This window comes from Stegodyphus dumicola, chromosome 2 (assembly GCF_044657685.1).
Source record: "Stegodyphus dumicola isolate Sdum_Otavi_A_Nest chromosome 2, ASM4465768v1".
Taxonomy (NCBI): domain Eukaryota; kingdom Metazoa; phylum Arthropoda; class Arachnida; order Araneae; family Eresidae; genus Stegodyphus; species Stegodyphus dumicola.
In genome coordinates, this window is record NC_140769.1 from 134,862,372 (window position 1) to 136,015,804 (window position 1,153,433).

General features: G+C 34.2%; 7 protein-coding genes, 1 long non-coding RNA gene and 2 other non-coding genes across 17 annotated transcripts; 2 read left to right on the forward strand and 8 right to left on the reverse strand.

Annotated features, from left to right (window-relative positions):
- Positions 1 to 155,166: 155,166 nt before the first annotated feature.
- On the reverse strand, positions 155,167 to 186,260 carry LOC118192006 (uncharacterized). Its single transcript, XM_035362880.2, has 7 exons — positions 185,757 to 186,260; positions 175,590 to 175,760; positions 170,134 to 170,290; positions 166,402 to 166,728; positions 162,036 to 162,130; positions 161,845 to 161,899; positions 155,167 to 156,202 (listed from the first exon to the last, which is right to left on the reverse strand). The coding sequence occupies exons 2-7, from the start codon at positions 175,746 to 175,748 to the stop codon at positions 156,075 to 156,077; spliced, it is 921 nt and encodes a 306-aa protein (XP_035218771.1). The 5' UTR covers positions 175,749 to 175,760; positions 185,757 to 186,260; the 3' UTR covers positions 155,167 to 156,074.
- Positions 182,522 to 624,940, forward strand: LOC118183152 (transmembrane channel-like protein 5). Of its 3 annotated transcripts, none has more exons than XM_085811141.1 (16): positions 182,522 to 182,669; positions 570,235 to 570,282; positions 571,402 to 571,493; positions 577,770 to 577,946; positions 579,033 to 579,272; positions 584,625 to 584,755; positions 586,581 to 586,725; positions 594,739 to 594,888; positions 598,637 to 598,770; positions 601,515 to 601,584; positions 603,850 to 604,046; positions 607,528 to 607,734; positions 611,061 to 611,219; positions 619,514 to 619,592; positions 624,358 to 624,451; positions 624,759 to 624,940. In XM_085811141.1, exons 2-16 carry the CDS (start codon positions 570,255 to 570,257, stop codon positions 624,779 to 624,781), a joined length of 1,926 nt encoding a protein of 641 aa, XP_085667267.1. In that variant the 5' UTR covers positions 182,522 to 182,669; positions 570,235 to 570,254; the 3' UTR covers positions 624,782 to 624,940. The 3 variants fall into 3 exon arrangements, with proteins under 3 accessions (XP_085667267.1, XP_085667266.1, XP_035208483.1); XM_085811140.1 differs by lacking the exon at positions 182,522 to 182,669 and adding an exon at positions 556,743 to 561,675; XM_035352592.2 differs by lacking the exon at positions 182,522 to 182,669 and adding an exon at positions 556,744 to 559,814.
- Positions 324,061 to 434,966, reverse strand: LOC118192005 (brain-specific homeobox protein homolog). The gene is made up of 3 exons (XM_085811139.1): positions 433,775 to 434,966; positions 342,540 to 342,724; positions 324,061 to 325,638 (listed from the first exon to the last, which is right to left on the reverse strand). Exons 1-3 carry the CDS (start codon positions 434,076 to 434,078, stop codon positions 325,450 to 325,452), a joined length of 678 nt encoding a protein of 225 aa, XP_085667265.1. The 5' UTR covers positions 434,079 to 434,966; the 3' UTR covers positions 324,061 to 325,449.
- Positions 529,360 to 535,798, reverse strand: LOC146998584 (uncharacterized). Its single transcript, XR_015039330.1, has 3 exons — positions 535,679 to 535,798; positions 532,294 to 532,383; positions 529,360 to 529,502 (listed from the first exon to the last, which is right to left on the reverse strand). It is a non-coding gene; the product is annotated as an uncharacterized LOC146998584 (long non-coding RNA).
- A 3,340-nt stretch (positions 624,941 to 628,280) lies between the features above and the next one.
- LOC118183153 (monocarboxylate transporter 12-B-like) lies at positions 628,281 to 684,965 on the reverse strand. Its single transcript, XM_035352594.2, has 7 exons — positions 684,745 to 684,965; positions 671,952 to 672,280; positions 658,507 to 658,650; positions 653,936 to 654,315; positions 641,024 to 641,741; positions 638,892 to 639,017; positions 628,281 to 630,253 (listed from the first exon to the last, which is right to left on the reverse strand). Exons 2-7 carry the CDS (start codon positions 672,172 to 672,174, stop codon positions 630,051 to 630,053), a joined length of 1,794 nt encoding a protein of 597 aa, XP_035208485.1. The 5' UTR covers positions 672,175 to 672,280; positions 684,745 to 684,965; the 3' UTR covers positions 628,281 to 630,050.
- Positions 684,966 to 700,696: 15,731 nt separating this feature from the next.
- LOC118195308 (uncharacterized) lies at positions 700,697 to 995,428 on the forward strand. 3 transcript variants are annotated; one of them, XM_085811147.1, is made up of 4 exons: positions 700,697 to 701,223; positions 964,183 to 964,575; positions 979,179 to 979,241; positions 991,243 to 995,428. In XM_085811147.1, the coding sequence occupies exons 2-4, from the start codon at positions 964,203 to 964,205 to the stop codon at positions 991,422 to 991,424; spliced, it is 618 nt and encodes a 205-aa protein (XP_085667273.1). In that variant the 5' UTR covers positions 700,697 to 701,223; positions 964,183 to 964,202; the 3' UTR covers positions 991,425 to 995,428. The 3 variants fall into 3 exon arrangements, with proteins under 3 accessions (XP_085667273.1, XP_085667272.1, XP_085667275.1); XM_085811146.1 differs by lacking the exon at positions 700,697 to 701,223 and adding an exon at positions 961,389 to 961,498; XM_085811149.1 differs by lacking the exon at positions 700,697 to 701,223 and adding an exon at positions 961,389 to 961,498 and having other exon boundaries at positions 964,183 to 964,422.
- Positions 735,892 to 735,964, reverse strand: TRNAS-CGA (transfer RNA serine (anticodon CGA)). The gene has a single exon. It is a non-coding gene; the product is annotated as a tRNA-Ser (tRNA).
- LOC118199623 (monocarboxylate transporter 12-B-like) lies at positions 750,420 to 924,342 on the reverse strand. 4 transcript variants are annotated; one of them, XM_085811144.1, is made up of 10 exons: positions 924,197 to 924,342; positions 799,706 to 800,032; positions 792,763 to 792,906; positions 787,480 to 787,739; positions 785,387 to 785,512; positions 773,820 to 774,029; positions 765,222 to 765,521; positions 761,500 to 761,926; positions 758,191 to 758,316; positions 750,420 to 755,010 (listed from the first exon to the last, which is right to left on the reverse strand). In XM_085811144.1, exons 1-10 carry the CDS (start codon positions 924,219 to 924,221, stop codon positions 754,814 to 754,816), a joined length of 2,142 nt encoding a protein of 713 aa, XP_085667270.1. In that variant the 5' UTR covers positions 924,222 to 924,342; the 3' UTR covers positions 750,420 to 754,813. The 4 variants fall into 4 exon arrangements, with proteins under 4 accessions (XP_085667270.1, XP_085667269.1, XP_085667271.1 ...); XM_085811143.1 differs by lacking the exon at positions 924,197 to 924,342 and adding an exon at positions 904,851 to 905,092; XM_085811145.1 differs by lacking the exon at positions 924,197 to 924,342 and adding an exon at positions 878,782 to 878,921.
- Positions 924,584 to 961,151, reverse strand: LOC118199542 (protein BTG1-like). The gene is made up of 4 exons (XM_035371430.2): positions 961,019 to 961,151; positions 955,893 to 956,302; positions 949,222 to 949,339; positions 924,584 to 926,989 (listed from the first exon to the last, which is right to left on the reverse strand). The coding sequence occupies exons 2-4, from the start codon at positions 956,201 to 956,203 to the stop codon at positions 926,663 to 926,665; spliced, it is 756 nt and encodes a 251-aa protein (XP_035227321.1). The 5' UTR covers positions 956,204 to 956,302; positions 961,019 to 961,151; the 3' UTR covers positions 924,584 to 926,662.
- Positions 995,429 to 1,070,206: 74,778 nt separating the features above from the next.
- Positions 1,070,207 to 1,070,279, reverse strand: TRNAA-CGC (transfer RNA alanine (anticodon CGC)). The gene has a single exon. It is a non-coding gene; the product is annotated as a tRNA-Ala (tRNA).
- Between the last annotated feature and the right edge of the window lie 83,154 nt (positions 1,070,280 to 1,153,433).

Consider the following 1,153,433-nt stretch of genomic DNA (forward strand, 5'->3'; position numbering starts at 1 on the left):
GAAAACATTCCTACCGTTTCCGGGTCATGCGGAAGCTCATTCATAGACTTGTTATTATTAAGGAATAGGTTCCATCAATAGAATCCCTATAATAGTTATTAATGATCTTGAAAGCATTCCGACCGTTTCCGGCTCATGCGGAAGCTTATAGATAGACTTGTTATTACTAAGGAATAGGTTCCATCAATAGAGACCCTATAATAGTTGTTAATGATCCCGAAAGCATTCCTACCGTTTCCGGGTCATGCCGAATCACATTGATAGACTTGTTATTACTAAGGCATAGGTTCCATCAATAGAATCCCTATAATAGTTGTTAATGATCCTGAAAGCATTCCTACCGTTTCCGGGTCATGCGGAAGCTCATTGATAGACTTGTTATTACTAAGGAATAGGTTCCATCAATAGAATCCCTATAATAGTTATTAATGATCCTGAAAACATTCCTACCGTTTCCGGGTCATTCGCAAGCTCATTGACAGACTTATTATTACTAAGGAATAGGTTCCATCAATGGAATTTCTATAATAGTTTTTAATGATCCTGAAAGCATTCCTACCGTTTCCGGGTCATGCGGAAGCTCATTCATAGACTTGTTATTACTAAGGAATAGGTTCCATCAATAGAATCCCTATAATAGTTATTAATGATCTTGAAAGCATTCCGACCGTTTCCGGGTCATGCGGAAGCTTATTGATAGACTTGTTATTACTAAGGAATAGGTTCCATCAATAGAATCCCTATAATAGTTATTAATGATCCTGAAAGCATTCCGACCGTTTCCGGGTCATGCGGAAGTTTTTGATAGACTTGTTTTTACTAAGGTATAGGTTCCATCAATAGAATCCCTATAATAGTTGTTAATGATCCTGAAAGCATTCCTACCGTTTCCGGGTCATGCGGAAGCTCATTGATAGACTTGTTATTACTAAGGAATGGGTTCCATCAACAGAATATCTATAATAGTTATTAATGATCCTGAAAGCATTCCTACCGTTTCCGGGTCATGCGGATGCTCATTGATAGACTTGTTATTACTAAGGCAGAGATTCCATCAATAGAATCCCTATAATAGTTGTTAATGATCCTGAAACCATTCCTACCGTTTCCGGGTCATGCGGAAGCTCACTGATAGACTTGTTATTACTAAGGAATAGGTTCCATCAACAGAATTTCTATAATAGTTGTTAATGATCCTGAAACCATTCCTACCGTTTCCGGGTCATGCGGAAACTCATTGACAGACTTATTATTACTAAGGAATAGGTTCCATCAATAGAATTTCTATAATAGTTATTAATGATCCTGAAAGCATTCGTACCGTTTCCGGGTCATGCGGAAGCTCATTGATAGACTTGTTATTACTAAGGCATAGGTTCCATCAATAGAATCACTATAATAGTTGTTAATGATCCTGAAACCATTCCTACCGTTTCCGGGTCATGCGGAAGCTCATTGATAGACTTGTTATTATTAAGGAATAGGTTCCATCAATAGAATCCATATAATAGTTATTAATGATCCTGAAAACATTCCTACCGTTTCCGGGTCATTCGCAAGCTCATTGACAGACTTATTATTACTAAGGAATAGGTTCCATCAATGGAATTTCTATAATAGCTTTTAATGATCCTGAAAGCATTCCTACCGTTTCCGGGTCATGCGGAAGCTCATTCATAGACTTGTTATTACTAAGGAATAGGTTCCATCAATAGAATACCTATAATAGTTATTAATGATCTTGAAAGCATTCCGACCGTTTCCGGGTCATGCGGAATCTTATTGATAGACTTGTTATTACTAAGGAATAGGTTCCATCAATTGAATCCCTATAATAGTTATTAATGATCCTGAAAGCATTCCGACCGTTTCCGGGTCATGCGGAAGTTTTTGATAGACTTGTTTTTACTAAGGTATAGGTTCCATCAATAGAATCCCTATAATAGTTGTTAATGATCCTGAAACCATTCCTACCGTTTCCGGGTCATGCGGAAGCTCATTGATAGACTTGTTATTACTAAGGAATAGGTTCCATCAATAGAATCCCTATAATAGTTATTAATGATCCTGAAAGCATTCCTACCGTTTCCGGGTCATGCGGATGCTCATTGATAGACTTGTTATTACTAAGGCATAGATTCCATCAATAGAATCCCTATAATAGTTGTTAATGATCCTGAAACCATTCCTAACGTTTCCGGGTCATGCGGAAGCACATTGATAGACTTGTTATTACTAAGGAATAGGTTCCATCAACAGAATTTCTATAATAGTTATTAATGATTCTGAAAGCATTCCTACCGTTTCCGGGTCATGCGGAAGCTCTTTGATAGACTTGTTATTACTAAGGCATAGGTTCCATCAATAGAATCCCTATAATAGTTATTAATGATCCTGAAAACATTCCTACCGTTTCCGGGTCATGCGGAAACTCAATGACAGACTTATTATTACTAAGGAATAGGTTCCATCAATGGAATTTCTATAATAGTTATTAATGATCCTGAAAGCATTCCTACCGTTTCCGGGTCATGCGGAAGCTCATTGATAGACTTGTTATTACTAAGGCATAGGTTCCATCAATAGAATCCCTATAATAGTTGTTAATGATCCTGAAACCATTCCTACCGTTTCCGGGTCATGCGGAAGCTCATTGATAGACTTGTTATTACTAAGGAATAGGTTCCATCAACAGAATATCTATAATAGTTATTAATGATCCTGAAAGTATTGCTACCGTTTCCGGGTCATGCGGATGCTCATTGATAGACTTGTTATTATTAAGGCATAGGTTTCATCAACAGAATCCCTATAATAGTTGTTAATGATCCTCAAAGCATTCCTACCGTTTCCGGGTCATGCGGAAGCTCATTGATAGAATTGCTATTACTAAGGAATAGGTTCCATCAATAGAATCCCTATAATAGTTATTAATGATCCGGAAACCATTCCTACCGTTTCCGGGTCATGCGGAAACTCATTGATAGACTTGTTATTACTAAGGCATAGGTTCCATCAATAGAATCCCTATAATAGTTGTTAATGAACCTGAAACCATTCCTACAGTTTCCGGGTCATGCGGAAGCTCATTGATAGACTTGTTATTACTAAGGCATAGATTCCATCAATAGAATCCCTATAATAGTTGTTAATGATCCTGAAACCATTCCTACCGTTTCCGGGTCATGCGGAAGCTCATTGATAGACTTGTTATTATTAAGGCATAGGTTCCATCAATATAATCCCTATAATAGTTGTTAATGATCCTGAAACCATTCCTACCGTTTCCGGGTCATGCGGAAGCTCATTGATAGACTTATTATAAAGGAATAGGTTCCATCAATAGAATCCCTATAATAGTTATTAATGATACTGAAAGCATTTCTACCGTTTCCGGCTCATGCGGAAGCTCATTTATAGACTTATAGGTTCAATCAATAGAATCCCGATAATAGTTATTAATGATCCTGAAAGCATTCCTACCGTTTCCGGGTCATGCGGAAGCTCATTGATTGACTTGTTATTACTAAGGCATAGGTTCCATCAATAGAATCCCTATAATAGTTGTTAATGATCCTGAAACCAATCCTACCGTTACCGGGTCATGCGGAAGCTCATTGATAGACTTATTATTAAGGAATAGGTTCCATCAATAGAATCCCTATAATAGTTATTAATGATCCTGAAAGCATTTCTACCGTTTCCGGCTCATGCGGAAGCTCATTTATAGACTTGTTATTACTAAGGCATAGGTTCCATCAATAGAATCCCTATAATAGTTATTAATGATCCTGAAAACATTCCTACCGTTTCCGGGTCATGCGGAAACTCGTTGACAGACTTATTATTACTAAGGAATAGGTTCCATCAATAGAATTTCTATAATAGATATTAATGATCCTGAAAGCATTCCTACCGTTTCCGACTCATGCGGAAGCTCATTGATAGACTTGTTTATTTTTAATGAATAGGTTCCATCAATAGAATCACTATAATAGTTATTAATGATCTTGAAAGCATTCAGACCGTTTCCGGGTCATGCGGAAGCTCATTGATAGACTTGTTATTACTAAGGAATAGGTTCCATCAATAGAATCCCTATAATAGTTATTAATGATCCTGAAAACATTCCTACCGTTTCCGGGTCATGCCGAATCACATTGATAGACTTGTTATTACTAAGGCATAGGTTCCATCAATAGAATCCCTATAATAGTTGTTAATGATCCTGAAAGCATTCCTACCGTTTCCGGGTCATGCGGAAGCTCATTGTTAGACTTGTTATTACTAAGGAATAGGTTCCATCAATAGAATCCCTATAATAGTTATTAATGATCCTGAAAACATTCCTACCGTTTCCGGGTCATTCGCAAGCTCATTGACAGACTTATTATTACTAAGGAATAGGTTCCATCAATGGAATTTCTATAATAGTTTTTAATGATCCTGAAAGCATTCCTACCGTTTCCGGGTCATGCGGAAGCTCATTCATAGACTTGTTATTACTAAGGAATAGGTTCCATCAATAGAATCCCTATAATAGTTATTAATGATCTTGAAAGCATTCCGACCGTTTCCGGGTCATGCGGAAGCTCATTGATAGACTTGTTATTACTAAGGAATAGGTTCCATCAATAGAATCCCTATAATAGTTATTAATGATCCTGAAAACATTCCTACCGTTTCCGGGTCATGCGGAAACTCATTGACAGACTTATTATTACTAAGGAATAGGTTCCATCAATAGAATTTCTATAATAGTTATTAATGATCCTGAAAGCATTCCTACCGTTTCCGGGTCATGCGGAAGCTCATTGATAGACTTGTTATTACTAAGGCATAGGTTCCATCAATAGAATCACTATAATAGTTGTTAATGATCCTGAAACCATTCCTACCGTTTCCGGGTCATGCGGAAGCTCATTGATAGACTTGTTATTATTAAGGAATAGGTTCCATCAATAGAATCCATATAATAGTTATTAATGATCCTGAAAACATTCCTACCGTTTCCGGGTCATTCGCAAGCTCATTGACAGACTTATTATTACTAAGGAATAGGTTCCATCAATGGAATTTCTATAATAGCTCTTAATGATCCTGAAAGCATTCCTACCGTTTCCGGGTCATGCGGAAGCTCATTCATAGACTTGTTATTACTAAGGAATAGGTTCCATCAATAGAATCCCTATAATAGTTATTAATGATCTTGAAAGCATTCGGAGCGTTTCCGGGTCATGCGGAAGCTTATTGATAGACTTGTTATTACTAAGGAATAGGTTCCATCAATAGAATCCCTATAATAGTTATTAATGATCCTGAAAGCATTCCTACCGTTTCCGGGTCATGCGGAAGCTCATTGATAGACTTGTTATTACTAAGGAATAGGTTCCATCAATAGAATCCCTATAATAGTTGTTAATGATCCTGCAACCATTCCTACCGTTTCCGGGTCATGCGGAAACTCATTGATAGACTTGTTATTACTAAGGAATAGGTTCCATCAACAGAATTTCTATAATAGTTATTAATGATCCTGAAAGCATTCCTACCGTTTCCGGGTCATGCGGAAGCTCTTTGATAGACTTGTTATTACTAAGGCATAGGTTCCATCAATAGAATCCCTATAATAGTTATTAATGATCCTGAAAACATTCCTACCGTTTCCGGGTCATGCGGAAACTCATTGACAGACTTATTATTACTAAGGAATAGGTTCCATCAATAGAATTTCTATAATAGTTATTAATGATCCTGAAAGCATTCCTACCGTTTCCGGGTCATGCGGAAGCTCATTGATAGACTTGTTATTACTAAGGCATAGGTTCCATCAATAGAATCACTATAATAGTTGTTAATGATCCTGAAACCATTCCTACCGTTTCCGGGTCATGCGGAAGCTCATTCATAGACTTGTTATTACTAAGGAATAGGTTCCATCAATAGAATCCCTATAATTGTTATTAATGATCTTGAAAGCATTCGGAGCGTTTCCGGGTCATGCGGAAGCTCATTGATAGACTTGTTATTATTAAGGAATAGGTTCCATCAATAGAATCCATATAATAGTTATTAATGATCCTGAAAACATTCCTACCGTTTCCGGGTCATTCGCAAGCTCATTGACAGACTTATTATTACTAAGGAATAGGTTCCATCAATGGAATTTCTATAATAGCTCTTAATGATCCTGAAAGCATTCCTACCGTTTCCGGGTCATGCGGAAGCTCATTCATAGACTTGTTATTACTAAGGAATAGGTTCCATCAATAGAATCCCTATAATAGTTATTAATGATCTTGAAAGCATTCGGAGCGTTTCCGGGTCATGCGGAAGCTTATTGATAGACTTGTTATTACTAAGGAATAGGTTCCATCAATAGAATCCCTATAATAGTTATTAATGATCCTGAAAGCATTCGTACCGTTTCCGGGTCATGCGGAAGCTCATTGATAGACTTGTTATTACTAAGGAATAGGTTCCATCAATAGAATCCCTATAATAGTTGTTAATGATCCTGAAAGCATTCCTACCGTTTCCGGGTCATGCGGAAGCTCATTGATAGACTTGTTATTACTAAGGCATAGGTTCCATTAATAGAATCCCTATAATAGTTGTTAATGATCCTGAAACCATTCCTACCGTTTCCGGGTCATGCGGAAGCTCATTGATAGACTTGTTATTACTAAGGAATAGGTTCCATCAACAGAATATCTATAATAGTTATTAATGATCCTGAAAGTATTGCTACCGTTTCCGGGTCATGCGGAAGCTCATTGATAGACTTGTTATTACTAAGGAATAGCTTCCATCAATAGAATCCCTTTAATAGTTATTTATGATCCTGAAAGCATTCCTACCGTTTCCGGGTCATGCGGAAGCTCATTGATAGACTTGTTATTATTAAGGCATAGGTTCCATCAATAGAATCCCTATAATAGTTGTTAATGATCCTGAAACCATTCCTACCGTTTCCGGGTCATGCGGAAGCTCATTGATAGACTTATTATAAAGGAATAGGTTCCATCAATAGAATCCCTATAATAGTTATTAATGATCCTGAAAGCATTTCTACCGTTTCCGGCTCATGCGAAGCTCATTTATAGACTTATAGGTTCAATCAATAGAATCCCGATAATAGTTATTAATGATCCTGAAAGCATTCCTACCGTTTCCGGGTCATGCGGAAGCTCATTGATTGACTTGTTATTACTAAGGCATAGGTTCCATCAATAGAATCCCTATAATAGTTGTTAATGATCCTGAAACCAATCCTACCGTTACCGGGTCATGCGGAAGCTCATTGATAGACTTATTATTAAGGAATAGGTTCCATCAATAGAATCCCTATAATAGTTATTAATGATCCTGAAAGCATTTCTACCGTTTCCGGCTCATGCGGAAGCTCATTTATAGACTTGTTATTACTAAGGCATAGGTTCCATCAATAGAATCCCTATAATAGTTATTAATGATCCTGAAAACATTCCTACCGTTTCCGGGTCATGCGGAAACTCGTTGACAGACTTATTATTACTAAGGAATAGGTTCCATCAATAGAATTTCTATAATAGATATTAATGATCCTGAAAGCATTCCTACCGTTTCCGGCTCATGCGGAAGCTCATTGATAGACTTGTTTATTTTTAATGAATAGGTTCCATCAATAGAATCACTATAATAGTTATTAATGATCTTGAAAGCATTCAGACCGTTTCCGGGTCATGCGGAAGCTCATTGATAGACTTGTTATTACTAAGGAATAGGTTCCATCAATAGAATCCCTATAATAGTTATTAATGATCCTGAAAACATTCCTACCGTTTCCGGGTCATGCCGAATCACATTGATAGACTTGTTATTACTAAGGCATAGGTTCCATCAATAGAATCCCTATAAGAGTTGTTAATGATCCTGAAAGCATTCCTACCGTTTCCGGGTCATGCGGAAGCTCATTGATAGACTGGTTATTACTAAGGAATAGGTTCCATCAATAGAATCCCTATAATAGTTATTAATGATCCTGAAAACATTCCTACCGTTTCCGGGTCATTCGCAAGCTCATTGACAGACTTATTATTACTAAGGAATAGGTTCCATCAATGGAATTTCTATAATAGTTTTTAATGATCCTGAAAAAATTCCTAACGTTTCCGGGTCATGCGGAAGCTCATTCATAGACTTGTTATTACTAAGGAATAGGTTCCATCAATAGAATCCCTATAATAGTTATTAATGATCTTGAAAGCATTCCGACCGTTTCCGGGTCATGCGGAAGCTCATTGATAGACTTGTTATTACTAAGGAATAGGTTCCATCAATAGAATCCCTATAATAGTTATTAATGATCCTGAAAACATTCCTACCGTTTCCGGGTCATGCGGAAACTCATTGACAGACTTATTATTACTAAGGAATAGGTTCCATCAATAGAATTTCTATAATAGTTATTAATGATCCTGAAAGCATTCCTACCGTTTCCGGGTCATGCGGAAGCTCATTGATAGACTTGTTATTACTAAGGCATACGTTCCATCAATAGAATCACTATAATAGTTGTTAATGATCCTGAAACCATTCCTACCGTTTCCGGGTCATGCGGAAGCTCATTGATAGACTTGTTATTATTAAGGAATAGGTTCCATCAATAGAATCCATATAATAGTTATTAATGATCCTGAAAACATTCCTACCGTTATCCGGGTCATTCGCAAGCTCATTGACAGACTTATTATTACTAAGGAATAGGTTCCATCAATGGAATTTCTATAATAGCTCTTAATGATCCTGAAAGCATTCCTACCGTTTCCGGGTCATGCGGAAGCTCATTCATAGACTTGTTATTACTAAGGAATAGGTTCCATCAATAGAATCCCTATAATAGTTATTAATGATCTTGAAAGCATTCGGAGCGTTTCCGGGTCATGCGGAAGCTTATTGATAGACTTGTTATTACTAAGGAATAGGTTCCATCAATAGAATCCCTATAATAGTTATTAATGATCCTGAAAGCATTCCTACCGTTTCCGGGTCATGCGGAAGCTCATTGATAGACTTGTTATTACTAAGGAATAGGTTCCATCAATAGAATCCCTATAATAGTTATTAATGATCCTGAAAGCATTCCTACCGTTTCCGGGTCATGCGGATGCTCATTGATAGACTTGTTATTACTAAGGCATAGATTCCATCAATAGAATCCCTATAATAGTTGTTAATGATCCTGCAACCATTCCTACCGTTTCCGGGTCATGCGGAAGCTCATTGATAGACTTGTTATTACTAAGGAATAGGTTCCATCAACAGATATTCTATAATAGTTATTAATGATCCTGAAAGCATTCCTACCGTTTCCGGGTCATGCGGAAGCTCTTTGATAGACTTGTTATTACTAAGGCATAGGTTCCATCAATAGAATCCCTATAATAGTTATTAATGATCCTGAAAACATTTCTACCGTTTCCGGGTCATGCGGAAACTCATTGACAGACTTATTATTACTAAGGAATAGGTTCCATCAATAGAATTTCTATAATAGTTATTAATGATCCTGAAAGCATTCCTACCGTTTCCGGGTCATGCGGAAGCTCATTGATAGACTTGTTATTACTAAGGCATAGGTTCCATCAATAGAATCACTATAATAGTTGTTAATGATCCTGAAACCATTCCTACCGTTTCCGGGTCATGCGGAAGCTCATTGATAGACTTGTTATTATTAAGGAATAGGTTCCATCAATAGAATCCCTATAATAGTTATTAATGATCCTGAAAGCATTTCTACCGTTTCCGGCTCATGCGGAAGCTCATTGATAGAATTGCTATTACTGAGGAATAGGTTCCATCAATAGAATCCCTATAATAGTTATTAATGATCCGGAAACCATTCCTACCGTTTCCGGGTCATGCGGAAACTCATTGATAGACTTGTTATTACTAAGGCATAGGTTCCATCAATAGAATCCCTATAATAGTTGTTAATGATCCTGAAACCATTCCTAACGTTTCCGGGTCATGCGGAAGCTCATTGATAGACTTGTTATTACTAAGGAATAGGTTCCATCAACAGAATTTCTATAACAGTTATTAATGATTCTGAAAGCATTCCTACCGTTTCCGGGTCATGCGGAAGCTCTTTGATAGACTTGTTATTACTAAGGCATAGGTTCCATCAATAGAATCCCTATAATAGTTATTAATGATCCTGAAAACATTCCTACCGTTTCCGGGTCATGCGGAAACTCAATGACAGACTTATTATTACTAAGGAATAGGTTCCATCAATGGAATTTCTATAATAGTTATTAATGATCCTGAAAGCATTCCTACCGTTTCCGGGTCATGCGGAAGCTCATTGATAGACTTGTTATTACTAAGGCATAGGTTCCATCAATAGAATCCCTATAATAGTTGTTAATGATCCTGAAACCATTCCTACCGTTTCCGGGTCATGCGGAAGCTCATTGATAGACTTGTTATTACTAAGGAATAGGTTCCATCAACAGAATATCTATAATAGTTATTAATGATCCTGAAAGTATTGCTACCGTTTCCGGGTCATGCGGATGCTCATTGATAGACTTGTTATTATTAAGGCATAGGTTTCATCAATAGAATCCCTATAATAGTTGTTAATGATCCTGAAAGCATTCCTACCGTTTCCGGGTCATGCGGAAGCTCATTGATAGACTTGTTATTATTAAGGAATAGGTTCCATCAATAGAATCCCTATAATAGTTATTAATGATCCTGAAAGCATTTCTACCGTTTCCGGCTCATGCGGAAGCTCATTGATAGAATTGCTATTACTAAGGAATAGGTTCCATCAATAGAATCCCTATAATAGTTATTAATGTTCCGGAAACCATTCCTACCGTTTCCGGGTCATGCGGAAACTCATTGATAGACTTGTTATTACTAAGGCATAGGTTCCATCAATAGAATCCCTATAATAGTTGTTAATGAGCCTGAAACCATTCCTACAGTTTCCGGGTCATGCGGAAGCTCATTGATAGACTTGTTATTACTAAGGCATAGATTCCATCAATAGAATCCCTATAATAGTTGTTAATGATCCTGAAACCATTCCTACCGTTTCCGGGTCATGCGGAAGCTCATTGATAGACTTGTTATTATTAAGGCATAGGTTCCATCAATATAATCCCTATAATAGTTGTTAATGATCCTGAAAGCATTCCTACCGTTTCCGGGTCATGCGGAAGCTCATTGATAGACTTGTTATTACTAAGGAATAGGTTCCATCAACAGAATATCTATAATAGTTATTAATGATCCTGAAAGTATTGCTACCGTTTCCGGGTCATGCGGAAGCTCATTGATAGACTTGTTATTACTAAGGAATAGGTTCCATCAATAGAATCCCTATAATAGTTATTTATGATCCTGAAAGCATTCCTACCGTTTCCGGGTCATGCGGAAGCTCATTGATAGACTTGTTATTATTAAGGAATAGGTTCCATCAATAGAATCCCTATAATAGTTATTAATGATCCTGAAAGCATTTCTACCGTTTCCGGCTCATGCGGAAGCTCATTGATAGAATTGCTATTACTAAGGAATAGGTTCCATCAATAGAATCCCTATAATAGTTATTAATGATCCGGAAACCATTCCTACCGTTTCCGGGTCATGCGGAAATTCATTGATAGACTTGTTATTACTAAGGCATAGGTTCCATCAATAGAATCCCTATAATAGTTATTAATGATCTTGAAAGCATTCCGACCGTTTCCGGGTCATGCGGAAGCTTATTGATAGACTTGTTATTACTAAGGAATAGGTTTCATCAATAGAATCCCTATAATAGTTATTAATGATCCTGAAAGCATTCCTACCGTTTCCGGGTCATGCGGAAGCTCATTGATAGACTTGTTATTACTAAGGCATAGGTTCCATCAATAGAATCACTATAATAGTTGTTAATGATCCTGAAACCATTCCTACCGTTTCCGGGTCATGCGGAAGCTCATTCATAGACTTGTTATTATTAAGGAATAGGTTCCATCAATAGAATCCCTATAATAGTTATTAATGATCCTGAAAGCATTTCTACCGTTTCCGGCTCATGCGGAAGCTCATTGATAGAATTGCTATTACTAAGGAAAAGGTTCCATCAATAGAATCCCTATAATAGTTATTAATGATCCGGAAACCATTCCTACCGTTTCCGGGTCATGCGGAAACTCATTGATAGACTTGTTATTACTAAGGCATAGGTTCCATCAATAGAATCCCTATAATAGTTGTTAATGATCCTGAAACCATTCCTACAGTTTCCGGGTCATGCGGAAGCTCATTGATAAACTTGTTATTACTAAGGCATAGGTTCCATCAATAGAATCCCTATAATACTTGTTAATGATCCTGAAACCATTCCTACCGTTTCCGGGTCATGCGGAAGCTCATTGATAGACTTGTTATTATTAAGGCATAGGTTCCATCAATAGAATCCCTATAATAGTTGTTAATGATCCTGAAAGCATTCCTACCGTTTCCGGGTCATGCGGAAGCTCATTGATAGACTTGTTATTACTAAGGCATAGGTTCCATTAATAGAATCCCTATAATAGTTGTTAATGATCCTGAAACCATTCCTACCGTTTCCGGGTCATGCGGAAGCTCATTGATAGACTTGTTATTACTAAGGAATAGGTTCCATCAACAGAATATCTATAATAGTTATTAATGATCCTGAAAATATTGCTACCGTTTCCGGGTCATGCGGAAGCTCATTGATAGACTTGTTATTACTAAGGAATAGGTTCCATCAATAGAATCCCTTTAATAGTTATTTATGATCCTGAAAGCATTCCTTCCGTTTCCGGGTCATGCGGAAGCTCATGGATAGACTTGTTATTATTAAGGCATAGGTTCCATCAATAGAATCCCTATAATAGTTGTTAATGAGCCTGAAACCATTCCTACAGTTTCCGGGTCATGCGGAAGCTCATTGATAGACTTGTTATTACTAAGGCATAGATTCCATCAATAGAATCCCTATAATAGTTGTTAATGATCCTGAAACCATTCCTACCGTTTCCGGGTCATGCGGAAGCTCATTGATAGACTTGTTATTATTAAGGCATAGGTTCCATCAATATAATCCCTATAATAGTTGTTAATGATCCTGAAAGCATTCCTACCGTTTCCGGGTCATGCGGAAGCTCATTGATAGACTTGTTATTACTAAGGAATAGGTTCCATCAACAGAATATCTATAATAGTTATTAATGATCCTGAAAGTATTGCTACCGTTTCCGGGTCATGCGGAAGCTCATTGATAGACTTGTTATTACTAAGGAATAGGTTCCATCAATAGAATCCCTATAATAGTTATTTATGATCCTGAAAGCATTCCTACCGTTTCCGGGTCATGCGGAAGCTCATTGATAGACTTGTTATTATTAAGGAATAGGTTCCATCAATAGAATCCCTATAATAGTTATTAATGATCCTGAAAGCATTTCTACCGTTTCCGGCTCATGCGGAAGCTCATTGATAGAATTGCTATTACTAAGGAATAGGTTCCATCAATAGAATCCCTATAATAGTTATTAATGATCCGGAAACCATTCCTACCGTTTCCGGGTCATGCGGAAATTCATTGATAGACTTGTTATTACTAAGGCATAGGTTCCATCAATAGAATCCCTATAATAGTTATTAATGATCTTGAAAGCATTCCGACCGTTTCCGGGTCATGCGGAAGCTTATTGATAGACTTGTTATTACTAAGGAATAGGTTTCATCAATAGAATCCCTATAATAGTTATTAATGATCCTGAAAGCATTCCTACCGTTTCCGGGTCATGCGGAAGCTCATTGATAGACTTGTTATTACTAAGGCATAGGTTCCATCAATAGAATCACTATAATAGTTGTTAATGATCCTGAAACCATTCCTACCGTTTCCGGGTCATGCGGAAGCTCATTCATAGACTTGTTATTATTAAGGAATAGGTTCCATCAATAGAATCCCTATAATACTTGTTAATGATCCTGAAACCATTCCTAACGTTTCCGGGTCATGCGAAAGCTCATTGATAGACTTGTTATTATTAAGGCATAGGTTCCATCAATAGAATCCCTATAATAGTTGTTAATGATCCTGAAAGCATTCCTACCGTTTCCGGGTCATGCGGAAGCTCATTGATAGACTTGTTATTACTAAGGCATAGGTTCCATTAATAGAATCCCTATAATAGTTGTTAATGATCCTGAAACCATTCCTACCGTTTCCGGGTCATGCGGAAGCTCATTGATAGACTTGTTATTACTAAGGAATAGGTTCCATCAACAGAATATCTATAATAGTTATTAATGATCCTGAAAATATTGCTACCGTTTCCGGGTCATGCGGAAGCTCATTGATAGACTTGTTATTACTAAGGAATAGGTTCCATCAATAGAATCCCTTTAATAGTTATTTATGATCCTGAAAGCATTCCTTCCGTTTCCGGGTCATGCGGAAGCTCATTGATAGACTTGTTATTATTAAGGCATAGGTTCCATCAATAGAATCCCTATAATAGTTGTTAATGAGCCTGAAACCATTCCTACAGTTTCCGGGTCATGCGGAAGCTCATTGATAGACTTGTTATTACTAAGGCATAGATTCCATCAATAGAATCCCTATAATAGTTGTTAATGATCCTGAAACCATTCCTACCGTTTCCGGGTCATGCGGAAGCTCATTGATAGACTTGTTATTATTAAGGCATAGGTTCCATCAATATAATCCCTATAATAGTTGTTAATGATCCTGAAAGCATTCCTACCGTTTCCGGGTCATGCGGAAGCTCATTGATAGACTTGTTATTACTAAGGAATAGGTTCCATCAACAGAATATCTATAATAGTTATTAATGATCCTGAAAGTATTGCTACCGTTTCCGGGTCATGCGGAAGCTCATTGATAGACTTGTTATTACTAAGGAATAGGTTCCATCAATAGAATCCCTATAATAGTTATTTATGATCCTGAAAGCATTCCTACCGTTTCCGGGTCATGCGGAAGCTCATTGATAGACTTGTTATTATTAAGGAATAGGTTCCATCAATAGAATCCCTATAATAGTTATTAATGATCCTGAAAGCATTTCTACCGTTTCCGGCTCATGCGGAAGCTCATTGATAGAATTGCTATTACTAAGGAATAGGTTCCATCAATAGAATCCCTATAATAGTTATTAATGATCCGGAAACCATTCCTACCGTTTCCGGGTCATGCGGAAATTCATTGATAGACTTGTTATTACTAAGGCATAGGTTCCATCAATAGAATCCCTATAATAGTTATTAATGATCTTGAAAGCATTCCGACCGTTTCCGGGTCATGCGGAAGCTTATTGATAGACTTGTTATTACTAAGGAATAGGTTTCATCAATAGAATCCCTATAATAGTTATTAATGATCCTGAAAGCATTCCTACCGTTTCCGGGTCATGCGGAAGCTCATTGATAGACTTGTTATTACTAAGGCATAGGTTCCATCAATAGAATCACTATAATAGTTGTTAATGATCCTGAAACCATTCCTACCGTTTCCGGGTCATGCGGAAGCTCATTCATAGACTTGTTATTATTAAGGAATAGGTTTCATCAATAGAATCCCTATAATAGTTATTAATGATCCTGAAAGCATTTCTACCGTTTCCGGCTCATGCGGAAGCTCATTGATAGAATTGCTATTACTAAGGAAAAGGTTCCATCAATAGAATCCCTATAATAGTTATTAATGATCCGGAAACCATTCCTACCGTTTCCGGGTCATGCGGAAACTCATTGATAGACTTGTTATTACTAAGGCATAGGTTCCATCAATAGAATCCCTATAATAGTTGTTAATGATCCTGAAACCATTCCTACAGTTTCCGGGTCATGCGGAAGCTCATTGATAAACTTGTTATTACTAAGGCATAGGTTCCATCAATAGAATCCCTATAATACTTGTTAATGATCCTGAAACCATTCCTACCGTTTCCGGGTCATGCGGAAGCTCATTGATAGACTTGTTATTATTAAGGCATAGGTTCCATCAATAGAATCCCTATAATAGTTGTTAATGATCCTGAAAGCATTCCTACCGTTTCCGGGTCATGCGGAAGCTCATTGATAGACTTGTTATTACTAAGGCATAGGTTCCATTAATATAATCCCTATAATAGTTGTTAATGATCCTGAAACCATTCCTACCGTTTCCGGGTCATGCGGAAGCTCATTGATAGACTTGTTATTACTAAGGAATAGGTTCCATCAACAGAATATCTATAATAGTTATTAATGATCCTGAAAATATTGCTACCGTTTCCGGGTCATGCGGAAGCTCATTGATAGACTTGTTATTACTAAGGAATAGGTTCCATCAATAGAATCCCTTTAATAGTTATTTATGATCCTGAAAGCATTCCTTCCGTTTCCGGGTCATGCGGAAGCTCATTGATAGACTTGTTATTATTAAGGCATAGGTTCCATCAATAGAATCCCTATAATAGTTGTTAATGATCCTGAAACCATTCCTACCGTTTCCGGGTCATGCGGAAGCTCATTGATAGACTTATTATAAAGGAATAGGTTCCATCAATAGAATCCCTATAATAGTTATTAATGATCCTGAAAGCATTTTTACCGTTTCCGGCTCATGCGGAAGCTCATTTATAGACTTGTTATTACTAAGGAATAGGTTCCAACAACAGAATTTCTATAATAGTTATTAATGATCCTGAAAGCATTCCTACCGTTTCCGGGTCATGCGGAAGCTCATTGATAGACTTGTTATTACTAAGGCATAGGTTCCATCAATAGAATCCCTATAATAGTTATTAATGATCCTGAAAACATTCCTACCGTTTCCGGGTCATGCGGAAGATCATTGATTGACTTGTTATTACTAAGGCATAGGTTCCATCAATAGAATCCCTATAATAGTTGTTAATGATCCTGAAACCAATCCTACCGTTACCGGGTCATGCGGAAGCTCATTTATAGACTTATAGGTTCAATCAATAGAATCCCGATAATAGTTATTAATGATCCTGAAAGCATTCCTACCGTTTCCGGGTCATGCGGAAGATCATTGATTGACTTGTTATTACTAAGGCATAGGTTCCATCAATAGAATCCCTATAATAGTTGTTAATGATCCTGAAACCAATCCTACCGTTACCGGGTCATGCGGAAGCTCATTGATAGACTTATTATTAAGGAATAGGTTCCATCAATAGAATCCCTATAATAGTTATTAATGATCCTGAAAGCATTTCTACCGTTTCCGGCTCATGCGGAAGCTCATTTATAGACTTGTTATTACTAAGGAATAGGTTCCAACAACAGAATTTCTATAATAGTTATTAATGATCCTGAAAGCATTCCTACCGTTTCCGGGTCATGCGGAAGCTCATTGATAGACTTGTTATTACTAAGGCATAGGTTCCATCAATAGAATCCCTATAATAGTTATTAATGATCCTGAAAACATTCCTACCGTTTCCGGGTCATGCGGAAGCTCATTCATAGACTTGTTATTACTAAGGAATAGGTTCCATCAATAGAATCCCTATAATAGTTATTAATGATCTTGAAAGCATTCCGACCGTTTCCGGGTCATACGGAAGCTCATTGATAGACTTGTTATTACTAAGGAATAGGTTCCATCAATAGAATCCCTATAATAGTTATTAATGATCCTGAAAACATTCCTACCGTTTCCGGGTCATGCGGAAACTCATTGACAGACTTATTATTACTTTAGGAATAGGTTCCATCAATAGAATTTCTATAATAGTTATTAATGATCCTGAAAGCATTCCTACCGTTTCCGGGTCATGCGGAAGCTCATTGATAGACTTGTTATTACTAAGGAATAGGTTCCATCAATAGAATCCCTATAATAGTTATTAATGATCCTGAAAACATTCCTACCGTTTCCGGGTCATGCGGAAACTCGTTGACAGACTTATTATTACTAAGGAATAGGTTCCATCAATAGAATTTCTATAATAGATATTAATGATCCTGAAAGCATTCCTACCGTTACCGGCTCATGCGGAAGCTCATTGATAGACTTGTTATTTTTAATGAATAGGTTCCATCAATAGAATCACTATAATAGTTATTAATGATCTTGAAAGCATTCAGACCGTTTCCGGGTCATGCGGAAGCTCATTGATAGACTTGTTATTACTAAGGAATAGGTTCCATCAATAGAATCCCTATAATAGTTATTAATGATCCTGAAAACATTCCTACCGTTTCCGGGTCATGCCGAATCACATTGATAGACTTGTTATTACTAAGGCATAGGTTCCATCAATAGAATCCCTATAATAGTTGTTAATGATCCTGAAAGCATTCCTACCGTTTCCGGGTCATGCGGAAGCTCATTGATAGACTTGTTATTACTAAGGAATAGGTTCCATCAATAGAATCCCTATAATAGTTATTAATGATCCTGAAAACATTCCTACCGTTTCCGGGTCATTCGCAAGCTCATTGACAGACTTATTATTACTAAGGAATAGGTTCCATCAATGGAATTTCTATAATAGTTTTTAATGATCCTGAAAGCATTCTTACCGTTTCCGGGTCATGCGGAAGCTCATTCATAGACTTGTTATTACTAAGGAATAGGTTCCATCAATAGAATCCCTATAATAGTTATTAATGATCTTGAAAGCATTCCGACCGTTTCCGGGTCATGCGGAAGCTCATTGATAGACTTGTTATTACTTAGGAATAGGTTCCATCAATAGAATCCCTATAATAGTTATTAATGATCCTGAAAACATTCCTACCGTTTCCGGGTCATGCGGAAACTCATTGACAGACTTATTATTACTTTAGGAATAGGTTCCATCAATAGAATTTCTATAATAGTTATTAATGATCCTGAAAGCATTCCTACCGTTTCCGGGTCATGCGGAAGCTCATTGATAGACTTGTTATTACTAAGGCATAGGTTCCATCAATAGAATCACTATAATAGTTGTTAATGATCCTGAAACCAATCCTACCGTTTCCGGGTCATGCGGAAGCTCATTGATAGACTTCTTATTATTAAGGAATAGGTTCCATCAATAGAATCCATATAATAGTTATTAATGATCCTGAAAACATTCCTACCGTTTCCGGGTCATTCGCAAGCTCATTGACAGACTTATTATTACTAAGGAATAGGTTCCATCAATGGAATTTCTGTAATAGCTCTTAATGATCCTGAAAGCATTCCTACCGTTTCCGGGTCATGCGGAAGCTCATTCATAGACTTGTTATTACTAAGGAATAGGTTCCATCAATAGAATCCCTATAATAGTTATTAATGATCTTGAAAGCATTCGGAGCGTTTCCGGGTCATGCGGAAGCTTATTGATAGACTTGTTATTACTAAGGAATAAGTTCCATCAATAGAATCCCTATAATAGTTATTAATGATCCTGAAAGCATTCCTACCGTTTCCGGGTCATGCGGAAGCTCATTGATAGACTTGTTATTACTAAGGAATAGGTTCCATCAATAGAATCCCTATAATAGTTATTAATGATCCTGAAAGCATTCCTACCGTTTCCGGGTCATGCGGATGCTCATTGATAGACTTGTTATTACTAAGGCATAGATTCCATCAATAGAATCCCTATAATAGTTGTTAATGATCCTGCAACCATTCCTACCGTTTCCGGGTCATGCGGAAGCTCATTGATAGACTTGTTATTACTAAGGAATAGGTTCCATCAACAGAATTTCTATAATAGTTATTAATGATCCTGAAAGCATTCCTACCGTTTCCGGGTCATGCGGAAACTCATTGACAGACTTATTATTACTTTAGGAATAGGTTGCATCAATAGAATCCCTATAATAGTTGTTAATGATCCTGAAACCATTCCTACCGTTTCCGGGTCATGCGGAAGCTCATTGATAGACTTATTATTAAGGAATAGGTTCGATCAATAGAATCCCTATAATAGTTATTAATGATCCTGAAAGCATTTCTACCGTTTCCGGCTCATGCGGAAGCTCATTTATAGACTTGTTATTTCTAAGGAATAGGTTCAATGAATAGAATCCCTATAATAGTTATTAATGATCCTGAAAGCATTCCTACCGTTTCCGGGTCATGCGGAAGCTCATTGATTGACTTGTTATTACTAAGGCATAGGTTCCATCAATAGAATCCCTATAATAGTTATTAATGATCCTGAAAACATTCCTACCGTTTCCGGGTCATGCGGAAACTCATTGACAGACTTATTATTACTAAGGAATAGGTTCCATCAATAGAATTTCTATAATAGTTATTAATGATCCTGAAAGCATTCCTACCGTTTCCGGGTCATGCGGAAGCTCATTGATAGACTTGTTATTACTAAGGCATAGGTTCCATCAATAGAATCACTATAATAGTTGTTAATGATCCTGAAACCATTCCTACCGTTTCCGGGTCATGCGGAAGCTCATTGATAGACTTGTTATTATTAAGGAATAGGTTCCATCAATAGAATCCCTATAATAGTTATTAATGATCCTGAAAGCATTTCTACCGTTTCCGACTCATGCTGAAGCTCATTGATAGACTTGTTATTACTAAGGAATAGGTTCCATCAATAGAATCCCTATAATAGTTATTAATGATCCTGAAAGCATTCCTACTGTTTCAGGGTCATGCGGAAGCTCATTGATAGACTTGTTATTACTAAGGAATAGGTTCCATCAATATAATCCCTATAATAGTTATTAATAATCCTGAAAGCATTCCTACCGTTTCCGGGTCATGCGGAAGCTCATTGATAGACTTGTTATTACTAAGGCATAGGTTGCATCAATAGAATCCCTATAATAGTTGTTAATGATCCTGAAACCATTCCTACCGTTTCCGGGTCATGCGGAAGCTCATTGATAGACTTATTATTAAGGAATAGGTTCGATCAATAGAATCCCTATAATAGTTATTAATGATCCTGAAAGCATTTCTACCGTTTCCGGCTCATGCGGAAGCTCATTTATAGACTTGTTATTTCTAAGGAATAGGTTCAATCAATAGAATCCCTATAATAGTTATTAATGATCCTGAAAGCATTCCTACCGTTTCCGGGTCATGCGGAAGCTCATTGATTGACTTGTTATTACTAAGGCATAGGTTCCATCAATAGAATCCCTATAATAGTTGTTAATGATCCTGAAACCTTTCCTACCGTTTCCGTGTCATGCGGAAGCTCATTGATAGACTTGTTATTATTAAGGAATAGGTTCCATCAATAGAATCCCTATAATAGTTATTAATGATCCTGAAAGCATTCCTACCGTTTCCGGGTCATGCGGATGCTCATTGATAGACTTGTTATTACTAAGGAATAGATTCCATGAATATAGCGAACCGGGAAGTGACAGATGAAGAAAATCTGAGCGATCATAGCTTTACCAAAATTTGATATTCATAACTTTTTGATTAACTCATGATTATAATAATAACTCATGATAATAACTCCCAATTTTCATAATTTTGACTATGAAAGCATTAAGAAACCAAACTAAGGCTAAAACAGCTAGACTGGCTTGTTTCGCCAAAAAGTCTCCAATAGATACGACGTTTCCCAGAACTAGCCAGGATAAAGAGGACATTAATAAACATATAGAACACACAATTCTACACGCGCTCTACACGATATCACAAAGAAGATCCAAATGGTAACATCGCCGGAGACAATCCAAACCCCCTTGTGGACAAAGAAGATTGCTCTCTTTGTCAGGAGAAGTATGGGTGTACAGAAAATGATACCAATGCATAAACGTGGAAGACAGGAAAGAAAAAACAATTCTTATTTTACATATAACTTGACAGTGTAGAGACATTAGGTATTTTTGGTAGCAGGAGAGATGAAAATTTGCAACGCTTTCGCCGGGAATCGTACCATGGACCTCTGGAATACGCGCACAACATGCAGACCGCCACACCACGAAGGCATGCCAAGAAGGCAGGAGAAATACCTTATATACTCCCTCTTTTAAACGGCCACTGAGGTTCTTAGGGGACCCAATTGCCAAATCCTGGGTCGGGGAAACCATCATCCACCACCCTTTTGGTTCGGGCGCCACTGTAGAGACATTAGGCATTTTTTGGCAAATGGAGAGTTTAAAAATTTGCAACACCTTCGCCGAGAATGTAACAACGGACTTCTGGAATACGCCACCAGCGTGCAGACTACCGCACCACGATGGCATGTCAAGAAGGCGGGAAAAATACCTTATGACAGTACTTGACTATTTATAATGTAATTGGAGATTGTTCGTTTATTTTAAACTAGATGTCAGCACAACACAAATATGTGTATTTATAACATGTATTTTGTAACCTTTAGCTCAGTAAGTATTTTGTAAATTTTGAATGCAGTGATAAAATACACTCACGTTTGTGAAAATTGCAACACCATGAAGGACTTACGCGAGTGAGCTGAAATTTTCAGGAAATGCAAAGTAGCGCATGATATGCAAATGATTAGAATTGCAAATCCGTAGCGCATGCGTATGCTGAGCAGCGCCCTCTGAACGGCTGATGGATCCGAATAAATAGACGGCTGTAGCGAGGCGTGTATGGTTATCGGTGGTTATCTGCTAGTGGTAAACGTTAACTCAATCTGTACTTATGCCTCGTCGACGAAAGAGAGCGAGATTTGAACAACTTACAGAGTTTGAACGAGGGAGAATCATCGGCCTTCGTGAAGCTGGATTGTCGTATCGTGCAGTAGCCTCTCGTGTGCAGCGTAACAGCAGCACAGTGATGCGCGTTTGGAAGCAGTGGACGGACGAGTGTCGGACAACTCGGAAATCCGGGAGTAGACCCCGAAATGTGACGTCAGCTCGCGATGATAGACACCTGGTCCGCATGGCGCGGACGGACCGTACAGCTTCCTCTAGACAATTGGCAGCACTGTGGTGAATAGCTGCAGGTGTTTCATTGTGTGCTTCATCAATTCGTAGACGTCTGCTGCAGTGTGGACTGCGCGCACGGACTCCTTTATACAGGATTCCCCTAACGCACGACCATCGCCGCCTGCGGCTACAATGGGCCAATCAGCATAGAGACTGGCGTGCTGATTGGCAGCATGTCGTGTTTTCTGACGAATCCCGCTTTAATTTGTGGTACCATGATGGCCGCATTCGTGTCAGACGCTATGCCGGTGAACGCCACCTTCCGGAGTGCATTATCGAACGCCACAGTGGACGAACACCCGGAGTTATGGTCTGGGGCGCCATAGCATATCATAGACGATCTCAATTGCTACGAATTGTGGGCAATCTGAACAGCAACCGGTATATCCGTGAAGTTCTACAGCCCGAAGCTGTTCCCTTCCTTCAAAGCTTGCCAGGCGCTGTATTTCAACAGGACAATGCCCGCCCTCATACTGCTCGGATTGTTAAATCCTTCTTTGCAGCGCAGCAGGTACAGCTTCTTCCTTGGCCTGCGTGTTCCCCGGATATGTCGCCAATTGAACATGTGTGGGATGTCATTGGTCGGCGTCTTGCTCGTGATCCTCGTCCTGTTGCGTCTGCAGACGAACTTTGGGTACGCGTACAAACGATATGGAATGCTCTTCCTCAGTCAGACATTCAAACTTTGTTTGACTCCATGCCACGTCGTGTAGCAGCACTTATTGCGGCGCGTGGTGGCCACACAAAATACTGATTCTGATCTCTTGTTCTTGTTTGTTTGCTTTGAACATTTAATCATTTATTTGTACCACTACCACTCAACTGTGTATTAAATTGCATTCAATTATGACGATTCCTTCTTGGTGTTGCAATTTTCACAAACGTGAGTGTATATTTTTTAATATTGCGTACACAGCCTCGAAAAGTGACTTGGAGTCTAATTTTAGTATAAATAGATTTGACAGTTCTGATCTGAGAGTATAAATGGATCTGAGAATCCTGATGTGGGAGTATAAATGGATCTCAGATGAAAGTTCGAATAGTGAATCTGAAAAGAGTGATGATGGAGCTCTAGTGTTGTCTGGATGATCATGGACTAAAATTGTATCTACTTCAATAGATCATGCACCCCTATATGTTTAACATTACGTTGATTTAGAGAGAAAATTAACGGTTGCTTCAAATCAGATATTGACAAAAACTTATTGTATAACAAATATTTGAAAGTGCTAGGATTTTTCCCCAATAAGGCAACGAAATATCTGTTCAGACATTAATCGATAACTGCACTGTACGTTTTTCTATGCGATACCAGTAGTGTAAGAAGCGAAAACAAAATTTCCGTAAGAACGGAGCGAATAAAAACTTTCGGGAACGACAGCATCACACGAAAGACTAAGTGAATCAACGTCAGCACACAAACAAGTTTAGACTCTTCGTAACGCTGACGTCACTAACCAAAATTGGAGAAACGAAGACACATAGGAATAAGTTCCTTTTTAGCAGGCTTAGGAGCCAATGACTTCACCGAAGAGCAAAATAGCAAACACTGCGGTATTGTAACCTTGGACTGAAGTATTGCCGACTAGCGATTTTGTCAGCAGAAAGATATGTTACAGTTACCGATGATTTTTCTTCTTTAAACAATTTTGCCGAAACAAATACCCGAAAAATTAGCTTTTGATTGCTAATTCAGCTGGTTTAACTGGTTTCACACTTGCCGCATATATGCGATTTTGTAAAGAATACATAAGCCAGAATATAAAACACTTATATTCTGGAAATAAAACACTTTGATTTAATCAAAACTAGATACTTTTATTGCCACATAAACAACATTAATCCGTCAGCACTTGTTTTCAGTGAAATGAAAAATACCAATGCTTTGCTAGAAGTGGCAGAAGTAAGAGTTTAGCCAGCAAAACCGTAAATGTAAAGAATGGCAATTAGATTATTTGAGTAGAACAAGATGTACAGAAATCTGAAAGAAGAAAATGTAACACCCGCATTCAAAATTATGCATTTAGATCTGTAAGAAATCTGGAAAAAAATCTGTAAGAAAAGGTAGCAGATGTATCTAAAACGATGCAGTATGTAAGATGTTTCTGCCTAAGATGCAAAAACTTGACCTGCTGAAAGCAAAGAAACATTTTATAAATTATTGTTGCAAGTGTACGGCTTCGTAATATATTGAATGCACGCAGGTCCGATTATAGATAAATAAAATTTATTTTTTATATAAAAAACGTATTTCAGAGTTCTGGAATTTTCAACAGAACTATTCGTACAAGTGTTCACAGAATCACACAGTACAATACGTAGTTACGCTTCAGACTACTAAGAATGTTAAACAAAACGGAATGCAAAGCGCATCTAAAGAGAAAGATAATGCGATCTCACTCTGAATTAACAATTCTGAACAATAGCAACAAGACATAAATAACAGATCAGTTACTTTCTCTTCGGCCTTATATAGTTTACAACCGGCCGCCAAGATATTTCTAGTACTTTCTGCTTTTTGAAGTTACTGGAAAGCAATATGAGGGTCGAATTACGGTTGCAACTAATATAGTGATCAGTTACATTTATTCAATTCCAATACCTATTACCATGATACAGGGACCTAACCAAAAGTCGCCTTTTGATCACCAAAACAGTTGCCAGCCTGGCGATATCTCGCCAAATCACACAGATACCCATTTACTATATGTTATATCCAATTACTCGTGTATTCTTACGTTTCTAGCATAGCTTCTCCTTAAATTCTTCATGTTACGAAAGAAATACAAGAATTTTACTTATAAATCTACTAAAATTACCTATCTAATTACAAAATTCGTAACAGTATTCTGATGAGTAATATTTCGAAAGTTTTACCACGTTTTGTTTAACTTGATTCCTTTGTTTAGTTCAAATCATGAAATCTTTATATATATCAGCGGCTAAAGTGTGTGTCGCCGATAGATTATTGTTGCCACTCGGAAAAATGATCGCGCAAATTAACGTTTCCGCAGTTTTTAATTAATATCTTCGCCGATTAAAGTCGTACGAAGATGAGAACGATATTGATGGATTCGGAGAACGTTTTGGAATCCGAGGATACGCATTTTGAATTTCAACTCCACCGTTCTGTAGGTATTCGAGAAAAAAGGTTTGGCACCCAGGCAAAACCCTCTAATAGGGAAAATCCAAGAAAGAAAGTTCAAAATGTAGATAAAATGTAGGGGAAATTGGTTTTTAATTACTATGTCGGCTAATTAAAATCCCAAGAAGACGTGAATGGTCAAAAAGGCGTGCCACTGACCAACGGTGTGCTTCGCTAAGCCAGGGAGCCAGCCGTTTCGGAGGAGATGATGTTACTTCATCCCATATATATATATGCGGCTTAAGTGCCTATTTGTCGCCGATAGTTTATTGGTTGCTTGAGTAACTGTACTAGCCAATGGGGGTGAAGATGCAGTTGCCGTTTCAGTTCACAGGGTTGCCGTTTCAGTTGAGACGTAGACAATTCCCTGTAAAACTTGCTTTTGCTATGACCATCATAAGTCTCAGGGCCAAACGCTTAAGCGTGTTGGCATTTTTTTACCTGAGCCTGCATTTGGACACTGTCAACTTTATGTTGCCTGTTCAAGAGTTCGTGAAAGAACGGACATAAAATTAAATTAATGGATGGTCCTCTGCAAGGCGAGCTTAAAAATGATGGAAAGATCTACACAAGAAATGTTGTGTACAAAGAGATCTTTGACATGTGAATTACTATTTCATTACTTGAATCACCTTTATTTATTGAGCTAGCGGTGGCTCTTAAGAAATGTACCGCCAGTCGTTTCCTTCATTGCACTCTACTTTAAGCAATTAAGAAAACAAAAGAGGGAAACCCCGTGGGGCAGTAAGCAAAGGGGCATCTTCGCCGCCTGCCCTGGGTAATTCAGTTTAAATTAGCAGACACCTTTGCACAAATCATTTTAATTACAATTTATAATATCTAGAACAGCGGTCATTTCGTATTACGGCCGGTCTTTTCTAGTTAATATTTAACGTTCTTCCACCGAAATGATTGTCTTGAGATTTTACAAACATTGATCCTTACGATGCCAATACAGCGTTGTTTAGTGTGTATTTAATGGTGAGGTTTTGTCTTGTATCCTTATTCAACAGTCAAAATAGGCAAGGCAGGATTTTCAGTTTTTGAAATTGGATAGATTTTAAAGGTAATCATTTAATAAAGATTAATTCTCAAATGTTTAGCTTAATTTCTCAAATTTTTAGCTTAATTTTTCAAATTTTGGTATCAATTTTTTTTATTTGTCAAGCAATTGATAATAACGACGGATGTTTCCAGTCAAAAATATTTTTAGTCAAGATGCTTTTAGTTTTTCTTCATTACTAGAGGAACCACGTTTTAAGAGATGATGAAAATGGATTTCTAAATCAAACAGAAAAAAATTTAAATGAGTTGAACCTAAACTTACGTCTTCGATAGATTTCAAGAATTTAAGATAAAATGACTTCACATGTACTTTTTAATCTGTTTATAACTTTGAAAGTAGTATCAGTAATAAAGTTGATCAAAAATATGTATTTCTGTATTTAGATCTCCCGATCTCCCGATAAAAATAGGCAAGGCAGAATAAAATCTCCCGATCATAATAGATGAGACACATATAAGGATACTTTAAACATGAGGGTAGAGGGTATTTGCAGTAGAGTAGAATTATTACTTTAAGTATACTAATTATTGTATCACTGTATTCTTTTAAAGAACGAATATCTGTCAATGCTATAAAAAAAAGAGCTAATATGAAATCTTTGTATTTTTATTGTTTCTTCTGGAAAGCAAACATCAATCATAACTAAATAAGGCTCAAGAAAATTCACTCTCATGAATTACAAAAGCTCTTGTTGATTTAAAATGCATGTCAGAGGAGTAAGAACAAATTAACCGTCCAAAAATTGACTTCTCAACTTTTATTAAAAAAATAAAATAAATACAACTACTTAAAATATATGCACTGATGAGACAAAATATTATGACCACCCCCCATATTTTTCAATGACCTAGCCTGGAGGCCATTGGTCGTGGAGGACACGTGATTAAGTCAAAATTGTATTTAACCGCTGCTGGAGAAGGTAACATCTACTTCTCTATGAGGCTACTGCACGCAGATTGCTAAAGACTTTCCACCTGTTTGGATTACATTCTTCATTCTATAAATGCCATTAGAACCTACGAAACTTAGACTGGTGAGTGATGATCTGCAATCTAATAAGTGATCGATCTTCAATGGTTATAGTTATGCGACACTGACCAGGCTTCCGACCAAAGGTAAAACCGAACGGAATGATGCCTTATCAGTGGAAAAAACAACAAGCAGCCACCACAACAAGGCAATGGCTGAAAGACCAAGTGCCATTAATTGCTCTTAATCAGGAATGACACAGAAAAACATTCTTTCACTTATTTTTGCTGGTGATGAGGAAGGCTGCTGATCTAAGTCAATGTAATAGAGGGCGCATTGTAATGCCCGAAGACTCGGAAGGAGTATCTCCGAAACTGCACGACCGGTAGGTTATTTACGATCTGCCGTTGTTAGTATTTATGCAGAGTGGATAAATGACGGGGAAACTAAGCAGTAGACGCCAAAGTGTTTAACATCCAAGGGTCATTAAAAAGAAGGACTTCGGAGACTGTACCCCTTGGTAGAGGAAAATCGGCGCCAAGTAGTGGCTCAGCTGACAGCCCGATACAATGCAGGTCCAAGTAAAAGTGTTTCGGAACACATAGTTCAGCGAACACTGTTGGGTATGGCACTCCGCTCCAGACGTCCCACACATGTGCCTCTATGACATGCTTATGATTGGAATACTAAATGCTTCTAAACTGACATTAAAGAAATTAATTAAGAGAGTCATATGTCTTTTATAAAGAGACAATTTTTAAGAAGCGTCCTTTAAATAGCTTTTAAATAAGATTGATTGATTGACTGATTGTAATTTCCGGCACAAAACGTTTCAAGGCTATCTTCGTGAAACAAAAGATAGAAATGATTATTACAAAGTATGTTAACAAAATTTCGTGTTGGCATTTACTAGATATTTTAGATTAGGTAAAATCAGAATTAAAACAGATTAAATTTTATAATAAAAGTCAATATCGTTTAAAAACTGGAAAAATTTTTGATGATGTTTTTTCCCAGTTAAGCTTTTTAAGTCCAATTTTGAACAATTAAAATGTTACTGTTGAAAATAATTAAAACTATGACGAACTGTCAGATATGCATTGCAATTTACGCAACGGGGATTCTTCTCGCCTTTCAGAAGATATACGTGAGTCAGGCGACAGTGACCAGTTCTCAATCCAGTTAAGATAATTCCTTTCCTTTTATGTGCCCTGGACAGCGAGCATTCAGTACTGGGTTCAACATTTCTCAGCTTATTGTTTTTTGGTCATTCCAATACCTCTGCCATTTATTGAGAAATTTAAATTTGATTATAGCCCTGATATCTGTGAGTGGCATCTGGAAATTAGACATAGTAGTTGCAGTTTTAGCCGTAATATTCGCTAGTTCATTCTCTTTTATGCCAGCGTGGCCAAGGATCTAGGAATAGAGAATCTGATTTCCCCTATATTTTAGACTCTGATTAAGTTTCAGAATTCTAGTAATGGGATACGAACAATAAAAAGGACCATTCAATAATGCTAGTTCACTCAAGGAATCTGTGTAGATAATGAAATTCCCGTAACGTTGTTTTCAAAGAAACGTTACAGCCTGATAAACTGCAGTAAGCTCAGAGGCAAAAACGGAGCATGCCGGGTGTAATCGAAACCCCATAATTGGTTTTCCTACTACAAACGCTGCACCAATATCTCGGGATTTTGATTCATATGGATAGAGAGGGGTATAATTTCTATATTTATGATAACGCTCCCGAAAAGGTCTGCCTTTAAACGATATTGCTAGAGTTAGATTTATCCCATTGTTGGAATGTATCAAGAAACTGAATTTTCCAGACCTTCCAAGATGGAATCTCAAAACAAATCTCCGGCTGTGTATTTATATTAGACGAATTGTACCTTTACCGGACAAACGAGTATGCGAAAATGGCTACAACAGGAAATTTTATGTTAACAACGAAACAATTTGGAGTGCAATTTTGAAATTTTAAAATAAGAGACGTAAAATATTCTAAGAAATCTAGCGATTTTCGAAAATTTGCAAAACAGCTGGAAATTACGTTACATATTTTATTTAAACATTTTTCCCCTGTATCCGATCATGCAAATATTTAAATTTTGAGTATTAGCATTCTCCTTAAATGAAGAGATGCACAAAAACTCTAATTTAAAAAGATCTTAATCGAATTTTGAAATCATTGCTTCACCGCAATGTATTGTCATTCAAACACAGTTGTATGTACAAAATTTGAGCCCGATAGCTTACCATAAAATAATTTATAAGTTAATAACATAGCGTCAAATAGCATATATATATAACAAATTTTGACCATAGCAGCAAATAGTATGTATATATAGTACAAGCAGTATACAATACAGTACAAAATAATAGTTAATAGTTAAATAAAACAACTAAAAAAAAACAGTAAATCTTCAGAAAAAGTCTTGAATCTATGCCAATAATATAATTTAAGATCAAAATTTTTAAAAAAATTCTGAAAGGTTTCAGATTTTAAATGAAGTCCAAAGAGGCTTCTTTAACGTTTTGTGTGTTACGTTTATTTATTAAATATCATGTTTGCACTTAAACCATAAAATTCAGTTCAACAGCAATGTCGCAAAATAATTTTAAAATGAGCCTATCTTTAGAATTTCCGATACACAGTTCCGCGCGCTGGAGATAGAAAGATCGCCCCTTTAGAGTGTTGCCATTGCTCGCTTCGAAGTCCTTGAGTTTGTTAATCAAAAATTCGTTAAAGTTTTACAAAATATGAAATTGATCTTAAAACAAATTCCAAAGTTTAAATTTGGTCTTCCACATGCCCATATTCATAGGAGGATTACGTCATTCAAATATTGATGGCTCTATGTACCGTTGTTTTATCACAATGCGAGAAATATACATACATTTATGCAGATTTGTCGTTTTTTAATTTCTTCAAATATAATGCAGGACTCTAACATTGAGTGGCAACAATTTGAAAAGTGAAACGGACATTCATAGTGATTCAACGCAAAATCGCAAAACGAAAACAATAGTCCCTCAGGGATAAAGCCCCTTTGGACTAAAAATATTTAAAGAATTAGTAAAAGTAATATAATTTAGCAAATAACATTTTATTATCTTTTAATCAACCAAGCTACATCCGAGTTGACATATTCACATGCATAGACTGCAAGCAAATTATATAAAGTCTAAGCTTAACAAATTGGGCTTATCACTTACTGCTATCAGGCTTTCGTTTATAAAGTATTTTCTCATGAATAATGAACTGATGGCCATTCCCAGGTAGTTATCAGTAACAAAAGGTATGCAGTATGCCCAACGAGGTCTCCCATCTGGGGCAACGGGAATGTATGTTGTTCTACGTCCCAAATTCCTCCAGTCCTCCGACATTAACGGCAATGATTGATGGACAACTCTCCATAAGATGTAGTTGGCCACCACTCTGGAAAGAAACATGGCAGCTGAAGATTTGTCCAAATTATAACACTATTAAGATACCAGAAAAAAAAAGCAACATCCTTATACACACTTATAAGTGGCCAATTAAAAGTGGCGAAGACGAATGCAGCATTAAAACTTTCACTAAGAGGTATTACAAATAGGATACCACAAAAATGTAAAAAAAAAGGGGAAATCTTTTGACTTCGAAACTTTTTCAACGAGATGAAGGAAATGTGATTTAATTATTCCGAAATCTTGTGAAGATTACTTTCGAATGTTACAGACCGAAACGAAGCGGGAGATAGTTTGTTTTAATAGTTAACGTCTCGTTCATAAGCAGATTTGTTGTTACAACCCAGTAATAAGCTTGAATTTTCTGCGTTGTGGATCAGCCATTATGAAACGACCACTGAAAAAATACTGTTGCATCCACTGAGGAGGAAACTATGATAGTTATAAAGGATGCGCGGAAAAACGTGCGTTCCGTGCGCCTCAACTGATATCGGCAAGAAAACTTTCGTTTTAAAAGTTGTTATCTCCGTACACTAGATTTTCATATCGGAAAACTGGGAGGAAACCTTTCGTTTTGTTTTATGTTTTTGCAGTTTAGTCAAAATGGATCTAGTTTGAATCAGAAATGATTTTGTAAAGATACAGCAGTCAGCAAGTAAAGAAATTAGCGCAGTCATTAGTTGGTGTTTGCACACGCGGAAAGTAATCGGAAGTTTAAGCTGGGTCAGTTCAAGCAGTCTCTGGGCTATCAGGAAAATACCGTCCTTAAACTCGTGTTTGATTAACTACCGCTTTCTGCGTCTCAGTGAGACGTCGTTGGTGTGAATCAACCTTAAATGTTCTAATGGTATGAAAATCTAACAATATCGAGATACTGCGGATTGGGGCAATGACATGTTTTATGCAGCTCTGGGTAAAGTACTTAAAAAATCGAATTAAACCGTCACATTCAAACGCAAGGACAGATTCGAAATGACGGAAGGAAGATTTTTGATGAGTTAAGGATTTTGATTACGGACATGTAAAACATGAAAAATGATTAAAATTCCGTGAAGCTAGTAAAAATGTTTAGTGAATTCTCTTTCACGAAAGAAATCTTATGCCATATGCCAGTGCTGAGGTGCCTTCTGTCGTGCCGAATCATATTGATTCAGACGTCTGTATTATTGTTTATTGAATTCTATTTTGCAAAAGAAATCTTATGCCCATGCTGAGGTTCCTCCTGTTTTGCCGAATCAGACTTGATTCAGACTTCTGTTTTATTGTTTAAGGTATTTCTCCCACTATCCTAGCGTGCCTTCGTGTTGTAGTGGTTCTGCACGCAGGGCCGGTATTCCAGAGGTCCGCGGTTCTATTTCTGGCGAAGGCGTTGCTTATTTTTCATCTCTCTGGCTTTTCTAAAAAACCTAATGTCTCTATAGTGACGCCCGAACTAAAAAGGGTGTTGGATGAGAATTCTAAACACCCAGGATTGGGCGATTCGGTCTCCTAAAAAACCCCAGTCGCCCTTTAAAAGAGGGAGAGTATATAAGGAATTTCTCCCACCTTCCTAGCGTGCCTTCGTGGTGTAGTGGTTCTGCATGCTGGGCCGGTATTCCAGAGGTCTGTGGTTCGATTTCCGGCGAAGGCGATTGCTAATTTTTCATCTCTCTGGCTTCGAAAAAAATCATCCAATGTCTCTACAAATGTTTATGGAATTCTATTTTGCGAAAGAAATATTATGTCAATGCTGAGATGCCTTCTGTTGTGCGGAATCAGACTAATTCAGACTTCTGCGTTATTATGAGTGCAAACAACTGTACTTCTGATGACGTTAAGAACTTCTTAACGGTTTGACCCGGATTATCTCGTTCTTTTATGCAGGTCTCTTAACGGTTCGTTACGGATTATTGTAAGTTTAAATGTACCCTCGAAAACGGATCGTCCCGTGTTTTTGTATTAGCGAAAAAATGCTCCAAAAACGACTAGCCCGTATTTTTGTACGTCTTCCAACCCCCATTGCCTAAGGGGACCAGGGTCCACGCACCCCTGACGACAATGGGTAATGGCTGTCATTATCGCGGGGAGAAGTCTTCTTGATGTTCTGAGATAAAGGCCTTACACTGACTCTAAGGAAACAAATTTATTAACAGTTACAAAGTGACTGTATATATAAAAGGAATTAAGAATTTTCGTTTTAGAACAATTATTGAATAAAATAAACAAGTTTTTACAAAATAAACTTTTATTTATGACTCATAAAATTATTAATGAATTAAAATAAGAAAAATAATGTATTATATAATTTACTGGAAACACGTAATTAAATAATTCTCTTTAAAAAAATTTCGACAAATTTATATCACGAATAACAAACGTGCGGTTCTCTTGATAAATTTATAAATCTTATACTTTTGACAATGCGATTCGATATTTGATTTCGTTATTTAAGAATATATTATTCTTCTTATAAAACTGTACAGGAACTTTTCAAAGGGGCTCTTATTCCCATTAATCTGTACGACAAATTATTTTTCTCCTTTTGGTACAGTTCCTTACTTCCAAAATTCCTCTTACCTCATAAAAGTGGCCCACCAGCGGCCGAGCGGTAAAGTCGCTGAACACTGGTAGTTCGGTCCGAGGTTCGAATCCCGTGAACGGGCTGGCTGCATGGGTGTTTTCGTGGTTTTCCCCATGTGTAACGTGTATACGAGCCAGTTTCCCTTAGAAAGTCCTCCACGAAGGCATCCCTCCCCTTAGGCAGATAGCCCTAGTGTGCTTTGCCATAATTAAATACACACACACCTCATAAAAGTATAAAGTTTTAAAAAATCGCCCAAAATTAGAAATTATATTAATTTTATGCAAATTTTATTTCAAAAACTATTTTACGCTCTGTAAAGTGATGCAAACTTAAAATCTGTGAGATTTTTAGTTTATTCTTTAAACAGAAATATGCGCAAAATTTTTTTTCAACATTAAATTTTAAGATCTCTAAATCGAATTTTATAAAACTCGGTTTACCAAGCGTATTTCCATCTGCAAACGGTGTGAGTACAAAATTTGAACTCGGTAGGTTATCGAGAAATAGTCTAAATATCGATTACGAGCTTCTAATTATAGCGACAAACACCGTGATTGAAATGCATACAATTTTTTAAACAAACTTGCCGACTCTTAAATATTATATTTTTAAACATTTTGGAAAGTTCGGTAAATGTTGATATCAGATAACCGTCATTTTTATAACATTCTTGGTATTATAAAGCATGCATGTGACATTCATACGCGATTCCCGACAGTTATGTTCATTTATCAAAGTGGCTGCTTTTGCGACAAGCACAATTGTATAATGTGATGTTCTACATCCTCCACTGTCTATGATACTCATTATCGATATTTAATTATGTTCTATATCTATACAGAAATATTGGTAAGACCGAGAGAGGTCAACAAAATTTTCACAAATATTTAATTATTTGAGTTACATAATTACTTATACTAGCTCAGGAAATTTTGAGTCATTTGGTAAAAATAATCTTTTCTTTAAAATTCCTTTTTCGCCATACAGTTTATAATATATTTTTATGTTAAAATTCAGATTTGACTGTTTGTTCTGTGTATTTTAAAAGAAAAATTAACAGTAATATAGAATTATGAAATACTTTAAGAATTATAATGATGGGAAAAACATGTAAGTTTTTTAAATGATACGAATTCAAAAAGCAAATAAGAGATTAGTTGGGTTTATTTGATTATGGCAAAGCACTCGAGGGCTATCTGCGTAAGGGAAGAGATACATTCGTGGAGGACTTTATAAGGGAACGGGGCTCATGTGCAACGTGTATAAACATTACAAGTTACGTATGAAGACCACGAAAACCTCTACGAAGCCAGCCCGTTCGCCAGGATTGAAACACCAGATCGAACGAGCAGTGTTCAGCGACTTTTCCGCTCAGCCGCAAATAAAAGATGTGTTATAGTGCTATTACTGATGGTATAGATACGAGGCTTGGTGATTTTATTAGCAGGAATAACCTACATCTAATTAATGAAAACCGAGGATCTGCTTTGAATTCCACGCAAGCTTGCACTTATATCGATATAACATTTTATACCTTAGGATTGCCTCCGTAACTTCAAATTTAGAATATTTCTGAGGAAGATTATCTTTCAAAACATACACATAATATTTTCAAAATATACACATAATACATTTGAACTTGCTATATCCTTCATACATTTTTATTTTCATTCGAGTACTTTTAATTTGAAAAAAACAAATTGATCTTTCTTTACAGGCCTCATGGATTAAGTATCCTTCTTGAAAAATGCTGCCTTTCGATTAGTTTAGAAAATGCTATAGATCTACTATAGTTCTACTATGGTTTTTAATAATTCTTCATTATCAGTTCCAAAGAACAAAAGTATGAAGACTGGTGTTCCTTAAGCAATGGTGTTTTACTAAGCAAGTTTTATAATTAGGAAAAAAAATTCTCTTACCTCGGATTTGTTTCTTTGATCAATTTGACGATATTCCTGACGATATTTATATCTTTAATAATTATCCTTTCATGTATATTGATTTCATCTGTGAATGTCATATTGAAATAGTCAAGCCAAGGTACCTAACGAAAAATTAAATGGTATGATTTTAAATGTTTATTCGCACACAGAAACTTTCGATCATCAGCTAGTAATTTTAAAGCATGAATAACTAGTAGAATCCGTGTATTACTGAAGCATTGATTTAGATTTACTACAAAAAGTAAATTTAATGTTGTAGCAAACACTATTAACATATCGCTTTGATTTTAATTTGAAGGAAGTGCTTTCGAATACTTCTTATTTTATTGAAAGTGTTCAAATCATGGTGATTATTTCCTGCGAATTCTAAAAGGGAACTTTCTTGCTTAACGGCATTAAAATTTTATGTCATTTAAACTTTGGAAATATTTCTTATGGGTTTTTAATAATGCATTTTCAAAGGTATTCAGTACTGCGGGAAATATTGGTGATCCCTTTTGACTGAGTGCTTTGTAATTTCAGACGAATTTTTAAATGACATTTTTAGACGAATTTGCTTTGCTATATAAAAACTATTGCCTGCCTGGAAATTATTTTTCTAACTGCAATCATATTTTTGATGGCATAAATAATCGCCTGCTACTTGACGGTTTTGTTTTCATGCAAAATGGCGCTTTTAAAGAAGCGATGGATAGAAGGCTGTGCTTGTGCTCTTTCGAAAGAAACTTATTCGCATCTAGTTACTAGAAAACGCTCTGAAAGCAATAGTGTTTCAATATCTAAAGCTATGGCAGGCAATACTGTTAACAAAAAAGGAATAAAACGTCAAAGTTTGGCTGCATGTGGAAACTATTGCTCCAAATATGTATCCAAGGAAAACAAGGAATGTTTCGAATGTCGCAGAGGTACGATTTTTAATATTAAATGAAATTCCGCCAAGGTCAAAAGACAGTTGTAAAATCCATAACATGCTCTGTGGCAACTGTAAGCAAAGTGGTTGATGCTGATTTGAACCTTCAAAAGGCGAAAACCCATATTGTGCATCGTCTTTCTCCACGACATTGCGACGATAATAGAAGGCGCAGCAGAATTCTTTATGTGAAACATACAAAAATTGAAATATGTTGTCACAATAGATGAATCTGGGATGTATTTATATAACTTCAATAAAAAGAGATCCATTTATTGCCATCAAAGGGGATAAAAAATCTTAAAACATGGCTCAAAGAATCTAAAATGAGTTTTTCGAAGGGATTTTGATTGTTGCTGCTTTATCATAAAATGACAAATTAAAAATAAAGATAATGGAGGAATATGTTAAGATCAACTCCATGTATAATCAGGAACATACTTCATGTCCAATGTTTAAGCATGAAACCCTACTCTTCACACACAGAGCCATCATTCAATAGAATTGTATCCTGACAAAGCAATTAGACATACGTCAAAATCCGCTGTTAATTCCTTGGAAAAAATGGAACAAGAAGCGGGTATTCAGGAGGTACTCTTCACTTATATCCATACTAAATTTCCTGATATATCATTATAGATTTTTGCGCCTTTAGACACTTGAAAAGGGGAGTAACCAAATGTCGACGAACAACAGTCGTTGAACTCGGAAAGCTGTTCAAGAGGAATGGGGTAAAATACCTCTTCTGATACTACAAAAACGAAACTTTCATGCGAGTTTTTAACACTTATGCATCTGCTACCCTATCGCTATGAGTAAAAGCGGGATTAAACATGAAAGACATCATGCCACTGGTGCGTCGTAAAACAAACAATGTGCCAACGTGCTATATCTTCAAAGGAAATGAGGGACTGATCGTTCTGAGACATTCCATGGTGCTGCAGACGTCGTGACCCGGGATATGTGATGAGACAAGATGTCTGTCACGTCTTGTTGCATAGGTGTCGGCGAGATTCTGCCTGTCGCTATTTTTACTTTTTATGGACCTGACTGTATTTAAACGTGAATAATAAATTACGTGAAATATTTGTTGCTAGCAATGAGGCAAAATCAATCAAAATACACAACGAATTTACAACGAAGTCGCCCAAAACCCCTGAACATTCAAACATTAGCATATCCTCTGAACGCCTGCATATATTTTCTACGAGTGCTTTGCCCCATCATGTTAGTGCATGGCTAATTGGGTTCGGAAATTATTAAATGACATGCCAATCATTCTTTTGAAGCGCCTAAAAGTAGTTCTGTTATTTGAATGCACCTTTCATCTCCTTTTATAAGTGTCAACGTTTAGCTGTTGATGGTGATAGTCGCAATCTTGTCCTAAGGGAAAATTGTACGCAGTGTGGGAAACCGCACAAAGATCCCCAAGAGAGAAGTAATTGCTTCACTTAAATATTTTATTGCTATTGCTGTAGTATTTTACTTGGCATGGAGGAAGGAAATCCGTTCCAACAAAAATTCCTGCTTGCGGGTGTTTCAGATGCTTGAGAGAAACAGATTTGGGCCTTTATCGATGCAAAAAAGTTAATAAGTCTCCAATAATTTTAAAACTTTACGCTGCTCTGAAACCTAATCGAACAAGCAAAAGACTCATTTTATCCCCTCTCAACTCGTTAATACCAACTTCAAATGTTTTTACATTTCTTCCCTGTATGGCTCTGAAAAGACTCCCTTTTTCTGATGTAATCATATTTTATGCTGCTTTCCTGAACTGGACCTACTCTGATCATGGTACTCTTGTTTTCCGTTCCACGACTCACACCACTAAAGGGTGATCGGACATGGACTCTGCTTTGCGGCTAACATTGTTTTCCGGCAGCAATACGCGCGGCTGGTGCTGCACAGCCTTTTTATCTTCATTCCTGTATTTATCCCACTCACTTTTAAACTTTCCCCATACTCTAGGTCTGTCTCATGTGGTGCTTCTTGTGGTGCTTTCAAGTTTTTATAATTTTAAAGATCAGTCACCGATGTTTGTAACAAATACTTAGTTGAGTCATGTAAAATGCATGAATTTAAACTATGAATGTTTTCTAATATGAACTCTATAATCATGAACCCTTTAATGAATCATGAACTGTGTCCAATGAATAATGAAAACTGTTTGTGATCATGAACTCTAAAATACAATATTATTCTCTTCTACATTTTATACTTCTATTTTATTAATTTTATTATATGATACATCATATATTATCCTATGTTTCAACATTTTATTCTAAATTTTATTATATGATATATTATATATTATTCTGGTACAACTCTGATAAACGCCCTAATTTCACCAAATGTGACGATATGTGTTTTGCGCTGGTTTTTGGCGCGATTGCGTGTTGTGTGGCAACCATGTCGACGTTGAAAAGTCTTTTGGTGGAGTAGTTTCTTAATTGCTAGTTGGTTCGTGTCGCGTGTGTTTTTGAAATGGCCTGTGTTGCGATGAAAGACAGACGTGGTGGGAAGGTTTCAGCTGCGTATTTTAGATTATGTGCAGAGTAAATTTAGTATGAAAAGGTACGATGTTGTAGTTGTTAACGAGTCTTTTGTTCACGGATGTATTTATGGGGATCGTAGTGTATTTTTAGAATTTCTGTGGGAGTCGGGACTTTTAAAACGGAGTTTGACGTGTCCGAAATGCGGAGCTGATATGGGAACTCGGACGAAAAATGGTGTTTCTGATAGACTTATGTGGGTTTGCAGTAAAATTGTTGCTAATAAAGTATGTGGGTGTCAGCGGAGTTTAAGGTTTGGATCTTGGTTTTCGTGTAGCAAGTTAACGTTGGAGGAAGTTTTTATTGTTACTTTCGAAATTTTGAATCGTAGGAAGGCATGTGATATAGCAAAATCGTGGAAATTTTCTTCACAGACGTTGTGTGACTGGCGAAATTTTATTGTATTTTGGACTTTGCATGCTCTGTATCTGAGAAGATAGGGGGGGGGGAAAGATATTTCTGCTTTTAAAAGAAGCTTTCATTATGGTAAGTGCATTTTATTTTATTGTTTTTATTTTGTAGAATGTTATATTCATTGTTTTTGGTATGAATTTCCGTTTTTATTGTTGTTTTTTGAATTGTCTGAAATTTATTTTAGTTTATATTCTTGATTTGTTTTTAGTGTAGATTGTGAAATTCGTAGATGTTTTTTAAAGTTGAAACAGAACTCTGTGTACATGGTATTCTTTGAAATTTATTGTTGTTATGTTAATTTATTAAAGCGAGGTGTGCGTAATTCGTAGATTCGTTCGTTGCCTACAGTGTGCCATTCGTAGATGTTTTTTTAAGTTAAAACATGTCGCTGTGTACATGGATTCTTGTCAAATATTTTTGGTTAGAAACTTTACGTTTTTGCTATCTAAATTTTCTGTTTTTGTTTCGGATTTTTAGCTTACATCGTGTGCTCAAAACGTAGTTTTTGCATGTGCGAAAACCGTGTTTTTGGAGACATTTTAGGCTTAAAGTTCGAAATGTAGACAAAAAATTTAGATAGTAATATGGCAGCGTAATTTGGCGACTTGAGGGCGCATATCAGAGTAGTTCCATTATTGTATACTTTATGTATAATTCTGAATTTTATTTTCTGTACTTTAAGTATTATTTTAAAGTTGTCATATGATATATTCTATGGTTTAGCATTTTATTCCAAACTTGGAAAATTCAAAATTTTATTATATGACACGTTATGTATTATTCTATACTTCATGTATAATTCTACATTTCGTTTTCTGTTTTTTCTTAATAAGTTATTATTCTAATTTTGTCATATGATATATTTTATGCTAGCTTGATGTAAAACTTGTTTTATTAGATTTAACTCCTTTCCAAAGGTAAAAAGTATACGAGATCTGGTCTCATCCGGTGGGCTAATAATTGATTCACCCATTACACAGTAACCCTTCTAACAATCCTTCTTCTAGTTTTCTTCTTTTTCTTTTTTTGTCTAATAGGCCCACCAGCGGCCGAGTGGTAAAGTCGCTGAACACTGGTAGTTCGGTCCAAGGTTCGAATCCCGCAAACGGGCTGGCTGCATGGCCGTTTTCTTGGTTTTTCCCATGTGTAACGTGTATGCGAGCCAGTTCCGCTTAGAAAGTCCTCTACGAAGGCATCCCTCTTTTTAGGCAGATAGCTCTCGAGGCTTTGCCATAATCACGCACACACCCTCTAAAGAACTATCATTCTTGGCGTAAACTAAAAAAATTGGGCCAAGATAAATGTTTGAATTTCTCCGTAACTTTCGCACCAATATTATAAAATTTAATATCTAGGCATAATTTGAGTCGTAGAATCGAAATATGGAAAAAAATGGTATGTTATTTCAGAAAACGTTCGATTTTGTGTCAAAATACCTATGTTAGAACAATGTTATATATAAATCTAATATATATCCTACGTCGCACTTTTGAGACATGAGAAACGCAATTTGAATTTTGTCAATCGGCCCAGTAGAACGGGAGATATAGAAGTGTCCCTTTTTGGGGGCAGTGTACATATAATAATATAACAAGCCCTATCCAACCAATAGAACAAAGAGTTATCAAAAATACTAAGATAAACTCTTGCTGCTTTTTTTATCCATCAATGCGGGAAGGTATAGAGTACATGAATTTTAGAAGAAATATTACATTGAAAGATACGATATTTACTTTGTTTCTTGCCAAGAAAGATGTGAAGAGCATTTTGCGTTCGTAATAGGGTAAATCCACACAGATCTGATCATAGCTTGATAAAATGTATTTTACCAAAGAAAACATTTCACAGTTCTGTAACTTGCGACAAAAATACTCGTACAGTTCTTCGCAGTATTATAGAGCGCAATCATTCATTACACTTCAAACTGCTAAAAACATTAAACACAACGCTATGGAAAGATCATCTAAAATGTAAAACTCTCTCGGATATTTCCATACTCCGCAGTCGCTCTGAACTAAGAACTGAGAACATATGCTCTCTTCACTCTTATATATTTTTCACCCGTCTGCCATGAAATCTGTAGTACTTCTCGAATTTACTAGAAGGCATTTACTATTAAATTTACATCAAAGGGCCGGTTACGATTAGAGCTGCATATAGTATCATTCCCCAGGGGTTCGAAAGAGAGCAATCACTGCGTTCTGGCTAGGTAAATTTCTAGATAGACTCGAGTTCTGGGGAAAAAGAAACGCTTTATTCTGTTGTAGGTTCAGGTTCAGCAGATAGTATATTGTACTGTCTTGTCTGCCCCTTTTTTGCGGGGGCGCAGTATGGTTAGGTTTCGAAGGTAGTCCTTGGGTCCACCATTGTTCTAAGCTTTTCAAAACCCAAACTTTGTGAAACTGAAATTGTCCACGCAAGTTGACCGGGGGATATGCCTCCTTGCATCGCCTCTAGGGGTAGGGGCGATTAAACGTGTTAGGCAACCTCGAGCTAGCCAGGTCTGAATGTCCCTTTTCCCTAGTGTGCTGCATATAGTACCAATTACAATACCCATTAAAGTTATACAGGGACCGGCCCAAACTGCCGCCAAATGGTTATCAATTTCGGTGAGCTTTGGCGATTTCTCACTAAATTTGCCGAAGTTAGTCGCCAAAATCGTCGTCAGCTTGGCGATATCTCGCGAAATACAAAACATGAACAGATAAGTTCTAGAAGCCCATATTCAATTTTCCGGAAGAAACACTTTCGCAGTATCGTCGACGGGAAAAGGAAAGTGGTTAGTGACGCTGACTGCCGTACTCAAGCGCCCGTGTGAGAATCTCGGAGAAGACATGCATATTTGTAAATGTATAGTGTCTGTGCGGCACAGGAGCACTCAAAATATACCGTGAGCCGAAAGTCCTCTCGAGAGGTTAATAATAAGGAAAGGGAGTGGAAGACCGACAGATCCGGGTAAGATTGGGCGGAAATGAGCAAAGTCGGACTGTTATTCGTATGGTGCTCAAGGTTTTTCCTGAGACAGACGCAGACTTGAACTGTTTGTCACGGTATAATTCGTGGGCTTGTTCTGCTCGGTGGCCAGAGCGTCGCGCGGCTGCACTACAGGTCTGGAGTTCGATCCCCGGGCTGGACAAGTTTGAATCAGCCTTTCATCCCTTAATTGGGTCGATAAAAAAAGTACCAAGTTCACTTGGAGACTTAACATCGGGGGTCCTGCGACAAGCTGATCACTTGCCCAGAGCATATGCTGATGCACTCCGGGGCTCAAAGATCAAGAAAGCAGAAAACCGCAGTCACTGCAGACCGTGGCCCACCAAAACTGCAGCGCCACTTAGTTTAATTTAGTTCTGGTTAGATCAGACAAGTGAGATTAGTAACACGCTCACAAAAAATAGATAATATTCAATTTTTGAGATAAAAACAAGATTTCAGTCAGCCTTTTGTACTTCTTCGACAGTCTCTAGTCTTGTCTGAAATCTGCGCTTATCATTAAATACTAATCATATCCAGTTACATATTCTACTTTTTATACAAAATTCAGTTTTCTTGTGTGCTTCCATCATGGCGCAGTAATTTTAACTACTAGAAGTGTAGTTAAATTCAAACTATCAAGATGACGTTGTAAATCTAGAATTCCTCTATTACACTTTGCTAGTTTGTTTTCTAAGGCATTACATGCTTGTGGTAATCTTTAAGTTAAATTGTATTTAAACAGCATTTATCTAATAAATTATACGAGACCGACTTTCTTGTCATTGATATTTTGTTCTGTGTCTGAGTTCTTGCCAATAAAATTTTACAGAAAGTATTCATATATTGAATCCCTGAGCATTAGAATTAAAATTACGCTCCAAAATTGGTAGTTTCATTTACATATAGCAATGAAAGCTTTATGATAATATATGTGATGTAAGGTAACTAAATGTTTTGCGAAATAATACAAAATGCGAAATAGAAAACCGTTCTTAGCCAGAAAGCCGGAGGTTCCCCCCCCCCACAGTTATCCACGTGAAGGAGAGAACTAAATTCAGATAATAAAAAAAGAAATTTTTAATTGTTTATTAATTTCTTGTAAAAATATTAAAACTTTCTTTAAAAGATAAAATATGTTATGCTACTTTATCGTGGCTAAGACAGGAGTTACTTAAGAAGCATTTAAATACACACAACCTAATACACTATTAATTAAAAGTTACGATCGTATAATTAGCAAAATACCCGAAACGTTACACAACACCAATATATCAGGAAAAATACAATTTTTTCAGACTTTCATACTTTTTCGTATCATGTATTTGTAAGTAATTTTAAATGTCATTACTTTATAGATTCATGATAAAGTAAGATTTTAAGCAATAATACTTAACCCCTGTTATGTTTCTCGAAAGTTCCTGAATGGTGAACATTGAATAGCTATTACTCACATACGGAATATCATCAAACTGCGTAGCAATCTGTAAGAAAAATATATCATTTTAAAAGAGATACCAATCATCGAACTGTGAGATTTCATAAATTATAGAAAAACAAAATCGAAGGAATTAGAAGTTTCAAACATAAAGAGAACATTCAAACCTTTTTAACAATAATTTGATGAACAGAGTAAATTTTGAGGGCAATTATAATCTCAGAAGACTGAAGTAATTCAATCCTCCTTCCATCCTTTCTGAGCAATTAAAAGCATTTCCTTTTGCAGATGTAATTCAGGCTTAATAGTTATTGACATCTCGAAATATATTGTTGCGTGAGTACGGGTTCGTGACGGACTGATTGCGCACAGAACCTATGATAGCTTGATAAAATTTATTTTCACAAAAGAAGAAACGCATAACAATACAAAGTATTCTCCCGCCTTCCAAGCATGCCATCCTAGGTGTGGTTCCGCACGCTGGGCACGTATTCCAGAGGTCAGCGGTTCGATTCCCTGCTGACAAAAATACCAAATGTCTCTACAGTGGCGCTCGAACTAAAAAGGTGGTGTACGATGATTCTCCCCACTCAGGATTTGGCGACTGGGTCCCCTAAAAGCCCCAGTAACCCTTTAAAACCGGGGTGTATATAAGGTATTTCTCCCGCCTTCCTAGCGTCTTGGTCTGCACGCTGAGCGCGTATACCAGAGGTTCGCGGTGCGATTCCCGGCGAAGGCGTTGCTCATTTTTCGTCTTGCCTGCTTCCAAAAATATCTAATGTCTCTACATCAGGTCTAGAACTTTCCGCAAAAGTACTTGTACAGCTCTTTAATCTACAAAGAATATTTAGCACCTCTTAGAATAATTGTCACCTCTTTAATCGATAAAGAATATTTTGCAGAACACAATACAAATCGCATCTAAAAAGTGTTCACACAATGTTCGCTCTAAATTTAGCATGGAGATTTCTCAGCATTCAAAAGTCAGTTCTGAACTAAAAACTGAAAACTGATTCTCTCTGCGGGCTTATATAGTAAGTTTTATATAGTTCGTTAAAATTACATATAAGCGCCGGGTACGGTTAAAGTTACACATAGGGATAAATTACAGTTATTTAATTACAGTAGCATTTACAGTTATTCAGGAATAGGACCAAAATGTCGCTAGTGGCGACTTTTGAAGATTTCGAGCCAAATTTGGTGTCAAAAATTAATTCCGAAAACTATCGCCAGCTTGGCGATATCTCGCTAGTTTAGCGAGACAGCCATTCACTTCAATGTTAAATAGATTTGCCCCTATAATCTTATTTTTCCGGCACAGCTTCGCCCTCTTCAGACATTTCCTGTTACATTATACAAAAGACACTAAAATTTCGCATGTAATTTCACTAAACTTATTCACGTATGTTCAAAATTCGTAATCATATCTTAAAATTATAATATTAACTTTTAATGAAAAAAATATTGTTATTACATAATTAAGTCGACAGGATATGAAAGGAAAATATCTAAGTTATTAAATTGAGACTTAAGGAGCCATTATAAATTGAATTTAGAACTTTACGTGTTTCATTTCTATTGCATCCTGCGGCTGTAAACGTACGAGAAGTAGAAGAAGAAATAGTAGAAGAAATTACACAAATTTTATTTGTTCAATTCTCTAATGCTTTTTAAATAAAGATAGATCACTATGTACATGGGAGATGGAGCGCTATGCACATGTATAAGAAATAATTTATCGCTTAATATATGTAATGTTTTATACACATAATACCAAGACTATGCGCAATGTTTTAAGCCAGAACCGTCAGCTGTGTATACTGGGAGGAAATCAATAATATATATATTGTAATACATGCTCATAGTGCTGATTCTGGACGATCGGCTGAGTCTGTGCAATTCTCTAATGTTTTAAGGAAAAACGGATCGCTGTGTATACAGAGAGAAAAACAATTATGCATATAATATAAATTTAAATAGTTTCATAATTCAATAATAACAGCTTCATAAAATGAAATTTTCAATAGTTTCATATTCAAATGTGTGACAAAATGGCGGGAAAAAGAAATAATTAAAACAACAACCTGTTGCTGCTACATCTAAAAAATAAGTAAAAGCAGTAGATAGTTTACTATATGAATGCAGTTAATTTGATGAATATTTAAGTTTGGATTCTAAAATCCATTTTTAACAAGAAAGCATTTGAGCTATGTTCTTGATAATTTTTTTCTATTTCATAGCAAATAAACATTTTTTAAAATTGTATTGAATAACTTCTATATTTTGTGCATTCATATTTTCTTCATTTCCTAATGTTTTAGTGCTTTTTCAATGGAAAGCGCTTTTCTGTCGCCAAGCTTTTTTCTCTTTGAACATAGGATATGCAAGAAAACGAGTATATAATGCAAAACTCTGCTTTTAGTTTGAAACTGCCCCATAAGCCACGTTTCAATTTTCATTACTTCCTCCTTCTATCCAATCGAATCATTACATGATAAAAATAGTTTTCATTGCATTGGTAGCATCCAAATGCAGTAACATCGAATTAACATCCATTAACATGCAAATGCAGTAACATCGATATAACATCCATTAACATGCAAATGCAGTAATTTACTACAATATCATGCTTACAATTTAATTTTTTATTCAACTAAACGCTTGATTACGTTCCCAAAGCTCACAATCTTCAAACATCCTCTGGGTTTCTTTTAAGGAATCTTTCCCATTTACAGTACAATAAATGACATAAAATATCAAGATTAAGTCCGTGAAATTTTCCATGCTGTCTCTTTCTAAAAAGAAACGGAAAAGGATTTTAAGCCTAAGACTTACATTTGGTGAATAATTATTTTGTTAGGCAATAAAGCTTTTAATCGAAGAATAGCTGAAAACTCTTCGGAAACAAAGCCATATCTTCAGCACTCCTCTTCAAAGAGTGCATGGAAAGAATGCTATCAAATGCTCAAGTGTTACCTACATCTCAAAGACAGAACGAGGCGTTTACAGTTACCATTCAAGATAATAAAAATTTACTACGCATGATTCTTCTCTTCGCTTGCCATCTTCTGTCGCCATTGATCTTCGTAATTAGACGTCCTACATAACTTTCTGTAGAACGCTATACACACCAGCTTTACTTGATGATTTCTGTTAAGTTAAATATTGTATTCGTATTTCTTATGGCAATGTTCTTGTGTTCAAAGACTGCCAATAAAATGCTTTTGCTAAAAAGTCTGTCATTTTGTAAGGATTATGTTAATTTTATTAACAGTTTTTGAGTTAAACTTCCTTTCCTGTCTATTCTTAACTTCAACTTACTACTTCCGACCAGAACGTAGTTTTAGAATCACGTCTGAATACATAATGAGAAAGAGCGGTAATTAACCGCGAAGTTTTTCTGTCTTGGTTTTAGAGTTACCAGGTATCTTGTCTGTACGCGTCTGCCTTTTTTATGCTACTCTCTCGTAAGCTATTATTACGCTCTGCCGTACTCAGGCCCTTGATAGCTTCGCAGTTAGTTAGCGTTAAGGGGCCAACTCGGTCAGAATCTTGATAGCTTCGGCTAAATCTCTTTTTTAGTTTAGATTAGTTTTAGTTTACTTCTTAGTTTCTTAAGTTCAAGCCCAAGTGTCGGCTTTTATTGTACACTCCAAGACAAGAAACAAGTTGGACTTGTTCTGTTAAATCTTATTTGAATAATAAAGGATTATTTACCCTTCCAACTTGTTTCTTGTCGCACGAACTCAAGCGATTATTCGTTTATCAGTTCTTAAGATTCTCTACGTTCAACTGTAACTTAGAATTTGAGTGAGTGAGTGAGTAAGTGAGGAACTCTATAATTTTATTGTATCATTCATTAACCCGCAGGAAGGCGCATGGGGTGTATCATACCCCACCCTTACATAAAAGTGGAATATTCCTAACTTGAGAAACTGAAATTCTGTACTGCATTCAGTAGCTGAGTTTCTAGCTGTGGTTGACTTTCAGAACCGCTTTTTCTTTGTCTGTGTGTTTCAGAAAAACATTTATCGGTATTTTGTTGGAACTGGGGTATGACACACCCCACGCGCCTGTCCGCGTAAGTGTTTTTCTGACCGAATATTTAGTTCAGAAATTTAATTCTAGAGTGTAACATTAAATATTTCTCGCAAGTGATTTTAAAGTACTTGACATTAAATTCTTGAAAATTTCTAACCGCGTTATGGTAAAGGTAAAAAGAATGACTCCCTATGAATTGGAGATGCAACGCCTGTGAGATTTACTAAAAATATTTGAAAGCGAGGAAGATTGCATTTCGGAAACCTGAAGATGAAAATAGGAATATTTTCTACACTGTTTTGGTTTCGAAAAAGATAAATCATTAATTCCTAATGTCACTAAAAAAGGAAAAACTGTTCTTATGCTTTCAACATTATACAACGATCATACTATAGATGATACTATTGGAGAAAATAAAACGTCAGGAATTACATGTTTTTATAATATTACTAAAGGAGCAGTGGATATGGGGGATGAAATGTCAGCCAATTATTCAATTGCCAGAATAACAAGGAGGTGGCCAATGGTAATTTTCTTTCCTGCACTGAATGTTGCTGTAATAAATGCTTGAATTATATTACATTCAACTGCTAATCCACCAACCAGAAACAGAAGTCTGTTTTCGAAGGACTTAGCATTACAATTAATGAAAAAAGTATTGAACAAAGAACAGAGATTAATACTTTTCCAAGAAATTGACGTACTGCATGCAAAACAAAAGCAGAAGTTTCGACGAAGAATTAAAACGAATACAAGAAATTCGAAACAACTAAGTATGAAAGAAGTGATAAATTTTTTGCCCTCGCGCCAAGGACAGAAGAACGTGAATGCAATGTTTAAAATGTGAAAACATTCTGTGCGTAGAGCACATGAATGTATTTCGTTCAAAGTGTGAAGAAATAAAATAAGCATGGTGTATCAGAGATGCAATGAATCTTAGAGGCATGATGTTTATTTTTTTATATTTTCATTTATCTTAATTTTAACTCTAAGATTATTTTGGAAAATATTTTTTTTCAAACCCAATTATTATTCACGTATTTATAATACACGAGAACAAGGAAAACAGCTTTAAAACTAAATAAACTATTTTTATCGTATTTTAAATATTGGGGTACGCGCCCACTCTAGTAACCCCCACGCGCCCACTCTAGTAACTTTTCTCGGTGCGACTTTCGCGGGTTAAGATGTTCATTGTTTCAAGAGATACAATTTTGTATTTAGGAATTTTTTACCACAGTTGTAATAAATTCATGACTAAACTGCGCTTTTTACTGCAACTATCAAATTGACGCATCTATCTTTAACGAAAATGCTTGTAAAGAAGGACAGTCTTGCAGGAAAAGTATTCATGTTTTCAAGTATAGCCTAAGGATATGCTGACCGAAGTCGCCGGTGGTCAATGCGATCAGTGCGCACTGGCGATTTCTTAACACTCTGATCGGCCAGAATTTTCGCTTAGAAAGTGCCCAAATTTTCCAAATCTTCTATGAGAAAAAAATATTTTCTTGTTTTTTTTAATGTAAAAATTCTTCTGGTATTTTATACCTGGATTAGTTTACTTTTATTGTATTACGTTGATTTCTTTGACATATTTTAATATGCATGTATATATACGTTCTTACAGACATCACAAAAAATATTCTAGGCCGTATATTTACGGCCTTGCTTGTTAGAGCAGTGTTTTCCAAGGCGGGGCACACGCCCCACAAGGGGACAGTTCGATTGTAAAGGGAGGCTATTGGAAAATGGACCCGTTCACAGTTTCAGTTAACCGTATGGCTACTCTCAGTCGCTACTCGAGCTCGGTAAACCTCCAGTATAAGCAACTTCTGCCCGCCATGTTAATGTTGGAGTACAACTACTGGTTATACTGGGCTAGCACTAAGCATTTCGCTCTATTTATTCTGACTGGCGCGAAATTCTAAGTGCGGGATCTCAGTTTCTGCAGAGTTTCGCAGTAGCGTTCAGCATTCACCGGTGGTGTTAATTTGAAATGAAGCGTCCGTTTAATTGTCGTAAAAGTCTCATTGTTTTAAAAAATATTGTTGCGTGCGTACGGGTTCGTTATGAAATAAATGCACAAGTCCGATGAAAAAGGAATAAAAATTTATTATTATCACAACAAAAATGCTTAAATTTTCTCAAATTATCATGCAGTATTACAATATCTCACAGTAGTTATCTTTTAACTACTCGAATGTCCAATAGAACTTAATTTAAAACAGCTAAAGAACGCTAATCCGCGAATTCGCTATAATCGACAAGAGCAGTTTTCTAAATAACAACAAACTAAGCAACTACTACAAACTGAGATGTTTTCCTCCTTTTATAAGATTTTAAAATCACGTGCTAGAATTTTCCAGTACTTTCTCGAAATCAAAAAGAGATATTTATTTATTTAATGCACGCGCTCTTGTATTTTCAATTTTCCGGCTTAGCTTTCTTTTAATATTCGTCACGCGCTGCACTGCGCGAGAAATAAAACCATTTAATTTATAATTGAACTAACATTAGCTTTTTAAATACCAAATTCGTAACAATATATACGTTGTATAAATATAAATGATGTATAAATGGTATGTAAATTCAGTTGGTAATTTTTATTAATTTCAGTTTTAGAAGCATCACTTTCCAGAAACATTTGTCAAATGAAAAAAGAATGATTTTTGTGGTGAGGTATTTAGATATGCAGTTTTAGTATATGTTCCAGTTCACATTATTTTTTTTAGTTTTTAATTCATGGGGCATAAGAATTTTAGAAAGGCTTAGGTGAGGCATAGCACAAAAATTGTTGGGAAACACTGGGTTAGAGGGTTTTAAACTGGAATCTCTAGCATTATACGCTAACAAAACATTTTTATTTCTTTTTTCCCTTTTCCTTTTTCTTCCCCTCCCCCCCCCAGATCCACAAGGCAAGTGGTTGTCAGCTTGCTGATCCTTCACCACCGAGAGTTAAAGTATTCCTATTTTTAAGACGAAGTGGATGGTTAGGATTATTGTTTTTATTCCACATTTTTCAGAAGTTACCATTTTGCTTCGAAAAAACTCTTTGTTGTATTTATACATTCATAAAATCACTATATAAGTATCGGAATCCGTTTTCAAAGATTATAAGGTACTTTCTCCCTCCTTTCTGCGTGCCTTGGTAGTGTAACGGTAGCACACTCAGCACGTATTTGAGAGATCCAGATTCAACCCCGGCTAGGGCATTGCTCATTTTCCACATCTTCTGCTTCAAAAATAAACAAATGTCTTTAAATACTATTAACCTTAAAAGTTTGTAGGTGCATTATATATTACAAATGTTATAATGTTATATCGTTGTGGAATAATATGCATAGTGTGAAGTATGCGGTTGATAAGAAAAGAAAGCAGATGCCATTACGTGAAATAATAGATTACCTGCAAGATGAGGACTCTTTTTACTTACATTGGCAAGCCTGATTTCGAAATTGAGCGTTTCGTTCGCTTCATCTCTTATTGCAGGGTCTGTAAGGTACAAGATAGAGGTATCATTATTTTTCAACAAGTGAGCCGCTTTTATCGTCAAGTCTAGGTAAGACGCAGTCGAGGGATTGCTACTTCCATTTAACAGAGACTTGTGAGCTATTCCAAATGATGGTTTGTGCAACTTGAAAAGAAAAAAATCAATTTTATAATTGTTTGATAAGGCTAAATAAATTTTTTCACAAATTTTAAACAATTTTGGTATTTTTATGTTAGAGTGATCACCGTGAAAAAAATCTGCTTCAAGTGTGCCGGAGATCATTTGACATATGCCTCCAAAATTCTGCTTACCAAAAAACGTAAAATTCTGCTAACAAAAAAAAATTTAAAACAATTTTGGTTAGAGCAATTTTATGTTAGAGCGATCACCGTGAAAAAAATCTACTTCCAGTGTGCCGGAAATCACTTGACATATACCTCCAAAATTAAGAAAAAAAGGTAAGCAGAAATATTATCGAAGTCTTCAGCATCACCTCGCCCCCCTGCAAATTTTTCCGGAGTTCCGGAAGTCTATTCCAAGTAACAAAACGTATATTGGGAAAATGAATTTCGTTGACATTGAAAAGGTTAAGAATACGAAGATTGCTGAAAACTACTGATTTCCTTATGCCTACACTTTCGATCATCAAGTTCTCAAGCTACGGGAAAAATCCTAGGATTTCAGTTTTTCGAAGGAACACGACCTTCACTAATTTCTGGGCTCTAAAAGTGAAGAAATAATCCAAATCTAATTAACTGATAAACTTGTTGTAGTATTTTATGCTACACATTCTAAAAAAAGAGCAATAACTTCTGCTCAGAAGTAAAAGTACCGCAAAGCTTTTATAAATGGTAGCCAGAATCGATAGAACTCATTTCCAACATGGATGTTCTTTCGTTTGAATTTTAATACAACTATTAATGTTGCGTCTCCAAATATTTTCATCACTGATATGTAGATGCATTTCATGACTATTTTCACATATTCTGTTGCAAGGTAAATGCATTTGACTTGAAACATTATTCATTACGTATGCCTCAATAACACCTTCAGTCTTAATTTATAAGTGAAACAACAAAATCAGCGTTATATTTTCAAATTTTCACAGGACTAGTTTCAATCATCCTCAACTTCAAAATTGCTAATGAACGAGATAAGATATGGTAGTAGCACGAGAACTAAAACATAATTTCTTTAGAGGCTGAAGGCAAAAGTGGATTAGAATTAGGGTCGTTAACTAGAACAGAAAGATTTTTTTGAATGTGAAATACCTCCAGAAAATCTAATTCACCAATGGAAGATGTTTTTTGAATAATTTTGGCTGCAGAAAAATTGAAAGTGTGATTTTCGGCCCAACAATGCTGGGCAACAGAAGACTTTTGTGTTTCCTTATTTCTAACTTATGCCTCATGTTTCTTAACGCGAAATTTTAAGGCTCTCTTAGTTTGACCAATGTAAATTAAACCACACTAGCAAGACCTTCAGTCTTTCTTAGCAGAATATACGCGACGTCAATAGCAGCTGCAAATATGTGATCACCAGCAATTATAAGCAAGAAATAAATGTAAATGAAAACATGTGTACGGGAAATAAATATTAGGGTAATTTTGATATACAGTGTCTATAATTAAAGAGCCTTAGTTCAAAGCTGCCTACAAGTGGAACCAGTCATCAGAAAGTTGTGAAATTTTGTAGCGGACTTATTGAAGGGATGAGAATGTCTTTCAGCGAAAAAACATTAGTTACAAATAGAGTCACCAGAGAGCGTTTCACTTTGAAATCCTGTAGTAAAAATGCAACTCTTTATCGACGTCATGCAACATAAGATGAAACAAGATATAGTTGTCATAAAACTTAGAAACATTCACTGAGACTTTGTTTTCACCGTGCTTGTTGCTCAAAATGACGATAAGTTTACGAGACTGTAACTTTTACGTTTCGGGATGTTTGATAGTAAAATTTTTTTACCAAAACCGTAATTCCGCAGTAGCTGCTTTACAGAAATTCCTGACTTTGAACGGAATTCTAAGAGTTCCAATGAATGTTAAAAAATTTCGGAAAATGATAACGAAATTTGAAGAAAGAGGATCATTTTCTGTTCGTCCTGGAAGAGGAAGAAAACCTCTTTCTGCAAAAGCAGGACAGGAGGTTGTTTTTCAGGTCGCAGACGACACAGCTTCAAACTTTCAGGCTAGCACCAGTGTCTGGCGTATTGTACAGGCGTTGCATAAAACACCTTCAACTTTCCATAAGATCTCCTGCTCTCTGGTGTCCTCCGATATTATCCTTACAAACTTTCATTAGTGCAGCGGTTTCTTATACAGGATTTTTACGCTCTACCCAAAGAATCTTTAAGGAGATCTAATCTCCTTAGAGATTCTTTGGCTCTACCCCGATTCTCACTTCACTGGCTTGATTCAGAATGACCTTGGACTACTCTCTGGGCAGTCTAAGTGCATTTTCATTTGGATCGTGCATTGAATACTCACAATTCCCTAATTTGTGAATCAGAAAATCTGCGCCCTGTTTTAGAGGTTTCATTGCATTCACCAAAAGCGACGGTGTGGTGTAGAATTTCTACGTCATTTATTCTCCGCCTGTACTTCTTCGAGGAGTTAAGTTCCACAGGTCCAGTGACATGCTCGATCATCAAGCAGCGATGTCCAAACCTATTAGAGAACATAAGTGCTCCATCTCTGCATCATCTCCATCTCTGTCAGTACCTTGCACGCACAATCTTTATGCAAGATGGAGCTTCTCCACACATTGCACGGTGTGTTACGAATGTTCTTAAATGTCATTTTTCAGAAGAACGTGTTATGAGCCGGAACTTTCGTAATGTGTGCCCCCCATCGATATTCAGACCTCAATCCATGCCATGTTTGGCTTTTGGGACACATGGAACATCTGGTAAGTCTTGTCAATCCAAAAACTTGATCTGATCTTAAAGCCAGCATTTCACGCCACGTGCTGAACATTTCGCGGCACACACTTCGATCAACTGAGGAACATGCTAGCTTGCGATTTCAGACGGTAGCTGAAAACGATGGCCATTATGTGAAAGTGTGTCTGCTTATTAAGTATTTGTAGTAAAAGAAATTTAGAACAATCTAAAAAAACAGCTACATTTTTGCTAAACGGTAATGGTTCTCAAATATTTGCTTTCTTTAAAAAAGTTTCTTAGAAGTCTACGATATAAATTTCAAATAATGTTTCCTTATGAACTGATTACAAACCTTTATCATGTTAAAGGTCTGGTTCAGAGGGTTCGTCGTGATGGACAAGTCGAAGAACATACTATTATTGTATCCCATGTTATAAATATCAATGAGAGTATACATCCAGTTGAAAGTGGAATTGCTCCAGGTAGCATTTATTATTGGCCACGACCCTAATTCTGTCAGTTTACTTTTCAGACGCCACATTCCATCGCTGCTGATGTTTCCTGTCAATGCAAAATTAAAATGAACACAAGCAGTGATAAAGCTTATATTGAGAAAACGTAAATTGCTATAAGATTTAACTAAATTTCTATTTAAATGCGGCATCGTCCATATAAGCGCGTTTTTTAAGCCCTATGAATTTTAAAAATCAAATTGCCTCGTTTTCTATCCAAGTGAATAAAATATGTCATAAATTAGGTAATGTTTTTTTTTGACAAACGGTTTTGAAGCCAAGGTTAGGACACAAGTGCTGCAGCAGTAGTTAATGATGGGATACATACAAGGGTTGGACGAAAATATGGAAACACCTTCAAAAAACATGTTTCTTTGCTTAATATGGTGTAGGAAACCCGTTGGCATCCAAAACAGCTTGCAGTCTTCTCGGAATGGATAAATACAGTTCCTGTATGTTTACCAAGGGAATATTATACCATTCTTCCTGCAAAACGGTGGCAAGTTGAGATAACGATGTTGGCGGTGGATAACGAGAACGCACTTTCCGTTCCAATGTAGACCACAAAGGTTCGATAATATTCAGGTCTGGTGACTGTGGTGGCCAGGGCAGATGGGACAACTCATCCTCGTGCTCAGAAAACCAGTCCTGGACAATGTGAGGTGTGTGAACAGGGTCTTTGTCGTCTTGGAAGACACCATCACCATCGGGGAATAAAGTTTGTACCATGGGATGAACTTGATCGGCCAAAATGTTCACATAAGTCTTGGCAGTGATGTGCCCTGACACAGTTATCATGGGGCTAGCAGAGAACCATGATATGGCTGCCCATAACAGAACCCCCGCCATATTTCACTCTTGGCAACAAACAGTCTGTATTATAGGCTTGAGATGGCGTTCTCCAGACGTGAACTCGGCCAGAAATGGGAAACAATATGAAAGAAGACTCGTCAGACCATATTACTCGCTTCCACTGCTCTATATTCCAGGCTTTATGACTTAAACACCACCTTTTCCTGTTACGGGCATTAGCATCACTGATGAGTGGCTTCTCAATTACAGCACGGCTAGCAATTCCCTGTTTATGACGCTCCCTTCTAATTGTTTTGGTACTCACAGGGTTCGGTAACACAACATTCATTTCAGCAGTAACTTTTGCAGCTGTGGTCCTCTTATTTTTCGTCGCATTTGCCCTTAATGATCGTCTGTCACGATCACTCAGGACACACGTTCGTCCTCGCTGTGATTTAGCAGATTATGTTTTTCCGCTTTTCAAATATGCGGAATAAATCTTCGATACAGTACCTCTTGAAACACTAAACACCTCGGCTACCGTGCTTACGGAAGCACCTGCCATACGTGCTCCAACAATTTGCACACGTTCGAAGTCTGTTAACTCTGACATAATGCAATGACAACCTCACATAACAGTACTCCGATAACAACTGAACTGTTTACCACATTTACGAAGTTGTATAGGTGGCGTCAATAGTCAAAAACGCCAGCGCCCCCTACATATTTCATTAAAATCAATCTTTCTTTTCAAACATGCATTTCACAAGGTGTTTCCATATTTTTGTCCATCCACTGTATGTTTCCCACACGTAGTGATAGACTTATTATAAGGGCACCTATTATTCTGGAAAACTTATTGTATGAAATAGATTTTACATCATATGGTACAGGGTAAAGCATTCTTTTCATAACCCAAAATTACACATTGGGCAACTCATATTTGTTCTTTTCTCTATATTCGCTTGTGTACAACAAACACAGCGGCGTATTGATTTTCCAACTATTGGAAGGAGATCCCCAATATTGAGGAGAATCTCAATACCTTTTAACCCAGCAGTAATTTTAAAAGTTTCAGTGGAACATACATGCTCAGTTAGTAGTTAAAGGGTTAACCTCCTCTTTTGAATGGCTTACAATATTTATATAGGGTAGCGTGTTATCTGCCAACTGGAATCGTAACCCTATAAGGTGGTCATGTGGAGCATACTTTACATGTATGCAGATACAGGAATCGTGCAAACCGTATATCGTGTGCCGTTAGCCAGAAAAGTGGTGGTGGTGTATTTAATTATGGCAAAGCACACTAGGGCTATCTGCCTAAGGGGAGGGATGCCTTCGTGGAGGACTTTCTAAGGGAAACTGGCTCGTATACACGTTACACATGGGGAAAACCACGAAAACGCCCATGCAGCCAGCCCGTTCGCGGGTTTTGAACCTCAGGTTGTAGTAGTGGAAATCTTCATTAAAGTAGGCTCTGTTAGGGACCAGTGGTACTGAGACGGAGCAGTGATGATCAGAGGAATAGAAGTCAAAACAGTTTAAAGGTACAATTAGGTTCCAATAAGACAGCGCAACAGCAAGCATTAGAATGACTGTATTCCCAAACTCATTCACAAAACATGTTGAGACGCGTCTTGGAGCAAACTTGGTTTGGTTCGGTTTTATGAAGTTACGGCAAAGCCCCAAGGCTATCTGCCTAAGGGGAGGGATGCCTTCGTGGAGGGCTTTCCATGGGAAACTGGCTTGTTCACACTTTACACATGAGGAAATCCATGAAAACGCCCATGCAGCCAGCCATTTCGCGGGATTCAAACCTCGGATCGAGCTACCAGTGTTCAGCGACTTTACCTCTCGGCCGCTGGTGGACACGAAGCATACTTGCGTAATTTTTCAAACGAAGCATCCAGGCAGAAGAAGAACATGCGAATACCTGAAGGCGGCCACTATTTTTCAGGATATGAATTATAGTAATATTCATGTAATAGTAGTAGTGCGCTATGCCGATAGCTCCTGCCCGCGAATGGGAACCAAACACAAATTTAAGCTATGTCTAAAGCTTTTTGCTGACTTCTAAACCCCAGTTATGAAGGGGAATAGGAAGTTCAGATGACTTTTATCAATTTTTATTAAAAAGATTTTTGTACTTATGCAGGTAAATAGTTATATAAGTTACGTAGGTAAATAGTGATACAACTAGCTCTGTAAATTTTAATTTGCTTATTGTTATCGAATATACAGTGGATGGACAAAAATATGGAAACACCTTGTGAAATGCATGTTTGAAAAGAAAGATTGATTTTAATGAAATATATAGGTGGCGCTGGCGTTTTTGACTACTGACGCCACCTATACAACTTCGTAAATGTGCTAAACAGTTCAGTTGTTGTCGGAGTATTGTTATGGAGGTTGTCATTGCATTATGTCAGAGTTAACAGACTTCGAACGTGGGCAAATTGTTGGAGCACGTATGGCAGGTGCTTCCGTAAGCACGGTAGCCGAGGTGTTTAGTGTTTCATGAGGTACTGTATCGAAGATTTATTCCGCATATTTGAAAAGCGGAAAAACATCATCTGCTAAATCACAGCGAGGACGAACGTGTGTCCTGAGTGATCGTGACAGACGATCATTAAGGGCAATTGCGACGAAAAATAAGAAGACCACAGCTGCAAAAGTTACTGCTGAAATGAATGTTGTGTTACCGAACCCTGTGAGTACCAAAACAATTAGAAGGGAGCTTCATAAACAGAGAATTGCTGGCCGTGCTGCAATTGAGAAGCCACTCATCAGTGATGCTAATGCCCGTAACAGGAAAAGGAGGTGTTTAAGTCATAAAGCCTGGACTTTAGAGTAGTGGAAGCGAGTAATACGGTCTGACGAGTCTTCTTTCATATTGTTTCCCATTTCTGGCCGAGTTCACGTCTGGAGAACGCCATCTCAAGCCTATAATACAGACTGTTTGTTGCCAAGAGTGAAATATGGCGGGGGTTCTGTTATGGGCAGCCATATCATGGTTCTCTGCTAGCCCCATGATAACTGTGTCAGGGCACATCATTGCCAAGACTTATGTGAACATTTTGGCCGATCAAGTTCATCCCATGGTACAAACTTTATTCCCCGATGGTGATGGTGTCTTCCAAGACGACAAAGACCCTGTTCACACACCTCACATTGTCCAGGACTGGTTTTCTGAGCACGAGGATGAGTTGTCCCATCTGCCCTGGCCACCACAGTCACCAGACCTGAATATTATCGAACCTTTGTGGTCTACATTGGAACGGAAAGTGCGTTCTCGTTATCCACCGCCAACATCGTTATCTCAACTTGCCACCGTTTTGCAGGAAGAATGGTATAATATTCCCTTGGTAAACATACAGGAACTGTATTTATCCATTCCGAGAAGACTGCAAGCTGTTTTGGATGCCAACGGGTTTCCTACACCATATTAAGCAAAGAAACATGTTTTTTTAAAGGTGTTTCCATATTTTTGTCCAACCCCTGTATTTTCAGAATGATTATGAAGGAAGGAGCGGAATATGGAAAATCAGCAATGTCCTCCCCGAGATTCTAATTCCAGATTTCCCGACTGCTAAGCGGTTATCCTAACAGTTACAGTTACACCACGAAATCACGCTATCCCTTTACGCTAAGCGCAGTAAATTCCTTATAAAGTATAGACAAATGGTTCAAGATTTAAGAAAAATAATAAAAATTGCTTTTTTCCATACAATGTTGCCATTGCTCGCTTTGAAATCCTTGAGTTTGTTAATCAAAAATTCGTTAAAATTTTTACAAAATATGAAATCGATGATAAAAGAAATTCTAAATTCCAAATTTGGGCTTCTAAACGCCCATATTCGGGTGGAGACGTACGTTATTCAAAATTGGATGTCTCTAGGTACTGTCGTTCTATCACAATGCGAGAAATTTACATACACTTATTAAATTTCTTTAAATATGATAGAGGGCTCTACCATTTGGTGGCAACAATTTAAAAAGTGATTTGACGTTTATAGTGAATGAACGCAATATGGCAAAACGAAATTAATACCCTACTGGGCAAATAGCCCCTTTGGCCTAATAATTAATAAATTTTAAAAAAATTCATTCATTCACACTGATCGAATTTGCGTTAAAGAATACGAAACAATACATGAAATAATAATTAATAACAACTAATGCAATGCATAATAATACATTAAAAGCATGAGTGATATAGTTTACAATACGAAGATACACTAATACGAGGGTAAGTTGAAAAATAAGTTTTCCCAGTCGACTGTGGTCAGAGTTGTGTATGAAAGTCAAAAAATAGAATGAGACATTAAAGATTTTCCAACTCCCTCTGCAGGTAAAGTGCCCCTCACAGTTTTCTGGGACGCCCAAGGAGTTTTGTTGCTGGACTTTTTGAATGTTGGAACCATCAATGCTACGCGCTACTGTGACACCCTGTCGGAATTGAAAGAGGCGATTCGGAAAAAGCGGCCTGGCCTTCTCACATCTGGCGTTCTGCTGTTGGATGACAATGCCAGACCACATTCGGCGACTGCTACGCAAAACCATATTGCAATTCTTGGTTGGGAGCGCCTACACCATTCGCCATACAGTCCTGATCTCGCACCAAGCGACTTCCATCTGTTTCCGGCTTTGAAGAAAAATCTCGGAAGAAGGCGCTTTGGAAGCAATACTGAAGTGAAACAAGCCGTTCAACGCTTCTTCCATATGAAAAGCCCTGATTTTTTCCTGGAGGGCTTTTTGAAGCTTATCAAGCGATATGACGAATGTCTCAATGTACTTGGTACCTATGTGGAAAAATAAAGGTATGTCATATCTTTAATGTCTCATTCTATTTTTTGACTTTCATACACAACTCTGACCACAGTCGACAGGGGAAACTTATTTTTCAACTTACCCTCGTACATTATTATTATTATTATTATTATTATTATTGAAATGGTAATACATTAACTAAGTTTATTCTTCCAATGTATTTAATAATACTTTAACTAAGCCTATTCCACTGAATACGTTTTTACTAAATTAATTATACTGAAATAATATAGTTGCTAGATTATGTATTATTAATGCTAAATTATTTATAATTTCTTATTTAACTACTACAAAGCTGAAACAATACAATCCTTAATATTAAAAACCTGAGTTTCTTAGTTTGTGGTGCAGAGTCATTGAGTTTTTTTGTAGCAGGAGACGTGAAAAACGCGCAATGCCCTCGCCGGGGCTCGAACCCTGGACCTCTCGAATGTGCTCTAAGTGTGCTAACCGTTACATCGCGAAGGTATGCAGAAAAGGAGGGAGAAAATGCCTTATATGTTTTTAACCGTTCGAATAAAATGTTGTTGGAAAGAAAAGTTCTATTGATCAAAGCTTTTCGCGGCAGTCTGCATAATGCTCATTATTTAATCTATAAACATCAGATATCCTTTTCCAGAGTGACATTTAGTTTTTATTACATACAAATATTTGTATTTAGCTCTTCACGTCGTCCCCTGAACTTTAAGTATATCGGCCAAAGTATTTTCGTAAGAGACTCAAACATTTTTGTTGTTCGTGGGCTTGAGCTGCACGAAATTCCTCGTGGCAAGGAGCGCTAGAATATGCCCACCGTTGGCAACAGCCTTGAGCACTATTCAGGTGACAGAGCGATTTAACTCAGTCCTCCCCCCTCAAATTTGATAGAGAGCACCCGGGGGGTACGGGTCGAATGTCTCCCACCCCTCTCCCCTTCCACCAAACCACACGAGAGAACTTTCGGCTCGCTACATATTTAGAGTGTCGCCATGCCGCATCAAACTATACATTTATAAACATCCATGCCTTATTTCGGGATTCCAGCCTTCGGCACGGCAGTCAGCGACGCTAACCACTATACCGGTTAAGCGCCAAACGCTTTTACCTCTCGCAAACCTGTATCCATAGATATAGCCGGTATTGTTTTCAGTCCTAATATTCGACACTGAGTTCTGAGTAATCAGGAATTAGGAGACATGCTTTTACTCTTTTTAAATGATATCTGTGTATCTGTGTGCCTGTATATATACGAGTATTATTTTGTCCACGATAACTCGACTTCTAAGAATTTCCATTTTCAATATTTAAGCTTTTAGACGGTAAAATCGGACAATCTGAAGTGGTATTTTGCATACAGCCGATAACAGCCTTTAACCGATAAAAGCGGATAATAATCTGTTTTCAAATTTTTTTACCGAAATCTTTCTAAAATTGCGTAAACACCCTCTGCAGTTAAACTATTGAACTGTATATCCCAAATGAGTCTTACTTTCATCCATGCAAGTGTTGTACAGTGTTTTTACTTTGAGAATGTAATCAGGTTCATCCTCTACCGAAGGGCTCTCCAACAAACCTGGAAAAAAAAAAGTACTGTAAAAAGTACTGTTAATATAATTGTTACAGATTTCATTTCTTCTTCATTTTTTCCTTTTTAAGGAATATCCAAATGAACCATCCCTGTAGTCTACTAGTAATGAAAATTAATAGAATTCGTTTAAGTAACTTGTATAAAATATATTAATAATACTACAAAACCTCTAACAATAGGCAACAAATGGAATAATGAACACCGTTTTTATGAACAAATTTCCTATCCTCAATTTCTTAATATAGATAAGAAAGGTATTTTATCTCCAGTTAGTGCACACTCTAAATGTAGAACACCTATTTTTAGATAAAAATTTAATTTTATTTGTTTCTTGTTAGTAAAAGATTCACTGTAGCTTCTAAATTAAAAATTCATGAACAGCGGTAGGCGTCATTTGTGTTGTGACAATGCATTTGTGTTTAGCTCACTATTTTAAATAAAATTGTAAAGCACTCTAATTAATTTTTAACCTCTGAAATCGAGTTTCCCATTTCCTACATTTTACTATTTTTTGTAATTAAACATAATAAGGATTTCAGAACTTATTCATGAATTAATTATATACAGGGTAATTATACTTAAGAGGTGTTGGAACCCAAAAATCTTCAAAAAGTGGGGTTTTTTTTCGCATTTTTGCATTTCCAAATTCTCTACACTTTTATCTGTCTAAAAATACCATTCTTTAATCTCTATGAAAATCAGAACTGTAAAATATCTAGTTTTAATTTGTTATCGATTGCTTTGATCAATGAGGATTTTTACATAAAAGCGCATTTTTCTCCGAACGTGATTTTTTTATACTCGATGTACCTTTTCTCAGGAACTACTGCTCACAGATATATAAGAATTTTATGGCTTATTTATTAGGTTTCCTAATGTTAACTGAAACGAGTTTTTTGTGATAAACTAAGAAAATAAATTTTTTAATAATTTTTTTGTGTGAGAAAAGTGCTAAATTTTAATATGCCTAACAAAATATTCTGTAAATTACTCTAAAATTCAAAATGTTTCACAAGTTCATTTCAGTATCATCAGATAGGTATACTTTAATTACACAAAAAATTTCAAGCGTGTATCTACAGCAGATTTTGAGCAAAAGTACATCGAAAATGGCCAATTTGACATTGTCAGTATAGAAGTTGCTGATACCTCTTAAAGTTTTCTTACCCTCTATAGCCCGTTCTAAGAAGCACTCTTGAAATATACTCTTGAAATATATTACGGGAAAAAAAATTGGGAGAAATTAAAATAGTTTAAAATTTAATCACAATATCGGGCACTTTTCAACAATCATTTCATTCATAATTTAAAATATCCTTCTTCTACGAAAATTAGAAAAAAAATTGTGTTTATAAAATCCAAATCATCTGTATTAAATATCAACAAACTTTAAGGAAAGAAAAAATGCACGCCCTGTTCTTCAGAACGAGTGAAATGTTTCCTTTGAATTGTAAGAGTACAGTCGTTTGAAAGAACCGCGAAAAGGGCCTACGATAAGACTTTGTATTAAGATAATGAAGAAATGGATGTGGTGTCCTATTTCCGTATGTTGAAGACATTGACTAAATAAAAAAAAGTAACCCTTTCTGCAGTAATACTTCCTCACAAACTGTTGGAAAGGAAACAACTAGCAATAAGCTTTGCAGATTGTTGGTAGTTATTTTTCTTTCCAACTGGGCCCACCAGCGGCCGAGCGGTTAAGTCGCTGAACACTGGTAGTTCGGTCCGAGGTTCGAGTCCCGCGAACGGGCTGGCTGCATGGGCGTTTTCGTGGTTTTCCCCATGTGTAACGTGTATACGAGCCAGTTTTCCTTAGAAAGTCCTCCACGGAGGCATCCCTCCTCTTAGGCAGATAGCCCTCGAGGCTTTGCCATAATCACACACACACACTCTTTCCAACTGACTAAGGTGAAATTATGAAGAACAAGGCAAAATGAAACTCTCTCAGGAAACCAGTGGGAACTTCCAGTCTCGAAGAACAGATAAAAATTCGTGGCAGAACAGATTTTCGCCACTCAGAGATGAGGAAACGGTTTATTTGGCTTGGTTTATTTAATTATGGCAAAGCACTCGAGGGCTATCTGCCTAAGGAGAGGAATACCTCCGTGGAGGACATTTTAGGAGAACTGGCTTGTATACGTGTTACCTATGGGGAAAATCATGAAACAGCTCATGCAGCCAGCCCGTTTGCCGGTATTCCAACCCGGCGTTCAGCGACTTTTAACAGCTCGGCTGCTGGTGGGCCAAAGGAGACGAAAGTAATGAGAAGCAAACTCCTTAAGCAGCACGGGAAAAAATTCCTTCGATTGTGATGACCATACACTGTATCAGTACGGGCGCAGCCCGACCCGCCTAGCCAAACAAATTGGTCTTATGGTCATGACAGGTTACGCCCAAGGAAGGAAAACGTGGAAATAAAGGAAAAAAAGGAAGGAAAACGTGGAATATAAAATATCTAAATGAAAGTAATCATGTGTTAATAATAATTATAAACATAAAAGTGAAGAAAAAGAACAAATACAAACATTTAGACAAGAGCAAACATCAAAGACAAAAGCAAAAACAAACAAAGAAAAAACCGCGAACAGCAAACACAAACAATAGTAACAACAAATTAGTGAAATAGACCAAATAGTGATGGCAATAAAAAGCAAAAATCATATACTGATTCCCACTGCCCGGCGCTTACCGTTAATAATTTTCATCACAGATTTACATAATTGTGCGAAATCTTTATAACATAAAAAGGGATTTTTCAAAATCAATATTTTTGTTGTTTCTTAATCTATTAAAGTAGGGACAGACCTCGAGAAAATGCTTAGCATCACCAAACAGACCACATGGTTTACATTTATCGTCGTTCTGTATTATAAACATAGCGAAGTATTCCGGGAAATGCCCATGTCCGGTCAGAAACTAGTTAACTTCAAAATCATTGAAGATAATATTCTTTTCCTTAATCAGTTCTAAGTGTTTCAAATATCGAGTTTTCCTTTCAGAAATATTCCATTGTAACTACCATTGCTTAAAATAATACGAATAAATAACTTTGGCTGCTAGTTTTTTTTAACTCTGAACATAGGGCGTCCCCGAAACATTCCCTAAGGCAACTCCTTTTGCGAGCACATCCGCTCTCTCATTAACGAATATTCCCATACGGGCTTTAACCCATCCAAACTTAATATTAAAAGAATAAGGATAGTTTTTGGTAAAGATCTTTAATATCGATAATCAGACCTTTATTATTTTCTGCATTATAAAGTGCATTTAAGCAAGACATGCAATCTATAAAAATATAAAAGTTAGAATTTCTTGCAAAATTGCTTTTCAATATCCATTTAAAGGCATAGAGGACGGCGATGAGCTCGGCTTGATAAACAGAGTTATATTTTTCAAAGCCTAATTTATAGTGATAAATTCTCAGTATCAAAATAATGTACAACAAAAGCCGAGCCCACCCCGCCCTCATAACCCGATCCATCAGTAAAAATTTGGTATTCCATTAAACAAGAATCATAAATATTATAATCGACAGAAATACGGTTTACTGGATGGATCAGATGTAAATTAAAGACAGAAAGTGAATCAGGAAAAACTAGGATTTCATCATAATTAAATAAGTCCGAAATATCGTTTCTTAATATAGCTTATCATAATAAAACTTGTAGATTATCGAAAGAGGCGCAGTGCCCGCCAGGACGCAAAGCACCTCACTCGAGACTGTGTGGAAACAACGGGTGAGCGCAAGACCATATACTGTATTAAAACGCAAGAAATTAAAGAGATATTGTAACTTTAAATTTTAATTTTAGATTTTAAAACATATTTTTTACCAGCTTTCGAGGCTATATTTTAAATTTCTCGGCAGTGTATAATAACTTTTCGTCGTCATTTGGTTGCACCTTTATGAGTACCGTAACATGAAAAACTAATCCAACTAAAACTAGTACTTTTCCTATATAACATCATTTTTTATATTAAAATTATTTGTCAAAATTTTTTAAATATTTACTTACACCGGATTTTATTAGGCATATCCTCCTGAAGTCTTGTTAAGACGGAAACATAATGTTTATCTCCAGTAATGGAAATCCCGTTATTCCAGCCAACACAGGCGAACTGGTTGGAAGCATCACAAGGATACTCAGATTGTTGTAAATAGCCCACGAACTGTTTATCTAGAAAGTTCAGAAAAAATCATTAAGCATTATGTAAGCATGTTGTAATATCCATTTGTTGGAGTTTAATTTTACGACGGGAATGAATTGAACTAATGCTATATAATAAAGAAGTTGGCATAAAATAGATAAGTTTGATTTGGTTAGCTGATTGTGGCGAAGCTCACTAGGGCCATCTGCCTAAGGAAAGAGATGCTTTCATGGAGAATAGCATAAGGGAAACTGGCTCATATACACTTTACAGAAGGGAAAGTCTACGCAAACGCCCATGGAACAGATCCATTCGTTTGGAATCGAACATAGGACGAAACTACCAGCATTCAGCGATTTTACATTTCGGCCGTTTGTGAGCCTATAGAATAGAGAAGAAAAACCTCAAAGCGATAGAAATGTACGGAGAACTTAATACATAAAAGTATATATTTAGGCCATTCGAAAAAAGTTTCATAAAAATTCTAAATTAATCAGATATTTAATTTTATCATTTTTTTGCCGAAGCAAAATTTTGACGAACATTCCTTTAACAAGTACAAATCACATATCACTTTCATCTTCAAACCATTTCTTTTGCCCACAAAAATGAATTTAAAATGATTAATCATGTTATATTGTAGAAAGTTTGAGTTCTGAAGCATGATAAAGCAATACTGTTTACTCAAATACATTTTGAACTATTTATAGTTAGTAAATTAATTAAATACATTATGTATTTTGTTTCAAATGATTAAGAGAGAAATTTACAAATGTTTACAAAAAGGCAATTATATTTATTGGCTTATAAATTGCATTTATTAATCTTTTCCAGATTTTCGTCTTCCTGTTATTCATGATAACATGAAGTTGCATGCTGCATTTTGATTCACACTGGGGTTTATCTGAGTTAACGGAGTCAGTTTCATGTGTCGACTAGCTCCGCTATGCCTGCAGTTCAGATTTTTCAACTCGCTGCCCTATTGAGGAAAAACTGGTTTGGGAAATAGGTCGGCTCAACGAGATATATACTGGTAGAGAACGTATTTGCAACCTACAACCGGTTCCAACATTAGTGTCACGTGACTGCTAGTCGAATTCCGAAAGTCCGGAAATCTTTACATTCATAGTCACATAAAATTTAAGAAAAAAATGGTTATCCGCTGCAGCGCCTATGAATGTGAAGAAAGTTTTGTAAAAAGAGGACCTATAACCTTTCATAGCTAAGTTAAAACTGCATGATTTATTATTTTATTTCCGGTATTTTTGTCATTTTACTATCTCTGTTGAATTGGTTGGAAAGTTTCAGCCATACTGTAAAAGTAAATTGCCGCTGTATATGACATTTTCAGCATGTATTAATAGCATCAAAATGCATTTAAATACTATGACATTATTTACTGGAATCACCTTTTACAAATAATTGAATTTTATGTTCTTTTTCCGTGTACTCCGTTGAAATAGAAAGCTGCGCCAATTGGCGCTAACCTTTTTTTCGCCAAGTCGTACGCGTTTTTGGTTTCGTAAACAAATACTGCCTGCAGTAAAAAAAAAAAAAAAAAAAGAGAAAAGAAAAGAAAGGAAAAAAAGGGAAAAGCTATTATTATTAAATTATTGAGATACAATTGTACGAGATGTTTACTTTGTTAAAAAAAAGCTAATTCAAAATCTATAAATGAGCTGAAAATTTGTAGTGTATCTTAGCTAATAATGCATGAATCAATCCTAATTTTTTTTTTTTTAATTTAAGCTAAAGCATGAGAATGATCTGGTAAAGCAGGAATAAAGTGGCAGTGAATTCAAACTTACCAAACATTATAAGTATAAGGAATAAAATGGTATTAACTCGTAATGTCAACAGATTGCCTATACTTAAAAGTCCCACCTATTTATAACTTAATCACCTCAATATCTGATTGCAGAGTTTTTGCTTTCGTAGTAATATTTGTTTAATTTAATTTAAGATTTTTAAAAAACCTTTTCCTTTAAAACTATTTTTAGCAACATAAATATATCATAACTGTAGAATTTTCTTTAATTTATAATGAGGATCAAGTGTGTATTAAGATTTTTAGTAGGAGGTAAATTTAAAAAAAAAATCCTTGAAAACAGGCCTTAACTTATTGTTGCATAGAAACAGTATATATATATATATAATTTGTCAAAAAAAAAAAAAAAAAAAAAAACCATCAAAACTATATCCGAGGGAACTTTTGAAAGTTTGAATGAGGCTTTCATCATTATATCTTTACTAGTTTTCACTTTTTATTCATAAAAGCTTTTTTTTTTTTTTTCTTTTCTGTGAAACAGTTTTATTTAAGCCCTGTGTTTGTTAAAATAAAAGCATGTATTTTTAATTTGTAGTTTGTATTTTATTTACACTGTTTTATGTATTCATTTTTTTAAAAGTAAATATCACATTCTTTATATATCTATAAAGATTTCCATGGTTTGACAAGCTAATTTTTTTTTAATTTATACTATCTCAAAAAAATTGTTTGATAAGTCAAATTTTCCATATCAGAGCCATATATAGGGTATTGTATTTCATAAAGCTATTCATGTAGTATATAACAATACCTAGTTTCTATATTTCGGCCAAATTGTGTGTTTTTGTTTTAAAAAGCTCATTACTTATTCACAAATCAAAAATAGGAAATTTGGAATATACTTGACTACCATTTTGAGTAGGTGATTTTTAGTATTTGTTCCTGATATACTTTAGAAAAAAGTAATTTAAATAAATAAAATAAAGCATTAATCCACTTAAAATAAAAATATACTACTTTGTATGAACACCAAACTTTTAAATATGAGCAGGACATGCTTTTCAAACGAAAAGCTTTATTTCTTCATCAGATGCAAGTTGGATCCTTTGCAGCTGGGGAAGAACAAAACCTTTTTGTTCAAAATGTGCGTTCTGCTCGCGTTTAAAAGATTAGTGTTCACACAAAGTAGTATATTTTTGTTTTACTTAATTTTTGAGTGTTTATTTGTAATTAAGCCACTTACTTTATAGTAAATACTATATTTAAATGCACATTTTCTAAATGTGTTTATTTAATTGGGATACAGGAATAAAATAGGATATGTATTGTCATGTTTGAATTTATAATTCAGAAAGAAAATTTTATTTTGAAAATGTACATTTTACAGCTGATCTGCAAAATATGAAATCTTAGTAAATTTAATGTACAGTTAAGGAAGTAGCTTCCAAGTTTGCATGAAATTATTTTCTGGACATTGTTGAATTTATAAGCACTTTACTATGCAAGTCTAACTGAATAAAATGGGCAAAACCAATTACTTAATAAAGATCTTTTTAAAAATAAAAAAGTTTTTACTATCGTACATTCCAGAATGCAAGTACTATTGGTAACACCGAGAGGTCAAAGGTAAATGAAATTCTTCCAAAAACTATTTCTGACTTTAAATTAAGTAAAATTATGTTTACTTAAATATATGAAAGTAAAATATTTTTCTTTAATAGCATTTCAGTATAATTTATCTTTTTGTATCATAAACTGTATTAAGTTTGAACAGTAATAGTTTATAGTTCCAGCTGAAAGTCAACAGTTTGTAAGTATATATTTCATCAATTGCATAAATACATACTATATTACAATGTGATTTTCTTTTTCTATTTAGGATGCAATGCATTAAAAATAAACGAGATTTTTTTTACCTTCTCAAATATTATAACAGTAGTGCAATTAATTTTTAAACGTTATTCAAAATTAAAGTTTCCATCTCAATTTTTTTATTATTTATTTTAGGTTTTCTTCCTAAAATTATTTAACCTAAACATCTTAAACAACGGTGCAAATAATTTAAAGCGATTATTAAAAATATAGATAAAATATTCAGGAAAAAAGGGGTTAAGTTATATCTAAAAATAATTGTAAAAAATCGAATAACCTAATTCGAGATCGTTGTCTGCCGACTGCCAGCAGACGGAAATAAAAACACTACCTGCCATATCAAAAGCGCGCCAGACTGGCGATGAACAGCCTAAGCTATCACTCCCCAAGAGCGACAAGACCATAAGTCACGTGGTATATGTTGGAGACAGCCTAGCAGACGAAATCTCTGTGGGTGAGCTGTCTACCTGTTATATGAAGTCGTTGGGTCAGATAAACCTCAGTGTGAACGGCTCTTAAGCATCTACAGGGTTTGCCCGGAAAGTAGGACTGAATTTAAAAAAAAAAAAAAAAAAATCTTTATTCACAATTTTGACAAATCGACTTAATGGTTTTCAAAATATGCCCCTTCTGCATCTCAACACGACATTTCCAGCTACTCTGCCAAACACTGAAGGGTCCTTGCAACGCAGAAACTGGAATGATCTTCAGCTCTTTCGTTACGGCCTCTCGAATTGCCTGCACCGAGACGTGGTACCGTTTTTCATGACCCTTTTTCGTGGGGGAGCGGAAGAAGGAGCGACGTCTGGGCTATAGGGTAGCTGGGGAAGCTGTGTGATGCCATGTTTGGTCAGGAAATCCATTGACAGCAAAGGCAGTGTTGCTCTGCCAATTGTCGTGATGGAGCCTCTATGATCCAGCGATTGCAGGAGGAACGCGGGCGACTCGTTTTCTGAGTCTTTCATGTCCAAGTACAGTCCAGATGTCGCTCCTTCAGAGTCTTTCCTTTTCTCCCTACTGAAACGGGCCATGAAAGGACAGCAACACGGCTTGTTCCGGTCCATTCCAGATGCCTTAACGAGGGTGCTGAAGAGCCATTAGATTAATTGAAAAAGCCGGAGAGATGAAAAATGAGCAACGCCTTCGCCGGGAATCGAAACACGGACCTCTGAAGTACCGGCTCAGTGTGCTGACCACTACACCACGAAGGCTCGCTAGGAAGGCGGGAGAAATACCTTACAAAATATTCCAGGGAGACTTCAGTGATTGACACTCGCTGGAAAAGCTGATTAATTAGTATCCTTAAAAATGTCTAATGTAATTTGATGTAATTAGATATACTAATGTAAATGTATTGTTTTATGATGTTCGAAGTAATTATGTTATATTAATCTGTCAGAAGCCAACTTTTGTTAATCGATTAAGTTCATTGTAATAATTGTATGCCGTGTTATTCTAAACGTATATTCAATACGAAAATCTAGAATTAATCTATCTCTGTAGTATTACAAGTAGTATTATCTCTCTGTAGTATTGCATTTATCTCTATAAATGTTTTATTATGCTGGCTTCTAATGAAGGCCAACAGAACGCCAAACGGGTATAGTAGTGCGGCGGAGCAATACCTGTAAAAGTCACTGACGAAGTTCTGGTGCTCCGTCCACTTTTCCCTGTCCCTACAGAAGGGGCATATTTTGAAAACTATTAAGTTGGTGTGTCAAAACTGAGATGAAATTTTAAAAAAAAATCAGTCTTACAACTTTCCGGAAAACCCTGTATGTACTAATGATGTTCATTTTAAAATCACAATGTAGTGACAATTCATCGCACATTTTTCAGAGTTGTAAGTGATTTTCCCCCTTCTTATCACGTACCTTCTTGGTGTAACACATCGGACTGACAATCAGGAGGTCCTACATTGCTCCTTTTTCATCCATTTGCTCCAAAATAAATCCACGGTTATTTATTGCTATGGAATGTTGTTGCTTGGGAACAGAAAAACTCTTCTTCAAAAGAGTTCTTAGAATGCCTCGGAGCTGTGTCGTCTGGTTAGTACTTTTACCTCGTTTTAGTCACTAGTATTTGTAACCACAGCATGAGAGTTACTAGCGATTTGCCTAATAGTAAAATATAATTATTATTTGAAACATCTACCGTTTAGAGGTTGAACCATTCAACTATTCAAGCAGTATTCAAGATCATTGAGTTACCCTTGAGTTACTTACAGTTGCATATTTTGCTATCAGCAGTTATTTATTGCAATGAATTGTGCAACTTTCGACTTTTTACATTTCGGGTACTAAGAAAAATTTGACTTGTTTATGTGTTACCCTTGAGTTACTTACAGTTGTATATTTTGCTGTCAGCAGTTATTTATTGCAATAAATTGTCCAACTTTCGGCTTTTTACTTTTCGGGTACTAAGAAATTTTTTTTATCTCTGTGTTGCCTTTGAGTTATATTATCAGGTTCAGTGTTCCTCCTTACTTGCTTTGGGAACATTAAATGACCTGACTCGGAACAGGGAGCTTACTAAAGCTATGTTCAATAAATGTAGGAAGTAGACAAGATACACAGGAAGGGTATACGAAACCCTTTTTTTTTCTCTATTTACAATGATTTCCGGACTTCGGAATACAGAGACCAACCACTTGTGGTCTGAACGTAAGAATATAAAAATATTAACTAAATTCTAACTAAACTAACTTTGGATTAATAAACAAGTGTCTACTTGAAGATTGGCCGTATATTAACAGAAAGGCCGTAGTACAGAGAACTGTTAACACTACGATACGTTTAAAATTATCAAGAGGATTAAACCTCTGGCCTTGAAGGCAAGCAGCAACCGTTACTATGGCAAGCGGCCTGCTTCTAATAGCTCCTTCCTCTCTCTTGCTTGGCAAAAAGCCACAACTTAAGTACTTGGCGTTCGCAAGACAAATTTGCATAAATAAGTTAAAGCTTTTAATTCTGGCCGGAAGTAGAAAATAAGAAGTGATAGTAAAGATTTAAAATAAAATAAACGTTAGTAAAACTTAAGATCCTTACAATATATAGTTGCATATTTTATTATCAGCTATTATTTATTGTAATAAATTGTCCAGTTTTTGGTCTTTTGTCTGAAAATTTGAAAGTTTTTGAAGAAATATTTTGAACATGTAGTCCCTAACTATAAATTCAATTAAATCATCCAGAACTACACTTTATCTTGTGTAATATCTTGCTTAAAATTAAATTATTTAACAAAATGTTTATTAAAGTTTTTACTTACGTGTATCATCGTCGTAATTTCCTTCTCCACGCAATTGTGCATATAAAGATGCAAGTTCTTGGGCAATGGGTTGTTCCTCCATCCATCCGCCACAAGCAAACTGGTAGAAATCATCACATGGATTCACAGAGTTGTTCAAATACGAAGCGATCTTGTCAGCTGAAATGTTCACAAAATGTCATCAATTACATAGAAATAATATCCTGCTTCAATGTTAACACATACTTAAAAAGCCATATTAAAGACCGGGAATCCGAATGCGTGACTAGAAAACACACATGATATGATATGATACGAGAGTATTGGAATTCGACACTAAGACTCAGATTTTGGACTTTATAAGTTTTTTCTTATATATATATATCTTTTTTTCTGGCCAGTGCCAATATTTGATCACACGGCCGGCTTGTGCCGGCTAGGAAGGTCGGGGCTTTGCCCTTATAATAGGAATAATAATAATATGTAAAAGAGGCTAATAACCAGCACTTAGAATCGATGTAACACAAGTCATTTGCAGGACTATAGTTTGAAGGTTAAATAGAGGTGACAGGTGACGGAGAACGGGGACACCTGGTGCGTAACAAAGGTAAGCAGGTATATGTCCCACGCTCTCCACTATCTTGAACTGGCAGCTTCCGAGTCCCAGAAGTCCCGCCTCGACAATGCATTTACTTCTTTGTGAAGTCGCATGAACAAAGAGGGAACAATGTTACATGAATATATAAGCATAATCTGTTAGAATGCATTGGTGATGCTCTTGGGCGCACGTTACCATAATACATCAAACACTAATAATAATATTAATAATAGTCATACTACTACTAATAATAATAATAATAATAACAATAATAATAATTCTTAAATGCGTCAAATATGATCCGTAAATTAAATACATTAATGCATTGGATACATGATTAAGTTAAATGAATACATTAGTTATGTACTTGAGAGAAACGTTAAATACAACAGCCAGAAAAACAAAATTAAATAGAAAATCTTCAACTACACTCACGTCCATAAATTAAGGATAATTTGGAGTCACGCGGAAATCGAACACTAAAATAAATATATCACTGTAAAATCACTACACACATCTTCACGAATCATATGCAAATTTCAGGAAGTAACCAGGTGGCACCGATAGTACGTCACAATGACGAGAGTGTAAGAGAGTGATATATAAGGAATACAGGCAAAGAAGTAAAATTGCTCGCAGGCGCTTTATAAGCATTTCAGTGCAATAACCGAATAGTTATGACACAAAGGACGCATTTGGGTGATTTTTTACGTGGTAGAATTATCGGCCGTCTGGAATGTGGGCGTACCCAACAGGAAGTATCAGTCGAACTTGGAATTGCCCAGAGTGTCATCTCCAGGCTTTGGCAACGATTCCAAGATGATGATGATGTGAGTAGACGTTACAGCACAGGTCGCCCCAGAGTTACAACGCCGAATGAGGACCGGTATTTGGTAGTTACTGGCAAAAGAAACAGGCGGAGCACAGCCTCAGACCTGTCTCGTCAGCTCTCTTCAGCCACTGGTACACCAATTTCAAGGCAGACCGTGTACACACACTTGGGGCAGATTGGTCTATATGCTCGTAGACCTGTCAGATGCGTTCCACTTACTGCAACTCACTGTCGCCTGCGGTTAGCCTGGAGTAGAGAGCATGCATTGTGGACACCGCAACAGTGGGCTTGTGTGATATTTTCCGACGAGTCCAGGTTTAGCTTGCAGTCTGATTCTCGCCAGACTTTCATATGGAGAGCTCCAGGTACCCGTTACCACCAAGAAAACATCATTGAACGACACCGTTGCGGTGGATCAGGAGTGCTCGTTTGGGGTGGAATTATTCTGGGTCCAGAACTGACCTGCATGTTCAAATTGGAACCATGACAAGCCAAATCTATCGGGACGTCATTCTAGAACAACATGTACGTTTGTTTCGGGGCACCATGGGCGCACAATTTGTGTTTACTGATGACAACGCCCGTCCTCAACGTGCAAACATCGTAGTTGATAGTTGACGGGGGACGTGTGCACCATCCCTTTACCGTAATGGTTAATTGGCTTATGCAACACGTCCACCTCTATTTTGAGCCAGATGGGCCACACAGGCGCCTCGCACCATACACCGAAACCCAGCGACCAGGCCATTCAGGTGGCAGTCTAAAAGACCAAAGAAGCCCCCAGAAGCATGTTCACACCAACCGCCCGGGCCTAGTATTTATTGAGTCAAAGTTCAACAAATACATGGCCAGACAAGGGCTCAAAAAAATAAAATAAATAGATAAATAAAGGGTACATTTGTAGTTTTGACAAAGCATAAGATTACAAAGGTGCAAGTGCCAGTTTGAATAAATACTATAATCACATAGACATAATTAGAACAAAACACATACAGATAGCGATAACAATAGAAAACCAAAGGAGTAAACACCATTACCAAACTACTACTGCTACATACTACAATACTACAAAACTACTACTAGAATACTTACAAACAGTACTACAAACTGATACAATGCTAAATATTACGCGAATGCCTTTAATCGGAGGATATGGACTGGCCAGCATTCTCACCGGACTTGAATCCAGTAGAGCACGTGTGGGACATGCTTGGCCGACGAGTTGCAGCCCGTCAACCTCCTCCTACATGTCTACCGGAACTTCGGAGAGCATTGCTTTTTGAGTGGTGTAATATCCCCCAAGATCAGATCGATAATTTGATACTCAGCATGCCTAGGCGTTGTACGGACTGTATTGCATCGTCTGGAAGACATACAATGTATTAACAATCATACCAACCATGTAATATTGGTTTTTTGTAAATGGGTTTTTTTTTTTTTTTTTTTTTTTTTTTGTAATTTGCTCCAGGGAGAAAAAATCGCTAATTTTTTCAATAATATCAAACATATAGCATCTTTGTTTGCTCTTTACCTTTTGTTTCATAAATAAGCTTTACAAAAAAGTCAAATTTGTTTTGCTTCTAACTCTTCCTTTGCCTGATTTTGCATTATCCTTAATTTATGGACATGAGTGTAAATCAGTGGTTCCCAAACTGCGTCGCGGCATCTTCACAGGATACTATAAAGGCTTCATAATTAACTGAACCAATACACTTGGTCTAACACAATAAAAAAACAAAATGAGAAACTAAAAATATCTAGATTTTTTTATGTGGTTTGTTTTGACTTTGTACTGAAAATAAAGTGGCCGTGGTCAGATTATGTTTGCGAACAGGGGCAAGCAACGATGCGCCTCATCGATCGCGCCATTTCATTGCGCTATACCTCAACTCAGTCTAACGTAACAACACCTACAAGTCCAGCCGTGATAAGATAAGGCTAGAAAGACCTTATCACGGCTCATTCCGTGAAAAATGAAACCCTAAACGGTCACAGCAACTGCCAGGGCAATGAGAGGGCAGACTCCCTTACAAAACAAGCTGCGGTAGAACAGCGAGGCGACCTTATCCACGTCCCATGGCCCCAATCAGCAATCAAACTAAAGCTGAAACAACTTGCCAACGAGGCTTGGCAAATGGAATGGACGAATGGACATACTGGACGTCGGACACACAAGCTGCTACCCAAGGTTAATGAAGAACGCACAATCTCCAACTATTTCCTCACACAATTTATCTCCGGTCATGATCCATTCCCCCACATACTTCTGCGAAAGAAATCTCTCTTCAACAAATGTGTGTGTATGTGGGGATATGGGCGACCCTGATCACTACATCCTACAATGTCCCCTGACTACAACTTACCATATGCGCCATCCAACGAAACCCGGAATAGAATTCCTACGGTTACTAATCAAGCGGAGAAATGTGTATGACAACCTTCGAAAGTTAATAGACACACTACACCAATATGGACTCGACCTGTGCTCCCCAGAATGAGAAACAAGCACAAACCACCTAACGGCAAGACTGTATCTCATAATAATTGTCCTCCAAAAGGTCTAGCTATAATGCGAGCTATCAATTATATTGTACCTGTGCCTGCATCCACTGGTATTATGCCATTGTGTCACTGGTAAAGTGTTCACATACTCCACAAGAGGAGAAGTGTATCGTCACAGGGGTGCCTTCAACTCGTCAAACACCACCTCAAACTGGTAGCAGAATTTACACCTGGTAGAACGTACCAATTTCACATGTGTACTGAAACAGCTGACCAATGCATCAAATGCAATATTCCATCAAAGTACATGTTAAAGTAGTGCACCCAATGGACCGCTAAACTCTGAACATTGAACTTGGACCAAATGGAACACTACATACCTAATTACAGCACTACAACATTCAATACATAATTCAAATATAACACCCTAGGTATCATAAAGCATATGCTATGCCAATACCAACAAGCTCTATAATGAACATAACGTCTTACATTGTAAATAATCTGTAATAGTATGATAATGCTATGTCCTATGTGTTGAAGTATGTTGTAACAGTATGTAGCGCTATGTCCTATACATTGTAAGTGCTATGTCCTATGTTTACTATAAACAGGTCCCCTGTGGAAGGGGCGGTGCCAAAGCCAACAAGCTCTATAATGAACATAACTTCTTGCATTGTAAATAATCTGTAACAATATGTTAATGCTATGTGTCGAAGTATTTATCCCCTTGGAATTGCCGCCAGAGCGGACCACACACTACGGCCTATGAGGAACATTACTGAACAGCCATGTGTCGAAGTATGTTGTAACAGTATGTTGTGCTATGTCTTATATGTTGTTAGTACTATGTCCTATGTTTACACTAATCAGGTCCCCTGTGGAAGGGGCGGTACGCTAGAGAGGTAGTGCATGGAGGCTATACCATTTTTGTCAATGGCAATGGCGTGGTGCCCTCTGTACTTGTTCCTGTCCTGCCTACCCTTTTTTTAATCAAAACTCTGACTTTAAAAGGTAGCATGCCGGAAAGGGTTAAGGCTTTCAACACATTTAATTCTAAAACCTTCCTATTTTAGTTGTGACCTCCATGCAGCCAGCCCGTTCGCTTGGATTCCAACCCCGGACCGAACTATCAGTATTCAACGACTTTACCTCTCGGCCGCTGGTAGGCGAAAGTTTAAGAAACGGGCACTTGAGTTCCTTTAGCATTCCAAGCTTCATGGCTTCAGTATTTAGTTGCGATGGTCTAGTTTGTTTTCCACCCAGATTAAGATGCTATGGTATATTTAATTTTGGCAAAGCCCTCGAGGGTTATTTGCCTAAGGGGAGGGACGCATTCGTGAAGGCACTTTCTAAGTATTTGTGTATATTAGATTACGGCAAAGTACTCGAGGGCTATCTGCCTTAAGGGAGGGATGCCTTCGTGGAGGACCTTTTTAAGGGAAACTGACTCGTATACACGTTACACATGGGGAAAACCACGAAAACGCCCATGCAGCCAGCCCGTTCACGGGATTCGAACCTCGGACCGAACTACCAGTGTTCAGCGACGTTACCTCTCGGCCGCTGGTGGGGCTCACTTTCTAAGAGAAACTGGCTAGTATGCACGTTACACATGAGTAGAACAACACAAAACTCCATGCAGCCAGCCCATTCGCTTGGATTCCAACCCCGGACCGAACTATCAGTATTCAGCGACTTTACCTCTCGGCCGCTGGTAGGCGAAAGTTTAAGAAACGGGCACTTGAGTTCCTTTAGCATTCCAAGCTTCATGGCTTCAGTATTTAGTTGCGATGGTCTAGTTTGTTTCCCACCCAGATTAAGATGCTATGGTATATTTAATTTTGGCAAAGCCCTCGAGGGTTATTTGCCTAAGGGGAGGGACGCATTCGTGAAGGCACTTTCTGAGTATTTGTGTATATTAGATTACGGCAAAGTACTCGAGGGCTATCTGCCTTAAGGGAGGGATGCCTTCGTGGAGGACCTTTTTAAGGGAAACTGACTCGTATACACGTTACACATGGGGAAAACCACGAAAACGCCCATGCAGCCAGCCCGTTCGCGGGATTCGAACCTCGGACCGAACTACCAGTGTTCAGCGACGTTACCGCTCGGCCGCTGGTGGGGCTCACTTTCTAAGAGAAACTGGCTACTGGCTAATATGCACGTTACACATGAGTAGAACAACACAAAACTCCATGCAGCCAGCCCATTCGCTTGGATTCCAACCCCGGACCGAACTATCAGTATTCAGCGACTTTACCTCTCGGCCGCTGGTAGGCGAAAGTTTAAGAAACGGGCACTTGAGTTCCTTTAGCATTCCAAGCTTCATGGCTTCAGTATTTCTTCCAGTATTTCCACCCTTATGCTGTAGAAGAGACTATGCCACTATACTATCCTTAGCTGAATGGCACTGGTTATTTTCACTGGTTCATTCTAGCCTTCTTTCGTGCCATTTTTCTAAATATCGGGTGATAGTTTGGTAAAACAGTCATTCATTTAAACTTATCTTTAATGAAGAATAGCGCTAAGGAAGAATAACATGATTCAATTATATTAATCATTATGGACCACAATTGGCCTAGAATAATTTTTAATGTTTTTAAGAAAGTATTATGCCCACTCACACATACATATGTATATATATATAATATTGATTAATTGATTATATTATCTCCTAAGTTTAATTAAAGTAGAATTATCTTAAAAGAGTGAATACATACTAGTCAATACAGTAAAGTTTTTGTAGAAGAACTTTAAAACTTAAAAATGAAAAATAAAAGGTGGAGATAATATATAAAGTAGGCACATTAGGAAAGAGATAAATAGCACTAAATAGCTGCTATTTAGCATATCAAATGTTGTATTATCTTACATTCATTTAGTGCGAAAACAAGTTACTACTACTTGCGCAATTGCTGCAAAGTAAGTTAATAATAATTTATTTACTAAATAATATTGATTAATTGATTATATTATCTCATAAGTTTAATTAAAGTAGAATTATCTTAAAAGAGTGTATCCATACTAGTCAATACAGTAAAGTTTTTGTAGAAGAACTTTAAAACTTAAAAATGAAAAATAAAAGGTGGAGATAATATATAAAGTAGGCACATTAGGAAAGAGTTAAATAGCGCTAATAGCTGCTATTTAGCATATCAAATGTTGTATGATTATATATATATAGTATATATATATAATATAGTGGCATAGTACATATAAGTCTGTCTCCTGCCTATTCAACAATTATTCACTTATGCATTTTTTAATTTTTTAGGATTAAAAAATTTTGGAATAATATATATTTAATGGATTTTGATAGCTGCACTTATTTACATATGCTCTCAGAATTTAAATGATATTGTAGATTAGTTCGTAGGAATAATTAATCATTTATTTGTTTACAATTAAAATGTCATAATTAAAATTTTTAATTTGCTTTAAATTTGCTTTTTACGAATAAAGAATGTTTGTTAAATTCAAATATATATATATATATATATATATATATATATACATTTGAATAATTTAACATATTCAAATGTTATTATATATATATATATAAATGTAAAATATAAAAAACACGATGGCTTTGCTCTATGCGAACAAGCAACCTCTAATTAACTTTCCTCAATTTCAGGAGCTTCACCCTAGACTAGTACTTTCGAGAACATTCGAGCATATTGCATAACCACTCTATAAATAGAGAATTCGCGCCATTTGCATCAGAGAAAGAGAATACTGCTTTGTCCTTCTGATGTTAAGACCTATGCTGCTGCTCTTGTCATCTGCCTCCCTTTGTTCGAATAATATGACGTAATAACCTTAATAGTTAATAGTTAATCTTATCTTAGTTAAAAATAATGATCTGTCGTTTGAATTGATTAAATATATGAAGCTATAAATTTAGATCCTCCTGTGTCATCTTGGATGCCGCCTTAAACTTAGCCACAACAATGTCCAGAATTCTGATGTGACCAGATTGCCAAGCTTCACTTATATGCCCGACTGCCAAAATATTACATATATATGTATGTGTGTGTAAATATATATATATATATATATATATATATATAGGGCGTCCGTAAAGTCATGGTGCACTTTTGATTGGTCACAGTAAAGCAACAAAACAAGGTAGAATAGATCACCAAACAAAAGGAAAACTCTTTCCGTAGTTTTATATACAAGCAAGTGCGCACACAGGTGATGAGGAAGCATCGCGAACTGCAAAGGAGCAGATCAGCCCATCCACGCCCACGTTAGTCGAGAAGTGGACGGTACAGAGGAAATTTCCGTGTGTTCTGTGGATTGCCAAATTCGAATCCGTGATCAAAATGCAACGTGAATAACGTCGCGTGTACAACGAACAGCTACCACATAGAAATAGCATTAATCGGTGGGATAATGGATACCTGCAGTTTGTTACACAAACCCCGTTTTGGCAAGCCATCGGTCAGTGACGAGTCTGTAGAGGCTATATGGAAAAGTTACCTAACAAGCCCTTACAAATTGCAGCTGTTGCACGCTATCAAATCAACAGACAAACCCAAACGATTTGCGTTTGCTACAGATATGCTTCATGAGGTCGACAGTGATAACCGATTTCTGCAGAAGATTGTGTTTAGTGATGAGGAGACATTCCTTGTTAGTGGCATAATACTTTTTCTCCATAACATCGCCATAACATTCTCATGTCCGCGTAGAGTACGAACGTAACAGCCCTAAAGTGAACGTTTGATGTGGCCTGATGCGTGATAAAGTGATAGAACCATTTTTATTTGCAGAGTAGACTGTGGCGGCATGAAGGGAGCCCACATCTAACTGCGCTGAATAGGTATGAAACTTTAAAAAGTTTTCTTTTGTTTGATGAAGATTTCACACTTCTATCTTGTTGTTCTATCTAGAACTTGGCAGTCAAGGCATTTCCAATTCCAATTTTATTTGCAATTGATATTCGTGGCCACAATCACTAGTCGTGCCTTTCAACAGAAGATTTAAATTTTTGCTATTGTTGAGATAGAAAGCAAACCAGCGAAATTATATCTTTGCAGAGTAGATGTCAAAGCTAAAGTGTGCGTAGTTATGCAAGATGCAAGCACGCGAAGAGAAAAGTTTTGGTTTGCAATTTGGTGATTGGTCAGCAAGCATTAACGGTTACGTAAGATCGCATGATTAATTTGAACGACGTAGTTTAGATTTACAGCGCTATTTTTAGGACAGATAGATGAAGTTCCTAAATGAAATAGAAAATAAAAGAGGTTACAGTGAATTAAATTTAGAAGTTTGCTATCATATTTTTTATCTTACACATTTCCTCCCTTTCAAAAAAGAAAAAGGCGGACCGATAGAGAAGCCTTTTTGAGAGAAAAAGCATTAAGAGTAGCAAAACATAAGATATATAATTTTGAAATTACCAAACATAAAAATTAATTAACTTCTGAACAATAAAATTATAATACGTAAAATTTTGAGTTCAATAATAATTTTTAAAGTCCTATGATGATTTGACCCCCCGGGGTCGACGTAGAGAACTCTGCGAAGCTACTGGCTAGGATCTGTACCTAGGCAGTCTCGGCCACGGGGGTATAAAATTTATGAACTTGGTGGTTCTGAAGGCTCTGGGAAAGGTCACTCATTGGCCGGCCTCGGAGTCTGGCACGTCCTAGCGCGGTGTGGTGCTAGTAACCCGGGGGGTTTTCCCCCGGGGTCGCTGGGTAATGTCCCGCTGCGACGGGCTCGCCCGAGCGACTGGCAGGAGCATTAGACGACCGGTGCTGCCTGGTGTCATATCCAGGTGGTGCGCGGCTCTACTGGAGGGTAATAGTGGAGGTTGGAGGTTGAACCTCCACGATGTGCCCAAAGGTAGAGTCGACCTGTAAGTGAGATTAACCCTTTAACTGCTTAAGACGTGTTTAAACGTTTTTGGAATTTCTTTAAAAATGCTTAAGACGTCTTTACACGAATTTCAAATCGCACGAAAAATGCTTAAGACGTGTATACACGAAGCCCGAATTTCGCGAAGATTGTTTAAGACGTGTTTAGACGACGCGATCTGGTCTTCCTTCCCCTACCTTTCTGCAGGCGGCTGTCAGTTGACACAAAGGTCTTAATAGGGTGTGAAGTCTCTTTGAAAAGAGCACTTTAGGAAAAAGTCCTTAGAGTGAAGTATCTTTGTCAGACAGCAGGTATGTATTATCTGTGTGCCGACTAAAAGTTTGCGAAAGAAGATAAATCGTTTTACAACTGTTTGCCTTGTGGTACTTTATACAAATGAAAGTCAAACAGGATCCCACGTTGTTATAGTACATTGCCGAATTTTAGTAGAAACAAGAAAAAATAAGAATTGTAACGGAGGACGCCTTTATGCCTATATGTTATAGAATCAAATATTTTATTTTTGTATTGAAAAATGATTACAATATCTGATTCGTCAAGAAACAATATAAAATGTTGCAACCAGCTTTCTTGTTTGCCTTCGTATTTCAAATGCGCGTTATTATAATGTTATATTCTTCTTTTTACATTCTTAAATGTTAAAACTGTGCTTTCAGCATGCCTGAGTTTTGTACTCGTATGTGTGGCTCTATGCTCCGTAGAAATGGCGAACTGACATATAAAAATTATATGAAAGTTGAAAGGAAGATATTCTACTCGAAACTTCAACTAAATGGAATAAATGAATACGCCGATGGAATTTCTAGAAATATTTGTTTTAAAAATTTTATTATTAAGATTTTAAATACAAAATGTTTTGAAATCTAAAGAAAAAAATATGTAATCCTTGAAACATTTTTGGAAAGAAATCTATCGATATAAAATCTCTTAAAATTAATGGAGTGTAAATTAATTAAAACAGTTAGTGTACGGAAGGGTTAGATATACTGCGCACAAAAAATTACAGTCAGAAGATCAATTATTTAAAGATATAAATTAATTACATTAAAAGAATTTAAAATAAATTAACATCTGTCCAAATGTCAATGCTAACAGCAATAGCACGAATGAAAGTTATTCTTTAAATTCCGAACTTAGTTCATCCGTCGGTACGCAATGATTGTGTCTTTGCGATTACTTTTCTTATAGATACTACAAAAGGCCGCCAACGAAGTAGCGGTAAAATCGTTGAATACTAATAGTTTGAAGCGGGTTCAAATCCTGATGAATGGATTGCCTGCATACCAGTTTTAGCGAATGTTTGTTGCGCATGTTTAATGTGAATATGAGACAATTTATTTAGCTTTTCATGATGACGTGCCTTGACTACGAGTCCTCGCTCGGGTTGTATTTGGTTTGGCTTGTTAGATTATTAAGCACGTGAAGGCGATCTGTCTAAGGGGAGGTATTCTTTCGTGACAGATTTTCTAAGGGAAACAATCTCGCACTGCAAAAAGTTAAAACCATAAAAACGCCCATGCAATCAGCTTGTTCACGGGGTTTGAATGCAGGTCAAACTACCAGTATGTTAAGAGAAGCGATTCCAAGAATGTTTAATTATTTTATTTAGTTTGTCATAAGCTAAATAAAATAATTAAACATTCTTGAAATCTCTTCACATTACTGAAATGGCAATAACTTCGAATTATACTATGCTACTACTTTTCCTCTAATATGAAATTTTGAACTTTTCCGTTATCGGACAGCCCACCAGGGACGGAGCGGAGTCTAACGGAACAACTGGTGGTTCTGTCCGGGGTTCGAATCCCGGGAAACGAGCTGGTTGCCAGGATGATATTCTTAGTTTTCCATATGTGTAACATGTATGCAAGCTAATTTCCGTTAGGCAGTCATCGAACGAAGGCATCCTTCACCTTAGGCAAGTAACCATCGAGTACTTTGCCATAATCAAATAAACTTTATCCATAACATGCTTCAAATATTTTTATGTTGAAAAGTTCATGCGCAAAAGTTGGCCCCCGTTGAATGAAATATGTTGTTTATTTTTTGTTTGTTTTTTATAATAGCAATGTTCTTGTTTTCAGAATCTGAATTATCAATAAAATTCTTTTAATAATATGCGATTCTATTTTGTTTTTTTGTTTAATGAAAAATTAATTTAAGCGACAAATCTCTTACATTTAGAAAAAATTTCGATTTTCGAAACGAGTTGCTGTCAAAAGCGCATCTTCTCGTTGCTGCATATATTTATTTAAAGCAAACAGCTTGGCGCTTGTGCTTTTATATTTGAAAAGATTCAGAGAATTTTCAACATGGAAATAAAGTTATTAATTTTACTGAATTTTGTGGATTCTTTGTGTTTTGAGGTAAAAGTCAAACCATCAGATATGTGATAACCTTAAAATAAGGGTATATATAATCAGAATTTTGCGGCCAGACATTCCCAGCGAAATAAATTACAAAAAATTATCTATGTAGAACTAATGTATATTCCGTTTAGTATTTTAATTTATCAGTGTTATTACACATCAATTTATCAGTGTAAGTTATATCAAGTTTTAGTTGTGTTCGATATAAGAATTTTATTTGGTTTATATAAATCCGATTCGTTTAATAATATTATATTTATTAAATACTATTTATTAGGTTTTCAAATCTGTCAAACCCAATCAATGGCCTCCTGGCTAAGATATCTGATTATTGCTATTTCGACTCGTATTCGAACCCAAACAAACGAACTGGTTGAATTTTGTGATTTCCCCTATGTGTAACATGAACATGAGTACGTTTTACTTAGAAAGTCGTCCATGGAGACATTCACTGCCTTCGGCTGATAGATCTCGTTTCCTTTGCCATACTCAAAAAATCTAAAAATTTTTCAAAAACACTAACAGATGCATATAACAAAATAAAATTAAGTAAATGCATATAAGAAAATAAATTAAGTAAATGCATATAAAAAAACTGAAGTAAATGTATATAACGAAAAAAAAATGAGGTAAAAACAAATTTTCAATAATTTTTCAATACAGTAGTTTTTAAATTGCTTGTTTTCAAATTTTATTTCATTTTTATGTATGTACTAATATACAGTGTATGTGTGCGAAAGTATGCTTGTTCGGCATATCCATATATATTAATTAAATAAATCTGATTTGAAAATGCATGCACTAACGCGCTATTCTCGTAATTTGGAAAACACTAAAGTATTGTCTGAGAAAAATATTTATAAAGAAAATTAAATTTCGTCTCCTTACTCGGTGCTGTGTAAAAAATTTAAATAAGCTTATTAATTTTTTCTTCTTTATTAAAAACAAATTAATTTCTTTTCATCTATATATAAAAAATAACAAAATCTTGCTGTCAGAATGGAAATTCTTAAAAATATGAAATTCGTTTTTTTCAAATGTGAGAAATTTCTCTAGGTCAGCAGGTAGTAACAGGACCACTGACTGCTTTGTTTGAAAAACCCGATGAAGTGGATGATTTTACCCCCAAAAGGTTTTCTTTAACAAAGCAGATGCGGTCCAAATGGCTTTTCTGAGAAGCGTTCGTATTTGAATAGCTTGAAGCTTGAAAGCTTGAGTTGGAAGATGTTCCCGAAGTCAGACAGCAATAAAATTTGTTATAGATATTTCTCTCTCTCTCTCTGTGAGTTCTTGAAATCTTGGAATGGGTGAAAGTTTATTTTGTTTTACATATATAAGGAAACTGCATGTAAAGCAAAATAATTCAAGGCACCCATTGTATGTTAATCATTGTACGTCCCCTCAGCTCTTCGGTTGGGTATTAAGAAAAGAAATTCCTATACTGCTTTTGTATTACTTGTATAGTGAAAGATTTGAAAAAAATAGCTTCATATGAAAAGTTTTTCTCCGATGAACGAATACAGCTGAAACATGTTTCTGTCTTCAAGTATATCCACAAAACATGAAATAGTATTGTACTCTTTTGTATTCTATTGCATTTTCATATTACTTCGTGGTAAATTTTTTTATTCTTAAATTTCTCTCTCTCTTTTCTTATAATACACAAGTACTCTTTCAAATATGGCTGACCTATGAACCTAAATTTTTATACTATAAAATTTTATATAAAAATTAGCCGTAATCATTAGACACAGCTTTGTGTATATTATATTCTTGAATACATGCCTGCAATTAATACTAAGAATACTATTGATAAAATTCGTGATATAATTAATAATGAAAATACTGTTTAAGCTAAAAACCGATTTGAATCTTTTTTTCATTATAGGGTAACATGAGCCAAACAATTTTCGTTAGAAATATACAATTATGCTAACTTGACACATCAGGTAGAAAATATTTTATCGTCATCATCGGCTATGATAAAAGATTTATACGCTTAAGATTTTGGATTATGATAAAGCACACAGGAACCTATTTGTCTAAGGGAAAGGAAGTCTTCAGAGTAGACTTTTTTTTTTTTTTTTTTTTTTTTTTTTTTTTGTGTGTGTGTGTGTGGGAAACAAACTGTTAATGCATAATCAATTGTACTTATGAAAAACCCCTAAGCCTCCCATGCAGCCGCTAGAAATTACCAGTACTCAGCTATCTTACCGCTTGGAGACTAGTTGGCTTTCTGAACTTACGCAATATCTATCTGAATTTGAATATTTGCATAAAAAACGAGCAAAATAAAATGACACATTGTAAATAGTACATTTTACTGAAATCAAACTTTCTTTGAAAAAGGAAAATTAATTGTAAGGAAAAAGATGGATGCATTTAATTAAACGACGGGCAATAACAGCGCTGATCATACGTTTCGTATAGGAAATCATTTTCTTCGTGTTATCGTATAACGGAAAATATCCACAGATTATATTTTACGATTTTTAAGAAGTCATGGGTTATCTGCTTAAGGAGAACACCTTCGTGGGCAATTTTCTAAATAAAATTGGCTTGAATTCACGTTACGCATCGAGAAAATCATAAATACCACAAGCAGCTAAACTGTTCGGTTGCCAACAACAAAATACCAACATCCAGCAATCTTATTCACTCAACTATAGTGAACTTAAACTAATGTTTGTATATTATTAGTAGTATTAAGATAACGAAAATATTTATTCTAATAAAAATTTTTGTTTGAATATCCTCCCTAGTAAGGTATTTCCTTTGGTTGGAGAATTGTCAACAATAAATGCTATGTTTAAACAAGACATTTATTTAGAGCATATTGCTTCAAAAATGTATGCTGGGATCCCTAGGAAAAAAAATATCGCCGGAAAATATATCTCCGAAAAAATATTTAATTATTCATATTCTTATGATTAATTATTAAATAATTAATAACTTTTATAATTATTAAATGAAATACTTATTTATACTTTACCAAATGTACAGCAACACTCTTTCTTTACAAAAATACCATATTGAATAAATTATATTGTAAGCTAATAAGTAACAACATTGCTTTGTTTAATTAAGATACAATAACAAGCCGAACAAACATTAAATTGGAAGTCAAACAACAAAAATCATCGTTATATTTTCAAATTTTCACAATCTAATTTTCATTATATTTTATCTCGTTCATTTGCGCTTTTGCAGCTGAAGATGATGGTTCGGTAAAACCATCGAAACTAGTCCTGTGAAAATTTGAAAATATAACGCTGATTTTTGTTCTTTGACTTTCAAATTAATTGCTTTGTTTGTTATTAATATGTCTCATCCTTCCTATTTCAGATAAAATTTACTAGTGTTTCTTGAACAGGAAAGCAAGAATTTTTAATTTGAATCCATAAATTTATGATACATTGAAAACGATTTCATGTTATAATTCCCTTTCTGAATATCTTGGATGTATATGAAAAAGTAAAATGCAAATTTAATATCAATATTACAACCTTTAAAAACAACCAAATATTTCGTTTATTACTCTCTTAAAACTACGTAATAATTAAGGAAAAAAGAAATTATTTAAAATAATTATTAGTTGCCTGCAGTTGAAGAATATAGGAAAATGCAGAAGGTTTTAAAGATTTTTAATTAATGACAAAAATACAGAAAATCGGAAATAATTCGAAATGTTTCAGCAATATCTCAGAAGGAATGAAAATTGCACCAGATATTTGTCAGAATATAATTTTAGTGGTAGCAGTTTAATCAGTCTGCATTGAAATTCCGGTGATAATCAGTGACATACAGATTTAGGTTACTTAGGTTAAAAATGCGTAATAATTTAAAATTTAACTGGGTAAATTTTAAAACCAATTTATTTGAAAACTATCAGCTTCGCTGCGAGCCTTCGTCTGGCTTTTAAATGTACCGGAAAAATGGCTGAAGGGAACTCCAAACGTTAAATTTAAAAACTGCGTAGGATTTTACTCTGCAGAACAACTTCATAAAAAAAGTTATTACGTATAACAAAATTACAATGAAATAAGCAATGTCCCTTAATACAAATATTAATTATCCTAATAAATAAATTAACCAAATTCCCTTTGCAAAATCTTAAGAACTCAAATGGTATAAAGGAGGTTAATAACTTTGTTTCCTAAAAAAATCAGTCAAAACTTTTCAATATCTTAAAAACAGTGAAATGAGCAATAAATAAAATAAAGGAATGCAAAAAACAAAAAATTCTGAAAAGCAAAGTATAATTAATGATATTTTATCTTATGTTTTCAAGGGAAAAAATTACAATGAAATAAGCTATATCCCTTAATACAAATATTAATTATCTTAATTAAAAAATTAACCAACTTTCCGTAGAAGAACAAAAATCATGTAAAACTTTTCAATATCTTATAAACAGTAAAATAAGCAAAAAAAATGACATGAAAGCAACTCCAAAAACATAAAATTCCGCGCAGAATTTTATTCCACAGAACAACTTTATCCAAAAAAAAAAAAAAAAAAAAAAAAAAAAAAAATCAATAAAAATATATTATATTTATATAAAAATGACAATGAAATATGCCAATCTCTTAAAAACAGTGACATAAGAAATACGATGAAAAGTTGTTGCCAAACCCATATTTCTAAAAGAATAAAACTATTCAAAATGATGCGATTTCACCAAAAATCTATCAACAACAATAAAACAGGAAAATTGTTGCCCAAATCACATTTTTAAAGATGTGAGATGTGAGAAATGTACTCGGAAGCTTCATTTAAAAAATCTTTTAAAAATACAAAATATTATCATTTTTCCAAAATTCTTTTTGTAAAAGCATTCGCAAGGATGAAAGTTTAACGTGTCCAAAAATCAAAGAAAAATAATCTGTACATTTTTAAAAATAAACTTTTTTAGAAAAAATCCCATTGAAAAAGTGTTAAGCTCTCTTTGTTAAATAAATTCGTATTTAATCGATTTATTGAAACACGAAATTTATTTTAAGTTCGTAAAATAGCTAAGTGCCTACGTTTCATGACGATGTGAAAATGGAGTGTGTAGAGTAAAATCTCACTTTCCTATAGCCCATTATGTTTCAAAATGACACGATTTCGTTACAAAACATGAAATAAAAAAAATCGAATTCGAATTTCGAAAAAATCGCTTCTAGGTGCACTGGCTCTTGTGTAGATGTACCTATGTACCAAATTTCGTAGCCGTGGGTCTATTAGCTTACGCGCAGCGCGAACGAAAGGCGCGCACACACAGACAGACTCTTTCTTTTATTATATGTAGAGAAGATATGTAGAGATAAGATTGTTTAAGGGAAGGAAACTTTCAAGTTTCGCAGCTGTAGCCTGCGGCATTAAGATGACCATCACGGAGAGTCTAGCCTTTTGCAATTCTCTTGAGAGCTCACAGGTATTTAACAATATATAGCAATCAATCTCACTTAGCGGAATCACTGAAGTAAAATTCTGGGAGGGATGGGAAATAATAAAAGAACTGCTTGACAATTTTCAGAGGTTTAGGGTTATTTTCGCGACATTTTACGGAAAGTTCGGTCCAAAACTAGCGACAGTTTTAAAGAGATTCGCAGATAATCACTCGACAGGCTAAGGGTTAAGTTACTCGGAACAGGGAAGCCGAAACGCCATATGATGATTTGAGTCCAATCTGTAGAAAGTTCTTTTCTCTAAAACACTAACATCATAATTGTGATACTTCAGGGAAGGATTTCCATTTTGATTCACATATTTTTTATCTTACATTTATATATGCATCGTGAAATATGCCGAAGAAAAAGAAAAGTACGCGTGTTAAAAGTACATAATTTAGATATAAAATAGAGCAACATTTTGGCATTAAAAGTAGCAAAATAACTTCATCACCTGTTCTTTCACATTCATATGACAGACAAGTCTCTTCTTGTTGGGTGGATTCTATATCAGTATCAGCTGCTATGAACATACCTAGAAATAAACATTTCATAAGCTTATTAATTATTATGTACGCTCTGGAGTATTGGCGCATTACAATCGATAATAATAATAATAAAGTGATTATACAAAGTTAACATAAAGCGAATTGACACAATCAAAGATTTACAGAAATAAAAATTTTAATAGGACGTCTGAAATTGTTACAATGTTCAAAGACAAATGTGGTGTTCAAAATGTTCCCCGATAAGTCTCAGCGCTCCCTCATCAACAATCTCTACAACTATTGGGACGCGTTGTTTAAGATCTCGTAGGAAGGGGATGAATAACGATTCGATCTTTTCCCCGTATTCCCATAAGTAGTCACGGTACTTCTTAATGGAAACACTCTTCTTCTAGGCTCTTCAACAACAACGCCGAAGCAGATTTTAGTCAATACGTCAGAGGTTTTCTAAAATCATGTTTCATATTGCTACTAAAGGTTTCGTTGTAGGTGTTGTGCAATCATTCTAATCATTCTGGATGTTTAACATGGGTAAAACATAAGGCCTGGTGTAAACAGGCGTATGTCCCGCGCCCTCCACTATCTAACTATCTAGAAACAACAACTCCCTGGAGCCTCAGGAGGCATCACCGGGAGTTCGTTTGGATCTTAAATAAATTTGGCCTGGTGTAAACAGGCGTATGTCCCGCGCCCTCCACTATCTAACTATTTAGAAACAACAACTCCCTGGAGCCTCAGGAGGCATCACCGGGAGTTCGTTTGGATCTTAAATAAATTTGTTACATGGCCATACGGGGGCTATAGCTGATGTAAGACATTGTGTGAGAACGTAGTACATATGTTATATATATAAATTACAAACAGCAGTTACATAAAATACATTAAATATACACATTAAAATTAATTAAAAATGGGACAGGGAACTACACACAAAAACAAATGAACACAAAGAAAGAAAAATAAAACATATTATCACATATAAACAGAGATCATTAAAATTCAATATACATAATGCGCTGTGCATAATGCAATACGGGGATGCGTTTAAGTGATATGTAACAAATTGATATGCATATAGTACGGGTTACTTATGTTAAAGGTTGTGCATTATGCAAGTATATAGTTTATGCGCAATGCATAGTACACAAAAATTACATACATGCAGAGTACGTGGTGTACATAATAAAGATTGCAACTACATAATGCAGATAATACAGATAAACCAGCATACATACAGAATACATAGTGCTTTGTGCGTAGGACAATACTGTTACATGATACGTGGTATTACTTAAAACTAATTAATATACTATACATGATACATATTTTATGGAGGTGCATAATGCGCAATACAAATAAATTACATACATACAGGATACATAGTGCATTGTGCGTAGGACAATACTGGTACATAATACTTAGGATTATTTAATACTGATTAATATACCATACATAATACTGATTGTTATGGAGATATTACACTTAATTTGATATGCAGATAGTGACTGACATAGATTATACACAGTACATAATGCAGATTGTTAAACATAGTACAGATCTTACATAATACATAATACAGATCGCAGATTGTACATAATACATTACAGTCACCTACACTGTGTGTGATACAGGTACATACTTCATAATACAATTGCAGGTTATGCGCGTTTGTTATGGAATTAATATGCTTAATTTGAAATACAGATATTGATTGAGTTATATGGTATGTATACCTGATCTAATGCATGTACTACAAATGACTTGTGTTACATCGATTTTAAGTACTGGTTATTAGCTTCTTTTACATATTATTATTATTATTATTATTATTATTATTATTATTATTATTATTATTATTATTATTATTATGTAGTAGTAGTAGTAGTATTCATTATGTATTATGTATTATTTATGCAATACGTAATTTATCTATTCATTCAAAAAACGACTGGGATCACGTAGTGGGGAGACGGCGCTAAACCAATTAACCAGATGGTTAAGGTGTAGTTCCAGTCTTCCCCGTTCCTAATCCTAATCCTAATCATTCTGGGCAACAGTAACAAACTTCAATTTTTCATACTCAAGAGCATTAACATTTTTTTCGATTTGATTTTCTACCATATTGCTTGATCGATGTCAACAACGCTCACGTAATGCGATTCTGTCCCCTAATCCTTAGTCGTCCTTTAAAAGGGGGAGTATTGCGAAAGGTGGTTCTAATTCTAAATGAAGTGAAATACTTCAACAATCTACAAAAATAATCATTTTATTTACAAAGCAACCTGGATTGCATCGAAGGTTCACTGCTAACTAACTACGTCGCAAACTAAAAACTAACATTCCTTTTCAGAAGCGAAGCGCCCTCTAACGGCGATATATAAATCATTTGGGGGATTTTTCCACACTCCCCACCTGATAATTTTTGCAAAAATTATCACTATTTCAGCATACAAATAATAAAATATAAGAAAGCAACTTACATATCAAATACATTCAACTGATGTAAATATGAACTGCAGAAAGAAATTCTATAAAATAAACAAATATAGTTAACTGCATCAACTCAAACGTTACTCAATACGTAAATATTAATTCAAATTACAAACAGTAAATTATTAGTAATAACTAAACTAATTATCTAAAATTAATGTTAGTGAATATGAAATATAAGAAGTAAAATTAAAAGGTTACAAATTTAGTTCATTTTCAGTCTGGTAGTTCAAGGGGGTATATCAATTGCACAGGTCTCTTAAGGTCCCCTTTTTTAGTTTTACCACACATGATCGTACAAGACCATCACGTCCTTTGAAGACTTGAATTACTCGACCTAAATCCCAGAGGAACTTAGATTTAGTTGTTCCTTCAAGTAAAACTATATCACCAATTTTAAGATTTTTCTTGGCTTCTGGTGTACCGAAGAAGGGAGCATTTCTCAACTCAAGAAGATACTGATTTTTCCATTTTTTCCAGAACTGTTTTATAAGTGTTGTCTGATATTCTTTTCGTTTTATTAGACTCTTTCTTGTTGGAGATTTATTCAGGATCTCAGCAAAGTTGTATGGATATTCATCCTTATGTCCGATCAATAGAAAATCAGCCGGTGCAAGCGGTTCAGGTTCATGTAAATCGTTGTAAACGTAGGTCAAAGGACGTCTATTCACAATATTTTCGACCTCTGTCAACACAGTCATAAATTCTTCAAAATTCAGTTGAGCTCTGCCTAATATCTTTTTCAACGGTTCCTTTATGGTTTTCATAAGGCGTTCATAAAAAGCTCCCCACCATGGAGCAAGCTCGACGATAAATTTCCAAGTCAAGTCTTCATTTGCTAGAAAATTTTGAAAGTCTGTACCTTTAATTATGCTGTAAAAATACTGTAAATCTTTGGCAGCATATTTGAAAGTTTTCGCGTTATCTGAATAAAAAGTGCGACAGTTTCCTCTTCTCGAAATGAAACGTCTGAGAGCCAAAATGAATTTGTTTGCAGACATATTGGAAATGAGTTCTAGATGTAACGCTCGTGTAACAGCACACGTAAACAATACGATGTATGATTTCTGAATGTCGTTTCCAGACCTGATGTAAACTGGACCTGTGAAATCCACGCCTGTAACATAGAAAGGTGGAGTTTCAACAATTCGATCTTTAGGTAACTGAGCTGTCATTTGTTTCGCTGGTTTTACTGCGTATTTCCGACAAATTAAACAGTTCCCTAAAACTTTCTTTACCAACTGACGGCCTTTAGGAATCCAAAATTTCTGTCTTAGTTTGGCTAAAGTTGCTGCAACTCCCGCATGCAGAACGTTATTATGTTCCCTTTTTACAATTAATTCAGTAAATTTGGAATCTTTAGGAAGAAGAACTGGATGCTTCTCGTCAATTGTATATTCGGTTTCTTCTAATCTTCCCTTAATTCGAAGAATTTTATTTTCATCAAGAAACGGTGCCAAGCTGAATATATCAGAGCTTGGAGAAATTGACTTGTTAGATTGAAGAGCCTTAATTTCAGGTGTGAAGAAATCCATCTGGGATTTACGAACACAAAAAATTTCAGTGTCCTGAATTTCAAAGGCACTTAATGTTCCACTATTAGCAGGCAGTTTTCTTGCCTTAGCAACGAAACGTCTAACCCATGCCATAATTCTGAGATATTTCAGCACATTACTGAATTTTGTTATATTCAATAGTTGATCATCTCTTTTCACAACAACGTCATAAACAGATATCTTACTACGGAGTTCTAGTTGCTTATCGTTTCCCACGTCAAACTTCGGTTGAACTGGCCAGTCTATACGTTTGTTTTGCAACCATTCTGGTCCAAACCACCAAAGTGAACAATTTCTTAAATTAGCAACAGTAGTTCCTCGTGATATGAGGTCGGAGGGGTTATCTTTCCCACGGCAATAATGCCAATTATTGCTTTCAGTTAGTTTCTGAATTTCATAAACTCTGTTTTTGATGAAAGATTTAAATCTTTCGGGAGATCCCTGAATCCAAAAATACGTTATTTGAGAATCAGTCCAGTGGAAGGGGATTACTTCGTATTTTACAGATTTTGCTATTTTATCACTCAATCTAGCGGATAAAAGCGCACCCAAAAGCTCCAATCTAGGAAGTGTAAGGGATTTCAGAGGTGCAACTCTACTCTTGGAAGCAACAAAAACTGTTTGAAAAGTTCCATTGTTCAAAACTATTCTCAGATATACCACGCATCCATAAGCTTTCAAACTAGCATCAGTAAAGCTATGGAGTTCTATTTGTTTCACATCTGCATCTAATATTCCTTCTAAATAGTAGCGGGGAATTCTGAGGTGGTTCAGTTCTTCAATTTCTTCGTATCAGGCTTTCCATTTATAACTAAGATCAGGTGGCAGTTCATCGTCCCAATCAATTTTGGCAGACCAGATTTCCTGAATCAGACATTTTATTCTTATAGTGAAAGGGCCATTAAATCCGACAGGATCAAAAATACGGCCTGCGGTTTGCAATAGAAAACGTTTTGAGTTGATTGACGAGGAAATGAAATTTGTCAAGTGCTGAGTGTCAAAATAAAAATTATCATTATCCGTATCCCAGTTAATTCCTAACACTTTGATCGGGACAACTTCAGGAGATTCTTGCATCGAAAATTCTTTGCGATGCCAAATATCTTTGAGTTCTTTGGAATTAGTATGCCACTTATGTAGTGACATGCTAGCTTCATTAAAAATGTTCACAATTTCTAAACTTGTTTTCAGGGCTTGTTCTAAATTTTGGTGACCACCAATAATGTCATCAACATACAGGTAGTTGTTTAAGAGTTCTACTGTTTCAGGATATATTTCTGAATATTTTTTAAGGTGATGCTTAATAGTAGCAGCTAGGAGAAAGGGACTAGATTTTACTCCAAACAAAACTCTTGTAAATCTAAAGGTTTTCAAACTCTCATTGTTATCATTAGGATCATCTTTCCAAAAGAATCCTGTAACGTTCCTGTCTTCTTCATTTAGCTCTATCTGTAAGAATGCTTGTGTAATGTCCGCTGTAAAGGCTATCGAATTTTGTCTAAATTTTATCAATAAATCAAAAATATCAGGATATAGGTTCGGACCAGTATATAAACAGTCATTTAGAGAGAGAGTTTTTGGTTTATGGGCTGAAGCATCATAAACTATTCTTAGTTTGCTTGTTGCTCTATCATTTCTGATGACTGCTCTATGAGGTAAATAAAATAGGGTTTTATCATTTTGATTGTCTTCTTGAACTGGTTCAATAATATGTTTTAACTCGTAATCCTTTAAAACCTCTGTGTATTGAACAAACAAAGAGTTATCAACTTTAAATTTGTTACTCAATTTCTTAAATCTTTCAAGTGCTATATCCCTATTATCTTCCATTAAATGTTTTGAATTCGGTTTCCAAGGTAATTTTACTTGGTATCTGCAGTTCTTATACCTGATATCAGATTCGAAAGATTTCATAATTTCTAAATCAACAGTTTTGTCGTTTTGAGTATCACTTTCCAAACCCAAGTTTTCTAGCTTCCAAAACTGTTGTAACTGATCTCATATCAAGTTTTCATTTACAATTACTTTCATAGTTAATAATTCACTATGATCATTATTTACTTTACCCTGCAAACACCACCCAAATAAAGATTCAGTGGCTACTACTGAAATTCTTTTAATTTTACCAGTAATTATAGAATAGTAGAAATCTACCTCTATGAGAATATCAATTTTGTCACTTTTCCTACAACAATCTGCTAATTGTAAATTTTGTAAAATTTTATTTTTCTTAGCAAAGTTCAAATCTGGAGGAGAGATAACAGTATTGGATATATTTTCGGTTTCAAGAAGCTCAATATATATATTAAGATTAGGATCGTTTACATTTTCTAGTTTTGCTCTAACAACATTAAAGGTTTTTTCTAACGCACTTTTATCACCAAAGGAATAAACAGAAAGTGACTCTTTTCTAACAATGGGAAGTTCCATTTTAGTAGATACATCTTTAGTTATGAAAGATCTCATTGAGCCATTATCAAAAAGAATTCTGACATTTTCAGATTTATCATTATTTCGGATCAATGCAGAAGCCGTTTGTAATAATATTTTATTAGATCTATTTTCATCGGAATTATATGACGAAACAGCCGAAATAACGCTCGAATCCGACGTTTTCTTTTCAGGTTTTTCATTATCTTTTTTCTGATGGAATGAATAACAAATGGCTTTCGAGTGTTTATTAAAGCAGAAAGCACAGTTTAGTTTTTGTTTACAATTTTGAATCCGGTGAAATCGACCCAAACATAAAAAACACCGCGATTCACGTCTTAAGATCTGTTTTTTCTTTTCTACACTTAAAATTTCGCAATCCGCAGATTTATGATTTCTACTACATTTCTTGAAATTCTTTTAATTTTACCAGTAATTATAGAATAGTAGAAATCTACCTCTATGAGAATATCAATTTTGTCACTTTTCCTACAACAATCTGCTAATTGTAAATTTTGTAAAATTTTATTTTTCTTAGCAAAGTTCAAATCTGGAGGAGAGATAACAGTATTGGATATATTTTCGGTTTCAAGAAGCTCAATATATATATTAAGATTAGGATCGTTTACATTTTCTAGTTTTGCTCTAACAACATTAAAGGTTTTTTCTAACGCACTTTTATCACCAAAGAAATAAACAGAAAGTGACTCTTTTCTAACAATGGGAAGTTCCATTTTAGTAGATACATCTTTAGTTATGAAAGATCTCATTGAGCCATTATCAAAAAGAATTCTGACATTTTCAGATTTATCATTATTTCGGATCAATGCAGAAGCCGTTTGTAATAATATTTTATTAGATCTATTTTCATCGGAATTATATGACGAAACAGCCGAAATAACGCTCGAATCCGACGTTTTCTTTTCAGGTTTTTCATTATCTTTTTTCTGATGGAATGAATAACAAATGGCTTTCGAGTGTTTATTAAAGCAGAAAGCACAGTTTAGTTTTTGTTTACAATTTTGAATCCGGTGAAATCGACCCAAACATAAAAAACACCGCGATTCACGTCTTAAGATCTGTTTTTTCTTTTCTACACTTAAAATTTCGCAATCCGCAGATTTATGATTTCTGTTCCCGCAGAACAGACACTGCGATTCGGATGACGCCGCTAATAACTCAACTGTAGACGGCTTGCTCGTTATGGCTGGAGAATGTTTATGTTTGAAGGGCAAATGCTTTTCCAATCGCGAATATTTTTCTCTAGAATTATAATTAACAGAAGCCGCGCGTTCTCAACTGAATACTTCGTTCCTCAAAAAGGCTAACAAACCTTTTAAATCCCAATTTTCGTCTTTAATTTTTCGGCTATAATCAAGAACGAATTCATTAGGAAGTAATTTCAAAATTAAAGGCGTTAAGAGATTTCCGTAGGTATCAGAGTCTATTTTTAATGCTTCAAGATTTCTTATCTGTACTTCGGCGTGATCTAAAAGTTTTCTTAATCCGTTTATATCATTAGGATTTCTAACAGGTGAAGTACTTAAGAATTGTCCTAAATGCGAATTAATTAAGATTTTCTTTTGACCAAATCTGGAACGTAACAGTTCAAGAGCAGCTTCGTAATTATTTTCGATGAGAGCGAAACCAGAAATAGCTTTGGCGGCTGAGCCACCAAGAAAGCTTTTTAAGTAAATTAATTTTTCTATTTTTGATAAATTCGGATTTTTATCAATCGCATTTTCGAAATGACCTATGAATTCTAACCAATCCGAAGAATCACCATAAAATTTAGAGATCGTTAATTTTGGAAGACGAGTGAATTTGTTACTTTCGTTTTGGGATTCTGTAACGGTTTCATTAGAAATGTCTCTATTTGCATTGTCCGAATTTTCCAACTTATTCAACTCTTTCAACTTTTTCTTTCCTCTAAACTGCCACACTTGAATTTTCTCTTCATATTCCAAAGCGGATGAGATTTCAAATTCAAATTCGTCTTCTTCGACTTTTAATTCTCGTTCTATTTCAGCGTCTAAATTGCTCAAGGATTTTGATTTTTCGTTTAACTGGTCTAAAATTTCTTCTAATACATTTACATTTATATTACTATCATCTTTATTCAGTTCCGTTTCAATTTTCTTTAATATCTTGGACACTCCGGTCCTCAATACCTTTCGTTTCGATTTCAGTTTAGTAATAAGATCTTCCATACTATATAAAAATAGAAAATACAGGCTTACCTTGGCTGTCTTCGCATAAAATGATATCCAAAATTAAAAAAACACAAACTTCTAAATTGGCCAAAGGTTCCCGGCACCGATGCGCCATATTGGGAAAGGTGGTTCTAATTCTAAATGAAGTGAAATACTTCAACAATCTACAAAAAATAATCATTTTATTTACAAAGCAACCTGGATTGCATCGAAGGTTCACTGCTAACTAACTACGTCGCAAACTAAAAACTAACATTCCTTTTCAGAAGCGAAGCGCCCTCTAACGGCGATATATAAATCATTTGGGGGATGGAGTATATAAGGTGACAGGTGAATGCAGAGCCCGGACGGCTTTATATGACAAGACAAATCGGGTGTCGTCCGGTACCCGCACCTATCTAGAACAACACAACCCTTGCGGCTTCCCGCGAGGTCTGCATCGGGAATTTATTAATGAAGAATAGGTATTTTTCTCTTCTTTTTGCATTCCTTCGCTGTGTAACAGTTGCCGCATTCGAGAAGTCCAGGATAGAGTTCCGGCGAGAGCATTGCTCATTTTTCAAACCTCCTGCTTTAAAATAACCTACTGATTCTACCAGTTCATCACCGCTTAAGACATAACTGGTTCCCCACTTTCATTCATCTCGAGTAAAAGTGTATTCTTTAATTCAGTGTTTTAATGCTATAAATGCGATGAAAAAAAAATCGTAATTGATAAATATAGTAAATGGTATCTGAGCGGTTTCTCAGCATTGTTCCCCCAATCAGTAAAATAAACTGTATTTTTTTAATTTTATTTTAGCATTTGCTCATTGGGACGTTCAAACATGCGTTTTATGCTGAAGGATATTTTGCGGTCGTTTCTATAGCATCTGACTCGTGTTTTTGTTTATTTCGTAATAATGAATTAGTTCACTTGTAAAAAAGTGCTCAATAAAAACGATGATTTAAGAAAAATTATTTACCATCCAGCCAAATGAAGAAAAAAATGCAATGCAGCGTATAATATTGTCGATATATCTCTGGATTTGCATGATATTCACCTAGATATTTTATATTCGAGCAGGATTATTTGCCTCAATCAATAAAGCAAACTATCATATTTTTAAATTTAAGAATTACTTATTTAGACATCAAAACGTTTGATTGGATACCACATGACTTCCTTGTACGGCCTATTAAATTATATAATTTTTTCCCTGAATTTCATTTAAACTTATTTCCTTAAATTTCATTAGAGATATATTTTTTATTCAATTAATTCAGTTCTCACTTATCGGCAAGGCAAAAATACATAAAAACTCAAAAAATCTTCCTTAAAAATTGTAAAATATGGATAAACATAAAATACCAAATACAGTTACAATTTTGTTTTTTTACAATTAAAAAAAAGCAAAAACAAACAATTCGGGCAACGGATAGGAAGACAAAATTCCCCGTGCACAAAACTGGAAGTTAACTTTTGGTCCCACTGGGCAAAAACGCACTGAAATTAATAACCCAATTCGTTGGTCTAATAAGAGTTTCAAATGTAAACAAATGGTTGCTTCGTTAGACTTAGTAGCCCTTAAAAACTTTTAAGTTGTTGATACTTCTACAACTTCTACAACTTTGCATGCAGATTAACTAAAGGCATACAGACCTTAAGCGGAACATAAGAAGAACATAATTCAATCCTTTTTAAAGCAAAAAAATGCATAATTTACCAACATATAAGAATAGAAAAACCTGAGCTAACATAGCCGGGTAACAAAGCAGATATATAATGTACATATGTGCATTTTTGATACGGCCGATTGCAGCCAAGAAGGAAATTGCACAACTACTTATTATAGTAATTTCATATACAAACTTTTAACCTTCTGACTACTCGTTTTTGAGTTGTGCGAGATGTATACAAAAGTAATTCGTATTAGGGTTTATGCTGAATGGCAGTGTGCAGTCTTTTCCATAGGGCCTGTCATGTGTTTTCTGTTATTTGCGCAACACTGAATTAGTTCACTTGTAAGGGGGTGTCCGATAAAAAGGACGATTTGTGAAAAATTCATTACCATCCAGCTAGTTAAAGAAGGCAACTGCAGTGTAGCGTATGATACTATCGATATATATCAGGCGAAAGAGCTAGCTGCATAGCTGTGTTTGGTGGGTTTTTTCTATGCGTCTAAAACATATCAGAGAAGTTTCTTTAGAAAGTTTTCCACGAAAACATTTTCTCTCCGCAGGTAGATAGCTCTCGTGATCTTTGCCATAATCAACTAGCCTTGTCTGATTAGAAGTGGAACTTCTAGTATAAAATCTAAGAGTTTGTACAGTATCTGTAAACGTATCAACTGAAACTGACACTTTTAACTCATATTAAGAACAATAAAAACTCGATTATCTGTGACCAATTTAACAGTCAGTTTCTTTTATCCGACAGTCACTCATCAGCCCAGCTGATAAAATTAGTCTGCTAAATTGCAGATAATGAAAAAAAAATGAACACAAAATCATATTTTAAAACCTTAAAACCGTCATATTATACAATAAAATATGGTGCTCCATCATCGTACCTATATATACATATATATATATATATATATATATATATAACAGACATTCTTTTTTACAATAATAAGTACCGAAAAATGGCAACTTTTTCTCTCATGCGTGCTTTTCAATAATTTTATTCAATTTTACAATGGCATCTTTAAACAAATACAAGGAATTCCAATGGGAGGTAATTTTTCAAGTTCTGTCTGTGAATTATTCCTTTTTGCAAAAGAATTGACCTTTGTCCGTTCGCTCAATAAAGAAGAACATAAATTTTACCAACACATCTATCGATATATTGATGATGTCATTGCCTTTAACAAGTACAACAAAATAGAAGTTGCTGATATCTACCCTACTTGCTTAAAACTAAATAATACAAATACGGTGCATAATGTAGTCTACCTTAACTTACATATTATTGATTACAATTTTATAAAAGTTTACAACAAAAGAAGAGAATTCAATTTCTCAACACTAAAATTAACCAACTGGAATTCAAATATTTCCAAAAGAGTCATCCTAAACATAATTTATTCACAGCTACTTAGAATAAAAAGAATTTGTAATACAACAAAACACCTTCAAGAAGAAATACTATATTTCGTGACAATTTTGAAAAATAACCTAATTCCTCAAAAAATAATTAAAAATACCTTAAAAAAGGCTGGCATTAGCCTTACCAATTTTTAGATTTTTTGAGTTAGATAGTGATATTTTATGCTTAAAGCCCAATGGGACGGTATACACTGAAGTGACAAAAGTCATGGGATAGCAATATGCAAATAGACAGATGGCAGTAGTATCGCGGAGAAAATGTATAAATGCGAAGTGCTTTGGTAGGGCTTTCATTTGTGTTCCAGTTATTCATGTGAAGAGGCTTTGACGTGATTATGGCCGCACGACGAGAATTAACAGACTTTGAACGCGGAATGGTAATTGGAGCTAGACGCATGGGTCATTCCATTTCGGATATCGTTAGGAAATTCAACATTCCGAAATCCACAGTGTCAAGAATGTGCCGAGTATATCTAATTTCAGGCATAACATCCCACCATGGACAGCGCAGTGGCCGACCACCTGCGCTAAACGACCGAGACCAGCGACGTATGCTTAGAGTTGTCAATGTTCACAGACAAGCAACACTGCGTCAAATAACCGCAGAAATCAACGTGGGACGTACGAGGGACGTGTCCGATAGGACAGTGCGGCGAAATTTGTCTTCCTTGGTCTATGCCAGCAGAAGACCGACTCGAGTGCCTTTACTGACAGCACGACATCGCCTGCAGCGACTCTCGTGGGCTCGTGAGCATATCAGTTGGTCCCTAAGCGAATGGAAAACCGTGGCTTGGTCAGATGAGTCACGATTTCAGTTGGTAAGAGATGATGGTAGGGTTCGAGTGTGGCGCAGATCCCACGAAGCCATGGACACAAGTTGTAAACAAGGCACTGTTCAAGCTGGTGGTGGTTCCATAATGGTCTGGGCTGTTTTTACATGGCATGGACTCGGTCCTCTGGTGCAACTGAACCGATCATTGACTGGAAATGCATACCTTCAGCTACTTGGAGATCACTTACAGCCATTCATGGACTTCACATACTCAAACAACGATGGGATTTTTATGGATGACAATGCGCCATGTCACCGGGCCACAATTGTTCGCGATTGGTTACAAGAACATTCTGGACAATTCCAGCGAAGGATCTGGCCACCTAGATCGCCCGACATGAATCCCATCGAACAGTTATGGGACATCATCGAGAGGTCAGTTCGTGCCCAAAACCCTGCTCCGTCAACACTTTTACAATTATGGACGTCTATAGAGGCAGCATGGCTCAATATTCCTGCAGGGGACTTCCAACGACTTGTTGTTCCAACGACCATGCCACGTCGAGTTGCTGCACTTCAGAAGGCACAGGCAGAAGGAGGACCGACAAAATATTAGGAGGTATCCCATGACTTTTGTCACTTCAGTATAATGTGGATGGCTGATTCTGAGAATCTAATGTAAAAATGTACAGATAATTCTTGTCACTACGTGTTCTTTTCTCCAAAAATTTTGGGTACAATACTTTTAATAATATTGTTTAAATAGTTTTAAATTACTTTGATGGCCAATTCTACTACTTTTATTAACAAATCAGGCCTTTTCGTTTTTAATTGTAGCTTGATCGCCCTCTAGCTTGAAGAATTACGACTTTTATTAACAAATGACTGTTTTTTCCATTTTACTCTTACTTTTGTGGCCATGTTAAGTAATTTTAGCTGAATTAGCCATTTTCACTTTTAAAAAGAGTTTTATTCTTCAAACAACTTGACTGACGCCATTTTGAAATCTTTTCACATCTTTTCGAGTCTTTCACCCCCTTTTTTAGCTCTAGTGGACGAGTTCTGCCAACGGACAGTCTTATTATATTGGCTGTTGCCCAGTGACATTGTTTCCCCCGCCTTACGTCACACGATGAGTGGGATCGCGTTGAAGGACACAGAGGGGAATTACAACACCTTTTCAGCTTTGCTTCACGATGAGAGGACCGCATAGCCACAGGTCTGTTTTTTATGTTTCTTTTATAAAAAAATTTTTCTTGGTCTTAGCAAGACCCACTGTATTTGTTTTCATTTAAATTTAATTTCAGATTTCTAAAATTTATAAAGGTTTAATGCCTTAAGCTTGCAGGTCCAGCCCGTACGTTATTGTATAGTTTGACTAATAGCAGACCCCTATTTATTTTTATTTTATTATATTTTAATTATTGCTGTACATCGGAGTTGCATTTGCATTTTTTACACCTTAATGTGTCTTTTTGCGCGGACGCGTTGGAAAATTGGAACAGAGAATTGAGACTAAAAGAATTTTTTTAGGACAATTCATCTAATTATAAAAAATTTTCGTAACACAAAAGTTTCAATTGTCTGTTTCGGCGAAACGCGTAATGGAGTTAGCTTGGTTCGACGTTTAACTAGAAATTTCCCTTGAAAAGCCAGGTTGGAAGTCGAATTGAGCTAATTTACCATTTTCCGCTTTATAATTTTTATAATTTTATGTTTTTTCATATGTTTTTATTAGTTTTATTAATTTTAACTTGTTCCATCGATCGGTTTTTTATATGTTTTAACTTTTCACCTATCACATCGATGGGTATTGCTGTGTTTTATAGTATACATTTTATTTCGCGTGTAGCCTAATTTTTCACCCTTCAATGTTTATACAATTTATCTTCTTCTCATTTCCTTAATTTTGCAGCATATTGCGCAAAAAATTTTTAGACCAAATAGGTCTTTTTTATATAGTAATTACTACCTAGGTTTTTAAATATATATATATATATATATATATAAAGAAGAATGTCTGTTTGTGTGTTTGTTTGTTTTGTTCGCGATACACTCAGTCACTACTATCGTCACCAAACTCCCTACAATTCCTTTCTGGGTGCTGTGAAATACCGACATCCACTTTTTTCCAAAAAACATTCAATTAATCGGTAGCGAAGGCAGTCGAAGGCCTTCTGAACGCACATGCACTAGCACTGACATATTTTATCTATATTTTATAAGGTATTTCTCCCGCCTTCTTAGCGTGCCTTCGTGGTGCAGTGCTCTGCACGCTGGGCGCGTATTCCAGAGGTCCATGGTTCGATTCCTGGCGAAGGCGTTGCTCATTTTTCATCTCCCCCCCAAAAAAAAGTACCTAATGTATCTACAGTGGCGCCCGAACTAAAAGGATGGTGGATGATGATTCTCCACACCCAGGATTTGGCGATTGGGTCCTCTAAAACCCCAGTGGCCCTTTAAAAGGGGGGGGAGTATACAAGGTATTTCTCCCGCCTTCTTAGCGTGCCTTCGTGGTGTCGTGGTTTTCAAGCTGGGCGCGTATTCCAGAGGTCCGCGGTTCGATTCTCGGCGAAGGTGTTGCTCATTTTTCACCTCTCTTGCTTTCAAAAAATACCAAATGTCTCTATAATTTCATCTGTTTTTTTCTGCTTGAGTGGATACACGCTTCTTCAAATTACACTTTTGTCAATATTTTAGAAACTTAAAAATCTTCTGTTTCTTTTATTTTGATTTGTGAAATTTTTCCTATCACTATCAATCTAATATATATGCATACACAAATACAGAAAGGAAAGGGCATATAATGGCAGGAAATTTTTGAAGGTTCAATCTGAAACGAACAACTCATTCTAATATCAAAAGTTACGGAGAGAATAAAATTAAAAGCACACATTTTCATCGATTTCTAATTTGTTTTGAAACAACAGTGTCCAAAGCTGAAATTGTATCGTCTGTTTTCAACCAATTTCAATTATGAAAGATTAAACATGATCACAGAATACCGATTATTTTTTCGAATTATTTTATTGATTTCTGATTAATTATGATCACTTTTTTAATCATAATTGATCTATAATTCTTAATCTTACATCAAAGATCAATAATTAGAGAATTACTACAGCTGTATCGTTCTCTCTGTTGTTAGATACATTACTCTCAATACTTAACTGGCATCGGATACTTACACTAGTCTAGAATAAAAAGCTAAAATACGCTATTTTAAAAATTATACCATAACAGGGGGATAACTCAGTTAAAAATGTGGTCCATTAAATTGGAAACATCAAAATAAAAAATATTTTATAAATATCTTGACTAGATGCAAAATATTTTTAAATTATGTTATTATTGTACCTGTCACTCAAAATGTTGAGCAATTATATCAAAAATTGTAAATTCTTAAAAAAAAAAAAAAAATCTGAAAGCTTTTAGATTTTATATTACGCCCAAAGGGGCATTTTTTAACGCTTTGTGTGCTACCTTTATTTATTAAATATCACGTTCTTCGCACTTAAACCATTAAATTCAATTGAACAGCAATATCTCAAAATAATATTTTTAAATGAGCATATCTTTAGAATTTCCTATACACAGTATACTGGAGATGAATACACATATACTGGAGATGAAAATGTTTTTTTTTTTTTTTTTCGTACACTGTTGCCATTGCTCGTTGTGAAATCGTTGAGTTTGTTAATCAAAAATTCGTTAAAGTTTTACAAAATATGAAATAAATAATAAAACCAGTTCCAAATTCCAAGTTCGAGCTTCTAGATCCCTATATTTTAATGAAGGACAACTTATTGAAAATTTGATGTCTCTAGGTACAGTGTGTTTTCGCAGCGCGAGAAACAAACATACATTCATGCAGATTCTCCATTATTTAATTTCTTTAAATATAATGCGGGGCTGTTATATTTGTTGGCAACAATTTGAAAAGTCAATCGACATTTATAGTGAACCAACGCAAAATGCCAAAACGAAATTAATAGCCCTTCTGGGCTAACACCCTTTGCACTAATAAGGATTTTTATCGATAATGTGCAATATATTAAGCTAATAATAAATCTTTTTTATCGTTTGCTCATATCTGATTTAAAGATTTTAACTATTCATTTATTCTCTTATCCGCCATTATGTGTTATATTACCCGTCAACTGACCGATAATTACCATTTCCTGGTAAAATGAATAATAAAGAGATATTTTATTCAACTACAACATATAAAATCGCTCTATTTTTATCATTAGCTGAAAACCATATTCAAAAATGGGTAATATAATTTGGTTTCAGTACAAATTCTTCCACGAAATATTACTTGGATGAGGCTTTCGGGGAAATTTTCCAATAAATCAACAAATTATTTCTAAATATAACATTTAGAAATCTGTTGAAGCTATTTTTATTGAATATTTTTTTTTTTTTTTTTAACTTTCTTCTCAAATTGCGAACATAGCTCTTAGCCATAAAATGTACTGTGAATGAAAGCAAGAAATTAAGAAATACAGTATATTCTAAATAAAAAAATATTAGAGTACGAATCAAAGAAATTCAAAATTAATTTACTTATTATTGAGTTCAAAACACAAAACAAACGTACATAATTAAGGCATTAAAAATAATAAAGAAATAAAAATAAAATCTCATTTAAAAAAAATAAGAATACTCGTATAACTGTGCTTATCAAAAGCTCCATTTCTATTTATTAGTTTCATGCATATGGAAATTCTGAATGATATATATATATATATATGATTATAAATAATTTAAAATAAATTACATAAAAGCAGTAGAACATTAAGTCCAAAAACAAAAAAATTATAGCATAACAGGGGAAAAACTCAGTTAAAAATGTGGCTTATTAAATTGGAAACTTCAAAATAAAAAATATTTTATAAATATCTTGATTAGATGCAGAATATTTTTAAATTAAGCTATTATTGTATCTATCATCACTCAGCATGTTGAGGAGTTATATCAGAAATTTTAAATTATAAAAAAGAAAAAAAAAAAAAAAAAAACTGAAAGCTTTCGGATTTTATATTACGACCAAAGGGGTGTTTTTGTTTTTAATTTTGTGTGTTACCTTTATTTGTTAAATATCATGTTCTTCGCACTCAAGCCATAAAATTCAATTCAATAGCAATGTTACAAAATAATTGAAAAAATCTTGTCTTTAGAATTTGCGATACACAACCTCGCGTGCTGGAGATAAAAATGTTTTTTCCTCGTACAGTGTTGCCATTGCTCTATGAAATCGTTGTGTTTGTTAATCAAAAATTTCTTTAAGGTTTTACAAAATATGAAATAGATAATAAAGCAAATTCCAAATTCCAAATTTGGGCTTCCAGATGCCCATATTCGAGTGGAGGGCTACGTTATACAAAATTTGATACTTCTTGGTACCGTTGTTTTTTCACTGTGAGAGAAACATACATACATTCATGCAGATTCTTCATTATTTTCTTTAAATATAAGGCAGGGCTCTATTATTTCGTGGCAACAATATGAAAAGGGATTCAGACTTTTATAGTGAACCAACGCAAAATGCCAAAATGAAATTAATAGCCCTTCTGGCCAAATTTCGTCTTTGGACAAAAAAGAATAAATCCAGTTTGCAGTTTTTAAAACAACTGTTGCTCTATTTTAAGGTTTCGAGGCCTCTATCTCTCCTTTTTCCACGGTGTAGAGGGATTTGTTATTTAGACTCAAGCTGCTCGACTAAAGACATTTTAGTTTTTCTCTTAATTGTAAAACAAATTTATGGTTTCCATGCTGTGTATTTATAATTTTAGTTCTTTATACATTTTTGCAGTCCCTACTCCAGCCTGTGGGGTTGGACTGATAAAGACATAAATTTTTATGATTTATTTTCTATGGTTTATGGAAGTATGAATGTAAATAATTTTTTCTCGATTTCATGTTTGGTATACCCTGTTTCTGTAACTTTTCATGCAGATAGTCATCGTCATACTTGATTTTATTTCTAATGGTTTATAAGGTATTTTTCCTACCTTCCTAGCGCGCCTTCGTGGTGTAGTGGTTCTGCACGCTGAGCCGGTATTCCATAGGTTCGATTCCCGGGAAAGGCGGTTGCTCATTTTCCGTCTTTCCTGCTTCCAATTAACCTAATGTCTCTACAGGTTATTTCCGAATTGAATATAGGGTGGATTTAAATATTCTACCTTTAATATTATTACCATTAGTTGTTGCAGCTATCAACGCAGAAATAAAATCATAAATCAGACTTTAAAAGAAATTTTGGATTAAACCAATATCTTAAAATGTGACCTAAATTCTAAACTAAAGAACTTTTTATTTTACTGAAAATATTTGCTGATATATATTTATTAAGCAGAAACGTTTTCTCTTTAGAATAACCATAACAGCCTCTCAAAATGCAGAGACTCTTGCTATAAAAAAGGACAACATATGATCAAGATTTAATACTTTTTCTTAGTTCTAATTCATGCTGATTCCATTTCGTATATTTCATCATGAATATTTATTGTTGAACATATACCAATCGAAATTTCACATAACCGATCAGAAAGGAAATAATCATACACGGCACGTCACACGTTAGTGAATTTAAGTTAACACAATGTAAAGTAGTCATAGATGCCTCAGAGTGTATCGCACTTTATTATTTTATGCTTAGCAGCAACTATCAATAGTAGGCGTAGGAATTATCTTCTGAAGAATTCTAATTCTGAATTGATTATTTTTACATTTAAAATATTCTCTCTCAATTTGTTCTGTAATTTACTAGTTTCATTGTAGTTTTACAATATACTAAAATCTAGTCATTTCACGGATTAGAAAAATTACGACTTAAGTGGTGCTACTGATAATAAAATGCGAAAAACAATCTGCAAGGATCTAATTTTACATGAGGGAGAAAAAATGTTCCACTTACAACAGAACAGCAGCAACCAACATTGAGTCTTCTTTGCGAAATTCATTCTTTACCTGCTTTCTGAAACTCCTTCTAAAAATTATTATGACTTTTCAGAAAGTGGCAGCTGATTTTATATACTTAACAGGTACGCTGTTGGAAGAGCGTGTTGGAATATGCCACGTATGCTTTCAAAGGATACATCAAGGAATCGCTTTGAGTGACATAACTTGTATTTCGGATCTTGTATCTACGGATGGCACATGTGGAGAAAGCTGAAAAGCGGTATTAAACCGAACGTCTAGTCTATATTGCATTATATGTGAAATACTTACAATCAGAAAAAATAACACCTGTTTCAATAAAAAATGAGATCCATTCCTGTGAAATGTTGCATTCATCTCTATTGAAAAGTCAAATAATATTTTGTATGTACAGTGCTGGTCATTGAAATTGCTACACCATAAAGGGAGCAAGTAACAAAATTCAAATTTACGGGAAAGGTATTGCATACTGGGATTCCAACACATGCGCACAAAAGAAACATGAGTGATATTATCTACTATATATACGGGATGTGTGAAATATATAGGAAACCTGCACAGTGCATTGCTCAAACATAATTAGAACCCGTAATCGTCTGATTAACATTTACACGTGCTGGAGTGACCCAGCAGTTAAATCGAAAATTTAAAAGTTAAATAAACAAATTAAAATTCAGACTGATTCCTGCAGAAAATTCATCTGGAATAATAAAATTTAGGGACTCATCACAGAAAATAGCGATTTCTGGATATTTATTCGCAGCCTAAAGAGTAACAAATCCGGAAATCAACTTCTACGAAATTACACTGATTTAATTTTCATTCATTTCACAGATGAGGACAAGGCTGACGCATTTGTGCATCATTTTTCGAAACTTTTCGCGCTTAATTACAACCCTTCTGATCCAAATTACATTAAATTGGTTAATAAATCAGTTAATAATTGGTTACACCAGCCCAATGTCACCATCTTCCCCCATCTTCACAACCCCTACAGACGTTAAAAATATCAATTCTAAACTCCATGGCAGAACAGCTCTGGGAACGGTAACATTTTAAGTCGCATGCTCAAACATCTACCAGGAAATGTCATTACTAAATTCTGCAGTATTTTCAACTACTTCTCGACCACGTGGAAACGCACTACTGTGATTCTGGTACTTAAACCCGGTAGAGATCACTCTTGTATAGGGAATTATAGGGTGATCAGCTTGCTCCCGTCGTTAGAAAAAAACATTGATACGAATAATCTATTAGCGCTTGGATCCAGGGCTGAATTTACTACCCAATCAGCAACTGGATTTTTGAAAGGCCTATTAACTACAATATAATTGGTTAAAATAGCTAACTTCATCAGTGCTGCAATTTACAAGTACCAAACTAGTGCGTTTCTTATGCTAGACATGGCAAAGACCTTTGGTCGCTTCTGGCATAAAGGTTTGATCTATAAATTAAACACGCTGAACCTCACCAGAGAGATCATTCTCGTGATTAACTCCTTAAAGATAGAAAGTTTAACATCAGGCAGGGCAGCTGTTATTTTGCTGACAGTAACGCCAGAGCTTGTGTCCAGCAAGATTTGATCCTAGGTCTAGTTCTCTATCTCATATGACGATATGTTTAATGATGATATAAACTGCCTTAATGCATGCTTTGCCGACGACACGGCGAAAACTTTCAAGTTCACTGAATCTCAGCTTCGCTATCGCACGTCCAGGGTCGAATGCAAGAGATAGAGAATTGATGTAGGAAATGGATAACGTGCATCAATGCTACGAGATCAAAACTTCTACTACTTGACGAATTTAAGAGGAAAAATGTTGATGAGAAACTAATTTGTTTAATGAGATAGTTCCAAAAGTGAATAAAGGAATATATTTGGGGTTTCCATTAATGCACCTTAACGTGGAATGCACACATCTGAGTTGCAACTGGAAAAAACATTGTAGTTCCCAGAAAACTCAACTATCTCATAGAAAACTCATCGACACTGAACTTTCTCAGGACAAAGAGCATTTATAATTCAATTATTAAGATCAATTCTCACGTACGGCCACGCCGCCTTGGAGCACGGCATCCAACACCAACTTTATAAGTTCCAAACCTCACAAAATCCAAAAGTCGTAATAACCAAAGTTACTCCTAAGCTGCAACAAACAACCAGGTAAATTATGCTGACAACTTCAAATATGACTCACAGATACAGATCTTAGATCATCGGTATCTTAGACCATATACCACACATCAACTTAGGAATCCTGCATTAAGAAATTAACACCTCATCTAACTTACACTAACATCATTTTCACGTCAAGTTCAGCCACATCGTGAAACGTCCACAGGCTAGCGCCTTCTTTTCTTTCTTCATTCCCTGCTTTTCACCAGATTTGCTGCCTTCCATGAGGAAGAATATAAAAGCTGCCCCAATTTTGGTTAGTGGAGGTGCCAGTAACAGCAAGATAAAATGTTTGCTAAAACCGGCATATAAAAGTATCAAAGTATTATTGCGTTGCTCATTTACGTAGTTCTGTACATTCACATCATCATATTTAGCGCTTATTCATAGTGACAGACTGATTATGATTCTTGTGATTTGTAATTTGAGATAATTTTTACCTTCTTTTGCCAGCTTAAAACTAGTTACTGCATTGTAGTGTCTGATTTGGTATTGACGACGCATTTCATTAAAATGCATATTCGCAAATTAGAGCAGAGATGCCGAAATGAGGATTTCCTCGACAAAGTGTCTAATAGAAATCTAGCTGAGTTCCTCAATATGAGAACTAATTTTCAACTTAATGACATCTCCTGCTCCACAGGCAACTTCTATAAATCATAGAGCTTCTACTTTTGCCAGTTCTTATAAACAGCGACCCCAGCCTGCAGATCCAGTAATGACAGCTAACGGGAAGCGAATTCACAGACATTCTTCGAATACTTACAACAGGATCGCAGTTCTTGAGGATAGTAACGGTGACTCGATACTATGTACTCGATACCGAGATGGTGATGTCCAGGTAATTAAAATTTTACCTAAAAAAATCAGATAAAAGGCTCTAGAATTCTGGATAATCACTCAAGATTATTTCAAATTCTTAGGAGGAGGAGGATCCTGTATTACCGGACCCGTCCCCAGTTACATAGACCAATCAGAAAAAATTAGGGAAGCCGAAGTCGCTTATCAAGCGACCATGACTTCGAATGGCAACGTAGAAATACCAAAATCCGGAGCATCGTAATGAAGGATTACAATATTACTGTGAAGGAACTTAATAATCTTCTAGGCGATAATCAATTGAATAATATTAAAACAAAATTGAAGTCATATTTGATTTTGAATTAAAAGTCTTTATTACAGATACGCACAGGCAAACTCTTGCAGTGGTTGACAAGCATGAAATGAAATATTACCCTCATTTAATATATTTATTTCATTGGACGTTGAGACTGACCTTTCATCGGATCATGTTCTAGTTATCGCAGAATTGGGGCTGAAAAGCCCAAGGTTCCTCTCTTCGCAACATTGTTCTCTGGAAGCTTCTACAAAATATACAAATCACTTCTCCTGTTCACACAATAAAGCAATAACTTCTCCTGTTCAAGTGTTCAATTGAAGTAGACTTTGTATCAGTAAACCTTACTGCAAATTTACAAAGCTTTCTCCATCAAGCCACTATCCCAACCAGTGATTCTCGCAGTCAGGTAGACGCCATACATTCTGTGTTTGCTAATCGTAACCGTCTTTGTAAGAAATGCAACGAAACATGAAACCCTGCAGTTTAAACAGAACTATATGATCATTTAAATCTATAGGGCGGTTCGTTTTGGAACCATCCAAAACTCCAGCTCTCACTCTCATCCAGTTAGGAAATAGAATAGATTTGAGTATGCGAATGATGAAAACGCTCAAGGTTTCGCTCAGTACTTGGAGAAAAATGTTTGAACTTAAGGGCTTTCTTAAGGGATCAGGAATCTTAGGAAAGAATTATTCATAAAATTAATGAATAACTGTGCACTCCTGAACCTAACAATATCATATATCTTACCAGCCCTAGAAAAGTAGCTGATATCATCAAATACTCAAAGTTCCGTAAAAAGCCGAAGACTGACTTCATCACAAACAAACTATTGAAAGGTGCAAACTTATGAGTATATACAACGTATAGCTGAGAAATTCCCATTTTCTACAGATCTGGAAGCATAGCAACATTTTCATGATACATAAAGCTGGGGAACTTCCTGATGATGTTGCTAGTTATCGCGTTATTAGTATCCTACGTTCACTGGGGAAAATACTTGAGCATTTTGTTTACACTTGACTTATCTTCATTTCCTTTCAAATGAGCCGTATGATAAAGAACTATCCATCACACACCAACTCCTCAGAATCTCGGAATACATCGGCTAATCTTTACATAATAAACTCAGTGTGGCTATACTTATGCTAGATGTGGCCAAAGCTCTTGACCGTGTCTGGCATAAGGGTCTCTCTACAAGCTCATCCTTCTCAATCTTCCCAAAGAAATCATCTTAGTTCTCAACTTCTTTCTCGGAAATAGATTCTTCTCAGTAAACTAGGGAAACTACTGTACTACTCAATTTTCCATATAAAGTGGCGTGCCTCTAGGTTCAGTTTTAGGGCCTTTCCTCTACCTTATTTATATGTATGACTACTCAAATTTTAATTAGGATCATAATATCCTTCTCGCAAACTATGCAGATGACGCTGTGCTTTTCGCAAGTTCCAGGAAACCTAATCGCTCACTTGACGAGCTGTAGAGCAACATCACTAGGGAACAGCTTTAGTATAGCCCACCTTCAAAGTTTGGCGAATTTGGTTTGGCGCCAAAGCACATGAAATACGTTGTTTTGAAAAATGGTTGCCATCCAGATTTTCGACGAAACTCCGTGTTTAAAAAAATGGTAGCCATCTTGATTTCACCAGAAATCGTGGATAATAGAAATAAGTTTATGACTATTATACACGGTTTTAAGAGAAAGAAATATTAAGAAATGATTAATAAAAATGATTAAGGTTAAAAGGATGTAATTTTAAAAACAATACCGGAAACCTTTAGCTATTTCACCTTTAATAAATAATTTGGTGTGACGTCACAATGTATTCTCCATGCTACGCGTAATTTGTATTTTCTCTTTAAAAAAATTATGAATTGTTTATTATTGTAAATTAACATCAAATTCTTTAAATTTACATTTCTGAGCTTAGGCGTAACTGAAAATAAGTATAATAAATTGTTTATATTTAAAATTATCATGATACAGTAAGCGAATTCTACCAGTTATTACAACGATAAAGAACGTCGCAGTCTCTCATACTTGTATTTCATACAGCTTCCATATTTTCAAAGATTTTTAAGCTTTAGCATTTATACAAATAAAAAAAAAGTTTTTTTTAATTAATACTCTGGAACATATCAATTTTATCATATTTACAAATTAACATTTTGCTACGTAACAACATAATCCCTTATATACCAGTAAGTAGACAATTTTCATTATTTTCTAAAAATTTTGAACTTCACATTAATGAAAAACAGGTTCTTAAATTTCTAAATCACATTATATTCTCTGTAGGCAGGCATACTAGAATTCAACACATAAATAAATAAAAAATTTAATTTCTCGCAATGAAAGAAAATATTATAAGAAAATAAATACTACAAATTAGGAACACTAAGCAATGCTTCACATACACACACACATACAGTGTCTCACAAAAGTGATGGGACACTTGTGCTTTAACAAAGGAAACTGTAGTAAAATAAATTAAAAAAAACATGTAAAAATTTTTTGTGGGTGTGTTTCATAATTAAATTTAGTGACAATTACTACATAACATACATTTTCTCAAAATATTAAAATATCAATTTAATAAAAATACAATTGTTTAGAACGGAGCAAAAAATGGCTCACATAAGTGATGGGACACTTACTTTTCCATCAAATATTTATCCAAAAATTTTACTTTATAAAAGGTTTTAATATTTTGTTGGATTTCCTTTTACTTTTAAAACATGATTTAATCTTCTTGGTATGGATTCGACTAATTTTTTGTATGATTTCTGGAGTGATTTTACCCTATTCTTCTTGAAGCACCGATTTTAATTAATTGTCTTTCCTTGGTTTTCTCCACACCAAGATTTTACCGTCAGAATCAAATATATTAAATTTACTCTCATCAGCAAATATAACTTCATTCCGGTAATCAGAATTCTTATTTATGTTGGATTTTGCGAAAGCCAGTCTGAGGTTTCTATTCTTTTCACTCACGAAGAATTTTTTCCTGGCTGCTCTACCGTGATATCCAGCAAATCGAATTACTCTTCCAATAGTCTCAGGATTAACAATTACTCCATATAATGCTTGTAAATCAGCAGCAACTTTGGGAGCACTCATTCTTGGATTTTTTTTAATATTTCGAACGATAATTCGCTTTAGTCCATTGGATAGCTTTGGTGGTCGGCCAGGTCTTCTTTATCCTGAATCATATGATTCTTTTTATATCGTTTAATGATATTAAAACCTGTTGAATGACTCAGGTTAACGGTTTCAGCAGTTTCTCTAATAGAATTTCCACGTTCAATATGCAACTTAATAACTAATTTTCGAATTTCTGGCAAAGTTTCTTTTCGTTTAGCATTCATGGCTGCACAGAGATAAAAAACACAAAAATTCCAAAACAAACTGGAGAGAAATACTGCAGACGATTGCGATAAATTATTGCCAATTGCTTTGAGTAAAAATACAAACCCCAAAAAATATTTTTATTGCTTACTTCAGATGATTTTTGTTGCATAGTACGTAGTAGTATCTAATGGTGTCCCATCACTTATGTGAACCATTTTTTGCTCCGTTCTAAACATTTGTATTTTTATTAAATTAATATTTTGAGAAAATGTATGTGATGTAATAATTGTTACTAAATTTAAGTATGAAATACACCCACAAAAAATTTTTACATGTTTTTTTAATTTATTTTATTACAGTTTCCTTTTGTAAAGCACAAGTGTCCCATCACTTTTGTGAGACACTGTATTATCAAAGAACTCATTATCAAGTGCGATTACGATTGCAAACACTACGTATTATAATAATGAGGTAAAAGTTATTTATAGGGTCAAAGTTTACAGTTTTGCTACTGTTGAGTAGATCGTCGGGCTATCGATATATATCGTAAGTCGGAAAGCATTATAAACATATCAAAACCAAAACATTAAAATACAATTTAAACTAAAAATGTCTTAAATACTCGTATAATTGACAATTAAAACAACAATACAAATTTAAAAAACACAAACGATATGTTAAACATTGCATATAAAATACATTACATTACAGCTCGTCATCACACATTACCTCGTTTTCCTTTGTAAACAACGATCCGTATTCGCCCGAAAAACATCAAAGCTCGGTGTCCATGTACACATCCATCTATTTCCACCTTAAAAATATCAGAGAATTGCACAACCTCGGCATTGCGCACTACATTGGATCTGCCCATGTACACATCGATCTATTTTCACTTAAAAAAACATCCTAGAATTGCACAAACTAGGCACCGCGCACAACCTCGGCATAGCGCACTACATTGGCTTTGCCCATGTACACGTCGATCTATTTTCACTTAAAAAAAATCCTATAATTGCACAAACTAGGCACCGCGCACAACCTCAGCATAGCGCACTACATTGGCTTTGCCCATGTACACATCGATTTTTCACTTAAAAAAACATCCTATAATTGCACAAACTAAGCACCGCGCATAACCTCGGCATAGCGCACTACATTGGCTCTGCCCATGTACACATCGATCTATTTTCACTTAAAAAAACATCCTAGAATTGCACAAACTAGGCACCGCGCACAACCTCGGCATTGCGCACTACATTGGCTTTGCCCATGTACACATCGATCGATTTTCACTTAAAAAAAATCCTAGAATTGCACAAACTAGGCACCGCGCACAACCTCGGCATTGTGCACTACATTGGCTTTGCCCATGTACACATCGATCGATTTTCACTTAAAAAAACATCCTAGAATTGCACAAACTAGGCACCGCGCACAACCTCGGCATTGCGCACTACATTGGCGTTGCCCATGTACACATCGATCTATTTTCACTTAAAAAACATCCTAGAATTGCAGAAACTAGGCACCGCGCACGACCTCGGCGTTGCGCACTACATTGGCTTTGACCATGTACACATCGATCTATTTTCACTTAAAAAACATCCTAGAATTGCGCAAACTAGGCACCGCGCACAACCTCGGCATTGCGCACTACATTGGCTCTGCCCATGTACACATCGATCTATTTCCACTTAAAAAAACATCCTAGAATTGCACAAACTAGGCACGTGCACAACCTCGGCATTGCGCACTGCATTGGCTTTGCCCATGTATATAGCGATCTCTTTTTACTTAAAAATCAGAAATTGAATAAACTCTGCATTGCTCATATACTAAGAAATCTTCTTTCACTTAAAAGAAATCGGAGAATTGCAGAAATTCGCGCATAAGCAACTCCATTGATTCGCGTTGGGAAAAAAAAAAAAAAGTTTCTAGAAAAATTGAGCTTACTACAGGCGAATCAAGATCTTAGCCTAACTGATTTCTCAGCCGTACATTTCTTGCAAATACTACCATTCGATGACTTTTTCTGACTAACTAATCAGCATGGTATCTTACATTTTTCACAGAAAACGTTATCCTTCAATAATCGACAATCCATCAAAAATCCTCTAAAAAGTTCATACTCTATTGTTAATTCATACATAAAATACCTGTTCCCAAAATTTTAAGCTTGTTTGAAAACTCCCACCTTAAATTTTCCTTTATAATCTCCTGATATTTAATTACAACATCACTAACAGCAGTTTTAGAGCAAGCAATAACTAAACGCAAAAATATCACCTCAAGTAGCCAAAAATATATATACAAAATAGTATTCACGGTATCTGAGCGTTAAACAATCGCCAATAACAGTGTTACGAATTGTGTATTTAGATATTAATTTTAGTAGAATTCTAATTTAAAATGTTGTATTTCCTCCTGCAACGCAGCGTGAGACAAATTTTAAGAGAAATCTATACCGGAAAAGTAAGAATACAGGGCACGTGCATTAAACTTTGAGTAAACGGATATGTCGGTAATTTGTATTGAAATTGAATAAATGTAACTGACTACTAAATTAGCTGTAACCGTAATTCCATCCTCTTGTTTACATTGCGTTTGGCGAATAGTATGGGTTACCAGATCATATCATTTATCGTCGCTCTTGGTGATATTTTTTTGTTTAAAATTCCAGGTGGGCTATACTAAAGCTGTGCCCATCACTAGTTTTAACATTGGTGAAAACTGGCGCAAATTCTGGAAAGGTAATATCAATTCTGTCGCAAATTTTACTTGTACGTCATTATAAATTTCTAAATCGCATCATTACAACAGTCAGTTTTTCCAGTAAACAAATTGTTATTATTAAATTTAACTTTGCAGATGACGCTGCTATTACGAACGCAGATTGATTAAGTCAATCACGTGACTACTCGTGCTTTTGGAGTCGAGAATAGATGTTATGTTTATGTTAGTTGAATTCGCAACACAACTTTTTTTTTTTTTTTTTTTTTTTTTTTTTTTTTTTTTTTTTTGGCTTGAAAATAAAATCTCATTCTAATACATTCCATTTGTTGTTTGCTATTGTCCGCATCGCATCGCTACATGGTCCTGTTTCGCCTAAGGATTTTTGAGTTTTTTTTGGAAATAATAATTCCTTTTGCTCAATTTTGATTTCGTACGCTACGAACGCCGCAAAGCCTATTTTTAGTACTTTCGATTCGTAGATAGTTTACAAAGCTTCGCATCTTGTGTTCTCATTTGTGTTTTAATTTCTTGTTTTTTGATCGCTGCAACGAACATTTATTTGTCATCGCCTGATAATATGTATATTTCGTATTAATCAAATAATTTTGATGCCACAGACTGTTGCTGACTCATTTAAAAAACTCATCTGCTGTATCAGTTTACTGGATGTCTATTTTATATTTTTTATAATGGATATGAAATCACTATTAGTAAAGAAAAGAGTCGCTAAAGGCAATTTTAAGGAAATTAAAAGATAAAATTAATTCTGAGATTGCTAAAGCCGATGACGCAAAAATCGAACTTTTTAAAAGAAAACTGAATATTTTAAGTACAGATGTTTTTACACATTTTTGATAACATTTATGTAACATGATAGGAAAAGGAAATTGATACCTATGTTGAAGAATATCAAGTAATTCAAGTACAACACATGATCTCTACTTGGAATAAGAACGAAAAGGTTCTCGCCTTGATAATGCTAGTTTAGTTAATGTTAAATCAGATACTACAGAATTAAAACTTCCGAAATTAACTTTACCTACCAACTCCAATGGAAATTTAGATCAATGGCTTACATTTAGCGATCTTTTTAAGGCCAGTGAACGCAATAATGTTAAATTATCAGACGCTCAAAGGCTCCAATATCTTAAGAGCTCTAAGGTTGAAGCTCTGAAAATAATTCAAGTTATACCTATTTCAGATTCAAATTATAAATTTGCTTGGGATTTACTCGATAGATTTTTGAATAAACGTGAACTGGTGAATTCAATAATTAAGAAGCTTATTACGCATCCAGATGTTTCTGATTCGGCGGACGCTAGTTTGAATCTTGTTGACGTCACTAATGAATGCATTCGTTCCCTAAATGTTCTAGAACAAAAGGTCGAAGGCTTTGGTGACATATTGGTAACTCATTTGCTTGTAGAAAAACTGGATAAAAATACACGCATTTGGTATGAGAGACACTTAAAAGGCGATCAACTAGGAACATTAAAAGAATTACTTACGTTTCTAAAGGAACATGCTAGAATACTTCAAAACAGTAAAACCACTTTGAAGGAAAGAAGGATAAGTTCTAAAGTCACATCGTTGGTTTTAGAAACTACTACAAATTGTCCTTATTGTAAGAAAGATCATAACTTATATAAGTTTGATCAATTCTGCAAATTTCCGGTTAGCAAGGGATTCAGTTTAGTGAAGTTTAATAAACTTTGTTTTAATTGTTTATCTAATGTGCATCATGCTAAGGCTTGTAAAAGCTTGAGTAGATGCAAAACGTGCCATAATAATCACCATTCGTTATTTCATTTCACGAAATCTCGAGATACTGTTTTATCTGCTATTGATAATAATAGAAATACACTGTTCGTTCATGCAAGGGTGTTTACTCCTCAAAATATGATAGGAAATATAATTCCAGATAACGTTTCTAATAATTTTAATCAGACTCACTCTAATTTTGTGAATAGTGGAACTATAAACAAGGAATTACTAATTCAGAAGCAAAAGATTCAGAAGATTTACAAAAATCAGCGTTATATTTACAAAATTTTTGTTGTTTGACTTCTGAATTAGTATTTATTCGGCGTGTTATTGTGTCTTAATTATAAACAACAAAACTCAGCGTTATATTTACAAAATTTTTGTTGTTTGACTTCTGAATTAGTATTTATTCGGCGTGTTATTGTGTCTTAATTATAAACAAGGAAGTTTTGTTGTGCACTGCTGCAATTAAAGTTCGTGACGCACTAGGTAATTTCGTACATTGTCGAGCCTTGTTGGATACTGGCTCACAGGCAAACTTCATTATTGAGAGTTGTCTTACAAAACTTCGTCGGGATAGAAAAAAAGCAAAGATCCAGATAACGTGCCTAGGATCAACCGCATCTCAAACAAATGGAGAACTGGAGATTACTTTCTCCCCTCACTTTGGTTCAGAACCTACCTTTACAACTTCTGTTTTTGTTATAGACAAGATTTGTGGAAACTTATCACATATAGCATTACCATCAAATAGTGTGAATTCTTTCGATGATCTGATTTTGGCAGATACTACATTTTATGAATCTGTTCCAATAGATATTTTTCTAGGAGACAATGTTTTCATGTCACTTGTTTTGGGTGAACCAGTTAAACTAAAGCAAGAACTTCCAACAGCTGTTCGTTCAAAATTAGGCTGGATCATTTCAGGAACAGCATTAGTTAATTCTCATATGAACTCTTGCATATCATTAAATAATTTAGAGTTAACTACTGACGACTTAGTTAAGAAATTTTGGACTCTTCAAACAGTTCAGGAAGAAAATGTTCTGTCGAAATCCGAAGTAAGGTGTGAGGAACATTTTAAAACTTCTCATAACAGAGACAACTCAGGTAGATATATACTAAGATTACCATTCAAGAAATCTCCATCAGGATTAGGAGATTCAAGGAAATTAGCTTTGAGAAGGTTTTTATTTTAGAAAATAGATTAGTCAGAAAACCCGAGCTATATAACTTATATAAGAGGTTTCTTGATGAATATTTACATTTGCGACATATGGAAGCCATACCTGATTCTGAACCTGTCCCACCAATAGTCTATTATCTACTTCACCACCCAGTATTTATACCATCAAGCACTAGCACTAAATTAAGGGTTGTATTTGACGCATCAGCAAAAATATCCAGTGGATATTCACTTAACCAGTTCGCCGTTAGGAAAATCGTAAACATTTCGTGCCATTTTTCGCATCCAAAGGTAAACTTTTTGTGTCTAAAACTGGGTTCAGAATATTTCTTTCCCCCTTTCACCACCTGTGAAAGCCTATTTAGAAGTTCTGTTCAAATCAGATTGAACAGCGTACCTGTCACACTGAAGGATGGTGAATAACGACCCCCTAAGAAGCAACATAAAACACAAAGACTGGTGTAATCCTTAGAGCAGATATTTTTCCCTTTGCACCCACCCCACTTCCATTTCCTGCACCTAACCCCAAATCTATTGCAATGTAAATGTAATTTTTAATTGTCAAGAAAAAGCTTTATATAACGTAAAAATAAGGGCATTAGCTAGTATTTGAAATATCCTTGAATTTTGTTTTATTATTTTCTTGATGGCCTGTAACAAAAGAGAAGAATTGAATCGTTAAGAATTGAAAGGATAGCATTCAAATCCCTTTGTCCGTTAATAGAAAAGGAAAAAGCCGTTGTGGATCCCATAAGATATGTTGAGGGGGTAGCTAGTCGAAGAAAGTGTCCCCATCCTTTACTTTCCTGAAACAGCCCCGCTGTGATCCTAATGCAACACCGCTGAGAAGATAAGTAACCCATCAATCAGCCCTTTTGATTTTCGACTCATTCTGTGGGGGTTGGAAAAACGTCGCTGCGTCGTATGTGTCTCGGGGGTTACGGTTCAGACCAAATTTCACCCCGACGAGAATCTGCCGACGCTAACGGATGACGATGCCTTTTCTGTGAACGTATTTCTCTCGGGGCAAACGGTGAACTGGTTAATGACCTGCTACACGTAGGTCCTAGAAGCCATCCAGAGTTGTTTGACATTCTCATCCGATTTAGAACATATGCTATTGGTATCTGTGCGGATATAGAAAAAATGTGTAGACAAATTCGTGTGCATCAAGAAAATACGAATTTTCAGAGCATTCTTTGGAGAAATCATGTGAATGAACCAATTCAAGAATATCGGCTACTAACGGTGACATATGGAATTTCCCCTGCATCCTGCTTATCAACCCGTTCCCTTCTCCAGTTAGTTTGTAGGATTTATATTTATTTTAACTAACATTTATTTTAAGTTTAAACTATCTTTCCTGTCAAGCCTTACTTTCCCCTGGAACTGCCAATTCCAGAGTATGTAAATTTTAGTAGAACGCGCAAGGATTCAAATTATCAGCGGAAATATTCTGAGTTAAATAGAAAGGAAACGAGTTCGAGGTGTGCTGTTCTTACTTCACGAGCGCGGAGGTAGTCAGCCAGAAATTGAAGAACCCCGCGTTTCGGCCTGTGTGCTTGCCTCGGAGAATTGTTAATCGTTCAACGTGATATTCAAAGTTTGCTGAATTAGCAGCGGTATTGTAAAACGCAGTGAGGTTAGTTACTTTTAGAGAGCCTCGTAGTTAGAGTCTTGTTATTATTTCTTTTCAGGTTCTTATTTTTATTTTACCGCCGGGTCGGCGTAGTTTGTGAGCGTCAAGAGCACGCAATTGTAATGTCTTAAGTTGAATAAAAAGGGACTTAAACCCTTAGCAAGACTCTGTCTATTTTCCAGTTTCAACAGTCACCTCTTGGTTGCGTGCAAGTTGGAGGCGCGCAACTCTACAAGTTTTAGATGAATAGATAGATTTTCCAAGGGCTTCGGAAGTTATCAAATCTGATTTTTATGTGGATGATCTTTTAACAGGTGCTGCATCAAGAACTGCTGCCAAAACTTTAATACATGACATAGATAATCTTATGCGTAGAAGAGGCTTTATTCTTCGGAAATGGTCAACTAACATACCTGATGTGCTAGAAGGAATACCACAAGAACTCGGAGAAAATGCATTTCAGTTAGACATTTTCAAGGAACAATCAAGAAAGGTGTTAGGAATAAACTGGCCTCCCCAAAGTGACACATTTAATTTTAACATTCTATCTTTTGTAATTTCAGTTGTCACTAAAAGGAGTGTGCTGTCAGAAGTTGCCAGACTCTTTGACCCCTTATGCTGGTTAGCCCCAGTTATTAATTTTGTAAAAATATTTCTTCAAGACCTGTGGACTGAAAAGTTAGATTCGGATGAAACTCTTAATCCACAACGATCGACCATTTGGACTCGTTTTCAGGGAGAGTTACATTCGCTTAGCAATTTAAAAATTTCTAGAATTATTTTAATTAATAATCATTGCAAGAAAGAATTACATGCCTTTTGTGATTCATCTGAGAAGGCGTATTGTGCAGTTATTTATGCTAAATCGTTTTCTGAAGAAGAAAGTAAGGTATCATTGATATGTGCAAAAACAGAAGTTGCACCACTTAAAGTGCAATCTTTACCACGACTAGAACTATGTTCTGCACTATTGTTAGCAAATCTATTCAAGATAATGATGAAATGCTTGAATGTTCCTGCTAGTAATTATTTTGCATGGTCAGATAATACTATCACTTTATTTTGGATTGCATCCGAATCACGGAGATGGCTTCCTTTCGTAACCAATCGAGTGTCGAAAATTCAAACTGCCATTCCTGAGGTGAAATGGAATCATGTTCAAGGGAAAAAATAATCCTGCTGATTATGGTACTAGAGGATTACAACCTAATGAATTGATTGAATGTGATTAATGGTTTAGTGGACCTTCCTGGTTACAGAATTTTAATCCGGAATCTATATTGGATGAATAAATGGAATTGGACAGTCAAGAAGTAGCCAAGGAAGATGGTGTATTTATTTATGACAAAGCACACGAAGGCTATCTGCCTAAGGGCTGGGATGCCTTCGTGGAGGACTTTCTAAGGGAAACTGGCTCGTATACACGTTACACATGGGGAAAAACTACGAAAACACCCATGCAGCCAGCCCGTTCGCGGGATTCGAACCTCAGACCGAACTACCAGTGTTCAGTATCTTTACAGCTCGGCCGCTGGTAGGCCCTAGCCAAGGAAGAAAAGAAATACATTATTTCTAATTTAGTTGAAATTGATGATGACTCTTTTCTCTGCAAATTTTCATCTTGGATAAAATTATGCCGAATCGTTGCTTATTGTTTACGATTTATCAGCAATTTTTTGAAGCGCATTTCTAAGAAAACCGGATTTCTTGTCAGTGAAGAACTTAATAATGTAAGTTGTACGATAATAAGAATTTTACAACATCCTAAATTTCTTGACGAAGTATCAAGCTTAAAGATTGGAAATTCTGTGAAATCGAACAGCCAAATACTTTCCTTAAGTCCATTCCCTGATGAAAGAGAAATTATTCGTGTTGGAGGACGATTAAGAAATTCAAATATTTTTGAAACTCAAAAACATCCTATGCTCATTCCTCAAAAACATTTCATTTCTAAGTTCATCATTAGACATTATCACGAAATGTATTTGCATGCACCTCCTGCACTTTTGCTTTCTGTAATAAGACAAAGGTCGCTGCTAGATCTGTCGCTGCTAGATCTGAAATAAGAAAAATTGTTAAGAATTATGTTGTTTGCTGTAGACATCGTGCCCACGTTGCAAAACAAATAATGGCTGACCTACTATTGTCTAGAGTTACAGCTTTACGAGCTTTGTTTCGAGTTTGGATGGATTTTGCCGGCCCATTCAGGATAAAACACAGAGCAGGCCGTGGACAAAAGGCTTTCAAGTGTTATGTTTGCCTTTTGTCTGTTTTACCGCTTGAGCAGTTCCTCTTGAGGTCGTCGAAGATCTTTCTTCTAAGGCTATGGAAGCATTAAAACAATTTATATCCAGGAGAGGAAATCCAAAGGAAATATTTAGTGACTGTGGGACGAACTTCAAGGGTGCTAGCAAGGAAATGCGTAAGGCTTTCTTGTTATGTCAAAAAAATGAACATCTCCATTCTTTCCTGACTTCAGAAAATGTTAAATGGAATTTCATTCCTCCAGCCGCACCACATTTTGGAGGACGTTGGGCATCTTCTGTCTAAGAAGTATCATCTTCGAAGATCAATGGGAGCAGCGATCTTGACTTATCCCGAATTCACAACCTTGGTAACTCATGTTGAGGCCTGTATGAATTCGAGATTTTTGTCTCCGCAATCTGATGATCCAAATGGCATTAGTGTTCTTACACCTGGACACTTCCTCATTGGTACATGTCTCACATCATTGACGAAAAAGATTTAGAAGAAGAAAAATATTGTTGATCGATGGAAATTGAGACAACTAATTTTCCAAAACTTTTGGAGAAAATGGAGTCGAGAATATCTATTTGAGTTACAACATCAAAATAAGTGGAAGTAATCTCACGAAAATATGTCTGTCAACGACTTAGTCCTGATTAAGAAATATTTATAACCTGATTTACCACCTCTTCAGTGGAAATTGTGTAGAATAATTTGTGTATATCCAGGATCGGATAACAAAGTCCGAGTTATGGATATTCGAACTGCCAATGGAGAAATTAAAAGACCTATTGTTAAGCTCTGTCCTTTGCATGTCAAACACTATGAACTTTGAACTCTTTAGAACATTAGCCTTTTTTACACTGCTAAGTTTGGTTATTTACAGCTTTATACTTTGTCACTAATATTTTCTTACAAATTTTCAGGTTATCTTGTATTTTCCTTTGAAGATCTTGGAGTGCTTCAAAGGGCGCGGTATGTTATTGTTAAATTTAACTTTGTAGACGACGCTACTATTGCGAACGCAGATTGATTAAGTCAATCACGTGACTACTCGTGCTTTGGAGTCGAGAGTAAATGTTCTGTTTATGTTAGCTGAATTCGCAACACAACTTTTTTTTGGATTAAAACTAAAATCACATTTTAATTCAGTCCATTTGCTGTTTGTTATTAATCCGCATCGTATCGCTACATTCACAGATCTTCACTATCAGCTCAGCCTCGGAATCACTTTCAACCGCACTTTTACTCTGTTTACAGATATCAATAAAATACGCGGCGAGATCTATGGAATTATTACCAGATTATATTCATTCTTTTCAATCTCATCTAGATTCAGCTTAGCTTGAAAGAGAGGCCTGTCTTTACCTATGTTTCCCCAGCGTGAGCGAAAGCAACGGAAGAGTACATCAAAAGATTACAGAGACTTTAGAATAAAATCTAAAGCATTATAAAAAGAGCACCTTACTTTATCCGAAATAAAAAAACCTGCATAGTGACCTAAACATTGATTATGTAAGGGATCACTTAAATATTCTAAATTCAAATTTTTACAATAATGCTGCATTCAGTTCCATGGCATACTTCTGAGATACTCTGAGTTACGAAATCCTTGAGGAAGATCACTCCAAACGTCCATATGCTGCTCACCTCTTCAACACCCTTAATCATCATCCATAACCTTCCCAACTTCCGCCCCTCCACATGAATCAACACATGAATGTCTTCTGTCGGCATTTTCCTGAGTCCCAATAGTGCAATGGATAAAATGCTTTTCTACGAGCCTAAATATAGTGAGTTTGATACTCAGTGGCAAAAATTTTTTGTAGTAGTAAGTATGAGTAGCTTACTGTCTATAGAGAAAGCGGATTTCGAGCAATTTAAATGAGACCACTTAAATATTCTAAATTCAAATTCTAAATTCAATTTCAAAGGAGACCACTTAAATATTCTAAATTTAAATTTTCGCAATAATGCTGCATTTGATTCCATGTCAAACTGAGATAGTTTGAATTACGAAATCCTTGAGGAAGATCGCTCCAAACGTCCATATGCTGCTCACCTCTTCAACACCCTTAATCATCATCCATAATTTTCCCAACTTCCGCCCCTCCAAGAATCAACGCATGAATGTCTTCTGTCGGCATTTTCCTGAGTCCCAACAGTGCAATGGATAGAATGCTTTTCTACGAGTCTAATATAGTGAGTTTGATACTCAGTGGCAAACTTTTTTGTAGTAGTAAGTATGAGTAGCTTACTGTCTATAGAGAGAGCGGATTTCAAGCAATTTAACGACTGACGTATAGCTTTATGAGATTGAAATTTGGAATTAACTTGCATTAACTACACTAACCGATATTATCAATATTTAACATATTGTATCAGATTCTTCTCACATTGCATCAAAATGTTTCATAAGATAATTTTGTCATAAGACAAAATTTGTCATAAGACTTTTTATGTAAAAATTTGTCATAAAAAGTCACTTGCCATAAGATGCTTACACATATTGTGTCCTGCACTTCCTGCATGGTTTTTCTGATATCCAAAGATATTTGGAAAGTACCTAATATAATGTATACAGAAAACCATAAAATCCGAATATCTGTGAAGTTCAACTTTTATGCTCTTGCGATGACTTTTAATTCCTCAATGGTGGTCTAAATGTATGGGTTAAAATTTCTCAGGGTAAATTTTCTTTCTCATTGTTGATTGTTAAGTGAAATGTTCCCATATAAACCCTTATAAAATTTTGCTTTGCCAGGAAAGGAAATGTAATCAAATTATAGAAAAGTCCTAAACTAAATCATAAATCATTAATACAATAAAAATGCAACTATTATTTTTTCTCAACTCCATCTGTGACATATTTTGGTGCATTAACCTTTCAAAGTTGAATATGCTGCAGATGCTACTTCAGGCGATTTTCTATTATTCATCGATCGTGATAAACGTGATCGAAATAAATATTTTTCACTTTTATCCCTATTGTTTCTCTCGTTTAGGGCTAACGTATGGAAAACGTCAGTCACAGTCAGATTTTCACAAATTATACATGTCATGTATCCATAAGATAAGAGGGTTAATTTAATTAAGTCCATGAATTATTTATGCTGATTGTTCTCTACTCATCAGTAATCATAACAAAGTCGAATACATAATATTCAAATTTTATCCCTAGAGTTTCATTCGTGGAAAAGAGACACATTTAAAATGTCACACTTCAAAATTTTAACATGTCGTGTACGCATGGAATAACGAGTTTTAAGGTAAATAATCTATGAATGAGTTATTAATTCTAAACTATTGCTCTCATACTTATTGCTCTCAAGACTCTGAAATCTTACTTAGATTCCTAGGGCAGTATATTGTAAATCTTGAAAATTACAATTCAGCAAAAAATCTTCTTGAGGGCTATTTCAGAATGAAAGTGCTTCAGATAACTTAGAAAAGTCACTATAAGGAAGTCACATTTAATGAAGAACGTTACAGATAAAAATATAAAACTTATAAGAACTTAATTCGAGAACGCTGAATCCAAAACTATTTACTGATGCCTTCTAAAGAGATTAAAATAATAGAAATAAGTATACATTTGCTTACCAGTGTGACAAAGCATTATTTATGTGCCGTTGGAATGGTTGTAGAGTTCTATTATGTTAATCTACGCAGTTATGATTTAGATCTTTATTGTCACTTTTTCTTTCTGTTTCTAATCTAGCATTAATAAATGAAGATTCTGCCTCACCGACATTCGAAACGACTTCTGGAAAAGGATGGCCCAACCTAACGCTTGCAAATAATGCTTTGGCCCATCGGATCATGAGCTGGACGATCATGCACGATGAAGTAACTTCAGACCACAAATTAATATCATATGCACTTGTCGCACAGACTGTAGCAATAACAACAAAGCGCTTCAAAACCACAAATAACAGGATCAAAAGATTTGTAAATTCAATCTCCACAGAAGTTTCTTTAATAATAAATGAACTCAAAAATTCCACTAATGAAGTTCAGTTAGATGACTTAACTACGAAACTAACCAAATCAATTCAAGCACACTGCGAAAAATCCTTTGACACTAAAAATCCTAGTGATATCAAGAAAGTCAACTGGTGGACAACCTCACTTCGATCTGAACGCAATAAAACCAGAGCTTTAAAGAGAAGAATGAAACAAGCAAAAACAGAAGCAGATAGAACAGCAGCGTACATAATTTTCGCCAAACAAAGAGCTTTCTATTAAAAATAAATTCAATCAGCAAAAATAAACTGCTGGAAAAATACGTATCAAACAGCAAAGACCCCTATGGTCCGATTTACAAAATCTGCGCAAACAAAGTTTTCAAACCTTCACAAATAATAATTTCCCATTCCGTTTTACGTACCTCAGGGTCAGAGGATGCTGCACCAACTGCAATAGAAAAATTATGGACGCCGTATTCCTAAACGATGATGCAGAAGGTGATACAACAGCGCAAAGATCGAGAAGAGAAAATACACAACCTCCTTGCACATAAGATGACGCTCCCTTCACAGAATTCGAAATTAATAATATTATTAAAAATCTACCAAAGAAAAAAGCTCCAGGTCCAGACGGGATAGATAACGTAATGATAAAAATAATAAACAAACACTTCCCTTCTCTTATCCCGGTACTAATAAACAAATGCCTACAATATGGTATTTTCCCCTCCTGCTTCAAAATAGGACAGATAATTCTGTTCAACAAGAAAGGTCAAGATGCGTCCAATCCGAGCTCATATAGGCCAATAAACATTCTCCCAGCACTGGGAAAAGTTTTTGAAAGAGCCCTTTCAAATCGCCTCAGGCACCATTTGAGAAAATCAAATAGCATCAGTAACTTGCAATTTGGATTCACACCCAACAGAAGCACAATACATGCAATCAACGAAGCAATAGTCCAAATTTCTAACAACAAAGCCCAAAATCTGCATTCCACTCTAGGACCTCTGCCTAGACCTCAAAAAGGCCTTTGACTCACTCTGGTGGCCTGAGGTATTAGGCACACTTAATGAAATTCCCGAAGAACCTAAAGCATTCCAGAACTATTTTTCCAACAGAAAGAGCATAATAATAATCAACAGCAGAACCATCGAGTGAAAACAAAAAAGAGGCTGTCCGCAAGGCTCTTGTCTTAGCGCTGATTTCTGGAATTTAGCATTTAACAAAATAGTACAATATCAATGGCCAGACCACACAAAGTGCATTGCATTTGCTGATGATGCAGCCTTTGTAATCAGTGGAAGCTCTAGACAAGTACTGGAGGCCAATGTTAACACCACTCTGGAAAAATTCAACGAACTTTGCAAGCACCAAAAACTAACAGTATCACAGGAAAAATCTCAAGCCACGATATTTCATAAGCCTTCTCAAAAAATAACCAGATTACCGAAATTCCACATTGACAACAACAAAATCAAAATAGTCAAATCCTTAAGATATCTTGGGATTACAATAGATAATAAACTTAATTTCATTGAGCACCTACAGCAAATTAAGACGAAAACCTCTAGTATAGCTAACAACCTGAAAAGAATGCAAGGTGTCGGATGGGGCTTAAACCCCCAGATACAAAATCTGTTGTATTACACTATTATAGAAAAGTTAGACTGTATGGTGCAGCGATATGGGCGTCACCAATGACGGTGAGAAAACAAAAGCAACTCCAATCCATCCAAAGGCCCTTTCTTTTAAATTATTTGAGAGCTTACAGAACAACCTCAAATGCTGCACTGTTTCAGCTCACCAGCAGCATCCCCCTGTTCTTAGTTGCAGAGCAGGAACATGCAAAAGCTTCAGTTCTTCAGCTAAGAAAAGACTGCAAAATTAAAATGAGATAGTAGCTGCCAGCTCCTACGCCTCACCGATCCATCCATACGAAAGACACCCAGCTAGCCGAAATAATATCACACTATGCATAAAGCAAAATAAATACCAAGCATTATTTCCGAAGATCTACACTGATGGTTCTGGCATAAACAACGGAAAAGGATGTGCTTTAAAAATATATCTCAGTGACCATGACACAAAAGACTTCAAGTTCCAACTTGACAAAGAGAATAGCGTTTTTCAGTCGGAAATGTTCGCGATTTTTCAGGCAATCAACGTAAGCACACATCATCATTTTCCGAGGACTTACATCTATACAGATTGTCTCTCGGCAATGCATGCACTCGCGAACACAAATAATAGATCGCCATTATCTCAGGAAATTCTTATAAAGTCCTCCAATGCCCAAGCCAACACTTCTTTATAATCTGGATCAAGGCCCACGTTGGTCATAAAGGAAACGAAGAGGCTGACATATTAGCCAAGGAGGCGGCACAGGGAATCAATGCAAAAAATAAGCATCCCCTGGCCACCTTCTCATCTCAAACTAAAACTACAGATCACAACTAAAGACTTATGGCAACAATGGTGGGACGCTGAAAATACAGGCAAAAGAGTTTACAACCTCTTCCCCAAAGTTGACTCTCCTCCAATCCCTCTCTCCAAACATATCACGTGGTTTATCACGGGGCACGGTCCCTTTCCCACATACCTCTATGCCAGAAATCTCTATTCACCAGACTCTTGTGCATGTGGTTAAAAGGGTCACACCGAACATTATTTATTTTCTTGCTCGTTTACAGATTCCCTTCATCTAAAAAAGCCAAATTCAGAAGAGGATTTATTCCCATTTCTAAGATATGCAGTTAAAAACAAGCACTTGAGGAATAAAATTACGAAGGTTATTGACTTTTTGGCTGCTAGAAGTCAAGAGCTATGTAGTGTAATTTAGCCTTCAGAGAAATGCTCCAGCAATAGCAAAATAAAACAATTAATTGCAGATATAATGTACAGTAAGTGCCTTTATAGGAAAGAAATAAGCACCGTAATCCATATGAAGCACAAAATAGGTCACTCACAAGTAAGGTAAGGGGCTCCTATCTGTTTACTTCAGGTAAATAATATATGACCGCTATATTTCTATGTAACATAAGGTCACATTACCTGATAAGTGAACACATATAATAAATAACCAGCATTCAGTTGGTAAAGTATCAACAATGTAATGTATCATAATATGTAATTCATGTAAACTAATAATTGTAAAAATACATGTAATTGCATTCAATGAACTTCCAAAAATAAGTTGGCAATGTATTAGCAAATGTATGCAGATATATCTAAAAGTACGTAGTACGCATAAGTATGCAGATGAAGCTATTTTTTCTTTTGTTTTCAGACTTATTTATTTGTCTTTTTTATTATTTTATATTTTCTATTTTTGACAGCTGTTTGTAAAAAAAATTATGTAAGTCATGATTGTAAGCATGATCTATATACTAGAAATAAGTTGCTTCTAACCACCTCAATTTAAAATGCCATGATCAATTTTTACATGCAAATAACAATGTACTGCTAGACAATAATGTAATTTCTGAAAATCAATTAACACAAAAACATACGTTACAGCACATAATGAACCGTCAAAATAGAGCTGTTAAAGTTTCAACACAACTTTACAACAGTACTTAAATGTAAGCTTTGTAAACAAGTTTATAGTTCTTAATTAATTCCGATAGTAAACAGATCATGTTTACGAAAATGATTTGTAACGTGGGAACATCCTGCCTGTTTCTAATGCAATATATAATGTCCTGAAACATGTTGCCTATACCCACTACAATAGATAACATCTTCAAAATATGCACCTGCACAATTATGTATTTCGCAATGTATGTGGGAGTCATCAACATCCAATGCTGAATTAGAATACCAGATGACGTCACCATCACAGCCCAGCGCAGTAACAATCATCCCAGACAGCGCTGAGACCTGGTCAAGAGCGGAGGGCAGACGTGAGCAGACGGCTCATACGTCTTCAAGAGTTTATGAACTTAGATTGTGCTTTTGATGTTATGCCTTTAGGTGTAAAAGGGCTACATCATTATGTTAATCCTGCATACCGTTAACTTCATCTTTATTTACTTTTATTTCTTTCTATTAAATAAACCATTTAAATATTACTTCGTGCTCTCATGCTGTGAATTAAGTCAAATTCTACAAAAAAAATATGGCGCCCAACGTGGGGCCTCGAATTCCAAAATGTGCGAGTAGTAGAACTGTGCTTTGAACTGTGAACTGAGGGAACTGTTGTCACAATTTATTGGATTACTCGTATAAAGTGTGGATTACCCTTATTGACGACGATCATCTGTTGGGTGAGTACAAAACTTTCTTTCCAATATGAAGTTAGTAGAAATTCCAGAATTGGAAGCAACTTTAAAGAACAGTAAAAGTTCTGAAATCAAAAGTTTGCATAAGCTTATTTTTAATACTGATGGAGATCGAAATAACCGGAAAAGATTACGTGAATTTTCTGGCTTTATATTTAAACCAGATTCTGAAGAATTTAATAAGAAAATAGATACAGTGCAGAATAGTTTTACTTTGAATGAGTTAATTAAAGTTTGCAATGTATTGTGCATAAATTCAGAAGGTTTAAAAACGGAAGTCGTAACCCGAATTGTCTCTTTCCTATGTGATTTATCTGTATTATTTGAAAATATTTTGCATGAAGAAAATAGTGATATTGAAGATGAAAATATTAATAAAATTTCTGAAGTAATGCTTGATGATAATCAAAGAGACAATCCTGGTTTTAATGAGTCTCAAGTAAACAACAGTATGCAGCTTCCAATTCAAGATCATTTTAAACCTCATCTTAGTTTTCCTGATATTGAAAGTATTGTTAATCCTTTTTCTGGTAATGCATATGAAAATGTTGATAAATGGATTGATGAATTTGAAGATGTTATAAACTCTTTGAAATTGAGTGATTTGCATAAATTAGTTTTTGCTAAAAGATCATTAAAAGGTAAAGCGAAACTATTTATTCAGAGTGAACCTAAAGTTAATGACTGGTGTAAGTCAAAAAAGCTTTTGAAATCTGAATATGGTAAAGCTTTTAATTCTGCTGAGTTGCATGAAATGTTATGTAAACGTAAATTAATGCCTAATGAATCCTTAGATGAGCATTTTTTGAAAATGAAAGAAATGTGTTGGCGAGGTAACATTGAAGATGCTTCATTAATTAAATATGTTATTGATGGTATTCCCGATTCTGTAGTGAGGAAAACTATATTATATGGTTGCGAAACAATAACTGAATTTAAACAAAGGCTTAAAATTTATGATAAAATGAGATCGGACAATGATAAGTTTAAAAATCCGAAACCGAAAGTAGACACTCAAGTTAAAGATAGAAGTAAGCTTTCGTCATCAAACCGAAATCAATCTAACGTTAATAAGGTCAAATGTTTTAATTGCCAGGAATTTGGGCATTATTCAAAGCATTGTGTAAACAAATCAAAGGGTGTAAAATGTATTAAATGTAAGAAGTTCGGGCATTATTCAACGGACTGTCCAGAGCGGAACCCCGAGACACAACAAGCAGCTTTATTACAACGAATTTCCGACAAGGATAGAATTATGAAGACTGTAGAAATAAATAATCATTTAGTTGATAGTTTAGTTGACACTGGTTCAGATGTAACGATATGCAGCGTAGAGTTACACAAGCAGATTGGTTCTCCTAATTTAAATTGTAGCGATATCACATTAAACGGAATTGAATCAAAGCAAACGTACCCCATCGGCTTTTTCATTTCTGATATTTCAATTGATAGTGTTTTACTTCGTACGAAAATTTATGTGGTTAAGTCATTATGTAATCAAATTGTATTAGGTTTGGATGTATTGAATCAGTTTAACTTCTCTTTTACCGAGAAAGGCCTTCAAATAATTTCTCATCGGAATAAAAGTAATGTAAACTTGGTAACTGCTGAGTCATATCGAAATTCTAACGTTCGTTGCGTTATGGGAAATTTGAATATTGCTATATCATTGAAGAATGTTTATGATCCTTCTCAGTCGTCTGACGTCTCTGTTAATGTAAACAAAAGTCCCGAAAGAGGAAGTAGCGCGACGTTTAATTACCTTTCACATCTGGTGAATGCTATTTCTGTCAACGAGATTGATTTATCGCATATTTCAAATGCAGAACATAAAGAAAGACTGTGTAATTTAATTAATTCGTACCAGCCTTGGAAAAATAGACAATCTGACTTCAAGATGCAAATAAATTTATGCGATGATATTCCTGTCTGTCAAAATAGAAGATACATGTCTTTCGCGGAACAAAACGTTGTTGACAATCAAATTAAGCAATGGTTGAAAGAGGGCATAATAAAGCCTAGCAATTCTAATGATTCGGCGCCTATTGTTTTGTGTAACAAGCGTGATAATTCGAAACGTTTATGCGTGGACTATCGGAAATTGAATAAGAAGATTATTAAAGACAAATTTCCACTGCCTTTAATTCCGGAAGTACTTGATCGCTTAGAACAGTCAAAAGTTTTCACTATACTAGATTTGAAAAATGGCTTTTTCCATGTAGACATAGACGAAAATTGCACCAAATATACCGCTTTTGTAACACATAATGGTATCTACGAATTTCTTAAAGCTCCTTTTGGTTTATGTATTAGTCCAAATGTTTTTCAGAGGTATATTTATTCAGTATTTCGTGACTTGTTAAATGAAGGTGTACTAATTATTTATATGGATGATAGTCATACCGGCTGATGATGAAGTTGAATGTTTAGATAAATTAGAAAGAGTATTCAAAACTGCTTCGAAGTATGGATTACAACTAAATTTCAAAAAGTGCCAATTCTTAAAACGTAAAATTGAATTTTTGGGACATGTAATTGAAAACGGAACTATTCGACCATCGCCTTCCAAAACTGTTGCTGTTCGAAACTTTCCACAACCGCGTAACTGTAAACAACTACAAAGCTTTTTAGGACTAACAGGTTATTTTCGTAAATTCATTCCTCAGTATGCTAAAATAGCTAAACCTCTTAGTGACTTACTTAGAAAAGGTATTGGTTTTAAGTTCGATTCCGAACAACAGGAAGCGTTTTGCAGATTAAAAGAAATTCTCTCTCAGGCACCTGTTCTACACATATTTAGGCAAGGATATCCATTAGAACTTCATACTGATGCTAGTAGTCAAGGCTTTGGTGCGGTATTACTCCAATTGTCTGATGATGGTAATTATCACCCAATCCAGTATATGAGTAAGAAGACTTCACCGCAGCAAGAGAAACTCTGTAGTTACGAATTAAAAGCCCTTGCAGTTATAGAAGCTCTGAAGAAATTTCAAAACTATTTGTTAGGGACTAAATTCAAAATTGTAACTGATTGTAGTGCTTTTCAGAAAACTTTAGATAAGAAAGATTTAACTCTTAAAATTGCAAGATGGGCAATGTTTATTGAAGAATTCGATTACGAAATTGTACATCGTTCAGGAAGCCAAATGAAACATGCTGATGCTCTAAGTAGAAATGCTCTAATTTTAACATCATACACATCCGATGTAACTGAGAAGATTCGGTTAGCACAGCAGAATGAAGATGAACATGTGAAATTGATAAAGAATTTAGTTGAGAAGGGAGAAGAAAATGGATTCTTCGTGAGAAATGATATTTTGTACAAATTTCAAAATGGTAAAGATCTTCTAGTAGTGCCAGAATCCTTACAGAATGAAATCATACAGAAGGTACATAAAAAATGTCACTTTGCTGTAGATAAAACTGTGAATGCTGTAGAGCAAGAATTCTATATTCCCAGACTGAAATGCAAAGTTGAAAAGGTAATTGCTAACTGTATAGAATGTATACTGTACAACAAGAAGCAAGGAAAAGCAAAAAGATTTCTTCATCCTGTACCGAAAGAAAACGTTCCCTTGAGTACGTATCATATCGACTTTATTGGACCTCTTCCATCAACGAACAAGAGATACCAACACATCCTAACTGTTGTCGACGCTTTTAAGAAATTTGCTTGGTTCTATCCAGTGAAATCACCAACTACGCAAGACGTTATTTCAAAATTGAAGCAACAACAGACTGTATTTGGAAATCCAGCCAGAATCATTTCAGATCGAGGTAGTGCCTTTACATCGAAAGAATTTTCAGCGTATTGTACTGAAGAAGGAATAGAACATGTCAAAATTACTACCGGTATTCCAAGAGGTAACGGACAAATTGAGCGAATTCATAGAATTTTGATTCCTGTTTTGTCAAAATTATCACATGAAGATTCAACGAAATGGTTTAAGTATGTTCCAGATGTTCAGAGAATAATCAACAGTACAACTACGAGAAGTACGAAATATTCGCCGTTTGAGCTTCTCATAGGCACGAAAATGAAGAACAAAGAAGATTTGAGAATTAGTGAGATATTGAATGAAGAATATCTAAAACAATTGATGCAAGAACGTGATGAAATGAGAGAAGATGCGAAAAACAACATTTTGAGGATTCAAGAAGAGAATCGTAAACAATTCAACAAGAAACGTAAGAAACCGAAACTATACAAGATTGGCGACTTGGTAGCCATTCAGAGAACTCAATATGGGACTGGTTTGAAACTACGACCTAAGTTTCATGGACCGTATAACATCATAGCTGTTCGATCAAATGACAGATATGAAGTCGAGAAAGTAGGATGCCATGAAGAACCAAATTTGACATCTACTGCGGCTGACCATATGAAGCCATGGTCAAATTGATTTGATGTTTGTATCAGCTCAAAGCCTAAGGACCTGATACTCTTTTTTTTTCTTTTTTTCTTTTTTTTTTTTTTTGTTTATTATCTTTGCAGGTACATGATAGTGATGTCCATTCAACAGACATCGAGGACGATGCCTCTTCAGGCTGGCCGAAGCTGTGGGAGTCATCAACATCCAATGCTGAATTAGAATACCAGATGACGTCACCATCACAGCCCAGCGCAGTAAGAATCATCCCATCTGAGACCTGGTCAAGAGCGGAGGGCAGACGTGAGCAGACGGCTCACACGTCTTCAAGAGTTTATGAACTTAGATTGTGCTTTTGATGTTATGCCTTTAGGTGTAAAAGGACTACATCATTATGTTAATCCTGCATACCGTTAACTTCATCTTTATTTACTTTTTCTTATTTACTTTTATTTCTTTCTATTAAATAAACCATTTAAATATTACTTCGTGCTCTCATGCTGTGAATTCAGTCAAATTCTACATGTATATCATGTAATTCAATCCCTTTTACTTGAACTAATTTAAACGCTGAAACGTAGGAGTACCGTTGATGCCGCCGCCGGTGGCAATACTTATAGTGCTCACTGAAGTCACATTTTCCATTACGACTCGAGGAATGATGCCAGAATGTTGTTAGTTTTCTAGTTAGTGTGTGGGGCTAATACCTGCTTACTTAGGGTAAATATTAGGTGGCCCCCTCACTTCTACATAACAGAACATACCGGAATGCAAATCAGGTTAAAAATATTTAAGGTTATTCGGATTGTAAGTCAGAACGTGTTTCTGCTTCTCATTACTAGGTTCTGCGAGCTCAGATAAGGTTGTATTCTTCGGCTCTGCATTATAATTGCCAATATTTAAATTGTTGTGACGTGAGGAGTTTGAGCCAACTTCGCGTTAAATCAGTTGCGTAACACCTTGGCTACTAAATTTAAATCTTGAATTTGACTGTTAATTTAAGTTACAACGCCACAAATGGTTGGTTGGTTTTGTCAAGGCTGAGACGTGTATTTAAGTTCCAATTTTGATATAATAAGTTCCAGTTTCGATTTAATTTTGCTTATTTGTTCAATCTTAAGACATAACAGCTCTTTTCAGGCACAGCGACAATTCGCTCTACGTTTGCACGAATTTTGGACTTAGTTTATGCCACCAAAGAACACCAACCTCTACATGATAATTTTATAGTGACTGTGTGTTAAAATTATTATTCTGATAGTAAAATTCAATCAACTAAAAGATATTAAAGTGGATATACAACAACCAAATTTGATTCCCAAATACAATTCTGCAGTGCGTGGAGTTGACCTGTTTTAGATATAATTCTAAGCAGCTACCAACCCCAATTTCTCAAAACGAAATTGTGGTGAAATATCTTTGTAAATGCATTAAATATGACTGTAATGGCTGGGCAGGTTTTACATGCAGCAGCTCACATAGAGTATAATCAACTCATTCATATGGAGTTCCGTCAAGAAGTCGCAATTGCTCTTTTACGAATTCCAGGAAGAAAGGATGGACCACAAAAAAGACCAAACTTTAACTGTCCTAAATGACGGTGGAAGAATGGTGGCCGTTACCTCATAGCAACTGAAGGTAGATGCACAGTGTTCGAGCAAATGCAAAATTAGAATGTAATGAGAGTAAGAGATGATTTGTATTTGAACTGTTTTCCAGTGCATCTTGAAATATATGTATAAAGTATAAAGTACTTTTTTCCAATATTTAAAAAAAAAAAAAAAAATTTAAAAGTCTATTTATCACTTGATTTATTAATCAATTGACTTTCTTGTTATTATCACTACTAAGAACGGGACTTTTCTCTAAACTGGAAGTAGCAAAATGTGTAATATAATGTCTCAAAAACGTAAAGTTACGAGCAGATTTCGACAGTGTGAGAACAAAGGTGAATTAATTTATTAAGTCCTCCAGAACTATTAAAAAAAAAGTTTTTTGTTATGGATTATTGAAAAATAGTACCCATTTCTTGTTCTTCTAGAAAGTAAACGCCACGCTCATCAAATAGGCGGCAAAGAGCATGACCTCCGATTCATGTACAAAGAATATCCAGCGGCAGCAATCTGCACATTTCTTAAATTATATACATATATGTAAGACAATATGTAACTATAAATTATATTTTAAATTACCAATAGCTCCTTAATTCCTGTTTTTAATGTTGGTACTTCCCCTCTCTATTCTAAAAATAGTAACAACTTTTTCTAAACTGCTTCATATCTGAAAACTAATTCCGCATTGTGCCATCTTAATCTTCGGCATTTCGTACTTCTAATGCAATCAGTTTAAAGAAAATTTTTGCTATAAATATCACTAGCGAAGAGATAATTTCAGAGAACCACACACCCGGATGACAAGCTCAGACAGAATCGCTTAAACCATTGGTGTCTAAAGTGCGACCCAAAACTCTTTAAAATGAAGCCCAAATGCAAATTATGAAAATATTTAAATTTAGATATTTTTACTAAAAAAAATAAATGTTTGAATTTGATTTATATATAATCGATTCATTGGCATTTATTTAAAAATAAAAATTTTAATAAAAACATCTAAGTATGTCATGATGTATTAACTGCAAAGTGACATTCAACTGAAAGAAAAATTTGAAAATGTTCTTTACTGGAGTTTTATAGATTACCTACCTACGATAAATATCCTAATTTTCCCAATCATGCTTTATTAATGTCTTCAGCTTTTGGCAGTACCTATATTTGTGTGCAATTATTTTCAAAAATGAAACATAGAAAAAACAAAAATCGGACAGATTACTGTCAAGCATCTTCAAAATGCATTACGAATTGCAACCTCGTCTATTGAACACAATATCGATTTGCTTGTTCAACGAAAGCAAATTCATCTCATAAATTTGAATTTTTTCCGTCTTTATGGAATCCAAATTAAATGAAACGAAACTTTTACAAATTAATAATAAATATGTACCTCGCAGTGGCTAATAGGCTATTCACACCACCTACGTTCGCGCATGCACACAATCAGGCCAGGTACCAGCATTTTACGGCGATTTCCGTAAGGCAGACGGTAGCGAGAGAGAAGGTTGTTAACCCTAACTCAGCAATAGAAAAGGTTGTTAATAGTTCACCAACAAGAGAATAATTTGCAAGTAATAATTATCAGTTACAAAGACGTGGTCAATCTATATACATGATAATGTTCAGGAAATGATTAGATAAAATAGGGATTTAATGATGGTTCTAATTGCAAGCGAGGCAGGGGCGTAGCTAGAGGGGGGCATCTGTCCCCGGGCGCAGAATCGAAGGGGCGCCAAACTGATGTTACGACATTTTAGAATTAAATGTTTTCCATCCTTGGCAAGCAGTAGGGGGCGCGAAATCTTCAGTTGTCCCTGGGCGCTGAAAACCCTAGCTACGACTCTGAAGCGAGGACGAGTAATTAGTTAAAAAATCTCTAATGTATTGAGAAAAAGGCTACAGAAATTACTTAAATTATTTTATTTAACAGAGGAATTTTTATGCAAACTTAACTCCTAGTCTTATAGCATAGGACTGTCAGAATTTATTATTCAATAAGAAAACTCATGAAAATTATAATATTCTTATATATTCATCACTTTTTCAGTATCCACACATGTTTATAGGTTGAAATGCCATATTTCAAAATCAAAGTTATTTATGAAATAAAAACCTTATAAAATCTGATAAATCATTTGTGTGTGCAAATTTTTAAATCTAAATCTCTTACATTAAATTATTTCTGTCTTTTAAATTACATCCCATTATTTATTTCAATTTAATTTATTAGCGTATTTGTACTAATATTTCAATGTTCTTTGAAGTACTTTTTGTGTCCTGAAAATGCCAAGTATTTTAATGAAAAAAATAAGCAGGCATACAGAATAATTCATTTAATATCTGATATAATCGCTTTTAACATATTTCATGTCTAAATTTTCTACACAGAAATCCTTTCTCTAATTTTTATTATCTTTTCTCAGACGAAATTTTTCAAAGAGGAATGAATTAAAGTCTTGATTGCGCAAAACACATCTTTAAAGCTAAATGTATTCTAAGAAGTACAAAAAATGTAAACAAGATTTTGTCCCCCCCCCAAATCAGTCAACTATTTCAACCGTTCAGGAAAAGGATAAACATTGCGAACATAAAAATCTGCCCTTTTTATATATACTTTAATAAAAAGAAATATGTTCCTTCTTTTTATAAGAAAAGGAACCCATTTTCCTTTCTAAACTTTTGAAAGTCGCCAACGCTTAAAAAATGATAAACTACGCCAAGGTAGTAACCCGCCTTTTTTAAAAAAACGATTTACTACAACAGTTCGCGTACGTAGAATCAGTTTCTTTCCATGGGTTCAAATGACGGATCTGACAACTCAATGCGCATGCGTGGTTAATGTTGGTGCGAATAGTTTAAGCGGCTAATCGCACCAGTGGTGCGAATAGCATCGGCCTATGTACCTGTACATATCCAATTCAAATTTTAAAAAATAATAATAAAAAGAAGTTAATTTATTTTAATAAAACAACGCAGAGCTAATTTTTATTTTAATTTGTTAATAAGTATTTTTGGTGGTCGTGTGCTTAATGCATGATATAATTAAAGAAAATAAGAGTAGACAATCTCCTATAACAAAAGAATATATTAAGTACTAAATTACAATTTAAATTACATTGCAGAGATCAACGCAGAGCTCGGAACACAGTTCATGCTACCGTCGCGTACAGTTGTCTGACGAGAAGTCTGAGTGAGTAATGACGTCGCTTTGCTGCTCCGAATAAGAACTGGATTTTACACGTGGCGCCATCTCATGAATAGAAGTTGAAGTATCTGTCGGAACGCCACAGTACTCCCCCCCCCCAAGTACCATCGGTACGTTATAAGTACTTTGGGTTAAATTTAACCTTTCTTCCAGATCTGGTAGTTTTAGGTTGCTCTTTAACGGGATGTAAGCTTTCTTCCGGGAGTGATGTTGATGAGGAAGTTGTTGGATCTTTCATTAGAAATGCTGGTTTGAGACGATCGATTCCAATCACTGATTGTTTGCCATTGCAGATGATGGTGAAATGTTTCGGTGTTCGTTTGACAACTTTGAATGGACCATCATATGAAGATGTTAAAGTTGACTTAATTGCATCGTTGCGCACGAATACGTGCGAAGATGTCTGAAGCGCAGGATGTACAAAATAGCTTGGCTGGTTATGCGAAGATGCTGGGGTTGGCGAGATACTGCTCATGGTCTCACGTAAACGTTGAAGGAATGTTGGAGGGTCGATACCTGGAGTAGATTCTGGGTGAAAGAACTCACCTGGCAGACGGAGGGTCGCACCATATAACATTTCAGCACAAGTGCTACCAATGTCTTCTTTGAATGCTGTGCGAAGACCAAGCAAGACTAGGGGTAAGGTTTCTGTCCAGTGTGTGCTACTGTGGCACTTCAGACCTTGTTTGAGAGATCGGTGAAAGCGTTTCACCATCCCATTTCCAGATAGATGGTATGGTGTTGTGCGAATATGGCGAATGCCAAGAAGAGAGGTGAGGGATGCGAACAAGTGACATTGAAATTGTCGGCCTTGGTCAGTAGTGATGGTGGTAGGCATGCCAAATCTTGAAAGCCACTGGGAGATGAATACTCGAGCTACAGTTTCAGCGGATATATTTTCAATAGGAATGGCTTCGGGCCATCTTGTGTAAAGATCAATACAAGTGAGGAGGTAAGTGTAACCATTTGAAGGAGGCAATGGGCCAACCAAGTCTAAGTGCACATGATCAAAGCGTCTTGCTGGAAGGTTAAATTGTTGAATGGGACTGTGAGTGTCACGAGATACTTTACACCGTTGACATCTAATACATGAACGAGTCCATTCTGTGATGTCTTGATTCATTGCTGGCCAGACAAATCTGTCTGCGATCAGCTTTTTGGTGGCACGGATTCCAGGATGTGCCAAATTATGCAAGGCATTAAACACTTCACGTCTAAAATTGACAGGAATATAGGGACGTATTCTATTGTTCTCTATGTCACAGTAAATTTTAAGCGTTGGATCAATGTGCAGCGGTTGTAACTGAAGGGAGGTTTGTGGATTTAAGATTAGGTTCTTGAGTTCCTCATCGTGCAATTGAGCTTTTGCAATTTCAGAGAAATCTGGGGTAGTGAGGTTGATATTGTTTACCCGAGACAAGGCATCAGCGACACAATTATCAGTACCAGAGACATATCTGATATCTGTACTAAACTGGACGATGAAATCTAGATGTCGAAGCTGACAAGGAGAACATGAGTCAGAGTTTTTTCTAAAAGCGAAGGTTAATGGTCAATGATCGGTGAAAATGATGAAGTCGTGTCCTTCCAAGTTGTGCCGGAAGTATTTAACAGCACAGTACACAGCAAGTAGCTCCCTGTCATATGTGCTATATTTCCTTTCTGCAGTAGTAAGTTTTCTGGAGAAGAATGCCATTGGGGAAAGTCCTTTAGTGGTATGGGCTTGAAGCACTGCTCCTATGGCCGTGTCAGATGCATCTACCATTATAGAGAGGTGATCACTAGGTGAGTGATAAGAAAGTGTGGCTGCATTTGCCAGATCGTGTTTGCATTGCACGAATGCTGCAGATGCAGATTCAGTCCAAGGGACAGCTCGTTGATCTTTTTTTTTTTTTTTTTGCTATTCTTCAGAAACTCATGTAGGCAGGCTTGTGTTTTTGCGGCATTTGGCAGAAAGCCTCGGTAGAAATTTAACATTTAGAAAACGCTTCAGTTCAGAGATGGTTTTGGGCTGAGGTAGGTCGTTAATTGCTTTGACTCTTTCCTGTAAAGGTTTGATTCCATTCTGGGTGATAAGACATCCAAGAAAGGAAACTAAGGGTTGACCAAGTACACATTTGGATGGATTTAGTTTTAATCCATGATCTTTAAGGCGAGTGAAAATCTGACGCAGATGTTGACAATGTTCTTCCGCATCTGTAGATGCAACCAGGATATCATCAAAATATGGGATGCAGAAATCGAGGCCAGACAGTACTTGGTGTATGAAACGCTGAAATGTTTGGCCAGCATTGCGAAGGCCAAATGGCATATATAAGTACTCAAAGAGACCAAATGGTGTAGTCACTGCGGTCTTGGGCACATCTTCAGCATGCACTGGGATCTGATGATATGTTCTGGCAAGATCGAGAGTAGAAAATATGTTTGTTCATGAAAAAGATGAGTACAGTCTTGGATATGTGGGACTGGATATCTGTCAGGGACTGTGACGGCATTAAGTCGACGATAATCTCCACAAGGCCGCCAGTCACCATTAGACTTTTTAACCATGTGAAGTGGACTGGCCCATGGACTTTTAGATGGGCGAATGGTTCCCTGTGCTAGCATGAATTCAAATTCTTTGCGAGCAGCTTTTAGCATCTCTGGAGAAAGACGACGAGGCTTGGAAAGTACAGGTGGGCCATGTGTTTCAATGTGATGATACACTTCTGGCTGATGAGTATGCTGCCCTGATTTGGATGGGTTTAAAATGTCAGGGAATTCTGCTAATAACCGATGAAACCGTGTGCTGCCCGATACAACACTTATGTTGGTAGGTACGTTCGATATGTGAGAAGCTTGGCCCTGTGATGTCAGCTGAGTTGTAGCATCAATTAAGCAATTATTCTTGACATCCACTAGAAGGTGGAAATGTGTCAAGAAGTCGACACCAATAATTGCTTGAGTTACATCCGCGATAATAAAAGGCCAGTTGAAAGTCCGGCGCAAGTTTAAATCAAGTGTCAATAGTTTGGTGCCGTAGGTTGCAATTTGGGTACCATTGGCTGCATACAGTACAAGTTTATTAAGTTGGTGAGCATTTGTTTTAGTTCTCGGGAGCACTGATATGTCAGCTCCAGTATCTACTAGAAAACATAACTGAGTTGAACGATCAGCCAGTACTATTCTGTCGATGTGGCAGACATTCTGTTGGCCAGCAGAAGACCGCCCATTTAGTTTCCCGCTTGTTCAAAAGTGCATGGAGGGGCACACTTGCGAGCTTGAGCGCCAAAATTCATATGATAAAAACATATGCCACTTGTGGGTTCTTTGTACTGAGTTCGAGTATTGTGACGAGATCGACTCCTGCTTCGAGCACGAAATTTATTACGTGGGCCCTGATTTGATCGATTGTATCTCCGTGAAGCATGAAGACTTGTAGAGAGTTCAGATACTTTTTTGGTCAATTCAGCCACTTGTTGTTCGAGGGATGAACTGGAAGGTGCAGAATTAGCAGCACTGACATAAGCTGGAGTAACAAGTTCATTAATTTTGTCAGCCATTGCTGCTAAACGGATTAGATCTTCATTGGGAGCAGCAAGAATTATTTGTATGTTATTAGGGAGACGTGAAAGCCATAGTGACTTCAACAAGTCCTCACTAAAATGGCTTCCTGCCAGATCACGCATTCGTGACAGCAAGTATGAAGGTCGCTGATCTCCAAGTTCAAGTCCTTGTAGTAAAGTACGTATTTTTGAAGATTCACTTTCTGAATAGATTTCAATGAGCCGCTGTTTCAGTTTGGAGTATTTATCACAATCAGGTGGTTGAAGAATTAAGTCATGCACTGAATTCAGAATATCAGACTCAATTGCTGCAACTACATGGTTGAATTTTGTAGAATCCTCACTAATGCGAGCGATAGAAAATTGTGCTTCGATCTGAGCGAACCACAATGAAGGATTATTTTTCCAGAAAGGCGGTGGCTTCACCTCAACGCGTGTGATTTGTGGCTCTGGTGGAATATCGTCGGGCATACTGATAGATAATTTTCACTTTAATTAATAAACACTTAACAGCACAAATATTGTAGCAAGAGGATACACTATTGATATTTTGCCATGATAACAATAAATATTTTAACCATGCAGAAAAAATTTACGTAACGATACACACACAAATAATACGGGGTCAGCAATTACACACACAAATAATATTTTACCGAAATGCATTTGAAAAGAAACCCCTATTTGAGAAAAAAATGATGCGTTCATTTTGTATTGCGCACACACAAAATCACCACTTCACACTGCTAAGGCACTTTCGAAGGAAAAAGGAAATTACTCCTGTAGCACATGGGAAAAAAATTCACTACTTTCGAACACTGAGGGAAGAATTTTGCCGTCGCACGTTGCAGAAAAATTACTGATGTAGCACATTTAGCGAAAATCACTATTGTATCACATTTGTCACAAAAGTTGAACGATCGAAAAATTATTGCATGACTGGCGAAGTCAGCGGAACGGAACAGATCACATTGATGATTTGCTGAAGCTCCTTGCGATGATACGCACGACTTTGAAAAAAACACAAGCAATATATATCAATACTTCTAGAAATAATTGAAGGGGTACGTTGTAGCATACGTTTAATGTCCATATTCGTTGTTATTTTTAGTCAGTTCTTCAGAATGCTTTGGATGCACGTGTTTAGGGTCGTTGAAAATCCATTGTCAGTAGCGTGCTCAGTCAAAAGGTCACCACTTTTGGTGGTCGTGTGCTTAATGCATGATATAATTAAAGAAAATAAGAGTAGACAATCTCCTATAACAAAAGAATATATTAAGTACTAAATTACAATTTAAATTACATTGCAGAGATCAACGCAGAGCTCGGAACACAGTTCATGCTACCGTCGCGTACAGTTGTCTGACGAGAAGTCTGAGTGAGTAATGACGTCGCTTTGCTGCTCCGATTAAGAACTGGATTTTACACGTGGCGCCATCTCATGAATAGAAGTTGAAGTATCTGTCGGAACGCCACATATTGTATGTGTGTGGCTCCGCAATTTTTTTTTCCTTTGCAATGCGGCCCTCAAAGGTTTATAGTTTAGACACCCACGGCTTAAACGAGGCTTCTAGGTCTTTTACGGAAACCCAATCACAACACCAGAGTAATTATCTAAATTCACTCTCAACGGACAATAACCCCATTTGGAGAGTCGTTTCTAGGTTTAGAAAATGCCACAATAAAATTCCGTGCCATCAGTATCCATTACACCGAAACTTTTAGTGCAGCATTTGGAATCTCAGTTTTGCACAAACAACAATCCCTATACAACAAGGGAACGCATATTCACAGACTTTCATTTTAATTACATAACAAATCCACACCCAAACAACATTGTTCCAGCTCGATCGTCGAAGTTTTTTGGCTATATCAAAAAGTTCAAAGACCGAGAAAAGCCCTAGATTGGATAACATATTCAACAAGATGGTTTCCTATCAAACTGGTTTTCAAGTGGACTAAGATCTTCAACACCGTGCTCAGGTGGCAGTATTTCCCGGTGGCATGGAAGGCAGCCGCTGTTATATCCATATCAAAACCGAAGAAGCCAACCACGGCTCCGGAACCCTACCATCCGATAAGTCTGCTATAAGTCTGCTGTCATGCCTTAGCAAGCTACCGGAAGTTGTTTCTGAAAGATCACCTGGATAAACATTATTATTCCACAATAGTTCGGATTTGGAAGAAACCTATTGACCTTTTACCTGTTCCACGTTGTGAATTCATATCGAAGGGCCTTTACACCAAAAAGATTACTGGTGAACTTTTCATCGACATTGCAGATACTTTCGATCGTGTCTGGATGGACGCACCTCATCTACAAAATACAGTCTCTAGATTCTCCAGACTACATCACACGCATAATTAAATCCAACCTGGCAGGTAGACACTTTATCGTTCATATTTCAGACACATATTCAACACCACCAGTTATCTCCGTCAGTGTACCACAAGTAGGGACCACACTATTCAATATTTATATGAACGATATTCCACGTATACCCAACACTGCACTAGCAGCGTATGCTGATGATACAGCGATCCTTGTTCAAAGTGCAGTTGTTAGTCCAGTCATCCAATGTTTACAATCCGCCTTGTCCCGCTTCACGAACACGTGTTGGAGATCTGGCTGACAAAATGGAAAATTCAACTAAATGCTGATAAAAAAAGTTGCAGTTCTACTTACAAAAAAAGAAGCAAATCAATAGAAATCTTCTATTTCAGGAAGGCAGCCCTCCCTACAGTTCTTTGCCGTAATCTCAACGTAATTTAATATATAATTTGCGCTGATAGTGAGTCTGCCGTAATCCCGTCCAAATCCTGTTGGTGACGAATTATTGCCCACTACTTTTTACTTCGAGCGCCACCCGTACAGTCATCAGGTTTTTTTGAAGCAAGAGATGTGTAAAATGAGCAATGCCTTTGCCGGGACTCGCACCTAGACCTCTCGAATACACTTCGAACATGCTTCCAATTACAAAAGGAGGGGGGAAAGTACCTTATAAAGTTAAATACAAAGTTTACTGTGATACTATTAACCGTAAATCTATGCTACATGGAAAACTGAGCACTTATTTCATAGATAAAAGACTGAATTATCCTACTTAGTTGTGCATTAATTTCCGAAGATCATTTGAGCCCGAGGTTCCTAAAAATATTTCTCTTGGAGTGGCAGTAATTTCGTTTTGCTAGAAAACTAAAAGCAATAAACACCTCGAAGAGATTTCCATCGAAGTGTTAAAAATATATTCTGCCTACCTGTAACATAAGCGCTATGTAAGGCGATGTTTTAGCTCAACTAAGTTTTAATTAGAATTTCTTCAGAACTTCTGCTGAAAAATGTGAATAAACTTGCTTGAAATCATGGTTAAATACAGCCAAATATTGAAAGTAAAAATTTCTTAAATAATTTCAGATCCATTTTATAATAACTTTATCTAATACATCCTAAAAATGAATTTTTTCATGCCCTAACATTTACACTTCCAGTTACAGAACTGTTTTAATTGAAAATTCTTGTTTTGGCAATGCCAAATTAAATAATAATAGCAATTTTTGGTAAATAATCAAATCTAACTTCTAATGTGGTCTCCCGGTTCTTATTACTTCTATCTATATGGAGAAGTTTGATACTTGTTATGAAAAATTAAACGAAGTTTGACACCCGTCCAAAAAATTGACCGGGATATTTAAATTTCAAAATTTGCAATTTTTGATGTCATTTTCAATTTGCCTTCAGGAATCGGTTAATTAAGTTAGAATTTTTGAAGATGTAAGTTTAAACAAAGTGCAGCAAAAAAAAAAAAAAAAAATGTGTATGCATTAATCTACCTTCTAGATCTTATAATTATTATTCCAGTATTTTTTATCAAGCTCAGTGCCACAATTAATTAGACAGACAAAAAAGAATTTAGGAAAATAATAATCATTTGAAGGGAATAAATTATTAAATGTATCAGGAACACAATAATTAAATGACAAAAATTGCTTATTCTGCACCCCAAAAATTAAACAGAAAATACCATATACTCTTAATTTTTCCATTTTACAATGTTGACTGTATTTTATAATCCGCAATGGTATAAAGACAATAAATAGTACTATTTGACATGAATTTTTTGCGATTTCTCAAAATGGTGCAGAAATTACGAGAAAAGGTGTTTGTGTTTTTCAGTTCTCAAGCTTGAACCATTTTAAAAAGGAGTTTACGCTATTTATATTTTTCTACATCATGTACATAGAACTTGAAACTGTGATTGAACAAATTGTTAAACATGTTTTATTAAAAAAAAAAAAAAAAAAAAAAATTACAAAAATCTTAGCCTTCAATATGATTTGTACAACTTTATTAAATTTCAGACATCTTTCATTTTATTCCATAAATGATATAAGATAATAAGTTCATTTGTAAGAAATTAACATTATTCAATACAAATGCATGGAATTTAGAAAATAATTTATTTGTTTATCATTAAAATCTAACAATAAAAACCATGAAAAGGTTCTTTAAAAACAATCAACAAACATTTAAAATTCTAATATATATACTAATCAAAACCATGAAAAGGATCATTAGCAATAATCAACAAACATTAAAAATTCTAATATATTTATAACCTAACAAAATTAATTCTTTCTAATTATTCCCTTCCTGAAAAGTATTCACTAGGCAACAGCACTATGCCATTAAATTGTGCAACCTATAATGTCATTAAATTGTATTATGTGGCAACTCAAATAAGCGTGAATAGCAGACAAGCATAGGCTTCCACTTTCAAATTTGACAGTCATTTTTTTTTTATTAGTGTTTTTGCATTCAGTGCATTCCTCTTGACCCACGGTTAAAAAATTGTATTAGAACTGTGGAGTTTACCAGCTGATGAAAAAGAAAGCACTGTATTCCATTCCGTCAGAAATACAGCATTTTGTTCATAAGTTAGGGAGCGCAAAAAATTCGCAGTCCATGAATTTATGTTTCATAAATGATAAGACTTTTATGAATTGAAATTTGTGCAATAATCTGATGTTTTTTGGACAGAAAACAAATTGTTGTACGCGTGAGGGCAGCAGTGCAATAAAAAGAATGACATGAGTTTCTTAGAAAAGGTAAATATATTATAAGGTTATTTTTCTCATATCTCACATTTTTAATTATAATGATTCATTGTTCTTTTACGGAATTCTTAGTATGACGACATTTTCAAAATGGCTGTTGTCTTTCTCACATTGGTGAAAAAAATATTCACCAAAGGTTAGGTTTGTTTTATGTGATTACAGCAAAGCCTATGGGAAGGGATGCCTTCGTGGAGGACTTTCTAAGGGAAACTGGTTCATATACATCTTACATATCGGAAAAAACCACAGAAAATGCCCATGCAGGATTCGAACCTCATTAGTCACCAAAGAGTTGGCAAACTTTAGGACGGAAGTGTGGATAACCAGTTTCCCAAAACCTTAAATAACTATATATTAAATGTTATATGTCTTAAAATGTTATTAAACATATTGTTATGGTTTTTGTATTTATTTAGTTTGCTATTTTTGATAGAATTGTTATTAAAATTACTTTATATTTCCGAGCAATGCAGCACGAGACTTATTTGAAGAGAAAGCTACGCTGGAAAAATTAAAATACAGGAGCACGCACATCTAACATTTTAATAACAGATATCTCGTAATTGTACTCCTTTAATATCCAGAAAAATTGAGAAAATATGAGAAGCTTTTCTTGCATATTTAAAAAGCTTATAAAAAGCTGAAGGAAAACATCTTAGTTCAGTTGTTTAAAAAGTTATTTACTTATTGCTGTTAATGATTGCAAGGAATTTGAAACTGGATTAGTTTTCTCTGTTTTAAATTTTCTCTTTTAAATTAAGTCCTGTTGAACGTTTTAGTAGTTTAAAATATAACTACAGTGTGAGATTGCAATATTGTATGAATATCTGATGAAATTTAAGCATTTTGTTTTTATTTGTTGTGATAATAATAAATTTTATTCACTTTTCATCGGACGTGTGCATTCAATTTATCACGAACCTGTAGGCATGCAACAATATATTAAAATTATATTATTATATGCCTCACGTTTTATAATTGTTCTTTTATAGAATTCTTAATGCACTGTCATTTTCCAAATGGCTGTTGCCTTTTGCACATTAAATTGGTGAAAAATTAATTACCAAAGAGTTGGCAACTTTTCAGAGGGAGATGTAGAAAATCAGAGTTTCACAAAACCTTAGATAACTATATTTGAAGAAATACATATATGTGATAAAACAGCTCTACACAATTGATTGTTTCATTTATTTGAAACACATGAAATAGTTTATAATGAAACTATAACTGATGCTTCAATAATTCAAATATTAAGTATAATGATGCTGCGTGGCGTCTTCCCAGAAGTATTAAAAAGGAAATTTCCCTTGAAAAGTCAACAAATTATTATAAATAAAACATGCAGCCATCCAACAATGGCATCTACATCAAAAGAAGATCTTGCATGAACACCCCATAGCCGAAGATCACCCAAGGTAAACAAACACTAAATATTGCATTACACATCAGGCATGATGAAATGGTGATTATTACATTTTTCTCATTAATTTATGCTTTAAATATACTATCAATTTTATCATAAATTCTGAAGCATTTTAAATATTTATTTTTATTCTTTGCATTAAGCAATAATTCTGCAGTTTCTTTTAGTAGCTTGACATATTAATTTGGATATAATAAGTACCAAATATTCACCAGGTTTTTCGTTTCAAGCAGGAACTAAGCCAGTACTTCCATAATACCATAGGTGACTGAGATATCACTTAACCTAGCGCTAATTTTAAAGTTTTGAGGAAGTTCTGGTGGTAGTCCGAGGACCTCTAACTCTCAAACTGAAAAATTAACTGATCCTGCTGAATAATTGGCATTTTCATTTTACTTGTTATCCACAGGTATAAACTGCAATAAATATGTTAATTTAAGATTCAAGGAATTTTTTACCTATTGAAAATCTTAGCAGATACTTTTGTCTGCAGATACATGTTTAACCTACAAAATAGTTCTAAACAATACCTCAGGTTTTACCCTATTTAAAAGTACTTTCAGGGAAAATCTTCGACGCAATAAATGCAGGGGTCATTAACACATCATAACTGTCAGAACACATATATTATTTCCAAATGAACAAAAAGTTCCATCTTAATTAACATCAAAACAAAAATCTGAGATGGGAATGGCTTGCATTCTAAGGTATTATTAAAGTTATGAAATTAAATAAGAATTTAAAAATTGATTTTTACACAAAATTATTCCAAAAATTTATTGCACTTAATACTTTTAGAACAATAAATTATATTAAATAGTATTTTTGATATTTAATTAATATATTATAATTTAATTAATATTATTACAACTGATATTATAATTTAACTAATATATCATTATATATAATAATATTTAATTAATGAATTTTAACTCACATTTTATATTTATCCTATGTATTAGGATGTAATTTTACAGCAAATATATATATATATATATATAATATATATCATAATTGCCATTTTAATTTCCCCCTTCTCCTGATTTCTCAACATCAATGGGCTAAATCTTCTGATTTACCCTTTCAAGAGATGCATGGAAAATAACATGGGCCATTTTATAATAACCAGTTATTTGATTTTTAGTTAAGATCTGGCAGTGTTTGGATTTAAGTTGCCAATGCTATATACTACTTGGCAACTTAAATTTTACATAGAGGAAAAAAGTATCCTTCTTAATATATGAGTTCAAACGTGTGCCTTGATGGAACAATTTTAAGCTTCGGCCATCCATATAAAGGATATGCGAATCTAGGAAGAAAATAAAGTTAGCAAATTAAAAATATAAAATAATATGTATAGGTAATGAAAATAAAAATCATTTATTGTAATTTTAAAATACTAAAAATTACTCAATTTTTTTCAGTATTCTTTAAAGCAGATAAAGGAATCGTTAAGAATATTCTTGAACAGCAAATTAACAACTGTGCTGGCATACAGTCTACAGATAATTATCACTAATAAATGAAAATTAAAATTAATTTTTCAGCCAATTCTATTTATCAAAATGAACTTTTCCGCAGTAATTTTATAAAAATGTACATCTGTAGAATTTTGTGAATTATCTCTGTTACCAATGAATTTTATTAAAAAAATATTTTGTAAGGCTAAGTTGTCAAGAGTTATTTTTTAGTTAAAGCCACTTTCCTGTCGCTCCTAATTTCAGCTTACAATTTCCTATTAGAATGTGTTTTCAGAATCGAAGTTAAATGCAAATGAAGGAAGATCAGTACTTAAAGCCGAAGTTCCACTGACTTTGTTAGAGAGTCAGAGATTCTAACTAGCGTGATTCACCTTTTAGCTTCACTTTCTCCAAGCTATTACTATGCTCGGCCGTATTTCAGGCCCTTGATAGTTTCACCATTTATTTAGTATTTAAGGAGCCAACTCCTGTAGAATTTTGATAGCTTTGGCTATATCTTTTTAGTTAAGCATTAGTTTAGTTCTTAGTATTCTTGAGTTAAAGCCCAAGTGGAGGCTGTTCTGTATATCCTGAGAAAGGGCCATCTGTAAGCTTTATTTTCAGCAATAAAGGGTAATTAACTCTTCTTGAGTTTCTGTTCTCTGAGCTAAAGCGATTATTTGCTTACCAGTTCTCAAGGTTCCATACGCTTAGCTGTAAATTCTAGGTAGGAACTTTATAACTTAACTAACTTATGTTTAAACTTTTGTGATGCAATGATGGCTTAGTTCATACCACAGAAAATAACATTTTCAAAATCGATGATTACATGACTCTCTTGTAATAGTTCATTTAATTCTTCATAAAATTAGTGATGCATATCTTTTAAAACTTTGTGACAGCTAATAAAGTTTAGAATTTTGATTATAGTTTCCTTAAAATTCAAGTTAAGGTATTTAATGAAGATCTAAACATCTTTTCTATAATTCAGAAGTCAAACAACAAAAATCAGCGTTATATTTACAAAATTTTCACAGGACTAGATTTCGATGGTTTTACCGAACCACCATCTTCAGCTGCAAAACCGCAAATGAACAAGATAGGAAATAATGATTAGATAAGATAAGAAAGCCTGGACAAGAATAAGCAAGTGGCACCATCTGTTGGTGAAACCAGAACTAAAACATAATTTCTTTAAAAGCCGAAGGCAAATTTGGATTGGAATTAGGATCGTTAACTAGAACAGAAAGATTTTTATGAATGTGAAATGCCTCTAGAAAATCCAGTTCTCCAATGGAAGATGTTTTTTGAATAATTTTGGCAGCAGAAAAATTGAAAGTGTGATTTTCGGACCAACAATGTTGAGTAACAGAAGACTTCTGTGTTTCCTTTTTTCTAACATATGCTTCATGTTCTTTGATGCGAAATTTTAAGGCTCTCTTAGTTTGGCCAATGTAAATTAAACCACACTGGCAAGGAATCCTATAAATACCCCAGGAATTCATATCCGGAATCAGGTCCTTGAGTATAGAAGTCGGAATTTTATTGATGGGAGAATAAACAACCTGAAAGTTAAATTTTTGCAAAATATGTGCAACTTTATAGCTAATTGATAGAAAGAAGGGAATGACAACAGAATTTTTATAATCTCCTAAAATAAGAGTGTGGCTTTTAGTGTGTTGAGATGAGAATTTTTTAACTGCTTGATTAAAAATGTTGGGTGAAAAGCCCCTGTCAATAGCTATTGCTTTTAAATAATTTAGTTCTTCATCAAGGGCTAATTTGGAGGAGCAAACTTGAAGAGCATGGAAAACATAGGAATAAAATGAGGCTAACTTTTGTTTAGTCGGATGACATGATTTAAAGTGTGGTGGAAGGCAAACCATTGAAGGTTTACGGTAAACTGTAGTACTGCAGTTGGATGTGTTACGTGTGATCAGAATGTCGAGAAACGGAAGAGAATTGCAAGTCTCAAGTTCAAAAGTGAACTGAATAGCAGGATCAATAGAATTCATTGTTGAAAGAACTTTATTTAAATCATCTTTATTACCTTCAAACAGGGTAAAAGTATCGTCTACGTAGCGGAACCATGCCGGGAAGTTTAAAGTTTCAAACAATTTTGATTCATAATATGCATGTAGATATCAGCCAGGATGGGACTGAGGGGGCTTCCCATGGCTAATCCCTCAGTTTGCTTGTAATATTTATTTTGGAAAACAAAATGTGTTTGTTTCAAACAGAGTTGAGTGAGAGAAATTAGCTCATCAATTTCGATGCAAGAGAAATGAAATTCGCGAAGTCTGGTTTCTAGACATCTTAATGCACCCTCCACTGGGACATTGGTGAATAATGATTTTACATCAAAAGAAACCATGAGTAAATTACAAGGAGAAATGTTCTTAACCTTTTTTACAAACTCTATTGAATTTTTTATGGTGTAAATGTTATTGTCTAATTGAGTGGAAAATCTAGAAACTAAATATTTAGCTAATGGATACGAGGCAGTACCTAAATTTGATACAATAGGGCGGAAAGGAATACCACTTTTTTAAATTTTGGGAAGAGCATAAAATCTGGCACAATTCGCAACGGATGGGATAAGCGAATGTTTTAAGTTGCTTGAAATGATTTGAGAAGATTTGATCGCAGTTTTTATTTTGGACAAGTCCGAAGGTGAAGGATCTTTAGGGATCGGATTATATGGTCCTTCGTTTAAGAGTTTAGTGACACCATCGATGTAAGTGTTCTTATCCATGACGACTATCTGGCCACCTTTGTCGGCCTTTGAAATGATAATATCCGGGTTAGAATGAATTTTGCGCATTGTAGCTCTTTCTCTCGCAGTTAGATTTGGTTTCAAAGGTTTATTATTGAATTTCACATTATAAGTGATAAGATGCCTAATCATTTCTTTCTGTGAATCTGAAACTTTACTGAACTTGAAAGCTTTTTCGATAGGAGCCAAAATCTTTGGAATCGGGGGTTTACAGGTTTGTGAGAAGTTAAAATTATATTTTAGAATTCTCTCTTGATCTTCTGAAAGACTAACATTAGAAATATTAACTATTGGCTTGATGTTTACAATGGGAAGATTTTTTTGAACTACTTGAACTGGAAGACTGTAAAAGAAGTTTTTCGAATTTAACTGCAAGGGTGTTTTTATGACGGTTAACTGCATTCTCCGTTCTAGACCAAGACTTTTGTTCAAGGGCAGTGAACTGCCCTTGAACACTGCTTGACTGCACTGCTTGAAACTGAACTTGACTGAACACTGCTTGAAAAACAACTGCTTGAGATGATTGTTAGATCGCAAATCAATTAATTCAAGCTGCAAATATGACCTCACTTTTTCAAAACTTACGTTGAAAGCCACGGTAAAAATATCAAGTTCTGTTTAAATGTCACTGAAATCTGCATTCGAACTCAAAATGCAGTTTTTTAAAGCCATCTTCATAATTCTTAAGCTTCTCTTCATTTACTGAGGGTACTGAATTTAACCTCGGGAAATGGGATTCATTCTTAGCTAGATGTCTAGCAAACAGACTAAGTTTTAAGTTAAGATAATTAAGTTAAGATTAAGTTTTTTCTAAGAGGACTAATTCACTTACATTGGATTGTTCGAGAAAGAGATAACACTTGATGGTGCCAATCTACCAATGCGATCACATACGACAGAGTCACTCTGTTCACCAAATTCACAAGATTTTACAAGTTTCTTCAGGTCAGTCAAGAAACAATCAAAAAGTTCAACTTCTTCTTGTTTTCTCTTATTGAATAAAAATCTCTCCACCACGACATTTGTTCTAAGCGTTGTGAAAGCTTCAAACCTTTCAAGCACTTTTTCATAGTTGCCCTGATCTCCTGTTGAAAGATTGAGCGTGTTGAACACTTCAACTGCTTCCTCACCAGAGGCATATAAAAATAAAGCAACTTTCACATCTGAATCTTTTGAAGCACTTCCTGAAAAATCTGGAACAGCTGCTTGAATCTGCACCAGTTTTTGGCCACACTGCCGTCAAAACTTAGGCCTTGTGGTGGGCGACAAAATTCCATCTTGCGTCTGCTGAGAGGAAAAACCACCAAAGAGATTGCCTGGCAATTAGTTGTAATACTACGTCATGTTATAATCACATTAATAATTCTTGATCTATAATTAAGTTCATTACAACATGCTCACATAGCACATTATTTATTCCAAACCAACATCAACCGACAATTACTTCACTTCAGTTCGACCAGCAACTAGTGTGTTGCCACGTACATGTAACAGAAACTTCCCGGGGCTATAATTTGCCCATCCTGTGATTAGGGATTCAATATTCTACATTCTATACTTTCTATGAATCTATGCCATCATTACATCTAAGTTTGCTTCTCTCTGCCAACAATATTTTTATGTACCTATGCAATCAATTTTTCTACAACATTAATACTTGTTATGTCTTTTCCATTACAATAATGCAATAATGAAAGAGCAAAATTGGCAGTCGATGCATATATAATATTCATCTTTATATCAATTGATGTTTGCAGCCACAATTCACTTGACACTCTAATTATCCTTATTCAAGAAATTTACATGTTTGATATTGCTGCAATAGGAAGAGAGCAGAGAAGCAGCATCTTAGCAACAACAGGAGTAGAAGAGGAGTGCACAGTTATTCACCTAGAAAGTGAAGATGTCCACAGAATGGATTAACCAATGTGCTCCCAATTTAAATCCCACTGTAGGGATATTAGGGAGATGTCAGGTGCCACAATCTTACCCTCTGAAGAATACCAGACAACTAAAACAAATTCTCCTTGAAGAATGAGAACTCTTACCCCAAACTGTTAGATAATCTGGTGTTGAGTATCGAAAGACGATGCATGCAGCCATTGCAGTTAGGGAAAGTCATATCCCTTAATAAGGATTTCTGGCCTGTTGTTCTACCTCTTGGCCAGACAGTTATTTTACCAACGAAATTCTGTAAATAAAGTATTTTTTCTCTTTTTTCCATACTGTATGCAACTATATATTTTTTGCCCTTTAAGTATTATGCTGTGCCTTTACATTATGAATTTCACGTTTCCCAGTTTAATTTTTCCTGAATTACAGCAAAATCAGAAAATTTGCTTTTGTACAATGGTGCATGTTTAGCTAACAATGCACATTACATAAATAAAAATAATAATAGTTGAAGTATTAGTTGTAATTAACTTCTTTAAAATATAGAATGCATTTGTATTAGTGCATCTATTCTTATACACATTTTAATCTATTATATTGTTTAAACCTTCCCTCAGAAATGGTATACACTGCATAATTTATAACTGATTTTCAAATAATAAAATTAATAAACAGCAAGGATGAGTAAACAAATAAAGCATTAATTCAATACATTGATGAATTATTTTTGATAATATTCTGTTCATAAAACTTTTAGTTAGAATAACAGAATAAGCAAAAAATTCTACATGAACTAAAAAGAGAAAAGCTGAAAATTCTCACTTTCATGAAACGAATGGTGCAGCTGCTCTTCGGTTAAGTGAACAGCACAGTCACTCTAAAATGAACAATTTGAAGTAAGTTGATTTTACAAGCAGGTCAATTAAAAAATGATGCTTTACTTAAAGAATATTATAATTATAATTAATTTTTAGAATGCAAGTGAATGAATTTTTAGAATGAAAGGAACCTACCACACGCTCAAAAACAAATGTGTAAAGATCACCAGATACGTGATATATTTCCACATATTTCCAAACATTTAACAGATGCTGTGTTCTCATTTCATCTGAAAGAGAATTATAAACTATGTAAATAAAATGTAAAATTATACAAACATGAGTATCTTTTTTAGGGAAAAAAGTTATTAATTTCTAAACAAGATGTTTTTAATTAAGACATTGGATAGGGGATAAAATTTATTCTACTTTAATTTTAACTGCAAAAAGAAGACTTTTTCTCAAATACCATATTGGTCTGAAAGTAAACCAATTTTTAAAATGTCCTCTTTTTAGTCCAAATTTGGCCAGAAGGACTATTAATTTCATTTTGGCATTTTGTGTTAATTCACTTTTCAAATTGTTGCCACCAAATATTAGAGCCCTCTATTATATTTAAAAAATTAAATAATGAAGAATCTGCATAAATGTATGAATGTTTCTCGCATTGTGATAAAACAGTGGTACATAGAGCCATTAAATTTTGAATAATAACGAACGTTTCCACCCAAATATGGGCATTTGGAATGCCCATATTTAGAATTTGGCTTATTATCAATTTCATACTTTGTAAAACTTCAACGAATTTTTATTAACAAACTCAACGATTTCAAAATGAGCATTGGCTTAAGGACATAAAAAATGGCTTTTCAACAATGTACGGGGGGAATTATGTTCTGCGTGAGACTGTATCAGAAATTCTAAAGACATGCCCATTTTAAAATTATTTTGGGCTATTGCTATTAACCTGAATTTTATGGTTTAAGTGCAAAGAACATGATGTTTAATAAATAAAGGTAACACATAAAACGTTAAAAAAAGCCCCTTTGTGTATAATGTAAAATCTGAAAGCTTTCAGATTCTTTTTTTTTTTTTGCAATTTTACCAATTTTATGTACGCAGGAAATTGTTTAAACTATAGAGTCAAATAATTTTGGAACTTATTATTTCCTATAGAATGAGATAAGTTTACTCGTTTGTATCTCTTTTTCAAATTTGAATCCCTTACAATTTTTTATTTATTTATTTATTTATTTATTATTTTTTAATTTTTTTAAAAAATTTTCTGGCAGATTTCAGTTCTATTGGCAAGCAAGGAGTTTAATGGCTTACAATGTAACTGGCATTTGACAAATAAATAAATAAAATCCCTTACAATAAATTACATTTTCACATTTTATATATGATTCATTTTATATGTATATTTCCACAAAACATGAAATAGACTGTTTCGTGACATCCTCTTTATTACTGCAGACATGGCATTTCTCACCTCCTCATCTAATCAGAATATTTTCCCTCATAACTGCCCTTTCAATATTGCCCCCCCCCGAATGTTCAGAAACCACAGGTCTCTTATTGCTGAGTATTCTAATGTTGACAAAATGATTTCAGACAATGCTGCCAATGCCATAGCAGCAACATACAGCTGGGCATTACCCTGGTGCAAAACTATTGTTTCTTGAGAAAATCTAGTCTCTTCTTCTTCATAGCTCTACAGAACTGCTTTCTATGTAACAACACAACAGTCATTTTCTACCCTTTGCTTGTGCATGTGGAAAACAGACGTCACTAACTAGAGTGGATAATATGCAAGAACATGTTTTATCCATCATTTTCATGTTACCACCTTGAACTGCCTATGTTGTTGAAATACTGAAGCACTGCTAAATGCTTTATAATATATATATATATATATGCATGCTATAACATTTCAAGAGTTTCTTTATGGTTTTTCTCATACTTTTTAGGAAATCCAATTGTGACTATGCATACCATCTTAAAGAGTCTTCTTCATTTGCCATGAGATGATATATTCTGTATTTCCACTTGCTGAGACTAAATACTGAAAGACATGCCTGATCTAGCTACTGACTCAAACATGCCAATGTATAACCTTCACAAAATCCAGCATATTTTTGCCACATTTAATATTGGGAAAGAGAAATAGAGGCAGTTTCCAAAACTTTTCAATCAGCCTTTTCATAATAAGCTAATCCATGATTTTTAAGCTAAAAATATGGAATTTGATTCATATACACTTTCTTGAAAGTTTTTTTTTTTTTTTTTATGTTAAGAAAATATATACACTTAGCCTTACCTTAAAGTATGATATAAAGACCATTTAAGTAACAACTTTTCTTAAATGTATTCAACAGATCAAGCTAAAATGTGTGGGGATGCCTTTTATGTAAGCCTCCTTTCCCTCATATGAAACACTTTAAACAATGCACAATTAAGGGTCACTCCAAAGATCTTCCACTCATTTCCCCCTAGCATCAAACTACTCAAGGGAAGTTTCAGCTGAACAGTATTTTAAATGTCTCCTTGCCGCACTGGCACTATACAAGTACAAACATTTATGCCTTCTTCAGAATTCAAACTCAGACCCATTTTTTCAGTAACCAGCACCATTTATAACTATACTATTCAGGCAGGCAAAATTTAATACAGCAGATCTCCAATGATCCAGACTCAAATTTTCTAGATTGTTTGTCCCTCCTTTAGACCACATAAATTACTTCATTGCTAACTTTTTGAAATATTTTTAATTTCTTCATTGATCTAAATTAAATGAAAAGATAATAAAGTCTATATTCTTTTATGTAGATATTAAATTACTTTAAATAAATTTGTAGCATTAATAGCATAGAAAAGATGCGTAACTTATGAAAATTAATAGAAAATGAATTATGTATTGTACAGGACTACTATTTTTTTGCTAATTCTGTATCATTGCTGAGCCATAAAAAGTTTTCCTTTTCAGAGAAACTGATCAAAAATAGTTCCTGATGTTGCACAGAGGATTCAAAAAATAAGTTATAACTGTCACGATGGCTTAACGAAGCTGCACAACAACAATAAATTATGCAGAAAACAAACCTCAGATCTGTGTCTTGAAAAAATTTTATTGAAATAACACTAAGAGGGGCATTATTATTAATAGAGGCATCAAAACAAAATGAAATTATATGAAATGAAAATTGAAAATTCACTCAGAAGATGAAGTGCAGGAAAAATTACTTTACCAGTAAAAGATTCCAAATGTACTAAGATTCTGCATTAAAGTATAAGATGTACACAGCAAACACAGTATTGTGACCTTCAGCCATATTTGAATGGCATCAATAATTTGAATAGTGTAGGCCTTTATTGGTGGTGCTACTGGCAAAATAATTATACACAAAGTCACAGAGTGATAGTCTAAGAAATTACCAGGAGTTATTATCTGGATGCACAACAATTTTCCAATGATAAAAGGTACAAACAGCCATTCTATGATGGCTCAATGACTATGGTGAATGGCTCTATCATTAAAGAATCATACATTTAACTGAATGTTCAGATAATTCTTTATAGAAGCTGAATTATTATGCTGAAAAATAATATGATGTATCTTGGATTGCAGAGTGTACTGCGAGTGTATTGCAGAGTACTTCAAAACAAAATTTTTATCATTCCCAATAATCAAATGTAAATTATTTCTTGAATCTCCTTGTCTTTAATTCTCTCTTTATGCAAGGAATTTTTTATCATACAATATCCAGCATAAATGCTATATGAGCTTTTCGGTGTAAATCAGCTTATTTTTAGCCGAAAGGGGCATTAGACTCAAAGGGCTATTAGTCTGAAAATGGCATTTTGCGTCATTTCCCTTTCTGCATTGGTTCACTTTTCAAACTGTTGCCACTAAATATTATCACCATGTATTATATTTAAATCATGTAAATAATGAAGAATCTGCATGAATATTTCTCGGATTGAGAAAAAACAACGGTACCTAGAGCCATCCAATTTTGAATAACGTAGTTCTCCAACTATACATGTGAGCCCGAATTTTGAATAGGTTTTGTTATCTATTTCAAATTTTGTAAAACTTGAACGAACTTTTGATTAACAAACTCAATGATTTCAAAATGAGAAATGGCAACACCATACAGAAAAACACTTTCATCTCCAGCATGCGAGACTGTGTATCAGAAATTCTAAAGATATGTTGTTTTGCTGTTTTTAATATTTATATAAATAGTTTGCACATAAAATAAAATATTTTTTAACATAAGCATTTTTAATGGTATAGAAATATTTGTCGAAATAATTATAATAATATTTGTAGAAATAATATAAAATAAAGGAAAAAATAACATTGTTTTACTTGCTTTTCATTAATACCTATAGCAAAAAGGCCAATAATCTAGATTTTTTGAATTTTCAAAAGAGCTGTAGTTCCAGTTAGTCTGGTTATTTTTTAATACTACTTTATAAATAAAACTCTGATTTCTTGCTAGAATTACTATAAATATAAAGTAAAATAAAATAGTCAAGTGCTAAAAAATATTACCTGCTTCTGATTTAGAGTTAAGAAGCATTTTCACAGCAGGCGTATCAAAAAGTTCATTAAAATCTTTTTCATAATTATCACCCATGTCTTCATCAAACTGTAAATTCTCAAAATCTAATCCCATGTATGTATCTGTATCTTCACATGGATCATTTGATGGTTTAACAGCTTCACAATCAGCATGAGAATCAACATTTTCTCTTAAAGGAGATTTATTTTGAGGAGAATTAATACTTTCATTACCTGAATCCACAGATATTATAGAACTTCGTTCTGATAAACTAGATGCATTTGAATTCTTCCTGTTTCTTTTCTGCTCATGAGTATCTGAGGAGAAAATAACAAACTGTCATTGTTAAAGAAATGCAAAAAGAATGAAAAAGAAAATACAATTCTCTATCAGTTTCCTTAACTTGTATATAACAGTTACAACTGAACTTGATAGCATACACATAAAAATTAGTATGCATATGGGAAGCATAACAATTTTCTAAGCTTATTTTTATTGATATCTTACAAATGGAAGCATAACAATTAAGCTTAATAAAGAAACATTTTATTAAAATAATTATAAATTTTCTATTGCAATGAAATCTTTCAATTAAATGCTTAACACAAGGGTTTTGCCCTTAAATATCTGTTGTTATAAAAGCATTTCACATCTAAATATATCTCCTGAATAGCTGATTGTAGACTCTAAGTACCAAGTTAAAAAAACAAGTAAAAGAAATGGATAAAAAATAAAAATAAGTCTTCAAATGGCAATTCTGACATTGCAAAACTTTTTTTAGTAAAAATATATTTGTATACAAACCTAATATGATAAAGGTGTAATTAAGAAAAACATTTTTCTAAACAGTCAAACAAACAACAAGAATACTAAAATAAAAACCTTCCTGATACAATCAAAATGACTTGAATTATCATTAACTAATAGTTACAGCAGCTAAGTAAATTAATGCTAAGAATAGATACAATGTTAAATTTTCAGAGGGAAATTTCTGAGAAATAACTTTTAGAAGCTCTAGTTTAAAATTACCATTAGCAGAAATGCTAAAATGTCATGTTTTGTAATGAGTAAAATTCAATTGATATGACACCAAAGAGACATTTTTTTCTGGAAGGAGGGAGAATGGACATGAAAATTATCAATGTCATATGATGTCATTTTTAAGCATTGACTTTTATTATGCACAAGATTTTCTTGTACAAGATCTTTCACAGATACGGAATGACACTTACTCATTGGAACTTTCTTCATAGTCAGCCTGTATTAAAATTTAAACTTTACATATTTTTACGGATAAGAATTGAAGCTTAAAAAACTGCAATAGTTTCAATGCCTATGTTACTGGATTCTTATTTTAAATTGGAACAACTATCATTAACCATTAAAGTGATAAGTATCACTTTTAAGTATCATTATTTCTTAAGTATGTTTCAATTCATCTTATGTATGATAGTTAAAAAAAATGGTACATGAGGTTAAAGACAGTATAACATTAACCTCATGTACCATTTTTTTTAACTATCATACATAAGATGAACTGAAAGATACTTCAGAAATAATGGCAAAAACAGTACAATCAGTAAAATGTTGTGATCAGTTATAATATGATACATTTTTTCAAACTGTTTTGACTGCTAATTCTTCATTATCAGACAAAATACTACTTGCAAAATGCAAAATACTACTAAAAGACAAAATACTGATTATAAATTTTTCTGTAGTATAGAACAATTACACTTCTGGACTTGAGATTTTTTTACTATCGGTTTTACAATTATTATCATTTAAAATTTTACTAATTTATTTATTTTAATTTTAGCAGCCAAAGCATGCTTGGTTAAGAATTATACTTCTTATTCAAAGTCGCATCTCTGAGTATTTGATAATTTTCATACAAGTGCTTTCCCTGTATACATGGAATGCACTCATGAATATTTTAAAATGTGCAAATGTATTTCTTTTGATTCTGATAGGGACTATAAAATTCAAGCAAAAAAATATAATTTAAAAATTAGGAGACTTTAAAGGGAAAAACAAAAAGGTAGACGTGGGCAGGACACCAGAATTTCACCATTAATTACATAGATATAAACCCACCACACAAGCTATCTAACCCCACCCCAATTTTGATATACAACACCCAAGGGGCAGATCTGCTGGGTCATTAAATTTGGCCTGCCTTATTCTGTATAGCCTTTATTACTAATAATTTGCTATCTTTTTTTTCACCCTATAAGGAATTGTTTACACTATCACATGTTAGCCCGCGTAGGGCTCCAGCCCAAGAAACCTGTGCTTCATGGCCTGCAGCCACCTAAGAAGGCAGATGATCTGCATGCCTCCCATTTCATTCCCCCCTACCACCAAACCACTCACGATAACTAGATTCACCAGCATTTTAAGGGCCCTCACGCTGCTCAGATACCTATACTCTTACAAAATCCATGCTTTCTCTTGGATTTGACCGAGGTAAAGCGATTTGGCAGTTTTAATTTGAAATCTGTACTGTCTTCCTGTTCCACATAAAAGTAAAATCTGGTACTTCATGGATATATCGGCACTTATCAAAACAGAGGAATTGTTGTGTTTTAGGTTTTACAAGAAACAGATGATTACCTACACAAACAAACTTCCACCAAGGGAAAAAATAACTTTCCAAATGGTAGTTCGTTAAGTGAAAGAGCAAAAAATCAATACAATTTCAAATGCCAAAAATAGTAGTTAAGAATGGTACAAATAAAAAATAAAATCTATATTTAGAGATTTTACATGACCTGAATGTCATCGTTTGTAAACAGTTTTAATGAAATGTGAAAATGCAAAGTAAAGTATCTCAGTACTGTTTCTTTACGCTTTTTTACTTCTTGCACTGCATATATTTGCTGAAGTAGAAACCAAATAAATATGAAACTTATTAATGATAATACTTTATGCTCCACAAAACTAAATATTTGCATCAAACACCAAGGAATTAAGTGTTCATTTCTACACCATTCAAAGCTACTTATATAACTTAATTTTCCAAATTCTATTACTTACTATAACTTAATTTCCCAAATTCTATTACTTACTATAACTTAATTTTCCAAATAACTGAAAAAATATCAAATTCATTTAGCCATCTTACTAAATTTCTAAATGTAAATGCGAAGGAATTTTAGCACAAAGACGATATCACTTTTAAAAAGAGATCTTTTTTTTTTTTTTTTTTTTTTTTTTTTTGGCTTAAAAAAAAGGCTGAAGATGATTTTTCTCTTTCATACAAAAAGATGATTCATCAAACTGCTTCAGAATCCAAAAAATAGATTCAAAAATCATTCTGCCTTTGTTCCATCCAATGGCAGAAAAAACAGAAAATTTTTTAACTTGATAAGATGCATACTTGCTATGCAAGCATGAAAATGCTCTAACTGAAAAAAATGTCAGATTAAACTTAAAACTCATATGCAAATTGCTATTATGAGAAAATGGAAATAAAATAATTTTGAATTCAGATGTAAAGAAGAGCCCAGTGGAAGGATTGCTATAATGATGTAACATCGGAGGGTGTGGGGGGGGATAAAAACTAACATTTGCTTTTTGCTTTGGATTATTACCATTTTAATCATTTTTTTTTTAACTCAAAGGTCATAAGAATCCAAAATGTTTTACATTAAAAAATTAATCTTTCTGTAATTATGAATTGAATTACAAAACTCAGTGCAAAAACATAAAAGACATACTTCGAATTTCGTCTGTGTTAGCAAACTGATATAGCCCTTTGTTGACATCCAAACACTTAAAATATGCAGAACTTTTCAAAGCTCCTTTGAAGCCTTGCACTGCTCTAGAGTAATCAACAGGTCCTCCATATCGACGTTTCTTTCTATGATTCCAGGCCTAAAAATCAGAAATCATCAAAACTGCATAACAATACATTGAACAAAAGATATCAGTCATATACTGAAATACATGCAAACATATTTTTAAGAATGGGTTACATATGAGAATCAAGTTTTTTACATGCTTTTATTTTCTCTTCAAAAATGGTTTTGCTTACAACATTCCTGATGAAAAATAAAGTACATACATATTAACCCGTCAATTCTGAAAGTTGGCCATTCAGAACAAGAAAGTTGGCAGAGATCTGGCTAATTGCTCCTGCAGAATTCTGAAGGAATTCATGCTTCTTTATTTAATAAGCAATTAAGCATTCAATGCACTTTCCGAGCTTCGTAAAAATGCTTTTGTCGATTTCTACTGCACTGTTAGGCACTCCTATTTTAAAGAAAGCACTGTTTCAAATACTATGAGTACTAACTCTATTATTAGGTAGCTTTTCAATCTGTTACTGTTTCGTCAACCATATTCAGCTGATGATATCATGCCCATTAAATACACACTTTTACTGATGGCAGGATCCCATAGTTTTAAAAATGATTCACCGCTGGCTATTCCGTAAAAGATGCATTCCAAATTTTAATCATTTTTTTTTTTTAATTCTGGAGAAAAGTATAGTAATAATAGTTAATTTAAATCCTCCTTTACAGAAACAAAATGTGGCTTATTGAGAATCAATCAGGTTTACACTTAAAAAAAGCACAGATATTGCACATCATGCTTATCTATAACTGGCACTAAATTAAGGTGCTTTAGGAAAATTTCATGATCTATAGGTAAATAAATACAGCCTTAATATATAAAACTCAGAATAAGCTGTGACTTCACTTGGCCACAAATAACGATTATTATTATGCAGTAAACATATTTCGATTGTTTGAGTATTGCTAAGCATAACAGTGCTATTTTCCTACTTGATGTCATGATCTTAAAGAGGATTTTCTGTGAGAAACTGATCTATATTTATGTTGCACACCAGGATAAAATAATAGTTTATGCAGGTAGCCCATTCAAACGCACACAGAATATGGAGGAAATTTCTCTAATTTGGATAGATTAAGATTAATAGTCATATAATATAGTGACAAATTATAAACAGAAAGTAATAATTAAGACACAACAACATGCCCAATAAATACTAATTCAGAAGTCAAACAACAAAAATCAGCGTTATATTTACAAAATTTCACAGGACTAGTTTCGATGGTTTTACCGAACCACCATCCTCAGCTGCAAAACCGCAAATGAACAAGATAAGAAATAATGATTAGATAAGATAAGAAAGCCTGGACAAGAATAAGCAAGTGGTGCCATCTGTTGGTGAAACCAGAACTAAAACATAATTTCTTTAAAGGCCGAAGGCAAACTTGGATTGGAATTAGGATCGTTAACTAGAACAGAGATTTTTATGAATGTGAAATGCCTCTAGAAAATCCAGTTCTCCAATGGAAGAAGTATTTTGAATAATTTTGGCAGCAGAAAAATTGAAAGTGTGATTTTCGGACCAACAATGTTGAGCAACAGAAGACTTCTGTGTTCCCTTTTTTCTAACATATGCCTCATGTTCCTTGATGAGAAATTTTAAGGCTCTCTTAGTTTGGCCAATGTAAATTAAACCACACTGGCAAGGAATCCTGTAAATACCCCAGGAATTCATATCCGGAATGGGGTCCTTGAGTATGGAACCCATTGTTGGTCCGAAAATCACACTTTCAATTTTTCTGCTGCCAAAATTATTCAAAAAACTTCTTCCATTGGAGAACTGGATTTTCTAGAGGCATTTCACATTCATAAAAATCTTTCTGTTCTAGTTAACGATCCTAATTCCAATCCAAATTTGCCTTCGGCCTTTAAAGAAATTATGTTTTAGTTCTGGTTTCACCAACAGATGGCACCACTTGCTTATTCTCGTCCAGGCTTTCTTATCTTATCTAATCATTATTTCCTGTCTTTTTCATTTGCGGTTTTGCAGCTGAGGATGGTGGTTCGGTAAAACCATCGAAACTAGTCCTGTGAAAATTTTGTAAATATAACGCTGATTTTTGTTTTTTGACTTCTGATATTTAATAATATGTATAAAGTAATAATTTAAAAATTAAATTTCCTATGTGTTTGAATACCTTCTGATATCCTCATTAATAGCGCTTCCTCATTAAGCTGAAATTATAAAATAATAAGGTTGCGCTTTTAACTTTTAAACTATTTATTTATAATCTTAGCATATTATAGAATACAGAAAACTGCAATACCAGCATAGTTCTATTTTTATACGTATACAAAATTGTTATGATTACAACTACATATCTATGATATACAAACTATTGCTTACAACTTTGCCAATTCCTGAAATAAAGGCACAGGCACATTGACATAAAGTTCCACATGTGGGAAATCTCAGTTGAGAAATCGGAGAAAAGGGAAAAGGAAGAAAAAAGAGGGTGACCAAAAAGCCAAAAGAGAAAATCTTACAAATATATAAAATATATATATATATAAAATGAAATAAAAAAAAAGTTGTTTATTATCATTAGAATACTATTCTGATTTCATAACACCCTTTTAAAAGATAATTGTTGAAAGTGTTATGAACTCAAAACTCCAAAACTGAAAAACCTCACAATTTCAGATACAAATAAATCATTAGTTTGAGTACATAATTAAACAATTTATTTTAAAATCTTGGCACCCCTTGCCAGTTTCAATATTTAATGAGGATATCAGAAGGTTCTTTCTTTCTAATTCAAAAGTCAGAAATTCATTCTTAAATATATGACACAGATTCTACAGAACACTTTCAATTTTCATGCTTTCAAAGTGATATTTTTGCTAAAATAAAACAATGAAAAAACAGTATTCTATTTATAGCCGATAGCAAATATTTTCTATGCAGTTCAAGTTAATAAAAAAATGCGTTTCATTCATTTTTATGCATCTCATTCACATACTACATATATGAAATTTGATTATTTACATTTATTTATTATTATACAAGGAGGTTAGGTTATTTGAATATAACAAAGCACATCAGGGCTTTCTACCTAAAGGGAGGAATCTCTTTGTGGAGAACTTACCCAGGAAAACTGGCTTTAAGTACATGGCAACCAACAATGCAGAAACAAACATTCATGTTCTACATGAAACCAACTACGAAAGCAGCCTGTTTGGCTGGGTCGAACTCCCATTATTCAGCAGTCTTAACCACTGGTGAAGCTAATTATTATACAAATAAAACGCAAATGTGTATTGGGTGTTTATAAAATTATGTATATAAATTTGTATACATTTCACTTAATTTTCATTTTTCAAAAGATAACTTCCATTAATCCACAGTTCCAGATTCAAAATTCTGTTTTTGGTTCCATTTTTAGTATACATGTGGGTAACAGCCAACTCATGAATGTTTAAGTATATGTGCATTTACATGATTTCTCTTTAACTAGCATTTTATTGAACAATAGCCACCGATTGTAAAATTTTAAATATTAACAATACAGATATTTGTTTTTCACATAAAAGTTGCTTGTTACAAAATGCTTCTTTTTATTATTATTTATGAATAGAACAGTACCTTGAACCATAAAGACAGATAAAATACGCTATTAGCCAAGTCTCCACCAAGACGTGAGGATGCAGGAAATCAGAAACAGTACCTTAATAAAATTATTATAAACAAAAATAATTGCATCAAATTTATCATTTGTACATTTTCATTAAAAATTAATTATTCTAAAAAAATAATGTTGATTTTCAATGAAACCGCTTACAGCTCTAGCTTAACTCAAACAAAATATTGCAACTCGAAGTTTCGGTCATAACACAGAGCATGAATTTATATGGAATTATCTTTTTCTGTATGTGCTCTTTTAGTGTAACTGGTAGAATATCTGGCAAGCAATAACAAGGTCTATGGTACAAACCTTGGTAAGGTCATATTTGACTTATTCCATTCTCTGGCTCCAAACAACTAATTCCTCTACAATTTAATAAAATTTTTAGATATTCAGTTTAAGATTATGCCCTCTGCACCTTTGGCAAGAAATTAAAAATTTAGCACATAATACGTCACTTATATTACAATAAAGCAATTTAAAAACAGAGGTGTTGAACGCATAAAAGTGACCAAAAAACTCAATGAGAAGATTTAAAATCGAAATAAATTAATTGTTTATAATATTGCTTTTCTTTGGTTGTTTTTATATGTGACTGATTGAGGAAGTTAAAAAATTCTTTTTTCATTATATGGTCAAGTTTCCATCTCGCTGACAAAGTTTAAGAAGTGTTTGGTAAGATATATTAATGCAATCACGAGTTTGGATATTACCAAATAGTACCTAGAATCAGTGCCTCCAAAGTGATTTAACAACATATGGAAATGTATCATATGGAAATGGTTTGGATTATGTGATTACGTCAAAGCCTCGAGGGGTATTTGCCTAATGATGGCTTCATAGAGGACTTTCTAAGGGAAATTGGCTCGTTACACATGGGAAAAATCACAAAAACGTCCATGCAGCCAGCCTGTTCATGGTATTCGAAGCTCAGACCAAAATACTAGTGTTCAGCGACTTTAACCACTCTTCCGCTGGTAGGTTATCATATGGAAATGAAACAGGAATTGGTTGGGACCAAAAAATCTGACCCAGTAGTACAGTAACTTGCTATCTAGGTGATCAGGTAATGAGATTCTATAAATGTAGGGAAGTTGCCTAAAACAGATCCTGAAAGAAGTACAAAGTTGGAGATGAATTAACTTGAAGTCTGTAGTTATTCCAGAAGTTACACTGCTTGCGCCCCTTTCCTGTTCATGCAGCCAGCCTGTTCATGGTATTCGAAGCTCAGACCAAAATACTAGTGTTCAGCGACTTTAACCACTCTGCCGCTGGTAGGTTATCATATGGAAATGAAACAGGAATTGGTTGGGACCAAAAAATCTGACCCAGTAGTAAAGTAACCTGCTATCTAGGTGATCAGCTAATGAGATTCTATAAATGTAGGGAAGTTGCCTAAAACAGATCCTGAAAGAAGTACAAAGTTGGAGATGAATTAACTTGAAGTCTGTAGTTATTCCAGAAGTTACACTGCTTGCGCTCCTTTCCTGTTCACTTTCCATATCAACATGCTTAGGTGTATCCGGTTTTCATGCACAAGAAAAGCATGCGAACAATGATGTAATACCACAGATTGTAAAGAAAATAGAATAAAGGAAACTATATAAGAATGTGATTCAAATTTACATTTTATAATATAAAACATTAAAATTTAACGAAGTTTTATTTTACATTTTAAAAAAAAAACTTACCTTTAAAAGTTCTTCATCAGCAGAACTCAAATCTTTTGTCTTTGTTGGAAACTGCACACTAAAAATACCCTTACTTATGCTCTTTAAATTTTTGCTAAACATGTTCTTTTCTAATGCACTCATTAAAAATTTCTTTAATTCAGATTCAGACTTTCCCATTTTTTAAAAACTCTGTAAAGAAAAGTATACAATAAATCCATAAAATTTAAATATTAATGTAATGAAATTAATATGCTTGTATCACATTTAGTTGATTATCCAAAACTTATTAATATATACAAATGTTATATATAATGTTTTACCATATGGGACTTTAAAAATTACAGTCAGCTAAAATATATTGTTTGGCATAAACACAAAATTTTGCAGGAAAGAAATAATATATTTATATTTCTAATGGCAGATTACAAAGACAACTGTAGGCAGACAAGCAAAGATGAAAGAGAACAGCAAAACTAAAAAACAGTCCACAGTATAACCTGTGGACTTTTTGAACAAGTATAATCTTTCCTAGTCTACAAAAATCTTAAATGTATTTTGTGTATCACCCCCCCCCCCAATATCTCTCCCAGAGAGATCCAGTATTAAGTGTAGGGCAACAACTCATATGTGAGGCACCCATTTCCTTGTGAAGGCTGCACAGTTTATAAATTTAGTTTGAGATAATGTTTATTCAATGCAGATTTTACAAGACAGTCATGGCCAGTAACAAGATGAAAGACGGTTTTTACGGACCATAAAGCAGTGTCAAAAATTATGTTAATCCATATTTCATGACTGTTCCCTTCAGCAACGTCGGCTGATCTTTGGAATATGATAACAGGTAGTTTGGCGACATTTTGGAGGCGATAAAGGTTACTACCTAGGACTTTGGGAATAATGTGAGAAGTACTCAGTTCCGATTACGCATTATTTTGTGTGAGGGAAATGAGAGATCATGAGATTTGTCATGTGACATTAATGGACGAATCACTGTTCTTTATCGGAAAAGGATATAAATTTGTAAAAATATCTGCTGTACAGCATTAGTTTCATTCTATGTTCTGTGAAACAGTGTTGTTTAATATTTGGATCCCCTGACCCTATATAAAGTAAATCCGAAATTTTGATTGCGTTTATGTGTAATTGAAAAGAATTGCTTAATTGTGGATAAGTATGAATTTCCAACATGTGGGTATGAAATGAGATTGTGTGAAAGGAAGGATATTACAGATAAGTTTGAATGGCGGTGCAAGAAATCTGATGAAAATGGACATTTTGTGATCCGCCATGCACTCAAGATTCTGTAGAAGATTAGGCAAGCTAGTATTTTTAATTATTTGAGGATATTCTTTTTATGCATTGTTCTAAATGTAAGGAGTAAATAAATTAATATGGTATTATTGGAAAATTGTTATTAGCAATGATTTAGTTTAAAATAATTAGGATTTTAAGCTAATTTTTATTAATTTAATGTATGTGCTTATTTATATTTTAAGTAGTGTTTTTTAATTTAATTATATTTTAATTTAATGATCGTGATTTTGAGAGTTATATGTTTGTAGTATTTTGGAATATGAGTAGAAGTAAATGTGCATGGAAAGAATTTAAGTATTTGACACTAAGTATTTGGAACCATTTTTAATGTTTGCGTTAGGAATTGGTAGGTGAGGTTTATAATAGATAATTTAGGGGGAAAAGTTTTTGGATATTTTATTTATTTTATACGTGCAAATGTTCATCCTTGGAAAGGGTATATACTTTTTCGCGATCAGGTAATTTCATATATGTCCTTTTTACTGAATTTAAAGATTCACAAAATTTGCATACATTTTCGTGAAATTTTTCTAATTTATGAGAAAAAAGCAGTGTACATGGATATAGTGAAGAGTGTGCGCAATGCCATTTTTGTGCAATTCTGGGATGTTTTTTTAAGTAAAAATAAGTCGACGTGTACATGGTTTAATTATATTTTAATTAAATGATAGTTATTTTGTGAATTATATGTTCGTAGCAATTTGGTATATGTTTGAGTGGAAGTAAACGTGCATGGAAATAATTTAAATATTTGACACTAAGTATTTGTAACCATTTTTAATGTTTTGTTATGAATTTGTTGGTGACGTTTATGATAGATAATTTAGAGGTAAAAGTTTTTGGATATTTTATTTATATTATACGTGAAAATGTTCATCCTTGGATAGGGTATATAATTTTTCGCGATCAGGTAATTTCAACTATGTGCTTTTTACCGAGTTTAAAGATTCACAAAATTTTCCTGCATTTTCGTGCAAATTTTTGTAATTTATGAGAAATAGCAGAATAGCAGTTTAGATGGATAAAGTCAAGAGTGTGCACAATGCCATTTTTGTGCAATTCTGGGATGTTTTTTTAAGTAAAAATAAGTCGACATGTACATGGTTACTGTGTATGTGCGATTTTGAAAAACGCGGCAAGGAGTTTGTGATTCTGCACTTTTTCCCAATATTGCGGTTAATATTTGTCATGATTAAGCAGTTTTGTTCCATAAAATTTCTAGCATAAGTGTAATTCGGCTAGTAGATTGTTGGAAAAAGTGTTGAGTAAATAAAAAGAAAAGAAACATGTCTTTACTTCGTGAAGACAAAATGGCGGCGAAGAAAAAAACAGAGGGTTGCTGTAGCAGAGTTGGTCGCCAAAGTTTTGCCAAAAAATCGCCAAGTTACCATAATCCAAAGATCAACCGCAACTTCTTTCCAAAAAGCTTCCCAGTACTATAATTTTTTATTACACTTTCCGCAGTGTAAAAAAGGATGTGGTTCTCAGTTATTTGGAGAATATCAGCTCCTTTATTACATATATTTTATTACATATATAATGGGTATAAGATGTAAACATATTTCTTATTTGCATGTAACACACAACATTTTACATTTATGCCCAGACTTTTTTTTTTCTTTTTTTGAAGAGTTATATACTGAAAAAAAGTATTTCACAGAAGTTGAAGACAAAGGTTGTTTCTAAAAGACGATTTCTCAAATAAGACTTTAAAATATACAGTCAAAAGTCGTTAATTCGGACACCCATAATTCGGAATGATCTATAATCCGGACCTCAAAACTAAAAACTTTCTGCGCATGCGCCGCGTTGACACATGCGCATAGGCGTTTACGCGTGCGCGTAAGACCTTTTACGACTGCGCATATGAGTGTGCGCAAGTGCAGAATACGTTTTCGCGTGCGCGTTTTATGTATAATGGACGTATAAGCTAAAATTATCTAATTATCTATTTCAGTTAATGTTGATGATTGCGTTGTTCCTTAATTTTCGAATTGGATCCGGCTTATTATTTTTTGCAGACTGTAAGAGCAATTTTATAAAAGTAAGCTTAAACTTTCGATTATATCAAATAGAATTTCCGATATATATTTGTTAATATGTAAAGGATCTAAAGCGAAAGTATGTTTTGAAATCCGAAATCTGTTTATCAATTTCACGCTGCTCGGCGGGGGGAACGCCGCGCGGCGGGCGCGTAATGAATTGGAAGTTGATCTGTCAACACTATCCTTATCTTCAGGGCAGATGTTTTTATTTTATTTGGCTTATAATTCCTTACCAAATGTAGTATTTCATCTCGATATGCTCCGTCTTTGATATGATTTAAAACAAGTTCCTCGTCATTATAATTCGTTTCCGATAGCGAAGAAAAGTAACAGAGGTTATTGAAAACGAAAAAATTTCGATTGACAAATTAGTCGGTGTTCTTGACACAGCAATTATAGGACTTGAACAGCGGAACTTTGTAACTGAACAAGAAATTATGTCTGTTTAATAGAATTAAAGAGAAAGTATTATCACATGAAACGAAGCAAAACTTAAACAACTTACATTGAAAGAAATGTTTATTTAAGTAAACAAATAAATATTAAGCTTTTTCTTTTTGCAAATTTTGATACCCTTTAGATCATAATTGTTCTTTATTTCATAAATTACGGTTTCATATTTTTAATTTTAGAATTTCTGCATGCCATCTTACGAGATTTAAACTGATGATCTATAATCCGGAAAAATCGATAATCCGGAATCGCCGAAGTCCCGACGAGTCCGGATTAACGACTTTTGACTGTACCGTATATACCCACGTATAAGTCGAGATATTTTGGACAAAAAAAAAGACTTCAAAGTGGGGGGGTCGACTTATACACGGGGCCATAAAAAATTAAAAGAATCGGAAGTTCAAAAATTTCTTTATTTATAATGCAGTTGTTTTCCTCCCACACTCAAATTGGATGACTTATCAAATAAGTCACTTACTTGAAGTAATTTCATGACTTAAATTATGTGACGAACTAATCACAGAGTTTCATACTTTAACTAGAGTAAGTTTCGATAAAACGCACGTTTAAGTCTTTATAATAGTTATTGTTCATTCATGAAATACTTTTGTTAACAGGCGTACACGTCAAAATTTAAAAAAATTGCGGTACAACTCTAATATACGCCCTAATTTCACCAAATGTGGTGATATGTGTTCTGCGCTGATTTTTGGCACGATTGCATGTTATATGGCAACCCTGTTGACGTTGAAAAATCTTTCACTGGAGCTCGTTGGTTCGCCTCTGTGTCTGAGAAGATGGGAGGGAAAGATAAAATGGTAGTTGTTGAATTGAAGTTCGGCAAAAGGAAATATGATTGTGGCTATCCTGTTGAGGGGTAGTGGGTATTTGAAACTGTGGAAAGAGGGTCAGGGAGATTATTTTTAATGGCAGTGCCTGATAGAAGTAGGGATTTGTGATTTTATTTATTTGTGAACCATAGTATAAATTTTCTGGATAGTGTGTCTGGCTGTCATGTAAATACGATAGTGATTACGTGGCGGCATGTTAAAGGCGGTATGAAATTTATATTTCTGCTATTCGAAAACGCATTAATTCATGGTAAGTGCATTTTATTTTATCCTTGTTCTTATTTTGTAGAATGTTATGTTCATTGGTTCTTTAGTATGAATTTCTGTCGTTATTGTTGTTTTTTTTAAATTGTTTGAAATTTATTTTAGTTTATTTTGTTGTTTAGTGTCTAGACTGTACAATTCGTATATGTTTTTTAAAGTTGAAACAGAACGCTGTGTACATGGTATTATTTGAAATTTATTGTTGTTATGTTATTTTATTAAAGCGAGGAGTGCGTAGATCGTAGATTCCTTCCTTGCCTAAATTGTGCAATTCGTAGAATTTTTTTTAAGTTTAAACAGGATGCTGTGTACATGGTATTCTTTGAAATTTATTGATGTTACGTTAATTTATTAAAGCAAGGTCTGCGTAGTTTGTAGATTCTTTCGTTGCCTACATTGTGCAATTTGTAGATTTTTTTTTAAGTTAAAACATGTCACTGTGTACATGGATTCTTGTCAAATATTTTTGGTTAGAAACTTTACATTTTTGCTATCTAAATTTTTTGCTTTTATTTCGGATTTTTAGCTAAATTGTGTGTTCAAAACGTAGTTTTTGCATGTGCGAAAACTGCGTTTTTGGAGACATTTTAGGCTAAAAGTTCAAAATGTAGACAAAAAATTTAGATAGTAATATGGCAGCGTGAAGTTTCTCGCCAAAAATATTTGGCGAGAAATTTGGCGATTTGAGGGCACATATCAGAGTAGTTCCAAAATTGCCCATGCAATAACTAAACAGTTTTGAATATTTATTTTAACTTTTAAAAAGGGGAAATGCAGATAGATTTTACGTACGCGAATCTTTTCCGGAACAAATTCTAGAATTTCCGGAACAAACTCTAGAAGAAGGATTTTGATTTTGTTTATTTACCAAGGTATTTTGTATTGTATATTTACTTTTTTTTTCCTCAGATGATTTTGAATAAATGTAGTACTTAAAAAAATTTTTTTCAAAGTTTCTCGATCGATTTCGGAAGTGGGGGTCAACTTATACGCGGGTTTCTTAATTTCTACGAATTTTTTTATGTCGAAGTGGGAGGGTCGACTTATACGTGGGTATATATGGTAAATCAAAGCAATTAATAATATGTTGATACACAATGATTGTCTTCTTTTGATTAAACGCTAGATATTCTACAAGTTTCACGTTATATTTAAAGTGAGGAAGCTTACCATAAATCAAAGAATTTACCTAAAGCAGACAGCATAAGAAATCAGTTTTACATAACATTCCAAAATAGCAGATATGAGATATTTCCACCACTTTTGAAATGAGGTAGCATTTAACCTTAAATTGGTACTAATTCAGAGAAACATTGAAAACTACTCTTATACACGCCGATGGTTGGTGACAAATTTCTTGCCAATCCATGGCATATTACTATCTAAATTTTTTGTCTACATTTTGAACTAAAATGTCTGAAAAAAAAAAAAAAAAACATGTTAAAAAAATGTCATTTATTATAAAATCTGAAAGCTTTCAGTTTTTTTAAAATTCTTTTTATTTATTTTTGTTCACTTTTCCTGCAGAGTTATGGCACTTAGGTCTCGGCTAGGACTAGGGACATACATAAATGTTATGTAATTTGAAGAAATTTATTAATTGTTTGCTTAACTAATAATTAATATTAACAGCAGTTTCATATTTTTACATTAGTAAACAAGTGGCTTATCTTGTCTCAGTAATTTTTTTAAAATAGATATTCATTCAGGTGATAACAATCATAGCTCTGTTACAGTGAATCACTAATGCTGGTTGATGTATAACATTTCTCAAATTTAGATTTGTAATCTAAAATTTATGATCATATGAGTGATCCTTTTTAATTTATTTACCATTTTACAGACATAAAATGATAAAGTCTACCTTTAATACATCATCTGGATGCAACCTCTTTAATGTATTGAAATTGCCCCATGCCTCTGGGTGTTGAAGGTTTTAGTTTGCACTTTTTGTTTCTCTTTCTTTTACTTTTAGTTTCAAAAGTATCCTGTTTCATAACATGGAAAGTTGTGACATATTCAAGACTGGATATCATGGTAAGAGAAAGGAGAAACAATTTTGCTTGTAGAAAAAATATATTGTGCTTCAGAAGATACCTAGTGACATCTTCGCAGCTTTTTTTAATAGCCATAGATGTAGCATGCTCAATACAGAATCTTGATACCATTGAGTAAGTCTATTAAAATTTCTAGAAATTAAGAAAGCTAAGTTGATCACAATTATAATAAACATATGCTTAATTTTTACAGCTTTCTAGTACTTAAGACTTTTGTGTTGCCTTTGTTTGAAAGATATCCTGAATTTCTGGTCATGCAAATTGCAGTAAATTTTTTAATTGTAAATACTAATTTTCATAGTTGGCTAATCTTTGGAATATGGTAACAGGTAGTTTGGTGACATTTCGGTAAGGCGATAAAGGTTACTAGCTAGGACTTTAGCAGTGTACATGGATAAAGTCAAGAGCGTGCACAATGCCATTTTTGTGCAATTCTGTGATTTTTTTTAAGTGAAAATAGGTCGATGTGTACATGGATGATACCGTGTATGTGCAATTCTTAAAAACGCGACAAGCAGTGGGCGATTCTGCACTTTCTCTCAATTTCGCACCTAATCTTCTTCATGATTAAGCACTTTTGTTCCATAAAAGTTCTAGCATAAGCGTAATTCGGCTAGCAGATTGTTGGAAAAAAATGTTGAGTAAAAAGAAAAGAAAAAAAAAAAAAAAGCCCTTACTTTGTGAAAACAAAATGGCGTCCAAAAAAAATAGCAGGTTGCTGTAGCAGGGTTGGTCGCCACATTTTCGCCAAAAAATCGCCAAGTTACCATAATCTAAAGATTAACCTCATAGTTTTGTGAATAATGAAAGCAATTAAAGTTTCAATTTTGTTATTTTTATTCCAACTAGCAAAATTATAGAGTGGATGAGAATTTCTGGTGAAGCTAGTCATAATATTAAATACAATTGTAGCAGAAGTATAGATTCCTGAAAATTCTTGAATTTTACTAATCAATTATTAGGCATGCAATGTTTGAAGATTTTGTTCTGCCTGAGTAAACTGCCTGACTAGATATGTAGAATTTTATGAGGATAGATAGCATGTGCAATATTGATGTTGATTACAGATGAAATTGAAGAGACAGAAAAAGAAAAGAAATAAAAAACGAAGAGTGATATGAAATATGATACGAAAAAGTGCTTTTAATGAAGATTGTGTGAAAAAGAAGTAGACTCCTTGTTACGTATGATCTATTTAATGTTACAGTTACATCCATATGCATTACGATTGTAACAGCTTGCATATATTTTAGAAACTTCCTATTAAAGATCTCAACTTAGGTAAGAATATTAGCAAGGTAATCTTGCGTATAATAAAACAGTCATTTATTTCATCAGGGATTATGAGAAATTACTTTGAGTACCTTACTGGATGAGTGGCAAAATAGCAATAAGAATAAATGCATGTCCTCCAGCGAAATAAGAAAACAAGTTCTTGACATTTCCAAAATGACTTTCAAGAAGAGTAAGACATTAAGTCATATTTGAAAGAGTTAGCATATATGCTGGAGTTATAATTTTATTGTCTGCAACATGATGCAATAATATAAGCTGCTGACCAATATCTTTTATTTTCAAAAGATGTACATCTGTTTCTTATTTAGCACTATGAAGTATGGCAAAGTTATAGTTGTCAGACTACTTTATTTCATGACAATCTCAACAAAAAATTCCTTCCCCACTCCTTTTTTAAGTGTGGCTTGCATGTATTAAAGAATTTATTTCTCTTTTCCTATACTGAAACTATTTGCACAAACGTGAATTAATTTCGTTCTTTTAATTTTCACCATAATTTTTTTTAATATACATAAGTGTTTTATCTTCCTTAACGGCAGCAAAATCGAAATTTAGTGAATGTCAGACATGAGTCTAGATTTGACATGTAATCATTCAACAGACTACGAAATGACATTTTCACACTCTTTCTCTTTAGTTTCTCAATAATTAAACTAAATGCCATAAGAATTTCCCTTAAGCATTCTCAGGAACGACCTGAAACTTTACATGACAGTATGCTTTGACACAGCTACATTCCACTTATACTGGAAGGACAGCAGTGATTATCTAGAGTAATAACTACTGATATTTCAGTAGTCATTACTCTAGATAATCACTGAATAACATTTAATTCATATGGATTGGGGGGGGATTTTTTCTGCATTTAAATGAAAATTTTAATCTAACTGCTGACAAATATTTTTTTATTTTTAAAAGATGTACATTTGTTTCAGTATTTTTATTTAGAGTTATGATGTGTTGCAAAGTTATAGTTGCCAGACTACCTCACCAATTATGAAAATTTCCTGCTTTTTTCAAGTATAAAAATCATTTTGGGTTTGTATATCATTCGATGGCAAGGTGGCATACCGGTAAAAGTTTACAATTGGGTGCCCCTTGTTTTTTGGCGATTCCTTCTTGACGCCAAGATTGGCGCCAGGAAGACACAATTTCAAGATGGCCGCTACACAAAACCAAAATAAAAAGTCAAAGATTTGCATAAACTCTGTGTCCATGTACTCATCGATCTGTTTTCACTTAAAAAAACATCCCAGAATTGCACAAACTAGACATTGCGCACTGTTTAAATTTGTCCATGTACACATCAATCTATTTTTATTTTAAAAAAATCAGGAGGCTAAAGCAAAGTTACACTATCATGGTAACCAGAAATACGATTTCATCGCCAAAATTTTACAAAAAATTGTCGCTAATCGAAGGGACACCCAATTCTACACTAGAGCCGGCATACCAAATGCTAAAATTATTTCTGACCATCAAAAGCTTTATATTTAAAATATGACTTATCATGATTTATTCCTCTGTTCATTATTTTTGTCAAAAATCACGTCAGCAATTTCGAATCTTCTCCAATCGGATTTATTAATACACATCAAAACTGCATATGCTTAAAATCGAAATTAATTCATTCGGGAGTGGATAACTTATTAATTTCTAAATCTAAGAAATTATAATTTCTACATGTGAATATTTACGACATGCCGAAGATTTGAAGAAACATACAAACTTAAATAAAGGAATTACTGATTGCTTTCATTCATATAAGGCTGAACTCTATTTAACTTGATAATATTTTAATATAGGTTAAAAAAATTATATCCTACACTTTTCATTAAGAATTTTAAGTCATTAAAAATGAACACTAACAAATTAAAACTAATAACATATCAGCACATGCCTTACCTCGTCCGTAACACAATCTTTCTCCTACCAAATTTCGCCCCACTTTGAACATTACATTGCATCATGCTTGTGCTGACGTAATTAGTTTCAGTTTACAGCTTTTAGTCTTGGAAAACCATCTTGTCTTTGAACCATGGCAACAAACGAACTACTCAAAGTAGAAAGAAAATTGATTTTGATCTTTACATTGATGACTGCTTTGATCAGATTTTCTTTTATTGCAACGGGGTTCCCATCGTAGTAAGAGCGAAGAGTAATAACAGGGATTATCGAACATGTTAGAAGCCTTACTCTCAAAAACCACAGATAACGAAATCATAATTGAATATTCTCAACAGATGTTTTTTAATGTTTTAAATATTGCTTTGTATGGCCATAATCTTTGATATGGCATCCCGCCCAGTGCCGAGCTTAATCCTAGTATACGGAACAGTTACTTCAAGACAACGTTCTTTAATATTAAGATACTAAGCTTTGGCATACGGTACCAACCAGGGCTAAAGGGCTGGCTCATCAGCTCCTCGCCGCTGAAACCGGAAGAAGAGAGTGATGACGTAGATGGGTTCTCTTGCTGCTTTGAGAGTGCCTTATACCACCTTCGGTTTCATGAGTATTTGCTTGAAAATCAAAAGTTTTTGAACAACTGTTCGGTAAATAATATGAGGAAGAGATTTTATCTAATGAAATTACAATGTGTATGGATATATAGCTGACCTAGTAATGTAGCTATGGTCGATTTAATTAAACTATAGTACGCGTAAAATATAAGCCTTAAACTAATATTTAAAGTCGAATATACATTAAATATGGTTAATTTTTTTCTACAATATTTTTTGAAATGTATGTAAATAGTAACTTATCGATAAAAAACATTGACAAATTTCTATATTTACGAATAATTCTTTTTGAGTTAAAATATCACAAGTTGGGTTATAGAAATATCAAATAAAATTATGCAAACGTATTTTCAGAATACGTCCTTACAAACTCATCTGATTAAAAGCTAATGAATGCTAACAACAAATTTCATAATATATTAAATCCAAACAAATTTCACTTCATTTAATTTTGTCTTTCAACTAGCACTGGAAATGAGATAATTAGGTTTTTGTAAGTCTTGACAATGACTATTATGAAAGCATTATTATTGATCATCAGGATTACTATGCAGTGTCCATTACTCATAAATTAATAAAAATATTTTAAATTGACATTTATATACTTTCTTATGAATAGTGCAGTCTTATATTTTAAAAGCATGTATTCTAATGCTAATTTATCTCTATGCAGAATTTCATGATTTGTTTTGTATAGTTTCATAAATAACCAAAAACGCATAAAATAAATCACATAACACATTATGAATAATAAACCAAATAATAAAATCTTATTTTTAATACAATAAAATGAATTAGTTTACATGATTTATTTCCATTTACCTATTTTATGGTTAACTTTTCTTGCCGACACAAGGGATGCATTCCAATTTAAGTGTCAAACTCTTATAACTGTTCATAATCAGCAAAATAAACGAATCGTGTTCTTATTGAGGGACGAAAGACGTTTTTTAAGTTTAGAAATATGATTTTCAATTGCTCCCATACATTTTGAAGAATTTTCTTCAACCTTCGGGGAGGCTTTTTAAGGAAAATTGCTGATATCTACCAATCATTTTAAGCATAATCATTTAATTACAATGCTTTCTGAAGTGTCATTTGGAAACAATTTAATCCGCTTTTGTTTCACTAATGCAGTTATTTGTATTTCGGTATATATGGTTAAAACATAAATTTTCATTTTCCATTTTTTCGATTAATTTTTAGGCCCGAAAGGGATGTTATTCTCGAATGGGATATTAGTCTCGATACGGCATTTTGAGTTGAATAACTGTAAACGGCGTATGCGTTTCAAATTGTTGCCACCAAACATTATCACACTGTATATTATATTTAAAAAAATTAAATAATGAAGAATCTGCATGAATGTATACATGTTTCTCGAACTGTGAGAAAACAACTATACATAGAGCCATCAAATTTTGAATAACATAATCCTCCACCTGAACATGGCCACCTGGAAGCTCGAATTTTGAATATCGTATTTGTTTTATTATCTATTTCATATTTTGTAAAAAGTTTAATGAATTTTTAAATAACAAGCTCAACGATCACAAAGCAAGCAGTGGCAACACTGTACGGAAAAAAGCATTTTTAACTCCAGCGCGCGAGACTGTCTGTCGAAAATTTTAAAGAAAAATGTTTTTAAATATTTTGAGATTTTGCTGTTGAATCGAATTTTATGTGTAGGAGGCGCCAAGAAAGTTATGTTTGATAAAGAAAGTAAACATCAAAACGTTAATAATAAAAAGGCCCAAAAAATTTAAATCCAAATAAAAAAGCCAACTCAGTAAGAAAACTGAACATTGATATGATGAACTGATTAAATACTGGACCCCCCCCTTTGCACTTAAACCATAAAATTCAATTCAACAGAAATATCGCAAAAGGATTTTAAAAATGAGCATCTCTTTAGAATTTTCGATTCAGATTCTCGCGCGCTGGAGATAATTTTTTTGGCGGGGGATACAGTGTTGCCACTGCTCGCATGGAAATCGTTGAGTTTGTTAATCAAAAATTCATTAAAGTGTTACAAAATGTGAAATCGATAATAAACAAATTCCAAATTAGGGCTTACAGATGCCCATATTCGGTGGAGGATTACGTTATTCAAAATGTGATGTCTCTAGGTACTGTCATTTTATCACAATGTGAGAAACATACATACATGTATGCAAATTCTTTATTATTTAATTTCTTTAAATATAATGCAGGGCTCTAACATTTGCTGGCAATAATTTGAAAAGTGATACCGCGTTTATAGTGATTCAACGCAGAATGCCAAAACGAAATTAATAGCCCTTTGGGCTTAAAATAATAATAATAATAATAATAATAAAAACAGAAAAACGTATGCTTGCAATGCTGCCATTCTTTCGTCTACTGAAGGTTTCTGTACGGAAATTGTTGAAATATCCCGTTTGTTTGTTTCGTATTATGGTACGCATTACCGCAGGTAGCAACGGCACAGGGCTCCATTTTTTTAAATAATTTCCCGTTACAAACACTAATTCATTTAAAAAATATCCTCAGCTTTAATTTTCAAGTCAAAGAAACCTCTTTCAAAGAAATAAGAAGTAAAGATTTAAGCTTTCGCACTGTGAAGCTCTGGTCAGTAGACAAGGCGACGAACCCAGTGACGTCACATTGCTCCCCAACTGGGTTCCTGTCGGCATCGTTACCCCTCAAACGGATGACCTAGCCCTTCTTTTTCTTTAGCCCTGGTACCAACACCTCCTAGAACTAACGTTGACGGTACACACGGGATTTGGCGACTTCTACTGATATTCAGGAGGCATTTGTTTACGATGAGTAGTATAAAAGCGTCATTTTGGTGTTGGCGAAAATTTTCAAAATCTCGCCAATGCCGTACCGTGTGCTTTCATGCGTATTTTGAAAAATAGGCAAAAAGGCAAAATTACTGACAAATAGGCAACAGGCAAAAATAAAGATAACTTCTGGAGTTTCGTAGAATCTTCATTTAAAATTCTATATTACCAATTAAACTTGAATTTATTAAAGAAAGAGATGGAAATTTTATTTGCACTTTTTTTTTCTTTTTTTAACCTCTTTTTTTAATGTGTGCAATACTCTGAAGCAGAGGCGTAGCTAAGGTTTTCAGCGCCCGGGCACCCCTAAAGGTTTTGCGCCCCTTTCTGTGTTACAAGAATGATATCAATTTGGCGCTCCCTAGATGCTGCGCCCGGGAACGGATGTCCCCCTTGCCCCACCCTAGCTACGCCACTGCTCTGAAGAGAAAATATGCATTTCAAATGTGGTATTTTCACTATCACTTCCTTTTACATACGATAGATGGCACCATCATTTAATCCACATGTTCAACGCTGAAAAACGCTGAAGGTGCTTTACGTCCACTAGTGTGAAATTTTGCATCAAGATTTAATCTGTTATGCAGCAACAAACATGAACATCCCTCTCCCTGTAATTAAAATGTGATTTTCCTTCATTAATTTTTGCACTACTTTGTATTTTTAATTACTTGACATAAATCTTAAAACTACTGCTTTTCATGTGTGTGCTGTTTACCGAAGATATAAATTATTTATGCAGGGCCGTTCCTAGGCCAACATAATTATGATTTGTATATAATTGTATAGCATCTTGTACATAGTATTTTTACATTCTGATTGTATCTTTTAATAATAAAATTTTTGTACTTTGTTTATGTATTTTGTTTATTTCACACTGACGACTTACACACTTCCCGTCTGTCCATGATCGTCTCCTTGCTTGGCTCTGCAATGTTGGCCCCCCGTTTTTACCACCTACCTCTCTTAATTGAAGATTGTACTACTGCGACGTGCCTTCATGGCAATTTTATGGAGCCGGACAAGCGGCCATGTGCTGCATTCTGGCAATAAACAAACAGTCAGTCAGTCAGTTCCTAGGCCACTGGCTGCCCGCGTACTTTCCTAAAATTGTCGTCTCCATATTTAAAAGAAAAAGTTCAATGATTAATAGAAATTTTATTCCATACTCACTAAGTACTTACATATGAGAAATTGCATAAAAAGTGCTCCTAATGAATTTAATGAATTTAAAATATTTTAGGCATGGTATCGCGAGAGTCCGGCCGTCCCTGATTTTGGCTAGGAACTGCCCTATATTTAAGAGAAAATATTTATTTTTAGCTTTCCTGCATATTTAATATCTGGATGAAAAAATCTGGATGACTAAAAGAAGATTAGTAATTAAAGAAAAAAAAAAAAAAAACTTAAAATGCGCTGGTCTAAACGTTTTTGCATCTGTTTCCGGATGTATAAAACTACTCTTTTTTTTGGGGGGGGAGAGAAGAAGAAAAAATTAATAAGGTTTGCATGAATAAAGAACTTTGGTAATTAATAATTATGAAATACTTTTCGTCATTTATTTTTTTTTGGGGGGGAGGTATTAAAATTAATTTCTTAATGAGGACTTGTTTTCTTGTTATACATCCAAATGCTTTTTAATTAATAATTCATTAATCTACTTTATCCTGTCAAATCCCATTAATAATCACGTTACCTGTAGCTCAATACCTGATATTTCTGGTCTTCAAGATTGGTTTGGTTTTATTTATTTGTTTATGGCAAAGCATTTGAGGGCTTTCTACCTAAAAGGAGGGATGCCTTCGTGGATTACTTTCTAAGGGAAACTGACTCGTATACGCGTTACACATAGGTAAAACCATGAAAACACCCATGCACCGAGACGGTTTTCCCGGGATTCGAATCCCGGACCTAACTACCAGTGTTCAGAGACTACCGCTCGGCCGCTGGTGGCCCTATGTTCTTCGAGAAGCAAATTTTGTTTGTTTGTTTGCTTGTTTGATTTGTTCTGCGGGAATTTTATGCTTAAATATACAACATAAAAGAATAACAACAGAATCGAAAATGAAAACAGCTGATTATCCTGCGGAGATTCGATAACTCAAAAAATAAATAAATAAATAAATAAATAAATAAAATAAATTAATTAATTAAATTAAATTAAATTAAATTAAATTAAATTAAATTAAGCTAAATAAAAAAACCATCTATTAAACAAAGTAGGTAATAAAGTTTTCGTGTTTATTTTACTTTTTTATTTATGAACTTTGAACTATGTAAAGGACACTGTTGAAGTTTCTTAGATAACTGTTAATCAATAATATAAGTTCTTGCATACAGATGAATTATAATTCAATAACTAATAGACAGAATGAATTAAACAGTAACTGAAATTATTAATTTATCATGTCAAACTTTGTCTAGAAATAATCATAATGACTATTTTCAAGTTTCTGAATGCTTATTTTTTCCTGTTATTCGCATAACTTGGAGATGAATGCTCACATCAAAACCAAAACTGAATGGTTTTCGATGCATTATTCGTGATAAAGCAATGCTCCATTTTATCTTCTATCATTAGAAGTTGCTCTATGTTTTCAATTAGTCAAAAACAATATTATTTTTCAGAATTTCAGTTATTAATGTTAATGTTAATAGTACTTCATTTTATAATTTTGCTTTCAGAAAACATTAATATACAATGACATGTTAAACCATTAAAACATTCTTCCGCCAAAATTTTTCAAAAATACAAAAGCAGTCTTGTTTTATTATAAAATATATTAAAAAACATCTCTTCGTGTCAAGCTTTCACTTCCCGAAAATGCAATAAAATCTCTTATATTATTTCACAACTTCTGATATTTGAAAAACAATCGACTCTATTTTACAAATACTTTTGTGTTCTGGTAACGAAATTTCCTTTACATTATTACATATTTTCTTCTTTGTAAACGTCTTGTATGTTGTCGGATTAAAATACTTCAAGCGATTATGTCTGAAGAGATGCGTGTTCTAGATTCTTCATTAGCTATACCTTTTAATGGTTTGGAGTTGTACAGGCATACAAAGCGTATCTGATTTTATACAACACCGAGGTAATTAACATTATTTGCTTCACAGTGTTTTTTTGTCTTCCATGCAATCGGTCACGTGATCACAAGTGATAACATTATGTATCAATCGTATCAGCCAATACACATTCAGCATTTTCTCAGAAGTGGGTACGGACAGGCCCGGATCGAATAAGTGCGGGGCCCGATTGGATTTTTTTTTTGCGGGGCTCCCTCTATATATTAAATATTTAAATAAAATTCAAATTCTGTATCGTAATTTTCAGTCGACATAATTGCTAAACTATTTAATCTATCCTGATTCACTGTCGATCTCAGATAGTTTTTTTTGTTAGTTTTAGCCTGGAAAATGATCTCTCTCCAGAAGCAACGCTTACTGGAATTGTTAAGAATATTCGGAGACCAATAAACAAGTTTGGAAATGCTGTTGCTCTATCACTATCCGATAAAAATTTAAACATTTTAAGCGGTTTTTCAAAAAATTCTGAAGGAAAAATATATTTCAAAGCTTCCATTTCTTCAACTAACATTTTTCCGTTTATATCAGCTTCTTTCACCTTTGGTGAAAGAAGTACATCATTTGGTACATCATTTTCTGTTAACTTAGAATCTGTTAGAGGAATTTCTAATTCACCTGCATGTTTTTGAAGTACTTTTTTTCCATATTTTGAAATTTTCCCAGAAACCCAAATAATTCGTTATGATTTTTTAATTGTTCAAAACGATCTTTTAGTGATTCTGTAGCTTTATCTAAAACAACATTAAAAAAAAAGATATCTTGTATGAATTTATCGGGTTTTCAATAGATTCCTCATCGCCTTCATAATTGAAATGTTTCTTTCTTTTCCGAAGCCTTTTATTTCGAAATTCTGTTGATACTTCCAAATCTTCTGCAAGACTTTTTGCCTGAACTAAAACTTGTACGAATCCAATATTTCTGTAGTACGAATCCAGTATTTCTGTAACTTAAAATAAATATATTTTTAATTCTTTGAATAATTCATAATTATCCATTATCGTCAAAAGCAATTTGCTTTAAATTTCGAAAAAATTTTTTTGTTCATTTTGATGGTAACGCGGAGCCCTTTCAAATGCGGGGCCCGAATGGGCCCAATCGCCCTTTATCCGGCCCTGGGTACAGTCAGTACCTCCTATATATGTATGCACATATGTATGTAGGAGGTACTGGTACAGTGAGCATGAAGGTTACCGAACATTTGCGGCATTATCCACCAAAGATTGTGCCGTCCTGCCATCTAGTAGCGGAATAGAATACTAATGAAAGAAACATATTTAGAATAAGAAGGATATTTACAAACATATTTTATTTATAAATATATATATTATTTATAAATACAACTCGTAGAACCGTATTAGAATGCGTTGTTGTATTAACACAGGAAAGAATAACCGTATGGTCTCCCGGCCGGTAAAAACAATATACTCGTAAGTTAAAATGTTTTTCATCTGAAGAAACTGAAAATCGAAGAAATAGAATTATCGTGCGTTTCGTTATATGTGTCCGAATCTTACCGTCAGGTGGTGAGCCATTCTACCTCGCTGATTTATTTATCATAGGAGTTTTGTCATCAGAAGAACGAAGAAAATGTTCTAAGGCACCATTACTGATACCATTCATCACTGAACAGCTAATTTATTGCTTTTCATTATAGCGAGATAACTGCAAATATTTTTTGACGGTGATGCAATTTTCCGCTGAAATGTTTTTTTCTTTTAATATTGTGTTAATAAAGTGCTTGTATCAGTATGGGTCGTAACGTGACTCGTGACTCAGAACACATAATCGGCGAAATCGGAAGAGCTGTCAGGTAAATGAGATTTTATTCACTTATTTATGAGTTTTGGAATTTCAATTACAAAACTACCAGTGTTCAGCGACTTTACCGCTCGGCCGCTGGCGGGCCTCTTTGCTCTGGCGTTAATCTTTCTTTCAGCCAATCACTAGCTTTCCCGACCCCACGTAATCCACTACTCAGTATTTCATTCGTTGATTCCATTTCTCCCGATGAACATTATTTGCCTTACTCCTCACTACTTTGGACTTAATTTATTAGCTGAACTACTATTTACACCTATAGACAGATATGCTACTTATAAGTTATGCTGTTATATTTATTATTCTGGGATAGGGCTTCCGCCCAGGAACTCAAAATTTTGACGTTGGATACTGTTGACTGCAAATATTATTCAAAGAACTTCTTAAGTTTGGTAAACTGGATTTTCGTAAAGCTTTTCACATTCACAAAGATTTATTTTAGTTAATGTCTTTAAGTCCAGCAGACCTTTTTAACGCTTTTAGAATTCCATTAGCTTAATTTTTCAATTTCACTACTATTTTTATTTTCTGCGCTTATTTACTGAAATTATTTACTGTTCTGAACCAAAGTGATATTAAGGGCCTTTCAGATGGTGTTTATCCGAGCTAACGGAGACATCTGACATAGTCGATTCATCACCACAACCAGTTTTTCCCACAAGGCAGCGAGTCGAAAAATCTGAACTGTAGGTATAGCGGAGCTCGTCGACACATGGAACTGACTCCGTTAGTTCAAATAAACCCCAGTGGGAATGGCCCTTCAGAAAATAACTGACCACATTTACGCTGTACCTTTAAAGGGCCGCTCAGACTGGGATTTATCCGAGCTAACGGAGACAAATGACGTAGCCGACCCATCTCCAAAACGAGTTTTTCCCCATAGGGCAGCGAGTTGAAAAATCTGAACTGCACGCATAGCGGAACTAGTCGACACATGGAACTGACTCCGTTAGCTCAGGTAAAACCCAGTCTGAACGGTCATTTAGCTTGGAGCAGGAACTGACGTATAGTCACCCCACTTCTTTAGTGACTTTTTAATTTAAAATTTCTTATGGCTTGGCATTAAACAAAAAGCAGTAAGCTTACTACTCATAATATGTAATATTTTTCCATTATTAGTTTCAGAATAGTTATTTAGTGAACAAGATTTTTTTTTTGGCCAATGGCGGGCCCACAGCCCCCTTCGGCTTGCTCACTACTAAGGTCATAAGTGGTCGTCACTTTATTATGGAGGCACTTAAAAGGTGGGCCACCTTTGCCTCCTATGAAGGGACGGACAGTTACGATCATGCCTTCTCCGGAATCCGAACCCGGGCTCTTCGGCTTCCCTAACCACTATACCTTCTGGGCGGCTAGTGAACAAGGTAGTCCAATTAATTCACATGTTTCGAATAATCATCTCAATCAATTTCACAGCATTTTAATAAATTTGCAGTTAAAAATCAAATATATTCAAAAACACGTCATAAGTTTACACACACACACTTAATTTTGAGATTAGATTTTAATTGGTCTTAAAAATAAGATCTTTTTTAGATAAGATTTTAATTGGTCTTGAAAATAAGAATGAGCTATCTCTGAATGGTTTGGTTAGTTTCATTACGGCGAAGCACCTAAAAAGAGGGATGCGTTCGTGAAGGACTTCCTAAGAGAAATTGAATCGTATACGAGTTAGACACGGGTAAAATCACGAAAACGCTTATGCAGCCAGCCCATTCGTGGATTCGAACCTCGGACCGAACTACCAATGTTCATCGATTTTAACGCTCGGCCTCTGGTGGACGCATAGAATTCGAATTTTTCTGCGCTTCGCATGCCATTATTGGCACGCAGCACAAGGAAGGAAGGCAAACATCCCTAGTGAGATCTGAATGAATAGAATTCAGATAATGGAAGTCCTAATGTATATTTTCATTTATTTGACCACGGAATACTTTACTTAATTGCAAAGTTTACTGAGACGTTCGCAATTAACATTTTCTCAGAACGTATGTGCTTATTGTTGTTTTATCCAGCAGACTGCAATAAAATTCCCAAAGAACCATTTTTGTTGCTCAGAGTAATAATTTTTTATTCTTTCCCTTAACCCTCTGGGCGGCCAGCGTTTCCTCTAAGAAAGCGCAGATTTCCCAAAACATGTGAACAAATTATTTTTTGATTTTAATGCAAAACCTCTCCTGGTATTTCATACCTGAATTTGTTTCTTTTGATATATTGCCTTAATTTCGTTGATATATTTTAATATGCACATATATATACGCTTAGAGGGTAGTTTAAAAGTAATATTTTTTACTTATATATGAAAAACATAAAAATGTTTGATTTTATTCAAGTATCCCTTAATGTTTCTTGAAGAAATCCCTGTGTATCGGAGCACATGTTTGGAACTTGCTATCTTATATATTAGCGTATATACGTCAAAATTTTCTCTATAATTTAAATATCTGAACTTAGACGGCAGCATGGTTTAATTCTGCAGTATTACTTCACAATGCCGTGGAAAGATGGCAGCACTAGCTTGTAATTCTGCAGTATCACTTCACAAAACCGTAAGGAAATGGCAACACTAACTTAACTTTTCAGTTACTGTTGGCTGTTTTCTTTTCCAAATCCCACTTTTTTCGCCTCTTGTATGATGAGTATGTTAGAACACTGCATTTCACTATCTTGTCAGTAGATGGCTGCACCAGTCCAATACATTGGATTTGAACTTAGCATTTCAGTGGCCTGGTGATAGCCCAGACATTGGTAAAAAAAATCAATTTAAATTATGAAAGAAAAGTGTAATAATTATTTGTCATTGCTAATAACTGTAATAATGTGCACTTAATTTTTTTGAAATTAAGTGTGTGAATTTTCAGAACATTTTTGTTTTGCTGTGTTATTGTTTTTAAATTTTCATATGTAACTGTAACATTGACTAAAGAGTTTGTTGACCATGTGTTTTTTCGTTCACCACGATACACTCATTGAACATTTCTGACTGGCGCTGCGATCACGAAAGCTGGAGGCAGTGTCTAAACATAGCTCCGAAATTTTTTAAATAAGTGTTTCAAAAATGTTTTCAACTCTCTAAAATAGTTAAATGCACCTTTCCTATGCAATGTCTCATTCATCAAATTGAAAAAGGAAACTTCGCTTCTTCGAAACTTCAGGTGTTTTGTTAGCTGTTCACTATGAACACGAGAAATCCAAAAGAGGCCCTGACACGGAATATTCAGATAAGTAACATTCTGTTCTCTATAAAATATCTGTTTCTCTATCACTAGAGTGTCATTAAATTTCTTTATTTATTATTTTTCATAAGATTCTAACATTATACAATAGTTGGTAATAGTAGCAGGTCATGTGGTTCTTTTCTTCGTAACTATTCCGTAGAGACGCCACATTCCTTATCAGTAGTCCGTTCTTATCAGCAACTCACACCCTTCGGAGGCCCTCCTTTCGTGCTTAGGAATTTCTTGTGAGGGAAAAATGGGGATCTCTTGATCATCGATGAGTATAGATTGTGATTTTTGTAACTAAGATCCCCGACTTTTTTTTTCACGTCTCAAACTTAGAATTATGAGCAAATAAAAATACAGTGACGGAATTTGTTAAACTTGTACTATAATAAATTTCAACGGTTAAATTAATAAATTAATTTTATATTTAACTAATATTTAAGAAAAATAAACTGTATAATTTATTTTTGCTGAAATGCTCTCACACTGTGTATGATGGATTTATAATTTTGTCAATTACTGTTTTTCTGAAATATACATGAATTTTTTTGGGAACGGTAATATTTAATGTTACTTTAGTTAAAATATTATGTACATCTCTGTGATGATATATGTCTTTTCTAGTTAGGTCTCAAGATAAGGGCATACACATTACCATGTAGGAATTCATTTATTTTTTTTTAACTTAGCTAAAGTTTTCTTCTTAAAGACACTAAGTTTTGCAAATGAATTCTTTTTAACTACACTCATGGACACAATCGTATTTTAGAATATTTTCTACTTCTTTTCCTTTTCTTTCTATAGGCCCTTTTTTTTTCTCCTCCATTATTTTTGGGCCATTTATTTTAAATTTTATTTTGTCCCATCTTTTCTTTCTGGCCTTTTGAACTCGTAAAAAATGTACGAAGATCCTTTTTACTCTCCTCAAATACGAAATTGCCCCTCTTTCTATATACCTTTCCTTCGCACCTATGCTTGATTTTTCGCCCATCGGCGCAGAAAGACTTAGCGGGTGCAAAACAAGACATCTGTCTACTTTGTCTGTCTGTCTGTCTTTCGTTCACCACATGTGTTGGTGTTGGATGTGCTGAAGGTGGACGTCTGTAATTTTTTTCTGTATAAGTTTTTAGTGCTGTTCATGATTATGAATAAAAGTTTGCAATGAGTTGAACTAATATCTGGTGACCCGTGTTTTATTAGGAATGCTAATGTTTTAGTTTGACTTAAAATTGCAAACATGCCATTGGACAGTGAATCTGCATCTACTTTAAAACTTGAAGCTAGTAAAGTGAGTGTTAAGATACCGCCATTTTGGGTAGAGAAACCTGAAATGTGGTTTTTCACCGTAGAGGCACAGTTTAAAATCAGTGGAATTACTTCCGAAGACACAAGATTTAATTACCTGGTTGCACAACTTGAACCCAAATTTATAGAAAACATTTGGGACATTATTCGAGACGACACGCCAAACAAATATTCAGCCGCTAAAGAAAGACTTCTGAGCACTTTTAAAGAAAGTGAAAACAAACGCATCAAGCGATTGCTAACTGGACTAGAATTGGGAGACCTAAAGCCCAGCCAACTACTCCGAAAAATGCGTGCCCTTGGAGATGCTGATGATGTGTCTGAAAAAATTCTGAGAACCTTATGGATGGAGAAACTGCCAGACCAAGCAAAAAACATTTTAATTGTTAGTGATGAAGGTACTGATAAGTTGGCCACAATGGCCGATAAAATTCTTGAGATGAATCCCCGGATAGAGCTTGCGAGTGTGGTCCAAGAAGCTGGCCCATATGATATGTTGCTAAAAAATTTCTTCACTTGAGCAACAAATTGCGACTCTGAGTGTTCAACACACAAGAGACAGACGACGAAGTCAAAGCCATCAAAGAAATAGGAGCCGCAGCAGATCCCGCAAGCGTTTTGACCCAGATGGAAAATACTGTTTTTTCCATTTCAAATTTGGAAAAAAATGCTACCCTGATAAATGCAAACCTCCCTGCAGTTGGAAGCAGCCGGAAAACTGCAACTAGCAGTAGAATCAGCGGCAAGCCCTGCTGCTACTGGAAACATTAATTGCCGCAAATTTCGCCTTTTTATCAAAGACAGAAAAACAGGAATCAAATTTCTTATTGACAGTGGAGCAGATATCAGCTTGATTCCAGCTGATACGAAATCTAAAAGTACCTGCACTTCATACAAGCTATACGCAGCTAACGGAACTGAAATCCCAACGTTTGGAAGTAAGGTGTTGACCGTGGACCTCGGACTACGTCGCCCATTCCAATGGCCATTTGTTGTAGCAAAAGTAAACAGAGGCATTTTAGGTGCCGATTTTCTGAATCAGTTTCACTTACTGCTTGACATTCGCCGGAGAAAATTAATTGATAGTGTGACAAATATGTTTGTACATAGTGATGTAATGTCAGTAACTGAAAATACTGCGATTAGCACAGTGAGCAATTCTGTAAAATTCTCTGAGCTGTTGCGAAAGTACCCTGGTATTACGAAGCCCAATTTATTGAACACCAAAGTGAAACATAAGGTCCAGCACTATATTGCTACAAAAGGACAGCCAGTTTACTCTCGTGCTCGGCAGCTTGATGCTAAGACACTGAATTTGGCAAAACAAGAGTTTCAGTTCATGTTAGACAATGGTATAATCAGGCCATCTAAATCACAGTGGGCTAGTCCTCTGCATCTGGTTACAAAGAAAGATGGAACTTTAAGACCCTGTGGTGATTATAGACGTCTGAATGAGCAGACTATTCCGGACAGATACCCGATTCCTAGGATTGAGGATTTTCATTTAATCTTGAGTGGGAAAACAATTTTCTCAAAATTAGACCTATTCAAAGCATACTATCAAATACCCATAGCTGAGGAGGATAAACCAAAAACAGCCATTATTACACCATTTGGACTGTACGAGTTTAACGTTATGAGTTTTGGTCTCCGAAATGCTCCCTCAACCTTTCAAAGATTTGTACATGAGGTGTTTCGAGGGCTTGATTTCTGTTTTCCTTATCTTGATGATGTTTTAATCGCCTCGTCATCTGAGGATGAGCATAAAAAACATCTGAGCTTAATTTTCGAAAGGCTTGATAAATATGGCCTATGCTTAAATGTGTCAAAGTCCGTATTTGGAGTTAAAGAAATTGAATTTTTGGGGTATCTCATTACGCCTTCTGGTTCGCAACCTCTGCCAAACAAAGTTAAAGCTATTCTTGATTATGAACTGCCATCCACTCTTCATGGCTTAAGAACGTTTTTAGGCATGGTAAATTTTTATAGGAGGTACTTGAAAGATGCAGCGCAGACCCAGGCCATGCTACATGAAATGCTTAAGGGAGCAAAGAAAAAAGATAAAAGTAAAGTACCTTGGACTGAAGAAAGCATAAAGTAATTTGAGAAGTGCAAAACTGACTTGGCTAATACTGCCCTGTTAAGTTATCCAAAGTCTGAATGTCCATTATCTCTGTGAACTGATGCCTCAGATTGGGCAATTAGTTCAGTTTTGCAACAGTATGAAGATGGTAACTGGAAACCAGTTGCATTTTATTCAAAGAAGCTGAATGGGGCTCAAAGAAAATACAGTACATATGATCGTGAATTGCTTGGAATATATCTCTCTGTGAAGCAATTTAAATACATGCTGGAAGGACGAGATTTTCAAATTTTCACTGATCATAAACCATTGATTTTTGCATTCAAGCAAAAGAATGATAAAGCTTCACCTAGGCAACTGCGTCAATTACAGTACATCTCCCAGTTTACTACAAATATACAGCACATTAGTGGAAAGAACAATATTGTAGCAGATACTCTCTCCAGAATTGAAGAGATATCTGTAATTGATTATGAAGAAATTGCAAAGGCACAACAGAATGACCCTGAGTTGAAAGAATTAATTGCAAGTAACACCTCATTAATTTTCAAGGAATATGTACTACAATCTAAAAATGTCCTATGGTGTGATACTTCAGCTAGTAATATTCGCCCATATGTACCTCAAAGTTTTCGCAAGAAAATTTTTGATCATATCCATAGTTTTGCACATCCTGGGGTCAGATCCACTGTAAAACAGATAACTGCCAGATTTGTATGGCCCAGGATGAAGAAACAAGCAAGTTATTGGGCTAGAGCTTGTCTGCAGTGCCAGAAAGTTAAAGTAACAAGACACACCAAATCGACCTTTGGTACATATCAAGAACCTGATGCCAGATTTAGCATCATCCATATTGATTTGATTGGGCCTTTGCCACCATCTAATGGTAAAATTTACTGTCTAACATGCATTGATAGATTTTCCTGTTGGATGGAGGTAGTCCCATTAGAAGATATCACTGCAGAACTGGTGAGTAAAGCTTTTTATGACCATTGGGTGAGCAGATTTGGAGTGCCACAGTGTATTGTAACTGACCAAGGTCGCCAGTTTACCTCCCAAATGTTTAAAAATCTTGCTGCTATTTGTGGTGCTAAACTTCTGCATACAACGCCCTATCATCCCCAATGTAATGGGAAAATAGAGCGCTTTCACAGGACACTAAAGGCTGCAATAAAAGCTCACAATAATGTAAAATGGAGTGATATGCTACCCACTATTTTGTTGGGTTTAAGAGCTGCTATCAGAGATGGTACAAACTATTCTGTTGCTCAAATGGTATATGGTACCAATATCAGGCTTCCTGGTGAATTTTTTGAAAAACCCAGTGTCCACGTTGAACCTGACACATTTGTGTACAATCTTCAGCAGCAGATGGCCCTAGTAAAGCCAATGAAGTCTGTAGATACATGTCAATCTTATCAAAAAGTTTTTGTACATAGAGATTTAAGGACCTGTACTCATGTGTTCGTAAGAGTTGATCGGGTGAAAAAACCACTACAGCCTGCATATGATGGCCCATTTCCTGTAGCAGAAAGACATGATAAGTATTATTCTGTGCATATTAAAGGAAAAGATGTTAACATCTCTATTGATAGGCTGAAACCTGCTTACCTTATGAATGCAGATAGCATGCCAGAACTACCGAATCAGCTTCTTGACGACGATGTCAATGGTGGATCCTCAAAGGAAATGCATCATAGTAATTTCCCAACAAACACTCGTTGTGGTAGAGAAATAAAACTTCCTGTTAGGTTTCGAACTTAAAACTAAATCACAACTCTTATCTCTTGTTAATGCAAATATTATTATTCATGATCTACTTCCCCAATTAAGGCTAATGTCATATCGTATTTATCTCCTTCACAATAATGTATACTGATTTTATAATTTCTAATTTATGTATCTTCTGTAATATACCAGAGTCGTAGTGGTGTAGATATTGAGCAATATATTACTGTTCATGAATATATTCAGATATACTTTCCATATTGTTTTTACTGTTCTAGAAATTTTTGCTTCAAATTCTATATGCATGTATTAGCTGTAAGGGTTGGTATTATTGTGTTTTGGAATACAGTGTGTTTTTGCTTAGGCATAACATCTGCATTACCTCCTTAGAAGCTATCTTATAAAATACAATTATTGTTTCAGTTAGAATATTTCAGTGCTATATAGTGTAGTGCACATATATCTATGTATTATGAGATATGTCTTTTTCAGTCTTTTTCACTAATTTGTTAATGTTAGATTGCAGTATTGAAAATTAAGAATTTGAGCTGTATGTAAATAAGTAGTGTTCTAATCATGTTGGTATTAGGCATATATGAGCTTTAGGGCAAATATAATTTCTATCCAGCTGCAGTTTAATGCAGTACTAATACCTGTTTTTCAGAAAACTAATAATTTTCAAAGAATATTAGTTGCTAAGGTGTATATTCAGGACAGTGTTGCATTGAGTCAGTCAGGAGTGAGTAAAATAAGAAAAGTGCATTTGGTGTTTAAAATACCTGCTATGAAATGTGAAAATTTTAGTAATACTGATCAGATTTTTATTGGTGTTAACTATTTTCATGTCACTGAAAGCATGTCATTGAATTGTTCAGTTAAGCCCAGATATGGAGTATGTATGTATATATTAACTTTGAGATATAATAATGAAATGTATAATGAATGTATAGAATATTGAATGTGGTATCTACAATTATGTGGTTTTCCAGCATGGAACAAAAAAGATTAGTGATATATCTTGAAGTTCCAGCTACCTTAATTATTATTTGTATTTTAATTTGCTATAACCTTACAATTCAGAACCAGATGCAAGCTTAGAAATTCATTCTTTTATACGTGAAGTGCATTTTGATCATGAGATGTAGTGATCACGTTATTCGATTATTGACCTTACCAATGCAATTTAAGTATCGTAACTTAGTTACTGGTGAGGGAGTAATGTTAGAACACTGCATTTCACTATCTTGTCAGTAGATGGCTGCACCAGTCCAATACATTGGATTTGAACTTAGCATTTCAGTGGCCTGGTGATAGCCCAGACATTGGTAAAAAAATCAATTTAAATTATGAAAGAAAAGTGTAATAATTATTTGTCATTGCTAATAACTGTAATAATGTGCACTTAATTTTTTTGAAATTAAGTGTGTGAATTTTCAGAACATTTTTGTTTTGCTGTGTTATTGTTTTTAAATTTTCATATGTAACTGTAACATTGACTAAAGAGTTTGTTGACCATGTGTTTTTTCGTTCACCACATGTGTTGGTGTTGGATGTGCTGAAGGTGGACGTCTGTAATTTTTTTCTGTATAAGTTTTTAGTGCTGTTCATGATTATGAATAAAAGTTTGCAATGAGTTGAACTAATAAGTACAAGATACAATAAAGTCTGTAGGAAGTTACAAAAAACCAAACAATCGTGAAACTTAAGTAAATTTTCGTCCGTTAAAGCTGAATTTCAGAAAGCGCATGCTAATAATGATACTGATCGATTCAAAATTTTGCTAAGGATAAAACAAGAGAATAAAAAATAAATGATTTTTTTAAAGAGTTTTATCAAAAAGGTTAAAGTGGTTAATCGTATTCTTCTACAGCAGTGGTGTTCAACCGGTGGCTTGCAGGCGCCTTCAATCTTGTGTTTAGACATCTGTCAGCCACATTTACAGTATTGCCATGAGACAAAAGACTTTACTCTAATGCTAATGTAAAACCATAACCATAACAAGATGCAATTACATGTCACCTACAGAGGTATTGCGTTTGTGTTCATCTACTCATGTGTTACTAGGCATAAATTTCAATCAATAACCTCATTCTAAAAGCACTTTTTTACGCTCTACTATGAAACAAAGAATCATACAGAGGCATCCTTTAGAGTAAATTACATTGAATCACATAAAAAGGGAATATTCAAACGAAGCCATTGGGAAGGAAGCTGCAATGCTGGCAATGTCAGGGTCTTTATTTCAGGAATTAAAAAACAAAAATAAAATAATCTCAGCTATAAAAGATGTACCTCTGTCAAGAAATGCGGTGATACCACGAGTGGGCGATATTGGAGACGATATCTAAGTACAGGTAGTTCTCATGATTTGGAAAACTGCGCGTATTTTTTCCAGCAGTTTGATGAATCCACTCATGTTGCTGAAGACTTGCTGCAACTTTTGATGTTTACAAGACAGGTGTTTCCTGACTTTTTTGGGAAAGAAGCAGTGTTGATTCGGTAAACACACTTGAGGAGAAGACATATGAAACTCAGTTTTAAACCATATTACGGAACAAAAAGTACCAGTAAAAAATCTCATTGCAATCACAATGATGCTTTGCTGGCTGTGATCAAGAGTAATGATGGGTTTATTGAATCTAATAAACAAGCTGGCATATTTTCCAAATTTAATTCATACCACTGCATCATTCTTCAAAAATATTCTGGCTGCTAAAAGGCTCAGTCTCAGAAAACGTTTAACCAGATTTGTTAGAATGCTCTCAGAAATGATAATTTTTCTCATAAATATGTTATAAAATTTTTCTCATAATCTATGACCAAAATTTGTATGACATGGAGTGGCTTGCTAACTTGGCATTTAAATGAATATCGCTTCAAAACTCAATGAACTAAATACCACTCTAGAAGGAAAAAGAAATCATGTATCAAAAATACTTTCCTGGCTCAATTTTCATTTTTGGACTTTCACATATGTCAAGACCCTAAGGCGATTCATTCAAGAATCTGGAAAGAGCAGAAGTAGTGCATCTCCCGCTGCATGCCAGAATAACCAACCAAAGTATCAAAGTATCATGGTTCAAACTGATTTGTGAAAGAGTATTTTATTGGGGAAACAATATCAACCTTTTTCGTCATATACGGTCATTACTTTATAATTTAAAAGAAGATTCCAAGACATGTATCCTATGGAGCTCATTTTATTCTTTAGAAAAAAATCTTTCTTGGAATTAGCCATAACAGCAGTGACTTCGTCAATGGAAAAACTTGTCTTTCCTTTCTAACAAATGAAACAAACTGGAGGCTGATTTTACTATTACATTTCTTACTTCTATAAAATTCAAAATCACAGAAAACAGAACAAACTAATCGGCCCTATTAAATACAAAAACATACTTAGGCGTACGTTAATAGTGAAAGCAATATTTTTGAACAACATACGTCTGTGGCCAGGCTTCTTCACAGCTTGCAGTAATAAAAATAAAGTGCTGGTAGACTCTAGAGTAGAGGTCTTCAACACGTGGCCCGCGAGCCACGGGGGGGAGGGGCGCTGAAGGTATTTTAGTGATTTCATTGAATTTGAAGAAAAAATTGAAACATTTTTAAGAAATTTTGATTTTAAGAAAAATTGCCTTATCAGCAATAACTTTTTTCTCTTATTCTTGATATTTAAAACATTTTATTGACATGCCTGTTATTATTTGGGATAAAATTTTCTGAAAATGACGAATTTTTCAAAAATTTCACTTATGTAATATGGAAACTTATGTAATATGTGTTCCACCTGAACTTCAATTAGAATTTATAGATTTACAGTCTGACTCTGCAGTAAAATGCAAGTTTCTTGAAAATCCTACATTAATTAATTTTTATTCGAAATACGTGACGGAAGACAAGTATCCAGGAATTCGTAAATATGCAGTCTTCATGTCTTCTATCTTTGGAAATGCCTACATATATATGTGAACAGCGTTTTAGTAAAATGAAAATCCTAAAATCAAAAACAAGAACACGGCTGACAGACACACATTTGAAGGAAACTTTTACGAATTGCAACAACAGCAACGCAGATTAAACCGGACATGGAAGCTTTAATCAAGCAAAAACGATGTCAAATTTCACACTGAAACCAAAGTAACTAACATCTCCCGCCAGTAATGTATTTTTTTAAATTTTTTTATTGTAAATGCATTTTGTAATATCGTTTTGTACAGTCATCTTTATATATATTTTTTTTACATCGTTAAAAAGAGTTGCAAAACATTTTAATTCGATTTCCGACTATTACATTGAATTTTTGGAACCAATGTATACATATACAAATCTTTAACACTATCTCTTCGCTTAGAATCAATCGTAGTCTTGGAAAAGAAACCTCCCTTTTTACTTCCTTGTACGAAGTAAAAAGGAAGTATTGTAATCGCGAAAAGTTTCAGGCAGCATATTTCAACGAAAATATCCATTTTGACCTCTATCGAATGCAATTTAACGATGTTTTTGCGTGATGTCTGTACGTAAGGACTGGTAAACGTAAGGACTGGTACGTAAGAACGTAAGTACGTAAGGACTGGTAAACTGGACGTAAGTTTTCTGTACGTAAGGACAGAATAAAAGACTCGTTTCCTCCAAAAAAATTATAAAACTGCTTTAAAATTAATTCTGAAGAGAATTTTACGTGACGTCTGTACGAACGTACGTACGTACGTACGTATCTCGCATAACTCGAAAACGAATAGCCTCAGAACATTGAAATTTTTTATATACTCGTAGAACTGCTATAACATGTAGATGTGCCCCTCGTATTTTGGTTGCAATCGGCTGCACCAAACGTATATAAATACTATATTTATATATATATCCACTCTGTTACTCGGCACCAGTGATCTCAGTTTCTTTACTCTTATATGTTTGCAAATTGTACATTTTTTGCTTTAAAAATGATTTAATTGTGTTATCTTCCGGTTAAGGTTTTTATGCCTTTCGTAATTCTGGAAGAAATATTTGTACAATTATCAACAACTTAAAAGCTGTTTAAGCGCGGTTAAGTTTTAAATAACATGGCGGACATATTTGTTTACATTTGAAACAGCAGAACTGTAGATTTGTTGCCAATCTAGATAGACTAAGTTTCGCAACAACAAAAATAACGCCTTCATTTATTACTGCGAATTAAATCATGCTTAATCCTTTCTGGAATTTTTTCGAGGAAATAAGTGTTTAAGATTTACTTCGTAATTTTTAATACAGATATTTTGAGTTTTTATGTATTTTTGCCTTTTCGCGAAGTGAGAACTGAATTAATTGAATGAGAAATACTAAATCGCCTGTGAAAAGTTTCTTTTCTGTTTCGTTTGCTTAATTTCTTTCATACATCGTTCTCGCTTTATTATAGTATTTGAATAGAACATGTGGCAACGATAAGATAAAATTCTAATGATATAAATTTTGTGCATTCAGAGTGTCTTTATAGTAAACAAATATAGTGAATTTTTAAAGAGTGCATTTATTCTATTGTGGTTTATGCGCTGTCGACGAAGTAGATTTAATCCAATCTAATCAATTTAAATGAAATTCAAGAAAAAAATGCTTATAATTTAATATTCCGTACAAGGAAGTCATGTGGTGTACACATTTGATTTTTTATATAAATTTTCCGACTACACTATTTTTTTGACAGACTCGTAGCCCGCAGATCTTTGTGAATTTATTGATGTGGCTCTCAGGCGTGAAAAGCTGAAGACCCCTGCTCTAGAGCATGTTGAAAACAACATGGTGCTGCCATGCTGTGTGTCAGAATGTACGTCAAATTTTAATAAGCTCTCAGAGAATGTTTAAAAATCAAATACCTCATCAACAGTTAGTAAATAACTTAATACAATACTCATTTAAAGAGATATTTGACACTTTAAAGTTGCATTTTCTTGTGCTAGAAAGTTTTATTACTATGTGCTTTTTTTAATTTTCTAATCTATACTATTAAAATATGTTTATTTGTTTGTAACATCATCTCCTCCGGAACGGTGGGGAGTTTCGAGAGAGGTACCTCCGGATTCCAGAAATTCGTAGGAAGCCATTTCGACCATTTTTATCGTCATACGATTTTAATTAGCTGAGATATTAAATTTGGCGACAAAAAATTTATTTGCGAATTGGTTGTTATGGGTTGCGTGAGATATTAATTTAATGATTGTTGAGCGATATTAATTAAAAAATCAAAAAGCTTTAATTTTGCAACAAAAATTGATTTACGAATTGGTTTTTTGCTTGAAAGGCCCGCTAGTTTGAATATATATTTATTTTGAACCTACCTATTAGTTTGGATTTTCTTCAGTTTTTTGTAGGATTGTGGAAACACAAAATCATCCAGTAAAGTCACATATTTTTATGTAATTGTTATTTTCCAAGCATAAAACACCGGGTAGAGAGACGTACGGCTGAAATATAACAGTAAGTAGCTCTTAACGCAAAATCGATTAGACACCAATACATTACATCAAATGCACCCAAACCTTTTCTGTAGTTTAAAGATCTGCTCCTAGATGGCAGCATCACATTAATTCAGTAGCATTATTTGACATTGCTGTGAATAGATAGCAGCATTATCTTAACTTCTCAGTCATTAATGGGCATTTTCTTTCTGGTTTCTGAATCCCCCCGGCTGAATGATAAATATGAGAAACAACTTGGAGTTTTCTAAATGAAAGCGCTAGAAGATATTCCACTAAGAACAAATGAAAATGTTGGTAATTCTTGAAATCATTTTCAAATCCATTCGGCGTCCCAATTTAAAAAATTTTAAGGATGTATCTTGAAAAGTTGATGCCTGAAGATAAAGTATACTGGCCGAGTTGAAAAAGATAATTAAATGTCTAGTTGGTACTTAATAGAAATTTGACAACAACATGCATGACAGCTGTTTTTCTGGTGTAGCTCTTAATATGAAGGAAGCCGTAAATAAGGAAATGAAAGAAAATGTGAATATTTTAAAACGAAATTTCAGAAAATATATGCTGGTAATTATTCCGACTGATTAAAAATTTTGTGAAAAATAAAATGAGAAAATAAAAGAGCGAGGGTTTTTGAAAGAATTTTATGAAAACCTTACGGCGGTTAAGTGATTAATAAAGAGAGTGTTTATATTCGTCATGTTCAGCAGAGGAGGATATTTAAGCTATTTTGAAGGACTATTTTCTAAAATTTTTTCTGCTTTCAGAAGTTTCTCCTCAATTTGTTTTCAAAAGCACCTAATTTAATTAAAATTTTTATGAAGGATAAAATGAAACAATAATAGATAATTTTTTTTGAAAGAATTTTATCAAAAATCTACGGCAGTTAAATGATTATCATATTCTTTTAGAGATTTTTCGTGTTCGTCGTATTCAGCAGAGAAGGATATTCAAGCTACTTTAAATAACTGTTTTCTGAAAATTTTCGCTACCAGAAGAGCTTCTTCAATTTGTATTCAGGCACCTAATTTAATTCACACCTTTGTAAAGGATAAAAAAATCTGATGTGTACACCACATGACGTGCTTGCACGGAATATTAAATTACATTCATTTTTCCCCGCATTTCATTTAAATTTATTCAATTGAATTAAATCTACTTCATCGATAACGCATAAACCACAATAGAATAAATGCACTCTTTAAAATTCACTATATTTATTTACCATAGTGACACTCTGTGGCTAGGTTCGCTTCACAGTGTTACATCTCATTCATTTTATAACTCAGAATGCGGAAAAATTATATCATCTGAAGAATTATCTAATCGTTGTCAATTATCTAATATATTTAAATACTATAATAAATCTAAAATGGTGTAGAAGATTAGTTCTTTGGATTGGCAAGAAATCCACTATTATCCTAAGTTTTAGATGTAAACAAACGTGCTATGATAAAAAATAAGGCTTAGCTGCAGTTAAACAACTTTTAAATTGTTGATAATTCCACAAATATTGCATGCAGGTTAACGAAAAACAGATAGGAACAGCATAATTCAGTCATTTTTAAAGCAAAAAATGCACAATTTAGCAACATATAAGAATAAAAAAAAAAAAAAAAAAAAAAAAAAAAAAAAAAAAAAAAACTGAGCTCACGGAGCTGAGTAACAGAATGGGTATATGTGTGTATATATATATATATTTATTTACTTTACGTGCGGTCGATTGCCACCAAAAAGGGAGGTGCACAACTACATCCTATAGCTGCCCTATATACAAAATTTCAACATTCTGAGGCTACTCGTTTTTGAGTTATGTGAGATATATACATTCATACACACGTACGTACAGAAAACAAAAATGTGAGATATATACATTCATACACACGTACGTACAGAAAACAAAAATGTGAGATATATACATTCATACACACGTACGTACGCACAGACGTCTCAGAAAAATCTCTTTTGAATAATTTGAAATCAGTGTTATAATTTTTTTTTTTGGTAAAAAGAATCTTTTATTCTGTCCATACGTACAGATGTTACACAGAAACATCGTTAAATTGCATTCGATAGCCGGCAAAATGGATATTTTGGTTGAAATATGGTACCTGGAATTTTTCGTGATTACAATACTTTCTTTACTTCTTACGAGGAAGCAAAAAAAAAAACAATAAAAAATACATGATTTTTGAATTTTACCAAAAATTTGCGTTGGTGGTTAATCATATTCTTGTAGAGGGTATTCGCATTCGTCATTTTCATAGTACTACACTGACTACTCTACTGTGCTTTTTATAGCAAATTAAAATCATCTAAAAATGAACGACCAGCCTCAACGCTAAGATTAGATTAAGTTCCACTTAAAATAGCTGTTATTTATATAAAAAAATGCCGTAATTTAAAATAATTAGATCTTTAACAATAAGTAATTGATATATTATAGCTTTGTACGTCCTTAATGTAATTAAATTTCGAATTTAACTTTCTTTTCCGTTTCCGCTCTTTTCTCATTGCTCTCTCATGAGGCGTTCTCAGAATTGCTTCTCTTTGCAACCGACAGATGGAACCACTAATCACCATGCAATCAACAGAGCAAAAGCATTTGCAATTTCTCAGCAATTTAGGAATGAAATTGCTGTTTAGATTCTTCCTCGTGATCTTGTATCCAGATAGATTTCTAGCATTATTACATCTGATTCTGAGAGTGTTATAGATTTTAATAGTTTTATAGTACTCCTTTTTGATTCTAAGTATTTCGAAACATTTTTATAATTAGCTTAAGCCAAAATGCCAAAACTATTTCGCGATGTTTTCATTTGGAAATTTTATGTCTTGTGATTTAAAAGGATTCATCGGTGAAGAAATAAATGGAAACACTTATTTCTTCATCGATGAAGCCTTTTGTTCTGCTCACTTATAAATCCAATCTTTAGACATGCTGTCAAAGAATCGTCGTGCAATTATTCTGTGTGTGTGTGATTATGGCAAAGCCTCGAGGGCTATCTGCTTAAGGGGAGGGACGCCTTCGTGGAGGACTTTCTAAGGGAAACTGGCTCATATACACGTTACACATGGGGAAAACCACGAAAACGCCCATGCAGCCGGAACGCAGCCCGTGAACGGGCTGTTCACGGGATTCGAACCTCGGACCGAACTACTACCAGTGTTCAGCTGGTGACCGGCAATTGCTCTGAGTACTAAAACTTGTTTTCGATTTCCATGTTAAGAAGTTGTAAGTTTCCTTTATGTTAATTAACCAGTTATTTTATGTTTTGTATCTTTACTGACACTTCTCCCTTCCGTTTTTCCACCAGACCGTTAATAATTTTCGCATGTATTTAGGGTGAGTGTTTTAGATAGTACGACAGAGCGTGTTCCGCCTCTCAAGCCCACATTACCAGGTTGCTAGAAAAGATTTGTAGTCTTCGGTATTGCATTATACTTGTCAATAGTTGAATATCCAAGCCAATTAAGTTTTGAGCCCATTTCACGTTAACTGCTCTGCGTAGCTTGGGGCTACTAGCTGATTTAAATTAAATTTTACTTTTGACCTTACTGTAAGCTATCTCGCCACAAGTGGTTGCAAGCACCAAGTGTGCCTTCTGCTCTTAGTCGTTTTAAATAAAGGATCTTTTACAAGTCTCAGTTGTTACCTAGCGATATTTCTTTTAGCGTCTACCAAGAGTTTGGTCACCAGTGAATGATTGCAAATATGCCAAGCGTTATAATTTATATAAAAGGAATGAAAAATGGGCCAAAACATTTCTTCTCAAAAGAATAAAAAAATAATAGCATGCCACATGCTATTTCTTAGCCAAAAGAAATTATATTAAAAATCCTTTTCTGTCAAGTGTTGTGGAACCTTAATTATCCATCCGTCGATGAATGTTGTTGCGACGGATAAAAGAGCTTATGCGGAGCACTATAACCAGATACGGGCGGTAGATAACATAAAAATATTTTTAACATAGTGTTGCGTACGTACGGGTTCGTAATACATTGAATGCACAAATCGGATAATCGGACTTATTAAAAGAAATATTTCAGATCTCTGGAATTTTCCATAGAAGTATTCATACATGTGTTCACTGTGTCACACAGTATAATCAGTCGTTACACTTCAAACTACTAAGAACGATAATCCACTTTGCATCGCAATGCAAAGTGCATCTAAAGAAAAAGCTGTAAGATTCCTGTGGTTTAAGTTGCAGCTAAAGTTGAGGAACCTTAAGAACTGATAAGCGAATAATCGCTTTAGTTCGGTGGACAGAGAACAGATACTCAAGAAGGGTTAAATACCTTTTATTGTTCCAAATAAATTTCACAGAGGACTCCTTCTTGGAGTTTACAATAAAGCCTCCACTTGGGCTTGAACTCGGGAAACTAAGTAATAAAACTTAACTAATCTTAACTAAAAAGATATAGCCGAAGCTATCAAGATTCTAACATAGTTGGCCCCTTAACGATAACTAACGGCGAAGCTATCAAGGGCCTAAGGTACAGCCGAGCGTAATAATAGCTTAAGAGAGAGAGAGAGTAGCTTAAATGCGAATGCGCGCTGCTCAGAATATCTGGCTCTCTAACGAAGTCAGTAGAACTTTACAGTTAAATACTTCTTCTCCTCATTTGCATTTGACCGTGATTCTGAAAATGCGTTCTCGTCGGAAGTTGTAAGCTGAAATTCAGACAGGGCAGGAAAGTAATTTTTAACTAAAAATTAACTGTTAGAGAAATTAAGATAAACCTTACAAAGCTAATCCGATCTCACGCTGAACTCGCTACAGTAACAATAGCAGCTATCTAAACAACTGAGAGCAGATGTTTTCTCTTTGGCCTTAAATAGTTTTCCACCGGCCGCGAGATATTTATAGTAATTTCTGCTTCTCGTAATTCTGGAATGTAATACGAGGGTAGAATTACTGTTAAAGCTAACATTATGGTCAATTTCAGTACAAATTACCGAGATGCTCGTTTACTCAATGTTAAATGCACCTGCTCCTGTATTTTTAGTTTTCTTGCATAGCTTTCTTTTAAAAATTTGTCTCGAACTGCATTACAGAGAAAATACAACAATTTTAATTATAATTCTACTAAAATTAATCATCTAAATACAAATTCGTAACAATAGCGATTTTTAATGTACAAAATACATAGAAATTAAGATTAGAGTTGAAAAATTGTCATATTATAGCTCCTCTGTTTGCTGGATGGTAGTAATACTTAAAATAAATCGAAAACAGTCTCTAGTCTTCTCACAATAAGTACGAAATACCTTTTGTTTTCTTAGAGCTGTCATTTATTTCAATAATGTACGGATTTTTTTAATCGTATGCGTAGATTATAAGGTGATCTCTACCAAATCGTAGTTTACAACAATACCGTTATCTTATTGGAAAAGATAAATGTAAGATCATACTTCATTTTAAATTAAATTAAAATTGAAGCTCTCTAACAAAATGAAAGATATTTCATTCTCATTATGATATGACTAAAGACTCTTTTGTATTTATTCTAAATATAATATTTTTTTTTACACTATATAATACTAAATAACTGAGAAGTTATAGCATCACGGCCATTCAATTCTCATATTGATTTTTATTTATTCCGTACAATAAAAAACAGAGGAAGATTTTTGTTTCCCCGGGGATGGCGGAGATAAAATTTTCAAAGAATGTATGTCAGTATTAGCGCACAGTTCTCAGAGAGCAGGTTAACAGCTTTAGGAGAATATTACTAAAATAGTGAGAGACCTAAACATGACAAAGTTTTTGGAGTCCTCGCATCGGAGGTATATTTTTGGGGGGACGGAGGAGACATATTTTAGTTCAAATTTTCAAAAGAATTTATGTGTACTAAGGCTGTTCGAACACGAACAGTTTTTAGATGATTTTAATTGAATTTAAATTGAATTGAAATTAAATTTAATTGAATTGAAATATTTTACCTGAAATTTTTGTGTTTTAAATGTTCCATTTGATAACTCTTATTCTTCACTATCTTTCTAATTCACGTTACTTCGCTATCTTTGTAATTTCCAAGACAACAAAGCTTTTTTACTTCCTTCAAGGAAGTAAAAAAGGAAGTATTGTAATTACAAAAAGTTTCAGGCTGCATATTTCAACGAAAATATCCATTTTCACCGCTATCGAATGCAATTTAACGATGTTTTTCCGTGACATCTATACGTAAGGACAGAATAAAATACTCTTTTCCTCCAAAAAAATTATAAAACTGCTTTAAAATGATTTCTGAAGATAATTTTTTGTGGTGAATGTGCGTACGTACGTACGTATCTCACATAACTCAGAAACGTTGAAATTTTGAATACAGGACTGCTATAGCATGTAGATGTGCACCTCGTATTTTGGTTGCAATCGGCCACACCAGCAGTATATAAATATATATATAATATATATATATATATATATATATATATATGCACTCTGTTACTCGGCTTAGTGATCTCAATTTCTGTACTCTTATATGTTTGTAGATTGTGCATTTTTTACTTTAAAAATATTGAATTATGTTGTTCTTATCTTCCGGCTAATGTTTTTATGCCTTTAAAAAATCTGCAAGCAATATTTGTGGGAATTTGAATAATTTAAAAGCTGTTTAAGTGGGGTTAAGCCTAATCTTTAAATAACATGGCGGACATGTTTGTTTACATTTGAAACAGCAGAATAGTAGATTTGTTCCATTCTAGAAAGACTAAGCTTCGCAACAACAAAGATAACGCCTTCAATTATTATTTATTGCCTTAATTTATTCGTTTATTATTCTTTCAACTGTGAACAAATCATGCTTAATCATTTCTGGAATTTTTTCGGGGAAATAAGTGTTTAGGATTTACTTCGCAGTTTTTAATATAAATATTTTGAGTTTTTATGTATTTTTGCCCTGTCGCGGAGTCAGAACTGAATTAATTTAATGAGAAATACTGAATCATCTGTGAAAAACTATTTCTTTTTTATTTTGTTTGCGTAATTTCTTTTATACATCGTTCTAGATTTATGAAATATCAAATGATATAGATTTTGTGATAAGATAAAATGATGTAGATTTTGTGCATTCTGAGTTATAATATGAGCCAAATATAACGCTGTTAAGTGAACCTAGCGTCAGAGTGTCTCTATGGTAAAAAAATAGAATGAACTTTAAAGAGTGCATTTATTCTATTGTGGTTTATGCACTGTCGGCGAAGTAAATTTAATTCAATCCAATAAGTTTAAATGAAATGCAAGAAAAAATGCGTATAATTTAATATTCCGTACAAGGAAGTCATGTGATGTACACATCAGATTTTTTTAGTATCGGAAAGTATTTTATGCATTCCTCTTGAAAAGGTTTTCTGTACGTCGACGTCTGCATAATCCGTTTTTTAAAAGTCCAAAAGCGCAAAAATCCGTAGATTATACATGAGATTTAGTAGGGATATGAGTGAAGGAGTATGGTCTCGATATCCGCTTCTTGTTTCGTTTTTTTTTTTTTTTTTTTTTTTTTTTTTTTTTTTTTTTTTTAGAGGAACTTAACAGTGGATTTTGACGTGTGGCTGCTTGCTTTGTCTTGATGCAGGTCTTCTGATTGATGGCACTGTAGGTAATGAGAAAGTATTTCATATTTAAAAATTGGGTATACAATATGTTCCTGGTAATACATAGAGTTGACCTTAACAGTTTTCTGCGCTCTCTTTAATTTTAATTTGTCGTTATGTCAAAAACCAGCAATAATCATAAATCCCTTTAAAAAAACTTTTTTTTTTTTAGATTATTCAAGCCATGTTTTAAGATTTTTTTTTTCCTTGATGATAATAAATGGATTTCTTTTTATCGCGGTCTTAAATCTATCTCTATTTATTGCGGTTTAAATATACCCAAGATTCATCTATTGTGACACCATTTTAACCTTTTTGTCCGAATAATTATTTCTCATAGAGAATTCGGCAGCGCGTTCTGCTTTCGACCATATGCGTGGAGAAAGTCGATGCCGCTTTTTTATGTTTTTCGCCGCTTTAAGATTCAAATCAGCATTAATCACTTTGTTTACAAGTTTCACACTGAGCATTTTAATGATTATGCAATTATCCATTGACTTCGAAGATTTTCTTTTAAAATTAAAGTTCTTACCTTTGCAACATTCCAAACATTTCGTTTTATCCTTGGTTACGTATTTTGAACAATTTTTTACCTTGAAGCCAAACTCCCGCCCCCTTTCTTATTGACAATACTAACTATCATTGATTAGATATCGAAAAATCATAGCTTTTACAGTATTTTTTAATAATTTATAAGGTATTTCTCCCGCCTTCCTTGCGTGCCTTCGTGGTGTAGTGGTTATACACGCTGGGTCGGTATTCCAGAGGTCCGTGGTTCGATTCCCGGTGAAGGTGTTTGCTCATTTTTCATCTCTCCGACTTCCCCCCCCCAAAAAAAAACCTAATATCCCTACAGTGACGCCCGAACTAAAAGGATGTTGGATGAGGATTCTCCGCACCTAGGATTTGGCGATTGGGTCTCCTAAAAACCCCAATCGCCCTTTAAAAGGGGGAGTATATAAGGTATTTCTCCCACCTTCTTAGCGTGCCTTCGTGGTGTAGTGGTTCTGCACGCTGGGCCGGTATTCCAGAGGTTCGTGGTTTTATTCCCGGCGAACGCGGTTGCTAACTTTTCATCTTGCCAGCTTGAAAAAAAAAAAAAAACCTAATGTCTCTACAAATTGAAAAATTAAATATGAATAAATTTCTTCAGAATGAGTACGCAAGTAGCCTTCCGTCCGTTGCTCAGTATTTTTACTTTTTCTAAATATGTACCATTATGACAAAATAATTTACTTGGTTATTATTACAATTATTAATTTAAATGATTATTTTTCTTTATCTAACTGCATATATCTAGAATGACAGCTTATTCATTTAGACTGATCTTCTTCGCTGTTTAATAGAAGGCTAACTCGGCTTGGTATATAAGTGTCTTGACGCTCTTATCCGTATCCGTACTTGTATGGCCGGGACTATCCCGCAAGGCTCATGAAACTCATGAAACAAAATTCGGCTCACGAAACAAAGTTCAGTGGGTACATGACAATACGATGCTACAAGACAATTAAGTAGGAGGACTAAGGTGGGTAAAAAGGGGGTGACCATGAATCACAAAGCTGAAGGAGCAAAATCAGAAAGCGAAAATAGCATAGGAACAGCAAGGAAAACTTAAGTGCATGTTTGCGTTGTGACATAAATACAGAGACAAGTCATGAATAAAATAAGCTTAAAAGTATAAGTGTTTTACAATACACATAAAAAAAAAACATAAAATACGAAATATGATACAAAATATAATACATAAATACAAGAAAGGCAGATAAACTGAGAGATGCAAAATAAAACATGCGAGTTAAAAAAAAGTGTAAATGCAGCGAGACTTGTAAATAAAGTGAATAATTAAGTAGGGTTTGGTTTTATTAGATTACGGCAAAGCACTCGAGGGCTATTTGCCTTAAGGGAGAGATGCCTTCGTGGAGGACTTTCTAAGGGAAACTGGCTTGTATACACGTTACACATGGGGAAAACCACGAAAACGCCCATGCAGCCAGCCCGTTCGCGGGATTCGAACCTCAGACTGAACTACCAGTGTTCAGCGACGTTACCGCTAGGCCGCTGGTGGGCCTCAATTAAGTAGCGAAATTTGAGTCAAGGGTGAGGTGGGCCACAAAAGGTTATTAATTTAAATGATTATTAATCCGAATCTTCCTCAAGCATAACATAATTGACGACATTTAAATAATCCAGATGCCCGCAGTTTTGAGCTTTTTCTAAAGAAATTGGTGTTTATCCTGTGAAGGTAATCTTCTACTGTCTCAATCTTCAAATCTTTGTGTAGTGTGTGATTTGAGACGTAATAATGAGCACAAGTCATCATCCTGAGTAATTGATTCTGCGTGAGGTGGAGCTTATTCAGTTCTTTCTTTTGGACAGAAGCCCGGGTGGACGACGCGTAAGCAAAGAGAGGCCTGATGATTGAGATATAAATGTGGCGCTTTCGGCTCAAAGCTAACTTGGAGTCCGGAGAAAGTGAAGGGGTGAGGTTTTAAATTACCCATAGCATTTTGTTTCTGATATAATTAATGTGTTCCTTCCACTGTAAATTTGAGGTATATTTCATCCCAGATACGTAGCTTTATTTACTATAAGCACAACAGTCTCGAATAACTTCAGTTGCTTAATAATTAGAGTGTTCAGTCTCTTTTTCCTGATAATTAGTACATTGGAAATTTCAGCATTTATGGCTATTTTCCACTTAGAGCACGAAAGTTCTAGCCGCGGCATGATGCTTTGAAATTTAGCAATTGCAAAGTTTCGAAATGCAGACTTGACAGCAAGCGCTGTGTCGTCTGCATAATAGACTATAAAGTAGTTTTGGTTCATATTCGTGGTAGGTAGGTTTTCCACACAGAACAAATATAAAATGGGTCCCAAAGTCGATCCCTGGAAGACGCCAGCATTTATATTGACGCTCTTTCTTTGGTCATCGTTTATGTTTTCGTACCAGATGTTATTCGAAAGCTGATTGGCACAGAAGATTCCCTCCCAAAGTGGTACTGTTCCAAGCGGGTTTTATGCTTCTTGTTTGAATGTCCAAGGAAATTCTTCATTTTGCGTAACAGCTTCAGTTCCATTGCGATTCTTCGAGGCTTTTGGTTACTTTTTTTATCTGCTAAATATCTCTCTCTGAACCACGTCTCGTGGAACTGTTGGATGGAAATATCTATCAGAAAAAGACTTGGTAAAAGTTTCAAAAGAACTGCCAGGTGAAAATTCTGGTTCAAAAATTAATTCCCATGAAGAATCTAATTTAGAAATTTATTGTAATTCATTCGATGAAGATTAAATTAGTTCAACTGTAACAAATGAATCCGATTCATCAAAGGAGAGTTATGTTATTCTTGCAAAAAGAATTTGTCCCAATATTTCACAATCTGGTCTTGAGGACATTCCTTCATCATTTTCATAGTGTACCAATTCTAAGCATTAAATTCTTGCGAAAGGAAGTTACGGAGAGTAAGAATTATACTTGAACCAGAATTTAGTCGAGGGGAAAAATTGTGGAGCATTCCATAACCCAAAAGAGAAACGGAGGCAAGTTAATTATTAGTCATTATTCTGAAAATGAAGAAAATAAATCAGAAGAAGAAGAAAGAGTAAATTATAGTACAGAGTAGAAACAAAGAATAGATTTCAGTAAACTCACATGAAAACTTCTTCTTCTAAAGGATTTGCTAGAAATACTTGATCCAGTTGCTTTTGCTAAGAAAAAAGTAATTGATGGAATTTTTTTTTGGTCAATGAATAAAATATCGCATTATGTACACTGAAACTGAGTCATGTTAAAGTTTGTGAAATCTAAACTGTCACTTGATGAGTTGGATGCTTTTATTGCTCTATTATTTGCTTGTGGCACTTTGGCTGCCAAAGAACTTTCGAGTTTGTGTCCAAATCCTGAGGCCCAAAAATTCCTTAGTAAAACAATATGTGGGAACAGATTCTTGGAAATAATGAGATATTTGCGCTTCGACCTGAAGTCAGATAGATCGCAAAAATTACCAACTGACACATTTGCTCTTGCATCAAGTGTATGAAACACTTTATTGAGAATTGTTTATTGTATTACAAAGCAAATGAAAATATTACAACTTATGAACAATTATTTCTACCAAAGGAAAGATGTCGATTTATTCAGAATATGCCGAAAAACCCGGTTAATGTGGTATAAAAGTTTGGGCTTTAGCTGATGTAAAAACAAAATGCTATACATATGGATGTCCTTCTTTGGAAAAAGGTGAAAGGAGATCATTTGAAAAAAACATGGATTTATTGGTTTTGGGGAACATGATATTTATTGGTTGATTAAGCCCTTTTATAACGCCAGAATATATGTTATTTCGGAAAATTCCTTTACATCTTAAAGTTAAGACAAAGTTAAGAAAGAAAGCAATTCCTTCCTATTAATAAAAAGTTAAAGAAGAAGGAAAAGTTCCTATGCTTCTAAAGCAATTAGTTATGCTGGCACAGTAAATCGTGCAAGAAGTTTCGTGCGGAAGAACATTCCTATTAACAGTTTATGCTGTAAAAGAGAAATTTTTGACATATAATTATATAAAATAAAAAATATAAATCTGAAAGCTTTCAAATTTTATATTACTCCCAAAGAGGCTTTTTTTTTAACGTTTTGAGTGCTACCTTTATTTATTAAATATCATGTTCTTCGCACTTAAACCATAAAATACAATTCCACAGCAATATCACAAAATATTTAAAAGAGCGTATCTTTAGAATTTCCGAAATACAGTCTCTCGCGCTGGAGATAAATATAATCCCCCCCCCTCGTACAGTGTTGTCATTACTCCCTTTGAAATCGTTGAGTTTCTTAATTAAAAACGGACGTTTAATGTTTTTGATGCAAAATGCCAAAACGAAATTAAAGGCCCTTCTGGGCTAACGCCCTTCGGGCTAAAAATGCCCGGTTCCCTCCCCCCCATTTACTAAGTTGCGGTCAAAATGACCTCACACAGTAGTTAGAGGTAAACAGAAAATGGCAGAATTCTGGTGGTTAAGGGTATAGAAGCATGATTTCGTATCCTTCTTGTGAAGATGCCTGACTGTAATGTTTATATAATTAACTGAATGTTTAAACATCTATTTCAAAAGTATTTAAGCAACCAAATTTTCCAAGCGTGTTTTTAGTGCTCATATCCCTGTCATTCTACTCTTACTGCTTCAAATTAGCAATGTTTAGCAACCGCAAGTACATGCCCATTGATGGGCTAAATTTTTTTAATTTGATTTTACATACATTTTTCTTAATACAATTTTACGGTTAATGTTACTTTATGTTGTCAGTGTTATAAATAAAATATATATCTATACATTATATATGTCGATTGCAAATTCTAGCTCTACTTTTATATAGTGGGTTGAAACATAAGAGCCGTTTTTTTAATTTAAAAATTTTTATTTTAACAAAACAAAAAACAAAAATAAGAAAAAAAGTCTGAAAGGTGTCCGATTTTAAATTACGTCCAAAGGGGCGTCTTTTTAGCATTTTGTGTGTTACATTTATCTATTAAATATCACGTACTTTGCACTTAAACCATAAAATTCAGTCCAACAGCAATATCACAAAATAGTTTTAAAATGAGCCTATCCTTTAGAATTTCCGATACAAAGAATCGCGCGTTGGAGATAAAACTGTTTTTCTGTACAACGTTGCCATTGTTCGCTTTGAAATCCTTGAGTTTGTTAATCAAAAATTCGTTAAAGTTTTACAAAATAAGAAATCGATAATAAAATAAATTCCAAATTTCAAATTTGGTTTTCCATACGCCCATATTCGTGGGAGGATTACGTCATTCAAAATTCGATGGCTCTGTGTACCGTTGTTTTATCACAATGCGAGAAATATACATGCATTTATGCAGATTTTTCATTATTTAATTTCTTCAAATATAACACAAAGCGATAATACTTTGTGGCAGCAGTTTAAAAAGGAATGATTCTCCGTTTTTAATGAATCGACGCAAAATCGCAAAACGAAAGCAATAGTCCTTCAGAGACTAGGCCTCTTTGGATTAATTAGTCAATAATATCTGAGTTTTTGGATTTTCCCCATAGACCCAAGATGTCGAACTATAGTCATTTGGCTACAACCCATTCGTTCGGCTAATTCTCATGTAGTTTGACGCGTGTCTTCGTGTAGAAGTTCATTCAAATGTTCTTCCTCAAACTCATTTAGTCATCCGGAACAAGCAACGTCTTCGAGGTCGAAATTTCCAGTTTTGAATTTGGCAAATCAAATTCTTGAAGTTCGTTCAGGCATTGCACCTTCTCTATACACTTCACAAATCTCTCGGTTAGCATCTGCAGCAATGGCCGCCTGTATTAAACGCATTTTAAAATAAACATTTTCGACACCTTCTTCTTGTCGAAAATGCTTATTTTTGTTGACTTGACACATCATTTTAATAATAAAAAAATAACAAAAATTAGCTCAGGAAAAAAATTATGCCATCTTGTAGAGGGAAAAATTCTCTTTCGAATAAGAAAAAACATTATGCGAATACATTTTATTTTTACCGCGTAATTTTAAACACAACATAAACGGCCGTTATTTATGTTTCAACCCAATACATTATTGTTTAAAGCAGAAACTTTGAGAAACTGAAAGTTGAATGTTCCATTTAAGAGACCGAAGAAATATTTCTATATATAACTGAACAAAAAAGACATATTTAAGGGAAATTATGAAGTACTGGTGAAAACAAAACTACCAGTAATTTTCACATCCCTGATTTGCTTATAAGTCGAGAGAAAGAAATATGAATTGGGAAAAACTAGCTAAAAAAATTCCAAATTTCTGATGTTAGAAAGATCAGACAGTTGAGAAACGTGACGGTTATAAAACATTAGAGAAGGACTGAAGTTTTGAGATTATAAATATCCCTATCGGAGAGCATATAAACATTTTGGTGCATTATTCTCCAGGGTGTTTATAATCCAGTTAAGCATCGAAGCCATCTGTTATACTATCAACATCGATACAGTCATCTTTTTACATAGCCTTTAGTTTTCTATGAATTATGACAGAATCTTTCTCACCATTTCCTTTGACGCATTTGATTGCAATAAGCTGCTTAAAAAGGATTTCATGTTGACTGATCTTTATAACTCAATATTTGCAAACGAAATAAACTAAATTTAAAATATTCTATGTAAATGAATTGTGAAGATTTATTTAATTTAACTAAAAGTTAAATTTAAGTCTTATTTTCCCTCACGCTTTCTTGCCAGAATGTTAATAAGCTAGCGCGCGTGTATTCAAATTAGGCAGAAGGAAGTTCTATTTAAAGGAAGGTTTTGGAATGTGACTTTAAAGCGTGTAATGCCTGCTTAAAGGCCACGTTACTGTCGCGAATTACTAGCTATTGGATTTCGTAGGCGTTGAGTGCTTCTAGCCATTAAGCTTGTTTACGCCGACTTCTACGAGTTATAGCCTCCTGCTTGTTAAATTATCCCGTGAACCGTTAGGATAAACTTGCTACATTTTATTTCAAATTCATCGCTAGCTGTTCTGAGTCAAGTCAGAAGTATTGGCTTTGTGTACGTCCTACTGGGGCTATCTATGAAATTATATTGAGTGAATAAAGGATTCTTTAGATCCTTCTTCTGATTTTCTGTCGTACTTATGATCTGAGGATAATTCCACATACAGGTCATTTTAGGTTTCGTAGTTCATGCTACCTAAGAATACCAGACTCTACATGACTATACTACATGACTTTCCCGGTGTTGCTTATTGTGCTTGTCTAGGTTTGTGTTTGTCTAGGTTTCTATGAGGGGAAAACATAGGCAACCTAAATAAGAACTCTCTGGCGGACAGAGTAGCAGACGACTCATTGTTCGAATATTTCCTTCTCCCATTCTTAGGAAATTGAGAATGCTCACTTTTTCAGGATCATATGGGGCTTGTAAGTTTTCGGGCCAGATGTTTATTCACTGAAATGGGGCTCACTCGCTGGACACTGTCCCTCTGGCTAATCAAGATACGAGGCAAAAACGTACGGCACCACAATCGTCTTCATTGACAAAATGAGTATAAGTATTAACTGAAATTGATTACTACTACATATAGATAAAAATTCTTTAGAAACTATTAAAAAATATATGCCTATATGAGCACCAGACAAGTCTCATTGATCCGCATTTGCAAATATTTTAAATCTGTATTTTTTTAAATACAGTTTAAATATTTAACTATGCAACTGATAAATTTCGCGCATATGTAAACCATTACAATAGTTAATAAAAGTGCTTATACTACCATATGCTATTTAAATTAGTGCAGAATAATAATTTTAGTTTTATTTAGGCACATCAAACTGGGCACAGGTTTCTTCCAGGGATCCCGAATGACAATTTTCCTGAATTTTATAAGAAATTAAAGGATGACTTAAGATCCCTAAAATCACTAGAAACATCACAAAGTAGGTAGCTAAAATCTGGAAAGGAAATATATTTTTGAACGGTTAACATTTGCTCTCAAGCATCATACAAATTTTAATAGTACCCTAAAGTTATTAAGAAGGTGTACATGAAATTTAGTAAATGAAATGGGTATATAAAACTTTTGAATTCTGCATGTATTTTTCTGAATATAAGTAACGAATTCTCACATTTTTCCAGATTCGTTTTAAATCAAAGAAAGTATGGAGAAGAGGGAATTCTTTCAAGAGCTAATTAGTTCTATTATGCCTAGGAACTTACTAAGTCAGAGAGCTGAAGTCGTCTATGGCAGCGCTCCTGCCCTGTGTAATCCACTCTTCAATCCAGGACTGTCGTAGTGCCCACTTGTGTGTATACATTTTTCGTTTATATACGCACTTCAAAAAGTTTTGTATATACTGTACAGCCAATGAGCATCGAAGCATCTAAATTGAAGTATATGTCAGAATTCATATGCCTCTTTGGATCAACTGAGATAACTTGGGAAATGGGTGGATTAAGAAATCGAAAATGCAATTAGGACCTATCGTGCGTAGGACCGACAACCCTCTGTTGGAGTACGATCAACACTTCTCTGCTAGAATACGCATAGAATTGTTACTCTTTTCTAAACTATTTATTTAACAATCTTAGCTAATTTTAAAATTTTATAAAGTTATCCACCTCTGTCCTCAAAAGTGTTGATTCTTAGACTTTTAATGTGCGCATTTCATTATTTTATATGCTATGACATATTCATCAGAGTTAATACGCGAATAATATGACAAACTTTGTAATATATATAATCCTAACTCCCACATATTAATATAATTTAAAAAAAAATTGAATGTTTTCAGTGCACAGCAAACTGCTGCAAAACATCGAAACGATGTTAACGAAAAAAATTTATACATTATTACACTTGATACTCGTTATAACAACCTCTAGTGTAGTAACGAAAAAGGACATCATAATGAATAACCTGCATAATGAAAATGGATGTAAGATACTGTGTTTCGCTGGAATCTTTTTGCATCGGGTATTGTAATGAAACAAAAGCTATATGGGCGGTTACTTTAAAGAGTTTTGACTGTATTTAATTTAAAAATAAAGTTTTAATTTTAAAATTCTAAACTGTAATTTTCTAAACTGTAATTACTTCTAGGAAAATCATCGCTGATGTTATTGATAACATCAGCGACGATATAATAGTTTATTATTTATGTAATGGTTTTTTTATACCATTTTATTCATAGTGGTTTATAGCAGTGTCAAGTCACTATACTGCTATTATCTTTATGATGACCGGTCGAGTTTCACTAAGAGAACAAACTTTATAAGGTATTTCTCCCGCCTTCTTCGCATACTTTCGTGGTGTAGTGGTCAGCACACACTGCGCGTATTCGAGAGGTCCGTGGTTCGAGTCCTGGCAAGGGCATTGCTCATTTTTCATCTCTCCTACCTTCAAAAAATACCTAATGTCTCTACACCTTCACTAGGCGTCGCAGAATAAAATTGTCCACATCCTTATCAATACATGCTTTTTTAAGGTCATCAATGAGCTCAATGACAGATTTACGACTCTCGGATATCCTGCGTGTTTGTGAAAAAAAAAAAAAAAAAAAAAAAAAACTACTTATTCTCGCAATCGTCGAAGCGTTAACTTCAAGCAGACAACCTTCATAAAGGCATCGGACATCTTTACAACTGGCACTGCTATGCACTAGGTATTTCATTCTATTAATGAGAACAGCTAAAAGAGATTCACGAATATATTTGTTGATATACGGCCTGACTTGCAAAGTGCCTCTCGGGGCGCTTTGCATTTTCCATCCCACCCCTTCGGTTACGCAAGTGGTGTAGATCCTATGAATGTAAACCAAGAAATCGACCTAGGAATAATCCCAATGCAGCGTATGTCACTCCCCCATCACGTAACGCTGCAAATCAACAATGTTTGGCGAGTCGGAGGCCCACGGGAATGGAGGCCATTGAAAAGGGCCCGTCCGTCACCTTTTGTTGTCAAACAAGAATCGCGGAGGCGCCGCATTCACCATCGCTTCCCCCAAATTGAATCAATTTGGCGAATCGACAAACTAACTGGTTTTGGCCGCCTATCAGGCGTCTTTAACTTTGTTTGGCTGCGGTCTTGCAGAGCGGTGCGCCGGCCTCAATTATGGGCCAATTAGCGCCTTCGCCGATCGTGTTAAGAGAGCAATCGAGTGGGGACCCTTCCAAGGAAAAGGGGGGCGCCCGCAAAAGGGCCGTTCTCCAGTGTCTTTTGTAGCGTCGCTTAGCGGGCTTTAACGAGGGCTATTCAGGCGCCTTTTTTTCCCCCATTGCTTTTCCTAATGAACGGCTTCAAGCCCGAAAATTTTCTTTTCTCCTAGAAACGCGGTGTGCGCTGCCTCTTCCCATCTCGTTTCTGGCGCATTGTTCGACCATTTTGTGCGCCTTTTCTTTCTTTTTTTTTATCCTTTCCGGTTGGCAACAAAGTAATTGCTGCTTGAAACTCAATCTTCATCGCTTCCCGCATGGAATTAATTTTAGCGATATAAAAAAGCAACCGTTGTGAATCCCTTGATTCATTCTCGGGCAGAGTTGGCTTTCCTGTTGCGGAGACATTGTCTTTGTGTATCCGTCATCACTTTTTTTAGTCCTCTTTTCCGCAGCGTCCATCTGCGAAGCATTTGTTATTGGCTTCTTCCATGTTTTGGAGACCGGCCTATCCCGGAATTCATTCAACAAGGAAATTTTGCATTTTAAATGATTGTAATTTAACATTTCTTCTTTACTAAGACCCACTTCCCATTTCCACCGTAAGTATTTTTCAGCACCACCAAAAGAGGGGGGGGGGGAAATAAACACTACTACTGTCAATCGTGTATTATCTGATAGTAAGCAAATACAATATTTGAAACTGAATAAATCAGCATTTTGAAAGCAGCAGCTACTCCGGAATAATTAATAATTCGGAATAATCTGCAATTTAAGACGCGCTCCATTTTTAATGTCGCATGGCGAAAACCTTCGTGACATCTCTATGGAATCAGAACCATGCCCCTCAGAGTTGAAGACACAAAGTTCATTTTCTAAACAACCACTAAAGAAATTAACCATTTCAAAATAACTATTATAGCTAAGATGCTATCGAGTTTAATGCATACCTGGTTTTAGTTACATTTCTGTGAGGAAAAGGGTGAGTTTCATTTTTGAAGAAATAAGGTCTTAGGCGTGGATTCAAAAGTCTAATGTAGTGCTTTTAACCACAGGAACATGTTCGCTACCTAATGGACTGAATGTCGCCGTACCTTTGGTGGAGGACATTGCCGTCTCTCACCGGAAGTATTAATGACGTCCCGTTTGTAGTCAGCGCAGTAAGTAATGTAGCAAAGTATATTTATACATGATTCAAGGCACCGTTGAAAAAAGATGTGTAATAAAAATTTCATTTTAAGAGCATGGATACAAATAATTTAGCTGTAGAGTTTACGGCTGCTGTTATAAAGATTTAAATTTATTTAAAAAATGCACTATTTTTAAAATCAGAGCTCAAACTGCATAATCTCTACCTATAATAAAAGAAAGAGTCTGTGTGACTTTCGTTCGTGCTGCGCATAAGCTAATAGACCCAGGGCTACGAAATTTGATATATAGGTGCATTTAAACAAGAGCCAGTGCACCTCGAAGCGAGTTTTTTTCAAAATTCGAATCAAATTTATTTTTTAATTTTATCTTTTCGATTTTATCGCATCATTTTGAATAGTTTCATTATTTTAGAAATGGGGTTTTGGGCAACAGTTTTTAATTCAATTGTATACTGGACTGCTGACTGTTGAAAATCAGCACTGTTGCCACTTGGAAAAATAAGGGCCATAATTCTGTGCAGTTTTTAAATATAATGTTTCTCTTGGATTACTGAACGTTTGTTGAGAGAATGCAACGGGAAGTTGAATAATTTATTTATTATTATAATTAATATTTGCATTAAGGGATATTGCTTATTTTATTAAAATTTTGTTATATGTAGTACATTTTTTTTTTGATGAAGTTGTTCTACAGAGTAAAATTCTGCGCAGTTTTTAAATTTAATGTTTGGTGTTCCCTTCAGGCATTTAACAGCAAGACGAAGGCTGACTGCGTAGCTGCCTGTAAATAATATAAGATTGAGAGCGCTTGTGCAATTTTCTCCCCTCATTTTGAATACGGAATTTTCTCCAGGGCATTTAAATATCGAAGTAAATTTTAATTTTTCCTAAATAAAAAAATCTTCAAGTATTATATGATATGCCTTTTGATAATGAGTTTTCGGAAAGGCACTAAAATGAGTGCAGTACAGTGTGCTTACGAAATGATGCAGGAAGGCGTCTTCCATCAACAAACCTGTCTGGACAACAAACTGCATCCCCTGTTCTATCCCATCCATCAGTCAATCCAGATTTAAAGCTCTCTCGAATTTGAGATATCCCGTATCGTCATTTTCTCTCCTCGAATCCCAAAATAAAAGCTACTGAAAGAAAGAAACGAATTTTTGAGAAACTGTGTTGTTTCGAAAAGAAACATGGGAAAAAAAGACTAATAACCAAAGTTATGCGTTGTCTTCACATGAATGTAAGTGAAGCGGAGCAGACACGAAACGACTTAAAAAGGAAAAATGCGTAAATGGTGCTTCTCTGTATTTTTAAAACAAGCTAAAGAACACGCTCACGGTTAAAGCCGTTATTCACTGGTTACCTATGGATTCACAGCCACTGATGTGTATGCAAATAGCTAATGATGTGCTGATACAACGATGACCGCCGACATGACAAAACATCGCACAAATAAGAAAGGTATAAACGGTACTTTACTGTATCTAGACCCGCCCAGACGGTATGGTGGTTAGGGGAGCCTATTGCGGTACCGAAGCGACAGGGTTCGAATCCCGGAGAAGGCATGGATGTTTGTAAATGTACAGTATCTTTGCGGTATGGGGGGCACTCTAAATATATGGCGAGCCTAATGTCCTCTCGTATGGCTTAGTAGTAGGGAAGAGGGACAGGAGAGAGGGGTGAGAGACCCTTGGATCACTTCCCAAGGTGCTTTTCCTCAAGACTGTGGTGGAAGTGGAACTTCAACATCCTAGATATTCTGGCAACCATTCTTCCATGAATTTACTGGACAAGACAATAACAACAAACTAGGATATGTAAACTAGGATATTTACATATAAGGCCTCACTTCCCTAATCGGTTGCTTACCAGTTGAAGATAATAAAACTACCCCATCTTATCTTCGATGACTCATTTTCATAAAGTTGGATATAATGGCCATCGTCTTGGAAAACGTGATTCTACATTTCTATACATGAAATATGCATAGAATTATATAAAATTTTGAACAGTTTAATGTATTCTTTAAGTAGATCCTTGAGTATTGTAGTCTATGTTCTGTATGTAATATAGATTATGCAGCTTTTCATCTAGTTTGCATTGTGTAACTATAGCATTATGTGAAATTTACGGATGGTAAGCTTCAAATATGGAACTTAAAGTAGTTTTGTTAAAGTAGAACTTAAAGTAGTTAAAAAACGGTAAGTAATATGGGTTTAAATTGTCATTAATTCGTTGTAATAGTTTGCGTATGAAAATTATAAGCTTCTACTTTCGAAAAAAATACCAGAAATGTATCGAATCATGTAATAAATCTGCTTGGTCTCCAAGTTTGACTGAAGTAATATAACTTCGGATATAACTTTCAATAAGAATGTCTAAAATGATCAATGGGAATTAAGATTTTTAAAGTAGTTTTCTATTTTTGATGCTGTTTCATTGCACTAAGTCTTCTAGCTCTTATGAGATATAATTGTTATTCACAAATTTTCATGAAAGATGAAAAATGCTTGATTTTTTCCATTAAATGTTTAGTGTCATTCAGTAAGCATCTGCAATTAAATTCGTATGGCACTCTCTAATTAATGTGAAACGATATATATTCTTTGAAAAACATTGGGCTATACGCTTATAATCTACGAAATAGTGAAATGTTTGGTATGAAACGATAAAAATCTTGCATGAAGTTCGGTATATGGTCAGTCTCATTATTGAAGATCTCTTCCTAAATTCTGAAATAGTGATGTTTTTACTCTTATTATTTTCAAAATTTAGTACTTCATGAATTAAATAACTGTATAGATGTACTAAACCTTATCGAAAATTCAAATATTTTATGAATTGATTTAGAAGTAAATGAGTGGTATGTTAGGCAGTTTCTTTCAGAAATATACCCGTATTTGAAAACTCTGTAGATAATTTGCCTTACTGAAATTGTTTTAAATTTTTAAAAGTATATGGGTAATATGTTATCATCTAGAATGTCTTTTCTCTTTGAAAATAGTATATAGAGTTATAATAGGAATTGAATCTTCTTTCTATAGCAGAATTTATTAGTATCTCTAGAAGAGGAATTAGAAAAAAAAATTTCATGTTGTTGTAAAAAACTAATGTAGTATCTGGTTGTCGTTATGTTAGAAAGTGTTATTCAAAAGTTTCAGTGGTAAAATATGATTCTGAAATAACATTTTCTGAAAATAATCAATGTATATCTCAATATTAGAAATTAAAATAGTCAAAATTATAAGTCTTTTACACAATGTGAGCATGAAGCCATTGAAAAATCTGTTGCAGTCGTATAAAATTTAACTCGAAGATAAAAATTGTTGCTTGCATGATTAAACAATATCAAAATTTGGTTTGAAACTAAATCACTGAGTGCTACATATAGAATGTGATCGTGATTGTTTCAAGTTCTTTGAGTAGAAGCTATCCTGTTTTTTAAGTAAAATTATTTTCTTTTCCAATGAAAGTTAAGTCTAAAGCTAAATCTTTGGAAAAGTGAAATCTTCGGATTTTCGTCTGTTAGGAGAAATGCGCATGCTTACATAAAAATAAAATAGAAGTGTCACTGAATTTTCTCGTCACTACAAAAGGGTAGATTTAGAAAATAAAGGAAAATTTCTAAAAACGTTAGTTCATTACCTTACTCTTACTTTTTAAAAGTTGATAAGTTATAAGAAGAAAACTCTTTTTAACCGTATACTGCTTACAGTAAATGATTTGTTACTCAGGTTTTATATTAATGCATTACAAGATTTTACATTTCATTTAAGTATTGGTAAAGTTTTACTGTTCCTAATGAGTAGGATTTTCTTAATGTGTATGTGGATATTTAATTGCATTTTCCTCAACAACGCTTGGGAGTAATTTAATAATATGTCGCATAAATATGCTTTTTTTTAAAAAAAACACCCTAATTGAAAGTTAACTAAAATTAGTTAATTAGTATTAAAATGTTAATTGTACTGCAGAATGATTCATGACGTTTCTGTGTATATTGACAAGGGTAGATAAAGTGAACTTCAGGTTTTCCCACTGATAGTAAATCTGAAGCCGATAAGAATCTGTTAAGGCTCCTTTTTAGGTAAATAAATTGCCTTCTATCGCACATTTTCTAAACATTTGTTGGGAATTCTGGGTAAATAACTTGAATTCAGTAAAGGTTATATCCTCATTTGGGTAAAACCTTAAATATTCTACAGTGAAAAATGCTTATTTCATATTTAATTGTTAATACTAAGAAAATAGTTCTAAGATAGTTATTCTATACGTTGGAAATACTGCAGGAAAAGTTAAATGATTTAGATGGTCTTTGAAGTTTTTATCTCAGAAAAAAGTGATATTTAGCAAATTACAGTTCTCGAAAATGCATAGAAATTTCCTATAATGCAAACATATGTGTACAATTATAAGAAAACGTATCACTTATTTGGTTGTAATTTTTTATTGAAAATGAGTTATTCCTTATTAAATGTGTATTAGTAAGGAATATTTAACTACTATGATAAGTATTATACGAAAAGAATTTCTGTATTTGTGATGAAGAAGGTTAAAATATTCGAAATTATAGTGGAGATTTGGGTAAAATGTCTCTTACTCTTTCTCTCTTTGGTTCCTTCTGTAAGTATAGGTATATTGGTATTGATATATGTTGTGTAAAATACTTCACAAGATTTCATTCATAAGAAAATTAATTGGTAAATAAATTAATACAATCTGAAATTTGCGAAAAGAATATTTTAGTCTAAGAAATTAAAAAATAGAGTATGTATGAAATTGTCTAGTGAATTAAGTTGGAACTGGACTAAGTTAAAAAAATGTGTTAACATTATGTATTAGAAATAAATGCCTATCAATAAAACAAACTTCCAAGAGATGAAATTGTAACACATGGGTAAAATCGATGGTCATTCATCTCTTATTCGATAGTGGAAATGTTTATCTTAGAAATTTCTTTTATACATGTAACGTCAAATTTCATCAATTTCACATGAAAGCCGTTCATGAAGGCAGAAATATCCGTACTTAGGGTAGGAAAAAGGTAATAAAGTGAAAATTTGCATAGTCGAGACATTTAAAGTGACGTAGAATGCATTTAATTAGTACAAATTACTGAATTAAAAGGTACTGAGTGTTCAAAATAATAAGAATTTTGTATGAGTACATGAAAGAATGAATAGGGTTCTAAAATTATGGATGAAAGTTGAGATTTTATTCTAAAAATTCGGAATCTATCAAACTAGCTTAATGAGAATCAAGATTGAAAACTGAACACTGGTAACATTGAAGAGTTCAAAAACATATATTCAGATATAAAGGGTATTAAGAATTAAAAGGAAATACCAGAATACGTAGGAAATGTTAAAGTTTGAAAATGCGAATGAAGTTAATAATGAAATAAAATAGTAGGATAAGTAATGGTAAACGTACTACAGAATGATAAATTGTAGAATTGCTAAATTAAAATAGTAGTATAAAATATGGACTAAGTAGGGGCTATTCAACGAATGGGATATGAAGAACAGTTAAAGGTTGTGAAATGAAATGCTTAATTGAAATCTATCTCTATGTTTAAGAAATTTAAGCATGTTAACTTAGCTGAAATAGTAAAATCAAAAGCGTAATTACAACCAAAAATTATAAAAGAGAGTTAAAATTTAGAGTATGTTGGAAACTAGAAAGAAAACCAGTGCCAGAAAAGTATAAAAATTACATCTAAAATTAACTAAAGTTCATGCGTATGGTAGGAAAATGTAATAAACAAGTTCAAAATTAGAGTACTGTAAAATTTACGAAGGTATAAAATGTAAACAAGTTAAAATTAAATAAAGCTCATATACATGGTAAGAAAATAGAGGAATTAAGATAAAATTAAGAGCCTGTTTGAAATCAGGAAGGTTAAAACGTATGAAAGTCGTTACAAATTAAATGAAAGTCATGTGAAAATGTAACAAATTAGTTAAAATTCTTAGTATGTTGGAAACTAAAAATGATAAAAAATAGAAAAAGGAGTTAAAATTTACATCTAGAAATTAAATAAGTCAGGTATATGGTAGGAAAATGTAATAAGCAAGTTCAAAATTAGAGTACTTTAAAAATTACAAAGGTTTAAAATGTACGAAACAAGTTAAAAATTACATCTAAAATGAAATAAAACTAATATATATGGTCAGAAAATATAGGAATAAAACTAAAATTAAAAGTATATTTGAAATTATGAAGGTTAAAATGTATAAAACAAGCCAAAAATGTAACATCTAAAATAAAGTAAAGGTCATCTATATGATCAAAATGCATGAAATAAGTTAAAATACAGAGTATGTTGAAGATCACTAACTTTAAAAAGAGCAAAAAAAAGTTACAAATTGCATCTAACATTGAATAAAATAACACATAAAAAACGCGTGTTTTAGTAATTACACTTGTAAAATATAACAGATAAGTTAAAAGTATTGATTAAAAGGAATTCTGGGTAGAATAAATTTAATACTAAAAATGAGTAATGTAATTAAGCTTACGGAAAGTAAATCTGGTATTATGAACAGAAGATTTAGGAAATAAGGTAAAATTCTGAGTATATAGGGAAGTCTTAAAAAAAATTTACATCTAAAATTTAGGCCTTCTGAATTAATCATTAAATTCGAAAATAATCGTCGTTAAAGGTACCTAGAAAATAACCATCATATACTTAGTAAAATAGCTGGAATACAAAGGAAAATATAATGTCTAAACATGGATTAACAAAGAACCTCCGGAAAATCAATAAAAGCTAATCTCTTATCAAAGTGTGACGTCATCTTATCCACTAAATCAAGAATCCCGAAACATTCCTACTTATCTGCTGCGCCTCCGCTTGCACCGCCTCTGAATTTGCACCGCGTACTCCGCCTGCGAGCTTGCTCCGCGCTCCGCCTCCTGCCCCTGAACCCCCGTTTCACACTACTTATAACCAACGGAAAAAAATTAAAAGCATGAGTTATGAACTTTTACTTCTGAGAAATTGCCGCCCAGACGAGAAAGACTATAGGTATCTTCAATAATAAAGTGAACACCGCTTCTGGCCTTAGTAGTTACCAAAGCCTAACGTAACTAGTGCCTGACATAAATAACAATAAAAATAATAATAATAATTAATAATAAAAACTTTTGACAAATTTTTTCGAATTTTGGAGTCAAATTTATATGGGTTCTAAACCTGAGTTCCACGTCTGAATTTTCATCTAAAATCTCATATCGATAGTTTGAATTTTTACTTCCGTCACTTTCGTTGATTTTCACTGTCGTTGATTTTTGGCAACAATATACGGCTTTAAAAAAGTCCCACTCAGAGACTTTACTGTTTCTGTTATTGCTTACTCTTCTAATCAGAATGAGAACAGGTTTACGAATTTTATTATGGCCAAAAGGGAAAGTAGAATCTCTCCTGCTATTAGCCAAAGGCTTGGTCACTTTAATGGCGAAAATATAATTTTTTGCACAGCTTTAACCCAGCTCGAGTAGAGAAATTTGATGTTTACCAGTGTCTGACCGTACAGCCAATATAGCCCATCAGCAATGGTGAAGAAAGCAAACTTTAAAGTTCATATGAAAATATGGGCCAAATACACGAGGTGGAGCTGTTTTGAACTATGTCCCATCACAAATATACCAGTACCTATACGCAAGTTGGCCACTGTTCGAAAAGATAGTAGCTTTCATAAGAATTCCTCGATGTTAAGATGTCCTCACATCTACGAAGAGCAGTTTCTAACATGTAAAAAGCAATTTTTGTGAAGGGATGGGAATCGGAAACCAGTATACAAACCCGGTTTTAAACAGCTAACTTTGATTAGGAAAGTAACTGAAAATTCTATTTGCATAAAGTAAAGCTGTGCTCATCTTTAAGAACGTGGCTTTTTACAAATCAGAAACTGACCTGCGTAACGATGCTGGCATGTTTAACCATTTTCAGTTTTAAAAGAAAAAGGGGAAATTTTTTCCCCTCTTTCTTTACAGTGGCCCACTTGCTTAAATGAGTCCATTGCATAGAAACTATATTAGGAGGTGGACGATGGGGTCCTGGCTACTTCCAAAAATGTGAGGAAAACTACAACATTTAGATGAAGAAACTGTTTTTGAGAGAGATAGATTAAAAGTATCTACGTCTCAAAATATTTGCCGGAACGAAACCAATGCTGTGCTTAAGGGAACAGAGACGCTGAGATGATTTTGACAACGAAAAAAAAAAAAAAAAAAAAAGAGGGCGAAAGAGTTAAAAGATAGCTTCCGGTCTCATAAAGTAAAAATAGTATAAATACAATGAATTCTTTCGATATTATCCTTAAAGGTGAGTTATTAAGAAAATCGTTCAATATTTCTTGCAAAAAGAAAGGTAGATTGGGGTAAATACACCCTCATACCATAGTACCATAGCAGCTTCTGACAAAGCGATTTACTAAGCAGAAATTAGTTTCAAAGATTTAATTTAACCATATACTGCAGAATAATTAAAAATATTTTTTTTATTATTTCAGCAATGTAGCATAGAAATTTGCAAACTAAGGGGTACTATCCAGCAGTGGCTTATAAGTAATTTTTCGAAAGTGGCAAAAACTTTTGATTTTGTTGTTATATTAATTATAATGATTATATACAGTTATTATAATATTGGGTTGTTCGGAAAGTAATTTCGCTTTTTTGGGGAACTTGAAAGACAATTTTCGTATAATGAATAAATATTTTATTAAATTATATATTGGCAATTCTGGTCCAACACCTTTTGCCATCTTGATTCCCCACTCATAAAAGTTTTGGTCCTTGCTGGCAAAAAACTGATTCAGGTGGTTTTTGACATCTTCATTTGAGGTAAAGGTTTTACCATCCAAAAAATTTTGCAGGGACCGGAACAAATAATAATCGGAAGGCGCCAGATCTGGAGAATATGGTGGGTGTTGCAGTATGTCCCATTCAAGCTGTAAAAGCTTTTGGCGAGTGACCAAACTTGTATGAGGTCTCGCATTATCCTGGTGGAACACTACACCCTTCCTGTTGGTTAATTCTGGCCTCTTCTGTTTAAGTGCATTATTCAATTTGTCCAGCTGATGACAATAGACTTCCGAATTAATAGTTGTATTGTCCGGTAAAAGCTAAAAAAAAAAAAAAAAAAAAAAAAAAAAAAAAAAAAAAAAAAGATTTCTTTGAAATTCCACCAAACGGACAGCATCACCTTTTTTTAGTGAATGTTGGCTTTTGAAACGCTTTGAGCCGGTTCATCTTTTCTGCTCCATGACCTCTTGCGTTTCACATTGTTGTATACGACCCATTTTTCGTCCCCAGTAAAAATCCGCTTCAAAAATGGATCATTTTCCTGACGTTTGAGGAGCGAATCACACACGTCAACGCGACGACACAAATTTCGCTCCGTAAGAACATGGGGCACCCACACATCGAGCTTCGAGGTTAAGCCCAGGCCTTAACAGTCGAATTCGACAAATTTAACCTCTCACCGATCTCTCGTGTGGTTATTCGCCGAATTGCATGAACTAATGTATTTATCGCATCTTTGTCAGCTTCGACCGGCTTTCCAGACCGTGGTGCATCTTCGACATCAAAATTGCCGGATCGAAACTTTGCAAACCAGTTCTGGCACTGGCGTACTGTTAACACGCCTTCTCCATACACATCCGTCAATTTTTTCTCGCTTGGACAGCATTTTTACCTTTTCTGAAGTAAAAAAGTAAAATATGACGAAAATGCTGCTTATTGCTCTCCATATTTTAAAGGGCACCAACCAAAAACTACTGCGTAGAATTAATAGAACTTTTTCACACGCAAGCCTTGTAATATCAGCTCTCAAGACATATAATGGTTATGCGGCTTAAGTGTGAAGTTGGTTTCGAAAAAATGTAATTAAGTCCTCTGACGGGAAAAAACGAAATTACTTTCCGAACAACCCAATAATTTGTACTAATTTTATATATATACACATATGCAAAGTTGTTATAAGTGTATACAGATACATAATTTAGCAAATATTCTTTCAGTTTTAAATTATGAAAATTTAATGCACACAAATGAAAAAACGATTTGTTATCGCTGCTAACTAATTTGCAATATCATTCAAATCCAGAATGCATGCGTAAATTAAGCGCAAGTATCTAAAACTATGAAAAAATATATTTAGTAATCCAATATATATATAAAATCATTAATAACACAACTTACTAATGATATAATAAATTTTAATTAATATAGTTTTAAATAATAATTATTATTTGACATTGATGATAAAAATAAAAGAATATTAATTTCATTATATATATATATATATATATATATATATAAGCATTAAGCATCCAAAATTAAAATTAAATTTGAATCAAAACACGGCAATTCTTCAATAATATTGATAATTGCAACCGTGAATATAAGCATAATCAAAATTAATTGCAGCTAACATTGCAGCTAAACATAACCAAAATCAATATAAGAATAAACCAGTAGAATGAATCCGAAAAATAAAAATGTAAATTGGTAATAGAAATAAAAACTAAAAATTAATCTCTTTGTCTGAAAGCTTAATTCCGAACTCATCAGGGGAAAATGAATTTCATAAAAGTCGATTAATGTGTCTCGCATAAATGTTTCGTTCTTCTGAATCATTGGGGCTCAAAAACCGATAAAAGCTTCAATTTAAATATTCAATAAAAACATTAAAATTCAATTAAAACCGAAAGACCGAATCTCAAATCTATTCAGAATTTTCCCTACTCGTATCCGGTCACTTGGAAAAAATAAAAAAATAAGTAAAATGCTACGTTATGCAAAAATGATTACTCTAAAAAACAAAATTTGCCTAAGATATATTGAAACGCAAATCCGACTTGCTATATCACAGGACAGGTTATTTTTTTAGCATATTACTTTGTTTATATATATATATATATATATATATATATATATATATAATAATTTTCATTATTATTAATTATTATTAACTTATTTAATATTATTTCATTACACATTACACATTGCTTTAAGTCTTCGATTCCAGTTCTTTTTTTATGTGAAACTATACTTAGCGGGGCACTTAAAGTTGCAACTCCAACCGTTGGTCGCAATTAATTGAAATTTTTGTGGTCGCAATGCTAAAAAGTCTGGGAAGCATTGGTTCGACACACTCAATTACAATGAACCTAAGGCGACGACCAAGCGATTTTTTTCTATTGTGAAGATGGATATTGTAGAACTTAATATTCGCAAATTTGTAATCCCTGAAAATCTCTTCAAATTCGGACCAATAATATAAAATTTAATGGGAATGCAATATTCGCAAAAATGGCGATGTTATCAAAATTTTCGAAAATGGTATTAAAATTTGTGCCATGATTAGGAAATATAAAAAATTTGATTACTGAAATTACTAATAAATAAGTAAAAATAAATTATAGATAGTAAAAGTTGTGTGATGTTAATCACGTTCCTTTTTTCATAGTTATTTTTTACATCTTTTTCACAAGTTTTAGTCGAATTTTTGTAGATAATAAAGGGGTGATAAGCACTTTTTTATATATTTTTACAAGCCAAACTCTTACATTGTACGTTCGATGCTTTAATCGTACTAAGCATATTTTTTTAATCACTTACTAAATTTACTTAACGAGGATCACTAAAAAATAGTTAGATGTATATTTCAAAAACTTTATCAGCTTTATAGGATTGCTTTTACTGGCAAAAGAATTTAATGCATGATGTCATTCTACTACAATATTATTTGTCCTGTGTATTTGTCCATTGCAATTCAATATTTGTATCTTGAACTGTAAAAAAATTCTGTAAGATTATAAGGTATTTCTCCCACTTCCCTAGCGTGCCTTCGTGGTGTAACGGTAGCACGCTGGGCCGGTGTTCCAGAGGTCCGTGGTTCGATTCCCGGCGAAGGCGGTTGCATATTTTTCATCTTTTCTGCTTCCAATTAACCTAATGACTCTACAAGATTACTAAAAATACTCATGAAATCTGGAATACCGTGGGCTATTTGAGTAACAGTGACAGGTTCTTTCTTTGTATCTTTACAAGGATTATGCATATAAAGATTACAGATCTTCATGTTATACAATAGTACAAGAAGAACATATCATTACATATGTATTATCTAGTTTTACAAAATTTGAAGTAGAGAATAAGATAAGTTCGAAATTCAAAATGCGGACTTCCAAGTGTCCATGTCGTTTGGAGGATTACGTTATTCAAAACTGGATGGCTCTGGGTATCTTTGTGTTGTCACAATGCGAGAAACATTCATGCAGATTCTTGATTATTTAGTCTCTTTAAATATAATACATGGCAATAATATTTGGTGGAAAAGTGAACCAACGCAGAAAGTGAAACGACGCAAAATGCCGTTTTGAGACTAACAGTCCTTTGGGTCCAACCCCCTTAGGACTAATAAAATATTTTTATACATCACAAACTCTTAAAATTACTCTCTTTTGAATAAAACTTGGTGATGGGAAAGTGCCCGGGCGCCCAGGGTATCTCGTCGGCTACGCGCATTGTTGTGACATTTGTGCTGTTATTAATGTTGCACATATTGATACATATAAATTTGATTTCGAAGCGTGTTTTAGTCCACAAATCCCATCTTAATAAAATAAAATTCCATCATTCATTCTCGGAGATTCTGTACATTCGGGAAATTCCAAACGAAATTCAGTCGTATAATATTAAATGAATACAATCGCGGAATATATTCAAGAGAAGCAACAAATACAAAAAAAAAAAAAAAAAAAAAAAAAAAAAAAAAAAAAACAATGTATCAAAGCGGTGGCGAAATTAATTAGTTTATGATTCCATTTGTTCAGCAGTTTTGTGATAACGAATTGTGCATTTTGTTATGCGGCTATTTTGCAATTTATCTTCTTAATTTTTATTTAAAAATGCGCCGAATAGATGCGAGTTGTATTGCGAAACAGAAGTTAAATATCCGCCATTCTTCACCTGATTAATGTCTACATCTCCACGGAGAAGGGCAGAAAAATCGCTTCACTTCTAATCCTCTATTTTCCTCGAGATCATGGCTCATTAGGAGAAAACAGAACGCATCGACTTAAGCGAGAGATCTGTGACTTTTTAGGCGTAAAGCCACTTTTTTTTTTTTTTTTTTTTTCGCTTTCTTCTTCTACCATTTTTCGCTCTCTTTGTTGCGGAATGTTCGCAGAAGCGTGGAAAAGTTGTCTTCTTTTAATAGGAGGAGGTGCAGCCGCCACGACGGGTCGCAAGGGATTCCGAAGCTCGCGTTTTTTAGAGTTGTTGACGAAGGCCAAACCGGTAAATTTCGAATTCTCTGCTTCATTAGTTGATTCACGGGGCAAGAACACGGCGGTATAAAATAAAATAAAAGCAACAACCGAATCACGAGACGACATTATATTTGCGATTCATGCTGAAGAAAAAAAAAAAAAAAGCGCAAAACAGTGACATAGTCTCGCTTACTTTTTATCGAGAAATTTAAAATCAATCTTTTTAAAGTCTAATTTCTGAAACAGCGGAATGCAAATCCTGCCGAGGGAAGGAGAGAATACGCTACAATGAAAAATGAAAATTTAAAGCAAAATTGTAAGTTATGAATGCACTAAAATTAAAAGATCACCTACAAACTACTTAATATCTATCATTAGCAACTATTTACAAAAGATATCAGTTATCTAAATTATCAATTAAGTTCGCTTTAAATTACACCAGTTCAGTTAAGTATCAAAATAAAAATTAAACCTAAAATTACTCTCAAAATTGGTCACCCGTGTCCCTTGCGTCACTTCCGGTCACTTGCGTGGGTCACTTGTTCACTTGCGTGGGATAATACAATAAATTCTTAAAATAAAAATATAAAAAATCAGAAAAATCTGAAAGGTTTCAGATTTTAAATTAAGTGCAAAAGGGCGTTTTATTTATTTTTTTTTTTTTAAACATTTTGTGTGTTACCTTTATTTATTAAATATCATGTTCTCGCACTTAAACCATAACATTCAGTTCAAGAGCAGTATCGCAAATTAATTTTAAAATCAGCATACTTTTAGAATTTCCGATACAGTCTCGCGCGCTAGAGATAAAAATGTTCTTTCTGTACACGTTGCCATGGCTCGCTTTGAAATCCTTGAGTTTGTTGACCAAAAATTCGTTAAAGGTTTACAAAATATAAAACCGATAATGAAACAAATGGCAAATTTCAAATTTGGGCTTCCAGATGCCTATATTCATAGTAGGATTACGTCATTCAAAATTAGATGTCTCTAGGTACCGTTGTTTTATCAGAATGCAAGAAACATATCTACATTTATGCAGATTCTTTATCATTTAATTTCTTCAAATAGAATACAGGGCGATAATATTTGGTGGCAACAGTTTGAAATGTAAAATGGACACTCAGAGTGATTCGAGGCAAGAGATTCAGAGTGATTCGACAAAGCCCGTTTGGACTAATAAAATTAAACCGAAGGTCGCAGTTAGTTAATTTAGTTAGATTATTCGATTATGGCAAAGCACTCGAGGGTTATCTGCCTTAGGGGATGGATGCCTTCGTGGAGGTTTTTCTAAGGGAAACTGGCTCGTATGCATGTTACACATGGGGAAAACTCCGAGAACCCACATGCAGCCAGCCCGTTTGCCGGCATTGGAACCTCGGACCGAACTACCAGTGTTCGGCAACTTTACTACTCGGCCGCTGGTGGGCCTCCGTCATTAGATACTAATGATTTGCTTAAAAAATTTATAAAGACTCCGTTAAAGCGGATTATTTCCTGCAGTTAGCATATGAGCACTATTTGCTTGTGATGGATTCTTAAGGGCATGTAAATGAAATTATGCGTTTAGGATCTTTTCCAAATATATTGTTGCTTCCCTGCGGGTTCGTATTGGCTTGAATGCACATAAAACTGATGATACCTTGATAAATTTATTTTCATAAAAGACACATTTTACATTTCTAGAACTTTCCACTAAAGTACTCGCACAGTTCTTCTTAGCATGACAGGACACAATCAGTAGTTATCACTTACAGTAATAGTCAAGTACTTATCATCAATCGGTAGTTAAACTATCAACAACGTTTACCGCAATGCAAAGCGCATATAAAGAGCGAAGCTAGCACGGAGATCTAACTGAAATAAAACCTGAGAACTGATGTTTTCTCCGGAATGACGCATCAAGGTTGGCATTTCTTATTGCCAGCTAATCCTTTAAACTGATATTGCCAGTGTTCATCAAGTTAAAGGAAATCAAAAAAAGCTTATTTCTATAACAAAGAAAAACGATCTTATGTAGGAGAAATGGGGAGATAATGTCTCGTATTCAAGTTCATCGTGCCTCAATGTTTATAAAGACTCAATGTTTACAAGTGAATGTAAATGACGATGGACTTGAATTTCACCAGAACGAAGGAAGCTTTCGTCAACTCCTGATTTTCTAATAAAGGCTGGAATTGACATATTAAGATATCATTTAGAATTCTGCAGCAAAAACGCAACGTCTATTTCAACAAAAACTAAAAATGAAAACATAAATGCTTGAAACAAAAATGGACACTTCTTCGCAAGAGCAAATATCCGTTTGCGTGAGATTAAAAGAACGTGAAAAAAAAAAAAGGTTTTTGTAGAAAAAAATTTAGAAATCGTACCTGTAGTGTCGACTTACTGAGAGATTTTGGCTAATTTGATTTTAGATAATTGTGCAAAATCTTGTATTAATTAACCAGTTATTATAATTTGCCCCTTTACTTCATCTTTTGGTAGTCGTCACCAGAATTCAAATTAGTTGTTGTGAATTTAAGCAGAGGATTTGATTGCTTTAGAATTACAGCTTCTGGGCAGCCTCTCCTTGTAGAGGCATTAAAAATTTTTGAAAGCAGGAGAGATGAAAAATGAGCAATGCCCTTGACGGGATTCGAACCACGGATCGCCTGAATACGCGTCGAGTGTGCCAACCACTACACCACGAAGGCATGCTAAGAAGGCGGGAGAAATATCTTATATACTCCCCCTTTTAAAGGGTGACTGGGGATTAGGGGGTATAGTCGCCAAATGCAGGTGACGCAGAATCATCATCCACCACCTTTAGTTCGGGCGCCACTGTAGAGACATTAGGTATTTCGAAGTAGGAGAGACGAAAAATGAGCAAATGCTGTGGCCGGCAAACCGGCCACGGACCTCTCGAATACGCCCCGAGTGTGTTGACCACTACACCACGAAGCCATGCTAAGAAGGCGTGAGAAATACCTTATATTCTTGCTGTTACGTACTATCGCTAGCTGTGCTGAATGTATTCCACCTTTAACATCTTGCTAGCCGACGTTTAAGATACGTTATGTTAATTATCTTGAGCCAGCTCAAATTGTCTGTTTGAAAATAGTCTCAGAATGCGTAACATAAATTTGAATTTAACTCCATCTCATGTTACTTTCAAGTCTTCAGATAAGAAATTTTTCGGAATTCCTTTCTGCATGTCTTCGTGATGTAACGGTAGCACACTCGTCGCGTATTCGAGAGGTCCAGGTTCGAGTCCTGGCGACGGCATTGCTCATTTTTCATGTCTTCAGCATCAAAAATAAGCTAATGAATCTACAGTGAAACCCGAAATAAAAGGTGGTGGATGAGGATTCTTCACTACCAGGATTTTGCGATTAGGTCCCCTAATCCCCAATCGTCTTTTAAAAGGGGGGGTATATAAGGTATTTTCTCCCTCGTTTCGGCATGCCTTTGTTGTGTAACGGTATAACACTCGGCGCGTATTCAAGAAATCCAGGTACGTGTTCCGGGGACAGCATTGCTCATTTTCAAAAATCGTAATGACTTTACAGCCATTTGAACTAAGCTCATCAGTTTACAGTTTTAATTCTAGGACCATTGATATTTTAGTTTTTATCCACAGGAGTGGGCTTTAACCTTTAGCCACAAGGTTGCTGGTTAAGCAAATGCTGGATGCTTCCAATTATTTTTGAATGATACAGTCGCAGCCTTCTCAAATAACACTCATCTCACCAGATTATGGTATGTATCGAGCCACTGGATACCCGATTACCGACTTTCAATTTAGATAAATTTAATTATCTGTTTAAAAATATGTAACATAATATTCATTTCGTTACATGCTAGTGATTGCTGGGCCATTCTTGGCATGTTTTCTGTCGGGAGGGGGCATTAGGGTAAAAAACCTAAAACCTTGTTCGCAAAATTATATTTTTTATTTCACTACTACGCCACAAGCTTTATTTTCTTCCTTTGTCATAAATTTACAACCCTAATGAGAGAGTATTCAAAACTACTCCAATCGAGGAAGGCATCTAAATGTTATCTTCATATAAGTGGCTTGAATTGATGAGCGAAAAGGTAATTTTGAATTTACATTTTACCTTTAAGAACAAAAGAAATGTAAAAAGTCCATTTATAATTGGACAACCTGAAGAGTTTTTCTCATTTTAGACGAGGCAAGTATTAATTAGACAAGCGAGCTATTGACGCTTGTTAATTGTCTTTAAAAAACATTTGCGACGCGTTGACTAACCGAAATCAGCTCTCGAAGTTTACAAAAAATACAAGATCAAATTCTCAAGGGAAATTAAATTTCATTTGCACGACTGGAGAGAGAGGGAAGGAAGATCAGTTCTACAAAAATGCAGAACTTTTTTAAATCTTTGAGAGTAATTAATTGCTAATAATCCCATAGTATTTCCCAGAAAATAAGCGCATGCATCTAGAAAGTGGATGTAATGAGAAAAGATCCTAACAAATTCCTCAATATAATGATTTCAATTTGCATTCCACTAGCGTATTACATTACAGATTTAACCCCTTTGATGTAATCTAGTGGACCTAATTCTACCCATGGTTTCTTTAGAGGACTAGTTTTTTAACAAATTACAGCAAACTTGGCAAATGATAATTATAGTTATGAACGATAATTTTTATTATTATATCTCAGTTTTACTTTTCCTATATCACAGGACAGACCATGCTATGATGTTTATAAGAAATTTTCTCTCTCCACACTGCGTAGCTTCTTGGTTTCATTCGAAATGCATCCAATTAGAAAACCGGTATAGTGGTTAGGTCGCTGACTGCCGTGCGGAAGGATCCGGGTTCAAATCCCGGATAAGGCATGGATGTTTGTAAAATGTACAGTGTTCGTGCGGCATGGGGCACTCTAAAACTGCGGTGATCCGAAAGTCCTCTCGAGAGGTTGCTGGTTGGGGAAGAGAGGTGGGAGACCCTCGGATACGTCCTCCAGGGGGGCTCCGTATAAACATTAGGGGCAGAACTGAACTAAATCGCAATGTCACCTAAAAGGTACTCAGGCGTAAACTTGCGCTCCTTGCCACTAGATATTTTGTGGGTTTGGGCTGACTATAGGTCAGACAAGTGAACAAGCAACAACCAATTAGGAAAAAAATTCGAATTAGTTCTCCAATTCGAATCCCGGCGACGGCATAGCTGATTTGTTTCGTGTTTCGAAATAAATCTAAGGACTCTACAAGTTATTCGTTTGCTTCGATCCAGTGAGTATCTTTTAGAATAATGCTGTAAATCTTCATAAAATTTATCATGAATATATTAAAATAAATGCATATTTACCCATTTCTGTTAACTGCATTATTAAGGAAATAAAATAAGGATATAAATTATTAAGAGTTTTTAAATCTCATATAATGTTAAATACTTGAATTCATTTAGTTTGAAATGCAGGGAAAGATTTTTTATTTCTGCAAATGGCAGCGCTCTGAGAAATGTCTACGAGCGAGGCCACGAATAAAATAATTTAAATACATTGTACTGATACGGTGGCAATACTTCGCAAGTCATGCAGACAATAAATGCATGGTGCGTAATGTAACATATTGAAACGGTTCTAGGAAAAACGCCCACAGGAAAAATGCTCACAGAATAATGCTCACAGGTATAAAGGTATGATCACAGGAAAAAAGCCCACACAGAAATATGCCCACATAGAAAAAAGCTCACACAGAATTATGCTCACATGGAAATAAGCTCACTGATAAATAATTAACATAGAAATATCCTTACATTAATGAATCAATAATTAATCGATTTGAACATCGTGCACCTACTTGAACTTTCTAAAGAAAAATTATTTAAATTACCAAAACATCTATGGTATATATTTCAAAAACTATATAACTTATGCATTGATTCAGTTGCTATCTAAGATTAATAAATGGGCCGTTTTGAATTGAGAAAAGGATAGGAGAAAGGAAACAGAATATAGAGTGAAAAATTATTACAACTTTAATTGTTAAAAAAATAAAATAATAATAAATATAAGTTACACATTTTATAATATAAACATTTAGATGAATAAGCAAATAGAAATGATTATTTTATTTAAATTAAGTAAAATATTTAATTTTATCATCGATTTCATAGTTTCTTACATGATTCGCGATTATCAAATGTCAGTTTTCATGCTTTCTTTTTTTATTTCCGTACATCCTGTATTTGCATTAGCTAATAACAAACGTTGAGAGGCTAAGTCTTTTTTCAGTCCGTCAAATAAAAACCACATACTGGGATGACTGCAATTAAATAATGAATTTAGTGCGTTATGAAAACCTTCGCAGCAATTTGTGGTTTTAGGAGATTTTTAGAAGGCTGCTTCATAATGCTCAACTGAGAGGCATCATCAAAGTGCCTAAAAATGTTAATTTTATTTCTAAAATTTTAAATTTCTTCAGACATTTTACAACTTGTTTGGCTCCAAACTTGAATAACTACATTCAGACATCAATTTCTATAGATACACATCAAAAGTATGCAAAATTATAGTTAAAAAAAATAATTAATTAATTATTGGCAGTTACAGGAAAAAATGCCGTACAGGGGCAGTGGTATAAAATATTACAGTACATGCAAAATTTTACTACAGTTTTCATGCTTTTATTTACCGCCGCTAAAAAGGTTAATGTGAGCATCTGTCCATGTGAACATATCTCATGTGAGCTTTTTTTCCGTGTGAGCGTATTTCTAAGTGACATTTTGCCATGTGAGCTTTTTTCTATGTGGGCATATTTCCGGAGTACAAAAAGTTAGCAAGGCATTTCTAACCTTTAGAAGTTTTATACTGGAGCAGTTTTACTTGCTTGGTGCTAAAATGCTTACTATTCTTATGGTAGAAATATACATGGCGAACTTTTTTAGTGTTGAGTTTGCGTTACGCTATCGTGTATTTATCATTAAGGTAGTTTTTCACAGCACAAGACAGGGCGCTGTATTATACCGGTGACTGTTAAGCCATATGTTACCGGTAAAAAATAGCATTAACTATCACCTGTACCATTCCATTAAATTTAATTTGAAGAATATAAATTTTTATGAATTAGTCCGTAAATCACGGGTATATTTGGCTTATTTTTAACAAGCTATTTGGTGGTATTTGGTTTATTTTTAACAAGTATATTTGGTGGGATAACATTATGTTGAATCCCAGTGATCTGATGTTATCCCACCAATTTTCCTTTCCTCATAGAAAGTTTTAGTTCATTTTGATTATTTGTGAGAGCAATTTTTCCATCTTTTAACGTAAAAAAAAAAAAAAAAAAAAATAAACTTCTACGGAACAAGGCCCGGTCAATCCATAACTCAACCAATTCGGTAACTAACTGGTGAAAATTTAATGTTCTGCCAACACCTTCTTAAACACAAGCCTCCCTACTGAAGGCTCGTAGTTTAGTGACGTCACAAACTGTTGGCCTTCTCGATGGGGTGCGAAAAATCGCCCCTAAACCAAGGCCATCTAGATGGCATTAGCAAGTTAGGGGAATTTCGTCCTTGGTCGTGAGAAGGCGCGTGAACCAAGTCTGCTTAATTTAATCTTGATATTTTTTTTTCGATTACCATCATGCCTTTAAAGTGCTGTGTGCCGTTATGCTGAGAAAATTATTGTGACGGTCCTAAAGTATCAGTATATATATTTCTTAAGCAACAAGATGTATTACATAGATGGTTAAAATCGATACCGCGAGAAAATTTTACCATTTCTAAGTATTCTCGGGTAAGTTAAGCCTAACCTTAAATTTATTAAGGTATTTGCTTCTGTCTTTAAAAGAATGGATACGTTAATATTAAGGAATTTCATTTTTTATAGAATACATTGTATAATCACGTATTGATTAGTATTGTATAAGTATGTATCGAATTGTATGGTTAATAATTATGTATCGAATTGTATGCTAAATATTCACTTACTTTTTAAAATCTCCAATTTTTTACTTTTTGATTAATTTTATAACTTGGAACTTTTAACTACATACGTATATGGCAGAAAATGAAATTATTTAGCTTAATATTTAATATATTTTGGTATTAAAAGTTTTTCTAAAGAAATTGTGAAGGCAATAAATATGCTAATGGTTTTTTAAATTGTAATATAAAGTGCACAGTTTTGCGTAAAACAAGAAAAAATTTAAATTCCTAATGCATGAAAATTCAAATATTATTAAAACTTATGTCACTAATAATCCTTTTCTTCCCCCCCCCCGAGTGAGAGACAAACACACATATGCTTGCTATAACCTGTTTTGTTAAAATATAAATTGCATTACTGGAAATCCTACTTTTATTACTTTAAAATTAGTAATTAGGTAATTATAGTAATCTGAGTGAGCTTTTATCATGTCTGAAAAATGTTAAGATACCTGATGATTTAACAGTTGTGATTAAAGAAAATAGTCTATTTTTCCTCGAGATAAGTACAGAATTTGCTCCTTTTATTTCTGCATTTATCCATGATGATCTGCAAGTGAAAGCATATTTTAGAGATATTGCATTAACAAAAATTAGTAACCATGAATTCACTTTAAAAATTAATGACGTGTATAATCTCTGTTCATTGCTTAAAGTTGCAAAAATTAAAGGTGATAATAATGAAAACAGCTTTAAAAATTTATTATTCGTAACTCAAGGCCTTCTTCGTGAATTGAAAGAAAATGCCGCTAAACATGAAAAGAAAGTAGCTCAGTTTATATTTGAGCAGCTGACAGTACTCTTTTTGCATAAAAATAATTTTAGGTATTGTTCTGATCTGTTAATATTATTAAGTTTGATGCTTTCAATTTCTCCACATTGCTATAAACTTTTAAGAAATAGTGCATATGATACTTTGCCACACCCTTCTACATTGAAAAGATTGTGTTTTAAATATAATGTTGATCCTAAAGTGAAGCAAACTCCTGAAAATTTCCTGAATTATGCTAAGGGAAAAAATCCGCTTTTTAGACGAAAACGATAAATATGTCATTTTAATGGTTGACGCAATTCACATTAAGCCATTCTTAGATTTCAAAGGTGAAAATTATAATAGGAATGTAACAAAATATAATTGTGAAAACGCTGCTAATTCTGATTGTGTTTTTATACTGCAGAGTATTAGATCTTCATATAAGGATGCTATAAGTATTGTCCCAGTAAAATCATTATGAGCGCAATTTTTGCATGGATATATTGTGAAAATAATAAAAGGCTTAGAAAATTTAGGTTTTTCGTGTAATATGTGTGCTTATAAATCTACCCTGCTAAAATTTAGAAGCTTCTAATTGTCCTTAAAAATATTTCCACACATCCTTCTCATATATATTTTTATGCAGTTAAATGACTTGAATATTATTAGCATGGAGGGAGATTTCAACATTACCTTACTGTTACTTACCAAAAGTCAACCAGTACTTTAAAGCATTATTTTAACTGTAAACATACAATATAAGATCATACAAAAATTAATAATATATAATATATTTCGTGCAAAGGAATATGTTTCCAATATTATATTCGCGAATGAATTGAAAATATATATTTTCAATATGTACAAAGTAAAAAAAAGAAAAATAATACGTATCTACATCATTAGAAAATACCCTCCTGTTAGTAAAGCTTTAAAAACATGTATACTTTAAAGGCAGGTAGTAGGTGACCAACAGCGATTGTCAGCCGCCACTTTGTGACGTCACGATCTCGTAGTTGGGCTTCTGTTTAAGAAGGTGTTGGTTCTGCCCTCACACCAGCGACCTATAGATTGATCGACGGTGAGTTTTTTCAAACAATGATTAATGGCTTTGAAAGTCACCTCTATTCTTCGACTCAGTTTTATTTCAATTATCTCTTTAAATTTGGTGCACCTTTATACACCAGTGAATAAGGGCCTTGAAAGTCACCTTCAGTTTAATTTTAGTTTCAAATGCATTAAATTTATAATATATCTAACTGATAAGGTTAATGAGCATATTAAGCATTATTTTAATTAGTGAAAGTGGAATGTAATACCGTATGTCAGGTAACTGGTATAGAATCATGTGAGTTTTGGAAATAAAAGAAAGGACCCTCAGTGCATCAGTGACTACTTACGAGTGGAGAGAATACTGCCACTTCTGAATGAACGTCGTATTTAATTTCTAGTGCCATTGAGTATTGTAATGGCAGATTGGCTCCGCAAATGATTCGATAACTGTGGATTGTTGTGACAAACTGACACTGCATACGTTAGAATGTTCCAAATGCTTTATTTCCGATCGATTCCTCCCCGCGCTAATGAGCTTTCCCTGAACTCTCCAACTCTGTTTCGATGGCCTATAGAGCAAGTTTGTTCAATCCATGCCCCTTCATCGGGATCGGGAAATATGGACTGGGGAGGGGAATCGGCTAAAATTCCTGTGCAGCATATTGGCAGGAAGAATACGATTTACCTTAGTAAATTTTTTAAATGCTCAATGAGCGATTGGGATGAAGGTCCAAGTTTTGCGGTATAAATTTATGAGTTGACGCATCATCCCGAGGAAAGAATCTACTACTTGCTAAACTACAGCTACAAGATTACTAGCAAATATCACGGCATTTTCACGGTATATATATACATAGGTCTTTTATCGTTTGTTCTTAATGTTTTCTAGACCAAATTGGTTTTCTTTATTGTAATTACTACCTTGCTTGATATATATATGTATGTATAAGTTAAAAGAGAATTCCTAGTTCGTTCGCCAAAAAGTTGTTTAGATACTGTGGTTCGGTTGACAATATTAACATAAGTAAAGTAAAGTGCAATGAAAGGTGTAAATATAAAAGATTAAATAAACAACATAAACACTTGAATATTTACAAATAAAATTCAATACTAATTGTAAGTAATATGCTGGACAAAGTAAGGCATATTTTAAACATTAGAATTAAAGTGTGACAAAAGACTTAAGCAAAAATAAAAAAAACAAAGAACCGGTAAATGGTAGATTAGCCCAATTCGAATCTCATTAAGGACTCTTCAGGGGAAATTTTTTAATGATTTTCGAATCCAGCTAACTCCATATCGCTTTTCGCCGAAACAGACAATTGAAACTGTATACGAAACTCTTTTTTAAATATCAATTGAAAAAACTTAGTCATAAACTTTAGTCTCAATTCTCTGTTCCAATTTTCTGACGCGTGCGATCGAAGAAATACATTAAAGTGTAATAATAACTATACATAATGGACTGGTAATGCCAATGTACAAAATAAAATAAATAGCGATTTGCTATTAGTCTAAAAAATACAAAATTTTATGGGAGGACCGACTAGGTTATAGAGTTTAAACTTTGTTAATGTGCCAAAAATTAAATTTAAAATGTATAATGTTTTAGAAAAAGCAAAGAAATCTAAAAGTTTTTGAAATGGTCTTGCTAAGACCAAAAATCAATACAAGGGAAAGAAATATTTTTTTAAAAACAGACCTGGAACGTCTACGTCTTCTATCTTGAACTATGCAAACTCAAAAAGGGAGTGAAAGCCTCGAGCAAGAAAATTGCCAACCAACTAGGCAGTATGACGTAAAAAAGGGAAGAAATGTCATGAGGAAAGAGCCAATAAAAAGTGACTGACCGTTGGTATATTTCTTTGTACGAAGCAGGGAAAGTACTGCGAAAAATTTCGGTTATCAGATATCAGCAGAAATATCCATTTTGATGATTCCCGAATCCATTTTGACTATTATTTTACATGACGACTACATGCATGGACAGAATAAAGAACCCTGAATTCCAAAATGGATTGCAACATGGATTTAAATTGGATTTAATGACCTGGCGACTAATTCATTAATTAATCTCAAAACAAAAATAAATACTAAAATTAAACTATATAATATTCCTCACTACTTGGACTATGCAACAGTCGGCCCCCTCCTCGGGCGTACAGGGAAGCCTCCACTCGAGCTTCAAATCAAGGTACGAAAAATAAGAAACTAACCTAATACTAAACTAAATTGACTTAGCCGAAGCTAGACACAAATACCTAACGTAGTTGGCCATTAATTAAATTAGCCGGTTATTATCAACAGGCAAGTCCCGAGCGTAGTAGGAATAAAGAAATAGCCTGACGGTAAACATACGCCACTAAGGACTCCTAAGCTCTCCTCTGAAGTAAGCAAAACCTTCCTTAAAAACTCCTTCTAACTCATTTACATTCAACGCGATTCTAAAAAACTCATTCTGTAAGGAAGTTGTAAGTGGGAACAAGGATTGAAAAGAAAGGGTTTCAAAATTAAAATTAACTGTTATAAAATTAAAATAAACCTTACAACGCAGTTTTAAAATTCATTTAAAAATTTTTATAAAATATTTTTATAATTATGCTCTTGACGAAATTTTATCTTTTACAAACAACTAATGCATTATTAAATTTTATCTTTTACAAACAACTAATGTATTATTAAATTTTATCTTTTACAAACAACTAATGTATTATTAAATTTTATCTTTTACAAACAACTAATGTATTATTAAATTTTATCTTTTACAAACAACTAATGTATTATTAAATTTTATCTTTTACAAACAACTAATATATTATTAAATTTTATCTTTTACAAAAAAAAAAAAAAAAAAAAATTCTATCTGTGTTTGTATTCTCAATTTCATAAGACTGCTGACACTTTTCTGATAAGCAATTTTCAGTTCAAGATTATTTCTTAGAATTTGCGATGCATTTCTAGATTCGATTGATCGTGGCGTATCATCACTTTTTATGTATCAATTTCGCAGTCAGTTTCTGCAGTTCTTTTTAATACTTTTATAATCAGTTTTTACACACATTGTTTCAAGATTCCTGTGAACTGATATAATTATGCTCTTGACGACATTTTATCTTTTACAAACAACTAATGTATTATTAAATTTTATCTTTCACAAACAACTATTCTATCTGTGTTTGTATTCTCAATTTCGTAAGACTGCTAACATCTGATAAGGAACTTTCAGTTCAAGATTTTTTCTTAGAATTTGCGATGCATTTCTAGATTTGATTGATGATGGCGTATCATCACTTTTTCTGTATCAATTTCGCAGTCAGTTTCTGCAGTTCTCTTTAATACTTTCATAATCAGTTTTTACACACATTGTTTCAAGATTCCTGTGAACTGATATAACATATTCTAAAAATGAACCTTTGAAACTTCCCTCGCTTGATGCTTGAAACAGTAACTGTAGTTTGCATCATCTGAAACTTCTTTTTTATAAAGCCATATTTTCGAAAATAGTTTTAACTGATTTTAAGGAGTTATTCCCCTGCATTCACTTTAATATGCATGGTTCCTGGCATAGATATCAACGTATTTAATCCTCTTCGAAGTCCTTGCATTTTCACAAAATTCAATTCTGTTCATCATTTACTAAATGTCTTTCTGTAATGACATTTGAAATCTTTTTATAATACTATAAAATTAAGTTTTAATGTTAAAAGTTGCATATTCAGGAAGGGGCGCTAATGTGTTTCAGAAAGAAAGAATTCAAAGGTGCATGTTCTGCATGCACAGTTACCAAACTAGTACAGCTGATTTTTTTTTCTTTTCCAGTTCTCTGACGCAGTTGAAAAGAAAAATCAGTAAAAATACTACTTACCATCTACGAGTTCTTGTTGCTGTGATAAGTTAGAGTAAATTCTTGACTCCCTTCAAGCATCGAGGTTTAGAGCTTTTGCCAGTAATAAGTGTTGTCTGCCGCCCAGATGGTATAGTAGCTAGGGGAGCCTATTGTGGTCCCGAAGGGCCTGAGTTCGAATCCCGGAGAAGGCATTGATGTCTGCAAACGTATAGTGTCCGTGCGGCATGGGGGCACTCTAAATATGCGACGAGCGGAAAGTCCTGTCGAGAGGTTGGTGGTAGAGGAAGAGGAGTGGTAAACCCTCTGACCCGTCTACTCCTCGGGGTGCGCTCCATCAAAATTGGGGGGAGAGATGGTGCTCAAGGCTCTTGCAAACGACAGGCACTATCTTGCACTTCTTGTCACAATGAATTTCGTGGGTTATTCTGATGTTATTATCAGATAAATGAGATAAATGACAACACAACACAACAACACAAGTACTATCTTCTTAATTGCTGGCTCCATATTACACGTTCAGGCAACGGACCTCTTTGGAAAAAGTCGATTTTGCTACAGATCTCAATTTTTTGTTCAATATTTTTAGTTATCCAGCGTGAGAGACTGTGTATCGGAAATTCTAAGGCTTTGCTTATTTTAAAATTATTTTGAAATATTGCTGTTGAAATGAATTTTATGGTTTAAGTGCAAAGAACATGATATTTAATAAATAAAGGTGACACACAAAACGTTAAAAATGGTATTGTGTATTGTGTAATTGGGTATAATGTAAAATCTGAAAGCTTTCAGATATTTTGTGTTACTTCTTAGTTAAATAATAATCTTTATCATTTCACTATGTCTGGAGAATCTGGCAAAGTATTTTTATTATGTATTTTCTCGTTTTTGTTGGCAATGTGAATAGTTGTGTGTATATGTCATACAACGTTAATCTGAAAACTTTAAACGTGAGTTTTGTTCATTTTTTATGATTTATGTTCACGGCAAACATGATAACCTTAAGAGTTCCTTATAGAATCATTTGAAATTTTTCAAACGAAGTTTGTGCATTTTTATGCACGATGTAGAATATGAGGCAAAAAACTAACCTTACAGAATTTAAATTATATCATTTTTCCTTCAATGGTGTATGCATTTTTTAAAAATTCTGTGTGTTTACAACATAGCCATATATTACTAGTGAATAAATATTTTTCAACTATTCTATTTCCATGTATGTTTATGGTTAGTATATAACATAAAGTCAAAAATATGTTTATATCATTATTATTTTTTTGTCAGTGATGGCTGATGTTTTTGTTAATTTTTATTTAAAAGTTTCGGTAGTTTTTTGTATAAATTAAAGAAATAATGAATTTTTAATCATTTTTATAGTGGTTATATTTAAGTGTGAGTGCTATCCAATAAAATATTTCATAAATTTAGAAGTATAACAAACATTTTTTTTTTAAAAAGGACCCTTCGTATGAGATCGGTTACCTCAATAACACAGTAAATTATTCCTTCAGTTTCTTAAACCAACTGCTGTTTAACTTTTAAATATTAACACGCGTTTTGATAATGTTCTCTCAAGCAGTTTGTATTGTAAATTTTGTTTGACTTGCATTTGTTTAGCAGCTGAAGTAAAACGTCTTGTATATAGTTATCAGTTGCATGATGATCCGCTTCTTCCTTCTCGCCGTGCAATTTCTCATGGACGATGATGGATTTCGATTTCTCCAATTCCTGAGACACATGTAAGTCGAAATGAAATTCTCTCTTTTCATTTAGCAAATTACTGGAAAAAGCTTCAAAAGCAGAAGAATTTTTTTTTACCAATATAGCTTGAAATCATTCTAGAAAAACAGTTTCAATGTCCCTTGATTCTGTCTTTTTCTGCTTCTTTCAGACATTTAAAGTATTTTATTAGTTCTTCATTAATTATAATTCCTTGTTTAACTGAATGGCACAATGTTGTTTGGGAAATACGCAGTTTAAGTGTAGTTCTTCCCTAGCTGCAATTACCAAGAATATTAAAATTAAATGTAGTTAATTTAATGTAGTTATTTAATTATTTTATGCTAATTAAAATAATGTACATTATTATCATGCCTTCATTATTTTTTTTTTATCTTTTTATGTGGGTGTCTTCCGAGGTCACTAGAAAAAATTAGAACTACAAATATTTTCTTTTTTAAATAAAGAAAGAGGAAAGCTATTAATTCATTATATAAAGTATTTGCATTATGAAACATTTTATTAAATATCATTCTTATATTCTAAAAGTTATAACGGTAATATTAAAATCACCACCCAAATTATTTTACTGAATTATCGGATTTGATTTTTATGTTATTTAAATTCTGCTTCGCCCGTCCAGACCATATAGTAATTAGGGCAGCTGACTGCGATACCGTGTTCGAATCCCCAGTCCCCTCACAGGAGGCAAAGGTGGCCCACCTATTAGGTGGTTCCATAATAAAGTGACCACCACTTCTGACCTCAGTCAACTTCTAAGGCAACTTCTAATTCTGTGGATGGTTTGGGTCCGCCATTGGGAAAAAATAATTCTGCTTCATAAATGAAATGATGATTTATAAGGGATTAGGAATATAAAATAGCTGTTGTTGTCCTTTTTCAAGTTTGAACCTTTATATTTATTATTTATTTTCGCTTTTTGAAAATCTAATGCACCCACGCATCATATATCAGCCCATTTACAGTAATAATGCTTTCTACATCAAATCACCTAACATAAACTCAATTTAATTAAACAGAAATATACCATACATAGTTTAAAAAGTAGTAAATTTTAGGAATAAGTTATTTTTAGCGTTGCTAATACTTTGATAATGAGCTGAAAGCTGAATTTCCTCTATAAGAATAATATAGTACTACGCCCAAGGTACAGTTTAGTTTCTGTTGAATGTAAATTAATTTGCGTTGGCTTTCCTCTAAATAATTAAATTAAAATTTTTTCTTTTCGTAGTCACTTTAGTTGCAATTTATATAACCGTTATGGATTTAAATTTTCTATTCAATTTACATAAAGCCAAAAAAAAAAAAATAATAATAAAATTAAAATAAAAAATAAATTTAAAAAAAATTAGAACGTGCAATTTCGCTTTATCAAACACTATTTTTTTTTTTCCAACGGGCAAAATAGTTATAATATTAAATCATTATCTCAACTGATGCATATTTCTTTTATACATTTCCAGTCATTTTTGAGTTTTAATATGTTTGCTTTATGTGATTACGGCAAAGGCTATCTGCCTAAGGAGGAGGAGGCCTTCATGGAGGACTTTCTAAAGAAAACTGGTTTGTATACATGTTACTCATGGGGAAAACCATAAAAACGCCCATGCAGCCAGGCCTTTCGCGTGATTCGAATTTTGGACCGAACTACTAGTGTTCAGCGACTTTACCGCTCGGCCGCCGCTGGGCTTTAATATGCTTGAAATATACCATTAGCTAAGAAACATCAAATTTATCATTAAAAGTAATAAGTAAAATTTTAATAAAATAAATAAAATAATAAATAATATAAAATTTAAAATAATTTAAATCGAAATTTAATTTGCAGGAAATTTAATTTCAGGAAACCTCCTTTAAAACATAGGCTACAATGTTAAATATAAATACAAATAATTACCACATGATTTTTCAGAACACCCATTTGACCACTAAGTGTTTATGAAATATCGCGATTTTTTTCTCACCGGGCCGCATTTTTTGACATTTTTTAAAAAATTGCTATAATTTACTACTATAGTAATAATAAGCACATGTATGAATTACGTAATCGGAAATCGAAGCAGATTGCGTAAATGCAAGAAATACGAGCACATCTTTGTACAAAAATTGAAACTGATTTTGAGAAACTCGCAATGAAAATATACGCTGGATATTGGTTTAGCTCCATAGGGGTTACTTAAATTGCCCCGTCTCTCGAATAATCTTGTGTAGGAACAACAAGGCAATGTGATTGTTTTCTAGACCATCCTTCGGAGATAAAACTCTAATCCTCGGACCAACATTTTAGCCTCTCAAAACAAAACAAGGAGAAAAAAAAATCTCTCTAATGAGAGTTAAAAAAAGGTCTTCGGTAGGGTGCTTCTCAGTGAAACAAAACTGACCGCACCGTAACGAAGCGCGGAGGAAGAAGAACAAATGACCTGAACTTAATGGCGATCTCTTCTCTTTGTGCAAGACTTAAGGATCAACTTTTAGGAAGAATTTTTCTTAATTTTTTGAAGTTTTCTTTTCTCCTAGGGCATTTTCGTCGAAACGAAATAAAATATACTTTCACGATCAAATTGTGTAGTTAGGTAGGAACTTCGTAACACTGCTTTTTTTTTTTCACTTTGTTTGCAATGCCGCATTGCAGCGCAAGCCAACTAGATGAACCGAATTTTTCCTCAGAAACTAAAACTGAAGTCTAACTGAAATGAATATTAATTGAATCTGGCTTCCTAAACTTTCAGGTGATTGTCACCATGAGTAATATGAATACGAATCAAGTTTATACTAAAAAAAACCGTTCTCGAAGAAACACTATTCTCAGGTCAATATTTATCGTAATCAATTAACTTCATTATTTGAATCTTTATCATCCCGACTTTTAAAAGTTAATCTTTTAAATAAAACTTTTCCTCTTATAATGGCGGACTCTAGTCATTTATAGACGTTTGAAATTACTAAGACCGGAAGCGGTGCTAAGCTAATAAGGCACGTCTTGTATGGTTCCAGAAACTAATGCTATAGGATACAATCGCTACGTCCCAATTACCAATTAAAATATACAGCCACGGTTCTAAAATTCGAACTGCCAATTGAACTTAAGTAACAGCACATGTAAATAAACTGTTAAACTTAAAACGAACACTACATTCTAAATCAGAAAAGAAAATAACACCAATAATAAACTTACAACGCCTCTCTGTCTGTCTTCTTGGTTTCTCGTTTCGACGTTCCTCGCATGTCTACGGTTATCAACATACACCGGTGATGGTCCGAATGCATAAGAATGTAACCACATATCCGGTCCTTCACTGAACAATTTGGTATGTGCTGACATTCATTGCAGGGTGTCAGCATTCCCTAAATTTCTGTCTTTCACAGTTATATATGTATGTGTGTGTGTGTCAAATATAAAATATCTATCTTTCGAATAGTAAATTAATAATAGCCCTTTAACTTGTGTCTTCATTCTAAAAATAACAGGAATAATTTTTTTAACTAAACGGAAAAGATCCGTCATCTAATCTGCACACGTATCGATGAAATTTAAACCTGACGTCTGGACATTAATCTGTCATGTGATCTGAAATGGAATTCGGTATAAAAATTGCTTCGCAACTCCTTCTTCTTCGTCCTTCACTTCTGCTTCTAGACGCTTGTATCGCCTTACTGCTAGCCACGTAGAGTTTACTTTTCTAATTTCGTCCGTAGTTTAAGATGTAAGCTGTACAAAGTTGGGGAGAGGTGCAGGGCGTACTCACAGTGATGATGTGCATTATAAAAAAATAAAATTATGCGCTGAATTTATCGTTATGTGTGTTCTTCTAGTATCATCTTGCTAACTACGCAGCTATGGACCATAGACCCCCGCCAATTCTCTTACTTTTCACCAGGTCATCCATATCACAATAATGGAGCAGTTATATATATATATATATATAGTATATATATATCTATATATAATACATAAAAATTACAATATATGCAATAATATATGCACATTATACATATACAATAATTATGTAGTATGTATATAAAGGTGTTTTACATAAATGTTTTTCTGATTAATAAATTAGTAAATGCGTTGTGATAAGGTCACATAAAAGAAGAAGAGACTGAAGATTTATATGGACAAGGAATGTCTCGTGAGCATAAGCTGAAAATTATTATTTTTTTAACTTACAAATACGTTTTCAATAGTTGTTAAAATAGTCTTTATTAAAATAATTAAATCGTTGGCAATGTTAAAAACGCAAGCTCGAGAGCCACGAATTGCTCTCGCACGTAAAATGTATAGAATTTGATTTTAAGGAAACGATTTAGGTTTTTCTCTTCTATATGGTATGTAGCCATTTTTTTTGGGCGTTCAATAAAATTTTTATGTGATGTTCCGTCATTAGCGTTTTCATTGGAGTTCAACATCACACCGTTGAAGCATTAACACTACACCACAGCGTGTAGTTTTGGACTCTGGTGCTGATGCTTCAATAAGTACCTGAAACTTCTCCCGATGTTTCGAACTTTTGATTTGAAAACAGAATTGCATTAAAAATCATTCCAAAACACTTTTTAGAACGAATTCCATTCTTCATCTGAGGTGTCATTAGATTGAATTTCAAGCTACGCGTTTTCAACAAAATCGGCTCTTTGTCTGAAGAATTCAATTCAGCCCACTCAGACAAGACAACAATGCAAGCTAACAAAGCATTCTTAACCTTGAATTACTCCCACTGGTGTATTTTACACACGATTAGAGCTTTATCGGAGACTATTTTGTCTTTGGCGAGGTCCAGGTTGTAAAGTTGCGCGCTTCCAACCTGCACGCAACAATAGTGGTGAATGCTGAGAACTGGAAAGTAAACCAAAGTCTTGAGAAGGGTTTAAATCCCTTTTTATTCAACTTTAGAAATTACAAATGCGTGCTCTTGACGCTCCCAAACTACGCCGACCCGGCGGTAAAATAAAAATAAGAAACTAAGAAAAGAATAGTAACAAGTGACTAACTACGAGGCTCTCTAAACGTAACTAACCTCACCGCGTTCTAAAATACCGCTGATAGTTCAGCAAACTTCTGAATATTACGTTGAAAGATTAACAAACTGCCGAGGCAAGCACACAGGCCGAAACGCGTGGTTCTTCAAATTCTAACTAGCCAACTCCACGCTCGTGAAGTAAGGAAGCACACCTTCGAACTCGTTTCTCTTCTATTTAACTCAGAATACTTCCGGTGACAATTTGAATCCTTGTGCGTTCTACTAAAATTTACATACTCTGGCATTGGCAATTCCATGGGAAAGTAAGGCTTGACAGGAAAGATAGTTTAAACTTAAAATAAATGTTAGTTAAAATAAATATAAACCCTACAAGGTTTGAGTTTATTGCTCATTTTTCACTTCTCCTGCTCAAAAGTAAGCTAATGACTCTACAATGGCGCCTGAACGAAAAGGTGGTGGATGATGATTCTTTACCACCAGAATTTGACGACTGGGCCTCCTATTTTCTCCTTCCTTCCAGCATGCCTTCGTGGTACAATGGTTAGCACACTTGTCACGTATTAGAGTGGTCCAAATTCGAGTCCTGGCGACAGCATCGCTCACCTTTCATGTCTTCTGATTTAAAATAAACCTAATGACTCTACAAAATGAATTCGATAAAATAAAACATGCCATCTCCAGTATAAACACGATTGTTTTATCTATTGAGTCATATGACACACAGCGATTGCCTACATCATCGCACGGAGTGCTGGGAATAAACTTCATATCTACAAGCATAAATACTTAAAGTTTCATAACAATATCCTTCATGATGCTGCTTTTTATTTATAATTTACTAAATATCTATTCTTCTTTTGTAATTTTTATTTCGTTTCAATCTTAATGGTCTAATTCCTGCAACCAATTCTGTACAAAACATGAGAGAGAATAGAAAAAATTCCTCTCTTCCTTGGCAAAAAATGTGAAAAAAGAAAATCCTCTGATGATGTAAGTACAAATTACGTAAAAAGTTTCAAGGTGCACAAATAGATTCAGATTTTTTAAACCTGTTATTAAAACAGGAAATAAGGATTATGATAAGTGACATTATTATAAAAACAGGTATGTACTGTATGCAACTCAAATATGTCAGCTCATATTGCTTCTATTTACACATACACACTTCAGAAAAGAAAAAAAAATACGAATTTAATAAGAAAGATCAATTTAAATATTTTTTTCGTCAATTTTGCTTTCGGAATCACCCCCCTTAATACGTTGTCCCAGGAGCGATAGCATATCCAGCTCTGTCTGCACTGAAGAAAGGATAAAGCATTAAAAATATTAGCAAAGTGGCCTGCATTTTACTCGTTGCAGCCATTACGAGAGCGCGCGCTCGCTTATTATCTCCTTTTATAATCTTCCTCTTTCAATAATCATTTAAAGCCGTGTCGCATCGAAATCAGCGAGCCAGCTTAAAATCACGAACTGCAAGCACTTTTTCAGCTTCGCTTATTAACAAAGACGCTACGCTTGTTCCTACTTCCTCTCTCGCTTCAAATGATTGAGTCGCTGCCACTTTCATGAAACGCAATAATGCCATTTTTGCAATTATTTTAGGGGCAGACTGCTTCTTCGGAAATAAAAGTTTATTAGGATAATCCGAGATGTAGATTTTTCTGACAGTAGTTAGGATCGAAATGCGTACGTGTTGTGTATATAGGAGATAACAGTTTTAAAAGAACGTCATTTATTTGGAGAATAAACATCGTTATCGAAAACTGAAATGCGATCTCTCGTGTGTACTCTTTTCTTCGCGGAAATTAGTTAACAGGCTTTTAGTTATGGAGAGCTTTTAAAGAGATGGGCGTTATTTCTTAAATAACGATCCCAGAAATATGTAGTAGAATAGCTTCTTTATTCCGGAATTCTAATTAATATAATAAAGGTGGCGTTATTTCCTTAAATAATGATATTTGGAATTTTCAGTAAAATTATTCCATTTCTTCGGATCTCCAATTAGCATGCTAAAGGTGTAGAGACATTAGGTTAATTGGAAAAGCCAGAGAGAGATGAAAAATTAGCAACTGCCTTCGCCGGGAATCGAACCACGGACCTCTGGAATACCGGTCCAGCGTGTAGAACCCCTACACCACGAAGGCACGCTAAGAAGGCGGGAGAAATACCTTATATACTCCCCCTTTTAAAGGGCGACTGAATTTTTAGGGGACCCAATCGCCAAATCCTGGGTGGAGAGAAATCATCATCCACCACCCTTTTAGTTCGGACGCCACTGCAGAGACATTAGGATTTTTAGGAAGCAGGCAAGATGAAAAATTAGCAGTCGCCTTCACCGGGAATCAAACCACTGACCTCTAAAATACCAGAACCACTACACCATGAAGACACACTAGGAAGGCGGGAGAAATACCTTATAAAGGTAACGGTATTGTTTGAAATAATGATTCCATCAACATATAGTAGACTGGCACCACTTTTAAAGAATTCTAATTTACAATAAAATTGGCATTAATTCTTAAAATTAAGATACATGTAAAATAGAGTAAACTCTCTTCATCCGTCATTAAAGTTAATACCATAAACTTGCCTTATTTCCTTAGATAACGATTAGTGTTTTATGATGATCACGGTAGAACAACTCCACTTTTTAGAAATTCAAGCTAACATGATGATGATGATAATCATGGATATCAATTGTTTTAAATGATAATCCTTTTGCGAAAATGATTGAAATTAAATATTTAGGTGCTTTTTTGGACAGCAAATTTAGCTGGAAAAAGCACATTACCTATATCTCTACATATAACAAAAGAAAGCATCTGTCTGTATGTGTCTTTCGTTCGTGCTGCGCGAAAGCTAATAGACCCAGGGCTACGAAATTTGATACATAGCTGCATCTAGACAAGAGCCAGTGCACTTCGAAGGGATTTTTTCAAAATTCGAATCATATTTGTTTTATTTCCTATTTTTTTATAAAATCGCATCATTTAGGGTAATTTCATTCTTTTAGAAATGTAGTTTTGGCAACAGTTTTTCATTCAATACTTTGTATACTGGACTGTTGAAAATATGAGATAAAATATTATTAATTATACTTTCCTTTGAAGGGATTTTGTGTTTTTTTCATGTTATTTATTGCTTATTTTATAAGGTATTTCTTCCCCCTTCTTGGCGTGCTGGTATTCCAGAGCGGTTCTGCACGCTGGCCCGGTATTCTAGAGGTTCGTGGTTCGATTCCCGGTGAAGGCGTTTGCTCAATTTTCATCTCTTAAAAAAAATTATCTAATGTTTCTATAGTGATGCCCGAACTAAAAAAGGTGTTGAATGATGATTCTCCTCACCCAAAACTTGGCTACTGGGTCCCCTAAAAACCCCAGTCGCCCTTTAAAAAGGGAAGGTATATAAGCTATTTCTCCCGCTTTCCAGGATGCCTCCTTTGTGGTGTGGTGGTCTGCACGCTGAGCCGGTATTCCAGAGGTCAGTGGTTAGATTCTCGGCGAAGACGGTTGCTCATTTTTCATCTCTCCGGCTTTTCCAATATACCTAATGTCTCTACAGTGACGCCCGAACTGAAAGGGTTGTGGCAACTACAATTTCGCTGTTTTTTATTGAAAAGCTTTGCATGTTTTTTTTTTTTTTTCTTTTTAAGAAACTAAGTTCTTAACTTCCTTTATACCTTTCGAATTCTTAAGATTTTGCAGCGGGTAGATGGGTAATTCATTTATAATGTATTTCTCCCGCTTTCATAGCATGTCTTCCTGGTGTGGTGGTCTGTACGCTGGGCCAATATTCCAAAGGTCAATGGTTCGATTCCCGGCGAAGGCGTTGTTAATTTTTCATCTTGTCTGGTTCCCAAAATACCTAATTTTTCTCCAGGGGCGCCCGAACTAAAAGGGTTTTGGATGATGAATATTCACACCCAGGATTTGGTGATTGGGTGTTCTAAAATCCCCAGTCGCTCTTTAAAAGGGGGAGCATGTAAGGTATTTCTCCCGCGTTCCTAGCATGCCTTCGTGGTGTGGTGGTCTGCATGCTGGGCCGGTATTTCAGAGGTCCGTGGTTTGATTCCCGGAGAAGGCGATTGCTAATTTTTCAATATTTCCGCTTCCAAAAAAAATCCTAATGTCTCTACATATTTATTAGGAGAATTAATATTTCTACGAGTATTAAGGTTTATTGCATATTTCATTGTAATTTTTTATATATAATACATTTTTATAGAAACTTGTGGTTTTTTTTTTTTTTTTTTTTTTTGTAAAGTTGTTTCTTTGTCTGCGAAAGCTGTTGTCTTTCCCCTTCTGTAATAATTCTACAATGCTCCTTTTTTAAATTAGCCAAGATAGCCCATGTTAAGTTTTTAAATAAATCTAAAATGACTATCTCTCTAGTATTTGGATCTCGGAAAACTTGGCGACGTTGCATTTGTATATTACCTGCATACATTTATATTAAAGAAAAGCTATGTAAAACCAAAACCTTTTCCTATAGTCTTTTGATAATATTATGAGATTATGTAATGTAGGATGTAAACTTGAAGTATTACACGCAAAGAACAATCATGAATATATTATTCAATTGTCAAGAAATCCTTCTTCAAATTATGTTAAATATATTAATGAAATTTTCCAGCAATTAGAAAATACCGATTTAAGCTGATAGCCTTTTGGCTAAAAATAACGAGTTATTTAAGACGTCAGCATTAAAAAAATGTTTCCTACTAAATGGAAAATTTTTTCAAAGAATTAAGATCACTTTTAATTGATAAAAGTGATAGTAATTATATTAATAAAATAATTCATAAATATATAAAGTTATATTAATCTTCGTAAGAAAATATTTCTGATATTAGAATGAAACGTTTAATATTTTGAAGATTTGCACGAAGCAATAGAGTTCATCTGATAGAATAAAAGGCTTAAGTTATATGATTTAGATAAAAACTACAATATATAAAAAATTCAATTCATAAAATTATTGAAAACGTTTTACTCAATAAAAAATGGTAGCATTAATTGGAAAGATACTAGAGGTCTTTCAAGAACAAGTTTTTTATAGATTTAATTTCTTTTATAAATATTTACTAATAATAGGAACTAATAATAATAATCAGTAACTTACTTGCAAAATACAATATTGGATATTCAGAAAGTTGTAGATTTGTTAACAATCACTGTAGATTAATTTAAAAATTTGAATGAAGATGATTTCTTATTGTTTAGAAACGGGTTTGATCAAATTGAAGATTATTATGGATGGGAATCCAGTTTTGTAGAAGATCAATACATTGTATATTTGTTTATAATAAATCACGATATTCTTTCTGAATTCTCGTTTTATCGATAATTTTTTATATTATTGAAGGACTAAATAAAAAAAGTTTATAAAAATGTTTACCAAAAAATAGTTTTTCAATATTCTCGGATATTATCCTAAAATTTTTAAAATCAAAATTTAAATCCTGGGAAATGTAATCTGATTGAAATTCATTGAGAAAAATTCAAACTAAATATGGAGACTCGTGTATTATAAAAATTAAAGTAGATAAGGGAGAAAAAGAGCATTTTCTTTATAACGTTGCGCGCCTCTAACTTGCACGCAACCAAGAGGTGACTGTGAAAGCTTGTATAAAAGATAGAGCCTTGTGAAGGGTTTAAGTCCCTTTTTATTCAACGTAATAAATTACAATTGCGTCCTCTTGACGCTTACAGACTGTGCCAACTTGGCAGTCAAATAAAAATAATAACCTGAAAAGAAAGTAAAGACAAGATTCTAACTACGAGGCTCTCTAAAATAACTAACTCACCGTGTTTTACAATACTGCTGCTAATTCAGCAGACTTGAAGCTCACTGGAACAATTACCACTACTTCCCGCCAAGCACATAGGCCGCAACGCGGGGTTCTTCAATTCTCGCTAACTACCTCCGCGCTCGCTAAGTAAGAATAATCACACCGAACTCGTTTCCTTCTATTTAAATCAGAATACTTCCGCTGATAATTTGAATCCTTGCGCGTTCTACTCAAATTTACATATTCTGGCATTGGCAGTTCCAGGGGAAAGTAAGGCTTGGCAGGAAAGATAGTTTAAACTTAAAATAAATGTTAGTTAAAATAAATATAAACCCTACATTTGCCGCTGCCAGAATTTGGAAAATTTGGAAGCAGGTCCTACAAACGACCTGTTGTAAGTTTCTCTAATTCTGAACTAACTGGCGAGAACCTCGTTTACACAAAAAAAATCTTATGTAACAATTATATACTACAATTCTGTTGATCGTTACAAAGCTTTCTTCTTACAGCAACTTTTCCTGGACTTCATCAATCAATCTTGGTCTTTCCTTCCAGCATCTGGAAGGAATAAGTATCAGTATCTATCTAAATACATTATAATTTACACTTTCTTGACACAATAAATTTTTGTTTTTAAACGATTCGTTTTTCTTAGTTATTGCTTACTTCACATTCATTCAATTTTTCAAGCATTAATTTAACTTTACCCTGGCTCTCCACCGTGTGTGGTGTCAACCGGGAATATTCGTGTTTTAGTCTTACAACACTTCCCCTAGCCACCATGATTTGTTAGAATTCAACGACCAAATAGACACACCTTACTCGACATTCTACAACTCAATGAGCTACTTTAATAGTCTTAAAAATTCAAATGTAGGTGGAGAACCCTACAAAACACGTTCATTCTAACTTCCCCCTCATTCATCTTTAAACATGCAGGCTTTCGCTCTCAAGCATGACTTTACAGTTTAATACTTAAATTTTGACTTCATTGCTTTTAAGCATTCACTTTTAGCATCTACAATTTTATGCTTCTAGACTAAATTCTACTTTTACATAACCTTCAAGTATTTACATACATTTACAAAATTTTAATACATATGCTTTTTACAATTTATCATAAAATGAATAAGAGAAAATAAATTTTTACTTTACTCATTCTTCGCCAAGCTGGCGGCACTGAAAGTAAAATTCTTATTAATACAAGAATACGAAGTTATTTTTATCTTCGGCCAAATTTTGGCTTTAACATAAGAGAATTAGTCTTTCGACCAACAGAAAATGCTTGTTTTTAGCTTTTACACTTAAAGAAAATAATACTTTTGCCTTAGCTAAATAAAGTAAAACAAAACTAAGTCTCAACCGAGACATATTGACTTTCGTCAAAACATAGAACTTCGTACTTATGCATAACATTTCGGAACAAAAGAGAAAAAAAAAATATAGAAGGTTTTAACTTATCTTTGAGTTTTCAAAGCTTGAAACTCCGTCATCCGTTTTTGGCAAAATTGATCCCAAGTTAGAGGTTTCATGGATGTCAATCTTCTCCTTATTGATCTCCGAGTGTCGTCCACGTTGCTTTTTCTTTTGCGTCCTCTACATGCTGGCCTCTTGACGGAGTAATCGTCTGGTTGTTGGCCTTTCCGTTTCTGCCTGGGACGGCTGGTCTTGACGTCCTCCGGTCTGGAGTCCTTCTTGAATTTCTTCTGTTCCTCGTATTTTTGTGCCTCCTGTTGGCGTTTCAGTTTCCGGAACGGCGGCCTTGCTGGCACCTGACTCTGTGGCCGTGTGCGCGTTCTCCTTGATGTGTAATTTCTCCTGCTATCCTTTGTAGGTGGTGTTTTTCTCTTTACCACGGTTTCTTTACCCGGTTCATCTGTATTTTTGTTTTTCTTAAACGCCGGAGTTTGAAAATCATTTTTTCTTTTTGATACCGACGTCCGGGTTGTAGAAGTGCTAGGTCTCTCTTCAGTTCTCTGTTTCTTGGGTGGTGGAATAGTTGTTGTAGTCTCTGGCCCTTCTATTTCGTTTAGACTTGAGTCCTGCAAGAAACTTTTAAGGATTTCAAAATCATTTGGATTATAGTATTTTTTCACCTGGTCGGGACTTGCTTTACAGATTTCCCCTCTGTCGTTCTTAAGATATAATACTACCCCTTTGATTTCCTGAATTACATAGGGGCCTTCAAACTTTGGAGCTAGCTTTGCCATAAAATTGTCTGGGGCACTTGATAAAGAAACTTTCCGCTTCAATACTTTATCCCCAACTTTAAAATATGCTTCACGGCGTTTTCTATCATAATAAATTTTCTGTCTATTTCTTGCCGTATCCGAGGTTTTAAGCGCCTGATCAATCAACTTTTGCACATCTTGTTGTTTAAACTCCTGCTCTCTTTGTTGCACAAAGAATAATTTATCTAAAGGCGTAATTAACTTTCTGCCTAAAAATAATTCTGCTGGAGTTTTTCCCGTAGTATCATGATGTGCCGTTCTTAAAGCATAAGCTAATTCATTTATGTAACCATCCCAGCGCTTGTGATGTGTGCTCACGTAACTGCGAATTATTTTTACTATGTTTTTATTAACTCTTTCTGCTATGTTAGCCTGTGGTCTATACGGAACCATTTTGATATGGCGTATGCCAAGTCCATTGCATATGTTTTCAAATATTTGACTAATGAATTGTTTTCCGTTATCGCTAATGACTTTTATCGGTGCACCGTATTTTAAAATGTATCTGTGTAAGAATGCATCTGCGACTGTTTTGGCTGACGCGCGTTTAAGTGGAACAATTTCTATCCATTTTGAAAAATGATCTACTATTACTAAAAGAAAACGATTTTTATTTAACTCGCTCTGGGGGAAGGGACCAAGGAGATCTATGCCTAAAATTTCATTCGGAAATGTAGCGCGAATGCTATTTAAGTAGCCAGCCGGGCTGTAATTAATATCATTTATTAACTGACATTGATTGCAGGACCTGACATACGCCGTTACTATTTTGTATAATTGCGGGAAATATACCGCCTCGCGTACCCTTTTTAAAGTCTTTCTGACACCTAGGTGGCCCGCTGTTTTTTTTTCGTGCAACTCCTTAAAAATGCTTAATCGAAGCGAGGCTGGGATGACTGGCTTATACTCAAGATTTTCGTTTGTTGTTTTCGTATAGAATAATAAATTATCTATTATTTCATAGTTTTTTGCTCTATTTCTTATCGCATCGATATCTGTATGCTCAAAGCTTTCGGGGTCTTTCAAATAAGCATAGATATTTCCAAATTCAGGATCAGCTTTCAGTTCAGTAATAACCGTATCTCTAGAATCTAAAATTTTTGAAGTCAACACAGCGCATTTAAGTTCATTTCCTTCGTCGTCCAGTTTTATACGAGAAAGTGCGTCAGCTACATTGTTTTCCTTACCCGGTTTATATTTTATTGTGATATTATATTCTTGGAGTTTTAAAGCCCATCTTATTAACCTGGGCGTTAGGTTTTTTCCCGAGTAAAGTCTACCAACAGCCGCATGATCCGAAAAGACTGTTACTGGCGATTTGCCGAAATAAACTCGAAATTTGTGTACAGCCATTAATACGGCTAATGTTTCTCTTTCTGTAGCTGTATAATTCCTTTGTGTCTGATTCAATGTTTTACTAAAAAATGCCAGCGGATGGCCATTTTGCATAAGAACCGCACCCACCGCATAGTCTGACGCATCTGCTGCAATTTCCAGGTTTTCGTCCCCCTCAGGGAATTTTAAAACAGGGGCATTAATAAGCGCTTCTTTTAATCTTTCAAAAGCTGTGTTAGCTTCCGCTGTCCACGTAAATTTACTCTTTTTTCTTTTGATTACTAAGAGTGGTTCAACAATATTAGCGAAATCTTTTATGAAAGATCGATAGTAAGAACATAATCCAAGGAAAGATGAAAGTTTCTTGGCGGTGTTGGGCGGTGGGAAATTCTTAATAGCTTTTATTTTTGAATCTTGCGTTTCTATACCCTTTTGCGAAATTTTCTAACCGAGATATTTAAGTTCTTTAGTTGCGAACTTGCATTTTGAGGCGTTAATTGTAAGACCGGCCTCTTTTAGTAATTTAAAAACTTGTTCGAGGTCATTAATGTGTTGTTCCAACGTACTACTCGTTATAATTATATCATCTAGATAAATTAAAGTTGATTTTCCTAGGACAGGCTTTAGAACAATGTCCATAGCTCTCTGGAATGTTGATGGGGCCCCACACAACCCAAAGGGCATGCGTAAAAATGCATAAGTGCCCGATTTTGTTATAAACGCGGTTTTATGTATATCTTCGGGTCTCATAGCTATTTGATAGTAGCCAGACGTTAAGTCCAAAGTAGACATATATCTTGTCGATTTGATCTGTCTAATGATCTCGTCTATAACCGGCAAAGGGTAAACTGGAAATTTAGTAATGCCATTTAGTTTTCTGTAATCGATAGCAAACCTCCAAGCCCTTTTATCCGAAGGAAGAAACTCGTTCTTTCTCCTACATAGTACGACTGGACTCGCGTACTCACTATTTATGGGCGTTATTATTTTATTCTTTAACATCTCCTGAATATGTTCTTCAATGATTAGGTCTTTTTGCTTATCATAACGATACGGTTTAGTCCTACAAGGTTTTTCGGCATTTAATTGAATCTTGTGAGTCACGATCTGGCAGTTTCCTGGTTTTTCTGAAAACAAATGAGAAAAATTACTCACCACTTGCTGTATTACTTTACTTTCCTGGTCATTCAGATGGCTAAGGTCCAATTCAGGTGTCTCCACAGGTTCCACCACCCTCTGGTCCATCTCCAACACCACGGAACTATCTTGAAAATTTAATTTGGCCCTCGCGGCCCTTAAAAAGTCCATACCTAAAATAAGAGAGTGTTGTAGGTCTTTCACCACAAAAATTAATACTTTGAGATTTTCCTCTTTTACCTGTAAGTTTAATGATAATTTCCCGATGCAGTGACATGTTTTTCCTTGCGCCGCTATAATTTCCGTATTTCTGGTTTTAAATAGTCGTATCCTATAAAAATTCTTTTTGAAGAACTTTTCACTCATAAAATTTCCTTCTGCTCCTGTATCGATGAGGGCTTCTACTGGTACATCGCCAACCAGGACTTGTATAATTGGTAGCTGTGAGTTTTTTACGATGACCGTGTTTAAATGTCTATTTGAGGGTTTTTTTAAAACTTCCGGGGTCTGGACCCTCCCTTTCACAGGCCCCTCTAGTCGTTTAAAGCTTTCCTTTCAATCTGTGTCTTCTGGGTACGCGGATGCTTATTTTCAAATTTTCTTTTTGGGCCTTGACCTTCGAGTTTCGATGCGTTAGCTCGATAGTTCTTTCCCCCATACGAGCGATTTCCATTTCTGGTTTCCTCCTTCCTTCGGGTACTTTGAGAATATGTTTCCCCTCTCGCTCTTTCCGCGATTCTGCGATTTTGAAACTTCACCGCCAATTCGAAGAGTTCCTGCAATGTTCTTGGGTTTCTAATTTCAAAGTAGTCTTGGACAGCGGGTAACAATCTTGGTAATATTATTTCAATTATCTCCGCATCGGGTTTTTTTCCATACAGCATATCCGTTAGCTTGATTTTTCGTAAAATAAAGTCCGTCAATTCTGCTGTATCCCGTTGGTAGAAACTATATAGTTCGGCTTCCAGCCGTGCGCGATCTTTCACTATGGGGAAGGCCTTTACTAACGATTTTTTGAAATTTTCAAATGTATACGTCGGGCTTCCAAATTCACCTAGAAGAAATTTTCCTATGTTTTTCCACCATAGCGCGGCCTGTCCTCTTAGTGCTGATGTGGCGATGGCAACTTTTTGTCTTTCAGGCACAGGGTAGAGCTGAAAGTGGTTTTCTAGACCTTCGAGAAATACCGCCACCGAATTTTTTCCGTCGAAATAGACGTTTGGCTTGATTGATGCTCTCAAAGTCTGGACCAGGTATCCAAATCCTTCTAACTGAGTTGTCATTTCTTGGTGTTGTCCAGCGGCTTCCATCCAGTTTTTGGCCATTTCAGTTCGATAAGTGTTCGGGCGCCAATATAACGTTGCGCGCCTCCAACTTGCACGCAACCAAGAGGTGACTGTGAAAGCTTGTATAAAAGATAGAGCCTTGTGAAGGGTTTAAGTCCCTTTTTATTCAACGTAATAAATTACAATTGCGTCCTCTTGACGCTTACAGACTGTGCCAACTTGGCAGTCAAATAAAAATAATAACCTGAAAAGAAAGTAAAGACAAGATTCTAACTACGAGGCTCTCTAAAATAACTAACTCACCGTGTTTTACAATACTGCTGCTAATTCAGCAGACTTGAAGCTCACTGGAACAATTACCACTACTTCCCGCCAAGCACATAGGCCGCAACGCGGGGTTCTTCAATTCTCGCTAACTACCTCCGCGCTCGCTAAGTAAGAATAATCACACCGAACTCGTTTCCTTCTATTTAAATCAGAATACTTCCGCTGATAATTTGAATCCTTGCGCGTTCTACTCAAATTTACATATTCTGGCATTGGCAGTTCCAGGGGAAAGTAAGGCTTGACAGGAAAGATAGTTTAAACTTAAAATAAATGTTAGTTAAAATAAATATAAACCCTACATCTTAAAAAAGAAACAATTTTGATCAAACAATCAAGAAAAGAATAAAACAAAATTGCATATTTATCTATAAAGGTATGGTGGATGGAAAATATGTGTATGAATTAGGAGTTTAAACATCATTTTTAGTCTTCATTTCGAGCTCTAAGATGCCATTATTCTATTTAAGAGTGTGTGAAAAAACACTCTTTTTTTATATTAAAAACCAGAAAAAGCTTAATTAATAGCAGTCTTCCTAGCAGGGGGTCATGATAGAAATCTTCAAATATATACGGAAGGTTTCAATGAAATGTATACACTATTTGGCAGTTCATAACAACCACATTTTTTGTTCTTTTTTCAGGTGTGACTGCATAAAATAATGGCTGGAATCAGATTAAACTTTGAGGAAAGAAAATTTATTCTGAAGTGCTACTGGAAGACAGAGAACATAAGTGAAATGCAAAGTCGCTTTAGAATGGAGTTTCAATGATTCATGGAATTTAACGATCCGGAGTTTCAACGATTTCAAGTTCATATGATGTTCCATTGTCCCATGGGGATTGTTAGGCGCCCAGTAAGTGCATTTGAGATGCTTAGCTGAACCATTCAACTTGAACTTAGCCTCATCACTCCAAACAGTCTTTTACGGGAATTGATTGTCCTCTGCGCATTTTGCTTGATACCACTCACAAAATTCAAGTCTTCTGTCTAAATCATCTCCATTAGAGCGTATATTAATCTAGGAATAAAACTTCTCAAAAAATTGGGCACGTTTGAAAATTCGATGGACGTTTGATTTTGGAACTCCTATCTCACGAGCTGCTTGCCAAACAGATTTTCTTGGCAATTGCTGAAATCTTTCAAAGACTTCTCTTTCTCTTGTGGAGCTGATGGATGATCGTTGTCTTCCGGAGTGATTCTTATGGACATCCTTAACAATTCCTTCTTCCTCAAATTTACCCTGAAAGCGAGTAACGCCCATATCAACACGTATTTGTTTCACACGAACAACTGTTTCGGACAATTTTTCTGCCTGGTTTACAGTTGAAAGAAAGACGCACGAATTTTTCCTTCCTTTCAAAAAAAATTGCAAATTGCTCGTTTTCAACCAATCAGCTATCAGCTTCGAATGCTATCAGCTTGTTTGTAATGGAGAACCAGTTTTCTATGTGTTAACCCCAAAGTGATCTCTGGTGGTTGGCTGTTGTGACAAAGCAGAAAAATTGTTCCAAACAATTATTCTTCCTAAACAAACGGGTGAGTGATAGCAGCTTAATTCTGAGTCTTGTTGGTGCATCTCGTTGAAAGTCCATTCTAAAGCGTCTTTGCACTTCACTTATGCTCTCTGTCTTCCAGTAGCACTTTTCTTTCCTAGAGTAGTAGTAGAATTTTCTTTCCTTAAATTCTTTTCTTAAAATTTAAAACGTTGAGCGCAGCGCCGAATTTGCTGTCCTTTCCGTTCAGCCGGCAGCGAGCTAAGCCGTATTTTTGTTTATAATGTTTCAATACATTTCATTAAAACTAAATTTGATCACAATTCATTGAGACTATACTTTTTAACTTTAATACTGTCGGTCCCGCGGACCGACGGCAGCCAACCGAAAATTCCAGTGCCGGCCCCACGGAAAGTTGACTGCCGGTCCCCAGGGACCAGCGCTGCGCTCAAAGTGTTAATCTGATTCTAGCCACTATTTTAAGCAGTCACACTTAAAAAAAGAACAAAAACTGTGGTTGCTATGAACTGTCAAAGCGCGTATACATTTTATTGGGACACACTGTATTGTTTATTATTTAAATCTAACGGAGTAATATATACCTCCCCGTTTTGGCGAATTCAAAAAGACGAATACTTCGATTATATATCAGAATAACTTTAATTTTATATATTTTAAAAGGAGGTAATCTTTTACTTCCTGAATCTTTTGAAAATACATAACATTTTCTTTTTTTCCCTCACTTCATATATTTTGATTTTGAAGGAGTGAAAAAAAAATGTTTAAAAATAACTCTATTCTTATATCTATTTTAACCATTTTTATATTAAAATGAACTAAAATGAACTAAAAGGAATGAAAAACTTATAATTGCTTGAAAAGATAACCCAGTATGGCAACTATTTATCTCTTTGGAGATAATATTCTTGTGGTAACGTTTCGTTACCTCTTCAGGTTCATTATATTTATTAGTTTTTAGTCTCATTTAATTTTTTTTTTATTTTGGTGAGGGAGGAACGTTAAAAAATACTCTGTTTTTATAACTACTTTAATAATTTTTATCTTTCTTATGTTGAAGCGAACTAAAATTTGGTAACAAACAAGTCTTCTCAGACTGAAAACGTACAACCGTCCAAATACCGATCAAAACTCCTTATGAAATCTGTCCAAAACCGAAAGTGACTTCAAAAGCCATTAGAGCCAACTTCTTTGACAATGAAAACATCGCTTTTACTCAGATTTTAACAAATAACGGGATCAGACTGATTGTTATCATGCGCGAAAAGCCATTAGTCTCTTTCATGAAAAATGAATTCAGTTGCAGCACTTTATTCGCCAAAAAGCAAACTCCGATGAAAGTAGCTATCACAGAGGAATCTGTAGAAACTAAACAATCAGAATTCCATACTTAACACCGTGATTTGGGCAACCTATCACGAATATGAACAATTTTCAAAAAAGATCAATGATGGATATACACTGATGCCTGTATTTTTCTCTAAGTTTCAGCGCATGAATACAGGAAGAAATATTTGCATATTAACAACATTACAGCACATTAATATCACAGTAGGCATGTATCGACCAAGGAACAAGCCTATGATTTATTTGCCTTTGCTTAGTTGTCAGCCTTTTGCTAACAGCCAAATAGGCTATAAAAGTCTCCCAAAATTCCTAAAATGCGGTCAAGGCACCTCACGTATACTTGCACTCTTCCGAAGAAGGAAAAACAATTTGTATCCCATGGCAAGCTAGATCATTTGGCTAATTCCCAAACTTACCCATTGCACCCAAAAATCAGGTTTCAAAATCGTAAGAACTTAGCTTCAGACTCGGCTGAGTGAATTTGCTCATATTCTTCTAAGTATAGGAACGTATCTTACTCCTACCAATAACCCATCCCGACTAATGCTTAAGAATATCAGTGCAGTTAATATCACAGACAATACTAAAGGAGAGAGAACTTGATAAAATTTTGCATATTACTGAAAAATGCAAGAAATCTGAAACTAAAGAGGAAAAATTAAACATTTCATTAAGTGCAAATTATCGAAAATGAGGACCCGAATTTTGTAATCTCTCGTTCCTATATGATGATTCCTCACCTGCTCCCACATGACTTCCATTCTCCAAGGAAGACAACTCGCCAGCATTGATTGACGAATAAAGCTCCACTCTCTCAAGACTTCCAGTTCAGAAGGTCTAGTATTGGTTCGGAAGAAAAGTGTCTTATACCTTTTCTTTCTTCAGTTTAATCTGCAACGGATAACTTCATACCTCAAACATTTCAGCCAGCAAGGCCTTATGTGGGACTCTTATAGTCTATAGCAATGGCGGGTAACTTTAACTGTTGAATGCAAGAATAAAAACCAAAGTAATGAAGTGTTGCACAACTTTGCATGTTGTCAGTCATCAGAGTATTGCTATTCGACAAAGCATATAATTTTTATCTTTCAAATTGCTCAACACGCTGACAGATTTAAAATTAATAAATAAACTAGTTAATAATTTAAAATGTTATTATCTTTCTTTTTTATAACACATGTAGTTGATATAGTTTAATATATTGTTCATTTATGTTAACTGACCAGCTAAATTCATTTATGTTAACCAACCAGCTATTCTGTGTTACGTATTTGTACTGTCACTTTTCTCTTTCTGTTTTACTGCTAGAAAGCAAATTAGCTCTCGTGTATTTAAGTGAGGGTGTGATATCGTTTTAGACAGAGCGTGTTCTGTTTGCTTAAGGTAATATTACTAGCTGTTATTCTACAATAAGCATTCCTGTCTGCAAACTTGTTTTAATCTTGCAGATTGTGCTGTTATGCCGGGGTAGGTTAAGGGTCAGCTTCCGCGTTTAAATATCTTTGCGTAACTTTTGGTTGGTAGCTACTTAGATCTAGTTCAATTTAAAGTCGCCCAACCGGTATTGTGGTTAGCGTCACTGACTGCCGGGCCGAAGGACCCGGGTTCGAATCCCAGAGAAGGCATGGTTGTTTGTAGATGCTCAATGTCGGTGCGGCATGGCGGCACTCTAAATATGCGACGAGCCGAAAGTTTTCTCGTGTGGTTTGGTGGAAGGGAAGAGGGTGGGAGACCCTCGAACCCGTCCCCCCCGGAGTGCTCTCCATCAAAATTGGGGGCGGAACTGAGCCTAACCCCATCGTCACCTGTAAGGTGCTCAAGGCTGTTGCCAACGAGAGGCGTATCTGATGTTACTGTCGGGTAAGTGAGCATAAGTAACAACAACAGTAGTTCAATTTAAAATTCTAATTTTGAATTTTTCTATAAATGCTGGCTGATTTGTAGGCACCAAGTGTTCCTGTTGTTCAGCTTACTTAGATTGGTCTTTTACACTCTTTTTCTATTTGCTTATTTAGATATAGCGATAACTCGCTTCAATCTGAGTAGGAGTCTTGACTTAGTGAATGTTACCAAAACATGTGAGAGTCTATAGTATATTTAGTTTACAATGTATCCAGTAGTTAATTTTCTGCACACTTGTCGCACTATTGCAATTAATAAAATTAAAGATACTTATAGCGATACAAATTTACAATTTGTTTTCTTCAGCAGCCTGTGTACCATTCAGATACAGATTTAAGGATAATATTTTTGCTGAAATATGTAATTTTCCCAGTGGTATAGAGGCAATTCTGACGTTAAGGATATTATGGATATATATGTTTTTCTTTAGTTTGTGAAATAAAAAACATTAAATACCTTCCTGCATTCATTAATCTATTAACAAAATCTATTAACAAGAGTTTTAAGAAAGTAAATCTATTAACAAGAGTTTTCTGTCTAGAATAAGAAGCCGTCGCTTCTTCGGCGACAATGACTGCAAAAAATGAAGGAACACAAAAATAAATAATAAAGAATTGCTAAGCACCGTGATTTCGAGTCTTTATAAAAGGTCATATTTGAAAACAAGTAAATTGTTCAGAGTAAAAAAGAAAAACACTGAAAAGAAGAGACGGAGAACGGGAGGAAAAAGTTGTATAATTTATTTTTATTATCCACTTAGAAATTACAGATTCCTTTGCTGATGTCGGAGGAAACTCTCAAGTTAATTAATTAATTAGTAATTTAAAGGAGGAGAAATTCTTTTCTCTTTCGGTTCCTATGAAAATCCTATTGGAAAAAAGAAAAATAATCCCCTGGAGAAAGGAGAGCTGTTGAAGAGTTCCTGCAGAAATAGAAGAGAGAGAAAAAAATTTTTTTTCAGCTTTGTCATTTTCTTTGACTGTCCAGTTTTTTTTTTTTTTCAATTAGCAGATTTGCTTTAATTAGATAAACACACGTCTACGCCGAGGGTGGAAGTGAAGTAATAATAATAATTAAGTAAAAAAGATGGGAGAAGGTTGTTTTCAGCTATCAACTCAATCACGACGTACGAGTTCCGGAAAATATGCCATCTCCAGTCTCAGCTCGATGCACGGGTTTCATTAAGCCATTCTCGTCACTTAATTTTAATGAGCTGCTCAATATGCAATGTTTTCTTTTTCTGTTTCTATGGAAAAGAAAACTGTTATATTTGCAGTTCTTGTTGCTCTTTTTCAAGCCTTACAAAGCTATATATATAAAGAAGAAAGTCTGCGTGTTTGTCCTCTAATAACTCAGTCACTACTATAGCTTCTTCGCCAAACTTTCTACGATTCTTTTCTGGGTTCCGGAAAAGGTTGACGACCACTTTCTTCGGTAAAAAAAAGCTAAAATCAGAGATATTAATTAAAAACTCGGAAAAAAGACAATTTTCGCCCACATTTTTTCCAGTGGCAACAGTATTGCAAGCTGGAGACGAAAATCTGCTTTATTTTGAACGTTGTTGCGACTACTCGCTTTCATATCCTAAAGTTGGTTAAAAAAATTTTAAGTTTTACGATGAAATAAAAATAGCATTGCCAAACATTAAATACATTATTCTCGATTCCGAAAATTCCCAGGAAGCCATTTCGACTATTCACATCTTCGTACGACTTTAATCAGCCGAAATATTAATTAAAAACTCTGAAAGCGCTATTTTTCGCACTCATTTTTCCGAGTGGCAACAGTCTCGCTCTTTGGAGGTGAAAATGCTTTATTTCGAAAAGTATTGCTACTGCTCGCTTTCAAATCGTAGAAGTTGTTAATAAAAACTTTCTGATCAATTATGAACAATTTGTTGCCACATTTAATTCACTAGAATTGAATATAAGTGAAGTATTGGATGGAACTTGAGCTTTTACGACCATTTGATTAGAAAGACGAACATCATTAAAAAACTGCGTGCCATTGTTGCTGATATAGTGAGACAGAATTAGCTTATTTTTCTATCGAATTTTTTATGTGGGTTCCATATTGCATCAAACTGAAAAAATATATGACTATAAATCGTCTATTTTGCATCGTTGTTAGAGAAGGATTACAGCGGTATCGTTCTCTCTGTTGTTAGATCATTACTCTCAATCTAACTTAACTGGTATCGGCTACTTCCGCTAATATCTGTATAAAATTTATTGTTTGTCTAGTGAAAGCACTTTTATTGTTATCTGTGAAGAAAATATAATGAAAGCGTTATTATTAGAAAAGTATCTTTCTTGCTTATTTACAAATAATAATTGCATTGCACATAAATATCACATCGTTTAATAATTAAAGACTGAAAATTGTAATGGTAAATAGGCAATGCACACATTTAAATTCATTGATGAATATCCTGTTTCAATTATTTTAATGATGCAATCTTCTTTTGTGACGTCAATTGCGAACGAGTAATGTACTAGCTATGAATCGGATAAGATTTTAAAATAATTGTAACAATGCCTATGCATGAAATAAATCCTACATTTCCCAATAACTTAAGGGCTAGCAATTCAGCTTAGCATAAGAACTAAATCAAGCCTGAACAAACTATAGTTTACAAGCCACAAGAGTTTTTTTTTTTTAATAAGTTTAATGCGACTTACAATTCCATATCTCATTCTGTTTCTATTTATATTTTCGTTGAAATATGGCGCCAGGAATTTTTTTTTTGATTACAATACTTCCTTTATTTTGTACAAGGAAGTAATCTTAGGAAAATTAATTTGGATACTCTAGGAATATACTTTATTGAATACAAATTAAATTTTTTGTCCATATTTTGAAGAATTCTTTTGTCTGTCAAAAATCGTTTCGCTGATTTGAAAACGATGTAAAAATCTGGTTGTGGCTCTTAAAAAGAGCATGTTAAGAGTGTACCCTTTAAAATGATTGTTAGATACGTTAATAAACGTTGTATCGCATTCTCCATTTTTACAAGAACGTCATCATCAAATGAAATGTATCTATCAAACCGGACACCAGTGCATTTTCGACCTTCTTCCTCGAGCCTGGGTGGGAAGGAAGTCTTTAATCAGATCACCTCCAGGAAAGGGCTTAACGACTAATCTTTATGTACTCCGCTTTGACCAATCACATGCCAGCGGACTGCCAGTCTTGCGAATCGCACCCTCGAAAAGTCGCATTGTTTCGATGCATGCGAGTGGGCGGGCGAAAAAGGGAGGGAGGGTAGAAACAGCACAACTCCTGCTGCTGTTGTGATGGTGCAAGGAGGGGTGGCAGGCAGAGAAGACGAAAGGCGGCAACTGGATCACTCTAATGAATGTTAAGGATCACAGGGACGAAGTGTCATCGGATTACGTACCGGCGCCCAGTCAGCTTAATAAGCCTTCCGGACAGATCAAAAGTTGGCCTCTTATTAGGCGCCGCGTCCACTTCCTTTAATACCCGGGGCGAAAAATCTCACCCTGATACCCCTCCGCCTCTCCGTCGAACAATATTACCGTGCTTTGTCTGCTGCCTGCGAAATGAATAAATACCATTCACTCTATGCATTTTGCAGGATGACTTCCACAACGTAAATCGGGAGCAGGAATTTCCTATGCATCTTTTGCTGTATCCGTAGGACAGTTGATGAATTTTCTCTTTCTAAACAGGGCCGTGAAACCTCCCTAGTGTAACTGCTCTTAACTAAGGAATGCGGCACACGATTGACAGTGCATAGGCCAGACAACTTTTCAGGTAACAGGATAGACAACCTATCTACCGGCCCGCGATGTACACGGCAGCCAAAAAACTAGCTTTTAGAGTCTGTATCGTTGTTTGTTTTACACCGGTGTCCGTCTCATGCATTTCCTTTTGAATAATAATATAATCAAAGTCTTTTTCTCTTGATTATGCGCCATAGCTAATCATAAATCTTCTTTGCATTATGCCCAATATTTATTTAACATAAATTGATCGTATTTTGATATTTATTTTACTCAGTACTGCTCCTATAAGTGTGCCGATATCGATGACGTGCGTATCTCGATCCTATCAATGACGATTCTATCTTACATGTGGAAAACATAACTTTCCTATTCATTTTTTTACATCATTATAAATTTTTATCCTGAGCGGGACGTTAGTCCCGAATGGGATATTAATCTCGAAATGGTTTTTTGCATTGGGACACTATAAACGGAGTATAGTTTTCAAATTGTTGCCACCAACTATTATCGCCTTGTATTGTATTTCAGAAATTAAATAATGCAAAATCTGCATGAGTGCATGCATGTTTCTTGCATTGTGAAAAAACAGAGGACATTAGAGCCATCAAATTTTGAATAACTTAGACCTCCACCCGAGCATGGGCACCTGGAAGCTCTAACTTTGAATTTCGAATTTGTTTTATTATCTTGTCATTTTTTATGAAACTTTAACGAATTTTTATTAACACATTCAACGATTTTAAAGCGAGAAAAGGCAATACTGTATGAAAAAAAAAAAAAAAAAAAAAAAAAAAAAAAAAAAATTATCTCCAGCGCCCGATACTGTCTTCCGAAATTCTAACAATATGTTGTTTTTAAATATTTTGTTATTTTGCTGTTGGGTCGAATTTTATGTGGCGTAAGCGCCAAGAACGTATATTTAATAAATAAAATAAGCAAACAAAAAGTTAATAATAAAAATATAAAAAATGTTTTGTAATGCCACCTTAGTACGGAAACTGAACATTGATAAGATGAACTGAGAAAAGGCCGGAAAAAAAAAGAAAAATGTTCTGGCAACGCTGCACCCGGAAATTTTAAACATTTATTGCTATGCTGCTTTTAAAATTTTTGTAATTTTTCTGTTGAATTGTGTATTGCATAAGTGCGCAGAAAATATAAAGCTAGAAAGACATTAGTAGAAGATATTAAATTCCATTACATAACAATGTAACGTAATGTGCTAGAGTGTAACAGCATACTAGTAGGCTGCGAGCTCAACGAGAGAGTAAAACACCTTAGCAGACCCTTTGGGGCGACTATTAAAATCAGAAGACTTTCAGATTTTGTTTACAAATTGCCGACTGTATGCCACTAACTAGAAATGATTCTGTGCCGAATTCTCTACGATATAGATTTTTTGAATTGATCGTATGATCCTATGAATGAATGATTGCATCCTATGTATATAAGTCTTAAATTATGCAGTAGAAGAGTGATTTGTAAACTGCATTAAGCAAATATTGACATGTATATTTATGGTCTTCAGTAAGTACTCGAAAGGTCAGTTAACAAATTAAGAATAACTAACAAACCATAAATTCCGACTAAAAATTTCACTCGGTAGCTGAAAGAAGAATTTATCCTTATTTATGCATTTATTTATTTTTATTTAGAAAGCAATGATAAATTAAAAAAAACCTGAAAAATCATTAAAATGTGTTCCCTTTTGAATAAAAACTATATAAAAAATATGATGTGTACACCACATGACATCCTTGTGCGGAATATTAAATTATACGCATTTCTTCCTGCGTTTAATTTAAAATTACTTCCTCGAATTTTCATTAGAGATATATTTTTCATTCAATTAACTCAGTTCTCACTTCGCGGTAAGGCAAAAATACATAAAACACAAAACGTCTTCATTAAAAATTGAAAGATATAGAAAAATATAAAACACCAAATACAGTTAAAACAATTATAAAAAAGTAATTTTCATAATTCAAATTAGAGTTTCTGCGCAAAAACAAGGGTTTCAGCCAGCAGCAAGAAGGCAGATTTTGCGATGCACAAAACTGAAAGTTTTCTTTTGGCTCTACGCGGCAAAAAGACACTTAAGGTGCCAAAATCGACTTAACTCACTATTTTTTTTTTAATTTCAAGTGTAAACAAATATTGTTGCTAAGTTAGCTTTAGCCACACTTGAATAAATTTTAAATTATTAATAATTCTACAAATATTGCATGCAGATTAACTAAAGGTATAAAAACCCTAGCCGGAAGATAAGAACAACATGGCTGAAGCATTTTTAAAGCACAAAAGGCACACTTTACCAATCTAATAGGAATAAAAAAAAAAGCTGAGCTCACAGCCGAGTAACAGAATAGGTGCATACCGCAATAAAAATATATAAATATTTTTAATTAATATAAAATTAAAATATAAAATATTTATATATTTTTATTTCGGTCGATTACAACCAAAAAGGGAGGTGCACAATTACATGTTTTAGCAGTCCTATATACAAAATTTCAACGTTCTGAGACTACTCGTTTTTGAGTTATGCGAGACACATACTTACGTGCAGACGTCACAGAAAAAAAATCTCTTCTGAATCTGTTTTAAATCCATTTTATAATATGTTTGAGGAAAAAGAGTCCTTTACTCTGTCCTTACGTACAGCTTTGTACGTACACGCAAAAACACGTACACGCAAAAACATCATTAGATTGTATTCGTTAGCGTTCAAAATGGATATATTTTTTTTTTTGAAATATGATAGTTTCGCTATTACAGTACTTCCTTTACTTCATACAAGGAAGTAATTTGCACAAATGTCTACATTTGTGCAAATTTATAAAATAAAATATTAATTGTTGTTATTTGTTAATATTTGCAAATTTTCATTGAAAAAATAACATTATTCATTATTAAAACGTAACTGAACACAGAATTTAAATTTTTAAAGATGTGATGCTTTCTTGTACATTTATTTTTCTGAGCATAAATTAAAGTACAGAAAAATACCAAATTATTAATTTTAAGTAATCATTTGATACGTCACAACCTAAAAGAAATAAAAAAAGAATATAGAGGCTTGCAATGTATATGCAAATATAAAATTTTATTCGACAAATTAAAAACTTCCAAATCAACCTTTTCTAGCCGCTTAGGAACTTATTTTGTTTATGATACTCAGGGTAAAACTTAATACTTACTGCAAATTGTTCTTAAGTCTAGACAAAATGCGCTATACTGAGCAGCGATGTTTATAAATTTGAAGGTAAATGGTCGATAATTTCGTCGACTGGCAAAACACTCTTCATAGAGATGAGTTTATCAAATCTCGAGACAATGCAATAAGAGTTTTTTATCCGAGATATTAAAAATGGCACACGGGTAACTCTGATACTGTTAATGGCATTTTATCATTGATGGGCCATTAAGTCATCTTATTTGTTCAGTTGGTCATAACAAAGCACACGTGTACTATTTTCTTAAGGTTAAAGAAACACAGCGGTTTTCTACCCTGAATAAAAATATCATTTTCAATATAACATCGGTCGCTGGATAATTCGTACAGAAGCACTTGTATCGAAAAACGTGCCCTCGAAGTTAAAATATTTTAGATAGTAGATTTATAAAAATAATAAATTTTATAAAGACGTGTCCTCTGAACTCGAGAATGTTTTCGCAAATATGCGGAGAAATGGGCAGCTCCTTTTACGCACAGAGGTGCGCTGGCTTTCGAAGGTTAGAGTCCTAACGAGAGAGTATTCCTGAACTTAAAGATGAAGTGTTTGTGTTTTTAAATAACTATGATGATGGAAAATTTTTTTATGCTTTTACCTGATGAAAAATGGCTATGTAAATTATCTCACTTAAGTGTTGGTTTTCTCAGACTGAAAGAGTTGAAATCAAATCTTCAAGGAAAATAATTAAATATATGTATAGTTATTAACAAAACCAAACCCTTTAGAAATAAAATTGATTTATGGTACTCATACTACAAAAACATTAATTTTGCAGCATTTCCTACTTTAATACAGAAAACAAGATAAAAATTGTTCAATCGGTTATATTAAAGACACAACAACTCGCTTATTGTAGCTTAAATATAAATATAATGCTTATTTTTCGGAAGAATTTTCATACTCTGAGTAGATCCTAAATCCTTTCAATGGGCTTTGCCGCAAAACTTATCTAAGAGAAAAACTAACCAAGTTATCATCTGACAAAGGTAAGATTCCTTACATCTTGCCCTGTAAAATTTGTTTCCAAAGAGTTTGAATTGAGAAATTTTTTTCTTCATGTTAGAAATACATATCCAGAGCTGTCTGATGCAGCCCTAAATGTATTTTACGATTTTCCTCATCTTGTATGTGCGAGACTGGATTTTTCTCAAGTTCTGTATCGAAAATCTAAATATCGAACAAGTTAGCTATGAAGATTTAAAGATTTAAATTAGCTAGTAGAGCTATAAAAATTTAAATATTTAAATTAGCTAGTAGAGCTATGAAGACAAAAAGCTTTAAATTAGCTAGTAGAGCTATAAAGATTTAAATTAGCTAGTGCAACGATAAAGATTTAAAGATTTTAAAGATTTAAATTAAGCAAAATAAAGCCAGAAGTATCATTACTTGTAAACAAGAAGCAGTGTAATTGGCCTCATTAAAATTTTCCTTTTGTAAATATTTAAAAAAATTATTATTTTCCCAAGTGTTGTACGCCATTTTTGAATTTTAATTTATGAATAACTAGCTGCTACACGGCCATCCTTCGTCTGGCTTTTAAATGTACAGGAAAACTGCCTAAAGGGAACACCCAACATTCAATTTAAAACCCTCACAGAATTTTACTCTTCAGAACTTTTTTATAAAAAAATTCAATACAAATGTATCACATATTAAAAATTACAATGAAGTAAGCAATATCCCTTAATACAAATATTAATTATCCTAATAAATAAATTAACTAACTTTCCGTTGCAAAATCTTACGAATTCAAATGGTATAGAGGAAGTTAAGAACTTTGTTTCCTAAAAAAATCATGCAAAATTTTTGATATAATTATATATAATTAAAACATAATATAAAAACATTACAATGAAATAAGCAATAAGTCTCATATTTTCAACAGAAAACCGTCAGCAGTCCAGTATCCAAAACAATGAATGAAAAACTGTTGCCAAAACCACATTTCTAAAAGAATGAAACTATTATCAGAAAGCAATAACCAATCAAAATCGTGCTTTGTGGATGACATAATTGAAAATATACAAACCTCTTTGCCATTAGCTATTCAAGAGAGAGATAAAAGAAAAAGGAAATTCTTTCTGTTGTTCCTCGCGAGACATATGCGGTCAGAATAAGAAGATTTCGATGTGCGTGTTGAGTGTCCAAAAATCAAAAGAAAATAAGTAGCATTTTATCTCATATTTTCAGCAGCCAGCAGTCCCATATACAAAGCATTGAATGAAAAACTGTTGCCAAAACCACATTTCTAAAAGAATGAAACTATTCAAAATAATGAGATTTCATAAAAAAAAATAAAATTAAAAAAAACCTGATTCGAATTTAAAAAAAAAATCGCTTCGAGGTGCATTGGCTCTTGTCTAGATGCACCTATGTACCAAATTTCGTAGCCCTGAGTCTATTAGCTTACGCGCAGCCCGAACGAAAGACAACACAGACAGACTCTTTCTTTTATTATATGTAGAGATTAATGCCAGTCGTCTTTTCAACTAAATATTTTTTAAATGCATAGTTGATTTTCGGTTCATTGTATATGCTTTGAAATTAATAATTGTTTCGTATGAAATAAATTAACATCTTCGTTATTTTTAATATTACCTAGTGCTAGCTTCTGAACAATCAGAATTAAACTACTCATTGTTTTAACTTTACGACCGGCATGTTACATAGATGTCCAAGTAAGGTCACAGTGCCAAAAGGTTTGAATACCACAGCCGTAGGCAATAAATCGTCACCATCTGAATATGACTGACTGGATTTCTTGTCCCTCTCCATTCACCCTTTAAGTAGGATAGGATGTATGGAATTATGCAATGCCTTCATGCATGTTATCGTTGTGTAAGCGGTTAACTTCTCCAGCTTGCAACTGGAAGATCCGTGTTTCGAATCTCGAGGAGGGAGCAGTTGATTTTTCCCTCTTCTTCGCCCCGAAAAACTGAATTGAATTTAAAAACCTAAATTTAAGACGAATTACCATCGATTATCATTGAGTAAAGTTATTAATAATTTTAATGTGTGATTAGTGTTACCTTTTAGTTATTTATTCATAATCGGGTACTTACATGGTTACTTTTAGCCTCACATACTTTCATTTACTTTTAGTTTCACATACTTTCAGTTACTTTTAGCTTCACATACGTTCAGTTACTTTTAGCTTTCCGAATACACAGATGTTAGGAGCCTATTGAGTCAAAAGAATTTTAATGTGTGAGAAAATTTGTTTTCAGGTATCGAAAGCATAGCAAATGCGACCTTAACTTAAACAAGGGAATGAATGCTTCGGGCTCTAAGATATCTAGCAGCTGAGGAAGACATTTGGCCCTTCCGTCTAAAATATAAGCCACTTCCACTTGAAGTTCTCCACAGCTCTAGAAATTTAAAAGTTTTTTTTTCTTCCCGTGACATCACAGCTCTTGTATTTAAATTCACTCAGTGTGACAGTAGAAATGGATTTTTCTTTCTTCTTTTTTCGGGGCGGGGGACATATCTGGCGCAAGTGACGTACATGCCGACGCCAGTGTGTAAACCGTAAGTGGAAAAATAAAACTTACTGTATTGTTTACTTAACTGCAATCATTGTGCTATTGTCATGAAAACCGTTTTACAGGTGTATTTCAAAGAGTGATTGACGCATTGGGGAAACAGTGTAGCACCAGGGTGCTTCCGTCAAGGACCCTACCCCTTGTAGAATAAATATGTTATTTCGGATACTGTCATGAGTAATTAGTATATATTTAGAATTTTGTATATATATATATAATTAAATCATTTTTTTAACATTTTTTTTAATTATAAGAAGAGAAATAAGATAAGAGATAAATTAAAAGATAAATTTTCTAAAAAGACTAAAGTGTGCGTCAAGTTTCAATAGACCTGAAGTGCTATCTGGGAAGGCCGAGAAAGGAGGAATGGAGAAGTGATTGAATTGATCGGAGTCTCTTAATTTACCTTTTGATTTCTGTTGTATATAACACCAAGCAGTTCCCTAGCTGGAGTACAAACATTATATTTATGTTAGATAAATTTTCTTCGAAACCTTTTGAAGCATAACCGTCATGATATTAGCCCAAAACGGGCTAATAGTCACCAATGAGATTTTGCATTTGTTCACTATAAACGGCGTATCACTTTTCAAATTGTTGCCTCCAAATATTATCACCCTGTATTACACTGAAAGAAATTAAATAATTAAGAATCTTCATGTATGCATATATACTCCTCGGACAGCGAAAACTCGGTAACTTGAGCCATCAAATTTTGCATAACTTAGTCCGTCACCCGAACATGTGCACCTGGAAGACGAATTTTGTATTTCGAATTTGTTTTATTATTTATTTTATATTTTGTGAAACGTTAATGAATGTTTGTTTAAACAAGCTGAACAATTTGAAAGCTATCAGAGGCAAAACTGTTTGAAATAGAATACTTTTATCTCCAGCTCGCGAAACTGTTGCCATACGGATAAATGTGAGATTTTTATCTTTCAGTTTTAAATAACAAACTGGGATCTATGAAAGATACTTTCACATTTAATCTGTAGGTTTACTGAGAAATAAAATAATTTATTAGTTAATAAATTACGTAATTAAGGAACTACCCAAGTTTATTGAAGAGCAAATTTAAAATTGTAGATTTGAAAAATACTCCTATATTTTCTCGCAAATATGAATGGAATTTATAAGCGAAGTAAGCAATTAAAATTCTTGAATCTTAAATCTATTTTCTTAATAAAATTTCACAAAAATCATTTGACAGCATTTCAGTTCGAAATTCAACAAACATGGCAGAATATTCAACTGATAGGTCATATGTGCAATACAGCATTCACGTGATATATTACAAAAAAAAAAAAAAAAAAGATATCACTGTAGTGAAATAGTAACCATCTTTCAGCAGAGTGACGGGTAGCCCTAAATTCTATGAAACCAAGGAATGAAATTCAGATTTCTGTCAGAGGCGATTCAACATCATATTAAAGGAAGATTTGTTACAAAAAAGTGTAGATCATTTTTCATCATTTTTAAATTTCTATAATTTTTACCTGAATTTCAAAAAATGCAATTTCATTTGCATTTTCTTGTGAATGTAGATACATTTTTAAAAACAATATACTTCGTACCTTTAAAGATTATAATAAAATATATTCTATACTTTTATTAAACGGATAAAATCTTTTAATTACGCTGTAGAAAGCATTACGTTTTTCATCGGAGCAGAAGACAAATGTGCAGTGACCTCTCCGGGATTAGAGCTCTAAGCTTTCTGACACTAGACTCTAAACTTTCTGACACACTTTCTCAAGGTCGGCAAACGCTTCAAGGCCGCAATACTAGTTGATGGTCCTGTGCTGCTTCAAATTTGACATTAAGGTCATTTTCTTCCTCGATACTTTCTTCTCTCACACTTTAAATAGGTTCATCTCATTTAGAATCTGAAACCAAGAGTCTGACGAATCATACATAATCCATGGTACAGTATCCTGAGCACTAACTTCTGAACATCCAGGAATTTTCAAAAGAATATTTCTTAATTCTTCAAGTGACATGTCATCCTCATCTTTTCCTTCTCTTGAGCTTCTTTTTCCTTTTCCTTCTTTCCTAAAATTCTAAAATTCTAAAAGCGATTCGTATAGTCAGAGTTCGGATAATTGGAATTGTACTGCACTTCATTTATTGAGTTTTATTCGTATATTTTTGTAAACATAGGTATATTTTAAACGCTGTATTCTTAAATTTGTTTTTTCTTTTTAATTATCCATTAGACATTTTGGAATGCAAAGATGAAAATAAGCTTGCCATCGCCAGGATTCGAGTCCTGGATCTTTCCCTTGACAACTCGATGCACTTACACCACGACAGCATGCAAGGAAGAAAGTAGCAATTTCTTAAATTCTACGAAATTTTAAAGGTGGTTTGAGAGAGGAGTGAAACTAAGGTGGTGACGATTTACTGTCCACAGCATTTTATTTCGAGAAGGATAAAAGAAAGTGTTAGGATTTTTGGAGAGAAAACTATGAAAAATATACAATGCCCTTTCTGGGTTTCGTAATGCAAAACTTTTACCTGCGAGATCGGTAGGCTAACTACCAACACCATGAGTGCGAACAAAAAGAAATGTGGCAGTTTCTTTCGAATGCAACGTTCAGATCTTGCTTTATTTAAAAGCTTTCAATATTAAGTACCTTTTTTCCTATGCTTTTTTACTAATTTTACCTAAAGGATGGTAAGCTATTAGAGAACCTTTCAGGATTTAGATTCGGTTTGGAGAAAATTTAGTATCCGTTTCATCTCTATTAAATAAGCTAGAAGTTAATAAAGGAGCTCGTAATGTTAATACCTGTAACGATTATAAAGAATAGTTTTTGGACTTTATAAATCTGAGTGGTGAAAGATTTCAGCAGGCTGCGTTAGTGCTGAGATTGAATACAGACCGTTTTGCTTCGCCAAGACGACAGTGAAATCCCAGGTTTCCAGTTTTTGAGAAAGCATTACGGTATTTTCTCCGAGATTGGTTCTTTGTCGCCGCCTCGCCTCCGCTGTGAGAGGAGCGAGTAAGAGGGAAAAAAAAAGGCGGAAAACTCGGCTAATCAGCTGCGAGTGGGGGTTGAGGACGTGACAGGCGCGCGCTCCTTAGAGAGTAAAAATATCGCGTATAATCCATGAGCTCTCAACAACGGCCTTTGACTGAGGCACCGAAATTAGAGGCCGTCTTCTCCAGGATTAGGCCTCGAATTCATTTGAAAGGGAATAAGTAGCAGAGTTGGAAGGAAAGGGAAAAAATCTTCACCAAAACCAGACAACGAAAGAAGTTTCCTCCAGCTCAATTACTAGAAACCCGCTGCGCCGGTGCAAATGAAGAAAACACTTTCGTTTAGGTGGAATTCTCCGAAAAGAGAAGTGCAATTAAATCGAAACGCTCGCATCTCTCCTTCTATCATTTAGGTTATTTTTTTCCCTCTTTCCCATTCCCATTCTATTGTAGGAAAGGAAAAAGCTTCAATTAAAGGCAAGTTGGAACGGAAGAACAGGAATCGGATTAATTTCGCCGGAGAAAGCGTCCATTTTTGCTCCGGGAATCGCTTGCGTCGTTGGGCGGACTCGACGTTTCAACTTGCACTGTCGACAATGAAACTGGTGTAACTGCAGTGTAAAGTTCTTGTTCATGAGCATTTTATAATTTTTGTTTTGCAAAGTAAGAAAATTGCAATCTTAATCTTGATATTACAGTCTAAAACTTCAAAATTCATCACAAAAAATTACATTAAATAAATTTACCTTTAAATGCTTCAAAAAGTTTAAAAATATTCTCAAACTAAAAAAGCATTAATCAACATAAAAATTAGAAAAAACAAATCTCAAGAATTTACATTACTTACGATGATAGAAGTATCATTTATTTATGACAATAAAGCTGCGGATGCTATGAATATTAACAATTGGATACATTATAAACTAAATATAATTTAATTTATAATAGACATAGTGTTAACATGAAATAGATTTAAATGATAAAAGCAGTGCCTTTATTGCTCCTAAATATCTCTTGCGTCTCGTCATCGTTGAAATCAACAGAGTATATTTTTTAATTTACCCCAATCTAATTTTTTTCTCTTAATTTTACATTTAATTATTTTTAATTAATTTTAATCTTTTTACGTAAGCGAGTTTCTCTTTGACTTAAAGATAAAGTTATTTTCGAGCGTTGCTGAGTGGCAGTACTCATGCTTACTGACTCAAACAAATTTTTAAATGCTCACAGATGTTCTCAGTTATAGAAATTATAAATTAAGTGCAGTTTAATTTATATCAATTATGTAGATTATTTAAAAGTAAAATTAAGCTTTAAATAATTCAAACCTTCATTTAATGCTTTTAAACAGCTCAATTTATTAACTAGCACCAAATTAGTTTAACATGAGAGATAAATTAAAGATTTTATACTTTGTCGAATGGCAAAAATCTTAGAATAGGCTGTGCGGGTCAATAGTATGTGCTTGAAAAATAAATTAAAGAGCTTATGTTTTACACAATGCCATTTGCTAACGACTGTTTTTGTCCATCAGTTTGTAAGACATGATCATGTCTGTAGTTTTATTTCGCCAACACAGGATTTGTGAGAATCTAGAGTGTGTGTGATTCTGGCAAAGACGTATTGTAGTTTTCCGCAGTTTGCGTACTACATACGTAGTAATTTAAAAGGCCAGTCTTACTGTTAGTCATTTGTGTAAAGCACTCAAATTTAACTCTTATTTTTAGTTAGTTAGTAGTTTTTATACTTTTATGTTCAGACCACAAGTGGTTGGTCTTTGTATCCCGAAGTGCGGGAGCGCCTGTAACATCGTGAAAAATAAAGGGTAATTTAGCCCTTCACATCTTGTCATCCTTGCTACACTCCATAGTACATAGCTTGTAGTCAAACTCACTATCTAATCAGGACACTTCATGTTTTCCAAGCAGATTAAAAGAAATACAATTCCTGATACGCTGTTTCAGATTTTTGGGGTGCTGAATCCAAAAGAGACTATGGTTTATTATAATACCAAGATCTTATGCTTTTTTCATTTTTAATTTCTATAACCATCAGTTTTCAAGCTTTGTTCATGAATATCATGAGGCATGTTTCTTGTGCATTTTTTCCCGGTATGTGAGTTATTAATGCTTGAGATTTCATGGGTGCTATATTAGCTTCATTTGTTGACAATGGGTTTTGAATAATTTAAGTGTTTAGTTGCTTTCATGCTTAAGTTTTCCTACTGCAGTTCATTTGTCACGAATGCTATTTTGTCTAGACAGGAAAAAAATTGAGAAATGAGTAGGCCATTTTAAATTCACGATTCTGTTGAATGTACTGTTCTACAAGTTTTCACTAATGCGAGATCCTTGTGAAGAACCTCTGGATGGATTTATTTTCTGAATAGAAAAATTTTGTCTTAAATTCATAGGATTGTGGGCAATCTACATTGCATAGAATTGACACGGAGTTGCATTCAGTATGTTATAATACCATTATGGGAGTAGAATCGACACTAGTTACCGACGTACAATCGACCCGATAAATAAGAAATTTTGACAACGAAATACTATTAAGTAAGAGCAATTATGTGTGTCTGTCACCTTCATATAACTGTTACAGACATATTATTGACTACCATCGGTACTGGCACAGTATCGACACGAGATAAAGTCAATAAAACATAGAACCGACACGTCGTTAAGTCGAGAGAGACTTGCTTAGGACTGGTATGGCATAAGGTGAACACGACATTAAATCGACGCCGTCATGCAACCAAGAGTGCATAACGTAGCTAAAAATCATAATTGTTAATGGCGCATAATCAAGAGGGAAAAAATTCGATTAAATTATTATTTGTTGGAGGTACACCCACGCAATCATCATAAGCATAGGATCGACCTGGAACAAGAATAAAATCGGAGTTTGCGTTTTCGTGTGGTTGAGATATTAAAGATGATACCAATTGCATGCATAATTGATTCTCTGTCTCGGTCCATCATTTCTCAGATGTTATTATATAGGATCTAACACTCTTTGGTCACATAAACTAATCTATATCCTACTAAAGAGCCTGGCGACTCCTCGCATAGGTGTGAAATGATACCAGCATAGAAGAACGGTGAAAAAAAACCTTTATTATTTTCCGCTATGAAGGCACGTACTTCGTGCTTTACAGTAATATCGGCAACTTGCGGTGGAAACTAAGAATTTGTAACACAATAAATCCAAGTCTGTTTGCTGGGCTAGCACTTTACGTTACGGTTAAACTAGGTTGACTCGACGACTTAACACAGGCGTGACAATTATTCAAATGGCCAAAAGGCGTATCAGCGTAACAGCATGGTCAGAAACGAAACGTGCACTGGCTAGCGAAAACACGCTCTGAATAGACTTCAAGATTCACCCGTTTAAATATTCACTTCAACTAAATTTAAATTTACATCCTGTCGAGGAAATGCGAGGGGAAGTTGTGGAATTCAGAAAAGATAACAAAAAATAATAATAATAGGTTATATGAGCTAAAGAAAAACCCTACAATAGGACTTTCTTTTTTCAGAACACTGTCATCGTTGAAAAGATTTTGAGTGCCTATAGCTCCAGGAAGATGGGACAACGTCATATACTGCCAGAGAATCGATGATTGCGCTTCAATAAAAGTTAATCGGTTGTGTGATTTTTAAGAAAGAAGAGAACATCTGTAACTGGCACGTTTCCTATATTCGTCAATATGCGTTTAACTTTCTCCTTGACTCTACGAAACCGCAAGTGACATTTATAAGCCAGAAACATTGATGAATTCGAGAATACGTTAAAGGTAATAAGTGTAACAGCAGCAATTAATTTTTTTAAAAAGCGATGGTAAACTTTCAGGACAAAATATAAGTGCTGAAACATTTAGAAGACAGAAACATTTGAAAGTGTGTTGTTCAAAATTAAGAGGTTGAAAAGCGTAATGGTATTGTTATTTAAATGGCGTCCATATGACATAATCCATCATCATCATTACATTTAATAAAATAAGTATTCGAATTGTATTTCATGATGTTGGTTTGAGTACCAAAATCAGAAGATGCTGTTGTCTGTCATATAGAATTTCTTAAAGTAAAGATTTATTAAAACGATTAAAAGTTGCGGGTGCTGCCTTCATCCGAGAAGATGAAAAGCCTATGTTGCCATTCCGTGAAATCAAAATATGTTAGAAATAAAAATTAATCTCCTTTCTGAATGGTTAAGCATTGTTTAGAAGTGATCAAACACTCCGTCATTTTAGAGCCGCCTCATCGACGTCAACGTTGTGCAAGGTGCATACGATATTAGCCTCTCATAAAGGGGGAAAGAGACGGAAAAAATATCCATACCTTCTTCGGGATTCAAACCCGAGTTTAACATTATGACACCCATTAATCATTAATAAAAGCTAACCATTAGATCTCTTAAATTCTGGCGCCAATTTCTTGTAATAGTTTCAGCGTTTTTCGAAAAGACATAGCTCCAAATCTGTTTAATTTCCATTCTCAGTTGATAATTCTTTAGTTCTAAATCTTTAAATTCAGACGGAATCAATCTTTAGATGAAATTTGCGTTCATAAAACCACTTGCCATACGAAAATTTATAGTTTTTAGAAATGAAAACAGCTTTGAAGAATATGAGTTGTATGAAAAGACGACGGAAAATCCTCGTTCTCATAAGGCATCTTGGATAAATTGCAGCTAAATAACTACAACTAAACTTCCTACGCAGGAAATTTCTTGATGTTGTCATACCTTAAAATAGATTAATGACCTCAATATTGTAGCTTCCTTGTTTCTACGTGAATACAGCGTAAAGATTTGAACAATAAAATTAAAAGTAAATCTAACGCTAGAGCTTCATTAATTTTATTGGAAGGTTCTGAATATTTCGAGGAAAAATGGTATGAATTCATCTTTTACAAGAAGTAAAACCAAGCAATACATTGACTGTTTGAAATTTTATACCATAGTAGAAAAAGGGCTAATTCTTTCGCAAATATTTAAACATAACTTAAAATATAAGAAGTTCTAATTTTAAAATACATCATGAATACTTTTATTAGTAGCAATAACATTGCAAACGTTTGTCATTCTTAATTGGATAAATTATAAATTACATTTATTTTAAATTATAACAGATAAACATATTAAAAACGAAATAAAGATCGAGATTATTAAGAACTGCCATTAGTACTTCTATTAAATCGCTTAGTCTTTGGCAGGCAGCCGGGAGGGACTATTGCTTTTGGCGGTAATCGGGCTCAGCGCACTACTTTGACAAGGCTGCTTCTAATTGGACACTTAAAATGCCTTAAGTCTGACCGATCTACACCATTTGTACGAAATGTAATAATGATCACATCACTCCTGAACATCTTCTCACCTGTTTAGGATTTGTAAAAGAGGACCTATTGAAAAGAACAACTTTCTTTTTGGATTTATTGACGGTTCTTGGACTCATGGATCTGGTCTAGCCTAATGGCTAACCAGGGTAAGTAACAACAACAAAATCGTTTAGTTTAATACTCATCACGATTGTAATTTTAAATATAAATTATAACGTATAGTACATTGAATGCAAATAGTACTTTACAAATGATGAACTGTTCACGCTTTTGACATTGGTAAAAATTCTTAACATCGATTATTTTGGACATTTGCCCTTTTCCTTACCCAAATGCAAAATTAGGCTTTAGAATGTTCGCAGAGGTCTTCCTGAATATCATACAAATATTTTGCAATATTGAAGAAGCGAATATTCTGCCCTCTTGAATATCAGAGAAATATTTTTATTTCTTCAAAAAGAGGGACTCGAGCCATTCTTCCTCGAAATGAAGACAGCTTTTCTACCAAACCAACGTCAATTGCACATTGAATTTCGACTATTTTTAAAATAAAACTCGTTCCAAATAGGCTCCGGAGTGAAATCTTTGTAGGAAAAAGAGAAGAGAGCTGTCTAAATGTTTCTTCAGAATGAAAACTTACAAATTATCATACTTGCGAAAATTAATTAATGAGCTCATAAGTTAATGAGCTGTCTTAAGTTGCAGCTCGAATCTCCTGAGTAGATTTAATTATTTTCAGATAAGAAAAGGTATAAGGCATTTTAATTTGAGTTTCTAATTATTATCTCTGCACCGAAATCTTTGTTATTATATGGTAAAAATACACGAGTTTCAACTTCAGAAAGACGCTCATGAATCAGATGACTTTTAAGTAGAAGCGTCGGCATGGAATGCAATTCAAATATATATTTATTCTATAAAACAGGAGGATGTAAAATATCTTTCATTATAACAATGCCATTTTCTTCTTTAAGCACTTATTTTTGGAATAAAAGTTTTTGCATATGTTCTCAATGGAATTTTATGAGTTTTACAGTACAGGAATTCTGCTGTTTTATGAAGTTTCTCTTTAAAAAGATCTAAATTATTATATCGATGCCTATGCTCGTAGCGGTTTGTTATGGGCTCGCAAAAAAAAAAAAAAAAAAAAAAAAAGAGTTCGTTGTTCGTTATCCATTTGCTATTGTTTGGACTGTAAGTTTTTACTTGTAATCATAGCATATTCTAACTTTGCACCCATACTTTTTGTTTCCAGAACAAAAGTAAACGCAGTGTCAAATGGACAAAATTAAATTTTCCTCGCACATTCTGTAGTTCGAATTTAACCATGCATAAAATGCAGATAGAATAGCGAAAACAGTTTGTGTTTCCTACAGGGCACTTCTGAAAGTGTGGCAATGAAACTGCTCGGTTCTGGTGAAAGGGAATCCATGTTCAATGAAACTGAGCACAGCTTGAGGTAACCACTGACCTGACTTTGTTGTAAAAGTCCTACAGTGTTAATAGTCATCCTGCCAGAAGGGATTATTTCTTCCGTGTAAAAATATAAATATAAATATTACATTGGCAAACAAGGCCTGTGTATAAGCATAAATATGTTGAATTGCAAACATTGTCTTGTACAAGTTACATCTGACAGTTAGATATGACAATGACAGTTATGTACACATTTAATTCATATTTACGATACTGTTACTGAGATTATAAGGTATTCCTCCCGCTTTCCTAGCGTGCCTTCGTGGTGTAGGGGTCTGCACACTGGGCCTGTATTCCATAGATTCATGGTTCGATTCCCGGCGAAGGCGATTGCTAATTTTTCCTCTCTCCTGCTTCCAAAAAATACCTAATGTCTCTACAGTGGCGCTCGAACTAAAAAAGGTGTTGGATGAGGTTTCTCCACGCCCAGGATTTGGGCGATTGGGTCCCTTAAAAACCCAAGTCGCCCTTTAAAAAGGGGTGTATGTAAGGTATTTCTCCTCCATTCCTAATTTGCCTTCTTAGTGTAGTGGTTCTGCACGCTGGGCCGGTATTCCAGAGGTCCGTGGTTCGATTCTCGGGGAAGGCGATTGCTAAGTTTTCGTCTCAATCACAGTAAACATGTAATTATAACGAGTTATACATTGCCTGGATTTTCTGTGTCTTTTTAACTGCTTTACAACATTATTTTTATTAAGTACATACAAAATGGAGAGTAACAAACTTATATTACAATAGGTTTTGCCCTTACAATCTTGTTACTATTCTACGGGGCGAGCTATTTTTCTAAATTTGATTTTCAGTTGTTGTAGTACTATCTGGTTCAAACTGGGTAGGGAGTTACGTGACTCAATTTTCTGGTACCTTAGCTGAATTGCTTGGAAAAGTTGCAAATGCTATTAAAGTTGTAGTGCATATCAAGGAAGTAACCTTGTTACTGTTCAATTACTTGGACATTACTGCAAGAGACAACTACACTAATCTGCTGTTCCCCTTCAATGAGACTGTCATAGTTTGATGAAGATCCTAATTCAGTACCTTAACGAGAATCTTGATCAAATAATGCAAAAATTTTCCAATTTATGAATTGTGAATTTGCAACCCCTGAGCTGTTTTTGTTTTCTACATGTAAAATACAACTAATAACAAAACGCTTTGAATATATACTCAGAGTCGATAGTGCATTTGGTAGCTAATGAAAAAATTCTGAAAATAATCTGTAGTGTTTCTAACTACTCTGTCTGTACTTAACCTAGTAAAAAACCTTGCTGAACTATGTAGCAACTTACTACTGAGTCCAAGGTTAAACTCACCTTTTATAATCTCAAACTAAGACTACAGATGGCCCCTTTGTTGGGCTTACAGAAAAGCCTCCACTTTCCTATTTTTCTGAAACAGGCGCTCTGTTTTCTGAAAATTAAACAATCAAGAGCTCAGAAAAAGTTAAACCAGTTGATAAAAAATTCGATGTGTTCCTGGAAAAAAAAAAAAAAAACCGGTGCTGAACGACATTGCAGTATGTATTGGACACTGCATTATATTTTGCAATTGCAAAGCTTTTGCGTCGTAAAACATTAGTATAAATACGTTTGTTTCAAAGTTAGCTTATTACTAGCATGATTTCGAAGTAAGAAATCTGACATGACCAATTTTTTTTTCAATTCCTTCCCAGTACCATCCTTAAGAACCCAGACCGAGGGCTTTGGGGAAGAAGAGGCAGAGGAAAATCAAATGTTACAGAACGGTTTAAATGTGAATCTTTCTGTGGTCTTTAGAGTTGGGGCCAACTTTAAACAGACATTTTGGTTTTCAGAGAATTTCACAGAGGAAGGCCAAGAGCTGCTATGAGGAGGTGAAAACTGATATTTGCAGTTATGCTTACGAGTAAGATGCATGGATTTGCAGGCTTTCACGCATGAAATTTACAGTTATGTTCACGAGGGAAGTGGATACAAATTTAACTCAGATCTTCCCTTGTTGCAGCCGTGTGAATGAGAATGCCACCCTTTACTGTCCACAGGGACGGGATCTCCTTAGAAGGCTGCAGAAACCTTCATATATTTCTATGTGGAAACGTGTGTGTTAAAATGTACATATGCGGCATCTTTGATGTTTATGTACATCCTTATGCAAGAGCTAATTACAAAAATATTTTTTCTCCAGAACCGCAATGCAGCATCATACAGAGCTCGCGTGCTTAAGATACATCTGCTAGAAAACATAACACGTATGGAATGGCCAGTTCAGTTCTGGGGTCTTGAATTCAATTGAGCGTGTATGGAGTGCTTGTGAAAACATTCTGCTATTCTTAGTCCTTCTACTCAGAGTCCTCGCTATAGGTGTTGCATTGCTGTTTTGGGTTATAAATACTATACACTGATATTTACCTAATGCAAACTAATCTTCCAGATTTATCGTTTTTATTCATATGAATGTTTCGAAAATAAAATGATCAATAAATAAATCATTTTTACTCATTACTATCTATTGTACAACGAACTTACATTTCAGGTAAATCTACCCACATGTTTTGGAATAATTTCAAATTTTAAAGATTTGTTTCTTTATTTTTGAAAACAAGTATAACTATCTGAATAATATTTCATGCTATTAGTTCACACAAACTATTCAAATTATCATTACCTTCATTTTATAAAAACATCATTTTGATCTTTTCTGGCAGATCGATATCAGTTTATAAATATCTATAAGATAACATAAATGCAACTGTTTAATTATTAAATCTAAAAATTTTTCCTTTTACTGCAGTTTAAAAATGCAATTTTTGCATTAATTTTTAGTACATTAATCTCTTATCCACAGAATTCGGTTATAGTTACGTAATAGTTTGCAGGATTCTGCTGTAACTGGAAACTTGTATTTAAGTCCTGCAGACCTTACTAGATTGTTAGTGAATTATCGCTTAGGCAAATCATAAATAATGAAGAAGTTTAAAATGGCTTTTTTAGTTAGTCTTAAACTGAATAGAACAGACATAGTTTGTGTTATAAGGAACTTCCGCTATCTTGCGTGAATTTATATTAACATAACAGAAAGTTAAATTCAAATGCAGGTAACATAGTCGGGAACTACCCAAAAAATAGGCTAACTGAGCTAGTTCAGAAATTTACTGAGTGTACTGAGAAATTACTGAGTTGGAGAGAGTAAATAACAGCAAGACGCTGTTGCCAAAACCTCTCATCTAAACATTCAAAACCTGCCACTTAAACATTCACAACTAATTTGCATGCTGGTGAATACGGAAAGAAAATTTTATGTGCAACCCTCGGAAATGCTTTGGAATTTTAAGCTATAAATGAGGCATTTAGAATGTACTTACTAGTTTTACCACCGAGTAATTTCCAAATTTAGCGGCATTCGTCATCAAAACGATACAGCAAATACAAAACAATAATCAAAGAAAAGTAATGAAAAATAATAAATAATAATCTGAAAGCTTTCAGATTTTACATTACGCCCAAAGGGGCATTTTTTTAACGTTTTGTGCATTACCTTTATTTATTAAATATCATGTTCTTCGCCCTTAAACCATAAAATTCAATTCAACAGAAATATCGCAAAATAATTTTAAAATGAGCATATCTTTAGAATTTCCGATACACAGTCTCTCGCGCTGGAGATAAAAATGTTTATTTCCGTACAGTGTTGCCATTGCTCGCTTTGAAATCGTCGAGTTGGTTTATTGAAAATTAGTTGAAGTTTTGCAGAATTTGAAAGAGCTAATCAAACAAATTCAAAATTGAAAAATCGGGCTTCCAAATGGCCATGTTCGGTTGGAAGACTACGTCATTCAAATTTTGATGACTCTAGGTACTGTTGTTTTATCACAGATCGAAAAAATATCTGTTACACACTCTAAGCCGTTGCATTACAACCTTTTACTAAGACCCTCTTTTTTTTTATCTATTTGGTAAATGAATTAAAGAGTTGTTGGTTAGTAAGAAAAAACATTAAGGAGTGGAAAGGGTTAAAAGGGCAGTTTTATTTGGCGATATTTTGTTTCATGGCTCTCTGGCGGTCGACATAACCGACAAGTAGTATTTTGTACTTAACATAAAAATAGTCTCAATAAAATTCAGTTTTACACAGTCTCATTAACATGTTTTAGATTTAATTAATGGCTTGGAAATGAATCTCTCAATTCAGATCAAATCAGTACATTTAGAAAGATGCTATTTCCGCCGGAAAAATATGTAAAACGCATATTGATTTGCATGTGTTTTAAAACACTGAGTTGTCTAAACTCCAGACCTCCCGAATGAGCGTCGAGCGTGCTTCTAGCTACACCACGAAGACATGCAAAAAGGTGGAAGGAGAACAGCTTATAAGTTTTCCATAACGTAAAAGAATATTGAAACAGTTATTGTATGCAAACGTTTCTGAATTAAGAATTTTATTTTGTACATTAAAGCCCACAAAGTTGCAAATATCTTGGCATTGCTAGCTAGATCTGTTGTTGTTGTTGTTGTTTTGTCCATATTACATGGAACAATGGTTGCCAGCGCCTATTTCGTAGAGAGGTTGGACTTCTAATTTTCCACCTCCAATTTTGAGGGAATAATGATTGCCGGTGCCTACTTCGAAGAGAAGATGAACTTCTAATTTTCCACCTCCAATTATGAGGGAGAGCACTGCGGGAGGATATTTTTTACGACATCCGTTATTTTACCGTTTTTGGCACGGAAAACGACAGAAATGAGTGAATATTGATAATAAATTTGTTAAGAAATAAAATATTAATCTTATTATTGCAAAATACGAATAATATCACATTCAAATATAATTAAATTATTTTTAAGTACTTATGTTAGTGAGATAGAAATGCAATGATGTATTTCATTATAGAAAATTATAAATTTATTATTTAATAATTATATTTTAAAATAGCTGATTTTAATATTCATCAAAGACAGATATAGACAATAAAAAAGGAAAACACCTTGGTAGGAAGAAAAGTAAGTTTAGCATTACTTACTTCTGCAAGGAAATTTACTTCTTACTGGTTACAAAAACGCACTTTAAACTAACTTTAATATTTTTATTTATTTCTAAAAACTAGAAATAAAAGAAAATAAGGAATTGATATCGCTATCGTTTTCCCATCCAAAGGTTTCCTTGTCTTCCTTTTCTTCATCAGATAATTCTTCAAGAATACGAGCAAAATCAGCTGGTTGCACACATTTTTTTTTTTTTTTTTTTTTTTTTTTTTTTTTTTTTTTTTTGCCATGAAAAACGATATAAAATTTACAGAGCCAAATGTATTCAAATTAAAATAATACACGGCAATTAATAACACAAAATTACAAAATATTTCAGAAGAAAAATATTTTCCTAATTTTAAAACACGACCACGCGGATGTCGTAACGTTTATAAAAAGCTGCCCCGTAGCACAAAAGCCCAGTTAAAAAAATTCAAATGATTTTCTGTTCCCTCATTCCGTGATGTGAGGAAGCGTAGAAAGGAGGAGTAGAAATTACCTTCAGACGTCTCAGCTTCGATTCTCTAAAAATGTGTGTTAAAAACTGAATTTGTCGTAAATTTTGTGCATACGCGCGTGCTGGAAGGTTAGAGACAACAGAAAACAGTTGTAAAATTTCGCTGCACAATGAAATCATTTCTCTATTTATGGCTGGCATTTCCTGCGTATCTTAAAATAATCAACAAATTTGAGCGGCTGCTCTCGTTAAGTTAGTTGTATGTGATTAAATAGTCTCCGAAATCGTAAAACGCTCGATTTCAGAGTCGAGAAGAGCAGGCAATTGGAGCCGTAGAGAAGCTAATTCTGGGGACTTAGGGAGACAGAGTATAAGACTCTTAAAAGTAGCACGGAAGATTATTGCCGTAATTAAACTCTCGTCCGCGCAGCAGAGAGGCAGGATTAATTATCTTAGCATTTCTAATGCACAGTCCGTCCCGAATAAATAGCGTAATCGGCCTCGCAAGAGAGACAGAGAGGAAAGTATAACGAGAGAGAGACTCTGGGAATCGCTTTAAAGCGACTAATGACGTTTTACGAAATGTGCAGTAGTTGTAAGCCCTGAACGGCAATCGGATTAGAAAATGCACATCATTAGAGGCGCTGGGGAAAAACCGAACTGACTTCTTTAACGATCGGGAAGTTTAACCGATGCCAACAGTTTGATGAGGAATTTTAATGTTTTGATGGAAAAGTTTTGATATTACAAGCGTGAATTTATATTGCCAACGATTTCCCATCTATGCGTATTGGGAAATATTGCTATTACAAGAATAATTTCATTGCTCCATGGGAATGCATCTCAGGCACGACCCTAAGCAGAGTGTACAATTCTTCTTATAAAGAACTGAAACGAGAACCCAAAAATTGGTATCGATGTGGATTATATGTTGTTATCGACCTTAGACGGTGATGACACTGAGCGGATGACAAAATGAGCATTTAATATCTTATTGAACATTAAATATTGTCAAAACCTTATTCTCATAATGTAAATCGCCTGCCGATAATTAATGCCAGATGTAAAAGCTTGTTCGATCGTCTCCGTTGTCGATTTTACGCTTAGTCGAAGTTATGTACTACCTATCCTGATCCGTACAGTTTCTAAGCAATTCAAAATTATGAATGTAAACTGCACCCTACAATTATGACTCTGGAGCTATAGAATACCCGTGATTAATGAACTTAATGGTCACCAGGGTCTATCAATTTAATTTTACTTTAATAACCTAAATATACTATCTAATAACAAGTATTTGGACATCTGCGATAGAAAATTCACATTCAATAATTAGTAGAGCCTTCACGAGCGGCAATTGCAACCTCAGCTCTCCGCGGCATGCTTTTTACAAGTCCTTGTGTAATGGCTATTGGTATTTTCTTCCATTTGGCTGGGAGATCACATGTAAGTTCCTTTACCGAAGCGAGACGGTAGTTACAGCGATGCTGGACAATTGTTAAGTCGGCCATCCAACTCGTGCTAAAGACTCTCGATAGGGTTCAGGTCTGGGATTTGAGTAGACCAGTCCATTCGATAACCCTATTGTCACTATACCAATCTATGGTGGACCTCTCAACATCACAGCTGGCGTTGTTTTCCTAAAAGAAACATGGTTACAACCCGTAAAACTACCACTACTCAGTAAGCACGCTGTTATCCAAAATAATGCAGTAGGCATCGGTGTTGAACTTAGCATGAATTTGTACCAAGGGCTGGATTCTATAGCAAGAGAAACGTCCCAGCCCATAATTTCACCTCCGTCGAACTTTACTGTGGGCACAATGCATTCTGGCAAGAGACACTCTCAAGGCAGACGCTATAACCTGCCATTCGAACGGTAAAGGTGCATTGTTAACGTCTTTTGCACCACGAAAAAGCGCGGTTGGGCTTTGTGATCAAAGGCTTATGGGCAGCAATACAACCATGAAAACCAAGCAGATGTGCTTCCTTTCGGATTGTATTCATTGAAGCAACACTCCCGGATTCCTGCATCAATGTTTGGAGTACGTGGGCCTTATGTTGGGTGCGGTTCTTCCTGATTTCTCTGGACAACACCCATCGATCTCTACCTCCCAGTTTCGTGAGTCTACCGACTCGAGACACATTTCAACAATCACAGCTCACCTTCCACTTCTCAATCACAAAGAGCACGGTCGATATTGGGTGATTTAACTCGCTAGATGTGCCGCTTAGGAATGCGGCCCTTTTGTGATAACCGATGATTGCATCTCCCTTTAAATTAGATAATTCTACACTTAATGGCATCTTGTATGCGACTAACGCCAGTGTTGTTTCCTTCACGATATTTAACGGCAGTGGGTATAACGTATATCAGAACTGCAGATATCAGCACTTGCATGGATATCCAAGTACTCATTGACAGATAATGTATATTTATCGTACGTTCACAATAGTGACCAATGACCTTGATAGCCAAAGATATTTTTTAGTTTAATTCTATATTAATAATATGTTTAAGTTTATTTCAATACCTCTCACGAGTGACCTACGGATTGGATTATCTGAGATAGTAAACCAATAATTATCGGTGATCACCAACTTCTGTACCCAACTGTGTTTCTCAGTTTAATGTTGACAGCTCTTACGTTCTTGAGGAAGTCCTTTCAAACGTTTCGCATAATTATATTTACGTTGTATCGCCATTCATAGTCCTCTATGCTACTATGACTTAGAGGATTGCAATATTTCGCCTATCCATAGCCATAGCTGGGAATGCAAAGCATTAAGGAGACGGTGGACTTTAAAAATTATTTTTTGTGTGTGTGTTTTCAGAAATAAATTTTATACATATATATATTATAACATCAGTTTATGTTCAAAATTTCAGTTTATTTTAAATTAAAAATTTTATAACAAATAATTAATGATTTTAATTAAAGATTTAAAATGCTCCTTGCGCGCAAATTTTCAATATTTTTTCCTAATTTTTCCTCTAAGTGAGTTATAAAGACTTGACAGAACTTCTTGTGTATCCGTTATTGACTATGATGGATCAGAAATTTTTAAAAAGCATTTTTGTGAACTTAAACCCAGTTTTCGGGAAAATATCACCTTTTGTTAAACATTATCACAAGTTTAAACTTAATAACGTCATATCCAAAAATGCACACACAGATCTACTGTAACATATAACAAGATAGTTTCTTCCAAATATTATTCATTTTAAACTAAAAATGAAACGCTTGGAACATTTTCAAAACATACGAACTGCGAAAAAATTTGTTTTGAGAAAACTGAATTTAAAGTTTTTGTTCAAACTTACCTTAAACCCATATGCATGAGAAACAGAAAATTAATTTCAAATATGAATATATAGACATTGGATAACATTTTCGTATTATTTAACTATTTTTAATCTCCTAATATGAAATTTGAGATAAATAAACATATCACAAATTGGTATGCGATTCGAAGTTAGAGGTAAAAACAATTTATGCATTATATCCTATGAATCTTTTAAAATTCATCCGCATCATATATTTTACCTTCATTTCCTACATTTACATTATTTTTTAAGGCTTTACAATATTTTTTACTATTTCTGTTTTTTTTCCAAGCGAGTAAACTTCTCTTTTTGCTTTGGTTCAAGCGACGTTGATCACGCTTTTTTGTACCGAGAACGAGTTGAAAACGAGTTGGTTCGGTTGAACGAGTTTTGAAAACGAGTTGGCTTCTTCCTATTCTACGCCTATAGCATTTACAAAGTTAAATTCATTAATAGTTGTCAATACTTGACATTTCTAGCCTTTCTTTAAGAAATGAACATTTCTTTTGGATAAATATATAAATTGTAACATCAGTAAATAGCTGTTGAAATAAATTATTTTACATTTTTTTCCAAAATTTATAGGGCAAATTTTACGCTGTTTATACATTTTAAATGCTTGTAACTTCTTTAAAAATTAGAATATTTGAACTTGGTTTTTTGTATATGATATAGTTTCGTATGTGGAATATTACGAGAGTAAAAAAAACAAATGCAATATTTTGGTTGATTTTCAGTTATTTTCACCGTTCACCGTTCCCTTAAACTGTATTCGCAACATCTGTTGATTTTAGTTTAGATTGAAAATCCAAACTGCTTCATTTCCGTCTTTTTCAAAATTAGGTAAGTCCTCTGTTTTTTTTTTTTTTTCAAATTCGCTTTTGTTATTTTCTTACGAATTTGCCTTCTTCTAGTGAATTTCACATGACTCTTGCAACGGAATATTGTCAATGTAAGTAGAATCGAAAACGTAACATAACAGGAGCATGTACTGTAAGAATTTTAAAGATTTAAAATTATTTATGTTCTTTAAAATTATTTCTACTTGAGGTTTTCATATGATTCTGCTTGCATTCCACTTCCCAATGTACTCCTCTGGTGTATGATTGTCTTCCTTTAATTGCCCGCTTTCCATCACCGATAAGTGGTCTATATCATAATGACATATGTTTAAGGTATTTAAGATATTTAGCAGTGGAAATAAAGGTTTCTTTAGTTTTACCGAAGTACGGCTTCGTGGACTCATGCATAAATTAAAACAACTTTATACATACGCACACATGTATATACATAATAGTAAAGTGTAGTTGTAATAATATAATATATATAATTGCTTAAAAACTGAGCTTTTTAAAAGTAATAATTGCAGCTCTTGGTAATTTACTAAGCTGTGTCGTTCCGCTGACTGTTAACCCGCATATCACCAAGGACTTTGTAGGGATTTATATTTATTTTAAATAACCAATTTAATTTATGTTCTTTCCTATAAGCGTTCATTCCCCTAATTGTCAATGTCAGAATATTTAAATTTGGTAGCGCGCGTGAAGTAATGCAAATTCTACCTCAAGGAGAAAAGGTTTAAATACTGAGTTCTAGAGGGAAATGAGAGAGTTTTGGGCAATGGCGGTCACCTCTGTAGCGTGAGCTTCTATTTCTGCATTTCTTGCTGGGTTTGCGTGGCTTAACAGTTATTAGTTTGCTTCCATTAAATTTCGACGCGGGTTTTAAATAACAGGAGTTTTCTGAGTCTTGTAACGTGATTTTTACTACTTGTTAATATCTTCGAATTTTTATTTTAGTTCTTGAGTTACCGCCCGAGTGAAACGTAGTGTGTTAGCGTTAAGTCAACGCAGCGTGAATTTTAAAGATTTTAATAAAGGGTACTTTTTAACCCTTCTCCTGTGTAGTTCCTGCACGTACTTACTACACGTTAACAATTGTCACTTAGAAGATAGACAAGTGGTTCTTACAACTTATCATTTTGACTGTCACCGGTGTCCTTCAGTTTAATTTCATTTCAATAAATTTACTGCGCCTACCCATAACTGTAATTGGCGTTCACTTTCGTTCTAAAGTTATTTTAATAACATATATAATTGTTATCATTTTAAAAACTTTAACTTACAATATGTCTGTTGACCATTTATATGAGCATCTGCAGTATTATTAATTTACATGGGGTTTTCCTAATGCCACATAATGAAATCTGATGAATAGCTATATGATTTATCTTCCTTGTTTAGCCATATCTTCCTTGTTTAGCCATAGCTTTTATGAATGAGTAAAGGTTAAATAAAGTTATCAAATCTAACTTCTTCAGGAGGAGAAACATTGAAATCTCTCTTCCATAAAAAATCCTTACTTTTCTGTATCCAGAATTAGCAGATCAACCATTCTAATGTATTTTAATTATAATAGTTCACCCGAAAATTCTGGCCTCTCCCCAAAACGAAGAAAACACAAAATAAATTCTAATCAAAATTTTACCTTTAAGCAAAGAGAACTTTTTCCAAAGAATTGAAAACAAAAGTGAAATTATAAAACTTAAGTGAAAGGATTTAATCCAAACGGAACTGAAATATAAACTCTCTCCCTCTCTCTTTATATTTATATCTATATTTGTAATTGCACTAATATTATTGCATTTAAGTGTCACACAGTCTTCAAAAAAATTAATTAAAATAACAGCCTCATTAATTATTTACATTTTATACGTACTTATAAATAAAATTCCTCGTACATTACTAAAATTCCAATATACCTGTGCTATTGATTTAGCATGATGAAGGATGTACCCTAAATTTCGGGAATCCTCTTTTTAATAAGTGTTATTAACAACATTTTTGGCCTAAGCAGAGTGTCCTTGTGAGTACAAGTGAGTAGACTTTCACGGAAATCCTTTCGCTAGGAAGTATCGTGTAAAAATCGATTTCAAGATTTGAACTACACATACTGACAAACAGAGAAGTCCGCTTAAGTAAAACAGTATAAAATATTCTTTATCGAAATCAAGAAATAACTACTAGAGCCTGCATAAGAATATTTACACTTGGAGCCGTTAGATGGTTTGATGCAGCCAGCCCGCTCTCAGCGATTCAAACTACTGTAGTTCTGCAATTTTACCGCGCTGCCGCTTTTGGATTCTGGCGCCCTTAGAAGGAGATTGTAGAGTAAATGACAGGTTTGGCTTATTTGATTATCATGGACTATTTGCCTAAGGGAAGGGATGCCTTTATTCAAACTGAAACTGGCTCCTATACACGTTGCACGTGGGGAAAACCACGAAATTTTATGCAACAAACCTCTCGTTGGGATTCGAATCTCAGACTAATCTATCAGTGTTCAGGGAGTCGGCCGCTAGTGGGCCATGAATGACCTATCTGTCAGCATTTTAGAATTAGGCAAATAATTGTGGTCAATTTACAGCAAAATGATTTCCTGGAATCTCAACTAAAGCCTGCCACTTTCTCTCGCAGTCTTTGAAGCATAAGAAGTTCAGAAATTTTCATTATTCAGTTTTTGGATCCTTAATTGAACTATTAAATATCATAATTCGAAACTTTAAAAAGATTAATTTTATTGATTTCCAACAGGAGCTTTAACTGAAAAAAAAAGAAAATGGTTGCTGTATTTTAGTGGTACCTGCATGTGTTTAAATGCTAAAGAGAAAACAAAAACAATCGAAATTTGAAAATCCTGCATCACCTGAAAGTTTGGTAGGATTTGTTTGGCCATGGCAAAGCATGCAAGGGCTCTCTGCCCAAGGGGACAGATGCCTTCGCGAAGGACTTTCTAAAGGAACCTGGTTTGTAGTCGCCTTACACGTAGGTAAAGCTACGAAAACATATATGCTATGCAGCCAGCCCGTTTATCTGAAATTTAAGTCGAACTACCAGTGTTCAGCAACTTTATCACTCACTATTTTCAAGAATCTTCAATATAGTTAATGAAAAATGATGAAGACCGAAGATAGAACGAATTCAAACCCTAGTTTGCTGAGACAAAAGCCGTCATTAAAGTTAACCTGTTTTTTAATTGTTAAATATTTAGCATTTTTTATTAAATCCTAAAGTAAACACTTTTTTAATTTGTTTTAATATACTGTAGAGAAATCCTTTGTGCGTTCTCTTTAAATAATCCCCTCCCTGACTATTTGCTTTGATATAAAAGGATGCCAGAAAATGTGACAATTATTCTTATGTTTTACTTATAGTTAGAGACTTAGAGTTAAGTTTTGAGCTATCTTTTTGGCTTAGGTCACATGCTTGCCTCAGAATAGAAAATTAAGTAAATTTAAAAGGATAGCGTATAGTTTAAAAGTAGCAATATCACCTTAACTATGGCTTATTGGAGAGTTAATTCTCCTCCTACGGAGAATTTATTCTCCTCCTACGGATGACATTACCCCAGTTATTGCCTTTTTAGAAGAGAATCCTCGCATTGTTGGTAATAAACACCAAATCATCAGTGGGGACTTTAATACCCATTCAATAGCATGGGGTTATACAACAACTGATCCTAAAGGTCGCCTATTGGAGGATTTTATATCTTCAAAAAATTATGTGCTTTTTAACTCACCAGACTCTGCGCCTACCTTTGATAGAACATATGCTATTGGATGGCCTGACTTAACTTTTACTAAAGCAAATACTGCACATTCGGTTCATAATTGGACTATTCATGATGAAATAAGTTTATCGGACCATAAATTCATTACGTTTGAAATAACCAACAATGGCTCAGTTCCTATTCTCATTAGGTATAATCTCCCAGGTCGGAAATATCGTCAATTTAAGAGAAAAATTAGAGGAAAATTGAACCAACTGAGATAACAACTACTTTTCAAACAACTTCAGCTGCCTTGGAACAATTTACGGACTTAGTTTTAACTACAATCCAAGATATTTGTCAAGATCTTCTGCCAAGGAAAACAAATTAAAAACTTTCAGCTCTCCATTGGTGGAACGGTGAATTAAGAACTCAACAACAGAAATGTCGAGCGCTTAGAAGAAAATTAAAATCTGACCGTCGAAATGGTATCACCTCAAATACTTTGCAACATTATCAAACAGAAAAAGCAATTTATAAACGTATGATTATTCAATTTAAATTAAAAGCATGGAAGCAATATTGCACTCAAAATCATGATCCATATGGACTTCCTTACAAAATTACAAGGACAAAAATTTTTCAACCTTCGCAAACTCATCTAATAGCATCTTCTACTTCGACTGAGCACCCAACACAAGACACAATAGAATCAATTTTAACCACCGTGTTTCCATCTGATGATCCTTCCACAGATTCTCAGTTCCAGACAGAAATTAGAAATAACTTAACAATTCCTGATACTGCAGACGATCAAGATATAACTTTAGACGAAATTAAAACTACAATACGAAATCTTCCTAAAAAACGGGCGCCAGGGGTCTGGGCCGACCCTATGCAGGGTCGTAAGGCCAGACTATTGCAAAGCTTACAACGACCTTTTGTATTAAAGATTACCCGCGCTTTTTGTACAACTTCTTCTAATGCCTTGACTGTGCTTGCAGGCATTATTCCATTGCCTCTACGCACTCTACACGAGGCAGCTTATCAAACAGTTCGCCAATTGCAGCAATCTGTAAATTTTCATGATGACATATTTCTTCCAACCAACTATGAAAAGCAAACACAGCATTTGGATAATCATCCTGCTCAACAAGGATATGGACTCAATGTCTTTTTGAAATGTGACAATTTGCCACAACTACTTCACTTACAGATATTCACTGATGGTTCGAAAATTGAGCAACAAACTGGTTGTGCCCTTGTGGCTTATCACAATGAAGACCAAATATTTAAATGGTTAGGACATCTTACTGCTGAAAACAGCGTTTTTCAAGCAGAAGCGATGGCTATTCTTAAAGCTGTTCAATATTTTAAACAAACCGGCGAGATGGAAGGTATAATAATAACGGATAGCCTTTCATCTCTTTTTGCAATTAAAAATCCAAGGCATTCTTCGCCTATTATCTCTGCCATTCAGCAGGAATTGCACATGTCTGGAAATTCTAAAATACTGATGGCCTGGACAAAAGGTCATGCAGATAACATTGGCAATATCCAAGCAGACTTGTTTGCAAAAATAGCTGCCCAAAAAAGTATTGATCATATTGGTGAAATTGGAAACCTAATGGTAAAATGGCCAATTTCGTTTTTAATTAAACAAAAATACTTAGTTAAAAAACTGATCAAAATTATGGAAATACTTCATTACTATGGTACTGACTTATGCTTGGTAACATAATTTACAATTTTAGTATATTGTACGCATACATGTTAATGTTAATCTACTATTCTCATATGTCAACTTATCACATGCTTGAATTGGTATTTGTCTCATTTAATCTTCGTTGAATTTTGTTCAATAAGAATGTTTATATATATATATATATATATACTTCTAACAAAGATAAATAATATATATATATATATTTGTTAGAAGTACCATTTGATATATGCATTTACTTTTCTATTAGTATCTGGATTATTTTAGTATTTGAATTTGTATTGTATAGATCTTATCGATTGTATTGGGTTGTTTTCTCGATATGTCTTTAACTTGTTATGCATTTATAATTATATCAGTATATATCTACTGACTGTATTTGAATATGCATTGCATATATATTTTAAGAATAACATTTTGCTTTTGTATTGGTCATATGTTCGGATTTTTATTTGAGTTTATTATTATAATTATATTTTAATACTGTTGGTATTTAAATTGCAATACCATTCTGTTGTAAGAATATGACTTTCTTTTGTATAGTATATCTATATCTAACATTGTATACTACTACTCTTTAACTTTATGTTTTGCATTGATATGCATAGTCCTTTAACTTAATATTGTTTTGCACTGATGGTTCATGAAATATTAACATTTGTAATTACATACTCGTGTTTGCATTATATTATACTGTTGGACTTGTATTCTATTATAAAGTCTATTTATATTTACAATCTCATTATGTACAAATTGATCATTGTATTATAATTGTCAAAGAATTTCATTATTGTTATCATATGTACTAATATTTGAAGCAGTAGTCCTTTAACTTACTATTATTTTGCACTTATGGTTCACGAAATATTTGCATTTGTAATTATATCTTACTTTTTACATTGATGTTGTACTATTGGACTTGTATTATGCAGTATATTTATAATTGAAATTTCATTATGTACCAATTGCACATTGTATTATAATCGTCAGAGAATCTCAGTATTTGCTATCATATGTACTAATGCCTGGACGGTTGGGTGAGCGTTGTGTGGAGGGCGCTTTTGGTCAGTTTGACTGCCCTCTGGACGGTCCGAGCGTTGGGCCTCGGCATTTGGTGCTGGGCGCAAATGTGGCTTCTACACATTGGCTCTAGACAGTGGTGGGCACGGTGCAATACCGATTAACCATTATGGTAAAGGGACAGTGCCCGTGCTTCCCGTTACCTATACCTACCTATGAATTAACGAACAGTCGGCTCCCTACCCACTCTACCGTCGACCAAACTAAAAGAGCATTAAATTTTCACATCACGGAATACGAGTCCAACAAGACAAAATTAATAAGTTTCAATAGCTAATCATAATTGAAAATTTAATCACAGTTTTGAATTTGGGTCTGCAAAAATTATCCAAAACTGTTCCTTGGATTGTTTAATTGGAATTTTTTAATTTTTTATATTTTTTCCCACATTCAGAAAGATTTAATCTTGTTCAGTTAATGACTTTAATTCCAATTCAGACATTCCTAATGCTTTTAAAATTCTATTAACATAATTTTTCAGTTTTCATTACGATTTTTGTCGACAGATGACACTACCTTCTCACTCGCTTTACTCCTTTTGAGTATAAAAACAACCATGGCTTTCCCTTCGTTTTAGATTTCTTTGCTCCTCATGAAAACTGTTTGCCCTCGAATTCGATAGAGTCTGGACTAATCTACACTAAACACAAGGTTGCTACTTTGCCTAATATTAACAACTGTGTTTTTGGTAAGGGATATAAGGGTTTAGCTAAGATGTAGATCTTAATGCATCTCAGTTAATGTACTGGCTCACCTAATTCGGCGGATTTTAACCCGATAGGGCACATTTGGAATATCATGGAGCGGCAGCTTAGAGCTCAAACAGCCCCATGTCGTAATATCTCAACTTTGGCCATTGCTTAGACTTTTGGTACAACGTGTCTCAAAGCATCTATCAAGAACCTGTGGCATCCATGCCAAGGCGAGTTGCAGCCATTTTGCAGGAAAGAAGGTCCAGCAACGAGTTGTTGAGTTAGGTGGTCATAATGTTTTGGCTCTTCAGTGTACACTATATTCGTTATATTCTCATATTTAACTTTTAATTGTTACTATTATTTAAATTAAATAAGTTTTTATGATTTAGATTTTTGCTATAACTTCTTCTTTCCTTTTCACCTCCAGAAGAGAAATTAATTTAATGGTATTTAAGATGAGGTTTTTGGAATGTATTTCTGCTTGCCACGGTACTTTGCATCAGTTCCTACCAGCTCTGATATATGATTATTCGGATTTGCGTTATTGCTACTGACATTTGAATTCAATGCGCCTGTTAGAAGTTACTTTAACTTTATCGTCACAAGCTGTGGTTTACTCTGTTGGTACAAGAAGACCGTTTATGTGATCAAAATTCTTGTTTAAGTAAAAGGTTTATTTTAAACCTTTCCAAGACTTTTTAGTTAATGTCAGACACAGCAATAATTCGCTTTACGTCTGTTAGGGTTTTGGACTACTTAACTGAAGACTTTTTAGTTAATGTCAGACACAGCAATAATTCGCTTTACGTCTGTTAGGGTTTTGGACACAATAAATCCCTAAACGTTTTAAGCCTACATTGTTAAACAATGAATTTTTTTTTAATTTAAGTAGCGGGAAGTAGCTGTTATAGGCGTTTGCTAATACTAAAGCCGGAAACGGTGGCCACTTTAGTCACCTAACAATTAGGCCATCATTGCCTTCTATGAAGGGAGAGACAATTTATATCCGTGCCTTCTCCAGGATTCAAAGCCGAGCTCTTCGGTACGGCAATCAGTGTTACTAACTATCCCGTCTGAGTGGCACAATGAGATGTTTTATGCAATATTATCAGTGACGATTATTGAAGAAGACAGATATTTTGTACTGCTGGCTATTGACAAAATGTTTCTTTATACTAGTTATACATGGGCAACAATGTTTAACATAAGCATTTTTTTAAAATAAAAATGTAGTGGGTTTGTATCTACATGTAAATAAGGTTATGTTTCTTGCTGCTAATAAACAATTTTCCATGCGACTTTTGACTGCATCTAACTTCTCTTTCGTTTCACAGGGTTGTGTTTTGCTAGATAAGAAAAAGGTTTTTTTTTTCACTATGGACATATTATGCAGCCCCGCTTTTGCTTCGAAACACCATTTATTTTAAGACGCACCAACAAAACAAAAACAAAAAACGCTAATAAATAGAAAATAACATTTTATCTAAAAAGGAAAACACGAAATAAAACGTTTCCATACGTGAACCAAATACACTTTTTAATAATAAACTTGCTGAACCAATAGCAAAATTATACCTGCAGAGACATCAGGTTAATTGGAAAAGGCAGAAAGATGAAAAATCATCAACCGCCTTCGCCAGGAATCGAACCACGGACCTCTGAAATACCAACTCAGTGTGCTGACCACTACACCACGAAGGCTTGCTAAGAAGGCGAGAGAAATACTTTATATACCTAATTAATTTTAAATTAGCATTTTTGGAAAGGTGAATTAATTCAGAATAATTGTTTGAAAGAATATGCAACTACAATACGTCATGGATTCTAAGACGTTTCTTAATTTTAGTGACTTTCATATAGAAAGCAATGGTGCACCTTAGATTAGAAGAAATATGCATTGGAAACATATAACCATCAAAGGTCCAAAAGACCCAGTTCTGCGATTTCCAACCAGTATGGCGTCTATTGTTTTGAGGGCCCCCTCTCCTCGACAAACGTGAGGTGGTCTGCCTCCTTGTCCCCCCCCTCCTGCCCGAGGGGCATCATCATCATCAGAGCCCTTTGATTCCTCTCGTTGGAGCCCGGAATCGGCTGGCGAGAGACTTTATCTAATTAACGGACATTCGGCGTGCAGTCCGACGTTTATTAATTAATGTGTTACTCAGTAATCCAAGTCTCTTACGGAAGGACTTAATTAATTAAAGCGCGCCCATTCACGGAGGGAGGGAGGCTTCCGGGGGAGGGAAAGGGACGGTATTTTAAAGGACTTCCCTGTCAGATCAAAGAGGACGCGCACCTCAAAAAAGATTCTTTAGCGACGAAGGGGCAAATTAGAAGGAGGCGATGTAGTTCTTCGATCAGAATGAGAGAATGCTATTTGCTCCGCTCCCGTTTTCCGAAAGCTTCTTTACAAATACTTTCCCTGATTGCAATTTTTGCATTCGAGTTTAAATCTTTTCTTAAAATCCTGCATACGAATTTAAACCATTGAGAGAAAGAATATCTTTTCAACGAATCGTATTTGACTGCTGATCTAACAGGCTCTTTTTCACGCTAACAGCTTCTTTTGCGTTAGCCCTTTATGTACCGTTTAATTTAAAAATGGACTGTGCAAAATATTTGTTCGACTTTGTAAGTCTTATTTGTGTTAATTTAACCGGTTACTATGATTTAAATCTCTACTGTCACTTCTCCATTCCGTTTGCCTATCAGAATGCGAATTTCGTTTCAGAGTATTTAAGTTGTTCGGATTGCAAGCTAGAGCGTGTTTCTGCCTCTTGAGGCCACGCTACTAGGTTTTGCTAGCTTATATAAGATTATAGTCTTCGGCTTTGCATTTTAGTTGTCGACATTTAAACTGTTACGCGGGAGGGAAGTTTTGAGCTAACTTCGCATTCAATCAATTATGTAGGTTTGGCTACTAAGTTTTTAATCTTAAATTTGACAGTTTCTTAAGTTTCCTTGCCACAAGTGGTGGTGGAGCTTGTAAAGCGCGAGTGGTGTGTTAATGTTTAAGTTCTGTTTTAATAAAAAGGTTATTTTATAACCTTCTCAATGTGTTTGTCAGTATATTCAGACAATCGATAATTCGCTCCAAGTCTGTTAGGAGTTTGGATACCAGTTTATGTTACTAAAGAAAATCAAACTCTATAAGCTCTTTGAAGATACAAGCAGAAAATGAAGAAATAGAATAAATCGATCAGAGTTCGATCCTTGGATCAATTTGGATTTCACCTTTGTAGCCAGAAGGCTGTGTTGTTGATTGTTTCAGCGTATTCATCGTAGTTTTTCGACAACTGTAACTTTTCTTTGGAACTATCCTGTGTAATACTGACGAAAAAATTGTCTTTTTATTCTTCATCAAGTGTTGTCATCAGTCACTCCAAATCCGCGAACCCGTAGAACGCAACAATGGCCTTCTATAATTCTAGAGTCACCATGCTCTAGTGAAGAATGGTGAATACGTTTTTAAATAATACTTTATTATGAAACATATTACGATATATGTTTAAATAGGAGAAAGCTTAAGTAATAGCCCATGTAAATAAACTGTTGGACTTAAAATGAACAGTATATTGTAAATGAGAAAAAGAAATAACACCAATAAAACCTTAAGATAGAAAAACAGACACACACACACATATGTATATATATTTGTTATCTCTTTCTGTATAAAGAAATTTTCTAAATTTTGTTCGAGCTATTCCGAAGCTGGGTAGGAGTAGACTCGTTATTTCAGTGTGTACTAGTTACTAATTTCCGAAGAAGGTTCATCGAATGTCTAAAATAACTGAATTCGTTACTTTCTGCCTTTCAGTTAGCTTCGGTTACCTCATGGTTACACATTCGTTACTGATTTGTACTTCGCTAAACTTGAAATTTTAATCTTTTCACTTTCGCATAAAAAGGAACCTTTAAAAGTTTACCTTTTGTTGTTATTAATATTGAAATTATAATGAGTAGCAGCAAAAATATCGAAGTAATATTTTTATAGTACTGATTTCAGACCTACATTCGTCTGCTTCTCACAGGCGGATGCGAATACGAATCTTTCGCTACTGGCCTTAGCTTCTAAAAGCTATCGCCAATCGTTCATATTAAGCCATAGGCAGATCACCTTGGTAAGAAAAGTAAGATATACACCTATCGCCCGGGGGCAGCTAAACTGTAGTCAGGAAATTCTGGTCGTTAAAGTGGCCGAAGGATCGATGCTGAACAGAAAATCAGGTCCAAGGAAGAAGTATGAATGAGCACGGAATAGAACCCGGGAAGTCAAAGTAAAATTTCCATAGTATTATGTCAGTCCATAAGTCAGGAACTGCACTGTGAGCGGGGTTTTGCATGTCAGGTGACTATTTCGCTTCTGCAAAGGCAACCAATGTCTTGACTGCTTCAAACTTCTGCAAAGGCAACCAATGTCTTGACTGCTTTTCCAGTTGACTTTTTGCGTTTTGAATTTTTTCGATGCATTGAAGGATTTTCTCCATGAGATTTAAGATGTTTTCGTCAAATAACCAGTTTGCTGAATTCTTTAGAGGGTAATTTCATGAGACTGTAATTTTTGGGTTCCTTCAATTTCTTACTATAGGAATCTTGCTGTTCCGAACTAATTGTCTTCTTGGTAGTCTTCACCAGGCTCGGGAAAGCATTTATACTGGGGAGGTGGTGGGCGACTTTCTTTTCGAGTTACAGATTTTCTTTCCAATTTCGAGTACTTCTTCTCACAGGCCTTACTTAAGCTTACATTTATTTCAAATCTTCTGCACTATCTTTGACAATAGTTCTAGAAATGTATTACTAACTCATTTCATTGTGAGAAATTCAGACTATGAAAAAGATTGGCTACGACAGTTATAAAAGAAAGCTAAGAGTTTTAAGCTTAACTCTCTCGTCCACATATTTACATTCCTTTATTATTTGTCTTTTACTCGTTACTATTCAGTAAAATGTGCAACGCGTAAGATGCAAATGGTTCAACATTTGAAATAAATAACACTAAAATTCAACTACGAGAAAGAAAGAAGCGCCAGAGCACCGTTTCTCGAGAAAACCGCAGAAATTGAAAAGATTTCAATGAAATGCTGCCGGCGTCTCATTTAAAATCATAGCAGCGACGAGAAAAAAATGCGTTTTCTTAGTCGACCTTTGATTCTAACGAAAAGATTTCAGTAATACCTTGTAACGAGGAACACTTTTTGAAAATTTAGAGACCTCTCCGCCTTCCGAGAACATCCGAGCTCGTATCGCGAGATTAGGAAGAGAAAACGTTCGCATCGATTTTGGGCGTCGCCACTTGATCCGATTAGTTCTGTTTGCTTGCTTGCTTTTTGTCCCGATTAAAGCCCCATCTGCATCCTTGCTTTCCAAATACGACGCAAATTCACTGCATGTGTGTATGTGTGTGTGTGTTTTTAGTTTTTGAACTTTGTATTTTCTGTAGAGGGGAGTATCATAATTACAACATAGTTTTAGTTACAGTTTATCAAAAACTTGTTAGTCCAAAGGGGCTTTGTCCATGAAGGATTATTGCTTTCGTTTTGCGATTTTGCGTTGGTTCACTATAAATGTCCGTTTCACTTTTCAAACTGTTGCCACCCAATGTTAGAGTCCTGCATTATATTTGAAGAAATTAAATAATGAAAAACCAAGTCTGCATAAACGTATGTATATTTCTCGCATTGTGATAAAACAACGGTTCATAGAGCCATAGAATTTTGAATGAAATAATCCTACTGCGAATATGGGCACGTGGAAGCCCAAATTTGGAATTTGTTTTGATATCGATTTCATATTTTGTAAAACTTTAACGAATTTTTGATTAACAAACTCAAGGAGTTCAAAGAGAGCAATGGCAATGTTGTACAGAAAAAAATTATCTACAGCGCGCGAGACTCTGTATTTAATAAATACAGAGTACTAAATATCACGCGAGAACGTGATATTTAATAAATAAAGGTAACATACAAAATGTGAAAAAAAACGCCCCTTTGGATGTAATTTAAAATCTGAAACCTTTCAGATTTTTATCTTTAAAATTTTTAATTACTTTTACTTCGTTCTGAAAGTGATACCGCTAAACTAATGACCAAATAGCAGAAGGCTTGAATTCTGCATATATTTCTATCCATTCTACTACTGGTCAGGCAGACGTGCCATGGGCAATGGGGTATTTTCTCTTGAACATTTGATCAATGTTATCAGTGTCTGCAGGCATACACTGCTAGATTTAGTTTTTCGAGGGATCTAGGACTACATGCCAACGCCCATATCTAATGTTTTACTGTTCTAATATATACACGGCACACCCCCACAAAAAGAAATAAGAAAAAAATGACAGTTCTGTATCTCCTGTTCTGCTAGGCCTATTGACGAAATTCAAATTGCGCTTTCCATGTCTCAGACAGATGTCAGAAACGCGACTTACGATATGTATTAGATTTATATACAATAGCTTTGTTCTAACATAGGAATTTCGACACAAAATTGGACTTTTTCTGAAATCACGTACCAATTTTTTCCTTCTCACGCTTCTATCACTCAAATTATGCCTAGATATTAAATTTTGTAATTTTTGGTGAGAGATTTATGGAAAAATTTAAAAATTTATCTTGGCGAAATTTTTTCAACTTGCGCCAAGAATAATTCACTTCTCGGATTTCTTAATTTATAGCAACCTATTTTCCTTTCCTTTTTCTTCATTGTTCAGGAGCGGAAAATAGTCGTCGTTCATGTTATCAAATAATTTAAACAAAGTGGGTAAACCAGATTTTCGTTATTATCGCTTATAATAAATAACCCAAATTTGAAAACGCGCCAAAATTCTTAGGAAATTTTGAATAAGGAACTCTAATTTATGCAGGTGTGCTTAGAAAAACATCTACTTTAAGGTGGTGGCGAAGCTTTTATAAGCTATAATTCAAAATGTTTTTCGAAAAATTTATAAAAATTATTTAAAAATAAAAAATTTTGAAAATAAAGCGTAATATACGGGCGAATTTTATTTGGAACGAACCTAAATTTCGAAATAGGAAAAAAAAAAGGAATCAAATAAGTTTAATAAAAAAGAGATAATAATAAATGTATATCAAATTCAATTGATATTAATGAGCTAAAATTTTGAGAGCTAATTGTTTAAAAACTATTCGTGCGATTTTTACAAAAATTGGCGTTTTTACCAATTTATTTAGAGTAGTCATAGAATCGAAATATGGAAAAGAATTGGCATGTCATTTCAGAAAAAGACTGAAATGACATGCTATGGAATGACATGACATGAAATTTTTGTGTCAAAACACATGCATTAGAACTATGCTATATGTGAATCTAATACATACCCTAAGTCGCGCTTTCGAGACATGAAAAAAGCAAGCTGAATTTTTTCAATCTGCCCACTAGAACGGGAGTTATAGAACTGTCTCATTTTGGGGGTACATAAAATGTATAGTTGTTCTAACTTGTAATGTGTATCGGGATTTCTGTTTGCGTTTTTTTACGCCTGCCTTTTTGTATCTGCAGACACTGGGAATTCATTGATGTTCATGTACGATTCTTTACTACTTTTAAACTTTGATGCTGAAAAACTATAAAACTCAAAATATTCGTATTAACCTAGACATCTGTTATTAGAAAAATTAGCTTTATTGATTTATCTTTATTGGTGTGTAGTTTGTTAGTCTTGTAGGCCAAATACTAAAGCATCCAGATATGATATGACCTGCTGGATATTACTGCAAGTGCTTTATGCTGCATAGTAAGACATCCCGGCTACAGCCGATATTCGCCCAAGGCTGTCTCCTTCATCTTCTGCCATCTTGATCCATTCAACACCAAACGTTCTTTAAACTCTTTTCCACATTGTCTTGCCAATCTAGAGAGACTAAGCTTCGCAACAGCAACGATAAACGCCTTCATTTATTATTGCGAATTAAATCATGCTTAATCCTTTCTGGAATTTTTTTGAGGAAATAAGTGTTTAAGATTTACTTCGTAATTTTTAATACAGATATTTTGAGTTTTTATGTATCTTTGCCTTGTCGCCAAGTGAAAACTGAATTAATTGAATGAGAAATACTGAATCGTCTGTGAAAAAGTTTCTTTTTTATTTTTTCGCTTAATTTCTTTTATACATCGTTCTAGATATGTTATAGTACTTGAATAGAACATGTGGCAACGATTAGATAATTCTTTAAATGATATAAATTTTGTGCATTCTGAGTTATAATATGAACGAAGTATAACGCTTTTAAGTGAACCTAGCGCCAGAGTGTTGCTATGGTAAACAAATAGAGTGAATTTTAAAGAGTGCATTTATTCTATTGTGGTTTAAGTGCTGTCGACGAAGTAGATTATATTCAATCCAATAAGTTTAAATGAAATGCAAGAAAAAATGCGTATAATTTAATATTCCGTACAAGGAAGTCATGTGGTATATACATCAGATTTTTTTCCTTTATAAAGCTTCCCTTTTGATAACTGCAATAACAACTACTTATTTTATAATAGATACTTAATATAACGAACGGCTTAAAAATAAGGAACATAAGATAAATAAAACCGAAAGTAACATATAAGGCCTGTGATTCTGGTGAATAAATTATCTGAATGATTTATCTAAGTTTATACAAAGCAATAAACTCAGATAAGTCATTTAAATTAAACAGAATTAATGGGCGACTGCTACTATTGAATCTATTTTAATTAGTCCATTATAGTATGATGACTGTATTTAAAGCAGATTTACTATACTGTCATTGGTTTAAAAGTTTTACAGCTGTTATGGCAATGGAAGTGTTGCTATCATAAGTGTTTGTTATAATTTTAGTATTTTAGCTTTAAGTTGCTCACAATATAATTAAGACGAGGTTTCTTACAGTTAAGAACCCTTAACACAATCACCAAAATGGCAAATTTTCATTTGAGACAGTTGGGAATATATGCTAAATTCGCAATTACCCTCCGTTTAGAAAATTTCACACATAACACAAATAACTAAATTTTAGAAAACTAAAGAATCAGTAACCGATAGCAATATAAAAAAATATTAGGATTTTTGGTTTCATTTCCAAGAATGTTTTAGTCTTCGCAGGTTATGAAAAGACCTTAGGTTCACGTATCTAATGCCTTGTTTGTTACTCATGTAGTATATAGATTCTTTGCTTTTGTAGGAGCAATCACACAATTGCTGGAATAGTTTTTATTTAATATTTTATGCAAGAGATCATCAAATAACATTTCAAATTTTCTCTCATTGAGCTCGACTTGAAATCTATTACACGTGTTACTCGCCCGATTAAGTCTAGCTCAAATCACCACAACTTTAAATTTGGTTACGACATTTCCATCAGCTTCTGCACATTTTGCCTACTTTTCGACTTGAGGGATATGTCGTACCTGTGTTTTTTAGAAACAGCACATTTCCAAAAGTTACCTCAACCACAGAATGTGCTGAAGCTAGTTTTGTGTTCATCGGTAATGATGATGGCAATTACACAATTGGTAGACAAGTTTATATTTTTCATTGGTCCTCCTCTCCGACCACGTCCACTTCCGGCTCCTGGAGACTGTCTTCCCTGCTGGACACTAAACCCCTCATGTCGTCCAAGAGTCTCGAAGTAGATTGCGGGTCGGCGAGCTTTGTGTCCTCGCTCATCTTTCGCAGCTGCTTCTTGTGCTTCATTCGTCTGTTCTGGAACCAAGTCTTGACCTGAAACAGATTTTCAGACGTAAGTTTCACAAAGATAAAAACCCTGGGTTCCATATTTGCTTGCTGTAAAAAAAGATTTAAAAGATTTTCAACATATCGAAGATGATTTCAGTTTTATAAAATTGCGCGTCCGACATAAACAGATATTGTTGTCAGTTTACGGGTTCCAACCTTTTGTCTTACAGCTAAGTGTGTGGAACCTCAAGGTCTGGTAAGCGAATAATCGCTTTAGTTCGAGAAACGAAAACGTAAACTCAAGAGAGGTTAATTACCCTTTATTCCTCAAAATAAGAATTTACAGACGGCTCCTGTCTTAAAGCGTACAGAACCATTCCCTCCACTTGAGCCATAAGCCTCCATTTGGGCTTGAACTCAAGAGTACTGAGAAATCAAACTTAACTTATGCTTAACTAAAAAGATATAGCCGAAGCTATCAAAAATCTAAGTAGTTGGCCCCTAAATGTTAACTAACTGGAGAAGCTATCAAGGGTCTGAAATACGGCCTAGCGTAGTAATAGCTTAGAGAGAGTGTAGCCAAATGGCATACGCGCGCTAGTCAGAATCTCTGGCTCTCTCACGAAGTCGGTGGAACTTCGACTTAAGTATCGCTCTTCCTTATTCGCATTAACCGAGATTCTAAAAACACATTGGCAGAAAATTGTAAGCTGAAATTAGGAGGGACAGGAAAGTAGCTTTAACTAAAGATAACTGTTAAAAACATAGGATAAACTTTACAAATTGACGACTAAATATGTACTTTCATTTTTCTTCTGTATTATAAAAACATAGATTTAATTTAACAATTTAAAATGCCACTTTGTCAGGAGTTTCTAACAATATTTTGCAACAAGTGTCGTTTTACATTACCTGTATCAAAAATAAAATACATTATATACTTATATCATTTCGGGGGCAAAAGTACTAATTTTTTTTAAATAATTTCGACACAATCTGCATTATTACTAAACCAAAAAGAATACGATGAAGTTTTATAATGACTATATAGATGCTAAATTCGTTTCTTTGTGTTTTAAAATGTTTTAAGCAAGATTAAACGTTTTAGTAATCTAATATTTTTCTTTTATATTACAGTATATTTTAAAGATTTAAACAGGATACTGTTGGAATATTTAAACGGAAACACTTTTTGTATTAAGTGTTAATTCTATTTTATAGTAAAGGCCCAGGTTTATAATGTAACAACAGCTGATATTTTTTAATTTCAGAAGGGAAGGCAATTTTATAATTGTTTATATTTTTAACATTCTTATTTCAGTGTTTATCCTCGAAGTCATTATGCTATGCACCGCTTTCTGAATCAACGTTAATGTTTCATCTATGAATAAATGTAAACAACAATTCAATGACGATTCCATGAGAGAAGAGCAGTTATCTGTATTTCTATCTCTATCAAGATAAATTATCAATTATTGCTTTGATATTGTGCAGTTTGTTAATAATTAATAGATAAATTAAAAACCTTTGAAAGATAAGTCAAAAATGTTATAAGGTATTTCTCCCACCTTCTTAGCACACCTCCGTAGTGTAGTGATCAGCCCGCTCGGCGTGTATTTAAGAGGTCCGTGTTCGAATCCCGGCAAGGACGTTGCTCATTTTTCAAGTCTCCTGCTTCAAAACAGCCTAATGTCTCTACAGTAGTGAACGATTTAAAAGGGTGGTGAATGATGTTTTTCCAACACCAGGATTTGACGAATGGCTCTCCTAATCTCCAATCGCCCTTTAAAAGGGGGGGATATATAAGGTATTTCTCCCGTCCCGCCTTCTTCGCATGTCTTCGTGGTGTAGCGCTCAGCGCGCTCGGTGCGTAGTAGTGTAGAGGTCCGTGGTTCGAGTCCCGGCTAAGGCGTTGCTCAGTTTATATGTCTCTTGCTTCGAAACAACCTAATGTCTTTACAGTGGCATCCCAATTAAAAGGGGGAAGTATATAAGGCATTTTTCCCGCCTTGTTAATATGTCTTCGTGGGGTAGTGGTCAGCACCCTCGGCGCGTATTCGAAAGGTCTGTGGTTCGAGTCCCGGCGAGGGAGTGCGTTGCTCAATTCCATCTCTCCTTCTTTCAAAAAATACTTTATGTCTCTACAGCGTTATGCTTTGCCACATAGTAACGTGCTAAGAAACACTTATGTGTGAGGGCGCTTGGATGTAAGTTGAAAGTTTTTTATTCAGCACGGTGGAAACGTATTACTCTAACATTACTGTTAGTTAATCAATAACTGATAGTTTAAATCTGAAAGCTAAGTTAAGGATTTTATGAATCCGAATATGCCTACGTCCCGAGAATGGCTAGATTAGGTTAGATTAATTGAATAAGGCAAAACAACTGGAGGGCAATAAGTGGGGAGGCCTTCCAAGAGGACGTTTTAAGGAGAACTCTGTCGTATTCGCGTTACACATGGTAAAATACACAACCAACCATGCAACCAGCTTTCATGAAGCTAAGATTCGATCCCAGGTCGAACTGCCAGTGTTAAAAGACTTTACCTATCGATCGCTGTTAAGCCCTGAGAATGCGTTATACACGTTACAACATGAAAAATAAAAATTCTTCAAGGATACCTGCGGATTATTCTACCAGAAGATGTAACTTTCCAGTTGAATACTATCATACAATCTATAAATTCGTATCATACCAATTTCATTTCAAACAAGTGCAAACAAGTTTCAAACAAGTCTAAAGAATTGCTCTTGTTTCCATAACTTCCTATTGTCGTTAACTGATGGCGAGAAAATAAGAATCGTCAAGGGCTTACAGAATGAGCGTTATAAATAATAATTTTGCAAGAAAATAAGAATCGTCAAGGGCTTACAGAATGAGCGTTATAAATAATAATTTTGCAAGAAAGCCATCATAACCCTTGGAGTGTTTACGAACGTGACGCCAGTAAGTTAACTTTCGTAAACAAAGTAACATTCGGAAAAACTGGGAAGCTCTTAAATGTTCTCATTATGATAAGATGAAAGAAAAGAGTCTTAAGTGCTTCGCCCTCGTGTTGCTTTGCGTTAATACGAAAGGTTATGCTATGTGCGAAAAGTAAAATATCGTGAATTCGCAAAAGAAAACAAAATATCAAACAATTTCCCTCAAAACAGAATCCTTATCATCTCAATGTGTTATATCGACAAAGAAAAAGAGAGAGGAAGGGAAAAAGATGTGTTATTAAAAATTTTCCTTGATTATTTCGTGCCCTGTGCAACTAGGGTGTTTCGCGGCGATTAGCTCTAATCGGATTCGAAGTGGAGGTAAATATCGGCGATGGTAATTAGGCCGGGTTTTTAGCAGCGGGCACAAAATACGGTAATTGTGCGCACTTAAAAACGCAAAAGTAAAACGCTATCCCACCGGTTAAAAAAAAAAAAAAAAAAAAAAAAAAAAAAAGTACTATTATTTTCCGTTTTCATTACCTGGCGTCGGAGCGGTGTAGGGGCTTACGAGCGGTAATTGAAAAGAAACGAGAGATGGAGTGTGAGCGAAATTAAAAAGGCCTCTTTTCTGTCCATCTCTAGAAAAAGGGGGGTCGTCTTTAATTAAGTAATAGCTCGTCTCGGAAGGAACCACTGGAAGATGAGGGAGGGAATTCATTTTAATAAAAACCGGTCTGACTTGGAACGAAACCTCGCATAAAAAGACCTGCTGGTGTATTTCGTGATTTCACCGATCATTGCAGCTTCCATTGAGATTTTGTGCTTCTTATAAATTTTGTACAGAAGTATTGCAAGGAATAACTGCGTAGATTAGTCTCATTTTCAACTTAAATTAATAGGAACGATGCTGCTTACATTCCGCGCTGTATAGGATCGACATCGGCATACAAACGATAATTGCTTCAAGCAGACGACCTTCACGGTAGAAAAAGATATTTTAATAATGATGTAATAAAAAGTAAAATTACATTAGTTCATCGTTGCAAAATAAAACACTACCAGTTCCTTATCATTAGGTCCACAGGAATTAGAGAACAGCATTATGTTGTCCTCCAGTTCTAATTTTTTTAATGATTGCAATGCTTTTTCAGGGAGCAGTACCTGTACGGTATTAATGCTCGAACAAAATTTTGACAGTACAACACTTGTGAAGAATTACCTTCATTACTTGTTACATAAGCGGGTTATAGAAGTAACTTGTAATATGGACGCTGATGGTTTCATGTAGGGGGTCTTGAATCCCTCGCCCGCGGGCCACAGGTGGCCCACTGAAGGTACTTTAGTGGCCCCACTTTTAAATTTGAAGAAAAATTGCCTTATCAGCACTTTGTCGTAAAAAAAAAAAAAAAAAAAAAAAAAAAAAAAAAAATTTTTCTCTTATTCTTGATATTTAAAACATTTTACTGACTTTTTGGAGCCAATGTATACATATACAAATCTGTAACACTATCTCTTCGCTTAGAATCGATTGTAGTCTTGCAAAACAAACCTCCCTTTTTTTATACATATGTTTTCTGACTACACTATTTTTTGACAGGCACGTGGCCCGCGGATTTTTGTGAATTTATTGAAGGGGCGCGAGCGCACTAATGGGGGGGGGGGCGCAAGCATATCCAAGAGAAAATGTTATTTTAAAAAATTGATTAAGTGACTGAAAGGAAAGAACACACACACATGCAAAACAAAATACATTTCGTCATATTTAATAATTAACTTATTAAATTAAAACAACTTACTAAATTAAAAACAAATTTAATAATTTGACTTCCTTGGGCCTGTCTTGCAGAGCAAAGTTTTTCGAACGAGGGTTTAATATTAGAAATAGACAATCTCAGTTATTTTTCTATATTTAGCTGAGATCTATATTTTGTCTTCAAAGAAGCCACAGAAAATCCAGTTTCACAAAGGTAAGATGTTAAAAATGGTAGAATGCGAAATGCCCTTGTTTTTAGTGCAGAAAACTCATCATCCACTCCTGCCCAAAATTCAAAGAGTGATTTATTACTAAATTGTCTTTCGGTTTCGCCGCTTGCCGTGAAGTCTATGAAGGTTTCTTCCTCTTCAATTGAGAGTCCTTCGGGAGTATTTTGAAATGGATCCCTCACCCACTTGTAACTCGATATCAGTTTGTCGTCATCAAGAAAGTACTTTTTAAAATTCTTTGCTAGCATTGCTAAATGATTTTCATTGGTTACAAAAACAACTTTTACATGTTGGTGTTCAGCCCTGTAAGTTTTAATACAATCATTTAAATTTGCAAACATTGTTGAGTTTTCTTGCTTTAAATTTCTGCTCCACAATTCCAATTTCCTACAAAAAGCATTAACTTTATCACTCGTATCCAATATATGTGTATTTGCTCCTTGCAGTTGAAGATTCAAGTTATTTAATTTCTCGAATATGTCGACCATGTAGTTCAATTTCATCACAAATACACTGTCGCGAAAATTCTCAGATTCCGGTCTGTTTTCTTCTTCTAGGAAAACGGCGATTTCTTCACTTAATACATAAAAACGTTGCAAAAATTTCCTTCGTTTTAACCATCTTGCCTCGCAATGAAATAGTAACGCTGAATGTACTGCACCCATATCTTTACAAAGAGCGGAAAAGATTCTTGATTTCAGGGGTCTCACTTTTATATAATTTACTACGGTTACAACCGTAGTTAACACAATATTCAAACCAGGATTCATTTCTTTGGAAGCCAAAGCTTCTCTGTGGATCAGGCAATGTGTCCAGACGCACTGTGGCGATTTTTGTTTCACAAATGTTTGAATACTTTGGAACCTTCCGGACATAGAAGGAGCACCATCGGTGCATATTGCCACGCAATTTTTCCATTCTGTGTTTGCCTCGCTTATAAAAGCATTTAAGATAGCAAATAACGCGAGTGCTTTTGCTTTGAGTTCTATTGGTTTGCAGAAAAGTAATTCTACTACTGACAAATCATCACAAAATCTAACATAGGCAATGAAATGAGCATCTATTTACTTCAGTACTAGTGAACCCAAAATTTAAGTCTTCTTGAGAATATTTTCTTGGTTTTATTTTCGGAACCAAGCTCGTCTGTGTACTTGTTGATGCTTGTCTATCGTCTAATGCTCGCTTACGCTCGCTTAAAAATTTATCCATGATTCTGCATAAGTCTGCTGCCGTGAATATTTAATACGGTGAATTGCAATTACACGAAAATATATATAACATACACATTCAGAATAGATTCAATAGCGATAGAAGGATAGACTCGAATGAGATTGTCTGGAATTGAAATTGGCGTCATAGAACTTTCTCCTTCTCCCTATGAGAAAACATTTGTTCACATCTGCGCACGCTCCTAACTTAACTTTTAAGCTGACCAGACAAATCGAAACTTCTCGCGAAACCATGAGAATGCCCGACATGGCGGGACGCAAGAGCAATAAAAAGGCATAGGATTCTTGTTTTTTCAATGCTGAGGATCCTTGTTGCAAAATGTCAATAAATTTTCGTATTCTTGGTAATTTGCGTCATTAAGTTTAAAATTAAGGTTGTAGAGTAAGTTTAGCGCCAAAATGCTCAAAATACATTATTATTGTATACATTTTATTGTATGCGGTGGGGAGGAGGGCGCGATGAAAATTATGATTGAAAATTGGGGCGTGAATACTAAAAGGTTGAGAAACACTGGTTTAGAGTGTTGGAATTGGAATCCTATGCCTTTTATTGGGTTAGAGTGTAGGAATAGGGTGGAGCATTCATCATTAGGAATGACATAAAATTGTTCATACTTAAAGTAAGAGGATTAATGTACGTTTATTACCTACACCAAAGTGTCTCAAGTAAACAGTCTATACTACATCATGCTATCAGCATAGTGAATAACTGACATCAGCATACAAATACAATACATACATAGGATCGAAACGGGGCAGCTGGCTGTATCGATTTTAGGACCGTAGAGAAGATATCTGTCCTCCACAAAGTCAAATGTATGCTTTATTCTTTCATTTGTTTCTTGTATAAAGAAGACAATTTTGTGACAATTTGTGTAGAACAGGTAACATTTTAAAATTAGATTTTCTTCAAAATATATTTGTCTAGAATAAAACAAAAGATTTTATAATGTTCTCGGTACTTTGATTATGTAGAACGTAAAGGAACCTAATGAACTGTGGAGCTACTTATCGCTGAATTCACGTGCATAATAACCGAATTTAGGAAAGGGTTAAAATACCCTTTTTTATTCACTCAAAGAAATAATAACAGATGGCCTCTTCTCGGGCTTACAGGAAAGCCTCCACTCGGGCTTTTACCTCAAGATAAGAAAATAAGAAACTAATCTAATGCAGACTACTCTAAACTTTGTGTCTAGCTTCGGCTAGACACAAACACCTAACGTAGTTGGCCCTTAATTTAACCTAGCCGGCGATTGCCAACAGGTATGGACAATACAGCCGAGCGGAGCAGATTTAAAAACGAAGTAGCCAGACGGCAAATACGCACCACTAATTACTCCTAAGCTCTCTTGAAGTAAGTTGGAACTTCCTTAAATACTCTGTCTAACTCATTTGCATAAAACGCGGTACTTAAAGATCATTCTAGTAGGGGGTAGTAGATGGGAAACAAGGTTAGACAGTAAAGTATGTTTAAACATCCTTAAAGTAACTATTAGAAACTTAAAGTAACCTCTACGGACTTCAAAAAAGCGGTTTGTCGAATTGATCATTTTTATTATTATAGTACATCGGAATAATGTCTTAATTCTATGGTTTCTATGTTTTAATTCTATGGATGTCTTAATTCCGTTCTTCAGTTGAAATATTAAAAACTCAAATCTTGGCTCTTTTCAGCCATTCAGATTTTTATAATCCTAGTGTAAAATATTGCTAAACATTTTGACTTCAAAATGGGACGAATTCTAAGTTTTCTCAAATATGAATACGAATATTATAAGATATTACCCTTATGAGAATGAGAAAAGGGACACATATTAAGCCCTCCGCGGGATTCGAACTCGCAAGCAAACTCCTCTACCCATTCTGCAGTTATGGATGAGGTTTTGTGACGTATAATTAAATAAAATATAAGCAAAATTCAAATTCAAATTATTGTAGCCGTTCACCTCTTTGCTTCCAGAGTATCATATATAATAATACGCTTCAGTTTTTCTAGATGGGCCTACCATATTAAACGTGGGACGGGAACGAAGTGTAAGTAACGGTCTGCAGTAGCAGCATATTCCATATTCTGAAACGAAATGTTTTATTTCACATTTGAAAAGACCATAAATGACGTCAGAATGCCATGAAACTTAAATTAATGGAATGTCTTCAGTTTTAAACTTGCTGTTAGGAGCGTCATTTTCTATTTTACTCCACGAATATAAAACGTGAGATGCTAACAACGCACGTTTAGAGCTTCAAAATATTTTACGCACTACAAGTGGCTTAAAACTCTTTATACAGGGCGTATCAGTACAGAGTTGACAAACTTTCAGGAGAGATAGAGTACACCTAGAAGATGGGAAATTACGTAGCAATTGCATGGTCGGAAACGCTTTCCTGGCGCGGTAGTCAAGAAAGGTCAAGAAAAGGACACGAACGAGGTGAGAAAACACTTCTGTTGTTCTCAGCACAACAAATACAATGGAAAAACAACTTAAAGAGACAGCGATCATCATCAAAGGTCGTAATTTCGAACACCTTCTTTAATGACGACGGTTGTTTGTTTGTGTTCTTAGGTTGGGGTTTCTGCTGAACTAAGCATAATAAAGCATGTTTTCTCTCATTGTTTGTGTCCTTGCTTCTTTTCCTTTTTGTATCGTCACTACCGCGCCAGGAAAGCGTTTCCGACCATGCATTGCCAATAATAATAATAATTATTATTATTAATATAGCACTTATTTTTAGTACTGGAGCACTTTAATTTATTTTTAAACTCAATTGTAAGTATTAGGATTTTATCTTAATATTATAGAAATAACATTTAATTAATACGTAAGGATTATTTTAATTTTGAAACAATTTCCTTTAAATCCTTGTTTTCCACCTACAACTCCTTACCAGAAAACGATATCATTATTACGTTTTATGTAAATAAAGTAGAACCAGGATTTAATGGGAAGTTCAGTCACTTCGTAGAAGAGCTCAGAAGTTCTTAGCAGAGCGCATTCTGTCTTTGGGCCACTTCATTGCTTTAAGCCTATCTCACTAAGTTTTGCGGATCACCGATCACCGCTGTAAGGGCTTAGTCTTGGGTGTCTGTTAGTAGTTTAATTACGGGCTAACTCCATTAATTATTTTGTAAAGCTTCAGCTAAAGTTTAGATACTTAGTTTAGTTCCCCCCCCCCTCTGTTTTTGAGTTAAAGCCCAAGTGTGGTGACTTTCCTGTAAGCCCAAGAAGGGGGTCCGACTATATTATTTCTGTGAGTGAATAAAAGGGTATTTGAACACTTCTTTGGACGCATCCTCATAGTTTTAAGAAGACCAGCGAATAATCCTTAGAATCTTCACAAACCGTCTAGTAGCCAAGGATACGTAAATTAACTAGACCTTTATAAATATGTCCAAGAATCCAAATGTTTTGATAAAAATCAGATTTTTAGAGATTATTTTCCATATTAGGTTTAAATGAGGTTTAAATGTAAAACACGTTCGAGCACACAGTGACATTCAGCGCTCTAAGGTCACGAACCCAAGGGAGACTTTCCTTCTCGGTGCGCCAGGAGCGAAGAAGCTTTTAATGAAGGTACGACCGACATACTTTGCCGTAATAAGATTCTAGTAATAAGTCGATATATTACACGAAACAGTTTCCGTATTAAAATCTAGTGTTATAAGTGCTACTCTATATCTGCTTGGTAATACAAAACGTTCATAGTTCAGTTCTTATTTTCTATTGCCGTATAAAATTCCATGCCTGCTTTCGAAGAAATCTTTTTGTGCCTGTTATGAAATGGCTAATGAAACTAGAATTTACCTTTGAGGATTACTGCTTACTCAAATTTGCAAGATTCTTTAGTCACTTCTTTTTGCACATAAAAATAAAGTAATTGATCAATGCGATGTGTATGATACATCATCGAAGTACAAAAGAAAGGATTAACATTTTTGAGTCCTTGCAAATGTAAAGACTGACTGGAAGTTTTATGTCGTTCAGTTTATTACAACTGACTGTTTTTTGATTAAATTTGCCGGTTTGCCATTCAAAATCAGCTTCTTGTTGCTCTCAAAAGAGGAATGTTTTCGATCATAATACTCTTTTTATTCGTGACTTGCTACTCTCATATGCCCTTCTTTGTGTTTCTAAAGTAAGATTTTTAGATTTTCTGGATACTTTTCATCTTAATCTCTAAATTTATTTTATGACCTTCTTCACAAGGCTAGCCATCGTTCTACTGGCTTAATAGTACAGAGACCGACTACTGTGTTGTGACTTATCTCACTTCTCTGACAGTAACATCAGAGCGAGCTCACGAAATTCATCGTGGAAAGGAGAGCAAGATTGCGCCTATCGTTGGCAAGAGTTTTGAGCACCATACTGATGACAGTACAACTTCGCTCAGTTCCGCCCCCAATTTTGATGGAGAGCCCACCGTGGGGACGGTACGAGGGCTTCAAACCCCTCTTTCCCTACCAGCAGCCTCTCCAGAGGACTTTCTGCTCACCACATATTTAGAATGCCTTCATGCCGCAAAGACATTATACATTTACAAACATACATGCCTTCTTCAGGATTCGAATCCGGGCCCTTCGGTACCCAAGTAGGCTTCCATTATACCGTCAGGGCGGCTCGGACCGACTCCTACACTAACGATCCGAATTCAGTTTCCAGAGAAGGCGTGGATGATTGTAAGTGTAGAATGTCGTTGCAGCATGAAGGCACTTCAAATGCTGCTGAGCTGAGAAACATCCTTTGATGGCGTGGGGAGATGTATAAGAAACCTTAGATCCATCCTTTTATTTAAAATAGGAAGGACCCGGGCAGACTCGTTTTGTTACCTTCAAAGTATCAAATACCTTTGCCTAAAAGACGTTTCTCTCTCTGGCCATGGTGAATTCGGGGATCTGATAGAGACTATGTTCAGTTCAGAAGGATTCATCAAACCAGCAACGCACAATGATGACCAGTTCCTTTACAAAATGATATTTTTTGCAAACGCACTTCCAGGCCATTTATTCAGCCCTTCAAAATCCTAGACGTTGCCTTTCATCATCCTGTCCCATAGAACTCAACAGAGTGGCCAGAGTTATGAAGACAAATCTAGAGATTCAGTTTTCTGGAACTATTGAGACAGACACATAAAGCATGGGAGTGAACATCTCTTTATACTAAGGATGACATATTCGAATCCTTGTATCATAAGAATTGTGAAAAGAGATTCAAGATTCCAAAGCTCGTGTCTTAGCGATTTTGTTGTCATTCATATCTTTTGAATCCTGCACTGAAATCTGTCTAGCGTCTCGATAAAGAAAACTTTACACATTTAAATGTGTAAAGTTTTCTGTTAAAACATTTACAGTATTAAGATTGCTACATAGTTCAACATAATAAAGAAATTACACTAACAGCCAAAGAGTGAAAAGATACATTAGAAGATTTATTGAGATCTAGCATAGAAACATGGCAGAGAGACAAATTTCATTGATGTCTAGGAGGAGGCTTCGTTAAGAGAAGGACGCGGATATTGCAATTTGAGTGAATCTGAACCACCAGTAACGCTTAATTAAGTCCCTAAATGCCACATTTTTAGTATTTTAGAACGAGTTTTGCGTTCCACGTTTAGTGTATACCTATGTAAACTCTCATAACAATTTTCTTCCTTTTTGCTTTGATTTAAAACAAAAATTTTCAGGATATGTGAAAAAACTTGAATAGTTTATAAGGTATTTTCTTCCTCCTCCCAGCATGCCTTTGTCGTGTAACGGTAGCACAATCGGCGCGTACATGAGAGGTCCAGGTTCGAGTACCCGGTGAGGGCATTCCATGATTTTCATGTACTTCTGCTTCAAAAAAATCCTGATAACCCTACCAGTCGCGCACGAACTAAAACCGGGAGTGGGCAATGATTCATCCGCCCTATTTGGCTATTAGGTCCCCTAATTTCCAGTCTTCCATTAAAAGGGGAAGTATATAAGGTATTTTCTCCCTCTTCTCTCCATGCCTTCGTGGTGTAACGGTAGCACACTCGGATCCTACTCTAGAGGTCAAGGTTCTAGTCCCGGCAAGGGCAATGCACCTTTCTCACATCTGCTTAGAAAAAAGTAATGACTTTAGAAGTTAACAAAACATTTCTTGTGAAACTGCAACAAAGAGAAAATTGAGTTTAAGATTTAGGCATGACTTTAAGATATTATCACCACTAGAATTTGGCTTTAGGTTCCCTAATTCCCAGTCGTTATTTAAAAGGGGAAGTATATAAGTTATTTTCTCCCTCTTCTCTCCATGCCTTCGTGGTGTAACGGTAGCACACTCGGATCCTACTCTAGAGGTCAAGGTTCTAGTCCCGGCAAGGGCAATGCACCTTTCTCACATCTGCTTAGAAAAAAGTAATGACTTTAGAAGTTAACAAAACATTTCTTGTGAAACTGCAACAAAGAGAAAATTGAGTTTAAGATTTAGGCATGACTTTAAGATATTATCACCACTAGAATTTGGCTTTAGGTTCCCTAATTCCCAGTCGTTATTTAAAAGGGGAAGTATATAAGTTATTTTCTCCCTCTTCTCTCCATGCCTTCGTGGTGTAACGGTAGCACACTCGGAAGGTCAAGGTTGGAGTCTCGGCAAGGGCAATGCGCCTTTTTTTACATATCCTGCTTAAAAGTAATGACAAGTTAACAAAACATTTCTTGTGAAACTGCAACAAAGAGAAAATTGACTTTAAGACTTAGGCATTTTGATCATATAATTTGTCATCTAAATTTCATTTATATCTTCGTCATGAATGTTGGCATAATATTAAAAACTGTATTCTTAAACGGTTTCCTATTAAATACAAATTTTAAATTTTGCTAATTAAAATAATTTTTCGTATTGCGTAAAAGCTTTTTCTTTTCATTATTATTATGAAGGAATCGGAAATTTCAAGTTTCAAAAGACTGATGAATCTCCTAGAATCAGCCATTCGTAGGGTTTGTGTTTATATCTATTTTTCTACTGTTTGCGCTATTTTCCTTCTCTCTAGAGTCTACATTCAGTTGTTAGTTATAAGAAGAATTATGGCCACTGATTGACCGTTCTGCTTTTATTCCTCTCCTTTTATAATAAATTTTTAGAGACTTTTAGAGACAACGGATGAGTAATAATATTAATCTTCAGATTTAAATCACATAATTTGCAAGAAATATTATTTATATCGGTTAACCGGATAACAACATACAAGCGAAGACTGCGAAGTACAGTGTGAAATAAAAATAAATAAATAAGTACACATTTTTTAATTGAAATTTAAAAGTTTTTATTTAGAGTTTAACGGCTCAAAGAAGATTTTACAATGGAAAAAGTCAAAAACGTTTTTAAAAAGAGATGAATGTGAAATAATTAAGGGACATTGTTCTGCAGTGACTAATCTCGCTTGTCTGATATCAGACCAAACCCATTAAATTCTTTGTGGCAAGAGGCAATATTGCGCCTGTTGTTGGCAAGAGCCTTGAGTTCCATACATGGCATCCACCCCCAATTTTGAAAAAAAACACCCCGGGGGGGACAGATCCAAGAGTCTCCTACCACCAACCTCTCGAGAGGACTTTTGGCTAGCCGTAAATTTAGAGTGCCCCTATTCCCGCAATAACTATATACTTTTAGAAAAATGCATGCCTTCTCCGGGATTTGAACCCGAGGCTTTAGGTACGGCAGTACATTGAGTAGACAACTCGCAGTTACCGGAGCAACAGATTAGTCTAGTTGGCTCTTGTAGTACTATTCTAGTTATTGAACATTAAAAGATATACTCCCTTGATAGGTACTACAACTTTAATAGGAGTTGCATATTTTCCAAGCAATTCAGCTAAGGTACCAAAAAAATTGAGTCACGCAACTCCCTACCCAGTTTAAGCCAGATAGTTCTACAACAACTGAAAATCAACATTATAAAAACAGCTCACCACGTAGAATAGTAACAGGACTGTAAGAGCAAAACCTACTGTAATGTAAGCTTATTACTAACCATTTTGTACGTACTTGTTAAAAATAATGTTGTAAAGCAGTTAAAAATGGCATAGAAAATCCAGTCAATGTGTAAATGATTTACAAGTTTGCTTTTTTATCTCAGTAAAAGTATTGTAAATATGAATTAATAATATAATAATGTTTAAATATGCACATAACTGTCATGATTTTATCTAACTTTCACATGTAACTTGTGCAACACAATGTTTGTAGTTAGCACATCTATGCTTATACACAGGCCCTGTATGCCCATGTAATATTTATATTTTTAATCCAGAAAAATGTAATCCCTTCTGCCAGGATGACTATTAACACAGTAAGGCTTTTACAACAAAGTCGGGTCAGTGGGTTATCTCAGGCGGCACTCAGTCAGATTCACTAAACACTAACCCGGTTAGTCGGCTTAAAAAATGTAAAATATCATATAAAACGTACCCCTACCGTGTGATAATACAAATGGCTTTCAGCACAGCTGCAAATAATTATAAAAAATATCAGTTGGATTTATTAAGAATTAAATGTATTTAGTGTGTGTCAAATACATAAATTACTATTAAAGAAAAATTACTAATATAAATTATCACGAGCTGCATTCACGGCTTTTATTTTGTTAATGACTTAATGATTAAATTAAAAGGCTAAATAAAAGATCTTATAGAACGTTATATGCAATAAATTCTACCTAGAGAGTAAATGAAATAATCGAATAACATTCCAGTTGATTATAAACATAACGTTGCGTAACCCACGTAATGGAGACAAGATTTGCGAAGATTCTGAGTGCTTCAAATATTAAACCCAACTAATCGAATAACACAAAGATTTTGATATTATTCGTTGAAGCAGTAATTAAATTCGAACTGCTTCGCTTCAGTGGTTTTTTTTTTCTTTAAAAAAAAAGATCTTAAAGGCTTAAAAGTTTTTACTAAACTAACAGAAGGAACATCATGTCGCCATAAATCATTCTAATGTGATAAGCTCTTTAAAAATTAATGAGTTAATCAGTTTTTTGTATTTATGTGCGTGTGTGTGTTTGTATGATGCTCTCGGCGAATGAGGATATTGTGGTTTTTCTCCGTTGTGGAATTCCTGGAGAGTGATTACGTGAAAAACAATTAATCACCAGTTTAAGGAACAAATTCTTTTAATAAAAAACGGAAAGCTTTACTCATCTGATGCAGTTGCGTAATTAGATAGTCTATCTAATATCAGGATTATTTTTCATTTAATAAAGTTCTTAAAAGAGTATTAATGAGAAAAATATTACAATAAAAAGTTAATATTTTTAACCTTAAAAATGCACATAGTCTGCGTAGAAATGTTTTCTGTAATTGCCTGGAAAGAAAATTTCGTCCACTAAATTAGAATTTAGTATAGAATCGCTGCACAAGTCGCAGTTATCACAAAATAAATGAAATAAAGTCAGCCGATTTTGTACTAGAGACACACTATATGACATTATTAACTACAATAAAGCTGCAAATATTCATAAGAAATTTCAGTTGGATATAATACAAATTAAATGTAACGTATATTCTGGCGTATATCGCGCACTTTCAATACGAAAGATAAGCTCGAAATTTACGAATGCGCGTTATAAGCCTGGTATAAAAGTGATAGATTAAAAATAAGGAAAAATTCAGCATACAAAACTTGCATTTTTACATGCACCTAAATGCTGTTTATTTAAAGCAAGTGAAAACCTTGTGAATTAAAAAAAGTTCATCATCAGATAACAAGAAATTTCATTCTGTTCGTCTTCTGCTGTATCTTCAGGCACATCATCGAATTTTGTTTCATCTTTACCATCATTTTTATTCTGATCCATAAATAAATAATCATCAACCGTTCCATCTTTCGCCAATACCAAACATCCTTGCTGCAGCACGATTTCCATTTTTTTCGCAAACTTAATCCCTTTGCATTTGAAACAGAGTTGTGTTGCTGTGTTGTTGTGAATTTGATAGGTGCCATATTTATTACTAAAAGGAGTGTTATATCAACTGTATTTTAACTAACACAAATGCGATTTATTAAATTGTTCGATGTTTACTTTAAAATCGTTACTTCAAATGACTTCAGAAAGAGAAAATATCTGATACCAAATCTCGCTTATTTATTCTGGTCAGCAAAGCATTCTTACTCCAAATTCTGCCCCCTTTTCTCAAATTCATGGAATAACATTCTTGTGCACATCTGCATTGTGCCCTCTTAGATAGGCTGTATTCAATGTAGTATTATTTACGCCCTCAAGCATTCCCCTCCCACATCTATTATTCCGCTTATCACTTGTCAGTTCAGTATGCCATTGTTCGAACAATTTGGAAAAAAATCTTCGAAAGCATCACAAATGTATCTTTCAGTGTTCTTTGCAAAGAAAAGAGTGCGCGTTATACGGCGAATAGAACTAAGAATCAATAAATGTAGTTTGAAATTACAGATGCGCGTTTGTAGAGACATTAGGATTTTCTGAAGCGGGAGGGATAGTTGATAGTTGACGGGGGACGTGTGCACCATCCCTTTACCGTAATGGTTAATTGGCATATGCAACACGTCCACCTCTATCTTGAGGAAGCGGGAGAGATGAATAATGAGCAATGTCCTCGCCGGGACTCGAACCACGGACCTCTCGAATATGCACAGAGCGTGCTGACCATTAGACCACGAAGGCCTGCTAAGAAGGCGGGAGAAATACCTTAGACGTTAAACACCGGAATACTTAAATGATATTTCTGTTGATATTACTGAAATTAAGGTATCTACACAAATTTGCGATACGATTTCGTCATCATAAATGAAATATATTGCTTTACCTGTGTCTCGGAAAGGCTGAGTGCCGTGGCCAGTTCCAGTCTTTCTGGAGTGGAAAGGTACCTCTGAGCCTCGAACCTCTTCTCGAGCCCGTGCAGCTGTTGGTCACTAAAGACGGTGCGGGCCTTGCGTCTTCGGCACGGCTTGCCCCCTTCCGACGGGAACAGGGCCCCTGGAAAAGGCAGACCTGAAACGACAACAAATTACCTAAAGATTTCTTCAGAAGTGCTGGTACACTTTAAAATAACCCTCTTAACTAAACCGAAGAGGTACCGCTTTCTTTCAACCTGTAGAAGTACCATAGTTTTCAGTGACAATAAAATTGCGTCCGATACAGATGTACGTTTTTGTTAATGAATAATATCCAAGATCTTTCTTTTATCTTCAGTATTATAAAAATGCTTTGTTCAGCATAGCGTTAAATTAATTGTTTAAACGGTCATTTTATCACAATTTCTTAACATCATCTTGCGACAACTGTTATCTTGTATCTTAGTATCACGAAAAAGTCTGATATGGCCAGCCTATGACATTCCTCCAATTCCAAGATTTATGTAACAAATTTAAAACATGGAATTAGTTTATCTTTGTAAATGAACTATAATGTGCTTACTAGCTTTATGGCTCAGTGTTCATTATAAACGATACTCGTTTTTAATCTCTTGTACAAAGTAAAGGAACTATTGCAGTCGCGAAAAATTTCGGTTATCGTAGTAATGCAATGGAAAATTCGATTTTGACCGTTCTTGAACCGGTTTTGACTATTTTTGTGCGTCTGGTTTCTACGTACGGACATAATAAACGATTCTTTTTGCCAAAACGAATTGTAAAAGAGATTTTAAATGGATTAAATTTGGATTTTTTTCGTGACGTCTATACGCATATATGTATCCCACATAACTGAAACATGATTAGATGTTGATAGTTGAAATTTTGTGTATGGCACTGCTATAATATCTAGTTGTATAGCTTCCTTTTTTATTGCAATCGGAAAACTGATACATACACGATAAGATTAATACGATATACAGGATGTATCAGTACACAGGTGACAAATTTTAAGGAGTGATAGATTACACCTAAACGGTAGGAAATCACATAGCAATTGCATGGTCGGAAACGCTTTCCTGGCGTGGTAGTGGCGACACAAAAATCAAGAAAGAACGGACAAGAACGGGGTTAGAAAACTTGTGTATTATTTGGAGTACATCAAAAACAAAGAAAAAGAGACAACGATCGTCATCAAAGGTGCTCGAAGTTACGACCCAGAACCGTGCGCCATGCATCTTTCATGCGATCTTCCATTCCTGATGCATATCTTCCATACGCGATAAAAGTGAGGCCTGCATCACGGTCCGGGGTCGTAATTTCGAACACTTTCTTTAATGACGATCTCTGTTTGTTTTTGTTCTTATTTTTAGGTTTTGCTATACTAAACATAATAAAATATGTTTTGTCTCACTGTTTGTATACTTCCTTTTTTGCGTTTTGTATCGTCACAACCGCGCCAGGAGAGCGTTTCCGACCATGCATTGCTATGTGATTTCCTATCGTCTATGTGTACTTTATCTCTGGTGAAAATTTGTCACCGCTCTACTGATACACCCTATATATATATATATTATATAAGAATTGCATAGGAATCTATACCCGGAAATGTCTGGGGTAAGTCGTGGCAGAGGTAGAAGATGAGAAAGGAAACAAGAGAGTGATTATTTTGAAGCATTTATTGGACATGAATGCAAATGGTGTTTTGACAGCTTGAATGTTCCAGCAGTTCCTCGAAGTTTGCACCATTAGACGCCAAACATGCCTGACACCGACGGACTATTGATTGCCAGACATGTTCAAACACACCGGGAGTTTCTTTGATTGTAGCAGCTGCATAGGCGAGTCTTGCCACGAGATCCATTTCAGACACAACACGATCCTGATACACAACACTTTTAATGGATCCCCACAAAAAGAAATCAAGGCTCGATAAATACAGCGACTGGGGGGCAGGAAACCGGTCCACCATACCCAAACCATCGATGCGGGAATGATTTGTTCAAATGTCTACAAACGTCCAGTCCAAAATGAACAGGCATTCCATTATGTTGAAATGACATGCTGGGCCTCACATTTGGTGGAACATCGTCAAGCAAGTCGGGAAGAACATGCTCTAGAAAGATCAAATAATTCGCGGCATTCAAATAGTCCATTGGTGTCAGGCATGTTTGACGTCTGATGGTGTAAACTTCGAGCATTTGTTGTAACATTCAAACTGCCGTACACCATTTGTATTCATGTCCAATAAATGTTTCAAATTAATCACTCTTGCTTCTTTTCCCCTCTTCTACCTCTGCTGCCACTTACCCCTGACATTTCCGGGCTTGGGTTCTTATGCAATTCTTAATCCTTATGATGTGCCCTACCTCTCCTAGAAGTTTGTCACAACATTTACGGTACATCTTGTATATCCCTTCTTATTTGGATTAAAAGTCCTTACTCTGTCTTTATTTCTGCAATGGTTGCTTGTAGGCATACACTTCCAATCACAGAAGTGTTTAAAATGACGAAAATATTCGTGTTTGGGCACATAAAATTTTAAAAAAATTACTAGTGAAACGTGGAACATGATTTAGCAAGCATACGCAGGACAGGCACTTTCAAGAAGTCGTGTTTTCGAGTGATACAAAAGGTTTCGTGAAGGCACAGTTTCAGTGCACGGCAATCCCATAGCTAATACCGATGCGAGCAGCATGTAAGGCAGTTATTGCAAGAAGACCGTCGTGCAGCTATGCGTATGACGTCAGAAGAGTTGAATTTAAATCATGATGTGTGTCATAAGATTTTAAGTCAAGATTTAGGGAAACTGAAGCTTGATGCGAGAATCGTCTCTGAATGAGCATATGAACAGAAAGAGGAAAGACAAAGAATTTCTGCTGAACTATTATATAGAGCCACATGTGATCCCACATTTGTGTCAAAGATTATTGTGATTTTTCCTTGTTTCTGTGAGTAAAAAGGTGACTGAAACGAAAGCTTCATCAAGATTATTGCAGAGATCCAACGAGGTTGCAATCATCACATTTGAAGATTTCCCTACTTGCTTCCAAGACCTCCAGAAACGTTGGCAGTTGTGTATAGATAGCCAAGGGAACTACTTTGATAGCAGCTAGAATCATTATTTGGTAAATGCAGTTTTCTACTTTTACGACGTTTGTCCTGGAACTTTTCTGACAAAGAATAATATACGATTGATTTAAATAAAAATGCATAAAAATGAGATATTTAATTAGAAATATTAAAAATTTAAGAAATTAAGTTAGATGAACTCATTAAAATTATTATATACTTTTTGTATGATTGTTATTTTAGGCGGCTAGTTTCTAAAGAAATAATACAGTGAAAATAAAATGAAATGTATGGTAAAGTCTAACATTTTATCGGGAATTTTAAAAGTACGCTATTTTTAAATATTACGTGATTTATACTGTTGTGTTTGATGTCGCGAAGTTCGAAGAGCGTAGTATTTAATAAATAAAATCAAACACACAAAAATTAAGAACTTTAAGACAAAGAAAAGTGTTATAAGACATCTTAACAAGAAAACTGAGCATTGATATGATAAACTGATTTTAAAAAAAAATGGAAAAATATAAGGGGTTTGCTGAACATTTAAGATTTTCTAGAGAATCCAGAACATATGCTGCTATGCTGCTTTAATTTTTTTTTATTTTTCTATAATATTGTATGCGGCATAAGGATGAGGAAAGCAATGCTTAAATAATTAAGCTAAAAAAAGGTCTATTAGCAGGAGTGAATCTAAGAGCAGATTGGTAACATGCGATTCTGAGCATGAACATAAGAAACCTTAAAAAACTGTCTTTTGCAACATTAAAATCTGAATCTTTTCAGATTTTCTTTCTTTTTATTATATGCTATATTTCTTATCATTCGCAAAGCTTTCCATTAATGCTTAAATAAGTACATAGAAAGGTCATGAAACCTTTTTCCCATACAATGTCTACTGCCATCAAAACTGCCTTTTTGATATACTGAATTATCAAAAAGAATATTACACCTGGCAGTATTTCCATCCCACTGCGGAACTTGGCTTCAAAGAAATTGAATAATAAACGAAGTACGAAATAATCTGAAGTGTAAGTTTAAAATAAAATTCTAGTGATAAAACGTGTTACAAAACTAATTGCCAATGATCTTTTTATCAGCTTATTTTTAGCTTCAGTGAGAGAAATTCATGGACATTAAAACTCATCATCAGCTTGCAGAGACATTAGGTTATTTCGAAGTAGGAAAGGTGAAATATTAGCAATGCTCTCGCCGGGACTCGAACCACCGACCTCTCAAATATGCGTCGAGCGTACTGACCAATACACCACGAAAGCATGCTAAGAAGGCGGGAGAAATATCTTATATACTCCCCCTTTTAAAGGGCGACCGGGTTAAGGGAGTAAATCACCGAATCCTGGTGGTGAAGAACCATCATTTACCATCTTTTAGTTCGGGCGCCACTGTAGAGACATTAGGTATTTTTTGAAAGCAGGAGATGAAAAATAAGCAATGACCTCGCCGGGACTCGAACCACGGACCTCTCGAATACGCGTCGAGCGTGCTGATCACTACAACACGTGCTAAGAAGGCGCGAGAAATGCCTTATAAGCTCTCCGCCAAAATCACAAATCTGTCAAATCGTTGTTTCAAGAAAACTGAGTTGAAAGCATCGGCGGGCGAGTGGTTTTCTGAAAAATCTTATCTATGATTTCTACGTAAAATTTTTTCATATTATAATCGGTGGTCATTTATATTCTGATCTTAATGAAATTTTGATGAATAATTTATTCTGATCTTGCTGAAATTTTGCACACTTGAACCTGAAAACAAGAAGGTCACCATCTACGTAAGATTTTAGAAAACCGTTCCACGGGCTCCACACTCAAGACATTTATATAAGAATGGTGATCTCGCAACATCCATCTCGTGTACACATCGCCAAGCTTAGTTTTACAACCCTGTTCTAACCGATTACCTCATGTTAATCATATATGTGTCAGTCCCTGCTAGCCCAGCGGTTGAAATAGAATATCTTTATAATCCAGATTGTACAAATGTCATTGAGCGATTTTGTTTGAAAAATAGCGATAGATGGGGAAAAAAAGCTTTTGATACTCTTTTATTAAGTACTATGTTTATACCATATATTCCAACATACGCCGGATATATTGGATCAGTCCATAAATTCGTGCGCATGTTTTGGTAAATTTTTAAATAATATAAAAAAACACAATTTAACATTTTAATCAATTATATATTTCCCTCCATTGTCTGCAATGTCTCACCATCTTACAGGCTGCTTTTTTATGCCATTGCTGTAGAAAGCCTCTGGTTTTGATCCAAAAAACTTGAAAGTTTATTGTGTACATCCTGTTTAGTATTTAATTTATTTCCCAGTAAAAATTTTTGTAAGAAACGAAATAAGTGAAAATCACTTGGGGCAATATCTGGGGAGTAAGCAGGATGTGGCAAAAGCTCCCAATTAAATTTACTCATTTTTTGCAGCGTTGTTCGAGTCGTATGCGGTCTAGCGTTATCATGATGAAACAACACTTTCTTGATATTCACCAATCGTGGGCGTTTTTGTATCCATTCTGAGCTTAGACGGCAAAGTTGTTCACTATAAACTTCTGAATGAATCGTTTGATTTGGTTCTAACAGTTCAAAACGTCCTGAAACGGGGTTCATCATTTATGCCGCTTTTTCCAACTTTAATTTTTTAAAACCATTTCTGGGCAGTCCTTACACTAATAGTGTGTTCACCGTGTACACTGTTAATTTTTATCGCTGAAAACCTGGCAGATTCACCACACGAAAATAAAAAATGTAGCACAGCATGTTTGTACTCATGATCTATATTCATTTTCTATGGGTACTAAAATGCATTCGATATTTAAGTTGGTGATGAACTGAATAATATGTTAGTCAAACGATGACAAGTTTCAACAGGTTCAAAATTGTATTTTTTTAAGTAAATGCGTCATAGTGAATTCCACGCATACTCTTAATGCGCACGAACTAATAGACTGACCCATTAAAAATGATAGATTTAAAAATAAAGAAAAGATGAGCATACAAAAATTTTATTTCTACGCAACTTAATGATATTCTGGCGATTTTCTAGAATACAGTTGGCAGCACTTTCTTCCAGGATAGACCATTTCGTTGCTCCTCAGCACAAAGCACATTTCTTCTTATGCATATCAATTTATGATATCATTTTTCTTCCTCGCACGTATGGGGTTTTCACCAAAACCAAACATTTTTGCTGCAGCACAAACATTTCTGCTGCAGTACAATTTCCATTTTCTTTCGCAAACTGAATGACTTTGCATTTGTAACTACTATGTTTGTTTAGTCTGGCTCGAGTCAGAAAGAATAATATAAATGTAATTATGACTTTTTTTATTCCATCTATTATTATGACATGTATTAAGGAACTCCGGGATTAGGATAAATTTAAAAAAAAAAAACCAGCTTTTGATGGATAGAATGAATATTAGTAGGAGTAATATTAAAATTTTACAATGCGCTCAAATGAAAGTGAACAAATGCTGTATACTCTTGTAGAGTCATTAGGCTTGTAAAATGGTTAGGATTTTTGAAGAAAGGAACATGAAAATGAGCAATGCCCTCGTCTGGACTCGAACCACGGACCTCTCGAATGCGCGTCGAGCGTGCTGACCACTACAGCATGAAGGCAAGCTAAGAAGGCGGGAGAAACACCTTATAGGTTTTCTTAAGCAGAAGACACGAAAAAAAAAAACATAAGTCGACTGTAATTTATTTTTATGGCATAGGAAAAGTGATAATTTCATTCCTTTGTACGGAGAAAAGATGTTCTGATGAATTATTCTTTAAAAATATGTTTGTTGGTGTATCAATTACATATTTCCGCTTGATAAACATTTTGTTGACAAAGAAATCGAAAAAATTAGTACTTATTTCGTGATTTACATTTTGTTCTGTTTTTGTGCTGTTTATGTTATATTTTACTAATTTCTGAGTTTTAGAATTTGAGTTCAAAAGAGTACCAGTTTTGTATTAGTACAATACTAAATTTTAATGTGTCAGAATAAAATGTTTCAAAATTAAAATATGTATGTTTCTTAAGTCGTTTAGCAGTTACCAGTGACAGAGCGATCTGCGATTTCTTGAGGCTAGAACTACTTGCAAAATTCATATAACTCTGAAGAATTTTTTTTCAGAATTTCATTTTTAAGAGATAAACAAAGAGAAGATGAAAAGACTGTTTTATTTATTTATTTATTTATTACATTTACATTTTTGTTCGCGTGATCTAAAGGGAAAAAGGATTTTGAATTTTTTTCTCCTATAATCTCAAACCTTTTTTTTTTTTTTTTTTTTTTAAAGTTGAATTTCATATAGTCTTGCTTTTAGGGAGTTGTGCGTCTTATCGAAAGGTATATTTCATTTTCAGTATCGCGGATATGAAATATGGTCTTTTAGAAAGTTATTGCACCTATGGGTGTGATAGGAGACTCTTGTAAATATGTTTTTAGATTAGCGATAAATTTTTATTTTGAAATAAACTTTCGGGCAAAAATCGTGTAAACAAATGCCAAACACATTCAAAAATAATATTAAAAAAATATGAACTGAGATAATAGCCATGATGGGCAGCCTCCAAAAAGTGTCCAGACGCCTTTTGGAAGCTGTCCAGATGGGAAAGTAGTTAGCGACTCTGACTACCATTCCAAACGGTCCGGGTTCAAATCCTGGAGAAGGCAGATATAGGTACAGGTAAAAGTATGGGGGACACCATTAATGTATCATGGCTCAACTGGCAGGGTCTTCTCATACTAACTAACTCTTAAAAGAAAAAGATAAAGATAAAAAAGAAAAGAATGCAAGCTTTATAAGAATTTACAAAGAAAGGTTGAAGAAATGGACAACTGAAGCTTTTCAAATGAGTTTACCTATTATCGTACATCAAGCAATCCCCCCGTACTCCCTGCATCCAGTATTTATTAAAACGGATTTAGGACGTAAAGAAATTACAATAGTCTCAATAAAATTTGAAATTCACAAATTAAATGGAACATCTGTTTTGGTGCAACAAAAATAATGGACAAACGTAATAAGTATTCAAATAAACATAATGAGATAACTATAATAAGTACTGGGAACATAATGTTTTAATGGATTGTAGTAATAATACTAAAGAGGTAGGTGTCCGTGGGGTTACTGCTGTTATATCCCTGAAAAGGCATAGACATGATTCGTCCTTTCCTTCACAGGAGGCAACGGTGGCCTAGCTATTAGGTGCCTGAATAATAAAGAGACCTCCGCGTCTGGCCTTAGTTGTGGCCAACGCCTAACGCAACTAAGAAACGAAACTTCTGGAGCACTACATTAGAATATATATTGTTACAAAAAGTCCAGGCGCGGTAAGATAGCTTCTCCGTAAAGCAGGTTTAGGGTTTACCAGAAAATGGCAGAAATCGTCCATTTGGCAACAAACTTGGCGATATGCCACAGACGGATGGAGAACCTTCTGGACGATTCATCTACTGATTTAGCCCAGAATGTTCTCGAACACAAGCCAAATCCATGAATATGCCCTGATATTCTGAAGACTTATTTTGAAACTCTTATTATGAATACCTTCATTTGAACCTTTAATATTTTTTCCTGCTTCCCAATTAAATTTTGATGCAGAAATCTTAAGATTAAATAATATTATTATATTTCATAATAAAATTGCTTTCTTGCGAAGAAATTTATTATTCGCATTATCTTGGACACTTAAAAAATATTATCTGTTTTTGCCCTTTTTTCTATGCTTGCAAGTCACCGAATTTTCAAGCCTTTTATTTAATCACTATATTTACATTGCTTTTAAGTATTCCAAATCAGACACTTATTTGTTAGCTGATGTAAAATGAGCCAGCTTTAAATGAGAAGGCTCTTTAATTTTTTATGATACTTGTGTAATAACAATTAGTTACCGACAATTTAATTCCGAAACTCTGAGTAAGCATATAATCTCCCCTCTTACGTAGTATTTTCAATTCTTCAAGTTTTTTTAGTAAGCTCAAGTTTCAAATGCTGGCTTAAAGTTTCAGAAAATTGCATACATATTATTTTTTCGAGTACAGTACCTTGTAGAGAATAGCAGAATAATCACTTTTGAACAAGATGCTATCAAAAATTTTCACAATGGTTGTTGTTTTCTAATGTGACTGTAGTTTTGAAAAGTAAAGTGCTCGTGTCCAGAGCTGCAAGGAGCTGTGTAGCAGAATTCAGACAAAGGTTGCTTTCTAGTGGATGCCATCACATTGTGGCCTTTGGGGAAATGAGATGACGGACAGTTTGGCAAGGACAGGCACAGATATTCTCCAAAGGTCTTACAGAAACCTATCTCTTCACTCTGCTAAACTTGAAATGAATAGGATTTATGAAGAAAACCTTTTGTAATGCTGCTGTTAGAGCAACTGAAAAAAAGTCGCGGTGCTATTAAAAGTCGACTGTGTCTCGGGCTGTCCTCATGCTGTGGTTGAGTTTAGACTGTTGGCTGGACATGACTGCCTTGGTGCTCTTTTGTTTCGCTTTAATCTGACTGCTTCCTCTTTATGTGCTTTGTGTGATTCTGGACAAGTCATGGACGTTCATTTGGACGTATGCTCTGCATTAAGAGTTTGGACTGTACTGTAAAGAAGTATTAGAGAGCTCGTTGCCTAATGACCTGATGGTCAATGGCCAGACATTTGATAAATAATAAACAAATAGTTTTGAAAAGTTAGTGGTATTTTTATTCTTGGGTATATATGGGATACGAAATGCATTCCGAAGCGAAAATTACAAACATTTCACTCTGAACACATAATTCTATCTATAAACACATTTAATTGTTATTTAAATGATGGTTGCACAAAATCAGATGATATATCCTAGATCATGTATAACATAAAAAAGAGTTTTTATGTATTATAAATTCAGAAATGATTCAGAATTTTTTAAGAACACATGCGAAAATATTTTTATACTTCAAGTTTAATTGTAGCGAAAATAGGAATGACTGAGGAATGTCTCATGTAAATAGTTTTACTGAAAAGGTGAACATTAGGTTCTAATGTGTATAGTAATAAAAATTATAAGATTCTTCCTTAAGTAGCTGAATGTGTTTATTCCTAACAAAGTCTTTTCTCTGCTGACTGCTATAAGCGGGATTATAAAATATGTAACGTAATGTAATATATTTCTTCATAGATTTATATTTCCTAGCTTTGTTAATATTTTATAATAATAGTTAAAATTTCATAATAATGTTAATATTTTATAATATTATTATATAACGTGCATAGTAATAAAAATTAAAAATGATAATATTCTTCCTTAAAGTAACTGAATGTGCTTATTCCTAACAAAGTCTTTTCTCTGATAACTTCTATAAGCAGGATTACAAAGTATGTAATTTAGTATTTAAAAAAAATGTTTAATGTGTTTTCTCTATAGATTTATGTTTCCTATTTTTGTTAATATTTTATATCAGAATTCCGGGGTTTTCGAATTTTACCGGTGTCAATATCTTCACTTTTTCGTAAGGTCATCTATAAGTTTTTGATTGTCTTTAATCCTAAATTCGCTTTCTTTCTCAACTGCGTCGAAATATTTATTTATTTATTTACCATCACATGAGCAACTGCACCGCCTTTAAGACATCCAGCTTCGAAATATTAGAAACATGTGGAGAGGAAAGTGGAAATACATTGTAGAGACATTAGGTATTTTTTGGAAGCAGGAGAAGTGAAAAATGAGCAACGCCTTTGCCGGAAATCGAACCACAGACCTCTGGAATACGCGCCCAGCGTGCAAACCACCACACCACGAAGGCGCACTAAGATTCTTTGATTAGGATACTATGTTATCCTAATCAAAGAAAAAAGGAGGAAAATCAAGCATAGCAGCGCAGAGATGTTCTGCAGGGCAGAAGTTAACCCTCCTAAGGTTTCGAAAGAGATAAGGTATTGTTTTGTAAAGCGTCAGCAGCTTTGTCATCAAAGTTTTTCAAAAGCGTGGAAGGTTTCTGTCACTGTATCCACCGCAAGGCGCTAAGCAGCTTTTTTTTACCCCTCTACACCTGCGGAGGATCATCCAGATGAACTGATTAGTGTCGTCTGTAAAAGTATCAATCACTGTCAGAACTTTGCCCTTCGGGAGTTTTCAAGAAGTAGAATGCTTCGAAAGTGATCTGACCTTGTAACAGTAATTGTTCGCTTTATGTTATGAATTTTGTTATCAAATAAAAATTTTGAGGGAAATTAAAAATCAAAACTTTAAAAGAAAAAAATTATAAATGTTTAATTTTTTTCCCTTTCATAAACCTCCATTTTTATGCATGTATACATGTGTGTGTGCATGTTTATATATGTATATTTAAATTTTATGGAAATCAATGTGCATACGGCAGTAATATCAAAATATTTTTGTTTTTCTAATCCCTTCACTTTAGTTATTGAATTTACCTCTTATATACGATTGCTTGCTAGGATAAAAGGAATATTTTCTCACTAAAACAATATGATTTTTGATAGTTCCCAAGATAGTTTACTTTTCTTAATAAAGTAAAATATCTTGTTAACTTAGAAAATTTCTTATTCTATTTGCAACTTCGGGTATTTTTGATCCAGAGGTTATTTGAAGCTACGGATATAAATAATATCTCACAATTTACTTGATATAATGACAGAACTAATTAACTAAACATAAAGTAAAAAACTTGTTTATTTGCTAATAGTAATTACAGACGTCTAAGTTTTTGTCATGCAATTTTCCGCTTTTGTGTTTACCCATGAGTAAGGAAAGCCGCGAGTTTATTAATTGTGCCATACTGATATTATTTTCTTTAAAATCTAGGAAAATATCAGTATATTTTACTGTTCCACTACTTATGTTTTGAGAGGGGGGAGCTAAGATCAAATAAACAGCAAATAAACACAGAAATTCTTGTGTTGAAAAATTATAAGAGCCCTAATGAAAAAAGACATCGGGACAAGGATTGATTCTTATGGGTTTTTTTTAATCTCTATATTTTAATTCTTTCTCTTTCTCTCTATATAGAAAGAATTAAACAGAGACACTAGTCTAATGCTCATGATGCTTACTTATTTTTTTTAATTTTATTTAATTTGACTATGGCAAAGCACTCGAAGGTTATCTGCTTAAGGATAGGGATGTCTTCGTGGAGAAATTTTGAGGGAAACTGTCAACAAACAAAAACACAGAAAACGTCTACGCAGTGAGCTCGTTCGCCGGAACTCGAATCCTCAGCCGAATTGTCAGTGTTCAGAGACTTTATTGCTCATTCGCTGATGGCCAGCGCTCTTGATACGTTTTATTGAATATAAGTTTCTTATGTGCAGTCAGAAAATTGAAAATATTTTTTTCAAAATATTATAGTTAAATAGAGGTAATGCATAGTTTTACTAAATATTTTCTATCAGTATTACTTTCAGTGTAGTTACCTAATACAGAAACATAAAGTTTTATAAATATTTATATTTATAATTTGGTTTCCGATATTATGAATTAAGATTTCCCAGAATTCTATACATTCTTAAATTTCATTTTTCAGTATAATAATATGCTGTTATTTTTAAAGGTTGTAAATGGTGAAAGTTTCGAAATATGAAAAGAAAAAAAAATTATGTTTGCGCTCAAAAAAATGCAAATGATAACGAATTTTAAAATAAAATTGAGTAGAACTGATCATGATTAGATTAATCTTCCTTCAGTTAGGTTTTTTCTCAAGAATATTCATGTGTTAATTAATATACATGCTCAAAGTGCGAATATTAGAAATTATATAAAACATGCACTGAAGTAGAAGTAAGCTTTGCAAACGAAATTCAACTAATTTCAATGAATACCCGGGATATTATGATGAATATGATTTTTTGCCGTAAATTTAGTAATTTTTGAAGAAATTATTTTTTTGCCTAAATTTAGTAATTTTTTAAAGATTATTCAACACACCAGACATGATATTTGATGGCGACAGAATTATGCTGGACCTATAGAGAATCCCAGCATTAATTATCATTAAAGTAAAATCCACGTTAAAGGTATCCGTTTTTTAAAATCGACCTAAAAGTGTTCGAGGATTTATTGATTTTATGAATAAATAATGAATTTGGCCCTCTCTCCAGTATGCCTTCGTGTTGTAACGGCAGCGTACTCAGAGAGTATTTAAGAGGTGCAGGTTCGAATCCCGGCGAGGGTACTGCACATTTCTCATGCATACCTTCAGCATAAAAAAAAATCCTAATGACTCTGCAAACGTAAAAAAGAAAGCAAGATTTTGAACTGTTTGAAATTTATCTAGAGAATTTAGCATTTCATGTTTATCAACGTTGACTTTTGAAATAATCACCTGTTTTCTATTCTTGCTTTAAAAAGATTCGTGAAATATGTAAAATAAATCTGAGCTGATAATCACAAATTTTCTTTCTCGTTTTATTAAGAAAAACGAACTCACATGTTCAAAGATTTTAATTACATGTTTGTTTACAAAGTTACATTTTGAATGTAGTTTTAATAAGTATACGTTTATATTTAAATTCCAGTATTTTAAAATTTATTTTTCATTAAACTCAAGTTCTAGCGTTTTTTAATCATAGGTTTTTAAAATTAATTTAAAGTTCCTTTTTATCTTTTGTCTTCTTTGTATAATGCTTATATGAAGGACTCAAATGATTCGATAACTTTTTTTGAATTCCAATTCGAATTCTAGAAAATTGAAGATTTGCCTTACGTTGAGGTATGTCCAGATGAATTTTGTTCTTAAAACTATAACCTTTAAAATCTTATTTTTAATGCAACTCTTGTATATTCTCGTCATCTCAAAGGAATTTTAACTGCGGTAGGAATTCAAAATAACGGTCGAAACAAGACTGTTCTAAATGAACGAGGAAAAAAAAAAAAAAACCTTCATGATTACTAGACGTTTGAATATTTCTCATTTCTTGTCCTCCTCTTTCCATGGTAGAGACTCTTTAATTCGGAGAGACGCAAAGAACTGCTTAAAATGCAAGAAAGAGCAGCAGAGCAACTAAAAAATAAAAACTTTTCTTCGTCGTGCCCCTATCGCATTCCCTAATTTGGCGACATTATTTGTACTTAGGGAGACGTTTAACGTGCTTTCCCGCAGGACAGACCATTATTAAAGGGGTAATGTGCGGCATCGTGGGCCTCGTAAATCTGCAACTAATGGCCTGGAGGAACCTTACCAAAATAATGGCCTGCCTCTTTTTCGAAGAGTAGGGAAAAGGAAAAAAAGGTGTAATCCTCGCAATGTAAATTCATTAGGAGGACTTTCCTCTCATTACACGGAGGGGTTGTTATTTCATTTCTTTCTTCAGCGCCTCTCTCCGCTCAGTACCCCGCGGCCCATGGCTCGAAGCCCGGAATTAAAAGGCCGCGGTTTCCCGATCGGGGCCATTAATGGCGTAAGGAACTTCATCGATTTCGCAAATAAAACGCTTCTTCTATAAATCGTTGCTTACAGTTCTTCATCGATTTTTTTCGAGAGAAGAACAATCGATGCAAGAGTAAAAGTGAAAAAACGAATTCTTTTTTGACGTTGCATATGTCCTTAGGGATGCATTTCCAAAACTTTCAGAGCATTATAATACGTTACTTAGTTTGTAGAGACATTAGGTTATTTCGAAGCAGGAGAGATGAAAAATGAGAATGCCCTCGCCCGGACTCGAACCACGGACCTCTCGAATACGCGCTGAGTGTGTTGAATACTACACCACGAAGGCATGCTAAGAAGGAGGGAGAAACACCTTATATAAACCCTCTTTTTTAAAGGGCGAAAAAAATGCAAGATTTCAGAAATATTGCAAATGTCTGAAACAGGCTAAATATGGTATGAATTGTTTTTACAAAATAATAACATTAAGAATTTGGACTGTATTAGGAGATGAGAGGGGAAAAATCTTGTAATAACTAAATCATTAATTAAAAAATAATATACGACTTTATTAGAGATATTAGTGTAAATGTAAGTATTATGTAATTTTCTAATGTATATTTTCTGTGTTTATGATACATTAATTTACAAAAAAATAATGTAAGACTTCAGTGCTGATGCAATTGTGTGTAACAAGTTAAAAAATGAAAGGAAATGTATTAACAAGAAAATTTGCCTTAGGAATACAACTAAGTACTAAGAGATGCACAAAAAGTTCTTCACCAATTAGTTCCTTAAGATGTTTAATGTAATTCGATGTAACTAGATATACTAATGTAAATATATTGTTTGTATGAAGTACAATGTACAATGAAAGTTTGTATGATGTATGTTCGAAGTAATTATGTTATATTAATCTGCCATAATTCAACTTTTGTCAATAGGTTAATTTCTTTGTAATAATTGTATACTGTGTCTTTGTAATTGCATATTCAATACGTAAGTCTAGCATTAAAGTTTCTATGTAAATGTCTTGTTAGGCTGGCATCCGATACGGGCCAACCGAAAGCCCAGCGGGTACAGTAGTGCGGCGGAGCAATACCTGTAAAAGTCACTGACGAAGTTCCGGTGCTCCGTCCACCTTTCCCTGTCCCTGCGGATTAGGGGACCCAATCGCCAATTCCTTGTGATGAAGAATTATCATTCACCACCTCTTAGACACGTTAGAGACATTAGGAATTTTTTGAAGTGGGAGACCTGAAAAATGAGCAATGCCCTCGAACCGCGGACCTCTCGAATACGCGCCGGGTGTGCTGACCCCTAGACCACGAAGACATGCTAAGAAGGCGGGAGAAATACCTTCTAAGTTAATTAAATATATCATAAGTGTTTGCCCCACACCAGTGATATATTTGCTTGCTAACAGTTGACGGCTGAAACGGTTAAGTCACTATGGGTCACTAGTGAGGAAATTCCTTTCTGGCACCAGTGTCCATCTATTTAATTTATAATGTTACTTCAAATCGATGAATCTCGCCATCGCTCTGCACTGTCACCTGCGGCTTCAATTTATGCAAATGATTTGACAAATGATGTAATTTTAAACACATATAATTTTTAATATAACCTAGACATATTCTATGATTAGACTAACTAGACTAATTCTAGACTTCTTCATATGGAATTCTGCGCAGGTTGTCAGCCATGTTGCATGGTGTGTTGGTGTGTGGTTTTTGAAATGTTTATAATTCCGTGCATATTTAATTTTGCTTTGTGAAACCACTTTTAAATGATTGCTTAGTTGCTCCGGTTTGCGAAAAGGTGCTACACTTTACTGGATGCTGGATACTTTTGAAGATATGAAGATTTTTAAATTCAGCGTTGATCAACCAGCTCATCTGCATATGAAAAGTTTTCTTTCCTTTATATCTTTTTACATATTATGTGTAAATAACTTCTGATTGTATATTTAGAAACCTTGTTACTTACTCTAACTATATATGAAAAGGGATGGCTATAGCTCTTTTGGTTTTAAAGAAATACGTGTTTTAAAACTTTGAGTGGTGTTGGATTTTAATGGATGCCGATTGTTGACAATTGAAAGCCTTGTATTTTGCACCTTCCGGTCAAGTCTTATTACGAAGTGGAAAAATCTTTTGAAACTGTTTTTTATGTTTTCTAGGAGTAACTAATTGATAAACTGTTGCACCTGCGTTTGAAACTTTTGGCCCGTTGGTCGATATTTCTATTTTTGTGTAGAAGTCAATTTTAAGCATGTTTGAATGTGTTTTGGCCTGTTTCAAAAGTATTTTAAAATTATTTAATTTTTGAATATTTTATGGAATTTTATTGTGGGATTTTGTTTATTTGCTTATTGTGCTACTTTTATGTAATATTGATGTATTTAAATAGGAAATTTTGAATGTTGTGGTATTTTATTGATTTTTAGAGATTTTTAAATTTATCATAGCACGATTGTATAGCGTGCATTGTGTAAACATATATTTTTTATTTGCTTTAAATGCAGTTGGATTTGAAATTAGTGCAAATTAGTATTCTGCGTATTTAGAATTTTGTAAATTCTTGTAGTGTTATAAATTTGTATATTTCTTTTTAAACTGTCTGTATGTACTACAGAGTGTGCGGAATTTTGATACTTTTGATAAAAGATTGCAATTGAATGTTTTTAACTGTATTTATGTGTTTTAATACATTATATTTGGAGCCCGGCCACTTAATATAATTTCATTATGCCTAATGCAGATGATAAAATAGAAGATGAGGTTAATACAACTGAAGATGAAGAAAGGGACATTGTGCAAATCGTTAATAGTTTACATAGAGTTGTCGATAAAATCAAAGCACAGCGTAAAATTGGATGTACTTTAACTGACAAATTGACTTATGGACTAAACATGATTTTGACTTGTGCTGGAGTTCTTGGAGATAGGAAAAACTCTCAAGTTACCGGGTGTGTTAGATGTGAAAATTCTGATGAAGTAATTGCTTTGAGAAAAGAGATTATGAAAATGAGAAGTGAAATGACCTCCGAATTTGAGAAACTGCACGGAGATGGATCTCCTACATATGCTAAGGTCACGGCTAAAGGATTGGATGAGATAGTAATTAAACCTGTGGTTCCAGATATTAATGCATATGATGAAATTTGCGATGAGTTTAAACCGGAAGAGATTGGGATTAATATTAAAAAGTCTTCATTTGGAAAAAGAGGGGAATTGAGATTGAAATTGGGAGATAGAGAGGAAGTTAAGAGGCTGGAAAGAGCAATTGCTGATGATGAAGGCCTACAAAAGAATTTGATTATTAGGAGGAAACGCTTTATAAGGCCTCGTGTGATTGTATACGATGTTGATAATAGTTTTACAAATGAGGAATTGGGAATTCTTTTAAAGAGAAATTGTTTGTGTTCCGGAGACTGCGTTAGACCTCTTTTCAATTTACCAACAAGAAATCGGAATCATAGTCTTAGAGTATTCTTAGTGAGCGCTTCTTGCCAGAAAGATCAATTACTGTCAAGAGGTATTAACCGAGGTTGGAGAAATTATGACCTAAAACTGTTTCTTAGACCTAGACAATGCACAAGATGTTTTTCGTTTAGTCATTCCAAAAAGAATTGCCAAGCTGAAATTTGCTGTTCCAAATGTACGGGGGCTCACTTGAGTAAAGAATGCAGTAGTAAAGAATTTAATTGCATTAATTGTACTTATTATAAGGAAAATTTCAGACTAACTTTGATATGAAACATAATGCCATGGATAAAAATTGTCCATGTTACTTGAGTGAGTTAAATTTCCTGAAGGATCATCTAGATATTGATTGTGAGTTTTAGACTTTTTTAATTATTTGTGGTTGGGTTCCAAGTTTTTCTGTTTTATCTGTTTTGTTGAATTTTATTCAATTTTATTGTAAAATTTTATTGTAATTTTATTGCATTTTTATAATATATTTGTTCTTTGGAGATTTATCATGACAGAGTCTGGTATGAAAATTTTGAGTATAAACTTAAATCATTGCGCACTCGCCCAAGCCCAGCTTCAGGTACTTAAAGAGATTATTGGTTCCCCTCCTGAAATAATTTGTATGCAGGAGCCCTATGCGGTACAGAATGAATTGGCTTTTCAAAATCCTGAATGGAGATCCGCATATAATAGTGGAGGAAGAACGGGAATTATAGTAACTAAACCAGATGTTGATTTCACACGAGACTATGAAACTGATATTATTACAGCTATTTCTATTTATTTGTCTTCGGGCAGACTGGGCATCATTACAGTTTACTTCTCTGCGGTAGAACACATAGAGGAATATCTCTCTCAACTGGAATCTGTGATGAAAAATTATAATAAATTCATTGTTACCGGTGATTTTAACTCTAAACATCCAAGCTGGGGCGCTGGAGATATTGATGCAAGAGGGCGATTGGTATTTGACTTTATCGTCTCTAATAATATAATTTTACTAAATGATTTGAGTTTTCCTGCAACTTTCAAATCTACCATCGGTGAGGGATGGACTGATCTTGTTATGACCTCACCAGGTTTGTCTATCAATTCTGGAGCTCTGCAAGTTCTGATGGTTGAGAGTCTTAGTGATCATCGTTATTTGCAGTTGAATTATGATGAACATATTCATTGTGCTCCTAAGATTGTTTTAACAAGAGATGTCCACCGGATTACAAGATATTGTTATAAAATTGCTCCGATAATGCAGAAATTTAAATTAGATTTATTGAAGTGTGAGGACTCTGATACAATTGAAAATTGTATTGAAAAATTTTTTGAGGATCTGTCTATCTATGTTAAAAAGAAGTTACAAACAAAACAAAAGGGAAGTAGGCAGATTTCGTGGTGAACTCCACAACTTACTTGTATGCGACGCCGGATACGTGCTTTGAGGAAAAGTTCGCAAATTTTGAATTTAGCGGACAATATACGTAATGAAAGGAAAATTGCATATAAAAAAGAATTGGCAACTTATAAACGTCTAATTCGGAAGACAAAATTTGAAACTAAGAAGAAATTTTTTCTTAATAATCTTTATTATTATGATGGTTTTTATCGAATTGCCTCTAAAAAAGTGAGACGTGCTGTTGCTCTGTATAATCCTCAGCACGTTGACAATTTGATTGAACTCAATAGACAGAAGCTTTTGCAATCACTCAAATTGGGAGCACCTGGGGATATTTCATTAGATGAGGATAGACTTTCTGATTGTCCATTGGATGACGCTGTAATTACAGAGGCAGAGATCAGAAGTGCAGTTGAACAGATGAGGCGTCGAAGCGCTCCGGGACCGGACTGTTTTAATCCTATATTTGTTCAGATTTTAATTTTTACATATCTGGATATTTTTATATTGCTTTTTAATTACTGTTTTAAATTTTATGTGTTTCCAAGAAATTGGAAAATCGGTCGAGTTGTTTTAATTCCAAGGCAGAATGACAGATATAGACCAATTGTACTTTTGAGTGTTTTTGGAAAAGTGTATGAAAGAATCTTGGTTGAGAGATTGAAATTTTACCTGAATAGTAGAATGATACTCAGTCGGCGACAGTATGGTTTCACAGCTGGCTGTTCTACAGATGATGCATTATTTGATACTATTGACTTTATTAGAAGCTATAAGAGTTCGCATAACGTAGTGCTGCTGTCCTTGGATGTTTCGTCTGCATTCGATTCAGTGTGCTGGAACTCTATTTTACAAACTATGATTAACCTTAAATTGCCAACGAATTTGATTCAATGTTATAGGAGTTATTTTAACAATCGCAAAATCTTGTTTAATGCTTTTAAGGATGAAACTGCAGAGATAGAACTAGAGATTTTCATTGGTTGTCCGCAGGGCTCCTGCAGTGCTCCCCTGCTCTGGAATATCATATTAAACAAATTTCTTATTTTGGAATTTTCCAGTGATGTTAACTTTATTGCATATGCAGATGATCTTGCTGTTCTGATGTATGGTGCATCATTGGAAAAACTCGAGAAATCATTTGAGAATCTTATGTTAAAACTGGAAAACTGGAGAATCGGCGAGGGTCTTGAATTGAACTTAGAAAAAACTTTTGCAATCATTTTCCCGCGGGCTGGGATCAAAGTGAGAGCTCCACGATTTAGATATCAAGGAAAAAGAATAAAGTTCGTTGATGTTATTAAATATTTGGGAGTCAAAATTGATTGCAAGTTGACCTTCGTAGATCATTTTAAAACAATTCATCGGCTCTCAGATGATATGTTAATGTTTTACGGGAGATCTTTTTCTAGTGAGACACTTTGTAACAAATCATGCATTCTTAAAGATATTTTGAATAATGTAATTATCCCTAGAGTTTTCTACGGAATTGGTGCCTGGGGATCCAGAGCCGCGGATTTGATCAGGTTGAGGAACAAACTCGATGCGATACGGAGGAGCTGGTGCTTAATGATTACAAGATGCTTCCGTACTGTCTCAACTGAGGTGCTCTGCGTTCTAGCCGGCACGCCTCCTCTTTCAATTTTATATAAATTATATTTTGAAAAAATTTTGTTCAGAACTGGTAGACTTGATTTTAAATTGTATAAAGATATTTTGATTACAAGGCATATGTTTGAAAGAATTAATAATATTTTGGTACATCCTTCTGATTTATGTGTTTTTGAATTTGATTGTAAACTCCCAATAATTGGAGAATTGGATATTTATACTGACGGGTCAAGGCAAGATGATTAATTGGGTGCAGCATTTGTGATTTATCATTATGGAACTGAAATTGAAAATAAAATATATAAGCTTAATAATTATAATTCTGTATTTCAATCGGAATGCTGTGCTTTACTTAACCCTTCAATGGGTTAAGAAAAATTTGACCTGTGTTAATTCTATTCATATATATACTGATTGTATGTCTTTGCTTCAATCCTTGACCTCGGCCCGTCCTACTAATTTATTAATATTTGATATTAAATGTCTATTGAAATTTTTGATGCAGAATATGTGCATTCATTTACACTGGATAAAAGCCCATGTAGGCTTTGTTGGAAATGAAAGGGCCGACGTGCTGGCTAAAAAGGCAATCACTAATGATAATTGTGAATATATAGAAATTTCTGGTTCGAGAAGTTATGCAATTAGAAACATGAAAAATTTTTATGATGATATTTGGAATACTAGATGGAATGAATCAGAGAGGTGCGTGGGTCTTTTGAAGTCTATTAAAATTCAAAATGGTATGCGACCAATTAGTAATATTGATTTAAACCAGTTTTTAACTGGGGATGGAAAATTTCCCGCGTACCTCTCGAAATTTAATTTACAAAATTCAGACTTGTGTGGTCATTGCCATCAAGTTGGTAACGCAGATCACTTCTTAAATCATTGTTCCTTATTGGAAAATTTGAGAAAGAAATGTTTGGGAGATAAGTCATGGAACTTGGAAATCTTAAAAACATATTCTAAATGTGCAACGAATTTGATTAATTCTAATAGAGTTGAATTTGGAATATTTGTTTAGTATTGTGTATATTTATCTTTTGATTATATGTATTATATTCTCAGTTATGAGTATTTATAGGTTTACTACGAAAATTTTGAAATTTTTCTGTGAATTGTTTTATTTAATGCATTGTAGATGTTTTGTGCATATATTTCGAGGAGATACAGTTGATTGTTGCATATATATGGCCTTGCAGATGTTGAGAATCCTGATGGATTACCAGATTTAAATTATCAAAATTAATGGTGGTTTTGAGATTCAGGATTTTGATTTTTAAATTTTAAATTTTATGGAAATTTTATATTTTTCTTAAATTTTAAATATGGAAATTTTATATTTTTCTTAAATTTTAAATTGTAGCTTTTGATTTTAAAATATTCTGAAATTTTAAAGTTTTAAAATTTTTCTTATATTCTGTTCTTAATGGAGTAATTGCTAAAGTTTTAATATGATACATGGCAATCTTAAGTTTTTCCAGTTTTGGTTTTGGTTTGGTTTTTGTTTTTTGGTTTTTGGTTATTGGCAGTCTTGGAGCTTCTTTTCTATGATTATTAAAGATAATTAATACATTTGAATTCAGATAGTGGTAGGACTATTAAAGTAAATTTTTGAAATAAATTAATAGTTTAAATAGAATTATGATTATACAAATAATATGCTATTAAAGTAATATTGTAGGGAATTCGGTTTGGCCTTCTACAGGTTATTTAAATTGGGAATTCCTCGATGGCTTTGGACCGCCTGTGCCTGTTCCGAAAATTCATGTGAATGAATGTTTCTTGAGAGTTTCCGCCACTCTGTTTGCCCGTGGGGTTTTTAATTGTTTTTGGATTTTGAATGTTTCGTGCTGTGCTTCGTTGTTTGTGTCTCTTCCTTATTTTTAGTTCGTTAATTAACCTCCAATTTTTTTAGTTAATTAGCTTCTTTTTCTCTCTTCTTTCCTTTTGTTGTCTTGAGGGGGTCGACCCTTTATGGTCATATGGTCCAGTGGGACTAGGAGGATTGGGTCTTCCCTGTATTATGACTATTATAACCTAGACATAATTTTATGAATATTTTAAGAATGATGAAGGTGAAAAATTTTTACAGCAGGACCACAAATAAAACATTAAAACTTCGAAGTGAAATCTCACTAAAGAAATTTATCAGAAAAATTGTTATGATTTTAGCAATGGGCAATGCAAAAGAAATATGGAACAAGGAGGAAGCAACACATTTTAACACATTTTATGGATTTGGAGGGTAGAGAAAGATGCAGATTGTAGTATTTCTTTTCTAATGTAATGCTAATGAATATTCTTGGAGATTTATTAAAAATCCTGTGTTTTAAACTGCTTTCGGTACACTGGCTAGAAAATATACTGAAGGGGTAGAAGATAAAAAGATTGAAGACTTGTCGCACATAGATTTCAGACACTTTCACAACTGAAGATAACATGGCGAGAATGTATGCCATAAGTTTTCTTAAGTAAATATAAAACAAACATAAAAATAACAATAATAATGTATTAACATAATAATAAGCAGCAATATACATTGCACATCTGAATTACTTACAAGAAATTTTGAGTTAATAAAGAAGTAAAAATCAATAAGACATAGGAATAAATAAAATAATCCGGGTATTTCCCTGAATCTAAAATCCCTATTAAAAGTGATGTGAAAATTAAAAACTAAAGCAATGAATAGGCAACGAAATTGTATATAGTAATTTACTTTAATAATTTTTTTTTAAAAAAGGTTTAACAAAATTGTTCTCGTGACTAGGCTGGTAAATAAAAAAAACGTAACTATTAAAATTGCACACACTCTATCTCATTATGAAACGTATGAGTCGTTTTCTTTGAAAGTGGTGCAAGTCCATTATTGACAAAAAGTTAGTTAATGATAACGATAAATGCAATCTGCTATGAGACAAATATAATTACTTTGAAAGTAGTGTAAGTCCACTTTCCATAAAGACATAATATTAAGTTAAATAATCTGATATGACTATATGATGTCCTGGTATGGTCAATTAAATTATACACATATTTCCCCTGCATTTCATTTAAGCTAATTTTCCCAAATTTCATTATAGATTATCTCTCATTTAACAAATTCTCAATTCACGGCAAAGATACATAAAACATCCTCGTTAAAAACTGTAAAATACGCAAAAATATAGAACACCAAATATAGTTTAAAAAAAAACAATTTTACAATTAAAATTAGAGTTTCCACGCAAAAACAAGCAATTCGGCCAGCGTACAAGAAGACAGATTTTTCGGTGCACAAAACTGAAAATTTACTTTGTGTTCCATTTGGCAAAAAGACACTGGAAATGCAGAAACTGACTTAATTCACTATTCCACTGAGTTTCAAATGTAAACAAATGGTGATTCGTTAATCTTAACTCGCCACTTAAAGTTTTGAATTGCTGATAATTCTACAACAATTGCATGCAGATTAACCAAAGACTTAAAAACTACATAATCACTTTTAAGGCAAAAAATAGCAACATAATAAGAATATAAATGTAGGCTCACTAAGCCAGGCAACAAAATGAGAATATATATATATATATATATATATATATATTTCTTATTATATATATATATATAATAAGAAAACTTTCCATATACAATCTCCATGGAATACAAATTCAATTTAAAAGCATGAAAAAAAATTTCTGACTAAAAAAATTTTTTTTTTTTTTTTTTTTTTTATTTTTTATTTTGATGGTTTTAAATTGAATTTCTATTCCTTGGAGATGGCATATGGAGAGTTTTCTTATTATAAATTATTATGAATTATTGGTATAGTACTCTGCAGCTTTAACCCAATTCATAGGCTTTTTAATTTACTTTTAATTACTTTATTTTGAAATATATATATATATTGTTTCATAAGAATAAATTGAATTTAATTAAAAAAATTAAATTTAAATACAAATTTAATTAAATATTCTTTGCGCCATTGCTGCAAGGAATGAAATTTAAATTTAAACAAATTTAAACTTAATTTTTAACAAATACGTATAAAAGTAAAAAAGCAAATTTAAATCCTGAAAAAAGGAAAAAAGCCAAAATAATTAAAAAAAAAAAAAAAAATGTGCAAACATATAAAAGTTTTAATACTCGAACTAATCTACAATATCATTTAAATTCAGAAGCATGAGCAAATCAAGTGCAAAATCAATCTATGAAAATAAATTTACTAATTTAATAAATTAAAATTAAATTAAATATTTTTTTTAAAAAAATGCATATGTGAATGACCGTTGAGTAGGCAGGAGACAGACTTAGCAGGTTTCTGTAAACAAGGGTTTCTAAAATACATTGGTTTCTAGATTATTTTTTTATTACTTTTTTATAAAAAATAAATTTTTTAAAAAATTTAATTTAAAAAAAAATTTAATTTTTGACTTTACTTGCTTGTTTCTCAAAAGACTTCATTAGTATTTTCCTTTTTGAACTTTAATTCTTAAATGTTATTTCTTAAATGTTAATTTCTAAGGGAACCACTTTATTGGAATTACTTTTGGTTTTGACTTTTACCCTTGCCTGCATGAATGACGAAACACGAATTGAATGATTGGAGAGTTAGGTTTGGAGGCAACTTCCCCTTGATAAGTCTGTCTCCTGCCTACTCAACGGTCATTCACATATGCATTTTTTTTTTAAAAATGCTTAATTTAATTTTAATTTATTAAATTAGTAAATTTATTTTCATGGATTGATATTGCACTTGATTTGCTTATGCTTCTGAATTTAAATGATATTGTGGATTAGTTCGAGTATTAAAACTTTTATATGTTTGAACATTTTTTTTTTTTTTTAATTATTTTGGCTTTTTTCCTTTTTTTAGGATTTAAATTTGCTTTTTTACTTTTATACGTATTTGTTAAAAATTAAGTTTAAATTTGTTTAAATTTAAATATATATATATATATATATATATATACATACATGAATTTATATATATATATATATAGAGAGAGAGAGAGAGAGAAAGAGATTAAAGATTTTAAGATTTTCTTAGCAAATTTCTATGTTTTTAAACAAGGAAATTGAAATTACTATTTTAAAATACTAGTCTAAATTCTAACTAAAAAATTTTTCATTCATGGTTTTAAATTGAATTTGTGTTCCTTGGAGATAGTATAGGAAAGTTTTATAATAAATTATTCTGAATTATTCCTTTATATATATGCGATTGGTGCAGCCGATTGATATGAAAAAGGCAGGTTTACAACTATATTTCCTACATACAGAATTGCAACGTTCTGCGTCTACTCTTTCTTGAGTATGCGAGATATATATATACATACGTAGAGGCGTCGAGAAAAAAAATCTCTTACGAATCCATATTTAATCTATTTCACAATCCTTTTTTTTGCAAAAAGAGTCCTTTATTCTATCCGTACATACAGGTGGCACGCAAAAATATAGTTTAAACGGTTTCGAGAGCGGTTGAAATGGATATTTTTGTTGAAATATTATACCTGAAATTTTTCGTGATTACAATACTTCCTTTGCTTCGTATAAAGGAAGTAAAAATTATACTGCATAATTTCTCTAATTTGTTTTTATACGTGTGACAACACTACTAATAACATAAAAATTTTCGTTCGTTCATTGTAATTCTGGTACTTCTCCCGTTTCTTGTAAAGTATAAAACTTAATTATGTGTTCTGTTTGTTCACTTAACCTGAAGTAAATAAGTACGATTATTTCTAAAATTACTAATTATTAATTTTATAACAAATAAAGAATCTTGGAATAAGATTCTGATATAAACAATGATTGATAAAAATTTCATAAAAACATTGGTTTGTTTCACTTGAAATTCCATATTTACTATATCATAAATGCATGATTTTCACATTTTGTGTACTTTGAAAGTGGCGTAAGTTCATTTGAAGTCATCAAAAATATAAATTTCTTTTAATTAATTCTTTAAAAACGATCATATTATAAATTTAAATCAATTCAATATTTAAAAAATATAAAATAAGCGTATTAATTTAACCAATATTTTTAAACCATTCAAATACAAACCCTTAAATATCTCCATATAATATAAACGGACTTACACCACTTTCAAAGAAAACGGCTGATATGTGTTATTTGATTTTTGATTGATTATTTTTATTTGATTTCCCCCCTCGCTTCTGGCATCTAGATATTAGATTAAGGAGGGATATATCAATTTTCTGTTTATTGCTAAGCGTGTTATTGATTTATTACTTCAATATTCGCACGCCTGTGATTACCTTGCAATTTATTCTAATGTATCACATATTACATTACATGTTACTGGCATTTTTACATATCATTACTGCTACTGTTCTTATGATTGCACATTGCTATTAATCGACATCTGGCTCTAAAAGAGAGAATACATAATTAAATTCTTCCTTCAGGCTTATATACAGTAAACTTAAATCTCCCTCTCTTTATATATATATATATATACAGAGAGAGAAAAGAATATTCTGAATCAAAGCAAAAGTTGAAGTGCGTAGTTATGCAAGATGGAAGCACGCGAAGAGAAAAGTTTTGGTGTGCAATTTGGTGATTGGTGGTGTAGTGTAGTGTGGTGTATTGAGAATACGCCAAAGCACACTAGGGCTATCTGCCTAAGGGGGAGGGATGCCTTCGTGGAGGACTTTCTAAGGGGAACTGGCTCGTATACACGTTACATATGGGGAAAACCACGAAAACGCCCATGCAGCCAGCCCGTTCGCGGGATTCAAACCTCGAACCGAACTACCAGTGTTCAGCGATTTTACCACTCGGCCGCTGGTGGGCGGTGATTGGTCAAGAGGCATCTGCATTAACGGTTACGTAAAATCGCATGATGAATTTGAATGACGCAGTTTAGACTTACAGCGCTATAAGGGAAATTAATTTTCGTTGCTAATTTAATCATTTTACATATTCTTTATTTTTCTTACATATATACATATATATACTTACATATTTTCTTACATATATATATATATATATATATATATATATATATATATATATATATATATATATACTTACATATTGCGTAAATCGCATTGGCCGTGCGAATTTCGAGCGTATGCATTATTAAACGAAAGCGTATGCATATATTTTACCTATGTTAAAATGGAGATAATAGTCAAAGGAGGTACCTGCTGCGAAACTTAAAATTAAAAGTAAGTCAAAACTTTGGTATCAGGGTGCAATTAAACACTAACAATATTCTTATAAGTTTGACCGATGATGTATTAAGAAATCTCATTTCAAATGTAATAACAAACTTAAATGAGTAATTAAGTAATCTTCGGTAAAAATTATAATGACATTATAATGTTACAAATAGGGAACGTATTCCCTAGATTAGTAAAATGTGGTTTCTTGATGTTTAAATACAGTTTTAGGGAAAAAATATTAATGTGTATTTGGAAAAAATAAAATATAATTTTGAATTTTAACTGAAACGTTCTCAAAAATCAATGTATTTATATATGTATAATTCGTTATTAGAAAACGTTTTTCACATACTATCTCCAAGGAACATAAATACTTCAAATTTTTAAATCGTGTTTAACCCATCATCGGTCTAAATTTGCTGAGTTGCTAACGGTCACAGTGGTCCTGTGAGATGTTTAAATCAACATACGTCACAATGCTTGACCATTTTTTTATGTTTTTTCAATCACCACCCTGCCTAGAAAAATTGATGTCATTTTCAATAAAGATTATCTTCTGCAGTCCTTTAATATCAGGACCACCGACATAGCGAATACTTAAAAATTCTTCTACCATCATGAATATATGCGGGATACAGAAGTTTCAGTTTAGTTTAATTTTACAGTACGGATATAAATCGAGTTTATAGTTGGAAAACTTGCCACGGCATAACTCCTTAGCTTGCGTACTATTGTAATAAATAAAAAATATATTTGATATGCATTTTAAGCAGTGTGCGCCCACAAAACGATGAGTTTCAGATATTTTTAATATGTCACCAGCGACGCTGTAACTTATTTTTACTCTCAACACCTGTAAAAACAGATAGAAGTTTCGATTCAAGTTTCATGCTTTAGTGCATGAAATTTTGCTGAAGGTTTGAAAAATCATTTATAAAAAAGCCATGTCATGTGATTTATAAAGTAAGGCAGTGATTTTTAGGGAAAATAATTTTCTGTGTAATTTCATTCACTATTTTATCCACTACAAGATACTTTTTGCCTTTCATTCTAAATACAAAACATATTATTTTTGTATTGCACACTATAACCTATATAAATGATTTTTTTTTTTTTGTGTGTGTGTGGTGGTGATGGGTAGAATCATTCATTTCATTGTCGAGTAGCAGTGGTTGAACGAATTAATAGAAACTGACTGTTGAAATAGGGAGGGATAGCCAAATTTTCTCTGTATCTCATTTCGGGAAAGAAAACTTGCATCTAAAAAGTACGCTTAACCGATACTAAGTTCATAGTATCTAACTTGTATTTCTTTACTTCTTCTGCAAAACGACGGAGTGGTAAAGTCGCTGAACAGTGGTAGTTCGACTTGGGATCGAATCCCGTCAAGTGTGGTTTCTGTAGTTTCTCCCATGTGGCAACGCACCTAACAGCCAGTTTTCTTTAGAAGGTCCTCCTCGAAAGCCTCTTCACCCATAGGCAGACAGTCCTCTTTGATTTGTTGGTGTATCTTAATCAAATAATCTAACCTAACCTTCCGTAAAATTATAAAAATGTAAGTGAAATCCATCTTTCGAAGCCACTATTGTGCCTTGTATCTACCATTATGAATACGTGTCTTATAGGTGACCAAAACCATGTTCCGAAGGACCAGTTTCATGATTCATAATCCTGAAGGGTACATAAATTATGATCATGGCTTTGAGATCATTATCACAGCTTTCAGATGCCTAAATAAACCATTATCATGGCTCTGCTGGCAGTCTCCCTGTAACACAACATTCCTGCGCTACAGTTTCGCTCTACAGTGACTCGAAATTTGGCAAAAATCCCGCTTATAATGCAGTAGAAATAGCTCAAGACAAAGTTAAAAAGACATAGAAAATGGAAGAAATAATCAATAGCCCGTAGCCGAGCAATTAGTATTACATTTTCTAAATAAAGACCTTTCATGATTTAGCAAAAACAATTCTCTTCATTAAGAATTTCTTTTAGCATCTTCATTGAGAATTCCCTTCATTTAGAATCTTTATTTAAAATTCATCCAGAAGCAAACATTCGAAAATAATGCCAGTCTCAGTGCTGTGGGATAAGAGAATGTAATTGTTAAAAGAGTGACAGATATTGAATTTGCCGCTGTACTTTGTCAGCTATGAAGGACTGAAGAAAGAGTAAATTTTTCTCTTTTCCGACTGTAAAGTATCTTAACCTTCCAAAAGCATCAAGTTCAAATATTCCCAATGCCATTAAGGGAGGCTTTTGCAGGAAATTTTCCAAGGAAAGAATGTCCTGACTAGCTGCAGTATCTCGGATTAAGTTAGAGTTGCCTTTTATTCAAAATTAAGGAGATCTTTTCGCCATTCTCTGAGCTATTTTATATCGTGATTTTCGCCAAAAGAGTAAAGTCGAAAAATATCTTGCGCATTGTCAACGGTTCCGGGGCTTTTCCTCTTTGGCGCGGGGCGTTATCGCCCCATCTTAAGCCTGTTAGGGCGCCCGGATATCCGGACTTGTTAGGCGCGCGTGCGGGCGTAGATCCGTCCAAATCCGGCCGCTGTCGGCGTAATGCAGAAAAGACTGCGTAAACAGTGCGAGATCGGCTTTAGTACCCGGACACCTCCCCACCTCTAGCCAATCATTTGTCGCTTTTCTCGGCGCCTTTACTGGTATTATCGTACAATTTCTGACGCGTCGCATTTTTTTTTTTTTTTTCTCTATTTCGACGATTTCCGCTGCGTTTTGGACTTGATCTGTTTACTTTTGTGCTACGGAATTCATCTTTTTGCGAGTTATTCATTCCTCCGAATAAAGCGAATTTAAACGACAGCTTTGTTGTTGATGCTTTCGCAGAGTGTAATTCTAGGTAAAACGGGTTGTTGAGATGAGAAAAGTTGTAAATTCTCTCTTTCTTTCTTTCTTTCTTTTTCTCTGCTTCTGAGAATACGCATTGAAAGGGTTTTGTTGAAAAATTTCATTTTTTAGGATAACTATTTCCAAAGATTCCTTTTTTAAAAATAAATAAGCAAAACATTTGCGAAGCTGGGGAAAATTTTAGTTATATGTTAATACATTACAGAAGTTTTGCGTTTAAGGATGGACAAATATCAGTTACATCACATATGGTAATAAAAATGGTGACAGGAAAAATCCCCACAGGAAAAAAGCCCACAGAAATAATGCTCAAAGATATAAATGCTCTCAGAAAAAGAAAAAAAAAATAGAAATATGCTCACCCAGAAAAAAGCTCACATGGAAAAATGCTCACTTAGAAATATGCTCACACGAAAAAAGCTCACATAGATATATGCTCACATGGAAATAAACCCACTGATAAATAAAATACGCAGAAATATCCATACATTAATTAATCAATAAATTAATCGATTTGAACATCGTACACCTACTCGAATTTTTCAAAGAATGTTTTGAATTAGGAGAAGGACTGGAGGAAGGAAGAAAAATGAAACAGAATGTAAAGTGAAAAATTATTACGATTTTAATTGTTAAAAAAAATAAAATAATAGGAAGTATAAGTTGCACATTTTATAATATAAGCATGTAGAAGAATAGCAAATATAAATAAATATTTTATTTAAATTACGTAAAATACCTTATTATATATAAGTCATAAATATATATTTCAAAAAGTTATAAATACATAAAATTACTGAATATTAGCTAATATGTGTAAATATCTAATTTTATCATCGATTTCATCATAGTTCCTTACATGATTCACGATTACCAAATATGAGTTTGCATATTTTTTTTTTTTTTTTTTTTTTTTTTTTTTTTTTTTTTTTTTTTTTTTACTTCAGTACACCCTGTATTTACAATAGCTAATAATAATCTTCTTTCAGTCCGTTAAACAAAAACCACATACTGGGATGGTTACAATTAAATAACGAATTTAGTACCTTATGAAAGTTTTCGTAATAATTTGTTGTTTTAGGAGATTTTTTGAAGGCTGCTTCATAATGATTCCACACTTCGATTAGAAATTGTGGCCTTCTAGAACTTTTATGGTTCCAAACTTAAATAACTACATTCAAACATCAATTTATATAATATACACATTAAAAGTATGCAAAAATATAATTTCAAAAATTAAAAAAATTAACTATTGGCAATTACAAGAATAAAAATGTCGTACAGGGGCAGTGGTATAAAATATTATAGTACATGCAAAGTTTTACTATAGTTTTCATTCTTTTATTACCGTCTCTGAAAAGGTTAATGTGAGCATTTGTCCAATAATTTTTTCCAAATGATTAAATAATTTTTCTTTTAAAAATTAAATGGGTGTACGATGTTCAGATCGATTAATTATTGGTTGATTAATGTAAGGATATTTCGATATATTTTATTTATTAATGGTCTTATTTCCATGTGAGCATATATCTATGTGAGTATATTTCTAAGTGAGCATTTTTAAATGTGAGCTCTTTTCTGTGTATGCATATTTTTGTGTGGGCTTTTTTCCTATGAGCATTTATACCTGTGAGCATTATTCCTGTGGGCTTGTTTCCTGTGGGTTTTTTTTCCTAAGAACTAATAAAAATATCCTTTGTTGGTTAAAATAACGCTGAAAACTGTCAGATCAATATACATCACAAATTTAAAATATTTTGATTTATAATGTATTGAACTAAAAGTATTTTCATTTAATTACATTTGTTATAAATATTGTGAAAACATAAAATAAAGGTCTAAATTATTAAGAAGTGCTTTTATTCTTTTTAAATTCCTCAGGTAATCAAGCAATTAGAGTTACTGAATATGAAAGATGAATTGAAGGTCTTAATGTAATGCCAAAATGCAACATTGAGAATAGGCTGCTTATGAGGCTGATAGAAAATAAGTTAAAGAACTTATGCTTGCCCCAACGGCGTAGTTCCCAAGACGAATGAATTATACGTGCATAGTAACGTTGTAAGGATCCTAAGTTTTACTAACGTTTATTTTATTTTAAATCTTTACTATCACTTCTTATTTTCTACTCCCGGCCAGAATTAAAAGCTTTAACTTATTTATGCAAATTTGTTTTGCTAACGCCAAGTACTTAAGTTGTGGCTTTTTGCCAAGCAAGAGAGAGGAAGGAGTTATTAGAAGCAGGACGCTTGCCATAGTAGTTTTTACTCGGTTGCTGGTTGCCTTCAAGGCCAGAGGTTTAGTCCTCTTGATAATTTCAAATGTATCGTAGTTTTAGCAGCTCTCTGTACTATATACGGATTTTGTTAAATAACGGCCAATCTTAAAGTTAGGCACTTGTATATTAATCCAAAGTTAGTTTTAGTTAGAGTTTTAGTTAGTAGTTTTATATTCTTACGTTCAGACCACAAGTGGTTGGTCTCTGTATTCCGAAGTTCCGGAAATCTCTGTAAAGATAGAAAAATAAAGGGTTTCGTATACCCTTCCTGTGTGTATTGTCTACTTCACAATTTATTGAACATAGCTTGAGTAAGCTCCCTGTTCCGAGTCAGGACAGTTCATGTTTCCAAAGCAAGTAAAGAGGAACACAAGTCCTGATAGTGGCGCCCGACGAAGAAGAATAACCATGGCCAAGTTTCAAGAAGAACCTGTGGTGCCTGCAGAAGGGGCTCAGAATCCAGAAATGCCAGCTGCCGCCCTGGAAGGATTTGGGTACATCGTCCAGACCATGCGCGCATCGATGAAACCAGAAGCAACCTTCAAATGAAACTCACCGGTAACCAGTTTTTTTGAAAAATTGGATGACCACTTCATGCTGTATCCAGTCCATGAATTCCAGAAAGTCACCTTAGCTACCAGCGCTTTGAGGGGCCAAGCGCTTAATTGGTTCAAATGTATAGGCAGAAACCTCTTGGGTCAAGCGGGAAGCCCCACCTATACTTACGAAAATTTCAAGACTGCCTTAGTAAAAGCCTTCCCTGTCGTAAGAAATCGTTCAAAATTAGAAGCGGAACACTTCAGCATATATCAGAAACGAATTGAAAATCTCTCAAGCTTTATTTTAAGAAAAATTCACGTCTTTAAACTCTTGTATGGAAGCCGTCCGGATACTGAGATAATACAAGTGATTTTGCCGAGGTTACTTCCCCAAGTACAAGACTTTATTGAATTAAGGAATCCGACTACACTGGAAAAGTTATTTGAGCTAGCAATCCAGTTTGAAAGTAGAAGAACAGCGGACATTGAAAGAAGACGCCAGTATGAGCAACGAAACCAATTTGTTGCGCCAAGACCACAGAAAAGGCAAGAACACGGCTACAGAAGCAAATCGAATCAGTGGGCAAGGAAACCTGAGTATCCAAAAACAACCGACGAACGTCGACAGTTCAATAGTAAGCCAGAAAAAAGTCTGAAGGCCAGCGGAAAAAGAAGGAAGGCATGGAAAGGAAGAAAGAAAATTTAAACTAAAACGGATTTCTGCGGACGGGAGGGTGCGGAAATCCGAAGACCAAGAAAACCCCTCTTCCTTCAAGTTAAATACAGTTATTGTGAAAAATTTGACTCTTCCAAAGATTGAAGTTTTGGTGAACAACATCCCAGCCACCGCACTCCTGGATACAGGCCCGCAGTGTTCCTGTGTGGCAGAAGATTGTTTTAGGAAGTATTTCCGTAGATACAGAATATATAATTCGGATAATACGACAGTGTTAGCTGCGCAGGGAGAAAGATGCAAATGCATAAGTAAAATACCATTATATATTCGCATTAAGGACGAGCAAGTAAAGATCATGTTTTTTATCGTAAAACATTTACAAGCACATGTAATTTTAGGGATAGATTTTCTTTCAGAGGCAGAAGCAACGCTGGATTTCAACCAAGCGTCCCTTAAGCTGACCATGCAACCAGTTCGGGAAGAAAAAAGAGAACCACCGACATTAAACCTCAACCACCTGCCTAAGGGATTGCAACAAAAAATTCGACAAGTGGTAAGTGAATTTGCTTCGTTATTTAGTGATATTCCCGGATTTACTCAAGTTACTAACCATAGTATCGACACAGGAGATTCACTGCCAGTTCGCCACAAACCATATCGGTACGATAAGAATAAAGAAAAAATTATAGAGTGGCACATTCGAGATATGTTACGTAAAAAGATCATAACGCCCATCTCAAGTAGTTATGCTAGCCCGGTTGTGTTATGTAAGAAAAATAATGACTATCCGGTAACACGTCCGAAAAGGTGGCGTTTTGCAATTGACTATCGTAAATTAAACTCCATGACTAAATATCCGGTATATCCGTTACCTATTATTGAAGAAATTCTAAGGAACATAACTTCTACCAAATATATGACTACGTTAGTTAGTTATTTTCAAATAGGGATTAAACCCTATTTGAAAATAACTAACTAACGTAGTCATATATTTGGTTATTTTCAAATTTATAAACAAATTTATTTAATGTAATAATAATTTATAAACAAATTTATTTAATATAATATTAATTTATTAAATATATATTATATAATTAAAAATATAAATTTAAAACTGGTTATTTTCAAATAGGGATTAAACCGGAAGATGTGCCTAAGACTGCTTTTATAACTAAGTCTGGCACTTATGCATTCTTGCGTATGCCGTTTGGCCTTTCAGGGGCACCGGCAACATTTCAGCGATGTATGGACATTGTGCTAAGGCCTGTTCTTGGAAAGACCACATTTATCTATTTAGACAATATCATTATTACTAGTGATAATCTGGACCAACATGTACAGGATTTAAGACAGGTGTTTTCATTATTAAATGAGGCCGGTCTAAAAGTTAATGTCGAAAAGTGCAAATTCGCAGCCCCTGAATTAAAATACTTAGGTTGCAAAATATCTCAGAAAGGAATTGAGACAGACGAATAAAAAATAATCGCTGTGCAAAAGTATCCGACGCCAAATACGGCGAAGAAGCTCTCTTCTTTTCTAGGACTTTGTTCATATTATAGGTCCTTTATAAAAGATTTTGCAGCTATTGCTGAACCATTGTTAAAACTAAAAAGGAAAAAGGCAAGATTCTCGTGGGCGGCCGAAGCCAATAGTGCTTTCGAAAAATTAAAGCAAGCATTAACGCAAGCCCCTGTTTTGAAATTTCCTGAGAACGATGAGAATTTAGAAATTTCAGCGGATGCTTCGGATTTTGCTGTGGGAGCGGTACTTTCGCAAAATCAGCAGCCCGTGGCATTTTTTAGTCGAACTTTAAATCAAACACAAAGAAATTATTCCGCGATTGAGAGAGAGGCACTTGCAGTTCTGTTAGCAGTGCAAAAGTTCCGAGTCTATTTTGGAAGGGCGCCAATAACAGTGTATTCTGATCATGCGGCGGTAACTAGATTGTACTCAGGGAAAAACTTATCCCGAAGGTTAATAAGATGGGCACTCAAGTTAAAAGAGTATAATCTGGTAATTAAGCACACCCTCGGAAATGAAAATATCGTAGCAGATGCCCTATCCAGAATAAAAATAGATGAAGAAGGTAATACTGTAAAGGTGGCAATGCTCACAGCATGTACGATACATTCCCGAGAAACTGTAATAACCGAACTGGGTAAGGATTCTGAATTTAAAAATATTTATGATTATTTAAAGGATCCTGAAAATTTTAGCCACCAAGATATTGTGGCGATAAGAAATAGGGCGGCCCATTAAGAACTAATGGATGGTCTATTATTTTATACAAAAACTACGAATTCAAACAACGAATTTCGACCTGTTATCCCAGCTAGTCTTAGATTAAATACACTGCAGGAGTTACACGACTCCCCTTTAGCTTCTCATGCTGGTATTCGAAAAACCATCCAACGCGTACGCGAAGCAGTTTATTTTCCTGAGCTGCAAAAGTTAACAAGGGCGTATGTCCAGTCCTGCCCAACATGTCAAGCAGTTAATTATATCAATTTCCGCTCGGCCGGGTTTCTAAATAGTATTAAATCCGATTTTCCAAATGAAATAATTGGCATCGATTTATTGGGCCCTTTCCCAAAAAGTCAGTTAAATAAAAATCGGTATCTCCTTGTTATGTTTGATCATTTTAGTAAGTGGAAAGAAATTGTTCCCTTAAAACGAGCCTCCGCGAAATTAGTTACTGATTCTATTTTAAATAAATATATTTTAAAATACGGGGCGCCCCTAAAAGTTATATCGGATAATGGTCCTCAATTTGTAAGTAATATATTTGAAGACATGTGCCAAAAACTGGGCATACGTCATTTAAAAATGGTCCCGTATCGGCCGCAATCAAATATAGCGGAACGGGTCAATAGGAATATAGTGAAAATTATCCGTAGTTATGTTAAAAAGTTTCATAAAAGCTGGGATAACTATGTCAATGAATTAGCTTTCGCCCTTAGGACCGCAAAACATGATACGACGGGCAAAACTCCTGCTGAGTTATTTTTAGGCAGAAAGATTATAACGCCGTTAGATAAATTCTTTTATGTTCAACAAAGAGCCCAAGAATTTGAAATGGGCGATATAGAAAAATTAATTAAAGAAGCAAAAAAGAACACTGAAGTAGCACAAAGAAAATAGAAGCTTTATTATGATATGAAACGACGGGGAGTAACTTATAAAGTAGGGGATGAAGTGTTAAAAATTAAGCATTCACTTTCTTCAACACCAGAAGATAAAACTGCCAAATTTTATCCACGATTTGAAGGACCATATGTCATAGAAAAAGTAACTGGCTGTAGTGGTGTTAAAAGCCAGGAATGGTGAATCCTGCACCGCAAACGTTGACCAGATAAAACCATTTTATAATCGTAATAAAATGCCAATATTTCAAGATCTTTTGCAGGATCCGGCACGGCAGGCACAAGCTCCAGAGGTGTAACAACGACAATCACAAGGGCAAGCCATTAGTAGACAGGAGCAGTTGAAAAGAAAGTTCCACCGTTGGAAAACTGAAGGTAACAAGAAAAAGAAGCCGTTCCACCGACCAGAAAAGAGAGGGCACGACCACCCCCAGAATGAAGAAGGGAGAAGTACGACTAATGCAAAGAGCGCCAGGAGAAATGACAGCAACTATAACACGGTTCCAAAACGGAAGATCTACCCATCGGATAGGAGTCTACACAGCAAATGTCGACGAATTGATGAAGGAAGACCAGCTGCAGATGCAAAGAAGCAAGAAAAATTTGAACAGCCAGCAACGAGATCCAGGCAACAACAAGAGAGAGTTGTCCCGGTTCCGCCAAGACCAGCTGCCATCAAACGGCCGAGACCACAAGCAGATTCTAAAAAGAAGGTCTTCAAGGGTGACCGAACTGGAAGAAAAAGAAAGCTCATGGAGGAAGGAACCGAATGGCGATCCCGCACAAAACGGAAACTGTAGTCTTCGCCACTTTCCAGGACTGGGCAGAAAAGGGGATATCTGAATATCACAAAGATAAGTAAAACTTTATGTTATGTTATGATTTAAAAGTTTGCTAAAGAGATTGTTAAAAAGATCGTGAAAGACGTAAGTAAAGATCTTAAAAAAGGATCTAAACTTTCCTCTACAGGGGTTTCTAACGTAAAAAATCGTAAAATTTGAGAAACCCCGTAAATATTTCTGTTTGTTTCTTAAACACAAATAATAACAGAGCTTTTGCCAATTCATGAACTTCAATCTTTATTGCTGAATAGCATTAAAAGTTAACCTAAAAGGTTTATTTCTGCATTTTTTTACTTCTTTGTACGAAGTAAAGGAAGTAGTGTCATCGCGAAAAAATTCGGGTATCATATTTCAATGAAAATATCCATTTTGACCGCTCTCGAATCCATTTGAACGATATTTTTGAGTGACATCTGTAGGTACAGACAGAATAAAGAACTCATTTTCCAAAACGAATTGAATAGGGATTTAAAATGAATTTAGAATAGATTTTTTAGGATGTCTGTACGTACGTAATTACGTATCTCGCATAGTTAAAAAACGAATATATATGCATGTCATAAGAAGAGCAAAACAAGGAAATAATTGTCATAATAAAAGCAAAGAAGGAAAAGACGGAACACTGTCGATGCGTGATTAGATCCATATTGAAGACGAATTTTGATTGCGTAGTATGCTAGTAATGCTAACTTGGTAATATCTAATGAACTTGGCAGTCGAGGCAGTTTTAGTTCCATTTTTATTTGCAGCTGATATTTGTGGCCACAATCACTTTGTACTTTAGTCGTGCCTTTCCACAAAAGACTTACATTTTTTATATTGTTGAGAAGGAAAGCAAGCCAGCGAAATCACATCTTAGCAGAGTAGAGGGCAAAAGCTGAAGTGCGTAAGCGAAATTCCATCTTAGCACATTAGAGAGCAAAAGCTGAAGTGCGTAAGCGAAATTACATCTTAGCACAGTAGAGAGCAAAAGCTGAAGTGCGTAGTTATGAAAGATGGAAGCACGGCGAAGAGAAAAGTTTTGGTTTACAAGGTCAGTTTCAGTTCCCAATTATTACGTCATCAGAGTTGCGCGGGCCATAGAGTGATCTAGAAATGACGCAATGCAGAGAAGTTATTACGATTGTAGAATAAAGAGGAAGAATTAATGTTTATAGTTTAAATTATAATTTTGATTCATATATTTTTATCTTACATACATATATACCCGCGCTGTTACCCGGCTCGGTGAGCTCAGTTTTTGACTCTTATATGTTCGTAAACTGTGTATTTTTTGCTTTAAACGTGATAGAACTATGTTCCTACATAGCAAAAAAAAAAAAAAAAAAAAAAAAACCTCCTTGAGATATCTTGAGGATGTTGCTCACGGGATATGCGCACATCCTCAGGACATCTCGGAATATCATCCGAACATCCTAAATACTTCCTCCCGAATGCTTAATGTCTCATCCCAGTATATCCTCAGGACATCCTAACTAAGTCCTATCGAAGCGTATGGGATGTTATTAGGATCTGAACTCCTACTTATTACATCCACAGGACATCCCACTAACCGCCTAAACACATCCCATTATATCCTCAAACATCCTATCTAGGTCCCATAAATAGAGTACGGGATGTTATAGGACTTAAAGTCCTACTTACTACATACTCAAGACATCCCGCAATATCCCATTGTCCTCCTAAACTCACCTTCCCGAGTGTTTAATGTCACATGTTTCGGTTAAGGTTTTTAATGCCTCTAGTTAATCTGCGCGTAATAGTTGTAGAATTATCACCGGTTTAAAAGTTGTTTTTAAGTGCTACTAAGCCTAATTCCCAGTTATTTGCTTACATATGAAAAGGACCAAAAAATGTGTACAATTTAATAGGCTGTACAAGGAAGTCATGTGGTGTCCACATCAGATTTTGTTATTGTAAAATGTTATAAAGAGAAAATTATCTAAAATTTAAAACAAATAATACTCTTCGAAAAACAATTTTTAAAATTTTAGATAAGTCTACAATAATTGATAATAATAATTAATAATACATCAAAACGCAGAAACATATGAAAATCTTCGGAAACTGTATGCTGCTGTACAACTAAAATTAGAGCCATTATATTTCATTTTGAATTTTGATGATGTACATGAGAAATTTTCCATTTCAACTATTATACATTAATAGAAGCCCATTTTGTTTAATATACTCAGTGGCATAAAATAAAACTTCTTGCAAGATATTTTACAGAAATCCACATAAAACGACATTTTAAATGACTGCTGTTAAGCATACATGTTGCTAATATCAAAGATCTCATTCATCTTCAATTGGCAAAAGCGCCTGTTTATGACGAGTGTGATTTTATCCGAGGTGGTAACAATAACATCTTGAAGAGGAGAACATTTAAATAACTAATCGTAAACAATATAGAGAAAAATTTATGGTTGATTGATAAGACATGACCAGGAAGAAACAAACGGAGAAAACACAATTCATTATATTTTTTTTAATGTTTAATTAGTTTCATATCTTTTCGATCGTTATTTGGATGCCTTTAAAAATGCTTGGAAAAATGAATGTGATTCTACTTTACGTACAAGTGATGGAATACTGAATTTAAGAAGCAACTTCGTTGTTTTCTTGAAATAGGAAAATTTTAAAGTAAATATATTAGCAATTTCTTATGCCATCAGTAGCTACAAATTAACTGACACTACGCAAATTAGGTGGTGTACAAAACGACCAAATGTTTACACAGAGAGAGAGAGATAGTCCGAAAATTTATAGGTATTCAAAAGAGAGAGAAAAATTCCCCCCTCCTCCTAAAGGGAAATTAGCGTAGAAAGGCTATTAATTTAATTTTCGCATTTTGCGTTGATTCACTATAAACGGCGAATCACTTTTTATATTGTTGTCACCCAATATTAGAGCCCTCTATTATCTTTAAAGAAATAAAATAATGAAGAATCTGCATAAATCTATGCACGTTTCTCGCATTGTGATAAAACTAGAGCCATCAAATTTTGAATAACGTACGTCTCAACCCGAATATGGACATCTGAAAGCCCAAATTTGGAATTTGGTATTTGTTTTATTAACTATTTCACATTTTGTAAAGCATTTATGAGTTTATGATTAGCGATTTCAAACGAGCAATGGCAACACTATACGAAAAAAAAAAATATTTTATATCCAGCTCGCCGAGACTGTGTATCGGAAATTTTAAAGATATGCTCTTTTAAATATTTTAAGATATTACTGTTGAATTGAATTTTATGGTTTAAGTATGAAGAACATGATATTTAATAAATAAAGGTAAAACACAAAACGTTAAATAAACGCCCCTTTGGGCGCAATATAAAGTCTGAAAGCTTTCAATTTTTTTTTAATAGTGTACAAATAGCAAATGCCATTACAGTGTTTTGGGGATTTGTGTTAAACCCACAGCGGTAAGAAATTACAGATGTAAATCTGAATATATAAAGGCAAAAGTGAAAAGAATAGCCATACAGAAGTGAAAAATATTGAAAGAAAGCGCTTTAGTTTTGAGAGAAAATATAAAAACGAACCTTTCAAATTTTATAAAAGTGTACTTTTTACCGACGAAAGTAAATTTTATCTGTTTGAATATGATGTTAGGAAAACTGTGTGAAGTAAATATAAAAAGCATTCGCTGTGATTTAAGAAAAATTAAGAAAAATCTGGCAACAATGAAAACTACACGAGCGAAACTGGCAATGTAAAGAGAAAAAGAGCTTGCTTGTTGGAGAAAATTCGACAGTGAAAAATTAGGCTTAATACCGTTCTGAGAAACTTAATAAAACTTTAAAAAGTGGTATTCGTATATGTCGTACATTGCCATCAAAATCCTCTTTCATTTCTGCTCCTTAAATGCGGGTGAAATGATTAATGGATTGCGCGTGAAATCCTTAATGGATTGTGCTCAAATCATGATTCTAAAGAAATTCTAAAGATATCCTCATTTCAAAATTAGCTTGCGATATTGCTGTTGAACTGAATTTTAGGTTTGAGTACGTAGAACATGATATTTAATAAATTAAGGTAACAAGTAGAACGTTAAATAAATGCCCCTTTGGACATAATTTAAAATCTGAAACCTTTCAGATTTTTTGTCTTTTTTTTTTATTATTTTTGTCCACGTACTATTTTTTAAATTTATTTTTTATTTTATTTTGTGTGTGATGAACAAACATATAAGTTTTTAACTCCTAAATTTTTACTAGCTAATATTTTATCCGTCTTAGCAAGATTTAACATCGCTTGGTTTCAGTTAGTATGTTTTTCACTTTCTTTTCCAGGAGATAATCCTAATTAGAAATTTAATAGTTATATATATATATACGTTCAAAAAATTTGTCGTGATACTGTAGAGTTCCTCATTCTTTTTCTACTAAATGAATATCGAGTAACGTAGGGAACGATTAAACGATTTATGGCTGAATTCAAATAACAAATGTTGCAGACTCAAGAAGGGTTAAATACCCTTTATTTTACTCAAAATAAGGTGAACAGTTGGCCCCTTTTTCTTGCTTACAGCAAAGCCTCCACTCGGGCTTGAACTCAAAATAAGAAATAAGAACTTATAAGGTATTTCTCGCACCTTCCGAGCGTGCCTTCGTGGTGTAGTGGTTCTGCAGGCTGGGCTGGTAGTCCGTGGTTCGATTCCCGGCGAAGGGGGTTGCGAATTTTTCATCGCTCTTGCTTCCAAAAAAAATCCTAATGTCTCTATAGTGGCGATCGAATTAAAAGGGTGGTGGATGATGATTTCTCCCCACCCAGGATTTGGCGATTGGGTCCCCTAAAACCCCCAGTCGCCCTTTAAAAGGGGGAGTATATAAGGTATTTCTCCCGCCTTCCTAGCGTGCCTTCATGGTGTAGTGGTTCTGCACGCTGGGCCGGTATTCCAGAGATCCATGGTTCAATTCCCGGCGAAGATGTTGCTAATTTTTCATCTTGCCTGCTTACAAAAACACCTAATGTCTCTACAAACTAATTAAAAGAGACTTAAGCGAAGCTAACACGAATTGGCGGTTAACTTAGATTAGCACGAATATCAACGGCCGAGCGTAATAGCTCTTAGATAGACTTAGCCCGAAGGCAAATACTCAGGATTCCTAGCTCTCTTTCTCGAAGTAAGTTGAACTTTCCTTAAATACTACTTCTTACTCTTCGCATTCAACGCTAAAAAAATTCTAAAAACTCGTTCTGGTAGGGAGTTGTAAGCTGAAAGAAGAATGGATAGGAAAATACACTTAAATTAACATAACTGTTATAAAATTTAAGTATACCTTACAATACATCTAAGTACGCAGAAAAGAAGCTAAGGTACAAAGCGGTAAGGTCATTTAGGAATTAAGTAGCGAGAGAAAAATACAGGGCTGTGGAGTCGGAGTCATGGTGTCGGAATCGGAGTCGGGCAGATTTTGGGGTAAAAGGAGTCGGAACTGGAGGCGCTAAACACAGGTCGACTCCGACTCCAGTTTTCGTAAAACAGTTTAAATTTGAAATGAAATTAAGATGAATTGCAAAAATTAATGGCAAGTTGAGTTATTATTTTTATTTATGAACTGTATACATTAATAAATAGTTATTTCTATTTTATTGACCTATTAATAAACAAATATAAGGGAGGAGGACGGATGAGATATTTGCCATTAGTGATTAAACTGATTCATTTAGTTACAAATTTCACTGATAAATTTAGGTAAGCAGCGCTAGCAGCAAGAACTCCTAAAATTGATGCCATTCTTAAAAAGCAAGCAGGGAAAGGAGCAATTATTGATCAAGCAATGCGATAAGGAAGTACATATTTGATGGTAAAGAGGTTTTTAGAATTAAGAAAGTTTTTAGGAGATGTAGATAACCCTAATGTTTCACTAACAGAAAGATTGTGGAATGATCTTGCAGAATTGGAAACTCTTCTTTGTGTAACGTGTATAGCCACAAAAAAGCTGCAATCTGAAGAATTGACAGGAGGCGAGAATAAAATGTTTGTTCTTTTTGAAATGGAGGGTTAATTGCAGAAGGAATCATTTCTTCAATGAAGAAATGAGAAACGAATTTGCTAGACAATGAAATCTTGCTGGGTTCAATACATGGAGATCCGAAACACCGAATTTTCTTGGATGACGAACAAATTAAAAAGGCAAAGAAAGTCATCTATGAACTTTCATTAAGAATGATATTATTCTCAGAACAATTGAAGAATTCGAATCAGGATATTCAAACTTTAGACATTGCAATGGAGTCTGTATCATCCTTTTTCATTGATGAATTAGATTTTAAAAAATATTTTTGGATAATATTGAAAAGGCTAAGACAAAGCGAATGAAAATAAAAACAAGAGCCTTTAGATATAAAAATGAAAAAAAATATAAACAAGATTTCTACACAGCCTTTGAAGAAATAGAGAAATATGATTGCGCTTGCAAGACACCTCTTTTAGAACTTCTAAAAATCTATCCTGAAAAGTTAAAAGAAGTAGCCCTAACAGTAAGAGATCTTCCTCCTACTCAAGTTAGTGTGGAAAGACTCTTCTCAGCTCTGAAGTTTATCAAATTGGATTTATGGCCCTCCAACAAAGAAAATCTTCCCAAAGCTATACTGTTTCTTAGAAATAACTAATGCCAGTTTTTCCATTTCATAATAAATGCTAATTAATATAAATAATTTACTATGACATCAATTTTTTTCCTGTAGCATCTATTACTTCTTTTATATTAAAAAATAAGCTGTAACCCATGTGTATATGTTACATATATATATATATATATATATATATATATGAGGGAGTCGGAGTCGGTCATTTTTCCTACCAATTCCACAGCCCTGGAAAAATAAACGCAGATTGGGAAATGAAATTGTAGATTCAGTTTCATTCCAAGATTTTAAAAGACAATGTAGCAAATCAAAAGACGTGCAGCGATACATTTATTCAATAATACGATTGTTCAATATGTGCTGTTATTAACCACATTCATCTAAACTGTTTTCTGAATTCGTGATTTATGTTAATTTACTCGAGGATTATCTGTACCCTGGAACTGTTAGCTAAACTCGTGTTTTTGTCATGGGTGTCGAAGAAAAATTCTTATGCACAAAGCACGAGTTAAAAAGTGTTTAAAAAGAACCGCTATGAGTGATACTAACGTCAAAAAGTACGTTTCCCTTCACGTTGCTGGAAACAATTCGCATGCTTTATGGGGAACCGATTAAACTTCCGTCGAAGAAGCGTCTGGGCCTCGCTTTCTCTTGATTGTTGCTGTTGTTATTTTTCTTATCCTCTCTTCGAGATGTGTCGTCCGTCCGAAAGAGAGAGAGAGGGGGGGGCCCTCATTAGCGCGAGTTGTTCAGTCGACGTCGACTTTTATCTCCCTTCTGCGGCACTCGTTTTCCGTGCTTAATCTCCTCAATCGGTGAAAGAAAAGACTTTTGTTGCCTGTCCCGGCCTCTCTCTCTCTCTTTCCGTACCGCCCGGATCGTGGTTGAAACGAGGCCCGTTTAAAAGTAGTCCAGGTCTGCCGTCACTATTTCTTCTGCAACCTCGCTGTTGACCAATTGCGGCAGCGATTTAAAGGCTATGAAGTAGCCTTTCGATGTGCGAATTTTGCAGAACCCGAGGAGACATCAAGTCCGGATCCACTGTGGAATACACTGGACCTCATGAATGAGTTTCAGATTTTCAACAATTGCTCTCTTTATATAGTACTTTTATATTACCAGCTAATTTGCACTTATGCTACATAACAGTATAAAATGACCCAAATTAAAGTGTAACGAGCGCATGCTTATTTTATTTGTGTTGCTGCCCTTTTTGCTCTGTTGGAAAGCTATGTTTTTCCTTCCTTGTACGAATTAAAGGAAGTATTGTAATCGTGAAAATTTTTGAGTTTCAGATTTCAACGGAAATACCCTTTTCGATTATTCCCGTGCTCATGTTGATTATCTTTTTGAGTGATGTCTGTACTTACGGAGAGAATACAGAACTCTTTATTCCGAAATGTGTAAAATGCATTCAAAATGGACTTTTTCGTGACGTACAAATGTCTCGCGTACGTATCTAGCATAACTCGAAAGTTAGTACGTACGTATCTAGCATAACTCGTACGTAAATGTACGTACGTATCTAGCATAAATCGAAATGATTAGCCGTATAGCAATAGAGTGGCGAAATTCTGTATAAGAGATTGCTGTAACAACCTCCCTTTCTTATCGTAATCGACAGTACTAATTATATATATAATTTACTTTTTGATTTTATTTCAAATTTTGCAGCTCGATGCGCAAAATTCTTGACCTCACAGGTCCTTTTAAGTTTAGTTAGTATGCCTTTTTTTACATATATATATATATATCCACGTACCTTTATTTTCGCAGATATATGCTTTCAATTACGCTAGTTCCAATCCGTTTCAAGGGATGAAAATGTTCGTATTTTGGCAATTTCAAATTTTAAAAAGTTATTTAGGATAAATAACGAAATTTAACTTTTAACGAAGTTTCCCGGTCCCTATACTCACACGTCAGAAAGTTTCATACTCGTTATGTAAAAATAAAAATGAAAGAAGTTTGTATCCCGTACGACAAAAATTTAACTTCAGAATTTGCAGTTATTGGTGTCATTTTCTCAGAGATCGGTTAATTAAGTTATAGTCAGTCGAGGAAATAAGTTTAAATGAAATGCAGCAAAAAATATGTATAATTTAACAGGCGCGCAATGAAGTCATCTAGTGTTCACATCAAATTTTTTGTAGTTGTGTTATGCATGTTACAATGCGTTATGTTCATATTCTTTCATGTTACATATATATGCTTTTAAAACAACAGTTGAATGAAATTGCATATATACTTTTATTTGGGAGATCCTGCATAATCATGCATCTAAAGAAAAGTGATTCTATATTAGGTAAAACTAAATATCTGCAAATCTATATGCACGTTTTTACCATATAAACATCACTAGAAAGAGCTCTTTGTCTACGTCTTGGTCCGAGGCGTCTTATTAAACGGATATTTTTCCAAACTCAGATTACTCAATCTCAGATAAATTTTGCCAAATTACCAGCTTAAAGGGAAATGCAATAAATGTAGATAAAAATAAAGTTGATTATTAAAAATTATTTGCTAAATGTAACTTAGGATTTCATTTCATTCATTTTATTTTCATGGAATCAAGATCTTTTCGTTTGTCTGTGGATCTAAAACTGAAGGACGCATCTCAAAATCGATAGTAGTATACACCATATATCTCACTGGAGACATCTATTATTAATTGCATTAAAGATGCAGACGTTTATAAGAGTTATTAATTAGATACATGACAAGTTAAATGCGTTTAAAATTTTATCAAATTCATTAGCAATGTAAATAAAATAAAGAATGGATTTGCAGAGATGCTTTTAATTTATTACAAATGCTCTTCTTTTCAATCAGCTGCAAATTGATTGCATTTGAAAGATGCGTGTATTAACATCTTATGCTTTCTCGCATAACTTCAAGATATGGCTACGAACAAGGTTGCTCAGACACTAATTCTTTTATACTTAGTAACGATTTTATATTTCTCATCGGAGCAATACTTGGCAAAGCGCGTAGATGACAAGTGAGTGATAATGTATCGTAAAGTAATGGTCCACAAATTCTAGAAAAACATGCTAAGAAGCCGGGAGAAATAACTTATATACTCCCCCTTTCAAAGGGCGACTAGGGTTTAGTAGACCCAATCGCCAAATCCTGCTGATGAATGATCATCATTCACCACCTTTTAGTTCAGGCGCCACTGTAGAGACATTAGGTAGTTTTTGAGAGCAGGAGAGATGAAAAATGAACAATGCCTTCGCCTGGAATCGAGCTACGGAAGTCTCGAATAGGAGTCGAGCATGCTGGCCACTACACCACGAAGGCATGCTAAGAAGGAGGGAAAATTACCTTATATGGTAACTTAGGCCAGGTGTTACTTTTTACCCCAATGCTGTTTCGTCCCAAAATTCCTTTTACCATTGAGGGGTAACCATACGACCTTTCTTTGATGATTCTGTCTATCGCTCTGGTACTCTTTCGTGCACACCTCTTCTACCCTCTCCTCCAAGCGCAGGGGTTTTCTTGCTGATAAAACTCGCTTCTCTCTCGTTCGTCCAAAAAGCGAAGACTTTTCTGTTCGTTAAGGTGCTTTTGGCTGCATAAATATTCTGCAACAATGCAACGTAAATAACAGAAGTTTAGCCGCCCAACCTGGATAGTGGTTGGTGACTCTGACTGGCATACCGAACGGTCCTTGTTCGAATCGCGAAGGCATGGATGTTTGTAGATGTATAGTGTCTGTGCTGCATGGGGCACTCTAAAAATGCGGCAAGCCGAAAGTCCTCTCAAGAGGTTGGTGGCAGGGAAAGGGGTGAGATATCCTCGACTTCCCCAGGGTGCTTTCTCTCAAAATTGGGGGGGGGGGGGGGGGAATGAGCTATAGTCGAGCTGTCACCTGTATGGTGCTCGAGGCTCTTGCCAACGATTGACGCGATGGGCTTCTTGCCACGCTAAATATCTTATGCTCACCATTGTCTTGTGCGTGGGCTTGTGCTGCCCATTGTGAGACAAGTGAGGCTGTTAACAAAAACAGAATTTTACATCATATTATTTTGCACTTATATGATTATTACTAAATTCAATAAATATGTGCAATATTGAAAACAATTTAATCTTTTTGATAACTACGCACATATTTCAATCATTTTGACGACTAGAAAAAATAATTTAGGGTTGCACAATGTTTGTGTAATTTTTTAGCCTATGCTATTATAATCATGAATGTCTTTGAAAATGTCAAAGACGAAACTTTCTATTGAGGGAAAAATTCAAATTTCAGTAATTTAAGCGGTATTATTACAGATAAGCCGCTTGTGATTCTGATAAATTTTCCCTGCCTATTGCTAAATGAATAGTTTACCATGTCTATCTTGGCTAAGTCCAGATGCAGATGAATAGTTCTAGCTTCAAGGCAATTTATTATTAAGTGCTCTTCATCGTGTGATTCGCGCATTATGATTTGACTTTAATATATAATCATGTATTTATTATACTGGTTTTTAATATTAGCTTAAAGCGAAAATATTTTAACGTGAGCAATCAAAATCCCTTCAGCGACCTATTGGGAGATCACGATCGAAATTCAGGCAGTCGGTTGTTCTAGATATTACTTAATATAGATTGAAGAGATAAAAGTTAGATATTTCAGGGCTACAGGAATAATACCATAATAATAGAGAAGACAAATACGTTTTTGATTAGGGAATTTAATTTTAAACTGAATTTTAACTAAATCACCATTTTTATATGAGGCTGTTTTCCTTTGAATAAGTTCGATTTTGGTTCATTGCTGAGACAACGATTTTGGTTCATTGCTGAGTCACGAATGAGATATTAGTCCTGAAACGGCATTTTGCGTTGGTTAACTATAAACGGCGTTTCAAATTGTTGCAGCAAATATTATCACTCTATATTATATTTAAAATGATTAAATGATGAAGAGTCTGCATAAAAGTATACATATTTTTCGCATTGTGAAAAAACGATGATACCTAGGGCTATAAAATTTTGAGTAGCGTAGTCCTCCACCCGAACATGGTCATCTGGAAGCCGAATTTCGATGTTCGAATTAGTTTTATTATCTTTTTCATACTTTGCGAAACTTTAGCGAAAATTTTATTCACAAATGCAGTGATTTAAAAGCGAGCAGTGGTAACACTGTACGGGAGGAATTTATCTTCAGCGCGCGAGGCGGTCTATCGGAAATTCCAATGATATGCTATATTAATATTTTGTGACTTAGCTGTTGAATCGAACTTTATGTAGCGTAATCTCCAAGAACGTGATGTTTAATAAATAAAGTAAACGCTCAAAACTTTAATTATAAAAAAGACAAAAAAAATTGTAAAGTCATCTTTCTGACGACTAAAAAAAGTCTGAAAAAAAAAAAAAAAAGGAAAAAAACAAAGATATATGGCAACACTTGACACACTATGTCGGGAATCGGAAACGCATAGTTTGCTATGCTGCTGTTTAAATTTTTGTAATTTTGCTTAAGTGCGAAAAAAATTATCTTAAGCTAAAATGATGAAAAACAGAAATGATTTAGTAGGAGTAACTGGTAACAGCAGCCTGGTAACAAACCCTTTTGGGGAAACGTTAAAAATCTGAAACCTTTCTTCTTCGTCTTCTTTTTTTTTTTTTTTTTTTTTTTTTTTTTTTTTTTTTTCAGAAGAGAACACAAAGAAACAGAACCTTTTATCTTCCGTTTTAACTCTACCATCAGCAATTTTTTTACTCCAATTTGCCCTGAAGAAGTATTAATTTCCTTTTGGCATTTTGCGTTGAAAACTTTAAACGGCGATTCACTTTTCAAATTGTTGCCACCAAATATTATCGCCCTGTATTATATTTAAATAAATTAAATAATGAAGAATCTGCATGAATATGTGGATGTTTCTCGTATTGTGATAAAACAACGGTACCTAGAGCCATCAAAATTTGAAAAACGTAACCTCCCATACAATATAAATATGTGGAAGCCCTAATATGAATTTGAAATTTGTTTTATTATCGATTTCAAATTTTGTAACACTTCAACGAATTTTTGATTAAAAAACTAAATGATTTCAAAGCGAGCAATGGCAACAAAGTACGGGGGACAAAACATTTTTATCTCCAGCGCGCGGGACTGTGTATCGGAAATTTAAAATTTTAAAATTATTTTGCGATATTGCTGTTGAACTGAGTTTTATGGTTTGAGAACCTAGAACATGATATTTAATAAATAAAGGTAGCACACAAAACGTTGAAAAGACGCCGTTTGGACGTTGAAAACGTTTGGACGTAATTTAAATTCTGAAACCTTTCAGTTTTTATTTTTTTTTTTTTCCTTCATATAATGTTTTTTTATAGAAAATTGACTCGTCTTTACGTAACATATTCGGAAAATTCTGTGTAGCGAATCTTTCGTTAAAAAATTACTCTTCATGAATATACACATTTTTTTCTCTACAGTAAGGATTTTTGGAATATTATTGCTGGAAACACAGGCAGAAGAAAGTAAAGTGTTAGAGTCCTAATCTATTATCAAAAGTTTTAGAGCGACTAAATTGAGATATTCAAAAAATATTTTGTTTTATTAATCAAATGATTTTTTGATTAATAAAACAAAATATTTTTAATTTTAGGAGTCTCCCCCCCCCCAAATAAGTATTTAAAATACCAATTTCGTAAATGTTACTCTGCGCTAATTCCATTCGACTATAAAAAGACACATGGCGGGAGTGAAAAATAATCTCTTATTATTGAATGAATGTAAACATTATTTTACGTATGTGGAAGTTAAATTTGTGGAAGTAATGATGTTACTATAGTTATCGTGAAGAATTATTGAACATTTTTACTATTGTTGAAGATCTAAAACTGTTTACTCCATGTAAATAAAGATATATCTAAATCAAGATTAAAATTGTTATATTCAAAGTATTAAAATATTTAAGCTAAAAAGAGCATTTTGCAGCTGTAGTTGCACAAACGTAAATAAAATTTGGATAATGTGTACAAAAAAATACGGCAAGAAACTTTAAAAAAATATAATGTAAAGGAATAAAATTTTAAAAAAATACCTGGGAGGACTCCTTTTAATGGTCACCAGAAAGGTTTTGTTAAGGTTTTTCTACGATCTCGCTGATCTCGCAGTCTACCAAGCTGCTATTGCATTCGTTCCTGCTAACCTACTTCTTTTTATCTTTTTAGCTTAAGCGCCATTTTTTTCGCATTTACAAAACATACAATTCAACATCAAAATTGCAAACATTCAAGAGCCGCATGTATTTAGAATTCCAGATGAAGCGTTAGGTGATAACAAATATTTTTCTATTTTTGCATTTTTCAGTTTATCACATGAATGTACATATGAAAAATAGAGGGGGGAGACAGTTCTATACTTCCCATTCTACTGGGCCGATTGACGAAATTCAAATTGCGTTTTTTGTGTCTCAAATGCGCGACTTAGGATATATATTAAAGTTATATACAACCTTATTCTAACTTAGATATTTTGACACAAAATTGGAGTTCTGAAATAACACTCCATTTTTTTTCCATATTTCGATTCTACGACTCAAATTATTCCTAAATATTAAATTTTGTAAAATTTGGTATGAAATTTACGGAGAAATTCAAAAATTTATCTTGGCGTATTTTTTTTCAGTTTGTGCCAAGAATAATTCACTTGGCGAACTTCTTAATTTATAGCAACCCATTTATCTTTCCTTTTTTTCATTGTAAACGAGCGGAAAAAAGACATCGCTCATTATTTCAAATAATTTTAACAACGTGCGTAAACCACATTTTCATTAATATCACTTATATCAAATACACCAAATTTTAAAACGTGGTGTGGTGTATTTATTTATGGCAAAGCACACTAGGGCTATCTGCCTAAGAGGAGGGATGCCTTTCGTGGAGGACTTTCTAAGGGAAACTGGCTCATATACACGTTACACATGGGGAAAACCACGAAAACACCCATGCAGCCAGCCCGTTCGCGGGATTCGAACCTCGGACCGAACTACCAGTGTTCAGCGACTTTACCGCTCGGCCGCTGGTGGGCAATTTTAAAATGTAAATTCACGTATATCAGAGGAAATTTGGAATACAAAACTCTAATTTTTTGAATATATGTTTAGAAATACATGTACTTTAAGGTGATGTTAAAAATTGTATAGGTTACAATACAAAAATGTTTCCGAAAAATTTATAAAAAATATTTAAAATATAGATTTTTAAAATAAATGACAAAAACTCTGCGAATTATATTTTAATTAATCCTAAATTTTGAATTCTGGAAAATTCTGGAAAATATTAAGAATCAAGTAAGTTTACTACAAAAAGATATACTAATAAATATATATCAAATTCAATTAACATCGAAGAGCTAAAATTTTGACAGCTAATTTTGAAAAATATGCTCGTGCGATTTTTACAAAACTTGGCAGTTTGGTATTATTTGAGTCATAGAATGGAGATATGTAAAACATTGGCATGTTATTTCAGAGAAAGGTCCCATTTTGTGTCAAAAACCCTGTATTAAAACAATTCTATATATAAACATAATACATATCTTAATCGCGCTTTCGAGACATGAAAATGCAAGTTGAATTCCATCAATGGACCCAGTAAAACAGGAGATATAGAACTTTTAGTCCCCCCCCGCAGTGTACAGTTTTCTTAGTAAGATGGCTTGCATTTTTTTTTTTTTTGGTTTTTTTATTATTAATATTTCGGGTGTTAAATTTATTAATTAAATGTCATGTTCTTCCCACTTATGACACATAAAATTAAGTTGAATAACAAAATCAGAAAATATTTAAAAATAGTTTATCTTAAGATTTACGATGCATAACCTCGCGCACTGGAGATAACAATATTTTAATCCGTACAGTGTTGCCACTGTTCGCTTTCAGATCGTTCAGTTTGTTAAAAATTCATTAAAGTTTTACAAAATGTGAAATACAAAATTCAAAATTCGGGCTTTTCAAATTGTGCCAAAATTCAAAATTCGTATTACTTTCCTGTAATTTCGAGAAGCAGAAAGTACTAGAAATATCTCAGCGACCGGTTGAAAGCTATTTAAAGGCAAAGAGAGAGCATCTGCTCTCCAGGTGCTTAATTACTGTTGCGCGAGTTGTTAGTTTCGCCGGAATTGAAATATATCCGAGTTAGCCTTCTCCTTAGATGCGCTTTACATTGCGTTGTGTTTAACGTTTTTAGTATTTTGAAGTGTAACTACTGATTGTACTGTGTGATACTCTTATATCCTTACGAGTATTTCTGCCGAAAATTCCAGAACTTTGAAGTGTTTATTTGATAGAATAAATTTTTATTAACCTATCATCGGACCTGTGTGCATTCAATCTATTATCCGTATCCGAACCCGTATGCAAGCAATAATAAGATTGGCAGAAGAATAACAAAACGAAAATAATGCTATCTATTTGCGCAAACCGGTATTATTTTCTTGTCAACGCAATATAATATGTCATTAAGCTACTAAATTTTTTTTTTTTTTTTTTGCTATATTATATTAAGTTAATTCTCATTTAATTGCGGGCAGAATAACCAAGCTTAAAAAATGAAGTTTGTTTACGGGAAAATATCGATCTCATATCATCAGAATGCAGTAAAATTTTTGTAGATTTCTAAATATGTAAAAGGATTATAAATCCCTTAGGTAATAGCAGTGCTTGCATATGTCACAATATTTAGGTAATGTTTTTAATCCATGATAATACTTCATGTAACTTTACACAATGTGGAATATGTAAACATTGTTAAAAATTGCTAAATTATAAAAATAACTTAAAGGGTAACTATTATCCTTCCGTTTCTCCTCAAATCCCAATGAAATACAAAAGCAATACAAACAAAACAGCTTTTGGTGATCTAAAAAGTGTTCATTTTGATTGCTCATTTAATTTCCGTAACTAAATGAAACTTCTGAAAAATACAAGTAAACACTATTGTTAGTAGTTTTTTTCTGATAAAATAATAATATATATTATTCCTTTTTCTTTTCTTTTTCGAAGTGGTTTTGTGTCAGCCATTTTTTTTGAATTAATCGTAAGCGGCATTTCCATATAATCGTGATTCCGCTGTATTATTACTTTGTAATGTATCATGAATGTTGAATACTTGTATTATTTTGTAAAAGTTTGAATGTTGTTTTGTTTTGCACTGTTGTAGTGTAAGTTTTTCATACAGTGCAACAGTACAAAACCTTGTGAAAATATATTTCTGTTGAAGAGTTTGTAAGCCTGACAGTTACCATATTAATAATTTATTAATAATTATACAATAAATATGTAGATCGTATAAAAACAATTACCTTACGCATTATGTCACATCGCCTAACAGAATAGAACTGAGAGAGTGTGCCTGTCAAATTTTGCAAATGAAGTAATAGTTTTCGCAAATAAAGCCGTAAATAAAGTAAAAGTGACAGTGGGTGTACTGAGAAGCTGGAGATTATGTCAGGATATATCCCATGTTTCAATGAAACAGATGATTATATATAATATGTTATCATTTCTGTCTACTGTACATCTTCAGTGCTTGGCAAGTATAATGTTGAAACCTGAATTTGTTGTGCTCTGGCCTGAACGCAAAAGATTGGCATACATATGTTTTCACCATATGATTCTACACTGCTAGAAATGCGCAAAACTTAAGCAACTTTTCTTATTTTGGCTCCAAATCCACAAAACTTCAACTGCAGGTCATGAAATTCTTACTACAGAGGCACAATGTATTAATTAAAGTATAGTAGCAAAAAAATGATAGGACGCATACAGTAAGAAATGAAAATGAAAAGCCTCTATTGGCAGAATTACCCTGGTCCAAAAAACTATTTGATCAAGAGCAAGACCAGCAAACTAAAAAACCTTATGAAGGGATATGACCTCCCCTAATTGAATTGGTTGCGTAGTTGCACCGTCTATCGATATTCAACCCAAGATTATCTCACATTTCCTAGGGCTAAGAATTATCATTCTTCAAGAAACATCTGTTTCGGTTGTTTGAGGAGTTGTTGTCATTCTTCTGAGGAGAAGATTGTGTAACCAGTCATCTCCCTAAAATATACCACACATGGTCAATGGGATTTAAATAAGAGAAGCACGCTGGCCAATCCATTGTACGGATATTTTCACTTTCCAGCAGATCCTCAACAGCGTAGCCGAGATCTCGGTATGAGATTATTGTGGCATTCTTCCGTCTGTTTCCGAAGAGTGTGTGGAAAATGCTCGAATGTTAAAAATGGCCACTTTGTTACCAAATGCGTTCAAACAGGGTCAATGTGTTGTTATTCTTTTATTCTATTTTTGGCTGCCAAATAACAAAACCCGGTACATATTCTTCAGAGAATGAATAAATGTATGAAGAAGCATGCCTGTCGAAAACCACTGTTGTAGAATATTGCTCTGTGTTCAGAGCTGGTCGTGATTCAATTTAAGAACTAAGTGAATCTGGGAGGCCTTCCACATCTATTACAGACAACAAGCGGGCAGTTGATGACGCGATTAGGGTTGAATGTCACATATCCATACGTGCGCTGTCAAAGGATCTCGGCATTAGCTTCTGTAGCGTGAGTAGTAAGCAGAACTACTCAGCTGTGGAAGTGACGTCAGATAAAGGGGCGTGGTCGCCGCCATCTTGGATTTTTCCAGAAGTGACGTAGATGGAATGATAGAACGTCACCTATAGTTCCGTTTTTATTTTGTGGCAATGACCATATTTCTTCATTTATTATTTTTGTGGCAACAACTTTTTTTTTTTGTTTGTTTGTTTCAACGACGTCTTGAACCACTTGTTTGGAATGACATAAGTTTTATTTCATTACTTTTAATTATTTAAAACATGATTAATTTTAATTATTTAATAAGTCATTTTTAAAATTATATAATCTTATAAAACAGTAATTTTTAATGAATAAATTTAATGGTATAGCATGAGTTTTAAAAATACCCCTATGGCTGGGATTCGAACTGCATGGGAGACCTGAGCGTTGCCATAAGGCTACACTTTACCTCTTTATCATTAAAAACGTTACTTTAGTATTTCTGAAGTAATTGATTGAAAATATAATTACCTTCTATTTATGTAACAACTTATGTGCTTGTCCTTAACTTCTATTCCTATCAAGCGAATGTCTGAGGGAAGTCATGTTTCACCTTTTCTAGAGAATTTAAGTAATATTTTATCAGTAAAAAGAAATCTTAACTGCATTTTCAATGAAATTTGGACCAAATTTAGTGGTTCATTACTAATCTAGGGGACTATTCTATTCGAAACAAGCGTATTCAAACATTCTAGTCAAGATAATCCATATAGGTATATTTGTCTACTTTTCTAAACGTTTCTTTTACAGGAAACTTTGCTTTTTTGCGAAATACTGAAATTTTTATTACTTTTCGCTTCCAAATGCATTTTATATGTTATTTATGCTCATTACAATGACTTAACATAATTACAAATAATGTAAGTGGATTATTTTCTGAACTACTGTACATTTTATTTCGGAAAGTTTACAAGAGTATCCTTATTTGTAATACTTTAAGGTTTCTTTTCCTGCATTCCAAGTAAATTCACGAGCATAAAATTTTCAGTTTTACGGAAGGTACTTGTAATGTTACCTTGCTTTCATAAATAGTTCGGGGGAAATTCCTTATAGATAACTTTTTGGACACTGGTTGATTTAATAATTTTTTACGTATTTGGAAGATTTATTTTACTATACTACTTTGGTAGATTAAACTTCTCTAATTCTGATGCATTCATATGTCGGTGACGGCGGTATTAACCACTTCATACGGACTTTGAATCTTCACTCCAAGTTGTAATCACTGACTTGCATTGTCATAGATTTTCCCGTGAAGTCTATTTCTTTCTCAAAAGAAATTTTTATACTAATTTCATAAGAAACATGTCTAAGAAAATATCTCATCTTCATAAGAAACATCAGTTTTTAGATGGATTTTACTTAAATTACTAAGAAAATAAGAATCATTGCTTTGTAAAAATGCTCCTCTTTGACTAAAATTTTGCTACTTTTGTATTACATTAGAAAAGAACAATTAATCATACAAAACTAGTGTATTGCATTGATGAACGAGGGTTAGATTTTAACTTACTGTATTACATGTCAAATGAAAACGTGAAGAAAGTCATATTTTATCCTAACTGCTCATTTTTCATGTCGAATTTTACTAACACGCAGATGTCTCTATTACATTTTTTGATAAAATCTTAAAGGATGAAATGTTTCATTACCAAATTTGTACTTCGTTCTACAAAATAAAAAAGCATTCTTAATTTATTACCAAGAATAATTTGTATATGTTGTACTTTAATTATACTTTCTGATTCATTTTCATGCGATTTGCTTACCTTTGAAAATTTGATTCCTAGTCCAGTGCTAATAAATAATTTTCGCTTTCCCAATGCATTTCGTACGTGACAAAAGCTCAGTTTAGAAAATTTTACATACTTAACGCCATGAGCTAGAGTTGCTGAATTGGAGGGTTATGCTTTAATTTTTATTACATACCATGAGAATTTTTAAGGAAATGTCATGTTGTTTTCCTCCTTCTGCAATTTTCTATCAAGGCTTTACTATAACTGTTTTTTTTTTTTTTTTTTTTTTTTTTTTTTTTTTTTTTTTTTAAATCTTAAAGGTTAAACTGAACATTTCATTACTCGTTTTGAAGATGATTCTCACTATATTCTGCTCAAAAGAAAATGTTAATAACTTAATAACAAAAAAATTTATATATGCAATACTTTGTTGTATTCTGGGTTTATTTTCAAACTGCCGATTATCTATGTCACTTGATTTCCAGTGAAATATTGAAATGATTATTAACTTTCCGCTTTTCCAAAGAATTTCGTAACCAATACGTTCAAATGTCAGAAATTTTAAGTCAAAAATTTTTCCTGACATACCAATCTTACTATCAAAATAGAAAATATGCTAACGTTTTGTTAAAAATTTTTATATTCGTTTCTTTTGAAACATATGCTCTGCGAAAAAAAAAAAAAAAAAGAAAGAAAGAAAGAAAAAAGATGGGACACTTCTATTTCTGCCGTTCTACTAGGCCGATTCACGAAATTCAGATTGTGTTTTTCATGTTTTGAAAGCGTGACTTAGGATATATATTAGATTTATATATAGCATTGTTCTAATATAGGTATTTCGACACAAAATGGACTTTTTTCTGAATTAACATACCAATTTTTTTTCCATATTTTGATTCTATGTCTCAAATTATGCCTAAATATTAAATTTGTAATTTTTGGTGAGAAAGTAAAAAATTTATCTTGGCGAATTTTTTTTCAGTTTTTTTCAATTCACTTGGCGAACTTCTTAATTCATAGCAACCTATTTTCTTTTCCTTTTTTCATTGTACACGAACGGAAAAAAAGTCATCGTTCACATTTTCAAGGAATTTTAGCAGAGTAAACCACATTTGGCGTTCTTATCGCTTATAACAAATATGCCAAATTTCAAAAGGCGTCAATATGTAAATTTACGTATATCTTAGGAAAACTAATTTTTTGCGGGGATGCTTAGAAGTACATCTACTTTAAGAAGATGATAAAACTTTTATTGGTTATAATTCAAACTTTTTTAATTACAAATATTTTTAAAATAATAAATATATTTTTAAATAAACTTTTTTAATTACAAATAAATACAAATTTTAAAATTAAATCATAAAAATGGACTAAAGTTTAAAACAAGAGATATTAATAAATATGTACAAAATTCAATTATTATTCAGGAGCTAAAATTTTGAGAGCTAAATTTTTAAAAACTACTCGTGCGATTTTTTATAGTCTGAATACATTTGAGTCGTACAATTGAAATATGGAAAAAAACTGGCATGTTCTTTCAGAAAAAAAACGATTTTTGTGTCAAAATACCTATATTAGAACAATGCTATATATAAATCTAATACATATTCTAAGTCGCGCTTTCGAGACATGGAAAACGCGAGTTGAATTTCGTCAATCGACCCAGTAGAACGGGAGATACAGAAGTATATTTTTCTTTTTTCCCACAGTGAACAGGAATACCCAGATTTAATTCTTTAAGGTGTATTTTTCTGTATCACCAGTCTAAAATTTCGAATGCAAAATTTTTAAACAATTTCATATTCTACGAAATTTACGTATTTGCAATTCATTCATTTACGTATTGCAATTCAATTCATTCGAATGAAATTGATATTTTCTTAAAATTTTATTATTCGGAGTGTTATTTAATTACCACAAAATGCGAATTTTTTCTCATTATTTCAATATATGAACTTCAGTATTCTAAACCTTTCACGTAGTTATAAGTAATCCTATCAGTAATTACAAGACGAAAGGAATAAATGCAGCTAATGAAGACAGGTAGTAAAAATTTTGAAATAAAAAAAAAGTTCTTTAGATATAGGAAAGTAAGGTTACTCAATAGGATGTCTAAATATTTTCTAAATTCGCAGCTTATTTCGGAATGACTTAGCATATAAGACGGAAGTTTACAGATAGATAAATAATGAAGATAAAAAAAATTGTTTAAAATTTTACATTGCAGTTAGTTACATTGCAGTTTTCCATAAATAGTGATTCAAGCAAAGAAAACATGCTGCCAGTCACTTGAAACTCTAAGTGGGTATTTGATCTTCGCTCTAACATGAAATTTATAATTCTACTAAAAAAATTGTCTTTTTGTGTCAAAATGATTCTTTTTTGCCTAATAAATTAAAGTTCCAATTTATAACTCTAAATTTTATGTAGCATATGAATGCAAGTTTTCTTTGTTTTTGAAATACTGCTACTGTATGTAGTGTCTGTATTTGTTAAAAAATATGTGAAGCCCTATCCTGATAGTGGCGACTGCTAGATTGTTCATAATCTCCTGTTGAGCAGGCACTATTCTGTTTGGTATACACCTTAGGTCAGAAGCCTGCTCAGTGGTGATAAATAAATAAATATAGAATGCCTTGACTACAATATTTGAATTTGTTTGTTTCGAATAAAAACTCAAATTAGTAATAAAACACTGAACTTCGTAAAATTCCACTGAAAAATCAATAAAGAATTCTAGTTACTATTGGAAATATTACATAAATTCTCTTGCTACAGGGAAACATGACCTTCCTCAAGCACTTGCATGTTATGTAGTAAAAATTAAAAGCAAAACCAGCGGCTGTTAGATCAATACAGAGTGTAACAATCAGCTTTATATTACAGAACTTCCTGTTTATCTTGGGAAACACTCACAGTGTCCGCCGAAATGGTTGGAAAGAAATCAATACAAAACTCGTTAAGGATAGCGCCCCTTGAGCGGTTTCATGGACGAAAATGGAAGATGTAAAATAAGTACTTTTCTCTGAGAAATGCTGAAGGAGTAAGTCACATCATGCAACCGGAAAACTGCTGTCCTTCCTTTTCTGTAATTGAGCTATTATATTTGCCCTTTATTTAACCAAAAAAACCTTCTATTCAGTTTCCAAGAAAAGAAAAAAAAAATCTGAAAATTTTCAGATTTTAAATTACGTCCAAAGGGGCGTTTTTTTAACTTTTTTGTCTGTTACCTTTATTTATTTAATATCATGTTCTACATACTCAAACCATAAAATTGAGTTCAACAGCAATATCGCAAAATAATTTTAAAATGAGCATTTCTCTAGAATTTCCGATACAGAATCTCGTGTACTGGATATAAAAATGTTTCTTTGTTTTCCTCTTTCGTACAGTGTTGCCATTGTTCGCTTTGAAATCGTCAAGTTTACTCATGAAAAATTCGTTGAAGTGTTACAAAATATGAAATAGATAATAAAGCAAATTTTAAATTCAAATTAGAGCTTCCACATGCCCATATTCTATATACGTTATTCAAATTTTGATGGTTCCAGGTTCCGTTGTTTTAATCCAATGCGAGAACCATACATACATTCATGCAGATTCTTCATTATTTAATTTCTTTAAATGTAATGCAGAGCTCTAATATTGGGTGGCTACGATTTGAAAAATGATTTGCCGTTCATTGTTTTTAACGCAAAATGCCAAAACGAAATTAATAGTCCTTCAGTGCAAATTGAATTTGAATCAAAAAAATCCCTAAAGTGTTACAAAATATGAAATCGATAATAAAACAAATTCCAAATTCCAAATTAGGGTCTCCAGATGCCCATATTAGCAGAAGGATTACATTAGTCAAAACTGGGTGGCTCTAGGTACCGTTATTTTATCAAAATGCAAGAAACATATATACATTTATGCAGATTCTACATTATTTAATTTCTTTAAATATAATGCAGGGCTCTAATATTTGGTGGCAATAATTAGAAAAGTGAACCGACATTTGAAGTTTTCAATGCAAAATGGCAAAATGAAATTAACAACCCTTCTGCGCTAACACCCTTTGGGCTAAAAATTAAAAAAAAAAAAAAAAAAAAACTTACTCCTTTAAACAAAACGCTATTACTAGTTCTCGGAGTGGCATGACCGCCTTTCGCCAGTCATGAAGTTTTTCCTTTTTCTCTCTTGGTATACTTTATTTTATAATTTAAAATATTCTGCTTTCTTACGTTTTTAATTATGTAAATATCATCTTAATGAATGGAAGTTTATGAAAACAGAAACTAAATTAAGTAATTATGCAAATTTGAACTGTTTTAATATAGGTCTTCATGATCAGATCCCCAAACCGATATCATTCAGAGGCTTTACAGATAAAAATCTTGGGATACCATTCTTTTTCGGGTTTTTTCACTACTTTTATACGTCAATTAATTTAAAAGAAAACAATAATTACATTCATCTTCGCTGAATGATGGCATTGCGTATGCTTATCTATTTCCTTCCCTCTTTAAAGTCTGCCGATATTTTTTTTTTTTTTTTTTTTTCTCTTTTTTTTTTTCAGTTGAGAACTGTGCTCACGAAAAGCTTCTGTGTAACTTATTTTCATGCAGAGTAGCTTTACACTGTGGTAATCTGGAGAAAATAAAATATTGTTCGAACTCATATGGAGGCCAAAACCTATTTACAGCCGTTATTTCTGTATTGATGTATATTTAACACTAAGGATGTCTGAACTTACATCACCCTTGTACTTACATGAACACTGCAGCTGCAATGCACGTTACTAACACTAGATATCGAATTCGAAAAAGAGGAATTTATGACATGGGTCTATTAACATATTACTGATAACATAAAATATCAATGCTCATACATGTTTTAAGCATGTATGATGTATCCAACTTCTTTTTCTTGATATTTCGGTACTTTGGAAAGGCAAGAGTTTCGACACTAAATATTCAAAACTGTCACAAACTTAAAAGACGCAAAATGAAGTGAATTTATTTAAAGAAAAATATGTATCATATTTACAAGCGTATTTACGGTTATTTTTTTTTTTTAATGTTAGAATGATAGTCTAGAAATTCCGATCTTTGGAACAGAACTATGAAAGTTGCATTCAGTTATTTCCTAAGACCCATACCACTCAAGGATTTATTTCATGCGAACAACTATTTCGGACAATTTTCTGCCTGGTTTACTACTGAAAGAAAGACGTGCGATTTAAGGCGAAACTTGTTCTCCATTGAAAACAAGCAGATAGAATTCGAACCTGATAGCTAATCAGTTGAAAGCGAACAACGTGCGATTTTTTCCGTCCTTTCGAAAAAAATAGCAAGTTGTTCGTTTTCAAATGATCAGCTATCAGGTTCGAATTCTATCTGCTTGTTTTCAATGGAGAACAAGTTTCGCCTTTACATGTTAACCCCAAAGTGATCTGTGGTGATTGGCTGTTGTGACAAAGTACAACATTGTTCCAAACAGTTGTTCTTTCGAAACAAAAGGATGTGTGATAGCAGCCTAACGGACACACCGGAATTCTCGGAAAATTTAATTTCTAACGACTACTTCGCAATGGTCGGTAAAGTTGAACCTGAGCTGTAATCACATCTCGTTCTTAATACGTTATTTGCTTTCATGGTGGTCCAAAGGAGAGCATTGTTCCTGAGAACAACTTTCTGAGAAACGCTGGAGCTTGAGAAACCGTCTTTCAAAATTCCCACGCTTTATAGGTGTATTGGTATGCATCATCTGCCTGTTACCGACCATCCCTAATCACGTGCCAAGTCGGAGCCTGGAAATTCTAATGGAAATTTTCTGAGGCCTATCAACATTATATCCGCAAAAAAGGCTCTCGCCAGTCGAGAGGAGCTATGAAAATTTAGGGCAAATGAGAATGCAGAAAGTCTTCCCTACATTGGTCCAGGAAATCTTGAACATAAAATCAACTCCAAAGAGTTTAGTGAAAAGTAGTTTAGTGAAGAAGAAACAGAACCTTTTCTCTTCCGTTTTAACTCTGACATCAACAATTTTTTTAGTCCAAAGGAGCAATTTACTCAGAAGTAGTATTTCGTTTTGCCATTTTGCGTTGTCTCGCTATAAATGTCCGTTTCACTTTTCAAACTGTTGCCATCAAATATCAGAGCCTTGCATTATATTTAAATAAATTAATAATGAAGAATCTGCATGAATGTATGTAAGTTTCTCGCATTGTGATAAAACAACGGTACCTAGAGCCATAAAATTTTGAATAACGTAATCCTCCTGCGAATATAGGGATCAGGAAGGCCAAATTTTAAATTTGGAATTTGTTTTAATATCGATTTCATATTTTGTAAAAGTTTAACGAATTTTTCATTAACAAACTCAAGGGTTTCGAAGCGACCAATGGCAACGTTGTACAGAAAAAAACTTTTTATCTCCAGCGCGCGAGGCTGTGTATCGGAAATTCTAAAGATATGCTCATTTTAAAATTATTTTGCGATATTGCTGTTGAACTGAATTTTATGGTTTACGTGCGAAGAGCATGATATTTAATAAATAACGGTAATGCACAAAATATTAGAAAAATGCCCCTTTGTACGTAATTTAAAATCTGAAACCTTTCAGAATTTTTTTTTTCCTGTCCACTCTGTCACGAGTATTCTTATCTCTCTTCGGAAAGGTCCACTAACCAGTAGCCGGATTTTCCGTACTTTTGCCTTAAATCTGCACTGGAAGAAGAAAAAAAAACTCTGAGAACTTTAACGTCCGACTAACGTACAGGAACTTTAACTGACTTTGTTTATCAATTTTTTTAATATTTTTCCCCCGATGGAAACCAACGAATATTATCTTGTAAATTATTTGCATATAGTCTAGAATGCTAAATAAATTATGTACGCTACCTCTTTGCATTGTCTCAGCTCGCTATGTGCAAGTTGGGCCAAACTGCGTAAAGGATCGATTTATATAATAGGTGCAATTCTTGAAAATGTAAGTGATAGTAATATTTGTATGCTTAAAGCAATCTTTAATTGATCAAAAGTGTTTATCAAAATTTCCAAACAAATTCTTACTTCCCTATTTCTTTTCAATGCTTATCGGACCAATACTGCTTATCCTTAGTGCCATTCCTTATTGTAAGAATGATATGAATTTTTAAACAATTTTAGAATTAAATTTTAAGAGTCACAAAATCATAAATTGGAGAAATATTTTTTCCACGACAAAAAGAAATTGAATTTTTAATTCTATATTTCATTTATATACCCGATTATTGAGTTTAGAAACAGTTAAATTGCTGATCATATTTGAGTAATTGAACTAGTTCGTAATAAAATCATACGACTGCTTTAGGCTTTTGTCTTAGCCGTCTTCTCGAAAAAATAAGGTCCTGGTTTACAATATGTGTACGTTTATATTTTATGGAATACACACTTAACTAAAAACATGAAATTAAATTGCACAAAATGGAGAAATTTGATTCTTTCTATAAATAATGTTAAATAAAAAATTTTTCGCGGAGTAGCTAGAGGGGAGCAAGGTAGGACATTTGTTTCCCAGGGCGCCAAATTCATGTTACGAATTTTTAGAATGAAATATTTTCCGCTCTTGGCATATAGGAGGGGCGCGAAATCCTCAGTTGTCCCCGAGAAAATCCTGGCTACAGCTTTGAAAATGTTAAATTATATAGTTATTTCATGTAAATGAACATGATTCATATAAAAAGAACTGTAATTTGCTCCAGTGACATCACTCTACTGAAAAAGTTAATGGAGGAGCTTAACAGGTTTTACCTGAGCTTTCAGTGTTTGCACATAACCCATTTGGTGTCCGCCGATAACATCGCGGCAAAAACATCGCGGACGAAAACGTCGCGGAGAAAACAACGCAAGGCGAAAACATCGTGCTACAAAACATAGTGAGAGAAATCATCGCAAAGAGAAAACATCGCAGTCCTAAAACATCGTGGTACAAAACATCGTCGTCGAAAATAAAGCGGTTAAAAAACTTCGTAGTTTAAAATCATCGTCGTCGAAAATATCGTGGTAAAAAATAAAGTATCTACAAATCATCGCATGACGATAACATCGCAGACATGCTTTTTCCCTACATGCTTTAATATCTGTAAATGAATATTCCCATAAAAATTTGTGAGCGCAAAATGTAAAGTAGGATAATTTTTACTTTCACATTTTTTATTAACTAATAAATTTTTTCTGAAAAAGTAAGAAGGAAACTTAAGCATAGAAAATTAAATGCAACTTATAGATTATACTTTCACGAAAAATTACTAGTAAAAACTTTATAAAAAATTATTTATTAATGGTCTTTGTTAGTTAACTATGTCGGTTTAAAATTCTATTAATTGCTATAAGTTGCATTAATTTGCTATGCTTAAGTTTCCTTCTTACTTTTTCAGAAAAAATTTATTAGTTAATAAAAAAATGTGAAAGTAAAAATTATCCTTCTTTCCATTTTGCGCTCACAAATCATTATGGGAATATCCATTTACAGTTATTAACGCATGTTTGCGAAAAGCATGTATGAAAAAAGCATGTCCGCGATGTTATCGGCAAGCGATGATTTGTAGATACTTTATTTTTTACCACGATATTTTCGACGACGATGTTTTTAAATTGCGAAGTTTTTGAACTGCTTTATTTTCGACGACGATGTTTTAGAACTGCGATGTTTTCTCTTTGCGATGGTTTCTCCCACGATGTTTTGTAGCACGACGTTTTTGCCTTGCGTTGTTTTCTCCGCGACGTTATCGTCCGCGATGTTTTTGCCGCGATGTTTTCGGCTGTAACCACTCATTTTATGTGCGCCCGCCTAAAACATAGTTAGAAAATCATTGCGAACGGAAAAGCCATGATGAAAACAAGGAGAAAACGCTGTAGATAAAATATCGTGAGAGAAAAGAAGCAAGGAGAAAACACTACAGTTCTATAACATCTTTGGTATAAAACATCGAAGAAAAAGCGGCCGAAAAGATCGTAGATTAAAAATATTGTCATAGAAAATATTGCAGTCGAAAACAAAGCACCTCCAAATAATCGCATGATGATAAAATTGCAGATATGTGTTTTCAAACTTTAGAAGTTTTATATGCATATTCACACCACAAATCCAAATTTATAAAAGAGATTACTATTAACCCAACTTTTAAAATAAATTAATTAAGTAACACCTTTAATAGTTAACTACACAATTTTAAAGTATTAACAGCTATACATTGCATTAATTTTCTATTCGTTTTCAGTTTCTGAATGCTTAAAGTTTTTGCTTGTTTTTCCAGTAAAAATTTATTAAACTAAAAAAAAAAAACTAAACTCAGTGGTGTAACAGCCCTAGTGGGCCAATGCCTGCAGTGTCCCGAAATCTGCTTTCTTGACCGTGGGCCCCGGAGTGCGTAAACATATGTCCTGGACAAGTGGTCACCTTGTCGCAGGACCCCCAGTGTTTAGTCCCCAAGCGAACTTGGTAAACATTTGTTAGTTAATTAAAAAATATGAAATATGACTATAAAAATATTCCTCATTCCTTCTTGACTTCACAAATCATTACGCAACCATGCGTTTATATTTTTTAACGTTTGAAAACAAATGTCTGCAATATTATCACTATGAGATGATTTATAAGTGCTTTTTTTAAAACAATATTTTATATGATAAATGATGTTTTAAAACTTTTCTTACTTTCTTTTCTCCTTCGATGTTTTTTCCTTGCGTTGTTTTCTCTACGACGCTTTCGTCCGTGATGTTTTTTCTCCTGTAACCATTTTATGGGGCAATACTAATGCTTGAAACGTAAGACAGTACGTTACGTACTGGCGCGAATAATAGGCAGCCGCCAATGTGAAACGAACTTGAACCTTTGTACATACATGCAAGCCTTACCTTTTATCTCATAAAGTTTAGTCAGCTTTATGTAATTAATATTTACATTTCACCATAAATTTCCAAAATTGATAAGTCAATTATCATATTACAAGTGCAGTAAAAATGCCTCCATTGTAATTCAATTGTAAGTCTTGTAAATGCCTACAAATATAAATAGTTATAATATATTAACTTAATAATGAAAATATGGAAAAGTTTTCTCATAACGCTATACTAATTTAATTTTTTCTTCCACTTAAAAATATTTTAATAAACTATGCAATCAAAAACAAATATTAACGCTCATATAACAAGCTTTCGCATTCAAAAGAAAAAGAAAGAAATATAATGAAAATATAATAAATTATATTTCATGTTTGACTTCAATATTTCTTTAGGTCAATATAATGAAAATGAATCTGGTATATTTTCATTAGCTGGTGATATTTCGCAACAATCATTGTAATGGAAGTTCTCCATAATGAGCGATCTTTATAACAATCGTCGACTGCATTTACAATATTTAGTTGAAAACTTGGTGGGTTAAAGAGTGGTTAAAAATTGAAACGCCCGCCCAACTGTGAAGCACAATCTTGCGGGGTCAGGAGATAATGAGTTTTCCCAATTGATAATTCATATCATATTGAGATGATTTGCTGTTACCTCTCTTGTTTGACAGTAACAACTCTTATCTCGCTTGTCTGACAGTAACATGGGAACAAGCCCACGAAATTTATCTTGGCAAGCAGTATAAGATTGCGCCTAACGTTGGCAAGAGCCTTGAGCATACTGCTGACATTACAACTTTGTTCCGCTCCTAATTTTGATGGAAAGCACCTCGGGGGCAGACGGGTCCGAAGGTTTCTTACCCCTCTTCCCCTATCACAACCTCTCGAGAGGACCTTCGGCTCACCATATGTACATTTAGAGTGCTCCCCATGCCGCACAGACACTACACATTTACAAATATCCATGCCTTCTCCGGGAAACGAACTAACCCTTCGGTACGGCAGTCAGCGTCGCTAACTACTATCCCGGTTGGGCGGCCAAAATGGATTTAAAATGAATTCAGAAGAAACTTTTTCGATCGTCTGTACGTAAGTATCTCGCATAACTCAAATAAAAGTAGCCTCAAAATGTTGAAATTTTGTATATAGGACTACTAAAACATGTAGTTGTGCACCTCTCTTTTTGGTTTCAATCGGCCTCATCTAAAGTACATATATATACCCATTCTGTTACTCGGCTTCGTGAGCTCAGTTTTTTTTTTTATTATTATTCTTATATGTTGGTTGTGCATTTTTTGCTTAAAAATGATTGAATTATGTTGCTCTTATCTTCCAGTTAAAGTTTTATGCTTTTAGTTAATCTGTATTCAATAATTATAGAATTATCAACAATTTAAAATATGTTTAAACAGCTAAGCCTACTTTTTTATTCTAAGAGCCATATTTGTTTACATTTGGAACTTAGCAGAATAGTCAGTTTCTGCACCTTCAGTGTCTTTTTACCGACTGGGACCAAAAGTAAACTTTCAGTTTTGTGCACCGAAAAATCTGTTTTCTTGCCCGCTGACGGAATTGCTTGCTTTTGCGTAGAACTCTAATTTTAATTGTAAAAAAAATTTTTTTTTTATTGTTTTAACTGTAATCGGTATTATTGAAAGGTTCAGAAGGAAATAATGCAGAACTGAAAATGCTGAGATTTCATGCCGGAAAATGCTCCGGTTATCGTAATAATGTCTTACCCGCTAATGCCGAAGAATACTATCGGCGAAGTATTTTTCTACCTTTTATATAAACAATATGATCTCTCAACTCAAACTGCGATTGCAGAAACAAAATATTGTTTTAAGGAAAATGTTCGTGCTCGATGAACCCAACTTATAATGGAGAAAATGTAAATGACTTTTTAAAATTGGCCGAATTTTATTCAAACGGCGAATAGAGCACAGATATGTTCTACATTCCAAGCTGAAACTCTTTAAGATGACATTAAAACATGATTCCTCACCATCCGCATTTGAATATTATTTGTCCTACGATGATGGATATTATCCTCATGTTAAAAGACTTTTAAAAATTTGTGCACTCTTCCTATAACGAACTCCACAAGCTAGAGATCTTTCTCGACGTTAAGAAGACTAGAACCATACTTAAGAAGAGCCATGCATAATTTAACGGTCTTGAAGTGGTGAATTCAAGCATCGTCACCATCACTCCTGAGGAAGTTGTAAATTAAATCGGGGGGGGGGACTAGATTTTATTCTTTTGTAAACCTTTAGAAGCAGACTGGTGACTGTAAATGAAAACACTTTAATTATGATGTTTTCAGTTTTGTAATTACATATTAAAGTGCAATTTTTCTTCGTCTATGACTTGGTGCTTCTATAATGATGAATTTGCTTTGCTGTTTCTATTTCTGAATTATGAGATAAGTAAATACATAAACTCTTGTCCTTTCTGGTAATTTAAGTATTAAGTAAGTTGGTATTAAGTATTTGTTATTACTAATTTATTTTGTTAATTAATGCTAATTATTTATTCAATAATTTATTTTTTACTTTTATTTTTCACGGCAATCGATAAAATCAAAAGAATATACTTGGCGGCGTATTGAGGTATTATACGAGAATGATGGACTTTTACCCTTCGACCCCTTGAAAAATTTCTGGTTGCGCTTCTGAACTCTATTAATCTCTATTAATTTTGTCAATTGCTCCATTTTTATACAATTATTATTTATTTATTTATTTATTTATTTATTATTATTATTATTATTATTATTATTTTTTTTTTTTTTTTTTTTTTTTTTTTTTTTGAGGGGAGCACTTTTTTTTTCTCCCTTTTCTAACATATTTCTTCCATTTCTACTTTCATTTCCAGCCATTTTTTTATACATTTTTAATGCAATTTATCAACATTATAAAAATTTATGAAGAATTTTAAATAATATAAAATAATGCCATAAATTTACATATTGCAGTTATTGCACATGATTTAGTTTGCAGTCTCTGTAATAGGATGATATTTGTTATATGACTTTCCAAGTTAAAAGAGAAAGTATTAACACGAAAATCCAGTGTTTTATTTTTAAAGGAAAAATACATAGTATTAAAAAGAAATTTAGCAAACACATACTTAAAAAAAATTACATTTAATGGCTTTGTGGATTTAAATTTTTAGTCGTTTTTCACAAAGCCAGAATTCTCCGATCACATTTGCGACACACAGTACGTGATATGCATTGCATCCCCATATCCCCGGGTAATTGGTTCCACAACATAAGAAGGAGTCCTGTTTCAGCAGTTTCCAAAATTCTTCCCGTTTACGCAAATTCGGATAATGCACTATCTTCCTCCACAACTTTCTCCTCGAAAAATGTCACGGTGAATCATCAAGTAGAGTTGATCTCTTTCTTAGTGAATACATGAGATTTTCCGTCTACATTCTCAGGCTGAAGATGTATCTAAGTTCAGTCTCTTTGTTGAAATCTTTAGTTTTATTCTATTTGTAATTCTGTTTTCAAATTAGTTCTTATTTCTATTTCTTGTCTAAATGGTAATTTAATCTCTGGTCTGGTAATTTAATTAAGTATTTGTTATTACTAATTTATTATATTAATTAATGCTAATTATTTATTTAATAATTTATTAAATTATTATTCTAATTATTTATTAAATAATCAGTATCTAATTCGGCATAGAAAGGAGGTTTGGTATACATCAGAGCTACGAGCTTAAGAGGAGGAATGCTTTCATGAACGAATTTTCAAGGGTAACTGGTTCCTATTCACAATACGTAACAGGAAAATCACGAAATTTCTCATGCAAGCTACACCGTTATCAGGAAGTTAAACTCAGGTCGAGCTACTAGTGTTCAGCACTTTTATCGCACAGAAATACGGATATATTTTAGTGAGTTTATGTTGTAGTTCCATTAGGTTATTTTAAGCAGGACATGTGAAAAATGTGCAATACCCACACCGGGATACGAGCGTCACTGCAGAGTTATTATGTTATTTTTAAGCAGGAGATATGAAAGACGTGCAATTCCTTCGCCAGGCCTCGAACCGAATCTCAAATACGCGCCAAGTGTGCTTCCGTTACAGCACGAAGAAAATGACTTCGCCTTTATATACTCCCACTTTAAAAGGGCGACTGTGGGTAAGGGGACTCAAACTCCAAATACTGGGGATGAAGAATCATCATGCACTGTCTTTTAGTTCGGGCGCCATTGTAGAGTTATTAAGTTATTTTGAAGCAGGATATTTGAAAGATGTGCATTGCCGGGACTCGAACCAGGACTTCTCGAATACGCGTGGAGTGTGTTACCGTTACACCACGAAGGCATGCAAAAAGGAGGCATGCAAAAGAAATATAAGAGAGAAAATACTTTATAATGTAAAGGATGAAACTAAAAATTGTAAATAATTTTAGAAGAAAAATTTCCCTTGTGTGAACCTGATCGAATTAGTTTTAGTCAAAAAGCAGAATCTTTAGCAAAAGAAGAAAATGTTCATATTTCTCAAAGTGTCAATGAAGAAGACGGAAAACACTATGTCCAAGGCTTTGACAATTTAACTAATATTCCACAGTTTTCAAGCATTAAAACTGTTCTCTGCAATTCTATTCAAAATGCCCAAGTAAACGCACGAAAAGCTACTTGTGTGGATGATTTAGATATTCCAAACAAGTTATTGGACAAGTAAATTAATTTCAAATTTTTAATGCTTTAAAAAACAATTGAATTTTCGTCTTTTTCCAAGAAAGAAAAGGAAGGAAACAATGAAAATCGATCAAACTTTCTTTATGGGTAGAACTTTTAAAACTTTGTTCAAAACTTCACTCTCAAATTTATGCTATCCATGCCTGATACTGGGCGCAACTCTAATGAGATAAAGGTTATTCCTGTGCTGTTCTACTTACTGCTCAAGAAAGATTGTTTTATTTAATTAAAAATTATGTTATTGACTGGATAATAAAGATATTGTGGTGGATTTTGAAATTGCAAGTATAAAGAAGCTATTTGGAGAGTGATACAAAGCTTGGGACTTCTTAACGAATGTAGATACAATGAAGGAATAAGATTGCAAGATTAGAAGAATTTTATGATTATTTTTTAATCAATAGCGTGAAAATAATCTCCTAGCGATACAGATATGAAATTACAATGGAAAAATGAGCAGAAAAATAACATTGTAAGAAGATGGCTTTATTAATTAAATTCTCTTATCAGAAAATTCCAACTTAGACCACTTGAGCTCATTAAGGTTTTCAAAAGTGTAGCTAAACGAAACGTTTTTTTTTTTATTGATCGCTGTTGTTTAAATTTAGACGGAAAAGAAGAGAAAATATGTATTTAAAAAAGATATGTATTTAAATGATGGAAAAAAAATCCAACGGATAATGCATCGATTTTATTTGTCACAAAGTGTGAAGAAGTTTTTATTACATTTTTTTACGTAATTTTTTTTCCTTAAAAAAATACAAAAAAAAAAAAAATAAGTAAAAAAAAGTTTAAAAAAATCTGAATAAAGCTCGCTTGAAAGGGTTTGTTAAGACTTTTACTCTCTCGTGGAGCTTGCAATCTGCCAATCAGGCTCTTCCATTCACTCCTGCTAGTCGCACTTTTTTTTTTTTTTTTTTTTTTGTTGTTGTTTTTGTCTTACGCCATATGCAATTCATCAGAAAAACCACAAAAGTTTTAAAAGCTGCGTGGCAGCATATGTTTAGAATTCCCGATATAGTGTTAAGTGCATTTTGCATTTTCATTCATGCATTTTTTCATGCACTTTTCTAAAATTTTTCAGTCTTTTCTCATTCATCATATCAATGTTCAATTTTCTTAGGAAGATAGCTTACAAAGCGGTTTTTTTTTCTGCATTTTTATTATTAACATTTTATGCATTAACTTTATTTATTAAATATCAGGGTTTTTCCAATTACGCCACACAAAATTCAACTCAACAGCAAAATCACAAAGTATTTAAAAACAGCATATCTTCAGACATTTCGACTGACACTCTCGAGGCTGGAGATAAAAATGTTTTATTCTGTAGAGATTTGCCAATACTCGCTTTCAAATCGTCGAGTTTGTTAATCAAAAATTCAATAAAATCTTACCAAATATTAAGTAGATAACAAAAAGTACGTAATGTCATTCTAAGAAAATATTGAATATTTTTAATTAGATAGACCATGAATTAAATGCATTTTTAGTCCAAAGGGGCTTTGTCTCTAAACAAAGCCCAGTTTGTTCAGGACTTTTTTTACTTAAAAAAACGAGTATTTTTTTACTTAAAAAAACGAGTATGAAGGACTGTATTTATTGCTTTCAGATAGCGTGGTCTGCTAATCCACGACAGACAGTATCAATTTGGAAGAGTAATATTTTGAGGAATGGCAACAGACTCGAATAAAACGTGAAAGGATGCGTTTCGACGCGAAATCGCGTGTAAGATTAATAGCGCTTTTCAGCTAATTATGCTCTAAAAATTAATGTCGGGTGGTGGAGTTATCAGCATCTATCACACAACTTTTAAGAACATCAGCACTTTTACTGTCAATCCTAAGCCTGAAAAGTGTGAAAGGATATGTAAATTACTTTCGTTGTCGTTAGGCTGGCAGTTTTAAGATTAGTAATCATCAGGTTAGGAATTTCTCGTAATTAATTTTCTTAAAATTCGTAATCATGCGGCGATTTTCAGGGGATATTCGGAAAATGTTTTTATGTCGTTATGTCTCTTTCATACAAAAATCTTTCAATATATTAAGCTTCTGTTATATGTTAAGCCGTTTTATATGCAAGTTTCTTTATACAAGGAGACGTACAAATAAATGAAACAAGAAAAAAATTTTAATCTGAAAACTGCAGGTTATGATCTAAGCATCTTGAAGAGTTTACGATTAGCGTTTAAAAAATTGAAAAGAAAATAAATAACGGGTAAAAATTATACTTTAAACGTGTAATATCTCTTACTTGCAGACCCCACTACTGTCACTTTAGAACAAACACCAAATCCAACAAGACCTGCTTTTGCATTTTCGAAAAATGAATGACGTAAATAAAATTATTGTAATTTGAAAAGAAAAAAATCTGAAAGGTTTCATATTTTAAATTACGTCCAAAGGGGCGTTTTTTCAACATTTTGTCTGTTACCTTTATTTATTAAATATTAAACCATAAAACTTAAATCATAAACTTAAACCTAAACTTAAACCATAAAAATCGATCATAAAACAAATTCAAAATTTCAAATTTGTGCTTCCAGATGCCCATATTCGCAGTAGGAATACGTCATTCAAAATTCGATGGCTCTTTGTACCTTTGTTTTGTCACAATGCGAGAAATATACATACATTTATGCAGATTTTTGATTATTTAATTTCTTCAAATATAATACAGAACTCTAACATTTGGTGGCAACAGTTTGAAAAGTGAAACGGACATTTATAGAGAACCAGCGCAAAATCGCAAAACGAAAACAATAGTCCTTCAAGGGCAAAGCCCCTTTGGACTAATAAATATAAGTAACTACAAAGTAAAAAATAATAATATAATTATAAGATTAACAAAAAATTGTAATTTGATCTTGAGAATCCCTACTCATGTTGGGAAATCTGAAAATTTAGAACTTTAGATTTCAGTTTAGAGCAGGAAACAAATTTGAGCTAAGTAACTACGACAAGAATACTTGTTTAAAAATTAGACTTCGGGAAATTGAAGATAAAATCTTACATTTTAGATGAGTTCTTGAAAATGGAAAGCCATATAGAGAGGTAAAATTATACTTATTTTATTCAAGCTATAGTAGAGCATTTATTTCACTGAAGCGCTCGACCACTAGGCTTGCAATAAATATCTAGTTTATTTTGCCAGGATACCAAATCCGAGAACTGAAACCAATAAGCCGCTCAAAGAAGTTTAAAGTGTTTTCTTAAGCACTCAAGGTTCCAGCCGATTCTGGAGGTGGTCGCATTTGAGTGGTAATTTTCATTATCGACGTTTGTTTTGATCCTCAATTCCCTTTCAGCGGCGACCATTTTAAGAAGGTGGTCTTCGAGAATTCAGTATATTACCACTTGCCGACAGCAGGTCAAAAGAGCCGTGTAAATGAAATGAATTAAAATTATAATTAAATACATATTATTTAGCACAGTGTCCATTTTCCGTTCTCCAATATTAATTACGTTTGGCCAGTGATTCTCCTCCTATTTTGGCTTCATTCACCTCCTTCACCACTGCTAGATGACCATGCGCACCTCCCTTTCAAATATTCGAAAAATACATACACATTTATTTAAATTTAGATTAATTTGTAATGCGTTTTATAAATTAAAAAAGAAAAAGTATAAAAAATGTGCATAAATACCAAAATTTGAATAAAGTAGGTTTTTTATGTTCGTAAATAGTACTAAATATTTAAAAGGTGAATAGCGCTTCCTCCCCCCCTTAAAAGTATAAAATCCCAAGCTGGTTGAGAAGCCCTGGTGGCTGAATATTTTGACTAATCATTAATCATATTTGATTTGTCACTAATATTATTAGAGAGCTTCATATAGGCCTCCAATAATTATTGTTTTAATTAGGGATAAAACATTCGAATCCATAAATCCTATTAATCGTGAAAAAATTAGACTCGAGAAAATTTGGGAAGATTAAGTTTATTAGAGTTTTATAGAATTTTTCATTCACTCAAAATTTCAAACTCAAAATTTGAGAAAAACTGTCTAAAATATTCTTTGCAATTTTATCACATACCAATGAACAATTACAGAAAGATTGCTAAAAACATCAGGCATCAAAGGTAATTAAAAAAATGAATAAAATAATAAGAAAATCTTAAAGCTTTCAGATTTTATATTACGCCCAAAGGGTAGATTTTTTTTTTTTAACGTTTCGTGTGTTACCTTTATTTTTTAAATATCATGTTCTTCGCACTTGAACCATAAAATTTAGTTCAACAATATCGAAAAATAATTTTCAAATGAGCGTATCTTTAGAATTTCTGGTACACAGTTTCGCGCGCTGCAGATGAATTTCACCCCCCCCGTTTAGTTTTGCCATTTTTTCCTTGGAAATCGTTGAATTTCTTAATCAAAAATTCGTTGAAAGGTTACAAACTATGAAATCAATTATAAAAGAAATTCCAAATTCCAAATTAGGGCTTCCAGATGTCAATGTACGGTGCAGATTAAGTTATTCAAAATTGGATGGCTCTAGGTACCGTTGTTTTATCACAATGCGAGAAAAATACATACATTTATGCAGATTCTTCATTATTTTAGTTCTTTAAATCTAACACACGGCGATAGTATTCGGTGGTAACAATTTGAAAAGTGAACCGACAATTATAGTGAATCAACGCAAAATGCCAAATCGGAATTAATATCCCTTTTGGGCTAGCGAATCTGAAAGCTTTCAGATTTTTTTTAGCCTAAAGAGAGTCGCCCAAAAAGCGATATTAATTCCGTTTTGGCATTTTGCGTTGATTCACTATAATTGTCGGTTCACTTCGGATTTTTGTGCCAAAAGGGAGCTTTCTTAACTTTTGTTTGTTACCTTTATTTATTAAACATCATGTTCTTCGCACTTAAGCTAGGAAATTCAGTTCAACAACAATATCACGAAATATTTGAAAAAAAATATATATTTAGAAATTCCGATACACATTTTCGCGCGTTGGAGATAAAAATGCTTTTTTTTTTTTTTTTTTTTTTTTTTTTTCGTAGAGTGTTGCCGTTGCTCGCGTTGAAATCATTGAGTTTGTTAATCAAAAATTCGTTACAGTTTTACAAAATAGGAATTCGATAATAAAACAAATTCCATATTGCCCATATTCGACTGGAGGGATACGTCATTCAAGATTCGATGTCTCTAGGTACTGTTGTTTTTTCGCAGTGCAAGAAATATACATACATTCATGCAGATTCTTAATTATTTAATTTTTTTAAATATAATGCATATTATATTTATTTGGTGGCAACAATTAAAAAAGTGAAACGCCATTTTATAGTGGACGACGCAAAATGATAAAACGAAATTAATAGCCCTTCTGAGCAAATTGCCCCTTTAAGCTCTTAAAAAATAATTTTTTTAAATAAATAAATTCTTAAAGTTTTCAGATTTTAAATTACATCCAAATGGACCTTTTTTTTACATTTTGTGTGTTCATTTATTTATTAAATATCATGTTCTTCACATTTAAACCATAAAACTCAGTTGAAGAGCAATATCGCAAAATAATTTTAAATTGAGCTTATCTTTAGAATTTCCCATACACAGTCTCATGCGCTGCAGATAAAAATGACTTTTCTGTACAACGTTGCCATGGCTCGCTTTGAAATCCCGAGTTTGTTAATCAAAAATTGGTTGAAGTTTTACAAAATATGAAATCGATAATAAAACAAATTCCAAATTTCAAATTTTTGCTTCCGAATGCCAATATGTGCAGCAGGATTACGTCATTCAAAAATTGGATGGCTCTCGGTACCGTTGTTTTATCACAATGCGAGAAACATACATACATTTATGCAGATTCTTTATTCTTTAATTTCTTCATTATTTAATACTTGGTGTCAATCGTTTGAAAAGTGAACAGACATTCAGAGTGATTCGAAGCAAAATCGCAAAACGAAAACAATAGCCCCTCTGGGACAAAGCCTCTTTGGTCTAAAAAAAAAGAAAGGAAGTAGAAGATGAAGAATGTGGACTAGACCCAGAAACAAGTTCGAATGTTAAGTGTCCGTAACAAAAATCTCCATTAAAGGTGTCTGCGTCTTTAGATTGTCCTTAATAGGTTTTAGTATTATTAATGCCTTTATGAACTCTTAAATTAAATATTTTTTCTTATTTCTATGAAAAGACTTTAGTTTACGTGATTATAATTTATCCAAGTTAATTCTTGAAATTATCTTTCTTTCCTGCATTTGCTTATACGAATAATTTGAAGTGATAAACAAATATTTTTTTAGCAAATTATGTTACGAAAATGGACGTCAAGAAGTTTTAATTGTCTGTTTAATTTACTAAATTTTATTTGTATCATCTTCTTTAAAAGTATTGATGCATTTTTAACAGCTGTAATCTTGAATGTGTGTTACATTAAAGTCTTAATTCAAATCTTAATTAGTGATAGTTCATATTATTATTATTATTATTAGAAGTATTGAAGATCGCATTTGAGAAAGTTTCAGGTTTCGAATTCTGAAAAAAATTAAGATTTGATAAATCCCTACACCAGTATTAATAACCTTTAACACAGTGTTTCTCAAACTTTTTAAACTTGCGACAAACTTAATTTTGTTTACACAATTTTTAGAATAATATGAGTCGAAAATTTAAAAAAAAAAAAAAAAAAAAAAAAAAAGTGAAAAGAAAATGTGAAAGGTTTCAGATTTTAAATTACATCCAAAGAGGCATTTTTTTAACATTTTGTGTGTTATTTATTAAATGCCATGTTCTTCGTACTTAAACCATAAAATTCAGTTCTACAGCAATACCACAAAATAATTTTAAATTGAGCATATTTTAAAAATTTCCGATACACAGTCTGGCGCATTGGAGATAGTACTTTTTTCCTTACAGTGTTGGCATTCCTCGCTTTGAAATCTATGAGTTTGTTAATCAAAATTTCTTCAATGTCTGACAAAATATGAAATAGATAATAAAACAAATTAGGGCTTCCAGATGCCCATATTCGGTGGAAGGATTACGTTATTCAAAATTGAATGGCTCTAGGTACCGTTGTTTTATCACAATGCAAAGAATATATATACATTCATGCAGATTCTTAGTTATTTAATTTCTTTGAATATAAAACAGAGCTGGAATAGTTGGTGGCAACAGTTTGAAAAGTGACCCAACGCAGAAAGTGAATCGACCGAAAATGCCAAAACGAAATTAGCTTTTCCCTTTAAATTAGTAATTTGGGGAAATTATTACTTCGGAATCATAAATAAATCTGAAAATTTTTTAATGCTAACTCGATATCCGCTCTAGAATTCTGATGGATACTTTGAAGCACTCATATAGGATTTTTTTTTCCTTGTTTACAGTGGTGTATTAGTTTTCAGTCTCTAAATAAGAGCTGGTTATTCCAAGTAATACGTTTAAAATAATTTCAGTATTTTTCCTCAAAATTTCTTCTATAAGAATTAAATGTACGCAATTTTTGTCCTTAGTTGCCGATTCGGCAAAGCTCCCAATGTTCGGCAATCATCGGAACCAGGGGTTGGTAAATTATTTCTACATCCTTTCTGTGACTTGTATAAAATAATCATACTCGTTCACTCATATCTTTCGTACTTTGTCCGTAACATTTGTATACAAAATGTGAAATGATAAAATAGCTAAGATGTAAGTATTCATCATATGAAATAATTAAATAGTTTACATACGATACATTTCAATAAACTTAACTACTGTATTTACTCGCATGTTTCTCTCCCTCATCTATTATCATCCTACTTTTTTCAGTACATGATTCAGAAACATCTGATGTAGGGGAAGAATGTAAAATATAAATTAATAAGTTCTTTGAAATACATAATGTAATAATTATTAGTATGCTTTTCTGTGTGTTTCATGTATCCTTCAAGCTGTCTATCAGAAACTGCATACCCCGCGTTTTTTATCCTCCTGATTTTCTAGCACAAAAATTAGGAAGAAAAGGGAAAGTAATACGTTAAATATGGTAAACGTCTTTCCTTTAAAATGCAATGAAACAGGTACTCAGGTAAAGTGCATGGGGCACCAAACATTTCGCTACAGAATCGAACAGGTATTGCCCCAATACACTAACCAGCTAGAGCATGAAAAACTGTTATATATGTATATATATATTATATATATTTTATTTTGTACATTTGCCTAACCAGGCCAGTTTGTATAGTTTTTTCTTACACCATTAATGTTTTTACTTTTACAAGCGGACGCGTCGGGAAATGAAACAGAGAAATTGAGACTAAAGTTTTTATCTAGGTTATTTTATCAGCTAAATATTGAAAATGTTTCGTGTACAGTTTCAATTTTCGGTTTTGACGAAACGCGGTATGGAATTAGCTAGATTCGAAAACCATTATGTATTTCCCCTGAAGAGTCAATAATGAGATTCGAATTAAACTAATTTACCATTTACCGCTTTTTTGTAATTTTTTTATTTTTGCTTATGCCTTATATAACAATTGTATTTTTATTCATATGTTTAAAGCATGTCTTAACTATAATCAACATATTACTTCCAATTTGATTTGAGTTTTAAATACGCTTTCTATTTGTAAGTATTCTAGTGATAATTACGTTTATTTTGTATTTACACTTTTCATTGCACTTTATTTTAACTTATGTTAAAAAATTTTTCACCGGAACCACAGTATCACAACGACTTTTAAGCGGAAGCATTAAGAATTTTCTTTTTACCTTGTTTTCTAATTTCTGCAGCTCAATGCGCAAAATTCTTGACCACAAAGGTCTTTTTTAGTTTGTTCTCCTTTCTTTAATTATATATATATATATATATATAATAATAATAATTTATTTCCTAAACAGTATTGATTAATTCATTATATTATCTCCTAAGTTTAATTAAAGCAGAATTATTTTAAAAGTGTGCATCCATACTGGTAAGTTATATTTTGAAAGATGTTTTGAAGTAATTTGAAAGCAAAATGTTAATAATGTTTTAACGGGGACTGGAGTTAAATCATCACGAAGAATAATATTTCAATTGTAAAAGGAAAAATTAAAACATGTAATCATTGTCATTGATCGGAAATTAGTTGACTTTTCAAGGGGAACAAACCAACTCCCGTTCAATGAACAATAATTGATAAAAATACGTAAATACGAAAGTGTTTCGTCTTTACTCGAGTTATAAGTTAAAGCCAAACCGGCAATTCTAGTCAGGCCAAATATTTCCGCGAATAGTAGGAATTATGAACTAATGCTGATACTCAAAGAACTTATTCTCATGAAGCATTTTAGTCAATTCAATTTTGAGTAAAAATTAATTACTGTAGAGAAATCCTGTAGAACTCGAGTAACCGTCCCCGACACTTTCATCGTTACGCATCTGAGTACTATATTATTTGTAGAAATTAAACATTGGAAATTGTCATTATGAAATCGAATTCAAAGTAAAGTTGAAATAAACATAGAAGATTATAAAAAAGATAAATAATGCAAACTTTGTAAAAACAAATCAAAGAAAATATAAAAATAATATAAAAATAATAGTAATATAAATAAGATCAGTGAATGTACATGAAGATATAAAGGCCAGAAAGGTATTAAGTAACTTACATTCTTTCTAGTGGGGGAGTTGGCAAAGTGTTCTCTTCGTGTCTGACTCAGAAGTGTAGGGTGTTCGAAAATTCTTAGCGACAGTAGGGGCTTTGAATAATATCAGTCGTTAAGACTTGGGTGAAGTAATTTATGGTAGTGGGTGGGACTTGGAATTCTTGAGGGATGTATTTTGTGGAGTTCTTATCTGAGAGAGACCGTCTGTTAAGATTTTTTGAAAATACCAGTGAATGGAAATTAATTAATTTCTGGCTAATTGTCGTGTCGCAATGATTAAGAATTTAAGAAAGGAAAAAGGCATTTTCGCTGTCCAAGAGCTAATGGACAGTCTAAAGGCAGGAAATAGGCCCATTTTTTTAGTAACAGTATATGTCTGAAGACAATTAGCTTTTTACAATATATACAATTGAGTAATTACACTATATACAAATCTTTCAACTGACAGTCATCCAACTTATACCGCCTTCTCAGGTTTAGGAATAAATTATCATATCCCTATCAGTTAAATGATTTAGAGTGAGTATTTAACGCCTGCTCTTTTAAGGCAATGGTTGATAAATTGAAAGGGAATTAGATTATTTTTGAGAATTTTGATAAGGATCAAAATTTCGCGTAGTAAATCTATTGTATCTGTGCATATAGTTTTAATTCGTTGTATTTGATTAATTATAGTATTGTTAATTACTTTTTTGGATATGTTGGAGTTCCAATTTATTAATTTGTTAGTATTGAAATTGAAGTTTCTTGTTTTGTCAAAAAGTAAAATTTTTTTGTAGTTAATGATTTGAAGATCTAGAAAGTCTATGCTATTTTGTGAATTATTAGTTTTATTAAGTTTAAGACAATTCGGATAAATGTCTGAGTTTTCAATTTTACCAAAATTATTAATTGTAATAAGGTCATCAATATATCTGTAGGTGTATTTGTAGTAATTTAACTCTTGTGGTTGTAGATTTTTTTGGAAGTTAAATTCTTTGACAAATAAAAAGATATTACAGATCGAGGTGCTGGAATGTAAGCCCATTGGCAATCCTCTGACTTGTTTAAAAAGTTGATTTTGAAACCTGATGTAGTTATGAAAAAGTGTGCGTTTTAGGTAGGTTTTCCATTTGTCAAGAGTCATGATATTGAGTATATTAGGGAAAAGCATTGGTAGATCAAGTAGACTGGTATAGATTTCTTCTAGAGGAAGTGAGGTATATAAGTTTTCAAAATCATAGCAGTTAATGTTTTGGATGTTAATGGTATGAATGGTATTAATGACAGGAGTGTTATTATGAATGATCCAGCAATAGTTATGATTAGTGTTACAATCATTGAAAATAAATTTACAGATTTTATTAAGTTGAATTGAAAAATAATAGTCTATATTTTTCTTGTAATATATATATATATATATATATATATATATATATATATATATATATATATATTAACAAACATGTATATACGTAAAAAGCAAATTTAAAGTTAAAATAATTAAAAAATGTGCAAATATATTTATATATATATAAAAAAAATTTAAAACTGGAAAAGGGATTTTGTTCAGAAATGCGAAATGATGAAAGGCGCTCCTTATGAATTGTTGGTGGTTGTATATTACCAATTCCCTTTCGAGATCAGCAATATCTGTGGAATCAGCAATAATTATCATGTTTTCACTCTTTAGCTTTGTATTTTAATTAAGAACTCTTTAATTAGTCAAAAATTCCAATTTTTAATTTCCACTACTATACCGCTAAATTTCACTTCAGATTTCATAGGAGATAATTTTTCATTTTTATGTTCACTATTAAATTATCGATACACACACACATACATAATTTTTTTTTACTATTACTTAATCTAGCTAAGAAATTTTTACTACTACTCAGTTTGGCAATAATATTTCAAGATTTCTAAAATCATTAACTTAACGGAACTGCTACATTCATAATGAATTCTTTATAGTAGTTCACTATAAAGATTAATAAAAATTATAAAGATTAACTACTAACAATTTATCTTACTTTAATCTCATCAATTGGATTAAAACTCATGTTACAAGTTTGGCTAAAACTCAAATTGCCAGTTTAAAATCATATTTCTTACTTGAGTAAAAGACGAAACACCTTCGCATTTATTAATTATTGTTAACTGAACGGGGTTTTAGTTTGTTTCCCTTGAAAAGTCAACCAATTTTCCATCAATGACGATAATTACTCAGTTTATTAATTTTCATTTTAAAAGTTTCCATTTTTATCTTTCATGATTAAAATTCAAGTGCGTTTTAAAAATATTATTTTCGGGATTCAATTTCAATGCTTCTGGGTTACTTCATTCAGGATACATTCTCCCCACTTTATATTAGGAGATAATATACTCAATGTTACTTTAGTAAATAAATTATATATATATAAAAAAATTTTTTTAATTTATATGATTTGTATATTAGGAGAAAAGGATTATACCATTCTGGAAAGTTCTTTAAATTAAGTTTAAAAAATCTGATGTGTACACCACATGACTTCCTTGTATTGGAATATTAAACTATAAGCATTTTTTTTTTTTTTTTTTTTTTTTTTTTTTCATTTCATTTAAACTTATTGGATTGAATTAAATCTACTTCGCCGACAGCGCATAAACCACGATGGAATAAATGCATTCTTTAAAATTCACTCTAGTATTTGTTTACCATAGCGACACTCTGGCGCTAAATTCACTTAACAGTATTAATAATTATATAACAGTTAACTTATATAATAATTATAAAACGGAAACTGTTATATAATCCAATAATTGTATAACAGTTAACGTATATATTTTTTTCATATTATAACTCATAATGCACAAAATTTATATCATTTAAAGAAAAGAATTATCTAATCGTTGCCACATGTTCTATTCAAATACTATAATAAAGCTAGAATGATGTATAAAAGAAATTAAGCAAACAAAACAAAAAAAGAAACAGTTTTTCACAGACGATTGAGTATTTCTCATTTAATTAATTCAGTTTTCACTTCGCGAGAAGGCAAAAATACATAAAAACTCAAAATATCTATATTAAAAATTACGAAGTAAATCTCAAACACTTATTTCCTCGAAAAAATTCCAGAAAGAATTAAGCATGATTTAATTGGCAATAATAAATGAAGGCGTTATCTTTGTTGTTGCGAAGCTAAGTTTCTCTAGATTGGCAACAAATCCACTAGTCTCCGGTTTCAAATGTAAACATCTATGGCCGCCATTAAAAACAGGCTTAGCGGCAATTGAACAACTTTAAAATTGCTGATAATTCTAAAAATATTGCACACAGATTTACTAAAGTCATAAAATCCTTAACCAGAAGATAAAAACAACATAATTCAATCATTTTTAAAGCAAAAAATGTACAATTTACAAACATATATGAGTAAAGAAACTGAGATCACTGAGCCGGGTAACAGAGTGGATATATATATAAATATATTTATATACGTTTGGTGCGGCCGACTGTTAACAAAATACGAGGTGCACATCTACATGTTATAGCAGTCCTATATACAAAATTTCAACGTTCTGAGGCTACTCGTTTTTGAGTTATGCGAGGTAAGTACGTACGCACGAACGTACGTACATACGTTCGTACAGACGCCACGAAAAATTCTCTTCAGAATTAGTTTTAAAGCAGTTTTATAGTTTTTTTGAAGAAAAAGAGTAATTTATTCGGTCATTACGTACAGATATCACGCAAAAAAATCGTTAAATTGCATTCGATAGCGGTCAAAATGAAACTTTTCGCGATTACAATACTTCCTTTTTACTTCGTACAAGGAAGTAAAAATAGAGAAACTATTGAATCTTATAAATAAGTAAGTTGCAAATTGAAATTTAAAAAAAAAATTTTTTTTGAAAAATTTTCAAATTTTTTAATTGAATATACAAAATAATTATTCATATTTTAATGCTTCAGATCAGGATTCTTATTTTCATGGGTAATAATTTAAAACATTAAAACTTGAACAATTAAGGAGCACTGAATTTACGCGGGGTAGCATTGTTAATATAAATAAAAGGAAAAAGAATAAAAAATCTGATTTTTACATTCAGATTTTACATTACGCCCAAAAGAGTCGTTTTTTTAACGTTCTCTGGGTTACATTTACTTTTTAAATATCAAGTTCTTGGCACTTAAACCGTAATGAAATTGTTGAGTTTATTAATGAAAAATTCTTTAAAGTTTTACAAAATGTGAAATGGATAATAAAACAAATTCAAATTTGGTCCAGATTTCCATATTCGGGTCGAAACGTACGTTATTCAAAACTGGATGGCTCTAGTTACCGTCTTTTTATCACAGTGCGAGAACCATACATACATTTATGCAGATTCTTCGTTATTTAATTTCTTTAAATATAATACCGGGCTGTAATATTTGGTGGCAACAGTTTGAAAAGTGAACCTACATTTAAAGTTTCCAACGCAAAATGCCGAACGAAATTAATAGCCCTTCTGGGTGAACGTCCTTTAGGCTAAGAACCATTTCTATACGATTATATTTACGTCCAATCTCAAAATGTCCAATGACTACCCTCAACATGATATGCATATATATATGTGTGTGTGTGTTATATAATGCTGGGTTGAACAAATAAAAAAAAGATGTGAACTAACAGGGCAGATTTCATAAATATTAGTATCCTATAAAAGCTATGTGTTAGAGAAATTATCAAGGAAAGCTTAATTTAAAGGATAATGAAAAGAATTACAATCCACCCCATTGTGTGACTAAGCTCATGCTTCATAAACGAATGTGCAGTCATTTCGATAAAGGATGAAAAATATTAGTTATAATTCGTAAAGCTGGATGAAAAAATAATTATGTGTGTATGTGGTTATTAATATATATGATGCGTTTAATTAATTACTTTAAAAATGAAATTGTTTTGAACTTTTTTTAATAATAAAAATTCTGAAAATTTTACAGTAGAACTTCTTAGAATAAAGTTTCCATTTAAAACTTTTTAATTCAAAATTATATGTATAAAAATAATAAATGTGAAAAATCATTCAAGTTTTTTATTTCACTTCTAACTCGAAATTATCTGTTGTTTACTCTCAAAGACTGATTTAATGATATTGTTTATCCTCAAAGATTTATTCTTTATCCTCGAGATTCTCCATTTTGGAAGTTTCCTTTTGTTCTGCATTTCTTTTCTGAGTATAAAACAGTAAAATAGCAAAGAGAAAAGGAGGAAAATATCAAAATTAATTCGAGTTGAAATAAAAATTTTGTAAAAAACATAAAACAGGAAGATATCAAAACATAAATAAAGTATGCAACTTGCTCTAGTATCCTTTAGAGAAGAATTATCCAAAATATTTATTTATCTTTTTTAAGTTAAATGCAATTAAAAAATTGTAAATTTTTTTCTTTTGAAAAAAAAAAATTAATACTCCTTGCTACAGCAGTTTTGGCAAATTTACAGAAGTGTTTAGCAAGTACCCGACAGATACATATTTATATATATTTCAGCAATGCAAATTTTAATATCGCCTAATCATATTAGGGTATAATAAAAAATAAGAAGGAGGATTGGGGGGGGAAAAGAAAATCTGAAGGCCTTCTGATTTTGTACCAGTAATGCCCAAAAGGGCGTTTTTTTTTTTTTTTTTTTTTTTTGTGTGTGTGTGTTACCTTTATATATTAAATATCATGTTCTTCCCAATTTAACTACATGAAAGTCAATTCAAAAGCAATATCATAAAATATTTAAAAACAGCATATCTTTAGAATTTCTGAATCTCGCGCGGAGATAAAAATGTTTATTTCCGTACAGTGTTGCCAATTGCTAGCTGCAATGTTGCGAATTTTCAAACATTCACTAAAGTTTTACAAAATTTGAAATAGATAATAAAACAAACACGAAATTCAAAATTCGAACTTACAAATGCCCATGTTCAGTTGGAGAACTACGTTATTCAAAATTTTTTGGCTCTAGGTACCATTGTTTTTTCACAATGTGAGAAGCATTCATGCATATATGCAGATTTTTCATTACTTAAATTCTAATGCATGGCGATAATATTTGGTGGCAACAGTTTAAAAAGTGAACCAATGCAGAACGTAAATTGACGCGAAATGCCGTTTTTAGACTAACAGCTCTTTGGGCCTAATGCTCCTTTGGCTAATAATAGAAAAATAAATAAATAAAATTAAAACAGAATATATAGCAAGAACTACATGACTAGCATTAATTTTGCTTCATTACCATCAAATCTGACATTTCGGTTTGGATTTCTCTAAAATCTGAAGCCTTTTATAAGCCCAAGTTTTAATCAAGGTCTTTGTGAGCTTGTATAAAAATTGCTTGGATTTCTGGTTATGAGTTTTCTCTGAGATTAAGAGATTTGTTTATTTACAAATCTCTGAGAGTTGTTTATTTAAAATATGTAAAAACATATTAAATATAAAAATTCACAAAAATTATTTTTGTCTTCTTAGAATAAAAATAATCTTTTGTTGGTAAATCAGAAAACATTGTTACTTGTTATTGAATAGGATTAAATTTCATTGTAAAAATCATCAGTTTCTGTTATCAGACAGACACAGGAATATTTCAATAAACACATTATGCTCATCAAAAATAAATAAATAAATAAAAATAAAAGTTTGAAAGGTTTCAGATTTATGTTATGCCCAAAGAGGCGTTTTTTTTAACCTTTTGTGTGTTACCATTACTTATTAAATATCATGTTCTTCGCACTTAAACCACATAAAATTCAATTCATCAATAAATTCGCAAAATATTTAAAAAAGTGCATATATTTAGAATTTCCGGTACACAATCTAGCGCGATAGAAATTTAAAAAATATTTTTTTTTTCGTACTGTGTTGACATTGCTCGCTTTGATATCATTGAGTTTCTTAATCAAAAACTCATAAATGGTTTATAAAATATAAAACAGATGATAAAACAAATTCCAAATTTGCGCTTCCAGATGCCCATATTCGAGGGGAGGACTACGTTATTCAGAATTTGAAGTTTCTAGGTACCGCCGTTCTTTTCACAATGCGAGAAACATACGTACATTCATGCAGATTCTTTATTTTTTCCATTGCTTTAAATATAACGCATGGCTCTAATATTTGGTCGCCACAATTTGAAAAGTAAAGCGCCGCTTTTATAGTGAACCAATGCAAAATACCAAAACGTAATTAATAGCCCTTCTGAGCAAAATACCCCTTTAGACTGAAAAATCTGACGTGGTCAGCACATCGTGCAACGATCTTTAAGCAAACTATCACTTCCGGTTGGATCGTTCATAAATAAAAGCTAATTTGTTTATAAATTTTATGACTCAATGTTAATTATAACCTCTACTCATTTTTTGTTACTCTGTTCTACCATGAAATGGACGACCATGTATGCACATGAATCCTCATGCTTTGATTTTAAAATATCGCACCTATCTTAGTACGTCCTCTGGTCATAAAAATAAATAACTTAAAATCTAAAAGCTATCAGATTTTACATTACTCCCAAAGGGGTGTTTTTTTAACGTTTCGTGTGGTGCCTTTATTTATTAAATATCATGATCTTTGCTCTTAAACCATAAAATTCAATTCAACGGCAATATTGCAAAATAATTTTTAAATGAGCAAAGCTGTAAAATTTCCAATAAACAGTCTCGCGCGCTGTAATTTTTTTTAATTTTTTATTTATTTATTTTTTTTTTTTTTAAATTTTTTTTTTACGATGTTGCTATTGCTTGCTTTGAAATCGTTGAGTTTACTAATCAAAAATGAGTTAAAGTGTTACAAAGTATGGAATCAGTACTAAAACAAATTTCAGATTAGAAATTTGGGCTTCCAGTTGCCCATATTCAGTAGAAGATTATGTTATTCAAAATTTAATGGCTATAGGTACTATTGTTTTATGACAATTCAGATGATACCGTTGATTTATCACAATGGGAGAAATATATCTACATTTATGCAGATTTTTCATTATCTAATTTCTTCGAATATAATGCAGGACTCTAACATTTGGCGGCAACAGTTTGAAAAGTGAACCGACATTTATAGGAATCCGACGCAAAATTCCAAAACGAAAGTAATAATCCTTCGAGACTCAAATCCCTTTAGACTAATAATATGTAAAATGTAATATGCTATGTATATGTATTATGCTAAATAAAGGTGTTCTTTATCGATTACCCGTGGCTAATGGGGTTAAGAAATATATGATATCCGCAGTGGCTGATTTATTAAGTACAAATAAGAAATCGGGGGGGGGGTTCCACCTCACTTGAGATTTTGGCAGCTTTTCATCTTAATCCGGAAACTGATTTAGAAATCCCTTACGATTTACGCGATCTGTATTATCCGTCCATTCTCTTCTCCGTCACGCCGGCAATCCTAGACTAACGGATAATCGAGTCTGAGCTTATACGAATTTTACCACATGATGCACTTCAAAGCAGTTGGTTGTAGTTATTCTTTTCAATATTACTCGTTTGACTTTGTTCACTAACACCCACCCCCATCTTGCATATTGCTCCTGATGAATCAAGAGCATCTAAATATTAACTAAAAATAGTAAGAGGAAAATATGCGAATAAGTATGTTAAATAAGAAGAAAGAAAAAAAAAATACCTGCCGACAGCAGCAAGGGACTGGCGTCTATTGGCTTTCCAAGGAAGTGCTGCTGGGGCTGTTGGCAGAGGTAAGAAGGTCCCAGCCCATATAACTGGTAATATGGCGCCGCGGTCAGAGACGCCCGCGATGGGGAGCTGCCAGGAGGCATGCAGAGGTTCTCCAGCCTCGATTTGGGTGTCAGGATATCCTCTATCATGAAGGAGGATCGCCGCCCTAACTTTTCTACCGAGTAAGGGTCCATGCCGGGGTGGTGGAAAGGGGTGCCTCCCTGAGAGCGGAATCCGTGCTGCTTCTCGTTCATGCTCCGTCTTAAGACATGAGCTGTAGATATAAGGCAGTCAAATCAGCTAAAGAAGAATGTGCCCCAACATTCGAACTCTTGATGCCAAGAACAGAAATCGTTAACTTCTAAGAACAGTCTCAAATAAGATGCGGGGAGTATGCAAGATTATACATATGCAGAGAAGATTTGACTGAGCTTGAATTGCTGGTGTAGATTACACGCTTGGCCCTCGTCTCTCGTTCTTCCCTTTTGACTTATAGAGGCTTTCAGAAGCTTTCATGACAATTCATTTCGGTTAGCAAAATATCGTATTTCATTTGGTCTGATGCGCAAATTCCGTTTCGCTCTCATTTCAATACACAGAATTTCTCCAATTAAACTTTTTACTCATCGTAGTCAGCTTGGACAAGAAATCTAATCTTAAGTATCTCTTCAAGAACAAAACAAAACCATTCTGGATGAATTTAATTATGAGTCCCAGTAATTATTTTTATGATCTTCCAGTGATGTCAGACTCTCACTTAAGAGGCACTTCGGTTCCCATCAACAGTTCTCCGTCGCTGGATTGCTCAACTTTGGAATTTTCAGAGCGAGTCTTTCCAATCAAAGGCCAAATTTGCGGGCGATTCAGGCAATTAGGCGGCTCGTCATGACAGTCAATGCCTTTCAATGAAAGCAAACGAGCGTTTTGCCGGCCGTTTTCGAGAGACCCTGCCCTTCGTTACGTCACAAACCCCGCAGTCCAATAGGATGCGTAGAAAGGAGGAGCTCCGGCCTCCATCTGTCCATTCAAAGAAGGGCAGGGATTTCTCTTTACAAAGCCATGCTTCCGCAGTAATAGCACGATCGCGCTTTTCATTTAAGGTGAAAACGAAGCCGGGATTTTCCCCGAGAAAAAAAGGAGCAGATTTCTCTCATTCCCGGAGATAATTTACCGAATTTCTGTCCTCGCTCGGTTTTCTATTAATTGCTTTTTCTCATCAGGAACTCATTTATATGAGCGGCTGAGGATCTCAATTTTTCTTTCGCTGTGAATCGATGATTCGTTGAGCTCACTAATTACCATACTGTCACTGTTTTCTTATTTAATAAGATAGGGAGTAGTTACAAAACGTTTTTAGATTCTTGAAATTAGTTGAAAATATGTTAACTACTCAATGATTTTTCAGATTACAGCGTAGGCCTTATAGTCTAATTACAAATGATAATTTTCAGGAAGAGGGGAACATAATGAAATTTTCAGTTAAAAAATTGTGGATGAAATAAAACATATGCAATAAAATTAATAAATAAAGGTTAAATAAGAGAGGGAGAAGAAATGCATTTCTACGTAGCATAGTATAGTGGGGGAAGGATAGTCACATTTCAGTCAAAATAATTTTTAAAGATTTATGGTGGGCAACTTTGATTAACTAAGAATAAGGTTTTATGAATGATAACATAACTTTGATAGATCGAAATTTGAAATATTTTTCAATTTTTTTAATATAAATTCAGTGTACAATTTTTATTTCTGTGTTTTAAGGTACGGTATTTTACTCATTTACAACAGATCAAATTTGGATTCAATTCACATACAATTTAGGAAACACGTAGTTTTAAAATAAGATAGACATTTCGTATATAAAACAGACGTTTCCAAGAAAGTATTGCAAGAGCATTTCTTTTCATCGGCTTTTACATATTGTATTTAGCTATTTAGCTACTATTTATCTGTGTCCATTTTTTTCGTTTGTTTGAGTAAAAATTTAAAATTAATTTTTTACACCCTCCTACAGACTCAATTTTCTTTAAATTTTTCACACGTATGCATTTGCGATTTAATAGAAAGTTTTTAATGAGACAGAGTTTTTTTTTTTTTTTTTTTTTTTTTTTGAGTACAAAGGGATTTGAGTCCCGAAGGACTATTACTTTCGTTTTGGCATTTTGCGTCGGACCTATAAATGTCGGTTCACTTTTCAAACTGTTCCCACAAAATGTTAGAGTCCTGCATTATATTTGAAGAAATTAAATAATGAAAAATCTGCATAAATGTATGTATATTTCTCGCATTGTGATAAAACAACGGTATCCAGGGCCATCCAATTTTAAATGACGTAATCCTACTGCCAATATGTGCATCTGAAATCCCAAATTTGAAATTTGGAATTTGTTTTATATCGATTTCATATTTTGTAAAACTTTTTTGAGTAACAAACTCAACGATTTAAAAGCGAGCAATGGCAACACTCTACGGGGGGGGGAACCTTTTTATTTCCAGCGCAGCTCATTTTAAAATTATTTTGCGACATTGCTATTGAACTAAATTTTATGGTTTAAGTGCAAAGAACATGATATTTAATAAATAAAGGTAACACGCAAAACGTTAAAACATTTCCGGTTTTTTTTTTTTTTTTTTAAAGCGCAAAGAGACAATTTGCCCAGAAAGGCGGATATTAATTTCGTCTTGGCATTTTTGCGTTGTCCGCTATAAAACGGCGTCTCACTTTTCAAATTATTGCCCCAAATATTAGAGCCCTGCATTATATTTAAAAAAAATTAAATAATGAAGAATCTACATGAATGTATGTATTTTTCTCGCATTATGAAAAACCAAGGTACCCAGAGACATCAAGTTTTATCTGATAAAATAATTGTTCACATCATCTGATATAATTGGCTTTCTAAACAATGCTAAAATTATTTAATACTATCAAACCTCGATAGTGCATTTCTCTGAGAATTGAGACATGATATAAGAAGCGAAGAGAGCTCTAAAAAATAGTTTAAAAAATATTTAAATTGTTTTTTCAGAGTTTCTAGTTAAACTCTTTAATCTAGAGAAGGATAAACGTACTTTACCTATACAAAATTCTTAGATTCAAAATTTGCTATAATTTTTAGGTGCTTTATAACAGTCGATATAGTATTTTTGAAATACTCTAAATGAAACGTTACATTTACGGGTTCGCAATTCTCTCTAGTGCTTCACGAGCAATGCAAGGAAAAATGGGTTTTATCTGCTACTCTGGTTGTGGCATTACTTCCGAAAGCATCAATTTCACCATCTTCAGATTTAGACAACAGTCCAATGAACACGTTTAAGGGGGAAAATAAAGATAATTTCAATAACAAAGGTATACAATTAATACTACATTATTGTAGAATTTGACTTAATTCACAGCATGAGAGCACGAAGTAATATTTAAATGTTTATTTAATATAAAGAAATAAAATAATTAAGAAAAGTATATAAAGATGAAGTTAACGGTATGCAGGATTGACATAATGATGTAAAGGCATAACATTGAAAGCACAATATAAGTTTATAAACTCTTGAAGACGTGTGAGCCGTCTGCTCTCGTCTGCCCTCCACTCTCGACCAGGTCTCAGCGCTGTCTGGGATGATTCTTACTGCGCTGGGTGATGCTATACTGATGACGTCATAACGGGCAATTCTCATTCAGCATTGGACGGTATGATTTCCCACATTATATACAATTAAATCATTCTTATAATTTAAAGTTCTATTAAGTTTCTGTTAATTGTACTAAACGCTAATCCTTCATAGTAGAATTTTAAACATCAGCCCGTTGTTGCAATTTCTCTGTGTTGCTAGATTTGTTCATATGATCATTTTCAGCGCTATTTGTGTCGGAACAAATTTATTTTAATCACTTATCGAACAAAAAAAAGTTATTATTGTTTACTTGAATATAGTTTTTAGCTTCTATATAAATTTCTGTTTTACTCACTTATTTATCTGTATATTATTGCTTGCGTATGAGCTCGTAATAGACTGAATGCACACAAAACCGAAGATAGCTTGGTAAAATTTAGTTTGCCGAAACTCTTTACAGCTATGGAACTTTCCACAAAAGCACTCGTGCAGTTCTTTTCAGCATCACAGAGAACAATCAGTCGTTACACTACAAATTACTAAAACCGTTAAACACAACGCAGTACAGAGCGCGTCTAAAGAGAGAAGCTAGCACGGAGATATCTCAGTACTCCGAACTCACGCTGAACTAAGCAATTGCGAAATTGATGCTCTTCGCAGCCTCATATAGTTTTCCCTAGGCCACCGAGAAATCTCTAGTAAATTCTATTTCTCGGAATTACTAGATGGCATATGACGGCCGAATACAGATAAAGTTACATATAAGGATGAATGACAGTTATTCAATTACAGTAGCCATTACAGTTATACAGGAAACCAAAATATCGCCAAACGGTAGCCAAGTGGAAATTCCTCGCCAAATTTGTCAACAAAAATTAGTCGCCAAAAACCATTGCGAGCTTAACGATGTCTCGCCGATATATACAAATACAGTTTTACTAAAATTATTTGCACATAAACAAAATTCGTGACAATTTCATTTTTAGCTTTAAAATATTTGTTTAAGAGGGTCGAATTTTGTTGCATGTGGAGTTAGAAATCCAATTTTTTCCGTTCAAGAGATGTGGATCACAATCTTTATCTAATATTTTATGTCTAGAACAGATGTAAAATTTCGCAATTTATCTATACATTCTCTAGTTTTTCTTTTTTTTTTAAATTATAACTATTATTATTATTATTATTATTTATTAGTTGACGTTTCCACAAACCTCCCTCCTCTCATTAAAGCGACTGAATTTAAAAATGGAAGAATTCTAAACACATCTTCAGGTACTGCATTGTCTGTAGAGTTGAATACAGATTAATAATATTGGCATTAAAATAATTAAATTGTATTTTCTTCAGAAGTGAAGTAAAATATCTGTTAGAACTAATTAACGAAAGAAAGATTTAAAAAATAACTAAATCAGTTCTTCGTTGTAAGATGAGACGACGGGAGGGATGTACTCGTGCAGAACGTTCTAAGGCAGTTACTCGCTTTATATTACGTATGAAAAGAACTGCAACACTTTCGCATAACTACTCGGTTCGTGGAGATTTGGGCCTAGGTCAAGCTATCAGCATTTAATGAACTTCCTACGCATCCATTGATAAAAAGATTCAAAACTTAAATGAGGGAAGAAATATTCCCTAACCGCCTTTAAACGTTTCATAGGCACAGCACTAAAAAATTCCATGAATCGGAAGAATTCGAAGAATTGGTTGGTTTATGCTATTAAAGTCATTGTTTGGGAGTTAAAGAATAAAAAGCGGATATCTGTTTTTAACGTACCAAAAAAAAAAAAAAAAAAAAAATTATATTCCTTCCCTTCCTGCCCAAATAGGCCGAATTTATTTAGCGTAATTCGAAAGAAGGAATTTTGTTGTCATATATTTATTTACTTATGAATCATCGTACAATTATAAATTACTTAAATTTATCATATTTTATTCAAGTAAAGACTTTACAGTTTTGAAGATCCGATACCTCCTACGTAATATTTGAAGCGGAAAACCTCTTTTTATTGGCTAAAATAATCTACAAAGTTTCCAAAAATTCCCACTTGGACACTCATAAATTAAACCTATTTTAATTTATTCCGATTAGATGGACTATTAATATATTTGTCTTCCTTAGAGTAAATAATATATCACTTAAGACAGGTAAGTAAAATTTTCATAAACAATTATATAAATTATTCTATAAAATTATTCTATAAACAATTAGAATACAACTTAGGGAGATTGTTGAAATAAAATTGGAAATAATTAGAATACTAATAATATGTTGTTGTTGTGACCCATCTCCCTGATCTGTTATCAAAGCAAGCCTACGAAATTCATCGTGGCAAAGCGCTAAGATTGCGCTTTTCGTTGGCAAGAGCCTTGGACAGGTGACAGTACGACTTTGCTTAGATCCGCCCCAATTTTGAAGGACAACACCCCGGGGAGACGGTCCAGGGTCTACAACCCTTCTTCTCCCAGCAGCAGCCTCCCGAGAAGACTTCGCCTCGCCTGATATTGAGAGTGCCCCATTGCCGCACAGACATTATACATTTATAAACATCCATGTCTTCTCCGGGATTCGAAGCCTTACCCTTCGATACGGATGTCAGAATCACTTAAAACTATCCTCGGCTGGGCGGCAAAACCATGAAAACAGCCCGGCAGTTGAGATTCGAACCCCGAACCGAACTACCAGTGTTCAGCGGCTTTATCGCTAGGGTGCTGGTGGGCTCATTAATAGCATGCATTATTAAAATGGATTATGGCCAAATGTACATTTATATAAAAATTAAATTACAGACAATAAATCGCTAGTTCACAAGTAAAAAATAAATAAAAAATAAATAAAATAAAATAAAATAAAGTTTTCGACCAAGAACAAAAACAGAAAAATATTCTAGATACTTTAGGGGAAGTAATGAGTTTAAAGACAATTGTTAAACTGGTAATAAGTTTCAGCTTACAAAAATTTGAAATAAAATCGCGCCAAGACGGTCAATAATTGTAATTTCATTTGAAAAACCTCTTGAAATTTTATATGAGGATTCATAGCAAATAAAGAAAAGAAATACCTCAAATCCACATTTCTTAGTTTATTCTGAAAAATACTTATTTACGCTATTGGTCTAGAATTAACTTAGCAGATTTTCTGATTATGGTAAATATGAACGTTTCAGATTTCATCCATAGAATATTACGTGAAAACTGGTGAACATAATTAGGAAATACATCAGGGATAAAAATAAATTTGATGTTGCAACCGGGATAGTGGGTAGCAACGTTGACTGCCGTACCTAAGAACCCGGGTTCGAATCCTGCAGAAGTCAGAAGTTTATAAATATATACTGTCTGTGTGGCATTGTGGCATTTAAGTATGCGCCGAGCCGAAAGTCCTCTCGAGATATTGGTTGTAGTGGGAGAGGTGCTGAGAGCAAAGAACGTCTATGTAAAAAAAGAAAGGTTCCATAGACGTAATGTAAACCAGTTTGCTATTACGCCACGCGGAGAGAAAATTTCGCCAAGGGATTTGGCGACGAAACCTGGCGGGAAGAATTTCTTCTTTCGCGATGTGTATTGGACAAGGATGGGCAAACTTCTTCGGTTGCGGACCAAAAATCGGGAAAAAAAAAAAAAAAAAAAAAAATGTTTCGCGGGCCAAGATACATTTTTCTAAAATTTAAAAAAGAATATACAAGTATTACAATTTAAATACGTTAATGAGATGAAGGAAATTGAATATTTTTAAATGTTCCTATATTGAGGCTAAATGCTCATCTGTCAGTACTTCTGATATAATTCTTTCTAAGGTTTATGGTTGAAAATACTTGCTCACATATATAAGATGAAACAAACACACTGTATTTTCTGGTGATTTTCTGGGCGTGAGATATTTAGGAAACTTACTTTCGATAATGATTAGTAAAATTCTAACTTTGGCATGTTTAGAAACAACTGCTTGAGATGATTGTTAGATTGCAACTCAATTAATTCAAGCTGCAAATCTGACCTGACTGCTTCGCAGTTTACGTTGAAAGGCATGGTAAAGATCTTCAGTTTGAATGGCACTAAAATCTTGAAAATCTTAGTTCGAATTCAAAATGCAGTTTTTTCAAGCCATCTTCATAATTCTTAAGCTTCTCTTCATTTACTGAGGGTATTGAATTTAACCTCGGAAAATGAGACTAGTTAGCTGCCCAGCAAACAGTTTAAGTTTTAAGTTAAGATAATTGAGTGAAATTTTTCTAAGAGTCCTATAATTGTAAATATAATTATCTACTTACAATTGGATTCCCATATGTCTGCTACTCGAGAAAGAGATAACGCTTGTTGGCGCCAGTCTACAGCTATAACTAACAAAGAACTTTTGCTTTTAACACTTTACCGATTGAAAGCTGTCTGTGCTTGCTATTTCCGCCGATTTATGTTTTGTAGAACAAAAATAGAGAAAGTAAAAAGAGCATCAGTCCTTTGAAAAAAAGGAAGGAAAAAAAAATAATATTAAACAACTTAGAAAGGAGATGGATACATAATATATAAATATATATTTCTTTTAATTTGCCTCGGACTGGCAAATTAAAATTCGATCCGAGGGCCGTAGTTTGCCCATCCCTGGTATAGGAAATTGTGGAACACGTGTTAAGAAGAAACGTTTTTGACAAAACGTCTTTTTTGACTTTAATTTAATTAAAGATAATTTAAACTCGGATTTTCGTACTTTTTTTTTTTTTTTTTTTTTTTTTTTTTTTTTTTTTTTTTTTGTGTGTGTGTGTGCTCAAAATAATTAATTCATTTATTAGTTTACTTGCGCGAAAAACTATTTTCTTTTCCTTTAAGGTTTAAAGGAATTTAAAACGATATTCATTTTATGAACTCTTGATAAACGTGACCTTCCAACTTTGACCCGGCATCTAACTTTGGTGATAGATATTTCGTGCATGCGCAGCTGTTTCCTTAGATGTTGGGACAGAGCCACTCCTGTTGCGGAAAAGTTTTCTTTTTTATCGATACATATTCTTTGGTGAGAGACCCTAGACCCCGTTCCCCCCAGGTACTCTCTCTGAAATTTGGGGGCAGAACTGAACAAAGTCGTACTGTCACCTGTATGGTGCCCAAGCCTCTCCCTAAGCCCTAAGCCCATCTTGTTCCATAAGCTCTTCCCAAGCCCGAAGCACATCTTGCTCCATCAGCTTTCCCTAAGCCCCAAGCCTATCTTGCTCTATCAGCTCTCCCTAAGCCCCAAGCCCATCTTGCTCCATCAGCTCTCCCTAAACCCCAAGCCCATCTTGCTCCATCAGATCTTCCTAAGCCTCAAGGCCGTCTTGCTCCATCAGCTCTCCCTAAGCCCCAAGCCCATCTTGGCAAAGAGGAGTAGACTTCTCCTTTGCCAAGATGAATTTCGTGAGCTTGCTGTGATATCAGACGAACAAAAGTAGTCACAACAACGACAGTTCTTTTGACATAACTTGCTCATGAACGTTGAACCTTTTTTTCTCTTAACATTTTAATATTGTGTGGGATTATTAATAAAGATAACTATTTCTCTTCGCATCTGTAGTAAAAATTATTTCCTCTCTTCAATAATAATAACAGTAGCTGATGAATTTAATTTGTCCTATAATAATAGTAGCAAATAAAAATAAATATAGCACGCAATATTTATTACCAAAATTAAAATTAATTAAATTAAACAATGAGTTTAAAATATTGCTCATAACTTATTTTGAGCATTTGCATAGCTTCTAATTTTTTTCAATAATTTCGTTACTGCGTTTTAAATTTGTAGGTACCCTTGGCTGCGAAGTTTTGCTTTCCCTATATGCGTGAGCTTAAAACCATTGGAGCCATCGTTCTTCGTTGCTTCCAGCATAACTTGTTGAAGTGACAGAAACGATTTAGTTTCTTCAAAGAATGAACATTAACGTAAGATTCACCTTGATAACTATTTCGGAAACAGGTTTCCAAATTCTTGATATGGTCATTATGTTCCTTTTAAATTGTTTTGCAGTTAGTGTAATTTGAGCTTTCTGCAACATTTCGTTTTCCTTTTGATGCATCAAAAACTGAGAAATGGAAACTGAATCTTTGCTTCATAACTCTCCTTTTTACTTCCTTGTACGAAGTAAAAGAAGTATTGTATTCGCAAAAAATTTCGGGTATCATATTTTAAAGAAAATATCCATTTTGACCGCTCTCGATGCCTTTTGAACGATGTCTTGCGGTGACATCTGTACGCATGGGTAAAATACAGAACTCTTCTTTTTTTTTTTTTTTTTTTTTTTTTTTTTTCAAAATGGATTTCAAAATGGAATTAAAGTGGATTCAGAAGAGATTTTTTTTCGTGACGTCTGTACGTATATGTGTATCTCACATAACTGAAGAAAATGGGCTAAAAACGTTAAACTTTTGTATATTGGACCCATATAACATGTAGTTGTGCACCTCCCCCTTTTTTTTAATCGGTCGCACCGAACATATACCCATATACATATATTCCAACTCTGTTTCCCGGATCGAGCTCAGTTTCTTTATTCTTATATGTTAGTGAGTTGTGCATTTTTTTCTTTAAAAGCAAGCGAATTCTATTGTTCTTATATTGCGGTTAAGGTTAATTGTAAAAATTGTTTTTGAAATTGTTTTAACTGTATTTGGTGTTTTGTTTCTTCTAAATTTTCCAATTTTTAATGAAGATTTTAATAAGGCATTTCTCCTTCCTATCTGCATGCCTTTGTGGTGTAACGGTAGCACACTCGGTGCGTGTTCGAGAGGTCCAGGTTCGAGTCCCGGCCTGAGCATTGCTAATTTTTCATGTACTACTGCTTCAAAAATAACTAATATACCTACAATGTATCAAGAATTACATAGACTTAAAATGATTGTACGCAGAAAGGTAAGAATTAGAAATGTTGCTTTCTTCTACTTTAGGTTTTATGCGATTTTAATCCAAAGAGCTAGCCCTCGCAATATATATATATATGTGTGTGGTTATTAGAAATAGTCTTTATTAACTAAATAAGCTGGGAATGTTCAGAAAAATTAGAAATTTAAAAAAAGAAAAAAAAAAAAAAATCTGAAATGTTTCAGATTTTCAATTACGTCCAAGGGGGCGTTTTTTAACATTTTGTATGTTACCTTTCATGTTCTTCGCATTTAAACCATAAGATCCAGTTCAGCAGCAATATAAAAAAATAGTTTTAAAATGAGTATATCTTTAGAATTTCCCATATAGAGACTCACGCGCTGGAGATAAAAATGTTTTTCTGCACAACGTTGCCATAGCTCGCTTGGAAATCCTTGAGTTTGTTTATCAAAAATTCGTTAAAGTTTCACAAAATAGCAAATCGATAATAAAACAAATTCCAAATTTCAAATTTGGGATTTCAGATGCCCATATTCGCAGTAGGATTACGTCATTCAAAATTAGTATATGGATCTAGATACCTTTGTTTTATCACAATGCGAGAAATATATATACATTTATGCAAATTTTTCATTATTTAATTTTTTCAAATATAATGCAGGACTCTAACATTTTGTGGCAACAGTTTGAAAAAGGGAACCATTATTTATAGGATTCCGGCGCAAAATGCCAAAATGAAAGTAATAGTCCTTCGGGACTCAAATCGCTTTGAACTAATATCTTAAATATATTAAATGTGTTTAAAATTATGCTTCATATGTTATTAAAATATGATTAAATAGTAATTTTTCAGATGAACGTCAAGCTATTTCGTCTCCACTTTCCCAGGTGTCGACAGTCACTGCTAGTAAATCTGCAGATCACCAATGCGAGGCAGCTCAGTAAATTCGAATAAATTATTAAAACAGAATTAAACTAAATGATACCGCTCACTAGCGAATCACAGGTTACTAGTTAACGGCAACATGCGGATTTGTTGGCTTTAGAGAACATAGGCTAGCCATGGGTGTGAGGTGGTCCAATGAATTTAGGCAGATTATTGAGGTGAAATTAAACAGGACATCCGTAATTGTTAATGCTATATTGGCCATCAATGAGGCGGTGTGAGCTAATACAATATTTTTGAGCGGGTGGCAACTTTTGTCAAATCTCAAGTTAAAGGAGCTTAACTTAAAGGAGGTTAAATCATAGTGCAGCGTAACATAACTGCAATGTAATGCAGTGATCCCAAAGTCTCAAAAACACTCCTCAAAAGATATTTAAAGATCTTCAGAATCTTTTAAAAATTACATATAGTGTTTCTAAACGTTACAGTCTAATTAAAACTTAATGATCTATTTCTATTAAGCTGAATATATTGCTATGCATTTTTCTACTGTATAATGTGAGCAATAAATTAAATACTTTTCTTTTGAAGTACTAGCAATTATTCTCAAAATGAAAGAGGGGGGAAAAAGGAGGGGCAGAGTTCTATATATATATATCATTCTACTGGGCAAATAACGAAATTTAATTTGCATTTTCCATCTCTCGAAAGCATGATTTAGGATATATATTAGACTTATGTATAATAGCATTGTTCTAACATAAGTATTTTGACAAAAAAAAAAAAAAAAAAAGCGGAGTTTTTCTCAAATAACATACCGACTGTTTTTCAGGAGTTCGAACGTACGACTTAAATTATGCTTAAATATTAAATTCTGTAAAGTTTGTTGAGAAACCCAGAAATTAAAAAATTTTACATTTGCGCTTTCTTCAGTTCGAGCCAAGAATAATTAATTCACTTGGCGAAATTTTTAATTTATAGTAAACTATTTTTAGACCAAAGGGCCAATTTCCCCAGAAGGGCTATTAATTTCGTTCTGGTATTTTGCGCTGATTCACTATAAACGGCAAATCACTTTTTAAATTGTTGCAATCAAATATTAGAGCACCGCATATTTAAAGAACTTACATAATGAAGAATATGCATAAATGTATGTACGTTTCTCGCATTGTGACGGTACCTAGAGCCATCAACTTTTGAACAATGTAATCCTCCACCGAATATGGGCAACTGGAAGCTCAAATTTGGAATTTAAGCTGTTTTTTTATCTGTTTTATATTCCGTAAAGCATTTATGAGTATTTAATTCAGAAACTCAACGGGTTCAAAGCGTGCAATAGCAACACTACAGGAAAAAAAAAAAAAAAAAAAAAAAAAAAAAAACCATACTTATCTCCAACGCACGAGACTGTGTATCTGAAATTCTAAAGATATGCTCTTTTAAATATTTTGTGATATTGCTTTTGAATTGAATTTTATGGTTTGAGTGCAAAGAACATGATATTTAATAAATAAAGGTAACATAGAAAACATTAAAAAATGCCCGTTTGGGCGGAAAGTAAAATCTGAAAGATTTCAATTTTTTTTTACTTCCTTTCTTTCTTTCTTTCTTTCTTTTTTTTTTTTTTTTTTAATTATGCATGAGTGGGGGGGGGAAGGTACATCGTTCAATTTTTCAAATAATTTTAAGAAAGTGCGTAAAGCACCTTTGGCGTTATTCTTGCTTATAAAAAATATGCCAAGCTTCGAAACGCGCCAATACATAAATTTACGTATATCGTTGGAAATTTTAAATAAAAAAGCTTTAACATTTTGCTGGTATGTCAAGAAATATATCTACTATAAGGTGATAGTGAAAATTTTATACATTATTTAATTAAAATATCTTTTCGAAAAATTTATAAAATTTACTAAAAGATGCAAATTTAAAAAATAAATCAGAAAATATCTGACAATTTTATTTGGATTGACCATTAATTTCGAATTAGGAAAGAAGAAATTAAGTAAGTTAAATAAAAAAAGAGGTAATAAATAATAAATATACAACAAATTCAGTTTACACTGAGAAGCTAGATTTTGAGAGCTAATTTTTTTATAAACTACTTGTGCGGTTTTTGCAAAACTTGGCACTTTGTCGTAATATAAATCGTAGAATCGGAATATGGATAAAGATGGGTACGTCATATCAGAAAAGGTCCAAATTTTGTGTCAAAGTGCTTACGTTAGAACAATGCTATATATAAATCTAATATATATTCTAAGTCGCGCTTTCGAGACATGAAAAACACAAGTTAAATTTTGTCAATGGACTCAGTAGTACAGGAGCTAAAGAACTGTCCCCTTTATTTTAGCCCAAAGGACGTTAGCCCAGAAGAGCTATTAATTTCGTTTTGGCCTTTTGTGGCGTTTCGCTATAAATGGCGTTTGACTTTTCAAATTGTTGCCACCACATACAACCGTCCTGTATTATATTTAAAGAAATTAATTAATGGAAAATTTCATAAATGTATGTATGTTTCTCGCATTGTGATAAAACGACGGTACCTAGAGCCATCAAATTTTGAATAACGTGCGTCTTTACCCGAATGTGGGCATTTGGAAGCCCAAATTTAGAATTTGGAATTTATGTTATTATCTATTTCATATTTTATAAAGCATTTATGAGTTTTTGATTAAGAAACGCAACGATTTCAAAGGAAGCAATTGCAACACTAAACGGGGGGGGGGATTTATCTCTAGCGCGCGAGATTGTGTATCAGAAATTTTTAAAGATATGCTCTTTTTAAATTATTTTGTAATATTGCTATTGAATTGAATTTTATGGTTTAGGTGCGAAGAACGTGATATTTAATAAATAAACGTATTACACAAAACGTTAAAAAAAGCCCCTTTGAGCGTAGTATAAAATATGAAAACTTTCAGACAATTTTTTTTCGGGGGGGGTGCAAGTTGTACCAGTATGAATTTGAAGGTAGATGATGAAAGAATGATTATTCTGATGATAGAGTTATGTGACAAAGCGGGTGAGGAGAAAAGTGCGAAAAACAGAGCTCAGCCATTTTTAATCTCAAAGAAACATTTCCAGTCTATCTAATATTTTTCATGAAAATTGACTTTACGTTTTGTTTAACTTGTTTGCAAAAAAGGCGCCAGAGGGCGTTGAGGTATTCCTATTGGTAATCGCATAATCGTGTTTTAGCCCTTAACAGTCTCGTCATGCATCATTTTCAAAACTTTACATCCCAACAACTCCAGGGAGAGGGGGCGGGGGGGGGAAGGAGAGAATGGAATAGAGATCTTTATTTTCTCCTTGAGTTCTTCCCGGAAGGTATCTACATCAGAAACTGCACGGAGTGGTTGTCGAAAATGACAATTCCTTTTCGTGCTTTTGCATCGCCGGAAGAAAACACAAAATGAAATTAAAAAATAAAAGAAGAAGAAAGCCTGTTTCTTTCCTCCGGAGCGTTTCGGCTGTTTCTACCTACTTACAGAGGCAGCTTAAAATTTCGTAAGCAGGCGAACGAGCGTTTAATAAGTTCTTTTCGGAGCATTATCCGAGGAATCAGGAGCTGCGAAAGGCGATTACGCTGTTAATCGGAGATCCCGAGAGGAAATTTCTCGCCTCCGGTTCTAAAAGGGAGGAAATATGCTGAAAAGTGAAAAATATGCAGAAAAATAATAACCTTCTGCTTGATAAAGAGCATCCGCCTCTACACCAATATCGCATTCTTTTTATTCTCGTCTCCTACTTCTGCATTCATATTATTCATATAGAAGCGTTTTTAGCTTCTAGTTTCCCTAAAATTGTTATCTGTTATGTTGTGCTACAATTTTTACGAATGCACAGCACATTACGCTAACCTGCTTTTATCATTTGAGCTACTAGGTAAGTGATGACGTGATATACGTGATCTTTAATTTGTAGGGGCTATCCCGTAGGTAACCAGTTATCTAAGTCATTCGGTAAAGCAGAATTCAATTCAAGTTTCCAACTCAATCAATCTGTAACTGAAAAATAAATAAAAAATCTGAAAGCTTTCAGATTTTTATTACGCACAATTACATGATGATTTTTATTACTTTTTTTTAACATTTCGTTTGTTACCTTTATTTATTAAATATCATGTTGTAAGGATTACGTTAATTTTATTAACAGTTAAATTTTGAATTAAAGTTCCTTTCTTGTAGATTCTTAACTTCCAGCCAAAACGTAGTTTTAAAATCAATGATGGAAGGCGAATGAGGAATGGCGGTATTTAACCGCGAAGTTCTACTTGCTGAGTTAGAGAGAATCAGAGTTTCTGATTAGCGCACGACTGCCTTTTGGCTACTCTCTCGCAAAGCTGTTATTACGCTCGGCCGTACTCAGGCCCTTGATAGCTTAGCAGTCAATTAGCTTTAAGGGGCCAACTCAGTTAGAATCTTGATAGCTTCTGCTATATCACTTTAGTTTAGATTAGTTTTAGTTTATTTCTTGGCATCTTAAGTTCACGCCCAAGTGTCCGCTTTTATTGTACACTCCAAGATGGAGTTCTGTCAAATCTTATTTGAATAATAAAGGGTTAGTTACCCTTCCATCTTGCTGTTTCTTGTCACACGAACTTAAGCGATTATTCGCTTAGCAGTTCTTAAGATTCTTCACGTTCAAATGTAAATTAGCATTTATAAAGGGAGGAACTCTACAATATTCTTCCCACTTAATCCACATAAAATTCAGTTCAACATCAATATCACAAAATATTTAAAAAGAGCATATCTTTAGAATTTAGGATACCTAGTCTCGCGCCCTGGAGATAAAATGATTTTTCCCGTACAATGTTGCCATTGTTAGCTTTAAAATCGTTGAGTTTGTTAGTTAAAAATTCGTTAACGTTTTACAAAATGCCAAACAGATAATTAAACAAAGTCTAGATTCCAAAGTTGAGCTTCCAGATGCGCATATTCAAGTGGAGGACTACATTATTCAAAATTTGATGGCTCTACAGTGGTGGCCAAAATTGTGGACACTTTTGGAAATTTTTATGTTTTTTAACTTTGTATGCTTATAGAAAATGTTACATTTCGCAAAATGCAAACTTGTATATATCATTTTAAAGAGAATTTATTACTGAATTCAATACCAAACACAAAATTCAATTATTTGCAATACAAAAAAGTTATATGTACTTTAATATAAATAAAAAACACAGTTATGAAGCGGTTTGTAATGTCTAGCTTTCCTGGCCAATCACTGTTCTTGTTCTGAGAACCAATCAAATGTTAGTAACTGCCAGTAGAAGCTGACATCATGTTTACACTTGAAACAATTCATTATTTTGCTTTGTTCTGTAGAAGGAGGATCTGTTTCTTATACACTGCAATTACAAGTAGGAGTTTTTGTAAAAAATTTTAATATTTAGTGAAGAAGCAATGACATCAAATAAAAGAGCAGATTTGACACCTAGAAAGAGATGTAATATTATTGTGTTACAAGAAAGTGGTCCTTCCTATGCTGAAATTGCAAGACAGGTGGGTGATTCAGTGACTACATCTGGAGTCTGACAGTTTTGTTTACGATATCAGGAGACAAATTCAATAAAAAATAAAGAAGGAAAAGGTTGAAAAAGGTGCGCCACACCTATTGATGACAGAAGAACAAAAAGACTATGTCTCCAAGATAAAAAATGTCATCAGCGGCCATCAGAAGTGATCTGAATGATGCTGGTGTTTCTGTCAGTTCAAGAACAATCAGGAGAAGATTAACAGATGCTGGACTGAGAGGTAGAATTCCACGAAAAAAGCCTTATCTTAATTTTCAGCAACGGAAGAGAAAACTACAGTGGCCAAAGGAACACATTAATTGGACAGATGATCAGTGGTCACGAGCTATATTGAGTGATGAAACTAAGATATCGTTATTTGGTAGTGATGGGTGAAAATATGTAAGACATAGAATAGGAGAAGAGCTACATCCTGACTGCATTCAAGCAACTGTGAAGAACCCAGTTAGTGTTATGATTTGGTCATGCATGTCAGCAGATGGTATTGGTCGCCTTCATGTCATCGATGGGACACTGAATGCCAGAAAATACATTGACACTATTATAGAACCAAAACTTCTACCTTCCATCAGAGATCTCTTTCCCAACAATGCTTCGTTTGTTTTTCAGCAGGATTCTGCTCCTTGCCACACGGCCAAAATATCGAAAGAGTGGTTTCGTACAAAGAGCATTAAATTGTTGTCATGGCCAGGAAACAGTCCTGACCTCAATCCTATCGAAAATTTGTCGCACCGTTTGAAAACTCTTGTCCGAATGAAGCGCCCATCAAATAAAAGGGAAATAATTGAAGGTATAATTATTTCCTGGCATCATGTAATAACGAAAGAAGAGCTTAAAACTCTTGTCAGCTCCATGGAACGTGGACGTGAAGCTGTAATCAAAAATAAAGGGTACCCTAGTAAGAACTGATAACTCACTGCAATCATCACTATCTAATGTATATCGATAACTATTATCGTTTAACTTTTTTTGTATTGCAAATAATTGAATTTTGTGTTTTGTATTGAATTCAGTAATAAATTCTCTTTAAAATGCTATATACAAGTTTGCATTTTGTGAAACGTAACGTTTTCTATAAGCGTACAAAGTTCAAAAACATAAAAATTTCCAAAAGTGTCCACAATTTTGGCCACCACTGTAGGTACCGTCGTTTAATCACAATGCTTGAAACATACAAGCAGATTCTTTATTACTTAATTACTTTAAACATAATACAGGACTCTAATATTTGGTGGTAACAATTTGAAAAGTGAAACGCCGTTTTATAGTGGTCAACGCAAAATGCCAAAAAGAAAGTAATAAACCTTCAGAGCAAATTGCCCCTTTGGGCTAATAATAAAAATCTCAAAGGTTTTTATATTTTAGTAGTCATTCGAAAGGGCGTGTTAAGGTTTTTTATGCTCTGGATGAGCTCGCAAACTACCAGTCTGCTATTACACTGTTACTAACACATTATTTTTTTGTCTTTTTAGCATTAGGAATTATTTTCATTTTCTTCGTACTTACCCCATATACAATCCAACAGCGAAACTACAAAAATTTTAAAAGCAGCATATGTTTAGTGTTCCCGACGTGTTAAATGTTGGTATAATATTTTCCTGTTTTTTGCAAAATTCTCTCTGTTCATCATATCAATCTTCAGTTTTCTTTCGAAGAGGACATTACAAAACATTTTAGCCTGAAAGAGGCTATTAGTCTCGAAGCGGGATTTTGCGTTGAATCATTGTAACAACAACAGATTTATGTTAAAGAACTTCTCTGTTTCTCTTGCGAACGTACAGCAATGTCCGCTACAGAGGTCGGCGAAATTGATCTCCTTAAAGACACACACACACACACACACACTTTGGCGGCTTCCGTCGACGCATTGGTAGGTGTAGGAAAAATCGTTTCTAAAGAAACTTTTGTCTGAGAAATGCCAAGGTAGTAAGACGCATCACGCGTTGAGAAAGCTGTTATGTGTAATGTACTTTTTAATTAACCAAGAAGACCCATGTTAAGTTTTAAATAAATATAAAAAATCTGATGTGTACACCACATGACTTTCTTGTACGGAATATTAAATTATACGCATTTATTCTTGCATTTCAGCTAAACTTATGAGATTGAATTAAATCTACTTCGTCGATAGCGCATAAACCACAATAGAATAAACGCACTCTTTAAAATTCACTGTATTTGTTTACCATAGCGACACTCTGGCGCTAAGTTCACTTAACAGCGTTAGATTTCGTTCATATTAACATGCATATCATGTTAATATTATTTCGTTCATAACTTAGAATGCACAAAAATCTATATCATTTGAAGAATTATCTAATCGTTGCCGCGTGTTCTATTCAAATACTATAATAAATCTAGAACGATGTATAAAAGTAATTAAGTAAACAAAACATAAAAGGAAGTTCTTCACAGACGATTCAGTATTTCTCATACAATTAATTCAGTTCTCACTTCGCGACAAGGCAAAAATACATAAAAACTCAAAATATCTGTATTAAAAATTACAACGTAAATCTTAAACACTTATATCCTCGAAAAAATTCCAGAAAGGATTAAGCATGATTTAATTTGTAATAATAAATGAAGGCGTTATCTTTGTTGTTGCGAAGCTTAGTCTCTCCAGATTGGCAACAAATCTGCTAATCTGCTGTTTCAAACGTAAACAAATATATCCGCCATGTTATTTAAAACTTAAGGCTTTACCGCACTTAAACAGCTTTTAAATTGCTGATAATTCTACAAATATTGCTTGCAGATTTACTAAAGGCATAAAAACCTTAACCGGAAGATAACAACAACATAATTCAATCATTTTAAAGCAAAAAATGCACCATTTACAAAGTAGAAGAGTCAAGAAATTGAGATCACTGAGCCGGGTAACAAAGCGGATATATATATAAATATATTTATATACGTTTGGTGCGGCCGATAGCAACCAAAATACGAGGTGCACATCTACATTTTATAGATGTCCTACATACAAAATTTCAACGTTCTGAGGCTACTCGTTTTTCAGTTATGCGAGATACGTACGTACGTACGTACATACGTTCGTGCAAACGCCACGAAAAATTCTCTTCAGAATTCATTTTAAAGCAGTTTTATATATATATATTTTTTTAGAAAAAGAGTCCTTTATTCTGTCTTTACGTACAGATGTCACTTAAAAACGTGGTTAAATTGCATTCGATAGCGGTCAAAATGGATATTTTCTTTGAAATATGCTGCCTGAAACTTTTCGCGATTACAATATTTCCTTTTTACTTCGTACAAGTAAAAAACGGCGATTACTTATGTTTCAACCCAATATTTTAGAATTGCTGAAATGTTGTGAAAAAATTTAAAGTTAAATTTTTATTTCTCATATTTGATACTGCTTTTTAAAAATATATATATAGAGAGAGAGAGATGCAGTTGTTAGATTTTTATCATAAATTGTGGCATTCTTAGCAAAAGTTAGAAAAAAGGACCTCAAAACTTAGCTAAAGAGTTAGGGGAAAAAATCGGACCTGAGCTTCAGATATTAGATTGTAGACAGCTGATTATGAGAAATGAAGCCTACGAAAAGAAACTTGTGAAAAGTCTGTTGGAAGATATCACTTCATTGAAGCTTGAGAGGAAAAAGGGGGAAGGTAAAATTAGGAGAGAAGAAAAATAATTCGAAAGAGAAGAGGAAGAGACGAAGAAGAGAGATTCAAAATTTTTTACCGAACAGAACGATATTAGTTTGTATCTAGTGATGTTTGAGCGCCAAGCAAATCGTGTGAATCTAAACCAATCGGATTGTGTTTTCGGTTTTATTGACACTTTTGCTACCTGACATAATTCAACTGATTATGAGACAGCCAGAACAGCAGTATGATGACTAATCTTATGTAAAAGGGATATGCTTAAAAGGTTTAAACTTTGTCCAGAAAAATTTTGCATCAAATTTACGCAATAAAATTATATTAAAAATCGCTTATTAAATTTTTAATTCATTTCTTTACATTTTGATAAAATTTAATTTTAAACATTTATTTATTTAAATTATTTAATTTTTTAATTGCTAATGAATTGGTTTTGTTTTTGCCATTTTGTTTATTTGTTTATTCTTGTTCCTCTTTTCCGAAAGTCTTCCATAGGGCTCCGGCACTTCTAATTTTAGAAATTAAGCCGTGGTATAAATCAATATGAGGTTTTAAAATTTATATTGTATAATAATGTAATTAAGCTTAGTCATTACTAATTGTGTCACTTTGTTTTACTCTGGCCTCAATGTAAATGTCAATTTTAATCCTTGGTACTTAGGTCAAGTTATCGTAAATATTTTTGTTTTATATTAATTTTTAGTCCAAAGAGCGTTAGCCCAGAAGGGATATTAATTTCGTTTTGGCATTTTGTGTCGAAAACTTTAAATGTCCGTTTCACTTTTCAAATTGTTGCCACCAAATATTATCGCCCTGTGCTATATTTAAAGAAATTAAATAATGAAGAATCTCCATAAATGTATGTATGTTTCTCGCATTGGGATAAAACAACGGTACCTAGAGCCGTCAAATTTTGAATAACGTACTCCTCTACCCGAACATGTGCACCTGGAAGCCCACATTTTGAATTTCGAATTTGTTTTACTATTTAATTCATATTTTGTAAAACTTTAATGAATTTTTGATTAACAAACTCAACTATTTAAAATTGAGCGATGATAATAATATATAATGTACGGAATAAAACATTTTTATCTCCAGCTATTGTTGATAGGGGAGACTGGCTATCGAAAATTCTAAACATACTCTGTTTTTAAATATCTAGGGACTTTGCTGTTGAATTGAATTTTGTGTGGCATAAGTGGGAAGAACGTGTTGACACAAAAAATACAGTTGACACAAAAAACGTTAATAATAAAAAAACAGGAAACATTTTTTTACTAGCCATTTTGCTAAGAAGACTGAACATTGATATGATGAACTGAGAAAAGGTGAAAATATATATGTATGTAAGAAAATAAAGAATACCTAGAACATTAAATTAGCAGCTTAAAAGTGAATTTCCCTTCTTTATTCTAAAATAGCAACTTCTATTTGCATGCGTCATTTCGAGAAAAATCTGTGTCATATGATTCTTACATAATTCTGTTGAACTAAAACTCAAGCAGCCAATAATAATTTTACAGAAGTATTAACTATCGAATCAAAATGCTTTGAGAACCAAAACTAACTCAATTTGAATAAGATTTCACCCTGAAAATAACGCACTTGCTTTCACCGCTTTGGCTTAGCTGGACTGCTGTCTGTCTGCTCCTTCTTTTCACTGCAAATCTATCAAAAATGTAAGCTTTTTTGAATAGACACAATAAATGTGCCAGTTTGTTCGTGGTCATAACATGTTTACTGAAATTAAAGTTAAATTAAATATACTTTGACTGCCAAATTTTTTATTCCTTGCGGATCGGCGTTTCGGTATTCTACGGCATCAAAATTCTCGCTGTTCATTGTGGATGAAACCACCTGCGTTCTACTACAGAATCTATTGCATATATGGGTATACTCCAACTGCGTGAATCAAAATTTCTTCTCCCGTTTCCTGCCGGTGAATTACAGGGTTACAATTTTACTTTTTGAAGCCAATTGTAGCCAAGAGGAAAATAAAAATATAGAATTACATATCACAAGAACAAGTAAAGAATATCTAACAAGCAGGCTAATTACTTGAACAACAGTAATAAATGTGAGAGATAACAAGGCAAATAAAAGGTATTAGTAAACATACATATTAGCATTACAAACATCTTGCATTAATTGCAATATTAGAGAAAAGAGTATTATAATAATATCATGAATTAAATAATTATAAAGCATACCAGTTATATTTTCTATAAATTACATCAATAATAGTCATGATGTCTGAACTAGACTGGAAAATTTAATATAGTTCACTGGCGGCCAAAAGATTATTCGGTACCATAGTGTGTTAAAGTGCACTAGAAATATTTTTTGTTAATTAAAGTAATCATGTAAATGTTTGCAAAATTAATAGTTAAATTAAAAAATACTTAGCATGAAATCTATTATAACAAACACTGACGTATAAATTTAAGTTATTATGCTAAGAAGATTTTTCTAAAATTTATCTAGAAGAAAAGAATTAGATAAATAGTGCAGCAAATTAATATAATAATAGTCCTCTCGGTAAATAAAAGCTTATTTTTATAACCAAAAACTAAAAATTGGGATGCAAAAGTTTGCGTAATTTACTCGGAAATATCTGAACATATAATTAATTAGACACGTATAACTAAATTAACAACAAGCCAATTAACAGCGACATTAAGCTTAATTTCATTCATTCTAAAACAACAATTGATCAGAAGCTCCGCATAACTGAAGTTTTATTGCTATTTTACCTAAATTTGCGTATAAAATAAAAGTTGCACTTGTGAAACAGGTGAATAATGTACTGATAGTCAACAGGATTTAAATTGCAGTGGTTAAAAATATGACTACTTGTCAGAAGGTATGCCTAGTTGCTATAACTAGAGAAATTGAATGATTATAGAAAATTCATAAAGCGCTACATTGTGAAAAGAAAATTCTGGAATAAACATGTTAAGAAAATAAGATGGAGAAATAATACTTAATTTATTGATAGGCATATAAATTCTATGCTTTTGGATAAATTTACATATAATTTGCACCAAGGTATCAATCACACAAAACGAATTAATCTCCGATCAATTAATAATCGAGTTAAGGTGTTAGAAACATCTTCTATTAACTAGAGTTATGATACAAGAATTTATAAAAATTATCATTCAAATATAAACTGGCATAAATACAATACAAAATTTATAAATTTCTACATACATGAAAACTTGAATACAATGCAACAATATGTTAAAAAGGAATGGATTAAAAGGGAACTGAAAGTCCCAGGATAAGGCAGTTCGAATTTTTTTGTTAATTATGAAAGTTCTGCAGATGCTCATAATTATCAATTTATTACTTAAATGTGTATTAGAAATTGAATGTATGCCAAAGTACATCAGATAGAGTAGCACGGAAACAGAATAAATATTTGACGTTTCTAATATTAAAGTATGGCATTTGTTTCTAATATTAAAATATGTAATTTTAAAGATAAATAACTTTAAAATAACTTTAATGATTAAAAATGGAAAGCTTAATAAGACATATATTACCATAATATTAGTGTTAATTTAGAACCACTTGAGAAATCCAATTTGTTGATTTAATAAGGAGACTTTTTTTAAATTAAATTAAAACTGTTTACCTAAAATGGTAAATTTGTAAGTTAGAACCATTCTGCAACTAAAAAGATTTGTTAATATCTATCTAGAAAAGAAAACTTATGTAAGGTGCGCCACAAATCCGATATTTGATAGGTTGAGTATGCATCAGTTTTATGTATCTCATTAATCTATCAATTTTATTATTCAAATTTTATTATATATCAGCAACTAAAATCTACAATTTGGAAAGTTTTCAATTCTTATAGAAAATAAAAAAAGATTTGGCTCATTATTCTTTTAAGCATCATAAACCTTTCAAATGAGTGTAAAAGAAATTCATTTTTACTTTAGCACAGATTTTAAATTAATATTTGTTTTGCATGCACAATTTTTACAATATCTGATAAACGATATAGAGGTTTTTAGTCTGAATAAAATTTCCCATTAATAGAGATAAGTGACTTTTTATAGGACCCATCTTCTTGGGAATTCAAGTTCTTGGAAAGAGGGGACAGGAAAACGTCGCTACAGTTCGTGGATTAGATAAGAAGAGGGATCTTCAATTAAATTTCGCGCAATTCGTATCCTACCCACTGAATCAGGTATTCTAAATTTTGTTAAATTAAATAAAAATTTTATCATCTTGCTGTTAAATTGTAGATTGCGGAAGGGTAAAGAAAATGATGCTTAATAATAAAGCTAAAAAGACAAAAACAAATGGGTTAGCTGGAGTGAGTGCCACAACAGACTAAGTAGACTGTGAGGTCAGCGAGAGGGTAAAGAAACTTTAACAAACTCTTTTAGGCTACCGTTAAAATCTGAAACCTCTCAGATGTTTTAGCCCAAAGGGGCAATTTGTCCAGAAGGACTGTTAATTTTGTTTTGGCATTTTAAGTTGGTTCACTATAAGCGTTGTTTCACTTTTCAAATTGTTGCCACCAAATATTAGAACCCTGCATTATATTTAAAGAAATTAAATAATGAAGAATCTGCATGATGTATGTAAGTTTCTCGCATTGTGATAAAACAACGGTACCTAAAGCCATCAAATTTTGAATAACATAGTTCTCCATTTGAATATGGGCATCGGGAAGCCGAATTTGGGATTTGTTTTATTATCGATTTCATATTTTGTAAAACTTTAACGAATTTCTAATTACCAAACTCAAGGATTTCAAAGCGAACAATGGCAACACTGTGCGAAGGGGGAATACCAATTCTAAAGCTATGCTCAATATAAAATTATTTTGCGATATTATTCTTGAACTGAATTTTATGGTTTAAGTTCGAAGAACATGATATTTAATAAATATAGGCAACACACAAAACGTTAAAAAATGCCCCTTTGGGCGTAATGTAAATTTATTTTGTTTCGCAATTTTCCCCCTCCTTGTGTATTATTATATGCGTGTTTTGTGATCTTAGTATTTTAGGTACCTCCTGTTCAAAGATACGTTCAAATGATGTGTAATGCAAAACATCAAAAAATATATTTTTCAGTTGTTCATGTAACATTAGAAACATCTTATATTAATGATACACATACAAGCACCAAAAGAAATAATAAATAAATAAATAAAATAATAAATAAATAAAATAATAAATAAATAAAATAATAAATAAATAAAATAATAAAAATAAATAAATACACAAAATTAAAAAATGTAAAAGAAGGAAACTGCAAATTAGCATAAAAGTTATGCTTTGGATGCATTTAAGTTACATGTCCTTAAATTTATTAAATATGTTATCAAAAAATAGTTTTAAAAAATTTTAACTATTTTTAAGTCATTCAGTTTGTAAATAAAAGAGTAATTAAATTTAAAAGCTAAGTTAATATTTTTATAAGGAATTATTAACAACTTTCTGAAAAACAAATAATAACTTTCTGAGAATTGGCTATGTGCGAGGACACGTGGAAGATAAATGATAGGTGCTATGTTTCGCGCAGTCGCAGCAGTGCCAAGACCTGCTAGATTCCTTTCGTGCGTCAAATTTTCCAAGACAGGGTATGTTAAATGAAAACAATACATCTTCTTCGAGGTATTAAAAAAAGTATCATATGCCTGGTTTCAGCACAATGCTACTGCTGAAGGTAAAAGAAAATAAAACAAATTTTTTTTTTAATAACGTTATGAATGATTAAGAGTTAAGTACTTATTTGAAGCGTGCCGTCTGCATTCTGCACTATCATTGTATTTGGACTGGGTGAAGTGAAGCGGGGGATGAGGTTTCATACACTCCCTCGTTATGCTTTATAACTTAAAAAAGGGAACAAATAGGTTTCCATATTGGTTTAGGAATCATAGGGCATCTGTTCTCTCTACCGCTTATCCTCTGCTAACGAAGACATCCGCCGACGGGGGGGCAGTCTGACACCTCCTCTGAAATGATTCCTCCCCCCCCCCCCCCGGGAGAGAGAGAAGAGGAAAAAAGACCAGCCATTAGTCGGGCAATGAAATGAACGGTAGTCCTTCTAATCGAGAAAGATGAAACTGCGCACGCTCGGCCACGCCCCCTCTCAGGCCGTGGATTTCGGGTCCTAATTGGGCGGATGTGCTGGGGGATTTGCTTCTTTTAAAATAGGAACGGGGATGCATTTTTTTTATCCTTTCCTTAATTCGCTCGGTGTAAATGTATACCCACAGAGACGCGCGCGAGAACAGGTATTAATGAATCGAAGAGGTCGGTGAGGGGCGGAAAGGGCTGCCCCAATGGAACGCGGAGAACGCGTTTCGCATATGCGTAATTTGGATTTGCTCTTTTATTTTTTTATTCTTTTTATCAGCCCCGTAAGAGGCAATGCTTGAATTTTTCTTGTTCTTTTTTCTTATTATGTTCCCCCCCTTGTTATTATTTTTTTTTTTCCTCGATAGATGGAATTGCTGAGAATAGTAGAATAGTCGAAGAACACATGCTCATCAAGGAAGAGAGTGAGTTCAAATCGAACCGCAGTTTTTCTGTATCCCTTCGGACTTGAGCCAATTTATTTAGCGCATCGCTTAGAATTACAGCTCGATTTGGTCGTTCGATTGTAGGCTTGAGAAAATCGGATTCAAAAGATCTTTTGATCGTCCGTTCCAACATTAAGGTAGCATCTTTGTTCTTTATTGAAATTATGCAAAATGCTGTTTTGACGTTAGAAATGTCTTTAGAGAAGTTTATCCAATTTTTTTTAACATTACGTTACGTTACGTTACGCTACAATGAACTAATCATCTGCGTGAGGTAAGAATTTTTTGTATAGTGCGAAACATAAGATCTTAAATTTATCTTTAACGCGACTTCACGTGCAAGCCATACAGTTTGTCATTCGATGAAATCTAAGGTATTTAACATTTTATTCTTATTTAATTATTCTGCAATCACTTAAAAAACTTAAAGATCTGGAATTAATAAATGTATTTTTTAATCATTTATATCTTTAACTTTTTTAAAAACTTGGAGGGAAACTTCTCCGAGGTGTTTTTATTTATTTATTCTTTCATTGTATATGTATCTCTCTATATACATATATCACAGAGAGGGATAATATATATACCTATATATAGATATATATAGTAAGAAATTTAGAACTAATGTTTCACACAGACCAAAAATTTTGAAATTCATAATTAATAAATTTGAAATAATCCTATATATATTGTTTTTGCACTAAATGAATTTAAGATCATACAACATTTGATATGCTAAATAGCAGCTATTAGCGCTATTTATCTCTTTCCTAATGTACCTACTTTATATATTATCTCCAACCTTTTTTAATTTTTTTTAATTTTTAAGTTTTAAAGTTCTTCTACAAAAACTTTACTGTATTGAAGGTTAGCAGCCTCCTTACTTTTAAATCTTGCTCGTTTATCTCAAATTGAAATCATTAAATTTCATTCCATTAGATGACAAACTTGAAAATTTAACGCCATGCCTGCTACAGGCAACTCCAAAAAACAATTTCTATGAAAAACATTTAACTGTATTTACATGATTACCTGCGGCACCTGACATATGAAATATATAGGACAGACTAAAAACAATCTTAACTTTCGAATCAATAACCATAGAGCTCAAATTAAAAAATTCAACGCACAAAAAAATAGCATTAAAATAAGTAACACATCACAACTCAATACAGCAGAATTAGAACACTTTAAACACCATGACTTCAACTCTATTCAACTTCAGATTTTAGATATAATACCCAATCACAAAACACGAATTTTTCAGGAATCTCTCTATATACTAAAACAACGTTCACTTTATGGACTTAACACTTATATACATAGTCATAGAGATACTTCTAAAAAATCTATTTTCAGCCGATTTAAGCTTTACAGCAACGAAACGCAGAGAAGAAAAAGAGGAAGCAAATTAAAAAATAATGCGAGATTTTTATCCACTTTGAATACACTTACATTGAAAAAACAATTGAAATGCTTTTTTGACTCAGACAACTTCCCCAAGAAACTTCTCAACTGGTTACACTCTTGTACTAATAAATTCCTTATCAAACTAAAAAAATTCATTCAAGAAAGCTACGACGACATACAAATCATTAAAGGCATGATTCTCGATTTTAGTCTTTTCAGACTTTCTAATAGTCTCACTCAACGCAAAATTTATTTTAAAGTCAATTTTCTGCATCCGCAGTTTGACAATATTCATTTCTCAAGAATCATCAGCGATTGTAAAGTTTACTTCCCAGCTGTTGACACAATACCAATGGTTGCATTTAAATATCAAAGAACCTTAAGCAACTTGCTCACTAACCACCATGAAATAGATGAAACAGCAGAATGACATTGTAAGACACTAGTTTACAGCAATTACGTAGATTCTCATCACCAGCACATAATTACTGGCAACCTGAATATCATACAAAACCATCAACTAAAAACACTAATGAGTTATGGTACAAAATTTAGACCAGTCAGAAACATAACTAAAAATTACTGTTACAAGACTTTCGAAAACAACATCAACGAATTTATAGTTAAAGCAAGCTATCAACTGAATTTACCGTAGATACCTTCTTAAAATGGAAAGATAAAATTCTTCAACGCATATCCAATGAAATCAGTCACCTCAAGTTTAAAAGTAACTGAATTGGTCGCAACTTACATCAGATATTAAAAAATTAAAACAGCTTTTTACTATTCCAAAAATAGATAAAGCAAATAATAACTTTAGCATTATATGAAAACAATTCTACGCAGAAATTATCCATAAAAAACTTCTCAACGCAACTACTTATCAATTTGCCAACCTTACAGAAACATCTATAATTAACAGGATTAAAACTTTTCATAAAAAACTCAATATTACTTTCAATACTAACTACAACAGATTTACTAACCTTTATGCAATTCCCAAATTCCATAAAACACCATTAAAATTCAGATTTATAGCTAATGGAACTAATAATTACAAGAAAAATGTAGACTATTATTTTTCAATTCAACTTAAAAAAATCTGTAAATTTATTTTCAAAGATTGTAACACTAATCATAACTATAGCTGGATCATCCATAATAACACTCCTGTCATTAATGCCATTCAAACAATTAACATCCAAAACATTAACTGCTATGACTTTGAAAACTTATATACCTCACTTCCTCTAGAAGAAATCTATACCAGTCTACTTGATCTGCCTAAACTCTTCCCTGATATGCTCACAATTATGACTCTTAACAAATGGAAAACCTACCTAAAATGCACACTTTTTCATAACTACATCAGGTTTCAAAATCAACTTTTTAAATAAGTCAGAGGTTTGCCAATGGGCTTACATTCCAGCACCTTGATCTGTAATATCTTTTTATTTATCAAAGAATTTAATTTCCAAAAAAATCTACAACCGCAAGAGTTAAATTACTACAAGCACACCTACAGATATATTGATGACCTTATTACAATTAATAATTTTGGTAATATTGAACACTCCGAGATTTATCCTAATTGTCTTACACTTAATAAAACTAATAATTCACAAAATAGCATAGACTATCTAGATCTTCAAATCATTAACTACAAAAAAATTTTACTTTTTGACAAAACAAGAAACTTCAATTTCAGTACTAACAAATTAATAAATTGGAACTCCAACATATCCAAAATAGTAATTAACAATACAATAATAAATCAAGTACAAAGAATTAAAATTATCTGCACAGATACAATAAATTTACAACGCGAAATTTTGCTCCTTATTAAAATTCTCAAAAATAATCTAATACCCATTCAATTTATTAACCATTGCCTTAAAAGAGCAGGCGTTAAATACTCACTCTAAATCAATTAACTGATAGGGATATGATAATTTGTTCCTAAACCTGAGAAGGCGGTATAAGTTGGATGACTATCAGTTGAAAGATTTGTATATAGTGTAATTACTCAGTTGTATATATTGTAAAAAGCTAATTGTCTTCAGACTTATGCTGTTACTAAAAAAAATGGGCCTATTTCATAATCTTTAGTCTGTCTAATAGCTCTTAGACAGTGAAAAATCCCCTTTTTTCCTTTCTTAAATTCTTAATCATTACGACACGACAATTAGCCAGAAATTAATTAATTTCCATTCACTAGTATTTTCAAATAAATCTTAACAGACAGTTTCACTAAAATAAGAACTCCACATAATACATCCCTCAAGAATTCCGAGTCCCACCCACTACCATAAATTACTTCACCCAAGTCTTACCGACTGATATTATTCAAAGCCCCCACTGTCGCTAAGAATTTTTTGGACACCCTACACTTCTGAGTCAGACACGACGAGAACACTTTGCCGACTCCCCACTAGAAAGAATGTAAGTTACTTAATACTTTTTCTGGCCTTTATATCTTCATGTACATTCACTGTTCTTATTATATTTTTTACTTTTATATTTTTGATTTGTTTTTACACAGTTTGCATTATTTACCTTATTTTGTAATCTTCTATGTTTATCTCAACTTTATACTTTGAATTCTATTTCTATTTCATAATGACAGTTTCCAATGCTTAATTTTTACAAATAATATAGAACTCAAATGCATAAACACGGGGGTGTCGGGGACGGTTACTCGAGTTTTTTCGGATTTCTCTACAGAAATTGCTTTTCACTCAAAATTGAATTGGCTTAAATGCTTCATAGGAATAAGTTCTTTGAGTATCAACATTGGTTCATAATCCCTTCTATTCGCGGAAATATTTGGCTTGACTAGAATTGCCGGTTTGGCTTAACCTTATTACTCGAGTAAAGACGAAACACCTTCGTATTTACGTATTTATTTATTAATTATTGTTCATTGAACGGGAGTTGGTTTGTTCCCCTTGAAAAGTCAACTAATTTCCGATCAATGGCAATGATTACATGCTTTTAATTTAATTTTTCCTTTTACAATTGAAATTTTGTTCTTCATGATGATTTAATTCCAGTCCCCGTTAAAACATTATTAACATTACTTTCAAGTTACTTCAAAACATCTTTCAAAATATAACTTACTAGTATGGATTCACTCTTTTAAAATAATTCTACTTTAATTAAACTTAGGAGATAATAAAATCAATTAATCAATATTGTTTAGGAAATATATATATATGGATAGGATTCTGTCCAATATAAAGATAAACAAGGATAAATTTTAACAAAGTAAACAAGGAGTTTTAAAATAAACAAGGAGAGTTTTTGGTTTTATGGTTAGAAAAATTGGATTTTATGGTTTTATGGCACATGATATTTAATAAATAAAGGTAATACAAAAACGTTAAAAAATGCCACTTCGGGCATAATATGAAATGTGAAAACTTTCATATTTTATTATTATTATTAAACAAGCACATAGGTCATCACATAGTGAATATTTACGATGAAGTAATATCGCAGCAAATTTTGTTCTCAACCATTTGGCTTTAACCTTCTTAATAATTCATTTTAAATTAAAGATTTTGCGTTCTAAATCTCTAATTACTGGGGACATATTCTTAAACTACTAATAGGTCTATTGTATTTGCCTAAAATAAAATGGTTCCAGGTGTTAAACAGAATTTGTATACCTATTTCAAATCGCATTGTTTTTAATCTTAAGATTTTTTAAAGAAATTTAACTTCGATATTAAATTTTGCGGTGTGTTAGACTATAGCCTGAAATTTTCAGGCTGTAAATGTTTTCCGTAACATACATGGCTTGTTTAATTTTAAATCTATAAAATCGGTACTATATATTTGTTCTTTTCTTCGAAAATAAAAAGCATTCGGAACGTTTTCTGGCAGAAATTCAAACAGAAGAAGTAAATTCTATCCTCGTTAATTTTTATTGGTTCCTTTTAGTAATTCCACAGAAAAAATTTCGGCAAGTCGATTTTTTTTTTTTTTTTTTTTTTTTTTTTTTTTTTTGTTGTGAGTTAGACCAAATGTCGAAATCTAGAATCCACAATTATTGTATCTATTATATATGCTATCTGCCTAAGGGGAGGGATGCCTTCGTGGAGGACTTTCTAAGGGATACTGGCTCCTACACACGTTACATATGTGGAAAACCACGAAAACGCCCATGCAGCCAACCCTTTCGCAGGATTTGAACCTCGGAATGAAATACCAGTGTTCAGCGGCTTTACTGCTCGGCCGTTGGTGGGCCACTCGAAATATTTCGAAAAATAACCCATCCTTAAAAAGAGTGGAGGGGGCAGTCTTCAGTCTGCAGTTCAATTTCTGAGTTCAGTACGAGAGCTTACGAATAAAAATAATTAAATAAATTTGATATGAAAAATCACACAAATATTTCTCTTTTAAATAAAAATAGAATATACTATATATAAATCATAAAACAGAATCTTTACAACTGGACTCTCTTAAAACTAAACACAATTTCCATTTCAAAAGCACCAGAGTTTGTTTTTGGTTCCCTATCCTCGAACATAAAATGATATGAAGGGAATTATATCGAAAATAATACATATTGCAATTTGAATACATTTAAAAAAATCATATAAAGATTTGCAATAGTTATATTTCTACAAAATGTTATTACAACCACTAGATTTTTCTTGCGAACTACGAAAGGTCGATTGCAAAATTTCTCGTTTGTCGACAGGAGATACAAAGGAGAAAACTAAAATCGCTTTTTTATAGGGTGCTATAAAATGATATGAGATATCATTTATAAAAACGTATTAGGAATTCCAGGCCATTTTTTAAAAGAACTAACATTTATAATGAATGCATTGAGAAATGTTATGTTAAATTAAGGAATGTAAACAAAGGATTTTCGCTGCTCTGGAATGGCAACAACAGATTATTATCACAGATAGGATTTTATCGCAAAGTGGAAACGATAAATAAATCAAAGAAGTTTTTCTTAAAGTCATCCTTTTTTTTTTTTTTTTTTTTTTTTTTTTTTTTTTTTTTGAAAAGAAAAATCTATGATAGGAGCAGGAAGGCAATAAAAATTTCTATGTTTCAGCTTTTATTATTCATTTTCTTTACTTTTCTCTTCTTTTTTTATTTATTTATTTTTCTAATTGCATGGTTTTTAACATACTAGTTTCTCAGCTTTTTAGGGTCAAATATAATTTGAAGATCAGTCTTAGACCCTGTTCTTATTAAATTATTATTATTATTCCAAAGGGATAGTTTGTCCAGAAGGACTATTAATTTCGTTTTGGCATTTTGCGCTGATTCACTTTAAGCGTTGTTTCACTTTTCAAATTGTTGCCACCAAATATTATCGCCCTGCATTAGAATTGAAGAAATTTATGAAGATTCCGCATAAATGTATGTATGTTTTTCGCATTGCGATAAAACAACGGTACCTAGAGCCATCCAATTTTGAATGATGTAATCCTCCTGCGAATATGTGCGTCTGAAAATGCAAATTTGGAATTTGGAATTAATTTTATTATCGATTTCATACTTTGAAAAACTTTAAGGAATTTTTGATTAAACAAAATGCATCATTTTAGACACAATATTTGTGATCTTTACAGATATGTCCGTTAGTATTTACAGACATATCTGTTAGTATTTTACCTGTAGAAAATACATTCTACACACATAAATACTTAATGTGGCATCACAAGCAAATAATCAGTAACTTTTACATACATATCCTCTGGGATTTTGAATAATAAAATGTTCTACTTACATAATTACTTACCGTAGTAATGCAAGCAAATAAACTGTAACGGTTACAGATTGGATTTGGGATTTTACAAGATAATATTACAAGCAAATAATCTGCAAGCATCACAAGTATATAATATTTGAGATTTTGCATGAGAAAAATATGTTTTACTAAAAAAACTATTTGCTGTAGAAAAAGATCAAGAAAAAGATCCGTAACCTTTACAGGTCCTTTAAATAGAATATTCAGTTTATACATTTTTTAATATTTTATTTTGGGCATAATCCCAGTAAAGTTACAAAGAATGCATTTGTTACTGTTACTCATATATACCAGAGGATCCTAGTTTCCACGAGTTTTTTAGTAACCTTACATAATTTTTTTGTTCCGTGTGGTGCTAAACAAAAAATATTGTTACGAATTTTGCAGATATGTAGATAAATTTAGTGATATTATATGTAAAATTGTAGTATATTTTGTATAACGTAACGCGAAAATCTGAAGAGACGAAGCATTGCCGGAAAAATAAGACTACAGGTTAAATCTATTTAATACTGAATCAATGGGCATCTCTCCAAATTGGCGACATATCACCCAGCTGGCGATGGTTTTGGCGATTAATTTTTATCGCCAAGTTTGATGAGAAATTCGCTACCCTTTGGCGATCATTTAGTGACATTTTGGTCCAGTCTGTGTACAACTGTAATTGGCATTGTGATTGAATAATAGCAATTGATCCTTAAATGCAACTGTAACCGTATCCACCCTTAGATGTAACTTTAACGGTATATGCCTTTCAATAATTTTGAGAAATGGAATTTATAAGAGATTTCTCGGCGGCTGGTGAAAGCTTTATAAGACTCATGCTGCTCTTAGTTATTAGTTGAAAGCTGAATTCGGAGTACTAAGATATCTATGGTGAGAGTTTCGTCTTTTAGATGCACTTTGCATTGCGTTGTGTTTAACGTTTTAAGAGTTTGAAGTGTAACTGCTGATTTTACTGTACGACTATTTTTGCGGGAAGTTAAAGAACTGTAAAGTGTTTCTTTTGGTAAAATAAACTTTATGAAGCTCTTATCAGTTCTATGTGCATTGGATCCATTACGAAACCGTACGCACGCAACAATAAGCCACTTCCTGTGACTTATCTGTGACGAGGATTCATTCATTTGGAAAGAAGCAAAATATCAATAACTGCTGTAGGCCTTCAGAAATATCGGAGTTCATGTTTCTCGGGGTAAGGGGCGGTGTCATCGACCCCTCTTTAGGGCGTATCCCCTCCCGTAATAAATTCTCGATTCAAAACGTTGCACCCATAGGGGACAATTAGAGCCAAGGATTCTGAACCGTTACCTAACCCTCGGGCACTGATGAAGAGCTTTATTTTTTTATCTTTTATCCCTCTTCTAGTCTGCTATCCATAGAAAAACTACGCAAATTCAGCCGCTTTGTTTGTTAAATTCTTCTTCTTTGTCCGCTTCTCTTTCTTCATCATTTTTTCCTATCCTCCGTAATTCTGCGCTTTCAATCGATGGCGAAAGAAAGCCTGAATAGGAAGTGAAAAAAATGACAAAAATGAGAATAGCTCAAGGGTTTAACGCAGAGTAAACGATTCTAACAACCCACTATTATTGATTTAATAACCATTTTTTTCCGTGCGATGCCTTCAACTCCTTGGATTGCTGAAGAGCCTCTTTAAGGAAGATTGTTTCGAACCATACCTCGCCACCACTTGAAACGTCATTCGCATTTTTATTGTCTATGCTTTTCTTGGAATTGAGAATTGGTTCCCTTCCCCTTGTTCATGGAACGAGGATTTTATTTATATATTTTTAGATTCTTTTTTTTTTTTTTTTTTTTTTTTTTTTAAAGCCGTAAGCTACAGTGTGTGCTCAAGCAATTTTTTTTCCTTCCTGTGTACCCTAATTTTCAGATAACTGTTTTTTCCTTTACATCTAGGTTTTCTACTTAGTTATTTTCTTTTACTTCAAGATATTAAGAGAAATAGAAGGATAAAGACGAGAGCTGGAATTTTTTTGCTTGCAATTATTAATGTTTATTTTAGCTATTGTCCGCTCTTTTCACAGAATTGGGAACTCGTTAGTATTCTAGCATTCAAGGGTCATAGTTATATATATTTTTAGATGAGTTTCTTTTTTTTTACCGCAACCGTATTTTTGAAAGCTTATATAATAGTCTGCCACTTAAGCAGAATGGTGCTTTTAAAGAAGCAATGGGTGGAAAGCTATGTTTGTTCTCTTTCCAAAGGAATTTATTCGTATCTAGCTATTAAAAAACGTCCTGAAAGCCATGGCTTTTCGATATCTAAAGCTACGATAGGTAATGTTGTCAACAAGAAAGGAAAAGAATGTCAAAGTTCGGCTTCATATAGGAAAATATTTTCAAATACGTAAACTAAACTAAGTGGCGCAGCAGCCCTAGTGGGCCACGGCTTGCAGTACCCCGAAATTTGCTTTCCTAACCTTGAGCCCTGGAGCGCATCAGCATATGCCCTGGGCAAGTGGTCAGCTTGTCGCAGGACCCTCCGGTGTTTAGCCTCAGGCAAACTTGGTACTCATTTTATCGACCTATTTAAGGGATGAAAGGCTGAGTTAACCTTCAACCTTGACCAGCTCGGGGATCGAACCCCGGATCTGTGGTGCACCTGCGTGATGCGCTAGCTACTTCGCCATAAGGCGATCGTTCCAAATATATACCCAAGAAAAAAAAAAGGAATGTTTCGAATGTTGCAGAGGTAAGATTTTTAATATTAAAGAAAATCCGCCAAGTCGGAAGACAGTTGCAAAGTCCTTAAAATGCTCAGTGTCAACTTTTAACAAAGCGGTTGATGCCGATTTAAATCTTAGAAAGGCGAAAAAATATAATGTGCATCGTCTTTCTCCACAACATAGCGCCAAACGCGGAACGTGCTACAAAATTCTTTATGTGAAACATACATCTAAACAAAAATAGAAAAATATTATCACAATAGGTGAATCTTGGATGTATTTAAATAACCGCAATAAAAAGGAATCCATTTATTATTATCGAAAGGGGATAAAAATGTCTTAAACATGGCTCAAAGAATTTAAAGATTCTTCAAAAGAACTTGTAATTGCTGCTGCCTTTTATGTAACGGCAAATTTAAAAAAAAAAAAAAAAAAAAAGAGTGGAGGAGTATATTAAGATCAACTCCACGTGTTATCAGAAAATACTTTATACCCAATTCTCCAATATGAAATATCTTCTGTTTACCCACAGAGCCATTACTCAATCGAACTGCATCAAGACGAAGCAAGTAGCCGCACGTCAAAATCCACTGTTAATTTCCTGGAAAGAATGAAACAAGAACGTGTATTAAGCCTATAACATCCTTCACTCATATCACTACTAAGTCTCTTGATGTATCATCCATGGATGTTTGGACTTTTAAAAACGGGACTGACCAAACATCGACAAATAAACCTCCTTGGACTTAGGAAAGCTGTTCAAGAGGCATGAGATAAATTACCTTTTCCGATATTACAAAAGGCCTTTATTGTCTTGGAAATCACGATGCAGAAAGATAGGAAAGAATGAGGGATATCAAACAGAACATTTAGAGCTAAAAGATTTTAGGCAAAGTTTTCTATAAATACAATGAAAATTGTCTAAAAAATGTACGAACAATCTCTGTATTTATTCCCGGCAATTTTGGTTAATACTTTGCTTTTGTGGAATTTAAGTATCCGTTAGCAGTTCTTCTTGCTATTGTGATTAATCCTCCTAATGTGAATTTAAAAGACCCACGAATTCTTTGTTGTAAAGAAGAAATGGGTTTTGTATGTCGTTAACAAAGGCCTCAGACTGAACACAGCCTTTAGTAAAACTATGCCCAGTTTCGTCCCAATTTTCATGAAGAAGATTCCAGGAATGACTCTAACGGTCTCCTACTCCTCTTTCCTTAATATCGATTCCTCGAAAGGTCTTTCATGTCCACAATATTTTAAGTATCCCCATACGGCAAACGCACTGTATATGAGTATCCATTCTTCTCAGGAATTCGAAACCGGACCCAGGAATGTAGCGGCTGGCTCCACTACTACCACGCCGTAAAAAGGCGGCGTAATTCTCTTTTATGCACTCTAATATTTTTCAGCTATCCTAACATAGTTTGAACGTAAGCATACTAAGCAGAATGAGAGGTTACGTATTCTGTGATTTGAAATACACTTTTTCTCTTAAAAAACGCAAGTCCGTAATCATCTATGACTGAGCCTGTTACACTGCTGTCAGCTAGAAATGAAAAACTTAATTTAGTAGTTGATGAGTTTTAATATTGCGTACTGAGTAAATAAGACGATTGTATCTGTTTGGTATATACCCAAGATGGAAGATTTGGATCTAAGCTAAGGTAGAAAAGCAGATGCAAAGACAGTTTTCCTTATGAAATCACAAACCGAATAAATCGTTCTTGTATAGCCAATATTGCAAGTATTAAAATAATAATAATTAAAAAAAAAAAGACTGAGACGTGCAAAACAAAAAGATTTCGATATTGGGATGTTCTGATGGTGTTTTTCTAAGCTCACAAAAATTGTGAGAACTCGATTTCTTGTCGTCTTGAATGTGTAAGCGGACCAAGATCATGAGCTGCTTAAATCTTCTAAAACTGCACCTGACTTTGTAAGGTGTAATTTAATATTATAACAGTTGTTTTTAGTTTTGAAACCCTTTCCTCTCAATTCTTGTTTCCCACCTACAATTGCGTTGAATGCAGAAAGTTGGAAGAAGTATTTAAGGAAAGTGTAACTTGCTTCCAGAGAGAGTACTTAGGAGGCCTTAGTGGCATCTGTTTGCCTTTTGGCTACTTCATTCTTGAATCTATTACACTGGGCCGTATTATACATGCCTATTGAGAATCGCCGGCTGATTTAATTTAAGGTCCAACTACGTTAGGTACTCGTGTCTAGCTTCGGTTAAGTCTATTTTAGATAGTACTAGATTAGCTTCTTATTTTCTCATCCTGTTTTAAAATCCCAATTAGAGGCTTTCCTGTAAACCCGAAAAGGGGCCATCTTCCATGATTTTTTTTTTGAGTGAATAAAAGGATATTTTAACCTTTCTCAAGTCTCTGTAGCAACTACTTGAACTCAGCGATAATTCGCTACTTAGTTCATTAGTTTCATCGATATTATATCTAGACAAAGTACTGAAGAACACTATAACTTTATGGCAGTATAAATATCAGGCAAATAAAACTGATCCTTGCTCGTCACTTTTCTGACAGCTGGACTAATGGAGAATTCAACACGTTTAAAGCGAACACAGGAAATCTTTCACAACCAGCGAGGTTTTCCCAGGTTGGTCCATTAAAGGATTTGGACCTAGTGTGGTAACACCGTAAAATTGATGAAATAGGGGACAGAAGTGCAGTTCACTAAAGTGTAGGGAACATATAGCCCATTGCAGTGATCTACCAGCATACAATTCGATCTATTGGATAACACCATTTTTCAAGCTAATATTGCAGTTGCATTGCTGCCTATCACATCAAGTTCTTCGATAGAAATCTCTCGTATAGTCAAATGAGAAATTATAGAAGCTATAACTTTATCAAGTATTGTAGAGGAAGAAACATATTCTGATCCGGGATATTCCATGACAGAATAATGGTTCTCTAATTTCAGATCTTCTAAAATGGTTTGAATTAATTTTTAAATACCATCATGTCATCTTTTCTTGATCAAAATACAGATCACGCAGTGTTTCCTTAATAAATTCATTCTGCTATCAATTCTGTTATTACGATTTTATCTTCTTCTGTAACGAACGCTAGCAAACAGCCTCATTTACTGTAGCGCCACCTTATCGGACGCTATTCAAAAACACCTACGCCCGAACTAGTTAGTTCGAGTTTCGGTAGAGGACTATGAACATGTACTTTTTATTTTCATTTGAGTAATATTTCTTTTTGTTACTTCTTGTTAATTTTGTCATGTAACTTTCTTTATGTAGTGTTTGTGTTTAATTAAATTCCTTTTGTTAAATGTTAAAGTTTGTCTGGTTTAAATTTTAGAAGTTTTGTTTAACAACTTTACAGCTAGCCGTGGTCACAACGCTACACTTCTTATTTTGTTTTTCTCAATAACGTGAGAATAGTCTGAACTAGTTATCATATACATAGTTACGTAATATTTAAAATATGCATAATATTTTCAGGTATACAATACAGTTACATAATATTTGATAATTAACAAAAATGTAGCAAAAATTACGAAATATTGTTATTTTTGGAAAAAAAAGTGTTTTTTGAGCTTTTTGTGCAAACAATAAATGATTTGCAATTACAGAATTTAAACACTTTCCGTGTTCCTTATGACCCAAAATTCTCATTAGGAAAAATTGCATTTGGATAGTAGTGAGTTTAGTATTTACTAAAAAATCTGATGTGTACACCACATGACTTCCTTGTATTGGAATATTAAATTATACGCATTTTTTCTTGCATTTCATTTAAACTTATTGGATTGAATTAAATCTACTTCGCCGACAGCGCATAAACCACAATAGAATAAATGCATTCTTTAAAATTCACTCTAGTATTTGTTTACCATAGCGACACTCTGGCGCTAAATTCACTTAACAGTATTAATAATTATATAACAGTTAACTTATATAATAATTATAAAACGGAAACTAAGTTAACTGTTATATAATCCAATAATTATATAACAGTTAACGTATATATTTCGTTCATATTATAACTCACAATGCACACAATTTATATCATTTATAGAATTATCTAATCTTTGCAACATGTTCTATGCAAATACTATAATAAAGCTAGAATGATGCATAAAAGAAATTCAGGTCAGGTCAGGGCGGAACTTTAGGCTATGAGTGCCGTACTACCTAAAGTACATGACTCATTCTTTGAATTAATCCATAATTCTCTTAAAAAGAAATTAAGCAAACAAAACAAAAAAGAAACAGCTTTTCACAGACGATTGAGTATTTCTCATTTAATTACTTCAGTTCTCACTTCGCGAGAAGGCAAAAATACATAAAAACTCAAAATATCTATATTAAAAATTACGAAGTAAATCTCAAACACTTATTTCCTCGAAAAAATTCCAGAAAGAATTAAGCATGATTTAATTGGCAATAATAAATGAATGCGTTATCTTTGTTGTTGCGAAGCTAAGTTTCTCTAGATCGGCAACAAATCCACTAGTCTCCTGTTTCAAATGTAAACATCTATGGCCGCCATTAAAAACAGGCTTAGCGGCAATTGAACAACTTTAAAATTGCTGATAATTCTAAAAATATTGCACACAGATTTACTAAAGTCATAAAATCCTTAACCAGAAGATAAAAACAACATAATTCAATCATTTTTAAAGCAAAAAATGTACAATTTACAAACATATATGAGTAAAGAAACTGAGATCACTGAGCCGGGTAACAGAGTGGATATATATATAAATATATTTATATACGTTTGGTGCGGCCGATTGTAAACAAAATACGAGGTGCACATCTACATGTTATAGCAGTCCTATATACAAAATTTCAACGTTCTGTGGCTACTCGTTTTTGAGTTATGCGAGATACGTACGTACGCACGTACGTACATACGTTCGTACAGACGCCACGAAAAATTCTCTTCAGAATTAATTTTAAAGCAGTTTTATAATTTTTTTGAAGAAATAGAGTATTTTATTCTGTCCTTACGTACAGTTATCACTCAAAAACATCGTTAAATTGCATTCGATAGCGGTCAAAATGGATATTTTCGTTGAAATATGCTGCCTGAAACTTTTCGCGAATACAATACGTCCTTTTTACTTCGTACTAGGAAGTAAAAATGACGAGGAATATCAAAATTTCACTGTATTCAAAACTTAGAGAGCGATGCGAATGAAAGTATAGTTTTATTTGAAGTTTTTCCCTATTTTATGTAGCTAGATTATAAGCAACATTTCTGGGGTACAGCGATAGAAAGATTTAAAAAAAAAAAAAAAAAAAAAAAAAAAAAAAAAAAAAAAAATTTTGGACCTCCCCCCACAACTACCTACTACCTTAATCTGAGTTAATTGTTAGAACTCTTATCTAAGTTAACCGCTTATCTAAAACTTATAAATGAAATCATTCCAACTCAGAAAGAGCTTTAAAATAAACTTTTTTCATTTAAACATTAGCCTCCGAAGCTTGACTTACATTCAAAAAGAAATGCTAAAGTAAACTTAAAATATTAAATTACATTGTAAAGCGGGCCTACAAGCTTTGCTCAGACCCTCAGACGTTTACTCACAGTTGCGGCAAGCAAAGCTAAAGCCCATTTAAGTATTCAAGTCACAAGAGGCGTTAGCTTCAAATGCTATCTCCCCCAACTCAAGCACTTTTTGTTTAACTGCATTAACGAATATACATCCTGGTGGAAGCCGACAATAGTAGAAGACAAAATAAAATCAAAATGATAAAATAATCGGTTAATTTACACAAACCCTACGGCTTCAGGCAGCAGCATATAAGCCACGACGGCCAAAAATTAAGATTAAAAAATCTGCTGATTTAAGTTTAGCGTAAACATATACATACGCGGAAAGTTTCTGAATGCTCAATGCAGTGCGACTATCAAAATATCGTTCCACTTACAAAATGTCGCCCAACCGATATAATGGATAGCTTCGCTGACTGCCGTGCCGAAGGGCCCGGGTTTGAATCCTGGAGAAGGCATGGATGTTCATAAGTGTATAGGGTCGGTGCGGCATAGCAGCACTAAATATGCGGCGAGCCGAAAGTCCTCTCGTCTGGTTTGGTGAAAGGGAGGAGACGCTGGGACCCATCCCTCCGGGATGCTCTCTATCCAATTTGGGGGCGGAACTGAGCTAAATCGCACTGTCACCTGAATAGTGCTCAAGGCTGTTGCTCAAGGCTGTTGCCAACAGCAGGCGTAATCTAGCGCTCCTTGTCACAAGGAATTTCGTGGGCTTGGCTCACTACGTCAGACACGTGAGCATGAGCAGCAACAACAACAACTTAATGCGCTATGTGATGTCTGTAAGTACTGTGATAATGAAAATTATTTGCTTGTAGTGGTAACTAATGAACATGATGGAAATATAAAATATCTGCAGAAACGGTGTGTAATGAAAATTACGCGGCTTTTGGGAAAACGTGTGATATTTATCAAGTATTCAGAATATCGAGACTTCTTGGAAAGATTTCTCAGAACATTGTAGCCTTTTGAACAGCTCTGTTCCTCAACAAAATTACCTCATTACTTCATAAATTCGAAAATTTAATTTCTCTATTTAACTGTCTACTTAAATAAGTGTGTATTGGTGTATTTAATTGTGGCAAAGCACACTAGGGCTATCTGCCTAAGGGAAGGGATGCCTTCGTGGAGGACTTTCTAAGGGAAACTGGCTAGTATACACATTACACATGGGGAAAACCACGAAAACACCCATGCAGCCAGCCCGTTCGCGGGATTCGAACCTCGGACCGAACTACCAGTGTTCAGCGACTTTACCGCTCGGCTGCTGGTGGGCACCTACTTAAATAAAATAAGTAGTGCAGCAATTTTGTTATAATGCTTTCTGTATATGTTCTTCGCTTCAGTTGCAAACTTTACGCTTTCGTATTTTTGCTATTTATTAGAAACTACCATTAAATAGAAACTAACAGCTTCCTTAGTAAGGCGTTAGAAATTGCACTGAATATCATTGTCATGCTCTTTAACTAACTGCACAGAAGATAAAAGCTATCTGGAATTCAAAATGCTCTTTAGGCGAACATGCTGAATAAAAATCAGACTGAAGGAATAACTCTCATTGGGCTTTAAAATTTAGCATAATTTTTCAAAATTATTTTATGTGAAGATTAAGGAATCGTTTAGCCTTTAACTGATATCACATAATTCCCGAGAAATCCAGGACCACGTTTCGCATAAGACTGCTTTATGTACCTGGGGTTATATCTAATTTGTCTTCACCTATTTCAGTTTAAATATTAAGCATATTTAATTATAAAATGAAATTATTAATCATTTACTAAACATTTAAAATGTATTTGAAAAAAGTATAATTTATTTGGGTGGCAGGGTCAGCTCGTAGGATCATTTGCGCATAAAATCGCTCATAGGATCATTTGCACATAAATTTGCACATAAATGTAATAGGGGTGACGAATTTTCATTTAAATTGAAGGCACATGTTAGAATTCAGGCATATTTAAGAGCCATATTCAGATTTTCATGAGGAGCAAATGTATTTTAACAGTTTCTTAAAAGTAACAGACTATAGTTTTTTCACAGTGCGAGGGAAACGTGCATATTTTCATACTAATTCTTCGTTATTTAATTGTTTAAATATAATACAGAGCGATAATATTTGGTGGCAACAACTTGAAAAGGGATGCACCGTCTATTGTGATTCGATGCTAAATGCCTTTTCGTGACAAATATCCCATTCGAGATTAACGCCTTTTTTGGGCTTAGTAAGTATTTTTCTGACGTTTATATTTTACAAACGGTGAAACTTTAACTGAAAAATTTCATTTTGCATTTATTTACTTATTTATTATTAGTAGTTTATTGTCACTTTCGTTGATTAGTTCTACAAAGTTGTCTATTATATGTCTCTGAAGTTTGGTGCTATATGAATGGCCATACCAGAATCTTTTAAGCGTAATATCTGAAATCGCCACACTACAAACTATTGTATTTTGTATAATCAAGCAGTTATTATGAAGAAAATAAAAACAACCGCAGCTCTCAGAAAGACGACGAGCGCTTTCGAATTTGCTACACATCCTGGCAGAGCACGTCAGAGAGGATTCTCGAAGCAGGCTTATTACTGCTTTCCCGATCATTAAGCGATCCGGGCCAAGGAGATTTTCGCCTACCATGCTCGGACACGTGCCTCTATTGGCTGCAATCTGTCCGCCTGTCCCGCAACAGCTCATTTTACTCGGACAGAGGGTCCCGTTTTACGCTAATAGGCTCGCACCCCCGGGCGACCCGCTTAATGACCGTGCCCTACTCTCTCCACTTAGGATAACTAACGCGCGCAGCCCGCGGCAGAGAAGACAGACGCTTGCAGTGTGTGCATGCGCTTCGTGGACCCTTTTTCAATGGGTACCCAAGTGAGCCGTAATGGAAACAAATGGACCCTTCGGAAAGACATTACATCACCGATAAAAATCGGAAGTCTAATGTTTTGATTGAAAGCCAAACAACGAACATTATCTTTCGCTTCAAGAAGTATTTTTGTTGCTTGAAAAACAAGGATTCTGTGCAGACCTCGGCGTCCAACTGCATGTAATAGGGGTGACGAATTTTCATTTAAATTGAAGGCACATGTTAGAATTCAGGCATATTTAAGAGCCATATTCAGATTTTCATGAGGAGCAAATGTATTTTAACAGTTTCTTAAAAGTAACAGACTATAAATTTTGAGAACATATAAAAGTAGGAAGAAATTAACAAGGAATTTACATTTTAAAATCAATATTCAAAATTAGCATAATTTTTAGTACAAAAGGATTTGTGTCCCGAAAGACTATTACTTTCCGTTTTGGCATTTTGCGTCGGACTCCTATAAATGTCGGTTCACTTTTCAAACTGTTGCCACCCAATGTTAGAGTCCTGCATTATATTTGAAGAAATTAAATAATGAAAAATCTGCATAAATGTATGTATATTTCGCGCATTGTGATAAAACAACGGTATCTAGAGCCATCCAGTTTTGAATGACGTAATCCTACTGGGAATATGGGCATCTGAAATCCCAAATTTGAAATTTGCTTTATTATCGATTTCATATTTTGTAAAACTTTTTTGAGTAACAAACTCAACAATTTCAAAGCGAGCAATGGCAACACTCTACGGAACACACACACACACACACACACACAAAAAAAAAAAAAAAAAAAAAAAAAAAAAAAAACTTTTTATCTCCAACGCGCCGAGCTGTGTATCGGAAATGCTAAAGATAGGCTCATTTTAAAATTATTTTGCGACATTGCTATTGAACTAAATTTTATGGTTTAAGTGCAAAGAACAAGATATTTAATAAATAAAGGTAACACAAAAAACGTTAAAAAAACGCCCCTTTGGACGTTATTTAAAATCTGAAACATTTCAGATTTTTTTATTGATATTTAACTTTAATAAATGATTCATTCTCAGCTTCAGAAAATTAACTTTGCAATTATTTTTTTTTACCCCAAAGGGGCAATTATTTGCTAGATTGAATCCATAAGTCATTAATAGTCAATCCAAATAAAGATATTAGTCCATTTAAGCCAAGAATCTTGTTAAACAAAATAGCAAATAATCTTAAAATACTGCACTTTACGACACTTTATGACTAGGTTCGTAGATTTGGAGTGAATAAGGACGACACTTTATGAAGTATCGAAACACACTTTATTTGTCAGTATTGTAAGGACAGCTCCAAAACACCTTTTTCAGTCGTCGATGAACCACTATAAACAAGCTGGAACAATCAGCGACACTGTCAGGTGGAGACAGCTTCCTGCAAGGCACCCAACTCTGCTTTCCGGAGTGCAGCTCCCGACTCTTCTTGGTCGTTCTCGCAACTCCCCGTACTCTCGATACTGTCTACATTACAACTCGCGATGCACTCGACGACACACGAGCACAGCTCCCGACTCTTCGGTTCAATCGTTCCCGAAGCTCAACACGCTCTCTCGACGATCCACTAACCGTGATACACTACGAAACTCTTTCGGTGCACTCGAAGACCCACTCGGCACTCACTGACTGGCTGTCAACGCGATTGCCTCCGCAGGGATTGACTCGCTAGACGAGACACACTCACTCGATGAAAGGCGCACACTAACTGACTGCCGACCAGCAGGGTTTATACAGCTTTCGGCCTGTGTCCGAGAACATTTTGGGCTAAACCGGGAAAGTTCTCCAACCGTCCACGGTATATCGCCAATTTTGTCGCCAAATAAGCGATTTTTTGCCAAATGTAGCAACCCTGCCCTCCTTGCTATTTTATGACAACCCTAAAATTGCTTTGCGGGGAAGCCATCTTACCGCGCCTGTACATTTCGTAACAATAGAATACTGCACTTTTACGACAACCCTTTTATTTCCATCGCTTAATATTTTAAGATTATTATTATTATTATTTTTTGTTTGTTTTTGTTTTTTTTTGTTTAACAAGATTCTTGGCTTAAATTAACTAATGTCTTTAATTTTTTCCCATGTTTTTATCGTAGGAAAGTGCTTGGTAAATATTATAAGTCTACTAAACATCTACCAATGACTTATGGGTCGACCGCCAGCGGCTGTCAATGTGTAGATCATTGACAGACAATGATGTTTGACATCGTCGTCCTTCAGTTTCATTTTGTTTTAATAATTTGTCAAAATTTGACTGCACCTGTTCACATTTATGATCATTGTTATGCTCATGTTAAAAGAGCTATTCTTCATGGGAGTTTCAGTATCCTTGTTACTGGTATGGTTAACACGACCGGACTTGTTATCATAACAATTATGATGAGACATCGTTATGAAGGCGTTCGCATGGAAACTTTATAATTTGCTTTATCATCATATGTTAAAAGTCTATACGATTGGGGTAAAGATACTTCTTGGACACACCGTGTATGATAATAATACAGAAAATGGCAAAAGATAAAAATGAAACCACGATAGAAACTGTAACTATATTCAATACACAAAAGATAAAAACTGTAACTATATTCAATACACAAACAAATAACCATGTCTAGTTCAGCTTCATAATGAACCGAACGACCTATTAGATTGTAATCGGGAACAAATTTTTAAGTCTTTTACCAAGACAATCACCCATTACGCGAGTCTCGAAACTTCCAGTTCGTTTTTTTCTTTTTTCTCAAAGAAGAATAATACTTACTTATGAGCCTCACTCAAATCTCCGAAACCTCATCCATTATACGAGGCAGGAGAGATAAATAAAAGAAGCAGCAGCTCAATGGAATAGGAAGCGAAAATAATAATAGAAAAAAGACTTCCAAAATGCGAGGTAACAAGTAGCGTGAGGGCCTAAGCCATCATTACGGAGGAAGCAGTACAAGAAGAAGAGTCTTTCTTAAAGAGATCTGGAAATTCCCTGGTCGCCATCGATCAGGGGCAGCTAATAGCTCATACGGAACTGACGAAACAATAAATTGAGAAGCTCCGTACACTCATCTCAGCTGTATAGATATATGACGAGCCGCTTACCGTGGAAGTGGTGCAAGTCTATTTTGCCTCATATCGAGTTGTTTAAGGATTTCCATTTCAATCGATTCACAAAATATATCGCGTTTCAGCGATTCTAAAACAATATCGATTATTAGATGCTTTGTTTAATTTCAGTACCATTACTAAAGAAGGAAAAATTATTTCTAGGCAAATAAAATAAATGACATCAAATATATCTGTAAATTTTATCTGAATCAATACCTTATTTTTTTCAACACCTTATTTGAAATTTTTCTTGCACTTCTACTGCTTTATCTGTTCTACCAGAATATGTAAATGAAGTGAGTTTCAAATAGAAGTGAGTGTCTAAATTTATGAGAGGATTGTCACTTTCAATTCTGTTCATGTAAAACCCGCTCGTTATTGTCCACTAATAGTGATGTTACTAGCAACTGGGAATTTGCCCTTACTTGAAAATTAATTTAGCAATCCTCTAATAGCAGAGCCAGGTTTATAGGATTTAAATTTTTTGTAAGTAATTTTAATCATTCTTAACCATTCAGCAGTAAAAAGTGGAAGCCAATTTACTTGTTTGTTTCTTATTTCCTTTTTGCAACTTTAACCTGGATGGCCGATAAATCATCTAAATGTTTTTATAATCTTGTTAGTTGCAGCAAAACGAGCCCCAATAATCCGAGATTCCATGTTATCCGATACCAAGGGAATAAAAAAAGTTGTTAAAACAGCTTCGCTTAAACGTAAACAATCTGTAAACTCGGGTTTTAGCAATAATTGAAACCGAAACGAAATTCGAAAGAGAAACAACCAATATAGGCTCTTAAAAACATTTATTAGATGATCTAAAAATTGCCAAAAGAGTTGTTGAAAGCCTGAAACAGGGCTGGGAGAACCGCGGAACGACTTGGAATAGTCTACCTTTTTGAAAACCGAGAAAAATATTTCGCAGAATGATAATGACACCACCTGCAAGTTACAGATATTTTTATATATTGGTAAATTGCGCATTTTTTGCTGTTCGTATCTTCCGGTTAAGGTTTTTATGTCTTTAGATAATCCGCATGCACTAGTTGTAGAATTATCAACAATTTAAAAGTTGCTTAAGTACGACTAAGCCTAATTTTTATACCATAGCAGCCATATATATATATATATATATATATATATATATTTGTTTACGTTTGAAACTTAGCAGAATAATGATTTAAGTCAGTTTCTGCATCTTCAGTGTGTTTTTGCCAAGTGGAACCAAAAGTAAACTTTTAGTTTTACGCACCGAAAAATCTGCCTTCTTGCCAGATGGTCGAATTGCTTGTTTTTATGTAGAAACTCTAAATTTAATTGTAAAAATTGTCTTTTTAATTGTTTTAACTGTATTTGGTTTTTATATTTTTTATATTTTTCAATTTTTAATAAAGATATTTTGAGGCTTTATGTAATTTTGCCTTGTCATGAAGGAGAACTGAATTAACTGAATGAGAAATCTATCTCTAATGAAATTCTAGGAAATGAATTTAAATAAAATTCAGGAAAAATGGCATATAATTGAATATTCCGAACAAGGAAGTCATGTGGTGTATGCATGAGATTTTTATTATTACTGACCCGTCGACTTTCCTGAATGGTATACAATGTAAAGTTACCGTTCATGTATATACAGTGCATGTACAAATTTCTAACATAAATATATAAAATAAATTCTAATATAAAGATATAAAATCTAATATATAAATAATATAAAGATAAAATTTTATTTCGCGATTTTGTTGCCTCTCATGATTTCTAGTGTTCCCATTAAGTTATATTATTTTTTAGGATACAACTGTTTTATGAAAGAAAGTATTCAGTGCGGCATTTTGAGTACGGCAATAGATAATTACAAGTAATGATGCCTATACTTTTATGAAGGTCATTTTTTCTAAACATGAATGAAGCAAATTTCACAGACCTCCTGAAAATGATAAAGTTTCCTTTACTCAAACTGATATCTGATTTTCACAGAGCGCCAGCAAATTTTAAGTTAGTACGCCTTCTTGGTAATGGAGTTTCCGTTTCCTACTCTGAGTAATTAAAAATCCTGCTGTAATGTTGAATGTAATGTTTCATTTGGGCTCAATATTTTTCTATCGTTTTTTGTTTCAATGTTTATCCTCAATGTTTTCCTATTTACAAAATTTAACATGAAGTGAATATACACCAATAATATCTTGAAATTATCCGTATTTATTATTCCTCAATACACGTTCCTTGGTATGGTATAACTTTAACAATAAAGTTTGCCGCCCGAAACATAAATACGTATTTTAAATTGGCCTTCAGCACACAAATATTGTTCCGTCTTTTTGGTAGATAGGTGGCGCTCTTGATGCGCGCCGATGAAAAATATTCCACTTGACGCTTGAACATGAAGAATGACGCATGTCATATATATTTGATGCTTGATTATGTTTCATGGCCGCTATAAGCGGAAGTAATATAAGTTTATCGTTAATAAATGTTATTTCTATGTTCTAAGAAATCTTGAAGTTTTGCTTTGAAATTTTAATGCTCTCCCAACCTTGACTCCTGAAACGAAACGATCTTTGAATTTATGACTCATGAAGAGAGATACCATACAACATTTTTTCTGGTGTCTGAAACCCGCGACAAGGGGAATTACCTTTTGAAAGGTAAGAAATTTGATTTATTTGTTCTTGGTATCGATCTTTGAAAACGAAACATAATGGATGATTTAGCAAAAGAGAAAAAGAAACGTGCTATTGTACGTAGTAAAGTTACTACACTTCTAAATAAACTTGAGAAATTATTATCGGAAGAATTAAGTAAAGGACATCTAGAAGATTTAAATTCATCATATGAATTGTTAATTGAATACCATGAGAAACTTAAAACTCTTGACTCAAAGATCGATGCTCTCATAATTGATGAAAAAGAATATGATAACGAACTACTTGTATGTGAAGAATATGATGAAAAAATTATAACGTTTAAAGCTAAGATTGTTAGTAAAGTAAAGAAAATTAACAGTAATGAAGTTGTTGAAAGAAGTATAATTGCAACTAGTAATGGTATTAGTAGTACTCTGAATGGTAATAATGTTGTTACAAGTAGTGCTTCAGTAATGTTACCTAAATTAAATATTGAAAAATTTGCTGGTGATCCCAGTAAATGGCTCGAATTCTTTAATTCGTATGATAATGCTATTCATTCTAATCCAAGTTTATCTAAAATAGATAAGTTTACATATTTGAAAAGTTTATTATCTGGTTCAGCATATAATTGTGTTTCTGGTTATGCTTTATCTGAAGAAAATTATGATCTATGCATTAAAAGTTTAGAAGAGAGGTTTGGTCGTAAAGATGTTATTATATCAAAATTCATGCAGATGTTGTTACAGTTAGAACCAGTTAAAAGTTCTTCAAATGTTTTTGGGTTAAGAAAGCTCTATGATCAGTTACAAATCTGCGTTAGAAATTTAAGTAGTTTAGATGTTACTAGCGGTTCATACGGACAGTTATTGAACCCAATAATTCTTAAATTGTTACCTGAAGATTTAGCTCTTGAATTCCATAGAAAAAGAACATCTAACCAAAATATAGAAGTAAGTGAATTAATAGAGTTCATTAAAATAGAAACTGAATGCCGAGAAGCAAGTATTTTGATTAATAGCTCAAAAGGTAATAAATACACAGGGGTTAATCCTAAACAAGGGTTAAAAATTATAAAGTCAAATCACAAGCTTCTGCTTTTAACACATCGGTAAAAATGTTTTGCATATTCTGTAAATCAAACGAACATACATCTGCCGGATGTTTGAAATTTTCCGACGAACAAAAACGAAAGAAATTAAAACATGAAGGTCGCTGTTACAGATGCTTTCTGAGATCACATTTGCGGTCGTTTTGTCATTCAAAAATACAACCATGCGAAAATTGTAACGACAAAAATCATAATAAACTTTTCTGCCGTTTGAAATCGAAAGAAATGGAAGATGTTAACTCCGCAGATACGCAAAATAAAACTTTAGTATCTACTTCCCACTGTAACACTCTAAAACCTGAAAATAGTGTGCTTTTACAGACATGTTCTGTTATTGCTCAAAGCAAAAACAAATCGAGAATCGTAAGATTATTAATTGATTCAGGTAGTGAACGAAACTTCATCACCCACAAGTTAGCGCGCGATTGAGAATTGCAAGTAATTAGAAAAGAATTTCTAACAATTTATTCGTTTGGAAATCAGCGCGGTAACTCGCAAGAATTTGATGTATATAGTCTAAAAATAAAAAATAAAAACGATGATCGCTGCCTTGTTGTAGAAGCTATAGGGATAGAATTAATATCATCAATAGAATTCCAGGCGCCATCAACATGTCAAAACATTAAAGAATTTATGACTAAAAAGGGCTTGGAACTTTCGGATACAAGTCCCGTTAATGAGAACATAAATATTCTGCTTGGCGCGGAGCATTTCTGGTATATACAAACAGGAAGTAATTCAATGATAAATGATAGTTTGTTTATAGTACCGACCATATTTGGATACACAGTGATGGGTAAAGTAAAAAATAATAATACTCGAATTAATGCGTTGTTTTTATCTGCCGTTGAAGGAAACACATTTGATTTGCAGTCATTTTGGAAATTGGATTCGATAGGAATTGAAAATGAAAACAAAACATTTTCGGAAACTGATTTGGATACTATTAAGCATTTTAACGACAGTTTAAAATTTAATAACGGCAGGTACGAAACAAAACTCTTTTGGAAGGACAATAAATCACAACTCGCTGATAATTTTTTCGTTGCTAAACAACGATTTCTAGGACTAAAGCATAAATTAAAGGCAAATGATTTCCTATATAATGAATATGATAATATAATTAGAGAACAAGTTGAAAGGGGGATTGTTGAACAATGTAAGTTTGTTGAAAATGAACCTAACTGTTATTATATGCCTCATAGGCCCGTTATACGTGAAGGAAAAGTAACAACAAGAATAAGAATAGTTTATGATGCCTCTTCTAAGTCTGAAGGAGCTAAATCGTTAAATGAATGTTTGATATCAGGCCCTAATTTAAATCCTAACTTGTTGGATATAATTTTAAAATTTCGCGTACATAAAGTTGCATTTTGTGCAGACATAGAGAAGGCTTTTCACCAAATTCAAATTGATAGTGAAGATAGAAATTTTTTAAGGTTCTTGTGGTTTGATCAGTCTTACGACAATAGTGACAATAGTTTAGGCTTTAAGGTTTTCCGAATGTGCCGAGTGCCGTTTGGAATGACAACAAGTCCGTTTATTTTGTCCGCCACTATCAAACATCATATTAAGGGTTATGAAAAGAAATATTGCAAAGCTGTTGACATGTTAAATAAGTCCTTATATGTTGATGACCTTATCCATGGAGCAGACTCCGTTGAAGAAGTTTTCTCATTATCAACTGACGCAGTTAAAATTCTTCAAGACGCTGGTATGAACTTAAGAAAATTCGAATCAAATTCCGTATCTTTAAAAAATCATTGGCAAGATATTGGTTTAATTAATAAGGAAGATAATTTAGATAAGAAAACATTAAAGGTGCTGGGAATAATTTGGGATTTGGATGAGGACACATTGAAATTAGATGTACAAGAACTTTTACAACCAGTTGACTGGAAACACGTTACGAAGCGAAAGGTATTACAGATTGTGGCAAAAATTTATGATCCAGTTGGATTCATTGCACCTTTTGTTATCAGAATAAAATTCTTATTACAAGAGTTATGGGAATTGGGTATTGAATGGGACACAATTTTGCCCAGCTATTTGAGTGAAAAAGAAAATACAAATTAAATGATGAATGTGTAAATTTCGATAAAATAGAGCTTTTTGTCTTTTGTGACGCCAGCCTCAAGGGATATGGAGCTGTTGCATATTTTCGTGATCCTGATTCTTGCTGTACGTCTTTTGTTCTTTCAAAGAGCCGTGTATCCCCACTTAAAAAATTAACCTTGCCTCGTTTAGAACTTATGGGAGCCATTATTGCCGCAAGAATAGTTAAATATTTAAGGAAATTATTTAATATCCAAGAAGATAATGTATTTTGTTTTAGTGACTCTAAAATTGTTCTTCACTGGATCAGGGGTACCGCTGATAAATGGAAACCCTTTGTTGCTAATCGTGTACGGGAAATACAAGATGTTGTATCACCTTCGCAATGGAAATACTGTAAGGGAAATGACAATCCGGCTGACATAGTTTCACGTGGATTAAGAGCTTCTGATCTAGTGGAAAATAAACTTTGGTTCAATGGACCAGTGTGGTTAAAAGAGAAAAATGTACCTTCATCATCTTTTGATCCTTTGATCGAGCCTATGGTGGAAGAGGTACAGGTAGAACAGCGTCAAACTACTGTATGTTCTGTTATTAGCCAAGAGGCTGAATTTGAATTGACATCCAGGTTATCATCCTGGAAAAAATTGAAACGCGTAACTGCATGGTGTTTAAGATTCTGCCGCAATATTAAACCTACATCTTTAAAACTCAAGGGTTTTTTAACAGTTCAAGAATTGGATAAGGCAAGCAATTTGATTTTTAAAATCATACAACATTCCGAATTTAGAGAAGAAATTAGACTTTTGAAAGCAGGGAAGAAATTGAATCTCAGCAGTAAAATCCTGAAATTAAATCCTTTTCTTGATAGTGAAGAAATCCTTAGAGTCGGTGGTAGACTCTGTAACTCGAATCTTTCAGAAAACACAAAGTATCCAATCATTCTTCCCAAAAGTCACCAAGTTACTGAATTGATAGTCAAACACTTTCACGAAGTGAACCTTCACGGAGGAGCCACATTAACATTATCTGCTCTGCGACAGAAATATTGGATCGTTAATGGCCGAGAAATTGTAAGAAAAATAATTTGGAAATGTATAAAATGTTTTAAAAATCGAACAAGCACATCCAGTCAGATAATGGGCGACCTACCTGCTTCTCGCGTATTGCCGGATAGAACATTCTCGAATACAGGACTAGATTTTGCAGGCCCCTTTTTAATTAAAGCTAGGAAAGGAAGAGGAGGAACGAGATATAAATGTTACGTTTGCCTTTACATATGCTTCACCACAAAGGCCATTCACCTAGAAGTGGTCAGTGATCTAACAACTGAAGCATTCCTAGCATCTCTGAAAAGATTTGTGTCACGCAGAGGAAAACCCAAGAAAATCTTTTCCGATAGAGGCACCAACTTTGTTGGGGCTGATCGAGAATTAAGAAGATACATAGCTACACTTTCCTCTGACGAAGCATCTCAAAACTACCTGAGCGGTGAAAATATTCAATGGATCTTCAATCCTCCTGCTGCCCCTCACCATGGAGGCCTTTGGGAGGCTGGAGTGAAACGAATGAAGATTCACTTAAAGCGGACTATTGGAACCCAGGTTCTGACATACGAAGGATTTCACACCTTAATTACACAGATCGAGGCGTGTATGAATTCAAGGCCAATAGTTTCCATCTCATCTGACCCTGAAGATTTTAATCCTTTAACACCTGGACATTTCCTGATTGGGACTACATTAACAGCAATTCCTGAACCTGATCTTACAAATAATAAGCTAACCCCTGCTGAAAGATGGAAATTGACACAGCAAATTTTCCAGAGCTTTTGGAAACGTTGGTCTAGAGATTATCTTTCACAATTACAAGGGCGTACCAAATGGTTGAGGGATAAACCAAATTTAGCCCTCAATGACTTAGTCTTGATAAAGGACGAAAATTTGCCTCCATTAAAGTGGCGACTTGGACGAGTAATTGAACTATATCCTGGTGCTGATGGAAAGGTTCGTGTTGTGAAACTAAAAACTTTATTGGGCGAAATAAAGCGTCCTATACATAAACTTTCCCGCTTACCATTGAGTGAATAAGACTCTAAAAAAAAACATTAATTGTATATTCATAATTTGTGTCTTTATTATTATTATTAATTCAATTATGTTTCAGATTCATAGAATGGACCACAATTGTGGATTATGGTAATTTAGCAGTTTCATTATTTTGTTTTCCTTCTAGAGATTGTAAGTATGTTTTAATTGTAAAATTTTGTGCTAAATTTAATGTTGTTATTCAATTTAAATTTGTCATTATGCATTTTATTTTATATGATATACTGTTGAACTTTGGAAAACTTGTTTGAATCTAAAATTGAAGATCTTTATAATAATGTTGTAATGAACCAATGTTCATCGGGGCGGAGTATGTTCCGTCTTTTTGGTAGATAGGTGGCGCTCTTGATGCGCGCCGATGAAAAATATTCCACTTGACGCTTGAACATGAAGAATGACGCATGTCATATATATTTGATGCTTGATTATGTTTCATGGCCGCTATAAGCGGAAGTAATATAAGTTTATCGTTAATAAATGTTATTTCTATGTTCTAAGAAATCTTGAAGTTTTGCTTTGAAATTTTAATGCTCTCCCAACCTTGACTCCTGAAACGAAACGATCTTTGAATTTATGACTCATGAAGAGAGATACCATACAACATTTTTTCTGGTGTCTGAAACCCGCGACAAGGGGAATTACCTTTTGAAAGGTAAGAAATTTGATTTATTTGTTCTTGGTATCGATCTTTGAAAACGAAACATAATGGATGATTTAGCAAAAGAGAAAAAGAAACGTGCTATTGTACGTAGTAAAGTTACTACACTTCTAAATAAACTTGAGAAATTATTATCGGAAGAATTAAGTAAAGGACATCTAGAAGATTTAAATTCATCATATGAATTGTTAATTGAATACCATGAGAAACTTAAAACTCTTGACTCAAAGATCGATGCTCTCATAATTGATGAAAAAGAATATGATAACGAACTACTTGTATGTGAAGAATATGATGAAAAAATTATAACGTTTAAAGCTAAGATTGTTAGTAAAGTAAAGAAAATTAACAGTAATGAAGTTGTTGAAAGAAGTATAATTGCAACTAGTAATGGTATTAGTAGTACTCTGAATGGTAATAATGTTGTTACAAGTAGTGCTTCAGTAATGTTACCTAAATTAAATATTGAAAAATTTGCTGGTGATCCCAGTAAATGGCTCGAATTCTTTAATTCGTATGATAATGCTATTCATTCTAATCCAAGTTTATCTAAAATAGATAAGTTTACATATTTGAAAAGTTTATTATCTGGTTCAGCATATAATTGTGTTTCTGGTTATGCTTTATCTGAAGAAAATTATGATCTATGCATTAAAAGTTTAGAAGAGAGGTTTGGTCGTAAAGATGTTATTATATCAAAATTCATGCAGATGTTGTTACAGTTAGAACCAGTTAAAAGTTCTTCAAATGTTTTTGGGTTAAGAAAGCTCTATGATCAGTTACAAATCTGCGTTAGAAATTTAAGTAGTTTAGATGTTACTAGCGGTTCATACGGACAGTTATTGAACCCAATAATTCTTAAATTGTTACCTGAAGATTTAGCTCTTGAATTCCATAGAAAAAGAACATCTAACCAAAATATAGAAGTAAGTGAATTAATAGAGTTCATTAAAATAGAAACTGAATGCCGAGAAGCAAGTATTTTGATTAATAGCTCAAAAGGTAATAAATACACAGGGGTTAATCCTAAACAAGGGTTAAAAAATTATAAAGTCAAATCACAAGCTTCTGCTTTTAACACATCGGTAAAAATGTTTTGCATATTCTGCAAATCAAACGAACATACATCTGCCGGATGTTTGAAATTTTCCGACGAACAAAAACGAAAGAAATTAAAACATGAAGGTCGCTGTTACAGATGCTTTCTGAGATCACATTTGCGGTCGTTTTGTCATTCAAAAATACAACCATGCGAAAATTGTAACGACAAAAATCATAATAAACTTTTCTGCCGTTTGAAATCGAAAGAAATGGAAGATGTTAACTCCGCAGATACGCAAAATAAAACTTTAGTATCTACTTCCCACTGTAACACTCTAAAACCTGAAAATAGTGTGCTTTTACAGACATGTTCTGTTATTGCTCAAAGCAAAAACAAATCGAGAATCGTAAGATTATTAATTGATTCAGGTAGTGAACGAAACTTCATCACCCACAAGTTAGCGCGCGATTGAGAATTGCAAGTAATTAGAAAAGAATTTCTAACAATTTATTCGTTTGGAAATCAGCGCGGTAACTCGCAAGAATTTGATGTATATAGTCTAAAAATAAAAAATAAAAACGATGATCGCTGCCTTGTTGTAGAAGCTATAGGGATAGAATTAATATCATCAATAGAATTCCAGGCGCCATCAACATGTCAAAACATTAAAGAATTTATGACTAAAAAGGGCTTGGAACTTTCGGATACAAGTCCCGTTAATGAGAACATAAATATTCTGCTTGGCGCGGAGCATTTCTGGTATATACAAACAGGAAGTAATTCAATGATAAATGATAGTTTGTTTATAGTACCGACCATATTTGGATACACAGTGATGGGTAAAGTAAAAAATAATAATACTCGAATTAATGCGTTGTTTTTATCTGCCGTTGAAGGAAACACATTTGATTTGCAGTCATTTTGGAAATTGGATTCGATAGGAATTGAAAATGAAAACAAAACATTTTCGGAAACTGATTTGGATACTATTAAGCATTTTAACGACAGTTTAAAATTTAATAACGGCAGGTACGAAACAAAACTCTTTTGGAAGGACAATAAATCACAACTCGCTGATAATTTTTTCGTTGCTAAACAACGATTTCTAGGACTAAAGCATAAATTAAAGGCAAATGATTTCCTATATAATGAATATGATAATATAATTAGAGAACAAGTTGAAAGGGGGATTGTTGAACAATGTAAGTTTGTTGAAAATGAACCTAACTGTTATTATATGCCTCATAGGCCCGTTATACGTGAAGGAAAAGTAACAACAAGAATAAGAATAGTTTATGATGCCTCTTCTAAGTCTGAAGGAGCTAAATCGTTAAATGAATGTTTGATATCAGGCCCTAATTTAAATCCTAACTTGTTGGATATAATTTTAAAATTTCGCGTACATAAAGTTGCATTTTGTGCAGACATAGAGAAGGCTTTTCACCAAATTCAAATTGATAGTGAAGATAGAAATTTTTTAAGGTTCTTGTGGTTTGATCAGTCTTACGACAATAGTGACAATAGTTTAGGCTTTAAGGTTTTCCGAATGTGCCGAGTGCCGTTTGGAATGACAACAAGTCCGTTTATTTTGTCCGCCACTATCAAACATCATATTAAGGGTTATGAAAAGAAATATTGCAAAGCTGTTGACATGTTAAATAAGTCCTTATATGTTGATGACCTTATCCATGGAGCAGACTCCGTTGAAGAAGTTTTCTCATTATCAACTGACGCAGTTAAAATTCTTCAAGACGCTGGTATGAACTTAAGAAAATTCGAATCAAATTCCGTATCTTTAAAAAATCATTGGCAAGATATTGGTTTAATTAATAAGGAAGATAATTTAGATAAGAAAACATTAAAGGTGCTGGGAATAATTTGGGATTTGGATGAGGACACATTGAAATTAGATGTACAAGAACTTTTACAACCAGTTGACTGGAAACACGTTACGAAGCGAAAGGTATTACAGATTGTGGCAAAAATTTATGATCCAGTTGGATTCATTGCACCTTTTGTTATCAGAATAAAATTCTTATTACAAGAGTTATGGGAATTGGGTATTGAATGGGACACAATTTTGCCCAGCTATTTGAGTGAAAAATTTAAAACTTGGTACTTTGAACTTGAAGTTATTCTCAACTTGTGTATTCCTAGAAAATACAAATTAAATGATGAATGTGTAAATTTCGATAAAATAGAGCTTTTTGTCTTTTGTGACGCCAGCCTCAAGGGATATGGAGCTGTTGCATATTTTCGTGATCCTGATTCTTGCTGTACGTCTTTTGTTCTTTCAAAGAGCCGTGTATCCCCACTTAAAAAATTAACCTTGCCTCGTTTAGAACTTATGGGAACCATTATTGCCGCAAGAATAGTTAAATATTTAAGGAAATTATTTAATATCCAAGAAGATAATGTATTTTGTTTTAGTGACTCTAAAATTGTTCTTCACTGGATCAGGGGTACCGCTGATAAATGGAAACCCTTTGTTGCTAATCGTGTACGGGAAATACAAGATGTTGTATCACCTTCGCAATGGAAATACTGTAAGGGAAATGACAATCCGGCTGACATAGTTTCACGTGGATTAAGAGCTTCTGATCTAGTGGAAAATAAACTTTGGTTCAATGGACCAGTGTGGTTAAAAGAGAAAAATGTACCTTCATCATCTTTTGATCCTTTGATCGAGCCTATGGTGGAAGAGGTACAGGTAGAACAGCGTCAAACTACTGTATGTTCTGTTATTAGCCAAGAGGCTGAATTTGAATTGACATCCAGGTTTTCATCCTGGAAAAAATTGAAACGCGTAACTGCATGGTGTTTAAGATTCTGCCGCAATATTAAACCTACATCTTTAAAACTCAAGGGTTTTTTTAACAGTTCAAGAATTGGATAAGGCAAGCAATTTGATTTTTAAAATCATACAACATTCCGAATTTAGAGAAGAAATTAGACTTTTGAAAGCAGGGAAGAAATTGAATCTCAGCAGTAAAATCCTGAAATTAAATCCTTTTCTTGATAGTGAAGAAATCCTTAGAGTCGGTGGTAGACTCTGTAACTCGAATCTTTCAGAAAACACAAAGTATCCAATCATTCTTCCCAAAAGTCACCAAGTTACTGAATTGATAGTCAAACACTTTCACGAAGTGAACCTTCACGGAGGAGCCACATTAACATTATCTGCTCTGCGACAGAAATATTGGATCGTTAATGGCCGAGAAATTGTAAGAAAAATAATTTGGAAATGTATAAAATGTTTTAAAAATCGAACAAGCACATCCAGTCAGATAATGGGCGACCTACCTGCTTCTCGCGTATTGCCGGATAGAACATTCTCGAATACAGGACTAGATTTTGCAGGCCCCTTTTTAATTAAAGCTAGGAAAGGAAGAGGAGGAACGAGATATAAATGTTACGTTTGCCTTTACATATGCTTCACCACAAAGGCCATTCACCTAGAAGTGGTCAGTGATCTAACAACTGAAGCATTCCTAGCATCTCTGAAAAGATTTGTGTCACGCAGAGGAAAACCCAAGAAAATCTTTTCCGATAGAGGCACCAACTTTGTTGGGGCTGATCGAGAATTAAGAAGATACATAGCTACACTTTCCTCTGACGAAGCATCTCAAAACTACCTGAGCGGTGAAAATATTCAATGGATCTTCAATCCTCCTGCTGCCCCTCACCATGGAGGCCTTTGGGAGGCTGGAGTGAAACGAATGAAGATTCACTTAAAGCGGACTATTGGAACCCAGGTTCTGACATACGAAGGATTTCACACCTTAATTACACAGATCGAGGCGTGTATGAATTCAAGGCCAATAGTTTCCATCTCATCTGACCCTGAAGATTTTAATCCTTTAACACCTGGACATTTCCTGATTGGGACTACATTAACAGCAATTCCTGAACCTGATCTTACAAATAATAAGCTAACCCCTGCTGAAAGATGGAAATTGACACAGCAAATTTTCCAGAGCTTTTGGAAACGTTGGTCTAGAGATTATCTTTCACAATTACAAGGGCGTACCAAATGGTTGAGGGATAAACCAAATTTAGCCCTCAATGACTTAGTCTTGATAAAGGACGAAAATTTGCCTCCATTAAAGTGGCGACTTGGACGAGTAATTGAACTATATCCTGGTGCTGATGGAAAGGTTCGTGTTGTGAAACTAAAAACTTTATTGGGCGAAATAAAGCGTCCTATACATAAACTTTCCCGCTTACCATTGAGTGAATAAGACTCTAAAAAAAAACATTAATTGTATATTCATAATTTGTGTCTTTATTATTATTATTAATTCAATTATGTTTCAGATTCATAGAATGGACCACAATTGTGGATTATGGTAATTTAGCAGTTTCATTATTTTGTTTTCCTTCTAGAGATTGTAAGTATGTTTTAATTGTAAAATTTTGTGCTAAATTTAATGTTGTTATTCAATTTAAATTTGTCATTATGCATTTTATTTTATATGATATACTGTTGAACTTTGGAAAACTTGTTTGAATCTAAAATTGAAGATCTTTATAATAATGTTGTAATGAACCAATGTTCATCGGGGCGGAGTATGTTCCGTCTTTTTGGTAGATAGGTGGCGCTCTTGATGCGCGCCGATGAAAAATATTCCACTTGACGCTTGAACATGAAGAATGACGCATGTCATATATATTTGATGCTTGATTATGTTTCATGGCCGCTATAAGCGGAAGTAATATAAGTTTATCGTTAATAAATGTTATTTCTATGTTCTAAGAAATCTTGAAGTTTTGCTTTGAAATTTTAATGCTCTCCCAACCTTGACTCCTGAAACGAAACGATCTTTGAATTTATGACTCATGAAGAGAGACACCACACAAATATATATAAACTAAAAAGCCCGGCGGTCATACGAAATGACCGCACCAGCACCAGGATATAGTTCAATTACTCGTCAATATTATAAATTGTAATTAAAATGATTTGTGCAAAGGTGTCTGCTAATTCAAACTGAATTACCCAGGGCAGGCTGCGAGGATGCCCCATTTGTTTACTGCCACACGGTGTTTCCCCCTTGCTTAATTGCTTAAAGTAGAGTGCAAAGAAGGAAACTACTGGCGGTACATTTCTTAAGAGCCATCGCTATCTCAATAAATAAAGGGGATTTAAATAATAAAGCGTTAATTCACATGTCAAAGATTCGCTTTGTACACAATACTTCTTGTATAGATCTTTCCATCATTTTTAAGCTCGCTTTGCAGAGGACCATCCATTATTTTTAATTTTATGTCCGCTCTTTCATGAACTCTTGAACAGGCAACATAAAGTTGACCGTGTCCAAATGCGGGCTCAGGTAAAAAAATGCCAATACGCTTAAGCGTTTGGAAAAAAGACTTATGGATGGTCATAGCACAGGCAAGTTTTACAGTAAATTGTCTACGTCTCAACTGAAACTGCAACCCTGTGCCGTGGCAACTTCACCCCACTGGCTAGTACAGTTACGAAAGCAACCCATAGACTATCGGCGACAAACAGACACTTAAGCCGCATATAACAAAGACATTTATTTATTTCATTTTATTTGTTTTTTCATCGTTGCCGGTTTTTGCAGGTTGAATATTTACGAATTCTTCTCATAATATTCGCCATGCGCTGCACTGCACGGGGAATAAAACAGTTTACAGTTACGCAAGCAACCAATAAACTATCGGTGAAAAACCGCATATATATAAGAAGTTGGAGTTACTGGTCACAAAAGTCTGAATTAAAAGAAAAGTAATCTTTTTTTTCAAAATTTTCAGACTGGATATTGGTAATTTGTCCACCAGTTAATACACATCTAAATTATTTTTTTTAGTTTTCTCTCCATAAGATTGACTTAAACCGCTTTGTTACTAAATGGTCCATACCCACTACCACACTCACGCTAGGCAAGGTAAACTTTTCTCGTCTTATCCGCTCTTGTTACAGAGACGCAATTCATTTCTTGTAACAAATCATCAATTTTCTAGGGGCTTTTCAGCCTGATCACTCGACAACGCGTATTGATTAAACTTTTTCTCTGTTTCTTCTGCCTCTTACTGTTCTCTCATTCTCTCTCTTGCAAGGCTCGTTGGGCCTTCGGCTCCGGCGGGCCTCCTGCTAAATCTCGATTTATTAGCAGGCCTTTCCTTCCTCCGGGGGTAGATGTGGTGGTGGTGGGAGGAGGAGTTCTGGCAATGAGAGCTCGTTTATTAGGAATCACCTTTTTCACGTAGGTGGGGCGGTTGGTTTCTTGCGGGAAAAGGAAGCGTTATCTGCATTTTTAGCAAATCTTTGACGAGGAAGATCAGCTTGAGAACTGTTGCTGGAAACAATGTGAGGGAAAAAAACACCTAGCGGAGATACGTGGTATTAAGAGAGAGAACAAATTGCTTTTCAACAGAACTCAAAATGTTATCACTTTATTTATTTATTTATTTATTACTTATTTTTAAAACATAAACCAATTTTCAAAAAAGAGTTTTTGAAACGTAACAGTGAATTTTAAAACCAAATTATTGCAACGCTTTATAATGTTATTTAATACAAAACTTTATGTACTAATTAACAAAAATACTTTTGCATTTGCATTTGATTCTTAGAATCCCAAATTTTACCGGATTACTAATTATTCTCAAACAATAAATTTTTCCAAATCATTAATTTAAACAAATATACTGTTGCTGCCATTAAATCGAAGCTCATTATTGAAAAAATATTTGTTAGGTATTTATAATGTTTTATATCATTTCCTTAAAATCAAAATAATTTTGTCTGTTAGCTGTAGCGAAACTAAGAATTATATCTTACATTCGCCAGTTTCTTATTATCGATTTACTTCGTTGTAGGCAATCTAAGTTAGGCGCCTATCTATTTCAAGCGGTTAAGCGGTCTGGCTGCGCAAGGGTTTTCGTAGCTTTAACAAAGGATATTATTAGGAAGGGCCAGTTGCCTTAGAAAATCCTACTTTGTCGCTAGTCACCTGTTCCTCTTAAGTATGTAATCACAGATTGCTTCTCCATAATTATTAAATAATAAATACCAGTGCAATCCGTATTTGCATTATATTCTTTTGTGGGCTATACAAGTGAGTTGCAACATTCCTGGTCGATAATAATCGGCCTCATAGTTAATGCAACATTCTTTTGTGTAAGAATTGTAAGAATAGGAGGCTCCCTTCAGCCCACCTGGTCACGAGTGTCCCCATAGCTCAAAAGAAGGGGCCCCGTATCTTCACAAACGAGGGCAGCCAGTAACCCAGCCACCCCCAAACAACAAACAAAAATACTAAATGAAAAATAAGTAAGCACATCTAACACAAAATTACAGACCAACAAAAAAAAAAAAAAAAAAAAAAAAAAAAATCTGAAATGTTTCAGATTTTAAATTACGTCCAAAGGGGCGTTTTTTAACATTTTGTGTGTTACCTTTCTTTATTAAATATCATGTTCCTCGCACTTAAACCATAAGATCCAGTGCAACAGCAATATCGCAAAATAGTTTTAAAACGAGCATATCTTTAGAATTTCCGATACAGATACTCACGCGCTGGAGATAAAAATGTTTTTTCTGTACAACGTTGCCATTGCTCGCTTTGAAATCCTTGAGTTTGTTAATCAAAAATTCGTCAAAGTTTTAAAAAATAGGAAATCGATCATAAAACAAATTTCAAATTTCAAATTTGGTCTTCCACATGCTCATATTCGTTGGAGGATTATGTTATTCAAAATTCGATGACTCTATGTACCGTTGTTTTATCACAATACGAGAAATATACATACATTTATGCAGATTTTTCATTATTTAATTTCTTCAAATATAATGCAGGACTCTTAACATTTTATGGCAACAGTTTGAAAAGTGAACCGACATTTATGAGACCGACGCAAAATGCCAAAACGAAACTAATAGTCCTTCGGGATTCAAATCCCTTTGGACTAAAAAAAATCCATAAACACGAATTCACAACATAGAACACCACAGATATCTAAAACCTATATAAATACAAAATTCAATTTTAACAGAATATTTCTAACAGCGCCCTATTTTCATTCATGAACTTCATTAGAGCAATAGAAAATGATTTAAAAACTTTAAAATTAATGACACTTACATTAAAATCAGTAATGTTAAAAATCGGTCTAACAGGGGCTGTTAAACTACAATCAACCACGAAATGCCTAGCATCACCATCAACCTGACAACTATTACATAATTTATTTTCCTGCAGATTAAATCGGTTGAAATAGAACGGAAACCTACCATGTCCAGTTAAAACCTGATTAACATCAATATTGTTCATGCATTTCATTTTATTTGTGATTTTAATTAGTTCCATAAATCCTTTGTTTTTAGGTGAAGAGAACCACCGTATTTTCCATTTTTTAAAGTAAAATTTTTGCATTCTTCGAATTTCCATTCTCTTCGAACCTGTTACTTCAATATCCATTGCACTGACACTATTTTGTGTATCGACAGGTGGTGGTGACAGGTAAAAGCGGTTCCAGTTACCCGGGCGGCTGACATAAACTATTCGGTAATTGTCGGCAGCATCGACGGTACATGTCAAATTAGTGAAAGACGTATACAGTGTCCGGATCAAACTTCTTTCATTTCGTATTCAGTCGACCAGTGGCTCAGCGAATAAATTTGTTGGATTCAGATAATTTGACTTGAATTCGATCTCCGTTGGGTTTCGTAATGGTCTTCATGTGAAATATTAATACAAGCCAATTTTATTTTGGAAGTCTTTCACGAATGCATCCCCCTCTTAGGCAAATAACCCACATATGATTTGTTCTAATTCATTAGCCAAACTACTCCTTGGACAGACAAACTCAGCATGCTTGAAGTTATTATTAAGAAAAACTATAATACTTCCACATCACTGCACTGCACAGTGCTGACAAGTAGTCGACTGCAGATGTCGAGATCGGCTGCAGATGGCGTGCATAAGATCTAAATCAGGCTTCTCTCTTACTTGCTATTTTGTTTTCCCTCAAACATTTTCCCTCCTTTCCGCGTGCCTTTGTGGTGTAAGTGGAAGCACACTTGAAGTGAACTCGAGAGGTCCATTGTTCGAGTCCAAGCGAGGGCATTGCTCATTTTTTACATCTCCAGCGTAAAAAACTTCCTAAAGGTTCTACAAGTGGCACCCGAACAGGGACTCGAACCCTGGGCTTCTTGCATTCGCCACGAGTAAGCTCCCGATCACACCACGAAGGCATGCGAAAAGGAGGGAGAAAATGCCTTGAAAGCTATATAAGAAATTAATATAGTTGTTCTTTTTTTTTTTTTATTTATCTGTTTGCTGGTCGTTTTCATATGAGTGTGTGTCATGAATAAAAGACAGAATTTGCCACAAGGACGTCTTCTCAAAGTTAAAAATCTTTGGAATGTTTTTGTTGTTAGAAATAGGCTCTGACTTTTTTTTATTTTTTATTTCCTCACTCAATACCAGCCTATTGTCTTATTAGATAGTTTACCGTTTATATAAAAAAATTTACTATATTTGTAAACATGAACCTTGGGAACACAGGCTGTTTATTGTCCTAGTGAACATAAGAACTTTACTTGTGAATATAGGTCTTGCGCACATTATTTGTTTATTTATTTCACCCTGGTAAAAATTAAAAATTCTTTGCGAGACTCTTGAAATAATACTGTTCTGAGAGTCGTTAAATATTTTAAAGCCCTTTGTCCCGTCTGGCGTAAAGAAAGATCAGTAATATAAACTTAAGTGTAACAGATTGCCAGGTATTCTCTCCTCGTTCCCTGTTATATGTTTCTTCGCAGTCGGTATACTGGCCATTTTCTGTCATTTTGTTTACGTATGTCACTTATGTTGACGGACCGATTTCCTCCATTTTTGTAACGATACTTGCTTCACTATAACGAGGTGGGTTGAGTTGTTGTTGAGTGTATATTTATTATACTCAATAACTGTTATGGAAAAATTTTCACCGGAAACGTAATAAACATGTAACTGTTTTCCTATTCAGAGTAATGTCGTTAGCTGAAAGTTGAATTCTTAATTCATATTATTTATAAACAGAAATTTAACCTTCTTTTTCCCAGTGGTATTTGTAGAAACATTGCTGGGAAAGTAAATTTATGGAAAGTTTTGCAATAGCTATAGTAAGAACACGAAAAAAAAAAAAAAAAAATCTGCTGGTTTCAGATTTTAAATTACGTCCAAAGGGGTGTTTTTTTTTTTAACGTTTTGTGTGTTACCTTTATTTATTAAATATCATGTTATTTGCACTTAAATCATAAAATTCAGTTTAATAGCAATGTCGCAAAATAATTTGAAAATAAGCCTATCTTTAGAATTTCCGATACACAGTTCCGCACGCAGGAGATAAAAAAAGATTTTTCTCCCCGTAGAGTGTTGCCATTGCTCGTTTTGAAATCCTTGAGTTTGTTAAACAAAAATTCGTTAAAGATTTACAAAATATAAAATCGTTAATAAAACAAATTCCAAATTTCAAATTTGGTCTTCCACATGCCCATATTCGTAGGAGGATTACGTCATTCAAAATTCGATGGCTCTATGTACCGTTGTTTTATCATAATACATATCATAAATATGCATACATTTATGCAGATTTTTCATTGTTTAATTTCTTCAAATATAATGCAGGACCCTAATATTTGGTAGCAATAGTTTGAAAAGTGAAACGGACATTTATACTGATTCAACGCAAAATCGCAAAACGAAAACAGTAGTCCTTCAGGGACAAAGCTCCTTTGGACTAAAAGAAAACGAAAAAAAAAAAAAAAAAAGTATGAAATGTTTCAAATTTTAAATTACGTCCAAAAGTACGATTTTTTAACAACTTCTGTGTTATCTTTATTAATTAAACATCATGTTCTTCGGACGTAAATTCATAACATTCAGTTCAAGAGCAATATCGCAAAATAATTTTAAATTGAGCCTATCTTTAAAATTTCCGATACACAGTCTAGCGCACTGGAGATATAAAAGTGTTTTTTCTGTACAACGTTGCTGTTGCTCGCTTTGAAATCCTTGAGTTTTCTTAATAAAAAATTCGTTGAAGTTCTGCAAAATAGGAAATCAATAATAAAACAAATTCCAAATTAGGGTTTCCAGATGCCCATATTCGCAGTAGGATTAAGTTATTCAAAATTCGATGGCTCTAGGTATCGTTGTTTTATCACAATGCGAGAAATATAGATACATTTATGCAGATTCTTCATTATTTAATTTCTTCAAATATAATACGGGCGATAATATTTGGTGGCAACAGTTTGAAAAGTGAAATGGGCATTGAGAGTGATTCGATGCAAAATCGCAGAATGAAAACAGTAGTTCCTCATGGACAAAGCCCTTTGGACTAATAATTGTTACCTGAAAATTATAACTAAGATCTGACACCACAAAAAAGAGTATACTATTAAAATTTTTTGAAAGAAATAAAATGAAAACTTAAAAAGTATTTAAAAACTAGAAAGAGTAAGAAATAAAAAAATAAAGTAACAATTTGATTCTCATATTCAACTACTAGTTTGACATTTAAAGCAATTTTAAGCTAAACTCTTGCATTATGTGTACTAGTTTGAGAAAGAATTCCTAGAATAAAAGTTGCAGAGCGCAAGCCATTTATGTGGGTGTGTTCCTGTTTCCGCGGTTGTCAAAAACGTTCTTGTTTCCGGGAAATCATCAATCTTCATTACCCCCCCTTTTCAAAGGGGTTTGATAGTGAGGGACCGAGTGGACCTTGGCCTATCCCAAAATGTAGGAAAGCAAAATATTTTTAGATTTAGAAAAAAGAATTTTTAAAACAAATAATCAAAAAATTTAAAATTTTTAGATTTAGAAAAAAAGAATTTTTAAAACTTATTTGTTTTAAAACTTATTTGTTTGGAAAAATTTAGAATTTTTAGATTTAGAAAAAAAGAATTTTTAAAACAAATAATCGAAAAATTTAGAATTTTTAGATTTAGAAAAAAGAATTCTTGAAATAAATAGTCGAAAAATTTAGAATTTATAGATTTAGAAAAAAGAATATTTGAAACAAATGATCGAAAAATTTAGAATTTATAGATTTAGAAAAAGGAATTTTTAAAACAAATGATCGAAAAATTTAGAATTTTTAGATTTAGAAAAAGAATTTTTAAAACAAATAATCGAAAAATATTTATTATCTCAGATCTTTGCATGAATGAACCTGGTACTGTGTTTAAAAGAAGAGAGATGTTCAAACGCTGCAATGATTTTGGCAATTAACTAAACGATCGTTTCCGAAATTAAAAGAAAAAAATATATTCTTCCAAAATTCTGCATAAAGGGAAGTTATAATAAAATCTTTCAGAACAAATATTCATTCGAAAACGAAGTTCTAAAATGACGTTCGTTCTTCTAAAATGTCTTTTGCTTTGGTTTTAATTGTGCCTTTGCAGCTTTTAATTCTTTCATTTATGCAAATCCAATAAACTGCATTTTCCTTATTTCTATTCCGAATGCGATACTGATAACCTTCATAAAGGGCTAAAGATTCTTTTCCTCTTAGTTTCATTAATGTCTAAAACATCCATATTGATTAGCATAAGATGTGAAAATAACAGCTAATATTGTAGCAGAATTATAAATAGAATGAAATTAAAGATTTCGAGAGGAGCCTTAACTTAACGAAGACAAACTTATTCACAGTGAAACTGCCCAACTCTTCTTAATGTCTTATCGTGACATTCCCTGAAGAGCTATAGGAGGGGGACTGCACTCTCCGATTTCGCGGGAACAGAATTTTGAAAAACGCGAAAGCGGAATCGCGGAAACAGAACTAATGTGTCATCTATGAAAAACACCTGTTCAAAACAACGTTGTACAATAGTAAGGAAAGAAAGCTTGGGGTGATGTCAGTCCCATTAATGAAAACTATATGGAAAATTTTGAACTTTGAATAAAAGAAAAGATTAGTTATTCAAGCTATGCGTATTTTTTCTGGATTTCTTCAAACTTATAACAAAAATTTCCGGCATATGAAGTAGCCACTATTTCTATTTTTTCGGGGCAAGAAATTCGAGTACGGTGTCCAAGAAAAATAACTTCGTAAAAATTTAATCCCGTCCCCGACAATAGGTAACGAAATCTAACACAAGCAAACCATGGAAATATCAAACGAGAATTTATGCCCCGTTTTTTTCCATAGATCGCTTTGAAGTAAAAGCCATCAGAATTCAAAGGCAGATATCGAAGAATGACTCGGAGGAAATTTTGCAAAGGGGGGGGGGTTGGAGGAAAAATCCGTCTTCACACCAACCCGGTCAAATCGAATCACTTTTAATGAAAGGACACCGGAAGTGGCAGAGAGAGCAAGCGAGCGAACCAAAGCGGCAAAACCGATACAGAAAGCGAGTTGGTCTCTGCTAACAAGCCCTCTTTACCGAGACCTACTCCGGCATGTTTGCTGCTCGCGTCGCTCACCCGGGGGCGATGGACTTCGCTATTTGCCTACGAAAGACATCACATACATACACACGCACATCGATTTCAACTTAAAGGAACGGGGCAAAAAGGGCGAGCAGAATAGAAGATAAAACAACAGCCAATAAGAAAAGGGCCTAGTTATCGACGTCACATCATTATACATCCAATTACGGCGGGGGTTTTTTGGCGGCACTCGAGCAAAAACAAAGCTCTTTTACATAATCTACATCCTTTGAGGGGCCGAGCGGAAAGATCAAAACCTCCGCACTGATTGATGAACGGAATAACAGGGGAAAGAGACATATTACGAAACATTCCATCTCGATCCCTTCCTCTTGACGTTGCAAATGAGATGGCTGTGTGACAATGTGCCGTCATAAAGATGTGCTTTTATGCAAGTCAATTGCAATGAACCAAACTAAATGTCTTCGAAACGGTCGTAAAGTTGCTTGCACCTTTATGAATACCAAGTTTTAGCTTAAAAACCCAACATTCATTAAGGTGTCAGCATCTTTACTTTGGCACTATTATACAAATAGGATTACGTTTACCTTACTGATAAGCCTAAGATGGAAAGAAATGTACCTCCATAAACGTACCGTCCTTCTTTATAAATGTTGCATTTATCCACGTAATAGATGCAAACATCATTATGACGAGGCAATGCTATATAGCTTTCTGCTTGTTTATGCTAACCGTCTGGTCATTTGATAATCTACAAAAAGGGTTTCTCGTCATAAGGCACCGGAACCTTGAATCTGGGCACCACTGAGAAGGTTTTTGTCTTGACAAACAATGACCAAATTGCATGAAGCTTCTTGCTTGTCCGGACATGAATGCACCCCTTGAGAATCATTTCCAGAAGGATTTTCCCAAATAGAAGAGCTACGTAACCTGGAATCTCGATTTTCCGTCAGTCTCCGTCAATCTCGATCTTCCGTCAGTCTCAAGTCTCCGGTCTGCATCAAATACGGAGTATCAGCAAGGAAGACTTATTTTTAGGATAGTACAATAATAACAGAAACCATGAGTGAAAATGAACACTGGTTCCGTTACAGTTTATTCGTTAATTTATCGTTAACTATAGTAAAATTACAGTATGGCTGAAAAATAATGGAAATTGACGTTTCAAAGCGACGAATTATCGAATTCGCATTGTGTCGTCGTTTCCCTTCATATTACAATGCCGTTACCTTCGTTGATTCATCTTGATGTCATCTCCTGAAATGCCTCCATGCTGTTCAAGCTGAGGCTCATTGTAAGAGAGATTGCTGGATGTGGAAAATAAGATTTGGCCTTTGAGCGTTATATATAAGACGATATTTATAAAAATGCGTTGTGTAATTTATTTAGTAAGCCAATTACTGTAAAGATTGCGTAGAATCTCAACTTTCGAAAGCATACACTAAATCGAGAGTCTTGATGGATTGATTCTGGCAAAGTACTAGAGCGTTATCTGCCTAAAGGGAAGGATGCCTTCGTGGAGGACTTTCTAAGGAAAACATCACACATGAGGAAACGCCCATGAAGCCGAACCACGAAAACGCCCATGTGGCCAGACCACCTGTAGGATTTGAACCTCGGGCCGAACTACCAGTGTTCAGCAACTTTACCCCTCGGCCGCTGGTAGGCTCTTGATGGATATAAGCGACTGTATAAAAGACCCTTTTATTAAGAAAACTCATGCAGTTTGTAAGGTGTATTTTAATTTTATAACAGTTATTTTTAATTTTGAAACCCTTTCCTTTCAGTTTTTGTTTCCCACTTGCAACTTCTTACCAGAATGAGTTTTTAGAATCGCGTTGAATGTAAGTGAGGTAGAAGGAGTATTTAAGGAAGGTTTCAGCTTACTTCAGGAGGAACGCTTAGGAGACCTTATATGGCGTGTGTTTTCCACTCGACCGTATCGTACGTTAACTGATGGTAATCGCCGATTAAGTTAAATTAAAGGCAAACTACATTAGGTATTTGTGTCTAGCTTTGGCTAAGTCATAGTTTACTTTTAGATTAATTTCTTATTTTTCTTATCTTGATTTGAAGCTCGAGTGAAAGCTTTCCTGTACGCATAAGAAGAGGAAAGTGCATTATTTCTTTGAGTGAATAAAGGCTACATTAACCATTCTCTAGACTTTAACGTTATATACGTTAACCCAGCAATAAATCACTACACAGTTCACTAGGATGAGCGTTGTTTCATTTTCCAGATTGTTGACGACAAATATTATCGCCCTGTATTATATTTAAAGAAATTAAATAATGAAGAATCTGCATGAATGTATGTATGTTTCTCGCATTGTGATAAAACAACGGTAACCAGAACCATCAAAATTTGAATAACGTAATCTTCCATAGAATATGGGCATGTGGAACCCCTAATTTGAATTATAAATTTGTTTTAAGATCGATTTTATATTTTGTAAAACTTTATTAAATTTTTGATTAACAAACTCAAACGGTTTCAAAGCAAGCAATGGCAATGATGTACAGAAAAAACATTTTTATCTCCAGCGCGTGAGATTGTGTATCGAAAATTCTAAAGATATGCTCAATTTAAAATTATTTTACAATATTGCTGTTGAACTGAATTTTATGGTTTCAGTACTAAGAACATGATATTTAATAAAGGTAACACACAAAATGTTAAAAAAAAAGCCGCTTTTTAAAATCTAAAACTTACGAGATTTTTTATTTTTACTCTGTTTAATTTTAAACAAGATGAAGCGCTAAGATGTATCAATTTTCAGATTTCGCTGTGACAATTCAAATTTTTATCCGCTGTGCATATACAGTGCACTGGTGCATATACAGTGCATATCGATTGGTTGTTTGACGCTTTGAAAAAAATTTGTCTCTCTCTTATCGAATGACGGATAAACCATGTCAGATTGTACACTGCGGGGAGGGGGAAAGGACAGTTCTATATCTCCCGTTCTACTGGGGCGATTGACGAAATTCAACTTGCGTTTTTCCTTTCTCGAAAGCGGGATTTAGGATATGTATTAGAGTTATATATAGCATTGATCTAATAAAGGTATTTTGACACAAAATCGGACTTTTTCTGAAATAACATATACCAATGTTTTTCGATATTTCAATTCTCCGACTCAAATTACGCCAAACTGCCAAGTTTTGTAAAAATCACACGAGTACTTTTTAAAAAATTAGCTCTCAAAATTTTATCTCCTCAATGTTAATTGAGTTTGGTATATATTTATTAATCTCTCTTTTTTTTTTTATTAAACGTATTTGATTCTTCCTTTCACATTTCGAAATTCAGGTTCATTCCAGGTTCCCCCATTTTTTATGATTTATTTGTAAAATTTGTATTTTTAAATAATTTATAAAAAAATTTGAATTATAATCTATAAAATGTTTACCATCATCTTAAAGTAGACGTATTTCTAAGCATATCTGCAAAAACTTTTTATTTTTAAAATGTAAAAAGGTGGAACGAGATGCCTTTTCTTCCGCTCTTGCATAATGGAAGAGAAAGGAAAATTGGTTGCCATATATTAAGAAGTTCGCTAAGTGAATTAATTATTCTTGGCGCAAACTGAAAAAAATTGCACCAAGGTAGATTTTTGGTTTCTCCGTAAATTTCGAACCAAATTTTAAGAAATTTAATAACTAGGCATAATTTGAGTCGTAGAATCGAAATATGGAAAAGAAATTGGTGTGCTATTTCAGAAAAAGTCCGATTTTGTGTCAAAATACCTGTGCTTGAACAATGCTGAATCGCATAATAAATAAATGATAAATCTGGTATAGATCCTAAATCGCATTTTCGAGACATGAAAAACGCAATTTGAATTAGAACGGTCCATTAAAACGGGAGATATAGAACTGTCTAATTTTTTTTCTTGCTGTGTACATACTTTTCATATATAGTACAGTGCCCATTACCTAGTTTTTCATTCCATTTTGTCCTTTATACTATCGAAACTAACTTCATACAAAAAATTATAAATGTAGTCAATTCCCGATTTACCAGAATAAAACTGGCGATGGCACCACGGTTAGTCCCATAGCAGTAAAGAAAAGACAAGACAGAGGGAAAATAACAAATTATAATCAATAGAAAAACACTATTAAACCACTGAAAATATAGTGTGCTTCCCGTCACACCACGAAGACGTGCGGAAAGGAAGCAGAAAATACCTTATAATATAACCCTTATGCAGTTCAGATTTGACATGCAATCAAATTACGTACCACTGTAAATAAAAACAACTCTCAAATATGACATCATACGCTATTACCTCCCGAATACGAGTCACGTGTGCTTCCATTTATATCAGGCATGCTGGAAGGAGGGAAAAAATATCTTGTATACTCCCCTTTACAAATGGCAATTGGGGATGAAGGGATCTATTCGCTAAATCATGGTGCTGAAGAATTATCGTCCAGCATTTTTTATTTCGGGCGCTATTTTTAGAGTTCTTTTTAGAATTTGTCAAAGCCAGGAAACTGATGAAATCTGCAACTCCCTCGCTGGGATTCGAACTCCGGACCTCATACGCGTCGAATGTGCAATATTCAGCACTGCTGATATTCAGCACATTTCTCTTTCTTTCTTTCTTTTTTTTTTTTTTTTTAATTTTTTGTTCACAGTTTTGTTTTACTCTGGATGTTTGTGACAGTAATTTTTCACTCTTTCCGTAATAAATTATTTCCTTTTCTAAACACAGCACGGTTAAAATGTCCCCATTGATCGCAGATTATTGATAGAGTGATTGTTATAATAATAAAAAGAAGCTCACACTACTAATGATTCCTTTTTTGATTACCTGAATGAAAAATAATGCTTTAGGTTGTAGAGACATTAGGTACATTTTTAGAAGCTGAGAGACGTGAAAAATGAGCAGTGCCCTCGCCGGGACTCGAACCACGGACCTTTCGAATACGCTTCGAGCGTGCTGACCAGTACACCACAAAGGCATGCTAAGAAAGCGGGAAAATAGCATATATACTACCTCTTTTAAAGGACGATTGTTTATTAGGGAACCTACTCGCAAATCATCATCCACCACCTTTTTTAGTTCGGGCGCCACTGTAGACACATTAGGTACGCGCCGAGCGTGCTGACAACTACACCACTAAGTCATGCTAAGAAGACGGGAGAAATACCTTATAAGGTTGAGAAAAGAATTCGTAAAATGCTTTACTGTACCCTATTAGCTTTTATGCATTTTCTTAATAATTTTCTTAGTAATTTCTAGGATTCAATTAAGACAGCCTGAGACCTTAGATCAGTGCTTCCCAACCTTTTTTGTGCTATACCCCACCTAATCCTCTCTAAAATTCTTATGCTCCACCTATAGCATATACATGATTTTTAATATTCAGAAATTGAAATGTTCACGAAAGAAACTTGAATGATAAGTTTTTAGGAAGACATTTCTAAGCATTTAAATGTCCGTGTCTACAGCGAAAATTCCTTATAACATATTTAAAACGCACCGCAATTTGAAAACTTTTTTACGTATACATTACTAACATTCTTTTTCTTTATTTTTGGGAATAGAAAAATGAAATTTCCATGTCTTGAAGAAAATTTGGAAATTGGAACGTCTCTTGTTCCCTTAAACTCTGGACAAGTCCATTTTCGAATTGCCACTTTAACAATCAAATTGGCCCCCTGCGAGGCGCGAGCCCCACGTTGGGAAACACTGCCTTAGATACAAAATTCGAGTAAACCAGTAGCTATGTGGTTTAGATCAGCGGTCGTCAACCGGTCCGTGAAAACTTTTTGATGGACCGTAAAAAAATTGGGACATTATTTATGTTTTTATGAAGATTCAGTTTAGAAAATGAGGAGTAACAAAACCTTTTATAGAATATGATTTTTTTATCTACTACTTTTATTGAAATTCCTTCTGAAGTTAGCGACTTTTTAGCTACTTTTGCAGGTGTATCTAGCGACATTTGAAAGTGAGAGTTGCCATCCATGGATATGCTGCTGTTATCAATAATAGCGCGAATTGGAATTCTATTTCTTTTTGAATTACAAACATATACTATCGTGGTCGTTAATAACACAGTTTTTCTCCGTGTGAATAGGCATCTTGATGGATTTTTATGAGAGCCATCTGCATTCTTGTTTATAATTGCATCACTAGACATTTCCATGTTTGTTTGGTCTAAATATTGATCGATGGAGCCGTTGCTGAGTAAGCGATGATTATTATGTTTACAATAATTAAAAATTAGCGACATAACACTGTCAGCTTATTGATATTGCTTTGCGTTTGCCTGTTTATTCTTGCTTTTCGCGAAGTTCGTTGACACGGCTTAAATTACTTGAGAATTGTCTGCGGCTGCGAGCGTATTTTCGCAGTTTTTTCCCCTTGAGTAACGCGAATTTGAATTGTTTCTTCCAAAAAGTCTTTTAAATTAAAGAGTCTTTCTTCGCCCACATGACAGATGATCAATTTTTAAATTTTTAAAATTTCTCTTTCTATTTCTTTTTTTCGCTGCCATCTACAACCTGAGTAAAATCTAATAACTGAGTAAATTTTTTGCTGCAACGTACAGATTGTAGGTCTGTGTCTATACATGTGTTTGCTTTGAATTTTATTCAAGGATGAGTAGTATATTTTTATAACATTTTCGAATTCTTTAAATTTTACACTGATTCACTACATCAATTCGATGAATTGGGTCTCCCGCTTTTTCTCAATCTATCTTAAGTAGGAGAAAGGAGAATGTAAGGAATTACTACAATCCTTCCGTATGAGCTGTTGTAATATAAGTGATTAGCACACTAATCTACCAACCTGAAGATACGCGGATGGAATCTCCATCAAGTGCGCCGTTGATAATTCATTTTTCTCGGCCCCGAAGCCTAGTCTCTGCAGTGGAGATTCACACTAGAAATGTGATGAGCTCGTCGCCGTCTGGTCGACTAGGTCTCGTGCCTCTTCTGAAGGGGGAGTTAAGGACATATTAATACAACATTCCCCAGCGTGCATTGTTTGGTGCACGTGGCTAGCAAACCCAGCCCTGAAAATGGAAGATCGAAGAGTTTCGCATTCCGGCGAAGGCAGGGTTGATTTTTTAAGTTCCCCATTTCTAAAGCCTAATAGTATTTGAATAATAAAAAATAAAATTATGGGAAGCCATGTGTTAGATTTAGACTCTTTAGAATTGGGAATTTTATCCAGAGAACCAATAAACAATGGTTTAAAATACTCTAAACCTCCATTTCCTATGCATCATCTTTCATATAACAGACTAAATCGCGTCTTCTTTCATTCTATTCTAATGTGATAATGCTTACTCCAGAGTAAATCTAATGCAGCAGTCTCAACTAAGGTGGTGTTGGTGTATTTAATTATGGCAAAGCACACTAGGGCTATCTGCCTAAGGGGAGGGATGCCTTCGTGGAGGACTTTCTAAGGGAAACTGGCTCGTATACACGTTACACATGGGGAAAACCACGAAAACACTCATGCAGCCAGCCCGTTCGCGGGATTCGAACCTCGGACCGAACTACCAGTGTTCAGCGACTTAACCGCTCGGTCGCTGGTGGGCCTAGTCTCAACTAAAAAATATAAATTACTAATGTAAGTATCGAATGTATTGCAAAATGTGTTTAACGTGTTAATGTGTATCGTTGCAATCTGCAATTAGTTTCTTTTGTCTGTAAATACGTAAGTATATGTATAATTTATTAATTTGAAATATATATATTAATTGTGTAGTCTGGACGCTTTAAGAAGAATGTATGGTCGGTCATACTTTGTAGCCAGGGCGTAGCTGCAGAAAGCATTAAGTTCCGAAGAAAATTATTATGTTACCTGATAGGCGGCTCTTAATATCCTATAATGTATTTATTTCTTCAAATTAGTAACTGACATTGTAGGTGTTCATTTTAATTTTCTAATAGTTATTGTTATTTTTGAGCAAGCCTTTTCCTACCTGAATGAGGTTTTAGGATTACGTTTTATGTAAATGAGATAGAAACACTATTTAAGCTGAACTCTGGGTCACTTCACTAGAAGAGTGCTTCGTACCTGCTAGTATACGCCGGTGATCTTAAATAAGGGCTAACTCTGCTGTTAATTCTGTGCAGCTTTGGCTAGTTTTGTTTTAGTTAGTATTAGATTAGTTTCTTATTTTCTATCTTGAGTTAAAGCCCAAGTGGAGGCTTATTGTAAGCCCGAGAAGGGGCGATCTGTTCATTTATTTCCAGTTGGAATAAAGGGTAAATTTAAAACCTCTTTGGATTTATTACTGAATAGAACTCTGCGATAAGTTGGTACACAGTTCTTCAATATTCTAGACCTCAAGGACTTCAGGATATAACACATAGCCAAATTCCGTATTATGATAGAAAAACTCCGCATGTCACATCACACTCCTGTAATTGTGTAATTAATGACACAAAAATCTTGTATTATCATTAGGTGTTTTTTTTTTTTTTTTTTTTTTTTTTTTTTTTGAAGCATGAGACACGAGAAATGAGCAATGCTCTCGCCGGGACTCGAACCTGGATTCCTTCGATATGCGCCGAGTGTGCTAACGTTACACCACGAAGGAATGCTGGAAGGATAGGGAAATACCTTATAATCTAACAAAAATTCTAGTGATAAAAAAGGTAAAGGTAAAAAAATTAGCAAGACTCGTAGAGACATTAGGTACTTTTGAAGCAGGAGAGATGAACAATAAACAATGTCCTCGCCGGGACTCGCACCACGTATCTCTCGAATACACGTCTAGCGGGCTGACCACTACACTACGAAGGCATGCTGAGAAGGCGAGAGAAATACCTCATATACTCCCCCTTTTAAAGGGCAACTAGGGACTAGTCGCCCTTTAAAAGGGGGAATCCTGGGGGAAAAAGGGGGAATCCCAATCGCAGAATCCTGGGGGTAGAGAATCATCATCCACCATCCTTTTATTTCGGACGCCACTACAGAGGCTTTAGATTATTTCGAAGCCATAGAGGTGAAAAATGAGCAACGCTTTCGCCGGAACTCGAACCACGGGCCTCTGGAATACTCGCCGAGCGTGTTAGCCACTACTCTACGAAGGCATGCTAAGAAAGCGGGAGAAATACCTTATAGACTGAAAAATGGAAAACTACTCAAACGGTTTGGTACGGAGTTTACCTATTGGATTAAAGGAGTAAAGATTCTTTGTGTTGAATTCAGTTTTACACCAGAATAACATTTGTACGATCTTTTGATGAGCTGCTGTGGTATTCCTTGAACTTATATCCTATTCAGCCGAATCAGGAGAATTTTTAAAACTCTGCTGATATTTCTTCTTTAATTCAGGTGAGAAGAAATACAGAATCCACATGACACGATCTAATACTAAAATCCTCGTAGAATCCTAGATACGTTAAAGATGAATTGCCTTGGCATGCGAGAAAATCATACCAGGGAAAATTAGGAACAGCATTAATTCAGAATTCAGCTCTCTTTATAATGACTCGCCAATTAAAACTAGCATTCCCGCTTTTGACCGCGGTAAGCAAAGAGTTACCCTTAAAGTTTCGGTCTTGCACACACGCAGTTAGTTGTTCTCGGTTCTCGCGGTATTAGCATTGTATCCACTCTCCCTCTCCTCGTCGTCATAGCGACGATGCGCTTTAAAAGGCGTCCGCTCCCTAATTGGACGCCACTTCTCGGCAAAAGCAACTGCGATTTGTCGACGGTCGCAAAGGAAGCACGTCGTTTGAAATGTCTTTAGTTAGTCGACGACGATGTTAAAATGAGAACGATCGGCCTCCCGTTATACAGGACTCGCCGATCATTAATTGGGGAAGCTAGCCCAACAAAGAAACAACTCATCTCAACGGCGACTGGTTTCGATTAGATGGGAGCGGAGGAAGGGATATGAATTTTTTTGTCTGCTGTTTTCAGTCTACGTACTTGAGTTGAATGATTTGTAAAAAGTCACAATACCCAAACGTCGACTGTTTTAGCATATACAATTTATTTATTTCCTGAGCAGTCGAAATTTGACGCAGCTTGCCGCAGCATCGATTTAAAAAAAAATCATTTTAGAGAAATACAGTTTAACACTAATATTTCTTATTGTATTATTATTCATGTTTTACGACGTAACATGAATCATGAATTACCTAAAAAAAATCATGATTAATTCAATGGGAAATACACCTCCAATGAAACTGAGAAAATAGGTGTAAATGAAATGCAGTAAAAATATCTACAATTTTATAGGCAATATAAGGATGTCATGCTGTGTCCATTTCAGAATTTTTCATAAAGTATCTGCTAATTAAATATTAAAATACATTTAATTTGTAATTTATGCAATTGGCAGTTTTTATGAAATTTTCGCAGGTTTGTCTTAATTCATAAAACTGTTGTAAAATTCAGTCATTACATAACTGGTAAATAACCATTTCTTTACATTCAACTAGTCCTGTGAAAATTTAAAAATATAACGCTGATTTTTGTTGCTTGACTTCCGAATTAGTAACCATTTCTTTAGTTTTTATAATGTTTCCCATTTTTAGATATTGTTACGAATTTTGTTATATATGTAAATAATTTCAGTGAAATTGTAGTATTCTTTTTCTATTATATAACATGAAAATCTAAAGACGGAATCCTCTGCCAGAAAAATACGAATACGGAGGAAAGTGTGTTTAACATTGAGTAAATGGCTATCTCACTAAATTGACAAGATATCGCCAAGCTGGTGGTGGGAATGAGTTCTGTTTTCGCGATTTTCCTTTCCGCGTTTTTCAAATTTCTTCCTGTTCCCGTGAAATCGGAAAATACAGTCCCCCTTCCACAACACTTCGGAGGATGTCAGGATAAGTCATAACGAAGAACTGGACAGTTTCTTTGTAAATAAGCTGGTCTTCATCTTGACATTGTTAAACATTGTGTCTTACTTTAGGCTACTGTCGACATCTTTAGTTTCATTCCATTTACAATTCTGTTACAATATTAGCTGTTATCAATACGGAATATATTCATAACATAATAATGTTATCAATATTATCTTAATCAATATGGGTGCTTTAGACATTATTGAAACTAAGTGTAAAAAACCATTACCCTTTTATAAAGGTTATTAGTATCGAATTAGGAATAGAAATAAGAAAATTGTATTTCAATGGATTTGCATAAACGAAAGAATTAAAAGCTGTAAAGGCGTAATTAAGACCGAAAAAGACACGGCAGACTCATAGTCAAAAAATCTGATGTGTTCACCACATGACTTTCTTGTACGGAATATTAAATTATACGCAATTTTTCTTGCATTTCACTTAAACTTATCGGATTGAATTAAATGTACTTCGTCGATAGCGCATAAACCACAGTAGAATAAATGCACTCCTTAAAATTCAGTATATTTGTTTACCATAGTGACACTCTGGCTCTAGGTTCACTTAACAGCGTTACATTTCCTTCATTTTATAACTCAGAATGCACAAAATTTATATCATCTAACGAGTTATCTAATCGTTGCCACATGTTATATTCAAATACTATAATAAATCTAAAACCATCTATAAAAGAAATTAAACAAACAAAAAAGAGAGAAACAGTTTTTCAAAGACGATCCAGTACTACTCATTCAATTAATTCTGCACTCCCTTTCCAAAAAAAAAAAAAAAAAAAAAAAAAAAAAAAAAAAAAAAAAAAACCTCAAAATATTACTATTATTTGATATTATTTTAATACTCTGTATTAAAATCTACGAAGTAAACCTGAAACACTTATTTCCTCGAATAAAATTCCAAAATGTATAAAGTAAGATTTAATTCTAAATAATAAATTAACTCGTTAACTTTGTTGATGCGAAGTTTAGTTTCTCTAGATTGGCAACAAGTCCACTATTCTGCTAAGTTTGAAACGTAAACAAACATGACCGCCATGTTAAAAATACTTAGGCTTGGCCACAAACTACTTTTAAATTATTGATAATTCTACAACTATTTCATGTAGATTTACTAAAGGCATAAAAACCTCATTCGGAAGATAAGAACAACATAATTCAATCATTTTTAAATCAAAAAATGCCCAATTTACAAACATATAAAAATAAAGAAACTGAGCTGAGTAACAGAGTGGATATATATATTCACTCTATTATTCAGCTCCATATGTATATATACCATATATATAATTTTAGTGCGGCCGATTGCAGCCAAAATATGAGGTGCACATCTACGCGTTATACCAGTCCTACATACAAAATTTCAACATTCTGAGGCTATTCGTTTTGGAGTTATACGAGATACGTACGTACGTAAGCGCAGGTGGCACGAAAAATTCTTTTCAGAATTCATTTTAAATCAGTTTTATATTTTTTTCGGGAAAAAGAGTCTTTTATTCAGTCCCTACGAGCAGATGTAACGGAAAAACTTCGTTAAATTGCATTCGATAGCCGTCAAACTGTATATTTTCGTTGAAATATGTTACTCGAAATTTTTCGCGCTTATAAAACCTCCTTTTTACTTCGCACAAGGAAGTGAAAAACAAATATTTGTAGCAAAACCAAAAGCGAAAGAGGTATATAAAGAAGTTGGAAAACTGTAAAATCAAGTCTTTGACATATTAACCAATATTCCGCAGTTTTCAAGTGTTAAAAAAGCTTTATACAAATCTAGGCAAAGTGCCAAAGAATACGTTGGAGAAGATACTCCTACCACTATTTAGAAATTCCTAATGATTTAGAGATTCCTAATGAATTATTAGTAATAGACGATAACACGAGTTTCTTGTTGCTCCAAGTGGTATAAACCGAGAAGGGAGTTCATCTCTGGTGTTCTATTGCTCAATGATTTAGAAGATAGCCGAATTTAGGTATTTTTTAATTAAAAAAGGAAAGGACAATGAAAAGCGGCAAAGCTTTATGGATTAAATTTTTAAGAGTTTTTCCATAAAGCTTTTCTCTCAAATTTATACTACCCATGTTTATATCAGGTGTACTTCCAACGAGATTAATGTTGTTCCCGTGTTATTCTGCTAATTAATAATATCATGAGAAGTAATATTGTTGAAGGATGGCATCATAAATTAAATTCCCTTACTAGAAAAATCCATTCTAAAACTCTAGAACTGAAAACAATTTTGAAAAAAGAAGCTAAAGAGCTGTTTTAACAATTTGAAAACTGCGGAATATTGGTTAATATGTCAAAGCCTTGATTGTACAGTTTTCCAACCTCTTTATTTAAATTTGAGAAAGTGGAATATTTTGTATTTTCGCTCTTTTTTCTTACATTGATCGTTATTATTGATCTTTTATTGATTGTTGTCATGTAAATTTAGAAGGGAAAAGAAGGAAAAATATGCATTTAAAAAAGAGAAAAATAATCCAACGTATTACGCAAGAGTTTTACGAATTCCAAAATATAAAAGAGTACTTATTATGTCTTTCTTAGCTTCAAAAATTCGACTAAAACATGTGAAACATTTTCTCTAAAATTAACTTCATAATAATTAAGAAAAAGAAAAGTGATTAACATCCCACTACTATTAAACACTGCCAGACCTAAGCCTAGAAAACTGGGAAGGATAGTTGGATTTTTCTCTATTATTAAATTAATAATTTTGGTTACGAGGCAGTTTAGTTATTAACAATTAGTAACTTGTTATAGCAGTCTTATATACGAAAATTCAACGTTTTGAGGCTACTCCTTTTGGAGTTATGGGAGATACATAAATGCATACATGCGTATGTACAGATGCCACGAAAAACATCTCTTATGAATCCATTTTAAATCAGTTTTATAATTTGTTTAATAAAAAAGAGTTCTTTATTCTGCAAAAAAATAAATAAAAATAAAATAAATTAATTAATTAAAATAAAAAAGGGAGATGCACAAATAGATATCTAGCAGTCTCATATACATAATTTTAACGTTCTAATCATTTTTGAGTGATTCGAGATACATAGGTACGAACGTACAAGACGTCACGAAGAAATCCTTTTTTAATCCATATTATAATCCGTTTTGAAATACAGAATCCTTAATTCTCTTCGTAAGTACAAACATCACGCAGTCAAAATGGATCCAAGAAAGATTAAAACGAGAGATATTACCGTTTAAATCTGATAACCTAAAATTTTCGCGCTTAGAGTACTTCGCACATTGGAAGTAAAAATGCGCAATTTTTGTGGCAATTTTTTTTTAAAAACTTGAGCAGTCAGAGCGCTAAAGGAGATATAGACAGTATATTACAAAATGATTAGTAGAAATGCCCTTTCAGAGATTAAAGTCATAACAAGCGGAAATTTCATAATTATGAGAAAAGTAATATATTTAATGTTTCTTCTAACAATAAATAAATAAATAAATAAATAAATAATTTTGAAGCCGGAATGATAATACTTTCGGCGAAAAATCAGAATTCCCAAGTCCTTTTTCAACTGAACCTGTAAAGCGTGTTTTTTCCCAGTATCACACTTTCTTCAAAGAAACACGCTTTACAGGGAAAGTGTAAATACCGAAATTTTCAATTCTATAAACTAAGCAGAAGGGGGAAAAAATATTAAAAAAAAAAAAAAAAAAAAAGACTCATTTTAACGGTCGCCCCAAAGGGATTATTAATTTTATAATATATATATATATAATTGATTTAAAATGAAATCTGAAGAGAATTTTTTGTGGCGTCTGTACGTACATGTATGTATGTATCTCGCATGACTCACAAACAAATAGCCTCAGACCGTTGAAATTTTGTATATAGAATTACTATAAAATGTAGCTATGCACCTCGTATTTTGGTTGCAATCAACCCCAAGAAAAATATATATAAATATATGTTATATATATATCCCCTCTGTTACTCGGCTTAGTGATCTCAATTTCTTTATTCTTATCTCAGAACGTTGACATTGTGTACGTAGAACTTCTATAACATGTAGATGTGCACCTCGTATTTTGGTTGCAATCGTCTGCAACAAAAGTATATAAATATATATATATCCACCCTGTTACTGGGCTCAGTGAATCCAGTTTCTTTATTCTTATACGTTTGTAAATTGTGCGTTTTTTGCCTTAAAAATGATTTAATTATGTTGCTCTTATCTTCCAATTAAGGTTTTTATCCCTTTAGTAAATATGCATGCAATATTTCTAGAATTATCAACAATTTATATTTTTTTTTCAGTGCGGCTAAGCGTAATTATTTTTACCATGGTGGCAATATTTGTTTACATTTGAAACTCAGCAGAATACTGGATTTATTGCCAATCTAGAGAAACTAAGCTTCGCTACAAAGATAACGCGTTCTTTTATTATTGCGAATTAAATCACGCTTAATCCTTTCTGGATTTTTTCGAGGAAATAAGTGTTTAAGATTTATTTTGTAATTTTTAATATAGATAGTTTCAGTTTTTACGCACTTTTGCCTTGTTGCGAAGTGAGAACTGAATTAATTGAATGAGAAATACTGAATCGTCTGTGAAAAACTATTTTTTGTTTTGTTTGCTTAATTTCTTTTATACATCGGTCTAGATTTATTATAGTATTGGAATAGAACATGTGGCAACGATTATAGAATTCTTCAAATGATATAAATTTTGTGCATTCTGAGTTATAATATGAACGAAATATAACGCTGCCAGAGCGTCGCTATAGTAAACAAATATAGTGAATTTTAAAGAGTGCATTTATTCTATTGTGGTTTATGCGCTATCGACGAAGTAGATTTAATTCAATCCAATAAGTTTAAAGGAAATGCAAGAAAAATGAGTATAATTAAATATTTCATATAAGGAAGTCATGTGGCGTACACATCAGATTTTTTTATTATTAACGTTTTGTGCGTTAAATTTATTATTTGAATATCATGTACTTATAACTTACGCGACGTAAAATTCAGTTGAATAACAATGTACTCGTTTTTAGCCATCATAGGTCCATTTCCGAATTTTTAAAATCAAATGTACTGGGCAAAGATAAGATCTTTAATTTTCGCTTCATATTTAATTTGCTTATTGATTAATAAACTAAGATTAATACTAAGAGATAATCCCTTTGCAAATACTTAACAAATTGATTGATTTAAAAACAATAAACATTTCTCTTAATAATTTAAATCTTCGTTTTACATTTTTACAATACTATAAGTAAAAAAAATAAATTAAAATGCCTTAAATTTACAACATTTACAACTGATAACTTATATACTCATTTGCAGTATTATTTTAATTAATTAAAGATATTTTTAATGCTTTTTGTTACGTAACTGTTTGAGAGTATTTTTTATTATGTTTTAAATTTTTCAAATCTTTAATTAAAAAATTAGAAAAATTTATAACGGCAAATTGCTTTTTGAGGTATAAGATCATAGTACGAATTTTCTTATTTGTATTTCCTCTCCATCCTAGAATTATTAATGGAGACTCAGCTGCCCTGAAATTTTACAATTCCAACCCCCGATTCCAATTTCCCTGAAATAATTACTCTAGTAATCTGCCTTAATCCTTTTAATAAATTTTAACTAATCCGTTCCTAGCTTAAATTGCAGATATTTAGGTTTTTTGAAGCAGAAGACGTGAAAAATGTGCAATGCCGTCACAGGGACTTGAACTCTGGACCTTTCAAACACGCGGGGAGTAGGCGTATCAGGTATTTCTCCCGCCTTCTTGGCATGCCTTCGTGGTGGGGTGGTCTGCACGCTGGGCATGTATTCCAGAGGTTTGCTGTTCGGTTCCCGGAGAAGGTGTTGCATATTTTTCATCTCTCCTGCTTCTCAAAAAATTTCTAATGTCTCTACAATGGCGCCCGAACTAAAAGGGTGTTTGGTGATGATTCTCCACACCTAGAATTTGGTGACTGGGTTCCTTAAAATTGCAGTCGCGCTTTAAAAGGGGGAGTATATAATGTATTTCTCTCGCCTTCTTGGTGTGGTTGTCTGCACGCCGATCGCGCATTCCAGATGTCTGCGGTTCTATTCTTGGTGAAGGCGCTGTTCATTTTCCCCTTACTTCAAAAAAAAAAAAAAAAAAAAAAAAAAAAAACCTAATGTATCTACAGGCTTCCAATTACACCGCGAAGGCATGGGGAAAGGAGAGGGAAAATATCTTATATACCACCCCTTTTAAAAGGAGATGGCGATTAAGGGACACTATCGCCAAATCCTGGTGGTGATGAGTTATCGACCATCACCTTTTTATTCGGGCGCCACTTGTAGAGCCATTAGGCTTTCCAAAGCCCTCCCAGGACTCAACCCTTGAATCTCTACAATACGCGTGGAGTAGGCTTCGAGTTACACCACAAAGGTATGCGAAAAAGAGAGAGAAAATACCTTATAAAATAATGGGATCTTCGTTTCAAGAAGAGTTCTTTAAAGGTTCTAGTTAAGAAAGTAAATACCGTACCGTCATGCTTAACCCTTTACTCTTCCCTCCCCCAAAAAGGAATTTAATTCATTTTCAACTACAAACTTATAAAATGAATTTAGGTTCTGCCAAAGGATGTGTGATCCCTAATATTGAACCAAGTTCTTTTTCCGAGTCTTTCGAAATTCATTTCTCAGAGAACATTCTTTGAGCAAATAGCGCGTGAATGGAGGTAAAAAATGGAACACAGCCTTCGATAATGTTCTCAGGAACATGTTATCATTCGTTTTTCATCCCGCTTTCTCAGAAAAATGCGTTAGGAAATGTCGCGGACGAAGATAGAGTCGCTTTGCCTCTTTCCCTTTTCCGAAACTGCAATTCCTTCCCATCCAACCTAATCAGTGGCTTTTAGTGCCCTTCATTGCCTGCCGTCACTCCCCATTTGTCCTCCTCGGCCGTGACGTCACGGCCTTTTAGGGGGCCCTTCCATTATATCGTCCCGTCATCCTAAATTGCCAGTTAAAAATGGTTTACTGCTTGCTCGCTCGCTGATGGCAGCAGCAGCTTTTTACCAGCCTGGAGCAAGAAGCCCTCCAGTGCAAAACTTCGTTTCGTGTGGGTTCTTTCTCCATCGAGTATCCTTCCCCCCTGCCTTCCCTCCCTTCCGCCTCCACTTCGGTTTTTGATTGTTGTTATGGGAGGAATTCTAATGTTTTCTTCCGGGCCAATAAAATAGCAGACTTCTTTTTGCGATGCCGAAGAGATTGGTGAAAAGGAAAAACGTCGGAAAAGGAGGAGGATGCTATCTGCCGTTAACGAAATGTCTGGCGCTCTCATTCCGGGCACGTATTTTTTACGGTTTTACGCAAAGCGCTTCTTAAGGGACTTCCTGCCTTGCAGCTGAATGGGGAGAAAATTCTCGCCTTTTCCAGTGCGTGATCGACATATTTTGCTTTCTCGTGATTTGCAAACTAAAGAGCATCCGAAAAAATTGCACAGATTTTTAAGTTTGGAAATGGTTTTAGCGGAAACATTGTAAAATGTTTTATTACTGTGATGTTACAGTGCGCTGCCACGCCTATTTTATCTTCTGCTCATTTTGGCACGTGTGGCCATTGCTATACATATCTATTGTGATTGCTGTACAGCAGTTCTCAGAGTGTTGCGAAAGCATAAAACCTATAGAGATTATTTAAATTTTTTCGAATCAGAATATAAATTGTCAAACAATTCCTAGCAGGGGCATGAATCAAGGATCTTTCATTTGCTATCTTGGCATTTACTTAATCACATTTTACGCGACAACATGTACGAAAGTTTTGGTTCAGTTTATTATGGCAAAGCCTACTAGGGCTATCTACCTAAGGAAAGAGATTCCTTCGTGGAGGGTTTCCTAAGGGGTATTGACTCGTATATGCGTTATACACGGGAAAAACTACTAAAACGCCCATGCAGCCAGCCCATTCGCCTAGATTGGAACCCAGGTCGGAATGACCAGAATTTTACAGCTCAGAATTTTTAGAATTTTTAGAATGTTCAGAAATTTGACAGCTCCGCTGCTACATGTATAGAGCAGGATTTCCTCACATTCCACCACACTTCTTGAAGAACAACTAGGCAGAGGCTCGACACCAAGTAGACTAAATACAGATGGTGTCGCTCAAACTGTATAGTGGTTAAAGAAACCTACTACGGTACCGAAGGAGCCCGGGTTTCAATCCCGGAGAAGACATGGATGCTTGTAAATGTATAGTGTCGGTGCGGCATGGCGGCATTCTAAACATGCGGCGAGCCGAAAGTCCTCTCGTGTAGACTGGCGGAAGAGGAGACCCACGGATTCTTCCCCCCCGGGATGCTGTTCCTCAAAATTGGGGTGGAAAATTAGAAGTCCAACCTTTCTTCGAAGTTGGCTATGGCAATCATTATTGTTCCATGTAGTATGGACAACACAACAACAACACAGATGGTGCTGAGTTTGTAAGATTTATTATTTATGAATTATAGTGAACAAAAACTGAAAAGTTTTGTGTTCCATTTAACAAATTTTCATTGTATTATACACAAGCATAAAAATATTACATATATAATATTTTTCAATTCTCTCATGCAGGCTTAGTTTCAGAGAAAAATGGAACAGAGCAAAATTTTTAAAAATGATTACATTTTTTTTTTATTTCGGATGGAAAAAAAACACTACGTTCAGTGCACGAATTATTGTGTACTTATAAAATTAATGTTAAGTGAAACGAATATCTAACCACTTACTTTGCAGGGTTTTATGTTTGTTAACTATTATATTATTATTTTTAACTTTACTGTCACTTCTGCTTTCATTTACTTCCCCCTCCCCCAAGATGCAAATTAGTTGACATATATACGAATAGATTTCTTGAAATTAAAAAACAGCTTTTCGCAGCTACCGCTCACGTTATCCGAACTAGTTTTATTCACCTCTTAGATTTACATGAATCAGCTTTAGCTTTTACTAGCCGTGTTTGCTTGTGTGATTAGAAAGCCTGAACCAAAATTTACAATAGGATTTTGCCTTGTAAATTGGATACTTTAAGTATTTAATCTTCACCCGGAATTTTATATTCTATTCAGTATCGCAAGAAGCAGTACCTTTGTCTTCTTAATTACACGAGCCATGTTAATTTGTTAAGTTGAAATGCTTATAAAAAGGTCTAATTTTAAATCTTCTTGAGAGTTCAGCCGACCAGCGGCTCAGCGTTTAAGTCCTTGAACACTGGTAGTTCGGTCCGAGGTTTGAATCCCGACGAACGGGCTGGCTGCATGAGCGTTTTGGTGGTTTTCTCCATATGTAACGTGTATACAAGCCAGTTTCCTTTAGCAAGTCCTCCACGAAGGCATTCCTCGCCTTAGGGAGATAGCTCACGAGTGCTATACTATAATTAAATATAGCATACTTCTTGAGAGATTGTGATTTATACAAGTTTCCAAATCCTAAACTGTTAAATTTTACAAACTATTGCATTGATTCTAAAAAGTTTAAATTCTCTGTATAACACAATTGTGTTTACGAATTAACGATTCTACAAATTTGTTTTATTGTCTGTACGATCTGGTGATACTCACAATCTGTAATATGAAAAAGATTTAATGCCTTTACTAAGTGTATTTTAACTGCGAATTTTATTCTTTAAATAAATCTGCTTGATCTGCATGCTCTGGGATTAAACACTTGATATGCATGTTTTGTTTCGTATTTCCCGCGTTAATCGCCACAATTTCTGTCCCTTCGGTAACAAGCGTTAAATGTCACACACTTGACATGTCTGCTTGAAAAGTCTGTTGTCATGACACATGACATGTGACACTGACATGTGTGACACACTTGGTATGTCTGTTGCTTTGTATTTCCTGCGTAATTCGTCACGCAGCTAGCTAGACCTGTAGTTCTGGAAATATATATTAATTATGTTAGGGTAAAGTCTTCGATTTATAATCCAAACAATAAAGCTTACTGCTTACAGAAAACCGAGTTATTTAAGAATATTATGAGCATTCCATATTAATATTACTACTGCTTACAGAAGTACCATTTAACACACCATTTTTGTAATTAATCGTTTATTTGGCAAGTTTCGCAAACAGTGCCCCAGATGGTATAGTAGTTATGGGAGTAAACCGCTGAGATGGCTTCCGACCCAGGTTCACATATAGCCATGCAGAAATAGTTACCAACTCAGCGGGAGTTAACTACTAGCTGCCAGGCTGCAGCCCTGGGCAGCCCCGGCTGAGCAGACGACATTTATAAAATGCAAAAAAAAAAAAAAAAATATACATCTGCATACATATATACTTGCATACATATATATTCCGAAACAAATAAAAGTATTCATACACTCACTCATATCCATATATACATCTATACATATACATACGTTATCATGACAGTTAAAGTTTACATGAAGCATGCCATTGAGGTACGCGTGATCCTTAGTGTAAATTATGTACCACAAATAAAAGATATAAACATGTACAGATACATTACAGCATTCAGATACAGTCCGAACTTTATGTATGAAAACCTGGCACAGCATAAACACAAAATTACATATTGAACATGCATATGCCATACTCTGTTGCTAACATATTGAACTAGCTTATATCCCACATAGCACAAAAACATCCTTGGGATATCCCAAGGATGTTGCTCGCGGGATATGCGCACATCCTTAGGACATCCCGGAATATCCCGCGAACCTCCTAAACACCTCCTCCCGAGTGCTTAATGTCACATCCCAGGATATCCTCAGGACATCCTAACCAAGTCCCATCGACAGCGTGCGGGATGTTGTTAGGATATGAACTCCTACTTACTACATCCTCAGGACATCCCGGGATATCCCACAAACCTCCTAAGCACATCCCATTATATCCTAAAAACATCCTATGTCCCATCGACAGCATATGGGAGGTTATTAGGATTTAAAGTCCTACCAGTATATCCTTAGGACATCCTATCTACGTCTCACCGACAGCGTGTGGGATGTTATCAGGATTTAAAACACTAGTTACAATATCCCTTTAACCTCTTAAATACATACTCTCAACTGCTTAGTGTCACATCCCAGTATATATACAGAGAAATATTCCAGTGAAAGTATGTGAAGGTGTGATGATCTAAAACCTACTTTTTTTACACAGATAGTCTCAAATCCTTTTCCTATGGTTACTATGGAAAAATCAGAAATGTTGAAAATATTTATACAACTTATTTTGTTTTTAAATCTGAATTTGTGAATATATTAAAACTGAGCAAGGAAATTAAAATGAATTATTAATACAAAATATTAAAACTGAAAATTTTACTTTTATTTTTAAGATATTAAAAATCTTTTGATCATTTTTAAACATCCAATAGACCCCAAATTGAATTATTCATAATTAAATTATTTTACAAAATCAGTTTCTAATTTCAGTTAATTTGTATTAAAAATTGAATGATAAAATTAGCCATTTAATAATCTTTACATAAATGAATCATCTTTCTTTAAAACATGTAAGGAATTTATAGTGTTTTGATGACACTGTTGGGAAATTGTAAAAGAAATAAATTGTATTTTTAAAACTAAATCAATTCCTAGCCTCAGAATAAATAAATATGTTTTCGTAACATGAGAATGCTGCAGGCTTTTTTATATATTTAATATTTAGTTGTAAAAATTTGACATTATGTTAACAATTCTTTATATCATTCAAAAGGTAGCTCAAGAAGCTCTTCTAAAATTCTATCTTTCTGCTCACACAATTAAAAAAAAAAAATCTGAAAGGCCTCAGATTTTAGCAGTCACTCAAAGAGGCTAAAAGTTTATGAATGCATAGATTATCAATACAGATGGGGCAGTGGAAATAGCAAAACATTTTATAAGATACTGACACCAGAAAGTTATATATCTTCTATACATTTGAAAAATGAAGAAATATATCATGTAATTATGTAAAAATATTAAAATGTTTTCAATTAGATATATCATGAATTAAATGCATTTTAAATCAATAAGATTAAAAATTAAAAAAAGCATTGTTAAGAACTGTGTGTAATGCTTTTAAATAGCTTGGCTTGTTAGTCAATAATATATTAGATTTTAAAGGTAAATATGTTAAATTTTGCCAAATGGCAAGACTTGAATGAAAAGCGAAACAAGTTTACGATTGACGATATGAAGTCACATTTCAAAACTAATAGCCCTTTTAGATTTAAAAAAAAAGTTCTGAAAATAATTTGCAATGGTTCGTTGGTATTATTTTACGCAAAATTCAGTAAAATGAAATTTACCCCTTGAAATCAGCACCAAATTAAACTTTGTAAATTCTAGCGCATGTTAAAGGTTGTCTCATCCATAATTTTATTACTAACCATTCATTTAAGAGCAAAATAAAACAGTAATTGCCATTTATATGACAATCAATATCAAAAATTTAAATCTGCATTTTACGCAACATAGAAAAACTTCAAAAGATTTACTGTTTACCATGCAATTAAGGCATTTTATTCTGCAACCAACTCCACCAATTATTAATTCCATTAAGTATATTCAGTTTACTCTTTCTGCTCAATATATGCTATGTAAAATTTTCCATAAATTTATTAATTCATTTTATTTTGAGGTGAGCTTTTATTCAACTCTCAATGTCAACGAGAATGTTTAGTTCATTTTTTATTCGGTCTCAAAAGAGAAATCAAAATACGTGGATTTATGTACGTGTATTTATGAATCAAAATACATGAGAAATCACAGTGAGAAAAGCACTGCTACCTTAAACTGTGATTATATATAACAAATGCAGTGAATTATAGTTAAAAAATAGTGAAAATATTTATATTTATGAACTATTTCATATATAACATTTTCAGTTTCGCATATGTGGCAATTTAAGAACTTTACGTATACCAACTTTTTGAAATATCTGCAAATTTTTGTATTTTCAAGGAAAGCTTATTCTTTCACCTTTAGTATATAAGTAATGGTAATTTACCAGATAAAATTACTTAATGGGGAATACAGAAAAATATCTAACCACTTACCTTTGTGACTTCATCTGCAGAGAGACTAAAAAAGTAGTTCAGCTAAATCTGCTATAATAAATATGTATAATAATGCTAAATTATGCAATATCTATTAATATGACAAATTTTTGTAAAGCTATTTATTTGGATGAAAAATAAACACATTCAGAAATTTATGGCACTATATTATGATTAACAGACGAAAAACACTTTTCAAAATTCAAAATAGTTTTTTATTAATCCAATTTATCACATTTTATTTGAATTCATGAAAAACAATCTTATATCCATGTATTCTTATGTATATAAGAACTCTTGATAAATTGGATCTCTGTCATTGCCTTTCACAGCACCTAAAATAAAAAAACACTCACAATTACTATATGTGAATATAATTCATGATTAAATTTAAACAAATGACTATTAGAATGCAAATTAAAGGAAGCATTTAAAATATTTTAACATTTAGCACCTATAAACAGAGTAGCAATTATTTGATTTTTCGATTATAGTAAAATAAACATGGGGGATGCCTTTTAAAATTTTTTATGTCAGAAAATAAACTCAAACCACCAGCTGAACATATGAGCAGTTTTATCAATCAGCCACTGGTAGGTAACCTGGATACTGAATCAACATATAAAGTTGCCAAGATAAAGAGAGAAACAAAATTATGATAATCACATCTTATCTATTCATAAAACTATTTTAAATTTAATGTGTAGGCAAGTCCAAAAAGAGTGAGAATAAATTTATTTTGCAACACAAAGTAAAGTCTTGCAGGAGCAAAGAAAAAACTTGTTTCATGAGATTGGCAAGTAAAAAATAATTAACTGCATCTGGTAACATTTATCTGACAACTCATAAGTAATTGTTAGCTACGTGCAGAAAATTATATCTGATCATGTTAATGCAATTTTAAACTTTTGAATTTAACCGCAGAAATTTACCAAAGAAGTACTTGTAACAGTAGTAAATGAAGATGTGGCTAATCTTTACTGTATGGTACACTTTGGTTTCTGTCTGAAAAAAAATCGCAAAGTGGTATTGGTTGTTTGTGAAATGTGGAAGCCCGTTGCGTCAAATAAGTTTTTCGGTAACCCTAATGTTGATAATGTTGGCGAAAACTTTTTTTTTGTCAATAAAAAGGAGTTATTTCTGCAAATATTGCCAATGTGTTGTGATAAATTTAGTTTTCGGCTACTTTTTTTAATAGTAAACCTTTTGTACGGACCCAGGTTTTTGGTTCTTACCATTCTTTTCAATTGCTGTGTTTGGTTGCACGGAAGTGGTATGGTCTTGTATTTTGAACATGCTATTTATTATTTTGGTGTGGGTATCATCATTTGAGTATGTCTGAGGTGACTAAGAGGCGAAAAATTTAATTGAATTGCTTACCTGGAGGATGGTAGTGGGAAGCCTAAACATATGCATATGAAAAAAAAGGTATGTTAAAAAAATGATGTTTCATTTATTTTTTTGTCTCTGTGTGTTAATTTTTGTTAGAAGATTTGTTGTTTAATGTTTTTTTGTTAGGAAATATGTATTTTTGGTAACTTATTCCTCTCTCTTTGTGTATTTTTGGTTGTCTGTGTGTTAGGCAGTGGCGAATTTTTTCTGGTAACTATGATATTTTTAACTTTCTGATTTTTTTAAAGTGAAAATAGATCAATGTGTACATGGACAAAGTTAAGGCAGTGCACTATGCCCAGTTTGTGCAGTTCTCTGTTTTAATAGGACGATGTGTACATGGACACAGAGTTTGTGTATGTCTTTGACTTCTTATTTTGGTTTTGTGTAGCGGCCACCTTGAAATTGGTGCCGATCCTCTCAGGTGACGATCTTGATATAAAAAAAAAAAACGATTCGCCAAGGGTTACATTAGAGTAACTTTTTACCAAAGATGTTCTACCATAATCACCATTTCAGTGGTTTAAACACTAGTGGAGCAGTATGCAGAGATGAAGATTTGAGTTTTGTTTACACAGCATGATGGTTTAGGCACTCCAGCCATTACAGTGAACAAAATTATAATAAACATAGCCACAATAATTGTCTATAAATATTGATGTATAACACTGCATTAACTAATATATTTCTTATGCTAGTATATACAGTATCCTTAATCGAAGGGAAAATCAGAAGACTGTGCATGCATTTTCCTTTAACTGAAACATGGATTTGATCATACAAATCTGTCTTACGGGACATGCCACACTATGCAGATAGACAGTAAAAAGTGCTTGTGTTGTTTTTATTTGTTAGAGGTATGAAATAAATATACTTCTAGATTTTAATTTTTTATTTTCTTGTTTTACATTTGGATTACCTATCAAAAAGTAAGGAATTTTGATATTATTACAATATCGGAGTTAAAATAACAATTATTGGACATGTTAAAGTAATGAAAATTTTTAATTAGGTTAAAAAGTAACCCTTAATGTGGCATATTTTTGAATTAAACTCTATCGACATTAAAAACAACAAAACGTCCCTCTTTATTAAGGACTTTAATTAACTAATTTTAAATACGGAGCTATGAATGAATTTTTTCCCTTGCATGTTATAATAACTGAAATAAAATTACTCTGATACAGTCAAAATTCCTAAATGCAAGTATATAAAATTTACTTTAGCAATTTAAAGAGATGAGACACACTGAACACATGAATAAATTTCTATCAAAGAATAATTTAATAAATTTGGCCCATTCCATAGTAAACTTTAACCATTAGATTACATTATTACACCATGTTATCAGTTTGAAAAGCAAGTCATATGCCAGATCTTGGATGTAAAAGAAATGGACAAAATAATATACATATTATTGAAAAATGATGTATACCAATGTTTATAGATATGATTAAATGTAACAGAAAATTTACTGTCACAACCACATTATTAAGTGAAATGTATTATTTTAACATTTTACAATATTTAAGGTATGGCATTAAATGCAACATTATGTGCCTGGACATAAGTTAATAAATTAAAAAAAAATAATAATCAAAGAATGAATGTCATGAAAAATTTCAAAAACAAGCAGAATTTAAGTTAGAAGACCTTTAGACATTTATGATAAATAAATTTGAGAATTCTTCACCCAAAATTAAATTATAATTAACTAAAACCAGTTTGACTGACCTTCTACAAAATCCTTCAGCTGCAATTTTTTCTAGCTTGAAAACCAAATTCTTCTCCACATGGTAATAACATCTCAACCAGTTGAAATTCCTGCAGAAAGTTTGATAACACAGTAATAGAATTAATAGAATAGAAAAATTAACACAAAAGTATAGAACATCATTTAAACTTAACATTATTACAAATTTTGGTGCTTTCTGACTATCTGCAAAGCTGTGAAAATTGGCAAAATGGTTAGTTTATGGTTCATATCTACTGCTCGGTTCACAAGTAGTAATTCAAATAAGCACTTTATAAGAAACAAGAAATTTTAGGATGCACACACACAAAAATATATATATATTGGGTCAATATTCACATATTTTTCATCGAATGGAATACTATTCAGAAATAAAGATTAAATATAAAGCATGTAAATACATGTGTGTGGTATGCATATTCATAGTTTGCTATTATCGTGTGCATACTCTTGCTGTTTTAGCTTAAGTTGAAGCTGTGAGGGTAGATGATAAGAAAGTATCAGAATTTTTCATGTATAAGAAAAGATTGCCCTGACAATAGTATCTCAATTGTTTAGCACTGACATTTACATAGCGCATTAGAAATATATAGTAATATATGTATAATAAAAATATAATTGCATATTATTAATTCATTTTTTTAAATGCCAAACTTTAACAATTCTTTCACATATAATTAAACAGAATTCTTTCACATGAACATCTAAAATCCATTCTTAACTAAATAATAAATAATAAAACCACGTAAATTTCTTATCAAGCCCATCATTTCCGAAATGTCTACTTCTGAAAGTTCCTAGCATTTCTCAATATATTATTGGTACTTTTCCGTTTCGCCGGCGCAAATCTCGCCAAACAGACTTTATTGGCGACAACATACAGTATACACATAAAAAATTTTAGTTCTAAGAATTCTTTTTTTTTAAGGCATAAACATTTTAATATCGCTTAAAACTTTATTAAAAGCCAATAAATAAAGACAATAAATTTGTAAAAAGACATTAATTTAAGAATTTACTATGCTTTCATGGTTCAACATCGTAATTCGCCGGTTCATATCACGTGACTCCAAGCGATCTCATCTCACGTAAACTACTCTACAAAAATCTAATGCTCTCAGTAATTATCTACATTAATTTCAAGTTAAATCTTAATTTGAAACACAAGTTTAAATGCAAGAAATATTTCAATGCGTACGAATAGCTTACTCAGAAATTATGTAAAACTGCAGTGCTTTACTTCACTAATGCATTCTCATTAGAATTGATGAATTTAACCCTTGACTTTCCTTTTCTATATTTTCGGCTTCGGATAAGAGCTGTCATAGCATCCTAATTGACCTAATTACCGAAAATGGCCTTAGACATAAAACTGAACTATCTGATAAAAATTCTATGTAATTATATACCAGTATTGAAAGAAACAATCAATCTTATAAGAAAAAGCTGCGACTTGTTTTGAAAATGAGGCGTAAAAGGTTACCAGCGAGAATATTCCGTTTGGCATCGGTTGTACCATTATTGGCGACTTTATCGCTTGCGCCGGCAAAACGGAAAAGTACCATATTATTAAACTAAGCATCAATGATCGTCATGTTCGCTAATGTGGCAATATCTTTCACACTTCTTTGTTACCACAAGTAACAAGTAGGCTTCAATAAATCTTTAACTGTTACATGCTACTTTTGTCTAAAATTTGTACAAATAATAAAATTAAATGAGCTCTTTATAATATGCTCAAAGAAATAATTTTGTATGAAAATTTGTATTATTGTTATATATTGGCCTGATTAATGATTCAGGAAATAATTCAGGTTTCCAAAATGCTTCCAATAATTCAAATTTCATCTTGTGTCAAAATAAAATCTATAACACAAAGATAAGCAAATTTCCTTATGAACAATGCATTTTAACATTATTCAATTACACAGTACTGATTGCTTCAATAAACATTACTGTAACTGTGTTATTTAAAAGACTGTAATGTTTTAATTATTTCCTTAATTAAAACATTACAGTCTTTTCCTCCTTCTAACACCAAAAGAAAACCCAGATAAGAAATATAAAAATATCAGCAAAAATAAATTATATTATTGAATGACACTTTACATTAATTACACTTATGCATATATTATTTTATTATAAATTATTTCAAAATCAAAGAAGAGAAGGGGGAGAAACTTTAATATTGACATTTCTAAAATGATATAAACATTAATCATTTAGTACAGTTTGTTATTTCAGGCAAAAAGAATTCACTTTTCTGGATAGCATTTGTATTTCCATCTCACTTTCAATGAAACATTAAGAGAAATGCATATAATTTAAACACCAGATTATTTTATTTATCAGACAGATTATGTCAACTCGAAAAAACCTATCAGTAAAATTCGGTAGCAATAATTCTGAATGTTAGGCAACTTGCAAGATTCAACGAAAATTATCAATACTTTTATTATAATGACAATACTACAGTAACATGAACATAAAATTAAACTGCATATAACTATAAAATAAGCCAGCATATAATAATGGTGCATTGGTTTCTAAAACAATGGGCTCGATGAAAAAATACATGTATTATGGTAACTATTCATATTCTTCAGCTTTCCTAATATTCTCATGTTCACTTTACATAACTAAAGTATCTAAAATACAATAAAAATGCAAACAATATTTATGAGAAAATGTTAAAAGCAATCATAAGCATTTGATTGAATGACCATATTTTGTCTTCCTGCAAGTCGAATCTTAAAATGATATGCAGTTTGAAAAATGCTTAATCATTTTATAAAATATTCAAAAAAGATTAAAAAAAGGTACTGCTCTGTTATCAGGACCGGGTTCAGAAATGTATTTATGTATGCTTGTATATTTGTATGTGTGTGTGTCTACATTCAAACATCTATGCACATACTTACGAACACAGGTTCATACATTTCCGATTCTGGTCCCAATAACAGAACAGTACCCCCAAAAAAACTTGAATTACAAACTAGATTAAGATAATGTTTCAACCATACATATTTTGGACAAAACAATGCAAACTCTTATTTTTATACAATTGTTCAAATTATTTAACATAAATTTATTGCTGCAATAAAATAATAAGCAATCTGATCACACATATTATTTTGAAACTGAATGCATAAACTAGACTAAAAAAATTCAGTCATAAACATTTGGATTGCAGGGCAAATTAGATATTTGAAAAGACAGCCAGCCATTGAGATACACGTAATTCACGACAGAATGGTAACAATTCATAAAGCTGTGAAACATTTAACTGTCAAAATGACATAAATTCGAAAAGCAAAAAAAAAAAAAAAAAAAAAGTAAACATACAAGTATTGCAACTGAACTTACCTTTCATGCAACAAAAAATATCCATACAAGTTAACCTCATGGCGCAGCCATTTTGGATTTCGTTTCAAATCAGACAGATGTTTACGGATTTGCGGAAGAATACGAGGAACTAGTAGTTTGCCGGATACAATGTGCAATGACGCGAAAAAATATAGTTCTGTAGAACTTCCTACATTATTCCGTAATAAACAGAACTATTTCCTAATTTTTTCTTTATCTAATTAATTAATTACTAGGGAAATAGTTAAATAATACCGAATTCATTTTTAATGAAATGTAAAATTTTGCATGTATGGGACGACCACCTTCCATCCAATATTTCTGAGAATACAAACAAATTTTGGAATCTGAGAGTATCAGTAAATAAATATATAGAATATCGCCTCTCAAACAACCACTTCTGAAAGTGACCAATAGTTCTGAGATTATAAATAAATATTGATATTAAGCATTATTTCTATAAGACGACCATCTCTATATAATACCAAAGTTTCTAGAATCTTGGATAGTCATCAGAGATGTATCTTTACTGCGAAATTATCGCACGACTGTAATTCAATATCAATAACAGATCGCGCGATTAAAAAACATTTTCTGTCCTGTAATTAGAGGGAAAAAATTTTCCTTATGAGGTATTTCTCCCCCTTTCCTAGCGTGCCTTCGTGGTGTAATAGTTCTGCACGCTGGGCCGGTATTTCAGAGGTCCGTGGTTCGATTCACGGCGAAGGCGGTTGCTAATTTTTATCGCTACGGCTTCCCAAAAAAATCCTAATGTCTCTACAGTGGCGCCCGAACTAAAAAGGTGTTGGATGAGGTATATCCACACCCAGGATTTAGTGATTGGATCCCCTTAAAAAAAAAGTCGACCTTTAAAAAGAGAAGTAATATAAGGTATTTCTTCCGCTTTCCTAGCGTGTCTTCGGCCCACCAGCGGCCGAGCGGTAAAGTCACTGAACCCTGGTAGTGCGATCCGAGGTTCGAATCCCGTGGACGGGCTGGCTGCATGGGTGTTTTCGTGGTTTTCCCCATGTGTAACGTGTATACGAGCCAGTTTCCCTTAGAAAGTCCTCCACGAAGACATCCCTCCCCTTAGGCAGATAGCCCTAGTGTGCTTTGCCATAATTAAATACACCACCACCACACCTAGCGTGTCTTCGTGGTGTAGTCGTTCTGCACACTGGGCCGATATTCCAGAGGTCCGTCCTTCGATTCCCGGCGAAGGCAGTTGCTAATTTTTCATGTTTCCTGCTTCCAAAAAAATACCTAATGTCTCTATACCCAATTTAAAAAAAAATTCGTTTCCGTAATTAAATATATATATATCTAATTTTACCTATATTTGTAGTAGGGTTTGTAATCTGTAAGTAATTATACATGTAATTTATACATTTTTTATAAAAAAAATATATGTTATTTAGAATTTTGCAAATATACTAGAAAATGCTAATCCATTGAAAAAAATCTTTTCCATGACTAAATAAATTTTTAAAAACGTCAGAAAAAATAACAGTTAAAATTAATAGCAAAATAACAAGAATAAATCATCAATCATATCAATATTTTTAATGTACAGCATTTAGAAAGAACTTAGTAAAATACATATGAAAAATAAAATAATGTGCAAATTTCAGATGTGCAATGTCAAAAAATTAAAACTGGTAAATTTGAGAACAAAAATCCTCAAAATATTTGACAACGAAAGTCCTCCGGACAATGCAGAATGAATATCCTTAGGATGTGAAATTGGTGAACTCCTCAGGACATCTGAGAATCAACATCTTCAGGACATCCTGTCATATCCCGGGACATAGCGACTTAAATAAGACATCCTCAGGATGTTAAATTACGATCTCCTCAGGACATCTGAGAATCAACATCCTTAGGACATCCTAAGTATGTCCCGGGATATTGCGACTTAAATAGGACATCCTGAGGATGTTTTGTGCTATGGGGGATAGTTCTAACGCTCAAGAAGAGTTAAGGCCATACTGAAGGTGCGATGTCTATTTCTAAGAGAACTGTGCTCAGAAATGGCATTGTTAGAACCTAATGTGTGTTAGATACGACTCAAGTTTGTGCCTTATGGCTACTATCTTCAAGCGTCAGAAGAGTAATTGCTACTACAGTAGTCAATTATTGCTTTCAGTTTACGCTGGGCAACTCTATTACTTTGTAGATTCTGGAACCAATTTGGCCAGAATCTGGTTCCTGGTTGCTTGAGGCTGTTAAGTGGTGTGTGTGGACAGGAGAACACAAAATGGTCTGGATGACCCTCCTCCCCACATTCGCAGTTACCATTATCTCTCAAGCCAAAGCGGCAGAGTTATGAAGGGAAGGGCCCATGACCAGTGAAGAAATACGTCATGTATTTGCTATTAGTTTGGATTGTTGTCTTGACCTTTGGAATAAGATTGTAAACACAGCTCTTTGGAGGCTTGATCCCAACGTTCTTGCCATTTTCTTAGGAGCTGATGGAATGTGCGACTTTTTAGGTTCGAGACTGGCCTAGGGGTCGGGACTTTTCGCAAAGTGGATGAATCCGCTGCTTCCTTTGCGACAACATCTGTTCTCTCATTTCCTTCTATTACTGTATGAGCGGGCACCCAGATGAGTTGAGGGTCTTTGCGAAGCAGACATGTAGGTTAGAATGCCTCTAATGCTGCTGACGATAGGGCTGCGAGAACGAATTCCAGCTATCGCAGCGAGGCTTGAGGCTGAGTCTGTGTAGATGATATTGGGCACTGTGGAATTATTCTTCAGGTGGAGAAGAGCTGCTCTGATTGCTATGAGCTCCGCCTGAAAGACAGTTTCATAAGGGAGCTTTCTTTTCCACTCATACGTTAAATCTCCTCCAGAAAGTATACAGAATCCGCTTCCCGTGGTCCCTGGAGTTTTAGAGCCATCAGTGAAAATGCGGTTTGCAAATCCCGCGTCCTGTGTTCTATTAAAGTAGATAGTGTCCATAAGGTTATTTTTAGCAGGGTGTCAGGGAGCTTGCTGTATATGCTGCTCATAATCTGTATGGATATGGATTTGTCCCCAGATACTCATGGTGTGTCGTAGAGTGGTTAGGGGAGGTAAACCACTGAGTTGGCTTCCGACCCAGGTATAGATATATCCATGCAGAATTGGTTACCAACTCGGCGGGAGTCAACCACTAGCTACCAGGCCGCATCAGCATCCCTGGACAGCCTCGGCTGAGCAGACGACATTTATAAAATGCAAAAAAGAGATATACATATGCATACAAGGCACTTGAAGAAGGGTACAACAATGTACAATGAAATATATACATGTGCATACAAGGCACTTGAAGAAGAGTACAACAATATACAAAGAAATATATACATGTGCATACAAGGCACTTGAAGAAGAGTACAATCAAAATATATGTGTATACATATAAATACAAACTCATATACTGATATATAGTACACACTTACATACATAGATATTCCGAAACAAATAAAAAGTATACATACTCTCACTCATATTGATATATACACCCATACATATACGTTATCATGATAGTTAAAGGTTACAAGAAACATGCCATTGAGGTACGCGTGATCCTTAGTATGAATTAGGTACCATAAATAAAAGATATAAACATGTAGAGATACATTACAGCATTCAGATACAATACGAACTTTATGTATGAAAACCTGGCACAGCATAAATACAAAATGACATATTGTACATGCATATCACATACTCTGTTGCTGACCTATTGTACTAGCTTATATAGACTTTTATGACTACTATCTTCCAGTGTCAGAAGAGTAATTGCTAGTAAAGTAGTCAATTATTGTTTTCAGTTTCCGCTGGGCAACTCTGTTACTTTGTAGATTCTGGAACCAATTTGGCCAGAATCGGGCTCCTGGTTGCTTGAGGCTGTTAAGTGCTGTGTGTGGGCAGGAGAACACAAAATGATCTGGATGACCCTCCTCCCCACATTCACAGTTACTATTCTCTTTCAAAGTGGTTAAGGGAGCCAATTGCGATAATGAAGGGCCCGGGTTCGAATCAAGGAGAAGGCGTGGTTGTAACTGTCCGTCCCTTAATAGAAAGTAAGATAGCCCCTATTAGGCACACCACCTCTGACCAATGTCGAAAAAAGAGACAAAAATATGTCCGCCGTTCGTGTGTGTGTGTGGGGGGGGGGGATTTGCAACCAAGAATATTTGCACAAAATTATTTAAATAATTTTTATGCTGTACACAATATTTCTAATTTCAATTACTGCAGAACTGGAAACATTATTAAAAAAACGTATTTGTCGGAAAAAACAAAGCATTATTATTTAAAGAAATGCACCAATGCAGAGTTAAAAATTAGACCAAAAAACCAATTTTTGATTAACTTAATTTTGTAAAGAAATTAGGCATTTTTTGAAAGCATGAGAGATGAAAAATGAGCAGTGCCCTCGCCGGGAATCAAACCACGGACCTTTCGAACGCGCGTCGAGAGTGCTGATCACTACACTACGAAGACATGCTAAGAAGGCAAGAGAAATATCTTATATACTCCCCCTTTTAAACGATGGCCTGGGTTTAGGGGATCCAATCGCCAAATCCTGGATGTGGAGAATCATCATCCATCACCCTTTTAGTTCGGGCGCCACTTGTAGAAACATTAGATATTTTTTGAAAGCAGGAGTGATAGAAAATGAGCAACGCCTTCGCCGGGAATCGAACCACGGACCTTTGGAATACGCGCCCAGTGTGCAGATCACTAAACTACGAAGGCATGCTAAGAAGGCGGGAGAAATACCTTATACATTTTGAATAAAACTCTATACATTTCGAGAGCGATCATATATAGATTCTCCTTCAAGAACATTTTTTTTTAATCCTTGCAAAAGACGTATCTACATCAATCAATTTTTTTAAATTCTAAAAAGCTGAGTAGGTGTATGTGTGTAACAGGAGCGAATCCAGACTAATAGGAGAACGATGCGTCGAAAACGACATATTAAATATGGGGTAAATGCATTAAGTTCTCTCATGCATTAGGCGATTTTGTTTCATTACTTTGGTTTTGATGCATCGTAAAGACATTTTCATCAGTATCCTCAGGCGAAAAATTAATAACATTTACACATTCCATCACCTGCTTACCAAAGATCAACGAATCCATTAGCTGAAATATTACGAGATGATTTCTTAATGCTACATCCTTCGGGCCAATCCCGCATCAGAGATGATTGGTCGGCTGAAAAGGTATTCCCATTTTTCTCGAAAATTCCGGCTCTCGCCGGGGGTGAGCGCACTTTAACCTTCATTCCTACTTAGCGTAAAGTCTCACCCTCAGGTCAAACTGTATGCAAAAAGGATTCTTCAGTGTCGGAAAAAACTTCTTTGATTGCCAGCGGAGCTCGGTTGCTCTAGAAAGTGAATGCCTTTGGACAGGCTTAAGGGGTTTCAAGGCAAGGGTTAGGTTCTTTTCCTTTCAGTAAAGAACACCTGAATATTCCCTAATTGACTGTACTGGCGAGAATAAGTAAAAGTAATTGTTGTGTATAGCAGATTATTTAACGGATTGCAAATCCTTGTTACAGATTATTTTCATCTTAGCTGAGTCTTTTCAAAGCTTTTGAGAACTACATTTCGTTATTTAACGTTATGTTACGTAACCGTACATTTATCATTCACATTTTATGTCAAGTATTGCTACTGGCCAAAGCACAGTACTATTCAGCGCAGGTGATTATCATCTCCCACTTTTAGGTTTTGCCAGATGATTTTCAAATTGTAGTTTACCAGTGACTATTGACCTGTCAAGGTCAAGTTGAAAGCTGAGCTAGCATCTCAGTAATAGAGGTGATTGTGGTACCTCTGAACCTAGCTAAATGTTAAGATTCCACTCCAATTCCTCTTGCCACATAGACACTATATGCTTACAGCAAACTTCGCTACGCTTTGCATTGCGTTGTGTTTAACGTTCTTAGTAGTTTGAAGTGGTAACTACTAATTGCGCTCTTTTATACTGAGAAGAGCTGTACGAGTACTTTTGTAGAAAGTTCCAGAACAGCAAAATGATTTTTTGAGGGGGGGGAATAAATTTTATCAAGCTATCATCGGTTCTGTGTACACTTAATCCATTAAAAACCCACACGCATTTGGTACATTTTTGAAAAAACATTTTCTTTATTGAAAATCAATTTTAATCAAGTACATACTGACGATTATTATCTGTGCTCTTTTGCCATTTTTCGGTTAGCATCTTAATTCCATCGGTGTAGAACTTCTGTGGCTTATCGTCGAAAAACTTGGGTAGCGATTTTCAGCGGCTCTTCGGTCGACCAATTTTTTATCATCAAGAGAGTTTTGCAGAGACCGAAGAAAATGGTAAAATGGTAGTCAGATGGTACTAGGTTCGGGCTATATGGTGGATTGCATCAAAACTTCCCAACCAAGTTCCGTGAATTTGTTCCAAGTCATTAAAGATGTCTCTCTTTAGAACTGCCTTTCTAAACTCCCTTTAGTACACAATTCCCTTTCTTTTGGCCAATTCTGGTCGCTCTTTCTGTATTGCTTAGTTCCAAACGGTCAAGTTGTGCACAGTACAGGGCCGAATTCGCCAGATTACACCAGGTTGCAATTTATGTGGCACCCGAACATTGAGCTTCTTTTTGTAACCTGCTCTTTTCAAATGGTTCCAAAGTGTCATGTGGTTAATGTTTAGTTCCTCTGCTATTTCCTGACAGCTTACGTGCCGGTCTTGTTCCACCAGTTGCAAAATTTCATCGAATTTTTCAGTGACTAGCCGACCAGAGTGAGATGCATCTTTGATATCGAAATTTTCGGAATGGAATCGAGCAAACTACTCCTGGGTCCTTCGTTCAATCCCAGCATTCTCACCGTACAATTCACAAATTTTTCGGCATGCTTTGGAAGCCTTTTAACCCTTTTTATAGTAAAAAAGCATCACATAACGTATTTTTTCAGATATTTCACTCATTTTCAAATCAATATAACGTTTTACACAAGCAACGAATTAGAATATTTTCAAAAACAATGGAATCTGAAGATAACCTTTTAAGCACACGTTCGGTTGAGATAATCGGGTGAGTGTAGCCGGATGTATAGGCATCAACACCATCTAGTGGCGAAGAAAAACGCGGAGACTTTTTATATGACCTAATAATAAATCATTTTTACGAACATTTTGAGCTTTGCTATAATTAACAAAAGGGGCTTTTAATGGCATATGTTATATAATCCTTTTTTTTTTTTTTTTTTTTTTTTTTTGAGGTCGTGTGTGTTTTTTATTCTTATGGCCTCTCTTTAGCTCTAAATAAATTTTTGAAATTCTTAACGATATCTTCTCGATATTTATGCTGCAAGTTTAACATATCAGACTACGATTCTTTATAAAATAAATGTATAATCTATTTTTTGGAAAGGAGCCTTTGCTATAATTATGTGTTAACGAGCTTCAGAATTAAAAAAGAAAAGTCAATCTGTGTATAGAGTACACGATATTTTACGCTCTAATTTTCGTAGAACACGTCGGATATTACAGAAAATACACCTATAAAAATCTGAAAAAATTCCTTTATATGTTTCTTGAATATTCTATAAATTGTACGCAATATACGCTGAGCAATCTAATCTAAAAATTAAAATTAGCTAAATATCATTTACAAATCTAAAAACTTTGTTTAAGCAGCGAAAAAATTATAAGGTATTTCTCCCGCCTTCTTTGCACGCCTTCGTAGTGTGGTGGTCTGCACGCTGGGCGCGTATTCCAGAGGTATGTGGTTCGATTCCCGGCGAAGGCGTTGCTCATTTTTTCAAATCTCCAGCTTAATAAAAATACCGTAATGACTCTACAGTGGCGCCTGAACTAAAAGGGTTTTGGATGATGGTTCTCTACACCCAGGTTTGGCGATTGGGTCCCCTAAAAACCCCAGCCTTCCTTTAAAAGGTACAGTATATAAGGTATTTCTCCCGCCTTCTTAGCGCACCTTCGTGGTGCAGTGGTCTGCACGCTGGGAGCGTATTCCAGAGGCCCGTGGTTCGATTCTCGGGGAAGGTGTTGCTCATTTTTCATTTTTCCTCCTTTCAAGAATTTTGATTTTTATATATACCTGAATGCTGTTTATTTAAAAGAAAGCACATAGCTTATGAACTTGAAAATTTTCTCTGTCGAATCATACGAAAAGTTTGTCATGTTCGTATCTTCATATGATTGATTTCTGTTTCATCTTCACCATTCTTTTATTGTGATCCATAAATAAATAATCAGCATCGGTTCTATCTTTCGTTGCTATTTTCAGTTTCTTTCGAAAACGGAATAACTTTGCATTTGAAATTGTGTTCGTTTCGTTTGGCAGGAGCCATATTTACGACTGAAAGGAACACTAGATCAATTGTTTTTCAACCAAAACAAATGCAGTTTACTAAAGCCTTCGATATTCACTTCAAAATTCACGGTTTCAAATGACTAAAGGAAAAAAAAATATTTCACTCCAAATTATTCCACGAATTCAGATCGAAAAGGTGATCATACCCCAGATTCTATCTCGATTTTCTTAAAACACTAGAATTACATTCTTGTACGCACCTGCATTAAATACAACCCACTCTCTACGCTGAATTATTTACTCCCTCAAGCACTTTCCCTCACGCACGTATAGTTCCCCTTATCGTTTGTCAGCTCAGTATACTATTGTTCGAACGCCTGGGAAAATCTTGGAAAGGATGACTTCAGAACGTTGTATATATATGTTTCAGGTTTCTTTGTAAAGAAAAGGGTACGCGTTATACGGTGAATATACCTAAAAATTATTAAATGTTTGAAATTATAGGTGCGCGTTTACTCCGGTGCACGTTATACGCCGAAATACATAGTAATCCTCTTCTTTTATGTGCTGCTTTTTAGTCTCATATATATCTAAATCCTCTGTTTTCGACAAGCCAAATAAACGCACCATCTTCATAAATATCTTCGCTGCATTTTTCAAAAAATGCTTGGGAGTGGAAACAGGAAAAATTTTCCTCGCTTTAGCTTAAGTTATTATCACACACCAAAAGATTTGGGACAACTAACACATTTCTGCAGTTTTCTTACGGACTCCTAGAAAAGAAAATTTGCTTTTCTCTGCATGATGCTGGCGAGGGAAGACTGCATATTGATGGCTAACTGGTAAAAAGGCGCAATCTGCAACTTTTCATTAAAAGAAGGAAAATATATCTGCATTTCTTTTAGTATTGAAACCGGTCGAAATGTAGTTATTTATAGTCGGATATCTCTAATAAGTTATGAATGATAACCTCTGTACGAAAGGTTTTGTAGGAAAACTGGTCGTTCTTATAAAGGGAAAATGTGTTGTTCATTAAAATTTTCAAACTTATCAATTATCTCATGTAACAGTAATTAACCACATTTTCCAATTATAACCAATTCGCTGGTAATTTACAGGTATTTTATTTTCCAAATCTTTTCTGGAAAATACAAGAATAGCATGAAAGTACCCGTTTTACTCTAAAATTATGAAGAATTACAAAATGTTGAATGAAAATTACCTTTATTGTTAACATAAAATATAATAGAAGTGTACTAACATAAAAGGCAATTTATAATAGGCCAATATGTCAAAACAATTTATAATATGTCAAAGCAATTTATAATAGTTTAGATTAAAATCACACTCCGAATAATGATTAATGGAGATGTCAAACATCAAGAATCTTTCAGAGTTTATATTACGCCCAAAGGTACATTTTTAAACGTTTTCTGTGTTACCTTATTAAATATCATGTTCTTCGCACCTAAATCATAAAATTCAATTCAACAGAAATATCGCAAAATAATTTTTAAATGAGCATATCTTTAACATTTCCGATGGACAATCTCGCGCGCAGAAGATAAAGTTTTTTAGTCCAAAGGGACTTTGTTCTGTGAGGGACTTTGTTTACTTTTCGCGATTTTGCGTCGAAACACTCTGAATATTCGTTTCACTTTTCGGATGGTTGTCACCAAATATTAGAGCCCAGTATTATAATTGAAGAAATTAAATAATGAAAAATCTGCATAAATGTATGTATGCTTCGTGTATTGTGATAAAACAACGGTACCTAGAGGCCTCCAATTTGGAATGACGTAATCCTTCTACGAATATAGGCATCTGGAAGCTCAAATTTGAAGTTTGTTTTATCATCGATTTCATATTTTGTAAACCTTTAACAAATTTTGTATTTACAAACTCGAGGATTTCAAAGCAAGCAATGGCAACGTTGTACAGAAGAAACATTTTAATCTCTAGCGCGCGAGACTTTGTATCGGAAATTCTAAAGATATGCTCAATTTAAAATTATTTTGCGATATTGCTCTTGAATTGAATTTTACGGTTTAAGTGCAAAGAACGTGATATTTAATAAATGAAGGTAACACACAAAATATTAAAAAAACGCAATTTTGGACGTAATTTAAAATCTGAAACCTTTTAGATTATTCTTTTCCCTAGTGTTGCCATTGCTCGCTTTGAAGTTGTTGAGTTTATTAATAAAAAACAAAATATGAAACCGATAAAAGAAACAAATTTCAAATTTCAAATTAGGGATTCCAGTTGCCCGTATTCGGTGGAAGATTACGTTATTCAGAATTTGATGGCTCTAGGTACGGTTATTTTATCACTGCGAGAAGCATACATGCATTCATGGAGATTCTTCATTATTTAATTTCCTTAAATATATAGTAGAGGGTGATAATATTTAGTGGCAGCAATTTGAAAAGTGAGCAGACATTTAAAGTTTTCTCGCAAAATGCCAAAACGAAATTAATAGCCCTCCTGGACTAACGCCCTTTCGGCTAATAATTACCCCCCTGATGAGCCTATCTCAAATATTAAATTACAGTTCGTCGTAAATATTACATAAAAACTTTTGTTTAATTGCTTTTTTATCATTTAAAATCACTTTTAGAAAAATCCATTTTTATCGCTTAGTCTGAATTTTTAACTTTTCTTAGTCTATTGCTAGTTACAATAGTCATTCACACTCACTTTGTTTCACTTTCCCAGATAGTATAAGCATTATATTTTGAAAAATTATATATATCTATAAGTTTCGACGTAAATAAAACAAATAGGTTGTATGTCTACAGATATGTGTGAGTGTAACGAACCTATAAATTAAAATGTGGATTTGTCGGTAAAAGTTTTAAGTTATGTTTCGCTCTTCACCAGGATTACATTCTGTATTCCAGAGGAATAGAACAAATAGTGTTCGGTTTGAAAATGTAGAACCAAATACATTTCGGGTTACTCGTTGATCTCGGCTAATTTATGCAGTTGCAACCGGAGATTCTTTTATGCTCTGTAAGCGTAGCATCGCGTTTTTATCCCTATTTAACGTAAGCACCGCCGGAGGGGGGAACAGAGGAGGCTGGCAGCAGGGCACTCAAAGCCTATCAAGCCACCCATTTCTGCTAACATGTCGCCCATTATGAACGATTTGATTTCATTACGGGGGCATCTTCGGCATATTTCTTGCTTTTAATGGAAGCGGCCTAAGTGCTTTCGCTTTTTTCATGTCTCAAATTCGATTAAACGAAAAGAACGCAATTTGTTTCGGAGTCTTCCGTTTACTCGAAAATTCGTTCTTTTCTTCCGCGCGGGCGACGGGAAAAATATGACGGGGAAGGCGGATAAATTCGATGGTGTAATATAATATTAATGTCGTTAAATGCTTTCAAATGGAAAAACTGAGCTGGAAAAAAAATGTAAAAATATGTAGAAAATTTGCCTTCATGAAAAAGTACTTTTGCCTTTTGTTTTAATAAATGTCTTGAATGCAGTGCTTCGTCGTTACAATGTCCTGGTGGGTAGAAATTAAGCCCGTTATTTGGAAGTGAAGGCCTTCTGATCTAGAAAGTTGAATATTTACATTCTACAAGAAGGAAACTTTGGAGTTGAAAGAAACTGTGTAAAATGAAACTTAAGGGGACAGTGAACGTTCAAATCCTTTTTTTTTTTTTAAATTATTGTCATAAAGTTATGAAACTTTGCATGCATGTATATTTTACTATAATTATATCAGATATCTTTGAAACAAATTTCTGGGTCATTGCAATTTAATTTTTTTTCAAATTTCTTTTGAATTTTTAAATTTTTTTCAAAATGCTCCATGCGACTTACTTTTTTTCAGTTTTTCGTTATTTTTGCTTTATTTTTATTGAAAATGCATTGCAAACACAATTTAGTATCAATTAGTGAATTGCATAAAATGTTAGTTTTTAATTAATATTTCTTTCACGTGTACCTGAATTTTGGACAAAATTTCCCACTTTAATACACTTTAATTGGACTTTTATCCCCTTAATGAATTCGCACTCAAACATACATACTAAATTTTGTTACATGTATAAATGGGAATCTAAATTACAAATTACAGTCATTTTGAACATAAAATAAGCATTTGGGAGCATTTTGAAAATGTAATAATCGTGAGAATTTCATTATGGGAAAAATACATTTTAAGAATATTTTTACGCTCACCTACAATATTTACTTCTCAGTATGTCCTAATATATGATTTTATTTAATATAAAATATTTTAACATTGTTTTATTTATGAATAAACAATGTTTCTACTTATAAAATCGTAGAATGGTAAGAAATACTTAATATTATTTTAGAAACTTTTTCGAACACTTTCAGTAAATTCAACCGAATACATTTTTTAAACTAAGAATGACTTTAGAAACGTCCTGCACCATATATTTCCCCTTCCTTATTTACATTTCCATTATGCTTATCTGTCTTACATGGTTTTTTTTGGTAATTCTTCTTTTCTTGTATCCACTTGAACTCCTCTTTTTGTTTTGATGTATATATGAGCTTTATGTTGCCTCCGCCAATAGACATTCAACATGAATTTATATCTTTCTGTTCCATACCTAAAATATTTAAACACTCAAAATTGAAATCACTAATTGCTGTGATAACAGCTATTTCGAGTCTGCTTTCAATACAAATGTTTCCTTCGGGCAGTTTTTCCAAGGGGCACTATGTGAACTCTCGTTAGTGTTTTGTATTTTTTCAGATATGGATCATGCTAAAAGCTGATTACTAGCTAGTCATTGATACATTGCATTATTTTGGATGAAACATTTACTGTTGATTTGTTTTTCATCATTGAATGAGATTTAGGTTTCATATTTTTAGCAATGTTACACTTAAAAAGAATGATATGACATCTGTTGGGTATTTATAATGTCTGGGTAACTAATCCGTGAAACAAACTTGGATAAATTGCAATCTTCATAATGTTACACATTTATATCTTACTAACAATAAAAAATATTGTCGCGGAAATTAAAATAATGTTTTTCAACTGTTTGTTCATCTTTTTATTGACAATGCATTTCAACCCCAAAGGTGGGTATAGCAGGCAAGGAAAAATAAAGAAAAAAGAAATTTAAAAAAAATCTGAAAGCTTTCAGATTTTACATTATGCCCAAACGAGCGTTTTTTAAACGTCTTGCGTGTTACATTTATTTATTAAATATCATGTTCTTCGACTTAAACCATAAAATTCAATTAAACGGCAATATCGCAAAATAATTTTAAAATGAGCGTATCTTTAGAATTTCCGATGCACAGTCTCGCGCGCTTGAGATAAATTTTTTTTTCCCATTCCTCGCTTTGAAATCATTGAGTTTCTTTATGAAAAATTCTTTAATGTCTGACAAAGTATGGGATAGGCAATAAAACAAATTTCACGAAATCAGGGCTTCCAGATGCTCGTATTCGCTGGAGGATTGCGTTATTCAAAACTGTATGGCTCTAGGTACCGTGTTTTATGACAATGCGAGAAACCAACACACATTAATGCAGATTCTTAATTATTTATTTTCTTTAAATATAATACTGGGTTGTAATAGTTGGTGGCAACAGTTTGAAAAATGAATCAACGCAGAAAATGTATCGACGCAAAATGCCAAAACGAAACTAATAGCCCTTCTGGGCTAATAAATACGCATAAATGAGTTTAATAATTACTTGATTACTGTAAGATATTCTTATTGTATAATAATATTATAATTACAAGTAATTATATGATAATATTATACAATAAGAAGGATTTTTCGAAACAAAGTGGATCATGATCAGGATTATTGTATGCGAGTTAGGAGTCATGTAGGAGTAAATTCTTGAAAGAATTCTTAAGGCACGATTTAAGATACTGTAGCTCTGGAGCAAAACGTGTCATGAAAGGCCCATTCTTTCCTAATTTTTTTTCACTGCCGTAGATATCATGGCACTTTCTACTTTAACTAAATATTTTTGATGATGAGAATTACATAAAAAATATTTAGTTAAAGTAGAAAAAAAAAAAAAGGCTTCGGATTTCGCCAAACGAAAGATAACTTAAAATTATTCTATTTGAGATTATTTTAACGCCAGTACAAAGTTAGTTGAAAATATTCATTTCAGTTTTGCCTCGGGAAGAGGGCAATGTTTTTTAAATTAAGCAAGAAGCTTTTCTGTTCCTTTGTATCTAGCAAGAAGCTTACAGTTTTGTATTAAGCAAGTAGCTTTAAATGTTATATGAAACAAGAAATTTTAGCAAGTAATCTTGGCGGATTTAGAACGAAATGTTAACTGTAATCGTAAAGACTGTTTTAGGAAATATTTGTATGGTGTCAAAAAACCATTTCGATTTTCAAAATCTTTAGAAAATTGTTGCATGTAATTAATATGAGTTCATTTCAGCTAATTAAAGAAATTATTTATGTAAAATGCTTGAATTCGTAAGTACTTAAAGTAAATTGCATGCTTGAAATGTTTGCTTTGAATGAAAGCGTAGCCTAAGTTAGTAGTGAATTGTGCTAAAATAAAATAAAAATGCTAGATCTTATAAAATAATCTCAAAATTAACTATTTTTTCATTTAAACGAAAAATATATTTTATCTTTCACTATGTTCAATTCTGGCGGTTATAATTTTTAAAGTATCCTGCAGTGTAAGCTGATTCATTTTAAACCAGGTTCTTCTCGGAAAAGAATCTGGGATTAACACTTTGCGGGCACAGTGTGTCTGGTGTGGACACATTTAAAAATTTCCTTCTGTCCGCACAGAAAAACTGAATGAAAAAGATTTATAGGTTACTATAGGTTACTCTGAATCTTCTTTATTTATAGTAGATGGAAGCTCAACACAAACCAGTACATATATGTTAGCCATGTTTAGTTAAGACCCTCATTTTTCAAAGAAATCTTCCAGATTTTTTTAGGGTATGAAAGCAATTGTTTGAAAACAAATTTCTATGTTATTTTTTTGCTAATCTCTTTTTTCTATATTAGTTTTAAATTATTACCTTGAAATCTTGCCTAAAATCAAAGGGCGAACACTAGGTATGCCAAGACCGGGCTCACCGATCATCTAGGACAATTGAGTGTCTGTATTCTTTGTTTCTCCGCATCTCATCGGTCAGTTCATTGACAACAATGCTCCTTTTCGATGCTCTATTTAATCAGTGTGCCCAATATGGGCACACCCACGGAATTAAAACGATAAGTGCTATCTTCCCAAAATTTTACTTGTGTAGTCCTCTAGGCCTAATTAGACTGCCTACTTTTATTTATTTATTTATTTATTTATTTATTTATTTTATTACCAAAACTCCGACTTTAAAAGAAAGCGTGCAGGAAAGGGTTAAAAGAAGAATCTAAAGAATTCTTACTGATTTTATTATAAACTTTGATTAAATTACAGAGATAAAATAAAAATAAAATAATGCATTTAAGTTGTTTATCAGGTTCAGAACCGTGCATATGTCCACACCTCCGATAAATAAAAGACCCTCGCCATTATGCGACATCATAAACTTTAAACATAGCAGGGACTGGCTGCAAATGTTAGCATTAATTTGTAGACGAGGCTTCGCTAAATGATATCAGTCGCCAATGCGAGTGCAGAAAAGGTGCAGTGTTTAGTGTTTTAAGAAAGACTGGAAAAAAAAAAAAAAAAATGAAAAGTTTCAGATTTTAACAATCGTCTAAAAGGGTTTGTTAAAGTTTTCACTCTCTCGCTGAGTCCGCAGTCTACCAGTAATCACACTTACTCCTAATAACCCATTTTTGTTGTCTTTTTAGCTTTATTATTAAGCATCATTTCTTCGCATTTATAAAACTATACAATACTTATATAACTAGCTGTTTCACTAATTATATATTCTGATAAGTGCCATTTGCTTTCAGAGAGAGTTTATTTCTTCTTCCATCGACTGGGTCCAAGCTTCTGTTACAAGTTTTGGCAAGTTTAAAATTTTTTAAAGGCTTTTGATTTCTATATCGAGATAACGTTGGTGTTTCATTTTCCCCTTTGTAGGAAAATCTATCCGCTGGAACACCTTTAGTCGTTACTAGTAGAAACTCTTCTTTTATATGAAACCAATTTTTCAGTAGTATTTTAGTATTGGTTTGCACATGCTTTTGAATCAGCTGTCACATCATGGCCAACAGATATCCCTTCGTTACCTTTTTCGAGATATGGAAAGGAATGTATCTTGAATCTTCATTACTGTTTTGTGCATGCTTTTCAGAGGGAAGCGCGTTTTCTGAGAGTTTAACTTTTCTGCTTACTGTTATTTTCCTTCCCCTGAATAAGGTTTTCTTCGTAAATCCTATTTTACGAATATTCCTTTCTCTGATTTCTTATCAAATTTCCACCACCTTTGCTTGATCACAGTTAATATTCGTAAATCATTTGCATTTTATTTACTGCTGTTCCATAATTCATATGGTATTTTTATACAGGTAATCGTTTTAAAGATAAGGTAACTGTAGATAATCTGTTTTAAAGATATGCAGCTGTAGCTGTTGTCCTAATCCTAAAACTCTTCGACAATGTTTATTATCATAGCCTTTGTCATTTCTGCCAGAGAAGTTCTACTTCGGTTTTCTACTTTCCATTCTGAGCTGAAAAATAAAGAACAGAAGTTGAATGAGAAATACCAAGTTTCTTTAAATACTTTTCAGTAGATTGGTAACAGTATTCTGTATCATTATTAAATCCTAGAAATTTTATTATAATAAAGGTCGTTAGATCAGAAGGGCTATTAATTTCGTTTTGGCATTTTGTGTCAATTCACTTTCTGCGTTGATTCACTTTCCAAACTGTTGCCACCAACTATTACAGCTCTGTATTATATTTAAAGAAATTAAATAATGAAGAATCTACATAAATGTATTGATGTTTCTCGCATTGTGATAAAACAACGGTACCTAGAGCCATCTAATTTTGAATAACGTAATTCTCCAGCGAATATGGGCATCTGGAAGTGTTAATTTGGAATCTGGAATATGTTTTATAATCTATTTCATATTTTGTCAGACATTAAAGAATTTTTGATTAAGAAACTGCACGATTTCAAAGCGAGGAATGGCAACACCGTAAAGAAATAAAACATTTTTTTTTTTTTTTTTTCTCCAGCGCGCTAGACTGTGTATCGGAACTTCTAAAGATATACTCTTTGATATAATTTGTGATATTCCTGTTGAATTGAATTTTATGGTTTAAGTGCAAAGAACATGATATTTAATAAATAAAGGTAACACACAAAAGGTTAAAAAACGCCGCTTTGGGCGTAATGTAAAATCCGAAAGCTTTCAGTTTTTTTTTTTTTAATTTGTTTGTTGTAGATGCAAAATACTCTTTAAATTATTCCGCACTTCGTTCTTTCAAGCAATAAAATCAGTTTGACTGTAACATAAAGAATCATGGATGAAATTTATAAAATGCCGTTTACCTCTTAAAAGCTAGCAACTTCCATTTGGCGCTGAATCTAGTGGATTATTAGGAAATGTATTGATCATGCTTATAATCATAAAGAGACAGTTCGACTAAACAGATAAAGGGTAATCTTTTAGCTGATTGGAAATGTAAATTTTGAAATTTGAAATTTCAGGGTTAAGTCATTGGAAGAAGAATTTTTTTTTTTTTTTTTTTTTTGTATTTGTTGTGCTCTTAAATTATAACATGTCGAAATATCAAGCGAAAAGACTTAACCCTGAACGAAAAGGATTGAAAGTCTTTAATGGTTTTGGTAATTGTAGCCAGAGAAAACTATTTCAAATTTCCCAAACAGCACTGCGTAATTTACTTAAACAAGGAATTATAGTTAATGGAGAACTAATGAAAAGTGCAAATATCTCAAGGAAAAAAAAAACAAGACAGAAAATCAAGACGTTGAAATTTGTTTCTAGAATGGTTTTAAGCTAAAAAATGCTTCTATTTCTAAAGCTTGTTCTCACTAATTTGCGACACTTACTAACTGCTAGGAGAGAATTCTCACTAACTGCTAGAACTCACTAACTGCTAGGAGAGAATTCTCACTAACTGCTAAACTCACTAACTGCTAGGAGAGAATTCTCACTAACTGCTAGGACTCACTAACTGCTAGGAGAGAATTTCATATCGAGTGACATATAGCTCACAAGTTGCAGAAAACGAAATCCAACATGGTCCATCAGAAATTGCATGGTGAGAAGGAAGAAGCGGATCATCGTGCAATTGATAACTGGATACAAGACGTTTTATTTCAGCTGCTAAATGAATATAAGACGCTCGAAATTTATAATACAGACGAAGCTGAATTACGCTCCAGAACATTACCAGAACACATATCAATATTTAAACGTGAAGTAGCAGTTGGTTTAAGAAACTGAACGTATAAGATACTGTGTTATTAAGAAGCAATATGGACCCAACAATTATTGACAAAAGAAAAAAAAACTGTTTGAAAGGAGTCAAGAATTTACTGCTAACTTACCATAATAATAGTCGCATACGCCAATGAGCCTATTAATCTGTAAAATCTTTCCTCTCCGCTTTTTGCTTTAGTGTCGTATTTATGTGTAAAATCAGTTAAAACCTGTTTTTGAAAATGTAGCTTTTATGTCGAAGAAGCCTCAGAGGAATTTACAACTACAGCTAATGATTGAGGCATCAGTGAGGAAAGTTATGAAGATTCATTCCTAAAGTACGTGTCAATTCCCAACAGTATTCAGGCAATATGTATCAGAATTGACTGTGAAAATGCTAGAAACACTGGAGGAACTGATAGCTAAAATGATAGAGAAAAACGTGATGATATGCCATTATCTATCTAGAAAAGCAGTGCAAATTTTAAGAAAAATTCTTTAACTGAACGGAGCTGATCGAAAAAGTTATCAGCAGTTTTACAAGATTGAAAATGTAACTGTAAAGCCTGTTTTTTATCAGAACAAACACAGACAGAATAGTTGCTTGTAAGAGACACAAATTTCACCAAGAACGTAATTATAAAAATATAAAAGTTTTATAACATATTTAAAAAAAAACTCTGAAAGCTTTCAGATTTTATATTACGCCCAAAGGAGTGTTTTAACGTTTTGTGTGTTACCTTTATTTATTAAATATCATGTTCTTTGCACTTAAACCACATAAAATTCAAATCTTAAGATATGCTGTTTTTAAAAGATTTGAATTTTATGTGGTTTAAGTGCAAAGAACATGATATTTAATAAATAAGGGTAACACAAAATATTAAAATATTTAAAAACAGCACAAAATATTTAAAAACATATATTATCACAAAATATTTAAAAACGCAAAATATTTAAAAACAGCATATCTTTAGAATTTCCGTTTCGCGCTAGAAATAAAAGAGTTTCTTTTTTTTTTTTTTTTTTTCCCTGTACAGTGTTGCTGTTTCTCGTTTTGAAATACTCAAGTTTGTTAATCAAAAATTCGTTAAATTTCACAAAATATTAAATAGATAATAAAACAAATTCGAATTTTAAAATTCGAGCTTCCAGGTGGCCATGTTGGGAGGGAGGATTACGTTATTCAAAATTTGATGGCTGTAGGTAACGTCGTTTTTTCACAATGCGATAAACATGCATATATTTATGCAAATTCTTCATTATTTAATTTCTTTAAATATAACAAAGGGCGATAATATTTGGTGGCAACAATTTAAATATACATTAGCCTTTTATTGCCGCCCAGTCGGTATAGTGGCCAGGGAAGATGACTGCGATGCCGAAGGGTTACAACCATGGACAGTTACAACCATGCCTTCTTCGGGTTCGAATCCCGAAGAAGGCATGGTTGTAACTGTCCGGCCCTTCATAGGAAAGGCGATGGTGGCCCACCTATTAGGTGCCTCCATAATAAACAGACCACCACATCTGGCCTCGTATAGATTAATGGACTGGGTTGCATTTGTAATTGTTCGCAATCTATCATTGGAAAAAAAAAAATTACCCTTTTATAGCGAAACAAAACAAAATGCTATTTTGAAACTAATAGCCCTTCTGTCCTTCCACTCTTTATACCTTCTCTGAATATTCTATGAATATGAGATTTACCTAATTTGCTCTGTTTCAGCTGCCGTAGATGTTAATATTATCAAATATTTTATCTCTTTGGAATCAGAAATTTATCAGAGATTTATTAGCTACTTAATTTTTGCTTTGGTGTTACCACAATATATCTTAATATGTTGTTAACAGTATTTAATAATTTTACTGTTTTAAATTTGCTTATATTATTTAAGAGATGTTGGATTTATAGTTTGCAACGTTTATTGTTCCTTGTACATTTTGCGTCATGTTCAGCACACTAAATTTTGGTTCTAATTACATATTTAAAATTCTTTTTATTTTCTTCAATGAGTATAAAACTCCCCAAAACTTAAAAAAAATATTTATAATCAACAATTTATTTTCATTATTTGCTAATTTTTAAAATTTAGAAATTTTTCCATGATATAAATCACGAATTAGGTACTTACAAGTATGGTCCGCGGTTAGCTATTGAAGATAATTTTATTTAACACTTTTGTATAATTTTTGCATAATTTTTATATACTTTAAGATATTTTTTCGCTTTTTCAAGACACGAATATTGTTGCAGTTTTACATATTGCGTATTTAAAAAAAGTAAAATAAAAAGAAAATTGTTCATTTTGTTATTTAATTTTGCTGAATTATGCTTTATAATCTTTGTCAGTTTTATATATATATGTAAGATAAAAATATATGAATCAAAATTATAGATTAAACTATAAACATTAATTCTTCCTCTCTATTCTAAAATCGTAATAACTTCTTTGCATTGCGTCATTTCTAGATCACTCTATGATCGCCGCAGCTCTGATGACGTAATCATTGGGAACTGAAACTGTCCTTGTAAACCAAAACTTTTCTCTTCGCGTGCTTCCATCTTTCATAACTACGCACTTCAGCTTTTGCTCTGTGCTGTGCTAAGATGTAATTTCGCTGGCTTGCTTTCTATCTCAACAATATCAAAAATGTAAATCTTCTGTGGAAAGGCACGACTAGAGTGCCAAGTGATTGTGGCCACAAATATCAACTGGAAATAAAAATGGAATTAAAATTGCCTCGACTGCCAAGTTCTTTAAATACTACGCAATCAAAATTCTTCTTCAATATGGATCTAAGCACGCATCTACAGTGTTCCGTCATTTTCCTTTGTGCTTTAATATGACAATTAAGCCAGTAGGATAGTTTCCTGCAGCCTGAAACCTCAATGGAAAATTTAATTCAGCTCTTCAAATCATCGTTTTGTGATAAATCCAAGATAATGTGAAAGAAGTGAATCATCAAGTTTGTTTTTTCAGTGTTTAAAAAATAACAGATCATTCTTCTGCTGTGGTGTTTTGCAAGTGCTTCAAAAAAATAATCACGCGTAGTGTTTACAGATTGAAAGTAATATCTTGATAAATTGAGAAGTTCGAATGCCTAGTGAAAAGAAAATCATCAGTGAATTACAGTTTAGGGATTCAGCATTACAGCGGGTTCAAGGTCGATCTGAGTTAATGTTTGCTAGTATGTGCGACAGAAAATTATTTGCACTTCTGCTTTTTCAACAGCTCAAAAATTATTACATTCGTGTGAATCTAGCTCAGGAACTAAATTATTTAATGTGCTGCGGATTCTATAGTTTATATTTCAACTTTGGTTAAAATATCTGCAATTTGTTTTGAGAAAATCTGAAATTCTTGTTCATTAATTTTTCTAATTTTTCATAATTATGTGTGAGCAAATTAAGTAACGAATTTTAAGTTATTTAAACTATTCATAGGGAAGGATATTAAGATAAGTTTTTATGTTTTTGAAATTTTGTTGAGAATTTTGAATACGAATTTTATAATTATTCTAAAAATGAAGTAGGTGTAAAAAATAAGTGAAATTATTACAGAAACGTAATATGAAATTATGGTAAATGCATGTTAAATTTATGAGTGATTGTATGTTAAGTATAGTGTATGTCGAGAGAGTACTGGGTTCCTAAGCAGAGGCCTGTAATTACCTCTGTATAGTTGTTCCCTTCACCCTCTTCAAGTAAGATATTGTTGGAGGCTCTCATTTTATGAGTGTGTGTAATTTTTTTATATTATTATTATTATTATTATTATATTTTTCTATTATGGAATGTATTAGTGCAGTTCTCAAAGGCCAGTTACCTTAATGCAAGGAATGGAGGCCTTTTCAAGTAACTGTCTAGGCACTCTGGGCCACCAGTGCAGAGAACACACTGGTTAGCTCAAGAGGACAGCCCTATTGATGGATACGGTTTGTTTAGAAGTATTGCGAGGCTTCCAGTTTGGTAAAATCAGGAATTGTAAATGAAAGATGATAACGGTGAAACCATAAATTCTGAAAATCTTAATCCTATTATTTATGATGTTAAATTATAATTGATCAGTATAGAAATAAGTATCATAAATATTTATGTGCATTACATTTAATTATAAGTAATGATTATGTAAAAGTTTATTTTGTGATATTCTGCGATCTGAAGAATTATGATTATGTGAACTCTCAAACAAAAAGACTTTTGGACTGAAATGTTGAAAAATTCAATAGGACTCTAAAAATTAAGAATCTATTTAAAAAAAGAATGATATTTATAAATAATACTTTACAGGATCAAAATTTTATTATTTATTTATATTTTTTTTAATTTGCTTGTGCTTTAACTCTTTTTCTTTAAAAAGGCTTCTCTGTCGCTACGCCTTTTTCTTTTTGACGGGGGGAATATGTAAGATAAAAATATATGAATCAAAATTATAGATTAAACTATAAACATTAATTCTTTCTCTCTATTCTAAAATCGTAATAACTTCTTTGCATTGCGTCATTTCTAGATCACTCTATGATCGCCGCAGCTCTGATGACGTAATCATTGGGAACTGAAACTGTCCTTGTAAACCAAAACTTTTCTCTTCGCGTGCTTCCATCTTTCATAACTACGCACTTCAGCTTTTGCTCTGTGCTGTGCTAAGATGTAATTTCGCTGGCTTGCTTTCTATCTCAACAATATCAAAAATGTAAATCTTCTGTGGAAAGGCACGACTAGAGTGCCAAGTGATTGTGGCCACAAATATCAACTGGAAATAAAAATGGAATTAAAATTGCCTCGACTGCCAAGCTCTTTAAATACTACGCAATCAAAATTCTTCTTCAATATGGATCTAAGCACGCATCTACAGTGTTCCGTCATTTTCCTTTGTGCTTTAATATGACATATATATATATATATATATATATGACTAATAGACTTAGGTTGTTGTAGAGAAATTTATTGCCGAGATACGTAAAATGCTGAATTCGTTTTAGTTTAGTTTGGTTTAGTTTATTATGGCAAAGCACACTATCTGCTTCAATGTTGACTTCATAATGAAAAACAAGAATAATGTTGATATATAATGAACAGGAAACTAGCAGCTGAGGCAGATTAAATCTTCATTTTTTATTTCCGTAAACATGTTATGGCCACAAATAACCTGGTACGCCAATTGTGCCTACTTCAAAATATTTACATTTTTTTATAGATCTGCAGTAAGAAGAGAGCAGCAGACAGCAGTCCAGCTAAGCCGCAGAGTAGGAAGCAAGTGCAGTTGTGTTCAGGATGAAATCTTAATTCATAATAAGTTAGTTTTGGTTCTCAATGCATTTGGTTAGATAACTGAATACTGCTGTAAAATTATTATTGGCTGTTTAATTTTTACTTCTTTTAGCTTCTTCATTGTTATGCAAGAGTCATATGGCGTGGATTTGTCTCGAAATGACGTAAAGCAGAAAAAGACTACTACCAAATGAAGCATTAAAGGTGCTATTGCTAATTTTAATTATAGTTTAGTTTTTATGCATTTTTACACACGCACCACACATGCATACACCATTACACACAATTTAATATATATATATATATATATATATATATTAAATTTGATTCAGGCGGTAATATTATTTTTTAAGTATTTGATACTTTTATTTTTGTACGTCCAAAATACAATTTACGTCCAAAATAAAATGCAAGAACAAAGCAAGCTTTTAAAATAAAAATTCTTTTTAAATCTAGTTATTATTATTTTTTAAGCGTCAATATTCAGTTTTATGAATTGGCAATAGCAGATATTGTTCAATTCTACATTGAATTGTGAACTGTAGATATTCGTTAAATCTAAGCTTTCTGGTTTCGCAAAGCATACCTCGAGGCTTACACAAATAAGTCATAGCATTAGTACAATAAATAAGTAAATGAAGCATAATAACACTGTAAATTCAAAGAAAGAAGTAGGATTAAATTTTAAACAACAATTAAGTAAACAAAAAATTAAACTTCTAAATTAAGTATGAATTTCGTAAAAGCTGAAATTGTCTCTTTTTTTCCAAAGAAATTCGGAAAAAATTGGTAGCCAATGTGTGAACTACTCCTTGGTAAAGTATTAAAATGTATTAATGGCATTTGAAGAAAGTTAAGGAAATGAAATTTATAAAAGTGTTTATAATTTATACGTTACTTCAAAACATAACAGTTAGACTTTTTTTTTTTCTAATGAAAACTACAGCGAGCAGAAGAGGGTTGTAGGTATAAATTTATGTTCCATTATAAGGTCTAACTAGGACTGGAAACACAGAATAGAAGGAAATATAATACGGAACAACTAAGAGGAAATATAAAATTTAAAATTAGGCATAGACGCAACTTTAGATCGATATAAATTTCAAATAAAACTCCATCCATTGATCTATGTCAGAAGGTGAAGATTTTTACAAAGGAAAAGCATATTTTCTAAATCGATAGGGTTTTATTCGAAATTTATGCCAGTCTAGCTTGCTTTGTTGGCCAGTTTTAAACATTATAAGATATTAGCAACATATGTTATCTACGACATCCCATGACATCTTATAATCATGTTGCAAAGTTTTTTTGAGACGTCCAGGAAAAGAAAGGAAAATAATGTGTTTTTAAATAATTAATGTTGTTTTCTAGCACTTTCTAATTTCGAAGATAAAATGAAGATCTTATGCTTCATTGATTGGCAATAGATTAGATTCTACCGAAAAGGAAAAAACAACACTTCCTTCAAGTGTTAAAAAATATTTACTTTTGTTAATACTATTGTCACTTAATGCACCATTTTTGTAATGCTTAATATTTTAATTACTTAAGCATTTCATGTTTTGAAATAAATTTAATCTATGGTATTTGCAGTAAATGCAAAGTAGTTTGCAAATGAATACAGAGCGCTAAGTGTGTTTTAGATGTTATTTGGTCGAATTTTCTTAATTTTAGATGTCTTTCCCTCTGTTACTAAATTAGGTTTATCGAAGTTCGATCGAAATTGCATTCAGTTGCAAATTTTTAAAAATAATAAATATTATAGCCAATAGATGGCAGCACTACACCTAAAAGCCAAACTTAAATTATGCATTTTGTGTTCAATAGACGGCAGCACTGTACTAAAAAAATCTGACTTTGCATTTGCAAACGGAATTGTTTCTTAGGAACAATTGTTCGTTCTGGTTTTGGCGGTGTCAACTTTTATTTGTCTGCATTATGAATGTGATGTAATTTCGTACAGTTATCATTCATGTAGACGTGCAGAATTCTGATGTTCTCTTGTAGTTATTTCATAAAGGCGCTTAATGTATAAAAATGACAGCTTACAGTTGCAAGAATAAAGGTAATCATATTTTCATTTGAAATATTTGGTAACTTATATTATTACTATGTAAACAAATGAGGTTTAGTTGTAATAGCTTGAAATATGGCTTGTGAAATATTACAAATAATAATGAGAAGACAATAATGTGTAAAATAAAAGTTGTGTATTACTTTAAATAAGAATGATAGTGTGTATAACAACTGAAACGATTTGGAATTTCGTTTTCGGATAGCGTATAAAATACTACAAATAAAAATAATTAGGAAAGTATTAAAGAGTAATATAAATGGCATGTAATACTTTAAACAAATATAACATGCATGAGGACTGGGACGATCTGAAGTATCGTTTTCGAATGCATTCGCTTCCGATATATGAAATGCATCAGCGTCGCAAGTAAACATATTTTGTTATTTAAAAAGGCATTCAATTTTGATTTTAGGTGAAATTAAATATTAGACAAATGTTAGTTTTATAGAAAATTCTGTGTGTTTACAAATTTTGTGGGAGAGTAACAGGAATTTCGTATTCTTCAAGCAAACAATTATTATGTTCTTAGAATTAGTTAATCGAAACTTGAGAATTATTTAAAATTATATGCAAAAGATTTTTATGCAGTTTGTAATATATATATTTGTGTTTAATTTAAAGAGTAAATGCAGTTAAAAAAGTTCTTTAAAAAAACTGTCTAAATTTCTTTTATTCTATCAGATATGTTGCGTTTTTTAGATATATATTTTGGGATACATGTTGCACTAGTTTTTTTTTTTTTTTTTTTTCTAAGATCGTCTGCCAGTTTAAGATCAAATGCTTTCTCTTTTTTTTTTTTTTTTCTTTTCATATGAAGAAATGTATAAGTTCGTCGGCTTTTCTTTACCTTTTATATAGTACAAAGTCCCAGCGTAGTCAAAAACGATTATTTATAATGGATGTACATTCTGCACAAAAAAAGAAGGGACAGTTTTTTATCTTCCGTACTACTGGGGGGGGGGGCATTGACAAACTTTAACTTGCATTTTTTATGTCTTAAAAATATGACTTATGATATGTATTAGATTTTTGCATAGCATTATTCTAATATAGGTATTTTGAAACAAAACCGGAATTTTTTTTTAAATGTCATATCAATTTTTTTCCATATTTCGATTCCATGACTCAAAGTGACAAGTTTCGGAAAAGCCCCAAGAGTAATTTTTAAAAAAGTAGCTCTCAAAATTTTAGCTGCTCAATGTTAATTGAATTTTGTATATATTTATTAGTGCCTTTTTTAGTAATTTTCATAAAATGTTTAATTAAACCTATAAAATGTACTTTTGTAAATGTATTTCTAAACATGCCTACGAAAAATTAGTGTTTATTCAGAATTTCCCAAGCTATACGTGAATTTATATATTAAAGCCTTTTGAAATGCGCTTTACGCAGTTTGTTAAAATTATTTGAAAGAATGAACGTTGCAACTTTTTTTCCCACTCGTGCACAGTGACAAAAAAGAAAGGAAAATAGGTCACTATAGTTGAGAATTATTTTCGACGCAAACTAAAAAAAAAAAAAAAAATGTATATTTGAGTTTCCCACCAGAATTTACAAAATTTAATATTTGGCCATGATTTGAGTCATACAATCGAAATATGGGAAAAAAATGTGTATGTCATCTCAGAAAAAGTCCAATTTTATGTCAGAATACCTATGTTAGAACAATGTTATTTATAAATCTAATATATATCCTAAGTCGCGGTTTCGAAACATAAAAAACACAAGCTAAATTTCGTGAGTCGTCCCAGCAGAATAAGAAAGACTATTAATTTCGTTGTGGCATTTTGTGTTGATTCACTTTTCAAATTATTGCCATCAAATATTATCGTCTTGTCTTATATTTAAATAAATTAAATAATGAAGAATCTGCATAAATGTATGTATGTTTCTCGCATTGTGATAAGACAACGGTACCTAAAGCCTGTCAAATTTTGAATAAAGTAATCTTTCACCGAATATGGACACCTGGTAGCCCTAATTTGAAATTTATTTTATTATCGATTTCATATTTTGTAAAACGTTAACGAATTTTTGTTTAACAAACTCAAGGATTTCAAAGCGAGCTATGGCAACGTTGTACAGAAAAAACATTTTTATCTCCAGCGCGCGAGACTCTGTATCGGAAATTCTAAAGATAGGCTGAATTTAAAACTATTTTGCGATATTGCTGTTGAACTGTAGCAATATGGAAAAATAGTTTTAAATTGAGCCTATCTTTAGAATTTCCGATACAGAGTCTTCTTGAGCATGGGGTTTTGTATGAAATTTCTTAGAGAAGTGCGATTGTAAATAGTACTTTTAATTCGTTGTCTGCCCTTCAAAATCCAATATTTTGTTCTAACATCTGAGTCTTTGTAGTAATAAAGAAAAAGGTTCTACTTCTTGAGCACAGGGTTTTGTATGAAATTTTTTGAGAGAAGTGCAATTGTAAATAATGCTTTTGTAAATAGTGCTTTTAATTCGTTGTCTGCCCTTCAAAATTCAGTATTTTGTTCTAACATCTGAAATTGAGTCTATTTGTAGTAAAAATGTGAGTCTATTGGGTAATAGTGTTGAGTACATTTGTAGTAGTAGTGTGCTATTGCATTTGTAGTTTTTTGATAATTTCTGATAATCACTAAATCTTTACTATGGTTTCTAAGTAGAGCTTCTGACTTACTAATATCTGCATTTTTTAAACGGCATCCGTCATAGATAATTCCAACTTGGTCTCGTGTAGGATTGAAATGTATTATCTTTCTAGCTGTATTCAACTTTTGTTTATTTCCTAGTGCTCGTTTTGCTATTAGAAGAGGTTCCTCCCCCCCCCTCAGAATCCGATAAACTTTTAACGTATTCACCTCTTCCGCAAAAAATAGTCCAGCTCTTTTACTTCCTCTTCTGCTATATATACAATCGCTGTATCCATATTGTGAATTCGTAATTCTTTGTTAAGTCTGTTGAATTTTTATACATCAAAAAGAACTTCTGATTAGATTTTATACTAAATGCAATGCCGATTAGATTTAGATACAAAATGTCAAAATTGTTTACGTAAATCTTTCAACCTTCTTTTGTAAAAATATTTGTCATCGGAAAAGCACGTACAGTTATACTATTTAAGAGAATAAAGCCTATAGGCATAATCATCGAACATCTTATATATTGACTTAAAATATTTTTCTTCAAAAAATAAATAAATAAATAAATAAAAACAAAATCTGAAATGTTTCAGATTTTAAATTACGTCCAAAGGGGCGTTTTTTAACATTTTGTGTGTTACCTTTCTTTATTAAATATCATGTTCCTCGCACTTAAACCATAAGATCCAGTGCAACAGCAATATCGCAAAATAGTTTTAAAACGAGCATATCTTTAGAATTTCCGATACAGAGACTCACGCGCTGGAGATAAAAATGTTTTTTCTGCACAACGTTGCCATTGATCGCTTTGAAATCCTTGAGTTTGTTAATCAAAAATTCGTCAAAGTTTTAAAAAACAGGAAATCGATCATAAAACAAATTTCAAATTTCAAATTTGGTCTTCCACATGCTCATATTCGTTGGAGGATTACGTTATTCAAAATTCGATGACTCTATGTACCGTTATTTTATGACAATGTGAGAAATATACATACATTTACGCAGATTTTCATTATTTAATTTCTTCAAATATAATGCAGGACTCTTAACATTTTATGGCAACAGTTTGAAAAGTGAACCGACATTTATCCGTCCGACGCAAAATGCCAAAACGAAAGTAATAGTCCTTCGGGACTCAAGTCCCTTTGGACTAAAAAAAAAAAAAAAAAAAAAGATTACAAAAGTATCGCATAAGACAAACTAGGTTCAATGTGTTTTCATAAGACCTTATGAAAACTCAGTGGGTAAAATGCCCCAAAATAACAATTTCATGTTGAAAAGTATTATTTTGAATTACGTTACAAAACATTAAAATCTTTAATTTATCTTCCATGCGACCCTAAAAATGGTATTTCTTGGAAAAGATGTCAGTTGGCAGAAGGTAATAAAATTATAATCTTCCACCCAAATTTCACCAGTCTTTAATGGCTTGCCAAACTGAATGATTTAAACGCATTTCGATAAATTACTACGCACGTGACCATAAGGTTTAATTTTATTTTAATAACTTATCTAAATTTATTTTCCGTTGTATTTCGTCAACTCGTAGGTCACCAGTGCCTTGATGGTCACGGTAGCTTCAATTTGTTACTTTCTTGTACAAACTAAAGGCGGTATTGTAATCACGAAAAATTCCGTTTACCATATTTCAACGAAAATATCCATTTTAACCGCTATCGAATGCAATTTAATTGTGTTTTTGCTTGATTTCTGTACGTAAGGATAGAATAAAGGACTCTTTTTCCCCAAACGAATTATAAAACTGATTTAAAATGGATTCAGAAGAGATTTTTTTCGTGACGTCTGTATGTATGTGTGTACGTATGTATGTATGCATCTCGCATAACTCAAAAAGGAATACCCTCACAACTTTGAAATTTTGTATGCGGGACTGCTGTATCATAAACATGTGCACCTGCCTTTTTTGTTGAAATCGGCCCAACCAAAAGTATATATGTATATATATATCCACTCAGTTACTTGGCTCCGGGAGCTCAGTTTATTTATTCTCATATGTTGGTAAATAGTGCATTTTTTGCTTTAAAATGATTGAATTATGTTGTTCTTATCTTCCGCTTAAGGTTTTTATGCCTTTAGCTAACCCGCATGCTATAGTTGTAGAATTATCAACAATTTAAAAGTCGGTGCGGCTAAGACTATTTTTTTTTTTTTTTTTTTTTTTTTACCAAAGCAACCATATTTATTTACATTTGAAACTTAGCAGAATAGTGGATTTGTTGCCAATCTAGAGAAACTAAGCTTCGCAACAAGATAACGTCTTCTTTTATTATTGCTAATTAAATCATGCTTAATCCATTCTGCAGTTATTATTTAAGTTATTAAATTCTCCCATATATTGACTCAGCACAGCGACATAAAATTAGGTCAGTTTCTACGCCTTCAGTGTCTTTTTGTCTAGAGCCGTGTTTCCCAACGTGGGGCCCACGCCCCACAAGGGGCAACGCGACTGTTAAGGGGGGCAATTAGAAAATGGACTCGTCCAGAGTTTAAGGGGACAAAGGACGTTCTAAATATGTTTCATGAAGTCAAAATTTTTCGAAATTTCATTTTTTATTCCCCAAAATAAAGAAAAATGTAAGTGATGTATAAACGTTTTTAAATTGCAGTGCATTCTGAATATTTTATAAAGAATTCTCGCTGTAGACATGGACATTTAAATGCTTTTAAAGGCAGTTAACTACCTGACACATTATGCTTTCCAGACGTTTCTCGCACATTTCAGCCAACGAATTTATTTTATTTTTTACTGTACGAATGACAACCGGTATATTATTCTTTCCTTGAATGACAACAGCAGCTGCTTTCAGCTTTGTTTATATTGATCTTATATTTATTTCTTTCGGTCCTTAGTGGAATGAGGGGTGCAATCAAGAAAAACCGTTCATCGGTATTTGGAGGCATATTTAAAATTTGGTTTCATACCCGGTCCATAAAAGGTCAACTTTTGTCCTTTTATGCCAATAATGCCTGACCATTAAATCAATGAAACTATGCCTTGAGGCACATTAAGGCGAAACATAATGCTGATATTAATTCAGATTTGAATTATTTTCACACTTAAAGGAAAATTTTTGAAAATAGAGTAATATTAAAGTGTCTGTTTACTGCTCATAATGCAACTGTTAATCGTGCTCTTGAGGCTATTTATCAAATTTCGTTACTCATTACTTAATCTGGGAAAAGCCGTACTATAGGGGAGAATTTAATCAAACCATCAATATCAGCATTTAAACTTATCTAGAAAAAGATGACGAAGACGTTAAAGCTATGCCACTAAATAATGATACTGTTTACAGAAGAAAGATTAAATGAGGATATTGAAATGCAACTTATTGAAAAGCTGAAAACAAGAAAATTTTCGGTGCGAATGGATGAACCAACTTTGACAGACAGTGAAGCCGTACTTGTAACTTATGTAAGATATATTCATAAAGGGGATTTTGCCGAAGAAATGTTCTGTAAATTATTATAAAGCACCACTACCTCCAAAGATATTTATAGTAAGCTAAAAAATTACTTAGATATAAAAAATATATCAATAAAAATAGAGTACATCTTATACTGCAGATGGTGCTCCTAATATGATGGTTGAAAAATAAAATAATAAATAAATAAACGGAATAAGAGAAATAAGAGAAAGGATTGCTTAAAATTGATAAAAGATGAGAATCCAGAAATGCTTCTTGTGCATTGTGTTATTCACAGAGAAAACTTGGTAGCTAAAAACAATTCGCCTGTTCTAAATGAAGTACTAAATTCAGTTATAAAGTGTATCAATGCTATTAAAGCTAGGGCCAGAACAAAATGAAGACTATATGAGACTTCACACTGAAGTAAGAAGGCTGTCGAAAAGGAACTGCTTGGAAAGATTTATGGAACTATTTGATACTCTTAGTTATTTTTTAAGCGACAAACCTGAAATGAAAAATCCGTTAACGGATGATAACAAGGCAATTGTGAGTTATTTAGCCGATATCTTTGAAAAATTAAATATATTAAATAAACAACTTCAAGGAGCAAATAAAACTTATGATGCAAAAGAAAGATATTTGGTTTCATTATCTTTGTTGAATTATGTCAGGCATATACTATTTACCACAAAAATTTTGAAAAGTCTCATTGGTCCAAAAATGTGACGTGACTACCGCTATACTTGTTATTGTCGATCATCTGAAAATTTTATCGGCTGATTTAAAAGATTTTGTAACTTAAAACAAATTGATATCCCAACTTGGATGATGCAGCCAATGCTAGTGGATTTGACTGATATTTGAAATATGCTGTAAAAAGAAGAACTCGCAGAAATGCAAAATGATGAGTCAATTAAAACTTTATTTAATATAAAAGGAGCGATGACGTAGCTTTGTGAGGAAACCAGAATCAGATATCCAAATGCAACAAAATTTAGAAGAGAACTATTTTTACCGTTTACATCTTCATATTTTGCTGAAAGAAAAAAAAATCGGTTGGATATAATGAAACAGAGAGACTTGAGACTCAAGTTATCTAAATTGGAACCTGACATAAAATTTCTTTGCAGCAAGTATCAAGCGCAAGGAACTCGCTAAATTTAAATAATAAAAATTACTAATACTTAAAATAAAAAACTTTCACTAAAATGAGTTTTTTCTTGAATTCCAGTTCTCCATGTTTTGAAAGTTCACTTACTGTGTTTGCTCACAAAATTTCGTAGTCATTTCTTCCTAAAAGCTATCATTCAAGTTTCTTTCGTGAATATTTCAATTTTTAAATATTAAAAATTATGTATATGCTAGGGGAGCTTAAAAATTTTAGAGAGGATTAGGTGGGGCATAGCACAAAAAAGTTTGGAAAACACTGGTCTAGAGGGACCAAAAGGAAACTTTTAGTTTTGTGCACCGAAAAATCTGTCTTTCTGCCTGCTGAATTTTACCGAATAGCTTGTTTTTGCAAAGAAACTCTAATTTTAATTGTAAAAAAATTCTTTAATTGTTTTTACTGTATTTGGTGCTTTATGTTTTTCTATAGCTTTCAATAAATTTAATGAAGATATTTTGAGTTTTTATGTATTTTTGCCTTGCCGCAAAGTGAGAACTGAATTAAGTGAATGGGAAGTATATCTTTAACGGAATTCAAGGAAATAAAAGTATAAGTAGTAAATATTATCGGCAGTCTGACTCGGACAGAGGAGAATGTTTATGAGTAGCGCATGCGCATTAAGGGGCGCTGAATCATCTGTGAAAAACTGTTTCTTTTGTATTTGCTTAATTTCTTTTATACATCGTTTTAGATTTATTATAGTATTTGAATAGAACATCTAGATTAGATAATTCTTCAGTTGATATAATTTTTGTGCATTCTGAGTCATAAAATGAATGAAATATTAACGCTAAGTAAACCTAGCGTAAGGCTGTCGCTATGGTAAATAAATAGAGTGAATTTTAAAGAGTGCATTTATTCTATTGCGATCTATGCACTATCGACGAAGTAGAACTCAGTAAGTTTAAATGAAATGCAGGAAAAAAATGCGTAATATTCCGTACAAGGATGTTATGTGATGTACACATCAGATTTTTTAATAACGTATCGAACAAATATAAATTAAAACACATTTAATTTATTACATATCTAGATAATAATTGTTATGAATATTTGGTGTAAGTTTTTATTATTATTAATAACATGTTTCTAGCTTGCAAACCTTGTGCTCATTAAGAACCAGAATTTTAAAAATTATAATCATGAATTGCAGTAAAGACTATATACCAATAGTTTAAATTAAATTTTTGAATTATTTTATTTCTAATGTAATTTTTATTGAACTATGTTAAAATTAACTAGTTATTGAATGAACTGTTTGTTATTCATAAAAAATATTTTCTCTGCATTAATATTTCCTTAAATTTAATTTTCTCTTTTGAAGCAAAATTAACGAAGTCTTTAATGCAAGAACTCCCAAGCCAGAAAACAGGTAATGTATGGTTTATAATTTGTAATATTTATAAATATCGTTTTCGGATTGTCATAATTATTTTGGTTTCTCCGAAGAAACAGAAACCAAGGGAAAGAAATTAAAGTGTCTATACTTTTCTACAGAAAACATAAATTGCATTTCAAAAGGAATCATAAGTATCGGTGAGAAAGGTCACAGTTGCATGGATCTTTACTTACACAAAATTTTCATGAAAATTATTTATAATTACAAACTGTTTATAAAACTGAAAAGTTATTTTTAACATTTAGAAGACATACCTCCCTGGAATGTCTTCAGAGGATAACGGTATGTGATGTTCCATAAAATAACGTTCTCGATAAATGTAAATTATTGATAACCGACAAAAGATATATGCCATTATATATATATATATATGTCATCTATTATGAATATTATAAAAGTGAATCGCTAAATAAAATGTAAATTAAATGCGTAAAAAATCAGTCTACCTGGAAGTTCTTACAATAGTTTGCAACAAGTGTTGTTTTATACCGCGAACATCATAAATAAGATATGTTTCAGAGAGCGTTTAATTAGTAGATATTAGCACTTCAATATATTTATTTATCTTCTGTAAGCTCTCGTCTACATCCAGTACAAAATAATGCGAAATGTGCAGCATTTCATTTTCAATTATGACGTAATTTTGTAGTAATGCACAGAATACAGGATTCTGGACATATTTTTTCCAAAGATATTTGGAATGTATTTGACCTTTATGCGCTTATAGGTGTCATTTTGCATTGCGAAAACATACCGCATCATTTAAAATCGAAATTACTTCTGATCTGAGTTTCAGTTTCAATCAGTAATAAAGATTTGTTTTACGATTTCTCAAGAGTAAATGTTATCTTTCGTTAAGAAATATACAAATATTTGGCTTCTCTTCTTTTTGTCGAGTTATTTTTCATCTTTTTAATTTTTTTTTATGGTGAGCTCTTTATTGAAGTGTATATAAACTGAAATTTACTGTTTGTAATATCTTTGAACGTATATGAAGGATTTTTTTTATCTATATCGAATAACATTAGTGAAAATAATTCTTTTAGTTTCTTCTGTAGTGATTTTAATGATTTTCCTTCGCTATTCTTTTAGAGTATCCACTGAGTCCTCGTCTTCAGATATATAGGCTGAGGTATTCGAAATCGTCTTCGTCTAATATAAAAAGTGCTGAAAAATTATCGCAGGTACGTACAGAAAACTATTGGATAACATATTATTGTAAATATTTAGAAATATTTATGTTTATTTGTTTTTGTGAGTTGCTGTTTATCTGCTTTTATTTATTTACTTAAATAACTTATTCTGTAATATTTTCCACTTATTTATTATGTACCTTGTTTAATCTTTAATTGCGACCACTTCGTATCTTGTATCTGTTAGCTACGTGTGTTAATAATATGTGAATGGAGCGAAATTTTCGTTTTTGTATGTGCTTATTTTGATATGAGTTTATTTCTGTTTATTTTGATTTGAGTTTATTACTGATGTTATGATGATTATGATGAAGTTATGATATATTCATTCTGATTACTTGTTTCTTTAACTGGATATAGGAAAACACACTTTCTTTCTTTTCTTTTCGCCATCAACGGAACAGCTGGCTCACTGGGTTAGTTGCTTTTCAGCCTGTTGGATCCCGTCGATGAAATTAAAAATAAATACATGAATAAATATAAATAAAGAGCTTAGTACTGTGTCCTTCGGGGATTGGCCACGGAACGAGGAACATTGAAATAAGATCCAGAACATGGAAAGAAAGTGCATGGTGGGGACTGTTGAGACTAAGCGGAACACGTTACACTATTATGGTACATGTTAGGCATACCGTTATATTAAGGATGTGCTATAATAATCAGGTACAGATGTAAAGATGATCAAATACATTACAAATTGTGGAATAAATTAAATGAGGTCTGGATTAATCATAATATTAAATATAGTTAAAAACAGAAAAAAAAAAGTCTATTTGTTCCCAAAAGGGGTGTTTTATAGAATATTTTCGAAGAGATTCCGACTTTTATTATATTTATATTTTACATGATCGCTCGGTGGCGAAGTGGTTAGCGCGTCGCGCAACTGCTCCACAGGTCCGGAGCCCGGTCCCCGGGCTGGACAAGGCTGACTCAATATTTCATTTCTTAAGTGGGTCGATGAAACCAAATTTGCTTGGGGGCTCAACACCGGAGGTCCTGCCACAAGCTGACCACTTGTCCAGGGCATATGCTGATGCACTTCGAGACCCAAAGTTGCAAGAAAGCAGAAAAAGGACACTGCAGGCCGTGAGCTACTGACTTTAGTTTTTTATTTTACATGCAAAAAACTGCAAAAATTCCAATGAAATCAGACCGCTTGCCGGAATTTAAACCCCCGTCTTGTAGAGATAGTAGGTATTTTTTTGAAAGCAGACAAGATGAAAAATAGCAAACGCCTTCTCCGGGAGTCGAACCACGGACCTCTGGAATACCGGCCCAGCGTACAGAACCACTACACCACGAAGGACGCTAGGAAAGTGGGAGAAATACCTTATATACTCCCTTTTTAAAGGGCGACTAGGGTTTTAGGGGACCTAGTCACCAAATCCTGGGTGCGGAGAATCATCATCCACAACCCTTTTAGTTCGGGCGCCACTCTAGAGACATTAGGTGTTTTTGAGGCACAAAAGAGGAAAAATTAGCAATCGCCTTCGCCGGGAACCGAACCAAGGACCTCTGGAATACCGGCCCAGCGTGCAGAATCCCTACTCCACGAAGGCACGCTAGGAGGGCGGGAGAAATACCTTATAGTCTAACTACGCATATTCAACAGTCTTGCACTTGGTACTAGAATATTCAGTCTTTCACTGGACCATTGAAGGGTGTCTATTTCTTGTATCCTTGCAATCAGGCTTAAAAAGTAAAAAAGAAAGAAATTTAAAACTTGGGAAATGCCACCAGATTTCAGGGAATTCTGTAAATCACGAAAGTGCCTCACATTGAAGCTACTTCCATGCTCAAGACTGGATTAAGAGCCTTTACAGATCCTGAACATTTAAAGGATTTTGGTGCCCCCATATAGGTTTACGCTAGTTTTTTTCTTCATTCCGTTACTCCCGAGGTTTTAATATAGTTACCCGATATATTCCATGATAAAACGGGTAACAGGGAATTTTTTGGTGCGTCTTTTCTCAAATATCTAAAAACCTTTTTCAAGTGCGAACTTTCTTTTTGCTGTTATTGTTTATGCTCACTTGTTTGACGTAGTCAGCCAAGCCCACGAAAATCCTTGTGGCAAGGACAGCAAGATTATGCCTATCGCTGGCAACAGCCTTGAGCACCTAACAGAGGTAACAGTACTATTTGGCTCAGTTTGGCTTCCAATTTTGATGGAGAACACCCACCCCAGGGAAACGGGTCCGAGGTTCTCTTACCCCTCTCAAATTCCACCAAATCACTCGAGAGGACTTTCGGCTCGCCGCATATTTAGAGTGCCGCCATACCGCACCGACACTATACATTTACAAACATCCATACCTTCTCCGGGATTTGAACTCGGGGCCTCCGGCAGGGCAGTCAGCGACGCTGTACATGCTTATCTTGCTTGAGGGTTAATCCAGTCTTGTCCATGCTATCGAAAAATACATGCTTCACTCAATAATCATCACACTGATTATGGACTAAATGGTATTCCGAAGGAGTGATGAAAACAATAATATAGTTTATTAGAGCTATATTTAGCATATCAAATAAAAGTAACATAAAATAATTGTTCGTAAGATGTAACACTTCAAAAGGACTTTCAAATTTGAAAAACATTTGAGCAGTTAAAAAATATAGAAAATAATAAATTATTTATTTCCCCGTCTTAAAGCGAATCTTTATTTTTGCTAATCTGTCAATCTAAAGTACTGAATAAACCTAAAACTGACAGATATTTTTATTTTTAAAAGCTTTGGTGTTTGTTTCTGCATTTTTAGCGTGCAAATAGAACAATAGTAATATGTTAAAAACATTAACCTCAACGTAAGGTTAAAAAACGAAAGGTTTGTAAATGTATACACGTAAAGTTCTACATTGCACCTAAATGTTTATAAAGCTAATCGGACGACTTATCGTCCTGTTTTAATTTCTAAGTAGAGAAACAAAAACTCAGAAGAAGGTTTAAAATAAACTTTTTTATTTAACACTGAGAAGTATTAAGAGTCACTGTCAGAGATAGTTGACACAAAGGCTGTCTCTCGAACTCAAGAGCTTTGCGCTAATATGCGTCCGAGAAAAGTAGGAATTTGTGAGAGCCAGGGAAAACAAGAATGAAAGTATACAGACAAAAATAGTAAGATAAATGGTTAATTAGCATAAAACTACAAAATTTCATGTTAATCATTCAGCTTTACTTCGGATGTTGGCAAAATGGAAGATAAATTAGAAATTTTCTTGTCCATCTTTTCTATGTGTTGTATTTAAAACACTGATGATATAAAATAACCCTGTTTAGAAAAAACTGTTCAAAAGTCACATAAAATGGCTTTTTAAATGATTTTTTTTTATGTCGTATTGAGAAAGTTATTTCAGAAGATAAAGGAAACTAGTTCTAACTTACGTGCTTCGCCTTGCCTGGTGCCTGCACTACACGGCCAGTGCGCCATCAGAACAGTTCCGGGGGTTTAACCCCCTCCCTGACTCTTGGAGACATTGACACTAATTGCCATACGGCGACTCTGGTCATCTAAATACTACCTGCCAGTCACTCGGGTTGCCCGTCGCAGTGGGACATTACCCAGCGAACCCGGGACACTACCCCTCCGGGCTACTAGAGCCTCAATACTCTAGGACACACCAGACCACCGGGCCGGCCAATAAGTGACCTTTCCGTGGCTTCCAAAACCACTGGATTCATAAATTTTATACCCCCGTGACCGAGACTGCCTAGGTACAGGTCCTGGCCAGTAGCTTCGCAGAGTTCTCTACGTCGATTTTCGGGCAAGTAGATAAAGCAAAATCGCACTTTCGTCTGTTGGCCATAATCTTAAACTATCGCATCAGTAATTTAATCGAAATCGTTGGAAGAGGCTTTTGTTAGAGGCACTAATAATTTTCTAATTTTACATCAAAATGTAAATTGCAAATTTGGTATGAAACATCGAATAATTCTTTTTAATAACGATGATAAATTATTGGAAGTATGAAATGCACAGAATAGTGCACAAATATTGCTTTTTTTTGCTTATTACGTGCTCCATCCTTAGGTACTACACGGAAAGGGAGGAATGCCCCATGGAGGTCTTTTTAAGGAAAACTGGCTCGTATCCACGTTACACATTGGGAAAACCACGAGAAAGCGCATGCAGCCAGCCCGTTCGCCGGAATCCCGGACCCGAGCTACCAGTGTTCAGCGGCTTTTACCGCTCGGCCGCTGGCTGGGCCACAAAATATTGCTTGTCTCGGTATTTCCTCCCTATATCATCGAATCAAAGGCCATCGTCACTGAAAATATCCTTCTGTTTGGTTTTATTTGAATAATACAGACCCTCAAACTTTACGTGACAGACAAAACAACGGTTTTGATGATCATCTCTCTTCGAATTTTATTTTAGCAATCGAACTATCTAAGGTTAATTTCATTTTGACTTCTTTTAAACGCTGTTTTAGTATTTTCAAAAACTGCCGAGCAAATTATTGCCTCCTATTTATCTTTCAATACCAGAATAGTAAGTAATTGCCACAATGTAAAAAATAACTGAAACATTTATTTGCGCTTCAGCTTGTACGTACAAGGATAGCATTAATTCCGATTCTTGAGGTCTGAGCAAACAACAATGATTAAAATTACTTACAAGTCAGAGGTTAAGCTTAAAGTTATTTTGTAGCTGGGCTATTCCATCACAACTAAACTAATTTCTAATCAGAGAAAAATTCACCAGGTTTTAGTTCTAAGGCAGACAGAGGAGATATACTATGATAGGTGGATGTTGCTACAGCTGTGTTCTAAATTTAAAATATCTGATGTGGCCACCACACGACTTCCTTGTACGGCTTCTTGTTAAATGACGTACATTATTAAATTACACATATTTTCTGCTGCACTTCATTTAAACTTATTTCCTCGAATTTCGTTAGAGATATATTTCTAATTCCATCAATTCATTTCTCACTTCCCAGCAAGGCAAAAATACATAAAATCTCAATCTTCATTAAAAATTGAAAAATGAAAAAAAAAAACCCAAACGCCAGATGCAGATAAAAATACCTAAAGAACAATTTTTATTATTAAAATTATAGTGTGTGCACAAAAACAAGCAATTAGGCCAGCGGGTAGGAAGACATAATTTTCAGTGCACAAAGCTGAAATTCAATTTTTTTATCCCATTGGGCAAAAAGATACCAAAGTTGGTGCACCATTGGACTTGATTCGATATTCTGCTAAGAGTTTCAAATGTAAACAAATAGCTGCCTTAGGCTTAACTCTACTTAAACTTTAAATTGTTGATAATTCTACAACTATTGCCTGCATATTAACTAAAGGTATAAAACCTTAACCGGAACTTTAGGAAAACATAATTCAGTCACTTTTAAAGTAAAAAATGCACAATTTACCAATATATAAGAATAAAAAACCTGAGCTCATTGAGCCAGATAACAAAGTAAGTTTATATAAATATACGCTTTTGATGCAACCGAAAAGGGAAGTGCACAATTACATGTTATAGCAATCCCGAGCGCAAAATTTCAACGTTCTGAGGCTACTCGATTTTGAGTTATGCGAGATACGCTCATATCTCCTGAATCCATTTTAAATCAATTTTACAATCCGTTTTGGGAAAAAGAGTCCTTTATTATTTCCGTGCGTATATATGTCACGCAAAAACGTCGCTCAATTGAATTCCAGAGCGGTCAACATGGACGTTTTCGTTGAAATATGACACCCGAAATATTTTGCCATTACAATGCTTCCTTTACTTTGTACAAGAAATTAATAGAGTTCTTTATTCTGTCTGCAGATGTCATGCGAAACATTCATTCAAATAGATCGAAAACTGTCAAAATGGATATTTTCGTTGAAATATCATACCCCAAACCTTTCGCAATTATTTCTAGTTTCTTGCAAGAATGTAAAATAGGTGCTTATTTGCCTAATTTTAAATTTTACGGCGTATTTCTTTTCCAATTCAATCTCATAATCGTACATTGTGGTTAAGGGATATAAACATTACAACTATTTGACGCAATTTCAACTTCATTGAATTTACAATAGGTTTCATTTATAAGGTATTATGGGTGGTCAGCACAGTGAGCTGGCATTTCAGAGGTCCGTGGTTCGATTCCCGGCGAAGGCGATTGCAAATTTTTCAATTCTCCTGTTCCCAAAAAATACCTAATGTCTCTACAAATTGGTTATTTTTCTGAATATTTGAAGCAGTATTTTAGCTAATAAATGATGCTTCCAAAGTCATTATGTCATCTGACAGATTTTGTTTCCTTTTTCAGATACTATGCGCAGATCCTGAACTAGAAGTACAAGAAAGGATCAATATCCTTCGCGATATGCATCAAAATCTAACACTGAAAAGAAGAGTTCTAAGGAAACTGGAAGAACTGCCCGAACCGCAGAAACCAATGCATGATGGGAATTGGTTTCGAACAATTAAAGAACAAGTATATCAAGTAAGTCTCTTTATTTTTTAAATAAAATAATTAGATAAGAACACAATAAACGAGCCTGAAATGTTAAAAATCTGTCAGCACAACTCTATTATTACTTTAGTTTTGATAGTAAGGTGTAGCCTTGTTGTGCAGCCTTATTGTGTCTGATGGCGCCATTTGTATTTGCATAAAGAATAAAGCGATGTTGAAGAATATTCTCTGTGACTAAAATGTCTTTTTCATTCACCTCACTAGTGCAAACTCCGATACTAGATCCTCTGCTGCAGATGCCTCGCATGATCAAGCTAAAGCTCAAATGAAGAGATATTTAAGTATTTTGAGACGAGTAAAATGGGTGGCGTAATATTGGTTTCACATGATACGCCTATAAAGTCATATACATAGTGTCCTGAATTAAAGGCGGTGTAGAGACAAAAATGTTTTATTTGCTCGATCAAGTAAGCATCTGCCTTATACGAATTTGTTAATTACAATTCTAACTGTCTCTCTCGTTATTGGCTACTATTCCTAAGCTTAAATAAATCACTTAATTCAACATTATTATCCTTATTTTAGCATTAGTTAAATCATCAGAATTAGCGTTTACTACTTGGTTCAGCATCAACGTTTTCACCAGAAGGGCTTTGGAAAAGTTAATTCCTAGCGTCGCAATGTTATTCTTAGCTGGTGCGTTGGTGAGAAAATTTGGGCAACTATGGTGCAAGGCCGAGTGTCCTATCGCCCTACAGTTACTGCAGGCGGAATAATCGATATTTACCTTGTTAAGGTAATACTGAATTCTATGTCCCAGTCTGAATTTCATGCACCTAGGATAGCTGTAATTTATGACACGTTCAACTTGTAATTTTTGAGAATATTGTTTACATTACAGTAATTAGTAAAAGGTTTTTGTAACGACATATATTTCGTATCTTGTAAATGATCGCTTTTTTAATGTACTATTGTAAAATTATCTCTAAATACTTGAAGAACATTCTTAAAAATTGCTATAAAGTTAACCTTATTATTGCATTTATTAAACACTAAATCTTGTATAATATTTACGAAACATCTGTATAAAAATTAATTCTGTCCCTTTTTATGTAGAACTGCCGTTCGTTTTACATGGAAGTGATAAATTTGGCTCATTTGTTGGAAATGGTTTACCCACCTGGCTACAGATCCATACAGAACTATTTTGGTGCGGGTGTTGCCTCCTATTTCACTTTCTGCTGGTTGTTAGTTTACATCAACATCTTCAATTTTATGGTTACTTCCCTCTTTCTGGTCATTCCGCAGTTGGTCTATGAAAGCACTCTCTATTCTAACGTCACAGTTGATAGAACGGTAAGTAACTTATTTTATCATATACTTCATATTCTGCTTGTGCTGGGAAGCTTTTCAAGAATATTACACTGTTAAACCAGCTCTTCAGTAACTGATTGTGCTCCGTAGCTGTCAAACTAAAAGTGTATACACCGATTAATAAGGTAGCTGCGGAACAAAACGTGTACACCGATTGATAAAAGCAGTGAATATTTTAGTTCGACGTAGATTCGAATGCAGGTGAATAAGCTGGTTACAAGGGAGTTTTCATGCTTTTCCCATGTATAACGCTAATATGAATAAGTTTTTCTTTGAAAATTTCTCCAGGAATCATTCTTATCTTTAGCTGTTCTTTAACCAGGGTTGCCACGCTACCTGGAAAACCGGGAGAACCGGGAAAAGTCAGGGAATTCGAAAATTGACCAAAAAATTCAAGGAAAAGTCAGGGAATTTAAGTATTTTTGTCAAAATCTGGAAAAGTCAGGGAAGTTCATACAATGATCCCGCTAAAAAAAGCGATTTTTGCGCCGACGTCGGAAAAGATAACTTTTTTGGCGAATTGCCTATCACGCGAGTGTCTGCTGGCATAGAGCCAATTTTCGCAGCTCCAATTTGATTGCCTTTTAGAAAGGCAAAGCAAGTTTCCCGCAACTTTTGGTTTCCAGTATTCTCGAGAATCGCATGAACTAAAGAAAGTACCTGTTCTCGTATAAAACAAAATGGGTTTAATCTTAGTATACGGTACCATGGAGGTTAGAATCAAAGAATATGTATTGTAAAGAAGGAAAACCTCTCTGCAACAGACGTGGCTCCGTTCCATCATAGAGGGAAACATCTGTGCATGCGTGATATATCTGCCGCCAAAGCTGGAAACCGGTGTCGAAGTTCGAAGGTCACGTTATCAAGAGTTCATTAAATGAATATCCTTTAAAATTTCTTTAACCACTTGCGCTAAAAAGACGTGCCACGCACGTCGAGATGTTTTTGTCTCAAACTGCGAGCGACGTGAACACCACGTCGATAAGCATTTATCGCAAAAATGAAAATAACATGGTGCACATGTCGCCTAACAACGAGATTGTTTATTTCTCGAGTTACAGCTCTGGATTGCACTCGCAGATGCGGAGCGGCGTAAATGAGACACTTTACCACTTGCTATATTGTAGCGCACGGCACCGCAACCGTGAAGTTTAGTCTTAGCGCAAGTAGTTAAACTCTAAATTAAAAGAAAATATTTTTTGGCGCAAATAAATTAATTCATAGGTTAGTAATTTTCAGGGGGGGAAAAACTACGAAAATCCGTTTTTAAAATTATTGCGAAAAATCCAAGAAGAAACGTCCTTTGATAAAACGTTTCTTCTTGGATTTTTCGCAATAATTTAAAAACGGATTTTCGTAGCTTTCTTTTTGTCAAAGAACGTTTCTTCTTAACACGTTTCTCAATTTCCGGTACACATCGCGGAGAGGGAAATTCTGGCCGCCAGGTTCCGTCGCCAAATCCCTTGGCAAATTTTCCCTCCGCATTCTAGCGGCGTAATACCATTTTACTTGTATGGAAAATTTTCTTCTTTACATAGACCAAAGAATTAGAGATTCTTTGCATAGACGTTTTTTGGTTAAAATAATCTCCATGTATGGATTTGGCGACATGATGATGCGCAGTAAACGGGTCATTTTGGTCTTGGCGACAATTTTCAAAATCGTGCCAAAGCCTTACCGTATACTAGAATTTTACCGCAAAATCTTTTTAAACTTTTATTTTTAATAAATACCTTGCCATTTTGCAGTAAAATAAAAAATAGTAATCTGTCATCTAGGCTAACCATGTAATATAACTATATTCGCTAAAATATCGTTGATTATTCTAATTCAATTTTTAAGTAATTATCTTTATTTTTATGTTATTCGTATAATTTAATGATGCTTCTTCTCTCTAAATTTATTAATTATTAGTAAATAATATTTCTAAATTTCAGGAAATTTTCTCTGGCATAATCTTGAAATTAATTTTAGCAGTATGATGACATACAATCACGAAATTTAATGCACATATTTTTTTCTTATGTATGCTGCAAACTAAATATAAAATACCTCAATTTATTAAAATAGATTTCTTTGTTTCGTTTAGCTGCAGAATGTCTGCAAAAAAAGCCTTATTTTATTCCAGATTGGGAAGATTCTAATCTCAATCTTCAATGGAAAAAACAACAACTATTATAATTATATTTGTGTTTTCAAGTGTTAAGGTGCTTTTTAAGAACATACCTCACACAAATTAAATTTACCTAAAATCTAACCTAACTATTTAGCATTGCGTTGTGATTTATAAGGACCGGATTAGCCTCGTGTTGAACTGGTGATGATCATGAGTAATAATTAAATAAAACATACATTTGTTATCCAATGTATATATCTTAAATTTTATTAAGTTTCTTAAGTGGAAAAGTAAACAAAATTATCAAACAAAGTATACCAAGAATAATTAAGAATAAATGTCCTCTGGGATTTATTGAATAATTAAGTGAATTTGCTACACAATACAAGTAATACCATAATTTACCTCTTAGCGTAGCCAACGTACATTACGCGGATAGACTGGAATTTTCTTGAAATGTACCTGGAAAACCTGGAAAAGTCAGGGAATTTCATTCTCCTGTTTGAGTGGCAACCCTGTTTAACATAATCGCTTAAAATGTTCATTGATAATGGCGCTTAAATGGCCATTAATAATAGCCAATGGCCGAATGGTTAAAACCGCAGAAAATCTTCAAATATTCAAATCTGCTTGAGATATCATTAATTAAAACTACAGGAGATTGAATACTCATCAGAAATCCAAATATCCAGACTAATTGAGACCGATGTTTAAAATTCGGAATAAATGTGTTGTCATACATCTGCTGGCTGAATGATTTATATTGTCATTAATGACTGGTCACTCCCTGAGAGAAAAATAGAATCATCCATACACCACTATCTTATGAGTCCATAAAAGGATAGCGAAAACACATCCTACCATCAGCTGTCAGAATAGACATTCGACGAGAGCTGAGTATGGGTGAAAGGGCCATTGTTATCAGTGTCCATTGATTCTGTCATTCCAACTGTAAGAGTTTTGAGAAGTTCCGGATACTATATGAGTGATATAACGGTAAAATGGAACGTGAGGAAGTTGTAAAACCCTAAACGTAACCTAAATTATTCACAAATAGCAATCCTTAATGCCTCTGATGTGTGATAAAATCAAATTATCAGGTAACGTAGCTCCAAACGTTCGACTGACATCTGAAGTGTGCCAGTACTCGCATCATTTCGTAACGGATGATTACCTCGGCCATGTTAAGGACACCCCTATCCGCTCACTTGCAATGTCACACACCGCGGAGCTTCCCGACACTCCCACACGTTGAGGCTGCAGCCTACGAATGTAACCATCAAGAACTTCACTACACAAGCATCGCAACCGTACACTTCATAGGATCATTTCTATAGTATGATTAGCGAATTCACTCACCTATAGCCCGAGCTCAGTTAAAATCCTCTAATATCGAATTACGAATGCCGCGAGTGAACTGAGTTTCTGATCTGTGCTTGTATTAGGAAACAGAATAAGTGCACAGTCAGAAGTGTACTTTTCCCTTGGAGGTACAATATTTAATTTATACTCCACAGAACTCGGTTCAAGCACTAAGGTCACTTACTAGCCTCAAGGATACTGAGGTAGTGAAGGCGCAGTTACCACAGTTACTAAGAGACGATGCCACCAAACAGTAGTAGTGAAGCAAGCTGGCACCAAATCCCCTCAAACCAATACTCACTAAATTGAACATTTGCTACCAATTGTAAGTAAACCAAAGCACTCCACCTGCTGTCTCTAAAACATTCTGATGGATATGTATGAACTTGTCGAATTCCAGAAAGGTGCTAAAATGCATTGTTCCTACTATGAAATTTGTCATAGAAGGAGTTATAGCATTGTTTTTTTAATTATGTCTTGGACCATGTGTCTCGAAGATGAATGCCGAAGCGAATTGGACAGTTCTGTGATATCCATCCTATGATAGCATTTTCGACATAGACTTTTGAGATGTTGACGAAAAGTTTTGATCATTTGTTCTCTGGAAGTCAGCAAAGATTGCTTGAATCATCTTTTAAGATGTTGACAGAGATTATTGACATTGGTTGTTTGCATAGAATCTCGGAATATTTTCCAAAGTTCTTAAAATCGACTTTTGGATATAAAAAAAAATTTGTTTATAATCGATTCTCTGGATGCAGACATTAATTTTCTGCATCTATATGCATTGCGTACACTAAGTCGATATCAACTGTCAAGATGTGCTGATTATTAGCTTGTGGAAGTATACTTGTGCTCGTGTAGTTGGGTTTAGTAGTTCTAAATTCTTTCAGAATAATGATTGTCCAAAATCAAGTATCTAGCGAAGACTGTGGGTCACTTTCAGCAAACGCATGATGGCATTAATGATTAAAAGTATCCAGAAGTTGTCAATACTTTTGCTCATTGGTAAGTAAGCTACTTTAAAAATACTGCTGCATGCGTACGGGTTTGTAACAGATTGAATGCATACAGGTCCGATGGTAGGTTAAGAAAATTTATTTTACCAAATAAACACTTCTCATTTCTGGAATTTTCTGCAGAAATACTCTTACAGGTGCCCAAAGTATAATCAGTAGTTGCGAATTAAACTACTAAGAATGTTAAACCCAAAGCATTGCAAAGCGCATCTAAAGATAAAGCTAACTCGGATATTTCAGTTCACGTGGAACTAACAACTCCAGCAAGAATAACTGAGCAACTGAGAGCAGATGCTCTCTCTTCGGCCTTAAATAGTTTGCCGAGATAGTTCTAGAACTTTCTGCTTCTTGGAATTACCGGAAAGCAATACAAGGGTTGAACTACGGTTACAGCAAACATAGTGGTCAATTACAGTTTTTCAATTTCAATACATAGACCGTACCCAAAAGTCGCCAAATTTGGCGATTTATAGCCAAATTTAGCGACAAAATAAGTCGCCAAAAGCGTTGTCAGCTTGGCGATATTTCACCAAATTAACTAGATACCCATTTAGTTTATGTTAAATTAACTTGCCCTTGTACTCTTACTTTTCCGGCATAGCTTCTCTTTAGATTTTTCATTTACAGAAGAAATACAACAATTTTACTTGTAAATCTACTAAAATTAGCTAAATACAAAATTCGTAACAATACTCTTCTGTTCATGAATAGCCTTGTATATATATATATGTATGCATGCGTGTATGCAAAGAAAAAAATCGCTTTACTCCTTGCGGCTATGGTTTATAATTTATAATCTAATTATTTATTAAAATATATTTTGTAAATTCTTTTTAGGGTTTATTCTACGACCGTTTTACTAAAAATGTTGTTGAAGTTGCACCAGGAATTACGTACAATATTCCGAAAGCATATCTTGTAAACGTTGGACTCATATATGTATTCAGTCTTCTAGTTTTGTATTACAGGTAATTATTTATATTATAGGCAACACGTTAATTAATTTATCTGCATTTTTTTAATATTGCCTTTACTGTTCAAATCCTACATGGCTTGATTTCTTTACTTCCATTAATTTTATATAAACTTCAGTTTCCGTTAAAGACTTTCATAATTCAACTTCCATTTTCATTCCTACTAATGCTATACTAAGTGGGAAAAAAAAAAAAAAAAAAAAAAAAAAAAAACTGTTCAAGTCTATGACAATTTAATGTAATTCTTCTATAAATTTTATGCAAACTACAGTTAAAAGTCTTTCAGATTAACTAGTATTTATTTATTTATTTATTTATTTTATTTTAATTCATTTTATACAGGATATATTTGTTCTTAAAATGTTTTCTAGTTTAAATTCAATACTTTATCTCCATTAATTTTGCATAAATTGCAATTCCTGTTAAAGTCCTTGATTCTTTACATTCATTTTTTGTTTAATCAACTTTATCCGAATTAAAAGTACTTTTTAATTATTTTGCAGTTTTAACTTCCATTTATTTTAAGCAAACTGGATTTAGTGTTAAATGTTTTCATTTTTTACTTTCTTTCTTTGCTCTGATTAATTTGTTATGTCTTGAAATTAAAGTCCTTTATACAGTTCATGTTCCTTTCTTTTTAATTTCTCATTAGTTTTACACAAAGTTTTTTTTTTTTTTTCATTTTATATTTCAATTAATTTTTCATAAACTGAAATTATTGCTAAATCTTTCTACTTTGTTTTCCATCCATTATTTAGAATAATTTTATGTAAACTGCTGTTATTGTTATAGGCTTTGATACTCTGTTTGTATTCCTTGTTTCGGTTTTTACACAAACTGAAAGGAATCTTTTACAGTTTCCCTTCAATTGTACACATTGCTATTACTGTTAGAATCTGTCATACTTGTTGCGTTCTACATGTTCGTGGATTTGGAGTAATTGACGGTAACACTTGATGAAGAATTAAAGCACAATTTATTCGCCAGTATTACACAGCAGAGTTCCAAAGGCACGTTTACAGTCTAAGAAAACTATGATAAACACGCTGAAATAATCAGCAACACAGCCTTCAGGCTACAACAGTGAACACAGCCTCATGGCAAAGCACTAAGTACAGTTCCCGACTCGATTCTGCCGTTATTAAGCTTATCTCTGAATTGAACATACTCTTTTATTCGCGTACAAGCTGGGTATATATAGCTTTAACCTATCTTCGAGAACGTTGCCGCTAAGAATGCGTTCTAGAATGTTCTCGCTCCATCTATGGCATATCCCCTCTTTTGTCGCCATATGGGCGATTTCATGCCAAATCTAGCAGCCCGGACTTTCTGTTAACCCTAACTCAGCTTTCTGGGGAAGCTATCTCACCGCAGCTGCGTATTTTGCAAAACAATACTTTTACTCTGCTTCCAGTAACTTTAGGTAAACCGAATTTACTGCTAAAATTCTTCACATTTTAGATGTTCTATTCTTTATGTTCATTAAATTTACAAACTGCAGTCATTGTTAAAATCCTTCATAATTTTTTGTCCATTAATTTTTCTCCATCCATTATTTTTTTTATTTCTATCCATTAAATTTATACAGTGTGAAATTATTTGCACTGTTTATTAGTTTTGCATAAACTCCTGTTACTGTTTAAGCATATTCGTAGTTTTAATTGGACTTATGTAACTGAAAGGGCTTCTAAAAGCATTTTATAATTTATTTCCATTTCTTCTATACAAACAGCAGTTACTGTTAACATATTTGATAGCTTATTGTTTTTTCCCTTCATATAAAAGTATCTTTCATAGTTTAACTTCCATTCTTTTACAGAATTTTCAAAACCTTTGGAAATCAGTACATACGTTCGGACAATGCCTGTGTATTTTCTAATGTAGTCTTTTGCTCGTGGAACTATGGTGTTGGGTTTCATGACCTTACACGCTATTTTCAAGCCAACTTTTGTCAAGTAATTAAGGTAAAATTAAAATTTGTATGCATTATTTATTAGAAAAGGAACTATTATCGTTTATTATTTCACTATTTAAAATATTATTACAGGATCTGTAGTATGCATACATAATTGATACGGATTGTTTATAAGCAGAATTGTGTATCGTATTAAAACCCTCTAACCGACAAGGCCGTATATATTTTTTGTGATATCTCTAAGAACGTTATACGTGCATATTAATAAATGGCAAAGAAACCAAGGCAATATATTAAAAGTACACAAATCCAGGTATAAAATACCATGAGAATTTTAAATTAAAATCAAGAAAAAATTTTTTCTCATCGTAGTTTTGGGAAATTTGTGCTTTCTTAACGAAACTCCTGGCCGGTCAGAGGGTTAATATTGCGCAGTTATGCAAATATTTGTGTTTATTTGATTGTGTGTTTGTTTTTACATATTTTTATATCGTTATGTATTTTATTTATCTATCTGCGCTTTTATGTGGTGAATTTTTTGTACAAAGTTTGCAGTGTACTTTTGTTTATTTGAATGTCAGTCTATGTATTACATTTTTAAACGTCCACTTTGCGTTTTATATTTGCGATTTTGTAACTCTGAGTTGCTCAACGCTTGAATTGAGAAGAGAAAATAGCTCAGTTATAAGCTGTCACATAGGAAAAGCTCATCTGATGGCCCTTGTAGTCAATTTTTATCGCCACGTTGGCGACATTTGACTATTTCTTGCTAATCTCATGATTTTCTGGAAATTTACGGAGTTCAATATCATACCACTGTAATTAAGTTTTTGACTTTAATTTGCGAGTGATTTTGTTGATCTGTATTTCTCACATTTTAAAAAGAATTTGTCTGATATCTATTTTTATCCTTGAGCTATTTGTAGCTGTTTGGCTTGTGTAAGCTGTTATTCATTTGAAGAAAATGTAAATTTCCTACTATTAGTCTGGCATAATTATTAAGGACATCTCTATTTGTAAATAGGTTCTCAACTATATTAAACCTAACGCAAAGGGCTTTATAGTTTTTCAAGACTGTTATTCATCTGAAGAGAATAAAAATTTCTTACTGTTAATCTAACATAATTATTAAGCGCAGATTCTACGAATGGATAGGCTCACAATTATATTAAGCTTAACACGAAGGATTTTATAGCTCTTTACCCCATAGCGTATACTTTTATATTTCATTTTTAAAACTAAAATCATGTTCTAAACTATTTTTACCATTTGACGGCTTTAAAGTGTTGTACACCCCTGCTAAAAAATAAGCAACAAAGGAAAAATAAATAAACGGAATAAAATTGAAACTATTTAATGGCTGAATTGAAATGAATGGCTGATGGTGAAATTGGTCCAAGAGGTTGAACCACATAGCAAAAAATAAAGCGAAGTCATACAAAAACACACGAATTTAGACCATCACATCGTAAAAGGCCAAATGGGTCAGAAGAATGTGCAATAGAAACATCTTGCTAATAAAAGATGTGATGCCTCTAGCTGAAGTGCAAGCCTGAAAATGGCGAGGCAAACTGGCAGTCATGTCGTTGATAATTTGTTGGGCAATAGCTCCCATTCCTGTAGTAATGCATGGTTGAGCTCGAGAAGGGTGCCTGGCAACACACTGAGACCTACTATCCGTCGTCCTACTATGTCCCACACTTGCTCTATGGTATTCAGGTCCGGTGAATTAGCAAGCCACGGCAGATTTGGAATGGTTTCATTCTCCAGATAACTCTCCGCACCACTCGAGCTCTATACGCGAGAGCGTTATCGCCCATAAATATCACGTCGGTGCCTAATTCAATGATATAAGGACGCAATAGAGGGTGTAGAATTTCGTCGCGATATTGGACGATTGTGATAGAACCAACAGGAATCATGTAGAAGTCGGTGCGTCCGTTTGTTGCTATCTCAGCTCATACAAGTAAGCCTCCTCCTCTGTAATGGTCTTTTTGGATGATGTTTGGCTTCCGATAGCGTATCCCTGGCGCTCGGTATACCATTGCCCTTCGGGAATCGCACTGGATGTTAAATCGGGACTAATCCGTAAACATTACGTTGCGCCGCCACTATTCTGGTGTCACAATGCGATGCTCACGGGCCCAGTTCAACCGCACTCTGACATGCGATGAAGACAAAGAAACACAAATCCACACAGTGAACCTTCATGCAGTCGACGCAACACAGTTAGGCGGGATACGGGCCGTCTTCAGCAGCAGAGAATTGCGACGACAGCTATCGTGCTGTTAGTGATCTACGGCGTCTTGCACATAGAAACCGGAAGGTATCGTCTGTCTTAGTGATAATGCTCTGGTGTTTAGACCCATGACATTTAAATAGCTTTTGGTCATTTTGGTAACCATTCCACTGCCTATTCACTACGATGCACATTCAGCTCTTTCGCAACCGCTGATTTTCTTGCACCAGCTTTCAACATCCCGGCAATTCTTCAACGGATTTCATCGCGCAAATGGGGTCTTTGGCTCATGCTTCCCACTTTGGCTATCTCGGACTACACGGAACTATCGCTGCTTGCCAACTGGCGCATAGGTCCAGCATGCCCCTTTTTAAAGCTTTGTAGTGTAACTGCTGGAGTGCGTTTCATGCTAATTTTGGTTGCCTCTTTGAATTCGGTGATGTAACCTCCATTACAATATATATCTGTGTGTTCTCATTTATGTATTTCTAATGCATATAGAAATTGGTTCAACTTTTATGTATTCAATGTGTATATTTTGCATTACATGACACTCCACTCAAAGCTTTTGTAACCTAACATCATTGTAACATGGATACAATAATGTTAGATTATTGTAACATGGAGCACAATCTTACGTATCCTATGTAGCAATTTATGCAAGACATCTTTATAATTATTTTTGCAATCTACTTTTCAGTAACTTTCCTGATTAAGAACAATTAATGGTGATTGGTCTTTCAGCTGCTACCTTGTTGTGGTTTTTCCACTGATCAGGCATCATTCCTTTCGGTTTTACCTTAGGTCGGAAGCCTGGTCAGCGGTGCCTAACATAGCATAACCTCATATGTAAACTGGATGTTTTACTTCTCCTTTTTACATACGTACATTTTCTTTTAGCGTTTGTTGCTTATTTTTGGAGCACGAGTGTGTAAAATTATGACGTAAAACATGTCAGTGTTTGTATAAATTCTGTTATGAAATACCTCTTTATTTACGCAGTGGCACATTATAAAAGAGATGCAGCTAGAAATGCATTTTATTGGTTAGGTATTAATATTTACACTATTCCATAAAAATCTGTTGTTTAATCCTTTGACGCATGTGAGAGAGGTACAAGTTAGGCAATCCTTTTTGGGGTAAGAAAGTTTCTGCAAACAAGCGTATGAAATTCACTTACTTCAATCTTACCAGTTTTTAGTTTTAGCTTTTTTTAATTAATGTTATAAAACAATTGACAAATTTTCAAAGTAATACACCTTCTTATTACACTTCAATTTTTAATATATTTAATTGAATATATCACATTTAATTCACATAATTTATAATACATTCAACTGATGATTTTCAAAAACATTTGTACCAATATTATAGAGGATAAATGGAGTTTCCATTGCCATATATTACATAACACGGAAGCTCACTCAGACTGCGTGAGGCTCTGGAGACTCCGGTAATTAATAAGCAGGTCCAACTCGTAAAAGAAGCGGCCCAGAATATCAGTTCTTCGACTCTAGACATCAGATGGACATCTTACTAATCAGATAAACAACACGGAGAACATATAATGGCAAATTGATTGGGATAAATTCACTCAAAGTAGAAGATTTCAAGAATTTTGGCTATAACGTACGATAGAGAAAGAAGTAATTTTTTCCTAAATCAGTCTTTGACTGGCTATGGTCCGTTCTCTACGCATATTTACAAAAGGAATCTCTCCCTTTATGGCAGCTGCATATGCAGAGGAAAAATGGGATCCTGATCGTTATGTTTTCAAATATGCGATAACTGCTACATATTTCAGCCAGCCTCTCGGCTACAGATTTATTACTTTTCAAGAGGTACCTTGTAAAAACCAAGCAAATGAAGTGCAAAATAGTTCAAATAATAAGTCTTCTCCAGTCCTATGGTGGTTCCCCCCCCGGGGGTTGACTCAGGCGAACGCCTGGGAAGTACTGGTTAGGATCTGTACTTAGGCAGTCTCAACCTCGAGGGTATATAATTTGACTTCACAGGACTAGAACCCGAGTATTGTACTCATGTTGGTTCAGAATTGGCAGGGACCGTACTGGTACTGTCGTATCTGTTCCTTCGGCTGTGGTGGGGCTATATCGGAGATCGTCGACCGAGTCCCCGGGGGTTTGCCCCTATTCAGTTCTCGTGGCGGGGACTGACAGAGTGGACAGAGCACCTTTGAACAATGGAATTTCTGCCGATGGAGTGGCACCCGGAGGCAAGGTGACAGAGTTTTTACCATAGCAACATTTTAGTTCTGCCCAGTGCTTTGTAAAAGCCGGACGGGGGTTGCGCTTGCGAGAATGAGGTCCCACTGACCATGGATATCTCAACTCTGTATGGGTCCTCTAGAATATGGACCTGGGTCGGAGGTCTATGGTGCTGAACTGTGTCACCCATAGGTCGCGGACACTTGGCCAACTGAGAAGGAAAAGGACATTTAGCCGACAAGGACATTTAGCCAGCAACCTAACCTTAAGATAATAAGCAGTACCGCCAAACTGGCACAACCGGGAAATTAAAACAAACCAAATAATGGAAGACTGGAACTAAAACTACAGATAAGGACAACTCGTCCTTCCACTTGCTCTCCGAGGAAGATGTGTCGGCCCAGCCAACAGGGTCATCTCGATCTTTATTCAGAATAATGCGTATATATAAAAAAATGTAATTAAAATTACGATGTAAACAGTTATATTGAATTACAGACAGCAAGCAGGATAATAACATTAAACATTTCTATTAGCAATAACATAATCATATTTGCGAACGTATTTTATAACAAATAATATATACAGAGATTTTCTGTCTATACAAAATTCTTTCTGTATTACAAGATAATCTAATCATTACTCATATTATAAACTTATAACGACTTAATTCTACAGAATAATCAATCTTTGATTAGCATTGAACAACTCTGGCTTCTACACATAATTCAAGTAGATTTTTGCTAAAATAACAGTATTTACTGATCTCCTAAAATAAAATATCCATATCTATTTAAGTTCAAGAGAATCCTTGTAATGCCCAGTTTAGCCTTTTCGCCTTTTCAGCTGTATATAGAAATTGTTCATTAATCGTCGCAATGTTTCCATAGTATTCTATTCTGATAGGTTCTGTAAGTGAGCAATCCCATATATAGTGTGAACTTGTTGCCAGGTGGCCCAGCTGAGCACAGAGACAATTCATGTATCTTTTATGAAAGTTGACAGATAACGGCTAGAACTGACAAGTACATTTAGCCGATAGGTCATTTAACCGACATGGACATTTAGACGAAAGGACACTTAACTGACACGGGCATTTGACCGACAGGGCATTTAACCGACACGGATATTTAGCCGACAAGACATTTAACCGACAGGGTGTTTAGCCCACAGCGCGTTTAGCTGACTATAGACGAAAATATCGTGCGACAATGTTTTTGAAACAATTGTCCATATTTATCTGAGAAATAAAGTCTGTTTCCAGGGTACATAACGAGGAGGTTTATAGTACCATAGTTTTGATGCAATTAGATGTTAAAGGAACTACGGATTTTAAAATTTCGTCGCAAAAGCAACTTTATTTGGTGTAAATTTTGAAATCAGTTTCGAAAATAATCAGTTTCATAAGTGGGAAAGGAAATTTTAGCAGTCAAAAAAATAAAGCGACTTTATATGAAAAGAATGAGCGGAGCAAAGAGAAAACAAACGTAACTTAAATTGGATTTCTTTAAACCCTTTCACATTAACAAATTTTTTTCTTCCTTAGTAAATGGCATTAATTTTTCAATGCTCTCAAAATTCTAATAGCTTAGCCTTTTTCATGTTTCATTATTATTTTCCGCGACAAATCACATTACATTCGTTTTCGCTCATCTGACTGCTGAAATTTTCTAACCCACTTCTGAAAGATAAAGACCAAACCAACCAAACACTGAGCGGTAAAGTCTCTGAACACTGGTAATTCAGTGCGGCGTTCGATCCCCGCGGATGATCCAGATGCATGGACGCTTTCGAGACTTTTCTCATCCATAATGTTTATATGGACCAGTTTTCCCAAGAAAGTCCTCCGTGAAGGCATCCTTTCCCTTAGACAGATAGCCCTCTAGTGCTTGGTCATAATGAAATAAACTAAACCAAAGCGAAATATAGAGATTTATGTCTGATTACTCTCGAAATTATTTCAAAAATTTATGCCGAGATAAGGTTGCCTTTCTGTTTAATTTTAAAATCCGGAATTTCATTAATCTTAAAGAGAAAATATGGCACTTATTCATAAACCTTCTCGTTAGTATTCTGGAAACAGCCCTTTAGATAAATATAGACAAATTTTACTAAAACAGTGTCACATGTTTTGTCTATATGTGCGTGTTATCAACAAAACGTGCTGTACGTGTCTAAATGATTTGTCGGCTAAGTGTCATGTTGGCTAAATGTCCTGTCGGCTAAATGTCTGTGTCGGTTAAATAGCATCTCGGGTAATTTCCCTGTCGGTTAATTGTCCTGTAAGCTATCAATTAAATACCCAGGAATCATAATAGATCAAAAACAAAATTTTATCGAATATCTCAACGAACTTAAAATTTGTTTACATTCTATAAGTCAAAATCTTCGACGCATGCATGGCACAAACTGGGGTTTAAATCCCCATATCACCAAATTACTATACCGTACAGTAATAACCAAAATTATGGCTCCTATGGCTCTGCCATATGGACATTTCCTATGGCCACAAGAAAAGAAAAAATTCCTACCTCAATGCAACGACAATTCAACTCCAGTACTGCTCTTGCAATACCGGAGTTGAATTTACAGCAGACATCCTGCTGTACCACGTACAAAAATAAAAACAGCAATAAACTCTAAAGCTAAAAACAATTCAACTAAAGATGATGACAAAAATTTTGTATGTTGTAATTCAAAATGTTTAAAGAAAAATATATAAAAATGATTTAAAAATACAAATTTAAAAAATAATTCGTAAAGGATGGGCGAATTTCATTCGGAATGAATCTAAATTTTAAAATCTGAAAGGAAGAATCAAATAAATTTAATAAAAAAGATATTATTAAATATATGCCAAATTCAATTAACAGCGAGGAGCTAAAATTTTTAGAGCTAATTTTTAAAAAACTGCTCGAGCGATTATTACAAAACTTGGCAGTTTGGCATAGCTTGAGTCGTAGAAGCGAAATATGGAAAAACTTTGGCATATCATTTCAGAAAAAGTTCGATTTTGTGTCAAAATATCTATGTTAGAACAATGCTATATATAAGTCTAATACATATGCTAAGTGGCGCTTTCAAGATATGGAAAACGCAGTTTGAATTTCGTCGATCGGTCCAGTAGAACGTTCAGGGTGATATAGAACTGTCTTTTTTTCCGCAGTGTACATAATATCGTAATAATAAATGTAATAATAATTGCAAATATTTGCTTTGATGAGACAAGTTAAAAAGGCATATCAAAGGAAGAGCAGTCACCACTCATTATCAAATCCCAGTTTCCAAAGTGCATTTTCTCATATTCAGGTTTAGATTTGATATTGTGTCGCTGCATCTAAAGATGTCCAACAAACTGGTAAAATTATTATTTTATTATTTGTGCTGGAAAAAATTAAATGTTAAAAAAATCGCATGAAAAATATTTCAGCATAAGTCTCCTTCTACCATTTTTATCCAGCACTGCTTATAGTTTAACGATAACAATGATATAATGTAGACTAGACAGAATGTAGGTTGAATAATTCCAGTGTAAATTATTTAGACTAGTATACTTAGTACAAATATAACTCTGATTGATACTTTTGTTCAATTATAGGATCTAATACATATATCTGAAGAGAAAGCTCCGTCGAGGAAAATTTGGGAAGCAGCTGTGTTTACTTTCGTGACCTTATTTCACATAGCTGTAATGTGTGGATTGTGCTATTTCATGTATTTCACGATTTCTACCTTTGAGAAGAATAGAGTTTGTGCTATTTTTGTCCTTAATTTATTTTTAATTGTTATGTTTGATTAATATTGTTCACTTTTGACTTGGATACTGAATACATGTAATTTGATTAATCTGAGGAATCTGATTATTTCTTTGGATTACGTGTGTATGCTCATATCTGAGAGAACACTTTTATGATCATTTTCGTAATTAGATCATCAAAATGCATTTAGGATCATTATCACATGTCAGCACATAAATATTTACTATAGTCAAAAGTCTTTAATCCGGAATGATCTATAATCCGAACCTCAAAGCTACAAACTTTCTGCGCATGCATAAACGCATTAATGCGTTTACGCGCATAATACCTTTACGCATGCGCGTTTAATGTATAACGGACGGTATAAGCTGAGCTAAAATTATCTAATTATCTATTTCAGTTAATGCTGCAGATTGCGTTGTTCCTTAATCTTCGAATTGGATCCGGCTTATTATTTTTTGCAGACTGTTAGAGCAATTTTATAAAAGTAAGCTTGAACTTTCGATTATGTCAAAAAGAATTTCCGATTCTGGAGCTGCCAAAGGATCTACAAAGCGAAAGCATGTTTCGATGTCCATCAAACAAAAAGTGGAATCGCATCAAAAAATGGATAAAGGCATGTCCTTTGTTTCTTTAACCACTCCGAAATCTGTTTATCAATTTCAGGCTGCTCTGCGGGGGAGGGGGAGGAAACATCGCTGCGCGCAATGAACTGGAAGTTGATCAGTTAGAACTATCCTTATCTTCAGGGCAGATGTTTTTATTTTATTCGGCTTATAATTCCTTACTAAATGTAGTATATCATATCATACTCCTCGTCATTATAATTATCACGAACACACATCAAATAGTTTTCTAGTTGCAATTTTCTAATTTCGTCTATGTGTAATGTATGTCTTACGCATGCGCGCGTAGAAAAAAATGTTTAATAAAGTAAACAAATAAATATTAAGCCTTTTTTTTTCTAAATTTTGATAGCCTTTAGATTATAATTCCCCTTTATTTCATAAATTACGGTTTCATATTTTTAATTTTATAATTTCTGCATGCCATCTTACCAGATTTAAATTGATGATCTATAACCCGGAAAAACCGATAATCCGGAATCGCCGAAGTCCCGACGAGACCAGATTAAAGGCTTTTGACTGTATATTTTTTTCTATTCTTGCGATTTTTTAACATTTATTCTAATACGCCATGGATTCTAAGAGACACCCTATGATTTTAGTGCAACCAATGAGAAGAGGAAAAAATAAATTTCGGTTCTAAGAAACAGCCTTTCATTTCAGTAACCACTATGAATTGTAAGAAACACCCCTATTAAATAAGTGTACTATTATTGAGTGTAAGATTGAGTAAAGATTTCAGTAACTTCTATGGATTCTAGAAAACACCCCTTGATTTCAGTAACCACCGTGGATTCCAAGAAACAGCCCTGATTTCTGTGTAATCAATAGGAAGGGGTGAATAGACTTCTGTTCTAAGAAGCATTCTTTAATTCTAGGAAACTCCTGATTCTGAGAAACACCCTTTGATTTCGGTGCAACAAATGGGAAAGTGGAAAAAATAGACTTTAGTTCTAAGCAAATAAAATCAATAAAGAAATGTTCAGCTATAACTGCAAAATATCGACTTCAATTTATTAACAATAATAGTACACTTATTTAAATTACCATTGGGAAAAATAAATTAATTCAGAATAGAATAGTTAGTAATTCGGAAAAAGTGTGAGATTCTAAAGGCGCACTACGCGTCTTCAGCGAAGTTTACTTTGAAGAAAAAGGGTGGGCCTTAGAATCGAAAAACGAGGCTATTACAGACTTATTGATAAGTTAATATTCTAATACTAAAGGTTTCTAAGCTTCCAGAACATTGAATGAATGAACAGTCAAATAAAATAAATACATAAAACAGTAAAATGTAAATGTTTGACAACGATGGTTGGCTGTTGAGACAGTGCTTTTGTCGGAGTATAGGTTGTAATGAGATTTTTAAACCCACGCTTAATTAATATCTGTCAAATTTCAGAAAGTTTTCGTGACTTTACGAAAATTGCTGTAGTTTTAAAATCTTAGGAGTAAAATTAGTTTCTTTGTAGATTCTGAAGTTTATTGCAAAATACAGAGCAGGTGTTTAATTGGGATGAAACCCCTGATTTGAATTAAACACCTGATTCGGATTTGTATGCCGAAGCGAGTTTATATCACAACAGAGGAAAATATATTCCCGAATACAAATCAGCGAAAGACCCAGTCAGACCCAGTCATGGTAACTTCTTTTTTGTGCTATGATTTGAAAATTAAACTGCTGCTCTTTTACCTTGCGGACAATCCGGGAAACTTCAAGAAGTATAAAGTCCAGAAGAACAGGCTAAATGTATTGTGGACATCCTACAACAAGGCAACAAGGAGGGGATCATCTACATAACTCTTATTTCTGCACAGAAAAAGCTCTAGCCGAGCATCATTTTCGAACGCGACTCCGAAAGGGTCCGAGCAAGTGTTCTTATTAACCTTTTCAAGATGAAACGCCCGATACAGCCTTTCCTTCAGACGACCACAACCTGCCGAAACGGCCGAGATTGCGTCGTTGTTAACTTCCCTTCCCCTAAGGGATGCAGTAACAGATGCAGTTTCCCCAAATGCCTTGTATCACTTTATTGCAGGCAGTTTGCATTAAAAAGATTTAATCATTAAAAGCATTAAAAAGATTTAATCATAAAAAGATTTGTCATTTCTTATCTTTATTTGTTAGGAAGTAGAAAGGATGTCATTTGAAATCTTCACACCTTTTCGTACGTTAATGTATGGGGAGAGGAGGAAATTGCTGTGAATCTCGAAAGGCGTTTCCGCAATTTAAGCATACAAGTTAGCCAAGGATTCGTTTTCTAAGAGTTAAACTAAATGAATATAAAAAGTAGATGATTATAAAAAAGTAGTTAAAGGAAGGTAAGGGATATAAATAAAATAAAATTTCCTCCAAAGAAACCACATTAAAAAGACGCAATGTTGTAGCTTTACAGATTTTTTGCATATTTTGTTGCATAATTTTTATAATACTTTAAAAACCAAATTGATAAATTATATGTGTAATTATCCGCTATTTCAAATTGCAAAATTTCCTCAGATTGTGATTTTTATAACAAACATTTTTAACAAACATTTAAAAAAAACGCAAGAATTTTGAATAGTCACCTTGATAATCTGATGGTAACTTCTTGACTCTTGAATAGAATACAACTAACCTTTAAATAGTTGGTTTTATTTTCAAAATTTTGGGGTCTAGATATCTCTGTTTCATTCTTAGAATGACATTGCAAGACTGAAAGACGTTTCATAGATAATTATTTTAATTTATCCATTTCTGTTGGCAGCTAAACCCCCCTTTTTATGTGTATGTATGTGTCCTTAAAATTTCTCAGTTCCTATTTAAAATAATATTGCTGAATATTATTCGTATTCTCTGAATACGAAGATTAGATCTGCATTTCCTTTCATAACATTTTACATTTTTAAATAATTGTTTTCTTAATATTTTATAAATATGATGAACTCTACCTTGAGATCATAAACTGCAATCTGAAGTTTACCGACAATATTTTTTTTTTATATTTAATTTCTATTTGTAAAGAGCGTGAGGAAAGATGTGTCGAGATTACAGCTGACTTCTTGCTTTCCTGATTATTTATTAATTTTATACTATTTTTTCCTATGTTAATGACAATTTTATTTTTAACAGAAAGTCTTAAGAGGCTTTCTATTGACCTTGATAATGATATTGGTTGCCGCTGGTTTCTACGGCTTTCTGAGATGCAGTGAAAGATTTGAAACGTATTGCTCGAGAACAACGAAGCTGTACATTTCTGTCATCAAGTAAGTTTATATATATATACATATAGTAATTAAATTTATAAACATATTTACTTGTATGTATGTGCATGTGTAAATGTGTGTTTGGCGATATACGGCGTCTGCCGAGGCCTTCGTGGAGGACTTTTAAATGAAACTGGCTCATATATATGTTACACATGGGGAAAAAGAGGTAATATTCAGCGACTTAAATTGCACAACCGCTGGTGAACCCTCAGGTAAGTTTAATAGAAAAAAGTAAAAAAAAAAAAAAAAAAAAAAAAACCAGTTTTTTTTTATATTTAAAATAACTTTTATAATTTGGAAGTTCAACTAATTGAATGTGAAGAATTGACTTGATTATAGACAAGCAACAAAAATATTATTCAAATTTCAAATCAATTATTATTATTATTATTATTATTATTTATAATTATTATTAGTCCAAAGGGGCTTTGTCCCTGAAGGACTATTGTTTTCGTCTTGCGTTGAAAACTGTATCACTTTTCAAATCGTTGCCAGCAAATACTATCGTCCTGTATTATATTTGAAGAAATTAAATAAAAAAGAATCTGCATAAATGTATGTATGTTTCTCGCATTGTGATAAAACAACGGTACCTGCAGCCACCCAATTTTGAATGACGTAATCTTACTGCAAATATGAGCATCTGAAAGCCCAAATTTGGAATTTGTTTTATTATCGATTTCATATTTCATAAAAATTTAACGAATTTTTTATTAACAAACTCAACGATTTCAAAATGAGCAATGGCAACACTCTGCGGGAGGGGAAAACCTGTTTTATCTCCAGTGCACGGAACTATGTATCGGAAATTCTAAGATATGCTCATTTTAAAATTATTTTGCGACATTCCTGTTGAACTGAATTTTATGGTTTACGTGGCAAAGAACATGATATTTAATAAAGAAAAAGGTAACACACAAAACGTTAAAAAAACGCCCCTTTGGACGTAATTTAAAATCTGAAACCTTTCAGAATTATAATATTATTGTATGATCATAATGACAATAGAATTCCATTTATCCGGATTAATTGGAACCATGCCCCACTCAAAATCTCAAGATTTACCGGATCTTTTTAGGCCATAGTTTTTATGGTGAAGAAAGGATTTACATTTTGTTTATCATATTTTCCTTGAAGATCGTTCTCAGATATTTGCAAAATACTGTTAAACAACAGCACGTAGACCGCTGCACCTGACTTAGCATGTGCGATGTGTGCAGTGGACGCAAATAAAACATTTTTGCTGTGGTATAACACTGATAACGATAACTCTTTTGGTTACTACACCATAATCAACGAAGAACAATGGGAAAATCTGTTATTTAAAAAATATGAGACCGATGATGAATAACACTGTTAAATTAAATGCCTTTGCAAATCCCATTCTTTTGTGAAATAAATAAATATTTCAGTTACATTTCACGGTGTTGTTTTTAATCTTAACATCATCAGACACTTGTGACATACTATGTAGTTGCAACATCGTTCGTTGTGAAAGACACGGACACTTGAGTGTTTGAGCTCGAATCGAACTTGATCATTGAATAGATCGTGCTATGGCGCCAGAGTAACTAGGATTGATCCTCAATTATGCAATCTATCGGCAAACGCTAATATTTACAACTTCAAAAGAGCGGTCGCCGAAAATGGTTGGTTTAAAATATTAAAGAAATACACCATTACAACTGTCGTTCTCAACCATTTCTGCCTCACGCATCGCTTTCACTACTGTTAGAAGATAATTCTCATCTTTTCCAAAGCTTGAAAAAGATATATACACGTTTATTTAGATTTAGATATTTTCCATTTATAAATTAAACACAAACCATATGAAAAATATTGGCAAATACCAAAATTTAAATAAAAGTAGTTTCTTATATCCATAAATTAAAACGAAATACTAAACAGCTAAATAAAAAGCTAACTGCATCGTTCCCCCCACAAATAATGAAACTTCCCTTAGGTTGAGAACTCCTGCGTTAGAGCCACGAAGCCTCACGGCAATGACGTTTGCGACATTTTCTCTTTATTTTCCGCATGGCTTCGTATGTAATTGAAAGCATCGTCAAAGCGAATTTGATAAGTGATAAGTGGAGGCCTTTACCTTAATGGTTAATCTGAAGCGAATTTGAGGTGTTCAGGATTCGAGTCCCGACGACAGCATTGCACATTTTTCACGTCTCCAACATAAAAAAAATCCTAGTCACTCTACAGGTGGCGTCCGAACTGAAAGTTGGTGGACGATAATACGTCACCACCAGGATTTGGCAATTGGATTCCCTAAACCTCAGCCGCCCTTTAAAAGGGAAAGTGTATAAGACAATTTCTCTGTCCTTGCCGCATGACTTCTTGGTGTGATTGGAGGCGTATTCGACAGGTCCAGGGTTCGAGTCCCAACGAGGGCATTGCACATTTTTCTCGTCTCCAGTATTAGAAAATGCTAATTAATGACTCTACAAATTTCATGGTTTAATTCTGTTGATTTTTTTTTTTTTTTTTTTGTTGATCTGTATAAACTTTGTTTAATGAAATAAAAATAAAAAATAAGTAAACAATAAAAAAAAATTTTCGCTGTTGCGTTATTGTAAGTAGTACATATTTGATATAAAAAATTAACCCAGTGATCAGTCAGCGTTTTAGAAGGGTTGTGTAAGCAGTTAACCCGAATAACTGGAGTTCTATTCGATCACAAATTTTCATACCATTTGTCATATAAGAGCCTTACTGTTTTTTTCCTCCAGATTGTTGATTTTACGGTCAGCGTTTCTTGAAATCTACTTCTATCATTTTACAAAATCGAATCTGGAAGAGGTAAGTTGGAATTTGGATGTTTCATACTTGCAGATTTTACATTCTGTATAATTTTATTTAAAAGCGAAGAGGATAAGAATTCAGATTTAACTTCTTGCCGACGAGTCAAGTATTTCAAGATTTATCGCGTTTAGGTTAAAGCAGGGTTATGGAAAATTGACCCTGCAGCATCTTACGGATTCGTAAAGATCGTTAAACAATTAACCTTGGTACCTTGGAGAGGGCGGAAGCCACCGCCCTTTGGCGCCCACTGTCGTCAATTTGTTACCTATCAGTCACACGAGCTACCCGTAGCCCAAGGACATTACCCAGAAACCCCAGGGTGCCATCCCCAGGCAAAACCTGGAACAACATCCTGGGCTACTAAAGCCTTGAGCTCTAAAGACTTGCCAATCCATCCGCCGACCTATAAGGTATCTTCTCAGGGCCTTCGTTACTTGTATACCCCCGTGTTCGAGACTGCCTAGGTGCAGATCCTAGCCAGTAGCTTTGCAGAGTTCTCTACGTCGACCCCTGGGGGGGGGGCGTTACTGAAGAATAAGGCCAGTTGATCAACTGTCAGTAAACGATTAAGAGCTACGAGACATGTTGCTTACCATTTATTCCACTCTTTAAATTTGAATGAAAGCGCTATGGGCACTCTCTGAAAAGAACTGCATCTAGTGTGTTCTCAGGAAACACCATAACGTCACCAAATTGTCGGTAATCTCCTAGTATTACCGATTTCCCTTCGAGATATGGTAGGTGTTTTTCAGCATATTTTCCTGATTGATGTTTAATCCGGCAAATAATCTTTGAATTAGCTTCACAATTCCAACGTCAGTCAATTCAGAGTTAAAAAATTTGTATAAGATAAAAAAAATGAACACAAATTCAAGATTAAGCAAAATACATAATAAATAAATAATGTTACTAGTTTTGTACATACGCAAATAATTTTGGTGAAGCTGTGCGTGAAAATGTAATATTTTTTTATATAATGTAAAATGGAAATCTACGAGTCTATTTAACATTGAGTAAATGGCTATTTAACTCAACTGGCGAGATATCGCCAAGCTGGGAATAGTTTTGACTACTAAGTTTTGTTGCCAAAATTTGGCAGTACATCACTGAAAGTCGCCAGACTTGTCTACCATTTGGCGGCACTTTGGTCCGGTTCCTGTATAACTGTAATGGGTATCGTATGTGGAGGCTTCGTCTTTTAGAAGCGCTCGCTGTGCATTGCATTGTGTTTAACGTTCTTAGCAGTTGAAGTATAACTACTGATTGTACTCTGTGATACTGAGAAAATCTGTGTGAATATTTTTGTGGAAACTTCTAGAACTGTAAAATATTACTTTTCGTAAAAATAAATTTTATCAAGCTACCATCGGTTCTGTGTACATTCAATCCATTACGAACCCGTACGCAGGCAACAATAGTTTCTAAAAGACGATTCTTCCGCAGAAACGGAAGACGGGATTGGGATTACTCAATTATGGCAAAGCACACGAGGGCTATCTACCTAAGGGGATGTATGCCTTCGTGGAGGACTTATTAAGGAAAACTGGTTCGTTTACACGTTACACATGGGGAAAACCACTAAAACACACATACAGCCAGCCCGTTCGCGGGATTCGAACCTCGGACCGAACTACCAGTGCTCAGCGACTTTACCGCTCGGCCGCTGCTGGGCCTCATTTTGTATTGGGAGTTTTCATCTTAAAGAGGTCTGAAATTAGGCAAAAAATAGACAGTAGATTTGCACAGATTTTGAATAAAACTGTGAATTTTGAGACTAATAACACATATGTCTTTCTTCAAGAAGAAAAATTTTTTTTGCAAGAATAGAAGGAACGTCAACAACTTTATATGGAAATTAATAAGCTAAGCCAATCGAATTTAAAGATCGGAAAATTTGTCATTAAAATAAAAACTGAACTCATTCCTTCACAGATCGCTCTACGTTTGTTTTTGCTTCTCTCTGTCCATCGATTTCCGTATAAAATATTCCCTTCTCCCACCTTTGGAAATAAGTTTGTGTTTCAAAAGAAGAGGAATCTCTCTCTGATCGCTTTCGAAATCGAGAGAGTTTTATTTAAAATATACGCTATTCTGATTTTATACCTAATTTTAAATTGTGGATTACCATGTTTCTATTGTAGTAAGATTCTTACAGAATGTAATGTTCCCTGTAATTTAACCGGTTTGGGAATAAGAACGCTTGATAATATTTTTAATTTAAAAATGTTGTATTTATTTATGATATCTGCGTCTTTTTTCTAGTGTTATGAAAGAAAGTTGGGAGAAGATCTGCTTCTTTTAATGGCAATGAACTTCTTCGTTCAGATTGTGTTATTCACATTTACGTTGGAATACCTGCGGCGAAAAATATTTGAACACTTCTTCGTTTCATGGACGTTGTCTCATCTTGATATTGCATACCACACAGCGGATTTGATTTACTTCCAATCTCTTAACTGGTACGTATTCTTCTAAAACCTTGAGGAGTCTTGTTGTTCTCATTTAGCGATTTCTATGAGCTACCAAAAAAATTCAAGCATTGTTGCTGATCGATTATGCCTGAGATTTTTCTTTTATATGGTAAACGTGCTTTGCTCATCGGAATAATAAAAATGAAAATTTTATTTTATCTGCATTTTTAAAGCATTTTTTAATTAGTACTATTTCATACCATTAGTGATATAAAGAGAATGAATACATAACATTCTTAGCACGTCTAGAAACATTTCTAATTGTACTTCTTCAATACACTCTTATCTGCATAAGAAATATAGAGTAATGATCAGGAAATTTTTCAGCGAGATGTAGATTATAATCCTCTGCATGCATACACATTTCTTGTTCTCTTTTCTAAACTAATCTACCATCAATTAACATCAATTAAACCATTAAATTAACAATCAGAGCGTTTCATCTTTCTTCTAAGTAAGCATCACATTTTTTTCTAGATTCAAATCATAAGTCACAATTAATACTCAAAATAAATACATTAGTCCATTTAAGCCAAAAGAATCCTGCTAAACAATTTTATATATATATATATAATTATTACAAAACAATGCTTTTGAAAACAAAACACAAACATACCTAGATTTTCGCGCATTAATCTGCAAAAAAATAATCATTAAAGACATAAAGTAAGAAATGTGAAATATTAGTTCTAAATTTCTTACTTTATATATATATATATATATATGTATGCATATATATATAATTACAAAGCAATTCTTTTGAAAATCAAATATATATATATATATATTTGAATTTAATAAACATTTTTATACGTAAAAAGCAAATTTAAAGATAATTAAAAACTAAAAGTATGAAAAAAAACATTTTTTTGGAATATTATATTTATTCATGGGTTTTGATACCTGCACTTATTTACATATGCTCTCATAATTTAAATGATATTGTAGATTAGTTAGTTCACATCAATAATTAATCATTTATTTGTTTACAATTAAAATTTAATAATTTTAATTATCTTTAAATTTGCTTTTTACGAATAAAGAATGTTTGTTAAGTTCAAATTTCATTCCTTTCAGCAATGGCGCAAGAGAATTATTTAAGTTTAATTTAACTTTCCTATTTTTTCTTATGAAACAATATATATATATACAATATTTTTTTCAAAAAATGGTGCTGCAAGTTTAAATGTTTTAACCGTTTCCTCTTACTGCATTTTAGGTTAAAAAAAATTAAATCTGAGAACAAATGCGGATGCTTTAAAAATTGACTTTTTTTCTTTTAAGAGGATTTAATTTCACTTACTTAGTTTTACTACTTGGCACAACATGTATTACTCACAGTTGAAATAGTTCAATTACAGTTAATTAAATTATGTAATTATATTTACTATCTAATTGCAGTGTAACTACGATTACGTTGCAGTTGTAATTACAAGGTAATTCCATACTATAATCTCTATAATTACTATAATTCCGCTCAATAATTAGGCTGTAATTGTAATATAATTGCAACAGCATTATAATAACAATTTCATTTGAATTTTAATTTCGGCAGGTTATCATAATTATGCAATTGCGATTGAAAATTACAATTGCACAAGAAAATCCTGATCTTAGAGTGCCGCCCAGTGGGAGTGGCTCTGACTGCCTTATCAAAGGGCGGCAAAGTGGTTAATGGGATTAATTTTGACTTACTTGGGTGATTAATGTGTGTAGGAAAAGTATTTACTGTCGCTGATTGCCGTACCGTAGGCCCGGGCTCGGATCCCGAAGAAGGCATGGATGTTTGTAAATGTATAGTTACGGATGTTATGCACGGAAAGTTCAAGTTTTCTTCTTAGACCACCATATTTGTATTGTCACCCTGGTCTGTCCGTTCTACAGATGTATCGCGTCTGGTCAATGATTGGAGAAAACCTAGACCGGCATGCCGCGCCAGCGGGGTACACCAGATGAACTTTGGTTGCGCGTGGAGGCAGCAGGGTCTGCCATCCCTCAGCAACACATCCAAAGCCTCTTTCACTCAATGCCCGCTGCCTGTAGCAGCGGTTATTCATAAATATGGAGGCAACACTCATTACTGATTTACTTATCATCCTCACCTCAAAGAAGGTTGTATTTCAAATCAGTTAATATTGATAGTATGTGTAATCTCTGAAGTATCTTTGCCATCTCTTGTCCTTCTTTATATTGCACTTTGGATAGCCAGCGCAATGATCTCCAAAATATCAACTTTATTTACGTTGATATATATTTGAGTAATACCAATATTTTAATGAGTATACTAAACAATTTGTGTTATTTATATAATTTTGCTTAATTTTATGTTAGTATCCTCTTATGTTTAAATGTAACAACTCGGATGTATAACTCCAGTGTTACTTAGAATATCACATAGTCAACTCACGTTTATCATACTCTAGCTCAGCGATTCTCAACCTTTTGACTAAAGCGTGCCATGTAAACAAAAATTGAAAAACCTTAGTACCACCACTACATTTTACAATGATTATTTTTCACTTTCTGTATAGAAATATTGAAAAAATATGTACACTTCCATTTGCGAAAATTGGCTGTGTATTTCAAATATGCACACAAAAAATATTAGATTAAAAATTGGTTACCATTTTAATTATCAAAATTTAAGTTATAATACTTAAATTGTAAAATTTAGTGCGAAATTGAGGTCTGTAGAGATCAATTTCTTTATGTCCGGCCTTATTTCACTGAGCTTTAACCGTAAATTAGGATTCACTTTTAATTTTGTTCTCTATTTATTTTTCAAATAAAACGTGGAAGAAAATACTTGTTCACACAAATAGGTTGTGCAAGAAGGCAATAAAATTTAACAACTTTATTTGGGGTGCCTTTAAATTCTTTTTTCGGTTCAGTCAAACGTTAATGAGTTTGTTATTTTTGAAATCTTCAGTTCGAGTTCGATCACAGGAAATTTCTATCAATTGTTCTTTTTCTTCACCAGATTTTCGAACTTACAATTAAATACTTTGTTTCTTTGCTTACCACCTATTTTTTGCTTGCGTACCACCAACAGTACACGTACCACCGGTTGAGAATCGCTGCTCTAGCTGGTAAGTGTATTGGAGGCAATAACCTGTTCCATTCTAGGATTCTAGGATTCATTAGGGAAGGTTCTGGTGCTTCATGTTCTTTTTACCTGTTTGGGTAGCCAGCATTGTATTTATATAAATTTATGTATGCTTTTATGCTTACTTGAATAACCTTTAATGTCATGTTACTTAATTAAATCCCTTTTTTTTACCTCTGAAGTTTAATGTTTTTATTTCACACTTACATTTTCCGAAATCGACAAGATAAGATCATTTCCTGTATTTCGTAGATTTTTTATTTAAGAAGTTTCGCGGTTTTTACATTTTTTTTTTCTGGACAAAGTCATTTTTTATGTTATTGGATTTGTTATTTAACATACTAATATTTTTCATGTTTACAGGATAGGAACATACTTTATGCCTCTGTGTTCAATGCTCAATATTTTAATATTTTACACGCTCACGTACCTCAAAGCGAATTCAGTTATGGAAAACTGCAAACCTGATAAAAGTCTGTGCTGGACGCACAAAACCCAGAGGTTCTTCTGCATCGCAGCGCTTGCCATGTGGTTATTTTCTATTGCCGGAGTCGGATATATTGTTATATTGTAAGTATAGGATTGCTTGAGTTGCCACTCTACTATAACTTAATATTTCTATCACTGTCCAATTTAATGTAAAGCTATTAAATATTAATAATAGGGTCAATAAAGTTTTTATCAAATTCTTAACAAAACAGCATACGGATAGAGTAAAGGACTCTTTTTTCCAAAGCGGATTGTAAAATGGATTAAAGATAGATGTTTCCGTGACGTGTGTACGTATGTACCTAGCGTACCTCAAAACGATTAGCTGTAGGACGATGAAAATTTGTGTATGGGATTGATATAACATTTATTTGTGCAATTCCCTCCATTATTGCAATCGGCAGTACCTCAAAATTCCATCTTCTGTTTCAGTTTTTAGCCTTTTGAGGGATTGCTTTCTCGCCAAGGTATTTTAGTTTCGCCAAGGAAGCCAAAATAGCGAACCTGTACGTCACTACTGTAACAAGCTTATTCATAGTTTCGATTGTGTTCTAAATATAAGTGCTCGAAGTTTTTAATTACTTCTTGTCAGTTTTAATTAAGTCTTTTCACTATCGTTTTATAATTTCACTTATGTTTTAAATTCCATGGATTATGTGCTATTTGTTTAAAGGTAAAATTTTGATTTGAATTTATCACTAAAGTATTTTATTATTTCACTTACGTTTTGAATTCTTTAAATAGAATTCTGTTTATTTAAGGTCCAAGATGCTAATTATAATTTACATTGTTTTTTCTTGCTTTGGAGAGGGGCCAGAATTTTCGAGTGAACTATTATAATTAAATACATTGAAATGTTACATCGGCTAATTCTGGATACAGAAAAGCTAGGATTTCTTGGAAGGGAGATTGCAATTGATTTCAATGTTCCTCCTTCTGACGAAGTGGCATTGAAGTTGATTGAATTCCTCTTCTATTATGTTTGTTTTTTCTTTAAATTTCATTGATTTTTTTGAATTGGGGTGTTGCTTATTTGAAGAGCTTTGGTTTTAACATTTTTTGAATTGTTTATTATAGGATTGCTTGAAATTTATTACTTATGAATTTTAATTTTTGGTCTTTGTGAAAAATTAGTTCTAAATTTCTTACTTTATGTCTTTACTCATAATTTTTCAGAAACTTAATGCGCGATACTAGGCATGATTATATTTTGTCTTTTAAAATTTTTTTTTTTTTTTGTAATTATGTATACATACTTTCGCAAAGAAAAAAAAAAAAAAAAAAAAAGGAAATGGTTGTTTTTTATGAAATTGAATATGTGTATAGCTCATACAAAGATAATAAAATGATTTGAAAATCAAGTTCATAATACCTGTTCACGGCTCACAATCACCCATTGAGTGTTCAAATTAGTAGTTAGTCGAACCGCCCCTAGCGGTAATACATGCTTGAATTTGTCGAGGCAAGGAGTGGCAGAGGTTCCTAATGTCATCCTGCGACGCATTCTGCCAGGCATTTATCAGTTGTCGCTCCAGATCTGCGATATTTTATGGTGCCCGAATCTGGCGGCCTACCATGTCCCAGACGTGCTCATTTGGTGAAAGATCTGGTGACCTTGTTGGCCAAGGAAGAGTATCAATCGCACTGAGATAGTCCAGAGATATGCGAACAGTATGTGGCCCGGCATTATCTTGTTGGAAAATGGCCCAAGGATGACGGGCCATGAAGGGTAATGCAAACGGCCGCAGGATGGAATCAACATATCGTTGAGCTGTTAGGATATAAGGAGGATGACTAAAGATGACCTGCTGTTATAAGAAATAGTGCCCCACATCATCACACTAGGGGTTATGGCTGTATGCCTTTCTAAAACTAAGGCTGATTGCCAGTCTGATGGCAACTATGATCGGCTGCGACACCACTCCAGATGATTCCGCCGATGTTGTGGGGTCAAAGGCGAACATCTTAAAGGCCTCTGTAACCGTAACCCAGCCTCAGACAAGTGCCGTGAGATGGTGAACGGTGCCACGGTAGGTATAGACGTGGCTGTAGCTTGTTGAATAGTCGGGCGGTTCGGGCCTGGCGAAAAATCATCCTATCTTACCTCGCATTTGTGCTCCTTGGCCTTCCAGAGCCTTCATTTCTTTTTCAATTTCCTTGTAGTAAGCATTGCTGCCAACATCTTTGCACAGTAGTGTCTGTACGCTGCAGGTGGCGGCCTATTGCTCGATATGACCACCCATCTTCTCGAAACCCTAAAATGGGACCACGTTGGCCAAAATGGCCCAAGGCGTCGTTTAATTGTCTGTAAGGTCTTTGATATCGTCGTAATGGCATGTTTAGTTGCTTCTTTACGGAATTACAATGGCAGCAACAAAAAAAATTTCCTCCTCTGTTACTGGTTTTATACTTTGTGAATTGCGCACTAGAAATGCTCGCTATGATCGCAATTCGTTCATTTGCCTTGAAACTTTGATCATTTGCATGTTCTCTCAAGACGTTTTTGCATACCAAATTTCGTCACGATCACAAAAGTCCTTCTTGGTGCTTCGATTTTTTTGCAAAAGAGTGTATATATATATATATAAGAGTGTATATATATATATATATTAGTTCCCCTTTACCCTTCTTGAAAGTCCTTATCCGGTCTTTATTTTCGCGATCGTTGGTCGCAGTCGTACACATCCACTTGTAGAAGTATTTTAAATAAAGAAAATATTCATATTTTGGTAATTTCAAATTTTTTAAAAAATGATTCAATGTTATTTGGCAGATTTCGATAGAGCAAAATTTAAGAATTTAAATTTATCTGCAAAGCGGCTTCACAAAGAGTTAAACTCTCAGAGTATTAGTTTGGCAGAGTCATTGATAACGCGCGAAGAAAAGGATTTTAATTTTTCTCTTCCATGTGGATGCACAAATATCTAATTCTCAGTGTGTTGCCATTTAGCATAGTACAAAATCTTTAATTTGTTTTTGAAATTTAATGTCTATAATTTGCTTAAGAAGCTATGTGGTTTAAAAGCAATATACGTTCTTTCAGATAACTGAATGCAGCTGTCCGCCACTGATGATCTTCAAACTGCAGATCTCTAGTAATCAAAGTGACCTACAGAGTTTGGTGGTCTCCTTGCATTAATTTTTATAATTACCTATCTATTGGTTCTAATTTAAAATAAATTTAATTGCTATTGCATCCAACTGATAATTTTTTAGAACTTTGGTAGCATTATTTTAATTAAAAGATAGTTCTATCGTGGTATAATATATACCTGGTACAGAACCATTTGCTTTTTAATTTTTATTTATTAAGATTATGACTAACGTGATTATAAATGCTCAATGCTTTCAGCTTGATCATAAATGCTTAATAATATTAACTTAATCCCGTGTTACTCTTTTTACAGTATGAATCCATCCAAGTGTGGACCCTTTAAAAGTTGGGAACATAGATTAGATTTAATCAAGGACATATTTTTTGTCTCAGATCTACGGTCTCATCCGATTAATTTTCTTCAGTACATGCAGTCACCAATTTTCAATTGCATTCTAGTGTGCTTTTTCTGGTAAGTTACTGAAAACCTAAGTACATTTTGTAATCTCAATTTCCATTTAATACGTAACAGTTTTTTAAATTAATTCAATCCTGTTTCGTGAATTAAGATTGAAAAAATTACATGTTGTTGGTTGGGTGATTTTGATGATGGTAAGACTGAGACTCACACCATTAAATATAATCTAAACAATTATTTATTTCACAAAACAAAAGCATGTCGAATGCCATTCATTGTAACAGTGACACTCCTTCTTCAATTAATTTTGAAAAGATTTTATGTTTTCAATTTTTTTCCGCCATTTAACATTTTTCTAGTTTGTCATCAAGATTTTATAAAGGATATTTGAATCGTGATGATTGGACTATTGCTTTTGTTAGTTTGCAATAAAAGGATGGACGCGGCATAGGATCAACACAGCGTAGCTTGCCTTACGCACTGGGAAAACGGTGTAGCACCAGGGTGCCTGGGTCAAGGACCCTACCCCTTGTAGAAAAGATATGTTATTTCGAATACTGTCATGAGTAACTAGTATATATTTAGAATTTTTTATATATATAAATATATATAATTAAATCAGGTTTTTAACATTTTTTTTAAAATTATAAGAATAGAGATAAGAGAAGAGATAAATTAAAAGATACATTTCTAAAAATACTAATTTGTGCGTCAAGTTTCAATAGACCTGAAGTGCTATCTGGAAAGGCCGAGAAAGGAGGAATGAGCTGGCTATAGCCTGATGCAGAAAAAACATTCGTATAAATAATAGGCAAAGTAGTGTGAGTTTCTTGGCGCACTAGTAATAATTAAACCTTAAATCTATAACACAATATTAAGAGGTACATATTAGATTAAATAAGTTATACAATACGGGTACTAAGTATGGCCATAGGCCGTTTACTATTATTTGGGTCAATAAAGTCGTAATCGTAAATCCTTATAACTGGGTTGTTGATTAAGACACAATAACAAGCCGAACAAATACTAATTCAGAAGTCAAACAGCAAAAATCAGCGTTATATTTTCAAATTTTCACAGAAAACATTTTTGAAAACATTCACACTGTGAAAATTTGAAAATATAACGCTGATTTTTGTTGTTTGACTTCTGAATGGGTTGTTGATATTAACAAGATTGGCATAAAAGTTCCGGGCGAGCCGGCAGTAAAAACACTTAAGTTGTTCTATACCCGATTCTTCATGTAACTTTCGATTTCGAACGTACCAGGGCGAATTTGTAATCTGTCTTAGGACACAATTTTGAGCCTATTGCAATTTTTTTCTATAAGATTTGCATGAATATGCCCAGACCGGGCAGGCATATCATAGTATGGGATGCAATACGGTTTTATAAATAAGCAACTTGTTGTCTATTGAAAGTACACTGTTTCGAGAAATTAAGGGGTGAAGTGTGACTCGAAACTTATTAAGGATAGATGTTATGTGTGGGTACCATGATAGAGTTTTACTGAGGATCACCCCAAGATAAGGGACTTGCTTGGCCTTTGGGATGATTTCTCCAAAGAGTTGCAGGTTTTGGTTGAACTTAATCTTCTTGGTTTGCTTGAAACGTAGCATCAATACCAGCGCAGAATCAAAACTAATATACCGCACACACTACTTATTGACATGCGATTAAATATAAATTTTGAAAATACGTTAACAATGCGTAAGCAATCAACTCTGGGCATGCCTCTTTCGGTGGCAAAGGCCTGGTCGGCGGAGCCTACTGCCCTTCCACCTTGAACAAAGAGACGCTCGCTTTCGCGACACTGATCGTTATGATTTGCTACCTGCCAGTCACATGTGCTGCCCGTCAGCCAAAGTCATTACCCAGAACACATCACCAAGACGCCATTGGGCTACTAGAACCTTGAGATCTAAGATGCCAGACTACCGCGCTTACACCTTTAATTTACACTTACCCTTTAACTGACCGGAACTCCGTTCTATCTATAGACAACAAATTACTCATTTACAAGACCCTTTTGTGTCCCCTTCTCACCTACGCCTGCCCTGTTTGGGGATATGCTAGCAAAACTAATCTTATGAAACTTCAAGTTATTGAAAACGTGGTACTCAGGCAAGCGGTGAATTGTCGTTGGTTCATTAGAAACTCGGCAATCCACCGTGAGCTCAAAATTCCCGAAATCTTTTATTATATTGCTAAACTTGCAGAAAATTTCTTTGTAAAGATCCCAGATGTTTGTAACAACACCATTCCGGTGGTTTCTTATGATTATGAATCTGATATGAACCGCAAAAGGCCGCTTGCGGTCCTTAGGTATCTCAGCCTATGTAAATGCAAAAGTTCTTATGTACTTATGTAAATTAATTTATGTAACTTATGCCCTGCAATTATTCTTCATTACTCCTTGTGCATCATTCCTTCACGTATTGTACCTTCTCAGGTACGCCCTTAGCTGCATGTATGTATTTTTTGTAAATACTATGTAAATATTATGTTTGTCATGTATTTTTGTAAATATTATTGTACGTATCCAACGTCTATTTATGCTTGAATTTGATAGGACTCTCGCAATTTAAGGCAATACAAGGCATTTCTTGTTATACTTTGTCACAATAATTGCTTATGTACAACGGTTTATTTACTGCGCACTTACCTACGTCTTGGACCTGCTGCCGCAGGCGTTTTCGTTTGGACTCATCTACTGTGGTTTACCTTAGTGGTACCTCGACATACGAGTTTAAATCGTTCCGTAACCTTGCTCGTATGTCAAATTGCTCGTATCTCAAAGCAATTTTCCCCATTGAAGTTAATTGAAATGCCATTAATCCGTTCCAGCTCCCAAAACACCAGCTCAGTTGTTTTTGTCAAGTGTTTTTGAATAAGAAAAATGTATTTACAAGAAGAAACATTTATTTATAAATGCATATTCTATAAAAACATAATTAAAAGAAAAAGTGAAGTGCTTAAGGAAGCGCTTAATTTTCGTCACTGGTCTTCGCTTTTTGCGTCACGCTTTGCTCATTTTCATCTGCAGATCGTTTAAAAAAATTGTCCAAGGAGGCTTGTTTCTTCCTCCCTTTCAGGATATTGCGGAAATGAGCTAGGCAAGTTTCGTTGAATAACTCCGATGCACGACGAGTTGCAACTTTTTCGGGGTGATTTTTATTCACGAACTCTACAACTTTCTCCCACATTTCCAAGATCTCTTTTATATCTCTTGTAGGGATAACCCCCTCCATCTCTGGCTCCCCTTCAAAACTAATTTTTCGTTGAACCACCGTATGCTGCTGCGAATGTAGATCGTGTAACTCCTCGGTTGTCAGCTCCTGAGACTGTTCCTCAACGAATTCGTTCACATCTCTCTCATCCACCTCCAAACCCATGGAGTTTCCCAGAGAAACAAGTCTAGTCCGAGGTGGGAGAAACTATTAGACGCTGCACACGACACCAACATGCGCGCGCATGTTGCGGTCGTGTGCAGCGGTGTAGTGTGCGATTCCTCGTATCTCAAATCTTGCTCTCATCTCAAAGCAAAATATCACTCGCTCGGCGGCTCGTATCTCAAAGCACTCGTATATTAGAGGTACCATTGTATTTTTGTTTTCAAGTATTCGCACATCTCAAGGAATCGAAAATCGTCAAACATAAGGCCGGGTTAGCGTTCAAACGCGGGCACCCCTTCTGCGAACTTCTTCGAGTTTGCCTGAGCCGACCACCGCGCCGACCAATAAGTGATCTTTGTGCGGCTTTTAGAGCCACTAACTTCACGATTTGTATAGCTCCGGGAACGAGACTACCTACGTGCAGATCCTAGCCAGTCGCTTCACAGAGTTCTCTACGTCGACTCCAGGGGTTGGGGGTAACAATGAGTAAGAGGAATTGATGGTTATTTATCATCCTCACTTACTCTCCGGCTCCACCAATGTTCCCGGCTCTGGAACACTGCCTACTTCCCAGAGCAGTAAGAAATCCAGAGCACGGATCAGGTCACACGCCCATCACACATCGACCTAGATAATAATATCATTCTCTCCTACGTCCCTCTTACGGAGGAAAAGCTTATCATCTACACTGATGGTTCACATATGAACACTGGCACGGGCTGTGGCCTCTGCATAATGGATAACAACAACTGCATATATACATGCCGACGCAGGCTCCATGACAATGATGCCATCTTCCAAGCTGAGCTGGTGGCCATTAAGATGGCAATTCTCCTCTCCTACCATTTCGCGAATCGCATCATCATATGCAGTGACTCGCAATCTAGCCTACAAGCGCTACGAGGCTGCAGAAGCTCCCTAGTGAAAGAGATCCAGAGACTCCTTCTTCATCTGCCACTGACTCTGCGACCGATCCTTCTCTGGGTCCCGGCCCACACTGGGATCACGGGAAACGAAATGGCTGACAGACTGGCAAGGCAAGCTGCGGGAGGCACGTCACTTGCTGAAAACCCACTGACCTTCCCTAGCTCTTTTCTCAAAAAACAAACGATGGAACAACTTATGGTCCAATGGCAGACGCGTTGGAATACTGGTGACACAGCCCTCCAAACTTACACTTTTTTATCGAAAGTGGGCACATCCCTGCGTACCTCGTCACACGCACTCACAGTCTTCCTAATCGGACATGGGCCATTTCTCACGTACCTCACGCGCTTCAAGATCATAGATGATGTCATGTGCTCCTGTGGCCAACCTGGCTCACCAGACCACTACGTATTTGACTGCCCTGCCACCAGTCAGTATCACCTCCAAAGGCCCTCAGAGCAATTTTGGCCTGAATGGACAAAAGTGATTATGCAGCGGCCGATACCCCATCGACAGCTCCAGAATGTCATTGATTACTGCATCCACAACTGCACTTCTTAACGCATAACTTGCATTGGCCACTCCCCTCTTCTCCATTTTACATTCCCCATTGTACTCACCCATTTTACACTCCTCATTGTACTCACTATAAACGTCTTCTATGTTATTATTATTGTATATAATCTATGCATTACTAATTGCATTGTTTATGGCATTTACTGAATGTACTTAATCACTATGTTTAGCACCAGTATAATCGTCCTCTAAGTCATTAATAATCGTCATCTATGTTATGTCACTATAATCGTCATTATTGTAAATATGCTATGAATTACTAATTGCATTGTTTATGGTACTTACTGAATGTACTCAATCACTATGTTTAATTTATATTATAATATTTTTCATATTAACTCATTCACTTTTATTAATACTAATCACGCATTGACTGTACTGATTGTAATGCATTCCGTTTGCACCACCCGCTGTATTCTATTCACTGTTACTTAATACAGCATTCTATACAACCTCTCGTTTTACAACAAAGTAGTGTACTCACCACTATATGTAATTTTTATCTGATTGTACTGCCGCTCGTACTTAAATACCCTCAGTTTTTATACATTCCTTACAATGACAGCATTCATATTTTATGGCGTTTTTACAGAATATTGTATATATTGTCTATCTCTCTTTGTAACTCACCTATGAATTTAATTTAAATTCGCACTACTATTTTAATTATTCGCAGCCACTGATTATATGTATCCATTCATTATTATTATTTCTAACTATGCACTGACTGCATGGATTGTAATGTTAATCATATACTGATAGCATTGAATACTGCGTAGTCTTATTGTACCACACGCTGTTATTCAAAATTGCGATCTGCTCAGCCTATCGCATTGCAATATGACCCCAGTACTGTACTTACTCCTATACGTATTTATAACCCGATTGTGCTGTAGCTCGTACTCAAGACAGTCTGCGCTGACACACCAGGTCACCAACATTATACATGCTGACTTTCTTTATTCGCAAATGTTGGTACCACATACTTTATTATATGTATTTACTTACCGCTAATTTATATTTAACTTTCTATTGATTTTACTGTAAGCACAATGTACAGTTTGTTTTGAATTTTGTATCTGCTCTGCACCCGATTACATATCGCACCATACTATTTGTGATTACTTACCACTAATAAATTTAACTAATTACTGATTGTACTGTCAGCACAAAGAGCTATGTACAGGTTGTTTCGAATATTATGTATACTCCCTGCATTTGATTACACGCGGTACTTTACCATATGTAATTATTTACTACTAATACTTATAACTATTTTCCTACTGTACTGTATGCACAAATATCCATGTATAGTTTGTTTCGAATATTGTATTTACTCTCTGCATTTAATTTTACATGGCACTTTGCTATACGTAATTTTTACCACTTATTTATATAACCTTCTGCTGATTGTACTGTAAGCACAAATAGCTATGTATATATTATTTTTGAATATTATATTTACTTTCTGCAACTGATTATGCACGGTACTTCATGTAATTATCTACCACTAATGCGTATAACCATTTACTGACTGTACTGTATGCACGAAAACCTATGTACGGATTGTTTCGAATATTGTATGTACTCTCTTAATCGGATTATACTCGGCACTCCTCTGTATGTAACTACTCACCACTAATATACTACCATTTACGGATTGTACTGTAAGCACAAATAGCAATATACAGTTTGTATCGAATATTGTATCCACACCTGCTTGTACTATATGTAATTTTGTAATTACTCTCTACAATTGTTTGTACACGGTACTTTACTATATGTAATTACTAATATTTATCACTACTTTCTGATTATAATGTATGCACAAATAGCTTTGTACTTATTGCTTTGAACATCACATATAATCACTGCACTTAATTATACACTGTTTGTACTAATGTCAGCTTTACTTATCCACTACTATCATACCTAATCAAATACTTATGTTTAATGATATACCATTACATTATGCAATCATGTTCTGTAACTTCTGAATGCACATTGTAGCACGAAAGTGCAAAGACGTTTATGTATACAAAAATTATGACTCTGTAACATCTTAAATATTTTATATGCGTTCCCGGGCTGCGTAATGGAGTTCTGTTTCCGCTGGGCATTATTCTGATAGGTATAACCTTAGGTCGGAAGCCCTTACAGCAGTGATCGGTTATTTATCATCTGCAAGCGTCCTAACGGGTGTACAGTCAATATTTCGTAAGTTCGAGGCGGGCATAGCGTACTGGTATACAATCGATATTGACATAGCGAAGATAGTGCTTATAACTACGCAAAAGCGTAACAGCCAAGAGGATTAAATTACCACTTTTCAAAACACTTGCATAGGATTCACACTGGCAAAGTATCAGGACCAGTGTCTGATTTGTCCTTTACAGGCAGAGAGGCTATCTATCCTGATCCGCTTTGCCCAGTTGTTTCCTGTGATGTTACTCTGAGTTTCAATGTTGATAGTTTTATTAAATGTACACTTGAGGCTTCAGATAGTCCCAGAAATAATATTCACAGACTGACAATTGTGGAGAATATTTTGGCCTTGCTTTTGTTCTGCTCTTTTAGTAATCCCAGAACCATTGGCTGAAGAAGTGTCTTCGGTTCTCTCTACCTGATTTTTCACCTTCCATCAACAGAAAAAGATCATCATGCATACTTATCAAAACTGCTGTTATCAAGAGAATTCAACTAGTAATGTGGCCTTCAGCAGGTGGAACACGCTCTGATTCAAAAATCTAAAACTTTCCTTTAAATACTACCTCTTTTTAACTCATTTGAATACGCGAGAACTGAAATTTGCATTCTGGCAGGAAAACGATAATGACAGAAAAGGCTCTTTAACATAAAATAACTGGTTCATAAAAATAAATGAATACGTTACAGCCTTGAAGAGGGTGTATTGTAGCTTCTTGTCAACTTTTGTTAATAGATATACATTTGTAATTTATTTCTGCTGTACTTGTGTAAGGTATTTTCTCCCTCCTTTCCGAATGCCTTCGTGGTGTAATTGGAAGCATAGTCGACGCGTATTCCAAGGTTCAAGTCCCGGCGAGGGCATTGCTCATTTTTCATGTTTTCTGCATTCAAAAATATCCTAATGTCTCTACAAATTCCCTGTTCGGGTGCCACTATAGTGTCATAAGAATATTTTTGAATGCAGAAAACATAAAAAATGTGCAATGCCGTCTCCGAGATTCGAACCCTGGACCTCTGGAATACGCTTCGAGTATGCTTCCAGTTACACTGCGAAGGCATACAGAAAGAAGGGAGAAAATACCTTATACTTGTCTCATATTCTGTAAATAGAATTAACTTTTTCTAGACCAACTATTATGTAGAAGAATTTGATATTCAATTTTAACATGTGTTTAGCGGTAAAATAAAATGTATTAATTTTACGTCCGTAAAATATATTAATTTTTTCATTGTTTTTCCTAGTGTGGTACTTATCAAACTAAGAGCTTATGCTGTGGACTGTGTTTCACTGTCAAAGAGCTTGCAGAACATGTTAAAACAGGTACCTATTTTAAAATCCTAGATGTGCAGTGTGAAATTTTCGTTTTGGGACTATGCACCATGATTTAACGCATTTAGCCGAGTTTACAGATCAGTGTCAGCGTTTGTTCTCCTATTCTCCCAACCGCACATCATTTCTAACAATCCATCAAATGCTTTCCAAACGACACCTTCCACCTTTCACATGCGAAAATTTTATCCAATTACTTCTACACTTCTTGAAATCAGAATATGAAATACCTCTTTCATTTTATTTTTCACACGTGCCGAAAGAACGGGAGCAAAAATTAGCACACTTTTGCATAGCGAAGGTGAGTCCTATTGAACTATATGTTGACCTTGCTATTAACCAATTACTTTTCATGAGACTTCACTTAACAGAATAAGCATAAAGAACCTTTTATAGTTTCCTTTTAACTTTTCCCGTTAAATTATAAAAAGTTGTAAAGTTTAGTGTGCTTTGCAGTCATCCAAAGAGTCCATACTCTTGGTAGTTGTTAAGCGAATTATCGCTTAATAATTTATAACGTATTTCTCCCGCCTTCTTAACATGCCTTCGTAGTGTAGTGGTCAGCACGTTCGACGCGTATTTGAGAAGTCCGTGGTCCGAGTCCTGACAAAGGTATTGCACAATTTTCACGTCTCCGGCTTCTAAAAAATCTTAATGTCTCCACAGTGGCGCTCGAAGTAAAAAGGTGGTGAATAATGATTCTTCACTACCAGGATTTGGCAATTGGGTCCCCTAAATCCCCAGTCGCCCTTTAAAAAGGGGGAGTATTATTTCTCCCGCCTTCTTAGCATGCCTTCGTGGTGTAGTGGTCAACACGCTCGCCACGTATTTGAGAGGCCCGTGGTTCGAGTCCCGGCGAGGGCATTGCTCATTTTTCATCTCTCCTGCTTCAAAAATACCTAAAGTCTCTACAGTGGCGCTCAAAACTAAAAAGGGTTGACTGTGGATGATGATTCTCCACCACCAGGATTTGGCGACTGCGTCACCTAATCCCCAGTCGCCCTTTAAAATGGGGGAGTATGTAAAATATTTCTCCCGCCTTCTTAGCATGCCTTCGTAGTGTGGTGGTCAGCACGCTTGACGCGCATTCGAGAGGTCCGTAGTTCGAGTCCCGGAGACAGCATTGCTCATTTTTCACGTCTCCTGCTTGGAAATAACCTAATGTCTCTACTAAGTTGCAACTGAAACGCGAGAAAAATGTAAAAGACCCTTTATTTAAATCTAATAAGAACAAAAGGCACATTTATGCTTACAACTCAGCTAACCACTTGTGGCGAGGTAACTTAAAGTCACAGTAAATAAAATGGAAAATTTAATTTAAATAAGGCTAGTACCCGAAGGCTTCACCAATCAGTTTAACGCGAAGTTGGCTCAAAACGTAACCGGCGTTGATATCAGCTATGGGCAATTAAAATGGAAGACTGAATACTGAAAATCGTATCTTATCTAGCAACACAGTAACGTGGCCTAGAGAGACAGAACACACTCTGTCTTACAATTTTAAAATCTGAATTTAAACATGCGAACTGATTTTTTTTTTGGCGGGAAAACGGAAGGTTAGAGTAATTCTATTAACAAGAGGTAAATGAAGCTTAGTGTCAACGAAATTCATTCAATAATCAATAAACAAAACTAATGTGTCTTATGGTTCATATTTATACAATATAATTTAACAAAAATCATTTGAAGGATTCCCCCCCTAATCTCCCTTAATCTTTATAAGTCAAAACCCGTGTATTATTTTAAGAACTCTCATAGGTAAATTCTAAACATGGAAAGCTAAATTTTCTCCATAAATTTAGAAGAATTGGAAAACATTTTTTATTGTTTTATGCAACTATTATTATTTTATTTTAGAAAATTATATAAACTGTAAACACTTTTAGAAAGAGTCTAAAAAAGCAGACATTTTTAATGCAGAATTTTAACATTTGAGCATTATGTTAAAATGTCCCGCACTTTTGCTATTCCGTCAACTCTACCAGAATTCATGAATGAAATAAATGAGAGAATCTAAATTTAAAAGAGAGATTTGTCAACATCAGCCTGCCTTAGTGATACTCCTTTGTTATCGTTTGCCTTGAGGGCTGTTGCTACCATATGGTGAGTTTATGCTTCATTAAAATTTAAATTCATAATCGTACACAAGGCAGAACTAGGTTGTTAGACTTAAATTTAAACATGTAAATGTTATGAATTTTCCTATTTGTCAATACAGTAAGAAGCAGAAGTTGTTTCCGGCAGTATAAAAGGTTAGATAGTGTTTAGTTTAGGAAATTAGATTAAATTATTTGAATACGCAAAGCCACGAGCGCTATCTGCCTAAGAGATGGGATATCTTTGTAGAGAACTTTCTGAGGAAACTGACTCGTATTTATGTTACACGGGGGGAAAACCAATCATGTAGCCAGCCCACTCGCCTGAATTTGCATCCAAAGCAGGTTGAACTACCAGTATTGAACGGTCGTAACCACTCGGCCACTGGTGGGACCTTGTTTAGTTTTGTAAACTGAATTGTATTACAAAGTGTGGTAGTTACAATACAGCTTTTTAAAACAATTTCTCTTTATTTTATGATAATAAATTGGTAATAAATTTTATGGTAATAAACAAGATCGTATTTACATACACTTTCAAAATTCATTACATACCTAAAGTTTTGCTTATTAGATTCGTAATTTTTTCTGCTACCGTTTTCAGTAAATTTCCTAATACCTTTATTGATAACAAACCATGTGTAAAAGAAAGGGCGCAAAACTTGTACATTTCAAAGATCAACTGCATTAGAAATGTTTAAAAATCTTTTGATGCTTTTCTTTCTTTTTTCCCCCCGTTAACCCTTTGCGGCACAATGTGTCCGGTCTGTACACACCTAAAAATTTCCTTCTGTACGCACAGAAAAATTGAATGAGAAAGGATTTATTGCTTTCTATAGGTTACTCTGAACTTTCTTTATTTTGTAGTAGATAGCAACAAAAAACAGTCTATATATTAAAATATAAAGATTTGGAGATCTGAAAGATTTTTCAAAAAATCTTTGAAGAATTTTCAAAGAAATCGTCCAGATTTCTTTTAGGGTATAAAAGGAATTGTTTGAAAAGAAATTTCTATGCTATTTTTTTTGGCTGTATGCTAATCTCCTTATTCTATATTAGTTTTAAATTTTTACCTTGAAATCTTGCCTAAAATCAATCGGCGAACCCTTGGTGTGCTCAGATTTGGCTTACCGATCATCTAGGACAACGGAGAGTCTGTATTCTTTGTTTCTCCGCATCTCATCGGTCAGTTCATTGAGAACAATGATCTTTTCCGCGCTCGTTTCGAAGCTCTATTCAATCAGTGTGCTCCCTTTGGACACACTCACAGAATTAAAACGATAAGTGCTATCTTCACAAAATTTTACTTGTGTACTCCTCTAGGCCTAATTAGACTGCCTACGTTTTTTTTTTTTTCCCCAGAATTCGAACTTTAAAAGGTAGCGTGCCGGAAAGGGTTAAATCTGAGTTGTGTACTTAGTTACGTGAAGTGCTCCCTCCTTTCCCCATAAAAAAACGAAAGAAAATGGGATAATGGAAAACATTCTTTTGTGGGCAAATATGTTAAGCTGTTAGAAGAAACTGATGTAGTACAAACATTACACTAAACGAAAGTCTAAAAATAAGCATTTGCGGGGGTCCACATTTAAGTAGTTTATTTAAAATATATGTATGGTACATGGAAACCAATCACTTCTGTAAAAAAAATAAAAGTAAAATCATTTTTAAAAAAATCTTAAAGGTTTCAGATTTTAACGGTCACCCAGAAGAGTTTGTTAAGATTTCTTACGCTCTCTCTGAGTTCACAGTCTCCAAGTCTGCCGTTACATTCACTCCTCCTATAACCCATTGCTTTTATCCTTTTAGCTTTATTTTTAAGCATCATTTTCTTCAGACTTACCCATATATAATTCAACAGCGAAATTACAAAAATTTTAAAAGCAGCATTTAGAATTCCCGAAATAGCGTTTTGTTGGCATATAGTTTTCAGTTTTTTCCAGTATTTTCTCGGTTCATAATAACAATGTTCAATTTTCTTACGCTTTACAAAATTTGTTTTTGTCTTTTTATTATTAACCTTTTGTATGGTTACTTTATTTATTATACTATATCACATTCATTTCGCTTACGCGACCTAATATTCGATTCAACAGCTCACAAAATGTTTAAAAACAGCATATCTTTAGAACTTCGAACAGACAGTCTCGCGCTGGATATAAAAATGTCTTATTCCGTATAGTGTTGCTACTGCTCGCTTTCAAACCGTTGAATTTGTTAATCAAAATTTCGTTTATGTTTTACAAAATATGAAATATATAATAAAACAAATTCCAAATTCGGGTTTCCAGCTGCCCATGTTCGGGTGGAGGTCTACATTATTCAAAACTGGATGGTTCTAGGTAACGTTGTTTTTCACGGCGCGGAAAACATTTATACAAACTCTTCATTATTTAATGCAGGGCGATAATATTTGGTGGCATTAATCTGAAAAGTGATACGCTGTTTATAGTGATTCAACGCAAAATACCGTTTTGAGACTAATAGCCCATTCGGGACCAACGTCTCGTTTGGGCTAAAAATATCCTGGAGATAAAAAACTTCACGTAATTAAACTCAAGATTTAAATATGTATAAAATATTATTGGATGTATGTGTATTTGCGTATAATAACATGTGTGCGCATTTGCCACTTAACATTACATAATATTGTTTTAATTTAGCAACGTGTGGACAAGACTTTTTTGCTTCATCTTCTTGCCGATATTGCAAAAGGACCATTTGATAAGAATAAAGATGACAGATCCAATTGTGAAGGTAAATTTTTGGTATCATTTATTGCAAAATATGAACATTTTACTATATGTTTACTAATTAAAAGTTTTGTAATAACTAGAAAGTAATTAATTAAGACACAATATGAATTAGTAGAAATTCTGAATTAGTAGAAAGTAATTACTTTAAAATTAGCGAAATAAAGATCAATATAAATATAAAAATAAGTAAATATTACTTCTTCATTTTATAATCAGCAGTGTTGGAAAATGGAAATATTTCCTTAAATTTATCGATAAGAATTTAGTCAATTTTCATAAACTTTGTATTCCTAAATTTGTTCTTCTAGGTGGTGCAGCTGTAATTCTGTAGATATGCAGGTTCAAGTTTCATATCTCTTGACTATATCATCAAATACGTATATTTTTACTTTTTGGATTTTTCCTGTTGCGCTACAATGTGTATAATTCATCGTTTTTAATAACATATATGTACTTCACTTCTTTTAATTAAATATATACTTGTACGTAGTATTTATTATTATTTTTTTATACTTCTTTATTCGTAGACATACATATTTATATATATTATTTGAGGTACAGTAAATGTGGAGAGTGATTGATTGACTGTATTCGAATAAATCTTGAGAGAATGGAAAATGAAATATGATGAAAGATTGAAAAATTGAACGTAGCGTCTCGTGGCGTCATCTAGCGAAAATAAAATATACTACTAGTGAGAAAAATAACCATTTCTTGAAATCTCAGTCCATACGGATAATCAGATGATATTCGTTGCAAAGAAAAGTACACCAGCTTTTAAATGAGTAAATGCATTTGAATACGTATTAAATAGTGTTTGAAACATCTTTTCTTAATGTAAGAAAGCTCTATTTCTTCATAAAAATTATCGTTGTGTATTATAAATTAAATTTTCTTTTTAAATTGTATCAAGTAGATACAATATTTAAAAAAATCATTTCAGATTTTATATTACGCCCAAAGAGGCGTTTTTTAACGTTTTGTGTGTTACATGTATTTATTCAATATCATGTTCTTAGCACTTAAGCCATAAAATTCAGTTCAACAGTAATATCATAAAATATTTATAAAGAGCACATCTTTTAGTATTTCTGATGCACAGTTCTCTGCCCCCCGAACAGTGTTCCTGTTGCTCGTTTTGAAATCGTTAAGTTTGTTAATCAAAAAGTCGTTTAAGTTTTAGAAAATATGAAATGAATAATAAAACAAATTCCAAGTTTGGGTTTCTAGATTCCCATATTCGAAAGAAGGACTTCGTTATTCAAAATTTGATGTCTCTAGGTACCGCTGTTTTTTCACAATGCGAGAATCATACATTCATTCAGATTCTTCATTATTTAATTTCTTTAAATATAATGCAGGGCTCTAATACTTGGTGGGAACAATTTGAAAAAGGAATCGTCGTTTTATAGAGGATGACACAAAATGCCAAAACTTTAAAAATTTAACTTTCTTAATAGAAGCTTCTGTCAGATTAGTTTAAGTTTGTGTGGACGTGAATCACACGCATGACCTCTGGTCGTCCTGGGAGCCGAACTGTTAAATTTTTAGACAGAATTTAGTACTTTTCCATCTAAATTAATTTATTCCCCTCCTATATTTTCTCTGATTAAAAAATACTCTAAATTCAAACTGTTACTCAAAATGGTTTTTGGAAAACTATGTTGAGAAAATAAACTTTTAAATTTCAAGAGTTCTAGTTATGCGCTTTCATTTATTAAATTTCATTTGTATCTTCTCGATAAATATAGGCACCCATTCGAAAACTGGTTTTTTAATACAAATGTCAAATTTTGCTTTAATTAAACCTTTTAATATTACTATTTTTCTATTTTCTTCTTCTCATCTTTATATATAGGGTTTTAGGGATCTAAACCTTTCAGTATTCGAGAAAATTTAGGATTCGTCCCATCTCTAATTAAAAAGAATCTATAGAGAATCAAAAGAATAGAAAATATTTATTTCTGTTTAAAACTCATTTTTGTATGAAATAAACAACGAAATTATTTCTTATTCACCTATGGTCACAAACCATTTGTACTCGAAGGGAAATAATGCAAGGAAATTAATTTCTTTGAGTTTGGTACTAAAACTAAAAATTCAATATGTTATTTTCCTCTCCTGAAGGGGGGCAGACATAATAGCATTCCTTTGTTTTGTTTGTGTTCGTATAAAACAGGGATAGTCAACCTGGTCTCTACTACAATACAAAGTCCGTAATCCGGACTCGTCGGGACTTCGGCGATTCCGGATTAAGGGTTTTTCCGGGTTATAGATCATAAATTTAAATTTGGTAAGATGGCATGCAGAAATTACACAATTAAAATATGAAACCGTAATTTATGAAATAAAGAGCAATTATGATCTAAAGGGTATCAAAATTTACAAAGCTTAACATTTATTTGTTTACTTCATTAAACATTTCTTTCAATTTAAGTTGTTTAAGTTGCTTCGTTTTTTTGCGCTAAACGCGCATGCGTAAAGCATACAGAAAAAAAAGTCTGTGGCTTTGAAGTACGGATTATAGATCATTCCGGATAATGGATGTCCAGATTACAGACTTCGTACTGTTGTAAGCTTTAATGGTGGGCGGGTAGAGCTTTTGTCCATCCGGGTGATGAAAATCCGTTCTCCCGCATAAAGCTCTCTGTCTCCTGTTTCCGTATATTTATCAGGCTTTGCCAGTTCTCTTACTTGCTCTGTGACTATAGCCCACATAATGGGATTATCACATCTTAAGCGTGAGGCTAGGAGAAATTTTCCCGGGGAAATAAAATTTTCCTTTTTGTATCACTGAAGGTTTCCTAGGCGAAACTGTTCCCTGGAACCGATGTCCCGGCCAGCTGTGCGGGACATAAATTTTTAATCTTTTATAAATATAAGTAAATCGATAAATTTAACTATAAATATTTTGACTGAGCCTCCACTCAAAAAATTACTTTGAATTTTACTGAGTTACAAATTTTAGTACTAATTTAGTTACTAAGAAACCAGTGGGCGGTAAGGAAATTTTACTACCTACAAAGTGAGCGGTAGGTATAAAAAAATTGACTACCAATGGTAAAAAGAAGCACTCATGATGACTAAGAAATGACTTCTCGAATAAGCAAAGAACAAGCCTATGAGCAGCGTGCACCTGCTTTCCTATTAGTATTTTAAAGAAGACTGTAAATGTCCGTGGGTTTTAATGTTAAAACGAATAGGTTATTCAACAACGAGCTTATTTTCAATTCGTCTTGGATCAATATAAAAAAGATTAATAGGATACCGAATAGCTGGGTGTTTTACTGAACAGTTAAGTTTGTTAACTCTATCACAGCGAAGTAGCCCAAAATGACTGTGCATTCAGACATCGGCAGATAGCCCGAACGCCTGCGTTTCTTTTCTACATTGTGTTTTCCCTCATCGTTAGGTCATGGCTCATTGGTTTCGGAAGTTATTAAATGACAAACAATCATTATTTTGGAGCGACTAAAAGTAGTTCTCTTACTTGAATACACCTTTCCTCCTCTTTGTTCAGTGTCAATGTTTAGCTACTGATGCTCGTAATTGCAATCTTGTCCTAAGGAAAAACTAGACACAATGGCTAAAACCGCACAAAGATCCCCACGAGAGAAGTAATCGCTCAAGTAGATTATTGTTAAGGCTATAGCATTCTACTTGGCATGGAAGAACGCAATCTATTCCAACAAAATTTCGGTCTATATACAGGCGTTTCAGATGTTCTGAGAGGAAGATATTTTGGTTTCTACCGATGCAAAAGAGTTACACAAATAAATAGTAATCATATCTGTGAAGTAAGTACATGTATAAATCAATATCACATCAAACACATTTGTACACACATTTATTCCTTAAATAAATATGATTGACACTTGAGGAATGACTGTTGTTTTGTACGTGAATTATTGACATGCAGCAGTCACGCGATGCTGAACACAATGCAAAAAAGTTGTTCTCTTAAAAACATGTTCTTGAATTCTTCCAGATGCGCTCTTCTGTACTTACTGGAAGAATCTAAGAAGAACGATCCTTTAACCTTGAATTTCAGAAAAGATACAGAGTTAATGTTATGCATTAAAAAAAAAAAAAACGATAGCCATTAACTGTAGCTGCTAAATCTTTATAAGACAATACAGGAAAGCATTATAAATGTAAAATCTCTGATCACCAGGGGCAAAATTTCTGACAAAATTAGGCAACATTTTGAAATTTCGGAAAGTTGCAAAATAGCCAGACGTTATAGGTTATTCAGCAAAATATTCAGATATTCACATAATTCGTCTATTTACATACAAGTAGCTGCTAGCTATTTTGACATTTTGCATTATTAAATCGGCAGAAACAATAAAAAAATTTTTAGCTTCGTTAATTTAATTTATATTGACAGTATATATATATCCTGCACGTGGTGTTTCAAAATTCTAAGCGTACATTGCTTGAAATCAAGTATGTTAAAAACCGCAAGTGAACAACATAATATCAAACTCTTAAACAAATAGATATATGCAAATAAGATTAAATACGTATAACGTATTTTTATTATTATTATTTTATGTTTTCATTACGAGAATCAACTATCCGAGATGTGGGAAAGTGACATTTTGAAATTTTGAAAAATTACTTAACAGCGCTAAGTCGACGTTTTCTTTGTCTGCCTCTCTACTATGTGTCTACGAGAAGAAGAGCTCGCACCACAGTGTCTGGCGGGTGGCTGTTGTTATAGCAACAGGGCTAGTATATTTCAAATAGGGAAGAACCAAAATGTCCTTTATTGTTATTTCGTTTTGAGCGACTGTTGGCTGAAGGGAAAACAGTTTATCATTCGTCTTCAAGACAACCCTAAGGAAAATGGATCAAGACTCGTTTCTACGGCAACAGACAGCTGCAGACTAACTGGCGAGAGCTTTTATAATCATAAACAGACTCTACACAGATTTAGCAGCTTTTTTTTAAATATTATCTATTTTTAAATGGTCAGACACTTGCTTATTTTTTACTAGGAGTATTGAGATTTCAAGGTTAAAAGAAATTGTTTGTACACGGGTCTTCTGGCAGATTGCCACCAAGGGCCGCGCTATCCGTGGTCGAACAGTACTGGGAACCCCGAATGTCTTACATCATAACACAATGCAAATGACGGATGTATTATTCCCAAATAACAGATATGAAAATCAATGGATGATGAAACTGTTCCGCGTACATCGTGGTTTTTCTGTTTTTTAATGGAAGTGTCCTTTTTATTCAGTACATTAGAATGTGCGACATTATCTCAAAGTGTCTCCTAATAGTAAAGTGTACAGATGTCATGGTAGAACTGGTGGTCCTTTATCAAACAGTCACGAGTTTCCTTTTTGGTATGTCTAAGGTAGTACGAAGATGGACGCAAAATCCAGGATTACATTAAAGTGTCCTTTAAAAATAAATTTCTCAAACTCCTTCGTAGCAAAAGGTGGATGGATTTCACTTTTGATGCGTCAATAGAGCTTTCTATAGAGATGGACATATGATCTACTATTACTGTAGATATCCAGCATTACTTAAATTGTTCCCTAAAAAAGAGAGCTACCGAAATCTCTTGCTAGCTTTAACGTCCTCTATCAAACAGTCACTGATAACACTTTTGACTCGTCATCAGGGCATTCTACAGAGACAGACACGTGGTCTTTGGAAGAGAGTCTTTTGTTATTCTCCCATCTAGAGATGTATGGCAGTGGAATACCCATGATTCCTGACACGAGGATGAGACTTCCAGCTATGTAAAAGGGAGCGTCATAACTGCCAGTTGCATCATAGAACATACCTAAAAAGAAAGATAAGATTAAATATTTGCTTGCAGAATTTACTTTCACATAATTTTAAAATTTAGCTTGATTTTTCTATTGGTGATGTTGGTGTTAGTTTGTTGTTATTAATTATGTTGGTGCTTGATTTTTCTATTAGTTAGATTTTGAAAATAATTTTTTATTCTTATTATGAAGCAAACCTTCTTGGACTTTTGCATATCTACGTATCTGCGATCGCTAAGAAATACCGCTGTCTCTGCCATTTCCACCAAAGTTCTGGCCCACCAACAGCTGAGCGGTAAAGTTGCTGAAAACTGGTATTTTGGTCCAGGATTCGAATATAGGGAAACGAACTGGCTGTGTGGGCGTTTTTGTGGGTTTTCTCATGTTTAACATATATGCAGATCCGTTTCCCTTAAAAAGTTCTCCTTGAAGGCATCCCCCTTAGGCAGATAGCCCTCGTGTGCATAAGATTTTTATTTTTGCTTCTTTTTAGCCCAAAGGGCGTTAGCCCAGAAGGGCTATTTATTTCGATTTGGCATTCTGCGTTGGTGCACTATAAACAGCGTTTCAATTTTCAAATTATTGCCATTAAATATTAGAGTCCTGCATTATATTTAAAGAAATTAAATAACGAAGAATGTGCATGAATGTATGTGTGTTTCTCGCACTGTGAAAAAACAACGGTACTTAGAGGCATTCAATTGTGAATAACGTAGTCCTCCATTCGAATATGGGCATCTAGAAACCCAAATTTGGAAATTGTTCTATTATCTATTTCATAGTTTGTAAAACATTAACGCATTTTTGATTAACAATCTCAACGATTTCAAAGCGAGTAATGGCAACACTGTACGGAAGGGAAAAAAATATTTTTGTCTGCAGCGCGGGAGACTGTGTAGCGGAAATTCTAATATTTTTTATTTTGCGATACTGCTGTTAAAGGCAATTATTATACGACTGAATTTTTAAATAAATTTAATGACTTATACAAGTTAAAATACTTTTAATTTGCAATATATACAAATTTCAGTTTTCATTAACATCTGTAGCGTTATCATAAATAATAAAAAAAACTATTTTAATTCCGCATGTTATGTAATTGACACGCAACCGATTGATTTTGTGTTATTTATTGCCACTTCATGCTGTATATAACTGTTTTAAAATGGCTGTAAGACTTTTTCAGTCACTGCTCATATTATATTAGGGCATGATTCTAACCGAATACCAAGATACTGTAACAGCATTTACAGATCGAGAAACAAATAATGGACTGTTTCCATTAAAGCCTAAAGTGTGATTTATAGTAGTGATGGGCGGTGTTTCATATCCGCTTCATTTCGGATGCACGGATTAAGTTCTTCCTCAAATCAGTTACAGTCATAGCATTTAGAGCGTTAAATTGAAACAATTTATTTTACCCAGGCCTATTTCAGTTTCTATAATGATCCTAGATCGTAGAAAGATATGGGAGATATTTCTGTGAAGTGATTCGCAACAGGAGAAACAGGCTCTGTTTAAAGTTTTCAAAAATTTTAATTTGAGATTAGAAATATATAATACAGTAAAGGTGATTAGTCCGTTAATTATGCACAGTCTTCTGTTAATACACATAATCACTAGCACACATGAGGGTCAATTCTCCGTTCCAGATCTTCAAACCCCTTATTTGAGAAAGATATATATATGTTACAGTAAAAGTGACGTTAATATGCTTGTTACGCATAATTACCAGTTATATTGGTAAATGACATAAATGTTCTAAATTTCTTAGAATTTTTCTTTCTGACTTTTGCCTGCGATTGTTTATAATTTAAAATCAAACTTGATAAATAGCGCTGATATATTTGACTATTAAAGCGACATTTCAAAAATATAGTTCATAAGTTTGATAGATAACAAAAGGTCCCACGTTTTTGTTGTTTTATATAATTCAGACATATTTTAATAAAACGAGTCAAATACACATATTTTTTAGTAATTTTAGAACTATTTAAATAATATGTGACTTTTAAAGTCACACATTATTTCAATTATAGCATTATTTTTGCATTATTTCAAAATTATAGTTTATAAGTTTGATAGATAATTAGAAAGGTCCCACCTTTTTGTTCTTTTATATAATTCAGACAAATTCTAATAAAATCAATCAAAGACACATATTTTTTAGCAATATTAGAACTATTTTATGAATACAAGTAAGATAAAAAAATTGTTTCAGCTTCATATTAGAATTATATACTAGAATAGTATAAAAGCATTTGTTATGGAAAATTCAAGAATTAATAGATTAAATTGAATAAATCTCATTAAAATAAAATTGAGATATTTCATTTTCGACGAGAATATCGTCGAAATATATATCGTCGAATAATTTCGACGAGAAAGCATTAATTATCAAATCTATCATTCAAGCCAATTTGTGTTCGATGCCAAGGTGTTCTTTGAAGATCTTCCTTATCCTGCCGATCGTTTGCCGATTCAAACTATCATATATGGCAATTCCGTTGATGATAAATTCCCTGTTGTGTGTTATACAGATGGCCGTAAAATGAACAATCGAGTTGGATTAGCTTATGTCGTTTTCCATCATGGTTCTGAACTGGAATACAAACTCTTTAGAACTCCCAACGAACGCAAAGTTTTTCCAAGCCGGATTACTGTACATTAGTGAGTCAATTAAGTGGATATCTAACAACTCTGCTTAATTTCTTATTCGCACTGATTCTCTTTCATCCTTGTATGCTCTTAGGAATATCTTCTCATGTAATAAATTAATTGTCACTTCTCATACCCTTCTTAAAGAAGTTAATAATAAAGATGTTGATGAGATCTTTTTTCATGTATGTGCCACACTGGCAATCTAGGAAATGAAAGGGTTGATTGGTTAGCAAAAAAAGCTACGAGTATCGTTGGAGTCTTACAAGTAAATACTCCAATGATATTGCCTAAGTCATTTTTCAAGAGAAAAAAATAGGGATGATACAATAAGCAAGTGAAATGAATTATACAGGAATTCTATTACTGCCTCCTTGACCAAATTATATTTTCCTTCCATTCCTCACAGACTGAATAATAAGCACTTTTTCTGCAACTTTGAAATTACTCAATTTCTAACTGAACATGGTAATTTAAATTCATATCTGCAGAGATTTAGATTATCTGGTACAGACTTGTGTTCATGCAGTTTTGGGGGAGTGCAAAATGTCGAACATTTGTTGTTCTATTGTTCAAAGCTCACGGAAGGACGAAAAGAACTCATTTGTAGGTTAAACTCTGTGAATATTATATTTCCTCCCCCTCTTCACATGTTTGTTCAAGATAAAATGGCTTTCTTTTTTTTCTGTAAATTTATCTCATACGTGTCGTATGTGAGTTCCTAAGTTTTTTTTTTTTTTTTTTTACTTACTTCTGTAAGCCTTGTGTAATAATATGTGGTGCACAAGCAATTAAAATTTTCAATTTAAAAAAAAAAGCCAGGCTATTATGTATGACGTCCGATAAATTTGATTCAGCTTGTGGGGATTTATTTAATTTACTTAATTTAACTTTAATTACTTAAATTACTTTATTTAACTTATTGTATGTCTAAGCGACTTACCTATCGCTCTTTCTCTGAACCCACACTTTCTTGCCAGAATGAAAATCGACTAGCGTGCGTGTATTCAAATAAGACAGAAAGAAATGTCTAATAATATTTAAGGGAATTAATATTTCTATCTATTAATATTTAAGGGAAAGTTTTGGAAGGTGAAATCGGAGCTTGTTCTGCCTGCCTCGAGGCCACGTTGTTATCTTGAATTTCTAGCGATTAGATTTCTGCAGTGTTGAGCTATTCTTACTATTAGGTTTGTTTACGCCAAATTTTTTAGCCAACTTCCGCGATAGTGCCGTTGGGCTAAATTTAACCTCATTTAATTTTAAGCTATTTATTATCTTTTGAGTTAAACTAAAAGTATTGGCTTTTGTAAGCGAGAATTGGCGCCATCTGTGAACTGTATTTGAGTTAATTAAGGGCTCATTACACCTTCTCCTGACATTTTCGTACCTGGAAGCCCGAATTCGAAATTCTGAATTCGTTTCACTGTCTGTTTCATCTTTTGTAAAACTTTAACAAATTTTTTGTTAAAAAACTCGACAATTTCAAAGCGAGCATGGCAACACTGTAGGGAATAAAACATTTTAATCTCCAGCTCGCGATATTGTCTATCGGAAATTCTAAAGATATGCTTTTTTTAAATATTTTCAGTCTAAACTGGCATTAGCCCAAATGCTATCGAAACGTACATTTGTCTCAAGATGAAGAAAACACCAAAAATGAAACAAAAACAATATATATATATATATATATATATATATATATAAAATCTGAAAACTTTCAAATTTATTTATTTATTTTTTAAGCCTAAAAGGAATCTTAGACGTGAATGGGCTATTAGTCTCGAAGCGGAGTTTGGGCCTGAAACGGGATTTGGCCTTTAATTGCCTGAATCACTTTTCAGACTGTTGCCACGAAATATTATTGCGCTGTTTTGCTTTTAAAGAAATTAAATAATAAAGAATCTGCATGAATGTATATATGTTTCTCGAATGGTAAATAACCAACGATACCTTTAGGCCATCAAATTTTGAATAATTAGTCCTCCACCCGAACACGTAGACCTGGAAGCCCGAATTTTGAATTTCGAATTTTATTTTTCATATTTCGTAAAACTGTAATGAATTTTTAACAAAATCAACGACTTCAAAGATATTCTGTTTTTAAATATTTTGTGATTTCGCTATTCAGCTGAATTTTATGCGGCATAAGTGAGAAGAACATGATATTTAATTGATAAATTTAACACATTAAACGATAATAATAAAAAAAAAGTTTTGCAAGCCATCTTATTAAGGAAACTGTACATCGATATGATAAACTGAGAAAAGACTGAAAAAAATAGAGAAATGCTTGCAAACACTTAACACTTCATCGGGAATTCTAAATACATACTGCTTTAAAAAATTTCTGCAATTTTTATGTTGAATTATATACGGCGTAAGTGCGAAAAATATGATGCATACTAATAAAGCTAAAAAGACAAAAAGAAATGAGTTAGCAGGAGTAAGTGCAGCAGTAGACTGACTGGTAGACTGCCAACTTAGGGAAATCGTGGAAAAACCATAAAAAACCCTTCAACCGTTAACCCTTTCAGATCATTTTTTTATTATTTACTTGCATAAAATTCAGTCTTTTTTTGTGATGGTATTTGGTTCTTGGAATTTATTTATTTACGGGGAAGACGGGCACCACGCTTCTACCGATTAGGTTAATTGGTTGGTTCTTGGAATTTAAAAAATGAAACATTTGAATTTATTCGGAAATACAGATATTTTGACGCATTAAATCTAGGATGATAAAATTATTTAAAACAATGGCGCACTGATAGTACTGTGGAATATTGTTTGCATGCGTATCATTCTAAACGAAAATGCAGATTAGGCATCAATCTTATTTATATAATTTTTTCCGAACGGCCAATCAAAAGACGTATTAATCGTGCTTGACGATATTTTCTGTTTCAATGCAATATACAGTTTTCAAAGGTCTCCGCCGAAAACATTGCGGAGAAAACAACGCAAGGCGAAAACGTTGTGGTACAAAATATCGTCATAGAAAATAAAGCGGTTCAAAAACTTCGCAGATTAAAAACATCGTCATCGAAAATATCGCGGTAAAAAATTAAGTACGTATAAAGCATTGCACGACGATAACATCGCAGACATGCATTTTTCAGGTTTTAAAAGCATTTCGCATAATGACTTGGGAGTGCAAGAAGGAAAGAGATCCCTCTTTCCTTCTTGAACTTTCATGTTTCATATTTTTAAATGAACTAAAAAAAAGTAAGAAACTCTTACCTGAAAAAGTAAGTAGGAAACTTAAGCATTTGGAAAATTTAAAATGAGTAGAAAATTAATGCAACTTATAGCACTTAATAGAATTTTAAATTTACACAGTTAATTAGCAGAAATCATTAATAAATTAATCATTTTTAATAAAGTTTTACTCATAATTTTTCATGAAAACTACAGCCTAAAATGTTTAGGAAAAGGAAGATAAATAACTGAAGTTACCACTATAAAAATTGCTTAGTTAGTTATTAAATTTCTTTCTTTCACGTTTGTTATTCTGATATTGTTTTGGAGAAAATTATACCTCGGTTTGTTTTCATTTATTCTAAAAATGTCGTTAACACTTCCAAATCTTTATGAGAATATGTATTTAAATTTTTAACACCTGCGTGCGATATTATCGTCATGCGATGATTTGGAGGTGCTTTATTTTTTATCATGATATTTTAGACGACGATATAAGTTTTTGAACTACTTTATTTTCGAAGGCGATACTTTGTACCACGATGTTTTAGAACTGCGATGTTTTTAACTTTGCTTTCTTTTCTCCCACGATGTTTTGTACTACGACGTTTTCGCTTTGCGTTGTTTTCTCCGCGACGCTTTCGCCCGCGATGTTTTTGCCGTGATGTTTTCGGCTATAGCCGTCTTCAAAGACATCGAGATGAATGCTGAATCATAAAGTATATTTAAAAAAGAATGCTATTCAAACAAATAAAATCAAATGAAGAAACAAACATTTATATGAATACGCTTAAAATACACAATGTGAATGACTAAATAGAAATTTTTAAATTAACTGTTTGAAGAGCTACGAAGGTATAACGTAAACTTGCAACTCAAATAATTAAAACAAAATTATTTAAAACGGAAAGAACCTAAAGATATAAGCTAGGATTAAAAGATAAGATAAAAATAAGAAATAAGAAAAAAAGAAGCAATCGGAAATTTATTTCCTGCACATCAGAAGAAAGAGAAAGCGAAAAGAATAACATAAACGGAGAAGTTCGACTAGTGAATTAGTTATTCTTGGTGAAAAGAGTCCTAAACTTTATTTTGAAATTATTCGGTAAGTTTTTAATCAAATTTTACAAAATCGTTTTTTATCTACAATTTGGGTCGTCGAATGAAAATATGAAACACAAAATCGGCATTTTATTTCAGAAAAAGTCCGATTTTATATCAAAATATATATATTAGAAAAACGCTATATAAAAATTTAATATATATCCTAAGTCGCGCTTTCGAGGCATGAAACACGCAAGTCGAATTTCGTCAATCGGCCGTGTAGAATAGGTGCTGTAGAACTGCACTTTTTTTAAAATTCAGTGTACATTTTTATTGCGTAATTCCGTATTACTGTAAATATAATAACTTTCATAGTTAACAAAAACGAACAATAATAAAATTACTATTAAACATGCACTAAAAATGTCAATAAATAAATATAAAAGTTCGTGCTATATGGCGTTAGATACATGTTTTAACAGTAACAATAATGCTGCGAATATTAATTTAGACCTGTCAAATCTAAACTACTTTTTACGGACAAGCAATTTCATTGTTAGGCAATGAAGTTCTGTTTATGCCACTTAATTATTATGGTATTTTGTGAACGACATCTGGATATGGTCAGTGGTCTAAAATGAACATTTTCTTTTGAAGACTGTCCATTTCACCCAATAAGAACTTGACTAGTGTCAGAATTCTTCACAGATAGTTGGAAATGGCTAGTGGTCTAAAATGTCATCACTAACCAGTGATGGATATCCGGTATATCACTGTGATTGACTAGTTTCTCTCTCTTTTCGCAGTCTTAATATAAAATTGGGAGCTTTCAATTCTTATGCTCTTAGTCTTAAACCTTCTCTTGAGGTATAACGAAGATACCGTTAACACCAAACTTCTGCACATGCCACCAGTAATAGTTATGCCATAACAAGACCGTCTTTGAAGGTGTTGTGCTCCCTCGAAGCTGGAAAGGATCGGATATCCGAAACTCACTATTTTATGGAAGGAGGCCCGGAGCTTGATCTGGACCTTCTGAGAGTGGGTACAGCTACGAGGCAGTGACGCGCACCACATAGACTCTCTTATCCTAATCCGATATAGGACTCCTCTTGCCACCCCCCCTGGACTAACTATGTTCGGATGACCATCCCTGGGGATCGACTGGAATTGACCATCTCAGAACACTGGCTAGATCAATATCTAGACAGCCTCTACTTCTGGGGTAAATAAACTGTCTTCACAGGATTAGAGCCATCGTTTATTCGGTGGTAGATTCAGGCTTGGCAGGGGCCATAGTGGTAATGTCTTGTCTGCTCCTTTGTTGTGAGGACGTTACATTGTCAGATATCGAAGGTTGCCCAGGGGGTATTGGCTGGTCAAGGCTGGGGGAGGTCAATGTTTTGACATGTGCTTGAGATTCTTTTTAGGTGGATGCTAGCCATCCATCACAGACTTTGCGCTTTGTGTTTTATAATGACGAACGAGATAAAATTGTCCCTCGGGCTAGACCGGGGGGTTATGCCCACTTGGAAGAAGTCTAGAATTCGGAGCATATAACCACGTGAGGCTTCCTCGAGCAATGCTAGGTCTGGGTGCCCCTTTTTCCTTGTGCAATGCTACTGAGTTCAAAGGTCAGAGGTGTCGGAATACATTTAGTCTCAGGATTAGGTAAGGATGACTGAAAACGACTATTTAGTCTAAATTTGAAGTCGCTCGCTAGTTTTGCTATTAAAAATCAATGATACGCACCTGCCACTGGAGCTCCAACCATCGATGCCAGTCCTTGGAAGAGCAACAAGAGACCGAAGGCATTCGTCAGCTTGTCCAGGCCCAACAGTTCAACGATGACTATCGAGCGTAGCGTGGCAAAACAACCTTCGAAGACAAAAAATATTGCATCAGTTTAGTTATGAAAATGTACCAAGCTGTTCATAGTAATGTCACTAATTTATTGTCATTTCGATGTAATTTTGTAAACCCCGGTATTAAACTAATAATTTTACTGTTATATTGCATTTTTTCTATTCAAATGCAGAATTCTTATAAGTTATTCGCCTGTCAAAAGACTAATCACGAATAGGCAAAATAACGGCTTACCTATCCATTTCGGATAATGCTTAGATTGACAATTAAGATGGAGGTTTGGCAGTTGTCATTTATAATGCAAAAATAATGGACATAGGAATAATAAAAACAAATGACATTTCCCTTTACTCTGTATTATGGTCTCCACTATCTCCGGATCATTATTGGCAGCTGTCACAATTTGTACAGAGAAGACACACGACACTGGATCTCAAAACAATTTTAAACTCATTTTTATAGACATTATGATTTTGTAGGTTTTCGGATTTAGCATGGTGCGGTCGATAGTTTCAGAATTATTATATTGTTAGGAAGTTTGACCGTCTTTCATTATACAGTCAAATTCTGATGTATGTTATATCCAAATATTATCTGAATATATTTCATAATTGTTTTAGTAATTGTTTCAAAACATACGGTATTAATTGAATTTATTGAACTTTGGTAAAGAATATTAAGTTTATTTGCCAAACAGAGAGAAATTATCGTGGAGGAGTTTATTCAATGGTTTTGCGTATATCAGACGATGTTAAAATTTAGAAGAAAACACACGATTCTAAGTTTTAAAATTAGTAATATTTAACTTTCAATCAATGCTGATTTAATTTTTAACCACCATGTCATGTTATGATAACTACTGAAGAAATGGCATAAACAAATCAACATTACAAAATTAACATTTAGATAATAATCAGCCCATTTTTACTTTTGAATTTAATTTGAACGGTTAATACTACTTCAAAGCTGTAACGATGAATCTATATTTTCTGAGAACATGATTACTGCTAAAGTAAAGGCTCTCTGCCTAAAGGGAGGAATGTCTTCGTGGAAGACTTTATGGAGGAAACTTATACATTGTTAAAACTAAGAATGGATTATAGCAAACTACTCGAGAACTTTTTGCAAAAGATAGAGATGCTTTTATGGAGGACATTCTAAGGAAAACTGGCTTATTCGCTTTGCAGATAGGGAAAACCACCAGAACTACTAATTACTGCAGATAACACATTTTCAGGGATTTGAATATCTTCACTAATTTTCTGCAGTACTGATACGCCTGAAGAAAAATGACGGTAGTTCGACTGGAACACTGGTAGTTCGACTTTGATTCGATTCCAGGCGAATACTCTAGCTGTATGTATGTTTTCGTGGTTTTTCTGCAAATGAGACGTGAATAGGATACAGTTTCCCTCCGACAGTCCTCCACAAAGGAATCCTTTCTCCTAGGCAGATAGCTTTCTTGCTTAGCCTTAATCGGCCAAACCAATGAGAATATTTTATTTTCATAAAATGGGGGAGACTATTATTACATGCTCAACAGTAAATTAGTACTGTCGGGTATATAAACTCTTTAAACCTTTGGTGTTAGCATACCTGCAGCATGTATAGAAACATGGTAAAGAGTTCCACAAACCTGCGGGATGGCCAATCATGCTATGTCCATTATTACTATTTATTTGGTTGCTTATTTTTTTTATGCAATTATGTATATATCTTCACATCTGTTCTTACATAACATGCTGTGCTACAGCTTTCTGCAATTCTGCAAGTCTGCAAATTTCTGCAAAGTCTCAGTGTACTGATCTTACTACGAGTAAACGCACATATATTTATTCTTATTGGCTGGATACAATGAAATACGCATTTTAAACCAGCTGTGTAATCAGTGGTGCAAAAGCAAAGCGTATCAGTATGCCGTTGACAACTTTGCAACCACCTCCGGATATAGTAACGTATAGATTTTAACAAAGACAAAGAAAAAAAAAAACATTACATTTAGATAAATTAATACTTACCCACCGCAAATCCGAATATCGCACTATATGCCATCAACAATGCGATGGAATTGAGGCACGAACTTATCGCCGTGGCCAGTCCTGCAACAACCAGCGCTGCATTGTTAATTGTCAAAGCATTGAAAGATGGCCTATCTGATATCCATCCACAAAGCACTCGCCCAACGGTATTGGTCAATCCAATCACAGGCAAGAAATAGGTGGCGTCTTCCAGGGAGATCCCTTGTTGGACTGCCATGTCTACGATGAACATAAAAGGCACGAAAAGACCAGCTAAAGTCAGGAAACCTCCTGCACCAAGTAACAGAAATGTTGGACTTCTGAGAAGAGACAAGTCCAACATTTGTCTGAAAGTCTCCTTCATAGCAGGAGAGAGGCAATGTCCATCTTCCTCCCTAACAGCAGGAATCTTCGTTACGCTTTCAGAATATAGTTGGAGGTCTTGACAAGACTTTTTATATTCTGGTAAATTAAGCAAACTGGCGCTATAGAGTATGTCCTGACGATAAAATGGCCGAACTATATCCGACCGGAATACGTAGCTAGATGATTTCTTTGGTTTAGACGGCACAATATTTTGGGACATTGGAGGCGGACGAAGGAAGGCGAATCTCTCTTCTTCTTCGGCTCCCACGACGTCGTTGTAGGATGGTGGAGGGCTAATATCATCCGAAGAAGTTGGAGACTCAGAAGAGAAATCATCCACCACTGAAGGCATCTGTCGGTATAAATATTAAACAAGGCGTCAAATATTCAGCAAATAAAAAAAAATAAACTCTCAAATTTTTACTCTCTGAATATTGTCATTACATTCAGATTAACATTCAATATATTACATTTTAATTTTGAAACCCTCTCATTTTTACTTCCTATAACTGCCTCACATATCTCACTTTTGCTCTGTTTTGGTTCACAGATCTCTTTTACAATAGGTTTATCTGCATTAACACAGATTTATGTTATGATATGCTACATCTTAGTTATTAGCATAATTAATGTTTATAATCAGAACAGAGATTACTCAATTAGCTACTTTCGCCTACGTATCTTTCTACCTTTGCGAAAGTCTTTTCAATTTCAAAAATTTAACATTGCTGTAGAGGGATAACATTGCGGCAGAAAATTTAACATTGCTGTAGAGCTTGTAATTAACAAGCTGTAGAGGGAGCCACAAGAAAGTCATTACTTATTTTAGCGCCTGCTTTTTTAGTGAACATAAACTAGCGAGATGTTAGTAGATTTATTTAAATTATCCTTAAGTACGACAAAATCTTGGGAAGAATGTAAAGAACCATTTATTAACTCAATATCTGTCATAGATGCCACCGATTCATGCTTAAAAGAAACCAACACTTCTAGTTTAACTCAAAGGGTAACAAGTAACTTAAAATAATATAGAATTAAATTAGCCTAACGGCCCTTTACAAGTTACTTAACTCTCAGGCAGGCTCTGACTCGTAAAAGTCGGCATAATCATGCTTAATGGCTAGAAGCGCTCACGCTAATAAATCAAAGATAGCAACGTGGTCTTCATGCAGGCAGAACACGCTGTCCTCTCTTTCTGAGTTCACCTTCCAAAACCTTCCCTTAAAGTGTAACCTTTTTCTACCCCATCTGAATACATGCGCGCCAACTCATTAACAATCTCGCAAGATAGCGTGGGTTGAAAAATGATAGTAATAGGAAAGGTTGCTTCAAAAATAAAATTAACTGCTAAATAAATTTAAATGAATCCCTACATTACAATTAGCCACACATTTACATCCCCATATTTATCGCAATATTTAGTTTCCGGTAACGTTTTAACCCATGCGGAAACGCATAAAATTCACGTCTCAAGGGGAAAAGTCTCAAGGAAATAAAATTCACGCCTCAAGGAAATCTTAGAGAAACATTTCGTAGTCATATATTAATTAAAGGCCCTCTAGTGACCAAATGGTATTTCAGCTACCAAGTAGTTGAACATTGCTAGTTTGGTCCGGGGTTTTAAAACATTGCGAACGGGCCGGTTGCATGAAGGTTTCCGTGTTTTTCGTCATCTGTATACGAGCCATTTTGCTTTAGAAATTTCTTCTCAAAGGCATCCCTTCCTATAGGCAGATAACACTCGAGTGCATTGCCACAATTAAATAAACCAAACGAATATCTAACTTCATTATCTTGGCTAAGGAAAACACACTGCTGGTGGTGTGGTGGTCTATTGAGAATACGGCAAAGCACCCTAGGGCTATCTGCCTAAGGGGAGGGATGCTTTCGTGGAGGACTTTCTAAGGGCTCGTATTCACGTTACACGTGAAGAAAACCACGAAAACGCCCATGCAGCAGCCCGTTCGCGGGATTCGAACCTCGGACCGAACTACCAGTGTTCAGCGATTTTACCGCTCGGCCGCTGGTGGGCACACACTGCTGGAATAAAGGGTGCTACTTTTAAAAGCGAACTCGGGAAGAAGACTGAAGATTGTTATATTCTAAGTACCTGGTCAGTATGGATTGCATTATTTGCTCCATATTTTTCACTATGACTCCATTGTTAAAACTAGATTTTTTTCATTAGTTGGTCTATTTGTTTGGTTCGAATTTTAAAATTAATTTTGATCCTTTTCTATCGGACAAACTTTCATGAAATTTCACCTACATTCTTATCTGCGGCTACAGTTCACCTACTTTCTTATTTGCGACTACGTCTCTACAGTAATTTCCCCAAATCACTGTAATTTGTTTCATTTTGTGTTGAATTTTTCGGCCTTATCTTTACGTAAGTGTCAATCTTAATATGACAGAATTTCAATTTTCACTCCATAGGCAAGCTAAAATAAATTATTAATATAAATATTTTCATTATTAGCACCTACATGATATCAAGAGATGATGATATTGGATCGCATTTCCAAATCAAACAGAAAATTAAATGAATTGAATGTAAAAATGAATTCAATGGAAATGAATGAATTGAATGTTAAGCAAACAGATAAGTCGGAAGATATGGTTAAAAGAATTAAAATTTGAAAAACATTACTCTCTCACTTCGTCGCTATTTAAAAGGAATGATTTTTCCACGTTCAGGAAGTAAAAGTTTTAGCCCAAAAGGGCAGTTTGCCCAGAAGGGCTATTAATTTCCTTTTGGCATATTCCGACGTCCACTATAAAATCATGTTTCTCTTTTTAAATTCTTGCCCCCAAATATTACAGCCATGCATTATATTTAAAGAAATTAATTAATGAAGAATCTGCATGAATGTATGTATGTTTCTCGCAGTCTGGGCATCTGGAAGCCCAAATTTGGAATTTGTTTTATTATCTGTTTCATATTTTGTAAAACTTATAAGGAATTTTTGATTAACAAAACTGAATGACTTCAATGTGAGCAATGGCACAAATGTACGGAAAAAAAAAATACATTTTTGTCTCCAGCGCGTGAGACTATGCATCAGAAATTCTAAAGATATACTCTTTTTTGATATTGCTTTTGAACTAAATTTTATGGTTAAAGTGCGAAGAACATGGTATTTAATAAATAAAGGTAACACACAAAACGTTTAAAAAACTCCCCCTTTATATAATATCTGAAAGCTTTCAGATTTTTTTTCATTATCTTTTTTTCATTCTATAGACTGAAACGTATAAAATAAAATATGTAAAAATTTTAGGTACGTTGTTGTTTAGAAACTCGTACTAGAGATAGTAATTTTATAACAAAGATAAGATTCTTGATCATGTGTGCCGAAAAATAAAATCGTAGCCACTCAATAGATAAACTACGGTAAGTCATTAAGAGATTATCAAGGGACAACTAATCGTACGGGGGGGAATTATCTAAATAAGATGTATCTACATATTAACAGTACTACTTTAGCAGAGGTTGCCAAATTTTTCAAGGACGCGGAAATTCTGGCAACTATGCACATACCATTTCTTCAGTTTAATAAAAACGATTGTTGTGGTATGAGTTCTAGATAAATACCGATATTTTTTGTCTCATACACATATACATAATATGCGTTTCTGTGACTTTCCTACAATGGAAAAAACTCCAGTAAAATTTTTGCAGGAATTGTGTTGCAGTATCGCAGATTGATTTAAATCTATTTTTAAAGGGATAGCTACGAAATTGCCAAATGAACAAAAAAAAGAAAAAAAGAAAAGAAAAAAAAAGATAAAAAAAGAAAAAAAAAAAAAAAAGAAAAGCCGCCAGTAATTAGGCTTATTAATTGATTTTCGGGATAACGTTATGCATGTATGTAAAAAATATTTTTTAAATATGTTTTCTATACAAAATTGCCAAACTGCGCCAACGTTGTTGCGGTAATTCGTAATGATTGGTTTGGTTTATTTAATTACAGCAAAGCCTCGAAGGCTAGGGTTAAGGGGAGGGCTGCCTTCGTGGAGGTCTTTCTAAGGGAAGCTGTCTCGTATACACGTTACACATGGGAAAAACCACGAAAACGCCCATGCAGCCAGCCCGTTCGCGGGATTCAAGTCTTGGAACGAACTACCAGTGTTCAGCGATTTTACCGCTCGGCCGAAGGTGGGCCCTAATTCGCAATGAATGATTACATTAATTCTTCTAAATTTCGCACTTCTGAATTAAAATGTGCCGCTGTTAGCAGCTCCAGCATTTTATTTTCAGTTATGTATATGATCAAAAATGTTATTATAATTAAAGAGGTATTTTTTTTAAATGCATCTAACAAAATTTCGTGAATTTTGTTAATATGTTTTCCCTTCCGTGCTTTATTTTATGAAAAAAATCTGATGTGGACACCACATGACTTCCTTGTACGGCCTATTAAATTATACACATTGTTTGCTGCACTTCATTTGAACTTATTTCCTCGAATTATTCTAACTTTATTAATCGAATTCTAAAGGCAAGTTGAAAACGATATCAAAAATTTGCAAATTTTCAAACGAAATATCCCAGTTAATTTTTGTCCTACAGGTGAGTCAACTTTCTTATAATTTTACTTTTTCATACAGACGTCACGGAAAAGTCTTATAAGCCTGGATATTTTTATCTGTTACTGACTCCGACAAATGATTTCTCAAATAATTGGCCGAGTAAAAACATTTTTGCCGGGTAAAGAAGACTTACATTAGGTTGGCCTTTATTTTTTTGGAGCTAATTTTTTTTTTTTAAATTTACGTTCTAACTTTTTACTTCACTTGAATTTTTCAATTTTTTATCTCCTAGGAAATGATAAGAAAATGTTAATTATTTTTTGAAATGGGATATTTAGAAAAGTTAAAAATTCACTAAAGGTAATGCGAACTGTAGAAAGCAAAAACTGCAATATATATTAAATTTAATAAAAATTTTTTGAATACAAAAATATTAAAACACTAAAAATATTTTACAAGAAAAATTACTGTTGATTCCACAGAAAGATTCTAACTTTTCAAAGGGAATTACTCTTTTCTATTAAATCACCAAGAACTCGTATAAGCAGTCTCATATGCTAAATTTTAACGTTATGTGGCTAATCCGTTTTGAGTTGGGCGAGACACGTACGTACTTACGTACAGACGTCACCAAAAAATCCATTTTTAGTTAATTTTACAGTCCGTTTTGGAAAATACAAACGTCAAGTATAAAAAATCAACAATAAAAGGTTTCAGATTTTAAATTACGTCCAAAGAGGTGGCTTTTTAACGCTTTGTGTGTTACCTTTATTTATTAAATATCATGCTCTTTGCACTTAAACTATAAAATTCAGTTCAACAGCAATGTCGCAAAATAATTTTAAAATGAGCCTATCTTTAAAATTTCCGATACACAGTTCCGCGTACTGGAGAAAAAAAGTTTTTTTTTTTTTTTTTTTTTTTTTTTTTTCCCGTAGAGTGTTGCCATGGCTCGCTTTTAAATCGTTGAGTTTGTTCATCAAAAACTCGTTAAAGTTTTACAAAATATGTAATCGATCATAAAATAAATTCCAAATTTCAAATTTGGGCTTTCAGATGCCCATATTCGCAGTAGGATTACGTCATTCAAAATTGGATGGCTCTAGGTACCGTTGCTTTGTGACTATGTGAGAAACATACATACATTTATGCAGATTCTTCATTATTTAATTTCTTCAAATATAATACAGGGTGAAAATTTTTGGTCACAACAGTTTGAAAAGTGATACAGCTTTTTAAAGATTTCAACGCAAAATGTCAAAGCGAAAACAACAGTCAGTCAGGGACAAAGCCCCTTTGGACTAAAACGAAAATCGTCTAAATGGATTCCGGAACGATCAAAATGGATATTTTCGTTGAAATATGATACAAGGAAATTTTTTGTGACTGCAATACTTCCTTAACTTACAAATAAGTCTGACTGCAGATTTTTGGAAAAAACATGTTTGAATTCCACCTTTATGAGCAGCTAAATTGCCGCTGTTATACACCTAGTTGCATAGTTTGCGACACTTTAGATTTCAGTAACAATAACAACCAGCGAATTCTCGGAAGCGTTGCACGAAAAGAAAACAGTTTAGCACCCTTTTACTACAAACAAAAGATTGAAGGTCATTTATTTGCGGAAGCGAGCGGAAAAAAGTGTTTACGCTCCCTCTCCCCGCGCAGTAAATAAACAGTAGTTGAATAAAATGTACAGCGCAAATAAAAGAAAAAAATAATCTTCATGAATTTTTTTACACATCTGTTCTCTCTCTCACTTACATGGTTGTTATCAGAGGACATCGGGCAGTCAATTAAACAGAAATGGAAATATGACCTTCAAATGTTTACTACGTTTAATATGACACCAAGGCTGTCCCTTAAAAATAAATCATAGTCTCTGTTTAACTAGATTAGAATAGATAGCTGGGGTGCCATATTAAAATTCGCAAACAACAGTAATAAAAACTTTCAATCTGAGAACTCAACATTATAATCCAAGGTCTCAAAGAAGAGTTTATTACCGAAAATTTGAGATCTTTTTTAAAAATAAAAATTTGTTTTTAAAAAATACATAGATACGTTGATTTTCTTCTTCTACATAACTTGCCACTTTTAACATAACTCATAAATTGAATTTTGATAGTTGACCAAAATGAAAACTCGATCCAAAAAGAATTTTAAATCAGAAAGCTTCGACATTTCGCTTATATTTCGAACGCAAAGTGGTAAAAACAGAAAATTATCGTTTGAATAATAAATGAATAAAAAAAATACACAGAGAGGAGTTTGCAATTTATATGCTACTGCCAGATTTCATAACAAGAACCATTCCATTTTATTCTGGAGATAGTCGATAGCGTTTTCAAGAAATACAGTTAGAAATTCTGCAGTTGATGTACTGTGGGTATCAGAAAACTATTTTATTTACAACCTTAAAAAATGATGCTGTTTAGAAGTCCAGATGAAATTACATATACGTTGTATTTAGTAGTATTTTAAAATATGCTGTACTAAAATAAATATTTTAATTATCGTCGATCAGCATAACGTAGAAGATTATATGAAAATTAAAAATAACACCACTTCTTTGATATGCTAAGAAAAAGATGAACTTTTAAATGTATAGTTTACCCTTAAGAAGGTGGGAGTTAGAAACACCCACCTTTGAGCTTCTGAAAATCCGCTTTTAACTTCTGATTGTTCCAACAAAATTACTTAAACTGTCGCTCACAAAAGAAACGTTCCCATCAGGCACATAACACTCGTGCACTCAACCCATGTTTAACCCTTTCCGGCACGCTACATTTTAAAGTTTTGATTTAAAAAAAAAAAAAAAAAAAAAAAAAAGGTAGCCACTCTAATTAGGCCTAGAGGAATACAACAAGTAAAATTTTGCGAAGATAGCATTTATCGTTTTAATTCTGTTGGTGTGCCCAAAGTGGGCACACTGATTGAATAGAGCTTCGAAAAGAGTGCTGAAACGAGCATTGTTTGTTCTCAATGAACTGACCGATGAGATGCGGAGAAACAAAGAATACAGACTCTCAGTTGTCTTAGACTATCGGGGAGCCCGGTCTGGTGACACCTAGGGTTCGCCGTTTGATTTTAGGCAAGATTTCAAGGTAAACATTTAAAACTAATATAGAATAATGAGATTAGCATACAGCCAAAAAATAACATAGAAATTTTTCAAACAACTTCTTTTTATACCCTAAAAAAATCTGGAAGATTTCTTTGAAAAATGAGGGTCTTAAAAAACTAAACATGGTTAAAATATATGGACTGGTTTGTGTTGAGATGCCATCTGCTATAAATAAAGAAGGTTCAGAGTAACCTATAGTAACTTATAAATCCTTTTTCAATGAATGTTTCTTTGCGTACAGAAGGAAATTTTTAGGTGTGTCCAGACCGGACACACTGTGCCGCAAAGGGTTAGAAGTAACACTAAATTTTTTTTTAAAAAAAATCTGAAAGGTTTTAGCTTTTAAATAACGTCCAAAGGGGCGTTTTTTAAAATTTTGTGTGTTACGTTTATTTATTAAATATCATGTTCTTCGCATTTAAACCATAAAATCAAGTTCAAGAGCAATATCGCAAAATAATTTTAAATTGAGCATATCTTCAGAATTTCCGATACACAGTCTGGAGATAAAAATGCTTTTTTTTTTCGTACAACGTTGCCATTGCTCGCTTTGAAATCCTTGAGTTTGTTAATCAACAATTTGTTAAAGTGTTATAAAATATGAAACCGATAATAAAGCAAATTTCAAATTCAAATTATGGCTTTCACATGCCCATATTCTATGGAAGATTACGTTATTCAAATTTTGATGGCTCTAGGTACCGTTGTTTTATCACAACGCGAGAAACATTCATACATTCATGCATATTCTTCATTATTTAATTTCCTTAACAATAATACAAAGCGATAATATTTGGTGGCAAAAATTTAAATAGTAAAAGATAAAATATATATTTAATATGTAATATATATTTATTTAAAGATGAAATTAATTTAGATGATGCATGATGCCTTATAGTAAAATATAAGATGTAGATACCACATAGCTTCCTTGTACGACCTGTTAAAATATTTTTTGCTGCATTTCATTTAAACTTATTTCGTCGAATTTCATTAGAGACGTATTTCTCATTCAGTCAATAAAGTTCTCATATCGCGGGAAAGCAAAAATGCATAAAAAATTCAAAATATCTTCATTAAAAATTGTAAAATACAGAAAAACCTAAAAAACAAATACAGTTAAAAATAGTTTAAAAACAGTTTTCACAATTAGAGTTTTCTACGCCCCATCAAGCAATTCGACCGGCGGACATGACAAAATTTTCGGTGCAAGAATTCGAAAGTTAATTTTTGGTTACTCTGAACAAAAAGAAACTGAAGTTGGTATACCAACTGACTTAATTTACTACTCTAGTTTTAAATGTAAACAAATGGTGGCCTCGTTAGGCCTAGCGCCCTTAAACGTTTAAAGTACTGATAATTCTACAGCTATTGCATGCAGATTAACTAAAGGCATAAAAAACGTAAAGAGAACATAAGAAGAACATAATTCAATCATATTTAAAGCGAAAAATACAGAAATTACCACAGTACAAAAGTAAAATAACTGAGCTCACCAAGGCGGGTAACAGAGTGTTATACATTTATTTATGTACGTTTGGTGCGTCCGATTGCAATCAAAAAGAGAGGAACACAATGAGATGTTATAGCACTCCCATTTACAAAATTTCAAGGTTCTGCGACTGGTTCTACGGTTTGGTAATAAAGTCTTTTATTCTGTCTGTACGTACAGACGTTAGCAAAAACATCTTTTAAATCGGTTCGAGAGTGGTCAAAATGGAAATTTTCGTTGAAATATGATACCCGAAATTATTCGCGATTACAGTATTTCCTTTACTTTGTACAAAGAAGTAAAAAGAATTGATTGTAAGCCAATATGTAACTTGACAGTCTGTAGTGTAAGACTCTGCGATGTTTCATGCAGTGACAAAAATCTACTGAAGCGCGTGGATTAAAATTATTATTCCCATTAACATGACGTAATGTAACGTAACGTAATTCCTCAACAAATTTTCAGATGGATTCCAATAAAGACGTTTTTAACAAAGTAGTCGGAGTAATGAAAATCACGTGGTTTTAAACTGTCTACATCATACATATCACGAGAATCAATATCTATTAATTAAAACAATGCTGAAAATGTTTATCAGAATTATCTGTTTGATAAAAAGTAAATGTCTTTAAAAATGTATTAATTAGTCGAATACTTAAGAAATAAAAAAATTAATTATTAAAAATCCCGTTTAGTGCTCTTAAATCTCTATTTCTTAAGCCCATTAAATTTGAACTATAAATCTGGTACGTTACGTTTTGTCGAATGGCAATGTCTTGCGCACGCTTGAACATATATGCAAGATAATGATCTTTTTGAATTGTTGCATTTCCTTATGGTAGCGTAAAGTAACGTAAAGCCATTGTTGATTGTGACCTATCGTCGGGAGGGGGGAATGGTTAACTATACAACCACTGAAATTCCCGCCTAAAAATATTGAGATGAGAAAGCAAACAGAAAGCTTTTTCTTCCGCCGAATTTTTGTCGAATGAGCATCAATTTTTACCCGCAGAATATTGTGTTTACAGATGGAAAGAGCTCCCAGTTAATGCGGTAACTGCCTGTCATCGTTCTCGAGCAGTGCCGGGAGCCTGGCGAAGTTCCAAACACCTAACTGAGAGTTGCTTACTCATTAACTGAAAGAAAAATATAACTGATACATTTTAGTTCGGAAAGAAACATGATACAAAGTTAATCCCCCTCCCACAACAACTCAATTTTTCCAAAGTGTTTAGGACAACCGGATTAGATGTTTCTGATCAACAAGTATGTTTACGTGTAATCACAAAGTTTCAGTGCGAAGTTAACCCAACTTTATTTTTTTTTCAGTGCTTCCAAGAAGTGTTGTTACTGTTTTCAGATAAATAGTTTCTCATATAAATGTATGTTGTAGCTAATCGATGAGGAATTAGTTTTTTTATTTATCTTCGAATCTAAATTGCACTTTTAATTAGACCTGGACCTGAAGTCAACCATCTACTGTTTGTGTACATTGAAACTTTTACTAGTCTAATGAATTAAGTTTAGCTGCTGCACCAACTTCACTGTCTTTTTTACCTGGTGGGACAAAATGTTAATTTTAAATTTCGTGCATGGAAAATTTGTCTTCCTGCCCGCTGAGGGAATTTTTTTGTTGTAGAAACTGTAATTTTAATTTAAAAAATATAACTGTTTTTAACTGTATTTGTGGTTTTAAGTTTTTCTGGGCTTTAGAATTTTTAATGAATTTGAGATTTTATATATTTTTGCTTTGCCGAAAAGTTAGAACTGAATTGATTGAATTAGAAATGTATCTCTAATAAAAATCGAGGAAATAAGTCGAAATGAAGTGCAGCAAAAAAGTTTAATTTAATAGGCTGTAGAAGGAATTCGTCGTATCCACATTAGATGTTTTTTTTAAATGTGCTATTTAGTGAGAAGAATTTGCGTCGGATTAACATAATGCATAGAATACATTGTCCAATTGAATAGTAATTTTTATCTAAAATAAGAATGTTGAATAGGTTCCAAGAATTTTATTAGTTTGCCGATGTCAATTTCAGTTAAAAATACATAATATAATATTTATTTAATAATGTTCTAGTTACTTGTATACTGCATCTTTTCTCGACGACATTCCCTCTTCACTGAAACTTTGATACGATACTCGATCGCGAAATCTTAAAAAAATAATTTTTAGTTTTAATTCCAAGCCGTGAACTTTTCTCGAATTTACAATTTTTACCCCTCGAAATCCAGCTAATTTTGCTTTCATCTCTCGAGATAAAATTGCTGTCGTGTAATAAGTTATACTAGTCGACAGCAAAATTTCGAATTTTTCGTTTAAATAGCATCTAATGATTATGAGGGATTTCTGTAATACTTTCACGATAACTGGTAAATATATATAAAGTGCTGAAATATAATATATTTCTCTGAACAGTGGAACCTCGAGATGCGAACAGCTCTATATACGAAAAATTCGAGACACGAGGAAAGTATGAGCGAAAAATTCGTCTCTAAATATGAGCATTGACTCAAGTATCGAGCAAGAAGCCAGGCTGTCGGTATGAGTGGCGCCATTTTCCGATGCGGCTCGACTCGGGGAATCCCCTCGTCAGATCACTCAATATTCCTTGATCTACGGGTTTGCGCACTTCTGAGTTAATTGTTTTTTACATTTAACGTGAAAATAATTATTTTACGATGCCTCCCATGAAGATTATTGCCTCAGATAGTGCTGAAAAGAAAAAGGAGGAAGCCATGGCCGTTGAAATTGAGAAAGAAATCATCGAAAAACATAAACGTGGTGTAAGAATGACGGAATTGGCGAAGACTTACAGTCGCTCGACATCGACGATATGCACTGTTCTAAAGAAGCAGGAAGAAATGAAGAAACTTGATGTGGCCAAAGGAGTTACCGTTACTGCCAAGCACCGTCCGAAACTCGTAGAAGATGTTGAGAAGCGGTTGTTGGTGTGGGTTAACGAGAAGCAGTTAAAAGGAGATTCGGTGTAGGAAGCTATCATAAACTACAGTTATATTATTTACCAGTGTTATTTGTTAGAAGATTTGATTTTTATGTTGATATTTTTCAAAAGCGGAACGGATTAACTGGATTTTCTTTATTTTCAATGGGGAAGTTTGTTTCTAGATACGAGAAATTCACTATACGAGGTCAATGCTGGAACGAATTAAACTCGTATCTCAAGATTCCACTGTATTTCCCTTTTAATCGCTATGTTAAATGTGAAGAACTTAAGGCTTTATTCACTGTGGTCATTAAAATCCCCATGAAAAGTGAACTACTAAAGAAGACTAACTACTGAAATCAAGAAAAGTTCATGTTAAAGGGTTAATGAAATATTGTAACTTAAGACACTCATTGGAAAGTGAAACATAAAAAATTACTAACCTCTGGAAGGCTCATGGAAACTGGAAGAGATCGAAGAGGTTCTACAGAATCCCATTCAGTTTTTGAAGCACTTTTGGGAATCTTCGTTCGCTGCGACAAGGAAGGCTTTTCTGTTGCTTCTATATCTGATGGCAATTGTTGGGGTGGAAGAGGTCTGAAGAGAGCCCCGAAAATGGCACAGTTGAGGACTACACCAGCAAGAATCAGCACTGTACCTCTCCAGTCGTAATGACTTAAAAGAAACTGGACAAACGGTGCCATGAGGAATGTTCCAACTCCTGACCCACAGACAGCCAATCCTGTGGCCAATGCTCGTCGACTTTCAAAGTAGAAACCGACAGTCACGATAGCAGGAAGGTAGATGAAGCCGAAACCAATACCTGTAAGGAAAGAAAATGTTTATGCGCATTTGTCTATCAGTACATGATTGGCTAATGTCTGAGAATGTAACACTTGCTCGCAACATTAAAATATACGTTACTTCAGCTCTACAGCTTATTTCTTGTAGTATGTTACGTTAAATTTATTTTATTTCATAAGTTTGTTCATTGAATATATTTTATTACAAAAAATATAAGATTTCATAACTGTAGAAACTTGAGTCCACTTGTAATTTTTAAATCTCTAGTAAAAAGCGTGTCAGAAAAGTTCGATTCCTCGATTCCCATTTACGGACAGAAAGAAAAGTTTATAAAACGTCCCGTACATTACAAACGCTACCATTCCTTCTTTATTATTTATGAGCTTTTCTTTTTGTTGCTTTTGTGCAGTGCAATATATTTAGAAAACAAGAGAATGCAACAAAATCTGATCAAGATACAAGAAAAAAATGCAATGCATATCGGGGGGGGGATTTATTAATCTCGTTTGCAAATGGATGAATTTTTTTAACTCATACTCAGAAACATCGCAGGAGCCAGCTTAAATAGAGTAAAGATTATTAAGGTTTTTCCAAGCGAAGACTATGAAAAATAATTTATGCTTTTACTGAGAATTAAACTATGCACCTTCCAATTTTCTAGCTGAATATGTTAGCCATTACACTAAAAGGGTATGAACAGGGAGATTACCATAATTCGTTACACCTTTCCACCCATGCAAAAAGAGGAGAACGCACGAAACCGAATTGGTTAAAGCCACGTGGTGAGAGTTATTATTGACTACATTTTAGAATCGCAAGTGCAGAGAGCATTAGATTTTCGGAGAGGAAAATTTAGCTATGTCCTAGAAGGAAATGGAACAGTGAATTTTTAATTTGATTACCTTTTAGAGTAATAAGGTTATTTTTGAAATGGGAAGAAGTGAAAAATGAGAAACGCCTTCGCCGGGAATCGAATCACGGACCTTTGGAATACGTGCACAACGTGCAGACCACCACACCACGAAGGCACTCCCTCTTTTAAAGGGCAACTGGTTTTTTTTAGAAGACTCAATCGCCAAACCCTGGGTGTGGAGAATTATCATTCACCACCCTTTTAGTTCGGGCGCCACTCTAGAGACATTTTTTTTGAAGCAGGAAGGATCAAAAATGAGCAACTCCTTCGCCGGGAATCGAACCATGGACCTCTGGAGTACGCGCCCAGCGTGCAGACCACCACACCACGAAGGCAAGCTAAGAAGGCGGGAGAAATACATTATAACCTAGACGTGCCAACAGTTGCATCACGAGGGTGAAATACCAAAATTCATTACGAAGGAATTTATAATAAATTAACGACAGTATAAGCTTGCCATAGAGATGATTTATAAAGAGAGCTAAATGAGGTTTCTAAAACGGAACATAGCAACCGTTTTTTCCCCATATTTATACGTTCATTAGTGCGTTTCTGTAAACGGTACAGTAGTATTAATTCATTCATGAAAACTAAGTAGTATTGGGTTGCTGAATGAAATGGCCAATTTTAAAAAGAAAATCTGTTTATTCAAAGTTATCTAGAGCAACACCAGTCGATATTGCTTTCAAAGTGTGGCAAAGTCGCTTATACCGTGTTTGTAAAAATCAGTATCTCTAGAAATGATGAAGTTCTCCCCTATGCAATAAATGCATGCGTTGTTGACAAAACATTTCTTAGTCCAAAACAATGGCTCTAGTGGAAGAAAAAATAGCAAACCGTTGGAGAAATATCAGGATAATATGGAGGATGAAATACAACTGCATATCCTAAATTTCTGATTTGCTATACGTATTACACTGTTGGAGATACCTTGAATTAATAGGATTTTATGCCTCTTGATAAGTTCTGGCTGTTAAAAGCAAAATTTGTCATGCATTTTACGCATAGTACAATATCGAGCTGCATTTCTCATTTCATCTTGTAGAAGGAATGCGTAGTGAGTGAGCAACAAAGGTGAAAGCAATGAGCAGTGTATACATCCTAGAAAAACCTACATCTTTATTAGGTATAAAGATCTATTTGGAGACTTTTCTGGAAAGTCTTTCCCCACCACTGCGATGAACATTATCAATATAATCATAAGGGCACAGTCCCGATCCTCCTAAGCGGCATAAGCCGGCCGTATGACCAAAAATCGGACTGGGCAGAAAAAAAAAATAAATAAATAATTAAATATAAGAAAAATTAAAAAAAGTCCAAAATCTGAGTCTCATTGTTAAATTCCAAATCTATCTTTGTTCGTATTTATAATTTTTATTATTGTCTCTGCAAAATCTTTGAAATTTGAATAGTTCCTTTCAAAATCTTCTTTAAAATTCTTTCTATATTTCTCTCTTGCACTGCGGGTAAGCGTACATTCATCGACGAAGTGCCTGGCGTCCCCAAATTTGTCTTATATTAAGCATTTGTCATTATTCTGTAGATGGAACCGATTAAAATAATCCGGGAAACGCCCATGATGAGTCAGTACCTGATTTATATCAACATCATTTATAATATTCATACTCTTGTTTAACTTTATATTTTTCATTAACTCTTTTTTTTTTTTTTCTTATTAGATGACTCCCAGCAAAAACTCCATTCTGTGTAAATACAATTTCCCATTTCAGCAATGGTCTTTTTTCTTAAATCTTGGATATCAAAATTATAGGTCCCATCCCCAAGTGCCGCCATCTAGCCAGGTTGTCCGGCCTGTCATTTCCGACAATTCCACTGTGCGCTTTTACCCAGTGTAATTTAACAATATGTTTTCTTTCAGCCTTTTAAACAAGTCTTTATTTCATTAATCAGTCGGTTTTTATGATCTAGTTGAGCGAGTGCCTGTAGCGCAGATAGGGCATCAGTATAAATATTTATAAAACATCGAACTGTTAATTTTTTATTAACCCAAATCAAAGCCTCTGTCAATGCGTATAGTTCTGCTTGATAAACCGAATTCATTGGTTTAAGTTTAATTCTCACATTGTCTATCTCTACTCCATGAAAATAAATTACCACAGTGTTAGTTACCACTTCCCCATCAATTCCAGAACCATCTACTGCGATGAACATATCTGATTGTCGTAGAATATTTGCTTGTCATCCACAGTCGCAGTTCCTTGCAGAATCCGTGTTTCTTAAGAACGAAAAACACATTTCGGAATACTGTGCTTTGGTTTCATCAAAGAATTCGTTATCAAGTGCTATTTTTAACAAAAACAGTTAAAAAATTATATTTAGTGTCTGGGTAATCTCTCAGTTTATGGCGAATCTGATTAAATCCTTTCATTCATTCCAGTGAATGTAGAAAGAATGAGGGCCAGGGAATTTGTTTTGTAGTTTCGAATTTTCTAATCGAAATTCTACAAACCAACGGCAAATGGATCTTCCATTAGTTGTTCCTCCACCGAATGATTTATTATTGTTTTTTACTGCAGCCGTTGCAGAATTTCAGAATTTGATCTGGTAAAGATATAACAATCTTAATTGCCTGGGTTCTATGACTGACCTGCTTCTGGTTATATTCGATGTTCAAAGCTCGTTGAACGAAACAAATATTAAATTGCTTTACCCCAACCCAAGTGCGATATTATGACATGACATAATATGGAAGGTTATACAATAATATAATAAGTTATAAGGTAATTATATTGAAATATAACTACTCTATCATAAGACTAAATACATTGATCAACGTCATCTAAATAGAGAAGCGAAGAAATTGGTCCAAGAAATAAAAGCGGAGATGGCCATGATTCTTAGAGACTTAACTTCAGTCTTACAATCATCTGACTTCTCAGTGATAACCTTTTCAAAGATGGAATCAATTTTTTTTATGTAGAGAGCGTAACATACTTTCTTCACAGCCGATATGAAGGTCTGTTTGCCATGATGACAGCTAGTTCATCGCCTAATCGTCATAGTATTGTAATTATGATAAAATTTCCACTTGCTAACAAAAATAAACTAATGGAGTTTTCTCATTGGTTTATTTTACTAATATTGGTAACTCTTTATAGAGAAATGTAATGCTATTAAGAAAATTTATGATGTTGTTAAGACAATATCTTGCATGTAAGGGAAGCCGCCATATTCAGCTGTGAGTTTAAACGGCTATGAAAAATATATGACTTCAATGTATGCAGTCTGTCTATTTTTAAAACGAATTTAAAATAGGACAAAGTAAGTATTCCTTACCTCCGAAAACCCCAAATGTGAGACACAGGTATTCCATACTTGGGGAGAAGGATGCAATGATAAAACTAACTGCCGCGATGACTGTACCTGCAACTGTAACTGGCCGACAGCCATAGGTGTTCGCCAGTCCACTCACTATAGGACCTAGAGCGGGTAGAAAAAAAGAATCATTAGCTCATTACACTTATAATTATAGTTCTTTGAAGGAAAGAAAATATTATCTCATATTGTGATAATTTAGTTATTTTTACTAGCAAAAGTGGTTTTCTTTAATTTGCATCTTTTGTGTCACTTCTGATTTAGCCACGCAGCTCGTTCCCTCCAAATGGTTTTGTAGATTTTTGAGACGAGCCTGGGGGTATAAGCAGGTTAACTAGAACCGGCTGTTGTTTAACCGTGTCTGAAGTTGCTACTATCCGAATAACACGTCATTCTGGGTCTCGGCCTAGATATGGCGGAGAAAGCTGGAGGATGGAGCCGCAAGAAACTAACAGCTAGTGATTACCGATGTTTAAATCCTGGCCAGTGTAGCTGATTTCAGAGCGGTCGCGGACACTTAGCCGACAGGACACTTAACCGACACCAGTTAGCCGACAAGACATTTAGCCGACATGGACACTTAGCCGACATGGACACTTAGCCGACAGGACATTTAGCCGACAGAGACACTTAGCCGACAGGACATTTAGCCGACAGGGACACTTAGCCGACAGGACATTTAGCCGACAGGGACACTTAGTCGACAGGATATTTAGCCGACACGGACAGTTAGCCGACAAGACACTTAGCCGACAGGACATTTAGCCGACACGGACAGTTAGCCGACAGGACATTTAACCGACAGGATATTTTGCTGAAACAGAGAGTTAGCCATCAAGACATTTAGCTACGGGACACTTAACTGTCAACATATTTAATCCACAGGACACAAAGCCGACAGTAATGTTTAGCTGACACGTACCCAATAATTATTCAAACTTACTATTAATTACAAAATTTCGCGACTTCTCCATAAGTTCAATATTTAAGTTATTTTTTCACTATCAGTAAAATTCATTTTTCGATTCTTAAAGATCTCATATATACTTTTAATTATTGGGTTAATTTAGCATTGTTTGATATGTATCCATGGACCTTATAAGAAATAGACCAACCAAAATGGGTTTTCTCCCTTGTTTGGCGTATTGCCGGCTGTCACCTTGCCCATATCCGGAGGAGTATGCAGAGCGTATAATTTTCAAGAAAAAGCTGGTGATGGCACCTCATTTCACAAATTAGAATTTTTAGATATTTTCATTTTTGAAACTGAGATTGATTTTTAAAAAATTAGCATGTTATCAAGCATAATCGATGTTCTAAATAATTATAAAGCCGTTGCATGCTTTCAGGTCTGGATATTTTTGTAGCTTTTCCTATACTGTAAGGAAATTTGTATCTCCTTCTTTTAAAAATAATATTTTAAATCTGAACTAATAGAAAAATTCAAGCAAAAAATTTTCTCTTACAATTTTTAAGCTTTTATTGGTATAAATAAGTAAAATATTTTCTCTTACAATTTTTATGCTTTTATTGGTATAAATAAGTAAAAAATACTAAAATTGAAAAAGGGGATTTTTGAAAGTTTTTGCTTAAAATTCTTATTTGTACTGCTTTTTTAAAATTATATCTGAATATTAAAGCATAATATTCTACAAAGAAGTTTTATTTCAATAATATTTCATAATACATTATAGTGATTAACACTTTTAACACTTTAATAATTTTCTGCATTTATTATAAAGTTAAAAATTGTATTTGACTGTAATAATTAATTGTGCTAGTATTTTATAGTGATTATTTTTTTTTAAATTTATGTCTAGTTCTGCATAAGTTTTTTTATTTATTGTTAATTTATTTTATCAGCCCAAAGAGGCGGCAGCTCAGAAAAGCTATTAGTTTCGAAACGGCATTTTGCTTTGTTTCACTATAAATGTCTGTTTCATTTTGCAAACTGTTGCCACCAAATATTATCGCCCTGTATTATATTTAAAGAAATTAAATAATGAAGAATCTGCATGAATGCACGTATGTTCCTCTCGCACTGTGAAAAAAACAACAGAATTTAGAATTATAAAATTTTGAATAACGTAATCCTCCACCCGAACATGGGCACCTGCAAGGCCTAATTTCGAATTTGTTTTAATCCATTTCATATTTTGTAACTTTAACGAAGTTTTGATTAACAAAGTCAACGAGTTCAAAGCAAGCAATGGCAACCCTGTGCAGAAAATAACATTTTTATCTCCAACGCGGAAATTCTAAAGATATGTCATTTTCAAATATTTTGTGATATTGTTCTTGAATTGAATTTTATGTGGTTTATTTGCGAATAACATGATGTTTAATAAATAAAGATAACACGCAAAACGTTACAAAACGCTCCTTTGGGCGTAATATAAAATTATATTGCTGAGTGCTTCCAGAGTTTATCTTTTTTTTTTTTTTTTTCCCTCATTACACTCAAAAACGTTTATGCTCCGAATTTTATGAATTGCTAAAATAAATAATCATCTTCTAATGTTAATGATTAATGATCATATAATCAAATAAATGATCGTCTTATGTTATAATAATGTTATAATAATTTTAAAAACTACTGTCTGAAAATGCTCATAAAATCAAAGAAAATTATCAGATCTTGTTTAATTTTACCTTATTTGTTTCAAAGCATCATATGCTATCAGTATTATTTAATTTTACTTTATTTGTACACAAAAATAAGTTCATAAGTTTTGCGTTTAGAATTTTTACCGTTTTACTAAAGTAAAGAAATTTATACAAGAATTACGCTTGAAAATATTGCGCAAAATGCAATGTAATAAAAATTATTGTTATCCTTGAATTATACTTTTTATGGAAACATATATTGGTGAGGGTTAGTTTAGCAAATATATTTTATTTTGTTATTAAAAACAATTTAAAAAAAGTGAATTTTTAAGACAAGCAAAGGTATAAATTATTTGTGACCTCTATAATTTGCAGTTCATGCCACCATTCTTGAGATAAAAATTCTGTAACATTTTATTAACCACGCCTCTTGCTTAAAATACTTACTTAGGCGAATGTTTATAGCCCTAAACTAGTGCATAATGTTTACTTTAGAAGTAAAATATTATTTAAGGTTTTGTTTTATTCATTTTCGAGAAATTTCAGCGCTTTTTCAATTTGGCCAATGTATACCAAACAGCACTATACATATCAAACAATGCTAAATTAACACAATGATTAATAGCACATATGAGATCTTTAAGAATCGAAAAAGGAATTTTACTGATAGGTGAAAAAAATGACTTATATATTGAACTTGTGGAGTAGTCGAAAAATTTTGTAATTCATAGTTTAAATAATTTTTGGGTAAATGTCAGTTAAACGTCACTGTCGGCTTAGTAACCTGTTGACTAAATGTCTTGACAGGTAAGTGTCCCGTAGCTCTAAATGTCCTGACAGCTAACTCTCTGTGTCGGCCAAATGTCCTGTCGGCTAACTATCCGTGTCTGCTAAATGGCCTGTCGGCTAAGTGTCCTTGTCGGCTAAATGTCCTGTCGGCTAACTGTCCGTGTCGGCTAAATATCCTGTCGGCTAACTGTCCGTGTCGGCTAAATGTCTTGTCGGCTAACTGTCCGTGTCGGCTAAATGACCTGTCGGGTAACTGGTGTCGGTTAAGTGTCCCGTCGGCTAAGCGGTTTTCGGCTAACTGTCACGGACCCATTTCAGAGACGTTCTGACCAAAACGGTAAATCTGCGGTTGACAGCTTAGCACGTTAACATTAGAATTGTAGTTCCTCGTAGAATAAAAGTGAAGTAAAAATTTTAGCATACTCAAGTGGTCTGTTAGCTGTTTCTTTATGTTAACTCTCAAGGAGAGATTCATTAAAGTTTTAAGTTAAATGTTATTGGGTTCTTCTCTGCATTAACCTGAAAATACCATTTCCATCACAGTTAATCGTGTAAGGAAATCAGCGACAACCACTAATTGGAACTAATAGAACTAGCTGTAGTGGTAATCCAGACTGTCTCAGATCTAACAAGAAGGCAAATAATATGTATTGTTAAGAAGAAAAACTTTTGGCCATTTGGACAATTCGCGGCAGCAGGAGTGGCTCTCTTCGAACGAAAATGGAAACACCTGCGCATGCGTGAAATATCTGTCACCAGAAAGCGCCAAAGTTCGAAGCTGATGTCGAAGTTCGAACAGGATCGACGGTCACGTTTATCAAGAGTTTAAAGCTGTGCGACTCCATTTTTTCCCTCCATATTGACGGATATAAAATCAGACATCAAACTGCAATATGTATAATGCAAGTTTCACCGCCAGTGAAAGTGAAACTTCACCTAATTTTCTTATTCATTTTAATCCGTGTTCCTCAATTTCCTGTACACGTCGCGGAGGAGGAAAATCTCGGTCAGGTCTCATGCCAGAGGGGGAAATTCTCGCCAACAGGTTTCGTCGCCAACTCTCTTGGCGAATTTTTCCTCTTCTTTCTAGCGGCGTAGAAGATAAACTGGTTTACATTACGTCTATGGAGCCTTTCCTTCTTTACGTAGACGTTCTTTGAAGAAGGTGTTATAACAATCTAAACTACGGGCTTGTGAAGTGAGGCAAAGGAGCATGTCATCTGAACTTTTCGTGCAGTGCATTTTAAGCTAATGGTTTCGTGCAGTGCATTTTAAGCTAATGGTAATTTAAGCTAAGGGTACATTTACTATTTTAAAAATATTAATTAATCCGTTGAAAAAAAGAGACTCTCCACGACTAAAAATAAGCAATCTATGTTCGTTTTGTTATTCTTCTGTCAAGCTTAATTTTTTCTTTTCTGATTTGGCAGGTGACATTTTTAGGTTGCTATAGAAACAAATTTCGTGTATTTTTGCTTAAAACTGTTAGTTTACTGTCAATTTTAATATGGAGTGCAAAAATAAATATTTTATACATATTTAAATTTTTATCCTCATAAAGGCAAGAAAGCGGCTAAGGTTCACAAAGTATATATAAATTTTATGCTGTTGATTTCTTAACAGAATGCAGGTGTAAGAATTGGTTTAACAAATTTCGTTCTGGAGATTTTTCAATTGAAGATGACCGACGTTCTGGCTGACCTTCTGAAGATGATGATGACAAAATCAAAACCGTAATTGAATCCAGTCATCATATAACTGTACAAGACATTGCAAAAAGGTTAAATGTATCAACATAACAATTGGAAATCACGTAATATGTCTGGGACTAGTTCAAAAGCGCTCGATATATAGGTTCCACATGAATTGAATGCATCGTCTACAATAACATTAGTCGAAAAAAATCATGGTACAAGCATTATGAATCAGCATAAATCATAGCGAAAGTTGTCGATCTGGTGGGATTACAAAGGTGTTGTGTATTTTGAGCTGCTTCCAAGCAACCAAACGATGAACTGAGATGTTTAATATCAACAGCTTGTGAAACTGGAGGAAGCAATCAAAGAGGAAAAGCCAAATCGCAAAGGAATCATGTTCTACCACGACAATGCAAGCCCTTAGCAGCACGTATGGAATTACTGGATCTTGGTGGGAAGTGATGTCTCATCGCACCATCAGATTACTATTTATTTCGAAGTTTATAAAACTTCTTAAATGGTAAAAAAATTCAATAAAGGCGATGATCTCAAGCCGCACTTAGTTGAGTTCTTTTGCTGATGAAGACCGGAAGTTGTATGATCGCAGAGTCATCAAGTTATCAGAAAGATGAAAGATCATTGAACAGAATGGAAGATATCTGACCGATTAAAAGATCGTTTCTGTGTAGAAAAAATGACTGTTATTTCGCGCTAAGAAAACGAAATTACTTTTTCTCCAACTCGATGGACAAATATTTACCCGCTGTTACCAATGTAGGTCACGGCGAGATCGAACCCATATACCTCAACAATATTTAAGCATGAAGCTAAACCCCGAGTGCATTTCGAGCCCCATTTTAGGTTTTCCATACTCTATACCAAAACCTTGTCTACATTGACTAAAAAGGAGATTTTCTCATTTCACAAAAGACAAAACGGATGAGAGATGGTTGAACCTAAGTCCGCTGCGCTACCCCATTAGGAGAGATCTGAACTAGAAATGCAGTTTTTATAAGCTTTCTCTTCAGTTCCCAGAACCTTTGAGTATAGATCTCAACCAGCGCAATAGATGATCCCCACGTGATCATGTTTTATGCAAAGTGACATTGTATTTATTGTGCATATCGACATATTCAATACAGAATTTAAAAGTGGATGTTAGGCGGCTTACAGATGGTTATTCTGAACTAAAGTACGTGATATATATGGCAGAAAATTTTTCTGCAGGATAAGATGGCCGAATTGAGTGTTGGTTAGTGGTCTTGTCTTTAATCCAGGCCTTTATATTGCATGCCGCTAAGGCTATTAAGAATTCGCCTACCAAACTGTGCCAGTAAAATGAGATTTGATAAGGAAAATATCCGATCACTTAAAAAAAAAATCAGAAAAATTCTGAACAACTTGGAAATGGATTCACGAGTAACATTCTACAACATGCAAGCACAAATGGTGGTAAACCAAGAGCAGCAAATTCCTGCTGGATGATGCAATTCAGCAGGATGGAATGTTATCGTATTATGAATTGAAAGGTGTTTTTACTAATAAAAGAATAAAAACTAAAATCATTAAGAATTACAATTTGACCAATTCAGCGGCTAGAAGATGATGAAACTAATGCTCTTGTTAAAATGGAATTTATAAAAACATGTAGCACACGGCCAAATTCTAATTTATATATGTAAAAAAAAAAAAAAAAAAAAAAAAAAAGTATAATATCAAACGGTTCTACAGCAAGATAAGTAATATATGGCGTTAGAAGTAAGTTTTATTCACTAGAATAATACTGCAAATGTTCATCAAAATTATCAACTGGATATATTATAATTTTGAAGTTCGCCAGTTATTTGCATTATTAGGGAAGAAACAGGAATTAAATATTTAAGGGAAACATTTATTATTAGGAAACATTTTGTCTCTTTGTGAGCTTTGTCTCTAAAAAATGTAATTATTATTCATACAGTCACCAGAAAAGTTCCTAAATCCGTATTATATAAAAACGAGAGCTACAAAGCATTATGTTCCATTTTTAGCTACCACGTTTGCTGCTAGCATACATTGTGATCTTATAAAGTATTTCTCCCGCCTTCTTAGCATGCCTTCGTGGTGTAGAGGTCAGCACGTTCGACGGGTATTCGAGAGGCCCGTGGTTCGAGTCCCGGCGAAGCAATTGCTCATTTTCATCTCTCCTGCTTTAAAAAAAATCCTAATGTCTCTACAGTGGCGCCCGAAATAAAAGGTGGTGAATGATGATTCTTCACCACCAGGATTTAGCGACTGGGTACCCTAAAACCCAATCGTCCTTTAAAAGGGGGAGTATATAAGTTACTTCCCTCACCTTCGTGGTGTAGAGGTCAGCACGCTCGACGGGAATTTGAGAGGTCCGTGGTTCAAGTCCCGGCAAAGGCATTGCTCATTTTTCATTTCTCCTGCTTCGGGGAAATTAAAACCCTTAATGTCTCTACAATCTTAGAAATGTTTTAACGAAGTCTGCGCCAAAAGTTACGTTTTGAAGTTACGTTACGTTACACAATCATGCATATAAAACCCGCGCAACTTGTCTACCGCTGCTACTGCACAAAGCATGATACCTTTGATTTATCTTCCATATGGACTCGCAAATAACAAGTGTCCAGAAAAACTCAACGTGACTCAACCTGATGCAAAGTCTTTAATTTATTTTTTAAATTTTAGTTACATGGCTTAAGAGAACTTTTATAATAAAAGTCTGAAGAATTTCATTTTTTATTTTTTATACTATATCTAAGTATACTCGTGCTAAAAAAATAAGCAACTAATAGAAAAGGTACGAATGTAAAAAGGGGAACTAATCCATGCAGGAGGCCACTGGGTGAGCAGTTGTGCCACCATGAAGACTTTCAGCTTTATTGCTCATTCAGTGGGATCGTGTTTATTTAAATTTTATAATATTACGATTAAAAGATTTTGATATATACATAATTTTGACATATACTTGACATACATTGACGAAACCATACAGTTTACATATAAAGTACAGATTCGCCGAATGCAAATAGACAACCAAAATTATCATAAAACGTAATCCTGCAGTCACAACACAACGCCTTTAAAAGGGGAATGCCGGACGTTTGCAAGCAGCGATAGTTCCGTATAATCAGAGATAATCAAAGCAGAAAGCATGAGCCGAAGTCGCCATTTGCACAATGAAAATTCTACACCCTGTTTAAAACAACTAATGTAATCACCTAACGCAATGTATTATCGTATTTTGGTTCACTCATATATTACCTATTTACATCATTCTTAAATAACTATTTATGTGTTATAAAATATTTCACATTTAGTTATATTTTACTTATAGTATTATTCGTATTTAATCATAGCTCTATTTCATAATACTATTAAGGCATTATACTATGGAACATCATTAAATTACGTATGCATGTATCTTATCACTAAATGTACTATATTATTGTACTATAATATCATACATTGACGTTTACTTATTGTCATATGTAGCAACTTATGTCTTATAATCCTTTTTGTAAATTACCTTTCTGTGATATTCCTGATTAAGAGCAATTAATGGCGTCTGGTTTTTTAACCACTGCCTTGTTGTTGTAGCTGCTTGTTGTTTTTTCCACTGAATAGGCATCATTCCGGTTCTACCTTTGGACCACGGTTCTACCTTAGGTCGGAAGCCTGGTCATTTGCGCATAACCCTCCTGTGCGTCCTTTTATCGCAGCAATGAGTATCGACGCGATATCTATGGACAATAACGCCCACCCGCATAGAAATTGAGTGGTGCGTAGCCATCTGGAGAGTAACACCATTCCACATATGTCGTGGCCTGCTAGATCACCGGATTTCAATCCAATAGATCATAAGACGACGAATAGCAGTTTGCCAGTCCTCCTCCATGAGCTCGGACATTACTACACAAATAGGCGCTACTGCGACATCTAGCGATCAACGGCACGATTGCTAGCTTGCTTCACTGTTATCAAACAAGCATTTCAGCTAGAGGGTATCATACCCGTTTTTGGCGTGATGATTCCATTTCATATTCTTCCGACCCATTTGATTTTTCGCGATGTGATGGTCATGTAACATGTGTGTGGTCTAAAAATACCACACGAACCTCTTGGATCAAATTCACGCATATCCATTAAATAGTTTTTGCTTTATTCCGTGTTTTGGCTTTGTTGCTTATTTTTTTTGAGCAAGAATGTAACTTGAAATGTATTTAACTTAAAAATATGTTCGTCTGATAATATTCATTTCAACATAAGCAGTCTTTTTATAATAGCATATGTTTCTAACGTCTATTATTCAGAATCGTTACATTTTAATATAATTATCCCTCTTATTATATATCGCTATTATTTTGACAGCACATTTTTCTTACGTCTATTATTCAGAATCGTCATATTTTAATATTATTATCCCTATTATTATATATCGCTATTGTTTTAATAGCACATGTTTCTAACGTCTATTATTCAGAATCGTTTGCTTGCCAGTCCCGAGAGTGTTGTGAGGGCGCAGCCCGGTCCACCTTGCAAAACAAAGTTTGCTCTATGACCCTATACGGGCTACGCCAGTACAAAAACCGCAAACAAGGAAAAAATAGAAACATAAAATAATCGCAAGTAATCAAAATAGTATGTTAATAATGAAGTAAAAAATAAGTAGAAATTAGTATTTACACATCACACAAACATCCACACAACCATACAAACACACAGGCTTCTGTAATGTTATTAATAATCTTCATAATCTTATGTGCTATTCCTCTTGCCTTAAGTAAACCATTTTTCATGAAATCTATGTTCGCTCCATCAATGCATCTGGTTAACTTACATTCTGCAGTAAAGTGGACATTGTCTCCTACTTTTGTACATACTTTACATAAATCATTATCTTGAACATGGAATTTTTTCAGATAAAAGGGAAATCTCCCATGACCTGTAATTAACTGATTCAAGTCAATGTCATTGTTAGTATTCATATTTTTCTTAGGAACAAAAATCTTCATGAACATATTATTTTTATCAGAGTTTTGCCATATCCCGAGTTATCAGAGTCCCGAGAGTGTACCTATTTTTTAAATACAGAGTATTACATATTACGTCACGGGACTTCAGAGCTGGAAGTAGAAAGTGATTCGTATGCTGTGTCACGCGGTTGTTTTAAGAATTTGGTCACGTGGCATTCTGGTGCTAAATGAGAGTTCTTGAAAGCTCATTTTCGAGCATGCTGTATGTAATCAGCGTTGCCGCTGAGCCGTGCACGTGATACGAGCACACTGAGTTTTATGTAATAACACAGGTGCTTTCACTTCCCGCGCACACAAAGAACACATGTATGTTAAATCGCTGCTATGATAATCAAGGTAATAACTTTTTTTACTACCTTCCAGTAGAATTACCACATAAACACATTCAAAATAATTCTATTACAAAATCCGAACTAGTAGAATATTAAATTACTCGACATCTCACTGGGCTTGAAAAAATCGTTTCCCGAAGTTTCACAAATACACCTTTCGTTACCTGTCAACTCCGACAAAAATGTTCACAGCCCAAAAGTCCTTTTCAAAAAACAGAGTCGTCTATATTATTAAAATATGTTCGTGTCTGTTTATTTGTTTGTGGCATTACCTCCACCGGAACGGCGGGGAGTTAAGTTTCGAAAGAGGTACCTCCGGATTCCAAAAATTCGCAGGAAGCCATTTCGACCATTCTCATCTTCGTACGACTTTAATTAAAGGAGATATTAATTAAAAACTCTAAAAACGCCACTTTTTGCACTAGTTTTTCCGACTGGCAACAGTCTCGCGCGCTGGAGATAAAAATCTGCTTTATTTCGAAAAGTGTTGCCACTGCTCGCTTTCAAATCGTAGAGTTTGTTAAAAACATTTTGTAAGTTTTACAAAATATGACATAAAAATAAAATTGCCAAAGTATAAACGTATTATTAAAACGTCATATTCTGACGTTGAAGAAAACAAGCGGTTGCATGTGACGTCATTGTATGTCGAAAATGTTTCGCTAATGTCAGCATTTTAAGCAAATAGCTGTATGCAACGTTTTAGTTTCAGGTTTAGGATAATTCATACGTCATGTTATTGCTGCGTTATTTCTTTTATTGACATTGAGAAAAAGTTAATACGTATATTACATTAAATTATATCATGACGTTATACGTATTTACCTGAAATGTCCAAAGATTTTGTTTCCTGGTTTAGAAACAAAAATATTATTTACGGATTGGTTGTTGCTTGGAAAGAATGAACTGATTTCATTCATTTTGAATTTTTTTTTTTATACATTTTCCTTTCAGGGTGTACATACAGCCTGTAAGTTTAGCTTTAGTCGTATCTTGCTAGTTAAAAAAGAAAAATCTGTGTACACAAAAGTTTAAAAACACAATCCAATTAAACGGTATCGATTCGTTTCCGAAACTGATTGGTTTGGAAGTTTTAATTTAAAAATGTATAGCGTAGTTTTTGATTGTTCGCACACTAATTATTTATATTATTACTTCCGCTTCTGCCACATATTCCTCCTCCTTTGAAACGTTAATGTGGATCGTCGATGGCGAAATTGTTAGTGTAAACCATAGATCGCTGAAAATTCGCAAATTTTCATTGCGTACACTGCAACAGTTCCCGAATTTTGCGTCCTCCAGCGGCGTAAAATCACTGCTCTAATTATTATCACTTATGATTTTTGTTGATTTTAATCAGAACTACTAATAATATAAGATAGTTTATTTGTTAATACTTATGTGCACGTATCTCATAACGCAGAGAGGAATAGAAACTGAGTTACAAATTTGACAAGTAAGTTATAAGACGTCGTGGCTAACAATCTCAAAATTTCCCTATTTCTGTCGTCAGATAAAGTGGAAAAAAATCTTTTCAATGATGCTTATTCCGAATTTCTAAAGTAATTACTTGTTTTTGGCAGCATTTTGAAAATCACTCGATTTTTTTCGACATTGCATATTTGTTACTTTAAAATTTAATATCCCAAAATGTGCCTGTTATAAAATTTTCGCATATTATAAAAAAAAAACTTTTTAGATCCCCATTTAAAAACAAAATCGATCAATATTCGGAAGCAGACAATATTTCCATAATTAATACTTTTGTATAAACAACCAACCAGATTTTATGACAAGATTCCTTTCACTGTGCTCATAACATAAAATCAGTATTTACTGTCGACTTTCGATATACGAAAGTTGATCAAAAATGGATACGTATATTTTACTGGGGAACTTTAGTATAGAACCACAATTAGCAACTTCGATAAGTTTTATTTGTTATTCGATAACAGAGTTTGAAATTTTTGATCTTATGTTGTATTCACACAAAAAATTTGGAAAACATCAGCCACACCCCTTAGAAAGTCTCCCCAAATCATCCCTCCTTTACCGTAGCTGAATAAACAACCTTGCAAAACATTCACTTTCAATAGCACTGAGAAATCTCCAGTAAAAATCTTTCAACCTCAAAATTCCGTATGTTTGTTTAATCGATTACGCAACAATTACTTGTACAAAAGGAAACATATCTTCGTGTAGGAAAATGAATTGAAATGTGGATTGTATTCACAAAGCATACTACAAGGTTCGTTTTTCCGGATCAGAAATCTTTTGACGATACTTTTCTTTTGAACGACTGAAATATTTTTATGGCCGGCTTGCCCGGAATCTTTATGCTAACCTCCCAAAACAACCCTATTATAAGGGTTTATGATTATGATGTGAATGATCCAAATAATTGTAAACGGCCTATGTCCATATTTAGTCCACATACTTAGTTAGTAATTTAAGTGCACCAGTTGACTCACACTATCTGTATTGTATGTATGTATGTATTATATCATCTCTAGACTCAGGTTTAAAGCCAGCTTTAAACCTGAGTTTTCCCTTTCTCATCTTTCAGATGGTATTTTCCAGATGGAACTCGGCGTATACTTTATTTTGCTAGAATTACCAGTTATCTCGCTCTCCTTTTACTCAAAAATTATAATATAATAATTTTAAAAAATTATGTTAGTTACTTATGACAATATTCTAAACAACCTACATGTTCGACAAGCGGTAGGGTCCATGACCCAGGCATCCCAGTGCTACACCGCTTCCATGTGCGACTGCATCCTGTATTTTCTAAAGGTTACAGGGCTTTAACTTTTTATCGTTTCACTTTTCAACTAGAACAATCAACGTGCAATATTTCATAAGTGATGGATCATTCACTACGTCGAAATACCGGTGTTTAGCCGTTTTATCAGTTAGCGAGCTAACAGAAAGAAACTCACCTGCTATGAGATAGAATCCCGCCAGAAGGGATCCGACCCATGCCAGTCGTCCTTTGCTCTCTCCCAGATCTTTGGCCAGCTCTGGTAACAACAGTCCATACGAAAAGATGATTCCGTCTACAATGACGTTGCAAAAGAAGGACCCAAGAACAACAACCCAACCCCAGCCTCCGTCGGGTGGGCGAACAGTCACTGTCTCCACAGGTTTGGTTTTCTTTTCCATGGCTTGGAAGATTCCTCAAAAGAGCTGCCACTGTTGTTTTTTGACAGCGTTCTCCTTTTCAGCAGAGCTTCACATTTGTAAGTCACAGAAGGGCTAAAACTGCAGCCTAATAATAACAATAATAATTTTAATAAGAAAAAAAAGCATGCAGTTATTACTAAACAATGCTCAAACCGTATAAAGAATCAGAATTTCATTTCAGAAGTAGAAACTTAAATCTAAATGAAACGTTTTTAAGTTTTAGATAATAAAAGACTCGAATTTAATAACAATTTAAAAAAAATTCTCGCTTCGAATAATTGAATACACGTTTTGTGGAGAGAAAAGTAAAGAAAATTCTGATTTAAAGAGAACGAAACATTTTTATGTAGATTATGCCGCAGAAATATTTAACTTTAGAAGCAAAAAGCAGGAAAAATCCACAGTGTTTTCGTCGAGATTCGAACCATGGTTCCTTTAGCAGCTAGCTGAACTTCCGTACACTAGGACAGCATGCATAGGGTAATGTGATAATTCATTATATTCGTCTCCACTTAAAAGGCGACTAGCAAAAGGCACGATATCCAGATATTAGCCAGTTATCATACGCCGCATTTTAGTTTGGGCATTCTGTTTTCTAGATTAATATTCAGAATCATTTTTTCCGTATTTCACATCTATCTCTTTCTCAAATTTTTTTAGTCCACCACCATTTTTAGTTCGGGCGCCACTGTAGAGACATTAGGTATTTTCGGAAGCAGAAAAGATGAAAAATGTGCAATGCCCTCGCCGGGACTCGAACCACGGACCTCTCGAATTTGCGTCGAGCGAGCTGACCACTACACCATGAAGGCATGCTAAGAAGGAGGGAGAAATATCTTATAAACATTACAAACTTATATTTTAACAAAATTTGAAACTGGATTATAAAATTTAGTTTAGATATTATATAGGATTTTTTTATTAATATTTAAAATTACATCTTTATGTATCATTTTATATGTTCAAGTATTAGAAGGTTTATGAACAAAATGATGGGACAGAAAGAAATCCAAAGACTGTGATATATATATATATATTATAGACAAAAAGTAACAAATTTAGAACCAGTTTCACAAAAACCCGAAAAGAAGTGAAACTCAATACCAGCAAATTTCATATAAACATGTAAAATAAACCAAAGTGAGAATTAAAGAAATACAAAAACACAAAAAAATACAAAAAACACAAAAATACATAGGACGAGGAATGCAATCAAACCTGATATAACTTTATCAACAGGAGGTACATCAGAGTCAATTGAACCCCCCCCCAACCTTCTAAAAACTACCGAGTTTCTGTTACCGAAATTAGCTAATGAGCCGTTTTAAATTATATAATTGTAACAAATCACCCGAATATATACGTATATATATATATATATTTCATTCTTCTTAATAATCGGACAATTCGCATTGTATATAGCAGCACGAATTTACGCACCTTTTTCGTTTTTTTCATTAGATGAAAAATATGTAGGCAGTGTTCTGATTAGATATATAATTAAAAAATTAAATAAGGATTTAAACTGCGTGTATTGCTCTTGAACTGCTCAGTTTGTTAATAATCAAAATTGATTAAATGGCAAAAGTAAATTAAAGTTCTCATACTTTATTGATCAGTCGCGAGGCTGCGTGGGTGGTGAAACGAAATTGTGCATAGTGACATAGTATTTAAGTGGAAGACATATGCACTGCGGCATAACGTAATTTAAATTAATATAACCCTCCGAGAGTTTAAAAATAAACTGCGCTAAGCATGCTTATAAAGTCAAAAAGTATTTAGTAAACAAATATAAAGCCAAGATACAATAACACGCTGAACAAGTATTAATTTAGAAGTCAAACAACAGAGGTTCCAAGTTATATTTCCAAATTTTCACAGGACTAGTTTCGATGGTTTTACTGAACCATCAACCTCTGCTGCCAAAGTGCAAATGTGCTTTTTTTTTTTTCGCTTTGGCAGCTGAGAATGATTGCTCGGTAAAACCATCGAAACTATTCCTGTGAAAATTTTAAAATATAAAGCTTATTTTTGTTGTTTGACGTCTAAATTAATAAATATAAAGCCGTTGACCGTAGATGTAATTAATATTTAAGTGCGCACATTCAACCCAACGCGAGACAAAGGCTAACGGAAATATGTCGGGTAAACAGTTTGACTCATCACCACTGGATGGAAGCACATAGCTTACAGTTGCTATGTAGGTCAACTGTTTTCCTAGCTGCGAAAGGCGTTCTATTAAAACGAGGATAGTGTATCACAGTCGCATAATTTTACATTGAAAATTAAATCTGGGATAGTTGCATGCTGTTGCAAAATTGTGAAATTGCTCAATGTCGAGATAATTGAAAACTTTTAAATAATTTTAAATTAGTCTAAACTAAAATTAGTCTAAATAAGGAGAGTTAGTAGTAATTTGCATAGTTGCAAATTAGTCAGAATTAGACAAATCAACTCTTTTATATATAGCTTTAAATTGGACAAAGTTGGTGCAGCCCAAAGCTATCGCATAATTTCAACTTTGGATAGCCCACTGCTATGGATAATTTTATAATGACTGACTGGAATAATTAAGCTTTGTCAAAAAATTTTAGCTAATCAAAACTGAAATAATTCATTACCTTAGTACAATTTGAAATCGCTTAAAATTGAGATATTTCAGAGTTTTCCCATCATTTTAAATTAGTCAAAACTGGAATTGTCCAAAGTTATCGCATGATCATAGAATAACTCACACGAATAGTTTACTTTCAGTGCATAATTTGTAATTTCACCCAAACTGGGACAGGACGGTTCTTTTCCGTAATTTTAACGTAATTAAAACTGAAATAGTTAACACACCATTTCATAAGTTTTGTCCAAAACTGGACTAGTTTAACACCGCCATATAAGTTGTAATTGATTCAAACTGGGGAAGTCCTGGCACTTTTGCGTAATTTTGGAGTGATGAAAATTGAGATGGTCAACAGTATATCCAGATTATAACAGTGAGCAAATTGGCTCACTGTTATAATCTGGATATACTGTAATTTTAAATTAGCTAAATTAGGAATTAAAATTCGATAATTATAATTAATTAGGGAAAACCCATTAAACTTAAATAATCAAACTGAGATAATTAAATTGCAATTAGGCATAATTCTATTATGTTAGATAGTAAAACTGAGATAGTTAAATTACAACTAGGGATAATTCCATAAACTTATAGTCAAATAGATAGTCAAAGAGATAATTATAATTAGAGATAATTCAATAAACTTCAATAGTCAAAGACATAATCCACAGGCATCGCATAACAAACACTATTGAAAGTTTCACAGACTATTTGAAAATATTCCTCTTATTCAGTTACTGAATTAATATTCAGTTACTGAATTAAGTTTTGATAACATATAAATTTTGATTTAACACAATTTATTTGAACTTTACACAAGAAAATGATTTATATTTATACATTTTAATAAAAATGTCCACCGGATATCTAAGACGACGTGATTTTGCATATTTTTTTTGAAAACCTCACCCGTTTTTAAAGCACAAAATAAATGTAAAAAATTACATTAATTTTTCTGCCACTTTTAAAGAAAACGTATTAGTCATATTTCAGAACAGGATGATTGATCCAGAGATAGGATAAATCCTAAATTTTCCCGGATTCAAATCCTAAAATGTTCTAGAAGCTCTCGAATTTTCTGATTCTTCAATCCTTCGTATAACCATAGGACCGTAAAGATAAAAGCTGATATGGACACCACATGACTTCCTTATACGGTAACATATTAAGGTACACTGCTAAAAAAAAAAAAAAAAAAAAATGGGACAATCCTATATCTCCCGATCTACTGGGCCGATTGACAAAATTCAAATTGCGTTCTTTAGGTCTCGAAAGCGCGACTTAGGATATATATTAGATTTATATATAGCACTATTCTAACATAGGTATTTTGACACAAAATCGGACTTTTTCTGAAATAACATACCAATTTTTTTACATATTTCGATTCTACGACTCAAATTACGCCTAAATAAGAAATTTTGTAAAATTTGGAGCGAAATTTACGGAAAAATTCACAAATTTATGTTGGCACTTTTTTGTTAGTTTGCGCCAAGAATACTTCACTTGGCGAACTTCTTAATATATAGCAACCTAGTTTCCTTTCCCGTGAGAGGAAAAAAAGTCACCATCGTTCCTTTTTTCCAAATAATATTCTTTATATTATATTTTTAATTATAACTTATTATTTTAAGTAATTTTTTCTTTTTCGAATTTCATTTTAATTGTTTAAGTTGCACGTTTTTTTTTTTTTTTTTTTTTTTTTTTCGAATAACTGTTTTAAAAATTTCTATTTACCTATTCAAACTGCGCAAATAAAGGTTCAGCGTTTATTTTTTTTCAAATAGTTTTCTTTATATATATTTTTTGTCATAGTTATTATTTTAGGTATTTTTTAAATTCTTATACTTTTATTTTAATTATTTGTGTTGCATTGTCTCTTCAGATAATTGTTTTAAAATTTTCTATTTATTCCTTCGAACTAAGCATTTTAAATATATTTATTAATATAAATTTTCCAGAATTTGATTTTATTTATTTGAATTGCGTTTCTTTCGGAGGAATACTTTGTAACCCAGACTACGATGCGTTTGAAAACTGCATTTATTAAAAGAGAAAATACAGTAAAGCACAGTTAACACGCCTTTCAATGTTCCGTTCAGAAAAGATATATATAAATAGGAGAGATGTATAACCGACATTTTAACTTAGGATGACTTGCATACACTGCTTTAAACAGTTTTATCATTGTGCCCATTGCTTTACACAATTTTATCCTACATTTGGTTTCTTAAATGTTATTCATATTTTAGTCAAATATTTTATTTTTGAAATCGTAAGAATCAAATATCATAAGATTAAAATGTTTTAAATTTAAAAAAAAATACAAATACTAAATTTTACCCAAACATTTATTTTTTCTTCTCTTTTTCTTCAGGCATTATACTTTATTCTTGCTCTTTTTCTTTAGGCATTCCGCAAGTATATTAAAAAGCATCCAACTTTTCGAAATATCTTGATATTTCTGACAATCATTTTAAATAAAGTTATCGCCTTCCATTTCATAAAGGCCCATAAACGGCCGAGCGGTAAAGTCTCTGAACACTGGTAGTTCACTTCGGGGTTCGAATCCCGGTAAACGGGCTGGTTGCATGGGCGTTTTCGTGGATTTTCTCATGTGTATCGTGTATTCCCTTAGAAAGTTCTTCACAAAGGCATCCTTCTTTTTAGGCAGATAGCCCTGCTTTGACGTAACTTAATAATCCAATTCAATCACGATTACCTTTACACGATTACCAAATTTGATAACATTTGATCCAGTAGTTTTCCTTTTATGACAGTTTCAATGTGGAACTTTAATTATAACTACTCTGTTTATTATTAAATTTTAATTTGAAGCTATGCGTTATATGTATACCATGCGTAAATTTTTTGCTTTTATGGAAAAATAAAGAATCGAAGCAAATATACTTAGGGTAATGGACCAAAACTGAAAAAATTTCCCCTCCCTCCAATCAAATATTGAAACTTCGACACTGAAATTATTGGGTTATCGAAATATTTAATTTGACTTATCTTCTAAGTCCTAGTTCCGACAACAATTCCGTCAAAAATTCCGAATTACTGGTATGTTGAAGTATGTTGTAACAGTAAAAGATTTAGTATATATTCACTGTATGTTAATAATGTAATCAGAGTGTAATAAAAATATATTATAGAATTTGCGCTGGTGCAACTTTTTGTCTGACTGCACAACATGTAATGGAAGAGAAGGCTTGTAGAGATCTGTTTTTGACACGCCTCTAAAATTAGATGTCATACTCCTTTTGTCTCTTCAATGTCAAAAACCTTTCCTTTGAGAGGCAACTTTAGTTTTTGGGAAAGAAAAAAAAATCACAAGAAGAGAAATTTAAAGAACATGCAGGACGATTGAGTACACATACTTATTTTCGGAACACAAGCGGTTCTCCAACAGGTTATTGAATAATGAAAAGATGCATTGTTATGCAATGCAGAACATTTGGAATACGTTTTCTGACTGAATAACGTAAGATTAAAAGTCATCTGCTTAATTCAGAGCCATTTACAAGTCAACTATTCGGCAATTGCAGAACCGTTTTGATCCTGAGCTTGTAAGACAAACCTAATATCACTGGATTTAAACACTTCTTTAATCTTGCGAAAACATTCCTTCTTTAGCTCATATTCCAAGAATATTAAGTGAATACAATTATTGCAAAAGAAATTGAATATTCATTTGCACTACGGCTTGGTAGTTAACTAACGAATTAACAAAACTTAAATTCTGCTTTTTGCGTCTAAGAATACAACAATATTTTTTAAATATTTACAAATAAAATATTAAATTGGAGATTTACTTGGAGCCTCATCAGTTGCCTAGCATTTGAAGATTGTTAAATACTAATTGTTTGTTGCGACGTCTAACCCAGGCTGCATGGTTGGTTTTCATAGTTTTCTATGTTCTCCTTACAAAGGTTCTCTATGAAAGCATCTTAATCAAATAGCTCCCATGTTCTTTCTATGTTCAAATAACCAACTAACCTAGTTTAAGCGCGATTTCCAAGTGAAGTTACTAGCAAAACTCGACTACTCATTAAAAATCATGTAGCTTGCCAATCGGGAGCAACATGAAAGATACGGCGACAATAATTGAATTGCTGTTACGGTACGCTGTTTCTAAACTTAGATGGTCATTCCTTAATTAAATAGCCCACCAGCGGCCGAGTGGTAAAAACGCTGAACACTGGTAGTTCGGTCTGAGGTTCGAATCCCGCTAACGGGCTGGCTGCATGGGCGTTTTCGTGGATTTCTCCATGTTTAACGCGTATACCAGCCAGTTTCCCTTAGAAAGTCCTCCACGAAAGCATCCCTCCCTTTAGGCAGATAGCCCTCGTGTGCTTTGCCATAATTAAATAATCCATCCAATCCAATTCAATCCTTAATTAAATATAATTGATTTGTAACTTCTACTAGAGTTGACGGTAAAAATTGAAGTGTAAATAAATAATATCGTGTGCAATCTTGATTAATATAAAATTAAAAATATTTGCATTCAGAGAGAAAGTTTTTTGAAATATTTTCAGTTACTTTATAAGAAGGATTTATTTATAACCGTAATAATTACTTATTATACTACTGATGATCAGGATTCAGTTTTTGACAATTACATTCTAAATCAGAATTTTAAGGATTGTCCCCAGAACCTGCTGACTTATCCAGCCATTAAGTAGCTGCAGATCATTTCTACATAACCATTGAACTTCCATTAATTCAGTCTCTAGAGGGTTGTATGTTTATATCATAATTTGACTTTTATAAAAATGATTATTCTAAATCTTATATTTCTATAAAAATACACTGTGATTTAAAAATATGGATGATAGTATCAGCCGCTCTTTCAGCCACTTCATAAGCAACAGTTTGTTTAGAAATAAATTATGCAGTTAATGTCATAAAATATTTTCATAAAATTCAAATAAACATCAAACGAAAATTCTCAGTTTTAGACAATTCGAATTAAGCGAAGTTAAAGTAAAGTAGCAGACGATAAAACGCCGAAGGTAAAAATTTACTCTTACAAAAATTTACTCTTATTTTTTTTAAAAAAAGGAAGAAAGAAAGAAATTAAAAAAATAGTTAAAAATTTGAATAATATCTTCTATAATTTAAAAAAAATAGCTTTTCATATAGTATTAATTTATTACGCATCTTTGAGAGATTTATTACGATATTTATTACGCATCTTTGAGAGAAACAATATCATATTATTAATTCTCCGTAAAATTTTACTTGCAATTTAAGGTTAAAAATAGCTGTGGCAATTCACTGTAACAAAAATCCATAAACCATATTTGGCGTTATTATCGCTCAAAAAAAAGATGCCAAATTTCAAAACGCGAAAATATGTAAATTCGTGTATATCTTAGAAAATTTTGAATAAAAAAGTCTAATTTTTTGCAGATATGCTTAAAAGTACACCTACTTTAAGATGCTGGTAAAAATTTTATAGGTTATAATTCAAAATGTTTTTCGAAAAATTTATAAAAATTATTTAAAAATAGAAATTTAAAAAATAAAACACAAAAAATGGGTAAATTTTATTTGGAATGAACCTAAGTTTCGAAATGTGAAAGGAAAAATCAAAAAAGTTTAATAAAAAAAGAGATATTAATAAATATTTGCCAAATTCAATTAACATTGAGGAGCTAAAATTTTGAGAGCTAATATTTTAAAAACTACTCGTACGATTTTTACAAAACTTGGTATTCTGGCATAATTTGAGTCGTAGAATCGAAATATGGAAAAAAATTGGTATGTTATTTCAGAAAAATTCCGATTTTGTGTCAAAATACGTATGTTAGAATAGTGCTATATATAAATCTAATATATATCCTAAGTCGCGCTTTCGAGACATGAAAAACGCAGTTTGAATTTTGCCAATCGGCCCAGTAGAACGGGTGATATTGCACTGTCCCATTTTTTTTTTTTTTTTTTTTTTTTTTGAGCAGTGTACATCTTATACGATAAGTTGAACACATTTTTTGCCGCACTTTATTTCAACTTATTTCCTCGAATTATTCAACTTAATTAGCCAATCCCTCGAGGCAAGTTGAAAATGACATAAAAAATGACAAATTTTGAATTAAATATCCCGGTCAATTTTTGCCATACGGAAGTCAAACTTCTTATAATTTCTTTTCATAACGAGTATAGAACTTTCCCAAATATAAGTATAGAAATTGGGAGACCTTCATTAAAAGTTAGATTTCGTTATTTTTCAAAATTATTATTATTTTTTTTTTAATTTTACATTGCCAAAATAGGAATATTTATGTCATTTAAAACTCTTCTGCAGACCAGGTAAGAATTTTAAGCCGGGTAAATGGCAGTGTATGTTAATAATAATAATAAATAATACATACACACACACAGACACACACATGCATATGTATATATATAATATTAGAATTTAATTATTACCTCCTAGGTATTTCAGTATTCTTGTATTTTAAATAAAGTAAATTAAATTAATATTATGTAACTCTAGTAATTTAGAAGTGTAAAGTCCTACTGGACTGATGAATAGTAACCATTAAAAATGCTATTAAAGTTTGCTGAAAAAATGTATGATACATTAAAGAAAGAAAACAGAAAGGTTAAATTTTTTACAATAGAACAATAAATGAAAAAATGAAATAATTATAATTAAATTATTGTTTATACATACGAGATCCATACGTACGTACGTACAGTTCAATTTTAAAATAGATTTGGAGAAACAGTTTTTTTATTCTGTCCGTCCGTATAAATGCTGTGTAAAAAATAGTAAAAATGGATATTTTTGATGAAAATATGATAGTCGTAATTTTTCGCAATTACAGTATATTTCTTTTGCATCGTACAAAACAAGTAAAAAGGGAAAAAAACCTTTACTTAATTATTAAAACTTTTAATTAAAGCAAAATTTGAAACCTGTGTTTAATGAAAAGCAAATTAAGAAATACATTTTTTAAAAACAAACTTTTATTTACTAATTCAGAAGACAAACAACAAAAATCAGCGTTATATTTACAATTGTTGTTTGTCTTCTGAATTAGTATTTATTCGGCGTGTTATTGTGTCTTAATTAAACTTTTATTTATTAAGAATATACAAATGAAATTTAGTAAATGAAGCACACGAAGTTCATTTTTAAAAGATGCTTGCAAAAAAATAGAGTAATGGGTAAAATTCTTTACATTTCTGCAAAACTTTCTGAAATCAAAGCAGAAAGATTCATCAGCAGAAACTGGGCGATACACTAGAATTTCTTTATTGGCCGTGCAGGTATAATCCCACTGCACTATTTGTACAACTCCGCTCCAAGTTTGACAGAGATCACCCCTGGGGACGGATTCGAGGCATTCTCAGCCCTCTTTTTTTACTACCAAACTACTCGAAAAGATTTTCGACTCGCAAGGATTTTAACTGCCTCTATGCCACTAAGGCAGTGTAACATTTACAAACAACATCCATGCCTTCTGAAGGATTCGAACATGGGTTGATTGGATTGAATTATTCAATTACGGCAAAGCACACGAGGGCTATCTGCTAAAGGAAGGGATGCCTTCGTGGAGGACTTTCTAAGGTAAACGGGCTCGTATACACGTTACACATGGGGAAAACCACGAAAACGCCAATGCAGCCAGCCCGTTCACTGGATTCGAACCTCGGACCGAACTACCAGTGTTCAGCGTCTTTACCGCTCGGCCGCTGGTGGGCCCGTGATTCGAACATGAGCCCAAGGAGATGGCAGCCAACATCGCTAGCCACTGTAAGGTTCAAGGCAGCAGTCAAAGTATGAAGTACATGTTGAAACAAGGCCAGTTGCCGAAGATATATCAAATTTAAAATGTCCTTGATAACTGTTAAGGACCGCCCCAGTTTGGATGGAGGGACCCTCCGAGGGGCGTTTCGAGGATCTCCCATCCCTGTTTCCCTATTATCAACTACTCCCAAGGACTTTTGGCTAGACGCATATTTTGAGAGCCTCCTTGCCACGCATGCACTATAAAATTACAAACGTCTATACCTCCTTCTGGATTCGACCCTGAACCAATCGGTTCAGCAATCAGCATTCCACTATACCGTCTAGATGGCAATCTGACAATTACAAATGAACAGATCATTCAGTAGGAAGGCTTCATTATCTAGGTCCGAAGCGCCCTTACATCCTAGGGGATGAGTCCGAAGCGCACTCATCCCCTAGGGAACAATCCACACGGTCGAAAACCCAGCGGTAGACACTGGGCTTTATACAACGTCTAGTCAATATGTTTGCTGAGACTTCTTGCAAATAAGCACCACTTCGGTCACTTCCTAGAACAAATAAGTGATCAATTACAATGCCAGTCCCCCTCGAGAAGATCGAATGGGGCCACCCCCCCGAAGATAATTACTCATTATCAACCATGCAGCGATCACATAGACCCGGGACAGACAAGACAATACCAATGAGTTCCAGGGGCGTAGCTAGAGGAGGGCAAGGGGGAACATTTATGCCCGAGTGCAACATCCACTGATGCTACGAATTTTTAGAATGAAATGTCTTCCAGTCAAGGCAAACAGAAGGGGCGCGAAAACTTCAGTTGTTCCTGGGAGCTAAAAACCCTAGTTACAGCTTTGATACAGTCCCCGTCAAACATGAACGGACCACAGAATTGTCGATGACTCTAGTCCCATGAAGACGATCTATTTACCCCAAGACACGAGTCTGTCTAAGCACAGATCTTAGGCACAACGCCGAGGGTTGCCCCCAGTCGACCTCCGCGCGACGAAAGAAAGTCCAGACAACCGGGTGGTTTACATAGATTGATCGGATATTGTTCGAATCTGCAACACTCCGAGCTGCCCTACAACGGCAGCTTCGGGAATTTATTGAATTTGCATTCTACATCGCGATACGGAGGCATACTTATAGTTGTTAACAGCATACAAGGTAACTGATATTAACACTTAATAAATATAAGTGGAATATCTAATACACGTTATACATTAAATACAATAAAAACAAATTAAACACACAATACAGATTATACAAAATAACACTAATTACAATAGTTAATTACGATAAGCATAATACGCACAGTATGCTTATGTTAAGGGCAATAATTCTTATAGTACACTTTTTCGGTGCTATAAGCATTAAATAATTCTTAGAGTACACTTTTGTGGTGCTATGTACACTAAGTAATTCTTAAAGAACACATTTGTGGCACATTGTACTATTTTGTACACATTATTCTAAAGAACTAAATACTTTGTGAGTTACCTATTACATTTTATGTCAGGGAGAGTATTTCCTAAAATACACAATATTTTAAAGAGCTAGATACATATCATGCTAGGGACAATTTAAAATAACCTTTTGTGGACCCATACAAGCATTGTCTGTATAACAGCATTGCTAAACATTTCATTGCAGTGATAAATCACCCATCATATTCTTCCGCCTTAATAACCAGCTTATTTTTTCCTTCTTCCGAAACTTAAGAACTCCATGAAAGGACAAAGATTTGAAAACGTCTCCGATATTAAATCAAATACTACGCGTATTTTGCAAACGATCGGTTCCGACACCTGTTAGCAGGGCTCGGATGGTCTGAAGAAATATTAGAAAACTTGCATAGACCGTGTGTCTATTATTTTAAAGGAAATAAATTTATTTGAAGGTTAGTAATCTTTTTTTTTTTTTTTTATTTATAAAAAAATTGTCCGGTTACTTATGGACACATCTTGTATTTAATGGTGCATTACAAGGAGCACTTACGTGTTATTTATCAAAATGGATTGTAGTCAATCTATGATTGAAAAATTATACAATCTCTTTATATATGATTGGAATGGATACCATAAATATATCAGCATTCGGGTGTACAAAATATCTGTATAATACTAACAGAACAAAAGAAACGTAAGAAAAATTAACAACTTACATTTGCAGCTGCGATTTCATCGGAAAAAAAAGCTGCTGATTTCTTCAATGAAATAGTTTTTTTTTTATTTGAAATTAGAAAACGAATTTTCATCAATTTTTACATTTTCTTACTCTTCTTTATACCAACACCAACAAATTTTCAATATTCCCGAGACCACAAACCCGTTAATATCTCTGTAGTAACAAACACGTTTCGTTTCAGTGGCTCAATAAATAGTTAGTAAACAAGAGACATTTCGTCTGCTTTTCTAAGATCGGAAAACAAGCAGCGCCATCTATCTCGTACGACCGTAACATTCTTTGCCTGTTTTCACTTCTTAGAGCTCACGTGACGTACCACTAGTAATGCGCATGCCTGAATTGGTCGAATCGGAATAAATTAAAAACGTTTGATGAGTTATTTGTTTTCTACAGAACCAGCCTGTTGAATCATTTTCGTTGCTATGCGAAGTTTATCATCATTATGATCAAGAATTAATTTTTTATAGTCACATAAATATGGAGATATTTAGGATTAAACAATTGAAGCCTCTGAAGAATTTAGTGATTTCTTAAGAAAGAAACAGTTGCTTGTCTTAAACTGTTTCCAGGATTCAATTTAGATCTCAGATTTGTTTTAAACGCGCTGATGGTAACAATCATTTTCGCAATGAATCGACGCTGTTGTCAAACGAAGATGCGCATTTATCTTCAAAATTATAGAAGTGTGTGGTTCAGTACAACATTACTCACTTGAAAAGTAATTTTTAATAGATCTCTTAGTAACGTTTTACAAAATTTTGCTTTTTGAGTCTGCATCCGTAATAAAATTTAATGACAACAGTGAAATCCTATAGCAACATCTTTCTGTTTTTATTTTTGTCAAATAATATTTGTTAGCCCAGAAGGGCTATTAATTTCGTTTTGAAATTTTGCGTCGTCCACTATAAAACGGCGTTTCAGTTTTCAAATTGTTGCCACCAACTATTAGAGCCCTGCATTATATTTAAAGAAGTTAAATAATTAAGAAACTGCTTAAATGTATGTCTGTTTCTCGCACTGTGAAAACACAACGGCAACTAGAGACATCAAATTTTGAATAACGTAGTCCTCCACTAGAATAACGTAGTTTTTGAATAGCGTAGCCCTCCACATCTGGAAGCCCAAATCTGGAATTTTCAATTTGTTTTATTATTATCCATTTTATATTTTGTAAAACTTTAACGAATTTTTGATTAATAAACTCACAGATTTCAAAGCGAGCAAAGGCAACACTGTACGAAAAAAAAAAAAAAAAAAACTTTTTATCTCCAACGCGCGAGACTGTGTATCGGAAATTCTAAAGATATGCTGTTTTTTACTGAACTGGAGTTTATGGTTTAAGCGCGAAGAACATGACATTTAATAAATAAAGATAACACACAAACATTAAAAAAAATCCCTTTAGGCCTAATGTAAAATCTGAAAGGTTTCAGAATTTTTTATTATTTTTTTAATATTTGTTTATTTCATTTTAGGTTAAAAAAAGTCACAAAGAAACCGAACTTTTAAAGCGGAAATTCATTTTCATAGCTAGGAACAGAATGTGTTATTTATTTAAGGAGAAAGGAAAAATATTTAAGCGGTATTATCCCAATCGTAATTTTTTTATATATTTAATTTTTTTTTATCATCCTAACTTTTTTATTCTTTCGAGGTGTTAGACTGCAATTTTAAGTTAACAAACTCAATTTTTTTTCCCGTAACAGTCTTTTGTGTTTCGTAGGCTACTAAACCGCAAATAAACATGCTTTGAGGAACTGCTTCATGAGTCATCAGCACTGCAGTTTATTTTAAAATAAATGAAAATTAAAGCATTTTACATGTGGTAACTGGAGATTATTTATGATTTATTTTAAATGTTATACAGGATGATTCATAATTCCATCCAGATATTCGGTTGCTTATAGTACTGTAACTATAAAATAATCTGACGTGACTTCCTTGTACGCTTATTACATATCTATTTTTTTGAGGCACTTCATTTAAACTTATTTCTTCGGATTTTTCTAACTTTATTAATCGATTCCTCGAAGAAAGTTGAAAATGATATCAAAAACTGCAGAACTCAGCGATAATTCACTAGTTAGGTTTTCCGACTTTATATCTAAACAAAGTATAGAGGAACATTATAAGCTATCTCAATAAATTGGCGAGATGTCGCCAAACTGGCGAAGACGGAAGACAGCATCAGTTTTTCAGTTCAGATTTGACTTAAAAGTATTGAGTGTGAGTTTCGCTGTTTAAATGCGCTTTGCATTACGTTGTGTTTAACGTTCTTAGTAGTTTAAAGGGTAACTAAAGATTGTACTCCGTGATACCGAGAAGTATTTTTGTGTATTTTACTAGTATTTTTGTGAAAAATTCCAGAAGTGTTAAGTGTTTCTTTTGAGGAGATAAATTTTATCAAGCTATCATCGCTTCGGTGTGCATTCAGTACATTATCGGACCCTTACGTGCGCAACAGTACTGATTTGGTGTAGACGGCTTTTTGATTCCCAGCTACGCACATAAGAATAAGGACAAGAAACGGGGGACGTGGACACTATGTCTTTACCATAACGGTTAATCAGTATCAGCTGCGCATATAGAATGGCAGAGCCATGTAGATATCCGGAGACAAGAATTTACATCAGATGACCAACAGAGGATAAGAAAAATTTTAGCAGAAAGGGAACTGAATTCATTCACAGTTTTTTTCCTTAACTAAAACAGGTTAACATATCATGATTATGGGTGCTCCATGCACCCGCATAATTTTGAAAGCGTACACCTTTTCTAGACGAATGAAAACCATACGTGGCCAGGCGAAGCAGGAAAGGAGAGAAAAGAGGCTGCGCACTTGGTAGCTGTGACATTTATGGTAAAATGCTTCTTTGATCTTTTGGATGAGGACTATATGAAATTCAGAAGGTTAATATGACATAATGCTTAATTAGTTTTCAGATATGACGAAGCTGAGAAAATGTTATTACTCTTTTTAGAGCAGAGAGGGAAGTGCTCAAATTTTAAACAAAAATTATTTAAGGTGCTATTGTTAATTTAAAGTATAATTTATGATTGCATATTTTTTTCTTCTACACACACATGTATATGCATACTTTTAGTACTGCCGATTGCAATAAAAAAGGGAAGTGCACAACTAGATAGTATAGCTGCTCCATATACAAAGGCTCTGCAGCTAATCGTTTTTGAGTTGTACGAGATAAATGCAACTAAACCGCAAATAAACATATACATTACGTATATGCAGACGTCACTAAAAAATCCATTTTTATGTTTCTTTAATCGTTTGGATGAGAACTATATGAAATGCAGAAGGTTAAGATGACTTAACGCTGAATTAGTTTTCAAATATGAAGCAATCAGAACATATTTCTCCTTTTTTTTAGATGAGAGAGGGGAAGTACTCAAATTAAAAAAAAAGATTTAAGGGGCTATTGTTAATTTAAAGTACAATTTATGGTCGCATATTTTTATCTTGTACACACACACACATATTTATATATACTTTAGGCACTGCCGATTGCAATAAAAAAGGGGAGGTGCACAACTAGATGGCATAGCTGCCACATATACAAAAATTTAAGGTTCTACAGCTAATCGTTTTTCGAGTTATGTGACATACATGCGTACTTTCGTACTTTCGTGTGTGCAGACGTCACTAAAAAGTCCATTTTAAATCTGTTTTGAATCCATTTTACAGTTCATTTTGGAATAAAGAGTCCTTTATTATGTCCATACGTACAGATGTCAAGCAGAAACATCATTCAAATGGATTTGGGAACAGTCCGAATGGATATTTCCGTTGAAATCTAAAAATATTTTTTTTTTTTTTTGGTTCTATTTCTATAATTCCTTTACTTTGTAAAAGGAAAAGGAAGTTAAAGATTCTTAGTAAATTCTTCTTTGAAGTGTTTTATTATAATCTAAAGCTTTCAAATTCCAACATTCTTTTTAAGTTTATTTTTACTATATATTGCCTTTGCAAATAATATTGCAGTCAGAATAAACCGAAACTGCATGTAATTTAACACGCTTACCGCGTTTCGGGTTCATTTTTGAAAATAATATCTTGGACACCACGCGACAAACTGTAAGACAAAGGATTAATCTTCACAGTATTTTCCTTTGAGACCGCGCTGTTGCTAAGGGAAAGAAGAAGGCCAACGAGAACGCATCAAAATACTGACAAACAGCATGACGCGTTTTAACGAGGTGTTGCCGCGCGTTGCACGGCGCTTCGAACGCGATGTTTGCCAAATGGCAAGATGCCAACTAAAGGAATGAAAGAACTGTCTTCGAGAATCCCGCATGTCTGAAAAGCAGTTCATCGAATCTGATGTCAATTAGAACGAATTCGCATAATTTGAATCCTCTTAATTTTCTTTCAACAACAGAAACATTTTTAACAGAATCTTTCCAAAAGTTCTTGTTAGTAACTTACGTTGCATTGCAATGACTGATTGCATTTTCCCGATGCGTGTCCTTGTAGTGTGCATGTTACAGCATCTGGCTAGGTAAATGGAAGATCTGCTGCTCTCTTCCTAGCAGGAGATCATGGTATCAGTTCCTATCACGATCCTTCCTAGCGTGGCGATCATGATAGGAACTGATTTGACAATTTGTAACTCTGACAGCATTATAGTTCGTACAATAGGTTACGTTACTCTGCATTTACCGTCGACAGGATTTGGAAAGCGCTGCCATTGTGCGAAACGTAAAATCATTATTTTATATTCCATACGATTTCACAAATAGTCACTTGTCAAAGTGTTGTAATTTGCAAGACAAAATATCTTTAATTTATTAAGAGCTTATATCAGTCTACTTAAACTGAGCCGCTTTAAAACAATAAAAGTGCTTCAGAAAAATTTAAATCTTTTTTTTTTTTTTCAAATTTCTGTTTGATAATAGGTAACTGTATATTTCTGCATATAAATCGGGCATTTGGTATCAAATGCTTTTTACTTATGCTTGGATAGTCTTATATACAAACTCAAAATAACTAACAAATAATTCGGTGACAAAAAGGGATAACTGAAAAAATTTTAATAATTAGGAAACAAATTTGAAAGCGTTCAGATTTTATATTAGCCACAAATGACGTTTTTTTAACGTTTTACATGTTACCTTTATTCATTATATATCATCTTTTTCACACTTAAACCATAAAATTCAATTCAACAGCAATATCACAAAATATTTAAAAAGAGCATATTTTTAAAATTTCCGATACACAGTCTCGCATGCTGGAGATAAAAATGCCTTTTTTTTTTTTTTCCGTACAGTGTTGCCACTGCCTGCTTTGAAATCATTGAGGTTGTTAATCACAAATTCCTTAAAGTTTTACAAAATGTGAAATAGATAATAAAACGAATTCCAAATTTGGGCTTCCAGATGCCCATAGTCGAGAGGAGGACTACGTTATTCAAAATTTGATGTCTCTATGTACCATTGTTTCTTCACAGTGCGAGAAACATACTTACATTCATACAATTGCTTCATTATTTAACTTCTGTAAACATAATGCAGGGCTCTAATAGTTGGTGACAACAATTTGAAAACTGAAACTCCGTTTTATAGTGGACGACGCAAAATGCCAAAACGAAATTCTGAGACATTAATATCGCTCCTTTGGCCTAATAAACGAAATTAAAGGATTTTTTAAAATTTTATTTGATCCTACTATACATTAATTCTAAACATCTGTACCCAACTAGGAATTTTCTAGAATACGTCTGTCGGAAGTCTTCTCTTTGATACAGGTAAGTTTAGCTGACTGATATCGCCCTCCATACTACTATTAACATCATTCTCAGATGCCTAGGAGGGAATATCATCTTCAGTTCCGTTCATAGCATTGGCGATGCAACATTTTTTAAACCACTGGATGATTGTTTCAAATAGTAATTAGAATTATGAATAACAGGTATTTTAGTAAACTTGATATACATTTTCAACTTGTCTAAAATATTTAGCTAAGTTAGATTGTAAAGATATTAGGTTATTTCGAAGCAAGAGAGATTAAAAATGAGCTATGGCCTCGCCGGGACTCGAACCATAGACCTCTAGAATATAGCGGTGTCCGCCGAAAACATCGCGGCAAAAACATAGGTGACGAAAACATCGCGAAGAAAACAACGCAAGGCGAAAACGTTGTGAAACAAAACATCGTCGGAGAAAATAAAGCAAAGAGAAAATATCGCACTTTTAAAACATCGAGGTACAAAATATTGTTCTCGAAAATAAAGCGGTTCAAAAACTTCGCAGTTTAAAAACATCGTCGTCAAAATATCGTGGTAAAAATAAAGTACCTACAAATCATCGCAGACATGCGTTTTTCAGGCTTTAATAATTGTAAAAGGATACTCGCATAATGATTTGTGAGCGCAAGATGGAAAGAAGGATACTTTTTACTTTCATATTTTTATTAACTAATAAATATTTGTTGAAAATGTAAAATGGAAATTTAAGCATAGAAAATTAATACAACTTATAGCACTTAAACTGACATAGTTAACTAACAAATGTCATTAATTAATGATTTTTTATAAAGTTTTACTGGTAATTTTTTATGAAAAGTATAATCTAAAAAAGAATAAGAAAAGGAAGATCAGTAACTGCATGACTTTATCTATGAAAAAATTGCTAAGATTGATTGTTAATCTGATACTCTCACTGCGAAAATTATTTTTTGTCTTGCTTAAATTTCTTGTTCTGTGTTTTAAAAATTTATTAGTTTATCCCACTTTCCTAGCGTGCCTTCGTAGTGTAGTGGTTTTGCACGCCGGGCCGGTATTCCAGAGGTCCCTGGTTCGATTCCCGGCGAAGGCGGTTGCTATTTTTCATCTCTCTTGCTTCCAAATACCTAATGTCGCTACAGTGGCGCCCGAACTAAAAGGGTGTTGGATGATGCTTGTCCACACCCAGGATTTGACGATTGGGACCCCTAAAAACACCAGTCGCCTCTTAAAAATGGGAGCATATAAGGTATATTTCCCGCTTTCCTAGTGTGCCTTCGTGGTGTAGTAGTCCTGCACGCTGGGCCGGTATTCCAGAGGTTCGTGGTTCTATTCCCGGCGAAGGCGGTTGCTAATTTTTCAATTCTCCTGCTTCCAAAAACATCCTAATGTCTCAACAAGTTAATAAAGAATATGAAAGTAAAAATTGTCCTTCTTTCCATCTTGCGCTCACAAATCATTCTGCCAATATCCGTTTGCAATTATTAAAGCTTCAAAATCGCATGTCTGCGATGTTATCGTCGTGTGATGATTTATAGGTACTTTATTTTTAGCATGATATTTTGGACGACGATGTTTTTAAACTGCGAAGTTTTTGAACCGCTTTATTTTCGACGACGATATTTTGTATCACAATGTTTTAGAGCTGCTATGTTTGGTACCACGATGTTTTCGCTTTGAGTTGTTTTCTCCGCGAAGGCTCGTCCGCGATGTTTTCAGCTGTAACCTACACTGGTGTGCAAAAATTAAGGACGAGACGGTTTTTTCAATATAACTTTGTACAAAAGCTTTCCAAATCAACACATTTAATACCGTAAGATCCCCAATACGTAAGGACATGAGTAATGTAAGCAACACTTACTAAAAGAGAAATCAGAGGGATAAAAAGAAGCTTTATTGAAAAAAAAGCATGGAGCGCAATGCGACTGAAGGCCGAAACATCCCTGTGATGGGTGTCCAGCAAGAAACATCCGGTCTTTAATAGGGATATGATCTCCACTGACTGCTAGGCAGGTTTCACAGCGTCTGCCCATGCTAAGAATGAGGGTGTCAATAAGTTGTTGAGGCATTGCTGCCCATTCGTCTTGCAGCGCCAATCGAAGCTCCGGAATCGTTACTGGTGGTAAGGTACGAGTTGCCAAGCGTCTGCCTAGAAAATCCCATACATGCTCAATGGGATTGAGATCCGGAGATCGTGCCGGCCAATCCATACGATCAATATCCTCACTCTCTAAGAGCTGTTCGGCAGCTACTGTGCGATGACATGGTGCATTGTCGTCCATGAAAAGGAACTGCGGACCCATAGCGGCTCTAAAATGACGCACATATGGAAGAAGAATCTCGTTACAATAACGGGTCCCGTTGACTGAACCTGCGTCGAAGATGTGAAGGTCTGTACGACTACCAAGCATGATGCCTTCCCAAACGAGAACACCGCCACCTCCATACCTGTCCCTTTCAATGATGTTCGAGGGATGATTGCGGCTTCCCCGCTCTCTCCAGATGAGTATGCGATGAGAATCGCTACTCAGACTGAATCTCTCTCATCTGTAAAGAGTACTCGTCCCCACTCATTGTCTCTCCAATTCCCGTGTTCCCGGCACAACAGAGAACCCCTTCTCGGATGGGCAGGCGTTAGAGGTACACACCGTACAGGGCGTCGTGCAAACAGACCACCACCGTGCAGTCTTCTGGCCCCGGTAAAACGCGATATCGGTCGTCCAGTCGCCTGTGTCGTGTGTCTAGCGATTTCTCCCGCTGTCTGCCGCCTGTTTCTTTTGGCCTGTAAGGCAATATACCGGTCATCTGCGGATGTGGTTCCTCGTGGACAACCACTACTAAACCCCTGGATAGCTGTTCCTGTAGTTTGAAATTATCTCCAAAGTCGTGAAACGATGCTGTGAGCAATATTGAACTCTGCAGCCACACTTGTCACACTGCGGCCTTCCTCCAACTTCCCAATGATTCGACCTCGGGTAAAAGCATCCAGATGTCGTCTAACAGATTGATTATTCGCCATTTCTCGCTGAGGCAGCAACTCGGTGTGATTTTAACTGCTATACGGCGTGCAATCTCTTTGCCAGAAATACTGATCTTACACCGACAACATGCTTTATACTACTCAGACACTTCCCCATTACGTCTACCTGCATATCTGCGCATGTGCTACCGTACATCACCTTACTTAATCTCCTGATTGGTCTTTCCGTCCGCTCTGCCTCTTCGTTCAGCTGATATGCTAATTTTTCGACTTCGTCCTTAATTTTTGCACACCAGTGTATATAGCGGATCGCTGAACTTATGAGAGAATTTTAAATTCAGCTTACAAACAAATTTTAAATCTTAGCCGAATTCTTGAATGAATTCACATTTACCCCTTAGCTCATAAACGGTTCCTCTTATATTCGGAAATACATAACAAGACGGATCACTCTTAATTTACGGACAGTCCTAATTGGTAATTTTTATGAAGATTTGCAATGTTATTTTAATCAATCGAAGATGTTTCTGGTGATTTACGTTATAAGGTTTAATATAAAGTATTTTAATTCGTAAAAGCATTTTGCTAACTTTAACACTGAAAGGGTGAAAAACTGTTCAAAATATTAATTGCTCTGCCTCCGCGGTAAAGTTGTGTCTGTCGTAAACAGACTGTAATGCCAGTCAGCGATGCATAACATCTTTTATTTTTTTTCAATATTAGAAATGCGCATTTATCAAAAGAAGGGGAGATAATTCTTTAAAAATTTATTTCCATAACGTTACAAATTTTGTCAGAAATAAAATAGATTTCTTATACTCTGTAATTAGAAGATTGCAATATTTCTACTCTTTTTTGTTTGTGTATATTATGATTTATAGTTGGATTCCACTTTACGGAATCCATTGTCGTCTGGTTCTCCAAATCTCGGTTCTTTTATCTGGATCTTCATCTTTGTAAGAATGCACAGTTTTATAGACAGATAGGTATGTATACAATTATAAGTACATTTTAATGAAAAAATCTAAAAAATAAATAAAATGATAAAGAGCTACCTAGACAAAGAGATAGACACGTAGATATATTGCTGACGCTGTTAAATAAAAGAGACACTGTTTGCCATTTATTAATTTATTATTTACGACATCTCTCTCATACTAAGAGAAATTTCTCATACATTTTCTAAGCTCTTACTTTTCATACATTTGTTTTTGGTAAATCTCGCTTAAGAATTTCTATTTACAGTTGCCAAAACCAAATATAAAATACAATGATTTCATTTTCCTTTAAAAATTATTATTAAATTCGAATTAATCTATTTTCTTTTAAATATTATTAAACTAGTAAAAATTATATATTAAAATATCTGAAATGTTTCAGATTTTAAATTACATCCAAAGGGGCGTTTTGCTTTTTTAAAGTTTTGTGTGTTACCTTATAAGGTATTTCTCCCATCTCCTTAGCGTGCCGTCGTAGTGTAGTGGTTTTGCACACTGAGCCGGTATTCCAGAGGTCTGTGATTCGATTCCCGCCAGGTGCATGTTTCGATTCGTGACTGCTCATTGTTCATCTTACCTGCTTCCAAAATACCAAATGTCGCTACAAACTTTATTTATTAAATATCATGTTATTTGAACTTAAACCATAAAATTTAGTTCAATAGCAATGTCGCGAAATAATTTTAAAATGAGTATATCTTCAGAATTTCTGATACACAGTTCGATGCGCTGGAGATAAAAAAAAAAAAAAAAAAAAAAATTACCGTAGAGTGTTGCCATTGCTCGCTTTTAAATCGCTGAGTTTGTTCCTCAAATATTCGTTAAAGGTTTACAAAATATGAAATCGATAATAAAACAAATTCAAAATTTCAAATTTGGGATTTCATATGCCCGTATTTGCAGTAGGATTAAGTCATTCAAATTTGGATGCCTCTAGATACCGTTGTTTTATCACAATGCGAGAAATACACATACATTAATGCAGATTTTTCAAATATAATGCAGGAATCTAACAACAGTTTGTGGTGGCAACAGTTTAAAAAGTGAAACGGATTTTTATAGTGATTCAACGCAAAATCGCAAAACGAAAGCAATAGTCCTTTAGGGACAAAGCCCCTTTGGACTAACAATAGCTACCGCTTTTATTTTATAGAAAGAAATACACTGCTGGACACTAAACACCCTGAAGGAAGCATGCAAATAACATGAAATTTACAACATGCATTAGCGGAGGTGAGATATGCAAATGATTAGAATTTCAGCGCAGACGCACATCACGCTCTCCTGTGGCGCCACTTCAAAGCGCTATTTAAGGCTTGGAGTTTTCGACGATTTCAAGTTCGGCAATTGTGTTTTTCTTGTGTTTTTTTTTTTTTTTTTCAAAAAAAGATTAATTATGCCTCATAGTAAATAGTGATCATCGTTTGATCAAGTATCCGAGTTCGGCAGAGGAAGGATAGTGGCCTACCGTGAGTGTGGATTATCTTTCAGGGAAATCGGTAGTCGTGTTGGACGAAACTTAACAATTGTAATGCGGATATGTGACCGTTGAATGCAGGAGGGTACCACGGACCGACGTGTTCGATCGCACCCTCCACCTCAGCGCACCACTCCACGTGATGGCAGGAACATTGTGCGTATGGCAGTAACGGATCGCTCAGTCACATCACGAACCATAGCACAGCACATTCAGTCTGTAACGCATCATCCAGTGTCTGCGCGTATCATTCGATGCCGTTTACAGCAGAGTGGTCTGTCCGCAACACGTCCATTGCTTCGTCTACCCTTGACGCAAAACCACAGACGTCTCCGATGCCAATCGTGCGATGAAAGAAGGATGTGGACGGTAGAATGGAATGAAATTGTATTTACTGACGAGTCACGCTTCTGTCTGCTACACCACGATGGTCGGATTCGAGACACCGTGGAGAGAGGATGCTGAACAGCTGCGTTATGCACCGCCACACTGGTCCTGCAAAGGGTATTATGATATGGGACAGTATTGGATATCACTTCTCGCACTCCTCTAATACGCACTACCGGTACTTTAAACAGCCAGCGCTACATCTCCGAGGTGTTGGAGCCAGTTGTCCTCCCTTACCTTCAGGGCTTGCCCACAGCCATATTCCAACAGGATAATGCGCGGCCACACGTGGCACGCATTGTCCAAGCATTCTCCGTCAATCGCCAGATTGAATTGCTTCCCTGGCCGGTTCGCTCTCCGGATCTTTCGCCGATAGAAAACATGTAGTCCATGGCTGCTGAACGATTGACCCAGATTACATCCCATGCTGCCACACCAGATCAACTTTGGCAAGGTGTGGAAGCTGCTTGGTCTGCTGTACCCCAAGAACACATCCAAAGTCTCTTTGAATCAATGAGGCACCGGTGATCTCCAACAATGGCGGCTACTCTGGCTACTGATTCTGGAAGGAACCAAACTTCACAGAAGTCTATAAATTTAATCATTTGATACTTGGTCAGCATCCTATCTACTAAATAAATTTTGTTGTGATATCTCTTGTCTTTCTTGGTGTTGCAATTTGGGTTGCCATCAGTGTACTTATATAGGAGTTGGAGGAAAAATGAAAAAACTGTAATTTTTGTTAATTGATCTTCAGTTGTTATTACAGTTTCGTAGACAATATCCAGAAGAGTTTATCAATGTCCAAAGAATTCGTTTGCCCGATTCGTTGAGGTAGCGGGCGATCGGATGAATGGGAATGGGGATGTCCATTTTAAATATATTTTACGATCCGTTTTGGAAGAAAGAATCCTTTATTTTGTCCGTATATACAGACATCAAGCAAAGAAATAGTCAAAATGGATCCGAGAATATTCAAAATATATATTTCTGTTGAAATATGGCATCCGAAAATTTTTGCGATTACAATACTTCCTTTATTTCGTACAAGGAAATAAAAAATTCATTCATTTTACAAAAAGAATGAAACGTTCTAATCTTTCTTTGTTAGACTATGCTGAATAAAAATAGTTCATTCAACCACATAAAAAGAATAATAATAGTCTAACCTTGTTTTTACCCTATACAGCTTTTAACATAAGCATACACAGACGAATTTCTGAATCTTTATGATAATATGGATTCTGGTTACAAATATCACTTCTCGAGGAATCTATGAGAAATACCAGGAATTCATCATTTGTTTCCAGTTCCTTAGCATTTATGGATTTTTCTTCTAATAAGGAACTTCCCGTTGTAACTAAAATTAATCCAGCTGATGGATTCAAAGACGTCAACAATATCATATTTGTTAATTTCCAAACTGGAATTCGGATAAACAACCGAGGTGAACGACAAGGTCTTTTGCTAAATAATTAATAGAAGCATCCTGTGATATTAAGTTAGTGACAAAACATGTCAGAAATTTTCTGGAAAAAATTCCCATTTTGAGTAGCGCGAATACCATTTTTAGCACACGATTCTGAGTGCTGACGTTAAACATTAGCGGGTTCTTTCTAAAATTTTAAAAGCATTAAGTTACTTTACGCTACGATGCATTTTCCATCCACAATGCATCCCTCCTTGGCAAGTGTTGCCACTGCTCGAATTCTCGCTCTTATTCAAGAAATTCATTCGGGTTTGATTTACAAAATAAATAAATAAAATAAAATTTGACTATATTCATGATACTTAAAAAATAGATAATTCAATATGGATCATCTCTGGCAAGTGCTCAGTTCAAGTGTAATAAAGCGCTAATTATATAGTTTTGGTAGAACTGGCTGGTCCATATATAAAAAGAATTGACTTTTCTGAACCTAATCTAATTAACTGTACTATATAATATATATATATATGTCATAAAGAAGTTTTAAATCTCCCTATGAAGTAATAATGAATCTAAGTTTATAAGGTACTTCTCCCCCCCCCTTCTTAGCATGCCTTCGTAGTGTGGTGGTCTGCACACTGGGCGCGTATTCCAGAGGTCCGTGGTTCGATTCCCGACGAGGGCGTTGCTCATTTTTCACTTCTTCCTATTTCAAAAAACTCATAATGATTCTACAGTGGCGCCCGAACTAAAAGGGTGGTGAATGATGATTTTCCACACCCAGAATTTGGCGATCTAAAAGCTCAGTCGCCCTTTAAAAAGGGGATTATATAAGATATTTCTCTCGCCTTCTTAGCGTGCCTTCGTGGTTGCTCTTTTGTATAGTGCCAAATAATGAATATGTCAAAATAGTATAAAATCAGTGCTATAGTTTAAAATTGCTGCGCCAATTCGAAAACATGAACATATAGTGTGAAAATAGGGTTAAACGTTAAAAGTGATCACAAAGCAAGACTGTTTCCAAGTGAAAGTTGAAAAATATCAACAGTATAGTTGGTTTCAGATTTTCATTGTTCCAACTCGGATGCATTTTTCTTTTCTTCTCTGGCCAGGATTAGCATTGTTCAATTATGGCAAAGCACACGAGGGCTATCTGCCTAAAGGGAGGGATGCCTTCGTGGAGGACTTACTAAGGGAAACTGGCTCGTATACACGTTACACATGGGGAAAACCACAAAAAACGCCCATGCAGCCAGCCCATTCGCGGGAATCGAACCTCGGATCGAACTACCAATGTTCAGCGTCTTTACCGCTCGGCCGCTGGTAGGCCTTCTCTGGTCAGGAGGAATCTAAAAGCAAGCTTTTACACTGCGACTTCGATGAAATAATCTTCATCGCTCAGAAAGAGAGCATAAAGTCTACTCGAACCTATTTTTGTGACACATTATTCCACCTAGCGCTGCATGGGAAGAGGCTTTTATCTTACTTTTATTTTGCACGTTGTAAGCAGTGAATGCGTCGTTGAGGCTTTCAAATTCAAATTTTTAAATGAAATTATCCTGTATGTATAAGAATTAAATAATTAACCCGTTGCAACACAGTGTGTCCAGTCTGGACACACCTAAAAATTTCCTTCTGTACACACAGAAAAATTGAATGAAAAAGGATATATAGGTTACTATAGGTTACTCTGAACCTTCTTTATTTATAGCAGGTGGCAGCTCAACGCAAACCAGTCCATATATTTTAACCATGTTCAGTTTTTTAAGACCCTCATTTTTCAAAGAAATCTTCCAGATTTTTTTGGGTATAAAAGGAATTGTTTGAAAAGAAATGTCTATTTTATTTTTTTTTTGGCTATATGCTAATCTCCTTATTCTATATTAGTTTTAAATTTGTACCTTGAAATCGTGTCTGAAATCAAACGGCGAACCCTAAGTGTGCCCAGACCGGGCTCACCGATAATCTAGGACAACTGAGAGTCTGTATTCTTTGTTTCTCCGCATCTCATCGGTCAGTTCATTGACAACAATGCTCGTTTCATCACTCTTTTTGAAGCTGTATTCAATCAGTGTGCCCATTTTGGGCACATCCTCAGAATTAAAACGATAAGTGCTATCTTCACAAAATTTTACTTGTGTACTCCTCTAGGCCTAATTAGACTGCTACCTTTTTTCTTTAATCAAAACTCCGATTTGAAAAGGTATCGTGCCGGAATGGGTTAACCGAGTTGCCAGCGAGTAAGTGCACAGCTTTATTTTCGTGCAAATATAATGTCTTTCTAGCGACATCTTGAAACAGCATTATCCATCGTCCACCATGTGCTATGGGTGAACTGCTGCAGTTGTTATGAAAAAAAAATTCTTCATCCTTGCCGAAAATATGACAAGAGCTTTAAAGAACATATCCTTCGACGTAAGTTAGTAATATAATTTTTTGTCATCATAATTAATTATTAAGGATGATTTAAGATCCTATAGTGTGCACGTATAGCCACGTGAACAGATACTATAAAAAACAATCAAGATGTGTATTTTTACTTCGTGTATTAGGTAATTTTAGTGTAAAATGGAAATGATGTACAGTAGAGTTTCGTAAACTCGACTCTCAATATCTCGACATTCCGTTTAACTCAACAGCTTATTTGGAACATTTTTAAGATATCTTTAAACCAATCAGAGCAAAAATAATATACTGTTATAATTATTATTTATGCGTATGTCTTTCCTGTTATTTTTTGCATTATGCCATTAATTCTTGGAACTGCCTAACAAATTTGAAGATATGTTGTAATACTTGGCAACGCTGTTTGCTTCTTTCGAGGATACGAAGAAAGTCGGGTAGCCGCTGGCTGCTGGTTCACATTCTTTTCTATTGTTGCGAAACGTTAGGAGACTTGTCTGAAGTTTTGTGACAGAATCTTATTGCAAACTAAACTCACACCAGTTCCTTGTGGGTATCGTTCCTAAGTTCACATCCACGCATATAAGTGTTAGATATTTTTTGGAACTTTTGATATTCTATGAAGAGAAGCATACTTACCTGACAATGGAAATAAAACTAAATGCCTTCAAGAGAGTATACAAAGCGGAAAGTGTAAATAAAATTACCATGGATTTAGATGTTGAACTGGCTACTTTGAGAGGATGGAAAAAGAAGAGGTCCAAAATCGAGTCTTGGCGTATGAAAAGAGCATGCACGGATAGTTTAAAGGAAAGAAAAAAATGTGAAAGTTGGTGAGTACGAAAAAGTGAGGGAGATGCATTATTTGTGGTTCAGGCAGCAAAGGGAACACGGAACATCCATTTAAAGACCAATTTTCCAAGAGATAACCGTAAAATTTTATGATGAATTTCAAGAAGGAAAGCCTGGATTTACTGCTAGTGCTGGCTGGCTCGACAGATGGAGAAAGCGGTACCACCACCCACAGATCACCGGACAAGGGTATATGTTTTTAATTCATATAGTATTTGTCTCTAGGATCATAATATTCGATTTCTCGAGTTTTTTAGTTAAAACATTATAAAAATAATATCGCGCGTGTCAAAGGGTTAAATATTAAAGAGCTCTGAAAATCCCACCCCTTTATTTGGTAAAACTCGACTTTTCAGACACTCGACAGACTCTCAGTCAACGTTATGTCGAGTTTGTGAGACTCTACTGTATATATATCCTTATTAATATTATAAAAGCGAATGTGAGTTTGTTTGTGTATTTGTTTGTTTGTTACGCTTTCACGCCTTAATTACTTAACCGATCATCATGAAATTTTCAAGAAATATTTCTGATAGATTAGAAAAGGTTATGGGCTACAAAATGTTTTCGTATGACTTTAATTAGCCGAGATATTAATTAAAAACTACTTTTCCCCTACATTTTTCACTTAACTTTGTTGTTTTTTTTCCCCTATTAAAGGGATTTGGCTACACGCCAGTTTATACTTTTACAAATATCTATGGAACGGCGGTTAGTTGAATTTCGAAACATATGTCCGCTGATTCCAAAAAATTCGTCGGAATCCATCGATACCATTCTCATTTTCGTACAACTTTAATCAGCTGAGATATTAATTAAAAACTCTGAAAACTCTAATTTGAATGCGACTCAATAGCGACATTAGGGATTTTTTCTTTAGTCTTCCCGTGTGGGTCCAATAAATTGGTGATAAAAACTATAACTTTTGATCTAATTATCTAAATTTTTCGAAATTTAAAAACTTGTCTCGCTCTCTGAATGATAGGAACAATGGTGGTGTAACTGTTTTTGTCGCTTAAGTATTTCCAGCTTAATCACAAATGAAACAATACTCCGCTTGCTATTGTTAACTCTTTGTTCACAGGCTGCGATTCGAAAGCGACGGAGGGGGGGGGAGCTGGTATCCGGTCGACCAATGGGTTGGCAAAAAGTTCACGGATTTACACGGGGAAAATCATGTTAAAATTAATAACTTCTAACTAACTTATCATCAACATTTCGACTTTTGTGATATATTTAATGTTTTATTTGGTATTTTTTAAAGATGTATTCATTCGTGTTATATATTTCTGTTATTGGTGCTTGAAAAATTGCATTTACATTTTATAATCCTTACATTTTACTGTTTGCGATAAAAAATTTTGTTTTATCATTTTAAAGCTCTCGAATGTTCTTTATTTTGAAATTTTACGCGGAGTGAATTTTTAAAATCCACGCTTAGTTGAAACTTATTTAAGGACATCAACGCGAGCGAAGCCGCGGGTAAAGCTAGTATATATTTATATATATATATATAGAGAGAGAGTTAAGAAATTGGTAAGTTTATTATAGTGGCTACTAATAAATAAAATTAGCAAAATGTATAAAAGTATGCTTATTGTGCGTTCATGAGCAAAATAAATTTCACTATGCAGGTAAGTAAAACTGTTTTAATGTTACTGAATGTTAAAGTCATATCGGGGATAATTCTGGTATTTTTTAAAAATTGGGTTATTGTCTTTACACAACGCATTTGATATTTATTTCTAGTTGGAATTTATTTGCTTATTGGGCACACTCAATAAACTTAAGAAATTAATCTTGAAGATGGTATCTTATAAATTAAACTTAACGTTTGCCAGAACTTTTGGCCCATCCCCACAGCATGAACCTGTACTTTCGAAAGTTTATTTTAACTGATACGTAATTTCTTATATTAAATTTTTTCTGCATTTATAATATTTCATCTATTAATATTGCTACCAGCGGGGGAGTTTGTCGAGGACTGAAATTAAGTTAGTAATCATAGGACAGCGGAATCAGATTATTAGGCTTTAAATTTAAACTTGAAATGCCTCTAATCATTGTTTGTGCCAAGCCGTAAACAGATAGAAGTTAATTTTTATAGGTTTAGTTTAGTAATTTGAAGTGGAAGTTATTAATATTTCTAGTCACTTTATATTGTTGTTGTAACCACTTAGTGCCCTGTCAGAAATATAGGTATAGATTAGCTGCTTTTATTGTGCACCATTACTTTTGAGTCACTTATATTAACAAACATCATTTAATTATTTTTCAGATCCTACGTAATATAAGTCACGAGACATCACGCAATGGGCAGAACAGTTTCAAATTTTAGAGATGCTAGCTTCGGTTATATCCCGGATTTTGTAATTAGTCCACACAAATTTTAAAGTACTGATCTGTGCAATTGCAGAGCTATTTCTGTGAGAGAGCAAATAAAACTTTGAATAATCAAATAATCGTGTTCCTGCCTATTGAATTCTCAGTGTTGTTACTCGCTAAGAAGTAAGATATCGGTTTTCTCGTATTAAATGCATTCCATTGGAGAATATACTCACATTAGTTTCCTGCGGAAAATGTTTAGCAATTGTCTTTGGCATCGAACATATCATTTGCAGCATGTCTTGTCTTCCAGACAAACTCCGCTAGGTAGGACTCCAGGTAGTGACAAGCTGTTCCAGGTGTACATCAGCGATTATTTCGCCATTTAGTAGTTCCCCATATGCGTTCTATATTTTACCTGTGTGTGCCAGTTTCAGTATCGATGAAATTATACTTGTGATTTACTTTACAGTGGACACACCCAAATTGTTCAAGTTCTTCTGCTTTATACCCTTTCGAACAGTCGGAAAAAAAATGTTCGTTCCTTCTTTAATGTTCTTTTCAATTTCGTTCATTAGTGTACTGGCACTACCATCGTGGACTATTACAAGAAATGGTTATCTCATTTCGCGACAAATGCCGACCAAAATCCACTGTTGGAGACAACTTTCTTCCAGCATTATATCTGTGTCGTGTGAACATGTTTTCGTCGTTCTCCACAATGCATCCGAAGCCGCTAATTTTCTCCCTTTCTGCTGCCACCATTTCGAAAACTCAGACCTCCCGGAGATAAATGATCAAATCTCCTACCCTTTTCTCTGCCATTCCTATTTGCTTTTTGCAGAATTTGACCGATGTTAGTTCTTCACACCAGCGATATATGAAACGTAAACTATTGTGAATGTTATTCGAGTTCTTTAGAACCAGTTTCCCACACCCAATCTAATACTTTTTCGAAAAGTACAGATTTTACACTTCCTAAAAATGCAATCTTCGTTGATGTAAATTGAAGTGCAACTGAATTAGGGATAGACATGGCTATGCACATTTTGTAGCGCTGCGCCGCGTGGTAGCTATATATATATATAACTTACATATATATATATCGTTAGTAGTTTGGTTGTTGTTAATCAGTCTTTTCAGTTACTAGTATGGTTAAAACTTCTCATTTAGGCACCTTCGATCGCCGACAGGTAGTAGGCACTCGACGCATGGGCCATTCAATTTCCGACATCGTCTGAGGGAGTTTCAAGATCGATAGTATCAAGAGTATACCAAGAATACATGGATGGTGGGAAAAAATAAAGATTGGGCAAATTACAAAGAACTAGCGTGAACTGAAAGCCTTGAGCTAGCGTGGTGTGAGATGGCATACTGTACATAGCCAGCGAAGTGAAACATTAACTTAAATTATCACCCAGCTGAATCAGGGAATCAGTCATACAGTCAGTAAACGGATTTTGGGAACCGTAGACCCACGAGAGTACCATTGCTGAATAGAGGCTACGATTGCCATCTGGGCTACCATTGCTCGCCATCGAGAGTACCACTGCTCAATGCACGTCATCGTCTTGCCTAGGCAAGAGAACACACAGAATGGACTCCAGAGGACTGGAACGAGTAGCATGGAGTGGTGAGTTTCCTTTTCGACTACGTAACAGCGACGGGAGGCTGAAAATATGGCGTCAGACTCATAAAGCCATGGATCCTGCATGGCAGGTTGGAACTGTACAAGGTCATGACAGCTCAGTCATGGTCTGGAGTGTTTTCTCTTGACAGTGTTTGAAATCTTTTATACTTGTTCCTATCTTCCTCAATATGATTTTGTATGTAGAGTTGCTGGACGATCAGGCGATCATCTCCATCCGTTTATGTTGTTATGGTCTCTCACAGGTCCATGTTATCTACTACCTAGTTAGGTGAGCATTCCTCTGACTTCTCCGTCATGAAATGGCTACCTAGAAGCCCTGATTTAAATTCTACCAAGCATCTTTCGGATGTTTCGCAGAAAGGTGTGAAACCACATCACACAGTACTAGAGAACCTTCCTGAATTATGGACAGCTCTATCTGATGTTTGGTAAGACATTCCCGCAGGATGCTTTCGCAAACTTATTGAATCTATGCTTCGTCGTGTGGCAGCCATTACCAAGACCTCAGGAGTCCCTATTGTTATTGACTTGCTATTCCTAATTCTGTGGTTCTTCAGTGTATAGTTTCATTGAGTGTGAAAGTTCGCATTCTAGATTTTCCGGCAGTATGCTGTAATTCTGAAAATTAGCGACATGCCAAATGAAGACTGCTGCTACTTGGAGATCCATTAACAAGCTAAATTAGGTTAACATTAAAAAATATGCCACCGAAAGTCAGATTTCTGAAAAAACTCCACCCGTCGAAAGAATAGCATGGCGCTTGTGTCCCAGTGATGTTACTCACCAACTGTTCTTACCTAGAGCGACTTTTGTTTATTTCCAAACATATAAAATAAATCTTTTAAAATGCAATTTAGTTGATAAAAAAGCAACGCAGTAATGTGACTATAGTGAAGACAATACGTGGCATGCCTTGAATAATCTTGCTTGTCAAGTGTTCCAAAAGTTCTTCCATGTGTTTGGCAGTGGAAACGTTGAAAACGGTTTATCCATGGTGGTATAGAATTCTTTGAAGCGGACTAAAAATAAATCCAGTTGCTTTACACCTGTGCTAGTATTAAATTACTGAATTTGTTAAATTTTTTATATAAATATGCATTTATAATTTGAAAGATAAATTGAAGATTCCATCAATATTCGCAACAGCTTTGCAAATAAAAGTTTTGTTTAGTTTGTTTCATTCATGTATGGGTGACAACTAAGGTGCGAATTCGTAAACTGCCATTTTGCATATTTAATTAATGTTGTCGCAGCGAAACGTAAAGTAGCGTGACGCAACATGCGGGGGGAGAATTTAGCCTATATACCAGGGGTGGCCAAAGTGTGCCTCGCGAGCCTGATACGGCTCTCGCAGGCAATTTGTGCGGCTCATGCATATAAAAAATATATGTATGAAATATGGTAAACTAAAAATATTCAGTGTCCAAAAGGAAGTAATTAATTAGTTCAGCCTCTTTTTACAAAGTTATCAGGGATTTCTTTCTATTTAAAATCTCCTCCACTACTTCTATAATGATGTAAATATTAACTTGTTGCGTTTAGAAAATGTAGATGCGGCTCTCGAACATTCCTGAATTCAAACGTGCGGCTCTTACCGACATGAAGTTTGGCCAACCCCTGCTATATACGTTTCTGACATAAACGTAAAATTTATTAAGATTTCGTGTAATTTTGACAGACACAGAAATGCAGAACGAAGCATGATTAAGTTTGAACAGTTGTTAATGCAGGAATGTTCTGACAAACCAAAAGTATTTAAACAGCTTTATAAGGGACGTAATATAAGCAGAAAAAAAAGATTACACTACTGTCAGCGGCAATAGCTCTTAAGTTCATGATTAACGAACGATTCTGTAACGAAAACATAAAATGCAAGCACAATAAATGAAAACGTTGAGAGTGAACATAATTTTAACGTTAGAAACGCCATTAGCAAAACCTTTCAAAGATCTTTGCATTATTACATTTTTAGTCCACAGGGGCTTTGTCCCTGAAGGACTATTGTTTCGTTTTGCGATTTTGCATTGAATCACTATAAATGTCCTTTTTACTTTTCAAACTGTTGCCACCAATTGTTAGCGTCTTGTATTATATTTGAAGAAATAAAATAATGAAAAATCTGCATAAACGTATGTCTATTTCTCGCATTGTGATAAAACAACGGTACATAGAGCCATCGAATTTTGAATGACGTAATCCTCCTACGAATATCGGGATGTGGAAGACCAAATTTGAAATTTAGAATTTGATTTATTATCGATTTCATATTTTATAAAACTTTAACGAATATTTGAGTATCAAACTCAACGATTTAAAAGCGAGCCATGGCAACACTCTACGGCGGAAAAAAAAAAAAAAAAACTTTTTATCCTCCAGCGGGAGCGGAACTGTGTATCGGAAATTCTAAAAATAGGCTCATTTTAAAATTATTTTTCGACATTGCTACTGAACTGAATTTTATGCTTTAAGTGCAAAGAACATGATATTTAATAAATAAAGGTAACACACAAAATGTTAAAAAAAACTTCCCTTTGGACGTTATTTAAAATCTGAAACCTTTCAGATTTTTTTTGTGTGGGCTTGCTTTTTGTTTTACTGATCTTCGTTTTTCACTATTTTACTTTTTCTTTTAACCTCCATGCGAGTTGGCTATTATTGCCAGTGCACAAAACATCGAATGTTTAATTTATCTTGTTGCCCTCCCCTCCCAAAAAAATTAGAGCTTTGTCATATTATAAATTATAAGATCTTTCACTACGATTTTGAATTTAATCAACCTCTAATTCTGTAATTACTTAATCAATTCAGCGATTTAAAGGAATAAACGCACTTCTCTATCATTTAATGCATTGTACCGCACCACTGACAGTTACCTCGTCGTAACCAACAGCTTTGATCAACACTTTCTTTTTAATTTTATTTCAGATATCCATTTAAATGTTGCAATTTGAAAGACATTTAACTTATAATAATGCTAATATTTTTTTTATTCGTAACTGATAATTTTATCGATATTTGTAATTTTGTTTTAATTAAAAAATGATCTTTCTGGCTTTGTGTATTACATACATGGGAGTATAGTACCTATTTTTTAAAAATATTTTGTTCCCTATTTAATGAATAAAATGATAAATTTAACGCCGAGTGACAACATGCCGCAAATGTGCTTTTCCCCCCAAACGGTATAGTGATTAGGGGAGCCTACTGCTGTACCGAAGGACCTAGTATCGTATCCTGCAGGAGGCATGGGTGTTTGGAAATGTATATTGTCACTGCTGAATGGAGGCACTCTAAATACATGGCGAGATGAAAGTCCTCTCGAGAGGTTGATGGCAGGGAAAAAGGGGGGAGGTCCTTCGGTACTGTCCTTCCGGGTTGCTCTCTATCAAAATTGGGGCGGAATTGAGCAAAGTCGTGCTGTCACCTGTATAGTGCTCAAGGCTCTTGTCAACGACAGGAGCAGTCTTGCTGTCCTTAATTTGGTGAATTTCGTGGGCTTTTTTATATGCTACTATCAAAATGAGATAAGTCTTCACACAACACAACAGATGTGGTTTCCTTCTAATATCGAGCACACTTGCGGTCCAGCGGTAAAAATTCGCTGAACACTCTAGTAGCTGAGTTCGGAATTCGAATGCCAGCGAAAGGACTGGCTGCATGAGCCTTTTCGTGGTTTTCACCATATGTAACGTGTATATGAGGCAATTTCCCTTAGAAAATCTTCTACGAAGGCATTCCCCTCCAAGCAGGTAGCCCTCTAATACTTTGCGATAATAAAATGAACCAAACTTCCCATAAGCTTTTTAAATTAGGATAATTAAGTTCGTGTGAATCACTGCGTTACGTGAATCCGTGTTGCGCGAAAACAAAGAACTAATGCAGGAAACAGATTACGATTTCAAAAAATTATTTTATGTTAATTAACCAATTATTATGACCATTATTATAACTTTTTCTTTTCGTGGTTTTCACCAGAATGCAAAAGCTGTTTTTGTGTGTTTAAAGTGAGGGTTTTGAATGTTTAGCCTTGAGCTCCTAGCAGCCTCTTCTTGCTGTTACTATCACTAGTTCTGTCAAGTTTTATTCCGGATTTAGCATCTTGATAGCCGATATTTAAAAATTCGAGCGCTAAATTATCTTGAGCCAGCTTAAGTAGTCTGTTTGATGCATAGTCTCCGGTTACGTTACCTAGATTTGAATTTTAGCGTTTCATACGTTTAACGTTATCTTAGGTGGAATCTCCCCAAAATAGCGGAAGTTCATCTGTTGCACATGCTTGTACCTTCCCGTTCATCTAAAACTTAAATAAAAAGGTTATTTTAGCTAACCTTTTTTAGACTCTATGATTTGATTCAAACAAAGTTTCAATTCGCTATCAAGTCGAGTAGGATCTGCAAGATTTTGGCACAAGCTTCTAGATTCAGTATAGTTCAAATAAGAGCAGTCAAGTATTTTTCTGAAACAGAGACGGACTTCTATAAGAAATTAAATTTCACTATGATATATTCATCTAGATCTCAAATGATATACAAATGGAATATATATCACCATAAAGTACTATTAATATGCATCTGTAAAGCTATGCTGCTTCTTCCGAACTCGAAAGTTCTGATGAGTCAAACTTGCCTAACTCTTTTATTGCTCTTGGCACCATTTATCTTGAAGTTTTAAGATGTTATATTTCGTCAATATTTGCTCTTTTAAGATTGATAAATTAGATTATATTATATTCAAGATTAATAAATTAAACAAGACTAAAATGATAATGGAACTGTAAATTACACGCTAAATGCCATTTTTAACATCTTTAAAATAAGGCAGCAATGTTTGAAAAAATGAGACAGTTAAAATATATTTAAAATTCTTGATAGATAATGAGGAAACGGGTAGCGCGTAGACTATATTTGTGTATTGTATGTTTAAGAAATTATTTTAATTATTTTGGTGGTAGAAGCTTGTAGGTTTGTTGCGTTATTTCTTTATGACAGGAGTAAACTAACTGTTAACATTGGTGTCCGTAAGCAATTTAGCAAGTAACGGTCAATGAAGCAGCTATGTTTCATCCTAAAATCTCAAGACTATTTGAAACTCGACAGCAGCTAAAGTAAAGGCTGGTCTTTTGATCTTACAAGATAAACATATAAGGTGTTTCTCCCGCCTTCTTAGCATGCCTTCGTGGTTTAGGGGTCAGCAAGCTCAGCGCATATATTCGAGAGCTCCGTGGTTCGAGGAGAAGGCGTTGCTCATTTTTCATGTCTCTTGCTTCCAAATAACCTAATGACTATACAAACAAGTTTAATTGAAATCAAATTTTACAGCTGTTCTGCTTGCATTTCGTAGACTATTAAAGGTTGTAGCAGTAACAGTTGTTCAACAAAGAGAAGTTAGAAAATTTACGAGTATGTTAGGAAACTAGGATGCCTTGGCAAAAAGCTTTTTTCATGTAAAATCAGTGGAATCTTGGATCGTAAAGGGAACTTAATGTAACAGCATAAGAAAAATCATTTGTCATCAAATTGAAGTTGAAGATTGTATCTATTTCTGTGCTGTGAAACAAGAGTTGTTGTCCCTGGTCTTGATACCAAAAGACGTGATACCAAAGACACTATTGATTCAAGAATACTTATACACCGCGAAAAAAAATTGGGACAGTTCTATAGCACCCGTTCTACTGGGACAATTATTGACGAAATTCAACTTGCGTTTTTCAAGTCTCGAAAGCGCGACTTATGATATAGCATTATTTAAATATAGATATTTTGAGACAAAATCGAATTTTTTCTAAACTGACATGCCATTTTTTTCCATATTCCGATTCTACGACTCAAATTATGCCAAATTGCCAAGTTTTGTTAATTTTGTTTTGCCAAATTGCCAAGTAGTTTTCGAAATTTTAGCTCCTCAATGTTAATTAAATTTGACATATATTTATAAATCTCTCGTTTTTTTATTAAACTTATTTGATTCTTCCTTTCGCATTTCGAAATTTAGGTTCATTCCTAACAAAATTCTCCTGTATTTTATGATTCATTTTTAAAATTTATATTTTTAAATAATTTTTATAAATTTTTCGAGAACAAATTTGAATTAAAATCTATAAAGTTTTTACCATCGGCTTGAAGTAGATGTATTTTTAAGGATACTTGCAAAAAACTAGAATTTTTTTATTCAAAATTTCGTAACATATATGTAAATTTATATATTGGCGCGTTTTGAAATTTGGCATATTTTTGAAAGCGATAATAGCATCAAATGTGGTTTAGACACTCTGTTAAAAATTACTTGAAAGTAGTAACTTTTTACTAAATGTTAAAATTTAAAATTTTTGAATTTCTCCTTAAATTTTGCACCAAATTTTACAAAATTTAACATTTAGGCAAAATTTGAGTCGTAGAATCGAAAGACTGAAAAACATTGGTATGTCGTTTCAGAAAAAGTCCAATTTTGTGTAAAAATACCTGTATTAGAATGCGATATATAAATCTAATATATATCCTAAATCAGGATTTCGAGACGCAATTTGAATTTTGTCAATCGGCCCAGTAAAATGGGAGATATAGAACTGTCCTTTTTTTTCCAGTGTACATGCAATCAAACTTAAATCTTTGGTGTCAGCGCAGAGGAATTTATCTAAATACGTAGTTTTAGTTTATGACTAACTTAAGATTACGGCATATAATGGCATTTTTGAATTTCCTTCACATAACAGTCGGAATTAAAAGCAGACATATTTTACTAACACGAGAAGTTTAACTTCTAAGAGAAATTGATGTTCGATAGATTTATTAGACCAAGAAATTCAGAAATAAAGCCAATCAAAAGAAAGGGCCGGATATATGTCTGCTTCAAATTTTCTATCTCAGCAGACGAATGCTGTTGCCAAAGTGACTCACGCCAGTTGGTTCAAAAAACCTTTCTCGTCCTTCACGGAAACACGAATTGTTAAATGGTTTATGAAACCCAAGAACAGCTGTGAATTATTCTTCAACAAATTAATTAAGATCAAAAGAAAAAAAAATCATGAAGGCAAAAGAGGCTGAACTTTTTAGAGTAGCGAGATAAATACATCGGAATAAAATTTTAACTTAATCAAAGAAAATGGTGAGTTGAAACGGAGTAAGATAAGGCCGAAGAAACAAGAAGAATTTCCAGAAAAAAGAAAATGCGTTTAAGGCTGAATAAAAGGTCAACCATATCATAAAGAATGAAGCTGAAGCAACTACTCTCATGCCTTAAGTGTCACTTGAGAAATTCTGCTAATTTCACTGAATAATTTTCCCGAAGAATGCAAAATAGTTTAAATTAACGTAATAAAAATTTCAAAAATTTGAAAGGCTTCAGATTTTAAATCAAGTCCAAAGAGGCGTTCTTTTAACGTTTTGTGTGTTACCTTTATTTATAAAATATCATGTTTTTTGCACTTAACCATAAAATTCAGTTCAACAGCAATATCGCAAAATAATTTTAAAATGTTTCCGATAAGCAGTCTCGCGCGCTGGAGATAAAAATCTTTTTTCTGTACAACGTTGCCACTATTCGCTTTGAAATCCTTGAGTTTAACTTTCAAAGAATAATGGAAAAAAATTAACATTTAAAGAATAATGGCAAACTCGGAGCACTACCTCGCTCCTACAACATAATTAACCTACCACCTGCCTCCTCTGAGGCTAATATGCAACTGTTGTCTCTCTCACTTGCTGGGCTCTGCCAGGCAGCTGATTGGCTCACCGCTGCCAGATACATGACAGGGAGTTTAAAATTTTGTAAAGAGAATTTATACAAATATTTTGTAGTATGTTTATAGCTATTGACATGAATTAAGAAGGACAGGGGCTTGTAGGCTTCTAGATATTTTACAAATTTTATTAAGTTTATTCGCATTGAATTTTATTTAAAATTACTCTGTATGATTTTTGTGTACTGTTTTTATAGGGATTCTGTATATAGATACCCATTCTATGTACTATTCTATGTATGGATACTCCGCTACGGTATAATTCTATTGGTTTTATTTATGGATTTTGTCTACTGTTTTGTGCAGCGATTTTTTCAAGAGGTACCTTTATTGGTCTGCGGATTTTTGTGCACCTGTTTTTACAGGGATTTGGCCTATGAGTGCCTATTTAGGTGTACTTGTTTTTGTCTACTGGCTTTTACGAGGCATAGACCTACGGAATATCCATTTTTTTAATTGAGATTTGGCCTACGGATATGCATAAAGTTCTGATTTCTGGCTATGGGATTTTACTGGGATTTCCTTTATGGTGCCTACAGTTCTACAGAGATTTGACATACTCCGTACAGTCCGTACAGTCGTACGGGTTTCGGTTTATATGTTTTTACGGGTATTTGGCCTATGGATACCCGTAGAATTATACAGGTTTTGGTTTATGGGATTTTACGGGATTTGGCCTACGGTTTCCCGTGTAGCTTTGCGGGTTTCTTTCTATGGGTTTTTACGGAGATTTGGCCTACAGGTACCTGTACAGTGTATGGGTTTCTGTCTGTGGGGTTTTACGGGTATGTGTCTACAGGTACTCACAGCTGTTGACGCTGACTATTTTACTAATTTTGCCACTGTCTTTTGACTTGGAGGATTTTTCTTTTACTTTTAAAGATCTTAAATTTGGAACATTCAAAACATTTTGTTTTTTTCCTTGAATACGTATTTGGAAAAAGTATTCCACTTGAAGCTAAATTTTAACGTTTTTATCCTTTGTTGTTGACAACATTACCTATAGTAGTTTTAGACACAGAAATTCCATGGCTTTCACAACGTTTTTTAATATAGAAATACGAATACATTTCTTCGGAAAGAACACAAACATAGACTTCCCCCCCATGGCTTCTTTAAAAGCGAAATTTTGCATGAAAAGAAAGCTGTCAAGTAGTAGACCATAATTCGTACTTTCAAAAATATATCTGCAGTTCCATTCAGAAGATTTTTTTATTTTAACGGGAAAGCAAAATCGTCTGAAAAATGTGTGAATAGCATCTTAGATTTAATTTGTTCACTACTTTATTAAGCTTGGTCAGGGAAATTAAAAATTCAGTTTCACTAAGAATGGTATAGTCCAAAGAGAAAATAACGAAAATAAGAAATACAGTATAAACTCCAATTATCCGAATCAATCTGAACCGGAAACTATTCGAATAATTGGATTTTTTCCGAAGAAAAGGTCTACGTAAACTTTAATTAATTATTACTGTATGTACTGTATGTTGAATATAGGAGAAAAAAACTATTTTTGTAGAAAAAGAAGTTATAATGAATTGAAATGAAAAGGCAACACTTTTGCGTACATGTTATATAGCGTACTGTACAGTACTTGTAAGTGCAAGAAAGTCACTGCTTGCTGAACATCTCGGTCAAAGTAAGCTGTTTGAGAGACACCGTGCCCCCCCCTGCGCTTAAATTTCTTAGCCAGAGATTATTTACTTTGAAGCATGAAGAACCTAGCTTCTGAGCTAAAATTTGAGCTTTTTCACAAAGAATTGGACCCGAAATCGGGTTTTCCATAGAACGTTGCTGTAAAAATTTTTGTTTGGTGCTGCATTCATTTTTTTGAAGCTGCCATTGAAACTTCCATCTTCGTTTTCAAGCAGTGACACGAAGTTTAAAAGTTTAGGCTTGCTTCTTTTAATGTTTGGAATCGTTGATTATCGAACACTACTGTTCCGTCTTAATTTGTTTCTTAAATTCTGAAAGAGATTCGTAGAATTCGGATAATTGGAGTTCGGATAATAGGTGGTGTACTGTACATAAATTACTTTGAACTACTCTTTTCCCCAAAACAATTCGCGCGGAAAATGCTGAGAAGCAATAGAATTCAAACAATTAGTGCAGTTAAACGATAGTTAGGAAAACGAAATAAGAAGGAATAAATAACTTTAGTCATACAGAACATTACTGGCAAAAGATACTTAAAGTTAACGACAGATTCAGATTCTGTTGCATCCTGTAATGTGAAATTCGCAGTTTAATTGCTATCTACTGGACGTAATAATTTGCGTGTGTGTATTCCTAGGAAAAAATACAACGAAAACAATTTTCTTCCTCTGTTGTATAATCGTACGCTGGAAGTCGAAAAGATCTATTTTCAACTGTTTTATCTGCCGAGTTCAAGATCAAAACAAAAATTCCCATCTGCATCGCTCATTTATTCATGTTTTATGGGCAGCTGCCTCGTGTTAGACTGCTCATAAAACACGAGTGCATTTCACGAATGTGAGTCAGTCCCTCTGTGGATGTTTATGCCGATGTTGTTTCTCACAATGATCGTTAAAATACGCAAATTTCCTTTTATGACTACAGTAGGTTCAAGTATATTTTGTTAATTAATTTGTTTTTATACCACGGTCTTATTTGGCTCTTCTCTGCTTTTTGTTGCTGTTAAATAATTAAATTACATTTTGGTCACCAACAAATATCGCGTTTGCCAACAATTAAAATGCAATACCGATTTCACAAAATTTGAAAACAAAAATTGGAGAAATTTTAGGTTCTTATATTACGACCGAAGGGGCGTTTTGTTTGTTACCTTTATTTATTAAATATGTAAACGCAATGTATTAATTTTTATTTAAAATGTATTTTCCCGATTGGCAACAACGGTTTTTTCTGAACGATAATAATTTGAACGGTAATGTTTTTTGAGCAGTAATGTTGACGGTAATGTTTCTGAATAAAGCAAGTATTTAACAATTAATGTTTGACGGAATGTGTTTTTAATAAACTAATTAAATGCTAACATTTCAGAAGTGGGATTAACTAGAATTATTATCTAGATTTAACAACGTATTGCCTTAACGTACGCTAAGCCTAAACTGAATGCGGAAGCTCGCCAAAACTGAAAGTAGAAAGGTACGTGAATTTATAAACTGTTTATGTTATGTCTAAGTATTAAACGGAAAGAACTTAAGTATAATTATTGTATTAGTATTTGAAAATTGAAGTCTAAGATGGCTTATTTGGCAAGAGGCAAAAAATGTGATTTAAAAGAACTTGCTTTGGAACTTGATGTAGATGTCCCTTCTGATATTAAAATTGTAGGCTTAAGAGATATGATTTTGAATAGTAAGAATTATAACGAAGACTTTACTAAACAAATGCTAGATAGAATTATAAATGATCGTTTAGACAGGGAAAAGTTAGAAATTTTAGAAAAAGAAAAAGATAAACAAAGAGCATTTGAACTTGAAAAACTGAAAATAGAAGCAGAAATCAGAAGTAGTAATGTAAATGATTCTGTTCCTTCTAATGTTAGTAGAAGTAATATTTGTGATATGAGTAAATTAATGCATAAGTATGATTTGAATGAAGGTGATATAAGTTTTTATTTAGTTTTATTTGAGAGAGAGGCACGACGTATTGGGTTAGAAGAACAAAACTGGGTTTCTCAGCTGTTGGGTCTATTGCCTTATGAAATAACTCAATTAATTGCCCGTGAATCAGAAGAAAAAGCTAACGACTATAAGCACGTTAAGCAACTGCTACTGAAAAAATTTAAGATAAGCCCTGAACAGTTTCGGCAAAAGTTCGTTGATCATATTAAAACATTGCGTAATACGTGGAAGGACTTCACGTTTGACTTAAAAAATTATTTTGAAGAGTAGCTTGCTGGATTAAATGTAACAGATTTTGACTCTTTAAAACAACTTATTATTACTGATCAATTAAAGAAAAGGGTCCACGCTGCTATCCGAGACCATTTCATTGATGATTGTTCTAAATTCATTAATCCTGAAGAGTTGGCTGAAAAACTAGATGAATATGAAAATATTCGGGCAGAGATAAAAGTACTTCGAGTAGAAAATAAAACTTTTAGGCATAATTTTAAGCCCAAATCTGGTTCTAAATTTTATGAAGGATCCTATAATCAGTATTCAAGACAAAGAAATGTTAAAGATTCCATGCAAACAGATGGTAATTTCAAAGTGGGTTTTAAAAACAGTTTTGATAATAAATACAATCTGAGAGATAAATTTTATAAAACAGACGAAAGGAAAAGGGAATATAATTCTGGCATCCGCAATGAAAAGGGTGAGCCGAAATGCTTCAATTGTAATGATAATGGACATATAGCGACGGATTGTCCTCAGCCTAAAAAAGAAATTATTTGCAGGAAATGTAATGAAAAGGGTCATACTTTTAAAAGGTGTACGTCTAAGAATCCAGACTTGACAAATGTTAAAAATAATTTATCCGTGGACCAGAATTCAGGTGTTTCACCAGCTGTATATTTAAAGTATGCTCGCATCAATAATGGAGAAGAAATTAATGCAATCATAGATACGGGTTCTAGTTCGTGTTTATTGAAACAGTCTGCGGCTAAGAGACTGAATCTTATTGTAAAACCTGATGTGGAGGCATTGTTTGGCTTTGGGAACCAGAATAAACCAGCCGCTAGAACATTGGGAAAAGTAACTGTTAACTTAGAGATTGATAATGTGGAAGGAAAGGACATTACAGTTCTAATTGTAGGAGATGAAACGCAACCATGCGACTTATTAGTTGGTCGAACATGGATTGATTTACCGCATATTGCATACGCCAAGATAGGAAATACCTTGCACATACGCTATGCAAATGACTGCCCATTTTCACAGTTGCAAAATGATAGCAACACTCCGCGAATTAAACTGAAGGCTTCCCAAGAAACTCAAATCGAAAGTAATACGGTTAATTTCGTGAAAGTTAAAACTGATGAAATAAATAACGGTTATGTTTTAATAAGTGGATCGGAAGATGAGTTAGGCTCATTATTGAAAGTAATACAGGGAGAAACAGTGATACCAGTCACTAACTACAGCGATCGAAAACTAATTTTGAAAGAGAATCAATGTATCGGTAGAGCGGAAGTAGCAGAATTAGTTGAACCAAGTTCAGATCAGAAAACTGAAAATTCAAGTCAAAAGGAAATACTGATAATAAATGAAATTAAGAAGTTTAGGAGACCGATTACTTTAGAAGAAATTAACGTTAATAACAATATTACGCCAGAGAGAAAACAGGAAGTTTTACATTTGATAAATGAGTATCGAGATTGTTTTGCATTAAATATGGAGGAATTAGGGTGTACAAACTTAACAAAAATGGATATTAAAGAAATTGAAGGGAGTAAGCCTATTTGCATGAAGTCGTATAAAACCAATGCCGAAGAGCGGGCTTCTATAAAGAAGATAATAAATGAATGGAAGAAATATGGAATTGTTACTTGAAACAAGATCTCCGTATGCTAGTCCAGTTTTACTCGTAAAGAAAAAAACAGGTGAATTACGATTAGTGATAGATTATAGAAAGTTGAATTTGCAAACTGTTAAAGATAAATTTCGACTCCCTAGGATAGATGATCTTCTTGAATGTCTTAGTGAGTGTAAAGTTTTCACTACATTGGACTTAGCTCATGGATATTTGCAGATTCCTTTAACTGAAGAAGCGAAACTGAAAACAGCTTTCATCACTCCAGATGATACTGGTCAATTTGAACGTATGATCTTTGGGTTAGCTAATGCACCTGCAGAATTTCAAAGACTTATGAATCAAGTTTTAGGTCCGTTGCTTAATAAAGAAGTATTGTGCTATTTGGACGACATATTAATTCCGGCTAAGTCTTGGGAAGAAATGATGGAAAAACTTAGGAAAATGTTTGATAGATTGAGAGAAGCAATGCTGACATTGAAACTGACAAAATGCGAATTTGGAAAAGATGAAGTTGAGTATTTGGGATTTCTAATAAAATCAAATAGTATGCAACCTGGACCAAGAAAAGTACGAGCCATATTAAACTTTCCTAAACCAACCAATGAACAGGAAGTTAAACAATTTTTAGGTCTTACAAGTTTCTTTAGAAGGTTTGTACCGAAATACGCAGAGAAAGCTGAGCCGTAACGAGACTGACGAGGAAGGATGAAACATTTCGTTGGAACGAAGATCAGCAAGAAGCATTCAGTACTTTAAAGGATCATTTAACTAATGAACCAATACTAGCATTATATAATCCCGAAGCAGAGACTGAAGTGCACACAGACGCGAGCAACAAAGGACTGGCAGGAATGCTGTTGCAAAAAGGTGAAGATAGAAAGTGGCATTTAGTTTATTGTGTAAGTAAAGGAACAACAGAAACAGAAAAGAATTATCATTCAAGCAAATTAGAATTAATGGCTATAGTTTGGACTTTGACACGACTTCGACAATTTTTAATTGGAATCCGATTTACGGTAATTACAGACTGCCAAGCTTTAGTTTATTTAAACGCGAAGAAAACTTCAAATCCTCAGATAGCAAGGTGGAGTAATCTGATCCAGGAATACAATCTTGAAATAAAGCACAGGCAAGGCAAAAGAATGAGTCACATAGATGCATTGAGCCGATCGCCAGTTGATCAGCTAGAAGAAACTTTATAATTGAAAACAACTTGGAAGTTTGTTTAACGTTAACGACAGATGAACAAATTCTTATGATTCAGCATTCAGATCCAGAATTACGCAAATTAATAGACATTTTAAAGAAAAAGATAAGTGATAGAACGAATGCAGAGAAATATGTAACTGAAAATTACGTCTTGAAGAATAATCGATTGTTTCGTAAAGTGAAAGATCAGGAAAAGGAGAAATTGTTATATGTCATACCTAAATCGATGAGAAAAGGTATTGTAGTAAAATCTCACGATCTTTTGGGACATTTTTCAGCAGACAGAACTGTTGCCAAAATCAAGGAATCATACTGGTTTAAAGGAATGAAACGATATGTTATGCATCACATTTCGATGTGTTTCGAATGCCTAGTAAATAAAATGCCTAGTGGTAAGAAACAAGGAGTACTGCATCCAATTAGACCTGGTAGAAGACCTTTTGCAATTATACATATAGATCATTTAGGACCATTCGTAAAAAGTTCAAGAGGAAAATACAGAATTATTTGTAATAATTGATAATTTTACGAGATTTACACGCTTATATCCCATGAAAAGTACTGCAACCAAGTATGTGTTAGTTGCATTGAAGAGTTTTGTAAATGATTTTGGATTACCAGAAAAAATTATCAGCGATAGAGGAACATGTTTCACAGCGAAGGAATTTCTAGAGTACTGTGTCATACATTCAATTCAACTCAGCATCCAAGTGGTAATGGAATGGTGGAAAGAGCAAATCGAACAATTTTGGCTACGATTAAAACGAGTATGGAAAATCCGAATCAGAGAGACTGGGACAAAAAGATTAAGGAATGCGAAAGAAATCTAAACAATATGATAAATAAGACTACAAATAAAACTCCTTTCGAAATGCTTCACGGTTATTCACCAAAATTTAACGACGGATTGATGAGGATGATTACAGATGAAGACGCAGATGAATGGGAGAATCCTGTAATCTTACAGAATGAAGCTAGAAAGAGAATTGAAGATATGCAGATGAAAATGAAAGCAAATTATGACAAGAAGAAAAGTAATTCTTTAACATTCGAACAAGGAGAAATAGTAGTTATGAGAATCAACCAAAACACAACAAAAGTATCGAGGATCTTTGGTAGTTACAGAAGTTTTACCAAGTGATACCTATAGAGTGACCCAATTAGAAGAGAAGGTGAAAGGACATTTCTTTAGTACGACAGCTTATGTGAGCCAATTAAAGTCATGGCAGTGTCAAGCTGAATCAGAAGAAGACGATGATGATGGTGATGACATTAGTGTTACTAGGGATAACGATAACAACACGCCGCATATTACTAAGACTAGGACACGTAAAAAGAATAGAAAACGACGGTGAATCTATATGACAGCTAAAGACTTTCGAACTATAAACATTAATATTACAGATTTAATTTTTTTAAATATAAGTTCTTAATGTTCCGAGGTCGTGACTAAGTCAGGATGCCCGAATGTAAACGCAAGGTATTAATTTTTATTTAAAATGTATTTTCCCGATTGGCAACAACAGTTTTTTTTCTGAACGATAATAATTTGAACGGTAATGTTTTTTGAGCAGTAATGTTGACGGTAATGTTTCTGAATAAAGCAAGTATTTAACAATTAATGTTTGACGGAATGTGTTTTCAATAAACTAATTAAATGCTAACAAATATCATGTTCTTCGCTCTTCAACCATAAAATTCAAATCAACAGCAATATCACAAAATAATTTTTAAATGAGCAAAGCTTTAGAATTTCCGATACACAGTCTCGCGTGGAGATAAAAATGTTTTTGTTTCTGTTCAGTGTTGCCACTGCTCGCTTTGAAATCGTTGAGTTTGTTAATCAAAAATTCGTTCAAGTGTTAAAAAATATGAAACAGATAATAAAAAAATTTCAAAATCCAGATTTGGGCTCCATTTGCCCATATTCGGATGGAGGAGTACGTTATTCAAAATTCGATGGCTCTAAACACCTTTGTTTTATCACAGTTCGAGAAACATAGATACATTTATGCAGATTCTTAGTAATTTAATTTCTTTAAATATAATGCAGGGCTCTAATATTGGGTGGCAACAATTTGAAAATTGAATCAGACATTTATTGTGAATCAACGCAAAATGACCAAACGAAAATAATAGTCCTTCAGAGCAAATTGCCCCTTTGGGCTAATAACTTTTTTTTTAAAGTCCAAAGGGGCTTTGTCCCTGAAGGACTGTTGTTCTCGTTTTGCGATTTTGCGTTGGTTCACTCTAAATGTCCAATTCAGTTTTCAAAGAGTGTTGCCACCAAATGTAAAAGTCCTGCATTATATTTGAAGAAATTAAATAATGATAAATCTGCATAAATGTATGTGTATTTCTTGCATTGTGATAAAACAACGGTCCATAGAGCCATCGACCATAGTCCATAGTCCAAACAACGGTCCATAGTCCATTCTCCTATGAATATGGGCATGTGGAGGCCCAAATTTGAAATATGGACTTTGTTTTATGATCGATTTCGTATTTTGTAAAACTCTGACGAATGTTTGATTAACAAACTCAAGAATTTCAAAGCGAGCAATGGCAACGTTGTACAGATAAAACATTTTTGTCTCCAGCGAGTAAGACTGCGCATCGGAAATTCTAAAAATAGGCTCATTTTAAAACTATTTTGAGATATTGCTGTTGAACTGAATTTTATGGTTTAAGCACGAAGAACGTGATATTTAATAAATAAATGTTACAAACAAAATATTAAAAAAACGCCCCTTTAGACGTAATTTAAATTCTGAATCCTTTCACATTTTTTTAAGTTTTCTAATTAATTTTTAGTCATACATTTCCGTAAAGGTCATCGCAGAATGTCGATCTGTGCACAATCGATGGTGCAAAAATATTTTTCCAAATGAAGATTTTTCGATATATTTAGCATGTTGGCAGATTTCAAAAATCGATCCACTATTTTTAGCCGCCACGTGGGTGTCAATAATAGCAAAATGTTAAATCAAAAATTTATTCTGTCATTGTTATCAGCCTGACCTCTACGACTGATAATGATATAGATATATTACTACGATATATACGACTATAATGATTTAAGAAGATATATGATGATAATAATGTAAGGAGAAAAAATGTAAAGGCACTGAATGTAATTTTGCATCATCAGATAGATCAGAAAATTCCAAGATGATACGTGTTGAGTCAATTGTTCTTTCTATGTAAGATAAAAATTATGATGCGTACATCACAAGACTTCCTTGTTCGGAATATTTAGTTATGCGTATATTTTACTGCATTTCGTTTAAACTTATTTCCTCGAATTTCATTAGAGATATACTTCGCATTCAATTAATTCAGTTCTCATTTCGCGGCAAGGCAAAATACATAAGATTTCAAAATACCTTTATTAAAAATCGAAAAATATAGAAAAATATAAAACATCAAATACAGTTAAAACAATTAAAAAAATTGAAAAAAAAAATTAGAGTTTCTACGCAAAAAAACAAGTAATTCGGCCAGTAGCCAAGTATTTGGCAAAAAAAAAAAAAAAAAAAAAAAAAAAAAAAACACTGAAGGTGCAGAATCTGACTTAATTCACTATCCTGCTAAGTTTTATATGTATACAAATATGGCTATAGTTCAACCGCCTCATCAGCGACCACGAGCGCAAACACGCATGCGCCATTTGGACCGAATTATTCTCAAAATAGGGTGTAAGGATGGGGACTTTCTTTCCCTCCAGCATAGCTCATTCCGGAGAAGAGAAGACCTTTCACGTCGCAGCAAGTAATACCGCCCCTTTTGGACGAGTCTATGTGTTTTGGCACAATGCCAATCAGGGTTGCGCTATAGACGGTCGAACTATACTATGGTAAAAAATAGCCTAGCCGCACTTAAACAACTTGTTGATAATTCTACAACTATTGCATGCAGATTAACTAAAGGCTTAAGACCCTTGGCCGGAAGATAAGAACAACACAATTCAATCATTTGTAAAGCAAAAAATGCACAATTTACCAACATAAAAAATAAAAAGAACTGAGCTCACGGAGCAGCCTAACAGAGTGCGTATATATATATATATATAATTGAAACAGAAATTGTAAAGCTAACTAGAAAGGAGACGTAAGACCTATTTGGTCTTAAAAATTTTTGCGCATAATGCTGCAAAAAGATATGAAATAATAGTTGGTAGAAATATTGCAGAGAGCTTTTTACAGGTTTTTCCAGTTTTTCCTGATTAATTTTTTAAAAAAAATTTTTTTTAAAAATTTCTTCTTAGTTCATGTTTTAGTAATACAACGTTGAACTATTTCGTGGAGCTACAGCTCCTGGTAACATTTTAGCAAGATCGCTGCAATATTTCTACCAACTATTATTTTATATATATATATAGGTGAGGCCGATTGCAACCAAAAACGGAGATGCACAACTATATAATATAGCAGTCCTATATACAAAATTTCAACACTCTGAGGCTACTCGTTTTTGAGTTCTGCAAGATTCATGAAACATTCTCTTCTAAATCTATTTTAAATCCTTTTTGCAACTTGTTTTTGGAAAAAGAGTCCTTAATTCTGTCCTTACGTACAGATGTCAAGAAAAAGCATCGTTAAATTGCATTCGAAGGCTGTCAAAATGGATATTTGTGTTTACAATACTTTCCTTACTTAGTGCAAGGAAGTAAAAAGATGTAAATAAGCTTGTAATGTTGCGCGCTTCCAACCTGCACGCAACAATAGTGGTGACTGCTAAGAAGTGGAAAGTAGACAAAGTCTTGAGAAGGGTTTAAATCCCTTTTTATTCAACTTTAGAAATTACAAATGCGTGCTCTTGACGCTCACAAACTACGCCTACCCGGCGGTAAAATAAAAATAAGAAACTAAGAAAAGAATAGAAACAAGTGACTAACTACGAGGCTCTCTAAACGTAACTAACCTCATCGCGATCTAAGATACCGCTGATAATTCAGCAAACTTCTGAATATTACTTTGAAAGATTAACAATCTGCCGAGGCAAGCACACAGGCGGAAACGCGTGGTTCTTCAATTTCTAACTAGCCACCTCCTCGCTCGTGATTGCTTCACGAGCACACTTTCGAACTCGTTTCCCTTCTATTTAACTCAGATTACTTCCGCTGACAATTTGAATCCTTGCGGGTTCTACTAAAATTTACATACTCTGGCATCGGTAATTCCAGGTGAAAGTAAGGCTTGACAGGAAAGATAGTTTAAACTTAAAATAAATGTTAGTTAAAATAAATATAAACCCTACATTTGCCGCTGCCAGAATTTGGTAAACTTGGAAGCAGGTCCTAGAAACGACCTGTTGAAAAGTTTCCACAATTCTGAACTAAATTTTAAGAGCCTCGTTTACATAAAAAAAATCTGTTATCTCACAAAAGGTAGAATAAATTTCTGTAGATACTTATTTAATTTTCTCTTCTTACAGCAACCTTTCCTGGACTTCAGCAATCAATCTGTTTTCTTCCTTCCAGCATCCGGAAGGAATAAGTATCAGTATCTTTCTAAATACATTATAATTTACACTTTCTTGACACTGAATAAGTTTTTGTTTTTGAATGATTTATTTTCCTTGGTTACTGCTTAATTCACATTCATTCAAGTATTCAAACATGAATTTAACTTTACCCTGGCTCTCCACCATGTGTGGTGTCAAACGGGAATATTCGTGTTTTAGTATTGCAACACTTCCCCAAACCACCATGATTTGTTAGAATTCAACGATTCAGATTTTAACCGCCTAGTCAATAAGTGTTTGCACATCTTTCTGTTTAAATTCTTGCTCTCTTTGTTGCACAAAGAATAATTTATCTAATGGCGCAATTAACTTCCGTCCTAAAAATAATTCCGCTGGGGTTTTTCCCGTAGTATTGTGATTTGCCGTTCTTACAGCATAAGCTAACTCATTTATGTAGCCATCCCAGCGCTTGTGATGTGTGCTAACATAACTTCGAATTTTTTTACAATGTTTTTATTAACTCTTTCTGCTATGTTTGCCTGTGGTCTATACGGAACCATTTTGATATGGCGTTTTCAAATATTTGGCTAACGAATTGTTTACCGTTATCGCTAATGACTTTTATCGGTGCACCGTATTTTAAAATGCATCTGTGTAAGAATGCATCTGCGACTGTTTTGGCTGACGCGCGTTTAAGTGGAACAATTTCTGTCCATTTTGAAAAATGATCTACAATTACTAAAAGAAAACGATTTTTATTTAACTCACTCTGGGGGAAAGGACCAAGAAGATCTAGTCGATTTTCCTAGGACAGGCTTTAGAACAATGTCCATAGCTGTCTGGAATTTTGTTGGGGCCCCACACAACCCAAAGGGCATGCGTAAAAATGCATAAGTGCCCGATTTTGTTATAAATGCGGTTTTATGTATGTCTTCGGGTCTCATAGCTATTTGATAGTAGCCAGACGTTAAGTCCAAAGTAGTCATGTATCTTGTAGATTTAATCTTTCTAATAATTTCCTCTATAACCGGCAAAGGGTGAACTGGGAATTTAGTAATACTATTAAGTTTTCTGTAATCGATAGCAAACCTCCAAGCCCTTTTATCCGAAGAAGGAAACTCGTTCTTTTTCCTACATAGTACGACTGGACTCGCGTACTCATTATTTATGGGCGTTATTATTTTGTTCTTTAACATTTCCTGAATATATTCTTCTATGATTTGCTCTTTTTGTTTGTCTTTGCGATAAGGTTTAGTCGTACAGGGTTTGTCGGCAGTTAACTGTATCTCATGCGCAACTATTTGACAACTACCAGGACGTTCTGAAAACAAGTTTGAAAAAGTACTCACCACTTGCTGCATGGCTTGACTTTCATGGTCATTCAAATGGCTAAGGTCGACTTGCGGTTGTTCCACTGGTTCCACACCCTCCGGTCCATCTCCAGCACAATAGAACTGTCCTGAAAATTCACTTTGGCCTTCGCGGCTTTTAAAAACTTTATACCTAAAATAAGTGGACTTTGCAAATTTTTTACTACAAGAATTAATACTTTAAGGCTTTCGTTTTGAAATTGTATTTTTAAAGATAGTTTTCCGATACATTGACAAGTTTGTCCTTGCGCTGCTATGATTTCTGTGTTTTTATTTTTAAATAATCGTAACCTATTAAAGTTCTTCTTAAAAAAATATCACTCATAAAATTACCTTCTGCTCCTGTATCGATGAGGGCTTCTACTGGTACATCGCCAACCAGGACTTGCATAATTGGTAACTGTGAGTTCTTTACGATGACCGTATTTAAGTGTCTTCTTGAGGGTTTTTTCAAAACTTCCGGGGTCTGGACCCTCGCTTTCACAGGCCCCTCTACTCGTTTAAAACTTTCCTTTCAACTTCTGCCTTCTGGGTACGCGGACGGTTGTTTTCAAATTTCCTTTTTGGGCCTTGACCTTCGAGCTTCGATGAGTTAGCTTGATAGCTCTTTCCCCCATAAAAGCAGTTTGCATTTCTGGTCTGCTCATTTGAAGATTGCCTTCGGATACTTTGAGAATACGATGCCCCTCTAGCTTTCTCCGCTATTCTGCGATTTTGAAACTTGACCGCCAATTCGAAGAGCTCCTGCAATGTGCTTGGGTTTCTAATTTCGAAGTAGTCTTGAACAGCAGGTAACAATCTTGGTAAGATTATTTCAATAATCTCCGCGTCGGGTTTCTTCCCATACAGCATATCCGTCAGCTTAATTTTTCGCAGAATAAAGTCCGTCAACTCTTCTATATTCCGTTGATAAAAACTATATAGTTCGGCTTCTAGCCTTGCTCGATCTTTCACTATGGGGAAGGCCTTTAATAACGATTTTTTGAAATTTTCAAATGTATATGTCTGGCCTCCGAATTCTCCTAATAAAAATTTGCCTATATTCTTCCACCATAGCGCGGCCTGTCCTCTTAGTGCAGATGTGGCGATGGCAACTTTTTGTCTTTCAGGCACAGGGTAGAGCTGGAAGTGTTTCTAGGCCTTCTAGAAATATCGCCACCGAATGTTTTCCGTCGAAATTGACGTTTGGCTTGATTGACGCTCTCATCGTCTGGACCAGGTATCCAAATCCTTCCAATTGGCTTGCCATTTCTTGTTGTTGTCCAGCAACTTCCATCCAATTTTCGGCCATTTCAGTTCGACAAGTGTTCGGGCGCCAATGTAATGTTGCGCGCTGCCAACCTGCACGCAACAATAGTGGTGACTGCTAAGAACTGGAAAGTAGACAATGTCTTAAGAAGGGTTTAAATCCCTTTTTATTCAACTTTAGAAATTACAAATGCGTGCTCTTGACGCTCACAAACTACGCCGACCCGGCGGTAAAATAAAAATAAGAAACTAAGAAAAGAATAGTAACAAGTGACTAACTACGAGGCTCTCTAAACGTAACTAACCTCACCGCGTTCTAAGATACCGCTGATAATTCAGGAAACTTCTGAATATTACGTTGAAAGATTAACAATCTGCCGATGCAAGCACACAGGCCGAAACGCGTGGTTCTTCAATTTCTAACTGGCCACCTCCACGCTCGTGAAGCAAGAAAGCACACTTTCGAACTCGTTTCCCTTCTATTTAAGGGAACTCATACACCTTAAACCCCTTATGATCTTCGAATAGGTGACTGTTGCAAGAATTGGGATATTTTATTTATTTTAAAAGCAATTACTTCCAACTTTTTACATCTGACCACATAATATAGCTGCTTTGGAAAATAGTAACCAGAAAGTTTGTGTTGCCACAAATATTTTTGTAATTTAATTCTCTTTGTGACAAAATATTTCGCCATGTTTCCACATTGCGCGCAAGATATTTTAAAAATGGCTAATGGGTCATACTTGAAATTTGATGGAATTCTTTATATGGGCACTACTTTCTAACTGAACCAACAATCTGATGAATATTTTAATATTGAAAAATTTTATGGACGAAAATATTACAAATTTTGCTAATAAAATACATTTTGTAAACTCAACTCAAAATCAAATAAAAATTTGACATGAAATTTTTAGAATTTTAGGTTCACAGTAGTTTCCAAATGTTATAAAAGCTATATATTAAATATGGAATTAAATTATGAAACAGAATGTTTTAAACTGTGCGCGCAAGTTGGAAACATGACGAAAAATGTTGTCACAAAGAGGACTAAATTATAAAAATATTTGTGGCAACACAAACTTTATGATTACTCTTTCAGAAAGCAGCTATATTATGTAGTCAGCTGTAAAAAGTTGGTAGTAATTGCTTTTAAAATAAATAAGTTATCCCAATTCTTGCAACAGTCACTTATTCGAACATCTTATGGGTTTTAACGTGTACGAGTCCCCTTAACTCAGATTACTTCCGCTGACAATTTGAATCCTTGCGCGTTCTACGAAAATTTACATACTTTGGCATTGGCTATTCCAGCGGAAAGTAGGGCTTGACAGGAAAGATAGTTTAAACTTAAAATAAATGTTAATTAAAATAAATATAAACCCTACAAGCTTTATAATTTAATTTGGTAATAGTCTGTTCGTTCCTCATTTTTAATATGGGCATTTCGTCTCTCTATTCTAAAAATGACAATATTTCTGGACTGCGCCATTTCTATATTTATCTGTGCTACAGAACTTGTGTAACGCTGATGACGTAGTTAATTCGGAAACTAAATTCCGAGAACTGAAACCTTTCTGAACTAAACCGAAACCTTTCTCTTAACAGGCTACGATAATGGTTAAACGCACAATTCGCTTCTACCTTCTGTGCTGTTTGGACGCTATTTCGCTATGCTCTCTTCCTACCGCAATAATATCAAAAATGTAAATGCTCTTGAATAGGCACGATTAGAGTGCCAAGTGAATTGTGGCCACAAATGTGAATTAAAAAAAAAGTGGAGTTTAGTCTGCCTCGACAGCCAAGTTTTGTATTTATTATTGGATTAACATTCTACGCAATAAAAATTCTTTCTCTTCAGTATGGATCTACGTGCTTCGCAATCGGTATTTCTGCGTTTGTACGTCTCAGTGTTAGTAAAAATCCTTTCCTTATTTCAATATAATGAATATTGAATCTTGTAGGAAGAATAAAGCTAATTTTTTAGAATAAACAAAATACCTTTATTTAAATTTTAAAACAGAACCAAAAAAAATAAATACTGCAGTTCTAAACTATCAAAATTTTAAACTCTTAATTACTGCAGTTAAAACTCTTACAACTATTCAAAAATACTAAAAATCTTCAACTCTCTAAAACAAAATATATATAAAAATCTTTCGAATCCTCTTCTTGTTGCCACACCGTAAAATGCAAGTTCTTGTCCTATTATTTATATTTCACGTTCTCTTTAAGTCACGATCTTCACAAGTCATGATCTTTACAAGTCACGATCTTTACAAGTCTCCCCACAAGAAGCACATTCGTCACCGTAGAGACAATGTTGCTCAGAGTTCATTGAGAGAGAAAGAGTTAACAGCTAACCTTGACAAAGCATCAGCATTCCCATGTGAACTTCCTTTGCGGTATGTCACAGTCATGTTATACCGTTGTAACGCTAAGGCCCAACGAGACAGTTTAGCACCATGAGGGGCGCTTTGGGTCAAGTAGGTGAGGGGATTGTGATCAGACACAATCTGCACTTTGGCACCGAAAATCCATGTGTCAAATTTTTTCAAGGCTTCGATGACACAAAATGCTTCTCGTTCGATGGTTGACCATCGTTGTTGACAGGGCGTTAATTTCTTGCTGAAAAATGCTATGGGCATTTCTTTGCCATGTTCGTCGTTTTGAGCTAAACACGCTCCAATTGCGAAAGCAGATGCATCCGTATAGAGTTGAAAGGGCTTGCTGATGTCCGGAGTATGCAGAGATGGCATTTTAATCAACTCTTCTTTAAGTTTGTTAAAAGCTGCTTCTTTTTCAGAGTCCCATGGAATATTATTTGGAACACTCTTCTTTGTAAGGTTTGTTAGAGGTAAAACAATCTCAGAAAAATTTGGGATATAATCCCTATAGTAGCTTGCTAGCCCTAAAAGACTCCTGACTTCTTTTTTAGTGGTAGGCTTAGACAGATTTCTGATGACTTCTACTTTCTCAGGATCTGGAGAGTGAGTGCCAGAACCTATTACATGTCCTAGAAACTTCACGTGGCTCTTTCCGAAATCACACTTTTCTAGATTTGCGGTTAGACCTGCGCTTCTCAGTGTTTGAAACACTTGGTCGATGTGATAGAGGTGGCCATCCCATGTTTCAGAAAATATTGCCACATCATCAATATATGAACGGCAGTAGTTCTTATGGTTTGCAAGCACCTTATCCATCGATTTTTGGAAGGTACTTCCAGCATTTTTCAAACCGAAAGGGAGAACTTTCCATTGGTAATGGCCGGAATGAGTGATAAATGCTGTGTAGGGTTTAGCTTCTTCTTTCATAGGAATTTGCCAATATCCCTTGGTTAAATCGAGAACTGTTATGAATTTGGCTTTCCCTATTTCGAATAGTAAATCTTTAGCAATCTTCATCGGATAGGCGTCCGGAATTGTGAAGCTATTTAAAAGCCTGAAGTCTATGCACAGTCTAACGCCGCCATTCTTTTTTGCAACACATACTATAGGATGTGCCCAGTTACTGTCACTGGGTTCTATAAGATCCCATTCTAACAGTTCTTTAACTTGACGATCGACTTCCTCTTGAAGTGAAACAGGAACACGGTAGGGCCTCAATCTTTTCGGATTACATCCTTCTGTAACCTTGATGTCATGACCATCAACATTGGCTTGACCAGGTTTGCTACTGAAAACATCTACATAAGATTTTAGTACTTTAAATAGTCCTTCCCGTTGGTAATATTTTAAGTCACCTTTCGAATTTTGTAAATGGGTCCAGATATCATCAGCAGATTTATTCATAAGATCTGCTGGTGCATAGTGGATATCTCCAAACTCTTCATCTTGGTCAAAAATGATACCAACGTGATCTACACGAGCAATATATGGCCTTAACTTATTTATATGGAGTTCCCTAATACTTCCGTTTTCCATTTCGATTTTGGCAGAGTGTGGCCTGGTAAGTTTGATCACGGTAGCTGGTCCTTGCCACGTGTTGAGCAATTTATGTGATGATGATGGCATTAACACGAGGACTTTGTCCCCAACATTGAAAGTCTTTTCTTGAGAACGTAAATTGTATCTTGAAGTGTACTCTTCTTGAGATATTTTGGAATTTGCTGATGCAATGTCATGAGCTTTTCTTAATTTTTCTAAAAGGTCTTGTAGATAATTTTCAATTGAACGGGAAGCTGTAACTGGAATGCTACGTTCACCTGTCCATATTTCTTTCAGCAAAGATAATGGTCCTGGTGGTATTCTTCCATATACCATCTGGAAGGGAGACAAACCAGTGGTGCTATGTGGCACTTCTCTGTAGGCAAACAGGAGATAGGGAAGATTCAAATCCCAGTTTCTGCCATGTTCTTGGATATTTTTGTTCATCATCTCTTTTAAGGTTCTATTCCAACGCTCGACAGCACCCATACTCTCGGGGTGTCCTGGAGTGGAGAATCGTGGAGACACACCAAGTAAGTTCTCAAAGGCTCGGGTGAGTTTGGCTGTGAAATTAGTTCCCTGGTCGGAACAAATCACTTTTGGAAATCCAGTTTGAGTAAAAAACCTCATCAAAACGTTGCATGTTGTTTTCGCACTTATGTCTTTGACGGGGGTGGCTTCTGCCCATCTGGTGCATAGGTCAACTGCACATATCACAAACCGATGACCTCTCCTGGATGGAGGTTCTAATGGCCCGATACAATCCACGCTCCATACTTCAAAGGGTGTTTCCGGCCTAACAATAGGTTGAATTGGGATTCGATCTTTGTACGTAACTGTTCTCCTCAATTGGCATTCTTTACAACTTTCACAGAATTTTTTAACATCTTGCTTAATAGTAGGCCAAAATAATGAGTACTTGATTCGTTGAATTGTCTTTTTCTCACCGAGGTGGCCGGCAAGAGGGATTTCATGTGCCATTCTTAGGACTTCCCTTCTTTTTTCTAAAGGTAATACAACTTGCTTAATGTTTTCACCACAGATATATTCGGAATGAAGTAATATGCCATCATCGAAAGTATATGAATTTTGATTTTTATTTGCCCATTCAAAGCATTTTTTCAGAGTTTCGTCTTGTTCTTGACGTGTCTTGAATTCTAGTCTTACCTTGTTCGTTGTTTTCAGAGACTCTATGTTTTCTTGGGAAATCTGATTAACAACAGCCAAATTTGTAGTAATGTCTTCAACTGGTGAGGGTTTATCATCTGTCTCTTTGTACTCTAAGGGGGATGCATCCCAATGACGATCACAGTTCCACAGTTCGATATTTCCACAGAGTGTTTCATAAGCTGAAGAACTCAATAGCAAGTCGGTAACTAGCTTTTTTGAAACAGCACACGTAATGGACACTCTACCGTGAAAATCATCGTCAATTTTCATCTGGAAAATCTTTAGTGGAGTAATTTCGTTTTCACCAAAAGCAGAAGATATCTCTATTTTACTTTCTCCTTCGCAAGGTATGTTGTCAACCAATTTCTCACGGACTACTGAAATTTGTGCTCCCGTGTCTACGATTCCATTTAGAATAATATCTCCACATTTAACTTTGACCAGTTTTAATTCATCTATGTTTCTAGATACGTCTACTGATTTTGAGACAGGAATAGAGATCTTGGCAGTTAGCACTTCTGGTTTTTCTTTTTCTGCTAGGGGTGCTTGTGTTTGTATTAAGTTGTTTTGTGCTGTTGCAGAAGCACTTCTTGGTATCCGATTTTTGGTACATAACTTAGATGTATGACCTTCTTTTCCACAATTATAGCAAGTTAATTTGAAATTAGTCTTTTGTGGTTCGTCACTCTTACGGGATGGGTACACTCTTGGCGTGTTTTCAGCGTACAGCGATTTATTTCTGAAAGCTCTTTCTGGAAGTGGAGAACGAGGTTGCCATTTTTTATTAGTTCTGTCTGCTGATGGATTACCACCATTCTGTTTTGAGATATTACGAACACTGTCATATTCGTCAAGTTTATCAGCTAATTTGGTTGGAGAAACGAATTTCGCCCAGTCGTCCAGAAGATGGTCTCTTACTTCATAGGGTACTCTTTTCTTAATTTGGTCAGTAATAATCAAGTCTTTTAACGCGGCAAAATTTGTGATTTCAAGACCATTGATCCATTCTTCAAAATAACTTGTAATTTCGTAGCAAAAATCTCTCCATGATTTTTCAGCGCTCTTTTGGTGCATCACAAATTTTTTTCTAAAGCTTTCAGGATTTAATTTAAATCTCTTCAATAAAATGGCCTTAATGTACTCATAATCTTCAAAATTTTCTTCAGATTCCCTACCAATTAATTGAATGATTTCAGATGGCATTAAAGTCAATAAACATGAAACCCAATCTTTAGGATTAATCTTTGTCCTTTTAGCTTGTCTTTCAAATAAGGATAAATAAATCACAATATCATCGTGTCTTAAATTGAATTTGGGAATAAGCTTAATTAAATCAAAATTATGATGTCCATTTTCATTTGTTGGTGGAGTTTGTGTTAGTCGAACACGAGATTCAATTTCGAGTTTCCTCAATTCAAACTCCATTTGCTCTCTTTTCTGCTGTGCTTCTAATTCTTCTTTCCTTCGCCTTTCCTCAAGCTCTTCTTTCTCCTTTCTTCGCTGTTCCTCAATCTCTTCTTTTTCCTTTCTTCGCTGTTCCTCAATCTCTTCTTTCTCCTTTCTTCGCTGTTCCTCTTCTTTTCTTTTCCTCTCTTCAATAATCGTTAAAAACACTTCTTTAGCAAATGCTTCATCATATGTATCACTTTGAATTATTTCATTTTTTATCGCCACGATTTTCATACTTGGATCTACTTGAATTTCTAATTCAGCAGCTAAAGCCAGCAAATCCTCTTTTTTCCCACGTCCCATAAAAGCCATGTCTCGATTTTATTCAGCCAATAGACTCTTAGTTTTATGAAAAGCTATTTTTTTTCTTTTCTTTTTCTATTTAAATATAATTCACAATGAATTTAATTTTATTCGACACGAAAATCAATCAGTAGAATCAATACTTAATGTGTTGTTCACCTACTCTGGCGAGTCAAACGAAATTACATTTGAACACTGGCGTATTCATTACTTTGAAAATTACATTTGAACACTGGCGTATTCATTACTTTGAAAATTACATTTGAACACTGGCGTATTCATTACTTTGTAAATTACATTTGAACACTGGCGTATTCATTACTTTGAAAAGTAAATAAACTAAGATTCCATGACGGAAACAATAATTAACTTTCCATAATCTTAATTAACTATTTTACGTTTCCAAGGTAAATTGAGCTCTCACCTGAGTTATTTTGGTTCGTAATTATATGCGGGGAAACTCCGATCCTACCGGCTGCGCCAGTAAAAATCCTTTCCTTATTTCAATATAATGAATATTGAATCTTGTAGGAAGAATAAAGCTAATTTTTTAGAATAAACAAAATACCTTTATTTAAATTTTAAAACAGAACCAAAAAAAATAAATACTGCAGTTCTAAACTATCAAAATTACTGCAGTTAAAACTCTTACAACTATTCAAAAATACTAAAAATCTTCAACTCTCTAAAACAAAATATATATAAAAATCTTTCGAATCCTCTTCTTGTTGCCACACCGTAAAATGCAAGTTCTTGTCCTATTATTTATATTTCACGTTCTCTTTAAGTCACGATCTTCACAAGTCATGATCTTTACAAGTCACGATCTTTACAGTGTTCCTACATCAGTACTTCTATATCTGTGTTTTAATTAGATACATATAAATTGGACTAACTAAAAAATACGTTTTTAGCTCACACAATATTAGTGATGATATGTAAATAAAACTTAAATGATGAGATGCTCGTTTAAAAATTGTATTGAACCATTAAATGAAATATTAAGGAACAATAGAGATGAAACCCTAACAGGCGCCACATAATTTCACAATTAGACATCTATAACATTGGTCTATGTAAACTGATTCCTTTAAAAAATACGCATAGTTTGGTAGTTGTTTTTATTATAATTTTTTTTAAATTTAGATTTATCAATGAAATGTTATTTTTCACCCATTTTAACATTTTGGCTTAACTCAAGTTTCCTTGTTTTGAACACTAGTTGAATAAGTGAAATTTCATTCTGTTAATTTAATCTTAATTTTAAATCTTTGTACCAAGCAATTTGTTTAGTAAATTCGAGTATTTTTGTTAACTTTGTCTCCAGTTTCTTCTTTTTCCTCTCTTCTTCTTCCTAGTAAAGCTAGTAAGCGTAATTCGAATTTATTTCTTTACTAGGAGTAAATTCTGGTTGAAAAACTTAGTTCTAAATAGTAACTATACACTACTTAATGCATCACACACAGCTCTTTCTGTAGAGACATTACGTATTTATTTTTTGGGGGAAAAGCAGGAGAGAGGAAAAATGAGTAATGCCCTCGCCGGGAATCGAACCACGGACATCTCAAATTCGCGTCGAGCGTGCTGACCACTACACCACGAAGGCATGCTACGAAAGCAAGAGAAATACTTTATATAGTCTCTCTTTTAAGGGGACTCATACACCTTTAAACCCATAAGATGTTCGAATAGGTGACTGTTGCAAGAATTGGGATAACTTATTTATTTTAAAAGCAATTACTACCATTTTTTTACAGCTGACTACATAATATAGCTGTTTTCTGAAATAAGCGATAAGCAACGGAGGACGTGGGCACTGTCCCTTTACCAAAAGGTTAATCGGTATAGCACCACGTCCACCTATATCTAGAGCCTAAAGAGGAATCACAAGACGCCACGCGCCGGGCGCCCAAACCCAGAGCCAAATTCAACCCGGGGGCAGTCCAACAGACCAAATGCCCACGAAAGACAGTCCCAACAACCGCCCAGGCCCCACATTTATTAAATAAAATAACAAAAGCATGCAGGGCCAAAAAGGGCGAGTTTGGACAATAAGCAAAAATTTTACAAAGGTGTAATACACACAAATATAGAATATACATAAGCTAAAGTACAGTCTGATGTTGGGCAGCCCAATAATATACAATGAATAAAATATAGACAGTAGAATTAGACTTAATGACAATATAACATAAAAATAGAGAACATAGTGAAATAATGAATGTAAATGATTACAGCAATACAGAGAGGATATACCAAAAGAAATAAAAATAAAAGAATACAATGTAACAGAATGCAATAGCGGTACAATACACTTGATCACGTGGTATTGTGGGAAAAACATGCAATAAGGCTAATTATACGATTATGAGGAATAAAAATAACATATTTAGCCTGCATAAAAGTTAACGAATATAAGATACTATACAATACTATACAATATTACAATACAATACAATACAAAAAAAAATTAACATATTTAACCTGTACTAAAAGCCAACTGATATAAGATACTATACAATACTATACAATACCACAATACAATACGATACAGTAGATACAATACCACAATATAATACGATACAGTAGATGCTATACAATACTATACAATGAAAATACAAAATACATTCAGTGTTGGTGACACAAAAATACATTTAAAATTGTCATGACACTAGTGATGAAAATACAAAATACATTCAGTGTTGGTGACACAAAAATACATTTAAAATTGTCATGATACCAGTGATCCTAATGCAGCAAATAAATTGATGCAGTTACCTGCATAAAAGATAACTTATATAAGATACCATACAATACTATACAATACTACAATACAATACAATACAAAAGCTAATTAAACGATTATAATGAATAAAAATTAACATATTTAACCTGTATAAAGCCAATTGATATAAGATACTATACAATACAAAAAAAAAATACCATAATACGATACGATACAGTAGATACTATACAATACTATACAATAGAAATATAAAATACATTCAGTGTTGGTAACACAAATATACATTTAAAATTATCATGACACTTGTGATCCTTATGCAGCAAATAAATTGATGCAGACAGTTAAATGTGTTACTATACATTTGCAAAGGATGAAATATAGACTTAAGTATGCCACAAATTATGAACATATATTATACCGTGAAAAACACAAAATACATTCAATGTTGGTATAAATACAATGGATATATTTAAAACAATGGATAATGGTTGGATATATTATACAATGAAAATCTCTAGCGACCCCAATACATTCAGTGTTATTATTACACAGAGAATTAAATGTATGATATTACATGGGCAATTGATGAAAAGAAGACAGTAACAGTATAATGTATAGCCAATTATGCAAGTATATGGTATACCGATGTTTAACAGCAACTGGCAAACAATGTACCATTAATACGCCCAACTAAATATGCCAAGATATTATATACTATTATACAGTGAAAAACGCAAAACACGTTCAATGTAGATATTATCATAGTGCATTATGAGGGAATACAGACAGTTATATGTTTGATAATACATGGGCAAAAGATAAAAATAAAGACAATAACATTATTATTCATAGGTAAATATGCAGATTTAATATATTCAGATATTTAACAGCACCTGGTAAAAAATGTACCATAAGTACATTGATAGCTGCTATGGACAACAAAGAGACTATTAGGACAATACATATGCAACAGATAAATATGCAAATTCAATATATACAGATATTTAACAGCACTTGATAATAAATGTGCATATGCAAAAGATAACATTATTATTCATCGGTAAATAGGCAAATGCAAGATATACAGATACTAAACAGCACCTGGTATTAAATGTACCATAGGTACAAGGACAGCTGTTATAGACAATATTACCTGGTTGCACTTAGAAAAAGATGCTGAGAGAGAATATACAAATATTTGACTGCTGCTATACACAGCGACTTATAACAGATGGATTACAATAGATTACAATGGTTACAAACACTTCAGAGCATAAAAGTAGATGGGTTATAATATATACAAGCAGTTGAAGAAGTTGAATCATATGTCGATATTATAAGGCACAAAGATCAAGTCCCAGATTCATCAGTTTGTCAATTAAACGGACTATCTTTTTGACTTGATGCCGTTGCTTAATCAAAAAACGACTAAAGGCAGTCCTATCCGTTGGTGGAAAAGGAATATGGAATTCAGTAGTAAGTGGACAATCGATTAGATAGTGTTCTGGGTTGCCCAATTGTCCACAACTACAGAGTGCTGAGGAAGAGAGTCCATGTCTCTCGAAATATAAGGGAAAAGGCCCGTGGCCCGTAATGTAGAAGATCAGCTGTGGTGGCATGATTAATCGGTCTAAATCTACTTTAGGGACATGGGCAAATGCTCGGCGACCAGTTTCCTCCGAACTCCATGCATTTTGCCACAAGGAGATGGCTGTGAGAAGTAAGTGACGCTTTAGATTAGATACTGGGCGTGAAACCGTCAAGGTCTGTGTTATCTCGTGATTCTGTGCTGCTTCTTTAGCAAGCCTATCGACAGTTTCATTACCGTAGTTCCCCACATGAGCTTTTGTCCATTCTAAACAAATGTGTAGATTTTTATGTCGAGACAAGCTAGTTTGAATGTCCACAATAATGGGGGATGAATGCACAGGATTTAAAATGGCATACAATGTGGAGAGACTATCGGTAAGAACATAGGAATGTGAATATCGATGATTAATGATTGTTTGTATTGCTTGTCGAATAGCAATAGCCTCACTCTGGAAGACGCTGTTAAAAGAAGACAGATGGCATTTCCACTGGTGAAGAGTTATCTGATCTTGCAGTATGGCTATATATGCACAGCCAACCTGATCTTCCAATTTAGAGCCATCAGTATAAAAGACCAGATCAGCATGAGAAACTTGATGACTCGGTTTGAGATTAACTTTAACTCCCGTACCATAGAGGGAGGGGTGTTGATCTTCTCTGTTTATTGCTGCTTCATAATCATGGGAGGAGAAAGAGTGATCTCCAAACTGAACTGAACAGCCAAGTTGTCTAATCAACTGATAAGCTGCGTCCTTTTCAACCGCAATAGGTAAAGGCAAGACTCCAGCTGCAACTGCGAGGGCGTTAGTTGGTGATGTGCGGAAGGCACGAGTGATATTTAAGAGAAATGGTCTCTGTATACTATTTAAATGTCGGACTTTGCGTCCTTGCATTGGTGCTGCCCAAATTGCAGCACCATATGAAACAATCTTTTCAGTTACTGTTGCATATAAAACTTTAAGAAGATGTGGATTTAAGCCCCAGTGGATTCCCTTCATAAGTTTAAAGCGTTGAGCAATCACAGCAGTACGCTTCTTGAGATCTAACACATGGGGAATCCAATTGAGTTTGTCGTCGAAAATAATTCCAAGGTATTTAAGTTCACGTTTAATACGAAGACGCTTGCCATTTATGGTTATTCTCGGCTGACGAGCCATAGAACCACCCTTCTTAGGAATGATCAGAATTTGCGATTTCTCTTCAGAGATTTGCAATTTAAAATCTTCACATCTAGACTGAAACAAAGAACAGGTCTCCTGTGAGTTTGCTTGAAGTTGATCACGAGTCCTACCTCGCACTATGAATGCGGTATCATCGGCATAAGTAACCACAGTTGTATGTTCAGGCCATGGCTGCTTAAGGATAAGATTGTATGTCACATTCCAGAGAAAGGGGCTCGCACATGAACCCTGCGGGCACCCTCGAGTCTGACATCTATGTACCAGGCCTCCATTATAGGAAATGATCAAATGTCGATCGGACAGATAATGTGCAAGAGTATTATATAAATTGTGGGGGCAATTGGCATCTCTTAATGCATATAGAACTGCCGGCCACCACAACGTATCGAAGGCGCTCTTTAAATCCACTGAGATAAACGCTGTGTGGTGGCCGGAGAACTTATTGCGCAGGATGGTATCTTGAACTTCCTTTAAAGCGTGCAGTGTTGATCTTTTGGTGCGAAAACCGTATTGAAAAGGACACAGATAATTTGTTGAGTGCAAATGAAATCTCAATCGTCCCATAAGAAGTTTTTCAAAAGTTTTGCCAAAAGCTGACAACAAACAAATAGGGCGATAAGAATCGGCACGGGCTGGATCACGGTGTTTCTTTAAAAATAAGATCACCTGGCCAATTTTAAAACATTGAGGAAAAGTTCCACTATTGAATAGCTTATTAAACAGGCTTTGGAAGAGACTGAGATTGGTGCTAATAATCAATTTGACAATACGATAGTCAACACCATCTGGACCCGGTGCGCGCTTATTAGGGAGTTGGCGTAAGACTTGCCGAATTTCTTGAGTAGTAAAAATAACATCGTCTGGTGTTTGAAGACTAGAAGTTTGATTTCGAATAGTCTGATGAAAGGAGGAATCAGTTGAATTATCATCTGTAGAAAAAACCGTATCAAGGACTTCTGATAGAGTTGATTCAGTCAGGTGACTATTAGGACTAACTGTAGGTAAAAGATGGAAAGTTGCTGGCTTAAACAGCTTGTCGGTCGCAATCTTATGATGAATACCATAAACAGATGTTGTCTCAGAACAAAATTTGCGCCAGCTAGTTAATTTGGCACGTATAATCATTTGTTTGTAACATGCTCTTTCCTGTCGGTAAAGAAGCAGAGTATTGGAGCTGATATTATTTCGACGCTCTTGCTTTAGCCGACGTCGAAGAGCTCTACATTTTTGTTGTTGAGTACGAAGCTGAGCATTCCACCAATTTAATGTACATAACTTCTTAGTGGTACGAATAGGCAAAACACTATCACATACTATTCGAATGGTAGCCATAAGATCACTAGTAAAATTTTGTAGATCTTCACGAGAATGCAGAGATTGAAGACGAGAATGATAAGAGGCCAAATTGGCTTGAATGGCTGCAGTAAACTGTCTGACCTTTCGGCCAGGTAAATTATAACGCCGTATGATTGAGGTGGCTGTAGTTCCCGCGAGTGAAAAACGTATATAGTTATGGTCTGATAGACTTAGACCCTCAATTACTCGCCAATCTTGAAGAAGAGAGGCCATAGGCAAAGTAGACAAAGTCAAATCTGGCCAACCATGTGAATGTTGACGATCAAAAGTCGGAGGAGCATCATGTGAATTATGTTTCACGAGATTAAAACTGGATATAAAATCTTCCAGAAGTCTACCCTTTACGTCCGTAGTAGCATATCCCCACGAAACATTATGAGCATTAAAATCACCAGAAAAGAGCAAATTTGGAATTTGAATTGAGGTCAGTAAATCTTGCATCGCAGAGAGCACAGGTTCGATTTCTGAGGACGGTGAGGAATAAATGGAAACCAGAAGGACTGTCAGATGATGAACTTCCAGAAGAACAGCAACAATATCTCGCTGCGCAGTGACAAGTAAAGGAGACCAGGAAGAATTACAATTGACAATAATTGCACGGGGTGGAAGTAAAGGATTTTCTTTTGATATAGTGTCCAGTGCAGTGGAAAGCCAACCGCCTTACCATTTAGACAATACGGCTCCTGGATTAAGATGAAGTCAATATGCTCAGAAGTAGCATATTCTACAGTCTGTGCCGTCGCAGCTCGAGCATGTTGAAGGTTTATTTGTAGACATTCCGTCGGTAAAGTTCGTTGCAGAAGAGTGGTATTAAGATCTTTTTGTATATGATCCAATGAAGAATCAGATACTAAGTTACCTGATGCTAGACTATAAGGATTGAAGTTAGTAGTCTGTGTTTGCCCTGATGAGCTGGACGCGACGTTGATACTCTGGACAATCGGGGTGGTAGGCGGGATGGGCGAAGTCATATCTGGTACCGTAACGATTATTGGCTTCGCCACAGTTGATGCATTCAGGTGTTTGAGCTGTGCAATCTTTGAGCCCGTGATCTCCTGCACAGTAGGAGCAGTATTTTCGCTTACTCTTGCATTCTGTTTGCACATGGCCATATTGCTGACAGGAGTAACATCTTTTAATTCCAATAAATTCAGTGGCTCTGTGAGCTTGCCAGCCGACGAAAATTTTTCGCCGACGCATGACCGCAGCAAAACCTGGGGAGTCACATTCAACAATCCATTTAATGTATCCCTTCCGTCGCTCCCTGAGACGGAATCGCATCGTGAATGCTGTTTCTGGCAATCCCGTGGCTCCGCTGAATTCTGAAAGTACTGTTTGCGCTGTGATTGATTCCAGCAAGTCATGGATAGCAATTCTTGGTTTTCGTCTGATTGGTCTACTGACATCTGCTGGTACATCAGAGCGCGTGAGTTCTTGTTCGAGTATCGCAACATCATCAGGTGTTTGACAGAAGACCTCCAAACCTCCGTTATTTATTTTAGTAATACGATCTATTCCAATTTTAAGTTGTGAGAGCGGAACTTTGGTATTAAGTTGTTCTTTAAGCGTATCACTAGTAGTGTCAGCTTTAGGACGAATAATAAGGCTAGGCTTTTTAGGTCGTCGAACAATATCCGCAAAAGATGGAGCAGGAGCCAAAGCCTGATCAGCTGTAGATGGGAGAACAGGTGACTGGAAAGAATGTTGTCGAACCGCTTCACAGCAAACTATGGTAGATGTATTGACTTCAGCGTCCACCAATTCTGGAATAGGTAAGCCCTCAGGCCCCTGTAAGGCCAAAGTTTGCAAAGTTGTCAGAGATTGTAACAGATGCTCTCGAAGATCCGAAGATAAGAGGATTCTGCCACCTCTGCTGGTGGTAGCTACTTTGCGTATATCAGCACAGAGTAGTGTAATTTTATCCGCATAAGGTAAGTCAGAGTCTAACAAATCGGGTGCGCTAGTAGCCCCCTGTGATGTTTCTCTGGCAGTTGTTAAAACAGATTTACGGGACATTATAAAGTATTAAAGAGCAATAGTAAAACATAGACTAAAAGTGCAATGTCCAAAAGTCACTAAGAACGATCAGATTAAAATGTATATGTGACACGTGATAACAGAGAATAATACAAGCAAAATTCCTGTATAACTAATCAATATACACAAAGTAATGTTTAGACAGCAGAATGACTAAAATTTTAACTGACTCAAATACATATCGAGGTATATTATCAGCAGTTATAATAGCAAGACACTAAATATAGGCAGAGATTATAGATTTCAATCTTCACAATATGAAACAACTAAGTCCAGTAAAATTAATTAAATTACATAAAAAAAAAAAATGTGAAACAATGCTTAAGGAATATTATAAGACAGTTGAGTAGTAATCAGAAAGTTTGTGTTGCCACAAATAATTTTATAATTTAATCCGCTTTGTGACAACATTTTTCGTCATGTTTCCAACTTGCGCGCACAGTTTAAAACATTCTGTTTCATAATTTAATTCCATATTTAATATATAGCTTTTATAACATTTGGAAACTACTGTGAACCTAAAATTCTAAAAATTTTATGTTCAATTTTTATTTTATTTTGAGTTGAGTTTATAAAATGTATTTTATTAACAAAATTTGTAATGTTTTCTTCCATAAAATTTTTCAATATTAAAATATTTATCAGATTGTTGGTTCAGTTCGAAAATAGTGCCCATATAAAGAATTCCAGCAAATTCCAAGTATGTACCATTAGCCATTTTTAAAATATCATGCGCGCAAGGTGGAAACATGGCGAAATATTTTGTCACAAAGAGGATTAAATTACAAAAATATTTGTGGCAACACAAACTTTCTGGTTTTCTAAAGCAGCTATATTATGCAGTCAGCTGTGAAAAGTTGGAAATAATTGCTTTTAAAATAAATAAAATATCTAAATTCTTGCAACAGTCACATATCTGAAGATCATGAAGGGTTTAAGGTGTATGAGTCCCCTTAAAGCGCGACGGAGTTTTAGGGAACCCAATCGCCAAATCCTGGTGGTGAAGAATCATCATTCGCCGCCTTTTAGTTCGGGCGCCACTGTAGAGACATTATGTTTTTTTTTTGGGGGGGAAGAGGAGAAATGAAAAATGAGCAATGTCCTCTCAGGAACTTGAACCTCGACCTCTCGAATTTGCGAGGAGCTTGCTGACTACTACTCCACGAAGGCATGCTAAGAGGGCAGGCGAAATACCTTATATTTCTACCAAAAGCAACTTGGATTTAAAATAGATATTGCATCAGCCCGTGGCATAGCGGAGCTTCAACAGTGGCACGAGAAAGTCTTCTTGAAAAATTAATAATATCGGTATCAACTCCGTAGAGGCACACATAAACACATTACAACAAATATGATAATTAAATTCCTCTGCAAGATGTTAATTATTACCCAACTAACACCCAAAACGAAATTTTTGACCTACAGCAGCATACTAGACCAAAAAACAAATATAAGGAAATTATTTCAACTGCAGGTGATCCAAATATATTGAATTCTGGAAATTTGACCAACGAGCAATTTTCCATATTTACACGATTTAGCTGTCAGATATTGTTGTAGGTTGGATCAACATATTGTTGCGTGCGTACAGGTTCGTAATAAATTAAACGCTCAAGTCCGATAAAAAGTTAATAAAATTTATTCTTATCACAAGAAATATAACGAAACACTAGATTTTTCCTCAAAGATATTCGTACAATATCACAATATCACACAATATCATGCAGTAGTTGTATTTTAAACTACTAAAACTTTAAACAGAACGCAATTCAAAGCGCAGAGAAAGCTAATCCGATCTCACCGCGAATTCGCTATAATCAATAAACAACAATTATCTAAACAACTGAGTAGAGATGCTCTCTCTCTTGGCTTTCATAGCTTTTTAAATCGGCCGCACGAGAGAGTCCTAGCAATTTCTGGAAAACAAAAAGCGTAGAATTAGGGTTACGGTTAACATTGTAGTCAATTACATTTATTCGAATTAAATCTGAGTTACGGAGATAAATGTTTATTAAATGTTAAATGCACATGCTGTTGTATTTTTACTTTTCTGGCGCAGCTTTCTCTTCAAATTCGCCACGTGCTGCATTTCACGGGGAAATAAAATAATTTTAATTACAATTCTGCTAAAAACAGCACCTAATTTCAAAATCCGTAACAATAACGATGAACATAATAAAATCAAAATATCGTTCAAGATTAACTGATATGCCCCTAAAACACCTAATTTTGTTAGCAACTTCAAGAACTAATCCTAATATAGATGACTTAATAAAAAATCTATATTTTCAAAAATTTCACATTAATTAAATATTGACTGTTTAATAGTTATTTATAATGAAATATTTCAAATTGTTCCTTTTTACTTTATGCATAATCTAACTGAGTGAACCTTTGAAAATGTTAATTAACAATAAAAGCCCAAGTTTGTACGTTTGTTTTGTTCATTATATTAATTTTTCAATATCTACTACTCAGATTTACATAAAACAGTATGCTGTTTGCGTAAAAATCTCTATAAATAACATTTTTTTCACCTTTTTATAATTTTGAGTATGTAGAAAAAGGAACTGGCACGCATATTTTTTTTTTTTTTTCTCAGATAGTGGCGGTCTTCCCAAAACGGTTGGCCACCCTTCTTTTACATGATATCATCAAATTACAATTCCTTAGATCCTGACTGCAGTCGAAAAATAGACAGAACGTGTTTACTTCAAGTTAATCTACTTATTTTTGTTTTCTTTTATTTCATTACCTTCAAAATTACGACACTGAACAAAAACAGAATGTCTTGAGAATACAAAATGCAACACAAATGAGAATAAGAAAACCACCTGTCATTGTAATCACACCGTGCTCTAGAATAATTCTTTTTTTTTAAACTATCAGTAACTCCGAGTTCTCCTTTTCAAACTTCAAGAAAGTCATTAAAACGTGAACAAAATGCAAAGTGGTTATCATAACAGACATAATCCTAAAGAAATTTCGAAAGAGTTTAATCCTAAACCTATAATTAGGACACAATGTACTAAAATTCATGAAAGGGAATTTGAGAAACGGACACAGCCTCGTTGTTATGAATGCGGATCCCACTCGTATCTTCGACCTCAGTGTAATAAACTCAAGAAGAATTTAGAAGCTGTATCCTCAATGGGAATTTTCCAAAAATACTTTTAAGTATATTATTGCTCCATATACCAGCCTAGGCTATAAAATGCCCATACTTAGAGATGCTGTTGCAACTTGGGATTTAATTTGCCAAAAAATATGTACAGCCTTCCTTGTATACGGGTGAAAACGTGTGGATACAAACACCTCTGGAAGAACATCCAGTGTGCTTACCTTTGGCTGAGGTAGAGCTTGAATGTGGTCTTAATCATATAATAACAAAGGCTGCAGTCTTAAGAGATTCATTAGATCAAGGAAGGTATTTTCTAGGTAACAAAACCGCTGCAATATTTGAAGAAGCAAGACTATAAGAAGTTCAAATTCATATGATAAACGCCATACAAACTCGTGTCCAACAGCGACGACTAAAAGAAACGGAAAATCTGGTTTCAGCAGATGAGTTAAATTCTGAAATTGAACTCGACGACAAAGACACACTGACTGGAAATGAAAGTTTGCCTTCTGTGAAATATGAACGTTCAGAATTAGATCTGACAAGGGCCTGCCCAGAAATATTTATACAAGAACAGCAGGAGAGCGTCGAATTGAAGCTACTTTATGAAGAAGGTAAAATAAAATGTTCTAAACGTACAAGGTATATGTTGAAAGACCAAATGCTCTTTTACAAAAAAGAAGATCGTGATGGAACACAAAAACTATTGATTTTTATTCCTGAAAAATATCGGAAACAGTTGATGACTATTCGTCGCGAAGAAACAGCAGCCCATCTTGGTGCAACAAAGACAAAAGATGCTTTATTCAAAAGTTTTTATTGGCCAAATTGTTACAAAGATGTCGAGAATTTTGTTAAACCTTGTGACAAATATCAAAGAATTGGAAAGTAGTAAGTCAAAAAGAAAGCACCTTTGAAAATTGTCCCTGTTATTATAGAAATAATTTCAAAATTAAATATTGACACTTGTGAGCCTCTGCCCGTGACACCTTCAGGAAATAAGTATCTTATAACTGCAATCTGCATGTCTTCAAAATATCCGGATGCAGTTCCTGTCGAAAATCTTTGTTCAAACACGATTGTTGATGTTTTCTTTCAAATTTTTAGTCGACTGGGATTTTCCAAAGGAAGTCCAAACCGATCAAGCCACATCTTTTACGAGTGCGCTGACATCGAATTTCCATGAAAAATTCGGAATTAAAGTTGTACGAAGTTCTGTTTACCACCCACAAAGCAATCCTGTAAAGAGGATGCGTAGAACTTTAAAAAGAATTCTTCGATTCCTTTGTCTAGAATCTGGTCCTGAATTGGGATAAAACCTTACCTCCTCTATTTACTCTTCGAACCACTATTCACGATAGTAACAGTTTTTCGCCCGCAGAATTAGTTCACGGCAGAAACTTAAGAACTCCAGTTATGCTATTGTATGAAAAATTATCTGGTAAAGAAGAGGAAAAAATACAGTAGTGGATTATATTTTTGAACTAATGAATTGAATGAGTAAATGTCGAGAACTAACTGTCCAGCATATGGAAGAAGCCAAAGAAAGGCAGAAACTCTGGTATGATCGCAAAGCCGTAGAACGTAAATTTCAAGAAGGAGACTTTGTTCTAGTTGTCGCTCCATTGAAGCCAAACAAACGATCAGTTAAATGGGTAGGTCCTGGAAAAATAATTCAACAATTATTAGAGACAAATTATGTAGTCGAGTTTCCCGAGAAAAATAAAACTCAGGTGTACCACATGCTAAAACCGTATTTTCAATGAGCGGAAAATATAAACTTGCTGTGTTTAGAAGACAGGATAAACGGCTATGAAGATGAAATACCGAGTTTAAATTACAGCGAAGATACTGAGATGTCTGAAGTTTTGCAAGGCATCTAGTTGAATTCACTATTATCTGAAGACCAACGAAAAGATTTAAAGTAGTTGATATACAAGTATTCCTGTATTATCTCTAATGAACCAGGATGTACTGATCATACCGAACAGCATATAGAATTAGAAGCAGAAAGACCGATATGTGCAAAACCTTACTGAATGTCTACCAGACAAACCAAGCTTTTAAAAATTGAAGTAGGAAAGATGATAAAACTCAAGAGTAATAGAACCAGGTGAATCGGATTTTACCTCTCCACTCATTTACTCTCCATTTCCAGTTCCTAGAAAAGAGGAAAGACTATGTATTGTTTACCGTCGCCTGAACAAGGCAACTAGTTCAAAATATTTTCCCTTGCCAAAAATTGAACATTTAGTGGAAAAAGTGTCATTTGTCAGATATATAACTGTTCTACGTCTTACTCGAGGTTACTGACAGATCCCACGATCTAAACGAACCCAGCGTTACGCTGCTTTTGTGACGAGTTTTGGAACATTTAAACCCTTAAGGTTACCTAAAAAATGCACCATCTGATTTTAGCCGCTTAATGGCAGGATTATTAAGAAACTGTGAAGAATTTGCTGTACCCTATATTGACGATGTTGCAGTATTCTCGCAAACCTGGATGAAAATTGATAAACTGCATTTCAAGCCTTCGAAATGTCAATTTGCTCATACGACCGTCAAATATCTAGGTCATGTAGAGGACAAGGTCAAAGAAGACCAGCAGAAATAAAAATCCAGCATTAAAGAATTTTTGATTAAGAAATTTAACGATTTCAAAGCAAGCAATGGCAACACTACGAAAAATCTCCAGCATACGAGACTGTGTATTGGAACGTTTAAAGAGATACTCTTTTAAATAGGTATTCGCCGAAAACATCGCGGGCGAAAACGTCGAGGATAAAACAACGCAAGGAGAAAACGTCGTGGAACAAACCATCGTGGGAGTAAACATCGCAAAGCGAAAATATCGCAGTTCTAAAACATCGTGGTACAAAATATCGTCGTCGAAAATAAAGCGGTTCGAAAACTTCGCAGTTTAAAAACATCGTCGTCAAAAATATCGTGGTAAAAAGTAAAGTAATCTACAAATCATCGCATGGCGATAACATCGCATACATGCGTTTTCAGGTTTTGAAAGTTGTAAATGCATGTTGATATAAATATCATACAGCGCAAGAAGAAAAGAGGCATTCGTTTACTTCTATATTTGATATATTTGAGAGAATAAATAAAATTTTGCTGAAAAAATAAAAAGGAAACTTCAGCATTTAAAAACTGAAAATGAGTGGAAAATTAATGCAACTTAAAAAGCTTAATAGAATCTTACATTTATATAGTTAATTAACAAAGGTCATTAATAAACTAGGCCTTTTTTTTTAACTGATAATTTTTCATGAAAAATACCGACTAAAAATGCTTAGAGAAGGAAGATAAATATCTGCATGAAGTTATCTGTATAAGAATTGCTTAGTTAATGATCAAATTATTTTCTTTCACAATTCTTTATTTGATATTGTTTTAATGAAAATTACATATTGTTTTGTTTCCGTTTATTCGTTAACATTTTCATGTATAGTGTGTAATCAATTGTTTGGATATCGATTTGTTAGTTATGATACAAAGTAAGTTACATAATATGTCACTATGCGATTTGAAGAACGCATGTATGCGATGTTATCGTCATGCGATGATTTGTAGGTACTTTATTTTTTACCACGATATTTTCGACGACGATGTTTTTAAACTGCGAAGTTTTTTAACCGCTTTATTTTCGACCACGATATTTTGTACCACGATATTTTTGAACTGCGATCTTTTCTCTTTGTGATGTTTTCTCCCACGATTTTTTTTCCTTGCGTTGTTTTCTCCGCGATGTTTTCGGCTGTAACCTTTAAATATTTTGTGATATTTCTGTTGAATTGAATTTTATGTGGTTTAAGTGCGAATAACATGTAAGTTAATAGGTAAAGGTTACGCACAAAGCGTTAAAAAAAAGCCTCTTTGGGCGAAATATAAAATCTGAAAGTTTTCAGATTTTTTTTAAGTAAAATTATTTTCTTACGTACAGACTAATCATTCAACTCCATCTTGAACCTTAGCCATTACATGTACAAATACTCAAAGGTGTGAAAAATAAACGACACGATTACGTAAAATATTTTAATACAATCGTTATATATACAAGAGAGATAAAAATTCCAATAAAATCTTTAAAAACATACAAAAAATATAACAAAAAATGGAAAATATAACATTATTGTTGAACTTTTGAAACAAACGTCAACAAGGCATCATTCTCTAAGACGTATATCAGTTGTTTTATTTTCATTATTAGACAGCAGTAAATTCTGTCTATAATATCTATAAATCTTTATTTTGTTTGTAAAATATACTATTTTTTTAAAACAATATTTTATCTCCTTGCATTTCATTGTACATTCCGGAGATTCTGAAAGCAAACATAAAAGCAGCTTTACTTATGAGGCATTAACAAAATAATATTGATAGTCTTTTGACTTTAATCTGCTGCAAGTCAAATGATTTGTGAAAATATAAGAAATATTAAACATATATTATAAATAAATTCATTGTGTCCAGATCTGCGAGTTGTAAACAAGAAAGGTCATTTTGAAACATATTGTGTAAAATTCCCAATGAAGCTGTACTTAAGGAACATGCTATAATTAACTTTTTTGTTCACATAATGATTTGTTGCTTGACATTTAACAATGTGCTAACGTGGAAGTTTTAAAGGAACTTATTATTCTTCCTCTTTGACACTAACTTTTTTAGGATGCTTTTGTTTTAAAATTTTGATTGCCTATTTATTTTTTTAATTCAAATTCAACTTGCGTCTAATTACAGTTCTATTTTGATTTGAAATAACGGTATTTTTCTTTATTATTTTATGTTTCGCGAAGTATTCTGCTATCGAAATTCTAACAAATGATCTTTTTAGGTCTAGTTTAGATTGCGACTGATTAAATTAAAATTTTGATTTGAAGCATGTAAGATCCGCACAAAAACTAAGTTAGGCTCTTCCCAACTCTAGCGTCACTTACGTAACAGACGTAGGGAAACTAAGATACAAAGAGAGTAGGAAAGAACTTGATTTGGAGTATACTAGGAGTCAGTGGCGTCATGCAGACAGACGTAATGACTAAACAGCTTCCGAAAGGAGCATCTGGAAGAAAATTTTATTTGTTCTTCACCTAAGTGAAGAGAGGTGTTTCATCATTTGACCAAAAACTATACATAATTTCACACATAATTTAAACCTTAAATTTTTATCCACGTCCTTTAGAAACCTATGTTTTTCTAACATAAATAATTAAAATTACATTTAAGGGTTACTACTGTTCTGAGTTTCGTTTGGCACATTTCCAAAGTTCGCAAATAAATTCGTGTACAATGAAGCCAGTCCCAGAAAATGGTGTCTGAACTAAGATGCTCTATCAGAAATTAGAAGCATTTTGTTCTTTGCATGAATTCGTGCACACAGACCTAAATTTGACCATCAAAAATATATGTAAATAAAGGATGTCACAAGATAATGCATACACTCTTTAAAACAGAATATCTCAATAACTAAAGCATACAAGCAGACAACATTATTTGATTAATAATGCAGCAAACAGTGATTAATAAGCACGTTTTTGATACAACATAATGCATGTTTTTTGATTAATAATGCATCATCTAGAGGACTGCCCTAGTCATTCCACTTCGATAGGAGTATGACTGGTAATTCGTTACTAGAAATGTTGCACACAATATCTCTTGGTCTTAGAGATGCAGTATGGGGCGCCATCCCGCTTTTGTATCAATGTGAGGGCTTTTCTTGATCGTACGATCCCTCAGCAATGCATGGGATGACAAGAAAGTGGGGAGGAATACCCACCTCGATCATCCAGATTTAAATTCCTCTCATCTTTTACTTCCTTGTGCGAAGTAAAAGGGAAGTATTGTAATCGTGAAAAATTTCGGGTATCATATTTCAACGAAAATATCCATTTTGACCTCTATCGAATGCAATTTAACGATGTTTTCGTGTATAGGACTGCTATAAGACATAGATGTGCATCTCTTACTTTGGTTGCAATCGGCCGCACTAGAAATATATAAATATATGTATACACACACACATACATATATATATATGCATATATATATAGTCTCTTACTCTGCTCAGTGAGCTCAGTTTCTTTATTCTTATATGTTTGTAAACTGTGCATTTTTTTATTTAAAAATGCTTGAATTATGTTTTTATCTTCCGGTTAAGGTTTTTATGTCTATAGGTAATCTGTATGTTATAGTTGTAGAATTACCAACAATTTAAAAATAGTTTAAGTGCGGATAAGCCTAATTTCTTTTTACCATCGCAGCCATATTTGTTTACATTTGAAACTTAGTAGAATAGTGAATTTGTTAACAATATAGAGAAACCAAGCTACGCAACAACAAAGTAACGTCCTCTTTTATTATTGCGAATTAAATTATGCTTAATCTATTCTGGAATTATCGTTTAAGTTATTGATTATCCCATATATTCACTCAGCATAGCGTCCACAGCAAATTAAGTCAGTTTCTATGCCTTCAGTGTCTTTTTGTCGAGTGTGACCAAAAGTAAACTTTCAGTTTTGTGCACCGAAAAATCTGCCTTCTTGCCCGCTGGCCGAATTGCTTGTTTTGGGGTAGAAACTGTAATTGTAAAAATATTTTTTTAGTTGTTTTAAATGTATTTGGTGTTTTATGTTTATTTATTTATTTATAGAGCCGCCCAGACGGTATAGTGGTTAAGGAAGCCTGACTGCGATACCGAAGGGTCCGGGTTCGAATTCCGGATGAATGTATGGTTGAAACTGTCCGTCCCTCTATAGAAAGCAGTGGTGGCCGACCTATTAGGTGCTTCCCTAATAAAGAGACCACCACATCTGGCCTTAGTGTAGATTAATGGACTCTGTTTACAAAACTGTAACTGTTCACAACTTACCATTCGAAAAAAAAAATGTTTGTTTATATCTTTCAATTTTTAATATAGATATTTTGAGATTTTATGTATTTTTGGCTTGTCGCGAAATGAGAACTGAATTAATTAAATCAGAAATATATCTCTAATGAAATTCGAGGAAAAAAGTTTAAATGAAAGGGAGGAAAAAATGCGTGTAATTTAATATTCCATACAAGGAAGTCATGTGGTGTACCCATCAGAATTTTTTCTCTGGGGAACTATCAAGAACCCAAAACAACCTATCAACCAAACACCCCCACAGACACGGACAATCTTAGACAGCAAACGGAGCATAACTGCGGTGTTGTATACAATTGGAAGAAATACTTTTGCTATGTTATTCTGTTCTACATCATTTCGGTCAATGTAGTCTGGTTGGGGTTGGAGGAGAAGTAGTCATTTCAAACAATATCCTTAAGATATGTTGCAATAAAATGCATGCCTGTGTTCTGTTCTATTGTAAAGAATGCATTACGTTATTTTGAGACACCTTGTATGAAACCAAATTTACTCATAAAAAATCGCCTGTTTCTATGGTTCCTATTAACTGAATTAACTAACTTTAATGAAATTCCTTTTTACTTGATTATTCTACTGTGTGTCTGTCTGTGGAAGGAGCATCAACTATTTTACTGTAGAGCTTTACCAGTCTTAAATCCACCAATTTACAAATAAGTCTGTTAAGGATTTTACGGCCTCATCCCTCTTAAATCTGGTGCTGTGTAAACAAGAAACTAGTTAAAATTCTTAGACTTTGACCAACCTGAAATCTGACCAACTATAAACAAGAAGTATATCAAGAAATTTAGGACATCTTTAAGTCCTATCATGTGCAAAAAACGAAAATGTAAAATATCAGCAGTTTAAAAATCGAAATGGGAAAATGTGAAAGCGTGTAAAAGATCAGCTGTTTAAAAATCGACCACATAATAAACAAGAAAGAACCTAGAGTTTGAACAGTTCTAAACGCAGCAGTAGCATTCGAAGCTTCAACGCTCTTAACGTAAGCTCTCGGTAATCATAAAAAATAATAAAATTCTTTGTCCTCATCAAATTTAAATCCGACCCTGTAATGCAAAACGAAAATGTTAGATTCTACAGCCTGACCAGTCTTAAACACATCTCTGCGTAGGCATTATATTTGCGTATATTTACTTTAGATTTGTATTTAAAGTACCAAATTGAACGTTAAGCTTAGGTTCGATTTTCGAGCATAAAAGTATTTTAAAATAAGTTCTTTCACATGTTAACAAATTCATAAATAAATGTTCTCTAGGTGGAGAAATAGTTTGAACACTGGAGAATTTCTAAACATCAACATGACTATTCTTTGGCACAGTGAAAAGGTTTCAGAAACCTTTTCTGTTTCGACGAAGTGCACTTCAAGTCATTCAATTTCCAGCAAGTTGCAATGCACAATCCGACCAACAGCATACTGTTCGCAGCCACAGCGAGCATAACGAATAAAACTATTTGTCATGATTTGCACGGGGCGCAGGGCGAAGCTTTATGTCATAAGTCCTACATTCTCAAAGCGATGTCGTGGGTTCGCTGTCGGGTTTTCCGCTGTCTCCGTCGTCAACAGGCGTTGGGGCTCGTATCCGGACAGGTGGATGGCCTTTACTCAGCCAGGGAATGAAGAATGTGCACACTCCGGATGATATTAGTAATGCCCCAGCCAGGAAGAATGGGATGTCGTAACTCCCAGTGAGATCATACACTGAACCTGAAAAGAAGAAAAATTGGAATACATATGTAGAAACAGTACAGGAAAATCGATGATATTTACCATAGAATATAGAACTCTTAGAAAAAATGTCCATTCATAAAAATGCAGGCACCTTCATGTAGGGACACTCATATGAGGTTGCAGTCTCGGTGAACAATAACCGACCTGTATGAATGTGGTAGTTTATCGATATGCGAATGAAGAAAAAGCAGTAGAAATACTTGGGTACTTCTAAAATACTCAATCTTCAGAATAAATCTGAAACAGCACTTTGTGCACTTATTTTGTCGTATGTTATAGCGGCGGAGAGAAACTTGTGAATAGAATGGCCTTGTGCAATGCAATACCGGCTTCTTTCTTGACTCCTGGCATACAGTCAAATAATAAAGAGTCTTTTCTATAAGCTGATTTCATACATGCTATCAAAGAATCAGAAACTAAAATCTTTAGAAGATGGGGATAAAGAACTCAACCTTATTTACCCATTATCTAGAACTGTTATTCCATGGAAGCTGGTTTCGTGCACTGCTATGCACATTGCTCGAATTTAGTTATTTCAAAAAGCGCTCCAAATATTCTTGAGTGCTTTATCTTTTCACTACACTTTGTGGGCGTTTAGTAAATTTCAAAAAAGCACCAAATAGCTAAAAATTTCTTGATGCTTTTCTAGCTCGCCTTTTTTTTTCTAAGCTTGCCTTTTTAGGTTTGCCTAACAAAATAAAATTATTCATCCCGACTTATCAGTATCTTCCATAGAATTAAAAAAAAGCTTCATCGAGTTTTTGCTGCCGTGTTGGAACATCAGTCAGAAGTAAAAAAGCACATTCTTGGGCCCCCCTTTTTTTTGGTTGTTGTTGTTAAAATTAGAGAGATTTGAATTTTATTTCCTTTTCGTAACCTTCTGTAAAATATTTTCTGTCGCCGATGTTTTGTTCAGCATACTTCAAAATCTTCCTTTGGCATCCACAAAATTATCTTTTGCTTCGCTTTTAAAAATGAGGCTAGTGTGCATTTCTTTGAAGGATCATTTTCTGCGCTTTGGAGAATTATACGGATTACGCTAAATGAAGAATGAAACAAAAATGGGGAATAATATCAATCGAAAATGATCTATTAAATACACTGAAAGAAAGTGACACTTTTATTATTCATTTTATAACAGAACACTTTGCTTCATTCAATAGGCGAATGGAATTAACTTATAATTAGAAAATGTGTTAAATAATTTCTTCATTTTAAACATTTGCAGCCGTTAAAAAAAGTAGTTTAAAGTAGCTTAAACGTTTATAATTTCTAACTAATAAACTCAATGTTTTAACTGTAGAATCATTAGGTATTTTTAATTCAGAAGACACGAAAAATTTGCAGTGCCCTCGCTGGGACTCGCACCTGGACCTCTCGAATACGCGTGTAGTATGCTACCGTTACACCACGAAGGCACACAGAAAGGAGGAAAAAAATATCTTATATACATTTGTGAAGGGTAACTGGGAATTAGGGGACCCTGTCGCTAAATGGTAATGGTGAAGAATCATCATCTACCACCTTTTAGTTCCGGTACAGTTATTAGATTTTTTTTTGAAGCAAGAAACTCAAGAAATGAGTAATGACCCCGCCGTGACTCGAACCTGGATCTCTCGAATACGCGCTGAGTGTGCTACCGTTAGACCCCGAAAGCATACAGAAAGGGGAAAAATACTTTATATACTTCTCTTTTAAACAGCGACTGGGAATTAGGGGCCCAATGGCCAAATCCTCGTGGTGAAAAATCATCATCATCCACCACCTTTAAGTTCGAGCACCATTGTAGAGACATTAGGTTTTTTTGATACGGAAGACGTCAAAATGAGCAATGCCCTAGCCGGGACTTGAACCTAGACCTCTCGAATACGCGCCGAGTGTGCTACCGTTACAACACGAAGGCATGCAGAAAGGAGGGAGAAAATATCTCATAAAATGTTTGAAATTTATTATCCATCCTATTTTGCGAATAATGAAAATACTTGATTTTATGATAGCTTGCATAATCCTTTGAGTCAATACTCGCCCGTGAATCGCGTACTCTATGTGGAATCGGAGAGCATTCTTTAAGTATTTGTAAAACCAAAATCTTCAGGCACCAAAGCTAATCTATTGACTAACTAATCAGTTTCATGTTCTGCCCTTATTCGAAAATAAGACTGCATTGACATATGACGTAGTTAGTACACTTCAATAGTTTATTGCTAATCGAGGCTATTTTGTTCCTCAGCTATTCATAGTTTCATAGTTCCTTGTTTGTGTATTTTCATATGCATTTAAACAAATTGCTTTTTCGACCTAACGGAAAAAACTTTTCAGCAACCAATCACGTGATTTCTAAAGAAGTTATACACATGGCACATTATCAGAAGTTGTAGAGACATTAGGTAATTTAGAAACAGGAGAGATGTGAAATGAGCAACACCTTCGCAGGGAACCGAACCACGGACCTCTGGAATATGCGCCCAGCGTGCAGACCACTACACCACGAAGGACGCTAAGAAGACGGGATAAATACTACCTTATACACCCTCCCTTTTAAAGGGCGAGTGGGGGATAGGGGACGCAATCGCCAAATCCTGGGTGTGGAGAATCGTCATCCAACACCCTCTTAGTTCGGGAGCCAATGTAGAGACATTAGGTAATGTCGAAGCAGGAGAGATGAAAAATGAGTAGTGTCTTCGGCGTGAATCGAACCACATCTGGAATACGCGCCCAGCATGCAGACTACTATACTACGACTAAGAAGGCGGAAGAAATACCTTATAAACTTAGTAGTATTTTGCAACTATTTTCTTTGCTTTATTAGAAAAATCAAGTACTTTAAACCTAGGAATATAATTGGACTCTAAATAACATTACAGGAAACAACTGCTGCGTACCAATAACCCGAGTCCAAAGTGCGACGCAAACTCGTAGAGAGATATCTTACAAAACTTTAGAAAAATAAATTGTTCAACAAGACATGAGAAAGGCTATATTAGGAAAGGCTATATTAAGGAAAGGCTATATTGTAAAGGCATTGTATACCTTATTGCTTTGCTAAAATAAATACATAATTGAGTTGTAATTGACAATGATAGTTTTAAAACTCAAAATCCTGGATCTTCCCATGTCTCACCCTTTGTTGTTTTAGAATTAAATGAAACGACTTACCTGCGACTGGTGGACCAACAATCGAAGCAGCCCCTCGGAACAAGCTGAGAAGTCCAAATGAGTTGGTTAGCCTGTCCAGTCCCACCATGTCCACCAGAATGATTGAAGTCAATGAAATGTATGCAGCTGTGGACAGAAAACGAATATATATATTTAAGCTAACAGGCGATCGATTGAAAATATTGAAAAAAATCTTTACGCAGATTTTTTACAGTTTTAACTTCAAGTACTGTAGTATGCAAATTAATTAGAACAAAGGCGATTTTTTTTATAATTTGGGCACATACCTTCTTATGCAATAAAGTTAATACAATTAATAGGAAATATGTTCTCCTTTAGCAGAAATGACCTGTAGAACGGCGTGGTGTTGGTGTATTTAATTATGGCAAAGCACACTAGGGCTATCTGCTTAAGGGGAGGAGTGCCTTCGTGGAGGACTTTCTAAGGGAAACTGGCTCGTATACACGTTACACATGGGGAAAACCACGAAAACGCCCATGCAGCCAGCCCGTTCGCGGGATTCGAACCTCGGACCGAACTACCAGTGTTCAGGGACTTTACCGTTCGGCCGCTGGTGGGCCCTGTAGAACGAATTCTGCTATTCTTATGCTTATGTATTTTACTCCTTTGTCACGAAATCACTCTTTTATAACGTTCTTAATCACGCGTCCTTTTGTCGAGCAAGCCACTATGGTAAGATGAATGTGCCACAAGATTTCGATCAGATTTAAATCTTCTGAATTTCCAAGCCATTGTAACAAAACAATTTATTTTCAACATGAACATTCTGACAGATGTCGGATTATGGCATGAAGCAAAGTCAGGTTGCCACCCAACCGGTACAGTGGTTAGCGTCGCTGACTGCCGTGCCAAAGGGCCCGGGGTCGAATCCCGGAGAAGGCATGTTTGTTTGTGAATGCACAGTGTCCATGCTGCATGGGGGCACGCTAAATATGAGGGGAGCCGAAAGCAAAGCCCGCTCGAGAAGTTATTGGTAGGGGAAAGACCCGTCCCCCCGTGGTACTCTCCATCAGAATTGGGGGGGGCTTAGCTAAATCTAAATCCTAGCTAATCTCACTGTGACCTGTAAGGTGCTCAAGGCTGTTGCCAACGACAGGCTTACACTTGCGCTCCTTGCCAAAAGATATTTCGTGGACTTCGGCTGACTATATATCAGACAAATGAGCATTAACAACAACAAAGTCATGCTGGAATGTCCCTGCAAAGGTATTCAAGAATTGCACAACCCCTACGTTTAAACATTTCTGTATACTATTTCTGTTAATAGGAGTTAAAATTTCAATGTCATCGCTAGTGAAAAGTGTATTTTATGGTTTGTCGGATATGCAAAATCTTACTGATTCACTCTCGCTTCGTCTAGCAAGGTTAAATGTGTAACCACGAACAACTAAATGAATCTCATTGCTAAAAAGGACCTTTTTTCCAGTAATTGTAAATCATCTTAATAATTATTTTAGCTTCATTTGACTCATCAAAGTTCGTTTTTATTGTAATTGGCTTTCCGGTCCTCTGAGAAGAAGCGAGAAGTCTATGTCACACATTTGACGGATGAGTATCAGTACCAATAGGCAACTGCTTTCAAGGTTTCTCTACTTTTTGTTGGATTGATAAAGTTATTTCGGAGTAGGAATCGATCAGTTTTTGGAGCTGTTTTCCTTTTCGTTCTCCATTTGCCTTTCCTTCCTAAAGAAAATGCTCCATTTTATTGCGTCATCTCAGAATTCGAGAAACATTCGATTTTTCAAAACAAACTGCGAAAGAAATGTTTCTTACAGTCACTGATGTGTGATTTTTATGTGCGATAATCTTTGGTCCGTAGGCATTACATCCATTTTTAGTACGCTAAAATGAAAAAATGCGAAATATATTTTTAAAGTATGCAAAAGTAACTTATTCTTCTCCCAGAAACAAGCTTAAAATGTTGCAATAAACTTAATTAAATTATTTTATAAATTAGTCCTGAGTAATCAAAAACAGACATCCAGACGGCGTTAAGGCAGATAAAATTGCTTTGAGGGATCTGCTGGCGCGAGCTGGCAACCAACTGAAATTTTTATGAAAACATTAATATGTCCCAATTAATTTACACATAGCACTTACTGAGCTCTGGCAACCAACTTAAAATTTTATGAAAACATCAATATGTTCCAATTAGTTTACACATAGTACTTATTGAGCTCTAGCAACCAACTTAAAATTTCATGAAAATATCAATATGTTCCAATTAATTTACACAAGCACTTACTGAGCTCTGGCAACCAACTTAAAATGTTATGAAAACATCAATATGTTCCAATTAATTTACACATAGTACTTATTGAGCTCTAGCAACCAACTTAAAATTTTATGAAAACATCAATATGTTCCAATTAATTTACACACAGTACTTATTGAGCTCTGGCAAACAACTTAAAATTATGTTAAAGCATCCCTTTATTCCAATTAATTTACACGCTATAGTACTTACTGAACCCTTCCTAAACTTTAAACAATAAGTACTTTTCAAGCCCTTGCATAACATAGGCAAGGTGTTCCTGAATTTATTGAGCAACGCAAAAAAGAAGTATTTTCAAAGTTTTGTGAAACGTAACAATAGCGGTTTAAAAAGGTCTTTGTGCAATATAAAAAAGATTGTTTATAAAACTTTAAGCAGCTTAAAAAAGTGTTTTTAAAGTTTTTTAGCAGTTTTAAAACGGAGTGTTTATAAAGTTTTAAAAGTTATAAAGATGGGTTTTTTAAAGCATTTGTGGAGCCTAAAATCGGGGTGTTTCCCAATTTTTTGACAACTTTAAAAAAAAAAAAAAAAAAAAAAAAACTATGGTCGATTTTGTTTCTCTTTATGCAACTTAAATACATAGTATATAGAAAGCTTTTCGCTACTTAAAAATAGGATGTTTGTAAATTTAGTGTTTAAACTATAAAAAACGAGAATTTTTAAAGTTCTTATGGAACGTTTCATAAGAACTTTAAAAATGAAATTGTAATGGTTATTCTAATTTTCTAGCTAGTTTCTCTGATCTGGCTTATTTTGACGGCATCGCCGAAAGAACTCATTTTAGAAGAAGACATAAAATTGGCTAGAGCGGAGAACGAATATGATATGACAGTGTGGCTAAACATGTCGTGAGAACGAATGCATTGCTGTTAACTAATTTCTCCCACAGTCTCGCTGCAAATTTCAGCATGAGAGAATTGCTAGAATGGGCAAGTCCTGACAAAACCTGAAGAGAGTTTCTCGTATTTTGCCGATACAGACCAAACACAAATAAAAATAAATTCTTAACTCACACACAAAGAGACTGAAGAAAGTGCAGGCGGCAACAATGGTAGCATAGGAATTGCAGAAAGGCAGCACCAAAGTTGAGATTCCGCTGACAGCAAGGCACATGTTGTTCACGTCCAGGGCCTTCAGACCAGCCTTGTCCACCAGCCAGCCAAAAAGAAGCCTGCCCAAAAGATTCGTGATGCCGATGATAGACAGTAGAAAAGCAGCCGCATCACGACCCACCCCCTTCTGTACGGAACTGTCAGTGATGTAAAAAAAAGGCATGTAGAATCCCATCATACCCAAGACGTTGCCGATGCAAGCCAATAGGAAAGCAGGTTCTTTCAGCAAGGAAAAATCTAACGCTTCTTTCAATGTGTCCGCCATACTTTTAGGAAGCTTCGGGCATTTAGGATATTTCTTGGATTTCACAGATGCGGCAGTATTGTCCTAAAGGATAAAAGAACAAGAAAACAAAATAATTGCAGTCTTAAAACCTAAGATTACAGTCTGGCACCTCGAAACAAAACTTATCTTTAAATATTTCCCAAAAATTAAGAAATACTTAATAAATAAAAAATATTAAAAAAACTTTGCAACCTGATTTACATATTTAGATTCCATTTCATGTCCTGGAACATGCTTAAACTAAACAGCTACGTTAAAAATGCTAGCTTAAAAGTTAACATCCAGAAAAATCAAGATGCAAAGCATAAAAGAATACTAAATATTAAAAAAGGTGCTTAAAAATGGCAGTACCAAAAGGACAAAAATTTTGATATGATATTATTCCTTTTCAAAGGAATACCACAGGGAGATTTACGCGCTTAAGGTTTTAATTATTCAAGACGTAGTTTTGCATTTTTTGACCGGATGATTTTTCTCATGAGTCTTGCAAGAAACATTTCTCGTATGTGAAGAGTAACAGTTTCTGTTTGACTGACAGAATGGTAGATCATGTTGAAAACCGACATTTTATCAATACACGAACATAACACAGGCAAAACAAAAACAATTGTTTCGAAGTTTAAAAAAACCTTTTGGAACTGACATTAAAATAATTACATCCAGATGTACAAAAAAATGCATAAAAAGTAATAGAAATATGTCGATTGTTCTGAAAAGATTATTTTGGATTAACACGCGCAATCGTCTGTTATGCCGGACACTTTCTAGCCAATTACTAGAAGGCGTCTTACATCATCAGCACACCCACTTCTGTTGATGCCCCTCAGCGATTATTTTAAAGCATGAATAATTCTTTGTTGCCGTAATCAATCCCTATCAGTAGCTATTTCATTTTTCCAGAGATTTCATCGTCACATAGGCTCATGTTGGACGAGCACGGCGAATGCTCCAGTACTTTCATATCGTCACTGTTGGAAGAGATCCGTAACAGCATTTGCATTATGTCACCAGGCATTGTGAATGAAGATGATGGGATCGGTCACCTGAGACATCATCTGGATTTCGAAGAATTGTGAAGAATGCCATCATCATCTATGACAATGTACAGTATGATAAAGCGGTGGTATCATAGATCTCCTGGGCGAAGGTGGCAATGAATGCCGCCTTACCAACCCTTCTGTCAAGAGATGTTGACCATAGTCACTTGATATGAGCTTATGTGACCATGATCTTATACCCAAAATCAATGAAACCACTGCAAGAAATCCATTATAACAAGAGAGAGGAGGATATATGTGCTTTAAGATGATGGCTGCGAAACTTGCTGGTGGTGTATGACGCGTTCAGTTGATTTTTCAGAAGGTGGTAGACATGGCAGGCGATTACATTGAGGGATTTTAAGTGTCTGCACCCATAGTAATAAAGTCGTTTAAGCACTATCGACTTGTTGCTACAATTTTGTATCCAGCTCTTGTATAAAGCACTCTTATTACGAATCTGGTGAGTTAACATTTTCCACCACGCATTTGTCATCATTTATACAATACCAAACCTTAGTTCTTAAACCCTTTTCTTCAGTATCAAGCATTATCAAATCTTAGTTCTTAATCATATTTTACTTCAGAAATGTTTCAAAATTACTGCAAATTTTGAAAGAGCAGAAAAAAGTTTCATCAGCACACCTTTAAAAGCATTACATCAGTATGCCTTTAAAAGTATCTATAACGTATTATGATTTCGACATACTGAAAATTCTAAATTCCTTAAAATATTTTTCATAATTATTAATAAAGTTTGAAAACGTAAGGGGAAAATTATATAAATTGCAAAATATGTATATAAACATAAGAATTACAATATCTACAAAGCATTATATAAGTCTATTTTCAAATACATCTGATGTGTGTCATTTTTTAATACCTAAAAAACCGTGCCATTGTTTAAATGTCACCAATTTCATATCGCGACAAAACTGAAAAAGTTACCACTTCGGGTGTGGGAAATATTTCTCATAAACCTCATCTTCTATGACATGTTAGACTGATCCGAAGTTTTTACCGTTCCCTCCCCCATTTTTTTAGTCCAAAGGGGCTTTGTCTCTGAAGGAGTATTGTTTTCGTTTTGCGATTTTGCGTCGAATCACTATAAATGGCGAATCACTTTTCAAACTGTTGCCACCAAATCCTGCATTATATTTGAAGAAATTGAATAATGAAAAATCTGCGTAAATGTATGTATATTTCTCGCATTGTGATAAAACAACGGTACATAGTGCCATCGAATTTTGAATGACGTAATCCTCCTACGTGGAAGACCAAATTTGAAATTTGGAATTTGTTTTATTATCAATTTCATATTTTGTAAAACTTTAACAAATTTTTGATGAACAAACTCAAGCATTTCAAAGCCAGCAATGACAACGTTGTACAAAAAAAACATTTTTATCTCCAGCGCGTGAGTCTCTGCATCGAAAATTCTAAGGATATGCTCATTTTAAAACTGTTTTGCGATACTGCTGTTGAACTGAATTTTATGGTGTAAATGCGAAGAACGTAATATTTAATAAATAAATGTAACACACAAAATGTTAAAAAAACGCCCCTATGGACGTAATTTAAAATCTGAAACGTTTCAGATTTTTTTTTAAATATTTTTCTTTAATTATCACACTTCAAACAAATTGCATAACTATCAATAAAGTTTGATAAAGTAGAATGTGATGTGTTTTATTTATATAAAAAAATACTTACGTATATGTACGCTACATCTAGTGAGTATCACTTTTGTTTTTTCAGAAAGGAGGAAGAGGTATAATAAAGAAAGAAAATGCCTGCTTCTAAGGCCTAGGAAGATAATTCCTTCCAATCAATGCACAGTGAAGTACGTGATGTAATCTTTCTTTCAGGCTCTTCCAATCTGTTCAATTGCATAGTATGGCATTCATTAGAATTTCGATTTGATTAAAAAATCCGACTGTAGCCTCTTTTAAAATTACGGGGCTGCTAGTAAAAATGACTGATGAATATTTTTATTTAAAATTCGTCATTATTAGCAGCTGCACAATAAATAAATATTAAAAAATTCGATAAGTTATGTTTTTCGAAAATTCTTCATTTGCAAGAGTATTTTTTTATCTTCCAATCCTTAGGATATGCTAAGGATAGTATATACTATCTTCGGTATATGGGGCTTGGGAACAGTTGATATTTGATATACTAAATGATAAGATTTAAAATCTAAGTAATATTTCATGTTAAGTTACTAATATTGAATTAGAAGAGTACGCGTCTTGATACTTAATTATTAATACTTAAACATAAGTCTTGGTAATATTTACTTCATCATCCGAAGCATCAGGAGGTATTGTAGTCACACTAGCCATGTAGGAACGTATATCCGCTCGCGATTGTCGGTACTGAGGTAAATTTACGATGCTTCCGCTATAGAAAATATCTTTTCTATAGAGTGGCCTGGCGAGATCTTTTCTGTTGGACAAGCGTCGTTGTCGCTGACGAGCCGCCGACCAGGAATCTCCACGAGGGCTGCCTTGAATAGCATAATTGTTATTGGATGTCGGGCACAAAACGTTAGCTGACGCTGGCATGGTTGCTGGCATCGTAAATCGACGCTGCAGCTCCTGAAAGTGAAATTAGAGACATTAGAATCGATGTTTCTTAGTACCTTGGAACTTCGATTATTCATCAGTCTCAAGACCGTCGTCTTGACGCTTATGATAAGAAAGACAAATAATAGAAAACCTTTACAAAAGAAGACCTAGTATTTTTAGCATAATGTAGCGTGCGTGTGGGTTCGTAATAGATTAAATGCATAAGTCTGATTTAAAAAGAAAGTTAATAAAATTTATTATTATCACAAGAAATATAAAAAAACTCTGGATTTTTCCTCAAACATATTCGTACAGCATTGCAGTATCACGCAATATAATCAGTAGCTATATTTTAAACTACTAAAACATTAAATAGAACGCAATCCGAAGCGCAGAGAAAGCTAATCCGATCTCACCGCGAATTCGCTACAATCAACAAAAACAGTTATCTAAACAGCAACTGAGCTGAGATGTTTTTCAACGGCTTTTATATCTTTTTAAATCGGCCGAGAGAGTTCTTGCAATTTCTGGAAAGAAAAAAAGAGCGGAATTGCGGTCTTTTTTTCTTTCCAGAAATTGCAATTCAGCTCTCTAACATAGTAGCCAATTACATTTATTCAAACTAAATATCATCCAAGTTCCAAGTTACACTTATGCCGAGATTATCAAGCATTCTGCTTGATGTGTTCCGGCTGTCATCAGATGTTTGCTCTTTGGGCCCTGAAAAGAGAATAAGTTCGAAGTGTGAGTCCAGAAGGGCAGGAGCTAATGGCGAAGGGGCGTGACCAGTTGTCACATGGAGAAATACCTCGCTAAAATTGCAATTAAATACAGTACAAAACATATATGAAAGTAAATTAAATATCAATTACCGAGATAAACTTTTATTCAATGTTAAATGCACGTGCGCTTGTATTTTTACCTTTCCGGTGTAGCTTTCTCTTAAAATTTGTCACGCGCTGCATTGCACGGGGAAATAAAAAAAAAAATAATTATAATTCTACTAAAAATGTCTAACTAAATACGAAATTCATAACAATAGTACATTTTAAGATTTACTTCTTCCGCTGTGTGCAGTAAAAATATAATGTTTAAAACAAATCCAAATCATTCTCCAGGGCTACAGCAAGATAAAGAAAAATTACCTTCCTAGAATGCTTTAATTTTTCAATTAATTTTAAATTAAAATGCATTTTTAATTCTAATTCAATTGCTACGGCACACAATATAGTTTTTATTTATTGTTGACATCTGTTTTTGCATGATTTCCTGCTTGCAGAATTTAGCAACTCAACAGATAACTAGTCTCTAGATTTCTTGATTTGACGGACAAGGTCTAACTTTCTTTCCTCCAATCATTTCTGTAAGCGGAGGAGAGAAATGTAAGGAATTAAAGACATCTCTCCCATGTGGCTTTTGATGTAGTGCTCAGCATATCCAGCTAGACAGGAAGCTTTGGGTTAAACTTATAAGACATTTTCGCCCTTCTTTCCGCAAGCCTTAGTGGTGTATTTGAAACCATACTCTACGTGTATTCGAGAGGTCCAGGGCAAGGGCAATGCACACTTTCCCGTCTCTGGCTTCAAAATAACCTAATGAGTCTACAAGTGGCATCCGAACTAAAAAAGGGTAGTAGACCATAATTCGTCACCTCCAGGATTTGGCGATTGGGTCTCTTAATCTTCGGGGATAATTTTAAAAGGGGGAGTATATAAGGTACTTTATAAGGTATTTTTCCCACCTTCTTAGCATGCTTTCATAGTGTAGCGGTCAGCACGCTCGACGCGCATTCGAGAGGTCTGTGTTTCGAGTCCCGGCGAGGGCATTGCTGATTTTTCACATTCCTGCTTCAAAATAACCCAGTGTCTCTACAGTGGCGACCGAATTAATAAAGGTGGTGAATGATGATTCTCCACTACTAGGATTTAGTGATTGCGTCACCTACTCCCCAGTCGCCCTTTAAAAAAGAGGAATATATAAGTTATTTCTCCCGCCTTCTTAGCATGCCTTCATGGTGTAGTTGTCAGTACGCTTGACGCGTATTCGAGAGGTCCGTGGTTCGAGTCCCGGCGAGGGCAATGCTCATTTTTCATATCTTCTGCTTCAAAATAACCTGATGTCTCTACAACTTTACCCATTATATATTCCTTGTTTCCGCATGCCTTCATGGTGTAACTGGAAGCATACTCGACTCGCATTCGAGAGATTCAGGATTCGAGTCCCGGCGCGGTCATTGAACATTTTTCACGTCTCCTGCTTCAAAATAACCTAATGGCTCTATAAACTCCATGCAAGGGTGAAGCTGATATTTCCTTTTAACCCTGTGGAAGTTGCTTCATTAATTTTAAGAAATCTTGTATTTCTTCTTTATTCCTGATATCGCACAGTACACAGATACCTAGGAGACTGGTAGCTCAAGCGCATTTTAAAGTAAATGTAGCATATTGGTAGAAAGAAATGGCGTGTGGCATTTTCTTCTACTATATAAGGTACTTTATACTTTTTTGATTTGAAGTAACAATTGCCCAAATAACAGTCTCCCGCCCCTCTAATAGCAGTCACGTATCTTAACCCAAAATGGCTTTTAGTCATGCAGGAGACAGGAGACCACTGGGTGAGCAGCTGTGCCACCATGAAGACTTTCAGCTTCATTGCTCACTTAGTGGGACCACGTTTATTCAAAATTTTATATCACAATAAAAATTTGATTTTGATGTATACAAAATTTTGACATATACTTGGCATACATTGACAGAATTCAAGCAGCAGCAAATTGCAGCTGAAGAGAAGGCTACTGCATGCTGGAATGATAGTAGGCTTGTAGGGTTTATATTTATTTTAACTAACATTTATTTTAAGCTATATTTCCTGTCAAGCCTTTACTTTCCCCTGGAATTGCCAATGCCAGAGTATGTAAATTTTAGTAGAACGAGCAGAGTATTCAAATTTTTAGCAGAAGTATTTTGAGTTAAATAGAAGGGAAACGAGTTTGTAGGTGTGCTTCTTGATTCACGAGCGTGTGCTTCTTGATTCACGAGGTTGCTAGGTAGAAATTTAAGAACCCCGTGTTTCGGCCTGTGTGCCTACTCCGGCAGTTAGTTGAAACTTTCAACTTCTCAATCCGAAAGTTTGCTGAATCTCAGCTGTATCTTAGAACGCAGTTAAGATAGTTGAAATTATAGAGCCTCGTAGATAGTGACTTCATTAATTATGCATCCTGTTATTTATTTTTAGTTGTACTTTTCTCTTTTTATTTAACCGCCGGGTTTACTGGACGATGAAGGCAATGAACTCAAATGCGCTGTGTTGACTTCAAAAATTTCAGATTCTAGAGAAACAATTATTGCTGAATTGAAAGCTGATCATGAGTTTGGAAGTATCTATGCGTATTTGAAAGACCCCGAAAGCTTTGAACACACAGATATCGATGCGTTAAAAGTAGAGCAGAAACTATGAAATAATAGATAATTTATTATTTTATACGAAAACAACAAACGAAAATTTCGAATATGAACCAGTCATCCCAGCCTCGCTTCGATTAAGCATTTTGAAGGAATTACACGACGCGAAAACAGCGGGTCATTTAGGGGTCAGAAAGACTTTAAAAAGGGTACGCGAGGCGGTATATTTCCCGCAATTATACAAAATAGTAACTGCTTATGTCAGGTCCTGCAATCAATGTCAGTTAATAAATGATATTAATTACAGCCCGGCCGGGTACTTAAATAACATTTGCGCTACATTTCCGAATGAAATTTTAGGCATAGATCTTCTTGGTCCTTTCCCCCAGAGTAAGTTTAATAAAAATCGTTTTCTTGATGCATTCTTACAGATACATTTTAAAATACGGTGCACCGATAAAAGTCATTAGCGATAACGGTAAACAATCCGTTAGCCAAATATTTGAAAACATTTGCACTGGACTTGGCATATGCCATATCAAAATCGTTCCGTATAGACCACAGCAAACATCGCAAAAGGTTAATAAAAATATTGTAAAATAATTCGAAGATGGTAGCACACATCACAAGCGCTGGGATGGCTACTTAAATGAGTTAGCTTATGGTTTAAGAACAGAAAATCATGATACTACGGCAAAAACTCCAGCAGAATTATTTTTAAGACGGAAGTTAATTACGCCAATATATAAATTATTCTTTGTGTAACAAAGAGAGCAAGAATTCAAACGAAAGGATGTACAGAAACTCAGTGACCAGGCGGTTAAAAGTTCGGATACGGGAAGAAATAGACAGAAACTGTACTATGATCGGAAACGCCGTGAAGCAGATTTTAAAGTTGGGGATAAAGTGTTAAAGCGGAAATTTTCTTTATCAAGTGCCCCAGACAATTTTACTGCAAAGTTAGCTCCAAAATTTGAAGGCCCCTATGTAATTCAGGAAATCAAGGGAGTCGTATTGTACCTTAAGAACGAGAGAGGGGAAATTTGTAAAGCAAGTCCCGACCAGGTGAAAAAATATTATAATCAAAAAATTTTGAAATCCTTAAAAGTTTCTTGCAGGTCTCAAGCGCAAAAGAAGTGGAAGGTGCAGAAGTAACGCCACCCGCTCCACCACCCAAGAAGCAGAGAACAGAAGAGGAACCTAGCCCTTCTACAAGTCGTGCTACGGTCCCGAAAAGAAGAAAAGAAAATGTTCAGACTCCAGCATTTAATAAAAGAAATCAACGCCGCCGCGTAAAGAATCTTTGGTAAATAGGAAAAGACCAGTTACAGCGTCCCGCAGTAGAAATTCTTCGTCGAGGAAACCACTTCCAGGGCCAGATAGTCAGGAGCAAACAAAGCCGCCGTTCACGAGAACAAAAAGACAGAAGGAGGAACGAAAAGACCACCACCAACAGAAGAAATTCAAGCACGATTCCAGACCAGAGGCCGCCAAGACCAGCCGTTCAGGGGCAAAACGGAAAAGACAGGAACCCGAAGACTACCACTCCAAGAGGCCGGCGTACAGAGGGCGAAAAAGAAAAATCACCATGGACGAAACTCGAAGAACCCAAAGGAGATGATTGACTTCCATGGATTCCATAACGTGGGAGCAGTTCTGACAGAAGAGGATGTCGGAGTTCCAAGCATCGAAAACTCAAAGATAAGTTAAAATCTTCTATAAATTTTTTCTTTTGTTCCGAAATGTTATGCGTAAATACGAAGTTCTATGTTTTGACGGAAGTCAATTTGTCTCGGTTGAGACTTAGTTTTGTTTTACTTTATTTAGCTAAGGCAAAAGTATTATTTTCTTTAAGTATAAAATCTAAGAACAAGCAGTTTCTGTTGGTCGAAAGACTAATTCTGTTATGTTAAAGCCAAAATTTGGCCGAAAGTAAAATAACTTCGTATTCTTGTATTAATGAAAAATTTAGTTTCAGTGCCGCCAGCTTGGCGAAGAATGCGTGAAGTAAAAATTTATTTTTATCTTATTCATTGTATGGTAAATTGTAAAAATCATATGTATTAGTATTTTGTAAATATACGTAAATACTTGAAAGTTATGTAAAAGTAGAATTTAGTCTAGAAGCATAAAATTTTAGATGCTAAAAGTAAATACTCGAAAGAAATGAATTCAAATTTAAGTATTAAACTGTAGATAAAATCATGCTTTAGAGCGAAAGCCTGCATGTCTAAAGATGAATGAGGGGGAATTAGAATGAATGTGTTTTGTAGGGTTCTCCACCTACACTTGAATTTTAAGAATGTTAAACATAGCTCATCGAGTTTCAGTATGTCGATTAAGGTGTGTCTATTTGGTTGTTGGAATTCTAACAAATCGTTGTGGTTAGGGGAAGTGTTGTAATACAAAAACACGAATATTCCCGTTTGACACCACACATGGTGGAGAACCAGGGTAAAGTTAATTTCATGTTTCAATACTTGAATGAATGTGAATTAAGCAGTTAATTAAGGAAAATAAAACGATCAAAATCGAAAAACTTTATCCAGTGTTAAGAAAGTGTAAATCATAATGTATTTAGAAGATACTGATACTTATTCCTTCCAGATGCTGGAAGGAAGAGAAAAGTTTGATTGGTGAAGACCAGGAAAGGTTCCTGTAAGAAAAGATGGTAAAATTATGTACCTACAGAAATTTATTCTAATTTTTGAGAAAACAGTTTGTTTTATGTAAACGAGGCTCCTGAGTTTTAGATCAGAATATGGAAACTTTTTCAACAGGTCGTTTCTAGGACCTGCTTCCAAGTTTTCCAAATTCTGGCAGCGGCAAATGTAGGGTTTATATTTATTTTAACTAACATTTATTTTAAGTTTAAGCTATCTTTCCTGTCAAGCCTTTACTTTCCCCTGGAATTGCCAATGCCAGAGTATGTAAATTTTAGTAGAACGAGCAGAGTATTCAAATTTTTAGCAGAAGTATTTTGAGTTAAATAGAAGGGAAACGAGTTTGTAGGTGTGCTTCTTGATTCACGAGCGTGAAGGTTGCTAGGTAGAAATTTAAGAACCGCGTGTTTCGGCCTGTGTGCCTACTCCGGCAGTTAGTTGAAACTTTCAACTTCTCAATCCGAAAGTTTGCTGAATCTCAGCTGTATCTTAGAACGTAGTTAAGATAGTTGAAATTATAGAGCCTCGTAGATAGTGACTTCATTATTTATGCATCCTGTTATTTATTTTTAGTTGTACTTTTCTCTTTTTATTTAACCGCCGGGTCGGCGTAGTTTGTGAGCGTCAAGTGAATGCATCTGTAACTTCTAAAGTGGAATAAAAAGGGAGTTAAACCCTTCTTAAGAGTTTGCGTAATTTCCAGTTCATAGCAGTCACTACTACTGTTGGGGCAAGTTGGGGCCACGCAACGCCACAAGCTCGTGAGAATAGATAGACGTGATTCTAACGCCGTGTTGTCTTCGATTGCGGGAAACTGCACACAGTGACTGTCTGCAACAAAATATAACCTATGAAGAAAAGAAGGCAAGGAGAAAACATCGCAGTTCTAAAACATCATGGTACAAAAATCGTCTTCGAAAATAAAGCGTTTCATAAACTTGTCAGTTTAAAAACATCGTCGTAGAAAATATCGTGGTAAAAAAAATACCTACAAATCATCGCATGACGATAACATCGCACAAATTCGCATCGCACACATTTAAAAATTGAAAATGAGTAGAATGTTAATACAACTTACAGCACTTAATATAATTTTAAATTCACGTAGTTAACTAAGAAAGGTCTTTAATAAATTAATCTTTTTCACCAAGTTTTACTCATAATTTTCACGAAAAACACAGCGTAAAAGTTTTTATAAAAAGGAAGGTAAATAACTGCATGAGGTTACCTATATAAATATTGCTTAGTTAATTATCAAATTACTTTTTTCACGTTTTTAATCTGATATTGTTTTGATGAAAATTATATCTTGTTTTGTTTCCGTTTATTCTTGAGTGCCCCTAACATTTCTTGCGCTTCCAAAGCTTTATGCGAATACGCATTTACAACTTTTAAAGCTTGAAAATCGCATCTGTGGGATGTTATTGTCATGCGATGATTTGTAGGTGCTTTATTTTTCACTATGATATTTTAGACGACGATGTTTTTAAACTGCAAAGCTTTCGAACTGCTTTATTTTTGACGACTATATTTTGTACGACGATGTTTTAGAACTGAGAAGTTTTCTCTTTGCTTTCCTTTCTTCCACGATATTTTGTACCATGACGTTTTCGCCTTGCGTTTTCTCGGAGATGTTTTCGGCTGTAACTCCTAGCAAGATGCTGTTAGGTTACACTGTAGTGCGACTTTAAACACTCAGAAGATGTGTTTAGAAAGTTTTGGGGGGGGATAATCCAGGATGCCCTGAGGATGTTGAAAGTACGATTTTAGATTCTAAATCATTCCGTATATCGCCGATATGGTCTAGAAAGGATGTTCTGAGAGTATGTTTGGGAAAGGTATCCCTGGACGTCCTAAGGATATTATAAGTACGACATTAAATCCTTTCACTATCTCGTACATTGTCGAGGGGATCTAGAAGGGATTTCCTAAGGATATACTAGCACGTGACATTAAGTACTGGAGAGGATGGGATTGTCTTTAGGATGTGCGTTGAGCCTGGGAGCAACATCTGATACATCGAGTAAATTTTTTGGTCCATGTAGGTAAGATGAAATAATCAGTACTTATAGTTTAAAAAAACATTTCTGAAAATTGTTCAAACTGCGTCTATTATTCGCGACATCAACATACATCTTAAACTGGCCCTCAGCGCTAACATGACATAATCTATCAATTACGGATTATTACATAAATTAATCAAAAATTAGGCAGCTCGCTTAGTTTATGAAATGCATCTGTACATGAGAACAAAGAAGTCTTACTTTTACGTTGATGTGACTGTGGCAGATTTTGATAGGTGCCTGCGGAGTTCCTTTGTCTTCCACGAGTGCTCCTAGGGAAGCACCGTCCACGTGTTGGGCGGAACCAGTTGGCGCTTCACTTTTAACTCTCAAACCTGGAACTGCATCCACAGAACAACGCAAATGCTCGTCTGGTACGAAGGTTGGCAGAAGATTCATTTGTTTCGGAACCTAAATATACGGAAAGTTTTACGACAGATTACTTAAAGATTTGGACAGATTACTTTAATGATTTGGCCAGATTACTTAAACTTTAAATATAACATATATTTCTTAAAATATTTAACAGTAAATTTTAAAAAAATGAAGAAAACTACACCGCACTGCACCACACTAATAAAACTGTTGTATAATTTAGTTCCTGTTTACTCCTAAACCAGTATAAAAAATGATGAGCGATACCATATTATTATTGAGATATTGCATTTTTAGGGTATCCGAATATGGTCGGAGCTAACGTTTTAAAAAACGTAATATACAAACATTTTTAATCACAATTTCAGCTTTAGTTTTTCCTTAACGTTAAAGACAGAGTAGCAGTATTGGAAATAAATTATTCTTATTATCTTACAAAGATGTTAATTAAGTCCTAAAAATCAGAGGAATGTTTCAAAAATGCTACAGGAAACATTGATGCATATTTCAAAACATAAAATTAAACATATGCTTCTTTCTAGAGCTTGTAGCATTGTTTAAAGGATATTTTAAAGGGCATCAATATTACAGATAATAGAAGACTAATTACTACGGCGTTTTTATCATGCTGTAACTTAAAAAAGGAGGTTATTTATTTATTTATTTATTTATTTACTATCAGATGAATAGCTGCACCGCCTTTAAGACATTCAGCTTTTATGCTCAACTGGTGGAATCATCTACCAACTGTGTTGTTATATATAAAATTCAATAAAGTTTTAGAGTTTGATAATTACCTATAAAAAATTAAATATCATGAAATAAATATATAAATGCATGAATAGATACAATAAATAAAAATTAAAAATTTAGAATTAGATGAATGCCTAAATACAATGTTGTTATATATGAAGTCAATATAGTATTAGAATTTTAAGAATCATATAATAAAAATTTTTAAAAATTAAACATATAAATACATAATACCTAAATAAATATGTAAGTAAATGAAACATAAATACGTAAGTAAATACTTAAGAAGATCATTACAAATTTTGAAAATGAATAACATAATGTAGGAGAATAATAGGACTGAGAATGTTAAGTTTTGTAAACAGTTTAGAATAAGAGTATAGTTTTTGATTATGGAGAATGAAGAGCAGTAATTGAATAAAAGTTGATGAGAAATAGTATTTGAATGAATTAGGATGACTTGAATGAAAAGTTCTTGGAAATTCTTGATAGAGTTGAGAGAGTTGATAGAGTGATTCTTGAGTAAAGGTTTTGACTAAAAAGGAGGTTATTATTAGATCCATTATTAGATAATATTATTCACACTGTGGAATTTCCTTTCGTGCGTGCGTTAGAAAACGGAATAAATAGGAAGCACGCCGAGTTTTATAAAAATGGGATAGTACTAATTTGAACTATCATTTCTGAAGTGAAAAAATTTAAAGTGGAAAACAGTTCTCATAAGAATTATTTTGAGCTCAAATTATTATATTTGCACTAGAAAAGATATGCTAACTTACGTAAAACTCGTAACATTTATAGCTTATGCCCTCCCCTTGATCAGAGATAACCATTTTATTTCTTTTAGCCAATCTTTTCTTTTTTTTTCCAGGCAATGTTTATTTTAGGCAATGAATAATGTCCAAATTCACTTATTCTTTTTTCATCAGTTCTGAAAAGTCCTTTCAATGTGTACACACAAGGATGAATATCAGTAACTTCAACAATGTCTTGCAACCCGTGAAAACGTCTGTTGAATTGTTTGATAGCTATCATGTTTCTGATGTAGGGTTTATTTTTTAACAAAATTGTCCTTTGAGATGAATTCCCACAAAATTTCCTTGAAGGTCATGAGTTTATTCTGTTTTCTCCTCTGTAAATAACTATACTATTAAAATCTGTGCACGTCTGTCTGTCTGTCTGTTTGTTTGTAACATCATCTCCTCCGGAACGGCGGGAAATTGAGTTTCGGAAGAGGCACTTCCGGATTCCCCCCCCCGAAAAAAAGGCCATTTCGACCATTTTTATCTTCATACGATTTTAATTAGCCAAGATATTAATTAAAAATTCTGAAAACGCTTATTATCTCCTCCTCAAAGTTCCTTTTTTTCGCTAAGCTTCATTGCTGTTTGGCGTGCTGAAGCGCGTTACGAGGTGGAATTTTAGCATTGCTAGCCCTCTTTTCTAAACATAGAAAAGAGGGCTAGCATTTCAGGTAGAGTAAACATTTTCACGAATTTTGAATCACGTGGCTTGTTTATTCGTCCTTCACAGTTTCTGTGTTTTTCCACAGTGATGTTTTTTATGAAATGTTCTTAACAAAAGCTGAAGTTAGTCAAGCCAACATAAAGCTGAAACACTGCAATTTTTGCAAGACAACGTGAAATGAATCAAGCTAACATAATGCTGAAACAATTTAAGATTTTTTCAAGAATAGAATAAAGTTAATCGAGTGAAGTCAAAATGAAGCTGAAATATTTTGAGAATATAAACCTTATTTCCTTCATATTGAAAAAAAAATTTCATGTGTCTATAGAACTGATTTCATTAACATTTCATTCATTGGCCGCAGCTCGCTAGTTAATCCATAAAATCTGAATGTCTTGGACGTATTTCCTACATTTCGTTGCAGCTGCAGTGGCTTGCTAAAATTTTTACTAGCTATCGGAATTTGCAGTGCACCAACCTTACTCTATTCTACTCATCATAAAGGTGACATCTGACCTAAGATCTTTATATACACGAAACGGATTAAGTCATCTTTATTGAGTCTAAAATTTACAAATTTACATAGGTATTCGGGTTCATTTCCTGGGATATAATGCACTTTTATGCTTCAAATGATCGGTATAATTTACTCTTCGAAATTTAACAAAAGACTAATCCTGCTTATACATATATAGATGTTATATAGACCATAGATATACATGTGGAATTTTAAATCCATAGCTTAATATTTTTCCTCGCGCGCTGTTTAATTTTTAGCTGTTGACTGCACGAATGAAACTGATAGAACTCTCGCCACTTTGTTTTATGAGAGGATCTGTAAGATGTTATGGATGTTGCGTTAATATATATACGATGATATATATGTTCTGTTAATAGATGTAAGATGTTATAGATGCTGTATTAATAGATCAATGATCTTATAGATGTATTAATGTTTTATTAAATGTGTTTTGTTTGAATATGAATTGTGATTTCGAAACTAAAGTACCCACAAAATTGGTGTCAGAGTCGGGATTAAATTACAAGCAACGAATAGAGGAATATGAAGCAATATTGGATGAAAGAAGGAATACTTCTGTTAATAGTGAAATCGATGCATCAACTGTTCGAATTTTCAACGACTCTTCTTTTACTGCTGTTGATGAAGATCATGAGCTAAAACAAAATATTAGTAAGTCATCAGTTCAATTTCCGTTTTCACAGTTTTCAAATATGTATATAAATTTTAATGATATTGAAAGCTTGATTTCTAAATTTGATGGTAATCCGTATAATTCGGTTGACAAATTCATTCAAAACTTTGAGGATGTATCTAATTTGTTAAAATTAAATGAATTACAGAAACTGATATTCGCCAAAAGATCTTTAACTGGTAAAGCAAAATTATTTATTGAAAGTGAAATGAAAATTAATTCGTGGAATGCAGTTAAGGCTTTATTAGTAAATGAATATTGGTGTTCAGTATAACTCTGCTCAGTTACACAAATTATTATCAAAACGTAAAATGCAGGAAAAAGAATCTCTATATGAATATTTTTTTGTAATTAAAAATATATGTTCCAAAGGTAATATTGAAAACGCCGCTTTATTTGAATATTTTATTAATGGTATAAAGGATTCTACATTTAATAAAGATATTCCTTATGGTTGTAAAACGTTGGCAGAATTTCAGGAAAAACTTAAGGTATATGAAAAAATTAAACAAGGACTATGATAAAAATAAATCCGTTAAGCCTAATTCTAAAACCAGAAGTGACCATTTTGAAAGTAAAATAAAAACAAATAATCGTTGCTATAACTGCGGAAATCTTGGTCACGTGGAGAATTTTTGCAAAAGTAAGAGCAAGGGAAAAAAGTGCTTTCGTTGTAATTTATTTCGACACGTAGCCGCAAAATGTATAAAAAACAAGAAGAATATAAAAGATCTTGCCAGAGTGAATCATATATTTGTAAAGAAGTAGTTAAATGATATGCATAAAATTATATCGATAGATAATGTAGAAGTAAAAGCTCTCATTGATACAGGAAGTGATATAAATATAGTATCGGAAGATATTTATAAAGTAATTGGTTCACCTAGTATTAATTCTTCGGATTTGATTTTAGTAGGCTTTGGTAACAATGAAGTAAAACCTATTCGTTATTTAAAAAGTTCCTTACGAGTTGATGATTGTGAAATTAAATCAAATATTTATGTTGTGCCTCAAGGAACAATAAAAGAAAATGCTGTTATTGGAAATGAATTGCTTTCGGAAATGGAAATTCTTATAAACAAGGACGGCATATCTATGAAAGTAGTAGAAGATGAAACTGAATTGAATTTAATGTATATAAGTATTGATCAAGAACATGAGTTAGATAATAGTTCGTATATTAATAAAGCATGCAAGTCGAAAGTAAAACACTTAACTGGAAGTTATATTCCTAATAAAACGAAAACTCCTATAGAAGAAACAAATGATGCTTTAGATGAATTAAAGGAAAAGGTGTCTCAGGAAGAGAAAAGTGATGTTAAACGTGGATAAGGAAAATTTCAAAATGTAGAGGAAGAGAAGAACTCTATTCTTAAAGGAAGAATAAAAAACCCACCTAAGAATCTTCAGCAAGTCAAAAAGGGTAATGAAAGAATTAATGAATCCAAAAACCTAAAAAAAAAAACCTGTCCACTTTAGGGCCAAAGAGTTATAGAAAAAGAAAGAATTCAGAATCTGAGGAACTAGTTGAATATAATGCTGGTGAAACAGAAATATCAACAGTAAGAAAGAGTAAACAGCAAGAGAAACTTTCAGCTAAAGAACTGGATCCTGGTATATCTGAAAATCTTAAAGGAAGACAAGCCAAAGGAAAATCTACTAATATTGAAATGCGTAGTATTTCAAAAGATGACCAACCTATTTCTTTGAGAACCAGACGTTCACCAATTATAGGTAAAGAACAACTAAAACTGGAAAAAACTATTTTACAAATGGATTTGGATGCTAGATCTTTGGAAATGAAACTTTCTGTATCAAAATAGACTGTAGAAATGTTACAGAGGCAACTATCAGAAGCAAAGAATAAAGTAGATGCTGCAAAATTCCAGAGGAGAACCAAAGATAAAATCCTGTCTGAGAAAGAAAATGAAGTTCAAAATGTTAAATTGAACATGCACGAAATGCTAGCTTTAGAAAAAGATTGCATGAGGTAAATTATGGAGAAGAGATTATTTGCTAAAAAAGCAGAATTGGAAAGAAAAATGGGTATCACTCATGAAGAATTTCGTCAGTTGCTAGAAATTCTTAATGCTGATGATTGGGAACATTATGGAGACCTATGTGCTGCTGATGATGTTCCAACACCGTCTAGCGCGACTTCAACATCAACTTCCAAATCAACTAAACATAAGACAACGTCATATAAGAGGCGTAAATCTTTCCTTGAAGAATCTTTTGTCTCCAAAAGAAGATTTTCTAAAGCAATATCAGCTGTTAATTTTATATTAGGAGTAAGCAAACATAATGCTTCTAATTTTCAAGCAGATACTGATTATACTTGTGGAAAAGAAAACCTTAAAGAAACAATTGATGCAAAAATTCAAAATAGTTTTGAAACTTACCGAGAAGAACTTCGAAAAGATACAAAGAAACAAATATTTAAGGTAGAAGAACGAAATAAGAAAACACATAAAACATATAACCTTCGAAAACATTCTCCAAAATGTTTTGAAAGTGATGATTTAGCAGCAATCAAAACAAATCAATTTGAACAAAACCTTAAGTTAAAATCCAAGTATTTAGGCCCATATAAGATTATCAAAAATAAAGAATAATGACTCCTATGATGTTATAAAAGAAGGAGATCAGGAAGAACTGCAAAAACAACTACATGCGCTGAGTACATAAAACAATGGACTCAAACGGAAGAAGATGTATAAAATAATACTGACTATGACGTTTTAACCTGACGTGATAAAATTGATAACCAAACAATGATTTTTCATCTAATAATAACTTTTATTTCAGTTAATGTTATTTTTAAGATGAAATAAACTTTTCTAAAAATGTTAAAGACTGAAGATATTTTTCGATTTAGATGAAGATTTCTAAAAAATAGAAGGAACTGTTGAAGATGTTATTGTTGCAAAGATGAAGGGCAATTAAGATGTTTCCTTTCAATTTTGTCCTTAGCACACAATCTTCCCCTCTCCCTTCGTATTTCTTTTCAGGTTTCGGCTTATTCTTGATGATGGTTCTTTTACCGAAGACAACGATGATGTAAGATGACCAACGATTTATGATGTCAATGTAGAATAATGTCGTCGAGGTCGACGCATAGCAGGAAGGCCGAATATGGGATTTTAAATACATAGCTTAATATTTTTCCTCGCGCGCTGTTTAATTTTTAGCTGTTGACTGCACGAGTGATATTGATAGAACTCTCGCAACTTTGTTTTATGAAAGGCGCTGTAAGATGTTATGGATGTTGCGTTAATATATATGCGATGATATATATGTTGTGTTAATAGATGTAAGATGTTATAGATGCTGTATTAATAGATCAATGATTTTGTAGATGTATTAATGTTTTATTAAATGTGTTTTGTTTGAATATGAATTGTGATTTCGAAACTAAAGAACACACATACATATATAGATCAACGCCTTGTTTATGGATGCAACAGATTACGTTAACTATATATAGTTCTTAGATATATGGAATAATCAATATTTCATTTATGGTCAATAGTTTGTAAAAATAATCAATAATTCATCAAAAGACAGCAATCCGGTAATGCAGTAGTCCATCAGTTGTCAATAGACTGTCAATAGTTGTTCAGTAATCAGTTGTCAATTGTTCGACGATCTGTAATTACATGTTTTCAAACATCAGTGGTTCATAAAATAATGAGTCAATTGTTCACTGAAAATGTAACTTGGTACTGCCTTATTATTCTCCGGAGCCCATTGTTATACCCCATATTACCCATTGATGCCGTTGCTCTTCTTATAAGAGTGGAACCCCTAAGAAGAGTTGAGGCATTGAAATTTTAAATTAAATTTAAATATTTAATATTAAAATGTTAAATGTGTACTAAAATCAACAGGGCACTAACCATACGTCTATTATTTTATACTTGAACAAAGATAATACAATGACACAATTCCTGAACTTTGCAAACTTTGTAAATTACTGATATTTGCTGCAAATTGCAATCTTACCTGTAAAAGCTTGGCCAGGACCTCTGTGGTACCACAATTGCAATCTTACAGGTAGAAGATAGGCAGATTAGGCAGGCACATTTGTAGTACCACAGGTGATTGAGGTATTGCTGAACCAAGATAAGTGTTAAGCCTCCGCCCCAATTTTGAGCGAGAACACCTTCGAGGTGGTCCGACTATCTTCCACCGCTCTTTTTCTGCCACCTACCCATGGAGTTAAGAAAGGAAGGAGTGGCCAATTCGACACTAAGAGGGAAGCACTGCTCCGAAGCTTCGGTCTCCAGATGGGGTGTTTTTTGTTTACATTCAGAAGCTCCATAATAGCGCTTCGATAGTATTTGGACACACGACAGTTCCATACAAATCGAAAAAGAGACATTTCCGCGTAAAAGAAACATTCATTGTGTTATAGATAACAGCAATTTATATAATTTAGTGACATTTATGCAAAAATAACATCTTGGCTATTTTTCGATAACTAACAACAGCAATTTTGATTATGAATTTGTTTTATAAAATTCTAAGCTGTTGAACTACAAAAATATAGATTTTAGAAAAAAAGTCATGCTTAAAGAATGAAAAATACCTTACGATACCCTTGATACGGCATTCTCTACTTTTATTTTATCTTCCAAACGCCTAATTGTTTTAAATAAAATATTTTTTTTATCATCCCTGTGTTTCTTTTTAATCATCCATGTGTTTGTGATATACTTTTCAAAAATTTTTAAAGGAAAGGCTTTGTAGTTGTTCATGTTAAACTTAACATTTTAGTTTTATATAACTTAAAGATAATCACTTCGGGTTTACAAGTTTTACTTATTTGGGTTAACTAAAAAATAAAATTATCACCAATTGCTGCAATCCTTGTCAAAATTAATATATATACACACAGATATGCCAATAAGTTAACTTTTCTTTGATTTGTAACCACACATTTGTGTAAAACTATGTACAGTTTTACACAAATGTATGGAACAGAGGACGGATACATTTGCGAATTCGGCGGAAATACCGTGTGCGATCAAGATGACATGACCATGTGAACGTGCCACATCATCAAAACAGCTTATTAAGAATTTAATAATAGGGTAATCGACGAAGATGAAAACATTTGTGTATCCTGCCAAAGATGCTCCGAATCATGAATGGTTCTCTTATTGATTGTTCGTACTGGAAAGTAATCTGTTAAAAGATATTGTAAAGCAAATTCTATGAGATGCGTAATTAAAAAAGTAATACAGAAGAGTTTTAGAATATGTACTGTTGAAATTAAGGGTAAAAAAATATGTGTTTTGTTTGAATATGAATTGTGATTTCGAAACTAAAGAACACACATACATATATAGATCAACGCCTTGTTTATGGATGCAACAGATTACGTTAACTATATATAGTTCTTAGATATATGGAATAATCAATATTTCATTTATGGTCAATAGTTTGTAAAAATAATCAATAATTCTAATTATTACTTATAGATATAATCAAAATAGAATATAGCGGGCACCTTCAGAAAACGCGTCGACTATAGGCTTTAAAAGAGGTCGTCGGAAATTAATTAATATTTTTATTGATAAGCTGCAAAAATTATTGGTCGACGACCTAATCCTCTTGCGTGCTGGTTAGGATCTGTACCTAGCAGCCTCGGCACCAGGGAACATAATCAGTTTTCACTGATTATGTTCCCTGGTGCCATAAGTAATAATTAATAACATAAGTAATAATTAGAATTATTCCACTTACATTTTATAATAAATAAATTACAAGTTTTAAGTAATATTTAAAAAAAAAATTTTTTTTGTTATCTTTCAGAAAAGTACTATTTAACGTATTTCGCTATTAAAATAAAAGGTGCTCCAATTTGAAATGGACCGAATAGAGCATTAATTATAAATTGACTTAGATTATTCGATTTAAAAGATGCCCCAGAAGCTAAAAAATTATGTCATATTTGAGAGAGTATTTCAGGAAGAAGCTTTATAAATAGAAAAGAAATAATACATAATTTTAATATTAATAATACGATAAACTTTGATCTTAATTTTTATAATCCTTAACCGAATAAAATCGAATTACTTTGAAAAAAATTTTTTCTAATGTAATTAAGGGAAACTTGTGAAAATATTTCATTCAAATTAAACCGTTCTGAGCAAACCGTTCTGTGAAAAGTATAGCATTTAATTCCATTCAGAATGAAATGCTGATTAAAAATGTATTCTTTTCATGTACTTAGGACTCTGAAATATTGTAGAAAACGAAAATATATGCATATATATGTATGTTTACGAATTACAAAATATTTACATCCGATTGTGTCAAAACCCATTGAACTTAATCGTAAATGACCGAATGTTTTGGTCCCCACGAAGGGATTGCCAGTACTTCAAAGCAGTGTATGGGGGAAACCGATTAGGGCCACTCCATCTTACTTCCTACCTCCATGCGCCTATCTCTAGAGAGGACTTTTGGTTAACCGTGTATTTGTAGTACACTTTTGCCGCACAGACACTGTACTCTAGTAAACGTCGATGCCTTCTCCGAGTTTCGAACCCGGGCCCAAAGGTTTGGCAGTCAGCGCCGCTAACCGTTGTACCGGCTGGGCGGCCATCGAGTGATTGCAATCTTACAGTGGTACATTAGGCAGAAGAGACCCCCTGACGTAGGTTGTTTAAAAGGTATTGTAACGTCTTTATATGGTATTGTAACGTCTCAAGCTCTAGAGGCGATCCCAGTCAACCCTGGGCGACAATTGTGAACACAGTTATGCATATAAAACGCAAGACAAAGGCAAGTGGGCACCAATCGGTCGCCATACAAAGAAAACGATAAACTTAGTTTAAGACTGTCCCCCGCCGAGCTCCAGCCTACCACCGAATGATCGATGGTTCTAGTTTCGTGTGAAAACTGATTATGTTCCCTGGTGCCGAGGCTGCTAGGTACAGATCCTAACCAGCACGCAAGAGGATTAGGTCGTCGACCAATAATTTTTGCAGCTTATCAATAAAAATATTAATTAATTTCCGACGACCTCTTTTAAAGCCTATAGTCGACGCGTTTTCTGAAGGTGCCCGCTATATTCTATTTTGATTATATCTATAAGTTAATAATTTTATCTCAAAACCTTACCGAAAATGTAATTTAAATTGGTTTACTCATTGTATAAACTTCTGAATGTTTTTTAGCTCTTTAAAACAACACTTTCTTAGAGTTTATGGGATTTCCAACTTCATAAAATCTTTAATATCTTCGCTTCTATTTGAAGCAAAGAATAAAACTCGCTTGCTTTGTAAGGCTAAAAATATATTCTATCGACTACAATAATAAAATAAAAATTTAATTTTTGACGAAAACTGTTAATTTCAAAATGTTTGAATAAACAACTCTAAAATAATTGGCCTTTAATAAGAACTTTTAAGGAAGTGAAAGTTTTTATTACATTGATTAAAACCCTGATTAAGTAATCAGAAAAGGAAGAATTTTATAGACACGAATACGAAGAGCTTACAGGAAATCCAGTTCTTCCACTCACGATTTTTTTTTTTTAATAATTTTAGTCCCAAGTAACTAAGTGAAACTTACGAATTTCCGACCAGCAATGATGGGCAATAGAGGATTTATTAATTTCTTTTTATTTTCAAACGTGAGTTTCACGCTGGCTGTTTGCTGTGACACGTCAAGGGTTAAACTTCCTTGACCAATGCATATGAAATCTCACTGGCGAGAGAAATTATAAACCAAATTTATATCTGAAATAGGATCTTTCAAGACCGGTCGAAAATTCAGCTCATGCAACATGTACCTTGTGAATAATTTTTTTATTTCTTTAGAGCTTAGTTCCTTTGGCGTTTGCTTTGAGCAAGCTGCGCTCTCTTGCACTTTATTTTCGCGTTAAATGAGATGAAAAAATAAAAGTAAAAAATTATTCATATATTTCATAGAATATTTTTTTACCTGATCGAGATTAAGCGTTGACTGCACGCCAGGTTCTGTGTTGATTAGAGGTCGTTTTGCGTCTTCCACCAGAAGGACCAATCCGCTATCTCCTTTCTCTTTGTTTTCATTAGACAAAGATCCCGGCTAGGAGTGGAGGATGAAAAGAAACAATGAAGGAAAATTGTAAGCAAAATTTTAAACAAATTAAAATTTATATTAGAATTCGTGGGGTTTTTTTTTTCCATATTTTAAATAATTTATAGAACGGAAAAAAAAAGTTCACATTCACAATGGAAAAACAACAGACTTACCAAAAGTTCTGCAATATTAAGCTAAAGCTTAACTTTATACGATAATATTTTATGGCAACTGAGAACCATTTTTTTCTCCGCACAAATATGACTTCGATAGAAGAATTTTGACCCTGTCAAGTTTTGTATTGATTTGACACTGTGTGCATTGAAATGGTGCAATTTGCATAGTCTCATTAATGACCTTCGAAATAAAGTAAAACGTGGATAAGAAGTTCCTGCACACTTCTCCTCTAATAAGTTCCGAAATAAAATTTAAAAGGTGTAGTGTCCATTCAAAAAGTGTAGCGTTAAAAAGGTGTTCTAGAATATGCAGCTCTTGTTTATCCTCCTGAGAAACTTAATTCCATGATACCAAGGCTACTTAGTTGTATGAAATCTTACTCATTAAATAGCCCACCAGCAGCCGAGCGGTAAAGTCGCTAAACACTGGTAGTTCGGTCCGAGGTTCGAATCCCGCGAACGGGCTGGCTGCATTGGCGTTTTCGTGGTTTTCCTCATGTGTAACGTGTATACGAGCCAGTTTAGGCAGATAGCCCTAGTGTGATTTGCCATAATTAAATAAACCTAGACCAAATCAGTACTCATTAAATAAGTTTTATGGTTCACATATAGTAATTTCATTTTTAAATTTTTATTTCGCTTGAAGATAGAAAAACCTGTTTCAGTCGATGACTGAACTGATGGGTTTTCCCGTCTGACATTCGAACTATTGACATAGTAACTCTACTACAAAAATTTCAAGATTTCAGGCAGTTTTCACTTGCTACAGTCGATGCAGCTTAAACAATAAGTGTTGGTTATGTCACTTAGCTAGATAATCCATCCAAATATTGCCATTAATTTTCATTAAATTTACAGCATTATAAATTTTTTTTAAACATTGCACTTATTAAGGAAGCCATGTAGTGATCACATTAGGTTTTTCTTCTTAACAAGATTCTCTCCTTAGAAATCCCTTAGCCTCTTCTTATTGAAAACTTCTTAAGGAAAACTGTCTTGCATCCACGTTACACAAAAGCAAAACTACGAAAACGGCCATGCAAGCCAGCTCATTCGTCAGAATATGAACTTGGGTCGAACTATCGGCGTTCAGTTGTCTTGGCCGCTTATGGGAATTTTATAATCTACAAATTCCTTTTTTTTCCCTTTAAATCAGTTAGCCTCCATTCCGAAGACGAACTCACTTCACAACTTCCCTTAAAAATATTTTTGAAAAGCTATTATGAGATTACGGAATAGACACATGCCATGCTAATTAACTACAAGCACCTTTGTATAACATAAGGCTAACAAACGGCAGAGAGCTCAGTCGTTGAACACTGGTACTTTGACCTGAATTTCAGGTTTCACGGGCACTGTCGCGGTTAAAAAGTAATTCGTAGAACAGCCACTAATTTCGTTAAGAATTATTTCATTTTTTATCTATTTGAATTCAGATTGTTAAGTGAACATTTGGTTTTCACAGCTTCTGAAACATTTAAGATTTTTTAGAATTTCAAAATTTTGTTCATTTCTATCTACCATATAGAGTTTTTTATAATCTGTTGCTTTATTATGGATGAGTTTACTATATTTGCTAATTTTTTACATAAAAACGATCTCTGGAAACTTTTAAAGCATAACTTTCAAAATTTCTCTATGTAATATTAGGTTAATTATTCAACAATCTGTGCTGCATTCTGCTTTTCCCCTAAAAAATTAACAAATGAATTGTGAGGAGATATATCACCAGGTGACTGTTGCTGTCTCTGTACGCTTATACCTGTACTTGTGCAGACGACAAAGGATGCGACTTACCAGTTTGGATTTTGGAGGAGGTGGTTCTAAAGGTCTCATCAGAGCTCCGAAAACGGAGCAGTTCAGAGATAATCCGGCGAGTATTAGCAAGGCCCCCTTCCAGTCATAAGCATCTAATAACGCTTGTGTGAGAGGAGCAAAGACGAAGGCCCCCATGCCAGATCCACAGACAGCGATTCCTGTTGCAAAAGCCCTCTTCGTCGAAAAGTAATACCCAACGCTCACAATGGCTGGAAGATAGATCAGACCAAATCCCAATCCTGTATAAAAAGATTAAAAATTAGCAATTTTTTTAAACACTAATGTACAAAAAGCAAAATGGTAGTATCAGAGCTGAATGCGACAAGGCAGGACCAACTTGCACAGGGAATATTTGGGTATGCAATATTTACGTAAAGAAGTTCTGTATAAACTATTCAATCAAAGAATAGTTACATAAGGGAAATCAGCACAAATCTGTTCGCAAATTATTCCAATAATAAATATTACACAAAGACTATTTGACACTTTACGGACAACGAGGCTCAATGCGTCGAACAAGGTAATCTGTTTATTTGAACCTGCAAGTAGCCATGCAATGATGTCGTTACAAATAAGCGGAAAGAACAAACACCGAGCCGCCCAACCGGGATAATGGTTAGTGATTCTGACCGAACAGCCTTGATTCGAATTCCGGAGAAGGCATGGATGTTTGTAAATGTAAAGTGTCTGTGCGGCATGGTAGCATTAAAAATATGAGATGACCCGAGAGATTGGTGATAGAGAAGAGGTGTAGGAGACTTGTATGGTGCCCAAGGTTCTTGCTAACGACAGGGTTAGGTTAATCTTGAGATTTTAGACAAGCGAGATTAGTCACAATAACAAATACAGACAACGCCCTTTGCTTTTCTTTAAGTGCTGATTTCATTAGGGGAAAAGTAATAAAAATAAAAGATATGTATTATCTTATGTGGCCGAATGATAAAAAAGAGACGCGCTTTAATTTTTCTAAGGCAAAGATATCAGGCCGAAAAAAAAAAAAGAAAAAGAGTTAACAGAACCAAAGCTGGTTTAAAAGTTCGCGTGTTCATTTTCTAAAAGCTATTCTACACTCATGTCCATAAATTAAGGATAACTCGGAGTCACGCGGAAATCGAACTCTAAAATAAATATATCACCTGTAAAATCACTACACACATCTTCAAGAATCATATGCAAATTTCAGGAAGTAACAAGATGACACAGATGGTACGTCATACTGACAAGAGTGTAAGAGAATGATATGTAAGGAATACAGGCAAAGAAGTAAAATTATTCGCAGGCACTTTATAAGCATTTCAGTGCAATAATCGAATAGTTATGACACAAAGAACACATTTGAATGATTTTTTACGTGGTAGAATTATCGGCCGTCTGGAATGTGGGCGTACCCAACTGGAAGTATCAGACGAACTTGGAATTGCCCAGAGTGTCATCTCCAGGCTTTGCCAACGATTCCAAGATGATCGTAATGTGAGTAGACGTTACAGCACAGGTCGCCCCAGACTTACGACGCCGAATGAGGACCGGTATTTGGCAGTTACTGCCAAAAGAAACAGGCGGAGCACAGCCTCAGACCTGTCTCGTCAGCTCTCTTCAGCCACTGGTACGACAATTTCAAGGCAGACCGTGTACAGACGCTTAGGGCAGATTGGTCTATATGCTCGTAGACCTGTCAGATGCGTTTCACTTACTCAACTCACTGTCACCTGCGGTTAGCCTGGAGTAGAGAGCATGCATTGTGGACAACGCAACAGTGGGCTTGTGTGATGTTTTCCGACGAGGCCAGGTTTAGCTTGCAGTCTTATTCTCGTCGGACATTCATATGGAAAGCTCCAGGTACCCCGTTACCACCAAGAAAACATCATTGAACGACACCGTTACGGTGGTGCAGGAGTGCTCGTTTGGGGTGGAATTATTCTGGGTTCCAGAACTGACCTGCATGTTCAAATTGGAACCATGAAAAGCCAAATCCATCGGGACGTCATTCTGAAACAACATGTACGTTTGTTTCGGGGCGCCATGGGCGCACAATTTGTGTTTATAGATGACAACACCCGTCCTCACCGTGCAAACATCGTAAGCGAATGCCTTCAATCGGAGGATATCACCCGTATGGACTGGCCAGCATTCTCACCGGACTTCAGTCCAGTAGAGCACGTGTGGGACATGCTTGGCCGACGAGTTGCAGCCCGTCAACCTCCTCCTACATGTCTACCGGAACTTCGGAGAGCATTGCTTTTTGAGTGGTGTAATATCCCCTAAGATCAGATCGATAATTTGATACTCAGCATGCCTAGGCGTTGTACGGACTGTATCGTATCGTCTGGGAGACATACAATGTATTAACAATCATACCAACCATGTAATATTGGTTTTTTGTAAATAGGTTTTTTTTGTAATTTGTTCCAGGGAGAAAAAATCGCTAATTTTTTTAATAATATCAAACATATAGTATCTTTTTTTGCTCTTTACCTTTTGTTTAATAAATAAGCTTTACAAATAAGTCAAATTTGTTTTGCTTCTAACTCTTCCTTTCCCTGATTTTGCATTATCCTTAATTTATGGACATGAGTGTATCTCAGCATTAGCAGTTTCTTCGAAGATACTTATTATGTGGTATACAGTAACTGCAGATCGAATTGCACTACATGCAGCCTTCATGTAGGGCATAACTGTTACTACTAAGATGGAGAATTTGTTATGCACAGAACAAAGACCGTTCTTCCTAAGCATTTGGGTACAATATTTCGCCTACCAATGTGTTAAACTTTGTTTTTAGCACTGCCCTTCTGCATCTGTTAGTTCAGTGAGAGAGCAATATATGTGCCCTCTGACTCAAAAATACTAAATGAAAAGGTACTAAACGACACTATGGGTATATTAACCCGCGAGCACACGCACCGATCCGACGAACACGAGAACACGCGCCGGGTATGTCATACCCGAATAAAAATATTGTAAATAAAAATTTGCCGAAAAAAATTAATCGTTTTTTTAAAAGAAATTAAAATGTAAAACCAAATTAATACTTCATTTTAGATAAAATAGGAAACAATAAGGAGAGGAAAAATTATTTACTTACAATTTTTTTAACATTGTTTACAAAATGGGGTCATATGTTCCATATATATACTTTTGCTACAATTTTCACAAATGAATCTACTCTTTCTATCGTTTTTCTTGGTCTGTACACCTCTTGTAAGTCATTTCAGGTTTTTTGGAGGGCGGTCCATTGTTAACATGTTCATCGGTGGTCAGAGTTCGTCCAGAATCAGGAACCACAGATGCTCGTCGTCGTTCATTTTGAACATTTTCTATTAGCTGCATTCCTAAGGCTTTGAGAAAAGTACTCATCCCGTTCACGAGTTAAATTTTCTCGTATTGAATCAATGTAAATATTTGTATTATCAACTACGTGTTTTAAAATATCTTCATCGATAAGCAATGACAAGGACTCTAGAGGTGTTGAGACGTCTTTAGAATACTTTGTATTTCCAGGGAGTTTAGTTATAATATTTTTGGCCCCAATTCTAACATTAGTCCGGAATTTATTTTTGTTCCATTTCACTCCATTTTTTCCAACATAAAACTCATTGCTACATTCCAGAGTTTCATTTTCTGTATCTGAATCACTACTCTATATGGATGAATAATGATTACTAATTATATTCTTCGTCATCAACATCTTCCTCTTCTTCACTAAATTAATCCTCATCAGAAAAAACTGTTTCAAGGAGATTTCTCAATCTTTTCATCTCTTCATCGTAAGGAATATACGGCCCCATGCTTACAACTCAAGAAAAACTTATACTAAAAGCTTGAAAACGAGAAGTTGCGAAGTGACTCACTGAGAAACGCCAGTACACGCGCGGGTATGACATGCCCGAACAATGCTGGTCCTAAAAAACCGTTGCACTTGCCACCACAGGAATTTCCCCCATTTAAGTATGTGACCTTGAACTCAGCTACACCAAGTTTCATCCTTTTATGAAAGAATGGGCGAGAAATATACAAAAAGAAAAATACAATGGGTATGACATACCCGCCGCGTGTGCTCGCGGGTTAAAGTCTTTATTCACAACTAATCACCAGAGGCCTGAACACAACTATTCCTCTGTTTCACGAGCCGAAGATCCCTCTTCCTAAACTTCATGTAAGCTGTCACAGGAGCCAGTCCTTCACCGTGTTCTTCACTTCGTCGTCCGAGTCGAAACGCTTTCCTTTGAGGCGTCACTTCTGTTCAGGTCGTTTATCTTATTGATGAATTTAGATGTGATTACCGTGTTTGCCTGGCCTGTTCACGAGTCTTCACTCAATTACTCCAGGCCTTCACGAAAATTGGCACTCCATTTCTCACTGACTTGTTGGACACACAGTCTTCCCCGTATACAACCACTATCCAGCGATGAATATCGGCCGGTTTAACCCTTTCCACAGTGAAAAATCTGATAACACCTTGTTGCTCCTCAGTCATCGAATTTGGCAATGTGAACGCCATAATGTCCTCACACGCACTGCCACATCAATTGGATGGGACACACAACTGCCTGTTTCTCTCCTGCGTCATGCGCGGGCGCTCGCTCATGAGCACAGCCATGCCGGATACTACATTCGTGTCCTCAGATGTCTCAATATGTCATGCTAAAGTGACAGATTCAAATTTCAACCAGTTTGGTTGTTACGACGGTTCTTACCTTTTTATTTAAGCACCCAAAGGACCTAAGTATGTACTGACTGTATATACTGAGTTGTATTTTGGTATTCCGGAACTACCTTGCCACCAACCTGAATTCAATATGTCTCCTAACTGTAAGTCACTGGCATGGTTCAAATCCACCGCAATCTACACTGATGAGATCAAGCGAGATGGCAGGAGCTCTGGACTACTATGTGTTCGATTGCAGAGAGACTGTAGAGCATCAGCTTTCGACAGCCAACAGCGGAGCATATCCATGCATGAGATAAAAATACTTTGAAAAAAATTCCTGTATTCCGAAACGCATGCGCGACTGCGTCAAGATAGCATGTAATATTTCAAACAGGCTGGAGTAACTTTCAACTGCCATCATCATCGCCAGCACAGCCTCTGTATGTTCTGCATTTGCATTAAATTAATTTTGCTCAAGTTGACGATTCGTTTTCTTTTCTTTCTTATTTGTTTTCACTTATTGGATTTTAAATTAATGTCATGTAATGAAGCTTTAAAAATTTTAACTAGACATTCTGCTTGAATTAGTTAAAGTTTCAATGAGTCTATCTTACCTGCCATGATACCGTACGTGACCATGAGAACGTCCACAGAGGGCGCCACCGTACTCAAGAGGAAAGCCAAGCAAGATACGATACTTCCAGCTATCGTCACAGGTCTGCATCCGAATTTATTCGTCAGCGCGCTCACAACAGGGCCTGAAATTAATTGCATAATTTAACACGCTAGTTTAATGCTTGCTAAAAGAGTTCGATAACTTAACATTGGTGAATGAGTTCAATAATTTAACATGTAGTAGATCGATACTTTACCAGTTCGATAGTTTAAGATTACCTAAATAAATTCGATATTATAAGATTTGCTAAGTGAGTAATTTAGTTAACTCTTACTGAATGAGTTCGATAAATTAATATAAGTTAATGAGTTAGATGTTGTTACGAATTTTGTATGTATTATTGCGTGCGTACGGGTTCGTAATAGATGGAATGCACGAGTCTGATGAAAAGTTAATAAAATTTATTCTTATCACAAGACATAAAACAAAATGCTGAAATGTTTCCTCACAGATATTCGTACAATATCACAATATCACATAGTAGTTATATTTTAAACTACTAAAACATCAAACAGAACGCAATCCAAAGCGCAGGGAAAGCTACTCATGTCTCACCGCGAATTCACCGTAGTCAACAACAGTTATCTAAACAACTGAATTGATATGTTTCTGTCCGTCTTTTTAAAGCTTTTTAATGAGTCACGAGAATTTTCTCGTAATTTCTGTTTCCTCGAGGTTTCTGGAAAGCAAAAGAGTAGAATTACGAGATATCTATTTATTAAACGTTAAATGCACGTGCTCCTGTATTTTTACTTTTCCGGCGTAGATTTCTCTTAAAATAAGTCTCGTGCGGATTATAAGAATATCAAGGAAGGGGAGGGAATTGTTGGATTCAATTTCAAGAGTGAATTGGATGGCTGGATCAATTGAATTCATAATAGATAGAATCTCGGATTCCATTATTTGAAGTTCAGATTTTGAGCGTGAAGGTGCATTTGCCCCTCGCTCCCTATTTTTAACTTCGCTAAATTTTTCTTGTCCTTTATGCTTGATCAAATAGCCTGGCTCAGTAAAAGCGCGAGACAAATTTTTAAGAGAAAGCTATGCCGAAAAAATAAAAAAAACAGATGCACGTGCATTTAGCATTTAACATTGAGTGAATGGATATCTCGCTAATTTCCATAAATGTAATTGACTGTTATGTTAGCTGTAACCGTAATTCTATCCTCTTATTGCTTTCCTGTAATTCCGGGAAGCAGAAATTGCTAGAAATATATCGCGCGGCTGGTTGAAAACTAATTTAGGCGAAGAAAAAGCATCTGCTCTCAGTTATTTAATTAGCTGCTGTTGTTAGTTCAGTGTGATATCGAATTGGCTTTCTCTATGCATTGCGTTGTATTTTAACGTTTTTAGTAGTTTGAAGTATAGCTAATGATTATACTGCGTGATACTATGAACACTTGTACGAATATCTCTGAGGAAAATTCCTGAGTTCTGATATATTTCTGTTGATAAGAATAATTTTTATTAAATTATTATCGGACTTGTCCATTCAATCTATTGCGAACAAGTATGCACGCAACAATATTGTAAAAAAGTTTGGTTTTGGGTTTTGGTTTTATTAGATTACGGCAAAGCACTCGAGGGCTATCTGCCTTAAGGAAGGGATGCCTTCGTGGAGGACTTTCTAAGGGAAACTGGCTCGTGTACACGTTACACACGGAGAAAACCACGAAAACGCCCATGCAGCCAGCCCATTCGCGGGATTCGAACCTCGCACCGAACTACCAGTGTTCAGCGACGTTACCGCTCGGCCGCTGGTGGGCCTATTGTAAAAAGGAATCTTTATAACTTCCCCTGTAAGGTATTTCTCCCGCCTTCTTAGCATGTTTCGTGCTGTAGTGGTCAGCACGCTCGACGCGTATTCGAGAGGTCCGTGGTTCGCGTCCCGGCGAGGGCATTGCTCATTCTTTATCTCTCGTGCTTCGAAATAAGCTAATGATTCTACAGTGGCGCCCGATCTAAAAGGTGGTGAACGATGATTCTTCACCACCAGGATTTAGCGATTGGGTCCCCTAAAACCCCAGTCTTCCTTTAAAAGGGGAGTATATGAGGTATTTCTCTCGCTTTCTTAGCATTCCTTTATGATGTAGTGGTCAGCATACTCGACGCGTATTCGAGATCCGTGGGTCGAGTTCCGGCGAGAGCATCGCTCATTTGTTCATCTCCCCCGCTTCAAAAATACCTAATATCTCTACACCCTCACTGATGTGTAAAACATTAACTATAGTTTGTAATTCCTCAAAGAATAGTATTACAGAAATAAGAAAATGCGGAGACAGTAATGGAATGCAAAATAAGGAGACATCTAAAACTTGTTCAGTGTGTATGAAATGAAATTATGCTTAAAAATTTTTATATTCACCCTAATACTTAATTTATTATCAACGTGATATGGCCAAAAATTAGTCGTACACAAAAATTCTACCAATGTTCAATGAATTAACCCTGTTTCAACAGATATTTTACGTCACTCCTGAGAGCATCATTAAGGTCGTTATAATAAATTTGGCTTCTGCAAGTTAATCATTACATGTAATTCAATTAAAAAGCTTAATCGTTCATTATTAGCCCAAAAGGACGTTAGTCCGGAATGGGCTATTAGTCTCAAAACGTGGTTTTGCGTCGTCCACGCTAAACAGCGAATCACTTTTCAAATGGATGCTAAAAAATACGATAGCCCTGTATTATTTTCAAAGAAATGATATAATGAAGGATCTCCATGGATGTATGTATGTTCTTCGCATAGTGAAAACATGATGGTGTCTACGGCCATCAAATTTTGAATAACGTAGATCTCCACTCGAACATGTGAGCCAGGAAGCCCGGATTTTGAATTTTATATTTCATATTTTGCAAAACTTGTAGACTCATTAGGTTTTTAAAAAAAAAAAAAAAAAAAAAAAAAAAAAAAAAAAAACAGGAGATTTGAAAAATGTGCAATGCGCTTGCCGGGACACGAACTCTAGACCTCCCGAATGTGTGTCGAGTATGCTTCCAGTTACACCACGAAGGCATTCAGCTAGCAACTTTGGTTTTGGTCGCAGCTAGCAACTTTGTAGACAGTATATTAAATTAATAATTAATTTTATTTTCAAGTTTTATTAGTAGAACTTATAAATACTGCTTTGGCCGTAGCCCGCTCATCTGGAGGGCTTACCCGCTAGTTATTATTAACCAGGTGAACGTAATTGTTACTAATCAGTGAAGTTTATTAACCAGCCAGTTTAATATGAGTCGGTTACTGAAAATCAAAGTGGTCATTAAAATGTATTTCGCCTGATGTATTTTAGCTTCTCCCTTTTCACATTTTATATACCTAAAATCAAAGTCTTTTCCTGTTAATAACGCTGAAATTAAGATATAAGTCTGAGAATCGAAGAAATGAGGTAATTCATAATATATCCAACTAGTGGTTTTAGTGAACATTACTAAAAGGCGTTCTATAAGGTGCTATCGTTTAGTATAGCCCACTCAGATTTTTCCCCCAAAAATATCACCAAACATAGCGATAAGTGATAGGACATGGTAACCCATACCATTCAGCAAACGCAATGTTAACAACCGTAAATTTCTGGAATTACGGTTACAGCTAACACTTACAGCTAATAATCAATTACATTTATTCAATTTCAAATACAAATTACCGAGATACTCATTTACTAAAAGTTTAAATGCACATGACCCAATGGCAGACCGCACATTGAGTTGAACAATGTTAAGCGAATTTCGCTTTCTGCGCATGCTTGATGGGTACCTTTGGCGCGAGGAGAAATACTGGCCGCTAAGCATCCCTACGCTAGCTTATGCGTGAACTCCATGGCTGTCGAGTGTGGTCGAGTGATGCTTACAACTGCAATGTTGTGGAACTGGTGTTCATTAGTTATTTTAACGTTGTTTATTAGTTATTTTAACGTCCATACCGATCGCACTTGCTTATTTTTGTAATGTATGTTTCATTTTAATTTGTCAAAACCAGTGCATTTAATATTTGTTAACATATATTGTGCGTAATAATTCGTTATTTAGATGTAATATGTTTACATGTTATAATTCAGTAATGTAAACTGGATTTTATCGCTTAGCTTGTTAACGTATATTCGCGCTTTTATTTTCTTAGTTCAAATAATTAAATAAACAGCATTAAGGAATTGAAAAATTTCTTCACTATTATTTACAAACACTTACTATATTCCTACGTGTTTCTTTACGTATGTAAGAATGGAACGTCTGATAAATCCTGAATTGTTTTTATTCCTTAAAAGTATAATGAATAAATTTTCGGGTAAAGTGCAGAATCGCCCACTAATTTGTTTGGCGCTTTTTTACAAGAGTAAGAAGAATTGGATTTTTGCCAATTTTCGATGACTTTTTAAGTGAAAATAAGTCGATGTGTACATAGATAATGTCAAGCGCGTGAGCAATGCCATTTTTATGCAATTCTGGGAATTTTTTTTTTCTTGAAGTGAAAGTAGGTCGATGTGTACATGGATATCGAGTATGTGCAATTCTTAAAAACGCGCCAAGCAGTAGGTGATTCTGCACTTTCCCCAAATTTTATTTTAACACAGTAATTACTTTACATTGCACATATACTCTACGTAGAATTAAAAGCCAGATTTGTTTACAATCAGATGGCGGTACATATACCATGTACCGTATTTATCTTCTTTTTAAATCCTGCCAACATAACAATTATGCCAAACTTTTTTTTTCTGGGCATGCGCAGTATGCGACATTCGTGTAACTCTGTTCAACTATATGTGCGGTCTGCCATTACGCGACCCGATATTCTTACTCTTGCGGCATAGCTTTCTCTTAAAATTTGTCGCTCTCTGCATTCCAAGAGGAAATACAACAATTTTAATTATAATTCTACTAAATACTAAAATATCTAAAATATACTAAAATATCTATCTAAATACAAAATTCGTAACACTGTTATCGGCGATTATTTAACGCTCAGATATCGTGGAGAATATTATTTTGGAGATAAGATTTTGGACTGCTTGGTAGGCAAGACTTTTTGCATTTAGTTACGCCTTGCTGTAAACCTGCTTATTAGTGATGTTGTAATTAAGTAATTAAGACACTATAACACTCCTAACAAATACTAATTCAGAAGTCAAACAACAAATATCAGCGTTATATTTTCAAATTTTCACAGGACTAGTTTCAATGGTTTTACCGAACCACCATCCTCAGCTGCAAAAACGCAAATGAACGAGATAGGATATAATGATCAGATAAGATAAGAAAGCCTGGACAGAAAATAAGCTAGCGGCGTCATCTGTTGATGAAACCAGAACTAAAACTTAATTTCTTTAAAGGCCGAAGGCAAAGATGGATTGGAATTAGGATCGTTAACTAGAACAGAAAGATTTTTTTTGAATGTGAAACGCCTCTAGAAAATCCATTTCTTCAATGGAAGATGTTTTTTGAATAATTTCGGAAGCAGAAAAATTGAAAGTGTGATTTTCGGACCAACAATGTCACAGAACACAGGAAACACAGAAGTCTTCTGTTGCCCAGCATTGTGGGCAACAGAAGTGTGGGGCTGAGAAATCAATTAGGCTAAAGATCTTGGTACGCGTGTAGTAAGCATAATTTACAGTAATTTAAGAGCGAAATATCTAAAGGTTTTCTGCATTGTTTTTAAAAATTACATAATTTTAACCTTAATCATTTTCCTTCATCATTCCTTAACATTTTTCTTCTTTTAAAATCTTGTGTAATAGCTGTAAATTTATTTCTATTATCCATGATTTCTGGTGAAAACAAGATGGTCGCGATTTTTGAAACACGCAGTTTGTCGGAAATCTTGATGGCAACCATTTTTTCAAAACACGGTATTTGACGCGCTTTGGCGCCAAACAAATTAGCCAAATTTTTAGCCAAGGTTCCCTAAAAGGTTTCTAATGCTATAGGTTCTATAGGTTATGTAACTGGCATAGAAATATTTAAAATATTTTACATTTTTAAACAGGATTTTTACTTATTTACTTCATTTTTATTAATTTTTGTTATTTATTATTTATAATTTTATGAGCCCAAAGAGGCAATTTGCCCAGAAGTGCTATTAATTTCATTTTGGCATTTTGCTTCGTCCGCCATAAGACAGCGTTTCACTTTTCAAACTGTTGCCATCAACATCGCTGCATTATATTCAAAGAAGTTAAATAATGAAAAATCTGCATGAATGTGTGCATTTTTCTCCCGTTGGAAAAATTCAACGGTACCTTGAGACATCAAATTTTGAATAACGTAGTCCTCCACTCGAATACGGGCATCTGGAAGCGCAAATTTGGTATTGGTTTTATTATCTATTTCATATTCTATGAAACCGCAACCCATTTTTTATTAACAAACTCAACGATTTCAAAGCCAGCAATAGCAATACTGTACGGAAAAAACATTTTGTTCCCAGCTCGTGAGACTGTGTATCGGAAATTCTAATGATATGCTCTATTTAAATATTTTGTGATATTGCTGTTGAATTCAATTTTATTGTTTAAGTGCGAAGAACATTATATTTAACAAATAAAGATAACATTCAAAACGTTAAAGACATGCCCCTTTGGGCGTAATATAAAATGTAAAGCTTTCAGATTTTAAACCCTTTTTTTTATAAATTTGTTTATTTATTATTTTCATTTTTCATTTATTTTTTAATAATTTTTTTTGAAATAGCTATTATTACTTCTAATTTTGAGGTTACCTGAAGTCTCTACTTGAAATTTTCAGATTTACTTTGAATGTTTGTTTATTGTGTCTGATTGCCTTGCACAGGGATGCAGCAGTGATATGCAGCAGTGATAATTTTAAAACTAAACTCTGAGATAAAACCCTATTACTTGATGATCATAGAAGAATTAAAATACCTGCACTAAGATAACACCCTGTGAGTAGAGATCCAACCCATGCTGTTTTTCCTTTAGGAGACTTGTAGTAGTCCACAAAATGGATGAGAAAAATACCAAAACTGTAGGCGATGCCGTCGACCACAACGTTGCACAGAAAGGAGGCGACCACGATCACCCAGCCCCATCCGCCATCCGGAGGCTCAGGAATTCCCGCCCAGTAATCTTCCTCTTCCGCCATGTCGATGACCAGTGTGCATGGGAGCTTGGGTGGTGCTGTCGTTAGGGAGCTCCATACTTCGTCTCCTTCCTCTTCCTCTTCTTCTTCTGGAACACCCTTCATCGTCCCTAAGAAAAAACGAAAACAATAAAATTTCGTGCTGTTGGAAAAATTTAGAGTTTAACGGAAGCAATCAACTTACAGAGACTGTTAAGACTCTCTGCAGTGGGAAGCCAGAGCCTATATCTTTCACGGAATCAAACACGAAGCCTTGGATTTTAACGTTACGTACCACTCACCACACCGAAGGAGTGTCTTAAATTCTCTACATTCTTCATCTTTCATGGGTAACCCGTGGAGAAGTTAATGACCAGTCGAACAAATTAAGATATTGTAGAGTTATTGTTCATCATATTTTTAATTCGGGCGCCACTGTTGATATTATTAGCCCAAAGGGTTGTAAAGAGATTAGGTTTGTTGGAAGCAGGAAAGATGAAAAATGAGCAACGCCTTCGCCGGGAATCGAACCACAGACCTCTACGCGCCCAGTGTGCAGACCACCACACCACAAAGGCACGCTGAGAAGGCGGGAGAAATACCTTAAACTCTGATTGGTGTAGAACCTTAGGTCGGATGTCCATGCGACTGCGTATCAGGTTTCAGCCCGAATGGCCTACTAGTCTCGAAACGTTGTATTTAAGTATATATACACAATGCATTGTATTCTCCCGTACGGCCACACACGGCGCTGTGTCGTGTTTGGCAAATATTGCTCTAGCTCGTATAATAATCGCATTAAGGACGCAAATAGTACTTTCAATGTATTAATCTGACTATGCATTCTTGTTTCTTGCCTCATAGTGTTCCATTGCAGTTATAACATATTATAAATTTCACTTGCTCCTATGTACACCACCTTATTGTATCCATCAGGTATTAACTATATGTTCAACTGCCCTTGTATGACAATGAAACTTCTTTTTAGTCTCAATAAATTCCCGGGGGCCCTTTGGTTCGTTGAACTGCTCCTGGGATGGATCCGGCGTTGCGTCTGGGCGCTCGGTGCGAGGCACACGTGAGGCTCCTCTCTAGCCAACTCTAGATAAGGGTGGACATGGTGCTGTACTGATTAATCTCTATGGCAAAGGGACAGTGCCCATGTCCACCGTCACTTATCACTTATCACTTGGTCTTGAAACGAGATTTGGCGGCGTATCACTTTAAATGTTTGAAGCACTTTTCAAACTGTTGTCATGAACTTCTATCCTCTGTATTATTTTTGAAGAAATTAAATAATGAACTATCTGAATGAATGCATGTATGTTTCTCGCACTGTGAAAAAACGACGATAACCTAAGGGCCATCAGATTTTGACTTACGAAGTCCACCCGAACATGTGCACTTCGAAGCCAGAATTTTGAATTTCGAATTTTATATTGTACATTTTGTATCAAATCATTAAAGCGATCAAAAGAATTTTATATCAAATCATTAAAAGCGATCAAGAGCAACGCTGTACAGATTAAGACATCGTTATCTCCAGCTCGCGGGACCGTATATCGGAAAATCTAAATATATGCTGTTTTTAAATATTTTGTGATTTTGCTCTTCAGCTAAATTTTATGTGGCGTAAAGGCGAAAAACATGATATTTAATTAATTAACGTAACAGATAATACGTTAATAATGAAAAAGACAAAAAAAAGTTTCGCAAACCATCTTGCTCAGAAAACTGCGCATTGATATGATAAGTTGAGAAGAGACTGAAAACAATATAAAATGGTATGCTAACACTTAACACTTCATTGGGAATTCTAAATATATGCTGCTTTTAAATTTTTTGTAATTTTTCTGTTGAACTGGACATGGTGTAAGAAAGGATGCATATGCCAAGGAAATGATGCTTAATAATAAAGTTAAAAAGACAAAAAGAATGGGTTAGCATGAGTGAGCGCAGCAGCAGACGTTTAGACTGACAGCTTAGCGGGAGCATAGAAAATAATAATAATAATAATAATAATAATAAACTCTTTTTGGTAGCCATTAAAATCTAAGCCCTTTCTGATTAAATTTTTTTCTCGTCTGGAAAAGTGATACATTTTTTGTATCCTCAGCAAGAATTAGACTTAAAACCTCCCACTGCTAATCTTGATAATTAAAAAGAAATAAAAAATACATTAATATACGGGAGGTATTGCTTTAATTATTCTGCAAGTTAAGTTGATAATTTCTGCAATGTCAGGTGCTGCATTGCAACTTTAAGATGAGAGCTCAGTAGAAGCCAAAACCTTGATAATGGTTTCAAACATAAAGGTACTGAAATCTTCCTTAATTTTAGACCAAGGCACTCGACACGTCTGTAATTTAATAAAACATCAAGTACAATTATAGCTACCTTTCCAGTCAGCCTATTCTAACGATGCGTCTATTTGAATTGAAATCACATCTACATAATCTAGCAAAACATCTAACAGAATATCATAAGTACAGTAAAACACCTATTAGAACATTAACAAACCTTACAACCACAACACATTGTATTCTAATTAAAGCATTTATAAAAATTACAGTTACAGTAAGGTGGCATGGGTTTCACCGAAGGAAATCAACATGAAAGAAATTATAACTTTCAGTGGAGATGGCTATCTTAGAGTGATCAAATTCATTAGTAAGATTTATTTATGTTCTTAGGAATATTGGTCCTCCTCAGAAATGGTGATTTAAGAAAATGGGTCGTGATTATACGAAGACGAATGAGTGTAATGATGCATAAAATGCTGTAATACATTTATGAAAATCGGATTAAGATACTAAATAACAATGATCATACCATAATAAATGAACAAATTTTTAATTCTTTCAATGTCATAAAATTCAAATATTTTAAACTTAAAAAGAACTCAAGTCCAGCAAAATAGTTACTTTTTAGTTTGGTATATTGTCAATCTTTTCGAAACTATTAATATTCAACTGTGGAAAGACAGGTATTATGTTTCATGTTTGTATAAATAATTTTTGTAATTATTTTTTGTTTTTTATGGTAAATATATTATCCCAAAATAATGCAGCAGACAAGCAATCCATATCATATTGTTGCGTTTTCTTCTGACACCAGTTGTTACGTTATTGTCTTCCTTCACGTTCGTACGGGGTTCGTGTGGATTTTGAGTGAATAACGACGACACTCGATGAAGTATCGAAACACACTTTAGGTACCAATATTAATCAGGACAGCTCCAAAACACTTTTACAGTCGTCGAAGATCTACTATAAACACGCTGACACGATCAGCGACACAGCCTCCAGGTTATCAGGCTGTCACGGTGCAGGCAGCTTCACAGCGAAGCACTAGTGTACAGCTCTCGACTCTGCTTGTTCGTTCTCGGAACTCCACATACTCTCGAGACTTTCCATGCTACAACTCGCGACACACAGAGCACAGCTCCCGACACTTCGGTTCAGTCGTTCCCGAAGCTCAACACACTCTCTAGACGATGCACTAACCACGATACACTACGAGACTCTCTCGGTGCACTCGATTCTCGGCACTCGCTGCCCGACTGTCAACTCGATCGACTCCGCAGGAGTTGACTTGCTAAACGAGACACCAACTCGAGACTAACTCTCCGCGTACCAGCAGGATTTATATAGCTTTTGGCTGGTGTTCTAGAACATTCTGAGCTAAACCGGTAAGAATTCGTTCCAGAAAATTCTCCATCCGTCCATGGCATATCGCCAATTTTGTCGCCAAATGGACGATTTTTCGCCAAATGTGGCAACTTTGACTTCCCTTGCCATTTTATGGCAGCCCTAAACTTGCTTTGCGGGGAAGCTATCTTATCGTACCTGTATATTTCGTAACACTATGATTGCGATATGGGTAGCTCATTAGCGCTCTGTAATAAAATAGCTTTATAGGGTGCTCGCACGTGCTTTGAAATGATCTGTTGCGACTAGCTTTTCGTACCGCTTCTCACTCCATAATTCAAAACTGGAATGCGTCAATATACACCGTGTTTCAAAAAGAATATACGTATTACAAAGTGTTATTTTGTCCAAACTATCGATCACTGTGCCTCGGCTCGGCTATTGGCGAAAAGAATACCTAGTCTAGTTTATATTAATATCTGATAAATGTTAGTTGTCTTCTGTTTTGTGTGGTAACAGTGACATGTTTAAAATGGCAAGTGACATGTTTAAAATCATTTTATGTTCTCGAATTTGACACCCTGTGATTCTTCCTGTGGGGTTTCATCAAAGACAACGTTTATGTACCACCACTCCTACATAACCTGGAAGAGGTGAAGAACCGGATCCGTATTGTCATAACATCCGTGAGGACGGATATGCTTGCCCGAGTGTGTGAGGAATTTGAGCACGATGTGATACTGTTCGTGTCGTTGATGGAGAACATACTGAACATCTGTAATCTGAACTTGAGAGGTTCGTACATATGTGTATAAAGTTTCATATTTGTATGTTATACAGTTTAATAAATGTATGCATTCGAAATACGTATATTCTTTTAGAAACACGCTGTACTTTGCTTCAAATTTTTCAAATATCACTTTCATGAAGCATGAGAAAGTTAACATTTCCAACGATAGTAATGAACAGCATGGAAGGACAAATATGAACTATCGGAATAGGTGAAAGGCTGATAATACTTACTCGCTTAGACCTCGCTAGATAATACTCGCTTACACCGCACCAAATTCGAGCCCATTCCCATGAAAACCCGACAGCATTCGAATGGGGCGCGGTTTCAAAAGTTGCTTTTTGAATGCTGCGAAAAAATTCATATGGAACTGTTAATTTTTAAAATATTGTTACGAAAGTACAGGCGCAGTGAGATGGCTTCCCCGCAAAGCAGTTTTAGGGTTGCCATAAAATGGCAAAGGACGGCACGGTTGTCACATTTAGCGAGAAATCGCCCATTTGGCGACAAAATTGGCGATATGCCATAGACGGATGGAGAACTTTCTGGAACGAATTCTTACCAGTTTAGCCCATAATGTTCTCGAACACTAGCCGAAAGCTATATAAACCCTGCTGGCCCGCAGTCAGAGTGCCTCGTCTAGAGTGCGAGATAGTTAGTCTCGAGTTAGTCAGTCCGTGCGGAGTCGATCGAGTTGACAGCCGGGCAGCGAGTGCCGAGTAGGTCGTTGAGTGCATCGAGAAAGTCTTTAGTGTATCGCGGTTAGTGCATCGTCTAGAGAGTGTGTTGAGCTCCGGGAACGACTGAACCGAAGAGTCGGGAGCTGTGGTTTGTGTGTCGTCGAGTGCATCGCGAGTTGTAGCGTGGAAAGTCTCGAGAGTACGTGGAGTTCCGAGAACGACCAAGCAGAGTCGGGAGCTGTACTCTGGTGCTTTGCCGTGAAGCTGTTTCAACCGTTATAGTCTGATAACCTGAAGGCTGAGTCGCTGATTGTTCCAGCGAGTGTATAGTAGATCTTCGACGACTGTAAAACGTGACTTTGGAGCTGTCCTGATTGATAGTGGCTAAATAAAGTGTGTTTCGGTACTTCATCATCAAGTGTAGTCATTATTCACACCAAATCCAAACGAACCTCGTACGAACGTGAAGGAAGAAAATAACGTAACAACTGTAGTCGGAAAAAAAAAACGCAACAATTTTAAGAAACTAGCCTAGCCTCTTTAATTATGGCAAGCCATTGTGCAACTCCATTTACTAATCTGCTAAAACACTTAACATGATTGCAATTCCTTTACATTCATATTTGCTTAAATCAAGTGTCCGTCAGAATTGAAACTATATCTAAATAACCTAGTAAAATATCATTGACAATAGTAACTATTTTTATAACCCCATTTACACTATCCTAACAAAACATCAATCAAATCTGCAAGTTCCTGAAATAAGCTTACAGAACATCTATCAGAATAGCCTTCACCACAGAATTACCTTTGCAGCCGCATCTTTTGTAAGCGAGTGAAATAGCAGTTACCAAAACTGAAACCAGCTTTAAAAACACACTTACTGGAATCTTGTCTCCTCGACATTCTTTCAGAATGAAAACCGATTATGACGACAACAGAAATGATGTATACACGTCATGACTTCCTTGTACGGAATATTAAATTATACTCATTTTTTCTTGCATTTCATTTAAACTTATTGGATTGAATTAAATCTACTTCGCCGATGGCGCATAAATCGCAATAGAATAAATGCACTCTTTAAAATTTACTATATTTGTTTACCATAGCGACACACTAGCGCTAGATTCACTAAACAGCGTTACACCTCATTCATTTTATAACACAGAATGCACAAAAGTTAAATCATCTGAGGAGTTATCTAATCGTTGCCAAATGTTCTATTCAAATGCTATAATAAATGTAAAACGATGTATAAAAGAAATTAAGCGAACAAACGAACAAACAAAAAAGAAACAGTTCTTCACATACGATTCAGTATTTCTCATTCAATTAATTCAGTTCTCACTTTGCGACAAGGCAAAAATACATAAAAACTCAAAATATCTTTATTAAAAATTGCGAAATAAATCTTAAACTTATTTCCTAGAACAAATTCCAGAATAATTTAAGCATTATTTGATTCGCAATAATAAATGAAGGCGTTATCTTTGTTGTTTCGAAACTTATTCTTTCTAGATTGGCAACCAATCCGCTGTTTTCTTAAGTTAGAAATGTAAACAAACATGTCCGCCATCGCAAAAATAATTAGGCTTAGCCGCACTTAAACAACTTTTAAATTGTTGATAACTCCACAACTATTGCAGATTTTTGCAATAGTTGTGGAGATTGCATGCAGATTTTTGAAAGGCATAAAAACCTTAATCGGAAGATAAGAACAACATAATTCAATCATTTTTAAAGCAAAAAATGCACAGTTTACAAAATATAAGTGTAAAGAAGCTGAGCTGAGTAACAGAGTGGACATATATATATATGTATGTATATACATATATTTATATACGTTTGGTGAGGCCGATTGCTACCAAAATACGAGGTGCACATCTACATGTTATAGAGTCCTATTTACAAAATGTCAACGTCCTGAGGCTACTCGTTTTTGAGTTATGCGAGATACATCACGAAAAATTCTCTTCAGAATTCATTTTAAATCAGTTTTATAATCTTTTTTTTTTTTTTTTTTTTTTTTTTTTTTTTTTTGTAGGAAACGAGTCTTTTATTTTGTCCTTACGTACAGATGTCACGCAAAAACATCGTTAAATTGCATTCTATACCGGTCAAAATGGATATTTTAGTTGAAATATGATGGCTGAAACTTTTCGCGATTACAAGACTCCTTTTTACGTCGTACAAGGAAGTAAAAGTAGATAGTAGGTAAATCTATGTAAACTAACGAATATTTATTAATTTTTCTGAATCCTCAAGGTATTATTAATAATTAAGTTAGTGATTTTATCGTAGTGGCTAGCGCGTCAGACAGCTGCACCACAGGTCGGGGATTCGATCCCCGGGCTAGGCAAGGCCTTTCATCAGCCTTTCATCCCTTGAATGGGTCGTTAAATTCAGTACCAAGTTCGCTTGGAGACTAAACACCGGAGGGTCCTGCGACAGGCTAACCAGTTGTCCAGGGCATATGCTGACGCACCCCGGGGCCCAAGGTCAAGAACGCAGATTTCGGGGCACTGCAGGCCGTGGCCAACTAAGGCTGTTGCGCCTGAGTTTTTTATTATTATTATTATTATTATTATTATTTTTTTTTTTTTTAGTGATTTTATCGAAGGGAAAAGGAAGGCAAAATTAGCGAGCAATCGTGAAACTTTCTTAGCTTAAGAATTATGCTAAGGATTTCGTGATTAAGGATGCGTGTGTAATATTAAACAATCTGATGTAGACACCTCATGCTTCCTTGTACGGTCTCTTAAATTATACACACTTTTTGCTCATTTCATTTAAACTTATTTCGTCGAATTATTCTAACTTAATTCACCGATCAGTTAAGGCAAATTGAAAATGACATCAAAATTTGCAAATTTCGAAATCAAATACCCCGTTTAATTTTTGCCTTACGAGAGAGAGAAACATCTTATATTTTTTCCCGTAACGAGTATAAACCTTTCCCAAATGTAAGTATAGGAACTGACAGACAGCATTAAAAATTAGATTATGTTATTTGTCCAAAATCAATGTTTTAAAAATTTTACATTGCCAAAACACGAATATTTTCGCCATTTAAACACTTCTGCAAATAGATGTATTTGTCTGCACCCAAGAATTTCGAAAATTGAGATTGAGCAAAGGCTTTTAAGCCAGGTAAGGGGGTAGTATATTACAATAAAAAGGGAAGGTGCACAACTAGATGTTTTAGCAGTCCCGCATACAAACTTTCGAATTTCTATGGTTAGTCCTTTTTTGAGTTATGCGAGACACATGCGTACGTACAGACTTCATGAAAATGTCCATTTTGAATACATTTAACAATACATTTTCAATAAAATTGTTGGAGAAACAGTCTTTATTCTGACGGTATACCCAAATGTCACGCAAAAGAATCGTCCAGTGGATTCGGGAACAGTTCAAAATGGATATTTTCATTGAAATACGATACCCGGAATTTTTCGTAATTACTATACTTCCTTTACTCGCTTCAATGAAGTAAAAAAGGGCGCAGGGTAATCTGAGAACGTCAGATTAGAGCCTCAAATTAACATAAAAATTTTCAAAACTATTTTAAAAATACAAAAAAATCAGATAAAAATGGGAAACAAAACTGCAATCTATCTTTGAAAGATTTCAGTTTCACGGGAATCACTTTTAAATAAACACTTACAACAAAATTATTAATTTAATAATTAAATCCCTCGAATTTAAGGTTCGGAATACAAAATCATACATTTAAAAAGAATTGATCAAAGTAGCAAAGGCGAACGAAACATGAAAAAAAAAAAAAAAAAAAAAAAAAAACTTTCCTTGATTTTATTGTATTCTAACTTAATGCCATGCGTAAATTTTGGTACTTAATGAAAAATAAATATATATATATAAGATTATATAAGACGCTACTGGTCATTTTTATTTCTAGCTTCTGTGTGCACGAGGATTTCTCTCATATAAAATGGCAACAACTTCTTTTTTCTATCAGGACACTAAATAAAGACAATAAATATCTCTGTCGTATACGTAGCAGCATTAAGTATAACTATCACAAAACTAAAAGCTTTAAAATATTACATTGATACAAATATTCAATCGACACAGACAGGTATGTGCAGGTTTGAAATGTATAGCATTAGACACTAAGTTCAGATCGAATTTACCATTCAATTGCACAACTAAATGATTCACTGTATTCGCATACCTTTAATATCTTACCTACAGTTATTATCTTTAATTCGAGAAACTATTGTTCGTTATGTCAGAACTATTAGTGAGTACTCGCATATAATGAATAGTTATTTTACACGAAAAGTTAAAATAGTTATTGGCAGAAGTTTTTGGCAGGGTACAAATAATATAGGAACTTGTTTAATGATATCTTTTTCATTGTTGAATGATTTTCGCTAAATTCGAAACCCATGACTGTTCGATTTGTTTTCTCATTAGCTAGTGTAACCAGAGTGTGCTTCTCCTTCCACCCCATCTCTGCCTTCTTCGAAAATTTTATATTACTAACAACTCTTGATTTGATAAAATTCTCACATTAGAGGATGTGTGCGACACCTTCCAACATTTCAGTATAATTTATATTGCGAAAATATTTAATGCATGGTCGTTCCTCAGTTGCATTCGCTATTTTGAAAAATCACAGAAGTAAAAATTCTTTATGCACAGAAAACGAATTTATTAATAAGCATTGAAAAGAAAATTAAATATAATTTATTGTCAGATATGTATGTCGTAACAGCTTCTGAGAAAACTCTGAAAGCATTTTACCCACGCACATATTTTAAATGAATTACCCTTAATAGTTTTTATTGTAGTATTACATTACGTAAGTTTATTCATAACTACATATCATTTGAGCCTTTAAATATCTTGACGCCTCTCCTTAAAAAATACACTAATGTGCAAAACTTAACACGTTCACGCCGGGTGGGCCACCAGTGGGCCGCACTAGTCCGTCTCATCGGGCGGCGCGTACCACCGGCGGCCCGCACTAGTCTGTCTTATCGGGCGGCGCGTGCCACCAATGGTACGCATTCGATTGTGTTATTAGACGCTGAAAATTAAAATAATTAAAAATGAACGTTTATTTATTATAAAAACATTTTTAATAACAATTATAATTAATAACTATTTGCAAACGTACAACTCGTATACAGGTCTGAACAGGTAATAATCGCGCGCCGCCAGATGAAACGCGGCAAAAATTCAAGCGCCATCTCACGGCGAAGAACATAAAAATTGGCCCCGGCGTGAACGCGTGTTAAGCAACAAATTCAATTTTTCTCCATGAAACTGTTGAAAGGACTTCTTGCAATCAATACAGGTTAATGAAAAGCCAACTCAGATGATTTATATGCATATATCAGCAGTTACGTCCGCAAAAACGTGAGGAGTCAGCGCACGCGATACTGGACAACTTAAAAAGAAGAAAGGAAGGTGCATTTCCAGGCATTATTCTGTAAATCAAAGTGAGATGTAAGTGAAATATAACTACAAGAAAATATCAGGACTTCTTTGCATGTGTTAGTATGATCGGCAAGCTCGAGGAGGGCTGTAATTTCAGTCTGCCGCCCAAGAGTTTGAAATATATATAGGTATTGTTTCACCAGCTTGGAGAGCCTTTCAAACGACGGGTACACTGCAAGAAATCTTGGTTGGTCAGCCAAGGAGACCAACGGTGACCGATGACCGATATACCGCCTTGCATGTGAAAAGGGAACGAAAACATACAGCGGTAGTAGTTGCACACGGCAACCGGACGCCAGGTGTCCTGGTTTGCTGTGGTCAGACAACTTCATAAAGTTGGCTTATTCATCTGCCATCTATAGTAGTGTAGTGAACAGAAAGTCTGGGCACTTTATCAATTGGAGTCACGTCCTCTTTACCAATGAGAGTCGTTTCAATCTGAAAAACGATTCTTGATCTCTGATATGTACAGAGGTAGGGACACATTTTCATCCCACTGGCATTTGGGAAAGAGACCTTTGGAGTGGTCCTGGCGTGGTTGTATAGGGAGGCATTATGATGAACGTAAGGACGTTCATTTTTGACGAAAGTTCAGTTTCCGGAGATCGTTACTCTGATGAAGTTATCCTACTTCACGTGCGTCTTTTTCAGGTAACCATTTGTCTCGACTTTGTTTCTATAGATGAAAATGCAGGATCACACAGAACTATGCTGTTGAGGAACTCTTGGACAGTGAAAATATCCACATAATGGATTGGCCAGTATGCGTCTGTGATCTAAATCCCATTGGACAGGTGTGGGATACTATAGAGAGACAGTTGGTGACATGATGTTACCCTCGGAGAACACTCGACAACTAAAGCAAATTCTCCTTAAAGAATGGGAATTCTTGCCCCAAGAACTGAAACACAATCTTGTATTGAGTATCGGCAGATGGTACAACGCAAGCATTGCAGTTAAGAGAGGTCATATCCATTACTAAAGCTCTCTGGTTTGCTGTTCTCCCTCTTGACGACCAGACGGTTTTTTGTACCAACGCCATTCTGTCAATAAAGTCTTTTTCTATTTGTTCCATACCGTATGTTTTTTTAATTTATTTTATTCCTGGTATACTTTTCTCATCTTTTAAGCTTTACATTGTGCCTCTGTAGTGTGCCCATGTGCCTCCATAGTGTGAATTTCCTATATTGTACCTCTGTAGTGCTGTTGCTTCTGTAGTGTGAATCCCATGTTGAATATTTTGGGGAATTGCGGCCAAAATCAGAAACGTTGCTTATGTTTTGAGCACTAATTAATCTATATGCTCTGAATAAACGCAGCATTTCAGAGACACTGGGGGGCAATGAAAAATAAAATAATATAGTTAGTTTAAGTATGCTCAGCAGACATGTGCATATCTACCATTTTATACAAAATTTACTCTATCTTCAATAATAAATTGAAAAAAAACCATAATCTATGGCATTGGTTTCAAACACATTTTGCATGTGTGCCGAATGCTCGATTTGAAAACAACTGATGGGCTGATGAACGTTTTTTAACAAAACCAAAAAGAAAAGTTTTATCAAAATAAAAATATTTTAGATAAATTTTTTATTTGGATTACTAAATATTTATCAATGCATAAATAAACAAAAGCAACAATATGGCAAAAGAAGAAAATAAATTCATATTTATTTTTTATCCGAAATCTAAAGTCTGAGACTTGTAATACATTCCTATTGGTTACACTTTGTTAAGTCAAATATATTGAGAACTAAATATTGAATTTCCAGATAGGCATTTTTTTCAAATAATTCTCTCATGTTTAATTAATCATTATTTAATCTACTTTAATTGAAGCTAAATATTAATCAATTTTGAAAATTTTTGAATTGGGGCAAAACTGAAGCGTAATTAATGGCAACTTATACTCTTTCTTTTATTTAATAAATTTTTCTTCGGGGCATAAATAAAAGTTCATTATGTTTGTAAGTGAATAATTATAATCTTCTCTATTTTTTACAGCAGCTTCACACATGATGGTGTTTTGATTCTGATAAAGTTTGCGGCTTTGGAGAGAAATTACTAGGAATTATCATCCTCGAGGATTCCAGATACTTATCGGTCATCTGGGTTCTTTTCTTATTAGTTTTAATCTGTAAAAAAAGCGTAATAACAAATAAACGCATTCTCAAACGAAGTGATTACTCTTAGTGCAGAAATTAATAACTGAGCATCGTACTTTGTAGAGTACTTATTTATTTTTATTGACCAGTTATGTTAATTAGCTCTTCTATCTTTTTCGCTTTCCATTTCCCTGTCAGAATGCTAATTTCTAGTTCGCACGTATTCAAATGAGGCAGAAAAAGATAGTATTTAAAGGAAAGTTTTAGATGGTGAAATCAAAGCGTGTTCCGCCTGCTGAAAGCCACGTTACCAGTTGATTCTCTTAAAAGCATTTTATTTGCGCTGTTGCATTATTCTTGCCATCGGGCTTATCACGCCGGTATTAGGTCTGAGCTAACTTGCTAGTTTTCTGTCTTCATGTCCTTTGGGCTAACTTGTAGTTTACTTTACTTTTGATTTACGTCATAAATGTTGGCTGCTTCTGTAAGCACAAGCAGTGCCTCCTGTTAATCTACTGATTAACTGTTTCTGACGAACTGTACTGATTGTAGATTAACAGAAGACGACTGGTAATTCCCAAGACATAGCGAGAAGTCACTTACGTCTTATTTACAGTGGTCAACTAATTTATGTTAAAAAAGAGAGGAGGACTCTATAACTTTATCTTTTGACAGAAATACGAGTAAAAGCTAGGAAAATTTCTATCTTCAAATCTTTCAATAAGATTTCTGTCACTCTTTAAATTAATTAGCTCCATTTATAGATTTTCTGGTGCGTTTTTCGTTCATATTATAACTCAGGATGCACAAAATTTATATAATTTGAAGAATTAGCTAATCGTTGCCATAAGTTCTATTAAAGTACTATAATAAATTTAGAACGTTCTATAAAAGAAATTAAGCAAACAAAAAAAAAAAAAAAAAAAAAAACAGTTTTTCACAGACGATTGAGCATTTCTCATTCAATTAACTCAGTTCTCACTTCGTGACAAGGCAAAAATACATAAAAACTCAAAATATCTATATTAAAATTTACGAAGCAAATTTTAAACACTTATTTCCTCGAAAAAATTCCAGAAAGGGTTAAGAATGATTTAATTCGCAATAATAAATGAAGGCGTTATCTTTGTTGTTGCGAAGCTCAGTCTCTCTAGATTGGCAACAAATCTATTATTCTGCTGTTTCAAATGTAAACAAATATATCCACCATGTTATTTAAAAATTAGGCTTAACCGCACTTAAACAGCTTTTGAATTGTTCCTAATTCTACAAATATTGTTTGCAGATTTCCTAAAGGCATAAAAACCTTAACCGGAAGATAAGAACAACATAATTCGATTAGTTTTAAAGCAAAAAAAGCACAATTTACAAACATATAAGAGTAAAGAAACTGAGCTCACTGAGCCGGGTAACAGAGTGGATATATATATAAATATATTTATATACGTTTGGTGCTGCCGAATGCAACCAAAATACGAGGTTCACATCTACATGTTATAGCAGTCCTATATACAAAATTTCAACGTTCTGAGGCTACTCGTTTTTGAGTTATGCGAAATACATACTTATGTATATACGTACGTCCAGACACCACGAAAAATTCTCTTCACAATTCATTTTAAAGCAGTTTTATAATTTTTTGTAGGAAAAGAGTCTTTTATTCTGTCCTTACGTACAGATGTCATGCAAAAACATCGTTAAATTGCATTCGATAGCTGTCAAAATGGATATTTTCGTTGAAATATGCGGCCTGAAACTTTTCACGACTACAATACTTTCTTTTTACTTTACAGAAAAGTAAAAATAAGACTAATTTTTTACTGACTTTGAAGCCTAATTGTGTAGAGATTATTTTAATTTCCTAATAGTGATTTTTAAATTTGAAATTGATTCTTTTAAATTTTTTTCCACCTACACCTCCCTGCCAGAATGAGTTTTTAGTATCGCGTTTTATGAAAATGAGGTAGAAGCAGTATTTAATGGCAAATTCAGTCACTACGTAGAACAGCTCAGAAGTTCCCAGCAAAACGTGTTCTGCCTTCGGGCCACGTCGTTTCTTGGCCTAGTCTTACGCGCCTGTTGATATTCGCCGGTGGGGTTTAATTACGGGCCAATTCGATTAGTTATTTCTGTATAACTTTAGCTTACCCCCCGGGGGTCGACGTAGAGAATTCTGCGAAGCTTCTGGCTAGGATCTGTACCTAGGCAGTCTCGGCCACGGGGGATAAAATTTATGAGCTTGGTGGTTCTGAAGCCCCTGGGAAAGGTCACTTATTGGCCGGCCTCGGGGACTGGCATGTCCTGAGCGGTGTGGAACCGTAGCCGGAGGGCTAGTTCCCCTCGGTTTGCTGAGTAACGGCCCACTGCGACGGGCTCGCCCATGCGACTGGTAGGAGCAACTTGACGACCGGTGCTGCCTGGTGTCTTATCCAGGTGGTGCGCTGCTCTCTTGGAAGGGTAATAGTGGAGGTTGAACCTGCACGAAGTGCCCAAAGGGAGAGTGGACCTGTAATGTGATTGGGTTCACGAGGCAGGGAAGCCAAAAAAAATTGTATAGCTTTGGCAAATTTTAATTAATTAGAATTAAGATAATCCATGTTTTCTATCAAGTGAAGGCTTTCCTTTAAGCTCGAGAGGGGCCACCTGTATTATTCTTTGAGTGTAATAAAAGGGTACTGTAACCCTTCTTCGCACTTAGTTTTTATAGTTGTAAGAAAAACAGCTATTAATCGCTACACTCTTTTCTAAAGTTCTAGCTTCCAAGGACATATAATTTAACTGGAACTTTATACTGTTATCAAAATTAGTCCCACAGGGAAAATATTCAAGCATTACAATAAAAACGAGGAAATGGGACATATTGGGACAAGTGACAAACATGGGGCAAATCATGATAAATTCACAAGTTTATTTGATATTTGAGAGGTGTCTGATCTTGTATAAAATTCTGCAAATTTTCGTCCAAATAAAATTACTGGTGTTTCTATGATGGTATGTTCGTCAAACAAGGATGTTTGAGAAAATTTCAAATCTAAATTTTAAAAAAATCCCCTATTACGAATTTTGAGAAAGTTCTTGTTGTTTATTGTATTATTCAACAGACATTACATAAAGATATTAAGACCATCTGGTCAGGAGAATGGGATAAAAAATTAGCTTCAAATTTTGATCCAAACAGACAGGAAAATCACGCTAAATAAAATCGTACAAATCATGTTAAACGTCGAAAAAACTCAATCTTTATCTAATCATTCAATTGCTATAAATGGAAAATATTTTCTCTTTCAGCTTGTTGATATAACTTTTATCGATATAGCGATAAGGGGAGAAGACTCATCCAACTCAAACCTCATATCAATGCGGGCAGCCTTAGCATGAACCATCTAATCAAATGGTTTATGACAGGACGTGGCCTCTTCCCCAAGAACACTCTTTTGCAAAAAAATCGAAGCACTAAGAAGGACTTTTGCGATCGTGACGAAATTTGGTAAGCAAAAACATCTTGATCGAACATACAAATTATCAAAGTTTCAAGGCAAATGAATAGGAATTGCGATCATAGTGCGCATTTCTAGGGCAAAATTCTCAAAGTATAAAACCAGTAACATAGGCAGGAAATTTATCTTTTTTTTTTTCTTTTTTTTTTCTGCTATTGTAATTTCGTAAAGAAGCAACTAAAGATGCCATTAGGACGATATCGAAGACCTTAAAGACAACTAAACGACTTCGAACGGGGTCGCATTGTAGGTTTGCGTGAAGCTGGGTTATCATACCAAGTATTAAGCCGCCACCTGCAGCGTACAGACACTGCTGTGCAAAAATGTTGGCAGCAATGGTTGCTACAAGGAAATTGCCGACGAAATGAAGGCTCTAGAAGGCCAAGAAGCACAAATGCGAGCCAAGATAAGATGATTATTAGCCAGGCCCGAACCGCCCCAACGGTATCATTGTCGACTATTCAACGCACTACAGCCACGTCTATATATCTCTTGGTAACGTCCACCATCATACGGCGCTTGTTATGCTCACAGAGGCCTTTAGAACGTTTGCTTTGACCTCACAACATCGGCGGAGACGTCTGGAGTGGTGTCGCATCCGATCATCATGGCTGCCATCAGACTGGCATCGTACAGAGTTCAGCGATGCATCCCGCTTCACTCTTGAAACAGATGACCACCGTGTTCGTGTCTGCAGAGGATGGGGCCAGCGGTCCCAATCAGCCTTTGTTTTACAAAGGCATACAGCCATAACCCATGGTGTGAAGGTATGGGACGCTATTTCTTATAACAGCAGGTCATCTTTAGTCATCCTCCCTATATCTTTAACAGCTCAACGATATGTTGATACCATCCTACGGCCGGTTGCATTACCCTTCATGGCACGTCATCCTGGAGCCATTTTCCAACAAAATAATGCCAGGCCACAAACCACTTTCATATCTCTGGATTGTCTCCGTGCGGTTGAATCTTTTCCTTGGCTTAGCCAGCAAGGTCACCAGACCTTTCACCAATCGAGCATGTCTGGGGCATGGTAAGCCGCCAGATTCGGGCACCGCAAAATATCGCAGATCTGGAGCGACAACTGATGAATGCCTAGCAGAATGTGTCGCAGGATGACATTAGGAACCTCTACCACTCCTTGCCTTGACGATTTCAAGCATGCATTCCCGCTAGGGCCGGTTCGACCAAGTAATAATTTGAACACTCAATGGGTGATTGTAAGCCTTGATTTTTTAATCGTTTTATTGTCTTTGTATGAGATATACACATAGTCAGTTTCATCAAAAACAACCACTTCCTTCATGGTGCTCCGATTTTTTTTTTTTTTTTTAAAGAGTGCATTTTTACGAACGAAACACTGCTCCTTCTGAGCAATGTATATGTGGGGAAACGGGCGACCCTAACCTAGACTAGAGAACACATGCAGCACCTCTTTGCATCCAACAAAACAAAAGATAAAATATTCTGAAAAAAAAAAGTCTAAAATATTCTGAAAAAAAAATCATATACAAAATAATTTCTCCTTGTACTCAGTATATACTTTCTCCCATATGCAGGCAAAAAAAGTACTGTTTGCATTTATATATATAATCATTATATTTTATATATATGTTATTTAATGTATTGTTATATGTATGTCAATATGTATCAACACGTTATATATTTACCTTTATCTTATTATTTTCTGTATTTACCATTATGTTCTATATTTACCTTTATCTTATTATTTTCTGTATTTACCATTATGTTCTATATTTACAATTATGTATTCGAGTATGAAAGGCACCATATGTCACAACTATATTGTAATCATATGTAAAAAAATTTAAATATGTTAAAAATTCTTCAAAAAAATTATATTAATCAAATAAAGAGATAGTGCAGTTAACGAATGGTTAAACAATGGGTGTCCGCTGCACAACAACCTGAACCTGAACCTGATATCATTTTTATATATGTATAGCTCCATAATTTTATGTTGTAAAGACATTAGGTTATTCTTAAAGCAAGAGTGATGAAAAATGAATAATGGCCTTCCCGGGAATCGAACCACGGACCTCTGGAATTCGCTCCCAGCGTACAGAACACTACACTACGAAGGCAGGCTAAGAAGGCGGGAGAAATACCTTATATACTTCCCCTTTTAAAGGACGACTGGGAATTAGGGGACTCAATCGCCAAATCCTGGGTGTGGTGAATCGCCATCCACCACACTTTTAGTTCAGGCGCCACTGTACAGACATTAGTTTTTTTTGGAGCAGGAGATGTGAAAAAATAAGCAATGCCCACGTCGGGAATCGAGCCATTTTTATCTATCTTTCACACCAGTAAGCCGTTCACGAGCGGAATTCACATCCATCCCTTTCAATGTAAATACAGTAACATCAGTACAAATGCAGGGCGTCTATAAAAGTCCTTATGTGGTTTTTATTTTGATGACAGTTAATCGTAGATACATATAAAAATCTTACAAAAATAATTTAAATGGAATTTTTTTTCTTCAAAGAAGTATTTTTAAATGACGCAAATATTCATGTTATAAGGTATTTCTCCTGCCTTCTTAGCATGCCATCGTGGTGTAATGGCCAGCACACTTGGCCTGTATCGAGAGGTCCGAGGTTCGAGTCGAGGGGATTGTTAATTTTTCAAGTCTCTTTTGCTTTGAAATAACCTAATGGCTCAGCATTGCTACCTTATTTCTTAGTTTAAAAAAAATTGAATTTGTATCCATGGCCCAGACCCTATATTCCCACTTATCCATGGCCCAGACCCTATGTTCCCGCACCCACTTTAGGCATAGCTGATAATCACGCTTAGTTAACAGAGGCACATGCAACAATAATCACATGTGGGATCATAATCTACCAGTCATACAAAAATTCATTGGACAAAAATATTTTTTTGTTTTGGAGTTATGCAAATATTGTTACGGCCAGCAAAGTACCAATACGCGAAGCCTCTAAATGTTTTCTCGAACACAAATTCTATAAAATTCTGTGAATAAGCTCGCTTCCTGAAAAAACTTATATTTGATGGACAGTTTTTACATATTTTTCACCTGAGGCAAAGAGGTAAATGCGCTCCCCTATATATGTCTCATCAGTTTGAAAAATAATAGTTAACATTAATGTTCTAAAATATTTAAATTCGTATATCGGTTTGTTTAGAAATGAAACAAAGAAATAAAACAATGTTTAGATCATGCGTATAGTGTACAGTCATTCGTCTCCTTCCTATTCTACGGTGATAAAATGGATAAAACTATTTCAGAAGGTCGAGAATACCTAGATGTTCATTTCGTGAAGGGGACTATGATAGTAACATTGACTTCAGAAAATATTGATCTGGTCTAAAAGAAAGTAGGGAGTGATAGGAAATTAAAAGTCAAGGAGAGAGCAAAAAGATTGGATGTATCGAAAACAACTATTTTGCGCATTCTACTTGAATACTTCACATGAGAAAATTCTCTGCAAGATAGTTACCCCGATTTTTTGCAGCGATTCGAAAGCGGGAAATTGTCAGCATTATTCAAAAACAGCAGTGTACTATCTTCTTACAGCCTAGGTTTGACTTAGTTTGATCTCTCTCCTTACAGCCTAGGTTTAGCTTCAAATGATTATTTTCTGTTCTCTAAGCTAAAATCCGACCTTTCTGGAAAGAGATTTAATGGAAATGATGGCAAAAAAAGAACAGTAATGGAAAGTTTTGAAGACAAACTTTCATATTACTTTTTCAGGGAAAAAGATGTACTCATTAAACAACGTAAAAAATGCATTGAGATGCAGGAAGATCATATTAAAAAATAAACTGTTAAAATTGCTCTTTTAATAATTTATCGAGATTCCAAAACCTTTAAATCTACTTGCATATATTTAGCATTTTCCCTGCGGAAATGCATCTAATGTCACGTGTAAGAACAGCTGATGAGATTTGCTAGTAGAAAATGTAGTTGTCAGATCCACAGTGATAAATATAAAGATTTTGAGAATTTTTATTCAAAAATTTACAAATATTTAGATTCCAAAACAATGATCCGTCACGTTTTAGAATATATTCTTTCAATACTCATCAAGTTTTGGAATCAAGTTTTGGAAAGCTGCAATTCGTACTCACAGGTGTCCGAGTGGGTAAAACTGGGTTCTAGTCCTTGTACTGTTCAATGCCAAAGGATAGGTTGCGTACAATTTTGGGATTTTTCTCCTGTGTATGTTCAATACCAGACAGTTCCTTTGGTATATGCTCGAAAGCATCCCTTCTTAAGAAAAGAGCCCATCATGCTTTATTGTAATCAATTAATTAAAGAAGTAGTCTTTAAAATTCGCTTATCTTTTATCAATCGAATGAGTTTTTATTGTAAGAAAGATTTATTTGAACCATACGGCAACCAACACTAATTCAAATATGATTGGCTGCCAGATAAAATTTTGTAACTTATTTTTCTCATCATATCCCTACAATTTATGGAATATTTTAAAGTTATTAAGATTTATGCTGCTCGTGCTTTCTCTTTAATTTACCCAGCTTCATCAGTTAATTCTGTGGATTTTAGAGTGTTAAATTTCGCGAATACTTATAGGTGTCTCTATTAATTTCTTATTTGCACCAATAATTTACTATTCTTGGTCTAATTTTTATTTTGATAATTTCATCTCAGATTTTTCTAATATTTAAATCAAACACTTTATATAGTGTTCATTATTTTTTCTTTCTTCGAGTTTAAATTTTTTGCAGAAACTATGTTTGTTAGAATTTCTTAAGCAATAAACATATTTAATATATTATTGCGTGCGCACGGGTTTGTTATGAATTGAATGCACAAGTCCGATGTAAAAGGAATAAAAATTTATTATTATCACAACAAATAAAACAAAATGCCTAAATTTTCCTCAGATATTCGCACAGTATTACAGTATCTCACAGTAGTTAACTTTTAACTACTCAAACCTTCAACAGAACTTAACTGAAAACAGCTAGAGAAAGCTAATCTTCGAATTCGCTACCGTCAACAAGAGCAGTTTTCTAAACAAACTCTTAAAACGACTCATCAATTAAGAGGGTTACCTCCTTTTTATAAGCTTTGTAAGATTGTTCGCGTAAGATTGTTCTAGCAATTTCTCGAAATCAAAAAGAGATAGTTATTTCAATCTGTATCTGTATCAATCTTGCTTTTTAAGCAAGAAGAAAGGAGATGAGAGCTTTGGCGAACGCCATTTCCTCCAGTCCGTGAGATATTTATTTATTAAATGTTAAATGCACGCACTTATATTTTTAATTTTCCGGCTTAGTTTTCTTTTAATTTCCGTCACGCGCTGCACTGCACGGGGAGTAAATCAATTAATTTATAATTCTACTAACATTAGCTATTTAAATACCAAATCCCTAACAGTATGTATTCTGTCGGATGCTGTAAAATGAAAAGAATGAACTTCAAAATTTTTAAAACTTATTCTTTTATATCAGTATCCGTTATATTAAAAATAGCCATAATCCTTTGTCAAAGCTCTTTTTTATTTCTCTGGCACTCATACTAAGTAATTAATTTAATTGCTCTCTTACAATAAATAAAACAACTCAGGAAAAGGTTATAAGAAAGTTATACCTTTCCTTATATGCTTAAATTAGAGTCTTTTCAATGAATGAGCCTGGCTAATGTACTTAATCATTTAATCTATCCAACAGTAATGTAACTACTCCAGAAAAACTACAAATGAAATTAAATGAAATAAGTTCAGCTCAAATTAAATATGGATAAAAAAGGCAAAACCTCGCGCCATGATCTCCCTCTCAAAATCTTTTATTCAACAGTTAGCGGGCTTTAGAAAAATCGTTACCACGATGAGCACTAAGACCTTTAGTTTAAATTAAAAGGGAGATAGTATAGAGTTAGTGATGTCACCAGCATTATGCTTTCTAGGAACGTTTAGACTATGCAGCCCAATATATTAGTGTAAACAAACGTAAATTACCTTTTATATATTAGTTCCAAAAATAAATGTAATGTTAAAAAATAATATGTATTGCGCCGCAAAATATTAGCAGTTTTAGAATAAATTAACATGATTAATTTTTCTCTTAATTCAGCAGGGCTGTTTTATAACATAAAATTTTGATACTTCGTGATGTGGTCCGGAATTGAAAGTTAATAATCGTGGTTTCTTTCTTTAAAGTGAATTTCTAAATTTTTGTCGTTAATGTGTCGCTCCTTCTGGGTATTCAACTGAGGAAAGTGCCTCACTTGCCACCCCATTGTCCCGGCTGCCTTGATGGATTTGTTTCACGATTCTGTATATAAATATGATATGCTCGTCACTTAATGTATTAACTTCGAAAACAGTTTTTGAAATTGGTACTTCATTCATATTTATCTTATTTACTCGCGAATGTTTCCTCCTAGCTTTTTTGCACAAGATCCTACCGTGCTTCATTTATGTTTACCTTATTTACTCGCGAATATTTCCCCCTAGCTTTTTTGCACAAGATTCTGCGGTATTTCAAGTATGTTTACCTTTTTTACTCGCAAATATTTCCCCATAGCTTTTTAGCACAAGATTCTGCAGTATTTCATTTATGTTTACCTTATTTTACTGGCGTATATTCCCCCCCCCTTAGCATTTTTGCACAAGATTCTGTGGTACTTCATTTATGTTTACCGTATTTACTAGTGAATATTTCCCCATAGCTTTTTTGCACATGATTCTGTGGTACTTCATTTATGTTTACCTTATTTACTCGCGAATATTTCCCCATAGCTTTTTTGCACAAGATTCCGCAATTTTTTTAAGTATTCACTAATTTTCCTTTTCCTTAAGCAGCGAACCGTTCATCAAGCGAACTTCCCTAAATTTTAAAACAGATTCGTCTACAAGGGTTTATTTCCGTCTTACTAATTGATTCGCTCATGTGATTTTTGGGTGCATGGATTCTGACTTATGATGCAATAATAGAAACGAGCTTCAAGAAAACGAGAATATGTTATGTTCATGATGATTCTGAAGATCATTGCCACGTGGGAAGACAGACTGAACGGTGATGAAGACGTTGACAACGGTGATGATGTTGACGATTTGCGAGCACAGGCAACAGATCCAACAGCACTAAGAGATCTGAAACTTAAGTAATAGCAGTGGACAGTAATAAGACCCCCGTGGGCACTTTTTTCTGGACTTCTTTAAAGATGCTGCATAAATTTGACCCCGTGGGGACTCCCTTAGAATTATTAGTACAGTGCATTATAACACAGTGTTTCCAGTACTTATTATATTTATATCTTTATATTTACCCATTGCGTTACATCGTTGTCATTATTTTTAATATATAGTGGATGCGGGTTGCCCGATGTACCGTAATAGGTAAACTCTAGATCCTTTGGAAAACTTCAGTTGCTCATCACCTCAACGTTTCTTTGTAAACTCTGATAAAATCTTATTCTTCTTTTGCTGCATAAATTACTGCCCACGGGGTCAATAGTTTATGCAGCACGAGGGACGAGGTTCAAGATAAAGATTTTTAAGTAAATAATTTTATGATAATTACCAGTAGTTTATACATGAATATTTTTCATTAATTTCTTCTTAAAGTAACCACAGTCTTTAGAAATTAAGCGTTTCGTTTAAACTTCCGCTCTCCATTTCCGTGTTATAAAACTAGTGGAACAACAGGGCGATAAGCGTATAAATACGATATATACAAGTTTTGAATATTTCGCTCTTCAATTTGTGTATGGACTCGTAATTTCCAGAAAACATGATGTCAAAATGTCAAAATTTTAAATTACATATCTTGGACAATTTGTGTGTGGTTAGGGCGTCAAACTTCTTCTTGTTCTTTTTTTTTTTTTTTTTTTTTTTTTTAGAATGAGTATAAACGGTTACTAAGTATAACTATAGAAAAAAGGATCATAAAAATGGATTTTTTTAATTTCTACAAAATGAGCTTTATAATGTACAAAAAGGATAAAACGTGAATATTTGCTTTATTTAAAGCATTTTTAACTGATACACAACCAACGATTTCATAAATAAAAGGCCACGAAATGACTTTTTAGGCACATGCTGTGTGGAGGTATTCATAATTTCTTCTGGGGTTTCCAAAGGTATAGTGTAAGAACTGTAAGACATACAATGAAAGAGTGACTATCAGTGCATAAAGAATTTCTCATTTCATAATACACCCCTCATTAACCCCTTTGCTTTCTCCTTTTCTCACTCCGGATCGAACTGTTATGGATTAGACATTATGCAATAGCAGATAACACCACAATTGCAAAAAAGACAGTAAAAAAAAGATATAAAAATGCGTATGAGTAAACAATTTTTAGGATATTATATACTGATAGCGATTTTAGGCTATATTTGCTATATTGTAATATAAACTCTCGATAGCGTGGAGGGAATTATGAATCATACTTCATTATTTAAAAACCAGTAGATGTGTGAAATTTCACTCTACACTTTAACAGTATCTTTTTCACAATTTTACGTGTCGTGGAAATGACCGCATATGGCTGCATTTTGTAATAAAAGTCTTGATTTTTTTAAAACAATTACTAATTATATTTGATATCATACACTCCATGGTTCTCATGCAAAACTCATGCCTCCAAAAGCAAAGCTTTAAGAAGATAATTCGGAATTCCATTCCCACTTCGTTGAAATATTCTTCGGGTCTTTCATTTTGAATAATGACATTTTTCCGACATGAACCAGTTCAGAGCTAGGAATTTTAAATGCAGGTTTTAGAAATCTCAGAACTAGCAGTGTGTTCTGATTCTATGGATAATAAATGCAGTGGTAACATAAAGCGTTGGAAGAAATAACAAATTAATAAAATGAAATGAGTATTAAATGCGAATTTTTTTTCATAAAATAGCAGATGACTTCGACAATAAACTTAATTTATTTGCAAATAACTCTCTCCATCAAAACGGAAAATAAATAAACAATAAGTCAACAAAATCAATATTAGAGAAATCTGTGCAAAAGGGTAAAAATAGCATGACGTATAATGACATTATATTCTCGAAACCAGTGCTTTCAAAAGAAATTATATATAGACGCATAAGGTATTTCTCCCGCCTTCATAGCATGCCTTCGTGGAATAGTGGTCAGCACGCTCGGTGCTTTAAATATAATATATATTTCTAAAAAATATTTAACAGTAAATTTTAAAAAAAAATTGAAGAAAACTACACTGCACAGAAGCGCACTAATAAATTGCTGTATAATTTACATCATGTTTATTCCTAAATTAGTATAAAAAGTGATGGGCGATAACATATTATTATTGAGATTACGCATTTCTAAGATATCTGAATATGGTCGGAAGGTATTTTGTCCCTCCTTTCTGTATGTCTTCGTGGTGTAACGGTGAGCTCACCCCGCGTGTATTCGAAAAGTCCGTGGTTTCGAGTCCTGGCGAGCGCATTGCACATTTTTCCTATTTCCTGCTTCCAAAAAATATTAATGTCTCTACAGTGGCGCCCGAACTAAAAAAACGGTGGTGGATGATAATTTTCCACCACCAGGATATGGCGATTGGGTCGCTTAATTCCCAGTCGCCTTTTAAAAGGCGGAGTGTATAAGGTGTTTCTCCCGCCTTCTTAACATGCCTTCGTGGTGTAGTGGTCAGCACGTTCGGCTCGTATTTGAGAGGTCCGTGTTTCGAGTTCCGGCGAGCACATTGCTCATTTTTCACAATCTCCTGCTTCCAAAAAATCCTAATGTCTGTACATAGGAAAAAAGAACGGTAAGTTCGTCTTCTGCTTAAAGTCGTACTGCAGCATGTTTTAAAAAATCTAACCAGTCATCTCATTATGTTTTTTTAGCATTTTTTTTTTTTTTTTTTTTTTTTAAAGAAAACGAACAGATTTTTATAATCAATGAAAATTTCGGAACTTCATAACCAAAAAAAAAAAAGGCTAATGAAGATTAAGATAGCCATGAAATGGTAAAAGACAAATGCCATCGGTTTTTCAAAAATCGTCAAAACCTCAAAATTTCCTTTAAGATAAATTTCTCAGCTCTATCCTATGGCAGAAACTAACGTTCTGAATTTTTTATATGTTCGGAAAAAGAAGATGTATTCAAAATGCTGTCAAAAATTTCAGGATTAAAAATAATCTAAATCTTATTTTGAAAATCGCTGAATCTTCACCGCCCAAATAACCTAAGTTTTAAATTTCGAATTTGGACAACATATCTTCCAAAGTCTGTTTATCCATCATTGCGCTATGCGGCGTATTCATACAAATTCTATGGCTTATAATAACAGAGACAAAGGATATATCTGTTATTTAAAAACGAATATATCACTGTTGTTATAAGCCTAAGCTGTCCGCGAGCGGCCGAGCGTTAAAATCTCTGCTGAACACTGGTAGTTCTGACTTGGGTTCGATTTCAGGCAAATGGGCTCGCTGGATGGGCGTTTTCCATATGTGTAACATGTCTAAGCTGAATGTGTTAAAGGCGGTGCAGCTGCTCATCTGATGATATATAAATATGTGTAACATGTGTATGAGCCAGTTTCACTTAGAATGTCCTCCATAAAGGCATCCCTGCCCTTAGGCAGACAGCCCTAGTGTGATTTGTCAGAATCAACTAAAGCAAAGCTAAGCTGTATTCCACACGTATGACATGGTCGCACTTTACACGCACAGTTTGATGCAATAAACAATTTTCACGTTTAAAAAATCATAATTTCTCAAACGAACAAAAGCAATTTTCATAATTTTCTGAGAAATTGAATCGGGAGTTCGGAGATTTTCAGTAAATCTTGAGACTTTTTCGAGAGGATATTCATTCGTCTCACGCAATAGTATCTGATGCCCCTAAAGCATGACGCGTCACCGTACATTGTCAATACTAAGGTTCTCAACCGGGGAGGGAGATTTCTCCCTTGAAACTTTATAGTTTCAGAAGGGACTAAGGTCAGTCTTTTATTTACCTGCTAAGAATTTAGTTCTAGTTTATAAATATAAAAAATCACTTTTATTCATGTTTTGGTATTTATCAACATTTTATAAGCTTATTCTTGCTTATTTAATGAAACACATTAATTTAATAAGTTTGTAGAGTTCCTCACTTTGTAATTCTAAGTTAATTTTGGAAGTGAAGAATCTTAAGAACTGATATGCGAATAATCGCTCAAGTTCGGGTGACAAGAAACAACAAAATAGAAGGGTAACTAACCCTTTGTTATTCCAATAAGATTTAACAAAACTCCGCCTGGAAGTGTACAAACAAAGCCCTCACTTGGGCTTAAACTTAAGAGACTAAGAATTAAACTAAAACTAAGATTAACTAAAGAAATATAGCCGAAGCTATCAAGATTCAAATCGAGTTGGTCCCTTCACTTATTTGACTACAAAGCTTAGCAAGGGCCTGAGTACGGCCGAGCGTAATAACAGCTCTGAGAGAGAGAGTGGCCAAAAAGGCAGAGGCGCGTATATCAGAAACTCTGATTCTCTCTGACTCTGTAAATAACTTCGTAGTTTAAATACCGCTCCTCCTCATTAAATATTCAGCAAGATTCCAAAACTACGTTCTGGCCGGAAGTAGTAAGTTGAAGTTAAGAATTTGACAGGAAAGAAACTTAAAATTTAACTGTTAATAAAATTAACCTAATTCTTACAAATTTATTTAAAAAATTCTAGTTTTAAAGTTTATTAAAAAATTATATTAGTTTATTAAAAAAGTTTATTAAAAAGTTTATTAAAAAAATTCTAGTTTTAAAAAAGAGAGAGGATGATTGCTTATCAATGGTGAAAGGGATACATGGGGGGGGGGACTGAAAGGTTTCAGATTTTAAATTACGTCCAAAGGGGCGTTTTTTTAACATTTTATGTGTTACCTTTATTTATTAAATATCATGCTCTTCGCACTTAAACCATTAAATTCAGTTCAATAGCAATATCGCAAAATAATTTTAAATTAAGCCTATCTTTAGAATTTCCGATACACAGTGTCAGCACCGGCGATAAAAATGTTTTTTCTGTACAATTTTGCCATCGCTCGCTTTAAAATCCTTGAGTTTGTTAATCAAAAATTCGCTAAAGTTTTTCAATATATGAAATCGATAATAAAACAAATCCAGAACTCCAAGTTTGGGTTTCCAGATGCCCATATTTGCAGGAGAATTATGTTATTCAAAATTGGATGGCATTAGGTACGGCTTTTTTATCACTATGCGAGAAACGTACATACATTTATGCAGATTCATTATTATTTAATTTCTTTAAATATAATACAGGGCGATAATATTTGGAAGAAACAATTTGAAGAGTGAAACAACGCTTATAGTGACTCAACGCAAAATGTTAAAACGAAATTAATAGTCTTTCTGGGCAAACTGCCAAAAAAAGATGAAAACCCCTATACTCTCTATAGTGTTTACAGAAGTCTTTATGGAAACTTTATTTTCACAGCAGATATTTACCACGACACTCTGCAGAAGTCATCATTTTATCAATTAGTGTTAGAAAACTTTTCGTAAACTGAAATTCCATCTTTAGTTCCATACAAATGCAAGCATTTCGTTTTGCAGTTTGTGTACGTTCTTTGAATATGATCTCAAGTTTGAAAATTAAATTACTTGAGTCATATAGTCCCATGGGAATCAAATGTTTCGTATTTTATTTTTTAGAATAAGTATAAACTTTTACTAAACGTAACCAGAGAACAGAAGACCGTATTAAAACTTAGATTTCGACATTTTTATAAAACTAATTTTTTAAATTCAAAAATGCCGAAACACAAATATCTCCCTTTTGCGCAGACAATAAAATTTATCTAAGACGGCCATTCATAGTTTCAAATGATTTTAGCCTTTTGTCGAAGTAGTTGGCTTTAAACAGGAGGTATATGATAACGATGTTTACTCAAGTTCTGTTAAATACTCATCATTTTCAGCGGAAATCACGATGAAAGACTTTACCACATATTTATTTATAATAGTTTAATAGTATTTATTTAACATTAAATCACAATCTAAAGACTAGATTAGATTAGAATCTACTCTTCGAAAAGCAAAGTACCATTCAAAATTTCTTAATATTAAAAAAAATTTGTATCTGAAACAGCAGATTAATAAAAAAAACGATTCTAGCTACAGATTACACGGAATTTGACGCATCTTTGGATAACTAATAAGCTGCAAATGTTTATAAAAATTATCATTTGAATACAGTTTTAATTAATTAAATTGAATTCTTATTTACATCATTTACATACAATAATAAAGATTTGAATGGTTAATAACTGTCTTTATATATGCCTCTGTCGTAACATATTTGCCAAAAGCTTCTCCAGATGCATGCTTTCTGCTCTTGTCATCCGTCAGTTTTGCTAGGACAAGATTTTATACTATAGGTAAAGACAATTAGATCTTCTTTGAGGTGTAATAACATTTTACTATTTAAAAAACAGAAGATATTTAACGATCCACCATTTATTTGTTAACCCATTCAGAATCCTGATCACACATTTAAAAACTGAGAAAACCTTTCCCCCTACCTTCACGTCCATAGACCTAGAGCAGCGGTGCCCAACCTTGTGCTCGCCGATCGTTTTGTACGTGCTCGCCAACCCGATTAGGGACTATGAACAAAAATTATTTTAAAAATAACCATTCATTTATATTTCATAATTGTTAAAATATGATAAGCATTTATAGTCATAAGAGATACCTTGCAAGACGTTATAAAATAATTGATTGCTGACTGATGAACTTGATAGCGAACATGGAATCTTATTGCTTCATTCCGATATTAGATGGCTCAGCAGGGAAAAAGTACTTCAATGATTTGCAGAACTTCTTTCGCCAATAAAGCAGTTTTTGGAATCCGAAAAAGAAGGTTATAAAGAATTGGACGATAATAATTGGTTATCCAATGTGTATTTTCTCACGGATATAACAGCTAAACTGAACAAACTGCACGAAGATCTCCAGAGAATAGAAAAAACCCTTTTTCAATTGACTAGGATTGTAATTGCTTTTCAGATAAAGTTAAATTTGTGGATAAATCAGATGAAAGAAAAGAATTTCACCCACTTTCAGAATTTATCAAGCTATATTAATAACCACAAGGCAATTGAAACAGAGAAATACTCGGAAAACCTAAATGCACTGAAAACTAATTTTGAACTCCTCTTCTCTGATTTCCATAAAGTTAAACCAATATTGTTATTTATCTCAAACCCATTTGTCAGATGTATCACATAAGATTGGAAATATGTTTAACGAAAATTTTGATGTTTTGTAAATGTGCTCGCGATGGGCCAAAATGTGCTCGCGAGAGGCCAAAGTTTGGGCACCACTGCCCTAGAGGTATGGCTGGTGGTAAAATCGTTTCTGAGTTCTAATTCATTATCGTTACTGAAGTTGTTAATACAGTTATGATCACGATGTTTATTTAGAAAAATGTCTGGAAATGTTTATATCGTAAGAAAGGGAATTTTCTTCTTGCTCGAAGGAGGCAATATAGATTAATGAACGTAGACCTAACTTACCTTCAAGGTTTATCTACTTCCTAATAAATCGCTTTGGCAGATTAGACTTAATTCACCAAACCCGAGAAGCGTTCACAATCCACCAAGCGAATATGCAATCCAAATACTTGGCGACCTTTCCGTAATCATCCACGAGCAACTTGTGCCGGGAACGCATGCTACTATCTCAGCAATCGGACGCTATCTCTCGAGAGCTCTGTTATGTTTAGATTGTCCAGCATAAACATTCAACTCTCTAAAAAAGAACTCGTTTGCCAGAGAAGATGAAAAACACTTTGAAACTCTTTAGAAAATGCACGCGCGCTGTCTTTGAAAAACTTATAATCCAAATAAACAAGATAAAAGAAAACCGGAGAAAGACGCGCTCCACAAGCGATCGTTGTTATCCGAGGCGTCAGTCCAGCTTGACGTTTTTGTTTTTTTATTTCTTTTCATCGGTGATTAGAGATGACCGAAGGTTTCTTCTTGTCCAAACAACAACCGACTTAACTGTGAATCTTAAAATGCTTTAAAACGATGAGTTGTGGACGGAGAAGTCCGGTTTGCATCGTGCAGCAAAATTTTATTCGTTAACTTGTTGCTGCATAAATGTTTTTATCTTTTCCAGATTATAAATGGATTTTGGTTGCAAACGGAATTAGTAGTCGCAAACCTGATATGGTAATCATAGGTGGCCTTCAAAAACTAATTTAAAAGATTATGCATTAAAGAGTTTTGTCCTTTATTTTCATCCGAAAATAGAATACTTTGAAAAACTAGTCGCATCCACGAATTTAAATGTAAATAAACTTTCCTAGGCTACAATGAGATGTAAGAATTATGTTTATGTTTTTAAAATCAGATTAAATCCTAACCTTACACCAAAGCTGGCCTCATATAGGACAGGTCATGGGAATTTAACGATTTTGAGAATGAAATGAACCGAGAAATTTAACTCAATACCTATTTATTTTACGAAACAATAAAAAATAAAATTGCGTTATTATAACTCCTGCATACTGTCAAGCATATTTTAATTTGCTTGTTGGACCATGTTGATTGGTATATGAGGTTTTTGTGATATGTTACCCTGAGTTTGAGTTCGTTAGGTTATTAATATATACTTGACCTAGTTTCCTAGGGTTATTAGTATATACTTGACAATCCAAAAGAAAGCATTCGCATGTTAATAGAACAGGAGAAGTGCTAACAGAACAGAAGGTGCTAGCCAAAGAGAGTCTTTTCCTTTAGAAATTCCATGCACTCCTTTACAAACATTTCCTGCAGCACAGTCAACAACATTTTGCAGGGTCTAATTAAGGCAGTCGAGGTTCTGATATAATATTATTTCAGGAGTACCCAGGAGTAGGACTTTTTGAGCCCCATAAAGTCCGAAGCTTTAGGTTCTGGCCTTGTGGCCTTACGCAGTAATGCTCTGATTGTGGATCTCAATTTTTTGGCAGTTCGTAATGTTGGCCCATAATGACGAAAACACACCCTCTCAGGATTCTTAGTATTGCCAAATTACTGAAAAAAATTAACAGATCCGAGGAATAACTTTAAAAAAAGTATCGTCTTGCACAAAATAGAGAGACTGAGGAACGACACTCTCAGGATTCTTCGTATTGCCAAAGTACTGAAAACATTATCGTATTCAGAAAATTTTAAAACATGTGTTATTTTGCACAAAAAAGAAGAGAGAGGGTGAAGAAAAGAATCACAGATCTAATTATTAAGTAAAATAAATATTTCTGACAGAATTAAATTTCTATTTGCTGCTTTTAGGTTTAAAGTCATCAGATTACCATGGCGAGCCACGCAGAAAACATCTTTGAGTTTCAAGAAACTCTGCTACGATTTCCTCTTATTCAAGACTTGAATATACTCTGAAACTTAAGACACTTAAGAAATTTCGTAACGTTAAAACATATTTCATAAAAAAACTTGATTTCTGAAGACAATTTTTAAGTAAAATCAAAACAAATTATTAAAAAAAAAGAGGAATAATGCGAAACAAGCGAAAAAAATTGTATTCTTGAAATTTCAGGTTACAGTCTAAAAATTTGAAAAAAGGTTTACTATCAAAAATTTACACACACGAAAAAAAATACTAAATATATAAATAGGGGGAAAATAGAATTTTTTCTTTGCATCTGGATTTCAGTTTACAGTCTGAAATAGTTTTAAGACAAACAGGTATATAAGCCTTATGAATTTACCCTTAGTAATTCAAATGCATAACATAAAATCTTTTACTCAATACGAGGTCTTCAAACATGAAATATTTATCCTAAATTAATGTCACGCGGAAATTGTTTTACTTGTAGCAAATATTTCACGAAAGAGAAGTGATAATATTTTTATGTTGCCGAAATACGCAACTCGCATGGTGAAAACAATAGCATCTTTCTCTGGAGAGTGAAAATATCGAGCTCAATTGAAACAAGTTTATTTATTTTTAAAATGTATCAGTTAAAATGTAGCTTGATTAGAAGTTTAAATATTAAATAAAAATCTAAGCAAGTTAATTTTAGTAATTTTAATAAGTTATTTTTATTGATTTTGATAAGTCATAACCCCATAAAGGATGTTAATCCCGAATGGATTTTAGTCTCGAAACGGCAATGCGTTGAATCACTATAAATGGTATATGACTTTTCAAATTGTTGCCACCAAATATTATAGCCTTCTTTTATATTGTTGCGTTCTACGGGTTCATGGATTTGGAGTAATTGATCATAATGTTTGATAAAGAATCAAAATACAATTTATTACACAGGACACACAGGACAGTTCCAAAGACACGTTTACACTCGTCGAAAAACTACGACAAACGTGCTAAAACAATCAGCAACACAGCCTTCAGGCTGTAACGATGAATATAGCTTCCCGGCAAAGCTCTAATGTACATCTCCCGACTCAGTCGATCGCTCTCAAGCTAATCCCTGCTCTCAAAATACTACTTTCTCCCCCTTACAGGCAGGGTATAACAGTACAGGCAGGTTTAACCTACCTTCGACAATACGCCCGAGAAAATCATTAAAAATACGTTCTAGAATGTTCTCGCTTCGTCTATGGCATGTAGCCAATTTTGTCACAAAATGTCACCAAATGGGGTCACCAATGGGCGCCAAATCTGGCATTCCTGCTTTTGTCTAACACTTTCTGGCAATCCTAACACCGTTTACGGGGAAGCTGTCTCACCGCTCAGTCCCTAGGCATTTTGCAACAATATTTAGAGAAACTAAATAATGGAGAATCTGCATGAATGTGTGCATGTTTCTCGCATTGTGAGAAAACAAAGTTACCTAGAGTTATCCAATTTTAATAACGTAACATAGTCCTCCCCCCGAACATGGAAAACTGGAAGGCGGAATTTGAATTTCGAATTTCTTTTATTACCTTTTTCATATTTTGTAAAGCTTTAACGAATTTTTTATTAACAAACTCAATGATTTTAAAGCGAATAGTGGCAACACTGTACGGAAAAAAATATTATTATCTCCATCGCTCGAGACTGTCTAATGGAAATCCTAATTTTGCTAATTTGTCTAATTTTGCTGTCAAATCGAATTATATGCCCATTGAATAGAATTTTATGAATTGAACAGACTATTGAATAGACTATGAATGCCCATTGAATAGACTTTTATGAATTGAACAGACTATTGAATAGACTATGAATGCCCACTGAACAGACTTGAATAGACTTTTAAACGCCAAGAACGTGATATTTATTAAAGTAAACACACTAATCTTAAAATGACAAGAAAGAATTGTAAAGTCATCTTAGATATCTTCTTATCATCTTAGTCATCTTAGTAATTGATATGATGAACTGAGAAAAGACAAAAAAAAAGGTCAGAAAAATATGTGCCAATACTTAACGCTGCATAGGGAAATCTAAATGTATACTGCTCTTAGTTTTTTTTTAAATTTTGCTGTTGAATAACGCATGACGTAACTTCGAAGAAAGTTATGCTTAATTATAAAGCTAAAAAGACAAAACAAATGAGTTTGTAGGGCTGAGTGTAACAGCGGACTGCGATCTCAGCAAGAGCGTAAAAACCCTTCCAAATCCTTTTGGGCGACCCGTCAAAACCTGAAACCTTTCAGATTTTTATTTATTTTTTTAATTAATCTTAATGACATTTTTCTCTAATGCAACGGTGTATCCAACCCGTAGGACGCAAATAGTCCTCATGAGTCCGTTGATGCGGGTTACCAGATTTTTCAATTACTTATGAAAGGGAAATAAATGAAAGGTGCAGCTCATGCAACTCTCAATTTGAACGTTGGATCGATTTTGCTGAATACGGCTGCCTGTGCAAACGAATTTAACGGGTATCTTTAAAGTAAATAAATTATTTTTTCAAAGAATGATAACGTTCGAAATTAAACTGGAACTACGGCAAAGCTTCGAGGGGGTAATAAATCTCATATAACGATTTTCTGTGTTTCCCAAAACACATCGTCAACAAAGCTGATAGTGAAACAAATCAACCATACGAATATTTCCTTTCCCTATTAGCTCACAAAATTCCCTAAAAATTAAATAGAAGCTAAAAAGAAAAAGTGCATATGTTCGAAGATGCGACTTTTTTACCCGTCACTGGTCGTTTGACTTGAATTACGTAATAAAAGCTCTCCGTGCTTGGAATCATCATCATCGCGTGTAAACATACCAAGGCCGAATGCCTGAAACGTTGTTGCTGCAACTTCTGCTCCGTTGCGTATTGGGTAGACGGTAGCGGAGAGGGTATAGCGGAGAGGGTTGGCCGAATGTTAAAAAGGTTAAAAAAATTCCACCCTTCAACTGCTGAGACAAACTACTTTAGCAATGTAAGATTTTTCACTGCTTGCATAATGTATAAATCCTTCAATTAACACTCGCTAAAATGAAATCCCATTACGCGAATACAATGCTCTATGGTGCATCCAAAAGTTAAATCCCTTAAATGTAGTAAGTTGTTTTAGAAGCTAAAATAAGAGTTAATAAAATTCAAAATGTTTAAATTTTTAATAAATGTCCAAAAGCTGATTCAACAAAACGTCTTAATAGCGTGATTGAGTAAAATGCTGGCACACTTAAAAACTACCTTCATACTAGTACCAATACCTTACTTATATATATATATATATATATATATATATATATATATATATATTAAAGGCAATGTGTGAAACACCGGCATTCTATAGAATACTACGCAGTTTATAGAATACCTGGCGTTTTTAGGCAAAGTCATGAATATGAAAATTATTATACATTTTACCTATGCATTGTATATAATTCCTACCCATTCTACAGAATGGCAAATGCTCTTTAGGCAAAGAAGGAAACACGAGAATTATTATATGTTTTACCTAGGCATTGTACATAACATTTAGGCATTCTACAGAATGATAAATGCTCTTTAGGAAAAGTATGCGATAAAAGGTTATGATAAGGCTACTGTTTAAAAGGCGTTCATTCCTCTAATATACAAATAATATTCTGAAAAAATAATGAAAGACTGCCATTAAAAACCTTCCATCCAAAATACGTAAAAAAGTTACGACTGACGTACCGAAGGACCCCGGTTCGAATCCGGAAGAAGGCATGGATATCTGTGAAATATATAATCTCTCTGCGACTTGGAGGCACTCTAAATATGCGGCGAGTCGAAAACCCTCTCGAGAGGTTAGAACCCTCTCGAGATGGTAGAAGAAGAGGAGTGGGAGACCCTCATACTCGTCCCCTTCCCGAGGTGCTCTGTCTCAAATTTGGGGGCGGAACTGAGCTAAAATCGGATTTCGTATTTGGATCCTTGCCACGATGAATGGTCATGGGTTTGTGCTGAGCTTTGTCCCACAAGTGGGATTGGTTACAACAACGTAAAAAAACATTAGTGAGATGATCTTGGCACACTGTAATAAATATATATTCTATCTGCCTGAGACTGGAAATCTATAAAATCTACCTGACAATGGGCATTAAATGGAAAAAAAATCCTAGATTTCGCAACAATTCTCTTTTTAATACCTTCTGGTTTTATTTGGTATGGCTCACAAAGATGGATGTACACTTCAATATTATTTACGTGTAACTTTTCTCTGTTTGATTGAAAGTTCTTTCAGTATTCTATCACGTCCTCCGTGTCCAATAGCGAAATGAGTTTCATGAAGTACGTGAAATAACTCAGTGTCCGTCACTTAATCTTGCATAGTGCTGATGCCTTCTTTAACAGGATAAATGAGTTTACTTTTGTTTTCCACAAACATCACATCATTTAGCGATTCAGCAAACAGTAGTCCCGTGGGCATATTTCACAAGTGCACATCTGTGTAGCCACCGAGGGAGTGGCCTCTAGGATGGACCAATGAGCATCCAGTAATACTTCTGTCATGTCACATGACCTTTCGCGTGCTTTAAGATTTAAGCAAGATGGTTGAAAATATTCTGCCGCGCAATTTTCTGTACAAAATAATTAAAGCATCGTCGATTGCTTCTGAAATTTTCATTGCGAAGTTAGGTCAAATATAGGAAATTATGAAGATTTCACTACCTGGTTGAAATAAATACAAACACATGTTGCATACTTCGCAAAAATATCGATGTGAAATATTATTTAATAAGTGGTAAACAAGATGAAGGAAAAAATATGTGATAAATATCTGGACCCAACTGCAATCTTTACATAAAACTATGCGTATGAGAAAAATATTTACACCAAATATATATGTAAATAGAAGTCAGCCCTTTTTATTGCAGTCTATATGAAAAAGATGTTCCATAATAATAACCAATGCAGAATTTCATTCAAAGTGAACTTTACTAATTTGCATTCGTATACATTTAGTGCGTTTAATTTCACATTTAATAAATGCTCACTCTTAAATGTAATGTTTATACAAGAAATACTCATCGAACAGAATAAATTTATCGTATTCACAACGAGTATATTCAATTTATTCATATAAAATTTTTAATGTGAACAATGGATATAATCAGATCATATGTGTTCTGAATCTTTACACTTTAAAAATCAAAAGAATGCAAGCACTGAAATAAGAAAACATTAGATTCATTGTAACACTTTCAGTCATTCTCATCTCAATTAAAAAAATATACACTTGAATTCTCTTAATCCACATAATATGCCGTGAACATCAATCCTAATATTAATGTGTAATAAAAATCGCGAAAGTGAAATGTCAGCGATTAATCAAATTTAGAAAACGAAAGCACTACGAGATTTTCTACTATTACGTTATATATATATAACTGCGAAACAAATGCAAATTAAAACGTAAACAACATACGCTAACATGCACGGAGATTTAGCGTCAAAGCAATAATAGCCCAATGAGCAATAGCAGCTCATTGGTCCATTTTCGAAACCCCTCCCTCAGTGGCAACCCTGATGTGCACTTGTGAAATATGCGTCCCGTGGTTCCTCCTTAGTAGTCATTTTGGCTTTATTTATACAATTTATTAACTTTTGGGTAAGTAGTTTCAGTTATTAGTAAAGAATCGCAGATGTATTCCATACTTTGCTGGTTTGTCCTTTGGTATTCTATAGAATGCCCAGGCAGTGTGTGAAATACTATTTAATCGTTTCATACATTGCTGGCCAGTTTTCAACATGCCATAAAATACCTAAGCATTCTATAGAATGCGGGATTTCATACTTTGCCAGTAACATATACAAATTACAAACACGATTTTAGTATGATACTCTAATTCAACTTTCTTAAACTATTGTCATTCGTAACCCTCATAATCACAGAGATTTTTTCGCGAAACCAGGTATTAGATGTAAAATGAATACTTTCCCATATATAATTTATTTCTTTGGTAAACAATATATTGTTACTTTATTTTCTTCATTCACGTTCGTACGGGGTTCGTCTGGATTTGGAGTGAATAATGACGACATTTGATGATGAAGTATCGAAACGCACTTTATTTAGCAAATATTAATCAGGACAGCTCCAAAGTCATGTGTTATAGTCGTTGAAGATCTACTATACACTTGCTGGAACAATCAGCGACTCAGCCTTCAGGTTATCAGGTTATAACGGTTGAAACAGCTTCACGGCAAAGCACCAGAGTACAGCTCCCGACTCTGCTTGGTCGTTCTCGAAACTTCACGTACTCTCGAGACTCTCCACGCTACAACTCGCGATGCACTGAACGACACACAGAGCACAGCTCCTGACTCTTCGGTTCAGTTGTTCCCGGAGCTTAACACACTCTCTCTACGATGCACTAAAGACTCTCTCGATGCACTACCTCGCGATGCACTAAAGACTCTCTCGATGCACTACCTCGCGATACACTAAAGACTCTCTCGATGCACTCGACGACCAACTCGGCGCTAGACTTCGAGACACTCGCACAGTGATTGACTATCAGCTGGTTAGACGAGGCGGCGCACTAACTGACTGCGGACCAGCAGGGTTTATATAGCTTTCGGCTTGTGTTCGAGGACATGCTGGGCTAAACCGGAAAGAATTCGTTCCAGAATTTCCTCCATCCGTCCATGGCATATCGCCAATTTTGCCTCTAAATGTCGACAAATGACCGATTTACAACCAAATGTGACAACCCTTGCCAATTATGGCAACCTTAAACCTGCTTTGCAGGGACGCTATCTCACCGTGACTGTACATTTCGTAACAATATACTATATTGTTGCGCTCTACGGATTCGTGAATTTGGACTAATTGATGATAACACTTGATGAAGAGTCAAAACACAATCTATTCGCCAGTATTACATAGGAGAGTTTCAAAGACACGTTGACAGTCGTCCAAAAACTACGACAAACACGCTGAAACAATCAGCAACACAGATTTCAGGCTATAATGGTGAAGACAACTTCACGGGTAAGCATTAAAGTAAAGCCTCCGACTCAGTCGATCGCTCGCAAGTTAATGTCTACATTACTAATACCGAATCTACATCTCTACATTAATTAAGACACTACTTCTACATTACTACTACGCGTAGAGGCAGAGTATATATATAACTTTAACCTACCTTTGAGAACATTCTCGGGAAAACCGCTAAGAATGCGTCCTAGAATGTTCTCGCTCCGTCTATGACATGTAGCAAATTTTGTCGCTAAATATCGCCAAATGGGCGATTTCTCGCCAAATCTGGCAACCCCGCATACCCTTGTTACTTTCTGGCAACGCAAACATCTCACCGTGGAAGTTACCGTGGAAGCTGACCGTGGAAGCTCATTTTGGAAGCTATCTTACTGCAGCTGGACATTTAGCAACAAAGTATATATATAAGAAAAGTAGTAGTTGTTTCAAGTATGCAAAAATTAATGAAAGAAAAGCGGCTTTAAGGAGATAGATGTACTTGTTTTTTGCTGTATAACATATGGTTTTAAAATTCAAGATAACACTTTGAAATCAAAATTTGATATAAAATATTTGCACAACTGTGTTTCTAGGGTTTTTAAGTGATCTAATTTTTTCTCCACTTAAGGTTTTAAAATTATTATTTTTAAAAGTTTTTGAACAACGCATAGTCAAAAACATTTAGAATGAACAGTGTTTCACTTTTCCCTACATAGAACTTTTTAATAAAAACCTTCGGTTTTATCATTAGAAGTGGTTATCATCAATTTTATCATTAAATCGACAATTTTATTGCTATTTTTAATTTTAACAGAAGTTGTGGTAATAAAATTGCATGTAAAATAAACTTGATTGCAGGAAAGTAACAGAGTAAACCAGTTATTTTCATAATAAATAATTTTCCTGATTCTGTTGTATCTTATGTATAGTGCTAATGACAGTGCAAGTTATGGATAATTGTTATTATGCTGCATCAGTTTTAAAATAAGAGGCGCCGTCTTGACCGAGGCGATGATTATGAGATATGATTAATAAAAAATCAGAAAGTTATCAGTATAACAACAAGAACAAATGAATATGAGTAACATGATGCTTTACAAAACATATAAGAAGTTTAGCTCCCGAACGATAAAAACTGACCGGGATATTTAATTTCAAAACTTGCAATTTTTTATGTCATTTTCAATTTGTCATGAGGAATCTGTTAAGTAAGTTATAATAACTGGAGGAAATAACTTTAAATGAAGTGCAGCAAAAATACGTATAACTTAAAAGGCCGTACAAGAAAGGCAATGTGGGTCCACATCAGATTTTTTTACTTTAAAGCCTTACAGATGTTAAGGTAAGCACTTCTGCCTCGTCCTTGTTCTCGCTCTAATGGGTTTACTAGTTTAAGAATGAGTTCTGAGATATTTAAGATGTAGGGCATAAAACCGTAGCTTCTAAATCTAGTTTTTGAAAGCAGCAGTCTTGAAGGGTATGCGGGTTGTTATGGTGTAACTGCATCAGAAATTAACGTTGTAAGGATCTTAAGTTTTACTAACGTTTATTTCATTTTAAAACTGTACTATTTTTCTTTATTTTCCACTTCCGGCCAGAATTAAATGCTTTAACTTGTTTATGCTAAATGTACTTGCTAACGACCAAGTATTTAAGTTGTGGCTTTTTGCCAAGAGCTAGGGAGAGAGGGGGAGTGAGCCGCCTTGCCACTGCATTCTTACGAGTTTTCAATTAGTTGCTGCTTGCCTTTAACACGTTGAGCGCGGCGCCGAATTTGCTGTCCTTTCCGTTCAGCCGGCAGCAAGCTAAGCCGTAATTTTGTTTAGAACGTTTCAATACATTTTATTAAAACTCAATTTGATCACATTTCATTGAGATTATATTTATTTTTTAACTTTAATACTGTCGGTCCCGCGGACCGACGCCAGTCAAACGAAAATTCCAGTGCCGGTCCCCAGGGACCGACGCCGGCCACACGGAAAGTTCAATGCCGGTCCCCGGGGACCGACGCCGCGCTCAACGTGTTAAGGCCAGGGGTTTAGTCCTCTTGATATTTAAAACGTATTGTAGTTTCAGCAGTTTGCGTACCTTAACCTTTTAAAAAGGCCAGTCTTAGTGTTAGGCATTTGTAAACTAATTCAAAGTTAGCTTTTTAACTAGAATTTTAGTTAGTAGTTTTATATTTTTACGTTCAGACCACAATTGGTTGGTCTCTGTATCTCGGAAGTACGGGAGCACCTGTAATCGTATAGAGAATAAAGGGTTCAGTACACCCTTCCTGCTTGTGTCGTCTATTCCACACATACTTGAACATAGTTTTAGTAAGCTCCCTGTTTATATCCAGGACACGTAATATTTCCAAAGTAGATAAAAAGACATACATGTCCTGACAACGTCACGCAGCGACCTTAGCGCTTATTAAATGAAGTTTGTTTCTTCGTTTGTTTAAGATAAAGTTCTCTAAGAGTCTTTGCCTAACATGAGGGACGACTTTGTGAAGAATTTGCCATTAAAACTAGCTCGTATTCAAGTTATACTACATGTGAAAAAAGACATAAATATCCATGTTGTCAGCCCATTCACCGGGACTCGACGTTGCGAAAAACTGAAAGATTTTAGCGGTTTTATCCACTCAGTCACTAATGTTTTAAATACTTATCTGTACCTTTGTTTCTGTCTGGGAGGCTAACACGATGCTTGTAACCAACATTTCCCTCTAGCAAAGTATCAAAAATTCTTGTTTTGCCAAGACAGTAAATCTGAGTAGTGAAAACCTAACACCTCTCATCGGGTTGTGAAAAAATTAGTTAACTTCGAGCCACCGTTAAATTCAGCGGTGAGGATTATTAATAACATAAATCTATTACAGTTTAATTTAGCTCTTTTTAACTTCGTTTTTTTTAATTGAACACTAATTTCGTAGCAGAAAAATGAAATAAGAGCAGTAAAACACTCCTCCGAAACATTTCTAATTAGACATTTAGATTTAGGAACAGTTGGCGCTCGTATAAAGAAAAAAAGCCATAGGTTCGTCAGGGATGTTGTGACGACCCAAAGCACGACATGTGTGTTGGCGAAATAAGAGAACCTTGTGCCGATCATCTTCTCCATTTGCACATTGCGCTTCCTCTAATGATTTCTCCTTATCGGCATTACGCAATAGCTCACTTCGAGAAAGATCAAAATCAAGAGACAGATGTCGGGGTTCTATGAAAAGAGCAGGGTGTGTCAGATCGGCAAAGAGATAAAAAGGAAGGGCTGTTAGATTCGTTCTTATTTTATACTCTTTTTGTTTAAAATAACCTTATTATTACTTCAGCATTCGTGTTTTGACATGAGGACATTCTTAGGCGAATCTTTACAACATTTCTTACAGCGTTACGTTACAGTGCAATACATTTACCATTAATGTGTCTTGGCAAGTTCTAGAGTCATTAGGCTTATTTTGAATCAAGAGACATGAAAAATAAGCCATGCCCTCACCAGGTCTCGAACCTGGACCTGGAATACGCGCCGAGTGTGCTACCGTTACAGCACGAAGACATGCAGAACCGAGGGAGAAAATACCTTATATACTTACTCCCCCTTATTTGCAGGGAAACTGGGGATTATGGGAGCAATCGCACATGTATGCAGGAAGGAAAGAGAAAATATCTTATTAAGTAATGCCATTGCCGAGAATATTGCACTGCCCAAATATCGGTAACTGTCAGCCCATAGGTCACCGACACCTTTGACAGGTGCCGATGTCCTTCGGTTTGATTTTATTTTAATAATGCATCTAAATTTATCGTATTGTTCTATTTTGGTAACCTATAAGTTCATTATTGCTTGGCATCAACATGGAAGTCACTGGTAACCAATCGTGTGTTGATAGGCATGGCGTCCTTGGGTTAAATTTCATTTTAATAATTTAGTTAATTTTCCTCCTTATTGTCTACCAACATCGATAAATACACGTTAAGAGCCGGTGACTGTCAGTTAACAGCCGGTGACCGCTAATAAGTAGACGATCGATGACTAGGGATTTAACAGTCACCAGTGTTCTTCAGTTTACGTTATGTTAACAATATAGCTGAATTTTTTGCGCTGCTCCATAACCAGTGATCATCAACCCGTAGATCACTAGCACGGGTTCACGGTGATCGTCCTGGCCAATCAATCACCTCTGCTTTTCTTTAATTTGATGATCTGCCTGATTGTTATAATTTAATTTACGACCTATATAAATGGTAATATTTATGATTACTTCCAGTTTTATTTTAATTAACAAAAAATGTTTCTAATACCATTTATTATGTATTGATGCAAAATATTTATTAGACACTTTGAAGGAAACCTCTTTGAGATGTTTGTTGTTTCCAGTTCGCGGACTTGGTGTTCTTTGAGAAAAGGCATCGCCGTGTTAAAGAAATATTTATTGCTAACTTCGTTCTTGAGCGGTTCGGTGAAAAAATATATACCTACGTCTCTACGAAAAAATAAATAAGTCTCTACGTGATATTAATTTGAAATAAAATAATATCACGGCATTTTTAACCATTTCGTTTTGAAAGCTTATTTTAAATACAACAGCTTATTTTCTACAGCTTTAACTCCTGATGAACCAGATCTTAAAATGGGAGTGTACTTATAACTATGTATATATAATGTATGTTTTTTTATCGCACTGGTTAAACAACGGTACCTAGAGCCATCAAAATTTCAATAACGTAACCGTTCATAGAATATGAGCCCTCATTTGAATTTAAAAATTTGTTTTATTATCGGTTTCATATTTTGTAATACTTAAACGAATTTTTGATTAACAAACTAAAAGATTTCAAAGCGAGCAATGGCAACACTGTACGAAAAAAAATTTATCTCCAGCGCGCAAGACTCTGTATCGGAAATTCTAAAGATATGCTCCTTTTAAAATTATTTTGCGATACTGCTCTTGAACTGAATTTTATGGTTTGAGTGCGTAGAACATGATATTTCATAAATAAAGGTAACACACAAAACGTTAAAAAAACACCACTTTGCACGTAATTTAAAATCTGAAACCTTTCAGACTTCGCTTTAACCATGAGGCCGATTATTGTCGGCCAGGAGGGTTGCAGCATACTCGTAAATTAAACTAAACTAAACCTTTCAGTCTTTTGTGATTTTGTAGAATTGTTTTAAGCGTTAAATGAAAATCTACATCTTAAGACTGGACTGCGGTTTCCTTTTAAATTTGTTATAATTCTATTTTTTTTTCGTTTTTTAAACATTATTTTAGCCTTTTGAATATTAAAAAAGAACTCTTCGAAATAATAGAATGTAATATGGAGTTCCTAAATTGAATTTTTAGCTCTAAAGGCCATTAGCTTGAATGAGCTATAAGCCTCGAAACGGGATAAAAGGCGAATCGCTTTTTAAATTATTGCCACCAAATGCTGTCGTTTTGTATTAGCTTTAAAGAAATTAAATAATGAAGAATCTGCATATAATGCATGTATATTCCTCGCACTCTGAAAAAACGACGATACCTAGCGCAATTAAAATCTGAATAACTTAGTCCTCTACCCGAATATGTGCACCTGGAACACCGTATTTTGAAATTCGAATTTTATATTTCCTATTTTGTAATTTTTTAATACGTTTTTGATGCATAAACTCAACTATTTGAAGTCCAGCAGTGGAATAATGTATGGAATGAACCATTTTTACCTCCAGCGCGAGAGACTGTCTGTCGAAAATTCTAAAGATATGCTACTTTTAAATATTTTGTGGCTTTGCTGTTGAAGAATTAAAATTTATGTCGTGTAAGTGCCAAGAACGTGATGTATAATAAATGGAAGTTTATATTATTTTATTTCCTTCACAGGCTTCACTCCCCCCTCCCGAGCAACTAGATGCTCTTTCCTCGCGACCATTCATCCATATACAACTGGAAAAAAAAAAAAAAAAAAATGATAATAATAATTATATATTTCCCGTTTTACTGGACCAGTTGACAAAATTGAACTTGCGTTTTTCGTGTCTCGATAGCGCTACTTAGGATATGTATTAGATTTATATATAGCATTGTTCTAAAATAGGTATTTTGACACAAAATGACTTTTTCTGAAATGACATACCATTTTGTTTTCCATATTTCTATTCTATGACTCAAATAATATCAAACTGCGAAGTTTTGTAAAAATCGCACGAGTAAGTTTTAAAAATTTAGCTTTCAAAATTTTAGCCCCTCAGTATTAATTGGATTTGATAAACATTTATTAATATCTCTTTTTTATTAAACTTACTTGATTGCTTCTTCCAAAATTCGAAATTATACTTAATCCAAATACAATTCGCACATTTTTTTATGATTTATTTTTAAATATTTTTTTATAAATTTTTTGAAAAACATTTTGTATAAATTCTAAAAATTTTAACATTATCTTAAAGAAGTTGTATTTTTAAGCATATGTGCAAACAATTAGAGTTTTTTATTCCAAATTTCCTAAGATATATGTGAATTTACATTTTGGCACGTTTGGGAATTTGGCGTATTTACTATAAACCATAATAAGGAAAATGTAGTTTACGCACTTTGTTGAAATTATTTCAAAGAATGAACGACGGACCTTTCTTCCTCTCATGCATGAATGAAAAATAAATGAAGTAAGCAGGTTACTGTAAATTAAGAATTTCGGCAAGTGACCAGTTCTTGCCACAAACTGAAAAAAATACGACAAGATAAATTTTTGAATTTCTCCGCAAATTTCTTACCAAATTTTATAAAATTTAATATTTAGGCATAATTTGAATCGTAGAATCGAAATATGGAAAAAATTGGTATGTCATTTCAGAAAAATTCCGATTTTGTGTCAAAATACCTATGTTAGAACAATGCTATATATATATATATATATATATATCCTAAGTCGCGCTTTCAAGACATGTATGTGTGTGTGTGTGTGATTATAGCAAAGCCTCGAGGGCTATCTGCCTAAGGGAAGGGATGCCTTCGTGGAGGACTTTCTAAGGGAAACTGGCTCGTATACACGTTACAAATGGGGAAAACTACGAAAACGCCCATGCAGCCAGCCCGTTCGCGGGATTCGAACCTCGGATCGAACTACCAGTGTTCAGCGACTTTACCGCTCGGCCGCTGGTGGGCCCCCTCGAGACATGTAAGAGCAAGCTGAATTTCGCCAATGGGCCCAGTAGAACGGGAGATATAGAACTGTCCTTTTTTTTTTTTTTTTTTTTTTTTTTTACATCTCGAGGTTAAAGGGTTAAAGATAGGGAAGCACTGGAAAAGAAACAGGCTACAAATTAGCAGTTTCTTCGTATAGGCGCTTGTATAAAAATTAAAATTTTGGGGATTTCACAGATTGAGAAGGATCGGGAGTTTTTCAAATGAAGTTTTATAAATCGAAAAACTTTCCACTGTTGAAGAAAAACGAAAGGGAATTTACGAAGCCTTACAGCTGTGAGTAGTACTTACTAGGCGCGAAAAAACATCGGACAATGACTATCCTTGAGGCGTAGCAAAGCAAAATTTCTCAGACCGGTGTTTTGGTGAGAGCCGTCGTTTTGAGACACTGCAACTCTGACCTAATTTTCGGCCGGCGTCTTCTAAGCATTAATGACTTAATGTTTTTACTTCACCCTATTACATGCAATAATACACCTAATTATTACACTTAGAAAACCGCTCCAAATAAACTCTTAACCTGAAAAAAAATCATTAGTTGCAGGTATTATTTTAGCAATTCTAGATGTTTTTAATTAGTAAAACGTTTTTTCTTTTAAAATTTAAAGCAGCAAAGCCGTACAATAAATAGGTAAACAAAATTATTAAACTGACCTAAGCCGATAAGAAATAATTATAGCCGTGGGTGGACAGGACTTAAACAGGCCGATAAGTGCCTTTTCTAAGCGGACCGGCTGTCCTGCCCGGGGGAGAAAAGAAAGTATTTCTATTTTTAAGACGAAGTGGATGGCTAGGATTTTTGTTATCATTCCACATTTTTCATAAGTTAATATTCTACTTCGGAAGAAACTCTTTGTTAGATTTGATACGTTAATAAAACCATTATATAAATATCGGAATCTATTTTAACAGTTTAATTGTTCTTTTAGTATTGACAACTATAATCGATTTTTTTTTTTCATGGAGACTAATGCCCAGAAGACTAATGCCCAGGAGACGAATGTCCAGAAGACGAATGCCCAGAAGACGAATGCCAGACTATACATATATACTCTCGACTGCTTATTGTCACATCCCAGTATATCCCCAGGAATCTTCCTTACATTCGAATATTCCACAAACGATTCGAATATTCCACAAACAATTTAAAATTCTGTTGAACTCCTGAAAATATACAAAGAAGACCGATAGTTATAAAGATTCGACATTAAACATCACTTATATAGTCTTATTTAAATGAGCTTCCCTTTCCTATACAACATAAATAATATTTCAGGAGTACTCAATAAATAATTTTGTAATTTTTATTAAAATGCTTGCGGAAACCTTGCGGAAAGAGGCCAGAAGAAGCCCTGAAATTCCTTGGATGCCTCTTTAATTTAACTGCTTAGGTCCCATTTAAGCAGTTGTCATTTTATATCAAGTATAAAGATATAAGGCAGATTTGAAAAGTACTCCACAACATGTGCGAATTTTTTAAGGACTGCTTTGCTGAATCTCTGGAAACATGAAACGCAGAAGGAGCCCTGAATTTTCAGAAGTTTTGCCTTGGAGTCTAGGACGTTTCGCCGTCAAGACATATTTTTCTTTATATGACTGTATTATATATCGCCGTATTATACTCGTATTAAATTCATTTACTTTAATAATTGTATTTACTTTTTGTATACGTAATAAAGGTTGCTTAGAATATATAGCTTTTTACAAATATGCGATATAAAGAAATTGCACATAGTTATTTACAAATATGAGATATAAAGAAATTACACATAGTTAGTTAGAAATTTGTGTCAGCATCAAAGAAAACTTGGGCTAAACCTCTGATATGACAGAAGTTATATTATCGATTTCAAAATTATGCAGGTACAATTTTGACACGATTCATGAAAATTTTAATCGGTAGTTCAGAGAAATCACTCATGCATGCAGGAAACTCACATTTTTATGAAATCTGAATCGAAAACGTAATTATTTTGGAATGTCAGCACATTCTCTGAAAATTAATATGTCATGCGTAACGATGTATTTGTATAAAATTGTGCCCAAAAACATTGTATATAATTTTCAAAAGCTTTTAATACGAGGAATTTGCTAAATTGTAAATGTTAACAAACTAAGTGGTTCTTTAAATGATAAAAATTTAGAAAGTTGTTTTATGAGATTTGTTTAAAGTAGTACTCGCAAGAAACTGCAATAGGTTTTTTTTTTTTTTTTTTTTTTTTTTTTTTTTTTTTTTTTCATTTTAAAATTTAAGACAGACAGATGTATACTATAGGTGAACAAATTATTAAATTAAATAAACTTTATAATATGGTAAGATATAATATAGGCATACAAAGAAACATATCTCTTAAATATACAATAGGTAAATAGAATTATTAAACTAAATCAACTTAATATAATACAGTCATGTAAAGAGAAATATGTATTGACGGCGAAACGTCTCTACGGAGAAATGTCCCGACGGCGAAATGGCCACGACGAATAGTACAATTCCCTTGCCTTGACTAGCATTGCTTTAGTTTAAGGTATTAAAACTCGTTGTTGGTACCCACGAATTCCTTACAACTCATCAATTTGTACTGACGTCAAAATCAAAATTCGAAAGAAGTTGAAAAAGACCTTGGATATCACTAGAACGGCAATGCTAAAAAAATAAAATAATCCCTTAACACTATAGCATTTTTATTTCCGTTACTATTGATGCTTAAAACAATACGAAATGTGTTTCTATCGTTAAAATTATAATGAAATGAAGATTTTCTTATCATTTCCCACATAACATGCTTACGTCATTAATATACAGCTAACTACCGATTAATCGGAGCTGATTATTCGAGTAGCGGGTTAACCGAGTCCTGTCTAAAAGAGTTAAGTTTGTTTACTGCAAAACTCTTGGAAAATTTACTATCACAAAACATCAGAGTAAAACAAAACTGTCTACAGAAAATAAAAAAAAATAAAAAAAAAAAAAACAAATATATTAACAGCAGTGATAGCAGATGATGCCTACCAGACGAACTTTGCCAGCAAGAAGATCTCATCTACCAATTTAAGTCATTTTGAACTCAATGGCATTATTAAAGTTCACTTATAAATGTTATTCTTTAATGCGATATATAATTTAGTTTCCTCGATTCTAATTTTGTTTACTTTGTAAAGTTTTTTTTTTTTTTCCTTCTTTTTTATGTTGGAGATGCGAAAAACATGCAGTGCCCTCATGGGGACTTGAACTCCCGACCTCCCAAATATACGTCGAAAGTGCTTTCAGTTACACCTCGAGGGCATGCAGAAAAGAGGGAGAAAATACCATACATACTCCCCCTCTTAAAGGAGGACTGTAAATGAGAAGACCGGATCACCAAATCCTGGTGGTGACGAATTATCATCCATCACCTTAGTTCACGCGCCAATATGCAATCATTAGTTTTTTTAATGCTGAAGACCTCAAAAATATGCAGTGCCTTCGCCAGAATTCGAACACTGGACCTTCCGAATGCGCGTCCGGTGTGCTTCAAGTTACACCACGAAGGCATGCAAAAGGAAGAAGAAAATACTTTATAGCTTTCCCATTATTTACAGTTTTTAGTCCAAAGGGGATTTGTCCCTGAGAGACTATTGTTTTCGTTTTGCGATTTTGCGTCGAATCGCTCTGAATATCCGTTTCACTTTTCAAAGTGTTGCCACCAAATATTATCGCCCTTTATTATATTTAAAGAAATTAAATAATGAAGAATCTGCATATATATATGCAGATTCGTTGGCTCTATGCACCGTTGTTTTATCACAATGCGAGAAATATATATATATATCTATATATATATATAGATATATATATATATATTTCTCGCATTGTGATAAAGCAACGGTGCATAGAGCCAACGAATTTTGAATGACGTAATCCTACTACGAATAGGGACATGTGGGAGCCCAAATTTTAAATTTGGAATTTGTTTTATGATCGATTTAATATTTTCTAAAACTTTAACGAATTTTTGATTAACAAACTCAAGGATTTCAAAGCGAGCAATGGCAACGTTATACAGAAAAAATATTTTTATCTCCGGGAATTCTAAAGATATGCTCAATTTAAAATTACTTTGCGATATTGCTCTTGAACTGAATTTTATGGTTTAAGTGTATCGGGAGTTAAGTGCGAAAAATATGATATTTAATAAATAAAGGTAACAAACAAAATGTTAAAAAATCGCCCCTTTGGACGTAATTTAAAATCTGAAACTTTCAGTTTTTTTTTTTTTTTTTTTTTTTTTTTTTTAAATAGAACTCTAACGTTTGGTTTGTTTCCGTAAACAAATGGGTTTTTCTTCAAATTAAACTGCTAGAAAATACAGGTAAGTTGTTAATAATATTTTGTTAATTATAATATGCGTTATTAATCTTTCTGACGATAATTTAATTGCCATTCTGTCAACCTGATTTTCAGTTCACCGTGGACATCGTTGCCTACCCCCAATAATCGGAAGTTGACTTACTTTCAATACTTTTTAAACGTTTTATTTTCTAAAGACGGCAAAGTTTTCAGACACAAAAACAGTTCTAGTTTCATAGGTTCCTTACGTCGGCACAGTTTGATAATTAATGATCAATCTATCTAAAACAGTTATCTTTTTATATAAATTATGAAGATTCAAAGAAATCTTTAAGAATTCTCCTTTCAACTTCGGAGTTCCTCAAAATTTTCATGCAAAATAATTTCAGAAGTTTCAATATTCGCTGATATCTCTTTGAATATCGGTATTTTAATTGCAATTCATCATTAGTTATCGCTTCATTTTAGAAAACGTTTGTAAAAGAAACAGATATGCTCTCAATAGAATCAAAGTGGGTATCAGACGGCATTTACTGCATCAAGAGGACTACACTGAATTGCTCTTTCTTGCAAGAGAAATCTTGTTATGCAATGCCCAGCTGCGGCAAGATAGCTTCCCCGCAAAGAGGGTTATGGTTGCCAGATTTGGCGACATTTGGTGACAAAAATGGCAATATGCAACAGACGGAGCTAGAATATTCTAGAACGCATTCCTAGCGGTTTCCTCGAGAATGTTCTTGAAGGTAGGTCAAAAGCTACACGTACCCTGCCTATATAGCTATATATACGCGGAGTAGAGTACCTTGAGAGTGTTAGAGAGTATGCTGAGTTCGGTTGAAATTCTATAATCGGGGTGAACGCCAAGCTTGACGAGAGTTTTTTATTTGGCGCGATTTTAATTTGGTTGTGTTTCCTGCTGTATGTTTTCTTGTGGCAAACCTAGAGCTTTATTTCGGTATTTGTAAGAGCGCGAATTTAGTGTAGCCAGATTAGCCAGATTTTTTTAAAATTTAATTTTGAAATACTGTGCTTGTTTTTAAAAGTTTTACTGTTTAATATTATTGTTATATATATGTTTAATATTATATTTATATAAATATTTGCAGAAGGTTAAGCTGTTGTTGGTGGGAGAATGTTGGATTTCATATGACATGAAGTTTATAATTTATGAATGTTTTCATTTAATTTTTAGTTAATTTTTTTTAGTTTTGTTTCTTGCATGTAGCAATCGAAAGATGTGGAATATTTAAAGCTTTGAACGAAAGTTGTTTAGTGTGTTGAATTCCACGACGATAGTAACCTGAATATTTTAGTTAGTTTATGATGCTGAATACGCATAATGTGCTATTCTGTTTACGTTTAAAATTGACTTCGCTGTGCTCTGATTTGATAAGTGTATCTGATTTATTTACTTAATAATTATTTACCAGAATTGCTCATTCTACTATTTTATGATGAATTGCATATATATATAGGACTATGCTTTTACTTGCAAAGCTGTTGGACTTTGTTTTACTCATCTAGTATTTTATCATCTCATTTTACTATTCTGTTTACATAAAATAAAGGCGTTTCACTACTGCAAAACTTAGTTACTATGCTGTTGACGTTTAAAAATCACATTTTAGTGCTTTCATTGCCGCCTAAAAAATTCGCCAAATTTTGAAGGCCAAAATAGTTTGGCGCTAACTTCCCCCGCTTATGGAATTTTAGCAATGAGTTCAGTAGCAGTGTTTTGAGTTCAGAAATCAGCTTGAAAGTGACCGAACCGAGTCGGGAGTTGTACTTTAGTTCTTTGCCGTGAAGCTGTCTTCATCGTTGTAGCCTGATGGCTGCGCTGCCGATCGCTTCAGCGTGTTAATGGTAGTTTTTCGAGGACTGTAAACGTGTCTTTAAAATTCTCCTAGGTAACACTTCCGAATAAATTGTGTTTTGATTCCTCAACAAGTGTTATCATCAATCAGGACACATTCACGAACCCGTAGAACGCAAAAAATCTTCCCATTTACACTGCAACTTGCGAACTGCAAGAAACCAACATATTATAGCAACAGTATCTCAAATGAATGTAGTTTTGTATTATAATAAATGTAAAGCTTCTAATTGCGCGTAACGTTCATTTCTAATTATACACAAAAGTAATATTTATAATTAGACGTAAATGAAATATTTTACAAAATGTTTTGCAATATATGTAGATTTTGTTAATATTGTAAGCAATATGTTGCAGTGTATGAAGTATTAAGTATCATAAGTATGCTGTATAGTATTGTGCTCAATATTTTTAGTTATGGGTGTCTACCTTTTAAATATTTCCTACCTTTTAAATGCTAGTTCTGTAAAACTGTTGCTATATTTGTAATAATAGCATTTAAATAAATGTATATGTAACCTGTAAGGTAACATAATATAGTACACTGCTATAGGTATTGCTATGTAATATATTACAGTTTTTTGACACTGAACGTTTAAAGTGCCTGAAAGTAGTGGGTATTGTATACTTCCTTCTTAACATCGTCAAAGTTGCAAAATATTACTGAACACTGATTGATGCATTCGGTGTCCGCCGATAACATCGCGGCAAAAATATCGCGGACGAAAATGTCGCAGAGAAAACAACACAAGGCGAAAACATCGTGCTACGAAACATCGCTATTTTAAAACAGCTAAATTTAAAATTTCGCTAAATTTAAAATTTTATTTAAATTTAGCGAGTTCCTTGCGCTTGATACTTGCTGCAAAGAAATTTTATGTCAGGTTCCAATTTAGATAACTTGAGTCTCAAGTCTCCCGGTTTCATTATATTCAACCGATTTTTTTCCAGCAGCAAATCATTTATGGCACTAAATCCGCATTCAGCAAAATATGAAGATGGAAACGGTAATAAGAGTTCTCTTGCAAATTTTGTTGCATTTGGATATCTGATTTTGGTTTTCTCACAAAGCTATGTCATCGTTTCTCACAAAGCTTTTATATTAAATAAAGTTTCAATTGACTCATCATTTTGCATTTCTGCGAGTTCTTCTTTTTACAGCATATTTGAAATATCAGTCAAATCGACTAGCATTGGCTGCATCATCCAAGTTGGGAAATCAATTTGTTTTAAGTTACAAAATCTTTTAAATCAGCCGATAAAATTTTCAGATGATCGACAATAACAAGTATAGCGGTAGTCACGTCACATTTTTGGACCAATGAGACTTTTCAAAATTTTTGTGGTAAATAGCATATGCCTGATATAATTCAACAAAGATAATGAAACCAAATATCTTCCTTTTGCATCGACATAAGTTTTATTTGCTCCTTGAAGTTGCTTATTTAATATATTTAATTTTTCAAAGATATCGGCTAAATAACCCACAATTGCCTTGTTATCATCCGTTAATGGATTTTTCATCTCAGTTTTGTCGCTTATAAAATAACTAAGAGTATCAAATAGTTCCATAAATCTTTCCAAGCAGTTCCCTTTCGACAGCCTTCTTACTTCAGTGTGAAGTACAAGTCTCATATAGTCTTCATTTTGTTCTTCATAACTTGAAAAGACGTTCACATTTGGCCCTAGCTTTAATAGCATTGATACACTTTATAACTGAATTTAGTACTTCATTTAGAACAGGCGAATTGTTTTTAGCTACCAGGTTTTCTCTATGAATATCGCAATGCACAAGAAACATTTCTGGATTCTCATCTTTTATCAATTTTAAGAAACACTTTTTCTTATTCCTTGCTTTAATTTATTTTTCAACCATCATATTAGGAGCACCATCTGCAGTACAAGATGTATTATATTTTTTATTGGTATATTTTTTATATCTAAGTAATTTTGTGGCTTACTATAAATATCTTTGGAGGTAGTGGTGCTTTCTAATGATTTACAGAACATTTCTTCGGCAAAATCCCCTTTATAAATATATCTTACACAAGTTACAAGTACGGCCTCACTTTCTCTCAAAGTTGGTTCATCCATTTGCACCGAAAAATCATTTTTTCAGCTTTTCAACAAGTTGTATTTAAATATCCTCATTTAATCTTTCTTCTGCAAACAGTATTGATGTTTAGTGGCATAGCTTTAAAGTCATTGTGATCTTTTTCTAGAACAGTTTTAAATGCTGATATTGATGGTTTGATTCAATTCTCCACTATAGTACGGCTTTTCCCAGATTAAGCGATGAGTAATGAAATTTGATAAATGGCTTCAAGAGCACGATTAACAGTTGCATTATGAGCAGTGAGACTTTAATATTACACCTTTTTAAAAAATTTTCCTTAAAGTGTGAAAATAATTCAATTCTGAATTAATATCAGCATTATGTTTCGCCTTCAAATGTGCCTCAAGACAACATAGTTTCATGAATTCGTTAGTCAGGTATTATTGGCATAAAAGATAAAGGTTGACAGTTTATGTACCGGGTATGAAACGAAATTTTAAATATGCCTCCGAATACCGTCGAATGTTTTTTTCTTGCTTGCACCCTTCATTTCACTAAGGACTGAAAGAAACAAATATAAGATCAATATAAACAAAGCTGAAAGCAGCTGCTGTTGCCATTCAAGGGAAGAATAATATACCGGTTGCCATTCCTACAGTAAAAAATAAAATAAATTCGTTGGCTGAAATGTGCGAGAAACGTCTGGAAAGCATAATGTGACAGTTATTTAAATGCCTTTAAAAGCATTTAAATGTCCATGTCTACAGCGAATTCTTTATAAAATATTTAAAATGCACCGCAATTTAAAAACTTTTTTACGTACACATCACTTACATTTTTCTTTATTTTGGGGAATAAAAAATGAAATTTCGAAAACTTTTGACTTCATGAAACATATTTAGAACGTCCTTTGTCCCCTTAAACTCTGGACGAGTCCATTTTCGAATTGCCTCCCTTAACAGTAGCATTGCCCCTTGGTGGGGCGGGGGCCCCACGTTGGGAAACACGGCTCTAGAGGCTCGGTGGTCGAGCCTTGAAACCACTGGCGTTTGCTTGCTTTTGAAATAGGAATGTTTATTTTTACCCGGATTTCTTTTCCAGAGACTTTCCTCTGACCTCAACACACTTGCTCCCCAAGCTAGTACTGTGATTTTACAAATTATTTCCTGTTGTTTAAATTTAATGTAAATATACCTTTCTATAATTAGAAATAGAAATCGCGTAAAAGTTTTATTTAAATTAAAAATATTTTCTGAATAATTTGGGACGAAATACGAATAAAATAAGTATGAATGAGAAACGAACGATCCGTACAAAGCCAAAAAGACCAAGCCCCCCCCCATTAACATAAAAACCCAGAAATTTCATGTGCCAGATGAAAAGAAACTAAATAACGCTGGACGTATACCAGTGAAATTTAGATCAGTGTACATTTTGTAGCACAAGGAAGAAACCTCATGGAACAAGATACATGTGCGAAACGTGCAATGTGAGTCTATGCATGTACCAAAAAGACAAAACATGCTTTGAACAGTGTCACAAAAAAAGAAAATTTGTTCTTTGAAATTAAAAAAAAAAAAAAAGAACACTGAGCTTTTTTTTTTATCCTTATTTTACTGAGCTTTTAATCCATTTATCCAAATGTCCTTATTATGTAGGTACTTATATTTTCACTGCTATAGAAAAATTATATAAATGTTTATTTTTGAATTTTTTCTGACGATTTACTTTGTAAAATAATATAAAAAATTATCTGTAATGCAATTCTTACATAATGTTTTTTTTTTTTTTTTTTTTTTTTTTTTTAATTCGAAATTTCTTCATTTATTGGAAGCGCGCACGGAGAAAGGGAAGTTTTTTTTCCCCTACTACTTCGGTAAGTTTCAAAGTCCTAAACACGCGGTGGTTTCACAGTGCGACCACAACCCTCAAAACAATGGGCAAGAGTAGATTTTTTTTAAAATTCATATATTATTTGTCTCTAGGATCATAATAATCAATTTCTAGAATTTTTAGTTAAAAAAATTATAAAAATAATATCGCGCGCGTCAAAGGGTTAAAGCTATCTGATAAGTTCCAAATTTTGGGAAAGATTAGTTTGTTCGTTAAACAAGGATATGGGAGAACAATTCAAGTCTAAAAAAAAGTTTGTATCACATTTTGAAACGAATTCTGTGAAATATTACGTTATCTTCGCAAATGCATATCGTCAGGAAAATTTCAAGAAAATCATATTGGTAAAAGAGGTTTAAAAGCTATGTCAAAATATCTAAATATTCGTTTAATTGTTTTAAATACGGACAAAGTACAAAAGGAAAATATCATAAGAAGAGATGCCTTTGTGGAAGTTACTTTTTACGAGAAACTTGTTCCTATTTACATCACACATGGAGAAGACCACGAAAACTTCAATCAGCGCATTTACCACTACTGAGACCCGAAGTGAACTACCAGTGTTCAGCGACATGATTCATTTACACCTCTAAGGAAATTGGCACTACACTTAAATTTACATAGTCTCCAAAGAAGAAGAAATTATTCTGGTAATTAGAGTTCTGTTATGTATAGATGACCCATTCTGGTATTTTTGCGGCAGAATTAACTCATGAATATTTTTCGTTGTTAATGTGCAAATTGACCTGTTTTAGAAGTAGACGGTGCGTCTTGCGCAAGCGCAGTAATTAAGAATGCGTGTATTTTGCATTTTAAATAAAGGATCTGTTTGCAAAGTAGGAAACTTATCGTCATTTAATAGGCCGAGCCAGTTTTTCTTCTTCGCTATGGCTGATATCTTAGAAATCAATCATCACAGATGATTTTCCAGTTCGTCAATCGATGTCTTTTTTTATCTTTCCAATTAGCCTCATGTAAATACTTACGGAAGAAAGGCGGACGGCTCTTATCTCATACGCTTGCAACGAATACGATTCGCTTCCTCGTGCGGCGTGGGGGAAATCTTTAAGTTTGGAGAAACGTTTCCCCACAGCAGTAGTACTGGAATGAATATTTTCAAACCAATTTAACTTCAAACTAATGTTTTTTACATTTCCCCGTCGACTGGACAGTTGGTCCATTGGAAAATGGCTTCTAGCCTAGATAGTTCAGACGGCGATGTTACTAAAGAATATGAAGGACTGAAGGATTAAACGTCTTATGTACTAGACAAAATTTAAATTGGGGCTCGATTTCCTGGGTTACGAAGCCAGCCTTTGTCTGGCTTTTAAATGTACAGGAAAAATGCCTAAAGGGAACACCAAACATTAAATTTAAAAACTGCACAGAATTTTACTCTCTGCAGAAGAACTTTATAAAAAATCAATAAAAATGTATTATATATATAAAAAATGACAACGAAATAAGCAATATCCCTTAATACAAATAATAATTATCCTAATAGTAAATAAGAATAAATCTAATATCTTCAATAGAAAACAGTCAGCAGTCCAGTATCCAAAGCAATGAATGAAAAACCATTGCAAAAATACCACATTTCTAAAAGAATGAAACTATCATCAGAAAGCAATAACCAATCAAAATTGTGCTTTGTGGATAACATTAGCAGGACTTGTATGTTTCTTGATCTGCTTTGGGAACATGACGTGTCCTGAATGGGAACAGGGAGCTTCGATTATGTGTGGAATGGACGACACAAGCAGGAAGGGTTAACTTTACCCGTTATTTTCCACAATATTACAGGCGCTCCCGCTTATAGATTATACTTTTTATGAAAAATTACCAGTAAAAACTTTATAAAAATGATTTATTAATGGTCTTTGTTAGTTAACTACGTCGGTTTAAAATTCTATTAAGTGCTATAAGTTGCATTAATTTTCTATGTTTAAGTTCCCTTCTTATTTTCTCAGCAAAAATTTATTAGTCCAAAGGGGCTTTGTCCCTGAAGGACTATTGTTTTCGTTTTGCGATTTTGCGTCGGACTCATAAACATCGGTTCACTTTTCAAACTGTTGCCACAAAATGTTAGAGTCCTGCATTATATTTGAAGAAATTAAATAATGAAAAATCTGCATAAATGATTGTCTATTTCTCGCATTGTGATAAAACAATGGTACATAGAGCCATCGAATTTTGAATGACGAAATCCTACTGAGAATATGGGCATCTGAAATCCCAAATTTGGAATTTGTTTTATTATAGATTTTATATTTTGTAAAACTTTAACGAATTTTTGATTTACAAACTCAATGCTTTAAAAGCGAGAAATGGCAACGTTATATATAAAAAAAAAAATACTTTTATCTCCAGCTCGCGAGACTGTGTGTATCGGAAATTCTAAAGATATGCTTAATTTAACATTATTTTGCGATATTGCTCTTGAACAGTTTAAAAACATCGTCGTCGAAAGTATCGTGGTAAAAAATAAAGTATCTACAAATCCTCGCGTGACGATAACATCGCAAACATGCTTTTTTCAGACTTTAACTGTAAATAGATATTCCCATAATAATTTGTGAGCGCAAGATAGAAAGAAGGATAATTTGTTTTTCATATTTTATATTAACTAAAAAAAAAAAAAAAAAAAAAATCTGAAATGTTTCAGATTTTAAATTACGTCCAAAGGGGCGTTTTTTTTAACGTTTTGAGTGTTACCTTTATTTATTAAATATCATGTTCTTTGCACTTAAACCATAAAATTCAGTTCAAGAGCAATATCGCAAAATAATGTTAAATTAAGCATATCTTTAGAATTTCCGATATACACAGTCTCGCGAGCTGGAGATAAAAGTATTTTTTTTCTATATAACGTTGCCATTTCTCGCTTTTAAAGCATTGAGTTTGTAAATCAAAAATTCGTTAAAGTTTTACAAAATATAAAATCTATAATAAAACAAATTCCAAATTTGGGATTTCAGATGCCCATATTCTCAGTAGGATTTCGTCATTCAAAATTCGATGGCTCTATGTACCATTGTTTTATCACAATGCGAGAAATAGACAATCATTTATGCAGATTTTTCATTATTTAATTTCTTCAAATATAATGCAGGACTCTAACATTTTGTGGCAACAGTTTGAAAAGTGAACCGATGTTTATGAGTCCGACGCAAAATCGCAAAACGAAAACAATAGTCCTTCAGGGACAAAGCCCCTTTGGACTAATAAATTTTTGCTGAGAAAATAAGAAGGGAACTTAAACATAGAAAATTAATGCAACTTATAGCACTTAATAGAATTTTAAACCGACGTAGTTAACTAACAAAGACCATTAATAAATCATTTTTATAAAGTTTTTACTGGTAATTTTTCATAAAAAGTATAATCTATAAGCGGGAGCGCCTGTAATATTGTGGAAAATAACGGGTAAAGTTAACCCTTCCTGCTTGTGTCGTCCATTCCACACATAATCGAAGCTCCCTGTTCCCATTCAGGACACGTCATGTTCCCAAAGCAGATCAAGAAACATACAAGTCCTGCTAATGTTATCCACAAAGCACAATTTTGATTGGTTATTGCTTTCTGATGATAGTTTCATTCTTTTAGAAATGTGGTATTTTTGCAATGGTTTTTCATTCATTGCTTTGGATACTGGACTGCTGACTGTTTTCTATTGAAGATATTAGATTTATTCTTATTTACTATTAGGATAATTATTATTTGTATTAAGGGATATTGCTTATTTCGTTGTCATTTTTTATATATATAATACATTTTTATTGATTTTTTATAAAGTTCTTCTGCAGAGAGTAAAATTCTGTGCAGTTTTTAAATTTAATGTTTGGTGTTCCCTTTAGGCATTTTTCCTGTACATTTAAAAGCCAGACAAAGGCTGGCTTCGTAACCCAGGAAATCGAGCCCCAATTTAAATTTTGTCTAGTACATAAGACGTTTAATCCTTCAGTCCTTCATATTCTTTAGTAACATCGCCGTCTGAACTATCTAGGCTAGAAGCCATTTTCCAATGGACCAACTGTCCAGTCGACGGGGAAATGTAAAAAACATTAGTTTGAAGTTAAATTGGTTTGAAAATATTCATTCCAGTACTACTGCTGTGGGGAAACGTTTCTCCAAACTTAAAGATTTCCCCCACGCCGCACGAGGAAGCGAATCGTATTCGTTGCAAGCGTATGAGATAAGAGCCGTCCGCCTTTCTTCCGTAAGTATTTACATGAGGCTAATTGGAAAGATAAAAAAAGACATCGATTGACGAACTGGAAAATCATCTGTGATGATTGATTTCTAAGATATCAGCCATAGCGAAGAAGAAAAACTGGCTCGGCCTATTAAATGACGATAAGTTTCCTACTTTGCAAACAGATCCTTTATTTAAAATGCAAAATACACGCATTCTTAATTACTGCGCTTGCGCAAGACGCACCGTCTACTTCTAAAACAGGTCAATTTGCACATTAACAACGAAAAATATTCATGAGTTAATTCTGCCGCAAAAATACCAGAATGGGTCATCTATACATAACAGAACTCTAATTACCAGAATAATTTCTTCTTCTTTGGAGACTATGTAAATTTAAGTGTAGTGCCAATTTCCTTAGAGGTGTAAATGAATCATGTCGCTGAACACTGGTAGTTCACTTCGGGTCTCAGTAGTGGTAAATGCGCTGATTGAAGTTTTCGTGGTCTTCTCCATGTGTGATGTAAATAGGAACAAGTTTCTCGTAAAAAGTAACTTCCACAAAGGCATCTCTTCTTATGATATTTTCCTTTTGTACTTTGTCCGTATTTAAAACAATTAAACGAATATTTAGATATTTTGACATAGCTTTTAAACCTCTTTTACCAATATGATTTTCTTGAAATTTTCCTGACGATATGCATTTGCGAAGATAACGTAATATTTCACAGAATTCGTTTCAAAATGTGATACAAACTTTTTTTTAGACTTGAATTGTTCTCCCATATCCTTGTTTAACGAACAAACTAATCTTTCCCAAAATTTGGAACTTATCAGATAGCTTTAACCCTTTGACGCGCGCGATATTATTTTTATAATTTTTTTAACTAAAAATTCTAGAAATTGATTATTATGATCCTAGAGACAAATAATATATGAATTTTAAAAAAATCTACTCTTGCCCATTGTTTTGAGGGTTGTGGTCGCACTGTGAAACCACCGCGTGTTTAGGACTTTGAAACTTACCGAAGTAGTAGGGGAAAAAAAACTTCCCTTTCTCCGTGCGCGCTTCCAATAAATGAAGAAATTTCGAATTAAAAAAAAAAAAAAAAAAAAAAAAAAAAAAAAAAAACCATTATGTAAGAATTGCATTACAGATAATTTTTTATATTATTTTACAAAGTAAATCGTCAGAAAAAATTCAAAAATAAACATTTATATAATTTTTCTATAGCAGTGAAAATATAAGTACCTACATAATAAGGACATTTGGATAAATGGATTAAAAGCTCAGTAAAATAAGGATAAAAAAAAAGCTCAGTGTTCTTTTTTTTTTTTTTAATTTCAAAGAACAAATTTTCTTTTTTTGTGACACTGTTCAAAGCATGTTTTGTCTTTTTGGTACATGCATAGACTCACATTGCACGTTTCGCACATGTATCTTGTTCCATGAGGTTTCTTCCTTGTGCTACAAAATGTACACTGATCTAAATTTCACTGGTATACGTCCAGCGTTATTTAGTTTCTTTTCATCTGGCACATGAAATTTCTGGGTTTTTATGTTAATGGGGGGGGGGGCTTGGTCTTTTTGGCTTTGTACGGATCGTTCGTTTCTCATTCATACTTATTTTATTCGTATTTCGTCCCAAATTATTCAGAAAATATTTTTAATTTAAATAAAACTTTTACGCGATTTCTATTTCTAATTATAGAAAGGTATATTTACATTAAATTTAAACAACAGGAAATAATTTGTAAAATCACAGTACTAGCTTGGGGAGCAAGTGTGTTGAGGTCAGAGGAAAGTCTCTGGAAAAGAAAGACTTTTTTTACTGGGCAGGTGCATGTATCGTTTAGTAATAAAATAACTCTGTAGTTTCAAAGCCCATTATCTATATCCGGGTAAAAATAAACATTCCTATTTCAAAAGCAAGCAAACGCCAGTGGTTTCAAGGCTCGACCACCGAGCCTCTAGAGCCGTGTTTCCCAACGTGGGGCCCCCGCCCCACCAAGGGGCAATGCTACTGTTAAGGGAGGCAATTCGAAAATGGACTCGTCCAGAGTTTAAGGGGACAAAGGACGTTCTAAATATGTTTCATGAAGTCAAAAGTTTTCGAAATTTCATTTTTTATTCCCCAAAATAAAGAAAAATGTAAGTGATGTGTACGTAAAAAAGTTTTTAAATTGCGGTGCATTTTAAATATTTTATAAAGAATTCGCTGTAGACATGGACATTTAAATGCTTTTAAAGGCATTTAAATAACTGTCACATTATGCTTTCCAGACGTTTCTCGCACATTTCAGCCAACGAATTTATTTTATTTTTTACTGTAGGAATGGCAACCGGTATATTATTCTTCCCTTGAATGGCAACAGCAGCTGCTTTCAGCTTTGTTTATATTGATCTTATATTTGTTTCTTTCAGTCCTTAGTGAAATGAAGGGTGCAAGCAAGAAAAAAACATTCGACGGTATTCGGAGGCATATTTAAAATTTCGTTTCATACCCGGTACATAAACTGTCAACCTTTATCTTTTATGCCAATAATACCTGACTAACGAATTCATGAAACTATGTTGTCTTGAGGCACATTTGAAGGCGAAACATAATGCTGATATTAATTCAGAATTGAATTATTTTCACACTTTAAGGAAAATTTTTTAAAAAGGTGTAATATTAAAGTCTCACTGCTCATAATGCAACTGTTAATCGTGCTCTTGAAGCCATTTATCAAATTTCATTACTCATCGCTTAATCTGGGAAAAGCCGTACTATAGTGGAGAATTGAATCAAACCATCAATATCAGCATTTAAAACTGTTCTAGAAAAAGATCACAATGACTTTAAAGCTATGCCACTAAACATCAATACTGTTTGCAGAAGAAAGATTAAATGAGGATATTTAAATACAACTTGTTGAAAAGCTGAAAAAATGATTTTTCGGTGCAAATGGATGAACCAACTTTGAGAGAAAGTGAGGCCGTACTTGTAACTTGTGTAAGATATATTTATAAAGGGGATTTTGCCGAAGAAATGTTCTGTAAATCATTAGAAAGCACCACTACCTCCAAAGATATTTATAGTAAGCCACAAAATTACTTAGATATAAAAAATATACCAATAAAAAATATAATACATCTTGTACTGCAGATGGTGCTCCTAATATGATGGTTGAAAAATAAATTAAAGCAAGGAATAAGAAAAAGTGTTTCTTAAAATTGATAAAAGATGAGAATCCAGAAATGTTTCTTGTGCATTGCGATATTCATAGAGAAAACCTGGTAGCTAAAAACAATTCGCCTGTTCTAAATGAAGTACTAAATTCAGTTATAAAGTGTATCAATGCTATTAAAGCTAGGGCCAAATGTGAACGTCTTTTCAAGTTATGAAGAACAAAATGAAGACTATATGAGACTTGTACTTCACACTGAAGTAAGAAGGCTGTCGAAAGGGAACTGCTTGGAAAGATTTATGGAACTATTTGATACTCTTAGTTATTTTATAAGCGACAAAACTGAGATGAAAAATCCATTAACGGATGATAACAAGGCAATTGTGGGTTATTTAGCCGATATCTTTGAAAAATTAAATATATTAAATAAGCAACTTCAAGGAGCAAATAAAACTTATGTCGATGCAAAAGGAAGATATTTGGTTTCATTATCTTTGTTGAATTATATCAGGCATATGCTATTTACCACAAAAATTTTGAAAAGTCTCATTGGTCCAAAAATGTGACGTGACTACCGCTATACTTGTTATTGTCGATCATCTGAAAATTTTATCGGCTGATTTAAAAGATTTTGTAACTTAAAACAAATTGATTTCCCAACTTGGATGATGCAGCCAATGCTAGTCGATTTGACTGATATTTCAAATATGCTGTAAAAAGAAGAACTCGCAGAAATGCAAAATGATGAGTCAATTGAAACTTTATTTAATATAAAAGCTTTGTGAGAAACGATGACATAGCTTTGTGAGAAAACCAAAATCAGATATCCAAATGCAACAAAATTTGCAAGAGAACTCTTATTACCGTTTCCATCTTCATATTTTGCTGAATGCGGATTTAGTGCCATAAATGATTTGCTGCTGGAAAAAAATCGGTTGAATATAATGAAACCGGGAGACTTGAGACTCAAGTTATCTAAATTGGAACCTGACATAAAATTTCTTTGCAGCAAGTATCAAGCGCAAGGAACTCGCTAAATTTAAATAATAAAAATTACTAATACCTAAAATGAAAAACTTTCACTAAAATGAGTGTTTTCTTGAATTTCAGTTCTCTACGTTTTCACTTACTGTGTTTGCTCACAAAATTTCGTAGTCATTTCTTCCTAAAAGCTATCATTCAAGTTTCTTTCGTGAACATTTCAATTTTTAAATATTAAAAATTATGTATATGCTAGGGAAAGTTTAAAAATTTTAGAGAGGGTTAGGTGGGGCATAGCACAAAAAAGGTTGGGAAACACTGCTGTAGAGGATTGTGAGTATTGTGACAGAATGCTCTAGTGGCGCAGTGGTTGCGCCCTGAAATCACATAACAAATGCCATACATTTAGAGGGTTTTTTTTATATATGCAGTTTAATTATTGCAATTTTGTATTGTTTATGCTAGAAATCATGATGTGCGATGACTAACTTTTGAAATTTAAAGTTGTTTATATTAATACAAGTAAGTTATTTAGTCTCATCGAAAACGAATTTTAAAAGGCATCCGATTTGAAGTATTAATACCTAAAACATGTATGATTCTGTAGTCATTTTGTGTTATTTAAATGTAAAAGATCAGTAATCAATTAATTTTAACTAAAAAATTTCGGAAAAAAAGAGGAGGAAAAAATTCGAAAAATGGTGGTTTCAAAGTGCGACCACCGCGCGTCAAAGAAAAGTTTTAGAAAACTTTAAACGTAATTTACAGAGTTTTAGTAATTTTTCAGAAGCAGTTGCATTTCTTAACATCATTAGTAGAAGTAAAAAAAAAATTTAAAGTTCTTCATCTTCCCTGAAAGAAATACGATAAAAGAAAAAATAAAATTCTCTTACTTGTCTTACAATTAGTAAGCATTCGGCATACAATGGGAAAAAAAGAAAGCTTATTTATCTTAATCACATTCTAATGTTAATAAATCATGTTCAATGGAGTACTAATCAGTCTGGAATCTTGAGATACTTTAGGAAAGTTGACTGAATTAACCAACACGAATATATTAGTCTTTCTATATGTAAAAGCCTAACCCAGGTACGAGACTCTTTAATTCCATCACTACTTTTCCTTAAAACTAGGCTGAAGTTGAGGCCCTTGTGTAACTCTAAATTATGTAATCCTACCTAATTCACATGAATGGTCGTGAATTCTGCACTGAATACGAAATATACATTTAATTAATATACATTTAATGAATTTTCATTTAAATCCTTGTCTCGAAGACCATTTATGGCCTAGTAGGGAAAACCGCTATGACACTGGTAATTTAAACTAGGTTCGAATTCTGACGAAGGTTTTGGTGTAGTGATTATAGCAAAGCCTCGAAGGCTATCTTCCTGAGGGAAGAGGGATACCTTCGTAGAGGAGTTAAAGAAAGCTGGCTGGTATACAAGTTACACATGGGGAAAACCACGAAAACGCCCATGGAGCCAGCCCGTTCACATGATTCGAAACTCGCACCGAAATACCAGTGTTCAGCAACTTTACAGTTCGGCCGCTGGTGATTTTGGCTTTCCTTGTATGTATTGTATCTACGAGCTAGTTTCTGCTATAAAGACCTTCATGAAGGCTTCTCTGTCTTTGATTACATAGCCCAAAAGGGCGTTAACCCTGAAGGGCTATTAATCTCGAAACGGCATTTTGCGTCGAATCACTAAAAGCATTGAACTTTCAAGTTGTTGCTACCAAATATTATCGCTTTTATTATATTTAAAGAAGTTGAATAATGAAGAATATGTATGAATGTATGCATTATTCGCGCATTGTGAAAAACCGACGGTACTTAGAGCCATGAAACTGCGAATAACGTATATGAATATGAACATCTGGAACGTCCATACGAAAATATGGCTATCTGGAAGCCCGAATTTCGAATTTGCTTTATTATCTATTTCACATTTTGTAAAACTTTAACGAATTTTTTAATAACAAACTGAACGATTTCAAAGCAATCAGTGGCCACACTGTATGAGAAAAAATGTTTTTATCTCAAGCGCGCGAATCTGTCTATCCGGAAATGCTAAAGATATGCTGTTTTAAAATATTTTTAATCCAAAGTGGCGTTAACCCAAATTCTCTCGGAACGTGTATCTGTGTGTAAATGAAAAAAAAAAAAAAAAAAAAAAAAAAACCGCCCTTTTGCGCATTACATAAAATCTGAAAACTTTAAGATATTTTTATATTTTATTTATTTGAGTTGAATAAAATATTTATTTATTCTTATTTACATTCCATCTAATCCATATCTTTTATGCTATGAGTTGCTATGAGAACTTTTGCACTATAAGTTGAATTAATCGTTCATTTTATCGCGTTTCTGATATCTCGTATTTTTAACTGAACTGCAAACGAAAAATAATCGTATGCTGTCACATAGCAACAAGCATTCTAAATGTAGGTATTTCATAACTTTCTATAAATAAGAATTAAATTTTGTATTTTAACTTGCAACAAACAGGGGTGCCAGGGGCAAAGCGGTAAATATCGTTGAACTGTAGTAGCTCGGTCTGGGGTTCGATTCCCCACGACTAGCTGCATGGACGTTTTCGTGATTATCTCATATGTGTACATTTTCTCTATGTGTCTCATTCTCGATGCAAAGATACCAGGCAGTTTTCCCTATAATGTTCCTCACTCCTTCGTCTATGCCAAATATAGAGGAACCTATTGAAATGTGTAGCGACTTTTTGCTGAGCTCAAGCATTTAAGAACAAAGTCCAGAGAAGGGTTATAAAGTATTTCTCCCGCCTTCCTAGCGTGCCTTCGTGGTGTAGTGGTCAGCACACTGAGCCGGTATTTAAGAGGTCCGTGTTTCGATTCCCGGCGAAGGCGATTGCTCATTTTTCAATCTCTCTTGCTTCCAAAAAATCCTAATGTCTCTGCAGGGTTAAAATACCCTTTTCTTCACCCAAATAAAATAATAACAGATTGGCCCTAATCTCGGGCTTGCAGGAAAGCCTCCACTAGTACTTTTAAATAAAGATAAGAAAATAAGAAACTAATCTACACTGCTGGACACTAAAATTGCAACACCATGAAGGAAAGCAAATGAAAAAAAAATTCTTGCATGAAGACAAAATGATTAAACTTAAAAGCATTTTGGAGATCTACAGGACTGCGAAATTAGCAGAAACAGCTGAAGCGGCCCTTACCCCATTAGGCATGGAGTCAAATTGGGCTTGGATGACAGAAATGGGCAACTCATTCCATGCTGCTTCAATTCTATGCCACACTTCATCAACCGTATTAGCTGGTAACCGTTATTACTGTACTCCATCATTTAACCGTATTATTGTACTCCACCACGCAGTAAAAGTTCCTGTCTTTCAGACAAGTTATCCAGTATCTTCAGGTACTCATCACTAGATAATGTGCAATGAACATTTCAGAATAAATTCACAGCTCGTACAAATGCTTTGCTCTTTACCTTTAAAGAAAAATACCCTGGAATTTTGCATATTGTTATTCCACACTCTACTATTTCCACAGAAATGGCGTGCTTCATAAGACACGCTCCCGCAACAAATGTGAATTTCATAATTATAACCATTTATCTCTTCATTCGAGTTAGTTGGTTGTTTGGTTGCATTTCTCATCAAAACTGATGAGATTACAATGATTTAATAAAATGGAGAGCATCTATATTTAAAATACTAAAATATAATCTTAAATAATTTTAAAATCTGGTATCATGCACTGAACAAGACAATGACTGTGATAAAATTTAGAAAAAATAAAACAAAATTATGATAACAGCAAAATTAATAAAAGATGACCCATGAAATAAACATAAAGCATTCACTAAAATTAAAAATTTAAAAGATTTTCAAGAGGGTATTTCCCTTCACTAATGCGTGATTGTTTATTTTTTATAAGGTGTTTCTCCCGCCTTCCTAGCGTGCCTTCGTGGTGTAATGGCCAGCACACTGGGCCGGTATTCCAGAGGTCCGTGGTTCGATTCCCGGCAAAGGAGATTGCTCATTTTTCAATTCTCCTACTTACAAAAAAAAAAAAAAAAAAAAAAAAAAGTACCTAATGTCCCTACAGTGGTGCGCGAACTAAAAGGGTGTTGGATGATGATTCTCCTCACCCAGGATTTGGCGATTGTGTCCCCTAAAAACCCCAACCGCCCTTTAAAAGGGGAAGTATATAAGGTATTTCTCCCGCCTTCTTAACGTGCCTTCGTGGTGTAGTGGCCAGCACACTGGGCCGGTATTCCAGAGGTCCGTGGTTCGATTCCCGGCGAAGGCGATTGCTCATTTTTCATCTTGCCTGCTTCCAAAAAAATACCTAATGACTATTACTTGACTCTTATAGTATAAAATTCTGAATGTTCTTATAAAATATGTAAGAAAGAAAAGAGAATTTCACAGTTAGCGAAAATAAAACTATGTTCCTGTTTCAGTAAATACTCATGAGTGAGAATAAAGTACTTGGTTTGTAAATGAGTTAATGCTACTTCCTTGATCTGTTTTTTTTTTTTTTTTTTTTTTTTTTTTTTTTAATGTAATTTCTTTCGTTTCACCTTCTTTAACATGTTAAGAATTTGCGTATCTCAAGAATGCGGGTATTTTACAAGCATTCCTTGTTGTATGGCATAATTTATAAGAGTAAGAGAAATTATTGCATTTCATAGACACTCCGCCATTTTTGATATAATATCTACCAGTTAATTTCCTTTAAAATGCACAAGGCTGGGGTCCCAAATTGGTCTCATACCTCTGAAGATAATAGCTTCGTTTTGGTATCACAATAATAAACGGATTTTTATTTTTTTTTACTGAGAATTTAGGCTGCATTGCACGGAAATGAAAGATAATGTGGAAAATCTCATTCGCTTCAGCAGTGAAGATGTAACAGATGTCATGCAGACAATCTTCGCATACATCTTCTTCGCATACAACAAGTCTGTAAATAAATTCAGAAATCAGACGGTGTCTCTTCCCAGGGAAGGATGTTAAAAATAGTGTGCTAATTTTACCTTTATATATTCTAAGCCATATTTCTCAAGAAATGATCGGATATTGAATCTAAAAGTTGGTATCCACAAGTTGCTTATTTTTATCATCACCAACCGCAACTCAGTAGGGTGAGAAAGTTATGATGTGATACTGAAGTAGTAGGTGTGCAACAGTTGTTCATTCTTAACTGCAACGAAAATCTAACACATTCTGCATAAAAACATTGCACTATAGCTATCCTAAAAGTCCCAAAGCAAATCCGCAAAGCTTAGTGGTAAATAGGGTCCAGTTTCAGCAAAGTAGACTGACGTTATTATTCGTAAATTATTAAGTTAGACCACATGAATTACTATGCTAGTTCTGATTCATAAATTACTATACATGACCTAACCATATAAATCCAGATCATCGCAGAGCGATCCGCACTTCAGGCGTAAGATAAAGAAGTGTAGGCCAGAAGGACTGAGAAAACGTGTGTGAGAGTAATTTAAAGATTCCGGAAACTTTGTTTCTTACGTCATCGATATGAGTAAGAAAAGTTAATTTGTTATCAGATTTCATGTCAAGGAACGCAGAGATAACCAAGTTGTCCATATAAAGCTATGGATCTGGATGGCGTCTATTCTATGGCAGAAATTGAAACACACACATTTTTTTTTAACCTGATGGCATCGTTATTCAACCGTGTAACTATGCTCATGGGAGTTTGTTGTTGTCTTTCATTGTATGACATAGCACTGAGTTGACAGCTTAAATATCGATCATCACAGAAAGAGGAAAGTATTTTGATACAGAATTCATTTTCAGTCTAAAATGTGTGACACTAAGGACACTTCTTTGTCAGACAATGGTGTCCATCAACAGGTGCACATTCTTGTTGAATAAAACAAGTTTAAGACAGTACTGTGCCTGTCCTACCATTAAAATTCCTAAAGAAATTTTTCCGCATTCTTTGTCACAACTGTCATGGAGAACACCATATCTCCATGTCTTATGACATGCCTTTTCGATGTCAAATAATATTCATACCAAACGATTCCTAAGAAAAGCTTTATGAATGGATATATATAAAAGAAGAACACTTTCTATAATTTCTCTCTCAGTGCCACTTTGATATGAAAAAGAGACCCCCCTTTTTTTTTTCTTATGTAGCAGACTAACCGAGAACTGGTCATTTTCACCAGGATTTTGTATAAGCAGCTGGTTAGAGCAAATGGGCGATATAACTGGACGGATTCGTTGGGATTTTATATAGTTTAACAACTGAAATGACGACAGCTTTTCCTCAGACTTTTAGAACTGTTTTCGCTGTCCCATTACATAGAGTGAGTTATTGTGTGGCTAAAGATTGCTATGATAAATTTCTAATCATCATGAAGCTTCAGAACTTGAAGCATCATTATTCCTTCAGGACTTGTGTTTGATCTGTGTACCTGCGGTAATATTCTAGTATGTAGGAGAATTATCTGCACTTTGCACAGCAGCAAATTGTTTGCAGTTTCCTTTTTTATACTAAAAGCCCTATTATATTTTCAAGAACGGACAATGAATGGCTTTCTAAGTCACTAATACCTTAGGCTCTCATTCCCCCACTTGCTTACTTCGCATGTTTGATATAACTTCTGATACGTATTAAATCCATGAAAGCTTCTAATTCTGTCTGTGGACTCTTCGTGCTTTTGCTACAGTTTTCTTAAAGAAATGAGATTTGCTGACGTTGGGCATTGGCGGAAATTTCAGCATATCTTCATTGTTGTCTACTGGTTTACTGACATTCTTCATTCCAACCTGGTTTCGGATTTTTCAAGGGTCTTCCGGAGGAGTGGTTTGCATCTGAGCAGTCCGTATAATATTCCCGGTGCGCTATAGTGGATAGCAGAGAAATCGTTGAAACGATAACAGCTTCAAAGTTTCCTCTGCTATCCACCATCCGGGTGTTAATCTCTGAGTCGAAATCCCTCGTGTTAATCTCTGAGTAGAAATCTCTTGTCTTAATCTCTGAGTCATGTATCTTCTATCCCTGATTTGATTAGAAAAGAGTTCCCAATCTTCGTGATCCAAGAAGAAATTTGTGGATCTCACACAGGGTGAAGGTCAATTTCTTGAACAGATAGAAGAATCGGAAAGTGATCATTATTCTATAAGTATCGTTTCGTCCAACTGAGAAGTAGGTGAGTAGAAGCGATGAACAGACAGTTAGAGCTGGTGTTTGAAGCATTCTTGTAGGCTGGTAAAAGTATGTGTATTTGCCAAATCTTTCAGTGCACGTTCTTCGAACAAATCATCTGGCAAAGATCCAAACAATCAACAGCAACTAAAGATCTTATATTGACAGCAATGCTAACGCCTGAAGCTCAGTTGTTAACGAAATTAAAAAAGATGAATAATGACGCGAGGTTGTGAATAATATGCTTGTATCACCATTGTTCCACAATAGGCTGTATTCACTAAAGTCCCTAAAATTAAGAAAACTGCAGGCAGTGCTTTACCAAATCATCCAGGGCACGTTCTTTGATCAGATCATATGGCGGAAAAAACAGACAATGAACAGTAACTGAAGATCTTATATTGCCAGCATGGCTAACGCTTGAAGATCAATTGTTAATGAGACTAGAGGAAATTAATGATCATGGGAGATGAGACTACCATCACATGGTCGGTCACCACCAACATTATACTTCCTGATGCTGAAATATCTTCGCAGCTTTACGGACTGTGAAGTTTTAAGACAGTTTTCTTGCAGTTCAACACATATAGATTGATAGATGCCTATCAGTGTTTTATATCAGCTATACTAATGGTGAAAGCTTTGGGAGTTCCCTGAAAATAGATTAGTCATCAGGAGTACTTGTTTTTATGCCTTTTTTTTTTTTTTTTTTTTTTTTGCTCTTGCGGGTAAACGGATGTTCAGAATTAATCACATCTTCTGTTTCTGACTCCTCTGAATCAGTCATTTCAAAACTCAATGTTCAGATGATACGTTCTTCGATTTTGATTTTCGAGTTTAGTTTTTGCTAATTCTTTTATCTTTCACGTGTTTTCGCTTTGTTTTTATTCTTTTCGTTGGCATTCTTTGACTGTGAGGTCTTTTGAGAGTTCCACAGTTCCGTACATGTAGGTGGCATATTATCACTTGTTTTAAACTGAATACATAGCAACCTTTCTGTAACTATCAAGGTAATAGATTTTACTCCAAAAGAACAGAGTAAGCTATTCCCTACCTGTAAGATTTGATATACATTTCCTAACTTCTGCATATGATATATTTCTATTGAATTTCTTTTCCTTTTTTCCAGTCAGGACGCAAACATAAATAAAGGCGGTGTTCTAGATTTCAGTTAACGCAAAGCGGGATAGACATACAGCCGTCAAAATCACAGCCAGGAATGCGACATATAAGACTCCCGCGACATCGCGACATGACGTTTTCGTGTGCCAAGATAACTAACACTGGAGGCAATACATTAGTTTTGAGCCTAATGGCCTAACAAGACACTGCCCGTATCTGGCTGTGATGCTCTGGGGAAGGTGAGGGGTTCTGAGTGTATATTTTACGTGCTTTTCCTGAGTACAGTTGATTACCTCTGCGCGTTTTTATCAGCCTGGATGCATAAACATTCCTTATCTTTCAATTCTACAACCTCCTCTTCAGACACACGCATCAAATCAAATTCAGAGATGAGACCTTGAGTATGATTCAGAGTCAAGAGGAGTTTTTGTGACTTTTATATTTCACAGATATCTGGCTTTCGTGAGAACAGTTGACTTTGTCACTGTTTCGATCAAATGATCATCTAACAGTAGCATGTTTATAGGTTCTCTGGATATAAATAATATGCATTTGTTCGTAAGAAATCTGAGAAATAAAAAATCTTTTTATCTCCAGCACGCGAGACTGTGTATCGGAAATTCTAAAGACATGCCCATTTTAAAATTATTTTGCGATATTGTTATTGAATTCAATGTTATTGTTTAAGTGTGAAGAACATGATATTTAGTAAATAAAGGGAACAGACATTTATTTTATTCTCTTAATCTCTGTTTATATTATAAGGTATTTTCGCTCTCCTTCCAGCATGTCTTTGTGGTGTAACGGTAGCATACTCCGCGCGCATTCGAGAGATCGAGGTTCAAGTCCCGGTGAGGGCATTGCTGATTTTTCATGTCTCCTGCTTAAAAAAAGTCCTAATGACATTATAGTGGCGCCGGAACTAAAAGGTGGAAAGTCGGTGGATGATGATTCTTCACCTCTAGGATTTGGCGACTTCCCCTAATCCCCAGTCGCCCTTTAAGAGGGGGAGTGTACAATGTTTTCCTCCCTCCTCCTAAGCATGCCTTCGTAGTATAACGGTAGCATACTCGGCTGGTCCAGGTTCGAGTCCCGGCGAGAGCATTTTTCATTTTCATGTCTCCTGGTTTAGAATAACCTAATAGCTCTACAAGCAGCACATGTTACAGATGTTTCAGAACTTCCAGAATCATATTGTCATGAAATAGATCTCGAGAAAATATGCCTTCATCAAAATCGAACAATTTATCTAAAAAATATTTCTCGGTCGTCTGAGTTCTAAAGAGAAAGATGGTGTAACGGAATTATGCTCTCTCAGACTTACCAGTATGTTATCACATTCTCTTGAGCTATATGACGTCTTACTAGCGCATGACGTAATAAAACCAAGAACAAAAATGAACAATCGCAGGCATAATAAAACATTACATGTATACCAATCAACGTGACTCAAAAAGCGATGTCAAATCTACATGAGAGACTGGAGAAGTGATGCATACATGATGAAAAGTATTTGAAAATACTCATATGTTATAAAAACATCAAAGGCTGAAGAGAGAAATGCCTTGTTATAATAAACGAAAAGAAATATTTGAATTACATTCCACTCCGTTGGTTTTAATTTTAAAATCATTAAATAAGGTTGGCTCATCCCGTATATATAGTTTTCAATTGTTCTGTACTGTTTCATGCTGCCAGCTTCACACAGAAAATGCAGCCTTTTTGCAAAAAAAGTGAGATATGAGAAGATTAGAATGTGTTTTTTTCCACCAACTATGTTGTTCTTTGATGAAGCTCGGATCGATAAAACCGTATTTATGTACAAGATGCAAAACTGCTGAAAGACGCGTGACCTTATCTGAGAGTGTCTTGAGGACAGACAACTCGCTGGTGGAAGTGAACGCTCTTAAGATGTTTTAATTGTTTGTAAATACAAATGTTCAAAAGTGATGCTAGACTGCATTTTCATGGCTTGCGAAAGCGTACCACGAGAGAAAGCCGTCGCCGTTTTGAACTGAAAATGGTCTTATCTCTTTGTACTTTTCATGGAATTACTTTCATCCCAGCCGAGTGGAACTGGATCGCCAAATTTAATGTGACCCACTTCTAACGCGCATTTGCATAATGTAGAAATTATTTTAATTATCTATTATAGTTATTTTTAACTGTGGAAGATTTCCTGTCAATTCTTGTTTTCCACCTACAACTCTCTGCCAGAATGAGATTTCAATGTCGCGTTGTATGTAAATGAAGTAGAAACAATATTTAATGGGATGTTCAGTCACTTCTGAAGTTCTCAGTAAAGCTTGTTGTGCTTTCGGTCCACGTTGTTGCTTTAAGCCTATCTTACTACATACGACCGTAGACTTACGTGTCTGTCAGTATTTACCGGCGAGGTTTAATTACGGGCCAACTCGATTACTTATCTTTGCACAGCTTTGGTTGAAGTTTACATAGTAAAAATTAGTTTAGTTTCTTATTTTGTATCTTAAGTTAAAGCCCAAGTGGAGACTTTCCAGTAAACCCGAGAGGGGATGTCCTTTAGTATTTTTTGAGTGAATAAAAGCATATTTTAATATTCTTTGGACATATATTTTACAGTTGTAAGAACAGCCAAGAGTCGCTAAACACTTCCCTAAAGTTTTAGTAGCCAAGAACACATAAATTAACTAGAACTTTGTAAGGTATTTCTCCCGCCTTCTTATCATGCCTTTGTAGTGTAGTGGTCAGCACGCTGGGCGTGTATTCCAGAGGTTCGTGGTTAGATTGCCGGAGAGGGTATTGCTCATTTTTCATCTCTCCTGTTTCCAAAATACCTAATGTCTCTACAGTGGCGCCCGAACTAAAAGGGTGGTGGATGACGCATAGCACTAACACGGTTAGTCAGAGTCTAGGCTTTAAAAAACGCACATCACTTCTACTGTGCACCTTTTTTGGAGAGGTCTTGCGCGTAATCAAAGTATTACTGGGACTTCCCAGGTACACTTATCATGACGCGATGTAAAGTGTCTTGCATAATGTTCGCGCTCTTCTGAGGAACCAAATTTTTAAGGCTGTTAAAATCAGTCAAAATGGGAGTAACAACTTGAGCTTTCGAATACGACTGTAAAAAAAGGTCTCTGGAGTAGGATGCTTGTTGCTGTCGTTGTTGACTAATGCTCACTTGTCAGACCTATGGTCAGCACGAGCCCACGAAATTCCTCGTGGGAAGGAGCGCAAGATACGCCTGTCGTTGGCAACAACCTTGAGCACCTTACAGGCGATACTGCGACTCAGTTCCACCCCAAATTTTGATGGACAGTACCCCGGGGGGGGATGGGTCTGAGAGTCTCTCACCCTCCTCTTCCTCTACCACCACCCTTACGAAAGGACTTTCGGCTCGCCCCAGATTTAGAGACCCCCATGCCGCATGCCACATGGACAATATAAATTTACAAACACCCATGCCTTCTCCGGGATTCGAACACGGGCCCTTCCGCACTGCAGTTAGCGATGCTAACCGGTTGGGCGGAAGTAATATCCTTCAAACTGAATAAAAGCAACTGAATATTGCCACAACGAGAGAGAGAAGAGGTCATAGGAATGCAGCAGACTCTTTTAGGAAGCTCTTTGACAGATCAAGTTTACACTCATACTCTGCCCGGTATTAACAGCCTTCAAAACGCAAGTCGTCGGAGGACTGCAAGTTTTAAGCATGGTAATGTACGTCGCCTGATGATAATGCATCGAGGTGATGGCAACAGTATCTTTATTGTCACGGAAAACATTTCAAGATGTTCTTTTGTAGAAGTGAGGCCGCCTGTATGACTTCACTAATTTAATTAATCTTATCCAATTGTATTTATTGCTGTGTATAAGAAATATGCTATCCTACTTTGAAAACGTCCCCTAGCGACCGAGAGGTAAAGTCGTTGAACACTGGTAATTCGGTCCGAGGTTCGAATTCCGGCTACCGGATTAGCTGCATGGGCGTTTTCGTGTTTTTCTCCATGTGTTACGGGTATACGAGTCAGTTTCCCTTCGAAAATCCTCGACGAAGGTACCCCTGTCCTGAAGCAGATAGCCCTCTAATGCCTTTCCGTAATTAAATAAGCGAAACTAAGCCTGCTTTGAAAAAGGATGATGTTAAATGCCGTATTACGTAAATCTCACGGGCGATTGTCGCTTTAGAAAAATTAAAGCCAAATAAAATTTTAAAAACAAATGTAGTCAGTTCTGCATTGTAGTCATGAGTCAGTAATTAATTGGGGTAACATTTTACCTATTATTTTAGCAATAAACATTTAGCAAGGGTTCTGAATTTGTGGAAAATCTCGCCTTCCCCCCAGTCGGGCAAATTTTGCGTTCTATTGGAAAGAATTATTCAACCTCAAATTGGTAGGTTCAAACTGTAACAAAATACTAACTACAAAAAATAAAGGTATGGTTTATACGTGGGACCCAAAGGTTACAAAAATATTCAATTCTGCCATTACGTAAGTGAAACCAAATCTACAAAAATATTTTCTTCATTATACTTACTAAGCACATTAATGACTTTTATATAGTGAACTTATCTAAATACTCCGCCCACGAATCCAAATAATTATGCCCATCTGCGGAGTTGGCTGCTTCATAGATTATTCAACGCTGGTATTTGTTTAGGCTTTAAGAAATATTGGTTACTTTCAGATGTGGTTATCTGAGGGAGGTAACCATGATAAGAGCTATCACTGCATTAATAAACATATAAATGCTAATTATGTATTAAAGATAATAAACTTGAAAATCATATACACATTTTTCAGCACATTACAATAAAAATTTTCCTATTTACTTATTACTTGAAAGGCGCTGTTAAAAGAAGTTGATGGTATGACATTCTGAAATGCAGCAATATGGGTCAGAACAACTGATTTAAAATATACGGAATTTTAATTATGTAAAAAAATTCAAGTAAAATGAATTAAACAATCCTTCATCAAATACTTCTTAAATGGCATTAAAAACCTCTTTTATTCATTAAACTAATGCTGCAGATCTTCATAAAAATTATCATTTGAATACACTATAAACAAAATTTACAACTCAAAATCTGTTAGATAGATTACTAATATAAGATTAAAACGAAAGTGAAGGAAAAGGCCATTGGTTATTATAAATTTAGATAAGGGAATAATTTAGATAAATTGTTTCAACAGCACAATGTATTTAAACGGATTATTAAAATAAAACTAAACCAAAGGATACCGATTTGCGTCAAGTTATATTAACCGGTGAGTTGCCAGTCATTGAATAACTTTTGAGAAAGGCCTTTCACGTGCAAATAAGGCAAATTATTGAAGCATAGAAGCATGTGGACTTGAATAATGTTAAACAACTTACTTGACGTGAACTCAGCACCACTCCACGGTGTCTGCAGACAAAGCTGCTTCTACCCCATCGCGTCGTGATACCCGCAGATTCAAACGGTATCTCGACCTCTCGCCCCCCATTCGAGATAAGCGCCGGCTTTTTCCAAGAATATCCGTCAACACATCAGCCGACACAGCGCGTCGACAGGACATTACAGTTTATGCCGATCACTGGCTTATTCCCACAGAAAATAGGGGGAAAATATAATTATTTGATCACTGGAAAAGCTCCTTCTATGAAACTCTTAATCAATTCTGCACGCAAATCAGATAGTAAGTTTTCGGCGTCAGCTGCGTATGCATTTTAACTGCTTTTTCTCCCAGCCGGAAGACACCTGATAAATTTCTTAATCTACAAGAACTTTACCTGATTTCTAACCACCTGCTGAAGAGTAATTAGGCATATTGATGCCGGAGACATGAAAAATGAGCACTGCTCTCGCCGGAATTCGAACTTCGGACCTCCCGAATACTTATCGAGGATGCTTCCAATCACACCCCGAAGGCCTACGGAAAGGAAGGAGAGACTACATTATATATCCCCCCTTTTAAAAGGCGGTTGGGATTGAAGGAATCCATTCGCCTAATTCTGATGGTGACGAGTTTATCGTCCACGACCTTTTAGTTCGAGCACCACTTGTAAAGTGATTAGGTTCTTTTGAAGCAAGAGCTACGAAAAATGAAGAGTACCCTCGCCTGGTTGCTTGAGGCTCCTGGTTTCTTGAGGCTGTTAAGTGCTGTGTGTGGTCAGAAGAACACAAAATAATTAGGGAAGTAAACCGCTGAGTTGGCTTCCGACCCAGGTATAGATATATCCATGCAGAATTGATTACCAACTCGGCGGGAGTAAACCACTAGCTACCAGGCCGCAGCCCTGGGCAGCCCCGGCTGAGCAGACGACATTTATAAAATGCAAAAAAAGAGATATGCATACATACATACATACAAGGCACTTGAAGAAGAGTACAACAATGTACAAAGAAATATATACATGTGCATACAAGGCACTTGAAGAAGAGTACAACAATGTACAAAGAAATATATGCATGTGCTTACAAGGTACTTGAAGAAAAGTACAATCAAAATATATGTATATACATATAAATACAAACTCATATACAGAAATAAACACGCTTACATACATAGATATTCCGAAACAAATAGAAGTATACATACTCTCAACTCATATTGATATATACACCCATACATATACATTATCATGATAGTTAAAGTTTACAAGAAGCATGCCATTGAGTTACGCGTGATACTTAGCATAAATTAGGTACCATAAATAAGAGATATAAACATGTACATATACATTACAACATTCAGATACAGTACGAACTTTATGTATGAGAACCTGGCACAGCATAAATACAAAATTACATAATGAACATACATATCACATATTCTGTTGCTGACATATTGAACTAGCTTAAATAGACTTTTATGACTACTATCGTCCACTGTCAGAAGAGTAATTGCTAGTACAGTAGTCAATTATTGTTTTCAGTTTCCGCTGGGCAACTCCGTTACTTTGTAGATTCTGGAACCAATTTGGCCAGAATCTGTCTCCTGGTTGCTTGAGGCTGTTAAGTGCTGTGTGTGGGCAGGAGAACACAAAATGATCTGGATGACCCTCCTCTCCACATTCGCAGTTACCATTTTCTCTCAAGCCAAAGCGGCAGAGGTATGAAGGAAAGGGCCCATGACAAGTGAGGAAATACGTCATGTAATTGCTATTAGTTTGGATTGTTGTCTTGACTTTGGGAATGAGATTGTAAACACGTCTCCCTGTGGAGGCTTGATCCCAACGTTCTTGCCATATTCTTAGGAGCTGATGGTATGTCCGACTCTTTAGGTCCGAGACTGGCCTAAGGGTCGGGATTTCTCGCAAAGTTGATACTTCCTTTGCGACAACATCTGTTCTCTCATTTCCTTCTATTCCCGTATGAGCGGGCACCCAGATGAAGGGGAATCTACTGCGGTACCGAAAGGCCCGGATTCGAATCCCGGGTAAGACATGGATGTTTGTAAATGCATAGTGTCGATGCGGCATGGCGGCACTCTAGATATGCGGCGAACCGAAAGTCCTCTCGCATGGATTGGAGGGTGGGGGATCCGTGGTGCTCTCCCTCAAAATTTGGAGGGCGGAAAATAATTTAGATAAATTGTCCAACCTATCTTCGGAGTAGGCTCTAGCAACCATTATTCCATGTAATATGGACAATTTATGGACAAGACAACAAGAGTACACTCGATGCATATTCAAAGGTTCGGAGTTCGAATCTCGGTGAGAGATCTCGGCTGATATCTATAGCTTCTTGAGTTCTGACTGAAAAGTTTCGTGAATGAAAAAATCCAAAATGGCTTTGCATGTTTCGTCCGAACTAAAAAGGTGACGGACCATAATTCGTCACCACTACGATTTGACGATTAGATTCTTCTCATCCCCAGTCGCCCTATAAAAGAGGAAGTATCTGAGGTATGTTGTTCCCTCCTTTCCGCATGGTGTAACTGGAAACACGCTCGACACGTATTCCGGAGGTTCGGAGTTCGAATTCCGGTGAGGGCATTGCGGATTTCTTCAGTTTCCTGACTTCGAAAGTTTCTACGAGGACACTCTACACATTCATTTGCAAATTAGGAGGGATTAAGGCGTTATTAGACATAGTTCAAATCCAGGGAGTTGAGCTTTGTTGTAGTTTTAGTATTTTATGTTGCAGATACCTCTGCATTATTACAAAATTTTCTTCACTTTACTATTTATGAATTTTCTGTTGTAAAAATATTTTGTATATGGACCATTTTAACCAGTAAAAATATTTTGTATATGGGTTAGAAAGAATTTGCTGCTTCTTGTGTCAAAATAATAGATACAGTTATAGGTTCGTCGATCTGTTGTGGCGGTGTTCCATTCATTTTGCTATTTATCACTTTGTAGAGAATCTTTTTTTTTTTTTTTTATGGAGGGCACTAGCCATTTTATGCTTTTGCCACTACTAAGACCACAAGTGGTGGCCATTTTATCATGGAGGCAACAAATAGGCGGCCACCGTTACCCCCTATTAGAGGAAAGACAGTTTACATCCATGCCTTTTTCGGGATTCGAACTAGTGTCTTTTGGTATCTCAGTCGGCTTCCCTAATCACTATATCGTCTGAGCAGCACTGTGTAGGGAATCTTATATTAATGAATCAGTTTTTATAACTTCAGTCTTTACGATAACTACTATTTTCCGTTTTTCTCACTAGAATGCAAAGTGGCAGTGAATATTTAAACTGAGGTTTTGGTATTTTAAAACAGAGAGTGTCTCTGGCATCGCGTGGGCGCTAGGTAGTTAGTTTCCTGCCAGCTCTGTAATTATTCGGCTTTGCTGTTTCTCGCTGCCCACATTTTATTTCTGACCCTCCGGTAAAGTTAATAAGCCATCTTCTAATAGTATTTAATTTTGTAGTTTCTGACTTCAATTTAATTTTTGGTTTAATTCAGACTGTTTTATTTATTTCGCATCAGTTCGAATTGTGGAAACTGTAGCACAAGACAGCACCCTTATGTTCTAAAGTATGTTTATTAATTTATTAGTCTAAAGGGGCTTTGTCACTGAAGGACTATTGTTTTCGTTTTGCGATTTTGCGTTGGTTCACCATAAATGTCCGTTTCAGTTTTCAAACTGTTGCCACCAAATGTTAGAGTCCTGCATCATATTTGAAAAAATTAAATAATGAAAAATCTGCATAAATGTATTCATATTTCTGGCATTGTGATAAAACAACGGTACCTAGAGCCATCTAATTTTGAATGACGTAATCCTACTGCGAATATGGGCACGTGGAAGCCCAAATTTGAAATTTGTTTTATTATCGATTTCATATTTTGTAAAACTTTAACGAATTTTTGATTAACAAACTCAAGGATTTCAAAGCGAGCAATGGCAACGTTGTACAGGAAAAACATTTTTATTTTCCAACGCGCGAGACTCTGTATCGGAAATTCTAAAGATATGCTCAATTTAAAATTATTTTGCGATATTGCTCTTGAACTGAATTTTATGGTTTAAGTGCTAAGAAAGTAATATTTAATAATTACGGTAACAGACAAAATGTTAAAAAAAGCTTCTTTGGTCGTAATTTAAAATCTGAAACCTTTCATATTTTCCTTTAATTAATTTTGTTTATTAACGTTTTTGTAAATTAAGTTCTTTTAACCTTCTGAAAACTTTTCCTTGTTCACAGGTGTAGGAAAAATTCGCTTCACATTTGTTAGTTAGGGTTAATGGACTAAATAAAATAGCTTTACCAGATCAAGTGTAAACCTATAACTTATGTTTCTGTTTATCAGCTGTCGGAGGCGTGTCTTAGGAAGTTTGATGTCAATAAATTATTTTTGTTTCGCTAGGTTAGCGTCTTTGGATTAGTTGCGAGCGCGTCATTGTCAACATTACTACCTGACCTTTAATCTAAGAAATTATTATTTCAGTTTAAGCGAGGTTTTTTGATATATTAAGGATTTCGTAGGCTAAGGAAAATTGGCTTTGCCTTTTTTAGCCCAAAAGGCTAAGGAAAATTGGCTTTTTAAGTCTTACCTTTTTTAGCCCAAAAGAGTATTAGCCCGAATAGGGCATCAATCTCGAAACGGGATTTAACGGCGTATCACTTCAAATGTCTGAATCACTTTTCAAATTATTGGCGCCAAATATTATCGTACTGTATTACTTAAAAAAAATTAAGTAAAGAATCTGCATGAATGTATGTATGTTTCTCGCTCTGTGAAGAAAAGGCGGTGCCTAGGGACATTAAATTTTAAATAACGTAGTCTCCATCCAAGCATGTCCACCTCGTAGCCCGAATTTTTAATTTCGAATTTTATATTTCATATTTTGCAAACCTTTCATGAATTTTTAACAAACTCGACGATTTGAAAGCAAGCAGTGTATTAAAATATTGATATTGTAAGTATTAAAATATTGATATCTTCAGCGCGTGAGACTTTCTGTCGGAAATTCTAAAGATGTGCCGTTTTCAAATATTTTGTTGTTGAATCGAATTTTATGTAGCGTAAGCGCCAAGAACGTGATATTAATACATAAAGTAAACGTACAAAACGTTAATAATAAAAAGACAAAAAAAAAAAAAAAAAAAAGGTTTTACAAGCCATATTACTAAGAAAAATGTGCATGAAATAATAAACTGAGAAAGACTGCAAAAAATACAAACATGTATGGCAATACTTGACACTTCATAAGGAATTCTTAACACATGCTGCTTTTAAAATTTTTGTAATTTTGCTGCTGAATTTATATGACGTAAGTGCGAAGAAAATGATGCTAAATAATACAGCTAAAAAGTCAAAAGAATTGGGTTAGGAGTGAATACAGCAGCAGACTGGTATATTGCTAGCTCAGCGAGAGCATAGAAAAACCCTAACAAACTCTTCATGGTGACCGTTAAAATCTGAGCCATTTCAGACTTTTTGTCCTATTTGAATATATATAAGTATCATTTCGATTAATATCAAAATTACTCAAATACTAATACTGGGTTTTAGTTATTCAGATTGTTACACTTTCAAATGTACTGTAATAATTTTATAAAAATAAATTAAAAACTTTTGATAATTGGGCAATCATTTAATTGGTCAAAACATTGCAATCCCGACATACTCCAACTGAGTTGCAAGAACTACAGTACTACGCTACAACTGAAATTTCCGTGAATGAATGCTGACATCAGAAACATGAGCATAAGCCACGTCCAACGAATTGCCCTTGATTCTCCGAACTGATTCACAACACCAGTAACAGGCACTTCAGAGCAATCGAAAAACCAATTACCGCGAGAACGGAAGACAAAGCATTGTCATTAGCAACGTCCTTATTTCATAATATGCTTCTGGATCTCATCCGGAAACGAGTTTCGTAAACAGATTTTGGGACACAGTTTTGAAACATTATGTTTCATTAAAATGATCTTTTTTGTATCAGGTTTTAAAAGAGCTGGTATTTTGAATCTGCAATAGATTTTGAACAAGACCACTTCTTATAGGTAGCCCCGCATAAATGTGTTGTCATCTTTATGTAGGTCATCCACTGTTTGAAAGGATAGGAACCTTCTTAAGGGTAACCTGGATTTAAGATTATTGCATTCTATTGCTGTCTTGATAATCTAATAATTCGTAGGTGCTTTATTTTTGTCCCACGATATTAAAACTGCGAAGTTTTTACAATGCTTTATTTCTACGACGTTCTTTTAGAAATGCGATATGTCTCCTTGCTGTATTTCCTCCCACGGTATGACGATGTTCCCCTTACGTTCATTTTTTCTGCATTGTTTTCGTCTGCAATGTTTTTCTGGGTTTTTTAAAATTAGAAGTTTATCTTCATAAGTGATCACCTTTACGCTAAGCCACACTTATGTAGGTTTTTCTCTTTCCGAACAGGGGCCAGCTTGCATAAAGTTGCCTTCAACTTTATGAAGATGGCGTTGTTGTAATAGTGTTCCGTTTTGAACGTTGAAAATGTCCTCAGATGAATCTTCTAAGATTTTGGAGCGCAACGGTACCGTACTGTCATGCACTTGTCATTCATGTGCCTTGACAAATAATGCAGGTGCAAAGAACATTGTAAATCTCAGTTCTAATGGCAGTCAAACCATTAGTTAACTCTAACCTTTTGTTCAATTTTATTTTTATAATTTACTTAAGCTTATTGCACCGCCGCACACCAGTGACCAATGTGTTGGCGATCAGTGATGATCAATTCGTAAATTATCAATGCTCTTCGGTTCAAATTATTTTAACTATATATGTAAACTTATTACATGGACTTACACCATTAATGAAGGTCATGCCTGATGTACACGGATTTATACCGTTAATCATCAACCCGCAGGTGACGAAGATCAATTCATAGATTACCAATGTTCTTCTGTTCAAATTATTTTAACTATGTATCTAAGCTTATTACATGGACTTACACCATTAATGAAGGTCATGCTTGATGTTGCACGGATCTATACCGCTAGTCATCAACCCTCAGGTGACGAGCAACCCGCAGGTGACGATGATCAATTCATAGATTACCAAAGTTCTTCGGTTGAAATTATTTTAACTATATATGTAAACTTATTACATGGACTTACACCATTAATAAAGGTCATGCTTGATGTACACGGATCTATACCGTTAATCATCAAACCGCAGGTGATGTTTGATCCAGTTTAATTAATAATCAATCTAATCGGTACAATTTGTATAATTTCAAATCCATTTATTTAACTTATAATATATCATACTGATAATTTTATGAACACTTGCAACATTATTCTAACTATTTGAAAAAGTAACACTACATGTTATATATCGAGCATGAAGCAGTTCGATTATTTTTTAGCTCTACACAACAAGCGGAATCCTTTAAATTGAACTCATGGCTTCAGAAATACCAACATAAGTATTTCTTATCATTAGCCAGCTCACCAGCTACCGAGCAATAAAATCGCTTCAACACTGGTAGTTCGTTCCAACGTTAGAATCCCAGAGAATAAGCTGGCTGCATGGGGAATATGGTAATTTTCTCAGCGCGTAATGTTAGTATATACGAACCATTTTTCCTTAGAAAGTCCTCCAAGAAGGCATCCATCCATCCATCTAAGCAGATAGCTTTGTGTTCTCCTTTTCAAGGTTACAATTGATTCTCAGTTCATTTTAACGGACTACAACGCTCATCCACATACAGATAAAACAGTGAATGATTTTCTAGAAATTGAATAATTTAAATTGATAGACTGAACTAGAGACATCTCAAACGAGACCCTATAGAACATTGATTAGAACATTTTTGAGAGGGCAAATGCAATATTTCTTTTCCCTACCAGAACCCTCTAGGACGAAAAAAACAGTGCTGCTACAGAAGCGAAGCCGTCTGCCATAAAGACTTGTAAACTGTCTCATTCCTAGTATAAAAGCATCTTGTGAGAAATGTATCACTGCTAAATAAGGCTATATCTCCTATTGGCTTCATTTTTTTTTTTTTTTTTTTTTTTTTTTTAAATCTTGCTACCTCTGTCTGGCTCGACATACTTACACACGATCATGCGTATATACCATAACTGTGGAATGGCATATTTTTACTTCCTCGTACAAAATTAACGATTATTATGAACTAAAAAGAAAAAAATCGGTTATCAAATTACAACGGAAATGTCCGCTTCCGAACCCATTTTCACATTTTTGTGCATGACATCTGTACATACGGAAAGAATAAAGGACTTTGAATCCCTTAACGTATTTCAAAATGTTACAGATTCACTCGAATTGGGACTCCTATAACATCTGGTTGTGCACCTCCCTTTTTTATTACAATCGGCAGTACGAAATATATTGTTGCGTGCGTACGGGTTCGTTACGAAATGAATGCACAAGTCCAGTGAAAAATGAACAAATTTATTATTATCACAACAAAAATGTTTAAATTAAATATTCGTGCAGTACTACAATATATCACAGTAGTTATCTTTTAACTACTCAAACGTTCAAAAGAACTTAATTCAAAACAGCTAAAGAAAGCTAACAAATCGCTACAGTCAACAAGAGCAGTTTCCTAAACAACAACAAACAAAGTAACTACCACGATCTGAGAGGTTTTCCTCCTTTTATAAGATTTTAAAATCGCTTGCGAGAATTTTCTAGTAATTTCTCGAAATCAAAAAGAGATACTTATTAAATGTTACATGCACCCGGTCTTGTATTTTCAATTTTCCGGCTCAGCTTTCTTTTAATATTCGTCACGCGCTGCACTGCGCTGGAAATAAAACCATTTAATTTACAATTCAACTAGCATAAGCTATTTAAATACCAAATCCGTAACACTGCCCCCCTTCCCAAGGACTGACTGCACGTCCCGGGCAGTACAATCCCTGGACAGGAAGTCAAACTTATAACTGAGACATAAATGCAACTGAAGCATAAACATTACATTACAATATCAAACAACACGAAGAATAAATGCAATAACCAGCTTAAACAAATCAAATGCTATCAAATACTAAATACAAAACAAATACTAAATATAAATCAAATACTAAATGCAAATCAAATACTAAATACAATCAAATCAAATACACATTTAAAAACAAAAAGGACCATGGTCTTATACTATTTACAATTATTTACACTACGTACTATGGCCATAGTAATGAGCTAACCTGTCGTAATGAACGACTTTAGGTTCATAGTTCGAAGACTTACGGATCCGAACTACGAGGTCATTCAGCCTGTTTAGGACCATGTACGGACCATCCCAAGGTGACTGTAATTTAGGCCTGACTCCTTTTCGTCGAATCAGGTTCCACAACCACACCTTGTCTCCCTCGTTGAATCTGTGTCCAGTAGCTCTCGTGTCGTATCTCGTCTTCACTTTCTCCGTCGCCAAGTTGACTCGCTTTCGTGCAGAACGGTGCATCACTTCAAACCGGGCCTGGACATCTTGGACGTATTCCTCAGGCGATGAAGGCGCATTCGTATGGCGGTCACAAGGCAAAAGAAGGTCTCGACCGAAAAGCATCTGAGATGGAGAATAGCCGGTAGTCTGGTGTTTCACTCCGACTCTAGTATGATTTCGGCAGCTTCTCGAGCTGGTTCTTTCGGACAAAGCTTCGGCATTTCCAGGTGAGGATCCCTTCTGAGGATGGATAGTTATGTCTTCAGATCCTGAAAGCAGTTTGTTGTTTTTGAAGTCTAAGGAAATATTGCATTTCCTTAAAAAGTCCAGTCCGAGTATGCATGGATCTGTAATATCCGCCACATATGCCGTGTGATAGTAGGCGGCACTTCCAAACGCGATGTTCACGTTTAACATCCCAGCTATCTCGATCTTGTCACCAGACGCAGTCTGAAGGGTAACACAGGATGGCGTCCAAATAAGTTTATCTTTAAACTGTTCAGCTACATCTTTCCTAATGATGGTAACATTAGCTCCTGTGTCAATGATCATATTGCAAGGAACTCCATCAATATGCCCATTGATGGACAGTCCGTTACTGTTGCCACTCACCGTAGAAATCTTGAGTGCTTTAAGACAAGGTTTTTCATTATGTGGCAACTTCCGGTCCTTGATATGATCATTAATTTGTTTCCTGCGTCGTTGCTGAGAAATGGTCTCAATTTCCGTACCCTGGCGTGTTCTGCAATTCTTTCGTACGTGGCCTTCAGTTCCACAGTTCCAGCACTTTGGTTTCTTGTCAATCCTTTTCTGTCCCATCGCATTTAATTATCTATTTAACCCGCCTCTCTTATTTTCCGTGCTCTGGGGTGTTCTGCAGTTCCTTCGTATGTGGCCTTCAACACCGCAGTTCCAGCACTTTAGGGTTGGTTTCTTCTCACCAATATTCCGTCTCAAGGCATTCACTGGTCTTGTCAAATCATCCGTTTTATTATCCGCGCCCTGGGGTCTGCATTGCCGTCGTATATTCCTTTCAATACCACATTTCCAACACCTTAGAGCCACTTTGTTCTCATTCCTACTCCTTATCAAAGCACTGACTTCTCTAGCTAAATCATCTAAACGAGCCATCAGTTGATCCACTGGCTCGTGGACTCGCATAGCTCTGACTGGGTAGCGGTCTCTATGAGTTGCTTGCTAGGCTGCCTCAAATTTCATGGCGCACAACAGAGCAGTTTTATATCCTTCACATCTGCCATTCGTATAGCTTTCTGTATTTCAGGATCCCGGATGCCATCGATGAAATATTACAGCGACAGGATTTCCCTCGTTTCTCTCGGGCACTCCGTAAAGGCGAGGTGGGACAGCCTTCAACATCCGGGGCGAGTTCCTGGAGTGATTCCGTGGGCTTCTGTTGACGGAATTTTAATTGAAGTCTGCTATAAGCTTTTAAACATTTCTCGCCAAAGCGCAGCTCCAATGCGCCGGATAGAGCTTCGAAGTCAAGTCTTTGGTTTTCGGGAAGCGTCTGCAGGATAACCGCTGCGTCTGCTCTCAGAGAAGCGGCGAGATGGCAGGCCTTAGGTTGGGAATCCCATCCATTCGCATTCGCCACTATAGAAAATTGTGTTTTATACACTTGCTAGGAGGTCTTCCCATCATAAGTGGATAACTTCAAAGAGGGACGAGGAGGCATAGGTAAAAATTTGAAACTATCAGAATTGCTCCCTGCCGTTGCTACGAACTTCTTTAAAGTATCGACTTCTTTCGAAATTGCTGAAATCCTGTCATCAATTTGTTGTTCGATTTGGAGTTGAACAGCAGAAACCTTTTCTTCAATTTCTCCAACTCTATTTTCAACCATGTTCATTCTATTTTACATAGCCTCAAACTTGTTTTCTATTATGCAGGTAATTTCTCTTTTCATTTCTTCTTGACCTGCTTCAATCTTTTCTTGACCAGCTTGAACGGCTTTCATTTCTTCCTTAATGCATTTCATCTCATCTTTAACAGAATCTTTCATCTTTTCCTGAGCAGCTTCCATCTTCTCTTTCATTTCTTCCTGTCCCGCTTCAATCTTTTCCTGATTAGATTTCATATCTTCTTTCAACGAGGCAAAGGCTGATATCAACTGCCTGAACTGTTCTTCCATCGCTCTTGTTATTGGCATTCAAATCCCACTTCTGACACCAAAAACTGTTGCGTGCGTACGGGTTCGTTACGAAATGAATGCACAAGGCCGGTGAAAAATGAACAAATTTATTATTATCACAACAAAAATGCTTAAATTTCTTCAAATATTCGTGCAGTATTACAATATATCACAGTAGTTATCTTTTAACTACTCAAACGTTCAACAAAACTTAAACAGCTAGAGAAAGCTAATCCGCGAATTCGCTACCGTCAACAAGAGCAGTTTTCTAAACAAACTCTTAAAACAACGACTCACTCAATTGAGAGGTTTTCCTCCTTTTTATAAGCTTTTTAAATCACGCGCAAGATTGTTCTAGCAATTTATCGAAATCAAAAAGAGATATTTATTTCAATCTGTATCAGTATCAATCTTGCTTTTTAAGCAAGAAGAAAGGAGATGAGGACTTTGGCAAACGCTGTTTCCTCCAGTCCATGAGATATTTATTTATTAAATGTTAAATGCACACACTTGTATTTTTAATTTTCCAGCTTAGCTTTCTTTTAATATTCGTCACGCGTTGCACTGCGCGGGAAATAAAACCATTTAATTTACAATTCAACTAACATAAGCTATTTAAATACCAAATCCGTAACAATATATTATATACACTGAAGAGATCAAATATTATGAACATCTACTCCATAACGCATAGCGAGCGCTTTGGTCTGCGAAACAGCTACAACCCGCCTTAAAACTGATGCCACAAGTCCTTGGTAAATGATTGAAGAAAGGTTGTACCAAATGTCTGAGCAGCGGTCACACAAAATCGGCATATTCCGTCATGGTGGTGTTTGAATTCTGAGCTGCCGCTCCATGACATCTCAAATGTGCTCTGTCGGGTTAAGATCCTGGAGTTAGGTGGGGCCAAGACATTAATTGGAATTCATCTTTATGCTTCTCGAACCACTCCAACACACTTAGAGCCTTGTGACATGGGGCACTGTCCTGTTAGAAGATTCTCTTTCCAGTTGGGAAGACAGAGGCTATGTAAGGCTGCAATTGATCCGCAATCATTTTCAAATAATCTGCAGCTTTCATGGTCTGTTCAACCACAGCTAAAGGACCCAGACCTATCCATGAGAATGCCCCCCAAAGCATAATACCGCCTGTGTATGACCTGCTTTACAGGGAAGGGAACAGTTGCACGCCTGGGAGTCTGCGTACTTTACACGACAAACGGTGTTATGGAGGAGAAATCGTGATTCAACCGACTAGGCAACGTTCTTCCACTTATCCACGGTCCAATCTCGATGTTCCTGAACCCATTGTAGGAATAGTTGACAATGATATTTGCTCAACAGAAACACACGAATAGGCCGTCTGCTGCGCTAAGTGTTTCGAAACACTTGCACTTGGACCTGCATTATATCGGGCTATCAGTCTTCGGGCCATTACAATTTGCCCTCTGTCAAATTCGCTTGGATAAGCACCTTTTCCCATAACTCGCAAAAGTAATCGCAAGAATGTTTCTTAAACTTCTCCAGCACACCAGCTAAATCACGTGCCCTTCATGTCATCCAGACGAGTTCATTGAAAAATATATATAATCACAATGGGTTTTGGTTCCCATCAGTGTATATATATTCCCAGCGCCCTTACACGGCTTAAAAATCTTTAAAAAGGCGTTTATTTTTGCAAACGTTGGTCATAGATAACGATTGCAAAGACATATCGTAAACATATACCACCAATTACAGAAGTGTTTTAAATGACGAAAATATTCATGCCAAATTTAAAAGTAATAAGAAGACTTTTGGACGAATACCGAATTTAATTTTTATGCGGCCTCTCAGTTCCTTTACTTAATTTCGAAAGTTTTATGTTCGATATTATAAAATAAAATTTTATGAAATCTGACTCCTTACGCCAAAAATCGACCAGGAATTTTAATTTCAAAATTTTCACTTTTTGATGTCATTTTCAACTTGCCTCGAGGAATCTGTTAATTTAATTAGAATAATTCGAGGGAATAAGTTTAAAGGAAGTGCAGAAAAAAATATGTACATTTTAATAGGCCGTACAAGTAATGTGTTGTCCACATAATATGTTTTATATTCTATCAGCCTATGTTAGCTTATCCCATCAAAATTTGTCAGTCATTTATAGAGATAATTGACCAAATGTGAAAATTATCTTAATTTTAAAGAATGATTGAGTCCTATGGATCCATGTGCAACATACTGTGGAATATATCAACAAATTACGAATTTACTCAATGAGGTCTCTCTTATCTCTTTTCTCTCACCGATAAAACCTTATCATTACAAATAAATACTAGAGCACATTGCTGACAATCCATATAGGAATTTTTTTATCTACGGTATTACAGAGTATTCATCAAAGTCCTTACATGGGTTTTATTTCTGGAACTGTTGATTGCAGACCCATATTTCTAAGCTGTTTTAAATATTGTAATTATGTATTTTTCCTCTGTTTATTATATAATAAACTCTCGAAACAGAGGAAAAATACATAAATAATTATGTATTTTTCCTCTGTTTTGAGAGTTTCAACGTGAATCGTAGGTAAAAGGCGACAGTCATTCAAGCAAGTTTCTGGGTTTGATAAAGAAAGAATTGTAGCTTATGATGATGGAAAATTACCCCTTCGAAAATTCGGTGCTCGTCTTGGACAAAATCGAGCCACAGTTATGCCATGATGGCTGCAAGAACAACTAAGTGAGCGACAGCACATGCCTCGTCACATCACCAAACGGAAAGACAAGAACGTCGTTCGTGTGGTAATGATGAACTGCACAGCAATGTTCCGCCTGAATAACGGTCTGTTGCGCAAAAACTTGTGACAGCACGTATAATGCGGCATTATCCGATAGGCAGGGGAATCCTAGCAAAATTTCCATTGCTGCGATAATTATTGACAGAATACGTTAACCAAGTCGGTGCAATGATGCTTTGAATATCGCACATGGACAAACAAAAGGCGACATTTCCTTTTAGAAGAATCTCGATTCTGCTTAAGACTCCATGACGATCAGATCCGATAGACTTTGTATCCTAGACTGTATATGTATCCTTGACTAAAACATTATGTATTTATGTACCTAGACTAATCTGCCTATCCCCTTCTAAGACTCTATATCTCCAAGATTTAACTCCCTTGCATTATGTAGCCCACTCTAATTCCAAGTAGCCTAACTCCACATAATGGATCGGTAGGTTCCATTACTTGGAGTTATGGTTTGGATTGCCACTGAATGTTTTCTCCCGCACTCACCTCATACGCATTACCAATACACTCAACAGCCACTAATATATCTCTGAAGTCTTGGAACCTGTTGCCCTTCCTTTACCTCTAAGGCTTGTCGGTGGCCAAGCACCAAGAGCACAGTTTGCGACTATATCCTTCAACAATTCTCCATGAATACAAGATATCACTACTGCCTTGGCCCGTTCGTTCTCATGATTCATCGCCCATCAATCACGTCTGGTTACCGAGTGTCCTATGATACAGCCCCGCGGCTACGCTGTAACGAAGTTTGGAAACATATGTAAACAGGTAGAGGTAAAAGTAAGGGCAACACCAAATGGTCATAATAAAATCACCACGTTTTGTTTTCACTTTTACTACCTTTTTCTTCCAATTTAAGGCTGTGTTGTTCCACTCCACAGAACCAGGTCTGCTATCTTCGGCAGCCTATTATTTATCTAGGCAATGGCATCCCAGGTAATGACATCTTAATATATGGTACACTTAATGAAACAAATACATTATAATAGGGTAACAGTAATAGACTAAACTAATTCGGTTTGTACAGGGCTGTTAGATTTTCCATCATGCCTTCTCTGGGATTTGAGTCCGGGCGTTTCGGTACGACAGTCAGAATCATTAACCACTATCCCCTCTGGACGGCAACATAGGCAAACATAACACATCCAAATATTTTTTTCTTTGAATGCCGGCGCGTATCGTAGGGTTAATGTCATCCCTAGTTGGCTATACCAAAGACTGCTTTCATTATGCTCTGCAAACCAATCGCAGCTATAATTTTAATGAATTTATTTTTGTTCAATAACTAAGGCTTTGACACGCCTTATCTTCGTGATGCTGCATTTCAGATGGCCAGCAATGAACTACTGCGATTATACAAATTTATTAAACAATAACAAAACTCTGTTAAAAAATTTAAAATACTTCTTTTTTTAAATCCTAAAAGTTCTATAAAATCTTATATAAAATGGGAGAAACCATACATTTTTGCTATAGCCATCCTTTTTTCTTCTCAATGGTTTTGACCACAGGTGCAAATTTCACTTTAAAAAAATAATCTAAGAATGTAATCTGATAGTTCATAACATAAGCAAAGATGTATAAACTGAAATGAGCATAGCAATGTTAGCTAAATAGCTCAGTTCAGAGTCACGTGATAGTGCTCTTCTATGCATGGTTTCGGTGGTCTGCGATTTTTTTCGCGTGTAGAGAGAATTTGACTTTCTCTTTGCTTTTTTTTCCTCCCGAAATCTGATAAAAATTATTATCATAGGTTTTTTAAAAACCGATTTTTCGTTCAATATCTATTTTTTCGTATTATTTACGCTATTGCGTATGAATCGCTATTTAAAAGCTCGTTCTATAAAAAGGGTGTTGCGGTTCTCTAGTATTAAATTTTCCGACGGCAGAGGGTTAGGTCAACAGCTACAAGTTTCGAGTCCAAGGTCAAATGTCCAAATGCATATTAATGCATTTTCATAGACAGCGATTTTTACAAGGTTACCTGGATGACATATTATACGTGACACGCATTCTTCGCTGACAACAGCTTCGTTGCAATAATAACAATACTTAAAATAAGAAAAAAAATTTTTGAAGCTACCAATGAAATAAATGCTTTTTTAGTTTTCACAATATTTTTGTCACATATTACTCAAAATTAAATAGTGACGTATTTTAAATAACAATTGGAAAAAAAAAAAAAAAAGGTTATATATAAAAAGAATTTAAATAGTTTACCGCCCTTTCTACGCTACCTTTTCTGTTGCTTCTTAAAATCATGTTCTACTCTTAACATAACTCTCGTGGAGACGTCCGATGTCGTAATTACGATTTATTACGTATCGCATTCAAGTCATTACGACTAACTATCGTAACTTAATTTTACTATCATTTTACTAGTACGATTGTATTTTTAGTCACATATGCTTAAAACTGATATACTGGCTATTTTTCTTTTTTAGTCCAAAGAGGTAATTTGCCCTGAAGAATTACTAGTTTCGTTTTCGAATTTTGCGTTGAAAACTGTAAAAGGCTGTATCACTTTTCAAATCGTTGCCACCGTATATTATCGCCTGTCTTATATTTAAAGAAATTAAATAATGAAGAATTTGCATAAATGTATGTATGTTTCTCGCATTGTGATAAAACGACGATACCTAGAGGCATCAAAATTTGAATAGCTTAATCTTCCATAGACTATGGGCATGTGGAAGCCCTAATTTGAATTTGGAACATGTTTTATTATCGATTTTATATTTTGTAAACCTTTAACGAATTTTTGATTAAAACACTAAACGATTTCAAAATGGCAACACTGTACGAAATAAAAAAACATTTTTATCTCCAGCGCATAAGACTCTATCGGAATTTCTAAAGACATGCTCATTTTAAAATTAATTTGCGATATTGCTGTTGAACTGAATTTTATAGTTTGAGTACGTTGAACATGATATCTAATAAATAAAAATAACACACAAAACGTTAAAAAAAAACCTTTGGAATTTAAAATCTGAAACCTTTCAGTTATTTTTTTTCAAGTATTTTTTTTAATGCATTCACTGAAAAAAGTGAATTAAATTTAATTTAAAATTATTACGACTAAATTATCGCAACTTTCTGAGAGTGATATAGCTTTCAATTTACTTGAATTTATTGTTTTCTACTTTTACCACACATACGCCTACATTTTGGTAATTTTAGATAATATCACATTGTAAACTCATTACTTCTGTTCAGGCAAGAAAAGAAAAATGCGCAATTCTCTCTCTGGGATTCGAACTCTGCACCTTTCGATTGTTAGCCGGACGTGCTTTCTAATTATACTAAGAAGGCATGCGATAAGGAGAGAAAAACTACAGGGTTTGGACAAAAATATGGAAACACCGAGATAAAAACATATTTCTGTGTAGGAAATCCGTTGGCATTCAAAACAGTTTGCAGGCTAATTGAGGTCTTATAAAGGTAGATAGAAATAGAGGTCTTGTATACTAATAAATAGAGTTCTTGTATACTTTGCAAGGAAATCTTGCACCATTCTTCCTGTAAAACGTTGGCAATTTCAGTTTACGGTGGATAGCATTGACGCAGATTTCTCTAGAAAATAACCACAAAGGCTCAATAATATTGATATCTAGTGACTACGGTGTCCATGGTAGATTAAGAAAATTATTATTTCTTAAGCTAGAACATTATTCTTTCTCTTCCCTGCAAGAACGAACTATGTGCTGTCACCTTTCTTTTAGGCTATTCTGATTTATCCGATGATGTTAAGAATTTACTCAGTTTACCTAAAATGTTCACTGACAATTTGGATGTAAACATTTGTCATTGTTAGCAGCCGCACGATCAAGATGGACTGTTAACAAATGAAAAGTTTCTTACAGAAATTAAAAATGAGATAAAATAGTTATTTTAAATTACCTCATAAATTCTCCCATGTTTGGATCAGGTCTTTTAAGCTGCTTTTTTGAAAAAATTCTATAAATTATAGAAAGAAATACCTTATTGACACCTTTGATGATTGGTTGATTACTTAATGCTTGCAAGGTTAATTTGTGTTAAGAAGGACGCTTTCATGGAGCACTTTCTGGAAAAAATACTTTCTTACGAAAACCGAATGCCCTGAAAGTTTTTAATTATTCTGGTTGGTTTGGTTTGGTTTGGTTTGTTTGATTATGGCAAAGCAGTCGAAGGCTCTCTGGCTATAGGAATTCCTTTAAAAACAAGCCTAAGGAAAACTGACTTGTATACATGTTGCTGTGGGGAAAACACTAGTTAGTCTGGAAATAGCTCAAATACTCCGCATCTAAGTGGCGTCAATTTACTTGTCATACTCAAGTCACTACGACGTCATCTAAGTGGCGTCATAGTCACTCCGCATCTAACTGGCATCATCATAAATGGCATCCTAATACCGATGAATATAGTATTCAGCAAAGCCTTAATACAGAAAAAAAATAGAGATTCGTTGAAAGTAGACAAACTCGTCGATAACTAGAAGCTTAGAAAAACTGTAATCTGAATCTAATGTTAAATATATACGCTTACCGAAAACTTTCTGAATTTCTGAAACGACAGGCAAAATCACAAATACAGAACTGTAGGATGCACTGTTTGTATACAAATCTGTTTATTCGAAAAATGGATGCAATTTTGATGCTAAGAACATTCTCAGCGAAAACTCTCTGATTGCAGTGGTTTGGTTTATTTAATTAAGACAAGGCACGCGAGGACTATCTGCCTGAGGAAAGGGATCTCTTCGTGTAGGAATTTCTGAGGAAAAATGGCTCGTATACACGTTACACATGGGGAAAAACACGAAAACGCCCATGCAGCCAGCAAGTTTGCCTGGATTCAAACTCATATCGGAACTACCAGTTTTAGAGTTTTTACCGCTCAGCCACTGGTTGGCCAGTGGAACTTCAGATCACAAACGTCCCACTTCATGAACAAATTATCTACACAAAAACCACCTCGGACAATGAAAGATGTCTTGAGTTACTAACATTCAAGTTAGCAACATATAATTTTCAAAGATGTTTTTATGAAACCTATAGCCCAATAATTAACCCTCAAGTTTAAGAAACATCATTTTAATTTTCATTGCTTAGCTCTCATTAATAAAGCCTGGCAGAAAGTGCCTTAAAAGACCACGAATTCAGCCTGGAGAGGATGTTGTTACCAGACTGGGATGCAGGCCAAGACTTAGAACACTTTAACACCTTGGATGTTTTTCTGTCTATGATATTTTGTCTCCTTCATACCCATGGGCTAGGAGGTTAACAATGAAGACGTGGAGGAATTATTAAAGAACCACAAAAATGAGCTCAACAAGAAAGCACAACAACAATTTTAGAAGCAGCAACAGAGGACTATTGTCTATTGTCGATGAAAAAAATTACTTTAGTTCTGTGATCTTAGAAATTTCTGCAAAATGAGTAAGATGCAACGTTTCCGCGTGGAGAAATCACCTCGATAAACATCAACAAGCATATTTTAACACCATTTCATGTCTCACTATAGAAACAATTTAAAACGTAGACATCAATTAACCGCAGTGGAAAAATTTGGAGTGAAACCATACGCCAGGTTAGTGAAAGAGTTTTAAGCAGTGTCGAGTGGCGCTAAGAAGACTGAGAAGGTGAAAGAAGTAACTGCGTTCATTATGTTATATTATGCAACCATATTAATCATCCACCCTTCTTAGCCACTACTGCATAGCGTGAAACATAAGATCTTTCATCCCACGCGGCTCCGCAAATAGCCAATCTGAAGAGTGTTATCATTCGGCAAAGCAAAAGATCTGAATTAGCCTATAATTGCTTGACACTGGATGATTTAAAAAGAATAAAAACTGTTATTAATAGCTCATTATTCTCAACTTATTTTTTAAAGTCTACGTTAGTGGTATTCAAATAATTATTTTTATGACGATTTGCAGCAGTATGATCATTAATAAAAGATATTTCAAACACATATTATAAGATATTTTATCCCTCTTTTCGCATGCTTTCGTAGGGTAACGGTAGCACACTCGGCGCGTATTTGAAAGTCCAGGTTCGAGTCCCGGCGAGGGCATATGCATATTTTTCACCTGCTTTAAAAAATATCTAAAGCTTCTACAGAAGTACCAAACCAATAAAGGTGGTGAATGATGGTTCTTCATCACCAGGATTTGGCGACTGGGTTCATTAAGCCCCAGAGATATAATATATAAGATATTTTTCGTGTTTCTTACTTCAGAAATCCTAATGACTCTAGAAGATTACGTATCTCAATATCAGAATCATTTGGTTTGCATTTATTTCATCTATCTTTAGCATTATTTTAATATAATTTTACATTTTTAATTGTATATGTTTGTATATAATTTTTAATTGTTAGCAATAATTGTACTTTTACAGGTTAAATTTTTTTATTGTATACTAATGAATTTATTACTAAAAGGGAAAAAAATTAAATAGGAAACTTAAATTTACATGAGTAATGTCCTCTTTTTTTTTTTTTTTTTTTTTTTGCCCTAGTGATTCTGAAATAAAAAAGTATAACGATTCTGTACCGAAATATATAATATATGGCGTTGGAAACATCTCGATTCAGTTACAATAAAACCGAAAATGCTCATCAACTTTATCGGATGGAAATAGTGTTAACTATAGTTAAATTGATACCAATCAAATTTGTTATTGAAAAACAAAATTTAAATTAAAAGTATTAAGAAATGCTTCCATTGCTTTTAAATTACTAACTTTCCTAAGAAATTACAAAGTCTCAAGACGGCATTTTGTGTCGTTTCGCTTTCTGCGTTAACTTTTCAAACTGTTGCCATCAAATATTACCGCCATATATTATATTTAAAGAAACTAAATAATGAAGAATGTGCTTGAATGCTTCTCGCACTGTGAAAAAACAACGGTACCTAGAGCCATCAAATTTTGAATAACATAGTCTTCCAACCGAACATGGGCACTTGGAGACCTGAATTTTGAGCTTCGAATTTGTTTTATTACGTATTTCAAATTTTGTAAAACTTTAACGAATTTTCAATTAACAAACTCAAGACTTCAAAGCGAGCAATGGCAACACTGTACAGAAAAAACGTTTTTATCTCCAGCGCGCAAGACTGTGTATCGGAAATTCTAAAGATATGCTGTTTTTAAATATTTTGTGATGTTGTTGTTGAATTGAATTTTATGCGGTTTAAGTACGAAAAGCAAGATATTTAATAAATAAACGTAACACACAAAACGCTAAAAAAAGCCCTTTTGGGAGTAATATAAAATCTTTTTTTTTTTTTTTTTTTTCAGAATATTTTTAAAATTAAGCCAATTCACTAGTCCTGATTTACATATCAATGGTCTAGCTTATCACTTAATATGCGTGCTGGTATCAAGCGCCGTCAGCAGTATTTTTTCTCATTTTGCATCGAACCAGAAATCTGACCTCTGAGTAAGAGTGAATGTGATCACGTGCAAGTAATAAATCATTCAGGAAATTAAAATCTCTTTACGGAAATGGAAAAAATAAAAATGATCCGCTCCAGATAAAATGTTGCAGAGTTTCGAACAAAGTATCTTTTTCACACTTTCACGTTGCTTACCACGCTATGTCAAAGCATAGGAAACGGAAAAAAAAAAAAAAAAAAAAAAAGATGTGATTTATATTTTGTTTCAAGTTCTTTTTTCAAGCCTATTTTATAGGAAACCAAACGTGGTACAAACTACCTGTGTTGACGGGCTTTAATAATTCGGCTACTTGTGGGCCACAATGAAGCATTTTTAAAAAGAAACTGGCCCCCATTTATGATACACATACGAAACACACCACGAAACTTTCATTTAATAATAAGCATTCTACTATCAGAAATAAAGTGCTTGGTAATTTTGGCGGCGAACTACCAGTGCTTGGTAATTTTAGCCCGCATAGCTACTGCCTAGCTTCGCAATTTAGATCTTGTCCCTCACCCCATGTTCAAGGAGAATGCGATTCAGTTTGTAGAGTCATTAGGTTATTTGGAAGCAAGAGCACATACAAAATGAGCAATGCCGTCGATGGGAGTCGAACCTGGATCTCTCGAATACGCGCCGATTTTGATTCGGTTACACCACGAATGCATGTAGAAAAGAGGGAGAAAATACCTTAAAAGTTTCCCTTAGAAAGTCATCTATGAAGTCATCCTTCTCCTTAGGCAGATAGCCCTGGTATACCTTGCTGTATTCAAATGAAAAAACAAATCTAATGTGGACACCACATAACTTCCTAGTACGGCCTATTAAATTATACACAGTTTTTGCTACATTTCATTTAAATTTATTTTTTCGAAGTTTTGCTCTGAGTAGCACGTACCATCGAAGTAATTTTTGCTTTGTGTATCGTAAGCAACCGAAATCACTTAACTCAGCTTTGTCCTGAGTACCGAGCACGATACTGGTCGTTTAATAGAAGCTCCGTTAGTATTTATTGCCAAGAACATGCTTTTTGAGTTTCTAATATTCTCGAGTAGAAAGACTTACTAATTAACGATAAATAGTTAATGCAGCGGCAATTTCTACTTTCACTGCTTTGATAAAAAGACTTCTTTCACTTTTAATTCTTCAATATAAGGCTCCTTTCACTTTCTCTTCTTTGTTGAAGAGGCGAAAGAAATCTCAAACACCTGATGACTGAAACCAGTATCGAGAAATTTAATTCCAACAGTTATATAGTCCTCCAATTTTATATTTATAAATATAACTTACATACTTAGAAATTATAGTATAACTAACTATACATGAATTAATTTTAAAAAAATAGTTTTACAAAATTAAATTAAACATTGACAAAACAAAGCTCAAATTTTATAAAATAACAGAATGTACAATTTCTTTTTACTTCCTTATACGAAGTAAAGGAAGTATTGTAATAGAGAAATATATGTCATATTTCAACGAAAATGTCCATTTTGACCCGAGTATATTTAGACGCTACTTTTGCTTGACATTTATACGTACGAACAGAATAAAGGACTATTTTTTACCGAAACGGATTATAAAATGGATTTAAAATGGGTTCAGAAGGAATCAAAACCGACTGATTAGAACGTTGAAAATTTGCTTGTGGGATTGCTATAACATATAACTGTGCACCTCCCTTTTCTGGAAAAGCAATCTATCGCACCAAATATATGTATATATATATATATATATATATATATATTATAGACAAAATAGTAAGGAATTCAGAACATAAGACAGAACATAAGAAAGAAATGAAATTTAAAACCAGCAAAATCCCTAAATCTCCCAATCCAAAATGTAAAAAAATAAAAAAAATCTGAAAGCTTTCAGATTTTACATTACGCCCAAAGGCCTTTTTTTTTTTTTTTTTTTTAGTTTTCTGTTTTATCTTTATTTATTAAATAAAATGTTTATATATTTATTTATTAAATATTTTATTATTATTTATTTATTTATTTATTACATAAAAGTAAAACACACTTCGCACTTCAACCATAAAATTTAATTCAATAGCAGTATAGCAAAATAATTTTAAAATGACCATAACTTTAGAATTTCCAATACACAGGCCCCTTGCGCTATAGATAAAAATATTTTCCCCGTGCAGTGTTGCCACTGCTGGCTTTCAAATCGTTGAGTTTCTTAATCAAAAACTCATAAATGCTTTAGAAAATATTCCAGTTCCTATTAATAAAACAAATTTCAGTTCCAAATTTGGGCATCCAGATGCCCATCTTCGGAGGTGGATTACGTTATTCAAAATTCTATGTACCGTTATTTTATCACAATGCGAGAAACATGCATAAATTTATGCAGATTCTTTATTATTTAATTTCTTTAAATGTAACACAGAGGGATACTATTTGGTGGCAATAGTTTGAAAAGGGAAACAACGCAGAAAGGGAATCGACGCAAAATGCCAAAACGAAATTAATAGCCCTCCTGAGCTAACGCTCCTTTGGACTAAAAAATCAACTTCGTGTTTTTAAACGAGAAGAAATCACCCACTCTCTTATTTGGCTCGGTAAACTCTGTGTTTTTATTCCTATAATATTGGTAAATTGTGCATTTTTTTACTTTAAAAGTGATTAGATTATGTAGTTTTTATGTTCCGGTTAAGACTTTATGCCTTTAGTTTACCTGCGTTCAATAGTTGTAGAATTATCAACATCTTAAAAGTGGCACGAGGGCTAACGAGGCTGTCATTTGTTAACATTTGAAACACTTAGTAGAATAGTGAATTAAGTCAGTTGGTGCACCAACTGCACAATCTTTTAGCAGGGTGAGACCAAAGGTGTAATTTCATTTTGTGTTGAACGAAAAATTGTCTTCCTGCCCGTTAGCCGAATTGCTTGTTTTCCCGTACAAACTTTAATTTTAATTGTCAAATTTGTTTTCATAACTGTTTTAACTGTATTTTGTGTTTTACGTTTCTTTGTAGCTTACAATTTCTAATGACGATGTTTTGAGTATTTATGTATTTTTGCCTTGTCGCAAAGGGAGAACTGAAATGACCAAATAAAAAATATATCTCTAATGAAATTCGAGGAAACAAGTTTAAATGAAGTGCAGTGAAAATTATGTATAGTTTAATAGGCCTTACGTACAAGGAAGTTATGTAGTGTCCACATCAGATATTTTTATTACACTGCCATTCTTCTCTATAATTTCATATGTTACGGTGAGCACATTTTTCAAATGCTCTGGGTGAACTCTTATTATTTTTCAGTAGTACAGATAGAAAATACTACCTACTACATAATACTTCCGGTAGGACTATCTGAATAGTCTACACACTTTCCTATGGACCATGAAGACTACTAAATAATTTGATTAGATAATTAACAGATACAAGTCGCGGATACAGCATATAAAAATTTTAAACTTGCCCCAATCATTCCAGTGGATGTTTGCAAAGAACTTGCCTCGTCGTTGGTTATCCGTTTTCACGAAAACTTTTTTTGATGCTAGGATCCTTGAGTTTGTTAATCAAAAATTCGTTAAAGTTTAAAAAAAAATGTATAATCGATAATAAAACAAATTCCAGATTCCAAATTTGGGCTGCCAGATGCCCATATATTAGAGTGGAGGACAACATTATTCAAAATTTGATGTCTCTAGGTATCGTTGATTTTTCACAACGCGAGAAACATACATGGAAACTCTTTACTATTTAATTTGTTTAAATATAATGCAGGGCTGTAATATTTGGAGGCAACAAGTTGAAAAGTGAAACACCATTAATAGTGAACCAACGCAATATGCCCAAACGAAACGCTCCTTTGGGCTAATAATAAATATTGTTTTTATGAAAAAGCTTTTATTTAAAATTCGTAAAGTTATTAATGAACTAAGCGGGAAAAAACAATTTATCAGATAATTTAATGACAACAATGTATTAAATAACACCCTTCACAAAATTCATCTACAATTTTATAACGCGAATAATAAATGCGTCGGCGCCTAAATATAATTGTCGAAATACATTGTCAAATGTCATAATTATTATAAATTTATCAAAATGCCTGAGTTGCTGTAAGCTTTAACCGACGGGGGAGGAAATATGAGTGCAAAGTATTAAGAGTTTTTAGGGTTAAATTGTTGGAGAAGTAATTACTATACACCCCCTAAGTCCCCCATAATGTAAGGCTGAAAAGTGTAAAGCAGAATATAAACAATACCTGGCGGTCCGATCGTAAACATTTTGGCTTGCTTTTCAACACTTCCCATAAATATTCCAACGAGGTGCTGTCTCATCAAGAGAAATGAACGAACTCCGTTCGTTTCGTCAACGAACGAGAAATAAATAATCCGAAGGTCATTAGCACAAACAAACAACAAAATCCAAACAAGGAACTATCATAGAAATAATTCGGATTGGTGAGAGCAGTATTACTTAGCACGACAAATTAATAATCCTCAAATGGTTCAGTTTCCGACTCCTTTCTGGCTCGAGTTCTTCAGCAAAAACAAAATTTAGCACCGTGTGCCAAAATCTTCGCCTTGGCAACAAAATTAACAGAAACAACACCGCCGTCGTCCGTCTTGTGGGTTCGACGAAACAGCTGGAAGTTGCGTCAGAAGTCAGAAAATTTTTGTAGGGAAGGAAAATTATTTTTGCATTCGAAACAGTCCCGCAGATTCTTTGCCGTTACTGCATTGAAGCGAAATAACAGGACAGGGCGGAATACTAATCAAGGAAAGAAACAGGCCATTCTTGTAATGTCTAGTTAGCGATCTAGTAAACTATCTGCATATTAATGTAGGCAAAATCTGCATATGCTCCTCTTTGATAACGTATACATCATTAAAACAACTTCAGTTTCATTTGTAGTAGATGGTACCTTCGGCGATACAAGTGACCCTTGAAGTACACAGGGGCTCGGGACGCCAATGTAGCAGTTCTAAATCTGCATGTGATTTTTCGCTCCAAAAATTATTAATAACGTACTTAACCAATATTCTTACTTATAATACAGACACATATGCATATATTAACACGTAGTATATGTATTTATATAAAATATATCTTGAACTTGTGCTACAAAATAAAAAAAAGAGAGTACGTCGAGTTCTTTTTTGCTTAAGTATTTAGCTACAATAAAACAGAAATGTACGACGAGTTCTTTTTGCACAAAAAAAAAAAAAAAAAAAAAGAAAGAAAAAAAGAAAAAAAAAAAAAGAAAAGAAAGGAAAAAGTAACGAGTTTCTTTTTGCTTAAGTATTTTAGCTAGAATAAAACAGAAATGTATCTTGAGTTCTTTATTTCTTAAATATTCAGCTAGAATAAAACAGAAATGCACGACGAGTTCCTTTTAGCTTAAGTATTTAGCTAGAACAAAACAGAAATGTACGTCGAGTTCTTTTTGGTTGAGTATTTAACTAGAATAAAAGAGAAATGTACGACGAGTTCTTTCTTGCTTAAGTATTTAGCTAGAATAAAATAGAAATGCACGATGAGTTCTTTTTTGCTAAAGTATTTAGCTAGAATAAAACAGAAATATACGATGAGTTCCCTTTTGCTGAAGGAAACCGGAACCGTTTGTGATGAGCAACGCAGAACTTCGAAATCTTGCATTTCTAGAAATTCGCTGTATAAGAAATGCTACATCACACATTATAAACAAGGGAAGATGTTACATTTTCTCGGGGTAACGCACTCACCATTCCACACTATCTTTTGCGACGCGCCGGTGCGAGAGGATTGTAGAGCTTGTTAATCCCTGAACAAAATCAAGTGCGGACCGATGTGTGGGAAACTTAAGAGTATGGAGAGAGCAACATTTTGAACAAGCAAATTTAAACTTTATCGTTACTGCTGTTGATTATTGCTGATGTTTAAGAGGTGTTAGAACCCAAAAATCTTTAAAAAAAATGGTGATTTCGGATTTTTGCATTTTCAAATTCTCTACACTTTTATCTTTTTTAAAAATACCACTCTTTAATCTCTACGAAAATTAGAACTGTAAAAAAATCTAGTTTTAATTTGCCATCGAATGCTTTGATAAATGAAGATTTTTACATAAAAACGCGTTTTTCTCCCAACGTGATTTTTTTATACTCGATATACCTTTTCTCAGGAACTACAGCTCACAGGTATCTAAAATTTTTATGGTTTATTTATTAGGCTTCCTAATATTTACTGAAATGAGATTTTTGTGATAAAAAAAAAAAAAAAATCATATTTTTGTGTGAGAAAAGTGCTAAATTTTACTATGCCTAACAAAATATTCTGTAAATTACTCTAAAATTCAAAATGTTTCAAACGCTTATTTGAGTATAATCAGATTAATTACACAAAAAATTTCAAGCGTATATCTACAGTAGATTTTGAGAAAAGGTACATCGAAACATGGCCAATTTAACATTGTCGGTATAATGGTTGCTGATACCTCTTAAAATAGTATGATTCGGGGGAAAAAAAATACGCAAACAGAAGCTTGGGATTTAAAATTTTCCTTTAAATGTCATTCAATGATATTATTTTGTTGGAGGCACTGAAGCAACAAAAATCAGCGTTTCAGATTTTGGTTTGGTTTTTTTTTATTTGATTACGGCAAAGCACACGAGGGCTATCTGCTAAGGGCAGGGATGCCTTTTTGAAAGACTTTCCAAGGGGAACTGGCTCGTATACATGTTACACATAGGGAAAACCATGAAAACGGCCATGCAACCAGCTCTTCGCCTGGCTTGGAACCTCGAACCGAACTACCAGTGTCGAGAGATTTTATTGCTCGGTCCTGGCGGGCCCTACACTTTCAGGACTAGTTTCGAAAGTTTGAATAAAACCATCTCCTTCAGCTGCAAGAGTGACTCCGTAATTATTTTCGAGTTGCAACATTCTTTAATTGTCGCCCAGACGGTATAGTGGTTAAGGGAGCCTACTGGGGCACTGAAGGGCCCGGATTCGAATCCCAGGAGAGGCATGGTCTTAACTGTCCGTTCCTTCAGAGATGGCACCGGTGGCCGCCTATTAGGTGCCTCCACAATAAAATGGCCGCCATTTCTGGCCTTAGGAGTGGCCACTGCTGAATAGGGAAGTGCCCGCTATTGGATTAAAAATAAAACATTCTTTAATTTGTAACTTTGTTGCAACTGGTGTGCTGAATGTACGTTTTCAAACACTAAGAATACCGTCATGAATTTTTGTATTTAGATAGGTAATTTTAGTAGAATCACAAGCGAAACTGCTGCATTTTTTTGTGTAATGTAGCGCGAGACAAATTTTAAGAGAAAGTTATGCCGGAAAAGTAAGAATACAAGGACAGGTGTATTTAACATTGAGTAAAAGGGTAAATCGGTAATTTGTATTGAAATTAAATAAATGTACTTGGCCATTACGTTAACTCTAAACGTATTTTCACACTCTTATTGTTTTCCAGTAATTTCGAGAAACAGAAAGTGCTAGAAATATCTCGCGACCGGATGAAAACTATAAAAGGCCGGAGAGAGAGCATCTGAGTTTAGTTGCTTAGTGAACTGCTGTTGTTATTGTTGCGAGTTCAGCTGAGATCAGATTAGCTCTCTTTAGATGCGATTTGCATTACATTGTGTTTAACGTTCTTAGTAGTTTGAAGCTTAACTACTGGTTATATTGTGTGATACTTGTACGAATATTTCTGCGGAAAATTCCAGAGGTCTGAAATATTTCTTTGAGAAAAACAAATTTTATTCACCTATTATCCAATATGTTCATTAAATCTATTACGATTCCGTACGCATGGAACAATATGTTTTTAATATTTTCATGAATTGTTAGGTGCTACTTTGGTAGACGGTTGCACTGATTTTGGCGATTTATTATTTTGGCGAGCGATACGACTTATGGTAAACCCAATGCTAGACAAGTTATTTATGGTAACCGACACTTTGTTGTCATTTTATTTAAAAAATAATGCGTTTTATAATGCATAAATTCCATGTTTTAAATATTATTTATCGCTTCTAAATATTAAAAATCAATTTAATTTTGCATTTTTATTTGAAATAAAAATTTTATTGTTTATGATATTTTATGTTGTGGGTGATGTAATTGATGACGTCACATTACTTTAAAAGTCATTGGTTTTAATATCTATAAATTTGATCTTGTGCTTTAAACATTATTTATGGCTGTTAACTATTAAAATGCAATTTAATTTTGCATTTCTTAAATGATTTTATTATATATGATTATTTAAATAATTTTAATTCTATTCGTGATGTAATCAGCTCCCTGATTAGTTACAGAATATTTATGCATTAACGAGCTGTAATCAGCTCCCTAATTGGTTACTGAATATTTGTGCATTACCGCGCCATTTTAAAATTTTATTATTCATCTCTTCGAATTCCTTAGATTACATTTTAAAATTTTTTTCCTTAGATTACATTTTTTAAATTATATTACATTTTTCATTGTTATCTAAATAATGATCCCGATTTTTTGGTGGTACTTATCAATATATATACGACAGGTTAAATACTCAAAAAAATGTAAGTACATATTTTTCTTTTACATTATAATTGTATACTTAAATTTTTATTTAAAAAATTAATACACTGCTTAAAAAATTGCCTATATATTTATTGCCATATAAACATATGTTAATGTTAAATAATTATATCCTATAAAACTTATCTTAAAGGATGTGAATTCCAGTAATATTTTAATTCCTTTAAATGTTGGTATGATGTTTTTAATTCGATATTCAATATAAGTAATATTTTAATCCAATTAAACGTTGGCGCAATGTTTTTATAGTGGTGTTATTCTATTTCTTTGCCATATGAAAGTAATAATAACCTCACTTTAGTATTTTATACTGAAAGTAAATGTATTTATTTACATTTGCCTGCCATCTTAGAAAACGACATTTTCAACAAAAAATTAATCCATTACTTTTAACGATATTTATTTTTTTAAAGTTTCGAATACTTTACTATGCGTAAAATACGTCAAAACAGCGTTTTCAAGATGCCTGACCAATGTAAAAACCGCACCAACAATTGCGCCAACGTAAATCGACAAAAATCCGTGCAACCGTCTACCAGAGTAGCACCAATTGTTTCTTTAAAATCATACAAATAATTCATTGACTAGAAATATTTTTTATTTCTAATTTATGCAAATTTTGTTAAGTGGTTACGTGTTAATAATGAAGCCTGTCAGTATTTTCTAAAACAGGAATTCTATAGTATTCTGTGAATAAGATTTTCGTTTCGAAAAAGGAAATTATATTAAACAGTTCTTGTTACTTAATTTATCAACATCAGGAATTTTTATTCTAAAATGATATTTTACTTTCATTTATGAACAAATGCAAACATGTTCTTCAGTTTGTATATGGTCCCTGAATATCTCGTCAATTTTTGTTATACAAGAGTCACATATTTTTGTATTTAAATTTTTATAAAAATGTAAAATTTCAACTATAAGTACCAGGAAACCATATGAAAAGCTACCTTGCATAATTTTAAATGCCAAAACATGATTTTATGAGTTATTTAAAACATTTTTATTACTGTAAGTATATAGATCTATGACCAACAGTTGCGAAAATAAAAATCGCGTAATGGCTTTTGTGGACACATTACATATTTATCACGTCATCATTTCCTTTGGTATTATTTTAGATTTTATAAGGAGTTTCACGGGTTTATGGATAACCTACATTAAACGTATGAAGACTTTCTCCAAACGGATTAATGGCAACTGCTTTCCTTTTCGTCATTTAGACTTACCAAAGACTGAAGAATAGGAGAAACGCATATTTCTGTCATCATCCTATAAAAAGTGTTTTCATGAGTACATGGAGCAATATTCATGAAATCGTGTCGACAACTTAGAATATTCGGGAAAGAATTCGTGATAAACAGAATTTGTGTTGAAGTTCATGCACTGTATGTGTAACTACTAAGTGTGTAAGAGCACTTATCATTACGAGCTCAAATAAGTTTATCAAAAGGCACTTGCGGTGTTTACAAACCAACCAGAATTTATGGCTCGAAGAAGTAGAATTTTAAATTAAAACTAATCCAAGTCTTATTCAGCCAAAGGTTATGCAGAGATATTAAACCTACAAGCTGGCTCTAACCTACACCGGCGTGAAAGCACAATCTGCAAGAATAAAGCAACGCCGTAGACAGGAATGCTATCAAGTGGCCTTCAACGCCTCACGTGGCCTTCAGTAGGCGGAACACGCTCCACCTAAAGCAATTTCGAACTTTCTTCTTGCTCCTAGCATCAGCATCTTGGAACTTATAACTAATAAATCAATATATACCTTTAAACCAATCACGCTGAATGTGGTAGGTGAAGTGCACAGTGCGTCGAAGGTGGGTGTGAAAAAACTTGAAAAATCAGAGCTCAGATATAAAATTATAGCATTTCTTGTCCCTGCGTAGGTGCCGCCATCTATGAGGCGGTGAGGAACTCATGCTAACTATATATACAGGATACTACATACCATTATATACATAAGAATGCTATTATACACGTACGATAGCAATATAAATAGCAAGTAAATATAGCAAATAATAAATGAAATAAAGATAAAGTGCAGATAAGTTAGGGGGCCGGAACCGATGAACGGCGAGAAGGAAGAACAGATTCTTAAACATTGAGCTATCTGGACTTTGAGTAAAAGTATAACAATTGTAATAACATCAGTTTTGGCTACATACATATAAATAAAATATGTGCACTATATACAATAAAGATCAATCAGCTGCGCCATGCAGGATTGTGATTAGTCGTGCGCGTCTTTAACGGTACTTCCAATTAAACCTTAATTAGCAATCATTCTGGTTGCAGGATCTGATGAATTCAATATAGTTTGAAAGAAACTGGCTTGCTTGCCAAATTTGATCGTGTATATGAGAGATTCTTAGGTCTTTATGAATTTGATAATTTCGTACATTTGTTCTGACTAAAGCAATCTCAAATTCACACTTAAAACACGCAAGCTAAAATTTGCAGTTGGGCAGGAAAAGAGAAAGGGAGAAATGACAGTAAAGACTCGTAAATTAACAAAAATACTTTACAAACTAAAAATTTGGTTAAGATAACTAAATCGTTTCTCCAGGGAAAAGAAGCATGCATTGAATAGCTAATCTCAGTAACAGTCTTGTTAACTTCTAAAAGATATACTGCACAAATAATACATATAATTTTCTCCTGAGATTCGAGGCTCAATTTACAAAACCATGGACACGAAACAACATCTGTTACGAAGGCCCCATCCTCTTTTTCCAATGTAACCACTGCTAGTGATGCAGCTTGTATGTGGTTGTAATGAAAGGTTTCCGCCAAAAAAAGGTTTTAATAAGTAAAAAAAAAAAAAAAAAAAAAACATGAAAGCAATCACTTCCGTGTAGGTAGTGATCACCCCCAAAATCTACAATTTTCTGCCAACGTTTTGGTAGTTTTTCAAAGCTTTCAACCCAGAAACTTGGTGGCCGCGAGTTCAAAAACAGATCAATCTCATTTCGGATGTCCTGTGCAGAATGGAAGATAACAATAGCAAGATGTAGCTGCAGGTGTGAAAAAAGCAGAGGTCTGAGGGAGCGATGTGTAGGTGTGACAGAAGATCCCATTCGAGTCCGTACAGAGTCCAGCCGGTGAATGCAAATACATGTGGTCTTGCATATCTTGATGGAACATTATCGTTTTGCACCATAACTCACTTTCGACGTTTTTCCTTGATATCAGCGTCAACACGGACTAGCATTTCGTTGTACACTTTACTGTAAAGGGTTTTACGTTTTTCCAGATACTCTTTATGGATAATATCACGGCAGTCCCATTATATAAAAGTATCATCTTTTTAGTCAAATTGCGCTTTGCGACGCCGCCGTCGGGCTCACCGGGCGCAGACTATCCCCCTTTTCGGCCTGTGCTGTTGAAGTAAATCCACTTTTCATCACAAGTGACGATTCGGTTCAGAATTTTTCCTTGCGTAGATTTTCGAGCGGACTAGTGAAGGCCCAAACACGTGTGTCCTTATCTGCTTCAGTCAGATCATGCGGCACCCAGCGATTGAACTTGTACGTAAGTTTATGCGATGCATAGCGCGACTAATGGACATGGTACTGACGGTTTGAACTGGAAGTAAATAATGGTTCTAATCTGGTAGCATGGCAGTTACATTTCAGATACCTGGTACTTAATGATATGTATTGTATTTAATTCAATCTGTACCTTTTCTTTTAATATTCTTTAAATGTCGTCTGTGATGTTGAAAACGTTGGACTTGTTAATTGACCCTAGGATATTCATCTTCAACTCCCCTACCACATATATACTATATTTTATTTCACAACGCAGTGTTCTAAAGCAAGTCTTTTTCTTTCAAATGCCAAAAGTTGTTTGACAAAATATGATTAGACACGCTGTAGAGTTCCTCACTTTGTAATTCGAAGTTAATGTTGGAAGTGAATCGCTTAAGTTCGGGTGACAAGAAGCAACAAGAAGAACTTTATTATTCTAATAAGATTTAACAAAACTCCGCCTGGGAGTGTACAAACAAAGCCGACACTTGGGCTTGAACTTAAGAGACTAAGAATTAAACTAAAACTAAGATTAAGTAAAGAAATATACCCGAAGCTATCAAGATTCAAATCGAGTTGGCCCCTTAACTTATTTGACTATGAAGCTTAGCAAGGGCCTGAGTACGGCCGAGCGTAATAACAGCTTTGAGAGAGACAGAGTGGCCAAAACGGCAGACCCCCGTAAATCAGAAACTCTGATTCTCTCTGCCTCTGTAAGTAACTTCGTGGTTTAAATACCGCTCCTCCTCATTAAATATTCAGCAAGATTCCAAAACTACGTTCTGGTCGGAAGTAGAAAGTTGAAGTTAAGAATTTGACAGGAAAGGAACTTTAACTTAAAATTTAACTGTTAATAAAATTAACATAATCCTTACAACGCCAACGCTAACTGTTTGCGTAGACGATACTTGTATTGGCGGAAAACTTTCATTCTAATGTTATTTCATGTAAAATTTCCATGAAATAACATTATAATTTAATATTCTTCATTGAAAGTTTTTACGAAAACAAATTCTTTCGTATGTTTTATTTTTATGTTTTTGGTTTAGTATGGGTAGCATTAATTTAAACAGGATCTTTTTTATTTTATTTTATCTTAAAGTAACTGCAGAAAAGGAAAGATCATAAAGAATACATATTGTTTTTACCAAAAACCTTAATTAAGATATAACGGTACGATGAAATTACAATAGTTAAACTGTTTATCAATTTAATAATCGAGTATTATTCATACGTGAAAATAAAACATTCAGTTTCTTGCAGACGTGGAAGAAATGGTTTTTACTGTTGAGTTGGACTTCTAATATTAACTTTTTTAAACCTAGAATTAGACTAATAATATAATAATAATAATAAAACAAAACTTTACATATATTGAATATTATAAGAGAATGTGGAAATCTTCTTGTAAATAAATGGAGTTGCGAAAATTAAGCACTGACGATACTAATTTCTCGATTGAATTTCGTTAGAAAATCATCTCATTTGAGGCTCCGACTAAAATTAGGATTTCTCTCAAAAACTAAGACCTGGAAGCGGATTCCAGTGGGATTCGGCTGAATTTATGCATCGATTATCTGTAGGTCAGAATTATGTGCAATGTCACGTAAACGCGAAGGTCTTGGAATGCATAACCAGCAGATAACGAGGACCCTATTGTATATCAAATAGATCCTTAGAGAACAGGGCAGGGCAACACATTATCTCTCTCCAAGAGTTCCCATTCTGGGCTGCACAGTAATTAAAAAAAAGTGGCAGTCCACAGAAGTGAGTCAGACCAAGTCCCCACGCTGTCTGCCAAGTGGTCATTAACGGGCCTCGGGGCTATGACGTCACAACGCAGGTGCGCTTCGTGGAAAAGACCCGTCTAATGACAGCCAATTAACCCTTTTAATAGCGCCGCGCACAAACTTCTTTTTATTATTACGATTAAGGACCTTTCTTTAACCGCATCATTCCCTGACACCAACTGTAGTAGCCCCCAACCATTTCTTGAAATTCGATCTTGGGAGTCACGTTCGCCAGTTTACGAACTTGTTTTCCCCATCGAACTCACGTGCAATCGTCCTGCACACTGGAGAACAGTTCTGCTTGTTGTCGTATCTGTTTCATCCATCTGACGTATAAAAAGTTGACGGAATTTCTCCTAAGGTGGTTAATAAAAAAAAAGTAAAGAGCTTGGAGAACACATCTGTATGCATTTGTTGAAGGGAGGGGAGGACGAATGAATGCGGTACAGATGCATCAAAGGAGACATGTGGTGGTTGTTCAGTGTCAGTGACAAAAATTGCATCACGTGCTGGATATCATATAAGAACAGAGAATTTTTCTTTGATTCTTTGCTCAGGACTTTCCTTTTTTATTTATTTAAACAGCTCAGTCTGGATGGGATAACTAATTTGATAAGGCTTAATTATCTAATACGATGCAATATTACGTAATTAATTGCTTAATTTACAGACTGACCGATAAAGCATTAAGTTATATCCAATTCATTTGCATGCTAAATTTAATGATAAAAATCGAACAGTTCTGTACCAGATAAGTATTAAAATTGTGTTTCTAACATCTTATTTTAATCACAGTGATGCTAAAAATATTCATAAAATTTGTCAGTTATACTACGAATTATATAAGCGCTAAGTAAATATAATTTTATTTATTAAGAAGGGGTTTATCTTAAAAAAATATTAATTTTTTATATTTATTACATTACAAACATTTACGATAATTAACATAACCTTTATTCACTACACATTATTATTTTTCAAAATAATCGTTTATTTAATTTATCAAACGAATCATTTATTCAATTCAATTATTATTATAACCATTTTATTTTTTATGAAGTTTTTGCGAGCTCATAGCACTGGGGAAAAGAAGGCGCCTACAGCCACAAAACTTTAAACACGCTTAATATTGCACCCGAATATGTGTACCATGAAAATCCTATTTTTGAATTTCATATTTTGTAGAAAATTTATATTTTGCACGAATTTTATATTTAATAAGATTCATGAAGTTAACGCATTACTTATTTCCGCGCGCACATTGTTGTAATGATACACGATTTATGATGATTTATGATGTCGAACATAAGCTATTAAAATTTAAAACTGCATAAGAAAAAGAAGTAATATACAAAAAAAAAATAAATAAATAAATAAATAAATAAATAGATAAATAAATAAATAAAGTCAATTCGTACTTAGGTCAACAAAGAAAAATTTTATTTAATTAGTTTTTATTAACATTTTTTCGTTTCTAATTTATGAAGTTGATGGTGGTCTATAATTTTTCATTCTATCCATCTCTTGTAATGCTTCATTATTGCAAGGAACCTCTCCAGTGAGTTTCGAGCAGTCCAGTTCTTCAATTAATATTTCATCTAATGATTTCACACGACTCAACGCGACATATACTTGACCTGCTGCGAAGAGTTTTCATTTTGCAAGGAACCCATTTTAAAGGGTTATGTTTTAAACATGTATTATTATCACGTTAACATAGAAATATGGGGAGAATCTTCGCTACATAATGGGATATTACATCTGCTTCATCCAAATCTATAAAACTACAATTCTTTAATTCCATACACTTTAAAAATGTTTAGAACTCTGTCTTACTGTTGCCACTTATTTTTGTCCAATATTATAAACCCATTGATCACAGTCATATACTGTTATTTATAAATTGTTGTAAAATTAATTTTTACAGCACGTGGAAATTAATAATAAACAGTCATTACTTCTAAGTCTATTTAATAAAAAAACAGCATATCTTTAGTTCCGATAAACAGGAATCAATAAGTAGGAATTGACTTTAATATGTGAAAAAAACCGTATTAACATCAAGTGTCATCCATCCACTAAAAGTTAAAAAAAAAAAAAAAAAATGCATTTGAACTTGAGTGGATCAATAAATAGTATTTTATTAACGATTGAAAATTTGAACATGATACAGGGACAGTGTGAGCTAATAGCAGGAATTAAAAAAAATTAAACATACATATAACTATATAAAGAAACTGGTTTTAAGAGAAGTTCTTTGTATACCTTTTTAATCAGTAAATGGAAGTTTCCCTCGTAAATATTTTTTAGTCGAAATAATTTATTAACATTATCTTATTTTGTAGACAAAATTTAGAATGAGAAAAAGCTCATTTCAACAGTTACGAGCTCCACTACTGGCCGAGTTTTGAAGACCACTGAATACTGGTAGTTTGTCCTGGGTTGGCTGTCTGTATGATTGGCTTTCCCCATGTGTACTGTGAATACAAGCCAGATTCAGCTGTTTTGCAGCCAAAGGTCATGCATCGCGTTATTGAATAGGTGGTCATAATGTCTTGGCTCTTCAGTGTAGTTAAATAAAGACAGAAATCAGTTTACTAAAGATTTTATTACTAAAGAGAGTTTTCTTCGCTCTTAGGTCACATAAAATTCAACAGTAAAATAACAAAATTTTTAAATTTTTTCAAAATTCCAAATTAAGTGTTTTCTGTAAATTTTTCTATCTTGTTTTCAATCTGTTCTCAGTTCATTTATATCATCGTTCCGCTTTCTTAACAAGATGATATATACAACTTTGTGTCTTTTTTTTTTTTTTTATATATATATATTTTATTATTAAACATCACTCTCTTCACACTTACGGCAAATAAAATTCAACAGCCAAATCTCATAAAATCTTTAAGATGTAAATAATGTAGCATGTGTTTAATATGCAACACATATTTAAAATTCCCGATAGTGTTAAGTGTTGCCATTTACGTTTTCAATCTTTTCTCAGTTCATCGCGTTAATATTCAATTTGCAACGTATTTTGTCTTTTCAACTTTAAACATCACTTTCTTCGCCACATAAAATTCAACAGCAAAATCATAAAATATTTTTAAAATCGATCATATATTTAGAATTCCCGATACAGTTAACACTGTCATATATTTTTGTTTTATATTCGCTGTATTATTTCTTTGATAATAAATGATGATAACATTTGGTGGCAACATCCTTTTATTTACATTAACACATGGCGATAACATCTTATTTAATAAAAAAGGCATCGTAACAGTGTTGTCCTACGTTCTTATACTAATTATATTATTTCTTTCAAAATATTATATGACGATGACATCATTTTATTCGAAAAGTGATACTGACAAAAATGCAAGGATCGAGAAAATAGCAATCCTTTTGGTCTTAAAAATCTCACAACGATCTTCCTACCTTCTGCTTTAGCAGTTAAATACGTTGTTTTTTAAGCCGTCAATAGACGGCGTCACAGTTTAGAATATGTTGTTTGTTAAATCGATGGATGTGTCTGAGGTCAATAGATGGCGCCACGGTTTAGAAAGGTTCTGCTCTAAGAAATTATCAAAGCTTCTTCGTTTCTCCCGAATTCGCGTATCCACCGTGATTTTCCAGCAGAAATTCACTTTTTTCGTCGACTGATGGCGGTCACATGATAAAATGGCAGCCCACTTGATATAATATATTCTTCTTGATTTGTCCACACTTCTCTTTTTCAACTGATGCGCAGTAAAAGGAAGCTCTAGTTTTTGAAACCCTAATATAAGTAAACTATGTTTTGCAAGACTCAGATTTGTTCTGGTCATAAAAAAAACCATTTCCCAATATATGCATTTTAACGGCCTATCCGCTCAAGCAATCGAAATAAAATTTCAGGTTTTGTTATTTAACGTTTAAGGTTTTGCTATTTTATTCAGGTTATACGCTAAAAATTGTGATTATTTAAAACCGGGATTCTCAAAAAAGTGGTCGATATCGGTTTCCTAGGGGTCGACATAAACGAAAACTGATTTTGGGGGTCGACGAGGTCTAAAAATCGACTCCTATTAAATTAACAAAAGTTCTTATTTAAAACTTTCAAGATAGGTAGGTACTGTATTGTTTATGTTGTGTTACGTGTACTAAGAATAATTAATATTTTTGTAGGAAACAGCATTGTTGTAGTAATGTAAAGTCTCAAGTTCGTACAAGATGAAGAACTCGGCAAGTCTGCGTGGTTTACGCATGGTTTACGAGCGTCCTATAATATATCTTTACTAATAGCGAAGTCGGGGAAACCCCACACAATTGGAGAGCATCTTATCTTACCAGCCATTGCGGAGGTCCTTAACAATGTATTCCATAAACCCGCACATGATATTTTAAAGAGAATACCTTTGAGCAATAACACCGTTCAGAGACGCATAGACGAGATGGGACGCGATGTGGAAACATTTTATGCAAGTTCTTACAGACCAACAGATTCTCTCTCCAGTTGGACGAGTTTACATTACCCGGCAATGAAGCTCTGTTGTTAGGATATGTTCGATTTATCAAAGATGAAAATATGTGCCAAGAACTGCTTTTTGCTACATATTTAGAGACTAATACCAGAGGAGAATCGATTTTTTTACTGACAAAGCTATTCCATGGAAGAACATTGTTTCTGTTGTGACTGATAGTGCACCGTCTATGGTTGTCATCGTGGTTTTATAGCTGATTTAAAGCGACAACTGCCTGATGTACTGGTCATTCACTGCGTGATTCACAGGCAGCATTTAGTAGCAAAAAAGCTGAGTCCTAGATTGCATAAGTCTTCACAATATGTAATAAATGCTATCAATAAGATTCGAAGCAATTCTTTGAACTCTCGGTTATTTGCTCAACTATGTGAGGAAAACGACGAAGTCTTTACTCGATTACTTCTGCACACTGAAGTTCGCTGGCTATCAAGAGGCTCTTGCTTAGAAAGATTTTCAGCCATTTTTGAATCTGTGTTGGAGTTTTTACAAGAAAAAGATCCGCATTTGAAAGAAAATCTGAACAATTGTAAAACAGATACTATTTATTACTTGACTGATATCTTTGGAATGTTCAACAAAGTTAATTTGCAACTGCAGGGTGACGATCTTAACTTGATTAAAACAAAATCAATAATATCGGCCTTTGTGGGTAAACTAATCCTTTATAAACAAAATTTAGGCAGAAAAGAATATTCGCAGTTTCGCATTTGTCAAAATTACCAGAAATGCTTCAAGATGATGACATTTTATTATATGTCACTCACTTGGACGCATTACACAAGGATTTTACGGAGAGGTTTGAGGATCTTTTAAATTTACAAATTCCTCAATGGATAATAAATCCGTACAATACCACAGCCATAGAAGAAGCCAATGTGATAATGCAAGAAGAGTTCAGCACAGACGAAGAGCTTAAGCAGAAGTTCAACCAAGGCTATCAGAAGTTCTGGTTGCAACGCAACATTGAAACACAGTATCCTACATTGTGGAACATTGCTGAAAAATACCTTATCGCTTTTCCATCATCATACCTAGTTGAAAGAGCTTCAGTGTGGTAACGAACATTTTGACGAAACAAAGAAACCGTTTGAAAATCAACCAAAGTGGAGATTTAAAGCTGCAACTCACCAATATTGAACCGAATGTAGCTAGATTGGTAGATAGTCACCAGGTTCATCCATCACACTGAATATTTTATTTTCTCTTTGCGAATTAATACTTTTTTAAATATAATTTCCTACCTACTTAAGATTCTTTAAGTACGCAATTTGTAATAATCATTATAAATTAAACTTGATATTTACTGAATTGTATGTCTTTTTATTTTGTTAAATTTTGATGAGAAAATGAAGTCAACTTTACTCACTTACCAAGTGCAAAGTTTTCCAATAGGTACCTTAGTACCTAGGTATTTTGTATCAATAGGAAAAAACTAAAGATAGGCCCCCTTATTCATAATAGTCTGCTAACTTAAAGCATTGCTAATTCTCACTCTGTCTTCTTCTATTGATCTAAGTCAGAATGAAAAATAACACTCTGTAGCAGCTGTTTTAAGTTAGCGGACCATTATGAATAAGGGGGTTGATCTTAAAAGTAGGTAATTTGGTCATGGGGGTCTGAGGTAACAGTTCGTTTTGGAAAAGGGGTCACTTGTCCAAAATAGTTTGGGGATCCCTGATTTAAAAGGTCCCATATTTGATGAGGACGACCATTTACCCCTCTGGAGTGACATAACGCATTTAACTTAATATTGTTGAAAGTTATTTTTAAAAAAATCTAATGTGTACACCTCATGACTTTCTTGTACAGAATATTAAATTATATGCAATTTTTCTTGCATTTCATTTAAACTTATTTCTTCGAATTTCATTAGAGATTACTTTATTTTTTCCGATTTCATTAGAAATATACTTTATTCAATTAATTCAGTTCTCACTTCGCGACATGGCAAAAATACGACATAAAAACTGAAAATATCTATATTAAAAATTGAAAGATATGGAAAAACATAAAACACCAAATACAGTTAAAACAATTAAAATTAAAGTTTCTACGCAAAAACAAGCAAGTCGGCCAGCGTGCAAGAAGGCAGATTTTTTGGTGCACAAAACTTAATGTTTACTTTTGGTCTCACTCTGCAAAAAGAAACTTGCTCGACAGAAACTGATTTAATTTGTTGTGGACGCTATGCTGAGTCTATATATGAGATAAATTAATAACTTAAATGATAATTCCAGTATGGATTATGCATAATTTAATTCGCAATAATAAAAGAAGCTTGGTTTCTCTAGATTGGCAACAAATCCACTATTCTGCTAAGTTTCAAATGTGAACAAATATGGCTACTGTGGTAAAAAAATTACGCCGCACTAAAACAACTTTTAAATTGCATTTAATTTTACAACTATAACATGCAGGTTGACTAAAGGCATAAAAACCTTAACCGGAAGATATGAACAACATAATTCAATCAATTTTAAAGCAAAAAATACACAATTTACAAACATATAAGAATAAAAAGACTGACTCATGGAACCAAGTAACTGAGTGGATATATAAATATGTAAGAAAAAGAAAAATAAAGAATATTTGAAAGATTAAATTAGCAATGTAAATTTCCCTTCTCAATTCTAAAAAGAGTAACCCCTTTCTGCACTGCGTCATTTCTAAATTAATTCATGTCACATGACTCTTACATAATTCTGGTGATGTAAATGGAACTAAAACTCAAGCAGCCAATAGAAATTTTAGAGTAATATTAACCATTCAATCAAAATGCATTGGGAACCAAAATTAACTCAGTCTGAATTAAGAGTTCACCCTGAACATAACGCACTTGCTTCCTACTCTTTGGCTTAGCTGGACTGCACAAATTGAGATTGCAGTTCAAGTCAGCCATCATTCGACCGCTTTTCATAAAGCGAAACGCACTAAATAGGAATGAAGAAAAAAAGGCGATTTAAATCTTTTTCTACGGTTGTCGTTCCCATGGTTACGGTGCATAACCTGGAAATTTTATTTTAGTACCATTCCATTAAGATATTTTTATATAATCAAATACATTCTACATTTTGTGATTAGCTCAATCCAGTGGTTTTGAATAAGTATTTTCCAGTGAACCTTGGAGTTCTAGGGATTTTGTTTTTGGTTTTATCGATAAAATTACGACAAAAATTATTTTTGTTTTTTTAATTTTCTCCATAATGAACATAGAATATTGATATATTTTCAATGCCTTTATAGCATTTACGGTACGTACTATTATTCGGTTTTGAGGGCCGTAAAAAATCGCCAAACGATTGTTGATGCCAGTGCTGCTAAAAATAATTGCGGCAACCCTAACGCAAGAAAGGAAGTATAACAGTAAATAACTATCTAAAAGATTGATGTTTTAATTTAGTTGAAAGGTTAATTTCATATAATACTTTATTATTATAATTTATATAAAAAAGGCTAAACATGACTGAATGGAAGTATAAGAGTAAATAACTATTTCTGATCATTATTATAACTTATATCAAAATTGTTAAACATAACTGAATGGACGCCAGCATCGCTATTTCGCTACCGAGTTATCGCTAAAGCATATTTCATCTCGTTGGTTGTTTAAACAATTTTCTATAATGAATGATGCCTTTTCTTTGAAAAAATTCTCGGTAAAGTGCAGAATCGCTCACTTACTTGTTTGCCGCTTTTTACAAGGGTAAAATCAATTTGATTTTTGTCAATTTTCTTACTTTTTTTTTTACTTTAACTGAAAATAGGTCGATGTGTACATAGTAGATAAAGTCAAGGGTGTGCGCAGTGCCATTTTTGTGCAATTCTGGGATTTTTTTTTGAAGTGAAAATAGGTCGATGTGTACATGGTTACCGAGTATGTGCAATTCTTAAAAACGCGTCAAGCAGTGGGTGATTCTGCACTTTACCCAAAATTCTATTGCACACTTTTCGTCATGGCCAATTCCCAAATTGTTAAATCCTTAGGATATCAAAAAAGGATTTAAAAATTAAACTAGTATTTCAATGGCGTCTTAAGAAATATAGAACTATATAAACTTACGCAATCTGAAATCAGCGCGTACGCTAGATTTGTGGCGCAGTTATATGGGCGCGTTAGCTAGATTTGGCGCTTTTGCGCATATATTTTCGCTGCAATATTTTTACGGTCCTCAAAACGGAATAGTATCGCATTTACTTTTCTAGAGGTGGTAAATGTTTCATTAAAAGAAGTTATAACTTTATATATACTCTAAACTGACAAAGTTTGAATACCACCACTCTAACCACAATCACCATGAGAAATCAATTTTTACCATAGATCAAGATCAGGGCCGGCGCTAAGAATTTTGCCGCCCGGTACAAATTTTGAGCCAAAATTCTATAAATTCTGCCTCACGGTACGACCGAAATTGTTGTACGGCCCTGATCAAGATTAAAATCGAAAACGGATCATTCATTATAAAGCTTCTTAGCTCGTTTACCACTGTATGCAACAAATAATATTTAAAAATAAATCCATAACAGAGTCCACCCACAAGACAAATACCACCTTGAGCATAACACTCTCATCCCTTTAGCTCAAATGAATTTTTTATTACCGCATACGAAGACTTCATTTTAAGAATTCTCTGTCGGAAGTTTTACTTACTGGTACCTACTGTTTTCACAAATTGCTCAGCAAATTATTCATGGACGACTAACCATGATTTCCGAATCCCAATAGTAATTTTTAACGAAGATTCTTTTTCTGTAGAGATTTATCCAAACTGGCATAAAAACTAGATTTAAAACAGTTTCTGAGCCTTTTATTATAAATACGAAAACGCTTATTTTATTGTACAATTAATTTTAAATTGCTTACATTCCGTTGATTCCTTCTGTCCATCGTACTAGTAGAATGGCTCATGGATAAGAAAACCTGAAGGTTAAATGAGATATGGATATTACGAGTTTCCACCGTTGTTTTATAAAAATCGTTAAGAATCCCGTAATATTAAACCAGCGTTTTTCAAACTTTACTGACTTGAATATAACGGGCGGGGCTTGCGGCAAGTTATAGATTTTTAACTTGCCGCAAGCCCCGCATAGAACAGCAGCATTCCACGAAACTCAGACTGAAGGCCACTGAATTAAATGAAATACAGTATGCGTTTCCAAACTATAAACAGAAGATAAAATGGTACTTACGTGTGTAGGTTTTAGAGTGCGCCATCTTGGAATATTACAGTCCCGTCCTAGACAAACAGTATCACCGATAGACTGCTACTGACCATGCGGTTTCCAAACAATGATAAAAAAAATATAAGCATAATCAGTGCCTTGGAAGACGGCCAAACTCGGTCCTCCATCTCCGTGTCCTTCAATCTCGGACTAAAAAGTAATAAAATACGAGAAAATGGGTGTCGATCGCAAAGTGGCTCGAAAGAGCTTCCCAATTACGTTACGTGTTTTGGTATATGCTTTGATAAATGGCTACACCCATTCCATTTCCTGCAATCGCGAAGTAATAACTGGCGATGGATGGGTCGGAGGTTATTGTCAATGTTCGGGTAGCTCATCAATAAAGATCAACACTGAAAACAACATCCATGCACTTTTATTGAAAAATAATTGACACATTACAAAAAGTATTTGTTCAGTAACATGAATAGACAGCCAGGAGTGCACCAAGGCCTTTATAAAATAAATGGGAAACTTCCTGAATGCGGGCACCGATTGTATTGGATTCTGATGTGGTAGACTCAGAAACTCTTTGGTTACATAAAGAGCATGAGCGTTAAATTTAAACGGTAGTGAATATCAGACGCTTATGTTAGAATCATTTTGCAAAATAGACAGACCTGTTCTAAAATCAAAACAAAAAAAAAAAAAAAGTTTGAATTTTTCAAATGACTATGAAAAATTTTAAACGTTTGATACTTATGAGTTCCATATCAAATAATTTGCCACTATGTGCGTCCTTGTATTTTCGCTAGTGATTATCAGAGATAATCAGATTAGCTCTGAGGCTGAGTTCTATTATTAACATAATAATATTGTTTTATTTGTTGTTTTCTAAATTTTTTTTTCTTCTTAATATTTACTTGCCAAGTCATGAATTGTGCATAGTATCAACGAAGAATTGAGAGTGCACTAGTTCCCTCAAAATGATATGAGATATGACTTATGAAAAGCATATTGTGAAAGTGTAAGATTAATTAGTAACAGTAAGGTAGACTTACCAGCAAATTATTGCCAATGGTGCTATGGAAATGGCACATTTTAGTTCATAAGCACACTAATTTACATTTGCTGCTACTTGTTTCCAACAATGCACAATGCAACAGCATATAACAAAGAAAATATTAACCATATTTTAAAACATTGCTTCTTCAAGGTTTAAGCAGAGAATAAAAGAATATTTTAACTCTGGTGCTTCAAAATGAAATAGAACCGGGCAATCGGCTATCGCCAGATCGCAAACTTGCGATCTTCAGGAGTTTAAAGCATACCATACTCTGCAGGCAGCAGAATTTGTGAACGAATATGCAGAACCACCACCTACAGAGCAAGGCCAGAAACTTGTATCAAATTTCTCGCCGCATAAGGTTTTAGTGCACTCCACTTATTTAAAATACTGGCTGTTTTAATGCTGGTATCAAAAAAACTGTGTAAGCACTTTTTCACAACAATGGTGGGCACTTTGATCTTTTGCCATTCCACCTTGAAGCATTCGAAAATACAAACACATTAAACACTACAATACTCAATGGCATTCAAAAATGGATGATGAAAGTTCGCAGTTCAACAAGATGATACATATTTTAAAATGTCTGAAACAATTTTTACCTTGAAACAAATTGAACTTTTAATGCCCTGAAAAATACATTTCAAACCAAAGATGCCACACTGCTAATAAATGAATCAATAAGACTAGTACAGATATGTATTATAAGAAGGTCTGATAATGGTTACGAATTTGAATTTAGCAGATTTACACATTTAAATCTTAATAAAAACAGTAATGAGTAATTACACATTTAATTACAGAAATAGATATTTAAACTGTGATAACTTTACAAAACTTAACATCACCGGAATTTAACACACATACATCCTGAGAAAACACACCACAGTCACCTCATATAGTTCTCGATATGTCTGCCAAGGAAACATTTTCAGATATTTGTGCGTTTCGATAAATACCCATTTTACCATTCTGTTATGCAATTTCACCTGAGGTATATCTTACAGAACTGCAATTACCACAAAAATACAAATATGCTTCAAATTTGAACTGAAATATGTTGTAAAATACATATCAATATATAAATACTTTCAACTTCAACATAATATAATACTAAAAAAATTCATCAGTAATACATTAAAAAATAAAATAAATTTTTCCTTGAAAATAAGAATCTAAAAATTCAAACACATACTTAAATCTCATAAAACATACTTTAATAAAAATATAATGCATTTACAAAGCATTCTGTATCTTTGAAAGCCCACACATGAATTAAAACACCGGATTTTATATATCTGACTTCCTAAATCTCTGAAATCAATTAAACAATGGTTATTAAAAAAACTAAAAAAAAAAAGTAATTTAATTACAAATTTAAAATCTGAAAATTTCTATACAAATGATTACATTTTTCTATGTAACAATCACTTTTTTGCCCAATGGTATCGATCGTTGGGGTAAGTAGATCGAGTTGGTTTTCTTGGACGACGGGCCAAAAATGAATCCTGAGGGCAGAACCCGTTGGCACGAGAGACTCTGGATGATGGTAAAGGAATGGTTGCAGGATTCCAGTCAAAGTAGTACGACTGATGACTTAGACCATTTTTAGAATTGATCTGTTGTGGACCTTTAGGGTAGAATCCTTTAAGAGAACTTTGAGGCATGATGAAGTTTCGAGACCCTGCATGCTTTTTTTGCCTTTCTGCAGTCTTTCGGCGAATCTTCTGTTTTTTGGAGCAGTCAGGCAAGTTCTGCAATGAATGTTTGTTAGATAAATAAACAAGCAGAATTTAGTCATATCAAAGGACACTATTTTATTACTAAGGCATTAAAATATGATCAGGTTTTATGACAAATATGACCTGGCTAATTTTTTTAGTGATTCCTGCTGACATTAAGTGATCGTGGATATTCTGATTGATAAGTAATACCTACAGCACAACAATAGTTCAATCTTGCCAATCACATGCAGATCAGCATATACAAAGAGCTTCAATTTGTGGGACAAAAAAGTACTGTTTAATTTTTAGTCAGAAAAAATATCAAGCTTTTAAATTTAAATCAAGCTTTGTAGACAATATTTATCACATACAGATGGTAGAATGTGTTATTAAAAGGGTTTAATTTCTAAAGTTAGAAGTGCCAGAGTTCTAAAGATAAGGAAAAGAAGAAAGAGAAAAAATAAATAAGATAAATAAAAATGTAAAATATTACAATTAAAGTTAAAATGCATTAAAATATAAAGAGATAAATAAAAATTAATACACTATTAAATTAATGATAAATAGGTAAATAATAAAAAAATGAATGGTATTTAGTATAACATGGAAACGCTTTATTTTTTCTGTTTATCTGAAAAATAAAAAATATATATATAAAGAAATTCTATAACAAATATTTAGTACAGTACAAAGTCCATAATCCGGACTCGTCGGGACTTCGGCGATTCCGGATTAGGGCTTTTTTACTGAATTATGGATCATCAATTTAAATCTGGTAAGATGGCATGCAGAAATTATACAATTAAAAATATGAAACCGTAATTTATGAAACAAAGAGCAATTCTGATCTAAAGGGTATCAAAATTTAAAAAAAAAAAAAAAAAAAAAAAAAAAAAAAATGTTAATATTTATTAGTTTACTTAATTAAACATTTCTTTCAATGTAAGTTGTTTAAGTTGCTTCGTTTTTTGTTCTAATACTTTCTCTTTAATTCTATAAACAGACATAATTTCTTGTTCAGTTACAAAGTTCCGCTGTTCAAGTCCCGTTAATTGCTGTGCCGAGAATACCGACAAACTTGTCAATCGAAATTTTTTCGTTTTCAATAACATTCTTTGTTACTTTCTTCACTATCGGAAGCATGCATGGGTAAACGCTTTATGCGGATGCGAGCATTAAATGCACATGCGCATAAACTTTGTAGCTTTGAGGTGCTTGGAATCCAACCTTATAACAATGTAAGAAATGCACAAGTCACATTTTTCTTCCTCCATACTTGGTTACATCATTAAAAAAAGACTTATCTTTCCTTGGGGAGTTACTATCATTGTACATGTACTACCAGGGTGATCATGTTAAGTACTTCCGAGGACAAAAAATTTGCCTGTTCTTATAAATTCATTGCACTTCCTACAAAATAAGCCTTTGACATGTAATGTGGAGAACTTTTCTTTCCTTCAAATCTTAACCTGCATCAAAGGGTTTGTTTCTCAAGGAAAGACAGGCATGCATTCAGAAGTTAAAATTGATTTTTAAGGATTATTTGTTATTAAATTACAATAAAAGGGGTCTGGCACAGCTCTTAAGCTCTGGTTATCTTTAAGCTCTGGTTATCACATTCTCATTATAGTCCAGACTTAATCTCCAGCATTAAGCATGATCATTTCAATTTGAGATTAGTTACACATTGAACAAAATACCTACTTTGCAGGATAAACCCATTTCCAGGATGTTGGGGAAATGCACAGCAGAAAAGAGGGATTGCATTAAACAATTTATTTTGCAATTATAAAAAAAAAATTTATATTTTCAATCATACTACATTATTTTGGGGCCACCCAGACTGTATAGTAGTTAGGGGACCCAAATGTAATACCAAAGAACCCGGATTTGAATCCTGTAGAAGGCACAGCTCTAACTGTCCATCCCTTCATAGGAGACAAAGATGGCCCATCTGTTAGGTGGCTCCATAATAAAGTGACTATCGCTTCTGGCCTTAGAATAAAGTCAGCTGAGAGCCCACCATATTTGGGGGGGGGGATTATTACTTTGGGACATATTTGAATGCTCTGCAATCAATCAAACATACAGCCATTAATAATGTTTGAAAGGATTGAATTAATAATGTCTGATTGATTTGAACAGGAATATACAAAACAAGCAATGTTTTATTTACTTTAAACACAGGCATACAGCAAAAATCATTAGCATAATATCAACCAGAAGCCAAATTCCTACAGCATTTTTGTTAGCAAAATTTCTAACTCCAGATATATGTGTGCCTGTTCACAAGAAACAAATGTTTTCAAAATTCAGTTTTATGGCATATAAACCTTCTAATATAATATTATTCCTTTTCTGAATTTCAGACTTTTATAATGAAGGATAATATCACTACAGAGTCTTTTATTTAGATATACTGCAATAATAATATGAAAAGAAAAAAACATTTATAACCTGTCATTTCTTTTCAAATTGAATAAAAAATTCTGGAATGACTCCATTAAAAATGCTACTACTATCACAATTGAATCAAAAGAATGCAGTGACTGTTAAAAGCTATTTGTCATCAATGACCTGCAAGTTGAAGATTGCTAGTGTGAGGCTGCGCAATAAATTTAAGCAGATTATCAAATATAAATAAAAGTAACCAGCGGCCATCAAGGCTGTTGGTCAATGATAATCTAGGTCACTATTGTGAGGTAATGCTATAAATTTGGTCTATTTGGACTATTCACACTATGATCACATTTAACCAGATATATGGAATGACAAATACATAGAAGTGTTACATAATTTTTCTGCCATCTTTATGTACTTGAAAATGATTTTATTATCTCATATATTTTTACCACACTAGAGAGAACTGTAAAGGATATATATATCAAGCATTTGATTATCGTCTTGATGTCCATATAACCAAAAATTAAGCACTGTTATCTTAAAACTTAAGATAATTTTCTAGTTTACATACCTTCCAATCCAACAACACTGGATTACTCTTCACACTTTTCCAACAAGCTCAGTTTCGAACATAACTATGATACATAACAGCAAATGATAGTCATAGATTCTTACATTGGTTTTTTAATAGAGACTTTTCCTTTCCCAAATAAATTAAGAACTCAAAGCAGCTCATTCAGGTAAAAGAAACTGAAGATATTTTATATGAATATAGATTAAGCATACTATTCAACGCATATCAATTTCGGAAAACAATTTCAGCTGAACAGAAATCACATTTTTTCTGCAACTGGAACTATATACAGTCAAAAGTAGTTAATCCGGACTGGTCGGGACTTCGGCGATTCGGGATTATCGATTTTTCCGGATTATAGATCATCAGTTTAAATCTGGTAAGATGGCATGCAGAAATTATAAAATTAAAAATATGAAACCGTAATTTATAAAATAAAGAACAATTATGATCTAAAGGGTATCAAAATTTACAAAAAAAAAAAAAAAAAAAAAAAAAAAAAAAAAAAAAAAAAAAAAAAAACAAAGGAGCTTAATATTTATTTGTTTACTTTATTAAACATTTCTTTCAATGTAAGTTCTTTAAGTTGCTTCGTTTTATATGATAATACTTTCTCTTTAATTCTTTAAGATTCTATAATATTCTATTTTCTTGTTCAGTTACAAAGTTTGGCTGTTCAAGTCCTATAATTGCTGTGTCGAGAATACCGACTATATTGTCAATCGAAATTTTTTCATTTTCAATAACCTCTGTGTCACTTTCTTCGCTATCGGAAGTGAATTATAATGACGAGGAATTTGATTTAAATCATATCAAAGAGAGTACATTGAGATGAAATACTACATTTAGTAAGGAATTTTAAGCCAAATAAAATAAAAACATCTGCCCTGAAGATAAGGATACTGCTGACAGATCAACTTCCATTATTTTGTTATTTTATTATTTATATTATTATATTTATTATTTTGATTTTTACGTGGCTCTGGTGTACGAAGCGAACTCGAAAATCATGGTAAGTGAATATTTGCTTTTGGTAGTGCTTAAATGTATAACATGATTTTCTTTGTTTGTTATTTTATTGTTTGGTTTAAAATGTATTTTATTGAGATTATGTATTTTTTGTTTGCCTATATTGTAGACTTTGATGCTCCTTTGACTTTTTAAGTGAAAATATATTGCTGTGTACATGGACAAAGCAAAGGGAGTGGCACAATGCAAGTTTGTGCAATTCTGGGATTTTTTTTTTAAGTGAAAATAGGTCGACGTGTACATGGATAAAGTTCAAAGGAGTTCGCAATGCCATTTTTGTGCAATTTGGGTTTTTTTTTTTTAAAGTGAAATTACGTCAATGTGTACATGGATACCGAGTTTGTGCAATTGTTTGTCTTGTTATTTTGGCTTTGTGTAGCTGCGATTTCTGGCTCAAAAATCACCGCTTCGCAAGCCAAAATAACAAGTCAAAGAATTGCACAAACTCGGTATCCATGTACCGCCAAAAATCGCCAAGTTTCGCTAATTTAATGACCCATGACTTTAATGCTGTGTTATTTTCCATTAGAAACAGTTTCCTAAGCAAATAGTTGTGACAAATTTCTGCTCTTTTTATTTTCCCAAGTTCAAATGGCAGGGTTACATACCTCAGTACAGATCCAGAAACAATAAATTATTTTTCCTTCTTCTTGTTCTAGCTTTAAATATATATATATATATATATATATAAATTTTTACATTAATTCCCTTAGAAAGAATGTTTTAAGTAGTAATTTTCTCTCGTGTTGTAGATTATATAAAAAACATGTTCTTTACCATAGAAATGATTAGGCTTAAAAACTCTAAATAATAGGATTTTGATTGTTTGCACCCGAAAAAAGAATTGAGCTACTTAGTGGTACAGGATAAGTGCTGGAGTGGTTTATTTCTTTCTCATTTAACAAAAATCTTTTAATTCAATTATTTATCCTTTGGCCTTTGCTTTAAACTTTATTTATAGTTAAAATGTCTAGAAAATTAAAAGTTATCTTCAGCTAAAACGCATTTGATGCAACGGATATTTTAAAAAATTTGACAAGAATGCAAAATTTATGGAAGTGTAACAATAAAAAAAATCTTAATATTTTTGTGTCAGCACTGAAAACAAATGTAGAAGTAAAGAAGGAAATTAGAGGGAAAAAAGCAAAAATTTAAAAGGGAATCTACTTCAAAGAAGTTGTGTGTTCAAAGAGAAAACACTCGGACGTGCACACCAGCAAATAGCAGCAATTGAGTTAATACTAACGAAAAAGACAAAATCCATATCACTGCAGATTAAATTGAAGAGCCACTGGTTTTCGACTATATGGCTGTATAAATTTAAATTATGTCATAGAGCATCATATCGTTTCTTAAACGGAACATCCCATGATTAGTCGAATTATTTGAAGATTCAGGAATTTATCCAGTGACGTTATAAGGTATTACTACCGCCTTCTTAGCGTACCTTCGTGGTGTAGTAGTCCGCACGCGTGGTGCGTATTCAAGAGGTCAGTTCAATTCCCAGCGAGGGCATCGCTCATTTTTCAAGTCTCCTGCTTTCAAAATATCCTAATGTCTCTAAAATGTATATGGATGTCATCTAAAGACGTTTTTCCTCTTGATGAAACTAGTCTTTCCTTTCATCTCACGCCTTCAAAATGCTTAGCCACTAAAGACTGACAAAGGCTCTGACCAAATACTGATGAAATGGATTGAATTGGATTATTAAGTTACAGCAAAGCAGGGCTATCTGCTTAAAAGGAGGGATGCATTCATGAAGAACTTTCTAAGGGAAACGAGATGGCATACACGTTACACATGAGAAAATCCACGAAAATGCCCATGAAACCAGTTCGTTTGCCGGGATTCGAATTCCGGAGCGAACTACCAGTATTCGTTGACTTTACCACTCGGCCGTTTGTGGTCTCTTTTGAAATGGAAGGTGATAAATTTATTTAACATTAATGTCAGAAACACCAAGATGTTTCAAAAATTTGTATATTTTAATATACTTGCAGAATGCCTGAAGAAAAAGAGCAAGCCATTAACAGGAAAAAATAAATTTTTATATAAAATTTAGTGTTTTTTTAAATTTAAAATTTCATTGTTGGATTCATATTGGATTGTTGCGATTTCAAAAATAAAATATTTGACTAAAATATGAATAACATTTTAAGAAACTAAATGTAGGATGATAAAATTGTGTAAAGCAATGGGTACAATGATAAAACTGTTTAAAGCAATGCATGCAAGTCATCCTAAGTTAAAATGTCGGTTATACATCTCTTTTATTTATATATCTTTTCTGAATGGAACATTGAAAGGCGTGGTAACTATGCTTTACTGTATTTTCTCTTTTAATATATGCAGTTTTCAAATGCATCGTAGTCTGGGTATTCTTCCGAAAGAAAAGCAATTAAAATAAATAAAATCAAATTCTGGAAAATTTATTTTAATAAATATATTTAAAATGCTCAGTTTGAATGAATAAATAGAAAATTTTAAAATAATTATCTGAAGAGACAATGCAACACAAACAACAGTACTATTCCGTTTTGAGGGCCGTAAAAAACTGCAGCGAAAATGTATGCGCAAAAGCGCCAAATCGAGCAAACGCGCCCATTTAACAGCGCGCCAAATCTAGCGTACGCGCTGATTTACGATTGCGTAAGTTTATATAGTTCTATATTTCTTAAGATGCCATTGAAATACTAGTTTAATTTTTAAATCCTTTTTTAATATTCTATGGATTTAACAATTTGGGAATTGCCCATGACGAAAACTCGGCAATAGAATTTTGGGTAAAGTGCAAAATCACCCACTGCCAGACACGTTTTTAAGAATTGCATACACTCGGCATTCATGTGCACATCGACCTATTTTCACTTAAAAAAAAATCCCAGAATTGCACAAAAATGGCACTGCGCACACCCTTGGCTTTATCTATGTACACATCAACCTATTTTCACTTAAAAAGTGAAAGAAAATTGACAAAAATCCAATTGTTTTTACCCTTGTAAAAAGCAGCAAACAAATAAGCGAGCGATTCTGCACTTTACTGAGAATATTTAAAAAAAAAAAAAAAAAAAAAGGCATCATTCATTATAGAAAATTACGTTTGAACAACCAACGAGATGAAATTATGCTTTAGCGATAAGTCAGTAGCAAAATAGAGATGCAGGCATCCATTCAGTTATGTTTAGCAATTTTTATATAAATTATAATAATGATCTGAAATAATTATTTACTCTTATGCTTCCATTCAATCATGTTTAGCCTTTTTCATATAAGTTATAATAATAAAAAAGTATTATATGAAATTAACCTTTCATCTAGATCCGTGTTTCCCAAAGTGGGGCCCATGCCCCACAAGGGGGCAATGCGACTGTTAAGGGGGGCAATTCAAAAATGGTCTCGTCTAGAGTTTAAGGGGACAAAGGACGTTCTAAATATATTTCATGAAGACAAAATTTTTCGAAATTTCACTTTTTATTCCCCAAAATAAAGAAAAATGTAAGTGATGTATACGTAAAAAAGTTTTTAAATTGCGGTGCATTTTAAATATTTTATACAGAATTCGCTGTAGACATGGACATTTAAATGCTTTTAAAGGCATTTAAATAACTGACACATTATGCTTTCCAAACGTTTCTCGCACATTTCAATCATTGAATTTATTTTATTTTTTACTGTAGGAATGGTGACCAGTATATTATTCTTCCCTTGAATGGCAACAGCAGCTGCTTTCAGCTTTTTTTGTTTTGATCTTATATTTGTTTCTTTTAGCCCATAGTGAAATGAAGGGTGCAAGCAAGAAAAAAACGTTCAACAGTATTCGGAGGCATATTTAAAATTTGGTTTCATACCCGGTTCTTACGGTCGACTTTTATCTTTTATGCCAAAAATGCCTGACCAACGAATCAATGAAACTAGGTCGTCTTGAGGCACATTTGAAGGCGAAACATAATGCTGATATTAATTCAGATTTGAATTATTTTCACACTTTAAGGAAAATTTTTGAAAAAAGAGTAATTTTAAAGTCTCTATTTACTGCTCATAATGCAACTGTGCTCTTGAGGCTATTTATCAAATTTCATTACTCATCGCTTAATCTGGGAAAAGCTGTACTATAGCGAAGAATTAAATCAAACCATCAATATCAGCATTTAAAACTGTCCTAGGAAAAGATGACAATGACATTAAAAAGATGACAAATTCAGTTGTAAAGTGTATCAATGATATTAAAGCTAGGGCCAAATGTGAATGCCTTTTCAAGTTATTTTATGAAGAACAAAATGAAAACTATATGAGACTTGTACTTTACACTGAGGAAAGAAGGCTGTCGAAAGGGAACTGCTTGGAAAGATTTATGGAACTATTTGATACTCTTAGTTATTTTATAAGCAACAAACCTGCGATGAGAAATCGTTAACGGATGATAACAAAGCAATTGTGGGTTATTTAGCCGATATCTTTGAAAAGTTAAATATATTAAATAAGCAACTTCAAGGAGCAAATAAAACTTATGTCGATGCAAAAGGAAGATATTTGGTTTCATTATCTTTGTTGAATTATATCAGGCATATGCTATTTACCACAAAAATTTTAAAAAGTCTCATTGGCTCCAAAAATGTGACGTGATTACTGCTATACTTGTTATTGATACCACTATACTTGTTATTGTCGATCATCTGAAAATTTTATTGACTGATTTAAAAGATTGTATAACTTAAAACAAATTGATTTCCCAACTTGGATAATGCAGCCAATGCTAGTGTGGATTTGGCTGATATTTCAAATATGCAGTAAAAGGAAGAACTCGCAGAAATGCAAAATGATGAGTCAATTAAAACTTTATTTAATATAAAAGGAGCGATGACATAGCTTTGTGAGAAAACCAGAATCAGATATCCAAATGCAACAAAATTTGCAAGAGAACTCTTTTTACCGTTTCCATCTTCATATTTTGCTGAATGCGGATTTAGTGCCATAAATGATTTGCTGCTGGAAAAAAAAATCGGTTGAATATAATGAAACCGGGAGACTTGAGACTCAAGTTATCTAAATTGGAACCTGACATAAAATTTCTTTGCAGCAAGTATCAAGCGCAAGGAACTCGCTAAATTTAAATAATAAAAATTACTAATACTTAAAATGAAAAACTTTCACTAAAATGAGTGTTTTCTTGAATTCCAGTTCTCCATGTTTTGAAAGTTCACTTACTGTGTTTGCTCACAAAATTTCATAGTCATTTCTTCCTAAAAGCTATCATTTAAGTTTCTTTTGTGAACATTTCAATTTTTAAATATTAAAAATTATGTATATGATAGGGGGAGCTTAAAAATTTTAGAGAGGATTAGGTGGGGCATAGCACAAAAAAGGTTGGGGAAACACTGATCTAGATTAAAATATCAATCTTACATAGTTCTTTTTATACTTCCTTTCTTGCGTTAGGGTTGCCGGAATTATTTTTGGCAGCATTAGCATCAACAATAATTTGGCGATTCTGTACGGCCCTCGAAACCGAATAGTACCCCAAACAACTAATATAATAGTCTAAATATTTAAAAATTACCTAAAATAATAACTATGACTAAAAAAAAGAGTATAAAGAAAACTGTTTGAAAAAAATAAATAAATAAATGATGCACCTTTATTTAAACTACGCAGTTTGAATGAGTAAATAGAAATTTTTAAAACAGTTATTCGAAAGAAACTATGTCACTTAAACAATTAAAAGAAAATTCGAAAAAGAAAAAATTACTTAATAACAATTATAACTAAACATGTAATATAAAGAACATTATTTGAAGGAAGGAACAATTGTAGCTTTTTTCCGCTTACGCACAATGTAAAAATGGAAATGAAAATAGGTTGACTTATACAAGGGTTGGAACTTTAATAGTGGCAACTATTTATTTAAAAGGAATACAAAAGTGATTTATGTCACCATGTTTTACAGTCCTTCAATATAGTCGCCAGCATTGTGTACAACCCGTTTCCAACGATGTGGAAGTCGCAGAATACCTGTAGCAGCGCCTATTTTGTTGATAGTTTGAATGGACCGGTCTACTGCCGCAAGAATCTCAGGAACAGTTTGGAAGCAAGTGCCACGAAGTGGTTCCTTCATCTTAGGAATTAAGTCATAGTCACAAGGGCTTAAATCTGGGAAGTATGGTGGATGGCAAAGCACTTCCCAACCCCATCACTTGAACAAATCAGTCACAGCTTGTGCTGCATGCGGCCGAGCATTATCATGCAAAATGAGAGGAGCGTTCTGCAGAAAGTGTCACCGTTTTTTTCTCAAAGCTGGTCGGAGATTGTGCTCCAAAAATGAGCAGTAATACTGCACAGTGACAGTCTGCTGTGGGGGGAACGGTATGTGTTAGGATGACACGATCACAGTTGTACACGAAAATCACCATATCTTTCACATTGCTGGGGTTCTGACGAAATTTCGAACGTTGTAGTGACCCGTGATGACGCCATTCGTTTGATTGGCATTACAGATCTGGCTGGTACGATCGGGCCCAAGTCTCATCCAGCATAATGATACGGCATAAAAAACCATCTCCTTCGTGCTCATAGCGCTGCAGGTGGGTTCGGGCAGCATCGGATCGTAGCCATTTCTGCATTTCCTTCAATTGATGTGGAACCCATTGTGAAGCAATTTTTCTCATGGACAGGCGTTCCTTCAGAATGTGCAGCACAGTTGTATGCGCTAATCCTGTTTGTCCAGCCAGCTGATGAATCGTTTGGCGGTGATCACTGTCCATTAGTGTGGCAACAGCTTGCACGTCTGCATCGCTGACACTCGGACGACCTGGCCACAGCATGTCTCCCACGTTTTGGCGTCCTTCATTGAATGCTTTCACCCATATTGCTACGGTTCTGTACGGCAATGCAGATTCCCCGCAAGCCTCTTGAAGCCCTTGATGATACTGTCGTGCTGTACAACCTCTGGCACATTCAATTTTTATCCAACATCGTTGTTCTTGTTTTGAAAACATCCTGACAACACTTACTTTAGACCGCGAGCTAATACAAGGATCCGTTCTTCACGTCACTCCGAATGCGCTTGACATAGGCAGGACGAGTCTTTTTGCTGAGAGGTAAGGTAGGTATGTAGTTCACGTGTGGCATACGCGATATTCTTTGGTTTTGTTGCGTAGCGTTTTTCAGCTGTGTTGCCTCTATTAAAGTTCCAACCCTCGTATTAAGAAGTTTGCCAAGTGAACTATTTTGGGCGCAAAATGAATGAAAAGCGCCAACATAAATTGTTGAATTTCTTCGTAAATTTCGCACAAATTTTACAAAATTTAATATCTAGGCATAATTTGAGTCGTAGATTCAAAATATGTAAAAAAATTGATATGTTATTTCAGAAAAAGTTCAATTTTGTGTCAAAATACCTATGTTAGTACTATATATAAATCTAATATATATCCTAAGTCATGCTTTCGAGACATGAAGAATGCAATTTCAATTTCGTCAATCGGCCCAGTAGAATGGGAGATATAGAACTGTCCCCCCTTTTTTTTGCCCAGTGTACATGTAATGTACACGAGCTTATATGCATCTTCCATTCAATCACTATTTGGCCATCAGCTTAAAGCAAGTCTACTCGCATTCCAAATTTAAGGATAACATTTACACAACTAAAATGTATGTGTACTTGAATGCATAAAATCTTCTTTTAGACAACTGTCTGTTAAAACTTATTTTCAGTACAGTACATCTTGTAATATGTTAAATTGGTTGTCAGTTTCTATTTTGTTTGTTTTGACATCTTAATTTAACAATGCTTTTCTAAGTTTCAGTATTTAAAAAAGTTAATTAAAAATGTTTTACAAGGACTCAAATGTATTGAATTATAGAATGAAAATTTAATGTCTTCTGTATTTTAATATATTGATAAATAGCCTTCATGAAGTACATTTCTAAGGGAAATAGAAGTGTGTAGTTATATTACACTCATGACAAATGAAAAAAAAATGCCCATGCAGCCAGTGTGTTTACCATGATTAGAACTCGGTTGAAATAAAGATTAAAAGTAAAAGATTAAATCAGCAGCTTAAAAGTCCTTCTGTATTCTACAAATAGTAACCTCTTTGCACTGCGTCATTTCGAGATTAATCCATGTTATACGACTCTTAGATAATTCTGATGATGTAAATGGAACTAAAACTTGAACAGTAAGTTTACAGCAATATTACTAATCCAATCAAAATGCATTGAGAACCAAAATTAACTCTGTCTAAATTAAGATTTCATCCGAACATAATGCATTTGCTTTCTACGCTTTCGCCTAGCTTAACTGCAGTCTGTCTGCTCCTTCTTTCTTACTGCAAATTTATCTAAAATGTATACTTTTTGGAATAGGCACAATTAATGTGCCAACTTGTTTGTTGAAATAAAAATGAAGATTTAACCTGCCTTCACGTTCAATTTCCTATTCATTATGGATCAACACTTCTACACCATCAAAATTCCTGCTGGTCATTACTTCAGAGTTTGTTTTTATCAGGGCTGTGGAGTCGGTAGGGAAAATGATCGACTCCGAACTCCCTCACACATGTGTATATGTAAACATATACACATGGGTTATAGCTCATTTTTTTAATATGAAAGTAATAGATGCTATAGAAAAAAAATTGATGGTACAGCAAATTATTTATATTAACAAACATTTCTTATGAAATGGAAAAACTGGCATTAGTTATTTCTAAGAAACAGTATAGCTTCGGCAAGATCTTTGTTGGAGGGCCATAGATACGATTTGATAAATTTCAGAGCTGAGATGAGTCTTTCTACACTACATTGAGTCAAAGGAAGAGCTCTTACTGTTAGGGCTACTTCTTTCAACTTTTCAGGATATATTTTTAAAAAAGATGTCTTGCAAGCGCAATCATATTTCTCTATTTCATCTAAGGCCATGTAGAAATCTTGTCTGTATTTTATTATTTTTATATCTAAAGGCTCTTGGTTCTTTATTTTCACTCGCTTTGCCTTAGCCTTTTCAATATTATCCAAAAAATATTTCTCAAAACCTAATTCATCACTGGAAGAGGATGATAGAGACTCAATTGCAATATCTGCAGTTTCATTGTCCTGTTTCAAATTCTATAGTTGTTCTGAGAATAATTTCAATCTTAATGAAAGTTCATAGATGGTTTTCTTTGCCTTTTTAATTTTTTCATCATCCAAGACAATTTGGTGTTTCGGATCTATATATATTGAACCCAGCAAGATCTCATTGTCTAGCAAACTAGTTTCTCTTTTCTTCATTGAAGAAATAATTCCTTCTGCAATAAACCCTCCATTTCAGAAAGAACAAACACCCCCATTCTTCCATTTTCACCTCCTGTCAATTCTTCAGATTGCAGCTTTTTTGTGGCTCATGTTAAATTAAGTGACCTCCTGATGTTAAATTTATTAAGTGACATGGGCATGATTCATAAACATCCTTGAAATATTCTGACCGCATGAATCACCAGTTAAATTAAGAGAACAAAAATAAAACTTTTATGTCATTTACCTTATTAAAATAAGTTACAATAAATGGATTCATCTTGCAGTTGCTCTCATTGCTTCTATCAACTGACAAGAAAGCAGTTTCGAAAAATACTCATCAGGTCTTTTTTTGGTGTTGCCACCTCATTAAGAATGGCAATGTTATTTCCCCCCTCCCTTGAAAAAAATAAAGCTGTCAGATCACACAGTGACAAATGGAAACACAAAAAATGACAAGATAGTTCACATTCTTTACTGCATGATCTGATTGATGGTAACTTAAAAGTCATAAAATTATAATGCCCAAAACAAATTTGCTGTCAAATCACCACATTTAAGTGTTTTTTGGCATCTTTATAAAATAACATAAAATTCATATAAGGAAAAAATTACAACAATTTTCGTAAAACTAAAAAATTCTTAAAATTTTGTACACACTTACCCCCCACTTACAACTCACTCTAAACTTTTACATATATGCAATATTCAACTTTCAAATGTATCAGTTGCATCCATGCCACTTGTACAGTACTACTCAATATAGCAAGTAGGTAGATCTTACCTTTCTTTCAAGGTATTCTGATCTAGTCAATGGCATAAGATTACATTTGATTCAATTAAATTTTAAAATGCAATGTTAGTCATTTAACAGTGTCAGAAATATTGTTTGCAACTAATTTTGGGAAAATTGATCAATTACAATAGAGATTCAAAACAAACTTGATTTCAAAGACAATTTTCCAACCTATTCAACTGTGCAAAGATTTCCCTATTTGTTAAGGTAAGGTATATGCAAAATATTCACATGAAATTACTTCAATATTAAGAAAGTATTCAGCAAGAAATAAAATTATGTGGTGAATCTACAGCTACTTTAGGTCTCCAAATTGCATTCACCTATTATACATCCTATCTGTGTCCCATCAACATCTATAACCATCTCAGCCATGACTAAAAGGTAATTTATGTCTTCTCTCCCACATATTCCAAAATATTGCTATCTTCAAGCAATCATCCACAAAATTATCACATATAATATTTATCACATATTTCATAATTTTGTGGACCTTTCACCATATTTTACTAGAATAATGCAAATCAACTTATTTAAGGGATGCTAAGTTGCATATCTTTGCGATACTTTCGGCTGCAGAACATCAGATGGCTTGAGAGCCAATCTCATTATGGCAATCTTTAGACCATAGTCAATTACACACCATACTGTATTGAGAAACTACAGTTTTGAAGAACTGGTGGCTTGAAAACCAATCCCATTGTGGCAATTACAGACCATACAGTGCTGAGAAGCTGTGTCTTTGGAAGAACTAAGCTATTAATACCATCAAATTGGATTTAATTTTCTTATTTCCATTGCATTCTTATTGGATTTCCATGAATATGTTTTGTGTTGCAGCCACAGATGATTCACACACGACTGCAAGGTAACACCTGATTGGTTATTACAACAGATAACACATCTTGGTGTAGCAAAGCTTCCTGTTTTTTAAACCTTGTTTATTTTCCACTCTACGAAATTTTAACTGCATCAGTGAAATTGTTCGTATTCTGTACATTATTTTGATATACCACATGAGCATATGCTGTATATATGTTATTGAATTCTTTCGTCAAAACTGCATTTGTAAAGTCATTAGTGGTCCTAAGTATGGAGCTTGTAGCACCACTTTGAACATGCACATCAGGTTTGCTTTAAATATGCAATGTAAAGTTCTTGAGCATTATTTATTGCTGAGATCTGATGTAGTAAGTTGATGTTACTCAAGAATTCCTTTAGACGATGAAGAAGCCATTATCAACAGCTCAGTGAGTTTGAACGAGGTCGTGCTAAGAGAAGGTAGATTTTTTTCCTGCAATACTGATACTGCAAAAGGACTTCCCAGGAATGTATCCATTGTGCATGACAGCTGACAGCGATCAAAGGAAGGTACTGGTTCAAGAAGACCGGGTTCCGGGTGGCAACATGGCACTACTGAGAGGGAAGACTGCCATATTTGGCATATGGCTCTGGTGCATCATACTACGTCTGTCGCAGAAATTCAAGTTGCAGTTGGCAACACAGTAACAAAATGAACTGTTACAAACCGGTTACTTGAAGGACAGCTCGAAGCCAGATGCCCTGTAACATTCATTCCACTAACTAAAACCTCTGCCAATTGGTATATTGGTAGTATCAACCTAGGTAAAAGTATAGTTTAGGGTACTCCTTGGCGATACATAGATACCGATTTTGTGCAATTCTTTGACTCGTTATTTTGGCTTGCAAAGGGGCAATTTTTGTGCCAAAAATCGCCGCTACACTAAGTCAAAATAACAAGACAAACAATTGCACAAACTCAGCATCCATGTACACATCGACTTATTTTCACTTAAAAAAATACCCGAATTGCACAAAAATGGCATTGCGCACTCCCTTGACTTTATCCATGTACACGTCGACCTATTTTCACTTTAAAAAAAATCCCCGAATTGCACAAAAATGGCATTGCGCACTCTTTTAACTTTATCCATGTACACGTCGACCTATTTTCATTTAAAAAAAATCCCAGAGTTGCACAAACTTGGATTGCGCACTCCCTTTACTTTGTCCATGTACACATCGATATATTTTCACTTAAAAAGTCAAAAGAGCACCAAATTCTGCAATATAGGCAAACAAAAAATACATAATCTCAATAAAATACATTTTAAACCAAACAATAAAATAACAAACAAAGAAAAATATGTTATACATTTAAGCCCTACCAAAAACAAATATTCACTTACCATGATTTTCAAGTTCACTTCGTACACCCAGAGCCACATAAAAATCAAAATATCAATCATACTCAAATTACTTTTTTCAAACCAAGTACACTTTCTGATCGAATGCTTTACATAGTGACCATCTGAACTTTTCTTCCTACAAACCCATTGAAATCCATCTAAATGGTTTTTACGTTCGACTAGACGCATATCCTTCCTACATACAGGACACTTATAATGTCTACTAAGTAAACCTTCATTTACACACCAGTCAATTAAAGCTATCTTCCCCTTTCGCTCCAAATCATACAGAAACTTCAAATTAATCTTACTACATTCGGCCATTCTATCGTCTAAAGAATCAAACCAACACACACCACAAAAACGCTTACAAAACATCCCATGATTCAAAATTTCTTAGATTTCACCCGATTATGTCATAATAGGGTTTCGATAACATTCAACTACTCAGGCTACCATAAATGAAACAACAACTTGGTGATAAATCAAACAACAACTTCGCCATAATACAAGGGGTACCTTAAAGTCTACTCTACCCTCAACCTAGAGCTCATTGGAAGACAGAGTGGAGATACGTTGTGAATTCTGATGAAAGCTAGTTCTATCTTGGTGCCAGTGATGACCATATGTTGGTTAGAAGGAGGTCAGATGACTGCCTGCAACCAACCTGTCATCAGCCTAGACACACTGGATTTACACCTAGAGTTATGAAGTGGGGTATGACGCAGGACCACTCTCATGGTTATCCCATGCACCCTGACTGCAAATTTATACATCAGTCTGGTGATTCAGCCTGTTCTGCAGTCATTCAAACAGCATTCAAGGGCATTTTTTTTTACAGGATACCACTCATTGCTATACCTCTGTTGTAATGCAACATGCTCTAGAGTGGCTTTGGCCTGCTAAATCACGATCTTTCTTCAATCCAACCCGTATTGGACAATAACTCTAGCGTCATCCACATTCAGCATTAACTGTCTTATACTGACCGACCAAGTGCAACAGGCATGAAACTCCATTCCACAAAGTGACATGCATGTTTGCATTTTAAATTCTGGTGGTTACAATGGTTATTAACCCTTTCGCGATAGCGCACTTTTGTTTAAGATGCTTGTGTGGGAAGGTAATCGAAAGCAGTCATCGTACAGCATCGCTAAGCCTAATTTTATATTAAAAAAAAAAATCAGAAAACAAAAATTTTACTTCTAGCATCGTAATTTTTGGTATTATTTTAGATTATTACTTGAGCTCTTATATATGTTAAAATTAGCAATTAATAACGTTTTTTTTTTTAATTATTTGACATGAAAAGATACTTCAAAAATTGCTTATCTTGTAAAATAATTTTCGGAAGCGTTATTCAAATTATTCTAAAGTTTTAATTGATAAAAATCCATCAGTAAAGTTTAAAGTTGATAAAACAACACAATAAAATCTATTTACAGTAAGAAGTAACAAAATTTAAAATGAAGACTGTGATAAATCTCGAAACATAGAGAAGTATCACTTTCTAACTCTTAGAAAAATTATCACTTTCTAACTCTTTAGAAAATGAATCATCACTCTCATCTGTGTTAGTAAATGGTTCATTAACCATACAAGGCTATTCTTCTTCTGACAAATAGCGCCTTCCCGCTATAATAGACTAGAGGTGAGGCTTTCCGAAATAAAAAGAGAAGAAACGGAAATGTATCTGAAGGCAATGGAAAATGTAATAGAACTTCACAAAGTAACCCTAAAAGACCGTATGTAGTAGAGGGGGGGGAATAGAATAAATAAGGAAATGGATATAAAACAGACATACGAATGTTTATATTAGCATGGGGTGATTTCAAGAGCCCACCTCTGTTTACGCTTTCCCTACCCTCGCAACAGATGATAAGTAAAATACCAAAGTCATGCACAATATATCAAACTCAAGGTCAAGAACCTAAAGCAGTATTCATTTCAAAAGCAATGGACATAGGATGCCATCTAGTGGCCTTCAGAAAAATGTTTCAGCTTGAAATATGTATATGCGTCACCCATTCTCTGAATGCAATCTCTAGTGATGCATGGATAGGACGCCCGGCTGTAAGAGACATTCTTAGGGAACGCGCATATGGGACGCCCGTCCTGAAAGGGTTAATGAAGTAGCACTTCAACATCTGAAATGGTTCCTCTCGCACTTACATTAAGAGATCTGGAAAATTTAATCAATTAAATATGCTAATTACATAAATGCATTGCCGAAATTTCATCATCCTATGTTAATTTTTTCTTGCATCACAAATCAGTAGTTGATGTCCACCTCTCTTAGGTAACTGGGTAACAAGCCTGGTTGGACTCTAACCCTTGATTGTGACAGGTGCTCTTGAACTGCACTCTCACATATTCCCAGCGGTCATATTATGAACCTCTCTTTCAAAGGAGGACATGAAAATCTTTGCAATATGCTCCAAGTGCCGAGAACATCAGGCATCTGCCGAGCACATATTAGGCTGCTCGGGCCTCTCTAGGGAGGATGTTTACTCTAATCTCCTCCTTATGCTTGATTTTCTTAGAGATTAGTTTCTTAGAGTGCTTGATTTTCTTAAGAGTCTTCTGGACACCTTGTCTGACTTCATCAGAAACTGGACGAAAAGCAAAAATTTTTTCTTGGTGTTACAATTTTTTTTTCCTGACAGTATATATATGTCAGTATCAGATGATATGATTTAGTTCATTGCAGTAAATTGATGAGAAATGAGTGCTTGACTAGAGAAGACATTACTTTTTTACCTTACATATTGCCTCTCCCCTTCAAAGAGAAAAAGGCTTGATAATAGAAAAGCCTTTTTAGAAGAAAGCATCAAAATAGTAGCGAAATAAAGGAAATTTAATTAAAAAAAATAACCATAAAATTTTGATTTTTGATTTAAATGTTTTAAAATAACAAAATCTTGTAGATATCATTTTTAAGAACAAATGCAAACTAAAAATGCTATTGAAACTTTGAAAGTCTGCAGGTTTATTTTTTCTGTAAACATATTGTAAAAAGTGTTCTAATTTTTTTCAAGAAATAACCGTAAAACTTCACAGTTCTTGGAGTATTTGCTTGGGTATCATAATCATATTTTCCAATCTTTGGCTTGAAAATCTTCCATAAAAACTGTTGTTGTCAAAATAAAATCAAAGTTTTCTTTTACAGATTTATGAAATTTGAATTAAAATTAATTATTTAACCCTTACAAAACATCCACTTTTTCTTAATTGTAAAGCAATGTGAAATGGAATTTAGAACTTAATACACAGAAAAGTAACAAAATTCAGAACAACACTAAAATAAACTTTGATAAAAAATGGGAAATCCTCTGCAAGGCAAATCTGCGTGACGATTGGCTGATGGCAGTGGGATAAAATTTTTGGGGATGTTGGGAGTGTTTCTAGGGCATGTGTTATCACTATTTGTATCCTCCCTAAAGAAAGGGTGCAAGGAGAGCACAAGGAGTAATACACATAGTGTAAAACTCGTCAGATAATAATAAAAGAAGGTTGTCTTTGAGTGAGAATCTGGTATTAAATCCAGATTTTCAAACTGTGGTGGTAGAGCTTTCCCTCCCCTCATCACCTGGCTATGGGGGACAGATTCTGAACAAAAAAACTCTGGAGAGAAGGAAAGGTACGATAAGAAAGAAGCCAGACTGTCAAAAGTCAAGATCACAAAGATAAATTGTTATAATTAGGTTTTAAAGTCATCAGGTTAAAAAAGTCAAAATTGGGTAAGAAATTTTGATGCACAATCTAGAAAACTGAAATAAATTAATTTCGTACAAATTTCTAGCTACATTAATTTACTTTATTCATAAAAGATCTTGTGTGAAATTTTAGAATCCATAGCACTGTTTGAGTTTTGCTCCATTGCAAATGAACCTTATTCTAAGATAATAATTTTCAGTTTTCATTTTACAAACTAAATGATTAAAAAAACGAAAATAAATTGCTTAGGTGTGCACACTTGGAGCATGTAGTATAAGCAGAACTAACGAGCTTGGAATCGCTGTAACACTGAAATAATCTGGAATGTAAAAACAATGTATAATTGAGAACACTCATCAAATCACTTTTTAATATGAAGACTTTGCTAAATTAATTTTCAAAGCATTGCATGTGACTGAACTCTTTCTTTTTAGGTTTTGGATGTTGAATAAAACAAGAGCATTGTTTTATATGATGAAAAATAAAATTAAATTCATTATCATGGCAAAGCTTCAATTTTCGTTGCTAGCATGCTATAATTCCACAGATGAATTTCCATTGGTGAACCTGCACCTGAGATATTCTCAATCTGGTGGTTCTTAATTATTTGGTTATACTTGGAAAGATTGCTGCATAATTAGAAAGATGACACTTGAAAGAGGGACAGAGAGACATAGTGGAATTGAGCATAATCTTTATTGCCGGACACTAACTAATTATCAAGAACATGTTTTTCATTACACATGATCATGAGTATAATACTCACACCACAATTTTATATATAGAGTATCACATTTTAAATAATGGTTTAGTTAACAGCATAACAAAGCAAAAAAAAAAAAAAAAAAAGAGTCCAAGTGGCAACAGAACTGCAACCTTACTGTGCCAATCTGGCAGTCTGTTAAGGGAAAGGTTTTAGTTTACAAAGGTTAGAAAAGTTTCAGTTCTCAGAGTTACGCAGGCCATTCAAGATGGAATGATCTAAAAATGATGCAATCCAGAGATTTTTAGAACAGATAGGGAGAATTAAAGTGTTACCGTTAGTTTAAATTGTAATTTTAATTTATATATTTTTACTTTACATAATATCACCTTTCAAAGAGAAAAAGGCTTGGCTACATAAAAGCCTTTTGAAAAGGAAGCATAGGTGTGTTAGTGAAGCAAGAGAAAGTTTTTACAATATTTACAGTGTTTAAGTTATGAGTAGGCATCAAGACACAGCCTGTACGTTTCACTATGCCCATCATTATTCACGAGTTTTCTAACATGTAAATTTGAAAATACTTAAAAATCTAATTTAAAAATATTACAACAAAATACAATTTCTATATAAAAGTAAATGACAATAAATTGAGAAAAACATAATTTTGAAAGTTCTTAAGCTCTGTCTTCAAAATAGTAGAAAAATGTTCACTGAAAAGTTTTTCAAAGGTTTTCATGAAATAGATCCACAGTTCTTGACACAGAAATGAAATAGTTCTTCATTGGTTATGAAAATTTGAAATCATAACACAGTTGAGTAATTAAATAAATACTTCTGATTACAAATGTAACTTTGAGGATTAGTTGGCATGACTCTCCAAAAGAAATCAGAGTACCAAGCATAGGCAAAGAAAGAGAGAGGGTAGTTGGGTTGCAACAGTATTTATAGTAAAATTTTTCATTAATCTCGTTGGCTAAAACTTATAGGCAATGCAGAAGTTTTTAAAATGACATAATGCAGAATTAGTTTTTAGATATGATGCAATTTAGAGAAAAATAATTACTAGAGAGAAAGTACCTAAATTAAAAATGAGCAATCAAGAGATTTTTTAGTTAATTTTCATTTGCATATTTTTTTACATATATAAAATTTATATTCTGAGACCATGAAATATTGTTGTTATTGCAAATATTCATGAGTTCAGAATTTAAAGAAAACTACTTATATATAAATAGGTCAAGAATTGATTTGAAGATTTGCACAAAATAAGCAAGCACCTACAAATAAAACTAAATAAATAAATAAATAAATAAAATAATAATAATAATAATAATTAAAAAAAATTCCTCAAAATATTCAAAACTCAACTAAATGTATTATATTATGGGACTCATACGGGGTAATATACCCGATGATTTCTTGTTGTAACACTTTTGATAATGCTAAGGTCACACGTGCTTATGATAATGCGATGTAATAAAAATATTCAAACTGGAATGGAGATAAATTCCACTAGTATATACAAAAAATAAATAATAACAACAATAATAATAATACCTGATTTGTAATTGATGACTGTAAATCAAGATCTTCAATATTTAAATTGTCATTCAAATTTTCTTTGTTGTCTTTAAAAGATGCAACTGTACAATATGAACCATCATCTTCACCAAACCTATTTCAAATGGGTAGAAGATAATTAATATAAATTATATATTATACATGACTCTAAAAAAATTAACTCTAAATAATTACATATAAAACAAATCATACACAACTATCATCTTCTTCAAAGCTGTTAAAAACAAACAACATTATCAAAAGTTACTAGACATCTTTAATATAAAATGATCATGTTGCACTGCAAAAGCCTAACGTCCAATTTACCTCAGTCAAATTACATGATGCTGACTGAAAATATTGAGAAAGACATGAAGGTTAGTACCTGAATGGTATGTCTGTAAGAGACATTGAAAAATATTAAAGTACACTCAGGCTGTTTTAGATGTATGAAAAACCTTGCGTGATTACATCCAACCAACATAACAAATTAACAGAAAAGAAAAACTTCAAACTGGTATCCAGGCGGTGATGTTACTTGTCCAATTTGCCAAATCTGAAAATTAAGCGAATGTACGCGATCAAAGAAGGACCAATAGTGATGCAGTTAGCGCACATCAGCAAAACTCTCATATCTCCCTCACAAATAATCTATTTCTTTCTCATTTCTCTTTTAGATCTGCAGAAGTCAAAACTGACCTCTTACTCAGGAGTAGCTTCGTTGGTCAATGCGAAGACTCATTGTTATGTATAGAGAATTTTAATTCTCTCTCAGCATTCCACTACGTTATGTTCTTTCTTCCACACATTATGTACAGGATGCGGCTTCGGCCCAGGCGCTTGTTACCTTGTGTGTTTAGCACCCGAGTCTTCAAATTCTAAACAATGACACCGCAATATAAGACTACACACTAAATAGAATAAGTTGGCACATATATCCGGTTGTAACAAAAGTTTTGCAGCAAAAAAACTTTCTTAATAAAAAGACAAAAAAGAACACAAAAGCGGTACCTTTAGTATGGGTAGTAATCACAACCAAAATCTTCGATTTTCTGTCAATATTTTGGTAGTTTTTCAAAGTCTTAATAGCCGTGAGTCCAAGAAAAAATCAATCTCATTTCGGACGCCCTGTGCAGAATGGAAGACAGCACTAGCAAGTTGAAGATGCAGGTGTCAAAAAAGGTAAAAGTCCGAAGGAGCAATGTCAGGGCTATATGGTTTGTGTCACAAAAGATCCCATTTGAGTCTGTAGAGTCCAGCCTGTTAATGTAGACACATGTGATCCTGCATTATCTTGATGGAATATTACCTTTTTGGGAAGGAACCCGGTTTGACGTTTTTCCTTGATACAGTGTCAACATGAACTAGAATCTCGCGGTACACCTTTCTGTCGATGGTTTTACCTTTTGCCAGATATTCTTTGTGGATAATACCCCAGCAATCCCATCAGATACAAAGCATGATCCTTTTTTTAGTCAAACTGTGCTTTGCGACGCTTTCGGTGGGCTCACTGGGTGAAGACCAACCTCCTTTTCAGCCTGTGTTGAAGTAAATTCACTTTTCATCACAAGTGACGATCCAGTACGTATTTTGTCCTTGCTTTGATATTTGAGAGGATTAGGGCAGGCCTGAACACATTTGTCCTTATCTGCTTGAGTCAGCTCTTGTGGCACACAGCGATTAAACTTGTGCGTCAAGTTTACGCAATGCATAACGTGATTAAGGGACATGGCACTAACATCTAACTCCTTAGCAATCTCTCAAGTGGTTCCAGACTGATCTTCTTTCTTAAGTTCTTGCATGCGGGCTTAATTAACATCAGTAGGCCAGCCAGAGCACTCCGCTTCTTGAATGTCATAACCCTTGTTTTTGAACTTTCGGTACCAAGCCTTCACAGAGTCATATCATACAACATTAGTACCTAAAGCTTTACACATGATTTGGTGACATTCTGTAGCCAACTTTTTGCAACATAATTGGAAGTAAATAATGGTTATCTGGTAGTGTGATAGTTCCATTTCAGACACCTTGTACTTAATGATAATATTTTTTTTTTACAAATTTCACAACACAGTGCTCTAAAGCTAGTCTCTTTCTTTCAAATGCCAAAAATTGTTTGACAAAATATGATTAAACACACCAACACAAAATGTTAGCGAATACAATATTTGTAGTGGCGGAAAACTTTCGTTAAAACACGATATTTACCAGTGCATATTTAAATCATCAGCTAGTGAGAAGCTGGAACTATCATTTTTGAACACAGCTGGCTAAAAACACTAACAAGACACAGTTGTCAGAAGCTCTCTGAATTAAAGATTCAGAACCCTCAGCTTAAATAGACAGAAAGTTAACTTGTATTCTGGTGAGGAATAAGAAAAGGATAAGTTAAGTAAAAGACTTACAGCATAATAACCACGAATTAACATAAGATCCTTTACAAATCTAACAACTTGGCTCTTAATTTAAGTGGGTCCACTAGTAGCAGAGTATTTAAAGACTGTTTGTCCTGAAAACGCACCCAGGTGAATAAGCTGGATATATGATTTTTGTGATTATCCCATGCACAACATGAATATGAACCATATTTCCTTAGAAAAGTCCTCCACGAAAGGATTCCTCCTCTTAGGAAGATAGCCTTCATGTGCTTTGCCATATTTGAATAACAAACCATGCCAATTTATGCATGATTTCTACACTAAGGAAACCAGGAATTCACCAAAGATTCGTTGTTACAGATAGGAAAGGAATATGATAGATAACATGTGTTGGTTGAACTGACAGTATCCACTTACTTAATTTTTACTTTTTTGCCAAAGTTATCAGAAGGAGTAGAAGTTTAGGTTTAGGTTAGAAGTTACAATTTTGACTGATAAAAAATTAGCAATATGTCCACAGAGAAGGATATCTTGCTAATAGCTACTTGGAGAAAAATATGCTTTTAAATTTTTGAAATTACTTTACAAGAAGAGTTTTAATAACTTCTAATATAAAGAAAATATAACAGCCATAATGGCTCTAGTGTAGAATTGGGTGCCCCTTCGATTAGCGACAAATGTTTTTTAAATTTTGGCTACGAAACCTCATTTCTGGTTATCATGATAGCGTTAACTTTGTTTAAGCTTCCTGATTTTTCTTAAAGAAAATAGATTGATGTGCACATGGTCAAGTTTAAGGCAGTGTGCAATGCCTAGTTTGTGCAACTCTTTGACTTCTTATTTTGGTTTTGTGTAGCGGCCATCTTGAAATTGTGCCTTCCTGGCGCCAATCTTGGCATCAAAAAAGAATCGCCAAAAACCAAGCGGCATCCAAATGTAAACTTTTACCGAAATAATAGTAGTATCAAAATAAATATAACAATCATCATTTATTATATTACTACTGATTAGAATTCAGGTCTTGACAAATCACAATTTGATTCTTGAAAATGTGTTTATTCTAAATATATTTTGCTCTGAAAACAAGATTCTTTGATTATATTTAGGAGCCCTTTCAAATGTAAACAACTGTTTAAGAAATTTATTATGCAAAAAAGGCAATGAAATATTTTTGAACATAAAACATTTTTAAAATTGTCATTATTTTTATTTGGTGCCTTTAATACACACAGAAAAGCCTTACACAAAGATAAAAACCTTACACTCTAGTAAATTTTGCTAATGTTAAGCATTCTGTAGTAAATGTATAGTGTTGCACTGCGGTGAGCCAAAACAAAGTTGTACTGTCACCTGTATGGTGTTTAAGGCTCTTGCCGACGGCAGGTGCAATCTTGCACTCTTTGCCATGATGAATTTCGTAGGCTTGTTCTAATGTTACAGTCAGACAAGTAACTTAAGTCCCAACAACAACATACAGTAGCTCCCAAAAGTGTTTGTACACTTATGATTTTCATTGAAATAGGGCTCTATCCATTAAAAGTAAACTTTCTGAATGAGATTTTGATAATAAGAATCTATAATCTATTCGTAACAAAATTACATGAAATATTTTTAAAATAGGCAAAACTTTATTTTTAAGAAATTAATAATAAAAAAAAAAAATTGACACATTTTATCTCACAGAAGTCTTGGTACACTTCAAAAAAAATCTTGACATATTAGTAAATATTTTCATTTTTTGTTAAATTAATATTAGGAGGATATCCTTTAGCATCCACAACAGCTTTTAAATGTCTGGGAATAGATTTTATAAGTTTTTTTTTTTTTTTTTTTTTTTTTAAATTTCTGTATCAATGTTCATCCATTCTTCCATCATGGCTGTTTTGATGTCATGTTTTCATACTTTAACCTCCAGCTCTTTCCAAATGTGTTCTATGGAATTTAAATCTGGTGACTGAAGTGGTGTTTTCAAAACCTGTGGACAATTATAGAGACAGTACAGGCGAACGTTGAGAGAACTTAGAATCATTATCACGATTAAAAATAAAGTTGTTGTTTCCAATACCCAAATTTTGGGCTGATAATTTTAAATTGTCTCTTAAAATATTTAAATAAAGAGAATGATTCATTATGCCATCAATAAATACCAAATTACCTAGTCCTGATGCTGTCATCGTCCCCCACAAGAACACCTCCACCGCCATGCTTAACTGTTCCAACTAAGTTCTTAGAATGAAGTTCCTCATTTTGTCTTCTCCATACAGTTATTCGACCATCAGAACCAAAAATGTTAAATTTGCTTTCGTCAGCAAATAGGACATTATTCCAGTATGTTTCGGGTGTATTTATCATTGATTTTGCGAATGAAAGCTTAAGCTTTCTGTTTTTCTCACTAACATATTTTTTTTTTTTTTTTTTTTTTTTTTTACGGGCAGAACGCCCATGTAATCCAGCTTCTCTGAGAACTCCTCAAACAGTTTAAGGTGAAATTGAAGTAGAAAACTTTGCATTAAATTCTGCAGAAACTTTTAGAGCAATAAAATGTGGGTTTTTCACAAATTTTCTAATAATAAAGCTCTCATCACATTTAGTTAACTTTCTCGATCGACCTTTTTTCACCTTGTTTTCAATCCGATTTTTCGCTTTAAAGTCTTATCACATACTGCATTGCAGAATGGGATAAATTAACTAATTAAGCGATATTTCGAATTGATTTAACACTACTGTAGTGAAAAATTATCAATTTTCGAATGCTGTTTGTAATTTCTTTACGATAGCGACCCATTTTTCAATAATAAATAGAATATTATGAAGTAAACCAAAAAAATTTAAAGCAAACGATTTTTTAAATGCCACCACAATGGAAAAATTTAAAAAGCGGCAAACGGTAATTCTAATTTTGGTTTTACCCAAAACCATTTCAGTGTACAAAGACTTTTGTGAGATAAAATGTTTATCATTTTTTAATTTCTTAAAAATAAAGTTTCGCTATATTTAAAAATTATTTCATGTAATTTTGTTACCAATAGATTATAAATCTTATCATTAAAATCTCGTTCAGAAAGTTTACTTTTAATTAATGGATAGAGCCCTATTTCAATGAAAATCATACGTGTACGAACACTTTTGGAAGCCACTGTATTTTTGAAATACAGTCAAAAGTCTTTAATCTGGACTTGTCGGGACTTCGGCGATTCCGGATTATAGATCATCAATTTAAATCTGGTAAGATGGCATGCAGAAATTAAAAATATGAAACCGTAATTTATAAAATAAAGAGCAATTATGATCCTAAAGGGTATCAAAATTTACAAAAAAAAAAAAAAAAAAAAAAAAAAAAGAGAGCTTAATATTTATTTTTTTACTTTATTAAACATTTCTTTCAATGCGCACATGCGTAAAGCATACATTACGCATAGTCGAAATTAGAAATTTGCAACCAGAAAACTATTTGATGTATATTCGTGATATTTATAATGACGAGGAATTTGATTTAAATCATATCAAAGATGGAGTACATAGAGATGAAATACTAGATTTAATAAGGAGTTATAAGCCGAATAAAATAAAAACATCTGCCCTGAAGATGAGGATAGTGCTGACAGATCAACTTCCATTCATTGCGCCCCACATCGTCCCCCCCCCCCCCGCAGAGCAGCGTGAAATTGATAAACATATTTCAGAATGATTAGAGAATCAAAGGATATGCCTTTATCCATTTTTTGCTGCAATTTTTACTTTTTGTGTGATGGACATCGGAATATGCTTTTGCTTTGTAGATCCTCTGGTAGCTCCGGAATTGGAAATTCTTTTTGACATAATCGAAAGTTCAAGCTTAGCCGGATCCAATTAGAAGATTAAGGAACAATGCAATCTGCAACATTAACTGAAACAGTTAATTAGATAATTTTAGCTTAGCTTATACCGTCCGTTATACATTAAACACGCATGCGCAGAAAGTTTGTAGCTTTGAGGTTTTGACTGTGCTCAGAAGTGTTGAATGCATATATGATGCACAATTTTGAAATCGGCAAAATAAATTTTGTTACATATAAAATGAAGTTAAGATGTGTTTTTTTTATTTGTTCCTAGTTTTGGTGGTACAAAGAAAATTTACAGGTTTAATTAAAAAAAAAAAAAAAAAAAGAGCAGGTGGCTTTAATAGATAATTTAAGTACTAAATTAGGCAACTAGAATAAGGGAATTTAAAGTGTCCATTTTTTTTACTCACTATACCTAAAAAAGATAATGCTGAAATACAAAAAAGGACATAAAGGAATATTTATATACCTGCAACAAACTTCTAATGGATCCACCCACACAGTTAACTCCACAGGTAATTTTAGATTTTCATACTGAAGCCCACACATTTCTGCTGCCTGCTCAAGGACAGGATCCCTTCTCTCCCTTCCATTCACTCGGATGCAACGATATGCTTGTCCTTTACAGGGTTTTTCAGGAAACCAATGTCCTTTGAACTTATCCATTAGGATTGATCCCAAACTTCGCTGAAAAACCTCAACTTGGTCAGCACTGAGGTTTTCATTTGTTCTTACAAGTCGTGTCAAAAAATTCACTGCAGCATAAACTTCCTCCTTCATGGTAGATTTTGTAAAACTGTCCACCAAAATAATGTGATGAAAAATAAAACATGCAGAGAAATCTCACTTCTTGCCTAATGGAATGCTTACCGATCAAACCTAATAATGAAAAAAAAGTTTTAAAATTAACTAATTTAATACTGTATTACTGAATTATATTGATTTTTATTCACATTTTAAATACATATTCTATATAAATACAAATAAAATAAAACTTAAAAAAGGCTTCACATAAATCTTATTAAAAAGTTTGCCATTCAATTACTGCTGTTTTATCTACAATGCTTGTATAAAATTATTGTTAGTTATTATTGTTAACTTGTAGTTATTTGTTGTTATAAAAAGGAAAATGATCTGTGGGTATTAATTTTAGGAAGAAATTTAGGTTCATTATGTTGCATTTAGTTTCTTATTTAAAATAGTTTGAAGAGTATTTGGTTTTTCAATATTCAAGGGAGTTTTTATGAGAGGATAAGTTATTAAAAAACTAATAATGAGCTTTTTACATAAATTTATGGTAAAAATATATTCCAGGGTGCCCCTTGAAGATTTTTGGTGACTAGCCAGAATGGCACAATTTGAAGATGGCCACTACACAAAACCAAAATAACAAGTCATACAATTGCACAAACTCAATGTTCATGTATACATCGATATATTTTCACTTAAAAAAATGAGAGAATTGCACAGTCGGCATTGGGCACTCCCTTGACTTTGTCGATGTACACACTGATCTATTTTCACTTGAATAAGATAATAAAAAAATGAGGAGAATGATAACATTATATAATGTTAAAACAAAGTTATGCATCACCAAAATTGAACAAAATTTGGAGCCAATCAAAGCTCAATAACCTGAAAGCAAAAATTGCCCTTTCTTGGCAGTACATGGATACCATGTTTTGTGCATTTCTTTGACTTGTTAGTTTAGCTTTGTGTAGTGCCGATTTTTGGAAGACAAATTCCATCCAATAATAAATTTAACATTTGTCAAATTAAGAAAAAGGATAAAGTCTTCAGCGTTTTTTTATCTCACACTTAAAAACAGAACCTATGTATATCTCCAAAATGCACAACAGTTAAAATAATTACAGAATACAACTTGCAATCTGAAAACTTCAGCTTACAGTCAGGAATAGCTCACCATTAAAAAATTTAAAATATAAAAAACATACAACTATTCTACATTTCTTAAATAAAAATACCTTCTATTATCAACTTAAAAAGTAAGGCTTTATTGTAGAATTGGGTGGCCCTTCGATTAGCAACAGTTTTTTTTAAATTTTGGTGATGAAACCTCACTTCTGGTTACCATGATAGTTTTAACTTTGTTTAAGCTTCCTGATTTTATTCAAATGAAAATAGATTGATGTACACATGGACAAATTTAAGGCAGTGCACAATGCCTAGTTTGTGCAATTCTAGGATGTTTTTAAGTAAAAACAGATCGATGTGTACATGGACACAGAGTTTGTGCAATTCTTTGACTTCTTATTTTGGTTTTGTGAAACGGTCATCTTGAAATTGTGCCTTCCTGAGCCGATCTTGGTGTCAAAGAAAGAATCGCCAAAAAACAAGGGGCACCCAATTGTAAACTTTTACCAAAAGTAATTTTAAGCATATCTTCTTTTGAACATAAAGCAGTTTCAAGAGAAAAATATCAAAATATATATAATAAATATATTACTGTTTGAAGCAAATGAAAGAAAAAATATAAAGAGGTTTGCAATCTATATAGTACAAAATTTTATCAGAACTATTGCAATTTGATCCTTTAAATGTTTGTAACACCGCCACCCTACCTAAAAGCTACCAACTTACAGGTGACTTGGTGAAAAACTTTTATTTGGCTAGCTTTATGTTTCATAATAACGATAAAAGTAGTTCATATGGAGAAAGAAACTTTATACAGAAACAAAATTTATAAGGCCACCTGATATTAAATACACTAAAGATTTTTTTTTTTTTTTTTTTTTTTGAAAAAAAAAGTTGATGAATGAAATCGACCGTTAAATGAGCATATAATCAGAAAGTACCTTCATTTTCAATTCAGCCGACAATGTATGAAAGTAATTCTAGAAATTTTTAATCACTGTTTTATTATAGAATATTAGAAATATATTATAGAACAGATTAATATATCATAGAATAGAATATTAGAAATATATTATAGAATAGATTAATATAATATAGAATACTAGAAATCTATTTCTCATGCTTACATTAAATGGTACTTTTCAATCATGCAGCTGCCATGCTTTTTGGCACCTATGAAGGAGAAACCAAACGCATGCCAAGATCTAATGAAAGTCCATTGTTGGGTGTGAGTATGTGTGTGTTTTGTAAATGCACATTAGAAATCATTTACAACAAAAGAACCCCGTAAAATGCATGGCAGGCACATAATGCAAAAGTACCTATTAAATAGTACCTGTTCAAATTTTAGTTTGACATGCATATAAAATAACTTAAAATGATTCACTTATTTATACTGAAGAGTGATAAATTTTTCTATTTAAAAAAAGGGGGGGAAAGGGTACACATATTTAACAGGCAAATGATGTGCTCTTTTATTTCTGATTTTATTTGTAAGCTGAATAAAGTTACATCTGATCTTTAGATTATGGTAACTGGTAGTTTGGCGACATTTTGGAGATGATAAAGGTTACTACCTGAGACTTTGGTAATAATGTGAGCAGTACTCAGTTCCGATTACACATTATTTTGTGTGAGGGAAATGAGAGATCATGGGATATGTCATGTGATATTAATGGACGAATTACGGTTCTTTAATCGGAAAAGGGAAGAAATCGGGAAAAAATCTGGAAATTTTGTATTTGGCTTTATTCTATGTTGTGTGAAACAGCGTTCGTTAATTTTTGGATCCCATGGCCCTAACTAAAGTGAATTCAAAATGAGTATTTAGTGGGATTGAAAGGGGTAGTAATAAGTGTTTCTTTAAGGTTGTGCGAGATAGAAGTAAAGATGTTTTATTAAGTTATTTATTTTACCTGGTACCTTGCTGTGAACTATAAGTATGATTTTAAAGATCCTGAAACAGAAATAAGAAAAGTTTATCGGACATGTAATCAAGATTCTGAAGAAGATTAGGTAAGTTAGTATTTTTAATTATTTGAGGCTTTTATTTTTATGCATTGTTCTAAATGTAAGGTGGAAGTAAAGTAATTTGGTATTATTGGGAAAATTGTTATTAGCAATGATTTAGTTTAAAGTAATTAGGATTGTAAGCTAATTTTTATTAATTTAATGTATGTGCTTATTTATATTTTAAGTAGTGTTTTTGAATTTAATTATACTTTAACTAAACGATAGTTATTTTGTGAATTTTATGTTTGTAGAAATTTGGTATACGTTTTAGTTGAAGTAAACATGCATGGAAATAATTTAAATATTTGAAACTAAGTATTTGTAATGCTTGCGGTATGAATTCGTTGGTGACGTTTACAATATAATAGATGATTTAGAGGTAAAAGTTTTTGGATATTTTATTTATTTTATATGTGGAAATGTTCATATTTGGAAAGGATATATACTTTTTCGCGATCAGGTAATTTCATATATGTTCTTTTTACTGGGTTTAAAGATTCAGAAAATTGTCATGTATTTTCGTGAAATTTTTCTAATTTATGATAAAAAAGCAGTGTACATGGATACGGTGAAGAGTGTGCGCAATGCCATTTTTGTGTAATTCTGGGATGTTTTTTTAAGTAAAAATAAGTCGACGTGTACATGGTTTATGTGTATGTGTTATTTTGAAAAACGTGTAAGGAGTATGGTATTGTGCACTTTTTCCCAATTTTGCAGTGAATATTTGTCATGATTAAGCAGCTTTGTTAGATAAAATTTCTAGCATAAGTGTAATTCGGCTAGTAGATTTTTGGAAGAAGTATTCAGTAGATAAAAAGAAAAGAAACATATCTTTACTTCGTGAAGACAAAATGGCGGCGGGAAAAAAAAATAGAGGGTTGCTGTAGGAGAGTTGGTCGCCAAATTTTCGCCAAAAAATCGCCAAGTTATCATAATCTAAAGATCAACCAAAGTTACTAATTGAAAATACTCCTTTGATATGAAATTCTTATTTATAAAAGAATTAATTTCAATTCCTTGAAAGCTAAAAGTAATATCAATAAATAATGCAAACATATATGATGGCGAAAACAATGAATCAGAACAATATATCTTCAATCTATAACATCTATAAAATTGTGTTTCACACTTTGCTAATTACATTAGAGTTTATAATGTCTCCTCAAATTACTAAATAAAGCATGATTTAAACCATATTAGATTCTTTACTATCAGTTTTAGGTCATTTTATACACAACAGAAGATTTGAAACTTTTATAATAAAACCATCTTGGTTATTTTACAGTATAGTCAAATGTGCATGTAAATTTTCAATATACTTTTCTAAATTTACAATAAACTGACATATTCATAACATAAAAAATTTGCCTTTGAATTTTAAGTCCATATATGATTAACTAACATCCGTACTATAACTAAAATATATTTTCAATGCCAGTGCAAAAAAGTAAAATGAAAACATATTTTTTAGAAATATAACTTTGCTGAAGAAAATGACATACTAAATGTGATTTCGCACTGCTACTAAAGAAAAACATTAAAATTTTTTTTTATAAAACAAACTTTTGTGAAAATAAGGAAACCTATTCAGGCATTACCAAATAAACCTAACCTACATTCGAGAACACCTGACGACGTGTTTGTTTTGGCACAATTTTAGACACTGAATTACTTTTCAGAGGGCTATATAAGAAGAAAACAACTTACAAAATGATTTATTTAATTTGTTGACGGCAATGGTTAATAAAAAAGTTCCACTTAAACTAACTCATACCCTATAACATAAACATTTCCTAAAAGAACAACAGGTCCAACTTCGTAACTTTTTACACATAACGCTGTTGATGCCACCAATATTTTGCACTTGCAACAGCTGTTAGTAATTTTATTATTGAGGCTCAGACTTTGATTTATGAAGCAATCAAATAAATTAATCTTAAATTTTTTTGTTAACAAAATTCACTAATTAGTCTAGTAAAACCATTCCAGGAAAGTGTTTCTGCAGAACTAAGTAACATGGAATTAAATTAGAATATATCAAATATCCTTACAGTTCATATTATCGTAATCGATTGACCTTAAAAGTCAGTGGTCGTAACAGATGTTTACATTTTTTAATTACTGTTATTGAAAGTAATAGAATATAATATTTTATATCACGCAATGAATAACATAATCTTACGCAAGGTAAAGAAAATTCTTTTCAAGAAGTTGTTTATTGTTTGTAATTCATTGTTTTTCCAGAAATGACAAAATCTTTAGTATTCAAATATATATATATATTATGTTGTTTATCGTGAAAGCTTGAATTAAGTATATTATTTATTGTTTAATGTATATCTTATGCATTAAGGGATATTATTCCCACTGTATGTGCCCCGATTCTTTATTTCTTATCTCAGATATTATTTGGTAAAAAAACGTTAAATCCGAAAACCAATTACAGCATGTTAAATTTGTTGCGTAATGAAATATCCTTCTAATGAAGACAAGAAAAGGAAGAAAAAATCCTTCTAGTTAATAATAATGTATTGTAATTACTTTATTAATGAATATTTTTTTTCCTTTCCCGTGTAACACATATTTGTAATTTTTTTTTTTTTTTTTTTTTGTTTGTTTGAAAAATCAATAATTTTATTTGCTAGCTATGAATTCGTTTTAAACTCTTAATTTTTTATTTAAATAAGACTTCATTCAATGTTGTTTAATTAATTAGGGTATTAAATGTTCGTGAAAAAAATTAAATGTTATCGAATATCGTTTTTAGATTTTTATGAGTGTAAAGGAACTGTATCAAAACATTTCCATGCTTAGGAATTAGGTTCATAATATAGATTATTAGCTTTAAATGTATGTATTAAATTAGGTAATACTAGATTTTCATGGCACCCCAATTATAAAAACTGCACCAAGACTATTGTCAAGTTTAAACTAATTTCATGTAGTTTGTGGCTCCACGATTGTATTTAATATGGCATCAAAAGTTTTATCTTTCCCAAAGGATTTCGCCACATGAATTCAGAAAGATACAAATCTGGATGATGTCGAGCCATACCACTTTGCTGTGTGTTTGGATTTGATTTAAATCATATCAGAGTACATCGAGATGAAATACTACATTTAGTAAGGAATTATAAGCCGAATAAAATAAAAACATCTGCCCTGAAGATTAGGATAGTGCTGACAGATAACTTCCAATTCATTGCGCACCGCGACTTGCCCCCCCCCTCGGCAGAGCCGCGTGAAATTGATAAACATATTTTGGAATGATTAGAGAATCAAAGGATCTATTTTTGCATTTATCTATTTTCCTTTATCTATTTTTTGCAGCAATTTCACTTTTTGTTTAATGGACATCGAAACTTGCTTTTGCTTTGTAAATCCTTTGGCAGCTCCAGAATCGGAAATTCTTTTTGACATAACCAAAAGTTCAAGCTCACTTTAATAAAATTGCTCTAACAATCTGCAAAAAATAATAAGCCAGATCCAATTAGAAGATTAAGGAACAACGCAATCTGCAACATAACCGAAATAGATAATTAGATAATTTTAGCTTAGCTTATGCCGTCTGTTATACATTAAACGTGCATGCGTAAAGGTATTAGGGGCATGCGTAAATGCATTATGAGTTTACGCATGCGCAGAAAGTTTGTAGCTTTGAGGTCCGGATTAAAGACTTTTGACTGTATTTCATCTCGATGTACTCCGTCTTTGATATGATTTAAATTAAATTCCTCGCCATTATAAATATCACGAATACACATTAAATAGTTTTCTGGTTGCAATTTTCTAATTTCGACAATGCATAATGTATGCTTTACGCATGCGCGCGTTGAAAGAATTGTTTAATAAAGTAAACAAATATTAAGCTTTTTTTTGTAAATTTTGATACTCTTTAGATCATAATTGCTTTTTATGGTTTCATATTTTTAATTTTATAATTTCTGCATGCCATCTTACCAGATTTAAACTGATGATCTATAATCTGGAATCGCTGAAGTCCCGACGAGTCCGGATTAAAGACTTTTGACTGTAAATATATTCGAGATTTTTGGTTTTTAAGTTTTTGTTCCTTTACAATTAGGGCTTTTATTTTTAAAAGAATTTATAAACATAAACCAAAAAATGCCAATGAAGATTTTTATTGGCAAATGTTGCCAAGGCAATCGTCATAGTTCATTAGTACCAAAACCTCTTCAAAGTGTTTACGGTTTTTGTTTTGTAATAAAAACATCTCTGCTATAAATGGACTCCTTTGTAAATTGATAATGTACAAAATTTTTTATTTATCTTTATTGATATGAAAATACATTGATTATTGCAGTGCAAATGAATCATTTAAAAAATTAATTTATCTGGATTTCTTAGCAAGATTTTGCAACAATTCAATATGGTATACAATGAGTGCATGAATAAAGTTAGTTTCTGATAGGCTTTAATTAAGACTGCAAAAAGCATCTATCTGTATTTAGTTATACTGTCTCTCTTTTTCTGTATTTAATTCTGTTTAAAACTTTTTACACTTATTTGTTATTTTGGTATTTTTCTGTTTGTACTATTTTGCATTCAAAAGAGACATGTGAAGGCAAATACTGCAGCTTATTAAAATTTGAGCTTTTATTGAATTGTATTTAAATTTTATTCCATAATAAAAATTTAATGTCATGAGTTGGCTGTAGAGATTATTATTATTTAAAAAGAGCAGCAGATATTCTTGCTGTTTAATATTTGTATGATTTTTCATATTTTAAATTTTTTAATTTATAAATGGTAAACTCGTCTTTCAAAAGTTAGACTGTAAGCTAAAATTTTTAGGTGACATATTTTGTTCTAAAAATTTTCTATATTTTCATATATATTTCTAATTGCAGATTGATAGTACTACAAAGTTATGATGCCAGTTCATATTAACAATGATCAAAATTTGGAGCTTTCTGGAGTGTGCACTAGAACGTTGCCTCAAAATCTGATTATGGATTCAAATTTAAAAGGAAACATTTCGGATATTATTGATGGTCGTTTGCATTTCAAACAAGAGTCAGATTTACTGAGTTTTAATCCTTGTGAAACAGAAGATTACTGTGCTGCTTGTAAATCATTTACTAGTGAAGGTAAAACAAACAATATATTTACAAATTATGAGGATTTTAAAAAACATTTTAATAGCAGCAATCATCTGTGCTTGAAAACATCAGAAGAATTTTTAGATTGTACCTACAAATATAAGCAAATGGAAAAGTTTTCTAAGAAGTCTGTAGCACAATGTGAGTTTTTTCTCCTCTTTTTTTTTAAAAAAAAAATTAAATAAAAACTATTAAATTATCTGAATCAAAGCAGGTTGCATATTTTTACCAATAAGTGAGAAATCAGTAAAATAATTTTATGGCAAAAGCTGCAGACACCTTTATCTCAGACCATTAACATACATGTATGGCTTTAGTTTCCAGCTCTAATTAAAGGGGGGTAGATATCACTGTTACCAGGATTATATAGATTATAAATAATTATCATTTTGTTTAGTAAAAAAATAGATCTTCATAAAGTTGTGCTCACCTCAATGATGTGATATCCTTGTGAAGGTTTAGCTTTTAGCAGACAGTGTCAACTTGTATGATGTGGGCCATTATTATGCAGCAGCCTCTTTAGGTGGATGGGTTAACCACTACACAACAAAGGCACACACAGAGAAAATGCCATAATTCTGTCTAACATAACATAATATAATTTTAATTTACTTGCAATTCAAGGTTGCTACACTATCATCAATATATTTAACTAGAAAGCCCAGCGAATTTATAATATCTAGAAAAGCAATCATATGAAATGACCGCTGTTCTAGATATTATAAATTGTAATTAAAATTATTTGTGCAAAGGTATCTGCTAATTCAAACTGAATTACCCAGGGCAGGTGGCGAGGATGCCCCTTTGCTTACTGCCCCACAGGGTTTTCCCCGTCTACTTGTTTAATTGCTTAAAGTAGAATGCAATGAAAGAAACCACTGGTGGTATATTTCTTAAGAGCCACCGCTAGCTCAATAAATAAAGGTGATTTAAATAATAAAGGTTAATCATTGGAATATGGTAACTTGGCGATTTTGGGCGAAAATTTGGCAACCAACCCTGCTACAGCAACCTTCTACTTTTCTTTTTCGCCGCCATTTTGTCTTCACGAAGTAAAGATATGTTTCTTTTCTTTTTATTTACTCAACATTTTTTCCAACAATCTGCTAGCCAAATTACACTTATGCTAGAAATTTTATGGAACAAAAGTGCTTAATCATGACGAATATTAACTGTAAAATTGGGAGAAAGTGCAGAATCGCAAACTCGTTGCCGCATTTTTCAGAATGGCACATACAGGGTAACCATGTACACGTCGACCTATTTTTACTTAAAAAAAATCCCAGAATTGCACAAAAATGGCATTGCGCACACTTTTTATCCATGTACACTGCTTTTTTCTCATAAATTAGAAAAATTTGGACGAAAACGCAGGAAATTTTTGTGAATCTTTAAAGTCGGTAAAAAGGACATATATACGAGTAAAATTATCTGATCGCAAAAAAGTATATACCCATTTGCATGTATAAAATAAATACAATATCCAAAAACTTTTACCTCTAAATTATCTATTATAAACGTCACCTGCGAATTTATAACACAAACGTTAAAAATGGTTGCAAATACTGGAACTACTCTGATATGCGCCCTCAAGTCGCCAAATTTCGTGCCAAATATTTTTGGCGAGAAACTTCACGCTGCCATATTACTATCTAAATTTTTTGTCTACATTTCGAACTTTTAGCCTAAATTCTCTCCAAAAAACGCGGTTTTTGCACAGGCAAAAACTACGTTTTCAACATACAATTTAGCTAAAAATCCGAAACAAAAGCAAAAAATTTAGATAGCAAAAACGTAAAGTTTCTAACCCAAAATATTTGACAAGAATCCATGTACACAGCGACATGTTTTAACTTAAAAAAAATCTACGAATCTACAAACTATGCACACCTCGCTTTAATAAATTAACATAACAACAATAAATTTCAAAGAATACCATGTACACAGCATCCTGTTTAAACTTAAAAAAATTCTACGAATTGCACAATTTAGGCAAGAAAGGAATCTACGATCTACACACTCCTCGCTTTAATAAAATAACATAACAATAAATTTCAAATAATACCATGTACACAGCGTTCTGTTTCAACTTTAAAAAACATCTACGAATTGCACAGTCTAGACACTAAACAACAAAATAAACTAAAATAAAATTCAAACAATTTAAAAAAAAACAACTATAACGACAGAAATTCATACTAAAGAACCAATGAACATAACATTCTACAAAATAAGAACAAGGATAAAATAAAATGCACTTACCATGAAATAATGCATTTTCGAATAGCAGAAATATAAATTTCATACCGCCTTTAACGTGCCGCCACGTAATCACTATCGTATTTACATGACAGCCAGACACACTATCCAGAAAATTTATACTATGGTTCACAAATAAATAAAATCACAAATCCCTACTTCTATCATGCACTGCCATTAAAAATAATCTCCCAGACCCTCTTTCCACACTTCCAAATACCCACTACCCCTCAACAGGATAGCCACAATGATATTTCCTTTTGCCGAACTTCAATTCAACAACTACCATTTTATCTTTCCCTCCCATCTTCTCAGACACAGAGGCAAATCAACGAGCTCCAGCGAAAGACTTTTCAACGTCAACAGGGTTGCCATAGAACACGCAATCGTGCCAAAAACCAGCGTAGAACACATATCGATACATTTGGTGAAATTAGGGCGTATATTAGAGTTGTACCCAAATACTTAGTGTCAAATATTTAAATTATTTCCATGCACGTTTACTTCTACTGAAACGTATTCCAAAATGCTACAAATATATAATTCACAAAATAAATATCATTTAATTAAAATATAATTAAACCATGTACACGTCGACCTATTTTTACTTAAAAAAACATCCCAAAACTGCACAAAAATGGCATTGCGCACACTCTTGACTTTATCCATGTACACTGCTTTTTTCTCATAAATTAGAAAAAATTTCAGGAAAATGCAGGAAAATTTTGTGAATCTTTAAAGTCGGTAAAAAGGACATATATGAAATTACCTGATCGCAAAAAAGTATATACGCTTTCCAAGGATGAATATCTGCACGTATAAAATAAATAAAATATCCAAAAACTTTTCTCTCTAAATTATCTATTATAAATGTCACCTGCGAATTTATAACGAAAACATTAAAAATGGTTGCAAATACTTAGTGTCAAATATTTAAATTATTTCCATGCACGTTTACTTTTACTGAAACGTATTCCAAATAGCTACAAACATATAATTCACAAAATAACTATTATTTAATTAAAATATAATTAAATTAAAAAAACACTACTTAAAATATAAATAAACACATACATTAAATTAATAAAAATTAACTTAAAATCTTAATTACTTTAAACTAATTCATTGCTAATGAAAATTTTCCAATAATAGCATATTAATTTATTTATTCCTTATATTTAGAACAATGCATAAAAATAATATCCTCAAATGATTAAAAATACTAACTTACCTAATCTTGTACAGAATCTTGAGTGCATGGCAGATTGCAAAATGTCAATTTTCACCAGATTTCTTGCACCACCATTCAAACTTATCTGCACTATCCTTAATTTCACACAATCTCATTTCATTCCCACACAACACACAATGAAGGTAAATACAAAATGCTAAATGCAATAAAAATTTCGAATTCACTTTAGATAGGGCCATGGGATCCAAAAATTAAGCAACACTTTTTCACAATACACACAATGAAGCTAAATACAAAATACTATAAAGTACTGCAGATATTTTACCAAATTTCCCCCCTTTTCGGATTAAAGAATTGTAATTCATCCATAAATGTCACATGACATATCTCATGATCTCTCATTTCTCTCACACAAAATAATGCGTAATTGAAACTGGGTACTTCTCACATTATTGCCAAAGTCGTAGGTAGTAACCTTTATCGCCTACCAAAACGTCGCCAAACTGCCTGTTACCATATTCCAAAGATTAGCAATAATAAAATGTTAATTCACATGTCAAAGATCTCTTTGTGCACAACATTTCTTGTGTAGATCTTTCCATCATTTTTAAGCTCGCCTTGCAGAGGACCATCCATTATTTTTAATTTTACGTCCGTTCTTCCACGAACTCTTGAACAGACAACATAAAGTTGACCATGTCCAAATGCAGGCTCAGGTAAAAATATGCCAACACATTTAAGCGTTTGGCCCTGAGACTTATTGATGTTAATAGCAAAGGCAAGTTTTAGAGGAAATTGTCCACTTCTCAATTGAAACGGCAACCCTGTGTTGTGGCAACTTCACCCCATTGGCTAGTACAGTTACGCAAGCAAACAATAAACTATTGGCGACAGACACTTAAGCCCCATATAAAAAAAGGATATAGTCAAAAGTTGTTAATCCGGACTCGTCAGGACTTTTGCGACACCGGATTATCGATTTTTCCGGATTATAGATCGCCCACCAGCGGCCGAGCAGTAAAGTCGCTGAACACTGGTAGTTCGGTCCGAGGTTCGAATACCGCGAACGGGCTGGCTGCATGGGTGTTTTCGTGGTTTTCCCCATGTGTAACGTGTATACGAGCCAGTTTCCCTTAGAAAGTCCTCCACGGAAGGCATCCCTCCTCTTAGGCAGATAGCCCTAGTGTGCTTTGCCATAATTAAATACACACACACCGGATTATAGATCATCAGTTTAAATCTGGTAAGATGGCATGCAGAAATTATAAAATTAAAAATATGAAACCATAATTTATGAAATAAAGAACAATTATGATCTAAAGGGTATCAAAATTTACAAAAAAAAGCTGGCTGATCTTTACAATATGGTAACTGGTAGTTTGGCGACATTTTGGAGGCGATAAAGGTTACTACCTGGGACTTTGGTAATAATGTGAGCAGTATTCAGTTCCGATTATGCATTATTTTGTGTGAGGGCAATGAGAGATCATGTGATATTAATGGACGAATTACGGTTCTTTAATCGGAAAAGGGGGGAAATCGGGAAAAAATCTGGAAATTTTGTATTTGCTTTTATTCTGTGTTGTGTGAAACAGTGTTCGTTAATTTTTGGATCCCATGGCTCTAACTAAAGTGAATTCGAAATGGGTATTTAGTGGGATTGAAAGGGGTAATAAGTGTTTCTTTAAGGTTGTGCGAGATAGAAGTAAAGATGTTTTATTAAGTTATTTATTTTACCTGGTACCTTGGTGTGAACTATAAGTATGATTTTAAAGATCCTGAAACAGAAATAAGAAAAGTTTATCGGACACGTAATCAAGATTCTGAATAAGAATAGGTAAGTTAGTATTTTTAATTATTTGATGATATTATTTTTATGCATTGTTCTAAAAGTAAGGTGGAAGTAAAGTAATTTGCATAAACGTCCATGGAAATAATTTAAATATTTGACACTAAGCATTTGTAACCATTTGTAATGAAGTAAAGGTATTAATTAGTTAGTGACGTTTGTAATATAATAGATAATGTAGAGGTAAAAGTTTTTGGATATTTTATTTATTTTATACGGGGAAATGTTCATATTTGGAAAGGGTATGTACTTTTTTGCGATCAGGTAATTTCATATATGTTCTTTTTACCGAGTTTAAAGATTTAGAAAATTGTCATGCATTTTCGTGAAATTTTTCTAATTTATGAGAAAAAAGGAGTGTACATGGATATGGTGAAGAGGTGTGCAATGCCATTTTTGTGCAATTCTGGGATTTTTTTTTTAAGTAAAAATAAGTCGATGTGTACATGGTTTAGTGATATTTTAATTAAATGATAGTTATTTTGTGAATTTTATGTTTGTAGGAATTTGGTATACGTTTTAGTTGAAGTAAACATGCATGGAAATAATTTAAATATTTGACACTAAGTATTTGTAATGCTTGCGGTATGAATTCGTTGGTGACGTTTATAATATAATAGATGATTTAGAGGTAAAAGTTTTTGGATATTTTATTTATTTTATATGTGGAAATGTTCATATTTGGAAAGGATATATACCTTTTCGCGATCAGGTAATTTCATATATGTTCTTTTTACCGGGTTTAAAGATTCAGAAAATTGTTATGCATTTTCGTGAAATTTTTCTAATTTATGAGAAAAAAGCAGTGTACATGGATATGGTGAAGAATGTGCGCAATGCCATTTTTGTGCAATTCTGGGATGTTTTTTTAAGTAAAAATAAGTCGACGTGTACATGGTTTAGTGATATTTTAATTAAATGATAGTTATTTTGTGAATTTTATGTTTGTAGGAATTTGGTATACGTTTAAGTTGAAATAAACATGCATGGAAATAATTTAAATATTTGATACTAAGTATTTGTAATGCTTGCGGTATGAATTCGTTGGTGACGTGTATAATGTAATAGATGATTTAGAGGTAAAAGTTTTTGGATATTTTATTTATTTTATATGTGGAAATGTTCATATTTGTAAAGGGTAAATACTTTTTCGCGATCAGGTGATTTCATATATGTTCTTTTTAGCGGGTTTAAAAATTGAGAAAATTGTCATGTATTTTCGTGAAATTTTTCTAATTTATGAGAAAAAAGCAGTGCACATGGATATAGTGAAGAGTGTGAGCAATGCCATTTTTGTGCAATTCTGGGATGTTTTTTTAAGTAAAAATAAGTCAACGTGTACATGGTTTAGTGATATTTTAATTAAATGATAGTTATTTTGTGAATTTTATGTTTGTAGGAATTTGGTACACGTTTAAGTTGAAATAAACATGCATGGAAATAATTTAAATATTTGATACTAAGTATTTGTAATGCTTGCGGTATGAATTCGTTGGTGACGTGTATAATGTAATAGATGATTTAGAGGTAAAAGTTTTTGGATATTTTATTTATTTTATATGTGGAAATGTTCATATTTGGAAAGGGTATAAACTTTTTCGCGATCAGGTAATTTCATATATGTTTTTTTTACCAGGTTTAAAGATTCAGAAAATTGTCATGTATTTTCGTGAAATTTTTGTAATTTATGAGAAAAAAAGCAGTGTACATGGATATAGTGAAGAGTGTGCGCAATGCCATTTTTGTGTAATTCTGGGATGTTTTTTAAGTAAAAATAAGTCGCCGTGTACATGGTTTATGTGTATGTGTTATTTTAAAAAACGCGTAAGGAGTATGGTATTGTGCACTTTTTCCCAATTTTGCAGTGAATATTTGTCATGATTAAGCAGTTTTATTAGATAAAATTTCCAGCATAAGTGTAATTCGGCTAGTAGATTGTTGGAAGAAGTGTTCAGTAGATAAAAAGAAAAGAAACATGTCTTTACTTCGTGAAGACAAAATGGCGGCGGGAAAAAAAAATAGAGGGTTGCTGTAGGAGAGTTGGTCGCCAAATTTTCGCCAAAAAAACGCCAAGTTACCATAATGTAAAGATCAACCAAAAAGCTTAATATTTATTTGTTTACTTTATTAAACATTTCTTTCAATGTAAGTTGTTTCGTTTTTTATGTGATAATACATTCTCTTTAATTCTATAAACAGACATAATTTTTTGTTCAGTTACAAAGTTCCGCTGTTTAAGTCCTATAATTGCTGTGTCGAGAATACTGACTAATTTGTCAATCGAAATTTTTTTCGTTTTCAATAACCTCTGTCACTTTCTTCGCTATCAGAAGCGAATTATAATGATGAGGAATTTAGTTTAAATCATATCAAAGATGGAGTACATAGAGATCAAATAATACATTTAGTAAGGAATTACAAACCAAATAAAATAAAAACATCTGCCCTGAAGATAAGGATAGTGCTGACAGATCAACTTCCAATTCATTAGGCGCCAAGGTGTTAAAGATAAACAAAGTTTAGATAAACAAACGTTAAAGTTTTGATAAACAAAGGATATGCCTTTATCCATTTTTTTGCAGCAATTCCACTTTTTGTTTGATGGACATCGGAACATGCTTTCGCTTTGTAGATCCTCTGGTAGCTCCGGAATTGGAAATTCTTTTTGACATAATCGAAAGTTCAAGCTTACTTGAAATACTTACAAAATTGCTCTAACAGTCTGCAAAAAATAATAGGCCGGATCCAATTAGAAGATTAAAGAACAGCGCAATCTGCAACATTAACTGAATTAGCTTAGCTTATACCGTCCGTTATACATTAAACGCGCATTCGCAAACGTATTTTGCGCACACGCCTATTCGCAGCCGTAAAGGTCTTACGTCAACGCGACGCATGCACAGAAAGTTTGTAGCTTTGAGGTCCGGATTATAGATCATTCCGGATTATGGGTGTCCGAATTAACGACTTTTGACTGTATTTATTTATTTCATTTTATTTGTTTTTTCATCGTTGCCGGTTGCATATTTCCGAATTCTATTATATATAGATTTAAATTTATTTATTAAATGTTAAATGCACGTGCTCTTGTATTTTTAATTTTTACGGCTTAGCTTTCTCATAATATTCGTCACGCCCTGCACTGCACTAGGAATAAAACAATTTACAGTTATGCAAGCAACAAATAAACTATCGGCAACAAACACTTAAGCCGCATATATATAAGATTAATCTAATAATTTTCTGACTGACAGGTGTGTAAATTTTAGTTTCCATCATAAATATCTTTTCCAAGATTGCATGCAATGATTCAATTCAGTAATCAGTATAAACTTTATTGCCAACCATAAAAGTTTTCACAGAGCTAAATTTGTATCTATCATTTCAGCTGAAGTTTAAAATAACAGATCATTATTTGTATACTTAATGAATTGATAAAAATTGAGTGTATAGCATATGAAAACTTAAACTAATATAAGCTCAGCACATAGCCATTGCTTATCTCTTTTCAAATAATGTCATATATTGTGTCGATTGATCTCTTGACATCCAACGACGTCTGGGAGACGTCATTGATTTCATGTAATCTGTGTCATTGTAGACCTGTCAGAGATGTCACAAGCAGTCTTCCGTGAACGCCGAACAGTATATTATTATTGTTTTATAGCAATGTAAATTTGAAAATGAAACTTTTTGTTTCTAAACGTTCTGTTTCTTACATATGAATGTTCAAATTAAATGGTATTCTTTGGAGGTGTATTTTATTTGGTACAACTCTGATATATGCCCTAATTTCACCAAATGTGGCAATATGTGTTCTGCGCTGGTTTTTGGCGCAATTGCCTGTTGTACGGCAACCCTGTTGACATTGAAAAATCTTTTGCTGGAGCTCGTTGGCTCCCGTCATGCTCGTTGGTTCGCGTCTGTGTCTCAGAAGGTAAAATGGTGCAAGTTGTTGAATTGAAGTTCGACAAAAGGAAATATTGTGGCCATCCTGTTGAGGGGCAGTGGATATTTGGAGGTGTGGAAAGAGGGTCTGGGCGATTATTTTTAGTGGCTGTGCGTGATAGAAATAAGGATTTGTGATTTTATTTATTTGTGAACCATAGTAAAAATTTTCTGGATAGTGTGTCTGCCTGTTATATAAATACAATAGTGATTACGTGGCGGCATGTTAAAGGCGGTATGAAATTAGTATTTCTGCTGTTCGAAAAAGCATTAATTCATGGTAAGTGCATTTTATTTTATTCTTGTTCTTATTTTGTAGAATGTTATGTTCATTGTTTTTTTAATATGAATTTCTGTCATTATTGTTGTTTTTTTAATTGTTTGAAATTGATTTTAGTTTATTTTGTTGATTGTGCAATTCGTAGATATTTTTTTAAGTTGAAACAGAATGCGGTGTACATGGTATTCTTTGAAATTTACTGTTAATTTATTAAAGCGAGGTGTGCGTAGTTCGTAGATTCGTTCGTTGCCTAAATTGTGCAATTCGTAGATTTTTTTTTAAAGTTTAAACAGGATGTTGTGTACATGGTGTTCTTTGAAATTTATTGTTGTTGTGTTAATTTATTAAAGCGAGGTGTGGGTAGTTCGTAGATTCGTTCGTTCCCTAGATTGTGCCATTCGTAGATTTTTTTTTTTTTAAGTTAAAACATATCGCTGTGTACATGGATTCTTGTCAAATATTTTTGGTTAAAAACTTTACGTTTTTGCTATCTAAATTTTTTGTTTTTGTTTCGGATTTTTAGCTTAAATTGTGCGTTCAAAACGCAGTTTTTGCACAGGCGAAAACCGCGTTTTTGGAGACATTTTAGGCTTAAAGTTCGAAATGTAGACAAAAAATTTAGATAGTAATATGGCAGCGTGGAGTTTCTTGCCAAAAATGTTTGGCGACTTGAGGGCACATATCAGAGTAGTTCCTTTTATTTGTATATCAAGAGGTTAATGCAGCTTTTCTTTTAATGTAAAAAATCTATAACTTTAAAAAATTCTTCATAGCATGTTGTTCTGTAGATGGCATATCTCAAATTTTAATTATTTTTTCAAAATGCAAGAAGAAAAAGAAATAGCATTATATATATATATATATATATATATATTAATAAAAATTAAAACAGTTCATCAAAGGTTAATTAGAATTATATAAATCATTATTGGTCACATTATTTGATGATGATTTTTTTGTCATTTTTTAAGATGTACAGTTTTTATATATATTTAATTTTAGTTTATAGTGTTATTTATGAGCTTTTCCAGCATTGATTTGTTTTTATATAAGAGATTATATATTTATTCACATTTAAAATGTAAAACTTTTATGTAGCAACTTCTTTAAGATGTGCTTTGCAAGAATAAAATTTAAAGATGGTGCAATTCTGTTGGCATTTGTTGATAAAGAGAGAACAGACAAGAAAATGTTCTTCTTATTCTTAGCAACAACTGTCAAACTAAATTTTAATACTGATGTTGTTACAATTTTGCCAAGCTGTATTTTATTAGAATGGTATAACATTTCTTTGAGCTACAAAACTGCACTAGATTTTTAAATATATGTATATAATTAATTGAAAAAATGTATTCAACTTAAACATCATCCAGCATTTAAGCCAGAAGATTTATTGTCTGTTTTGTCATTCAATCTTTTATATTGTGTGCGTATAATGTTTCATCAGATTTTCAAATATATTTACTTGATAAACTGTACAGCAAATTCATATGTAATTTTCAAATTCTCCAATGCTTGAGAGGAGTAGTTCATTTTTTTTGTAATGGGGGGGGGAGGTCTCCTGAAACCACTTTTCACATGAAGTTGTGTGAGAGAACTAACAATGTTATTCATAGTACAGAGTCAAAAGTATCCTCCAGCATTCGATCATCTGCATTTCCTTCCTACAAACAGAACACTTATAAGGGCTATTAAGTAAACCTTCATTTACACACCAGTCAATTAAAGTTTTTTTTTTCCCTTTTGTTCCAAATCGTACAGGAACTTTAAATGAATCTTACCACGTTTAGCCATTTTGCTGTGTAAACCACAAAATAACAACATACTTATTCAGAAGTCAAACAACAAAAATCAGTGTTATATTTTCAAAATTTTCACAGGACTAGTTTCGATGGTTTTACCGAACCACCATCCTCAACTGCAAAAGTGCAAATGAATGAGATAGGATATAATGATTAGATAAGATAAGAAAGCCTGGACAGAAAATAAGCTAGTGGCATCATCTCTTGATGAAACCAGAACTAAAACATATTTCTTTAAAGGCCAAAGGCAAAGATGGATTGGAATTAGGATCGTTAACTAGAACAGAAAGATTTTTAACAATGTACAATGTGTCTTAATTAACAATGTACTTCTTATCCAAAATCCGATACACAAACAAGCCTTTCCAAATCTTTTCCCATCATTCAAATTCACTGCAATCGTGCAACCAATTATATCATAATAGGGTTTCCATACCATTCAACTATTCAGGTTACCATAAATGAAACAAAACTTGGCGATAAATGAAATAAGAAGTTAGTGATAATCCAAGGGGCACCCTTAAATCTACTCTAACCATTATAGTTTGAAAGTTTAAACAGAATCTTCAAAATTATAATACTGCAAGTTTCTTCACATTACAGTGATTCTTTCTGCTAATTTTTGGTTATATTAAATCTTAAATAATAATTATAAATTGTTTAAATTTAATGCTGTTATTTACAATTCCTTTTTTTTTTTTTTAAAGACTAAAATATATTGTCAAATCTTCATATTAAAAAGGAATTAACGGTAATGTAATTATTGTCTTTAATGTACTTATAATTTTGCATCTTTAATTTATATATCATTAGTTTTTTGCGCAGCCAATCATCTGAGACAGATTTTATAAAAAACAAAAAATTTTTAATTTTTATGAGGCTAGCTAGTGTAATTTCTCACTTCCAGCTAATAATTAATAATAATAGAGTTGATAATAGAAATAAGAATAGAAGATAAAAGAATTTCTTTTAAATTGTTGATTTCGTTGATTAAATGTGGAAGGTAAATAAATACGAGGGCCATCCAGGAAGTAGATTACGTTTCCGTCTGTGTCCGCTAGGGGCGGGGCTAGCGCGGCCATCTTGGGGTCAGAGCGTTGCGCAGCTCAGTCTGCATCTAGCCGTGCTAGTGAGAGGTTCGTGCTGTGGTCCGTTCAGATACTGTGACGGTTTGAAATGTCTGCGTTAATTGAAAATCTCGCGAGGTGCGCTCAGTAATAAGGTTTCTGACTGCAAAAAACTGTAAACCGATAGAAATCTATCGGCAGCTTCGTGAAGTGTATGGGGACAACATTATCACTGAAGGTGGAGTGCGTCAGTGGGTCATAAGATTTCAAAATGGCCGAACCAATGTTCACGACGAAGATCGAAGTGGGAGACCCAGCATAGTGACCGCCGAACTTCTCGAAAAAGTCGATGCTAAAGTCCGTGAAAATCGAAATTTCACAATAACGGAACTTTCTTTGAGTTTTCCACAAATTTCGCGAAGTTTGTTGCACGAAATCATCAGCGAAAAGCTTGGTTACCACAAGTTTTGTGCAAGATGGAAGGCAAGAAGAGGTAACGAAGTGGTTGAAGGCGCAGGCGGCCGAATTTTTCGACGAAGGAATTTCCAAGCTCGTACATCGCTACGATAAATGCCTTAATTTGTATGGTGACTATGTAGAAAAGTAGTATTTGAGTGTGGCTTTCATCTGTATATAATAAAATTTGTTTCCTATACTTTTATTTTTTTATTCCAAAACGTAATCTACTTTCTGGATAGCCCTCGTACATTACAACACACTGTTTTTAAATAACTAATTTTATTAATCAAAACTGTATTAATTTCACACAAAATGAAATATATACAAAAATTTCTAAATTCAAACTTTCGGCTGTGAGATGCACATATTTGGCTATAAGACTATGCATATATTTAAAATTTAATGACTCAATGTGCTGCCGTTTTACCACACTCTGAGGAACATACATATGTACAGAATCTTCATTATTTAATAATAGAGCATATTTTCATATATCATTATTTTAATTCATTTCATTTCAATATTTTTATCATATATATCAGGGTTTTCATCATTTCATATATATCAGATCATATATATCAAACTGTGGGTCGTGACCCCCAAGGGGGTTGCGGGACCTGCAGCAGGGGTTGCCAAAAATTTTAGCAGTTTTGATATTTCTTTAACTTATTATAATAATTTTGCAATTGCCAAATATTTTTACACAATGTATAAAGATAAGACAATACAGACAAAGAAAAAAATGAAAACATTGTGATACATTCTTTTTATAATATAAACATTCATTTTCCTTGCTTTGCATGTGACGCTGTCATTTCGTCTGTTACTTATTTAAAATTTTCACGTTGTTCTTTGTCTTAAAATTAGAAATTAAAGTTAATGACCTCAAACTGCAAACTATATTACAGTACAAGTGAAAAAACTGACAGTTTCACTCGTGCGTGTGTCGGATTTGCACAATACTTATGGGGTCGCTCAAAATTTTTGTTAAGTATTCTGAAGTCTTGGTGGTCGCGAAAAAATCACAGAAAGGGGTCGCGATTGAAAAAAGTTTAAGAAACCCTGATATATATGATTTTTTTTTTTTGTGTAATTCAAAATATGAATGTTGTTTTATTTGTGTACAAGCTTAAAATTTTACTTTATCAATATAGTGGTGCCTTAGTAACATCTGTTTTGAAATAGATCCTGCTTGGTCTATATTCTGTTTGAATGTGAAATTTTTTTTGTATGCTATGCTTGTTTGGAATATAACTTGAGTTCGACGAGTCACAACTGCATGTACTACATTTTTTTTTAACCTTTTTTGAGGCAATATTATGACTTCCCATTAGCGTCAGTGTGCCTGTTGCTACTATTCAATAAACAATCCCAGCTATAACTATGGATTTTCAAGTGATTTTACTTTTTTCACAGTGAAAGAAATTTGTTTGGATCCCTACAGAGATGAAAAAGTTGTTGAAAAGTATGAAGATGGCGTGTATATTCAGGAATCGGCTAGTGCATATATGATATGCCAAGTGTGATGTTGTCAGCAACTGTGAAAAACAAACATGGTATTAAACTGGCTAACATTGCCAAGGGAATGAAATGAATTACCAAACAAAGATCAGAGACAAAATATATTTCATCCTCTGCATTTGCATTTTAGTATTAAACAGTGTTATATTATAACAATAGGATTTTTTTTATAAGAACAAATAAATAATTTTCCCTTTATTTCTAATTGGAAAAGTTGTTTGGCATATGTCCTAGGATCTCGAATGCATTAGTGATGTATACCAAGATGCCACTGTATTGTATCATGGACATTACTTTTCTAATATTGACATGTATAATGTTTAAATACCATAGTAGATTTCTAATCATTCTTTTTTCCCCCTCACAGTACGAAAATGTTCTTTGAAACAATTACAGGTCCTTGTAAAAGATTTATCACATGCTGTTGAACGTAAGTTTTGACTCATAATATTTTTTGATGTTTTCTATGTAAAAAAACTATTAATTTATTTATTTTAAAGAAGTACATGAAGATGAATGAAAAAGAGGGTGATATTTTTCTTGCAGGAGCTGTGAGCTAAAAGATATTTTTACATAATTTAATTCAGTTGGTTTCTATATTTCTTTGTTTCTTAGGATCAAGTTTTGAAATTTATTTTTGACCTAATTTTAACTGGTCATTTTTCCTGAACTTTTCTGCAGACTTATGTGTATGATAACAGTACGGTATTTCACAGGTGTTTTTTCAGAACACAGTAATTTTTTTCCAAGATCAAGCATGATTTTCACTCATATTCTTGCTTAATAATTAAGCTATTCATTAGAGAACTCTAATCTTTACATCATGAGATAAAATAGAAAATCATCTCCAGATGTTGTTCATACCTGTTAAAAAAGATTTCAGTTAAGTTGAATGTAATTTTATGTCATCAAATAGACTGTACAACCTTAACAAAAAGTGACCTTGCATAATTCATTGCTAGACTGATAATATGGAATGAATTTCCTAAACACACAGGTAGTTGTTCCATTTTTATTTTGTCCCTTTTCATAGACTAAAAAGTATAAAATAAAATATGAATAAGAAACCTTTTTAGTTATGCAGTCTTTAGGTATTTACATTAAAATTTTAAAAATAATTTTTAGGTTATCATAGCATTCTTAATTATATGTGACTAAATAAAAGTGTTGAGCATATATGAAAACATTGTCTAGGCACATTAACAAAATTTTCAAGGCAGTAAAATTAAAAGTGTCAGCATAGAAATGACTCATAAGCTCTGCAATTCTGTTTTTAGTTTCACTTATCAAGAATGTTACAATGGCTTGAAAAATTATTTATACTTTTTACTAAAACTGTAATTTAACCTTCTGAGTGGCATAACTTTTTGGATCTGCTAATGAAGAACTGTATTTAAACAGCATTTGCTTGTTAAATTTGTGCAATTGGTCTGTACAGTTAACCCCTTAAACTGCCACGGAAAATGTACAAGATTCACTTCCCAGTGCCACCGTTTTTCACATAGGCATGCGTAGTTATATTAGGGGGAACATGAGTGCAAGTTTTACTTTCTCAAAATAAAGCAAAAAAGAAAAAAAAATGAAAGCACAAAATTTAATGTTTAGAGTAAAAGTATAATAAAAAGATGCAAGTATAATAAAATGATGTTTATATGATAAAAAAGATCCCCAAAAATGGTGTTTCAATCAATTTATTTTTAGACCTGTAAAGTGTAGTATCAGGTTTCAGTGTCATACCTTGTGAAATAAGTATTCCTAAAAAAACATATTGTTACGTTTTTTTCTGACACCAGTTGTTACATTATTTTTTTCCTTCACGTTCGTTCGTATGGGATTCGTAGATTTGGAGTGAATAATGACGACACTTGATGAAGTATCGAAATACACTTTATTTATCAATGTTAATCAGATAGCTCCAAAATCACTTTTACAGTCGTCGAACTGTTATAAACACGCTGGAACAACCAGCGACACAGCCTTCACGCTGTCAGGCAATAACGGTGGAGACAGCTTCCTGCAAAGCACCAGAGTGCAGCTCCTGACTCTGCTTGGTCGTTCTTGGAACTCCACGTACTCTTGAGACTCTCCACGCTACAACACGTGATGCACTCGATGACACACAGAGCACAGCTCCCGATGCTTCGGTTCAATCATTCCCGGAGCTCAACATGCTCTCTCGACGATGCACTAATTGTGATACACTAAAAGACTCCTTCGGTGAACTTGACGACCCAGTTGGCACTCGCTGCCCAGTTGTCAACTCGATCGATTCCACAGGGATATACTCGCTAAACAAGACACCAACTCGATACTAACTAACTCGCACTCCAGACGAAGCACTCTGACTCGCTCTCTCGATGAAGCACACCCGATCAATACTAACTGACTGCAGACCAGCAGGGTTTATATAGCTTTAGGCTTGTGTTCGAGAACATTCTGGGCTAAACCGGTAAGAATTCTTTTCAGAAGGTTCTCCAACCATCCCTAAAACTGCTTTGCGGGGAAGCTATCTTACCGCGCCTGTACATTTCGTAACACTATATTTGTTCTGAACTGGTTGAATGCCACAATTTTGTTCTTGATTTTTCTTTTGCAAGGTGTTGTTTCATATACTCGTCTGCAAAACGGCTAGTTTCAGTAACAATATGAAGCACGAGCAGTTCATCAAAAAATAATTTGAAAAAGATAAGTGGGTTTGAAACATCCGTTATATCTTTCTTTATTCCTGGCACTTACTACAAACAGTAAATGAAAACAGAAGACACTGCATAAAAAATAAAATATGTTTTACTCAAACAGAAACACCAGCAAATACTGCACGGTCATTACTTTCACCATTTCAAAAACAACCCCCGTATTCTCTGAAATAGTATCCTCCTTCGCATATTCTATAAAGGTCATTGTGGTGTTCCAAAGCATTCCAAAGCTTTGTGAGTAATTTTACGAGTAGCAGCACAAAGCAAATGATAGTATTTTGGAATTTCATCTTTTAATGCTATATTTATAATTCCTGCATATTTATAAGCTTGCCTGCATTCCAAAGCTTTGTGAGTAATTTTACGAGTAGCAGCACAAAGCAAATGATAGTATTTTGGAATTTCATCTTTTAATGCTATATTTATAATTCTCTCGCTTTATTCTTTATGGTTTCAGTTCTATGGGCGCTAAACTGATCCAAAACCAAAAGAGAGGGTTTTCTTAAAGAGTTAACCAGGTCGCCTCGTCCATACGTTCTGTAACCACAGTTTCATTCCAGCTTCGTCCATTCAGCCTTTCGGATGAACATGAACAATTACACCCGTTGGAAGTTTTTCTTTCGAATGAGTTTTTCTTTTGAATATGAAAAATGGCGGTAGTTTTCTGCCTTCAGCACAACATGTTAGAACTACTGTATATTGGGTTTTTTCATGATCTGTGATTTTTATGGTTATTGATTTAGACCCTTTAATACTCACAGTCTTGTTGGATGGTACATCAAATGTGAGTAGAATTTATCCATATTTCCTGCTTGACTGAGCTCAAAAGAAGTTTTCTTGCCTGCATTTATAACAAACCTATGAAATGCTAGTATTTTTTCTTCATAATCTGCTGGCATTTTCTGAGCAATAGTTGTTTTTGTACGCATTGATAAGCCTTGCCTTTTCATGAACCTGTAGCACCAGCCCTCAGACCCTGAAAAGTTCTGATTCCCATGTTTTTCTGCAAATCCTTTCACCTCATTGATTATCATTTTGGTTGGAACACTTATCCCAGATTTACCTTTATCTATCACCCACATTTTTATGGCATTTTCAAGTTCAGGCCAAGATGGAATGGGGCATCGAAGGTTATGTTTTTGTTTTTTTAACAGTCTTCAGTTGATCTTCCTGCAGTCGCCAAGTACGTATAATTTTTTTGGTAGGTGGTGGATCGAAATGCCTTGCCTCTGCTCTGTTTCCGTGTATTTTGGCATAGTTTAACACTCCTAGTTTATACTGAATTGTATAGCTTAATCTCCTGTTTCCTGTAGTCATATTTTCCAGGGTATTTTTTTTAAACAAATAGTTTTAAGCACCGATACCGACACGTTTATACAGAGTTGCACCGATACCGAATGTGTGTCGGCTGAGTCAAAGAAAGTGTATGTAAAGTAGGAAAGGCTCCATAGACGTAATGTGACTGTCGAACCTGTTTGAACTTCGACATCAGCTTCGAGCTTTGGTGCGTTTTGGCAACAGATATTTCACGCATGCACAAAATAATTATGGCAGGTGTGTCTAGACCTTTATCCGGGCTAAAAATAGCATTCAGTATTGAAAGTTAACCTGTGTCCTTCACGTATGAGATGCAGGTAACTTTTTTGAGACCAAATTTAGGAAAAAAAGTGTGTCTTATATGCCGTCAAATGCGTTATATTTAAGGCAGTTGGTCTTTTTAATCAATTTGGAGTAGTCTTGTATTTGTGTTGAAATATGATCGCTTCTTCCAGTGCCGATTAAGTTCACAAGCACATATTGAGTTAAATTCGAGATCATTCCAAAATTACATAACACTGCTTGAAAAAGATAACTAAAACTAATATTGACACCAATCATAGCTTAGAATACTCTCTGTACCTACAAAGTATAAATACTGACTCATGAGCACTATGCTTCCCTTTCTTCCCTGACTTCTGCCATGCAAACAACTTCAAGCTGCTTGTGCTTCTCTCCCTGAAATGACATCGTAGCTTTTTATCTGTGTATATAAAAATTATTTGTATTCAAATATGATCAAAAAGTAATTTATCTGCCAAAGAAATAATTTTTGATGTGATCCTAAAAATAAAGATAGTGATTCGCTGAAATAAGTTTTGTCAGCATCTTATTCCTGCCTTTTGTATGATTGGTTCATATATTTAAACTTTAAAATATAATCTGCCTTATCCACACAGCCTTATTCACCCAGCCGTATCTACAGCTAGAAGTTAAAAGTATCGGATTCATGACTGTGCACTTAGTATATTACATATATCACTATTTATTAATAAAAACCATTAACATTTAGAAAACAATAAAAAAGAAGTAATTTTAAAATGGCTAATGTTGCATGTTAAAATGTAAGAATTGTTATATGCACAGGTACCAGACTTTAGTGCAAAACCTTTAGTGACATTTAGTAAGGTTTGGAGTTTGAAACATATGCCATTCTACAAGAAGTGCACGGAAAGTATTTGTGTGGATGGAACACAGTTAAGTTGCATTGCTAAATTTGTCAAAGCTCCTTCCTGTCCCCTATTTCGTATCATGAATTTTTATATAATGTATTTAATATTTTAAAACAGTTTTATATCTCTTTCAGTTTAATGTTTATCTTTTAAACACGGGGAAGCATTAATAACACGTATAAGCTTTGCTTTTAAAGTTTAATTTTTCTAATATTATATATGAACGAAGCATACAAAAGTGCTTTTTAATTTGGAGTATAAAACCCGATATTCGGTAAAGGGTGCAAGAAACATTATCGGTCCATCATTTGCCAACCTAACACATGAAAAATAGTAGCTGTTTAAAAAAAATGGTGGGGCACTGAAAATTGCATAAAACAGCAACAAATTAGCAAAATTAGAAGTGCAAGAAACATCCATACTGAAACAGTAAAAATTACTTAAAACATACATGCATAACAAAACATAAAGTTTCATAAACAGTAACAAATTAACTAAATTAAAAATGCAACAGACATCCACAATAAAAACTACTTTCTTATTCCATGTTCACAGCAACCTATTTTAACTTAAAAAAAAAAAAAAAAAAAGAGAGAGAGAGAGAGAGAGAGAACAGCAGAATTCTTGGCACTGCAGAGCAAACTGGGACTGCTGTCCATGTTCATATTAAGCTATTTTAACTTGATAAAAAATCTGATGTGTACACCACATAATTTCCTAGTATGGAATATTAAATTATACGCATTTTTTTTTTTTTTTTTTTTTTGCATTTCATTTAAATTTATTGGATTGAATTAAATCTACTTTGCCGACAGCGCATAAACCACAATAGAATAAATGCATTCTTTAAAATTCACTCTAGTATTTGTTTACCATACAAACATAGCAGTTCACTTAACAGTATTAATAATTATATAACAGTTAAGTTATATACAATCAAAAGTCGTTAATTCGGACACCCATAATCCGGACCTCAAAGCTAAAAACTTTCTGCGCATGCGCCGCGTTGGCACATGCGCACAGGCATTTTACGCGTGCGCGCAAGACCTTGACTACTACGCATATGCGTGTGCGCAAGTGCAGAATACGTTTTTGCCTGTGCGTTTAATGTATAACGGACGGTGTAAGCTAAAATTATCTAATTATCTATTTCACTTAATGTTAATGATTGCGTTGTTCCTTAATCTTCGAATTGGATCCCGCTTATTATTTTTTGCAGACTGTAAGAGCAATTTTATAAAAGTAAACTTGAACTTTCGATTATGTCAAATAGAATTTCCGATGCTGGAACTTCCAAAGGATCTACAAAACGAAAGTATGTTTCGATGTCCAACAAACAAAAAGTGGAATTGCTGCAAAAAATGGATAAAGACATGAAGAATGTGACAGAGAGGTTAGTGAAAACGAAAAAATTTCGATTGACAAGTTAGTCAGTATTCTCGGCACAGCAATTAACGGGACTTGAACAGCGGAACTTTGTAACTGAACAAGAAATTATGTCTGTTTATAGAATTAAAGAGAAAGTATTATCACATAAAATGAAGCAACTTAAACAACTTACATTGAAAGAAATGTTTAATAAAGTAAACAAATAAATATTAAGCTTTTTTTTGTGTAAATTTTGATACCCTTTAGATCATAATTGTTCTTTATTTCATAAATTACGGTTTCATATTTTTAATTTTAGAATTTCTGCATGCCATCTTATGAGATTTAAACTGATGATCTATAATCCGGAATCGCTGAAGTCCCGACGAGTCCGGATTAACGACTTTTGACTGTAATAATTTCATAGTGGAAACTAAGTTAACTGTTATATAATCTAATAATTATATAAGAGTTAACTTATATATTTTGTTCATATTATAACTTATAATGCACAAAATTTATATCATTAAAAGAATAGACTTATCTAATCGTTGCCACATGTTCTATTCAAATACTATAATAAAGCTAGAATGATGTATAAAAGAAATTAAGCAAAAAAAAAAAAAAAAAGAAGAAGAAGAAAAAAAAAAAGAAAAAAGAAAAAAAAAAAAAAAAAAAAGAAAAGAAACAGTTTTTCACAAACGATTGAGTATTTCTCATTTAATTAATTCAGTTCTCACTTTGCGAGAAGGCAAAAATACATAAAAACTCAAAATATCTATATTAAAAATTACGAAGTAAATCTCAAACACTTATTTCCTCGAAAAAATTCCAGAAAGAATTAAGCATGATTTAATTGGCAATAATAAATGAATGCGTTATCTTTGTTGTTACGAAGCTAAGATTCTCTAGATTGGCAACAAATCCACTAGTCTCCTGTTTCAAATGTAAACATGAATGGCCGCCATAAAGAAAGGCTTAGTGGCACTTAGACAACTTTAAAATTGCTTATAATTCTAAAAATATTGCACACAGATTTACTAAAGGCATAAAAACCTTAACCGGAAGATAAAATCAACATAATATAATCATTTTTAAAGCAAAAAAAATGTACAATTTACAAACATATCTGGGTAAAGAAGCTGAGATCACTGAGCCGTGTCACAGAGTGGATATATATATGGAATATATTTATATATGTTTGGTGTGGCCGATTGCGACCAAAATACGAGGTGCACATCTACATGTTATAGCAGTCCTATATAGAAAATTTCAACCTTCTGAGGCTACTCGTTTTTGAGTTATGCGAGATATGTACATACGCACGTACGTACATACGTTCGTACAGACGCCACGAAAAATTCTCTTCAGAATTAATTTAAAGCAGTTTTATAATTTTTTTAAAGAAAAGAGTATTTTATTCTGTCCTTACGTACAGATATCACGCAAAAACATCATTAAATTGCATTCGATAGTGGTCAAAATGGATATTTTCGTTGAAATATGCTGCCTGAATCTTTTCGCGATTACAATACTTCCTTTTTACTTCGTACAAGGAAGTAAAAATCAAACTGCAGAATTCTCTTCTGAGAAGTTTGCTCTGCTCTTCATGTGCACATCAACCTGTTTTAATTTAAAAAAAAAAAAAAAAAAAAAAACAGAGAATTGCTATTTGGGAAAACCAATTTTTTACATTCTCCTTTTTCCATATTAGACACACATACCTCTCATAGATAGTTGCATCAGTCAGTAGTTGTGTTCCAAGACATATTGAGACAATAAGAACTATAAGTTTGACAAAGCTTACCAGATGTATATTCTTTGGACCTGCAATAAATAATGTGAGCAGTTGTCATAATCGATATTCCTGAAAGGTGTAAGCAAGGGCAGGAGTTCGTCTCTGATGTTCTGTTATAAACGATATTCAACTTTCAAAATAACTCCAGTCCAGTGTTATGTCTGGCACAATGCACACACAACCATTAGCAGGCTACCATGTAAAATAAGGAACACTGTACTTGATGGGCAGATAACATGGAAGTACCAAATGCTGTAAAAGCTGTACCATGTGTATTAAACCAACACCTCCTAGAACTAACTGAAGGCCACGGCGTGTTTCTCAGGAGGAGGTGTGACGTCAGTGTTAGTAGGGATTGTATTTCATTTAACTCTCCCCACCCAGGACTGTGGTGGGTGGATTTCCGGAGTTTTGACGGTCACTTGGTCAGAAATCGTCCATAAGAACAGTCGACATTTTCTTTCTTTTTTCAGATATTTCTATATTATAAGTATTCCACTTTATTATTTGTTTTTCAAATTTTTGATATGGTTTACACATGCTGTGTACCTAACTGTAAAGGGAACTATCCAAATGGTCCAAAAGTACAGGTTTTCTCTTTTCCGAAAGAGAAAGAATTCTTAAATAAATGGATAAAGGCGATTCATAGAAGTAATTTCAAGCCAACAAAATTTTCGAAGGTAAGTTGCGGTTTTTTTTTTTTTAATTTTTTTTTTTTTTTTTTTTTTTTAATGAATAAGTTTATACTTATTTGTGCTTTAAAAAGTGCTCCTGTGTTAAGTATGTTATAATTATCATAAACTAAAGCGAGTACATACATTTATAGAAAGTAAACATATTTAATCTTATTGTAAGTCTAATAGTGATTATATAAGTATGATGATTTAATCATACTATTAATTTAATTTATAGCAGATAGTATACTGTTTATCATCATGCTAATCGTTCAATCTATAGTTCAATTAAATGTAGGATTAATAAATATTCAAAATTGTAAATACATTTTGTATGTTGCAAAATGCTTGCATTTAAATATCTCGATACATTTGTCACAGGAACAGCGTATTTATTAAAATCCGAAGACCTTGAAAAATCTTGATAATATCTCTGTAATTAATACCAATTTTGTTTCTGATGTTAATGCGAAAAAATACGCTATTTAAATTTTTGTGAGTTCATGCCTGATATTCTTAAAATTCACTTAATATAACATAAATCATTAAATATGAAGTTTTACAAAATCTTGTATTTAATTCTAGTGTAGATAATTAAATCCGATTATAACAATCTTTGCATACAAGTGTTTCGTATTTTTTGTAAGTAAATAATTAAATTTATGCAACACTTTATTTGATAAAAGATTTTTCTATCTAATTAGACATTATTCTTCAAAACTAGTACCTGTTTCACTTTATACAATTAATAGATAAGTAGGATTTCCTTTCTATTAGTCGTGAATAAACATTAACTTATATTATTTTAGTGGCCTGCTGCAACGGGCTGACTGCATGGGTGTTTTCCCCATGTGTAACGTATATACGAGCCAGTTTCCCTTAGAAAGTCCTCCATGAAGGCATCCCTCCCCTTAGGCAGATAGCCCTCGAGGCTTTGCCATAATTAAAATAACCTAACCTGTATTATCTTATGCTACAAATTTAATGAAATTTAATAATGTATGCTCAGTTTAAAGCCGAAAAACTTAATGTATACAAATTCTTGCTGATAGGTTTGTGCCCTTCATTTTCACCCTGAGGACATTTCAAAATGTAAAGAATTCGTTGATGAAAGGACTGGAAGGAAGGTGACTGCTCCCTTATCGAGGTACAAATTAAAACGTTTTGCGATTCCTAGTATTTTCCCAAACTGCCCAAAATATATTTCAAGGGAATTTATCGTGAGAGAAAGCCCAGATGAATGTCGTAAAAGGCTAGAAAATAAAAATCTTCAGTGGGCTGTAACTGAAAGTATATCCCAGTTTCAGACGAATGAAAAAGAAAAATCCTTTTCTTCTTTTTTCTGAATTTTTAGATAAGATGGGAAAAGAAAAGCTACCTGGCTTGTGGAACTGTATTAAAAGAGCACGGGAAGCTATCTTTTTAATTATTGAGCTAACACCATGCCCTGAAATAAATATTTCAGCATTAATAAACGAAAAACTTGAACTTTCAGTTTACATTGGGAAAACTGAACTTAAAAAATTTAATAATTTAACTTTGCCAGCATCTGTTGGCAATGTAGATAAGGTAATTTCTATTTTAAACTTTGTAGTCGTATGAATTTAAAAGTGATGTGCAGAATTTAAGAATAAATTCTGTTTGTGAAACTTTAGAAAATATTGAAGAACAATACGATGAAAATAAGCAGAAAGCCATACAATTCATTAGGGAGCAATTAACATTAATTAATACATCCAAAGAAAACTTACGGTATTCTCCAGAGAGTATGATACTATTCAGTATTTTATGTACAATTTCACCCCATGCTTATAAATTTTTAAGGAGTTCTGGGTGTATTTTGGCTCCTCACCCTCGGACAATTCAAAGGTTATGCTCATCTTTGGTAGCTAATTGTATATTTTGTATAGCAGTATGTCGAAGCAATTTTTTTTTTTTTCCAAAGAAATCGAATATATTGTCATACATTTATACGCATGCATATACATACGTATGGAAATAAAAATGTATGGCATGATATTTCATAAAGACTACAATTTAAATTCTTTCTAAAGATAGAAATGTAGTCTTTATGAAATATTATGCCATACATTTTTATTTGATGAAATGCAGTCTGTGATAAAAAAAAGCAATATTTATCGTTCCCCGTTTACAGACAGTTTTGAATAATTCTGAATTGACTGCAAAGACAATTTCGATGATTTTCTTCTTTTCCTCTATCCTTCCTCTTTTTAGTTGACTGATTGAAAACAATCCTTCCTCTTTTTAGTTGACTGATTGAAAATAAGCATATACATATTATCTAAAGTATTTCTGTATAAATTGTTTCGAATTGTAATGTATAATTTAGTGCATCCTAAGGGCATTTATATGTTAGTAATTTTATTCGGCAGTAATAATGCAATGATAGTGTTTTTCATTTGTTGTGTTCAATATCCCAGTTTAGGATTTGTTACATTTGCCTTCCACACAATACTGCTAAACCATGTTATAAAATTTCCCTGTAAAGATCAGAGGTTAGCTATTTAGATCTATATCAGACCTCTATCAGAGATTTGATATTTGCCATTTAAAATGCAAAATAATATGCAATTCTCTCTGTGCACGTAATGTCTCAAATAATTATAAAAACTTATTTAAATCGTTGCAAGCTTAGCGTTATTTGTTTCAAACATGAGTATTTATTATTATTCGGCAACATATGTCAAAAATAAGATATATTACTTATACTTATCAAAGATGTTTATTAGTCAAGGCATAAATTGTTGTAAGTATAATTAATACGACCCTTGACCAATAAACATCTCTGATTAATTATATTTGTTTTCAACTAATGATTTTATGTTGCTACATGATTCCAGGTAAATTAGCTTCATAATTTAAATCAGTTAGAATTTATCTCAATTTTTTAGGATCTATATCCTGCCTTCATGTCTTAAATTGTCTTTCTGTTTAATTATTGCGTACAAATAAAATTCCGATTCATTAAGTGTGAAGTTTCTTTCGTTAACAAGAGTTTCTCAGCGATTAAATTTAGTAACATCAGTAATAACTTTTAACGGAATTAAAAATTCTAGTTATTCGTATCGAAAACATTCTAAAAATAAAAATCTCGGTTCTTCACATTCTAATGAAAGCAAGGTATTTTCCAGATTTATAAACGATGAGAATTAAATATAAAAATTTCAGTTTTTAAATAAGCCTGTCAAATGGATATTTAAGAAGGCACCCTTAAAGTTGGCGAGGACGAAAGTATCCCTACTGCAGTGACGTCACGAACTGCGCGCCGTGGCCTTGAGTTAGTTCTAGGTGGTGTTGATTAAACTCAGAAATGATAGACAGTTTTTGTTAAATGCATAAAATTAAATATGAAATTAAATGTGAATTGCATTCTGAATTTTTACAGAGGTATCCAGTTCGCTTGTGCAGTTGCTCCTGGAAAATGATGCTCTGCAACAAGAGAGTGATGCTCGAAATGTAGCCATTGAACAGCTTCTGAAGATGACTGTGAAGATCACTGAAAATGAACTTCGACCCATTCAGATGTCAGTTGTTTTACCCACTGATGATTGTGATGATGAAGTATAAAAACTTTTTCAACCCCAAAAGGAGAGCTTTAACCTGACTTCTTGATGAACAAAATGTACTCATATGTATGTCTCGAAGTTTATTGCAGCTAAGGTTGCATGATTTTTATTTACTGCATTTAAGAGTTATTTATTTTTACATATTTATGGGACTGTTTTAATATATATTTTGTATATATATATATCTACATATATGTAGTTGTGTGTATTAAGATTTATAAATTCTCTGACTGCTTATGATTGGATTTCCATTTAGAATCTGCTGGCACTGATTCTGACTGCTTGATTTTTGCATGTCCCATTTTTTTCTCTTTCAGGTAACGAAAAAGTCTTACATGCTTTATTACCTGTTTCAAATATTATTTTACTTAGCAAATGGCAGCAGTGATTCACTACCTTCTTTTTATTTATTTATATTTTTTAAGAGGTATAAAAATATTTTATTTTTTTTCTAGTTTGCTGTTTTACTAGTTTTCTGATCTAATCTGTTATTATTCTTCTGATTATATGTATATTGATCTAAATTTTTCATCTAAAAAACAGTAAGATATGTATTTTTTAAAATGTGTTATTTTATTAAGTACTTTACTGTCCCAAACACAAGAAAGCTTCAGGTATTTGATATGCATTTTAATGTGCATTTTTATATAAAAAAAGACCTGCTCATATGTACTATTTAATACATTATTTTTCCAACAGGTAGCAACACGGGTCAAATGCCTAATTTTAGTATAAAAGAGCATAAGAATTTTTAATGAAGTTTTCTGATCTGAATTTTTATTATGAATTTTTTTATTATTATTCTTTTAGTAGTCTGATCTATTTTTTTTTTTAAATACAGAACTGAGAAAATATTAAAAGAACTTTTTTGGGAGTATTAAGATAGCTTTATAAGTAAGATTAATCCATATTATTTAATGTTTAAAGAAAAACAAAAAAAAAAAAAAAAAAAAAAAGAGGGGAAAATTGTAGTTATATAAAATGTGAATTTGATATATTGTTGTTACTCTACAAGAAATGTAGTTAAATGGCATTGAAACTAAGTTAGTATTTCCATTTAATGCAAAAGTAGGGGCATAAGCTATATTAATATTTTTTTTAATGTTTACAAGATGAGTATATTTTCAGAAATCCATTTTGTGGGGAGAAAAGTGTGATATTCAGATGAATACATTACATTGTAATTTATGCTATGCATTTAATTTGCTGATATAATCTAAAAAAACATTTTGCTATTGACATGCACCGTTACCCTTTTAATTTTATGTGTATAATATTCTATAATTATTGAATATGATAGCATAAGTTTCAATATCAGAACATAATGCAAGTAATAAGTATAATTTATTTTACAGCAATATTAGTTTTCAAATCCTAGCAATCAGAGGTTTAATTGATATTTCAATTGCAGTTCAGCTACTATATTATGTACTTAAATAATTAAATATTTCATTTTATATTTTTACTAGTCTTTTATAAGCTGTGTTTCAGTATTAACAATGCATGCAGCTACCACATAAATTTTGAAATGCAAATACATGTTGTTGCATTTAATTGACTCAATATTTTTGTAAAATATTGTTTTAGCTTTATTTTGAGTTGTTATGCATTGTTCAAGAAAGTCTTCATTGATTATTAAAATTGTTTCATTTTTTTCATTTTAGAAAGATTGGTTATTGCAGTGTGTTTATTGTCCTTAATAATACTGGCATAATGAAATGTAAATTTACTAAACAGACACTTCTTGACTTATGTAAAATTTACCTCCTTTGAATCTTATGCTAGTCAGTTTGTACACAAGCAGAAATTTCTCTAAATATTTGTCTAATACTTTGTTTATTAAAATGTCAGTAATCTTCTCTAAAATATGTCCAAATATTATAAATTTAAATATTTAATGCTGCTTGATAAATTTTACAAAGTTTATTGTATTCTCAAATTTATTTTATAATTATGCTTAATAATATTGTATCCTACTTACAGATCTATTTTATTCTTAGGATGGTATTAGTTCAAGCATAAATAATATCTTTAATTCAATTTATTCAATTCCCTCTTGCTGATATGTCCTTAATTCTTTTTCATTAATGGTCCTTAAGAGTACTTAATTTTCACGTGCAGAAATGTGTACGAACCCTGTACCATCTGTTGAGGAAAATAGTAATAAAATGAGAAAAAGCTAAAGTATTAGCATTTTTAAAGCATCTGATAGAATTGGATTGGAATGAATGTCACTGGTGAAGGAAGGTAAATTTTCATGAATAAAAAGCTTCAAAGAAATCCATGAGTTGGTGAAATAAAACTCACAATTAAAGAGAGATGACAGTGAAGTGCTATACAATTTCCTTTCAATAACCTATTCTTAAATGGCCAGTACTGCCTCCTAGGAGGTTTTTGATTACCAAATAGTTCAGAAAAATGACATTATTTATATACATTCATACAGCTATATAAGATGGCACCGTATTTGTAGTGTATTTTGATTCATGTCGCATGATGGATGTCATGCATGAGCTGTATCAGACAATGCAACATTTTTTATTAGTTAACTGCTATTGTGTTCACCTTCTTTTCAATACAGAGAACTGGATCACTGAGCATTAGGCTTTTGTTCTTGGTGGTTATATCAAGAATTCCAACTCTATAATTTTTCATGGGGATACCTCAAATAAAAAGTTATCTAAACACATTATGCCACATTATTAGAATTGAAAGACCAAACCCGGCCTGTTATTTCTGGAGCATGAATCTCCAGATTTTAAGCAAACCTCAAAATTATCTTGTTTTTTGTGTCTGTATGTTTTATTCATGAAAAGTAGGATTAGTATTGCATAAATCAAGGCAAAGCACTTCAGGATTATATGTCTAAGAGGAGGGATGCTTTCATGAAAGACCTTTTTAAAGGAAATAAACTCATATTTATGTTATATATGGGAGGAAAATCATGAAAACTCCAATGCAGCCTGTCTGTGTTCTGAGGTTTGAACTTGGGTCAGATTATCAGTGTTCAGCAGTTTTTATCACTTGGATGCTTGTAGGAATAAAAATTAAGAAAATGAGTATTTGGGGCCTCTGAAACTATGTGATACATTGGCCCTAAAACTGGCTTAATTGGGCTCTTTTGAGTGCATTAGTGTCACCATTATTCCTGGTGATATGTTATGTGTTATGATATGTAATTGACTTCATTGCTTCAACGAATGTGTGGTGCAGTAATGGCAGCCATTTAATGGAGTGATATTCAAATATTGATTAATAAATGGCACTTTTATAACTATTATTTGGCACATAATTGTAAAACAGTTGTTTGCTGATAATGTCATTCGATTAATATACCATGAATAATATATAGAGAGTATGGATTGTCATGTACATGAAATTTTTATTTAGATGCATTTAATTCTTTTTTCTACCTTGTATGAAAAAAAGTAGGTATTATAATCACGAAAAATCTAAGATATCAGATTTCAATGAAAATATCAATTGTGACTGTTCCCAATTCCATTTGGATAATTTTTTCTGTGATGTATGAACAAAATAAAGGATTCTTTTTCCAAAATGTATTTAAATTGGATTCAAAAGAGATTTATTCATGATGTTTATATGTACATATATGTGTATCTCACATAACTCTAAAATGGCTAACCATAGAACTTTTAAATGGCTACCCATAGAATTTTGTTTATGGGACTGGTAGTTGGGCACCTCCGTTTTTAATGCAATCGGCAGCATCAAATGCATGTATATATAAATTATAGACCAAAACTAATAAATTAAATTCTGAACTAATATCACAAAGACATGAAAGAAATTAATTTAAAAAAATTCTGTAATAAACACATACACCACTCTCTTACCCAGTCTAAAAGTCCATCCCCAGCCTCTATTTTCCCATCTGTTAGTTGCAGTCATATACTTTCAATTGCCAAAGTGTTTTAAATGATGAAAATATTTATGTTTTGTCAATGTCAAATTAAAAAAAAAAAAAAAAAAAAAATCAACAAATAGGGAAACCTAACGTTTAATGCAGTTTCCCGATTCCTGTACTTTTTTAGTATGTTTTGTGCTTCTTATGAAAAAATAAAAGTACAAGAAGTTTGACTCTTGCGTGACGAAAATCGACTCGGAAATCAATTTCAAAATTTTTAATTTTTGATGTCATTTTAAACTTGCCTTGAGGGATCACTTAATTAAATTAGAATAATCGGACAAAATAAGTTTAAATGAAATGCAGCAAAAAGTATGTATAATTTAATAAGTCGTACATTCGCATCAGTTTTTTTTAAAACAGAAATAGCAGGTGTACCAGTTCATATATCACTTTGAAGTGATGGAACTAATGCTTTATATCAACAGTTCCAAAGAGCCTGCACCACTTCCTAGAGAGCATATATTTAGGGCATGTAAAAGAATGTTGTCATTTAGTAAAGTGTAAGACTTTATAATTTAAATTTAATTAATCTGTAATTGCTTAACAAGCTTAGAGATTTTCCAGATCAATGAATGTGTTTCTAAATAATTTTAATATTTGTTTTGTTTTTTAATTGTTATAAATTAAAATGCACAGTACCTGCAGGTAAATTTTAGAATATTTGCAAAATTATTGTGATTAATAAAAGATATTTCTGTATGTGATATACCTGATAATCAATGTGTGATATACTTGGTTTGATATTTTAATATGGTAGATAATAATTATTATTTTCTTTATAGCAGCTTGGAGGTTTGTGTTATGTTGGCTTATTTTATTTTAAAATTAAGTGTAATATAAGTCATGGAGTGGCTGTTATAAATTTGAAATTTTAATATGAATTGCACTTTTTCATGTATCATCATTTTTAGGTAAACTTGCAACAGTATTTTGAAAGCTAGTTATTTTCTCAATTTCCTTGCATTTATTCTTTAAAATCCATTGTTTGTATCTTATTTGAGAAAAAAATTGTTAATTTTTTAATTCACTTTTGTATGTATGTGGTATGTGTATGAAATTTCAAAATAATTTTTTTTATTATGAATGTTTGCAGAGCCATATATTTTCCCTTTTGTAATGTGTTATTTTCAGTTCTTAGTCAAAACTACAAGAATTGAAATATTTATATCAGGTGAACACTTTTGTGTGACCATAGATTGAGCAGTGGAGTGTTAATACTTTTTCATATTTAAAATATAACTAACTATAAGCATTTACCTGTTGATGTAACAAGAGTGTTTAAGTTTATTATTTTTCAGGTTTTAAGTTGTTTATTTCTATCTCTGTTTAAACAGAACTGATTTTTAAAATAATTTGTTTCAAGAAATAAAATTAGTAAATAAATAAAATAATATAATTAGGTGTTTTGGAACTCTTCTAAATTATGTTTCGAATTTTACATAATGCATCATTTATGTCACTTGAGTTTTAACCAGTTTTCAAAATACGTTTTTTCATGTGTGTGCGTGCACATGTGTACATGTATGTGTGTTTATGTAAGATTAATATAGTACCTATATAAAAGAAAAAAGTGGGGATTCTGTGAGGTATTATTGCTTTCAGTTTTGATGAAATCATATCCATGAGAATAGACATTGTTGTTAACTATATTAGATTTTTTTCTTTCTCTTCTATGTTATACTGATGCATTGCCTCTATACATCATAAGTTAATCATTTAAAAAACCAATTTATTCAAATTTCTTAGCAACATTTTGGAAAGAGTGATATTTTATAGTCAAGTGTCATAAATAAAATAGTTTTCTACCATCCTGTAAAATTGATTGAGTGCAAAATTTCTAATGATATTTTTTGTATATTCATCCAGAATTAAACTATTGTAATGGAATTTCATAGTAATTTGTTACTTGCAAACTTGTACATTTTTAAAAATTTTATTTGTATTGTAATGTATATTTTAAATATTTTGATATTCTTTTATTTAAAGCATTTTATGTTATGTGAAGAAATGTTGAAACAATGCCAAAACTTTTTAAAAGTGAAATTCTTTTCTAGGGGAGTTTTAAATTTATTCAAGAGTTAAAGTTCATATAACTATACTTTATTCTTAACAAACGATAAACCTACCTCTTTCTCCTTCCTTTTTTCTTTTTTCTCCTTTTTCCCTCCCATTTTAAAATTTTCCTCTTAACTTCATTCAAATTTTAAGATTTAAATTTCTATTCCTCATTTTTTATTGCAAATATATGTTTTGGAACATTTTGAATTCTTGAATGCTTTGAATGGAAAACTTATTAAAAGCATTGCAGTAAAATGACCCGTGAATGATGCAATAGCGTTTTAAATGCTGTACTAATACATTTAATGAAAGAAGAGTGATGTTTCCAAAATGAATGTGCCACAAAACTGTGTAGAATCATTTTCCTCTTTGTAGTATGTGCTGGCAAATGGTTAAGTTATGAGGTTGTAATTGCATATAAAAATGTAAATATTCTATTTTTAAGTGTAGATCTGGGATTTACAGTTTTCATAAAATAATTTAGCTATTAAAAGTGTATAAATATTCTAAAGCTTTATTTTGCTGTTAACTTTTTCTTAGTTCTATGAGCACTATTTTTCTTAGTGGTTGGCCACTAGTGAACATGCAGTGGCTGATTATTGAATTTGTGTCTTATGAAATGCAAACTGCACTTGTGCCTTCGTTTTGTGAGCTGATTTAAAATTTATTGATTGTTTTACCTCATGTGTTTTATCATGCTATGCATCAGATTGTAAGCTTTTGTTATTTTGAGACATTTTACAGTGGTAAGAATAACTTTTATCATCTGGTAATGAAATTTAATTATTAAACTCATGGGAAAATATGTGTTTATGATGCTTATTTGGATATATTTTTATTCATTGTTATCTATGTGAAAAAAACACAGTTTGTAGTTTACCTTGGCTACCCGAGCTGTAGGGCCGTACATTCATAAAAATACAGCAAAAAGGATAGACATTATATCCAAAATATTACATACAAAATAAAGAATTTCATCAGTTTATATGGTTCAATATTTTTAAGTGTATATTCATATTTCTATAAAAACAAAGAACTCTGTCTCTATAAAAATATGCTATATAAAATCAAAGTGCAAATTTACTAGCATTTTTTTTTTTTCCCTTTGTGTTATTACCCAGGAAATTTTACCAGTTGCCAGTAATAAATTCAAAAATATTGTTTGTTTATGTTTGCATAGCTAAAAATGAGACATTTAAAAAGAAAAGGAAATTATATTTTTGAACTGCACTTAAAATAAATTTGTGAAACAAATATCAAAACTAAATTTGGGGGTCTTTCTGTAATAACTCAGTATAAGAATCAAAGTATCAATCAATTTGTTTATAATACAGTGTATATCTTTAGTTCTCAGTTTTGTTATGAGTATCCTTGTACAAAGTAAATGAAGTATTGTTTAAAAACTATACATATAAGGTTAAACTAAATCTGCTTCAAACTATGCACTGTGGTGTAGTGGCCGAAACCGCTACGCAAATCCTGGGCTGTGACACAGGGTTGAAATGAACACTTTCAAGTTTAATTAATAACATGAATTTTAATAAGATGAAACCTTAACAGTTGCATATCTTGACAATATGGGACTTAGATATATTTACTCTCGTAATTTCAGAATTTTGTTACAGGAAAAATGCTCTAACGCATTTTACCCGAGGAATGATCGTTCTTAGCAGGCTTTGGAACATTGTGGGCTATACTGGCCATCAGCAGGAAATTAATATCCTGCTCTTGCCAGTTCCTGATGTGGTCCCGTGTAGGGTCTGACAGCGAAGAAACCTGAATGGAATTTTCTCTTGTGGAGGTGGAAATGTGTGGTGAGAAAGAGATAAAAGAAGCTCCTTGCTTCTGTGCTGGTACTTCTTAGGTGGATTCCGTTAGCAGAGGCTGAGGGAGGAACATCGGATGACTTGATGTGTAGGATAGCCAATTACGTCAGAGGAGCACTTAAAATGTTGAGAAAATCCAAATTAAATTTGATGATAGAAAGGACGTCAGAAACACTTAACTAAGAAAAACAATGTCACTGCGCATCTTGGTTGTTCCTTGAGATTGTGACTACTTCTTATTGATCGACGAGATCTGAATTCAAGAGATGGGCGGCGAAGGGGCAGAAACATTTGTCTTCAGTCCCAGGATTTCGTAGATAAGAATATCCGTGAAATTAGTGGGATTTTTGTTGATAATATTGTTGTTTATTCTGCTGAGGTAGTCCTGAATGGTATCCATTTTCAAGTTGGAGTGGAGGGTCTTGTTCCGAACATAGTAAGGAGCTTTTGTGATGATTCTTAGCACCTAATTTTGAAGCAGTTGGAGTTTGCCTATCTCGTTTGCTCAGGCCGGGGAAGCATACGTGAAAAATATATTGCCGTATTAAGTTTTCCATTTTTCTTCTTTGAAGTTATTTAACTATTTATGGTTTATTATTTATGGTTATTTTAAGTTTATTTAACTTTCTTACAAGTTCCATATTTTAATACTAGAAACGTTTAAATATTTATTCTGTTTTCTAGTTACTTTACCTGATGTAGTTTGACATAAATTTAATTTCTAATGCACATTTAATTAATAAATTTATAATTATGAGCGTCTGCAGAATTTTCATAATTAACAAACAACAACACTAATTCAGAAGTCAAACAACAAAAATCAGCGTTATATCTACAAAATTTTCACAGGACTAGTTTCGATGGATTTACCGAACCACCATCCTCAGCTGCAAAACTGCAAATGAACAAGATAGGAAATAATGATTAGATAAGATAAGAGAGCCTGGACAAGAATAAGCAAGTGGCGCCATCTGTTGGTGAAACCAGAACTAAAACATAATTTTTTTAAAGGCCGAAGGCAAATTTGGATTGGAATTAGGTTCATTAACTAGAACAGAAAGATTTTTATGAATGTGAAATGCCTCTAGAAAATCCATTTCTCCAATGGAAGATGTTTTTTGAATAATTTTGGCAGCGGAAAAATTGAAAGTGTGATTTTCGGACCAACAATGTTGAGCAACAGAGCACTTCTGTGTTTCCTTTTTTCTGACATATGCCTCATGTTCCTTGACGCGAAATTTTAAGGCTCTCTTAGTTTGGCCAATGTAAATTAAACCACACTGGCAAGGAATCCTATAAATACCCCAGGAATTCATATCCGGAATGGGGTCCTTGAGTATGGAACTCGGAATTTTATTGATGGGAGAATAAACAACACGAAAGTTAAATTTCTGCAAAATATGTGCAACTTTATAGCTAATTGATGGAAAGAAGGGAATGACAACAGAATTTTTATAATCTCCTAAAACAAGCGTGTGCCTTTTAGTGTGTTGAGATGAGAATTTTTTAACTGCTTGATTAATAATGTTGGGTGAAAAGCCCCTGTCAATATTGCTTTTAAATAATTTAGTTCTTCATCAAGGGCTAGTTTGGAGGAGCAAACTTGAAGAGCACGGAAAACATAGGCATAAAATGAAGCTAACTTTTGTTTAGTCGGATGATATGATTTAAAGTGTGGTGGAAGGCAAACCGATGAAGGTTTACTGTAAACCGTAGTACTGAAGTTGGATGTGTTACGTGTGACCAGAATGTCGAGAAACGGAAGAGAATTGCAAGTCTCAAGTTCAAAAGTGAACTGAATAGCAGGATCAATAGAATTCATTGTTGAAAGAACTTTATTTAAATCATCTTTATTACTTTCAAACAGGGTAAAAGTATCGTCTACGCAGCGGAACCATGCCGGGAAGTTTAAAGTTTCAAACAATTTTGATTCATAATAATGCATGTAGATATCAGCCAGGATGGGACTGAGGGGGCTTCCCATGGCTAATCCCTCAGTTTGCTTGTAATATTTATTTTGAAAAACAAAATGTGTTTGTTTCAAACAGAGTGAGAGAAATTAGCTCATCAGTTTCGATGCAAGAGAAATGAAATTCGCGAAGTCTGGTTTCTAGACATCTTAATGCACCCTTTACTGGGATATTGGTGAATAATGATTTTACATCAAAAGAAACCAGGAGAAATGTTTTTAACCTTTTTTACAAACTCTATTGAATTTTTTATGGTGTAAATGTTATTGTCTAATAGAGTGGAAAATCTAGAAACTAAATATTTAGCTAATGGATACGAGGCAATACCTAAATTTGATACAATAGGGCGGAAAGGAATACCACTTTTATGAATTTTGGGAAGAGCATATAATCTGGCACAATTCGCAACAGATGGGATAAGCGAATGTTTTAAGTTGCTTGAAATGATTTGCGAAGATTTGATCGCAGTTTTTATTTTTGACAAGTCCGAAGGTGAAGGATCTTTAGGGATCGGATTATATGGTCCTTCGTTTAAGAGTTTAGTGACACCATCGATGTAAATGTTCTTATCCATGACGACTATGTGGCCACCTTTGTCGGTTTTTGAAATGATAATATCCGGGTTAGAATGAATTTCGCGCATTGTAGCTCTTTCTCTCGCAGTTAGATTTGGTTTCAAAGGTTTATTATTGAATTTCACATTATGAGCGATAAGATGCCTAATCATTTCTTTCTGCGAATCTGAAACTTTACTGAACTTGAAAGCTTTTTCGATAGGAGCCAAAATCTTTGGAATCGAGAGTATATCACATATTTTTGCACTGTATTCAAGTTTCATATGTATGTTGTCATAATAATTAAAATTTATTTACAATTTATACGTCAGAGTTCCAAACACATAATGATGTTGTTATAATAGATTTCATGCTAAGCTATTTTTAAATTTAACTATTAATTTCTGCAAACATTTACATGATTACTTTAATTGACAAAAAATATTTCTAGCACACTTTGATACGGAAAAATCTTTTGCACGCCACTGAGCTATACTAAATTTTCCAGTCTAGTTCAGACATCATGACTATTATTGATGTCATTTATAAAAAATACAATTAGCATGCTTTATAATTATTTAATTTATGATATTATTATAATATTCCTTGCTGTAATATTGTAATTAATGAAAGATGTTTGTAATGCTAATATGTATGTTTACTAATACTGTTTAAACTCAACCACGTGATTTGCGCATGCGCGCAGCAAAAACTAAAACAGAACTTTTTTTAACTGAACTTTGAGAACTCATAATGGACGTTTGAGTGAAACATGTAATCCTTCTCTTCTGATTTTAGTTTAGTGATGTGATTGTAAATTAAATATCTTATTATCTTAGAAGCCTCTCTCTTTCCGTGAGTAGTGCCTTTTTGATGGATGCAATTAATAAAACATTCCCGGATACGCCTTTGGATTAGAAAGAAGATCGATTAAAAGGTTAAGTCTTTTTACCTTTTATTTTCTAAGAAATTATTATGATTATACATTTTTTGGCATCCCGTGCCGCGAATGAAAGCGAATTGTTGATACTTGTTGAATTATTGAATATTAAATAATGACGGAATTAATCGATACATTGAAAAGGAAACGCGGCCACATAAGAGCTGCCGGTACAAAATTAATTGGCCGAATCGAAACTGAATTATCAAAAACAGAAGTGAATGCAGAGGAACTAGAAATTTCCTTAGAACTCTTAAATGAAAAATCGAACGAGTTAAAACAAATAGATGCCGATATAGAAAAATTAATAGACATAAAGGATCTAGACCAGGAATTAAACGGTGTTGATGAATATCGTGAAAGAATAACTACATTTAAATACAAAGCTAACAAAAAATTGAAAGAAATTAATATAGAACAACAAAAATTTAGTGTGTTAAGCAGCACTGAACAGTTAAGTGAAAGTATTATAGAAAACGTTGAAATCGAAGTCATAATGTGAAGCTTTCTAAACTTACGATTCCGAAGTTTTATGGCGAGAGCTGCGAATGGTTGACATTTTGGAACACTTTTTCATCAGCCATACACCAAAATAAAACGCTTGACGCTATAACCAAATTTAATTATTTGAAATCCTTTTTGGGAGGTACTGTATATAACACTAGTGACGCTTTCAATTTAACCGAAGAAAATTACCAAACTTCAGTTAAACTCCTCACAGAAAGATTTGGAAATAAAGATGTACTGAGAAACGTCCATACAGATAAATTACTGAAAATAAGACCTCTAAAGGATTCTAGTGACATTCAAAATTTCCGTAAACTCCTCACAGAAAGATTTGGAAATAAAGATGTACTGATAAACGTCCATATAGATAAATTACTGAAAATAAGACCTCTAAAGGATTCTAGTGACATTCAAAATTTCCGTAAGTTATTCAATTACATACAAAAACATATTCGATGTCTTGAATCATTAAATATGACCTCAGAAACATATGGAGCTTTATTAACACCTGTTTTGCTTAAAACATTGCTCGCAGATTTGGTTTTGGAATATAATAAAACATTTCGAAAATCAAATTACGATTTGAATCACCTAGTAGAATTTCTTTCTCAGCAATTAATTGCACGGGAGCAAACAACTTTGCAATCGAAAGAAGCGGCTTCAATTCCCGCCCCCCCCCGACAAACAAAACGCGAAAACAAGCTGTCAACTTGGCATGATAAACGGGTACCAGATGTATCGTCTGCCTCGCAGTTGCTGTCTACAAATGAGAATCAAAATTATAAACATTCGAACTGTATATTTTGCGATTCAGATCATGAAAGTTCTGAATGTCCGAATGCGAGTCGTTTAACCTTAGATGAAAAAAAGCAAAAATTGCTGAATCACGGATACTGTTTTAAATGTTCGAAACGGAACCATATTTCCCGCTTATGCAAGACCAAAGTTAAATGTTCCATATGCGGTAAAGCTCATTTTTCAATAATGTGCAATACTGTTAAGAATGATTCTCACGGAAATAATTCTACAGACATTATTGGGGATGAAAATGATAAAAAAAGACTGTGTTCTGACAAATAAATCTTGCATGCAGTTAGTAAATTTGCAAACTTTAGTAGTAAAACTTCGTGGGGATGGGATCGAAAAATACAGTGTCTCAAAAAAGTGATGGGACGCTTGTGCTTTACAAAAAGAAACTGTAATAAAATAAATTAAAAAAACATGTAAAAATTTTTTGTGGGTGTGTTTCATACTTAATTTTAGTAACAATTATTACATAACATACATTTTTTCAAAATATTAAAATATTAATTTAATAAAAATACAATTGTTTAGAACGGAGCAAAAAATGGCTCACATAAGTGATGGCACACTACGTACTATGCAACAAAAATCGTCTGAAGTAAGCAATAAAAATATCTTTTGGGGTATTTATTTTTACTCAAAAGCAATTGGCAATAATTTATAAAATCGTCTGCAGTATTTCTCTCCAGTTTGTTTTGGAATTTTTGTGATTTTTAGCTCTGTGCAGCTATGAATGCTAAACGAAAAGAAACTTTGCCTGAAATTTGAAAATTAGTTATTAATTTGCATATTGAACGTGGAAAATCTATTAGAGAAACAGCTGAAACAGTTAACTTGAGTCCTTCAACAGTTTTCAATATCATTAAACGATATAAAAAGAATCATATGATCCAGGATAAAAGAAGACCTGGCCGACCATCAAAACTATCCAATGGAATAAAGCGAATTATCGTTCGAAATATTAAAAAAAATCCAAGAATGAGTGCTCCTAAAATTGCTGCTGATTTACAAGCATTATATGGAGTAATTGTTAATCCTGAGACTATTAGAAAAGTAATTCGATCTGCTGGATATCACGGTAGAGGAGCCAGGAAAAAATTCTTCGTAAGTGAAAAGAATAGAAAACTCAGACTGGCTTTCGCAAAATCCAACATAAATAAGAATTCTGATTACTGGAATGAAGTTATATTTGCTGATGAGAGTAAATTTAATATATTTGGTTCTGAATGTAGAATCTCGGTGTGGAGAAAACTCAGGGAAGAATTTCGCAAACAGAACTTGGTGCCAACAGTAAAACATGGTGGAGGAGGGGTTATGGTATGGGGGTGTATGTCGTCCGCTGGAGTTGGTAATCTTGTTTTTATTGACAGTATAATGGATCAGTACAAGTATATTGACATTTTAAATCAAAATTTGAAATCTTCAGCACGAAAATTGAACCTTCATAACAATTTTAAATTCTACCAGGACAATGACCCTAAGCACACTGCTTTAAACGTTAGGCTCTGGCTGCTGTATAACTGTCCTGAAATAATAAAAACACCACCACAATCTCCAGACTTAAATCCCATAGAGAATATTTGGCAAGAATTGGAATCAAGAATTCGCAAACACACCATTTCTTCAAAACAACAATTAAAATCGGTGCTTCAAGAAGAATGGGGTGAAATCACAAAAAAATTAGTGGAATCCATCCCAAGAAGATTAAATCATGTTTTAAAAGGAAAAGGAAATCCAAAAAAATATTAAAACCTTTTAAAAAGTAAAATTTTTGGATAAATATTTGATGGAAAAGTAAGTGTCCCATCACTTATGTGTGCCATTTTTTGCTCCGTTCTAAACAATTGCATTTTTATTAAATTAATATTTTGAGAAAATGCATATTATGTAATAATTGTTACTAAATTTAAGTATGAAACACACCCACTAAAAATTTTTACTGTTTTTTAAATTTATTTTACTACAGTTTCCTTTTGTAAAGCACAAGTGTCCCATCACTTTTTTGAGACACTGTATGTGAAAATTTTAATAGATAGTGGTTCCCAGCGATCCTACATTTCGAAGTATGCAGTTAGCATAATGAATTATAAAACAAGTGGTAAAGAAGAATTAATCCATGGTTTGTTCGGAGGAATTGAAAAGAAAGAAACTCATAGTAAATATTTAATTAGATTGAGTAGTCTTAAAGGTGATTATCACTGCAATTTTCAGGTTTTGAATCAGGATAAAATATGTACTGACATTCCTCAAATTCGTAGAGATACATATCTTACTGAACTGCGAAAACATGGAATTTATTTAACTGACATGCAGAATAAATCTGTGGATTTGATGTATGAAAAATCACCTTTAGAAATTCATGTTCTTTTAAGTGCAGATGTGGCAGGAAAGCTTCTAACAGGGAAGGTTAGACAACTAAAATGTGGGTTATCATGCGTACTTACTAGATTAGGATGGACAATGATGGGCAAAACTGAAAAGCGTGAGTTCTCTGACAGTACGAAAACTGTATTGTCACTTCATGTTAATGATGCTAAAATTTCGGATTTATGGTGTCTTGACTCGTTAGGAATAACGGATCCTGCTACAACCCACACAAGAAAGGAAATTAATGAAATCGCTAAAACATATTTTCGTCAGTCATTAAAGAGAGATAGTGAGGGTAGGTATCAGGTCTCTCTTCCTTGGTTAGAAGGGCATGAGGTTTTACCTGACAACAGATTATTAGCAGAGAAAAGGTTAAAATCTGCGTCAAAAATCTTCAGTCAAAAAACTGTCTGAAAGAGTATGAAAATATTTTTAACGAATGGGCTGAAGAAGGTATTATAGAATCTGTAGAAGATAAGAAAACCGAAAATTGTCATTACCTACCACATAGGGCTGTAATTAAGGAAAGTTCAACCAGGAAGATTAGACCTGTGTTCGATGCCTCAGCGAAGGAAAGGAATGGTGTGTCCTTAAATGACTGTTTAGAAAAGGGTCCAAATTATTTGGAATTAATACCGAGTATTGTAAACAGATTTCGACTAGGTAAATACGGAGTTATCTCAGATATACGTAAGGCCCTTTTCGCAAATACGTGTCTGTCATCGAGATAGAGACTTTCTTAGATTTCTCTGGTGGGAAGAAGGAGATTCCGAAAAATTGAAAATATATCGACATAAGCGCGTTGTGTTTGGCGTTAATACCAGTCCTTTTTTTCTCGCCGCCACACTGAATTATCATCTCGAGAATGTTCCTGAACATCAACAAGAGGTAGCTAAGAAATTAATTGAATCAATGTACGTCGACAATTGTGTGGCCAGCGTTGATACTATTGAAGAACTAAACACTTTCATTAATGTGTCGAAGGAAATTATGTCGACTGCTAAATTTGATTTAAGGGGATGGTGTTACAATCAACCTAGCGGTGAAACTTTAAAAGGAAATCCTTGCAATGAAGACTCCGATAAAACCGTATCAGTTCTGGGGTTGAAATGGAATTTATCAAATGACACTTTGTCCTGTGACTGTAAAGATAGTTCTGTGAAACAGCCTGTCAGCAAAAGGAATATATTGTCAATAGTACACAGGATTTTTGACCGGATTGGGTTTACAGCTCCTTTTACTCTGATTCCTGAGCTAATGCTCCAACAATGCTGGAAACAGAAGATTTCATGGGATAACAATTTACCTAAAAACATTTCTGACAAATTCGAAAATTGGAAAAATAAATTGCACAATTTGGAAAAAATAGCTATACCCAGAAGAATTTTTGCTGACTCCGAAAGAATTTCCGATTTATCTTTACACGTGTTTTGTGACGCGAGTAAATCTGCTTATGCCACATGCATATTTATGCGAAGCTGTAATGAAAATTCCGTTACATGTCAGCTCATCTCAGCTCGATCCAGAGTGGCCCCTATCAAGCCGATTTCCATACCACGACTAGAGCTCTTCGCTTGTACGATTGGTGCTAGACTGGCACATCGTGTTAAGGAAGATTTGAGACTAGAAAGCTTGCCTATTTATTATTGGAGTGATTCTATGGATGCATTATTTTGGATAAAAAGGAATGAAAACTGGGCCGTTTTCGTTCACAATAGAGTGAAAGAAATCCGTACTCTGTAATCAAAACGACTGGAATTATATTCCTGGAACGATAAATCCAGCGGACCTCCCTTCCCGAGGATGCAGTCCGGAAACCTTAGTCAAATCGAAATAGTGGGAGGGTCCCGATTGGTTGAGAAATGATCCAGAAAATGGCCTACCTCTGAAATTGTACCGAATTTTGACATTATAAATGCTGAAAGAAAGAAGACAATAATTTCTGCAGTTAATTCGAATGCTATGACTGAAGTTAATTTTGATAAAATTTCTTCGTACAATACCATTCTAAAGATAATATCTTGGATCTTCCGTTTTGTTAAATTTGTCAGACTAAATCCTAATGAAAGAACTTTTGGAACAATTACAGCGGAAGAAATTAAAGGAGCCGAATTAACTCTTTTGAGATTAGTGCAGAGTGAATCATTTTCTGGATTAGATGACAAAAGATTACGTGTACTTCAACCAATGATTGATTCTAACGGAATCCTTAGGGTTAAAATCAGAATTCTGAGAAGAGATGATACAGAAAACTTTCGATTTCCTATTATTCTTCCTTCAGATCATCCTATTGTAGTAAAATTAATTAGAGCTAAACATGAAATGAACAATCATGCAGGAGTACAATTTTTAATATCCGCTTTACGAGAACAATATTGGATTTTGAAAACACGAAAGACTGTCAAGAAAGTCATAAGAAGCTGTGTTGTATGTCAGAGGTTCGATACTAGTTCTTCGAAAACACCCATTGCTCCTCTGCCTGAGGACCGAGTAAGAGAAGCAGCAGTCTTTGAGATTGTAGGTGTAGATTTGACTGGACCGTTGACGGTTGATATTGAAGGGAAATCAAAAATCATGGATAGTGATTTTTACCTGTGCTGTTTTTCGCGTAGTACATTTGGAATTGATTTTCTCGCTATCAACTGAAAGTTTTCTGCAAGCGCTGAGACGTTTCATTGCTAGACGTGGAAGACCCTACACCATCTATTCCGGCAATGGAACGAATTTCAAAGGAAGTGATAGATTATTCAAAAGCTTAAATTGGGATAAAATCTTAGAACAAGCTAGTATCCACAGGATCACATGGAAATTTCTTCCGCCATCAGCTCCCTGGTGGGGAGGATGGTGGGAGCGATTAACAGGAGTCCTGAAAAGAATCCTTCGCAAAGTTTTAGGATGATTATCTCTGAATCATGAAGAAATGATAAAAATTTTGTGTGACTGTGAAGCAGTAATGAATAATCGTCCATTGACGTATGTCTCGGAAGATGTTGAAGATTTATCTCCGATCACACATTCCATGTTTCTCCATGAGATTCGACAAATTGGAGTTCCTGATATGGATAATATAGATGCGAAATCTTTAAACAAAAGGCTTATTTATCGACAAAAACTTTTACAAGATCTACGTAAAAGATTTCGAATCGAATATCTCGAACAGTTACGGCAAAATTATGAACATGTAAAAGCTTCACAACCTCTGAAAATAGGAGATCTTGTTTTAGTGTCCGATGATAATAAGAAGCGAACAGACTGGTTATTGGCGAAAGTAACCGGAGATTTTCAAATCTCGAAATGGACATGTGCGTTTAGTTAAGGTCAAGACTAAGCTTGGAGAAGTTTTGCGACCAACCAAGCGTTTGTATCCTTTGGAGATAAAATCATCAGATGAATAGTCTAGATCTAGAAATGTGGCAAGCAGCTCTTCTGATAAAACAGAGACTTACTGCGATCCTGATATTCATAATGACTTGCCTCAAGATCTTAAGAGCGAAAAGATTCCATCGATGACTTCAAGAAGTGGTCGAATGGTAAAGCCTGTTCAAAGGTTACAGTTTTAAATTTGATTTTTCAGCAAATTTAAAGTTGGGAGTATGTTGAAACTCTCACCGACAACCACGTGATTTGCGCATGCGCGCAGCAAAAACTAAAACAGAACATTTTTAACTGAACTTTGAGAACTCATGATGGACGTTTGAGTGAAACATGTAATCCTTCTCATCTGTGTTATATATATTTTTTAGTTTAGTGATGTGATTGTAAATGAAATATCTTATTATCTTAGAAGCCTCTCTCTTTCCGTGAGTAGTGCCTTTTTGATGGATGCAATTAATAAAACATTCCCGGATACGCCTTTGGATTAGAAAGAAGATCGATTAAAAGGTTAAGTCTTTTTACCTTTTATTTTCTAAGAAATTATTATGATTGTACAAATACCTTTTATTTTCTTTGTTAAGCTCTGGCATTTCTTACCGTTATTCAAGTAATTAGCCTGCTTGTTAAATATTATTTACTTGTTCTTGTGATTGTGATATGTAATTCTATTTCTTTATTTTTATTTTCCTCTTGGCTACAATTAGCTTCGAAAAGTAAAATTGTAACCCTGTATGCAATGGGGGAAGAAATTTTGATTCGCGCAGTTGGACTATACTAGGACGAGGGTGGGTTTCATTCGCGCAGTTGGATTACACCCCTTGCTTTTGTATTATTTAATATAAAATTCGTAAAGTTCTAACATAAAATTGTATTGGGACAACAATAATAGTGACAATATAGGACTGATATCATACCTGAGTGCATTCGATTCGATTAATTTCTGTTTGACTATGATTTTGAAGTATTATTATTACCACTGCCACAGTTTTAGATTTAATCACAAGTGACCAAGAATAGTGGAAAAGCTAATATTAAAATATTATACATATTTATATTTACGGTGTAGCAGTAATTTATCTAAAATAAAATAAAAAACACGTATTTTATTCTTTTTCGCTTTCCTTAGGACTTCCTTAAAATTTTCTGACATGTTATGTTTCGCATGGGAATAGTTCGTCAGCTAAATTTGTTTTAGCAAATTTATTTCCTCTTTGGGTGAATTCATGTAAACTAAGAAAAAAAAAAAAAATTCGAAACAACAACAGAAACCAACCTCATTTCTAATAAAATTTACACTAAATTTATGTATTCTGTTTGTGACGCCAGGATAAAAGTCAGGGAGTCCTTTTCAAACATCTCAAGATAAATGCTTTTCGAATTCCATCTGACACCATAAGAGTATTACAAACAGCGACATTTCTATTTTTCAATTAACGTGAAACGTCTGTAGTCATTCTGATAAAATGTCAGACCACGCTTCCAGAATTACTGAAGGGTATATGTTTACGTTCTCGATAACATAGGAACGCAGTTAAAATTTACGATTTGTTGATCCTACATTTCCTTCTAATAAGATTAGGATCGACGCCGCGCTCTAGATTTAAAAGATCCTCGTCTGGTAAACGGTAGCGTCTGATTATATAGTAACAGATAAGCGAACTATCCTACTGAGTTTGCTCGTACTAGATTTATAGACGTCCGAGTTGTAGAATTGTTTGGAAAAGTAGCAGTGTAATAATTTTTAGCTATAAAATAGTAAATTTAATTCGCTCTTGTGGTACGATTTAGCAGGATGCTTGGGGAAATTTAGCATATTATGAAGCCTTTACGAAAATACAGAGACTGTTTGCACATTTTAGGACGTTTTTGATTAAATAAAATAAACTGCACAACACTGTTTTTCGATAATGACTTTGCACACTTTAGGACGTTTTTGATTAAATAAAATAAATTGCAGAATACTGTTTGGATAATGACTTGCACTTTTGTGTTTGATTAAATATAATAAACTGCAGAATACTGTCTTTGGATAATGACTTTGCACATTTTAGGACGATTTTAATTAAATAAACTTCAGAACACTGTTTCTGGATATTGACTTTGCACATTTTAGGACGTTTTTGATTTAATAAAAAAAACTTCAGAACATTATTTTTGGATAATGACTGCCCATTTTAGGGGTTTTTTGATTAAATAAAATAAACTGCAGAATACTGTTTTTGGATAACGACTTTGCACATTTTAGAACGATTTTGATTAAATAAACGGCAGAACACTGTTTTTGGATAATGACTTGCACATTTGTGTTTGATTAAATAAAATAAACTGCAGAATACTATTTTTGGATAATGACTTTTCACATTTTAGGACGATTTTGATTAAATGAACTGCAGAACACTGTTTTTGGATAATGACTTGCACTTTTGTGTTTGATTAAATAAAATAAACTGTAGAATACTGTTTTTTGGATAATGACTTTTCACATTTTAGGACGATTTTGATTAAATAAACTGCAGAACACTGTTTCTGGATATTGACTTTGCACATTTTAGGACGTTTTTGATTTAATAAAAAAAACTTCAGAACATTATTTTTGGATAATGACTGCCCATTTTAGGGGTTTTTTGATTAAATAAAATAAACTGCAGAATACTGTTTTTGGATAACGACTTTGCACATTTTAGAACGATTTTGATTAAATAAACGGCAGAACACTGTTTTTCGATAATGACTTGCACATTTGTGTTTGATTAAATAAAATAAACTGCAGAATACTATTTTTGGATAATGACTTTTCACATTTTAGGACGATTTTGATTAAATGAACTGCAGAACACTGTTTTTGGATTATGACTGCCCATTTTAGGGGGTTTTTGATTAAATAAAATAAACTGCAGAACACTGTTTTTGGATTATGATTGCCCATTTTAGGTTGTTTTTGATTAAATAAAATAAACTGCAGAATACTGTTTTCGGATAATGACTTTGCACATTTTAGGACGATTTTAATTAAATAAACTTCAGAACACTGTTTCTGGATATTGACTTTGCACATTTTAGGACGTTTTTGATTTAATAAAAAAAACTTCAGAACATTATTTTTGGATAATGACTGCCCATTTTAGGGGTTTTTTGATTAAATAAACTATATAATACTGTTTTTTGGATAATGACTTTTCACATTTTAGGCCGATTTTGATTAAATAAACTGCAGAACACTGTTTTTGGATAATGACTTTGCAGATTTTAGGACGTTCTTGATTTAATAAAATAAACTGCAAAACACTGTTTCTGGATAATGACTAAGCAGACCTTATGCACCCTTTTGAATGAGACAGTATCGTTTTTTGATATTTCACTGCCGTCCGTTCGATTTGATAGCTATATTAATTTATCCCCTTTTTGATAAAATCATATATATATGCTTGCTTATTAGTCAGTCATAAATTATTGCTCATAGCCGGTAACCCTACGTTGCAAGTATCTCTTTCTTCTTATTTTCTTTCTCAAAGCAAACAGATTTTAAAAAAAAGCCCTGTTTCGCTGCGAGAAATGTTCTGCAGACGCTTTCTCGAAACTGTGTTTATTATTTGTTATAGATCAAATATCTGTACATATTGCATCAAACGTATATTTTGTTTAGTTGTAAAAAGAAATTTCTGCTACAGAAGAAAATCTCAATCTCAATAATTTAAAATCCACATCGCGAAACACTTAAAAGTGTTTATAGACTCAGAAGAAATTAATAAGTTTTTTGAGGTAGTTGAGAATTTCTATGTAAACATTTTAGAATATATCAGCTATTGGAAATACAGCTTAGGGGACACTGCGAGGTTCATTCAAGTTGATTAAAGATAGGACGACACCTCAATGAAAAAAAAATCAGGCAGCCTGCATTAGGAACTCATTACACTCACACTTAAACAGAAGAAGTTTGCCTTTTCGACCAGTTTGTGCCTCATAAATTCTGTATCTGTGATGCAGTCCCATGAGAGGGAATAAATAGAACATTCCTGTATGAATGAACTGAATATTCCTGTAAAAGACTGGCATGTCAAACATGAAAGGCAAGCATGTCACAAAATTGCGCTCTTTTCCTGGTCCACGATTTGCTACGAGAAAATAACTAAAAATATATAATTATTATATATTAATAAAAACTGGAATTTCGTTGAATTCGTTGATTCGTGTATATACTGTTGCCTTCTACGGCTTCGTAGATTTGGGGAGACTGATGAGAACACTTGATTGAAGAGTCAGAACATAATTTATTCGTCAGTATTACACAGGACAGTCCCCAAAACGCGTTACAGTCGTCAAAAAAACTACAATAAACACTCTGAAACAATCAGCAACACAGCCTTGATACTACCAGCTTATAACGGTGAAGACAGCTTCACGGCAAAGCACTAAAGTACAGCTCCCGACTCGGTCGATCGCTCTCGGAGCTCAAGACACTACTTTTGAACTCAATGTACTCAAAATACTCTTCACGATAAATTCCCACTCCGGCGTAGCGTTTATATAGTTTTTGACCTGCTTTCGAGAATATTCTGGGTTAAACGGTAGAGATTCGTTCTAGTGTTCTCTCTCCGTCTATGGCATATCCTCAATTTTTGTCGCCAAATATGGCAACTCTAAACCCGCCTTGCGGGAAAGCTAGCTTACCGCAGCTGGGTGTATCGCAGTAATATAATCTTCTGTACTGAAAAGGACTCTTAAGACTGTCTCTTTTAAAAATATTCTCTCAATCGTCGGTAAGAAAGGGCAGCCCTTTAACATATAGAATTTAAAAAAAATCCAGTGCGATTCAACTCTAAAACAAAGATTCAGTGAAGTGATTATCCACAAATTTTGTAAATAATTGTCTGCGCGATTCCCAGAAAGCCGCAAATTTCCTTGTCAATTTTCCTTGATTTCTGTATTCGGTAGTATGTAACGGTGTGAACAATTTTCCTCAGTACTAGAAACAAGAAGTCATCAGGAAGATACAGGTTAGCAAACATTTATCTGACCTTTATTTTAAAAATCTGTAGTGACAGTGGCAAATATCCAGACATCCGAAAGCTGGTTTGAGAAAAAAGATGCCAGTTGTAGGTAAAGAAACAATAGATATCTATGAACTACCAGGATTTTTTGTGTTCATTCTATTTTTAATACAACTACAATATTAGGCACCATTTCATGCATTAATTCACTTTTTAAATACTACATCACTAGGTGTAAAAATTCACTGTTATCTTTCCCCTTTCGCCCGCATTATTACATACTGATAATTATTTGGCGCATTTGAGATAGATATGCTGGCTGTATGGGGTACAGCCAGCATATCTATCTCAAATGGTCCAAATAATAAGCCAGCATATCTATTTCAAATGGGTAGATGATGAAAGACGTTTAATGAGCGAAAGGACACAAGCTTTCTGGTATTATATAATTTTTTCCTTTATCTTCCAGAAAGTATATCACTTGTTGAAGGAATATTCTATGTAATAAGCGTTATGTATTGAAAAGAGAAACCTTGTTAAAATATTGAGACAGTAAATGCTGTGCTAGCTATCAGAAGAAAACTGTGTCGAATAAAATGTTACAAGGCATTACCGTGTAACATAATATATATATTATATAATTATATACCGTATATTCTGATGTATAACGCGTATTTTTAATACGTAGAATAAGATCAGAATTTACGGTTGCGCGTTATACTTTGGATATAAAAATGAGCATAAAAAAATTGATTTCTACATGTACCTAAATGTTATTTATTTAAAAAGAATGATACACCTTATGAAGTTAAAAGTTTTCATTACTGGAGAACATGGAAAGTTTGTCACTTCCGTTATATCTTCAGGCACTTATAGAGTTCTGTTTCATCTTCTCCAGCATTGTTACTCTGATCGATAAATAAGTTTGGTTTATGTCATTACAGCAAAGCCTCGAGGGCTCAGGCGAGGGATGCCTTCTTGGAGGACCTTTAAGGGAAACTGGCTCGTATACACATTAACCATGGGAAAAGCCACGAAAACGTCCATGCAGCCAACCCGTTCGCGGGATTCGAACCTCGGACCGCACTACCAGTATTCAGCGACTTTACCACTGGTAGGCGCTGGTAGGCTAACCGATAAATAAATAATCGTTTTCCGTTCCATCTAGATTGTTAGACATACGACATTTTCTAAATGAATTTTGAATTATATGTGATTTAATTTTATTCCATGCTTTTATTTTCCACTCATTAAACTACTTCTAGACTGGCATGACGCATTTGTCTCCTTTTTCATCTTTTAATATCTACGCATTCCATCGTCGTTTCAAAATTTTCTCTGAAGAATTTATTGATACTCACATCTGAAGACTGAATCAATGTCTTTAATCTGACTGGAATAATTGCCATGCCCTTATTACATTCATTCAACAATTTCTTCGTATTATCCGTTAGCTAGGATCTGAACATGTCCCAACTAAAAGAATTTCTGGATTCTTTAAGGCAACAGGACGCTTTTGCCAAGCATTTCTTATCAACGATTTCACACCGTTTCTGTCTATCCATCCTTTCTCGTGAACATGAATTTAAACATCATTTCGGAATTACATTTTGGCATCAGGCTTGTTTGAAAATAAGTATGGGTTTTAATTTTGTACCCTTCCCTAAGCAGGAAAGCATTACGGTGAGGTGAAATTTTTCGTGACCAGCTGTTTTAATGAGAATCATTTTTGTTCCTTATTATTCGGCCATAAAGTAAATCGTCGGTTCTTACCTACAAAGTTTAACATTTACATTTTGAACATTAAAAAATTTTAAGAAACAACGGAGACGATAGAATAGAAAGACTTAAATAAAAACGTCTGCTTAAGTTTCTCTTTGCAATATTGAAAAATCCATCATTGTTAGCAGCTTATCGGTCTGATTTTTTTGTTCATTATGATCAAGTATATTACCACAGCTAAAAAGTTAAAATGATTTCCCCTGTTGTTTTAATGCGTTTTGCGTCGATTCATGATAAGCGTTGTTTCACTTTTCAAATTGTTGCCACCAAATATTATCGCCCTGTATTAAAGAATTAAATAATGGCGAATCTGCAATGTATGTATGTTTCTCGCATTGTGATAAAATAACGATACCTAGAGCCATCAAAATTTTAATAAGAATCCACAGAATATGGGCATGTGGAAGCCCTAATTTGAATTTGAAATTTGTTTTATGATCGATTTCATATTTTGCAACATTTCAACGAATTTTTGATTAACAAACTCAACGATTTCAAAGCGAGCAATGGCAACACTGTACGAAATAAAACATTTTTATCTCCAGCGCGCAAGACTCTGCATGGGAAATTCTAAAGATATACTCATTTTAAAATGATTTAGCGATATTGCTGTTGAACTGAATTTTATGGTTTAAGTGCGAAGCACATAATATTTAATAAATAAAAAGACAACGCACAAAATGTTAAAAAAACGCCTCTTTGGACGTAATTTAAAATCTGAAACCTTTCAGATTTTTTTTCCTTATTTATTTTATCTTTACATTTTAGTCCATGAAAAGAAGGAAAATAATAAAATAGGAAAATCACTGCCACACACTTATACACCCCAGCTAAAAAAAAAAAAAAAGTTTGAGGAAGGAAATATTGTTTGTAACTGTGTAAAATTATCTGTGGAATAATATACAGCTATAGAAAATGCATACACGTAAGAAATTTCAAGAAATTTGGGTCGGTAGACATTAAAAGTTAAGTTAAAAATTTGTTTTCAGATTTGACTGGAAGAAACAAACAATAAAACAGAGAAACCAGTTTTAAAATCCGTCATTAAGTATTAATTTTTTTTTTTTTTACTTTAAAAGCAACTCTAATTTAAAAAATTCCTTTTAATAAATAAAAAAACATAGAACAATAAGAGTAACTGTATCAGTAAGTGAGTAAAATTCCATCACGTTAAAGCTACCAACCCTTTGTTCGCTTACGCGTCAAACTATTACGCTACCAGCGTATCACGGACTCTAAAGAGACTACTATACTCTAAAGCAGGGGTCTCCAAACTTTCCAGCCTTAGGGCCATACTGATTACTCCAGTAAGTTCCGAGGGCCAAAACCATATTATCATTGTTGCCGGTGGTAAAGAGTGAAATAGTCCACTGATGGAAAAAAAAGTACGCAACGTTTAAAAAAGGCTGCAAATCGGACTAAAGTCCGCAAAACGGCAACACTGCATATTATTCATTTTCCTGTCATTATCTGTAATTTCTAGATTAGTCGTAGAGTACGAGCCATGAGGAGTAACGTGACACGACATCTGGTGGACACAAGCGGAAATAGGTAGTACCTTCTATCGCTAACAGATGGCGCTAATAGCACGTACAGAAGTCAGTTCCTATGACACTGTTGTGAAATAAAATAGTGCGTACCTCCTTAAAACGTGTTTGTGCGTGTTTAAGACATCTTTATAACAGTATTTTGATTTGAATTGTTGCTTTTGTGTGTGATTTAGTAGTATGGTAAAGAAGCGAAAAATTGATAGTGAATGCAGAAAATTCAAAGATCAGTGGAACATTCAGTATTTCGTAATTGAGTCCAGTAACAAGGCGCTATGTTTGATTTGCAATGAAAGCATAGCCGTTCTCAAAGAATATAACATTAAACGTCATTATGAAACAAAACATTTTCAAAATTACTCAAAATATACAGGAAGTTTGCGGACAGAGAAATTCGAAGCTATGAAGCGCGGATTGAAATCGCAGCAATCTTCATTTACAAAACTCAAAACTGAACAAGAGGCTGCAACTCGTGCCAACTTTCATGTGGCTCTTGAAATTGCAAAACGTGGAAAACCATTCACCGATGGAGAAATGATCAAAGAATGCAAAATTGCAGTAGCCGAAGAAATATGCCCTGAAAAGGTAAATTTATTAAAAACTGTCAGTATGCAAACACTGTGGCTCGAAGGGTAGAAAACATCGCTGAAAATATATCCTCTCAACTGTTCGACAAAAATGGACATGTTGAGTGGTTTTCTTTGGCCTTGGATGAGTCAACCTATGTGTCAGATACTGCTCAGGTGTTGATTTATGTTCGAGGAGTAGATAAAAGCTATGAAGTGCATGAAGAACTTCTTGATATGTATAGTATTCATGGCACAACTACTGGTACAGATATTTTTAAAGGAGTTGAAATGGCCATTAATCAAAAGAACCTTCGAACTTGAAATGTATTACAACTGATGGAGGCAAAAACATGAGTGGGAAAGATAAAGGAGTGGTCGCTCATGTGTCAAAGGCTATAGAAAATGACGGTGGTTCAAAACCATCAGTCTTACATTGTATCATTCATCAACAGTCTTTGTGCGGAAAATGTTTGGATATGAAGTTCTGAAACCAGTCATATCAACTGTTAATTTTATCAGATCTTTTGGGCTGAATCCCCGACAATTCCGACAATTTATTGAAGAGATTGGAGAAAATGACTTACCTTATCATACAACCGTACGTTGGCTTAGTTGTGGGAAAGTCCTTCAGCGCTTTTTTGAACTTCGAGCAGTGATTGAAATTTTTTTGAATGAAAAGCATCGCCCTCTTACTGAATTACAAAACAACGCATGGCTGTGGAAGTTAGCATTCTATGTTGATTTGACAAAATATGTGTACGAACTGAATTTGAGATTGCAAGGAGAAAACCAGCATCTTTCTGATTTATACACTAATATCAAATCATTCCGGAAGAAATTGATACTGTTTCAATCACAACTACGAAGTAAATGTTTTTCACATTTTAAAACATGTGAAATATTCAGCCACACCACTGAGACTGAGTTTCCTATCGATTTTGCAATCGAAACTTTGAGTGCTTTGAAAATAAATTTTGATACTCGTTTCTCGGACTTTGATGCCATTGCGAATCAAATTAAGATTTTTCAGAATCCTTTTGATACTGACATTGAAACCCTAGCCCCGGAACTTCAAATGGAAATGATTGATCTACAGTGCAGTGATATAATTAAGAACAAATATCAAAACTCATTTTTGTTGGAATTTTATAAGAGTCTTTCCACTGACACAATTTGATAATTTGCATAAATTTGCTCGTGGGCGGTTTTCTGTTTTTGGTACTACTTATTTGTGTGAGAAGACCTTCTCCAAAATGAAGTACACAAAAAATGTTTACAGATCTAAATTAACTGATGAGCATCTTAAATCTCTTTTAATAATTGGTACAAGTAAAATTAGTCCACAACTACAAACTATTGTCAGTGGAAAATCTCAATTACATAAATTTCATTAGTATTTCATATGTCATTATGCTTGTTATAAGTTATGTTTTTATTTAAAATGTATAAAATGTTAGTTGGATTCATTTCAATAATTTGTTAGTTATTATATACTGAAGTTAAATTTTCTGCATATTATACATGTCTTTACTCATTACAATTTTGTGTTTCTTTATCCAACTTATCACAAAAACAATAACAATAAGCCTACAACAATGTTATGAGTAGTTAGCCCATGACCATATCAATGTAGATGTCATATTAATAATTATTCAACACAAAATTAGAATACTTCAGTAAACTAAATTTAATTTGCTATAAAAAATATGTTCTCTAAAAGGAGTTTTCAAGTATGCTAGCTCTCCGCGGGCCGGATGTGGCCCTCGGGCCGTAGTTTGGAGACCCTTGCTCTAAAGTATTCATTTATTTAATAAAACATCACTCAGGTATATAACATACAATTAATCTTCAATAAGCCTAACTAACTGCAGAAACATATTTTCCTAATTCTATGAACTGCCCTGCTGCCACTTCCAAGAAACCAAACTAACAACAATTATTAGTGGCCAAAAAAGTAAAAGTAATAAGTATTGTAAAATTATAAGTATAAAATTAAAGGAAAGTAAATACAAGATACAAACTACATTGTTTTGAAATCCAGCACCCCTTATCATAACCTAAGCTATGTTTCTTTAGGCAAATAGTATGGCAAATATCTGTATATTTTTTGTTCGTAATTTTCCAACATTATACATTGTTTTACTAATTTCCTATTGTACCTTTTATGTGATAAATAGAACTCTTTCCATGATCAAACACCAAAAGAAAGAGCCTGACATTAAAAACTCATTTTTGTTGGAATTTTATTTCTTGTCATATTTTATTTCTGTGTACTACCCCGAGATGGCAGCACAATTTCTTCAGTAAACTAACGGATATGCGAGGATCGGTTGAAGATGTTAGCATATCACTAGCAATTAATTTTGCTTTTCTGTAGGTTTCATATCGAAATCATGACAAAAATTCCTAGTAACAAAAGAACGGTAATCATGTGCTATAATTCTAAAGTATTATGAGTTCAAACGTGAGTAAATTATAAATTATTTAAAAACTTTTAATAGAAATTTAAATGCATAATGTTGACTTGCAGATATTTTTGAACTATGAGTGGAATTACGCTAAAAATAAGTCTGATTAAAATTAAAACAGTATTTTTAACATTTTAAGATACATAATGAATTTATTTTAAAAAACTTGGTTTGGTACATTGGTTTATTGAGATTACGGCAAAGCACATTAGTGCTATCTGCATAAGGGTAGGGATGCCTTCGTGGAGGACTTTCTAATTAAAAAAAAAATTGAAAAGACGTTACTGTGTAACCACGGGTGAGCTGTAGCACAAGGGTTCACGAAAGCGTAAGATCTGTTGAGCGTATAAAATATCTAATTTGTGAGTCTTTTGTTCTTTCTATTTACTTGTTTATTCATTCTAAGAGGAACACACGTTTTCCATTTCATAGTCATATCATACTTTCCTGCAGTCCTGTCTGATTGCCCTTAAATTCAGCCAAACCGGCTGCAAATAACCTTAAAAAGTGCTGGAAAAGTCCATGCGTTTTCCATAAATCGTCGGGTATCAAATTGGCTAACCTCAAGGATGGGGGCTGAGGTCCCGTTGTTTAGTTTTCCATTAAAAGATGAAACTACAAGACATTTTAGATTTAATAATAATGTCCTTGAGTGGGAAATCCTTAACAGAATTTATATCTAAATCTTTTGTAAAAACTATTTTACAAATGATGTCTCGGCTTTAGAGCGTCCCAGACGATCCAGATAAAAAAAAATCTAAAAAGTTTCAGATTTTTAATTACGTCCAAAGGGGCGTTTTTTTAACGTTTAGTGTGTTACCTTTATTTATTAAATATCATGTTCTTCGCACTTAAACCATAAAATTCAGTTCAATAGCAATGTCGCAAAATAATTTTAAAATGAGCATGTCTTTAGAATTTTCGATGCACAGTTCCGCGCGCTGGAGATAAAAAGGTTTTTTTCCCACCGTAGAGTGTTGCCATTGCTCGCTTTTAAATCGTTGAGTTTTTTACTCAATTCGTGAAAGTTTTACAAAATATGAAATCGATAATAAAACAAATTACATATTTCAAATTTGTGCTTTTACATGCCTATATTCGCAGTAGGATTACGTCGTTCAAAATACGATGGCTCTAGGTACCGTTGTTTTATCACAATGCAAGAAATATAATTTTAATTTTATGCAGATATTTCATTATTTAATTTCTTCAAATATAATGCAGGACTCTAACATTGGGTGGCAAAAGTTTGAAAAGTAACTCGCCGTTTATAGTGATTCAAAGCAAAATCGCAAAACGAGAACAATAGTCCTTCAGGGACAAAGCCCCTTTGGACTAAAAAGCATAATTTAATAGGCAGTATGAGGAAGACATGTGATATCCACTGGAAAACAAAATGTGTTTCTTTCAGATAAATTTGAGTAAGTACAATTAACTCATCAAGTTCGAAGCATTAGAAATCAAACTTTCGAAGCCTTGTTTCTGGGTGTATAAGCAACCTTCTGATGGAACACTATTGAATGACGATTTTATATCAAAAGAAATCATGATTAAATTTGTATGAGAAATCTATTTTTAAGCTCTGGTGAATTAGCTATATTGTATGTTATCAACTAGTAAAGCCTAGAATTTCGACACTAAATATTTAGCAAACAAGAAAGAGGCAGTGCTTAAATTCAGTACAGTAAGGCTTAATGAAATACTTCTATAAATTTGAGGTAGAGCATATAATCTCTCACATTTCGCAGTAGGTGGAATAAGCGATGTTTGTGAGCAAGCCGGAAGGACTTAGAAGATCAAATCGCAAGTTTTAATTCTGAGATGTTATTCAAGCTGAAAACCAGCCTAGACATTTAAATCACAATTGGCAATAATAGTAAGAGACTTCAATGCCACTAGCCCTCTTTGGGCAGCTACAGATGAAGATTCAGGAGCTGCGATACTACTGGAATTCTTGGCAGCACATCGACTAGTGGTCATTAAGGAACCAGACAGCTCGCCGACTTCCTGGACGACAAGAGTAAAATGTTGATTAGACCTAATTCTCACGACAGATCAGACAGCTACCTGTGTAGGAAACTGGCAAGTGTGCGAAGAATGTTTCCTGAGATATCACAGAGCAGTATCCTGCCGCTTAACCAGCGTTTATGGATCCAATAACCCTGAAATACATTCACACACACGATTTTGTTCGCATTCTCTTGTAAAGTATATGCTATTGTAACTTAACTTCTTCTTTTCTAGCGGCAGGTATACTTTCGTTATTACAGTATGTTGTTTTTATTTTGAATGTTGATTTAACTTAACGTAACCAGGTGAATTTATTCTCGGAATTAAATTTGAAAGTACGGCTAAATTTTTAACAATATTTTCCTGTTAGTTTTAGTACTTCTACTTCTTTTCTATGTTTTCTTAGCTGCAGTGGTCACAGCGGTATTTGCACAAGGGTAAATGGGGCATATACTCTAGTATCATTTTCAGGGGGAATTCAAAATTCTTCTATATATAAAATCTTTAAAATTTAAAATAATTTTTTCAATTCTAAGTTTTAAAAATACGATGTCTCGTCTTCTTTGGTAGCATCAAATGTAAGAAACCTCTAAGACATTGTAGAGACATTAGAATTTTTGGAAGCAGTCAAGATAAAAAATTAGCAACCCCTTCGCCGGGAATCGAACCACAGACCTCTGGAATCCGCGCTCAGTGTGTAGACCGCCCCACCACGAAGCCATGCCAAGAAGGCGGGAGAAATACCTTATATACTCCCCCTTTTAAACGGCGACTGGGGAGACTTTTAGAGGACCCAATCGCCAAATCCTGGGTGAGGAGAATCATCATCCAACACCCTTTTAGTTTGGGCGCCACTGTAGAGACATTAGGTATTTTTTGGAAACAAGAGAGATTGAAAATATGCAATGCCTTCGCCGGGAATCGAACCACGGACCTCCGGAATACACGCCTAGCGTGCAGACCACCACACCACGAAGGCATGCCAAGAGGGCGAGAGAAATACCTTATAACCTTAAGTGAATTATCACTATGATATGTAAAATACCACACAGACTGGGAAAAGTTGTAAATAACAATAACACTTTTATTTAATTCAAGTTAACAGACAGTACCATTTGTGCTTACAAAAAGGCCAGCAATTATGACTTAAATCAAAAATAACGAATTTGTCTTAACTAAGTAAATGTAAAGAGGTTATCACACAAGGCTACAGTCCCTGCTAGACGGGACTTTTCTGAGAAACAAGATTCTGGTAGCACTGATTTAAACGGGAAGAATCCTAGAAAAAAGAGCCCCGCCTGAAGCGAAGTCCCTCTTAGTTACGGAAGCAATGTTGCGACTACGCGGGATTTTTTCAAACCTCACCGAAAATGTCTCGGGTCCCGGGTAGAGACAACCAATCAGACGAAAGTTCGGGTTTTCATCCGCAGAGAACCCGTTGGCGCTTCGGGAGCGAACCCGTTGGCGCCGTTCCATTTTTACTCGCCAAGCTCGTGTTTCATCGACGCTGAGGCGAGCCGTAAACGTGATACTTTGTAAACGTGATTTTTAGTGCATGTAAATTCTAGTTAGCAGACTAAACAATATATTAAGCATATGGTAGTAAAAATTCACAGATAATAAGCATGTAGATGTAAAACTAACAGGTTAAACGTGATATACGGAAATAAATTGGTATTAAATCTAAACAGAAATTAATTATTAAATTATTAACTTTTGTTATGAATTTTGCTGATTATGATACTTCTCATTTTAACCTATGCCATTTGACATAAAATCAACCTGCTACTTACTAAACCGCTAGCCTGACCAAGTATGTGACATTATGAGACATAAAAAAAAAGTTACATAAAGTTAGTAAAATGTAAATGTCACTTCTTTCAAATATGCCCAACTATTATAAGTGTAAAATATGTAATGCTACTTGATCAATTACTTAAAGTTTATTTCATTTTCAAACTTATTAATAATTATGTTAATTCATGTTTAGTAATAATACATACTACTTATGGATCTATTTTATTTTTAGGATGGTATTACAAATGTGAAATGCAGGCATCGCTAATATTTTTAATTGAATTTATTCAGTTCGCGTTTACTCATAGGTCCTGAATTTTTTTTCATTAATGGTCCTTAATTTCTGTGTGCAGAAATGTGTATGAACTCTGATTAACAGTTTTCAGCATTTTTTTTTTTTTTTAAGTTACTTGCATGCAGGTTAAAGCAATTTACATTGAAACAAATACCCATCCTTTTCATAATTTATTTCACAATACTAATAACCTTCAACAGTAATCAAATTTTCTTCAGTAGCATTGTTAATAAAACTTGAACATCACACATTTCATTACTTTTCAAGAGTCATTTGAACTATATTCCTTACACCAGCAGTGGTTTGCTAATTTTGATGACCATGGGAATACATCAAACTATTCTGTCACAGATAATCAGTAATAAATAGTATTTATTATTAAAATTTAATAATCTATTTATGTCACACCTGCCATCCTCTGAAAGGTTATTGTAAGAAAAGCATTAACAATATATTGTTACAATTTTACGCCATAAAAATTGCTTTATTATCATAATTTTAGGTGACAATAAACAATAATAAAAGTAAAAGCATTACTTTATTATTTAAAACGCACATTTTTGCGGAGTACGAAAACGAATTATTTGAGCGTTTCGAACCCCATGGTTCTGCGTGCGTACAGCTGTTAATAATTAAGAACACAACGTGAACAGCCGTGTTACAAATTAGCATTCACCCCTCCCGCTTTATTTTCTTCCTTTCATCCCGAACCGAGAACCGGGATCTACGAAAATATTTCTATCTATTCGTTGTTAAAAAATTAAGAAAAAAAAGTAATAAATAAAAGAAGAATAATAGAAATCTGCAAATGCGAAGAACCACAGTGATAACGAAACAAAATGGACGCAAGATGAATGGTTGTAACAAGCGAATAGGTTGAATCCGCTGGGTTACCAGATTATAACTGTTATCGCCAAATTTGGCAATGTTTACATTCACCGGGTTCTCTCCGGAAGTACTTCCGGAAGTTCTGCTTCTGAAGGATCACGTAATCCCAATTTGAGCGATAATAGATTACTGTTTGGCGTTCAAGTCTTTGTAGTATGTGAGAATGGTAACCTAGCTACGTGGGATTCCTGGAATTGTGCGGGTTCTTAGAATTGTCCCTTTTGACGTCAAGTTCCACGTAGCCGAAGCATAACGTGATTCGAACCTTAGTTAGCTCCTCGGCAACAGACAGAGAACGCGCAAGTTGGCTTTGTCCTATGGTCGGTGTTAGAAGCCTAATGGCGAAAATAACGCAACGCCGCAGGAGATAGTTCTCAAGAGAATCAATTAGCAAACGTGACTTTCAGCTGGCGGACCACGCTCTGAACACGCTTCTACCCTCTAAGGCCCATATCACACGGCGTTTGTTTCACACGAACAACTGTTTCGGACAATTTTTCTGCCTTGTTTACCATTGAAAGAAAGACGTGCTACTTTTTTCTTCCTTTGGAAAAAAAGTTGCAAGTTGTTCGTTTCCAACAAATCAGATATCAGCGCCGAATGCTGTTAGCTTGTTTGTATGGAGAACCAGTTTTCCCTGTGTTAACCCCAAAGCGACCTGTGGTGATTGGCTGTTGTGACAAAGCAGAAAAATTGTTCCAAACAGTTGTTCTTTCGAAACCACACCAATCACCACAGCTCGCTTTGGGGTTAACACAAGGAAAACTGGTTCTCCATACAAACAAGCTAACAGCATTCGGCGCTGAATGGTTGGGAACGAACAACTTGCAACTTTTTTCGAAAGGAAGGAAAAAGTCGCATGTCATTCTTTCAATAGTAAACGAGGCAGAAAAATTGTCCGAAACAGTTGTTCGTGTGAAACAAACGCCGTGTGATATGGGCCTAATACGTCATTTAAATACTATCAGCTTTCTACCGCATTTGAATATACGCTAGGTAGAAATTGACATTCTGGCAGGAAAATGGGAAGCGAGAAGGACAGAAAAGGAAATTAACATAAAATAACTGGTTAGTTAAACTAAACAAAACCTTATAAAAATATAAAATTAGAATAGGAACAAAGTTTTATATTTCATACTTTAGTTTTTAATGCCTTTCTTCAAATATCAGAAACCGGACTGCTGTCTTGCCCGCTCATCAGCGACTGATATATTTTAGCGAAACCTCGATTTGTAAAAGATAATTTACATTACCAATACCTGTTATTGCAAAACTACTACATCTGAGCATTAGAGATAATGTTACCTGAATATGAGGGTCTTTAGATTATCGTAGATATAATCATAAACATGGTTATTAAATTAATAAGCAATTTAATTATACTAGTTTGGTCTTAATTCTACAATTTAATTAACCGAAAATTTTAATATAAAAGATGGGAATATTTTTCGTTTTTCTATTTTTTGGAGTAAAGAAAAAATATCAAAACCTTAGATTAATACATATATATATATTGCTCAGCGCATAAATAAACTCAAATCATATAGCAATGTGAAATGCACATTTTAAAATAATAATAATACAGTGGAGCACCGTTTATACGTTTCTCGTTTATACGTGCTTTACATTTATACGTCGTTTCATCTTGGTCCCGAATCAGTTCTATTTATTTTAAAGGTAAAATATTTAGTTTATACGCCGCATAATTTCGGTTATAAATAGCATTTGCTTGAATTTTACATTTCGCAGTCCGACTGTTCAAGTATTTTCCCCAGAAAGGGGAACAGGAGAAGGAAACAGCTGGTACAAGAGTTGACAACCAGTTCATGAATAGAAGGAGATACTGGAAAGAAGAACAGATCAGGGTCTTTTCTTCTGAACAGAACGTTTTGTTAAGTAAACTAAGTGAAGCAGAATTCACTGATACGAAATGTCACAAGGCACTTTTGTCAAAAGATAAAATTCAAATCTTAAAAGAACTGGATGAGAATTCCGATTTGACGAAAGCTGAGTATTCCTGTCACAAGACTAAAGGCCACTTTACACCTGTCCGAGCGACCCGCAGGGAGCCCCTCGCTATAACTATTTTTACCATGTTAACGCTCACTTCGTCCGAATAGAAACGTAGAGGAGATAAGTCAGCGAGTCCTTTTCTACCAGTTGAACCAGTTGAAAATCTATTCGGGCAGTAAATCCGAGCAGGGTTCGCAGAGACGTAGTGCCCAAATTTTTCGTCATATCGAAAATGCCGGAATGGAGCAATAATCTAACTATGGCATTTTTTAATGCATATACATGTTGTGAAGTATTATGGGATACTTCAACTACCTGAACATTACGACCATTTTTTACTAATACCTCAAACGTGGATGGAACTACTGATCAGAAGGAATTTAGGTTTCTGATATTGTAGAAAAAACATAGAAGAAAATTAAATTAGGGTATCGTATTGAAACATATTTATTTCTGAATTTTCTTTAATCAAAAAACAATTAAATTATATATTATTCAACTACCCAATAAAATACAGTTTTCAATTAAAAAAATAAGTTAAAGGGCAATCATTTATTTTATTTTGTTGCTATAAATTTCGAAAAACCAGTTTCTGCTCATGGGCAATTACATCTAATAAAATATAAGCTAAAATTTTGAAATTTTGTTTTATAGACTTTCCTTTTTATATGAACCACAAATTAGATTTTATTTACAAACGATCAATCGAAAGTATTAAAATAAAAATCGCCGACAGATGGCGTATGAGGCTATTATTAGCATGTTAAAATTTGAGGGTGTTGGAGAGTTCAAGCAAAAGATTAATACTTTTCACTCAACCTCACACACAAAAAATGACGTCAAACACATCTGGAATAAATATGCTGATTGGGCATTTTGGCACTCGAAATAAATATTGCAGAGAACTGCAGGAGTCACCCGTCCCCAGAAACCGAAGCCCTACCTGCTTTCTGATGGCACATCATCTTGAAAGAACTTTTTTTTTTTTTTTTTGAATATGTGGGCTGACCATTTCCAATAAATTTTCAAATTATCCTTCACCCAGTCCGATGAAGTTTTCGCAAATTTAAATATTTTCGCCCAGAATTTCATTTAAAAGTTTATTTAATGCTCCTGTGACGTCGTGGATGCTTCAGTATCAACACTGGTAGTGGTGATCCATCACTTTTATTTACACAACGTAACACAGATACAACATTTAATTAATACATTTAGAAAAACTTGAGTACATATCCGAGTTGGTGACACGATCAGAGACGTTAACGAAGATAGCACTCGTCATCACTGGACAAATTTAGTCTCCACACCTCAGCTCGCTGGCGGAGCTTCCCAAACTCTTCTCTGACAGGCGTCTCAACAGAAGTCTCATCTCTTTACGCATGCGTAATTCTCAGTTAAGTCGTTGCCATTCACAGTTCTTTAAAATAGGTGTTAAAATGAATTACAGTCCTCGTAGTGTGAGGAGATCGCTAACGAAGTTCTCTCTAGTCGAGAGCATCATAGGTTTTTCTCAAGAGTTCAGGAGCGTTCTTTACACTCCCTATTCACCACGGCGAACTACACAGTTGCGTTTTGGTTTCCTTTTCTTCTTCTTTTTTCTTTTCCTTAGAACAGAAATTAATTCTTAGGAAACTGCTTCGCAAACTTCATGCATAGCAAGTTGCTCGTCGGTATCCATTTTGCAAACAGAGGCGAGTTCTTAGTCCGCTCTGATTGGTGTAAATAGTCTATCAGAGTATAGGTCCGTTCACTCGATTCGAGATGTTCGGACGAGCGACTCCCTCGGAGACGTGTAAACGGGCCTTAAGAACGGTTGTTTATAATAGTAAAAAGTTGAAGAAAAATCAGAAATTTGTTTACAGTCCACTTCAAAGAAACTACGATATTTATGAAGGAAAGTTTCCTGTGGTCGAAGCCACTTTGCTAAAATTTTTCCTTCAATGTCATGATGCATCCAGCATTCATTGAATGGCCCATGTTAATCGAAAAGTCAAAAGAACTAGCACTTCGACTAAATATGAAGGAAGCTTCATTTTCAACTGGATGGCTGTATAAATTGAAACTGCGGCATGAATCCTTTGTCATATAATAAATGGAGGATCAGAAAGAGTTCCTGCTGAGTCGGGTGAAGAGTGGTTAAAGAATATATCCACCGAAATAAATGTATATGAACTAAAATACATCTTTAATGTTAATGAAGCTGCTCTTACCTTTGAACATATGTCTGCAAGAACTCTATCATTCAAAAGTGACCAATGTTATGGAGACAGGCAAAGTAAAGAACTGGCTCATTGTTTTATTATGTGCACATGGTTTCTTTAGTTACAGGAAAGTCCCCAAAACCAAGTTGCTTAAAAAATGTTAAAACTCCCATTAGAACATAAATAAAATAAGTAAACATGGATGACATTTTAAAAGAATGGCTGAAGAAAATAGAGATTAAAACTACAAAATTTTATTTTTTATCGATCAGTGTACCATCCACCTTCAAACGATAGATCTCTTGCAAACTGCGAAAGTACGTACAAAAAATTGCACTGATGTAGAATAACCTTTAGATCTGAGGGTCATTAAGAATTTGGAAATATTCTACAAAGATTGATTCAAATAGGCCTGTACATCATAACTACAGGAAACACAGATAAGAATTTAAATATTCTTGAGACTATGAATATGATTTTACTTTTCCGGAATCAAGTAAAATCACAATCAATTAAAAATTGCTTCATTAAAGGGAAATTTTCAAACTCCACAGTATTTCAATTAAATTTTTATGTTAAACTGTTGTACGCAATGTTAGATTGTAATCTAACGTTCATTGTTATTATCTTTATAAGTAGAATAAGTATGTTCACGATTTTCTCCAATTTTGTAGTAGAATACTTTGTCTTTCGTCATACTTAGCACAGAACAGCATCTATACGAAATTGCCTAATAAAAGCGTCGTTGTATTAAACTGAATAAATGGGTGCGAGAGTTCGACATAAATAAAATTTAGAGGCCCCACTCTCACCATTTTTAGGGCTAGCTAAGCCTAACGTTCAAGTAATGCTGAAAGCTTCTGATTTATGACCAGTGATATAGCCTCACCATGACATAAGATACACCAACTTAAAAAATAAAAAAATATTGAAATAGAAAAAGAATGTTGATGAAACGAGCGTTTACTTCCAGAAACTATTATATTTCAACGCAGGAATCGATATTTTATGTCAATTTCTCATAGCATTTTTCCTTTAAAAGGGTCGTCAGGAAGAGATGAAAAACTATACACAGTATTGCAGTGTTCGCTGAACGTTAGGGTTATTGATGTTGTAATTTTTTTGTCGGAAGGGTCTTTAGGGAAAAGTGTCGAGCTGTCAGCTGCTCGGGAAGGAGCGCACGATGGCCTCGAATTCAGTTTGGCAGGGTTAAGGTAAACGTTAATCATGTTATGTTTCCTGCTTCCAAATTTTGTTTGCTGCGTCTTTGACATCTATATCCTTTTTATCATCTATCTGAATCTTTGTTTGCGCTGTTCCATGTTCGTAAATTTGATGTTAGAAACATCCTTAAAAGAATTTTTGGAGATTCTATAAAACAAACACTACGTTACGTTGTCTTACGTTTGCCGTACGTACGCCTTGACAAAAGTTCTCGCTGTAAATATCGCCTCATACCGTTCATTGTCAAACACTCGTTGCTGTCCTTCTGTTTAATTATGTATCTGAGTTTACTGGATCTCCTCTTACTGAAGGACTATCGGTTAACTGTCATCCCATACACCACCGACGGCCAAGGACCTTTGCGCGAAATGATGTGTTTTGAATTAATTTTATATTGATTATCTATCTACTGAAATTTACTGTGCAGCCTCGAATCGGCGATCGTGAGTGAGTCAGCCATCGGTGACCTTTAATTTCCTATTTTGTTTAAATTTACTGCGTGACGTCAACTCATATGTCACCTGTCATCGGCTGTTAAATTCTGTTATAAAAATCAATCTAATTTTGACAGCATATTTAATTATTCCTATATATTATTCCAGCAATAATTTATTATTAACATTTAAAATATTCATAAAAAATAAGCTACGCTACTGACGGTAAATTTTACTCAATTTAAATAGGCAAACTCAACAAGATCTTTTTACGTATTTCACAAAAACGCATCGTCTCCCAGACGGTATAGTGGTTAGGGAAGCCTACTGCGGTCCGAAGGAACCAGGTTCGAATCCCGGAGAATACACGGATGTTTGTAAATGTATAATGCCAGTGTGGCATGTAGGCACTCTAAATATGCGGCGAGCCGAATGTCCTCTCGTGTGGGAGGGAGAGGAGAGGGGTGCATGCACCCCCCCGGGGTGCTCTCTCTCAAAATTGGCGGCGTAAAATAGGAGTCCCTCTCTTCGGAGTAGGCTCTAGCAACCATTGTTTCATGTAATATGGACACAACAACAATATCTATGCATATTTGGTGGTATTAGCAAAAATCTATGCATTATTGTCTGGCTTTGCTTGGACATATTAAGAGGTTATCACACATGTTTACAGTCCCTGCTAGACGGGACTTTTCTGAGAAACGAGATTTCTGGTAGCACCGGTTTAAATGGGAGGATTCCTAGAAAAAAGAGCTCCACCTGAAGCGATGTCCCGCCTAGCTACGGCAACAATGTTGCGGCTACACGGGATTTTTTCAAACCTCACCGAAAATGTCTCGGCTGGACCTCAGTCCCGGGTAGAGACAACCAATCAGGAGAAAGTTCTCTTTCTGAAGCCTCACGTGATCCCAATCTGAGCGATAATCGGTTAGTGTTTGGCGTTTAAGTCTTTGTGTAAATGGAAATGGAACCCAGCTACGCGAGTTTCATGGAATTGTGCGGTTTCTGAGAATTGTCCCTTTCGACGTCAAGTCCCGCGTAACCGAAACATAATGTGATTGAGACTTTAGAAAGCTGGCTGATAGCCTGTTTATTAAGTTTATTAACGCAAAGATCTTATTGCCGTTGATAATATGCCCGGCTTATTACCACAAAAGTCTTAGTGGCGCTGATAGTATGCCCGGCTTATTATCGTAGACATAATTATAGAAAGCATTTGCAAGAGTACTTGAAACAAAGTTTGTCACAAAGATAAAACCAACTGTATTTCAATAAAAATTTAATGCTGAAATGCGTAGGGTATACGAGCTAAGGAGGATCCCGCATTAAAACAGTGATAATTTATATTAATATCTATATCTCTATATCTCTATGATCTATCTATATTCTATAGGTGACCTATGCCTCTCTCTTCGGATAAGTCCCGTGCGATTTTTCTTTTTGGTCGGCTTTTGTTAAGGATACTGAATCCTCGCTTAGCGTCTGACCGGTATAGTGGTTAGCTTCACACTACCTTGCCGAAGTGCTCGGGTCCGAATCCCAGAGATGGCGTGGACGTTTGTAAACATATAGTGTCTGTGCGGCAGGGGGGGCACTTTAAATACGCTGCGAGCCGAAAGTCCTCTCGAGAGGTTAGTGGCTTTTATGTCATTTTCAACTTGCCTCGAGAAATCGGTTAATTAAGTTAGAATAATTCAAGGAAATAAGTTTAAATGAATTGCAGCAAAAAATGTGTGTAATTTATTAGGCCGTACGAAGAAGTCATGTGATGACAACGTCAGATTTGTAAGGTTTTACTTTAACTTTCTAACAGTTATTTTTATTTTGGAACAAGCCTTTCATTTACCTTCTACTTTCCCACCTACATTTCCTGCCAGAATGAGTTTTCAGGACTGCGATTAATGTAAATGAGGTAGAAACGAGTATTCAAGATGAAGTCTGGGTTATTTCAGTAAGAAAACGTGTTCTGCCTTTCGGCCACGTTGTTGCTTTTTAAGCTTACCATACTTCTAAGTGCCTGCTAGTACAAGTGGGTGATCCTAAAATAAAGGCCAACTCTGTTAATTGATTCTGTGCAGCTTCGGCTGGTTAGTTTTATTTAACATTAGATAGCCCAAGTAGAGTTTTACTCTACGCCCGAGAAGGTGTATCTCTTAATTTACTATGGGTTAGAATAAAGGGTAATTTACCCTTCTTTGAATTTGTTACTTACAAGAACTCAGAAAATAGTCATTGCACAGTTCTTTAGTATTCTTGCTGACAGGGGACTCTAATTTAGCTAGGATATACTGATTTTCTTATATGTTTCACAGATACATTAATGATTTTGCGTAATTTAAACTGCATTCGATCTACATTGTGCTCTTCTACGAATGCTTTGACATTATTTTAAATTATTAAGCAACGCTTCTCATATCTTGTATTATATACTTCATACAAAATCATTTTTTTTTCAACATAGTTTTTGAGCACAATTTTAAACAGGAGTAAGAGTTCTTAGTTCTAATTAATTGTGATTTCGTATTAGCATAATATTGAGTTCTACATATTCGTACAAATGACCTTAACCAACTAGACCAGCCATTCTCAACCGGTAGTACGCGTACCACTAGTGGCACGCAAGAGAAAAATAGATCGTACGCAAAGAAACAAAGTATTTTTAACTATTAAATTCAAAAATCTTGTGAAGAAAAAGAACAACTGATAAATATTTCCTGTGATCGAACTCTAACTGAAGATTTCAAAAATAACACACTTAATGACTTTTGGCTGAACCGAAAAAGAGAATTTAAAGGCATTTCAAATAAAGCTATTAATTTTTTATTGCTATTTTGCACAACCTATTTGATTGAACAAGGATTTTCTTTCACGTTATATTTGAAAACTAAATACAGAACAAAATTAAAAGTGGATGTTAATTTACGGTTAAAACTAAGTGAAATATGACCAGACATAAAGAAATTGATCTCTCTTAAACAAGCCCAAATTTCACAGCAAATTTTAGAATTAAAAAGCATTACAACTTAAATTTTGATAATTAAAATGGTAACCATTTTTTAATCTAATAATTTTTATGTGTGCTTATTTAATACAAATGGAGAAATATTTTTTTAATATCTGTATTGACAAACTGAAAAATAATCACTGTAAAATTTAGTAATGGTACTATAGTTATAAAGTTTTTCTCCCGCCTTTTTAGCGTGCCTTCGTGGTGTAGTGGTCAACACAATCGGTGCGTATTCGAAAGGTCCGTGTTTCGAGTCCCGGCGAGGGCATTTCTCATTTTTTTTATGTCCCCTGCCTCTAGATAACCCAATGTCTCCACAAAGTTTTTCAATTGTTGTTTAGGTGGTACGCGTTAGTCTAAAGGTTGGAAATCACTGAACTAGACTAAATAAAGAGAAAGACTTGAAACTACATAGAGAAAAATAATAGTTGTTACAGCAAGATAAATAACTGTGAGTAGCCTTAAGAAGAAATGCAGTGATAAAGGCTGTTCTTGATTTGCGAGGAATACTGCAGATCACCGATATCACTCGCAGGGAAGTAATCACAGAGGAATAGTCACTCGCAGAGGAATCGCAAGAGTAAGAAACTTAAAATAGCCGCACGACTTTGAACTGAGCTGAATTAATTGATCCTTTGTAGGGTTGCTCAAGAGCGAATGTAAACACTTCTGGATGTGTTTACCCTTCCACTTAAGCAAAGTTTCTAAGAAAAATATGGCTCCTAAGGCTTTCAAAATGCATTTCCCGAAAACTTCTACAGTGTAGCCAAGTTGGAGAAAAATGCTAAATATCACTAATTTGGAGACAGAAAGTTGTGCCAAAGATTGACTGATGGTTCTTATCCGGGTCTACTTGAGCTATTTTTCCAGTTAAAACGTCGATGGACAAGTGACTAATCGATCTTCAACGTAATACGAGAAATAAATACAGTTTGACTGGCTGCAAACTTAGATATTAAACAAATTGCACAGTAAATGAAGACACAAGTTCTAAGCAAAATGCTGAATATTAGTAAATAAATAAGTAAAAACAACAAAAACACGTACATAAATAATTAAATATGTATAAAAGCTAAATGACTATCAAGTTAACGCAGATATTTACTCAAATTTACAATAATATAACCGATTTGGGTAAAATTTTGTCACACTTGCACGTAATGTTGTCAATAATGTATAAATATGAAAGTCTGTTTGGTTATTTGTTGCGCAGTCACCGAAGCACTACTCTATGGAACGACTCCAAATGCCGCCCAACCGGTATAGCTTCTCTGAGTGTCGTGCCGAAGGGCTCGAGTTCGAATCACGGAGAAAGCATGGATGTTTATAAATGTATTGTTTCGGTGCGGTATGGTGGCACTCTAAATATGCGATGAGGCGAACGTCCCCTCGAGAGTTTAGTGGTAGAAGAAGAGGGGTAGGAGGCCCTCGGACCTGTCCCTCTGGAGTACTCTCCATCAAAATTGTGAGTGGGGGTGGAAATGAGTTAAATCGCCCTGCCACCTGTAAGATGCTCGAGGCTATTGCCAACGACAGGCGTATCTTGCGCTCCTTGCCATTTTCGTGCTCTTAGGCTGACTATAGGTCAGACAAGTGAGCATAACAACAATAGTAACAGCAACAATTTTAGCATATAGGTCTTTTTTTAGCATATAAGTTAAACAAATTTAACATATAGGTTAAACAATGGATTTATTAAAGGCTCAGCCAATTAATTATGTGGACGACCAATTAAAACGTAAACTACTCTACAAAAGTTGATTACATTACGTTTTCCGAGAATTTAATTTAAATGAAGATTATTTTCACATTGAAATAAATTTTCCTAATATTCTCTGAAAAAAAATTGAAAGGATTTAGAGTTTAACATCTCATCAGAGGTTCCGTTAAAAGTTTTATGATATCCCTTAGATCATAGTTTTTTGTCTTTTTAACTTTTATTATTAAACATTGCTTTTATCGTACTTACGAAAAATAAAATTCAACAGAAAAATCACAAAATGTTTAAAAGGCAGCGTATTTTTAGAAGTGCTAAGCGTTGCTGTATGTTTTCCTATTCTTCTCAGTCGTTGGTCATTTCACGATATTAGTGTTCAGTTTACTATTGTCCTTCTAAAAATTATTTTTTATATTTTTAACGTTATTTTTTGTAACATCACTTTTTTGGCAGTTACGCCCAATGAAATTCAGCAGCAAAACTACAAAATAGTTTAAAACAGCCTAGCTTGAGAATTCTGGATAGAGTATTAAGTGTCGTCACACATTTGTTTTTATATTCACTATAATATTTCTCTAAAACTAATACATGGATATGCATTTAGTGGCAACATCCTTTTATAAATCCAAGAGGAACGTTAGTCCTGAATGTGATATTAGTCGATCTCGAAACGGCATTTTGCGTTGGATCGCAGTAAACGGCGTAACTTTTGAAATTGTTGCTACTAACTATTATCGCCCTATAATATATTTAAAGAAATTAAATAACGAAGAATCTGCATGAATGTATGTTTGCTTCTCGCACGGTGAAGAAATGACGGTACCTAGAGTCATCCACTTTTGAATAAGTTAGTCCTCCACCCGAACGTCTGGAAGCCCGAAATTTGAATTTCGAATTTGTTTTATTATCTATTTCATAGTCTTATAATGTTGCGAGGCCCCAACCTGTCAGCAACAGTGGTAGTAACTGCTTTGAACTGTAAATTACACAAACTCGTAAGAAGGGTTTAAATCCCTTTTTATTCCACTTTACAGCTGCGTTCACTTGACGCTCACAAACTACGCCGACCCGACGGTTTTAACAAAATAGAAAAGTACAACTAAAAATAAATGACAGGATGAATAAATAACGAAATCACTACCTACGAGGCTCTATAATCGTAACTAACTTAACCGCGTTCTAAGATACAGCTGAGATTCAGCAAACTTACCGTTTAAGAAGTTGAAAGATTCAACGAACTGCCGAAATAGGCACACAGACCGAAACGCGCGGTTCTTAAATTTCTACCTAGCAACCTTCACGCTCGTGATTCAAGAAGCACACTTACAATCTCGTTTCCCTTCTATTTAAACTCAATTTACTTCTGCTAAAATTTGAATACACTGCGCGTTCTACTACGATTTACATACTCTGGCATTGGTAATTCTAGGGGAAAGTAAAGGCTTGACAGGAAAGATAGCTTAAAATAAATGTTAGTTAAAATAAATATAAACCCTACAGTCTGTAAACCTTTAACGAATTTTTGATTCACAAACTCAACGATTTCAAAGCGAGCAGTGGCAACACTGTACGGAATAAAACATTTTTATCTCCAGCGCGCGAGATCGTCTATCGGAAATTCTAAAGATATCGCGTTTTATATACTTCGTGATTTCGCGGTTGAATTGAATTTTATGCGGCATAAGCGTCAAGAAAGTGATATTTAATAGATAAAATAAACACATATAATGCCAGTAATAAAAAGAGAAAAAAAGTTTTGTAAAGTCATTTTAGTAAGAAAACTGAACATTCATATGATGAACTGAAGAATGACTGAAAAAGCAGAAAAGTGTATGCCAACACTTAAGGCTTCTGGTGGAATTCTAAACGTATATTACTGTGGTGCTTTTAAAATTTCTGCAATTTTTCTGTTGAACTGTATATGGTGTAAATGCGAAGAAAATGATGCTTAATAATAAAGCTAAAAAGACACACACAACAAGTAATATAATTTTTTAAAGTCAATTCCTACTTAAATCAACAAAGAAAAACTTTTAAAATACAAAAAAACAAAAAAATTAAATAATATGTGATAAAAATGTATTAACATCAAATCTCATCTACTACAAGTTTAAAAAATAATGATTGAAAATTTGGACAGGGAGAGTGTGAGCTAATAGTAGGAATTTAAAAAAATGGGTTAGTTGAAGTGAGTGTAACATTACACTGGTAGACTACGAGCTCAACGAGAGCATAAAAAACCTTAGCGAACCCTTTTGGGCGACCATTAAAATCTAAAACCTTTAAATTTTTTTTAATGTGATATGGACAGGAAAGTGATACAGACAAAAAGCGCGGATCGCGATTAAATAGCACTTCTGGTGCTAAAAAGAGCCCTTCCATACATATTTAACTGTTGCGAGGTTTTAGAGTTTATTAGGATTTTCGGACTGGAGAAACCACGAAAAATCACTTGGGTAGGCTTGCCTGGAATCGAATCACTATCTATCGGTTGTTAGCTGAATGTGCGCGCTAACCACTCGTATCACACTAAGGAATGCATGCGAGGAAAGTTATAATACCTTACTTAACCGCTTAACTGTTTCATTTTCCTGTCATATTGTGACCAAATATAAGCATATTTTTATAAGCATTTCTGTATTCTAATCGATTATACGAATTCAAATCAGCATTCAAAACTGTTACAAGTACTGCATTTATTAATTTAAGATAATTTTTAATTACGGCGAAATTAAGGCATTTTTGTTTAAAGTTAGCTTTTTTTCTCACGTAACTTCGAAAATGGAAAGCAAACTTTACAGGAGATAAACGGGAAAGAAGTGAATTCGCTGGGAAAGAAAATCGCAGCGGTGGTGGTGGAGGAGGATTAATAGTATCCATTTCTTAAAAGATCCGAACCTGAATTAGATCATCTGAACTTTCCATTTCCTCATCATCACTAGAGAATTTCGATAAAGAAATTTCGATAAAATCTACCAGAATCATTTATAGAAAATTCAGATTCGCTAACTGATCCAATATCAAAATTACATTTTGTTATAAGCTATTCACTGCCACCTATCGTTTCTTTATGTCGTAAAAAAAACTGAGATGTAATACTATTTGCAAAGCCTAATACACTGAACACGTGCAGACAAACTCCTTGAATTTCTTCGCCTAATGAAAAGCATTAAATCCTATCCTTGAACTGATTTTACAATCCAATCTCTTCTGAACTAATAGAGACATAGACTAGAAGAGAAACACGCTAATGTGACAATCAAAATCGTAAAAACAACTTTGTATTTAGCATAGGTATAATGAAACACTCAATCGATTTCGAGGGCAGCTAAAGGTCCCTCCTCATCAGGAGAAAGAAATACCTAGAAAGAAGAAAATAAAGGAGAAGGAGTCTCAGAAACACGTGGTCCTTATCAGCACTGCACGTGGTTATAACTGGATTTTTAAAGTAGGCGGCCAGTGCAACTCTGATTAAAAATCCAGTTATAACCACGTGCAATGCTGATAAGGACCACGTGTTTCTGAGACTCCTTCTCCTTTATTTTCTTCTTTCTAGGTATTTCTTTCTCCTGATGAGGAGGGACCTTTAGCTGCCCTCGAAATCGATTGAGTGTTTCATTATACCTACCCTAAATACAAGGTTGTTTTTACGATTTTGATTAATAGAGACATCTATTAGAAACACTGTAAAATAAGAAATGCAAAAAAGCTGGAAACATCAGTGGATTTAGTGTAAGAAAATACACTGCGCGAGCGGTTTACGGGCAAATAAAAAAGTCCCCTTTCGCGGCACCCGATCGGCATTTGAACAAAATAGTTAAGTGATTAATAACTAATAAATTTGATTTTTTGGGTTTGCTTATAAAGTTAAATTCTATGTAGATTAGTCTAAACCCTAATGTAACCTTCACGGTCTGCCAGATGAGATATCGTTCCATCTAAATCTCAACAACATAAACGAAACCAGGATTTATTTGAAATTCAACTTTAGGTCGCAGGACCAAAACAATTAACAAAATTAGCTTCTCTTGGATAGGACAGCCAACATATGTCGAAGTATTTACAAGTTTAGATTTAAAAGTCTAACAAATTGGTTCCACCGCAACTAACTTAATATTGAAACAGAGACAACTCGTCTCTAGGCAGTCAATGACAGAGGAAATTCATCACAACAAGCTATGTTGCCAGACTTTTTTTTTAAGATTCTTTCCTCTGTTTAAAATTCACTTCATTTACATTTTCAGTGTGGTAGAAATGCAGCAGAAATTCAGAAAGCCTCAACATAATTATAACGGGTTAATTAAAATAAACGTAATATTTCTCCCCAAAATACGTATTTGTTACGAAATTAACTGGTGACTTGCTCTTGTCTTGGAAATTAAATTAAGCAATCGTATTTCAGCAAAAGCGAATATGTGCGTCGAGGAAGCGGTGTTAAGTTCTGACAAACCTTTTTATTATTTTCTCTGCACTGTTTATGATTGGGATGTAAACAGGAAGTATCTGAATGATCTGCTCTTTATATTTTTGCCTGTAAAAATTGTAACTACCTGGAGCTGAGAAAAGTTCCAAATTTATGTTTACTTCTTTTGCTGTTTAGCATATTTATTCTCAAAGTTTATACTAACTTTTAACATACAAAAATCTGCATGAAAACATTGGAAAATATCATAAAGTATAAAACAAATTATAAATAAATATAAACATACATAAAAACTAATTATAAATAAAACATCTGAAAGGTTTCAGATTTTAAATTACTTCCAAAGGGGCGTTTTTAAAACATTTTGTGTGTTACCGTTATTTATGAAATACCATGTTCTTCAAACTTAAACCATAAAATTCAGTTCAAGAGCGATATCGCAAAATAATTTTAAAATGAGCATATCTTTAGTATTTTCGATACACAGTCTCGCGCTGGAGATAGAAATGTTTTTCTTTGTACAACGTTCCCATTGCTCGCTTTGAAATACTTGAGTTTGTTAATCACAAATTCGTTAAAGTTTTACAAAATATGAAATCGATAATAAAACAAATTCAAATTTGGGCTTCCAGACGCCCATATTCGCAGCAGGATTACGTTATTCAAAATTTGGTGGTTCTTAGGTACCGTTGTTTTATCACAGTGCGAGAAACATACATACATTTATGCAGCTTCTTCATTATTTGATTTCTTTAAATATAATACAAGGTGATAATATTTGGTGGCAACAGTCTGAAAAGTGAAACAACCTTTGTAGTGAATCAAAGCAAAATGCCAAAATGAAATTAATTGTCCATCTGGACTTAGCCCCTTTGGACTAACAAATGAATATAAATATATTCAAAGATATGCAGCAATATTTTACTTCCTTTGAACGCAGAATATCGATAAATAGTTCAAATTAAGATATCGTCTGCAGAAGCGAGACATGCTGAGACATCCCATTTAATTCACTTTCCGTACTTTTTTTCCTTTTTTTACATGCTTCTGCCTCATTTGTTCCGCCAGACAGGTGAGTTCTGGAAACCTTTCAAAGTGTCTGCAAGTTGCGTGCAGAACTCGTTTCACCAGAGTGCATTATTAGATGAAAGAGAAATCAAATGAATTCCCAACTGTTTGTGAATTACATAACATGGAAAGTTTTTTATGTTCGGTAAATTAGAAAAAGAGCTTTTTTTCTCAGTACAGTAGTTTACATATGGAAGATTACTATAAGAAAAACTAATTCATGCATTATTTGTAAATACATGAAGATTATTTCATACCTGAGGTACATAATGGAAACTAGAAGGATCTTCCATTAATCATATCAATGGCTTTTATGGAAATAACAGACTGGATGTGTTACATATCGTCAAAGTAGGTTCGTCGAAATCTGACATAAATCAGTCAGTCAGACAAAAAGTGATTTCGAAATCAGACAAAGTGATGAGGATGCATGAGATTTTATTTTAGTTGGAGGAGATAACAGTTTTAATAGATGAATTAAACCAATAGCTCAAAGGGGAACAATCAGATGGTCTGAAATTCTCTTTAACACACGAAGAACATTAAATTACAAAATCGCTCACACAGCAATGACTAAAACGACTCAGCATTAAATTCCAAACCACATAAGTTTGCTATTGACCATTAACCCTTTGCGGCACAGTGTGTCCGATATGGACACACCTCAAAATTTCCTTCTGTAAGCACAGAATAATTGAATGAAGAAGGATTTATAGGTTACTATAAGTTACTCTGAACCTTCTTTATTTATAGTAGATGGCAGCTCAACACAAACCAGTCCATATATTTTAGACATGTTTAGTTTTTTAAGACCCTCGTTTTTCAAAGAAATCTTTCAGATTTTTTAGGGTATAAAGGGAATTGTTTGAAAAGAAATTTCTATGTTATTTTTTGGCTGTATGCTAATCTCCTTATTTTACTATATTAGTTTTAAGTTTTTACCTTGAAATCTTGCCTAAAATCAAACGGCGAACCCTAGGTGTGCCCAGACCGGGCTTCACAAAATTTTACTTGTGTACTCCTCTAGGCCTAATAAGACTGCCTACCTTTTTTTTTTCTTTTTTTTTCATCAAAAGCCCGACTTTAAAAGGTAGCGTGCCGGAAAGGGTTAACTTCCAATTAACAGTGGATTCCTGGAAGTTTCCTATCAATAAAATATTCAAGCAGCGGAGGGGAGAAAATTACTGAAACCTTTTAGAAAACTGGCCTTAGGTTATTGAAACTGCATTTTCTGGAAACTTCTAGTACATCGCCATATAAGTAACAAAAGTTTATAGCAAAGATTGAAAAAGCCTCAACTCATACTTGGAGCAAGACTGAACTTGCTTTAACACTTTCCTAACAGAAAAACCCATGAAATAAAAATCTGAAAGGTTTCAGATTTTAAAGGTCGCACAAGAGGGCTTGTTAAGGTTTTCTACTCTCTCGTGGAGCTCGCAGTCTACTAGTCTGCTGTTATACTCACTCCAACTAACCCATTTTTTTGTCTTTTTAACTTATTATTAAGCATCATTTACTTCGCACTGACGATATGGAAATTCAACAGCAAAATTACAAAAATTTTTAAGCAGTACATGTTTAGAATTCCCGATGCAGTGTTAAGTGTCGGCATGGAATTTTCTTTTTTACTCTGTCTTATCTCAGTTCATTATATCAATATTCAGTTTTCTTAGTAAGATGGCTTACAAAACGTTTTTCTTTCTCCTTATTATTAACGTCTTGAGTGTTTACTTTATTTAATAAATATCATGTTCTTGGCGCTTACGTCACATAAAATTATTTTCAATGGAAAAATCACGAAGTACTTAAAAACTGCACATATTTGGAAGTTCCAGAAGACGGTCTGGAATATAATTCTTTTTCGCGCAGTGTTTTCATTGCTCGCTTTGGAATAGTTGAGTATGTTAGTAAAAATTTTGATAAAAGTTTACAAAATCTAAAATAGACAATTAAAAAAAATCGAAATTCCAAATTCGGGCTTCCAGGTGGCCATGTTCGCGTAGAGAACTGCGTTATTCAAAATTGGATGGCTCTAGGTTCCATCGTTCTTCATAATGAGTGAAAGATTCATGCACTTCTGCAGATTCTTCGTTATTTAATTTTTTAAAAATATAATACAGGAAGATAATATTTGGTGGCAACAGTTTGAAAAGTGATACACTATTTATAGTTATTCAACGCAAAATGCTTTTTTGAGACTAGTATCCCATTCGGGACTAACTTTTCTTTTGGGCTAATGCAAAAGGAATTATCATTGAAGTTAAAAACATTTTACTTAAAACACAATGTTGTTTGTTCAGTCTAACTTTATAAAGCATGAGAGGGTTATTTGCGGAAGAAAAGTGATGCCTAGCATTATATATTATACATGCGGAAAACCATAAAAATGTCCAGCCAACCAGCCCGTTTGCCTGTACTCAAGCCTGGATCGTGTTAACAGAATTCAACGGTTTTATTTTGTCTACTAATGGAGGAAGAAGACGTTTGATTGATAAAAATAAATGAAACTTAATATTCTCATTTTTTACATCACATGATTTTACGTTATTCAGAACACCGTTACTTTACTGTATAAATCAAACACTCTGGCGTGGAAAGTTACTCATTCAACTTATTCTTGCCAACCCATGTTACATATACAATGTGTCCGCCAACTTTACATACTGATATTTCAACGAATTCGAGCAAACCAGCCAAATGATAATTGGCAGCACAGCATTGCATTTATAGCGTAGATCCCAGCTTGCTTTTCTTGTAAGATAGTCTACTTATGGACCCCCTTTTCGACGCAATTAATCCTTTCTTTTGATCCCGTGAACATCTGCTGACATGGGTTCGAAACCTGAGCGAAGAACAGAAAATGATTCGATACAAATGGCAGACATTTATAGCGATTTCTTTCAAATAAACTACGACTGGAGATGAAACGTGCTTATTTTCTTATGACCCTGAGACAAAACGGTAGTCATATTCTCGTATTATGTAATACTCTGGGACAAAAGCTTCTGGGACAGCTTCTACTCAAAAATTATAGCAGAATAATTTTAAAAAAGTTATATTTTATGCTAATTACGCATGACAACATTCGAAACAACCTACATGTTAGAAAAGTTGTAGGGTCCTTGACTCCGGCACCCTGGTGCTATACCGCTTCCATATGAGTGGGACGAAAGCCAACTTAACGGATTTCAGTCATATGCTTGTAAGTCATAGTTGGGGACAATGTGCCGTCACAGCATTTCATTATCGTCAAGCACTTTTTGATAACTCTGAAAGTACACTCCGGAAAAAAAAGATAAATAAAAAATTTAAAAAAAATTCTGAAAGGATTCAGGTTTTAAATTAAATACGTCCAAAGGGGGCGTTTTTTTTTAACGTTTTGTGTGGGACCTTTATTTATTAAATATCATGTTCTTGGCACTTAAACTATAAAATTCAGTTCAATAGAAATGTTGCAAAATAATTTTAAAATGAGCCTATCTTTAGAATTTCCGAATACACAGTTCCGCGAGCTGGAGATAAAAAGGGTTCCCCCCTCCGTAGAGTGTTGCCATTGCTCGCTTTAAAATCCTTGAATTTGTTACTCAAAAATTCGTTAAAAGTTTACAAAATATGAAATCGATCATAAAACAAATTCCAAATTTCAAATTTGGTCTTTTCCATGTCCATATTTGTAGAAGGATTACGTCATTCAAAATTCGATGACTCTATATGTACCGTTGTTTTATCACAATGCGAGAAATATACATGCCTTTATGCAGATTTTTCATTATTTAATTTCTTCAAATATAATGCAGGACTCTAACATTGGGTGGCTACAGTCTGAAAAGTGAAACGGTCATTTATAGTGATTCAAAGCAAAATCGCGAAACGAATGCAATAGTCCTTCAGAGACAAAGCCTCTTCAAATTAAAAAAAAAAAAAAATCTGAAATGTTTCAGATTTTAAATTACGTCCAAAGGGGCGTTTTTTAACATTTTGTGTGTTACCTTTCTTTATTAAATATCATGTTCCTCGCACTTAAACCATAAGATCCAGTGCAACAGCAATATCGCAAAATAGTTTTAAAACGAGCATATCTTTAGAATTTCCGATACAGAGACTCACGCGCTGGAGATAAAAATGTTTTTTCTGCACAACGTTGCCATTGCTCGCTTCGAAGTCCTTGAGTTTGTTAATCAAAAATTCGTCAAAGTTTTAAAAAATAGGAAATCGATCATAAAACAAATTTCAAATTTCAAATTTGGTCTTCCACATGCTCATATTCGTTGGAGGATTACGTTATTCAAAATTCGATGACTCTATGTACCGTTGTTTTATCACAATACGAGAAATATACATACATTTATGCAGATTTTTCATTATTTAATTTCTTCAAATATAATGCAGGACTCTAACATTTTATGGCAACAGTTTGAAAAGTGAACCGACATTTATGAGTCCGACGCAAAATGCCAAAACGAAACTAATAGTCCTTCGGGATTCAAATCCCTTTGGACTAAAAATGGGACAGTTTCCGTTTCACTTCCGTAAAATCTCCCGTTTTACTGGGCCAACTGACGAAATTGAAATTGCGTTTTCCATGTCACGAAAGCGCAATTTAGGATGTATATTACATTTATATACAGATTTTCTCTAACATAGAAATTTTGACGCAAAATTCGACTTTTTTGTAAATAACAACACCGATTTTTTTCCATATTTCAATTCTACGCCTCAAATTATGCCTAGATATTAAATTTTGTAATTTTTGGTGAAAAATTTATGGAGACATTAAAAAATTTATCCTGGTTAATTTTTTCAGTTTGCGCCAAGAATAATTGACTTAGCGAACTTCTTAATTTATAGCAACCTATTTTCCCTTCTTTTTTTTTCATTATCCTCGAGCGAAAAAAAAAGTCATTGCTCATACTTTCAAATAATTTTAACAAAGTGCCTAAACCACATTTTCGTTACTATCGCTTATAAAAAATATGGCAAATTTCAAAACTCGCCAAAATGTAAATTCACGTATATCTTAGGAAATTTTGAACAAAAAGCTCTAATTTTTTGCAGGTTTGCTTAGAAATACATCTAGTTTAAGACAGTGGCAAAACTTTTATAGGTTATGATTCAAAATGCTTTTCGAAAAATTTATTAAAATTACTTAAAAATACAAATTTAAAAAATAAATCATAAAAAATGGGCGAATTTTATTTGGAATGAAATTAAATTTCGAAATATGAAAGGAAGAATCAAATAAGTTTAATAAAAAAAAAAGAGATATTTTTAAAAACTACTCGTGCGATGTTTTCAAAACTTGGCTGTTTGGCATAATTTGAACCGTAGAATCGAAATATGGAAAAAAAATGGCATGTCATTTCAGAAAAAGTCCCATTTTATGGCAAAATACTTATATTAGAACAATATTTTAATAAATCTAATACATATCTCAAGTCGCGCTTTCGAGACATAAAGAACGCAAGCTGAATTTCGTCAATCGGCACAGTAGAACGGGAGATAAGGAACTGTCCCCTTTTTTATTTTACTTTATTTTATTAATTAATTAATTAATTTTTTTTTGTGCAGTGTGCAATCTGCCCTTACACACACAAAAGCAAGAGTTCCACATCTCCCGCTCTTCCGGGCAAATTGACGAAATCTAATTTGCTTTTTTCATGTCTCCAAAGCATGATTTAGATTATACTCTTATATTACATTTATATATAGCATTGTTCTAACATAGGTATTCTGACACAAAATCGGACTTTTTCTGAAATGGCATATTCATTTTTTCTGTAATTCAATTCTATGACTCAAATTATGCCTAAATATTAAATTTTGTAAAATTTGGTAAGAAATTTACCATGAAATTAAAAAAAATTATCTTGGCGCATTTTTGTCACATTGCGTCAAGAATAATTCACTTTGCGAAATTCTTAATTTATGGTAACCTATTTTCCTTTCCTTTTCATTGTCCACAAGCGGAAAAAAAGTGCACCGTGTACTCTTTCGATTAATTTTAACAAAGTGCGTAAACCGTATTTGGCGTCCAAATACGGTTAAAGTCGCCAAGTCATAAATTCACATATATCTTGGGAATGTTTGAATAAAAATTTCTAATTTTTGCAGGTATACACCTACTTTAAGGTGATAGTAAAAATGATTTAATTCAAAAATTGTTTCGAAAAATTTATAAAAGTTGTTAAAAAATACAAATTTAAAAAATATGTCAAATATCTGCGAATTTTATTTGGATTGAATCTAAATTTCGAACTGTTAAAGAAAGAACTAAGTAAGCTTAATAGAAAAAAAGAGGCATTAATAAATATGATATAATTCAGTTAACATTGAGAAGCTAAAATTCTGAGAGTGAATTTTTTAAAACTACTCGTGTGATTTTAACGAAACTTGGCACTTTGGCGTGATTAGAGTCGAAATGCAGAAAAAATCGTTATGCCATTTTAGTAAAAGTTTGATTTTGTCTCAAAATACATATATTTGAACAACACGGTATATAAATCTAATAATCTATATAATAATAATAATCAAAAGTTGCGCTTCCGACACATGAAAAACGCAAGTTATATTTTATAAATCGGCTCAGTAGGACGGGAACTATAAAAAACTGTCCCACTTTGTGTGTGTATGTGTGCAGAGTATACACACATCAATAATGCATGTACAAGATAAATCTCTTGCCTAAAATGCAATCTTATCTCAAATATAAAAATTTTAATAGCACTTAAGTGGTTTAGAAAACCATAACGAAAGATTTAAATAATATCCTAAAGAATCAGTGCTATGAAAGTACCAAGCATTGTAAAAATTTACAGAAATTATATATTGAATTCTAAGAAATAACAATGTTGTTTTTCTAAGCTTTTGGATTTTTACTACTTAAACCTTAAAACTTTTCAAATATTATGCTTACTTCTCAGTCATATTATTAACGTTTATACCATTACCTTAAATCCTAATAAAGATATTTAACCTTTTTGATACGTCGTCAGCTGCATTTCAGCAATTTGGTCTTTTTTGTTGCGGTCGATAAAAGCTCTGTTGCTTGTTCTGTACCTTTTTTTTTTATTTTTTTCCTTCGCTAAATATAAAGGTGATAAGGGAAAAGAAACGAAACAAGCCGCTAATGGAACGAATTCTCTTGGGTTTTATAAAGGAGGTAGAAGGGAAACAAAATTCTCTCTTTTTTTTTTTTTTTTTTTTTGTCTTGCACCTTTTGTACTAGTTGTGGTTGCATCACGCGATTTGAGTAGGTGAGATAGTCAAGACAAATATTCGTCAAAACCAAATGGCAACGATGCAAAATTCTTAAGAAATATATGTGGAGCATATTCTCTCGTAATGGCTGAAGCGAATATCCAAGCACAAATTTTGAACGCGGTTGGTGCCTCTGTGTGTTAGATTTTTTGGGGGGAAGGAGCGGAGTGGAACAAATTTTGAAACTGTGTTTTTGATCATCTTCACATGAAAAACTTAAATTTTGCCTACATACGTATTTACAGTAAGAATAAAATATCCTTCAAAATATTTTCGGTGTAAGATCGGTCTCCGTAAAAAATGATACTGCTTATTCTTTTGTTACATTTTGGGTACAAAAAGAGCATCCTTTGACACATGTATCGTTTGGTAACTCGTCGAGATATGCATCAATCAGACAATAATTCGGTAAAGAAATCATACAGTATGATAAGGAAAAGTTATGTCTCATATTTAGGGGACAATTCCTTAGATTTTTTAGATATCTTATGCTTAAAAATCGTAATAATATTACAGCGGTCTCACCCTAGAGATATACGATATTAAAAATGCGATCTGATTTATCAAGAACAATTTAGTTTTTAAGAACTAAATTCTTCTTGATAAAGAAAAGGAATTTAGTTTTTAGAAACATATTACCTAGAATACCAGGTTAGTTAAAAATGCGTTCTGTTTTTCAGTGTATTCTGCTAAAATTATGCCGCTAAAAGTATGTTTATGTGTATCTATCTAGGTATCTTTATTACATGCGGCTTAAGTGTATGTTTGTCGCCCATAGTTTATTGGTTGCTTGCGTAACTGTACTAGCCAATGGGGTGAAGTTGCCACGGCATTCAAATAGTCCATATAAACTGACAACATACATGCAGTTATCATTGTTTTAATTAAATTATCACGGTATTTAAGAACAATTAAATATTTTTAATTCATACAATTATTGCTTATTATGCATTTAACTATATTTACATATGAATTACCTAGAAACTTGCAAACTTTGAGAAATTAAAGGAGACGAAACCAACTAACGAGTCGTGCGTAGTTCATCTCATCAGGTAGGTTTACCCAAACTCCTATGTTAAATATCCTTTCGCGTAAAGAGTTTAAAATTTTGCCCGATTATATTCCGACATTGTATTTTAAATTGAATTTTCAGCTGAACGCAAATTTAGCGTGTCAGGGGGAACGTGAACATTTGTTTGCATTAGCAATCATTTGTTTTTGAAATGGTTTACAACTGAACGCAAATTGAGCGTGTCAGGGGTAAAGTGACCATTTGTTTGCATGTTGTATACGAAGAGATCTTTGACATGTGAGTTAACATTTTATTATTAAAATCATCTTTATTTACTGAGCTAGCGGTGGCTTTTAAGAAATGTACCGCCAGTGGTTTCTTTCATTGCACTCTACTTTAAGCAATTAAACAAGTAGAAAGGGGAAACCCCGTGGGGCAGTAAGCAAAGGGGCGTCCCCGCCGCCTGCCCTGGGTAATTCAGTTTGAATTAGCAGACATCTTTGCACTAATCATTTTAATTACAATTTATAATATCTAGAACAGCTGTCATTTCGTATGACCGCCATGAATAAATACAAAGTAAAAAAGCAGTTCAAAACAGCATCAGTTGTTGTTAAAACTTTGGAAAACATTCCTTAGCTCAAAAACCGCAGAATGAAGAAATTTAATACTTCAGAATGCTTTAAGATTATTATTATTATGCGTAAAACAAGAGAATAAAGTATGAAGATTAGCCATAAAACGTATGTTTCAAAATTGACACCAGAGTTAAACATCACCTCTAGTTCAAATCACAAGCCGTGAAATTTTAACGAAATCTGATAATTTACCCTGCTATTGTCTCTTGAATTTGGCTTTCTTTTCTTCTCTCTATAACATTCGCCCTTTCGTCAAATAAAAAGTTCCACAGATTTAATAGTTTTGTTTTAGTAACGGTTAGATTAATTCATTAGAATATTGTTAAGGTAACTACATAATTATAATTAGCTCATCCCATCTGAGGGTCATTAATTAGCATTCAGATCTCTTGTTACGATACATTTAGTGAAGGTTACAGTATTGATTGAAGAAATGTTACTTTAATTTTTCTCCCACATTTCCATGCACAAGAGCAGCATCTTTCTCTGTCTACATGTCGATATCTTAACGAGATCGTTTATAATTAATTTTTGGTATAATATTCCGAACTCATTTCGCTGCATCGCTGTAAAGAATAATCGCGTATCCTTATATTAAACTTAGATTGATTTTCAAATTTGCTTGCTGCGGATATATTTCCCACGATGCCCTGTTTTCGATTAGAGGTAATAAATATTCATTAAGAGACGTTAATGTAGTACAAAGCTTAATTGCATTTTTGTAATTGAAACAAATGTTAAATTCTGCCGAATGGGGCAAACTAACAAATTTTCTAATTAAAAACTAAGAGAAAGGACTTACCTAGCGAAATAATACAGAGTTTTTCATAATTTCCTATAAGTGTTCGAAAATTAGTGGTGCAATAACTAAGGCAAATGTTAAATAAAAATTGATAAAATTAAATTAATCCTGCTCGTGGCGACCTGCCTACTACAATTCAACGCTGCCTGTCTGGTAACTCATAACAACGAAAGACAAAATAATGTTTATTCTATTACTATTAAAAACGTTCTGTTTTCGTTATCATAGTTGCTTGTCCAGCTACGCTTTACTTATTATTGTTCAAAACGGATTATTATACAAATTAAATTGTTTTATTAAAAGCAATCTGTCTCAAAAATTGTACTACCATACTGCTGTTCAGTTCGTTTTTGAACTTCAGGCATCTAATTCCCTTTCGTTCCTGGTCATATGTAGTAAGTTTAATTTCAGCTCTACTCTGTTCCGTCCTTCGAATCCTGGCATTCTATTAAACCAAAGCCAATTTCATTCCATTCTTTGTGTTTCGTGCACCGAGGTTTCTCCTCCGAAGTTCCTCTCAGTTCTTAATCAGGAATTCAACTACTTAAGAGCGGTTGAAAGTGACAAAGGTTTCTCTTCTAAAATTATTGACCAACGGTTGAAAACATTTCTTCTAAACGGATTGAATTATTCAGTTATAGCAAAGCACACGAGGGCTATCTGCCTAAAGGGAGGGATGCCTTCGTGGAGGACTTTCTAAACGAAACTGGCTCGTATACACGTTACACATGGTGAAAACCACGAAAACTCCCATGCAGCCAGCCCGTTCGCAGGATTCGAACCTCGGACCGAACTACCAGTGTTCAGCGTCTTTACCGGGGGGCCTTTCTTCTAGCGCAAAAGAAAACATTATTTCGTTCTGATCGATTGCAAGAATTTAATAGCAATTTCATTCTTTCTTTGTTGTTATTGTGACTAACCTCACTTGTCTGACTTCATCATCAAAACAACCCCATGAAATTTATCGTGTCAAGGAGTGCAAGATTACTTCTGTACTCTGTTCGTTACGTCTGTACTTACATCGCGGCAAGAACCTTGGACACCATGCAGGTCACAGTGCGATTTTGGGATACGAACCCAGACCCTTCGTTACGGTAGTCAGAATCTTTAACCATTATCCGGTTTCGGCAGCTCGTTCGTTTTCTTGGTTAGTTGTATAATTGCCCGTATATTTTTTGTTCCTTTTTTCTCTTAGTAATATATTTCTCACTTCGACACTTAAAGACACTATTGTACGTATGGACTCGTGGGGGATTCGTTGTATTCAATGTAGTTGATCATATATTGGTCAAGCAAGGAGAGCCTTGAAATTTTGTATTAATCAACATGAGCCTTACATTCCGAAGAAATAAAACTCACAAACCCTTCTTTACCCATAACTGCTGGGGTGAACCCCTTCTTTTTCTGCTTGTCTGTAGAAAAAATATTCGTAATAGACTTCTTTTTAAGCGCATTTAGATTTCCTGGAGACGTTTAATACACTCATGGTTTCATACTTTATATCCGTAAAATCTTATATACAGTAAGACCCCGCTTAACGCGGGGGATACGTTCCATCGAAGTAGAGCGTAATGCGAAACAGCGCTAAGCGAGGCTATCTTAACTTGTAAATAATGGGGTTAGGGGAAGACGGATAAAAAATGGTTAGGCATTAAATTTAATAATGTTTTTTTAATAAAAATAAAATCAAACATTTATTTCTTACAAAAATAAAAACAATATAAACGCATATACTTTTAAAAACAAATAAAATTCTCAGTCAGATCATTCAGTCTATTCTGGGTTTCCAATTTTCTGCCTTTTTGTTAAGAAGGCATGATAGATTGGCTTAATGGCATATTGCGTTCAATTTCATCGTCAATCCATATAGACAGTCGTTTTTCCATTTCCTCTATAATGTTATTTCTAGAACGGGTAATTCTAGTTGCAGAGCTTGACGTAATTGCAGTTGCCGATGACAGTATTTTTTCTTTATTCTTAAGAATTGTCCTTATTGTTGAAGTTGCCAAAATCAATGCAGCACTAATTTGAGATTGACGTTCACCAGAATCTAATCTTCTAATCACTTGCATTTGAGTTTCCAGTGAAATGATTTTTCTGGTTGCTTTCTTTTCTTGTTTTTTATTATCACCCATGATAAAAACTAAAGATCATAATATTTGTCACTGTATTAATCGTTATAGTATTATACAAATTTAAACTTACAATAATGTCAACAAATGTTTCAAATGATAAAAATGCGTCCACCAAGCAAGAAACACAACTACACTGTTTCGGATATGTTATTTGGAAACCTAGCGCTGCGCACAATTTCGGAGAATCCCCGGGTTGAAATAAAAGAGCGCTAAACCGAAACAGCGCTAAACGAAACAGCGTTAAGCGGGGTCTTACTGTATTTAAAAAAAACCTCATGTCCATAAACAGATTTCCGTTAATGATGATTAATGATCATCATTAACCATTTTTCGCATTTCTATATTCCCAGACTTTCAAGAATTTGTTTCTTACAGTGTCTGATATTTCGTTTCGTGCTTTAGTACACAATGCTTCAATGTTATAATTTCGTGTTTTAGAAAAAATGCACTACACAAGTTATCATCTGCATTTAGAAATTTGCAATTGTGTAACAAAATAATATATTAAGAGTTCCATATCTGAAGTGAATATGGCAAAGCGGTACAGATGAACGTCCAGTTCTGTTAACATCTCAATAATTCACTGTTTAAAGATGGTAAAAGTATTTAAAATATCCAAAAAGACTTTTGATATAAAGCGTATTTGATTTAAGACACAATAACACGCCGAACAAATGCTAATTCAGAAGTTCAAGCAAAAAAATTCAGCGTTATATTTTCAAATTTTCACAGGACTAGTTTCGACGGTTTTACCGAACCACCATCGTCAGCTGCAAAAGCACAAATGAACGAGGTAGGATATAATGATCACATAAGATAAGAAAGCCTTTAAAGAAATAATGTTTTAGTTCTGGTTTCATCAACAGATAGCGCCACTAGCTTATTTTCTGTTCAGGCTTTCTTATCTTTTCTGATCATTATATCCTATTACGTTCATTTGCGCTTTTGCAGCTGACGATGGTGCGGTAAAACCATCGAAACTAGTTATATGAAAATTTGAAAATATAACGCTGATTTTTGTTGTTTGACTTCTGAATTAGTATCTTTGATTTAATAAAAGGATGGAAATTGTGTGGAACATTTGAAAATTCTCTGAAATCTGGACTGCATTCCAAGTTAATACCAAAGAATCACCGATTTATTTTATGAAAAATCACACAAGACCAAAAAATTAGAAATGCAAAACGTTTACCAGATTTAGAAAAACGGTTTGCAACAGACGTTAACCCCAAAGCTTTTACAAGAGTCATTTGGATACTCTAAGCAATCTGCAAGAAAGTAATTCTTCGTCAACAAGAAAAAAAAGGAAAATATACCTGACATTCGCAAAATTTATGGTAAGCAAATTCCAACATATTGTAAAAATGTTATATTTGTAGGAAAAAATAAAATTTAACACATATGAGTCCGATAGTGGCAAATGCCAGAGTTTAATATGCGGCAAAAACTGACTGAAAATTTGAATTCGAAAAATCTATTACGTAATGTTACGCATAGGTTAGAAGCGTAATGGTTGGGGGATGTTTCGTTGCCTTTGGAATAAAAGAAGAGTGTGTGAGGTATATTATTTTTAATAATAATTATGCTAGGACATCATATCACAATAAGATTTTAGTTTGAGGTTATAAATAGCAAACAATGAAATTTCTACTTGCATAGCGGGGTCAGGATATTAAGATGTGGGCACTTGTTTAGAAACTGGTTAGCATAAGGGTGTGATAACAATGCAACCTTGTGAAAAGATTTCTTGTCCTTTCAACAGAGGCCGATTTGCATAAAAATGCCTACATTTTTATGAGGGGTCACCATTATGAAGTGGTCTCACTGAAAACTCTCCAAGTGAGCTTGATGAATGGAGTTTGGCAAGAAATGGAAAACAGTTTGAACATAATGTGTCATGTAACAAGCAGTTTAACGCACAAAAAATCTTCTTCTGCTTACTAATTCCCCTGATCTGAATCAGATCGGATCCATAAAAAGGTAAATTTTCGTCAACAAGAAAAAAAGGAAAATATTAGTATATATAACGTAAAGACAAAAACATGCTTTTATCATCATTATTTTCTTGTCAGTGATGGTTGACGTTTTTGTTGATTTTGATCCAAAATTTTAATTTTTTTGCATAAATTTAGCTAAGTAATTAATTTTTTATCACTTCTGCAGTGATTATATTTAAGTAGGAGCGCACACCAATAGAAAAAAAAAAAAAAAGATCTGAAAGATTTCAGATTTTAAATTACGTCCAAAGGGACGCTTTTTTAACGTTTTGAGTGTTATTTTTATTTATTAAATATCATGTTGTGCGTACTCAAACCTTAAAATTTAGTTCCTCAGCAATATCGCAAAATAATTTTAAAATGAGTATATTTTTAGAATTTCCGATACAGAGTCTCGCGCGTTGGAGATAAAAATGTTTTTTTTTTTTCTTTTTTCCTTACAGTGTTGTCATTGTTCGCTTTATATATCGTTTAGTTTTTCAATGAAAAATTCGTTGAAGTGTTACAAAATATGAAATACAGAATAAAACCCATTTCAAATTCAAATGAGGGCTTCCACATACCCATATTCTATGGAAGATTACATTATTCAAATTTTGATGACTCTAGGTACCGTTCTTTCTATGAAAATGCGAGAAACAGACGTACATTCATACAGATTCTTCATTATTTAATTTCTTTAAATATAATACAGGGCGATAATATTTGGTGGCAACAATTTTAAAAATGATTCGCTTATAGTTTTCAACGCAAAATGCCAAAACGAAATTAATAGTCCTTCAGGCCAAATTGCACCTTTGGACTTAAAGATTTAAAAATAAGAAATGTAAATTAAGAAATATAACTAACATTGTGAAAAATGGCTCTTAGAACGAAGTCTGTTGCCTTAATTAATTAAAATTTTACATTGCCTATTTCGATATTTTAATTCGCAAATTTTATTGTTAAACAATAAGTAATTTTTATACAGCATGATTCATCAGAAACTACAATAAATAAATCTTTGCAATGGTATAATTTTCGATACACATCGTTGCTAAGAAGATGAGGAAAATGAGGTCTTACATCAGAAATAAAAGGCAATGGATCCCTTGTAAGACCACTAACACGAATTTAAGTAATTCGGTTTACTGTGGAGATGGATGTTCTTAGAGAAGTGACGTTTTATGCTATGCTTATTCATGTCTTCAGCAATACTGGTAAGAGACATTCATTTGAGGAAGTTGGTCACCATCATAAGATTCACTATATGTAAAACTTATATTTTATACTTTGAGGAAATATTGAACTAATTAAGCCTTGCTTAACTACATCGGATCTAAGTCCTACTTAAGAAAATTAAATCTACGGAATTTATGATCTTTTTTTTCAGAGTGTTCTTGTACAGAAGTTTCCATCTACGAGTTAAGATAAAAATTTACCAGATTTTTATTTTTAAGTCTTGGAAGAATTAGGATGTGGCAACTTTATTCCAACCAATCAAGAGCTTCATTGTGGGCTTCTTTAATCACCCCCTCGCTTCTTGTCTGCCATTCTTTTAATCGATAAAGTCTGAGAAAAACTGCAGCTTTTGTGCGCAGAGTTTAGTCGTATTCCTGTTGCTGTACAGTGAAAGACTTTTGAAAGGTTCGTTTCTTTCGAAGTACTTATATTTTTAGAAATTCAGACTTACCTTCATTTTCTCAGTTTTTAAACAATTGTAATTAACGATATTTCGATTGAGTATAGTGTCTTTTTATCTTATGTTGTAGAGTCATGAAGATTTTTTTTTTAAGCGGGAGACGTGAAAAATGTGCAATGCCCTCGCCGGGACTCGAACCTGGACCTCGCAAATGCGCCCAAGTGTGCTACTGTTACCCCACGAAGGCATGCAGAAAGATGGGAGAAAATTCCTTATATACTCCCCCTTTTAAAGGGTGACTGCGGATTAGGGGAACCAGTCAGCAAATTCTGATGCTGAAGAATAATCATCCACCATTTTTCAGTTCGGGCGCCACTGCTGAGACATTAAAATTTTTGAAGCCGGAAACGCAAAAAATGAGCAATGTTCTCTCTGGGGCTCGAACCTGGACCTCTTGAATATGCGCCGAGTGTGCTAACCGTTACACCACAAAGTCAGAGTTTTGATTAATACCTCGGCTGATTAAAATCGTATGTAGATGAGAATGATCGAAATGGCTTCCCACGAATTTTTGGAATCCGAAGAATCTCGAAACTCAAACCCCCGCCGTTATGAAGATGGTGCCACAAACAAACAAACAAACAGACGCTCATAGATTTTAATAGCCCAGTTGGTTGAACATCATATTGTTTAACTGATTGTGCCATGCTTACCTATGTAATTCAGTCATACCGTTTACCTGCATTGTATGAATCTGTAGAACTCAATAGTCATTCACATTGTGTAGCCAATTAACAGTGTCACAATATATATCGATCTCTGGTTCAGTAATATAAAGAAACTGTATATGTTTTCCTCACCCATATGTTAGCCTTTATCCACCTCTGAGCCAATTCTTTGTCTGAGCATCGTTCAGTACTCGTTAAGACATCTCCCCAACAACGAATTTTGGAAAGCACTGATGTACATCAGTTTGCTTACTCTTTCAGCAAAGATAGCTCTGGGAAGTTTGCAATCCAGGAACCTTTGAATCAAAGATAGTTCCGCCAGCGGGGCCACTAGACAGAACTATTTTTACTTACTTTTTTGCTTTAGTATTGCTTGCTACTTTTGCTAGCAACAGAAGGGTAGCCTACCCACCGGGGCAGATATGTTAACTGCGCTAATGTATAGGCTAGCCCAGGGTTTCTTGAATTTTTTCAGTCGCGACCCCTTTTTATCAATGAGATTTTTTCGCGGCCCCCAGGACCCCATAATATTTACAAAAATTTTGTGGGACCCCGTAAGTATTGCCCAAATCCGACACACGCGTGTCTGAAATTGTCAATTTTTTTCACTTGTACTGAAATTGCAGTTTTAGGTCATTAACTTTAATTTCTAATTTTGAGACATAGAACAGTGAAAATTTTAAATAAGTAACAGACGAAATGATAGCGTCACGTGCAAAGCAAGGAATATGAATGTTTGTATTATAAAAAGAATGCATCGAAACGTTTTCGTTTTTTGCTTTGTCTGTATTGTCTTATCTTTATCTGTTTTCAGATACATTGTGTAAAAATGTTTAGTAATTATAAAACTATTATAATAAATTTAAGAAATATAAAAACTGCAAAAGTTTTGGCGACCCACAGTTTAAGAAACCATGGGCTAGCCTTTTGTTCGTGGAAAGAAAGTACTATGAATATTTGAATTTTTGAATATCATGTTGTAAAGTATTTCTCCCGCCTTCTTAGCATGCTTTCGTAGTGTAGTGGTCTGCACGCTAGGCGCGTATTCCAGAGGTCCGTAGTTCGATTCCCGACGAGGCTGTTGCTCATTTTTCATCTCTCCTGCTTCGAAATAACCTAATGTCTCTACACTGGTGCCCGAACTAAAAGGGTGGTGGCTGATGTTTCTCCACACCCAGGATTTGGCGATTGGGTCTCCTAAAAATCCCAGTCGCCCCTTAAAAGTGGGGAGTATGTAAGGTATTTCTCCCGCTTTCTTAGCCTGCCTTCGTAGTGTAGCTGGTCTGCACGCTGGGCGCGTATTCCAAAGGTCCGCGGATCGATTCTTGGCGAAGGCGTTGCTCATTTTTCATCTTTCATGTTTCCAAAAAAATCCTAATGTCTCTATAATGAGTCAGTACGTATCAAACAATAAAGATCCGTCTCATCAAATGTTAAATCTCATAATTAAAAAATAATCCAAAAACAAATGAAAAAAAAGAGGAAAAAAGAAATAATGAATATTAAGAATTAATTCATAAAAAACTACTTATTAAGAAAAACGTTTTTCCTAATAGAGGTAAAAATGTGATAGATGTTTCAAAATCTCATAACTGAAATAGAGACATAAAAATTTAAACCAGATAGCATCAAATTTCCAGCTCTAACAGGTGAAAATTAATGTCACTGCCTCAGGATATTTTAAAAAGAGCAGCTTATAGTTTAATTATCTAAATGACTTAAATACTCCAGGAACTTCATTAGAACTAGATAGTTTTAGCAGACTATATTAATAATTCTGCTCAGATCCTTTAAGAATAATTCAGACGTACAGTTTAATTAAAAAATATCCGAATTCAGAAATTGCATTAAAAATAACTTGAAGTTTAGTTACTGCTGCTCGCTACTATTGTTTGGGTAAAAATGTTTAAATAAGTTTAAAATAATAACAAAAAAAAAAAAAAATCTGCAAAATCTCCTTTCATATTAAATAAAAACATTCTTAGGTGTAGATTTTTTTTTCCGTCTGGGAACTTAAATAAAGTAATCAAGCAGATTTTGAAAAAAAAAAAAAAAAAAAAAAAAAAAAAAGATATTGTTCATTTTCCTTTCTGTTGAAAGCAAGAAAAATTAAATTACAAAAATTTTTTAGAATATATTCAACTAATTTTTTATTAATTGTTTCATTATTTGTATAATTTTGATGACATTTGGAATTTGTAGAAAAAGGCCTATTTTATATTTTCATTTAAAAATTCTAAATTTTGAAAACGTATTATTTTTCTGAATATATAAAGCTGTGATTACACCATATTATAAGAGTTACGGTGTTATGATTGGGTTTGTGACACTTAGCCGACAACCACATAGTCGACAAGACACTTAATTGACAGGTCATTTAGCCGACACGGACATTTAACCGAGACGAATATTTAGCCCAGAAGAACATTTAGTCGACACGAATAGTTAGTCGAGAGGACATTTAGCAGAAAAGGACATTTAGCGGATACGAACAGTTTGTCGATAGACATTTAGAGGATACAGACAGTTAGCTGACAGGAGATTTAGCCGACAGGAATATTTAGCCGACAGGACATTTAGCTGTCACGTAATTTGACCGAAAACACCTTTAGCCGGCAGTCTATTTAGCTGATAATGCCTGCATTTAGACAAGAGCATGCTACAAGATTTTAGTAAAATTTATTCTTTTGTCTCCAACAAATATTCAATATTTCCATCAATAACACCCCGCTTGCTCAAATTCTATTAATTCACTTTTTAAGTTTTTTCCTCCTGTCATCAAAAATTTGATTCTTACAGATCCCATCTCTGTGTTTAATTCTTCTTAACATATTGGATAAACTGAAAAGCTTTGAAATTTCTCGTCAGGGAACATTCCGAACCGTATTTTCAAAAAGGAAAAGTATAGAAATTTTCGACAGCTAATCACCGAATGACACTTATTTACATTTTCGCTTTGTATTTGCAATAATTATCCACAAAGCTTCTTCATTTAGTAAAGTGGGGTTCTCTGAATACTTTATAAGTTATTTCTCCCCCCTTCTTAGCATGCCTTCGTGGTGTAGTGGTCAGCACACTCGACTTGTATTCGAGAGGTCCGTTATTCAAGTCCCGGCGAGGGTTCTGCTCATTTTTCATCTTTCCTGCTTTCAAAAATACCTAATGTCTCTACATTGGCGCCCGAACTAAAAATGGTGGTGGATGATGATTCTCCGCCACCAGGATTTGGCGATTGGGTCCCTTAATCTCCAGTCGGAAAAAGGGGGAGTATATAAGGTATTTCTCTCGCATTCTTAGCATGACTTCGTGGTGTAGTGGTCAGCATGCTCGACGCGTATCGAGAGATCCGTGGTTAGACCCGGCGAGCACATTGCTCATTTTTCACATCTCCTTCTTCCAAATAATCTAATGTCTCTATAACTTTCATATTAGCAATAATAATTTTTCTTTAGTTAATGACATTAATTTTGACATCAATTCTACCTATTAACTTTTCCACGCTTCACTGCTATTTCGCTGGAGAGGTTATGCTACATTTCATTCCATATAAACTGGTCTCTCTCCTCCCACTACTGAAATTACCCTCTCATTAAGTAGAGTGTCTGTCTCCCATAACCCACAACCAGTGCTTAAAAAATTAGTGTTATTTGTGAATTATACATTTTTGAACTTTGTAATTGATAGTAAATTTAAATAATTATTGGGTGAATGTCGGCTAAATGCCCTTTTAGACTCAATATCTTGTTGGCTAAGTGTCCTGCCAGCTAACTGCCTGTGTCGGTTAAATGTCCTGTCGACTAACTGTCCGTGTCGGCTGAATGTCCTGTTGGCTAAGTGCCCTTGTCGTCTAAATGTCATGTCTGCTAATTGTCCGTGTCGGCTAAATTTCCTGTCGACCAACTGTCCTTGTCGGCTAAATGTTCTGTCGGCTAATTGCTGTCGGTTAAGGTCTCGTCGTTTAAGTGGTTGTTAAGATTTACTACAGTTATATCCGCTGAATATAAAAACGCGCAGATATAGTTAATTTACTTTAGCACCGCCATTTACCACTTTGCTTCAAGTGAAAATATATCTAGTCATGTCTCTAACAGTATATATATATATATATATATGCGAATATCAAAACATGAAGAAAAACTTTGCAAGGTATTTCTCCCGCCTTCTTAGCATGCCTTCGTGGTGTGGTGGTCTACACGCTCAGCGCGTAATTGAGAGGTCCGTGGTTCGATTCCCGGTGAAGGCGTTGCTAATTTTTCATCTTGCCTGCTTATAAAAAAATACCAAAATACCTAATGTCTCAATAACTTTATTACTAAATTAAACTTAATTAGAACGGTTCTTTAAACTCTTAATTTTAATTGCATATTCCCCCTTTCAAGTCTTCATATTGCATGATGTTGCATCACGCTTTCCCTGCAATAACTGCAATATTAAATCGTTTGCACAGTCTTTGTTCAGTTTGGTTTGGTTTATTTAATTACGGCAAAGCACACTAGAGCTATCTGCCTAAGGGGAAGGATGCCTTCGTGGAGGACTTTCTAAGGGAAACTGGCTCGTATACACGTCACACATGGGGAAAACCACGAAAACGCCCATGCAGCCAGCCCGTTCGCGGGATTCGAACCTCAGACCAAACTACCAGTGTTCAGCGACTTTACCGCTCGGCCAACAAAGACTTTTCCTAGCTTATAAATACTACTGCAATTACTAAACGCAATACTAAACGCAACAGTTTTTTGCCTGTTTGCCCTGCATAGGAAAGTCACGTCTTTTCGCTAAGCTTCATTTTCTATCATTTAAAATATAAACTGCATATATTGTGAGGCGCATTTAGCACCGCTAGTGTTGTACCAGTTTAATTAAAAATATATTTCTGAGCAATGCTTCCTGTTCAAAATAAAAATGATGTTTTAACTATCAAATCAGTTGTGATTTTCGCTCCAGTCAAACACAACGCAGCAGTTTTTCTCGGAGTGAGCTGGTTTCATCTTCCACAACAACTACATCATCACATATATATGTATATAAATTAAATAACTAAAAATATAGCTTTTCAAGATAATTACAGTGTGAATGGCCTTGACACCATTTTCTTCATATTTGTCAAATATATGTAAATTTCACAGTTAAACATCGAGTTCACCAAATGTAAGTTTTGCCTTTTTTTCTCCAATTGCATTACTTTTTTTTTTTTTTTTTTTTTTTTTGCATAAATTTGTATAAAATATTTTTTTTAGGTGGGAATGCTCCTCATCATCAACTGGCAACAAGTTTTATTTATGCCGGAGGAAATTTTGACGAAACAGAAGACAGAAATACTTCTTTCTTAAAATGTCATAAAAAATCACTGTGATGTTTGTTCCAGATACCATTGTTGCCCCATTAATAGATCAATACTTTCTTAAATAACGGTAAATCGTAGCCCCATTAGCAAATGAATACTTTTTTTATGTATAAAGTGAGCACCATTCTGTGACATTAAAGAAAACAGATGAATCAAATTGTTTCGGGCACTGCGTCAGATTCTATTTATTTGAGATTAGTTTCCGAAGACTGTTGCTGAACAATCTATTTATCCTATTAATTTCTAATTAGGATCAGCTTCTGTCTAATCAACCTCCATAGAAAGTTCTGTTTTAGTGTTCCTTTTCTTCAAAGCGATTTGTGTTACGCCTGGAAACATGATTTCCATAGGGATCCAGACGCTCATTAAAGGCCATGACTTCATGATCAGATTATTCTCATCAGAGACGTACAAAAGCACAAAGGCTGCAGTGTTTGTGCAACCTTTGTTTAACAAAGCATTTCTAACCCGGACGGGTTTCGAGAAGTTAAGAACAACTCTTACGTCAAGCATTTGTTCATTTTATTACAGGGTATTTTTCTTCACACAAATGAATGAAAATTCGCGACTTTTCAGAATAATATGATATTCTTTATTTAATTGGGCTTAGTAATTCAACGACACTCAATCGCTCTGTACATAATGCTTCGGAATGCCCAGCGGCGGTAAGATAGCTTGCCAGCAAAGCGGATTTCCGGTTGCTAGAATGTGAGAAGGAAAGGCAGGGTTGCCAGATTGTAGGCGAAATAGGCCATTTGTCGAAAAAATATTGGGGATATGCTATAGACGGATCGAGAACATTCTAGAACGCATTCTAAGCGGTTTTCCCAAGAATGTTCTCCAAAACAGGTCAAAAGCTATATAAACCTTGCCTGTACGCGGATTAGCAGTTTATCGTGAAGAGTATCTTGAGTACGTTGAGTTCAGTAGTAGTGCCTTGAGCTGCGAGAGCGATTGACCGAGTCGGGAGCTGTGCTTTAGTGCTTTGCCATTAAGCTGTCTTCACCGTTACAGCCTGAAGGCTGTATTGCTGCTTGTTTCAGCGTGTTTCTTGTAGTTTTTTGACGACTATAAACGTCGGAACTATCCTGTGTAATACTGAGGAGTAAACTGTGTTTTTATTTTTCATCAAGTGTTGTCATCAATCACTCCAAATCCAAGAACCCGTAGAACGTAACAATAATGAAAACTGAGACCTACTAATTCACACATATCATAAAAAAAGACTAGAAAATATTTTAAGAAGAAAATTAGAGACCTCAGGCTCGTAAACAGTTGCGACTCAAGTTAAACTGAGACCGAGGTGTTTTATAGGATATAGGCTAGGGGTTGCCACATTTTTTCTTGAAATTAATGTGTAGTTTCGCTTTCATCTGTTTATATTGAAGTTAATATATACTGAAAGCTTTTATGTATATTTCGTTTTTTGATTTCTTTTCTTTCTTTTATTTTCATTTAAATTTTCTTCAAGCGGAAATTTACATTTAAAATTTTTCTTGCTTTTAATATTTTACGTTTGAAAAAGAAATGCAGAAGTAAAATCCAGTGCATTAATAAACTGATTATATTTCCACGAGACAAAAAGGGACACCTGACTGGGACAAATGGAACGAGGGTGATCATGACCAAAGAAAAATGCCAGAAAACGACATAAATTTATGTTTTAGGACATAAATATGTTGAACCCTTCATTAAGTTTTCGTAACAAAATCCGTATGAGGTTTAGATACACTCAAAGAACGTATCTCACCTCTACAAATATTTCTTTGATGGAGTTACCCAACAGTTTAGTCTTTTCACCCTTTATCACAAACATTTTGCATTCCATGACGCAGTTTTGTATCAAAATTTAGAAGAGCTTTTATTGTCTGAATTCTTAACCTAATTTTCTTTTTGGTCACATATTATTTATAACCAAAAATATTCTTTGAACAGGTGCTATATTTTCACATCACAAAAAATCTTCAGAACAATTTTGCTATGCTACTGTATTACGAGGTTCGCTTTTGTGTGACGTCATTGATTCCTCGCCTGCGCAAAAACCACTAATTTAACTCTTCGTTTCCTCCACTTGTATCAGTAAGTGACGTCAGCATTGGGAAGAGCCTAGCCTTGTTTGTCTACTGACCTTGCAAATTTGAACTCATCTGTCATATAAAAGAATATTCTGTTATTCCAGAGTTATTCATTTGCCTCACAATTTTTATAATACTTTCGCTTCTGAAGGTATCGCTACTAATCCAATGGCATTCACTACATTGATATACGATGGCAGGTTATGAGCAATAATTTATGATTTCCTCATAAAAGCATATTTATAACTTTCCTCAAAATGGGAACAAAGCTTTCATTTTCATGAAAACAACGTAACGGCTCGGAAATGTCGAGAAAACTAGATTATTCCGTTGTTCAAAGTGGTATGAACGGCCCGCTCAGTTTGAGTGGCATTTTAATCTTATGCAGTGGCAAACACTTAATTTTACAAAATGGGAGGCATATATACTATTTCTATTTCAGATATAAGCTATTTTCTCCCTCCTTTCTGCATGCCTCTGTGGTGTAACGGTAGCACACTCGGCGCGTATTGGAGAGATCCAGGTTCGAGCCCCGGCGCGGGCACTTCTGATTATATTTGAGATTTAATCATTTTATTACTAATGAATAAACTAAGCGATAGAAAAGCAATAAATTAATTTCTTTATCATTTAAATGTTTATTTTAACTTTTTCTTAAAGCATCTAGTTGATATAAAATGAAATAACAAAATACACGTAAAAATTTAATTTGTAATACACATTAGTAATTTTTATTACACCTTCATAATGGGAAATACTGCAAATCAAGATATCCAACTATGCTTTTAGTCTGAATTTAATGATTTCGAATAACAAAATACTTTTGCATTTTTATTCTATCTGTATTTATGTGAATACACAGGATGTTTCAGCTAATCGGTTACAAACTTTCAGGAGAGATAGAGTACATCCATACGGTGGAAAATTACATAGCAATGCATGGTCGGAAAATCTTTCCTGACGCGGTAGTGACAACACGAATTACAAGAAAGTAAGGAAACGAACAGGGTGAGACAATATATTTATTATGCTTAGTACAGCAGAAATCAAGAAACAAGAACAAAAACAGACAATGAGCTGGCAAACAAAGAAGGCGTTCGAAATTAAAAATCCAGGACCGTGATGCACACCTCACATCTCCGGTGTATGGAAGATCTGATGTTTTGGAAAATACCAGGCGTACTCCGAATTTTCCCAGCAGCTGCCACGATGGGTGCAACAAGTTCCTGTGTTGTCATTACCGCACCAGGAAGACTTTTCCGACCATGCATTGTTGTGTGTTTTTCCATGGTCTAGGTGTACTCTATCTCTCCTGGAAGTTTTAACCGATTTACTGAAACACTCTGTATATATTATTTTTTCGTATGTTCACCAATTAATTACAGCAACATATTTTCATTCATTAGCCGAAAATGTTTAGGAAATAGTTTATTATTGTTACGGATTTTGTATTTAATTTGCTATATTTAGGAGAATTACGATTTAAATTGTCTTATGTCCCCGTGCAATGCAGCACGATACTTACTCGAAGAGAAAGCTTCTAACTATTCTAACTTGGATGGCTGTAGGTATCGTTGTTCTGTCACAATACGAGAAAAATGCATACATTTATGCAGATTCTTCATCATTTAATTTCTTTAAATATAATACATGGCGATGATATTGGGTGGCAACAATTTGAAAAGTGAAACAACGCTTGTAATGAATCAACGCAAAATGTCAAAACGAAATTAATAGTCCTTCTGAGCAAATTGGCCCTTTGGTCTAAAAACTTGTGATTGTCTGAGAATTGTTGCCACTTTCCAAAGCACCATCTAGTGTCTGTGCCTGAAAGATTGGCGGGGAGGGTGTAATTATTGGCGACAAAAGTGAATCCGCATTCATCTTAAGTTCGTGTGTTAGGTCACGCATACAAGTTAAACGACCAATTATTCTGCTTTTGGCGATATTATATTATAGGCTGAAATAAAAAGGCAGTTTTAAATTTCGCTTGCACATGCATTTTCAATCTTGCCTGAAATTTTGTAATAAAATCTTTTCTCTGAGCTTATTTATTTTTACTTACTTGTTATAGACGCAATAAAATTTTTTCTCTTAGCTTAGTAACGAATCGACTTTATTCGGAAATATACAGCATTTAATATTAAAAAAAGCCGCATTGGAACAGCGTAATTTATATCTTCCAGCCTCATTTGTAATCCCTTTTAATTGATGTCGTTCTGCGATGCACCAATCTGCGCTTGCTAACGAGACGACGTGTTTCTAATTTACAGAAGAAGTTGCCAGGGGATAAAAAACGCAAAAGGGATCTAAGAAGACTACGATCGGCTGCCGCTTTTAATCAGCGGGCACACTTTTAACGGAGGCAGAAACTTTTTGCAATTTGACGTCGTTCTGAGATCTAATGACTCCTCGCTTAGTTTTCGCACAATATGGCCATTCACCGACAAAAGGAATGCAAATGATAGGAAAAAAACCTCTTTCTGATATGATCGATGGTGGCTTCGTAATTGGAAGCAGTTTTCTCCTTCCTTTATTATCAGAATTTGAGTATCGAGCATTTTTTGAAAGTTTGACAGCCCTTCGATATTAAACGTTTCTTTTAAGTAGAAATGTTGCACCAAAAATTAAAACCAGTCGCTTATTCATAAGGAGTCTATGTATAATGTATAAATGAACCGATCTTTGCTAAAAAAGATTATTCACAAAACAATCGGACTAAACAATTTGAACGGAGGTTTGAATATAGCAAACGGGCTGGCTGCAGGGTAGTTTTCCTGTCTTTTCACACATGTAACGTGTATCCGAGCCAATATCCCTTAGCAAGTTCTCCACGAAGACATCCCTTCCCTAAGACAGATATTCCTCAAAGCTTTTCCCTAATCACATGAATTCTCCATTAAAAGAAGGCTTGCCATTAAAAAGCTTAGTAAGTCAGAAAAATGCTTAAAAAATTGAAAAAATAAATCAAAACGATTTAAACATATTGCTCTTAAGTTTCTTATTTATATTACTGCTTAACAATTATGACATTTTAAATGTAAATATTTGCTTTAATTCACCTACTTTAAAAATTAATTCCCGAAAGTTAAAGATACTTAACCTGAAATCTCATACTTAAATGAGAGCTATTCAGACTTGCAGTGGCAAACAGCAGAGAGAGAGAAAAAAAATTTAATTTAATTTAAAAGGGGGAAAATAAGTTTTTAGAATCTGATAATACCAGAAATAGGAGTTTTAAAAAAGATGCGTGGACCCAACTGGGTTGCACTGGAATATAAAAGACAATGAGTTAACAATGAGTTAATTTCAAAAAGAAAACCATAGGTTATGATATCCTCAGTTTTGGAAAATCTAGTTAACCATATATTAAAATGAGAGAAGAAAAATAGAAAAATAAAGACATGTGATAAACTCGTAGTGAACTTATTTTAAAAAACTGAACTGGAATTTAATATTATTTACTTATATTAATTTCTAATTTGTTATTATTATACCTTCTTCGAAGAACGTATAATAATAACGTTTATACTTATGAAAACCATGTGATGATGTCGAAAGAGTTAAGCCGAAATGTAGTGGTAACATTTCTGGTAGCGAGTGTGTTATTTTAGCCAGGTTCCTCCATAATCATATGTTTACAACTATTTTAGTATCATTTTATCAGTGATGATGCTAGAGCAATAATATTGCCGTGATAATGTTGTAGAGACATTAGGTTATTTTTTTAATGCAGGAAAGAAATGTCTTTGCATGGACTCAAACCACGGACCTCTCGAATACGCGCCGAGTGTGCTGATCACTACACTCCGAAAGCATGCTGAGAAGGCAGAAGAAATACCTTATATATACTCCTTCTTTTAAAGGGCAGCCGGGGATTACGGGACCCAATTTCCAAATCCTGGTAAGGGATAAGTGATAAGTGACGGAGGACATGGGCACTGTCCCTTTACCATAACGGCTGATCAGTACAGCACCACGTCCACCATTATCTAGAGCAGGCCAAATGGTCACTGTCATATTTACTGTAGAGATTTTATCCTTGCTCATTTACATTAAACTTGTATTTACACGTTATGCTTATGTATACGTCTGTACATTTTAACATATACATCTTATCCTCACATTTGCACAATTGACTGTCTGCTCTTATACATGTGAGAATTATTATGACAATAGGCTGTGTCTACATCTGCTGTACATAGGTATTGGAGATGATATGCACGGATTATTCTGCAGCACAGTGTACATCTTTGCCTCGCATTGCACATTTGACTGATTGCATTTATGCATATGAGAATTATTATGTCTATAGGCATGTTAAGGAGAATAATCAACCATTATTTTTAGTTCGGGCGCCATTGTAGAAGCATTACGTATTTTTGAAGCAGGTAAGACGAAAAATGAGCAACGCCTTCGCCGGGAATCGAACCACGGACCTCTGGAATGCGCGCCCAGCGTGCTGACCACTACACTACGAAGGCATTCTAAAAAGGTGGGAGAAATGCCTTATAATGTACTCTGCTCCATGCCACTGCTTGTTGCTCTATGCCACTTAAAGTTATTTGTCTATAGCAGGACTCATTAAAACGATCTGATCTGTTGCTGAGCGTACTCAGATTGATAGCACAGAGAGAAGGGAGCGTGGTAGCCACCAAAAGTGGTGCCGGGTTAATGGAGACGGGCGGCCAAAACCATGGAGGTAAAATAGTGTCACTTGTGCTTCCCCTTCTCCTGTTTCCCCCATCGACTGTACCATTTTCGGTGACTGCCACACATTCATGATCTCACCAGTGGAATGAGTGCCCTTTTCATATATGTTTCCGCTACGCGGGAATGGACGTCGAAAGGGACATTTCTCAGAAGCCGCACAGTTCCACGAAACCTACGTAGCTACGTTACCATTTTCGCCTATTAAACAGACTTGAAAGCCAAACAGTTAACGATTGTCGCTCAGCTTGGGATCACGTGATCCTTCAGAAGCAGAACTTTCGTCTGATTGGTTGATCTCTACCCAGGAAAAAGCTGCAGACGGAACATTTTCGGCGAAGTTTCAAAATATCTCGAGTAGCCGGGACATCGTTTACATAGCTGCGCGGGGCTTCGCTTCCAGAGGAGCTGTTTTTTCTACGCATCCTCCCGTTTCAACCGATGCTACCAGGATCCCGTTTCTCAGAAAAGTCTTGTCTAGCGGGGACTGTCGCTAGATGTGATTGATAACCCCTTAAGATTGCTGAATATTTGTAGTTCGACCTAGATTCGAAACCAGGCAAACGGGCTGTGTGCATAGTTACTTTTTATGTTTCTTCCTATGTGTAACATAAATACGAGACAGTTCCCTAAAACGTATTCCACGAAGGCATCCCTTCCCTTAGAAAGAGCCCTCTCAGGCGCTTTGTCGTACCCCAAAGGATTAACTTAAGCTAATCTCCGCCTTGGTTTCATTCTGGGCACGGTCAGATACGGATATTTGAGCATACGCGCTTGAGAAAGACTTATTATAAGCTGCTCTACTATTTCCAGAACAGAAAAGGGAAATAATCAAATTAAAAAAAGATTTAAGGAGCTGTTATAAACTGGAGTTATAAATTTATCTTACATACTTATACATTATTTAAGCAAAGACGTAAGATCTAATGAAAATATGAAAGTAATAACTAAATATTATATGTTATTTAATGTTTTTTCTCTCGGAAAATACTGAGATAAATGATTTAGATTGAATTATATCTAGATGAATCGTTTTTGAAAACAACTTACTTGCTTTAAAACGCCGTCGATTAAGTACATTGCTATTTTTATGTGCTTTTATTTTTAAATGAGAGGAAAAACGATATGAATGCGCAGATTTCTGTTTCTTTAGGCAGCGCAGATTTTTGTTTGTTAAGTTAAGAGTTTATTTCTGCTGACATTAATATTTCTTAGTTTGCGAAGATTTTCAGTGAACGTGCTAAGTACTTGGTAAGTTGTAAAATTTAAAGTAAGCAGATTTCTAAGCATTAAGCGAGGAAATATCCTTGCTTCATCGTTTTTTGGTAGATTTTTACCCTTCTTTTGAAGAGAGGTTATACGTTTCGCTTGCGAAGCAATTTTCAGTCACGCGGTGTTGCAGTGCTGTAGCGCGTCACTATAATATACGAAATGATTTGCTTTGAATTGCTTCTAACATTGATAACATGTTCACAATGAAGACGACTTACAAGAACAAAATTCATAGCACATATAGAAGCTAGTATTCGTTTAATAATATAAAAAACAAAAATTTAGAGAGATAGCCATAATAAAATTAAGCCGAAGAGCCGGTAATTTGTCCCCGATGACGTCACTAATGAGGTACGGCGCAGTAATTGCTTTTAAAGTTGCTTTAAAATGTTTAAGTTTCTTCAAGAAATTACATGCTAGTTAAATTTAAGAATAAATTAAAGATCATACACTTTATCAAATGGCAATACTTTGATACCTGATTATTTACGCCGAAGGCAAATTACAAATGTTATGTTTCGCGTACACTTGCCGAGTGGTACGAAGGAGAAATGTACTATGTTAACTTCAGTTACTTCTACTAGTTTTGAAGGTTTGTTCCCCTCACAATCTTTAGCTGAGAATTACTTTCTAAATGTTGCCAATTTATCTCTCTGTAAACATTCAGCTTACTTAAGTACAGATAAAACCCATCAACGGCCGAGCGGTAAAGTCGCTGAACGCTGGTAGTTCGGTCCGAGATCCCGCGAACGGGCTGACTGCAGGAACGTTTTCGTGTTTTTTACCACGTGTAACGCGTACACGAGCCAGTTTCCCATAGAAAGTCCTCGAAAGGCATCCCACCCGTAGGTAGATAGTCCTCGAGGCTTTGCCGTAATCACATACAAACTAACAAATACAGAAAAACATTGAATGAATTTCATTCGACCATTTCTGGTAGGTTACAGTTAAAGTCAGAATCTGTGAAACTATAGGGTCGATTATTTAGCTAGTAAGAACTAAGCCACTTGCCTTGAAATTTATACAAACCGTAATCAAAACCACTGATCAAAATTGTAGGTTTAATCCTGCAATTTGCTAATTTGTAAGATTCTATCCTGCGTACTTTTAATTTAAAGTTGAAGAATCTTAAGAACTGATAAGCGAATAATCGCTTGAGTTCGTGAGACAGAGAACAAAACGTACGAAGGCTGAAATTACCCTTTAATATTCCAATAAAGTCTAACAGAACTCCTTTCTTGGAGTTTTACAATAAAGCCTTCACTCGGACTTGAACTCAAGAAACTAAGAACTAAACTAATCTTAACTAAAAAGATATAGCCGAAGCTATCAAGATTCTAACAGAGTTGGCCCCTTAACACTAATTAACGGCGAAGCTATCAAGGGCCTAAAGTACGGCCGAGTGTGATAATAGCTTAAGAGAGAGTAGCCTGAAAAGGCGGAAGCGCGGTAGCCAGAATCACTGGTTCTCTCTAACGAAGTCAGTAGAACTTCACAGTTAAATACTTCTCCTCGTTTGCATTCAAACGCGATTCTAAAAATACGTTCTGGGCGGAAGTTGTAAGCTTGAAATTAAAAAGCGATAGGACAGTTAACTTTAACTCAAAATTTAACTGTTAGATAAATTAACATAAACCTTAAATATTAATTAATATTAATAACTGCAATAGAAGGAAGGCATTTAACAGCCTCGGATGGCAACAGGAATCGATGCGTCCTCAGGCCAACACAAAATATTTTTAACGTAGATAACTGAAACAACTCCAGCAATTATGAACAGCAAGATCTTCACGAAATACGGCACTGAAGGCATTTAACCATCACGGGGAATTAATTTGCATAGCCTTTTGGTCCGAGCGAATGTATATAATGCGAATCAATAGGAAGACAGTAACACAGGGCGGTATTTAGCTTGATTTTAATTAATCAGTACCATTTTAAATAATCGCTAAACGTTAAAGTAAGTTCAAAAACTTTACAAAAACTTCTCTAAAGTCATTTCTGATGTCAAAATGCCTGTTTAGGTTCCAAAACTTCTTCTTCATCACAAGGGAGGCAAACCTATCTGTTCAAACTAGTGGAATTTAATATTCATAAAAAGCTTCCTATCTCCGTCCTCAACTTGTGCGTGAATTAGAGTCTCCGGTGCCCAGTAATGGCCCCATAAAGCTCCCGTAATCGCTTTAATGAAAAATAGAAAACTGTGGAGAGCGCTCTTATTCGGAGGAAAGTTAAGTTTCTGTATGCAAATTTTCCCTCTTTTAAATTACCTTATTTTAAGCTTTCGGTCTCGATTAAAGTCAAAAAAGCAAATATTCTTCATTTTTTCTGTCTTGCTTATTTAGTTAGTTTGGCATTAATTTTTGTTTCTAGATGGCAATGCCGCAGCAGGGTTACCAGATAAGAATTTTGATCTTCAGCCTAAGACTCGCAATGAAAAGTCAGAAAAATGGGCAACCAACCACCCCTCCAAAAAATAAAAGCCAAAATATATTGAAAAGGAGGAAGAGAAAGATTCAAATTTAAAAATTATAAATAAAGTTAAAAAATTACAAGCAAATACATTTGTGAATTTTGATAAAACTCATAAGTTACCCAAAACGATCTTTGAGCAAAAAAGAAAAAGAAAAGAAAAAAAAAAAAAAGTCTTGCTGTGAAAATGTTCTTTTGGCTTCTAGGGGAAGTGTTTACTGTTATGTTTTTAAATTCAAAATGCGGACTTCAAACATTTCTCTTCTTCTACTACTTTTCTTTAAATAAAAATAATATGTATTGTTTGTTATCAACACATAAAACAGAAACGTTATTAGCAAAATAATATATTTTTTTAAATTCTAGTTTTAACTACTCGTGTTCCACAAATTATACCACGAAGCTTACACAAGTAAATTATAGTACTAAAAATTTAAATAAACAAATGTACAAAACGCTGCAAATAAGGGAAAATTATGAAAAAATAATAAATAAAAGAAAAATAAACTATAAATAAAAAAGTTGTAGAGACATTAGATTAATTAGAAAAGCCGGAGAGACGAAAAATTAGCAAACGCCTTCGCCGAGAATCGAACCACGAACCTCTGGAATACCAGCTCAGCGTGCAGAACCACTACACCACGAAGGCACGCTAGGAAAGTGGGAGAAATACCTTATATACTCCCCTTTTCAAAGAGCGATTGGGGTTTTCAGGGGACTCAATCGCCAAATCCTGGGTGTGGAAACCTCATCCAACACCCTTTTAGTTCGGGCGCCACTGCAGAGACATTAGGTATTTTTTGGAAGCAGATAAGATGGAAAATTAGCAAACGCCTTCGCCAGGAATCGCACCACGGACCTCTGGAATACCAGCCCAGCGTGCAGAACCACTACACCACGAAAGCACGCTAGGAAAGTGAGAGAAATACCTTATAAAGTAAAAAAAAAAAAAAAAAAAAAAAGAAATAATTTAGATTTTTAAATTACGTCCAAAGGGACCTTTTTTTTTAACATTTTGAGTGTTACCTCTATTTATTAAATATCGTGTTCGTGCAGACAGCTTATTCATGGGTTTCGAACCTGGGACCGAACTACCAGTGTTACTTAAACCATAAAATTCAGTTCAAGAGCAATATCGCAAACTAATTTTAAAATGAGTACATCTTTAGAATTTCCGATACAGAGTCTCACGCGCTGGAGACAAAAATATGTTTTTTTTTTTTTTTTTTTTTTTTTTTTTGGTACAACTTTGCAATTGCTCGCTTTGAAATCGTTTAGTTTTTTAATCATAATTTAATCACAAATTTAGGAAAATAATTAATTTTTTTATCACTTTTGCAGTGATTATATTTAAGTCGGAATGCACACCAGTAAAAAAAAAAAAAAAAAAAAAAAAAAAAAAAGATCTGAAAGGTTTCAGATTTAAAATTAATTAGGGGTGTTGTTTTAATTTTTTGTGTATTATATTTATTTATTAACTATCATATTCTACGCACTCAAACCATAAAATTCAGTTCAACAACAATATGCGAAATAGTTTTAAAATGAGTATATCTTTAGAATTTCCGATACGCAGTTCCGCGCGCTGGAGATGTAAAGGTTTTTTTTTCCTCCGTAGAGTGTTGCCATTGCTCGCTTTGAAATCCATGAGTTTGTTAATCAAAAATTCGTTAAAGTTTTACAAAATATGAAATCGATAGTAAAACAAATTCCAAATTTTAAATTTGGTGTTCTACATGTCCATATTCGTAGGAGGATTACGTCTTTCAAAATTCGATGGCTCTATATGTACCGTTGTTCTATCACAATGCGAGAAACATGCATACATTTATGCCGATTTCTCACTATCTAATTTCTTTAAATATAATACAGTGCGATAATATTTGGTGGCAACAATTTGAAAAGTGAAACAACGCTTGTAGTGAATCAACGCAAAATGCCAAAACGAAATTAATAGCCCTTCTGGGAAAATTGCCCCTTTGGACTACAAATAAAGAGAACTATTAATAAAGAGAACTAAGATTTTATCTTAATTAAAGAGAACTATTAATAAAGAGTAAAATTTTATCTTAATTAAAGAGAACTCATTAATCTAAATTGAGAATGAAATTCTAAAAAGTAGAAATTGTCTCTTTAGTCTGAAAAATTTTAGAAGAAATTGGTGACCAAGATACAGACAGGTTTTTATGTGATTATGGCAAAGTCTCTAAGGTGCTACCAAAGGGAAGGGATACCTTCATGGAGGACTTTCTAGGAGATGCTGAATCGTATACACGTTACACGTTTGGAAAAACCTCGAAACCGCCCATGCAGACAGCTCGTTATTGGAACTCGAGGTTGGGACCGAACTACCAGTGTTCAACGAATTTACCGCTCGGCCGCTGATGGGCCTCAAATTTGCCTGAGCTACCTTCCTCTGCTGGGATATAATGAACGACCTCAAGAAGAATATACTTTACATCTTCATCGTCACTACAGCAACTGAACAAAGAATTTGAAGCAAGTCGAAACCGCTTTATATGAAACGCTGTTAAAATTTCCTTCTGCAGTCAAAAATTGAGCTACTTTAAAATCAGTTGGAAATTTATCAACGTTTATTCTGTTAAAAACTATATGAAAATTTTTTCAGTCGCTTGTGGTTTTGGTGAAGGCAGATAGTCTGTGTTTCAAGTACAGGTAGCATTCTAGGATTTGTGTCATAATGTTTTTTGAAGTAAAACGGCGTAAAACGAAAAGTGATGAAACATTAAAAATGTGTATTTCATTTAAACAAAATTCGATGATTGAAATCTATATAGAGACAAGGTTACTATTTAAAATTTATTACAAATTTTCATCATCGTTATTCGATTTTGTTCTATATCCTATTCTCATCTTTCTTTAACAGTTCTGACTCATATTTACAGTTGGTTTTCTCGAAATATAGGTATTGTCCAAAGATTACGGTTGCAGTCATATCTTAAGCTAACAAACTGGCGTCATGCGGAGACATTTGCTCTCATTTAATAAAAAAATCTTATGCGGACATTACATGAGGAATTTCTTTAGAAATATATTTCTCATTCAATCAATTCAGTTCTCACTTCGGAGCAAAGAAAAAATACATTAAAACTCAAAACACCTTCATTCAAAATTGTAAAATACAGAAAAACCTAAAACACCAAACAGAGTTGAAAACCATTAAAAAAACAATTTTTCAGAATTTAAATTAGGCAAAAAGACAGTTTTTTCGGTGCACAAAACTTTTGGTCTCACTCGGCAAAAAGTCTCTGAAGTTTTTGTAGAAATTGACTTAATTCACTATAATTCACTGAGTTTCAAATGTAAACAAATGACGGAGGCGTTACGCTTGGTGGAACTTAAACAACTTTAAAATTGTTGATAATTCTACAACTATTACATGTAGGTTAACTAAAGGCATATTAACTTAACCAGAACATAAGAACAACATAATTCACTCCCTTTCAAAGCAAAAAATGCAGAATTTGCCAACATATAAAAATAAAATCTTAGATTGCAGAGCCGGGTAACAGAGTGGGTATATGTATGCGATATTTCGGCAGTCGTGGCACATGAATAACGAGGCTCGGCATCAAAGTCCAGGCATTTCTGTAGTAGAGTGTTAAGGTGGTAACTAAAGAAGACACAGGATTTCACTTTTTACTATTCCATATCTTTATTTCAATTTCAGAAGCAGATCAATATTTGTTACTAAATAAGATTATTTTTAATTTACCGCGTCATAGAGGAAAGGAAGATGGGAGCAGCAGCGTAGGTTTCAACAGCACAGAGAGAGGGAAGCTTCTGTTCTGATGCAAAATGGCGCGAGCTCGTTAGTTATAGAAGCGGTTACGTAATAGGCGCAAATGCTCTGGAAAGTACTGGTCTAGGGGGAAGATACTGAATTGCAGAAAGGTTGCTGGTTTAAATTTAAAGGTTGCTGGTTTGCAAAGAGCAAAGTCGTCCTATTTTTCCTGTCCTATTGGTCAGCAAAGTTGTCCTATTTTTTATATTTTACACACACACACACACATATATATACATACATTTATATACTTTTAGGTGTGGCCGATTGCACCCAAACAGGGAGCACATCTACATGTTAGAGCAGTCCCATATTAAAAATTTCAACTTTCTGAGGCTAATTATGCGAGATACATACGTACGTATGTATGAACGTACACACATACGTACAGGCGGCACGAAAAAATCCCATCTGAATCAATTTTAAATCCATTTCACAATACGTTTGAGAAAAAGAGTCGTTTATTCTGTCCGTACGTACAGATATGATGCAGAAAATATCATCATTCAAATGGAAACGAAAGAGGTCAAAATGGATATTTTCGCTGAAATACGATATCTGATATATTTCGAGATTACAATACTTCCTTTACTTTGTGCAAGGAAGTAGAAAGGCTGAAAAGTAATGGATGTAGCTGTGCTTCAATGTTTATTGGATGCCATGTGCAGGTTGCTTGCAAAAAATATATTGAACAAGTGAAGAAACAATATTTCTGTTTTAGCGGAAATGGTAAAAACTGAAGTGCCTGTCTTCAAGACTTGAAGAAAAAATTCCCATTTGGAAACTGCAGGTCGCATTATAACATCTCGAAAAAGAGAATACAAGAAATTTTTTGTTTCTCTTCTTTAGGAAACATTGTATGTCGCTCTAAGCTCATGAAAATCAATTACTGTCGAATAAAATTTAAAGTGAAAAATAATATCTGTTATGGAAGTTTCTGATCTATTTGCTGAATTTCGTTTTGCAATTTAAATTGGAACAAGATAAAAATGTATCGTAAGATTTAAAAGCTTATATTCCCATTTAAATAAAATTAAACACAGAAGTATGAAGACAGAAGCCCATAATCGATGTATTCCTACACAATTTTCATCACGACCAATCGATTTTTTCTCAAGCAGACGAGATTTCTACAAACGAAGCACATTTAGAAATTTTGCAATCCTATATTAAGGTTATTAGAAATGCATTTTCTTTTTTATACTTAACGATATAAAATAACACATGGCACACGAGTGAATAGAAAGCATTAAGAAGCGAATAGAAAGTAATGCTTTATTTCCCGTTTTAATCGAAACATGTTCTTAAATATTATGCATCATCGAATGGAAAAAAATACGCTCTTCCTACTTATATTTATATCTAACGGGCATTATTTATTCGGTAACTGAAAAGAATCTATTTCCATCATATGTTTTAAAAATAAATTCATAGTGCGTCTTTAAAAGTTTCTGTTAAAATAAAAGACAAAATACGTCCAAAATCGAAAGTTGAAGAAAACAACATTTTTATTTCATAGCCCTTAGCACGCATTCCATATAAGTTTGAATATCGCCTGGTATGTTTCATTTGCCTCTTTAATGGAACTGAACTTTTTTTCTTTACGTTCCCGGTTGCGGTTTCCCGAATCTCTTGAGTGTTATCAAAATAACAAACTGTTAGGCCAAACTTCTCGTTAGTGAAAAGAAAATAGTGTGTTGGCGCCAAATCTGGTGAATAATTTGGGAGATGGAAAGTTGTGACTATGTTAGAAACTGCTAAGGGGATGGAATTGCATAATGGCGTACTCTCAGGTAGCAGAAATCAGTTACCGTATTTATGCGAATCTAATGCGCTATCGAATCTAATGCGCATCCCCATTGTAAAACTTTAAATAATAAAAAAAATTGTTTGTCGGCGAATGTAATGCGCATCAATGATATGAGGAATTTATTGAATCTTATTTTATACAACAATGGATTTGTATATAAACTATCAATTAATGGTATGATAATTTTATTTAAATTTAGATACCATATTTTATACAACAATGGATTTATACATAAAGCAGCAGAACATAGAATTAACCTATTAGTGGGCTATTGTCATGTGAAACAATCATTGTTAATTAGCACTACCGTATATACGGTACCTATCGTAAAATATGAACATGAAATAAATCATAACATTTCTATCTAGCTAACAGTTTCTACAATCAGTGATTAATAGTAAACGTCTTTATTCACTAATGTTTTCATCACTGGAATCCTCGCAGCTCTCTTCGTCAGAAGCAGATTCATTTCTTCTTTCCTCATCATCGTCATCCTCATCCTCGGCGTTTCAGAGCACGTCATCGTCACTGCCATTCAATGCATTTGAAATGCAGCATTTCTTGAAAGATTTCACAATCATTGGTGCTTCGATGCTTTTCCAGGCAGCAGAAACCCAGTGTGCAACAATGTGCAGCACGCTTAATTTTTTCTGTCGGGGTCAATACACGGTTTGGCTCACAAAACCATTTTTCGTACTCCGCCTGAACGTACCCCTTAAAAAGTTTATTTATACTAACGTCCAGGGGTTGTAACACAGACGTCATCCCTCCAGGAATGATAACAAGATCACTGCCTAGGCTGTGCATCTTCTTTTTTATGTCGTCGGTGAGATGACCACGAAATGCGTTCAGACAAAGCATTGATGGTGGATTAGAGAGCCCACCGGGACGGCGTTTCCATACATTTCGGAGCCAATCAAGCATTAATGATTCCGTCATCCACCCTTTCTCTTGGTTTCGAATCAGGACATCATCTGGGAACAGCTTTTCATTCTTAGGGGTTTTAGGGCATGTTTTCCGGATTAAGAAAGGGGGAAGTTTGCACCGGTCTGCTGTTATTGCCAGCATCACTGTTACGCGTTGTTTTTCACATCCCGAAGTTTTGATGATACCTTCCTTAGTCCCCTTCTCCGTAATGGTGTAGTTACGAGGCATATCAAACCAAATTGCCGTCTCATCAGCGTTGCCAATTCGCCCCATTGAAAAATTCTTTTCCTTCCGAAGTGTGATGACATACCTCTGAAATGTTAGTAGTTTTCCCTCAAAATCTGCAGGAAGCTTTTGGCATATTGTTGTACGGCGTCTTAGAGATAAACCCATCCGCTTCATAAACCAATCCACCCATCCACGGCTAGCCTTAAACTCTTGTTTCGGTATTCCAAGAACTTCAGCCTCCTCTTTTGCTTTATTTCTTATGGTGTCACTAGTCACAGGTTGTCCATTCTTCCTCCTTTCACGTACAAATTCCAAAACGTTTTCTTCAATTTTAGGGTGTTTTCCTTTGCGAGGGCCAGTGAATTTCTTTCTACTAGCTTTAGTTGCAAACAGTGCCAATTTCTGTTGCCGCCACAAGCGAACATTGCTCTCAGCTACGTTGAACTCTCTCCCTGCCTTTCTATTGCCATTTTTTTCAGCATAAAGAATTACTTTATGTTTGAAAGTAGCGTCATATGACATTCTTCTCTGTTTGCCCTCCATTTCGTGACTACGTACTCTGCAGTTTGTATCCTCTATGCAATAATGTGTCAACGATAAATGTAACGGTAAATGTAGTCGAAACATTTGGTTGACGTCATCGGCGAACTTTGCACTCGAATCTAATGCGCCATCGAATCTAATGCGCACCCCAATTTTGAATACTACATTTGGCCAAAAACGATGCGCATTAGATTCGCGTAAATACGGTATTAGATTTATCAGACCTAACGCACTGAATTTTATTTAGAAGTCTGTTCACTGTGTCTTGACAAAATGCACTTTATATTCGCGTTTATATTTGCCAATTATTCCTTTGAGTCAGAAAAGATCAACAACAGGGTCTTTATCCCAGATTTCTGAAACCGAAATTCCATTGGCCGAAGGACTTAGTCGCCGAGCGTTAAAGTCGCTGACCACTGTGTAAGGATTATGTTAATTTCTTTAACAGTTAAATTTTGAGTTAAGTTCCTTTCCTGTCTTCCTGAATTTAACTTACAACTTCCAGAACGTAGTTTTAGAAACGAGTTTGGATGCAAATTGAGAAGTATTTAACCGCAAAGTTCTACTTTTTTTACTTTTACACTACTAAGGAGGACTACTGACCGGGAACAAGTCTTTGCAGTATGATGTCCGCCCTGCAGAAACCATAACGGCATTTATTAATTACAGATTGCAGATTACAGATTTACAGATTACAGAGTCACATCTAGATAGGGAATACAAAGGACTACCTTGAATACATATGATATTCTTGATTGCATAGATTAAAAAAAATATTTAGAAGTACAAAGCTGCATTGATACAAAACTGGTAAGGGTAAAACAAAAACAGTAAAATTTAAGACTAACAATGGAATTTCAAGCCTGCAGTTATACATCCCACTGACTTACTATTATACACTTACTATAATTCCGCACATTACTAAAAAAACATATTATGCAATATATTACTATAATACTGAACAACACACTAACATAGTAAAGCTGATACTAAAAATAAAACACACCATATACACTGCTCGCATCAGATAAGTACACACTGACAGAGTAAAGCTGATACTATTTCAGTGTGTTCTGCTGTCTACGCGAAGTTCTACTGTTTTAGTTGGAGAGAACCAGTCATTCTGGCTAGCACGCGTCCGCCTTTTTAGGCTACTCTTTCTTAAGTTATTATTACGCTCGGCCGTACTTTAGGCCTTTGATAGCTTCGCAGTCAATTAGCGTTAAGAGGCCAATATTCACAATTAATTAAATTGCTTGCAATTTTCATAATTCCTAATCTAGATTTTTCGAAATATTTACTTACACATTTTCTCCTGAAATATTTTTAATATATTTTTCCCTAATAGGAACTGTTTGCATATATTCCCACAAGTAATGTGTAAAATCTGCATGCTGTGATTCCCAACCATATTTACATTTCATATTCTTTTTATAAAATATATTCAAATATTCTGGACATTGTCCATGAACTGTCAGTGCTTGGTTTATTCTTTTGTCACTGAAAAGTCTTGTCTCTCTTAAGGAAAAAAACTAAAAAAAAAAAAAAAAAAAAAAAAAAAAAAAAAAAAAAAATTTCTTCCACTATTATCATTTTCCCATCGATCTTGCCATTTTTTCGTAATTTCTCTTTGCAGTAATGTTTTTATATAGTCCATTGAGATGGTGAAAAATATATCTGTAATGTTCTTCGTTGCTTCTTTTGCAGTATTATCTGCAGCTTCATTTCCTAGCGTTCCTGTGTGACCTTTTACCCAATTTATTCTCAAATAATGATTTTATATAAGTTCCATAATTTTGTTTCTTACTTCAAATATCTTTCCAGCCAGACATTTTCTGGAGTTTAATGCTTTCAGCACACTGTGGAAATAAGTATAGATTAAAACAGAGCAGCTTGGCAGATCTTGTTAGTCTATCCAAGGATCAGTCCATTTTAAAGCTTCTTTGAAGGATGATAATTCAGCCAAAAATATTGCGCTTTTTCATTTATTCTAAAACTTTGTCTTCATATTTCTATTCATTATAGTAAGCTACAAAGGCAACTCCTATTTTCTCATTCATCACCGAGCCATCAGTAAAAACTCTAAACCACATCGTTATGGCATATCGTTCCCCATATATAATGCCAGATAAGTTCCAACTTCTAAATTTGCCTTTAAATCAAAGGGAGTAACTACCGCTAAGACTTGTATATTTAATTCAGAAGTCAAACAACAAAAATCAGCGTTATATTTACAAAATTTTCACAGGACTAGTTTCGATGGTTTTACCGAACCACCATCCTCAGCTGCAAAACCGCAAATGGACAAGATAGGAAATAATGATTAGATAAGATAAGAAAGCCTGGACAAGAATAAGCAAGTGGCGGCATCTGTTGGTGAAACCAGAACTAAAACATAATTTCTTTAAAGGCCGAAGGCCAATTTGGATTGGAATTAGGATCGTTAACTAGAACAGAAAGATTTTTATGAATGTGAAATGCCTCTAGAAAATCCATTTCTCCAATGGAAGATGTTTTCTGAATAATTTTGGCAGCAGAAAAATTGAAAGTGTGATTTTCGGACCAACAATGTTGAGCAACAGAAGACTTCTGTGTTTCCTTTTTTCTAACATATGCTTCATATTCCTTGACGCGAAATTTTAAGGCTCTCTTAGTTTGGCCATGTAAATTAAACCACACTGGCAAGGAATCCTATAAATACCCCAGGAATTCATATCCGGAAAGGGGTCCTTGAGTATGGAGCTCGGAATTTTATTGATGGGAGAATAAACAACCCGAAAGTTAAATTTCTGCAAAATATGTGTAACTTTATAGCTAATTGATGGAAAGAAGGGAATCACAACAGAATTTTTATAATCTCCTAAAACAAGAGTGTGCCTTTTAGTGTGTTGAGATGAGAATTTTTTAACTGCTTGATTAATAATGTTGGGTGAAAAGCCCCTGTCAATAGCTATTGCTTTTAAATAATTTAGTTCTTCATCAAGGGCTAGTTTGGAGGAGCAAACTTGAAGAGCACGGAAAACATAGGAATAAAATGAAGCTAACTTTTGTTTAGTAGGATGACATGATTTAAATTGTGGTGGAAGGCAAACCGATGAAGGTTAACGGTAAACCGTAGTACTGAAGTTGGAAATGTTACGTGTGACCAGAATGTCGAGAAACGGAAGAGAATTGCAAGTCTCAAGTTCAAAAGTGAACTGAACAGCAGGATCTATAGAATTCATTGTTGAAAGAACTTTATTTAAATCATCTTTATTACCTTCAAACAGAGTAGAAATATCGTCTACGTAGCGGAACCATGCCGGGAAGTTTAAAGTTTCAAATAATTTTGATTCATAATAATACATGTAATTCATAATAATACATCAGCCAGGATGGGACTGAGGAGGCTTCCCATGGATAATCCCTCAGTTTGCTTGTAATATTTATTTTGGAAAACAAAATGTGTTTGTTTCAGAGTTGAGTGAGAGAAATTAGCTCATCAATTTCGATCAAGAGAAATGAAATTCGCGAAGTCTGGTTTCTAGACATCTTAATGCACCCTCCACTGGGATATTGGTGAATAATGATTTTACATCAAAAGAAACCATGAGTAAATTGCTAGGAGAAATGTTTTTAACCTTTTTTACAAACTCTATTGAATTTTTTATGGTGTAAATGTTATTGTCTAATATAGTTGAAAATCTAGAAACCAAATACTATTTAGCTAATGGATACGAGGCAGTAGCTAAATTTGATACAATAGGGCGGAAAGAAATACCACTTTTATGAATTTTGGGAAGAGCATATAATCTGGCACAATTCGCAAAAGATGGGATAAGCGAATGTTTTAAGTTGCCTGAAATGATTTGCGAAGATTTGATCGCAGTTTTTATTTTTGACAAGTCCGAAGGTGAAGGATCTTTAGGGATCGGATTATCCTTCACCTTCGGACTTGTCAAAAATAAAAACTGCGATCAAATCTTCGCAAATCACTTCAGGCAACTTAAAACATTCACTTATCCCATCTGTTCCTTCACCTTCGGACTTGTCAAAAATAAAAACTGCGATCAAATCTTCGCTCTTGCTGAGAGCGTAGTCTAGTAGTTTGCTCTTGCACTCACTCCTAACTCAGTTTTTATCATTTTAGCTTTATTAATATAATCGTTTCTTCGCAATTACGCCACATGCTATTAACCACAAAATTTTTAAAAGCTGTATGGCAGCATATCTTTAGGCTCAATACAGAGTTAAGTGTTGGCATAGATTTTTATGTTTTTAAGTCTTGTCTCAGTTCATCATATCAATATTAAGCATTTTTAGTAAGATAAATAAATAAAAAAAAAAAAAAATTGTTGTCTTTTTATTATTAACTTTTTATGCAATTAAGATACAATAACATGCCGAAGTATTAATTTAGAAGTCAAACAACAAAAATCAGCTTTATATTTTCAAATATCAGCGCTGTATTTTCAAGCGAATTTGAAAATATAACACTGATTTTTGTTGTTTGACTTATAAATTAATAACTTTTGATGTGTTCACTTTACATTACGTTCTTCGCACTTAAACCATATAAATTCGATTCAACAACAAAATCACAAAATATTTGAAAATGGCATACCTTTAGAATTTCCGAAAGACAAACTGACGCTATGGAAATATAAATGTTTTTTTTTTCTTTTTTCTTTTTTTCCCCGTATTTGGCACTGATAGCTTTGAAATTGCTGCGTTCGATAGTCAAACATTCATTAAAGTTTTAAAAGATGTGAAATAGATAATAAATTCAGAATTCTACATTCGGGCTTCCAGGTGTACAAGTTCGGGTGGAGGACTACGTTATTCAAAATTTGGTGGCTCTAGGTACCGTCATTTTTTCAGAATGCGAGAAACATGTATACATTCATGCAGATCCTTCCCTATTTAATTTCATTAAAATAATACAAAGCGATTTTTATATTATATTAGGTGTCCATAATTTGGAAATCGAACCGACGCAAAATCAAATTTCGAGATTAATAGCCCTTTTTGGGCTAAAGAGAAAGAAAAAGCGACATGAAACTAAAAAAATAAAAAAGCATATTTGTAGGATTTAGATTTAAAAATGCTAATTTAGCAACCCTTAGCTCATAGCTGCGTACTGAAGGCTTTGCAAAATGGTTGTTATGCCGAGGAGAGCTTATTAGCGCTAGTCTCGTCTGCCATTATGAGATGCATTTGTTGTTCACCCTCACCTACTCCTTCTCGAAGAGAAGAGGATTCGCAATTATGGTCAGGGATCTATTTTTGAAGCTTTTAAGCGATGAGGGTTATTAAAAAAGATGGAACAGTGGATCATATTCAGCTCATGTGCGAAGGCAGATTTAAACTCGACGTGATTTCCATAACTCGTCGTTGCTGGCAGTCAGGGGTTTGGCATACTGATGTGCAGATGAGTTTCTTGACTTACGAAGGCTTACGGTCTGGTAAACTTCTCTGATAAATTCAAGTTTATCAAATCTAAAAAAATACTTTCGATCAGTTGTAAAGAATTTTTGCTTCTACTCTCATTTACAGGAGAGCGAGCAGCAGTTAAGATAAGTGAACCTCAGTAGCTGGACCTGTCTTCTATTTAAAGACAGTTCGCATGGGCGTTTTTGGTTTTTCTTTATGTGCAACGTCAATAGCAGCATGTTTTCTTCAGAAATCCTTTCATAAAGGCATTTCTTCTTTTAAACAGACAATTGTTGTATGATTTGTTTTAAGTGATTAAAAAAGACTCAGTTCTTCAGCTTGGGGCAACAGTCTTGCAACAACTTTCAAAAAATCATTTTTCAATTGTATCTTCCACAAAGTTTTTACGTTAGCCCAGAAGGGCTATTAATTTCGTTTTAGCATTTTGCGTTGGTTCATTATAAATGTCGGTTCACTTTTCATATTGTTGCCACAAGATATCATCGCCCTGTGTTATATTTAAAGAAATTAAATAATGAAGAATCTGCTTTAATGTATGCATGTTTCTCGCATTGGGATAAAACAACGGTACCTAGAGCCATCCAATTTTGAATGACGTAATAGATCACCGAATATGGGCATCTGGAAGCCCTAATTTGGAATTTGTTTTATTATCAATTTCATATCTTGTAAAACTATAATGAATGTTTGATTAACAAACTCAACGATTTCAAGGCGAACAATAGCAACACGATACAGAAAAGAAAAAAAAAAAAAAAAAAAAAAAAGAAAAAAAAAAAAAAAAAACTTTTTCATCTCCAGCAAGCGAGGCTGTGTATCGGAAATTCTAAAGATATGCTCATTTTAAAATTACTTTGCGAGATTGCTATTGAATTGAATTTTATGGTTTAAGTGCGAAGAACCTGATATTTAATAAATAAAGGTAACACACGAAACGCTATAAAAACGCTCCTTTGGGCGTAATGTAAAATCTTAAAGCTTTCAGCACTAATCATTTTAACTGCGGCTACTACTAAGGCCAGCAGCGTGGTCATTTTATTATGAAGGCACCAAAATAGCTAGCCATCGTTGCCTCCTATTGAGGGATATAAACAATTTACGTTTATGCTTTCTCCAGGATTTCAACCAGAGCAGTGAGATTCACTAAATACTTTCCCGTCTGGGAGGCTGTTTCATAAATTTAAATCCTTAGAGATAATTAGGAGTAAAGATAAGGTTGCAAGTAAGTTGCGCTTAATTACCATGCCCCGGTTTTACGTATTCATAAACAATGTTATATTTTTCGGGATGTCTCTTAAAATTTAAATTCTCTACGAAAACATCCTATGAAGTTCTGCGACTGCAACATTTCTTTAGACATAGTTACGTCACATCATAAGGCCATTTTACTATTCACGAAATATGGAAATGTTGACATTCTACATGACATAACGATTCTTAATTTGTTTCCCATAAACTTTCATTTTTAGTCACAGATAATAAATATATATCAAAAATACACATATGTATGACTGATACACAGAAAATGCGCTGCAAACTTTAAGGAAAAATTTTTGTTAATAGATTCAAATAAATCAGCCAAACGATAACTGACAGAAATTACCATGATAACATCTGAAATTGCTTTTTCTAAAATATCGTGCATTTACGAGCAAAATTTTCTGTGCAGTTTTGGTTTTGATAAAATAAACGTCTATTGGCATGGATTCGAAGGATGAAATGAGATTTCTGACGGGAAGACGATGAACCTAGCCATATTTCAAAGGATTAAATGAATGGACTTTTGAAGAGCATTCAGAGTTTTATCTGAAGAAGCTCAATCGAATTATTTGTTTCTGCTACACGACAATACTCCGTCACGTAGTTTCATTCCCCTTAATCACCAGATTTGGCACTTGCAGATTGTTTCCTTTTGGAAGGTCAATATTGTTGCGTGCGTAAGGGTTCGTTATGAATTGAACGCACAAGTCCGTTGAAAAATGAATAAAATATATTATTATCATAACAAATAAAACAAAATGCTTAAATTTCGTCAGATATTCTTACAGTATCCCAATATCTCACAGTAGGTATTTTTTACACTACTAAAAACGTTCAATAGAACTAATTCAAAACATAGAAACGTACAGAAGACTAATTCGATTTCAGCGCGAATTCGCTCCAGTAAACAGCAGCAGTTTTCTAAACAATACTGAGCTGAGGTCTATGTCTTATCACCTAGTAAGAGGCAATCGACCATTAACGGTCTTTACCAATATATTATACTTGACTTTTAAATGCTTGAAGAATTGAGTAAGTTGTATCCAATAATATGGAACTACTTGTGCACATGCTGTGCTAGAACTCAGAGATTACAAGCGACGGAGGCTCCTGTGCTGCCGTCCGTAGAATACTGAGATGAAGTGTTCTTTCTCTGGCTTTTATACCTTTTAAAATCGGCTGCACGAGATTGTTCTAGCAATTTCTCGAAATCAAAAAGAGATACTAATTCAGAAGTCAAACAACAAAAATCAGCGTTATATTTACAAAATTTTCACAGGACTAGTTTCGATGGTTTTGCCGAACCACCATCTTCAGCTGCAAAACCGCAAATGAACAAGATAGGAAATAATGATTAGATAAGATAAGAAAGACTGGACAAGAATAAGCAAGTGGCGCCATCTGTTGGCGATACCAGAACTAAAACATAATTTCTCTAAAAGCCGAAGGCAAATTTGGATTGGAATTAGGATCGTTAACTAGAACAGAAAGATTTTTATGAATGTGAAATGCCTCTAGAAAATCCAGTTCTCCAATGGAAGATGTTTTTTGAATAATTTTGGCAGCAGAAAAATTGAAAGTGTGATTTTCGGACCAACAATGTTGAGCAACAGAAGACTTCTGTGTTTCCTTTTTTCTAACATATGCCTCATGTTCTTTGACGCGAAATTTTAAGGCTCTCTTAGCTTGGCCAATGTAAATTAAACCACACTGGCAAGGAATCCTATAAATACCCCAGGAATTCATATCCGGAATGGGGTCCTTGAGTATAGAAGTCGGAATTTTATTGATGGGAGAATAAACAACCCGAAAGTTAAATTTCTGCAAAATATGTGCAACTTTATAGCTAATTGATGGAAAGAAGGGAATGACAACAGAATTTTTATAATCTCCTAAAATAAGAGTGTGGCTTTTAGTGTGTTGAGATGAGAATTTTTTAACTGCTTGATTAATAATGTTGGGTGAAAAATGTTAATAAAATTAATAATGTTTGTTGTTTGACTTCTGAATTAGTATTTATTCGGCGTGTTATTGTGTCTTAATCAAAAAGAGATATTTATTTATTAAATATTAAATGCAGGTGCTCTTTTATTTTTAATTTTCCGGCTTAACTTTGTCTTAATATTCGTCACGCTCTGCACTGCACGGGGAATAAAACAATTTAATTTATAGTTCTCCTAATATTAGCTATTTAAATAGCAAATTTACAAAAATATTTTCATAGAATTTAAGAGTAAAAAATCTGTAACCAGAAACATAGCATTTACAAAAATTTCTACGAGGCAATCAAACAGCTGTATGACCGTGCCAAGTGCTGCACAGACTCATAATGACTGTGTATTGAAAGTTAAGAAGTAATAATGTTGTTTTGTTCAACCTTCGATGATAAATGAGTCTAGTCCTAAAGCTTTCATTAGCATACATACAATTATATTTTTTTCTCACAGGCCGCCCGGATGGGATATTCAGGGAAGCCGACTACGCTACCAAAGTGCCCCGGTTCGAATCCCGGAGAAGGCATAGTTTTTACTGTCCGTCCCCCCCTCATAGGAGCAGTTTCTCCATAATTAGGTTCCTCCATAATGAAGTGACCAACACTTCTGACCTTAGTAGTGGCCAAGCCGATGTCGGCTGAGGGCCCGCCATTGGCCAAAAAAAAAAAAAAAAAATTACTCACATATATCCAAGAAGGTATAGGAAAAAGAATCTTTTTGATTTGTTAAAACATATTTTGATTAAAAATTTAAACAACTATTTTTCAGTCGTTTATTGACACCCCTCATTTTTCACTTTTAGCTGGAATAATATTTTCAGATAATTAATCTCTAATATTAGACAACCAAGAAAACCAAGAAAATTTCCTGAGCAGAAATTGTTAAGAAAAGGAATGAAATCTAAAGGAACGAATTAATTTTTACAAAGATACTGTCCTCGGGCAACGGAACTGAATCCGCCATCTAGAGCGTAATTAAATTTCGAACCAGTTTAGGAAGGGACGATTGAGAAGTTACTGTCTGATGTAGCTGAGTTCGCCGATACCGGAATGCGGCACAGAATCGATACTGTCTCGACAACCTCCTATGCTTGCACTTGATCGACATGGTTGTCAAAACGTGCTTTCAATACTAAGGCGGTGTCGATCGTAATGCAGGTTTCTTAAAAGCAATAAATAGATCAAATGCTTTCCTTTTCATTATTAAAATTTCTCTTTGTTTGTTATAAAAATCATCTACTCTGTGTCAGTGTCTATTGTACAGCGGTGACGATTCTACTTGCCTTTTTGATCCTGTACCGATATCAGTTTTACCCGATGTAGATTCAACGCAGTGTCTGTCTATGTCAGTGTCGATTTAACGCAGTGCAGGGCTTCGTCGACGGCGAACGTGCGCTAAGTCTATATAACACAGTGTCGATTTATGATGGTGTCCATCGTATGTCGTGTCGATTTAACCCGTATCGTATGTCGTCGATCCTACCTCGTGTCCATTCAAAACAGTGTTGATCTCTGCCGGTCTTTATCCTAGGCATGGTCAATCTTATCTATGTGATGTCACTTTGCAGGCGACAAATCAGCTTTAATTTCTTATTCATCATTAAAAATTAAATTATGTTAAAAATTAAAAAATGTTCATTCTTATAATGGTGGATTAATGGCGATATCTATCTGTCGGCAGTGTTGTAACGCAGCTTCGATTCCATAAGCATCAGCAATGGCAGCACAGGATTATTATTATTATTAATAACCCGAATTATCCTTTTCTTCATAGATCTTACCATTTATACCTATTTTTCTTAGTGGGTACGACTTATGCAATCCTCTGTTGTATATATGTTACCGTGAAAGACCGAAATTGGAGAATGTCGACTTTTACCGGAGAATGTTAACATTCACCAAATACGTTGGTGAAAGATCGAATATTGCACTACATTCTTGTATATTCGGCCCCTCACCGGTGTATGTCGACAATCACAGATATGCTCTGATGTAAGTCGAAAAGAGAGGTCATAAAGTGCCATAATAGTTTAAGTTGTTGCAATAAATAAGATTTGAATCACATAATTTAGTAAGTTTTTTATTACTGTTATTTTATTTTCTCATTTAGAACGTACTGTATAATTAAGTAAGTTTTTAATTTCTATTATTTTCCTTTCTCATTTTGAATGTATTGTGTGTTTTAGGTTCTCATGTTCTTAAGTTCTTATTTCAAGTTTCAAGTGCGTTTATTCGCGACTGAATTACAGAGAAGAAAATATAATATTGTTATATGTTAAACATTCACCATTAGTACATGGTGAATGTCGACATTGACCGGTGTAAGTCAGAAATAAGAGTATTTGGAAAATATTTCGGACATACACCAAGAGACTATGAATGTTGACATTCACCGGTGAAAGTCGACATTCTCCAGATTTCGGTCTTTCACCGTAACATATACACAGGGTGTTTCAACAAATCGGTTACAAACTTTCAGGAGAGTTTGAAAAATTAGGGAAAACAAGAGGAAAAACTCATAGCAATGCATGGTCAGAAACGCTTTCCTGGCGCGGCAGTGACGACACAAAACGCAGCAGAAACCAAGAAATAAGGACAACAAACGATTGTCATCAAAGAAGGTGATTGAAATTACGACTCGGACCGTGATGCAGGAACGGTGCTTCATGCATCTTCCATTCAACCTTCCATGCGTGATATTTTCTTTCCTGCACAGGAGATGTGAAGCCCGCATCACGGTCCGGGGTCTTAATTTCGAACACCTTCTTTAATGACGATGGTTGTTTATTTTTCTTCTTATTTGTTGGTTTCTTCTGTAATTAACATAATAAAACATGTTTTGTCACACTGTTTGTGACCTTTCTTTTTTTGTGTTTTGTATTCTTACTACAGCTCCAAGAAAGCATTTCCAAATATGCATTGCTATGTGATTTTTCATTGTCTATGTTGTGTATTATATCTCTCCTGAAAGTTTATAACCGATTTGCTGAAACATCTTGTATATATATATATATATATATATATGTAGTAATATCCGTACTTAATCGAATTCGAAGTTATAGGCTTCAAGATAAAACGTCTTCTGCGAAATTACATATTTCCTCACCCTTTTCGTTTCATTGGAGAATATCACTGGAAACCATACCGTGGGCAAACGATTAAAGCCAAAACATTTTTGTTATCTATACTGACTCGTTCTCTACAGTAAAAGCTTTTAAAACGTTTTCTGATATCAAAAACTCTCCATTAGCTGACATCTTAAGTTTACATCAAACCTTAAGAAAACATGGATATCAGATTCTGTACTGCTGGGTTCCTGGTCATGTGGTTGTAAAATGGAATGAGTCAGCAGACATCACATTGAAATCTGATGTACATTTGTCGAGGCGGCTCATTGTCTTGAAAGAAGATATTAAAACGATCATCAAAGTCCTAAACGAGTGGCAGTCACTATGAAAGGATCAAGTAAATAACAGACTGAGAAGCATAAAACCCAGAGTATATACTGGGAGGCGAACAGGAATCGGAAGGAGGAAATTATTTTAATTCGCTTGCGAATTGTTCATTCTAAGGCACAATTCCCTTTTGAAGACTGAGAGAGAACCTCTATGTTTGAATTGTTGTGCCATTTTGCCAGTGCAGCGCATTTTGGTAAAATGCCCAAATTTCGACAGACTTCCACTGAAGTCAAAATCGTAAAAAACAACCTTATATTTAGCGTAGGTATAATGAAACACTCAATCGATTTCGAGGGCAGCTAAAGGTCCCTCCTCATCAGGAGAAAGAAATACATGGAAAGAAGAAAATAGGAGAAGGAGTCACAAAAACACGTAGTGCTTATCAGCACTGCACGTGGTTATAACTAGATTTTTAATCAGAGTTGCACTGGCCGCCTACTTTTACTGAGCCAGGCTGTCTGATCAAACATAAAGAAATATTAGCGAAGTTAAAATAGGGAGCGAGGGGCAAATGCACATTACGCTCAAAATCTGAACTTCAAATAATGGAAAGCAACCACTGAACGGATTTTTATACCCTCTGGTAGTACCAAGCGCGAGGAGGTAACGCCATCTATCGGCAAAAATAATTGAATTAAGATAGTAGAATTTTAAAGGCATTAGGAAGGACTGGATTGGACTTCAAATCATTAACTAAACTTTCTAAATCTTTGTGAATGTGAAAAGCCTCAAGAAAATCCAATTCGCCTATGGAAGAAGCCTTTTGGATGATTTTGGATTCCGGTCGAAGGAGCACTAAATTGTCTTGAAACTAGGCTTCGGGAATTTCACTTCACACATACTGAAATTAATGAGTTGGTTTCGCTTACTAAAGTTTCTCTAAGTCAAACCCACTTTGTTTTCCAAAATGCATATTTTCGTCAAGTTGAAGGTTTGGCTATGGGTAATCCTTTCAGTCCGGTACTTGCTGACATTTATATGCACTATTTTGAGATGAAATTATTTGATAAATTATCTTTTCGTCTTTGGATTCGGTATGTTGACGACACTTTCGCACTTTTTGACGGTTATAAAGAGGATTTATCCGAGATTCTATCTATTATGAATTCAATTGATCCAGCCATCCAATTCACTCTTGAAATTGAATCCAACAATTCCCTCCCCTTCCTTGATATTCTTATAATCCGCAATGAAACCGATTTTAGCACCACTGTGTACCATAAACCCTTTGCAGTTTGTTTACCACCCCATGCCAAGTCATGCCACCCTGTTAAGCAAAAAATCGCTTCTTTTTACTATTATGTTTTCCGCGCGCTAAAAGTTTGTTCCTCTGAATCTTTGCTTACCAATGAACTTAATTATTTGAGAGCAGTTGCGATTGACCGTGGATTTTCTCCCGTGATTATTGATAAAGCCGTCAAAAAATTTTCAGATTCCCATCAAAGAAGACATTCCACTGTTAGAAATAATATTAATGACCTTGTCGTGCTTCCATTTTATCCTTCTGTTAGCTATAAAATTGCACGGATTCTCCAGAAATTCAATTTTCAAGTCGGTTTCTTCCCTATTAATAAAATTCACCCTTCGATTCTAAAAGATTGCGTTTCTGTCTTGAATTCTTGGGGAATTTATAGTATATCATGTCAGTGTGGTTTAAGATATATTGGCCAAACAAAAAGAGCGTTGAAGTTTCGTATCAAGGAACATGAATCTTATGTCAAAAAAGGCGAAATTAACAAGTCTTCAATAGCGTATCATAGCTGGACTTTTAACCATAATTTTGATTTTGGGTCTGCAAAAATCATCCAAAAGGCTTCTTCCATAGGCGAATTGGATTTTCTTGAGGCTTTTCACATTCACAAAGATTTAGAAAGTTTAGTTAAGGATTTGAAGTCCAATCCAGTCCTTCCTAATGCCTTTAAAATTCTACTATCTTAATTCAATTATTTTTGCCAATAGATGGCGTTACCTCCTCGCGCTTGGTACTACCAGAGGGTATAAAAATCCGTTCAGTGGTTGCTTTCCATTATTTGAAGTTCAGATTTTGAGCGTAATGTGCATTTGCCCCTCGCTCCCTATTTTAACTTTGCTAATATTTCTTTATGCTTGATCAGACAGCCTGGCTCAGTAAAAGTAGGCGGCCAGTGCAACTCTGATTAAAAATCTAGTTATAACGACGTGCAGTGCTGATAAGCACTACGTGTTTCTGTGACTCCTTCTCCTATTTTCTTCTTTCCATGTATTTCTTTCTTCTGATGAGGAGGGACCTTTAGCTGCCCTCGAAATCGATTGAGTGTTTCATTATACCTACGCTAAATATAAGGTTGTTTTTTACGATTTTGATTGTCACATTAGCGTGTTTCTCTTCCACTGAAGTATTTTAACATCTCTGGTCTCTGAATTTTATACACTTCTTCATCTCACCATTAGTATATCTACTCTTCAGAGTATTATTTTAGCTCGTGTTTTATATTTCTTCCCCTCATAACACAATGCAACTTCATTAACATGTTTTTGTAGTTGCTTTTATTATTTTATCGTATTGTATCGTATCGTAAGTATTTTCACCATATGTTTGTCGCATCATTAACCTGCTAGGTAAAGCGCCAGGAATTTCACCACCACCACCACCATTCATTGCAGAATCTTAAAATTATATTTCTCAAAAAAATCTTGGACCTTTAGAAGAACATTCGTGCATTCTTTTACGAAAGCGAGAAGAAAACAATGTTAGAAGCAGGTCAAGTCAACTCATGTGGTAGTAGATGCTGTCAAGCTTACTAAGGAGTTAGATTTGAAAGTTGATAGCAATGACTCAACGAGATCTTGGATTCAAAAAGCAAAGAAGATGGATGAGCTCTGAAAGATGCGAGAGCAAATCTGTACTGAAGAAGCAGACACCTAACCCAGATCTATTGAAACAACATATGACAATTGCAAGCTTCAAAGAAGTTTCTGAAGAACCATCAATAGCCGAGCGGTTAAAGGTTGCCGAAATGGCAGCTCTTCCTGGATTCGAATCCAGATAAACAGGCTTGCTAAATGGTTGGCTTTCATAGCTTTTCCCACGACTATCAGCGAGATTCTCTTAGAAAGCCTTTCATGATGGTACCCCTCTCTTTAAGAAGCAAACCATCGTGTTGTCATATTCATGTAACTATAGCTACAGAAGGTCTTGGACCCGACTGACAAAGGCGGAATACAAATTTTGGAGACCCTAAACTATAATGCTGTAATGAAATACATACTCTTAGGTAATTGCAGGGGAAATGAAAAAATAGTAGCGTAGTATGAAGAACTTTTACGCTAGTAAAGAAAAAAGTCTTTTGAGTCGCTAGAAGGGTTTGTTAAATTTTAGGAAGATTATCATGAAAACAACTCTACTTTTATGCAGAACACAAATTTTTAACACTAATTTGTTTGGATATGCAAGAAACCTACATTCTTTTGTTGAGTACTTTTCTTTTAGAAAAGTGTTTTGTGTCTTTGGTCGTATTTAAGCAAAATTGGTATGTATTGATATACAATACTTACGACTTACGTGCTTAGATCCCGACCTACGTGCTTTTCGTCGGTCTCATTTGTGGCATAAATTCAGAGTATTATAGTATAACGTTTTGTATTCTTATGACAAAATAAGTCAGAGAAAATGAAATTTTGCTTAGAAAAATTCTTAAATAATTATAATATTAAATAATAAAAAATAAACTTAAATCTGAAAGTGTTCCGATTTTAGCAATCGACCAAAATGACACTTTTAAGGTTTAATATGGTTTGCCAGTTGGGATTATCAGTTGCCCAGACGGTATAGCGAATGGGGAAACCTACTGCGATACGGTAGGCCCGGGCTCGAATTCTCGGGAAGATACGGATGTTTGGTAATGTATAGTGTATTTGCGGTATGAGGGCACTCTAAAAATATGGCGAGCCGGAAGTCACCTCATGTGTTTTGGTGGCGGGGGAGAGGAGTGGAAGACCCTTGGATCACCTCTCCGGGTGCTCGTCCTCAAAACTGGAGGGAAGTAGATGCCCAACCTCCTTGAGGCTCTGGTAACCTTTCTTTTATGACATATAGAACAAGACAAAAATAGTTGAGATTCCCGATAGAGATGACTCGAGGGGAATAGCAAAATCTTTTATATTACACTCATGTCCATAAATTAAGGATAATGCAAAATCAGGCAAAGGAAGAGTTAGAAGCAAAACAAATTTGACTTATTTGTAAAGCTTATTTATTAAACAAAAGGTAAAGAGCAAAAAAAAGATGCTATATGTTTGATATTATTAAAAAAATTAGCGATTATTTCTCCCTGGAGAAAATTTAAAAAAAAAAAAAAAAAAAAAAAAAGCCTATTTACAAAAAAACAATATTACATGGTTGGTTTAATTGTTAATACATTGTATGTCTCCCAGACGATGCAATACAGTCCGTACAACGCCTAGGCATGCTGAGTATCAAATTATCGATCTGATCTTGGGGGATATTACACCACTCAAAACGCAATGCTCTCCGAATTTCCTGTAGACATGTAGGAGGTCGTCGGCCAAGCATGTCCCACACGTGCTCTACTGGATTCAAGTCCGGTGAGAATGCTGGCCAGTCCATACGGGTGATATCCTCCGATTGAAGGCATTCGCTTACGATGTTTGCACGGTGAGGATGGGCGTTGTCATCCATAAACACAAATTGTGCTCCCATGGCGCCCCGAAACTAACGTACATGTTGTTCCAGAATGACGTCCCGATAGATTTGGCTTGTCATGGTTCCAATTTGAACATGCAGGTCAGTTCTGGAATGCAGAATAATTCCACCCCAAACGAGCACTCCTGCACCACCGTAACGGTGTCGTTCAATGACGTTTTCTTGGTGGTAGCGGGTACCTGGAGCTCTTTATATGAAAGTCCGGCGAGAATCAGACTGCAAACTAAACCTGGACTCCTCGGAAAACATCACACAAGCCCACTGTTGCGGTGTCCACAATGCATGCTCTGTACTCCAGCCTAACCGCAGGCGACAGTGAGTAAGTGGAACGCATCTGACAGGTCTACGAGCATATAGACCAATCTGCTCTAAGCGTGTGTACACGGTCTGCCTTGAAATTGTCGTACCAGTGGCTAAAGAGAATTGACGAGACAGGTCTGAGGCTGTGCTCCGCCTGTTTCTTTTGGCAGTAACTGTCAAATACCGGTCCTCATTCGGCGTTGTAACTCTGGGGCGACCTGTACTGTAACGTCTACTCACATTACCATCATCTTGGAATCGTTGCCAAAGCCTGGAGATGACACTCTGGGCAATTCCAAGTTCGTCTGATACTTCCAGTTGGGTACACCCACATTCCAGACGTAAATGTTTTTGGATTAAATTGTAATGTTTTTGGCCCATATTAAAGATTATACCATATTAAATGGCTTGGATTATTAGATTATTCAATTATGGCAAAGCACACGAGGGCTATCTGCTTAAAGGGAAGGATGCCTTCGTGGAGGACTTTCTAAGGGAAACTGGCTCGTATACACGTTACACATGGGGAAAACTACGAAAATATCCATGCAGCGAGCCCGTTCGCGGGATTCGAACCTCAGACCGGACTACCGGTGCTCAGCATCTTTACCGCTGGGCCGCTGGTTGGTGACCTCCCCCTTATTAAATAGAAATAAACAGATCTTACATTCAGAGTTCGATACATTCAGAGTTCGATAATTCGGTGTCATCTGGTTACTTCCTGAAATTTGCATATGATTCTTGAAGATGTGTGTAGTGATTTTACAGGTGATATATTTATTTTAGAGTTCGATTTCAGCGTGACTCCGAATTGTCCTTAATTTATGGACATGAGTGTATATTAGACGAATGCGGATTTAGACTAACATGGGATCGTTATGCATCTTCTGTATATTTTGAACGTGTAAAAGTATGTAATGTAATTTTATAAAAATATTAAATGCTTTAATTAGATACATCACGAATTAAATGCATTTTTATTTTAATTAATCATATTAAAGGGGTTAAAAATAATATTTTAAGATATGCCTCTATTGGTTTCAAATAGTTTAGTTTGTTAATAGCAGATATATTAGATTAAATACGAAAGAATAATGTCTTACGTTTTTCCAAATGGCAACAGACTCGAAATAAAAGTGAAACAAAGCATTAAAATGAAAAAAAAAAAAAAAGAAGAAGAAGAAAACGTAAAAACATGCTTCGAGGATTCGAGGATAACAGCCCTTTTGAGCTAGAAACATTTATATCGCTGTACTACAGAAATGTCAAAATTGCTTATTGTTGAAGTCGATTTTATAATCGTTCTTTAAAAAACTTAAATTTGAATTAAATTTATGAAATTTAAGCATTCAAATGTACTACTACGATGTTAAATATCATACGTCGCTTGAGTATAAACTTTAAATATTAACTGAAACTAGCGATTTTACGATTTTATTTACGTAATATATCAAGTAGAGTTAAAAAATAGATCGTTTTTTAACTTAACGTGACTTGAAATTTTTCCCATTACTCAACATCGAATTGCTTTATCTTCCGCGAGGTTTCACAAACATCCAAAGTGCAATTTCTAGTGTAAGATTAAATTGTAATGTTTTTGGCCCATATTAAAGATTATACCATATTAAATGGCTTGGATTATTAGATTATTCAATTATGGCAAAGCACACGAGGGCTATCTGCTTAAAGGGAAGGATGCCTTCGTGGAGGACTTTCTAAGGGAAACTGGCTCGTATACACGTTACACATGGGGAAAACTACGAAAATATCCATGCAGCGAGCCCGTTCGCGGGATTCGAACCTCAGACCGGACTACCGGTGCTCAGCATCTTTACCGCTGGGCCGCTGGTTGGTGACCTCCCCCTTATTAAATAGAAATAAACAGATCTTACATTTTCTAAACAATGTTGCACTCCAGTAACTAAGATATTTTTCAAATGTAATGAATCTGGAACAGGGGACTCATACACCTTAAAACCCATACGGTTTTCGAATATGTGACTGTTGCAAGAATTGGGATAACTTATTTATTTTATAAACAAATTACTTCCAACCTTTTACAGCTGACTACATAATATAGCCGCTTTCTGAAATACTAATCAGAAAGTTTGGGTTGCCGCAAAGATTTTTATAATTTAATCCGCTTTGTAACAAAATATTTCGTCATGTTTCCACCTTGCGCGCACAATTTAAAACTTTCTGTTACGTAATTAATTCCATAATTAATATACAGCTTTTATAACATTCGGAAACTATTGTGTAGCAAAAATTCTAAGAATATCATGTTAAATTTTTATTTCATTTGGATTTGAGTTTATAAAATGTATTTTATTAAAAAATCTGTAATGTTTTCGCGCATAAAATTTTTTAATATTAAAATATTCAGCAGATTTTGGGTTCAGTTAAACAATAATGCCCATATAAAGAATTACATCCAATTTAAAGTATGTACCATTAGACATTTTTAAAATCTCATGCGCGCAAGGTGGAAACATGACGGAAAATTTTTTCACAAAGCGGATTAAATTTCAAAAATATTTGTGGCAAAACAAACTTTCTGGTCACTAGTTCCCAAAGCAGCTATATTATGTAGTCAGCTGTAAAAATTTGAAGTAACAGCTTTTAAAATAATAAAATATCCCAATTCGTGCAACTGTTACATATTCAAAGATCATAAGTGGTTTAAGGTGTATGAGCCCCCTTTCAGTGTTGTACACTATTTTTACGTATTTATTTGTTTATTTGGTTTATTTTATGTAAAAGCGCAATTAAATACTTTGGCTTAGTTGAATTTATGGACAATATTAGCTCTTGTATATGTTTATTTCTTACAACATGTTGCAGACCTTGTAATTTTAAATCGGAAGATGTTTCAATTATGAAGCTAGCGCAATTACAAGCTATGATATGGGTAGAAATTCTTCTGCTTTGGCGACATTCTTAACACTTGCGTGTCGACATTCTAAAAGATTCCAGAAAATGCATTTTCGAAACCCTAGAACAGATTTTCTGAAAACGTTTCTAGGCATGCTCGGCAGTCCTATAAAAATCACAGCTTAGGATATGAGAGCCACTTATAATTAGTTTAGCGAATTCAGTGATTCAGTTCAGAGTCATGTGACTGTTTTGAAGATTGGAAGATTTGAACTCTACTTTGTGAATGATTTTGTTGATCTGCGATATTCCTTCCGCTTTAAGGAAATGTTATCTTATAACACATTGCTTTATCTTTTTAAGATATTTATCTTGTGTTTGCAATTTTTTAAGCTATTTAGCTTGTGTGAGGCTGTTACTTATTTCAGTAAAGTTCAATTTCTTACTGCTTTTGAGACTTCGGCATTAAAACGATTTCTTCAAACTTATTATAGCTCTTATAAATGCATTTAATTGAACTATAACTCTTGTTACCCTTGAATTTTTGAAGCTATTTATTCTGTGTGAAGCTGTTATTTATTTCAATAAAGTATAAATTTTTTTTCTACTGTCGAGGTTTCGTAATTAAAAAGATCTGTACAGACTTATTATAGCTCTTATAAATGCATTTAACTTAATAATATCCAGTTCGCGAATTTATGAATTACTGTTGCTCTATTTGAGTTAACAAAAGACGTCTTTAACTCCACATCTTATACTTCGTAAAAGATAATAATTTTAGAGGTACGACTGGGCTACAGCTATCCAAATTTCCAAAAATGTTTCTAAAATATTTCCTTTAAAAAATCGCATATAACTGCAATTGTGTTTTGACAGTGAACTTTCTGTCCGGTAATAATCTCGAACTGAAACTCTTTGATAACCCCTCATATCTGCTCGAGCAGTAAGTCTTGCGTCTTTCGCTCTTACCGTAAGATTTATTAATTAATTACGCGATACCTAATTAAGACGGGGATAAAACTAAATAAGAAGCAGAGTCATTCTAAAAGAGTGGACGTTAATTGCAAATTAACCGCATAATAGGCAGCGATATTTGCGAAGTCTTGCTACCGCTGCCAAGGTTTTTGTGGAATAATCTATTTAATGAGAAAGAAACGTGAAAAAAACGTTTTTGCGATGCCAATTTAACGTGAAAAATGGTGATGGAGAGCATTTTTAATTACCCGGGGGCTTTTGGCGAATGTGAGATATGTCTTTGCATACCGTTTTTGTCTTTGCCTAGTTAGCGGTATAATGGAACAAAATAATTATTGAATGTTGTCTTAGAAAATATGCAAATTAAAATATGCCATTTATTCCTTATGACTTCCCATTAGATATCTCACTTCCCGTAAAGAACTCATTTCTGAAATTGTCATTACGATATAAAATTAAAAAGTACTTTTCTACGATAATGTTATAAAAATTAATTTAAAAAATGTTTTTATCATTGAATTTATGAAACTTCTGAAAATGTTACGCAAATCCCGTTTTTCGATAATTAGAATATAGCTTCTTGCAGTACAAAGCTTAAGCTAAGTTCTAAGATACTTTATTTGCTCAGAAAGGAAATTCCATTTAGAAAGTAAAGAAAAATTTCTCAATCATTTTATAAAATGCTTCACAAATTCTTATTAAAACTTCTAAGACGTATTACCGTTTCAATAAAATAGCATCCGACTTAAAAAGACGTTGTTGAATAAAATATTTTATTTATCTCTGATGTAAGATTATACAGCTCAATAGAGCATTCAAGTAAAAGTCTTTTTATTTGGTCTTTTGTGAATGAATCTAAATTTGTGTGTCTTTTTATTCTTTCTTTTTTAGCCCAAAGGGCTATTAATTTTGTTTTAGCATTTTGCGTCGATTCACATTCTACGTTGATTTACTTTACAAATTATTGCCGCCAACTATTACAGCCCTGTGTTATATTTAAGGAAATCAAATAATGAAGAATCTACATATATGTATGTGTGTTTCTCGCATTGTGATAAAACAACGGTACCTAGAGCCATCAAATTTTGAATAACGTAAGCCTCCAGCAAATACGGGCACCTGGGAACCCTAATTTGGAATTTGTTTCATTATCGATTTCATATTTTGTAACATTTTAACAAATTTTTTATTAACACATTCAACGATTTCAAAATATGCTTATTTTAAAATTATTTTGCGATACCGCTGTTGAACAGAAATTTATGGTTAAGTGCGAAAAACGTGATATTTAATAACTGGGCCTAATGTGAAATCTGGAAAAACTTTCAGAATTTTTTTTTAGTCCAAATGGGTAATTTGCCCAGAAGAACTATTAATTTTGTTTTGGCATTTTGCATCGATTCACCATAACGTTGTTACACTTTTCAAATTGTTGCCACCAAATATTATTGCCCTGTATTACATTTAAAGAAATTAAATACTGAAGACTCTGCATTTGTATGTATGTTTCTCGCATTGTTATAAAACAACGGTACTTAGAGCCATCAAAATTTGAATAACTTAATCTTCCATAGAATATGAGCATGTAGAAGCCCTCATTTTAATTTGAAACTTGTTTTATTATTGATTTCATATTTTGTAACACTTCAACTAAATTTTGATTAACAAACTCAAGGATTTCAAGGCGAGCAATGGCAACGTTGTACAGAAAAAATATTTGTTTATCTCCAGCGCGCGAGACTGTGTATCGGAAATTCTAAAGATATGCTCATTTAAAAATGTTTTTGCGATATTGCTATTGAACTGAATTTTATGGTTTAAGTGTGAAGAACATCATAATTAATAAATAAAGGTTCCACACAAAACGTTAAAAAGGCGTCCCTTTGGGCGTAATGTAAAATATGAAAGCTTTCAGTTTTTTTTTTTTTTTTTGGTTTTTTGCTGGGTTTATGGAATGTAGTCTTTATTTCAATATTGTCATAGAATATTACTGACAGTTAAACCATTATCTGATCAGTGTGCATGAGCGAAGATTTAATCCTATTTATAAAAATTGCAACGCCATAAAGAATTCATGAAAATTGAATTAGATTTAGTCTTCATACAGCTTGTGATGATGCAATGAAAGAAATATCTAACATAGATGCCGCATAATTTCCTTGTACGGCCTATTAATTTATACACATTTCTTGCTGTACTTCATTTAAACTTATTTCCTCCAATTTCATTAGAGATGTACTTCTTATTCAATCAGTGTAGTTCTCACTTCGCCAAAAAGCAAAAACTCTATTAAAAATTGTAAAATACAGAAAAACAGAACACAAAATACAAGTTCAGGTTCAGGTGGAAATGTAGTGGGACACCCAATGTTTACTATAAGTAATGTAGGTATAGTCCCACTACACTTCGGTTTATTTTTAATACACAAAATACAGTTAAAAAACTTACAATTAAAATTAATTGTTTCTACGCAAAAACAAGCAATTCGGCCAGCGGGCTACAAGAAAAAAATTTTCGTTGCACAAAATTGAAAGTTTACCTTCGTTCACACGCTAGGCAAAAAGATATGGAAGTCCGTGCACCAAGTGGCTTTATTCAGTGTTTTACTGTGAGTTTCAAATGTAAAGAAATGGCAGCCTCATTAGGCTTAGTGCCACTTTAAATCTGTTGATAGTTCAACAAGTACTGTCTGCAGATGATTAACGAAAGGCATATAATCGGAATATAAGAAAACATAATTCAATCACTTTTAAAGCACAAAATGTACAATTTTACAATATAAGTTTAAAAAAACTGATCTCATCTAGCCGGATAACAAAGTAGCAATACACACGCACACACATGTATATATATATGCGGCTCAAGTGTTTGTTGCCGATAGTTTATTGGTTGCTTGCGTAACTGTAAATTGTTTTATTCACCTTGCAGTGCAGCGCGTGACGAATATTATAAGAAAGCTAAGCCGGAAAAATTGAAAATGCAAGAGCACGTGCATTTAACATTTAATAAATAAATTTAACATCTCTATATATAATAGAATTTGGAAATATGCAACCGGCAAAAACCAGGAACGATGAAAAAACAAATAAGATGAAAAAAATAAATATCTTTATTATATGCGGTTTAAGTGTCTGTTTGTAGCCGATAGTTTATAGGTTGCTTGCGTAACCGTACTAGCCAATGGGGTGAAGTTGCAAAGGCACAGGGTTGCCGTTTCAATTGAGACGTAGACAATTTCCTGTAAAACTTGCCTTTGCTATGACTCTCCATAAGTCTCAGGGACCAAACGCTTAATCGTGTTGGCATTTTTTTACCTCAGCATGAATTTGGACCCGGTCAACTTTATGTTCCCTGTTCAAGAGTTCGTGAAAGAACGGACGTAAAATTAAAAATAATGAATGATCCTCTGCAAGGCGAGGTTAAAAATGATGGAGAGATCTACGCAAGAAATGTTGTGTACAAAGAGATCTTTGCCATGTGAATTAACATTTTTTTTATTTAAATCACCTTTATTTATTGATCTAGCGGTGGCCTCTTAAGAAATGTACCGCCAGTGGTTTCCTTCATTGCACTCTAAGCAATTTAGCAAGTAGAAAGGGAAACTCCGTGGGGCAATAAGCAAAGGGGCCTCCTCGCCGCCTGATTGGGTAATTCAGTTTGAATTAGCAGACACCTTTGCACAAATCATTATCAGTACAATTTATAATAGCTAGAACAGCGGTCATTTCTTATGACCGCTGGGCTTTCTAGTTATATATACGTATATACGTATATATTATAATCCGTTTTGGAAAAAGGAGTCCTTTATTCTGTCCGTACTTACAAATGTCATGCAAAAGCATTGTTCAAATGTATTCGAGAGCAGGCAAAATGAATATTGTCGTTGCAATATGATGCCCGAAATTTTTCGCGATTACAAAAGCTTAAATATAAAGCTTGAAAAAGCCAAAATTTACAGAGCATTACAATAAGAGTAAAGGCCGAAAACCAGCATTTGATGAAGTCACTGTGCGTTGCTATAAGAGCTGATACGCATCAGGGTAATGAATGAAATGAGTGTTGAGTTGTACCTGAAGAACAGCATTCCATATTGCTTCTATCCGAGCCCAAGGTTGACTCGTATTGGCTGCTGGATAAGTGTTATGAGAAAATTTCCTGCCAGCGAAATCCCAGTCAGGATCAATAGGTGACATGGCTGGTGGATAGACAGGCCTCAGAAACGGCATTTATCATATTGAGAAATATTGAAAATTTCTATGAAAATGCGAACGTGTAGTATCCTATTGCAAAACTCATTCAAGAATGCTTTGACTTAAAGGTATAACTCCAGGTTCCGCTACCTCAGCGATGTAACGGTTGCTGATGAGAATATTTTCAGTTCTTCGCAGACCATAGTCGAAGGCCTCATCATATCATCGCGCGTGGCTTTAGTTCAGTATGGGTCATTCACTACCTAGAATGATATTCGCGGCTCAAATAGAAAAGTGCTAGTGTCGGTAGAGTAAAGGAGTTTTAACTGCTGTACCCAAGGCCCTGGTTCAAATCCCGAAGAAGGCATGGATGTAAATGATCCCTCTATTCGGAGGCAAAGGTGGCCGACTATAGGGTACCTCCATAATTAAAGTGACCACCGCTTCGAACGTTAGTAGCTGCCAACACCTATTTAGAAAGGCCAACGCCTGTTTAAAGAGGTTCCTAGCTGAAACAGTTTCGCTAGAGCCAATGTCCCGGCTAGCTACGCAATCCCGACTTTTGATAGCTATCCCGGTTTGATAGCGATCCTGGCTTTTTTGATAGATAATAAAAGAAATTCCGAATTCCAAACCAGGGCTTCCAAGATGCCTATATTCGGTGGAGGATTACGTTATTCAAAATTTAATGGATCTAGGTACCGTCGTTTTATCACAATGCGAGAAACATATATACATTTATGTAGATTCTTCAGCATTTAATTTCTTTAAATATAATACAGGGCTGTAATATTTGGTGACAACAGTTTGAAAAGTGAATCAACGCAGAAGAAGAAGCGACGCAAATTGCTAAAACGAAATTAATACCTCTTGTGGATAATTTGGGCTTTAATTTAATTTAATTGGGCATTTGTGGCCTCCTAATGCCCTTTTTGGAGCAAAAAAAGCACTGTCGGCTGAATGTGATTTGGAAACATAGCAGATTTCACCTCTTAATGAGATTATAATTTTGAAGATACGATGAACATATTAAACTTGTGGAAGGGCACCAAAAAGTTCAAGAAAAGGGAGAATCTACCCTTTCAAAATAGAACTTCAGGAGCCAAAAGGCGAGAATGAAAAATACTTCTTCCTTCAAAGACCCCATATCTGTTACTTTAAACTCGTTTTTCTGTTAGGAGCTGAGTGTGAATTTCCGCCTTTGAGAATTCCTCTTTTTTCCTGGATTACTCACAGGGTTCAAAAATCCTGAAATGGCGCAAACAAAGAAGCAGAACAATTTTTTCCCCTTCTTTTCCTGGATAAAGAGGAAGTGTACTATTCCGGGTCAATACAAAAGGGCAGTGAGAGTCCCGGGACACTTTTTTCAGGAATAGAAAAATGAAGGATGTTATATCCTCTTTTCGTCATTTCTGGAGAATTTTTTTTTGGAAGTCGAAACCTATTGAAAGTAAATGATGGATGTGGTAACAGATCCCTTCGGTGAAATTCGTCGGACCGAAAGACGTTGCGTCTCGTCTTTTAGGATCCTGAAAATTCCTCTAGGAATTATTTCCGGGCGCGAAAAGCGTGTTGTCAACTTCAAACATCGCCTTTAATTAGGATAAACTGAAAAACTGTTACATTTTATTTCTGGTGTTACAAACCAGTGTTACAAACTCCTAAAAACTTGATTTGGAAGTATAGCGTTAAATTTCAATGAACTTAATTGTTTAATTTTTTACATGATTTTGTTTGGATATTTTTTGACGATTTGGGTGAAATTTGAAAAATAATTTTCAACTATCTTCGAAAATAGTTGAATTTCTTCAAATATTTGCATATACGACGGATATGCAACTTCGGAATTTGATTTAGGATTTCACCCTTCCTATTTCGAAGGATTTACTTAAGGGAAGATATGCCTTTAGGAAAGGCTTTTTAAGAGAAACTGGCTCGTATTCAGGTTTCACGTAGAAAAAAAAAACACAAAATTTACTATGCAGCCATCAATCCGTTCGCCGTGATTTGAACTTATGTAGAATTACCAGTGGTCAACGACTTGAAGCTGGCGGGCACAATGTTGGAAAACGTTGAGTTGTTGAGTTGAGTATAATATTTTTTTCTTTTTTATTTCCTTGTACAAAGTGAAGGAAGTAGTGTAATAGAGAAAAATTTTAGGTATCATATTTTTAAAAAAATTTCAAATTTGATCGCTCCCGAATATATTTGGACGATTTTTTGGTGTGACGTCTGTATATACGGACAACATAAAGGACTGTTTTTTCTAAAACGGATCGTATAATGGATTCAAAGTAGATTCAGAAGTGATTTTTCATGACGTTCGCATGTATATCCCCAGCATAATTGAAAAACGATCGGCCGTAGAACGGTGAAATTCTATACATAACATCTAGTTATGCACCTTCCTTTTTTATTTCAATAGACAATACCAAAAATATTGATATTAGATGAGGGCTTGACTAGGGAAGACAACAATTATTTTTCAAGCACAAGTATGGGAAAAGATGAAATGTAGTCCACGACAGAAGACTTCGTTGTAGAAAATGGAGGGAAGGTTTGAAGCATTGCAAAATCTTTTGATAATCCAAGCATATCTTTTCCACTTGTTGATTCATCTGGCATGGTACAGCCAGGTTTTTGTTTTCTTATATTTATTTTTTCTGGCCAGTCTTATTTTTTGATCATACGGCCGGCTAGGAGGATCGGGGCTGTGCTCTTATAATGATAATGGTGCAGCCCAATGGGGACAATCTGCATTCCACAATTTTAAACTACGTAGTTACATTTCTTAATCTATGAAGAAACATAGTCAATCGAAAGAAGTGGCTTGTTCAGACATAAGCAAGCAGCAAAAGAGTGTGTGTATAACGTGGCAGAAGTATTTACAATTTCAGAGTGATTTGGTTTAATCCAACACAGCGATTGGGCAAGATTTTCTCATTGTGGTTACTGCATGGAAAATGCAAGTATCGTGAATGGGTTTGTATTTTAATTAAAAAATTAGAAATGTAAAGGTCTAATACCAATGAAGTGTCTTCCAAATTTTATATTCTACATACTGTGCCTTCAAGGTGAAAAAGACTCGGCGACGGAAATGTCTTTTAAGGAAAAAAAGCGTTACTGTGATATCAAAGGAAGGGAAATTTTGCACAATATTTACAGTTTTAATGTGAAAACAAACAAATGGCTTTAAGATGTAATTTGGAAGTACTAGAAGAAAATATGACTCTGTAAATTACATTCAGAGTGTTTGAAAGTTTCTAAACTGTAAAACTGTAAAGTTCTTGAGGTGGCTGGAAGGTCACATAACTAATTTTGCATTCTTGTCAAAATCTTTTCATAAAAGTAAGTGCTCAAAACTGTGAAACCAAAATGTTTCTAGCACATAATTATGAAATCCTAACAAAATTTCTACTTATTTATCAATTATGAAAAAAATAGATGTTTTTACTGCAGAGCAATTTCATAATTACTAAAGGAAAATATTTTATTACAACACAGTAATTACAAAAAAAAAAAAAAAAAAAAAAAAAAAAAAAAAAAAAAAAAAATGAAAGCTTTCAGGTTTTATATTACGACCAAAAGGGCGCTTTTTTCATTTACACATACATAGACGTTTCGAGAGTATTTAGGTTAACGCACCTTCGGGATAAAATATGTCAGAACAACATATCTTTATAATTTACGATAGACAGCCTCGCATACTGGAGATAAAAAATATTTTATTCAGTGCAATTTGTTGCCACTGCTCGCTTTGAAATCCTTGAGGTTTTTAACCTAAAATTCGTTATAAATTAAAAAAATATAAAATAGAAAATAAAACCAATTCGAAATTCAAAATTCGGACTTCCATGTGCCCATGGTTCGGGTGGAGGACTACGTTATTCAAAATTTGATGGCTCTAGGTATCGTTGTTTTTTCACAATACGAGAAACGTACATACAGTCATGCAGAATCTTCATTATTTAATTTCTTTAAAAATAATACAGGGTGATAATACCTGGTGGCAACAATTTGAAAGGTGATTCAAACTTTTATAGTGTTTCGACGCAAAATGCCGTTTCAATATTAATAGCCCTTCTAGGATAACGCCCCTTTCGGCTAATAATAATGCTTTTTGATTAAAATGGGAAGGTCATCGACAAGCGAATCGGCGTAACTACTTGTTAATGACTGCGGGATGCTTAAACACAACAGAAAATAAAAAAATACCTCCGTTCCGTGTACAAGGTAACTGAAGTTTAGTATTTCACGAAAAAAAACGAAAGTTTTCAAGTTAGTTTTATGGCCATGAAAATTCTTTACAGCACATTCTTGAAATAAGACATAAATCTACAAAAATTAGAATTTAAGTTAACTTGTATACTTAAGTTATATCTTAGAAATTTAGTAAACAGAATTTAACATTTCTCTACAATAGTAATAATAAGAAAATTAAAACGTGTGTAATGTGTGTAACGTGTGTAATGTATTAACGTAGTGTAATGTGTGTGTGTGTGAGAGAGAGAGAGAGAGAGAGAGAGAGAGAGAAACAGAGAGAGAGAGAGTAGTACTTTGTGCTGAAACTATGGCTAGAGGAAGGTGACTGGTGAAAAATACTATTACTCAGTCAGTTCAGAATAGCTGACTCTCCTAATAAATAAATAAATAAAAAAAAAAAAATCTGAAATGTTTCAGATTTTAAATTACGTCCAAAGGGGCGTTTTTTAACATTTTGTGTGTTACCTTTCTTTATTAAATATCATGTTCCTCGCACTTAAACCATAAGATCCAGTGCAACAGCAATATCGCAAAATAGTTTTAAAACGAGCATATCTTTAGAATTTCCGATACAGAGACTCACGCGCTGGAGATAAAAATGTTTTTTCTGCACAACGTTGCCATTGCTCGCTTTGAAATCCTTGAGTTTGTTAATCAAAAATTCGTCAAAGTTTTAAAAAATAGGAAATCGATCATAAAACAAATTTCAAATTTCAAATTTGGTCTTCCACATGCTCATATTCGTTGGAGGATTACGTTATTTAAAATTCGATGACTCTATGTACCGTTGTTTTATCACAATACGAGAAATATACATACATTTATGCAGATTTTTCATTATTTAATTTTTTCAAATATAATGCAGGACTCTAACATTTTGTGGCAACAGTTTGAAAAGTGAACCGACATTTATGAGTCCGACGCAAAATGCCAAAACGAAACTAATAGTCCTTCGGGATTCAAATTCCTTTGGACTAAAAAAATTAAATTTGGCTATTAGGAGTATAACTAGGGAGTAAGCGGGTGTGTGCTAGCGAGAAAGGTTAGGTTATTTAATTACGGCAAAGCACACTAGGGCTACCTGCCTAAGGGAAGGGATGCCTTCGTGGAGGACATTTTAAGGCTAGCGGGAAAGAAAAAGTTAGGAGGAATAATACACATAATGTAAAAAATTGGGTCAGGTTAACAGGATCATCATATCCGGGCTTTGGGGAGCGTATGTAACACATTTTGAGCCGGAAACTCTGGGAAGAAGGAAAGGTAAGATTGGAAAGGAATCAGACTGGGAGGAAGTCAAATTTAAAAAAAAAAAAAAAAAAAAAAAAAAAAAAAAAAAAACATTATCATAATTAAGGTTTTGAATATTCATAATTGTTGAGGGAATGCTGTTTAACAGTTTTCACACAGTAACTGAAAATATAAAAATTTCGAATACATCAATTAATGAACGTACATAGTCATAAGAAATTTCAAAACTTTATAATTGATTTTCCTTTTTTTAACATTATTTGAAGTAGTTTTACAAGCATTACGCTTTTATTATTATTAAGATATTTTTAATTAAAATTGGAAGACCCCACAGCTTTCTTTAAATATTAAGAAATATAGGCATTAAAAATTGATGTATGAATTCTCCAATGGAAAATGGCATGTTCAGTTGTTACTTTTAAAAAGCCCACCGCTCCTTGTTTAAAGGCAACTGGCTTTATTGAACTGCTGTGAAACATTCCATTGTATGAACAAAATAAAAACAGACTCTATTACATGAAAAAATTAAAATTAATTTATTAAAAAATTACATTTTTTCATAAGGAGGGAACCTTCAAAGATTGTATTCACTTCTTTCTCTACAGTAATTCGAAAATTCTTAGAATTCAGATTAAAAAAAATAATCTCATTCTTAAAATAGTTAAAAAGTTTAAGAAATAGTTTAAAATATTAATTAATGACTCAAAAATTACGTATTTTTAGTAAAAATTAATAATGTTGCACAAGATCGAAAAAGATAAAAAAAATACATCCTTTGACTCATTAAAGGGTCGTATAAACTATTATTCTAGGCATCTATTTAATCTTATGATTTCTACACATTTTAATTTTAAAATTTTGAAATTTTAATGATAAATTTTTCTTTCAGGGGTTAGACTGTAGTCTAAAACTTACACACAGCATTTGTATTTTTCGCTTTCTTAGGTTGAATTTTTTAACATATCTTTGCTTAAATCAAATTAATCGCCACTTTTTGCTTCATCAAATTTATTGAAAAATAATTTTCAAATTATATTATTATTCAAGTCCATAAAAAATTTCACACATATTTTATATTATATACCTATATGCAGAATTATTAGAATTTTCTTTTATTTCCTATTACAGTAGAATCAAAATAATAAATAAAAAATTCGAAAAAATATTTTTTGATGATTTTAAAAATGTGACAGTTATTTTGCTAATTTCAAAATTAAATTAACAAAAATAAAAGATCTGGAATGGCTCAAATACTAACGACCATCCAAAAGGGCCTTTTTTAAACTTTAAAGTAAGGTTTATGAAAAGAGATTATGAATAGAGATTACCTAGGTGGACTAAAGAAACATTTTACAGGATACGAGATGAATATACGTCTAGACAATTGTGGGACTTTTTATATCTTTTGTATACTGAAAAGTGAAATATGTATGTAAAACGTAATACATTTTTATTTGAATCAATCATATTGAAAAGCAAAAAATAATATTCTTAAGAACTGCATCTACTGTTTCAGCTCAGTTTGTTAGTCAATAGCAGACAGATTAAATTGGGAAGACAAATATCTCATATTTTTCGGAATGCCAATAGATTCGAATGAAAAGTGAAACAGCGCATTTGCAGCGAAACAACGCACAAACGTATTTCGAAACTAAGAGCCCATTTGGACTGAAAAAAGGGTTAAATAAATTAACAACAAATAAAGTTTACTTTGCCCGACCAAGTACTTTGAATGATGAATGTTCTATTATATTCGAAATGCATCTTTTAGTTTTACCATCGAAACAATGTTTCAGAATCCATTCAAGTATGTTAAATGAAACAACTTCCTTGTAACATATTATCGAGGGGGAGGGTAAGTATTATGCATTATCACTCAGAAGAAACGCTCCTTCGGGTGCAAGTATGCCCTCAAAGGTGTGGAGGCACGGTGTCATCAATCTTTTAGAATCTATTATCCTAGTTATCCATCACACTTCGGGCAATAATGACGACAACACTGATCTGCTCTTTGAGGAATGACTGGAAAGTTTTAACTCGGGACACAGAAATCTTTTATACATGAGATTTCTGGAAGAATGCCTCAAAGGTTTTGGAATTTACAAGTAGCATTGTACAAGAAGCGTGAACATTTAGGAGCATGTATTAACTAGGAAAGAAAACCGAATAACCGATTGAATGATTATTCGTTATCTTCTATTGAGGATCTCTTACATTATATGCAGGGTTACTAGAGCCAGGAATCGGCACGAAGAGACATAGATTTATAATTGTATCCGAGGCTAGGTCCTGGCTTGAAAAAGTCCAGGAATTTTAAATAGTTGTTATGAAACTTGGAGAAGAAATTGACGCTCAAGACTCTGAATTCCGTACCAAAAAGACCGGGTTTGAAACTCGGAGAATTCATGGATATTTATAAATGTTTAGTGTCCTTGTGGCATTGGGGCACTCTAAATACATGTCAAGGCAAAAGTCTTGTCATGTAGTTTGGTGGTAGGAAAAGAGGGTTGGGAGACCGTCGGAACCCCTCCGGGGTGCTGTCCCTCAAAACTGGGGCGGAATTGGGCAAAATCGTACTGTCGCCTATATGGGGCCCAAGGCTCCTGAAAACGACAGGAGTAATATTGTACTTCTTCCCACGATGAATTTCAGGGTTTGCTCTGATATCAAACAAGTGAGACTCGTCACAACACAACACAAGATACCACTAAATGATTTACTTTGCGACTTCCCGCACCTAACTTTGCTTAACGTGTGTGTGTGGGATTATGGCAAAGCCTCGAGGGCTATCTGCCTAAGGGAAGGGATGCCTTCGTGGAGGATTTTCTAAGAGAAACTGGCTCGTATACACGTTACACATGGGGAAAACCACGAAAACGCCCATGCAGCCAGCCCGTTCGCAGGATTCGAACCTCGAACCGAACTACCAGTGTTCAGCGACTTTACCGCTCGGCCACTGGTGGGCCCTTTGCTTAACGAATAGACTAAAAATCTCATAATTTTACTGCTTGTACCATTGAATAGAGCAGGGTTTCTTAAACTGTTGGTCGCGACCCCTAAGGAGGTAGCGATACCTGCAGCAGGGTGTTCGCCAAAAATTTTAGCAGTTTTGATATTTCTTTAACAATTATAATAATTTCACAATTGCCAAAAATTTTTACACAATGTATCTGAAAAAAAAATAAAGATAAGGTAACACCGACAAAAAAAAAAAAAAAAAAAAAACGAAAACGTTTCAAAGCATTTTTTTTTTATAATATAAACGTTCCTTTACCTTGCCTTGCACTTGACGCTGTCATTTCGTCTATTACTTATTTAAAAATTTCCCACTGTTCTATGTCTCAAAATTAGAAATTAAAGTTAATGACCTAAAACTGCAATAGTATATTACAATACAAGTGAAAAAATTGACGGTTTCATTCTCGCTTGTGTCGGATTTGTGCAATACTTATGGGATTCCACAAAAGTTTTGTAAATATTATGGGGGTCCTGGGGCCGCTAAGAAATCTCAGTGATAAAAAGGGGGTCGCGACTGAAAAAAGTTTGAAAAACCCTGGAATGAAGCATAAAAAGATTGATTTTTGGTTGAAGTTTGTACCAAACTGTTTGACATTATTTACTTTTAGCAATTTTTAGAAAATCGTTTGATGTATTCGGCCGTTTAACGTTTATTATTTTAAAATTCCAACATCCAAAAACGTTATCTGTTCTAGAGTCCTGAAAGTTTCACAACTTACAAAACAAACATTTCGCCTTCTTTCAATGAAAATGATAAAAACGTTGGAGAGTCATTAGGGTTTTTGATGTTTGAGATGGGAAAAATGTGCAATGCTCTCGACGCCGAAACTCGAATCTGAACCTCTCGAATACGCGCCGTTACCGTTACAAAACGAAGGCATGAAGGAAAAGGGAGGAGAGGAGGAAAGCATGCAGGAAAGGAGGGAGAAAATATCTTATAAAAATGTCCCCCTTTTAAATGGCTTTATTAATGTATGTTAAAGTAGCACGTACCTAACGCTTGGGTACCCACTAATTATTATGTACCTAATACACGTGTATTAATATATTTGTACATAGATTAATGTACCTAGAAAACAGCACAAATAATCCAGTAGCAAGACACTGTACCACACTGTACTAATCCAGGGTTTAACTTTTAATACATTGTACTAATTACTTTTCTAGCATAACTTTGTGCACCTAATGTTTCAGTATGTACATGTCTTGTGTATCTAATGATAGTACTTCAAAGGATCATAGTGTACTCAACATATAAGTACACACGTTATGAATATATGCTAACGTATCCATGCTTTTGCATACACCTTATAACATGGCAATGTATTATCTAGTGTCTAACATTAATTAGCTTTAACACTGTATTAAGTACCAAATTTTTATGTATGTTTATGTCTTAATGTATTAGCCCAATGACTACGTATGGTTATCTAGATAAAGGTGGACGTGGCGCTATAGCGATTAACTGTAGTGGTAGAGGAGTGATGCCCACGTCCTTCGTCGCATGAGGATAAGGGGATACGATCGCCAAATCCTGACGGTAAAGATTTATCGCCCACCACCTTTTAGTTCGGACGCCACTGTAGATTTATTACGTTATTTTGAAGCAGGAGACGAATAAAGTGTGCAGTGCCTTCGCTGGGACTCGAACTCTAGATCTCTTGAATACGCACCAAGTTTACTATCGTTACACTACGAAGGCACGCTAGAAGAAGGAAGAAAATACCTTATATTCTCTCCCTTTTTTAAGGGCATCTGGGGATGAGGGACCCAATCGCGAAATCGTGGAGGTGACGAATTATTGTCCACCACTATTACGGGAACGAATTACGGGACGAGTTATTGTTCATCCCTTTTTAGTTAATGTTGTGATTCCTCGAATTATGTATGGCATAGGCTCATGGGGTTGCCGGGCGGAGGAGCTGGTTAGACTTCGTATGAAACTGGACACAATGCAGAGAACTTGGTTACTAATGCTTACGAAATGTTTCAGAACGACCTCTACTGAGGTTTTGATTTTTATTATGATAAATTTCGTTTAAGAACAAGAAATATTGATTTTAAATTATATGGAGAGTCTATTGTAACACGGTGCGCTTTTCAAAAATTTGATTTAAAGTTGATTCTCCCTACCGAAAGAATTTTGATTCCTTATAATTTGGATGCTCCAAATATAGGAGAAATTGACATTTATACAGATGTGTCAGGTCTGGTCAGGAGGCACCATTGCTTTCGCATATGTTATATTTTATTACGGAACAGAAACTGAGAATAATAAATTTAAACTCAGTATTTATAACTCAGTTTATTAAGCGGAAGTTATGGCTATTCATTAAATTGGATTAAGAAGAATCTTAAAGGGCAATATGATACAGATATTTATTCTGGCAGTCTGTCAGTTCTTCAAGCGGTCTCACGACCTGATCTAGACAATCCTATTATAAGGTATTTCTCCCGCCTTCTTATCATGCCTTCGTAGAGTAGCGGTCAGCATGCTGGGAGTGTATTCTAGAGGTCCGTGCTTCAATTTCAGGTGAAGGTGTTGCATATTTTTCAAGTCTCTTGCTTCATAATAACCTAATAACTCTACAGTGGAGCCCAGACTAAAAGGGCGGTGGATGATGATTCTCCACACCCAGGATATGGCGGTTAAGCAACCTAAATCCCAGTCGCCCTTTAAAAGGGGGAGTATATAAGGTATTGCTTCCGCTTTCATAGCATGCCTTCGTAGTGCGGTGGTCAGCACGCTGGGCGCGTATTCCAGAGGTCCGTGGTTCGATTCTTTGCGAGGGCGTTGCTCATTTTTCACATCTCCTACTTCCAAAAAATCCTAATATCTACGCTGTAATAGCAGGTATTAGATAATTATATAAAGAATTGAGAAAAGATCAAAATTTTTATTTAATGGCGTGAAGGTACACGTTGGACATTTTGGAAATGAGAGGGCAGACACACTGGCCAAGGAGGCAATTACCGATGCTAATGCTCCTGGCACTGATGTACAGGGATCAACAACGAAAGCTGTGACTATTACGAAAAATTAATTTATGATGAATGGAGGGAAGAGTGGGAAAGATCTGATTGAAATAAAGGTTACATGAAATTTGTTCAGACATTGACGTTAACCAAATCACTACAGGTCATGGCCGTTTTCCTTTCTATTTTAAAAGATTTAAATTACAAGACTCTGACCTCTGTGATATCTGTACTGAACAGGGCACTGCGGAGCATTATGTGGGAAATGTGTAACTATTTTACTGATATCAGGAATGAGTTTAAGAAAAGTGATGTTTTTAATGTATATGATATTTTAAATGATTTTAAAAGACTTGAAAATATTGCCAGGAACGTAATGGTGTAGGGTTTCCCTTATTTTGCATAACAAATTTATTTTAAGTTTGGTACCTATTCTAGACTTCTCAACTTCCCCTCACATTTTCTCGCCAGGATGTATATTTTAAGTTAAGTGAAGTGAAAATATCGGGTTAAATTAAACGGGTGAATATCTGAGTTTTTCAGATCGTGTTTCGCTAGCCAAGCGCACGTTTCGTTGTTATTTCGCGGTTATGCTAGTAAGCCTCTTGGCCTTACCAGATTAGTAGCACTCTGGTTAGAGTCTTGTGAGTCCGCCTCTTAGGCGTAACTTAAGTGCTATCTTGCACTATTTATTTCAGGTTTGACTTACATTATATTCTACGTTTTAGAGTCCACCGCAAGTTGAAAATCGTTAACAGAAAGGCACGAAGTCCGTGCCTTTCTGTTAACTATTTTGAATTAATATAGAGTTATTTTTACACTTCGTCTGAGTCAGTAGTTTTATTCACGCCTGTGCGAGAATTCGCCAGGTTATTATAGGATCTAATCTAGTGTGTGTGAAAAAGAAGAGAAATACTATATATAGGAGAAGATTAATCATGATAAGCTTGCAGTAGGTATTTTTATTTTAATTTTGGTTTTTAACTATGTTTCTTTTTGTGTGTGTGGGTGTATGTTGTGTTGTTGTAATTTTATGTATATTTTCTCTTTTTAGTAGCTTTATAACTAACTTGGTTATTTTTAGTTTTGGTTCTATTTATTTTTTCTTCTCTTTCCTGTTGCGCTGTTAATTCGGCAAATAAGAAATATTATTATAGTATATATTGCCGAATATATTTTGTATTATTTTCCTTGGTTATCTTTTATTAACCATCTTCATATCTTTTTTTTTTTTTTTTTTTTAGGTGGTGTTGTTTTGAGCTTGCTCTGGCGCAGCCCGCAAAAAGGGCCATGGGGCGACGTAAAGTCTCCCAGGAGAGTAGGGCTGCGCCTCTCATATCCCCCCTTTTTAGTTCGGGCGCCACTGTAGAGATATTAGATTATTTTAAGCAAGAGATGTGAAAAATGTGCAATGCCCTCTCCGGGACTGGAACCTGAACCTCTCGAATACGCATCGAGTGTGCTGACGTTAGACCACGAAGGCATGCGGAATGGAGAGAGAAAATACGTCATAATGTATTCATGAGGAGATTCCTGAATTTCGTTTCTTAAACTGCACTTGCAAGAGCCTATCTTTTCAATATATTTCAAAGATTAAGTATGAAATAAATCGGAAACTCCTATGTAGTCTATTTCCCTTATTAAAAATTTCAAAAAATGTTTGAATAATTCTTTATTTATTTAGGACTTTTCGAAAAGGATTTCGAACATGGAGAAATAAAGTGTTGATAAGAATTGAAAGGAATGCAAAATATTCCGAAAACACAATCATTAACCTTGCAGTGTGAAATAAGTTACTCTAAATACACACTTATCCACTGTAATCCTGAAGGAGAACGTATATCTAATCATTACGTTTGGCTTCCTAAAACAAAAAACAAAAAAGCACCAAAGAAAGCAAAGGAAATCCATTTTTTTAAATTTAGTGCCGTTACTTTTTATTTCGGTCGGATTCTACCTGATCAAAAATTGCTCTCGAATATAAAATTTCCATCTTGTTAAGAATAATCATCGATTTTTTTCATTTTCAACGTAAATTCAACACAAAAGATGAAGAGAGCCGCTAGAAAAATAATCCGATACGCAGAACATGAAATAGAACAAGGAAATTTTACATCCTGGAGTGGCCAATTAGGGTCTTCTGTCGGCCAGCCATTATCGAACTATGAGAACTAAGTCATTAGTTCATCGGAGCGACTTTTCATGACAGTCTCTTTTATAGAACATTCGATTTTCTCTGCTACGCGGAGCTTCGTCTAATTTGGCCAAGGATCCCCAAAAATGCTAATGAAGGAGTTGTTGGAAAAAGTTCAGCGATTTCAGAAGCTTCTTCTCTTGGGACACCAGTTGCTTGACATTATCGTACTTCCCAATTTTTTGTACAGTCCTTCTACTAAAAGAGTTGCACTTAGAATTACAATGCGAATTTTCTCAACTTTACGAAAGTAGAATCCTGTGAAAACAGGCATAAGCTGAAATGTGGAAAATCGAAGATGTAGTTACCATTATTTTGCATGTGAAAAGGTTTTTTAAGTGTTCCCAAATATCCCCTCCTCCTAGTTATTCCAAAAATATTAAAACATTTAAAAGGAATAATGATGCGATCAATACACAGTCTACATAAACTAAAATAATATATTTACAATTCCGTTTGACAATTCTTGGCGCGTTTCTTACTTGTGATCTTCATGCAGCAAAATCTGAGGATAATATAAAAGTTAAACCAGAAGGAAAAAATCCTTTCTTCCTCTACGGTTTACGTATTTTTTATCTCCATGGTTTTACCACCTTTACAGTATGAGGAAGCAGTTCATTTTTTACACCATAGTTTTTTAACTATGGATAATCCATATTCCCAAACTGAGCATTATATCGCCTGCTACATTACTGTACGCCACGGAGCAGGCTTCTGTCCTAGAAATCCATGCGGAATGATGCCTGTTCGGTGGAAGAATCTCAGGGTAGGACCGACAAACGTAGCTTTATTCTTTGCCACTGAAGAGTTTCATGGAGAAGATAGGTTACTGTTGCTTAGTCACCTTGCATAGGAATGCTACGACTATTCGTGGGGAGAATTACTTTAGACAATAATATGCCTTCGTGTTTGAATCACTAAATGAGTCCATAGTCAAAGTAAAAGTGGAGAGTCGAAATTCTAGGAAAATACCATCGTGCCTTTATTGGATATTTACGTGGAATTATTCCTAAGAATAATGCACAGTGATCAGACGTTACTAAACCATTATGCTATTATGCATACCTATAACATAACTTGGTTACGGCAAATAGATTATACACATTAGCAATGGTCTTTCCATGGGGCTCCATGCCACAATTATTAAAAAATTAATATAGATAGCTTCAGTAATACTTTAGATTAAAACGGATATTAAAAGATTTACACTGAATATCTAAATACAGACATGTTTGAACATAATTGCATAGTGTAAGAGCAGTATATAGTATAACTGTACACACATTCGGTATACATAGTATAAAACAGTATATAAGAAGACTTAAACCAAGTATCTAAATACTGACTACCTACCACATAGCATTGTTACTGTACATAAATTGCATGCATTATCAATGGCTTTTCCATGGGAATACATGCCACAGTTATTAACAAATTAATGTAGGTAATCCTCAGTAATACTTTAGGTTATAACAGATGATAGAAGAGTAAAACTAAAGTGTAAATTTAAATCAAGTATCTACTAAATACAGACATGTTTGAACATAATTGCTCCAAAGACTATAGTAATGTGGCGAGCGATAATGCGCAGGTGCTTTTACTCTTTCTTCGTTTACGATCGTAACGCATTTCGTCATCACCGCTCAGGGCTTATTTTCTTCACATAATATGAGATTATAATTCGAGTTAACCTTCATTCGCACACCATATACTAAAACGGGACATTGAGAAACAAATAGGCTATGGTGCTATGAGAATAACCTTTCAAAATCTGATTGCTTAAACACTTTTGAAAGACAAATGTTCAAACTTTCATTTGATTATGCAAATATTGTAGATGTGTAGCTTTACAAACACCCATGGAATTCAGCCAATTGACTTTCCACACATGTTGGTTCAATCTGCAAGTAGTATGATTTTTCAATTAAAAGAATCCGAATTAACAAACTGTGAGGTTGGTATTTTAAAATGACTGCATAACGCTTCTCGGTGCTTTGTCTATATTGAACTTAGAGGAACTTAGTGAACTGAGTATCCTGAGTTCGAATGTTTAACTAGAAAGGGTTAAAATACCCTTATAAGGTATTTCTCCCACCTTCTTAGAGTTCCTTCGTGGTGTAGTGGTTCTGCACGCTGGGCCGGTATTCCAGAGGTCTGTGGTTCGATTCCCGGCGAAGGCGTTGCTAATTTTTCATCTCTCCGGCTTCCAAAAATAATAATGTCTCTATAATGGTGCCGGAACTAAAAGGGTGGCGTATGATGATTTCTTCGCACCCAGGATTTGGCGATTGGGTCTCCTAAAAACCCCAGTCTCCTTTTAAAAGAAGGGAGTATATAAAGTATTTCTCCCACCTTTTTAAAGTGCCTTCGTGGTGTAGTGGTTCTGCACGCTGGGCCGGTATTCCAGAGGTCCGAGGTTCGATTCCCGGCGAAGGCCTTTCTAATTTTTCATCTCTCCGGCTTCTCAAAATCCTAATATCTCTATACCCTTTTATAAATAAATACTCAAAGAAATAATCACAGATGATCCCTTCTCGGGCTTACAGGAAAGCCTCTACTCGAGCTTCAAAAGATAAGAAAAATAAGAAACTAATCTAATACTAAACTAAACTGACTCATCCGAAGCTAAACATAATATTTATTTTAATATTAATACATAGATTAATGTACCTAGAAAACAGCACAAATAATCCAGTAGCAAGACACTGTACCACACTGTACTAATCCAGGGTTTAACTTTTAATTAATGATTTTAATAATTTTAATTAATAATTAATGATTATTTTGACCTTAGTTTAATCTAGCCGGCAATTAACAACAGGCACGTACAATGTGGCCAAGCGTAGTAGATTTAGAACGCAGTAGCCTTCCTCTAGTTTGCATCAAGTTAACTATTTATGCAATTTTCTTATTTCTGCTCACTACTTAGATATTTTTCTGATGTGGAAGTACATGGTTTGGAACCACAGGCACTCCGTAATAAATAATTATTGGAAGTAGCCTGACGGCGAACACACGCCACTAGGGACTCCTAAGTTCGCTCTTTGGAAGTAAGCTAAACCTTCCTTAAATACTCCTTCTAACTCGTTTGCATAAAACGCGAGACTAAAACCTCATTCTGGTAGGGAATGGTAGATGAGAAACGAAAATAGACAGTAAATGATGTTTAAACGTAACTATTAGAAATTTAAAATAACCTTTACATCCTCAAATCTGTACTTGGAGTGATATCCAGTACACCCAAGTAATATATTATTTCGATATATACACATGCGTGAGGTGTGATAGGAATTTATGCATATTTTGTTGGTTCATTGCTATAAATGTTTTGAAAAATGTTTGATCCTTACGAATTTTTTTCATATTACATGATGAGTTTTAATTACTAAATTAATGCATAACAGGTGCCTTAAATACCTAAACGTTTTATGCTTTATCTGCCAGTGCCTAAAGGTAACATTCACGAGACATGTAACTTAATTGTTACCAGGATAAGGCCCATTGAACAAACTCGAAGAGGACGTTGAGTAAAATAAGTCTTGAACAAAGGGGAGTAATCCAAAACGTTTGGGAGATTACATTTTACTTCCGCTACGCATTGCACCGACAGCCTATCAGTAACTTAACCTTCCAGCACGCGCGTATGCGCAAAATTTACGACAAATTAAGTTTTTAATGCACATTTTTCGCATATCGAAGCTGAGACGTCTGAAGGTCATTTCTGTTCCTCCTTTCTATCATTCCCCACATCATGGAAGTCATTTGACCTTTTTTTTTTTACTGGGCTTTTGTGCTACGTGGCAGCATTTTCGTAAAGTTCACGACACGCGCGTGCTCGTGGGTGAAAACTCGGAAAATATTGTAATTTTGTGTTATTAATTGCTCTGTATTATTTTAATTTGAATACATTTGGCTCTGTAAGTTTTATATCGGTTTTCATGGCAAAAAAAATATGTTCAATCAGCTGATTTTGCTAGCATTCTTCAAGAATTATCTGATGAAGAAAAGGAAACCGTTGGATGGGAGAACAATAGCGATTTCCATTCCTAATTTTCTTTCCATTCCTTATTTTCTTTTATTTCTATTTTTTAGAAATAAATAAAAATATTAAAGTTAGTTTAAAGTGCGTTTTTGTAACCAGTAAGAAGTAAATTTCCTTGCAGAAGTAAGTAATGCTAAACTTACTTTTTTTCCTACCAAGGTGTTTGCCTTTTTTATTTGTCTATACTATCCTTTGATGAATATTAAAATTAGCTTCAGTTTTAAAATATAATTATTAAATAATAAATTTAATATTTTCTATAATGAAATACATCACTGCATTTCCATCTCACATAATATTTCCATTAACATAAGAACTTAAAAATAATTTACTTATATTTGAATGTGATATCATTCGTATTTTGCAATAATAAGATTAATATTTTATTTTTTAGCAAATTTATTTTCAATATTCACTCATTTCTGTCGTTTTTCGTGCTAAAAACGTTAAAATAACGGATGTCATAAAAAATACGACGCGCGCACTCTCATGTAAAATTGCCCAGCGCGCGTGATCGATGCTTTGATCGATGCTTTTAACGATAGCTATTACGTAATATTTTCGTACAGTTTAATTCAACATACGACGATATACTTTTTGTTTAACTTTTTGAATCGGATACACTAAAAGCTGCTTCTTTTATTGTTGCTAATTTTCACTTGCCTGACCTACAGTCCAGCCAAGCCCACGCCCACGAAATTCCTCGTGACGAGGAGCGCAAGATACGCCTGTCGTTGGCAACAGCTTTCAGCACTTTACAGGTGACAGGGCGATTTAGGTCAGCTCCGCACCCAATTTTAAAGAAGAGCGGGTCTCTCACACCTCTTTCTCTACCACCAACTTCTCGAGAGGTCTTTCGGCTCTCAGCATATTTAGAGTGTCCCATGCCGCACGGACTTTGTACATTTACAAAATTCCATGCCTTCTGCGGGATTTAAACCGGGCCCTTCGACACGGCAGTAATTGATGCTAACCCACTATACCGGTTGGTTGACGGCTTTTTTTGTAATATTTATTTGCTTAATCTATTTAAGAGACGTTTTCGATAAAATGGTGCAGATTAATTCTGGAAGTTTTAGCCCCAAATATTATGCCCCAAATAAATGTTAGTGTCAGGATGAATTTTACCTAATTTTAAGACGAAAGCTGAAGCCATACTTCCCAAATGTATCCCTTTATTCGCCTTATCCGTAAAGCACGATCTAGAATTTCTGCTAAAGTTCAGTGTTTTTTATTTCTAACATAACCATTTCGAAGTGCGGTGACAGAGATTGTTGTAGTCGAGAAAGCTTTCAGACGCGAAAGAAACGTTGCCAATGCATTTCCATCGTATCTTGTTGCTTTTTCTATTTATTGAAGTTTATGTTTACAGGGACAACAACCGTGTTTACTGCGTCAGTTTGACATCACACCGGCAAATTGTGGCTAAACATCGCAAAAGGCATTTCAGCCTAAGACGGAAGCATCCGTTTTCAGAAACACAATACCACTGCATTTACGAAGAATTCGAGACGTTCGATACTTCCTGCCCCCCCCAGCCCTCTCCCTCGAGATGACAGCTGTAGGGATTGCGATTTTAGAAGCTTTATTCTGTCAGAAATGAAAAATGGTACATGTATTATGAAAGCGAAATGCGAAGCCATTTCTTCAAAGCGTTGACAAATGTCACGACTATTACATGCAAATAGGGATCTGCAAATAGAGTTGGTAATTTAGAGCAGAACTGTCGGATTTAAATTCTAATACAAAGTTAAATAATAGCGATAAAAAGGCTGAGGAGATTTAAACAATGTATCAGTCCCAATATATGGCAACTTTATATTTAAGATGGTTTTGCATTTTTCAGTGTGTTTCATAAGGCAAAAGAAAATGTTTGCATGTCAGATGGCCTCACATAAGCAACTGTGATACGTTGGAGATAAGTGTTATACAAGAAAAACAAAGAAATTATCTAAATGGCAAAGCTTCAAATAAAACTAAATAAATACTATTGGCTTTACATTACATCGACTCTTAAGGAACGAAGAAAAAGAATGATTTATCAAACGTCTTTGTAGCAAATTTTGCTTCAAAGTTATTAAAATAATTTACTGATATGATATGCTATTAAATATAACTAGAAAAATGGTATATGCATTATAAGTGTTCACAAGTGTTTCCTTGTGGGTCTTTATTTATTTGTACGGTCTGTATACGAAGTGCCATACTATATTGTCCTTTTGCATATTTTACCGGATTAAACATAACCATATTTAGGAAACAGGGTAAAATCACCGCGCTGTGATCGGGATTCGACCCATGGATCCTCCAGTTACGTTTTAGAAGTGTTGATGATTTACACTGTAAGGTTTCACTTATTTTGAACAACAAATTATTTTATAAATTTTTTATTATATCATAACAAATTATTTTAAGTTTGACATCTTTCCTGAACCTATCCTTTTACCCTCTCGTTTCCTCGCCAGGATGCAAATTTAAAGTTAAGTAAAGTGAGTATTTAAAAAGGTGAATCACCTAGTTTATTCAGAGCATGGTTTCCCTAGCCAGCGCATGTTACGAGTCTGTCCTTGCTGTTACGCGGAGTTGCTGCTACGCCTTTTCGGCCATTTAATAAATATAAAGCCGGGTAGATTGTTGAGCCAGCCTAGTTAGCCTTAACTTAAATTGTTAGTCAGGCACTACATTTAAGTTTGTATTTATTGTGTAATGATTCTTAAGTTCCACCGCAAGTTGTTGGTGCTATTGTAAGCACAAGCACATGCCTTTTCTGTTCAGAGTTTGAAGAATAATAAAGGGTTATTTTTACCCTTGTTCTCAGCTGGTATTCTTCACACCTGTGCGAGAAGTCGCCAGGTTCCTTAGTAGGATCTAGCAGAGTTTATGTTACCAAAGACAATACGATCCTACAACACTACAAGGACACATATGTGCTTCGGTATCAAATTTTCTTTCTTCCTAAACAACCACTTCTTGCAAAATATGATCAGTAGTATCTATACCAACTTTATTACCATTGCATTTATCAGTACTCGAATCAAAATCTGAAGATATAATTTAGTTTAAAATTATCTTTATGAAAATTCTCGATTGTTCCTCATCGCTCCTATTCGAATTTTTACAAGACTCGCAACCGGTTTTTGTTCATAGCTATATGATTCATTTGAAAAATACTTTTTCATTTTTAGATGTTTCGAGAAGTTGGCGCAACAATTTGAACATAAAATTGTCTGTAGTGACAAATTTCAACACAACCATTTGACACTACAGAACAATTATTTGAAAAAAAAAAAATTTTTTTTTTGAAGAATCTCTCACTCTTTTGTTAGATACTTCGTTCTTGAGAAAAGATTTTAAACTGGATTGGATTATTCAGTTATGGCAAAGCACACGAGGGCTATCTGCTTAAGGGTAGGAATGCCTTCATGGAGGACTTTCTAAGGGAAACTGGCTCGTATACACGTTACTCATAGGGAAAACCACGAAAACGCCCATGCAGCCAGCCCGTTCGCGGGATTCGAACCTCAGTTTTTAAACTGAAATGACTGTCTCAAAATGTTTCGTTCTAGACGTTCTAAACTCCTAAATCTAAATCTGAAACTATTAACGCATGGTATAACAGCGCGCGTATCCTAAAGGAGATTTTCTTGCAAAAATCTTTCTTTCTCTTTGGTTGAGATCTGCTCAACCAAACTCAAATGGTGACGACATTATGTGCTGATTCCTCCGCATTTTAATACGCGTGTCCCTGCAAAGGTTATTTGACTGCTGGAACGTGAAAAATCAATAGTGCCATCTCTGGTATTCAGACCACGAAGCCTTTAATTATCAGCTGAATATTCTAACCACTTACTCCGCAGTGTCACGCATGGGTAACGGAATAATTATTTATATGCGATACATAAATAATCACTTTTATATCTTGATAAGGAAAGCCTCTGGAAAAGTTCTCATCAGGTTTTATTAGTAAATAATTAATTTTGTTAAACGTACGATTTCAATTTTGTTATATCATATAAAAGTGAACACTTTTGTGAATTATGTAAGATTTAAAAATGTAATACATAATTTAAATTATTAAACACAAATAACCCCTTTTTTGGTGTACCACAGAATTACTTTTCTTGACGGCTCTAAACGATCTTTAAACAGAACTCCAGCTTCCTGAAGCTCTAGTGGTAGCTTTTATCAGTTTATACTATATTAATTCATAATCTAATCAAAATATTCAGATATTTTGTAGATTGCCGTTATATTAATTCATAATCCAATTAAAATATTCAGATATTTTGTAGAAACATAAGAAGGTGTTTAAGAATTCTTTTTAAACTAAATGCTGATTGTATTGTCAAGGGCTTTCAATTTTCGGATTTGGAAAAGGAAAAGATTCGGAAATGCCGAGGTGACGAGTAACTGAATAAACGTTTTATGCATATAAAACCGTTCAAGGTTTATCAGGTATCTAAACAGCTGCTTTGTTTAATAATCATTAATTTATTTCCTTAAAATAAACAATGAAATCCCTTGATGAAGATAGTAAACGGGACAGCTGATGTCTTGAAAGTAAAAGCGTAGTTTCGTTCATTGAGAGTTTATGTTTTATGAGTAGATCAGTTTGCTTAACGAAGAAGCGCAATGATGTTTACTAAGACTGCTGTGTTGTGGGGAACGCTCCTTGCGATCAAAATCAATTTCATGCTTTTAAAACATGCCACATGCCGTTATATTTACATAAATTTCTACTCTGAGTAAATATTGTGACATTAGACAATAAGGACAGGATATATTTTACTGAAATACGACTGTTAATAAAGATGGACCGCTGCTTGCTAGGTGTTCAAACTGATCCTATTTCCAACTGTTAATAAAAATAACTGTGTTATGAAATTTGTAAATGTTTGTACGTTATTGTATAACCTATAACTGTCGTGTAATCACAAATGAAAGTTCTGCTCTGTTTAGACATTAATGCATACAAGAGAAGAGTAACACGCATTTGTCTGTAGATGTAATCCAGCCAAGAAATCAGTAACTGCCGTAAAATTCCGACGAAACCGCACCAATTTCATGCCCCTTAACAGCTATAGTATACGAACAAAACAGAAAGTTAGCGTAATAGTTGTCATAACTTTGTAAGGTACTTTCTTTCTCCTGCGCCGCATGCCTTCGTGCTGTAAATGGAAAGCATATCTAGCTAGCATTGAAAGGTCTGTGACAGGCTCGCACATTTTTTCGACCCCTGCTGCAAAATAAAATGTCTGATGGCCTCTCTAACTTACTTTCGCATTGTCCAGTATTTCCTTTCCGAAGAAAATCTTTTATATATGAACTAAATGTGCTGAAATTTAAGTTATCCGATTCTATAATTTGGTAGCGAAAAATAAATTTATTTAACAGAAAATGAACATCAGCTTAAAAGAAGAGGAAAAAAAAATTCTTTTCTCCAGTTCACTAAGAGAAATCAACAGCAAGCAATATACCGATTCTCTGGGGAACCACCACATGGCCGACACTGACGCGAAAACATGTTCCCCTTCGTTTTCGATTTTTCCAATTCTTATTCTTTAGACAAGTCCTGAAGGCTCTCTGCCTCCTTCGCTACTACCATCCTGCATCTCATGAAATACGGATATCCTGCTAAAAAGAAAAGAAAAAAAAAGAAACAGAAAAGAAGAAGCTTCCCCTTTAAAAGGTCCATTAACATCAAAGCCTCGGATGAGGATTTTGAGCTGGTGAGAGTGAAAAAAGGAGGCACAGAAATCTCCATTTATAAAGCTTATGACATAAATCATCGGCGTCTGCTTGAAATTGTTGATCGCTTACCATCGCTCACATTCATCAAAATCTAGCGAGAGAGCGGTTTTTGTTTCCTCCTTCTTCTTGTAAATATTCGATTTAGAAGAGATACTTCGTAGCAGCGTCTGGCCATCCGCATTTGCTGGGTACTTGTGTTGAATAATTCTTTCGGGTTCTAATAAAATTATGTAGCTGCAAATCTAAGCTTCGTTCTGCTCTAACTCATCGTGATATATTTGTCGTCATCCAGAATAAAATTTGGTTTCTGTCATCTATTTTTATGCGAAGGCACTGATGTCTATGTACAAGAAGTCTCAAAATAATGTAATACAAATGATTCTTTTGAGAAACTTCAGTAAGTGTCGCTTATAGGTCTTTCAGGAGATCGCTTAAAAGAAGAACGTAGATTGACGAAATCAGTTTAAGAAAGTAATATTTATACTTTAGAATTTTAATGCTATTATTAGCTTATTATTATGCTACTACTACGCCACTGCTATTACATTAATTTTACCAATATGATTTTAGTTCCTTTAAAATACTACTTATGTTTCTAAAAATTCAAAATGTTTCGTTCTTAAAGGATAAAAATTCAAATATAAAATATCACTGAAAAACTGGTGGTGGAAATTCACTGTATATTACCACGCGGTTGGACCTACTGCAGATATTCATTTTACCTATGTCCGAGGCCACAGTGGTATTCTCGGTAATGAGAGGGCTGACCAATTGGCTAAGCAAGCGACTTATCGTGAAATTGATTTAATGTTGTCTTTTCCCAAGTCTTATTGGAAGCATGTGGCTTGGAAGAAACCTGCGGTTGATTCCAGTCAAATAGCTTGCTTCTTGGAAAATCTACTGGACAAAGAGATTTCCCTTAAGTGTTCTTCAGGGACTTAAGTGTAGGTATTTTCGACCGGATTATAAACTTACTCAAATTTTAAGCGATCATGGGAATTTTGGACCTTTACTTCGTTTCAATATTGTTATTAGTGACCTCTGGGCTTGCGACGATTCTGTGGAACATACTTTATTGCATTGTAGGTTGCATGCGAGTGCCTGACTGAAGTGCATTTATAGGGAGTTTAAGGCAGCTTTCTATTTGCTGGCCTCCAGTTTTCTATGATCTTGTTAAGAGTTCCAACGCCTTTGCGACTTTATTTTGTTCTTTGAACTTTTAGTACTATTATTTATATGAGTGGATTCTTATATTTTATGTGTCATTGTATTATTTTGCTTATTGCCTATGCATAATTAGGTTATGCATTGATGTTTTGTACTGTTGATGTATTCTCTCTTTTTTTTATATCGGTATTACTTTTAAGCATTATTTACTTTTTATTATTAGCCCAATGGGCGTTAGGCAAGAAGGGCTATTAATTTCGTTTTTGAATTTTGCGTTGGTTCACTATGTCAGTTCACTTTTCTAATTGTTGCCACCAAATATTAGAGCCCTGTGTTATATTTAAAGAAATTAAATAATGAAGAATCTGCATAAATGTATATAAATTTTTCGCATTGTGATAAAACAACGGTACCTACAGCTATTAAATTTTGAATAACGTACGTCTAGACCCGAATATGGGCCTAAGCCCGAATATGGAATTTGAAATTTGTTTTATTATCAATTTTCTATTTGGTAACGCTTTAATGAATTTGTTATTAACAAACTCAACGATTTCCAAGCGATCATTCGCAATTCTATACGGAAAACAACAGCAACAACAACAAAAGAAAAATTACCTTCAGCGCGCGAGACTGGGTATCGGAAATTTTAAACATATGCTCATTCTGAAAGTATTTTGCGATATTTCTCTTGAAGTAAATTTTATGGTTTAAGTGCGAAGAACATGATATTTAATAAATAAAGGTAATACACAAAACCCTATAAAATGCTCCTTTGGGCGTAAGTTAAAATATGAAAGCTTTCACATTTTATTTATTATATTATTTTAAGTTCGTGGAACACGAGGAGTTTGGATCTGTTTTCTTAAGGGGTCTCATACACCTTAAAATCTCAAAAAAAGTGATTTTTCAAATTTTGGCTCATTTTAAAGCTAATTTTTTTCTGCTTATTTTGCCACCACTCCCAACAATATAACTGCAGTAGTTTTTTCCCTATGACCAAATATAAAAAATCAGTCAGGCGCCATTTTGTTGATTTAAAGGGGACATTTTGTTGATTTAAAGGGCTGGCGTAGCTGGAGTCAGCAATGAGGCTGTCTGTTTGGGTTTCAAGGGCTATCAACATGGATTTTTTGTAAACATCTTTTGCACAACTTAACTCGTTTCATAATTTGTATTTTGAGTTTTCTCTAGGCTGTGTGTTGAAATCTTACTCCAGCTTTGGATTAGCGTGAAGCGTGATTGTTTACAAGCTCTTTTGCGATTTCTAAATTTCTTTTGACTTTTTTGAAGGTGTTTTTATCATAACATTGCAGTTTTTGTTTAATATTTTTATCACCTGATAATTATGGAAAATTGCGAGGAAGATGTAAAAAATAAAATATCTTCTGGTACTCGACCAAAGAAAAGAAAGTTCCAGGGAAAGCAGCATAATGTTACAATGAATAAGAAGTGGGGTGTCAGTTCTTCATTTAAAAAATTAAATAGTGACAGTGTTTTGCCACCAAGAGATAAAAATAATTTAGAGCCTAATTTTAGTGGTTATGACTATTTGATTTGGATATCCTATTTCAATTTATTGAAAATAATTTATGTTGTAAAATTTGTAAAGGTAATGTTCATTTAAGTGAACTATTTCATCATGGTTTAAGCTCAAAATTTGAGTTACTATGCTCAATGTGTTCATATAAAAGAACTTTCAGAACTCTAATATATTGGGTGTCTGAAAAAATATATCAGAGCTAAATAGAAGATTTACGTATGCAATGCGAACTCTTGGTCAAGGGAAAGCTGCTATGCAGAAATTCTGCTGCGTTATGGATCTCCCTCCTGTGATTGCACATCGTTTCTATAATATGCATGTAAAGCATAATCTGTCTGCCACAACACATGCTGCGGAAAGATCAATGAAGAAAGCTGCGCAAACAGAAGCAGTTCTTTCAAATTCGTCATTGAATGTGACTGTAAGTGGAGACGGTACGGGGAAGACTCGAGGACATACGTCTTTGGTTGGAGTCTGTTACGTAATAGGGTCAGAAAGCAACAAAGTAATCGATACAGAAGTACTGTCTTTATATTGCAAAGGTTGCGAGTCATTTCAAGGAAATGGCGTAAGTGAACACAAGGCCTGTTTGAAGAATCATGTTTGTTCTTCAAGAAAAATGGAAGTGAATGGAATGATAAACATTTTTTCACGTTCCATGGATTCCTTGGATAAGGGATTCAGCAGTCCTTGAAACAACTGGACTTGACTTTCGCAGCCTTTTGTTTCTAAGACCAAAGGGAAAATCTTGGATCGTTCTATTTACCTTCGCTGCGCACAGAACGTTTCATATGGAGCCTATAACCTCTTTCGTTTCTGCAGGCTCTGAGACGGTTCATTGCTAGATAGGGCCGCTCTTCGACAACGTATTCCCACAACAGAACCAATTTCACCAGAACAGACAACGCTCTGAGGTACCTCGATTGGCGGAAAATCACAGAAAACGAGGGTTTTCCAATAAAATTCATTTCCTCTACTGCTGCGTGGTCAGGGGAAGGGTAGGAGCGTTTAGTTCGCTCTACCAAGATACTTTACGTGAAAATTTCAGAAAGATCTTCAGTGAATTTTGAACAATTACTGACGGTACTGTGTGATGTAGAATTCACATTAAACAGCCGTCCCTTAACTTATATTTCTGGTGTTTCAGAACAGCTTGTACCTCTGACATCTTCTATGTTTCTGCAAGACATAAAACAGGTGAGGGTACCAGATCTAGATTACATGGAGTCCTAGATACCAGCTACTGCAAGAACTGCAAGAACTGAGAAGTTTCTACAAGACCAGCTACTGCAAGAACTGAGCAGTAGCTTTCGCAAGGAATATCTAGTCCAGCTTGTGCAGAAGGACAGTATTTCATGTCAAGAACTCAAAGCTGGGGACGTAATCTTCATAGAAGTAGAGAACAAAAAACGTGTAATGTGGCCCATGGAAAAAATTTGAAGAATTTATAACAGTAGAGATAGTAGTGTAAGTGAAGTACAAAAGTAGCGTAAGTGAAAATCAGCCGTGGATATAAGTGAGACCAATCAGAAAACAATGTCCACTAGAGGCTTCATCTGCCAGTGATCATGTGTTAACCCCGGCAACTAAAATAAGATCTGGATATGGGAAACTTTTGGACTTTAAAGCTTTCTATTTACTAATCATTTTTTTTTGTTCCGTTTATTCTTTGTTGACATTATTTTAAACTTGTTTAAAATGTTAACGTTTTTCTTTCATGCAGTTCTAATTAACGTACGAATGTTGTTTTTCAGCCTAGTTCTTAATATTAGAAAATATTGTATAATGTTTGATTTTTAGAAACTCAGGATGGGTGGATGTTGTGTCTTTCACGCATGTGCGAGAGTAAATCTGACAACAACGGCAGTAGTAGCCATCGTCACAGAGTTTTATGCGCGCAGATTAGAAAAAGGCTTTCTTGGATTGAGAGTATCTCGATCTAAAGTTAATTTTAACTTTTAACATTGCGAGAGAATTGAGTTCGAGAGTTTGTTGCGTGACATTCGGCATGAAATCCGCTGCGTATATTAAGGAATTCTTTTGATTTTCAATTAGAAAATGAGGTTCCCTGTATTTATGTTTGCAATGTTCGATTTTCGAAAGCTTTCAGAATTAGGAAAAGATTCCTATTCTCGACATACAGATAAGTAGAGTTTTTATGTTATTGTATGTATGTCTAATTTTTAAATATGACTGTAAATAGAACTTTGTTAAATGTTAAAAATTTCGAGAATGATAATTTTAGTGTGTCGTAATTGACTACACATTCTATGTCGAAGCCCGCTGCAGTCATCTGTACAAAGGAATTATTACTAGCGATAAAACATTTTGAATTGCTGACGACACTAAATAGCGGAGCTACCATTTATCATCCTCCATGTACGTTGAGAAAAGTTGTCAATGCGTTAGGTATTTTCTCACTCCTTACCTCGTGTCTCCGCACAATTAGAAGCCCATCCGGCTAACATCAAGAGACCCGCAGTTCAAATGCCGGCAAGTTCAAACGCAGGTTTTTCGAGTCTTCTGCTTCCACAATTACATAATTTATTGTAAAAATGGCGCTCGGACATGAAAATTCGTAATCACCAGGAAAAGACTGGACACCTTTGGCGCCCTTTAAACGGAGGAGAATGTAAGGTATTTTTTCTTTCCTTATAGCATACCTTCGTGGTTTAATTAGGAAACACGCCCAAATGAGAATCGAGAGGTCCGAGTTTCGAATCCCGCCGAGAGCATTACTGATTCTTTACGTTTCCTGGCTTTTAAAAATCTGAATGACATCTGTGTTCCACGATAATCCGTCAACGCCAGGATTTGCGACTAGGTCCCCATCTTTTCAATCACTCTTTAAATGGAGGGGGAAGTAAGATATTTTCTTTGCTCTTATCGAGTGACTTCGTGAAGTAACTGGAAGCACTTCCGACTAGAAATAAGGAGATCCAAAGTACGAATCCCGGCAAATGCATTGCGAATTTTTTGTTTCCTTCTTCGACAATCTAAGTAATGTACAAATGAATGAAACATCGCACTGCCACAATCAGTGACTATTAACCTGTGGGTCACCGGTAAGCAGTGCATTTGATGGTTTCTAGTATTCTACAATTTAATTTAATTTTAGGAAACTGTGTAAATTCTTAGCATTTCCCCACATTGGTGACCTTTAGAGTCCTTAATTCATCAGTGATCCATAACTTTGAAGAGAGTGACTCATGGCCTCAACGGTCCTTTTCGATTTCGCTTTAGAAGCCTAAGTAAATTTACTTCGACACACTACACCGGTGATAGGTCAAGGTTAAGCTACAGATTACTGATGGCCTCCCGCTCTTGATGGTCACCTTATAAGGTATTTCTCCCACTTCCCTAGCGTGCCTTCGTGTTGTAACGATAGCACGCTGGGCCGGTATTCCAGAGGTCCGTGGTTCGATTCCCGGCGAAGGCGGTTGCATATTTTTCATCTTTTCTGCTTCCAATTAACCTAATGACTCTACAAGTGGCTCCCGAACAAAAACGGGTTGTGGATGATGATTCTCCGCACCCAGGATTTGGCGATTGGGTCCCCTGAAAACCCCAGACTCCCTTTAAAAAAAGGGGAGTATATAAGGTATTTATCCCACTTCCCTAGCGAGCCTTCGTGGTGTAGTGGTTCTGTACGCTGACCCGCTATTTGAGGTCCGTGGTTCGATTCCCAGAGAAGGCGGTTGCATATTTTTCATCTTTTCTTGGTTTAATTTTATTAAAAAATGTATAGGGTTCATATAATTTTACAAACTTTTATTTTATAATACGCGCAACTGATAACTTTTATTGATGTGGAATGCATTAGTTTTCTAACAAACGTTTTCATTTTAGAACAGGCGAAAGATAAATATATAATATAATTTTTTTTAACCTTAACATGATAGTTTTGAAACTGATTTCACGTAATCTGCCTTATAGCTATCTTACAAGCAAGTGAAAGAATTAATTCTGAAATGTTAGTCGTCGCCCAACTCACGACGACATTTTAAGAAAGACGATCGTTGTAAAATCCTTCGCAAATGAGTAAAAGTAGGAGTTTTATCATCCAACTTTTCAAATAATTTAAAAGGTTCAATGAGAACGCGACAGGTTTTGAGAAGAAAAATGCAGTCTTCAGCCAGCTATAAATTTCGGGATCTCAAAAGATAATAACTGCTTTAGAATGATATTTTATTTGCAGCGTATATTCCAAGATTCTCTCGAGAATGAGGCATCGCCGTGGGATTTGAAAGAAAAATATAATCGAAGTTGAGTCGTAAAATTAAGTATCACGTTTAAATCGATATTGCCGTTAAAAGGACCCAGAATATATTTTGGGAAAGTACTGAGATGTATTTCAACTTCACATGTTAAAGAAAAACATTTTCTTTGAAAACTTCAAAACCCTTTAAGATATTCTCTAGCATACAAACAATTTCTAGTTAACTGGACGCGGATTAACTGGCCTGTGAATTAGCGGGGCCCTAACGAGTAAAAAAAAGTTCAATTTGTTTATTGCAAAACAAGAGAAAAATTACTATTACAAATCAAAAATCGAAATTTTTACATGAGTTAGGCTTCAATGACTCTGAGTACATTTTCTTGTTAATGTTTATAAGGTATTTTCCCCGCCTTCTTAGCGATCCTTCGTGGTGTAGTGGTCTGCACGCTCAGCGCGTAACTGAGAGGTCAGCGGTTCGATTCCTGGCGAGGGCTTTGCATATTTTTCATCTTTCCTGCTTCCAAAATACCTAATGTCTCTACAGTGGCGCCCGAACTAAAAGGGTGTTGGATGATGATTCTCCTCACCCAGAATTTGGCGATTGGGTCCCCTAAAAAATAAAAAAACCCAATCGCCCTTTAAAAAGGGGGAGTATATAAGGTATTTCTCCCTCCCTCTTAGCAAGCACTTCGTGGTGTAGTGGTCTACATGCTCAGCGCGTAGTTGAGAGGTCCGCGGTTCATTCCCGGAGAAGGCGTTGCATATTTTTTATCTTTCCTGCTTCCAAAATACCTAATGTTTCTACATGTTCTTTAATAAAATTCATAAATTGGTTTCTTCATTTATAATGACGTTTTTTCGTCTGTTATTTACAATGCATTCCTTTATTTTTAAATAATGATTTAATTTATGAGAATAAATAAAGTTTTCTCCGGATTAAACGGCTTCAAAATGCAAACAAATGAAGAACTTGATAAACGTATTCGTCTATTAGTTATAATACGCCATACATAGCACAAAAACATCCTTTGGATGTATTCTGATCCTCATGAAATAGACCCATATCCTTCCGAGTACTTAATGTCACACTCCAGGATATCCTCAGGACATCATCTCTAGCTCCCACTGCAAAGACTTTTTTTTTTCGAATCGGAAGACTTGGAAAATGTGCAGTGCCCTAGGCGGGACTCGAAACCTGTACCTCTCGATTACGCGTCGAGTATGCATCCAATTACACCACAAAGGAATTCGGAAAGGAGGGAGAAAATTCATTATAACATTTTCAGGACATGCCGGAATATCCCTTAAAACTTCGAAAATATCTAATGAAATTAGTTAAACTGTATAGTATTATTTATAGCTCTTTAAAAATTTAAACATAGTAGCCTGGATAACATGAATTTTATGTTTTATGTACGAAGAACATAATATTTAATAAACAAAGTTAACACACAAAACCTTAAAAAACGTTCCTTTGGGCGCAATATAAAATTTGAAGGCTTTCAGAGTGTTTTTTTAATTTTATTTTTTACATTAGGATACCCCCCCAAAAAATTCATTCTGTCTGAATATAATAATCCTTTATAATCATTATTAAAAAAAGAAGTTACTTATATATCTATGTATTTCAGTTTTAATCAATTAGATTTGTTTGAATGGTAACTTTTAAGCAAAATTTCAAAGAATAATATTTTAGCCCTTTAAATTAAAAATTACAATTTAGTTTTTAAACACTATAAAGCCCATATGAATTTATTTTTTTCTTTTTTGAGTAATTTTGCTTAAGGTATTTCGAAATGAGAAGAAAAGAAAAAAAATTGACGCTGATTGTCAGAAAAGGAAGAAATACTAATAATTTTGGCCCTTTCAATTAAAGTTTAAATTACAATTACAATATTAAATTACAATATTTGTCCTTTGCTGAATAATTTTGCTTAAGATATTTCGAAATGAGGAGAAAAGAAAAAAATGGTGCTCATTGTTGGCAAACGAATGAACTACTTGTCAAAGTTGGAAAATGATGATGAATTGATCAAACAACTTGAAGAAATCGGGCAAAATTAGCATACGAATAATGAAGAAGGTCGAATAATGGAAGGAGAAGCGAAGTTTATGCTATTTAACTTATACTTATTTTGGTAAATGGGAAATACGGTTTTGGCCGAAACGAAACCTTTCTGCCTTACGGATGATCTGACATCAACTGAAATGGAACATCAACAGACGAACTATCACTATATAGTATTTCATTTACTAGCATTTAGCGAAATAGATGCAAGTCTGAAATGGCGAACGAACTACCAGTATATACACTGCTGGCCACGCAAACTGCAACACCAAGAAAAACAAGACAAACACAAAATTTATTGAGTAGATAACATGTTGACCAGGTATCAAATGATTAAATTTATAGACTTCTGTGAAGTGTAGTTCCTTCCAGAATCAGTAGCCAGAGTAGCCGCCATTATTGGAGATCACCGCTGCCACACGCCTCGGCATTGATTTAAGAGACTTTGGATGTGTTCTTGGAGTACAGCAGACCAAGCAGCTTCCACACGTTGCCGAAGGTGATCTAGTGTGGCAGCTTGCGTTGTAATCTGGGTCAATCGTTCAGCAATCATGGACCACATGTTTTCTATCGGCGAAAGATCCGAAGAGCGAGCCGGCCAGGGCAGCAATTCAATCTGGCGATTGACGAAGAACCCTTGGACAATGCGTGCCACGTGTGGTCGCGCATCATCCTGTTGAAATGTAGCTGTGGGCAAGTCTTGAAGGTAAAGAAGTACAACTGGCTCCAACACCTCGGAGATGTAGCGCTGGCTGTTTAAAGTACCGACAATGCGTACTAAAGGAGTGCGAGAGTGATATCCAATACCGCCCCATACCATAATACCCGGTGCAGGACCAGTGTGGCGGTGCATAACGCAGCTGTTCAGCATCCGCTCTCCACAGTGTCTCCAGACTCGAATCCGACCATCGTGGTGTTGCAGACAGAAGCGTGACTCGTCAGTAAAGACAATTTCATTCCATTCTGCCGTCCACATCCTTCTTTCATCACATGATTGGCGGCAGAGACGTCTGTGCTTCTGCGTCAAGGGTAGAAGAAGCAATAAACGTCTTGCGGACAGACCACTCTGCTGTAAACGGAGTCGAATGGTACGACAATCAGACACTGGATGATGCGTTACAGACTGAATGTGCTGTGCTATGGTTCATGATGTGACTGAGCGATCCGTCACTGCCATGCGCACAATGTTTCTGTCATCACGTGAAGTGCTGCACTGAGGTGAATGCGATCGAACACGTCAGTCCGTCGTACTCTCCTGCATCCAACGGTCACATATCCGCATTAGAGTTGTTTGGTTTTGTCCAACACGACTACCGATTTCCCTGAAAGATAATCCACACTCTCAGTAGGCCACTGTCCTTCTTCTGTCGAACTCGGATACTTGATCAAACGATGATCGCTGTTTACTAAGAGGCATAATTGATCGTTTTTTTTGGGGAAAAAAAAAAAATTGCCGAATTTGAAATCGTCGAAAACTCCAAGCCTTAAAGAGCGCTTTGAAGTGGTGCCACAGGCGCGCGTGATGTGCGTCTGCGCTGAATTTCTAATCATTTGCATATATCATCTCCGCTATTGCATGTTGTAAATTTCATGTTATTTGCATGCTTTCTTCAGGGTGTTGCACTTACAGGGACCAGCAGTGTATTTCATTTACTAGCATTTAACGAAATAGGTGCAAGTAAACGAACTACCAGTTCATTTACTTGCACCTATTTCGTTAAGTGGGAGACAGCAATTTCTTCAGGAGTCAGCAATTTCTGTTGAAGTGACACTGCTCTGAAATGGAACATCAACGGACGAACTACCAGTACCACTTTTACCGTTCGCCATTGATGGGCTTCACCATTTCGAATAAACAATGCTTTAATGTAGAAATCGATGACAAAATTTCACTCTCCCTATAATCAGTTAGTAAAGAATGATCTCATGTTAGCTAAAAGCAGGTTATTAAGCTATGTAAACGACATTCTTTGCAATAACGCTTAGCGTAAACAAATGCAATTTTGTATAAATCTAGTTACTGGAGCAAATTTCCAGCGGTAGCCTTGGGGCCAGACTGGCTGCTTGTAAATTAAATTCTGGGGCTAAATCCGAACCCTCTCCTTTGGCCAATTATAATTTCTGGTTTATTGACTTCATTAGTTACATTATAATAGTAGGATGCCAGTTGGTTAATAGGAGAGATAGAATTAATGATGTTTCATTGTGGAAAGTTCGAATTCTCACTCAAGCCACAATTCCATTAAACAGTTTTCATGAACAGATGAATATTCTGTTGAATTGATAGTTGAATTATTAATACTGTTATATTAACTCACTAAACGATTTTGAGGTGTAGCTGGATATGAATATGTAATAGCAGTAACAGTTTGGTGTTACAGTATTACGTGAAAAATGACTGTAAACAATAAATGATAGTCCATTATAACTTAATTATCGGAACTCCAGTTAGCTAGATAACGTATTTCTTTTCCCAGTAAAAGCAAAATTAAATTTGCTATTATTTCGTTTAATGCTTTTTGATTGATGCTTTTAATACTTTCCTTAATTAAGTAAGCATTCCTTAATACTTACTTAAATTTAATGATTTTAATACTTTCCAGAATTTAAAGATTAACAAAACACAATATAATCGAAAACATATGAATATGCAAATTACGTAAACAAACAGCTTTTATTTGATGTAGATTTTGAATCAAAGTCTATCGATTTCGAGGGCAAATAGGTACAGGTTCCTTTTCACCAGGAGCTAAAACATATTTACCAAATATATTTTTCGGTGTTTCTCTTTCGTAACATTAGAGTTTTATTTAAAATCTATTTCAAACTAATGTTCTTTTTTACATAATTTTACGTTTTGCCTTGGCATATTTCTCTTTCATTTGATTATATATATTCATATATTGATTTGAATTACAACTTAGTTGTTCACACAGATCCCTAATGTTTTATACTTACGAAAATGAAGAGGTCCTGTATTCATCTAACAACAAATAAAGAAAAAAAAATCAAACACATAAAAAACTGTTGTTGTAACACATATCCCTTGTGTAATATCACAGAAAGCTTAGGAAAATCATCGTGGCAAGAAGGCAAGATTGCGCCTGTCGTTGGCAAGAGCTTTGGGCACCACGCCTCCAATTTTGAGGGAGAACAGCCCATAGGGACATGTCCCAGGGTCTCTCACCCTTCTTTCTCTACCTTAGCCTCCAAAGAAGACTTTTGGACTCGCCACATATTTAGAGTGCCACATGCCGCATAGCCACTATACATTTACAAACATCCATTTCTTCTTCAGGAGAGATAAGGCGATGAGAATGAGAGGAAAGAAGTCAAGCTATTGGCTCCATCTATTGATGAAAAATGAAAGAAGAGATGAAGGAAAATATTTTGTAGTTATTTTAATTTTTCATCCGATAGCTTGACTACCTTTTTCTCATTCTTATCACCTTATCTTATCTTAAAACTGAAGAAGAAGGTTCTGTATTTAAACCTTACAAACTTGTCCTGCAAATTTATGAGTATTATGTTGATTCTTGTTGCTTTAATGCCTCCATTAATTATCATACCATGTTGACGAGTTAAACCTCTTAACAACTATTTCACTGTCAACACAAGCACAAGGTCAAAATAAAATCAAATAAAAAATTATTAGCTCTGTGTTATTCCCATTTTCAAAACAAAATTCTAGTTTCAAAACTAATTACCTGCTCGATCTGTACTATCTCTAACTCTTATTTTACTTACCAAGATTCTGAAATACGCTGCTGAGACAAAACATTATGATCATCCCCACATTTTTCATTGAACTCGTCTGGATGTCCGTGATTCAGTGGAAATAGTATTTAAATGCCACTGGAGAAGGTAAGGAATCATTGTTAATATTGCGAATGATGGGAAAGGCTGCTCATCTAAGCGAGTTTGATATTGGGCGTTTGATATTGGGCAGATTATAATGGCCCTGAGACCCGGAAGAGTATCTACGAAGCTGCAAGAAGCTTGTTTACAATCTGCCGTTGTTAGTATTTATGCAAAGTAGATAAATGACGGTGAAACCAGTAGTAGACGCCAAGGTGTTGGACATCCATGCGTCATCAAAGAAAGAGGACGCCGGAGACTGTTCCGCTTGGTACAGCAAAATCGGCGCCAGACGGTGGCTGAACTGACAGCCCAATGCAAAGCAAATGCTTCAGAACACACAGCTCAGCGAACAATTTTAGATATGGGACTGTGTAGCAGACGTCCCACTCGTGTGCCTCTGTTGACTATGCGTCATTGTCAGCTATACTTACAGCGGGCTCGGGAACATCGAAGCTGAACTATAAATAAGTGGAAGATAGTTGCCTAGTCGAAAGAATCACGATTTCTCATTCATCATGGCGTGGCGAATAGTTGCTACGCCCCATACAGTAGATCATACATAGGCTGGTGGTGGTGTTATTATGCATTGCAGGACGCTCTCATGGGCTTCTCTGGTACCCTTAGTTAGGGTAGAACAGACCATGAAAGCTGCGGATTATCAGCATATAATTGCAGAGCAGTTTCACACTTACACGGTGTCTGTCTTCCCAACTGGAAATGCAATCTTCCAACAGGAAAACTCCCCATGTCACAGGGCTGAATTGTGTTGGAGTGGTTCGAGGAGCATAGGAATGAATTCTGAGGAATATCCTGGGCGCCTGTATCTTAACGCGATAGAATACCTTTTGGATGTCAATGGAGCAGCAGCTCAGAGCTCCGATCATCTACTAAGAATTTGTAGAGTCTATGCTAAGGTGAAATGCAGCTAGTTTACAGATCAAAGGTCGCGCAATGCGTTACAGTGGGAGTTCCTAATATTATCTCTCTTCAGCGTATGTTTTTACACTAGAATTTATCAGATTCAATTGCATTGTAGCGACGTATAAAAAGGCAAGGCTAGCGTTTCCATTTTATTTGAATTTTTATACTAAGTATGAATTACGAAGAAAGTTTGTACCAAAGTTTGTTACTATCAAAGTTTCTATCAAAGCTCGTTCAAAATGGGATTAAGTTCAGAAGCAGGTTCCTTTTTCCAAGAATATTATATTAAGTTCTCGAGTAAAGCAAGCAGTTTTTTTCTGGTCTTAGTTGGCTGTTCTGAATAAGCTGCTGACAGTTCGGTAGCAGATAGCCGGCTACCGATTACTGGATCTCTTGAAATTGGAAAAATGCTTTTGACAGAAATGGAACGGGAAAGAGTTTTGGCAGAACTGAAAATACGCTTTTGAAACTGAATTTGCCAGAGCTGAAAAAATGCTTTTTCTTTTGGCACTGCCGGAAAAATACTTTTTATAAGAGCAAATGCTCTTGATATAGCTGAAAATACAAACAATGATCTCTTTCTCTCTCTCTTACTCATTAATTAGCTAACGCTGGAACTACACTCGTGATTTTTGTTCCAGAGTTTCTCAGCTTGTCGGGATGTGGTTTCTTGGACTCTCATTTGCTCGAAATTTTCAGAGTATTTCTCGACTGGCAAATTTACACTGATTGTGGGTATAATTTTGACAGGCCCGGTAAAGGTACACTGAAAATTCTCAGGCTTCAACTTAGGATGTGATCGTGTTCATCTACAAGGGTTGGGGATCGCTACGGATAGCTGAGGCATAACAACAAGCGTACAATTAGATGCGAGGGACGGGGGGAAGGGTGGAAGACCCTTTTAGCACGGCCCCGTGGTGTTTTCTCTCGAAATTCCTGCGGAAGACACGGCGATACCTAATAAGCCTACTTGGATGTACAAGCAGCGGCCTTGTTTCAACCTGTACCTGTGCGTGTAGGTCACATTCAACGTTTCCGAGAAGTATACGTAGAAAATAGCTGAATAAGTTAACGGCATTCTTTAAATATGTATAGCATTCTGGTCTAAGTGGTACTACGATCTAAAATATCGATAGGATAGTCTTTAATTTAAAATGGTAAAACTTACGAATAATTCCACAAAGTAGTATTATCAGGTTCAATGTTTCTTCTTACCTTCTTCGGAAACATACAATGACCTGACTAGAACAGAGAGCTTACTAAAGCTATGTTCACTAATTGTAGTAAGTAGACAGGATACAGACGAAGGGTATACAAAACCCTTTATTTTTTCTTTATATACAATGACTTCCGTACTTCGGAATACAATGACCCTCCACTCGGGGTCTAACTTAAAAGATATCAAAATAAAACTAAACTCTAATTTAACTTTAGAATAAGATTGGCCTTATAATAACAGGAAGCGTATGTAGCACAGAGACTGTGAACACTACAATACGTTTAATTTATCAAGAGGATTAAAACCTCTGGCCTGGAAGGCAAAGTAGCAACTGCGTAACTTCTAAGGTAAGCGGCCTGCTTCGAACTCACGGCTTCCTCTCCTCCTGCTTGGCAAAAAGGCCACACTTAAATACTTGGCGTTCGCCAGACAACTTTGCATAAACTCCTTCACGCTTATAATTCTGGCCGGAAGTAGAAAATAAGAAGTGATAGTAAAGATTTAAAATAAAATAAACGTTAGTAAAACTTAAGATCCTTACATACTTCCCGCCAGAGTTAATTAGTTTGAAACTGAGGTCTAAAACGACCTTGTTGAAAACTTTTAGCTCTAGAAACTAACGCGAGGCCAAACTTTTACAAACATAACTTAGCTAGAAACTAGAAAATTTTAAAAGAAAGAAATTTGTTACAATAGCAGCTCCCGGAATATACAACAATCTTTTTTCTTTTTCATTTGTACTGCATCAAAACAGGAGCTTTATTCAATTCTGGTTCCTTCCAGAGATCTGGAAGGAAAACTAGTTTAATGAAATGTTACAGAATGACATTGCAAATAACATATAGAATATACTTTTCTTAACATTCTTATTTCATTCATGACTATTTTAATTATCTCTCCCCGTGCTCTCTGACATGTGTTGTAAAAACACCAAACACGAATGTGTTTCTGTCTATGTGTTCAACACTTCCTCCTACAATCAAAACACTAACGTGTTAAAATTCAACATACGAGACCTCTTAACACACCCTAATTTCAACTCTAGACCCTGAGGTACTATTCTGAAAGTGGCTAACTCTAAAGTGTAGCGTCAGAGAGCCTAACTACATCATTCAACCTTTAACACATATTCACCATGATTTAATCTTTACAGTCACACGAATAACAAATTTTTTAACATTACTTTCACTTTTACCATATCACGTTATTTCTAAACATTCAAAATAACAGTTCACATGTATACAAGAACATATCAAGATGCCGTTAATTTTCCACATTTGAAAACATACATTAGTAGTACATTGTTAACTTCTATTCTTTTCAAAGCAAGTGTCAATTCTTTCTACATTGAAATAATACTACATTTCAAAAAGTCTTTCAGACTAAAACTTCTTTCTTGTTAGAATGTTTTAAATAAAATTTATACAATAACTTTTTACAATATTTAAGTCTTTATACAACGCTATTATACATCAACTTTAGTTTTACGCGCGAGTAATTGAAAAACATAATAAGAAAATCGGTCACAACTCATTTCTCGCCCTTTTGGCGATAAAGGTAGACCTCGCATGAGGTAAAACTTCTTCAAATCTGCCACTTGCAGTAAGAATGAAAGATTAACTTAAGTTTGTAAAGTAACACAAAATTTTATTTATCTTTGTAATATTCAGACATCCTTTTCTGGGCCCAGTCTTTAAAGGTGCTGCAGACCGTAGCTTGGTTGATCCTCCTTCTTGTACGGGCTCGCCCTTCAGTGCTTTCCTCTGGAAGCTTCCGTTTTTCACCACTACGGCCACCCTTGAACATCTTCCTTCTGTCCTCTGCTTGTGGTCTTGGCCGTTTGAAGGCAGCTGGTCTTGGTGGAACCGGGAAACTTCTGTCGTGATCCTGCTTGGACCTCGTTGTTGGCCGTTCAAATTTTTCTTGTACTTTTTCCTCCGCCGCTGATGGCCCTTCCGCAGTTCGGCGACTTTTGCTGCGGAGAGTTCTGTCGGATGAGTCAATCTTCCGTTTCACAGCCGGGTTATAGTTGCCGTCCTTTCTCCCGGTCTTTTCCACATACGTCGTCCTTCTCCCTTCTTCATTCTGGGGGTGTTCGTGAACTCTGTTTTTTGGACGGTGGAACGGCTTCTTTTTCTTTGTACCTTCAATTTTTCCGCGGGGCAATTTTCTTTTCACTTGCTTCTGTCTCTCATTGGCTTGCCCTTGTACTTGTCGTTTTCCCACCTCTGGAACTTGTACCTGCGGTGTCTGCCGTCCCGGATCCTGCAAAAGATCTGAAAAGATTTGCATTTTATTACGGTCATAGAATGGTTTTATCTGGTCAACGTTTGCGGAACAGGTTTCACCATTTCTTGCCTTTAATACTACAACAGCGTGAGTTATTTTTTCTATAACATATGGTCCTTCAAAGCATGGGAAAAATTTGGCAGTTTTATCTTCTGGTGCTGAAGAAAGTGAATGCTTAATTTTTAGTACTTCATCCCCTACTTTATAAGTTACTCCCCGTCGTTTCAAGTCATAATACAATTTTTGTTTTCTTTGTGCTACTTCTGTATTCTTTTTTGCTTCTTTTATTAGTTTTTCTATATCACCCATTTTAAATTCTGGGGCTCTTTGTTGCACATAAAATAGTTTATCTAACGGTGTTATAATCTTTCTGCCTAGAAATAACTCAGCAGGAGTTTTTCCCGTTGTATCATGTTTTGCGGTCCTAAGGGCGAAAGCAAATTCATTGACATAGTTATCCCAGCTTTTATGAAAATTTTTAACATAACTACGGATAATTTTCACTATATTTCTGTTGACCCGTTCCGCTATATTTGATTGCGGCCGATACGGGACCATTTTTAAATGACGTATGCCCAGTTTTTGGCACATGTCTTCAAATATATTACTTACAAATTGAGGACCATTATCCGATATAACTTTTAGGGGCGCCCCGTATTTTAAAATATATTTATTTAAAATAGAATCGGTAACTAATTTCGCGGAGGCTCGTTTTAAGGGAACAATTTCGGTCCATTTACTAAAATGATCAACTATAACAAGGAGATAGCGACTTTTGTTTAACTGACTTTTTGGGAAAGGGCCCAATAAATCGATGCCGATTATTTCATTTGGAAATTCGGATTTAATACTATTTAGAAACCCGGCCGGGCGGAAATTAATATAATTAACGGCTTGACATGTTGGGCAGGACTGGACATACGCCCTTGTTAACTTTTTCAGTTCAGGAAAGTAGACTGCCTCGCGTACGCGTTGAGTAGTTTTTTCGAATACCAGCATGAGAAGCTAAAGGGCTGTCATGGAGCTCTTGCAGGATATTTAATCTAAGACTAGCTGGGATAACAGGTCGAAATTCGTTGTTGGAATTCGTAGTTTTTGTATAAAATAATAGACCATCTATTAGTTCGTAATGGGCCGCCCTATTTCTTATCGCCACAATATCTTGGTGGCTAAAATTTTCAGGATCCTTCAAATACTCATAAATACTTCCAAACTCAGGATCCTTACCCAGTTCGGTTATTACAGTTTCTCGGGAATTTATTGTACACGCTGTCAGCATTGCAACTTTTACGGTATTACCCTGTTCGTCTAATTTAATTCGTGACAGGGCATCTGCTACGATATTTTCCTTTCCGGGGGTATGCTTGATTACCAGATTATATTCTTGCAGCTTGAGTGCCCATCTTATTAACCTTGGGGATAAATTTTTTCCAGAGTACAATCTAGTTACCGCCGCATGATCAGAATATACTGTTATCGGCGCCTTTCCAAAATAGACTCGGAACTTTTGCACTGCTAACAGAACTGCAAGTGCCTCTCTCTCGGTCGCGGAATAGTTTCTTTGTGTTTGATTTAAAGTTCGGCTAAAAAATGCTACTGGCTGCTGATTTTGCGAAAGTACCGCTCCTACCGCATAATCCGAAGCATCCGCTGAAATTTCTAAATTTTCATCCTTTTCAGGAAATTTCAACACAGGGGCTTGCGTTAATGCTTGTTTTAATTTTTCGAAAGCACTATTGGCTTCGGCCGTCCACGAGAACCTTGCCTTTTTCCTTTTTAATTTTAACAATGGCTCAGCGATAGCCGCAAAATCTTTTATAAAGGACCTATAATATGAACAAAGTCCTAGAAAAGAAGAGAGCTTCTTTGCCGTGTTTGGAGTCGGATACTTTTGTACAGCGATTATTTTTGATTCATCTATCTCGATCCCTTTTTGCGATATTTTGTAACCTAAATATTTTAATTCAGGGGCTGCAAATTTGCATTTTTCGACATTAACTTTTAGACCGGCCTCATTTAATAAAGAAAACACCTGTCTTAAATCCTGTACATGTTGGTCTAGATTATCACTAGTAATAATGATATCGTCTAAATAGATAAATGTGGACTTTCCGAGAACAGGTCTTAACACAATGTCCATGCATCGCTGAAATGTTGCTGGGGCGCCTGAAAGGCCAAACGGCATTCGCAAAAATGCATAAGTGCCAGACTTGGTTATAAAAGCAGTCTTAGGCACGTCCTCAGGCCTGATCCCTATTTGAAAATAACCATTCGTTAAGTCTAAAGTCGTCATAAATTTGGTTGATTTTATGTTCCTTAAAATTTCTTCTATAATCGGTAACGGATATACCGGATATTTCGTTATGGAATTTAATTTACGGTAATCAATAGCGAATCTCCACCTTTTTGGATGCTCCAAAGGATAATCATTATTTTTCTTACATAAAACCACCGGACTAGCATAACTACTTGAGATAGGCGTTACGATCTTTTTACGTAGCATATCGGTAATATGCCATTCTATAATTTTTTCCTTATTCTTATCATACCGGTATGGTTTTTGACGAACCGGCAATGCATCTCCGGTGTCAATACTATGGTTAGTAACCTGGGTAAATCCTGGAATATCACTAAATAAGGAAGCAAATTCACTTACCACTTGTCGGATTCTATCTTGCTCGTCATTAGGCAGGTGGTCGAGATTTACCCTTGGCGGTTCAACCTTTTCTACACGCACTGGTTTCATCGTCAGCTTAAGAGACGCTTCATTAAAATCCAGTGTAGCTTGTGCGTCTGAAAGAAAGTCTATTCCTAGTATTAAGTGTGCTTGCAAATTCTTTACTATAAAAAACATCACCTTTACTTGTTCGTCCTTGATACGGATGTACAAAGGTACTTTACCTACGCACTTACATTGTTCTCCTTGCGCCGCTAATACTGTTGTATTATCCGCATTATATATGCGGTATTTGCGAAAATACTTTCTAAAAAAGACTTCTGCCACACAGGAACACTGCGCGCCGGTATCCAGGAGTGCGGTGGCCGGGATATTATTTACCAAGACTTCAATCTTCGGAAGAGTTAAATTTTTCACCATTACTGTATTTAACTTGTAGGAAGAGGGGTTTTCGTGGCCTTCGGATTTCCGCACCCTCTCGTCAGCAGAAATCCGTTTTAGTTTAAATTATTTTTTCTTTCGGTGCTTTCCTTCTTTCTCCACTGGCCTTGAGACTTTTTTTCTGGGTTGCTATTGAACTGTCGACGTTCGCCGGCTGTTTTTGAATGCTAGGGTTTCCTTGCCCACTGATTCGCTTTTTCTCCGTAGCCATGTGCTTGAGTTTGCTGTAGTCTTGGCGTACCAAATTGGTTTCGCTGTTGATATTGGCGTCTTCTTTCGACGTCCGCCGTTCTTCTACTTTCAAACTGGATTGCTAGCTCAAATAATTTTTCCAGTGTAGTCGGATTTCTCAATTCAATAAAGTCTTGCACTTGGGGTAGTAACCTCGGCAAAATCACTTGAATTATTTCAGGATCCGGACGGTTTCCATACAAGAGCTTGAAAACGTGAATTTTTCTTAAAATAAACCTGGAGATGTTTTCCATTCTTTGTTGATATATACTGAAAAGTTCTGTTTCTAATTTCGCACGATCCCTTACAACAGGGAAGGCTTTTAGTAGGGCAGTCTTGAAATTTTCGTAGGTATAGGTGGGACTTCCTGCTTGACCCAAGAGACTTCTGCCGATACATTTGAACCAGTTAAGCGCTTGGCCCCTCAAAGCGCTGGTAGCTAAGGTAACTTTTTGAAACTCGTGCACGGGGTAGAGCATGAAGTGGTCATCCAATTTTTCCAAAAAACTGGTTACCTGTGAGTTTCCATTAAACGTTGCTTCTGGTTTCATCGAAGCGCGCATGGTCTGGACAATATACCCAAATCCTTCCAGGGCGGCAGCTGGCATTTCTGGATTCTGAGCTGTTTCTGCAGGCAGCACAGGTTCTTCTTGAAACTCGGCCATGGTTATTCTTCGTCGGGCGCCACTATCAGGTTCAATGTTTCTTCTTACCTTCTTCGGAAACATACAATGACCTGACTAGAACAGAGAGCTTACTAAAGCTATGTTCACTAATTGTAGTAAGTAGACAGGATACAGACGAAGGGTATACAAAACCCTTTATTTTTTCTTTATATACAATGACTTCCGTACTTCGGAATACAATGACCCTCCACTCGGGGTCTAACTTAAAAGATATCAAAATAAAACTAAACTCTAATTTAACTTTAGAATAAGATTGGCCTTATAATAACAGGAAGCGTATGTAGCACAGAGACTGTGAACACTACAATACGTTTAATTTATCAAGAGGATTAAAACCTCTGGCCTGGAAGGCAAAGTAGCAACTGCGTAACTTCTAAGGTAAGCGGCCTGCTTCGAACTCACGGCTTCCTCTCCTCCTGCTTGGCAAAAAGGCCACACTTAAATACTTGGCGTTCGCCAGACAACTTTGCATAAACTCCTTCACGCTTATAATTCTGGCCGGAAGTAGAAAATAAGAAGTGATAGTAAAGATTTAAAATAAAATAAACGTTAGTAAAACTTAAGATCCTTACAGTATAACATAATCTAATGCTGCAAAAATTTTTAAAAGATTCGACTCGAGATATTTCTTATATCAAAGCAGTTCATTTAAGGACTTTTTCATTGATTTTTTACTTAGAAAACATCGAGTGCAGGCGATCAGATTGCGACTTATTAGAATTTAAATCGTCACTAGATTTCCTTTCGGTGATATAGCAGCAGAAGAAGGGAAAATAAAAATAAATCGCTAACCTAATAGGAAAGGTTACTTTCAAAGTTACCCTTCTGCGTAACCGAGCATCGTCCTTCTCGTTTGAAATATGACCATGAAACAAGACGGAGTTTCCTAAAATTATTTGCGAAAGTGTTCCGATGGAAATGAGGATTTCGGGGCGCGCTTAACTTTCTGACGCCTGCCTGTGATGGATGCGCCTCTTTGGCCGAGCACTTCTCTGGGTTTCATTAACAGTACCAAAATGCTAAGCATGCAATCTATGCGCCATGTTTGGACATTGAGAGCTTCTGTGTCATCGTAATTTGAAAAATAAATTGAAGTAAAATCGTAGTGATGCATAAAGAGGATTGTATTTTACAAACACGAGATAATTACATAAAATCTGCCAAAATACAACGAACCCTTTCTAAGAAGATGACCTATGTTTCTAGTTGATATAGGTCTGGTATGGATGTGTGACGTCTTGCAGAGCTTATTGTTCAATACAGGTTTCTATTTTCAGAACTTTCTTAGGTTAATGTTTTCAGAAAGGTTAATGTTACTGAAATATTGGTCAAGTTCAGAAATAATCGTATTAGGAAGGAGATAGCCAAGGGAATGTTCATTGTTTTCTAAAAAATTGGAATGTGAACCTTCAGATTTATTTATTTCATTATAACAAGGCACCCGAGAGCTACCTGTTTAGTGGGAGGGCTGACTTCGTAGACTTCATAAGGAAAACTCGCTTGTATCCTGGCTAAACGGAAGAAACCACGAAAATACCTACGCAACCAAGCACAATCGCTAGAATTTGAGCATGCGGTCGAACTACCAGATTTCAGCCAGACTACTTTCACTCAGCTGCCGATCATTCAGGTTTAGATTATAGTTTAACTCTTCAATAAAAGAGTGCTTATCATTCAAAACTTCAAGAAGTTAAAAAAAATTAATTACAAGTAAAAGTAATAATAAATAGTCTAAATAAGCAAAACAAAAAATAAATAAATAAAATTAAAAAAAAATCTGAGCTCTTTCAGATTGTACATTATTGCGTCTTTTTTAACGTTTTGTGTGTTACCTTTATTTATTAAATATCATGTTCTTTGCACTTAAACCAT

Bases quoted from the DNA above. Each gene is read 5' to 3' on its own strand.
- LOC118192006 (XM_035362880.2), bottom strand. From the start codon at position 175,748: ATGGGAAAGTCTGAATCTGAATTAAAGAAATTTTTAATGAGTGCATTA. The intron at 166,729-170,133 runs GTATGTCTTTTA...TTTTCTCCTCAG, and splicing joins TAACACAGACGAAATTCGAA to ATACTCATGAGCAGAAAAGA. The intron at 156,203-161,844 runs GTGAGAATTTTC...TTTTCTTCCTAG, and splicing joins GCACCATTCGTTTCATGAAA to ATTCGCATATCCTTTATATG.
- LOC118192005 (XM_085811139.1), bottom strand. From the start codon at position 434,078: ATGAACGAGAAGCAGCACGGATTCCGCTCTCAGGGAGGCACCCCTTTC. The intron at 342,725-433,774 runs GTATTTTTTTTT...TTGTCGTTTCAG, and splicing joins TCCCTTGCTGCTGTCGGCAG to GTCTGCCTTTTCCAGGGGCC. The intron at 325,639-342,539 runs GTAAAGCAATAT...AATCTGTTTCAG, and splicing joins TCAGCCTTTCCGAGACACAG to GTCAAGACTTGGTTCCAGAA.
- LOC118183152 (XM_085811140.1), top strand. From the start codon at position 561,648: ATGACAGCTTACAGTTGCAAGAATAAAG. The intron at 570,283-571,401 runs GTAATGTATGGT...CTATTCTTTTAG, and splicing joins ACTCCCAAGCCAGAAAACAG to AGTATCCACTGAGTCCTCGT. The intron at 601,585-603,849 runs GTAAGTTGGAAT...TCTTTTTTCTAG, and splicing joins CAAAATCGAATCTGGAAGAG to TGTTATGAAAGAAAGTTGGG.
- LOC118183153 (XM_035352594.2), bottom strand. From the start codon at position 672,174: ATGGAAAAGAAAACCAAACCTGTGGAGACAGTGACTGTTCGCCCACCC. The intron at 658,651-671,951 runs GTGAGTTTCTTT...TACCCGCTCTAG, and splicing joins GGGATTCTATCTCATAGCAG to GTCCTATAGTGAGTGGACTG. The intron at 639,018-641,023 runs GTAAGTATTAAT...TTGTCTTCGAAG, and splicing joins GATATTCGGATTTGCGGTGG to GTTGTTTTGCCACGCTACGC.
- LOC118199623 (XM_085811143.1), bottom strand. From the start codon at position 904,926: ATGAGACAGCACCTCGTTGGAATATTTATGGGAAGTGTTGAAAAGCAA. The intron at 774,030-785,386 runs GTAAAAAAATAT...CCGTATATTTAG, and splicing joins CAACGCTTAATCTCGATCAG to GTTCCGAAACAAATGAATCT. The intron at 765,522-773,819 runs GTAAGACTTCTT...TTTCACTTTCAG, and splicing joins ACAGTCACATCAACGTAAAA to GAGCTGCAGCGTCGATTTAC.
- LOC118199542 (XM_035371430.2), bottom strand. From the start codon at position 956,203: ATGAAGGAGGAAGTTTATGCTGCAGTGAATTTTTTGACACGACTTGTA. The intron at 949,340-955,892 runs GTATATAAATAT...CATTTGAAATAG, and splicing joins CCATTAGAAGTTTGTTGCAG to GTTTGGTGAAGATGATGGTT. The intron at 926,990-949,221 runs GTATTATTATTA...CATTCATTGCAG, and splicing joins AGTCATCAATTACAAATCAG to AACTTGCCTGACTGCTCCAA.
- LOC118195308 (XM_085811147.1), top strand. From the start codon at position 964,203: ATGATGCCAGTTCATATTAACAATGATCAAAATTTGGAGCTTTCTGGA. The intron at 964,576-979,178 runs GTGAGTTTTTTC...TCCCCCTCACAG, and splicing joins TAAGAAGTCTGTAGCACAAT to TACGAAAATGTTCTTTGAAA. The intron at 979,242-991,242 runs GTAAGTTTTGAC...GAATTTTTACAG, and splicing joins TTTATCACATGCTGTTGAAC to AGGTATCCAGTTCGCTTGTG.